Below are 1,153,433 nucleotides of genomic sequence, written 5' to 3' on the forward strand. Positions count from 1 at the left end.
TCGACTGAGATATGTTGTAAACACTGAACAGATTCACTCACTCCTGGGACTGCTGTGTTAAGTCCCAGCAGAATTAAAGTGCGGAGTACCTTGTTAATTCGTTTGTGCATTGTTCGTTTTTTTGGAGAAGTCGTCCTAGGTTTAGAACGGCCCATATATGCATGTGTTTATCTTGTTTAGAATGTGCTGGATTGTGACGTGAGCAGAAGTCCTCCAATGTCTTCTGTAACATGGTCTCCCAATGTTCTTAGGGTGAACTCTGACTGGCATTGAGGAACTCTATTGTGTAGGAGACTTACCTGAATCTGTCCTGACATGCACCCGTTCCCTCAGCCTTAATTAGCATCCTACAGTGAAAGGAAAGAGTCAGACATTTCCGAAGATTGGTTCATTTTTGGACGTGACAATGTTGCAATTCCTTGATGCAAGCAGACACTGTTTTTTTTAATTTTTTGATTAAATGCCGTCCTTTGGCATTCGCTTCACTGTTCCCATTGCATCATTTCTATGAGACAGTCTACAGTCCGTTATTAGGGACACCGTGCCCTTAAAACAGTTTCGAAAAAATTTAATGTAGCAACAAAGCAGGAGGCCGAAAAAGCAAAATAGTACAAAAGCACAAAATCCATTAAAATAAAACCAAAATGACAAAGGGAATAAATGACTTTTGTCTTGTTTACTTTTTTTTTTTATTCAAGTGCAACGGACAGTTTTTCATTGCTCCTCACATTAATATAAAAGAAAACTCTACAAAAAATGAGATTGCTGTACACATTGTTGCATTCAAAGCTGCAGCAACAGAAACAAACTTGACATTTTTAGTTTCATTTTAAAAAATAGAAAAGGGCCTAAGAATGCTTTATTTATAAACTTGGAGGCTTCCTTAAACTAGCCCGGGGTGAGTGGGCAGTTCCAGCTACCTCAGTGACTGGTACATGAGGATGGGCAGAACTAACAACCAATTAACCCATTTAAAAAATTCGTGTCCACCCAAATGAATGCATTTGGGCAGAACCTTACACAGTTTGAATTGATGCTTGGTGAAAGGTCATCTGTGGAAGTCCTTCAACTTTCTTTCGGTATGCACATAGTTGAGGACAACTCAAATACATTTTGTCAAGTTGTCTTATATGACTGCTGCTTACGTTACCCTGTCAAATGCTCATCCTTGAAGAGATACCTTAGTGCAGCTTAAGCAGGGGTGTCCAACATATGTCCAGGACGGCCAGATCCAGACCAGATTTTCAGGATAACCATGTAACATATTTACAGAAAATGTATCTAATTCATATAGTTAGTGGAGATCTGACAAATATGGAAGAACATTGGACACCCGTTCGCTAAAGGTACACATTACCACATACACCAGGCATTGTTCTTGATGAGTTCTTTTTTTCCTGCTTCCTATCACTCACAGAATATTTCACAAGTTGAGATCAACAGTAAGGAGTATGTATATATTTAAAAATAGCAACAGAACCACAGACCAGGGTAAGACAGTGTAGGAAATTATTCATCACTGCATTAAGAAATTGTAAACCAAGATTTAAAACAAGAATTTAACAGTTCTCTTAGTTTTCTTTGATCTGGGTGATGAATGTAAGAAAATCCAAATTTCCTCCTAAGATTACAAAGGCTTCTGTTGAGCAGTGAAGTGGGTCATATCTCATCAACAGGAAAATTTAAGGAACATTTGTTTGTGAGAGAGCTAAAAGGAGCTTTATTAACTTTTGGTTTTACTGAAATGATGCCTAGGGTAAAAGGGGTTATACCTGAGGTGAAGAGGTCCAGGGACACTCCATTGCTTTATTAAAATATTATTTTTGTGCCTGGAAGCGCTCCCACTGGCAGGACAGGCCCATTATGTCTCTGATGGTGATTTTGTGGCCTGTCCACTGCTAGAGCTGAACCCTACTCACAGTCAGGCTGAGCAGTCACTACAAACCTGGGATGGTGTCATGTGTCCAGTATCTCACGGGACGGAGACTGCTCCTGAGAAACCCCCTGTGTGCTGTGAATAGTCTGATTGTGGGAAATTGAGTTCTGTTGCAGTTCCAGAGCAATGGCATTCTGAGGAAACTCCTTCACCTGCTTCTTGTACTCCAAGAACGTGCACGCCTTGGTGGCGATGGCAATGATGTTCTTGCCAATGAAGATGGTCGAGACTCTGCTATCCTGAAAAAGGACCATGTTGACCGCCCGAATGAAAATGGTCACAACATTGATGGTGACGAGGCTCAAGACAGGGTACAACATCATTTTCTGTGGGGCGATGTGTTCTCCTTGCATACTAATCTCGCTCAAAGAAACACAAGGTAAAATCAGGAGTAGTATGTAACAGTAGAAGAACATGAGACCTTCAGCCCAGATAGGTAGGCCTGTCTTGTGGGGTTCCCACAAGTTAGCCTGGATGTCCAAAATATCTAAGAGGTCTAATGCAACCCAGAAGAGACGTCCTCTCAAATCCTCTTTTTTTCTGAACGTTCTTACGTACTCCATGCTATCGAGAGCAACCAGCACCAGGTAGAGTCCTGGCACACTGATGGACAGGAGTAACGTCAATGCTTTTCTTGCAACAGTGTCTAAATTCTTTTTATCTGTTTTGTAATTCTGAAAAATAAAATACAATTTGATCTCCAGGACAAATATATAGAGAAACCACAAAATCATGGCGTATCCCCGCTTGGCTGTCTTCACTTCGGCACCCACCCAAACAGCCACATAGCGGAGCACAATCAGAAAACAGATGTCCCCCACCAGCACTATGATGCAGACTCCAATTTTCCTTGGCCCTTGGTTCTGCTCCACAAGATAGGCGTCCATGAAGGCCATGCTGGTCATGATGACTATCGTCGTAAGACACACGTGACGTTTGTCTGGCGGAGGGAGCACCATCTTTAGTATCACCAACACAGCTCACTCAATCGGCACTCACTTGCAGGCCTTCATTAGGGAGGTGCAGTCGACCTTTCTCAACTACCTCTCATCCCTAAATTGTCATGGATGAAGTGCAAACTGGGATTTCTTTCTGGGTACATAAGTGATGTGTGGAGGTAAAGCGGGAAATGGTCTCCGTGAGGCTGAGTGGCCAAAAGCCACGTGTTGCCGGTAACTTAGCCCAAACAACCCCATAAAAATAAAAGATAGTGCCACTACCTTGTTTAAACAATGTATCTTTGCATTGCCTTTGCTACCACCATCTTAGTACTGCTTTTAACTTTTTACTCAGAGTGAAATCAACACTATGTCTTATTTAGTTCTGAGATTTTTATCCGACACAGCAAACTTTTATAAATGCTGCTTCTCTGCTCATTAATCACTGCCATTCGCCTCTGTTACCATAATGCTGGATCAGTCAATGTAGCTAATGTGCCTTTGGGCAGTGGGCCAACTCTTGTGGTGTAGATCCTCACAAATGAACAGTAATTGCTGGTTGGTCACTCCAATGCATTCAGCGATGCATACTCAGGGAATTAGAAAGGAATAAAAGCTCAGGAAGAGATGCATCGCTCTCCGGAAGTTGCTCACAAGAGTGAGAAAGTTGCAACCGGCTGTTGGCCTTGGGATGAACTCCGATCTTGGGCAGTTTGCTGTTGGCTCATTTTATGAGGTCACTCGTCTGAAGGATGGCGGTGGTTTGAGTGCCCAGGGTGCATATTCAGCATCTTTGACTTTGCATTTTTTAGTTGGTTGAAGAGATCTGAATGAGACAGAAGAAAAGAAAGTATAATGAGATAAGTAATTGTACATGAATTCAGAAAAAAAGTCTGTCAACATTGTTTAATATTAAAGGGTGGTTAACTCCAGAATCTATCCCAGTAGGAAAAGTTTTATCTTGAAATAAATCCAGTGGTCCAGGAGGCCCTTGGGCCACTCATTAGAGAAGCGCAAAATATCACCTTGGTTTACATTTTCCAATGTTTGAAGACAAGACAAGATCTCCTCATCAAACTCAATTGGAGATTTCAAGCCAGTGGTGGAGAATGCTAACCTGAGCATTCTTGGGACACTGTTACCTGCCTCACCATGCAGAATAATATATTACAAATGCCATCTATACAACCCTTAAGATTATTGCAGAGATTCCTGCAGAGAATATTCATACAGCACAACAACAACTCCACACCTTATTAACCAAGCCAGTAATGAACCCTGGGGTTCTATTAAAAGAACATCAGATAGTTTGTGTAAAATATAGAGATTAATATAAACGGGAATGAACATGGGTGTTCCCAGTGATTTTGGGACTCCTTAATTATAACCAGCAGCAGGCTGTCTGCTGAGTATAGTACATCCTGAAATGCTGGCAAGCTTGTGAGCCATGTCCAAAAGCATGCCAAGTAGACCTGGGGGGGGGGGGAGAATGCAGCATTTCCATCTCATTTTCTGCCAGTTAGGTTAGTCTTTGTTTCATGTTTAAGATGAAAGGTTACAGTATTTATATGGATCAGCTTCTCCTCCAGTAGATTTCTCCAACAATTCACCTCTGAACATAACTGGGAGTTTTGCATACTTGGGGGGACCTGGGGATAGTCAGTGGGCCTTACACTGGCTTCATCTCATTTAATGAGGATACATTGCTCTTGAAACTGTGATGTCACCTTCCCCTCAACAGGTTGGAAAAGGTTTAAATAGATATATTGGTAAGACAGCCATAGTACTCATAGGTATGTGTTGATTAAAATGAGTACATCATTTTGTTTACCCTTTAAACCAATTAATCCACTCACGTTAAGAAGCTACTTGAATGTGACATCACCAATGGTCAATACCAGAGGCATTCAGAATTTTCTGTAACTCTGTCCTGGCTGTGATAGCCATAAAAATAATTCAGCTAACATTTCTCTATGCTTACGTTAACAATTGAATAACAGTAGAATCACATATAATGCTGTATTGCACACAAAGTTGTTAATTTATAACTTTCTTATAACATGCCCAGGTCTCCTAACCATATAATGAAACACACGTTTCAAAGTTAAGGTCCCATTCATGTGGTATTCATTACTTTCAATCCGTTCCTGCCACTTCTTGCAACATCCACGAATGACCACATGTGAGAAAGAAATCGTATAAAATTTGTTTTATTTTAATTGTGAATTTTCACAAATGTTCTTCCTGTATTGCTTACAGCTAGAAAACTAAAAACTATGGTAAAAGATGTTTAAAGAAATTATGAAAAACTGTGTTTTACAATTTTATTCTACTGTACATAGAGTACAACTGTGCATGAGAAAATGCCCTTTCTGGTGCAATTCCATTTTTTTTTCTCTGTGGCGTATGCCCTTTCACCACAAATTTTCCACTACTGTGTATATTCTAAACCTACCCTAGAAAACAAATGACCTTTCCAGGAAGGAATATATTTGTGCTTGTTCCCTGGTCAAGTGTAGGTTTGAGCATACCACCTTACATGGATGATTGAGGATGTGCACAACCCTTCAGAGCATTCCCATCCTAAAAAACCCACTACAGCACCTCTCAAGGGATTTACTCACACAAAAATCTTTGTGTGAGTAAATCTTTTTGCCACTACAAAACTGAGGCCCTGATTCGGGAACCTGTACTTTTGACTAAGTTTGCTGCTTTTCAGTTTTCACAAACTTCACTTTTGTAGAGACTTACACTTTGTAATAACTTAGGGCCCAATTCACAAAGGTAAACTTACACTTGTGTGTAAGTTTACTTCTATTTGGTGTTCACACAGGTAAAAGTAGACTAACTTTACTACTTTTAGGTATTCACAATGGTAAACTTAGACCAAAAGCCTAACTTAACTACTTTTCAATATTAACAAAGGTAGGTTACTACTAGATCTAGCCAAAGTGCAGACATAAAGATACTTCTCGTAAATGCCCTTTGTGAATTCCCAAAGTTGTGAACTTAGATGTTTGTCTAGTATAGACCAAACATCTAAGTTTACCTTTGTGAATTGGACCCGTAGACTTTTGGTCTAATTTTATCTTTGATAATACCGAAAAGTAGCAAAGTTAGACTTTTGGTCTAAGTTTACCTTTTTGAACACCAAAAAGTAGTAAAAGTAGACTTTTGGTCTAAGATTTCCTTTATGTTTACGAAAAAGTAGCAAAGTTAGACTTTTAGTCTACGTTTACCTTTGCGACTATTGGAAAGTAGTTTACCCTTGTAAAGCGGGCCCTTACACTTTTGTAGTAAGCCCAACAAGACATATGGCTACCATACTGGTACTGAAACACACTCAAATATAAAATAATGGATGTAGGCACTTACAATTTCAAACATTTACATTTCTTTTAGGTGGCAGGTGGAGAGGTGTGGCTCACTGGTTAGAGGCGGCCGACCCGTAAGCAGAGAATCGGCCAGGGACCAGGGTTCAATTCCCAACGCGGCAGGGTCGTGTACCAGGGTCAAAACGGACTCGATAATTCTCGCCTCGGTACCTACTCTAACCAGGAACACACTCGGCAACTCTGGGCATTAAGCTTGCCTCATCTCTACAACGGCCCCCCACAGATGCCGGGGATGCCTGGTTTCACCTTGGAGATACCCAGAAAGGGACCATCTCACAGGGATAGCCAGGACGGGTTCCCCAGTGGTCTACAGCGCCGGGACGCCCCGTTGCTGGGGCAGCTGTGCGCTTTACAAGTCTACAACATTTACATTTACATTTACATAACAACCAGTTGTCATATCTGCGCAATACCCCATCATTTAATAACAAATGTGATCAACAGCTTCACCCTATATGCAGCTCAGGTCTAGCACAAGATAGATGTTTATATAAACTTTGGAATTCCATTAACATAAGGTGACCCAAAATTGCTACAAAATCGCATTATTGTGCAACAAAATGTTCTTTTTGTGGTGCAGAATTTCCTAATCCATGGCTCAATATCCTGGGGGCTCTGGCTAATACATTCTGTCCAGCATAAGGGCCCTAATCCCAGCTTTCATATTCTTGAAGCAGCCCAGGTTGAGTACAACATACACTCAAGACAGCAGGACACAACACATTCAAAGTTGCCAAACTATTATCAAAACGTTCCAAAAAGGCCAGACATTTAGGCCTTGCAAATGCTTGTTTTTTCCTCTTTTCAAGGAAACCCATTTTTTAGGAGAGTGCTTTCCTCCCCACACTTTCTTCGAATACGGGCAATTTTAGTGCAGTTTTCCACACCTTGGAGAATGTTGGGGCACTCTCCCACATCTAGAACCTGGTTCCGTGCTGCGTATGCTTCGACTGGCCATTGAAATTCCATTCCTTATACCAGTAGTGTTGCCTGCACTGAAAAGATCAGTATTTGCCTACCCACCAGCTGGATTAAAATGGAGCATAAGCATGTGTTGGATGAGCCCCTGTACTTTGCACAGACAACTACTCACTATTACAGGTAGTGAAACAGGCCCGCCAGGGACAGAACACGATTTGAGGAATGAACACCAATGAATAGTTGGAGGTTGCAAAAGGCAAAAAAAGAAATAGTCAAAACAATGTCATACATAATGTATCTCAAAATAATTAACCCTGGGCGTAGTTCGCGAAGTAGCACTTCGCAAAGCTACGCAAAGTGAAGTTCGCACTACGCGAGCTACGCGTAGCACTTCGCGAACTGCGTAGTACCTTGTTCGCACTGTGCCAGATGTCGTTTTCAATGATTGCACAGTGCGGACAAGCAACCGGCACTGTGCAATCATTGAAAATGGCATCTTGCACAGTGCGAGCTGTAGTTTTCTGCTGCTCGAGTAGATTTTTACTCGAGCTTCAGCTTTCTCAAGGCGAACTGGTAGTTTCTCATCGGGAGCGGTCGCGAGCATACGCGACCACTCGCAATGAGAAACCTGACCTCCTCGCGTTGGGAATCTCGCCGGGAGGTTTATTTTCCATGCTCGCGATCGCCAACTTGAAGTTGCTGATCGCGAACAAGGAAAAAGTCTCGCCGGGATGTCATTTTGCTTGCTCGCGGTCGCCAACTTGACGTTGAGGACCGCGAGCAAGCAAAAAATGACCGCAGCACTACGCAACACTACGCTACGTGTGTTCGCACTGTGCTACGTGCAGTTCGGCTAGTGCGAAGTAGCGCGAACTTCGCAAACTACGCGAGCGTAGCGTAGTGCTATGCCCAGGCTTAAAAATAACACCACCCATGCTACAAAACAAGGACCTTTTCTTGCCAACACCAGCTTTATGGCTCGGCAAAGGGTATCTGTTTGAGATTCCTGCAGGGAAGGATGATCAAAACAATGATCCCATTTCCTATTAAACCATTCATTAGTGTATCCGGGGAATCCATTAAAAGCACATGTGCCAAGCGAAAATGTAGACATCAGTAAAATTCGGCTTGGGTAGGGGTTTCCTAATGAATTTGTGCATTTGTTAAACTAGACCAATGGAAGGCCTTCTGTGGAGCCCAGCGCCCTCGAAGCATAAAGATGCTGGCATGCTTGTGAATTAAGGATTGCAGATGAGGCCAAAGAAGTAGAATAGGTAGAGGAGAAAGGCAGAAATAAAAAAAACGTAGGGAAAGGTAGGATACATAATGGATGAGCCTAGAATCGTATGCATCCCATCATTGATTGTGCCATTCAATCGGACATTCAACATGCATCTAAGAAATCAATTATTTATGCTTACAGGATAAACTGATGATGTATGATGAACTCTCTTAACATACAGACCTCTAATAACTTTGCATGTGTTAATGTCAAATAACAAGCCTTGATGAAAATTTGTGAACAAGACATTTCTGAGAAAGAAAAATAAAGCATTGTTTCCCACAATTAACTGCATCAGTTCTACTGTGAAAATACGATACACACATTTAGATTTCTAGGGAAGGGATATCTGGATGTAGCAGTCACTAATGTTCAATCCTGAGAGCCTCAATGCAACACACGGATGTCTACAATATGTTTGTTTACAGACTGTTGCCTGCACAGTAGTGCTCAAAGGTCCAGCTCCATTTAAGGGTTAAAATGACCCAGGCTACTGCTTGAACTGGCCTCTCTCACATGCCTTTACTGCTTCAAGGCACTATCCTATTCGATGCACATTTAAAAGAAATTTGATAATAAAAGGCAGAAAGACATTTCCCAGGAGGCTTCAGGGGAGAGTGTCAAGTACTGGAACTCCACATCAAAACAACTTCTTTCACAGTAAATGCCTTTTTTGCCGTCTTTACAACATTTGTTGCTAAGCCAAATTTGGGCACCACCATACATTTCTATGTGTACTAACAAAACATTGTAGCCACTGCCAAATCGTTATTGGTCAGTAAAAGACATTTTCCAAGTAGTAGGTCCAGCCGCATGGTAGGAACTGCAGAGAGAGAACATTGAATGACAGTGATAAAGTGGAATATTTTTCACCGGAGGGTTCTGATCGATATCAAATGGAATACAAGAGAGAAGCTCGAGTTGTCTATGGTGTTTTCTCCGAACCCCAAGGTGTAAAGCATCCCTATTACTTACTTTTTACCCATCTATAATTTTATGTTATGTTTGGTCCAAAAATCATCTGCCCCCCTTTTAACTGCTGAGCATGGGCAGACGAGAAATGAGGAAGCCATATATAACATGCCCTCATCTCTCAAAGATAAAAAAAAATACCTGGTCTCTGGCCACCCTCTTTTGCCACTCTATCTGTCGTCTCTCTTCCCCCTCCCAAATCTGTGCTCTATTCTCTCCATCGAGCAGAGTGCCGGCGCTGCACTGACAGTCTCAGAGAGTGCCCTGTAGGCAGCTGAGGTTATAGGCTGAATAGCCAGACTTTTTAGCTGTCCTTTTTAGGTTGAGCGTGGCCTAAGCATGCGCTGCTCTGCGAGGCATGCTGCATTAGAGTATGGATTTAAAGCCCCGCCCACTCTCCACCCATATTTTTCATTGGCTTGTGTCATTGTCCCTCCCAAACGCTGGCTTCTGATTTGTTAATAGGCTTGTTAGTCCCTGCTTAGTACCACCTTGTGTTCATTGGTAACCTCCCATGAGGACACCCCCTTTTACATGTGTTGTTGCTCGGCAGGCTTTAATTACAGCCTCCGGGCATTGTTTCGTTTGATGGAGACGCTCTCGCCCAGCGTAGTATTATTATTTTTTTACATAGCACAGCCTGCCACGCTGATAGTGGCGGCTGTGCCTTTGCTTTATTTGCTGCGTCAAATATAGCTGCATGTTTTTTTAACTATTTGTTTGATTCTATTCTTTTTAATCACCCCATGCCACACTTACACTTTAATGTTGGCTGCGCCCCTTTCCTTAGACGAGTTGTGTCTAAAGAAAGGGGCATCGCCACCATTAAAGTGAAAGCGTGGTTTCAGGCGCTTTTACAAAAGAAAGCATTTGTTTGTCTAGTTGACAAATGTTTTTTTTTGTAAAAGCACCCCATACCGTGCTTTCACTTTAACGGCAGCCACGCCCCTTTCTTTAGACACGGCTCATCTATAGAAAGGGGTTCAGCCGACATTAAAGGTAAAGTGCTGTATTGGCGTTTTTACAAACTAGCATTTGTAATGCAATAGCTGTTGCATGTACAAAACTCTCGTAAATGTGAGACCTATTGCATTGCAAATGCTTGTTACTTTCTGTACCTGCTGCTGTCTTCCTGTCCTTCCCCCCAGACAAATGGCATGGGCACTGCCAAGGATTCCAAAGGGTGAGCAATTAGTAGCAGCTGCTTTTATGTCCTACCCCCAATTAACAGAGACACTAATAGCACTTGCACTCTGCAATGGGGAATGGATGGTGATGTCTTTATAAGTTTTTACATAGGAAGTGTTAGAATTGGGGTCCTCTAGTTTGCAGGGGTGTGCAACTTGTCCAAGTAGGGACCTTTCCTTCTAGTCAGGATGAGTTAAAGTACACACCTAAGTTTGCCTGTGCTCACCCTCTTGTAGCTTGGCTCAGAGCAGTTAGGCTAAACTGCAGAGGCAATGTGTAAAGCATTTGTATATAACCCACAGTAACACAGTGGAACACCACTGTTGGACACCACACCAGTTTAGAAAAATAATGTACATCTATATAAACAAAATAAGACCAAAATGACAAAAATCCAACATACAGATATCAAAATATGACTTTTAGAAAGTGAAAACAGTTCTGTCCATAGGAAACTATAGATGCACCACTTTCAGCACTAAGTACCTTTGGATGCGTCAAAATCACAGGCAAAATCAGCAGCAGGGAAGGTGATGCACCAGTTTGTACACGCAGAGAAGGTAATGCGTTGGTTCCTTGCTAAAGGGGAAGGATGTGAGGTATCTGGGTCAGCCTGATACCACGGGCAACAGTTACCATGGAAGTGAGGATTCCAGAATATGTTGTAACGGCAGTTGGGTGGGGGCTTAGTTGAAGGGCAGACGTTACTGCTTGCTCTCCTGGAATAAATACCCAGTAATTACCACTGGCTCCAGTTGTTGATGGAAAGGACACCACAGCAAGGCCCTGAAAAGTATCCAGTGCAATGTACAAGCAGTTTTAGTATTTCAATATAACACAATTACCTTCATTATGGGTGCAAAGCACCTGCTGACTCAGAGGTATAGATGTACTGGTTTGCAACCTATGCAGCCATTCTGAAAAGAATGGCGATGTGACTTGAGTTTCCACTCAGTCCACTGCCGTATGGTTATTATGGCAACCATAGTCCCCATCCACACAGTGTCTTATTAACGCAAGGGAAAGTTGAACTATGTGTATGTATTATTGTTTTAAAATGTCTTGTTTTTCTTCTTGCCTTTGTGTTTTTTATTTTTGCTTAGAAGTTGTGTTGTTTAGCTGGCTGTTCACAGTAACTTTTTACGTGAGGTGTCTTGCCAGGAATCTTTATATACCTGAAGTGGTTGTATGAAATCTATAAAAATCTATAGCAACATGTATTCATTTATTTGGGTGTGGGTGCAATAATTTCTTAACCTTAGGAAGTTTTGAGGTCCATCCTGAAACTCAGGTATGTTAGTTCCTTTTTCAAAACCTTTTTTAATTAGGTTGCCTATGAACAATGCAATTGAATCTGAAAATTCGAAATTGTGCAAACTAAGGACTAAGGACTCGGGCTGGTTCCTTCAGCCTCCCTAAGGAACAGTTAAGGAAAGGTCTGGACTTCTGTGCCCCAGCAGGAGGAGAGAGGCACAAAAAACCCAAGCAAATGAGAAAGCTGGTGTAGGGAGCCAGTAAATCAAGCTTCTTGCATTTGTTCAACGGAGCGCATGGCGCACCGCCGCATCTTCTATCATTTCCCTCAGGGAGGGCCAAGCTCCTGGTGGACGCAGCAAGACTCTTTACAACATACCAAGAAGAGCAGGGTTAAGTGGGGCCCATCCTTGAAAGCCCCTTGGGGCCCCCATCACCCCAGTGGCAGACATAAGTAAACCAGAGGCCCGGGACACCATTCCCAGGCCCTGAAGAGAAAGAAGATGGTGCATTTATCGCTGGAATCTGGACAGCATCTCCAGAACTGCAATGTGCTGGTATGCCATGCGTATTTCTCACCGTGCCCATGTCTGGGGGGCCCTCAGCCTTCCTGCCTGTGCTTTTTATGGACAATGGGACAGTGCTGCTCCTGTTGCGGGCTGGAGCAAGGAACCAAACGGCTCCCACCCTGTGGGAGCAGCAAGGAGAATGCAGCTGCCTCCCAAGCAGGAGGGGCGTCAAAGGAGCCTGCTGGACCATCGGGGCCCTAGGACTTCTCCCACAGCCCCCTATGCAGGATCTGCCTTGGGGGGTTCTGGGTATGACTAGGCACCCGGAGAACAAAAGAAAAAGAAGAAAAAGATGTGTGGCGCTAGGCCGCACGCTTTTCAAGAAAGTGTCCAGACCTCTCATTTGAAATTCCTAGTTCCACTGGGGGAGTTCCCCATAATGCCTGCGGGGATTGTTCACTCAAGCTTCTCACACTGTGGTAGCCTCGGATATGGCAGGGCCACCACCAGCGAAACAAAGAGGGGTCATTTCATGGGAGGCTGCAGGTTCCTCCTCACCTCAGAAGAGTTTTCAGTAAAATGACCCTAGTTTTCCAGTATGAACAAATCTAGGACAATTTGTTCTACAGACTGAGAGAGCAGGGATCTCTAGTGGTTGGTCCTATGGTTGCATATTCTGTGGTCTAAAGTGGCAGATGAAAGACATAAATGTGTTACTTTGTTTGACAATGCTTTATTTAAAATGTATTGTTGACAGTGATTTTTGATAAACACTGCAATGCTTTGTTGACAAGGATAATTGCATGTTAACCCCTTGAGTGCCCATGACGAGATGGTCTCGTCATGGGCCGCGGTTGCGCTGTGCCCATGACGAGACTATCTCGTCATGAACCCCGCCCGCTAATTCAACGACCCGGCACAGGGCGGGGAAAGGGCGGGGCACACAAGGGGTTAAACATGGTTACTGATTACAGTGACATCATTTTTAGCATATGATTCTTGGTTTTCATTGAGGTGAACCCGACAAAGCCAATAGGCCTGCTTTATTTGGTGACACATCCCTATATTGCAACGTGCTACCTGCTATAGATAGGGATGTTTGTGATTTTAGGGGGGCAAGAGCCCGTAGGTATCAAATAGTATTTCAGAATGTCACTAACATTATTTCCACCCACCATATGTATATATTTGGAAATCACTGTATGGTATTTAGTAGTGTGTGGGTAATAAATGTACATTTCCTTTTTCTAACAAAAAGCACATACAGGACAATCCTTTATTTAGTGTTGTTTTTGTTTGCCAGTGAATGATGATTATTAACCTACACCACCTCCTCTGAGTAGGATTAGGACTGCTGTGCTTCACTACCCTGAGAGAGTCAATCTCTACAATGGGATCCTCTGTACCCAGTGAGGAGATAATTGTGGACCTATTACTTGCGCAGGGCTCACATCCTGCACAACTAATAGTCTGATTTCCTTACAGTTAGGATGCATTTGGAGCATAATTTGAGACTACTACAAATATGAATATTAGCAAATCCAATTCTGCAGGTATGGGTACAGTGGGCGGGACGTATTGGAGCAAAGTTTAGTCACCACATAGGTATCAAGTGCTTGCCTCACTTTCTACAGAAGCATATAGGGGCGATGACCAGCCTCTGGTAGAGGAGAGACAGGGCTCAGTAGTGCTAACAAATTCCGAGTCAGAAAACAAGGGCCCGAACAGATTTCGAAGAAGGCGGAGAAGGAGGATCCGGCTATAGGTTCTCTCTTAAGGGTTTTGACTGCTGAGATTAACAGTAGATTCGAGACATCTGATTAAAACCAGAAGGAGATAAGACACGCTTGTGAAACTCTAGAAAAAAGATAGATGATCTCAGCAATAGGACAATTATGTTAGAGGGTGAGGTTAAAGAGCTTAGAGAAAAGGTAGACATGATTTGTTCTGAAATGATAAAATTAAAATGAGCGGAGAAGGAGTATCAAGACAGAGTGGAAAAATTGGCAAATTTTCAAAGAAGGAACAATATAAAAATTCTGAAGGTGCCAGGTGCCAGAGGGCAGAGAAGGTGAAGACATAAAAGCCTATGTAGTGAGATTGATCAAAAAGGAGTTACAGGTAGGTGAATTTATTAAAGATCTACAAGCAGGAGGCTCCAAACATTAAATGACTTAGAGTATGTGGGATGTAATTCTAAAAGTGTGGAGACTAAAAAAAGAAGAAGAAAGTTAAAACTACAGTCGTGAGAAGCAAAATCATTCTTAGAGTCCTTTTTAATAAAATATTTCTTTTTTTAAAGTTTTTCTAGTTAGCTTAGTTTAAAAATATGTCTAACTCACTCAGATATACAAAATAATGCTTAGAGAACAGTAGGCTCTAAGGGGGTACCCATATGGCTTTTAGCCATGTAGAGGCAGGGAAGGGTTTTCCACGGGGGGAGCACAGGGTGGGGAGCAGTGGGAGAAAAGGAAAAAAGAATAGTTCCTCTGAAGCCCCTTTAATTTCTAGGAGGTGGTTATCTCTTTTAGTCGGTACCAGGGATGGGTGAAAAGAAAGAGAGTATCATTAAAATTCTCTCATAGAATTTGAAAGGCCTCAGAGTGCGTGGAAGGCGGGCAAGAATAATACAGTATTTAAAGGATTGCCCAGCCCAGATCATAATAATACAGGAGACACATCATACGGAGAAGGAAGCCATGGAACTGTTTAAGGCAAAGAAATGGATTGCCCAAGTGGCATGCACAGCTCAATCAGCCATAACAAAGGGGGTAGCAATATTATTTAAACGAGAAACGCAAGTTAGCCTAGAGTCTTATGTTTTGGACAAAGCCGGAAGGTGATTAGTGGCCAAAGTAAAGATCCTGGCCCGTTTTTTCCCTCTCGCGGGCCACTATGGTCCAAATCAGGACGATGTTAATCCCTTAAGTGATTTGATGGCCGAGACTGAAGAGTTTTTTAAGCATAATTGGGGTTCTACTGCTACGGGGGTGACCTGGATGCTTATAATGCCTTTTTAAGGGGTAAACTAGGGGCGCTGGTTGCGGAGAAAAGGAGAAGTTATTACAAAGAGGTGTCAACACAGGAGGAATTGGTTCGCTCGCTGGAAAAGGAATTAATCGACCCAAGAATAGAAGAGGGGGTTAGGACAGGATTGTTACAAGAAATGACACAATCAAAATCCAACTTGACAATAGTTCTACAAGAAAAAGCTAGGAAAAGATGGGAGGCCAGCCGGTTAGCTCATTTTGAGTATAGTGATGGTTGTAGTAAATTGCTGGCCTGGAAGGCAAAAAAGGAGCAAGCAAGAAACAGAATAGATCAGGCTGTATGCAAACAAACAGGGACCCTAATTGGTGATAGTAGAGGGATTGAGCGAACTTTCCATAGCTATTTTAGTAAAGTTTACCGAGAAGAGCTTAAGCCAACGGATGATGAATTAAAAACATGGTTAGGACAAGATCCCGCAAACCCCGTTTCACCAGAAAATAATTGACAGCTAAATAGAGAAATTGACATCAGTGAGGTAGAATTAGTAATTAGTCAGCTTAAGAAGGGGAAGGCCGTGGTAGAATTGGTAATTAGTCCGCTTATGAAGGGGAAGGCCCCAGGGCCCGATGGCTTGCCTCAAAAGGTCTATAAAGCTTTGACAAGTACACTAACTCCCATTTTAGTGACGATCTTTAACGATTTCTTTATTGGAGGGTCTGGCATGCCAGCCTCCTGGAAGGAAGCTACTATCTCATTAATCCTAACGCCAGGAAAATGCCCTACAAAATGTGACTCCTATTGGCCAATTTCGTTATTAAATAGCGACTATAAGATCTATGCTAAAATATTGGCCGATCGGTTGAACGGGTTAATGGCTGAGATGGTACGTGATGACCAGAAGGGCTTCATATGGGGAAGGTCCTTGAAAGATCTGACTTTTGCACTAATTGGCTCAATAGACCTGGCAACCTCTTAGAGACTGCCTCTGGCCGTAGTGGCCTTGGATGCCACAAAGGCTTTCGATCGGGTGAACTGGGTCTATTTAAAAGCCGCGGCAAAATCTTTGAACCTAGGGTCAACTTTTTGCAAGGCCTTGGCAGGTTTTTACGAAGCTCCAGAAGCTAGAGTGCTGGTCAACTGCTCCCTAACTGATCCCGTATGTATATCTAGGGGGACAAGGCAGGGTTGCCCTCTGTCGACACTTCTTTTCAATCTATATATAGACCCCTTAGCCAGGAAAATCAGAGATGCCTCTGAAATTTTACCTTTTAAATACATCGACTGGAATAAGAAACTGGGTCTTTATGCGGATGACATTCTGATTTATACTACAAATCTACAAGACACCCTGTCTCGCATTACGATTCTGACAACCGACTTTGGAAAGATCCCGGGCTACGAAATTAACAGTGGCAAGACGGAGATCATGACCTGGAACATTGAGGCAGAAAGTGTCAAAGGAGAAATGAGATATCTGGGAGTCATGATATCACAGGATATCAATAAAATAGCTGAAGTTAATTTTGAGAAAGGTAAGAAGGAGATCAACAAACTCCTGAAAATGTGGTCCCATCTTCAGCTATCTCTTCTCGGACGAGTCAATTTAGTTAAAATGATAGTCCTCCCAAAGGTCACATTTGTATTTGACACTATACCCTTGCCTTTCGGGAAGGAATGGCTAAAGAAGTTGCAAAGCGAGATCAGCACTTTTGTTTAGTCAAGTAAAGGCCCAAGAATAGAATGGAAAAAACTGAGGAGGGTGGAGAAAGGAGGCTTAGCACTGCCGGATCTACTTTTCTCCTCTTGGGCTTTTCTACTGAAGAATGGGAGGTGTTTGTTCAGCACACCAAGTCAAAATAAGATGGGGGCATGTGGGCTACGATGTCAAGTCTGGAGTCAGGTGGCAAACAGGGTTTTCTGTTCATATACGCAGACCCAAAGTTCTTTAAAAAAAAGTCAGGTTAATGATACTGAGGGGGCTAGCTGAGATGTGGTAGAAGGTCACAATTTTTTTTTTTAAATTCCATATCACAGTCAAATGGCTCCTATCTGGGACTCACCGGGCTCTCTGGAATGGACTAAAGATGCTCTTGCAAAACCACTGTCAAAGGCGGGCTTCTTACGATGGGAGCACATAATTGTAGATGGCAAGTTCATTTAATGGGAAATGTGTAACCAACAAGCTGACTACCACTTATCCAGATTTAAATATCTTCAAATGTGGAGCTGGTATAAGGACCCGGAAACAAAAATTGGGGAACAAAATGATCTGGAAGCCCGATTGATGCAAGAGACAGCACACAAGAAGGAATTGGTGGCTATCTATTGGCTGATGATCGGAGGTTTCACCATGCCAATGGAACTGTGGGGAAGATACTTGCCTGAGACATCGCTGGAACACCAATGGCAAGTGTCTATGACCATGCTATTTAAAATAGTAAAGCCTGCATACCTGAGAAGAGATCAGCTCTTTTCCACCCACAGAGCTTACTGGCCCCCCAGAGATTATCAAAGTTCGGGAGAGGAGCTGAAGTCACCTGCCTGAAGTGTGGTAGTATGAAAGAGCACTGCACTCCACATATGTATGTATCATCTAGGAGGATTTGTTCAAATATGTATGATTAAAATTTTGTATGACTATTGCAAGATTGAAAATTGAAAATGCAAATAAAGATATTTAAAAAGAAAAAAAAATTAAAGAGGACGGTGTCCATATGTTTGTGGCTTGCCCCGAAATACAGGTATTCTGGAGAGACGTGAGTAGGGCTTTGTCTGAAATGATGGAGATTAACATTGAGGTAAGCGTTATGCTTGTTATTTTTGGACATGTGGAGTCAGTGGCCAAAACTACAAAAAACCAGGCAAGGCTTATCTTTTACAGTGTGCTACTAGCGCGGTGAGAGATATGTAAACAATGGGAGGCAGTAGCCCCTCCTAGTTTTGACGATTGGGTGCACTTCATCAAACACATAGCTGCTCTGGACATGATGGACTCAAGAAACCACAATTTTTGGCTCCCGTTGTTTGAATGGTGTGATAATTTAAGTGCTAGTAGATGAAATCAGGGGTCCAATGATTAAGCCTTCTCTGCCTCAACAGGTATTTTGTGTCTCTGTTGGCTAGTGAGAGGGCAGAGAGAGACAAAAGTAAAATATGGTAGATGGAGGACAAACCCGAGTGTGGTACAGATTGTGAGCTCCAATTTCTTCCCACCTGTCACAAGCACATGAGGCCAGGTCACCCCACCCATCTAAATGTGCAAGTGGAAGAGCGTTTTGGATTTTTTTTCCATTAAAGAGGCAAATGAGGACAAAGTATTTTTAACAAACAAAAACAATACACAATTAACAATATCTCATATATATATACCTCCAGCCGGGTGCTGGAGGTACTACTTACTTGTATATTTGCCCTATTTTTAAACTCATTGTGTGGTGTCACTGACCTAATTGTTGTTTTTAAACCAAAGACTGCAAACTGCACGCAGCCGATTTGAACGCTGTCGCGCACTTAATTCACCTTCAGACGCCGCCATCAGCACAGGCGTGCGTGCTAAACCACGCCCACCTGATAGGCCACGCCCTCTCCTTCTCCCCTATATAATGTGTATGTTTAGGAAGCGCAGCGGACGAGCGCAGCGGGAGCGCCGTTTGCGCGCCGAAGGCGCGCCTAAGGCAAGCCCGTCTGTGCCCGTCCGCGCCAAGACCGCGACAGGCGCAGGAAACTCTGTCCACTCTTCCTCCCACATTCGTTACCAGTCCAGTGACCTCCATCATCTACAGGGCTCCAAGCACTGCCCCTGCATACTAGACCCAGCCACTCTAACCGGCTCAGTTAGCTGCAAGCTCTGCCGTTGGACCTCTACTAACTCAGGCCTCACTCCAGCCGCTCCATCACCCACCAACGCTTCCCAGCCTCTATTCAAAGGAGGACTAATTAACGCACGATCCATGTGCAAGCACAATCAAGATATACACGATCTCATCATTGACTCCGATCTTGATTGCTTAATGGTAACCGAAACATGGTTAACGGAAGAGAGCAACCCCGTTATTGCTATCGCCCTACCCCAAGGCTACTCGTTTTTCAGACAAGACAGAGCTAAGGGGAGAGGTGGTGGGGTCGCCATTATACTTAGAAACAACTTTTCCTGTCATACTTTCAATCTAGAACCATTGAAAAAATCAGAAGGTTTAGGTTTTTCAATTAAATTAAATGAACACACCTCCTTCTCAGGCGGCCTTATCTATCGCCCACCCGAAAACGCTACTGAGTTTCTTGACTCATTATGTGACTCCTTGGGACACTTCTCCCTAAGATACTCACATTTTACCCTACTCGGCGACTTCAATTTACATCTTGAATCTAAAACTGACGCCCAATCCGTCAATTTTTCCCAAACCCTGGATATGTTTAACATCCAGCAGCTCGTCACTCTTCCTACGCACTCTCTTGGTCATACCCTTGATGGTGTGTGCACCAACCTTTCTTCTTTAACCACCCTTCCCCCCCTGCCACAGATCTGGTCTGATCACTCTTTGATCCCATTTCACATTAAGACTGTGAATCCGCCCCCCTGCAATAAAGCCAACCCCCTCCTTACCAACTCAATCAACTGGAAAAAGGTCCAAGAAATCATTAGTCTCAAACCCCTAATGCCTTCTCAATACCCACTTTATCGGGGAACGTCGAAATCGACGCCGACCTTTTCCACAACTGGATCTCACTGGAAATTAAGTCCAGAATCCCCCCAAGCGTCCCGGTTCCTCCCAAAAAAAAACCCAAACCATGGCCCCTTGGTTCACACCTGACCTAGCTAACGCTCATTTGCTATGCAGGAAGGCGGAACGTAAATGGCGCAAGACGTACGATGAGGTCAATCGCCTTGCATATACTCTAATAAGGAAAACGTATCTCTCAAAAATTAAATCAGCCAAAAAAACCTTTTACGTTAACGCCATCAAAGATGCCAGCCAAAAACAAAAGACGCTGTTTAAAATAGTAAAATCATTTACTCAACCCAAAGCACTCCTACCGGAAATTCCCCCATCTCAAGATCTCTGTGACCAAATCTCTGACTACTTTGAAGATAAAATTGCCTCCATCCAAAACAACTTTCCCACCCCGGATACCCCCCTTGTTCCCCCCCTCCCGGACTCTAGTGTCGGCACTCTCAGTAGCTTCTCACCGGCCACGTTAGCGCAAACCAGAGAAATCATCCTGGCCTGCAAATCTGGCTCACCATCTGATCCCTGTCCCCCAAAAATTCTGCACCAACTAATCGAGGTGTTGAATCCTACGATCAACAAAATAGTTAATTCCTCACTCCTCACAGGGTCTGTCCCCAGCCGATGGAAGAAGGGAATTGTCAAACCCCTTATGAAAAAGGCCAATAAATCCCCGACAGATCTGACCAACCTCCGCCCGATTTCACTACTCCCTGCCTTGGGAAAAATAACGGAGCAACTAGTCTACAGAGAGTTAAAACGCCACTTGGAAGAAAACAACATTCGCCACCCCAAACAATCAGGTTTCCGTCCAAAACACTCGACTGAAACCGCACTGATAGAGCTATCAGACACCATCAAATGGTTACAAGATCAGAGGAAAAATTCAATTCTTATCCTCCTTGACTTAACGGCGGCGTTTGACACCATTTCCCACTCCATCCTTATCAGTAGATTGATGGATATTGGCGTCACCGACACTGTTTTAGCCTGGATTAAGTCTTTCCTCACCGATCGCTCACAAACTGTCACCCTAGGCCCCTTCCACTCGAAAGAGAAGATGGTCTCGTCTGGTGTACCAAAGGGGTCCATCCTGAGCCCCCTCCTTTTCAATATTTATCTCATCCCACTCCTATCCCTGATCGATTCCTTCGGTATACCAGTCACCTCGTACGCCGATGACACACAACTCATCGTGCCTCTAGAGGACAATTCCACTGATGCCGAGCTCAACCTTAAACTCTGTTTAACTGAAGTCTTCCGCTGGATGGATCGCAACCATTTAAAATGCAATTCCAGCAAAACTGAGATCCTTCCAATTGGTAAAAACGCGTCCTTCTGCCCAGCCCTCTGGTGGCCAGATGATTCAGCTGCTCCCCCCCAGACTGTTACATCCGCCAGAAATCTTGGCGTTATCTTTGACTCTGACCTCTCCTTTTACATACATGCTAGAACGGTAGCTGGCAAATGCTTTGGAACAATCAAATCACTCAGAAAATTCTTCAACTTCCTTCCTACCGATGCCAGGAAAACTGTGACAGTAGCGCTTATAATTTCCCGCCTAGACTATTGCAACGGCCTTCTTGCAGGGGCAAAAAAGAACACGCTATCAAAACTTCAAAGTGTGCTTCACTCCGCCGCACGATTGGTACTCAGGCTACCTCGCAGATCCTCTATCTCTGCTGCCCTCCGTTCGCTACACTGGCTACCTCTCCATAAGAGAATTCTCTTCAAAATACTGATCATTGCCTTCCGTGCCTTCAACAAAACCGGCCCTAAGTACCTCTCCAGACGCTTTCCCCACTACACCCCCAGCCGTTCCCTCCGCTCGTCTCTTGACAATCTCATCCTCCCTGCCAAATATAACCTAAAGACTAAGGGCGGCAAAACCCTAAGCTCTCTGGCCACTAAAGCATGGAACAGCTTGCCCAAAACTCTCCGACATCAGACGCTTGAAAAATCCTTCAGAAAGCTCTTAAAGACCTGGATCTTCAACCTCTCCGATGATTACGCCAAAGCGGCCATCTAAACCCCCCTTCAACCACAGGATTGATTAGTCAGGATCTTCAGCGCCAAGATGCTCCCTCCGGAGCGAACGTCGCGCTCTACAAATAACCCCTCAAATATCAAATATCAAATATATATATATATATATATATATATATATATATATATATATATATATATATATATATATATATTCAAGCTCAATTCCGTCGTTAATTATGCCTTCAGCACTCTGGAACGGGTGCGGCTAAACGTGGCGGCGGGTCAACGGATTATTAACAGCTCATAATTCCTTTATCAGAAAAAGAAGGTGCCGCACTCTGATGACGTCTATTTCATAGACATAGATAACAGACATGTATTCAATGCCGATAATCTATTTTGCCCGCCATTTATAAATGATCTATCATGATTAAAGAAACAACTATTTACAATTCACAAATGATGTATCATGTACACAATTAAGCCCTAAATGGGCAATGTTGATACAATCTGAATCAGAATCAGTATTAATTCATCATACTGTAAAATATTCATAGTTATCTCTGTGAGTGATTAAGCCCTCGATGGGCATTGACATTTCATAATCATATAAATTAAACTCAAAATAACAGAAAAAGAGACATAATTAAACACATATCATTCATATATATATTTCATTAGTGGGCGTTTGGCTCAATACTACTTAAACTTTTCAACCTAGATGAACGTCTAGCTCTTCCTCAGCATTAAGGCCTCCCCATATTTGTCTGGAGATCGACTATATATCTCAACTCCAATCTCCATAAACGGAGCTCTCTATTCCCTCCTCTTTCATTAGATGCAACATGGTCAATGCAAAATAATTTTAACAGATTTCTATTGCTTGAGTGGAGTTCGGCAAAGTGCCTGGCCACAGGGTACGTTGGTTCTTTCTTTTCAATAGCCCTGGCATGTTCAAGAATTCGTTTTTTAGTTGGATTGATTGTTCTTCCTATGTACATTAAATTGCATTGACATGTCAGAACGTAGACACAGAATGCTGTGTTGCATGTGAGAAATGTATTAATTTTTCTCTGTATGTTTGATCCTAGTAATTTATATGTTAATCTTTTGCTGCTATGTCTACATGCCTAGCAGCAAAAGATTAACATATAAATGGTATCACATTTTGGGAGTGTGAAATTTTGGACTCTCGACAGTATGCCAGTAACACAGCGTACACATACAGACAATGATAGCTCTATATTTGTCAGTTATCAACTGTCGTGCACATGATAGAATTACGCAGCGCATGTACAATTATTGATTGATTGCATTATTTAATGTTGTGACTTGAAAATGCACAGATGATTTGTACACAATTGCATATTATAGTTTGATTTGATGTATTTTTACATGCAGAAGTACAATTTCGTTATAATTTTTGACATCAGATTCAGTTTGTAGTACACCATTCCAATATGTCTGCCATATATTCGACAATATTGACTGACTTACTTATGTTGTCCTTTGTCGGTTTTCATGTCTCCAAACTTTATCAGTCACCTTGTCGTTTGCACTAATTTTTACGTGAACAAGGCTTTGCAACAAGCTGAAACGCGTCGTAAAACTAAAACACCACTTGAAGCGATTTTGATATGGAGTCCTTAGTTACTGAGAGCGCATTAATTTGTGACAATTTTGGGATATTTACAGCCGGCGTGCTCCGCCGGCATATGCGCCACCTCTCTTGGGTCCCCTGCGGTCAGAAGGAGCGTTGATTTTGGGACATATATATATATATATATATATATATATATATATATATATATATTTATTTATTTATTTATTACATGCATTTTTAGTGCAAACAGTAACAAGAAAAACTGAAAATGCACAAAATACCATATTCAGATATGCAATAGAGAAATTTTACAATGAGCTGGTGATCTAACAATGAGAACAGTGATATCATGTAAAAATTGATGTAGCTAAAGGAGATGTTAATGCACTATACTGCAATGATTTCAGAGTCCATGGCTATATAGGTTATATAAAGTTTGAAAAGCTTTCATGTTTGCAGAAGGTCAGAAAGTACTAAGAATGAAAAGGCACAGAACAATACTATACAGCTCTGAAATAGACATGGATGTGAAGTTTGAAAAGAGCTAATGTTTGGGAACCTTGGAATGGTTAAAATTAAATTGAAAGAACACAATTGCCCTACTGAAAATTGAATGGCTTGTGCCATTTAGTCTCCCTAAGTACAGTATACAGTTTGTGATGCCAGAAGTTTGCAAACATTTAAAATAAACACAGAGTAAATTCAGTAGTTGTACATCAATTATCCGTTAAGAAAAGGGGCAACAGTCAATCACCAGACGGCACTCCTCCCTATCTGGTGAGTGGTTTCCAGAGCTCAGTGACGTATGACAATCTGTTGTCATTGAGATACCACTGGAATTAGGTTTAACTATGCCAACTCCTTATATGCTGGACTTCGAAACTGTCCTCTTCAACTAATAAAGTTCATTCAGAATTAGGCTGTCTGATTGGTACTAGTTGCCCCTCGATTTTGTCATTCATTCCCTCTACTTAGAAAACTTCCCTAGCTTCCCATCTGCGAAGGGATCCACACTAAGGTACTTTGTACTGTTCTGAAACCTCTGAAATGACTTGCACCCAGATGGTTCAACAATAAACAAATGAAAAGATAGCATCCCCTAAGAATTTAATGTTAATTCACAGCTAATATATTTATTATTCATAAATTCATAAATTGCAGTCTGGATGGTCGCAGCTTTTTGGTCTGGGCTGCAAAACTTTATGATACTCTACCAGGCAATCACGGCTTGATCTTGTCTGGGTATAATTAGACACTATTCAAAGTCATGTCTATGCTCCCAAGCAGTCTAAACTTTTTAATTTAGACCAGGTTATCTTCTTATTGCCACAAAACCTCTGGTAATCAAGTGCTTTATAAATGCACCAACACTAAGGTCGATCCTTCAGCATTCCATATCTGCTCTTGTGTTAGAGGAAAAGATTGGGCTTCAAGTGGCCTCCTCCAGTCTCACCTAAGCTCCCCATGGCTGGTCTCATGCCCAGCTGCGAAAGGAGGAGGGTTATTTGTGGGGCTAGCTATGCACCATGCAAGGAAATCCTAGTTACTGAAACCTCAACCAAAAGACATCCCAGCCTTGAACCAAAGAGGACTCTCCTTCATGGAGAGCTACACCACTTTGTGGTGAAAGCCAGAGATACCTGGAAGCCCAAGAGCTTCACCTTCAGGACATTGAATGTGCGAACCTTGTACAAGACAGGGAAGACAGCCCAAGTGGCAGTGGAGATTAATAAATACAACCTTGCCCTGCTTGGCATTAGCAAGTTCTCATGGACACAGTCCAGACAGAAAAGACTGGCTTCGGAAGGAATGCTGCAGTATACTGGCCATGAGGAAGAGTATGGCCCACATACCTAGGGAGTAGCACTGATGCTAATGCCAGAAGCCAACAGAGCTCTAATTGGTTGGAAAGCTCACTGTCCCAGAATCATCAGAGCAACCTTCCGAACAGAGAAAAAGAGGATCAACATACATGTTATCCAGTGCTGTGCACCTACAAATGACAGCAAAGAAGAGGATAAAGAATGTTTTTCAGACCAACTCCAGTCCATCCTGGAGAAATGATTTGAGAGAGACATCACCATACTGATGGTGGGCCTCATTTCCAAGCCTTGGAAGCGACAACACTGGGTATGAAGAAGTCAAGGGCAACCATGGCCTTGGTGACTTGAACAAGAATGGAAAAGAATGCACAAGGCAATGTGGGTTTTCGCCAGATCATTCAACAGAGAACCAGAATGACCATGTATGCATTGCCGAGAAGTTACAAAGGTCCCACCAGGATGTGAGAGTGATGAGAGGAGCAGACGTGGCGTTGGACCATCACCTGTGGACAGTGGCAGCTCCTCTGCTAAGGCAGAGAAGCATTGCCCCACTGCTCAAAACATCAAATAAAATGATAATGCATCGTTATTATCATTTTAGTTTTCCTATTGCAGTCAGTGGCTCTCGGGGCGGAGCTGGCCGGAACAGGGGGAGGAGTGGTTTGCAAATCTTAAGTGCGCACAACTGCTTAACCGGCCCTCTTGGGCAGGCCAAACAGTCATGCGCACTTTGCATCTTCCCCACCAGGCTGTAATGTACAGCCTGGTGAGGAACATGGTGAGGAACATGTCCAGCCTCCCATTCCCCATCTGAGCACCGGACCAATCACAACGCTGCATTGCAGCATTGTGATTGGCTCAGGGAAGCCTGGGTGCCAGGGTGTCCTACTGCCTCCTGCTGACCGACTGGAGACAGGAAGAAGAGGCCAGAGGAGAGGTGGTGGCTGGCGGTTTTCAAGTAAGTGTTTTTTAACTTTTTTTTATCCTCTACCACCCTACCACCCATGTCCAGTAGCAGCTGCTAATGCCTGTGGAGTTCAGGCTATAGATAAAGCTGAAGAAAGCATGGATGGATCTGACAAACCAACACCAGGAATATAACTCTATCCTCCTCAGAGATGCACAGAAACAGAGTGATAACTCAGTCACACTCCATAACAAATTTCAAATCCTGCAAGAACTACAGGACGACAGAGACCCAGTCGAAAGCCAGTGGGAGATGATCAAAGAAACAGTGAAATCAACCTGCCAGGAGATACTGGGTCCCAAAAAACATCACCTGAAAGAATGGACCTTCACCAAGACTCTCTGCAATATCTAAGCAAGAAAGGAAAAGAAAACTCCAGTCAACACCAGCCAACGAAGACTAGAAAAAGCTTAATCTCAAGGTGAATACACCAAAACCAGCAAAGAAGAAAAAGAGATCCTTAAGAGCAGGCAAGAAGAGATTCATTGATGGTCTTGCCACAGTAGCCCAGGAAGCATAACAAGGAAACTCTCCGGCAGATGTAGTAAGCAAGAAAGATCTGTTAAAGGCAAAGCTGGGAAGACAATCATGGGTAACAAAGGCCAACAATGAAGATGGGTGGAGTACTTTAAGAAACTGTCAAACCAGCCTGCGCCGCAGTCTCCACAAGACATGCAGCTGGCTGACAAGGACTTGCCAATTGACAGCAGCAGACCAGCCAAAGACGAAATACGTCAAACCATCAAGCTTTTGAGACATGGGAAGGCAGCACAACCTGACAACATTCTTGCAGAGGCACTGAAGGTAGACATTGAAACATCAGTAGATATGCTCTACCCCATGTTTGGAAGGATCTGGGAAGAGGACAATGTGCCATCAGACTGGAAAAAAGATATCCGATCAAGATCCCCAAGAAAGGTGACCTGAGTAACTGTGCAAACTAAAGTGGGATAACTCTTCTATCAACTCCAGCTAAAGTGTTCAACAAAGTCATCCTTAACAGAATTAAAGAACAAGTTGACGCTCAGTTACAAGACCAGCAAGTTGACGTGTGCAAAGATAGATGCTGCACAAACCAAATATCAAAACTGCATATCGTAATTGAGCAGTCGATCTCCCTCCTCTATGTCAAGTTCATTGACTATGAGAAGGCATTTGACAGCTTGGACAAGTAAACTCTTTGGAAACTACTCCACCACTATAGTGTACCAGATAGGCTTATAAGAATCATCAGGTACTCTTACAAGGGAATTACCTGCAAGATAGTCCATGGAGGGACACTCATGGAAGCCTTCGAAGTGAGTACCGGAGTCCACCAGAGTTGTTTGCTCTCACCTTTTCTTTTCCTGCTGGCCATAGATAGGATCATGTTGTCATCCACAGCAAAAAAAGAATATGGGATCCAGTGGACACCTTGGACTCAGCTCGACAACCTGGACATTGCAAACTACCTGACCCTACTCTCCCATACCCATCTGCAGATGAAAGAGAAGACCAACAAAGTGGCAGCCAACTTGGCCTCAACATCCACAGGGGAAAAACCAAGATCCTGAAGGCTAACACGGCCAGCACAACTGCCCTCTCTTGTGCATGCGATGCACTGAAAGAGGTTGAGGCCTTCACCTACCTGGGCAGTGTCATAGCCAAACACGGCGGCACAGATGCTGAAGTCAATGCAAGAATGTCAAAGCAAGGGCTGCCTTCATTCAGCTAAAGAAGAGTTGGAGCTTCAAGGACCTAATACTGCAAACCATGATCAGGGCTTTTAACACCAACATTAAATTGGTCCTTCTATGTGGAGCAGTGTTAGATCTGGGGACTCTAGTTGGCAGAGGTAGGTACCACTGTCCAAATAGGGACTCTTACTTCTAGTCAGGGTAAGGGGGATACAATCTTTAGATAACCCCTGCTCACCCCCTTGGGAGCTTAGCACGAGCAGACAGGCTTATCAAAGGCAATGTGTAAAGTATTTGTACCAACACTCACAGTAACACAGCGAAAACACCACAAATGGACTCCACACCAGTGCAGATAAATCAAGTACTTTTATATAAACTACACAAGACCAAAACGACATAAATCCAACATACACAGTTCAGGAATATGGTTTCAAAAAGAGTTCTTAGTTTAGCGACAAAATCATTCACCTTAGCGTCAATTTTAACCAACAGTACCTGGTGATGCGATAAAAGTTCTTAGCGGCGCTCAGGCATCGAAAAACAAGCATCAGCGTCAGTCCTGAGACCCTGGGGAGGCGATGCGCAAACCCCGCTGCATGCAGCGGGTGTGTGCGATGAATCTGGTCTGTATGGGGAGTGAGGCGATACTTGTATGGATTCCAAGGCGTAGCTTTTCCGGTAGAAATTTACTCGCAAAGGCACGATGCGACGAAACTCGGCCCGCTAACGAGCGGGGCGACGATATCACCAGCGATGATCTGGGTTGGTTCTGCGACGATATTCGCAGCGATAAAATTCTGCCCGCTAACGAGCGGTGCGATGATCTTGGCTGTCTCTGTGACGATCTCACCCAGCGGCGGCAGGCTCTGCGACGATGTTCGCAGCGATAAAATTCTGCCCGCTAACGAGCGGAGCAGGGCTCTTGGCTGGCTCTGAGACGATGTTCGCAGCGATAAAATTTGGCCCGCTAACGAGCGGGCGACAGCTTCACCCGCGATGATCTTGCTCAGAAGCAGCAGGCTCTGCGACGATGTTCGCAGCGATAAAATTTCGGCCCGCTAACGAGCAGAGCAACGGAAATGTTCTCGCTAAGCTGGCTGTGCGTGAAAAAGTGTAGATCCTTTTTTCTTTCTTCTTGGTCAGCTTCCCAACAGCAGGCACAACTTCCAGAGGCCCCACAATAGGATCAAGCACTCTAGGAATGGCAGAACTCACACAGCAGAGTACAGGGGGAAGCTGGGGGTGAAGTCCTTTTGTTCCTGGGACTTCTAAACAGGAGGCCAGCTCTACTCAGGCCCTTGGAGATTCCTTCAAGCCAGGGGACACAGCACACAGCAAAGTCCTTCCCCTCTCATTGGCAGCAAATCAACTGCAGGTCAGCCTTACAGCAGGTCAGTCCTTCTTCAGTCTTCCAGCTTTCTCCTTGGCAGAGGTTCATTCTTGATTCCAGGATGATCTAATTTTCTGTAGTCTGTGTCCCAATACTTATACCCCTAAATCCTTTGTCCTATGAAGGCAGAGGGGCCTTGGCCTAGTCAGAACCAGTTCTGGTCAGTTCTGGAGCACTCTGTTTACTTGCTTTCTTCTTTCCTTTGAGAGAGAAGGGCAGGGTCGTCAGCCGCCCAGCAGGGGGTGGAGCCAGCATTGTGGAAGGCAGGCACAGTCCTATTCAGGCCCAGGTGCTACTCCTCCCACCCATCTACAAGGGAATTTCCCTATTAAGCCCTGGGATGACTCATTCAGCCTCTGGGAGCCACCCCTGTCCCTGTCACTCACAAACCAGACAGTCAACTCACAAACAGGCCAAGGCACACAGAAAGGGCAGAAAAGGAAAACAGACAGCTTCTAAATGTGCTGTTTTCACACACAGGATTTAAAAACCATCCTTCCTAAAAGATGTGTTATTAAATTCTGATTCAGGGATACCAGACTTTAGCTTTCTATCTTGCTCCTATGGGAAGATATGCAGGTAAACATTATACTCAGCATTCCCCATTATAGCCTATGGGCAAGATAGCCTTTCAATAGTGAAAAAGGAAAATTGCTGTAATTCACTACCAGAGCATGTCACCTACACCAATACATGCTCTACCCTTCACATACACTGCACCCTGCCCAGGGGGGTACCTAGGGCCTTCCATAGGGTTGTCCAATGTGTACAGAAAGGGAAGGGTTAGGCCTGGCCAGTGTGGACACTGGTCAGGTCAGCGTGGCAGTTAGCAACTGCACCCAGGCACTGCGGTGGCAGGCCTGTGACACCATTTTATGGCTACTCCTGTGGGTGGCACAATCAGTGCTGCAGGTCCACTAGTAGCATTTGAATCACCAGCCCTGGCACACTCAGTGCACTTTACTAGGGGCTGACAGGTGAAACAAATATACCAATCAGGGATAACCAATCAATATAACAATTTCCTAGGGAGTACTTGCACTTTGACACTGATCAGCAGTGGCAAAGTGCCCAAAGCATCTAAACCAGCAAAAACGAAATCCAGCATAGCGTCAAAAATACAGGAGTTAGAGGCAAAAAGTCAGGGGAAACCACGCCAAAGATGCCAGGTCTAACAAGCAGAAACTTGGAGGACATCAGTGACTACCACCAACAAAGTCCAGACCTTCATCAACACTTGCCTGTGGAAAATCCTCCAACTCCACTGGCCAAACACCATCAGCAACAACGATAAATAGCAGCAGACTTTCCAATTCCCTGCTCTTGAAAAAATCATGAGAATACACTGTGCCTGGATAGGTCACATCCTCCGCAAGCCTGCATCAAACACCAGCAGACAAGCACTCACCTGGAACCCTCAAGGAAGAAGGCAAAGAGGAAGGCCAAGAAATACCTGGTGTCTATGCCGAGAGGCTGACTGCAAAGAGACAGGTTACATCTGGAGTCAGATTGAAAGAAAAGCCCAGGACAGAGATAATTGGAGAGTCCTGGTTATTGGCCAAACCCCAAGAGGGGTAGCAGGCATAAGCAAGTAAGTAAGTTCCTCAATGTGTGTGGCTTGCAAAGACGAATACACAAAGCCCAAATGTCAAGTACACCCAGTCATGTGACCCAGACACAGACTGTAGGCACAAAATGACTAAGGTATGAAAATAATAACCTTCTAAAAGTGCAATTTTCGCAATTGTAAATTAAAACCATACTTCACCATAAGTTAGGATTTTTCATTACAATTCCAGAGACACCAAACATACACTGGTGACCTGTTCCCATTTGGAATCAGTGCTACAGGCACACTAGTAGCATTTAATTTGCGGGCCCTGGGCACAAGTAGTGCTACTTTATTAGAGACTTACGAGTATATTTTATATGCCAATTGGGTATAAGCCAATCTAACATATTTTACGGAGAAAGCACAATTACTTTTGCACTGGTTAGCAGTGGTAAAGTGAGCAGTATCCTAAAATCAGTCAAAACAAAGTCAGCAAAAACAGGTAGTCTGAAGACAAAATGTTAGGGAGGAACCATACAGAGGATGCCAAAACTAACAACTTTCATCTTGTAAAAGCCATTCTAATACAGAAGTAAATGTTTGAGATCAGTTACGTCTAACCCTAATTACAAGTGCCCAGTTATATTTACAGAAGCTATCACAACCAGCACCCCATTTAATTTGCAGACAATCGCACCATCGTCTGCAAATGTTAGCATATTGGCAGCCAGGAGACCATGAGACTGCAGATTAAGAAGTGTAAAAATGAAATAAAAAAAGACATCACACATACACTTGGTATCAGGAACAACATCCCCATATCTCCATCAGCTACTATTCTGCTACAATTTAGGGAAATGTTGAAGACTCAGATCTTTAAAGAATACTATGTCACAATGCATTAACCGTCAATAACCCAGCTTCCTCTCCTCTTACGCATTGACTTTCTGCTTGTATTCAACCCTGTATCGCACTCAGTTGCCTTTTGCCTGGATTTGTGCTTTAGCAATACCATATCCATACATACATACATATACCTTTACAGGATCTCACTCATTCTAATGTGTGCAAAGAATTTTTCTAAATTAGCCACACTGGTAATGGTCTTGATACCCTTTATCATTATTCATACAAATGAAGGATTACACCTGTGGTGATTCTGTGCAATGTTTCTGAACATTATATTTAGTAGAACAATATACACATAAAGCCGTTCCCATCCGTCTAATAATCAGGACTCTAAATGGGAAGACCTGTAAATAGTGCCTCTAAGTGCACCTAAGCATCCCAAAAACTATGAATTAGCTGCCAGTAGCCCCCTCTTGCATGAAAGTCAAACAGAGCCCCCTTAGCACAAAGATGGAGAGGCCAATGTGACCCTGTCCTCTCACGGCTTACCCAAGGGGTGAGTGTGAGAACTCTCAACAGCAGTTTAGAAATCCCTAGGGATTGTAGGCCATTCAAAGTATTGCAAAAATATTGAAAGCACAGGGGGATCATTGGGGACAAAGGGAAAAATGTTGGAGGTTGTCATTCTTAAACTCAATTGAAGCACTTACTCAAACCTATTGTGTGAGTAGTTTGAGGTTTGTTTTGTAACTGGATGGGATGCCATTAATCCCTTATCCCTGACACTGATGCCATCGATCCCTGGATCCCTGAGTCAAATCTTAGAAAGGTGGAACTGCTACATTTCAGATTTTTGTGCACCTTTAAGTGCAATTTCCATTTATAGAATTCCACTAATTCCGACCGTGTGAATCAGATTGTGCTATCCGCAAATATAAAAACATTCTTGCATTCTAAGCACTCTTTACTGAAACCCAAGTGGGCAAAAAAATTAATAATACTCACAATCAAGGTCTGAGCAGAATCGCCCTGCCTCAAAGACTTTCTTTCTGACTGAGGCTCAATCCCACCTTGTAATCGCGCACCCAAGGATATAGTGCCAGATGCAGTATTCACTGGGTACCTTTCTGAATTTTGGACCTCAGAATAGGGGATATTATGGTAACTTCCTGTGGTTTATCCCATTCCAAGGTACAGAAACTCAGATCTATTGGCATGTACTCCCAAGATTTTAAATGGGCTTTGCCTGGTGAATATCATCTGTACAAACACCTGTGGCATATGCAGTCCACACCTGAGCTGGAATCCCTTTTGGGTACGAATTCCACATTAATCTTGACTCAGGATTTGCTCCACCATCAGCATGAGGGCCTAAATCTGTTTTTCAGACGAGACAGGCAGATTGCTGAGATTGACATTATGGACCAGATGTATCAAGATAGTTATTTGCGATTCCCTAATTGCAAATCACAAGGATTGGCAATTAGGGAATCGTAAAATGCCATGTATGAAGGTGTATAGTACATCTTTTGCGATTCCTAGGGGGTTACAAATGACCTACCTCATGAATATTAATGAGGTAGGTCACATTTTGAGACCCCCTAGGAATCGCAAAAATTACGGCGATGATGGCCTGCTGAGATCAGCAGACCACGATGTCCGTGATTGCTTTTAAATAAAGTAATCTTTATTTTTGTAAAGCAGCCCGTTTTCCTTAAAGGAAAACGAGATGCTTTACAAAACGAAAAATTAAAAGTTTTCTTTTCATTTATAAAGAGCAGGCAGTGGTCCGTGGGACCATTGCCTGCTCTTAAAAATAGTTTTACAAACATTCACAAAGGAGGATTTCGAATGGGTTAGCACCTACTTGAACATGCGAATGTTTTGCGACCGCAAATGCGTTCAGAAAACATTCATACATACCGATGCGATTCAGTATTAGGAAGGGACGCCTTAAACACGTCCCTTCCTAATACTGAATCGCAAACCCATTTTGCGATTCAGTACCAGGTTACTGAATCGCAAAAGGTTTTCTGCATCGGAACAGCAGTTTGCGTGTTCCCAAACAGGCAGATTCTGCGAATCTGCCCGATTGCGAATTCAAAAATGCTTGATACATCTACCCCTATGTGTCCTATTGGTTGCTAAAGCTTGAAGGCCTTAGCAAGTCTGGGATGGGACTATGTAAAACATCTGGAACAAGGAAAGATACTTGAAGTCTTTTGAGATGAAGGTATTGTATCTTAAACCGCCTACGCAAGCCACCTACATAACAAATATATTTTTGGGAGATCACTGAGCACTAGTGGCCCGTGTAGGTAAGAGCGGTGGGGAGGGGTTGGAATTCAACAGACGACCACTAGGGAAAATTTTATTAAATACATAATTTTCCCTGGTCGTCATCTGTCGAAATTTTCCACCCCCCACCCAGCCCCACAGCTCTTACCTGCACAGGCCGCTGCTGTCACTGAGGATGCTGCTCCAGTAGTTCAGAAGAGTAGAAACCATGTCATAGACTAGAATGGTATATTGGGTAGGTGATCCTGTCCAGCCATAGTAGGTAGAATGCTCTCTTGGTGAAGTGTTCACGTGTGGAATGAAAGTGAGATTGTTGTCATAGCTGACAGCTGTGCTACGTAGCTGTTGATCTGGCATTTAGGGAAGCACTAGGGGGCAGATTTACAATAACTGGAGCATCCCTGCATATCAGCAGGGATGCGCCAGTTACTGTGCGTCACGGCTCCGCCACCATGGATGCGCCGCATTTAAAATGCGGCACACCATGGGGCAAAAACGGACAGATGCGTGACGCATCTGTGCTGTAAAGACGGCGCATTGCTGGAGTTGCGTCGCAAGCGCGACACAGCTCCAGCAAGGCTCTGGGGTGCCCTATCGTTACAATGCTGCGTTAATCCTTACGCCAGCTTCAAGCAGGCGCAGGCTTTTGACGCAGCATGGGCTCAAAAGTGACTGAGTGAAATCTTGTAGATTTCACTCAGCCACTTTTAGGAGGCGTTCCTGCTACGGAACGCCCCCCCCTGCACAGGAACGCCTACCTCTGGCGCAGGGCTTTGCAACATGACGCATCTCCCAGATGCGTCACGTTGTAAATATCCCGCAGCATGGCGCTGGTTTTGCGCCACCGCTGCGTCATAAAAGTGACGCAACGGCGGCGTAAAAGAGGCGCATGGGGTCTGTAAATCTGCCCCTAGGTATTTTAATTAGGGAGCGGTAAGGGATCCACCAAGCTAAGGAGCGCAACCGTACAAGTAGTAGTAAAGGGCATTACAAATCCACGTAACACAACAAGACAGAGGCACAGATTTACTAGCAATTTGTGCTACAGCAACGTTATGCAAAATGATGAAAAGAGATGCACAGATATTTTTCCAGTATAAAAGGTATTTTGTGCTGTGAATGTGCCCATTGTATCCCTTTGCATCAAGGGGCGTTCTAGGTGAAACAGCTCAAACAGCCATTTGACACAAAGCCTATTCCAATAGAGGGCTTTACATTTTTTTTTTTAAACTATACCCCGCCACCTGAGCCACCCCCTCCCCGACCCCCCACCCGCCTCACCATTGAAGCAGGCAGTATGCATGTGAAATGATTTCATTATTTAAAAAAAATATACATCCCATAAGTGCTGAAGTGTGCAGCACAGATCCAGTACATGGGGACCTTCTGGGTAAGAGTAATCTTTCAGTACAAATCTTATGCTATACAGCTTACACTCACCTCTTCACCCACCATGGTGCAAGGCTCTGCATCACTTAAGGCAGTCTAATTAGAGCATCCATGCAGTGGTTGACAACAGCAGTCCCAGCAGATATTTTCGGCACTGTTTTCCCCCCTTGCACAGTGCAGCACAGAAAGTTTGGTTGCTGTGCTGGGATGATGAGTGAAGAGTACCACAGAAGTGGCAATAGGAAAAATTAACAGTTCAGAGTGCTACTAAACTGCAAGACTGTGGTCATACAAGCTGCCAAAAAAATAAATATAAATCTGGGTGTGAATGCATAAAAATATGTTCACTAGAATAATCAGACCTCTCAGTTCATCTGACCATCATTTTTAGGTCTCGCCTAGCGTTGCAGCGTGCATGCGCTGCATGCTCTGCGAGATACATTGTGGATGAGGGGTTTTCAGAAGGGGACTTGAAGCCCCGCCCCTGAATTTCATTGGCTGGCATCATCGTTTATTTAAAACGCTGGCCTCGGATTTGAACTGAGCCTTTTTTGTTGCCGCCCTTTCTCCTTTTCATCCGGCCCATTTGGACTGGATAGTCTGCTTCACGGCTGTCGTGAAGCAATTTCTTATCTTTAGGGGGCCATCTGTTTTCACTCAGCCCCTTTTTTATTTTTGCATCACGCTTTCACTTAAAGTGAAAGTGAAAGCGCAATGCAAATATAAACAAGCGCCTGCCTTACCGCAATGGCGAACGCTTGTTAAAAGAAGTCTTCTGGTTAATGATGTCAGAATATGCTTCAGACTCGACCAGACGTCATCAAACTAGGCGTCTTTTGACTACTTATTGAAAATGTCAGATTGAGTAAACAGCTTCATTTTGTTCATTTTCCCTGGACGACTCCTTTGTGGTAAGTATTGGTCAATAATCCCGATTTACCATAACGGGCTGCTTCCCCGTCCTCACATGGGCAAATTTGCATACACCAAACAAGACCCTAAATGCACAAAGAATGAGAGGCGCAGACACACAGCTGTCTCCACCTTGAAATGCACCGCTTCGAAGCACACAAACCACTGACTCCCTTGAAGAGGTAGTCGCAAGAGCTAGACCACTCCCTGTAGTCAGCATAGGGAAACCTAGAACCGGCAGATGTCACTTTGCTTATGTGATACACCCGGCAGCTTTAAGAGGCGATGGAAATAGCAGAGCCAGCGCTATAGAACGGTTTTACATAATCTAGAATCTCGATGGGTAGTGTGTGGGGGTAGGGGGGTGACACTGGTTCTAGAACTTGCAAGGCTTCTGTGGAACTAGCAATGATGTAAATGCTACTGGGCATTGAGTATTTCGTCCAGAGTTTCAAAGACAGGAAACTCATGTTGTTAAAACAATGTAACCCAGCGTGTCTCCCTCCACCCCACTCTCTTCCCCCGTCTTCCGCCTCACCCCATCCTCTGCTGTGAGACAGAAAAACACACAGCTGTCTCCACCTTGGAAATGCACCGCTTCAAAGCACACAAACCACTGACTCGCTTGAAGAGGTAGTCGCAAAAGCCAGCCACTCCCTGTAGTCAGCGTAGGGAAACCTAGAACCAGCAGATGTCACTTTGCTTATGTGAGACACCCGGCAGCTTTAAGAGGCGATGGAAATAGCAGAGCCAGCACGATAGAACGGTTTTACATAATCTAGAATCTCGATGGGTAGTGGGGGGAGAGGGGCGACACTGGTTCTAGAACTTGCAAGGCTTCTGTGGAACCAGCAATGACGTAAATGCTACTGGCACTGAGTGTTTCGTCCAGAGTTTCGAAGACAGGAAACTCATGTTGTTAAAACGATGTAACCCAGTGTGTCTCCCTCCTCCCCACTCTCTTCCCCCGTCTCCCGCCCCCACCCCAACCTCTGCTGTGAGACAGAAAAACCCAGTAATATGCTCTAAGTCTAAGTGATTCCTTTCTCAATGCGTAAATCAGAACCGTATGTCCAGGGATTTTGTTTTTAAACTTCATCTGGGGAAAAATATGACCTCAGCTGGCAGTGATTGCTAGAGGATGAAGTACCTCTTTTGGAACACAAGGTTTGAGATTGTCCCGGTAAAAGGGAGGGGAGTAGGGGCGGGGCAGGAAATCCTCTGAATCAAGAAGTGACACTTTCCCCCCTTACGGTGCATTTTCAAAAAGTGTTGTGATTTATCAGCCAGGGAGGATGATAGTGGCGTGCTAGGTATTCCTAACCCAGCACTCCATGTGCCCAAATCTCTGCTTCTAAGCACCTTTGGACACCGCGGCCTTCTTCGTTTCAGTATAGCTGGTAAGTCAAATGCATCCGCTGCAGAACATTTGTGCTGTAATTGAGTCACGGGGTAGATTCTTGCTGGAGCCTATTTAGCCTTTCATCCTTCTGAGGTTGATATTGGCATTACCTTGGATGATAGGAACATTTACTTTGTACAGTGCTGCAGCTTGAACTTTGTCATCCTTTCCAAATTTACAAAACAAATGAATGCTTGTCCTTGAGTAATAAGATCATCTGTCATATAGTGTGCTACGAAGCCGTAAGACTGTGGCAGCAAGCGCTAGTTGAACATATCATAAAGCCACTTGGATGTAAAAGAATATGGAGTTTCGAGAGAGAATGTACTATAGTACAAATGCAGTGCAATAGATTTCGCAATTACAACAAAGTGAACTATTGTCATTTTCAATTACGCCATTTGATGAATGCTTCACGAAGGGTAAAAAAAAAACCAATAACATTTTCAATGCCAACAGCTCAAAACAATGTAATTGCGAGACCTATTGCATTGTATATGCTTGTTCACTCAGTTGCCATGAATATAGAGCAGTAGTCTGCATCCTGACCTAAAACTATTACAAAGGCTTGTGCTTGTGTCACCATCCTGATTCTTAGGCCTGACCTACTGTGATAACACTCTTGTAGTGAAAACACACAAGCGCTAAATCTCCCTTCTAACTTGTCATGCAATATGTAGGTACCCCCCCAATGGAAAAAATGTGCTATAAGCCACGATGAAACAATACACAAACACAACTATGCACGCTCAACACACCATTATTAAGAGGGGTGAGTTTGTGAGGAGGATGGCTCTGATTGGTCTACAGAATTACTGGCCATGTGACTGTTCCATGGCATGCAGCCAGCTTTAGTGTCTGCTGAGACATGTTTACTTGTAAAGAGCTGTGCATTGTGCATGCACCTGCCTGCATATATTATTGCTAAAGGAAATGGCAAAAGGGATTCATATAACATTTATTTAATGGTTTGTTTTGTTCATTTCAACTATATTCTCCATATAAAGTTATATTTATTTAGGGGTTTCTCAAAGACAAATGACTCTCATCCACATATGTTAGACAACTCCATTGGTTATAGAAGTCACACATATTTTGAGAGACCCTTAAATCCTTATGTCAGAAAACGTGTTTTGAACGGCAGATGCTCTTTATGTGCAGCATCTCCAATGTGACCTGGATCTTTTTTTGGTCTGCGTCAGATGTGATAATCCAGCATGTTGCAAAAAGACCATTTGCAAACATTTATTGAAACCCTAACACATGATAATAATGATTCAGGATTCACTCTGCAAATCCCACTGAATATGCATCAAAAGGCTGCTGAATTCCGTCCTTGCAATGGAATTTGAAAAATGCTGTAAATTCAATGTCTGTCCCTTTAAGGGCCACAGGCTTCAGTAGAATAAAAATGGAAGCACAATGAGAAGGGAGATTGAGAAGGGCCCCCCGTGGAGCAGTGAATGTACCCCTGTTGTTTGTGTGTTGACATTCACTAATTATTAGACCTGGCATCCTTGGTGTGGTACTTCCCTAATAAGCTGCCTTCAATCCTTCGTTTTTTGCTGATTTGTTTTTGCTGGCTTTAGGACTCTGCACACTTTACCACTGCTAACCAGTGCTAAAGTTCTTGTTCTCTCTCCTTCAAACATGGTAAACTTGGCTTACACCCCATTGGCCTATTTAATGTAGTTGTAATTCCCTTTTAAAGTAGTACTACATGTACCCTGGACCTGGACATTAAATGCTACTAGTGGTCTTGCAGCACTGATGATTGTGACACCCACCTAAGTAGCCCTTTAAACATGTTTCAGGTCTGCCATTGCAGCCTGTGTGCGCATTTTTAACTGGCCATTTAGACCAGGCAAAAAAAACCTTTGCCGGGCCCAAACCTTCCTTTTTATAACATATAAGACACCCCTAGGATAAGCCCTGAACAGCCCAGTGCAGGGTGCAGAGTATTTATAATGTAGGACATATGCTTTCAAGTTTTACATGTCCTAGTAGTGAAAACTCCTAAATTTGTTTTTTAGTACTGCAAGGCCTACCACCCCCCTATAGGATAACATTGGAGTTCTTCATTACATTTAATAAGTTGTAACTTTCAATTAGGAGAAGATGGACAGGTCAAGATTGGTGTCTAAAGAATTGCAATTAAAAGTCATCTTTAATGGTCAGGTTGGATTTTTAATCACAATTTTGAAAATGGCACTTTAGAAAGTTGGCATTTTCTTGTCCTAACCATTTGGTGCCTGCAACCTGATCCTGGGTCACATGACTAGGTGTAGCTGGCAGTTTGTCTTTGTGTATTGCTCCCAGACTGTGAGACGAAATGTAGATAGGTGTTGGTAGGATGGGGGCAATCTGAGTTAACGAGGGTGGGGCGCTATCCCTTGCACATCACAAAGGGCTCAACACTGGTCTATTGTGACCCCAGTCAAACAGGAAAGAGAAGATGACTGACACCTCAGGGGGTGAAAACCTCTAGAAGCATCCTCCACTTCAAAGTGGCCATCAGGTATAAATATTGGACCCTTAGACCCAACTTCTGGACCTGTGGGTTACTCCAGGAAGAACGATTGTTGTTCTGCTGAAAGGGATGCCACTCTACTGGGCAGCTGCTCCGAAGTACTGTTGCCCTCTTATTCGGACCCCTGCCCTGCTGTCCTCTTACCTGGGTGAGAAGGACTGGACCTACATCTGTTGAATCCAGGACCCCAGAGTAATTTCAAACTATAGTTGGTTGGTTTCCTGACTTGAGCCTCAAGGAAAGAAGCCTTCAACAACCTAGAACTTGACACCTGGACTCTGCCATTGGTGATTCATACCCTGTGAAAAGTGTCATACCCTGCTCTGACCTCTTGGAAGTGGGCCTGATGGTGTTCTGCCAACCTATTTGGGGATCCAGCAGAACCTTGTAATTCCTCTGCTGCACGGTAAAACCATAAGCAGAACTGACGCATCCCCCTTGTAGCCTACGGTGTCATTGGAACTGCCGCTATGTGACACATTCTCAACGCAGACCCTTGCATCACAAGAATCTTGTTGACTGAAGCCTTGACAACAGCACAAGACTACGCCCCGCATCTTCTTTGGAACTAGCAGGTGCACAACGCATCCTCGATGCCATACTTTGTATTGCAAGCCCCCTCATCGATGACCTGCTTGACGACGATGCATCGCAGCCACTTGGAACTGACGTGGCATGATGCATCTCAGACCCAGACCCCGCATCGCCTTTGCTGCAAAACACATCCTCGACGCAAGACTCTGCAACTCTTTGCAACCAGGATTTAAGGTGGTCTTGTTCAGAGGGCCTAGATGGGTTTCTGTAGCCGGCTAGCATTGCTACACTGTTGACCTGAGCTTGTGACTTTGTCCTGGTTTAGCTAGACCAGATATCTACAGTTGGCGCTTTGTGCTTTTTGGTGCTATTTTCCTTTCAATCTTTAAAATTGCTTATTTCCAGTTCTACTAATTAGATTTTTGTCATTTTGGTGTTGATTTATGTATTACACTTTACTCAATTGTTCTAAATTGGTGTGGGATTTGCCTTGTGTTGTGTTTTCACTTTATTACTGTTGGAAGTGTGCATAAATACTTTACACATTCCCTCTAATGTTAAGCCCGACTGCTCTGTGCCAAGCTAACACAGGGTTGAGCACAGGTTAATTTGGGGGTTGATTTTGCCTCTCTCTGAATAGGATTGTGGTTGCTGCTTGAGTAAGGAATTTAACCCCTAAACCAATAACCCAATTTTTTACACTAAGTGTAAGCTGTCCCTCATGGAATACTTCAGATTTGCTAGTGGGCACCACCTGTTATCTGGAGTAGTTAGACTGTCAATGGTTTGCAAATGGATGCTGTCTGCTATCAGATGCCAGCAAACTTTCAATGACTTACCAAGGGATCTGCTATCAGAAGCAGTTAATTTTTCAATGGTTTGCTAATGGTGGATATGGCCAGCTTTCAGGATACAGTTATTTATCCATGAGATTTGCAAGAACTTGCAATGTGAGCTTTGTGAGGCACAAAGCCATTTGTGAGTCCCATGGCCGTTCATATAAAGCATCTTGGGTTTTTGCACTTACAAAGCCTGCCATTTAACACAGCGCAGACTTTGCAAGCGCTTCTTAGGCTACGTCTAGGCCATAGCTCCCAAAATGGCTTTTTGTGGTGTGTCAGGTCCTTCCTTCATTCTTTCCTTCATTACCATGCTCTGTCTCTTCAAGACATATTGTTTTCTAATCGTGGGCTTGGAGTCTGCACATTACTTTCTAGTGGATGGCTTGATTGGCACTCTCACTTCCTTGCTTCCTATTGGTCAGCTGCCATAGGCTTTCTTTCTATTTCTGTGTTTGTCCCTCCCCTACAGCATGGATGCATCAATAGCATCCTTCCACTGCTTATCTTTTTAGTTTCTACTTTTTTATTTGTATTATTCACTCTACCATAGTGTGTCTTTTTGTGCCATATCCCTCTTGTACTTATTCCCTCTATGTTCCTTCTGCCTGTTGATCTTCTGCTGTCTGCCTGCTTGCCCCAGCCCCTTCCTCCCATCCTCCAATGTTGTCAGCTTACCCCCAGCATCTCCTTTCCTCCGTTATCCGTGTTATCCCTAACTCGCCCCCTCCGTCTGTATTTTCCCCTCACACGTGCCGTCCCTCCTCGTTGCTTCCTGAACACGTCCCACCTTGCCAGCAGAAAAAAGTGTTTTTGTTTTCTTTTGTCTAATTTGAACAATGGTGTACAGCAGTCACACTGCTATACAACATGGGTAAAAAAAACATTGACAAAGTTAAAAGCTCTCTCGTGGGCGAGACCTTTTGACTTTGCCAATGCACTTCTTCTTGGCACTCCATTAAACACAGAAGGAGGCCTATTTTCAAACGAGAAGGTAGACTCCTCGCAGAGCAGGCCATTTGATCTGGGAGTGAAGACAGCAAAAAGTCAGAAAAAAAATTGGTGCTGGGCTTTATTCACAACAATGGGCCCGAAGCTAAGTGCAAGCTCTGATCAAAGCAGGGAACATCTGAATTTGCTGCATATGGGTTCTGGTTACTTATGCACTCAGGTTAAGGCACCTGCCATTCTCACGTCTAGGATGAAGAAAAACGTGCACTTAACGCCTGTGGAAAAATATCTCCTTTTACTTTTGATTAAAAAAATATTGTATTTTTAAGATCCTGCATTGCAGGTCCCCTTGTTGCACGATGACCTTTATGACATACTATCTATAACTCTTTGGGTGTTACTCTGACTCACTTTGTTGTCTCTAGGTTGGTCCAATGTGCTGTCCTTGAACTGTGGCGCTTAACGCCTGTCCCTGCCTCTCCTCCCATCTGCCTTTTCTCTGTCACACCATGCACTCACTCATTCCCCTTGTCCCCATAGCACATGTACTTACCATCCTTATATCACCTACGGTCTTACCTGTCCCATCCCCTGTACTACAATTCGGTAGTTGGGACACTCAACCCCACAGTTTCTTTTTCTGTCACTCTCATTCCTCATGTTTTCTTTCCGTGCATTCCTCATTTGGTGTCTGCCTCGTCTTCTATGCCCCCTTTTGGTGGTATCCCGGTTTCTTGTGTTGTCTGAATGCCATTTACATTATTGTAAGTTTAGAGAAACAACTGCTTCTCATGGGGTGTTCTTCACTCCTGCTGTTTGATTCCAATTGAAAATGTTTCCTATGGTCTGTTTGTCTTATCCTTCTGATCAGAGATTCGTGACAAAAGTGGTCACTGACATCTCACCCTAGGGCACCTTATCTTGACATTTAAATTAGAATTTGATCACGCAATTGAAAGGAGGGTGAATTTTTCCAAGAACGACACTCAAAAGCACAGTCAAGCAAATCAGAATTGAGACGTTGCTGCATAGCACTCTCCACAAGCATTATATAGCTCTACTTCATTCCTAGGTCTCGCCTAGAAAGTGCATGTACTGTCTCTTTGAGTCCTGTTCTAACAGTGGGCGTAGAGACTGCCCATTTCTTACCATTGGTTTGCTTCATCGTCTCGTTCATTTGCTTTATTATTACTGGTCAATTGCGGTAGGCTTCCCTTTGCTTGGTGTGTTTGTCCCTCCCATGAAGAATGAACACATTACTTGTGTCCTTCCACTACTCATTTTTTTTCAGGGCTATTTTTCCTTTGCGTTTATGCACTTTACCAAATAGCTTATTTTTCTGCTGCCTTCCTTGTGCTGTTGATTTCCTTCACCCTCCTTCCCACCTTCTGTTGTTGTTACTGGCCACCACCCTCCAACCCACCTTCCATTGCTGTTACTTGCCTCACCCCCCTTCCCTCCTTCCTCGTTGTTGCTTGCCCTATTTGACCTCAGATGTCTATGTGCATGCTCCTATTCCCTCCCTTCACCACCCCCCCAAAAAAAAAAGCTATGATGGGGCCAGCTCTAGTTGAGTCATAGCCTTTTCCCCACAGATCCTTCATCCAAGTGTCTTCCCATTCCATCAGCAATAAAAAAAAAAATGTGCTTTGACGCTGGCTGTGTCATAGCAATTTTTGTTGTTGATTTTTTTTTCTTTTAGCTATGCTTAATAGCAGCCGAGCAACTGCACAACATAATTAAAAGACATTGGCAAAGGCAGCAGCTCTCTCCTAGGCGAGACCTATTGGATTTGCCAATGCTTGTTTTCCATTCACCTTAAACTACCGCCTACCTAGCAGGCTCGCGTTGCATCTCACTCCTAAGAAGAGAATTTGCCTGCTACAGTTGTAGATAATGCGTTGGTTTTGTGGAATGCCAAGGGTAAAATAGGTTCTGGAAGAAATCGCTAGACTAGTGCTGTGGCATTTCAGGCAGGCTGATTCGAACAGTGACCCTCTGTTGCTTCTGTCATTAAACATATGAACCTCTGATACGTCATCCAAATGCCAGAGGCTTACAATGATAATGTGACAGACGTCCTCGGTTCCCTTTTAACTTCCGGAAGCTGCGAGGTGCGTTCGAGCTGTTTTGCATCCCAATTTACAAGCAGCGGCCGCCTGCAGCAAAGCTTTGAAGGGAATTTGGGCATCCCGGGGCGCTTGGCCTTGAAGTGGGCCTCCTGACAGCCGCGGCGAACAGCTGCTGCATAATCAGCACACATTTTCCTACTCATTTTCTGGCGCTCCCCGATCCGTCGACTCGAGTCGTGAGCAGACTTTTCTCCGACTGCATTACACTGGGGGCTGCAAATGGGTCAGTCGGACGCCCGTGGCAGGCAGACAAACAAGGCTTGTCAGATGTGTCGGGGTTTATCTGGGGCTGTGGGGAAAGAGGCGCGCAGGTGACTACCTCCCCCCTCCCGCCCCGCAAAGGTAGGCATCAGGCGCGGCGCTTATCCAATAAAATGTACACCTTATTTGCATGCCAGCTGGGCCGTGAAAACACGTGCGCATGATTTGTGGGACGAGATGTCTGTCTCGGCTGAGCTGGTGGCGTGCTGGCCAAAGATAATGCTTAGTGGCCCCTAGTGCACTGAAGTGGTAGATCGTTGTAGGTCATGCAATGTTATTGCCATCTAGTACATTGCATAGAATACAGCGGTCACCACTGAGTCTTTGGCCTCTCTGCTGGATTATTTGTGCACAGACAAATGTCAGTACTAAGAGCAGTTTACACGGTGCACGCTCCCCACCACGCCCCCTCAAGCCCATTAGAGTTCACCCAACACCTTTTCCCCTACTTGGGGGAGGATGCCCTGCTCCTAAAAGTCCTTGAATTCCAACACTGCCTCACGCCGACCAGTAACTCCCCAGGCTCATTGCCCATGTGCCACCAGGTCATTGAGAACACTCACCAGTACCATGCGCCAAGCAGCGCAAGGCAACCATTGGGCTGCACCTTGCGTCACCTCTGTCCGAGCCTTCCACCAAGCCCCAGGGCTCCTCGCTCTCCCTTATGGCCGAAACAGGCAATTTCAAGCATTGGTAATGCATCGGTTTCACCTATGTAATGAATAAAGAGCTGCTTTCATCAAACATCTTCTGGAGGAAGGAAGGGGCTCCCTGACAGATAACACGGGAGTGGAGAGGAGGCAGCAGCTGGAGCTGCTGACTCCACAGCTGGGGATCCCGGTTCGAGTTTCCATCGCTGCCCAACATCCTGTGATTCTATGCAAATCTCGCCGCCCAACATCCTGTGATTCTATGCAAATCTCTCTGGGTAAGACATTGTTTTCTAAATATGCTGCAATAATAAAAGGCAAAACTTTATGAAAATATAGTTCCACCAAACAGGATTTCAGCGGTGGGAAACATGAAAGGCAGAGGAGGAACAAGTATTGGTAAATGCAGAAAAATATGAAACAGCCAATAGAAATAGAGGAAAGGTAAGTGGCACGCACAGGAACCAGTGAGAAGCCAGAAAAGAGAGGAGACTGGATGTAAGTCCCTTTTAAGTTTACATAAAAAATAATAGATTTATCAAGCACACATGCACTGTGCAGGCGAAACCTAAAAAGTGCTCCTGGCAAATTGGCCTGCTTTAATGTAACAGCCTGTACTTTTTCCCACCATCAGTGTCCCCCTTTGACACCCGGCAGGCTATACTACACCCAATCTCCAATGTCTGCTGAGTCAGCCCTCACCGTCTGCCCTCTATGAGGACAAATAGGACACCGGGTACCCTCATTTGTGCTTTGAATGACAGGAATGGTCCTTAAAGGCCCTTTTGGGTCAGGTATCACACTGGCGTTTCAGCGCGTTCCACCACACGCAACAAAATTCGTTTTATTTATTTATTAGTTTACATTACTCCGGTCGGCTGTGAGCCGGAGTTTACTACCCCCCCACCCTGCCCCTCCCCCGCCCCATTGCCCCACGGCACTCCCTCCATGGGCCGCTACTGCTTATATCACATTCTCAGTGTCACCAGGAACTGGTTGAATCAGAAAGGACCTATGCCCCCCACTACCCCCAACACATACAGGCTGTCACTAGTGCAACAACTCCATTTACCAGAATGCACCTTGGACCCTTGTACCATTAAGTTTTACTTCACCATCTCAAATCCTTCTCCTGAGCTTGGAACTCATACCCTGAACCCCGCTTTCTCAGGACACAAACATGCTCTCTACATCTGCTGTACCAAATGCTCTGTGAGCTGATACAAAGAGGGATAAAAAGCAAAGGTCAACCACATTGCATAAATTGTGGCAAAAGCACAACATGTGTTTACATTTATTTTCTTATGCATCGGTTTTGTGAAGTTCAAAATGCCATTAGTTGTGAACTGCATTACCCCGTACGTCTGCACCATCTGCCATTTTTCATAATCTCGCACCTTCCCATAGATTTTTATTTTTGATAACAATTTGTTGCATTCATGACCTAGTAGGACTCCTCAAGCTCCAGCCCCGTGTAGCTCTGGACGCCTCTTTGTGTGCCAGGGGTGGTGAGACCCTTCATTGCTTTCCCAACGCTGAAATCAACGGGGGCGTCCCCTTATTTCCTGCTGTACAAGCCCACATCTGGGAGCCAAACATTATCCTTTTTGGGATGCAACTTCTGCACGCAAGGGTTCCTGCCTACTGACCGAGGGAGTCCACATTCATGGACCATTCATGGACGGGGCTCCTTCTTGTTCACTTTGTGTGTTAGGAATGCTTGCAAATAACAGGGCATACGTTTTGCAATATTGATCATGACCATTGTTGGGTGTAAACGTTAAATTGTTTGAAAACACTAAGGGTACGTTTATTGTGTTTATCCTCAGCTAGTCACAAGTTATTTTATTCATTTGGAATAGTGAATACAAGATGGGATATTGATGCTCACCAGAGAGGACAAAGAAAATGTCATCCCCTATTTCATCTTCAGCTGTTTCTTAGATCCATGGCTCTCTGGAGGGAATAAACAAGGTTTCCCATCTCAGCACGCCTTAGCCATACGCACACAGACAGGGGCTAATGAAATGGTTTCTGAGAAGACGGGCTTTCTAGAAACCTCTATGAGCAATGAATTATGCCCTGGATTCATTGGCAGCGGGTCAAGCTCAACTAACTAATCTTGAACTTCTACATTTAAGTTTGAGCTTTCGTCCAGTGTGATGGATACCTCAAGTTACAATCATAAGTAGACTCCGTTGCTGATGCGGTACATGGAGCGGAGAACTTCCCATTTCATCCTGACCAGAAGAAGCCTTCCCTGCTGACCTTGCCTGTGTGGAAGCCCCCACCTAAACCCAATGACTTCGCAGATGATGACCCAGAGAATGAAGTAATTAAAATATTTGTAAACATAATATATTTCTAGAGGTATTAGTGACCAGAAACATTGGTGTGGGTGCAAATAGAAAGTAATTGCTAAATTCTCTTTGTGAAAATGGCGTGTGCAAACGGGAGGATGGTGCTACCAATCAATGTTAAAGAGACAAAAAAAATCACTTTTCCTTCTCCATGGCCTATTTGTGGTGTCATAAAGTGTTTCCCACCAATGCAGCCCGTGAGGTAATCTGTTCTCATGATGTCACGATGCACCAATCTCCTGGAGTCAGGCTAAGCCTGCTCTACACTCTTACTCTTTAAGAGAAACCTTACCCAGACAGGCTGCATTAGTAAACTACATAAAAGCACCTAAATTGATTGGCAGTGGACTGCTGCTCATTTGCCAAGAACTGTGACTCTGAGCTGGAGCTCCACACTGCGTGGACCCTATGATGGAGAGTTCAGAATATGGAGATGAATAATCTGTGTTTTCCGAATGATTAAGCATCATGCCCAGCTGAAGGTGTGCTGGGCTACCCTGCTGCTGCTGGTCTTGCCTGTGTGGAAGATCTTTAGCCAACCCAAGGATTCCAGAGATGCAGTCTAGAGTTCAAAGTAGGTATCTCTAATCCCTCAACAGCGACTGGAGAAAGGCTGACCGATATCCATCTACTAGTGCAGTGAGCTGAATAGTGACTGGGCATGGTCAGCACGCTTCCTTCACGTGGCAATGCTTTGCTTAGGCAAGTTTGTGAAGCATCCTTTATCTTGCCCTTTCCATGCCCTCCATCAGGCATGAATTTGAGGAAAGGCAAATCAATACCCTACATGGCTTGCTCTCAGAAGATTTTTCCTGGAGCCACACTAAGGAGTCTACTTTCATGGCTAGGCAGATTCGGAGCATGTAGAAGGTTCCACGTTGTTTTTGTTTGCCCGTGTTGTCGGCTTGTACCACATTTGCCTTCAAAGGCTAAAACTATCTCCCCCCAGCAACAAGATCTCTTCCGTCAAGTTGTTGAAACATTGAGCTGCTGTCACTACAATACTTCCTGCAGCACACCATGCTGCTAAACATGATTTTAACATATTAGAGCCTTCTTAAGTCTCCCTACTTATATTGTGTGTGCTCTCACTTCTAGCCCCGACAAGCAGCTAATCATTTAAAACTGTCTTGCATATGGGAAATTCGAGTATGGTGGGAGGATCACTATTCACATTTTACTTACATAGAACCACATGTCGATCACGGTCACAATAGAGATTGCCAACAGTGTAGATTGATTGTAACTTGGGTACCTTAAGGTCTTAATATGTTCTGTTGTGTTTTAGTTATATAACGCTTGACTACAATTTTACTATATACAGATCTTTACATACTTGAGGTTTTATTAAAGAACCTGCATGGAGAGTCAATCTACAATGTGACATGATTGAGATAATCATTTAATTCAGTATCTAGTCTTACTGTTACCACCAACTACTTTGAGCAATCACTTGACTGCTGGACCCAACTACCTCAGAAAGGAAAGGAGGTTTACAAGATCACCTTTCCATTGCAGACCTTCCATCCTGGCTCATAAAGGACACCTGTGATCTTTACTCTGATATGGCTTTGTTGCCCATGGAAGCCTTGAGAAACAGTAGAAGAATGTGATGGAGGAAAGGAAGAGATGAGCAAGTCACAGCCAAACAGAGTGTATCTGTCATAAAGGAGAAATTAGTAATCCAGCATACAACTACATAATACAGAAGTGGAGAAGGAATAAAAAGATGTTGGCATTTAGAGGAAAACACTTGATAACTTTAGAAGATCAACATGAGATGAAACAAAGGAAATATTTTTCAGAAGATAGAGTGCTGAAATGTAAACTCTAAAGAAAGAATCTCCTATATAGCTGTGCCAATTTGACATGATGATTTCTCGCCTGCTCAATCTATTTTCCTGGAATAAAAGATATAAGGATCAGGTATAAGGACCAGAAATGTATGTATGTCAGAACATAGAGCAGAAAAACATCATCTTGCCCAATATTTAGACAATCTGTAGTACTAAATACACATTTGCATATGTATTACTTTAGTGCAAAGTTCAAATTCAAAACTGAAATCTGACATAAACAAATAATTTCTCACTGCATCATAGTTCGCATGTAAAAATTAGTTTTTACAGGGAAGCATCTCTCTTAATAGTCAAGAGGTCTCTTCAATGGATTTCCATACTGCATAATGTAACCTTTAGCATTCTGGTATTACTTAAATACCTTTGGTTAAAATGAATGAGCCAGGAAACATTTCATTGTATAAACCATGTGTGCATATGTGCAGAGTATAATATGCTCACGGACGCACACATGCAGAGTATGATATGCTATCTAGTACTATTGCTGGGGGAGGCAAGGTTGCATCATGACACGCTCTAGGCCAGTAGATCCCAGACACATTTGAAGTAGCTTGCAGCCTTGAATTCATTTTTAAATAAGCACAGGGTCACATTTTTCTTTCAATGTTAAGGGAAGGCTGTATTCACTTAACATTATTATCATCAGGCTGCAGATAGCAGAGCCTGATAATGAGTAGTGCTCAGTCAGATTCACGGGCCAGGCGGGATCATAGAGGTGAAGGACTGAAGCACTGAAGTGTTTAACTCTTAAATAAAAGTCCTTGTGGACTTGTGAGAACAAAATGATGTTTCTGAATGCTTTCAAATAGGAGAAAATGAAAAGATACCTTACTGATTAACTCTTCATTTTATTTTTTTCCTTTTCTAAGTGTCACATTTACTAGCAGCATGCCTTTTGCTCCCAGTGCCAGTAGACACTGTGCTATATTTATAGCTGAAAATTAGTACTTTCTTTTAAAATGAGAGGAATTTAAAGTGAAGAAAAGTTTTTCTATGAAACATTATTAATGTCTTTCTCCACTTCCAATTAAGCCAGATACATATTATTGGCTTGGGAAGCATGTTCATTCAATTAAAACTCCTCCTATTTAAACAAATGTGTTTTTGATGTTATTAATATGGCACCATGTCTACAGGTCACTGGGAGAAAGATGCTTGGTATTTGTAAATGTGACACTTAAAACTGGAAGAAAATATAAAAGATGAGTTTTATGTAGAGGTGGGCGGAATTTGCATAGTCGCTCTACACAAAGCTCCGCGAAACGGTAAAAATTCTCTGCGAACACGCAGAGTTCCACGAACACGCGGAATTGCTTGTTCCGCTCGTTCGCAATGCTTTTTCCTGTTTGCGAATGCTGTTTGCGTGAACGGAGGGAAATATCTCAAGTACACACATTTTGAAAGTGCAAACAAGCAAAGAATTCCGCGAAGCCGCAGATCGTGGAATTTTTGGCAATTCCGCGTTCTCCGAGGAAGACAAAATTACCCAAATTCCGCATATCCCGCGAGCGGAACGGAATATACCGCCCAGGCCTAGTTTAATGAACTCCATATAAACAAAGTTAACTCTTCAGTTTAATTTTCTCAATACAGTGCCATATTTATAAGTGAAAACAACAGCAATTATTTTAAGTTGGAGAAATTGAAAGTGCAGGAAAATGTTCTATATTCTGAACATTTTTGCAGAACATTTTTTAGCACTTTACATTTCTCTCTGGCCACATATGGTGAAAGGTATGTCCTGTGCCACAAGTGCATACAACACATTCTCTTAGTCACATATACACATATAGCCCATTCATTTGCACACATGTTCATACATCCCCCAAAACTGGGATCTCACTAACACACATAGCAGCCCTGCCATAGTGCCCCCTATTAAAAATATGTTGTTCAAACCATAGCAACTGGCTCTATGGACGATTAGGCTTAAAGTCAATTAAACTGGGTGTGGAGGTGTCTGGTAACAATGCGCCAGATCAACTCCATTGTATCCTCCTTCTTCCACACCCTCTGTCTCCTACGCCTGCTTTATTCGGACGATTTACGACAAATTTGGTTGTGCAGAGCCAATGAATTAGAGGACCTCAGATAGCCAGATTAGGTAAATATGATGTTCTGCGATTTACTTAAATTGATCTAGAAATTCTAAACTTTTGATGAAACAAATGAAAATATAAATCATTATGAAAATATAGATAAACAAATATTGATTAACAAGAAAATATGAGTTTGTGGTTTTTCATTAAGGGAAATAAGGATTCTGAGTCTTAAATGTGTTTTAGCTGGTTCTAAATCACTATCAACCCATCCAACTAATTGGTCCGTCGACCAAGTGGGTGGGGTGCCTTGATGTTTAGGATTAGGGATCTCTAGGCGACGAATGCTAATGTATATTTGTAAAATAATTCTTCTCTCCCTATAGGTTATAAGGTGTTCCCCCACATGTTCAGCGTAAGAATTGTATCATCCCTACTGTGTGCAGACTTGTGAGAGAGAGACGTATGAGTGTTGGTGTTATGGGCCCCACCAATGAATGTGTGTGTAAATGAGTTAGTGTGACGGCGGGTCTGCGATGCAGGGACGACGGTTGTGCTCTCACTCTTTCCCCGGCTTTTGCGCTGGATCAGTTTTTCCTGGTAGCAGAGGATGGTTTTATTGTTTTGGTTTGGTGATTATTGCTTATTGATCTGATTATTGCTTATTGATTTCTCATTTTTGCTTATTGGTTATTGATTGAGGATGTTTGGATGAGTATTGGTTTATGTATTAACACTTTATGTTGAGTTATGTTGAGTTCTATGTTGTTTGACGGCTTCTGGGATGTATGAAGTCGGAAGTTTGAAATGATTCCGTAGTAGAGCAGAGGTAAGTGCTGTTCTCAGGAAAGACGGAATTGTTGTTGTTGCCCTGTAGGTACACGGGGAAAACGTGTGACGATTGAAGTTGCACGACGCATTGTCTGGGTTCGATTTGATAACATCGTCGTGTGTTGCCGTTAGGGACATTTTCTGTATGAGAGAAATGTATGGTAGCGAAGGTCATCTGTGCAATTTTGGTCTTAAGTACCAGGAGTCCAAAAGGCACTCTGATGACGCTTATCACTGGAAAATTAATAGGTGTTCCCTAAGCTTTTTAGAAGGATAAAGTAGAGGGAAGTGCTACTTTATTAACGAGTGTCATAATTCTGTAGTAGGGCAGACTGTTTGCTGCTCTCGGGAAAGACAGGATTCTGTGTGAATGAACTACATTTTCCGTATGAATGTGTGTAAATGAAATAGCAGTACAAAAGGGGGTGGTGATGGACGGAGCATCAGAACCAATCAAACACTCACACCCAGTCAACAGATCTGGGTTTGATCCATCACCGTTAAATGAAATAGCATTCAGGCTAATTGTGAAACTCTGGTTTTATTTCTCAGGAGCAGAGCGTCTCCAACAGATGTCTTAATTCTAGAGAAACGGTTAGCTGATGCTTGTTAGAAGGGTAAGGTAGAGGGATGTGCTACTTTATCAATGGATGTAACGATTCTGTAGTAGGGCAGAGGTAAGCGCTGTTCTCGGGAAAGACGGAATTCTTGTGAGAAAGGTCATTATGTATACGTTTGTTAGCGAAACAGATAATGGTGGCATTTTTATGTCGTTACTAACAGATTTGTAAGTCAGAAAGAACGTAAGAAAGTTTGCTGATACATTTTGTAAAGGAGGGGTCAGCAGAAGCAGGAGTAGCGAGAAAAGCTGACATCAGAAAGACAGCGCTGGGATTGGCCAGCTGTAAAACAACGTAGATGCTTCTGATTGGCGTGTTAGTGTATGCCGCGCTAGGATTGGAGAATTACAGGGTGACGTAGACGCTCCTGATTGGTGCGTGGGTGTGCGCCGTGCTTGGAGTGGAGAAATACAGAAGTGACGTAGACGCTCCGGATTGGTGCGTTAATGTGAGTCGCGCTACGATTGGTTAAAACAACAGAATAGTCTTAGGGAAATCTAGCGATACACGGAAGAGAAAATGATGTATTACGATCCACCAGAAAAAGAGAAAAAGTCCTGGGTTCGGAAAAATTAAGAGCTTATTTAAAAAGGACAAACCGATTGTGACTAGAGAGGGACAATTACTTCCTCCACCAAAGTCGCCCGCATCCTTTATGGTTGCGAAATACGGATATCATACATGTATTTGGTTGGACAATTGGGCAAAGTATACAAAAGATGATGGAGTTTTAGCATTCCCGGAACATGGTTCATTTAATTTAGTGGTTTTGAGAAATTTAAGAGAAAGAATGATGAATTTAGAACCGAGACCTAGACCAACTCAGTTTGAAGCATTGACAGAATGGGAAGACGAGATGCATGACAGAGAAAGACAGAGGAGTGGCGGAAGGTATAAGTATATGTTTGGTAGATCATATGGACAGGAGAATCATGATGACAGAATGAGGAGATGGCGAAGCGCAAATATGACTGATGGTTTGTTTCCTATGAGACATGCTGAAGAGGTTAGCAGTAGAAAATGTATGGAAAAGAGAAATATTACAGAGTCAGGAGGATATGATGTGCATGAATCGGAGGATGATGTTCTTGATGACATGTTTTATAAAAATCCACCCCCATATCAATCCGATTCCACATTATTGACACCAAGTGCCCCAATGAAAGAGACACCATGAAATATAAAATTTGAATCAGTACCACAGGAGGTAGGAAGAAATAATCCTTTCAGAGAAATAGAGAAAAAACAACATGGTAAAACAGGTAATGAAAATTCAGCAGAATTAGCGAAAACCACTTTAGAGTTAACTGAAAAGATTAGGGAATTGACCAAAAACTTGGAAGCCGTAACTGTTCCTGTAACTATAGGACCTGTAATGCCTATTTTTGATAAACAAAAGGATAGTGAGCATTGTCTGACGATTCCTTATAACAGTAATAAACAGACCGAGAGGCCAAGAAAGAGTTCAGATGAGAATCCATGGAGACAAACAGTAAGTATTTCAGAACAAAGTACGCCTAAAAACTTGACAGTAAATCAAAGTTTAGTAGACAGGATAATAATGACAACAGAATCAGTTCCAGGATCACCAAAGGGTTCAGAACAACCTAGTAGTAAGAAAAATCCAGTAGGACCCATTTCAGAAGAATTAAGCGAATGGTTGAGGAGTTTACAGCGGAAAGATACAGAACCCCAACCTATAGATGTAGCCAAGCTGAAAATTGTGTTGGAAGAATTGATAGTAGGGACTATCCCAACAGAGAAGTTAAAAGCTTATCAAGATGAAGAGTTATTTTTATGCAAAAGTATAACATGGAGAGCAAGGAATCTACATGAAAGATTAGAAGAAGTAGCAAATTAAATGGGTATAGACTTTGAAAAGGTAAAGTCTTTACAAAAACCATACCGAGTAGATTTTTCTGAAAAGGATATTGAAAATCTGAACACTACAGGATGAACAACCTGGATTAAAGACTTAATCATTTTGTTAAGAAAATGGGGAGGTGTAGATAAATGGAAAAGTAGGTGGTTTCGGAAGTGAGATGATGTCTCAGATAAAACGTTTGCAGCTTTCCCAATGGGAGAAAAAGGAAAGGGTAGTAACAGAATGTCCCATGAGAGAAATTCCAGGTGGAGGATATGTACATGTCCCCTGGACTAGACAAGATATTTTGTCATTTACAAATGATTTTCCTCGATTGCGCGAAAAGCCAGTCGAGTGGTATAGGCAGGTAGATAGGTTTGTGAAATTATCAAAAGTTCTATGGATTGATTTAAATAGCCTTTTTGACATAATAGTACCAGCAGACTTATGGACAGAATGTAAAATAATGATTAGCTGGCCTACACAAGAGTACCCTAGGGACCCAAAAACAGGTGCCCATGATCCCGAAGTAATGAAAAAATATGAACAGGTAATTACTTTCCTGAAAAACAAAGTACCCCCTAAAGAAACTGATTGGGTAAAAATTGACCAAACTCATCAAGAAGCAAAAGAATCGGTACATGCCTACTACGAAAGGTTAATTCTCGCTTTTAAGCAGTTTAGTGGTGATGAAAATTTGAGTGAAAAGGATTTGAGTCATTTTGTATATCGATTTTTATATGGGTTATGACCAGAAATAAGCGAAATGATTACACAACATACAGTTGATTGGCAGAACAAAAAGATAGATGAAGTACTGAGACATGCAAAATATTTTAGTGATGAGATTGAAGCTAAGCAGCATAAATTAAAAGAGAAAGCCATGTGGGCTCAGGTAAAAGTGGCAGAAAGACAGGAAGCTCTAATGATTGAACAGGCAAAGGGTGCAGGTATGAAACCTAAATTTAATGTTGGAAAAGGGAAGGGACAATTTAATATAGATGAAGCCAAAAAGAAATGGCCATGTCATAATTGCGGAAGAATAGGGCATTGGAAATCCGAGTGTAAATTTCCCCCGAGTGCTAATGATGATAATGCATCATTGAATTCACAGATGCAGGAAGAGGTGAGTTGTCAACCACAGTGACAGCAACAGGTTGTTGCCCAACCGAATCAGGCGCCAAAACCGCCTTTTCCACAGAGCGTAAGTCCTCAGAAATACAGTAATGAGACAGGATTCTACAACGAAGAACAGGTAACTAAGCTGCCGCGCGCTAGTGCTGTTTCACAGTATTGGCTACAACGCGATGAGAGTGAGTCAGATGAAAACTATTGACGGTGCCGAGGGGAGGAAGAAGAGTGCGTGCTTGGCGCAACTCTAGAAGTAGACCAGACAGGCCCTTTTGTGGATGGAAAGGTTAATGATGTAAATATTACTTTCCTAGTAGATACTGGTGCTACTCGTTCAACTGTTAGGTCAGCTGATGTTAAAAATCTTCCTCTCTCGGACGAAACAATCCAAGTAGTTGGAGTATCCAACAGTCAGATAAAAACGTATCTCACCGATCCAGTCAATGCACCGCTTTGTTGTGTGCGATTCAAGCCCTGTAAATTTGTTAGGGAGAGATTTGCTGTGCAAAATGAATTGCACTATATTTTGTACTCCCGATGGTATAGCATTTGAGACTCCAGATGAAGATGTACTGTATAAAAGGACTATGGCTAATATGGAACCTGAGATTACTGAGACATTTGCTGTATTTAACCCTGAAGAACTACCCCAAGAGCTGAAAAAGACAGTAAAGGTGGAAGTCTGGGTTTCACAGGAGAAGATGTGGGATTAATGAAAAATGTAGATCCCGTAAAAATTGCTGTAAAATAAGGAGTAAGTTACCCTAATATTCCTCAGTACAAATTGACGCCCGAGATAATTGAAGGAGTTACTCCTATAATAGACAGAATGATCAAACAAGGTATTTTGAGAGAAATAATGAACAGTCCATGTAATTCACCAATTATGGGCCTGAAAAAGCCTAATGGAACATTTAGAATAGTACAGGATCTGAGGAAAATAAACAAAATTGTAGTATCATGTTGTCCCATTGTACCAAATCCGTCCGTGATTTTATATCAAATTCCTCATGATGCAGAATGGTACACAGTGATTGACTTGTGTCATGGTTTCTTTTCTATACCATTGCATCATGATAGTCAACAGATTTTTGCGTTCCGATTTGGCAAACGTATCTTGGCATGGTGCCGAATTCCACAGGGGTACACGGAGAGTCCCTCAATATTCAATCAGATATTGAAACACTCTCGAGAAGATTTAAAAATGCCTGAAAGTTCAGTTCTGGTTCAATATATAGATGATCTGCTTGTGGCTTCAAGAACTAGAGAAGCGTGTTGTAGATACCATTGCACTGTTGAATCATTTGGCTGATGGAGGACTTAAAGTATCCCCATCGAAATTGCAATTCTGTCAGAAAGAAGTACAATATTTAGGCCATAAAATCGAAAAAGTACTGAGAAAAGTAACTGCAGACAGAATTAAGATAATAAAAGGAATGAGAGCACCAATGACACAAAGAGAAGTAAGAATGTTTCTTGGAATGGTTGGATACTGTCGTCAGTGGATAAGTAACTTTTCCCTGATTGCGAAACCTTTGGTACGCTTAACAAGAAGTGATGTAAAAGACTACATTGAGTTAAACAAAGAGGAATTAACAGCTTTTAAACAATTGAGAGACAGTTTATGTGAAGCGCCAGCACTTGGTATGCCTGATTATGAAAAGGAATTCGAACTTTATTGCAGCGAAAGAAACGGATGTGCACTTTCTGTATTAATACAGAAACATGGAAAACTAAGGAGACCAATTGCATATTTCTCAGCTATATTAGATCCCGTAGCTGTAGCATTGCCAGGTTGTCTGAAAGCCTTAGCAGCCACTTGCAAAAGTTTGGAACAAAGTGAAGGAATTGTGATGGGATATTCTGTGAGAGTGTTTGTACCTCATGATGTGGCAATCCTTTTAACAAGGAGCCGCACCCAGTTCATGACACACAGTCGTCTAACTAAATATGAGAAAGTTATCATAGGTGCGACAAATGTGAGCCTGGTGAGATGTCTGAATGTGAATCCTTCAACGTTACTGCCTGATGCTGAGAATGTGGAAGTCAGAGATGATGTGGATCATGATTGTTTGGAAGTGCTTGATTTCTGTACCAAACCAAGTCCTGATATAAAAGATGTACCTTTGACAGAAAGTGACTATGTGATGTTTGTAGATGGATCATGTTTGAGAACGGATGATGGAATTCTAAGTGCAGCATATGCAGTATGCACAGTAGCAGCAGTATTGGAAGCGTCATGCCTGAAAGGAGTAAAATCAGCCCAAGTTGCCGAACTGTTTACCTTAACAAGAGCATGTAAGTTGGGAAAGAATGTGAGAGTGACTGTGATAACCGATAGTCAATACGGCTTCGGTGTGGTGCATGACTTTGGGCAAATTTGGTCCCAAAGAGGATTTTTGACTTAAAGTGGAACGCCTATAAGGAATGCTGAAGTGGTTGGAAAATTGCTTGAGGCGATACAGCTGCCTAAGCAATTAGCTGTGGTAAAATATGGTGCGCATTCAAAGGCTGGAGGTTATATCCCAGCTGGCGACCAGTTTGCTAATGATATGGCTCAATATTGCGCACGCAATCAGAATTCTGTAAATCGGGCAAGAGAAAAAGAAATGAATTCATGTCCCTTGTTGTTTACTAACATTGTGAATACATGGGAAGAAGTGAGACAGTTGCAAGAAGAAGCAGGAGATGAGGAGATGAGACAGTGGGTAAAAGCAGGATGTGCACCATGGGAAATAGATCATGTGTGGGTTTATCGGGATGGAAGACCAGTTATGCCTAATAGCATGGTGTCTGCCATGGCACAGATGTATCATGGACAAGCACATGTAGGAAGAGACGCAATGATCAGATTGTTCAAGCAAACATGGTATAATGCAAAATTCAGACTTGTAGCTGAAAGCCTTTGTCAAAGATGCCTTATATGTCAGCAGTTCAATCCTGGAAGAAAAACAGTGGTAAGTCTAGGAACGATAGGTCGAGAAGGAGGGCCTTTCACCAGAATGCAGATTGACTTCATTGAAATGCCTCCATGTAACAGGTTGAGGTATGTTTTGGTGATGGTTTGTTTATTTTCAAGATGGGTGAAAGCATACCCAACGAGAAGAAGTGATGGGATTACAGTAGCCAAGCTATTACTAAGAGAGTTCATTCCTAGATTTGGTTTTCCAGTCACAATTGAGTCAGATAGAGGAAAACATTTTCATAATGAAATCATGAAGTTGATTTGTGAAGCATTGAATGTACAACAAAAACTACATTGTGCCTATCGCCCAGAGGCTTCTGGTGTGGTGGAACAAGTAAATGGCACCATTAAAAACAGGCTGGGAAAAATGTGTTTAGCCACAGGTTTGAAATGGCCTGATGTCTTGCCTCTGGTACTCATGACTATTAGATCAATTCCAGATAGGAATACAGGTCTGAGTCCCCATTAAATTGTCATGGGAAGAGCAATGCGACATGTTTTCATACCAGTCAACAAGCTTTTGCCTATATCTGATGACTTGGTGTTGGATTATTGCAAGGGGTTGGCTGATTCCGTTCATTCTGTGTTTCATCAGGTTGGATCGGATGCCACCACTCTTGAAAAGAAGCCAGCTCATGATTTGAGCCCAGGGGACTGGGTTAGAATAAAAGTACATCAAAGACGGAACTGTTTGGTCCCACATTGGGGAAAACCACATCAGGTGATCTTGACTACAACAACAGCAGTAAAATGCGCAGGAGTGAAGAATTGGATTCATGCTAGTCACACCTTGCGAATTCCAAACCCAGTCGATAACAAGGAAGGAGAATACTTTGAAGAATCAGATACAAGTTCTGAATCAGATACTGAAGAAACAAGAACAAGACAAATTCCTGATAGGGGGGAATCAGAACAAAGTCCAGTTATTGCACCAGAGAACCTTCCTTTAAGAAGAAAGTTACAGATTTCTGACACCAGCTCAGAATCAGAGACTGTACCTGTTCAAGCACATGAAAATGAGAGTAAAAGCAGTGAAGAAACTGTCAAGGAAATTCTTGATAAAACAGTCCCAAGTGAAAGTTCAAGAGAAATCCCACCTGAAGTAATAAAATTAGATGGTAAGGTACCAGATACAGAGAGTGAGGGATAGATTTTTGATGAAGACCCCGAGGAGTTGTAGGGAACTCACACATCCAGTCAGAGGAAGGGACGGTTAGTCAGCAGGAAGATTGTGTGGAAGAACCACGAGGAGGGACAGAAGTAGGGAACAAAATAGAAGTGGCGGAAAGGAGAACAGTTGAAGGAAAAAGTCAAGTTGAAACTGAATTGGAAGACTGTGATGAAGAAGTACCAGAAGGTCGAGTCCTAAGAAAGAGAGCATGGCGAACTGAGAAAAAGGAAAAAGGAAATAAATTGAAAATATCAGCAAGAGATGAAATTTAGCCAAATAAAATAAAGAGACTGAGATACAGATTGACTAGAGTGAATTAATCTAGAGCTGAACAAGTAAATGAAGTATCAAGTCAAGAAAAATTGAAAGACGGGGAAAAAGCATCAGCAGAAGAAAATAAGAGAACGAGAAAACCTAACCAGAAGTATAATTCGCCGGAATGGTCATATGTGGCACTGCCTGAAATAAAAGAATAGGCGGACAGCCAAGGGGATCCAGAGGTGACTGTATCAGAAGTGGTTGAGGAAGACGAAGAATCGAAAATCCTGAGTGTTATCTATGTCCGATATTGGAGAAGAGACGGATGTTCAGGAAGTTCTGTACCAAGATTATGAAAGAAAAGTGAAAGACGATCAAATGCCAAACTGAGAAGACCAAAAGTGACCCAAGTGGGAAGGCAATAAATTACTGAAAAAGACATAACTGCTTAGAGCCTTGGGTTAGACAAAATTAGTTGTGAAGTAGAAGAGGCTAAGTCAAAAGACACTGATCATTTTTCAAAATGGCAAACACAGAAAGTAGAAAAACTAAATGTGTATTTCTTAGAAGATGGTTTAAAATGTGTTGTTGTTGTACAGGATTACTAATGTTTCTATGGAGTGTATTAGCTTTAATAGTTTCATTCAAGTTAAATTAGGAACAATAGAAGGATATAGTGAGAATAAAACTAATGTAGAAAAGATTCAGAAAGTATACCCAACTAAAATAGATAGAAATTATTTACATAAAGACAGGTCTATAAATGATTTCTCTAACAATGTACTTTCAAAATTACTATAGTGGGTGTGACCTATCATCACCTCCCAGGAACATATGGAATAACATGTAGTGTAATAGCAAGTTTGTTTTACAAAATAGGGAAATTAGAATATTACTTTTCGGATGTAGATAACATATTTTCACAAGTACCTGTAATTAACAAATTGAATAAAGTGAAGCCTGCAAAGGTATTAGGTGATTTTTTCTTAGAAACTAAAGAACTAACATTAGAGTCCATATTTAGAAATAATCTAACTTGCAGCTTAAAGAAGGAGGAAAGGATTTTCTTAGATATGGTTGAAGAAAGGAGAATAAAGATGCAAAGGAAAATACCTGAAGGAAAAGAAGAAAAGACAGTTTGGGATGTTGAAAGAGAAAAAACATTTGAAGGGAGAGGCTAGTCCAACAATGGCTTTGGTTGGCCTCAGAAAGGAAAGTTGTGTATTAGAAGGAATCAAACTGCATATGATAATTATTTTGTAGGTACGAGTGATTGCCATGATACATATCGAATCATGGGTGGATGGAGATTTAAAGGAGGAAATGATCCAGTTTTTCCTGGATTATATTTTATCTGCGGGAACAAGGCATATTATCGTTTGCTAGATCATTGGTATGGCACATGTTATATAGGCTTGGTTTTCCCAAAGATATTCCATGTGGGAAGAGGAAGAGATGGTGTACATAAGTTAGGTAGTCAACTAACACGTAGAAAAAGAGAATCTTGGTCAGAAATTGTAGGAGACATATTTGGAGCATTGATACCAGCAGTGGGAATATCTCTGAATGCACACAAAATTAGAAAATTATACACAGTAGTGGATCGCTTGTCAACAAGCACCGCCGGAGGATTCTTATTAGTAAATACAGAAATGGTTGCCATGCGTGCCATGATAATGCAAAATCGACTTGCCCTTGATATATTTCTGGCAAAAGAGGGTGGAGTCTGTGGAATGCTGAAAGTTCAACATTGTTGTACTTACAATCCTGATGAAAGTCAAGATTTAAAGATATACCTTAAAAACATAACTGATTTGCATGAAGAAATTGCACCACTGGAGGTTGAAGGTGTTTGGGAAAAGATTGGAAAGAAATGTTCCTCTATTAAAGATTTACTATTAAAATTAGGTAGTAAATATTTAGGTAAGATCCTATTTCCATTAACATGTGTGATATTTTTAATATTAATCTTAAGACTAGGATGTTTATGTTACAACAGAAAGAAAATAGGGAAAACATAAAAAGAGAAACATTGAAGAAAAGAGAAAATAAAAGATGAGAAAGAGAATTTGAAAAGGTAGAATTAGAAGAAATGAAAGATAGTATGTATAAAAAAGTAAGAGAAGAAGAGACAGGTGAAACAGAAATGTGAACTAATAAAATATTGAATTCATTTCTTTTTAAAGAGTTACAAAATTTTTGGTAGTGTGGTGATATAATCACCAAAGTGGGGATTGATGGAGCAGGTAGTGCAAAATTTTGTGTACCTCCTCTATTTTGCATGGAAATACTAATTAGATAATCTATTAATTATAATATTATTAAACGAGTGCTGCATGTATATTAATCAACATTATTAAAAACAAATTACACGTGGGAGACTGCTATTTGCATGGCTAAATAACTCATGTAACTAAAATCTGTACGCATATTAACAATAGTATATGTGGTAATTGTATATTGCATGATATATTGCTTTGTGATGTTTACATCTTCGTGGAGGATCGAAAAAGGTGAATATGATTGCTTTAAATGTCGCTATATGCTAGATAAATACTAACACATAAAGGGATTAGTAAGGGGTTAACATTAGAATCATCATTTCTATATATTAATTATTCTTTTGTGTTTGTTTCGCTTAAGTTGACATCTGGGCCTAATCCAAAATGGCCGCTGACACCGTACACAGAAGTGGCCACCGTCTCGTGAAGCGCGGAGTCAATTGCGCATGTTCAGACAGTATTGTGAACTTCTTAGCAACCTTTATACATCAAGTTCCCGGTCAAGGATAAGAATTTGGTGATCTGCCAAGATAAGGGAACAATCAAGAATACAACAGACCGGAACAAGCTGATACTAATGTGGACTAGTGACCTCACAACTCGGACTGAACTGAGACTCTGGGAATAAGAATCGGACGATCCCAACCAGCCAATCACCACTGTTCTGGGCCTAAAAATTTATCTTCTTAACCTGATATTATTATAAAAAGGGTAGTAGAATAGAGAGATAGACGACGCCTTTTCCTGATGGTCCAGATGCTGCCTGACCACTTGATGACTACAAACTTTCCCCAAAATCCACAGGCTATGATAGATGCTTGCACGATTTCTGGTCCTTTCATAAAATTCGGGACTGTAACGTGCTGAGCAGAGGACTTTGGACTTTGACCCTTGACCTGCTTTATTCAGACAATTTACGACAAATTTGGTTATGCAGAGCCAATGAATTAGAGGACCCCAGATAGCCAGATTAGGTAAATATGATGTTCTGCGATTTACTTGAATTGATCTAGAAATTCTAAACTTTTGACGAAACAAATGAAAATATAAATCATTATGGAAATATAGATAAACAAATATTGATTAACAAGAAAATATGAGTTTGTGGTTTTTCATTAAGGGAAATAAGGATTCTGAGTCTTAAATGTGTTTTAGCTGGTTCTAAATCACCATCAACCAATCCAACTAATTGGTCCGTCGACCAAGTGGGTGGAGTGCCTTGATGTTTAGTATTAGGGATCTATAGGCGACGAATGCTAATGTATATTTGTAAAATAACTCTTCTCTCCCTATAGGTTATAAGGTGTTCCCCCACATGTCCGGCGTAAGAATTGTATCATCCCTCCTGTGTGCAGACTCGTGAGAGAGAGATGTATGAGTGTTGGTGTTATGGGCCCCACCAATGAATGCGTGTGTAAATGAGTTAGTGTGACGGCGGGTCTGCGACGCAGGGTCGACGGTTGTGCTCTCACTCTTTCCCCGGCTTTTGCGCTGGATCACCCTTCATGGCACAGATCCTCTCCAGGCAGGTAGGGATCTCTAAATATGAGCAGCATCCCTCTGCCAGAGCCTCAGCTGTCCTGGTGGCCTTGATGGACCCCGCCAAACTTAAATAACCACTCTAACCTTGAGATGCTCATCCCTTAGGTCACTCAGGCTCAAAGCCCTGTTAAGATCTGCAGGGGTGGCGACAGCAGGTTCTGCTCTAGCACTAATACAATGTGATACCTCTCAGTTGGTAGTATTAGTGTTAACACGATTTCTGCATGGAGACGAAGGTCCCAATGTAGTTTCTGAAAGAAACGGGCAGAGACCATGAGTGACTCTTATACCACACAGCTAGTGCTCTGATTCAATATGTATTCATTCTTTCTGTAAGCTATTATGCTGACTTAGCAATTCAAATTCCTGAATATTATTGATTTTAAGATCGATTTTTAGTAAACATATTTGCTTATGTTTATTAAGTTGTATTGTACGTTAGTCCGATGTATACATGAGGTTTGTCTCGAAATAGACTTTCTTTATGATTTACTGCAAACTCTTCTAGAAACTGTGTCTGAAGACGACGGCCCTGCCACAATACATGGAATTAATGCAAATTAAATAAATCTTATATGTTGAGATCATGGTTTTCATGTTGTGTTCCCCCTGCTATTGAACCCTTCTTGCTGATTACAAAAACAATTGTCTAAACCATAACAAAGGCACTTGAAATATTTTAATACCTAGAATTGCATTATAACTTCATATTAACTCTATGCAGGTAGGATTTTTGTGCAGAATGGAATGTAAAAGATGTTTTCACAAAATGTCATCCTGACACGATGACTGTACAAAGAACTACGTTCAATGTCACTTAACAACAGACATGAATTAGAAGCTGGTGGGTCACATACACATGTATCATTTGATGCTTGGTCACTCTGTTTGCGCAAATATACTCTGCCATTATCAAGGGAGGATGCTTTGTTTGAACACTTTGACAAAACTCAACCTTTCTCCTGTCTGCTTTTCAAAAAAGACGTGAGTGTAATTCTATTATCCAGCTTGTTTCGTCTATTGGTCTCTGCCTAATCAATGCTCGAATGCCTCCATGATCCCTTTTACATTTTAGGATATATTAGTTGTAGAGGTGTGCTCTACTCAAACATGCAGCTACCAGATTTGCACCGAGGGGAGTTAACCAACCCTACTAAGGCTGGCCTGCTGCTGGGGCTCTCAGCAGGCCACTGTGCGTGACACACAGCCTCGCACTATGCTCTGTCGAACCTAGAGTATGTATATAGCAAATTCCAATCCCTAGACAAACCCACAGGGATCCCGTGCATTGGATGTTTGCTGTACACTTCAGCACACATGCAAATGGCCACATGTGCCCTTGTTAACACCTGCTTCAAGAGGAGTTTGTTAATGCAAATTCTGATCTGGCTATCTTAGTGAACTGAGCTTCATGCCATAACCTATTGGTGGGTGCACTGATCCCCCTGAGTAACGAGCACTTGATGCAAATTAACAACAAGCAGAATAACGGGCTTTTTGAGTTGAGAAAAATCACATTTCTATCAAAAAACACCTTCTCTACTGAAAAATAAATACCTATATGTCGCTTTGCATCACTGTCTGACGGCCCAAAGACTTAGGGGCAGATTTATGTTTCCTGGCGCATCCCTGTAAATCAGCAGGGATGCGCCAGGAAAGATGCGTCACGCAAGTTTACCCTTGCGCCACCACAGATGCGGCGCATTTACAATGCAGCGCATCGTGGCGCAAGGATAAACAGATGCGTTACGCATCTGATGGCGTAAGGGCGGCGCATTGCTGGAGTCGCGTCACAAGCACAACGCAACTCCAGCAATGTTTAGGGGCTGTCCATACCTAACATGCTGCGTCATGCCTTACGCCTGCTTCAAGCAGGCGCAAGGTTTTGACGCAGCAGCGTCGGAAAAGTGACTGAGTGAAATCTTGTAGATTTCACTGCGTCACTTTTCCGAGGCTTTTTCCGATGGAACGCCCACCCTGCATACATTAAACCTGACGCAGGTTTAATTTAGCGCAGGTCTTTACAACGTGACGCATCTCCCTAGATGCGTCACGTTGTAAATAAGGCGCAACATGGCGCATGGTTTACGCCGCCGCTGCGTCACAAAAGTGACGCAACGGCGGCGTAAAAGTGGCGCAAGTCTAACATAAATCAGCCCCTTAGTACATCTTCGCCCATATTTCTCAGTCTCTTCTCTGCAGGCAGACAGTTCTCTTCGCTTGGCATGAGCACGTAGGGCCCATCTTTTAAACATAGGTTTCTGTGTGACTGATCTTGGAAGCCAATTTTTGGAGGATGTAGTGGAGTTATACAGTATCGATGTTATTTGCTCAGATTCTCATTAGAATCTTTTTTAACTTACGAAAAATGTACAAATATAGCACATTAATATCAATAACAGCTACTGCAGGAGCCTTAGCAAAAGCAATAGGTTTAGCTTAGAACTGAAATGCCAGGCAGACATGTCCGATTTCAAGATGTTTATTTAATTTGACTTTGCCATTGAGTTGTCAGAAATACAATAGGGGATGTGCATAGACATTGCATTGTTGATCGATGTCTTACTGGTGCAGTGAGACGCCACACGCGTCATACAATCATGGTGACTTCCGTTGCTTGCTACCATGTCCCTGTATCTCTGTGTCTGATTCTTTTACATTACAGAGTTCCTAAGTGACCTGAGACAGACAGCTTCAGTAAACTTCAGTCCCAGGAATTGATATTCAATTGGTTCCTGATCTCACACCTTCTTACTGAAAAGTTAATGCCACTTTCAAACTTTCAAAAGAGTCATGCCTATCATGCCAATGAGTCACAGAACGGCATACATGAGCTAAACAATTTGGGAGCCACAGAAAAACTGCACAATGCAGCAAATGAGACGAATAAGGAGGCAATGGCCAGGACTTGAATAGGATAGAAGGAATGTGGGTGGTATTCAGTCACAGACAGTATCACACATGTTAGAAATTGGGCTTAGGGTTGGACGAGGTATGCACCCTGTTCAAACAAGAACTGCAATCCTAGTCATGGTAAGTGTAGCACACACTATCCGTCTAAAAGGCGCTCACCCTCTGGCAGCTTTGCACAGAGTAGTCAGGCTAAATTAAAGAGGCAATGTGTAAAGTATTTGTGCACACACACAGTAACACAGTGAAAACACCACAAAAGTATTCCACATTAGTTTGAAGAAATAGCCAGTATTGCAATACCAAAATGATAAAAATCCAACATACACAAGCCGAGATATGGATTTTTGCAAGATTAAATCATAATGGAGTGCTTAGAAGTCAATAGCTCTAACTGGGGCTATCTGTTCGTGATTGACCGAGGCAATTCCCAAACTTCAGTCCGACTGTGATGGAGCACAGGCTGGATAGAGGAACCAAGCAGACCAACTGACAGTAACTTGGGTGTGTCAATGCTCGGGTATGATGCATTGAAAAAAGGAGGTGATACATTGATGTCGCAGGCAATTTGCCAGTTCCGAAGTCGGGAAATGTCATAGATGCGTCGATGTTAAGACAACGTGCATCGGTTCCGAGGTGTTAATGTCGAACCGCTGGTCCGTAGGCAATGCATTGGCGTAAAGCGGTGCAGGGCCAGGAATGCATCAGATTTGGGGCCGATGCATCGCAGATGTCTGTGATGCGTTGTCCATGAATCACTCAGCAGCAGTGATTCAGAAGCGCTGCGTTGGCAAAGTCGGGGCTCCGTTATAAGTTGAGGTTGTTGCGTTGCACACTCAGTGATCAGTGACCACGGTTTCGGTGCAGGCAGTGGGGATGCGTCAATATCGCAGGGAATGCCCTGGTCTGAACAACGCTTCTGTGCCAAAGAATTGGTTTCTTGGTTTGCAGCACCAAACACTCACTCCTATGGGCCCAGGACTGGATTTTGCACCACTTGGCAGAGCATGACTCACAACAGAGGTGCAGGTGAAGTCTTTGATATCCCTGAGACTTCAGAAACAGGAGGTAAGCCCAACAAACCCCTGGAGATCCTTCAGAGATGCAGGATATAGAGAGTCAAGTCCAGTCCTCTCACTCACAGGCAAGAGGCAGCAGGCCAACACAGCAAAGCAAGCAGCAAAGCGGAGTCTCTCCTGGCAGCACACCAGCTTTTCCTCCTGGTAGAAAGTGACTGCAATTTAAAAACCAATTTCACTTAAAGATACGTTTTTAAATTGGGAGTCAAGAGACACCAAACTTACTCTTCCTATCTTTTCGCAATTGGAGGTTACATTGGTAAAGTGTTACAGGGCAGCTCGAATGCTAACCTAAGGGTGAGATCGCCACCTCCCCAGGGCTATACTTAAAAATAATGCCTGGGGGTTCCAGCCCCCTTACGTAGCCCAGGGACGCCACCTCCCCAGGGCTAATTCACTGAAATGCAGGGGGCCACGTGGCTCCCCAAAGTCCCGGGGACCACCACCTACCCAGTGCAACGGTATACTAAATCATCAGTTTCCCAGGGTGCCCACCACCGACATCTTGCAGTTCGCTATGGCTTGGCGGGAAGCCATAGCAAGCCCTGCTCTTGTTCATGGAAAGGAGAGCAGTAAAAATGCTCTCACTTCCATGAGGCAGAGCAGAATTGTTTTGGAGAGAGGGAGTTGCAGCTTGCAGTTCCCTCTGTCCAACAGTAATGCCAGTTCCCGCAGGAGGCGGGGAGCCAGTAGGGACCACGGGGTCCTTGAAGCTCCCTCTGCAGTCCTCAACACTGTGATCATGCCCTGGGGTATGGGGCAATATTGGCCCGGGGAGGGGGGCCACGCAGGACCTCCTACCCTTTAAAACAAAAAGAAAAAGATAAATAAAAGCCTAGCCCCAGGGAATCGGGTCCCGAGGGCAAGAGTGGCCTTAGGAGTGGGTCCGCTCAGCCCCTCTCCCATTTAAAAAAAAAACCTAAAATAAAGGGCAGGTCCCAGGGGATGGGATCCCCGGAGCCAAAATTGCCCCTGGGAAGGGGGAGCCATGCTGCCCTCCTTCCTTTATGAAAAAAAAAAAAATTCAAAGAAAAAGGCCAGGCCCTGGGGGATGGGGTCCCCAGGCCATAATCGGCCCCCCTTCCCATTTAAAAAAACAAGACTAGCCCTGGAGCTAAAATCGGCTAAGGTAAATGGGGCTACGCAGCCCCCTTTTCCTAAAAAAAACTATTTAATTAAAAAATAAACTCCAGCAAGTCACTCAAGGCCATGTACCCTTCACCTCCACTCTGCAAATGCACCTCTTGGCGCAATGGTGGTTGGAGAAAGAAATCCCCTTGAATGCTGAGTGTTTTTGGGGGCTAGCAAGTCCTTTGTTACCTCCAGTAAGTCCCAGAGAGCGGGATTGCTGAGAGGAGTTTAAGGCCATGCCCCCTTTCTTCACCACTCTGCAAACATACCTACTGGCATGCTTCTGGTTGGGGAATGAATTCCACTTAAATCCTTAGGGCCTCAGGACTAAAATGGACTACTTCCCCCAACCAGTAACGCATCAGGAGGAACGTTTTCAGGGTGGTGGAGAAAGGGGGCATGGTCTCTGACAGCCTCTCAGCAATCTAGCTGTGTCAGTATTACTGGAGGTGGCAAGAGAGGTAGTTGGCCCCCAAGGACTCTCAAGATATCCCCCACATAGTAGTATGCCAGAAGGTGCATTTGCAGAGTGTTGGAGAACGGGCCATGGCCACTGAACACCTCTCAGCAAACCCACTGTGTAGGACACACTAGAGTTAACAGGAGGGGTAGTTAGCCCCCAAAGATCCTCTGGAGTCAAGGGGACTTCATCCCCCTACTAGTAGTGCCACGTGGTGGAGAAGGTGGCGTGGCATCTGACAACCGCCCAGCAATCCTGCTGTGTGGGACTTACTGGAGGTAATAGGAGGGGTAGTTGGCCCCCAACGATGTCCTTGAGGGCCAACTACCCCTCATGCTACCACCAGGAAGTCCCACACAGCAGGATTGCTAAGAGGTCTTTGGAGGCCATGCCTGGTTTCTCCACCACTCTGTAAACGTGGCTCCGCTCGTGGTGAACTCCTGGTTGGAGGATGAAGCCCACTGTATTCCTGAGGGACCTTAGGGGCCAAGAAGCCCTCCTGCTACCTCCTGTACGTCCTACACAGCGGGATTCCTGAGAGCTGGACGGAGGCCATGCCCTCTTTCTCCACCACTTTGCAAATGCGATTACTAGTTAAAAAACCTGAAAAATTCCCTGAAAAAAACAAAGTTACAGGGACGTTATACTTAGGAGTTCGCTTTTAAAAAACCTTAGAAATTCACTGAGAAAAACAAAGGTTACAGGGTCTTCATAGATAGCATATAGAATTTAAAAACACTGAAATGCACTGGAAAAAAACAAAGGTAACAGGGATGTTATAGTTAGGGAAAGATTTCACTCGTACAAAACCAGAGAAATTCTGCAGTTAACTTACACCCCCACAATGCATTGCTTATGACCTCACATATTATATCACTCATGACATTGTCAGTGACATCACTGATGACACCATCCAGTGAGTGGAAGTATTTTGTAAGAGTTCATGATTGCTAATCATATATACTACAAAACTTAAAGTAGTAAACTAGGTGTACTACTAATGAGTGATATTACTTTTAATATATATCATGTGAGTGGCTGTGTGACTGTATGTATCCTTGTGCGTATCGGTGTGTGAGTGGCTGTATGGGCTTATAAGTGGTTGTGTAAGCAGCTGTTGAATGAGTGAGATGCTGTGTGAGTGGCTGTATTGGTGAGTGAGTGGGTGTGTTAGTGGATGTATGGGTGGGTGAGTGGCTGTGTAAGTGGCTCTGTCAGTGGGTAAGTGGGTGTGTAGTGATTGTATGGGTGTCTGAGTGGCTGTGTTAGTAAATGACTGGGTGTGTAAGTGGCTGTAAGGGTGCAAGAGGGGCTGTTTGAATAGGTGTTTTTTGTTATGTGACTATGTGTGTGAATAACTGTATTGGACAGTGAGTGTCTGTGTGAATGGCTGTATGAATGAGTACAGGAATGTGTGAGTGCATGTATGGATATGTGAATGGGTATCTAAGTGGTTGTGTGAGTGTATAAGGGCTTCAATGGGTGAGTAAGTGGCTGTGGAGAGAGGCTGATTGGGTGAGTGAGTGAGTGAGTGTGTGACTTTGTTGAAGTAGCTGTATGGGTGAGTGTGTGGCTATGTGGATGGCTGTATGGGTGAGTAACTGATTGTATGGGTGAGTGAATGGTTGTGTAAGTAGGTGTAGAAGTGAGGGAGTAGGTGTGTAAGTGGTTCTATAGAGGACTGAGTGGGTGTGTGAGTACTGGTATAGGTCTGTGAATGGGTATGTCAGTGGTTGAACGTGTGTGTAAGTGGGCGTACAAGAGGTTTTATGGGGTGTGAGTGGTACTGTGGATGATGTCATCAATGATGTCATTTGAGATGTCATCAGTGATGTCACTGACCATGTCATGAGTGATGTAATATGTGAGGACATAATCAGTGCATTGCTGGGGTGTAAGTTATAGTTTCAGTGAAAAAAAAAAAAAAATATATATATATATATATATATTTTCATATTTATATTTATATTCATGTATATATTCATCGCCAGTAGTTAGTTATAGTCATTGGAAAAGCATTTTTTGACTTGGCTATATCTTTGGCGCAGTTTGATGGACCTTCGTGAAAAATTCCCTCAAAAGTGTCTTGTTGGGTCCTCTTGAGCATAAAAGTTTCGGGGTGATTTGTTAAGTGGGGGCGAGGAAAAAGGGGAGGTCCAAACAAAGTGCGCTTTCCATGTTAATTCCCATAGAGATTTAAGACATGACTGCAGCCCAAACCCCTGAATAGAATTGCACCAGATTTGGCCAGAAGGTAGCTCTTGTTCTTGAAAGCACGGTTTTTGTTATTTGGTGTTAATCCGCTCAGTAGATTTTGAGATATTAAAGGAAATCCAAATTTGTATATCTGGGCGGAGACTAAGCACAGATCTCATGGTGAGATCTGATTGGCTATTAGTACTTCAACCAGAAAGTGGTGGCAGCCATCCTGAGACTAATATACATGGTGGCACCCCATTGAAATGCATTGTAGTGAACAGCAGGTTTTGAGGTTCGCAAAAAGGAGAGCGTAGAAAGGGTGATAACAGATTTTAGTTACAATATAGATCATTTGGTGCTAAAGTGAATTTACCCTGTAAAAAAACTTTCTGCTGGGATTTCATGAATCATGTTTGAGAGAAAACGGTTTTCTCATGATTTTCTCATAGAGGTTATAGAAGGTGCTCCGGAAGCTATAATGAGAGCATATATTCTGTAAATTCACACTGTTTCTCATCCATGTGAGAATGAAGTCTGACATTCACAGTAAAACATGTACTTCCAGCAGGAGCAGCCTGTCAGTTGATTCCCTTGTGTTCTACTGCGGCCTCCCAGAGTGCTCCAACTAACAACTAGAGGGCTAAAGTCTTACTTATGACAAAGGTATGGAACCCCTGAAGTCATCTTGATTGAATCAAACTGGTAAAACTTAAAACATTTAATTTAGAAAGGAACAAAATAAGGGGATTCATTTTTTCATAAAAATTAAGGTTAGAGCTGTAGAAAGAAAAGTTAGGAAACTTTTTAAGTGAGTTTTAAAATATCTTCCTCATCTATTTCATTAAAACATTCTGACATGTAGACTGAAACCTACACTTTCAACAGTAGCAGCAGACTGCCAGCTAACTCCCTGGTGATTAGCAGTTTACTCAGTGGCAGCTGGTTACATTGGAAATTAGTTGTACATAAAAGGTAGGGCCGAGTTTTACACAGAGAGTGCATGAAGCAAGAAAATCACGTTTGACATAAGGAGGGTTCTAGGTGGATCGGCCGTTTAACCTACTGAGCTAGTATACCCTTATCCTAGTGGCATTAAAATAATGTTCTAATGCACAGCCCCTTTAAGTATTTACGATACCCTTATGGCCCACCTTCAAAGTTTTGACTGGAAACTGCGGTTCCCAAAGCCAAATCCTGTTAAAACGTGACCTGACTATCAAGTATCAGAGTGCTTTACAGGAGCATCAGTTGCGTTACACAGGGACACATTACATTCATTTTTGTTAGGCACGGGTAGATTACGTTATTTTCCCAGAATCACAGGATGTTGAGCGTCATTGCCGAGACTCAAACCCATTTCCCCAGATTTGAGGCTGACCGCCCTAGCCATTAAGCCAAATCCTCCCCTCATCCTCAACAAAGCGCCGAGACATTTAGTGTGAGATATGCAAACAGTTGCATGTGTGTCAAATTATTCAGTATGTTTTTCCTAATAATAACTGAGCTGTTTTCTTTTCCCTCATGGCATATTGTCAAGTTTACTATGGACACAACACTGTACCAGGAGAAACCTCTCAGACTTGAGAAGTGCTTTGATTTTTCAAAATAAATATTGTCGCTCATTAAAGGAAAGCCATTTCAGCTTCCTCTCTGGTGAAATATAACCTGCTGTTTTCTCTTGGGGCCAGCCTCATCTTTCTGACAACTTTAAGCCTTTCATCTGCATTGCCCTTGCATACTTTTCCTCTCACCACCATCCAACAATTTAATGTCGTTTTATTTATGACACTAGTGACTGTACTGTGCTGCACTCAGCCTGGAACACTGCTGAGCCACAATAACAAATTTACATTACCTAGTGTGCATTCTGAAAAAAATAAATATATCAGGCAGCAGCCTCAATGAGTGGATGTTACACTGTGCTGCTGCCATGCAGCCAAGTCCTATATGTGAACAAATGATAACAAAGCATCTCATCAGACACCCCAGGATATTGTTTCTCAGGTAGATTTTAAATGGCATATAACCCAAGTGTGGGTGTGAGGAAATGTTTGATGTATAGGAGCAGCCCAACCTGCAGGTTCGTACTTACCATATACAGTAGGTGTTCTCATATATGGTTTTGTGTGGCGGCACAAAACAACTGACAATTTTAAAAAGTGACTGAAATACACATCACTAGCCCCTTATATTAAATAGAACAATTTCATATTTTGGTGTACCTCAAGTCTCTATCAAGACCTGCAATGGAAAACTAGAGTTCTAACATTCTGAATTTATGCAAAAAATGTCCCACTGCAGTACATGAGGAGATTAGGGAGCATCATAACAAATAAGTCTCCATAGATGGTCACCAGAGAGAAAAGAGCCCAAATATAGCACAAATATCACCCAAATGTAGCTCAAGTACACACAAATGATAGAAGTGTGCAACACACTTCATTGTTTTGGTTTTCTGCAGTTTTATTTAGCACAGACTTGATCTGAAGGTTTTGGAGTGCTTTACATGACCATCAGTTACATTACAGAAGGAGACATTCCTTTTGGGCTTTAGGCATGGGGAGATTAATGGCGTGATTATGATGTCTGGCGGAGTTGCCTCCGACTGACATTGCCATGGAATTGGGTCCAACCGACCTCCGGTCGGTGGTCCCGACCGCATTATTATGATGCAACCGCACATGGTACGGTCACACACTCCCATTTCCCTATGGGAGCTTGGGCTGTGTTTGGAAATTGGCCCAACACAAGCTCCCACAGAGAAATGGGAGATTGAGTAAATCCTTACGTCCTGTAGCAGGCACCTCAAGGTGCCTGCCACACGGTGCAAGGATTTACGGGGGCACCATAGACGCCACTCAGGCCTTAGCCTGCGGAGGCCCCCAAAGTAGCTTTCTTACAGGATAGGGTCACTGAAATGGATAACAGACCTTACAGGGCAGGCGTCAAGGGTTGAAGCAGCACAATACACCACACAGGGGAAGCTGGGCTGAAGTGCAGCACAATGGCCTATGGAAAGCAATAGGGAGTGGTCAGGGCCATGCACATGGACGACAGAGAGCAAAGGAAAAAGAGGCGAGGCCAGAAAAAGGACCATACCGGTGAAGACACTAGGGACAGTTGCAGCATAACGGACCATAAAGGGCAGGAGGGAGGGAGCAAGGGCATGACGGAGTTAATAGCGGCCTGCACATGGAAAACTGAGGGCTGGGGGTAAGGAGGCAGGGTTGGAGCAGCAAGCTGACCACGGAGGGAAGGTGGGATGGGCACTGGAAGCACAACACACCATGGAAGGCAACAGTGACACTGTAATGGCATACACTCAGTCAACAGAGGGAAGGTGGCTGGGTGGGAGGGGGTCAGGGGCAGCAAGCTGACCACACAGGGCAGGTAGGAGGGGCTGTGGCAGCACAGAAGGCCATGCATGGCAAGCAGGAAATCTAGTGGAATAACAACAGCCATGGTGGGGAAGAAGGAGGGAAAAAGGGGCATGTACAAAGGACCATGAAGTACAGGAGGGATGGGTACGGGTAGAACAAAGGTGAGAGAGGGCAGGAGAAGGGGCTTCACAACAGACCACATGTGGTAGGCAGGAGGAAAAGTTGCAGCACAACAGAGCATGGAGGGCAGAAGGGAGTGGCAGCAAAACGAACCATGGAGAACAGGAGGGAGGGGATGGGGGCATGGAACTTGCTCAGGCAGGGTGGGGGTGGCAGGGACAGGCAGCAGTCATCTGACAATGCTAGGCAGATGGAAGGGACAGTGGCAGCTCAACAGAACATTCAAAGTAGATAGGAGGGGCAGAGGCAGGTCCATGGAACATGGTAAGGAAAAAGGAGTGATTAGGGGCAAGGACACAGACATTGGAGTTTGGAGAAGGAAGGTAGAGGCAGCAAGCTAAGCGCAGAGGATAAGAGGGAGGAGTATGATGGGGCATACAATTGGGCAAGGAAAGGCAGAGGGAGTGGGCAGGGAAAGCAAGCTAAATGGAGGGCAGTGGCAGCACATCGGACCATGAAGGGCAGGAGGGAGGTGGCTGGTGCATAGATTCAGACAACAGACGGAAGGGTGGAGGTGGATGGGACAGCAAGATACCTGTTTGTGGCAGGCAGGAAGGGCAGTAGAAGAACAATGACCACACAGGGCTGTAATGAGGGAGCAGGGGCATGGGATTGGACAATGGATGGCAAGGAGGAGGGGGCAGGAGTAGCAGGTTTGGGTGGAGGCAGTGCAATGCCAAGCCAGGCCCTACATCCAACCTCCCCCCATCGTGATTTACAATGGCCATTTTGCTTAATGCTAAAAAAAGTGCAGAAATTCACTGAAAAAAACAAAGGTTACAGGGATGTTATAGTTAGGAAATAGAATGTAAAAATCCTTAGATATTCACTAAAAAGCCAAAGGTTACAGGTACTTTTTAGTTAGGTTCAGATTTTGCACGCACAAACCCATAAAAATTCAGCTGTTATAGTAAGAGTTATTTCAAATGACTATAACTCGTGCCTTAAGGTAACTATAACTTGCTCCCTCGCCATGCCCTGCTAATTACCGCAGATATTACTTCACTCATGTTATCTTCTATGACATCATTGATAATATCACTGTAACATTTGCAGTAAAACTATTGATGAGAAAACTGCTTGGCGGGGTGTGAGTTATAGTTACCTTAGGGCAAACGTTATAATTACTTGAAATATCTCTAGCTATAACAGATGAATTTGTATGGTTTTGTGCATGGAATATCTGAACCTAATTATAACGTCCCTGTAACATTTGTTTTTTTAGTCACTTGGCTATGATCTTTGACGCAATATGTCTCTACCACTCGAAGTCACACCGTGCCAATGGTGAAATGATGTCTTTATATTTAAAGAAATTAGTGTGGATTTTGCTTAAATATGTGCCAATTTGATATGCATGTATGTGTATATATATATATATATAAAAATTTCACTTGTTAATGAAATGCTTTGCTGATGCCGATATTGGTTAAAATGTGACAAAGTGTATTTCCCCTCTCTCCCAACATGCACTGATGTTCAAATCAATTTTAATGAAATATCAAACTATATGAAACTTTAGAATATAATTTTAAACTGATATTATGTGCTACAAATCAGTTACCATGATCGACATTGTTTCTGTTGAAGAAGTATTTTCTTTATGCACATTCATTCACATTACGAGCCCTCTTTCTAAAGGGTGTCAGAGAACAATATAGGCTCAGACTTACCAACAATTTGTGATGTCACAAAGTGACACAAACTTACATGTTGGTATTTACTTTCAAGTGCAAACAGTATTTTGTGCTGAGCCCTTTTCTCAATAAAAAGAGTGTTTTCTGCTTCTTTTTGTCACTTTGCATCAAGCGGACGTTATTTGAGTATTACTTGGGCAGATCTGTGAAAACACCTATAGGTTTTGATACAAAGCTTGAACTACTAAGCCAGTCAGTCCGGCAGGGGTGGCTGGTGAACTTTAAAGAGAGTGGGGCGTAAAACCAATTACTAAATTTGCTTCCATGAGTAATCACAACCTATGCATGAGAAGCTTCTCAAGACCAGATATTTACTTAGAATTCTGGGACTATAAGTTCAAGAATGCAGGTAAAAAACCTGAACTGGATGAGCTACTCAGGCATTACCTTGAGAACTTGAGCCCTCTTATTTGGTCATGTCCTTATGCCTCATTGCAGATGTAATTGAGGAGAATGTACCACATGCAGCACAGTACAAATGTATGGTCCTTCTCTTGGATGGGACTTTAGCACCGTTTTTCTTATGCACATTGTTCCTCTCACCTCCCCAACCCTCACTTCAGTTTCACATCACTCTCTGCCTCAGAGGGACAATAAAACCACAGTCCTGCAGCTCCCACTAACACTGCAGTGTGGTACACAGACATGGAATGGTGTATTGTGCATGCCCGTAAACTGCGTCAGGGATAAAAAGATGGGAGGGAATATGAAGCTCTTCTGCCTAGTCCAGCTGAGCCACAAAACAAACTGCAGACTGCGAGGGTGTTTAGTGTGAATGAATAACTGTTCACAATGCCATGTTCACCAGTGCCGGCTTTAGCACTGGTGGAGCCCAATGCAACAGTCTTTTTTGGTGCTCTCCTCTCCTATGACTTCCTGCTACATGGATTCCCTCACTACCACCCTCCAATAGTGCCGCTGCTCTCTCTCACATGCATTTAATTTGTTTTGAAGCGCTACTCATACCAGTTCAAGGTGTTGAAGTACTTTATATCACACACATTATATAAAGACAATGAACCATATGGCTGTAAATAAGTATAAAGGAAATATTATATGAGAACTACAAGGTGTAGGAGTCACATGACATCCATTCTAGTAGGCAGTATCTTTGAAGAGTGTTTGGTATAGAGAAGCACAAATTCAGGATTTAAAACGTACCACAGTGGTTGAGTTTGGATTTACTAATAAGAATGCATTTCTACCCAAACTAACCCTTTTTTTGCAATATTAGGATAATGAAAGACTGGTGAAAAACAAAACATCCTATCTTACTCCTTGCAGTTTGCATGCACCTCCTTGATTACAGTTTATGGGTCACTGTGCTATATTAGGATTGTAACCTATGAAATGCAAGTGAGAAAAGGATCTGTGTGGCAAAAGCAGTAACCCACTAAACCACCCACTTAAAATGCAGTTCTCTCATACTCATGGGACAGGTTCTTTGCAGCAGGCACATTGACCCTCTTCGCTACTTTATGGTGAGTCAAAAATGCCACTAGACAAAACTCCATCTCCCTTCAGCAGGAACATTATCCACCAGCGTTATCATGGCATTTTTATTGTTGCTTGAAAACGTCTAGACACATAAGGAACTCTGCAGTGGGTGTGTTTAAAGTTATTTCTGATATGGCTGAGTTCCACTATGGAAAGTTAACATGGAACCTCAGGTCGATGTCTCTTTTTACCTGCTGAGAAGAGAAAAGGTGAGAAATAACACATCACAGTTTCACTTTCCAAACCAATCAGGACTCAAGGATCACAGACTCCAACTTCTGTTTAGGGGGTTTATTACAAAGCCAAAAACAACTGGATATACAAGCACCTCAAGACGAGGTTGTAGAAATACATAGGAACTAATACAAAGCCAAATTGACGGATCAATCTGCTCCGGTGGATCATGAAGAGAATAAACAACTCCAAAAATAGGACACACGCAAGGACTGCTCCAACATTTAAGTCAGAGTTCATCAGTCTCTAAAAGGAAAAAACATTAGACTATCCCTACACTATCTCTAAGGTGACATCCCTACTTAGCATTTCCCAGGCAAGGTCAGTAAAAAGGTGTCAGCTTGTGAAGACTTCCTAATAAGCGCATTCACAATGGAATTCAGATGGCTAAAGTTAAAGAGTTTGTTCTAGGATACTCTTCCCAAATCAATTCCCTGACTCCTTCTCTTAACTCATCCTGTCTCCTTCTACCTCTTCTTCTTCTTCTGATTCTCCTCCCTCGGGGCACTTTCCCTAATACAAAATGTGAAAATTAGAACACACCCACAGATCACCTTACTAACGGACACCTCTCCTAGGTAGTTTTCCACTGTCTTCTTCGTGTGGATACCTTTGACCTTGGTTCTCAGGCCTCCTCAGCGAGAAAGAACATCGGCTCCCAATTATCGATATTCCGTATACAATGTTGCACATCACCTCCATGCCTAACTCCTAAAACAAAAGGCGTTAGTTCTAACTAACAAAGACAGCTTTTTCCACCTGCAACTGAAATGTGAGAACAGAGCATCCTTGAATACACATGAAATTCGCTGACTACTTCTAAATGCGAGAGCACACCAGGGAAAAATACCTTTTTGGGCCTTCACAGTTTGGTCAACGTAAGAATAAACGAATAGGGGTGCTAGGTGGCGCCAGACCAAGATGGCCGCACCGTAGTGAGGCTCTGGGAGCCTGGTCTGAATATCCGATAATTATCCGCAATTCGCACAGTCCCCGTGCGATAAGACGACACGCCTGGGTAAAGTGGAGGACCCGCCACCCTCGGTGCAAGTTGCAGCCCAATCGGACGTGGAGCAGAGACGTGGTAGCCCTTGCGGCTTGGCTGGGAGCTGGACGGCTGATCTCCCTGGCGCGGCGGGCCGGGTGCAGGCGCTAAGCGAGCCCGGGGCACCCACGAGGGCCGAGGCCACGGATCGCCGGAGGCGGTCAAGGAGCGCGGCGCATTGGCTAGCTGCGCGCGGTGCTGCTCCAGCCCCGCCTGCCTCTCGCCTGAACAACACGTCCGGAGGCCTGGTTGGTCGGGTGGGGCGCCGCGCTAGGCCTGGAGAGCTCTGCCGGCTTCTCTCCGGATTCCCTCATGCGCCATAGCGTCGCGGGGATGCTCCCCGCGTGTGGAGTCTTCTGGACCTTTGGGGGGAAGCCTGAGGACTATCCAGAGGATCCCGTCTGCCATCGGAGGGGGTGAGTGCCATGCTGATGTGGATTTGGGGGGTGCATCTTCGCCCACGTCTTGCTACTTAGTACTTATAGGCACACCCCCTCCCCCCCGCACCAGGGCACTGAGTACCGCTGGCCATGTGTCCCGGACCCTCTAGAACATATATGCAGCATCTCTAGAGCCACTGCATGGCTCCGGGCGCTCCCCCTCTCCGGAGCACCTCTTAACTCTGGGAGCACGCTTGGAGGCACCGTAAAACCCTGGCCGAACCCCATCATGGCGTCTGCGGACCTGTTTGCGCACCCCTCCCCTCCCCTGGGGCTATTCGTGACTCTGGAGGCACATCTCGAGGCGCTACACGCTCCGTACGTCCCCCCCATGGCCGCTGCATTGCTTGGGCCGCCCCCCCCCCCCTTCGCTGCCCGGACAATTGCATCGCTCAGAGGGAGTGAGACGCGGTGTCAGTCACTGGGCCTCTGGCACTCGGGAGGCGGACCGCGGGACTGGCGGGAGGCTGCCTTGCACGGCCACCCCATGGATTGCTGGCCCTGGCGGGGGCCTGGGTTGCGGAATGAGGCCTGCTGCCCTCTCGTTTGGACGCCGACTTACCCCCATAGTTTCAGGAGGGGCGACGGGGAGTGGCCTGCGGCGACTTCCTTGGCCCCGCGGCGATCGGAGTCCTGCGTCAACGGCTATACTACGGGGCTCGGGAGGGAGAAGGCCATCAAACAACGGGCAGTGACCACGATACATCAGATACCCGGACGAGCCGGCGCGGGCCGCCGGGATGGGGAAATCAGACGGGTGGCAACAACGGCTCCACTTTGAAACTAAGAAAGGGGGCACCCGCTCGGCGGCGGAGGAGCCCCCCGAGCAGGGGCAGGAGCGGCCGACCAGCCAGGCAGCAAGTCCAGACAATGAAGTCAAAGAGATGCTGAAAATGCTGCAGCAGAGTATGAATGGGCTATCGGGGAAAATGGACGCGATGCATAACAGGCTTGACTTTCTCGTCTTAAAGGTCGATAAACACGATGAACAGCTGATGGAAGTTGAGCAGCGCATTTCTGATAACAAGGACCGCACAGGTACTATGGGCAAACAACTAACGCAGATGGACCGCCTCCTGAAAGTAATAGCGGCAAAGAACGAGGACTTGGAGGCCCATAGCCGCCGGAACAATATACGCCTTACCGGGATTCCTGAGAGTGCCAATACCGGACGGATGGAAGACTATGTAGAGAGACTCCTCATAACAACGTTTGGCGCGGAGGCCTTCTCGTCCCATCTGATTGTGGAGAGAGCCCATGGATCGCTTGGCCCTTGGCCGCCACCGGGCGGGCTGCCTCGGACTATTGTGGCACGCATACTCAATTATAGAGACCGGGACGTTGCTTTGAGGAGGGCGAGAGAGCAGCAAAATTTGCAATTTGAGGGCACTGCGTTCTCCATATTCCCGGACTTCACCATGGCAGTTCAGGAGGCTAGACGGAAATTTGTAACTGTCAAACAAAAACTGCGCAAAGCCAGCATTGAATACGTCCTACTGTGAATGAATGAATGAATGAATGAATGAAATAGACTTATATAGCGCTACTAAGCCCAATGGGCGTCAAGGCGCCTAACCAAAAAATGCTGAGTAGTGGGTAAGAGGAACTTACTGGTAGGCCTTCATAAAGTACCAAGTCTTAAGAGCTTTCCTAAAGAGAGCCAAGGAAGGTAGGGACTTAATCTCCAAAGGGAGAGAATTCCACAGTAGGGGAGCAACGGTGGAAAAAGCTCTGCTACCCCATCTAACCTTCTTGGTTCGGGGGACTGCCAATTGATTAGCATCCGAGGAGCGGAGACATCTACTGGGAATATAACGGGACAACAAAGACCCTAGAGCATCCGAGGGACCAGCAAGAAGGGCTCTATATGTATGGCACAGGAGTTTAAATGAAATCCTATAATGGATGGGGAGCCAGTGTAGATGTTTCCTGGCAGCTGTTGCAGAGGAGTCTTTTGGGGGAGCCAAGACAAATTTAGCGGCAGCATTCTGCACAACCTGAAGGCGCTGGACAAGGTGTTTATTGATCTCCGCATATAATGCGTTACAATAATCCAGCCTAGAACCAACGAGTGCGATCACGGTCTGCTTACGTGCCTGTGGCGAGAGGTAATTAAGAATTTTTCTAAGGGTCATAATGACCCCCCAACACGTGGATACCGTCCTATTGACCTGAAGATTCATAGTCAATGAAGTATCAAAGATGACACCGAGATTCCGAGCCGACTTGGAAGGGGAAGGACAAGTTCCTAAAGATGAAGGCCACCAGTCACTAGACCAGATGTCCTGGTCTTTACCAAAGACCAGGACCTCTGTTTTGTCGGCATTCAATTTTAAGGAGTTTAGAAACATCCACTCTGCTACCATCTGCATACAAGACCTAAAGCTAGAAGCCGAAACACTAACAGAATGGGCTAGTGACACCATGATTTGTGTGTCGTCGGCATATGACACCACCTCCATCCCCTGGGATCTCACTAATCTAGCAAGGGGGGCCACATAGATGTTGAATAATGTTGGGCTTAGGGCCGACCCTTGAGGCACCCCACATTGCAGCGATTTAACAGGGGAGAGAAACTCTCCGAGCATGACTCTTTGCTCTCTAAGATGTAAAAAAGAGTCAAGGAGACCTAGAGCCGACCCAGCCACCCCTGCCTCCCTCAACCGAGATGTTAAGATAGAGGGAGACAGGGTATCAAATGCTGCAGTGAGATCCAGTAGGACCAGAATGGTCGTCTGACCACAATCAACCCTACAACGAATATTATTAACCACCATAGTCAGAGCAGATTTAGTGCTGTGAAATTTCCTGAATCCATGCTGAGAACTATCAAGGAACACAGAGGAGTCAAGAAAGGTGGATAAATGAAGGTTAAGGTGGGCTTCAAGCATCTTGGCGGAAGCAGGTAGCAAGGATATTGGTCTAAAGTTCTTCAATACTCCAGGATCGAGGGAAGGTTTTTTAAGAAGAGGCTTCACAGTGGCCTTTTTCCAGGTAGAGGGGAAAATACCCTGGGCCAGGGCCCCATTCATTACTTCCAGCAATGGCGGCAAAAGGATCTCCCTGCACTCCTTTAAAACTTTTAAGGGGCAGGGGTCCACAGGAGAAGCAGACTTAGTTCGATCAAGTAGGGCATTGAGACCCTCAAGAGAAAGCGGCGGAAAAAGGGTAAGGAACTTATTTGGGTCCTTCCTCCAGGATTCTGAGGCCTTAATATCAAGGGAGGAACCAACATCTAACAGATTCCTCTGAGTTTCTAAGTCCAAATGAATGTCCGAAATTTTCTTATAAAAGAAGTCAGAGATGTTGTTACATAATTCCTGTGAATCCACGACTGGATCAGGTGTCTGGAGAGAACATAAAGAGTCAACTATTTTAAACAATTCTTTGGACGAGGAAAGAGAGACCGTCAAATTCGAGAAATAGTCCTGTTTCTCTTTAATCACACTGACTTTATAGGTTCGTAACATCCGTTTATGATCATCTCTGTCAGAAGGATCCCATGACTTACGCCATTTCCTCTCCTTGGCTCTACAGGTTTGTCTTAGGAGTCTCAAAGACTCTGTGAACCAGGGCGCTGAGGGTTTCCGCCGAGCCACATATCGCAAAGAGGCAGGAGCAAGCACATCAACCGCTCTGGTAATGGAGTCGGCAAGCTCCAGAGCAGCCTCCTATACATCTCGCATAAGCGGAGCTCCAGAGCCTCTCATTAAAGGAGCAAGGGCTTCAGTGGTGATATTTTTATAGCTTCTTTTCCATCCTCTATTGCTGGTGACACAGCTACGGAGCTCTTCAACCAAGATTGAAAATTCAAGGGGTACTGCCAGATGGTCCGACCAGGCCAGGGGAATAGGACAGCCAGCTGAGAGTCTAGAGTCGTTGGTGAAAACCCCGTCTAATATATGGCCAGCTCGATGAGTAGGGCTTTTCACCAACTGACTAAACTCACAGGCTTCTAGAGAGTCAATCAACTGAGATGTATCGCTTGCTCCCAGATCGTCCAGATGGAAGTTTAGGTCCCCAAGAATAGTAAGCTGCGATTTACCGAAGTATGGCTCTAGAATTCGAAAAAGCTCGGAGCAGAAACTGGCTCTAGGACCAGGGGGTCGATAGACAAGGATGCCAGTAAAAGAGGCTGTTGGAGAGGACGAAATGCAGAAATACATAGCCTCGAAGGAGTCCGAGGGCTCAGAAAGAGTTTTTGTCGCACAGGAGAGTGGGGTTCTACACAAAATTGCCAGTCCTCCCCCTCTACGTCCCACTCTGTCCTGTCTATAAATCATATAGCCCTCAGGAATTGCTAATATAAGGTCATGTCCAGAGGAATCGCTCGCCCATGTTTCCGTGACAAATACCCAATCCGGTTGCCTATCCGCCACAAACTCATGGAACGCAATATTATTCTTAATAAGCGACCTGGCATTAATCAACAGGCCCTTTCTAGATTGAGTAGTGATCCGCACAACTGAGGACTTTGGAGGAACCCTCCCAACTGCCTTAGGTGGAAACAACACCACCCCACACGAGCGGCATGTAGAAAGGCGTCTGAGGTCCTCAGGGGAGAAACCGCAGTGGCATGCTCGGGGCAGTGGTTTCAGAACAAGCAACTCACCTAATGAGTATTTCCTCACTGTATGTTGCGGATTGGGGGGGATCTCTGCGACCAGCCCACTCATCAGCCCGTCCTCAGCACGGACGGGCGCAGACGGGCTGAACTCAGGCGTAACTCCGGCGGAAGTCCGGCGAGTCCGCTGCGCGAGTCCGCTGCGCGAAAGCATGACTCCCTTTTGAAGCGTCTATCGCCCTACGGACAGCTAGAGCGTCCAAACTACACGCTCGACACGTAGCACTCCCAAGATGGCGGACTAGCGTCCTCAATGAGACCGGGAGGTGGACCCGCCCAACAGCGGTGAGTAATACAGTTTTATAGTGCAAGCAGGGGGCCTAACGTATAAAACCAGGGAGTAATACAAACAATATTTAAATAAAATACAAAACGAGGAAGATTTAAAAAAGCCAGAGGCCAATGGTTCCAAAAACACTCGAAAAGCACAAGCGCTATACACAGGTTGCGCTAGTAATCAGTCAGCCACTGTACTGTATCCCGCGAAGTTGCGCATCAAGCACCAGGAGCGCACGATCTTGTGCATAAATCCTCAACAGGCGGAAGAGTTCCTTAAGACCCTGCGGCGCCGCTCACCAAGCCATGCCGCGGATACTGACGACTCGCGTCCCCCTTCGCCTGCAACTGAAATGCGGGGAGGAGAGTGACCATCTGCACACCCATGCATAAGTATTGCCTCCGCTGCCGGACTGGCAGTGGCACAGAGACCTGAGGTGAGAGGGTGATGAGGGGTGGCACTGAGGACTCATGTCTGGACATGATTGGACTGCCACTCTGCATGGTATGTGAGCGGGGGGGGCATCGGAGTACAGTCCTTCAGAGCAAAGGTATGGGATGGTCCTCTAGCGCTACCCAAATATGAATTCGATGAGCTAAGGGGAATGTGCGAGTATTGGGTTATAGCCAGGCCCCCTCCCAACACTCCCTCTCTGGGCTCCTGCTTCGGTGGCGGGTTTTAGACCACCACAGGGGAGGGGTGAAGGGAGGGATATCTGGGTCCACAGGCGCCCCCGCCATGGGCAGTCCCCTACAGGGTTGGAATGTTATGGTTGTACAGTTGACCCACAGGTTGCGGTCGTCAGGGAGTTGGGAGGAGGGGGGGAATATTGATGCCGGCACGGTTGGGGTGCTGTTGTGGGAGGGTAGGGGCGGAGTACATGGGTTGTTAATATGTTGGGGGGGCGGGGAGGGGGGACGGAATCAGCAACTGCTCAGACAACTACAGCTGTAGTAACACTCGGAATACATGGTACCTTTACACATGGGATAGGGCCGGCGCTAGGAGTTGGACCCCTGTGTGTCAACCCACGGCGCACGCACATTGCGGTACACACGCTCCCCACGTGCTGACCAAATTGAAATTACTGACCTGGAATGTTAGAGGGCTAGGGGACCCCCGTAAGAGGCGCCAGATTCTTTCATACCTCGATAGGCACAACATTAGTATAGCGCTCCTACAGGAAACACACATGGACCCTAGGGGCAATCCGACATTTAGGAGCAAATGGGCCTCTGATCGAGTATTCTCATCATACTCCACATACTCCAGGGGCACAGTGATACTCGTAAAACGTAACACTCCGTTTATATGTGTGGGAATGAAGGGAGGTAGGGATGGGAGGAGCTGTATGCTGTGGGGCACGGTGGGTACGCAGTCGGTTGTGATGGTGAGCTGCTATGGTCCCAACACAGATGACCCCGATTTTTTACACTCACTCTGGGGACAGATCACAGGAGTGGGAGCCACACATGTACTATGGGCTGGAGATTTTAACACGGTCAGCGACCCCCAGACGGACAGGTCCAGCGCGCTACCGCACCACTACACTCGTAGTCAGGCGGCGAAGGCCGGGCTCCTCACACACGAGGGACTTACTGACCTCTGGCGACACACTCACCCGGCGGTGAGGGAGGGTACATACCACTCGACGGTGCATGCGGCCTGGTCAAGGCTGGATTACTGGCTGGGTTCTAGGGGGATGTGCCACTGGGTCTGCGCGGTGGACCACCTTGCACGCACGTTCTCTGATCATACCCCAGTGTGTCTTACATTGGAGATACCGAACCTGATTGCTAGTCCCAAAAGCTGGCGACTGGTCCCTGAGGCACTCCTTGATGAAGTTTTTAAATCTGATCTAGAGGAGGAGATCGTGGACTTCTTAGCCCGCAACAAGGGGACGGTAGCACTAGCGGGCACGCTATGGGAGGCCTTCAAGGTCACAATCAGAGGCACCTGTAGGGCAAAGAGCTTCGGGGTCTTGAGAGACATACGTCGGCGTCTACGCCTGCTCAAAGGTCAACTTAAAATACTGGAGGCTGATGTCTGGCGCGAGGACTCGGGTGAGGGGAGAGCTAAATTGCGTGACACAATCTCTGACTATATTTCCACGGCTGAGCGAGAGGCAAGGTTTAGAGGGAAATATGTAACCGCCAGACGCTATGGAGAGGGAGGCAGGCCGGGGCGCGCACTAGCCCGCGATATCAGACGACCACGGTACACCAACTATGTGCTGGAAATAGAGGATGCGCATGGGGATAGACACAGAGATGGCTTTGAGATATTGAGTACATTCAAGACATTCTACGAATCGCTGTACACGTCAAAAGGGGTGAACACGACGGATTTTTCGGCCTTCTTTGGAGATATCACCTTAGGGTATCTTAGTGGGAGGCAACGTGAGTTTTTAGCTGCCCCATTTACGCTGGATGAGATTCAGGAATAAATTGCCCAGTTAGCGTCCGGGAAGGCGCCCGGGTCTGACGGTCTTCCGGTAGACTTCTACAAATTATATACAGACCAGCTCGCACCGGTGTTGCTGGAGGTATACTCGGAGGCGCTGGAGGCGCAGATAATGCCTGCCACAATGAGGGAGGCCCTTATCATATCTTTGTTGAAACCCGGGAAGCCCCCTCATCAGTGCGACTCCTATAGGCCTCTATCGTTAATAGACGTGGACATCAACATTTTTACTAAAAGGATAGCGAATCGACTTAATCTCCTCATGGATAAGCTGGTGTTGCCGGACCAGGCAGGATTTATCCCTGGGACAGCAACGTCTCATAATTTGCGTACTCTCTTCTCTATCATGCATCAGGTGGCCCCGCACCTCCCCCTGGCTGCTATTTTCTTAGACGCCACTAAGGCGTTCGATTCGCTTGAGTGGGACTATCTGCATGCGGTCTTACGCAACATCGGGTTCCCGGTGGGTTTCTCCGCTATGATTAGACTGCTGTACAACGCACCAGTGGCTAAGGTACTGATAAACGGCCACACCTCTGACACCATACCACTCTCCCGAGGTACCAGACAGGGGTGTCCGTTGTCACCCCTGTTATTCGCACTGGCTATGGATCCATTGGCGGCGCGGGTGCGGCAGTATCATCGGGACAAGGCGCTCAGCTGCCCCTTACGTCCCATCCTCATCTCGCTATACGCTGACGATGTGACTCTATATGTAAAAGACCCACAGAATAACTTAAATCCGCTTCTGAGAGAGTTTGTGAGGTTTGGGGGGCTCTCGGGTATCCACATCAACTGGGCTAAATCCCAGATCTTCCCCTTTACCCCAGCCGTGTCGCGGTTCCACACAGACTTCCCATTGGAGTGGTGCGACTCCACTGTAAAATACCTAGGGGTGCAAGTCTCTGCTGATCGGGAGGAACTCATGAGAGACAACTATGGCCGGGCAATAGAGGCACTAAAAGACACTATCACAAGGTGGATCGCCCTGCCCCTGTCCATTGCGGACAGAATATCCCTGATCAAAATGGTAATTCTACCAAAAATGCTTTACTATTTCACAAATATCCCATACCATCCGGGGAAAGTCTTTTTCGCTACCCTCCGCACTGAACTCCTGTGGCTGGTGTGGGGAGGGAAGCAGGCCCGTATCAGGTGGGACGTTCTGGCTCGTCCATATGCGGCAGGAGGCCTTGACCTACCTAATTTTGAATTGTATTATCAGTGCGCCCAGGCACATTACGTGCACTACTGGACGAGCGGCCCGCGATACACAGCGCATGTGGCTACGGAGCACTGGCTCGCTGACCCCGTACCGCTGGCTGGGGCTTTGTGGAGACACATCTCCTATCGCGAACGCAGTCCCGATACTGTTGAGTGCACGGGGCGCGCCTGGGAGTGGATTGTAAAGCAGACAGATGCACCTATGCTGTACTCTCCGCTGCTCCCGCTGGTGTACCACCCCGCATGCCTCTTTTGCAGGAGGGAGTTTTCATCAAAATGAAGCAACATAGGGGTCTCAATACGTGGGGGGACCTGTATAAAGACGGCAGATTCATCACGCTGCAACAGCTCTGTGATGACCCTCCTCCCACCACAATGGACACCTTCCTGTACATCAGGCTCCGAGCTGGAGTTCAGGCCATTACACCGGATTATCCGCTAGAACCGACGACATCTCCCCAGTTACATGCAGTGCTACGGGCCACGACGGCTTCTCACTTGGTGTCGACCCTATACCGATCGATATACACGGGGACGGAATACGCGCAGTGTGCCGCGCGCAGTAGATGGGAGGAGGAGCTGGGACAACCCTTAACTGATCGGGACTGGCTGTTCAGCTGTAAACAGACAGAGCAGGTGGCTGCTAGCAGCAGGCTCCGTGTCACGCATTATAAGTTCCTCCAGCGCTACTACTATACCCCCGTGAAGCTTCATCGGTTTGGGCTTCGGGAGGACACTAGATGCGACAGATGTAGGGCCCAGGGGGCGGGAATGTTGCATCTGGCATGGGCGTGCCCCTCTGTGCACGCCTTCTGGACCTTGGTGTTTGACGCAGTGGGGAAAATGATTGCCACCCCCCTGCCGCCGACCCCACAAATGGGTATCTTGGGATGCACAGAGAGCATCCCGGCTCCTCATAGAAAATTCGGCTCTTTTTGTCTTCTCCTGGCCAAGCGTAAAGTGGCCTGCAGATGGGGGAGAGGGCGTGCCCCCAAGTTCAAGAGCTGGCTGGAGGATCTGATACGCTGGCTGGAAGAACTCACTCTCTATGCTGAACTTTTGCCGACCGTCTCCAGACCTAGAGACATATGGGACCCTCTAAGGAGGTACCTGCTTCAAACCCCTCAGACACCGGATAACGCCACTGCCCCCACGTCCTGAATAGTTCCAGTGCTGGGGACGCCTGAGGCTCGGCGCGGGGGAGGGGTGCGGGATCCTTACTGCCGGGACTCTGCTGCACTTACGGACTACTGGCGCTCCCATGGGTTCCCCTGGATACTGTAATGTGTAATTGACATGGATATGTGTGTGCCGAGTGGCGCCTATTCCGGAGCACGAGCCGCGGGGCGGCTGCTGCCCTCTCTCGTCACCGGGGACCTACGTGACTACAGGTCAGCGGGGGCCATAACCCTGCATGGGAATCCTAGCTGTACTCCTTTTTTTGTTTTCTGGTTGGTACACTGTGGGGCCAATGATTGTGCTGAGCTGAATTTCATATTGCCTTAGCGTTGTTATGATTATGTGTTCTGACGCGGCCGGCCCTGATGGGTTGTAGGCGGCTTGCTATGTGTTAACTGCAGAATGTCATACTCTATGCCTAATGTGCACTGCTGCCGGCCCCGGCGGGGTTGTAGGCGAAAGACGGCTGTGGCAGACTGTGTTCTTCAATAAAGCTTTTGAAGAAAAAAAAAAGAATAAACGAATAGGCCTTTCATATTCCAATGTGAACATTTCATTTAGGCCTTTACGCATCAAATTATACACTTGAGTTAATAAGGCTTTGCACTACAGCATCTACAATTAATACACGTTAAACAGCTCTCATTATTTCTTCGTGCAATCTTTATCTTGGTGCACATTTAAACTAAAATGCATTTCATTACAAAGAAACTTTTCGTCAAACTAATACCCACAACAGAATCACACAAATCACCACTACAATGATGGGTTTCAAGATGTATCCGAGAATTTCCTTTCCTAGAGATGCAAACCAAGTCCCTACCTTACTAAATCCTTTTCCAATCTTTACCCAAATTCCTTTTGTGGCTAGGTCATGCACCTCATGGTGTATCTCAGTAATGTTGCTTATATACCTATTCAGATCTTTGCTGTTATCAGGTAGATAAGTACAACATTGTTGGACCTTCAGCATTTTACAGACTCTACCCTCTTTTGCTATTAAAACATCTAAAGCAAGGCAATTCTGTATCACCATAGCTCTTATCGACATCATCTCTCCATCTACAAGCAACAACGACTGAGCTGTATTTGCTGACAACTTGTCCACAATGGTTGACAACTTCCTAATCTTGACATCATTCAACACCACTCCCAAACCTGGTATCAAAGCTCCAAAGACATCTCCCACAATTTCTCCTGCACTAGCACCTCGCTTCCCTCTAGAATGTAATCCACCCTCTAGATGGTCCAAATCTTCTACCTGATAGATCTTAGGAAAAACCACTGCCACATAACACGTATCATACCAACGCAATTGGACCACTACTCCCTTTTGCCTTATGAGCTTACTCCTCCTTGGTCCACTCAACTTTACCTCCCTTGTTGTAACTGTTCCCTATTAGTTGTCTATGCCTATCTTCTACCTGACCTATACGTTTCTTTTCTACATCTGTTAGTGAACATGTTAAATTATGTTGGTGTGCATAAGCTGTATCTAGGGTTACAGTAGGTATGAAATATTTCCCTATTCTATCTTCTTGTTTTTAATAATCGTACTTATTCAAATGCTTATAAGCTGGAACTTCTGAAAGCACTACATCATAGTTAGAAAAATAATACCCATAGTGACCCTTGTCATAAAACATACTTGGTAATAAACTACAAGTAATACCATATGTCAAGGGAAGATGATGATATCGGATGCCCTCCTCCACAGATGCAGGCAACTGCATACACACGTAACAATCTCTCACATCCATCGCACTAACGTACTCATATAGCAGCCTTGCATATGAACTAAGCGTATAATCTCCTCTAGACAAATCTACATGCAACATTCGACTAGTTTGATCTAGCATAGCTTTTTCAGCTCCTACAATACCCGCTATTGTGCTAGAATTAATAGGTGTGGATGTCCCAACTTCTGTATCATGCGAAAGAATTATAGATACATCAACAACTACTACTATTGCTATTATCACTCCTACAGTACATGTACCTATTACCCATTTAGACCTACGGGTCGATCTCCCAGATTCCATTTTCAATTTGTTGGTGCAGCTCAGCAAGAGGATACACAAAAGTCTCTTCTTTCCACCTCAAATTGCTGCTCCAAAGTTCAAACAAAGTTAATTGAAGTTCTGGAAATTCATTCACAGTTAAGTTCCTCTGATCTTATTTACACAATCCGAAGAGATTTCCCTAGCCCTCTTTCTCCTTCTACAGGAAAAAACCCAAATTTATTTTTCTTGGACCTAGGCTATCTTCTTTGAGACATTTATTTACAGTTCACAGTTCATTCAGTCTCTTATAAGTTCGGATCCGATCTCGGTTATCACACGCAGATTATACTGAGGTGTTCTCGGAAGTTCAGCATTAGGTTTGACATGGATCTTAACTGGCTCAACTCCTTTGAACAGTCCTATCTCTTCCCCTGTGAAATCCCATACGTCCAAAGAGACAGAGTCCCTCAGGTCGAGTGGGAGTTCCTCAACTGTTAACATAGGAAATTCCTCTATACACAGATTCTGGTTCACCACCTTAAAGGTAGCATCATCATCACTAGTCTGTAGCTCTACTCCTTTGGGTGTGCAATAGATGGTGCAGTTCAATTTACACAGGAGATCATGACCCAACAGACAGACCGGACTTGAGTCGCATACCACAAATTTGGTGAAGATCATGGAAGGTCCCTATTCTCACAGGTATTGGTGCAGTCAAAGGATTATTCATTTTCCTGTTCGCCACTCCTACAACTTTAATTGATTTTCCCGAGAGGGGTAAGTTAGGAACTACTGCAGATCTCACAGTAGAGCGAGTAGCACCAGTGTCAACCAAGAAGGTAGTTGGGTGACCATCAACATCCGCCTCTACATACGGTCCTCTCTGATCTACCTCTAAAACTGCTCCAAGGGTACAGTCCTCCTCCCCCCTCAGACACTGTTGTTGCAATGGGTCTGAACCGAGTTCATCAAAGGACTCAATAAAAAGGCATTTGCGGATAAGTTCGGGTTCCCTGTGGAATTCTCGGTGGCGGGGAACTTGTACCTGTCGACCTATTGTCCCCCCTTGTACAGATCTGGATCTCGTCACTGTATTGACGACCTCAGACATTTGCATCACTTCCTCCTGCTGGATCTAATTAGAATGAATGAATGAATGAATGAATGAATGAAAGAATGAATGGGCATTTATAAAGCGCATGGCTACCCGGGGGCGTCCCAGCGCTAAGAACTGACACGGGGGGAGGCAGAAAAGCTAAGGAAACAGAAAAGTCTTCAGTTGTTTACGGAATCCCAGATGGTTGGTAACAATGCAAAGGTGAAGAGGCAGGGAGTTCCAGAGTTTAGCGGCATTATAGGAGAAGAGCCGTCCACCGCTTCTGGCCTACTTGATCCTGGGGACCTCGGCCAGTCGCAGTTCGTCTGACCGAAGTTTCCTATTGGCTTTGTATGGACGGATCATGGCTGAGATGATAGGAGGCCGGATACCTTGCAAAGATTTCTGTGCTATGCAGAGGGCCTTGAATCTGATGCGTTCCTGCACTGGGAGCCAGTGAAGGTAGCAAATTGCTGGTCTTGCTGATTGTCTATTGGCGGCTCCCGTCAGAAGTCTGGCAGCTCTGTTTTGAACAGACTGTAATTTGGAGACTACTGTGGTGGGGCCCCCAGGTATAGTGCATTCCCGTAGTCCAGCCTAGAAAGTATAAGGGATTGGACCAGTACCTTTTTTGCTTTGGGGGGAAGGAGAGGGAGGACCATACAGGCCATTCTGAGCAGGCCATAGCAGATAGCTGCTGTCTTCCTGGCCTGTGTCCTGAAGTTCAAATCCTGATCGAGCAAGATGCCCAGACTTTTGATCTCCGTCTTAGGGACCGGGGGTAAGCCCATGCCAGCTGGCCACATGGAACTGGACTTTAAACTGAGGGGGTCGCCTAAAATCATGATCTCAGTTTTTCCGCCATTAAGCTTGAGCTGAGACGCATCCATCCAGTTCAAGATGTCCTCTAGACAAGTATAGAAGCCATTGGCTTTATGGTCTGCTTGGTTAAGTGCTACCACCAATTGCGTATCATCAGCATAGGTCACCATGCGAATGCCAGAGGGGGCTACAATGGCTGCCAGAGGAGCCATATATACATTGAAAAGGTTTGGGCTAAGCGGCGAGCCCTGGGGGACTCTGCTCATCAAAGGGGTGGGTTCTGATGTGATGTTCTCCTCAAATACTTGAAAGGTTCTACCCTCCAAAAAGGAGCACAGCTATTGGAGTACTATACCTATTACTCCTATACTCCTGAGACGGTGAGTCAGAATCTTATGGTTCACCGTGACAAACGCTGCGCTTAGGTCAAGGAGTAGGATGGCTGTTGAACCTCTTGAGTCAACATTTTCCTACTTTCCTCCTTCACTGCTAACAGGGCTGTTTCGGTGCTCTGACGCGGTCGGAACCCAGTTTGAGAGGAGTGAAGCAAGTTGTGGGTTTCGAGGAATCCTGAGAGGGTTGGATTAACGTATTTCTCTGCCACTTTACCTATTCCTGGCAGGAGAGAGATAGGGTGATAATTCTCCAAAGCTGCCGGGTCCAGGTTAGGTTTCTTAAGTAGGGCTTTCACCATGGCCCTTTTCCAGTTGGTAGGAACTAATCCTGTGGACAGTGATGCGTTAATCAGATCCGTCATGTTAGGGGCTATTGTCGAGGCTACCTGTTTTAGAATGTTAAGTGGTGCAGGATCCCTTGGTGATCCGCTCTTTACAGAGGACAACAAGGTAAGAAGAGTTTCCTAGGGCAGGGGGGGGAAGGTCTCTATTGTATGTTCAGAGGGGTGTGGGTCGGGATCCGTCTGCTTGTACGGGGTCTCGCCCTCGTCATCCTTCAGTGGGAGGGATTTCAGAATATGCTGAACCTTAGTGGTGGAAAAAGTCTGTCAGTTTGTTGCACCGTAGGCCGGAGGTGTCTGGTGCTATTCGTGGGACAGGGGCTTTAAGTAGGTTTTTAATAATGATAAAAGTTTCTCTGGGCGAATTGGCGGCTGATAAAGTCTTGCCCTCGTAATAGGAGGCCTGGGCTTTTTTTATTTCAGTTTTATAGACACGCATAGCTGCTCTGTATTCCAACTTCTTTATGGGTAGGAAGTCTTTCCTCCACTGTCTTTCCTTGATGTTACAGCTCTGTTTTAAGGTGCGCAGTTCGGGGGAGAACCAGGAAAGTTATTAGAGCCACCGGTCTTTTTAATCCTAGTCTTTGGAAGGACAGAGTCAAGTGACTCCTCTATCCAGTTAGAGAAGTCCTCATTGGCTTTGATTGGGCATGGGTTAGGTCTGGATCTGGTCCTTTCCAGTTCCTGGGTCCACTTCTCCAGGGGGAGCTTGGCCCAGGAGCGGCCTTGGGTCCATATTGATTGAGTAGTGGGTTTAGTGACCTGTGGGGACCAGGAGAGGGCAACCAGGAGATGGTCCGACCATGGGAGAGGGGTAAGATCGGTCCCTTTAAGGTCCTCTAGACTAGAGAACACCGGGTCAAGGAGGTGTCTTTTAACATGAGTAGCATGCAAGATTTTTCGGGACAATTGAAGAGCCGTAAGGTCTCTGGAAAGCTCGACTGCATTTACAGCTTGTGTGTCATCGAAATGTAGATTAAAATCTCGAAGGAGAGTAAAATTAGCCGCCGAGCTTGCCAGGTTAACAGCTGCCTCCAACAATGATTTGTTGAAGGATCCTATCGTTCCAGGGGGACGATAGATGAGAATGCCTGTGAATGATAGGAGTGGCGTAAGTTCTATGGTGAAATGGGCGTTCTCACAGTCTGCAACAGGGTTCCCAAGCAGGCGGCAGGTGAAATGTTCCTTATGGATGATAGCAATCCCACCCCCTCTGCCTGTTATTAGCTAGATTCAATCTACACTCGCGCTTCCAATGCCCTATCTTATGACAGTTATGACATCTACTCCTGTCTTAGGATCTACAGGTTTCTCCTTTCCCTGACCCGATGCATTCTGAGTCCCTCCTTGATTATTTCCCTGCCTTCTTCCCAACGTTCCTCCATTGGTCTGGGTCTGATCTTCCTTTTCTGAATTCTGCAGTTGGACCAGTATCAGCTTATTCTTTAGCTTTCTGTGCTTCAAGTCCACTTCATCACTATAGTATCTGGCATACCGCAAGATTGCATCCATGGATTTATTCTGCCAGCAAATCAAGTGCTGCTGAATCATAAAACTAACTTCTGGTCTCAACCCTAATAGAAATTTAGAGACAAACTGTCCCATATCCTTCGGGTCAAGCGTATCTAACCCACTATACTGCTTGAAGGCTTGTAAGAGTCTCTCATAGTAGGCATGCCCAGTCTCTTTTGGCTCCCGAACAGCTCTGTCTATTTTAACCCAATCAATATCTTGTGGTGAAATCTTACATTGCAACCATGTGATTACTTGTTCATATTTTTTCATAACCACAGGTGAAGGACCATGTGTAACTGAATCTCGCTCGGGTTCTGAAGACGGACAATCAACAGCAATTTTACAAGCTGACCACAAATCACTTGGTACCACAATGTCAAACATGTATTCTAATCAATCCAAAGTACTTTTGAAATTGTGACAAACCGATCAACCTGCTTGTACCATTCAACAGGTTTTTCCTTCAGCCGAGGAACATCATTGGTGAATGCTGCTAAGTCACCTCTACTCCAAGGCACATGCACATACCCTCCACTCAGTACCTCTCACAACGGAAAGGCCTCCACTCTCATCGTTCTTCCACCTGGAGGTGGTGTTTCCCCTATACTCTTCCTGGCCCTCTTTTTCTTTGCCCATCTGTCCTCCCACTTGTCAAGCATGCTCCATGCACGTATTCCTATTATCAATTCTCGAATATGCGTTTTTAAACCTATGACTCTTTTCTCTTCTAGTTCCTGATCACTGTAATTTACCCTGTGATTACCCTGTAACATCTTTGTTTTAGTCAAATCCACATCATACCTCTGTGCCAACTCTGTCAATTTCTCATGTGCTTTCCTTGCCTTGCGAGTTACATCCTTTGCTACAAACAGCAATTCATCTGGCTCATAGCGTTCAATCCTTTCCAAAGGCAAATTCCCACTAATTATCTCCTCCACTTCTGCCTTTAATCTCACCACATCCAGTACCTTTTTCCCTCAGATCAGCTTTAATTGTCCCTCGACTCGACACACTACTCAACTCTTCACTCTCACTACCCTGATCTTCCAGCTGATTCCCTTACATTAAATTCCGTGAGACAGGTTGACTCTCCGAAACTCCCTGACTGTTACTTCCCATAATCCTTCCACTAGGGCCTCTCACTGTGGGTTCCACATCCTGAAGTCAGAACGCGAATCAGCTAAGGACCCTCTTCTCAGTGCTTTCTGTTCCACCTGTCCCCTGGGGGAATCTGCTGAAGCTGTCAACAGCGTACTTGTTTCTCAGGGCCGCGAAGGGTGATCACTTCCACTCGCTGTCCCATTCCCTCTGGAACCAGTACCTTCTCCCATTACTGATCATGCTAAACTTCCATTACCTGTCTGATCTGGATCGTATACTGACACTGTAGGACCAATAGTGACCGGTACTGTAACAGCTTCCGGTAGCCTGGTAACTGCATTAACCTCATTTGCCTCCATTCCCCTCGGTGATAGTGTCCTTATTCCCTCTGTCCCTGTTGAAATCCTTCCTCTTACTCCCACAGTAGGGTTCGTCTGCAAATCCCCTGCTTCCCCTGTAGAAGATCCAGTTCCTCCTCCCGAATCTGTATTATATGTAGGTGGACGTTCTGCCAACAACCTCTCCAAGAGACTGTCATCTGTCTCGCTATCATCTTCCTCTTCTCTTCTCTTCTCTTTTGAACATCTCCTACTTTTACTAGTAACGGAAATAGTCTATCTTCCTCAATGGAGTTTGCCCTCCATCTTTTTGTTACTGAATCGCACCATGCATCCTGAAATGCCCTGATCGATTTCTTCACCCTTTCCTGACTTTGATCTCTCTTCCTCGCATGTGCTGCTCTTATCCATGCATCCAGCGCCTCAAACTGAGTTGGTCCAGGTAAAGGTCGCAATGCAGCCATCATTGACTTCAAATGATACAACACATCAAATCTGAATAAGCCATAGCGTGGGAAAGCCAAATCTCCCTCCTTTTCAGTCATCTTTTGCCAATTCTGAAGCCAAAGTATAGTATGGAGCTCTACGTTTATAGCCATGTAATGAGCTGGGGTATCCTCTGGTGGTGCTTCTTCCCCCCTCAAGTTACTACTCCTCCATCTCCCCTACAAAGATCTCGTAACACTTTAAAACATTTCATGATGAAATCAACTCTTTTACCCACAGTGTTTTCGTTCTACTTCCTGATGTCAATCCACCAATGCCAGCACAACTTTACACCAACCGACCTATCACAGCGCGGCACACTTCGATGTCACTCTTCCTCCTCACGCAGCAGTTCCCCTCTTCACAATTCGTCTTCGAACACTCTCGCACGTCTTACTCATACAACAAGTAACTGTCTGTCGACGAAACGACCGTACAATCACTTGATCGACTATCTGTCCACCATACGACCGGACAGTCACTTGTAATTGTCTACCTCAATCTGACAATTGTGTGTCCGCGAGACGACCGACAACTGCCCTCAGCCATCTGCCCACGAACGGCCGGATGGTCACATAAGTAGGTGATAGGATCCAATCACTCGATTATACACACACAGTAACCCACGACCTGCGTTGGTCACTCAAACACTCATTCTCTTGTTCCCTATCTCAGGTGGGTCTGTCAATGACGTCTCACGACTCCCACAATCAATGGTCGACAATTATGGCTCAGGGTGTCTTCTACACCACAATCTAGCTATCCCGGGCTCTTAGGCCACTCATCGAGTCTGACATCAGAAATCACATGGACCGCGTGCGCTCACAGTCTGAAACCACAATCACTCAACTCTCATTCCAACTCCGCAAGACATCACACAATCAAACCATCACCGCAATCTAACAACATCCCTGTTCATACTCACTCCTCCGCGAACTGCAGCTTCTACCGCACTGTCACTCTCCATCGGCCTCCGCCAAACACCGTCGTCCTCTGCTCTCGATCTTCTGGGTAACCATCTCTCGGGCTCTATGGGGTCCCTAACATTTCCCTATGTCTCCCCTTGCTACAGAGGTAACTGTCCTCTCGTTACCAACTGATAAGGCTGGGTTCCACTATTGAAAGTTAACATGGAACCTCAGGTCAATGTCTCTTTTTATCTGCAGGGAAGCTTAAAGGGGAGAAATAACACATCACAGTTTCACTTACCAAACTAATCAGGACTCAAGGATCACAGAATCCAACTTCTGTTTAGGGGGTCTATTACAAAGCCAAAAACAACTGTATATACAAGACGAGGTTGTAAAAAATACATAGGAACTAATACAAAGCCGAATCGACGGATCAATCTGCTCCGGTGGATCATGAAGAGAATAAACAACTCCAAAAAAAGGACACACTCAAGGACTGCTCCAACATTTAAGTCAGACTTCATCAGTCCCTAAAAGGAAAAAACATTAAACTATCCCTACACTATCTCCAAGGTGACATCCCTACTTAGCATTTCCCAGGCACGGTCAGTTAAAAGGTTTCAGCTTGTTAAGTCTTCCTAAGAAGCGCATTCACAATGGAATCCAGATGACTAAAGCTAAAGAGTTCATTCTAAGATACTCTTACCAAATCAATTCCCAGACTCCTTCTCCGAGCTCATCCTGTCTCCTTCTACCTCTTCTTCTTTTGACTCTCCTCCCTCGGGGCACTTTCCCTAATACAAAATGCGAAAATGTAGAACACGCCCACAGATCACCTTACTAACGGACACCTCTCCTAGGTTGTTTTCCACCGTCTTCTTTGTGTGGATACCGTTGACCTGGGTTCCCAGGCCTCCTCTGCGAGAAAGAACACTGGCTCCCAATTATCGACATTCCTTATACAATGTTGCACATCTCCTCCATGCCTAACTCCTAAAACAAAAGGCGTTAGTTCTAACTAACAAAGACAGCTTTTTCCACCTGCAACTGAAACGTGAGAACAGAGCATCCTTGAATACACATGAAATTTGCTGACTACCTCTAAATGCGAGAGCACACCAGGGCTTACACAGTTTGGCCAACGTAAGAATAAACGAATAGGCCTTTCATATTCCAACGTGAACATTTCATTTAGGCCTTTACACATCAAATTATACACTCGAGTTTATAAGGCTTTGCACTACAGCATCTACAATTAATACACGTTAAACAGTTCTCATTATTTCTTCGTGCAGTTCTCATTATTTCTTCGTGCAATCTTCATCTTGGTGCACATTTAAACTAAAATGCATTTCATTACACAGAAACTTTTTGTCAAACAATTGCAGCATACTAAAGATTACACTTTTGATCATTAATGTCATTTATTTTCCCTTTACATGGCAGAAATACATTTATATTGTTTAACATTCCATCATTATTACACCACATTCTAAAAATCACACGTTAATACAACACAAGAATATATGCGGGTACGGACCATCCATGATTATGATGCACCGCTACAATTTTAGAGCACCATCACGCTCTATCATTTCTAAGGACAACACCAGTGCTCATCGCCGGGCGCGTTAAAGCCAGCCCTGATCTTCACTCACCTCAGAGTTAAATAATTTAAAAAAATGTTATGCAGATATGAACACTTCTCAAACCGCACACAGGTATGTTGAAGCCGCAGCACATGTTTCCAGAGTGATAATTTGTATGTAATATTTTTTTAATGGTTTATCTTTGTGGTGAGTGAACAAGGTCCAGGAATGCATTCAAGAGGAGCAGAAAACACACAAGAATGCTCTCAATTCTGTAAATCTTTGGCTGGGGCCCTATAGGGACCCGTTTCAAGGCCTGTTTATTATTTTTATTTGATTCTTTGCCCACACTTTCCTCAAACAACTTTCAGCATTTGTAGACTCCTTCTCCACAGCCTCGTGTGCCTCTCACGTATCTCCAATCCCAACGCCTTCCAGGATGAGGTGGGGGCCCGCAGGCTTGTTGCCACCCCACCTTGTGACGAGATTGCAAATGGGTGGGGTTTCCACTGGTACATAGTGCAGTCTAGCTGATTGACAAACAGCCTTGGGAATCCCAGGGCATAAGCTTAAACAGCTATGTGTCATAGGGGGTAGAAGCCCCGCAGCCATCAAGGCTCAGAGGTCCAGGGCTGAAAAGTAGTACGTTCTGTAAATCCTGTGACGGCAGGCACCTGCCCACTAGCGCAAGTGTCTTACTAAAGAGCATGCTTTTGTCTGACCTCGCACAGAGCGATGGTCAGAAGCTCCAAACAATTCAGTACATTCACATTTTTTAAAAGAAGTATGAGGTGAGAATTGAGGCAGAGGAGGAGGACCTATCCCTTTTGCCCTAATAAAGCAACCACCTCTGTAGTCCGGGCTATGCTTCAAAAGCGAATGCTTCCCTGAAGCAAGTGTTAACAAGGGGAAATGATATAATTTCTCAAAAAAACAGCAGTGCACAATCCACATCCAATCCTTGAGATCTGTCTGAGTTTGACTAGACCCAGGATGTTGTAGTGGAAGAATACACATCTAGTACAAAGCCTATGCTAGACAGCACAACTCAGCTCTAGTCTAGGTAGTAACAGGAGATTTTGCTAGATTCCATATCATTCATAACTATCTTTGACAACTCTATTGAATCCCCATTCAAAAAAGAATTCAGTGGAAATCAGCATGTACCATCCACAAAATCTACCACAACCAGAAACCAAAATTCATGTCTCAAAAATGTGTGAAGCAGTGTCTAGTGTGCACACTTCATTTCGGCATTCAGTTGATAGTTGTACCACTCTCTACTCGCCTCAGGAAATGGGGCAATAGAACAATTTGATCGGCAGAGAGCTGTTTTCTGGAACACTTTTCCCTTGAATTTATAGGTTGAGCCAATATTGATTAAATTCAGGAAAAGTGTAAAAGCATGGGGTTTTTGTCAGTAATTCCTTAGCCTGCAGCCTTGAGTCAAGATAGCTTCTACAGCTGCAAGAATCTCTGCATATGAGTGTGCCTTGCACTTTACAAATACCCATACATAAATGAAACAAAGAAATAGAAACAACCTGCTGTTTCCTGTTCTTCTTCTTGCATTTCTTAATCTCCAGTCTGACAATGTCTTGCCTATTTGAAGTGCTTTCCACTTAAGCTGTTTTATTTGTCAGCCACATCGATGTAGCGCAAAATTCATTTCATTGGTAGGGGTGCAATATCATCAGACATGTAGAACTCATCCGCATATAATCCTTTGTCATGTTAACCTAAGTGTTAGGACCTTGTAATGTAATAACGTAAATGTGATGTATTTAGGCCATTATATAGAATACATAAAGAATTTATGTGGTATAATCAAAGGTAACCAGCAGAAAACACTAACAGAAGCACTCGCATTGTGCAGCTGACAATCATTCACTATTAAGTGTCCTTATTATTTATGTGTTGTTATATGTAAGTAGGAATTAATCAAATTCACTTTATTTTCTATGCAATTAAATAAAGCTCATGCTCCATTTCACCTATGTTAGCAGAATGTTGTAGGCCCTGAAATACGTTTCCCTGGAAGCTCTCATATTAGAATTAACAGTTTGAATTTCCTGTGCATGGTGGATTTTGTTATTTCTCACGTTTGTGTTGCAGGTGGAAGAAACGCCCTTGTTAGTTAGAATAATGTCTTTGTTTTAGGAGTGGGGCAAGGAGAGAAGAGTATACATTGGGAATTAATGCCGTTAAGGAGAACTGTTGTATTTTCTCACCGGAGAAGGCCTGGGAATCTTGGTCAACTTGTTGCTGCTTGGGAACATCACCGTCCTGTAGAAAATTACTTATGAGAACGTGGTCGGATGGCGTGACCCGAAAGGAGTACTGGGAAGATATCTGTAATATTGAAATGATGCAAGTAGGGAAAGAGCCCCACTTCTTCTCTGCCTTTGGAGAGAAAGCATCTCAGAACAAGCTCTGTCTCAATAGCTTCGTGCTACCTGACCCACTGGTGTGGAGAGACTTCTAAGGAAGACTCCAAATGCTGATACCTTTACCGATCCTGCCCCGAAGGATGCTTAAGTAGGGATATCACATTAGTGTTAGTGTAGGGATAGATTAATGCTTTATTTCCTTCAACCCTCGATACAGGGGAACTTGGACTCGTGCTTTTTGATTCTCTGCATCCTATTTCTTGATTTTTGTTTTTGTGCATGTTGCAACAACTCCACTTTATTCACAGATTTGGGCTTCATGTTGATTCCCATGTATTTCTACACCCTCCTCTTGAGGTGTCTTCATGTCCAGTTATTTTTGGCTTTATAATAAATCAACTTACCTTACTTGGTGGTCTGCGGTTACCGTGGGTCTGGAGAAACTGTGATTGAATTGATTGACATTGTTAAGAACTTCTCTCCCCTCCACGCTTTCATGCTGAGAAATAGTACCATCGACGTGCCGTTCTAGAACAGATCTGGAACATACAGGTCCGGCCCCTTCAACATCTATAGTGGTGCCATTTCTAATGGCCATGCAGGTTAATCAGTTTGCAAACTCTGCAGTGATGTTGTCAAACTTCTTCAAGGCCCCATTGATACATGATGGATCAATCTAAGATGCATTTCAGGGGATCCACTCCAGTGGATTTCCATTCCAATACAGGGCCAGTGAGTTAACTTTATAAGTCTATATGTGTTGGCTGTTTTCAGGGGTTTTACATATTGACATCTTCTGGACCTCACCATCTTTGGCTTAAGAACTATTATCATGGGCGATTAGTTTCCTTTACATCAATGTGGTTAAGCATCTTTGGGGTTAGGGTCGATGACACACCTCAGGATGGGTCCAAAATTGAAGAAAGATAACTGTGGCCTCACGTCAACCAGCTTGTAGACACACGCTTACCACACATAATCTCACACACGGTATCTCACACACCATTCAACTCTTCCTACATAGGACATATTATAAACTAAACATACTGCAACAAAACATACAAGCATGCCTGTAATTGGTTCTCACAGTTTGGGTGTTACAATACCACACTAGCAGAAGCTACACACTTTACAAACCTTAAATAGTGTAACATAACAGATGGTGGCTAAGTTCCTTGTACCGCAACATTGAGAACTCAAATTTCCTCACATTTTGCAGAGTGGTTGGTACAAATGTATTCGGTATTCATTGGATATTCACAGGTACGTGTAAACCTAGCTTTTATTTGGCAAATTGTTAGGGCTGTTTATTTGAAAACAAATCTCACTTTGACTTGCTTTGCCTGACTGTGGCAGCCCCAATCATATATGGTTGTCCATGGGGAACCAATGAAACTCGTCTTCCACTTCTTTCCCCATGTCTAAATTAACATATGCACCCTGTAACACCAGTGCCAGTTTAGTTGTATATTTGTGAAGCATACAATTTGTTCATTCGCGGTTCACAAAAATTTCCAAACTTTTCCAAATAAACCAAACTTTGAAAACTTCCAGTCCTCACAATGTGATATAATCACGTTCTGCCTACTCATCAGCATGCCGATTTCGGCAGAGATCAGCACATATAAAGTGCACATTACAAAAACAGCACATACCAAGGTCTCCGATTGATTTGCCTCTTTGACAGCACTAAAACCTTTGTAATTGCTCCATTATCATCTTAAAACCCTTTTAAGAAAATTACGTGAGCGGCAGCGATTCCCTAAAGGTAAATGAATTAACTAAAAAATGCATACATGTCACTCATCATCAGTGACCTGATTTTTAGCGGAAGAGCGATGGGGAACTCATGCACCAAAGTGTGCTATAGCAATGTCAAGCGTGCAGCCCGCCATCATCAACACACCCACCGTCTCTCAATTCATCACCAGTACTTGTATGGGGGACATAAGAAGACTTTATAGTAGATTACAATCCAACAGACTTCAAGAGAACTATTCACCAGCTATTTAAATTTTCACTATTAATCCATGCTTAACTGAGCTTTTCTGGTTTGTTCTTTTTTTATTCAGGTTTATCATAGATGGATAATAAATAACAGGATATACCAAACAGTATAATACTGTGTCATCCCACCGAAACCATTACACACATGAGTGCACTCGATACATAACTGGAACACAGCATCACAGCAGCGCCATGGCCCGGAGCATCCGCCACAGGCAGGCAAGCCGGGGACTGAGGGAGGATGGGGGAGGGGCGGAAACCACAAGCCCTAGGAGGGAGAAGGTCAGAGGCGAGAGGGGGAGAGAGAAGGAGAGGGAAAAGTGAAATGGAAGAGGGGCAAAGAAGGGAGGAAAAGTGCAGATTAGGAGAGTGATGGAGGAAGGAGGAGGAATGGGGAGAGCGGAAAAGGGAGAGAGGCATGAGGGAGGCTAAGGCAGTGGTGGCTCCTCCTCTAAGGCGGAGGAGCATCGCCTCACTGCCATAAAGCAGCAAAAGAAAGGAAAAAAAATGATAATAACGTAATGTTATTATCATTTTATTTTGTCCTCCTGCTGCAGCAGCTTACGTGAGGGGGCAGGGCAGGAGGAGTGCGTAATACCTGTTTGTTCAGCCCTCTTGAGCTGCCCAAAACAGTCATGCGCACTTTCAGTGCTCTCCAAGCAGGCTGCATTACAGCCTTCACGGAGAACATTCTCACCCCTCCAGCCCCTGGCTGAGCACCGTGTCACGGCGCTCAGACCAATCACAACGCTGCAATGCAGCGTTGTGATTGGTTGCAGGGAGAGTGGGAGCCCTCATGCTTCATGCTTCCTGTTTCTCTCAGGAAGAGGACGCAGGAGAGGCGGTGGCGGTCGGCCAGGTGGCAGGACAGCCTTCAGGTAATTGTTTTTTTTTAAATCGGACCCCACCACCTGCCCCACTGCTGCTTCCAGGCATCAGCCACGACTGGGCAAAGGAGAGGGAAGGAAAGGATGGGTAGGGCTCAAGGAGGTGGGTGAGAGAGCGGGCGTGCCAGAGGAAGTCCTGACAGTGGCAGTGGATCAGGAAGCCAAGGACCGACTTGTAATGGCTGGACTAGGCCTGGGGAGCCACAATAGCCCAGCAGACTCAGTAAACAGAAAGCCTGCGCCGATTGCTCAACGCCCGTCATCCCTCTGGAAGGGTGGCCAGGTTTGGAGGAAGATCTTCACCTAGTCCTGTAGGTTGCATATTACTCATTCATACAAGGCTGTCTGAAACATGGCAGAGAGCCACTCCTCATGCATGGAGGGTTGTGGGGGGAGCACCAGTGCCGAAGGACACAGTTCTTCTCCATTGCAAGGTCTGTATGGAACAGCCGGCCCTCATGTCGGGACAGGGTTGGGAAGTCTGCAAGATCGTGGAGTAGAATCTGGTCAGGGTAGAGGCACAGGGATCATCATGACCTTACTCAACGTGGCACTGCCCACCCCCCAGAAGGGCAAGACTGTGGGGAGTCGCAGATATGTGGACCAGGTCACACCACCACTGTCACAGCGCCAGCAGTTGGAGTGGAGCCTAACCGCCCGTAACTTCGTCAGATTCCAGTGCCACTTATGCAGCAATTTGAAGAGGCAACATTTGTGCCCTGCTTCCCTGGCTCTGCAACCGAGTGCCTCAAGCAGTTCTGCCCATTCGTTTGGCTTGTACTTCACCTGTAGACAAGATTGCCATCTGATGCACAAGAACTCCAGCAGGGGTAAGGAATACAGATGACGAGCCAGGAGGGTGTAAAAGCCAGGTAGGAAACCACTATTGAATGCAAGAGGGCCCTGGGTGTGGGCCCAAGCAGTGGGTGAGGCAGTGATGCAACAGGAGGTACCACCAGTACTGGTGAGGTGGGAGGCTGTACTTCTTGTGAAGTGCAGCAAAGGAAGGGCAATCACATGGGGAGGGTGTGGATCCCCAGAGCATAACACACACCCGTTAAGCACCTCACCACAGATGCCAAGGCTGGAATTGCCCTATAAGGGTGCATTGTCATGCAGGCGAGCATCCACCGGGAAAAGGAGGTGGGCTCTCAGCAAAGTTTTTGCCTTTGACTGAAGCATCAGGCTCTCTGCACCAAGGGTGGAGGCCTCATACGAATAAAGAGGGTAGAGCCCCCCAGGGCACTCCAGGATGGTGTGCTCAATCGTGACCCATAGCGGTGGATCCGGGTTCTGGAGGAGCATGTGGACAAACTGCACCAAGTGTAGGTCCAAGGCGTAGTGCACAACAGCGGGCTCAACAGCTCCAATATTACCACCGCATCCCCTGAGGCCGCACAACGCTGCATAGTCCTTCCCTCAGACGGACATCACTAGTGGCAATGAACTTTGAAACATACATTTATTTGATCCTTTATCCAACAATATGTCAACTAGTTATCACAAAAATGTACTAGTTTGTCATGATTAGATGAGGATTTCTTCACCTTTACACAAATCAGTGTAGCCAGAGTGAACCTTGTGATTAGTAAATACTCTGAAAAAAGTTGTTATCAAAGAATACGCAACAGCAAACAAATGATTTCCTCTGGAGGTGAAGGAACTCTTTTTACCTACATCAGCATTCTAGGATGCTCACCATCAAGGAGCCCTGGTTGTGCTTATTTTATCTATACATAACTTACTCATGGATATTTTTTAAGGGGGAACCTACTTTTGTGCCAACCATACAACACTAAACTAGCAGTTGTCTTTCCTCGGAGCTAGCCCAAACTGGGCTTGGCTCCTCCATCAAAAACCTTCTCATTATCCCTTTTCATTTCCCTAGGGTGCCAGTTTTGTGTTTTGTTGAACTTGATATATCTTTACTTCACCTGCTTTTTACTATTTCCCCTTAAGGGCTTCTATGTTGCTAGGTAACCTCCCCATGAGATTCGGATACAGCACAAGCCCTTCAGAGGTTCAGTAGAAAACCTTTGTATTTTCCTGTCCTAAACTTATGTAATTTTGGTGCTTCTCCTGACTCTTACAAACTAGTGGCACTTGGGGACAATTAGCATGTCTGGTAAGGCTCTTTGATTCATTAGGTACATTTATGGGCCAACATAGTGTATATGCGTTGTTTGCTCCTCTATGAGACATTAGTGCACTGCAAGGAAGTAAGCTGCCACCATCACTTTTGAGTTACAGAATGTTAGAAAGCTATCCGAACTAGTCATAACTTTGATTCCACCCATGGATGGCACAACTGTACTCAAATTTTGCTAGCATCATCAGTGAAAGACAATTTTAATTTTCTAGTGATGTGACTTCTTACCAATGGACAATGGGGCTCCAGTTACTAAGAATCAATTACAAAGGAACTGGTGTATACAGAATAAAGGAAAACTCGGTGAAGTCCTGTTATATTCTGGGGTCCAGATGTATTAAGGATTTGCTTCGCCCTTGCGCCACACAAGGGGATGCAGGGCACCGCAAAACCTAGAGTGAGATTTACCCACCTCTGCAAGACCACCATGTATGGCCCTGTGTGGCTTGATAAATCTGGAGTGACGTAAGGCAGCACACGTTGCACGTCTTGTGTTACTCTGCGTGGTGGGGGTGTTACATGGCGTGAGCATGGGCATTCCCACGAATTTAGTCATGTAGTCATAAGCATTCCAAGATTTACCAGCACTGGTAGACCTGGGAATGTGTCAGAATTGTATACCTTCTCAAAAGAGGTGCAATGAGGACAAATATCTTTATTTCTTTCCTCTTGGAAAATGCCTCTAAGGATTGTTTTTTATCAGGATGGTGTCCCATTCTTCACAAAAACAGTCCTGCTTGTAATGCAGGCACCCTTGCTCCATGGTGAAGGGTGCCTGTGTTGGAGCTAGGTTGCAGGTTTTGGCATGGCAGTTCGGGGTGGACTGTTCCCAAGGGGGACAGGGTCAAGACTGATTTGCATATGGCTGGGGCTACACTGAAATGGTGTGGCATGCAAACAAAACTGTGGATTAAACCCAGATCTGTGAGTGGGGTGAATGTTTAATTGATACAGCATTCCATCCATCATATGTTCTTTCTGTATTTGGCACTCTAAGTGGGAAGGGTATGCCCAGATGCGGGTCCTGTGCTCACTATGCCACCAGATTCAAGCTATCCTAGCTGATGACGAGTGAAACCCTGAAACCGGTCCTAGGATACTTGTTTCTGGTCCAGGGAGGAGCTGGCCTGGCAATTCGGCCTGGACTGTTACCATAAGGAACAGGGTCAAGACTAATTTGCATATGGCTGGGCCTAAACTGGAATGGCGTGGCGTGCAAAAAAACAATGGATTTAACCCAGATCTGTGACTGGGGGTGAATGTTTGATTGATTCAGCATTCTGTCCATCATCTGTTCTTTTTGCACAGGTTGCCGGTTTGGTGGCAGTGCAGGCAGAAGAGAGGAATGTGCCTTACATTGAAAAATATGGTGCAATCCTGCCCTCTCCCTTTCACGCAGGGCAGTTGCGCGAAAAGATAATAAATATGGTCCTGGATGTTTAGATCTTACTTGATGAGAACCAAGCACCTTGGGATAGCTCAGCACACTTATGAACAACAGTTTTGAAATGTCTGCAAATCGGCAAAAAAGTAGCATTACTTTTCTGTTTCCCATTAGAAATAAGCATTGGTGAAGTCAATGGGTCTAGCTTTGACATTTGTGCATGCCAGTGTCTCTATGCATTAGCACACTACAGTCTACTGTATTGGCTTTGCCAGTGTATGTTTGTTGTGTAGCAAGAAATCTGTCAGATCTCTAAAGCTGTTAGGTTTACCAGATGACTCCATGCCAAGTGCAATGTAGTGTTCTGGTATTGAGTTTTTGTTTAAATACCTTTTGTCACCTGAGAACTGTAGTCCTGGTTCACCTCATTTTATCCAATTAAACTCACACACCATACATAAATGATCAACAATGAACAGTATATACTGGTACTGGATAGTTGTACCATTGGTGGCTAGGAATCATCGGGAAAACGAAAACGATTTCCGATTACAAATTAACATCACCAGACACTGACATAGAAAAAGGCCGTACACCGGACATTATGATTGAAGAGTCCAATTATTTGCCCATGCTGCCCTTTAATTTGTGTATTATCTGGTGATTGGATATCAGGATACATATAGTAAGCGTTGTGCTGTAAACTTGAATTAATTCAAGCCGATCAGCTCATTGCACGCACATGCACAATACACTCATCCGTGACAAAAAGGAATGCTGTATCTATTTAAATATCCAGGTGAAAGGGATAGACTGTGTGTGTACTTCACAGTCACAGAGACTGCTCCTGTGAGCAAGCCAGAAGGAGAAACAAGCATTAGCAAAGCCAATACGTCTCAACTCTGCAAGAGCTATTGTTGTTTCCAATGTGTTTTAGCCATGTTGTACATCTGCGTGACTGCTGTTCTGCATGGCTGAATGTTAGTGGTGTAGAGTAGAGTGGGGTTTGGAGTAGAGTGGATTGTCATGGAGTGCAGTATCTTAGAGTGGAGTGGAGTACAGTGGAGTGGAGCGGTGTAGAGTGTAGTGGTGTAGAGTGGCGTGGAGTGGAGTGGCATAGAGTGGAGGGGCAGAGAGTGGAGTAGAGTGTCATAGTGTTGTGGCATGGAGTGGATTAGCGTGTTTAAGGATGGATTAGAGTGTCGTAGATTGGAGTGGTGAAGATTACAGGGATGTGTAGAGAAGCAGCATACAGTGGAGGGGCATTGTGTGTTGTGGTGTACAGTGGAGTAGAGTAGAGTGGAATAGAGTGGCGTGAGGTGTTTTAGAGTGTTGTTCAGTGGAGTATCATAGAGTGGTGTAGAGTTGAGTGTCATAGAGTGGAGTGTTCTGGAGTGGTGCAGAGTGTATAGAGTGGAATATTACAGAGTATCATAGACTTGAGTATTATAGAGTGGAGTGTCGTAAAGTTGAATGTCATAGAGTGGAGTGGTATAGAATAGCCTAGAGTGAAGTGGCATAGAATGTCATTGAGTGGAGTGGCGTAGAGTGGATGGGCATAGAATGGAGTTGAGTGTGGTAGAGTGTCATGGCATTGAGTGGAGTAGAGTGTTGTAGAGTGAAGTAGAGTGCGAGGAGATATGTATATTCAAGAGGTATGTAGTGAAGCAGAATAGAATGGAATGGCATAGAGATGTTGTGTAGAGTGGAGTAAACTGGAGTAGAGTGCAGTAGAGTAGAGTTGAGTGTCATAGAGAGTCATACAGTGGATTGTCACAGATTGTTGTATCGTAGAGTGATGTGGAGTGGAGTAAAGTGGAGTGGTGTAAAGGTGTATAGAGTGGAGTATCGTTGAGTGTCGTAGACAGGAGTAGAGTGAAGTGGAGTGTCGTAGAGTGGAATGTCATAGAGTGGAGTGGTGTAGAGTGGCCTAGAGTGAAGTGGCATAGAGTGGTGTAGAGTGGCATGGAGTAGAGTGTCGTAGAGTGTAGTGTAGTAGAGTGGAGAGGCATAGAGTGGAGTAGCAAAGAGAGTAGTGGGATAGAGTGGAGTGGAGAGGAGTATAGTATAGTAGAATGCCATAGAGTGTAATGTCTTAGAGTGGAGTGGCATAGAGTGGCCTAGAGTGAAGTGGCACAGAGTGGTGTAGAGTGGAGTAGAGTGGTGTAGAGTAGAGTGGCATAGAGTGGAGTGGCACTAAGTGGAGTGACACGGAGTGGAGTGTCATTGAGTGGGGTGTCGTAGAGTGGAGTGGCATAGAGTGAATTACATAAAGTGGCTTAGAGTGACATTGCATAGAGTGGCGTAGAGTGCAGTACAGTGGCCCAGAGTTGAGTGGCATAGTGTGTCATAAAGTGGAATGTTGAAGGGTGTTGTAGAGCATGCTAGAGGAGGGTGGCATAGAGTGAAGTGGCATTGAACGAAGTGGCATAGAGTGACATTGAGTGGAGTGGAGTAAAATGGTGGAAAGTGGAGTGGAGTAGAGTGGTATAAGTGGAGTAGAGTAGAGTGGCACAGAGTGAAAAAGAGTGGAGTGTCATATAGAGAAGTGCTGTAGAGTGTCATAGAGTGCAGTAGAGTGTGGTAGAGTGGACTGAAATAGCATAGAGTGTAGTGGTGTAGCACAGATAAGAGTAGAGTGTCATAGAGGGTCATGGAGTAAAGTGTTGTAGAGTATTCATGGTATCATGGTATGGTAGTGCACTGCCATTACAGAAAGCACATTTTCAATTGGAATGACCATTATATTTGATCATACATACAGTGTACAGTTCACAGCGCACAAACATAATGTGTGTCAATAGCATCACCTAGTGCATTGATTTGTTTTGATCATATTATAATATTTGTTTCCACCACACTTAAAAATTACAATATAGGGTTTCATTTGTCCATTTCTAATTCTGATATCTACTGAAATATTTGCACAGCTCATTTACAGACATTTAAATGTTATTGTGTGCTAGAAAAAAAATAACACCCTACAGCCTTCCGCGACAGCATGCATACAGTACCCAGCAGAATAGTCACATAAGTCCTCTCACTCTGAAGTCAGAGAAGTAAAGTGAACACAGCTCCCTCTTAAGACAGAGCAAGACATTTGACCTCTGCCTTTGAATGCACAGCAAATGCGACAAGATAAGAAAAAGATGTAAAGGTCTATTTACAGAAAGCGAGCACTTGTAAAAGAATACAGTAAACAGGCTATGCTCCAGGAGAGGGACAAATCCATGCTAGACATCCTAAAACAAATAAAGTCAGCAATAGAAAGCAAGCAAATCTTAGAAACCACAAAGGAAATGGTAAGCAATGGACGCAATGCATTCTCAGAGAAGCATTCAGAATGTGCGAAGAAGTCTTAACAAACCGGAGAGCTGATATAAAAACACAAATCCTCGAAAAATTAGCTTTACATAAAAATAAATCAACTCCGTCCATCCTCTTTGAATAGCTGGGTATGTGAGGTCAAGCCTGGTAGCATTACTGGCCTTTTCACTGAATTAAAAAGAAATGCAGCGTGCTTACTCCACTCACTCTCTAGAGCACTGCCAACGGAGACAAAGTGGCCTAGCTGAACTCTGTAAAGATTTCCCAAATAGTACTGTCCGTAAAATGCTGGGGGAGCCGGCGTAGAGTCAGTCATGCGTCTGACACAATTGATTCCCGCCCGAGCCTCCAGGCTGCTGGGATTCAGAGAGTATATGTGTCAAGCAACTGCACAGCCGTCTCATGCTCACAGCTTCATTGACGCTTGAAGACTCCTCGATACACCACTACACACAGGACCTCGCCAAGAAACTCATGCTCACCGCAGCTCTAAAACAGAGGGCTGTGCGACTGCTTATTCTATCAGAGCAAATACTCCACAAAAACACACATTAAATCACCCCCACTCAATGAACAGGTGACCTGGCCTATAAGTCTTGTTGTGACACCTGGCTCGGCCTAGGAGAAGTCCTGGAACAGTGCGGATGTGCCTCCTATTTAACTATCACACAGGCTCGCAAAAACAGCTAATATACAGAAGCCATTGGGGCCATCTTGCTGTCACATAACTCACGAACCCTGTAATTTCGGGTAAAACGTGAGACTTCGTAATTCCTTTGAAACCCAAACGGCTTAAAAACTCACAAAAATTTAATGTGTGCCCTCACGAGAGATAAGACAAGCTATGGTGCGGTTAGCACAGCTACGATGCCAGGGGCCATGGAGCAAGCAAGGAAAAAGGCACATTTGACTCCTATTGGGATAGTAAGGTACAGCTATGGGCACCTCGGGCTCTGGGCCCTGGTGCACTGCTCCTGCTGCACCAGTGGTTGCTACACCCCTGTATGGTGACGGCGTGAGGCTTGGAATGATACAAGTATTCTGGGTGAGCTGCACAGCCTGTCCTGAAGGTAGAACAGTATGACTGACAGATACTGGAAAACAAGGGACTCAGCAGCGCCATCTTTAAGAAGGTGTTTCTGTACCTGTGGTGTGGGCCCCGCCCCCAAGAACACTTATTTAAAGGACGGGGACAGTGTATGAACTGCAGAAAGAAAGAAAGAGGAAAGTCGTGGTGTGAAGAATGTAGGAAAGGGGGAGACACATTGGAAGGAAAAGCATAGACGGAAAGAAAAGAAGTGACGCAAGAAACCAGGGAGCTGGAAGGCATGATTGATGGCCGTATACAAATAAGACAACAGAAAAGGTGTGCGACCGCTTGAAAGCTCGAGACTGGTCGAGCCAGATGCCCGGCTGTGGCTCAGCTCGGGGTCCTCTTGGACCCTCGAGCCCAACACAAGCCAAGCCCAACCATTATCATTGCTTCTTAGAGGGGTCGGCTGTCCGAGGCTGTGAAAGTACACATTCTGTTAAAAAGGGGGCATTTCCTTTTGGTGTCTCTGACCGATAGACAATGCGTTCAGGTTGGTGTGCAAACCAACATTAGGTAGGGACTCTAAAAACACCAACACACAGCCCAAAGACTCTCTATCACCGCAGGGAGACAACATGCGGGGACCAAGGGCAGGCAGGGATACAACCTTTGCTAAGAAAACCCCACAGGGGGAGGAGGAAGGAGTCGTTCATTGGGGTCCGTGAGCGGAGCTTTTATTTACATGCATATGCTGTTAAATTGGAGATGAGAGGCAGTGAGGGCGAGAGGTTGAAGGAAAGTAAGGAGAGGGAGGGAAAAGGAGGGAGAGCAGGGGCGGCTCCTCTACTAGGACGGAGAAGCATCGCCCCACTGCATTCTCGCAGTGCGAGAAGCAGAAACTTAAAATGGTATTAACTTTTAGTTATTACCATTTTATGGTTGGTGGCGGGTGGGCGGGGCTGCTCTGTAAACCGGGCAGGGGAAGAGTGGTTTGCCCACTGCTGAGTGCACAACAACTGTTTGGCTGTCCCTCTGTCCAGGCCAGCACTCTCCCCAGCAGCTCCACTTCCTCTGCCTGCATTGCCACACTGAGCGCCTCCCCAGAGCAGGGTTTGCGCTCGCAGCCCGCTACTTGCTGAGGTGAGCAGAAGTGCTCCTTCTCTTGCCCGCAACTGCTCTTCGCTGCCTTTTTTGCCGCTCCTCCTGCTGCCCACAGGTATTTTTCCCAGACTGTAATTTCAATTCCCATCTTTATTTAATCTTGCCCTGATTATTTATTTCTTATTATTTTTCCCCTACTCCTGCCGGTTCCACCGCTGCTGCCCCTGCGGCCCCTCCCCCGACACAGCCCCCGCTCCCGCCTCCCTACCTCCAGGCCCGCCCCCTCTCCTACTTAACCCCTTCGATGCTGCGCAGATTCCGCCGCTGTGCTGACGGAATCTTGCGCGGGCGTGGTCATGACGGAATGGTTCCGTCATGAGCACAGCTCAACCGTGGGTCATGACGGAACCATTCCGTCATGAGCACCGAAGGGGTTAATACCGGCCACTGCGCGGTCGCGCAGCGGACGCTCGCAGTGGGCGAGCCGCTGGCATGCCAAAGGCACGCCTAAGGCAAGCCCGTCTGCGCCCGTCCGCGACCCGACTGCGACCAGCGCCAGAAACCCTAGCTCTCCTAGGCCCCACCACTATGACTCCACCACCCTCCACGCACTCAATCCCGGTAGATACACCGACTGCGCAAGAGCCTCGCCGAACACCACCCATGGTCAGTTCTCTTGCAGACCCTGCCCAAAATCCTTCACCATCGACAATACCCCCACTACCGCCGAAGGACCGCCTGATGCACGCACCACCAAAACCCTGACATGAATCCTCCTCAAAGTGCGCTCCCTACACGACATGCTGTCAAGATCTGGGACCTGATCGACACCCTCTCACCCGACGTTGCCTTCTTCACGGAATCCTGGACCAATGCCACCTCCGGCCCCGACATCGCCACAGCCATTCCACACAGCTACAAGATCCAGAGAAAGGACCGCCCCCAACACTCAGGAGGAGGACTCGCCATTGTACACAAGAACCCCCTCCGACTCTCCACATCCAGCACGAGTGACCCCCACTCCAACACAGAACACCTCAACTTCCAGATCCAGACCAGCCCCAGCACCACACTACGCGGCACCCTCATCTACAGACCACCGGGACCTCGCACCCAGGCTGCAATCACCATCGCTGAGCTCGCCGCACCCCAGGAAATCACGTCCACGGATTACATTCTACTCAGGGACCTGAACTTCCACCTCAACAGCTGCAACAACCCCGACTCCAGCACTCTCCTCGACAACCTCGCCAACCTCGGACTGAAGCAGCTGGTCAACACACCCACTCACAGAGCTGGACACACCCTCGACCCTATTTTCACGGGAGGAACTAACATCCGCTTCAGCCACACCAACCAGCACCTCTGGACAGACCACCACTGCATCCATTTCACCTTCAACACCACCACCGCACCCAAGCCCACTCCGCGACCGCCTCGTAGGAGCGGAGGCAAAGTCACAGAAGAAAACCTCATCACCACCCTCCTCCAGAACCCCCCCAGCGCCATGACCAACCCCAACACCGCAGCTACAGATTTTCACCGCTGGATCTCCCGCTGCGCCGACAAGCTCGCACTCCTCCGCCATCCCACCAAACAATGCCCTCTGAAGGCCGCCTGGTTCACCACAGAACTACAAGAAGCCAAACGCTCTTGCAAACGCCTAGTGAAAACCTGGCGAAACCAGAAAGCCACGGAAGCATGGAACAACCACAGGAGTGTCCTTAAGGAATACCACCAGCGCATAAGAGACACCAAATGGACCTTCATTAGAGACAAATTCAAGACCAACGCGGCCAAGGAACTGTTCAACATAATACAGCAGTTCACTAAACCCCCCAGCAAAGCCACGGACGTCACACCTTACTAGGAACTCTGCTACAAGCTCAGCGCTCACTTCCATCTGAAGATCAAGACCCTATACGACAATTTCAGCGAACAGACGCCGGACACCCCCCCCCCCAACGCCGCCAATAAGCCGACCTTCATGACCTGGAATCTCGCCACCGTCTAACACATCACCGCTACCATGAAGAAAACCCACTCAGGAGCCCCAACGGACCCCTGCCCACTGCACATTTTTCACAGGGCCGCCACCGCCATCGCACCCGAATAAGGACTGACCATCAACACCTCCTTCAGGTCTGACATCTTCCCAGACGACTGGAAGCGGGCAGAGGTTAAACCCCTTCTCAAGAAACCCACGGTCGACCCAACTGACCTAAAAAACTACCGGCCCATCTCTCTCCTCCCTTTCGCGGCCAAAGTGACCGAAAGACTCGTGAACGCCCAGCTGACCACATTTATCAAAGAGAACTCCATCCTAGACGCCTCCCAGTCGGGATTCCGCAGCAACCACAGCACCGAAAATGCCCTGCTCGCCGCCACTGACGACATCCGCATGCTACTCGACCAGGGACACACCGCAGCCCTCAACCTTCTATCCCTCTCCTCAGCCTTCGACACTGTCTCTCACGACACGCTTGCAGCCAGACTTCACGACGTGGGGATACAGGGAACCACCCTCGACTGGATCCAAGCCTTTCACTGCGGCAGAACCCAGAGGATCAGACTCCCTCCCTTCCTCTCCGAACCCATCGTGATCGACTGCGGCGTACCCCAAGGAACCTCACTCAGCCCCACGCTCTTCAACATCTACATGGCCCCCCTCGCCACCATTGTCAGATAGCATGGGCTCAGCATTGTATCCCGACAACACCCAGCTCATCCTCTCACTCACTAAAAATATCGATGACACCAGGAAGGAATGAAGAACATGGCAGCCTGAATGAAAGACAGCTGTCTGAAGCTCAATTCAGAGAAGACCGAGGTCCTCATCCTCGGACCCTGCACCGCCACCTGGGATGACACCTGGTGGCCCTCCACCCTCCGGAATCCACCCACTCTGACTGACCACGCACGAAACCTCGGCATCATCCTCCACTACTCCCTCTCCATGAACCGTCGCCTCTACTAGTTTCAATTGCCTGCGCATCCTCCGCAAGACCTTCAAATGGATCCCCCCGACTACAGAAAGACCATCACCCACGTGCTCATACCCAGCAGACTGGACTACGGCAACACCCTATATGCCGGAATCAACAGAGATCTACTTCACAAACTCCAAACCATCCAGAACGCCGCTGCAAGACTCGTCATCGGGACACTGCATAACAAACACATGATCCAACACCTACAAGACCTCCACTAGCCCTCCGTCGAGAAGAGGGTCACCTTCAAACTCCTCACCCACGCCTACAAATCCCTCAACAACATCGGACCCAAATATCCTTCCACGTACCCAAACGGAACCTCCGCTCTGCAGAACTCGCCCTGGCAGAGGTCCCCCGCATCCGCATAAACAGAACAGGCGGGAGAGCCTTCTATTACATCGTAGCCAAGGAAGGACGTCAAGACCTGGCTCGTCAACGGATCCGAAGCTGCCCACCCCCCTCCCCCCAACGCCTTGAGACCCTCATGGTGAGTAGAGTGCATTAAAAACCCCTGATTGTCCCTCTGGGGTCGCCCAAACCAGTCATGCGCACTCTGCCCTTCTCCATGCAGGCTGCAATGCAGCCTGCATGGAGAACATGGCCTCCCCATAAGCCCCTGGCTGGGCGACGTCCCAACCAATCACAGCGCTGCTTGCAGCGTTGTGATTCACTACAGGATTGAGCCTGGCTGCCTGGTTGCCTGGCTGCCCACTTCCTGTTCCGGAGGCAGGATAGCATGATTTTAAATGTACATTGTGTGCACGCTTGCGGGTGAGAGCGTGTTTACTTGAAAACAAGTGTGTGTATGTGTAAATGTGTGTGTATGTGGAAGCATGTGTGCGTGAGTGAAAGCAAATGTTAAATGGTTTGTGATACCACCTCCGTTACCCCTGGTATTTTGGTGAATTGACGTTCATGAGTGTATGCCTGCTCCGGCTTCTGATGGAGATGGTATATATAAGTCTGTCCATGAAAAGACAGGGGGAGCAGGCAGCTAAGGGAGAGAGCACGTCTCTGTCCACACTGTACCATGGATAGGGGAGTGAGGGGGCTACAGACTGCTCTTCCGTCTGCAAATGCCCTGCCCTGAGGTTACAGCGGAGATGGGGAAGTCCGACAGACAGCAGCTGAAGAAGTGACTGGAAGCATCAGAGCTCAGACAAAATGAGTGGTGCTAGGGTTTGGGAAGATGCTGGTATGAATGGAGAATAGCAAAACTGACCCCCAGTGCCCCTCTTACCCTGCATCCTTTTGATATCCTTACTGGGGCTGCTGCTAGTTACTGTCCTCGGATTTGTACTAGAGAAGGGACCCAGTGGGAGCAGCATGGGAAGTGCCGGTGACTCCTAATTTTACAGCATGTGCGTCTGAAATAGGGCACATATCCTGGAATCCTGGGTAGGACTGGGACAGAAAGAAGGCCAAACTAAATGAGGCCCCATTAGTGAATTAGATATCTAAAATGTGGCCCATGTTTTCAAATTGGGGGAGTTTGAACTTATAAAGACACACTGTTTAAGTGTTTTGCAAGTTATGGAAGATTGCATGGATTTGTGGTTGCTGCAGCCAATGTTTGTTTTAAAATCAGGGAAATCAACAGTAACAACCAGCCCAGCAGACCATAAAACAGGCCCAAAAACTGCCCTGTCAGTCCAGCCCGTCTGGCACTGCCTGAGTGCCCTACAGGCCAGTCCGACCCTTCTGGCAGCGGTGAAGTTTCCTATCTATAACTGGAGCCTAGACACTTGTAGTACCCATCCCTTGGTATTTCTTTGTGCACCAATACAGAGTGCCTGGGCATAATATAAACATCTGTGCTATTTCATGGGCTTAAACTAAATGAATGACTGCCCAACGAGCCAATGCCCGAAGGGGGCTCACTCAAACCTATAGTTCAAGGGTGCTACCCTCACGGTCCCTTAACAGTACCAGTATGTTGAGTTGGCATGACCGTTGCAACACAACTAAAACTATCTTCAGGCAGATCTAAACATGACTTGTGAAACACAAAAAATGTCACACTAGGATTTTGTTTGCTAATTACCCTAACAATGGGTGTGCAATGTTTTTCTTTGGCGGTCTTCCTGCAATTGTTGCAAATACTACAACTACAGATGTAGTCTGCATTACAATTTTCAATTTAAAAACAGGGCTATTGATCCCATAATGTGTGGGCTTGTTATAGTAAAAGCGTTAAATTATGTGATAGGACAGTAGTCAGGAACAATGCAAGTGTAGTGAAGACAGGGTTCTACCTGCACACATTGCTATGTTAGCCTAAACGTTTTAGAAGTTACACGCCATCTTGCCACTTTGCTGCTTTTGCACACAACACTACAGGTAACTGTTATTATAAGTAAAACTGCTTGCTTGCTTTTTCTTCATATGAGAATGGTCAGTTTTTCACATCCCTAGACTTACACCGCGACCTTACACTGTGTGCAGAAGCCTTCAAGGTCAAATAACAATGTATGCTGTTGAATTCAGGTTGATCAGCCCACACTCTAGACACAACAAGCACACAGCTGCAAATATCTGAAACTCTGTGCCTTTAATTTGCTTTGCATGCATGATACTGGCACTTGGAGAAAACCTTTCCATCTACAGAGAGCGTTGCTGATCGTGTGATATAATTCACCTAAGCTGATCTATCTTGGAGGTATGGGGTTCCCCATTCAAACCTAGAGACCTTCTAATATTATAAAACTAGCTTCGAGCCAGGGGAGGGTGGTACACAAGGCGCTATAAGACCTGTTTCCACTATCATTATAATATGATTTCTCCCTTTGTGTTTTATGGAATTGTAATAATGCTGATTGTTTTATTTCTAATCATTTGCCTGCTTATGTTAATCAAAATACTGCATCTTAGAGCACTTAGTTAAAAATAAACATTTTAAACTTTTCTGTGTCCCTGATTACTCATATTGTGGACTTGTATGAGAATAAAAACAAAAGAGTGTTCTTGATTTCCACCATTCCTGAGAGCACCCTAAGTCGCTTGTTCTGGGTTGTCTAATCATTGGTAGCTTCGCTGTAGTACGGAAAACGAATGAGACACTGATGCTAGTCGGATAGGGGTTCTGGGTACTGAGGTGAGTTTTTTGGTACACCACATTTCACTGAGGTCCTCGTTTCCTGCACATAGTTCTGTGCATGAGCAGAATCCCCGCAACATGGCGCACTAACTTTGGATCTGTATTAAAAGCTTTGAACATGCCCAATTATAGTGATCTTAATGTGACTGGGTCTTGATAAACGTGTGCAATGGGCCCTGCTAAAATGTGTGTATTCATTTACCCCTGAAGAAGGAACTTACACGAAACTTAATTTGAGAAATCTCATTTGTTTCATAAAGTGAACAGATCAAAACATGCAAGGAATACATTGTGAAATGAAAGGCATTTGATACTAAATGGAGTTGAGTTCCCTTTTTAAAGAGTCGGTGCAATGTCCAATAAGAGAGCCACATTTCAATGTCCCAATGAAAACCCATTTATATGTTGAACTAAGTACCAAGGGCCTTATGAAAGTCTACAACTCTCTACTCTCTAGCCATGTGAAAAGAGAAGATATGGGCTGCAGAAGATACAGACTATCCATACAGGGAAATCCGAGATTTTCTTACAGATTACGGGACCTGAAAGGCCTGTAGGGCTGAAATAGGGTCAGATGCGTGTCGCACACATACCTGAATCTGTTTAGCCGTTTTCGATGCGCATAACGGAGCGGTTCCGTCATGCGCATCGGTCGCGCTGTGCGGATGACGGTACCGCTCCGTCACGGCCCGCCCGCGCAACGGTCCTACAGCACGGCGTGGTAATCCGCGCCGCACTGAAGGTGTTAAGTCCTAGGGCCTTTCCACATTATCAGCTAATGTAAAACCTTTAGATTCCTGATTAAATAGTATATCAATTTAGGTAGGGTCCTCTTCCTGTGAGAGCCATCTCCTCAACATAATGGGGAAGAGAGTCCAGAGAGTAGCAGCCTGAAAAATTGATTACAGAGCTTTAGGCCAGATATAACAAAATTCCATTTGGAAAATGTTGTCACACACAACATTTTTGTGAAAGGAATAATATTTGGCGAGCCAACCTTTGTACTAATAAGTCAGTTCTCAAAATTACCATTCGGAGTGGGTCGTAATCCAGCCTACCTCATTACTAGTCATGCGGTAGTTTGCAAATCGCTATTCACTTGGTAGCCGTCACAGGGATGGTGATCTGCTTGGCTCAGCAGACCACCATGCCAATCATAACTTATTAAATATATTTTTTTTTTAATGCAGCCAATTTTCATTAAAGGAAACAGGTCTGTGGTTAAAAAAATTAAAAGTTAGTTTGAGAGTAGAATTTTGTTACCCCGACACTACCTACTACCCAACAAACTTCTTTTTAACATTTACAAATTTAACTTTTGCAATTCAGTTACTGCTACCATCCCAACTCTGTAGCTTTTCAATATTTTGCATCCCGATCATGGATGCAAAACATTGATACATTGCATTGGTTTGCAAATCACAATTTGGAAGGGATGTTCTAAGCAGCTTCTTTCAAATAGCAATTTGTTATGCATTTCTAAACTCATTTTGCGATTCAGTAACCATTTCATGCAAAACAGGTTTAGTACAAAAAGACATTTTAAGGTTGCAAGCCCTGTGATTTTTCCTATTGCAGGCTTTGTGATCGCAAAATGAGTTTGTGCATCAGGATAAACAGGCTAAATTTGTGGTGTGGAGAGCAGTTTGTGACCTGAGGGCACAACTTCGCACTAAAAGCTGACCCTCAACCAAAGATGGTCTGGAAACCATAATCAGTCCTAGCAAAAATATTCAAAGCATCTGTTGCACTGCAGGAGGCCGCCAACGGAAGGCACCCACAAGGGCCTGCTTGGGTCTTGGGAGCCCACTCTGCTTGGAATCAGCCCTGCAGCCTGCAGTACACTGGAAACATGCCAGAGTGGCAGAGTGGCCACCCCTCAACCTCTAAACATGAGCTTGATTGAAGTCCTCGTTACTCTTTTCTCCTCATTCTTTTCCTGATTGTACAGTTCCAAAGACCACAACACTAACTGCATAATGTGCTCATCCATTGATTTATTTTGCTATCTCAATTGGAAAATGACCTCCTGAAGTTTCTTGAAAACACATTGTCCTGATCCTGCGGCAAGCCGCAATCGACTGATCACGCTGGTCTGTCTGGGTTTCCCTGTCCAGACACATAATGCATTGGCTTGAAAGATCCCGAGTCACTTTTTCAATAAGCAACAAACATCATGGAACACCACTGTCAAATGGCTTATTTTCTCCCATTTTCTTCTGCCTTAATGAGTGTTTTCAGACTCTCAAGGCAGAATTATGTATGTTGAGAGGGCAGTCATCCACAAAACACTGGTAGAGATGTAATGTTTAGCGTATCTTATTCACTCAAAAGCAAATGATCTAAAATCCCAACTGATATATAGTCACATATTTTTGCCACATTAAAAACTTTGCTCCAAATTTGGCCATTATTTACATGAATCACTATGAACAGCAATATGTCTTCAGCAATGTTAACCCATACAGGGAGAATATAGAACTATGGCGCCGTTATATTGATGACGTGTTCATCATTTGGCGGGGTGATGTTGAAGATCTCCACAGGTTCCATCAGTGGCTTAACACCTGTTCCATGGACATACAATTCACTATTGAATTCAATAGAGAAACCATCAATTTCCTGGACCTTCTTATAAAATCTGAACTGGGCAAACTCCACACTAGCCTCTACAGAAAGAGTAGTGAAAGGAACACTCTTCTACGGTATTCTAGCCACCATCCTCGTAACCTCAGGGATAACTTACCATTTGGACAGTTCCTGAGGTTACGTAGGAATTGCTCCAAAAAGGAAGACTTTTTTGATGAGTCTGCTGGACTTTTAGCACGTTTGATTGATCGTGGCTACCCCCTTAGACTCCTCAAGAAAGCCCGTAAACGGGCATGGCATAATCACAGGGAATTGCTCTTGATCCCTAAATCAAGTGAAAACCTCAGGGAAGAAAGGCTGGTGTGTGTGACAACGTTCAGCACAAAGAGCAATGACATCAAAAAGATAATTAATAAACATTGGCACTTGGTGTCTGATGAACTGGGCAACATACCAACACCCTTGCATGCATTCAAGAAAGGCAAAAATGTGAGAGATCACGTGGTTAAAGCTCTACTACCCGTGTCTCAGAATGTTGGCCAGACCACCTTATGGGGTATCCCAGCAATTGTAGGACACCACAAGTGTGGATCCTGTAAAGCCTGTCCCTTGACCAAAGAAATCTGTGAATTCACACACAACGAACAGGTACATACACTGAAGTGCTTCAGTAACTGCAATTCCTCAGGAGTCATATATGCAATTGTTTGCCCATGTGACTTCATGTATGTTGGGCAGACGACGCAAAAAGTTAAATGTCGCATTATTCAACACTGTAGCCGTATACGTTGCAAAACTGTGGGAGCACCCTTGGTTGACCATTTCACGAGTTTTGGTCATACGGTTGACAGTTTGAGATGGTGGGTTATTGAAAAGATTAAACCCAACCCCAGGGGAGGTGATTTCAGCATGATATGAAACAGAAGGGAATGTAGATGGATACATTCCTTAGATACAATTAACAGAGGATTGAACAAACTGGAGGAGATTAATAGACAGATCTCCATTATGAGCAATGGTTAGGTTTTGTTGTTAGTTTTTCCTGTGACTTATATAATTCTCTTCCCTCAAGTAATTGCCTCTATTGCTCATGGCATTTATTGGTCAACACTGGATAACTTGACCTATGTATTGTCAGCCTATGGACCTTTTAATTGTGTGTTTTGTTCAATTAGTAATGTATATGTGATTATCAGTCCAATTGTCCTATTATGTTTATTTTGTTTGTATTCGTTCGTTGCAATGACATATACTCAAGATATGGTTTTGAAATTAATATGAGATTATGTATTCATATTGTTTTTCCAGCACCGCGAGATTGTATTCTCCAAGTACTATGGAAATTGTTCGTCTTTTTGAACTTTATTACACTGTGTATTGCAAATTGTTCTTAAGTCATTACCCGCAAATGAGCACAATGTACAGGTATTCCCATTGTAATCCTAGACTGTGAATTATACCTTGATTGCATATGACTAAATAACTTATTGCGCAGTCTCTCGCATATAACCTCACACGATTCCCTGTGACTACAGATCGGTTCCGCAGGCCTTGGCTGAACTACATTCCTATGGCTCCGGTGAGTCTTTCCACCCTGACAGTCTCCGACGCACCGTCACTACGTGAACGGTTGCCCTGGTGACTCTATATACTTAGTGCATCCGCGCTCCCGCCTCACTCGGTTGAGACGCCACGGGAAGCACGGACCTAGATGGAGGCAGGTATGATTTCGGCCAGGATCCCCTCTCCACGGATTCAGCCTGAACCGCGGTTGATCTAGTACTTACACGCCCACTCTGTTCCCTTACAGCGCGCCCTTCGGCTGGAAACGAGATACATAAATGAATTCCGTTCCCCTCCCTTTCAATAGGAGGCCCGAGACACTGCAGATTTGATCGATTCAACCACTGCAGGTACCGTTTCGAAGTATCAGGTCATGCCCCGGGTTGGGTGGACTTATTATATCGCCGACCCTGTCACATAATTGATTCTGCTCGATTTCAGCTTGACAGCCTGTGTAACATTTACTGACAGGACTGCTGACATGGAAATTGATTGACTGTGACACGTTATCTATGGTAAATAATAAACTGGATACATTAGGTAAGCCAACTATCCCCCTTTTGCTGGTGTATATTTACACTTTCAATGCAACATCCTTATCACTGCATTCCTTGTTTTAGATACCAAGTCAAGTTGAGGACCACGCCAGATTGCCCCTCATTCCCCCTCTGTTGTCCTGAAGAAGACCCGCACGGTCAAGGTCTCAAATTAACTCTGCACCTTTAGACGGGTCGAAACGTCGACATTCCTCTTGTTGTTAAGCCTGGTACACGCAATCCTCTAAACGTGCTACAATATGAATTAAATTATGTGTATGAATTATTGAAACTGGTTAGTGTTAACTTTAATGTGACCAGGCAACCTCATACGGTGAATCACAACCGTGTACTCTGTAAAGGATTTTAATTATTGCTCTACTGTCCTTCAAATCTACCTTTCTACACATCACATCTCAGCACCTTTGTTTCACGCACGTTCCCTCTGGAGCAACCTTGTGTCGAACATGCTATAATTTATGCTTTTTGTAAATAAATATATGATGAATCTAGTATTGGATGTTGCATCGCTTTATGTTTGAATGTTATATTGAATATTCTGAGCTTTCCCAAAAAGTTTTTTGTGCATTCAGCTCTAAATTTTGAAAAGACATAACTGGATGAGATTATTGTGTTTTTGGTAATAACTGAGTTAGGACCATTGTTTTTTGTATTAATTCTACTCCCAGGTCCCTGACTTTAAGGGCAACCCCATTATTTTGATGGCTACCTCATTACTAGTCATGCGGTAGGTTGCAAATCGCTATTCACTTGGTAGCCATCACAGGGATGGTGATCTGCTTGGGTCAGCAGACCACCATGCCAATCATAACTTATTAAATATATATTTTTTTAATGCAGCCAATTTTCATTAAAGGAAACAGGTCGGTGGTTAAAAAAAATTAAAAGTTAGTTTGAGAGTAGCAGTTTGTTAACCTGACACTACCTACTACCCAACAAACTTATTTTTAACATTTACAAATTTAACTTTTGCAATTCAGTTACTGCTACCATCCCAACTCTGTAGCTTTTCAATATTTTGCATCCAGATCATGGATGTAAAACATTGATACATTGCATTGATACATTGCATTGGTTTGCAAATCACAATTTGGAAGGGAAGCAGCTTCTTTCAAATAGCAATTTGTTATGCATTTCTAAACTCATTTTGCGATTCAGTAACCATTTCATGCAAAACAGGTTTAGTACAAAAAGACATTTTAAGGTTGCAAGCCCTGTGATTTTTCCTATTGCAGGCTTTGTGATCGCAAAATGAGTTTGTGCATCAGGATAAACAGACTAAATTTGTGGTGTGGAGAGCAGTTTGTGACCTGAGAGCACAACTTCGCACTAAAAGCTGACCCTCAACCAAAGATGGTCTGGAAACCATAATCAGTCCTAGCAAAAATATTCAAAGCATCTGTTGCACTGCAGGAGGCCGCCAACGGAAGGCACCCACAAGGGCCTGCTTGGGTCTTGGGAGCCCACTCTGCTTGGAATCAGCCCTGCAGCCTGCAGTACACTGGAAACATGCCAGAGTGGCAGAGTGGCCACCCCTCAACCTCTAAACATGAGCTTGCTTGAAGTCCTCGTTACTCTTTTCTCCTCATTCTTTTCCTGATTGTACAGTTCCAAAGACCACAACACTAACTGCATAATGTGCTCATCCATTGATTTATTTTGCTATCTCAATTGGAAAATTACCTCCTGAAGTTTCTTGAAAACACATTGTCCTGATCCTGCGGCAAGCCGCAATCGACTGATCACGCTGGTCTGTCTGGGTTTCCCTGTCCAGACACATAATGCATTGGCTTGAAAGATCCCGAGTCACTTTTTCAATAAGCAACAAACATCATGGAACACCACTGTCAAATGGCTTCTTTTCTCCCATTTTCTTCTGCCTTAATGAGTGTTTTCAGACTTTCAAGGCAGAATTATGTATGCTGAGAGGGTAGTCATCGACTAAACACTGGTAGAGATGTGATGTTTAGCTAATCTTATTCACTCAAAAGCAAATGATCTAAAATCCCAACTGACATATAGTCACATATTTTTGCCACATTAAACACTGGTAGCTGTGTGTCTGCTCCCAGTAAAAAATAGGCAAAAAACACCAAAATAGATCAAAATCTGCCACGTTTTTTCATTACAAATTATAGGTGTACCTGCGTCCCTCGCAAGTGAACATCCATAAGTAGCTACAGTTTCAAATGTGTGTTTTGTATAACATGTCAAAATGAATCTAGCAAGAAATAGTCGAGTCGAAATCTCTAGACGCTTCTTGGTTCCATAACTGGAATACTGAATACAGCAGCCCAAATGACGAAAGTGTTGCCATTTAGAATATTCAGGCAGGCGAAGTTTGTCTCTATCTTTACCAGACTGAAACATCTCTTCAGCCATGACAGTGCTCCTCTGCCTCCCAAAGGAGCAGCAAACCACACAGACAATCCTGTGTCCTGCAAACAAAGCTTGAAGGGGTAGGTGATGCGAATAGCTGCAACGCTGAACCTCCAAGTACACCTAAGGCAGAGCTTATTAGTGCACTGACAGCTTAGCACCTAAATCTAGGCATACACTTATCTAGGTTACTTCACTCATGCAACCTGAACCTCTAAAACAAAATGCCAGCAAGAGGAGACAGGTGTTTCTCTGTGGATGGACTACCAACTTTAGAACAACCTATTTCTGCACAAATTCAACTCCAGCACATAGGCAATTCCAATATTCTACTTGAATTCAGAAAACAAAATTGAAAATCACCTATCCTGACCTGATACACCCACTCGCTTGTCTCCTGAATCACTTTGCTACATCAGACCATGAGTTCTCTAAAAGCACTTAGGAGCAAAGGTATACTTTTCACCTGGACCCAACATTTCACTCATTCCCACCTAGGTTAACTCAAAACTGGTCTTCCCAGGGTGCGATACCCACATACAAGACCCACTAGTGTTGAAAATTGAAATAACGATGTGAGTAAGCATTCACTAAAGACATGAATTCCCCTTTTATGACCGAGTTTCTTCCGTTATGTTGACTAAAGTCTGGACTCCATTTTGTATTGTCATGCCTCCACGTGCGTAGCACGAGAAGAGTCCTATCTTCGTGTTAGTTGCTCTTGTAATCTGCCTAGTAACAGTCTATAAATAGCCCCTTTGTCCGTCTGGCGCATGCCCAGACTTGACCACATCTGTTATCAGTTAGTCCTTGCTTGACCATGTTTTCGCGGGCTCAGGAAATTAGTTACTCCGCCCACATATTGATTCTGTATCGAAAATGACCATAAAAGGTAATACTCTTTGCCTCATGTTGTATCCACCCACTTATGAGCCCCTCTGTTGTGTATAAAAGGGGACCGTGTACGCAAGTTCTTTGTGCTACCCTATGCAATACTGAAGAGTGTTGTATGGGTTGTAGGACCACCCTTAAGGGTTAATAAACTTTGTCTTTGTACTTTGCAGTTTCCGTGCCAACTTCCTTGTAGATTCCATTTGCAGGAGAGCGAACCCTTGTGTCCTGCTGGCCTAGCTGGGGCCTATACTCATCAATTGGCGCCCGTCACGTGGGGCTCATCGGCGACTCGGATGCTCGAAGGACTGGTCGTGACGAAGGTGAGGAATTTGGCCGGGGATGTGATCACTGCCAGAGGCACTTTAGTCCTGGCATCCCGAGGTTTTCTTCCTCCCCTTCCGAGCTGACCATCTGGGTGGCGCCGGTCCTCGACTGAGACCTGTTCTGTCGGTCCTGCCGTGACAGCCGTTTGGGCGAATTTTGGAGCTTGGCAGTTGGAATCTGGACACTCTTGATTGGTAAGAACCGCTGTACGGTACTTGCTCCGAGTTTTTGAAGCCGGGTTTGGCTATTTGAGTTTGATTTGTGATGACCGGTCATATCTTGTATTGATTATTGTGAGAATATATGCGTTGCAACACATATAGGCAGCTAATGTGAAGATATTTCTCCGGAGTTGTTTAAATTTGAACGGCGCAACGTTTAAGTGCCATTTTTTTAATACTGCATATTTTGCATTATTTTTGAGCATGCCTGCTTTTAGCGCACTCCGTAAGGGGTGCTGCTGCTTTGGAAACCGGTTAAACCTCGAGGAATCTGCTCCAGCCCCTCCAGAGGGGACGCCTAATAGGGATATGTATGTGAAGCATGGTCTTTCTTCTATAATGTACAGCACGGTATGGAGGAAATACACCAAAAAGGATCCTGAGTTACGATGGCCTTTGTATGGATCATTTGATATGCGTAAGATTGAGTATGTGGAACAGTGTATGTGTAAACGGCGTGCTCGGCAAGACATGTTTGAATGTGTGCGATTATGGGTGAAGGAAGTGCGTGAGCGAGAGAAACGTGAGAAAGCGCTGTTTAATAAAGAGCGACGGAAGAATGATCATGTGCGAGCACAGGAAGCGAAGCGTCGGGAGGAAAGAGAACAGACGGAGAGACAAGAGAAAGAGCGTAGGCTGCAAGTCTCGGGTCAATATACTGTCCGTCAGCCACTTTATCCTGTCCTTACTAATCTTGACGATGATTTTTATTTATTAGATCGCTCTCCGCCCCCTTATGTTGGCGCGTCTGCCCCGAGGTCACAGGATTCTTGATCGGCTTCGGGTAAGGTAGACACGCGGTCCATGTTATCGGTTGACCGAATGGGTGAGCTTCGGCAAGTTTCCTTTCGTGCACTTAAGGGCAAGTTATGCCTCGCTGAATTGTTGGACTCTTGGGAAAAGTGGCAGGATAGAGAGAAGTTGTATTTTTTGGGACACTTTTCTGATGAAGTGATTTCTGTCTTTCGGAAATATTCTGAAGTTTTTGAGCCTGATGATGTAGTATTAGATGCTAAAGCATTGCGTAACGGTGTTTTTTCTCCCTCTAAGGCGCCTGATGCGGCTCGACGGCTGTTTGCATTGCGGGACGCGGCGAGTGACCTTAAAGAGAGAGAGCGCCTAAAAGCAGAGGAGGAAAAGCAGTCGGATTTACGTGTCGGTGATGACCAATCATCTACCTCCCACTCAGATAAGAGCGAACTAGTGCATGCTAAACCAATGCGAGAGGCGGCACCTTTGTATGTTCCTCCTAAAGGAGCGGGAACTAGTGCGGATGTTACCTCCGCCGATGCTAAGGGATATTTTGTGTACAATTGGGTTTATACTCCCTGGCATAGGGCTGATGTTATGGCATTAAAGAATGCATTGCCTGATCCCCGCAAGAATCCAGCGGCCTTTTACGAAGAAGTCGAGGGGGCCTTGAATTCTTGTACTATGACCTTAGCAGATATAGATCTGTTCTTTGGGCTTATTTTACCACCGGATATGTGGCGATCCGTACGGAAGGTGGACGATGTTGCCGCTTTTAAGGCTCGGTGGTCTGAGCTTGAGGATGAGGATAGGGAGAGGAAGCCCGCGCAGAAACCACCTCAGATTATCCTAGATCTCCCCGCTGCTATTTTGACCAAGTTAAAAACAATCATTCCCCCTAAAAAGATTGACTGGAATATGTTAGCTTCGTGTAAACAGAAAGCTGATGAATCAGTTGCAGATTTCTTTACGCGCTTTGAGGAGACATTTCATGATTTTAGTGGTCAGTCACTTATGGATGATACGGGTCGACACCTCTTTGCTGATAAATATGTGGCGAATTTATTACCGGCAATAGCAGCCCGCCTAAAAGCGAGTGAAAGTTCTTGGTCCACCGCGTCTCCGACAGCCCTCCTGACTATAGCTCAGTATTATGAGCGTCAGGAGCAAGAAGCGAAGGGGCAGGAGGAGAAGAAGTCGAAAGATTTAAAAACGAAGGTGATGTTAGCGCAAGTGTATGGTCCGCCTCGTTGGGGTGTCAATAGAGGTAGGGGAGGATCTTATGGTCCTCCTTTGGGCCGATCTGATTTGAATAGGAATCAATGTGCGTATTGTAAACAATCGGGACACTGGGCCAGAGATTGCCCGGCGTTGTATGCATCGCGTCAGGGGCATAATCAGGGTGGACCGAGAGGTAGAGGGGGTTCTTCGAATTTTAGAGGGAATTCTAATGATCACGCTCGTTTTGAACCTACCGGGCAGCAACGAGATAGACCTAATGTCTTTGATCGACAAAACCAGTACCAAGTGTCAGGGACTGACCGCTCTGGGTACCATGATTCACAGCATGCATAGGAATGCGTTGGATGGGGGTTAGAATCAGTTGAGGTGCCGGTTGATCAGAAGGGTCCTTATGTATCAGCGAAGGTTTTGGGTTCTACTGATCAGTTCCTAGTGGATACAGGAGCGACTCGTAGCGCGCTGTCTAAACAATTGGTTCCGAGGGCTCCCCCATCTGGCTTAATGGTTACATCGGTAGGGTTTGACGGTACGCTCTCCCGAAGCCCTCTTTCTCGACCCCTCACATTCCAGGTTGATTCCTTTTCTGCACCCTGTCCGTTTTTGCTTGCCCCGAACACGCCGGACAACATTATGGGTCTTGATATGCTCAAGCACTTCAGAGCTACGATCCACTGCTCCCCCGCTGGAGTGCGTGTGATATTAAATGATAATCACCCTCTGTCTGAACGGATGTGTGTGGTTACAGAGGATACTGTGTTAGCAACTCTCCCTCGTACTTTGTGGGCCATTTCGGATACCGATGTGGGACAGATGGTGATTCCGCCTGTCCATATTAGTGTCCAGGAGGGGGCGGTGTTACCACGCCTCCCGCAGTATCGTATTTCCCAGGAGGGGGAGGAGGCCCTTATACAGATTGTGCAGGATTTGATTAAGGTGGGAGTAGTGGAGGAAGTTCCCTACAACGTCTGCAACAGCCCAATTTTACCCATCTTGAAGAGGGATACGGATGCCAAAGTTTATCGGTTTATAATTGATTTGAGGGAGGTGAACAAGATCGTGATACCTCAGTATCCAGTGGTTTCTGATATCACGACGTTGCTCACTTTGGTCCCGCCAACGGCGACCACGTTTTCGGTTATTGATTTGAAAAATGCTTTCTTTTCGATTCCTATTCATCCCGATAGCCGATACCTTTTTGGTTTCACTCTGAGTAACAGGTCTTATCGATTTTGTAGAGTTCCTCAGGGCTACACAGAAAGCCCTAGCATTTACAGTCAAGCCTTGAAAAGACAATTGGACTCCTTTGTTTTGCCCGAGGGAGTCGCCCTCATACAATATGTCGATGACATCTTGTTGGCGGCTGACACTCCGGAGCTGTGTGAGAAAAGCACGTTATCCTTGCTTTCCTTTTTGGCATCTCACAATCACAAAGTGTCGAGGAAAAAATTGCAGTTCTGTAGACCAAAGGTGACTTATCTGGGTCACCTTTTGTCTATGGAGGGGCGTGCACTCACACCAGATCGTATTCAAGTAATTTTGGACACGCCAGTGCCTTCCACGCAGAAGGACGTGCGTGCATTTTTGGGTCTTGTTTCTTTTTGTAGGCAATGGATATTAGGGTTTTCACACATAGCCAAGCCATTGTTAGCCCTTTTGACAAAAGACACACCTATTCCGCTTCCTTGGTCAAATGAGTGTGACACTGCCTTCCAGCAATTGCGACAGGCCCTTTGTTCAGCACCAGTGTTAGGGACCCCTGATTATACAAAACCCTTTTCGCTGTATGTGCATGAGAAAGATGGATGTGCATTATCAGTTTTAGTGCAGATGCGTGGCGACAAGCAGCGCCCTTGTGCGCATTTTTCGGCTGTACTTGATCCTGTTGCCCGAGCATTGCCTGGTTGTTTTCGCTCGGTTGCGGCGACAGCTGTGTCAATACGCCAAAGCGAGGGAATTGTGTTATCTCATAAGCTGTTGGTATTAGTCCCCCATGCTGTTGATGCCCTGCTTAATCAGACAAAGACGCAGCATTTGACCAGTGCCCGTTTAACGGGATATGAGCTGACGCTTTTGGCTCCTCATATTACGTTAAAGAGGTGTGTAACGTTAAATCCGGCTACATTGTTGCCGTTCCCGGAAGCTCAGTCTGAGGCACGGAAAGCACATGATTGTATTCTTGTGACTGAGGAACAGACAAAGGGTCGTATTGATCTCCAAGATACGCCCTTTCCAGATGTAGATGGAGAATTGTGGGTGGATGGATCATGCCTGAAGCTACCAGATGGTACGACTTCAGCAGCGTATGCAATTACCACACTGCAAACAATAGTGGAGACAGCACGCATACCACAGAAATCAGCTCAAGCAGCGGAACTGATAGCATTAACACGAGCATGTGAGCTCAGCACAGGATTGTGTGTGAATGTTTATACAGATAGCTGCTATGCTTTCGGAGTAGCGCACGATTTCGGCCTACTCTGGAAGGAGAGAGGGTTTCTAACGTCGCATGGAGTACAAATAATGCATGGAGAGTTAGTTCGCAACCTTTTGACTGCATTGACATATCCGAGGAAAATTGCTATCATTAAATGTAGTGCCCATAAGAAAGTGGTTGATAAAGTCGGAGAAGGGAATGCTTTGGCAGACCGGGTGGCACGGGAGACTGCGATGCAGCCCGGTGCTACTGCCATGTATGTAGTAAAGTCGCAGGTAGAAAGATGGCACGATGCGAAAAGAGAGGTGCTGGAAATACAGAGGACCGCTTCTGACAAAGAACGGGAGCAATGGTCCAATGATGGAGAATTGGATGATGAGGGTTGTTGGAGAAATAAGCAGATGGATAGATGGAAGTTACCCACAGCTTTTGTACAACCTATGGTTCAGATGGCACATGGGCTAGCACATGTTGGAGCTTCCGCAATTGTAAAATTGCTTACTCAAGTCTGGGAGCATCCAGAGATTGCTAGCACGGCAAAGAGGGTAGTGCAGACCTGCATGATTTGCCTAAGGTACAACCCAGGAAAGGGTACTCGAACTCCAGCAGGAGGATTTGCGACACCTACTGCACCCTTTGAGGTTTTGCAGATGGATTACATCCAGCTTGAGCGCTGTAACAATTTGAAGTATGTTCTAGTAGTGGTATGTGCCTTTAGTAAATGGGTCGAGGCATACCCTACGAAAGATAATACTGCAATGACTACCGCCAAGATGCTATTGAAGGAGTTCTTCCCTCGATATGGCGTTTGTAGACTGCTGTGGAGTGATAACGGACCCCACTTTATAGCGGATGTTATAAAGTATGTTCTGAAGGGTCTGGGCATCACCCAGAAGTTCCACGCAGTGTTTCACCCTCAGTCTGCAGGACTGGTCGAGAAGTATAATGGTACACTGAAGCTCAAGATCGCTAAGATCCAAGCTTCGACTTCTTTGACTTGGCCAGATGCTTTACCGCTGGCATTATTGTCAATTAGATCGATACCGCACTCTCGAACTGGTCTTACACCGTACAAGATTGTTTTTGGACGCCCAATGAATATTTGGGGTCCACCACGACCTAAGGCTGTGTATGATGTACCTTGTGTAATGATGAATGATTATCTGGCACAGTTAACGGATAACTTGGTTTCTATTCATCAACAGGTCCGGGGGGCGCTCCCTGATCGGTCCACCGGCGAAGGTCACAGTCTCCGACCTGGAGACTATGTTATGGTGAAGATTTTTGAAAGGACGAACAGCTTGGAGCCGAGATGGGGTGGTCCTGAGCAAGTCCTACTTGCAACGAGGACGGCTGTGCGGGTTTCCAACCGAAAGAATTGGATCCATTCCCAGCACTGTCGCAAAGTGCCGCCCGGATTGGTGGAGCCTGCTGTATTGACCGACCATCGAGAAATTCTGACTGCAGAGAAAGGCAGTGCTGTGGAACCGAACGACACTGAGGAGCTCTTTCCGGACCACGTGATTCCTGGAGGAAGGCGATATCATCGCAGACCAAGGAAGTGAATTCTTCAGTATCAGGACACGTTGTCAGAACGGCCCTTGGGTTAGTGAAACGGAGAGCCAATGAGGCAAGGGGGGGGATCAGCCCTGCATTAGTGTAGCGACACCCGTCTTGGCCCGCTGGTGAAGAAATCAACCGCTGCCTAAGGGGAAGAGTTCTGACAACCTTTTAGTTTCAGGAAGATATTGATTTTTCATTCTGACATGGAGAAAAAGAAAATCCTTTGTGCAACAGGTTTTATGTTCACAGTAGCTATTGTTGGGATAACCACATGGTTTGTGGAGGATGTGACTCCTGCTCGAAAGTTACTTGTTTTGACTACTCCAGTGCCTGAGGAGCACTACTTTTATACACTACCGTATCAAGAGTTGAAGCATCATCAGTCTTATTTGAATAACACTTTCATCCAGATGTTGCATCATACCCATGTTGCCACCAATGCTACGAACTGTTGGATATGTGGGATGATGCCAGCTCACCAGAAGAAAGGAGGAACTCCGTTTATACCCCTTCCTTTCTCTCATAATGGCTCCTGTAGAGCATGGTACACTTTACTTTTTGCCACCCGGAAACCTACAGTGGGACGATTACTCTTCAGACTTAATAGGGAATGTCATCAAGATAAAGATGGATATCCGCAAGCGAATGGCACAATTTGGGAATGGGAAGAGTATCGACCGGACAATGAATCGATTCCCTATATTTTCACGAACACCAGAGACACTGTGGGGAAAGACCGATTTGTGATTCAAGTGGCACAAGCTCAAGCGGACCTGTGTGTCCAGAGTGTGGGTTATATTCCTGTGGGTGTTAGTGATTGCATCACTATCTTAAATATCGATGGGTTGAATAATAGTACCTTCTTAGCATCCCATAATACATACTTCGTGTGTGGAAATAAAGGTTATTACCGCTTGCCAGCCGGTTGGTCTGGAGTATGTTATGTAGCATTTCTATTACCTCCTGTATTCTTGGCACCTGCATCTTATCATAAGGATTTGAAGTTGTTGAATAATGTGACTGTAAATAGGTATAAACGTACTCTATCGATTGATGACGTGGACCAAACTGACACTAGTCTGCAGCAGTATATTGATTTTAATTTAGGATTGTTTTTCTTTGTTGGGGCTGCCCTAAACAGTAGGAAAGTTCGAAGGTTAACAAGAGTTGTAGAGGCTGTGACAAATCAAACCGCTGCTGCTCTTGGGAATCTTACGGAAGAATTGCAAATTACTAGAATTGTTGCATTGCAGAATCGTATGGTGTTAGATGTTATGTTAGCTGACCGAGGTGGAGCTTGTAAAATTATCGGAAGTAGTTGTTGCGTGTTTATTCCTGAACATACGCCATCAGTTTATAATGCTATCAATAAACTGCATAAAATTGCAGCTGAAATCCATACAGAAAATGGCGCTTGGACCTTTTCTGGATGGTTTTGGGCATTGATCACCACATGGGGATGGAAGGTTCTAACTGGTCTCTGTATCATTGTAGCAATTCGGTTTTCCTGTTGCATTTGTATCCAATGTGGTCCTTTACTCTGTTCCCTATGTGTGTCACTCTGCATTCCTGATAAGAAAGCTATTGCCAATGTCACTCACCAGAAACATCTGACTAAAGAAATAGAAGAAATGATGAAGATTGATATATACGATGATTATTCTAATAAACCGGATGTCTTCAGTAAATGCTGAAAGGGTCGTCTGTTGAAAATTGAAATAACGATGTGAGTAAGCATTCACTAAAGACATGAATTCCCCTTTTATGACCGAGTTTCTTCCGTTATGTTGACTAAAGTCTGGACTCCATTTTGTATTGTCATGCCTCCACGTGCGTAGCACGAGAAGAGTCCTATCTTCGTGTTAGTTGCTCTTGTAATCTGCCTAGTAACAGTCTATAAATAGCCCCTTTGTCCGTCTGGCGCATGCCCAGACTTGACCACATCTGTTATCAGTTAGTCCTTGCTTGACCATGTTTTCGCGGGCTCAGGAAATTAGTTACTCCGCCCACATATTGATTCTGTATCGAAAATGACCATAAAAGGTAATACCCTTTGCCTCATGTTGTATCCACCCACTTATGAGCCCCTCTGTTGTGTATAAAAGGGGACCGTGTACGCAAGTTCTTTGTGCTACCCTATGCAATACTGAAGAGTGTTGTATGGGTTGTAGGACCACCCTTAAGGGTTAATAAACTTTGTCTTTGTACTTTGCAGTTTCCGTGCCAACTTCCTTGTAGATTCCATTTGCAGGAGAGCGAACCCTTGTGTCCTGCTGGCCTAGCTGGGGCCTATACTCATCACTAGGGGGTTTTGTCATTCATCGTAATGTCCTTACCTTACTCATAGATGCAGATGCCCCGTACAAACTAACATGTTAATGCTTGTCCCCATAGGTTCTCACTGAAATGCGTGCAGTATTTTTCCTATTCACATTCATAAATATAGTATATGATCTCAAACAGGGCACTGAATATTTTAACTTGATAGCCATTGTTCCTATAGATGTCTATCACCCACAGAAGGTCCAGTTGACAATTTAATTAAAAACATTCAATATTACCTTTGAAAATAACCTATTGAGTCAATAGTGCCCGTATTCGCTCTTTCAATTGTAGGGGTTCATTATAATCACAGATAGTTTGCATCCACATATAATCTGTTGTCGTATTAACATTAGGTTATTATATCATGGATTGTAATATCGTGTAAGTGAAGTGTTAGGTATTTTGTTCATGTAACATAGAGAATTAACATTGTAATTGTACATGTTTAGATTCAATTTTAAACGTGTAAAAGTATATTCATGACTAATGAACGTTTTCAATATTAATGCTCACATAACGTGTTGATATTAATGACCCATATATGCATGTATTTTGAATCTTGTGTACTCTTCTTATGTTGGCTGAATTCAGTAGGCCTAACTTTAGCTTCTCCCTGTTCGCTCCCATGCTAAAGGTTGCTAATAGAATTCATGTGCTTGTGGAATTTTCCTCTTTTCACTTTTCTGTTGCAGGTGGAAGAATTCATCCTTTTTAGTTAGAATAAGCCTTTGTTTGAGGAGCTAGACAGTGGGGGGAGAGAATGCTTTTGGACAGCGGCGCTGATAATGTGGGAGGTGTTCTTTCTCATCTGAGAAGACCTGGGAACCAAAGTCATGAAGCAGGAGCCTAGAAGCACCGTTGCCTCATAGAACGTTACCTACAGGGAGGCATGGTGAAGAGATGAGGCGGTCTTGTGATGTGTTTGGGGCTGTGATTCTGACTTTTGTATTGGGGTTAGCGACAGAGTCCGGGGCTTTATGCCACACCAGGAGAGAGGGGAGCTTCTTAGAATGAGCTCCGTAGCTTTATGCTACTTGACCCATTCAACTTGAGTGCACTTCTTAGGAAGTCTTCACGTGCTGACACCTTTCTGGGGACTTGCCTGGGGAAATGTTAAGTAGGGATGTCATGCTAGCAGTAGTGTAGGGACAGACTAATGGTTTTTGTTTATGAACCACCAATGAAGGGAGCTCTTAATGTAGGGGCAACAATTATTTGTGTGCTGAATCTTGAATTGGTCATTCTGTGCAAGTTGCACCACCTACATTTTGCTCGTGGTTTGGTTTTGCATTAGTGCCCATGTACCTTTACACTCTCGTCTTGAGGTGTTTGTATGTCCAACTGTTCTTGGCCTTATAATAAATTTACTAAATTTGGCTCAGGAGTCTGTGTTCCTTCAGTATCATGGGTAAGAGTAATGTATAATTGGTTAATGACTTTTTTCTCTCCCTTCCTCATTTACGAGTGTAGGCTCTGTTGACCGACCCGACCGTTGCTGCCATTGCCACGCCCCCCTGCATGCCATGCGCCGTGTGAGGTGCAAGCTGAGTGAGGAGAGGGAGGAAAGTCCATTGTTGTTCTCCCACTGTTGCTACCGCCATTACCGCTGAGGCTGCCGAGGAGCCGAAATAGAACTGCGTCAGCGCGGCTCTGGGGGTTACAGTGCTGTGAGGGGCAGTGTGTCATCGCGACTCGTGGATGCGATAAATACTGCCCCGCGGGTCATTTTTAAAAACGTTAAAAGCATTAAAAGCACTGAAACGGCAATTACACGGCTGTGAAAGAGGACTGAAGGGCTAAGAAAATCAAAGGATTTAATACAAACAGGAAGAAGTCTCCTGTGGGGCAAAGTAGTGCACGGCTTAAGACAAGGTCGTGCAGGTCGGATCAACAGAGGTGAGTGACCACTACTGGCTATATTTCAGCCCTTTTAAATGTTGACTAATAGCTTAAATTAATTATATAATAGTAGCAGATTGTCAAAACTGGTAATCAAGAGCAACAGTCCGGTTGATTAAACAGAGCCAACCATAATAAGTTGGTTATCCGGGATACGTGATACGCAATTAAGGAATCAATAGCATTGGCAAATAAAAGATGGCACCAAAAAAGAATAAAGCCCGTAAGGAGAACACCGGGTTGGTGAACATGGAACAAGGGCATAATACGGAAAGCAGGATGCAGGAAGTGAGCAGGGAAAGCCCTAGAGTAAAGAAAAAAACGGCCACAGTAAGAAGAGAAACCAAGGACCTGAGTAGTAGTGATAGTCATGAAAGCAAAGGAGGCACGGTGGCATCCAGGACAAGAAAATATTTCATGAGTAAACACTTTAAAAGGATCCATTCACCCCTGAAATCCTCAAATACAGTGATTAACCAGCAAAAATCGAATGTCTCCATAGAGCAGTGTGCTCAAACACTAGACTCATCCTTCCTGGTAAATCATTCACTTTCAAGCCTAAATGAACTTATCATAGAACCCCGTCTCTCTACATCCCCACAAATCTTTTCATCTCTGTTTCATGAAGAAACAGGGACAGACTCGCCTGAGTATATTAGTAATGGATTAGGGTCCGAACCAGGAGATTACTTTGACCTCGGCCCGCAGGGTAAACCTGGAAAAAAGCAGAGAGCAGATGCGCACTCAAAGAAGAGAAACGATAGAGGAACCTGCTCTAATACAACTTTGGATCTAAATATCTCAGCAGCACCCTCGGCTTCAATGTTGGACATAATGTTGATGCTACAGAGAACTTTGCAAGGACTTTTAGAAGTTACAATGTTAAATAATGAAACTCTAAAAAGTAAAAAAATGCAATTACAAATGATCGTGGGGGAGTTACAGGGTATTAGGGGACAAATGCCAACATTAATTAGACCAGTCCTTGACCAACAGCCCCCGAATACGGCGGCGGAAGTAGAGTCACCCGAAGTTACCCATGATGTGTATATTTCAAGATGGCCAATGTTGATAAAGAAAAGGGTGATTATCTTAGGTATAAGGCTACTAAATATACAAGACGAGTAGTAGGAGAGAGGAAGATACGAAAGCATGGGGTGGGAAGAAAATGGCCTCTCAGAAATTGGATCGCAAGAAAGAAAATTGCAAACCAGCTAAGGAATGTTGGAAAAAGGAAGGGTGCTGAAAAAGAATGGAAGAAGATTGGAGTAGATGTCCAAAGAAAAGCCCAACTTTGCCAAGGACAAAACTCCAGGGGAAATAAGAGCATATAGAAGCATGGCAAAGGAAACCTTGAGGAAGAACATCGTACAGAAAAGCATAAACCCCCACAAGTCAGGAGCAGAGGTTGAAGGCAATAAGTGGATATACTTTGAGCCAGTACAAGGAAGAACGGGGGGAAAGTAAAAGGAAGATTCATCTCCTAAATAGGTCCCATCTTCTACTTTCCTTTCCAAAATTCCCTAGTCTGAGAGGTGTTGGTTCTAATGATCTGTGTCAAGTGGGTTTTAGAGATAATGGTAAGGCTAAAGAAATAACCAAGGTCTTAGTATACTCAGATCTGGTAAAGGTGGCAATAGTGAATGCAGAGCAAGAAGTACATAAGGAGGGGTAATCCCAGAGAGAGAGAGAGTTAGAGGAGAGTAGTCAACAAGGCAGGGAGTTCTTAAATTGCCATGCTGGGTTAGGCAAAAGACAGGTAAAGTGAATCCAGGAAGAGGGGAAAGTTCATGGGAACCTAAACATAGCGGTCAATAATACAGATAGTAGTAATTATTGGGGGAATTGGAGCCATAGAAGTAGCCCTGCAGGCCCCTCCCAGTGGTACAATGGGGATTACGACTGTTTAAGTGACATAGAATAGGATAAAGGGGTGTCGCCGAGCCTGAAGATCGTTTCCTGGAATTTAAACGGTCTTGGAGGACATGTAAAACAAAAAATTGTCTGTGACTTAGCTCTGAGTGCCGAGATCATTTGTGTACAAGAAACATGGCTAAGCGACAAAACCATTTTGGACTCCGGAAAAATTCCCCAAAATTGGAAGGGATCCATAATCAGACCAGTGCATGAGAAGGGAGACAAGAATTCTCCAAAAACTATAGACTGATAAACCTGCTGGACATAGGGGAGAAAGTCTTCTCTAAAATACTATTAGCCAGATTAAAAGACTGGGTGGAAAAAGAGTCAATAGTGCCAGTCGAACAGGGCGGCGTTAAGGAGGGACACTACACAATTGACCACTGCTTTGCTCTATGGGCTGTGGCTCTGAAGTCAATGGAGCAAGTAGGGAACCTTTTCCGCTGCTTTGTGGACTTCCGGGCCGCCTTCGACCTAGTGGACCGGCAATGTCTATGGGAGACCCTGGGAAAATGTAACATTTCCAAAGGCCTGCTGTGCATTATACAAGAGCTGCATAGAGGGAATTGGGCGCAGGTAAATAAGGACACGGCCGGGTCTTTGACACTAAAGATAGCTATTGAAAATGGACTGAGACAAGGCTGTGTGTTGGCACCTTTACTATTTGCCATATACTTAGCAGATCTACCTGCAGCTCTAGAGGTGGAGAGAAGTGCCAGTCTGAAAATGAATAGCAGACACCTATTGTGCTTACTGCATGCAGATAACCTTGTGATTTTCGACCAGACCGAGATAGGGCTTCAAAGTAAATTTAATGCTTTTAAGAATTATTGTGTCTCTTTTTTTTTTTTTTTATTTATTTTTATTATTCATGACAGTACATTAAAATTCGTACATCACATACAGATTTTGGCAGTGGAAAAGTATCATTAATTAATTGAAAGAATACAAAAAAAAGAAAAGAACATTATTCCTTAATAAATAAATCTCGTATCTCCGACTTCAATCATTCTCTAAAAAATTTGTTAACGATCCCCAAATTAATAAACCAATGCGTTTTTTCCTAGCTCCCCTCAATGCATATAAATTCCACTCAATTTCATAAATACGATAGAGCTTTGATCTCCAAATACCAAAAGTAGGAGCGTCTGGAGATAACCATTCTGAAGCAATACATAACCGTGCCACAGTCATTGCGAGAAATAAAAAATACTTATAATCTAGCAAATAGCTATCCATTTTATCCTCTGTACCCAGTAGCATAAGTGTAGGTGAGATTTTAAAAGGACATGCTAATAGCAACGATATAAATGATTCAATTCCCTTAAAAAAATCAGAGAGTTTTATACAATAAAAAAAAATATGCGCAATATCAGCGTCCGGATCCCCACAACGAAAACATTTTCCATCATATTTGTTTCCCCAACTTGCCATGCGTTTGGGAGTATAATATAACCTAAACAGAGTCTTATAAACTTGAGCTTTTAAATTAGCGGCAAGACAAATTTCTTTTGACAATTTTAAAGATTCAGATATATCAATTTGAGGATCTCCCAACTGTTCTATCCAATACTGATTATATTTGTGTAAATCATCGTTTCTATATTCCATCAAAGCTTGATAAAGTGAAGCAATCCTCTTTTGAAGACGAATCCCTTCTAGTATATTATTGGGAGATGCCGCTATCTGATTTTTAAAGCAGAAGTCTCGAAGTTGGAGATATTTAAAAAATGAGGATTGGGAAAGCTGATACTTCTCTAACAGCTTGGCATATGTTAAAAATATTGCTTTAGTGTCATATAAATCACCAATTTTGGAGATCCCCTTTTTGACCCATATTTTCGCATTGTTGTCCCAAAAAACTGAGGGGAGTATTTTATCCGCATCGAAAGGTGTGTAATATGAAATTTTACCAAAATTAATCAATTTCTTAATATTTCTCCACACTCTAAACGCTGAAACCAATACCTTAAAGCGAGTATGCTTGTAGTAATGACCTTCCAGTTCCTTTAATAAACAGCCTTTAGCATGCTCTCCCACCAACAAAAAGAAAATAGAAGGAGCTTCCGCCTCATTTTTTGGGGGATCGCCAGTCAAAATATAGCTCATTTTCTGCAGAAAGCAAACATAATAATAATATAAAAAGTCAGGCAGATTTCGTCCACCTCTTTCTTCTCGAAGAGTTAACCATTTCATACCTCTTCGGATCTTACCAGGAGCCCAGAAGAATTTTCCACAGCTAGTTTGTAATTGCTGTATCTGTTTATGAGAAAATTCAAGTGGAATACTACGAAATAGATATAATATCTTGGCAAGAACACTCATCTTAATAATATTTCCTCTGCCAACTATTGATAGTTGAAGTCGGCTCCATCTGTCTAATGATTGCTTGATTTGGAGTGTAATTTCTTTCCAGTTACTATCTGTTATCTCTGACATTTGAGTTCTAATCTTAATACCTAAATACGTAACCTCTTCTATTACACGCGGTTCGTTAAACTGTATACTTTTTGTACATAGTATTTGGGTCTTAGCAGAGTTTAGTTTATACCCTGATATAGCTCCAAAAATTCTAGCTAAAGATTCAATCTCCACTATTGATTCCCTGGGATCGGTTGTCGTTATTGCAATGTCATCTGCATATGCAAATACTGAATGAGGAATACCTGAAGCTACAAACGGTTTGATATGAAGCGAGTTTTGTAAACTAATAATAAAGGGATGGATATACAATGCAAAAAGTAAAGGTGAACAAGGGCACCCTTGTCGTGTCCCTCTAGTAATATTGATCTTATCAGATTTAAGACCCATAGCAGCAATTCTCGCATTAGGAGTTTTATACAGGGCTTGAATTGCAGTTAAAATAGCTTTCCCAAATCCCATTCTTCTCATCACTTCCCATAAATAATCCCATTCTACACGGTCAAAAGCTTTTTCTGCATCGAGCAGTATCAATGCCAAGTCTCTCTTTTCGGTTTCTGCAATATCAAATAGGGTAATAACCTTATTAATATGAGAAACCGTTCCTCTTTTAGGTATAAAACCGTGTTGGGAAGTTGTAACTAATGACGAGATAACTTTGGATAAGCGATTCGATATCATCTTTGAGTACAGCTTACTGTCGCAGTTAAGTAGGGATATTGGTCGATACGAGCCAGGCAGCTCTCGTGGTTTCCCCTTTTTACTAAACACCACTATGGATGCTTCATTCCAAGTTTTTGGGGCCATTCCCTTTTGTGCCATCCTAAATGTTTCGAGCATCACAGGCTTCATTAACTCAAAAAAACATTTATAAACTTCCCCCGGGATGCAGTCTGGACCGGCAGCTTTGCTATTTGGAATGTTCTTAACTGCAATCTCTAATTCTGCCATAGTAAAAGGGCTATCCAGGGCTTCTGCATCTATTTCAGTTAATTGATTTATTATACCCACATCCGGGATTTGAATTATATTAGGCTTTGATTGTTGAGTATAGAGGTCAGAGTAAAATTGATGAAAAATATCTAGTATAGCCGTTGGTGATTCTTGTACTATCCCGAATTGATCTTGTAATTTGGGAATCAGTCGGGAACTTGTTTTCATTTTTAATCTTAACGCTAATGAGCGACCTATAGCTTCACCATATTCATGAATATGTCTTTTATTTATTAAGTATTTCCGAGCATTTTCTTCCGCCCAAACCCCAGTTATCTTCGCCTTGCATTGTGCAATTTTTGCTTCGGCTATAGAAACCTGTGATATGTTGTCAAATCTTTTTATTGCTTTAGCCAGCTCTACTTCTGCAACCTTTAATGATTCATAAAGCTCCCCCATGTGAGATCGTAATTTATTTTGGTTGTATAAACCAAAACTTATAGTTTCTCCTCTAAAACAAGCCTTAAAAGTGTCCCAAAGTATTGAAATATGAACGGTATCTAGATTAATTTTAAAAAATTCTGTCATCCATCCCCTCATATAGATTCTATATTGTTCGTCTAAGCAGAGCTTCCTATCGAATGAAAAACTCCTTATACCTCTATAGTCCCCTAAAACAGAGCATTCCAATAATAAGGGGGAATGATCCGAAGTGACTCTAGGAAAGATTTGTATCTTAGTTTGATGTTGTATAGTTAAGGACGTAAAAAAGTAATCTAACCGAACTAATTTCTTGTGAGGTGCGGAATAAAAAGTATATCCCGGGAAAGTAAAATGCCATTTACTCCATACGTCAATCAACCCATGATCAATTACTAAATCATATAGAGCCTTAAATACGCGTGGTTTACGTCCATTATAATGTTCTAAACCAGCCATTAGCTCACCAGTATTCAGATTAATATTAAGATCTCCACATAAAATTAACGGAGTTTTCCAATCAGCAAGTTCAATATTTAATTGTTGCAAAACTTCAGCCTCATCTAAATTGGAGCCATAAATTGTACAGATGGTAAGAGCCATTCCAGAGACTATAATTTCTAATAAAGCCCATCTACCCCATTTATCCGCTAATTTACGAATCACCGTACAATATCCAATTCTAGAAAGAATCATAACCCCTCTGGTATTATTAGTTTGTTGAGAAGCAACCATCAACGTATAACCCAAATCTGTTACCAATGTCCTTCTGTCCCAAGATAAATGTGTTTCTTGTAGGCATACAATATCGGGACAAATATATCGTATTTCTGCAGCTATTCTACGTCTTTTATTGCTACAGTTAAGCCCTGAAACATTAAATGAGCAAATCTTAATACTACGTTTCATGCTAACTTTTTATTATTTTGTTTTTTAATTTTCCACCACATCAAAGGATAGCCAATAACATTACTTAACCAGTAATTGAACAATTTTATACCTTGGCTATTAATAAGTAAAACAAACATAGCCTTTTCAACGCCATCACTCTCCCTTGTTACTGTCATGAATTTTTTTTTTCCATTACTCCCCCACCCTAGCCAAACCCTACACCTTACCCAGTGACCCTTGCCCCTCCCAGACCCCAAACCATCCCACAGCCTCTGCAAGGGCCAACCCTCCCATCCCTGAAGTCGGGCTTTAGGACACAGTCCTATGGATGGATGTGAGCGTGATCCCATCACTGCTGACATCCACGGCAATCCACAGAGAAAAAAGAAAGAAAAAGCTACACAGGCCTCCCTACCCGGTATCCAGTATCCTATGGTTTCTAAACTAATCACTTAGTCAAATATTAGGCATTTGATTAAACAAACGTTACCAGAGAGTCACAAAAATTTACAATACTTATACATAAATTAAGGATCCTTCAATGCTTGTAGATATTCCTTGGCTGAGTTTACATTGATAAAGAATCTAGACTTGTCATTATGTATCACTTTCAGTTTGGCCGGATTCATAACATACGCCTGGGCACCCTTTTTTTTAAATAAGTCCACTAGTTGTCGTAGCTGCCAGCGAGCGTCCATTGTGTACTTTGAAAAATCCGGTGTAAAAAAAAAAGTAAATCCTTCAGCCATTGCATGAGTATTGGGCCGAGTTTGCTGAAAAGCATCTTCTCTAGCTCGGAAGCTGTTGAAAGCAACAAGAAGTGGCCTTGGTCTAGGTGGATTCTGACCAGGGCGTGATTGAATTTTGAACGGAAATCTATGAGCTCTTTCGATTTCCCGCTCCCAGTCCCATTTATTTAGTTTCGGAAACGCCTTCTGAAAAAGATCTATTACGAATTTCCGTGGGTCCTGCCCTTCCTTACCCTCCGGAACTTGCATTAGTCTCAAGTTATTCCGCCGAGAGCGATTTTCCATTTCGGCCATTTTCCACAATACATCCTCCTTATTGCTATTCAAAGTTTCGGTGACCGATTTTTGTTTAATCAGTTCATCTTCAATATTAGAAATCCTAGTTTCAGCCTCCGTAAAGCGCTCTCCAAAATCCGACTGTACTTTCACCAGCCTTCTTATTGAGCCTTGTAATTTGCGACATGAATTTTGTATTTTTTAACTTTCTAATGCCGTTTTGTCCATATGACTCAGGATCGTCTGGTAAATAGTTGCAAGAGTAATGTCCCCGGTTTGCACTTCCTGAACATTTTGAATGTCAATATGACTCTCCATCATGGATGCCTCAGAGACATCCCTGACTGTGACTGGAGTATCCCCCTCCTCATACTCGGCGCTAGCATTTGCTTCGTCCGCATCGGACTCAAATTCATGTTCATGTTCAAATGCCATTTGCTTTGCGCACTGGACGGCTAGCTCCTCAGAAGAGGAGATTGAATTCTCTGAAACTGAATAAAAATCTCCAGATTCAAGCTCAGACGAACCAGCTGGAATCGTCATTTCAGTAATTTTCTCCCCCTCTATGGATACTCTGGCACCAGATGGGGTTGTTGGGTTATTAACCCCGGTTAGACCATCGATTGTCTCATTGGCAACAGTCTGAACCTCACTCAGAGGCAATACCAATCCTGCTTGAAAATCGTTAGGTTCAATATCTTTACGTTTTTTCTGCTCAGCAGCTAAAAATAAGGTAGCTATAGCCTGCTTAGGTCTAACCACAGCCCCAGCTATAGAGTCTTTCTCACCTGGCTTGGAAGGCTGTGACTCCATAGAGGGTCCCGATTTAAGTTCCTGCAAACGGGCTTTCCGAGTATGTTTCGGGGCCATTACAGCTCTCCTGCGGCTATCTGTAGTCTGTCCCGCGGGCAAAACGCTAAGTTGCACGCCGTCAGCTCTCCACCGGCTGTCTGCTCCGTGCTCCGTGCTCCGTGCTCGCCAACCGCCCGTTACGTCAATTCACTGCACCTGTGTGGCTGTGTGGCTGTAGTCGCTCAGCTCGGCTCAATACTCCGCGCTCAGCGCACTGAAACTCTCCGTAAGCCGAAGGGAAGCAGCCGGAACAAGCAACCGGCCGGTCAGCTGCTCGATTCTGCCAACGCGGTAATGGGCATCCACTCCCCTGAAACCATCGCCTCAGAAGCAGAAGCTCCGGGAAAGTAGCATTGTCGCCGTAGTCGTCCTCACTGAAAGGTATGTGAAACCGGAGTCACCTTTCTCCAAGTTACCGGACAGGCAGCGAGGCCGTTAACCGTTAAGCCACGGTTGTCAGCAGAGACCAGCTCAGCCTGCCTACACGACCAGTCGTGCGGACGCCATCTTGCCTCAAGAATTATTGTGTCTCAAAGCATTTAACAGTAAACCTAGATAAAACTAAAATTATATGCTTTGGGAAAAGAGCCCCTAGGAGAAGATGGTTCCTAGGGACATTGAAGCTTGAAATAGTTACAGAATATAAGTACCTAGGGGTCTGATTCGATAGTTCTTTAAAGTGGCATACACACATAGAAGCCCAAAAAGCTAAGGCCCTTACATCGGTATACGGCCTGAAAAAATGTAACCGGGACTATGGGGAGATGTCACATAGACCGTTAATAAAGGCAAAGAGTGCGATGTTACCCCCCCAAGTATTGTACGGGGCAGAAGTGCTTTACTTAAGTGGCAAACAGGGGTGGGAACTTGAAGAAACATGGCTAAGCGACAAAACCCCAACAATTGATGGTTTTATCCAAGTACATAAACCCGCGAAGACAAAAGATATGGTCGCCCCGCAGGGGGGATCATGACTCTATTGCCAACCAAAATTGTAAAGGATGTTAACCCTCAAAAAGTTAAATGTAAATGGTTGCTTGCTTGCAGAATAACCATGACTACGTCAGTCAGAGAATGTGAACATTTGGTTATCATAAATGTTTATATGCAATGGGAAAGTGAAGTGGAATATGGAATAGAAATGGGGTTATTCAAAGAAGATATTGACCTGCTATGTGAGAAATATAACAATGATATCTTCTTAATACTGGGAGATTTCAATCATAAATTGAATCCAAGTAAGCTACATCCTTGGTTTAAGGAAGTATTGAATGCCTATAACATAATGATGGCTTCATTTTTAAATAGTAATCCTACAAGAGAAGACACAAATCTAGGGAAGTATTGAGGATCAAAAGGTCTATTCCGCTTAAACGGCAGGATGGATACAGATCGCCCTGCAAAGAAAACTTTTAAAACAGGTTCACAGGTCTGCCCAATAGACTATGCTTTTACCTACGCTTGGAATTTTGTACAATTTAAGGGGTTCCACATATGCTGTAGGGAAGGCAGTGACCACAATTATCTGCAGATTGAGATTGCAAATGAACTTCGAAGGGCACGAGATATAGCACTCCCCCAAGAAGTAGAGTACCCTAGGAGGGCCACAACGAGACTATCTGAAGAATAGATCTTAAAACTGACAACCCTACAACAGGGGATAGATCTGGGAAATACAAGAGGGCAAAACCGGGAATGGTTTGGAAAAAAAATCATTCAGGCAGTGCAGTGTCTTAGAGTTAAACTAAAAAATAAGAAGATAGGAGCCAGGACCCAACAAAAAACCCCCAGCCAAGTGGTATGCAGAGGAATGCATCAAAAAGAAAAGGGAGATACGGAGAGAAGCTCAATACCTCAGAGTCAAATATAACTTTGCAAGGTTTATTAACCTTAGAAAGTTAAGAAATGAATATAAAAAGCTAGTTAGAAGCCTGAAAAGGTCTTACAAAGAAAAATACTGGGAAAATCTGTTGGAAGCCATTGAAACAAAAAATGTACGGAAGTCCTGGAAACTAATACAGGCAGCATCCAGACAACCGGTCGGAGCCGTGAATTGCGTGGTCGAAGAATCCACTTGGGAAAAACATCTGAAGGAATTGTATGGGACAGGCAGTTTATCAGAGAAAGGAGAACTGCAGCACTGGCGGGGACAAGTGGAAGATCTAAAGTTAGAATTCACAGTAGTGAAGGTGAAAAACATGATAAAGAAGCTACAGCTAACCAGGGCTGCAGGACCTGACAATCTGCCTGCTATTATTATAAAGACTCAGATGCAGTGGTGGGCTGAATTCCTATCAAGTATGTTCATGACCATTTTGGACTCCGGAAAAATTCCCCAAAATTGGAAGGGATCCATAATCAGACCAGTGCATGAGAAGGGAGACAAGAATTCTCCAAAAACTATAGACTGATAAACCTGCTGGACATAGGGGAGAAAGTCTTCTCTAAAATACTATTAGCCAGATTAAAAGACTGGGTGGAAAAAGAGTCAATAGTGCCAGTCGAACAGGGCGGCGTTAAGGAGGGACACTACACAATTGACCACTGCTTTGCTCTATGGGCTGTAGCTCGGAAGTCAATGGAGCAAGTAGGGAACCTTTTCCGCTGCTTTGTGGACTTCCGGGCCGCCTTCGACCTAGTGGACAGGCAATGTCTATGGGAGACCCTGGGAAAATGTAACATTTCCAAAGGCCTGCTGTGCATTATACAAGAGCTGCATAGAGGGAATTGGGCGCAGGTAAATAAGGACACGGCCGGGTCTTTGACACTAAAGATAGCTATTGAAAATGGACTGAGACAAGGCTGTGTGTTGGCACCTTTACTATTTGCCATATACTTAGCAGATCTACCTGCAGCTCTAGAGGTGGAGAGAAGTGCCAGTCTGAAAATGAATAGCAGACACCTATTGTGCTTACTGCATGCAGATAACCTTGTGATTTTCGACCAGACCGAGATAGGGCTTCAAAGTAAATTTAATGCTTTTAAGGATTATTGTGTCTCAAAGCATTTAACAGTAAACCTAGATAAAACTAAAATTATATGCTTTGGGAAAAGAGCCCCTAGGAGAAGATGGTTCCTAGGGACATTGAAGCTTGAAATAGTTCCAGAATATAAGTACCTAGGGGTCTGATTCGATAGTTCTTTAAAGTGGCATACACACATAGAAGCCCAAAAAGCTAAGGCCCTTACATCGGTATATGGCCTGAAAAAATGTAACCGGGACTATGGGGAGATGTCACATAGACCGTTAATAAAGACAAAGAGTGCGATGTTACCCCCCCCAAGTATTGTACGGGGCAGAAGTGCTTTACTTAAGTGGCAAACAGGGGTGGGAACTTGAAGAAGGGAAGTTCCTAAAAATATTACTGTCGCTACCAGGATCAGCAATGATTCAAGCCATTAGAGCTGAGTTAGGTATAACATCATGGTGCATACAAGCTCAAATGGCACTATTAAGATTCTGGAAGTGTCAGGCCTCAGGAAATGTACAAAAGGTTTCACAATGGTGTAGAAACGAAATTCAGCTGAGTAGCCTAAAATGGGCCAGAGAGTCAAGAAAGCAATTGTACAAGGTGTGTAAGAATTTAAGAGTGAGAATCTGCCCACACTCACTCCAGGTAGAAACAAATAAAAGCACACTAAGGACCCAAGGGCAGGTAGCAGCCAGGAGGGTTCATGCCGAGTATTTGATCAAGAAAAAATCAGTACAATTTATGAGTATGACTTGGCAGAATGAGGACTGGTACCCGTACCTTGATACGCTTCCTAATTATTGGCTCAGGTGCGAAATACTAAGAGTAAGAATTGGAATAAACCCATGGAGAATGAATGATAAAATATGGTTAGCAATGACGCAGCCCGATGGCAATTGCAGATGTATGCTTGGGAATAAATGTGATATCCCGCATATATTGATTGACTGTAGAACTGTCTTAGCCCAGCGAAAACTTTGGTTGCAGCCTATGTTTTTAAAGTATGGTATCCAATCACGGGCCCAAGCTATAGAGCTGCTTACTGGTATGCCCAATCTGGATATAGCTATTGCTACTTGTAGATATTAGAAGGCGGTGAAAAGCTGTTTTATGGAAAATGATACTGTGAATTAAGTTATGAACTGAATGTGCCCTTTAGTAAAAGTAAAGTATGGATATTAATTACGGGGGTTTATTCATAGGCAGGAAGCATTTTTATAATTGATTTTGTTTTAGGAATATACTGAAATATGTATACTATGGATAACTTTTGATGAAATCTTAAATGTATGCGATACTGAGGCGCTTTTATGAAAATAAGGCATCGACTGTTTGGAAACACTGTAGGTATTTTTATGATTTTTTACTATTTTATGATATTTTTATATGATTTTATGCTGTTTAAAGACCATTGGTCTAAATAAACGTTGCCTTGTGGCTTGACTTGACACACTTACAAGAAGGCAATAAAGTCCCATCTGCCAGGGGTTCCAGAGTAAGTCTAGAATGTTGGAACCCGGCTCCCTCACTGTACATGACTATGTAATGAAAATAATGAAAATGTGTAAATCGCAGCTCTCCAAACACCATTTGGCAACCTAGTGCCCTTCAAAATACAATTTCCCCCATTTCCAGTTGCACAGCTCACATATATAGAAATAATCAAAAATCCCCCACCGAACCGCTTTGTGTTACAGCCAACTTGCACCACAAGATAGAAGCACTCCCTGCTTCTGATCCTGCATCATTTACATCTGAGAGGGGTGCAGGACACTGACACCTTGCAAGCCACCTCCTGTCTCAGTTACTGATTATTTGCAAGATACTGGGTGTGGGTACTACAGTACAGGGCACACTTCTGGGAGCAAAGATATGGAAGATACTAAAGGGGCAGAACTTATTTTGAGAACCAACTGAAAGGAGTACATGGTGCTGTCCCTGCCTATAATTACAAGCACTATGAAATCTGTGAAAAACCTGCCTCTTTTAAACTAAAACATGGATCACAATGGTGTGTCTACTAAATTTTTGCACCAGCCTTTTTTCAAATAGAATTTACACAAGCTCTACCCTGGAAATATTTCAGGACTTAAGCTAATTTGTGTTGAAAATGGTGTGCGAAATATATTTCATAATTGTTTTAATTTGTGCTTTGTATTAATTAAGCACTAGCAATCCCAAAATTACATATTGATACAGAAATTAGATACCAGTCAATCAATAAGGCATGTGCTTGATCAAAACATTTTTAAACTATTTTCTAAAGACGAAATTGGTGGGCATGAGACAGATATTGAGTGCAACAATAAAAATTCCAGATCTTGGGTGCATCTGAAGAAAATGGCTACCCGTGATTTCCTGACCTGTGGGATATTCAGCTGGGCAGTAGAACAAACACTTCAACTCAGTAATCCGGAGGAACTGTGAGAGCTCAACTAAAATGTGTGAGACCATTAGTTGTTCGTCGAACAGTCCCAATATTACCCACAATAGATATCAAAATAAAAAATTGGGAAACTACAAAAGACGCCATTAAGGAACGCAATTTTCAGATTTTGAAGACAAACAACTCATATTTTGACCATGGTTTCCTTGATTTCCTGTTACAGGAAAACCTTTTTTTCTCTTTTTTTTATCCAGCTAAGAGCAACCATTGCAACAAAATGCAGATGCAAAGAATATTATGTGTTTACTTCAGTTTTTCCATCTTTAAATCTGCCCACAGGAACATTGTGTTCTCTGCCATTTAAATCCAGGGGCATTCAAAATATGCAATCTTCTGCTAAAATGATTTCCACTCACTTCTTAACTGTAGTAGAAAGGCTTCCAAAACTAATTAAGAAATGACTAAAAGACTGCTTTTGCAAGAAATTCTCTTCACAGAATAAAATCTCAGGGGAGCTGGTTTGCCAAGCACAACTAAAATATGACAAATACATTCATTCTCTAGTCTGTGTATTTCTCCTGCTGTCCACGTCTAAACTCCTGAGCAGCTCAATGCAACATGGCTTTCCTATTTATTGATTTTAGGAAAGGAAAAAGGAAAGAACTATTACATGTAATTTTTGTTGCACATGATTGAATGCACCTTATTGGGGAGTACAGTAAGGGAACAAGTAGATATACAAACAGAAAAAATTCACTGAATGGTATCGACCCATGGGTACCTAGCACATGCCCACTCTTAATGGAAGCTTTCACGCGGTCTCTTAATGTGGCAACAGTAGTTCTCACGATAAGTTATTCTTGAAAAAGTAACCTTCTTAATTGTATTATTTATTGAATTCTTGGACAATATATATAACATGTAGAATGCTATAGGTAAAGGTTACATACTATCTACATACTGCATGTTGTGTACATACTACATGTACATGTATATCTACATTTCAGGTATATATAGTATGATGAAATATCAGCTAGACAAATAGAGATACACATGTATTAAAGAGAAAACTAACAAGTTTATCCAAGATATGAACAAAATCAGACAGAGCTTCAGCAAATCACCTCCATTACATCAGCGTACGGTCTTACTGAGACTGTCGTGACTTAAGAAACCATCTCCAGCTCTATTGTTCTTTCTGCAAGGTGATTTACTATTACTTAGATTTTGGTGCTTTATAAGTGCACTGTCTACCTTTTTTGTAGTATTTCTTGAAGAAATAAAAGAAGTTGCCTAAAAGCATTTTTAGGATATAAAGAGAATTCTTTTTGATAGTGGATTTCCCAACAAAGTTCTAAGATGGCTACTTAAATGTTTTTCTTTCATTATATGCACTTTTATATTATTGTATTGTTCTACAAATCTGGCTGGGATTTGGCCATCCGTTATCTATGTTGAACATCCCTTCTTCAATGTCTTGCTGCACAGTTAATTGTAAGAGTACAGGCTCCATAGCAAAAGCAACGTGTTTCTGTGTACTTTTCTTTTCTCAGTGGTGATTACCCACTCCATCTAACTAGAAAGGAGCTTCTTAGACATGCATCCCCTGGTCGATAATGCAAGAAGATTACTTGGCAAAGAATGGAGGATGTGTCACAATATTTTACCGACCATCCAATCGCCCATAACAAATTGTTGCACTGGAACCCTGCCTTCTAACCAATAAATAATTCTACATCGCAAAATGAACTGAAACCTCTGGTATGTTACACATACTCACTTACTCATTGGCTTGTTCTTTGCTCTGTACCTATTTCACCTAGGGATTTGTTGCAACAATTATGATATCTAAGTTTTGCTTAACTGTTTGTGTTGGATACATATTTTTTGCCAAGATGTCATGTATATAAAAATTATGGGATGTCTTTCTTTGCAGTAATTCCTCTCAAAAAATCACTAAACCTTTTAAAACCCCCAAAATCTCCATACTTGACTTTATAGCTGCAAGAAACTGGGAGTATTAGTTGAGGGAGGCGAGAACACACTTCAAATATTATTCAGAATCCTTGTCACGGTGAACCACAAACTCACTAAATAAACCTGTGCTTAAGCTTCTGGTAGCTTGGCACAAAGCAGTCAGGCTTAACTTAGTGACAATGTGTTATATATTTATGTCACACTCAAACACTAATAGAGAGAAAACAAACCTCAGGGCAAATCCCAAACTAATTAAAAAAACAGAGTAAGTTTTAATAAATAAAATAATACCAACACAACAAAAATCCAAAGAGTAGAACCAAAGTACACAAGTATGAATTTAAAATAGCACCAGAAAGCACAAAGAACAAAGCGCCAGACGTGGTTATATGGTCGCACTGGACTGTGTCAAAGTTAAAAGTGAAGTCCAATTTTGATGGAGCACTAGTTGAATACAGGGACCACGTTCATCCTGATGGAAAGTTTCCATACTTGACTTAGAAAACTTTATGATTTTTTGGAGAAAATCGGTCATCGAAGAGCCATTGACGAGGCAAGCTGCAGACTGGATACAAAGCGGGGCTCGTTCAAGGTAGGTTGTTAACCCCTTCCCCGCTCATGACGGAGCCGCTCCGTCATGAGCCACGGTTGCCGTGTGCTCATGACGGAACGGTTCCGTCATGACACGCCCGTTGGCGGCCGCTCCGCCTACGCGGCGCTGTTTCCCCGCCTGTGCGGGGGGACAATGCAACTGGGCGGAGTCATGACGGAACCGTTCCGTCATGAGCACAGCCCAACCGTGGCTCATGACGGAGCGGCTCCGTCATGAGCACAGCGCCACCGCGCTGCCCCCCCGCACCCCCCAGCACTGCGGCGGAATGTCCGCCGCAGCGAAGGGGTTAAGAGTGGGATTCCAGTGCAGTTGCTGATGATGTGGAAAGCTACGAGTGGGTGAAGTTCAAAGTCCGTTCCCAAGAAGGCCTTAACATTGACAGGGTGATCCTCAGCGTCAGTCCAGATGAAAGCCTCTAATTTGGACTTAGAAAGTTTTCTGGATGTCAGATCTCCTTCAGCGATGCAAACCAGCAAGTTGAATCCAACCAGCAGTTCCATGTTGACAAGTTCAGCTTGACTGCAGTTCTGGTCTCCTGCCAGCTCTGTGAAGAAAAAGTTTCTAAGTCCATGCTTTTGCAGTTTGGTCAGGAGGAGTACTCTCTAACATCAGTGGAAGAGTTCAGACTTGAGAGGCACCACTTGCTGTTAGGACTCACTCTACCAGAGGACAGCAACAGTGTCTAGGCCAGGTCCTGTTGTAAATGGTCTGCTGGACAGTAGCAGCAAGAAAGGCCTCTAGAAACTTGTTGCGTCTCTGTAGCTCAAACAGGAGGTCAGCCAACTGACCCCTGGAGTCACTTTTGGGGTCCTAGGTTGAGGGAAAGCAGGTCCAGTCTTCCTTGAGGATTCAGAAAGCAGGGTAGTCCTTCTTCTAATCCCCACAGGTCCAGGAGTGCACTGATAAGATGTCTGGAGATGCCATGTTTATACCCCGTGTCTTTCTGTGGTAGTGGCCAATTACTTTCTCCACTACCCAATTCAACTCTATTTAGTTCTTCTCCGCCCTGTGAATTTGGTTCCTGCCTGACTTAAAAGACAAAAGTGTGAGATACTTCTACCAGTGACAGGTAGGCACTCTTTGAAGTCAGGAAGGAGCTGGGCACAGCCCTCAGACTAACCTTTGACACTCAGGCAGGAATGGGGTTCAGCCAACAGGCCATCCTGCTCAGAAGGAGGAACAGCCCACCACACACCTAAGGCCCTTTGTCAACTGCCTGGGAGTAGTACACATTTCATCCAAGGGGAGTCATTCACAATCAGGGCCACTGTCCACTGGCAGAAAGGTCCTTTTGGCTTAATCAGAGAAATGGCAACTTTTTAAAAGAGAATTCTTAAAAAAAAAAAAAATTAGGAACTTTGTAAGACTGCCATTTGACCAATTCAATTCTAAATTAATCTTAAAATGAGTAATTGAATATATTTGTAGCTGCTCCCAAACTGAAGTTATGCATTACAAATTGTTTTAATGTAACCCAATGTTTTCCAATCGGCATATAAAATATTGAATATACGTGACCTACTTTTTAAAAGCCATTCACTCTGCCCTACAGTCATTTCGGGACGACCTTAGGAGTAACTTATAGGTATTAAAAAGGAAAGTTTAGGCCTGGCAAAAGACTTGTTTTGCCAGGTTGAAATTGCAGTTGTTAAACTTCACACGGATCACTGAAAGAATATCGGAAACAGCAATATAGAATGTATATAATATCATGCTCAAAATATCAAGGACCAAAATACTTAGGAGGTAAGTGCAAATAGGTAAGTATACATTTACTATTCTTAATTCCACATCTACGTACCTTGAAGATATATATCTTGTCAAGGTACATATATGTGGAGTTAGATATAGTAAAACTTTGCTTACTTATAGAAACTTGCCTTCACGATATTTGTGTCCTCGACCTTCTTGATGCTTTATTTTGGCTCACAATATTATTGATTCCCGTATTCCGTCTAAATACCACTTGTCACTAACGCTGCAATGGCATGCCTGGGACATGTTTTGTAGTGCTACTTTAGAGGGTGGCACAATGAGTGCTGATTTAATTTACAGGCCCTGGGCACATGTGGTATCATATATAGGGACTGATAAGTAAATTGAATAATACAATCAGGTGTATACCAATTTTGCCATGTTTAATAGGGAGAGCAGAAGCACTTCACTGCTAGCAAGCAGGAGTATAGTGTGCAGAGTTCCATGGCCAACAAAAAATTTGTTCAGTTAAAGAAGGCAAAAAAATGTGTGGGAATACCACACAAAAAAATGACCATTTCCAACAATAACATATAAGTATACTACTTGCATTCATGTGCACTTATGCTCAGGTTGGCATTTCTAAACCTATGGCCACTCCTGAGAGGACCTTTCTTTACCACTAGGGCACCCCTACGGTAGGTCTTGAGTGGTGAAGTAAGTGGTATGTGGAAGTCAGGGCAGATACACTTGTTTTCCCTGCCCAGGTATTGAAGAATACCCATGTGTGTTTTTGCTACCTATGAGGTTTGCTCTTCCCATAGTTTAACATGAGGGATTGTTTGAAATCACTTCAAACTGCAGTAGTGGCTTACAGTGGAGCAGCATCAGCATGTCTCCGATAATTGGATTCACAATGACAAACCTTTGCTGTGGTAATGGTGGATTTGTGTTTAATAGCTTAGAAATGCCACTACTAGAAAGCGGGCATTTCTCTGCTTTAAAACTCATTGTGTGCCTTTCAGTTTGACTCCAGACCACAATGGAGTCTGGGGGGCACACCTGTGCACTCCATGATGACATAATCACTGGGCATGCAACTGGAATGACAGACCTCTGCCATTTGGGGGACTGGCTGGGTACACTGGAGGGAGAGGTTTTGACACTTGACCTCTGGGAATCCAGATCATGGCTCGACTAAAGATTAAGATCTGCATTCCATGGCCTCATGGCAGACAGGACTGAAATTTAGAGGAGACATGTAGTTCAAAGGGAGCCCTCTAAACCACCCCTACTTCAAAGGCACACTTCCCTATAACTACTGATGTCATACTTCAGCAGGGCAGAGATGCACTTGTGGGTATGTGGGATCTGATGCACTGGAACTGCTTGGTGCACACTGCCAGAGGACTCTGTTTTGCACAAGGAGGATTTGTGCCATTGGAAAGGGCAGTGCACCCTTGCTGAATAGTGTTTGGTCTGGGATGAGTACCTGCGGCTGTGTGGCACCCTGAAGTGTGCTCTCCAAAGCCTTGTTGGCAAACCCCCTGTTCTCTTGTGGAGGTCTCAGGTACATCAAAGACCTCCAACGAGAGACCTACACCATCTACCTGTGACACCTGTAGAGCGGTGCCCTCTTAAGGGCCGTCTTTTCTGCTGGATCTCAATTTGTAGTGCATGTGAGAATGGAAATAACTATTGTGCCTGGAGACTGGATTGCTTTGTGCAGAACCCCAAAAGTATTGCCCGCATCTAAGTAGTGTGGACCCTGCATTGGTGGGGCCTCAACACGCATAAGCATCTTGTTAGTGATGAGCAGATTCACAGATTCCTGCACCCCATGTGGCCCACTTCGTCGATCGTGCCAAATCTCTCTTGTGCAACACGCTGACTTCATGCTCATTGTATGCTTTATCTGATTAACAGGTTGCGACCCTAGGTGGGAGGGCATACCCGTAGAAGTGCCTCCTTCTACCTTGTGCGGCACTGCTAAATTTGTGCCTGTGTGTGTGACTGGAATTGTCTGGTGCGGCGTTATCAACTCACACCAGACGTTGTGCCTCATTTCCAGGGAGGTATTGAGTTTTCAACTCTTCATTGGGTGTGACCGAAATTGTCTGGCGTGACTCGTATCAATGCGCTCTAGAAGTTGTGCCTCATTTCCAGGGAGAAGCGGATGAGCAGATTTGTGTTCCTTTGTGACCTGATTGCCTGGGTGCTACTTTGATCGATGTGTCTGACTGGGTGCCTCCTTTCTCCGAGAGGCTCCCTTGCTTCACCCTCCATTATTCAGTTGAGCCCTCAATATGGCAGATCAACTGCCCTCTCCTCACCTAGCCCCGACGACTTCATGTTGCCAGGTAGTATTGCCCGGATCGGGAGAGTTATTGGCTGGGCTGATGAATGGTTCTGAAAGCAATCACAAGCGGGTCAAGAGACTGTGTGACCCCCTTGTGCTTCATTTAACTGGGCTGGTGCCAGAAGGCAAATTGTGAAATCCTTTGAATGAATGACTAGTACCCTCAACCTGCTTCTGCTCCACATACTGTGGATGAACTCCCCGAGTGGTGGCCAAACCCCCATTTGTCAGCTGCCGTTTTATTATCCCTGCTGCCTATCCCCACCTTTACCCTGGGACCCTGACTAAGTGTGACTCTGGCTGCAATTGGGTTAGTATCAGGGGGTGTTTTCTTTTCACCAACCAGTGGGCATAGGGTAGTCGGGGTTAGCTGAATGGTGGAGGAGGGCTTGAGCCATGAGATCTGCATTTGCATTATCAACTGACCTGCCGGATATCAGTGGCACAGAATTACGATGCTGTGTGTGTGTGTGTGAGTGCCCTCCATACGGACCTGCCTGATATCCACTGCACCGCACAGCAGTGCTGAGTGAGTGTGTGGGAGTGACTACATGAGGACCACCTGGTATTAATTACTCTGCATGGTGGTGTTGCTTTGCACATTGATTCCTTGCCAAAAGAATATTATATTTGACATTGGTTTTTACCCGTATGGCCTTGGCCCACGGTGCTGTTTAAAAGTGTTGTAAATATCTGTGTGTACACATCAATGATAGCATTGTGATCTGGGGTACGTTCTATAACTGTGTGGTATTGAATTGTAATATCTGCCAGGGTGGGCCTAGTTTTGAAAATGTCTTGCACTGCATAAGTGGGCTGAGGAGGGTAAAGTAGGATCTTTCCCAAGTGTGTCTATTAGTGATGTCATTTTACACGGTTGGGCATAGTACATTTCCAAATGTGTTTTATGCCCAGAAATACATGATATTCATGTTGTGTTAACTAATGTGTATCTTGAATACAAACTTTATTTACATTCACCCTGTGTGAAGTCTCTTTTGTGGCGAACAGTGTACTTATTGTGTGAGTGCTGTGCCAATTCTTCACACATTGCCTCTGTGATAAGCCTGACTGCTCTGTGCTAGGATACCCAAGGGTGAGTGCAGGTTATACAGTGAGTGTAATCACCGACCCTTGATGGGAGTGGTAGGTTTTGCGTGGCTAGATCACCGCCTCAGCCAACAAGAAAGTGCCAGTTCCAACTGATCTCTAAGCAAAAATATTTTTTTTTGTTTTGTTGTACATGATAAAGGATATAATGCTCTTCAAACTATACTATTTCCTGGTGGCTTTTGACCACATCAACACCATATGTAATGTTGTCGTGCACTTACAATTCATCGACCACGTCGTCTTAAATAATAGCTCCCAAAGCGCCGTCAAGTTAAGAAATTAAGCAGTACTGAGTGCAATATAGAATAATTATTAACATTCATTCAATAATTCACTAGTATATAAAATCAGTAGCCATGTTGCAGTGGCTCTAATCTGTACATGATCCTCAGACAATAGTAACACAGTATTATTCTATTTTGTCAATTGGATTTCAGTAGCAAACTGCATATTATATGCTGCGAAACTCAAATATCTTTTTAATGAATTTGTTTCCATGTGCCTAAACATGTGACCAGAAAATTATTGCAATGGCTATTACCCCCAGTGAAATTTTAGTGTTAGATTAATATGTCTGTTCATGTCCTGGAAATCGTTTACAATGGACTAAGAATTTATGAACTAGAAAATATGCAGCAAAATGTTATCATAATGTGGAGGTGCCCTTGAGAAACTCAATGCGATAAAGGTATTTACAATCACTGTTGAAATAAAAAGACAATAACACAGTACACTTCAATGCTGACTGTCAGTCAGTCAGATAACTTTATTCGATTTGACAGAGCAAATCATAAAAGTTCAATAAAACTGATAAAAATATAAAAACATTTAATAAAATTGCTATTCAAAATCATAAATGAGCCTGAAGCACTCTCGCAAAACAAAACCGCACTCATAGGGATTCTCTAAAAACTGCCAATACAATAAGGCAGACTTAGCTTGCTTAGAATTCAAAGACAAAAGAAAAAAGACAAATCGTAATTTCGGCCTCCTAGGACAAATAAGAATAATATGTGTGTGTGTCGTGCAGCAACCGTGTCACATGTGGAGATTATGGGGTCAGAGGGCTTATGCCATCCTCCTATAAGTTGAGGGAGCATATTTAGTTGGAAATACGGTAATAATTTTCTATGAGAGACTAGTACATGCAATGTGAGGTACTGTTCTATAATGCTCGGGGAGGACACCATTGTGTGGTGTACACAGCTACCTTTAGTCTGTGAACCTTTAGCCCTTTCCTTTTGATTGTGCGCCAAAAAGGCGCCCTTGTGCCTGGAGATGTATGCTTTGGGAATCGACCCTTGGATCAGTCATACAGTTGAGGTTGACGCAGCTCAGCCAACATATGCTTAATATACTCTCAACCATGGTATCTGAAAACAATGGTCCATGCAGAGACAGTCCATTAAAATCTTCCTATTGACTTTTTAACCAGGCTGAAAACCACAAACATAAAGGAGGTATTCTTATAAGATGCCCTATAAAACCAAAGCCCAGCTCCTCATGCACAATCTCTGAAGGAACACTCTGGGGTATCCTTGAAATCCTCCTAAAACATGTGTTTTCAGCTGTTTGCATCAGAGAACAAGACTTGTACCCCCATATCTCCATCCCAAATGATACAGTGGGCACACACTTTGCTTTATAAAGGTATAAAATAGAATTGAGATGACTATAGCCTACACGTCTGGAGAAAGCATCAATGCTGTGGGCAGCCCTGATCAATGATTGAACCTGTGCACTCATCAAGGAGCTCTACCTCGCTTTATCATCTATCAAAATGCGAAGATAGCGCAATGTGTCCGCCTTGCTAATGTGATGATCTTTAATTATGTATGACCTAGTTTTAGCTTTTTTCGGGCCTAGGGTCATCGTGAATGATTTAGCATAATTCATTTTTGGCACTAGTTCATCCATAAAATCATAAAAAAATTCTAATAAAAGCTGTAAACTGTTAGCTGTGCGTGCAATTAAAACAGAATCATCCGTGCACAGCAAAGCTATGTACATCTGTTCCAGGACCACTCAATAAAAACTGCTCTAGTCAGTTAATATAGAATACAACACATCAGAGCCAATATGCAGCCCTGTCAAACCCCCTGTCTAGTGTAAATTGTGCTTTGCATTCTCCCATGTGACCCTAACTAACGGAGGCTTTCAGCCCCAAGTGCAAATCATGCAAAAAGGCTATGAGGGCCTCGTCCACCCCATGTCACTCAGCACATCCCCCAGTTTCGATCTAACCCCTGCATTAGATGCCGTGCTGGGGTATGTGAAGGCCAGATAAATGCCCTCCCTCCAGCAACAGTATAGTTGCTAACTAGTAAATGTAAATTCAGGTTCTGTTCCAATTTGCCTCATTCCGCTCTCAAACTGTATTGAGTTTCAGATACAATTTCCTGATTATCGGCCCATTCCTATTCATTGGTTGAGCGAGACACAGCCCACTACTCAATTTCGGTGTCTATCAATTAAATCATTCGATAGCACGCTGGGTACGGTTGATTTCCATTTTTAAAAATATGAATAATCACGAATTCTTTCCATGTAGTAGGAATAAGACAACGTGCAACTATGATAAGGTGCAAGGTGATTATTGGGGCTCAGAGGTAAATGCATGCTTTAAAAAGATCCCCTAGGAGTCCATCCGGGCCGGGCACTTTCCCAGCTGAGAGGCCCATTATGCCTTCCCTCACTTTGGCCAGGTCAAATTGTAATTTATGCTCTCTGTCCTAAGGTACCATATAAGAGATATCACCAACACTTCCATTAATATTTGCAAAGTTGTCAACCAATTTCTGAGCTTTTCTTTGAGGGCACTCAACCTGTTCCTACACGTCAAGGCATATAGCCTTCTGGCCTCCTTCACTGCTGCTTTAGACCTAGGTTTCTGTTGGAAGGCTAATTTTTGTTCTTTACGTGCCTTGGTACAGCTCATGTCAAACAATTTAAGATCACTTCTATCAGATCTTGTTCTCTTTCTGGTCAGATCACTCTTTACCACACTGCAAACATGAGAAAAGAAATCCAGAAAGACTTGGTCAGGAGAGTCTGCTTGCAGACATTCTTCAAAATCCCTATTACATCTCAATACAAAATTCTGCAAAAACTCATCAGGAATAACCTCACCTCAGCCTATTCGTCTTCCATGCTGCTTAGGTAAAAAGGTTTCTTAATATATATTAATGCTCTTATTCTTATCCTTAACATCATACCAGCCAAACTCAGCTATAAGAGGATTATATTTATAATCACTTAAAATCCTCCACACTGCTTTAAACTTGATAATGGAGAAGCATGAACAAGCAGATACAAACATAAAATCAATGGTTGGGTTAATACCTCAACTCTTAAATGTAGGAGATATGTCTAGGGAATCATAATCTTTTTGCCAAAAGATTGATAATATCATATTCTGCTCACATGATGAGCCTGGTTAAAATGAATCTGCTCGTGTGCCACTGGCTGACCTTGTGTTCTCCTATTGGACTTACATTGCGCACATGGATGTAAATTGAAATCACCTGTTACAACAATTATGGGTGAAACAGACCAAGCTAAAAAGGTCACTTGCTAAAGATTTCTTAACACTGCTTCAAGTTTTACTTAAGACGGTGGTAAGTTATATATATGTATTACCAATACTCTAACCCTACATGGGAAGGATAGGAAAACCCTCAATGCATTTCTTGAATTACAGGGGACCAGTTCTGAATCACATCCCAGCCCTAGGCTCATAAATGTCGTCAGTCCCCCTTGTGCTCGTCCGTAAGTGGAAACTTTGGCATTGAACCGAAATGCCGCATACCCATCTAAATAGAAAGCCCCTCAGGATGCCAAGTCTCCTGAGGCACACTATCCTGCAGGTCTTGCAAAACTCAATTCTCTGGTCATCAGTCACAGGCTTTTTATCCCGGCCACATTCCAACTGAGTACACCCGATTTATTCTGTGACACTCTAGGGGTCCCCATTGTGGCCTGCCACCACTTAGATAATTAATACCTTCTGCAGATTGTAGGGTTCACCCTTTCTCCCATATCCATACAGGGAGCACCAACCTCCCCCCTGAAAAGTCAGTCTACATCTGCTGAAGCCTCAAACCGGCTACTGGTAGGATTGTTGAACAGGGTGGCTCTGCCACCATTGTGTAATACTGGGGCCATATACAATCCTTCCCTTGAGTGGTTATGTGTCAAAACTAGAATCCCCACTGGCCGGAGCCTGGGTTCATAGAAATAGCCCATGGGAGCAAAACAAGGTTGCTAGCTTCAAGGTGCATGCTCCTGTGGCTAATTAACAAACTTTGGGCCAGTTGTGGGGAGCTTAAATTAACAATGATACAACCTCCCTACCTATCCACAGGGCCCATACCAATGCATCCCACCCTCCTAGTCAGTAGTATCTTAATGGCCAGTGTAGGTGGAAAGTTTCTGTGTTGACCCAACCAGGTCACAGTCTTATTAAGTAATTCTTTGTATGACCACTTTTGACCTTTTCATCAGACCAATAACCCCCGTGAGGATTAGAACAGGAAGCAGTGGCAAGATTGTTCTTCCTCCATACCTCCTCATCCAGCATTATCCCTGTGTCTTTTCCCTCGCATGCGATTAGGAGGTTGCCACTCATCCTGACCTCCATTGAAACCAACAGCATCGATTTCTTGGGTTGGGTCCATGGTTTGGGGTGGCCTAATATTTGGGAACACAATTGATGAGCCAGGTAAGAGGTGTGTAATAGAGGTAGGCAATTAGCTGAATGGAGCATTTCGATATTGCAAGCCTGAACTGCTGGCCTTTCCTGCTTCAACCTTTTCTGCCAGAGCAATGGAGCAACCATTCAGCTCCGGAGCTTCCCTTGTCTGCTTAACAGCACGATTTAAAGAGTCCATGCGCAAAGGTATCGGCATCAATTCAGACTGTAATTGTTCAGTCCCCTTAGACAATACCTTGTCAACCCGGCTTCTTAGGCCCCATATGGCCTGACCCTCCTTATCTACCTCACACTCCTCTCTCAGCCTGGGACGAGCCACCTCAGTCAAAACTGCAGCCACTTTTGGTCGCAGGGGGGGCTGAGAGTGCCGGAACACCCTTTAATTTACAGTGGATCTGTATGAGCACTTACTTAAGGCGTGTGACCTCCTTTGGAGGTTGAGGGCTATCAGGCGGGCGGACACTCGGCGCCAAAATATGAATCACTGCTGGAGCAGAGAGGCCAAAAGTGATTGATAAGGGGCATTCAGCAGAGTATCTGAAGAGGGCAAGAAAATTATTATTAAAGCTCGACCCAACCGTAGCTGTAAGTGACAGCCTTTTTTCTGTATGCTCAATTTAATTGCTAATCACAGTCCCAGCTCGTTGTAACATTTTTTCACGTGCGGTGGGTACAGAGGGGGGTGTCGCCTCATTTGGTCCCCCTCCCAATTCAATTTCTTCTTACCCATAAGTCCAGTCTTTTTCACACTCTTTGCTAAAACATGTCAGAGGCGAATTGCAACTCTGGCAAGAAGGAAATCAGCATGCCAAGAGGGGAGGCCCAGCCAGCCTCCTCTGGTCTCTGACTGGTGCAGATGGGCCCGTCCTTGACCATGGCTGTGCCTGGGAAGGCCAGTGTGCGTCCCACACTGCGGGACCTGGTCTGGCCTCCTCCTTCCCCCACAGGCTTCTGGGACACTGAGTCCATTGAACAGCTTCCAAGTCTGCGGGACATGGTGTGGAGCTTTATAGCACTAGCAGTGATACACTGATACCGATAGCACAAGTAAGAGGCACCATTTCCTGATTTGATTCGTAAGCAGTAGTTTTTTAAAATGAGCACAATGTACATAATACTAATCCAGTGTTGATGCCACTGCAGGTGGAGATATATATACTAATCAGTTTTTGTACTGGAAAGAGTGGTTAAATGAACATGCATGTTTTCAATTTAGGGCTGACACATATGCGAAATATTGAGGAACATATGATTTAGTTTGTACATGTAGTTTTGGATAAGGCATTGCAAAAGTGACTTACTAAGACATATGTTGTTTATCGTGATTGAATATGTAACTATGGAAGGGGTACCTTGTGAACACACACCGCTGATAAATCTGTGCAGGCTGCTTTTGGGTGGTTAGCCTTTTGGCATGCCATCGTAATGCAGATTTAATAAGTATTGTAGGAATTGAATTGCCATATACAGGAGGATTCGTACATTACGCACAGCCTTGTAGGGACACCAGATTAGGTGAGCTCTTGTGCGTAGGTAGTTGGACTACGTAAGTTCTAACATATTACACTGCTTGAGTGAATCTAAACTTGTATCTTATGGGTTAATACGCTTTGTCTATACCACTTGTGCCTAGTATTGTTCAAGCATAATAAGTAACGAGTACTATCTGTCTTGATGGATCACGCCAACAATTTCCGTGCACATGTTGATAGAGTCAGTGTGACCCGGGTGATGGCTCTCTGACCACACATTATTTAGGGACTTTTCCCTAAGACATATATGTTTGTCATTGTTGCCCAGAGGAAGTCTGCTGCTAAATCTGAAGCAAAGACAAAACATTTGTTGCCAGTGAACTGAAGGCAGTGAATTGAGAAACCCATTGAAACGAATAAAGGCTTTTGACACAATTAACTCAATGTTGATTGATTTTGAAGTGCTCAGAGATCTTTATTTTGTAAGGTAACGTTATAGTTTGGTGAATATGTCAGTGACAACATTCACGTTTTGAACTAAAAAAAACTACAGAAATTCACCTAGAATAGCTGAGCTAACTATAACTTGTGTCTACTCCATGCATGCTTATTACTTCAGATATTACATCACTCACAACATGTTCTATGACATCATTTGTGACATCAATGATGACATCTCAAATTACATTATTGATCACATCATTGATTACATCACTGATGACATCATCCAAGCCTCTTTTGTACACATTGCTCTATAAACTAGTATGGCATTAGAGGACTGATAGTGAATAGCTCAGAATATTACGAGGCATCATTAATGCCATCACAGACACAACTCCCTTAGATATAGCAAGCATGTATTATGTGCAACATTGACACTATACCATACACTTCACGGGTAGCTTCGCTCACATTAACAATCAACCACAGATATATGGGAACCCTCACTGCACATGGTGTTCAATATATATATATATATACAACTATGTAGAGAAAGACAAGTTACTCAAGATACTCAACGTCTGTTCCAAAAGTGATGCCCTACAACAGACAGCTTTTATCTGTATCAACCCCCTCACAAAATCACTGAACGTACATTGAGAAATTCCATCTATATGAGTAAAAAAGGTGGGTACTATAAACAGTGTTTACTCTATGGAGAGAGTTGACTCTGTACCACACTGTTTACAGGCAGTGAAGACCTCAAGAGAAATATACCACAGAGTATTAAAAAGCATCTACGAAGAACAGTGTACACTCTATGCAACACTTGTCAAAAACAACACTATTCACTTAAAATAAGCAAGCTCTGTAGGTGGTAAAGATTATACTAGCTGCAGCCTTGATACTGTGTGGAAAACTTTGCAGAAAGCCTGTCTTCTGAAGCAAAAGAAGCACATGCACATAGGTTAGTACCCACTTCACACAGACTTCAATGTTGTGTGGAAATTGTCATGCTGTGACAATTCTGTCTAATAAGTCAAGCCAGCTTACATTGCTTAGTATGTTTTACGTAGCATCTTTGACATGTTCAAATGTTTTTCTACCAAAAAACTTGTGAGGAACATGCTGATCACAAGTCATCAACACTCACCTGTTCACAGAGTTACTCTTAAATGCAGAGATTTACAACATGTTCAGTACCTCTACACACCTATGATGCATTAGGAGTACATGCATTTTGTTAACATTTGTATTGTATTGTATTGTATTTTATTCTTGTAGAGCGCTACTGTCACCCAACGGGTATCCTGGCGCTAGACTGAGATGGTGAGAGAAACTTTAAACCGGTCAGGTAGCCGCATGCAGCCTACAAGAGGTTAACTGGACACAGGCTGTACAAAATTAGGTAGTAAGGTAATATGGTAGTTACCCATCACTATGTAAACTACAAAACAAACTAACACACTCATTGGATGATGCCATCAGTGATGTCATCAGTGGTGTCATAAGTGATGTCATAGAACATGACATGAGTGATGTAATATGAGAAGTCATAAGCTCACTTACAAAGCCCTCCACAACATTGGACCACCATACCTAAACAACCGCCTCTCCTTCCAGGCACCCAAGAGACACCTCCGATCAGCTGACCTATCTCTGGCTACCATCCCACACATCTACAAGACCAGAATGGGAGGGAAGTCCTTTTCCTACCTCGGAGCAAAGGCCTGGAACGACCTCCCCCTCCTCCTCCGGCAAACCCCCACACTGCCCCAGTTCAGGAAAGACCCCAAGACCTGGATCTTCGGATGACCCCATCACACTACGGAGTCGCCCCCCTCCCCCATAGCACCTTGAGACCCATGCGGGTGAGTAGCTGCACTTTTATAAACCCCTGAGTGATTGGTTGATTGATTGATAATCAGTGCACGGCAGGGGTGCAAGTTATAGTTAGCTATGCTAACTATAATTGGTTAATTTCTGTCTTTTTTAGTTAATATTGTCACTGACGTATCCACATTACTATACTGTTACTTTTTTCTGTGAATTGGTAAGTATTGTTTTACACAATGCAGACCTTTTCATCAAATTTAGTTATAGTGCTTCTTTAACCTTTGCTGTTTCAGTGCATTTCTAGGTTTTTTGTTGATGTGAAGCCAACCCCCACACCGCTCATGGCGGCCAGGCCCTGCAGCAAACCCCCCCCCCCGCCCCCCCTCAGGCAGCCAACCCCACACTGCGCACGCCCTTTGGAAAGGAAGGAGCTGAAGTGAATGTGCATTGAAAAGATTTGTGAAGATTTGTCTAACCACACCAAAGTTATTAGCAGAGCTACCTATAACTTTCACCCCAGCCGTGCACTGCTTATGAACTCACATATTATATATTATTATCCAAATGTGGAGTTGTAAAGGTCAACATGTAGTATTACATCCTTGGTAAAGGCATGTGTTGTAATGGTATGCGTGGTAATAACGTACAACCACACCGATTGAAAAAAGCAATAGAAAATAAGCACACGTTCTCACATCCCCACCAATTAAGTCTATGAGATTAGATTTGGAGGTCATTATAACAATTTCAGGGAGATTAGTTGTGCCTATCATAACAAAGATTACTAATTAGTCAATATGAGAGTTTCCTGTGAGATTAGTTGGAATTGGGACGACCACTTGCAGTTGATTAGGACATTTTTTGAGGGGGAGGGGGTGACAACAGAATTCCATTAGATAAACTCCAGTGACCCTTAGTTAGACTGATTGAAAAGAGTACATGCTAAGATGGTACTATGTAGGCTTTCTGAGACCCGCTATGTGAAGGGGGTTACAAATACGCCTTACATAAAAATGTTTATCAGACATACGTAACTTGAGCTGGCCTGTGCTGAAAGAAGTAAATCCATATTAAACTGGTTAGGCATGGCATGCTTCACTGAGTGAACACATCTTATCTACAGAGCAACAATTGATGAAGAAAGACCCAGACCTTTGACTACAAATTGGTCTAAATACAATGGTGGAATGTGAGGTATGTAAGTGTGTCTCTCAATGTGCCAGGGATTACATTGCCACAGCTCTGATGTGCTCTCCAAACAAAAAGTCCTCACATTTCCAGCACAGAGTGAAAGACTAACCAGTCCCATCCCCATGATGTAAATGTGGCTGAGACACTGGAGGGAATACATTGTGATCACAGTTTGTCCCGGGTTGAGTAGTAGCTACAAGCCCATGTATCAGGTGTCTCATCTTAGTTCTCCAAGAGAAACTGATGACAAAGTTTGGTTATGGTCATTCGGCTAATAATAATGGAATCAGTAATAGTAATAATAGTAGTAACCACAATAGTAACAGTAATAGTAGGAGTAATAGTAAAAGTGTGGTGGTACCCTACTGATGTTGTGGTGCTGCTGGAAGGCCATACACAAATGTGGGTTATACCCTCTTAATGCTGATATCTTGTATCGATTGTCATTTAAGAACATAATAGAGATATAAGTAAGGTGGCAGTGAAAAGATAAAACAGGTATCCACAAATACCCCAGTTCTCAAGATTGCGACGCATTCACATACACCTCAGTAGGGCATAATGCCAACATATCTATTAGGGTTTTAGAGTTTTAGGGCCAATATTTTCATGAAACTGAGCTAACAAATTCTTGCATATTGCACGCACGCAAGTCTTCCCTTGCCTTCACTAATAGGGAGGGGGTAAAGTAAGGTAAGGTTAGAGCTAAAGTGACAAATCCTGTAGTCTGCGCGTATGCTTTGTATAATGCTAGACCACGGATGTTTCTGTTTTGTGAGGTATTTATGAATTCAGGAGTTTCTGGCAAAATGTTGGAGTAATTGATCTCCTGGGTTCTTTGGAATCGCTAATGTGCAAGCCTGCTCTTAAAGCTGCTTCAGTATATGGAGGGGGAGGGAGGTGAACAAAATGTAAATTATGTCAATGGAAGGTAGGGTATGCCGGCACGCCGCACAAATTATCTTTGGTGCGCATGCATGGTTCGTATTTATGCAGTTTCCAGCAAGTGTATGAGACTTCTAGAAAATTCTAGAGGTTGAACTGTAACTGGCTTCCAATTTTTCATCCCTGCTGAATATTTGTTGTAGGTTCTTGCGCCAACCTTGATGCTATGTAATCACCATGAGTACTATGTCGGTGGCTGTGGATTCAGTCATATCACTATTAAATGCACTATTTAATTACCAGGATCTTTTCACAAAAATATGTTTTTGGAAAGATGTTCTTCTGTTGTCCTCTCATTAATCCTAAGTGCTTGCTTCATACCAAAACTCAGTCTGTGCATCTTCAATAGTACCTTGTTCTGTTCACTTGTTTACAAATAGTCTTCAGGTTCCATTGCCATGCTAAAAACTATGAACTGTTTTGTGGTGCCAAGCATCTGCTCCTGGCTGTTCACTTTATCTGTACAAAATATCTTCCACTGACAAATGGTTTTTGTAAGTCTGAAGGTCATAATGACTGATGAAGATGTCTATTGATTTTTCTAGAGACTCTCCGATGGGCAGGTAGACTTCATAAATAAAAAGGTTGCTCTGCTTCCCTTGAGCTGTGTTGCTTTATTCTGGTGGGCAGAAGTAAGTTTTTATTCATTTTATAGAAACTGAGGATGTGAAGACTCTTAATAATTGCACCTCAATGATTTTTATGCGATGAAATTGAAAGGAACTAAGATTGTACAAGAAGTGAGTTTTATTATTTTATATGAGTCAGAATAAAATATGTATCGGTGAAGGCGGGTTTTAGTAATTTGACGGAGGAATAAGATCAGTAAACGTGTACTTTTATTTTATCACACCATCACGAATAATGTTGAAATTAAAAGTGTTGTATCCTGGTCAAAGCTGTTATCGACCACTGCCACAAAGTTGTATTCAGTGCAAAGTTACCAATTATAGTATAGATAATTCTACTACAGAATTATCAGGCGTCCTCTGTGTTCATGTTTGTGGACACCTGGGAGCACAAAGAACAGCCAGGATGTTGGGTTGCCTGGTAATTGATGTTGAATTGTGTGAATTATCAGTGTTCATGGCAATAACTTACACCCAGGAGTCGTCTGTATGATTGCCTCCACTTCCGGAGCACATTCGTTAGTTGTTTTATTTTATGCTGATTCTTTTACATTTTTGGGATTGTTCTTTGCCCTTCTGTCTTAGAAGGTGCAATTTTCTTTGATTTCTGCTACTAGGTTTTATGGTAGTTGTTGTTTATTATGGGGCCGTTCTTTATTGGTATATCCAATTCAATGACAACAAAAGCACGTTTCAAGTTTTCGATTTTAGCCAATGGTGGAGGGGCAGTGGTGGCCATCACAAACAAAAGGTGGTGGGCGGGTGGAGGGAGCACGGGGAAAGGGTAGGGGGAAGGTGTGGGGAGGTTTTAATAATAATAAAAAAATATAGAACTTACCTTAAGCTGCCGGCCGCCTCCCGTGTCGCATCTCCGTGTGCTCCTCCTGGTCCCAGGCTCCCAGTAGACACTGGGACTGACTTCTTGTGCAATCCCCACACTCCTCTCAAGCTATGAGAGCAGCGGGGAGGATTGGCCTGAGTGGGCTGAAAAGACGCTCTGCTCAGAACAGGGGGTCTGTGCAGTTTCTCCAGCCTGACTGTACAATACAGTAGGCCTGGGCTAAAATTTCGTTCCGTTCGCGGAAATTGCGATAATTTGACATTTTCGCATTCTGCGGAAAGCGCGAAAATGTCAAAATTTCCGCATTCCGCAGCTTGGCGATAGTTTGTTTCTTGCTCGCGCTGTAAAATACTACATTCTCGCGCGCGCGCGCGATCGCCTTACCTGAATCCCTGCGTTCGCCGACAAGTTTTCTTGATCCGGTCACGTTCTCCATGAGATCTTGTATTGTTTTTAGCCATTTGCGCTGTATCGCGACAGTTCGCGCCCGGAGTGACGTCATGCGTCGCGCGATCACGTCTTTCTTCTCGCGATCATGCACCGCGAGACAACTGAAAACAAGATGGCCGCGCCCGCAAGCAACCACATGTGTAAGTTGGCGAGCCGCAACCATGCAGAAAATCTCGCGAACATGCGGGAAAAAAACTTCCGCATCTTCGCGATATTTCCGCGTGTTTGCGATAATTTTTAACATTTTCACGATAATTTGCGAAAGTGGATTTCGCAAATTCCGCCCACCCCTACAATACAGCCAGGTTGGAGAAACCTAAGTGTGCACGTGTGTTTGGCCGGCCTGAGATGGAAGGCCAAACACACATGAGCACTTAGAAGTGCACATAGAACTCCCCCCCCCCATGCCCTGGCCCCTCCATGCACACGCTGGCTGAGAGACGGATAATGAAAAATAAAGCGATGATAGAACATCATTTTATTTTTCACCTGCTGGCTCTGAGCCAGTGGGGTGACGCTCCTCCGCCATTGTTTAGGAGCCGCCCCTGTGGAGGGGTGCACTTTAAGGATTTTGTGTAGCTGCGGTATTCCTGATCTGAGCAGCGGACAGTTCAGTAATAGTGCAAAACAGTATAAAACAAGTGCAGCAAAAAGTTCAATAGCTGTAGGGTAATCAAGCACCCGAGGATAAGAAAACATGGCCTTGGATTCATGCCAAGACACTGGCCTCCTGGGCCCATCCACTGCTCAGCTCCCAAAAAGAAACCCACTGCCCTTGTGCATTAACATTAGTGGGGCGTCTGCTTCACAACACCGACGCCATCAATCCTTTCTTGCCTGATAAGAGCACTTGTCCAATACAATTAGGTAGTGATTGGCAGCCTGATCCTGTCATACACTGAGGCAGCCAGCAGAAAGTAGGCTGCTGCATTCTTGCCTGTTATTGGGAGTTGAGCTGCAGGGGCCAGTGGCAATTGTCCATGTAATGCAATTTTTTGTGATTTTATAGTAAGAATATAACTTTTAATTCTTTGCCCTCTTTTTCTTATTTTTGATATGTACTGTTGTAAGATTTTAAATAATCAATACAATAAAAATTACCTTACCAGTGGTAATGGGAAGATTATGCAATATACAAAGTAAAGGTGTCTGTAAATATGCTTTTACATCTAAGAAACCGGAGAATATTTTGTGGTTTATTGGAAGTTTGAGAAAGGATTCCTAGAAGTATATTTTGTAAAGTATTTGGTCAAAGACTGCACTGAATACGCTGCACTAATTCCAGAGGTGCAACCTCCGTTAATTGCTGTGATCTTCCATTTTTTGAGGTAGGGTGGTCTTAAATTAGTTGCAGGGCAGAACTAAATAAGCAATTTTGATTCCACGTTACAGCTTTTTCATTGTACACTAGAGGGTTCATGTTTATGTTTCCTGCTTTGCCCAAATGCAGCTCAGTCTGGCGGGTGAACGCCCAACCATAGGGGTTAGAATTTGTGCCAGGTCATTCCTCCAGGTCTTAGATTATTTGGTGTTTATTTACAGTTAGTTTCCTGGACCTCTTCTACTCCTGCACTGCTCAAAAGTGCCAACAACTCCAATTTTGATCTAGACTGTCTTGGTGTGGTGAGGTGAAGCAGTCAAAGCTTATTCTAGATATGGGTTTAGGAATTTTAGAATAATGTGTCCCAATCTAAAAACTTGAAACAAAGTTCAATATCCAAAAAGGATCTATATGTCTGTTTTAAAATGATAGATCAATAAATCAGGAAAAATTACAATCACCAAAGAAAAGCTAAATGCACTGGTACCTGTAGCGCCGAGATACTGCATCATTCATTGTTATAGCTATAAGGAAATGCCTCTTTCTGCATGATTACCCCCAACATTTTGGACTGATGCTGCTGGTTTTTCAACTCAGAGAGCGCACGGAGGCCTGCTAACCACACCTCAGTGCCAGTACTCTGACCCATAAAGGTATACATTTGATTAGCTTAACCCTATTGTTATAATTTTACTTACCTACAAGTCCCCAGAATATGGTACCAGGGTACCTAGGATCTATACATTAAAGTGCCCCACCACAGCTGCAGCAGTTATGTAAATGTAAATTGATACTTGTATAGCGCACTACTCACCCGCAAGGGTCTCAAGGCGCTTGTACGAATACCGCTGTGGAACCCATCCTGGCTTTCCCTGTGAGGCGTCCACTCCTGGGCACCCCCAAGGTGGAGGCCAGGCATCCTTAGCGTTGCGGGGGCCGTTGTGGAGATTAAGCAAGCTATTGCCCAGAGTTGCAGAGTGGGACTCCATGATTGGAATGGCATCGAGGCGAGAATTATCATGTCCGTGGAATTTTGAGCCCAAGACCCGCCGAGGCGGGGAATTGAACCCTGGTCCCGGGCTAGACCTCTGCATCAGGGTCTGCCGCTCTAATCATTGAGCCACACTTCACCCTTGATGTGACAACGTGAAAACAAGTCTGCCACTGAAAACTGGCAGGGCAGTTTTAAACTGATAACTTGACATTGCCATTTACACTAGTTACAAAGCCCACATCTCCCATTTTACTCTGTTTTATATAGATATATCTATCTATATATATATATACACAACAGGCCTAATGACTCCTCAGGCAGGGTGCTGTATATTAAAAAGTAGGACATGTATTTTTCTATGTTCTAACAGTAAAAACCACTGGAATCAAACTATCCTGGCTGAAGAGGGGCGAAACCCCGAAACCGGTCCTAGGGTGCTTGTTTCCAGTCCAGGGAGGACCTGGCTTGGCAGTTCGGGCTGGACTGTTCCCATGAGGCACAGGGTCAAGACTGATTTGCATATGGCTGGGTTCAAACTGGAATGGCATGGTGAGCAAAAAAAACGATGGATTTAGGCCCAGATCTCTGTACTGGGGTGAATGTATGACATTGTTCTGCATTCTGTCCATCAACTGTTGTTTTTGCAACAAACAGTAAAAACCCCAAATTGTTGTCTTTAGTGCGGGAAAACTAGTAACCCCATTGGCAAGTACAGGGTTACACACTGACATATCAGCTGTGCTAATTTATGAATGGCACTAGTAAAGTTGGTACTTCAAGGTATCAAAATAAATGTTACATTAAAGCTGACTTGATGCCCAAGTGGAATTTAATGTAACTTTTAGAAAGTTGCTGTTCTGTTGCCCAAGTTTTCCAGTGGTCATTCATAGGAGCTGGCTACAAGGCAGCCTTCTGCCCACCTGAGGAGAAATATAGACTCGAAGGAGCAGGAACAATAATGCCTGCAATTGGAAGAAGTGTTACCTCTCCCTGGAAGGAAGCCACACAGGGTGGGAGTCCAAAAGCTGAGCTTTAAAGGGATGCTGCCTTTGAACGGCAAATGGTGGACACACATGAGAGGGGCTACTCTTTTGTTCAGGTAAATAGGTTGACCTTGGGAACAAGGAGTGGAGCTCAGTTGTCAAACTAGTTTTTCTATAGGTGTTTAGCCCTCAGGTAGCCCCACCTCTAGGGTGGGCTAGCAAGCTCCACATGCTGAGAGAAGATTCAGCTATCTGGCAGAATAGTGCAGTCTGGTATAGCTAGATGCCACACATTGCAGGAAGTCAACATCAGGTGGGAAAGGTTCTAATAACCCATTCATTGGCTAGTACTTGGTGCTTCCCACGAGGGCACTTTCTGGGCATAAACATGAGAGCCCTGGTACACAGACCTCAGATCTCATCTGAACTGGAGAGAGGACCAAAAAGTGCTGTCCTGCTGCTCCCTGGACCTGGCAAGAGAGGCTGCACCAACTGCTGGACTGCACCTGTTGCTCCTTGGGCTAGAAAAAAAGAGAACTGTACCTGTGGTGCCTGACTCATGGAAAAGTTGCTCCCGAGCCCCAAACAGAAGAGGTGAACTTGTAGAGTCAGTTGGTTGACTTCCTGTTACAGCACCAGGGCCACAAAAGCTGAAGAAGCCCATCCTGGCTAGCCAATAGCCACAATTGCCTGATCACCACTGTGCACAACTTTGCACCTGGGGAGACCTGATCTTAAATCTCGCACCAAAGTCTGATGGACCAGGGAGATTTGCCGGCGTGCAGTTTGATCACACAAAACAGACACTAGCGTTCACCAAAGGGAACTGCTCATTTCGCTGTGACTGGAGACCAGTAGTCCTGACTTTTGCTGGACCAAAGAGGACATCTAGGGACATGAACCCCTGTGGATTGTGGACAGAGGAGTATCCCCAGGAAGACTGGCTTTGACCGCACAGCATCCTCAGAATCTTTCACCATCTTCAGCATCCAGTATCCCTTGCAACAGCACACGAGTCCATGCTTCCAGAGAGTAACATTCACAACAGCTTTCTCTCCGGTGCGCATCTCTCAATAGTGCAGTAGTTGCAGTGGCAACGGGGCTCAGAGGCCTGAAGAGCCTTCTGCACTCACATTCTAACTGTATTTTATGACCTAAATGGAGAAAGGAGGGCACATTTTACATGGTAGCATTAGGACCATCGTTGCTACGCCTGTTTTGTTTTCACTCAAATGTTGGCAGGGGCGTTCAGCACTCAGGGAAAAAGCAGTGGAGGCTGATGTTGGGATGGGCTTTTGAATTTGGGTACAAACACTGGGATGATGAGCTTAGGAGACTTTATCTCAGAATGGGCATGTAGCTGGTATAAAGGTTTGTTGTCCAAGAGATTCTGTTGCAAAAGGGCTCACATTTGTTTAATATTAGATATGGTAACCCATAGAGGGAGGTGCACTGAAGGCTCTGAAGATGTTCCTTTTCCATCCCTTCCCAAATACTGCACCATACATTTAGTTTGCCAAAGGCCAAACTACAAAAGGTTTGTTTAAATGCGGATGGGGAGGGGCAGATGGCTCACCTAGCTGACATCGTCCTCCACAGGAATATCTCTACCATGCTGGAGTTCTTGTCACACTGCACACCGGGGCCATAGCCACAGGGGGGCCAGCAGCAGCATTTATTTCTGCCCCCCCCCCTAAAACACTTGGCTCAGCTTTGTTGAGCTTTCCTTTCTTTTTAATCAGGGTAACCTTTTTTCTTTGAGTGTTAGCCCAGTGCCTGATTCGGTGTTCTGAGGCTGCAGCACTGCTGTACTTGAATGTGGTAGTGAGTGAGCAGGGTGGGGGCTTTCTGTCGACCACTGGCTGGGCGTGGTCACACATTGGGCAGGGTCCTCCTACTTGCCTCTCTGGGAAATAAAGTGCCTCTGAAAGTTAGCAGGTGCAGAGTGAGGCCAGACAAGTCGCCACGAAGTTGCATCGCTGCTAAACTTGCAGAAAAATGTTTCAATGCAGCAATTTCAATCGGCTGGATGAGGAATGAAAGCCTTTCACACTCACATGCATTTCCAGTGTGTAAAAAAGCACAACTATGAAAGTCTGCAATATATGAATCACCACCAAGCAGAGAGTGCTTCGTTGCATGGCATGCTTGGCTCTACCCTACAGCACAGTGGACGCTTGTACTTTGAATGACATCGTACAGCTGCTGAACTTCAGGTGAGCCCGGCGACCATGGGTCCACCTGTAACATTTTTCTGAATGCAGTATTGTGCCATTTCTACTTTTTACTAAGCCCCTGGTGTACATTTCTATGCCTAGTGTGTGACATTTTGACTATTCAAGGGCATGTAGTTTTGTGTTACAAATATTGAAACTTTATAGTTAATATATATTGTCTGCTCACACTTTTCATACAAAAACTGATGTCATGTTGAGACTGCTGAATTGCACTATGGCAGATTGATATTTATGTTTTTCTTCGAGGCTGTGACACTCATTTATATGCAACGATAAAAAAGTTTGTTCTAAGCAGATGCACATCGGGATTCAAGGTTCCAATCCATCAATGAGTAAAAATTCAACAGAAGACATTCTGCCCCAGAAGTTTGAAATTATTCATACCATATTTCAGCATACCCACCAGTCTCATGTCTTTTCCCCTTTCTATAGCAAGGCACTTCTTGAACGATTTCAAACATACTGTGGGTTGTGTCGAAATACAGATCAACACTTCATGCGAGTTTAATTTGCTGTTGCTTTTCATGGGAATCGCTGTCCTCGTGCTGGACCCTGCTGCATGCAGTCAGAGGGAGGCTGAATTCATCTTTCACCATGTGCCTGGATGATCCTGGCATTTAACTATTACAACTGCACTGCGCAACCATGGTGCCAAGATCTGGTGCCACCAGGTTCAGAGGCAGGCAGCCTAGTTGCATCCTGATCTGTGGCCCTGCTAATGTCAGAACCTCAGTGAATGTTTTTATGATTGACTTTCAATCTGTAACTACAGAACTTTCTCTACCTCCAGTGCAACTTACAGGCCAAAATATTATTCTTTTTTCACCTGTTCTCTTCCACCATGCAGTGCCACTGGTGAGTGGGAGTGTTGTTGGGCACAGACTGGGATTAGAGGTTCCTTGAGGCCTATGCATATCTTTGGGTCTGTGCCTTTGACTATGTTCCTGTGTACAAGATTACCTATTTGTTAGTGGGCCTGTGGTATGCTAATAGACCTGCATGCCTGAATGATATTATAGCCTTATAGCCCGCCGTAGCGGGCTATACCGGCTATTAAAGGCCCGCTGCAGCGTTAAAGGCCCGAGCCGAAGGCGAGGGACTTTAACAAAAGCAGCGGGACTTTAATAGCAGTATAGCCCTGCTACGAAGGGCTATGAGGCTATTAGAACATTCTGCCACTAGAGGGCAGAATGTTCTAATAAATTGAACAAAGGCTTCTCGAAGCTCGAGGGGATTTAAATCCCCTCGAGCTTCGAGAGGCTTTTGTAAAACATTGGAATGTTGCTCTGCGGGCCTTTACCGGCCCGTAGAAGCATGGAGCACTCCATTGTCTACAATGGAGTGCTCCACATTCCAATGTTCTAATAGACATTAGGAATGCCTTTCACTTTCCATCCCTTCTTTATTATCACTTAGAGTGTGTGAGTTCTCATGTGTGAGAGGATAAGGATCCTGACCAGGTTTTTAGAGACGTTCCGCATTCTCATTTCCTCTTCCTTGCATGTATGCTAATGCGATGGTCTGCGGCTCCTTCAAGCAAATGAGAGACTGCAAGCGCATCCTTTTTTTCTCAATTAAATTTCTCAATTATCTAAGTTAAATTGTAGGACACTAGAGAACCCTCCCACTCACACCACAGTGGCGTGAATCTTTCCTTCATGTTATCATCACTAGGGGCCATGCCCCCCAAAGCTAATACTCCTGGCTATTGACCTATTGAGACAATCCCCCGGCCTTGAGCTCAAATTGTGTCTTCATGCAAGTCCATACAATATGTCTCTCACAGATGGTTCTTATGTCTAGCCTGGTGCATATGAAATGTAATTTTTTCTATCATCAGAACATTCTTCTGAGGCAAAAGAAACAATCAAGACGATCACTCAATTTTGAAACTTATGATTGGAAACTTGTTTCATAAACTGAAACCAACATGCATTTTGAAATCTCCACCTACTTAAAGAAAACCTATGCAAGATCGAATAAATCTACATAAATTTGGGTTTCTGGGGTAAGATCTTAAATCTTACTTGGTGTTGTCAATTAGCTAATTGTATACATAGGTTACAAATTATACACATTGGGGCAGATTTACAAGCCCCTTGCGCCACTTTTGCGTCACTTTTTCCATGTTAAAAGTGATGCAAAAGCGGCACAAAGGGGCTTGTAAATCTGCCCCATTGTATTTTTGGCCTAACTGGAAGAGTGAATTCAGAAATCGTACGCCATCCCTTCTCCTGGCTATGAAATTTAAATGTATGTCTCAAAACACTTGTGAGTGCTCACAAACGTATTTTTTTCCCCACAAAAACATTTCACTGTACACTTGCACTAAAACCAGAGAGCAAATATATATATATATTACCTACTGGCGGTCGCCAGTAGGTAGTTATAGTTAGGACCCCTTTTCCATAGGAAATCCGCAACATTCTATTTTGAATAACTTTGGCGCCGGTCGATGAATCCTCGCGAATTTCTCAAAATAGGTGGGGCGCTACGCTCCGCTCCTACCCTGAAAGTCTCGGGGGGATCCGTCAAGCGGGGGCTGAGATAAAAGGGGGGTCCCAAAACACGTTTTTCCCATGCATTTTTCCATAGGACCTTTAGAACGAGCTACAGCCCGAACGGCTGAACAGAATTACTCGAAATTTGGCAGAGAGGTAGTCCCTAGGTCAAGGAAGTGCCTTTTGTAGGTTTGGTGTAAATCTGTTCAGTAGATTCTGAGAAAATAGCCTTTAAATCAATATATATATCTGAGCCCGCTTACGGTACGCTTACCGTACGCTTACCGTAAGCGTACGGTGGCGTGCGCGAGCGCGATTCTGATTGGCTCTTAGATCTTAGTAAACATTCGAATCGGCCGAAACCAGGAAGCGGCGGCCGCCATTTTGTGTATTTCACTCTGAAAAAAAAGAGTGAAAACAAGAAAAGGGGGCAATGAGGAGAGTTACAGACCCCCTAACATTTGTAAGGGGGTCAAAGAAGGACAGAAAAGTACAAAAAAAACATTTATTGATTTTTTAAAAAATCACGGGGTACGCGTACGGTAAGCTTACGGTAAGCGTACGGTAAAAAAATAAATAAATAAATAAATGAAAAGCAGATTTAAGAGTTTAGATATTAGGGAGCTCTAAAAAGAGCTGTTGTGTTTATGAAGTCATTTTTTTAGTGGTACCTACAAGTAAGTACCGATGCAGAGTCTAAGGTTCAAAAGAAAGACTCTGTTCCCTTCATCATTGAAGTGCACACCATCTCCTCTATAAATGTCTTGCATGTCATAACGCAAGTTGTTGTGGTAAATGGCACCCATACCATAGTCACGGAGGAAAGCAGAAACAGATTTGTTGACGTGCTTTCTTGCTTTGTCAATCTGTGGACAGAAATGATTGGACCAGTTCCATTTTTGCCTTTGGCATATGTTGGAAAACACAAAGGCAGTTTTAGGGAAAAGTGAAAACAGTTGTGCAAAGGTGTCCTTCATAAGCATTTCCAGACCTACCCCAGTCAAAGTGCCTAGGTCATTGCCACCACAGTGCACTATTATGAGGTCAGGGTGTTGGATTTGCATGAAGGATTTCACCAATGGCATCAATTGGTGCCACTTTAACCCTCTCTGACCAATCCATTTAATGTCTACATTTGGCAAAGCAAGGTCTTTCACCATATCTGTTTTCTCTGCAAACTTTTCACTCCAGAAGACATAGCTGTGCCCTACAATCCACACTGTGAACATCTTCAAAGGAGATCTGGATGCACTCAGGAGGTGTCTTTCAGTAGAATGGCAATATGAAAAGAAAGACAGTTTGGAAATGGAGGCATACATATTTTTTTCAAAACAAAAAGAACTGATTGGCTGTTTCATACCATTCTAGAATAAAAACTGGGCTGTATGTGTAAATTAATAGAAGCATGTTTTGTATTGGTACAAAAAAATGTGTAACCAAAGAACAGTACTATGGATTTGCTGTTAGGTTTGAAAAGTCAAGCACTCTTGCTCTGTGGAATTGAAACATTGTTTGGCGAACTTCTGACCTAACTCAACACAGCAGTGTTCCATGAGCTGTTGCTATGGTAGCAGGCAGAAGTCAAGTTGGGGGAAGGGTACTAGGCAGAAGTCAAGTTGGGGGAAGGGTACTTTTGGAAAAGGGTTGGTTTTCAACCAATAGAAATGTGTGATTACATTTGAAAAAAAGGGGGAAGCACTGAGATTTGAAACTTACATGTATATGTGTGGAAAAATAGAGGGAAAGTTTGCCATTATCTGGTTCTGCTGAGAGGAGAGAGGTGAACACAACAGAGATCCTGGCTCTGATAATCTGCTGTTTGAGTGTCACATTTCTTTCACAACTAACTAATTTTAAAGGTGAGTTTACAGTTTGAGAGGGGATGTATGTGGTAACTTAAGAAATGAATAATAGAAATGGAAATTGTTTTTGTTGTAGTTGCGTTTATCATTTTCTGTTTTGGGAGAAATTTAAATGTGAGGAACATGTAAAATAATATGGAGTATGTTTTCACAATAAATTAAGGTGTACTGGAAAAAAAAAGAATAGTTTAAGGGTTTGAGGTTGGACTCAGTAATGCAAATACATTCAGCATCACTAAGGCTGGTTGCCCTTGCTGGAGTGTAGGCAGTCACCGAGAATACACATGGTGGTGGTCTGAAAAAACAGTTTGGACATGTGCATTTAAAAAAATCAAAAAAAGTGGTTTCATAATGTGTCAGTCTGTAAAAGTGATTTTCACTTGCCCCGAAAAAAAAAGAGCAGTAAGTGTGCTTTCAAATTGGCAAAGAAATTTCGTTTTGGGACTAATGTGAAAACATGACTCTGTGTGCAGAGAGGAATTATAGGCAGAGATTTATTGCGTATTGCTCTGGTGATTTCACAGTTGCATTAGATGGAAAGGGGGAGCGAATTTTTGGGGGAAGAAGCAGACTCTTAGCACACACCCATGTGCTTGCCATGTATAATCATGCACAGTATTTACAAGCGAGTGGGGTTTTCAGGTTTCAGTCTGTAATGCAAATACATTCAGCATCACTAAGGCTGGTTGCCCTTGCTGGAGTGTAGGCAGTCACCGAGAATACACATGGTGGTGGTCTGAAAAAACAGAGATTTATTGCGTATTGCTCTGGTGATTTCACAGTTGCATTAGATGGAAAGGGGGAGCGAATTTTTGGGGGAAGAAGCAGACTCTTAGCACACACCCATGTGCGCAGAGATTTATTGCGTATTGCTCTGGTGATTTCACAGTTGCATTAGATGGAAAGGGGGAGCGAATTTTTGGGGGAAGAGGCAGACTCTTAGCACACACCCATGTGCTTGCCATGTATAATCATGCACAGTATTTACAAGCGAGTGGGGTTTTCAGGTTTCAGTCTGTAATGCAAATACATTCAGCATCACTAAGGCTGGTTGCCCTTGCTGGAGTGTAGGCAGTCACCGAGAATACACATGGTGGTGGTCTGAAAAAACAGTTTGGACATGTGCATTTAAATAAATCAAAAAAAGTGGTTTCATAATGTGTCAGTCTGTAAAAGTGATTTTCACTTGCCCCGAAAAAAAAAAGAGCAGTAAGTGTGCTTTCAAATTGGCAAAGAAATTTCGTTTTGGGACTAATGTGAAAACATGACTCTGTGTGCAGAGAGGAATTATAGGCAGAGATTTATTGCGTATTGCTCTGGTGATTTCACAGTTGCATTAGATGGAAAGGGGGAGCGAATTTTTGGGGGAAGAAGCAGACTCTTAGCACACACCCATGTGCTTGCCATGTATAATCATGCACAGTATTTACAAGCGAGTGGGGTTTTCAGGTTTCAGTCTGTAATGCAAATACATTCAGCATCACTAAGGCTGGTTGCCCTTGCTGGAGTGTAGGCAGTCACCGAGAATACACATGGTGGTGGTCTGAAAAAACAGTTTGGACATGTGCATTTAAATAAATCAAAAAAAGTGGTTTCATAATGTGTCAGTCTGTAAAAGTGATTTTCACTTGCCCCGAAAAAAAAAAGAGCAGTAAGTGTGCTTTCAAATTGGCAAAGAAATTTCGTTTTGGGACTAATGTGAAAACATGACTCTGTGTGCAGAGAGGAATTATAGGCAGAGATTTATTGCGTATTGCTTTGTGATTGTTATTTTTTTTTGCCCGCTGTAAAATGATGAATGCAATTGCTTTCACAATTTATAGTGAAATGCAATATATTCTGAAAACAGCAAAAATAAGGCAAAAATATTTTTTGGAAAAAAATGTAAATATGTGTACTGTATTATAAAATGTTTTAAAAATATTAATACTTTTTTCTTTTTTTCCAGATAGATATAGAAAAATTTCGAAAACTAGAACCATTTTTAAAACTATTTTTTTTTAAAACAAATGAATAAATATTTTTTTGAGTGAGTATGGTAAGTCAATAATAATAATTGTAGTCTCTCAAGGACCTTGTTATGTGATAATTGATTTTTAGTGTTTTTTTTAAAAAATAAAAAAAAAGTACGTGCACCGTACGCGTACGGTAAAAAAAAAAAAAAAAGTTTTTAAAAACATATGTAAAAAAAAGATGAAAGATAAGGTTGGCTCTTAAAAGAACCGTTGTGTTCATGCAGGGACAGAGGAAAGGAAGCATGGGAAAATTATTCAAAGCGACAAATGTGCTGATCTATTTTGTTGTTCACTAGGGAAACACTGGTCTCCCTATAGCAAATTAGATCTTGACAAAATGTGCATCGAATATCAACCTTCCGAAATCGAGGGTTGATTTCCAGAGGGCCAGCAAAAGGAGATTCTCCCCCCACAGATGAAGGGCTCACCTGACCTGCAGAAGAAGGAGTCAGCCCTGCAGATGATGGTCCAGGCTGAGCTGCTGTGGATGTACTGGCTTGTCTTTCTGAAGAGTTACCTCCAAAAAGATGACCATGTGTCCTTCTGTGTACATCCTGGAGGTGTCTCTTCATGGTGTGATTCCCAAAGGAATACTTCCTGTTAGGATTACCTCTAGAAAGTACACGCTTACACAGCTTACAAGTCACTAAGGGTGCATTTACCTTTTGCTGGCCTTCAGGAAAAGTAAAATAATCCCATACATAAGAGGGCTTTTGTTTCCTCGATCTCTGCCTCAAGACAGTGCTGCTAGTGCTAGCCTCACTCTCAGAAGAGCTCTGCTGTTCTGCCATCGTATCCCAAAGACAAACCAGCTCCTTCTCCCAAGGGATCACAAGCAGAAATGAGGGGAATGGGTGTGGTGTAGGAGAGTTCTAGAACTGAAAGTAGTTTCAACCAATCAAAAGTTGTGTTTCATGATCACATGACCTACCGTACGCTTACGGTACGCTTACGGTACGCTTACGGCAAAAGTGCGCATGCGCGTAAAAAAGACACGCGCTTGCGCGCATGCGCATAACAGTCACTACCCGACACTTCCGCGTAACGTGCGCGTGTAGCGTACACGCGTACGCGTCCCACGCGGAGTACGCGCGGCTACGCAAATTGCGTAACTATACGCAAGCAGCGTAGGAAAATTACGGACGTTGCGTAAACCGTACGCTTACCGTGAGCTTACGGTACGCGTACTAAAAAAATAAAAAAAAAAATAGAAAAAAAGTACTGCAAATAATTTTTACATGTTTATTTTAAAAAATATATAAAAAAAAACATATTAAAGAATTTAAAAAATTAAATCATAGTCTTTATAAAAGGTAAGAAAATTAAAATAAAAATATGTTAGAAAAAATAGAAGAAAAAAAAAAAATTAGCATTTAAAAAACCTTGCAAATTCACTGAAAAAACCATGGGTTTCACACACGTTATAGTTAGGAATTAGCATTTAAAAAACCTTAGAAATTCAGTGAAAAAACCATAGGTTTCACACACGTTATAGTTAGGAATTAGCATTTAAAAAACCTTAGAAATTCAGTGAAAAAACCATAGGTTTCACACATGTTATAGTTAGCTGGACATTTTACTCGTAAAAAACCAATGAAATTCCCCCATTATAGTTAGTTCAGCTAACTATAACTCGCGCGCCCGCAATGCACTGCTGATGACGTCACATATTACATCACTCATGACATGGTCAGTGACATCACTCATGACATCACTGATGACATCTCAAATGACATCACTGATGACATCACTGATGACATCATCCTTGTGATAGAGTGGCAGACCTCCTCTTCCCCTAATATAACCTTTGACACACACATTCAAAAATAGAGACTAAAATTTACAAAACAATGGACATACCAATAACAGTTACAACAACCTCTTCAGTAATTCTAAGATCCACATACACATCCACTCATTCACCAACAGTCCAATACAGTCACTCATACATGTACTCACTTATCATATGTACTCATACACCTATACATCCTGTTACACAATGCCACTCATCCATAGAGCAACTCACACACATAGTCACTCATGCTAATAAAGAATCAAACATACATTTACTTGCATATACAGTTATACACACACCACCACACTTACTTCTACGGAAACTTACACATACTTAGTCTTTTAAACAATCACTTATAGAAACACATACTTATTCATACAGGAACTCTTTCAATCTCTCACTCTCACATATACTCACATATATACACCAATAGTCACATATACTAGTTTTAAACATATGTAGTTACTCATAAAGACACTATTGAGACAGTCATTCACTCACTAACACACCCATACACACACTCATCCACCCATGCAGTCCTGCACACATGCTCTGTTCAACACATACAAACAGTGAGTCACTCATTCATGCACCTATGCACTACGTAATACCCCCCACCGAACCATGCAGACACTCAGACTGATACTCAAAAAACCAACTAATAACCTATATAGACACCCATGTAGCTACTCACCAACCCATGCAGCCACTTATACACAAAGTGAGAGACTGATACAGATATTTACATATTTAAACATTACTCACTAAGCCATGTATTCACTATGATACACTTAATCAGTCAGTTACACAATCAATTTTTCAAAAACAAATCATCCATTTAGACACTTATATACCCATTTATTCTTCCATCGACCTTGAGATATACATATATAAAACATATTTAATTTTCGGAAAAACCCACATTCACTGGATGATGTCATCAGTGATGTCATTTGAGATGTCATCAGTGATGTCATGAGTGATGTCACTGACCATGTCATGAGTGATGTAATATGTGACGTCATCAGCAGTGCATTGCGGGCGCGCGAGTTATAGTTAGCTGAACTAACTATAATGGGGGAATTTCATTGGTTTTTTACGAGTAAAATGTCCAGCTAACTATAACATGTGTGAAACCTATGGTTTTTTCACTGAATTTCTAAGGTTTTTTAAATGCTAATTCCTAACTATAACGTGTGTGAAACCTATGGTTTTTTCACTGAATATATATATATATATATATATATATATATATATATATATATATATATATATATATTCACTTAAAAAACCATAGGTTTCACACATGTTATAGTTAGGTGGACATTTCACTTGTAAAAAAACAATGAAATTCCCCTGTTATAGTTAGTTGAGATAACTATAACTCTCGCGCCCGCAATCCTCTGCTCATGACGTCACATATTACATCACTCATGACATGGTCAGTGGCATCACTCATGACATCACTGATGACATCATCCTTGTGATAGAGTGGCGGTCGCGCGAGCTATAGTTATCTCAACTAACTATAACTATAACGGGGGAATTTCATTGGTTTTTTGCGAGTGAAATGTCCACCTAACTATAACATGTGTGAAACCTATGGTTTTTTAAGTGAATTGGCAAGGTTTTTTAAATACTAATTCCTAACTATAACGTGTCTGAAACCTATGGTTTTTTCAGTGAATTTTTACGGTTTTTTAAATGCTAAGTTATGTATTTATTATTATATTTTTTATGGTTTTTCACCGTGCGCGCACCCCGCAATTTTTTTTAAAAAAGGCTAGGGGGTCAGGAACTCTCTACCCTGCCCCCTTTTCACGTTCGCCACCTTCCTTTTTCACTCTCGCACTCAAAACAAACAAAATGGCGGCCGACACTTCCTGATTTCGACCGATTCGAACGTTGACTGACATGTAACCACCAATCAGAATTACGCTCGCGCACGTTAGGGTGCGCGCACGGTGCGCGCACGGTGCGCGGCTATAGATATTTATGTGCTTTTAACTCAATTTTCTCAGGAACTACTGAACAGATTGACTCCATATATGCAAAAGGCACTTCCCTGACCTAAGGACTACCTCTTTGCCAAAATTTCAAGTAATTCTGTTCAGCCGTTCGGGCTGTACCTTCGACTAAAGGTCCTATGGGAAAATGCATGGGGAAAACGTGTTTTGGGACCCCCCTTTTTTCTCGGCCCCCGCTTGACGAATCCCCCCGAGACTTTCAGGGTAGGAGCTGAGCAGAGCGGAGCGCCCCATTAGTTTTGAAAATTTCGCGAAGATTCGTCAACCGGCGCCAAAGTTATTCAAAATAGAATTTTCAGATTTCCTATGGAAACACGGTCCTAACTATAACTATCTACTGGCGACCGCCAGTAGATAATATATATATATATATATATATATATATATATATATATATATATATATATATATATATATATATATATATTCACTGAAAAAACAAAGCTTACAGGGACGTTATAGTTAGGCGGACATTTCAATTGTACAAAACCAGAGAAATTCAGCAGTTATGGTTAGCTGAGAGGCCTATAACTTGCGCCCCTGTAATGCCCTGCTTATGACCTCACATATTACATCCCTCATGACATGGTCAGTGACATCACTGATGACATCTCAAATGACATCACTGATGACATCATCCACAGAATTTCTGACGCACCCACTCACACTCCAATATAACCATTAACCCCTTGCATGCATCGGACGGCCCCCGGCTGTCCGACGTCACAGTGGGCGTGTGCGGAGGACAGCCGAGGGCTGTCCGAACCCCACCCACTCATTTTTTCCCCGGCACCTTGGCGGAATTTGTGTGTTAAGGGGTTAATACACCCACTCCAACTTCCATACTACCATTGTCAAAACCATTGACACAACCGTACTAGTACATGCACACCCACTCAATGATTCATAGATCTACACACACATCCACTCACTCACTCAATATATATATATATATATATGGCTGTAGAGGTCCTGGAGCAATAAATTACAATTTATTTGCACAACGCTGTGGTCCGTGCCCATTTTTCCAGGAAGGAGTATGTGAAACGGAGTGAAACGAGTATATATATATATATATATATATATATATATTCACTGAAAAAACCATAGGTTTCACACATGTTATAGTTAGCTGGAAATTTTACTGATAAAAAACCAATGAAATTCCCCCGTTATAGTTACTGTAGGCAACTATAACTCACGCGACCGCAATCCTCTGCTGATGCTAATACTGTATTTAGACACTTATTTGTCTTCTTCCATTAAATTTTAGCTATACATATATTACAAATATTTTTTTTTCATAAAGACACATATGTCATCAGCCGAGGATAACGGTCGCGTGAGTTATAGTTGCCTACAGTAACTATAACGGGGGAATTTCATTGGTTTTTTATCAGTAAAATGTCCAGCTAACTATAACATGTGTGAAACCTATGGTTTTTTCAGTGAATTTGCAAGGTTTTTTAAATGCTAATTCCTAACCATAACGTGTGTGAAACCTATGGTTTTTTCAGTGAATTTGTACGTTTTTTTAAATGCTAAGTTACTTTACGCCATTTGTGGCGTGCGCGCCCACTTAACGCAGTTCGTTCCGCGCGCGCACGGTGCGCTTCGCGCACCGTGCGCGCACAGTGAGTACGCGGTGCGCTTCGCGCACCGCGTGCCCACGTTACGCTAGATGGGCCATGAACGCACGATGCGCTTCGCGCACCGTGCGCACATGGAGGACATATGATGAGCATCGTTGTGACAGGTAAAATATATGTTTCGTTTTGCTGTAATAAGCAATGCACAAATGGTGCCCTTCGGGCACCATTTGCACACGGGGTGGGGAGAATGTGGATATTTTTTTTTTATTATTATTATTTATTACCGTACGCGTACGGTAAGCGTAATCGGCGAAATTTTCGAAAAAATTAAAATTGCCTTTTTTCACTTGGGGGATCGTTGGGGACTCCCTCGACATGGCTAGGTGCTTGGGAGCTGTCTAAACAGCCCCTTTACATGTTTTTGCACTTTGTTTTTCAACCCCCTGTCAGAGTGCGAGAGATAAAATGGCGGCCGCCGCTTCCTGGTTTCGACCGATTCGAATGTTTACTAAGATCTAACGGCCAATCAGAATCGCGCTCGAGCACGTCACTGTACGCGTACGGTAAGCGCACGGTAAGCGCACCGTAAGCTGGCTCAGATATATATATTGATTTAAAGGCTATTTTCTCAGAATCTACTGAACAGATTTACACCAAACCTACAAAAGGCACTTCCTTGACCTGAGGACTACCTCTCTGCCAAATTTCATTAAATTCTGTTCAGCCGTTCGGGCTGTAGCTCTGTCTAAAGGTCCTATGGAAAAATGCATGGGAAAAACGCGTTTTGGGACCCCCCTTTTATCTCAGTCCCCGCTTGACGAATCCCCCCGAGACTATCAGGGTAGGAGCGGAGCTCAACGCCCCACCTATTTTGAAAATTTTGCGAGGATTCGTCGACCGGCGCCAAAGTTATTCAAAATAGAATGTTGCGGATTTCCTATGGTAAGAGGGTCCTAACTATAACTATCTACTGGCGACCGCCAGTAGATAATATATATATATATATATGAACAAACACCAGAGTTCCCACTATTATTTCCTCCAGTTCAAAAGGCAAAAAATTGGGACACGGACTACAAGGTAGGTGCGTGGTTTTCTTCTTTTATTTCTCAAGCAAATAGACGCTTCGGCATGGCGGCATGACGCGTTTCGCCCCACAAGTGGGCTTGATCACATGATGAAATGCTCTTAAACTTCACTATATATAGCACTTACACAGGTGCCACTCATTGCGTCATGTGATGCAGTGAAAACAGAAGAAATACTCTTTGTTGGGTGACCTTTCTAAAAACGTAGTGATCAAACAGATATTGTTGAATCAAATGACTGTACACATAATATCAGATAAATGCCACAATTATTGTATAAATTATATAAATAATTTAAAATAATTGATAAGTTATAAAGTGCAAAAATGCAAATGTGCAAATCGATGATCAATAAATAGTTAAACATTTATAGGTGCGAATACCTCAATGTAACCTGAACATCATTTTTTATGCACAGCATTACATGGCATCATTTGTATAAAATTTGGAAAAATAGGAGTATATCTATTTTCCTAGTGTCTACAGCCGTGATTCTTAAAGAGTCAATCCCCTGCAAAAAGATTTCAAAAAACTGTTTGGAATTTGTAAAGGTGTTCTAAAGTGCTAAAAAATAATATAAGAATAATCACAATTATATTTATTGTGATTAAAAATCATGTTAAGTGAATTTGGAAACAGAAGTTGCAAGATTCATTAACCCATTGTAAAATATATTCCCAATTTGCAAGAAACATATAAATTATTGGAGGGACATGTACCCGTGAACTCTAGATTCTACATCTGAATCAATAGTTGTGTTTCTTCTTAATATTGTTATGTAAATGAGAATTAGAAGCCAGGGAGTCAGAAAATAACCAAAATCTCAATGACTAAATGTGTGAATCTCATAATAGATAGGTGTCAAATAGGTACAACCTGATATGAGGAGATTAAATGATCAATGACCGCTATGAGAAAAGGAAAGGAAAAATCAACATGTAGTGTACTTGAATCCTATTGCACTGTCAGTATTCTTACTCCAATCTGTATAAACTTGATAGAGTATGGAAACATTCCGACAATATTGGCTTTTAAAAAGATCTATATATGAAAATACATTCTTAAAAGACTTTTTTCAAAAATTCAATAAAATGCAATATAAAAGAGATTCAATTCCCACAGTAACATGTACAATTATTTTCCTTTAAAAATAGAGTAAGATGGCATCAAATAAACATCAACAAGCATGGCCTCATAAATTTTTTTATAATTCTTCCCCATTGTTTAGACCATTCGGTGTACGAGTGTTTAATTGAAGTATGAATTTAGACTCTAATTGTCTAATTGCTTTCTCCCTGTTACCCCCCCTTCTCATGGGTGGAACAGCAGAGATAACAAAATACTTGAGGTCCTCCAATTTATTCATGTGGACTGCCTTGAAATGTCTAGCCACAGGATATGTCATGTCAGAATTGACTATCGCTCTCAGGTGTTGTAAGATGCCTACATGCACCTGGAGCTTAGTGCTCCCTATGTATTTCAGATTGCAAGTGCAGCTTAATACATAGACTGCAAACTCCGTGCGGCAATTATATCTGGCCTTGATTTGGTTTTTGTCAGCACCAAATATAGTAGTGTATTGAGAGGTGTTGATTCCGAACCTGCAGGCCCTGCATGTGCTACATTTCACGAACCCATTTTGTGGTTTAAGCCACATGGTACTGGTTTTGCTAGTTGGAGCTGTCAACTCTGGACTTGATTTGACTAAAGCATCATGCATAGATTTGCATTTTCTGAATGTCAGGGTTGGAGGATCAGGAAATAACTGACTGAGTATCATGTCAGTTTGTATTATGGGCCAGTGCTTATTGATGATAGTCCTGATTTTTCTGTGCTGACTACTATATGTTGTTATAAATCTCATTGGATTACTATCAGTGTTCTCGTAGGTTGCACTTCCCCTATTCCTATGTTCAGTGGTAATGGTACTAGACAGTAGATCATTCCTGGATTGAGTGCAGACTTTTGCCAAATCCGTATTGATCATTTGATCACTATATCCCCTTGCCAAGAATCTGATCTTGCTCTCTTTGATACATTTTTCAAAATATCTGTACTGCAAATTCTACGAAGTCTCAAAAATTCCCCATAAGGGATACTTTTTATTAAATGAGAGGGATGGAAACTAGACGCATGAAGCGTTGAGTTTCCAGCAGTGTTCTTTCTATGGAGTGTAGTTTCAATACTGCCTTCATCAACACAGAATTGTACATCTAAAAAATCAATGGACTTCTTGCTGACTACTGCCGTGAATTGGAGATTGAGATTGTTATTATTAAGTGCATTGATAAATTCCTTGACCAGTACTTCGGATCCTTTCCATACAAAGAATATGTAATCGATAAAGCGCATCCATCCTGTGATGCGCTCATCCCATATTATCTTGTGTTCTACTTTGAGGACCTGTTCCTCCCACCAGCCCACATGTAAACACGCATAGCTGGGGGAAAAACAGGCCCCCATCGCTACTCCTCTGATCTGATGGTAAATATCTTTGTTGAATAAAAAATAATTGTTATACAAGCATAACCTAATCATTTCAACAAGCATCTTTACGTGCTGATGAAATTCAATCGGCCTGCCACCCAAAAAGAAATTAACTGCATTGATACCATCCGAATGGTTGATACTGGTATACAGCGCAGACACATCAAGAGACACCAATAAATGTTCAGATGACCACACAATGTCTTTAAGCTTTTCCAAAAAATGAGTGGTGTCCTTGATATATGAAGGTAGAGCGGTTCCCAATTCTTGAAGATGAAAGTCAACATATTCAGAGATTCTTTCCAGAATTCCTCCTCTTGCATTAATAATTGGTCTTCCTGGCACTGGCAAGATTTCTTTGTGTATTTTGGGTATGAAATACAACACTGGCGTTATTGGGAACTCTGTTCGTAAATAGTTGAATTCATCGTTGGTGATTAGATTGTCTCTTTTCCATTTGAAAAGCTGCTTTGAAACTGTTGTTTTTAGCACTATTAACTGTTGTGCATTAGATTTTGCATAGCAGTGAGGGTCATTTAAATGCTTCTCTGCCTCCAACAAATATTCTTCCCTGGGCCACAACACTATGTTACCACCCTTATCAGATTGTTTGATGATGATCTCATTGTGATTCTGTAGCTTAGTTATCAAATTCTGATATTGTTTGAATTTGAAGTTGGTTCCAATTTTGCGCTTTTTGGTGGTTAGATGTAGCTTTTTGATTTCGTCTATAATGATATCCTGATAGATATCTATTGCGTCTCGTGGCATAATGGGGACAAAGGTGGATTTGGGTTTAAAGGGAGACTTGACTCTGCCGTATATATATATATATATATATATATATATATATATATATATATATATATATATATATATATATATATATATATGTGTGTGTGTGTGTATAGATATATATAGATGAATATATGTGTTGGTGTGTGTGTGCATATATATATATATATATATATTTATTTATTTAATGGAAAAAACAAAGATTAGGGATATGTTATAGTTGGGAAAACTGAATTATTTATTTGCATACAAAAAATACTTGAACCACGTAAGCCTTGAAAATTCTAAAGTTATAGTCATTACTTACATTTTAAACTTTGTGCACCACCCAAAACTTAATATAACTTGTGCACCTCCATACATAGTGAACTCCCTACGCAGACTAATTGAACTATAATTTGCACCATCTGTTTTATACCTTTTCATATTACATCACTTATAGTATGTTAAATAATAGCATTCATACAACACTCATGCCACCTCAAATAACAACATTTATGAGAACACTGTGCCTGGTATCAAGACAAGGTATAGTAGAGTGGAGTACAGTGTCAAACAGAGGAGTAACGTGTCATAGAGCAGAGTGGCTGTCATAGAGTAGAGTGGAGTGGTGTAGAGTGGAGTGGTGTGGTGTGTCGTACAGTAGAGTGAAGTGGCATGACATACTGTTGGGTGTCGTAGAGTGTCTTAGACTGGAGGGGCATAGAGTGGAGTGGCATAGAGTGGAGTGACATGTCCTAGAGTGGAGGTGCCTGTCCCAAAGTCAAGTGGCCTGTCGTAAAGTTAAGTGGGGTGTCGTAGAGTGATGTGAAGTGTCTTACATTAAAGTGAAGTGTTGTGGAATGGAGTGGCATGTCGTAGAGTGGAGTGGCATGTCGTAATGTGGATGGCTTGTCGTAGAGTGGCATAGAGTGGAGGGGCATAGAGTGTTGTAGAGTGGAGTGGTGTAGAGTGGAGTGGCGTGTCTTAGATTGGTGCGTTGTAAAGGGTCTTAGAATGGAGGGACATAGAGTGGAGAGGAATAGAGTGGAGTAGCATGTCGTAGAGTGGAGTGGCATTTGTAAAGAGGAGTGACATGTCATAGAGTGGAGTGGCATGTCGTAGAGTGGAGTGGTATGGAGTATCATACAGCGGCGGGTCATAGACTGGAGTTGCATGTCGCAGAGTTGAGTGGTATGCCTTAAATTGCAGTGGAGTGGCGTGTCATAGAGTGGGGTATCGTTGAGTGTCTTAGAGAGGGAGGGGTGTAGAGTGGAGTTCTGTAGAGTGCAGTGGAATGTCCTAGATAGGAGTGGCCTGTCGTAGAGTGGAGTGGAATGTCATGCAGTGGAATGGCATAACATAGAGAGGAGTGGCATAATGTAATAGAGTGGAGTGTCGTCGGGTGATGTGGTGTGGCTTGGAGTTGCATTTCGTATATTAGAATGGAGTGGCGTACAGTGGACTGGCGTGTCGTAGAACAGAGTGGAGTGGTGTGGTGTGTCATAGAGTGGCCTATAGTAGAGTGGCTTAGGGCGGAGGGGCTTAGAGTGGAGTGGCGCATATTGTAGTGACATGTCGTAGAGTAGAGTGGAGTTGTGTGTCACAGAGTTTGGTGTCATAGAGTGTCTAGAAGAGAGGAAAGAAGAGTGGAGCTGCACAAAGTGCAGTGGAATGTCGTAGAGTGGAGTGGCCTCTCATACAGTGAAGTGGTGTGTCGTACAGTGGAGTGGTGTGTAACAGAGTGGAGTAGCATGTCGTAGAGTGGAGTGGTGTGTTGTTGAGTGGGGTGGCGTGGAGTGTTGTACACTGTAGTGGAGTGTTGTGGAGTGTAGTGGCATGTGGTAGAGAGGCGTGCTGTGTCATAGTGTGGAGTGGAGTAGCATATCATACAGTGTCATAGAGTGTTGTAACGTAGCATAGAGTGCAGGGGCATAGAGTGGAGAAGAGTGTTGTTGAGTAGAACTGTGTAAACTGTAGTGGTATGTCGTTGAGTAGAGTGGAGTGGAGTGGCGTGTCCTAGAGTTTGGTGTTGTAGAGTGTCTTAGAGTGGAGTTGTGTAGAGTGCAGTGGAATGTTGCAGAGTTGAGTGGCCTGTCTTATGGTGGAGTAAAGTGTTGTGTAGTGGAGTGGTATTCTGCAGAGTGAAGTGGCATGTCATACAATAATAATATTAATAATAAAACAATTTATAAAGAACATTGCTACTTCAACAGAAGTGTCCCAGGGCTGATAAAGTCTACCTACTGAGGAAAACAGAAAACCTAAGAGGAAACCAGGGATTACCTAAAAAGCCATGTTTTACGATTTTTACGGAACAAAATCTTCTTCATTGGATTGGAGTGTCATAGGGTGGAGTGGCGTGTCATAGAGTGGAGTGGTGTTGAGTTTCGTAGAGCTTTTCTAAAATGGGGAGTCACAAGCAGGGATTTCTCTCCTGATCGTAGGGATCTATTTGGCAGGTATGGCATAAGTTTTTCACTTAAGTAACTGGGTCCTCTACCATTCTTGTACTATGCAGCATATATTGAACCTAACTCTCTTGCAAATAGGTAACCAATGAGGTAGTCGCAAGAGGGGAAGGGAAGCTGTTCTGGCTGGTAAGTTCCTAAAGAGACCGGCAACTGTATTTTGTACCATAGAGTGGAGTGGCATGTCGTAGAATAGAGTAGAGTGGATTGGTGTGTTGTATTATAGGGTAGAGTCAAGTGACATGGAGGCATGTATTGTAGAGTGTCTTAGAGTGGAGGGGTGTAGATTTAAGTTGCGTAGAGTACAGTGGAATGTCATAGCATGGAGTGGCCTGTCATAGAGTGGAGTGGCGTGTTGTAGAGTGGAGTGGTGTGTCATACAGTGGAGTGGCAAGGAGTGTCATAGAGTGGAGTGTGGTCGAGTGGTGTGGCATGGAGTGGCATGTCGTAGAGTAGACTGGAGTGGTGTATAGTGGACTTGCATGTCATAGTATGGAGTGGAGTGGCGTGTCAAAGAGTGGCATATCAAAGAGTGTCTGAGAGTGTAGGGGTATAGACTAGAGTGGCATAGAGTATAGAGGCATGTAGTAGAGTGGAGTGACTTGCATACAGTGGAGTAGCATGTCATACAGTGGAGTAGCGTGGTGTGTCATACAGTGGAGTGGAGTGTTGCAGAGTGGAGTAGCGTGTAGTAGAGCAGACTGGCGTGTTGCAGAGTGGAATGCAGTGGTGTGTCATAGTGTGTCGCACAGTGGAGTACAACAGCATAGCGTGGAGTGTCATAAAGTGGCATGTCCTAGAGTGAGAGTGGAGTGGTGGTGTACAGTGGAGTGGCATAGAGTGTATTGGCATGCGTAGATGGGAGTGGTGTGTCGTACAGTGGAGTGGTGTGTCATAGAGTGGAGTGGGATGAATTGTTGCACAGTGTAGTGGAGAGTTGTAGAGTGAAGTGTCAGAGTGGAGTGGCATGTCATAGAGTGGAGTGGTATGTCAAAGCGTTGAAAGGAGATGGGTGTCAGAGTGTCATAGAGTGGACTAGAATGGCGTACAGTAGATGGGAATAGAGTGGACTAGTGTTCTAGAGTGGAGAAGCGTAGAGTGGAGTTGCGTTGTGTAGAGTAGAGTGGAGTGGCATGTCATAGGGTGGCGTGTCGTAGAATGTCTTAGAGTGGAGGGGCGTAAAGTGGAGTGGCATGTCATACTGTGGAGTGGCATGTCGTACAGTGGCATGGTTTGTCAGAGATTGGAGCGGCTTGTCGTACAGTGGAATGGCATGTCATAGAGTGGAGTGGAGTGGCGTGTCATAGAGTGTCTTTCATCATGTATAATTTATCTTTTACATTTTAATAGGTACCGCAGTACTTTCTAGATAATTTTATGAAAGTAATGTGGTACATTGTAAACCTTTTAAAAGACATGTAAATCGATAAAAATACTTTCCCCTTACTTTACAGAGTTTGCTAAAATGCCTTGTGTCTTCCAATAGCTTATAAAACAGTAGTAAGCTATATTTCACATGAAAACACAGAACAAACACAAAGGCTCCTATTACGATGCTGTTAGGGGTCAGACGCCTTGTGCACTCGTTACTGGGGTTGCTACTGTAGCATAGAGAATTGCTTGCTTGCCTTATGGTGACACACTTTTTACACGGTCCCTTAAGGAGGTGGAGTCTTCACAAGTTACCTCCTATATAAACCTTGGTTGGACTCGAATCCGGTGCTTGGCTTTCAGAGTTCTGAACCCTGGTCCACGCCCCTCTGTTTCCTGTCTGAGCGTTTGCTGTGTCCGTTAGGCTGAGGTCTACGCTAGCGGAGCAAACGGTGTTTCCTATTTAAGTCCTCTGAGCTTTGCCTGAAAGTTTGTGTCGGAGCAAACGGTGTTTCTTGTTTAAGTCCTCTGAGCTTTGCCTGGGAGTTTGTGTTGGCTTAGAGGCGCTCCCTTTATTTTTTATGAGAGAGAAGTGTAGGAGTATTTAGTGCTGGCATAAAAAGACGCGGTGAGTTGAGTTTTCTTCATACCGCGAGTATCGTTAGCAGTATTCTGCTCTGCATTGACTCTCTCTTCCGTCCCGTGTATTGTATTTCTCGGCAATGCATTGTGGGTCTTGTAGTTAAGAACGGTGTCGTTCTGTTGCCTTTCCCCAATACTACCTGAGTGCCAGTTTGTACCCTTTGAATCCTTACGAGAAAGCTTCCCCTCTTGATTACTTTCACGAGTTACATTGTTTCCACACTTCTGAATCTTCCCGTAGTTTTAGAAGTAGTTTTGCGCAGCCGCGCTACTAGAAGCCCTGGGAGTGTAGTCAGACGTATAATTATCACGCTGCTTTGGACACTTCAGGATTCTCCCCTATTCCCTTGTACCCTTCCCCACTGCTGAGAGATATAACAGTTATCCACATAAAAGCCTGTTATACCCGAGGTAACTGTTTCAGTCACAGATTGTTACCTTTGCTGAATGAAACCTGCCATATTTTGGGACGCTGTGGCCTGTAGCATGATACCTGTCATCTTGCTGAGTCATGCAGATATTCTTCTCGAATAAGGAGATGTTCAGTTGGTAAGAGACATTGTGTGGTGTGTCATTCATATTGTTAGCAATTGCAAGTCTCCTTTAAATTCTATGCTAGGGGAGGGGGGCCGCTTGATTAATGGTATCTTGCTTGTTCTTTCTGTAGATTGTCCCATTCTGTTCCTGTGGCCACCGATCAACTTAGGGTTCCACACAGCTGCCTCTACCTTACCACCCCACATCTCCGTGGGTTCCCCTGTAGGCGAGCATTTCTTTGATTACGGCTCGCTCATAGTGGGGCTTTAGGAGTGTGGGGACTTCCTCGTCGCTCCCGTGGATTGAGCTAGCAGTCATCGTGGTGATCGGCAACAGAAAGCCAAGCCCACGTATTTAGTCCACCTGAGCGAAGATGGATTCTGAAGGGGCCACTTCTTTAGCAGAGAACCCTTCACGTAGTCCCACTGTAGAAGAGTTAGCGTCAGCTCTTATAGATCTCCAAAGAGAGGTAGGGAGACTTAGAGGTGAAAATCTTCAGCTCCACACAGAATTAGAGAGATACCGTCACAGGGAGAGCGCTGTGGCAGGAGAAACACCACAAACACAGAAGCGCACTTATATACAACCTGCTCGCTTTACACTTCCTCCTCCTTTGACAGATAATCCCACACCTAGTACCTCTAGTCCTCCAGCAATTCAGGTGTCTGTGCAAACACAGAATCCTGTCCCGTTAGCTGTGCCTGAAAGATCTTCTATCGCACATAGTAGATCCTCCTGAAGAATGCAACGCGTTCATTGATTTGGTGGTAAAGTTGAATCACCGAGTCACAGAACGGAAAGGAGACAAAGCCCGTGGCAACCTAGCACGTTTTTGGATAGTAAGAGGAGATAAAAAAGAAACTAAGGATCCCAAGGATACTAGTGAACCGATGCAAATCGGTGGAATGAGAAACCCATTGACAACAGAAGAAAAAGAGAGGAGAAGAAAGCAAAACCTTTGTCTATATTGTGGCAAAGGAGGCCATTATGCCAGAAGTTGCCCTGTGAAAACCAGTACGGGTAATAAGATAGCAGTGAGTAGTCAAGAGACAGAATACCCTAAGGGAAACTAGAGAACTTGAAGAATAGAGAGACCGTTTCTTCAAGTTGTTCCCATATGGAGGTCTCCTTAGAGGTAGCCAGTGTTAACGCCCCTGTAGCACGACATTTTACTATACCTGTTACGTTTATTGTCTCTGTACAAAGTCGAAAGACGCTATCAATCTTACTTGATTCAGGAGCTACGGGTAATTTTCTGGACATACAACTTGCTCGCACATTGAGAATACCTTTTCTTCCCAAGATCAAGCCTGAACCCATTAGAGCAGTGGATGGAACCGAGCTGTCTTCGGGGTTAGTAGCTTACCATACGCCAGCAATAACCATGGTATGCAGTAACGGGCATTCCGAGGATATAGTGTTTGACTTAATTGACACTCCTAATTTTGGAGCTATTCTTGGGGTGCCCTGGTTGCAAGTTCACAATCCGCAGATAGATTGGAATGCAAGAAAAATCACTTTACGTTCAACCTATTGCATGTTACATTGTTATCAAGATGCTCAGGAGTGGGAAACCCCTTTATGTTGTGCATTAGAAGCTCCAGAAATTAGACTCCCTCCTATGTATCATGAATTCAGTGAAGTTTTTGATGAGGAAAAGGCTTCTGTCCTACCTCCTCATAGGAGCTATGATTGTAGGATAGACTTGATTCCTGGGGCAGACTTACCGGTGAGTCGAGTCTATGCTTTAACGGAGCCTGCGACAGAATATCTTCAACAATACATTTCAGAGATGCTAGAGAAAGGATTTATCAGACATTCAACCTCTCCTGTGTCGTCCCCCCTCTTCTTCATTCCAAAGCGTGAAGGAGGCTTAAGAGCGTGCCTCGATTACCGCACACTAAACAAGGTGACTATAAAGAATAAATATCCATTACCCCTCATTTCGGTTTTATAGGACCGAGTGAGAGGGGCCAAGGTCTTTACAAAACTTGATCTCCGCGGGGCCTATCATTTGATCAGAGTCAAGGAAGGGGATGAATGGAAGACCGCCTTTCGGACGAAATTCGGTCTCTTTGAATATTGCGTAATGCCATTTGGCCTCTGCAATGCCCCTGCGGCCTTTCAGTTTTTTATCAATGACATATTGCGTGAATATCTAGACCTCTTTGTAATTGTATACATTGATGATATACTGATTTTTTCTAAGTCAGAACAAGAACATGTAGATCATGTACGAAAAATCCTGTTAAAATTGAAGGAGAATCATTTATTTGCTAAATTGGATAAAAGCACCTTCCACACGGATCGAGTAGAATTTTTAGGATTTGTCATTTCACCTGACGGAATCCATATGGACCCAAAAAAGATAGAAGCGTTGGTCAAATGGCCTAGTCCTACCACGGTTAAGGAAGTCCAATCCTTTATAGGGTTTGCAAATTTCTATAGACGCTTCATTGATCATTTCTCAGACTTAATTGCTCCAATAACCAGATTGTTGCGGAAGGGCATGGTCTTTCAGTGGTCAAGAGAAGCGGAAAGTGCTTTCTCGCTGCTCAAACAGAAGTTCACAACCGCTCCTATCATTAGTCATGCGGACAATTCACAACCGTATTTTGTAGAGGCGGATGCCTCACAGTATGCGGTTGGAGGTGTATTATCTCAAAGGAATCCCACAACAGGCCGTTTACATCCTGTGGCATATTTTTCTAAAACACTTCTTCCAGCAGAACAGAACTATACCATAGGAGAAAGAGAACTCCTGGCTATAAAATTAGCCTTTCAGGAATGGAGGCATTATCTGTTGGGGTCGCCACATACGGTTACTATCTACACAGACCATCGTAATTTGCAATTCTTTAAATCCGCTAAAGCGTTAACACCCAGGCAAATGAGATGGGTTTTATTCTTTAGTGAGTTTGACTTTGTTATAACCTATCAACCAGGGTCCCAACAAGGAAAGGCGGACGCATTGTCTAGGTTGGGAGTCGATAAAAGAATTATAAGATGTGAACCTCCCCCTCTCATTCCTTATCATAAAATTGTGGGAGTTATTGAAAGGGACAAGGTAACCAACTCTTTTTTGAATAAGTTACTGACAGCCTATGGAGATATTTCTCCGGTGGAATGGATGAAGGATCCACTGCACACGATAAGAGAAGGCTTATATCTTCATGAGACGAAGATTTATGTGCCTTTAAAAGATCTACAACTACAGATCATCATGTGGTGTCACGATAACTCATTGGCAGGTCACCCTGGGGGTGAAAAGACCATACAATTGTGTCAGAGATGGTTCTGGTGGAAAGGGTTCAGTCAAGATGTGCTGGCGTATGTAGCGGCTTGTCCAGTGTGTGCCAGACAAAAATCGTTGAGATCTGCTCCTGCAGGATTATTACACCCTACACACATTCCTCCCGTCCCTTGGCATACGTTGAGTATGGACTTCATTACAGATTTGCCGCCTGTGCAAGGTTACACTACCATTTTAGTAGTGGTAGATTTGTTCACCAAGATGGCCCATTTTATTCCTTTGAAAAAATTGCCATGTTCCAAGGAATTGACACAAGTATTCATTGATCACATTGTTAAATTACATGGGATTCCCTCTGTGATCATAACGGATAGGGGGGTCCAATTCATTTCCCGTTTCTGGCAAGGATTATGTGCAACGTTAGGCATAGATCACAGATTGTCTACAGCCTATCATCCTCAGACAGATGGACAAACAGAAAGAACTAATCAAACCCTAGAACAATTCCTTAGATGTTTGTTGTCTACTATCACATCTAATTGGGTGAAGGAGCTATCCTTGGCAGAATTTGCATACAATAATTCCACACATTCTTCTACTGGGGTGTCTCCCTTCTTTTTTGCTCATGCACATCATCCTCGATTCCTTCCTTTTCCAGCCCCTAGTCATTTAGATAATATCCCTGCAGTGCAACAACATCACAATACACTACGTGACATTTGGGAAACTGCCACCAGGGAATTACAAAAATCCAAGGATGCCATGAAAATACAATCAGACAAACACCGTAGGCCTGCACCTAATTATCAAGTAGGAGACAGTGTCTGGCTGGCTACTAAGAATTCACGATTAGCGGGGCCGAAGAAGTTACATCCCCGTTATGTTGGTCCATATAAGATTCTGAAGATCATCACCCCTGTATCATTGAAACTTGAGTTACCAGAGGACATGCAGATTCATCCTGTCTTCCACATCTCGTTACTCAAGGAATATAAAGTCCCTCTGAATCCTGAACAGCCACCTCCTCCTCTTGTAGTGGGGGGGAACAGGAATATGAAGTGAAACGAATCCTAGATTCCCGCAGAATCAGGGGTAAGCTACAGTACTTGATAGACTGGGTGGGTTATGCACCTGAAGATCGCTCTTGGGAACCTGCTGGGAATGTTCACGCCCCTGTCTTGGTACGTAGGTTTCATGCCCTCAATCCCTCCAAACCTCGTCCTGTAAGACGGCCTTTGGGTGGGAGAACTGTTAGGGGTCAGACGCCTTGTGCACTCGTTACTGGGGTTGCTACTGTAGCATAGAGAATTGCTTGCTTGCCTTATGGTGACACACTTTTTACACGGTCCCTTAAGGAGGTGGAGTCTTCACAAGTTACCTCCTATATAAACCTTGGTTGGACTCGAATCCGGTGCTTGGCTTTCGGAGTTCTGAACCCTGGTCCACGCCCCTCTGTTTCCTGTCTGAGCGTTTGCTGTGTCCGTTAGGCTGAGGTCTACGCTAGCGGAGCAAACGGTGTTCCCTGTTTAAGTCCTCTGAGCTTTGCCTGGAAGTTTGTGTCGGAGCAAACGGTGTTTCCTGTTTAAGTCCTCTGAGCTTTGCCTGGAAGTGTGTGTTGGTTTAGAGGCGCTCCCTTTATTTTTTATGAGAGAGAAGTGTAGGAGTATTTAGTGCTGGCATAAAAAGACGCGGTGAGTTGAGTTTTCTTCATACCGCGAGAATCGTTAGCAGTATTCTGCTCTGCATTGACTCTCTCTTCCGTCCCGTGTATTGTATTTCTCGGCAATGCATTGTGGGTCTTGTAGTTAAGAACGGTGTCGTTCTGTTGCCTTTCCCCAATACTACCTGAGTGCCAGTTTGTACCCTTTGAATCCTTACGAGAAAGCTTCCCCTCTTGATTAGTTTCACAAGTTACATTGTTTCCACACTTCTGAATCTTCCCGTAGTTTTAGAAGTAGTTTTGCGCGGCTGCGCTACTAGAAGCCCTGGGAGTGTAGTCAGACGTATAATTATCACGCTGCTTTGGACACTTCAGGATTCTCCCCTATTCCCTTGTACCCTTCCCCACTGCTGAGAGATATAACAGTTATCCACATAAAAGCCTGTTATACCCGAGGTAACTGTTTCAGTCACAGATTGTTACCTTTGCTGAATGAAACCTGCCATATTTTGGGACGCTGTGGCCTGTAGCATGATACCTGTCATCTTGCTGAGTCATGCAGATATTCTTCTCGAATAAGGAGATGTTCAGTTGGTAAGAGACATTGTGTGGTGTGTCATTCATATTGTTAGCAATTGCAAGTCTCCTTTATATTCTATGCTAGGGGAGGGGGGCCGCTTGATTAATGGTATCTTGCTTGTTCTTTCTGTAGATTGTCCCATTCTGTTCCTGTGGCCACCGATCAACTTGGGGTTCCACACAGCTGCCTCTACCTTACCACCCCACATCTCCGTGGGTTCCCCTGTAGGCGAGCATTTCTTTGATTACGGCTCGCTCATAGTGGGGCTTTAGGAGTGTGGGGACTTCCTCGTCGCTCCCGTGGATTGAGCTAGCAGTCATCGTGGTGATCGGCAACAGATGCCAACCGGCATCCTGTTGGAAACAGGACTGCCAGACAAGAAGTCGGAGGTCCAGCATTCCGAATCATGATGCGATCACCTTCATGGCACTCGTAAAGTGTATGTTTACTATCGCAGCTTGTGCTGCAGGCCGCAGCACAAGCAGCAAGAGTAAACATCCACTTTTTAAACATCCCTGCACCGTTTGGCACCACAGGTGCCCCCCAGGTGGCATAATGGAGGCCGCAGAGGGGCAGGGCCCTGCTAGGGGCCCCAAAAAGGCCGTTTTCGTCTGCCTTTCTATGGCAACATCAACATCCCTATGGCTGTGCCTCAGCAGGCACTGCCCTTATTGTAGGGAATACATTCTGATCGCTGGGCTGACTAAAGCACTACACAAGAGTGCATGTGTTTTCCAGCTGTCTCCCTAGTGTGCTTCTTTTCCCCTCTCCGCACTGCTCTTTCTTGCCAGCAAGCTTCTCTCATGCAACTCTCTGAGGTGTACTTGCCCTCGTGTGCTTTCTCTCGCTTTGCTTTCTGACACCCCAAGTTGCTTCTATACCCCCATTGTTTCTGTCCCCTATGTTGATTCCTCACCTACCAGGGTTAAAAAAAACTTTTTTTTAATTTTGTCTACCAATCCAACTAAGATCTGTATATAAAATGAAGACAGAGGTACCGTGTCATTTTGTAGGTGCGAACAAGTGTGGTGTGTAAACCTACAAAATGACGTGGGTGGCCGCATCACAGTTTTTGTTTCCTGTAGCTAAGCTGCACAGCATTGGGTATGCACTACAGCATCTCTACTGACCAGTGGCAAATCCAATAAGTCCCACAGGTGAGACATTTGCCAATGCTCATTTCTTTCATTGACCTCGCCTCCTTCCGCTCCTCTCCTTCCCCATTCTTTTATTAGGTCACTTTCTTTTCTCACATTTCTTTCTCTCCTCTTTTAATGTTGTTCTCTACTTTCTTCTTTTGCACCCATCCCCAGAGAAATCTCAAACCTATTGGCTTTGCAGTACTTGTTTCTTTATAATTTTCATCCATAGAAGGATCATGTATTTTTCTAACAACCCTTATACAAAAAAAATGAAGAGAAATGCTGTAGAGCGGCAAGATTATTACTTACATGTAGATCATTGTGGAAGAGTCTAATACTACAACGAAGGTCACATATACCTCTGGGCAGTAGCACTCTAACAGTAACTGAACCAAAAACTAGCTGATGTTTCTCAGAAAATATAGTATTTTTTTATCCAAGATGTCCTCTTACATTTACTGACTCACTCTGAGTTCCAGGGAATGACCAAATTTCAAGATCAGAGATGAGCAAAAATTGTCCTACCTTTTAGGGATGTTTTGCGGCCAGACCCCTCTAGCTACTACCTGGAGACAAACACAGTTGTGATGTTTTGATAGTATGTTTACCTCTTTTATTAAGTGTATAGGGGTAGTAATATGTACAATTATAGGGCCAAAAATGCTACAGGGTCATTTATAAACTCTAGATAATAAAGAATGAGTCGAAGGCCCGGTAATCAGAAAATTCAAATGCCATTTTTCGACCCATATTTCAGCTTACAATATAAGTTTTTCTAATTTACCTGTATATACCGAATGCTATCCATTCTATATCATAGGTCAGAAGGATCTAGCCTGCACATTGTTAGAAATTTGGGGGCCTCTCTCTTTAAGAGCTGATTTGCGCCGCTCTTCCACCAAGCAACATGGTGCAAGAGTGATGCAAACCTTACATGTGATTTATGAAGCCACACAAGGCTACTTTGCGTGGCCCTGAGTGGCTCCATAAATCTGGAGTAAGGCAACGCAGCACAAATCGCTGTGTTGCGTTACTCTGCCCTGGGAAGGCATTTCATGGGCGTTGCATGGGTGTTCCCATGCAACTCCAATGGTTTTTGATGCATTCCTAGATTTAACAGTTCTGGGAATGCACCAAATGATACCACTTCTTAGGTGAGGCATGACAAATATCTTTATTTCTCCTCATTACTTCCTTTCTCTGTGTGTGCCATGGAAAGAAGAATATGCCTCTCAGGTTTCATTTTGTGCAGGAAGGTGTCCCTTCCTGCACAAAAGCAATCCTGCATGCAATGCAGTAGGCACCCTTGCACCATGGGGCAAGGGTGCCTGCATTGGCACTAGGCTGCCAGCGCAGGGAACAGGCAGGAATGCGCTGTATTGCCTTAAATACAGTGCATACCTCCCCTTTCCCTGTAATGCAGCACAGCAAGATGACTCGTTGTACTGCACTGTGTATCATTCTCGTAAACCAGCCCCTTGTTAGTTATGGAAAATGGGTATTCCCCTAAATACAACGCATAGAAACAAGTGTTTAGAAGGGCGTGGCTTGGCGCCCGAGCCGAATGGCGGCATACGGGTGAGGCTCCCGGCTCACCGGAAGGATTCGTTGTTTCGCAGCGCCCTGCCGCCTGGCTGGAGGAAGGAACAGCTGCATGAAAGTTGGCAGCACGTCGGAGAATGACTGCGGATGTCAGAGAGACACGTCCCCAGGCGGTTTTGAGCTGTAAGTCGATGCTGTGGATTTCCCTTTAGCACGGCCGCCATTTTGTTTTTTCACGCGAATACGTGCGTCCTGAACCATGCCTCTGCTCTCAGCTTGCCCATCTGTCCCCTTGTGACCGTTTTTGGATATTTTTGGACTGAGTTTATGTGTGGCTACTTGTTCCTTGGATGCTGCGGTATTTTACTGACTGGCTTTTCAGCAATTTTTATGCTTCTCATTCGGCAGCCATTTTGAGCCCTCTTTATTACTGCTAATGTCTTCACCTCCTCAGCCTTGAGGAATTATCAGTGCAAGTGCTTATTTTCCTTCATAGGTGGCGCTACGTTTTGCGATGAATTCTTTTGAAAGTTTCTTTTTCTTTTTCTCGCCACCCTTGCCTCTTGGCCTCTTGTTGGTCACGCAGCCTATTGGAATGTGACTGGGATTTTCTACTTTGTGGAAGGTGCTTTTGCAATATTCCGTTGATATATTTCATTGCTCAGCATACCACATTACCTACTGGCGACGCTACTCTCCCTCTGGATAATTTTTCTTGTTTTGTTTTTTTTTTCATTGCGTTTTCCATCTCGCCTGAATCACTACGGAGTGCGTGGAGTGTGCTCTATGAGCAGAACGAAGCTGGCTCATTCCTCTTGTTCCAAGCCTAAACGCACTTTTGTCAAGAATTCGAAAGTTTTTTCGGAATTCTCTAAACTAATAGACTCTTCAGCCTCTGCCTCGCAAGTCTTGGACATTGCCATGGAGCCTCCGTCCGCTGTCTCTGGGAAGTCCAACACCAAACGCTTGAAAAAAGACCCTCCAACACCTCCCAAGTCGGCTTCGCCTGTGTCTTTGGAGCTACTTCTTGAGGAAATTAGAGCTCTTCGTCCATTCATGGAAGAGACTAATACCAAATTACAAACTTTAACAGACAATTGGTCTCAGCTTGAGACAAGAGTCTCCTCTGTTGAACAAAACATCTCCTCTTTTAAGGAAACATGCGTTGTCGTTTCTCATCTTCAATCTCAAGTTACGACACTTCAGAAACAAGTCGAGGAATTGGAAAATCGTAACAGGCGGAATAATCTCCGCATTTACGGCCTGGGAGAAGGTCTTGAGGGTGCAGACTCTATTTCTTTCTTCAAATCATTCCTTCCAAAATTGCTCAACATGCCAGACGGAACAGTGCTCAACATCCAACGGGCGCATCGCTTAGGTCGTCTTCCATCACAAGCTTCGCCCTCGTCAAGACCTAGAGGCGTTATCTTATCTTTCTTGGAATATAAGGATTTGCTGAAAGTCCTCTCAACAGTACGAGCTTCTTCGAAGATCACGTGGTCTGGCTCATCGTTATTTTTTGCTCAGGACTATGCCAAGGCTACTGCAAACCGTCGTAAAGCATTTTTAAACATGCGGGCAGACCTGCGCTCAATTGGAGCCAGATACGGTCTCTTCCACCCTTGTCTGTTTAAAGTCACACATAACAACAAAACAATTGCTTACGAAGATCCTCTACGGCTACAAAGCTACATTAATTCTTGTAAACCGATGGCTATGGATTCCTGAGGACATGCTTCCTTTTTCAATGCCTGATATGACTATTTGCTACACCTATTATTTTAATTGTTGTCTCACATAATAGGCTTTTTCCTTTTTTAGAATGTTCTTTTACCAGGTTTTTAGGTTCTGCTATTGCTGACCTTTTCTAGGTCTTAATTACAGATCGTATTTTCTGTTCTGTTTTTTTTTCATTAATGCTATAGCTTTATCTGTTTATATTTATGCTAGTGTTTATTCCATTGTTTCTGTTTTGCCTCTGCAGGTATCACATTCATCTCTTGTGAAGTTCTTCCGGTTGTCCATCTAGCTGACCCCTGGATATGTTGTCCATTCCATGTGGTTCCACCCCCTCCCTCGTCTTCACTTGGTCTTCCCCCATGTAGGTATGTTAGTATCCCATTGTTTCCTATGCTCTCATGTCTTGGCTTCTCCTTCTCCATTCCTTTCACGTTCCCTTTTCCCTCTTACCCTCTGTGTTACTTTCCTTTTTGCTCTTCGTATCTTACGGTTTATTACCTTTTGCATTTTGCTCAATTTCATTCTTGAGGTAGTCTATTTTCAGTTTCAGGTGTTACTTATTTTTCTCACTTTGTATGTATTTGATTTGTCTTTTCACTTTTTCTACGTCTCTAGACAAAGTGTTTCTTTTTTGCTACACCTCTTTTCTATTTTATACTGGTCTTGTACTACATTGAACTTTTGCTTTATGGTTGCATTTTGTGCTATTTTTGAACACTTATGCCTTTGAAATTGGTTAAATGGAACGTTAAGGGTTTAAATTCTCCCATTAAGCGGCAAAGAATCCTGACCCACCTAGCCAAGCTAGACGTGGATATTGTTTTTTTGCAGGAGACTCACCTTTCCGATGCTGAATCATTAAAGTTGAAAAGGGGTTGGGTGGGGGAAGTTTTTTCATCCCCTGGTGATGGTAAACGGAATGGGGTGATGATTCTTTGCCGTAAGTCCCTCCCACTTTCGCTACTGACTCAGGCTTCAGATGTTATTGGAAGATGGTTGAATGTTAAACTGTCCTTGAAGGGTGTTCCTGTTTCCCTTTTTAACGTCTACGCCCCTACATGCGGAGAACCTTCCTTTTGGTCCACATTGGCTAAACAGGTTGCTCTCTGCATGGAGGACAATTTCATTTTGGCTGGCGACTGTAACCAGGTCTTTGACCCGTTTATAGATAGGAATTCCAGGGTTTCCTATATTCCTAATAAGCCTCAAAAATCATTTGTACGAGTTGTATCCCAGCACAAGCTTTTGGACGCTTGGCGTCTCTGTAATCCGACCACCAGAGAGTACACTTTCTATTCCCCATCGCATCAAACTCAGTCACGAATTAATTATGTTTTTGTTTCCCACTCCATCTCACAAACTCTTACACATGCGGAAATTGGCCCTATTTTATTGTCGGATCATGCCCCTGTTTCAATTGGTCTAGAGATTTTGCCTAAGGTTACAGGTCCCAAAAGGTGGCGCTTCAATAATGCCCTTCTCCTAGACCCAAAATTCACTGCCTCTTTTACCACATTTTTTGATGAGTTTTTTATGTTGAATCAAACCCACTCTATGCCCCTCTCAACTATATGGGAATGCATTTAAAGCCTCAGCGAGAGATTTTATTATTGGCTTTGTTGCTAAGAGGCGGAAAATCTCACGTAAATTCACTAAGGACCTTTTACAGGACATCAAAAAACTGGAGCACTCTTTTTACACCTCACGTTCAAAACAGTCTCTCACGGCTCTCATCAATGCTAAAATGAAATTTAACAAGAAATCAACGGAGGATGCTTCTTTATATTTGTTAAAATCTAGTGCCAAATTTTATGGAGGTAAAAATTAGGCAGGGAAAATACTGGCTAATTACTTAAAGGTTAAACACAATAAACTTAACATTTAATCTATTTACGATGATCATTCGGATTTAAAATTCAAAGATGCCGATATTCTGAATGAATTGTCTCTCTTCTACAAATCCCTCTACGCCTCGGAGTCTCAACCCTCTGATCATTTCTTATCTCACTTTTTCTCGAATCTCCAAAGGCCCCCTCACCCTTTGCCAGATTTAGCCCCTCTGGAGTTGGACCTAACACAGCAAGAATTATCTAAGGCTCTCCAGCAACTTAAAAAAGACAAGTGCCAGACTAGTGCCAGGATGGAAAAAGAAAACCTCAGCTACAGCAGCAATGAACCTTTTACATTGGCTGCCCATCAACAAAAGGGTGCTCTTTAAAATCCTATTGATCGCCTTTAGGGCTTTCAATGGAAAGGGACCCAACTACATACTGAAAATGTTCAAGCATTATAACCCCATGAGATGCCTCAGGTCTCAAGCGGCCAATCTTCTTACCATTCCTAAATTCAGACTCAAGACAAAAGAAGGAAAATCCCTGGCGGTACTAGGCTCCAAGGCCTGGAACCTCCTTCCCTCTTATCTCCGTCAAATCCCCACAGAAGCAACTTTCAGAAAGGCCCTCAAAACTTGGATTTTTACTCTCTCCGAACAAGAATGCAAAAATCTAGTCTAAATTTCTTCTCTCTCCATCTAGTTCATTAGGGTTCTTGAATCTTCTTTACAGCGCAAAGATGCTCCTTGGAGTGCAACCTGTGCTTTATAAAAACCCCATCACATCACAAGGCGCCTGGGCCTGATGGCTTTACAGTAGAATTTTATCAGCACTTTTCCAAACTCATGTTGCCCAAGCTACATTCTCTAATAACTTTCTTTAATACATTGGGTAGCTCCTCAGGGTCTTTCTCAGAGGCACACATTTGTCTCATACCGAAGGAAGGCAAGGACCATAGGTATTGCAAAAGTTATAGACCCATTTCCCTGGTAAATATTGATTATAAAAATGTTTCCAAAGCCCTAGCTATACGTCTAGATTCTTACCTGCCTGATCTATTAGGTAAGGAACAATCTGGATTTGTCAAGGGCAGATTTATAACGGATAATACAAGACTCCTTTTTAACGTCCTGTCTAAATCTTCATCCTTAAAACACTCCCTTGCGGCAATTGCACTTGATGCTGAGAAAGCATTTGATAGGGTTGAATGGACCTATCTGTTCTATACTCTTAGTTGGTTTGGTTTCGGTCCCAAGTTGATATCCTTGATTTCTCTTCTTTACTCCAATCCACGTGCGGCTATCTGTGCCAATGGCTTGATTTCCTCGTTTTTCAATTTAGGCAGGGGAGTCCGACAGGGCTGTCCTCTTTCTCCTTTCCTTTTTAATTTAGCTTTGGAGCCTTTTCTTTCTAAGCTACGTCAGAATCCATATATATTTGGCTTCCAATCAGTAAACACTCACCTTAAATTGGGTGCTTACGCTGATGACATCTTACTTTTTATGTCCAATCCCAGTGTCTCCATTCCTGCCTTTCTGGCGGAGGTACAGGCTTACTCTAATATTTCTGGTTACAAGTTAAATAATGACAAATGTGAGATTCTTCCCCTGACCAAGTACACTTTTAAGGCGGACTTCAGACCCTCAAATTTCACATGGAGCTCCTCCCATATTAAGTATCTAGGCATGCACGCTACCCCTTCAATCTCAGACATGGTAGCGTTATGCTTGAATAAATGTATACAGAAAATTGCTGACTTAGCGGCCAAGTGGCACCCCCTCTACCTATCTTGGTGGGGTCGCTTGGATACTATCAAGATGATGTTGTCACCCATTGTATTGTACACCATTTCTAACATTCCAGTTCCCATTCCTGCCAAATTCTTTAAAAAAATCAATTCCACCCTCTCCTCATTCTTGTGGAACTCAAAGAGGCCTCAAATGTCTCTAGCTAAATTAACGCGTCCTAAAATAGAGGGGTGAGTTCGTTTTCCCGATTTTCAGGCTTATCAAAAAGCTTTTCTTTTGCGTCAGGCTTCACTTTGGTTGCTCGACTCCTCGGAGGATTGCCCATTATGGATCACGATTGAACGTCTTTTTTTATCTCCTTTTTCCTTCTCTGAGTATCTTTCCTTCTCGCGCAAACCGCAGGCGGTGTCCACTCCCATAATTAAACTGACTTCTAAACTTCTGGCTTCTACACCCCCTCCGCCCCCTAACACTATTGACTACTTTCTGAGTTCGACAATATGGCACAATAAAGACCTAGTTATCCGCAATAAACCAATTTATTGGAAGACTTGGCGACGGAAAGGTTTAATATGGATACACCAGCTATTCTCAAATTCAAGTTTTTTACCCTTTCATTCACTCAGACAACTGTTCAACTTACCTGCCTCATTCATACATGAATATAATTTACTCAAAATGGCTGTGATGGATAGGTTTGACCATTTATCTGCTACATCCAGTGCCTCCAATTCCCAGACTCCCTCTTCACAGCTTTTTTCCCTACTTAAAACTAAACCCTCGGCCTCTAGCACATACAAGTATCTACAAGGAAAGGACATCAGTAGGCAAAAATCTAAAATAGAGGAAGCATGGGAATGAGATTTTCAACTCTCGTGGCCAGTATCTCTTTGGAATAATATATGGCTTAAACTGCGCAAATCCTCCAGGGCAGCTAACATAACACAAACGTTGTTCTTTGTGTATAACCGACTTCTATTTACTCCGAGTGCTTTGAGTAGCAGGTTTGCGACTACTCCAGACATTTGTTGGTCATGCTCCTCCCCAAAAGCTGATATATTGCATATGTTATTTTTGTGCCCACTTGTAGACAGTTTTTGGAAGCAACTCTGGTCCCAAATTAATCTAATTTTTGATACTACATTTTCCTTTTCTATCACCCATATTTTCTTAGGTAGTCTTGCACCATGCTGGGAGAATGTTACAGTTAATATTAAAATTATTGATTTGCTGTTGGCGGCTGCCTTTCAGCAGATCACTGTTAATTGGAAGGATTTTACAAAAATTTCTTATAAGGCATGGTGGTATGTTGTTTGCCATAATCATAGGTTGGACACCTCCTTTGTATATCCTATACAGATGGCAGCGAAGCGTTTGGACTTGTGGTCCCCTGTTACACTTTACCTTGACATGTGCGCCAAAAAATGTTCCCAGCTAAAACTGTCTCAGCAAGAGGTTCTGAAACCCCCTTGAATCCCTTGTGCGTTCCCAGAGTTCTTTATAACTCCAATACTTAGATGATTTAATTTTTATGTATCAATGGTTTATTTTTTATTCATAAGTCTGATTTCATTTTGTGTAGTGCATTTTGTGTAGTGTATTGTTTCGACATGAATTTATTGCAGTGTTTTGACATAAATTTATTGTTTTGCTTTGACATGAATTTATTGTTATAATTCCTGTATTGATACCTTTGCTTCTATCAATAACATTTTCTTTCAAACTTAAAGAAACAAGTGTTTAGGCCTTTGTGTTTTTTCTATTTACTATCACAGGTTTAAAGAAGGTAAGAAAGAGTACATGAACGCAACTGCATTCCCAGGACAGTGGGAAAGGCTGCGCTGAACACAATAAAAGCATCTATTAATTAAGAGGCGCTGTCACCTTGCAGTGGCAAGTGGAGTGTGTGAAGGCTTAATTTACGGTACGGTGCCAGGCTGCCAAGAGGAAGCTCGCTGCACAGTCGTGATGCGCAGAGCGGTTCAGGGCGCTCGGTTCACCATGGGCGGGAGCAGACAGCTGTAGATGAAAGTCCCTTTCAGACACACCGTATGCCTGAGTCAGCCGCGGCTGCCGGCGATGAGATGTGCAGAGGCCGCCGTCTCCCTGCGAAGGCCTTTGTTTCCATTCCAAGCGAGCTCCTGGTTGCTGTGATGGGCTGCACTGGCTGAGCGAAGAGCCGAGCGCCTGCTTTAATGCGCTTACCTTGTGTAAAGTGAATTTAAATAATCCGATATTTTTCCGGTTTAGAGCTTGAATTTCAGACAGTGCAGTTCGTAAACATCAAGCAGAGCTTGCCTCTTTCTGTTTCTGAGCTGTGCTGGCTAAAATAATGCATTAACTCATTAACTCAGACAAATATTTGTTTAAGTGAGTTCACTTTACACACTGCAGGATAGTGCTTAACTTGGAAAAGAATATGCAATGGGCACAAAGTTTTGTTCAGAGGCTCAGGTATTATTGAAGATCAGGGTGCGAATACCAAGGCTGCAGAGTCTTAGGGGCATATTATCAAGAAACGGCGTTAAAATTATCGCTAAAGCGGCGATAATGGGTTTGATAATATGCCCTTGTGAATTCCCATAGAAGCCCATGTTCTGGTTTCAACATGGGCTTCTATGGGAATTCTCTGCGGCATATTATCAAGCCCATTATCGCCGCTTTAGCGGCAGTTTTCTGCCGCTAAAACGGCGATAATTTTAACGCCGTCCTTGATAATAGGCCCCTTAATTCCTGTCAAGCCTCTTTAATCCCTCAACAGACACTTCCTCGGTGGCGGCTGATCCCTTTTACAAGGTGAGGGGCGCTCCAGAATGCCCTCAGATGCAAACCCAAAGCTCTCAGTCCTGGTCTGTTATTAACAGTGTTTGTAACGGGCCACGATTAAGAGCTCTGGAGTTAAGGCTGAAGGCAGTGAGTGTTTCTCACACTGCCTGGCAGTGAGTGAAAATCAATTAAACATCACAATGAATAAAAAAATAAAAAACGTACTTACCGAATCCAGTCCTCTCCGGTCCCCAGTTCGGGAGCACGGGGTCTCTGAGCCAACTCCCCTAACTGATCCAGATTCTGCTCTCCTGCTGTCCAGCAGCAGGAGAGCAGCTCCAGGATTGACTGGAGCGGGCAGGCTCAGCGCTCCTACAGGCACGGGAGGCCTGTGCCTGCTCTCCACCCAGATGTCGAAGACAGAAGACAGATTCTGGGCAAATCACGTAATCTCCCTGTGCCTAACAAAAAATGAATGTGTGTCCTCATGTAACGTAACTGGTGCTATGTAAAGCGCACTGATACCCGATTGGATTAGGGTCAAGTTCGCGCTATTTAAAACTCTGCAAAAAATGTGCACCATTCCTCATCCCCTGCTGCCAGCCAGCAATGCTTAGATCAGGCTGCACTGAAAAATAAAACTGTAATAAAATCATTTTTATTACTGTTTATTTTTCATGTTTGCTGCGCTGGCAGCAGGGAGGACGATGGTTCTGCACTTAAGTGGACAGATCACCGATGCACTTCCTACCTCTTTATGTTACGCTTATAAGTTCTTTTTTTATCCCTTCTTTGTCATTTTTTTTTCCATTTTTCTCTTTTTCCTTCCCCCTAATGTGTTTTTCTCTCTTGTTCTGGGTCAAACCTGAGAGTGCTTAATTTGAGTTGGTGCTGGCCACTGGCGCTCTTTTTTGAGGACTGGCAATCATTCTTCCAAATCAGGCATTTCCTGAGTGCAAGAGAGTGATAACTCATAGACTGGAAGAGAGGCATGAGAGAAGGACAGGAAAACGTCAGAGACCTGCAGGAGTAAGATAAAGGGGCGGGCAGTGCCTATCAGTGCATTAAAGCAGCCCAAGGTGGATTGAGGACTAGACAGTCGTGGTCTTCGCCATGATGACATTTATTAGTGCCAGTTGCGGTCATCTGAGCAGTGCTTTGGGCATTGGCACTCAATATTTTCCAAATTAAGCACCAATTCAAAATAAGGAAAAATCATGGCTGGTCCTAATTAAGTGCCACTGTGCCCCACCAGCAACCACTGGCTAAGTATTGTTGCAGACACACCAACACAAGCACCCAGCTCTGCACACAGTCAGCGCAGCCCATCATGATATCGTCCGTGGTGGACCTGTGCATGCTTGGAGTGCAGTGAGTATCCTCAATGCTAATGATAGCACTTTGTTAGTTGTTTTTGTGACATGGTCCATGGGGCTGTGCTGTGCACAGAGTTTCTGGCGACTTTAAACAAGCAGTATTGTCTGGAGGTCGTTCAATAGCACCACAGCTGTGAAAAAAAGCTGGTTGCTCTTTGCTCCTGTCACTAGGCGTCTGCTATTGTTATTTGCTTCTGAGCTTGTGTTCTGTGTTATGGATATCTTGGTCTAGGTTTCTCAGTCTATTTACACCCCTGCCACAAAACCAACCTGGTCTGGCATCGTGTCAAAGGCAAGAAGAACCTCTTTGAACTGTAAGAAAACCAATCCATCCTTCTGGCTTTTTCTTCCTTTGCGCCCTCCCTGGGGGTCAAGTGTGACTAGCAAGGACAGATAATCCTGTGGCAAAGATTTTAATCCAGTTATGGGGGCGGGGAGGGAAACCCATGTTAAACCCCTGTACATGACAGTTCATTGACTATGTGAGTGTTATCTCTGGCTGACAGTTACTTTCTAGGGGTGGTGGATCTGAGGACCATCCACCTCTGTTGGGCATTCCCTTCCTTAACAGATTTCATCCTATGAAAGGACTTATTGGTGAGGGTTTGAATTCGTGTTGGATGAAAAGTTGTCCCCCTTCACCCATCTATCTGCTCCATCATTTCCCTCCATTTCCACCTCTATAGAAAGTTCACCTCAGACGCAAGAGAAAATCTATTAATCATTTTCGTTGATCCAGACTGGCCAAGAAAATGTTGATCCCCACTCCTGACTTGCCACTGGCTCAGAGATGTCTTTTATTATGTGTTCCATTTCTGTCTTAGATGGCTGGTCATTTTGCCAACTTCTCCAAGTAACCTCTCGGACACCATTAGCTGATGGTGTTGAAGATGAGAGGATAGAAGAGCGCGATCTGGTGGTGTCCCAAGAAGTGACATTGGTTATCTAACCCTTCTGCCAACCTTGAAAAATCAAATCATAGACTTGGCCTAGGGTTATTTTATCCAGTGTTGTCTTTTGCATTAAACCATTCACATTTCCTGTAAACATTTGCTGGTCATAGAGTTTGATGGAACGGCTGTAACGTTAGGATTTTCTATCTACAGACTGCACAGTCAGCTGTCTACGGTGTGGGCTATTTGGGCTCAAAGGGGGAAAATGCTGCTGTTGAGTCCTGGGCTTCTATTTTTTGCTGACATCTGAACTTTCCTGCCACAGCATTCCTACGGATGTATGTCGTTACAACGCACACTTTTACAACGCATGCACTTACAACGCATTTTTTACAACGCAACATCCACTACAACGCATTCCATTACATAGCATGACACTACAACGCATGTTTAAAAACTACCTTTACAACGCATTCCATTACATTGCATACTACCTTTACAACGCATACCATTACAACGCATAGTATAGGGGTAAAAATTACTATTCTAACTCCAGGGGGTGCAACAGTAGGGTAAGTGTTGGATTGCGTTGTAATGGTATGCGTTGTAAAGGTAGTATGCGATGTAATGGAATGCGTTGTAAAGGTAGTTTTTAAACATGAGTTGTAGTGTCATGCTATGTAATGGAATGCGTTGTAGTGGATGTTGCGTTGTAAAAATTTTGTTGTAAGTGTAGTGCGTTGTAACAGTTGCGTTGTAAAGGTTGTTCACCCATTCCTACACAGTTTCATCTTAGAATCCTCCCCTTGTTCTCATACCACTTCAGGAATTTCCCTTTGAGCTTGAGCATGTCAGCTTATGCAATTGCCTCAGGCAGTAGATATGATATGGTATTAAAGTAAAATAGCATGCTATTGTGGGGCGGTAAGGCGTGAATGACCTGTGCATCATGCAGGCAAGGCAAGTGGCTGGCCTGGGCTACGGTGGATGCTTGACCTTCACTGGACTGCAATTACATTTTGCTCAGGGGAGTGGGTGAGGCTGAGACAGTGAAGGTGGTGAGAATGGGGGCCACTGACAATGCCACTTTTTATGTAGATGACCTCTGAACTTTGGATGCTCTGTAGTAATCAGATCTTACTACTTTGCACATTCCTAACCCCAGCGCACAATGTGCTGCAGGCTAATACAAGCACCACTACCAGACGAGATGTCGCATAACATGGGCTCACTTCTTATGTGCTGAGCCATGCGAAGCCCTGTGCGCCCTTTGCGGTTACATCTGATGGAGAACCAATTTGCTTCTTGGCATCCTTCTGACAGGGAGTTTCTTGGCCCATCAAGGGCTGCTCAGGCTTGAAGAGGTTATGTCTCCATTATGTGTCGTTCAGAAATATTGTGTCCTTCTGAAGCGCCACCGAAATATAGAATGGCAGTGCACAGCTGATTTAGGCATTTAAAAATGAGCAATCTTGGCATGAGGGCTAGTTGAGACGTGGCTGCCACATATGTGCAAATAAACATTAAACAGACTGATGCAGATGGCAAGGCAGAGCCAGATGGTACACGTTACTTTATAGCAAGATTTTTATAGACTTCTATTTGATGCGTAGCTAGGCAAGGGCTGCATCCCTTATATTACCAACTCGATCTGTGGCTGCAGAATCTGTAAATCTACCCATTAATCGAGTCGGGTTGCTTACACTGCTGGGAAGCTGCCATGCACTCTGCCTCCTTCTTCTTCCTTCTAGGCCCCCTTGCCCCCTCTTCTGAGCCCTACCTCAGCTTTCCTCTCCTTCCAGACAGGACATTGATCATATATACTATAACTTTGACCCGCTTGGTCACACCAATACTATGCAGACATTGTCGCTGGATCACTCACACCTAACATCCAAATTTCAGGGGGCGTTGGGGTACTACAGAAACCGCCCCTCCCCCTTGCAGTGCACAGGGCGATTCCCTCACTTTCTGACACAGCCAGACCTCCGTGACTAAAATCCAATTACCTAATTTAGAACAGACAATAGCAGGAAATTCTTTGATTTTGTTGAAAGAAGTGGTAAATCCACCAGTGAGGAATGTCACCGTTTCAAGCCATTCCCTCCTTCACCTCACTCCTGAGTAGTGTGGCATGATGCCAGGGAGCTCCCACTGGAAAATTTGTACTTTACTGCTAGCCAACTGCCTACTTCTGATTGGATTACCACTTTTTCCACTAATTAGAGGATTGTTCATTAACACCTAACTCTAAAGGGACCTTAAATATTATTTCAACCATATGTTTACCTCTTTAACAAATGCATTACTTTTGCCCAGTATCTTCTCAGTCTCCATTAATAAAAACAGGGCTGGTACATAGTTACATTGAAAAAGAGTCATCCCCTGGCATGTCCATCAATGTTGGGCTGTCAATGTACCCAGCCTTACCAGCTTGCCATTCCTACTCCCTCCCCCACACCCTTCAAAAGAGAAGTCTCCAGTCATGAGCTGTCCTTTCAAGTTAATCTATTCAGGGGAGGAGATAACCACTGGGGGGCTTCTTGGTAGGCCCTTGCTGCCGAGATCCCCCAACATCCTTCGTCAGCCCAAAACATGGTCTTATAACTATGTGTACATCAGGATCTCTCCAGAAACAATGGTCCAATCAGCCATCTGGCAGATGTGTTCAGGGAAAGAACCATCATCTCCACTCCCAGTGAAGCAGGCAGCCAGTGGCACTGATGAGGAAGATTCCAAATATGCTTCATCATTTCAGATTTCCGACCCAGAGAACATGTCCTACCATCGAAAATGTAAGTCTATGATCATCCAATAATATGCAACAATGCACATGATGAACTTCGGGCCTCAACAGGGTATTTAAAAACAGGGTAGTCAGTGAAAAAGAATGCGCCCCATAGAAACACTGGATGCTTGCTCCAGAGTGTGGCTGCGATTTACTGACTGTGGTGGGGAAAGCTACACCCTGCTTCTTTTTGGGGTGCAACTCCCCTGCTGAAGGGTATAGGGCTGCTTTTTCCGCAAATTGACACATTATTGTTGCAAGCCTTGCTCCTGAGGTACGAACTAACACTGGCCATGCTGATGAGCAGAGTTCCATAACACCAAAGGGCTGCCATTGGAAAAAAGGTGATTTCCTTCAAAAAGCAACTGCTCCCTTCTGCTTCCCTTTTTCAATCATATTGGACTCCAAACCGTCCAGTCTGGCCTAATTTTCAAACAACTCTGCTCTGATCCTAATTCTTACGTAAATGAGTTTTGTGGTGCAAGCAATATGTGGGAAAAATAAGCTTCACGTTACTGTCCTGGCGTATTCCACATGGCAATTTTAGACCTGTGAGATAGCATTTTATAACTAGGTTTTTCTGCAGAAATGCAATGTGTAAACATGTTTATATTACCATTGGGGAATGTTTGACAAGCAGCCCATATGGATAATGCTGGCCCCAGTGCTTAATTTGATTTAGTGGTTTCTGGTGCTTGGCACCGGCACTCAATCGTCAACACTGGCGCTTATAGCACAACCTCAACCCAAAGGTATTGGAGCGCTTTTTATGAGCACCAGTTCAGGACACATTACTCTTTTGTAGGCACAGGGAGATGAAGTAATTCGCTCAGAATCTCAGGATGTTGAGCCTATGCCGATAGTCGAACCTGGTTCCCCAGCTCCAAAGTCGGCAGCTCTGGCCATTACACATCCTCTCCCCACCTTGGGTTTCATGATTGGTAGTTAGCTCTGTTATAGGCAGCACTAATAGGAGCAAAGGGCTGGGGCAAAGTGCCTTCTGACGAGAGCCATGACACTTATTTTTCAAAAATTAACCGCTGGCTCGTCCTAGTAATAGGACCTAACCATTCAATCACATTGCTGCTTGGGTCTGCCCATAACACGCCAATAGGTACACGTTTAACTGCACGAGCCTCAAGGACACCACTGAGAGGTAAGTGAGATGCAACCGTTCATGGGTTGGAAAGCAAAAAGAGACATCCCTCTCCTTGGACAGACAGGAAATGGGACCGCCCGCCATTGTTGCGGAGGTCCTGTAAGTGGCATTAGGATGCGCCCGCCAGACTGGCGGGCACATCCCGCATTTTAAACATTGCGGTGGACGGTGCTGCAAGCAGCACCCGCCGCAATGTGTAAAATGCATGTTGTGCATTTGAATGCACAACGTGACAGGCACCGTGCAGTGCCTGTGACCCTGTGCATGAAAATGCAGGGGGGTACTATAGGTATCCCCCATGTGCACCCTTCACCTCCCGAACACCCTGGGGGCCCTCAACGGGCACCCAAAGACAAAACCGCCTGCCTTTCCATGGCGGAGTCTCCGTCATGGAAAGGCAGTTCACCGCAATGATTATAATATGGATGGCGGTGCCTGCAAGGCACTGCCACCATATTCCTGGGCTTTTCTGCCCGGTAGGTAATTGGGCGGATTGCCTACCAGCGGAAAACCGGGGTCCCCCCGCCATCGTAAAGTGGCGGGGGGAAAATGTATGCGGACGGTAGGTTTTGGCAGGCAGATCGCCACCGCCATACAGGCGGTGGCGATCCGCTCGCTATCATAATGACCCCCTTAGAATTAAGCATTTTACCTCTGAAGACCTAGGAGAGAATTGTTGTGTGATTTACTATTGCTCAATGTCAACAAATATATATATTTTGGTTCAGTTTATGGAATTTGGAATGAGATGGGAATGCAAACAACTGTGCTTGAGAAAGCACAAGTAAGGGAGCAGAAGAATCTGAATGTTGCGGCTGCCGTAAAATCTAAAACACAAGGGGTTCACTTCACAACACCTTGCTGATAAACGTTGACTGCTCCCATAGTGCTGCATACACATTTGGAGCACATTTTTGATTTTCGGGAGTTCTCAAAACATGTCTGGCAAATACCCCAAAAGTTTTACGTTTTTGAATGTTTACCAACTTTTTCCTTTGACACCACTAAAATTCCCACAAACCCAGCTCCTAACAAACAGATTTGCTCAGAAAGAAATTACACCCAACTGGTGGGATTGTGGTGTGAGCAATTTCTAATTATGAGGATAAAGTCCCACCATTCCTGAATCCCACTGTCCTGAAATCGTGGGTGCAAATAGATTTATGCACCAGACCCGTAGTTTGTAATGATATTTTGTGCACATAAGTATTGACTTATCCTTGAAACTGTCTGTAATGTGTGGCAAGTTACATTTGCTTTTAGTTCCCTGTCTACTTAAACAACATTGACTAAATGGAATCAGTGTTTTACGCAGTATGCAGCGGTAATGCAGTGTATGATAACTTTTAAGCGGTCTTTCCCTGTTTATCTTTATATTTTTTTAACAACTGAACTGCGGAGGTGATTATTCTCGGCTGCATTTGGGTCCAATTGCCTTGGATGCCCTGATGTAACTTGCTGGCTATCAGTAGCGGCTCGTGGAGGGAGTACTGCGGGGGGTGAGGCGGGGAGGAGCAGGGTGGGGGGTAGTAAACTACGGAATAGGGCCGAACAGAGGTAAGTAAATAAATAAATAAAAATAATTTCATTGCGTGCGCTGCATCAATGAAATTCATTTTATTTATTTATTTGTTTAATAAGGCCACCACGCAATGTAAGGTCCAGACATAATAAATGATTCCCTTGCTCAACCCTTGGTAGCTGTCAAAGAGCAGGCAGGCTTCACTTGGGAGACATGTGTGTGAAGCACTTAAAAACACCAACACATAAAATAAGTAACACAAAATAAAAATTCACAACCAATTTGTAAAATTAGGAAATAATTATATAATTAAAATGACACTAAAACAACCAAAATCCAGCATAGGAAACTGGAGATATGATTTTCTTTAAATGCACACCTTCTAGTGTTTAAAAACATATAGCACTAACTTGGGACATCTGGTCACACTTGATTGAGAAAAAGTCAAATTTTGAGACTGACCGCGATGGAGCCCTGGTCAGATACACTATCTAGGAATCCCAGGTCATAATTTTACCTTTTGCACTTAGAAACTTTTCTGAAGGATTTTCTATTGTCATTGAGCGAGGCTCCTCTTCAGGCTCGAATTCGATTTGACGATTGCGGCTTGTCTCAGCGCAAGGTCTAGTGAAATCCTGGAAGTGTTGAGCTTTCAGTGGGATGAGCCTGAATACCAGGCCGTGTCGCGGTTCAATGTTGGAGGCCTGACTCTCATTGATGGGCCAGTCACCTTATGAAGCTTTTTCCAAAAGTTGCTCCAAACTTCTGGGACTTCTTCCTGAATTTCCTTGTGAGGGTTGAAAGTGTCCAAAACACAAATCCAAGGGTCTAGAATCTCTGAGATAGTCCTTGTAAGTTTAGGACTACAACTTTCACAATGCGCCTGTCCAAATCCTTAAAAGTCTACTAGACACACTCCAGGCTGGGGACGTCTTGGGGGAGATGGTGCAAGGAAGCTAAGTTATCCTGTTGCTTTCAGGATGTCCACTCCTTAATTCTTTCTGAAACAAGGCAAAGCCCTCAGGGCTGTAGTTCCAAGTGTGCAGCAGGCGCAGTCCTTCACAGTGCATGCCTTTGTGGTGCAGGCCAGGGTTCCAGCAGCACAGTCCTTCTTCTCCTTGTAGTTTCAGGAAGCAGATAGAAGTTGCTATGCAGCTCCTACATATTTATCCAATGTTCTGGGGCAACAAGTATGGGGGCACCCCTGAATAATGGGGTACAGGGTTCCACCCAAAAGCATGCTAGCTTCCTCCACAGTGCGGCATATTCTAGTCCCACAAAGCACTGTGCTTTAGAATTCAAGATGGAGAATGTATCTCCTTGGGATTAAGATCTATCTAAGCAACCCACTGGTGTTATTCATTTCCCATAACATTCCCTTTCCAAACCTCCTTCAAATTACATTCCCGGGGCTCCCATTTGGCTGTGGTGTACAGGAAGTGGGAATAGACCTGCATGACATTCCTTACAGTCCTATTCTATTTGAAGCCCAGTTTGTGTACCCAGCCCCCTTCCTGGTCTGTGGCTTGCAGCTGCAGAGATCCCCCCACCAGAAACCTCTCTCTCTTTGGAGACCACTTATGACCTCATCAAAGCAATTTGGTTAAGCCTGTTAAGGGCTGGCCAGTCAGGAGAGGCTGCTAGAGGGCTGGATTTTGGCTCACAGAAATGAAAGTTCTATTACCTCTTTCTGTATTGTTGGATTTATCGTTACCAATCTTTGAAGTCCTTAAAATATTATTTTCGCTCACTCCAGCCAATAGTTACACTGTGTTTCATTATTCTTATGTTATCCTATGGAGCTAAAAGTGTTATAAAGGAGAAAAACAAAATTGGCAGTTTTTCCCTCACCAGGGCATATAAACCATGTTTTAAATACCCCTGCTTACAGGGCACCCTACCCCGGGGGCACCGACGGTACAGCCTAAGGGGCGACTTATATGTAAAAATAAGGTCATTTAATACTTTGCAAGTACCTTTAAATCCAAAGTCTAATTTGCACCTAATTTCAATTTAAAAGCAACTTGCAAAGCAGGGCTGACTTATAAACCTACAGCAGGCAACACAGCAGTGCACACTTAAGTGCCTCAAAGCTGCTGGGCCTCTAAATCTGCAAGCCCTACCATATACTAGGGACTCACAGGTAGGTTGCCAGCATGAATTGTAATTAAATATAATTATCATATACCTTTTTAATCAGAGCACTGTCCCTGGCCCTGGTTAGCAGAGCCCAGGGCACACTAAGAGTCATTTACTACCAGTATCAGTCAAACAATGGGGATGATGAGGGCAAAAAGGATTACTTCTCATACCTGTGTAAATTAGAAACAAGATTTTGGACATTAGGGCCCAGATTTACTAAAAGTTCACACAACGCAGGGCATCAATAAAAATGCTGCGTTGCTTGAACTGAACAGAGCAGAACGGAGCCATGTTGAATAAGAAATGGCATACTTCAAGTCTCTCCATGCTTTGGCCCACTTTGTGCAGCCATGTGGCAATGCAGGTACCATTGTGTCATTGTGCAAGGGTGTTTGCATTGTGTTTTGTATACTTTCTGTGCAGGAAGGGATTCAGTGTTTAATTTGTAAAATATTAAGTGCCAGGGCCCTGACCAGGAGTCCACTGCAGTTTGCATCACCCATTGCCCCTGATATTACTGCTAATGGTGGACAAAAACAACTACCGACCATCTTTCTCACCTGCAATTGCGACAGTTAAGATTCCAAGTCCTCAAAACGAAAGGAATTGCTGGGGAGGAAGGAATTAGTAATATTTGTATGTACATTGTATTCATAAACAACTGTTGTTCTGCTACTCTTTAAATTAAATGAGCAGCACCACCATATGGCAGACTGTCATAAGTGTGGTGTTGACAATTAAGTGCTGGTGCCGAGCACTGGAAACCAATAAAGTGCAGGTGCTGAGCACCGGAAACCACCGGCTCAATTAAGCACTGAAGGGATCCCTTCTTGCACAAAAACTATGCTATAAGACTGTTTCATCCATGCATGTGTCCTTCATAATGCGGCACACATGTAAAGAGTCAAAAGAAGGAAAAATAAACATATTTCTCCTCGTTACGCAAGCCTCAGGTATGCATAGGAGTTTGGCATAAATCCATATCTACAATAATTTGTCAATAGGAATTTGCATCAAAATGACACCGCCCTGATTGCGCTGTGTTGTGTCACTTTTTGTTCCAAACTAATGTGAATTGCTATTTGCATTGGTTTGTAAATGCCAAACAGGATTTTGTGTCAGGTCTGCATTAAAAAAATACCGCAAACCCAATGCAAAACCTTTGTAAAAATGGGCCACGATTTTCTTGGAATTTCTTCCCTATGACCTGGGTCATGCACCTGAAATGTATCCTTTAGAACTGTAACACTAGAAGTACAAAACGGCCCTCCAAACAAGCCTAAAGTTGGGACGCTTGTGCAAGTGCTGTAGAATATGTTCATCCACAGTTAAAAGGAAATGAAGCATGAGGAGGGAAGTAAAAGAGCACTGGCTGGGAGGTGGTTCAGTCCTGACACAGAACTGAGATACATGGGATTGAGCCTGGCCCATTTCAGAGGCTGACTTCTGAAGATAATTTTTCCCCGGCTAGCATCCCCGCCGGCGGCTGCTAATTCCCTTCATCCTTTCTCATCCCACAAGGGATTGAACAAAAAGCAAGAGTGCTCAAGAATGCAAGGCACCACCTCACTGGTAAAAAAGAGTGACACGAGAGAAGAGAAGCAATATCCTGATGATCCAGGAAAATGACATTTTGACCTTCCTGCACGTCATACTGTGGTTTAAGTTGAGATCTATACCAGTGACTGTATCTAAGCTGCCTTTGAAGCCAGCCTGGCTCTGCTGATTTTAAAACAGCATCACTGAGGACCAGAATATTTAAAGCAGATGAAGGATGCATGTCATGGGGCAAGAGGCTATCCCTGTGTAGCGAAGATGGGGTGAGGTGCGCTCTACCGGTTCAAGCACTGATGCGCTTAGAGTTAGCCGTTCTCAATTAAATCCACAGCAACCAACAGACAGTACTAGGAGGATTTTTGAAACAACAGCAACTAATTCATTCCGCTCTTCATATCTTGCTTAGAAAAAAGACTGATTACTTTATCAAAGAATACTCTAAAGGGCAATGTGATGATTGAAAATTAAGAAAGGTAGCTTGCTATCACTTGCTTCCTACACACATATGTATCAACTGTTCCTGCATTATGTGGGGGAATTTCAGCCAGCCCTCATTTTTGGTTTGTCGACCATCAAAAGTAACACTGTTAGAACTTGTGGCCCATATTTATGGAGCCAGACACTACTATTCCCAGTTTTTTTTCCTTCTGATAGTGAAAAACAGGACTATCTCAAAATCATCTTGATGATGTGGAGTCCCTGGGCAAGAAAGCATATTTTTTTTGAGAAACACTAAATTCACTGTGAATATTTAAGAATAGAAGATAAAAGTATGCAGGATTTATGAAGTCTCTTGCAAGAATGAACAATACAATTTGATTTATGATAAGAGATAACGCTGGGTAAGTTCTCAATATCATTTGTAGGGCTTGCAGGTGCAAAGGATGCTACAAATACCTGTTACCTGTTAAATACAGTTTTCCACCATTGCACATTTCAGAAACCTGCATTGTTTTACTCCAAGTTCATAAATAACGTTTGATTGCTTAACCCCTTCGCTGCTAGGCCTTTATTCCCCCCCCCCCCCCCCCGTGCTAAGCTTTTTTTTGGCTATTTGGGGTAGTTCACGCTTAGGCTCCTGTAACTTTTTGACCACATAATGTATCCTCCCCAAATTTGCGTCTTTTACTTCCAACATCATGGGAATTTCAAAGGTACCCAGGGTTTGATGATTCCCCTTTAGGGGACCCAGAAATTAGCCAAAATACAGCTAATTGTTATTTTTTTGGGGGGGTGGAAATAGGAAAGAAGTGCTACAGATAAAAGCGTCTCTTTTTTTCCATGTAAATGGTATCAACAAAGGGTTTGTGGTGCTGAAATCACCATCTTCCCAGCTTTCAGGGATTGACAGACATTTGTCAGAAAACCAAACCTTTTTACACAGTTTTGTTTTTTTACTGGGACATAGCCTATTATTGCTATTTTTTTGTGCTTTCAACCTCCTTGTAGATAATGGTAGAAATGGGTATGAAAGTAATAAAGGATCCTGGAAAGCTATACATTTCAGACAAGTAGACAAAATTCTGAATTCAGCAAGGGATCCTTCAAGTTTATTTTATAGAAACAGTAGAAAATAACAAAAATTGAAAATTAGTTGAAAGAAACAGCCATTTGTGCCAATGTTTTTACCTTTAACCTTTTTGTAAGTATGATATATTTTTTGAAAGCACTATATCCTTACATCCGCTGGACCCTTCTGGTTGTGGGGATATATAGGACCTGTAGGTTCGACGAACCCAGAGCCAATAACTGAGCAGCGTCTTGAAATGTTTTTTTATTGTGTACCGTGTATATAGCAATTCATTTGGGAAAATATAGACAGTGAAAAATCAGTATGAAAGACACCTATATATTAATAAAATGGGAAAAAAACATAGTGTTTAAAAACAGTAGCTATTTGCACATCTCTGAAATTGTGGGTACCCATACTTGCATGTGAATAATAGGAAATTTTTCAAAGTGACTTCTATTTTACACATTGTTTTACATTTGGAACGCAGAAATGGATCAAAAGTCAATAGGTAATAACAGTTGCTCTACAATTCTGTGTTCCCCTAAGTCTCCTGGTAAAAATGGTACCTCACTTGTGTGGGTAGGCCTAGTGCCCGCGACAGGAAACGGCCCAAAACGCAACGTGGACACTTCACATTTTTACTGTGAAAACAGACCCTTTTTTGCAAAGTACGTAGCTCTGGATTTCGAACCCTAGCTCACCTGGCACCTAAGGAAACCTAGCAAACCTATACATTTTCTAAAACTAGACACCCAGAGGAATCTCAGAAGGGGTGACTTGAGTGGCTGTCACTAGGTTCTGTTACCCAGAATCCTTTGCAAACCTCAAACTTTGTATAAAAACAAATTTTCCTACAATTTCAGTGATGGAAAGTTCTGGAATCTGCATGAATCCATAAAATTCCTCCCACCCCGCATTCCCCAAAGTCTTCTGAGAAAAATGGTACCTTACTTGTGTGGGCAGGCCTAGTGCCCGCAACAGGAAACGGCCAAAAACGCAACGTGGACACACCACATTTTTACTGTGAAAACTGACCCTTTTTCAAAGTGCTTCGCTGTGGATTTTGAACCCTAGCCCTGCCAGCACCTAGGGAAACCTAGCAAGCCTATACATTTTTTAAAACTAGACATCCAGGGGAATCCAGGGTGTGGTAACGTGTCTGGCTCTCACCAGGTTCTGTTACCCTGAATCGCATGCAAACCTCAAACTTTGTAAAAAAAAAAAAACACATTTTCCTCACATTTCTATGATGGAAAGTTCTGGAATCTGCGTGGGTCCACAAACTTCCACCCACCCTGCATTCTCCAAAGTCTCCTGAATAAAATAGTACCTCACTCGTGTGGGTTGGTCAAATACCCGCGACAGGCAAGGGCCCTAAATGTATTGTGGAGGCTTCAAAATTACCTATCATAAAGGTTTGCAGGGGATTTTGGGTAGGGAAACATTGAGGGATCCACACAAGCCATACGTCACTGGACTATCCAGGGTGTCTAGTTTTCAGAAATGTGTGGGTTTGGTAAGTTCCCCAAGATGGCCGCTGAGCCGGAGGTCAAAAACCAGGTGCCCCCGCCAAACCAGGTCGTTTTATGATAGGTAATTTTGATGTCTCCACAGTATGTTTTGGGCCCTTGCCTGCCGTGGGTACTTGGCCCACCCACACAAGTGAGGTACCATTTTTATCGGGAGACCTGGGGGAATAACAGGCAGGCGGTGGGCACTTAGAGGTCTACAGGCCGGCCAACCAGACATGCGCACTTCTATTTCTCCAACGCAACTGTGTTTACAGCCAGGTTGGAGAAAAGCCGCAGGCTCCCTGGGACTGTCTGAGCTGCAGAACAGGCCTCTCAGACAAATCCTGGTGCTGATCTCATAGAGAGAAGCGTCTGGGCTGATTCGGCAGCCTCCGCCTTCCCGAGACTGCTGAGAGAGCACCGAGGCAGCTGTTGGCGTCAGAGGCAGCAGCAAAAGGTACGTTTTTAAAAATTATTATTTTCCCATACCTACCTCGCCCACCTGTCCGTCTGTCCCCCGCCCCCCATCTTCATGTTGTAGTGGCCTACACTGGGGCCCAGGTTTATTATTTTTGCGCAACACAAAAAAAATCACCTGCTGCTGTTATCACCTGTGCTGGCAAACCAGAAATCTGCCTTACGGAATACTCACACATCCGATGTCTTCTGTGCATGCACACACACGCAATATTGTTTGGAAAAATTAAGGTATTCCCATTTTAGAACCACGAAGGTGTTATTTTCGGATGCAAAGTTTGGTCTGCATAACTTGGTCTTTGCCCCCTAAAATATGGATGTTTGCACTGATTTGCCCACATTACACCCCTTTTTTGTCCCTTGATGCAAATTGCAAGGGACATTTGCTATAACTTTGAACGACTTTGCTTGGCTTTTTGCTACTATACACCGGCTCAAACCTTTACTAGATCTTTGCCTAGGCTTTTCGTTTCTCATTTTTGCCATGAAACATTAATTTCATATAATGTGGTATGTGGCAGATAATCATGACTTGTACCAGCCACATAGAGTATGTATGAGGCCACCAAGCGTTATGTACTTAATAATGGCACATGTAAAGTGTATGTACACATTTAAGTGCATTTACGTGTGGCAGGTGCAAGTATGTGCAAAATGTGATAACAAAGTACTGATGGAGCAAAAAGTACAAAGTTCTCCAGGATTTTAAGTAAGTCACTGTTCTATGGTGTATCTATTTTTAACAGCTTTTAAAGGCACACACATGCAGAATCACAGAAATCAAACAGAGGGCTGAGCAATGAATTATGATTATTTTATCGAGTTTGTATGTACACGCTCTAATACTGCTCTATACCACCCACTAGTTTAAAGTATATTTAACATAGGAAAACCACTGTTTGTGTTTCAGCATGTGTGCTTGTGTCTGTGATTGTGAAGGTGCATAAACGTGGCCCTTTGTAGCAATTTGGTCATCTGAGCCTCTGAGGAGGAACATTCAGAGACCAAGGCGACCGGGAAATGATTGACATTTGGGAAAATGTTTTTTAAACTTGAGGCTCAGACTTTCCTACATTTTGCACTGGGTTTGCATTACAACAGTGTCGCAAGCCACTGCTAAAGTTTTTTTTAATCTTTAGTTTCCAGCAAAAAACTTTTTTTGCACTGGAAATTATCTAAAAGTAACGCAAAGGAACGTAAAGCACTGCTTTGAGTTACTCAGTGTCAAAGGATTGTTACATGGGTGGTACATGGTCGTTGCCATGCAACCACCATTGCTTTTTGACGCAAACCCCTATCTACCAAAAATTTGAGACAGTGCTTTGCATAAAAAATAACGTCATTTGAAAGAAGGTGTTAAAAGGAGAAATGTTTTCATTTCTCCTTACGCTTTCGACTTTGCATGTGTGCTGCACTGTACATCACACATTCAAAGTAGGAAACATTTCAAAGCTGTCCAGGCATAGTATTTTGTACTCGAAGGGTATTCCTCCAGTACAAAACCAATGCTAGACCCACACATGCAGCCTTGCACTATGGCGCAAAGGTGTGTGAATTGTACTTTGCAGCTAAATTCTGTGCTAGGGAGAGGGGAGGAGAGAGCCATATCTCTGTCGATATGGCGTTCTCCTCATGCAACGCAGCTTTTTTGCCTGCTGCGCTGCGTTGCTTGAAAGTTTTGGAAATCTGGCCCTGAGTGTGTGTTTGTGTGAAGAAGTGCATGTTCATGTATGTGTTCAATTGCATGAATATGTTACATGTTGATAATATCACCAACTCACTGTTCTCTCAAAGAGAATCACCATTTCAATCCAGAAACCTGAAAAAGGCCTGACAAGCGAGAAAACTGGAGCCCCAACCCTGAATAAGCGTTTGTATTCGACTTATACTCAGTGTGCCACAGAGACCAACAGCCTATCTATCCATACTAATGCCTGCTCTAGCACCCTACCACTAGGTGGTGCCATCTGAAGTGCTACTGTGACTTTTTCTGCATCTTGAATACCAGTTCATATCTTGTGCTGCACTCCTGTAATCAGTCACATGCTCTAATGATCACATTGGAAATCAGACCAAAACCAGATCCCATCCTGGAATTTGGGTCCAGTCAGGAGTTGCATACTGGTCTGTGTGCCTTCCCTGAGGTTAAAACCTAAAGGAGAGATATTCAAAGAATCTTATTATAGTTTTAGTCATGTCTTAGGAACTCTAGAATCCAGCCATGTTCTCAACAAGATCCATTCCCTATTGCATCCCGGAGTTTGCCTTTATTTCTGTCCACTCGCTTCTTTCTGGGATCTGAATGCGTTCCTTCAGGCAGAGGGCTGGGGAGGGCCTGTAACTGTGCTCACCAGCTCTGTGCAGCAGCGAGCACACATCAGCACCTCCCTCCACCCTACCTGGGAGTGAGCTAAAAGGAGAGGTTTAAGTACCTATTTTCATATTTTTACATTTCACAGCTCTCCCCAAAATGGCGTAAATCCGCCCTACAGACTAACAATGAATACAGACACACTCTCTCTTTATAATGAGTTTGAAAGTGTAAACTAGTCAAAGTACATTGAGCCAAAAAAGGGAACACCAGATTGATATTAGGGGTGGAGTCTGGATGACATTAAACATAGTACTCATAAAATGAAATGCACTGTCACATTAGGGACAGTAGGCAAGGGAAATTTAAAGGGGTAACTGGGGCGGGGGGAAATATAGATATCCACATAAAAGCCCAGTTTAACAAATGAATTTTGTTTTTTTTACTAAACTGAATGAGATCATCATGCTACCTACCGCGCTACAGCAGACATATCCACAGGGTAGGAGCTGCGCCGGAGAAAGCTTATGGCACAGTCTCATGAAAATGATTTCCCTAGATTTCAAATGTTAGATTGTCTCCACCTCTGAAGTTTTTCTTACATCCTGAGATTTTCAAGGCAAACACAAGGTGTGATGGGTTTTGTAGGTGTACTGCCTTGTATCCTACAAAAGCTAATTTTTAATCCATTAGGGCTCCTATAGGAAGTTAGTGAAGATCTTTGTACTCAAGGGCTTCGTTCTCAAAATCTTTCTTTCCAGACATCAATTTGGCCCTTCTGTGTGACACGGCTTTAAAAGGTGTCAGTGACGTTTTGGCAGTCCTAAAAGGGCAGCATATCGGAAATCAAGCAAAAACTGAAACACTAAGTGGAGGTCTTAAGGAAAACCTTAGCACTGAAAACGTTTTTGTTTTGTACTCAATACAGAGCAGCCTGAGTGCTTTTTAGAGAGGGATCAATGCGGCACTCATGGAAAAATGCCCATCAATCCAAAAGCCAAACGATTTTCCGCTGGTGGAGAGAGTTTGGGTAAAGCCCTTAGTGTTGAATTTGAATCATGTTTTATTTAAGTTAGATTTGAGTTGTCTGTGAAGTAGGAATTTTTTTTATCAACTTTCATCCCTTTGAGCGCCTGCTTTGTAAGGACTGGTTTTACAGTGCGGCTGTCGCCAGATAATTATGTGAGAATCACCAGGAAAGGAGCTTTGGCTCCACCCACACATGGGGTGCTAGGAGGACATGTTTTGATTGGGCATTTGTTCCGTGCTTCCACAAAAAAAGTGCCTGTTCTCCAGGCACCTCTGATCATTTTATATATTTATCCAGCTGCCTCAGCTTGAGTGCAGTCCTCAACCTACATGGAGTTTTAGGCCCAGCTCTTCAGTGCAACTGTCACCTGGCATAAGTAATCACCAAAAATCAGCTTTCTGAGTCCTACTGAGAAAGCAGCTGAGGCTTCACTCGCATGTTGGTCCCTCTGAGCACAGGATTTGATTAGACTGAATCTGTGTGCTAGTCAGGCAATTTGTGCTGGTTACCCGATCTGACAGACCATGCGTATAGATGATGGGTGCTATCAGAGCCCTTGCTAAGACTAGGAGGCATAGTATTTTGTTCTGCCAAGTGTCATTTTGTATATTGTGTAATTTTATTATGACTGTGTGTCTGTTGGTTGTCTTGTAGGAAAGCTACAGGCCTGATTGGTTCACTAGGAAAAAATATTTCTATAGCCACAGGTCTGATCTGTTCATTATGAAAAGGTATAATAAACACATTACGTGTGATGTATTGTTTGTGAACACGATATGTTAAAATCAACGGGCATTTAAAGGTAGATTGCTATTTCTTTATGTTAAAGCTGACAGTTAGGTATCAACTACCTTTGTACGTAATGATCTTGGTGCTGGTTACTTCCTCTGACAAACCCCAGGGGGAGAAGATTTGCACTGTAATAATTCGTCTGCAAGGACCTTGTACTAAAAAATGTTTTAAATAATACATACATCCATATCATATAGAAGCAAAGAGGGCCTTTGGGTCAGTGTCACTGTCACTGCTCTCTCCCGCGCATCTCCACTGTTAACGCTCAGACCTTGAGCCCCTCCAGGTAGATGTTCGAGGCCCTCCTCCACCCTCAGGCTCCTGTCTGTGCCTCATCCCTGGTGGTCTAGTGGAAGAGCACCCTGCTCCTCTGTTATTTTGCTCTGTTCTGTTGTCCTTTTATCTCGCTATCTGCCCATTCACCGGTCTGCCTCTTTTCTGTGCCTTTCTCTCTGTTTCTCTGCCCTTTCACTTGTCTGCCTCTTTTTCTTTGCCTTTTTCTTTTTTCTTTTTCTGTTTTGCCTTTTTCTCTTTTCGCCATTTTTGCCTTTTTCTCTTTTGCCTCTTCCCTTTTTCCCCCCTGCTCGCCCCGCCTTCTCACTCTCTACGTAGCTGCTGCCCCAGCAGCCCCTCCCCCTCACTGTGTCCCTCCCGCTCCCACCTCCCAGCTAATCTCTCACCCTGACCCATACTTAATGGTGCCTGTTGCGCGGCAAGAAGAGCAAGACCCCTGACCTTCTTGGTCAGTGTCACTGCTCTCCCCCGTGCATCTCCACTGTTAATACTCTGACCTTGAGCTCCTCCAGGTGTTTGAGGCCCTCCTCCACCCACAGGCTCCTGCCTGCACCTTATCCCTGGTGGTCTTGTGGAAGAGCACCCTGCTCTTCTGCTATTCTGCTCTGTCCTGTTCTTGCGTCTCGCTGTCTGCCCTATCACCTGTCTGCCTCTTTTGTGTGCCCTTTTCTCCGTTTCTCTGCTCTTTCACTTGTCAGCCTCTTTTTCATTGCCTTCTTTACTTTTTGCCATTTTTTTTGCCTTTTTCTCTTTTTGCCTTTTTCTCTTTTGCCTCTTCCCTTTTTTCCCACTGACCACCCCTGCACCCTCTTCCGATGCTCCCCGTCGCTGCTGCCCCCACAGCCCCCACGCCCCAGTGTGTCGTTCCCGCCTCCCTGCTGATTGCCCTTCCCTGACCCCTACTTAATGGCGGTCGCTGGCAAGCCAAAGACTAGCCCATCTGCATCTATCCGTGACACGACCGTGACCCTACCACAACAGCACCAGGGACACAGCACCAGGGACCCTGGTATCCTGACATCCTCGCTGCTACAACCCCAACACTGTCCTCGCACTAAACCCTGGATGCAACAACAATTGTCAGCTCTCAACAACCAAGGCCTGATCTCCTGCCGACACTGCTGCCGCACCTTCACCCACCTCCAGACCCCGGCAGCAAACCCAGCCCACCAGACGTCACTGCACACAAACCCCTGAGCTGAATCCTCCTCAACGTACACTCCCTGCACAGACATGCCATAGACATATGGGACCTCCTCAACACTCAGTTGCCCGACATTGCCTTCCTCACTGAGACCTGGACCAACGCCAGCTCCGCACCTGACATCGCAACCACCATTTTTGACAGATACAAGATCCTGAGAAAAGACTGCTCCCACTGCCAAGGAGGCGGCCTCGCCATCTTACACAAAAGTTCCCTCCGATTGACAACCACCTACTTGGACGACGCCTCACTCCCCATGGAACACATACACTTCCAAATCCAGCCCAATCCCAGAACAACGCTCCATGGAACACTCACCTACAGACCACCTCAAACCCGCACCCCCTTCACCAACCTCATCGCCGACCTCATCACACCCTCGGCTCCACAGACTACATACTTCTCTGAGACCTGAACTTCCATCTGGAGAGCCACAGCGAACCCCAACACCACGATCCTCACCAACATAGGACTGAAGCAGCTTGTCTCGGCTCTCACCCACACAACAGGACACACACTCAACCCTATCTTGCTGGAGGATAAAACATTCTCTTCAGCCACACCACGGAACTGCTCTGGACCCACCTCCACTACATACATTTGTCCACTCAAAACCCACCACAAACAAGCACATGCGCTGCCTTCCATGCAGAAACTGGAACAAAGTCTCCATAGAACACCTCACCTCCGCCCTCACAAAGCACTCCACCCCCAACTACGACAGACGATAACATAGCATCAAGCAACCTCCACCAGTGGATAGCCAACTTTGCCAACACTCTTGCCCTCCTCCAGAACAGTAAGAAAGCCAATTGGTTCTCCATGACTCTCCAATAATCCAAGCACTCCTGCTGACGACTGGAAAAGACGTGGAGAAAAAGCAAAACCTCGGAAGCAAACTCTGCCTACAAAATAGACATCACAGCACACCACCAAATCTTCAAAACCACAAAGGAGAACTTTCTCCAAGACAGTATCCTCTCCAACGCCCGAAAGGAACTCTTTTCCATCATACAAGAATTTCCCAAACCCAACAGCAAAACAACAGATGTTCCTCCCTTTCAAGACCTCTGCAACAGACCTCAAGATCAAGACACTTTACGACAACTTCAAAGACCAAGACCCCTGAACCGCCACAACCCCCACCCCCAGCAATGCCACCCAATAGACCCTTCTCAACTGGACCCCTCTCATGACAGAAGACACCATAAAGACCGAAAAGAGAATCCACTTCGGAGCACCCTCTGACCCCTGCCATCTGCACATCTTTCACAGGGCCACCACTGCCATCACACACGAGCTACATCAAACCATCAACTGCTCCCTCAAGATAGCCACATTCCCCGACAACTGGAAGCATGCCAAAGTCAACCCCCTCTTAAAGAAGCCCTCTGCAGACCTGATGGACCTCAACAACTACAGGCCCATCTCACTGCTTCCATTTGCAGCCAAAGTCATTGAAAAGGCTGTCAACACCCAGCTGTCACACTTCATAGAAACCAACACCTTCCTAGATACCTCTCAATCCGGATTCAGCAGCAACCACAGCACCGAGACCGCCCTCCTTTGCTTCCATGGATGACATCCGCGCCATCCTCAATCAAGGCTATATGGCAGCCCTCATCCTCCTGGACCTTTCAGCAGCCTTCGACACCATCTTCCACGACACACTAGCCACAAGGCTCCACGATGCCTTAGACTGGTTACGATCACAGAACACAGAGAAAAAGACTCTCAGAACCAACAGAGATCAGATGCAGATACCCCAAGGATCCTCCCTCAGCCCCACCCTCTTCAATGTCTACATGGCCCCCCTAGCAACCATTGTCAGAAACCATGGGCTCAGCATCTTCTCCTACACTGATGACACCTAGCTCATCTCTCCCTCACCAAGGAACCCAACTTCACCAGGCACCTTTTCAAGAAGGGATAAAAGCTGTCAGGACCTGGATGAAGAACAGCTGACTGAAACTCAACTCAGAGAAAACAGAAGTCCATCTCTTTGGCCCCACCCCCTCTGCATGGGACGACACCTGATGGTCTCCCGCCCTTGGAAACCAACTCACCCCAAAGGACCATGCACGCAACCTCTGCATAATACTCCACTCATCACTCACCATGAATTGCCAGATCAACGCCACCTCCTCCGCATGCTTCAACCCCCTCTGCATATTTCGCAAAACGTACAAGTGGATCCCCCGACTCCAGGAAAACTGTCACTCACATGCTCATCACCAGCAGACTAGACTACAGCAACATCTTCTATGCCGAAATCAACAAAAAACTCCTCCGCAAACTCCAGACCATTCAGAACACCAGAGCCAGATTAATCCTCGATTTCCCACATCACAACCACATCATCCAACACCTCCGTGACCTCCACTGTCTTCCCATCGAAAGAAGAATAATCTTGAAGCTGCTCATGCACGCCTACAAGGCTCTCCACAACACCGGACCCCAATAACTCAATGACAGAATCTCCTTCCATGCCCTCAAGAGAAACCTCCGCTCAGCCGACCTCTCCCTAGAAACCATCCCTCGCATCTACAGGACCAGAGCAGGTGGAAGATCCTTCTACTACCTCGCAGCCAAGACCTGGAACGAACTCCCTCTTCACCTCCGATAGAGCATGATGCTGCAGCAATTCAGGAAGGACCTCAAGACCTGGCTCTTTGAATGACCCTAAAGGAGCTGCCCAAGCCAACCACCAGCACCTTGAGACCCTCACCGGTGAGTAGTGGGATTTACAAATCCCTGATTGATTGATTGATTGATTGATTGGGTCCACTGCTGTTCTACCACTGGTCTGTCATTTACACTCTGCTTCCTATTAAGACAGGAAACTGCATTGGCAAATGGTTCACTCTGCATCAGTCATTGGCTCTTTTGCCGAGTGAACATAGTTTTTTTCTGATCACACATGCACTTCTACCTGAAAATGAGTGTGCTTTTGTATCATGATTTGGTGCCCAGTCCTCTGTTTTACATTTTCTCCTTTTATAGTTCGGCTTTTATTTACTTGCTTCTCATCTTATGTTTCTTAAGAGGACACTACAGCTCTCTAAACAGTGCTAGCGGGTTGTTTGCTTGCAGCTCATTCCATCTGCAGGGTGCCACATTCCATGTGGCCACTTCCTCTAAAGCAGGAGATTAGTATAGAATGCTGTTGTACATAGCCACCCATTGTTTTATTATTACAGGATGCCAACACTTTTCTAAATGTGGCGGTCTTGCTTGACATGTAGAACCATGATAGACTAGTAACAATACCTTTGCAAGACAAACATCCACTGCTGTGTTTAGTTGTGTTATTGCTGGCACATGCCCACCATGTATAGAAGGCAGCATGTTTTCTTTTTTCTACTTGTAGTCTTTTAATTTATCTTGCATATGTTGTGGAGTTTCTGTGGTTGTGTCAGAGGGTGAATGAAAGGATCAATCAGTGGACTGATGAATGGATGCATGAGTGCAAAGATGAGAGACAGAGTGAGTGTATGATGACCTATGGAATGTCTGCACCAGTCAGTTACACCAAAGACACTTTCATTCATAAGCCAATGCTTGTTTTTCCAGCAGCCTGCATTATGAACCTTTTTGATGATCTGCAGAATTGTAATTCCTTTTACTGCTTTTGTAGTGTCTTGTCTCATTTCCTGTGGTTACAATGCAAAAAAAGTTTGCTTTTTATACAGGCTCCTTTGTCTCACATGCTAATTGTTCAGGTTCTTGTTTTCTGTGTTTGCCTTGTGCAGCATTATGCTTTATCTTTGAATAACCGTTACTCAAAGTCTTTTTTTCTGATTTTGCTTTTGCCCTATATCTTGCATTTCTGTCTTGTTTCTGTTAGGCCTTTATCCAAGAAAACTCAGTTGATAGTGACCATCTCCTTCTTCAGTCTAAGTGTCCTTTGTATGCTTGCTCTGATCTGTACAGTCTTGAGAGCCTGTTCCAATAATATATGTGCTCAGTTCTAGTCCCCATGTGTCAGCAAGACACTAAGGGCCTCTTTACGATGTCGGGTGAAGTTTCCTCTGCCAGACATCGTCTCGGTCAAGGGATCGACCGACACCCAGTCAGCGGTCCCGACTGACTAATTAGGATGCGACTGAACACTGTTCGGTCGCACTCCTATACTTTAGAATGGGAGCATGCATCCCGGCTGAATGAATGCTCCCATTGTAAAATACGAGGTGCAGTTCATCCGGAGACCCCATGGCAGGCACCCCAAGATGCCTGCCACAAGGTGCAGGCATCAACAGGGGGGCACCATAGGTTCCCCCTCGGCCTCCAACCGGAGGACACGCACCAAAGAGGGCTCCACTGGGAGCTTCCAAAGTTGAGTTCTGACAGCCTTTTTGTGTCGGAGGCTGGCACAGAAAGGCTGTGTTAACCCGACATTGTAATCCCTTGGGCATAAAGAGCCTGCCTTGGAATCACAGGCCACATTCCGACCGGCTGTCCGAGCCCATGTGAAGCCAGTCGGAATGACCGTTCGCATTCCTTTCCGACTGATTCCTTCGTAATGGGTCAGTTGGAAAGGAATCTGACCAGCATATAACTATGCGGTCGGAACAGCTCCGACTGATGGTCAGAGCCGTTTCCGACCGCATCTTGATTAGGCTCTAAGTGCTCTGATGCCTGCTGGATGCAATATGTTCTTGATCTCTGAATTGGTTTTTATAATTTATGTAAGCCTACTCGTGATTTCTTGTTTTAATTTTCATCCTTATTTATTGCCATCTATATTCTTCTCTGAGAAAATATAGTGCCTGTCCTTTTACAAAGTCAGTTATTCTTCCCTCCTGTTTGCGTTCTGTGCTTGATTTTTATCTATCCTGCATTTTATTTTTAAATCAGTCCACTCTTTACTGCAACTCCGTATCTATTCATAATGTAACCTCACAGTTGGTCTTCATTCCGATAAGATAAGTTAAAAACTTCAGACCTCATTACACTTTACTGGGTACCATGCCACTCTGAGGCCTGACCTCTGCCCCTCTCGTGTGCACCACCTAGCGGACAGTTCGGCTCAGAAAAGTTTAATTCGATGTCTATCAAACCATAAAAGCACACACAAAATTACAAACAAATGATAAAACAAGAATAAAAATGATTAACTTAATATACAAACACAAGCAGATAAAATGTCTTATTACCTTCCCTACTTGATGTAGCACATGATGTGCAACTTTTTATGCTGTGTCAAGATTATGTCTGACACAGGCAGAGGTTCGGATGTAACTAGAAAATATCCTGGGCACATAGACACATTCCCTTCCCGACAATTCTCCTGCATTCGAATCTATAGACAGCATGGCGCACGTCAGCCTGCAGCAACTGTGAATGCTCTAATGCCTCCTTACATGTCCGTATGTTTAAACTTTGCAAGAAAGGTCTCAGAATGGGGGTTCTTTGTTCTCTCCATAACTCCCAAAAGAAGAACCAATGAAGCTGTGACTGCAGTGCTATTGAATTGCATGGACAATGAAGAGGAGCGGTACCACCAGGCATACTTGGCCGTCCCTGTCTGCCCAGGGAGATTATTTCTGACTCCTGTGAATCTGCCATTGCTGTGCATGGATGCACGGAAGGCGGAGGGCTGAGCAGGTGCAGGGATTTATTCTTTTTCTGAAACAAATTTCCAAAGTGGAAATCAGAGTTAATTGGTTGTTTCTCATAAGCAGGACCAGCATGCCTTACTTGGATGTCCACTGTAAGGAAATCCAACGAGGATCGCCACACCCCATGAGCATAGCAGGCCTACGGCCACTGCGACTCAGCAGTCTTGCAATGGACATACCCCAAGGGTTAAAGATTCTGCCCGGGAACCCCACTGAGTGATGCTCCACTGGGGTAAAAACACTTATTCCCACTCTAAATAGAGCAGGGGAATTGACAACCTCTAATTAGCGCCCGTCAATAGTTGCGTTCAGTTCCTTTGGATTCTTTTCTGTGTCAGTGGTGCTGTCAGTTTTGGTACATCTTTGAACTGAGTACAACAGTCTCTAAAGGCATATCCAAGCAATACGTTTGCTTTATGACTGATTGAGTGCTATCTACTGGCACCATCCAAATGTCTTTCATTAAATACCAGGTGACCATTTATCATGTACCAGCACATATTTAACTCTGCTCAAACAACCTTTCTTGTTTCCAACTAACTGAATTACAACTAACTTCCAGTTTCCTCTTATGAACAGCTTGGTATGTAGCTTCTCCTGTTACTAGGCTAAGTGTTACCTCCTGTATCATTTGTCTCTGTCATCGATCGCTGACGGTGGAGGACCGTCAGTGCTTAATTTGTAAAACATCAAGACCCCGATTATGACTTTCGGTGGAGCAGCAGTGCAAACCGACACGCCACGGTGCTGCCATAGGTCGCCACCGTCCAACTGCCAGATTACAACTTTAAAGGAGTCTGGAAGGCAGGCAGCATGGTGGTCCCAGGGCTGTGCCTTGTTTAAAGCCCACTGCAATGGGACCGCACTACAAGGTTCCAGCACGGCATGGACTTGAGAGTCCATGCTGTGCAGGGACCTATGTGCTTGCACACAGTGGGGCACATAATATGCCCCCCTGTGTGCCTCCACATGTAGCTGAGGCACAGTGGGATCCTGGAGAGCCCCCTTTGTTTCCTCTCCTCCAAGGTTTACATGGAGAAATAGCCTTTAATATGCTTGGCAGGACCGTGGCTGACCCGCCAAGCATATTGCGGCTTCTGATCACTGCTCCAATGCCAGAGAACAGCGGTTCTCTGGCGGAGTCGATGGTCCCTGGGTGGTCCGACCACCCAGCTCCTAATGGGGCAATTAGACCACTGGTGCAGTGGTGGCTGGATCCGCCACCATTGCACCATCATGAGTCTGGTGGTGCTGGGACTGCCAAACTCGTATGAGGGGCCCTAAGTGCTGTGGGACTTCTTGGTAGGCCACTGCAACCTGCACCACGCATTGGCCCTGCCAGCGCTGCCAAATAGAGTAACAAAATAACACTTAACCATGGCTCTCCAACAAGTGTGACAATTCAGACTATTTCAGGCCACATAGAGCTAAAGTATTCACGTGAGAGGCTTGTATTATTTATTTTGAATGCGATTTGACTTAATAAACACAGTTATTGCGCTCAGCTCAAAATTAAACAGATAGCGCCACCATTTAGCGGACTGCCACAATAGCTGGTTCTGACAATTAACTGCTAGTGCTGAGCACCAGAAACCACCAGCTCAAATTCAGCACAGAGGACAATGCGTCATGAAGATCACACCAGGAGGAGTTGGGAGCCGGAGGTCAATTTGATCACTGACTTCCAGTGATGATCTGAAAACAGTTGTGAGCAAATGCTAGACAAGCACCTTACTTTGCTGCATAATGTAACTTGTGAAGTGAAGATCTAAAAGCATATTATCAAGTACATCAGTTGTAAAATGTATAGTTTTACCACTGGTTTCCAGGTGTCCTTTATCAAGCTGCAGGGGTGGCCGGTAAGTTTTGGAGGGAGGAGGGCGGACGGGACACACATACACGCACATACATACATGACACTCACAACCATGCATTCACACACGTGCATGCACACACACAAACACATTGATTCACAACACTCTTTCCCAAACATTCATATATGCACACACGCACGCACCAAACAATTTAAAAAGAAAACAAAACACACCTACCTGCAGCCAGCTCTGCGCTGCCTCACCGGTTCTAAAAGGCTTGGGACTGCTGCCTTTCCCTCATTGGCTGATCTAAGGTCAGAGGGAAGGCAGCAGTCCCAAATTTATCACAGAGTAGGATGGGATCAGTGAGACTACTGACCCCACCCCACTCTGTGATGAAGTGTCACTGATTGACACTCGACCCTGGGTGCTTCACGGCTTAAAACTGAAGCACCCAGGTGCGAGGCAATCAGTGACCCCACCCCTCGTCACTGAGGGGAGGGTCTCAGGAACCTTTGGTCAGCTGATAACATCACGCCCACAGGAGCTGTGACTTTCTCAGCCCAGCAAAGTTCAGTCCAGGCAGCCTGGAGCCAGTGCTAAATGCGCATTCCTGGCTCCTGGCAGCTTGAACTGAAAGTAAACATTGTCTGTCAGGCTTACCTTTGTTCAGCCTGACACACACCATTCCTACGGGGCAAAAGGTGGAGAGGCGTGGCCCCTCCGCCCAAATGGACCGGCCACGCCTGTCAAGCTGTAAAACTATGTTTTGCGTCAAAAAAGGATATTTGAAAACACTATACAAGCTACAGGCAAAGTATATGTTTAGAAAATGTTGATCCCTGAAGAGTAGTTTTGCAAAGTTAACAAACCTTTTTCTGCTGTTAACCTCTCATGCAGAAACAGTGTTTGTGGGAGACGTGTTTCACACAATGTTCTTACTACTGGAGAAATCGCTCACAAAATACAATGCTCATCTTATCACCCACAAAAACTACACTCCGTGGGAGTTTCCTGTGTAATTTATCTTCAAACTTTGTCACTTTTATAAAGTTTCCAAAGGTTTAAAAACTTCACAAAATTATTTGAAACCATAAATAGTACCTGAAACTAATAACACAAGACTAAAAGCACAAAGTAAGACTTATAGGCCTTGATTATAAATGTAATCAAATAATAATTAGCTTCTCCTTTTAAATCATGTCGTGGTCATACATATACATTTTAATTTATAAAAAGACATATCTTTCAGTTGATGTGCTATTTTGAACAGGTTACATTTTTGCAAAAAGGGCAGCAGAAATCAGACACAAATGTACATTTAATTAAGATAAATATCTGATAAAGGTAGTGACTCCAGGTGGTAAGGCACCTGCTTTCTTCATGGCAAAGGGCACCATATTAATGCTGCTGATGGTGTTTTATGGGGATCACACATGAGGCCACATTCTGAACACTGCCTAATAGCCTCCCGTGCTATTGGACGTCCACTGTACACATTGCAAGATTCTTCAAGGTGGCTTAGTATGCTGGGTGAGGAGCTGTGGTATGATTTATGGCTATGAATATGGAGCACTTAAAGCTGTCATCTTGGAGACAGTACATAAGGATTGATTTTTGCTTTGGACTAACTGGATCGAGGAATGAAACCTTGACTTTGTCCTTAAGTTCGAATTGAACTCTGTGTAAATGGAGCTTTGAAATTAACTTTAAAAAGTTTTGGTTAGAGCACGTTCTGGGATCAATTTCTCTTTACACTCCGATAAAAACTAAAAAGAGACAAATCACACCCTGTTATTGATTGTTGTCATGAACTTTGAAAGAAGATTGAGTTTGGCATACAAGGACAATGGAACTTGTATCCTAAGGATTTTGAATTGCCATAACAGAGCAGTGTCTTTTAATTTTTAAACTTCACAAACTGTTCACCACAGACAGTACTTTTTTGTTTATATCAAGTGGATACATAACATTTTAAAAAGTGGAGATTTTCTTGAATGTTTATTTCTGGGGAAGTTGAGTGGAAGACAAAGTTATCCAAGAAGTTCACAAATTTAACTAAGATTGCTTAAAACCCCACTGTCCTCTACTCACCGCCGGCTCAAGGACATTGAAGATGTTGCCTCATGCAATATTGTTGAGGACTGGGTCAGAGTGAATAAATACATATGAAACATGTTTATGTAAGTGCAAAGTAAGTGTGCCTTACTGGGCACCATCTGTGATCTTACAGTCAAAGGTAGTTCATAATAATGCATATAGAAATACTGTGTCCTTAATAGCGTTTTTAAAAATATCCCATTGGGTGTATATTTTACATTGCCAACTCGATTACAGCAAACATTTTGTAGATGATATTCCGACAAAGATATTTTAGTATTGCATTGTGTGGGGGTTGTTTGTTTAATTGATAGTGTTTGTGTTTTTTGTGCATGTGTGAATGCACAAAAATGTGCTCAAAATATTTAGTGCTAGGCTGTACAGTAGGAGGAATTTTAGAACACAAAAAGAGGTAACTTATATAACAAAAACACAATTTCCAAATACCTAAGGAATGTTTGATCTTTTAATTATTTTTTAAGCAAAAAATCACTTGACAGTTCCCTGGTCAAACCATGTTGGCATGCGGCCAAGACCAGTGGCAAATAGCTCTACAAGTAAACAGAAGCAAATATTGTGAAAAGCAACAGTTTTACCTTTCTTCCGCGTTATATTTTTTGGTGCTGTACAATTGATGTCTTCGTTTTGGACTATAGACCCTTTATGTCCAAAGAGTTAGAGAACATCAGCTTCCAAGATGTCAGAGTAGTGGAGATCCCTGGTCATCACCTGCCAGTCCAACTTGAAGCGGCCATTGAAAGCTGGATGGGAAATGAAGAAAACCTAGGTGTAAATGTATATCAAACCATGAGTTTGAGTGACTTAAGAGTCTAAACTCATTCAAAGGGAATTTCCTGCATAATCAGTGTATGAACTTCAACCCTGATATAGGACTCATATCAAACGATGATAAAAGTTTAATTATTCTAGTCATTCATGTTTCTAGTTATTTATTCATTGAATGTAATTCAATAGATACCTTATCCTTGAAAAGCCAATGGCACACAGAGGCACCGGATGTGGAGATGTCTGCAACGACCTCAGGTGATTGAAAGCATAGTGTGCCACAGCTGCTCTAGAAGGCATCATATGCACATCACTCTCACTTCTACCCTCTCGACACACGCTCTCCTCCCTCTTCTCTCCCTCCTCCCCTCTTTGCTTGCGACATTTATCCTCTTCAATACTTTCCCTTATTTGGCTTTGCTCGGGTATTTCCATCTCCCCCTCAGCACTTTCACCATTCTCATTGTTATCACTGCCACCATTCCTATTATCTTTACACCACTGTTATGTTCATTACCATAGTCGCTATTGCCATTTTCTGGCACTATTTCCTTCCCAGCACCTCCCCCTCTTTTTTTACCTCCCCCATATCCCCCCCCTGTGGAACATCCCCACCCACGCTTACACTCACACCTGCACAAACATTACCATCCTGCCACATGACCAAAGGGTTAGACCGACGAACTGTTAATCCCAAAAGGCCTTGTATTTTGTTCTGGCTCCATCGCGCCCCCTCCCCCCATGCCCTCTCAGCCGGGACCTTTGGTTCGTCCCTCAAGAGGTAATGAGGTAATAACAAGGTGCCATATATTATTTGAAAAACTCCTAGGGGGGTGGAGGAGGAGGGGGCCGAGGTAGGGCGGTATATTCCACTCATCCCGACAGGGAAAGAGGAACAAAGGCGGACCGATGCAGGCCTGCACATACCCCCCTCCCCTTGGTTCCCCCTCCGTATTTCCCCCATTCCTTGTTCTCATCCCACTTTGAAGATTGCAGTGGAGGGATGTTCTATGTAGGATTGCTATATCAGAAATTGGTGGAGGCACATCACAAGTTCGTATTGCATGCATATGTGTAACTCAAAACCATGTATTTACAATCCTACTTTTTTCTTTTTTAAAGAAATACAACACACACAAAAAGCCAACTGCAATATAATATTGAATATCAGATCATTACATCTTAACAACTAAGGGATAGATGTACTAACATTTTCACTGCAAAAACTGGCCGCAAAGTTTGACTGTATTTTTGTGACCAGTATGGAATTTTACAAACTGAGCTGTACTGCACTAGGTCGGTTCTCAAAATTCCAAATCAATTGGGTGAAAATCTGGCTTTCCTCATTACTACCAACAAAACCAGTAAGCAAGAGGGTCTGCGGGATCACACGACCAGCCTGGACACGTCCCCCTACTAATAATGTATAAACACAAGAGTCCAGGGGTATGGAACTACAAAAAAACAACAAACTAAACAAACAAAAACAGCAATGGAGCTCGAAGAGCCTGAATGAAACTAAACTAAAGCCAAGTCAAAAGAGTCCTCAAAAAGAGGACATAATCCCATCACCCACCGTGGTGGCATGCTTCATCATGTGGGATCTCCTCTCAACCAAACCTGGTTTGGCTGAGGAACTACTACTCCCAGTGTGCAATTTAAGGGAGGGCCTCATTATGTTTCAATCTACACTAATGGAACAAGATCTCCTAAAGATCGATGAAGCTACGCTGAGTCAGGTGAAAGCCTAAAGTGCAGTGTAGGAACAAGTGATTTAAAATTGACTACTGGAACATCAAAGACTTTAATACGGAATATCCCTGTGCCAATATTAAAAGCAGAGTAATGGCGCGGTCTGGCCAAAGTGCCGTACGCGCTTACAAAAAACAGGAAACGGTCTACATGTTTCAGCCTTAAAGTCTTTTTGTGGACTCTTTTGACTTGGCTTTAGTTTAGTTTCCTCATTACTATTCATGAGGTATCCCTCAAATTGTGACTCCGCAAGGGTCAGCATACCATTGTTAGAAATGGGAGTCTCTAGTTGGCAATGGTTTGCACTGTTGTCCAAGTAGGGACTCTTCTTCCTAGTCAGGGTAAGGGAAATACACTTCTAAAATAACCCCTGCTCACCTCCTTGGTAGCTTGGCACGAGCAGACAGGCTTATCTCAGAGGCAGTGTGTAATGCATTTGTGAACACATACAGTAATACAGTGAAAACACTACAAATGGATACCACACCAGTTTAGAAAAATAAGTAATCTTTATCTAAACCAAAACAAGACCAAAACGACAAAAATCCACAATACAGTAATACAAATATGACTTTCAAATGGCAGAAATAGTTCTGTTCAAAGCAAATTGCAGATGCGACACTTTCAACACAAAGTACCTTGGATGCGTCAAAATCAAAAGCAAGAACAGCCACAAGGAAGGTTATGCGTCGGTTCCTTACGTGCAGGGAAGGTGATGCGTTGGTTCCTTACTCCAGGGGAGGTGATACGAAGGTTCCTTAATCCCAAACAGGGGAGGTGATGCGTCGGTTCCTTACTGAAGAGGAGGTGATGTGTCGGTTTCTTACTGTGCTGGGAGGTGATGCGTCAGATTCTTACTGCGGCCTCAGTGTCCTTATAGACTTGGCACCGCCGTGCAATGCATGAGGATCAGGGATGAATCCGTTCGCGATGCGGCAGCATCAGCGGCACTTGCGTTGATTTCTTCAGCCGTAGTCCCACAATGCGTTGGTTCTTGCAGCCACACAGCAGGGCCTGCATGGGAATCGGTGCGGTGATCTTGGCCTTTGCAAATCGGTGCACTCAATGCGACAATTTCTCGAGCTGCGAGCAGGCACTGCGTTGGTTTCTTCGGTGATGCGTCGGAAACAGGTATGGATGCATTGCCCTTCTCCTCATTGAACTACTTTTCCAGCTCCCAATGGCAAACAGCCTCCAGAGGTTCCAAACAGCGAAAGGCTACTCTTAGCAGATCAGAGCTTCCAGCAAGGAAGTTCAGGGGAGCTGATGGTAATGTTTTTGTGTCCCTGAGATTTCCGAACAGAAGGCAAGCTCTTCTTTCAAGCCCTTGGAGATCTTCTTCAAGCAAGGGTAACAACACACAGCAAAGTCCTTTCTTCTTTTCTTTGCAGAAACAGCCACTGCAGGTCAACCCCAGAGAGCACATAGCAAAGGGGCATTACTTCTCTTCAGTTTCTCCAGCACTTCTCCTTGGCAAAGATTCCAATTGATTCCCAGAATGAACTTAAATTCAGGGGTCTGGGCCCCTCTTTTTATAATACAAAATCCTTTGTTCTCTGGAGGCAGAGAGTGTCTGTGCCCAGCCCAAAGCCCAAACCAGTTCTGTCCTCACTGGTGCAGCTTCCTGGCAGGAGGTGGAGATAGGATTGTCCTTGGCAGACCAGGTCCATTCAGGTGTGAAATAAATCTCCACCCCATACTCTGAATGCAGCCCAGGTCTATTCAGCCCAGCCCTGACTCACCCTGGAAAGGCAGAACACACCTTAACCCCACATGTGGTTGTCTGAACAGAATGCAAATCCCCAGCCCCTGCCACTCCAAAGCTATACAGTCAATACACTACTTAGCATAGGAACACTGGATGGTTAGGCAAGAAAATACCTACTTTCTAAAAGTGGTATTTTCAAACCCAGATTATAAAAATCACCCTCACTAAAAGACGCATCTTAACAGGAGTACCTTTGGCCTACATTAGGAGTGACTCGCATGTTGGAAAAGGGAAGTGCTAGACTGCACACAGGCACAGCAATGGCAGGCCGGAGACCTTGTTGTAAGGCTGCTTGTGTTGATGGCACTTTCGGTGCTGCAAGCCTACTAGCAGCATTTGGTTTACAGGCCCTGGGCCCACACAATGCACTGTGCTAGGGACTTAACAGTAAACCAAGTTGACCAATCATGGAGAGGCCAATCCATAACAACAATTGACAAAAGGAACACTTGCACTTTGGCACAGAAGAGCAGAGGCAAAGAGCCCAAAGCACGTAGACCAGCAAAAAGAAGTCCAACACACAGCAAAAACACAAGAGGCAAAGGCAAAAATACAGGGGAAACCCACGCCAATGCTGCCAAATCTAACAAGCATCACACCTGTTATTGACTTAAAATAAAAGAACGTACTTTTGTTTGAAGCAGCCAGTTTTAAAAATGTCTTTTTTTCATTTTGAACTGCTGCCTTCTCCCAGGAAACCTTTTTTAACCTTTACAGAGGAGGAGGGATTCAAAGTGCACTATTCAATACTTTGTGACCAAAATTCCAGTGAACCACTGATACACTGAATCTACTGATTCTCAATTTGGAAGAGACGCTTACAACACACCACTTCCAAATTGTGAATCGGTATCCATTTGCAACCCGTTTAAAAAGTTGGTTCATGTTAACTGACTCCTAAAATGAGATTTGTGTGTTAGTAAAATCTATTTTGCAGTCGCAAAAGCTATTAGAAGGCTAGACAGACTGTAGTACAGCCAGCCTTTGTCTGGCATATGACTAACGCCGACAAGACCTATTTGTTTTTCTGCAGCATTAAACTGCTAGGAAATGCTTCAATTTTCATGCATTCCTGTCCATCTCTTACATCAAGATACAGTGTTCAAAATGGCCAATTCAAGAATTAACCACTCTGTCAGCATGAAAGTGCCTCTGAAAAGAACCGCTAGAGCAGTCACATGCCAGGTTCTGCTTGTCTGACTACCCGAGTGTTCCTGGTGTCTTAGATATGCTGTCTGTCATGCCATGAAACCTGCTGTTTCACTGTAGGTCTGACAATAGACTGCATACACTCACAGAGAGGAAGCCATTATGAGCTGCACAGTACTGGAAGGGTGCAAACCCTACAGATGTAATTACTGTTATTTTAAAGTAACACCCCCAGAGGCTGCCGGCACAGGTAAACAAGCTGGAGGCAGGGCGGGCCGGGAGGGGGAGTGAAGTCGACCGATGATGGAATAGGTATAATTAACTAAATAAATAATACCTATTCCATCGTCTGTTGACTCCCCCCCACCCCTTGCCCCCCTGCCGCGTCCTGCCCCACGGCACTGCGCTTACCTGTGCCGGCCACCGCTGAACACCCCACGAGTGCTGTGAAATTACAAGTGGTATTACCCACCCTATATTGAGGGTTTTAAGAAACACATTTAGCCCCTGATGTCAGCAGCAGGTGGTAAATGAATGCAATGGCTTCTGTGTAGGGCAGGGGTGCAGGTAGGGGTTAGGGACGGTATGGATAGGAAGAAATTGTTCTGGCAGGGGCAACCATACCCTTGACAGAGAAAACGTGTGGGTGTGGCATGGTCCTGGAGCCCGGCTGTTGTTGCCAACAAAGCCTCAAGCCATTTCAGCAGCCCATATTCCCATCCCTTTAAATCAGGTCCCGTGACAGTGATGTAACAAAAGACCCCGCAGCCGTGCGGAGTGGGGGAGCTCCGAGCTCCAAAGCCCCCCTAGGGCACTGGCAGGCTCCTGGCCTGAGAGCTTTGGGCTAGGTCCCGAGCATAGGGGGGCCCCCTGCATGTACTTTGCAGGGGGGGTGCTCAAGTTTCATTACACCACTGTCCTGCGTTCCAACAGCAGGAAAAAACGGGTGCAAGAACACCCGGCCAGGCCTGAGCAGGCAGAGTGGAGTTCAACACAGGAATCCTCTAAACCCAGATCGGAGCCATAACGTGGGACAAAACAATGCGCATCACACGCAGAGGCAGTCTGACCTAGTGGGAAATCCTTAATTTATCACTTCAGTCCACTGGAGACAGGTTACAGCGTTCATTGATGCCAATCCAATAAAACATCAAATGCCTTTCCTGACAGAAATACAGAAACTACCAACACTGCCTGCGACTGTATTCCATATTGGGTCAATAAATCAAATATGAACCGTTTATACCTCTCTTGTACGTGCCCGACACCGACACACAGCACGCCACCTGCCTCTTGGTGTATCTCTCCAGCCCCAGATAAATGTGTCTCAGGCTGCTGGGGCTACTGAGCCCTCGTGCCAAGGGCCAGGCAACTCATCATAGTTATTGGCTTGTTTGTGGCTTGTCTGCGGAGTGTGTTTTTGGGAGGACAGTGACAGGTCTGGCAGGTCGTCATGAGTGTTAGAAGCATCCTGGGGCCAGACATAAAACAGACACTTGGCCCAAGAGGTGATGGAGTCAAAAGGAAGCACGTGCACTGTGCAGATTCAACAATGGCACAGCATCTTTTCTGACCAGTGCATCCCAGACAGGCTAGCCACTTGTTACTATATGATTACAATATGAAGCATGCCGCCTGCAATCACCAGCAGGGGTCTCTCCACTTGGGATTACCAAGATTGCCTACTACAGGTGGAGCATGCTTAATAACGATAGCATGGGTAGGTTATTTATGGGGGTGATAAATACCACCTATTACAGGTTGTTGGGGAATAACATGTGAGTTTTGGTGTTTCATGCACTGAAATATGCATGATACAGTAAATACCGTATGGTTTCCCCCCGTTAAATTTTGGCAGGTTTAACCTGCTGAAATTTAACGAAGGTTGAGATATTTAACACATCCAATAATTTTAGAGTGCAGTATATACATGACAACTGGTAATTCCAAACCTTGCGTAAACAGGAATTCGCCGCCCAACTCATAATCAGGCCATTGGTAGGCATCTGCAGACTCACTGTCAGTTCACTGGGTGACGTGCGCTTGTAAAAACCTAGATCACATATGAGTCGCGATAGACATTTATGGTTTATCTACTCTGCAATTTTTCACATGCAAGTATGCAAATCAAAATCAATAATGATATGAAATATTTGAACGATTTACATTAGTGGCCACTTGATGCAGTTCTAAGAATATGTACATTTTAGTGTTGTTAGACCTATAGGATCTCCTCCTTTCCCTGGGCCAGAAAGTCCAGCAGAGTAATGGAGTCATTTTCATGTCCTATGAGATAAACGAAATAACACTTAAGAGTTAATTTTTAATAGGAGAAAAGTGGAGCTATAGGAGAGGACAATGGCGGCTTCTACGTTATGGTGGAGGAGCGTCGCCCCACCGGCTGCGAGTACAGCAGGCATACACATTAATAATATAATAAAAAGTACCATTTTATTGATGTGTCCCAGGCTCACGCTGTTACAGCACGAGGGCAGTGGGCGGGACTGATTCGTGCAATGCCACTATTGCCTCAGCCCCTGCCAGTCTACATGTGAGATTCGCCGACTGTTTACAGCCGACCAATCTCACATGCGCACTTCAGAGCCTGCAATTCCAAGGCTGAAAAACAGCAGAGGGTTTGCAGCCGCTGGCCCCCAGCCTCAAAATGGTCGCTGGGCGAGCCTGCTCCAGCCAATCCTGGATATATGTACCAATATATTTAAGCAAGAGTATTTTTGGGTAATCTTCAAGGCATTATGGGTAGGAAATGTGTGAATCATTAATGCAGCAACTCTATAGATGTCTCAGAGGACTCTATTTTCTGCAAGAGTTGCATTTGCCTGTGTGCGGCGTAAGGGTGGAATATTGGAATGGATGGAATATTATTTCAAATACTTTCTGTCACAAAATACCTGCAATAATCACGAAAAGTAAGATCAATTATGCATATTATGCATAACACTCTTGGTGTCTTCCATGAAAATTTAATGTGAAGGCATGTTTCACATACAAAGTTAGGCAAGATACCAACAGGAGACTAGTTTGAGCCGGAAATGTCTCTAGGCTGCAACACAAATCAATTTTACAGTTACCGCAGGACATTTTCTGATTGCACTGGTTTCCCAATGGTGACATTTTTATGATATATCATGACTGCAAACCTGGAACAAACTGACTATAAGTCATGTAACGTGAATTTTGTGAATTTTGCAAGAATTTGGCCACATAATAAAAAGTTAACCCAAGCCTAAAGCTAGGCTGCACCATGTCAAACACTGCAACGCTGCTAGTGCACTTAAAATACATATCTGTAGTGTCGACTTCCCTAGCTCTGGATCTCTGTCAAAGCAAGCAAGCCATGTCAATTACTACCAGCACTAGATTTTTTTTAGATGTAATTCTGAGTAAATTGTGTTTGCCGAAAATATATTGCAGATTACTGTGCATGATAGATAGAGGACCCAGTTTTTTAAATCTTTTCCTAACTTCTTAAAGCTATTTTTAAAATGTAATGCAAATTATTTTGAGAGTAAATTAATTATAGATAAATGAATCAAATGGCATGCATTTTAATCGAAAAATGGCAAACTCTCAACCTACATTTGAAAAAGATGCAAAATCAACACAAATCACATCGCATTCTAACCCCAGAGCAGATTTACTAACATTTTGTGCAGTTTTTGTATCACAAAAGTGATGCAAAACTGTGATTTGGAATTTACTCACCAGAGTAAAACTTGTTTTTTTGAGCTGGAAAGTTGCTTGAAAGTAACACAAAGCAGCACTTCGGCCTGACGTTAACTTCCTTGCATCATAGGCGAATTCCATGAGTTTTTGCTGTGAAGCTCTATCTACTAACAAAACTATACTATACTTATATCTCCAAACCTTTCTCACTTTGCATGTGTTCTGCACTGTACAGTGCATGCCCAAAGCGGAAAAAGTGTTAAAGTTTGTCTAGACATCGTATTTTCTTCTGGAAGGATACTCCTAGTACAAGATCTATGCTACACATGATGCAGACACATTTGCTCCATGGTGCAATGGTGAGTGGGTAGCTAATAACATCCTAATTGTGCACCGGGTCTAGGGAGAGAGCAGGAATATGCCATATCTTAATAGATATTACAATTTCCTCCTCTCTATCATGCAATCGTCGCTGCATTTCGTGACATCTTTGTAAAGCTGTCCCTAGATGTTCTGATAATCAGACATGGGTAAACTGGGATTTCAGTGAGGATCAACGCTACCAAAACACTCCTTTGAAACCCCTGGGCCTTTCCTTTCTATAGTTTGCAATCCTATACAGCAACAAATCAAACTCTGTTGCAACACTAGCTGTGAGTCAAGGGGGCCAACATGGCAAACGTCTAAAGAGTGTGATTTCAATCTGACTGAAGAAGTAGCGTTTTATGTGATGATTACAAGAAACTTGTCTTTATCACTAAATGTGTTACATAATCACATTGCTTTAGAAATGGGTTCTCTAGTTGGCAGTGGTTTGCACCCTGTGCATGTAGGGACCCTTTCTTATAGTAAGGATTAGGGAGTTACACACCTAGATAACCCCTTTTCACCCCCGTGGTAGATTGGAACAAGCAGACAGGCTTATCTCGGAGGCAATGTGTAAAGTATTTGTACATAACACACAAAGGGCCTCATGTAGGTAGCCAAATACCGGTCGGTAACGGCCGAAATTCGGTAAATTTCCCGTTACCGACCGGTATTTAGTCAAGTGAGATGTAGGAGGGCAAAAACCTAAATTCGGTAAATATGAAGCGGTAAATACCGATTCATATTTACCGAGTTCTAAAATACCGATTCATATTTACCGAATACATGTTTACCGATTCGGTAAATATGAAGTGGTAAATATGAAGTGGTAAAACGGAAAAAGACATGTAGGTAAATTCGGTATTTTAGAAATCGATGAAATTCGGTAATTAAGAGTCGGTAATTAACACAGATTGAAAGCAGGTGGTAATCATCAACAGTGCATAAAAGAAATCCCAAAATGCATCAGCGTGGACGACATGGCCGCTCTGTATGTCATTGCAAGGCGTCTACGTCTACAGGCAGCAGGACTGAGGATTTGGAGACGGGAGGAACGAATTTACAGACAGCGCATCACACTATTCCAACTGACTGAGGATGAGATACATGAAAGGTACAGGCTACACCCCCAAACCATCATGGACCTGATAAGGGACCTGCACCCACTCCTGGACCAGCCAACACCAAGGGCGCATGCCATACCACCACATGTGCAGGTACTCTGCAGCCTACATCTCCTCGCATCTGGCAGTTACCAGGTGGTGATAGCTGCGGTGGGTGGTGTATCCCAGAGTTGCCTGTCCCGTTTCTTCAGGAAGTTCCTGGATGCCATGATGCAGAGAATGCACCACTACATCAGCTTCCCAAACACACAGGCTGGCCTGCAGAAAACTAAAACTGACTTTTATCGCATGGCACAGTTCCCCCATGTAATTGGCTGTATTGATGGCACACACATCCCAATCTGCCCACCAGCTGCCACTGAGCACATCTACAGAAACAGAAAGTCCACCCACTCCATCAATGTGCAGGTTATCTGCGATGCAGGGAACATCATCACTGACATTGTTGCCAAGTTTCCTGGGAGCACCCACGACTCATACATCTTCCAGAACAGTGGGATCTACACACGACTGCTTGCCGGAGAATTTGGAGAGGGATACCTGCTAGGTAAGTAACAGTGACGCACCATGAAACTAGCAAATCTAAGTGTATTGAGGCATGTGACTGATGGTTCCCTTTCACTCACCCAGGCGACAGTGCATATGCCGTGCGCTCATTCATCCTCACTCCCTACCTACACCCATCAACCCACAGTGAGAGATGATACAACGTGGCACACAAATCAACTCGCAACGTGGTGGAGCGCACGTTTGGACTACTGAAAAGCAAGTTCCGCTGCCTCCACAAGAGCGGAGGCGCACGCCAGTACACACCCATCATCTGTTGCAAGATCATCGCCACTTGTGCAATGCTGCACAACCTTGCCACGAAGAGAGGTACAGAGGTGGAACTCACAGATTTTGAGGACAATGAGGATGATACAGGACAGCCAGAGGCCAACGCAGATGGAGTGCCAACAGCAACAGATGGGAGAGTGAGACGGGCAGAGATCACATGCAACTATTTCTGAGTAAGTAAGGGGACATAGGCAGTTGTTGGTTGTCATGTAGTAGTTTAATAATGCGCCACTACGCCACGAAACCAAGATAATGCAAATCAGGTAACATTGCACATTCACAAGTGTGAAGACCAGGGTTACGTCACCCAATAGTCTATTGCTACGCGGTGCAGCAGCAAAGTTTGCGGCCACGCGCTACATTGTGAGATGGCACGGATTCAGCCTCCTCACTGGTGCCAGCCCCATGCCGCCTGCTGCTCCTGCGTGTTTCTGGGACGGGGGGTGTGATGCTGCTCCTGCTGCTGGTGTCCATGCTTTCAGCAGCATCCCCTGCACCACTTGTGGCCGCCTGACTGGTCAATAGGACCTCCAGGGCACTGGTGACCTGCACCATCCCCCTAGTGACGTCGCTGCTGCAGTGTGTCAGGCCCTCCTGCATGTTCACTGAGCACCGGCAGAGAAGTGATGTTGCAGTTGCCAGGCGGTTGAGTGCCCTGGTGTGCCTGTCTCCCCTTTGCCGTTCCCGGCGCCTTGCAGCTCTCTCTGCGTCCAACTTGCTGCACAACAGCTGCATGGACTGTGAGACGTCCCGCAGGCCCGCTGCCATGTCAGAAATCCCCGCCGCCATAGCGCCGATGTTCCTGTCCATGTGTCTGAATGTTGTTCTGAGTCCCCGCACATGCCGCTGTACTGAAATTACTGCCTTTGTTTGCAGGCGCTGTTGTTTTAACATGTTGGCCTCAAGGCCCCCAAAGACCCCATGGCTGAGATGGATTGGTGGTGGACTTTGCTCACGCGACCTGCGGCGCCGTCCTGCACCCGTGTCGTCTCCCTGTGAGGTGGAGGGCCCAGTGGTATGTCTCCCATCCTGGGGCATAGTATTTGGCTCCGGGCCCCTGCTGTCATCAGAAGATGTGTGCAACACGCGCAGCCTGGCAGCAGCATGCCTCCTCGACCTCACTATTGCGGGCGGTGATGTGGCCGGTGACTCCAGCAGGAGTGGTGATGCTGGCTCAGGTACTGGGGATGCAGGCTCAGGTACTGGGGATGCTGGCTCAGGTACTGGGGATGGTGGCAGTGGCAACGCTCTCTGGCCAGAACTTGTGCTGGCCGTAGCTGAACTGGATTGACGGTGTGCCCCCTCTCCTGTGCCATCTGCAGTCCTGCGCGATGTTACGTCTGTGGACAGAAATGCAACATCAGCTCAGTGTACCTGAAGGCATGCATTGCAAGCATGACAATAAATTGTTCTAACACTCTCACATTGTCCTCTGTCTGCTTTAGGCTAATGTCTGTACCATGCATCATTGTTCTGTGCTATTCTGTTCATGGTGGGGGATCCCTGACTACATCTCCCATAATGCATTGCCTGTCTGCAGTAACACATGGACTGGAGTGGGATACTCATTTCACATTGGGGGATGTGGGATAGGGGTGGGGGGGCTACATTGCTGTGCATTCCTCTTACCTTGTTGGGTGGCGGCTCTGGCAGAGCTGTCGCCATCCCCAAGGCCCACGACACTCTTGGGCTCGATTGTCGACTGCACCAGCTCCTCCAGTTCGGTGAGGGCAGGTGCCCTGTTAGTTCCACCTCCTGTCCGGCTGGCCTCCTTCTGGATGTCCCCCATCTTCCTCTTAGTCACGATGCGCAGGTCGTACCAGCGTTTTTTTAGAACGTCTATGTCCCTGTGGGTCACTCCCACGGCATTTACCTGCGCCTGGATTGCCAGCCAAATGGTGCGCTTCTCACACTCTGCCACTTGCAGGGATTGCCTCCCAAATAGCTTCTGGTGCTGCCTCACCACCTCCTCCACTAGCACCTGGAGTTCCTTTGGGCTGAATTTCACCTTGCGCCTCCTTTCCCCTCCTGTCCTCTGGCTGGACATAGTGTAGTTTGGTCTCAACAATCAGCCACTGGCTCCCTGCCTCTCCTCTGCACTCCAAGCCTCTCCTGAGTCTGTTGATTGAGTGTGCCTGCCTGGGTGTGGCCACTTCCTACTTGGGTGCGGTTTGGTTGCACAGGATTGGCTGTTTCAAACAGTCATGTGATTTCGTTTTTCCGATTCGGTATTTTCCGATTCGGTATTTACCGATTCGGTAAATACCACCGCGGTATTTACCGAATCGGTAAATTCCGATTCGGAAAATACCGAATGTTACCGATTCGGTAAATGTTACCGACTTGTTACCTACATATAACTTACCGATTCTTAAATACCGATTCGGTACGGTTCGGTATTTAAGAATCGGTAAATATTATTTACCTACATAAGGCCCATAGTAACATAGTGAAAACACTACAAATTAACACCTCACCAGTTTAGAAAAATAAAGTGTCTTTATCTAAACCAAACCAGACCAAAACAACAAAAATCCAACATATACAACTCAAACTGTGACTTTGCAAAGGTTTCCAGCACTTCTGTCCACAGAAAACTATGGATGCGTTATTCTTACACAAAGTACCTCAAAACCTTCAAAATACACAAGGCAAAAGGAGGAGAGAAGCATTGGAATGAGTCATTTCCTAAGTCCTGGGGGAAGCGATGCAATAGTCCCCTGCATGCTGGAGAAGTCATGCTTCGAATCTGGATTATAAGGGTGAAGTGATGTGTCGATTCCAAGATGATTTTCTTCTGCGGGTGTTGCGTCGGAAACACTTGCCGTACAGGTGCAATGTGTGAAAATCCGGGATGCGCTGGAGGTCGATGCGGCAGTGGCAAATTGACCCTGTGTCAATTTCGTCAACTGTGGTCCCATGATGTGTTGTTTTTTTTAGCCACACAGCAGGGCCTACGTTGTGGTTGCTGCGGTGGTCTCGGGCAGCTGACAGGCACTACGTTTATATTTGAGGTTGTGCATCTGAATTTTCTCCTATACAGCAACCCTGCGTCATAAAATACAGCCGAAAAAAGGGTGATGCACAGATTTTGTAGGTTTCTTCAGTTCTTTGCAGCTGGAGCAGCCTCCAAGGGCCCATAAGTGGATTTGGCACCACAAGGCACCTCAGAACCCCCAGCAGTGGCGTTCAAGGATGCTGCAGGTAAAGTCTTTGTGCCCCTGAGACTTCTTAACAGGAGGCAACCTCTACTTCAAGCTCTTGAAGAATTTTCTTAAGCAGGATACCACAGCAATGCAAAGGGGCAGTCCTCTCCACTGCCCACAGACAGAAACAGCAACTACAGGCCAACAAAGCAAAGCAACTCACAGCAAAAGGGCAGTACTCCTTCTGGCAGCTCTTCAGCTCATCTTCTTGGCAGGGTCCTCTTACTCCAGAAGTGATCTAAAATCTGGGGTTTTAGGTCAAATACATATACCCCTTTTTTTCCTCTTTGAAGTCTTTGTAAGAAATTATTTCTAGCCCAGTAAAAGCCAGTTCTGTCCTCCCTGGTCCAACCACACTACAGGGGGTGGAGACAGCATTGTGAAAGGCAGCCACAGCCTATTCAGGTGTTAGTGGCAACTTCTCCCACCACTAGCAGGGCACACCTCAACTCCCTTTGTGTGAGAGTCTGGAGTGAATGCACAAACAAGCCCCTGCCAGTCTAAACCAGATGTTGATTCCACTGGCAGGCAGAGGCACAGGATGGTTAAACTAGAAAATGACCACTTTCTAAAGTGCCATTTTCAAAGACAATTTAAAAAACAACTTTACTAAAAGATATGCTATTCAATTCTGAGCTCAAGGAGCCCAAGCTCCAAATCTCTAGCTGTTTCCAATTGAAAGTTACACTTGCAAAATGTTACAAGGCAGCTCCAATGGTAGCCAATGGGAGAGCTAGGACTCGCAATAGTGAAAAACGAAACTGGCAGTACTTTACTATCAAGCCATATAAAAAACACCAGGACATGTCCCACCTTTCACATACACTGCACCCTACCCATGGGGGTACCTTGGGTCTACCTTAGAGGTGACTTACATGTAAGAAAAGGGACTGGTTAGGGACTGGTAAGTGGATGCCTTGCCAGGTCGACAAGGCAGTTAAAAACTGCACATGCAGACACTGCAGTGGCAGGTCTGAGACACATTTGAAGGGCTACTTGTGTGGGTGGCACATTCAGTGCTGCAAGCCCACTAGCCTGGCTGATGAGGGCTGATGCCCTGAAACCGGTCCTAGAATGCTTGTTTCCAGCCCAAGGAGGATCTGGCTTGGCAGTTCAGGCTGGACTGTCCCCATGAGAAACATATGTATATGGCCGGCTCCAAACTTGGGTGGAGTGGTAGGTCCCGTGCTCACTGGATTCAAGCTAGCCAGGTTGATGAGGGGTGTTACCTCGAAACTGGTCCCAGGATGCTTGTTCCTGGTCCAAGGAGGACCTGGCTTGGCAGTTCGGGCTGGACTTTCCCCATGAGGAACAGGTTCAAGACTGATTTGCATACGGCTGGGTCCAAACTGGGGTGGCGTGGTGAACAAAAGAACGATGGATTAAACCCAGATCTTTGCGACTGTGGGTGAATATTTGCATTGTTCAGAATTCCGTCCATCATTTGTTCCTTTTGGATTTGTTGCCCTATGTGGGATGGGTATGCCCAGACGTGTGTCCCGTGCTCACTGCACCACTGGATTCAAGCTAGCCTGGCTGATGAGGGGTGATGCCCCGAAACCGGTCCCAGGATGCTGGTTTCTGGTGCAAGGAGGTGCAAGGAGGACTTGGTTTGGGAGTTCGGGCTGGACTGTCCCCATGAGGAACAGCGTCAAAACTGATTTGATTGTGGCTCTGTCCAAACTGGGGTGGCATAGTGAGCAAAAGTATTGTGACTGGTGATGAATGTTTGGATTGTTCAGCATTCCGTCCATCATTTGTTCCTTTTGCATTTGCAGGCCCACTAGTAGCATTTTATTTACAAGCCCTGGGCACACACAGTGCACTTTACGAGGGACTTACCAGTAAAACAAATATGCCAATCCTGTATAACTAATCAAAATCATAATTTTCACAGAGAGCATATGCGCTTTAGTTCTGATCTGCAGTGGTAATGTGCCCAGAGTTTCAAAGCAAACAAAAACATGTCCGAAAAAATCGGAGCAAAAAGGCAAAAAGTTTGGGAATAAGCATGTCAAAAGGGCCAGGTCCAAAATATGACCTTATGCAAAATCCCATTTTCCGGGTGACAGGGAAGTCCTGAATTTAAAATCGTGTATGCATTTCAAAATAAATATAGCAGTTGTCCTCATTAAAATAGGTGTCACTGCTTTCTCATACCAGGCCTAGGAATGACACCAATGTGAACCATGGAGTGCTTGCTCGCTCTGGGTATTGGTTTCCATTTCTCTGTTGAAATGGTGGGTGGTCTACACAAAGGTAATATTTACAATAAAATGTTGAAGAGCCATTTTATGTCAAAATTGGTATTGCCGTGTTCCCACATTTTTGAAATGCAGGCGTGCTCCGTATTTACAAAAATATGTTGCACCCCTGTATTTCCCTAGGGCTGGCGCTAAAAAAGCTCACTAGCGCCAGCGCGGGCTCTCTTGCGCCATTTTGCAAGGGTGCCTGCGCTACAGTGTCGATTATTTATGTGCAGGAAGGGAGACCTTCCTGCACATAAACAATCTCTACAGGTGATTTGCTGTTTCTATGTGTGCTGCCTTAGAGCAAAATACAAGGAGAAATTAATAATTTCTCCTCGCATCACCTTCCTACGACCAGGCCTTAGTTTTTGGCGCTGCCCCATCCTTGTATATATGGGGCAGCGTAAAAAAGCAATGGATGTTGCAGCGAAACGCCCACTGCAAGACCCATTGCTCACTCCTTTCACGCTAAGTGGAGTGTGAAAAAAAGGGCCTTTTTTACATGGTGGCATTAAGCCAAGTTAAGTGGCCTAATGCGGCTCTGTAAACAAGGACAGGGGGATATCGCCACCAGAACGTCACTAAAGGTAAATATGCCCCAATGTACATTATCTGAAATTTTAGGTATGTATAATGTTATTGCTTTCCTTTCTCTTAACCAAATAAATGCAAGTGTAAAGTAGGCATAAAATAGACCATAACCATTGATCGTTGCTACTTAAAATATTATAAAAGGTTTTTTGTGGCTTAAGGGCTGGTAATATTAGTTTGAGAAATGTAAAGCACTCTAATCGAGATGTTGACACAAATAAGTTACACCGAATTGCAGAACATTCTATTGAAGTCATAAAATGCTGTAATCCTTTTACTACCATTTGCAGTTTTCAGAAATTTGAAAAAAAGAATACCCTGATTTAGAGTTTGGGTGGAAAAGCTCCTTTGCCAAAAACGTGGCACAGTACCCTGGACGCCAATCTGAAGTCTGTACTCTCTATTTAGAGGAGGTCACCCTTCATGCACGAGCTAGCTCTGCTTGATGAAACTCTAAAATGACTGCCCACTGGAGTTGAGGCTGTTGTTGTGGGCGCATAAGATCATCTGCGCTATTAACAGTGGATGGTCTAATGTACTTTTTTGCAGTTAGGGACTGCCAAGAAAACCCTGGATGTCCTGAAATGAAATAATGACAAATGACCCCCTCACCCTGGAGGAAAACTCCCAGCAGGTAGGGTTGAACATTCGATGAACAGCTGCCAAAAACATGGTGACCACACAGAAAACATTCAGCGTCTTCAGAGGAGGGCAGTACCTCCAGCACCTGATGGACTGCGGACCACACACCATACTTTAAATTGGACTCAAAGTCACAAATCTTCAGTATCATATAACCATGGCCTTATGTGAAAAGAGATGCACAGTTGATCAATATATGCATTCCATTAACGAAACAGGGAATTTTGAATTTAAACAAGCACTTACAAATGCAATGGGTATCTCCTTATCCTCAAACCCCAGGCACTGGCAAATAAATATCTATCCTGTGCCTTGAAGGGAAGTTTGGCTAATCAGATATACTAGACTACATGTTACATATGTGTATTTGTACTGCTTCTTCTTTGCTTTGAGACTGCTGTACAGATTTCACATTTGTGCCTTGGCTCAACCATACCGTAGCTACCCAAAAGATGCTTGGAGGTACCACCATTAAATATTATCAGGGTGGTCACTATCATTTCATGTATACCTGTCAAGTATACTGGATTGCCACCATATGCAGCAGCTAGGGATGGCATTATAAAAGGTGTGGATGCATGCATGTCCACCTTTGTGTAATGGATGCTGATAATATGGTAAGAGTTGACCCCATACTTCCAGAATCACTAAATGTCAAGCATGATCTTTGTTCTCTCAGAAAGAGAACCATGACAGAGACAGACACTATCCTACCATGAATGCCCGCAATATGCCAGGAATTACCAACATTAATGTTTGGGCCCAGGGGCGTAACACAGGCCTCCGCAGCCCCCGCGCACGCTCCAGGGGCCCCCTCAGCGTGGAGCCAGTAAGCACTACTCAGACATCTGTGACCGTCTGGGAATGGGATAGGTAATTAATAGGTAGGTAAGGTTACGTAACTTACTCTCGCTCTAGACTACTTCATAAATTAGATGGTAAAAATGGTAATGGTGCGCAGCGCGCGGATGTCTCTGCCACCGCGTCATACTCTTCACCCTTAGGGTGGGGCTAATGACCAATTGTCATGCGCATTGCAGCTCGCGCAATTGAAAGTGCGCGCGACTGCTGAGCCGAGGAGGCATCCCAGAGGCCAGAGACGACTGAGAGGTACCATGCGCATGCGGTGGGACTTCCGGACATAATTTCATTATTTCTAGCCGGTGGCTAGCCTTGCCCTGTCTTCTCTTCTGCCGCGGCAGGTGAGTCTGTCTGTTCCAAGAATGGAATGGGGTCGGCCGGGCCGGGAATAAAAGCAAAAAGTAACATAGGCCCGGCCCGGTTCTGCGTACTGGACGGAGTCTGGAGACCGTGAAGATACTCTCCAGTTTGTGAGAACGGAGCGAGGTTGCTGCAGCTTGCGCCGTCGTAGGTCGTGGCCAGCTGCAGTAAATTCAAATTTTTAATCATGATGATTGTCACTATGACAATCATAATGATTCAAATGTTTGACTTATTGCAGCCAGTGTGCGCGCGTGCATGCATCATGGGGCGGGCGGCCACCGGCTGGGCCGCAATTTTGCAGTAACAGGCCCCGGGCCTGGTTCTTCCAAGCGCTGCGCAGTGGAGACCGAGACGAGGATTGCCAGCCAGTTTCAGTTTGTGAATGAGAGAGCAAAGTCGGTCAGTGTGGTAACTGACATCATTAATTATAAAAACATGAGATTACATATTGAGCGAGATTTTAGCGTGAGTTGCAGTAAGCTCTCTTAAATGTTTTCATCTGCCCGCATGCATGCGTTATGTAACCTCATATAGAAAGAGCCTTTCTCATCCTTGCAGGCACATAACTGTCTTGCCTAATCCGGGAGCTTTGCCTGTCGTAACTACATGTGCTGATTTCAGAACCACCAGAAAGTGGGTAGGGTTTTGTTGACATTTTTCGGCATTCTAAACACAGTTGCCGGTGCACGAGTATTAAGTATTTATGTCTGTATTTTAAACACATAATCACACATTTTGTTGTTACACTGCAAAATGTGCATTCGCACTGCAGCTTTACAACTGTCGGCGACTGGCTGTCAGTATTACCCACTTTAGGGCCCAAGAGTGTGTACCTTCACCTAAGCTTTTGAGGGGAGAAATGACTGCTACCGGGTACCGGTTTACTGCGCACAGTGTTCATAATGGATTGCAATGGTGCCCTTCCTCAACACAGCTCAGGAAGATAAGTACTGGCGTTTGTGCACTGAGTCATCTCATCACATCTTGTACAGATGTACTACGCAGCCTTCAGTGCTCAGCATCCTGGGGCACATTCTCCTGCTTTTACCTAACCCCACCCTTCCTAAATTCATCACATAGTGCGGTGGATGGTGGTTGTGGTTGGTGCACCGTCGCGTGGCTGCAATAAATCAAAAATGTAATCATGACAGGTGATAGTAGCCGTGACAATCATCATGTTTAAAATGTTTGATTTATTGCAGCCACGTGCAAGCCACAACCACCATCCTCGCTCTCAAAAACTGTACCCCCACCGCTGTGAATCGGAATTGCAGAGGGAGTGATATATTGCTGCTTGCCAGGACTGGAATGGTGGGCAACGAACCGGGCCCGGTCAGCCCGCCCTCGCGGTGATTGTAAAGACATTCACTGACTGACTCACACAGTAGGTCATGACTTGTGTGTGAACCTTTAATGCTCCTAGGAGAGGACCCGCCGCTCCACTCTTGCAGTGAAAGGCCTGGTGTCTCCGCCATGGCTTAGGACTGAATAGAAGTGGCTTTAATGCATCTCTACCTAGAAGTGAAAGGCTATGCATCCTAGAGACAATTGAGACCTAGTGATAAAAGGTCATGAATGAATGAACACCTCTACTAATCTAGCTCTACATTTGAAAGTCATCACAACTAGGTAGTAAACCAGCACTACTAGTTAAGGGTTCTCCCTCACTATTAACCCACCCTTGGAGGTGATTTACCAGCTATCCGTATGATAAGTTAGCCTTATAAGTAAAAGCTCCTGTATTCATGTGAATTTCGTTGTAATTTAAAAGATTATTTATTCATCCAATGGCTCCATATTGCCACATGACTCCATTAAGAGGATGAAAAGTTAATATTCTCCACTATTTTCGGAGTTGGTGGTGACACACAAGGGCAGCCTCATCACCAGGACACACTATTACTGGGTAATAGTGCACTTTAGAAATATATAAATCGTTCTAATTATTCTGTCATGAGGGCTACCAATATGCTTGTGTGGATTCATGAGATAACCATCCTTGGAGGTAAAAGTATCTGCATTTTCGGCTGATAAAATGGTTGGTTATGCGGGCTAATACATTCACTGACCGTGTAGAACCTTCAAATAAAAAATGGGAATCCCGGTGATTCTGCTCAGTCGCCTATATTCTGATGCCAATAAAAGTGTTAATCACGGAGTTTGGCAATAGTAATCCACCATGTTGAAAGAGCTTCGAGAATGATTTAATTCATTGCGTGTGCCGTAGGTGAAAGGTACTGCATCCCTGTGTTCGACCACTACTAGACGTGAACGTTACTGTATCCCCTGGATAACCCAACGCTATGATGATTCAGTAACGGAAGCAAATGGGTCTTAATCCCCACTGTTTTTTGCTTTAGTAATGAACAGTTCTTAATCCTATGAACTACCCATGGACGTCAGCGACTCTGTATCTCTAGCGATAAACCAGACCAAGGCGTGAAAGGCCTGTATCCTTGATCTAATTCAGTCACAACTGCGAAGATCATAGATGAAAAGATGTAAAGGATGTTCCCCCAAGGAATCCATACTGTCATGGTGCAAGGCTCTGTTTCCTTACGGTAAACAAGCCTCAGGTGAAAGACCTTGTATACTGGTCGTAACTGAGCCCTAGGAGGTGAAGTCTCTGTAGTTCTATGAAAATGAAAAATCTACATTACAGGGTGTAGCACATTATATCCCGGATTCAACAACACGTCCTGTAAGAGAAATATTGCATCCTGGTTTGGTTTTCATGGGCTATGCCGCGCTAGAGGTGAAGGGCTCTGTCTCACTGGCTGGGGAAAGGGTTACACTCCTGGCATGTCTGCACATTTGCTCATTCTTCTGACGCACATACAATGAACAACAATTTCTTGGGTAACAGCCTGATTCCAGTCCCTAGAGATGATCCAGATAGTAGGCTGTGCTGTCGGTGAAGATATGTGCAACTGTGAGCCAATCTAGCCATATAACAAAAAGCACTACCACCCTAAATTGGTGCAGAGATAGGGGTCAAGAGACTCTTGGCACCAGCCATATGGTGATTCCCAGGAGGAACTCTGCCCTATTGGTCTGTACACTGGTGATTACACGCTTAGAGCTTTTAAGAATGTGTGTGTAAAGTTTAGTCACTGTTTCCTAATGAGGCCACAGATACTGGGGTCAGGATTAGCTTTTTATGGTGGGCCCCAGGTACACTTATATTTAACAGATGGTTGTATCAATATAGTCTGCTGTGGCTAAGACAGACTCCGCTCTTTAATCATGCAGTAAAACAGTAGTAAGACTGGTCTAGATAGGACTTCCTCAGGCTAAGTTACACTGATGTAGGCCTTTCTTTTATTCATTTCAATTACATGTTTCAGTTATACAGCCCCCTCGCCCTAATAAAACTTTAGTTTGAATAATTTGTGCCGTGACTCATTTCTTCCTTACTGAAGTGAGCAACTCAAGATGAATAAACTCAGACTGAATATTGTCGGACTGAAAAGGAAAGACCGTATTTAGAGTTCGCAATCAATGTTACTATAGCTTAAATACTCCTATCACACGTGCAAGCACAGTAACTCCACTGAGCCATAAACCAGATGGAATAAGTTGATCCCACCCTGAGCCAATGCTCAAGTAACATCAGTACTGTAATGAGCCTCAAGCCAATAATACCTTTAAGCCACAGCAAGACTAGACCTAGGGGCATATGTATGAAAGCAAAAATTAGTCGCAAACGCTGCGATTCGCAAAAAACAGCGTTTGCGACTGATTTTTCGCTATTTCATATGTATGACACACTTCCAAACTGAAAAATAAGAAATCGCTAAATTAGCGATTTCTTAGGCTGCGAAACAAGAAAACTGCGAATTTCCTAGCGAATACCTAATTTGCGATTCCTTAGCGTTGCGAATATCGCTAACAAGAAATCGCTAGCTAAGAAATCGCAAACACATGTATGAAAAAATCGCAAATTGCGATTTCACGAAATTCGCTAATTAAGAAATCGCTATTAACACCAATTGCTTGCAGGTGGTAAACTGGTGCAAGGTACAAAAACCAGCCCACAATGCAACAAACACACCCACAATGGCTGCAATGTACGTGATAGCCAGGAGGCTGCGTATTCGGGCCCTTGCACACAGGAGAATGAGACAGGAACGTATCTTCAGGCTGCGCATCACCCTGTTACAGAACACTGAAGAGGAGATCTATGACAAGTACAGACTGCACCCACAGACCATAATGGACCTGATTGAGGAGCTGAAACCCCACTTGGAGCACCCTACTCGCAGGACACAAACAATTCCCACACATGTGCAGGTCCTGTGCTCCCTGCACCTCCTGGCGTCAGGGAGTTTTCAACGGGTCATAGCGGAGGTTGGTGGGGTGTCACAGAGTGCACTTTCGCGCTTCTTCCATGCCTTCCTAGATGCAATGCTACTGAGGCTCCCACATCATATTTACTTCCCCACCACCCAACAGGCATTACAACAAACGATACTGGACTTCTACCAGATTGCACGTTTCCCCCACGTCATCGGCTGCATTGACGGGACCCATGTGGCCATCACACCCCCAGCAGAAACTGAATATGTCTACAGGAATCGGAAATGCTACCATTCCCTCAACATACAGATTGTGTGCAACGCTAAGTATCACATCACCGACATCGTAGCCAAATACCCCGGCAGTACACATGACTCCTTCATCTTCCGACACAGTGGAATACACAGACGTCTGAGTGCTGGAGAGTTTGGGGAGGGGTACCTGCTCGGTAAATACATTGCACACATCAATACATCCACTACATCAGTTGAGGGGGGGGACATTGACTCACCTATTGTGTTTTTTTCCATGCAGGTGACAGTGCCTATGCAGTGCGCGACTTCATCCTGACCCCATACCTGGATCCTGCAAATGCAAGTGAGAGGAGCTACAACAGGGCACACAGATCCACACGCTGTGTCATTGAGCGAACCTTCGGAATCCTGAAGAGCCGCTTCAGGTGCCTGCATAAAAGTGGAGGCGCACTGCAATACAGCCCTGAGACCTGCTGTAAAATCGTGGCAAGCTGTGCAATGCTACATAACATGGCAATGAGGAAAGGCACCACAATTGATGTGACCGATACAGACACATCGGATGACGAGCGCCCTGCTCCCCCTGCCAGACCAGCACCAGGAGTTGGGGCAGCTGCTGGACGCCAGAGACGGACTGAGATCACACAAAACTACTTTTAGGTGAGTATTGAGGAAATGAGACTACAAAGCCTGATGATGTGTCAAGTGTTTAATCACACTTAACATGAAAGAAATTGTAATTGTCCCCAGCACATGTTGTACACACAGTGCAGAGAAGGCACAAGAAATAGGGCAAACAGCCTTTTGCGGGTTAATGCACCCGTGTTGCAGTCAGTGTCCCCGCAGATGATCACCTCCGTCGGTGCCGTCCAGGGTGGTTGACCCCCATGGTGCGCCCTTGGCCTGCTACCTGTCTGCCACTGCGGCGTCTTTCACCTGGCAAGGTTGGAGTGATGCTGCTGCGACTCGATGTGTCCTCACTCTCAGCAGAGGCCATTAGTGCGCTGCCACCTGCATTGGCTGTCTGCAGCTGTTCCACAGCAGTGGTCACCTGCGCCAGCCCTCGTGCTATGTCCTGGCAGCAATGTGCCATGTCCACCTGCATGGTTACGCTTCTGCGTGTGAGTGCGCTGGTGGTGGTGCAGAGGCGGTTGACTGCCTTAGTATAATTGTGTAGCCGTGCATTGGCACGTCGTCCAGCCCTGTCATTGGCAGCTTGGGTGTCCCTCAAAGTGGCACAGAGCTCTCGTATTGCCGCTACCATGTTGCGATTGTCCTGATGTAGGCGGCCTAGCTGGCGATTCATTGACCGCATTGCCTTGCTTTGCAGGCGCTGTTCCTGCAACATGCACTGTTCCAAGCCGGAGAACACGGTGCCTTCTCCTTCTGTTGCAGTGCTGCTCCTGGGCCTTGACCTGGAAATGGCCTGTTCCCTGTGCCTTGGTGTTGGTGCGTCATGACGGGGCATGTCTGTCACACCCTGACTCCCCTCTCTCCTGTCGGTGTCATCGCCTGTTGCTGGGACTTCATCCTCAAATGGAGGCAGTGGGGGCACATGTGCGCGCTTCCTGCGCTGAATTGGCTGCTGCTCTGTCTCATCGCTGGAGTCCGCAGGGTCTGCAGGCTCCTCTCCCTCAGTGCTGTCTTCTTGTGGCATGGCGTGTGCTGTGGATGTAAAGGGGACTATATGAGTTTGTGTTACTGTCTGCATGTGGCACTCAATAAAGTTACAAATCTTTGACGGCTAACCTCTGACACATTTCTATTCAATGATCCCCAAAACACATATGTTGCATTTACTTGTGATGGTGTCATGGACACACAGTCAGACACAGTACTACGAGTACCATGATGCATTGCTGGGTGTGCTGTAAGACCTGGGCTGGATTGGCATGTTGGGAGTTAACTATGCGCATTTGGGGGAGTGTGCAAGGGATGGGGAGGAGTGCAGGGTGATTTGGCATGCATCTTACCTTGTCTGCTGGATGAGGGGTCGGAGCTGTCGATTGCAGCCACACCACCAACGCTCTCAGGCAGGAGGGTTGACTCCACGAGCTCCTCATGGGGGGTTGGCTGCTCTGCAGTGGATGGTCCTCCTCCAGTCTGAGTGGCATCCTTGAGTCTGGCTGCCACCCTCTCCTTGGACCTCTGGCGCATATCATACCACCGCTTGCGCAGCTCCTCGATGGTGCGTGTGGTGACTCCAACAGCATTCACCTTGCTCTGTATTTCCAGCCAGATTTTCCTCTTCCTGGCCTCTGGGACTTTGAGTGCCTTCTTCCCAAACAGGAGCTCATGGCTGCAGACCATCTCCTCAATGAGGACCTCCTGCTCCTTTTCTGAAAACTTGTGTTTTCTCTTTCTTTTTTCTGCATCTTTGCCCTGCTGGTTTTGTTTGGGATCCATTGCTGGTTGCTGTCTCCAGGAAAGCCTCCTCACACTCCACAAGCAGCATCTGGGTGTGGCTCAGGTGAGCAGGTGCAGGCAATCACTACAGTTTCCTGTTTGTGATGTCATCAGCCTGCACCAGGCTTGCAGATTCCCGTTTTTGCGATTTCTTATTTAGCGAATTTCGCTATTAAGAAATCGCAATACGGGATTCTGCGAATTATTTGCGATTTTTAAGGAATCGCAAATGATTAGCGATTTATTTTATACATCCCGTTTAGCGAATCTGATTTTGCGAATCGCAAAATCTCGCAAATTGAGATTCGCTAAAGGGGAGTTTGATACATATGCCCCCTAGTAACTTCATGCTTCCCTGAGCATGGGTGCAGCAATCTCAGGCTCTGAGAAGAGGCTACACATTTTAGAATGATGGAAGCCCATAAAAGATGCCCCAAATGGGTCCAAGTCTGTAAAATATATATTTTTTTTAATAGCACTGAATTTGGCTATCTCTCTCTTAAAAAGATGATACTGGAGACAATGTTTGTGTGTTTGGAAGGCAGTTTTCATGTTCATGTCCTTCACAAAATACTGTAGCTGTTTTGGTTAAGTCAGCAACACAAGACAGTTAATGACACTGGATCATATTGACTACTGGTACAAATATTAAAGAAGGGCTTATCCACCGGAAATGTGGCGATGGGATCTACAAATGAGCTCAAAGGAGAATAGGTTGAGGTACGTTCGAGTCTGAGTAGTACACTCATAGTCGTTGAAATGTCACTCATAATTTATTTATTTATTTTATTTATTTATTTATTTATTTATTTTTAATATTTGTAAAGCGCTGCATATACCCGTAGGCGTCTTGGCGCTAAAAACCAATATTGACTAAGGAAATGTGAGGGGGTAAACCAGTTAATTGAACAGATGTGAGGGAAGAAAAGAAAAAGAGGTTAATGAGAGAACAGCCAGGTTTTCAAGAGTTTGCGGAACTGAAGCAGTGTAACACTTTGTCTGATGTTAAGGGGCAAGGTGTTCCAGAGTCTGGGGGCCGCCACCAAAAAGCGTCGGTCACCCCAGGTAACTGTTTTGGTGCGAGGGACGACCAGTTGGCTAAGAGTGGCTGATCGTAAAGCTCTTGTGGGTTTGTAAGATTGTAATTGGTCTCTTAGAAAATGTGGTCCTTGATTATTGATTGTTTTAAATACTATGCAGAGTGATTTGAAATGAATTCTTTTTTGCACAGTAAGCCAATGAAGATCTTTTATGTTTTTGGAAATGGGTTCAAACTTTGTTTTGCCGGTAAGAAGGCGAGCTGCCGCATTTTGTATTGTTTGAAGTTTTGCAATTAGTCTGGTTTGAGCATTGAGGAATAGCCCATTGCAATAGTCCAGGGATGAGAGGACCAGGGCAGAAACCAGTGTCTTAATGGCAGAGTCAGGGAGAAAAGGGCGTATTTTCCGGATCATTTTTAACTTCAAGTGTGCTGTTGATACTGTTTTGTTGGCGTGGTTCATGAAATTTAGTCCATCATCAAAGATGACACCAAGGTTCCTAACCTTCGAGGTGGGCGTAGGAGGAGTACCGAAGGTCTCTGGCCACCAACAGGTGGACCAGGCTGGAGAGAGTGGACCGAAGATGAGTACCTCGGTTTTTTCCGAGTTTAGCTTTAGGCAGTTTGTAGCCATCCAGTCTCCTATATCTAGGAGCCCTTTCTTAAATTTTTCAGCTACTTGCTCTCCGTCGCCTTTAATCGCCAACACTAGTTGGGTGTCGTCGGCGTAAGAGGTTAGGCTCATCCCATGTGCTTTGATGGTCTTAGCAAGGTCCGACACATAGATGTTGAAAAGTGTCGGACTCAGGGATGAGCCTTGAGGAACTCCGCAGGGAGCAGAGAGTTGAGCTGATTGAAAGGGTCCCAGAATGACAGCCTGCGTTCTTTTGGCTAGGAAGGACGCTATTAGGTTTTTGGCAGTGTGGCAGATGCCAAGTCCTTGGACACGGTCGACCAAGGTGTTGTGGTCGACCGTGTCGAAAGCCGCTGATAAATCTAGCAGAACCAGTATGGCAGTGCCACCCTGGTCCCTGATGACCCTGATATCATCAGCGGCTTTGATCAAGGCTGTCTCTGTCCCGTGATGTTTTCTAAACCCAAACTGCGTGTTGTCGAGAAGCTGATGTTTTTCAATAAACTCGGAAATCTGGGTATTCATGATTTTTTCAATCATCTTTGCCATGAAGGGTAGACTAGCAATTGGTCGATAGTTTTTTAACTCACTTTTGTCCAGTGAGGGTTTTTTTAGCAGAGGTTTTAGTAAAGTGTTTTTGAGAGGGTCCGGATAATTGCCCGACAGCAATATTAAATTGCAAACCTGCATTAGTGCCGGTATAATGGCATCCATTACTGGTCTAAGTACAGATAAAGGGCAGGGGTCCAGGGGTGAACCTGATTTAATGGTAGATAATGTATTTTTTATTTGGTCCGGGGTGACTGGTTGGAAGCAAGGGAACGTGTCAGCTGGGGGGAGAGTGGTAAATGAGATTGAACCCGGAGGTGATTTGGAAGAGAACGCCTGGTAGATATCATCTACTTTAGTGTAGAAAAAAGAGGCAAGAGAGTCACACAAAAATTGTGACGGGGGGGGAGTGAGGTCTGGGGAATTGCCTGATAATGCTTTGGTGATTAAGAATAGTTGTTTGCTGTTGTTCTTAGCTTTTTCAATTTGATCACTGTAGTATTCTTTTTTTGCTTCCGCTATCATGTTTTTGTATAGTGCTAAGGATTCCTTATAGACAGATTTACTACTAGTATCATAGTCTTTTCTCCAAGTTCTTTCCTTGCTACGATTTATCTGTTTTTGTGTCCTTAGTTTGTCATTGTACCAAGGTGCGGTGGGTTTAGCTCTATTACTAGAGTGTTCTTTAGAAGGGGCTGATTGGTGTGTTGCCTGGCCCATCCAGTCGTATAATTGCTGGAGCGCTAAATTGGGGTCTGAAGCGAACACTGGGTGGGTTTGTTCTAGTATGAGCTTCAAATCTTCTTGATTTATATTTTTCCAATCTTTAAAAGATTGTTTAGGTATAGGTTGAGGATTATTATTACAGTGATTATTGGTGGCTATATTTGCAAAAATTGCAGAGTGGTCGGTCCAAGGCATAGGCAAAATATTGGTGATTTGCAGTCCTTCTAGGTTAGAAAAGATGGGGTCTAAAATGTGGCCTGCTTGATGGGTAGAGGATGTGACAAGTTGTTTTAGCCCTAGGGTACCTAGATCAGAGATGAGGGCGGCAGAATCGGTAAGGTGACCTAGATCTAAGTGAAAGTTCAGGTCACCTAGAACCGTGAAGCTACTTTCTGTGGCTACAGATTCCATCATGGTGTTTATGTTGGACAGGAAGGTCGTCTTTGATCCTGGAGGACGATATATTAGTATACCCTTGAAATTAAACAGGGGGGAAATGTTGATAGCAAATTGCATGGCCTCACAGGAAGTGGATGGAATAGATGTCGTTCTGACAGGATATGAATCTCTGGCAATTATGGCCAGCCCACCCCCTCTTTGTTTAGGCCTGTCCTGACAGTAGGCTTTAAATCCCTCTGGAACGGCGATTACCAAGTCTGGCTGTGAAGTATCATCTGTCCATGTTTCGGTGATAAACAGTATATCGAGTTTAAAATCAGTTATCAGATCAAATATTTCCTGCCTATGCTTACAGAGTGAGCGAGCATTTATAAGGGCTATGGAAGTGACAGCACCTACATCATGTTTGGTTGAAGAGCCGTTAGTTTGGGGAAGTATTAATGGGATAGTGTCATAACAGTGAGGGCAAATGATGGCAGTATCCTTATGGATCTCTGAGGGTTTGATTTTTGAACATTTGGCCATATTGAGTGGTCGAAGCGCATGTAGGTTATGGCTGGTGTATGTTTTAAAGTCTCCTGATACCTTTTGGGCAGGGGTTGTGGCCCTGGGCCCGGTCCCGGCGCGGACGGGCGCAGACGGGCTTGCCTCTGGCGCGCCTCCGGCGCGCCGCCGGCGCGCCCGCTGCGCCCGCCCGCTGCGCGGACGGGAAGTGCCTATACTTTTATACATCGAGGGGGCGGGAAGGGGGGGGAGTGCTGGATAGACTGGAGCGCAGCCCTTCCCTCCTCAAGATGGCGGGTGAGGTAGGAGAAGTCACGTGACCGCGACCGAGAGGTCACGTGAAATTACACTGAAATTATGAAAATGTCACACATAGCAATCAAACCTTGGCAGCTGTGCTCGCAGCAGCCCCCGTGTTCCAACCTCCAGGGCCCCCATCAGCGCAGTAGCGCACACAAGCAGCACTACACTCTTGCCGGTGTTGGTTGCACCAGTGAGTTGCTTCATAACAGTCCTGCCTCATAAATTAAATGTTGCGTGCGGTAGATGGTGGTGACCTGAGCTTCCAGGCCCAGCAACAAGGGGGTTGAAGGCAACTGCCTTGAGGCCAGAGACCATTTGCATATTTACATACCTTTGTAAACTGGTTACTGAGGCTTAGTTTTTTTCTGGTTCCAGTACCTCCTGGGCCCCCATTCTGCCTATTCTTTACATTTGAAATTTACATTTACTGCTGTAGTGTGAGAATGCATTTCATGAAAAGGAATGTATAGTAAGGTTGGGAAAAGAAAAATGCCACCAATGTGTTGTTTAAAGAGCCTGGAAAGACCTCGACTTGACACTTAATAGGATTATAAATAAAGTATGTATTCATTTGTAATGTGAATTTTCTGTCTTGTCCTAATTCTCGCCCTTCCCTTTCATGCTCACCCTGCACTCACAGTAATCACAATGCACTCACTGATCTCCATGTCCGCCGGGGGCCCCCTCCATGTGCTTTGCAGGGGGGCCCCCTCAAGTTTCGTTACGCCACTGTTTGGGCCAGCATTTTTTCATGCATTTGTCATTGATGCCGAACCCTTGCAAGGATTACCATGTCAAGACCAGCATTTTATCACAAATGGATATCATGCCATGGATGCCCGCAAGTTGGCAATGGGATTCACAGAATCAGAATCCGTCAAATGTCAGCTTCTCTATAGAATCTAGTACCAACGAATGTATGTTCATTGGGGCAGCATTTTCACAGTTCTTAGCTGTGGACAAGGGGGGCTACAAATGTGGTTCTTGGGAAGATGCAAGCTGTGGCATTTGAGAATATAAGGATCATACATAGATAGGTGGTACCATACTTTTTCCACCCTATTCGCAGACATCGATTAATATGCAAACAATATTTAAAGATAGTGTATAAAAGTTTTCAGAACACTTCGTACTACATAGGGGGAGGGGGTTGGCTCAAAATGGCAAGGTTTCCACAGCTAACACATGAGCAGAAGAGGGGAGATTACAGAAGAGGAGGTCAGGGTGCAGTGTAAAAACATGGCAAGGGGAAAAGCAGCCGGGCCAGATGGTCTCCCAGTTGAGGTCTACTTATGCATTTTGGATAAAGTATTGCCTGCTTTTAAATCTCTATTCAACGGAATATATATGGCAGGAGAAATCACCCCTAGTTCCTGGTCAGAAGCTACAATCACGTTAATTTTAAAACCTAATAAGGTAGATTCATACAGACCTATATCCCTTCTAAACACCGATTATAAGATCTTTTCGGAAATAGTGGCATCATGAGTAGCTAAGGTTATAAAAGGGGTTGTTCACTCTGATCAAAGAGGTTTTATACCTGGGAGGCAATTGAATGAGTTAACATTCCAGATGATGGGAGCTGTGGACATGGCGGTGGCACGAAATATTCCATTAACTATTGTGGCAGTAGATGCTGCTAAAGCCTTCGACCAAGTGAACTGGATGTATCTTTGGGGGACCCTAAATAACTTTGGCTTTCCAAAATATATGATGAAGGCGGTGCAAAATCTATATTAGAATCCTAGGGCCAAGATTTTGGTTAATGGAGAACTATCAAATTGGTTCAGTATTACAAGAGGCACAAGACAAGGATGCCCCCTGTCTCGGCTCTTATTTAATTTATATATAGAGCCTTTTGCCAATTTAATTAGGGCAGACTCTATGGTTTTCCCTTTTAAATCACATGGGTTTGAGATAAAACTGGGTCTGTATGCAGATGACTTGATCCTTTATACAATCAATCCGCAAGAGGCAATCCCTAATTTGATGAGGAAGGCGGAGAGTTTTGCCTCAATATCTGGTTACAAGGTTAATAGGGAAGAAACTGAGATTATGGAGTGGAACCAGAGGATGAATACTCAGGGAGCCAAAACCCAAATGCGTTATCTGGGGGTGATAATTACACAGAAGTTGGAGGACATTCCAAAAGTGAACTGGAAGAAAGTTAGCCAGGAGATATTGTGTCTTTTTGTTAAAATGGGCAAATTTCCATTAAATATCTATGGTAGGGTAAACCTCATAAAGATTAATATTCTCCCAAAAATCACTTTTCTTTTTAATTCCATCCCGTTAACTTATAGGAAGGAGGATATAGCCAAACTACAGCGGAAAATTGGCAGTTTTATTTGGGCGTCAAAAGGTCCAAGGATAGCTTGGAAAAAAGGAGGAGACTGGGGGTAGGAGGATTGGCGTTACCAGACTTGCTTGTCTATTGTTATGCTTTCCACTTTAAAGATATTCGTATGCTAGCCAATAAGCTAGATAGGTCATCAATGGGCTTACTATTTGCAGCTATGCTTGGTGAGGTCTACCAAGGTCAGCATCATTTTCTGTTTAAGTATGGGGACCCAAAGATTTTGAAAAAAGTGAGGTTGAAGATTCTAAGTTCCGTGTTAAGAACATGGATGTATATACGGAAACGACTGTGAATCCCATACTACTCATCACGGGCACCGATTTGGGAATCCCCGGGCACCCCTGAATGCTTGAAAGATCAACTTAGTCAACCATTAAAAGTAGGGGGCATATGTTATTGGGCAGACTTTATGAAAGATTCTAGCTTAGTGAGTTGGGAAGTGCTTAGCAAACTTACCATGGGGAAATTTACAAGGTTTAAGTATTATCAACTAGGTTCTTGGTGGGCAACACAAGACTGGACATGGGAGGAGGAAGACTTCAAGCTAGACCAGGTAATGAGAACAGGCAAGTGGAAAAAGCAAATCTCTTTCTGGTATAGGGCCTTTATGGAGGCAGAAGATAATATGGAAACTGAGATGACAAACCTATGGGATAAAGAGTTTGGCGATGGAGAAGTAAAGACTCTGTGGGTCGACTCATTCGATATGCTACGAACAGTGGTAAAACCTGCATCACTTAAGCGTAACCATTTATTTACTGTCCACAGAGTCTATTGGTCTCCATTGAAGTTGTCAAAGGTTGCAGGCAATATATATAACTGCCCAAGATGTAAGCATATAGAAGCAGATGACCTGCACATGTTCTTGGAGTGCCCAAAAATCACGCCTTACTGGATGGCTGTTTGTAATTTTCTGAGAGAAATACTGGGTAAACAGATTAAGGTAAGCCCTCACTTGATATTCTTTGGGCTTATGCAAGATGAAGAGCTGGGTAAGGAGGTTGGTTCTAAGTTTATCTTCTATGTGATAGTGTTGGCAAGGCGTAAGAGTTGTAGGATGTGGAAATCTGAAAGCCCTCCATCTTTTTCCGAGTGCCTAAAGAATGTCATACAATCAAGTGAATCTGATATGGCCTGTGATCCAGGAAGTAGAGATAAGATCTGGACTCTACTGATTGATTGGAGAGAGAAGACAAGTGGGTCCAATGATTAAGCCAAATATGCTGTCGGTCCTGGTCTCACCAGAAACTCACCTGTGGTCCCCGGAGGGGAGAGGAGATGGGAATGGAAACAGCATTCTTCTTAAGGGGTACCCCTTCCTCTCTCTAATGGTCTTCACACTCAGGATAGAGAGATAGGAAGAGTCCCAACAAGAGATTTGGCAAAATGAGGATATTAAAAAAAAATGAAAAAAATAAAAAATACTGATGTCATAGGTAAATTCACATTTTGTAATATAAAACATGAGTTTGCACTTGTCGTTTTTCACCCTTAAGCTTAGCATAGGCATTGAAAAGAGTTTGAGAATGCGATCTCTGATTATTAGATTTCCTAGTTCTGAAAATAAGTTATTAAATCAGGCCCTCGGTTACTGGAGCCTTAACCTATTGAGTTGCTTCCTGGCCGAGATGCCCAGATATGAATCTACATGAATGGAGAGTGTCAGACGGATCCCCAGGAGACTTCCCTAACCAAGAGAAAAAGTAATTAGTTTATGCAGATGGCTAAAAAAATAGACATCATCTCGCTTATTATCTTTAATTATTTAAGTGGCTGTTGCGTTTCATTTTCTGAAATATAATGATGCTGCCATAACCCACGGAATAACATATGGCACATGGAGAACTTAATGGAAAGTGTGTTTTTAATTGGCATGATTTGCAGCCTGCCATTAGGAAACAGGAAATGCATTAAATGGATGTCTTCGGATTGCTCGTTGTGCAGCAGGGAATGAGCTCTTCTGGTGCGCTCTGTTACATGAATATCATGAGGAGGACTCATTTGTGAGGATGCTGTATTTGCTTTGTCTGGGTGGTTTGCCTGCACTGACGAGTATTGAGCATGAGAATATAGTGGTATCAGAATATTGCAGACAAAATATAGAGCATAGGACATCTAAGGTAAATGCATATAGAGGAAATATGGATTTACTGTTCTTAACTCCACATCTATGCACCCTGAAGATATACATTGTCAACATACATATATATGGAGTTAGATATAGAAAATCTCTACTTGCTTACATTTCTAAATTTTGGTCCCCATATTCCGGTTAGGTTATTTGAAGCCATCTAGATTCCCATATGGATATTTCAGGGGTGCACCCTGTGGTATTTTGCCCGGGCTTATGTAGATGTATCCTGTACCTTTCTCTTGAGGGTGACATTCAGCCAGTGCTAGATTTTCCGGCTTGTATGGTCACTGTTCCAATAATAAGAGCCAGACTAGAACTCATGTTTATGTGTTTAAGAAAGATCTATAAATGTGCCTGTTGTTAAATGCGTCAATGAACTTCAAGGAAGTAGGTTAACTATGAAAAGAGTCATCAACAGTATGATGATTAGCTAGAAAAGGGGTCACTTTAGCAAAAAAGCAGCAAATAAGTTTGAGCTGGAGGGCCTGAAAATTGTGTATTTCTACAAATTAATAGGGAACCCTCAACATTTCTTAATTAAAATAGCCACAAAAACTGTGTAATCCAAACTCCTTTGGTACCTCTTGTCCCACCCTGGTTAACCCTAGTTTCAGGGATCATGAAGGCAGTGGTAGGTATATAAATTACATGGATAACCCAGAATATTAAAATAATCGCCTGATCTTTATTGACTGAGCATGAAAAAGCACCTGCCTAGATTAAAAAAAGCAAAAAACACAAAAATGGTGAATATTTGGTTTGAATGCATGCATATGTTGGATAGTAGCAATGATGTATGTGGATGGGAAGGAAGTTTATCCAAAGCATAGCCTGAGAGGTGTTAGAGCCAAGTGTGAGCTCAGAGGTTCAGTTGGGGTTGAACCATGGAGATGTGGTCTGGAGACTGGCCTCAGAACTGGCTGCTTTTGAAAAGTGTGATCTGTAGCATGATCTGTACATTTATGTAGGAGATAAGTGTTACAGGAATTGCCTACAAGAAGGTTGCTAAAGATAATGGATGTGGAATCTGGGTAGTGGCCCAGAGGAGACGTATGAGCTAGAATTAGTGAGGCTTCATAACATTGCTTAGAGAAAGAGGTTCTTGGAGGGTATTCTTGTCTGGTAGGGCTCTGAGAATTTGAATTGTCTGAAGACTGACCTGGAAGCTATATGTGTGGGTCTCGGACCAGTGTGATCTGGGGTTTGACATGAGTTTAGTGTTAGCTGAGGAGTGACCTGGAGGATGTGTGGTGTGGTGATGGGCAGTGATTATTGTGGACTGGTGAATGGGCTGTGAGAAGAGCAACCTGCAGAAGTAGACATGGAAGTCTTGCTAGATGCTTTCATCTGTGTCAATAACTCATTTAGTTGAAATTGTTTTCTTGGTTTCAAAATGATAGAGGGAAAAGTATCCTACAAAACTGTGTAATCAAGTTACTAAGGGGGTGTGCTTAATGGTGCAGATACCCTTCTTAGTTAAAGTAAACTAGAGACAACACATGGACACACATCGAGGCTGAAAAAGCGTTGTTCAATTGCTGTGATGGAAAAAGATCTTGTTCAATGTGAACAGTTTGCTTATGAAATACACTCCTGGCAGATTAAATCTGTATACATTTATGAGTACTATGGTTTCGCTAGAAATAAAATACTTTTCTGATACTTATATTGTTTCATTTACAATATCATGAAACTGAAACCACAATTATTTCTATATAAAAGATTACTGGCAGTTCTAACACAGATGGGTGATTTTTAAAGTTGTGTGTTGTTTACATAGGAATTGACTAGACACTGGTCATCAGAAATCAGTTGATACTGATGTGTCCTGCATTTTCTTATAACTATTTAACTAATACAGCCATGCATATATGTGGTTATATCCCTTTTAAAATTGTGATCCAGTCTCAATTTCTCAGGTTTGATTCTCACCACACCACTAAACACTTCCATTGAGGGAACTGAAGGTTGCCCTAAAAGATCCCTGTATTCAGGGCTTTACATAAATTATCTGCAACAGTGAGGACACTTGATTCCCTACTTGATAGTACACTATATTTTCACTAAACTTGCTTAGCTCAAAATTGATGTGCCAGCCCTTGTTCTATACGCTTTAGTTGCTCCCTATTACTGCACATTGCTTACTTTGAGCTCGTGGTTGCAGGTGAGGCCCCTGGGATTGATTTTTGAGGACCAGTACTTACTTTTCTTTATTAGACGTTCAGCCAGAACAAGTGAGAGAAAAACACAAAATGGAGAACAAGGTGAAGAGAAAGACCGAAAAACCGCAACAAAGGAAGAAAGCAGGGATAAAAAACAACCTGCAGGAGCAGTGCCTAATTTGTAAAAAAATAAATAGGTGCCTGGGCCATCATCCAGAGACTACTGCAGCTTGCACCACCCCTCCAGTGCAGCCAGTGCCATTAACAACAGAACTATTGACCATCACACTCCTAAAGGTATGACAATTCAGACTATTCCAGGCACCCATAGTTATAGGGATGGCTTGGGCAGCATATATTAGTTGTTTTAGTGTATATGGAGCTAGTAAACACCTTTTGTTTTTCTCATCTCTATATTACAGAAACATGGCTGTCATAAGTGCAGATGTTTACAATTAAGCATGGAAGCCGCCGACTCTAAGCATTGTGCAGGAGTGAGATACAGAGGTAGGGCGTGTCTGGTATTGGATTGAAAAGGTATGAGGTGAAATTAGTGCTACAGAGGCCTGATATGACACATCTGACCCTTGATAGCACCACCACGGGCTTCACAGCAAATCGTTGGGCCCTGGGACTTATTATCTTACAAATTAAGCACTATTTCTATACACAAAAAAAATCACAGGATGTGAAGCCATATGGTTCATTTTGTGGATCATTTACTGATAACAAGGGCTGATAACATATTAGTAGACTGAATGCATCTTATTTTTCTGCTCAGGTCAACAACTCTTTGCCGTTGTTTAAGAGAAGATTAAGAGATGTATATCACATTATCACAATTCCTATCTTTGTCAGGCAATAAGTTAAATTTGTCAGTTGTTAGAGTGTCATTAGAAATAAAAAATCAATAAGTAATCAATGAATCGCAATAAAGTGCATTAACCATGTTCCATAAAGATAAGCCAATCCTTATAATAAGAATGAGAAGGAAAAGTTGTCAGTCTCAGTGACCCATAAGGAGTTCTGATATTGAGAGAAATCATAAAGCAAGAAGCTTCAACTTTAAAAGTCAGCTCAATAAAATCAATAATCGATAATTTCTCATTAAGAAACGTTCTAGAAACTCAGTAGAGTCTTATAGCAGCGTAGAGAAAATGTGAAGGGATATCAATGTGTGTGGTGGGGAGAGCTAATAAGGAGTGTCTCTACTTTAAGAAAACACACTATAATAGACAGAAAAAAATATTGTTTCAATCTTCATGTAGCTTCTTCTCTCTTCTGTCGACCAATTAGCTTCCGATACACCCTTGGGAATGTGTTCACTCCCGGTCTTCTCACAGGAAAACAATATTCTCTAGACAGTAACTACTCGTCAGCTCTAAGTTTCTCACAATTCATTCTTCCATTCAAGTCTACATTCCCACATTAGAAACTTCATTTCTAACCCTCTAAATATCAAGTTTATTCATTAGCTAACAGTGGTCAATTTGGAAGTTGAAACATCTAAATAAATGTAAAGAAACAATTTTGCACATCTACCATTCACTGGAAAGTAAAGTCTGTTTAAAAGGTCAAGATCAAGTTTAAATGCTGGATCTACAATTTCTTAGCTCTAATATGGCAATGTCCCAGCGTATTAGGTCTAGCGTGCTTAAGTATGATTGCCTAGTGCAATTTTGCATAATTTTTTTTTTAAAACACTCTCTATAGCTTTGCAGATTATTTAACATTATTTCTTAATATTTTTAAAAATGCTTCTCCAAAAGTAACCAACCATTACAGGGCAGCTCTCCTCTCCCGCTGCCTTCCATAGAACTCACCTGGCATAGAGTTCCTGCTGGACACCCACATGCTTCTGGAAGGAAGATGGCAACCTTAACTCTCCAATAGCACAACCACAACAACTTTCTTTCAGTGACAACATGAAGGAAAGCAGACTATCTTTCACATTTTTTACTCTACCTTTCATGATCGCGTGTTGTGAACTTGTAGTGAGAACTGGCTCCTCTTGCGCACTATTTGCTCGAAGAGGTAAAAACTCAACCCTATTGACATCCTGCTTTCCCCAGGGTGACTTGCCTCAGGCACTTTACTCCTCGGCTTGGCTCACATTTTCTTTCCTGCCAAACAAGATCTTTGTCATTTCTGCATCGATAGGACCACTCTGTACAATCCGCTGATTCCTACATCACTTCCCGCTCTGCAAAGAGCTGAATCTTATGCCCTCTGCACTGGCTTGGATCTTATATTGGAAATGATGGCAGTGGGAAGGACTCACGCCATTTGCCCGCGGTATGGGAAAACAATCCATAAAATATAATTTCCAGTGTCTAGTACTGACTAACGTGAGAAGGTCAAACTCTTTACCACCGCCCGTGCCTTTACGGCAAAATGTCGGTTTTAAAAATAAATACAAAATAAAACAATAAATTCAGAAGAACCAAAATCTAAAATGTTCTGGCTTCTAGTTCTAAACTCCTTTCCTTGTTGCCCTACCGCCTCTCCTTACTTCACTCTGGTGTCTGCCACATTCCTAAACCCTGCTTTGCCATTCAGGTCTTTGACCCCTTTCCTTTTTTATTGTAGAAAATATGTCACTACAGCAACCCAACATGTAAAGCACATTGGGGCAGCTTTACAAGCCCCTTGCGCCACTTTTGCGTCACTTTTAACATGGGAAAGGTGACGCAAAAGTGGCGCAAGGGGCTTGCAAATTTTAAATTGTAAATTGTATATTAATTAATGCCGCTGAATTATTTTGCAAACTACCATATACGTATGCCATACGGAAATACACCTTTTCATGCTTTCTGTTTCTATTTTACGGTTATTTTTACTGCCTTAATATGTACTTTCATGTAGTAAGAGCTAGCACTTTTCAGTAGATAGCTGCTGCTAACCCGTAAAATAGGTCAGCAAGATAAGTGCTCGCTGCTGAAATCTACTGGGGTCACAGATTTGAATTCCAGGAGGAACAAAACCATCCATTTGTTTTGATCATATTAAAGAAATAACTGATAGAGAAAACATGGGCTTCTATTATTCAGACTCGTAGCATTAGGTCCCGCGTACATGAGATGTCATGGAACTTTTACTGCCTTTGTGGCAAAACCAACAATTCTCTTTTAAATAAATAAATAAATACATTATTTTTATAAAAAATACAATCACAACCGCTGTTACAGGGTTAGCCTAGAATGAGTAGTAGTCGTTTTTACATTGGTGTTTATATAGCTAGCATCTTCTGTCTGTATTTTGAGAGCGAGAGAAAAGCAAGAAGGAAAGGACAGAAAAATTAGTAGTGAAAACAAAGAGGTAAAGGACAGGCACAGAGAGAGAAACAGTCGCTGTACATTACATTTGGCATCAGCTATACAGTATACATGACATATGACACACTTTCAGGATGTTTGAGTCCGCATGCTGGCCCAACCGGGCTATAGTAGGGAACAACGCTTTGGGTCGATGACCTATACATTGTTTGGGCATCCTAGCGGTGTATGGGGGTTCATATAAGTCTAGGTAAGTGTCCAGAGCTTCCACATCCCTCTGGAGGACAATTTCCAGGGTGAGTACTGTAGCGCAATATTGTCCGCTCCTCTGAGATGCGTGACCCAGTTGATCCAGCCTTTGTAGCTAGTCTTGCTTGTGTCTTTCCAGTTGGATTGGACCATTTTCACAGCTGCTGTCAGTAAAAGGTCCCGTAGGTCCTTATCTTGTTCAGTTCTCAATTTCGTGCGCATAAATGCCGAGGTGAGGGTGGAGAATTCCATTGCTAGTGTGCACTCAAACATATTGTTAATGAAACCAAAGATTTTCACCCAAAATACCTTGAGTGTTGGGCATTGGAAGATAAGGTGTGCTAGGTCCCCCTTCCCCTTGTTACAGTTCCAGCAGAGTGCATCCTCCCTGAGTCCTAATGAGTATAGTCGCACTGGAGTCCAAAATGCCTTGTGAAGCAGCCAAAATTTAAAACCAACAATTCTTAAAATGTGTTTGTATTGTTACAGAAAAGGCCACATCGCCTCTTCAGTATTGCTCTGCCAGAAATCCTCTGCAGTCCTCTCCCTTATAGTTTTGCACCATTTGGATGGGAGGCCTTCTTCAAAATACTCAGGTAATACCTGTTTCCCTGATTCTTGTCCTTCGCCTTGGAAAGGTGACTCAATTAATATCCTCCTATGTGAAAAGTACAATACCTGCAACACACAGAGGGATATGTACAAGGAAGTTGCGAAGTTCGGCGTTAGCCACCCTGGCTTAACGCCGTGCTCCGCCACTTCTGAAACGCAAGGCTGCAGCCATATTTACAAGAATGTGGTGCAGCCTTGCATTTCCCCCAGCAATGGAACTAAGTTTATGAACTTACCACCAACGCAGGCACCCTTGCACCATAGTGCAAGGGTGTCTGCGTGCAAGGGAGGATTGGTTATATGTAGGAAGGTGTCCCTTCCTACACATAAACAATCCTAAAATGCTATTCTGTCACTTTCATGTGTGCTGCTTTGTGCAGCACAAATGAAGGTGACAAAATGGCATTTTTAAAAAAGGTTGGTTTATGTACAGGACGGGACCCCTTCCTGTACATAAACAAATCATGGCATTTTGCTTTTTCCATATGTGCTGCACAAGGCAGCACACATGGAAAAGGCAAAAACAAGGAGAAATAATTCATTTCTCCTCGTTTTGCCAACTTAAGACCAGGATTTACCTGGTCTTAATTTTGGCGCTGCCTCCTATGTACGCCAGCCTTGTACATAGGGGGCAACGTGAAAATGAATGGAAGTTGCGGTGGAACGCCCATCGCAACACCCACTGCCCACCCCTTTCACGCTAACCATAGCGTGAACGGGGGCCTTATGTACAAGGCAGCGTTAAGCCACGTTAAGTGGCTTATCGCCACCACAACGTCGGTAATAGTGATGTTGTGGTGGCGATAGGGGCTTATACATATGCCCCACAATGTGTTTTTTGCATTCTCTTTTACCAGAAGCCTCGGGGTAATTCCAGTCACAGTATACCAAATACTCCCAAAGAAAATGGGCAGTGTCTTAGTGTTTGGGCATGTTATTTTAAGGATACTAGGGAACTTCACCAACTTCAGTGCTTACTATAGAGTGAAAGGGTCTCATAGGCTAGTGCAGTGTTGAAATTGAGGAGCTATAAATAATTAAAATTCAGTGTGGTGAGGATGGTGCTTAACAGGCTCTGCACCACCCATTTGACTGGCACATGTTAGCAGCCAATCTCTCACTAGACCTCCTCTTCTCCTTGTGAGTGGTTCAAGGGTTCACAAACATCTGCATTTGTCAAACTGGATCCCTCCACAGCTCACCTCCCTCCGGTCACATAGTGAGGGATAAAAATGGTGTCTATACTCTGTCGTGGCCCTGAATCTACCTAAGCTGGGTGGTGGCATTCACATAGGGCATGGGCTTCTGCAGGTCAGTCAAGCAGCTCTACAGCAGGGCATTCAGGCAGGGCATCCTAACAATGGGAAATGGGCAGCACGCCTGCTTCAAATTCTGGGAAACACTTCAGAAGCTGTGTCAGCCGAAGTTGAAGTAACAACAATGTTCTGTGAGGTACATATTAGCTCAAAAAAGGACATTTTAGTTAAGGACCAGCACCACTCACTATCCAGTGCCTTTTGCAGTTTCCAAGGTTTGGACAATCAGGCTAGGTCAATTTTTCTTTTCTCAGAGAGAATTTGGGAAGTTCCTTTCCCCAACTCAATGTAGAGGTCCTTGTCTATGTTGTACTTGCTGAGGAAGTCCACCAGCATGAAGGTGTTGTGGCAGGAAACAGTATGCATACCATCCAGACAAGCTTCTAACAAAATATTTCACAAGAAGAAAGTGAGGGATGTTGCTGTCTTCTGTGAGCAGCCCTTATCCTCCATCTTCCAAAGGTACTTTTTCCAGGAAAGCAAATGCTTAGAAACAATGAATGCTAATCTTATTGACAAGTCAACCTTCAAGGCTCACATGCCTTTCACCATCCTCTACTTGTATTATTGTTCATGAAGTGTTATGCCAATGATAACTGTTCAACATATTCACAAACATTACATTCATTCACAGTGAAATAAATACGAAGATGCCTCCAGTGCCAGGACCTCTGGAGCTAATACGTAAGGAGCCCTGAGAAAAGGCTGGGATAAAAACCAAGTTTTATGTGTCTCACATGGATTTTACATGGAAATTCCATAAGATAAATCGCTCCCGTATACGGTCCAAATGCTGGACAATTCCACTTGATATTTGGGATGAGGTCCTTACAGGGTTAAATAATGAGGCTATTAATAAATATAATGCCTGCCTAGAGCAATAGTTGTTCTCCATATCCGATGTCATGATATGTACGATGCAGATTCACCTCAGTAAAACTTAAGTTATGAACGGCCAAAGTAATTGCCAGAAAACCGGTCTGAATGAATACATTCCAGGGTTTTTCAGAGAGTATCAGGATTTGGGAATGTAAGTATTGGGTAATCTGACCAGGAAATTACATCTATCTCCCCAGGTGGCCAGGGCAGCATCTGTCATGCTAGTTTTGATACATATTGGGGAAACAACCATTACAACGCAGCATCTGTCATGCTAGCTTTGATACATATTGGGGAAACAACCATTACAACGCAGTATCTGTCATGCTAGCTTTGCTATGTACTGGGGAAACAACCATTACAACGCAGCATCTGTCATGCTAGCTTTGATACATATTGGGGAAACAACCATTACAACGCAGTATCTGTCATGCTAGCTTTGCTATGTACTGGGGAAACAACCATTACAACGCAGCTGTGTCCACGTATTTATTATAACGCATGATCCATTACAACATGTAGCCTTTACTATGCATTTTATTACTATGTATATGCTTTCACCACGCATGCCTTTACAAGGAATTTTGTTGTAAAAGGTATGTGTGGTAAAGGCTTATGTCATGTGTAGTAGTAGGGACATATGCGTAGAAACAGCAGCGTTGGAAGACTGTCCACGAAATAGAGGAAATGGAGAGACTCTTCTATTTATTCACAATGACGTGCAAAGCCCCTCAGACGAGCTGCTTGCACAAGCAGATAGGTAAGGGGGATTGGGCCTGGGGTGGGGGGCTACTATTTTAGGAGTTTGGGTTGAAGAAGGGCTGGGGGATGCAGGGGTAGTATTTTGGAGTTTAGGGTAGGGAAAGGGCTGGGGGATGGGGAGCGCAGGGGTAGTGATTCAGGGTTTAGGGTAGGGGAAGGCCTGGGTGTTAGGGGGGATCGTGCAGGGGTAAGATTTTAGGGTTCAGGGCAGGGGAAGGGCTGGGATTCAGGGGGGTCGCACAGGGGAAGGGTTTTAGGGTTTAGGGCAGGCGAAAGGTATTTTTTTCAGAAGTCTTTGGAGCCAGGGTGGGGTGCACCAGGGACCCGGATTAGCATTTAGGGTAGGGGTCATGGAAACATGCCACGCATATGCCTTTAACATGCATGCTTTTACAATGAAAATGCATTGCAAAGGCATGCTTTGTAAAGGCATATTTGTTAAAAATAACATGTGTAGAAAAGGTTTGCATTGTAATGGCATTCACATTGTTATGCGTGCGTGGTAAAGACATTTGTTACAATGGAATGCGAGGTAACGTCATACATCCTACTTATTCTACTATTGAGAAACGTAAGAGTGGTGCACTATTAAATGCTTACTCGGCCAAAGTCCTCCCCATTGTATACACGGGCTTGAGAGGTCTTTGGATTCAGTACCCTAATTACCTAGCCAAAAGTAAACTGGAAGGTGTTTGTGTCTGTAACATCAAGTACAAGGGGGGAACCTTGTTAGACCTAGGAATGGTTCGAATAGCATTAGGGTGTAGGCTGAAATAATGTGCTTTTGGTGTTCTATCCATTGCATCTCATCTGGATTTATGAGAAATCTTCTTTCTGAGTCACAGAATGAAGCAGATATTTAAAAATATTTTTTAAATAAAAAGATTTCATGTCAATGTTTGACAGAAGTGAGCAGTAAGTGAAATCAAAACATATTCCATTATATTTAAAATATGTGAAATTGTAATAGCAAATTACTGGCGAACCCTCAGGCCACGCCCCTATCGTGAGGCCTCGCCCCCCGCTGAAAGTTACTTAAAGGAAGCTGATTACAAGCGCCAGTAAGAGACAACCATCTCCTGAGGCGGAAGCCGGGAGAACGATCGCTACTTTTAAAAAAAAATTGAGTGTCATTATTGTGTTTTTACCCACCTGATCTCCTCTCCCTAGGCATTATTTCTGGGCTCAAAAGGTGTGAGTGTTTGATTGGTTCTGATGCTCCGTCCATCACCACCCCCTTTTGTACCGCTTTGTTCGCCATAAGTTGGCAGGGTATGCTCAGACGTGAGTCCCTTGCTCACTTTGCCACTGGATTCAAGCAAGCCTGGCTGAGGACGGCTGAAATGCCAGAAACCAGTCCTAGGAAGCTTGTTTCCGGTCCAGGGAAGGTATGGCTTGGCAGTTCGGGCTGGACTGTTCCCATGAGGCACAGGGTCAGACTGATTTGCATATGGCCATTTCTGAACTGGGGTGGCAGAGTGGGCTAAAGAACGGTGATGGATCAAACCCAGATCTGTTGACTGGGTGTGAGTGTTTGATTGGTTCTGATGCTCCGTCCATCACCACCCCCTTTTGTACCGCTTTGTTCGCCATAAGTTGGCAGGGTATGCTCAGACGTGAGTCCCTTGCTCACTTTGCCACTGGATTCAAGCAAGCCTGGCTGAGGACGGCTGAAATGCCAGAAACCGGTCCTAGGAAGCTTGTTTCCGGTCCAGGGAAGGCATGGCTTGGCAGTTCGGGCTGGACTGTTCCCATGAGGCACAGGGTCAGACTGATTTGCATATGGCCATGTCTGAACTGGGGTGGCAGAGTGGGCTAAAGAACGGTGATGGATCAAACCCAGATCTGTTGACTGGGTGTGAGTGTTTGATTGGTTCTGATGCTCCGTCCATCACCACCCCCTTTTGTACCGCTTTGTTCGCCATAAGTTGGCAGGGTATGCTCAGACGTGAGTCCCTTGCTCACTTTGCCACTGGATTCAAGCAAGCCTGGCTGAGGACGGCTGAAATGCCAGAAACCGGTCCTAGGAAGCTTGTTTCCGGTCCAGGGAAGGCATGGCTTGGCAGTTCGGGCTGGACTGTTCCCATGAGGCCCAGGGTCAGACTGATTTGCATATGGCCATGTCTGAACTGGGGTGGCAGAGTGGGCTAAAGAACGGTGATGGATCAAACCCAGATCTGTTGACTGGGTGTGAGTGTTTGATTGGTTCTGATGCTCCGTCCATCACCACCCCCTTTTGTACCGCTTTGTTCGCCATAAGTTGGCAGGGTATGCTCAGACGTGAGTCCCTTGCTCCCTTTGCCACTGGATTCAAGCAAGCCTGGCTGAGGACGGCTGAAATGCCAGAAACCGGTCCTAGGAAGCTTGTTTCCGGTCCAGGGAAGGCATGGCTTGGCAGTTCGGGCTGGACTGTTCCCATGAGGCACAGGGTCAGACTGATTTGCATATGGCCATGTCTGAACTGGGGTGGCAGAGTGGGCTAAAGAACGGTGATGGATCAAACCCAGATCTGTTGACTGGGTGTGAGTGTTTGATTGGTTCTGATGCTCCGTCCATCACCACCCCCTTTTGTACCGCTTTGTTCGCCATAAGTTGGCAGGGTATGCTCAGACGTGAGTCCCTTGCTCACTTTGCCACTGGATTCAAGCAAGCCTGGCTGAGGACGGCTGAAATGCCAGAAACCGGTCCTAGGAAGCTTGTTTCCGGTCCAGGGAAGGCATGGCTTGGCAGTTCGGGCTGGACTGTTCCCATGAGGCACAGGGTCAGACTGATTTGCATATGGCCATGTCTGAACTGGGGTGGCAGAGTGGGCTAAAGAACGGTGATGGATCAAACCCAGATCTGTTGACTGGGTGTGAGTGTTTGATTGGTTCTGATGCTCCGTCCATCACCACCCCCTTTTGTACCGCCTTATTTCTGGGCTCAGCACGCACTTGGCATCCCCGCGCAGCGGATCTTAGCGCTGCCGCGGGATTCAAAACAAACATTATTGCCGACATTACTGGCGAACCCTCAGGCCACGCCCCTATCGTGAGGCCACGGCCCCCCCCCCCTTCATCTCCTCTCTCCTATAAATTATGTGCATTTTCCGGACGCGCAGCGGACGAGCGCAGCGGGCGCGCCTAAGGCAAGCCCGTCTGCGCCCGTCCGCGCCCGCTCCGGGCTAAGGGCCAGCCATGCTGCCGGTTCCCATCTTGCACAGAAGCAGGTCTGGTCTAGCTCACAGCTTCTGGATCTAAGAAAGACAATTTGCACTCCATCAACACAGTGCAACCTCCCACTGACTAGCCCCCTCCTTTTTAAATGTAACAGCTGCCCTTTCTCCTTTTTTCCTTATGCAAAATGCCCCCATGATCCATCAATTATCCATCCCACACCCATACGAACATATTTCATGGGATTACTGAATTGTCGCTCTTTGCCATGCCACGCTAGTGACATTTGGCTGCTGCTCTCATCCATGTCCTGGGACTTACTCTTCCTTACTGAGACATGGATTAAAGACTCTTCCAACCCAGACATTTCTCTTGCCTTGCCCCCGGGCTACCGCCTTACAGGTGTAAGCCGCGAAGGCTCCAAAACCGGAGGTGGAATCGCGGTTATTCTACAGACTCACCTGACGATCACGTCCAGAAAAATCACGAATACAGGGCCCATAGAGGCTCTATATTTTTCCATCTCGACGCCTCTACAGCTATCTTTTCGGGGGTCCTGGTATACAGCCCTCCCAATACCCCACAGCCTGCCATTTCTGCACTGTTAGCAGTTATTGCAGATCTGTCTCTTAAACACCCTCATTTCACGGTATTGGGAGACTTTAACCATCACGTAGATGTAAGTGACTGTAGTCGTGCCAACCATCTTCTAGATTCCATGCAAAGTTTGAATCTGACTCAAGGGGTTAGTGGCCCCACACATGTTGCCGGACACACCCTTGATCTGATCTTCTCTAATTGGACGGAGCTTAAGATTCTTCCCTCCACACCTCTGACATGGTCTGATCATTTTCTGATCCCGTTCGAGGTGTCCTTATCCCAACCTCTTAAGAAGGAATCTGCCATCAGAGAACAAGGCAGAAAATGGCATAAGGTCTCATGCACTGCCCTGGAGCAAACGTACAATAGTAGCTTAGACTCACACCCTGACGATCTCAATGCAGCGGTATCTACATTTAATAAAGATCTCACGACCGCCATTGAGAAAGTCGCGCCCTTACAGACCCTCACCTCCCGTAGATCAAAACCGTCAGCTCCCTAGTTTACCCAGGAATTAAGGGAAAACAGAAGCAGTTGCAAAAAACTGGAGCGCCTATGGCGCCGGACCTATGACCCGGCAACCAAATCTCTTTACAGACAGGCCCTCAAAGTGTTTCATAAACTCAAACGTAATACCATGAGTCTATACTTTGCAGAAACTATAGTTAACGCAAAAAACTCCACTAAGGCCCTCTTCAACATCATTAAAGAGTTTACTAATCCTACTGCTCTGTCCGTTCCCGTTACCCCCAGCCAAGCACTTAGTGAAGGCCTATCTGATTTCTTTTCTGAAAAAATTGCCAACATCACGGCAACAATCCTTCAGAATCGCACAGAGGTAACCTCAGATCTTGACACCACCTGTACCAAAGTATTTACTTCTTTTAAACCACTTACTAAAGAGTATGCCCTGACTCTATTTTTAAAATGTAAATCAGGCTCACCGCTTGATCCAGCCCCGGCACTGATCCTAAATGAGATTGCCCCGCTAGTAATTAACCCCCTGCTTGAAATCTGAAACTCCTCCCTTTATTCGGGTGTTGTCCCTTCTTTATGGAAACACGCGTTGCTAATCCCTATTCAAAAAAAAGCTGGTGTCGACCCAATGTGTCTGAGCAACTACCGACCAATTTCACTCCTACCCAAGCCAGCCAAAGTGCTCAAGAAGGCGGTACAAGAACAACTGTCCGACTATCTTGAATCAAACTTGCTGCTCCATGACTCTCAGTCAGGATTCAGGCCGGACTTCAGTACCGAATCAGCTCTACTAGAAGTGTCCGAGTCGATTTGTGAGTGCACGGATAGGGGAGAGGAAGCCATGCTGGTCCTCCTCGACCTATCCTCAGCATTCGACACCATCTCCCATGAAACTCTACTAATACGCCTTCAGGAGGTGGGAGTTGGTGGGATCCCACTCGCCTGGGTCAAATCATTCCTTACGGATCGATTTCAACAAGTGATGCTGGGCTCTTTCTTTTCCACCAAGAAACCGTTGACATGGGGGGTTCCACAGGAATCTGCCCTCAGCCCGCTCCTGTTCAACGTATACCTGAAGCCTTTGGCAAAAGTGGTGGAATCATGGGGCGTCAGAGTGATCTTTTATGCTGACGATACTCAGCTGGTGTTTTCTTTCAAAGATCACTCTGAAAGCTCTTTGCTAAATTTTCGCCACTGCATGGTGAATATCGCCTCTTGGATGTCCTCAAATAATTTAAAACTGAATACGGATAAGACGGAAGTCTTATTTTTTAATCAGAAATCCCCCATCTCCACTAGCCTCTGGTGGCCGGCTGAATTAGATCCTCCCCCTGTACCTGTCCAAGCTGCCCGCAATCTGGGCTTCCAATTTGACACTGCCCTCTCCTGCAAAACCCAAATTAATAAAGTCACAGCGTCCTGTTTTGGAAAGCTCCGTATGATCAAAAAAATCATCCCTTTCCTACCATTAGATTCACGCAAGACAGTAGTCCACGCCCTTATAACATCCCATTTGGACTACGCAAATAGTCTGTACGTTGGAGCCCCGGCGTACCTCATTAATCGATTGCAGACAGTACAGAATTCAGCGGCCAGGTTGATTTGCAATGTTCCCTATCGTCATTCCATTTCACCTCACCTGATCAAACTGCATTGGCTCCCAGTGAGACTACGTATTCAGTTCAAATCCCTGACCCTTGCTTTTAGAGCTCTTAATGGCCGAGGCCCCGCTTACCTGAGACACAGACTGAAGATCTCACAAGTATCTCGGAATCTCAGATCTAACCATCTTCGCCTAATGCTCTGCCCCCGTTTTCGTCTTGCGCGTACGGGAGGAAGGGCCTTTGCAGTAGCCACCTCCAGACTATGGAATCATCTGCCATTGGAACTGAGATTTCTGACTTCAGAGCCTATGTTTCGAAAGAAACTTAAGACCTGGCTCTTCTCCTTGACCTAGCCCATTCTTTTTCCCCCTGGACATCACTGAACCTCACTAGATGTTGTCTTCAGCATCGGGACACCCCCGTTGGGGGTAGCTGAGCGCTTAACAAACTTCTAAATAAAATAAAATAAATAACAGTGTGGAGTGGTATGAAGCTCGTTGGGAGGTATGTTTTATTCTGTTGAACTTTACATTAAAAAGGTTTGAGAGGGTGGTCAGTATGCAAAGTATACAACTCCCCGCGGGTGCCACTAGGCGATCTGAGGCTATCCACTATGCTGGCCTCAGGCGGGGCTTAGGCTGACGAGGTCAAGGGCCTAACCCCTTGAGAATAAAGATGGGATATGTGATTGTGGGTCAACCCTTAGGAGCACAATCTGCAGGCTGGGGGGTCATTAATAATTAGGGGCCATGGCCAGCTTTAGGGCAGTGCGACTGGTGCGGTCGTACTGGGCGCTGACCTGTGGAGGGGGTAGTTGCCTCATGGGGGGCTGTGTTTAGCAATAACTTGTGATTGGAGAGGTGAGGGGCACTTTTGCCCGTGGCAGTGAGGGAATCCGAGGAGGCGGTCATGGGGTATAGGGGGCGCCAAAAATAATAATCAACTGGGCACCACCAGCACTAAAGCTGGCCCTGTTAGGGGCTCTACAAACAGTTGCCAAAAAAAAAAACATATGTGCACTTTTGGAGACAAAATAATGCATTGTGGGGATGATTCAGCCGCACACTCTGTTAAGGACTTTCATTTTGTGAAAAATGCCGAATTCCCAAATTCGAGTCGCCTGCTGTCATTTTAAAACAAAATGGATTGATTTCAAGTGAAATGTGTTCCCTGGCTAGAATTCCTACAAAGGTGACCAAGCCAAACAGTTCATTCTTACGTTCTCCTATATCTATAGAAATATACCTCCTAATTTAAAATTGGTTTTGGCCTAAACAATAGATTTTTCACGTTTCAAACAGTTATTTCCCCTTCAGAAAATCTATGGTGATCAATGTTTAGTGAACTATGTTATTCATAGTTCATACATATATGGAAACCGAGTGAGTATGAAAAAAACATAAAGTGGCTTTTCTGCACTCACATCTGTTGCCAATTCGCCTCCAGTTAGCATGACATTGTGGATTGTCTCAGACAGTGGAGTGGCGGTCTCCAGGGGCAACCATCATGCAAGAGAGATAGGTAATGCACCGTATTTGATAGACAACAGCAATAATATTGGATCCCTAGAGAACAATCTCTCTTCCTGCTAACATTTATATATGAAGGTCATGTTTTGGGCAGTTCAAAGGCGCAGTAATGCTAGGTCACAATTCCCTTTAGAGAATACAATTCAATAAAGTAGGAATAAAACAGATGCATAAAGCTCCTTAATTCTTAAATCCAAATGGGCAAATTTTGTCACTGGTTTGACTCATCGCCAACAATTCACAAATAGGGCAAAACCGACTCATTCTTTAAATTGATTCTAATGCAAATTATTTTTTTCAAAAATTAAAAATCAATGGATTTGAAAAATGGTTCTGAAAAAAAATCTAAATGAAATGGAAATGCTCTCCAAATTCTTACTTTGCTAAATTAATACATTTTTCAAACTTGAGCAAAACCTACAGTTTTTCAGAATTTGCTGCTAGCAGACAAAACAGTCATATTTTTAGAACTGTAAGAAAGTAACTCATATTTTCAAACAGTGGAGTAGTCAATACTTAGCAATTAGCAGCTTATGTAGTAAAGAAATATCTCAACTATTACATCTAAGAGAAGTCAGGCCCATATTTTTACAACCATTATCTATATCAAACCAAAAGCAATGAACACTGATGCTGGAGGCTGTAGAGGCTAAGTAGCGATACCAGAATGTGGACAGCCATTTTGAAAAGGAAAAGCCAGATCCGTAAACGTGTGGAGCAATTGGAAACAGAAGAGTATCTGCAGTACCACCGAAGAACTTTACTTCTTGTCGCACTCATACATTTGAAAAGGCCCTTGAAATAAACAAATCATTTGACTTTATGAGTTTGGGTACACTTGATAGCAAATTTGTTTCAACCACTTCATTTTTATTATTTGTAGCCCTTGCAGATGTGTAGTTTGATGCCCAAAATTTAAAAATACCCAACTGGATAGAGTTGGAACTACAAGATAATTTTAAAACTTGAATTTTTATTTGAGACCCAATATTAAAGGAAACTATTCAATTCCTCCTTCCCTTTACTCTTTTTCTTCCCTCGTCCCATCCTCCATTTCTGTTACCCTCAGTCTTTTCCTTCATGTAAACTTTTTCTTTAAATTGCATGTCCCTTCCACACTCTTCACACTTTTCATCACTCACCCCATCCTCCTCTGCTCCCTCTCTCCTTCCAACTCTCTCTCTCTACACATACAACATTAAGGGATAAAGAAGGAGCACAAGGTCTGGGTGACGTAAAGCACCCTTATGATGAGGGATTATTTCCGTCTCTGATGAAAGTGCTTGATAGAATTAGCATAGCATACCCGTCTCCTGCGCTGGTAAAATATAACTTTCATTAATTACCACATCTTGCTATAGCTGACCATTGAACGTCAGAGGATAAATTGCAGACAGAAGACATTCGAGGGTTAACACCCTGTGTGAAGTTCATGCAGCCTGCATTTGGTTCAGATATTACATGGATCCAGAGCTTTTTGGATGCTAATGTAGTCAGACGTGATTATTAGAGTTTTACTCAGCCACAAAACATAAACAGTTAATAGATGAATTAATGCAGGGACATCGTCATCATTAAGGGTTGCCAGAGGAAGTATCTGCTAGCCATGATTGTGCCGCGACGCCAGACCTTACACAACCCTAATCTCCTCTTTTTGGCCATTTGGGACATAAATACTGGCAATTTCAGGTAAAAAATTGCTTAGATTTCTCTGGGTGTTCAATTTGACTTACTTCGGGTTTAGTAATGTGGAATTGTAAGTTTGTCTTTGTGAAGAAATAAAAGTTGGAAAATGGACATGGAGCTGACTGTATGGAACTCTGTATCCTCCACTGTGTGAACTGAATCAGTGGAAATACTTTAGTACTGGAGAGGTAGAAGCTGGTAAGTAGTGCCTGACTGAAATGTCCATAGTATGTGGAAATAAAAAAGAGTTGCCATGAGGAATACTGTGAGTGCTGAATCAGGTAATGTGTCAATTATGGTCCGCTAGTCCTCCAACTCTAGCATAGATCTCAGTAGAAGAGCGGCCTTCAATAATCAGTGGGAACATTGGATTGTTAGGGTTTCATTGGCACGTTTGGATGATTCTCAGCTCCAAGTTCAAGATGCTTTGATGCCCAACATTCCACTGAAACGTGAGTCCCAGTGGCACCTGCTAGATTTCACTTTTTCTCTTGATGCCACCAGAAATTAAAATGCCACCTAGTGCCCTGTTCTTTATTACTGTATCATCAGTAACCATAGAGATGCAGAGATCTTGGGGAGGAAAGTTAGAAAATCAGTAATGGGTGAAGACATTTTTTCCAGCTCAATCTGCACACAACGTTCTAGTACCACTAGCGCCAAGAGGCCAGTGGTATTTGTGCACTATAGAAGTGCTATTAACATTAACTTAATCTCTCTCATTCTAGACTCTCTCTTGGCCACAGCCATGAGAACAACAGATCTAGGCCCTCTTAACGTTAGCTCTGGACACCCAGTTTTCCACTTCAACCGTTGATGGAGCAGAAGGGGCCTATTGCTCATGCAAGAATTGAGATGGAGCATTGTCTCATGCATAATATACTCTGAACAGGAAGATAGAAAGTTCACTTACAGGGTGTTTCGTAGGTGGAAGGACTGGCTTTGTTCGACAGGCCATGCTCAATGGTGTTCTCTGGGTTTCCGATCCATACCATGTACTCCAGATATCCACATGAGGTGCAAACGTTGACAATAAAGTTAAATAGTAGTAATTTACAACGTTGGTTATTAACCTGATGCTTTGGCAAAGATAGGCCCTTGTGGAACAATACTGGAAAATCCTTCATATCAATACAACTACCTGATTGTGGGCCAGCATTGACCGAGCCACAGGATTATGCGAGGCCATATCATCAGCAGTGGTCTTCAAACAGAAGAAGATCAGGTTTGGAAAATGGTTTGTGGTGAGCATGGAGATGGAACAGGCTGCATCTTACAATTACATGGAGTATACTTAATAGAAATAAGGGACATGAATGTTTTCAGAATAGAGTACAGACTAACAATACCATATTAACTTGTATATTTATTAACATTTTGTGTAACAAAGTGAACCAGCCAAAGTTGTTCTGTTGTGCTGCGTTAAACTAGGAGGAGAAAAACGCACAGAGTTATCTACAGAAATATGGCGCTACTTGCCTCTTCCCCAGCACTGGAGCACAATCTGGCTGCCTAGCAACATGCACATACCTTTGCACCACATTGCAAAGGTGTACGATTGATTTCAAACATAGGTTTTGTACTACAAGGGTACTCTTCCACTGTACAAAATACTATACTTCGGCATACTTTTAAACTTTCCCACATTGCATGTAAATGTCACATGATATGTTTGGTGTACAGCGGAGCACACAAGTAATGTGGGAAAAAATAATGAGAAATATAAATGGATATTGCATTTCATTTAGGGCTATATTTCACCACAAAAATGTTTACGCAGGTAAGCAAATTTTGCATCAACATTTTGTGTTGGTTTGTATCACCTATAGTGCTGGAGCAAAGTTTTAATAAATCCTCGTCTACGTTTTGGGCAATCTTTCCACCAGTTGTACACCAAATGATAAGGGTCAAACGTATGGTAATGGTGCATTTTATGCTCTATTTACTTTTCTTAACTTTTCATAACTGTAGTGTTCAGGTCATATTTGCTCTCCAACTAATCATTGGCTGGTAAGGGCCAAATTTGATCATATGTCATAGACACCCAACTGCTAGTCAGGCCACCATCAAGGAGTTACTATTGAACCAAATAGGGGGTGGAACATTACACAGACAGGGGCTAATGCATTTAGACAATTCAGTTCAATTCAGTTATTTTTATATAGTGCATGGCTAACCAACCGGTCCTCCCATCATTAGCTTCAACAACCTCACTGAGCTACCGTAATGAACCCATTGACAGAAATCGACTCTTCAGATAAGGTGTGCTTTTAGAGCTTTTCTGAAACATAGTTCAGCTTCTTGACTTCTAAGGGGGGCTGAAGGGATTTCCAAAGCACAAATGCAAGGTCAACGAAGGAGCAGCCTCCACCTCTTGCTCTTTTGATCCTAGGCACTGAAAGGAGTTCCTGATTACTGGAATGCAGCAATCTCCCTGGAATATACTGGGTAAGTGAATTCTGGATGATGAGGGGACCTTTTCTGTGGATGGCCCGATGCACAATGCATAGAGCCTAAGGACCTTATTATGAGTTTGGCGGTGGGGGAGGGGGACTGCCCTGCTGCGGCACCACCAAACCCATGTGCAAACCGCCCACCAGATTAGTCGTTTTCTAATGACAGGCAGGCAGTTATTTGGTGTTCCCATGGCAGTGCCTATGAAACACCTGCAATTTCAGTACCTGCACGGCATGGACTGCTGCAGTCCATGCCATGGATGTACTGGGGTGCATGCACACAGGAGGGCACAACATGTGCCCCCCTGCATACACCCCATGGCACAGAGGCACAAGGGGACCCTGTAGGTCCCCCTTTGTTTCCTCACCGCATACTTTTCATGGCAATGAGGAAACTTGTAATATGCTTTGTGGAGCCGCAGCAGCCCGCCAAGCATATTGCAGTCTCAAGTCCGCCGTGCTACCACCAGGGTTGCAGTGGTTCAAGGGCGTCATTATAAGGCAGTCGGAAAACAGCCACTTGCCGCGCCCCCTCTGAGTCTTGCCGTCGGTGGACCACCAGACCAGGCTTTTGAGCAGGATTCTTGCATCCGTGTTCTGTTAATTGGAGCCTTTTTAACACGTTTTTAGGACTGCCTAAATAGAGGGAATTACCATAGTCTAGACGTGAAATTATTAGACTCTATAGCACTACTCTTTTTGTGGATACCGGTAACATCTGCAAAACTTTCCTGAGAGATTTCAGGATGGCAAAACAGGAACCGGACTGTTTTTTGGCCTGTATCTCCATTGTAAGCTTGTCGTCTATTCAGACGCCTAGATGTTTTACTGCTTTGGCTGGCCCTGGTATCTTGCCTTTTGTTCTGGCCGGGACAGTTCCTGCCACATTGAGCTATTATTGCTTCCCACCAGTACCTCTTCTTTGTCGCTGTTCAGTTTCAGACTGCTTGTAGACATCCAGTCTGTGACCTCCCTCAGACGTGAGTTAATATTGGTGGAGGCATGGCTAACATTAGGCGTGAGGGCCATGATGATCTCAGTATCATTTGCATACGACTCTAATGCAAGACCATAACACCGTACAGTTGATGCTAGTGGGAGTACATTCTAATTTAAAAGTGTGGGGTTTAGCGGGAAGCCCTGTGGGACTCCACACTGCAGGAAATTCGTAGAAGAAGAAAATGGACCTTTGCACAATTAGAAGCTCCTATTCCCCAGCAAGGCTTCCAGCCACTTGATGGCATCCCCAGTGATGCCAACTTCTGCTATTCTTGCAAGTTTTATCCTAAATTGGCTGAATTTACATTCAGAGAGGAAATCCAAAGACACTCAAATTGTTATTAAAAATTAGGTTACAGACCCAAATGAGCGCTCTTACTTGTGGGTGCAGTTTACACAATTTTAGCTTGAAGAAAATAGGCCAATATGTAGCTCCTAGTTATCGTATTGAAAGTTTAAAGACATATTCGGTGCGCGGAAATGTGTTAGTTAATAATTTATTAGATTTTTTTTATTTCAATCCATGAATTTAATTTAATTGACTCTGAACGTATAATGCAAGCTGTTCTGTTAAGAGATTATAAACTCGCAAATACCTTAAAGGTGTCCTGTGCCGTGGGACTAGCATCCATCCATCCGCAGATAAACCTAACAAAGGCCCAACAAGCAATCAACTCGAATCAAGCAAAACACATCAGTTAGGAAGAAGAGAATACCAGAACCTAAACAAACAAGCATTGGCATAGCCAATAGGTCTCGCTTTTGGGACCTTATAAATATTTAGTTATGCAACTGTTGCATGGCTAAACACTTATAAGGTCCCAAAAGCGAGACCTATTGGCTATGCCAATGCTTATTGTATTTACCTTCTGTCCAACACTTGGCCAGCCCGACATTATGAAACTTCAAGGAAATATCAAAATAATTACATAAAACGAGACACTTTTATCTAATTTATAGTTTCTCCCTACATGGCAAAGTCTTAGAACAAAACAATGTTCATGACTTATGATAGAAGACACTGCCCTTCTGGAGGGCCTGCCCTCATGTGGAAACAAAAAGGAAGAACCCAAGACATGAAATTTACATTTGATGATTCATGAGTCAAAAAGATTCCGATAGTCATGGTAGGAATATCGGTTCTTGTTGTTTATGAAACATGAAATGATGCATGGCACTCAGTCACTTATGACTCAATTTAGATCCATCTGTGATTATACACCGATTTCTAAAAAGAGTGGCCGTCCATCTATGTTTAGCCGCAGAAAACCGCCTTTTCAAGACTCAGTTGCAACAATGAAGATTCATCGTCTCAAACCTTCATGAATTATGCATTTTCTATATAAAAAATCTGGCCATATCAACAAATACATCAGTGCTTTAATGTCACTGCTTGTGTGTCGAGGATCTGGAAAGGACTGGTAACAGTCTAGGCGAAGTGAAGAGCACAGTGGAAACAAATATGCCCAAGGTCACGCACAGAGTCAGAGGATAAAAGGAACTCGATGGGGGTGCTCTGCACAGGGAACAGAGAAGTGAGAGCTCAGATGGAACAGACACTCAAGAGGAACTTCTTCATTTAGGATACCTAAACTCGGGGTCCCCCTTTTAACCCCTCATAACTCTGCATTCTGGATTTATTAATTCTCTAGTATTGATAACACTGGGAGTTACCATGCACTAATCTCGGCGAATTGTCATCTCGGATTACTTACCGGTAAACTTCATTTTGAGCATCTATATTCAGTCCCTCTGAAATCCCTGATGTATAAGGTCTTTTTCTTAGTGGCTATCTCCTCCGGGTGGAGGTTGGGTAACATTGATGTCCCATTGTTGACTGAGCAGCAGGTCACCAGGACATTACCACCAGGAACCGTGGAAGAACCACGGACCTTGCTGGGTGGCAGCCTAAGTACTAGAAGCAGATTTACAAGCCCCTTGCGCCACTTTTTCGTCACTTTTAACATGGTAAAAGTGACGCAAAAGTGACGCAACGGGCTTGTAAATCTGCCCCTAGGTTGCAAGGGTGATTAAATATACCTAATATATCGGGAGACTCCTTTTATTCTAGCTTGGGAGCACTTTTAGCGGTGACCTTGTATTCCATCCTTGCACCAGGCCTGTAGTTCAGTCCAAAAACCCTGCATAAATATTCTTTGTCCAACTTGTAAATCTTTTAGAGATTCCTCCAGTTAACAACAGAAGATGTTGACGCTTTATAAGATTCTAAAATCAACCGAAACCCTGCATCATAGGATAACACTGGTCATACAACCATGCTGCATTACAAGCAATAGGGGTTTTGCTTTAGGCCCAGATCACATTTCTAAACACGCTTATGCAGTGATATATTTATAGTCAGAGAATTTCTTATGATCAAACTCAACTATTCAGTAAAGTTCACCTCCGCACTTTATTTACTCTCCACATGGGTGTACAATTGTACTTTATATTAAGCCACCAAACTCCTGCACAGTTTAGGATTTTTGAGGGGGTGCGTCTGAGTATTTGAGGGAGAGCTCACACAGTGATACATTTATTGTCACTGAGATCTAAGTCAATAGTTCTTAGCCTTAGTAAGCTCATTAAAATGAGATTGAATTTTTTTTAATGACTGCCGGCTTACATCCTAAATATATAATGAATTAACAATGAAAACATGACACCACCACGGAGGTCATATATTGTAATTAAATTTAAAAAAAAAAAGAAACGTAACCATTCAATATAATTTTAATAGAACTGTATGAATGTTTTCTAGCAGACTCGTATGCTTACAACAGGTATAAAATCCCCTTTTAGTTATATTGTAAATTATTATTATTTAATAGTGCAAACAAAGGGTACTTAGGTCCATGAATTACTTTGTCCTGCAGACGTAGTTTTAAACCGCAAGGGTAGCTCAAAATAAAATAATAATGAAGACAAAAAAGCATTAGTAAGCGCAAATGATTGTACCAGGAGCCCCAGCACTGACTGAAGAACACTTCTTTGCATGTGGATGTACCCATGTGATCAGGTAACATGCCATCACTCACACTACAAGAGAACCAATGGCTGAACTGGAATAACCTATTGCCCCCTGTTGTATGCTTTTGTTAGTGGAAGCAAAAGCTGAACATTTTCTAGTAGAAGGACTGGTAGACTGTGCGCCCAGTGTACTCCCTACACACGCCCACCTGACGTCAGGAGATGGAGATGGGCGTCTGATGGGGGGCATGTATATCTCTTGTTCTGAGAATGGACTGTTAGAGTGACATGTTTCCACTGCTGTTTCGGAGGAAGCTTTATGACTGGGTATCTCTTAAGGACAAGCACCTCAGGGGTGTAATAAAGGCCCCGAGGGTCGGGTTGAGAGGGTGTGGGGGGCAGGTACCCTTACTCTGGAGGGGGGCCCATCCACTTCCAAAGCCTTCTCGCAAAGGCTGCAGGACAAAATACAACAGCTGCTGCCAGACTGAATTAAACCTGCTGTACGTGATGGCATATCCCAGCGCAGTGAAATACTCTCAAGGAACTTGCGAAATACATCATTGTTGTTGGCAGAGAAGACCCCCAGGGGAAAGGCAACCTCCAAGTCTCTTGATATCAGTGACGAAAGAAACTACAGCAGAGCCCAGGGTGAGAGAATGCAAGACAACCAAGCATTGGCATAGCCAATAGGTCTCGCCTTTGGGACCTTGTAAGTGTTTAGCCATGCAACAGTTGTTGTTGCACCAAAGAAATTGTGCTGCATAAATAAATACTTATAAGGTCCCAAAAGCGAGACCTATTGGCTATGTCAATGCTTGTTCTTTGTAAAGAAATAGATGCTTGTTTCTATTTCTTTACTCTTGCTATAAACGCGGCACCGGCGCTTTATTTTTAACATTAAAAGTAAAGCGCCGGTGCCGCGATTATACCAAAGGTAAAGAAATAGAAACAAGCATCTATTTTTTTACTTTTGCTATAATCGCGGCAACGGCGCTTTATTTTTAACATTAAAAGTAAAGCGCCGGTGCCGCGATTATACCAAAGGTAAAGAAATAGAAACAAGCATCTATTTCTTTACTTTTGCTATAATCGCGGCACCGGCGCTTTATTTTTAACATTAAAAGTAAAGCGCCAGTGCCGCGATTATACCAAAGGTAAAGAAATAGAAACCAGCATCTATTTCTTTACTTTTGCTATAATCGCGGCACCGGCGCTTTATTTTTAACATTAAAAGTAAAGCGCCAGTGCCGCGATTATACCAAAGGTAAAGAAATAGAAACAAGCATCTATTTCTTTACTTTTGCTATAATCGCGGCACCGGCGCTTTATTTTTAACATTAAAAGTAAAGCCCCGGTGCCAGATTATAGCAAAAGCGCCTTCATGAAGTACCCGTGACAGAGATATATGGCGGCTGCGCGCGTTCACGCGCACATGCACGCAGGCTTTAGGCCAGCGGCTGCAGCACTTTGAAAATCCCCTTACAAAAATTCGAGCAACAGCGCATGCGCTGTTTTAGGCTCGACCTAAAAAGGAAGCAGCTGAAAGAACCAGAGCCAAAGTTCTCTACCTGGCTTTGTAAAATTATTATACACTATAAGGTCATACAGACCCTGCAATTCACTGGTCCGGTGGTGGGCCACAAGGTTTTGGGTTGAGGCCATTGTTTAGAAATTATGGTACACGCAGATGCAGAGATGCAATGATTCTGACATTTTCGTTCTCAGCATGTCAGATCCCTTTGTACCTGATGTGGCAATGAAAAGGTTAAAGAGATTGTATCTCAGGCACCTTATTGATATTGAATAGCGAACAAGAATTGAATGGTAGGATTGTCAGAAAAGTCAGGTACAGGTACAAGTACAAATATTTTATTTTCTCTACCACAAGGTGATCATTTTTATACCTGAAGATTTAATGTATCAATTGTTTGAATATGATTGTAATGTTTTTTATTATTTGTGCACGCAATGTCTTTGAATTTTAACATGGGAAGCTTGAATATACGTTCTTGCAATGATTGGTGCCTCTCAGGATTCTTTGATCTATTACAGGTATGTGCTTCTCCTGCCAATGCAGACTAATTTCAGGACTATAAAGTGATTCAAACACTGTGGCAAGCCTGCTGAAAGTAGCATCACAGCTATTATGTGGGATAGCGGGAGTATTTACTTCTATCATAAATATGCAAAATTGAATTTGTTAAAATTTCAATGCATGCTAAAGTTAGAGCTTAAATATGACACTAGAGTGCTTGATAATAGGATGATAGGCTGTCAGTGTACGTTTCCTACTCAAAGAGGGATGTCAGGCTTCTGTCACTTTCCACAGTACATGCAACCTTTCAGATTGCATGAGAAAATGGAGCGAATCCCAGGAGAGTGATTAGTTACCAGAAAAGGAAATCCCCCAGATCAACATCAAGAAGTACCAGGAGCGGGAAGTGATGTTGTAGGCACTTATCCTCCTGCCTAGAGAGTGTTCAAGATGTATCATCACATGTGCACATTCATGCAAAGTGACTGAATTAAAATGTGGCTTGGCAAATCTAGCCTGCCCTTTTTCTTATGTGTTGAACATCTGAAAGACTGTATTAATTAAATAGAGAAAATTCAGATCTTGCTAATTCCCTGTCGGGATTGCTCTGTGCTACTTTTTTTGTGCTGGTACCAAAGACGAACATGGAGCAGGGAGACTGTCAGGAAGGCTCTGCATCCAAACTTTGCGTGCAGATTGCTGAAAGAGCCGGCAAAGAAGTGAATCAGCGAGCAGCAAGAATCCTAGGTCTCCACCTTCTGCATCTCTCCACCAAGAGAAAGAAACGCAAGCTGCAGCCCCCATGGGATAGAAGGAGGCGGGTCAAAGAAATAAGCCCTGCCTTACTCGGGAGCGGAGGTAGTAGGTAGGTGAGGGGTACTACACATAAAGAATCTAGGAACTCACCACAGGGATTTAACAGTTGGGGTGATGTGTTACCTAAAATTCTCCAAGTTTCCAAGTTCTAGTCATTTCATACAGCTTTATGCCTCATAAATGTTCCCAAATGTAGATGTGACTTGAACTATGCTACTGAAAATAGGTGTGGCTACTAGTGGTGGAAGACCCTTGACGTCCTACTCTGTGGACAAGGACTGCTTGGCTTGAATAGGAAGAAACCTAGGCCAGTGGCACCTTATGTTTTCGCCATCAAAGCACATGTGTTGCAGCAAGTGGAGACACATAGAAAAGTCTAAGGCATAAAGAAGACTCTGACAGACTCCACAGGATGGTGGCCCTGAGGTGGACTGATGAAGAAAAGGATGCAAGGCAGGGGCGGCTCCTCCATTGGAGCGGAGGACCGTTTGCCCCACTTAAGTGTCTCTCAAAGCTCCAAAGTTGAAAAATAAAATGGTAAATCATTACCATTTTGTTTTTCATCGTCCTATCATGAACCGTGCATCTGGACGGGCGGGGTCTGCTGAGTGAAAGCAGGGAGGAGTGGTGGGCACAGGGTTGCTTAGGCACTGTAAGCAGTGCGCATGTCCTTTGGCCATCCGGCTTGTGACAGCCAGCCACACGTGCGCACTCTAAATCTCTCAACACAGCTGCCTTAAGACAGCTAGGTTGAGAGCAAGTGCAGACATCCAGTTTTCCCGGGAGTGCAGACTGAGGCCGCTTGCACCAATCAGGGCCCTGCTCACATGCTGGTTAATAGCACGTGATAAGGCCAGGACTGGCCGAGGGAGTTTGCTGTGGCCTGCATTGCAGCCCCTGCAGAAGAGGGTGGAGTGAGAGGGGGTTTGATCAGTACCCCTCTTCCACAGTAGATGCCAGCTGCCACTGAAACAAACTCTAAGAGAAATTTGACAGAAATGAGGAGAAGCCAGTCAAGGGCCCTACCTGTGTATCCGACTTTGTAGAGACACTATAGGAGAACAGCCAGTAACAGGTCTAAAGGAATGAGAGCAACACTGCTGCAGTTATCTGTAATGGAGTAAATGGAGACTGTTGGCTTCTGGATCTTCACGTCAATTCCAATGTCCTCACACATCTCTCCATTCACTCTACCCCAGACGCAACAACAACTGCCAGCTCTAGACGCCCAGCAACACTCAAGGTCCGATCTTCTGCCAACACTGCAGCTGCACCTTCACCCACCACCGGACCAAGTCAGCTATCCCTAACCCGCCAGACGTCACCGCACACAAGCCACTGAGCTGCATCCTCCTCAACATATGCTCCCTGCACAGACACACAGCAGAAATCTGGGACCTCCTCAACACTCACTCACCCGACGTCGCATTGTTCACAGAGAACTGGACCAATGCCAGCTTCTCACCTGACATTGCAACTGCCATCTCTGACGGATACAAGATCCTGAGGAAGGACCGCCCCAACCGCCCAGGAGGATGCCTCGCCATTGTCCACAAAAGCTCCCTCTGACTAACAACCAAAAACTTGGACGACCCCTCGCCCCTCATGGAACACATCCCACCTTAGAATGATGCTCCGCGGAACACTCGCCTACAGACCCCCCGGACCCGCACCCCTTTCACCAACGTCATTGCAGACCACAGCACTCCCCACGCCCTCGCCTCCACAGACTACATACTGCTTGGAGACCTGGACTTTCACCTAGACAACCACAGTGATCCCAACACCACCACCCTCCTGGAGAACCTCACCAACATAGGAATGAAGCAACTTGTCTCCACCCCCAGTCACACAGCAGGACAAACACTCGACCCCATCTTCGCCAGAGGAAATAACATTTGCTTCAGTCACACCACGGAACAGCTCCGGACAGACCACCACTGCATCCATTTCTCCTTCTCGAAACCCATTGCACACAAGTGCGTGCCCGCCCCCCAAGCAGAAGCTGGAGAAAAGTCTCTGAAGAACTCCTCACCTCCACCCTCAGCTGCACTCCTCCCCCAACTAAAACAGACGCCAACACAGCAGCAAGGAACCTTCATCAATGGATTACTAACTCCGCCAAAACACTTGCTCCCCTCCAGAACACCACCAGACGACACAACACGAAAGCCACCTGGTTCACCAAGGACCTCAGAGAATCCAAGAGCTCTTGCCAACATGGAAAAACTGCAAAACCCCGGAAGCACGCTCCGCCTACAAGGTAGCCACCACTGCACACCACCAACCCATCAAATCAACTAAGAGAAACTTTATCCAAGACAGAGACCTCTCCAGCTCCCACAACTCCAAGAAACTCCTCACCATAATAAAAGAGTTTGCAGACCCAACAGCGAAACAACCGACATCCCTCCCTCCCAATGCCTCTGCAACAAACTTAGCTCCTTCTTCCACCTCAAGATCAAGACACTCTACAACAATTACGATGGCCCAGACCACGGCACCGCCTCAACACCCGCCCCCAGCAATGCCATACAACAGACCCTCCACATTTGGGCCCCTCTCACCACAGAAGACACTGCAAAGACAAGGAAAAGCATCCACTCCAGAGCACCTACTGATCCCTGCGTGCTGCACATCTTCCACAGGGCCGCCACCACCATCGCACCCGAACTACACCAAACTATCAACTGCTCCCTCAAGACCGCCACATTCCCGATGACTGGAAACACACCGAAGTCAAAACCCTCCCAAAGAAGCCCTCCGCAGACCCGATTGTTCTCAAGAACATCAGGCCCATCTCACTGCTCTCTTTTGCTGCCAAACTCATTGAAAAGGCCAACAACACACAGCTAGCACACTTCATAGAAGCCAACAACATCCAAGACACTTCTCAATTGGGATTCAGCAGCAACCACAGCACAAGACAACTGTCATAGCACCACTGACGACATCCGCACTTTCCTCGACCAAGACCACACAGCAGCCCTCATCCTCCTGGACCTTTCAGCAGCCTTCAACATTGTTGCCCACCACACACTAGCCTCCAGGTTCCATGATGCCGATATCCAAGGAACAGCCTTAGACTGGATTCGATCTTTCCTCTCAGGCAGAACACAAAGAATAAGACTCCCGCCCTTCCTCTCCGAACCAAAAGAGATCAGATGCGGAGTATCCCAAGGATCCTCCCTCAACCCCACAGTCTTCAACCTCTACATGGCCCCCCTCGCAACCATCATCAGAAAACACAAACTTAACATAGTCTCATACGCCGACGACACCCAGCTCATCCTCTCCCTCACCAAGGAACCCAATATCACCAGACCCAATTTCCAAGAAGGAATGAAAGACGTCAAAACCTGGATGAGCAGCAGCTGCCTGAAGTTCAACTCAGAGAATACAGAAGTCCTCTTCCTTGGCTCCAACCCCTCCGCATGTGACAACACCTGGTGGCCCCTGCCCTCGGAAACACACCCACCCCAACGGACCACGCATACAACCTCAGCCTCATACTCAACTCTTCGCTCATCATGAACTGCCAGATCAAAGCTGTCTCCTCCACCTGCTTCTACACCCTCTGCATACTTCTGAAGACCTTCAAATGGATCCCCTTCGATGCCAGGAAGACAATCACCCACGCATTCATCACCAGCAGACTGGACTACAGAAACGCCCTCTATGCCAGAATCAACAAAAAACTCCTCCGCAAACTCCAGACTGTCTAGAACAACACAGCCAGACTTATCTTTGACATCCCACGATATGACCACACCACCCAACACCTCCACAACCTCTACTGGCTCCCCATCGAAAGAAAAATAACCTTTAAACTCCTCACACATGCCTACAACAGAAGACCCCAGTACATCAACAAACAAATCTCCTTCCACGCCCCTAAGAGAAACATCTGATCTGCCAACCTCGCCCTTGCCACGGTCCACCACATCCACAGAGCCAGAGCAGGTAGCAGATCCTTCTCCTACCACACTGCCAAGACCTGGAACAAACTCTCCCACAATATCTAACGAAGCCCGACACTGCACCAATTCAGAAAGGACCTCCTGACCTCGCTCAAACTCAAAACTGACACCACAAGCTGTCAAAAATGTTATGAATCGGCACCTTCTCTTTGGAAGATCCTCCGGCCTGACACAATATGCTAAGATGACCTTCTCACTTTACACAAACATTCAAACACCACATGGACAGGGTACAGACCAGCTGTAGACCTTTCATGCTGTTCATCCTCCACTTCCGTACTCCAGCTGGTTTCCACCCACTTCCTCAACTTTTTTTCATCTCTTGTCTTCCTAATCTCTCTTTTTTTTCACCAAAACAAATCAACTTCAGTACAAAAAATTCCTTATCCCCTTTTCTTTACACTATCCTCCAAACACCACTCGACCTCACTCCTATGGCTATTTCGCCTCATTTTATTATTATTCATCTTCTAATGAGTCCCCTACTAGCTAACTCTCCTCTTTTCACTCTAAGGTCTTGGGGCTTGCTTCAGCTTTAATTTATTCAACCCTCTTGCCTCTTTCTCAACCTCACAACCTAGCACCTACTCATGAGCACACTGCACCCTTTAATGCCTACAAAGTCACTGTATGCCTGCTGACCTCTACTTTTTTTCCAGACTATGTGCTGAGAAAATGTATAATAAAATAAAATAAAATAAAATAAAAGTAATAAATATGTGCAAGCCAGGCATTTGCATCATATTTTAAGGTCTATCATTTTAACTGGTTGTGAAGTATTCCCTTAATATGCCACCATTTGTCATGCATTGCACCATCTGTAGTTAAGAGTTGAGACCGTCCAGCATGCGGTGTGGTATATCTTGATTCTCTGCTCTGTTGTTAAGTGAGTAGTATCATCATTGGGTCTCTTATCACTTGAGTGCTTGGTTCTCCAAGTGATCTCCTTATCCTCTACCTGGAGGTAGACCATCTGGTTTTTCAACAGTTGTGAAAAGTAAGTGTGAAGTGCGTTGTGAAGAGTGAGGTTAAAATTGCCTCCTGTCCTCAGTTAAATATTTATGCTGTATGCTCAATGTGAATGAGGGTCTTGACCATACATGAACCCTAGTAAGAACAGGACGTGTGATTCATTCCCCTTTGATTTTTTACTATATCCAACGCAAGCTGACTGAATCTCTGCTCCTTCCTTGCTCCTCTGATGAAACAACGGTTAATATTTGAGAGCCTCAGAAACAAGGCATTATTTCGGAGTCTGATGAATGATGGAACAACCCCAGTGTCACCTTCAACAGCTCCAGTACATACGACATGCATCAATGTGGTATGATTGCTGCTCTTTCTCCTTCAGTGGAGCCACATCAAGTTTGAAAATCTTTCCCTAGCGCCCTGTAGGCCATGCATTGGTGACCTTGCCTTTTCTAGCATACCCCGATCTGTTGGAAAATGGCCTTCTCTGAAGGGTCACTCCAAACTTTTTGCCTTTCTCTTCCTATTTTTCTGATCTCGTTTTTGTTAACTTCAGGACTCTGAGCACTTTACCACTGCTAACCAGTACTAAAGTGCATGGTCTCGCTCTTCTAAACATGGTATAATTGATGTACACCTGTTTGGCATATTTAATTTACTTGTAAGTCCCTTATAAAGTGGTATACCATATAGCCAGGGCCTGCAAATACAATGCTACTAGTGGACCTGCAGCACTGATTGTGCCACCTGCAGAAGAAGCCTTTGAAACCTGTCTCAGGCCTGCCACTGCAAGGCTAGTGCGTGCTGTTTATTGCCACTTGGACTTTGCATTTAAAACTACTTGTCAAGCTTGAAACTCCCCTTTTATTACACATAATGCACCCTAACGTAGACTCTATGTAGCCCTAAGGGCAGGGTGCTGTGTTAAATGAAAGGTAGGACATGTACTGGTATGTTTTGCATGTCCTGACAAACATTCTATTTTGTTTTTCACTACTGTGAGACCTACCCGTCTTATAGATCAGCATTTTAATTCCTTAATTCGCTTTTAAGCTGTAATTCCTGATGAGAGAGTAGTAGCTTTTTCATGTTTGATTTGTATGGAATAGTAATGACAAATATTTCTTACTGATGAAGTTGGATTTAACATTACAATTTTAGAAATGCCACTTTTAGAAAGTGAGGAAAAACGATCCTAGATAAGTATCTGGGAATGCCCAGTGCACTACGAATGATGTCACTATTACAGTGTACTCAATCTTGACAATTCATCAATTGTATCAAAAACTCACAAGTAAATAACAGTCCTCCATTATTCAATATGACACACTCAGAAAATCAGATCTTCAAACCGGGAGGTTGATGATAATCCGCTCTAATCTTGATAGTCGCAGATGGTTTCAAATTCATTTGAAAATCAAAAGTATATTGCTTATATACAGCATATAACGTTCACATTCTTCAAAAAATCCCAATGCATTTCGGGCTACAGACACAAGCCCTTCATCAGGAGAATCTGCAAAATATCAATAAACTGAATGTAATCACCAATGTAAAACAACATTAAGTTTAAAATTAAACCTATCATCCAATGGATTCACAAGAGTGCGGTAAGGACATGTCACCTAGTGCAAAAAGTGTTTTACACAAAACCAGGCGTTAGTTACACCAGAAAAAACAGAAACGATGAGAGGAGCTGGAGTACCTCGGTATATAGCCCAATAGTGACGTGGAACACAAGAAACGGTGAAAAAAGATGAAAAAAGAAGAACTGAAAAAGCTGAAATCACAGAGTGGTTGCGTGAGAGGGCCACAACAGTAATAGTAATCACCTTTCTTCCTCAAATACTTACGCACTGTTTTTTTCAAGAGCCATTTTACTTTTGGTCCAATATTCATTGTGACGTTATCCACTGACGTTGGTCATATACGCGCGCTTGTTGTGTTCACTTCAGCGCTTGGAGGTATGATTACTATTACTGTTGTAGCACTCTCGCGCAACCACTCTGTGATTTCTGCTTTTTCACTTCTTCTTTTTTCATCTTTTTTCACCGTTTCTTGTGTTCCACGTCACTATTGGGCTATATACCGAGGTACTCCAGCTCCTCTCATCGTTTCTGTTTTTTCTGGTGTAACTAACGTCTGGTTTTGTGTAAAACACTTTTTGCACTAGGTGACATGTCCTTACCGCACTCTTGTGAATCCATTGGATGATAGGTTTAATTTTAAACTTAATGTTGTTTTACATTGGTGATTACATTCAGTTTATTGATATATTGCAGAATCCCCTGATGAAGGGCTCGTATCTGTAGCCCGAAATGCATTGGGATTTTTTGAAGAATGTGAACGTTATATGCTGTATATAAGCAATATACTTTTGATTTTCAACTGAATTTGAAACCATCTGCGACTATCAAGATTAAAGCAGATTATCATCAACCTCCCGGTTTGAAGATCTGATTTTCTGAGTGTGTCTTATTGAATAATGGAGGACTGTTATTTACTTGTGAATTTTTGATACAATTGATGAGCTGTCAAGATTGAGTGTACTGTAATAGTGACATCATTCGTAGTGCACTGGGCATTCCCAGATACTTATCTAGGATCGTTTTTCCTCATTTTGAATCAGGTGGCACACATAGCCCCTATCCTGGTGCACACATCACTTTTGGTAAGACTTTTTGAATCAAGGATATTTGTTTAATTTTGTTTAAACTAGAGAACTCGAGTGCATCACAGCTGCTTATTTTCCACTACTTTTAGAAAGTGGACATTTCTCTGTGTTTATAACTCTGTGCTTTGTAGCCTGTCTCCAAAACACTGCTGGGTTGGGTGACAGCTACACTTTTTGCATTCCCTCTAGACAGCCACAAACACAGGAAAGTAAGGCTTGTCTGTATTCTGAGCACTACTCTCCTCTGCATTCATCTGCATTTTGGTGGGTCTTCCAAGGCAGGGAAAGGTGGGAGGGGCGGACACCTGCACTTCAATAGGTAGTGTCCTGTCCACACATAAAGCACTGATATACCTCCCCTCTGGTAGCCTGGCAGACGGCACTGGATTGAAAGTGATCCTTGTGCACTTCAAAGAGTTGCTTTGAAGTCACCCCCTACATCAAAGGCACTTTTGGGGATAACTACTGGGATTCTGACCTCTCTAAAATCAGACACTTCTGGATCTTGAACTGAATCTCTGTCAGAAAGTCTGCTGTGCTGCTTAAATGACTCAACTGGACTGCTTTTCTGGAAGGACTGCTTTTATGCTTGTTGCCCTGCTGCCTGCTGCTCTCTGACACAGTTATAAGTACTCTGTGTTCCCTCCGTGGGATCGCAAAGGGCTTGCTGGCGTGCCTCCTTTCTTCTGAAGTCTCAGGGACACAAAAGACTTCCAACTGATCATCTACAGCTCCAGAGCCTGCCTTTATCTTGCTCCTGACCCACAAGAAGCACCTCTGCAGTCGTGGGCCCTTCAAAGCGTTATTTGGGCCGCTGAAATCAAGCTTTTGGGCTATTTGCGAATGGGACCTTTCACTCTGGGACAGTGTCACTCGCTTGAAGGATCACCGTGAGTCACCACAGCACTGTCCCGACACACAGCAAGCATCGGCACCTGCGAGGATGAGGCCTCATCTGCCATCCGCGATGCCTGCCTGACTCTGCGTGCCTGCAGGATTATCGCTAGTGACGCTCTACTTGCTCCTTGCAACCATCTTCCACACAAATAGGGCTCCTGGCTCAGCTTGAGAAGGTAAAACCTTAGTAGGACCTGTTTGGAACTGTTTCCGACACGTGCTCCATCCTGGTTGGGTTGAGCATTGGATTTACTCATGTCCAGCGCAACCAACCCTAAGTAACCTTTTAGCCCTATTGACTTCTAAGCACTGCTTTTGGGGGTTGCCATACTGATTGAGTATGGCAATCCCCTCCCAATGAGGAGCAGGACCCAATGATGAAGCATGTCATCTAGGTGTGCAAGGGTTCCTGTATCCTGAAAAAGAATTTTACCAAGTAAGGATTACCTTAGTGCTTAAAAACAGACTGAGGCTTTCCAGACAAAGCCGGCCTTCATGGAATATCAAACTTGAATTTGTTTAATAAAAATACCAGCCTCTGAATTTCTTTTAAGTAGCTGGTGTAGTGCCAATGAAGGTGCAGTGTTGGTCTCTTTCAGTAAGTGAATATCACAAGAGTGGCCAAAGACAGCTCACAAAGCAATCTAGACTGACCTTCCTTTTCTCAAGATCTCAGATTACTAAATTAGGGTCCAGGTGTATTGAGCATTCAAATGGCCACACACACTCCAATTCCGAATTTTCAGCCGTTAAAATGCTTTTTCTTGTGCACTAATCAAGCCAGAAAAGTTGTTCTGACTTCCAATATGGCATTCTGAATGGATACCAAGTTGGTATCAGTAAGGGGCATGCTGAAAACACCCCATTCAAATACTGAATTGCTATCCAATGTATTTAATGTATTAATGTTTTGTGGCCAAACTCCTGTTGCAAAACATTGATATTTTATCAACAAATAAAATTTAATTTTGACACAATTTCCAAAGAAAAAAGGTTTTTTTGGGACTACTTCCCCTTTGTAAATGCCAAAGAAAGTTTGTCTAATGATAGGCAGTGGCCCAGTAGTTCAGTGATCCTGCCAACTCTTGAACAAACAAAAGAAAAATAACTTTTCTTTTGAACACAGTTGCATCTTCTTAAAGGCAAAGGAGCTGCATTAAAGCAAAATAGTTTACTTTATTAAAAAGCAATCACAGACATAGTGGTCTGCTGGCTAAGCAAGCCATCATCAATGTCATGGCCTCCAATCATAGTGAGTTGCAATTTGCAACGTAGGTCATTAATATTCATAAAGTGGTTAGATTCCGACCCACCACAATTTGGAATTTTAAGAACAGACCTATTATTGAAAATACTGGTCACAAATTGCAACCAATATATTGTGACCAGTAAATATTGCACTTGTCTCATTGTTTCCACAAATTGTCAGTGCTCCCTGTTAAATGTGGCTCCCCACAAGGATCTTTTCAATCACCATACCTTTTCAACTTCTGTATGGAACCACCAGCCACAATAATGCGTGCAAAACATATTTTATACATCAATATGTAGACAACACACAACTATATTTTAAGGTTTCAAACCCAGCCAGCATAGCCCATTAGTTCTTTGTTGAGAAACTCAGAAACAGGGTGCCCTCTTTCTCTATGAAAGTGAATGGGACAACAACAGAATTCAAACTCCTCCAGTGACACATCAGCTCAATACATGAGTGGCGCTAAACTGTACATCTTTCAGGAATATTACCTTCTCTGGCTCACTAGTCAAATTTCTTGGCTTTATCATAGACCAATATCTCAAACTAACACATCAGATCACCAAGCTGATAAGATCTTCCTCTTATAAATTCCACCTGCTTAGAAAGCTAAGATCATGCTCCCCAAGTCATACTTCAGATCAGCTGTACATTCCCTTGTTCAAGTCCATTTCTATGGCTGAAATGCAATCTTATCAGGTCTACACAAATTTATGTTGGCACCACTAAAACTCATCCAACATGCAACTGCATGCCTGGTTATGGGAGCCAGAAAATCAGGTTACATCACAACCATTTAAAGACACCGCCCTGCCCACAGCCTCACGGCTAGTGGCACACTGCCTGTCCTGACAATGGCAGTAATCTACTGACAAACCTCCAGACCTGAGTTGGCCACATAAAGCAGTGTAGAAGCAGCTACTAAAATGCTGTCCCACAAATAAGACCAGATGGTCTGTTCTGTTGTGCTGCAGAACCAGCCATGACACTGTTCCTTGGATGCTGAAGTTAATGGGTGAATTCATCTGGTTTGTTGTTCCTGTCACATGCTTCAAGAAGATGCCAAGCTCCAGAAGGAATACAGACCTGAGGTCTGGCTGGTGATACACATCCCTGAAAGCCAAGAACACATTGAGACTCGGGCAGTTTTGATTTACATTCACTCAAAATGAGCATGTTTGGAAGTGTATATTAGAGCAGTAAATGGGCTTGGCAGGATGTGCCCTCCTTATTTTGTCGCTCCTCCCAGAAGAGCTTTAGGTATTTTGGGGGTCAGCTCATGCAGCACAAATGGATCTTTGTGACAGATGCCTCCGAGTCTTTGCTATTTCAGATGTTTCTTCCAACAGGATTTTGTTCAGATGGTAAGAACATTGGCATTCTGCCCTCTCTCCACATGGCTGATGGCCGCAATGGGGGTAGCAGGGGGGAATTTGTAATCATGCTGACATTTGTGAGTTCTGGGGACTTCTCACTGTGCAGACAATCATAGAAGCGTCCTCCAATATATCCAAGGAACATTCCCTGCAGCTGGGAGCCCTGCAAACCATGGATGTGACATCAGGCTACAGAGCTACATGAGTGGCACCAAGTTAACCCAACAGATACTCCTTTGCTACTCCTTTCCTCGCTGTCGTATATTCTGCCTGAGCCCTGGTGCTGCAGGGAAAGGAGATAGAGTACAGCGCAACAGAAAACATGCATCCAGTTGCCAAGTGGGACACTCATGGTCCAGGGTAGAAGTAGGAAAGTCCCCAGTCTTTTTTTTTTGCCAGCTTAGTGATTCAAAGAACATTTTTGGGATGTTGCAAAGTTTGTGACTCTCACCCCTGAGCAGAATGGCTTGTAGAATTTGCGCTCAGTGATAGAGCGAGAGACTGCTGGCCTAACAGACGATGAGATGTCAGCCTTGTAGAGGGAAAAATTCAGAGAGGAAATGAGTGAAAAGAGCGAGAAACAGTACAAGATGGAGCTGGGATTGTGATTAGCAGTCATTTGAATGCAAGACATGATTTAGGAAGAAAGGTAGTAACGTTTGAGGTGAAACTGGAAGATGATTTACTATATCTTGGTACGAAGTTTTTCTTTAACAATATTTTTCGCTTGAAAGAGAAGGATATTAGTAAGTCCTGTGAAGAGGAAAGCTAATGGACTAGGAGTGCAGTACAGGAAAGCCTGGGGATCAGAAAGCAGGTACCAGCCTCGGAACGATTATCCTCAAAGGTGTGTGACAATGATGCGATGAGAAGGACAACTGAATCATGTAATGCAACCCACGCTGTGTGTCCTGACCCCTGCGAGAAGTGCAAAGTGAAGCTGATGCTGGGGGGAGGGAAGAGGGGAGAGGATGGTAGAGACTCGTAGATCAGTAGAAGAAAGACTGGCACATGAAAGGGTACCGTGTGCCGGATAACAATCCCGTCCAGTCCCCGCGGATCACTGCAGGCGTATCAGCGGCGGCTTCCTCTGCTATGGCAGGAAAGGAAAAATAAATGATAATAAACATGCTTTATTATCATTGTATTTTTCCTTTATTGACGAGTCTTTGGGGGGGGGCATAGGGATGACAGGCTGCAGGAGGAGTGGTAAGGGTACTGTGATCAGTGCGCATGACGGTTTGGCCGCCAATCTCGGGCTGGCCAATCCATGATGCGCACTGAAGCTGTCTCCAAACTGAACGATGCTGCTGGGTTGGAGACAGCAGGCGCAGGCTCTCAGTCCCACTGGGAGCACACATTTGGAGCGCTTAGGCCAATCCTGATGCTGCTTTAAGAAGCATGAGAGCCGCGTCAGGATTGGCCGCAGTGGAGTCTGGGAGCCTGTACCTGCAGAGGAGAGGATCATGAGAGCGCAACGCGGCCAGTTGCAAGTACGTTTTCTAAAATGTATATTTGTCATGTGTTGTCTGTCGCCCCTGACCCCTTCTCCATCCCCCCACGCCCGACACTCTTCAGCAACACCAGCTGGTACTGCATATAACCGAAGGCCTGACTCACCCTAGTGCAAATACTGATGTAGAGCTTAAAGCAAGGTTGATGTTTCTTCCTAATGATCTAATAAAATAATGATGGCAAATGATAAACAAATGACGCAACGGCAGCAAAGACAAGAACAACAATGAAAACAACGCCAACAGCACCAACACAAATGACTATAATGACAACAACAACGAAAAAGAGTACAACGACAGTTATTGTCATAATTATATTATTATTGTTCATGGGAAACGCCCCTCTACGATATTGAGGGGCATATTTACAAGCTGGCGATAAAAAATTATCGCCGCTTTCGCGGCCGTTTTCGGCCGAAAAGCGGCGATAATTTTATCACCTAATTAGCAAGGCCACGCTAACACGTGGAACCTTGCTTTAGCGTCGGTATTCCTAACGCCCAGCTTTGCATCTCTAATGAGATGCAAAGTGGGCGTTCCTGACCTAACATGACAGGAGAAATGTCGCTAAGCGACATTTCTCCTATCATCAAGCCCCACGCTATGAAGCATAGCGTCAGGAAAAGTAGCGATAACCCCTGTTATCGCTACTTTCCTTACGCCTGCTTCAGGACTGACTTAGCCATGATATCCTATGGAAGGTGGATATCATAGCTAAGTTTGTGACTCCCTATCAACAAGCTAACGTCACACTATGTGAAATTATCGCTGGGTTTCCAGCGATAATCTCGGGTTAGGCAGTTAGCGTGAGGATTTTCTATCGCTGAAGAGATAAGCGTTGCTATTAGCACGCTATCTCAGCGATAAAAATCCACGTTACCCGGCGATAATTATCCTCACGCTAAGAGCGCTGAGCGATAATTATCGCCGGTTGTTGCTGATATGCCCCATAGTAACTCTATTGCAAATCTACCATCAGTTCTGTGAGCAAATAGAGGAACAGTCCAAATGTCAAGTTCCTTCACAAGGTCAGAATTCTTAGAGGTGAGCTCAAATACCATGTTTTGTGTCTGGCAAAATCATAAGAAAAACATTTGCATGCGCGCTTTCAGTCACAGTTTTTTACCTATTGGGCCATTGAATTGTTATTCACATTTTGCTTCCGCCCACCATAGCATGCAGCATGGCACAATGGCTCAGGCCATTTTGGCCATTGGTTCCTTTCTGGGACAGTGATAACATTCTACTCACGCACAATGTGGCCACAAACACAGGAAATAGTACACTTTAATACAAGGCTCGTGGGATAAAGTTTGCTTCAGTTTTTTATGACGTTTTCTAGAATAGAAGAGAAGAAGGAGAGGAAGCAGAAGGCAAAGATGAAGAAGAAGAATACTAAGAAGCAGGAGAACAAGCAGAAGGAAATAAAGAAAACAAGTATTCACAATGCAATTGGTCTGGCATTTGCTGGAGTTAAAGGTATTGCCGCTGTATATGACGATGTCTTTTACTGATGTGTTATGGTTTGCATATACGTGGTATGTAATAGAGTTATGTGTGTTGGATTGGAATTGTTAGTTGTGGAACTGTGTGGCGTCAAATTGTGTGGCGTGGAGTGGAATGGATTTATGGACTGCTGTGGAGGAGTAGACCAGCCTGCCAACTTCCTTCAGACTCAGTTGGCGGGCACCAACAATCGTGTGGCTTAAAATGCTTTAGCAATTGTTTTTTTTATTTTATTTAAACCAAAAAGACCCTCGGTGGCCAGCACATGGAGGAAGCAACAGTGAGGCTCAGATGATATAGGAATAATGACTACACCTTATACTTAAGTAGCTTTATTTGGAAACATTAAATGCTGCAAATAAATGTGCAATATCACTCCCATCAAATGTCTTTTATCAGCATAGCAGATGATCTTAAAGGACTGCCGGATGACATGGGGCAGCTAATCTGCACTGCAGAGTAGTGAAACTGCAATGATCACGGCCAATGTAGTCTATACAACAGCATTATGCGATGGGTGGGTTGGCAAGCTATTTCTGCTAAGTGGCCCCATATTGTGTGCTGCCTTCAGTGAGTACTAGGATTTTAGCAACATGAATAGCACTGTAGGATTTATACGTTCACTTTTTTTTTATTACTGCAAGCATGTGGGGCCACACAATAAAAAAAAAAAACATAAGTAAAGTTAAGGGCAAGCAACAGTAGGTACTACACTATAAAGCATTATTTAATATTGATTGAGTTGCTCTTGAATCAGCAATATCAATACTTTGTAGAGAAATATAATATCATTTTGGCAGGCAGCTGCAAAAGAGAGTTAAATTATATGTGTCAAAACATACAAGTTGTGTTTTTTGGTTATATATTGGTATCATTCTGCTTAAAGTAATTAGCTGCCAGCATGTAATCATTGTGAACCGCTGACTGAGGCTAACTGAAGTATAGCCAGAGCCACTGGAATGATGAAGCAGCAGAGGGCCAAATTATGTGGCAGGGTCGACTAAATTAAGCAGCAAGAAATGGCAAATTATGCGGCACAATGTGGTACATTCTGTGATAGTCTTTCTTATTTTCTCATTTTTACACTTGTTAACAGTGTCTGGGCATAGGTAGCACATTCTAAATGCTGGTTTATCTCCCAAATATAGTAATAAGCAACATAGATGTAACCAGTGAACCTTTGCAAAGGGCCTTCCACTGTGCAGCAACACGTATTGCTGCGTTTTTAGTAACTTTTGAACTGTTTAAGCAACAAACAATTTTTTTCTGTTCAAATCTTGAGATTATACAGTAGATGAAAAATTATGTAAATATTGGGGCAAATCCCTAATTATACGAGAAACACATGCCCACACAAACGCATAATTCCAGTGGCCCTGAGCATTCTGACATACTGCAGTGCAGGACAAACAAGAGTGCTATGCACACCGCCACTGAGTCTTGTTAACAGGCGGCCCCTGGAGGGGGTGTCGAGGGATGAGAGAGGGAGGATTACCTTTTTCAGTACCTGTGAAACTGCTGCCACTCTGAATCATAGTGGACTGATTTGAACGAGTAATATTCAAGTTGTTTACTCAATTTAAATGGTGAAACGTTACTACGGCAGTTGTGTCTGCAACAGGGGCGCAACACAGGCCCCGCAGCCCCCGCGGTGCGGGGGACCCCCAAACTCCAGGGGGTCCTCTCAGCACAGAACTCGGGCTGCAGAGCTCCTGATTGACTCCAAAGGGGGCCCCTCCACGTTCCTTGCAGGGAGGCCCCCTCGGGATTCGTTACGCCAGTGACACAGGCCCCCGCATCCCCTGCAGTGGGGCCAAGAGCTGCAAGGGCCCCCCTCAGCACTGTACTCACGCCGGAGAGCTCCGGATTAAATCCAGAGCGGGGCCCCTCTGTGTACCTTGCAGGGGGGGCCCTTCAACTTTCGTTATGCCACTGGTCTGCAATTCATTCTGCTCTTTACGGGCCACTGTTACAGATATGCTGCAGTCCTTAGAGCAATGTGTTCAACTTGAGCTCAGCACCCAGCCATCATCTGTGCAGGTAAGAGTGGTGGGGCGGTTGGGTCAGGTTGGTGGGGTATAACAAAATGAACCCTCCCACTCGTCTGTCGAAATCCACCCCCCCCCCCCCCCCCCCCATCTGGCCCTACTGCTCTTACTTGCACAGCCCATGGCTGTCAGCGGCTGGAGTCTCCCAATAAGTGAGCTTTCTCCTTGTTGCGTCACTGAGCAGCAGACCTGAAGGCCAGCTCTCGGCGAGGGGGCAGGCAGGAAGCCTGCTTCAGGCATAGGAAGCTTCCTTCAGAATAGTGGCTTGGGATGGCTGGAGACACAGATAAGATCAGACACGCACCAGAGTTATATTCCACATAGAAACGATGTGTGTGGCTTATTGCGAGTCTCCCCTCAAATCCCAGGGGTCCCAATCCGAGCTCTACAGACTGTGCAGTCTTATTTCGGGACTCTCTACTGGAGGTTTGACCTGCACGTGCAAATCCAGTACTACACCTGACTACTGAGCACTGTGGTGACCCCTGATTAGAGGGTGGGATTAGTTGCAAGGCAACAGTAAGACACTCAACCCTTAACCACTCAGGGAGCTCAAAACAACGGAACACTGTCAGCCAATACAGAAGACACAGAGAAACATAAAGGGGCATGCCCGGAGCCAACTTATACATTGTTCCACATTATCCTGACAACCCCAGCCATCAGCAGGTAATGCAGACGAATTGACAGGCCGTATCTGAATGGCATGTAATGGAAATAATAATTGTATACATGCGGTATGGCACGAGCACCTGCTCTTGAGGTGGGAGCTCTAAATTGTGTGACATAAAGGTGCCAATGCGGCAATACGGAGCTAATGGCTAATATGTGTATGCTTCATGGTTGAAAATGTGCTGGTTTATTGTGTTTGCACATATTCTGTTAAATGTTGTCCAAGAATTGAGACAAAATGACACCTAATTCACAAATTATTTTTTGAAGTTACAAGGCAGGGTGGAAGTGGATGCCTGCTTGTGCCCCTGGGGAAATGCTTTTTCCTGGTGCTTGTAGCGTCTTTCAAAGCACCATATGAAAAATGTAAAATGCTACTTAAATAAAGAACACATTCAGTCGAGTTTGCGCTAAATACAAATGTCAAGAAATGTAGAAATAGTACTCATTCACAGCCCGAGCAGTGGAGGGACACTAATTAAGTTTAATTAATCAGTACCTGAGCGGTGCTCCACACAAGCCACAGGAAGTGATGGATCGCGAGTTGTGCCAAATTAAAAGGCAGAAAAGGAGAGGGATTATGCTGTTAACAAATGGTGAGTGTGGGCCAGCTAAAAGTCCCTTTTGAGGTTTTTTTCAAACACAACAGATCATCTCCATAGAGACCACGCATGCGCGCTGGCTAGGCTCGACCTAACAAAGACGAGGAAGAAAAATTAGAAGTGCAAGGGTAGTGGACACCACACAATTATCTGCTTACACTTTTATATTATTGGTCATTATAGTCCAACTCAATAATCCTAGTTTTAACAACTACCAAGACATAGGTGAAATGAATCCCTCTGCCTTATCGACTTTTGCAGTTGATGTCACAATTACTGATTATTTGAATTGGAAAATTGACGTGTGACACAATTCGGAGCCATAGTTGGTTCACTTGTTAAGTGACACGTGCACTCAAGCAACCAGACAATGGACCTCATTTACAAACTTTTGACACACGGCAGCGCAGCAGGCCATCTACAAGATACGGTGCATTCCTGTCCTTCGCCCCTGCTCCGCCGCACAAACAGCAGAGGTGATCCAACGGAGACACCCTTGTGTCATGTTGCAACGGTGCCTGCGTTGCGGGGATGACTGCTTTTGTGCAGGAAGGGACTCCTTCCTGCACAAAAAACATCATTTATGGCATTTCCCTATTTCTATGCATGCTTCTGCAGCATCCATAGAAAGAGGAAAAATGCGGGGAAATAAAACTATTGTTCCTCATTGCACCACTCCTATACCTCTCCTGGGGAGACATAGGAATCTGACACAATCCCAGGTTTGCGATTCCTCCTAAATCTGGGAATGCTTCAGGTTCCATGGGTATTGCCTGGGAACACCTACAGCAACACCCACGGAAAGCCCCTTTCATGCAGTGCTCTGCGTGTAAGGAACACATCTTTACAAGGCCATGAAAAAGCATGTAAAGTAGCTTTATGTGGCTTTGTGAATATGCTGTGGCATATTGTGTCACCGGAGCGTCAGAAAAGTGACACTCCAGTGGCGCAAAAGTGATGGATGGGCCGCGTAAATGAGATCCTCTGGCTCCAGGTTTGTTCTGCTCAAACACACTTTGGATATGCAGTAGTTCAGTTACAAAGGCTGGTGCAATAGAGCACTTAAGCATAAAGGATTGACACTAGCTGCAATGCAGGCCTTTCTCAAAGCAATGTTACCGGTAAGGTTTTCCAGCGAGTAAAAATCAAGTTCGGTGTTAACACAGCCTGGAAATTTGTGTGTGGGAACCCAGGACAATGTAAATTCAAATGGGAATCTCACTCCACACAACAAGGAAACAGGGTCTAAGAATTCACTTAAAATGTGTAATGAAGGAAATATAAAAAGAAATAGAAGTGATGAAAGATGCCACACAAACCTTGAACAAAATGATGTGAAGCCACGATATGTTGTGAAAACTGAAACTTTGAGCTCTGAATAAAACCAATTACTTTTTATGGAATTCAGCTATAAAATACATTGTTGTCCAACCATTTTGTCACAGTTGTCATGCCCTCCAACAATTCACGTGTGGAGAGTCAGACTTGCAAGGCACTGTAAGAAAGGATACAGTATTTCACAAATGTCCCTACTGGGCTCTTTGAAAATGTGACTGATAATCGAATGTATTTGTAAAATGAGGAATATCTGCTGGAATTGGCAGAATCTAAGTCTTGGTGGGCTCTGGCTACAACAGTTCTCAGCCATGTGCTTCTGCAAGGTACTGGCAGAGACTACGCTTGGCACATGCATTTTATGTACTTAATATAACTGTGGCATTGTGGGCCTGATTACAAGTAAGGCGTAATTAGGTGTGGAAATATTGGGTGGCCAGAACTTTATATTCTAGCAGGTATTGCCACACCTAGCTACAGCATGTTAAATCTCACAGAAGAGGGATTCATTGTGCAGACCCCAATTTACTGTGTGGATTTTGCATACATTCTAAGTTCTGTGGAAGTTTAATGCACATATTTATTTACCACCTGCTCTTGCAGTGGGATGCTGGTGTAATGCATGCGATAAGGAGGGTGTCCAAGGGAAGGGGGGGCATGTATCATGGCGGGGACAGCTGTACATCTTCACCTGTGCCTCAGAAAGAGGTGGGGTTGGCTTGGGACAGAGGTGAGCTGCACTTCAGTCCATTTACAACTAACTTTATATGCCAGATTTTCCGGCTGGTAAAATCGGGTCGTGTCCTGCACCCAGGGAATCCAGCCAGGAATACCACTCCATATAGCCCATAATTAGGTCATATGTCAGTTAAACTAGTATCAGAAATTGTATTCTGGTGGATGACATCATTCCTGCAGGGGTGTTTTTCATAGGAATTTCTAGACAGCTCATTCAGTGTTGTCATGTTGCAATATCATATACATGCAACTTTGTAAAGAGTCCTTCTAAACCTCTTAACCTCATCCTGGTGTGATTTTCCAATATTGAGCAATGAGTGATAAGATGCAAATTCTTTACCTTTCAACCCGGCGTCGTTGTTGGTATGTATCTTGTATCTACTGAGGAGTTCAATGTGTTGCAATCACTTTCTCAAGTTTTGGAATTACTTCACCAGCAGACATTGATTAGATTCATTCAATGTCTGGGTACTTGCTAGAGTCATGAACTTCTTCGAGGAGATATTGGTCGTTGGATAAACTTTCAAAGCCTGAAAGTAGGTGTGACTACAATAGTGAAGGACTAGCCTCAGTGACAATGGGTGCAGGTGGCTTATTTGGCCTTGCTACTTGACAGGGCAGGCAGGCTCCCACTAGTGTCCCTACTTGCTGATAAATGGCACGAATCTAGACATTTTTTGTGGATCCGCATTTTAATTTTAGTAGATCCCCAGCATCTATCTTCTGTACAAAGGGCAAATGGGATTTCCTCTGAGTAGTTACCCTTTTCTGTAACTGAACATTGTGAACTGCTTGTAGCATGGTCCTGGCTTCAGCTGTGATATGATTGCCTTTGCAGGGGATGTTGCCATTGTTTTTTTCTATTCTTCACATATCCTTTATTCGTCTGCCGGAGTAGCAGTCACTATTTCATTAAGACCCAGAGGAGGTGCATACCCGTATGTCTCTTTAGCTTGTGCAACTTCTTTCTTGGTTGTCTTTCAAGGAAAATGCAATAGGTTGTCAGAAGGTGTTCCTTGGTCTGGTTGATGCACCACCTCGAATTATTGTTCCGGGAGCAGCAATACCACTTTTCTATGCATGGTGGTAGTTTAGGTGCAGACGTCCAGAAAAGCACCACTACTGGTTTATAATCAATTCATACCCAAGACTGATTGTCGTATATATGAAAATGCCCGCTACCCCACTATAAATTCCTTTTCGATATGAGAATACCATTGCGTCATGTTGGTAAGTGCTCAGCTGGCAGATGTGTCTTTGTGCCCACAGGCCATTTTTCTGATGCTGGGTAAGAACTGGTTGTACGCCAGTAGAGCTGATGTCAACACGTAATTCAGTTGTCCTGGATGGGTTACAGAATTTGATGGAAGCTGAAAAGGGATTCTTTTTGTTCTGAAAAGAATCTCAGTGTTCTCAAAACCATCTCCAACATCTTCATTATGTTTCTCACTGGCTTTGCAAGCGGTGCTGGTTTTTGTATTAAACACCCGCAGTAAGTTACCATCCCCCCCCACAAACTGCAGACTTTAGAGAGGGTTTGTGGTTGGGATGCAATCCTGACATCCCAGTCTTTCTAGGGTTCACATGTAATTCCTAAATATCAGTGTTTTGATTTTTTATATTAAATGTTCAAACTTCTTCAACGCTTTGAGGCATTCCTGACTTTGCTTGAAGGTGGCTGCGTACACCAAAACGTCATCATTGACCTTTATTTCGCCTGACAGTCTGGACAATAATTCAGTTACACAATTTATAGGAGCACTTGATATTCCAAACTTCATGCTCTTGTATCTAGTCTCCACACATTACAACCAGGGCGTTTGGACATCGATTGATTTTCCATTGAAGAGTGATGCACTTTGGCAAAATGATTTATTTTCCCATATGCCAAACAGGCTTTTGCTGAACAGGATCAGAATGGAACTGTAGTAAACATATGCTCAGGAGGACATTCTGATGGGCATTTTCTTTACTGTATTACTCGACTCACTTGCTGAGTTGACTATTTTAGTCTTGATAACATGGATGGGTAGCAGGGCGACTGTATGAGAAGACCTATGTCTCCGATAGTTTATAAGAATGCACTAGTGTGAGTAAAGCAAGCAGTGTTATTTTAGGCTCCTTCAAAATCAGTTTCCTCAATTTTTCGAGTTCAACCTTCTCTGGAGCATATTTCTGTTTTGATCTGTCAGTTTGCGTGTGCTAACTTGGCCACAGAGTAATGCGTAGAATGTATCAGTGGGTTCTTTGGGACCTCGTTTGACTTCTTTTTAAACAAAACATTTCTAATCAGGGTTAGAATCTTTTCCAAATTGTCTGTTTGGTGAAGCCAAAGCAGCATTGTACTCACCTGCTTGACCAGTGGTAGGGAGAGTTAGGTTCTGAACAATTCCTGACCATCTTCTGCTGCCAAACAACTGCGGCCCGTGCAGGTAAGACCGTTGGGGTCGGGTGGAGGAAGGGTTTCGACAGACGATGAGGAGGGAAAATTAATTATTATTTCTTTAAATGTTACCTCGTGGTCGTCTGTTGAATCCCCCCACCCCCAATCCAGACCCACCTCCCCACCGCTGTTACCTGCACGGGACGCTGCTGCTGCTGCATGTACCAAGATGGAGCTTTGAGTGTCAGGGCCAGTATCTTTGGTCAACAATATAGTTTTGAAGCTTGGCAAGGTGCAACTTGCACCTTGGGGGGATTTCTGAGGGGTCAAAAGGCATTGTAGATGATGCTCATGATTATCACAGCTTTGCTTACTCACTGCACACTTGGATTTTCTGTTAGTGCAAGAAAGTCTTGAGCTATGTATCAATGACAGCAAAAACATCTTGTACGTGTATGTCTGCTGTGGACTGTGGAAAACTTGTCTGTGTGTTGTGGTGCCCTATGTCTCCAGCGACCAAGGCGCTTAGAGATGGACGGAAGCAGAGACAGGAAGGACTCTTCCACATACTAAAAAGAAGAGCCATATTTTTGCCATGCTTTTGGCATGAATTACCAGCAGCAGGACGACTGAGGAGGTAAGGCCACCTCCTCCACAGCCACTGCGCTTGGGAAAGGATGAAGCTGCTTGAGCCTGAAGAGCAGATAAACGCAGACAAACTGTGTTCACAGAAAAGGCCAAACGTCTAGGGCTTGTGGTGCATGCATAGGCAGGAAGAACTATAAGCGGCCCAACAACAGCTGTTGTTGTTACCTGGTATTTTCATTGTGCAGCAGGCTTCAGAGAATGGACACCACCAGAGCATGGGCGAGGCCATGGGGGCAGGTCATGATTTGAAACAGTGTATGAGCAGGACCTTGCTGTGCACTAACAAGAGGGCAGGGCAAGTGGTAGAGGTCCTCGCACCACTGAGGATCCAGTGGATTGTTAGCTTAACCTAGTGCAAGCACCGCAGTGGGTGGGCGGAGACAGTGAAGCCCAGTCACTCTTTGTGTCGCATTACCAGTGGAAACACCTGGAAGACATTGGGTCCTGGTCTGATATTTGTATCTAGTCTTGCAGGTGGACGTACGCATAGGAAGAGGAGTGGGTTGAGACACAGACTCAGGGTGAGTAGGTGCGCTGTCTTGAGGTACTGAGGTATGGGACAATAAGAGGTGCAATGGTGGCACTCACAGGAACGGACGGAGCAGGCATGCTCAGCCTCTGTATTTGTTCAAACTGTGGCATCATGTAGGTTGAGCGAATATCATTATTGCCTGATGGGTGTTACACACACTAACACGTCACCAAAAAGCATGCACGGAAATGGCTGCATTGCAGCTCAGGCCCATTCTTCAGTACCCCGACCCTCAGCCAAGGCAAGGGGGGAGTATTTCATCCCCTGCTCCCACTAGACCACATTCATTCTACCCTTCTACCCCAAGTCTCCACTTTCTTTCCTCCTACCCCTGAATTCACAGGAGTCCTTGCAGAAATGTACCACTTGCTTACCTCAGGTGGTAAATGTCTGCATTAAACCTCCTCAGGGTTATATTTAGGAATTCCAGGCAGTAAATACGGGTCAGCACAGTTATTCCTCAGTGCGAGAGGCTCTCTTGTAACTGCGAAATTCAATGTATACAGTCTACCGATAAGCGTACTTCTGACCACCTGCAATCTCCACACAGAAGTCTCCATTACCAGTAATCGGGGCCATATTTGTATAGTATGTGTAAGAATCTACATGTAGTGGGTTGGCGGGAATGTGAACCATTACTCAGATCTCAAAATCAAACAATAAACAGCAAATCCAGTCCATTATGCTAGGTAGGTCTCACTAGTTCAGGCACTTCAGCCTAGGTTACAGGTTCCCTAAATGTTTAGGAAGCGACATAACCAGTGAGTTACACCAACCTCCAAGGTCCAGGCAGTCAGCAGCAGTGACTCTAATGCTATAAAATGCTTCATCGATATAGAAGTTGAAAGGTTTCAGTGTGAGTCAAGGAGTAAAGGCGATATGTGGCACCAAAGAAATCTCAACTGTAAAACATGTAGTAAACTCTACAAGTATTATCACTGGTATAGCACCTTAAATATATTATGAAAATGCAATGTAGCCTCAAATAGGGAACTTTTGTGTTCGGAATAATAGCGTTTTTCTCCAGCATTAGCTTGCCATGCTTTTGCTCTCTTGTTCCAGCATTTCATTAATGGTAAATGAACCGTATTCCTCTAAACAGAACCTTACGTTGCATGTATATAGTCCTATTTCCCCATATAGCACCTTTGATTTGTAGTCACTACATGGACATTCTCCCTAAATATCAGTTTGTCTTTGTCATCAAGATCTGGGGTTTACTACAGCCACACGCCCCGCTCCATGATCGCTAATAAGTAATGCCCGCTATAAGGCAAGAGTAGACACGATAGGCCGGTCGTAGCCACTATCGTACTAGGTACCGACACAATAGGCAATGGCCACCATTATACAGGTGTGTCAAAGTATGCCAAGAACATTACTTATGTGAGCTGTAGCCGCAACTGGGCCACACCACCATTATACCCAGGAGAACCACAATATTGTAGTAACAAGGGGTCACAGCATGCCACAGCCACCATTATTTCAAGCATGGCCATATAGGTGCAGGTGCCACCCTTATGACAAGAATGGCCTCAGTATGCCAGTGCCAACATAATGCCAGCGGTGATCCCCTTTTATAGCAAGAGGCCATAATACACCGGGGCTACCCTAATGTTATGTGGGCACAATAAAGCAGTCCTACCATTACTCCAGGTGGACTCATTTGATATCAGACAAATCCATCATACAAATGTGGGCGGTCACTGTTATGCCAGGGCCACCATGAGGCTAATTAAGACCATAATATGACAGAGTCTTCATTACACAAGATGTAGGGTGTCCTTGTGGCCGCTAATGTGCCAAGGCAGGCACATTACACCTGGGCGATCATAATATCAACACATCAATGATTTACAACACATACAGTGATGTTAGATGTAGCCAAAAATGCCTGCCTGGTTTGTCAATATATCAGAAATTGGGCCAGTGCCCCCATAACGTCTTGACTGTGAACAATCTGCAAGGCCAAGACTTATGTCTGATGGGGTCACCATATTTACAATATGTCAGGCGTAGCCAGAATTATACCAGGGGAGAGACCTTCATTACTGGGAAGCTGCACCCCAGGCACAGACAAATAAATGTACGTGTCCATATACACATACACAGGCAAAGGCATTCTCAAACTGGCATGAAAAAAGCAACACAAGGACGCTCATACACATATACATGTATGCATCACGCAAACACACCGCTAGACATACTTGCATCCAGCCTGCAGCCTGTCAGACTGTGGGCATCTTGTCAAGCCCTGCAATGCCAACCACACTGATTGGTGCAATGCCTCTCTGTGGGTCAGAGGACAGAAAGCCTCCACCTCCCCTTACTGGCAAAGCATCATATTGTCAGTGTGGGAAGTTGGGGGCCTGGGGGCTGACTAAGGCTTGGTCAGAGTACAGGGCAAGAAAAATTCTAACCCTGAGCTCTGGCAAAATGATCCTCTCCGGCTGTGTGCACGGCCTCATAAACACCCTGTGCATGTCATACTGAAAGCCCCCCACACTATCATGCATAATGTATGTGATCACTAATGATATCTATAATAGAAGCTCCAGCAGCAGGTTTCAAAAAAGAAACCAGCGCTGTCCACATCAATGCGCTTTTTTGAAAAAAACTATCAGCTGTGCTACAGAGCACCATGGCTAAATACTTTGACAAAGCCAATCGCTTGCATATGTGAGATTTATTGGCTTTGCCAATGCTTCTTTTTGAAGAGCTGCTGACTGAGCAGCAGTCTCCTGCTCCACATCAAAGTGCATTCTAAAAACACTCTAATTAAATTATCTCAAACAGGCCATACCACCACGTACATAACATTATAGCAGAACTACCAGAGAGCGCGCTGTGTTGAAAAAGACACAATGTTAAGTGCTTTGGACCCTCATCCATAAACAAAACCCATTGCAAAGATCTCCTGCAGGACAACGCTCATTCTACGTTCACATTCACTAACACAGAGCAGACAATACACATACATCTAACAAGCTTACTCATCCAAATCACCAGGGCTACTGCACAACAGAAGGACAAGTCCCCTAGGAAAAGGGAGGTAGAATTAAAGAAGGTTATTTGGTGCCATGTTAGGTGTAGAGGTGCTATAACATGCTGGTTAAATAATATAACCTAATAAATGTTCATGCAGTCATTAGAGCAGACAGACATGCAGAAAGACAATACACTCTGCAATAACTGTAGCTGTTGCTTAGTGTAGGGAGAGTGTGTTAAACAAGTTTACTGGTATTACAACCGACACCAAAAGGCAGGAAATGGTTTTTGATACAGCGTCTGCTGGTATTTTATAAGATACCAGGTGGTTCCCAATATTGTTTCCCACCTGTAGGTCTGCATATGATCCCTGCAGTTGTGAGCATCTGTCCCAGAATGGGGAAATTACATGTGGATCCAGAATTACAGGTTCCAAATCCACATGTGGTGTCTCAATTTTGGGAACAAACCCACTTACGTTTACCACCTGACCTGGATAGGTAGTGAAATTGAGGGAGCTGGTACGGGGTAGAGGGCGGAAATCAAGGGGTTGGTGAGAGATTCAGGTGACAGCAAAGGCTGTGTGAAGGCGACGGAGAGTGGTCTGTGCTCCCCTCGTGCCATGGGAAGAGGCAATGGGGCATGGGGCAGAACCTTTCCAGCTGGCAAAATCAGCCCGGTGTTCCTCCACCAAGGAAACCTGGATATGGGACCACCAGATCAGCTACGATTGTGCAGAGTGGTGGAGCAGCATAATTGTGGCTCCACCCTTTCATGATTGATTGAGCCTCACATATATTTGCTTAAGGCCTCATGTATCCATATGATTTGATATCATTTATGAAGTGCATTTATCGTGTAAACTCGACATTTGTATGTGTGTGTGAACATTAACGTTTTCCTTTATAGTAACAAGGAATTGCAGATCTTATATATATCTGCATGTGTGAGGTTTGAATAACATGGTTATTCCTTATGTAATTATGTACTCATTTAAAAAACATTTTGCTTCTGCTTTATGAAAGTAAGTGAACTTATTTGAATAGCCTTTTTCATTTATAATGTGACTGTCCATGTATCTGTAATCACGCAGATACAACACGTATTGGAATGCTTGCTAGCCTAAAATGAACCAAAGGCCTTAAGCATTTGGATTTTGCAACGTTTTAACCTTCAATGTGAATATCTGCTTCGGGCGCAATGTTCCTCCCTCCTCTGCAGGAGCTGTTGCAGGAAATAATGAACAAAGTAAAGCACATTTGGGGTTGAGATAGGGAAGCTCGAAAGGTGTAGTCTTGGCAAGGACGATGAGTCTTACAAGCAGAGGGACGACCAGTGCTTAATTTGTAAAATATTAGGTGCAGGTGCTTCAATTTTTTTAGGATGCCACACCCACTTTTACAAGCTCCACCTAATCCATCCACTGGCTCCACCTAATTCACAATATGCTGCGCCCACACCGGGCACTGCTGAAAGCCAGATTTATTACCTGATCTGAATTTCAGCCAGCCAGCCAGCCTTCCCCAAGTAAGGTTTTGATAGGAGCCCCACTTCACAGAGAACAGAGAAAGTTTTGAAACAAAATGAAATCTCAATGTGCTTTAGAGGGACAATTTTGACATACATTTTCTAAAATTAGTAATGCACTGAAAGGGAATACATGAAATATTCTGGTGCTCTATGTACCGATTTGGGGAAAGGAGAATACTGGGTTATGTCTTGGTCCCCGTATCATGGTAGTCAGCCTGAACTTGTGAATCTGCCCAGGTCTTGACAACTAGATGACCACGGGTGGCGCCTTGTGCTTTTAGGTGCAATACCTACCTTAAATCTTTTAAACCGCACATCTCCGGTTCTACTAATTTGATTTTTGGCCTTTTAGTGTGAAATCATTTATTAAATTTGACTCCTTTTCTATATTGGTGTGGAATTTTTGTGTGTTGTGTTTTCAAATATAACTATTTGTGTGCTGCATAAATACTTTACACATTGCCTCTAATTTAATCCTGGTGGCTTTTGTGCCAAGCTATCAGAGGGTTAGGCACATATAAAATTAGTTACATTTAAGGTTAACCCTGACAGGGATTGTGACTGTTGCTTCTGAAGGGCTCACACCCTCCTCCCTCAATCAACAACCCAATTTCTCACTACAGCACTATAACTTTTATCTTGTGCATCCACTGCACCATTATTTGGCTGTGACTGTGGTCAGTCTCACCAGGGAAAGTAAAACGCCGTTTTTACAAAGCAGAGCAAAACTTCAGAGCGAGGAGAAGGGACAGGCTAGAAAGAAGCTACTGCTGAGAAGAAAGGGGCAAAGAAGAGGACGGGGATAAAAGAAGGCAACACTGAGAAAAAAGCAGGCAGGTGGAGCAAGAGAGCAGGTGTAGCTGAGGAGAGAGGGGGCACAAGTAGGAAAAGGGATGAGAACAAAAGGTTTGTAGGCAAGAGGTTTGGGAGAAAGAGGGAGAGCAATGACTTCTGAGGAAGGAATGTCCAGGCAGGAAGGGAATGGAGAGAGTGAGGTCAAGCTCTGCTGGGGAGAGACGGAGTAGAGTGGGGAAGGCTGAGGGAGCATGCATTGCTGGGGAGGGATTGGAGATCAGTCAGGGCCTGACTCTCACACTGGGGCATGCATCGCACCTTCTCTGCCCTTCCCCTTCTCATCCTGAGATATCAAAAGACAAAAGAGGGAGTCACCAAACTTTTGAATATTAAACAGGTTTTTCTTTGTTTCATTGTATTTTCTGTCTCGAAATGTGTAATTGGTCCCACCTGAAATTGACCACCCTTTATTTGTGCTCCCAGCCAGTTCAGAAAATAGTTTCCATTAGACTATAGCATCATCTCTCTGATCAGCTACCCTGCCCTTCCTCGTCCACATATTTGCTGCTGCCCTATATCTTCCTCAGTTCCTGCTGTCTCTTGCTCTGCATGTGGAGTACACAGAAGTGTTTGCTCAAGTGATTTTTCATCTTTATTGACGGACACATTAGTAGAAGAATGCGAGTGTTACCCATAGACACCAATCAACAGCATCACACCAAGTGCCTTTTCAGCAATCATCAGTCGCCAGGGCGCCTACAGATCAAATCGCTGCTGGACAGCTGGTGAAAGTGAAAGGGCGTTTCACAAAGTAACGCCCACTCACACCTTGTTGCTTGGGCTGAAGCAGGCTTTTGTGTGCCTTAATATGTTACACATGTCCTCCAGACACAAGATGGTATTTCCATACATAATGTAGGAACCTAGATATCAAATAACACTAAGATGTGAATGCACTGCTTATCAGCACACAGTGTTAAAGTCCTGGTTTTATTTGCTGATTTCTGACATGTAAGGACTTCTTAAAAAGCTTCCCACACACAACAAAGTGATTTGAATGTAAACTATAACAACACAAAATCAAATAATTCGTGTTCTCATTAAAAAAGATCTCTTGGCACAAAGCGAGCACGTTATTTTCAGAAAAGGATTAAAGAAATGAAAGAAAATAAAATGGAAGGGGCAGGCAACATTGTATGGAACTTTTTTAAAGTAATAACTTTGCTTGACACTGTTCTATTTTATGCTGCATTTCATGTAATGTTTTGTATGTGCGATTGTGCAAACATTAAGTAAAAATTTCTTTTGGAGAAGTGAGCCCAAGAGCATGCACGGAGAGGGGAGACGGGCAATGAAAAGCTGGATTCTTTCAACCATACTATAATTATCTTCATATCACACTCACCTTAAGCTCAGCACATGCCCGTTTCTTGATCTTGACCTTTCCGAACTCCCAAGGCCCAGGAGGGAACAAAACGTTTGCGTCATTTCAACTCTTATCTCTGCACACCGTGGTTTCACAGTGACGCACTTTTAATTTTCTCAACGTAGTCCTGCACTTTCCCAGCCTGCCTCCCCGACGCCAGCTCAGCCATCACCCGCCCTCAACCACAATTATCCAATGGAATGTGGAAATGAGGATGTGCCTTGGTGAAAGGCAGGTGTGCATGGGTGAAATCACTAACATGATGTAGTCATCGTGCCTGGACCTGGGTGGGTCAGCTCATGCAGACACACCAGACAGGCATCGGAACCGAAGGAGAACAAGAACAGGTACATTGAATTTTAAGAATTAGTGGGCACAACTCCCAGGGAGGGAAAATTCAATAGACCTGGCCCTGCAAAAGAAGTACCGGTGCTGAGCACCGGAAAGCTCCGGCACAAATTAAGCACTGGGGACGACTATTGTCTGTGCGGAATGAGAAGACAGAATTCAAGAACATCCTGAATGTGTGATCAAAGAAGGGAGTCACGAATGTAGCTGCCAAAAAATATTGTTGGAAGGTGGACAATAATAGTACTTTTGATGTGGGATTCTGATTGGTTCTTTCTGTGGGTATATTTAAGCAACCATCCTTTAGCTTTTTCAGATTCTTTGCAAACGAGGAGAGGCACAGACCTCTATGTGCTATCTCTGTTTTGTGTCTTTATGCTATGCAATATTCTTTAGTTGGAGAACTTCTACTGAAGTCCTGCTATGCTGACACCTTTTTACATTATTGGATTTAATCGGAGTTCTAAATTGTTTTTTTTTCTTCTAACATTAATTAGCGAAGGTTAGTTAAGGAGAATTATTATTTCCTCATGCTTCACAGGCAGGAGGATCGAAAAGTTCTGTCTGACCATCAAACCGTATTTCTTATCCTTTGTACTGTGGCTACTGAATCCCTCTTTCGCTTCCTATTATTGAGAATAAACTTTGTGCCCCGATTTAGCTTCCATTGATAATCCTGTACTTTTATACTATGTTTTTGAGACTGATGTATTTTACCTTGGCTCTAAATTTGTAATATATCTATACTTAGTCCCACTCATTGACTCTGAGCTTCACTGTGTGACCAAATGGGTTACACTGGAATTGTAAATCGAAATTGGTCCTAACTTTCTTTGTCCCACAGGCACTCAAGAAAGTTCCATCACAGGTGGTGGGTAAAGGGGGCCAGAGGACTGTGTGTTGACAGTGGAATTCCACACAGGAATTCCATTCACATAATTTATAATTGAGGCCTGAAATTCATGCTAACTTTGGCTTTCTCATCCCCAGATTATGGCTCCAGTGTAAATGCAATGCTTTGTGGTAGTGTTCATAATGTGGTTTAATTGTGTGATTTCTTGAGTTGGTATACTTGAACACAAAATGTATTCCTAATTAAATATATTTGCTTTAGATTGACTATCAAATCATATACTCAATGTCATAAATGGTGCACAGCTAACATTTTTTAAATCAAGAGCAACATATGAGCAATACAAATAATTACACAAGTGCCTAATTGGTGCATTAATGAACCTATGTCTGTATCAGATAGCCGTGGGTGAGACACTGAAAGCTCGAGCCAGGCTTGAGCTTGAGGCCTAGCCCTGGCTCAGCTCAAGGTCCTGTTAGAACCAATAGCGAGCTGAGCTTCACATGGCTTCTACCTGCCTCCCTCCATGTACCCAGGATTTGGGCTTGGGACCCCAGCTGTCGACTTTGGAACTGGGAAAACTTGGTTCCAGGCTCAGTGTTAGCTCAACATCCTGGTATTCCAGGCAAATCAACTAATCTCCTCATCCCTATAAACAATGAATGGTGACCTTGTGTAATGTAATTGGTGCTTATGTAAAGCGCTACAATACCTTTGGTTCGGGTTTGCGCTATATCAAAAACTAACAAAGTGGTTAAATGAATGCCTTAACATAAGGAAAAACATAAAGATACCCATTTACTGGCTGATTTACTCAAAGTGAAACTAGAAAACCTAGATAAATCGCAGCTTCTCCATTTCAAATATGTGATATTTTTTCTTCATTATTACGTATGAAAGCACTTTCAGATATGTGAATTCAAATACCAGTTATACAAAAACCTATTGTGGTTGATTAATAGGCTATAATGTTCCTCTCTAATAATCTGAGCCACAGACAGGGTTAAATGACAATTATCCCGCCTCTTAGTTCACTAATAGGTCATGTTTAAAAAACTGTCACATTTAATAAAGTACTTCTCCGTGCAGTGCTATAATGTGACATACAAATGTCAAAGCTTCCACTTGTTAAAGAAAGGAACTTTTTTGAATTTTGAACAGATTTTATCATATTTTAAATGATGTTTGGTGTATAATTTACATAGCAAACATTTTCAGGGCTCGGCTCGTGCACGGGTCTAGACCTTTGGCTCAGCTCCTAATGTGTTGACTCACCCACTTCTAGTATCAGCTCTTGAAGAGCAGGCAGCTCTGCAGACCAGGATGTGGGCGCTGTGGCTGATTTGAAAGGAGGCGATGTACAGAGTACTACTGTTCATGGCTGAGGCTCATTGACAGAGTTGAGTGGGGTCCACAATGCCTCTATTCTGGTCTCTATCATACAATGTTATGCCCAATGCTGAGATGTCCAGAGATATCTCACGGTGAATGTTTACCCTGCTCTGCATCAGGTAATGCTTTCCAAACTGTGAGATACCCACACAGAGCTCCCACAATGCATCTTCAACCGAACCTGTTCAATATAATGCTACCTCAGTGTGAGGACATCCATCGAGCTCTAACAGGACATGGGTATCCCAGCTCATGTGACTCAATGTATCTCTGTACTGATCTGAATAATGCAGCGGTGTACCAGAAATGAGACATGCTCAGAGCTCATGACAAAACCCCTCTATCCTGATTTGCAGTTTGAGTTGGCATAGTAGTGCTGAGATATAGGCAGTGCTCTCTGAATGCACCTTTATATGTACCTACATGATGTACTGCCCATCAGCGAGCTCTAACAATGCCTGTGTATTTTGATGAGCATCAGGCACCACTCTCACACTACTGAGGCAATCACAGAGGTCTCACAAGCTATATCTGTCATCTTTACCCTGTTAGCTGGATAGTTTATGTGGTCAAGGCACCAAATGAGGGTAGTTCATCAGGCCGAGACCCCTGATGCAGAAATCTTTATAATCTACAGGTCCAGAAGTTTGCATCGTGAATGGGTTACATCATCAATTCATCCTTCCGAGGTCAATACAAACTGCAGCATTGAGTTGATAGTATTAACACCTCTTACTTAATATGGCAAGATAATTAGTTTAAACACTATAACAATTATTTATACTCTGTCTACATGTTCAAGCACGTCTCTAAATCTCTGTGTATAATCTTCAGGTCATGTAATACCCCCATCCCCCAGAAATGGTGCCCAATCAGGCTTCAGAAAAAACCACAGCACGGAAACCGCCCTCCTCGCCGCAACAGACAATATCCGCACCTTACTGGACAAAGGAGAAACAGCAGTCCCCATCCTCCTCGACCTCTCAGCTGAGCTCGACACAGTCTCTCACCGCACCCTGATATGCAGACTCCACGATGCAGGTATTCAAGACAAGGCCCTCGACTGGATCCGCTCCTTCCTCTCTGGCAGAACGCAGCAGGTCAGACACCCCCTTTCCTCTCGGACCCTACACCAACCACCTGCGGAGTACCCCAGGGGTCATCCCTCAACCCTATACCCTTCAACGTCTACATGGCTCCGCTCGGCCCCATCGTCAGAACCTACGGACTCAACATCGTGTCATAAGCAGATGACACCCAACTCATCCTCTCCATATCCAACGAACCCAACACCGCCAGACACAACTTTCGAGAAGGAATGGAAGCCGTCGCCCAGTGAATGAAAAACAGCTGCCTTCAACTAAACAGCAACAAAACAGAAGTACTCATCATGGGCCCAAACCCCAATGTCTGGAATGACACCTGGTGGACCCCCGCCCTCGGAAGTCCGCCCACCCCCACGGACCACGCACGCAACCTGGGAATCCTACTGGACTCCGAACTCAAAATGAACCGCCAGATCAACACCGTCTCGTCCTCCTGCTTCCACACCCTCCGCCTCCTACGCAAGACCTTCAAATGGATCCCCCTCGAACACAGATAGACCATTACTCATGCCGTGGTCACCAGCAGACTCAACTACGGCAACGCACTCCAGGCTGGAATAAACAAAAACCTCACACGCAAGCTACATAACATTCAGAACGCCACCGCAAGACTGGTCCTCAACCTGCCAAGACACTGCCACATCTCCCAGCATCTGCGCACACTCCACTGGCTCCCCATCGAAGCTAAAGTTACCTTCAAGAGGCTCACCCACGCCCACAAGGCCCTCCATGACACCGGACCAGCATATACCTGAACAGCCGATTCAAATTCCACGCACCCCAAAGGACCCTACAATCAGCCCAGCTCTCCTACAACATGGTCCCCCGCACCAGAAAGACCAGATCAGGTGGCCGCTCCTCCTCCTTCCTCGCAGCCAGAGTCTGGAACGCCACCCGCTCCACCTCAGACAGACAACATCTCTCCCCATCTTCACAAGAAACCTCAAAACCTGGCTCTTCAACAGACCCCCTCCTTGATAGACTGGAACCTGCGAAAGCCCCCTTCCCCAGCGCCTTGATACCCTCATGGGTGAGTAGTATCACTTAACAAACACGTGATTGATTGATTGATTGATTGATTGATTGATTGATTGATTGATTGATTGATTGATTGATTGATTGAAGTCGTAATAACTATGTATCTGGCTTGATAGCACCACTATCTGCCAAACATTACATAACATGCATTTGTAAAAAACACATTCACCCAGAAGGGTATCTTGGTGCTGAACAAGAGATGTTTATTGTTATCCAACTCAAGGGTACTCATTTTATTGACCTCAGAAGGATGAAAGGCTGAGGGAGCCTGCAGGGATGTGAACCTCTGACCATGACGTCTAACACAGGCCCCTCCAGTGGATACATTAATCCAGTAGGCCACCAGACCACTAAGCCTCCGGACCCAGCCATAGATAAAGTGTTACCACTTCTTTAAACTACACATAGAACAGACTTTGGCTCCACCCAGCAGAGTATAACTCTTTAGCTGCACTCTGTTGTTTGATTGGTGTATCGTGCCACTTTTCAAGAAATGTTTTGACTGGAATGCACAGGAGACTATTTTACATCTGGAAAGTGCACTCAACAATCACTTTGTCAGATTCAGGCAATTATTTATGAGGGCCTACGCCGCTGTTGCGTCACTTTTTTGTGACGCTGAGGCAGCGTAAAAAATGCGCCAGACTGCGCCCTATTTACAAAGTGAGGCATCTAGGCAGATGCGTCACTTTGTGAAGCCCTGCGCTACATTATTACCTGCGTCAGGTATAATGTATGCAGGGTGGGCATTCCCACGTGAAAAAGCCTCGTAGAAATGGGGCAGTGAAATCTATCAGATTTCACTGCGCCCCTCTTGCGACTAGACTTCGTCAAAATCCGTATGCCTGCTTGAAGCAGCCGTAAGGAGTGATGCAGAGCTTTTTACATGGGACTCGCCCATATGTAATGACACCATTGCGGGAGTTGCGTCAGTTTACCTACACACTCCAGCAATGTGTCATTACTGCGCCACCAGATTCGTCAGGATTCCTGACGTATCTGGTCAATCCTTGTGACATGGAGTTTCGTTATGTAAATACGGCGCATCCACGGTGTTGCAAGGAGGGTGCTAAGAAAAGTGTTTGCATCGCTGTTTTTGCCCAGCAATGCAACACTTTTCATAAAAGAGGCCCTGGATTCTTTGTCAGGTGTATCCATTCCATACAGAAAGCAATCAATGTTTGCTATATTTTTTTTTTTTACCAGCATTCGCAAACCTAATAGTTAATGTGCTACATAACACTATTTATGAATGTCTGCGTTTGCCCGAATTTGTACACTAAAGCAATTGCAAACCGTATTAAATTGGATATAGGCATATCAAAACAATAGAGCGACCTTAGCCCATACCATCTCAGATTTCCATTGTTATTTGTAAACTGTGGGAAACGCATATTATAGAGTAAAGTGTACTCATCTGACATGACTGGGTCAACAGCTGTACCAGGTGAGAGGGATGCATAGTCAGGGACGGTGGAAGGCCTCTAAACAGCGATTAGTGGGCATATGTGATCCCCTCAAGAGGTTTTATTTTTTTTGCGGCTCTATATAGCCCCAACTCGACCCAAAGGTATCATTTACATGAGAACCAGTTCCATTACACAAATATAAATGTAACTTTTGTAGGCAGGGAGATTACTTGATTTGCCCAGAATCACAGATGTTGAGCCGACGCAAATACTCGAACCGGGGGGCCAGGCGATAAAATTATCGCCGCTTTAGCGGCAGAACACTGCTGCTAAAACGGCGATAATGGGCTTGATAATATGCTCTATGGAATTCCAATTGAATCCCGTGTTAGATGTGACGGACATCTAACCTGAGCTTCAATTGGAATTCTATAGAGCATATTATCAAGCCCATTATCGCCGTTTTAGCGGCAGTTTTCTGCCGCTAAAGCGGCGATTATGTTATCGCCTGGCTTGATAATATGCCCCCTAGTTCCCCAGTCCTAAAAAGTTGACAGCACTGGTTGCTGTGTCACATCAGGTGTGCGTGCGTTTTATGCTGCTGGTCATATCGTCAGGTCCTCTTGCAAGCCCTTCAGGCCACATCCCAGGGAGTCCACAGGTGCGAGGGACCGTGCAAGCACTGGCAGGCCCCAATCGATTTCAAGGCGAACCCCTCGCCCCTAACGCACGTCGGAAGCATCGCAAGGTTAAATATAGCCGTCCGCAGACGTCACTGGACTCCGCTCTCGAGCGATTGCATTTGAAAACAAGTTGCAAACGAGCTGTCGGCGGGACTGATCAACCTGCAGGAGATCTGGAACACGCTGCCAAGAGCAAGATAAACATTTGCATTCTTGCGATTCACTGCGTGCATGCATGCCTAATGATGCCGCGCGCCGAGCAGACGAATCCAATAGCCTCGCCGTTAGGGGTTCGACGGCCAGATGGAGAGACAGGGCCCACAACCAACACAGACGGACAGCCATAGGAAGTAATATGCGTGATAAACAGCTCTTTACCGTATTTATTCGAGTAACTTTTTTTTGTGTGGGCATCCATTTACCAAAGTGTCCGGTGCAGCAGAAGTGACATCACAAACACTTTGACCAACCACCCCCTTCCATGCCCTCCCCCCCCGCGACATAATGGAGTTGACCTCTTAACTGCCTACTAGTATTTGCTGAGGACGGGTTAGTATAAGGACATTGAGTGAGAAGAACTACAGAAAATAAACAGGACTCTAAGTGCCTCATTCAAGTTTGAGAGGTAATTCTTTTAGCAGAGGCCATTTTAGACAGGAAAACGTGGAAAATGTGTTGGGTGGCCAATGACCTCAAATGATGGAAGAAATGTGGGACTCAAGGTGCAAACATTGATTTCTGTGGTTATTCCCCATTCCTAAAGTCAAAAACTCGCAATGGTGTGGTAATACCACACTGGAGAATTGCCACTGCAGAGTAACTGAGTTCCTGAGTGCAGTATTACCACATGAGGAGTTACAAGGACTTTGAAGTGATGAGCTTACTGTCTCTTCAGGTTGCTGCCTTCTGAGCATTGATACTAGAGGTAGCAAGCGCAGTGCCAGGAGTAACAACGGGCAAGTAAGAGTAGCAGATATTAACCTTCACTACCTTTGCTTTAAAATCCTTTAATAAAGACCACCATGGCCGGACTGCCAAATTATGTGGAGTTGTAATTGTGGATGAGCGAGAAGGGATAACAGAGGAAGTCGCAACCTGCAGAAATTATTTCGCACCACTTTTTGTTGCTTGGATAGTAAGTCAAAGACGACCCTTCCATCTTGATCAAGAGATGTTCAGCTGCAGTTCTTGAGGATAGAATTCATGCCATGTTTTCAGGATATCCACAGAGGATAACATGGTTGCCACACAAATTAGCAGGTACGATCGCGGTCTTTAAGAACCGTAGTTGAATACTTTACTGTAGGGCTCTCCAGCGGTCCAGAGAAGCGACAGCAATGCCACATTTTTAGGATCAAAACTATGTCAATTTTTCCCATTGTGAATCAGTGTACGTACATTTACGTATATCCAGAAAACCTGGCATGCCCTGGGCCTCATGCTCTAATGTTGCCACACTGAATAGCAGGAAATAATTAAAGAGGAGAGGTGTGCTAAATGCGCTCTACCCAAGCTCCACGGATCTTGGTTTCGATGGACACAGATGAGCTACAGGCTGCCTAGATCCGCCTTGATCTCCCTTGAGGTAGTGAGAGTGAGCTTAAGGTTTAACCCTGTAAAAGGTGATGAATGATGGAGAAAATCAATAAAAAGGAATTTGGTCAAGACTTAAAAGTACTTAAGGTTCAGAGTAAGGTAGAGATAAAAGTTGTAAAAATGTTTTAGTTAAAGAAAGTAAATGTCAGGGTTAAATCAAAAGAAACAGGTTTGCAATTAAGCTGAACCCTTCAATAGTAGTGCGACCTCCTCACTGCATGTGATTATGGATACATACACTAACCCAACCATACAGTCCATCACAGATGCACTCTTAAAACCATGCACCCATAGAATCACCCACTCACACATCTATGCACAGAGTCACACACACCCTACCCACACAAACACTTAGGCACCCATACAGATACTCAGACAACTAATCAATAACCCATATAGATACTCATATAGCTATTCACAAAACCATGCAGCCACTTATACACCAACAGACAGACAGATACAGACATTCACACAGTTTAGTCACTAGTCTGCAGTAAGATACATTTAATGACTCACTTATAGAGTCAGTCACACACCTACAAAATCATCCATTCACAGTTATACACCCACTCATTCTTCCATAGGCCTTTCCCTATATATATTAAACATATTAAAACTTTACAGAAACACAGACTCACTGGATGATGTCATCAGTGATGTCATCAGTGATGTCATTTGAGATGTCATCAGTGATGTCACTGACCATGTCATGAGTGATGTAATATGTGACATCATCAGCAGTGCATTGCGGGGGCGTGAGTTATAGTTAGCTGAACTAACTATAATGGGGGAATTTCTAGGGTTTTGTAAGAGGGAAATGTCCAGCTAACTATAACGCCCCTGAAACCTATGTTTTTTACAGTGAATATATATATATATACAACCAGTAGTTGGAGTGAAGGTTCACTCAACCATAGAGTATACTGGTCAGGAAACTCCCTACAAAGAGAAACAAAATTGTGCATTTATCAAGATCAAAAGCACATCCTCATGTATACATGGCTCTAAAAAGAGTACATCTTATAACATCGAATCACATGATGATGCAGAAAGTCACTTACCTGGATCATCGGGCAAGCGAACGGACACCTAGACCCTAGGCATTGCAAAGTCAAGGCAGTATCCAGTTCCTGTTCTAAAAGCTGCCTGTTTGGGCTGCTTCATAACTGACACAGTCGGGCATAAGCTTGCATGCTTTTTTATTGAAGGTCATTGTGTCTTGATAACTTCGGTCGTCCCCCTCTCCCAAGTGGCTGTCACAACCAGTGGGAGGTTTTACTAACCAAGTGCTCGCTCGCAGGCTTGCTGTTACATTCTAAATGGTATGACCAAGTGTTGCCCGCTCTAAGCAATGGCTTTACTGCTACAACATTTTGACTATGAGGTACACTTCTGTGTACATGTTTTCACATTAAACAACATACTCCATATTAGTTTTTGGAATAGACCCACTGCAGTTTACCCTTTTAATCTGGCATTGTCAACTATATACTCTGTGTGTTTATGACTACATTTTATGATCATATATATTCTTTCACCACCTTTATGCTTTTAGAACAGGAATTGGATACTGCCTTGAGTTTGCAATGCTGAGGTTCTAGGTGTCCGTTGGCTTGCCCTACAATTCATATAGGTGACTCTCTGCATCAGCATGTGATTCGATGTTATAAGATGTACTCTTTTTAGAGCCATGTATACATGGGGGTGTGCTTGAGATCTTGATAAATGCACAATTCTGTTTCTCCTTCTAGGGACTTTCCTGACCAATGTACTCTACGGTTGAGTGAACCTTCACTCCAACTACTGGATGCATATATATATGTATTAATATACACTTCATCCACTTTCCTAAATTATATCTAGTGGACATTGCACTTTATTTTTTTTCTCACTCACCTTAATACTGATGAAAGCCGCTACATCCCCTAGGGGAGTATTAGGCTGAAACATGTCCACCATTCCATTGCTTTGACAGATTGAATCTCCCTCTGTCTCAGCCCCACGTTGACCTGTGGATGCCAGATTAAAGTTGATTAGCATACCATTGAGTCAGTTTTAATCATGCATACCTTTATTTCACTCCTGTCTCACTACACCCAGCTCATCAAGAGGTTTAGTATACCTCAGGATCTCCATCAAAAGCCCACACTGTGACTAGGTTTTGTAGTGCAAGGAGATCCCCAACGATGAAGCATGCCACCCACGGGTGGGTTAGTGGAATCGTCCTAAGGAAGGGACACTCCAGCACCCCAACAATACGCATTGAGACCCAGCGGCCATTTTGTGTTTTTCACATATCATCAGGCTCCACGAAGGTAATTGCGCAAAAGTGCTTGAGGGCCCGGGTGGTGAACCAACCAAGGCTAATCCCATTTTGAGAGGTGTGAGACAGGGCTGCGTACTGGCAACCACCCTCTTCTCCCTATAGTTTAATGATATTGTTCATAATCTACAGAACTGTATCATGATTCACCCAAATTAGGAGGACTCCCTATTTCAGCATTATTGTCTGCTGATGATACGATTTTATTGTCGCAGACTTTGAGGGGGTTACAAAGGTTACTCAATAGCTTTATTGATTTCTGTAGATTGAGGGGTCTTGAAATAAATTCTAGCAAGACCAAATACATGACCATTAGGCCACACAAGGGTTGTAAGAAAGATATCTCTATTGGTCACAACCCATTAGAGCACATACCAAATTTTAGCTATCTTGGCAAAATTGACTCCAACAAGGCATTTCGGGTGTCCGGGTGAGGCTCTGGAGTTGAATAAACATATGCTTATTTATCTCTGTTCAAGCGCTATATGTATGGATAAAGTTGTTGTAAGGATTACATTGGGTCTTTGGAACTTGAAGAACAGTTTGTTTTGAACAAATGGTATTAAGGTTACCCCGCTTTAAAGAACATTGGGCTTTTGAATCAAGAGATTTACAAACAGAGTTTACTCAGCAGGCTACTTATCTTACGAACCGCTTACGTAATACATTAAGAAGGACTGCTTTTTTGGATATTGAGAGAAGCCTTGAGAAAGTTCAGGAGGGCGAAACGCACGTCTGCTGCCATGCTTGTGTCTATGATTGGAATAAAACAATATGACCTGCTACATTATCCTCTGTAGAACAATTATTAGAAACTGCCGGCGGAACGTCATTGTTCTTCTACGCTGAATTACTGATTTGGGATAAATGTGACAGTGTTTTGGTGTGCTTTGGTGCATATGTTGAACAATTTGTACTAAACTGCATTGAGCAGTTCTAGTGGGCTTATACCCAAGGTTGTTGGGTATTGTAGCAACATGGGAGCACCCTTTGAAAAGAAGGCGCTATGAAATGGTCATTTGAATATGGAGAACTGACATATAGATGTGAAGATCTGAAAGCATATCCATTGGTTGTATACATGTGATTAAAATTCACTCATACTCCCATGGAAACCCCAGTTTTGCTTCAAAACTCTATTCCAATCATAAAAACATCATCAAGCTACCTAGTCCAGTACGGTGTCCCTAGCATTGGAAGTATACAGAAGTAGAGCTCAATCAGCTGCCCCCTACAGGGCAGAAATATGGGGTGGGGAGAATTTGAGCCCTCTTACTGTGGGAGATAGTAAAATGATACAGTTGTTATTGTGTCTCCCCAAAATACAACCTTGATTCCACTGTTCTATGATATTGGCATAAAGAGATTTGAGCAGATAGCTGCCTGGAGACCATTATTATATTGGTTAAGAATTTGGGTGATTGAAGAATTTTGCCCTTACAGACAAGGACTGAAGGTACTCATGGAATTAGATAGCCAACACACTTTTCCCTGGTTCCACCATGTGTGGACTTGGCTTTACAAAATGGGAGTGAGTAGTTTGTGTTCTGAACCTGGTTCGCTAGCAGCATGTTTCAAGGATGAGCTAAAACGTCTCTACTGGGAATTTATATTAAATAAAGTTCACCTTGATTCTAGGTTGTGGAGACTTTCTCTACAGTTCTTACATGTTGCGCCAATGCCAAGTTTTGTTTTTTATCTTGAAGAAATCCAACCCCAATTGGCAAAGGTAATTTTCATGAATTTTCTGTTTGATACCCTTCAGAATAATTCAATAACAGCCAAATGTTTTCAGGGTTGAACAATTGATGGGGAAAGTATGCACTTTGAATGCCAAAGAAGACATAGCGCATATTTTATGCTTCTGTCCGGCATATGCTGCTTCAAGAAGGAAATGGGTTAACCATTATGCCTAAGATTGATTACTAGGAAATTGTCAGAGGCTTTAAGAATACTGAAAACAGATACCTCACAACCAATAGTGTTTGGCATTAGTAGATTTGTATTCGCTGTGAGTATTGTGCAGAAAAAGAAAGGACTGAAGTTTTAAAGTTTTAGAATAATTTAAATCTTTTTAATAGTTTTTAGTTGCATGTTTACCAGGTTGTCGATTGTAAACATCTGAGATGCAACCTTTATTGCTGCACTTTATGGTGTTGTGCTTTTTATGGTTATATTAACTGTAATGCATTGATGATGAAATATAAAGCCTGTTTGAATTCCAAAAACATGAAAGGTTTTGATGTACTGTTTTCCAAGAAACGAAAGGAAATATCCCAATTTATAATATGTTACACTCGTTTTGTGATCTATGTTTTACAATACCCCTGTGGTTTAAAAGATGTGGAGAGCACCATTCATCCAGTACTCAAGACGGTGCTAGAACATGTTTGCAATAGAGAATCACAATAAAACATTATTCAGTGGCTCGACATTTTAAATTGCTCCATTTCAGAAAGAGCAATTTTCTTACCTTATATGGTATATAGAAAATTGAAGTGGATCCCTGAGGAGGAGACAGACTTCTTATGCTAAGAAGGAGAGCGTACTGCCTTAGTATAGATTTGAATACCAAATACCCTTTTGATTTGAACTCAGAGGAGGAATTGGTAGTTCATTTATGATGAGTCTTTGATGCAGGGGGTTTCTATAAATGGAAATATAATACTGCTGACTATTTATGGTGCCCATTTGGATTTATCAAGTGTTGAGCACTTTTATTTTGAGTTTTTCAATATGTTTCATTCTTTTTTCACAGGGAGGAGGAGAAGGGACTCTCTACACTTAGCGTTTCTTGGGTCATGAGAGGTGGGCCTGACTTGGACCTCCAACCCTACTCTTCCATCTACAACTGTCTTTGGGACACTGTGATGTATTTAGTTTTTGTTATTTTATATGCTTGTTTAAAAGTGATCTTTACTGATTGTTGCCCATGTGGTCTTCAATTTAGTCCATATTTTCATTTGAGTTTTTTTAGGTTGAAGAGATGTTTGGGCTAATACCCACTTGGGCTTTATGTGATGATCGTAGGCAGCTGCATGAACTTTCTTGCATACATTATCACTGAATTAATTATGTTTTGTTATAAACGGGGATATGTTGTGGAATGAATATTAGGATTATTAAGTTACGACTTCCTCTAACTTTGAAATGATGAGATGACATAATTTGCAATCAATATGCCGTTGAATTGTTTATGCCACATGCTTATAGTGTTAAGCCATCTTTTCCAACATGACGCCCATTGTAGACTATATTAATAGTTCTTTTTTCATTTCCATTGCACATTTATGGTGGTGTTTGTCGCTTGAATCAGTAAGAGTGAGCAAGGCCTTTTGGTCGAAATGGTTTTTCCCTTGGGTCTCCTCGCTCCACAGGAGAGCAGTCCAGAGGGAAAGAGTGCTCTGACTAGCTGGCTGCAAAATGAAAGAAAATATTAGGCTGATATCCTGATCCCCTCTTGGGGGCAAAATTGTAATTTTTTTCCATGATCCTAAATGACTTCCACAGGATCACTGCAACAAAAAAACAAAAACAAATGCCAACCGGCATTATTTTTTGTTTCATTGGTATGACCCCTGGGGTGGGCCAGTGCCTCGGGTCATTGTATAAAAATATATGGGGAGGAGGGTGAGTGGGGCCAAATTCCCTGAGTCACTCTTAAGCACCAAGGACCCCATTGCCTGGGGCTGAATACCAATTGATGGGGAGGGGGCAGGAGGCCCCGCCCGCTGCCTGTGACACTATAGGACCCCGGGGATTAAATATTGAATAAACGGGTGGAGGGCATGCAGCCCCACTTACTTATCCAGTATTGGGCACTGGGGACCCAATCTGCCTTGGACTAGGGCACAATACTTCACAGTGACCCTGGCAGCCCACCCGTGGAACACTGTGACTCCCTGCCCAGGAGATTGTGGGCATATCATGCCACACACTCTCCCAGGCAGGAGACTAATCTTTGCTCCACCCTTGGTATCAGTAAAAAAATGTTGCTACCGCCTGGGCGGAAGCAAAGGAAATGTGCCAACTCCCGCCACCACCCAGTATTTTGTTGCCTGGAAAGCTGGCTGATGTGGAAGGAGATTCTATTTTTGGTGCCCCAGGTGAGTACCGAGGCACTCACAACATAAAGAAAGTATCTGGCTCCAACAAAGGGAGCCGCACGGCCCTGGGGTTTCCTCAGGCATCCCCAACAGACTACCATTGTGGGTGCCCTCGGTAGATACCAGGGCAGCCACTTAATATAATAAAAAAATATGCTGGGTCCCGCTGCTTGCTGGCTTGGTATACCAAAGCCTCCAAATAAAAAGAAACATGTGCGGGTCCTGGGTGGGCACCAAAACATTCAATACAAAAATGTAAACACAAAAAATGAATAAATGAGCACAGAAGCTGCTTAATTTATATCTGCTGCTCCATGAAGTTCTGCTCCAGAATGCTCTGCAATGGCTATTTATTTTATCTTTATTGGTTTGGTGGTGTCCTTAGAGGGAACAGAAACACAACCAATCAATTGTTCAATGCTGTAGGGAGTTTTAAGGAGTCTAGCAACCCACCCAGCAATATGAAAAAAGCAGCAAGTCTCTTGAATTATTAATCCTATGACACAAGGAGAACTTACCATACTTATTTATGCTTAAATTAGTTTTTAGTGTTGGATGTAAACAAGCAAGAAGAGCTGTGATAGCTCTATAGTTCAGCTTTACCATAACAAGTCACAACTTTTCAATAAACTCCCCTAAACCCCCCACCCAACACACCTCCCTCCCCTTCCCCCGCCTTCCCAGGTGCTCATCGAACCTAAAACCATGAAAGTTTTCAGATGCTAGCAAGAGTCCATGGAGGCGGGTTAACAGTGAATCGGCGTAACCTCAGGTATCTGTGGCAGTTCAGTTCTGTAAACTCTTGAGCAGTAGCGGTCCGTGGAGGGAGTTCGTTGGGGCAGAGAGGCGGGGGAGGGGCAGGGTGGGGAAATGTAAACACTGGAATATGGATGAACGGAGGTAAGTACACATTTAAATAAATAAAACTAATTTCGTTGCGCGCGCTGCATCGCATTTTGCAATGCAGCTCGCGCAAAGGAATTCGTTTTATTTGTTTAAATGTGTACTTACCTCCGTTCATCCATATTCCGGTGTTTACATTTCCCCACCCTGCCCCTCCCCCGCCCCGCCTCTCTGCCCCACCGAACTCCCTCCACGGACCGCTACTGCTCTTGAGAAAGGAGCATGAGATATGGTTGCAAGATATCCCTATATGGGTCCCCTTGCTGTAAGTATCAAACAGAGCCCTCCATCCCCAGCACATGGCAAATATGGTGTAATCAATTCTGCCAGCTCAGCACCTTATCCGTTCCCCAGAGAGCTAGTCTAGACTGGTGCGCCGCTCCCAGTTCAAGGGCTATATACCAACCAATTCGAGATTTAAGTAGAAGCATAAGAGGGTGGGGGAGTCCCAGTACAGTATATGTGGGGAATCTGGGTAACTGTGTATCAAAATGGGTATCTATGTCGGTCAAAATATCGTTCCAGAATTGTGTTAGTATAGGGCACTCCCATAGGACGTGTACCAAGGTTCCAGGAGATTCACAATGCCTCCAGCACCTATCATTGCGTTCTGGATTCCCTCTATGCAATCGAACAGGGGTCAGATACCAATAGGTGGCGAGTTTCATTGCTGACTCTTAAGTTGTTTTGTGGCTGTGGTTCACGCTCAGTAATAAACATCCTGCTATTCCTTGGGTGACAACTGTCTGCCAAGTTCGGATTCCTACCGGACCTGCGCTCGGGATTTTGACCTGGTCTCCTCGTTTAGCATTATCTCTTTTAATTCAGTAATGAGGCACTTATCGGAATCTTTGAGAAGAAGCCAGCATTCAAATTTTGTCAGGTGCCGGTGCACGGCTTCCCTGATTACTGGCTCCATCAGCCAATGTCTAATCTGTGTGTATAGAAACCGTTCCCTTTCAGGGATAGCGAAATCAGCTTACAAGGAATCAAATGAAATGGGGTCTTCCGCAACAAAAAAGTGGACTATACCCCGACATCCCGCCTGTTGCCAGATACGAAACAAAATGCCAACCAGACCAGGCGCTAAGTCCCCATTTCCCACCACCGGGGTTAAGGGGGGGGGGGGAACAATGCAAGCCCTTTCCAGATTACCTGACTATCCATACTCTCAAAGTAGGTGCAGTAATCAGTGATAGATAGAGATTTGCGGGGTAATGGATATGAGATAGGAATGGGACCTCCCATAGCGCCATTCCTGTCAGCACCCAGTCCATAAACAGCCATTGCTTATCGAGTCTGGGCAAGACCATTCAACCGGATAGCGAAGTTGAGTTGCCTGTAAGTAATATAGTAAGCTTGGGTATGCCCAACCCTCCCTTAATTTGGGGGCACCAGCTATGATCGCATTTCATCTGTGGCCGTTTGTCTGCCCACATGAAATGGTGAAGCACGTAAGGGGAAAGTTTGGAAGCTGTAAATTATCTTGGGAAGAATCCTAATATTTAGGGCGGCAATATGTCTCAGCAGAGAGAGCAAATATAGCTGCCACCGTGCAAGATCAGCCTTCATCCTCCAAATCAGGTCTTGGTAATTAAGATTCATGACCCCACCGATAGTTGGAGCCAGCTGAATGCCTAGCTAAGGGATAAATACCAACCTGCTGTATCGAGGGGTTCTGAGTCAAATAGGCTTTGACGTTTGGCGAGACTGTGAGATACAAGGCAAGTAATTTATCAAGATTCATATGGAATCCTGACACCTCCTCGAATTGTCTCACCTTGTCCAGAAAGCTGGGCAGGGCCTTTTGAGGATAATCAATTGACACAATAGCATCATCGGCGTATAATGTAAGGACATGTTCCTCAACCCACAAGCGTACCTCCATCATGTTTGAGTTACCCTCACCCACTGGGAGAAGGGCTCCATAAAGAGAGCAAATATTAAGGGCAACAAGGGGCAGCCCTGCCGCGTGCCTCTGCATATTGGAAATGGGGCCGCGCGTCTCCCTTTGACTCTAACAGAGGCTTTAGGGTCCACATATTTGTTGAGCATCCAGGCACAGAACCGCGCACCTAGGCCAAAGTGCACCAGTGTCTCCGCTAAATAAGGCCAGTGAATGTGGTCGAAAGCCTTTTCAGCATCGATGGAGAATAACATAACCTCTCTCTGTGACTGATTGGCTTTATCAACAAGATGTAAAAATCATTTTACCATACTTATTTAAAGCACTCCACTATTGTCTTCAGCTTGTGGGCTGAAAAATGTTAAAAGAAAGACTCAAAGACATGTTGGATTTATTTAAAAAAAAAATAATAATATATATATTCACTGAAAAAACCATAGGTTTCACACATGTTATAGTTAGCTGGACATTTTACTGATAAAAAACCAATGAAATTCCCCCGTTATAGTTACTGTAGGCAACTATAACTCACGCGACCGCAATCCTCTGCTGATGCTAATACTGTATTTAGACACTTATTTGCCCATATCTTCTTCCATTAAATTTTAGCTATACATATATTACAAATATTTTTTTTTCATAAAGACACATATGTCATCAGCAGAGGATTACGGTCGCGTGAGTTATAGTTGCCTACAGTAACTATAACGGGGGAATTTCATTGGTTTTTTATCAGTAAAATGTCCAGCTAACTATAACATGTGTGAAACCTATGGTTTTTTCAGTGAATTAGCAAGGTTTTTTAAATGCTATTTCCTAACTATAACGTGTGTGAAACCTATGGTTTTTTCAGTGAATTTGTACGGTTTTTTAAATGCTAAGTTACTTTACGCCATTTGTGGCGTGCGCGCCCACTTAACGCAGTTCGTTCCGTGCACGGTTTTTATCAACTTTAATAAGCCCTGTACATTTGGTGGCCTTCGGCCACCAAAAGCACAGGGGGTGAGGTCAATGTGGATAGTGTTTTTTTTATTTCGATTTTATAATTTCATGTTGCCAAAATTACGTTTTTTTTCTCTATTAATAAGCCCTGCACATTTGGTGGCCTGCGGCCACCAAAAGCACAGGGGGTGGGGTAAGTGTGGATAGTGTTTTTTTTATTTTTATTTTTTTACCGTAAGCGTACGGTAAGCTTACGGTAAGCGTACGGTAAGCGTACCCCGCGAAATTGCCGAAAAAAAAATAAAACCGTTTTTGCTCTTGGGGGATGTTTGGGGACTCCCTCAACATGACTATGTGGGAGGGAGTTGTCAAAACAGCCCCGTAACATGTTTTTGGCCATCATGTTTGATAAACAACACTCAGTGCGAGAGACAAAATGGCGGACGCCGCTTCCTGGTTTCGGCCGATTCGAATGTTTACTAAGATCTAAGAGCCAATCAGAATCGCGCTCGCGCACGCCACCGTAAGCTTACGGTAAGCGTACGGTAAGCGTACGGTAAGCGTACCGTAAGCGGGCTCAGATATATATATTGATTTAAAGGCTATTTTCTCAGAATCTACTGAACAGATTTACACCAAACCTACAAAAGGCACTTCCTTGACCTAGGGACTACCTCTCTGCCAAATTTCTAGTAATTCTGTTCAGCCGTTCGGGCTGTAGCTCGTTCTAAAGGTCCTATGGAAAAATGCATGGGAAAAACGCGTTTTGGGACCCCCCTTTTATCTCAGCCCCCGCTTGACGAATCCCCCCGAGACTTTCAGGGTAGGAGCGGAGCGTAGCGCCCCACCTATTTTGAGAAATTCGCGAGGATTCGTCGACCGGCGCCAAAGTTATTCAAAATAGAATGTTGAGGTTTTCCTATGGAAACGTGGTCCTAACTATAACTACCTACTGGCGACCGCCAGTAGGTAATATATATATATATATATACATGGTTCTTTTAAAAACTGAACATTGTTTTAGTTTTTTATCAGTAAGATGATTGAAGTTTACTTACAATATTGCTTTCTTTGCACATCAAAAAAACTAGTTTCTAAACATGTTATTCATTATGATTATACAATAATGATGTGACGCTCTATGCTTTCCTGACATTATGTCAAACCCCGAGAATTTTGAATGATCGGTGAAAACTGTTTCTATGTCTATGGTGACCTATTTAGTATATACCACGTGATTAGGCACTAGCACTTTAAATATGTGAATGTTTTCCTCACATGTCATGTGATCAAGGCCTCTTTGCAGGCCGAAACGCGTAATGGCGGCAGTGCTGGGTGATAATAAATAGAATATTCTTGCACTGACATCTGGGTCTGTGTTCGTCTTTTCCGAAGCGACGTGGAAGCTGGTGACGAATCTTGCAACATTGATTCTACTGGGATTGCTTCCCCAGTATACACGAGACCCCTCCTTCAACTTTGGGAGTGGCGGCAGGAAGCAGATTTTCGGTCATCTGGAAGGAATTCTACAGTCCTGTAAGGACCAGCCGCAGCAGCCCCCGGACTACGGAACAATCCTCTACGCCCTAGACGAGAGTGTCGGAGCACGAGTCGGAGGACCCGAGCAACGTCAAGGAACTCTCTAAGGTAATTGAGAAATAACCATATGGTCTGGTGAAGGAGTGTACGTGAGCTCAGCCCGTGATATTTTATCGGAGGTGCTTTGCTCACTAGCTGATATGGCACCCGAATCGTAGCACAATGGCCGCTGACGTGTTGAGGAGCCGAGAGGAGGCGGCAAATGAGATGTTTGAAGATTCACCGGCTGGTGGACTCCCACAAACATCACAGGCAACAGTAACAGGCTCCCCCCCACTAAAGGAACTTTTTAAAAAACTGGAAAAGTTTATGCGCACAGAGCAAGCCAAATGGTGAGAGCATCGTTCACTTTCAAGATACCTGGAAGTAGGACGAATTCCCAGGGGTCTGCGCATTATGCTAGTACCAAGCTATGAACAGCCGGAACCTAATATGCTTAGCGAATGGGCAGAAAGCAGCCTGGATTCATCGGGTCGGCTGATGAGAATTCTAATCAAGTATGCTGAGAGTGATGAGATAGCACTACAAGTCAAAATTGAGGATGTGAATGCCGAAAAATAGAGAAACTGGGACCATCAGAGCATGCCAAGAAATGTCGTGAAGAAATGCTTGGTCGCCTAAAAAAAGAGGAGGAAATAATCAAAAAAAGAAAAGCGTTCAAGTTTCAGAGGGATAAAATAGACTACCAAAATGGGCAAATTTTCACTTTTGCGAAGAAGTTTGATTCCCTAAGAACCCCAAATCGATTCCCCATCAAAACTACGCAAGTCGGTGAAAAGGATGTCTTAGAACCTACATCATCGGTATATGATCTCAGCTCAGTAATAGATAGCGAGTCAGATAATGAACAACAACGTTCAAGATTGGGGTTTCCACGACCATCCCTGGCACAAGAGGTGGATTTTTTACGCCAGGATCGAAGATCAACACTACGGCCACGCATGGCAAATACAAACAAGCCCAACGAGCAAATGCGAAACGCCGTGAACGACGACTCAGTAACAAAAGGCGCAAAACAAAGCAGCAACAACAAAAAAATGGCATACAAGCAGAACAAACGATGGAACCGCAAATAAAGAAATATGGCAAAGCAACGAGCCATCCTCAAACAATCATCAATCTCACATCAACACCACTGAGTGAAACGGAAACTGATATCTTATCACTAGGTTTAACCTACAGTGCAGCCAGTGACTTTAACTACACTCAGACGCGGGTTGATATTTACAAATTCACCAGAAAAATGAAGTTTTGTAAATATTTTACTCTCAATAAATATCAAAGAGATAAACAATCCAAGACGACAATGCAAACAACATCGGATTTGAGTGCCAATGATTTGGGAGCATTACAAAACCTCTATGATCTGGCCAAAGAAAGCAACAGTGATATTAACCAAGATGCAATTACATTGAACATGTCGTGTAATACTCAGTTCACGGCCAAATCAACGTTCACCCCTATCATGCTCCATGACAAGATTGACATTTTTTCAGAACTAATCACAATTGAATTAAAACGATTGTATAAATCTATTGGTTATTCTAAACGTAAATACACGCCTCAAAACCAGTGTTATTCCCAACTGATCAGGAAGCTTCAATCCAATGGCAACATCATAGTGCGCCAGGCAGACAAAGGGGGAAACATTGTCTTATGGTCAAGAGAATTGTATCTGGAAGAGGTATTGAGTCAATTGAACGATCACAACTGCTACAGGAGAAGTGAAATTGGCAAGGTAAAACAAATGTGGTGCGATTTTTATTTAAAATTGACTGCCTGGAGAAGTGCTGGCCTAATAAGTGTTGATGAACTCAAATTTCTCAAGAATGATCATCCCGTCATACCGGCCATATATTTCATCCCCAAGGTGCACAAAAACCTAGAAAGACCACCAGGCAGACCTATTATATCTGCTAGGAATAGCATCACTGAAAACACCTCCAGATATGTTGACTATGTTTTACAAGAACATGTAAAGCAGCTACCATCTTATATCCGAGACACCAGTGACTTTTTAAACAGGATTAAAGACATCAAATGGGACCCGGATTGTATTTTGATAACACTTGACTTTACCAGTCTTTACACCAGCATTCATCATCTGGATGGGATAAAAGCGGTGGAACATTATCTGGGTACCAAATCCATCCACATGAGTAACCATAACAAGATGTTGGTGACTATGATACATACCTGCTTATACAATAACTTTTTCATGTTTCAGAATCAGGTATATCAACAGGTCAGAGGTGTTGCAATGGGGGCTTGCTTCTCTCCCAGTTATGCTTGTCTGCATATGGGACTGTGGGAGGAGCAGGTCCTCAAAACAACATACTCAGAAATATTAACCACCCATGTAATTTGTTGGTACCGGTTTATTGATGACTTGTTTATTATCTGGAAGGGCACTGAAATACAGGCTAGAAATCTTGTTGATCAGATCAATGTCAATACTCTCAACCTTGAATTCACAGTTAACATGAGCAGGGAAATTATCACATTCCTTGATGTAGAGATCTATATCTGTGAGAATCAAATTCAAACAAGACTCCACAGAAAACCCACAGCTGGGAATTCCATACTCCACGCATCCAGTCACCACCCAGGCCATCTGATTCGCAGCATTCCCTATGGGGAAATGTTGCGCATCAGACGGATCTGTAGTCAACAGGAGGAATGTCTAATGGCACAAAATGAAAGTAGAAAGAGATTTCTAGCCAGGGGTTTCTCAGTGAAAGATGTTGACCAGGCAACTAGGAGAGCCAATCTAACATCCAGAACGGATGTCCTAAAAAATAGTCAGATGGCCCCTAGTCCTACAGATAATATAACCACAGAGCCAACCAGATTGATAGTGACTTACAATCGACAACACCGCACTATCCGTAAAATAATCAGACATAATTGGAACCTCATTCGCAATGACCCTGTGATAGGAAAGCAAACTGCACTGGTCCCTAATATTACTTTCAGAAAAGCACGTTCCATGTCGAGTGACTTGGTCAAAAGCAGTCCAGAGATTATTTTAACTAAGAACTGGCTGAATTCTAGGAAGGGATTCTATTGCTGCACAAACTGTAAAGCATGCAAACATGGCATGAGCACAACAACATACAGGACTCCATTTCATATGGATGAGAGAAAGATAAGCAAATTTTTAACCTGTAAAACAGAGTTCGCTGTCTATGGGCTGGGGTGTCCCTGTGGCCTGCAATATGTTGGTAGCACCAAGTTGCAGGTCCACAAGAGGATACTCCAGCACATCAGAGCTATTTCTAACAGTGACCCTGCTTATCCAGTCGCGAGACATTTCAAAGAAAGCCATAACAATGCCATTGAGCATTTGAAATACTTTGCGATAGATTGTGTATTTCCACTCAGACGAGGTGGCAATCGTGAAGCCATGTTGCGCAAACTAGAAACCCGATATATTCTAGAATTAGATACCAAGTCAGCCAATGGTCTGAACGCTAATGAGGATTTTTACACGTGCCTATGAAATCAATACCACGTACTGTTACTGTTCCCATATAAGGAAAATTCCCAATGATAAATGATAGACGAGATAACGTAGTATCATTGACAGCCCCTTCCTCTATTCTTTTATAAACACTGTATTATATCTTACATTTTATATATATTTTAACACTGGGTAGCACTTTTTAATCAGCACAGGCACCTTTGCTCTCAGAAACAGCTCTAATTATTAAATTGCAGCGTGATTCTCAGGTTTAAGCATTAGCACTTTATTTTATTTTATTGTATTTATGAAACTATGTGAAGGATATGTGTTTATTGTTGAACTATTATTATTCATCTTTGATTTTATGAAATAATAACCAATGATATGAAATTTTAGAGCATACCCACTGGGGTTTTATTCTTTTATCATATTTATTACAGGAATGAAAACGTATATTTATTTATTTATATATTTAAATATTTATATTTATGTATTTATATATTTATATATTTATACATGGTTCTTTTAAAAACTGGCAACAAAGAAGGGTACAAAGTTCCTCGTGTACAGTAGCGGAGAAGAGCAGGTGAGAGAGTATCTCAACCGATCAATGATAAAAGAGACCAATCAGAAGAAAACGAGGGAAATTTCCCTTGGTTGAACTAGTGCTCTCACACACCCAGCAAGCTAGGTGTCATGCTTCATCATATGAGCACTGCCCCTCGTCAAGTCGGCGCTGCAATCCTTGACGGGCTCCCGAAATCGGGGCTCTTTGTCGGGGATCTTTTGTTCCTGCCGAAGGTGCTTGGGGGTGAGGGGCCTAGTGTGAGGTGATGTAGCAGAAAAGTGGGTTTAAAAGGGGATCAGTTAGTCCTACTTAAATTTTATTCCAAAGGTAAGCTGCCCTGTTAAAAATGTGTAGAGTGGCTAAATGCTAGGAGTTAGGTATCTAGACATGAGCTCTACTCTATATGATCAACATGTTTCTTGCCACAAGAGTCAGGAGGATCAAGGCAATTCATCAGGATCAAGATAAGGCTGTCTACAATAAGTGGTAAAGTGACATCTACATACCACTTCCTATGGTCTGTACCTGTTGAGGATGAAAAAAACTTTTTATAACAATTCTAAAAGTAACTCTTCATACTGTACATAATTATGAATAATTGTGTCGTAAAAGATGACCGTGCTAGGGGCGTGCATCACGCAATTTCATTACATTGTAGTGTCTAGAACGCCATTCGGGGGTGAAGGGTAGGGAAAGATAAAAACCAAGGGTAGATATGCGATGGTTCTATGGAAGGCTGAACATTGTTTTAGTTTTTTTATCAGTAAGATGATTGAAGTTTACTTACAATATTGCTTTCTTTGCACATCAAAAAAACTAGTTTCTAAACATGTTATTCATTATGATTATACAATAATGATGTGACGCTCTATGCTTTCCTGACATTATGTCAAACCCCGAGAATTTTGAATGATCGGTGAAAACTGTTTCTATGTCTATGGTGACCTATTTAGTATATACCAAGTGATTAGGCACTAGCACTTTAAATATGTGAATGTTTTCCTCACATGTCATGTGATCAAGGCCTCTTTGCAGGCCGAAACACGTAATGGCGGCAGTGCTGGGTGATAATAAATAGAATATTCTTGCACTGACATCTGGGTCTGTGTTCGTCTTTTCCGGAGCGACGTGGAAGCTGGTGACGAATCTTGCAACATATATTACCTACTGGCGGTCGCCAGTAGGTAGTTATAGTTAGGACCCTGTTTCCATAGGAAATCCGCAACATTCTATTTTGAATAACTTTGGCGCCGGTCGACGAATCCTCGCGAATTTCTCAAAATAGGTGGGGCGCTACGCTCCGCTCCTACCCTGAAAGTCTCGGGGGGATTCGTCAAGCGGGGGCTGAGATAAAAGGGGGGTCCCAAAACGCGTTTTTCCCATGCATTTTTCCATAGGACCTTTAGACAGGGCTACAGCCCGAACGGCTGAACAGAATTACTAGAAATTTGGCAGAGGTAGTCCTCAGGTCAAGGAAGTGCCTTTTGTAGGTTTGGTGTAAATCTGTTCAGTAGATTCTGAGAAAATAGCCTTTAAATCAATATATATATCTGAGCCAGCTTACGGTACGCTTACCGTAAGCTTACCGTACGCGTACGGTGGCGTGCGCGAGCGCGATTCTGATTGGCTGTTACATCTAAGTAAACATTCGAATCGGTCGAAACCAGGAAGCGGCGGCCGCCATTTTCTCTCTCGCACTCTGAGGGGGGGGCTGTAAACAAAGGCAAAAAACATATAAAGGGGCTGTTTAGACAGCGCCCATGCACATAGCCATGTTAGTTGAGTCCTCAAAGATCCCCCAAGGCCAAAAACGGTAAATTTTTATTTTTTGAAAATTTCGCCGATTACGCTTACCGTACGCGTACGGTGCGCTTACGCTAAAAATTTTAATAAAAAAAAAAAAACACTCTCTGTGCATGGCATATTATTGTCATCACTTACAAATTAAATTTAACAGATTACCTATCACAAGGAAGCGCATAATATGTCCTCCATGTGCGCACGGTGCGTGCCCACCTTGCGTGTACGGCACTAACTGCGTAAAGTGGGCGCGCGGTGCGCGAAGCGCACCGCGTGCTCACTGTGCGCGCACGGAACGAACTGCGTTAAGTGGGCGTGCACGCCACGAATGGCGTAAAGTAACTTAGCATTTAAAAAACCGTACAAATTCACTGAAAAAACCATAGGTTTCACACACGTTATAGTTAGGAATTAGCATTTAAAAAACCTTGCAAATTCACTGAAAAAACCATAGGTTTCACACATGTTATAGTTAGCGGAAATTTTACTGATAAAAAACCAATGAAATTCCCCCGTTATAGTTAGTGCAGGCAACTATAACTCACGCGACAGCAATCTTCTGCTGATGACATATGTGTCTTTATGAAAAAAAAAATATTTGTAATATATGTATAGCTAAAAATGTATGGAAGAAGACATGGGCAAATAAGTGTCTAAATACAGTATTAGCATCAGCAGAGGATTACGGTCGCGTGAGTTATAGTTGCCTGCACTAACTATAACGGGGGAATTTCATTGGTTTTTTATCAGTAAAATTTCCGCTAACTATAACATGTGTGAAACCTATGGTTTTTTCAGTGAATATATATATATATATATACACAATAAAGAGCACTGCAAAAAGCTGCAGGACACGGCTGTTACCTCAGTACGCCCTCGCAGGGGGACCCCTTTTTGTTGTGATGTTATTTGGCCAGTCCCGGCCGAGAGGTTTGCACCCCCATCATCAAAAGGACATGGGCCGTCTTGCACGGACTGACTGTGTTTGAGGTTGCAGAGGAACAGATGGGAGAATACTGAACAGTTTTTTCTGTATTACATGCTCACTGGAGAGGTCAAGATCATGTGACAACATATGTGATTGGGATGGAGTCCACTGAAGGAATTAATTGTAAGAGAAACCGCACTACGGGTCCCAGAATGCTGAAGGATATGGAAATTTACCAGGCCCACCAGGGGGTGTTAAAACAATTAACTAAGAGACTCAACTGTTTACTCTCTTCCAACCCAATCACTTGCATTGCCCGTGAACAAGGAGCAGGAGCTCCGAAATGCGTTGGGCTAGTTTTAATGAACTGTGACAAATAAACTCGTTTTTCTACATTAAACATCTTTGCAAAGAAGTGCAGAACTCGGCTGTTTCCTCAGTGCGCCCTTGCAGGGGGACCCCTTTTTGTTGTGATGTTATTCGGCCAGTCACGGCCGAGAGGGTTGCACCACCATCATCATAAGGACATGGGCCGTCTCGCACGGACTGACTGTGTTTGAGGTTGCAGAGGAACAGATGGGAGAATACTGAACCTGTTTTTTTTTGTATTACAGGCTCACTGGAGAGTTCAAGATCAAGCGACAACATATGTGATTGGGACGGAGTCCACTGGAGGAATTAATTGTAAGAGAAACCGCACTACGGGTCCCAGAATGCTTAAGGATATGGAAATTTACCAGGCCCTCCAGGGGGTGATAAAACAATTAACTAAGAGACTCGGCTGTTTACTCTCTTCCAACCCAATCACTGGTTTTAATGAACTTTGACAAATAATTCCGGTTTTCTATTTTAAAATGTATTACCCCACAAAATGCAATATAAAACTATATTGAGGCACTCACAGAAATCTTTTTAATTAAAGCTCTATTACATTTTCTTTTCTTATTAAACATTGCATTGTGTGAATTACCTAAATATAAATTAGATTTAAAAATTGGTGATTTTTGGAGAAAGATGATGGATTAGCTTGATCTATATTGTTATGGGAAAGGCAATAGGCTCACTTTTTATACTTTGGTGTAACTCTTTGACAAAGCCGATATGTCTGCCTAATGCCAGGACCTGCAAGGTCAACCACACGCTGCGCATGCCAGAAGGCTGAGCGTGGCGTGGCCTTGCTTGCCTGCGAGGGGTTTGCGACCAAAACCATGCTGTGCATATCCTTTGGCTTTGGTTAGCTTTACCTATAGTAATAAGATATTACTTTCCTTTTAAAAAACCCTAGAAATTCACTGAAAAAACCATAGGTTATAGTCATGTTATAGTTACAAAATGTAACTAATTCTTGCTTTACATTGATAAAAGCCATAGAAATTCATTGATCAAAACAAACATTAAAGTAACTTTATAGTTAGATAAAAATGTCTGTGACCATGTAATATTTTAAACTAAAAAAAGTAAACTGAAATTTACCAGTTATAGTTAGTGCTAAGAATTATAACTTGTGTCCAAAAGTAACTAGGACTCGTGCCCTCTGCATAAACTGCTAATTATCCCACGCATTACATCACTCATGACATGATCTATGACATCACTGGTAACATCACTACAGTATCTGAAATGACATAATTGGTGACAAGGCTATGCATGGTGAGGCCATGAGTTATAGTACTAGAGATAGCTAACTATAACTGGCAATTTCAGTGTTTTTTTAGTTTAAAACAGTACGTTGTCATTGAAGTTTTCACCTAAATATACTGTTACTTTAACCTTTGTTTTTTTCAGTGAATATAGATTCAGATAGAAAGATAGACACACCAGTGAGTTAGCTATCATTAATGGCCCAATGCACTAGCCTTTTAAAAGTATGTATAAAATAAATGTAGTACTATAGGAGCTCTTCAATAGCATCGCTTATCAAGAAACAGGTGCCAGTTAATGTCTATTACAATCCCCTTCTAAGGGCAAATGGACTATAAATGGTCTGAAAAAAATGGAATTGCATCACAAGGCAGATTTAATTAAACGTATCAAAGGGAGAATGGCCTTCAAAAGAAATGTAGCAATGTCTGTGATCTTACACTTCATTTAAAATCATTAATGGTCTCAGCTAAAAGGGGTTGTGAAATAGAGGACCAGGGTCAAGCATAAATAGCTTAGTGCACTAATAGATGCTGCGCAGAAGGTTTATATTATTGGGTTATTCATCAATCTGGGATGCCCTACAGTATCTTAACTCCGAATCCCAGGATCCATATGACTTTTAAGTAGATCCATCAAAATCAATTCTGGTTTCCAGTGCATAAAAAGGCATTGCCATTAGTATTGCAATTTAGGATTAGAGCAAGCTGACTGGACTGTGGGTTAAAAGTGTGGGTTCTTCCTTTGTGAACACTCCTTCTGTAGTTATGTGGAATTTTAGTGTTCTGTTCTCGTCTGGCATCCACCACACAAGCAAGTTTGTTTAATGTGCCTGCTAAGGTTTCCATAATTTCTGCAATACAGGGCTCCATTGCAAGTCAATTATAAGTTGCCAGTGTTCCCACACTTGATTTTCAGGTAGTGGAATACTGTACCCAATTTTAGCAGCCAGAAATTCCAGTTGGTAAAATTGCTCTTGGAATGGGGTGCAAGTGCAGAATGACCACGTCCCTGCCCCCCGCCCGATACCCTTCCAAGGAAATGGAAGACTGTAGTGCTCCCTCCTGCCAGGCCACATGATCTCCTTCCATCAGCCATCCTCCTGATCTTCTCTCTCTCTCCCCTAGCCCTCCATCCCTGCCCGGCCCTCTGCACATATTTACCACATGTTTGTAGCAGGTGGTAAATGCACGTGTTTATGTCTAAGGAATTGGGAAGTCTGTTCAGAATGGTGCCTGATAAACCAGGTCTGCACAGTTATTCCTCATTCAGTGGGCATGAATTCATAAAAGGCAGCTTTAGGTGCAGAAATACGACCGGAATCATAAAATCTGCCCCCTAAATCTGCCCCACTCTTGATGGGGCCTTATTGTCAGTCAGAGCAGCTGTCCTGTTATCTGATTGGCACAGTTTTAGGGCCATTAACACATGCAAAACGGGCGCAAATATCATTTTCATATGTTATTCTCAACTTGATTAGCACCAATAGTGTAAATAGTGTACAAAAGCACACCAGGTAATATGTTCTTTGCAAAATTATCAACAAAGTAATTGGGATGCACACCGTGTTCAAAATGTAATTTGTGATTAGTACTCAGTCACCATTCAAGAGTGCGTGCTTACTGGCCTGCTGCCTTGCCCTGGGTGGCAGGTGGATACTGAACCGGATGATGAGGGGCAACCTTTTGCCCCAACGCCAGTCGCACAGCTAAAGGCAAATATACATATCTTCTATATGCTGTAATCCATAGTATTCAATGTACTCCAAACTTTACGCTGCTTTATAGTTCTTAAACCACGTTTAATCCACAAGTCGGGTGTAATGCGGTTTTCCAAAAGCTTCTCATGTGTCTCTAAGTGTGCCCATCCGGTCCTCTAACAAAGAACGCGCACAAATGCATAGTTCGTCCAAGCAGTGTTTATTGAGACCCAATGCATTTCGGGGTTTGTGAGCCCTTCTTCAGGGGTAACTGCAAATAACAATTAAAACATTCAACATCAATGCGTTATTCAATATTATACACGTGTGAGAAATCATTCTAACTGAGCGGCGATTAAAAAACAAGTATCCCATCCTGACCACATCGAATAGCAGATTTCACTAAACCTGTTGCATGAACATATGTTTCCAAAAACATACTCTCACCAATGTATGGACAGCATCCGGTTGCATGCTCCTTCCATCTCTCCCTTCTTGAAATATCTCATCTCCTCTTCCACTTTCTAATGGTGCACTCTGAATTCAACCTTAATCAAACACACCACTCATGCTCACTTTTAATCTTAGTGATCTCCTTTCACCCCCACCGTTCTCAATCCTACTTACGTAACTTTCCCACTTCTTTACATCTCCCCGCCACCTCAGTATGACACCCCCTTGCTTGCCTTGCCTCCCATATCGTACCACGCTCGCTCATTCATCTGCTCATACTCACACTCATACCGCTTTCACCTCCCTCACCCATCCCCATGCCGTCACTGTGTCGTACAATCCAAACATCCCCTTTCATCCTGCACATTGTCACGCAAACCTGTAAATCAACCATATCCTCACACCAACCCATCCCTCAAACTCTCCGTACCTGCCAAAACTGATTCACGCCTCCGTTCCCCATCATGTTTTGCAGAAGTGTTTACCACACCCCTGCAACGAGGTGTTTACCACACCCCTGCAACCGGCCAATTGTTGAACCAAACGCTCACACGTCAGACCCTCCCCCCTCCGTCCTGCTCAATTGGCTATCCCATTATGCGACTTCTTCCTGCGCATTAGCGCTCGTTCAACAACACATATTTTTGGGAGAAATACAACTCCCATAATGCCACTGGATACCAGAATCGATAATAATAACAATTTTAACCTTTACCCATGTTAAACCCTTAAACAGATATCTGCATATCATGTTTCCGCATTTTGTGGTAAGAATGCTTCAATGTTCGTATCAATGAAAATGTTCACATAAAACTGGCTGAACGAACAGAGTGTTCCGCCCTGCTTGTGGATCATGTTGACCAAGTCTCTGTGTTTCATCTACTTTCTTGTGCTGGGTGCAAATCCAAGGTAGGGCAATTAAACGTGAAATTATCAACAAAGGAATTGGGATGCACACCATATTCAAAATGTAATTTGTGATTAGTACTCAGTCATCATTCAAGAGTGCGTGCTTACTGGCCTGCTGCCTTGCCCTGGGTGGCAGGTGGATACTGAACCGGATGATGAGGGGCAACCTTTTGCCCCAACGCCAGTCGCACAGCTAAAGGCAAATATACGTATCTTCTATATGCTGTAATCCATAGTATTCAATGTACTCCAAACATTATGCTGCTTTATAGTTCTTAAACCACGTTTAATCCCCGTTACCCCTGAAGAAGGGCTCACGAAGCCCGAAATGCATTGGGTCTCAAAAAACACTGCTTCGGACGAACTATGCATTTGTGCGTGTTCTTTGATAGAGGTCCGGATGGGCACACTTAGAGCATGAGAAGCTTGGAAAATCACATTACACCTGACTTGTGGATTAAACGTGGTTTAAGAACTACAAAGCAGAGTAAAGTACTAAGTACATTGAATACTATGGATTACAGCATATAGAAGATACGTATATTTGCCTTTAGCTGTGCGACTTGCGTTGGGGCAAATGGTTGCCCCTCATCATCCGAATATGTTCTTTGTGCCATGATGTGTTTGCAGTTAGATTTATGAAAGGAAGCTTAAAGCCCCCTTCAAGTAGAGTATACAACAATGAACACTTTGTGATAAAACCCAAGATTATATAGTGTGGCAAACGGTGATGTAAGAATAGATATTCATAATAATAATGATGCTGCAGAAAAACAACCATTCCTGGAACGCAGGCACCCTTGCACTATGGCACAAAGGTGCCTGCCTTGGCACTTGGAAGCCCATTGTGCGCCAGCGCAGGGGAAAATGACAGGAATACGCCATGTCAAATAGATAGTACACATTCCTGCCCTGTTCTTTTGCTGTAGGGTAACACAGCAGGAACCTTATGGTGCTGCCCTACGGCAAAACCACTGATTAAAGACCACATATCTTTTGGGCAGTGTTTACCACTACCAGGTACACATAGCAATATCAACTATATCAACTAGCAGCAATGAAAGGAATGCTAAGGTCTCAAAGAGAGTGAATCTGATTCCTTATAACACAAGGTTTGCATCGCAGTCCACAGTGGTTTAAGCAAAAACACCAGCTGTGCAAATTCCACCCCTTCTAGTATTAAATGATAGCTCAAGATAAAAAAAAATACAAATACTACTATTAACATCTTGATCACAAATACTGCGTATGAAAGTAACTGTATTATCAGGGTGAGGAGTGGGAAGAGAGCCAACCCTACCCTCATTTCTTAGGAGTGTAGGGGAGGCGTTTCTCCACAGGAGAAGCATAAAATGCAAATCTGCAAATGCACTTTTTTGGTATGATTTACTCATTCATATTTTGTTTAAGGTAAGCGGCGTGTCTTGTGATGGAGGCACACTTCTAGAAATCTATACCTGTCACAGATTTGTTATGCACAGTCCTAAGATTCCAAAAAAGCAAAAATGTACTCCAAATATAGGAGAAAACATCTAATCTTTGGCACACCAGGGCTTTGTGAATCACCTCATAATCTTGGAAACATTAATGTATAATCAATTTCACATACTTGTAACATGTATGGAATAATTGGGTACAGTTTTTACTGATTTTCTTAGATGAATTTGTAAAGACATCTGGTTACATACACCAAACACCAATATCCATTAAAACAGAACGTGCAACCAACAGCACACACAAAGGTAGCAAATTATCCACAACCACATCTGACTGCAGCCAGGACATTTAAAGTGTCTGAAATCTGACCGCTCTACGAGCCATACTAACAGTTGCCATACAAATCTTTATAACATAACATTATTTCTGGAAAATAATTGACATATGCAATATTTACATGTACATAATATATTTTACATTCCTCATAAGGGAGTGATAGCATGCACCATGCGGGTTATTAAAGAAACTGGATGAGATTCATACATTTTGGATCACAGGAGGATTCTTTATCCAGTGTTTAAATGCTATTCATTCCAACGAAGGAATACTGAATACTGGGGGGGGCATAACTCGTGCAAATTTCTGTAACATGATTACGTGAAATTACAGCAAAATTATGTGGAATTATGCGAGGAGCATAACCCAGCATTTACTGTTATTTTTTTCTTAGCAGAAAATTCATTCTTATGTCCAAAATGGAGTCAAGGATGCATTGTGTGCAGCAAAGAACACAAACAACAGCAGCCGTCAGCCACTCATTGCTCCTGTGCTCCTGCTCTAGAGGTTTTGTGCGAAATTACTCATAATTATGCAAACAGGCATAATATTCTGAAGTTTTGCAACAAAAGAGTAATGCAGAATTAACGAAATTAGTCGGATTGCTCCGTGTAAGTAAAATTTCGCCCAGCACTACAAAATCCACTATTAATGGGTAGTGAGATTGTCGTCAAGCTGCTAACACACCCTGTCTACTTGGAAGAGATCCAGTTTTATTAATGGGTGCCTGTTTTGATGAACCTTTTTCTCTTTCAGTTGTACATGATTACTGGGTCTCATTGCTCTGGATTTGGTATTCTTGTATGGAGGCTGCTTCTAAAGGGATAAAACTGTCTTCCAGTGACATTGGTTGGTCAGTGGATAAGGATATGCTGTGGGTGAAGTATTTTATAGCTCAAATATACTAAGGAAAGCAAGTGCTCGGTAACAGGGATTTTTTGATTCCGCCTAAATTTTGGAATATAAACATACTTTGCAAGTTAAGCAAAATATGGTAATTATAATAATACTACCAATACCAGTGCTACTACACCCGCTAACACTGCTACTACTATTAATACTACGGCTGTTGCTAGTACTACTCCCACTGCTACTACTATTACTACTACTACTAGTACTATTGCTACTACTACTACTATCACTACTGCTGCTGCTGCCATCACTACTTCTGCCTTAAATACTAACAATAATAAGAATAGCAACCATAAATATAAGCCAGGGCAAGGCAAGTATCTTTCCAATTTTCTTTTAAAATGTTGTGCCCCCTATTAAACGTTCATGCCCCTAAAAAAGCCCCTAAGAATTTTGCACCTGTGACAACCGCCCTTGTGCACCCCCCCACGCTACACCACTGACAATAACACAAAAAAAACCATCAACAATATAAACAACAATATTGTTGTTGTTAGCATTACTATTTGTATATATATATATATATATATTCACTTAAAAAACCATAGGTTTCACACATGTTATAGTTAGCTGGGCATTTCACTCGTGAAAAACCATTGAAATTTCCCCGTTATAGTTAGTGCAGGCAACTATAACTCACGCGACCGCAATCCTCTGCTGATGCCGTCAGATATTACATCACTGATGACATATGTGTCTTTCTGAAAAAAAAATATTTGTAATATATGTATAGCTAAAAATTAATGGAAGAAGACATGGGTAAATAAGTGTCTAAATACAGTGATGTAATATCTGACGTCATCAGCAGAGGATTGCGGTCGCGTGAGTTATAGTTGCCTGTGCGGTCGCGTGAGTTATAGTTGCCTGCACTAACTATAACGTGGAAATTTCAATGGTTTTTCACGAGTGAAATGCCCAGCTAACTGTAACATGTGTGAAACCTATGGTTTTTTAGGTGAATTTGCAAGGTTTTTTAAATGCTAATTCCTAACTATAACGTGTGTGAAACCTATGGTTTTTTCAGTGAATTTGTACGGTTTTTTAAATGCTAATTTATGTATTTATTTATTTATTATTTTTAAGTTTTTTCACCGTGCGCGTACCGTGCGCGCACGGTGCGCTGCGCGCACCGTGCGCCCACGTTACGTAGTTTGCGGAATTTTTCCGTTTCTACCGTGCGCGTACGCTACGCGCACTCCGCGATTTTTCGTAAAAAATTTAAAATACATTTTTGCCCTTGGGGGTCCTTCTGGGACCCCCTGACCAAGACTAGGGGGTCAGGAACTGTCCAGCCTGCCCCCTTTTCACGTTATCCACCTTTGTTTTTCACCCCCTCAGACTGCGAGAGACAAAATGGCAGCCGACACTTCCTGGTTTCGACCGATTCGAATGTTTACTAAGATCTAACAACCAATCAGAATCGCGCTCGCGCACGGCAGCGTGCGCGTACGGTAAGCTTACAGTACGCGCTCGGAGCGTGCCTATAGATATATATATTGATTTAAATGCTATTTTCTCAGGAAATACTGAACAGATTTACACCAGACCTGCAAAAGGCACATCACTGACCTGAGGACTACCTCTCTGCCAAATTTCAAGTAATTCTGTTCAGCCGTTCGGGCTGCAGCTTGGACTAAAGGTCCTATGGAAAAATGCATGGGGAAAATGCGTTTTGGGACCCCCCCTTTTTCTCAGCCCCCGCTTGACGAATCCCCCCGAGACTTTCAGGGAAGGAGCGGAGTGGAGCGCCCCACCTATTTTGAAAATTTCGCGAGGATTCGTCAATCGGCGCCAAAGTTATTCAAAATAGAATGTTGCGGATTTCCTATGGAAACACGGTCCTAACTATAACTATCTACTGGCGACCGCCAGTAGATAATATATATATATATATATACGTAGTAGTACAATTAGTATTCATATTAGTAACATTAAAGCCAATAATAATTATTGTTAAAATGATGAGAATGCTGACAGTATGCTGCTATTATTGTCTTTATAGAGTTGTGTAGAAAGGGGGTAACCCGATGGACCACTGGACCCGGTATTGTACGGTAGACAAATAATAGTCACAGTGGTAACAAATCATGCAACATAATGATTCCAAATTAATCTTAGAGAATCAGGAAGATTAGACATCAACATAAAACATTACCTTCAATGGTTGCAATTTTATTTCATCACGTAGTTATGCAAAGCAAAGATAAATCAAGGCATAAACACATAAATGTACAGTTGAACGTTGTTTAAGGATTGGTGCACAACAAGCAAGGTGATAAGTGTATGGGAAGGATTTGTGATGGTGAAGGGAAGGTGGTGTACAATATTTACAGCATGTGGAGGAGTGTGGCTCAATGGTTAGAGCGGCAGACCCTGAAGCAGAGTTCTGGCCAGGGACCAGGGTTTGATTCCCGCCTCGGCGGGGCTCGGGCTCAATTTCCTCGGACCTGTCTATTCTCGCCTCGGTGCCTATTCTAATCACGGGCCCCACGCTGCAACTCTGGGCAATAGCTTGCTTAGCCTCCACACCGGCCCCAACAGTGCTAAGGATGCCTGGCTTCACCCTGGGGGTGCCCAGGAGTGGACACTTCACAGGGAAAGCCAGGAGGGGTTCCACAGCGGTATGAGTATCAGCGCCAGGAAACCGCAAAAGGGGACACTGCAAGGTGGCCGTCTGGTGACAGTGCGCTCTATAAGTACCTTGACATTTACATTGACGTCCTGTGTGACATACCACCTACCCTCTCATGCTTATAGCTAAGACTAAGGAATACATATGTGAAGCAGACAATCATCAGGATACCCCATTTTTGGTTAAGTGATGCAACAGGAATTGGTCCACAATTGGGGTTAGCTAAATAGAGAGCCACCTCTTAGGCGACTAACCCGACATTAGCAATGCTATACTGCGCTCACAGCACCAGTGATATGCTCTGATCATACAACTTCTTGCTGAAGATGGGTGGGTAGCACCGTATATGAAAGTGTTAAATATTGTGTGTAGTTGAGCTCGATCCCACCTGTTTCACAGTTTCACCCAACAAGTTGTCATGCTCGCTAGATACTTTTACTTTGGATAAAATAAACTGGGTGCTTTGGGTTCTGTTATCAAGGACACTATCTGCTAGCAGTGTGACAAAAAGAGAAAGGAAGAGCTGTTCGTAGTGAAGACCAGGTTCTGGTATTTTTTCAGTGCTTTCTGTAGGACGCCTGAAAAGAGAGACTTGTTTATTCTCCTTTTTCCATTCCCGCTGTAGACCTCAACAGTTTCTGCTCTGGTTGGTTAGGGTCTTGTGGTAAAACCAAAGTTGGAGATGCAGAGTCCAACCCTGTGTGCAAGACGGTCAAATCAACAGACAATGTGGGTGAATTATATGAAAGGGTAGTTGTAATTGGTGTTGCCCCTTGCCCCATTTATAAAGGTGATGGGTTGACTAAGGCAATTTGTAACTGGATGGATTTTTTTCAGCACTTTAAATGCTTAGAAACAGGTAGACTTCCAGTGTTATATGCTATAAAATACTGAATCATCCTAGTAGTGGCCTTCATGGGGCGACCTTGGGAGGCGAGGGTAACAGGAGTTAGATATCAGTGAGAAGTGAAAGAGGACAGGCAAAGTGCCCACCACAGCATGTAAAAGTGCTAATCCTTCTAGTTTCCAAATGAATGTGTGCATAATGACTTCTCCTGTTCCTCCTCCAGAGAATTTAGGAGAGAAGGTGAGTGGGGGGGTCTACTATGTGTACACCCACTGTATGACTCTTCATCCATTGGTGTCTCGGAGTTCAGTGTTATCAGGCCCCATGCAATAGTCTCTCAAAAGAACCACAACCTCATTCTACACACTCTGCCAACCCAGTGGACTAGTCTAAAATCCAAAAGATTCTGAGTGGTTGATTGGGTGGTTGATCTGGTAAGGCCCACAGTCTTCTTCCAATAAGTGTTTTGGTCAGGGACTTCAGAGCATGTATAGAAATCAAGGGGGCCGTACTCTGCCATTCAGTGAAAACAATAACACATTTACAGTGGCTTGGTCTTCCACTTGGACTGTTGATTTAACAAATAATGGTAAAACTTGACTTTGACAAACATATGTTGCCCACACACAGCAGCCACATTTCAAGGTCTGCCATCTCTTACAGAAGTTCACTCACCTGTTGCTAGGGCATCTTCTCACATCTGCGTGGTGAAAGCTCTTCTGCTGGGCCTGCCTTTAACAGCATATGCCTGGGCTCATCCGATGGAAGCTGAAGGAATAGAAGTTTAGAGTTCGTGAGGAGTTTGTGATGTTGTAATCCAAAAAGGCAATCCGTTTTAGAGAATGCCTGAAAGACAATGAGAATGCCACACACCCATTGTGCCTAGAAAGCAATCAGATTATAATTAGCAGAAGGCACATAACATGATCTTGGTTAGGTGGAATTTAGTGATGAAAGCCCAAAGTACGTTATTTGGTTTACTTTGTTTTCCATAGGTAAAGAGAATTGAGAGAACAGCAAGGGAAATATACAGTGCTGGCAAACTAATACTTTGTATACCTTGATTTATTCAGGAACCATATATGGGCAGTACTAGACTTAGGTTGCCAGCAAACATATTGTTGGAAACTGAATTATTAGTAGTGGTAAATATATATCTACCACTAGCAATAAGGGCACTAACACAGTCTAGGGCTCAGAATAGGTCTCAGAAATAATTTTCATGCTCAACCCTTAGTAACTTAGCTGCGAGCAGGCAAGCCTAACTTTAGAGACAAGTATGTAAAGCATTTAAAAACACCAATTCTGTAAATAATTAAGACAAAGCACACAATAGAAATCCAACACCAATTTGTAAAAATAGGAAATATCTTTATCTTTAAAATGACACCAAAATGAAAATATCCAATGTAGGGAACCGGTGATATGAGTTTGTGATGATTTAGCAGCATATACCACATAGAAACCTATAGCGCCTATTGGGACATCTGGTATTGCTAGACCGGGACAAAGTCAAAGTTTCAGGCGAACCGTGAAGAAGCCGTGCGCGGCTACCCCTCGTGGTAGGCCTCGGTCAAAGTTTTTACCTTCTGACTTAAAAACCTTACTGGCGCTTTTTCTCCCGGACTCCCTCGAAGCTCTCTAACAGCCCAGATTCGGTGAGGGTTCGCCAGCTTATCTTGCGACAAGCTCTGAGTCAAACCTATGGAAGTCAGACCTCCATAGCTTTCCAGCGGGACAAACCAGAGATCCAGGCCGGCTCGCGGTTGAAGATGGGCAGCTTGACTCTCTAGGTTGGTCCTAGTCAACTCTTCTACCTTCGGACTTAGAAACATTTACTGAGCTTTTTCCTCGATGCTCTTCACCAGGCCGGATTTGGTGAGGGTTCTTCAATTTGGCTTTTGACCATCTCCCGGTGGTCAAAATCTGGAAGTCAGACCTCCGGAGCTTTTTAGCAGGAGGAACTGGGAGGGTGGGCCAGCTCGCTGTGGAGTGTCTCCGACTTGGCTGGCTACTGAGCTTTTTTCCAAAGTTGCTCCAAACTTCTTCAAACTGCTGGAATGTCTTTTTGAAGTTCCTTTGATGGTCCCAAAGTGTCTGAAACTTACTACAAGGGTCTGAAAGCTCCAAAATGGTCCTTGAACGTTTGGCACATCATTTCCCACAATCCACTTGGACAAAACCCGTACAAATCCACTGGAAACACTCCAGGCTGGGGAATCTTGGTGGTGATGGTCCAGGTGAGTTCTGTTACCTGTAGCTTGCAGGGAGTCCACTCTCTGAAGCAGGTTTGATCCACAGGGCTGTAGTTCCAGATGATTGTGCAGCAGGCACAGTCAGTCAGAGTGCAGGGCCTGGTTGGTGCAAATCAAATTCCCAGCATGGACCCTTCTTCTTCTGTAGTTTCAAGCAGCAGATCTGAGAGGCTCTACCCCTCTCAGATACTTATTCAGTGTTCTCTGGCGTGAAACAGAAGGGCACCCCTGTCAAATGAGGTGAAGGGCAACAATCCAGAGCATGACCATTTCCTCCAAAGTGTGGCACAATGATCTCCCAGAAAGCGCTAGTTCTCCAAACTTCAATATGGCTGAAGTCTCAGCAAAGATCTAGCTAAACCAAACCCCAGGATGGCTCATCTCCATAGTCTCCCTTTGCCTGGCATCTGCAAATTATTTCCTTAAGCCTGCCATATGGCTGGGTTGATAGGGTGTCAGGGGGTGCCTCCTTTCCCCCGCAGCCTGACCCAGGACTCACCTGTTTCACCACCCTTCTTTATTCAACAGTCACCGGGGAACTGGAGAGGAGCGACGCTGGCGCCATCTTCGACATTAAACGAGCGCTGGCCCTTTCAGGACGAGGCTTCCTCGGCAGAGGAGGACCACGCCCCCTATGACGTCGCGGGTCCGGATTGGCGGGCGCCGCAGAGAAAGGACGGAGATGCGGAAGTGAGGAAAAGGCCGCCGGAGGAGCAAGGAGGTGAAGGCGAGAACGAGGAGAGGGGAGGAGAAGACGTGGAACCGGAGAGAGGAGAGCGGGAGAACGGAAGCAAGATCCAGAGACGAGTCCCAAGACCGGAAGGAGAAGCGGAGGCCGGGCCAGGAGGTGAGGAACACGCTGCGCCCTGCCAGGGACCCGGAGGTTCCTGGCTCCAACAGGTACGACATCGTATCCTGGGACCAGGGAACCGGGGCGGTGGAAAAGGAAGGGGCACTTAGTGATAACCCGTAGACGGTTCATCTGCGGATATCACCCTTACGCACAACTGTTGGTGGCCGGGTCCTTGACCTTGTGACACACTCTTTTGATTCGTTTGGTGTCCCTCACGAACCCTGCCCCTAGACTGACAGCACTGCTAGACACCTAAAAGGATTCTCTTTATTTTTGTTTTCATGTGCTGAGTCCTCCTCCCTCACCGGTGAAGTAACCAGGAGAAGCAGGAGACTCCCGGAAAGGGAACGGCCACGGAGAGAACAATCTCAGAGCTAAAAGACCCAGCAACCCACGACGAATCCATCCCATTGTGTATCTATCCTTGGAGATTAAAAACCCTTGACAACCTATTTCAGTTCAACGTCATTCTTTACGCTGTTCAGGGAGGGACCTCCCGACAATTTGGTGGAGAATGCGGGCAGAGTAGCGCAGGATATCGACACCTGATGGAGGCGCTCATCCAGCATTTAGTGGAAGGACAGCGTAAACTAGAATGGGCGATAGAGAGGCAACTGACAAACGCCCAGGCCGACAGAGACACCTTCAAGGATCAGATGAAGGCCCAACTAGATGCGCTAACCCGCGTCGTGGACGAAATGCCCTCTGGGTCAGGGGGACAAGTGACTGTCCGTCCATCCAGCGCCTTCCCCACAGTATCCTTACAGAAGTACATCCCCGGGGACGATCCCGACGCATTTCTAGTCAACTTCGAACGGGCTGCCAAAGCGGCAGGATGGCCCAGGGACAAATGGCCGTTTTTTCTCGCACCCCTGCTCTCTGGGGAAGCCCAGGCCGCCTATCAGCTGGCCAACGAAGGTGGGGACGTTCCGTACGATGACATTAAGCTAGTAATACTAGAGCATTTGGGAATGGATGCCGAAGCATATAGACTAAGGTTCCGTCGCGAGAAGGGCGCTTCCGGGGATACTCCCAAAACCCTGTACCTAAAACTGAAGATGGCCGCGGAAAAGTGGCTTCGTCCTAATGACTATTCTAAAACGGAGATAATGAACGCCGTCATATTGGAACAATTCGTCGAAGCCTTGCCATTCGCCACACAGCGTTGGCTTCGTCAACATGCAGGACTCACCATCGACCGGGCCGTGGAAATGGCCACTTCATATGTTAGGGCCCAACCTCGTCCTCTAGCCTGGGAACCTGAGAAAGGGATACGGTCCACGACGATACCCCGCAAACCACTGCGCCCCATCAAGGAACCGGAAAAAGTGAGACCCATGCGGCCAGAACCCTTGGTTCCTCGTCAACCCCAGTGTTTCGAATGTGGCGAGTGGGGGCATATCGCCCGGGTTTGTCCACGAAAGAAAACTGAGGAGCCTATGGATTGCAGCTACGGACCCCGCAACTTGTTGTATTCAACAGAATTGGGCGCGGCCTACTACGTAAGACTCAGAGTCAATACCTTTACCGTGGCCGCTCTGTTAGATTCGGGGTGTAAACAGTCCATGATGAAAAGCAGATTCGTATCCCCTAACCAAAGGGTCCCGGGAGGTAAGGTGGCTATTAGGTGTATTCATGGGGACGTGCGGTGTTATCCCACAGCCAGGGTACCCCTCTCATGTCCAGGGAGAACCGGTTCTAGTTATGTCACCGTAGGGCTCTCGGATTGTCTTCCGGAGGACCTCATTCTGGGTACGGATAACCCGGACTTCTTGTCTCTCTTCCGGAAGACCACCGAACCCCCGGTAAAAACATCTTTCGGTCTTTTAGCCCAGGAGCCTTGGGCTATTGACCGGAATTTCCACTTCGCACAACTGAACGATCCCACTCTGGTTCACGCCTGGCAGGAGGCAAAAAAGGACCCTCCCCAGAGGGCAGGACTTTACCCCTGCTTTTCTATAAAACAGGGACTATTATACCGTCTTCCTAACGCCCAGAGCCCGTCACAGCTCCTCGTCCCTACCCCTTTCAGAGAACAGGTCCTGTTTTTCGCGCATAGCCATCTGTTGGCAGGGCACATGGGGGCTCAGAAAACCACAGACAATATTCTGAAAAACTTCTACTGGCCAGGTATATACGCCGAAATCAAGTCCTATTGCAAAACATGTCCAGTCTGTCAAATTAGGAATCCATATCAACCCCCAAAAGCTCCCCTCCAGCCTCTACCCATTGTAGGACAACCGTTTGAAAGGGTAGGGCTAGATCTCATAGGACCGTTACCCCGGACGTCCCAGGGATTCCGATATGCCTTGGTCTTGGTCGACTATTGCACACGCTTCCCAGAAGCTTTTCCCCTTCGGAGTACCACCTCCTCAGCCATAGCCGACAAACTTGTGGAATATTTTTCCAGGGTGGGCTTTCCCTCACAAATCCTTACTGATCAAGGGACCCCCTTTGTTTCTTCCCTAATGGCACAAGTATGCAAACTTCTGCACGTAAAACATATAAAAACCTCCGTTTACCATCCGCAAACGGACGGATTAGTGGAGAGGTATAATGGCAATTTGAAATTGACTCTCAAAAAGATGATGGAAAGCGAAGGGAAGTCATGGGCACGTCTTCTACCTCTGGCTCTCTTTGTCATTAGAGGGCAGGTACAAAGTAGCCTAGGGTGTTCCTCGTTTGAACTCCTCTATGGCCGACAACCACGTACGCTGCTGGAAATGACAAGGGAAACCTGGGAAACAGAGGAAGACAACACCCAGACTCTCCTCGAATACGCCCGACAACTACGTTCCACCTTGGGTAAATTAAGAGAGTTGGCCCATAGGAACCTCGAGAAAGCTCAGGGCCAACAAAAGAAGCTATACGATAAGGGCACCATAATACGTATCCTTCAAGTAGGCGACTGGGTATTGGTTACACAACCATCCAGCCTGAACAAAGGAAAAAGAGGATGGAAGGGCCCGTATAGGGTCCTAGCGACTATCGGGAACACCACCTATAGATTACAAATGAACGACCACACCACCCAAACGTATCATATCAACCTACTAAAAAAATGGTTAGGTCCACCTCCTCAAGACGTACAGTTGACCCAACCAGAAGTCTGTTCCCCCTGTACCTTAGAGGACCTGACCGTGAATCCCGACCTATCAGAACGGGACACGCAGGACTTGTTGAACCTCCTTTGTTCCTTCCAGGATCTCTTTTCTGACTATCCTGGAAAAACCACTCTGGTCGAGCATCGGATAGAAACTCGGCCTGGGGAACCCATCAAACAAAGACCCTACCGAATCCCGGCAGCCCGGCGATCGGCCGTGTCTACGGAGATTCAGAAGATGCTACGGATGGGGGTGATCCGACCCTCCCAGAGCGAATGGTCATCTCCCATAGTCCTAGTCCCTAAACCCGATGGATCCATTAGATTCTGTATTGACTTCAGAAAAATCAATGCCATCTCCTCTCTAGAAGCGTATCCGTTACCCAGGGTAGACGAGTTAATAGAAAGGTTAGGGAAGGCCGAATACATAACCACCCTGGACTTAACGAAAGGGTACTGGCAGGTGCCCCTCAGGGAGTGTGATCAGAAAAAAACAGCCTTCTCCACCCCTGATGGTCTTTTTGAGTTTACTGTCCTACCCTTTGGTTTGCATGGAGCACCAGCCACCTTCCAAAGATTGATGAATGTTGTTCTCCGCCCACACTCGGACTACTCGTCGGCATATCTAGACGATATTGTGATTTTCAGTTCATCCTGGTCATCCCATCTAGAACATTGCCGACAGGTCCTTCAGGAACTTCGGACTGCTGGATTACATATTAACGCTGGGAAGTCCTTTGCAGCGTTTCACCAAGTACGGTACCTGGGGTTTCTACTCGGTAAAGGCTCCATTGCGCCCCAAACCGAAAAGGTGAGAGCCATCCGGGAGACCCCTGTCCCCACCACCAAGCGCGGAGTCCGGGCCTTTCTGGGTCTGTTGGGATATTACCGACGCTTTATACCCCAATACTCAGAGATCTCGGCTCCTCTTACAGAACTCTTAAAGAAATCCGTCTCTGACCGGACTTTGCGGCAACCCACACCCCAGGTCCTGGAAGCAATCTCCCGATTGAAACAGGCCATTACGAACTACCCGGTACTGGCTTCCCCGGACTTTAGCCGTCCCTTTATCTTCCAAACGGACGCCTCGGACTCAGGTATAGGGGCCGTTCTTTCCCAAGTAACGGAGGGGGACGTCGAGAAGCCCATTCTGTTTATTAGTCGGACCCTGTTTCCCCGGGAAAGACATTATCCCACCATTGAGAAGGAATGCCTTGCGGTGAAATGGGCAGTGGAAAAGTTGCGCTACTACCTAGAGGGGCGGAGGTTTACTCTCTACACCGACCACGCGCCCCTCGTCTGGATGAGCCGTAACAAGTCCAATAACCCGCGAGTCATGAGGTGGTTCCTCTCCCTTCAACCCTTTGTGTTTGATGTCCTTCATCGGGCTGGTTCCTCCAACGCCAATGCGGACTTCCTCTCCCGAGTTTCCTACGTCCCCGACCGGGACTTTGCTTGGGGGAGGGTGTGTCAGGGGGTGCCTCCTTTCCCCCGCAGCCTGACCCAGGACTCACCTGTTTCACCACCCTTCTTTATTCAACAGTCACCGGGGAACTGGAGAGGAGCGACGCTGGCGCCATCTTCGACATTAAACGAGCGCTGGCCCTTTCAGGACGAGGCTTCCTCGGCAGAGGAGGACCACGCCCCCTATGACGTCGCGGGTCCGGATTGGCGGGCGCCGCAGAGAAAGGACGGAGATGCGGAAGTGAGGAAAAGGCCGCCGGAGGAGCAAGGAGGTGAAGGCGAGAACGAGGAGAGGGGAGGAGAAGACGCGGAACCGGAGAGAGGAGAGCGGGAGAACGGAAGCAAGATCCAGAGACGAGTCCCAAGACCGGAAGGAGAAGCGGAGGCCGGGCCAGGAGGCGAGGAACACGCTGCGCCCTGCCAGGGACCCGGAGGTTCCTGGCTCCAACAGGTACGACATCGTATCCTGGGACCAGGGAACCGGGGCGGTGGAAAAGGAAGGGGCACTTAGTGATAACCCGTAGACGGTTCATCTGCGGATATCACCCTTACGCACAACTGTTGGTGGCCGGGTCCTTGACCTTGTGACACACTCTTTTGATTCGTTTGGTGTCCCTCACGAACCCTGCCCCTAGACTGACAGCACTGCTAGACACCTAAAAGGATTCTCTTTATTTTTGTTTTCATGTGCTGAGTCCTCCTCCCTCACCGGTGAAGTAACCAGGAGAAGCAGGAGACTCCCGGAAAGGGAACGGCCACGGAGAGAACAATCTCAGAGCTAAAAGACCCAGCAACCCACGACGAATCCATCCCATTGTGTATCTATCCTTGGAGATTAAAAACCCTTGACAACCTATTTCAGTTCAACGTCATTCTTTACGCTGTTCAGGGAGGGACCTCCCGACATAGGGGATGGGTGTAACTGGACCTGGCTTCTTTTGCTTGTCCCATCCTTCCTTTGAAGATCATTATTTACAACCCCTCTCCCTTGCTTTGGCATTCCTATGCACCAGAACCCGCTCCTCCCAGAATGGTTCTTCACCCCAGGTGCCACTTATCACCTCATCAAAGCAACCTGGCTAATCCACTTAACTCTGACAAATCAGAGCGGACTACTGGAAGGCTGAGTTTTAGCTTACAGACTAGAAAGTCTTAGAATTTATGTTCTGTACATTGTAGGATAAATTCAACAACAGCACGTTGTTGGATTTATCAATACCATTCTCCTAAGTCCTTTAATGATATTTTCTGCAATGCCTCGTGTTAGTTATTAATTAATAACTGATAGCCATGTTAAAATATGTGGCTGGGGATCTACAATGGGGAAAATAAACTGGGCAATTACTCCAAAACTAGGGCTCATAAAACATATTTTATAAGGACCCTGCTTATATCTACAGGACCCCCCTCCCCTGGAACACCTAGGGGAGACTTTAGGGGTTCTAAATATGTTAAAATATTGCAGATCCTCACTTCACAGTTGATTTTGGGAAGCCCTTTACTAAAATGAGGGAAGTGAATGTGTACTTTCACTAAACCCAGAGCACTTAAAACCTATTTTATAAGAGTCCTCCTTATATAAGTTCCTGACCCCCCACCACTGGCACGCCTAGACGAGATCCTGAGGGTACCTAATATGCCAAAATATTGTAGTGTAGAAATGTTTAAGTGCCCCAAACATCAAAGTCGAGTTTGGGCACCATTTACATGTTAAAAGCAGTCCTGCAGCACAGGGCTGCTTTTAAACAGACCTGGAAACCTGGAAATGCGGCAGAATGCTACGCCTCCCCAAGGGAGGCGCAAGGAGGAGAAATGTTTTCCTTTCTCCTCGTTTTTTTTCCTCTTTCTACAGTCTGCAGCACATATAGAACAAGGAAATCGTAGTTGTCTCTTCCTGCACATAAACAGTCATTTAAAACAAATGACGTTTTTCAACTTCTATGTGTGCTGCATGGCAGTAACTTGTGCGCCAGCACAGGGGAGAGCAAAGGGATCCGTCATAATGTTGTAGATATGGCGCATCCCTCTGCTTCAGAATTAATGCTCACGGCGCAGCCAAATTGTTTGCGGCACGATGCTGCGTTAATTCCTTGTAAATGAGGCCCTTGGGACTTGAAGGTAGTTTTGACCTCCTGTCCTATTATGTACTAGGGCCTTGTTGTGAATGGCATGCGAATCATAGGGGTAACCTAACCCAAAGTGTACCCTAGTGTATGTAGGTGTTTTCACTGTATTCTAAATATGTTTTCAGCATAGCACTAGCCCTGGTTAGGCAGAGCCCAGGGAAAGTCAGAGTCAGTTACCACCAGTACCTGTCGGCAAAAAATGGGTTGCCCAGGGCACAGGATGACTTTGCAACACAAGTTTTTCGTAAATAGATATATTGTATGTATTCTGAAAGACAAGCGAATGGCTACATATTGTGGGCTCTCTGTGGGTGCTATGTGTCCCATATTGTGCTTAGATAATAGGTTTATTTAATTTTCCCTAGCCAATTATTAGAATGATTGGGTTTATTCATTTCTGCAATAGTTCCTCAAAGCTGCATTGGAGAGCCAGATCTCTGTACTGTTTGAACTTTTGTTGAAATGACTCAGTTCATTTAATCCCAAATTGGCAGGGCCAGGCCTAGGCTCCTAACCATCAAATCTGTGCTGATTTGGCTTCCAAAGCGGATTGAATCCTGCACCTGGTGCACAGAGTCCACACACAGGTAGAAATGCAGCTGCATAAATTCTGTGGGACTAGCTGAAGCATTTCAAGTGCTTTTTGGACTTTGTATTGCAGTGAATGCAGGGAAAGGATTGTTCAGCTGGGAGTCTAGGCACCTTAGAATGGAGCAGGATGCTGGGAGTGGACAGACCATTAGCAATGTGAGTTATTTGACTGAAATCTCAGAGAACGCCAACACATGCAGGATGTGTGGTTGTGATGTGCACTAGCTGGGGTCTCTTAGTGCTTTCAGACATTTTGACAAAAAGAGCACCGCTGATAAAACTAAATACAACTTTCTGAACTGAAAACAACATTTGTATTCACTCTACAAAGACATTTATTTGAAAAGATATAGCACCGAAGATCTCTAAGAGACATTTTCCACACACACATTAAGTACAGGTATGGCATTTACAATGACCCAACCCTAACAAATCATTACATCAAAAATTGCATCATTTCACCAAACCAAAGGATAGCACACGTTCCCGTTGACTCACTAATCATAATAATGGATGAGACATCACTTGGCAACTAATGATCCAAGTCTGACGAAAATGCAACCCTGCAGAGGGTTGATACAAAGTGACAATGAGCCCAGCATTCAATAAAAGCAAGGCCAGGGTTTCTCTTGCAACACAGCAGTCAGAAGAGTAACATAACTTTTGTTGCCAAGCACTCCACAGTGACTGCAAGCAGCAACCGAAATAAAGGGGATATTGTGTTGACATGTTGTGTATGTTGTTTTGGAATGCTGTGAATACTGTGTTGTATTGATGTGCTGTTGTATTGCTGAGCTGTGTTTTGTTACTGTATTGTCATGTGTTGGTTTGATGCATTTTGGTCAGCCGGGTCTGGTAGCTCAGTGGACTAATGCATCCACTGTAGTGGCTTGTGTTTGACCGTATGGTCACAGGTTTAAATCCCAGGGGGTCCACTCATCCTTCTATCTTTCTGAGGTCAATAAAATGAGTACCAATGAGTTGGGTGACAATATACATATGTTATTCAGTGTCAAGATACCGTTCTGGGTGGACATGCGCTTTACAAATACATGTAATGTTATGGTATTTTGTCAGTCTGTTCTATTATGTTCTATTTTTTTGTTGTGTTATTGTTGCATTTTTTGTGCTGTTACTGTGTTGGAGTGGTTGTGCTCTTTTGCTGTTATTGTTGCAAATAATGTGCTGCGGCGTTGCTGTACTTCAATTGAAGATTATATGCTGAATAATGGGAAATTATTTGTGTTACCCATTAGCATCTCCCTTAACGACTTTCATAATGTGATGGTAAAATGTTTGCATTAAGCCTTAGGTACTACCACTGAAATGTAATAACCAGCTGAAACTGATTTATGACCCGGCACCCAGTCTTCTGCTAGAAGTTAAAGCATTCACTTTAAAGGTTCCAGACTGAGATTGCAAACTCCGACTAGCCCTGGGTGATACCACAGCATGGCTTGAATGAGCTACAGTATCCACAGTGATGTCACACTACACTAAGGGGCATATTTGCAATGCAACTACGGTACTTTTGTGCCGCTGGAGCGTCACTTTTGTGATGCTCTGGAGATGCAGTGGGACGGCCCATATGTACAAGGCCACATAAAGCCACTCAACGTGGCTTTTCGTGGTCTTATAAATATGGAGTACGGCAATGCCTTGCTTTGCATGGAAGGGGCGTTTCTGTGGGTGTTCCCATGCAACATCCATGGCTTTTGACACTGCCCCAGATTTACAACATAGCGTAAGTCTTGGGCAGTGTCAAAACTAATACCTTCCCAAAGCAGGAGTAACAAGGAGAAATGTTAACATTTCTCCTAGTTTTTCCTCTTTCCATGTGTGCTGCATTGTGCAGCACACATAGAACAAGAAAATTACCTCCTTTGATTGTTTTTGTGCAAGAAGGTGTCCTTTTCTGCACAAAAACAATCATGCCAATACCACAGACACCGGTGCAAGGGTAGCTGCGTTGGCACTCGGCTGCAGTTTGTGCACCGATGCTGGCAGAAATTACAGAAATGCATCATATCTGGTAGATACAGCAAATTCCTGCCCTTTTCTTTTGATGTAGGGCAGCGCAGGTAGAAGGCTTGCAGTGCTGCCCTACGTGAAAATATTGTAAATATGCCCCTGAGAAAGTAGACTGCTCTCTTTTACACATACATGCATCAAAGTCTTCCACCAGAAATACACAACTTGTCTGCTATGGATCACCCAGAGGGGCCAGAAGAAAATGGCACAACTCAGTGCCGCTAGCAATTCTAGTCAACGAGCTGAGTCATTTTCTAAGTAGAGAAATGTGCCATATTTACAGCAATACGGCGTATTCCTATTCTGACTCCTGCACAAAAAAAGCAGGCAAGGATCAGTGCAGGCACCCTTAAACCATGTTGCAAGGGTGCCTACATTGCAGGGATGATTGTTGCTTTGCAGGAAGGAACACCTTCCTGCACAAAACCAATCATCAATGGCGTTTTGCTCCTTCTCTTTGCAACACACATAGAAAGAGCAAACAACAAGGAGAAGTAAAAGTTTTTCTCCCTGTTGCGCCACTCTTACGCCTTCCCTGCGTGGACATACGTTTTTGGCACTGCCAGACATTTACAGTTCCTTGTAAATCTGGAGCAGTGACAAAAAGCAATGGGTGTTGCATGGGAACGCCCATAGTAACACCAATTGCATGCCCCTTTGCCTAAGAAAACTGTCTTGACGCTCAGGCGGTGTAATGCCCTTGTAAATATGCCCCAGAGTGTCAGAAGATAACCAGGACTCAGAACCTCTGAATCTGAGCCTGTTCCTGGCTGCTCTTTCTCCCTTCTAAACACTGGAGAGGTGTTTTTGTGATACAAGAAGGTCTCCTCCCAGCCCTGTATGCCGACCCTGCATGGGCGGCCCAGGGAAGCGTCATTGATTCACACCAGATTACTGTGGGAAATATCACACACTGTGCTTTGCACGGTGATCCTCCACAACCAAAGGACTGAGATACCGTGCCAAAAATAAAGGCACGAAAGAGGCTTGACGAGTACGAGGCTGCGGAAGAAATAATCACCACTGCAGTGTAATTCAGGTCTTGGCTTGGACAGGGTTGGCAGGCAGAAATATCCCGCAGTACCGATGTCCATCACATCAAGCAGGGACTGGGAAGAAACTCAGCATTTATCGAAGAGAAGAAGAAACAGTCAACAGCGGACACGCTGACCACTCGCGCACTGCTGTTATAGTGCTCCTGAGAGCAAGAGGTCTGGTGTGAAGCTGACAGTCAATTATCCAGAGAACATCTGTGCGTAGATTCCAGGATTGCAACAGCTGGCTCTACAAGATGCAGCTGCACCCACACTTGCTGGTCTGCGACTAGAGTCAAATCTGCAATTAAATGCTCAGGCTGTTCTGGTCAATCAGCTCGCTTAGAAAGTGGGCACTAATGACAATAAAGGCCTGCTAGCCGCCATTTTGAAGCTTGTTATGTAGTAAATGTTCCATCACCTTTGGACGTATAGAATTGACTACCAGCCCATGGATTGTTGTGCACAGTAAAGGGGAGGCAGGTAAAGATGCTTGCACTGCATATAGAGTGTGGTGTTGTAGGGCGTCTGCAAGAGGGGCCATTTGCCAAAAGTATGTTATGAATCTCTGGCTTGAAAATAGCTCTCCATCCATTACAGCTGATTGTTACAAATGATTACAAAGGATTTTAAGAAGTTAACTTACCTGGCAGTGATTCATTTAAACACAATTCTAAATTGCTTAAATAAATTCTAAATTATTGACAAACGTTGATCATATTTATAAATAACGTAGGGTACTTCTGTGTGAGTTAAAAGGGCAGGAACAATTGGAAGATGTATCAGGATTCATTCTTCGGAAGAGTCCCTCAGCGGTGAATGCTTGAAGAGGAATGAGTTTCTTAATTGTGAGAAGATGCCTGAAAATGTGCTTCAGAGGGGGTAACAAGGACTTGGGATGCAATGATCCAGGTTTGCAGAGGTTTGATTTTAATTCCTGCTAAATGATTCTTCTGGGAAGAATGACACAGCGTATACGCACAATTAAGTGAAATGAAATTAACTCATGCCCCATGCTGAAGTTCAGAAGGTTAATGAGCGATACAGGATTTTATCTTGTCTCATTTGTAGTGTATTCAGAGACAGAGGTCAAATGCCAAGGGATATCCACTGACACATTGCTGCTTATTGTTTTATTATGGAGATTGGTGTTTTCTTTTCTTTCTCTGACTGCAAAGTGAGAGCATTTTGTTAAGTAAATTATGTGGCAATCTTACTGGTAAACAGAGTGAGAAATGGATAGACATAGGATGTCAACTTTCTTCTAACACCCACAATTTAAACATGTAAATGAACTCTTCACATATTTCAAAATGAATCAGCAGTTAGGACAGCAGAAATATAGCACATTTTTGGATGGAAACAAATAGTTTAATATGATCAAAATAAATCAAGACACTTTACTTGGTGATGCAGAAAATTATAAATATTTACTGAAACCCCACACATTATCTTTCATTTGTGTCCTATATAGGCGTTATTAGTAAAACCGCATGTCTTTGCAAATGTAGTTGCAAATTCAATGGGAAAATGTGCTGTCTGTACAGACAGTGTGCTTCCACGCCATGGCTGAGTATTATATTTACAACGTTGTGCTCTGTAATGGTTGTGGCTCATTTACTACACTTGTTCTTTGTGTGACACTTTGTTTTACAACAATCCCTTCAATAATCCAGCATTAATGGCAGCACCCCACTCTGAAAATTATTCCAACACCACTACTTTCCAGCGCACGACCCCTTTTCACTCAAGTAGATACAAATAGAATCATGAGTGGGGTAACATCCAATGCCTACTTACATGCCCTCATGAGGGCATCGCCATGGCGGGAGGTTTTCTGAAAGACTACAAGTTGTCTTATGTTCTCTCATATAAAATTCCAGGGTTCAAGAATGAAGGGCACGGTTTCGCTGTATTTGGCAACACATGGCTGGGGCTGCAGGCACTGGCACAGCCCAGCCCCTGCTGGCCCCACCTGCCACCACGTATGCAGCATGCAATGCTCCCTCCCTGCTCCCTCACATCCCTCTGATACCCTCCTTGCCCAGTGACTAGCACTAGCCCCTCTGTTCTCAGTTAACACTTGCTCATAGCAAGCAGTATATGGGAGCAGAAGGGGTCTTCTATTGACTGCACAATAGTGGTTGTTCATGCGAATATTGATCCAGGTATGTGTGTGTTATTCCCCATTCCTGGCCCAACAACTCATGATGCCTGGAGTTCGAGGGTGACATCTGCTGGAATCTGTAATTTTAGCTTTCCATCTCATAATGGTGCCTCCTTTCCCTGACATTAAGTAGTTCATACACAAGTACAGAATCTAGCATCCTAACACTTAAAGGATGTGATTGTTATTATATGTTGTGTGCAGCTCATGTGTATCCGTGGCAGAAAGGCTGCAGATCACGGAGAGGACAGTCCTGACTCCCAGTCACGATGTGCACAAACTCACATACCAGGGTTTCAGAGCTGAAAAGTTTTTGTCAAAACAACGCTCGTCAGAGCAACCATGTCCTCAAATGGCTTCACTGTTTCCTATTTGCATCAGTTAATCACAAATTAATTTTTGCAAGGTTCTAAATTTGAATTAGTTCCACCTCGATAAGTCTTCATCAAGTTAAATCTTAATGTTGCCCTGTCCCTAAATAAGTCTGGACTCCTTCTATGTTAATTAGTTGATTTTTATTATCTGAGTTCACCAACTTTTTTTTATTTACAGATACCCCTGGGGCGCTGATCCTAGCTATATTATACTTTATTATGTAAAGGGCAGTGTTTTTCTTTATCCACCTCTCTTCTCCCATTCAGCTGCAAGTTCTTGCCTGACTGTCCCACTACAGCCAGGGTTTCAGAAAGAGCTGGTTGCATCAGCGTCATTCCCTCTCGGCTACAAAAGTATCTTTGGCCAGCAGTGTCTACATCTCATGCACTAACGTGTAGGGTTTATGAGTTAAGTGTATGCACCAATGCACATAAGACCCCTGGGTAGATGTTGGACAAACATTATTGCACACATCAACTATAAAGCATTGAGTGTAGGCTCGAGTGCTAATGACAAACTGGTGTCAACCAAGTACGACGCATGGTGGGTAAGAGTAAACTGCAGTGATAGAATGTGGAAGTGAGCGAACGCAATAACTCTTCATAACTGGTCTTCTGCCTCTGCCAACCCCAAAACCAACCAAAGCCTTTGGTCACTTGAACCGCACGTTGTGAAGCGTAGTGGTCAATGATATGACCTTAAACAGGTGGGGCATCTCTCAGAAAATACCTCAAAACTCTAATGCCACATCTACAACAGGTCACCTGGTATTTCCCCAATGGGCAGTACATGTGCACACAGGAGCATCAGTGGATACAATATGATGCCACAACACTGGGGTAAAAAGTCAAATTTCATGTTCTTTACATTCTCTCTGGATACTGACCGAGTACAAAATGTGCCTCGTGCTAGTTGGGTGTGTGGATACACTGAGCCTCCAATCTGTGATGGAAGTCAACATACACATGCTGGTGAGTCACACCTGACACATCAAACATAGCATAGAAGCCAGAGTGAGTGAAGATTGTATGCCTTTGGACAAGAGCTCCCAGGCCCCTTTCTTCTTCCCGCTGTGGCGTCCTCCCGCTCCCACACACCAGCACGCGCTGTACACTTATGCCTTTCTCAATTACCTGCTGTCTTTGAGATAGGGATGCTGCCTACCTTCTGCACCAAAGCTGACAGGAGTTGAAAGAAACTAATTATCCATCAAACAGACTTTGTGACCCCATTTTTTCCAAGGACCAGTAAAGAAGGAGAGTAAGGCCTACATGTTTACAGGCAGGTAGCAAAAACGTGTTCCTGTGCGTGTCTCTTTAAGGGAGGCAAGCACGAAACGGATACGCCGTAAAGTCTTCTTTTTCATGGTGATGGAAAAATTAATAGGTTTGCAGTTTTTTCCTTCTGAATTTGAATAGTTGCAATATTATTTATCCATTGCGATTTCCAGAAAAGTTAAATTGCACAAAGTTTTCTGTATTCAGTACAGTAATGCCAACTAATTCATATTATTTGCAGTGATATGATAGTGTAATTACCATAATAGCAGGAATGTGAAAATGTCCCTTACCTATTTTGTTATAGACCGAGGAGGCAGGTTTCATATAGAAATTGAACCTAATTTACAGAAGGTTACAGTGCTTTTTCCACCATAAAACAGGTCGCCTCAAAATCTGTAGAGTGTTCTGACCATTCCAGATGACCACACGCCTAAGGTCAAGTTCACTAAACCTGCTCTTCTACAGTAAAACATGGTACAACATGTTAAAACAGTCTACAAGCCGTGCAAGCCTTATGGGGGAAGATCTCTACACACCCTTGCCTCCCGACTCAGGACTTCCATTCCAGCTGGCTTTCACTTGGAACCATTCACAAGCCACCAACCAGAAGCAGTTCAGAAGCCACCTCAACCATTCTGCCTATGGTCTTCAGTGTTCCTGGCCAATCACCTCTAATAAACTTCAAAAACCATTGATTCCCCCCGTCCAAACAGAGGGCACTGGAATTATCCTGATTTCCATTCCCATATTCTAAGGACCTGATTACGAGTTTGGCGGTGCAAGAGCAGACCACTACTCAGGCACCGCCAAACCTTTGCGCACTCTGCCTGCCATATTACAAGTTTCTTTGTGTCTGGCAGGTTTTTTTGGGTGGTCCCAGGGCAGTGCCTCTGAAAATGGGCACAGCAATTAGAATGCCAAAAACAGTTCTTAGAATTTACAATACCTTGCATCCTGTATAATGCCTACAAATACATAACTCAAATGTCCCTTTCTCTTTCTCATTTCTCTTCTTTTGTTCTACCCCCATCCTCCTTTGCCTTCTCTTACTATTTTACTTCTCTTCCTTCTATTTCCTCATTCCAGTTTCTTACATTCTGCCATAGTGCCATCTCTCTGTCCTCTTCTTTCTGTCTGATATAGCCACACATACTTATTGACGTTCATCAGTCAATGTCTTCTTACCCTACATATGCAGTCAGCATGACCTCTTGCTCAGAGATTTCAGCACAGAAATAACTCTGTGGTACTATACTTTTGAAAATTGATAGCTCAGCATGACTGTGATGCAAAGGAGTAAACTAAAAATGGGAGCCTAGAGAATACACAATTTTGGATCTGAGCATGAGTGGAAGGATTATATATTTCCCCTGAAACAAATTCTTAAAAAAGCGGAAAACTGAAATTATAATCACTTTTGTGCATGTTAATTGATCAATCAAATCGAATTCATAACGAAGTTCTTGTGGAAGGTTGGAGGCTCACTATAACCAGCTTGATTATGAAAACAAAGAACAGGAGCAGCTATTAACCCCTTCCCCACTCATGACGGAACCGCTCCGTCATGAGCCACGGTCGCCGTGTGCTCATGACGGAGTGGTTCCGTCATGCTGCGGCCGTTGGCGGCCGCGCCGCCCACGCGGCGCTAATTCCCCGCTTGTGCGGGCGATTAGCGCAGTGGGCGGAGTCATGACGGAACCACTCCGTCATGAGCACAGCTCAACCGCGGCTCATGACGGACCGGTTCCGTCATGAGCACCGCGCCACCGCGCTGCCCCCAAACCCCCCCCAGCGCTGTGGCGGAATTCCCGCCGCAGCGAAAGGGTTAACCAATTGAAGGCAGCTCAATTTACATACCTAGTAAAGAAGGAATGCTGATTCTGCATTAGTGGGATTACACCACATGACATTCCCTCAGCAGAATCTTTGTGAATCAAGCCCCATATTACATAAGGACACCATTTCCACTTCCGAAGAATACTACATCTCTTAGGAAAAACAACCTGTCACTTACAAACAACGGCATTCCATTTAAGAAGGCGGAAAATACCACATAAGCACACCAAATCACATGAGAACAACTCATCACTTAAAAAGAGCAACACACAATACTGAGGAAAGTACATAACACAAACACAGGGGTGTAATACAGGCCCCTGCAGCCCTTTCAGGGGGGGGCCATTCCGTCCAAGCCCAAAGAATATCTCTGGGATATGGGAGCAGGGCCGGAATGGGAACTGAAAGCGACCCTGGCAAACTGTTTGGCCGGCTTGGGGTGGGGGATTTTGGGGAGGGTTGCAGCCATGCTCCTTGCTAAGGCCGATTTTGTTACAGGGGGCTGATATTGCCGGCCCCCGGTAACAAAAACGGCCCTCCGTGGACCCAAAACCGGCCCCCACCCTGGCGGCCCACCGGGGAAATGCCCAGTGCCCACTACAGCCAGTCTAGCCCTGTATGGGAGACTTTGAGTCCTCATCATTTAAGTTACGCCACTGAACAAACAAAAGACACTTTGGAAAGTTGAAAACAGACAAAGAGGCATGTTGTAATACCACATTTAGCTGCATAGGACAGGAAGGAAGCTTTAGTGATCTCCAACATATTACCCTTGTCTGTCCTGTCTGACATCTGAGCCATTGCCAAAACACTGAAGGCCTGATTCGCAAAGGTAAACGTGCACGTTTGTGTAAGTTTGCACTCTTTCAGTATTCACAAAACTGCATTTTAATAGTAAGTTTACTAGTGAGGGGACTCCGCAGTCAGGGCGGAGAACTCGGCATATAAAAAGATAGGCCTGTCCTACATATGCTGGCAGCCCATTTCTGACGAATAAAAGAGGAAAGTGTGAATATAGAGAATGCTCTCACTCAACATCCAAAAGCATACAAATTAACCACACCTTCTGGTCATCTGGTACAGGCATTTTTATTTCAGCAGGTATTCCATCATGACGCATTTCGGCTCATCCAGGGCCTTGATCATATGACTCTTGAGCATTCCTAAAGTGTCAGAGAGATGGAGATTTGTTTGTAAATAGAATGCCCACTGGCTGCATTGGTAATACCCCAGCACGATTCCGGAGCGGCTGACAGAAATGTGTAATATTCAGAGGAGGTCTGCTCCGATGAGCCTCCTTTAACCCCTTCTGTGCCACACCCTTTCCCCCTACTGTGCCGGGCGTTACATTAGTGGGCGGGTTTCATGACGAGATAGTCTCGTCATGGGCACAGCGCGACCGTGCTCCATGACGAGACTATCTCGTCGTGGGCACAGAAGAGGTTAACATCTTGAAATACGAATGACAAAGCCTTGGTTGTGCTTCATGGAGCACGTGAGATACTGACATTATTGTACACAATATGAAACTGATTTCTTGTTGCACAGAGGTGATGTTCATGTTTTAAACGACTCCCATGAGGCATTGAAGATACAACAAAGCCTTTAGAAATCGAATTAAGCGAACAGTGGACACTACTTTGAGCACAGTAGTGTAATGGATTATGGGCATTGCAATGATTTGATCTAAGCGGAGATGTGAAAACTATTTGCAAAGGAATGAACTTTCAAGCTAGTGTGTTTTTTTTAATATTATTGGACTGTGAGAAACATCTATTAATATTTATATGAATGCAATTGAATACATTGCTGTCATAATTCTATTGTATTTTAGGCCACAGGTGCACTCGTCTCCACTTTTGCTTCAAATCATGTCCACTTGAAGCCTTTCCTTACTGTTTATGTGCCTTCCAGACTTATAAAGGTAACTGGCCACTCCCAAATGCCATGTGATTAAGGCCCTGGAAGGGCCAAAACACATCATGTTGGAATACCTGCTGAAATCAAAATGCCTGTAGCAAATGTCCAGAATGTGTGGCTCGTTTTTTACGCTTTTGGATGCTGAGGGAATTTTCTTTTGGGACATATTATGCAGTGATGCGTGCACATGAGCCCCAGCCCACAAGGAAGGACATTCCTAAAGTGTCACAGAGGTGGAGATATATATATATATTCACTGGAAAAAAACAAAGGTTACTGGGACGTTATGCTTAGGCTCATGTGCTGCTTATGACCTCACATCACTGATGACTTCTCAAATGACATCACTGATGACATAACTGATGACATCAACCAGTTACTATGAGTGTTTTTAAAAACTTTATGAGAGTTATATATATATTCCAAGGTATGTTGGTGAATCAGTGGGTGTATGAGTGCCTGTATGGATGATACAGTGGATGTATGACTGATTGTATAAGTGAGTGATTAGGTGTCTCAGTGAATGTATGGGTGAAAAACTGGTTGTATGAATATTTGTATCTGCCTGACAGTTGGTGTCTAAGTGGCTGTATGGGTGTGTGAGTGGGTACATGAAAGGCTGTATGGGTGATTGATTGGTTGTCCGAGTACCTATATGGGTGTCTAAGTGTCTGTTTTAGTGGGTGAGGGTGTGTGTGATGGCCTGTATGGATGAGTGAGTGGGTGAGTCAGCGGCTGTGTGGAAAAGTGAGTATGTGTGTGAGGGGCAGTTTGATGAGTGAGTGTATGGCTGTGTGGGTGAGTGAGTGGATGTGTCAGTGGTGTATGGGTGAGTAACTGGGTATGTGAAAGGTAGTATAGGTGAGAGATGGGGTATATGAATGACTGTATGGGTGAGTGAGAGAATGTGAGAGTGGCTGTATGGCTGAGTGTGTGCTTGGGTCAGTGTATTTAACCTAACATTTGCATTTATTTTTAGTAAAAAATTATATTTGCTCTGCCTTTTGTGTGGACCGCTAATACACTCATGATATAGACCAGTTGATTGGGTGGCTGGCACAGTAATCTGTTTACAACTGGTAGGTCAAATATATGACACCTGGTAGAGACACTTAGGTATTCAAGCTTTGATGGCAATTGAAAATAAAATTAGCATCAATAAATTGCGATATTCATAATTCATTGTACACCAAGAGGCAGATGCACTTGTAGTGTGTACTGTATAAACTAATAATAATAATATTAATAATATTACAAGAATTATCCTCGTGTCCCCTCATCTGTGGCCCAAGCCTATAAGATTGGTCAGGGCTAATAATGATAATAGTGTAATTTACTGGTTACTGCTTCCATGGCCGGCAATGTTGTAACAATTAATATAATACAACTACTACTACTACAAATACCACTACTGATACTATCACGACTACTAATTATAATACTAACAATAATATTAACAACAAAATGTATTTTTATTAAGAAGAATTAATAATAATAATAATAATAATAATAATGAAAATTAATGTTACAGCACTTAATATGCTACTACTAGTACTACTACATCTAATAATAATATTAATAACAACATTATTCTTAATATTAGTAGTAGTAGTACTAATAGTTGTAGTTCTAGTAGTAGTAGTAGTAATAATAATAATGAAAATAAATGTTATAACAGTTATTATACTACTTCTACTGCTACTAGTACTACTACTGTTACAATACTAATAATATTAATAACAACAACATTATTATTATTAGTAGTAATAATAATAATAAGTATTATTATAATAATAGTTACAATGAAAAGAAATGTTATAACTGTTTTTATACTACTTCTACTACTACTAGTACTGTACTACTACTGCTACACATACTAATAACATTAACAACAACATTATTATTATTATTAGGAGTGGTACTAATAGTTCTAGTAGTAGTAGTAGTAATAATAATGAAAAGAACTGTTATAAGAGTTAATATACTACTTCCATTACAACTACTACTACTACAAATAATAATATTAATAACAGCAACATTATTACTATTATTAGCAGTAGTAGTACTAATAGCTGTAGTACTAGTAGTAGTAGTAATAATAATAATAATGAAAATAAACGTTATAACAGTTAATATACTACGTCTACTAACAGTAGGACTACCACTACTACAGATAATAATATATTAATATCAACAACATAGTAGTAGTAGTACTAATAGTTGCAATACTAATAGTAGTAGTAGTAGCAGTAGTAATAATAATAATAATCATTGTAATAAATGAATTCATCTAATTACCCTCTTCATGTGCGTTCATTATGGCCCAAGCCTATAGGATGTGTCAGGGCTAGTAATGCTAATAGTGTAATTTACGGGCTCCATGGCCAGCAATGTTATAACAGTTATATTACAATTGTACTACTACTACTACTAATAATAATAATAATAATAATATCAATAATGTTAATATCATCCTTCTTATTTCGACAACATCAAAGGCCATGTAATTTGAGAGCACAAATGAAAATGGCAGAGGTTAACGAGAAGGTAATACCTGGAGAAGGAAGAGGCTGGGGAAGAATTCATGAGGACAGTGGTGATCTCAAGCTAGAAGCAGGGCAGGTGCACATGGGATGCTGACACTGCTTGGCGCAGTCTCTTTCTGCAGCTGAAATGCTGTTGCTCAGTAAAACAAGCATTTGCAATGCATCAGGTCTCGCATTTACGTGAGTTTGAGCTATTGGCATTGTAAATGACAATGCCTTTTATTTATGGTTTGGTTTTTGAAACATAAACAAAAACGCATTGTCATTTACAATGCCAATAGGTTAGACTCGCATAAATGCGAGGCCTATTGCAAATGCTTTTTTGTTGTTGTTGAGCGGACAGTCTTGTCACAGCACACCACCCATTCATGAGTTCATTAATTAACCATGCTCTCAGCCACTACTTCATTCATCCATCAATGCATTCACACATCCATCCACCCGTTCTCACATTCCCCCACTCACCAATCAGACACACAAATTTGCCTGCTTCCAGAAGGGGAAAAATAAAGGGTAAAACACGCTGGACAACATGCAGTGGACATGAGGTGGTCACACTAAATATGTAATTGTAATGGTCCGATAACTTGCGTAACCGGCACCATGGCAATTATCAGGTTACTTGTAATAGGGTAGACTGGTGTGGCTTTTTGTAATCGAAATAAATCGGTCAACAGGGGGGCTACCTCTGCTGTGCTGCCCATACACAAAATGCGAGACCTATTGTTGGAAGTGGGGTTTCTATATTAATATAGCCATCTAAAGTAAACACCGAGCATGGCGTCAGTGATTAAAGAGTCTGCACATGGAAAATGAACCAGAGCAAACAAAACACGAACGCGTCTCACTACAGTGCAGGCTAACATAACAAGAGAAAGGCTTCATGCGAAAGAAATAAAAAGTTCTACTTACACGATGGCCCCTCGCAGCATGCCGCTTCTTATGCCATGCAAGACTAAACAAAAGCACTGGTTTACTAAAACAGAACATATGGATGCTCTTTTAGATTATCAATATGGGCGCATGTGAACAATGGCGGCTCAAGCCCCCTCCAGCTGTGATTTAATTGAAGTTTAAACAGGAAGGCGCCACAAGGCACTTTACATAAAGCAACGTTTTTGCAGAAATTCTGCATGGGTGCGTGTATTTTGTGGCTCTGTGGAGATGACCTCTCAGAAGGGGATACTTGCCCCCACAAGGTGATGAGACGAGTGGGAGGGGGGCTGGCCTCTCAGAGGCCTGGACATTTGCTCAATGTGGGGATGTGTCTCGGGGCTCAGTGGGGAGCAAGTGACTGGCCTGTCAGAAGGCACGAAAGTTCACCCCACCGCGGGGCTGTGTGTGATGGCTTCTATCGGGAGGGGGTCACCTCTACTGATTCTTGCCCACCATGGGTCAGTGTATATGGAGGCTGAGTGGGGCCATAAAACTGATCCCTCAGAAGGAAAGGTTACATATAAAGACACTTCTGTCGTCGGCATGTTTCTTCCGGGTCACTTGTGCATGTGTACTTCCGAGACGATTCTACCCGAGGCATTTTCTAACACAAATGCAATAGCCAGTGGTGATTGCTTGCAAACTGCGTGGTGTGTTTAATTTGGTACACCCTGTGATTATTTTGAATGCTGAACACCAATCTCCGGACAGAGCCTGAGTGCTTTAAACATTACCGCGTTCGGGCGCTGTACTGTAAATAAATAGTTCATTTGCATAAATACAAAAGCTGGCGCATGGTCCGGACATAGCTTGTGTGTTTTAAACATTACCGCGTTTGGGCGCTGTACTGTAATTAACTATGTCATTTGCATAAATACAAAAGCGGGCGCATTGCGCAAGCAGCAACAGGCAGAAAAGCACACGCGGGTACAAAGCTGCAATAAAAGTAGTCCCTAAATGGAATAATAACAGCCCAGCAGCGTACCTACACTGTAGTTGGTCGGTGCTGCTTCCTGCAAAACGGGAGCAAAGCGGAAGTGACGTTTCGCATCGTGAGCCAACCATAAGCAAGATAAGAAAGAGCAATACAATGTTAAACAAATGGTGATCAACAGGACATATTAGCTGCCAATAGGCGGAGTTTCACCCAACATAGAAATTACTTCATGCCTCGGAGAGGCAGCGCATGCGCTGCCCTTTGCGAGACCTAAAAAGTGCTGTCTCGCTTTGGAAGCAAAATGTTCACAGAGAGGGAACAATCCGCTGGGAAGCAGAGCTGCAAAACTGTGCTGTGCGAAAGGTCACAATATACAACCTTTTCATTCTGGAATCGTCACGTGTGTTGTAGGGAATAAAGTTATATGTTGGACCAAGAAAACAAGTGAAAGAGGCTTTAGAGCCGCAGCCGCTGGGAACATCTGCACACAGCAGGGAGGGCGCTGGCTGGGCTCCAGAGGCACTCTCATCCGCTTCCCTCATCTCCACCCTCCTCCATGGCAGAACAAGCATTTCAGTTCTCCCTGACACAGCAAAACCTGTCAGACCTCAGAGAGGGAGCTAAAGCTGAACTGACCAAGGAGAGGGGGCGAGGCGAGGCGGGAGGTATGCTGTTAACCCCTACCTCACAGTCTTGTAGAATCAGAGGCTCTGCCCAAGGTACACTCTCAAGGTTCTCACGTCCAGATGTACTAGCCTCACACCCGTTCTCCCCTTTGTGCGCTGTACCTGTCTACGATGGGCAGGGAACAGACACCAGGTTTCCTCAGGTCTGCCTCCTGGTCCCTTATTCACTTCTTCTGATTGACCTTCAACTCTCCTCTCTTAGAGTAGCTCTAACACCTAAGTAGCCCATTCTAACGTTATCTGACAGCTGCATCTCTATCCTCTCCCTTCCATTGATTATTTGGCCTGCTTTCCTGTTTTAGGACTGGTGACAGACAGACAGCCTTATTGGCTTGTCAGAGCTCATGTCAACATAATGTATAACATACAATATTGTTTAGGTGAGCTTGCATCAAGCATCTGTGGGGTGTCTATCACTTTCTGGTATCACCTCATGACGTTTTATGGATGTTTACTTTTTGCACTTAAATTCTGCATACTTGATTACCAAATTCATAGCTCTTTTTGGTGATAGTCCACACTTTCTAGTGACTATCTACCAACACATATCATATTGTACTGATGTGCTCCTGCCATGCCATAGCAAGCTGCAATGTCTGGGGGGTAGGGACCCCGTGACATTGCTAGAGCTGGCCGGGGGTGGCGGTCCCGAGAGCCATCTAGGGCTCCAGCACAGGGGCTGCTTGGCCCCTCTCCCATATTAAAATTTACTCCGGCGAGGTGGTGGTCCCCAGGGCCGGGGTCAGCAACGGACCCCCTTCATTAATGTATTTGTGCCCCGGGAGGTGGCAGTTCCCGGTGCAGCAGGGATGCCCTATGGCCTCCCCTGCATTACTCAATAAAACAGTGTGCCCGTGGAGGTGGTGTTCTCCTGGGCAGGGGTGGTGCATGAGGCCCCTGTTAAATATTGAGATTAGGCCCAGGGAAGTGAAGGTCCATGGGGCAGGGGGGCAGTGATGTCCCCCTTAGTGTTTTAATTAGCCCCAGGGAGGTAGTGTTCCTGTGGCAGGAGGGTTCGCGAGCCCCCCTATATAATAGGAAATAGCCCTGGTGAGGTGGCGGTCCCCGGGCTTTGATATGACCTAGGAGGGGGGCCCTGTGCACCCCCCTCCTATATTTACCTTAAGCCCCCAGGACCTGGCCCACCCGGGGGTTATTTTAAAGCAAGCATGGGAGCATGCGCTTGCTTTTTTCTAAAATGTTGCCACCGATTTGCAGATCCAAATACAAAAAAAATCCTATTTACCCCCAGGCGGGGGGTCAAGGTATTGCTACCCTGCCACCTTTTCTTTTTTTTAACTTTTTTTCTGGGACTCAGCTTCAAGTTGAGTCCCAAGACGGCTGCTAACACTTCGTGGTAGAAGTGTTGACAGCCAATCAAATTTTAGTAGGATTCACAAGTCCTCTGCAAGGACTCACGTCCCCAGATACCTTTATTTTTTAAGTGTAGATATCTCAAAAACTACTGAATGGATTTACACCAAATCACATAGGGCACGCTTTCTGGACCAACATCTAGCTTTCTGCCAAATTTGGTGTAATTCAGTTCAACATTTCGGGCTGTAGTCGTGTTCAAAAAATGAAAAATCTCGATAGACTTAACATGGGGAAAACGCATTTTGGGACCCCCCATTTTTTCTCGCCCCCGGCTCCCCAAAACCTTCAACACAGCAGCTGAACTAAAAGGACGTTTTGTGAACATTTTGTGGAGATTTGTCAAGTGGCACCAAAGTTATTGGCAAAAAAGAAACGCTTTTCCTATCGAAACTTTGGTCCTAACTATAACTACCTACTGGCGACATAAATACGTTATGTTATGTTATAATGAATGAATTAATGAATGAAAAAGTATTTAATAAAGCGCACTGCGGCCAAGTGGCTTCCTGGTGCTGGGGACCTGGTCAGAGCTCACAGAAGGGATCCGAGGGGCCTATAAAGAAAAAGCCTGAATGAAAAGAAAAGTTTTGAGGGCTTTTCGAAAGTGGGTGTAGATGGGGATGGAACGAATATGAAGTAGAAGGCTGTTCCAAAACTGGGGGGCCAAAACGGAGAGGCGAATGCCACCAGTTCTGAGTTTGCGGAAACGGGGGATGTGCAGAAGAGAAAGAGAAGAAGAACGAAGGGTTCGACTGGTGACGTGGGATGAAATAAGGGAGGTGATGTAGGGAGGGGCAGAGCGGGAGTGAGCTCGAAAAGCGAAACAAGCTAGTTTGAAAAGAGATCTGAAACGGATAGGGAGCCAGTGGAGAGATTTGAGAACAGGAGTAATGTGAGAGAATTTAGGAAGGGAGAAAATAAGGCGGGCAGCTTGATTTTGAATGGCCTGTAAGCGTCGAGACTCGTAGGCAGGAATGCCCATGTACAAGCCATTCCCATAGTCGAGGCGAGAGATGACTAAAGCCAGGACTATGGTTTTGAGTGCATCAGTGGTGAAAAAACGTGAGATTTTCCGGATGAGACGAAGGGAAAGAAAGCAGGAAGACACAACAGAGCTAATCTGACTATGCATTGTTAAGTCAGAACTAACTTTGATGCCAAGGGTGTGAACAGAGAGAGAAGGCGTAGGAGGGGGACCAAAAGAGAGGGGCCAGTGTGCTGGGGACCAGGGGTTAGATGGACCACCCGTGAGAACAAGTTCCGTCTTATCGGGGTTGAGCTTAAGATGGTTAGCGCTCATCCACTCCGAAATGAAGATTAAGGTGGAACTGAATTTAGAAAGAGAGTCAGGGAAGGAGGAGAGATCAAAGACGAGCTGGAGGTCATCTGCGTAGTTATACACAGAGACCCCCCACTCAAGAAGAGAGGTGACGAGGGGACAGATGTAAAGATTAAAGAGAAGGGGGGAGAGAGAGGAACCCTGGGGAACACCACAAGTGACCGGGTGGGGAGGGGCAGAGAAACCGGAGAGATGGACCGCCTGGTACCTATCCCAAAGGAAGGATGCCAGCCAGGAGAAGGCCGCACCCCGAATGCCCGCTGCGCTGACACGGGCGAGAAGAATGGAATGGTCAACCGTGTCGAACGCAGCGGACAGATCGAGAAGGACCAGGGCTTGGGGGAGGTTAGAATCGGCCTTCCCCTTGAGTTCATCCAGAACCGCGAGAACCACTGCCTCCGTTGAGTGACCTAAGCGAAAGCCCGCCTGATGGGAAGCGAGAAGGCCATTATCCTCGATATACGAGGAGAGGCAAGAGGTGACATGGGTCTCGAGGATCTTAGCTAAATAGGGGAGAAGGGAGATAGGTCGGAAATGAGCAGGGAGGGAGGGATCCAGACCAGGTTTTTTTTTAAATGGGGAGAACGACGGCAGATTTAAATGATAAAGGAACAGAGCCAGAAGCCAAAGAAGAATTAAGTAGAGTGAGCGGGGGAACAGGAGAGTCAGTAAAAAGAGTTTTAAGGATGCGCGCCGGGGCACAGTCTGCAGGGGAACCAGATTTAACCTTGAGCAGGTAATTGTAGAATAGATCAAGAGAGATAGGGGGGAAAGTGGCGAGGGAAGAAAGCGGGGAGGTAGCAGCACACATAGGGATAGGTTGAGGTACAGTCGGAATGTTAACTTTAATCTTCACAATCTTGTCTATAAAAAAGTCATTGAGTGACAAACAGAGGGACTGAGAGGGGACCAAACCGAGGGAAGAACGATCAGAGGTGGCAAGATTGTGAACCAGGGAAAAGATTTCACGGGATTTGTTTGCAGAGAGATCTACTCTCTCAGTAAAATAGGAGGTTTTGGCCACAAGGATAGCTTGTTTGTAATCAGTGAGGAGTGATTTATATTTAGCGCGCAAAGAGGGAGAGTACTGCCGTCTCCAGAGACGTTCCGACCGCCTGAGGTCGAGTTTTAAAGCTTTAAGCTCTGGAGAAAACCATTTGTGCGCATCGTGAGGGCGGACCGCCTTGATCTTTTTTAGCGGGGCCACTCGATCGCACGAAGAGGAAAGCCATGTGCTGATGGCGTTGGCCTGGGACTCAAGGGGGAGGTTAGTAAGATCAGGAGCGGAGGAAACCAGAGAAAGTGAAAGAGAGTCAAGGTCGGTCTGATTCCAATTGCGGGCAAGGAGATTTTTGGGAAGAGAGGGCTTATCAACCACACCCAAGTGAATAGAAAAAGAAATAATATGGTGATCCGACCAAACACAAGGAGAAATAGAGGGAAGTGAAGCAAGGGGACGAGAAGACCAGATTTGGTCAAGGGTATGACCTTGTACGTGGGTAGAGGCTGTGACATGGGAAGTGAGATTCAAACAGTGAAGAGTGGCAGAAAAGTCTTTGGAAGGGAGATCTTCCTTTGGATCTCCTGGCCAGAAGTTGAAATCTCCGAGAAATAGTACGGAGGAGTTGTTAACCACCAAGGTGGCTAGAAGATCCTGAATAGAGGCTACGAAAGAAGGCATCGATTGGGGGGGGACGGTAAACAAGGACAACAGTGAGAGGAGAGGGAAGATTAAGGGAACGGGCCACAAGGTAGTCCACGTTGGATATGAGAGAGTGAGGGAGGAGTTGAAATTTAAGTGTCGACCGGACGATCATCGCCACCCCTCCACCGGCCCTGCCATCCGAGCGATCAGCTCGGAGGGCATAGTAGGTGTCGGGGAGGATGGCTAAAAGATCAGGAAGAGAGTCGGCAGTGAACCAGGTTTCAGTCAGAAATAAAAAGTCAGGAAAATCAGTGGTCAAAAGATTAAAGAGTGCTGTCTGGTGTTTGACTGCAGACCGGGTATTCAGTAAGTAGGCAGAGGCCACAGTGGGAGCAGGGGGGGGACGAGAAACCGGAGATAATGTAGTGGGACAAAAAGAAGAGTTGAAAGAGGTTGGTATCGAATGAGGCAAAGGGGAGGAAAGGATACCAAGTGAGTGTAAATGATGTAAGGAAAAAAGGGGGGGAGAAGGAGAGGCAGATAGTGCTATAAGTTGAGCGGAAGAATAGACCAAATGAGGAACAGGGTGTGTGGCCCCTGGTCCCGGCCCGTCGCGGACGGGCGCAGACGGGCTTAACTTAGGCGCAACTTCGGCGCGCCTTCGTCGCGCCCGCTGCGCCGCCGGAAGACAGGAGCCGTTATATGGGGACGACACATGAGGGAGGAGGGTCAAAGGGGCGTGGCAGGGGGGGAGGAGCCAAAGAGCTGCAGCGCCGAGGCCAGACCCGCCCAAGATGGAGGAGCCGCCCGTCCCTCTCCGAGAGTCAGGCGAGGAGGGGGCGATCAGCGGAGGCGGTCTGGTCGCGTGCAGGAGAGAGGGCAGCCAGGGAGGATCAGGGCGCCGGGTCCGAGGCGCTTTGAGGCATGCAGGTAGGCGGCAAGTAAAAGTCAGGAGATCTTAATAAAAATAGCGTTGCTCCCGGAGAAGCCTCGGGAGATCTGGTGACAGGTCAGAGAGTGTGGGCAGGTGTGCGCCTTAAGTGTCAGCCAGGGGGGGAGGAGCCAAAGAGCTGCAGCGCCGAGGCCAGACCCGCCCAAGATAGAGGAGCCGCCCGTCCCTCTCCGAGAGTCAGGCGAGGAGGGGGCGATCAGCGGAGGCGGTCTGGTCGCGTGCAGGAGAGAGGGCAGCCAGGGAGGATCAGGGCGCCGGGTCCGAGGCGCTTTGAGGCAGTGCAGGTAGGCGGCAAGTAAAAGTCAGGAGATCTTAATAAAAATAGCGTTGCTCCCGGAGAAGCCTCGGGAGATCTGGCGACAGCTTGTAAAGCGAACAGCTGCCCCAGCAAAGGGGCGTCCTGGCTCTGAAGACAGAAAACTGTACAGCTTGTAGCAAAAAGACAGCTTATAACGGAGGGAAGAGGAATGCTTTAACAGCTTTACGGAACGGGTGATAGGTCTTTATACTGCGGATGGAAGTGGGGAGTGCATTCCAGGGTTTCGAGGCCAGCACATGGAAGGAGCGCCCTCCAGCATGAACCCTCCTCACACTGGGGACAGCCACAAGATTCTGTCCCATAGAACGAAGTTGACGGGAAGAAATATAAAAAGTATGCAGATGGCCAGAATACATGGATGGAAAAATTAAGGATTTTGAAAGTAATACAAAGGGCATTGAACTCTAAACGCTTGGCCATAGGCAGCCAGTTTAGGCGACGAATGGCATTAGAAGTAGTACACCTCCTAGGCAGGCCAAAGAGAGCTGGAGCCGCTGCATTCTGGACCCTTTGTAGTCTGACAATTTCAGACTGGTCGGCCCCCAAATAAAGGGAATTGGCACAGTGCAGTTTTGACAGGATCAAAGCCTGGACGATAACCTGCCAGATTGGGGGATCAAATCATGCACATATATGTATACATACATATACATACATACAGCGTGGTGACAGAATAGTGTGTCAACCAGTTATTCAGTAATGTATCACATTGAAAGACCTCACCATTCTTTAGGAAGCATTCAAGAGCTGTGACAGGACTTAGGAGAACTACCCTGAACTTGAAACTGTCCTTAAGGCCTGGATGGGGAAGTGAACAGAACATTTTCAACTTAAGTGTGAACATGAAGCATATTTAAAATCATCACAAGCAATTCATGGCATATTCTATCAGTGTTGAATATCAAAACAAAAGGTGACAAATTGCTGAAACTAAGAAAATCTAGATACACATGCAAGGGCGGAAAACAGTGGTGCTATTCTTGCGCTTTACTGTACTCCTCCGCAGTCATTTCTTTCTCCATATTGCTTGGCACAGCATGAAACAAAATTACAGCCAATATTTCCTGCAAATGATAAAAGTGGCTGCAGTGTCGCTTCTGCCTCGTCTAATTTTATATATATATCCTAGTTTATATTTTTATATATACTTTAATTCTGTTATCTGCTGCACAAGAAGCAGAACCTGAAAATCTACACTAAGCAAGAAAATTATAAGAGGTAGCAGTGTGTTTCAGCACAAAGTTACTAGATATCCTATTCATGGCAACGAATGTCAGTGCAAATGAGTCTATTGCTGAGAGATGAAATCTTGAAGAATGGAGGGAGGAACTTACCCCACTATACTATATTCATGGTGGAAGAATTTATGTCTGTGGATTTTTCTCCGGATTTAGCTCTTGCTTCAGAAATTGGAGGTCATCAACCAATTTTAGATCGGGCGCCCCCTTGGGCCTCTATCACAAATGGGCAGTACAAGTTTCATTCCAGTGAAAACTCGTAGGGATTAAAATTTCAATAATTGGTAGTTTACATCACCAAGTATTTATGGGATGCGATAAACTCCACATCACCAGATTTTTCTCCAGGTCCATTTTAGCATGTCAAACATGCTAACATGTACTGGGAGAAAATCCCCAGTAATTCATGGGAGATTTAGAAGTCAGGGTGATTGGCATATTTGTCCAATATGCTTACCCAGAATATCGAGTTTTGAAGATCATACTACCAAACTATCAAGGCCAAAATATGGACTACCTCAATATCTTCAAGGTATGTATATATAGGTAAGTATAAATGTATTTCTCTTAACTTCATATTATGTAATGTAATGTTAGATATGTATATATATATATATTCACTTAAAAAACCATAGGTTTCACACATGTTTTAGTTAGCTGGACATTTCCCTCGTAAAAAACCAATGAAATTCCCCCGTTATAGTTAGTGCAGGCAACTATAACTCACGCGACCGCAATCCTCTGCTGATGACGTCAGATATTACATCACTGATTACATATGTGTCTTTCTGAAAAATAAATATTTGTAATATATGTATAGCTAAAGATTAATGGAAGAAGACATGGGTAAATAGGTGTCTAAATACAGTGATGTAATATCTGACTTCATCAGCAGAGGATTGCGGTCGCGTTAGTTATAGTTGCCTGCACTAACTCTAACGGGGGAATTTCATTGGTTTTTTACGAGGGAAATGTCCAGCTAACTATAACATGTGTGAAACCTATGGTTTTTTAAGTGAATTTGCAAGGTTTTTTAAATGCTAATTCCTAACTATAACGTGTGTGAAACCTATGGTTTTTTAAGTGAATTTGTACAGTTTTTTAAATGCTAAGTTATGTATTTATTAATATTTTTTTTTTCAGGTTTTTCACCGTGCGCGCACCGTGCGCGCACGGTGCACTTCACGCACCGCGCTCGCGCTGTGGGCGCTCGGTGCACTTCGCGCACCGTGAGCACCCACGATGCGTTGTGCGTGCCGTGCGCGCACGGTGCGCGCACCCCGCCCTTTTTTGTCAAAAAAATACATGTTTTTTTCACCCTTGGGGGTCCTTCAGTGACCCCCTGACAAAGTCTAGGGGGTCAGGAACTGTCCACCCTGCCCCCTTTTCACGTTCTCCACCTTTGTTTTTCACTGCCTCAGACTGCGAGAGACAAAATGGCGGCCGACACTTCCTGATTTCGACCGATTAGAATGTTTACTGACATCTAACAACCAATCAGAATTGCGCTCGCGCACGTCACCATGCACGCACCGTGCGCGCACAGTGCGCGCCTGTAGATATATATGTACTTTTAACTGAAATTTTCTCAGGAACTACTGAACAGATTGACTCCAGATATTCAAAAGGCACATCCCTGACCTGAGGACTACCTCTCTGCCAAATTCCAAGTAATTCTGTTCAGCCGTTCAGGCTGTACCTTGGACTAAAGGTCCCTATGGAAAAATGCATGGGGAAAACGCGTTTTGGGACCCCCCTTTTTTCTCGGCCCCCGCTTGACTAATCACCCCGAGACTTTCAGGTCTGCAGGTCTGGTGTCAATCTGTTCAGTATTTCCTGAGAAAATAGCATTTAAAAGCATATATATATGTGGGCGGAGCCTAACCACACATCTCATCCTGAGATCTGATTGGCTGTCAGCACTTCATCCAAGAAGTGTTGGCAGCCATCTTGGGACCAATATACATGATAGCACCTCATTAAAAAGCATTGCAGTCAATAGAAGGTTTTAAGACTTTAGTTACATTATAAATCATTTGTTGATGGTACCATACTCATTTTAGGAATTGTGGTATGTTCTAAGGTGATTTCACCATGTGAAAAAGCCTTCTGCTGGGATATCATGATTGAGAGAAAAATATTTTCTCATGCTTTTACCACAGAGGTTTGGAAGGTGATCTATAAGCTAAACTGAGAGCTTATTTTCTGTAAATTCACATTATCTTTCTCAGTCATGTGAGAATGAAGTCTGACATTCTCAGTAAAACATGTACATCCAACAAGGGCAGAGACTGTCAGTTGATTCCTTTGTGTTCTACTGCAGCTTCCCTGAGTGTTCCAAAGAACTACTAGAGCGCTAACAGTCCTACTTATGATAAACGTATGGCACACCTGAAGCCATCTTGCTTGGATTAAAGTGGTAACTCTTAAAACATTTAATTTAAAAAGGAACAAAATGAGGGGGTTCATTTTTCCATAAAAAGTATGATTAGTGCTGCAGAAAGAAAAATTAGGGCACATGTTGAGTGACTTCTCAAATCCTCTTCTATTTCATTAAAAAATTCTGACATGCAGACTGAAACATGCACTTTCAATACCAGCAGCAGTTTTCCCTGGTGAGCAGTAGCTTTACTACAGTGATCTAATGAGCAAAAAGAGTGCTAACATTCTGAATTTATGGCAAATGTGTGACACATCTGAATGCCTTCTTGATGGAATCAAAGTAAAAAACTGAAAGTATTTCCTACTGAGGAGACTGCAGTAAATGAGGAAATTAGGAAACTTCATAACAAATAAGTCTCCCAAGATGGCCACCAGAGACAAAAGAGCCCAAATGTAGCCCAAATATCACCCAGATGTAGCCCAAGTATAGCCCAATGACAGAATGTCCCAGAATGTTCTTAAAAACAACTAGAGCGTTTACTGTCTTCATTATGACAAAAGTATGGCACACCTGAAGCCATCTTGATTCGAATAAACTGGTAACACTTAAAACATTTAATTTAAAAAGGAACACAATGAGGGGGTTCATTTTGCCATAGAAATTATGATTAATGCTGAAGAAAGAAAATGAGGGCACATTTTGAGTGACTTCTCAAATCCTCTTCTATTTCATTAAAAAATTCTGACATGCAGACTGAAACATGCACTTTTAATACCAGAAGCAGACTTCCATGGTGAACAGTAGTTTTACTACAGTGATCTAATGAGCAACTAGAGTGCTAACATTCAGAATTTATGGCAAATGTGTGACATATCTGAATACCTTCATGATGGAATCAAAGTAAAAAACTGAAAGCATTTCCTACTGAGGAGACTGCAGTACATGAGGAAATTAGGAAACTTCATAACAAATAAATCTCCCAAGATGGCCACCGGAGACAAAAGAGCCCAAATGTAGCCCAAAATCACCCAGATGTAGCCCAAATATAGCCCAATGACAGAAGTGTGCAAAACACTTATTATTTTGTGTTTTTGCAGTGTTATATAGTGCAGACTTGTCAGGTATTGGAGTGCTTTACATGAGCATTGGTTACATCTCACAAGAACAAATTCATTTTGGTTGTAGACATGGGGAGACTAAGTGATTTGACCAGAATCACAGAATGTCGAGCTGAAGCAGAAACTTCAACCTGGTTCCCCAGTTGCAAAGTCTGCAGTTCTGGAAGTAACACCACATCCTCTCCCCTAAGTGCAACATTTAATCAAGTGGTCAACTGGATAAAAAAACATAAAGATAACAAATAATTTAAAAGTGCTTTGTCGCTATTTGAAAACTCAGAAAATATGTCCTTATTTTAGTCTTTTAGAGCACTAACCATAATTTTGATGCCAATAAGACCCTCTCATATATGTAATTTCTAAAGGAAATGCTCTAGGTATTACAGTTTTGATTACATCAAGATGATGTCAGGCGTTCCACACTTTTGTAATAAATATAGAATGTTAGCAATCTAGTTGTTCATTAGGATACTGTTGAGAGGCAGAGGCCAGGGGCACGGACTCTGAAAATTGAAGGCAGGTAGGAGGGTGCAAAGGCAACAATTTAACCACACTGAGCAGGCAGGAAGGGCGGTGGAAGCACAACAGACTATGGAGGGCAGTGGAAAGGGGGGCAGGGGCAACAAACCAACAATACAGGACTTGCAAGAGAGGCTGTGGCAATGTGATAGACCATTGTGGGCAGAAGGAAGAGGCAATGGTAGTACAACCATACATGCCAACAGACCCGATTTAGCCAGGAAACGTCCAATGTTTTTAAGCTCAAATGGGCTTTATTTGATCTGTCTCCTGTCTACAATCTCCTCTTTTTCAATGTAACTCAAAGGGGAAAATCAATACCCCAGTTTTTTTTCTAACTCTCCCTCTTACCAAGTTCAAAATGTTCGCAAGTATGGTACATTGGATCATGGAAGGAAATGGGATAGGGACATGGACTTGGATAACAGAGGACAGGAGGGACATGGAGAGGTGCACCAAACTGACCCTGCAGGGCAGGCATCAGGGTTTGCAGCAGCACAATACACCACACAGGGCATGCAGGACGGGAGTGCAGCAAAACAATCCATAGAAAGCAAGAGGGAGGGGACAGGACCATGCACATGGACAACAGAGAACAGAGGGGCAAGAGGCAATGGTGGCTAGCTGACCATAATGGACAGACAGGAGAGAAAGCTGCAGCATGACAGACCATAAAGGGCAGAAGGGACGGATCAGGGGCATTACAATGGAACAGACAAGCCAGGAGGGAGGGAGTAGGGGTCTGCATATGTAAACAGAGGGCTGGGGGCAAGGGGGCAGGGCAGGAGCAGCAAGATAGCCATGGAGGTCAGGCAGGATGGGCACTAGAAGCAAGACACACCATGAAGAGCAACAGTGAGACTGTGATGGCATACACACAGACCATGGAGGGAAGGTGGGAGGGGGTCAGGGGCAGCTAACTGACCACACAGGGAAGGTGGGAGGGGCCATGGCAGCACAGAAGACCATGCATGGCAAGTGGGAGGGTTAGTGGCAGCACAATGGCTATGATGGGCAAGAAGGAGGGTGCAGGGGCATGCACAAAGGACGATGGAGGATAGAAGGGAGGGTCAGGACCTGTGCACAGACAAGAAAGTTCAGGGGAAGGGGCCTCACAACAGACCACACGAGGCAGGCCGGAGGAGCAGTTGCAGCACAACAGACCAGGGAGGGCAGAAGGGTGTGGCAGTACAATGGACCATGTAGGACAGGAGGAAGAGGATAGGGGCATGGCATGTGGACAGGCAGGGTGGAGGTGGCAGGGACAGGTTACAGTCATCTGACAATGCTAGGCAGGTGGGAGGGGAGTGGCAGCTCAACAGAACACTCAGAGTAGATAGAAGTGGCAGGTCCATGGGACATGGTGGGCAAAAAGGATGGAGCAGGGGCATGCACAAAGACATCGGAGGGCAGGGGGAAGGAGAATAGGGGCAGCAAGCTAAGCACAGAGTTTCAGCAGGAGGTCAATGATGGGGCATAGAATTGGGCAATGGAGGGCAGGAGGAGTGGACTGGTACATCATACTAAATTGAGGGCAGTGGCAGCACATCAGACCATGCATGGCAGGAGGGAGGAGGCTAGTCCATGGATTCACACAACAGAGGATAGGGAGGAGGGGGATGGGGCAGCAAGCTAACTGTTCAGAGAAGGCGGGTATTAGGAACTTTATTGTTTTTAAAACATTGTGTTTGTGCGAACTACTTAAAATATGAACAAGTATGCAGCATAATCTCACTTTTATTCAGGAAGAAGAGGACGTTTGTGACTGTGACTCCGGGCTCACTTGGCAGAAACACCCCCTGACCCTCCACCCCTACCGCAAAATGTAATGCCCGTGAAAAGGGTAGGTGAACACAGTGTTATATAGAACATAGTCCTGAGAGCACGATTGAAAATGAAAACTAGATATAGTGTATGGTATAAACTATGCACCAAAAAGTGTGATATAAGATGAACCGGGCGTGAAATATAATATGCAATACATTGTGCGCAATGACAGATTCATTGGAGAGTGCAAGATAGCACAGGCACTAGGGCGTGCTATGCGATATGCGCCTTGGAGTGTAATATGCACAGGGCAGTGTTGTGTAACCTAACTAGTCTCTAAAGTTGTAATATAAAATATGTGCTGGGGAGTGTAACGTTGCATATGCACTGTGACAAAGATATGGATCCCAGATTGTAATATGTATGGCATAGCACTGTGCGTTATAACATCGGCATCGAGGAAGGCACGTTTGATGGGGCAATATAACCCGTGCGAAGACAAGTGTGGCATGACATATTCACGGGGTGGTGTTACAGTGCACATGGGCTAGAGAGTGTCATAGCATATGCACTAGCTAGTGGAATACAACAGAGGTGTGTGGCACTCGGCAGGCAATGGTGGGTGTAACACAGCATTGGGCTCTGTCAGGAGCACGCTGTGACTCTCAAGTGATGTTCGTCCCCTTTCCAGAGAGTAAAATAAAAAGTATTACACATCCGGCTGTGGATGTGTGTTTTATTAACCGTGAGGGGGGCTTCTTGCATAGTTTTGGTCGAATTTTTGTCGAATCCCCTTTGAATGGCTTGGTGTGCATGTGTATTAAATGTGCCCGTCAATAGCTACCCATGTTTGTATAAATAAACGACAAGGGTGTCTACCGGGATTAGGCACGGTAGGGCATCAGACATGTCAGAGCTTCACTAGTGGTGTAAATACATTCCACGTGGATTCATTGCATGCATAGTCGCCTTTTAATGAATATCACGCAAATCGTCATGGTGATAGGTACGTACGGTTTGTCCAGCATGTCCTAGGTGTGTCTATAGATTGGGGTCAAAAAAATATAATTAGGAGACAGGCCCTGGGGGATGGGGTCACCAGGGCCAATAAATTAGAATAAGAAGGGGAACCACACAGCCACCCTTCTTAAAAAATTAAAATAAATAAAAGACTGGCATCGTGCCGGAGGCCATGCCCCCTCCGTGCAGCACTCTGCAAACGCGCCCCCAACAGGCATCTCCAGTATGCGCCAGGGAGCTGCGCTGCAGATAGGTGTTCTGAGGCCAAGCCCCTTTTTACACCTCTCTGCAACGCAGCTCTGTGGCGCTTACTGGAGGTACCTAGTGGTCTAGTTTGACCCTAGGGACCCTTAGCATTCAAGGGGACTTAATCTCTCAACTTAGAACAGCCACAGGGCGCGTTTACACAGTGGTGAAGGGAGGGGACGGGGCCTGAGGTGACGTGTGCAAACACGCACTATGGCACGTTTTAAATTGGGGATATAATTTCCCTTCACTACTGAGGGCCTCTGGGGGCTAACTAGCCCACCAAGTGCTTCCAGTAAGCGCCACTGAGCTGCATTGCAGAGAGGTGGTCCAGGCCGTGCCACTTTTTACACCTCTCTGCAATGCAGCTCTGTGGCACTTTACTGGAGGTACCTAGTGGGCTAGTTGGACCCTAGGGACCCTCAGGATTCAAATGAACTTAATCTCCCAACGAAAAACGGACACAGGGCGTGTTTACACAGTGGTGAAGGGAGGAGACGGGGCCTGAGTTAACGTGTGCAAAAATGCCCTGTGGCCTGTTTTAAGAGGTAGTTTTAATCCCCATGCCCTATTATATACTAGGGGCTTACAGAGGAGGTCATGCTAATCACAGGGGGACCCCAACGCATAATGTTCCCTAGTGTATGTAGGGGTTTTCACTGTATTCTAAGTGTCTTTTAACATAGCATTGGCTCTAGGACTGGTTAGTCAGACTCAGTTACCACCAGTATCCGTCTGAAAAAGTTGAGGGTACAGGATGATTTTGCAACAAGGCTTCTTTCTGCTCTTCTTTTTGTTCTTTCTGCACGTTATCCTTCTTCCTGCACTTATCTTCGTATTTGAGGACTTCTGTTGCTTCTTTCTGCACTTCTTTTGTTTCTTTCTGTGCATTTTTTCTTCTTTCTTCACATGTCCTATCTCTGTAGGCATAGTTAGAAATTAGCATTTAAAAAACCTTTGAAATTCACAGAAAAAAACATATGTTTCAGGCATGTTATAGTTAGGAATTAGCATTTAAAAAACCTCAGAGCTGGGGCGTGGCCAAGATGGCGGGGTGAGCGGACGCCTTTCCTACCGGCTCCCGCTCCGTTGATCCCCCAACCACGGTTATTGCACTGATTCTCCCCCCGGATCACGAGTGCAGTATCAGCGGGGGCAGCGGTATCCCGGAGCAAGACGGTTAGAGGCTCCCCACGCCCGCGACAGCCTGGGAACGGAAGACGCGCGGCCGGAGCTAGAGGGCCGAGAGAGGGCGGAGCTTCGACCCGGGCTGCGTGAGGCTGCGTCCGGCGGTGGACCTGCGCGAGTGCCGGGGCTGCAGCGGGGCGAGACGACGACTCACGGCGAACTGCAGCCCGTGCTGGGTGTCGAACCGAAGGCTGCGAGGACACCCGGAGGCAGCGACGAGTAGCGCCCGGCCCGGGAGGGGCTCTGCTTTGACGCTAATAGCTACGGGAGGCAGCGGAGACGGCGGCCGCCCACGAGGGCCTAGAGCACCCGAGAGCAGCGGCGGCCGGCACTGGCACCAGCGCTGGGGGCTTTGCTGAGGAGCCTGCGCCAGCGCGGCCGTGGTAGACGCCCTCGCCCGCCCCAGGTACGAGAGGACATCGGCGGACCTTAGGAGCGGCCCTTCGCGAAGAGCCTCCTCAGACTACTGGAGCCGCCATTACACAGGCGCGACAGCTCCGCAGAGAGAGCAGCAGGTGGGACCCGGAGCGGCCCGGCGCCCCCGGCTCGAGGGGGGGGCGCAGCCATCGGGGGCCAAGCGCTGACGCTACCTGGGACAGCTGCCAGCCCCACAGGTGCGGCAACGGCTGGGTGGACTCCCCCCGTCGCACAACGATGAAGTGACCCCCGACACCAGAGGTGGGTGGAGGAGCAGAGGGAGACCGGAGGTCGGAGACCCCTTCAGCAGCGGAGAGGGGTCGAGCGGAGGACGTCGCGACTTTCCGGCCTCAGAGGTGTAGCACAGTCGGGGGTGGCCACGGCGGAGCCCCAACGGGGGGACCGGGCTACGACCGGAAACAGCCCCTGGAGAGAATTGGAGTGGCTTATCGCACCGGAGGAGTGACGGCACCGAACGTGGGTCTCGACGTCCTGGCAGTGTGGAGACCGGGAAACACCGCGGGGCCGGCGACGGCGGGACGCGGGCCCGAGAGGAGAGAGGTCGAGCGACATAGGGCCCCGAAGACCATGGCCGGCAGTAGAGGAGGGAAGAAAGGGGAACGCACTCTCCCCGAGCTCCTAGGACGCCACCAACAGCGAGCAGATCGGGGGCAGCAGTCCCCCGGGCCCTCTGGAGGGGCACAAGAAACGGGCGGCGGAGAACCCCCCATTACCAGGTCCTTTATGGAGTCGCTCTTCAGCACCCTCAGGGAGGACTTCCAAGCCCTGAAGAATGAGGTGGCGGGCGAAGTGCGGGAACTGCGCCGGGAGGTGGACGGACTAGGAGACCGGGTGGTCGCAGTGGAGGACGCCAACCACAGACGGGACGAAGAGTTCGAACACCTGCAACAAGAAGTGCTGCGCCTCAGAGACCAACAGATCGACCTCCAAGCCCATGCTGAGGACCTTGAAAACAGGTCCCGGCGGAACAACATACGGGTCCGGGGGCTGCCCTCCTTGGCCGAAGGGGAAGATGTGGCGGGATATCTGCAGGCCCTGTTCCGAGAAGTGCTGGGAGAGGCGGAGGGGTTCCCGGTCTGCATTGACAGAGCGCACAGAGTGGGACCCCAACGAAGAGCAGCTGCACCACCCCCGGACATATTGGCATTCCTTCCGGATTTTCCGCTCAAGGAACGCATCATGACGGAGGCGCGGAAGAGGCAACCCCTGACGTTCCGAGGCCCTCAAGTGGCCCTCTACCAGGACTTGTCAGCCATCACGCTACAGAAGCGGAAAACGTTCAAGGTAGCCACGGATTTTCTAAGAACACAAGGCACGCCTTATACCTGGGGACATCCTTTTCGGCTCATCTTTCGCTGGAACGGTACTATGCACCAATTACGTTCCCTGCGGGAGACTTGTGGAATCCTGGGTATTGCCGCACCAGATGATGAGTTGGCCGAGCAATGACCGGGTCGGTCTCAGGAGGATGGATGGCGGAGGGTATCGAGGCGCGGGACCCGGGGGCGGCACGTACAACCGGACTCGCCCGGCACCGGGGCTGGCGCGGATGAAGCGGCGCCGGAGGTAGCCGGAACCACGGAAGTCAGTGATGTCGCATTGACTGCCTGAAGCAGCTCCGGGGGGAGTACAACACAGCCTTCCTTGCAAAGCAGGTTTGGGGGACGGGGCGGGGGGGGGCGGGTTGTTAAAGGGGTTGGGGCTTGACGTCCACTGATCTACTATACCGAAGACCTGCTTCCCTGGGAGCCGGACTTGGACATTGATACTCCAGGACTTGGTAGGAAGGAGAGAGGTGTTCTGGACATGTTGTTGGGGAGGGGGAGGGCGAGTTACCGGGGAGTTCTGGACATGTTGTTGGGGAAGGAGTGGGCGAATTACCGGGGAGTTTTGAGGGATGTTTGGGAGATGAGGAGCGGGGAGGGAAGGAGTTGGGGCAGACGAAGGGGGGGTTGGGAGACTCAGAGAGGGGGGGAGGGCAGTCCAGTGCGTGGCCAGGAAGGCCAGTACCAGAGCGCTATGCGCGCTACACTCTGTCATTCCACAAGAGACACAGCGGTAACGATGACATTCCGACATGCCGCAGACACCTTTTAAAATTGTCACGCTCAATGTCAAGGGCTTAAACAATCCGATAAAACGGCGTGCTATTCTATCCCTCCTAGAAAACACCGGCGCGGACATCTGTCTGCTCCAAGAGACTCACCTCTTACCCCGGGACTGTGGCAGGCTACGGTCCTCCGCGTTCCCTACACAATTTTTCTCTTCTAATAACACTAAAACCGCAGGGGTGGCGATCCTAGTAGCCCGGCACTTTAGAGGGGAGGTGCTCCATAAACATGCGGAATTAAAGGGCAGGCTCCTGGTCTACAGAATCCGAGTGGCTGGTCACACATTTGCGATCGGGTCCATATATAGCCCGAACGACCGGCAAGAAAAGTTCCTCCGCTCGGCATTGGAGGAGACAGCGACGGCACAAGACAGGCACGTCATCCTAGGGGGCGACCTGAATATGGTTTTTGACGGTGCAGCTGATAGATCCGCCCAACGGTCGCTGCAGACGGGAGAGTTCTCGGCGGGATGTCGGGCCATGATGGCGGAGATGGACGTAGGAGACCTCTGGCGTCACATGCACCCCACGGCGCGAACCTACTCGTTTTACTCACACGCACACAAGACATATGCAAGGCTGGACCACCTCTTGGTCTCCGGACCGGTGCGGGAGCTGGCTACAGCTGCAGACATAGGGGTGATATCGGTCTCGGATCATGCACCGGTGTCCGCTACCCTCAGTTTCCCGCCGACCTCCAGTCCCCCGAGGACTTGGCGGTTGTGGGACACGCTCCTCGGCAGACGCGAGGTGATCACGCAGGTAAGGACAGCGGTCAAGGAGTACCTGTCACATAACGAGAACTCGGACACGACACGAGCGACACAGTGGGCGGCGCTGAAAGCAGTACTCCGAGGGGAATTTATTGCGATCTCCTCGGCGGATAACGCCATTAGGAGAGAGAAACGGGAGGAGCTCACGCAGCAGGTCCGCGAACTGGAGCACATGCATAGTCGGACGGGGGCCCCTAGAATATGGCGGCAACTTCAAAGAGTGAGGAAACTCTTGACGGCCTTAGACATGGATCGCGCAGAATACGCAGCATTACGCCTTAAACACGCCTACTACACGGGGGGAGATAAATGTGGCAGGCTACTAGCAAGTAAGCTCAGGGTTGCTCGCCAGAAACACACAGTGAAAGCGATCACCGACCCGTCGGGCTCCACAGTCACGGACGACGCTGGCATTGCGGAGCGTTTCCGCCGGTATTATGCAAGTCTCTACGCTGGGGACGTTCCGGATGCGCCCGCAACCCAGAGATATTTGGACTTGGTTTCTCTGCCGTCCCTCACGCCCTCCCAGACGGAGGCTCTAGAGCGGGACATCAGACCGGAGGAAGTGATATCCGCAATTGCCCGCCTTATACATGGTAAATCTCCAGGACCGGATGGCTTTACGTCGCTTTTCTATAAAACGTTTTGCGCGCTACTGGCACCTATCCTCACGCGTTTGTTTAACACTTTTGCGACGCCAGGAGCCATCCCGCCGGACCTCTTGAGAGCGTCCCTTGCAGTGATCCCCAAGCCAGGTAAAGACAGATCGCACTGCGGCTCTTACCGACCGATATCTCTCCTCAATGTCGATCTCAAACTGTACACAGGGATCTTAGCGGCACGTCTCGCCCCCCTATTGCCGGAGCTTATCGATCCAGATCAGGCGGGATTCATTCCTGGGAGACAAACGATCGATAACACCAAACGAATCCTTCATCTCATTGAGAAAGCATCGCGTATCCGGGGAGAAAGGATGTTGCTGTTGGTGAACGCGGAGAAGGCGTTTGACCGTGTACACTGGCCATACTTAGAACAGGTGTTGACGAGGGTGGGAGTAGGGGACAAATTTCGCCATATGATCTTTAATTGCTATAGATCTCCAACGGCCACAGTAAGAGTCAATGGGTGCAACTCAAAGAGCTTCGACATTGAGCGAGGCACGAGGCAGGGGTGCCCGCTGTCACCATTACTCTTTGCATTATATATGGAACCCTTTGCTCAACGGATCCGAGATAGTCCGGGGGTGAAGGGCGTGCGGTTCGGAGGCTTCAGCCATGCGGTTAGCCTCTATGCCGATGACGTGCTGCTCTCCGTCGACGACCCGCTCTTGGCGCTCCCAAGGTGCATCGAAGAACTGACCTCCTTCGCGGCGGTGGCAGGGTTTAAAATGAATATGAGCAAGTCGGTGGCTTTAGATCTCTCCCTGGCGCCGGCAACCAGAGCTCTTTTGCAACATCGAGTCCCTATAGTTTGGTCTCAGGACCCGGTACCTTATCTGGGAGTCCTTCTGGCTCCATCGTTGTCGACGACCGTGTCGGCCAACTACACCGCTTTGAGTAGGAAAGTCAGGGACGAATTAACGCGCTGGGATCGGGGCACTCTATCGCTGCTCGGAAGGGTGGCGGCGGTTAAGATGACAATTTTACCACAGATTCTCTACGTGTTTCGGGCGCTTCCGCTGCGCCCACCAACGGGATGGCTCCGACAGATGCAGTCGGATCTAGGACGCTTCATTTGGAAGGGCAAGAAGCCAAGGATGCGGCGAGTACTCTCATTGCTAGCGCCAGAGGCCTGGGGGCTTGGCATCCCGGACCTCCGCAAATATTTTCAAGCGGCGCAGCTGCGACATCTAGTGGAATGGAGCAGGTGGGAGTCGGACAAACACTGGCTTTTCCAAGATCAAGCGGTAGCGGCGCACCGCCCGGCCAACTTATATGCCTCTTTCATCACTAGGGTGCACCTACAGGTCTGGGATGCTACGAATCTTATACACGGGCTGACTACGTTCCCCTCCCCGCTGACACCCCTAGCGGACAACCCGGAGTTTACACCGGGGATGGAGAAGGGCGCACTTCATCGCTGGCGAGAGGCGGGCTGTAGAGCCCTGTGCCATATGTACGATGCGGAAGGTGTTATCTCCTTTCCGGACCTGCGACGGGACTATGCGCTGCCGGAATCCGAGAGGATGCGGAATTGGCAACTCCGTCACTGGGCGCTGCAACCACAGGTGCGCGAATCGGCGAACAGACGTCTCCTTCCCTACGAACGCTGGCTATTAACGCGCACGACCGACGCCAAACTCATCAGCGACCTGTACCAATTCCTTCAGGTGCCCCCCTCGCACTTTTACAATCCGGGGCGGGAGCGATGGGAGAGGGAGCTCGGCAGGACCCTAAGCCACAAGGAATGGGGACAGATAGCTTACAGCGCTCGGCACTCGGCGTATCACACGGGACTTACCGAAACCTTCACCAAGGTCTCCACATATTGGTATTACACCCCTGCACGCACACACGCCATGGACAGCAGTAAGGAAGACACCTGTTGGAGGGGCTGTGGGCAGGTGGGTACATTGACACACATTCTGTGGGACTGCCCTGTACTGGGGGCTTACTGGAAGGAGGTGCTTGATGAGGTCGACTCCCACTTTAAGACTGAGTTACCGCGCCTCCCAGCTTATATAGTATTAGGCCTCCCCAATGACCTGATGTACCCCTTGAAATCCCGCAGAGGCAGACAGATTGCCATAGCGTTGGGGTCCGCCATTCAGAACATCTTAATGCACTGGTGCTCTTCCACACCCCCTACGATCATGGGCTGGCTACACAGGCTTTGGCATGTCTTGGGCATGGAGAAACTCTCATTGACCGTAGCAGGGGACGCGGAGAAGTTTAATGACCTCTGGCAGCCATTCCGGTCCCTTCTGATCACAGAATTCAGGGAGCTCTCCTGCCCCAGATACCTTCGCCTCCTGAGGCTAACTACGCAAGACAATACCGCCCCCTAGGAGGGAGTGATGTTGCGGCGGGAGGGAGCCCTTGGATGGAGTGGCACACAGCACGGGTTCTACTAGATGCACGCACTGGACTGGGGAGGGGGGAGGAGGGAGTGGGGGGGAGGGGAAGACGGGATGGGGGAGGGGAGGGGGGGGTTAAGACGGGATTGGGGTGTTGTTCTTTGGTTTTTCTGAATGTCCTGGCAGATCGCAGTCCGTGGGACCGGTTTTAGCCTTAGAACCCGCTGCGGAGACCGGCCACGTTAGAGCACCGTGTAGAGGGGTACCTAGCGGGTTTGACTACACAGGATGCTCAGTGCCCCTATCGTAACCCACAGTGTCCACTTGTGCAGAATACGCGGCCAGCCCTGAAGGGTTGTAGGCGACATGCTGTGTTAGCACTGATTTCTCACGGGGCTGGATTGGAGTTTGAGTAAGCCTCCCCCTTTACCACAGTAATGAGCCGGCCCACAGGGTTGTAGGCGACGCTGCTGATGCTGTCCGAGGCATTCTGTTTGTGTAAAACTCAATAAAAAAGATTTAAACCTAAAAAACCTCAGAAATTCACTGAAAAAACCATAGGTTTCAGGGGTGTTATAGTTAGCTGGACTTTTCACTTGTACAAAACCATTGAAATTCCCCCGTTATAGTTAGTTCCGCTAACTATAACTCGCGCGCCCGCAATGCACTGCTGATGACATCACTCATGACATGGTCAGTGACATCACTCATGACATCACTGATGACATCTCAAATGACATCACTGATGACATCACTGATGACATCATCCTTGTGATAGAGTGGCAGACCTCCTCTCACCCTAATATAACCTTTGATACACACATTCAAAAATAGAGACTAAAATTTTCAAAACAATGGACATACAATACCAGTTACAACAACCTCTTCAGTAATTCTAAGATCCACATACACATCCACTCATTCACCAACAGTCCTATACAGTCACTCATACATGTACTCACTCATCATATGTACTCATACACCTATACATCCTGTTACACAATGCCACTCATCCATAGAGTTACTCACACACATAGTCACTCATGCTAATAAAGAATCAAACATACATTTACTTGCATATACAGTTATACACACACCACCACACTTACTTCTACGGAAACTTACACATACTTAGTCTTTTAAACAATCAATTATAGAAACACATACTTATTCATACAGGAACTCTTTCAATCTCTCACTCTCACATATACTCACAAATATACACCAATAGTCACATATACTAGTTTAAAACATATGTAGTTACTCATAAAGACACTATTGAGACAGTCATTCACTCACTAACACACCCATACACACACTCATCCACCCATACAGTCCTGCACACATGCTGTGTTCAACACATACAAACAGTGAGTCACTCATTCATGCACCTATGCACTACGTAATACCCCCCACCGAACCATGCAGACACTCAGACTGATACTCAAAAAACCAACTAATAACCTATATAGACACCCATGTAGCTACTCACCAACCCATGCAGCCACTTATACACAAAGTGAGAGACTGATACAGATATTTACATATTTAAACATTACTCACTAAGTCATGTATTCACTATGATACACTCAATCAGTCAGTTACACAATCAATTTTTTAAAAACAAATCATCCATTTAGACACTTATATACCCATTTATTCTTCCATCGACCTTGAGATATACATATATAAAACATATTTAATTTTCAGAAAAACACAGATTCACTGGATGATGTCATCAGTGATGTCATCAGTGATGTCATTTGAGATGTCATCAGTGATGTCATCAGTGATGTCACTGACCATGTCATGAGTGATGTAATATGTGACGTCATCAGCAGTGCATTGCGGGCGCGCGAGTTATAGTAGCTGAACTAACTATAACAGGGGAATTTCAATGGTTTTGTACAAGTGAAAAGTCCAGCTAACTATAACACCCCTGAAACCTATGGTTTTTTCAGTGAATATATATATATATATATATATATATATATATATATATATATATATATATATATATATATATATATATATATATATATATATCCAAAATAACGTTGCCTGCTGTAAGGAGGCCCAACACAGGTGAGTTCAGTATAAGCCTTCTTTAATAGTTGGAGAAAACAGTGTTCAAGCATCAAGCAGTGCCTCACAAAAGAAAATGTCCTGCCCAACGCGTTTCGTGATGACAATCACTTCCTCAGGGGCTGTGGGCAAATGCTGCAAAGAAGGAATCACGGTGATCTTAAAGTATTTCTCCCGCCCTAGTAGGCGTGGCCAGCCCAGTGGCCTGCTGGTATTTGGGGTACAAACAGTGTTTATCCAAGTGGATAGCCGTGAAATACCTTCAATCTGCAATGGTTTAAAATCCCCAGTGGGTCGTGGTTCACTACGGGTGCCTGTCATGTATGTGAGTTCCTCCAACGGCGACTATTAATATTGTGAGACACCCTATCAAATTCCTCAGACGAAAACAAAGGAAGGGACTCCATAATAGGGAGGCCAGGAGTAATCTCCAAGGTCCGGAGGTAGCCCCGCGAGGGGAAAAGCCCGATAAATACCTTGCACTTTCTCCAAAAAGAAGGATGCCAAAGCTTCGCAATGAGAGGTAGAGGCGAGTGCCGGAGAGGAAGTTCTTTTGGCCAACAGATCTTTAAGGGCCTTAAAAATCGCTTTAGATGGATTAAAGCTAGTACGGAATTCCTCCGCGTAGAACGCCGCACGCGCTCTACATATAGCACGATGGTAGGCCTTCACGGAGGCCAAGTATACCGCTTTCTTAGTCTTGTCATAGTCCCTCCGCCATTCTCTCTCCGCCCGTCTACAAGTGCCCTTCAACACACGAAGGGCACTATCATACCAGGGGCTAGATTCTCGAGAGCGAGATTTACTTGCAACAATAGGTATCAATGAATCAAGCGCCCTGGTAATCCACTGACAAAACTGGTCATAGCCCAATTCAACATTGTCCAAGGAACCCAACGGATCAGCGGCCAAGACATTGTGAAGGTCCTCTAGTCTAAGTTTGTTCCAGTGTCTTCTAAAAACTGGTTTGGAAGGAAGACTAGCAGGAGTCTCCGGTAGAGGAACCCGAATGGCCACCAGAAAATGGTCCGTCCACCCCAAGGGTGTTATAGAGGAAACTGTAGCTTCCATGAGGTTCGTAAAAAAGGGGTCCAGCGTGTGCCCTCCTACATGGGTAGGAAGTACTACCTTTTGGGACAATTGAAGGGCCTCAAGGTCAGCTAAGATATTGTAAACAGCCGGCGCGCTCTTGTTGTCAAAATGGAGATTAAGGTCTCCCAAGATAGAAAAGTTGGCACAACCAATTGCCAACGAGCTGACAGCATCAGGGAAGGCTTCTCTGAATGCCACGTCACTACCTGGGGGTCGATAGACTACCATTCCCGAGATCGAAAACTGGGGGCTGATCGAAATCTTAAAAGAAGCACTTTCGCATCCCGCAATGTTCAGTATCTTCCAGCTACAAGGAAGACTGGATCGAACTGCAAGGGCAATACCCCCTCCTCTAGTTGAGCGATTTAGAGTAAAAACAGAATACTCAGGGGGGAAAGCCAAATTGATAATAGCTGCGTCATGTTCCTGCAGCCACGTTTCCGTGATCGCAAATACATCTGGAGACTCCTCCTGTATAAGATCGAAAACGGCAAGATGATGTTGAACCAAAGATCTCACATTCAGATTAAATATGCGAAGTCCAGGCGTCATACCATCATCTCGGGGGGTTAGAAGAGGAGGCCCCTTAACGATAGATACCGGAGAGCCGAGTGCCCATCTCTGACACGCGCAGCGATAAGGTCCGCTTAACGGGTGAATGAGCGCCTGATCGCAGGTAGGAATGGACAATGCGATCGACCGCAAAGTGTCAACGGAATACGTGATCATCCCCAAGCCAAATGCGCAGGGAGACTATATAAGACCACGGCGCCCCATGCGCCCTCAGCGCGGACGGGCGCAGACGGGCAGGACTCTGGCACGACTCCGGCTAAGCGACGGCGTCACACTGCGCGATCCCGCTGCGCGGGAAGAACGACTTTAAATAGAAGTCCCGCGAGGCTGACCGAGCGCAGGAAAGCTCATAATGGTGCCCGCCGGGAGAATAGAAACGAACCCAACCAAAGATGGTGCCCAACCAGGACTACAGACCACCCGTGACCCGGACCCACCAAAGCGGCGGTGCTTCAAACAATTTTAAGTGCGGTAAGAGGAAGGGGGCACCCTACCTGATCCCAGATTAAAACCAGGGCTAACAAATTATTTTAAACCTAAATACAAAAACGGGAGATTTTGTTTTTAAAATATCACCGCTATCACAGCAGTGCGAGCGCAGCTATCGCAATACCTTGTCAGGTTACCGGCAAAGAAAGGGACCGCCTTAAATAGAAGTCCCGCGAGGCTGACCGAGCGCAGGAACGCTCATAATGGCGCCCGCCGGGAGAATAGAAACGAACCCAAACAAAGATGGTGCCCAACCAGGACTACAGACCACCCGTGACCCGGACCCACCAAAGCGGCGGTGCTTCAAACAATTTTAAGTGCGGTAAGAGGAAGGGGGCACCCTACCTGATCCCAGATTAAAACCAGGGCTAACAAATTATTTTAAACCTAAATACAAAAACGGGAGATTTTGTTTTTAAAATATCACCGCTATCACAGCAGCGCGAGCGCAGCTATCGCAATACCTTGTCAGGTTACCGGCAAAGAAAGGGACCGCCTTAAATAGAAGTCCCGCGAGGCTGACCGAGCGCAGGAACGCTCATAATGGCGCCCGCCGGGAGAATAGAAACAAACCCAACCAAAGATGGCGCCCAACCAGGACTACAGACCACCCGTGACCCGGACCCACCAAAGCGGTGGTGCTTCAAACAATTTTAAGTGCGGTAAGAGGAAGGGGGCACCCTACCTGATCCCAGATTAAAACCAGGGCTAACAAATTATTTTAAACCTAAATACAAAAACGGGAGATTTTGTTTTTAAAATATCACCGCTATCACAGCAGCGCGAGAGCAGCTATCGCAATACCTTGTCAGGTTACCGGCAAAGAAAGGGACCGCCTTAAATAGAAGTCCCGCGAGGCTGACCGAGCGCAGGAACGCTCATAATGGCGCCCGCCGGGAGAATAGAAACGAACCCAACCAAAGATGGCGCCCAACCAGGACTACAGACCACCCGTGACCCGGACCCACCAAAGCGGCGGTGCTTCAAACAATTTTAAGTGCGGTAAGAGGAAGGGGGCACCCTACCTGATCCCAGATTAAAACCAGGGCTAACAAATTATTTTAAACCTAAATACAAAAACGGGAGATTTTGTTTTAAAAATATCACCGCTATCACAGCAGCGCGAGCGCAGCTATCGCAATACCTCTCAAGGTCGATGGAAGAATAAATGGGCATATAAGTGTCTAAATGGATGATTTGTTTTTGAAAAATTGATTGTATAACTGACTGATTAAGTGTATCTTAGTGAATACATGGCTTAGTGAGTAATGTTTAAATATGTAAATATCTGTATCAGTCTCTCACTTTGTGTATAAGTGGCTGCATGGGTTGGTGAGTAGCTACATGAGTGTCTATATAGGTTATTAGTTGTTTTTTTGAGTATCAGTATGAGTGTCTGTATGGTTCGGTGGGGGTATTACGTAGTGCATAGGTGCATGAATGAGTGACTCACTGTTTGTATGTGTTGAAGACAGCATGTGTGTAGGACTGTATGGGTGGATGAGTGTGTGCATGGGTGTGTTAGTGAGTGAATGACTGTCTCAATGGTGTCTTTATGAGTAACTATATATGTTTTAAACTAGTATATGTGACTATTGGTGTATATAAGTGAGTATATGTGAGAGTGAGAGATTGAAAGAGTTCCTGTATGAATAAGTATGTGTTTCTATAAGTGATTGTTTGAAAGGCTAAGTATGTGTAAGTTTCTGTAGAAGTAAATGTGGTGGTGTGTGCATAACCGTATGAGCAAGTAAATGGATGTTTGGTTCTTTATTAGCATGAGTGACTGTGTGTGAGTAACTCTATGGATGAGTGGCGTTGTGTAACAGGATGTATAGGTGTATGAGTACATATGATGAGTGAGTACATGTATGAGTGACTGTATAGGACTGTTGGTGAATGAGTGGATGTGTATGTGGATATTAGAATTACTGAATAGGTTGTTGTAACTGGTATTGGTATGTCCATTGTTTTGAAAATTTTAGTTTGTATTTTTGAATGTGTGTATCAAAGGTTATATTAGGGGGAGAGGACGTCTGCCACTCTATCACAAGGATGATGTCATCAGTGATGTCATTTGAGATGTCATCACTGATGTCATCAGTAATGTCACTGACCATGTCATGAATGATGTCAATATGTGATGTCATCAGCAGTACATTCCGGGGGGGCGACTTATAGTTAGCTGAACTAACTATAATGGAGGAATTTCTCTGGTTTTGTACGAGTGAAATGTCCCACTAACTATAACGTCCCTGAAACCTGTGGTTTTTTCAGTGAATTTCTAAGGTTTTTTAAATGCTAATTTCTAAATATAACGTGCCTGAAACCTACGTTTTTCTTTCAGTGAATATATATATATGGAGCTGTGTCGTATTCTTCCCTATCTGGGAGACTAATTGGTCTTGTGTTTGGCCAGCATAGCAGGAGCTGGCGCACGACATGCCCTCTCGTTCTGGTGCATCGCGGTCATCCTGCTATTTTGGTGGAGCAGGCATCTGCAGCGCGACGCCCCCCCAGTCTTGGTGATTCCCACTTGGAAGGTACAAGGACGTGGGGAGAGAGGAGGCATCATTAAGTGCCTGAGAAGGGGGACTGGAAGAGGCTTCAAACTCCGGCAGGATGTTGCGGTGGTGTGGGGCCAACCGGCCACAGAAAGTGGGACATCACTTGATGTAAGAAGTACCCCAATACATATTGGGACTTCTAGGAGGACTCCAACATCCAGAATGTAGCAGGCCTGCAGGAGCAGCGCGAGGTGCTTCGTATTGGAGAAGCGGAGGAGGGGCAAGTGATCACCTGACTGGGTGTGGTTACAGCTATATCACTGCAAAGGCTGACCCCCAGGGAGCAGAGAAGCTACTTGAAACAGAGCACTGAGGAAAGCCGTATTGAAGGCTGAAACGTGTCTGCCAGCGTTTCAAGGACTTTTTTACTGAGCGCTTTTAAAATCACTATAAAGCCTCTTTTCAAGATCACCCCGGAGCTGTGTCGTATTCTTCCCTATCTGGGAGAGCAATTGGTCTTGTGTTTGGCCAGCATAGCAGGAGCTGGCGCACGACACGCCCTCTCGTTCTGGTGCATCACGTTCATCCTGCTATTTTGGTGGCGCAGGCATCTGCAGCGCGACGTCCCCCCGGTCTTGGTGATTCCCACTTGGAAGGTACAAGGACGTGGGGAGAGAGGAGGCATCATTAAGTGCCTGAGAAGGGGGACTGGAAGAGGCTTCAAACTCCGGCAGGATGTTGCGGTGGTGTGGGGCCAACCGGCCACAGAAAGTGGGGCATCACTTGATGTAAGAAGTACCCCAATACATATTGGGACTTCTAGGAGGACTCCAACATCCAGCATGCAGCAGGCCTGCAGGAGCAGCGCGAGATGCTTCGTATTGGAGAAGCGGAGGAGGGGCAAGTGATCACCTGACTGGGTGTGGTTACAGCTATATCACTGCAAAGGCTGACCCCCAGGGAGAAGAGAAGCTACTTGAAACAGGGCACTGAGGAAAGCCGTATTGAAGGCTGAAACGCGACTGCCAGCGTTTCAAGGACTTTTTTACTGAGCGCTTTTAAAATCACAATAAAGCCTCTTTTCAAGATCACCCCGGAGCTGTGTAGTATTCTTCCCTATCTGGGAGAGTAATTGGTCTTGTGTTTGGCCAGCATAGCAGGAGCTGGCGCACGACATGCCCTCTCGTTCTGGTGCATCGCGGTCATCCTGCTATTTTGGTGGCGCAGGCATCTGCAGCGCGACGCCCCCCCAGTCTTGGTGATTTCCACTTGGAAGGTACAAGGACGTGGGGAGAGAGGAGGCATCATTAAGTGCCTGAGAAGGGGGACTGGAAGAGGCTTCAAACTCCGGCAGGATGTTGCGGTGGTGTGGGGCCAACCGGCCACAGAAAGTGGGACATCACTTGATGTAAGAAGTACCCCAATACATATTGGGACTTCTAGGAGGACTCCAACATCCAGCATGCAGCAGGCCTGCAGGAGCAGCGCGAGGTGCTTCGTATTGGAGAAGCGGAGGAGGGGCAAGTGATCACCTGACTGGGTGTGGTTACAGCTATATCACTGCAAAGGCAGACCCCCAGGGAGAAGAGAAGCTACTTGAAACAGGGCACTGAGGAAAGCCATATTGAAGGCTGAAACGCGTCTGCCAGCATTTCAAGGACTTTTTTACTGAGCGCTTTTAAAATCACAATAAAGCCTCTTTTCAAGATCACCCCGGAGATGTGTTGTATTCTTCCCTATCTGGGAGAGTAATTGGTCTTGTGTTTGGCCAGCATAGCAGGAGCTGGCGCACGACACGACCTCTCGTTCTGGTGCATCGCGGTCATCCTGCTATTTTGGTGGCGCAGGCATCTGCAGCGCGACGCCCCCCCTGTCTTGGTGATTCCCACTTGGAAGGTACAAGGACGTGAGGAGAGAGGAGGCATCATTAAGTGCCTGAGAAGGGGGACTGGAAGAGGCTTCAAACTCCGGCAGGATGTTGCGGTGGTGTGGGGCCAACCGGCCACAGAAAGTGGGACATCACTTGATGTAAGAAGTACCCTAATACATATTGGGACTTCTAGGAGGACTCCAACATCCAGCATGCAGCAGGCCTACAGGAGCAGCGTGAGGTGCGTCGTATTGGAGAAGCGGAGGAAGGGCAAGTGATCACCTGACTGGATGTGGTTACAGCTATATCACTGCAAAGGCTGACCCCCAGGGAGAAGAGAGGCTACTTGAAACAGGGCACTGAGGAAAGCAGTATTGAAGGCTGAAACGCGTCTGCCAGCGTTTCAAGGACTTTTTTACTGAGCGCTTTTAAAATCACAATAAAGTCTCTTTTCAAGATCACCCCAGAGCTGTGTCGTATTCTTCCCTATCTGGGAGAGTAATTGGTCTTCTATATATATATATTCACTTAAAAAACCATAGGTTTCACACATGTTATAGTTATCTGGACATTTCACTTGTGAAAAACCATTGAAATTCCCCCGTAATAGTTAGTGCAGGCAACTATAACTCATGCGACCGCAATCCTCTGCTGATGACGTCAGATATTACATCACTGTATTTAGACACTTATTTACCCATGTCTTCTTCCATTAATTTTTAGCTATACATATATTACAAATATTTTTTTTTCAGAAAGATACATATGTCATCAGTGATGTAATATCTGACGTCATCAGCAGAGGATTGCGGTCGCGTGAGTTATAGTTGCCTGCACTAACTATAACGGGGGAATTTCAATGGTTTTTCACGAGTGAAATGTCCAGCTAACTATAACATGTGTAAAACCTATGGTTTTTTAAGTGAATATATATATATACACATCTATATATATCTAACAATAAATTATGTAAAGAAAGATCGATAGATCGATAGATCGATAGATCGATAGATCGATAGATAGATAGATAGATAGATAGATAGATAGATAGATAGATAGATAGATAGATAGATAGATAGATAGATAGATAGATAGATAGATAGATAGATACTTGTCCTGGATCTCCCTAGATGAACCCACATCAGCCCCTACCTCAGGGAACTTCTCTGGCTTCCTATACAGAAAAGATGCTAGTTCAAGCTCATGACCCATGCATACAAAGCCCTATACTTGAACCACTGCCTGAACATCCATCAGCCCACCAGACACCTTTCTCTAACCCTCACCCCCACATCCAACGTGGCAGATGCGGAGGTTGCTCCTTCCTCTACCTAGTAGCGAAGACATAGAATGAGTCACTCTTTCATCAAAGGGCCTCCCTATCTCTTTCAGAGTTTCGAAAGTCCCTGAAGACCTGGCTATTCAGCTAATCAACTTTGCAAGTCTCTGCAAGTGCCTGGATACCCTCATGGGTGACAAGAAGCACTCTACAAACCTGCTGATTGATTGATTGATTCTGACAGACGATAGATGGATGAATGTATGGATGGATGGACGGACGGACGGACGGACGGACGGACGGACAGATGGACGGATAGACGGACGGACGAACGGATGGATGGATGGATGGATGGATGGATGGATTAAACTTTTTCTGGGCATGTTTGCTTTCAGTATGGCACTTAACTTTTCCAATTTCGGTGATGCTTATCTTTCAATTTATTATAGTGTGACACTATGCCGATTTGCAATATGTATTTTTATTTCACAGTTCGTTTTTTTCAGCACAGCTCTTTGCATGTTTCATTTCTGTATTCCATAAGCTTGTTTTACATCAGAATTATTCATGCTGGATATATTACAGTATGAATCTACGACGATCGGATTTCAATGCATCCCTATGTTTGAGTTCAGCATTTAGGTAGTCTAGTTCAATAGCAGTCTATTATGTGATTATATGAATATTTCGGGATATTAAGTTTTATTAATTACAACATGTCTTTAAACTTGCAAGTTTCAATCGGACTTTCATGTTGGGGTGACATTATGCTGACTAAGTGTGACATCTGTGACATGATGCTTGATTTCTGGGTGATACTAAGCTGGTCTGCTTTCAGGGTGGCACCGTGATTGTTTGATTGCAGTAGGACACTGCGGTTGCCCGATGGCCTGATTTTAATACGCCCTCACTTCTGAGCTGCTGTTCTGAATGCGAGGTCGGCGCACTAGAGGTCAAAGGGCACGTCAAAGGGAAGGATTTTGATTGTTTCACTATCAAAAAGTATTGGCTCACCCATAGATTCGAATACATCCGACTCAACGTGTTGTGGATTACGGATTCTACGTTCTGGAAGGATGATGGTGTGGAACAGCGAGATGTAGTGCCAGCCAGGAACTTACATGCTCATTGCTGATATCTGCTGTGAACTGCGGGTTACTTAGCAATCGTGACTACTGGCAGAAGTGCTGCATTTTTAACAAAATGAAGTACCAGGGCCCATGATATTTCGCACTGGTGCACATTTCCCCTTAAGCTGTAGAAGTAAATACTAGTTTTAACAAGTTTTAAGGGATGTTGAGTAGTTGAATGCTCGTTTAATGCTAAAAAAAAATATGGACACAGAACCGCCTTGTGGTACATTTTCATAAATGCTTGCTGATGTTTAGAAACAAGCCCCAGTCACTGGCACTTCCTATCTGTGAAATGTGGATCAGGTAAAAATCATCCCAAACTCTTAACACGTTTCGCCCCCTTCACTGGCATCATGAAATGACCTTCCCAACAACTCTGTTGTTGTAGTTTGAACTCAGTGTCTATTTACTTAAATTAGATAAGAGATAAAGGAGTGTGATTACCAACAGGTCGGTTCCAATGTCAGAATCGCATTCCTCATCATCATCTGTAATAGAACATCCTTTCTAGGTCTGGGTAGACAACACTGCTATCTCGCGACCTATTGCTACCGATATTTTCAACCATGTATAGAGTGGATTTTTGGCTCCTCCCTGAGGACTCCTTCTCTCTAACCTCCTGGCATTGGCTATTTGGTGAATCATTCCACCACCTCCTATGTTGTGCTTACATCGTGAAGCATGAGTAACTATTTTCAAACTCAAAAGTACACTGAATCATCAAACATTAAACTCTTTATCTCACAGGCGCATTGTATAAGAACGCGATTGTTTTTTATTTCACTGCTATAGTCTTTTTTTACTGTTTGATCGGGGTTCAAAAGACAGGCAGACCTATTGGCATTTGCAGTGCATGCTTTCATAAACAGGCAATGACATTACAAACTGACTGCACCTTTTTCAGTTTTTAAAATGTTATCATCGTACCCATCAAATGCAAAGTAGGGTTAGGCAACATTCTGCGAGCAATGTTTTGCAAAGAATTTAAACTTTCCACATCTTTGCATGCAGGTGAACAATTATTTCCTGCATAACCCTTTGTGAGGGAATTATCCCACTAAAGTGAGTTATTACTGAGTAAAGCATAATGTATGTAAATATGTTCTCACGATTGAAATTTGCAATCTTCTCAAACTTTTCAAACTTTATGAGGTTTTGAAAAAAACCTACACAACGTTTGAAGAAAAAAGAAATTTGCGGTAAAAACCTTGCACACCCCACTAATTCTCCTCTGCTCTAACACATGCTTGACCAATTAAAAAACACAGTTTCCTTCATTGTTTGTCAGACTGATTCATCTGTCATTTGCCACAGGACTGGTTGCCGACTGTTGGAAGTGTATGTTTCAGGGCTCATTCTTAAGAAACCATTGTGGGATCCACAATAGTTTTCTATCAACCCAATACCAATCTACCAGTTTGTTCTAATTTTTTAGACACTGTGGTTGTCAAACTGTCCCATATAGATCTGGATGCTAATATGTGTCTCTCCATCCAGTGAGGCTCCAGACAGAGACACAGTCCCAAGACCATTGTCACAGGAGTGTGGTGTGTTTTGCTCAAGACTTGTATGATGGGAGGAGAGCTGTGCTTGCCCCTGTGGACCTCTCAGTCTCGTTTCTAAGGTGGATCATTTCATTCTCAAAGACCCAAGGTCACTGAAGACCACAGTGCTCCTCTTTAATTCACATACCTTCTTGAAATGCAAGTCTCATCTATTCCACACAGACACTTTAATTTCTAGGACCTCTCATATGACTTACACTTCCTCAAGATGCAATGCTTGATTTTTCTGCAATTGCATGCTTGCTTAATTCAAGTCTAATGCTACGCTTAATTTCAGCATGAGGCAGTCCTTGTTTTATTCCAATGTGATACTATACTTTGTGTAAGACGTGTTTGGTTTGATTTCAGTGAGCAACCATAATTGTTTGGTGTCAGTATAACAAGGCTTGGAGTTCTATTTCAGTACAATGTGCAGTGCCTACTTATTTTACATGTTACACCGCACATGATTCAAGTGTGAAAGTACCGTAGTACCGCATGTGTAGTTTTAGTTCGACACTATACTAGATTTCCATTAAATTTGAGTGAGCCACTGTGCTTGCTCCTAGTGTGATGTTGTGCTTGTTTCATTTCCCTTGAGGGCAATATAGCCCCCTGGCAACTTTCATTGTTCTGGGGTTTTCAGATCCCAGAACTTCTAACTAGTTTTTCGGGGTGCAGATCCACACCCACAATGACCAGGACAGGCGCTGCAGGGCAGAGGCACAGACAGGCCCAGTCCGATCCCTCAAAAGCCACTGGAAAGCAGGCAATGTTGCTTCCAGAGTGTTGACAGCCTCTCCACAAACGCCCCCGCCCATCCTCACAAATATAGTATCCACCTGCTTAAAACAAGTGATAAATACCTGTGTTAAGAACACAGAATCTGTGAAAACCTGCACAACAGAATCTGCTAAATACAGAAGGTTATTTGTAGACAGTGGGTGGGAAACTCCACACCTTGGGTGGAGTTCGAAGAGATTTTCCCACTCCGCGCTTTGCTTGGAGCATGGAGTTTCAGAAACACACTGCCAGCTGCTACATGGCGGAGTTTTTTCTTGCATGCATCTCGCCAACATTAAGTCGGCAAGTGAGAAAATCAAGCGCTAGACCGCCTCCTGACAAGACATCTCAAGGCGAGCGTTCGAGGCGTGTCACAACAGCTCGTGTTGAGAAAGCCACCGCTCATGATGAAAAAGCTGCCTCTGAAGTAGAAAATCTACTTGAGCGTGAGAAAGAAGCAGCGCCCTCTGGCACGCAGCGTGGTGCCGTACATGGAGATTTTACAGTGCGGGACAAGCTCCTGGCGCTAAAAATCAGCACGAGAAGCACGACGTACCGAACTCCGCTGCTTGCGGAACTATGCATAATCTCACAAAGGTTTGAGATAACTACGCAGAATTCTATGGAGTAAAATTCCACGAGTTCCGCCCACCCCTAGTTATTGCCCATTCTAGGGATTTTAACTTGTGATCCACTTTAGCTCATGTGTAGAAAATAGTGGGAATCATTAATTCCATAGGTATCTACTTGCGGGACTAACGACTAACCTTATGGAGGCCTCATTTTGTTGCATATGAGCATGATGATTTCAGCGTGACATTGTGCTTTGATTTCAAGGTTTATCACCTTGAATTCAGCTAAATTGTAGTGACTGGTTTCGGGTTTGACGCAAATGGCCCTAGACTTTGTTTATTCTTGTGTAATACCAGGTGGTGATCAACAGACTTTGTCTGACACCACAGCAGAACTACAGCTAGTAAGAAGCAGCAGCGCGCTAATTCAAGATGAATCGTTCAAAATGAAGGCAATCATCAATTCATCAAAGAAACCGCAGCCGATCATACATTATTCAATGATGTTTTCTCTCAAGATAATTGCATAAATGGGACATTTCTTGCCTTCTGCTCCCAGATTACACAGGCCCTGAAATACCCAATCCTCAGGGGAAATCAAATTCTCAGAGACTAATTATCTCAACTCTTTTTACGTGTGAGTTTATACAGCACCTGTTACCAGAACAAAAAATATAATCATAACCTTTCATTCACCAAACAGCAATTTCTCTTCTTCAAATCCTCCATCAATCCTGGCGACGCGCGCCTTATTAAAGCCTAATAGCTAATAAAAACTCTCCAGCTAGTGTTTAATGCAATTCCAGCTTCCGTGAGCTGCCTCTGATGGAAAAAGACCAGACTGAGTCTGCACGAATAAGGTCTCAGACAGCTGGCCCATTAAAATCTGCGAGACTTCCGGTGCAGGACCGTGGGCCAATTACCTTTCATTATGGTGGCGCGTTCTTTTACACACCTCACTTCTCACAGCAAGGCCATGTTGTAAAGTTGCCTGCGCATTACCAGGCTTATTTATGAGAGTCCTGCGTCACTTTCGCACTCCGTAAAAGGGTACATGCGTGACTCAGGTCCACAAACCAATTTAAGAAGCCAACCTGCTTGGCTTTGAGAAGCTTCATGAATAATAAGTGAGGCCACGCAGCACAAATCGCTGTGTCGTCTTACTCTGCACCTAAGATGCGTTCCTTGGGCGTTGCAGTGGGTTTTCCCACAAAACACCCATGGAATTTGATCTGCACTAGATTTATAAAAAAATGTAAACCTGGGGAAGTGACAAATCTGTAGGTCTTCCAAGGTGAGGCATAACGAGGAGAAATATCTTTATTTCTCCTAATTTTATTTCTCTTTCTATGTGTGCTGCATTCTGAAGCACACATGGAAACAGGAAAACGCCTCAGCAGAGCAAGATGACTTGCTGCGCTGCTTTACGCCCAAATCCCATAAATAAGCCCCTACGTGTATAGCCCTATATATCAGTAGACCTGCGTTTTAAAATCCAGCAAACAATTCTTCCTCCGTCAGATGCGAGAGCAAGGGAAGAGACGTCTTCCATTTTAAATAGTCGGAGCCAGGGCCGCAACTGAACTCAGAGTAAAATGGGGAGGGGGGTATGGGGGTGGCGGGTGGATAATGCTTTGATCAAAGGGGTTATAGCCATTTTCGAGACTTGGGTCATAATGACTAGTTGAGGCTCTTTTTACTGTTGTGGTGTGCTATGTAATCTTGGCAGCAATATAACACACAGACTGTTGAAGCTGTATTGAATTCCATCTTCCATCGTGTATTCATTCTTTTGATGTGTGTGGCCCATACCACAGCCTGAAAGCAACACATTATTTGTAAAGACTTTGGTAATAATGCACAAGAAGCACAAAAACTAAGCATAACGTGTGATTATCCATAGCATAAAAAGTAGAGTTATTCAGCGGTATCAGCTGCTACAGCCATCAGGCCATTTGTTTACCCTGGCAGTGTCTTTGGTATTACTGATTTTGGAGTTCATCAAGGCAGTGGCTGGATCAGAAATTAAACATAGCTTTAACCGTTCTGTTTTGAGGAGTCAAAGAGATGGTATTGAGGGGATCAAGGTGAGTCAAAGGATTAACTATGTATTGCCATTGATGGTCAAAGGGTATGTTATGTGAGGTCCGCATTGATACTTAAGTCATTGAAGTCCATGACTGCACAGAACTAACACCCTAGAATGCAACACAAACATAAATATTAGTAGCAGGAGCATAACAAATAGAATTTTTTTCCCAAAATATTTAGAAAGTGCAAATAGAGGAAACGCTACATCCTTAAATCTGTGGAAATTCTACAAAATGATTTTACAGATAGTGTGGTGCATATATTTAATTAAAATCCTTGAGCGGGAGCAAAATGATTATGAAATATGACTTATTGCAGTAATGCTCAGTAGAAGCACAACAATGTACTTTTAGAAACAAGGGTAGCTGACTTCTCACAGCAGTGATGAGGTTAAATCAGAACAACTGAGAAAAAGGTTTTCTGATAAACAGGAGTGATTTTCATGGTCCCTATTGTGAATCTAATCTGATTACTCTTAACTCTTAAAAAACTACTAAAGATCTAAAAATCTCCAAAGCTAATAGCCCCTGTCCTCCCAGATCAGATCTTCCTCCAACACTTCTTCAGCAGTGGGTTCACAGGGAAATGTAACTATTAGTAGGATTCTCATGAAAGGTCGAACGTTATTTATTGTGGAGCAGTTGGACAGTTTTCTGCCTCAGGGGACTCTATCTGACCTACCTTAGTATTTCTTCAAGGTTGGTCTTCTCACCATCACTCCAACTGTCCAAAAATGTCCTTCACTCTGCAGATCCCTGCTACCACCCATTATTTCTAGTTTTCTGTACTGCATAACTGTTGGTAGATGCTTAAAGCTTTTTGCCCATAAAGCACTGCTGCCTGTCTGGTGGGAGACCAACACCTTGGAGAATACCCACTTCATACACAAGGCTTATTCCCTCTGCCTTGTGTCTTTTGTTTCTCACAGGTTGCCCATATTTCTCTCTCTCTTCCTCTGTGCTTTAAGACAATCAAATGATAGCCTAGAAAACTATAAGGAAAAGCCAAATATCATCTTAACACAATCAGAGACAAAAAAGGGAAAATAACTTCGGAGGGCAACTAGAGATGACAACTAAAGTCCTTTTCTGCTAATGTTCTAAGTTAACATTGTTTTTTAATTTGAAGTACTCTTTCTCTATCTCTGAGTATCTATCTCACAGTCTTACAATCTCTCCAGGTTTTTGTTGCTCTCCCTTGATCTCTCTTTCTAGAATTATTTTCAGTCTCTCTTTCTCTCTGTCTCTTGTTCCCTCTCTCATCCTCTCATCCTTCTCTGAGTTCCTCCTGTGCTTCCCACTCTGCAACCAGCTAGCACTTCCTCTTCCTTTTTCCATCTCCCAGAGTCACTGGCCTACTCATTCTTCCTTCTTCAGATTCACTGAAGAGACTTTCCTTCTCCTCGTCTTAGCCATTCTCATCCTATCACTATTTGCATCCTTAACAACTTCAACATTTTTCCATGCTCCACCACAGTCCCTTGTAATCATCTCCCCCTGACTTTCCTCCATCCCTCTTCTCCACCCCAAAATATTTTAGATCGCTTCACCAATTTACTGTCTGAGTCTCTCCCAGTCCTCCATCACGGTGCCCTACTGGGACTGCTACAAAACATACCTGGAGAAGATATCTCGTAGGTGAGCTGCATGTGCCCTTTGCATTGAACAGACATCCCACAAAGGCAGAAATTTGGACAACCCAGACGGAGTGGATGCATATTCCCGGATGATCACCATGCCCCCTGCCAGCAGTCTATTTACAGCTTTATGTTATTTGTTTGGTGGGGCTCAGGAGCCACAATGCCTGTCAGTGGGCTGGCTATCTCTTTAGCAATGCTGCTCCAAAAGCATGTGATTTAGAATGTGTTTGAAGTGGTCAAGGGCTAACATTTTAATGGAATGATCTTCAAATGTTTTTATGCCGAGCTTTACATCAGTAAACTTGCCCACTGTGTCCCAACATGCTAAAATATTGTACAGTGAACATTGAATATTAGAGGTGGTTGATATTAGAAGTTAAGGGGCACATGTTTGGTATAATATCAAAGTAGTAGAACAAACACATTAGACAGGAGAAATCTCCTTTAGGAAACTACTGAATATCCATCTATTTTAATGACTCATATATCCTTATCCAGGGCAAAGGTCTTTGCCATTACTGGGAGGCACGTTGGGTAGCCATGCACTATATGAATCCTGGGGGGGGGGGGGGAAATGTGGTACATTGATCCAATCCACCCTCCAAGCATGAAATGTTACTTCAAAGACAGTAGCAGCATTTCACATTTCAACAAACACACTAAACTGGAACAGCATAGGTATCATTTATGCATATTTTTCTCCCACACAAAATATGTACATCCTTGGAATACATGCTTACCTCACAGACAGAACAGGCATATCATGGGTACCAGAAAAGATTAGCCAAGAGGCCTTTTGACATCAACAGTGTATAAAGGCTCGTGTGAGGGGCAAGGTTTGCTATGGGGATCAACCGAGTATTGGACTCTGTGTTTGAAGATAGGGTAACAGGGTATCTGGATAAATCTGCTTTCGAAGTCCCCAACAATATATGCAGAAGGGGGGAAAGTGCAAGCATGGCGTTTTGGGTCAGTGGACTACTGCTGATACCTCAATCATCCCCAAGAACTCCTCTTTCGTCCCTCAGTGCTGACCCCCAGACCACTACATTTTATTATTCTGGCCCCTAGGAGACCAATAGTCAGCTGGAAAGTGTGGGAGCAAATCCCATCACATGAAATCAAAGGAACACTGTCAGATGGTACATAGTCAGGGTGGTAAAGACATCCAAAGTGGGAAGGTTATAAGGCTCACAGAAAGCAACAAGGTAGGAGTTTAAACACCTAGCCCATAGCAGATGGTAAATTCTCTACAATCAGCACACATTTCTCACTGTGTGTGAAAAGTGGAACGGAGTCAAAAAAATGTAAAAGACCAGGATGTCACGTCAGGCACACTTGCACCAGGAATACCGGGGTGCAAACTCCAGCATAATCCTTGCATCCTCTGTTATTTAAAGAAATATATAATGTTGGCTTTTACAACAGTGATTACTACAGCAGACTTTGGAAACAGCAGGTGGGGTGCAATGCTTGAAGGAATTCAATTGGTTATTACTCAGGACCATATTCCAGTGCATTGTTTTTTACCCACCATCCCACCTCAGACAGAAACAAGCAAATCAGCTTTGGTCCTCCCCCAATAGGAATAGTCAAGCACTAACTGCCCTCATGGGCCAGCCAAATGGGCCAGTCACTCACTTTGCATCTTTGCCACCAGGCAGTAATGCACAGCCTGGTGAGGAATAAGCCCAGCCTCCCATTCCCCGTATGAACACTGATCCACGGTGCTCAGACCAATCACAACGCTGGATTGCAGCATCGTGACTGGCTCATGGGAGCCTGGGTGCTTCCTGTTGCTGGGACGGAAGGCAGGCAGAAGTGGATGGACGAGAGGCAGCGGCCCGAGGCCATAACAAGGTAAGTTTCTTTTTTCCCTTTTTTCATTTTTCCATCCGCCCACTCCTGCCACGCCCTACCACCTGCGTCCAATAGCAGCCGCTATTGCATGTCAGTTGATATCCAACGTACTTCAGCCACCATGACCTTCATCACAGATACTCTTACATGCCGCCCAAATTCTCTTGCATAGTGCTAAACATCAAAGACAAACAATGCCGTGTTGCAATTGCCCCCCTCTTGAAACATGGATAATTCAATGTTTTAATTATACTTCTAGCTATTTATATGAAATTCATGACTAATAATGTCCACTTGGGTATATTACAATATGTTAATTATATAAATGTATGCATTTAATAGATGAACAGAGTTTATTCTGTTATACACATGTCTTTGATTGTACTTGTCACAGTCCTACAGTGTCATGTATCTAAAATTGGAAATTTCAATGTCATAAGAATGCCCCTAAATTTGAATTCACAAAATAACCTCAAGCGTTTAAATAAAGTTCCCACACTGAGGGTGCGACCATTCAACGTAAATCAAAGTCCAATTAATTGCGTGTAGTAAACAGCGGTTTGTCCACATGGTATGGCTTTGGTCCAATTCCTGCACCCCATCCTCCGGGGACACCCGTCCCCTGACAGACCCCCCCCACCTACATTTAAAAAAAAAAAAATTGTGGTACAATACTACTCCCACAGTAAGTGAGTGTCTTTATAGATACACACACACACTATATTGGAAAGATAGATAGATAGATAGATAGATAGATAGATAGATAGATAGATAGATAGATAGATAGATAGATAGATAGATAGATAGATAGATAGATAGATAGATAGATAGATAGATAGATAGATAGATAGATAGATAGATAGATAGATAGATAGATAGATAGATAGATAGATAGATAGATAGATAGATAGATAGATAGATAGATATTTACCAAAATGTTACTCTTTTGAAAGGAAAGCAACTGAGAAGATTGGTGGGCTGAGTATACAGATTTATATAAAGCAGAACACTGGGGAATGGTACTTCTCCAAGTGGAATGAATAGAGCATCAAGATATCATTAAAGACATGAGGCCAACATTATGGATCACTTCCTTTAATGCCACTCCTGCAGCACCTTCCAAGAATCTTATAACCTAAATCTAGAACTCAGAATACTGACGTCCATAAATAGACCCTTCACAGAAATGTGTCCTCTTTCAATGCAACAAATCATCATTTTTTTCTGCTTTCTGCCCTGTCTCCTTCCTTGCCTTCCTCTTCATCATTACTCTGTAGAAAAAACATCCAATCTATCACCAACAATTATTTTATATATTATTCCCTGTACAGGTAAACATACATTTTATCCTTACCATTTTATAGCATATTTATTTACATGAAACCATCCTCAATTACTCACATAATTACTCACATTGCAAACTCTTTAAACAATTATTCAATCTCCTCCCTCATACCCTTTTTCTTCCAAAGAGGAATTGCAGAGGGCGGGATAATGTTTGCCTCCATGTCTTTAATGAAATCGTGATACTCTATTTATTCCACTTGGAGAATCACCGTTTAATTTCAAGACTGGAGGCTGCCATTATGCATGTTGAAAACCCTTCAACATCACCTTGCTTTATTGGTCCTAAATAATGCTTTTCAAATGTACTAGCATTTGTCCAATCAGCTGCATTAAAAATGTCCTCCAAACGTCCACCAGACAAATACAGCTTACTCGCCATTGCCCCTCACAAAGAAGGTGGCTTAAACGTGCTTACATCAATACCTCCTTCTTCCATAACTTCGTTCACCCATCTTGCAATTGTTGCTGTACTTACTGCACTGTATGGCTTCACATAAGAAATCAATAACCGACTTTCACAATGTTTTCTATATTCCATCACTCTATTTTCATATTCTGTCAAACAATTCACCACATACAACTTCCTCTCCTCTGGAAAACTTGGATAAAAAAATTATTTTGACATAGTCCTTGTTCTCTTCCAGATTTCAAAATAAACTCTGCCTGGTCTGTTAACATTGCTACTTACCTCTAATGCCTTCACATCTGAAATTCTTCTGCATGAAATCAAACACAGTAGTGTTGATAATTTACCGGAAAGTCTTTACATGTTGAAATGCCTATTTATAGGCTATTTCAAAAACAATGACAACACCTCATTTACATCCGATAGCACATCATATCTCTCTCTAGGTGGTCTACTTAACTTCATACCTTTTAGAATCCTACATACCAAAACATTTCTACCTACTGACCAATCCTCAACATGAACATGACCTGCCAAAATTGCCAACCTGTAACAGTTCATTGTCCTATACCCCAAACCTTTCTCAAACTGCTCTACCAAAAAAAATATCACTTCCACTATAGGAGCCTCCACAGGATCGAGATTCCTTTCCACGCACCAAAATGCCCATACAGTCCATATTCCTTTATACCTTCTCCTAGTTCCTGGTGCCCAAGACTCTTCAAATAACTCAGCAGCCCTACTTGAAAGTCTCTGGTAGCAGCTAGATCACCTGACATCTTCCAAACAAGAAGGTTCCGCACCTTGCCCTGAATTAAAGGATGTTCTTCTCCTTCTCCATTCTTTAGTAGATCTTCCCTCACCAGAATCAAATAGGGTACTGCACATGCTAACTTCATCACCATTGGGAACCAAATTTGCCAAACCCAAAACGGCGTCACCAACACTATCTGACATCTTTATTGTCTCACCTTCAGTAGCACTCTCTAAATCACTGCAAGAGGGGGAAACGCATAGGCTCTCTTTCTCTTTCATAGCTGTTGAAATGTGTCTACCGCTGGTACCTTATTCTCTTATCCTGTGCGACAGAGAAACAATGCCATACGTAGTGCCACAGTCATGTACTTTGCAATTAAAGGAATAATGCAATGCGTATCACCACCAGCTTGCCCTGTACCAGGAAGAGACAAAGCAATGCGTTACGCTACAATCCTGTACGGTGCGATGGAGAAATAATACACTGCGCCACGTTATACTCAGATACTGTGCACTGAAGAAATAATGCAATGCGCCACGTTACAATCAGGTAATATGCAAGGGAAAGATAGTGCAGTGCATAGCGCACCAAGCATGTAGTTCGTCAGGCACAAATGAGGTTAGGCGTCATAAGACAGTTCGGTAGTTCGCAGCAATAATGCAAAGTGTAATACGACAGTTTTAGGTGCTCCGTTATCAGAGCCTCTGTTATGGATCAAATGATGACACAAAAGTACTGCTTCCAACTCCGGCCCCGATACTGCCACTCCTTGGGTTGGCATGGGGCGCGATCTGAGCCGAAGCAACAGCTCACGCAGCTTACTGAAGCAAGAGGGCGAGAGTGTGTCCCTTCGGGCCCGCACCGCACCCCAGGTGTTGATCCACGTTAACTAGGGGGGCACGACTTGGGCCTTGATCCAGAACTCACAGGTTGCGGCGGACTCGGGCCAGCGGCTTGGCTCTTCCGGGGCTGCCGGTCCTGGCCGCTGCTGGTTTTCTCTGAGGGCCCAATGACTTGGTCCTTCTTCCAGCGGTCTCAGTCCACACCGAGATCCGCCCTCAGCACTATGGAGACTTAACTTCCAATTCGGTGCACCCCCTACTCAGTCGCTCTTCACCAGCACCTCAGGTTGCACTTTGACATGCACACCGTGTGTCCAAGACTCGCCTCTTCTCTGGTGCTCACGACGATCCGGTGCTCTTCACCAACGCCACGCTTGCACCTCAACACGCACCCTGTGCATCCGAGTCTCTCCTCTTCTCCCGGTGCACATGATGTCCAGGGGCTCCTCACCAACGCCCTGGTTGCACCACAACATGCACTCTGCACGTCGGAGTCTCACCTCTTTTCCCGGTGCACACGATGTCCAGGCGCTCTTCACCAATGCCCTGGCTGCACCACGACACGCACTCTGCGCGTCGAAGACTCACTTCTTCTTTTGGTGCATAAGAGGCCCAGGCGCTCTTCACCATCGCCCTGGCCGCACAACCACATGCACCCAGCGTGTCCGAGACTCAATTCTTCCGTTGGTGCACACGATGCCCAGGCGCTCTTCACCAATGCCCTGGCTGCAAAGCGACACGCACCGAGCGCATCTGAGTCTCGCTAATTCCTTTGGTGCACACGAGGCCCAGGCACTCTTCACCAACACCCGGGCTGCACCACGACATGCACACTGTGCTTCCAAGCCTCACCTTGTCTCCCCGTGCACACCACGACCAGGTGCTCCTCATCAATGCCTTGGCCTGCACTTCGACACAAACCCAGCGCATCCGGAACTTAGCTTACTCCTGCGTGCCCACGATCACACGACACAACTTCTGAGGGTCTCAAGCTGCAAAAACACACGCATACTGCGTTGCTTGGGACTTCTTCGGAAACTTTTATGATCCTGTATTTCCAAACAGGGAGCCAGCTCACCTCAAGCCTTCGGGGTTTCAAGGCACAGCACAAAGCACTAGTCTTCTTCAAGCAGGGAGACCCAGCGCCTCCAAGCACATTAACTACAGCTAGTTAGAACAGCAAACTGCAGACCAGCCCCAGATCACGAAGCAAGGATTGGTCTTTCCACAGCAGTCTCTTCAGTTGCTCCTTCTTTAGCAGAGGTTCCTCTTGACCACAGAATGGGTCCAAGCCTTTTCAGTCTCAATCCATTTCTGTTTCACACCAACGCTCAGGGGTTTCAGCACTCATAGTTATACCCCTTAATGTCTTTGAAGTTCGTATGTGCTCAAGGGTCCCTGACCCCTCCCTAAATCAGTTCTGGGTGTCTCCCTCACAGTGTCACCTCTCTCCCTTTGATACTGGGGGTCTGGGTCCTCAATCACTCAGCAGGAGATGGGTCAATTGGTTCATAGCACCAGACCAGGCCTTTTCACCTCCCGGTCTTCTCCTCCCCCTACTCTCCAGATGCAGGGCAGCCTGGTGCCATCTCAACCCCTCCCTGGGCCAAGACCTTTCCCAGATCCTCTCACCTTTCAGTTCCAGACAGACAATCCACATTTCAGAGAAACACAGAAATGCTCAGAGCACAAAACTCAGCCACTTTCTAAAAGAGTGGTTTATGAACACACAGTGACAAAACCACTTGCACAGAAAGATGTGTTATGCCACTGTGAGTTCATACATACTAAACTTCACCTCTCCATTATACACTGACTGGAAACTAGGCTAACAAACACAACACCCAGCCTCTCCAAATCTGTCCTATGGGCAAGATGGCCTTTCAGCAGTGAAAAACTAAATGGAGAGTTTTTCACTGTCAGATCCAAGCACACACCTCAGTATATGTTCGGCCTTTTACCTACACTGCACCTTGCCCAGGGGTTACCTGGGACCTACCACTGGGGTGCCCAATGTGTATGTAAAAGGGAAAGTCAGGCCTGACAAGTGGTTGCACTTGTCAGGGCAACATGCTAACTTAGCATTCTGCGTGCAGGCCCTACACTGCAGGCTTGAGTTTCCTTCTCTGCATTCCCATGCATTACTAGCCCTTGCACACACAGTGCACATCACAAGAGACTTTACTAGTAAGACAAACATAACAATCATGGCCAACCAATCACCATTACATTTTACATAGGGAACACTTGTACTTTGACACTGATCATCAGTGGCAAAGTACCCAAAGCATCTAAATTGGCCTCTCTATGTCAGGAAAACAGTCTAGGGGGAAAACAAAACGTTTAGGGAACTTTAGCCAGAAGGCCAAGCCTACACTCAATGTTAAAGTCTCCCTCTTTAGAACTTGTAGAATACCCTCCCTTATCAAACTTATCTTCCTCTCTGGAAGCTGTAACATAATTTCCACCATATCCACTTGGAATCCTAAAAACTCAATCTTTGTGAAGATACTAATACTGATTTTTCCTTGTTCACCAAAAAACCTAAACCCTCCAACATGTTCAACACATGTGTCAAATCCTACTTCAGCTCTTCCAAATCCTGTGACATTATTGTGTCATCTAAATAAACTATCATACGTATTCACCTCTCTCAGAAATATGCCACTACCACTCTCATCATCTTCGTAAAACACTAAGGTGCTGAAAACAGGCCAAATGGAACGCACTGAAACTGATACACATGCTTTCTCCATCTGAACTGCAAATATTTTTGACTCTCGTTCCCCATTGGTACAGTGAAGTAAGCATCTTTTAGATCCAATCTCCCTAGCCAATCTTTCTCCAACAATAAATCTCTTAAACAATGGATTTCATCAATTTTTAAATGTCTTTATCTCGAGTATTTTTTCAGCTCTGAGATTTATGACTGGCCTCCATCCTTTGTCTTTTTTCTGAACTAAAAATATATTACTTACACAATACTTTGCTGCTTCTTCTATGTGCAGTACAGTTCCCTTCTGAATAATTAATTCTATTTCCGTAGCCACTATTAGCTCTTGTTCCTCTAAAACCCTTACCTCCCTTGGCTCTCTTCCACGTCGTGGAAATTCTACAAACTCTATTGCATACCCCTGTATTGTCTCCAACACCCAGGGATCCTGAGTTAACTTTTCTCATTATGTTTTTTTAATGTCTCAAAATCCCCCCCCTACTTTTTCTACCTAAACCAAAAATAATTCCCGTACTAACCTTGTCCTATGGAATGAGTCTGGATTCAACCATGGGAGAACCTCCCTCTGCTTGGTCTGCCCATTCTTCCTCTGTTTGGGTAAAATACTGACGAGGGCAGGAATGCTCTTCATCTATACCGATTTATGTTCTGGTTACTGTACTGGGACCTTTGAATCCCTCGGCCAGTAGTGGGTTCCCTTCTTCTGGTTCTTCCAAAAACACTACCTCCAAACACTTTCCTCATACTACCCTGTGCCTTATCCAAAGCCATTAAAGGGACCACCACATACTTCCCAAGACTCTTAACAAGACCTTCACAAAAGAGCAAGCATTTAGCATCCTCTTTAGGCTCCTTCTGCGTCATGTCCTCCAATTTGGGACTTATCTTTATCAGGATTGCCCTTCTCCTCTCTGCCAACAATCCTGCATTTGCATTCCCCAACATAAGTATAGCTCTCTGGCTCCATCCTGTGAGCAACTCTAAGTCAACCTGTGTCTTGTTGACATGTGCCTCCTCGTCCATTTCTAAAATCCTTGTCAAGGGGTCCATAACGTCCAACACCTTTTCTTGCCATCTTTTCAAGGATCGTTGTAGACCCTTTCTTGGATCTTTGCCCAAGCAGAACAAAAACTGATCAATCCTCTCCGACTTCATTGGAATTGCAGGGAGATGTCCTGCCTCACCCGTCTCAAGCTCCTAACCCTTTCCTTTTAAGATCTCTTATGTGCACCCTCCCCTCCCAGGGCCCCTTTATTTGGGATTTGTCTACCCTTTTATTGTTTGTAGTTTGATATACACATCTACTACCCCCAAATCTTTATTACTAACACCAAGTACCAGTGGATATACGTACCAAGTAATATGCGGACTTACATATACCTTAGTTAGATTGTCTATTCATTAGGGATGTGTTCCAATGACTACTTCGTTTGGATGCTTCATTGCGTGGAAGTCCCCCTATCAATAACTGTACCCAACTATAACCCTTACCGGGGAAACGGCAAACTGCTTCTCTTTCTCCCTTACTTTGATCCCATATTTTGCTTTGGTTTTTATTGTAAGGCCTACCTTTCATATGACTTCCTCTGTATATTCTGTCATTGGGGATGGGTTTTCTTTTCGCAACATGTCTTTTAATTGTTTTTTTTCCCCCGGTTTTCTTGTATATTCAATAAACTAAATTAGTCATACTGCACACTCAATGACCGGTCTAGAGCACTCTGCCCTCATCACTCTCGTAACTTCCTTATTGAGGGTTTTCCGGATCCATTCCTTTATGAATTTTCCCACATGATCCATTGGTCAACGGTCACCACTTCTCAGGTGTCTTATGCTTAAAAGGGAAAACATCTCTCCTCTGATGGGCATGCAGCCTCTGAATAGTGAAATTCATCATTGAACTCATCATCCTGATGTAAGTCAAATACATATTCATCATACTCTTTATCATTCTCTGTCAAAGAGATATGACTCACAGCTCTCTTGAGAATTGTATGTTCATGTGTGCCTCCAAGTGCACCCTTTCTTGTCATACCGCAAGGGACACCCATTCTTTGGGTGCCGCAATGGACACCTTTTTTTGTAATGGGATTTATCCAATCTTTTCCTATTTTAGACCTCAAGATGTCTTCCACATACCTTGTTTTTCTAGCTTTCTTCCTTCCTACTTCTCCACGCCTTCCCTCCTCCTCTGATAGGGAATACAATTCCTCTTCTGAATCTAATCCTTTCTCTTTCTATTTTTTTAAATACTATCCAAAGTCTCTTTTACTTGGTTTTTCATCTCATGCTGAATCAACCACTTCCTCATTTCTCATAGTACCAGTGATCTCCAAACTACTTCCTTGCTCAGGATCCACTCTACACTAAGATAGCCAAAATCCAACTACTACCAACACTACCCTATTTGACGTTTCACTAAATAACCTTAAAAAAATCTCCCAATACTGTTCCATAAGTCAACCAACCTTCCTCCGTTTAAACATTTCTTGACGTGATCGTTATTTCTAACAAATTACCACAGTACTGAAAATCGCAATAGCGTGCTTTCTATGTCCTCCAGTTTTTTTTCTACCCATTTCAAAATTGTGTCTACTTCTTGTGAGAACACTTGTGATGTTTCATTTAATATGCGTGGAACCAGTACTAGTTACTGTGAGGAATTTCCCAAAATCCCTTCAAGCGTAACGGAGCTCAAGCGGACTCGTCTTCTGATCTCGTGCTGGGATGCCCTCGCAAACAAGAACACTGCATGTCTCTGCGCCTCGGACACATGCCATGAGCCCCATGCTGATCGGCTGAAGAAACTGCAGGTAACCTGCCTATTTGTTTTAAAACCTCACAGTATTTCCCTGAATTATCGCATACCTATTCCTATATTTAAGAGCTACGCATGCCACAACCACCATTTTTCTAACATTTGAGTATCCTGCCAAATTATTTCTAGATGTAATCAGTGTGTCTTATTTAAACTAAGATTAAAAAACGTCCTCTCAAAAATTTGAAGCTGTAATTATAAATGCAATCTACATGTAACATCCATGCAACATTTTCTTAACTTAACATTACATAACAAATGCTCTCATATAAAAAGAAGGTACTCATCTCTCCAGGAGCAGCAATAAAAAGAGGAGTATTCTGTGAAGGGCCTTTTTATGGACTAAGGTGTTCTAGATGTATGTTATTGTAATAAAATTCTCGGAAGGAGCTGCAGGAGTGGCATTAAAGGAAGCGATGCATGATGGTAGCCTCCGGTCTTGAAATTATATCAACTGGTAGGCTGCTTCTGCTGTTGGAAGTACCTGCCCCCACACTGTTTATCCTTTATATTAATGGCTTAATAGGAGAACTTTTTAACTGCGGTGGCGACCCTCCAAAACTGGCTGGCAAGGTAGTGCCTTGCCTGCTTTTTGCAAATGACACACTGCTTATTGCCAGAACACCCTGTGGTATTCAAAATCTCCTAAATAAATTTGCCTTAGTTTGTAAAGATAAGGGTTTAGAAATAAATGGGCTAAAAACTAAATATATGATTTTTAACCCGTGTAAATCAAATAAGAGAAAAATTACCCTGGGCACACACAGTTTGGAGCAGGTTAGTTCTTTTGACTACCTGGGTATCCGTATTAACGATAGGCTGGCATGGACTCCACAGATAGAAAAGAGCATCACGACCCTCCAGCATGTTGACTGTGCTATAGTTCAAAGGGCTAGAGCTTCCCCTTTTCGGCCAATATCCCCCATTATTGCAATCCATAGGGCTAAGGGCCTAAATGCGGCCCTGTACAGAGCCAAACTGTGGGGACTGGAAAACCTGACAGACTTAATTTGTGCTGAAAATAAATTTATCAGAGCCATTTTGAACCTCCCAGTGAATACACCACTCTTGCCACTTAGACTTGATCTTGGCTTAAAACCTAGAGATCATTATGCCACTTTGAGGTCAAGCGTATTTGGTATCAGGGTGTGGATAAGTAAAACTCAGGTGCCCCTGAGGGAGGCAATGGTAGAGCTGATTGCCTTGCATCATCAAACAGGCCGCATCAAGTGGTTTAGTAAGATCAAGCTCTGGTTTTCAAAAATTGGGATGGTGCAACTCTGGAAGGATCCAGGATCTATGACCAAACTCACGGTCCCCCTTGTTAAAAAAAGGTTTTGGGATCTAATGATCTCATGAAGGGTTGACCGGTTTTCACATGGCAGTTTGGCAGGTTTCTTTTTTTTTTTTTTTTTTTTTTTTTTTTTTTTTGAAAACCTTTATTGACAGTTCTATCAAGAACAAGTATGGGCCTACAACCCCCCGGGGCCGGCCGCTAAGCAATCAGAGCAAAAACAGGCAAGTGTAAACACAGGCAGCACTTCGGGGAGCAGAATCGTAATGCTACTACCATGAACAAAGTAGGTAGGGCACCAGGAGAAAAAGGTTTTCATTTTATAATGAAACAAGGCAGAAGGATCAGGTGCCAAACAATTTTCAAACAGCAATTACAGATATACAGAGTAATAAACGTAAGCGATTTACAGCAATCCATTAGGTCGAATGGCGCAAACACAAGAACATCAGGATGGAAAAAATATCATAAGCAGTTGCGCCTGCAGTCCTACGCCAGAACTCCCGGAGAGCGCCCCGGAAATTGCGGTACACACGGAGCGGCAACGAGTCATGGCAAAGGAGGTGTATCACGCTGATCCCAGAAAAGAAAAACAAAAAGAATCAGAGAAGAAAAAGGAGGCCATGGAAAAAGAGATAAAAGACTAAAGAATCCCCTCCCCCAACCCCCCACCCTGCACCTCTGCAGATGAGTACGCCCCCCCCCCCCAGCAGTGTGCCTGTCGCCCTGGAACCAGACCCGAAATATAGGAGAATAGGGAAAAAGAAGTAGGAAAAGAACCCCACCAGACGGGGGGGGTAGAGAAAGTATTAATAAACTGGAGGAGGGCCTTCAAAACATACCCCCGGCTTCTCCCTCCCGCACGGTAAGTTTCCCCCAAAGTGAACAATAAACGGCACAAAATCTATCTTCTCAAAGAAAAATGGGGAGCATTATGCACCTATTATGCTGTTAGCTATGCCAGGAGAGCACGCAACCCCTGAGCCCGCCCGTCCACTAGATGACCACCCCTGAAGGATCAGCCTCATCCCTGACCACTCTTTGGGAGTCTGCCCATGCCTACCCCTCGACCCAGCACCATATCCGATGTTCCAAGGTAGAGGATTGTCCAAAAACGTCCGAGAAGCGACGCACACAGGCGGGGTGGAAGTCTCTGAGCATCAACACAGTCCGCAGCGTGGAGAAACAGGCTTCCCAGTGCTGCACAAGGATATGCACTGCACTCCAGGTCCAGGAAGGCAGAAGCAGCCAAAGCAGCCAATAGTTGCTGGAGTTGTCTCTGGGTCGCAGGAGGGCACGTACGGGACGAGGCTACCACATCCCACTCAGGTCTAGTGCCTCCGGGGCAGATCAGGTCCTCAGCTGGACGAACACACTGTAGCATACTGGCCGGAGTGTCCAGCTGTGCACCAACCTCAGGGGTGGCCGCCAAAGTGTCCTCCTGTGCGCAGTGTGGGTAGTCCCTGTGTACGTGCGGACAGGCGGGCCGCCACTGCCCCAACGCCGACGCCACACCGTCGAGCTTACTCCCCAAGACCCCGACACCATGAATCAAGGAGGAGTGAAGAGCACCAAGGGCCTCGAGGAGGTCGCCGTACCCCAGCACAGCTCTCTGCGATCGCGCCGCCACACTCCCGAAAGTCGCACTCTCACAATCCCGCTGCGGCCCAGCGGACAGGATGGTAGGCTTCATTGCAACAAGATGGCCGCCAAGTATGCCCGACCCTCACCGGGGCCGGGACCCTGGGACAAGCGTCTCGATGTCCACGTCGCTGGTGACCGGGTTCCGGGGGCAGGCGAAAAGTTATCCGTTGCGTGGTCACGGGCAACAGTCGTCTCCACTACGGACCAGCTCCCGTAAAAATTCGGGGGCGGCCCGCAATGATCAGGGCAGGATACGGGCGGCGGCCGGGCAGCTCACCATCAAAGGCAGGGGCAGCCACCGGAGGGTCTGAGAATTGCACCCCCGGGCATGCACTCGGTCCGCTACGCATGACAGTAGAGACGACCACGACGAAATGTAGGCCGAGTTTGGCACCGCTCCGGTGGACCGACTCCACCCAGTCACAACAGGCCGCTGTTGTTGAACTGCCACCCGGCCACGGCGTCCACTCGAGGTCCCGGCTCCAGGGCTGCACAGGCCGCAAAGTTCAAATGCACATTTCTCCGGCGATACCGCAGCCAGAAACCTCGGAGTCACACAGTCGGGTGCCTCTCTCCTTCAGAAACACGACCGCGTAGCACAGGTTAAGGATCTCGTGCAGGATATCCGTGCGGGATGCGGGGGTTCACGGAGCCGGGAGTCTACGCTGCCGTCCCGGTCGCCATCTTGGCTCCTCCTCCCTTTGGCAGGGTTCTTGAATGTTAAATGAGTATTTGCTTTTGAAGGGTTTTTGGATGATATAGAACTGCCCCTATATGTTCAGTTCAAATATGGAACCCTTCCTTTGAATGCATTGAAGAGCTCTTGGGGAAACATGTCTATAAATCCTTTGTGTCCTCCATGCCGTATTTCGCCTGAAAACATTGAGCACTTTTTTTGCTGTTGTTCCTTTTATGCTGAACTTAGGAAAACCTGGCTGGCCCCTGTATGTCGTATTTTATCTTTTAATTGTCCACTGGAAGCAATACGTATTTTTAAATCAGATACTACAAGCCAGCTAGTATTTGCTGTCTCGAGGCTTTTAATGTTTTCATGGTGGAAAAGGCTAAAAATGAGAAAACATGTTCTTGTGCCATATCTTTAATTAGGTTAAGTGGTATTTCTCAGACGCGTTGAACATTGATTTTTTTTTAAAATCTAGTAGCTGCTTTTACTGTATTGTAAAAAAAATTTACGGTTTTTATATTGGTGCACATTTTATTATTGTTCTTAATGATCATGTACTGTATTTGAAATGTGAATGATCATATTTTTGATCGATTGAATAAATATTTACATGTTTCACTCTGAATGTCAGACTTTACTCTCACATGGCTGAAGAAGACAGAGTGAACCTATAGAAAACGTGCTCTAGTTTTAGCTTCTGGAGCATCTTCCATCACCTCTTCGAGGAAATCATGGGTTAAACGTTTTTTCTCAAACATGGTTCATCAAATCCCTTGAAAGAAACAACATTTTTTACAGGGTTAAAATAAGCTTGAAATGCACCACATTTTCTGAAATTAGAATTGTATCATCCGCAAATGAATAATATTGTGACTAAAATCTGTTATCACCCTTCATATATTCTTCTTATTGTGACCTTCAAAAACAGGGTTTCACTAGATGCATTTCAACGAGGACCAAGTGCCCAGTTCTGTGACAGCTGCCACAGCATGATGTCAATGCTGTGGCCAACTATTCAAGAGGATATCTCATGGGTCTTCCCACATGCCCTTGGGGTCAAGGTGAGATCACCCTGCCCCCTTATTTTTGGTAATTCATTTCAGGATGCAGGGACCATATCCCTGAGTCCTGCAATGGCTGCCACAGCACATTTTTCAGCTTTTAGCCTGCCAATCAGGATTAACTCATCTACCTGTTTTTAACCCCTTCATGATCACCCAGAAGATTTCTACATGAATTTTTCAAAAACTGCTGAAAGTAGTTACACCAAATCACCAAAGCACGCTTTACGTGTAAAGCTCTAACCTTTTGCGGATTTACCGTTTAGCCATTTATCTGTAGCTGTGACAGCAGTTTCCTATGGAAATAACATTGGAAGTTAATGTGTTGGGATCCACGCTTTTTCTTGGCCCCCTCATGATGGATCACCCCAAACAATTCAGGAAGGACCTGAGGTGGATGAACCTTCTTTTGCAAAGGTGTGTGCAGATTCATCAAAAAGCAACAAAGTTATTAATGAAAGCAAAAGGTTCTTACTTTGGCAAGTCTTACTTAACTATAACCGCACCGTGGCAAGGACTGTGCAAAATATATATGTGTGTGTGTGTGGATAGATAGATAGATAGATAGATAGATAGATAGATAGATAGATAGATAGATAGATAGATAGATAGATAGATAGATAGATAGATAGATAGATAGATAGATAGATAGATAGATAGATAGATAGATAGATAGATAGATAGATAGATAGATAGATAGATAGATAGATAGATAGATAGATAGATAGATAGATAGATAGATAGATAGATTTTGTCAATCAGCAAACTCTAAATGGGCATATATCCATACATCCTTTGCGACAGTGAAAGAGGATCCACCGTACTCTGTGAGTCTGTACTCCTCTGAGTCTCGAAGCAAGAATAGATACAAGAATTAAGTCACACTTTGGACACTTGTGTATATAATGTGTATTTCAAGGCATTCACAAATGTTTTTAGAAACAAGGGCAATATGAAGCATACATTTAAGGATCCTAATCTTAAGGAAATGCTAATCAATGCCCCCCCTCATTTCACATGTGCTCACTAGAATCTTTTGGATCCTCCCAAATTGGATAAAAGCCTTTTCACACTTTTTCTTATAATACAAGGCCCAAAGAGATTTTGAATATTTTTGTAATCAGTGGATATCTAAAATCAGTATCAAACTTGATCTAGCCCTTAATTTCCTGAATTCTTATCGCAAACCTATCCTGTGCCCCCATACTACTTTGTTAATGCAATGGTCACTGATGCTGGTGCATACAGCCATGGACCTGGCAGTTAATATTATAGTTATCCAATAATTGTATGGTGCACAATCTGCTATTAGTGCAACATCATAGCATCTTTTGCTAATCTGGTGTCTCACTTCCCAATCAATCCATCACATACTGAGGTCTGATTCCATTTTGTTCAAGTGTGTATATCAGTATTAATGAATATTACAAATATGCTGATGGTTTCAGTAAACTCACCATGCAATTAATTTTTATACATAGTAGATGTTACTACTGTTTCCCTATTTTATGGTACCGAATTTGCTGTCCTCTAAAAGCTGCACGTCCGAGCTGCACTTTGCCCAAATTCAACCACGTGACATGCCATTTACAGTAGATGTCAGCAGCTCACATCTAAAGCGACGGTACATTTGTCAACTATTTTTCAACATTCAAGTGTGTGTAAAGGAAAATGGAGATAATTAAATAATTAGGGGGCATATCAACAACAACCGGCGATAATTATCGCTCAGCGCTCTTAGCGTGAGGATAATTATCGCCGGCTCGCGTGAATTTTTATCGCTGAGATAGCGTGCTATTAGCAACGCTTATCTCAATAGCGATAAAAATCTACACGCTAACAGGCTAACGTGAGATTATCGCTGGAAACCCAGCGATAATCACACGTTACCTTGTTGATAGGGACAGGCAAACTTAGCCATGATATCCTCCTTCCATAGGATATCATGGCTAAGTCTGAAAATTAGCAGACGTAAAAAAGCAGCGTTAACCGCGGTTAGCGCTGCTTTTTTTGTCTCTAACAGGGTTAGCGACATTCTTGATAATAGGAGAAATGTCGCTTAGCGACATTTCTCCTATTATTTTACTCTGGAACGCCCCCTTTGCATCTCATTAGAGATGCAAGGGGAAGCGTAGAGTACAAGGGTGCTAACATGCAAATTTGCGTGTTAGCACCCTGTTGTTGATAGGGTGCTAGTTTTATCTCTGCTTTTTTGGCTTTTAAAGCCAAAAAAGCAGAGATAAAGCCCTTGTTGATATGCCCCTAGGTCTGGTTTGCAAGATGCTCAACTTCTTAAAGGTGTCTGATAGCCAAATTAGGTTATAAAATAAGCACACATAAAAACTCCATCCTAGTTCCTATGCTTACTCACTTTCCTAATGGATTAATTTGGTGTTGGTGGACCATGTTGCTCATGATTGACTGGCCAGTATGATCCCATAATGCTTTAGGGGTGCATCTGAAAAATGCTAAAGATTATGGACCTCATTAATGGGGTTTTGGCGAAGGCAGGGCAACAAGTCACCTTGCTGTGCTGTCCAACGTCAAAGTGAAAGGACAGACATGCACTGTATTTATCTAATAAAGTGCATTCCTGTCATTTCCCCCTGCACTATCATCAATGCAGGCCCCTTTGCGCCATGGGGCAAAGGTGCCTGTGTTGTTGGCAGGATTGTTTTTGAGCTGGAAGGGACACCTTCCTGCACAAAAACAATCCTGAGCGGCGTATTCCTCTTTCTATGTGTGCTGCAGAACATCTCGGTAGACTAAAGGTTTTAATGCATTCCCAGGTTTGCATGGTCTTGTAAATCAGGTAAGCATCAAAATCCATGGGTGTTGCATGGGAACACCCATTACAATGCCCATGAAAGGTCTCCTTAGTGCAGAGTAAGGCAAGGCAGCGGTTTTCCCAGCCATGCCTTACTTCATATTTATGAGGTAATTCAGAGCCTAGCAAAATGTGTTTGCGTGGCCTCATAGACATGATTTCGAGGTTTTTTCTCGCCGGAGCATCACAAAAAGTGACACGTTGGTGGCACAAGGTGGTCATAAATATGCCCATTTAGCCTTCATTATGAGTGGCCAGCTGTTGTCCTATCCCTATGCTGACTTTTGTTTGCATAGGAATCAAAATTACAAGTTTTGTAGTATTATCACATGCCTCACAATTTTCATCAGGTAAATTCCCTCAGGTGAAATTTTACCTGGCTAAAATGCCTCATCAATACCTGCACATGGGGGTTTTGGTGTCCATCGCACCAAAATCCTCATGTTATGCTTCACCGTATAGGGCATAACTTGTAATAGGCGATAAATATCACACATTTCCAATTTCGAAACCCTGTGGTATCGGTTTTCAAAGGTACGATAATAATTGCCTTCCAAGTCAGGCACTGGAATGTGGCCTATGGCTCCATGTAGTCTCTCTTAATGAGCATACTGGTAATGCCAATCTACCTGACTCCAGTGAGAAAATAACAAGTAAAAGAACATTATGGCTCAGAACCTTTACATCCCAAAACAGGCAGAGTCTGGAAGAAAATGCAAAAACTGAAGCAGAAAAACAGCTGTAACCGTTATCGGGTAGCTGGAAGTAATGCTACAGTTTAGTGATGCTTGTGTCTACCAGTAACTCCAGGAGTAATACTGGCCTCAAGTCTGGCCCAATGGGACTTTCTTGGTCCAAAAGAAAACTTAGGAAGGTCATAGCCAATAACATACATGTTAAGGCTGTAACAGTGGTGTAACAAAGACTAGGCCTGAGCTAAAATTCCGTTCCGCTCGCGGAAATTGCAATAAATTTACATTTTCGCGTTCTGCGGAGAGCGCGAAAATGTCAAAATATCTGCAATCCGCATCATACTGGAATTTTTTTTCTTACTCGCACTGTAAAAAAATACATTCTCGCGTGCGCGCGATAGCTTTACCTGAATCCCCGCGTTCGCTGACAAGTTTTCCCGATCCGGTCGCCTTCTCCACGAGATGTTGGATTGTTGGTAGCCATTTGCGCTGTCTCGCGACAGTTCGCGCCCGCATTAATGTCATTTGTCGCGCAATCACGTCATTCGTCGTGCGATCACGTCTTTCTTCTCGCGATCATGCACCACGAGAGTATGAGATGATTGAGATCTCGCGCCTGTGAGCAACCGCATGGGTAAGTTGGGGAGCCGTGATCACGCAGAAAATACCGCGAACGGGCGGGAAAAAAACGTCCGGGTCTTAGCGATATTTCCGCGTGTTTGCGGAGCTTTTTAACATTTTAGTGATAGTTTGCGAAAGTGAATTTCGAAAATTCCGCCCACCGCTAACAAAGACCCCTGCAGCCCCCACAGTGCGGGAGTGCCACTGAGCTCCAGGGGGCCTCCTCAGTGCAGTATCCTGGCCTGAGAGCTCCCAAGTAAGTCCGGAAGGGGGCCTATCCATGCACTTTTCAAGGGAGCCCCCTCAAATTTCGTTACGCCACTGGGCTGTAACTCCTCTGTCCACAATTTATATCAGATATCATGACAAGAGTCAAGCAGGCAAAAATCGGTCTCTAGCTGTACAGTGAAAAATTTACAATTTAAAAGAAGCATAACAAAAATGTCAATTCATAGGAAGCATGACAAAAACACAGCTACTTCAGTTGAAATTTGGCCCTGACCATCCAGTCAGGAGTAACACATTGCACTATTGTGTGCAGAATCAGAGGACATATGGTTTAGGTGTGAGATCTGTGGTCAAGATTTTGGTATCTGCTACCAATAGGTCTACAACCAGTATTTCTACAAGTGTCATCTGAAATCGGACTCCTGTACTTGGGTTGTACTCTACTTGTACTCAGGAGAGAAACTACACCAGTTTGGCATTCGTGCACTGAAGAGGACCTGGGAAGATGACATGTTTCTGTTTGCCACAAACATGACCCTGCGTGAGGGAGGTGAAGGAAAATACTTTGTAGATTGTGAAAATGCAGAACATTGTCAGATTGAATTGAATTCTATTTAAAAAAACTTAAATAATTTTCACTGAGGTTAATGGTCCATGCAATGAAGAGAAATGAGGTCTTCAGCAGATGGGGAGATGTTGAATCACAAACGATAAAGGATCTGATTTAGATCATAGCAGATAGGATACTCAAACACAATGGTGGCGTTATATCCTATGGGATTTATATTTCGATGGACGGGATATCCGTCACCGTTGTGCCGGAGTAATCTGTCCACCATGATCTATTTAAGGCGCTAAATGTCTCATAAAGGATCCATAGAATTAATTACTCCTTCATGTGCTAACAGAGCATTTGGTCAACCACCTAGTTACACTTACAAATGATGTGTTATGTGGAGCCGCACAATTGCATTATTGCTAGAGTTAGGCAACAAAAACCCTATAGATAGTGTTGTGGAAATCTGCTAATTACTAAGGTTCTAATTTGCATTATCTTCTTCAAAAAGCATTCCAAACTTAATTAAAGTGTGATGCCTGCACAGATTTGTTATTAACAAAAGGCCAAATAGTCGAAGTCACTCTTTGGAAAATGTAGAAAATGTCCCTGCTGCTGTAAAGGGGAGCAAGGGGCAATAAGTGAACTGAAGCTGCTCGACAGCAGGTCCAATTCCGTTCTTGCTGGCTCCGGCAGGCACAGCATTGCCCCCAACATGTGTCTTTGCTGCCCTGCCCTCCACGTCGCGTTCACCCATGACTCCCACCACTGTCTCTCCTCTCTCTGCACCTGTTATCAATGAAGAGAGGGTTGTAGCAGCCCATGTTTGGATTTCCTTTCATAGGATGTTCTTCTGTCATGGGACCAACCATGCTAGGAAATCTGGTGCACAGATTACCAGTTGGGTTTATGTATTCCTTGGGTGAAGTTGGCCACACTCGACAACCTTCAGTGTGCAGAAGTGATCCGAGTTCCTTGAGTACGTCCGACTAACAGGATGCAACATCACTTCTCACCCACAACTAGCCCTGTGTGCTCTGTCTAAGTGTTCAGGAACTTTTGCTGTGGGTTTCAAATATTTCAGAACAGTTTAGATCTGGCACACACAATCATACTATTAAAATCATGTAAAAACATATATTGTGTTTTATAGCCCAATTGTTAGTACCTATTCTTGTCGGTTGTCTTGATGTTCACAAAGAGACATGTAGTATTTATATTTAGGCATTAAACAAATTGACTCTGTATGGTTTTAAAAGTGGAGCAGAAAGCAAACGCCCGATTTTCATGTGAAGAGATTTTCCTAAAAAAACGTATTTCTGGAAGCAGTTTATAATCTCTTACCGTGTTCCCCTGAACTCCTGCTAATATATTTTTTAGGTCTCGCCTTGGCAGCGCATGCGCTGCATGCGCTGTCTCAGCAAGACTTAAAGTAATCTGTATGTTGGGTTAAATTTAATGTTATTTGTCTTTTTGCTTGCTGTTGGCTCAGTTGTGTTAGTTTTGTTGGTATCTCCTTTTCTGTTGGCTGTTGGTGATTTCCTAACTTCTGTGTAGTCCCAATACAGTGGTGCCTAACTACAGTGTTATTTCACTCTGCTTGCACTTCTTTTAATGCCATCTGTTTCAGTGCCATCTGTTTTGCAAGCTGTAGTCTTCCTTTGTAATTGGAGACTTTCCAGCACGCTGGCTATTTATTGCCTGGTAGGAGCAGCAACGCGCACAAAGTCTTTGCGCACAGCTGCCTTTCAATTTCCAGCTTCCGTGCCTTGGGCATTGCTCACATGTAGCGTGCTCCTTCTAGTGCCCCTGGGGCACAAGCAGGGACCGACTATAGTGCTCCAGTATCAATACGCACTATACGGTCCCCCCGGGGCACAAGAAGGCATCCACTCCTGCTTGCCTTTGTTATTGGGAAACTCGTATTCAGAGGGGTTTCCCAGAGACTTGCAGACTTCGTGTTTGGGCAACCTGACTCCTGGTGACAGACTGAAGCCAGGAGCACACGGCGCTGTGGTAATAACTTGTTTTATGTGCTGGTGAAAGTGCCTGGGTCACCTATTTGTTCCCAACCCGTGCTTGAGTCAACAGTGTCTATTGCTTGCGTACAGTTCTTGTTTCGAAGCATGCTGTCGAGTTTTGGTGAATGTGCTAATTACAGGATGACAATACCAAAGTGCATTCCCCACTTTTTTATTTATACCCAAATGTCTCAGCTCCCTTCGGACTTAATATTATTTAAATGCAGCTTTTCTCCAAACTCTATTCCCAGTTCGGAAGAAACATCTGCCACGCTTCTGTTGTGACCCTTTTGATGCACGGCGTTGGAGGAAATCATGAGCATTTTGTTCTTCTCGCGTTGTACGTTTTAACAGACACTCTTCGAGACTGTTCTTGGCATGATGTCTACGTGCTCCTCTTTCAACTTACAAAAGTTAACATTTGGTAGCTTTGCAAGGAAAGTTATATATCAAAGGAATCTACAAATACACATTGGCACGGGAGCTAGGTGGTAGCCACTGTACACATATACCGCAGAGGCGAGGTGCCAGATTCCGCGATGTGAACCATGCAGACCTTTGTAGGTATTATTGTCAGCTTTATTCAGTTTACCAAGTCCGCGTTAAGATGAATGAAACCTTTGTGAAGGTTATTTACATACCGTATTTACACGAGACCAGGGCTGTTCCCGACCTCGTACTGTGTTGCTTTGCCATACTGTATTGACATTTCAATTACATAGCGTTTCCAACCCCTGAAGAGTGACGAGGCGTTGAAGCACTTTGCAACAAATAGCTCCCTCCTTGGAGCCCAAAGTTCATGGTCAATCCATTGGTTATTAGAAATAGACTTGTGCTCCCAAAGAAACAATTACACAAATCTACTCCAGTTTCTTTGTTGTACATTAAATACTTCGGTGTGATCATTGGAGGAAGTTATGTGAGAATCAAAAGGTTGTTAGAATGAATTGAGATACTGTTGGTTTCAAAGAGAGATTAAGATAGGCAGGCGATTTAGAGTAGTCTATTAATAAAGGAGGCACGCAAAAGGTTGAAGGGAAGGAGGGGGCATTCAAAATAAATATGGGAGGACAAATGTAATGTTTAAGTCAAGGTAATTGTTTAGTGCAACATTTTAGGAATATAGTAGGGACATTTTTGCATAGCATGCAGTCTATGGATGTACACCTGTATTGAGAAATAGATTTTAAATGGTACTCAAAAGGAATGTGGTATTTAACAGTCTTTCTAGCGACACTTTATTTTTCAAGGGGTGGCAGATACTTGCCTCAAAAGCGATCCCAGTGCTTGTTGATACCCCTTTAGGAGCGACTTTCAAGCAGTGACATTTAAGCATATTCCAGTACCCATAATTACCATTTGACTTTGGCAATATCATTGAAAAAATCTCTTGTGCACATCACCCCACTGTAAGTGTGACACAAATACTTGCAAACCCAGAAAGGATACCAGTGTGTACCTCCCTCAGCAATACATTGAATACTTTGAAGTATTATTGCCGCTTATGCAGCAAGTCATGTTACATCATACAAAGTACACATATAAACATGTTAATGTAAACACTCGACAACTTAATATATAACAAGGCAGTGGATGAACATGCTGCAGCTATCACTATTAGTAAATTCAGTGCACTGTTTATCCAACCTACTCATTACCTGATTTGGAAGGGCATAGGAAAGTGCTGCTGCCCGCTCCACACCCCGAAGAGCACTGGGCACCAAGGATGAGAGACTCAGTGGTCCACAGAAAAAATGTGTCTTGTAGTCTCCAGCATTCACCTTTCTTCCTAGTACTAATGGCAATGCATCGGTATTCAAATCTCTGTTGACATAACATGACATGTATATATTTTTTGCATTAACATTTGTTCCAGTTAGTAAGAAGTATCTACTAATCTACTACTGGTGGATATTTTCAATTGTGGAAGCTCTGTATGTAAGTGAGAGATCAGTTTTGTGGCCACCGAAATGCCAGTGCTCACAGCCCAGTGTTCCTTTCTTCCTGTTGTACAATCTGTGCCCTTCATGTACAGGTGTCCTTTATGCGTGTATCTGTACATGCCATGCAGGTCCTTCTCTGTCTCCCTGTTATAGTGCTCATTTGTGCCTTTGATAATTGAATTGCCTGTGTGTCAATGAAGATTCCATACATACTTCAAAAGTAAAAATTAAGTATTATTTGCCTATAAAATATCTCCCCACCAGTGCATCTATGGCTGAAGTGAGTGTGCATGGAGTACTCTGATAAAATGCTCCTTTGTCAGTACATCACACTTTTATTTCTCTGCTCCTGCCATGCAGTCGAGACACTTAATAGTACAGCAGTGACCAGAAAGACTTGTTGTACGGGAGTCTTTGTAATTGAAAATTACCAGTGCTAAAGATTTATTACAGTACATTAAATTACTTTGTGATGGTCTGTTAGATAGTCAGTGTTGATATTTCTTTATCAAAACATATTTAAAAAATCGTATCTGATTGAAAGGTATATTTTCAGGCGCGCCATTCAGATTCAGAGGTCACTTGTGACTGGAAATAATCTACTGGAATCTTGCTTGCCAAGCCAGATGCTTAGTTGTGCTGTCCTCTCAGAGTTCCCTGTTTTAACTGAACTGACGTTGTATTCTTCCAGAGGGCGCTCATCCTACTTTCCCGCTTGATGCCAACACACCCCCTGTAAATAACTACATGTCCCCTGTACCTAATCATAGCCTCTGTTCAGGTGGAACTAGCAGTAGCTACCCCTTATTCAGTGGTATTTTGCAAGCTTGGCAGTCTACAAACATTTAGTCGTCCGCCTGGTTGAGCACAAAAAGGCTTGGTGAAAGATAATTTCACGAAGATGTTACCCCTTTGAATTTTGTACTTAATCACTGTAGTCCAACTTGAACTCCAAAGACTTGTTTTATGTGTATATTTTCTCCTCGCTGTTGACTATCCCCTCCAACTTTTAGAGTATGAAGTCCTTACAGAGTGCAGTTAACACTTTACAAAACCCATAAATAAAAAGATCAATCAATCAACAATCGTCATTTCTTTTCTTTCACAAAAACCATAAAAGCACACGCATAAAATAATAAAAAAGACATCCTCTTATAGAACACATACCAATTAAAATAGTATCCGAAACGGTGTGTAGAAGACGCAATACAAAAGGCACAAGTCTCCCACAGACAGAACCAGATAGGAAAGACAAATAAATTAAAACAAATAATCTCATCGGTATAAACCATTGGTGAACAAGTGCCAAGCAAAGTTTGAACAAGATACATCACTGTGAGCCACGATATAATAAGGCAACTTCTTTGGTTTTTGTAGAGTGTGCAAGACATGATAAAGTGCATCATGCCTTCGACTAAATGGTTTTTACAGCTGTGTTAAAAAAATAAAACACAAAAAACTTCTATAAAAGACTGCTGATAGATGATATGTTAATTTTGTGCTGATTAGTCACAACTGGATCTAAGCCTGACTGTGGATTTAAAAAAACAAAGCATATAAAAACCTGTACTGCCCGTAAGCATTAATAAACAAGCATTTGCAATGCAATAGGTCTCGCATTTATGTAACTTAAGCTATTGGCATTGTAAATTACATTGCCTTTTATTTATGTTTTAAAAACGAAAACAAAAATAAAAGGCATTGTTATTTGCAATATCAATAGCTCAAACATGCCTAAATGCGAGACCTAATGCATTGCAAATGCTTGTTCTATCAGACATTACTGAACGTTAAAAGTGTGCCTTAAATGTATCTTTTTTCCATCATTGTGTCCAGTTTCAATCACTAAGCCTTCCCTAATGGCTGCAGTCAGGCACAGTGAGAGAGTTTGTTTCCGATTGGGACAAAGCCTTTTGAATCATGCTTCTGGGGCGCCTTGTTTGATAATGATGTCCCTTCATTAAGATTCCAAACCAGGTCTTCCTTTTGAGTGAACAAACCAGGCTTGTTAACATTCAAAGGTCCGCGTATGGAAGGGACGGATACGCGTCTCGCAAGGGCCCGCTGATGGGAGATTCCATTGCTGTGGTTACAGGCACAGGGGGAGTCTGAGCTCATTAAGGTTTATATCTCAAAAGAAGAAGTTGAAGGCTCATGCTCACCTGCAGTAACACTCTGATTATTACTTATGTCCACATTACAAGTTTAGGGCTAAACCAGATTTTGCACACACATTGGAATTACAATGTGTGTGATAATTATCACACCTCTTAGAGTTTTCCACTGATAGGTTCCGGTAGTTCAGACCTTGATAACTATATTGATGGGTGGTGAGCTGGCGGAGGCTGGGAAAATGCAAAATATGGACTTTGGAATGGTAAATACCAACTCATATCTCATTTTCAAAGTAGAAAACTCGAATTAGGCAGTATTTACCGCTTTCAGTAAATACTTCAATCCGAGGTAAACAAATTTACTAGATGTGGTAAATACACCTCCCTTTTCTGTTTAACTTGATAAGGAGGCCAAAAGGATTAATTACCGTAAAGGTAGCTGGCACACTAAATGGCTCAGTTACGCCCATATAGTATTGATGTATACTATATGGTATCAGGTTAGCACACATTCATAATACTGCAGCAGATTTAGAGTGCTATTCAGGGTTATCATAATACAGCACTCTTCCGCAGAACTTATCTCCAATGTATTTTATTTTATATGTTGTTAAAACATGATACAGCAATTGTCATATTTACAACAGAGACCACTGGAGCTAATATAAATTGTGTACAGGTCAGGGTCCATTCTTCACTTCCGAAAAAGAAACATTATTACTACAATAGGGTACAACCACCGGACCATAAAGGAGCATGTCAGTGCATTCAGAGATCATTTAAGTCAATAAAAAAGAACAAATTTAATTTATTTTGCACGGTGCCGTATACTCAGGGGAAGTAAAAGTATGTTCCAGGTTGGTAAAGTGTGGCTGTTTAAGCCCGTTTGTCACATTAGTCCCTTGGTGCTGTCAAGGTATTGTACATTTCAGTCTACTTGTAGTCTTTTGTGGATTTGGTGTATGGTAGTAGGTGAGCAGCAAGTCAATGTAAGAGGAGTGGGATGCATGCAAGATAGTAGGAGGTTTTAGAATGTGTCAGTCATGAGTAATATCCAGAATCATGAGATAATTTCACTTACGAAAATGGATATGCAGTGCTTTAAATGAAAATATAGAAGTTCTGGTACTCACTATCCAGAGTGCCTGTTTTCTACTGAGAAGTGCTCTTACTCTCCTATTAAATGAATAGAAGCAGAGCTGGGAAGTACAGGTACTCTCCTTTTCAAATGAAAGAGGTGCAGGTACACAGTATCGGACAGTACCTGTCCATTTACAGCACTGTGTATGTGCGTCGAGCTTGAACCGAGGACAGGACATTTCCTGAGTTGTTTCTTTCATGTGAATCTACAATATTGAAATAAGAGGTCTCTAGGAATGTGCTTACTTACCCCAGAAGAATGAGCCTGTTTGTGAGATGCAGAACAAGGGTTGTTATGTACAGAGTATGTGGTGCTTAAGACAGGGGCATTTGAAAGTCAAGGGTTTTCTACCCCCTCCCCCTCCTTCTCCCTCCTTCATTCTTCTAAGTGTGCCCATGACCAAAGCACTCCTCTCCCCTTGTTGGGGAAGGGATCCAGCATCTATATCCTGGCGGCTCAGCGACCCCGCTGAGAGTGTCCACCGTGACAAGGGAATCCCACTATGATCCCTATACCGCGGGGAGCCATCTCCCACCTAGCCGGACATCAGGCACAGTTACTTCCTCGTCTCCTCGCTGTGTCTTCTACCCCACCACCCCTTCCCTCCTTCATTCTTTGCTTGCCTCCTCCATTCCTTTCCTCTCTCCCCCGAATCTCTCTCCCCCCCTACTTGCTCTGTTTTTCCTTGTGCCAATTCTCAGCTTAATCCCCCTCCCTGTCGCCCTTTTACATTAGCCCCTTCCCCTGTACACGCCTTGAACCAACGGATGTAACTTGTAATTGACGTTCCTTCTGTAACAATGTATAACTTGTAACCTATGTAACCCTCCTCATGTAAAGCGCTCTGATACCTCCAGGTCTAGCCAACGCTATATAAAACTCAAGTAAATAAAAAATAAATAAAGAGTGTGACATTATCCGTAGCTTTTGGATTTGCTCTAAAGTTCAGTGCCTGTGTTCCCACTTCTTCCAGTTTTGAAACCGAATTTTATGAAATGTACAGGTGGTTTGGAATCACCATAATCTACAACAACACAAGGCGCTGGTTTGAGTAACATTGGACGTGCTTACTTTGGAGAAAACACATTTTATCTGGAATAGCAGTGTCATAAGACCAAGCACTTTGAGAATGGGCTTCAGGAGACAGAGGGATCAACACAAAACCCCGCCCTCAAAAAAAGAATTACGTCCGAGTCAAAACTTTTGTCAACCCAGGAACCAAAAGGAAAGCATTGGCAGTACTGGAAAAGGTACTGATGCAGAAGCAACACTATGGAGCAGAGTTCTCTCACTCTCTGTGAGCAGATCTTGAATTGGTAGCTTGGTCTGCATCCCTCGCAGGGACGAGGCATAAAAGCTTCCTTCCCAAAGAGGTGCACTTAGCACTGCGGATGAGTTTGTAGAAGTTAAATGATGGCATGGTGGAAGGGCCAGGCGGCTTGTACTTTTTTTACAGGAAGCACATAATATTTATGAGTTGTTGGCATTCTTCCGACTGGCATTCCAGAAAAGGAACACATTGTACTTCTTTCAAATCAACGACACCATCAATCGTATGGAGCACATAATTCAATTTAATGTTTTGAGTTTTGAGCACGCAGCAGCACAGGAAAATGGCTGCCCAGCCATCAACAATAAATCTGCCAGAACAAATACACTAGCCTTATGATGTAAAACAGATCATTTACTAACGGGGTAAAGAAGACAGTTATAGAAGATCTTTGAAGCAATTCAGAAAACGTAAGTGGAAATTCACATGTCTAATAAAAAAACTAAAATCTCTATGTGGGTCAAAGCACCATAAGGCATAAAGAGGAGAAAGAAGGAAGAAGAGAGAGAGGGGGACAGATAAAACAACTCTACATAATTTACGTGCAGCAGAATATAAGTGTAAAGATGAGTGACAGGCAAATGTGAGAAAGTAAGAGAGGAAACATTCCACTTGGTGTGCTTGCAGAAGCAATATAGGTGTAAAGATGAGTGAGAGGAACATGTGAGGGAGAAAGAGAAGAAACAACTCTTCTTGATGCACGTGCAGAGTAACATGGAAGTAGAGATGAGCAAGAGGGACATGTGAAGGAGGAAGAGAAGAAACAACTCTGCTTGATGCACGTGTAGAAGTAACATGGGCATGAAGATGAGCGAGAGGGACCTGTGAGGGAGGAAGAGACGAGACAACTCTTCTAGATGCACGTGTAGAAGTAACATAGGCGTAAAGATGAGCCAGAGGGCCATTTGTTGGAGGAAGAGAAGAAAAACCCTACATGATTTACGTGAAGAAGTAACATAGAAGTAAAGATGAGCAAGAGGGATGATGTGTGAGAGGAAATGAAGAACAACTCTACTTGATGCACGTGCAGAAGTAACAAAGGTGTAAAGATGAGTGAGAGGCAAATGCAAGGGTAGAAGGGAGGAGATAACTCTTCTTGATTCACGCGCAGAAGTAACATCAGTCAATCAATCAAGGATTTATAAAGCGCGCTACTCAGCCGTGAGGGTCTCAAGGCACTGGGGGGTGCAGCTCCGGTTCAGTCGAAGAGCCAGGTCTTGAGGCTCTTCCTGAAGGTGTGCAGAGTGGGGGAGCATCTGATGTTGACTGGGAGCTCGTTCCAGGCCTTTGCTGTGACGTAGGAGAAGGCTCTTCCACCCGCTCTGCTTCTGTGGATGCAAGGGGTGTCTGCAAGGGCGAGGTCGGCGGAGTGGAGGTTCCTTTTGGGTACGTGGAAGGAGACTCTTTCATTGAGGTATTTGGGTCTGATGTTGTGGAGGGAATTGTAGGCGTGGGTAAGTAACTTGAAGGTTACTCTCTTCTCGACGGGGAGCCAGTGGAGGTCTCATAGGTGCTAGGTCATGTGCTTGTGTCGTGGGGTTCCGAAGATAAGTCTGGCTGTGGTGTTCTGGATGGTTTGGAGATTGTGTAGCAGGGTTCTATTGATTCCAGCATACAGGGCATTGCCATAGTCCAGCCTGCTGGTTATGAGTGTGTGGGTGTTGGACCTGTCAGCCTTAGGGTGGTCTCCCCCTACCTTTTTCGCCCTTGTACCTCCCATTTTTATCGTACCTTTCTGTGGGACTTAGGGCTCTGGGCACCTCACCACTGCTGAACAGTGCTGAGGTGCAGGTGCTCTCCCCTAAAACATTGTGACACTGGCATATTTGCCACAAGCCCCTGCTACTGCAGTGAGGCATAACCCTCCATAGGCTAACATTGGGAACCCATCCTTCTGGGATAATTTCTGACTGGGATCTAATAAGTCTGTCATGTTTGGTTATGTTAGAATCGGGGCGGGGAACCCTTTCCAATGATATATGGGGTTTGGGCACTACTACCCTAGAATTATCCCTTTTAGAAAGTAGACATTTCTCTGCCTACACTCAATCTGGGCACTGCAGACTCCCCCTCCCATCTGCATACTGATAGCCTGCCTGGACTGTGAGGTGGGAGTGGCGATTCACACCTTCTCCCCTTGAATGGGCTGTGACTGGCTGCCGACTGTAGCCTTAATGGCTCTGCCCTTTGTCACTGTGACAGCCAGGCCAGGGAAGTCAGGGAACATCCCAGAACTCTCTGGACTCTTCCAGAAACCCCTGCCCCCTAGACCCTTCCAGAGACTTCTACCCACTTCTAGTAAGTAGACTGCAGGGTATAAAAGGGAGGGTCCTGGCCACACATCTTTGTTACACTGCTGGACTATGAGGAAACTGCTGGAGTGAAGACTGCTGCGCCAGGAGGATTGCCCCCTTTGCTGAGACTGACTGCTCCAAGGAACTGCTGACCCAGCTTGCTGCGCTGCCCTCCTGCCTGCTGATCTTGCCCTAAGAGAGGAACCATAGAACATCCCCAGAGTGTCTCCGTAAGCAGAAGGATTGATCCCCTGGTCACTGGGATCCCCATAACAGCAAGGACAGCAAAGACACCAAGGACTGTCCGTGCAGGGTCGTGGAACTGCCTTGCTGCCAGAAGGAATGAAAAGGACAGCAACGACCTGGTTATGAACTGCCCCTGCAGCGCTGTATGCCTGAAAATCACCGCTGCTGCCTGGGGACCCTAACTGGACTGTAAGGTGCTGGGAACTAGAAGTGCTAAAACGCCTTTAGCCTCATCCTTTCAGCACCACACCGATCGGGCTGGGGAGGATTTAAACATGCAGTAATTCCCGCGGTAGAACACCGATCTGGCCTCATAAACGTTAAGGACCACCTCAGATTGCTGCTCACAGAGCCCCGATCAGCTGGGGGAACCGCGCGCTAAGTGACTCCTGCCTGGGGGCTAACTGGGATAGTCCCTACACCAGCTTTTTCACAATCATTTGCCTACAAAAGAACTGCCAGAGAGTGCTGGATTATTTCCCACACAAAGAACGCTGTTAGAAAGACATTATCAATAAGAGTTCTTGGCATATATGAACTTCCTGTGATTTGATCTTATCTAGAAACTGGATTTACCTGATTGTTGATCTGGCCTGAAATATAGATTAAGATTTTTATATTTTTATAAGCACTGGTGTAGTGTCCTTTTGTGAGTGTTGTTACTATGTCACTGTTGGGGGGTGTGTTGCACAAATACTTTACATATTGCCTCTGAATGTAAGCCTTCCCGCTCTGCGCCAAGCTACCCTGTCGGAAACGGTGGTCCCTATTTACCCCTAACCCCGGTTCTAACAGTGGGTGACGGTCTTTCTGCATTCGGGGGGGGGATCCACTTGAAGGTCTTGCAGAGGATGCGGAGGGAGTTGAAACAGACAGTGGTGACTGAGTTGATTTGGCTGGTCATGGTGAGGGAGGAGTCTAGGATGATGCTGAGGTTTTGGTGCTTTGTCTGATGGAGTGGGCGGGTTTCCAAGGGCAGAAGGCCACCAGGTGTTGTCCCAGGCAGAGGAGGAGGATCCAAGGACGAGGACCTCAGTTTCTCCGAGTTGAGCAGCTGTTGTTCATCCAGGCAGCGATGTCCTTCATTCCTTCCTGGAAGCAGAGTCTGGTGTCTTGGGGGTTCTTTATGAAGGAGAGGATGAGCTGAGTGTCGTCGGCGTAGGATACTATGCTGAGCCCATGCTGTCTGACGATGGCGGCGAGGGGGGCCATGTAGATGTTGAAGAGCGTAGGGCTGAGCCAGGATCCTTGGGGTACTCCGCAGTTGATCTCTGTGGGCTCGGAGAGGAAGGGTGGGAGTCTGATTCTTTGGGTTCGGCCGGAGAGGAAGGAGCGGATCCAGTCGAGGGCGGTTCCACGTGTCCCGGCATCGTGGAGTCCGGCTGCGAGAGTGCAGTGTGAGACGGTGTCGAAGGCTGCGGAGAGGTCTAGTAGGATGAGGGCCGCAGTGTGGCTCTGGTCGAGTAGCATGAGGATGTCATCGGTGACGGCAAGGAGGGCGGTCTCGGTGCTGTGGTTGCTGTGAAATCTGGACTGGGAGGGGTCAAGGATGGTGTTATTTTTGATGAAGGTGGTCAGCTGGGCGTTTACGAGTCTTTCGGTGACTTTTGCTGCGAAGGGAAGGAGAGAGATGGGCCAGTAGTTTTTCAGGTCCGTTGGGTCGGCCGAGGGCTTCTTGAGGAGTGGTTTGACTTCTGCCCGCTTTCAGTCGTTGAGGAAGATGCCAGATTAGACGGAGGCATTGATGGTCCGGCCTAGTTCCGGTGTTATGGTGGTGGCGACTCTGTGGTAGATATGCAGCGGGCAGGGGTCTGTGGGGGCTCCTGAGTGGGTGTTCTTCATGGTTGTGGCGGTGTCTTCAGTGGTGGCAGGTTTCCAGGCGGTGATGGTGAGCTAGTTGTTGGTGGTGGAGTGTGGGTTGGTTTCTGGAATCTGTTTGCTGAAGTTGTGGAAATATGAGCTGAGCTTGTCGCAGAGGTCCTGGGATGGTGTGACGTCCGTGGCTTTGCTGTGGGGTTTGGTGAACTGCTGTATGATGTTGAAGACCTCTTTACTGGCGTTGGTGTGGATTTTGTTCTTGATGAAGGTTCCCTTGGTGGTTCTTATGCGCTGGTGGTATTCAGTCATGGTGTTTCTGTAGGTGTTCTGTTCTTAGGTGGTTTTCCTGTTCCTCCAGAGTTTCTCGAGGCGTCTGCAGGAGCGCCTGGCTTCTTGGAGGTCGGTCATAGGCATAGAGATGAGGGAGAGGGACATGCGATGGAGGAAGAGAAGAGACAACTCTAATTGATGTACATGCAGAAGTAACAAAGGCACAGAGATGAGCAAGAGGAACATGCAAGGGAGGAGGAGAAGAACAACTCTACTTGATGCACATGCAGAGGTTAACATAGGGGCAGAGATGAGTGAGAGAGACATATGAGAGAGGAAAAGAAGAAACAACTCTACTTGATGCATGTGCTGAAGGAACATACATGTAGAGATGAGCAAGAGGGAAATATGAGGGAGGAAGAGAAGAGACAACTCTACTTGACGCATGTGCATGTCCAGGTGTGGAGATGAGCGAGGGACGTGTGAGGGAGGAAGAGAAGAGTTAATTCTACTTTATGCATTTTCAGAAGTAACATAGGCATAGAGATGAGTGAGAGGGACATGAGAGGGAGGAAGAGAAGAGACAAAATTTACTTGACGCAAGTGCAGAAGTAATATAGGCATATGAGTGAGAGGGACATGTTTGAGAGAAAATGAAGAACAACTCTACTTGATGCATGTGCAGAAGAAACATAAGCATAAAGATGAGCGAGGGAGACATATGAGAGAGGAAGAGAAGAAACAGCTCTACTTGATGCATGTGCCGAAGTAACATACACATGGAGATGAGAGAGAGGGACATGTGCAGGAGGTAGAGAAGAGGCAACTCTACTTGACGCATGTGCAGAAGTAACATAGGCGTAGAGATGAGCGAGGGAATTGTGAGGGAGAAAGAGAAGAGATAACTCTATTAGATGCACATGTAGAATTAACATAGGCATTAAGATAAGTGAGAGGGACATGTGAAAAAGCAAGAGAAGATGCAACTCTAGTTGGTACACATGCAGAAGTAACACAGGTGTAAAGATGAGCAAGAGGGGCGTGTGAGAGAGGAAGAGAAGAAACAACTCTGCTTAACGCAGGTTTAGTAGTAACAGCTCTAAAGATGAGTGAGAGGCAAATGTGAGCGGAGCAATGTGTAAACAAACATGCAGGAGTAATGTGTAAAGATAAACAAGAGGCAAATGTGAGAAAGGTACAGAAGAAACAACTCTACTTGATGCCCATGCAGAAGTTATAGATGTAGAGATGAGTGAGTGGAGCATGTGAGAGAAGAAGAGATGAAGCAACTCCATTATTAGAAGCTGTAAATATGAATTAGAGGCAAATGTGAGAAAGGAACAGAAGAAACATCTGTACTTGATGTGCCTGCAGAAGTAACATAGGTGTAAAGGTGAGTGAGGCAAATGTGAGAGGAAAAGAAGGCCCAATTGCGCATGCAACATATGTAGAAGGTGTTTTGTTGTCACCAAATTAAGACATGTCCCCCGAGTCCTTTATGGTTTTAAATACCTTCTCCCTCTTCCTTCCACTTCTCCTTAAGGTTATTCAGGTTGTATCGTACAGGCATTATTGTTCCTTGTCCTGATGATGATCCTTGCATTCGTTCAGTAGGATCAAAACGCCGTCGACACTCACAAATACCCGATATGTTAAAAACAGGATTTTGACACATAAGGGTGTTGTTTAAAATGTTTGTTTCTCAATTATTGATGATACCTATAAGCAAACTATGTGTTCATGCCTCAACCTCCTTTTTTCTTTGACCTAATGTATGTACTGGACGCAGGCTTGTGTCCCACTTTATCAATCTTCTTAATTTTTGTTGATTTTTGTATATCAGTAAAATTCATGACCTCTGTCCGGCTGGACAAGTCTTCCTCATTATAAGTACTGATTGGGTCCTTATTTATTGCTAACTTTATTCTTCCTATGACTAGGGACAATTGTTGTTTATAATCACATATGTAGAAGGAGCACATGTGTTAAGCTGAGAACGATTATAAATCCAAATAACTAGGGAATATAATAAAGGAGCTCAGAAACAGGATACACTGCTATACTTTTATGGTGCCAGATGAAATAAAGGATGCCTCAGGGGATTTTGGATTTCTAGACTATGCACAGTTTTTGTATTTCTTCACCTCCTTTTCTTTTAGTCTTCGTGTAGGTGTGCATTTAGTCTTCATTTTTCCTATCCTCCTTTCTCTGAATCTCTCTGAATCAGTTTTACGAAGGTTTGTTGAAGTGCATCTTTCGGTTGCTACAGATAAAGTATCTCCAGATATACTCCAATGGCAGTAAAATGGATAGGGCTAGGCTGAAATGCAACAGGGGGGGTCTCATAATTTGCTCAAGTGGACATCTTTGGGAATTTAAACCCAGTGTTTTGAAGCCAGATGTACAAAGAATGGAGTTGGTAAAAGCTGTTGCAAATTGTGCACCAACTCTTACCGAATACATTCTGTTTTTGCAAGCCACATAAATATGATTTGTAGAGGATCGCTATCTCATGAATATTAATAAGGTTGGTCACAAATTGCAACCCACTATAAATTGCTGCCACCACAGGGATGATGGCCTGCTGGGGTAAGCATACCACCATGTTTGTGATTGCTTTTCAATAAAGCAATTTTTAAATGCAGCCCATTTTCCTTCAAGGAAAACGGGATTACGATTAGGCAGAGGTCCATGGGACCTAGTCTTAAAACATCTTTTTCTCAACATTCACATTTGCAAATGCTGATATCAGTCATAAAATATGAATACATCCCACTGTGATTGGTAGTTGGAAAGGGCAACCTAAACAAGACTCTTCCAAACACCGAATTGGTATGAGTCACATACACAAATTAGGATTCAAACACATGTTACCAAATCGCAATTTGCATTTCTTATTTCCAGGAATTACTCTTTTTCACAAACGTCTCCATTCTGCAAATCAAGACATTTGCGAATGCAAAAAGGCTTGGATCTACCCCTTGGTTCTGGCCAGTTTATTTAGCATGTCACTGTTAAAAGTGGGTAGGATCAACCTCTATTATAAACATATGTGTAACAATAAAATGAACACAAGTATTGAACATTGGATCTGCCTTAGACGTGGCCTTAGAGTAAAATGCCCTATTTTTTAAAATAATATATTTGTCAATCAACACCAGTGCTTGCAATTCCACACAATGTAGTCTTGATTATAAAAAAAAAAAATTATCCAGCAATGCTTCATATATTTCCAAGAAATAGCTGGGCCATTTACATAATTGAGAAAACATGTATTTTTGCTTTATAGACAAACATCCTTTGGATATCTCCCTGCCCATTATTTGTACATAAAACCCAACCACATTCAACAAACTTCTTCAAGGGCCGTATCAGAATTCTATTTTCTGTGCTGAGCAGAGAGGACCTGTGTGCAGGGGCGTAACACAGGCCCCGGCATGGCCTGCAGTGCGGGGGGGCCACCAAGCTCCAGGGGGCTCCCTGAGCACTGCACTTCGGCCGGAGAGCTCTTGATAGAGTCCGGAGGGGGCCCCTCCACGTACCTTGCAGGGGGGGCCCCCTCAATTATCGTTACGCCACGCCTGTGCATTTCTTTTTGGTGTCTTGAGCGCATACATTTACTTTGAGTTAGTGGATGTTTTGCTGCCAGCACAACCTTCCCAATTGCAGTGTGATTATTTTTTGGATCCAATTCATAACTTACTCGCACTGAAGTACTATGCTTGCAGGAAATTATTTTCTCTTTGGTCAAATTAAAGTTGGGATCCAGTGAGAGAGGTACATTTGTGAATATAATATTTTGCAAGGTACACTTGCCACATTAAATTTGCAAGTAAATGCGTGCACTATATTCTGAGAGTGATTTTGCTAGTGACTGGCCTTTAGAAGTATGCAGAATGTGAGCCGACCTCAGTACTTAATTTGAGTCGGTGGTTTCCAATGCTCAGCATCAGCACTTAATTGACACCACAAGGTATGCTTTATGGCTAATTTAGAGATGACCACAACAACAGGTAATTATAAATTCAATATGCATTAAACATAACTGTTACCTGCTGCACAGCCCTTCTTAGAGATTTGGAAGCCTGACATAGTTCGAACTGTCACACTTGTAGGAGTGTGATGCTTAGTAGTTGTGTTGTTACTATCATTGGCAGGATGGCAGTGGGCAATGTGTGGTGCAAACTGCAGTGGCTTACTGAGTAGAGAACTGGCACTTATTTTTTTACAAATTAAGCACTGGCCTACCTCACAACCCCTCACACAAATTATACGCAAGGGGGCAAACCATTCTGATCAAAAGGCTTGAAAGATTTGCTGAGCTCCTGCTTCTTGTGACAATCATTATCCCAAAAGTGATATGAAGCCTTGGGGAACAAATAACACAAATGGTTTGTCTGCTAAATTTGTTGCTCAGATTTTTAAACTACTGGTGTTCAGGATTTCCAACACAATGACCCAGATTAACAATTTGTCATGCAACACTGAGCAGCAACCAAATTTGCTGTGTTGTATTGTGCAAAGGGGAAACCCCACTGCAGAGCCATATTAACTAAGATTGGCCTGCAGCTCTGCTGGTGTACTATCAAGGCTAGTTTGAACAATGCACAGCCTCACACCTGATGCACAAGTGAGTGTGCACTGTCTACCTTAGGATCTGTAAAGGAAGCATAAACTTCCAGTACAAATTCCTATGTCTAGGCACACATATAAGGATCCCAGGCATATTGAATCAACAAGATTGACTGGACATAATATCGAGGACAAAACATTGAAAATAAAATATTGATATGTAAGTAAGTCTAGATTTTCTATACTGGACTCCACATCTCTATGGTACATACATTTTCAATACAAATAAAGCAAGGTGGTGGATGGAATGCTTGAATTAATCTCAGCTACTGGCAAGTGCACAGGCTGAATCCCAACTCATTGTTTTTCATCCACCGTGACACCTTAGTTTGGACCTAGCCATATGCAAATCAATCTTGACCCTGCTCCTCATGAGAACCATCCAGCCCGAACTACCAGGCCAGGTCCTCCCTGAACCAGAACACACACCACTCAGGGTCTATTTTGCCCTATTTAGGGCTGTTCAGCCAGATACATCTTGGTTCCAGTGGCACAGAGAGCCCAGGACACATGTTTGAGCATGCCCAGCACACTTAGGGTACAAAATGCAAGCACAACAATGTTTGGAATTCTTGAATTAATCTAATCTACTGGCAATCACTCAGGCCACATCCTAATCCATCATGTTTCACCCACCATGCCACCTCAGATTTAACACAGCCATATGCAAATCAGTCTTGAGGCTGCTCCTCATGGAAACAGTCCACCCCGAAAAAGTCATAAGCAGTACATTGTAGGGGCGCGAGTTATAGTCAGCTCAGTTAACTATAACTGCTGAATTTCACTGGTTTTGTACAAGTGAAACCTGATCATAACTATAACGTTCCTGTAACCTTTGTTTTTTTCAGTGAATTTCTAAGGTTTTTAAATGCTCATTCCTAACTATAACATCCCTGTAACCTTTGGTTTTTACAGTAAATTTCCATGTTTTTTTCATAGTAATGGCATTTGCAGAGTGTTGGAGAAAGTGGGTATGGCCTCTGACCAGCTCTCAGAAATCCTGCTGTATGGGACTTACTGGAGGTAACAGGAGGGGTTGTTCTCCCACAAGGACCCTCAGCATCCAAGAGGACTTCATTCCCCAACCAGAAGTGCACCAGGAGACGCATCTTCAGAGTGGTGGACATGGGGGGAGTGGCCTCTGAAGACCTCTTAGCAATCCTGCTGTGTGGGACTTACTGGAGGTAAATTTCAGTAGGGTTTCAGTAGGATTTTGGGCTCCCAGAGCTCTAGATTTTTTTAACTTCAATATCTCTGAAACTACTGAATGGATCTACACCAAATCACAAAAAGCAGGTTCTCTGGACCAACATCAAGCTTTCTGGCAAATTTGGTGTAATTCCGTTCAGAGGTCCAGGCAGTAGTCGTGTTCATAAAATGAAAAAGCCCTATAGACAGAGCATGGGAAAAACTCCCTTTTTTCTCAGCCCCTGCTTGACAGATCACCACCAAACTTTCAACACAGCAGCGGACCCAAAAAGGGGACTTTTTTGAAAATGTGTGAAGATTCGTCAAACGGCACCAAAGTTATTGGCAAAATAAAAAATGCTATCTATCTATCTATCTATCTATCTATCTATCTATCTATCTATCTGTCTGTCTGTCTGTCTGTCTGTCTGTCTGTCTGTCTGTCTGTCTGTCTGTCTGTCTGTCTGTCTGTCTATCTAACTATAGGAAAAAACCAAAGGCTGAAATACGTTATAGTTTGGTGTGATAAGGGTTCTGTTGTTTTTTTTAAAAACTGAAATTCACTGAAAAATTCCAAGGTTAAAGTAACGTTATGACAACAATAACATTTTAAACTAAAACAAACACTGAAATTCAGCAGTTAAAGTTAGCAGCACTAATTATAACTTGCGCCCCCACGAAGCACTGCTTATGAATTCACCTATGACATAATTCATGACATCTTCTATGACATCATTTATGACATCACTGATGACAACTCAAATGACATCATTCATGGCATCACTGCTGTGCGCAGCTGGGGGTTGGCCAGGCCCTGAAGCCAGCTTCTCACATGCTGACACCTCTCTCTTAGAAGACAAGAGTGCATAGTAGGACGCGATTGGGCCGAAGACATGGATAGTGCAATGATTGCAGAGAAGGCTGTGTTCAAGGGACGAGGTTTCCCCAGGAAATGGGATCACAAATGGGGAAAGCGGAATAAATACAGAGGGGACATCTGCATCTCACCTACTATAGAATTTTGTCGTGAAAGGCAGACTCTGATGTCCCTGCTAACAGATATAGTTGAGCCTTCTCCACCGACAAGCTAAGAGGGATATGTCCGCTTGGCCTACAATCATCTCATATTTTACTGCTGTATGTATTTCCTCAGCCTTGTGATATACTGCATAGTTGCTTAGACACTTACCAGAAGCAGCGAAATGATGTAATCTCTGCTCAATATGATGTGATTGTACAGATGTTGGAGTCCTGTATTGGGAGACCTAATACAGCTATGATAATGCTATGTACCGATGCAATTTTGATGAAAATAAAAATTATTTTTAAAAGAAAAAAAAAGAGTGCATAGTAGGGTGTGGGGTGGGATTGACTTCTCTACTAAGACCTTTCTTTTGGACTATGGGTGCCCTTAGTAGGGTGTCAGGATAAACTGGCCTCTCCTTTCACACACCTCTCTCTGAGATGACGGGTGTGCATAGTAGGGTGTGGGGCTGGACCGACCTCTCCTTTCACACTTATCTCTTCAGATGACAGGTGTGTGAAGTAGGGTGTATGGAGAGTGACAGTCATCTCCTTTGAGACATCTCTCTCAAATGACCGGTGCGTGTAGTAGGTGGGGTGGGCGGAATTTGCGTAGTCGCGCTACGCAAAGTTCAGCACACAGAATTACGCAAGCTTGAATTGCTTGTGCCGCCAGAAGAATTGTTGTCTCCAGTGACCATGTGTGTCTGTAACTTTGCCACCACGCTGAAAGGCGCCGGGGTCCCTTGAGTGAGCTGTCCATCATAGTGAGTAAAGGGCAGGAAGACGTTGCATCCGCTAGTGTGTGTGGGGCAGGGCTTCTATGCGAGTTCACATGCCTCTTGTTTATAAAAGGTCAGAGACTGATCAGAGCATCAGATGAGGAGAGAGAACCTCCTGGTCACAAAAACTACACGGGATTGCGCTCGAGAAAGTCATGTATGCAAAGACCTCCATCAAGCATCACAGCTAATTTTTAATGGTAGATATGGGGAGAGAGCTCACCTTTATAAAGGGTCACAGCAGGATCTCAGCGGCAGACGAGGAGAACGAACCTCCTGGTCACAAGAACTACACGAGGATTGCGCTCATGAAAATCAAGGATGCAAAGACCTCCATCATGGATTACAGCTAACTTTTCAGGCTGGAAATGGGAAGAAGGCACGTCTGCTTAACCACGCTCACAAATTCTACACGAGTATGGCGCTCAAGAAAATCAAGGATGCAAAGCACTCCAGCAAGGATTGCAGCTAACATTTCAGGCTGGAAATGGAAAAAAGACACATCTGCTCAACCACGCTCACAAATTCTACACGAGGATTGCGCTCCAGAAAATCAAGGATGCAAAGACTTCCATCAAGGATTACAGCTGTCTTTTCAGGGTGGAAATGGAGAGAAGGCACATCTGCTTAGCCACAACTTCACCCACACATTTTTGGGCTGTTTAATGCGTTACAGAATTTGAGCTTCCTCTCGGGCACCTGCTTTATTTATTTCTGTATGTGCTTCCTGTTGAGGTTTAATTTTGTGACAGGAGCATGAATCCTGCCTTGCATATTTATCCAAGAAGATGCCACCATTTTGTGCAATACCTCTACTCACCATGCCCATGAATTCTGCTATGCCGCGGATCGCAGAATTTTTGGCAATTCCGCGATCCGCACGACGAGGAATTGACGAAATTTCACAAATTCCGCGAGCGGAACGGAATTTACCACCTACCCTTAGTAGTAGGGTGTGTGAATGGACTGTCCTCTCCTTTCAGACCCCTCTCTTAGATGACAGGTGTGCACAGTAGACTGTGGGGAGTTACTGGCCTGTCCTTTTAGACCCCTCTTTCAAATGATGGGTGTGCATAGTACGGAGGAGGGAGGGACTGGCCTCTCATTCAGACCCCTCCCTCAGATGACAGGTGCATGTAGTAGGTTGTGTGAAAGGACTGTCCTCTCCTTTCAGACCCTTCGCTTAGATGATGGGTGTGCATAGTAATGTGATGGGTGTGCATAGTAATGTGAGGGGAGAGACTAGCCTCTCAGCTGAGACCTCTATTTTGGATGATGGGGGGTGTGCATAGCATGGTTCAGAGAGGTACTGGCCTCTCCCTTCATACACCTCTCTCAGATGACGGGTGGGCATAGTAGGGTGCAGGGAGGGTTTGGCCTCTCCATTCAGACCCCTAACTCAGATGACAGGTGTGTATAGTAGGGTGTGGGAAGGGACTGGCCCCTTCTTTTAGCTGAGACCCCTCTCTTGAATAACACGTATGGGGAGGGACTGGCCTGTCCATTGAGACCTCTCTCTTGGATGACGGGAGTGTATAGTACAATATGGAGAGAGACTAGCCTCTCCACTGACACCTCTGTCTGGGCTAATGGCTGTGCATAGTTGGGTGTGGGGAGGGACTGGTCTCTCCATTAAGACCTCTCACCGAATGACAGGTGGGCATAGTAGGGTGTGTGGAGGGACTAGCCTCTCTGCTGAGAACCATCTTGGATGACGGGTGTGCATAGTAGGGTGTGCCCCCTCCTTTTAGTCTTCTCTCCTGGATAACGGGTATATGAAGGGACTGGCCTCTGCGCTGACACCACGCTTAATTTGAACCAGTGGTTTCCCGTGCTCAGCACCGGTGGTTAATTATCAACACCGGTGCTTTTCATGAGCACCAGTTAAGGATATTTATGATGCATGGGGAGATTAAGTGATTTGGCCAAAATAACAGGATGTTGAGCCGACGCTGAGATTCAAACCTGGTTTTCCAGCTCCGAAGTCAGCAGCTCTGGCCATTACACCACATCCTTTCCCCACTTTCATGGTTAGTAGATGGTTCTGGTTTGGGCGCACTAACAGGAGAAATGAGCTGGTGCAACCTGCCTCCTGACGAGTGCCCTGGCACTATTTTTTTTTTTTTTACAAATTAACCACTGACGGACACCCCACTCTTGAATGACAGATGTGCAAAGTAAAGTATTGGGAGGGACTGGCCTGTTGCTCAGACCTCTCTTGGATGACGGGTGTGCATAGTAGTGTGTGAGTATGGACTAGCCTCTGCACTGAGACCTTTCTTTTGGATGACTGATGTGCGTAGCAATGTGGGGGAGGAACTGAGCTCTCCACTGAGAACCCTCTCTTGGATGATGGGTGTGTACTGGAGGGTGTGGCTTAACCAACAACCTCAGCACTGAAGCACACAGGAGTTTATCATCTCCATTGCAGTGGGACTCCATATTTTGATTAGACAGACATCTTGGCACACTGGCTGGTGGTTTCTGCTGCATGCTTTTTGTTGTACATGACATAGTACCACAGTAATACTACTCATGTACTACAAAATGAAATTCACACACCTACGTGTGGAGACCTTGCTTACACCTATCCTATCTTATCTATGCAGAGATTGCTGCTATGAGCACAGAGGTCTCCACACATATATATGTACGTTTTAGTAATAAATGTGAAAAGGATGGGGGAGTGGCTGGAAAATGGTGAATACATGCATCTAAATAGGGCAAGGGGGTTAAGTAGGGGAAAGGAGTGGTTTCGAGAGGGAAATCCAAATACAAAAAATACCTACTGACTCAAGATTATGCCAAATGCTATTCACAAACTGCACTTCTGATATTACCTCTGCCAAAGAGGTCCCACAACAGTTGTACATGTACTTCAACGTAGCCTTTGAGTACGTTCAGCACCACATATGGCCTCTCACTGCAATATACTCCCATAGAAAATAATGGAGGCAGGGACCTAAAATACCATCCCATAGAAAATCATGTTTAAATAAATAAAATTACTTTGACTTTTAAAACAAATATCTAGTTTTAAAATGTTAATATATATAAAATAATTGAGAAATAATATATATATATATATATAAATATATATATATAAATAAAGTTCTTTTAATACTAAAATTATAATAAACTTCAAAATGTTTTCTATTTTAGTATTTTAAAAAATTCTATACATAACATTTAATACATGTTATTACATATTAAATTAAAGAAAATGTAATGTAATGGGATTTTTTAATGGATTTCTTTGAAATATCATTTTAAATTAATTAAATATATTTTAATTAATTAATTATTCAATCACAGTTAAATTAATGTGCTGTAACATTTCATTTGTTTATTCTAGGTTTGAAATAATAAATAACACTTTTTTTTTAATTGTCTAAACTTTAATAAATGTTCCTGTATTTTACAATTGGTATCTAGCTGCCCTCGTGACGGTGTCTTAGACGTATGTATGAAATTTTACATGTTGCAACTTTACACTTGTAAATCCTATTCTAGGATGCTCTACGAGGGGAGGAGTCATCTAATTCTCCACCTGTGAGAAACTTTACATTTTGAAAGGGTGAACAACAAAAAAGCATAAAGGTTTTTACTAGATGAAGTAATAGAATTACACATGAGTAACTTTACATGTGTAAATTGACCTTTGCAAATAGGGACCGATGTGTTTTCCTTCCAGAATGGTACAGTCATAGTCTTTGTTTTACAGTGTCAGCAGGATGGAGCTATGAGTCTTCTATCAAGGGGGACCCAAGGCAAAAGCAAAAAAGTGGGAGAAGCTTCCCCAATTATCTACTGCTGACCTTTTTGTCAGCCACACTTCTGGGGAACAATAGAGCGGAAGGGGCAAAGGTTTTACCCACACTACTAAGATACCTATTGTCTTCTACCCTCTTCACACTAGAATGTGGTGCTCTACAAACAACCTCAGAAGGGCTCTGTGCAGCCCTTCAATTAGCATAGCTACTTGGACTCGCTTTAAACTCCACCTTATGTATCCTCAACTAGGTATGACCCAATACATGCTTGATAGAGGTCATGGCTAACTACCTGAAGTTGTTTAACCGTATAACGTTATAATGTTTCTTTTTCCAACGGATAATCTATGGGTGCACATGTGAGTTTATTTGTGTGGACTTTTACAAAAGATGCTGTGCAGTGAGATAAGCAGTTATCCCTTTTTTATTATTTTAAAAATCAATATATGTAATATTTGTTTTTCATATTTTATGTTTTTTATAAAAATTAAATTGATTGGAATGCCCTCAAGCCAGACTTGAGGCTATAAACCAAGTTATATGAGTTTCAGTACCAAACAGAGAAGCATGTTGAGTAGGGTTCACCACTGAAGAGCATGAATCAGGGGTCAAATGAACCATTTTGAGTTTCCAAATCATGTGTTTCACAAAATCACAGGACAGCGAATGCCAGATGGTTTGTTACAATGTACTAAATCCACTTTGGTAGCTACAAATGCATTTCAGACTTGCTAAATGCTTTAGGGACCCCATAGCATCGCACTTAGGAAGCGGTGTAAAAGGACGTTTCCTACCTCATTGTAATTCAGGAAGGCATGTATCAATGGTTTGTGACATTACTGTGAAGCTTTTTTATAAAACCACAAAATAAACACTAGCTAAATAACTAAATAAATAAAGTCCACTTTGCTAACACAAAGTCTCACCATCCTGTTTTTGCGACTCAAAATTGGGAAACATTTGAGAATTTGTCATTTTTCCCACCTAAATTCATGCTTTGTGAAAATGGCTCATACTGGCTCTATATTAAAAATGTTTTTACAGCGCCTTGAGACCCTCGCGGGTGAGTAGAGCGCTTTACAAACCCCTGATTGATTGGTTGATTGACATTTATGTTTCTCAACTTAGTTCCACTGTTGACTAGCTTTTTCGTTTCACTATATCTTATTTTACATTTTGAAACAATTGTGGTGATTCACTGTACTGGCTGCGGTGCCAAATAAACACACCAGATCCATTACATTCAGATCTTTCTATGGGCATGAAAATTGCAGGACTTCTGAGTGGTGGGAGTTAGACCCTCCCTGGACCCCACCTCTAGTCTCAGCAAAGAAATCAAAGTCCTGTTTGATGTTGATTGCATGAAGCCCAGAGACAGCTTCAGCTCAGACATAACAGATGTCTGAAAAGATTCTTTTAATAGCTGAGGAATCGACAGGTCGTCTGCATACATATCAGAAGCCTCATTAAATGTGTTCTCTGGAGGGAAGAGAGGTGGGCGTGCTGCATCATAGCAGAAGGAGGACTAGAGACTCCGCGCGCCTCATGCCTCCTCTTCCAAGTTATAAAAAACAGACACTACTGCCTCCTTACACATAAGGCTGATTAGGCGCCTCTCCAGTAACTGCATCTGCCAGGGGGTCTCTCACATCCTGTACATATTGATTGGACTGTTCTTTTCTGGTGCTGTCTTCTCTTCAGAGTATATTCATCAGTATATTTTCCCTTCAGACATTTAAAAGGAAACAGCAAAAGTGATCTCTTACTCAAATTGAACTGAAATTGAATATTTTTTCGACACTTTGCTAGTTTAATTCACCAGGAAATATTTTTTAACGTTGCTTTGCCTTGGGGCTCTTTTTGGAAGTTACAGATGAGGCATTTACACTCCCCAACTGTTTGATCAGGTGCTCCCTCACTTGGATCATGGCCAAATGATGCCAGTGCACTAGGCAACTTTTACGAGTACGTGGCGCTTCCTGGGAGCTATGAAGATATTACCTTCATCCCCTCTTTGGGATATCCTTCAGCTAAAATCAGCCATGATAAAAATGTGGAGGTGGGTGGTGGTAATCATATTACAACTACAATAAATCAATGGGGGGAGGGAGAGAGAAGCAGTGATCCATTCAGCTTCCAATGGTTAGTACAAAAATATCAAGGTGGGGGGAGAATGGACCACTTGTCCTGTGCACCAGGGTGTTAGTTAACGTGGTTGGTCATCGTTAAAAAACCCTCATATACGTACACAGGCGTTAGGCGGTATAGCTTGATTCTCCGCCTTCGTGTATCGTAATAGCATGATCATTGGGCTTTTTTTATGTCCATATGCTAACCTCCCCATGGAGGAAGACCAACTGGTTGTGCAGTAGTGGTCTGAGATATTAAGACGAGGGTGTGCTCGTGCTCAGTGAACTGTGATATTAAAAATTCCTAATGTCAAATCTCGTGTCGTTTATTCTTGAGAAGCATGACAGAGGGAAATTAAAAAATAGTCGTGCATGTAAAAAACCTGATTATTGGTTTAATGCACTGGTAAGGGTCTGATGTGATCTGGTCTACATGTTTCAGCCTCGTGCAGAGTCTAGAGGCTTTCGTCAGGACCAAAAGGGTTATAGGGGAGCAATCTTTGGCTCACCACAAGGATTCTGGGGGTGGATATTTGTACTCACCACCTTTGTTGCAAGGAGTCAGACCAATAGTATCTGTTCCTTTTTTCTACAAATAGGACCTCTTTCTTCAGTGTGTCCGTCAGTTAATAGAGAACCTTTTGCGGTTACTCTGGCAGACTCGCTTGTTCTGACGCTGTACCCTGGGTAATCATATTATTCACAATTTTATCTGCCGTGCTCTAAAAGGTGGTCACCATAGCTGACAGTAATGGAATGGCCACCACTGCTGCTAACACTATGTTTACTGAGGTGCTCCCCAGTCCTACACGGAAGGTGCCTCCCACAATATTCATTTTTGGTCCATATGCGGTTTCATCTGTACAGTATTTATAAAGCTGAGCCCAAGCTCTTTGGCTTATCTATTTGAGGTGTAGATTGAGGGCCAATCTCTCAGTTCTTTGAGATCATCGGTGTTTATTGGGCATTATATGTGCTCGGTACTGGTATTCACCACTGACGTCCAAGATTGCATGGTGTTATTGCACAACAGTTAGGCAACCAAATAACTTGTACACTTGATTTTCCAAAGGTCGATTTGGTGAGCAGTAAACGTCTATGCCTAGAGGTAGCAAAAGTTTTATTTCTAATACAGTACGAAAGAGTAATCAAACAAAATAAATTCAAACAGCATGCTATTGTTTTAAAAAACAAGGGGCAGATTTACAAGCCCCCTGCGCCACCAGTACGTCACTTTTTGTGACGTACTGGTGGCATATTTTACTACTCCATATTTGCAAAGACAGGAAAAGCCACCCTGCGTGGCTTTTCCTGTCCTTGTAAATATGGCCCCTTACATGCCGCACTTTGCGTGAAAGGGTGTTGCCGTGGGTGTTCCCAAGCAACACCCATGGAACAAGACACATTTCCAGATTTACAAGGAATCGTAAATATAGAAATGTGTCTGTATGCTACACCTCCCCAGGGGTGGCGTATCAAGGCGCAACGAGGAGAAATCTTTTCATTTGTCCTTGTTTTTTTCTCTTTCAATGCGCGCTGCATTATACAGTATGCATTGAAAGAGGAAAATGCCTGTAATGATTGTTTTTGTGCAGAAAGGTGACACTTCCTGCACAAAAACAATCTCCCCATGATGCAGGCATCCTTGCACCATGGTGCAAGGGTGCCTGCACCGTTGCATGGCAGCTGTGTGTGCGCCAGTGCAGGGGAGAGCACATAAATGCGACATATTATTGTAAATATGTCACATTCCTGTGCTTTAGAAGTGCTGCAGCGTAGCCTCGTAAATCTGCCCCGAATCTATACATCTAAAAGGGGAGGGGGGGGGTAAAACTTGAAGAACAACAAAGCAAACCAGGAAGTATTAATTCTGTCTGGGGCCGAAAAATGAATAAAGGACCTAATGTATCAATTCGGGTCGCAAACCATTTAAATCACGATGCTTCATACACAGATTCTACCACCAATCAAAACAACGCTGCCCAGCTCATCCATGTCAGCCTTCGCGGTCCCATCATTCAGAGTACATTCTGCAGCTGAACATTCCAACAGTACATTCAACCTGTATCAGTGTCGGATCAGCTACTCCTCACCCTACGGCAGGTTTCTAAACTGCCAACCTTCAGGAAAGCCTAGAAAAGCTCCTTCTTCGGTGAATTCCTGTATTCAACTCCATCCAGCAAAAAACATTAAGGTATCAAGGAGCTATACAGTGTTAGTTTGCATTATGAAATTCCAAATAAAATAATCAAACCAGCTGTTGCTGTAAAGTTTGTATGTTATAATTCACAAAAATAGCATCCAAAACATTGTGTCCAGATTATTATTTACAAAAAGCATTGCTCCACTGAGTGTAGCTTTTTAATAACTCCAGTGGGACGATATTTGGGTCTCAATATCCCTGTCAGGTGGTATTTTGTTACTATAGTTTGGTATAGCATGCTTTGAACACACTGACTGGTTCATGACCTACGCATTATTTTGTGATGCAAATATTATACGAATCTGTCATATCACAAAATGCACATTCACCGCAGGCTACACAACCTTCTGCCTCATTAAAATGTTTGAGGCAGGAGGAATTTTTTGAACTTCCGTCAAATGACTCTGAATGAAGAGTTGGAGGCCTCCAAGGTACAGTACACCTCCAGGCCAGCATTTGCGCCATTTCCTTCATGTGGAAATTGTTTTTCCAAGCAGCCCCTGATGAAGCGCGAGAATGCAGAGGTCTCCATGACCACTGCCTTCTCCCCTCAAGGCCATGTGCCACAATTTACAAAGAGAAAGGTGTCCGACGTGGACTAGGTGTATTTGGAAGTCCGCCTTTGTGTATTTATCCCAGACAGCCACACAATTGATGGACTGGTTGTTGGCAGGCTGGGCCATCCAAGCAAGATGGGGCCAGGAGCTATGCACAGCCCACTTGCATTTCAAAGCCACTGCCTCAGCACACACAGAAAGAAATAACTTCACACTAGGCCATTTTGACTCCAAACAGCATCCTGGGACCAGAGCAGGGAGGCAGGATATTCAACATGTTTCAGTTGAGGGAAAACTCCAGACGTTTCTGCCACTTCAAAGCTGGCACCAAGTATACTAAAAATAGGGCCCTCAGACCGACCTTGAGTACACACCAAGACCGGTGAATACTACAGAAGAAGGATTGTTGTGCTGCCAGAGGCCTTCCCTGCTGTCTGAGACAGAAGACTGGACCTGTTCCCTCCATCCCAGGCTACCTGAAGTGACTCCAAGAGTCAGCTGGCTGACCTCCCATTCAGAGCTAAAGGGATGTAACAACCTCCAGAGGCCTCTCTGTAACTTCCCAGCTGGGTTGCCGCATTGAACCAGATGGACGTGCAACTGGACCTGCCTGAACTCTGCTGGAATCTGGTGAAGTGTGTTCCTTATCCAAAAGAGGTATCTCCCAGTTTCTGGACCCTTGGATTGGCTAAGTTGATGTCTTCCCGGAAGAACAAGTAGACATCCTGAAGTTTTGGACTGTTTGCAACTGTGAACGGACCGGTTCACGTCTGCCCGTGCTGACCGCCACTGTGAAGCGATGACTGGCAACGTGAGATCTGCATTTTGCTCTAAAGTATGGATAGCCCACAGTGACCATCAACACAAAGCTCCAGCAATGTCCATCAGGGACGGCCAGCAGGATTTTCGCGTAATTGCGACAACCATCCACCATGGTCTTCACACTCCTTGCAGCCTCTTCCACTGCAACCTGGACTCTTTGCGCTGGACTTTGAGGTGGTAACTTTTTCAGCTGGACCAACCCGGTCCCTGCATCCAGCCTCCACTCCATCACAGTTGGCCCAAACTTATTATTTTCCCCACGGCAAGCACAACCAGATGCCCGCAAGCTGCGTTTTGTGCTTTTTGGTGGTATACCTACCATATCTCCTGTTCTACTGATTGTAGTTAAATCATTTTGGTGGCAAATTATTTATCAGATTTCACTCTATGTTTCTAAATCAGAGTGGGATTTGCCATTTGTTATGTTTTCACTTTATTACAATTTGTGTGCTGCATAAATACTTTAAACATTGCCTCTAATTTAAGCCTGTTTTTTCTGTTTGTGTCAAGCTGCCAGAGGGTTAAGCACAGGTTAATTTTGTGACTTTTTCTGGTTCACCCTGAAAAGGTTTGTGGCTGTTGCTTGAGTAGGGTCCCCCCCCCCCCCCTTAACCAACAACCCAGTTTCAGACAGCAGGTTTTTGTGTTTTCTTAGTTCTATGCATACATGTGCAGTCCTTCATCGTGTACAATAGTGCAAATGGAAATTCCCTCACAGTAGTGCAATTACACTTTCTATATTTCACCTTCCTCTACATGCCCAATAATTGTGAAGGTCTTTTCTTCCCACCAGGAAACACACAATAACCCACACACAAACTGAGGTGGGACATGTGAGAGCGGACGCGTGGGACAGCCATCCATTTCAGGCAACTGTGCTTTTTTAATGCTGACCTCTAAACCTGCCAAATGTATTCACATATACATGAGTAGGGCAAGGCTGGAATAGAAAATCAGTCCTGGTAAAAATGTCCCAACCTGCCTCACAAACTTTTGACTTGAATGTGGCCAGGAGGCATAGCTGGGTGATGCCCTCCAATCCAGCTCTGAAAGCAGCCTCTCTAGCCTGCAGCCCAACAGGAAAAGGCCGGAAAGGCAGAATGGCCAGTCTAGCCTTCTAGATGATTGTTTTCGTTCTTGGAATGTGGCACTTTTATGGATGCTAATCGTGAAACAACCCTCTATCAATTCAACTAGTTTTACTTAATTTGTACTTTTCCAGTTACATACTATAATTGACCATGTGACCGCAAATTTTGTAATCAAAGACAACAACTTGTGCTAATATTCGCTGGGGAATGGCACTTGATTTAGTGACCTCGGGAGGATATAACTATGAATTGGCCCAGCTAGAATTCATGACGTGTAGGTTGCAGAAGTGAGAAGTGATTATAACATATTGTGTATTTGCAAACGCATCGTTCACCGGGGCAAGTATCTTGCCACTGAATAACAGATCTTTAGTGTTACCCCTGTCAATGGTACTCATTTTATCGACCTTAGATGGTTAAAAGGCTGAGTGGACGGGATTTGAATCAGTGACATGAGACTGCACACAGGGGGCGCATTAGTCCACTGAGCCACCAGTCCAGATGACCACAAAATGAGTTTTGTTCTTAGTCAGAAGTACAAAGAACAAGATCTGATATGAAGTTAATGTGAGACAAGATTTCTTGCCATCAAGAGATTTGTCTAAATTCATGAGCATGTCTGAGGGAGTTCCAATAGCCCTTCCTGACGCCCAGCAGTTTTGGGGTGCTTTGAGTTAGAGATTTTTCATCTGCAATGAACTTCTGAAAGATCTTTCATTAAATGCACCTGTCACATTACGTGATTCTCAACCTAGAGCTACGAAAGCCTGTTCCATGGCAGATGTTTAAGACAACCACTGCCTTAAGGAGTTCCATTTAGATTCTGTGTCTGTACATTTGGCTAATGTGGATAGCCTACAAAGCAGGCATGGATGTAGGATTCCTAAAGCTTTGCTAGCTATATGATTTTAAATAGCAGTCATGACCGTTAACCTCTAGAGATACCAAGGTCCATTTTAAGATTCTAATCTAAAGTCTACTAAATTTACTGGATCTGTTGTCCTTTTTTTGTTTCGAGGCTCAGCGTGAATGGTGCCATCTCATAGAACCTTTGGTTTGAAGAAATGCATAAGTCATTATACCATTTGGTATCACAAGTTATACAAAAAAGAGCAAAAATCATTGCTCCAGTCAATGTGACAGAAAGGTTTTTCTATAGGGGGGAAATCTAGAAAGTGTATTGTGAAACCATATGCAACAGATGCACTGTTTATTAATAAAGTAAGTGAGGCAATGAAAATGTCATCAAGAATTTTTGATACACAAAAAAACTGTTTCTTCTTAAAAATTCACTGTATGATAAACCATGGACCCATAGTTCCATTCTGGAGAAAATATGTTCTATAAAATAGGCATTTTGTGTATCTTGCAATAATAACATAAAATCATTGAGCTCCATATTTTGCTGTGGTTGCAAACAACATTTGCTTCATTCTGTAATACTTAAACAACAAAACGTGACTTGCTGCTTTTTTGCAGCAGAACAATGTTTCTATCAAGTCAACACCCCCTCCCTCCCCTCCATCCCACCTCGAGCTGTGTGAATGAGATTCCAGCACGGACGTGGAATCACCAAAATGCCAGGGATATCAAGAATGAAATAATAATTCACCATTGACCCTAGATGACGTCACAGGGTGTATCCTTACCTCACCCTGGGCCCTTCAATAGGCCTTCTGTTTGCTGCTCCCGATCCGGGGGTGGATATGGAGTGGAAACTACAGAAAGAATGCAAGACTCTTACTGGGTAATGTTTTATTCCAGCAGCTGCTTTTATGACCTTGTAGATGAGGGGGCAGCAAGAGGTACCAGCCCCGAAAGGCAGCCCGTGCTTCACCTCTTCTGGATCAACATCTTACAGTTCTCTCATTTCAGAAGCATCCAATCTCGTGCACCGTGGAGATACATCTGCCACAGAAAACCTTCACTCATGCAAAAGTAATGAGCAAGAAGCCTTTCGACAAGAACACAGAAAACATAAAAGGAGAAAAACACCTTCCACATTGAAGCGTCCGCGAATCTAAAGGCGCGTTTTGGGTCAAAAGTCAAGACAATGTTAAAAAAAACAGTAGCGCCCACGGGCAAGGGCAGCCCCTGGGCGCTACTGTCTAATTTCTCTCAGAAGTGGGAATGCGATGTGATTGACACGCAGCGGTAATGGGGAGAACATGAAGGGAATTCAGCAGTGAAAGTTGTTTCTTTCTGGCGGATGACTCAATCCTTTGTGAAGGGAACGCTATAGTTAATCATGTATTATTATTATTGTGGAAAATCCAGCCCTGTAAAATGCTGCTAAATCAGGCGATGCAGAAGGTTTACACGATATATTTCGCCTTAGGGCTAAATCCTGTCTATTTCTTTGCTCTGTGGCCATTTCTCTCCTACCGCTTCCATTCGGCAACATTTGCAGCTGACCTCAATTGATTTCTCCACAATATTTCATGTTTGAGTTCCACCAGACCTTATTTGTTCATGATCTCCACTACACAGAGAGTTGACCTCCGGTTAACCCCACACAATTGACAGGCTCCTCTTTGAAGCACGTGCTGTATTACAACCCAGGCCGCTGTTGACACCGGTTCTGTTTAAAGCAATACCGGCAAGGGAGGGAGAGTTCATGCATGCATGCATGTATGCATGCATGTATGTATGTATGTATGTATGTTTGTATGTAGGTTTAAGTATTTACAGAGTTCAAACCTATCATGAGAGCAATGGGACTGTGCATACTTTCATTTGCACCAACCCAGAGATGCTCCTCTGTGCGGTATTGGGAAGGACTTTCCGAAGCCGTGTAATTCATCATACAAATGTTGCGAATGTACGCTTTTTGAAGCAAAACGTGCTTTGCAGGCATTGGGTGCCATTTTTCTTACCTGAACACACATCTCATGATAAAAGGTTTTGCAAGATACAAGTAGGAGACTAGTTGGAGTAGAAAATGTATCTTCGCGACATATTTTATACCCTGTTATCTCACAAGACTTCTTGTTGTGAGATGTGTGCTCTGGCATATAATGCCAAAGTTTCACAAGCATCCCAAATGCCAACACAAGTATCACAAATTTTGCGTAATGCAAAATTCAGGAAATGTAAGAATTCTCCTCACACAAATTACATTTTTTTAGACTTATGTGCTTTTGGATCTCTTCTGTGAGTAGCAGTGCTGTCCGGTACGGAGTACCAGCACTTTTTTATTTTGAGAGGAAGAGTACCGGCACTTTTCAAGAGTGAGGTAATACCTTTAATTGGAGAGTACCGGCACTTCTCAAGAGTGAGGTAATACCTTTAATTGGAGAGTACCGGCACTTCTCAAGAGTGAGGTAATACCTTTAATTGGAGAGTACCGGCACTCCTCAAGAGTGAGGCAATACCTTTAATTGGAGAGTACCGGCACTTCTCAAGAGTGAGGTAATACCTTTAATTGGAGAGTACCGGCACTTCTCAGAAACAAACTGGCACTCTTGCAATTCAAGCCTAGCCCAATGGAGACTCACTCATAGTAAGCTTCGGTTAAAATGGTTTTGAGATGTGACCACAAGTGCCCATCTTTTAAAAGAAGGTGCGCTGCTACTGGGCTGAGGTGACCAACTCTCTGCTGCCTACGAATGTACATCTGTGTGCAAGCACAGCGAAGAAGACTGGTATCAGACTCAGCCTAGTATCTGCAAACGGGTAGCACCGTCATAAATAGGGGCTGGAATACATTATTTATAGCTTGCTAAGGCCTTATAACTCAAATGAGAATCCCAAAATAAATATTGCCTTTCTTTTTGTCTGATGTGTAAATCTGCAATGTTTGAACTTTAGGTAGAAGGTGACTAAAACGCAAGTGTTAATTGACGCTACATAGAAAAGCCACATATTCTGTCTCAATTTAGTCCTATATTTATTTGTTTATGTATTTTATATTTGGTATATTTACCTCATTCTGACTTAAAAGGGTTCAGGTTTTGAACTACCCTGGTAGGCCAAGCAAAAGTCTCTACTGGCCAGCTGACCCTACAAAGCGGTCCCTGAACAACAGGTCAAAAGAGAGAGAGAGAAAGTAGCCTTTTTTGGAGGAAGAAGGGGTCTGGGAGAAATGTACAGAGGGCAATCATCTGCTCTCTCTCTGCCTAAGCAGAACTCTGGCACCAGTCACTCTAGAGTTTTCTTCGATGTCTTAGAGGGGAGAAGACTGTTCTGGCTGGAAGGAGTCAACCTCAGAGGAGAATTCTTTCTCAACCTTGGTTGTAAACATCTCCTTGCAAATTCCCAGAATGCTGTGCAGGACGTTCCTAGCCAGTGGGCTGCTCCCAGAAAATGCCAATAAAAGGGTGGAGGGGTGATGCTACATCTCTGGTTTGAGTAGTTGCTTCCTCCTTCTAGAACTCGCCACCTCCATTCATAAACCCCTTCTCTAGGGAAAAGACTTTGGCATGAGCTGAACCAAAAAAAGGAAGGCGATGGACTAGCTTGCTGACTAACTCCTGTCTGGAGGGGAATCACAGTCTGCACTGGTATACTTGGACTCTGGTGGATCCTGATTCCAGCTTGTGGCACGACCTTCTTCATTCATTCTTGGGGCCATAGAGGATGATGTTGCTGGGATCAATAAAGGAAGGTATGGACATCATTTAGGGGTTACCAGGTATCACAGCTGTGACCCCTAGCTTACTCCTTTCGGTCCTTGGCACTGCCTTTGTGACCCTTGGCCTCAGAGATGACAAAATCAGTGCCAGGCACACAGGGGCAGCTCACCCTCTTGGGTTTTGGTAGGGCCACTCACCTTGGTTTCTGTCATTTTGTGTTCACTGATAGTGAATATTATTAGATTATTCACTATTGGTGTAATAAACAAGCAATGGCAAAGACAATAGGTCTCACATGTAAGAGCTATTGACTTTGGCAATGTTTCGTAGCCATGCTGTACAGCAGCACGGATGCTTTGCTGTGTGTCTTAAACTAATTTGGAAAAAAACACTATGACGCAGCCAGGGCTAATGCAATTCTTTTGAAAGAGGATTTACACTAGATGCATCATAGTCCTTTTAACAAAATATATTTTTAGGCATTCTGCACGGTAGCCTCATTGCTATACAGCATGCCTATAAATCACTTCAAAAGTTGGCAACGCCCATACTGTATAGCAGAAACACAAGCAAATGCAGAGCAAATATTCTCAACCTATTAGGCACAACCCCCTGTCATTCTCAGCAAGTCTGTTACTCTCCCCATGCATGAAAAAGAGGAAAATATAACAATTGGCAACAACTCATATCACATAAAGAAAGCAATTGTGCCCATGTCCATGTGTTAATAATAAGACATTTGGGAGCAAATAACATCTGTTGTCACAATAAGGGCAGATAAAATCCGTTGTCACAATAAACATCCATTTCAAAGGAGAAAATAGGTTATTTAAATTGTGTGTGGTACTGTAAAATATCGCCTCAAATGGTAAGAGGCTCAACAATGACAACATGGAAGAGAAATAATAAAAGTAGTCCCTCAATGACAGCATGATAGGTGGAAGGACAGCAATCAAGCTGAAGCAATGAGTACGTGGTCCATGCTCTTCCGAAACAAGAGGAAGTGAAGCCAGCATGTACTGGGAATATAGAAGGCAGCAAATAAAGGTGTCTATAAAGCCAAAAAATGTTAAGAAATGGGCACGCTGCAAGCCACCTGTTGTATATACTATCGTTCACAAGCGAGAGCGCATGCAAGGCATAAGCTTTCACAGACGTGAACTAAAAATGGAGTACAATTATTCAGAATGGGTCCTTCCCTGGCATCTGAGATAAGTATTAAATGCTTTTAAATGTATTTTGTGTGTGTGCTTGTGGGTGAGAGTGTGTTTATGTGTGTGAGTGAGACAGCATGTTTAATGAGTATGTATGTGTAAGCATGTGTGTGTGAGTCAAAGGGAGTGAGAGTTGGTAAGAGGAAGTAAGCGATAATTTGTGAGATTGAGTGTCCATAAGTGAGGAGTGAGTCATACTGAGTCAGATTAAATGAGAGTAAGAGTGACTACAAGTGAGCAAGTGAGAACGAATGAGTGTGATGGAGTATAAGTGTGAGAATCAATGAGAATGAGTGAGGTACAGTTAGTGAGTGAAACAAAAGAGTTAGTGAAATTAAGAGTGACTGCCTGTAAGTGTGAGTAAGAAGTGTTAGACCTAGCATCCTTTGTGTGGTTTTCCACCTAACTTTGCCTTCCATCCTCTTGTTTTGCTGACTTCTTTTTTGTTGGCCTTAGAACTCTGCTCACTTTACCACTGCTAACCAGTGCTAACATGCTTGTGCTCTCTCCTTTAAACGTGGTCGAATTAGCTCGTGCCCAATTGGCCTATTTAATTTACTTGTAAGTCACCAGTAAAGTGATATTACTTGTAGCTGTATCAATTAAATGCTACAAGTGGAACTGCAGCACTGATTGTGCTGCCCACTTAAGTAGCCCTTCTAAACATGTCTCAGGCCTGCCATTCCAGCCAATGTGTGCAGTTTTAAACTGCCATTTCAACCTGACAAAATAGGCCCAAACATTTCTTTTTAATACATATAGGTCAAACTTAGGGTAGGCGCTGAACAGCCCAGAGAGCAGGGTGCATGAAATTTAAAAAGTTGGACTTGTACTTATACGTTTTACATGACCTGGTAGTGAAAAACTCCTAAAGTTGTTTTTCACTACTGCAAGCTTGCGTCTCCTGTACAATAACATTGGAGTTACCTTATTAATTTAATAAGTGATAATTTCCAGATGGGAGCAAGTAACCAGTCCATGTTCGGTGTCTTTGTAATGAAAAATTGTCTCTCATGGTGAAGTCGGATTTTAAATTACAATATTTAAAATGCCACTTTTAGAAAGATGGCATTTTCCTGCTTTAGCTATTTAGTGCCTGCAGCCTGTCTCTGGGTCACATGACTGGGTGTAGCTGACAGTTTGGCTTTGTGTAGAGAGCCACACACAATAGAGAGCTTAGGTGTGCCTGGATAGGCCACCACTGGAAGGATAGAAGGAAGGAGCTGGGCACAGCCCTAATTACACTTGAATAGGCTGTGCCCTGCCTCCACAAAATGGGGCTGCATAACCTCTGCAGTTAGCCTGGAGCTGGGGCAGGGAAGACAGGGCACCTGTGCACTTCAAAGGGAAACCTCTGGAAGCTTTTGCCACTTCAAAGGAGTGCCCGGGTATAAATATTGGACCTCTGACAGTGACTTTTCAGTACACTTCTGGACCTTAGAAGACTCTGCCATGAAGAAAGACTGCAGTGCTGCTGAAAGGACTGCCACTCCTCTGGACTGTTGCTCTGAAGGACTGCTGCTCTGCAGTGCTGACCTGCTGCCTCCTGCCCTCTTGACTAGGTGAGATGGGCTGGACCTGCATCTGTTGAAACCAAGACCCCAGGGTGACTCCAAGGGCTAGTTGTCTGACATCCTGACTACAGCCTCAAGGACAGAAATCTCCAACATCCTTGAACCCAGCACCTGGAGGTTGCCATCTGTGAGTGCCACCCAACCACGTCATGACACCCCAGTTGTGGACCCTTGGAGTTGGCCTGAAGGTGCTCTGTCAGCCCATCTGTGGATCCAGCAGAACAGATGCATCACGTCTACTGCGCAACACAATCCCGATTAGAGCCAATGCATTGCCTCTGCTGCAAGGATTCTCTCAGCACAAGGCCTCCACATCTACCTCGCAGTCCATATTGGAACTGCTGATGTGCAAAACTTCCTTGCATCACAAATCTCTTTTTAATGGCAGCATCAAAAATGGAGCAGGTTCTCTCATCTCAGCCTCGCTGCTCATTGAAACTGATGCATCACCCTTACTGCGCCACACATCCACGACGCTGGGCTTCGCAACGCAAGCCCTTATCGATGGGATCCTCACCGACAATGCAGGACCTTGCATCACGGCTTCACAGCTCCTCTGAACAAACACATCACCTAAGCTGTGTGACGCATACTTGACGCGGGAACCCACAACACTCCACAACCAGGATCTAAGGTACTCTTGTTTAGAGGGCCTAACTGGGTCCCGGTAGCCAGCCTACACTCCATTGCAGGTAACCTGAACCTGTGACTTTTTCCTGGTCTGGCGTGGCCAGAAATTCACAGTTGCTGCTTTGTGCTTTTTGGAGCTATTTTAACTGAAATCTTTAAACCTGCACATCTCTGGTTCTAATGACTGGATTTTAGTCATTTTGGTCTTGATTTATTTATGCAAACGTACTCTATTGTTCTAAAATGAGGTGGGATTTTTATTAGTGTTTGAAGTGTGGCATAAATACTTTACCCATTGCCTCTAAATTAAACCTGACTGCTCTGTGCCAAGCTACCAGAGGGTTAAGCACAGGTTCATTTGGGATTTGCTTGTGCCTCGCCCTGACAAGGATTGTGGTTGCTGTTTGAGTAGGATGTCATCCTCCCTCAACATGTAACCCAATTTCTCACAGGAAGTATGTCAGAGTCAGAATAAAAGTGAATTTCAGTGAGAGTGTTATGAATGAGAATGTGTGACTCAGAGTGAGTGAGAGTTAGGAACTGAGGGTAACAGTGAGTGCAAGAGAGAGAGGAACAATGAATGAGTGAGAGTTAGTGAAAATGAATACATAAGTGTGGGTATGAATGAGTATGAGTGAGAGATTATAAATGAGCTTGAGTGAGAGTGTGTCAGTATGCTTGTGAGTCTGCCATTTACCTTGGCATAGGGAAAGTTATACTTGTCCTGTGGAGGCAGCCATAGCAAATACCCGTCACTGGCATACTGAAGGAAAGCCTTAGCATAAAAGACACCTGTAACAAAATACTGGCAAACTGAAGGTCATTCTTGGCATAATGGCAACATACTGTTACTAGCATACTACAGGTAATTAATACTATAGATAGTTCTTGGTACGATCCCATCCCACAGTGTGTAATAAGTCCCAAAAACATATTTTTAGGTCCCTCCAGGCCTCAACCCACACCCTCAGGAGGCATCAAACATTTTCAGCAGACTATGGGTGTAAAAAGAAGTTTCCCAACTTTATACAGAATGGGCACAGCTTCAGGAAACAGGGAATTGTGTTTCCCCACTGTCAGTCTGGGTTGCTATAGCCTTGACTGGGGGCAAGGAAGCACACAAACCTTGTTCGGCAGCCGCATACCTCTTATTCCCTACGGTTGAAAGTTTAGCAGCAGAGAATGGTACGAGTGTGGTACCACGCCTGCTGATGGTAAGGAACGAGGTGGCTCACACTGGGCAAATCCTGAAAAGTTGCCAATTGTTAAACTTTGCAATCTCAGGCACCCATGCGCTTACCCATCACACAACGTGTATTACTAGAAAAGGCCACAGAAGCTGAACACTTGATCGGGTTGAGCGTGATGTGTCCAACCATTTATCTCAGGTTTACTCAGTCAGCAGCAAATCAGGTGCTGCTGAAAGGGTGGAGGTGGGAATTCCCACCTCTTGTTCGCCCCCCTAAGAGACCCGATTCCTCCTAGTAGCTACTAATAGGTTATAGCTGGAACAAGGCATGAGGACTTAAGAATCTAACCATGGATCTTAAAGAGATCAGTTTACTTTCTGTCCCTGATTCTGCTCTTTCAATGTTTGAGACAAAGGCATTGAAAACAGTACCTGAGTTATAGAAGGCAAAACCAGAGGTAGCCTCAGATACTTGAACAAACATTAAGAAAGTCATTTCTTTTTTAATTTACATCTATATTTTTTGTCATTATAGGAAAAGGGGACTTGGTACATTTTGGTGGATTAGTGCTTATTAGCAAAATAAGACATAAGCATTCAAATTACAACTTTAATTGGTGAATATTCATAATTGCAACTACAAGCTACTTCACGACTGCCTTTCTCACTACACAAGAATGATGATCAAATATTGGTGCGAGGATGTTCACCATCCTATCTCGTGAAATCTGATGATTTTCTCCCTAATTCTCTCCCTCAATCTTGTCCCTCCTCTACTCTATGTGTACAGTCATGTGGCTGGACAGTGACCTCTGACACTACTAAAGGGACAGGAAGCAGGAGAAGGACAGAGAGGTCACTAAAATGGCATAGGTGGAGTAGAAGAAGGAAAGTAGAGATAGAGATGAATTAGACTGATAGGTGGGGAAGGGAGAGGCATATGGAAAAGTAGGAAAGGTGAGGTAGCCAGAAGGCTAGATGCAGAGAATTAGCTAAAAGAAGGTGTAAATAGAGAACGAGGCATAGAAAGATTAGTAAAGTTTGAGTGACTTAAAGAGAGCCAGGGAAGAGGTAGAGTGGTAGGAGTTAGGTAGGTAGATAAGTTGGGCGGTAGGTGTAAATGTGGAGTACACCAGGGAAGATGTCGAGAGAAAGATAAGGTAGTAAAAGATGTAGGTTAGAGAGGCAGAGAGAGAGAGGTAGAAATATAGAGAGGTTAGGTAGTCAGAACACTATAATGAGATGCAAGGTAGGGTGAAAGTGTTGAAGTAAAGAGAGGTGCAAAATGAAAAAAGGTATAGACAGACAAGTCAGGTGAAGAGAGAATGAGGCAGAGAGTAAAATAGAGAGAGGAATAAAGAGAAGAACGAGTGAGGTGTGTAGTGAAATCAATTAAAGTTAAGAAACAAAAGAAAAGTAGAACAGAGAGAGGTGAGGTTACAGAGCTAGAGGGAGATTGTAGGAGAAGTGGAGCAGGAGATTTGAGGTAGAGAGGGAGTTTGAGGCACAGATGTGTGATAAATAGTTGTGTACGGAGAGAGATATTGAGAGAGGTGAGGTACTGGGAGTGAGGAAGTTCAAAGAAAGATGAGACAGAGAGAGAAAACAGATAATGACAGATAAAGAAAATAGGTAGCCTTAGAGAAAGAGAGGTAGAATAAAAGTATTATGGTAGTGGAAGAGGTGTGGTAGAGGAAAACAGGAATAACTGTAGAAGGGAGGTCAGGTAACAAATGAATGGCAAGGTAAATTGGGAGGGTAGATAGAAAAAGAAAGTGAGAGAGAGAGAGAGAGAGAGAGAGTGGGAGAGAGAGAGAAGTGAAGTGAAGTAGAGAGAGTAGAGATAGAAAAAGAATTAAGAGAAAGAAATGAGGTGGAGAGAAATGTGAGTTAGGGCATGGTAAAAGAGGGCAGTGAGGTGCAAAGAGATGGTATGAGACATCAAAGTCAGTTAAAGTATCTCAGAGGTTTGTGATGCAAGTGATACATACCTTTAGATGTTTGACTAGTAATCTTACCTGACATCAGGAAGGACATCAGTGACAGCAGGAACCTACATTGATCATTTGAACAAAACCTAAGGTATAGGATAGTGTATGCATTTCTCAGTTTTGGTACTAGCAATATTTAAACACTTAGGAAATACATCCATATTTATAAGAGAAAATGAAAGTGTGTGTTACAATGTTATAGTATATTATGTAATCTGTATTTTTATGGCATGCTGATCACCTGCGAGGGTATCCAGGCACTTGTGGTAAGTGTGTGAGGCTTGCCCCAAGACCTTCCTCAAAGAGCCAGGTATTCAACTTTATGCTGAATTCAAGAAGGGAAGTGGAGGCTCTGATGTGTTGAGGGAGGTTGCTCATTGGCAATAGGAGCCAAGTATGAGAAGGCGCATCCCCCTGGTTTGCTTTTATATATGCGCGGAGTGTGTACGAGTGTGAGTCCGGTAGGGCAGAGGTTTCTGAAAGGTTGGTGGAAATAAATGTGGTTGTTCAGGTAGGCAGGGCCTGTGTTGTGGGGTGCTTTGTAGGTGTGGGTCCGGAGTTTGCAGTTGACGTGCTTGTGTATCACGAGCCATTGGAGTTCCTTTAGGTGAGGTGTGATGTGCGCTTGGCATGGGAGGCTGAGGACGTGTTTGGCTGCTGCATTCTGGATGGTCTGAAGCCTTCTTTTGAGCTGGTTGGTTATTCCTGCACATAGGGTGTTCCAGCAGTGCAGGATGCTGGCGATGGGGGCTTGGGTGACTGTTTTCCTGGTCATATATGGTAGCCACTTGAAAATATTTTTCAGCATTATCAGGGTTTTGAAAAAGATTGATGCAACTGCATTTACTACCATTTACTACCATTTACTATTATCTACCATGTCCAGTTTGTTGTCTATAATGATTCTGAGGTTATTTGCATGCGAGCCGGGCATTGGGGTAGGATGGAGGTCCATAGGACACATGGCACGGCGTCCTTCCCCGGTACCACTACTTCAGTCTTGTCCGTGTTCCGTTTGAGGCTGGTGGACTTCATCCAGGTGGCACTTCGGTTATGCATGTTTGTGTTCCTCCAGTGAGGAAGGTGAAATCCACTCAATGGTGTGGTCGACGTGCAATGGCCATTGCCTTTTACGGCACTGCATCCAGCTGCAAGCAGCCACTGTGAAAGTGTTGCAACTTGTCAACAAGATGTACTCTTCACTTGCACCATTTTATGATTGGATTAAGTGAAATGTACAATGCACGTGTGTTTAAGTGGTACATTTGACGTAACCATTTGAGCTGTTTGTGGTTTGTGTGTGTGCTCCAGCAGTTCATTGGACAGAGTGTATTCACTTAGTTGAGCAAACACCTGACATGCATTCTAAGATTTGTTTTTACATTTTTGCTTATGCTGGGTTTGCGAGGTAGGGCTTTATTTTCCTTCTTCACTCCTCAATACCAGCCAAATATCTACCTTGAACATAATAATAGATGGATTCAAAGATAATGGGCACATACGCCATCTACATTATTCACAAAAAGCCAGTAGACCAAAGGTGGCGCTTCAGAAACGGCTTGTAAAAAAGATGTTTGCTGGCGCCAGAATCTGTCTTGAGCATGGGTGTTGTCTGCACAGTTCTACAGCACCGCCACTCCCCAGATCAGGTCGCGCGCTGTTGTGCGCCGCTATAGGATTTTCAGTGAGAAGGCTGTAATGTCCTGTAAAGGCTGAAAGCTTGTCAGAGGTCTGCAAAGCATCATTTGACTTGAACAGGCTGCGTCGGCTGGAATTTCAAAAAGCAAATCTTTGGAGCAGGTACTTGTTCATGTTGCATAGAGCAGAAATGCAGTTAATCAATCAGTCACTCAATTACATTTTATGCAGCCGTAAAAAAAAAAAAATATTTCAACCAAGTCCAGAATATAGATATTCGCCCTAAAGCAGGGTTTTTAAAAATTTCCTAAGGTCCTTTGTTGAAGAGTGGTCCCAAGCCGTGCATCCTGTTGCCTTCCATTTAGCCATTTTTCTCGCACCTTTTGGTGGCATACGTTCTTCGTTGATGGGTTTTAGGGTTCTACCTGGGAACTGAGGATAACTTCAGCAGTTCTTTGAACTGGACGGCTAAGAGTATGAGAATTAAAGTTAGATCACAAAACAGTTTGGCTGTCTTTGTTGCTGCTTTGTTCTATCTTGACTGTTTTGTTGTGATCTCTTTGATTGCCACAAAGTCAGATCTTGCCCCCCGAGTAAATCATAAAACCTGTTCTGGATGAGCCGCGCACGCGCGGAAAAGGGAAACCTGGGAGCTCCGACATGGAATGATCTTTTTTTCTCAAAAAGTTACATTTTTTTAGACCATCAAGGCTTTGTTTCCCTGTGTTTTGGGTTCTATTTCTGTGGCATATCTAGGATCGTATTAGTCATTAATTAGCCACTGGTATAAAAATTGACTAATTGGGTAGTTTGTTTTTCAAAACAACCTTTTTTCTAACTCCCCTGTAACACAAACGGGACTATTTTTTTTATTTATGCAGACATAATCAGAATTCCATTCTATTTTAGGAAGTACAGTTGAGATATTAGACCATTTTTTGACAAATACAAACATATTTAAAGCACAGCGGGTTAGCAGAAGGAGAGAGGTTGGTAGAATTTTCTTGAAGCCTAACAGCAGCCGCACCAAATCATGTTTTTTGTTTTTTACAGAGTTTTATATAGCACGAACTTGAACCGAAAGTAATGAGCACCAAAGAGAATTACATAGCAGCAGTTGCGTTAAATGAGGACACATTTATTTTTGTTAGGGGAGGGGGGAGATTAAGTGATATGCCCACAATCACAGGATGTTCAGAGTCATTGCCGAGACTTGAACCCAACTCCCCAAATTCGAGGTCGAGGGCCATAGCCGTTAGGCCAACTCCTCTCCCCCAATTGCATTAGAGAACAGGGGTTGACTAATTGTATTAGTCCCATGCAGATATGTATCATTTAATGTAAAAATAAGAATAAGATGAAATCATAATTACTCTCCAAAAACATCTAATTACCGTGTTAATGGAGTATTTGGTAAAAAATGGAAGCTCGTGCAGTCTGACAGGGTGGTCTCAGCTGACGCAGTCATGAACGAGAGAATTGAATAGTGGCCAATCCTTCCGCGGACGAGCAGATGTTGTGACACATCCCACGTCTCAGAAGTCTTTTTGCAGAAAAAGTGCTGACTTGCAATTCCTGAAGGTAGAGGGATGCTTTCTGTCAACGCTCGGAGTGTACCCTGCACCACTTTCTCTGGACCTATTACGTTCTGGTGGCTAACCTAAACCTGATCACCGTGGAACACTGAGACCTGGTTTCTGCTGCCAGTTTCACATTTGACCAAACCGAGACCCAGTAAAACGCACTCTTTTCCAAGTCTCTTTGTAAATGTTATCACTCTCAAAAAGTGCTTTTTAGGTCTCGGCTAGCGAAGGCTGCGCTTGCGCAGTCTCACTCGCGAGAGATAATGACTTGGAGAAGAGGGGCTTGAACCCGCCCCTCTTCTCCCCTCTTCTCCATTGGCTGGCCTCTTGAATGCTGGCCAGCCATTGGAGAAGAGGTTCGTCACTCCGAACAGGCCCCGTCCTTTTCGGATTCGGGGGCGTGTTTTTTGCAACTTTTCTAATAATCTCCTCCAGCCAATGGCAAGAGGAGAGAAAAGCAAAACACACCCCCGAACTCGAAACCGCCGCTGCCTTTCTCCGAGGCATTTCTGCTTCGCCTCGGAGAAAGGCGGCGGTGTTCAGGGCGATTTCCCTCAACGACGCACAGTCTCTTCTCTCATTAGAAGGCCGTTTTCGGCCGAAAAGCGGCGATAATTTTATCGCCTAATTAGCAAGGTCACGCTAACGCGTGAAACCTTGCATTAATGCTCAAAATCTTAACGCCCAGCTTTGCATCTCTAATGAGATGCAAAGTGGGCGTTCCTGACCTAACATGACAGGCGAAATGTCGCTAAGCGACATTTCTCCTATCATCAAGCCCAACGCTATAAAGCATAGCGGCAGGAAAAGTAGCGATAACCCCTGTTATCGCTACTTTCATTACGCCTGCTTCAGGACTGACTTAGCCATGATATCCTATGGAAGGTGGATATCATGGCTAAGTATGTGAGGCCCTATCAGCAAGCTATCGCCAAACTTCGTGGTATTATCGCTGGGTTTCCAGTGATAATCTCACGTTAGGTAGTTAGCGCTAGGATTTTTATCGCTTTTGAGATAAGCGTTGCTAATAGCACGCTATCTCAGCGATAAAAATCCACGCTAGCTGGCGATAATTATCCTAGCGCTAAGTGCGCTTAGCGATAATTATCGCCGGTTGTTGCTGATATGCCCCTTAGTGCTATCTCGAAATCTCTGGTTTTAGGAGTGGACAAAGGGACATTTCACCTGCAAAATGACTTTTGCATTTTGTGAAAGCTGGAAAGCGTGTCGAACTTTGCTGGAGATAACGTTTTAGTTAATCTTTTTTCAACAGCAAAAGCTGAGTTTTGCTAGAATTTCAACACCGAAAATTTATGTATACAGTATTATTCTTGCACTTCAAACTTTGCAGTCATTGTTAGGGTTGCAAGTGTTGCCACATGTTTCATCATATTAGCAGTTAGCTCAGTGGCTCATTGTCCATGTTGCACAGATCTATTTAGCCTGCAAGTCAAAGGGTGAAAATCTGGCCTCCTAGGCACATCAATTTTCAACCTGCGTGTGAAAGTTTGAAATGCTGGCCCAGTGTGTATGTTGCATGAATCTATTTAACCAGCAAGCCAGCTGTAGTAATGTTGGGCTAATGTGCATGTTGCACAGATCTGTTTCACTTATGTGTAAAGTGTTAAACATGTTAACCAAGCTGAATAAAATGCCATGGGAAGAAGTTTGCGTTATCTTATCCAAAGATCATTCTGCACCCCCTTAATCCCCAATTCCCCACACCCAAAAGGCACTAATGGGGGCTCAAACTGGATAACAGCATGCCTAGGTGGGTGTGATTATAAAGCTGAGCCCCCCACTGGGCTCTACAATACGCTCAACAAGTGGCAACCCCCCCCACCCCCACACACATATGACATTTGCAAACCTGCACTGCAGATGTTCAGAATCCCTTAATTAGAAAAGGGGGCCTCCTCGTCACACAGACTGGTAACCGAAGCCCATTTGGCTCTGCCCAAACACACAAAAACCTCATCAGACTTTGACATCGGAACAAGAGCGAAGAAAACACATTGTGAACGATCATGGCGGAAGAGAAAGTCACTGACAAAGCGAGAAAACGGGTGTGAAACAGAACGTGCACTAGTGAATGTGAGGGGCTGGGAGTGTCTGGATATGGGTTGTGCTCAGTCTTGATATTCGGCACCCCGACCTTCTGCAGCATCGGAGCCAGCTCATGCGCAAATGCTTGGGCCCAGAACCTACTTTACACATTAAGCACTGGGACAACTCAAGGTTTCAATAACCTGTCACGAATTTCAGCCAAGACCTGATGATTGGGTCTCCCAAGCCAGATTGTAATGTCTTTGAGACGAGAGTGTTCGTTTTTTAAATGAACCGGGTAAGTGTCTGGGGAGAGTTCGGGGGCAGCAGCTCCTGAAAGGTAGCACGGGGCCTGCTGAGGGGAGCAATAACACAAGACGAATTGGGTTTGACAAGGGGAACAGTCGCGGCTCGCACTCCAATACTCACGCAAGGGGAGTGTTAGGGGTCAAGCGGCGCGGGGGAGATCAAAATAAAGCACCATTAAGCAAACTAAACCTACTTACCGGATCCGCGCCGCCTCTGCAAGTCCTCCTGGGCCGGGGTCCGACTCCCGCATTGGCGGCATGGCAAGTACCGCCTGCCCTCAGCCAATCCAGACGCTGATCCAGCAGCAGCGCCAGGATTGGCTTGAGCAGTAGTGCGCATGTTCTGTTTAGGGCTTAACATTTTTTGCAACCAGCCCGAACATGCGCACTTCGGCAGTTCAGGCTGGACTGTTCCCATGAGGCACAGGGTCAGACTGATTTGCATATGGCCATGTCTGAACTGGGGTGGCAGAGTGGGCTAAAAAATGGTGATGGATCAAACCCAGATCTGTTGACTGGGTGTGAGTGTTTGATTGGTTCTGATGCTCCGTCCATCACCACCCCCTTTTGTACTGCTTTGTTCGCCATAAGTTGGCAGGGTATGCTCAGACGTGAGTCCCTTGCTCACTTTGCCACTGGATTCAAGCAAGCCTGGCCGAAGACGGCTGAAATGCCAGAAACCGGTCCTAGGAAGCTTGTTTCTGGTCCAGGGAAGGCATGGCTTAGCAGTTCGGGCTGGACTGTTCCCATGAGGCACAGGGTCAGACTGATTTGCATATGGCCATGTCTGAACTGGGGTGGCAGAGTGGGCTAAAAAATGGTGATGGATCAAACCCAGATCTGTTGACTGGGTGTGAGTGTTTGATTGGTTCTGATGCTCCGTCCATCACCACCCCCTTTTGTACTGCTTTGTTCGCCATAAGTTGGCAGGGTATGCTCAGACGTGAGTCCCTTGCTCACTTTGCCACTGGATTCAAGCAAGCCTGGCCGAAGACGGCTGAAATGCCAGAAACCGGTCCTAGGAAGCTTGTTTCTGGTCCAGGGAAGGCATGGCTTGGCAGTTCGGGCTGGACTGTTCCCATGAGGCACAGGGTCAGACTGATTTGCATATGGCCATGTCTGAACTGGGGTGGCAGAGTGGGCTAAAAAATGGTGATGGATCAAACCCAGATCTGTTGACTGGGTGTGAGTGTTTGATTGGTTCTGATGCTCCGTCCATCACCACCCCCTTTTGTACTGCTTTGTTCGCCATAAGTTGGCAGGGTATGCTCAGACGTGAGTCCCTTGCTCACTTTGCCACTGGATTCAAGCAAGCCTGGCTGAAGACGGCTGAAATGCCAGAAACCGGTCCTAGGAAGCTTGTTTCTGGTCCAGGGAAGGCATGGCTTGGCAGTTCGGGCTGGACTGTTCCCATGAGGCACAGGGTCAGACTGATTTGCATATGGCCATGTCTGAACTGGGGTGGCAGAGTGGGCTAAAAAATGGTGATGGATCAAACCCAGATCTGTTGACTGGGTGTGAGTGTTTGATTGGTTCTGATGCTCCGTCCATCACCACCCCCTTTTGTACCGAACATGCGCACTAGGCTGCTCATTAGAAGAGCAGCATGGAACATCCCTCGCTCTTCTAATGAGCAGCCTAGTGTGCGCATGTTATGGGCTGGTCGCAAAATGTTTAAGCCCAAAACAGAACATGCGCACTCTTGCTGTGCGCGCCGCCGACGCCGACCACCTGTGATACGTGATGTCAATCAGACACTTGCAGCTCAGCTGAACTCCTGTAGTGCTGCCCCGCCCCCTTCTAAGCCGACTGCCTTCGGCTCTAGCGGCCTTGGAATCGGATATAGGGAGGATTGCATTGTGTGAGAGAGAGTCTCTGAGTCAGAGTTAGAGAGTGACGGCAACGCTCAGTAGGGCAACGCCCAAGCGCCCTAAAGGATGCACCGCCCCTGAGAAAGACTGGAGAAGTTCTAACTAAATCACAACACAAACAAGCATTTGCAATGCAATAGGTCTCGCATTTATAAGAGTTTGTGCTATTGGCATTGTAAAATTACAATGCCTTTTATTTATGTTTTGGTTTTAAAACAAATAAAAGGCATTGTCATTTACAATGTCAGTAGCATAAACTCGCATAAAAGCAGTGTGTGGAGTGCAGCAGTGTGCCGCGTGCAGCAGTGTGCGGCGTGCAGCAGTGTGAGGCGTGCAGCAGTGTGCGGCATGCAGCAGTGTGCGGCGTGCAGCAGTGTGCGGTGTGCAGCAGTGTGCGGCATGCAGCAGTGTTTCGTGTAGCAGTGTGAGGCATGCAGCACTGTGACATGCAGCGGCGTGCAGCAGTGTGCGGCGTGCAGCAGTGTGCTGCGGGCAGCAGTGTGCAGCAGTGTGTGGCGTGCAGCAGTGTGCGGCGTGCAGCAGTGTGCGGCGTGCAGCAGTGTGTGGCAGTGTGTGGCGTGCAGCAGTGTGAGGTGTGCAGCAGTGTGTGGCATGCAGCGGCATGCAGCAGTGTGTGGCGTGCAGCAGTGTGAGGCGTGCAGCAGTGTGAGGCGTGCAGCAGTGTGAGGCGTGCAGCAGTGTGAGGCGTGCAGCAGTGTGTGGCGTGCAGCAGTGTGAGGCGTGCAGCAGAGACACGTGGAGGGTGAGGACAGACATGTGGAGGGTGGGGCGAGACACGTGGAGGGTGAGGAGAGACATGTGTAGGGTGAGGAGAGACATGTGTGGAGGGTGAGAGACACGTGTGGAGGGTGAGGAGAGACACATGTGGAGCGTGAGGAGGAGACACCTGTGGAGGGTGAGGAGGAGACACATGTGGAGGGTGAGGAGGAGACACATGTGGAGGGTGAGGAGGAGACGCATGTGGAGGGTGAGGCGGAGGGTAAGGAGACACGTGTGGAGGGTGAGAATAGACACGTGTGAAGGGAGAGGAGAGACACGTGTGGAGGGTGAGGAGAGATGCGGAGGGTGAGGAGAGACACGTGTGGAGGGTGAGGAGAGACACGTGTGGAGGGTGAGGAGACGTGTGGAGGGTGAGGAGAGACACGTGGAGGGTGAGGAGAGACACATGGAGGGTGAGGAGAGACACATGGAGGGTGAGGAGAGACACATGGAGGGTGAGGAAAGACATGGAGGGTGAGGAGAGACACGTGGAGTGTGAGGAGAGACACGTGGAGGGTGAGGAGAGACGTGAAGGGTGAGGAGAGACGTGGAGGGTGAGGAGAGACCCGTGTGGAGGGTGAGGTGGAGGGTGAGGAGAGAGACGTGTGGAGGGTGAGGAGAGACATGTGGAGGGTGAGGAGAGACTTGTGGAGGGTGAGGAGAGACATGTGGAGGGTGAGGAGAGACACGTGGAGGGTGAGCAGAGACACGTGTGGAGGGTGAGCAGAGACACATGTGGAGGGTGAGGAGAGACACGTGGAGGGTGAGCAGAGACACGTGTGGAGGGTGAGCAGAGACACATGTAGAGGGTGAGCAGAGACACGTGTGGAGGGTGAGGAGAGGCACGTGTGGAGGGTGAGGAGAGGCACGTGTGGAGGGTGAGGAGAGACACGTGGAGGGTGAGGAGAGACACGTGGAGGGTGAGGAGAGACACGTGTGGAGGGTGAGGAGAGACAGGTGGAGGGTGAGGAGAGACGAGGAGGGTGAGGAGAGACACGTGGAGGGTGAAAAGGGTGAGGCGGAGGGTGAGGAGAGACACGTGGAGGGTGAGGTGGAGGGTGAGGAGAAACGGAGGTGGAGGGTGAGGAGAGACGGAGGTGGAGGGCGAGGAGAGACGGAGGTTTAGGGTGAGGAGAGACGGAGGTGGAGAGTGAGGAGAGACCAAGGTGGAGAGTGAGGAGAGATCGAGGTGGAGGGTGAGGAGAGACCGAGGTGGAGGGTAAGGAGAGACCGAGGTGGAGGGTAAGGAGAGACCGAGGTGGAGGGTAAGGAGAGACCGAGTTGGAAGGGAATCAGAAGTGGAGGAGAGAGAGAGGTGGAGGGTGAGGAGAGACAGTGGTGGAGTGGGTGGGAGGGGAGGATATCACTTTTACTTCCTCTCCTAGTGTAAGGTAACGCCCCCACCCCACAGGCCCTGCCGGGGCCGAGAGCCGATCACTGTTCGCATCAGCCGTCACCGCTCCGTACTTGTTGGTAAATAGAGGTTCAATATCTGTTGATAATGGGATTCACTTGGGGGGCTGACTTACCTCCTCCACCCCCAGGGCCAACACTGAGAAGGCATCAGAGACCTGGTGCTGCCTATGCTGCAGTACTGCGAGAGAGAGGGATGGGGGGGCGGGCAGAGGAAGAGGAGTGGGGTTAGAGAAGGGACAGGTGGGGAGAGAAAGAGGAGAGAAGGGACAGAGACAGAAAAGGACCAAAAAAAGAATTAGAGAGAGTAAAGAGGAGAGTTGGGGAAAATGAAAACATTACGAGAGAACATGTAGCAAAGAGGTGGAGAGAGAAGATGGGAGAGAGTAAGGACGCAGCCAATAGATAGGGCAGAGACAAAAAGAATCGTAACAATAAAAAAGTATTTTCCAAACTCGTAAATAACCACGGGCCAAACAACTGATCTGCAATGCAGCATCCGAATCCGGTATATCATGACGTTAACCATGCAATAAATTTTTTTTTTTTTTAAATACACCCAAAAACACGTATACACCATGTTGACCCTTTTCCATGCAACATATTCTAAAACGCCATTCTCATTCATACATTCACAGCCAACCTGTTCACAAGAGTGACAGAAAATGTGGTATTAGTGTTACATTTTTGTTTACATCCATACCCGCTCACTTATGCAATTAAAGGATTCATGACCACACGGTTAAACAAAACGTTCTGATTGGCCTTGCCGTGAAGGAGAAACACGTGTTGACACACGCTCCCGATCTGTGAAACGTTCACCCCACTTTCTCGAAATTGAAACCAGTGCATGTGTCCGACGAACTTCCTGCCGCTTATCTGAATGCACCAGTGGCAGAAGATAGTCCCCATCTTGCAACAACACAATTAAAGGGAGGCATGTCTGTCTCTCCCCACCGCCACATGGCTCTGAGTCTTACTGTCTCATGCGAGATCTCCCTCTAGGAGACAGCTGACACCGACTCTTCCCCTGAGACAGTACGGGAGATGCATGTGTGTGCATAGTGTGTGTGTCTATATGTATATATCTGTGTGTGTATGCATGTGTGTGTGTTTGTATGTGTATATGTTTGTGTATGCATGTGTGTGTTGGTGTGCAAGTATGGGTGTGTCATTGTGTTCATTTGTCTTCATGGATGTGTACACATATGTTTGTGTGTATACCTATGTCTGTGTATGCATGTTTGTGTGTATGTATATGTGTTTGAGTATGTTGGTGTGCGTGCTTGTTTATATGTGTATCTGGGGTTGGTGTGTTGGTGTGCATGTATATGCATATGTTTATGCATGTCTGTGTGTGTTTGTATATGTTCATATGTGTGTGTAAATTCATGTGTGTGTTTGTATGTGTGCATAGTTGTGTATGCATGTGATCAGAGGGAAGAGTGCACTTGAGGGCAAAGAGGAAAACATACAGGGAGGAGTATGTGAGGGCAGAGAGAAAAATACAGAGGGAAAAGCACGTGAGGGCAGAGAGAAAAATACAGAGGGAAGAGCTCATGTGAGAGCAAAGCGAAAAAAATACAGAGGGTAGGGCGCATGTTAGACCGGAGATAAAAACATAGAGGGAAGAGAGCATGTGAGAGCAGAGAGAAAAATATAGAGAGAAGAACACATGCGAGGGCAGAGAAAAAAATACAGAGCGAAGAGCACATGTGAGAGCATAGAGAAAAAATGCAGAGGGAAGAGTACATGTGAGGGAAGAGAGACGAATACAGAGGGAATAGCATGTGTGAGGAAAGAGAGAAAAATAGAGAGGGAAAATCACATGTGAGGGCAGAGTGAAAATACAGAGGGAATAGCACATGTGAGACCAGAGAGAAAAACATAGAGGGAAGAGCATATGTGAGGTCTAGACGCCTTACACAATTGGCGCCCTGAGCAGCATTTCCTTTTCATGCCCTGGCACAATCAATCTTACATTCTATGTCACGTCACTCAGGAGTACAACCTCGAATGCTAAACACTGACCAATGAAATTACGTGGCGAAACACCAGCCTATTCAGTGTCATGGACCCCAGGGCAAGTAAGTAAATGACCCCCAACCTCCTCAATATGCTACAGTTATATTAAATACACGAATTATCAGCCTTCGTGGGCCCTGGTGCCACTGCACCTGCTGCACCAATTGAAGCAACGCCCCTGGGCAAAGGTACACAAACAAGGAATCAATGACTGCCGACCTACCGGAACCAGTGCAAAATGATAAAATAAAAATACTTTCCACAGAACATTTACGATGGAATGCATAGAAGCGCTGCCATTATAGCATTATTAATAGAAGATCGTTGCTACACGTTTGTTTTTGAAGTGTCGAATTCTAACCTGGAGAGTGAGGATGGTATATTTTAGGAGGGCTGAAGAGGCGCATGGCGTGGGATCGCGCTAGCATGCATCACAGCTCACAAACCTCGGACACATTAGGGGCAGCGGAATGTACAACATACAGAAAGTATGTACATCACCACGTCGTTACAAAATTGCAGAAACCTGATGCTTTGGTTAAAACATGGCCACAATGTTATCAACTACTGCAGAAGAAAAGATGGCCGAATGGGAAACGTGTGGAAGGAGAGGAGTTTTCTTGTTTGAGAACAAGGCTGTAAGATTACGACGACATTTAAAAGTCAATTGCTTCACTTAAGGCGAGAGTTTATTATTAAAGTAAATTAAAGGGAGTGGACAAAAATAACCGGTTCCTAGTCGGGAAAGATGGGTCTAATGAAGCAAAGGTGACCCAAACAAGATGGACTTACAAAGGGATTTAAGGACAGTGAAAAGGAATAGAGCAGAGCATCAAAGGGCTGGGTGAGAAGGGAGGGGGGAATGCAAGGGTCAAAGCGGCGAAAGTGAAAGTAATCGAGCAGAGCATCAAAGGGCTGGGTGAGAAGGGAGGGGGGAATGCAAGGGTCAAAGCGGCGAAATTGAAAGTAATCGAGCAGAACATCAAAGGGCTGGGTGAGAAGGGAGGAGGGAATGCAAGGAGCAGCTGTGCACGTGCACGCCATCGTGCACTCAAGCCCTAGGCCAGCAAAACCATGTGGGTAGCACTTTTGAAAGCCCACTTAAAAAATGTCTCAAAGAGACAGCTTTCGCTGTCTCAGCGAGACCTAAAAAGCGAAGTTTGTATGCAGCTCTTTGATGCCAGTTCATAGGTCACTGTCCTATGTTAGGATAGTAACTTCTGAACTGCAAGTAGCACAATGATATCTATGACAAAGGCAGTAGCCCACTGAGCTATTCCCATAAAATTCAGTTTATCTGCATTTAAAAACTACCGACAGACAAATGGTTGCTCTGCAGCAGGATCATAAATCATCAGTTATCTGATTTTTTTATTGTTGTTGTACATCGGTGGCAGATTCACTGCGAGGGCCAAGGCTCATGTTTGGGTGGGCCTGGCCCACCCGCTAGAACCGGGCATGATCCACATTTCCTCCTTTTGGCTGAATTCACAGAACTCTGATAACCTTATAATAACAAACTTTTGATTTTTTCGATCTTACATTCACATTGAAGATGTATCAATTAAGAATGCACTATTTTTACCATTTCCTCAAAATATTTACTATATTTCATTGCATTTACACGTTATTTTTTTTGTTTGATTTTTTTTACTCGGAAATTTTTTCTCACCATTGCCCTTTGTAGAACCACTCTGGTCATACTTTGACCAATCGTAGGGATGTTCCCTCTCCTTTACCACTATCTCTGTCTGTATGCAAAATTGGAATGGGCCAGCCAAAGGTTTGTCATGATCGCCTGCCTCCTTCTTAAAGGTGCTGTTATGAAGTTTTGCGTGCCGTTGTGGCAGTACATCTGCATGTAACTGGAGTGCTTTGATGGGTGATGAATCATGCTTGGCACCTTCAAAAAAGGAAATGGTAAAAACATGGCACAACTGAAACGCCTGTTTTTTTCTAGTAAAGGAGCCATTTCATCAATTTTGTTTTTTGATTCAACATATTTATTGCACTAATGCTGTTACCACATATTTTTATTTCTTTTCGGTTTACTTTTGTGTCATGAACTTGTAATAAAACATGTAAACAATGAAAGGAACCATTGCATCAGAATGCTAAGTGCAAACCTATTGGCTTTGCCAGTGTTTGTTGTGTACTGTAAAGTAATAGCTGTTTTATTTTTTGTCCCTGCTTCTTGTCGAGTGCTCCATGAGCCTCAGCACGGTTCGTGTTTCATAAAATGTTAAACACATTATTATTGAGCAACAGTGAGCACTCCAACTGTAAAACTATGGGGCATATTTACAAGGCGGCGATAGAAAATTAACGCCGCTTTTGCGCCCGTTTTCGGCCGAAAAGCGGCAATAATTTTATCGCCTAATTAGCAAGGCCACGCTAAAGCGTGAAACCTTGCATTAGTGTGGGGATTCCTAACGCCCAGCTTTGCATCTCTAATGAGATGCAAAGTGGGAGTTCCTGACCTGACATGACAGGAGAAATGTCGCTAAGCGACATTTCTCCTATCATCAAGCCCCACGCTATGAAGCATAGCGGCAGGAAAAGTAGCGATAACCCCTGTTATCGCTACTTTCCTTACGCCTGCTTCAGGACTGACTTAGCCATGATATCCTATGGAAGGAGGATATTATGGCTACGTTTGTGGGGCCCTATCAACAAGCTAACGCCACATTTCGTGAGATTATCGCTGGGGTTCCAGCGATAATCTCACGTTTGGCAGTTAGCGCTAGGATTTTTAATGCTTTTGAGATAAGCGTTGCTAATAGCACGCTATCTCAGCGATAAAAATACACGCTAGCCGGCGATAATGATCCAAGCGCTAAGTTCGCTTAGCGATAATTATCGCCGGTTGTTGCTGATATGCCCCTATATTTTGCTTGGAATGGTACAAATCCTCGCACTGCTTTTTATGGTGAGAAGGAAAGCCCAGACCACAGCAGATATTACAAAATGGCTGGCATTCCTACGTCAGTAAGAACAGATATGCAGCTAGCGACTTTGAGTGTGTTTTCTGCTCACTTAATGAGAAATTGGAGCAAACAGATGTTACCCTAGTTATGGTAGCATATAAGCACTTAAAAATGAGCCACAGCTGTTTTCTCCGTCCCTCGTTAAAGGCACAATAAACTGATACACATTTGTCACAATGCACAAAGAGGACCGATGTGCCATGTTTATAACACAGATCCCAAAATCTCTGCCAGGAAAGATGGCGCCCAGTAGAAAAGAGTGTACTCGGATTTTGTGAAATGGTGATTTTTATATCCTCGAAGAACGAGTGTGCGGTCAATTGGAGAAAACTGTTCACCACGTTGGAGAGTAACATTAATCAAATAAATCAAAACTCTTTAGTTAACTGGACAAACAGCCGCCAAGCAAAAAATGTCACAACAATTGAAAATAGACATCACCCTTGTGGCTGTTGTTTCCATAATGGTTAAACTGTCAACCCCTATATCAACCTCACACCTAATTCCATGTTTATCCAATGTACCTCCCAAACAGTGGCTCATAAAAACAGGGGATTGGCTTACATAAACAAGCATTTGCAATGCAATCGGTCTCGCTTTTGGGACCTTATAAGTATTTTACGATGCAGCACATTAACGCACATTTCTGCAACGCAGCTTCGTTGATTGACATGCATTTTTAGCACAATGACATCCCCAGTTGACGGTAATCACTGCAACACATTAATACTTTGGAACTTGTCAATGACTCCTGTGAATACTGTTTCTGATCAACAAAAAGCCCCGCATTATTACAGCCAGAGAAGGAAGACATGTGAGTGAGTTCGATTACGGTTACACAGTATGATTTGAGTGGGAAAGGCAATATTTTATGCACAGAGAAAAATAACATGGCTACATTTCGTAGCAAAGCAAACACAAGGAGATGATGGCTGGAGCGCTAGTGTGTGTTTGCGTTTTTTTTTTTACAAAACTGTGCTGAAAAACCTGAAGTGACCCAATATGAGAAATGTTGGATCAGTGGTGTGTTTGCAATAGAATGATGTGGATAGTAGTTATGTGGTATTAAGTGTAGTGAAGTTATGTGTAGTGGTATTGTTTGTGGAGTAGCATGTATTGAGTGGAATTAGGTTGCGTGGTATTGAATGTTGTGGCATGATGTGGAATTATGTGGTGTGGATTGGAATTGTGTGGAGTTGAATTGTGTTGTGTGAGATTGAGTGGCCATGAGTAAATTATGTTGAGCCGAAATATGTGGTATGGTGTGGAATGAATTATGTGGAGTGTTGCTATTTGGCATGGAGTAGATTTATGTGGTAAGGAGTGGAGTGTAATTTTGTTGTGTGGCATGACATTTATGTGGTGAACTGTGTGGTGTAGCATTGTGTGGAACTGTGTGGCATGGTGTGGAATTATGAGAGTGTAAATCTGAGGCACGTTACGGAGTTGAATTTTGTCAAGTGTAAATATGTCTTTTGGGGCTCAGTGGATATGTGTGAAGTGTAATTATGTAGGTTGGAGTGTAATTATATGGATTTGAAATCTGTTGCATGGAGTGTAATGGCACTATCTTGCAGGGGGTGGTATTATGTGAAGTGGAATTGTGTGGCATGGAGCGGAGTGGACCTTTTTGGAGTTGAATTTGATGGATTGCCATTATGTGGCATATAGTGTAATGATGCAGAATATAATTGTGTGGTTTGGAATAATAAGATGTTGAGATGTGTTGTGTAGTGGAATAATGTGCTGTGCATTTGTGTGTTGTGGAATTGTAAGGCACTTAATTGTGTGGCGTTGTGTTGAATCATGTGGAGTTGAATGCTTGTTGTCTTCATAAGCCATGTGAGTGCGTGCGCAGTGTGAATCAGCCGGCTAAATTGTCCAGTGATAAATGCAGGCCTTAGATTGTGTTGACTTGGAATGTGCTATGGCCAGAGTTACCAACTTTGAAACCAGGGAACCAAGTTTAAGTCTTAGTATCGCCTCCATATCCTGTGAATCCCACATGACTGCACGTGGTCAGTGTGGGAGGGGGGGGGGCTGTCCTTGTTCTTAACAGTGTCGCTAGTGCCCTCTTTGCCAGCTGTTTTAAACCACCAAGACTGATGCTACATTGCGTCACTGTAAGAGATCAGTGGCCTTCCTTTCGTCTCCTCTGAAACAAAGGATTCACTCAGCAGAGAAATGCTTTATTACACTAACTACAGAATGAATAAGAATTGAGAGCCGATTTTTATATGGCAGCTGCTGTGCGCTGTTGCACCTCTCTCCCAGTAAGCTGTCTCTTCATACGGCTGGGGAGGTGGGTGAATTTGAATGCGTACCGCCTGGGCTCCTGCTGGAGCTGTGGATCGCATCCCAGTGCACCGGCATCGATGCAGTCAAGAGGAGTAAATCAAGCATTGGCACAGGCAGCTGAGCGAGGAAAGCAGTGGGGGTGAGAAGGGAGACAGTATAGTGGAAGTAGAGAGGGGAAGCAGGAGAGGAAAGCAGTGGGGGTGAGAAGGGAGACAGTATAGTGGAAGTAGAGAGGGGAAGCAGGAGAGGAAAGCAGTGGGGATGAGAAGGGAGACAGTATAGTGGAACTAGTGAGGGGAAGCAGGAGAGGAAAGCAGTGGGGGTGAGAAGGGAGACAGTATAGTGGAAGTAGAGAGGGGAAGCAGGAGAGGAAAGCAGTGGGGGTGAGAAGGGAGACAGTATAGTGGAACAAGAGAGGGGAAGCAGGAGAGGAAAGCAGTGGGGGTGAGAAGGGAGACAGTATAGTGGAACAAGAGAGGGGAAGCAGGAGAGGAAAGCAGTGGGGGTGAGAAGGGAGACAGTATAGTGGAAGTAGAGAGGGGAAGCAGGAGAGGAAAGCAGTGGGGGTGAGAAGGGAGACAGTATAGTGGAAGTAGAGAGGGGAAGCAGGAGAGGAAAGCAGTGGGGGTGAGAAGGGAGACAGTATAGTGGAACAAGAGAGGGGAAGCAGGAGAGGAAAGCAGTGGGGTGAGAAGGGAGACAGTATAGTGGAACTAGAGAGGGGAAGCAGGAGAGGAAAGGAGTGGGGGTGAGTAGGGAGACAGTATAGTGGAACTAGAGAGGGGAAGCAGGAGAGGAAAGCAGTGGGGGTGAGAAGGGAGATAGTATAGTGGAACAAGAGAGGGGAAGCAGGAGAGGAAAGCAGTGGGGGTGAGAAGGGAGACAGTATAGTGGAACTAGAGAGGGGAAGCAGGAGAGGAAAGCAGTGGGGGTGAGAAGGGAGACAGTATAGTGGAACTAGAGAGGGGAAGCAGGAGAGGAAAGCAGTGGGGGTGAGAAGGGAGACAGTATAGTGGAAGTAGAGAGGGGAAGCAGGAGAGGAAAGCAGTGGGGGTGAGAAGGGAGACAGTATAGTGGAAGTAGAGAGGGGAAGCAGGAGAGGAAAGGAGTGGGGGTGAGAAGGGAGACAGTATAGTGGAACAAGAGAGGGGAAGCAGGAGAGGAAAGCAGTGGGGGTGAGAAGGGAGACAGTATAGTGGAACTAGAGAGGGGAAGCAGGAGAGGAAAGCAGTGGGGGTGAGAAGGGAGACAGTATAGTGGATGTAGAGAGGGGAAGCAGGAGAGGAAAGGAGTGGGGGTGAGAAGGGAGACAGTATAGTGGAACAAGAGAGGGGAAGCAGGAGAGGAAAGCAGTAGGGGTGAGAAGGGAGACAGTATAGTGGATGTAGAGAGGGGAAGCAGGAGAGGAAAGCAGTGGGGGTGAGAAGGGAGACAGTATAGTGGAACAAGAGAGGGGAAGCAGGAGAGGAAAGCAGTGGGGGTGAGAAGGGAGACAGTAAAGTGGAACTAGAGAGGGGAAGCAGGAGAGGAAAGGAGTGGGGGTGAGTAGGGAGACAGTATAGTGGAACTAGAGAGGGGAAGCAGGAGAGGAAAGCAGTGGGGGTGAGAAGTGAGATAGTATAGTGGAACAAGAGAGGGGAAGCAGGAGAGGAAAGCAGTGGGGGTGAGAAGGGAGACAGTATAGTGGAACTAGAGAGGGGAAGCAGGAGAGGAAAGCAGTGGGGTGAGAAGGGAGACAGTATAGTGGAACTAGAGAGGGGAAGCAGGAGAGGAAAGCAGTGGGGGTGAGAAGGGAGACAGTATAGTGGAACTAGAGAGGGGAAGCAGGAGAGAAAAGCAGTGGGGGTGAGAAGGGAGACAGTATAGTGGATGTAGAGAGGGGAAGCAGGAGAGGAAAGCAGTGGGGGTGAGAAGGGAGACAGTATAGTGGAACAAGAGAGGGGAAGCAGGAGAGGAAAGCAGTGGGGGTGAGAAGGGAGACAGTAAAGTGGAACTAGAGAGGGGAAGCAGGAGAGGAAAGGAGTGGGGGTGAGTAGGGAGACAGTATAGTGGAACTAGAGAGGGGAAGCAGGAGAGGAAAGCAGTGGGGGTGAGAAGTGAGATAGTATAGTGGAACAAGAGAGGGGAAGCAGGAGAGGAAAGCAGTGGGGGTGAGAAGGGAGACAGTATAGTGGAACTAGAGAGGGGAAGCAGGAGAGGAAAGCAGTGGGGTGAGAAGGGAGACAGTATAGTGGAACTAGAGAGGGGAAGCAGGAGAGGAAAGCAGTGGGGGTGAGAAGGGAGACAGTATAGTGGAACTAGAGAGGGGAAGCAGGAGAGGAAAGCAGTGGGGGTGAGAAGGGAGACAGTATAGTGGAAGTAGAGAGGGGAAGCAGGAGAGGAAAGGAGTGGGGGTGAGAAGGGAGACAGTATAGTGGAACAAGAGAGGGGAGGCAGGAGAGGGAAGCAGTGGGGGTGAGAAGGGAGACAGTATAGTGGAACTAGAGAGGGGAAGCAGGAGAGGAAAGCAGTGGGGGTGAGAAGGGAGACGGTATAGTGGAAGTAGAGAGGGGAAGCAGGAGAGGAAAGGAGTGGGGGTGAGAAGGGAGACAGTATAGTGGAACAAGAGAGGGGAAGCAGGAGAGGAAAGCAGTGGGGGTGAGAAGGGAGACAGTATAGTGGATGTAGAGAGGGGAAGCAGGAGAGGAAAGCAGTGGGGGTGAGAAGGGAGACAGTATAGTGGAACAAGAGAGGGGAAGCAGGAGAGGAAAGCAGTGGGGGTGAGAAGGGAGACAGTATAGTGGAACTAGAGAGGGGAAGCAGGAGAGGAAAGGAGTGGGGGTGAGTAGGGAGACAGTATAGTGGAACTAGAGAGGGGAAGCAGGAGAGGAAAGCAGTGGGGGTGAGAAGGGAGATAGTATAGTGGAACAAGAGAGGGGAAGCAGGAGAGGAAAGCAGTGGGGGTGAGAAGGGAGACAGTATAGTGGAACTAGAGAGGGGAAGCAGGAGAGGAAAGCAGTGGGGTGAGAAGGGAGACAGTATAGTGGAACTAGAGAGGGGAAGCAGGAGAGGAAAGCAGTGGGGGTGAGAAGGGAGACAGTATAGTGGAACTAGAGAGGGGAAGCAGGAGAGAAAAGCAGTGGGGGTGAGAAGGGAGACAGTATAGTGGATGTAGAGAGGGGAAGCAGGAGAGGAAAGCAGTGGGGGTGAGAAGGGAGACAGTATAGTGGAACAAGAGAGGGGAAGCAGGAGAGGAAAGCAGTGGGGGTGAGAAGGGAGACAGTAAAGTGGAACTAGAGAGGGGAAGCAGGAGAGGAAAGGAGTGGGGGTGAGTAGGGAGACAGTATAGTGGAACTAGAGAGGGGAAGCAGGAGAGGAAAGCAGTGGGGGTGAGAAGGGAGATAGTATAGTGGAACAAGAGAGGGGAAGCAGGAGAGGAAAGCAGTGGGGGTGAGAAGGGAGACAGTATAGTGGAACTAGAGAGGGCAAGCAGGAGAGGAAAGCAGTGGGGTGAGAAGGGAGACAGTATAGTGGAACTAGAGAGGGGAAGCAGGAGAGGAAAGCAGTGGGGGTGAGAAGGGAGACAGTATAGTGGAACTAGAGAGGGGAAGCAGGAGAGGAAAGCAGTGGGGGTGAGAAGGGAGACAGTATAGTGGAAGTAGAGAGGGGAAGCAGGAGAGGAAAGGAGTGGGGGTGAGAAGGGAGACAGTATAGTGGAACAAGAGAGGGGAAGCAGGAGAGGGAAGCAGTGGGGGTGAGAAGGGAGACAGTATAGTGGAACTAGAGAGGGGAAGCAGGAGAGGAAAGCAGTGGGGGTGAGAAGGGAGACAGTATAGTGGAAGTAGAGAGGGGAAGCAGGAGAGGAAAGGAGTGGGGGTGAGAAGGGAGACAGTATAGTGGAACAAGAGAGGGGAAGCAGGAGAGGAAAGCAGTGGGGGTGAGAAGGGAGACAGTATAGTGGAACTAGAGAGGGGAAGCAGGAGAGGAAAGCAGTGGGGGTGAGAAGGGAGACAGTATAGTGGAACAAGAGAGGGGAAGCAGGAGAGGAAAGCAGTGGGGGTGAGAAGGGAGACAGTATAGTGGAACAAGAGAGGGGAAGCAGGAGAGGAAAGCAGTGGGGGTGAGAAGGGAGACAGTATAGTGGAACAAGAGAGGGGAAGCAGGAGAGGAAAGCAGTGGGGTGAGAAGGGAGACAGTATAGTGGAACAAGATTGGGGAAGCAGGAGAGGAAAGCAGTGGGGGTGAGAAGGGAGACAGTATAGTGGAAGTAGAGAGGGGAAGCAGGAGAGGAAAGGAGTGGTGGGTAAGATGCAGCGGGGGTGGAGCGAAGGGTGGCAGGAGATAGAAACAGCAGGGAAACCATATGCCATCCATTTTTTTCCACTGCTACTGTACGATTAAGATCAGACACGGGTTATATTCACAACACTGTGAAACTTCTTTCTGTTTTAAAACACCTTGAGAAGCGCTTCTTTGAAGCGTTTATGAAGAATAAGTGAGCCTTGTTGTGTTGCAAATGCGGCTTAACACAGAGAAAATGTACACACACTGAGAAGGGTTATACCATAGGTCTTTTGAAAATACACTACACAGAAAGAGCACTACGTAGCCAGCACGACGGCAACGGCGAGATTTGACAAAAATCCTCATGGTAAAAGAAATGAAATGTATGGAAGATTACATATTAATCACCTTTGGCGTTGCAAGTTATATATCTACAAATTGTTATCTGCCATCATGTTGAAGGGAAGACCCCACGAACACCGGTAGTTGTTTTTTTTTACTTCCTGTTTACCAGTAACCTGAAAGTTGCCCGCCCATGTTTACAACTAAGTAGCAGCTGAGCAACCTATTCACGTCAACAGAAGAGCACAGCACGGCAGGGATCTGTAACTGTGCGGGAATCCCTGCTGGTCTTGCTGTTGTCACGCAGTGAAGTGTTAATGGTGGCCGCGCCCTTGACACGCAGCAAAATATCAATTGGAATGTTGAAAGTTTGTGGGATCTGTTTAACGAGGCGCTGCATTTGTGTTTACTAAGCGTTCCAAAGGTGTCAGCTAAACGTGGCAGTGGTGGGTGGGTGATCTTGTGTAGGTAGGCACGCAGTGTCGTGCAGGCTGGTGGGGGGGTAGGGGGAGGAGGGGAGAGGCAAAGGGAGATTAAATGAGGGCAATATAATCACTCCTATCTTGTGGCTCATGTAGCGAGGCGGGAATTAAAACGTCTCTTGTCACTCAGGCCAGTCGCACCCGGGAGAGCGAGGGAGAGCCAAGCGCAGGAGAGCTGACAGGGCTTGAGTGGCACCATACCGCTCGACCTTGGCCAGGACCATTTAAGGATGGAGAGAGGGATGAGGGAGAGAAGGACGGGGGGAGGGACGGGGGAGAGGGGAAGAGAAGGAAGGGGGAGGGGGAGAGAGGGATGGGGGAGAGAGGGATGAGGGAGAGAGGGACGGGGAGAGGGACGTGGAGAGGGGAAGAGAAGGACGGGGGAGCGGGGGAGAGAGGGACGGGGAGATGGATGGGGGAGAGAGGGACAAGGGAGAGGGACGGGGGAGAGGGGAAGAGAAAGACGGGGGAGGGGGGAGAGAGGGAGGGGGGAGAGAGGGATGAGGGAGAGAGGGATGAGGGAGAGAGGGATGAGGGAGAGAGGGACGGGGAGAGGGACGTGGAGAGGGGAAGAGAAGGACGGGGGAGTGGGGGAGAGAGGGACGGGGGAGATGGATGAGGGAGAGAGGTTCAGGGGAGAGAGGGACAGGGGAGAGAGGGATGGGGAGAGAGGGATGGGGAGAGAGGGTAGGGAGAGAGAGAGAGAGACAGAGGGGGGCGGGGGAGGGAGGACTGTCTTGCTTCCAAGGTAGCACCACCCCTCTCTGCTAATTTGCTGAAACTGCTGCTGACTGATCGCTGCCACCTTCTCAACGGTGGACAATAAATCAAGCACTATGTACATGAAAAATAAAGTAATTACCCTACGAATCCAATGGACTCTGGGAAATGTGGCACAAATCTGTGTCGGATTTTTTAAAGGCTAGAAACGGGAGTTAAAGTTAATAACTCTGCGACGGTGACAGTTTCAGAGGACTAAAAATGCTAGGAGCTGCGCACTGGATCCAGCAGGTCACTCAACTCCTTGTCCGTCCCAATAACGGCCATCCGTTGCTGCTGGGAGTTCATGTCAGCCACTCGGCGAGGACCCTGCACACAGCAAGATGGGGACACTTAGGGAGCTCTCGGGCACCGCCTACACACTGTATCTAAACACAGCCAGAGGGATAGACTGAGGCACCAACGCCCTCACCCCCTCCCCCAGCACCAGAGGCCTCTGCACGTGGCAACACAGTGGGACACTTACCGGTACTGCTATCCTGCGCCATTCAATCCTTCATCCTACACCAGCCACTTCAATGTACCCGCAGACCCCAGCGGCAACCAAGCGCAGGGGGGGGCACGCAACGCACCTCATTCCTGTCACTCACTACATAGCCACAGGCAGAGGGGGGTCGACTTATCTTGTATTGTTATACACCCACGAACAGCAGCAAACAATAGGGGTGCTGGGGAGAGGTAGGCTCCGACCCCGGGAGAGTCCTGGAGTGCGCTGGGGAGAGGGAGGGATGGGGAGACAATAAACCGCAGCCCGGAGTCCGCAGAATGAGAGAATGAGGGATCGTATCTGACAGTCTCCGCGCACAGGCCCCCACCCAAACCTGAACGTGTATTGTTCGTTGAGCGTTTGCTCGCACACAGCTTGGAAAGCACTGGGAAGGCTGCCCGGCGTTATCTCTCCACGCGCAGGCGATGGCACCGCGAGGACGCTGCGGGCGAGTGAGGCCTCTCCAAGGACATTACAGTCCCCGTAAGTGGGAAGAAAATGAACACAGACAACGGGAGGGGGAGGGATTAAACAAAAACTATGGCAAGAGGGGTCGGGAATAAAGTCGCGCGCATGTGAGAGTCTAGGTCAGGCAAAGTAAAGTGCCTGAATGCAGCCAGCCAATCAGAGAGAAAAAAAGCATTTACAAATGCAATAGCAGTCGTATTTACGCAAGCCCTATTGCATTGTAAATAAAACTGTGGTGTCCAAGAAGGAAGGAACAGGAGTGGGTGGGGGGGTTGTAGTGGGCAGAGAAGTGATGGACTGGGGCGGAAACGGGGAGAGGCAGGGGAACAAAACAGTTTTAAAAGTAAAGGGGCTGATAGCTATGGAAGGAGAAAAATGACGACATGGCTGTCAGGAGGCGGGATTAAGTTGAGGAAAACCAATCAGATTGCAGCATTTAGGAATTCGGCCAATCAAAAAGATAGGCGGAAAGTCGGCGGAGCTTCCCCCACTATACTGTATACACCATCTCTCAACAAGACAGCGCATGCGCTGCCTAGGCAAGACCTAAAAATGGACTGGTGCAAAAAGGAACCAAATGTTATTTTGGACGTTTTTGTTTTTGCTTGAATAATGCGTAATGGTGAAAACTAAGTTTGATGCAGGACATATTATACAAAGAGTTTTCACCCTGCCTAACTAGCATTGGCAAAGCCAATAGGTCTGCCACGGGTGGTCAGACTGTTGAATTTGTTAATTCCTGATTTGTAATGTTTTTTTCAAATCTTTGTTAATGAGGAAACAGCCAGGACCTTGTCAATCTAAATACAAATTGCAATATCCAGTGTGACTCCATTCCTTGGACGCCTGAGCTGGTGTCTGGAATACTGAGAGTGAATACTATAATACAGAATGCTGGTGTGTGGAGTCGAGTGCAAGCAAGGAGGCAGGGGCACTTGTTGGGAGGTCAGAGCCCTGATAGGACCTACCTGCTGTTGCTGTAACCTAAGGGCTGAACGTGAAATAAAGAACTTACCTCGCAACTGAATGTCTCCAGACTCTTGTGTAAAGACCCTGCAACAATTTGGCAATGTCTTGTTAAAGGATCTGCATGAAAATGCATTTAAGTCCAGCCACGGCACATGCAGGTAAGAGCGGTGTGTAGGGGGGATTTCGACAGACGACTACAAGGGAAAATAAATTATTTATTTCATTTTTCCTCATGGTCGTCTGTCGAATCCCACCCCTTCATCCCCCCAACCCGGCCCTACCGCTCTTATCTGCATGGGCCGCAGCTGTTTAGCTCTGGGAAAAGTTAGGAGCCATTTCTGGCAGTGGAGGAGGCCTGTTATGAGTAGGAAGACCGTCATGTGAACACGGAGGACTAGTCTGGGAATGTTCATTCTCCAATCTACCGTCAAGTGATGCCAGCTGGGCAAGAGGAACCTGGTGAGGAGGGTGGAGAATGTCCGGCAAGGGCCTGAAATATGATGAAATAAACAAAACCATCAGATCATAGGTACTAAGTCTCCTGGATCATTGAATCCGTGACCCAGGAAAGCTAACCATTTCTTTCAAATCACTCCGAGCTGGAGTTTTATGCTCTCCAGCTGGAGTGCAGGGACCATTGGTGCTTAGTTCTAATGCGGTGCTTTGTGGTCTGAAAAATGTTTAAAAAAACACTCAGAGACATGTTAGTGGTTTTTGTTAAAAATCTTTATTGAAAATAATTTTTGATAAGAAATATTTGTAAACGTTGCAATGTGTGAATTTATAAAATAGATATTTGATTTTAGTTATTTGTGACTTTTCAACAAAGCCAATAGTTCTTCTGAATATGTTCATGTACTGATCCCTTGATAAAGTCAATAGGCACACATTTTATATTTTGGCATTTCGATCCTTTGACAAAGCCAGTAGGTCAGCCATTCTAAAATTACACCCTTTATATTATTTCATGACATAGCCATGAGCCAAACCCCACAGCATGAACGGCAACAGACATCTTACTTCACGTAATAAAAAGATAGAAACACATACAAAAAACAAAGGTTAAAGAGACATTATAGTTAGGGATTGTAATAATATTTTACTTTACATTAAAAAAAAGCTTAGAAATCCACTGAAAAACCAAAGGTTAAAGGAACATTATTTTAACATCTTCCATGCTCATGACGTCTCCCGGCCGTCATGAGTCACAATAGGCGTGTGCGGACGACGGTCGAAAGACGTCATGACCACGCCCGCGATTGGAATGTCCAGCACTGCGGCGGAATTTGCGCCGCAGTGAAGAGGTTACACTCCGGGCGGGTAACTCCACTCCAGTAACTGAGTTTTCAGATTTTTGCCTACCCCGCGCTCTGTTCCAAATGTGGTGTTTAGGCAAAAATTCCCCACCGTGGCGGATCGGTGTTAGCCAGCCCCTCCACCCTGCCAAATTAATTAAAATTAACAAAGAAGGCACTTACGTGGGTGGCTGCCTCCTCCTCTGCCTGTCCGCTCTCCTTCCTGCTCCTCGCCATCCTCGCATGCGCAAGACGCACAATGTAGTGTTTTTCATACGAGAAGGAGTGTGAGGAGCAAGAAGGAGAGCGGCCAGGCAGAGGAGGAGGCAGCCACACAGGTAAGTGCCTTCTTTTTAATTTTTTTATTGATTTGGGAGGGGGAGGGAGCGTATTTCCACAGAGTTTTTTTCTAACTCAGTGGAAATACGCATAGAGGCACTACGCCTGCTACGCCCAGGGTTAATTATTTTTAAGTGACAATGTCAGAGAAAAATACAATTTTAAACTAAAAAAGGATTGAAGTTCACCAGTTATAGTTATCTCAATTACCTATAATTTGTACCCTAACGTAAATATAATTTGCACTTTTTTTCGGGATGAGAGCCCAAATATTCAGTTCTGTCTTGTATGTCCACAATACATAAGCAGCAAAATGGTGGAAATAGATTTGCTCTGGTTTTTTTCTTCTTTTGTTTTGTGTCAGTATAAACTGCATGCAGACTGGTCTAACTGCTGTGCCTCTTGTTTTTTTAACAAAAGAGTCCAATTGAATCTTAGTCCAAGTCTCAATTGAACTCTTTCTTTAAAAAAACATAATTTTTGTAACATTTTAGCAGAAAACCTATTCTTTGTGCCTCTACACTTTGTAAAGGTACTTTTCTTTAATGTTGACAAAGCTAATTTGTCTCCCCTTGACAATGCTTATTTGAAGAAATTATTTGCTTTGTCAGTGCTTGCTGAACGTGACACAAGCCCTGGCAAAGTCAATGGCAGAATACAGCCATCTTAGTTTATTATGTTCTATGCTTTCAAGATGGCGGTCATTAAATGTAGATGGAATGTGGCAGCCATCTTCTAATAGTATTACAACAGGTTCCAAGTTGACCACCACATTGTGTATATATATTATGTGGCAGCCACCTTGGAAGAGCCTTCTCCTACGTTACAGCAAAGACCTGGAACGAGCTCCCAGTCAGAATCAGACGCTCCACAACTCTGCACACCTTCAGGAAAAAACCTGGCTCTTCGACTGATTCGGAGCTGCACCTTTGCCCCCCCCCAGCACCTTGAGACCCTCTCTGGTGAGTAGCGTGCTTTATAAACCCCTGATTGATTGATTGATTGAAGTATTGAAAATAATGTTCTGAGATGGCCTTTAGACGATGTACATTTTTCAAGTGTTTGTGATGAAATTTTAAAAACAATACCAGGCACTAAATGTTTCAGGGGAAGTGGAAGGAGCGAGAGGCACCTCCTGGGGGGCAGAGACAGACAGGAACAGGGAAATGGTAGCTGCAGAGAAAGAGAGAGAGAGAGAGAGGGAGAGAGAGAGAGAGAGAGAGAGAGAGAGAGAGAGAGAGAGAGAGAGAGAGACTGAGTTGCAGCAATGATCAGTGTCAGTGAAAGGGGTGGGTAGTGGCTGGGGAAAAAGTAAGAAACTGAGACAGTGGGAGAAATATAAAGGTTGTATGATGGTACAACGCATGCCTGAATAATGCATGCCTCTACCATGCTGTCTATACCACGACTGCGTCTTTAGCATGCATGCCTTTACCACACATGCCTTTACCACGCAATTTCATGGTAAAGACATGATGGGTACAGGGGTGTGTGGGCTAAACATCATACCTTCGCCCTCGCCCTGTAAATTGTCTCTTCCCCCGTGCCCTGCCCCTAAAAATTAAACCCACACTGCAAAAATGACCCCAACCTCAGACCCCCCTGCCCTGAGCCCTAAACTATCCCCTACATCCCTAAACTACCCCGACTCTGCTCCGTAAACTGTTCATTCTCCCCCTACCCTCAGTCCTAAAAATTAAACCAATGCCCCAAAAACTTCCCCAAACCCAGCCCCCCCTGCCCTGAGCCCTCAAAACTATCCCCCACATCCCTGAACTACACCGACCCTGCTCCCCGCCCTGTAAAGTGTCCCTTTTCCACCTGCCCTCAGCCCTAAAAATTAACCCCACGCCCCAATAAGTACCCCAACCAACCTGCCCTGAGTCCTAAAAAACTGTTTTCTACCTCTGTGAAGTACCCCAACCCTGCCCCCCACCCGCACTGAGGCCTAAATCTGTCCCTGCCCTGAGCCCTAATAACTATCCTCTACAACCCTAAACTACCCCGTCCCTGCCCCCTGCCCTGTAAACTCTCTCTTCTCCCCCTGCCCTGAGCTCAAAAAATTAAGTCCACACCCCAAAAACTACCCCGACCCCAGCCCCCCTGAGCCCTAAAAACTTTCCCCTACATCCTTAAACTACCCCGACCATGCTCCCTGCCATGTAAATTGTCCCTTTTCCCCTGCCTTTAGCCCTAAAAACTGTCCCACACTTAAAACTACCCTGACCCCCTCCTGAGTCCTAAAACCTACCCCACCACCTCCCGCGACCAAGTCCCAGCCCCTCTTACCTCACCGTGTCCTAAACCCTAAAAACTCACCCCCACCCTAAAAACTACCCTGATCCCCTCCTGTGTCCTAAAACCTACCCCCACCCTGACAAACGACCCCTCCACCCACTAGACCAAGCCCAAGCCCCACTTAACTCACTGTCTCCTCTCACGATTCCTGATAGGTCTACCTCTTCCTGTCTTCCCCTTTCTGAGCCTCTGCTCGGCAACTAGACAGTGCAATGCCTTAACACGCATATGCATGTTTAAGGCACATATGTGGTTAAGGCAATCATTGTACAGCTTTCAGGTAAAAAGTACGCATGGCTTAGCCCACGTTGTTAAGGCAATTTCCCAAATATAAAGATCACTGTGGAGGTGAGAGTGGGGGAATATAGAGAGAGAAGAGTGAGAAGTGAGAGAGAGAGAACTTGAGAGAGAGAGAGAGAGAGTGAGAGATTGAGAAAGATAAAGGACAAACACTGAATTTGAGTGCAAAAGCTGAGATACATACAGAAAGAAAGACAGTGCCACAACATCAATGAAAATATATATATACACACACACACACACATATATATATGTTTGAAAAACCTGAAAAAAAATAAATAATAAAAACATAACTTAGCATTTAAAAAACCGTATAAATTCACTGAAAAACCATAGGTTTCACACACATTATAGTTACGAATTAGCAATTAAAAAACCTTGCAAATTCACTTAAAAAACCATAGGTTTCACACATGTTATAGTTAGCTGGACATTTCACTCGTAAAAAAACAATGAAATTCCCCCGTTATAGTTAGTGTAGGCGACTATAACTCACGCGACCGCAATCCTCTGCTGATGACGTCAGATAGTACATCACTGATGACATATGTGTCTTTCTGAAAAATAAATATTTGTAATATATGTATAGCTAGAGATTAATAGAAGAAGACATGGGTAAATAAGTGTCTAAATACAGTGATGTAATATCTGACGTCATCAGCAGAGGATTGCGGTCGCGTGAGTTATAGTTGCCTGCACTAACTATAACGGGGGAATTTCATTGGTTTTTTACGAGTGAAATGTCCAGCTAACTATAACATGTGTGAAACCTATGGTTTTTTAAGTGAATTTGCAAGGTTTTTTAAATGCTAATTCGTAACTATAACGTGTGTGAAACCTATGGTTTTTTTCAGTGAATATATATATATATATATATACGTTTGCTAATAACTAAGAGTGTGATTTAGTTAGTTTGAACTTTTATTTTCGTTACCTTCCGTATAAAAAAGGGAAGCACAACATTGCAGGTTCATAAACGAATCCTGCAACATATGAGGGCAATAACTAACGACGATTGGTCCTATCGCCGTTATATATATATAAGTTTGCTAATAACTAAGAGTGTGATTTAGTAAGTTTAGACTTTCCTTTTCGTTACCTCCCATATAAAAAAAGGAAAAGCCTATTGGACCTGGCAGTGCACAAGAGATCTGTTTAAAGGAAATTATCATTCACATGCCCAACATGCTTCGATAAAGGAAGTACTTCAAAACACTTCAAATTAAGGACACTTTTGACTTGATGTGTGAAGAGGAGCTGAGGGCCCTTCTCCAACGCATACTAAAACTCTATTCCACTGAGAGCATGGCTCATATGCCAAATGTGCCCATCTAATTACTAGAACAAAGCCCACGAGGACTAATGAAGGTCTCTTCGTCAGACAAAAATGTTTGTTTCTGAAAGCCTCATCTGTAATGCTAATGTCCTCCTGGCGTTCTCTACAAGCCCCATGTGTGGGATTATTTTAACAAGTAGAATTGAAAACGATCCCTTCCTGCAGGGGAAGAGACTCAGCTGTGCCAGGTCAGGAAACACAGGTGTGCTATAGGGGCCTATGACCTGCGAATTAAGGAAATACTCCTGACATTGACACTAGCGCTAGGATACCCTACCGGCTGAGATGTTTGTTCTACAAATAGTCATAACATAACATAAAACCCCTGAAATGGCAGAAGTTGGCAGGAGTTCAGGAAGTCCTTCACTTCATAGACTTTCATCCTACACAAGATCGCTGAGTCTCATTATACCTTTCTGCCCTTCAGGGAAGCTTCAAGGTAATCTAGAAAGAGCAGAATTTTACAAACTTTAGCCCTTCCTCTTTCTAACAAACGTATGGTCTATGCTTGAGGTTCTCCTCCTCATCACAATTCAACAGATGGTCTCTTAAAGTTATGTTATTCTTCACTAAACTAAGAAAGTTCAATGACATCTCCCCAAAGTTCAATCACATCTCCCCTACCTTAAAAAAACAGAATGGACTCCCTGCCAGAATCCACATCCAATTCCGTTGGGTGTTCTTTCAGGTACTGCACACGAATAAACAAGACTATCTTTGTTAGAAATTTGGTTACTGGTTGGCAGAGGTATGCACACTGTCCAAGGAGGAACCACAGTCCTAGTCAGGCTAAGTCACAAACACACCCTGAATTCATCCTGTGCTCACACCCTGGTGGCTTGGCACAGAGCAGTCATGCTTAACTTAAGAGGCAATAAATTAAGTTTTTGTGCATAACTTCAAACAGTAAAACAGTGAAAACTCCACACAAAAAGACATCACACCTTGTGAGAGATTAGAGCGTAATTTAATGAATAACACAAGACTAAAACAACAAACATCCAACAAGTAGAACTGGTGTTATGAATTTTTAAAGGATAACATGAAGTGTAGTGCTTGAAGCATAAAGTGCCAACCGAGACTATATGGTTGTGCCAGGCTGGGGCAAATCCAAAAGTTCACATCGACTGAAATGGAGCATCGGGCGGACACAGGGACTAGCCTTGGCCCCATGAAAAGTACCTTAGTTGCTTCGTCATCGGAGATGAGATGCTGGGTGCATCGTGTCGGTTCACAGAGGAAGGCGACGTGTCAGTTCTGAGCCACATAATGTTGGTGATTCATAGAGAATGGAGTTAATGCGCTGCGAAGTCGAAGATGTACTGGAGTCAAACCTCGCAACAGTGGTGATGCGTCCGAAGTGGAGGAGATGCTCCACTTCTGAATCATTTGAGTTAACAGCGATGTGTGGATTCTGCTGGAGCAGCACTTTAAACCCAGTTCCAAGTGCCCAGTACAGGATTGGCACCACTTGGCAGGGCAGACTCACAGATGGCAGAGTCCCAGTGCAAAGGCAGGTGAGGTGGAAGTCTTTTATGTCCATGAGACTTCAAAGCCCTTGAAGTCATTCTGGTTCTGGGTTAACGTGATGTGAGTCCAGTCCTTATCACCCAGGTAAGGAGGGCAGCAGGTCAGCACAGCAAGAAAGCAGTTTTACCAGAGCAGCAGTCCAGCAGAGTGGCAGTCATTCAGCAGCACAGCAATCCTTCTTCCTGGCAGAGTGTCTACAGTTCCAGAAATTTACTGAAGTAGTAGGACCCGAAGTTCACTTCTTATACTCACTAGTGCCTCTGAAGTGGGAAGACTTCAAACAAGGGCTTTACAGTGCACAGAGGTCCTCCTTTCCTGCACTGTATTCAGACTCCATACAGGGGGCTAGGCAGTCTTTTGTGTGGGGATAGGACAGAGCCTATTCAGGTGTAAGTGTGAGGCTGTGCACAGCTCCTCCCTCCCATTTTTCCTAGGATGGCCCATCCCGATGTGGATGGCCAATCAAGTCACACCTAAGCTCTTTGTGTGTGGCTGTCTATGGGGAATGCACAAAACCCAGCTGTCACCCACCCCAGACGTCGACTGGAGACAGGCTGTAGGCAAACAGGCCTAAGAGCAAAAAAATTCCATATTTCGAAAAGTGGTATTTTTAAAATGATGATGATAAATTCAACTTTACCATTAATGAGGATTTTATCAATACAATTTCATATGTACTAAACATGACATCTCTATCTCCTCTCAATTAATAATTCCAGCTTATTAGATGTAACAAGGAATACCAAATGTTAACCTATGGGAGAGGTAGGCCTCACAGTCGTTAAAAACAGATTTTGGAGTGTTTTACTACCAGGACATGTAAAACTTAAAATACATGTCCTACCTTTTAGTTACATAGCACCCTGCTCTATGGACTACCTAGGGCCTACCTTATAGGTGTCATATGTAATAAAAGGGAAGTTATACTTGGCAAGGGGTTATAAATGTCAAGTCAACATGGCAACATAAACTGCACACACAGGCTCTGGCAGGCTTGGGACATGTTTAAAGTGCTGCTTGTGTGGGTGGCACAATCAGTGCTGTAGGCACACTAGTAGCATTTAATTTACAGGCCTTGGGCACGTGTAGTGCACTCTACTAGAGACTTATATATAAATCAAATATGCCAATTGTGGATAAGTTGATCAAATCATGTTTAGGGGAGACAGCATGTGCACTTTAGCACTGGATAGCTGTGGTAAAGTGCTCAGAGTCATTGCCATTGGCACTGACGCACAGGAATCACCACATAACCACCACTGCTGTGATAGACAATGCAATTCATCCTCTCTACCAACGCATCATCATCATTACATGGAGAAAATCTGTGCATCGCCTTGACTGTGGAATCAACACAAATGCATCACTTGGCTGCACCCCTCATCTCGCTGTTGCTCCCTGGATACAGGTACTTTTGTTCAGCATACCTTGCGTGGTTCCTGTACCTAGCCCGCATTCCATTGTGGTCAGCTTGAACTCTTCACTTTGCCCAGGTCCAGCGCGACCAGATAACCCCCGTAGGAGCTCATTGTTTCTGCGCAATTTGTTTATTTTATTCTTTAAACTTCATATCTTGATTTATACTTAAGGGATTATTGTCATTTTTGTCTTGTTTTATTTATACAATCATAATCTATTTTTCTAAACTGGTGTGGAGTCTTTTGTGGTGTTGTCACTGTTTTACTGTTTGAATACTTTACACGTTGCCTCTTAAATTAGGTCTACCTACTCTGTGCTAAGCTACCAGAGGGTGAGCACAGGTTAATTTATGGTGTGGATCTGACTTACTTTGACTAGGATTGTGGTTCCTGCTTTTCAGGTGCATACCTCTGCAAACCAAAAACCCAATTTCTAACATCCAGGTTCCATTACATTCCCATATCCAATAAAGCCAGGAACAGATTAACTCATATACCAACATTCTGTCTTGGTAGCCTTGTAACAAGCACACACACAAACACCCACCCCATACTCTTTCATGCACTAAATAACTGAATCACCTATCATATGCAGGACAGAGACAAGCATCTTCCCTCTCTGCCTCCTGGCTTGACATGGTATGGGTAGGGCAAATCCACCTGGACCTCCCAAGGCCACTCATTAAAGTTCTCAGTTGCAGCAGTCCCTGCAAAGTCACATCATGGGCCGTATCAGCAACACATAACTGTTGTCACTAGGGCCTGGAAGCAGCAGCCAGGTATGATCAGGTTGGCAACGGAGGTACAGGCTGGTATCACGGCAGGAGAACTGAGCTCTCTATCTCATGCAATCTATAAGAGGGACATAACAGCTATGCTTGATTCCTAGAGTAGGCCCTGGAAAGCTTACCTGGCCCTGACTATCTTTGCAGAATTGGTAAGCTGGGCTGGGTAGGCAACTCAGGCCCTTTCCTTGAATCCCAGTAATGCCGCTGCCCTGGGTTCTCACATTCTGTTCCCTAGAATGAAGCCTATCATTGCTGAAAGAACAGGACCACCAACTTTGACAGGAACCGAGGCCCGAAGCATGGGCATGCCCTCAGCTCTAGCTGCACCATCACAAACTGGTGATATGTGTGTTGTGGCAGGAGCTGAGGATCCCCAAGTAAGATCAATAAGGCTGTTGACAAGAGAAGGTAAGTTTCCCAATGGGCTTGGCAAAGCTATATATGAAGTATCTTTCCTAGATGCTGTCTCAGCAGTTTTCTTCCCTAGAACAAGAATTTTCTGCCCGAAAACAGAGCTGCAATGAAGGCTTCTGTACTCACATGGTACTGTCTAGAAGCATTAGGAAAGGCTCTCCACACATGCAAAGAAGGTTTGGATGTAGCAGTAGTGTCAGCAGTAGTGGTTCTGCATTGAAGGTGGAGACGGTGGTGGGATAGTGTCCACACATCTCCTCAAAGATCTGCTATCAGGTCATTTAAAACCCATATCAAATTATTTATGCAAACTGAGTGTGTAAAAGTTCTTTACAAGAAAATGTTTTTGTGTGTAAAACTTTCAAAGCAAATACTCAAACTTATACTTTAAAGGGAGTGTTACTTAAAATGTTTGCCAGCTAGTGATACAGCACCGATCTCTGGACCAGTACCTACTCCCAGATGCTGCGAACATGATTCCCAAAGGAAAAGGGGTCCCAAGGGGGTTCCATCTTATTTGCGAATCAGTTACCACCTCCTTTGAGTTGTTGGCAAATGCTTAATGGTTTGCAATCAGAATTCCGGTTGCAATTCACTGATACAATGCATACCAATTTTCGTTTTGGAAGAAACACCACTTTTATGCCCCTTCCAAATTGCCAACAATATGGGTCAAAAAACTCATTTTGTGAGTCAGAAAAACATTCCAAATCGTAACATTGGGTGTGTGCAGTTAAAACTGGCATTTTTCTGTTTCAAAACCAATGATTTTGCAATTCGCAGTGTTTACAAACGCAAAATATCTTTTGACTCCAGGCCCAAAGTGTGGACTTTATAACCTAAAACAAGGCACAAACAGAAAGTAGCTTTCTGTGTCATCAAAAAATATGTAAAATCCAAATTTATTAATTTAAGCATAGATGTGTTGTGTTTTGTAGAGCTTCTAAATGTCACCTTTAAACAGTTTTAGAGTACTCAGCCTCACTGTATAAATGAAAATCACCACCCTATGGCAGCAAGTCAGCATTTACCTAATCTGCCTATTAAATCTTTGAGTTTTAATTTTATTCATTTGTGCAAAGTTAGAAGGCATCTTCAAAGCGGGCGTGACATCGAGGTGCTATGTATTTAAAAAGGACCAGCAATAACTTAAAGGGGCGCCTGTTTTAAAGAAATACCTTAAAAAATAAATTGCCATATCAAATGTACACAAAAGCACTTTATCAAGATGGAGCGGCCAGGTACTAAATTGATACTGCAGTGGCTGCCCCAAAAAACATATTATGCAAATAGGACAGGGAGGTGCGAGGTGCAAATGAAGAAGTGTGGGTGTGGGGGGGGGGGGGAAACTGGACGCTACAAAGAGGTCTAGAGCAGGAGGGACGGGGAAGAAATAGATAAGCTGGGGAAACTGAAAAAAAAATACCAAGTGGAAGGGGGAAGGGGTGAATGGCAAGAGAAGCAATTGATGAGTAAGGGAGGGGAAAGAAAACGCTGAGGGTGGGGAGTGGGGGATGTGAAAGGAAAACAGGTTATGGGAGAGAAAGAACATGTGCACTCCCTGGGAATGCGGAAAGTAAAGGAAAAAGAGGCTCCCGGAATATAAACGGTGCAAGGATACAAGTCATCCAAACAAAAAGATGGTAAAGAAGCTGTGCTGTGTGGGAGGGACAAACAAAAGAACAGGAAGGAAAGGCACCTAATTAGAAGAAAAAAAATAGATTGACAAGAAAGTCAACTAATGATAAAAAAAGGGGGCAGACCCAAAGCCTTATCAAAGTTTTGGTATTGTACACATTTGGTCTTTCATCAACACACAGCTAAAGTTGTCCAAAGGCAAGACCTAAAATTGACATGTGCCAGCAAAATAAGCATAAATATTTATGATACCTCTATGCTTCAAGCCAGACAGTAGTGCAGTTGCTACAGCACCACAACAAGAGAGGAGCACCCTCCAGTCCATATGCATGACATCAAAACTCTTTCCACATAAACCATATAATAATCCCATTGTCTACCAGCTGAGCATAATAAACGGAATACCGTGATGTCAGCATGAAGCATTTTGTAGCCTTGGCCAGGAAATGAATCACTGTACAAATAATACTAAATTATGATACAATGTAATACATAAAAAAAGTTCATCTAGCCATGAGCATAATCGATGCGAGCTAGGTAGGATGCTACTTCAGAGTTGCCAGTTATTAAAATGCATGTAAAAACTGAAAGAAGTTATCCGGATCAAAAACACTGTATATAGTAAAGCTATTTTGAAGGCCTGTCCATTATGTTTTGAGTTATACACACAATTAATCAACAGAGCACACAGGCTCGGCAAATGGGAGACAGGGTTGTTTTTTAATTGTAGGAGTAAGTTGTACTGTGTGGATTGTTCGCAGTAGGGCAAACAAAAATTGATGCTAATGTGGGTTGTGTTGTCCCTGTAAACTTGTTCTTCATTGGTTAGGGAGGAGTCAGAAATGACCCCTGCCTACTAGCTGGTGCCTACCATAAATGTAGCACCCCAAAGCACCCTCCTCAGAACACTCTGTGGCGCTATGGAAGAACAGCAGAAGGACTGCACATGCTGTTTGAGACCTGTGAGGAGACATGAAAGGTTGGACAAAGGATAAAAAAGTGGATTGTGTAAGAAATTGGGTTATTTGTTGAGTGGGGTGGAAGGGGTTGGTTGAGGTGGGTGGAAGTCCCACTCAGGCAACAACCACAATCCTTGTTGGGGTGACCCACAAAAGTCACACAATTAACTGGTGCTTAATACTCTAGTAGCCTGGCATGAAAGCAGTCAGGCTCCTCTTATGGGTAAACTATTTTTGCAGCCGTCAAACACTAATAAAGAGAAAACACAACAAAAGAAAAATCCCACACCAATTTGGAAGAATAGAGAAAAATGTAATAAATAAAAAGACATCAAAGTGAATTAAATTCAATTAGTAGAATCTTCGTTATGAATTTTTACATTTTCAGTGAATAATAGTGCCTAAAAGATAAAAGTATTAACTGTGAGTATCTGTTTATCAAGACCATTGCAAAGTCAAACGTTCAGGCTGATCATGATGGAGCATGGGTTGGATACACAAAGTGGATTGGGCCCTGTCTTGGCTTTCCTTCAGACTTCGAAGAAATTTAAAGAAAAGTTACTGAAAAGGTAAAGTTCATCAAGGCAAAGTTGCCGGTGGTGTTCAAGGAGGAGGCCTCATCATCAACGAGCCGCTAGAATGTGAAGATATCTACCTTTGGATTTTGTCACTTTTTGGGAATTCGAAAATCTCCAGTGGAGCAAAGCTGCAGGCTTAAACCTACAAGGGCTCCACAAAGCTGCACGCCTTCACCGAGAGGTCCCAATGAACAGGATTTGCTGCTGCTGAGATGAATGTACTGGGAACTACTATGAAGTCAGGTTGAAAGGCTGTGCAATTTAGAGGGATTGCCGAGCAGGTAGATCCTGATTTTCTATCAGTTCTCAGCTCACTCTTTGGTGAAAACATTTTTAAGTCCCAATTTTATCGATTAGGCAGGAGCAGCACCTTCAAAACTACTACCAAGGGTCCAGGTCTTAGAAGGCACCACTTGGGGGGTTAGGACTCCAGCAGATGCAGTGTTCTAGGTCTCTGGAGCTTAATATACCCCTGTAGCTCACACAGGAGGCCAGCTCTTGGAGTTACTTTATTGGTCCTGGGTTCAAGCAGCAACACACACTTCTAGCAGCAAGGTTGTTTTCTGAGGTGCAAGTCAAGCCTCAAGTAGTAGAGCAGTCATCTGGAGAACAAGACAGGCTGCAAAAAACAAAGCAGTCCTCTGGGGATCCAGGAAGTCTTCTGAAGTGTTTCACAGGTCCACGTCTGTTTATGGAAAATGATTTCTTACCCTTTTAAGGCTCCAAGACATCTGGGGTGACAATCAACTAGTTCAGATTCCTTTGTGTGGATTCTGGAAACAACCCTTTGAATCGTAATTGGGTCAGCGAAGAGCTCTGTCCCTAGCAATTCATACAGTATTGCTCATCCTGCCTATACACAGTCCCCTTTGTTTCAGTGTCTGGGAGGAATGCACAGAATGTAGTTGCAGAGCCAATCATAGTCATGTGACTCAGGACACTGGCAGAGGCACACGAATGGTTAGAGTAGGAAAAAGGACAACTTTCTAAAAGTGACTTTTTCAAAATTGTGAATTAAAACCTGATTTTACCATTTAAGAGGATTTCAAATTACAGTTCATTTGAGTCTAAACATGACATTCCTACTGGTTCCCAATCAAACGTTAGCAATGATTAAATGTAATAAGGTAACCCAATGTTATTCCATGAGAGAGGTTAGCCTTCCACTAGTGAAAAACACATTTAGGAGTTTTTTCACTACCAGGTCATGTAAGACTTAAAAACACATGCCCTACTTTTTTAATACAACGCACCCTTCTCTACGGGCTGTTTAGGTCCTACCTTAGGGGTGTCTATATATATATTTGATCCAATGGATATCCCTTTTCTAGAAAACATCCTAGGATACAGGCTGCAACCTTTATCCACAGTAGGATTTGCCTTCAGTATCAGAGACTAAACCCTGTAAGTAAAATCTTCGACCAGAACGAACCTTGTTAGTGTATTTGGCCCAAGCTTCATTGTGCTCAGCATGAAATCGCACCGAGATCCCAGCCTACTGCAGCTATAGATGATCAGTGGCGATTAGTGCTTTTTCTGTAAATCTTTTAAAATTCATATCTCTGTGCTAGACCTGTCATCCTTAGTGTGGTCTTTCCCCCGACTTTTTGACTTTTGCCTCCCATTTTTGCTACATCATTTTGGATTTGTGGCTTCTATTATAGACATGCCACTTTTGGACAGTAAAAAACCACAAAATTGCCAATACTGACTAATTATTTATAGATACTGAATTTCTTTCATGACCACTGTATTCAATAATAGTGATCACCATTTATTGTTTCTTCATTAGTCATATTACTTTGAAATTCATCATACACAGAAGCTTATTACGAACAAATCATACATAAACAATACATTTAACACATCCAACATACATGCACAAAACCATTACATAAAAAAATTAATACACACATAAAACACAACAATACAACTGAAATTCACAGTTCTGAATTAAAATTCCCCAAACAGGAGAATTCAATAGCTTCTTAAACTGAAAAGAATGTTCATACTGCTAGATTAATGGGCCAAGCAACCTAGCAATTCACTGCTCTTGTAACCAGGGATTTGTGTATCAATCCAATTCATTTTTATCTCCCTAATTACAATTTTACTTTTATCTGATTGTAGGTTGCACTGATGTCAACACGTTTCAAGCCCGTAACTCTATTGGCGGGTTCTCTTCGGGACTCAGAACTGAAAAACACTAAAAAGTAATAGAACAAAATCTATTTCACTGCATTACAACTCATCCAGGTGGTCATACATATTGTATCTTCATACATATGATTACAAACAATTTTTTACCTTGGATTCAGGAAAGTGGTCATTTTTCTGCCCTAACTCTGCTCTGCGTGCCTGCCGCCTGTCTTCAATCCACACCTCGCCTGGGTGACAGCTACACTTTGTGCATATTCTCCAGACTGGAGATACATCTGCATTCATCTACATACTGATAGCCTTCTTGGGCAAGGAGAGAGGGAGGTGGTTCACACTTACGTCCGAATAGGTTGTGGCCTATCCTGACACAAAGGACTGATTTACCCCCTACTGGTAGTCTGGAGCCAGGACTGGGTTGAAAGGGATCCCTGTGCACTTAAGAAGGCTCTTGTGAAGTCACCCCCCCACATCAAAGGCACTCTTGAGTGCAAGTATCAGGGCTCTGGCCCAACCAAATAAGTATACTACTGAACCTGGAAGAACCTATGCTGGAGTAATGAATGCCATGCTGAAGGATTGCTATCTTGCTGTGCGGACTGTTTCAAGGAAGTGCTGCCTTTCCTGTGTGAGCTTCCCTGCTGCCTGCTGACCTCTGCCCTGCTGCAAGGACTACTATATCCCCAGAGGAACTCCGAGGGCTTGTTGGCTTGCCCCCTGTTCTTTCCTGAGGTCTTAGAAGCATATAAAAGCTCATACATGGCTTCCATCCATCTCAGCGTACCATTCAGCAATCGCTTGCTCTCCATGCCATGAGAGCACTCTTGCCAACTATCTGGGACCGAAGTACGACATGAAATTACTCTGCCCACCCCGCCTCGTGACAGGTGAGCCATTTCTCTCAGGATCTTTCTGGCCAGCGATGCCAAGGCATCCTGACCTCCATCCGGCTGCCGTGAACTTCCCTGACTATTTCGTGGGAACTGCTGTGAAAGGCCCCCTGACTGGTTGTCAAGGTACCTCCGATGCCTGCAGCTAGCAGGGTATCTTATCATTTTGGCCTGCTGCTGCCATGGTGTGTACTTAACTACTTACTTGGACCCGAGCTGTCCCGACGTTCGTGTACAGCACACCTCGCCGTTGGGGAGGCATACATTTTCTTTGTACAACCTAAACAACTACTTTGTTGTTCCGGCCTGTGGCCACAGCTGTGTGCAGTTGACTAATTAACTTGGACCCGAGCTGTCCTGACGTCAGTGCACGGTGCACCTCACCATTAGGGAGACACATAGGTGTAGTTAACTAATTAACTTGGATCAGAATGGTCCCAGAGTTTTACCTTACTTTCACCTTTATCTGGGCTGTTGGACCAAGTTGGAGAGGTCCCGGCATCCCTATTCCATGCCCCTCGTGGTCGGGGCTATGAACTCTGGCAGCAGGACCCCCCAGTGAAACTGTACTGATCTCCAGAGAAGCTCATTGGTTCTTGGGGATGTAAACGAAGAACTCTCTATAAAATTACTGTAAAGGCTCTAAAACGAACCCCGCTGGATTCAAAGAACTGCTTTTTCCGAAAACTGATATCATTGCATGTCTCTTGCGTCATTGTTTGGATTTTTGTCTTTCTCGTCATATTTTATCTACATAAAGATTACATATTTTTATTATTCTGTGTGGAGTCGTTTTGTGGTGTAGACAATGGGTTGCTGGGTGCATGTTGCACAAATACTTAACACATTGCCTCTTAGGAAAAGCCTGCCTGCTCTGTGCCAAGCTACCAGAAGGTGAGTACAGGTTATCCTGGTGTGCTACTGACGGGGAACAACCTTTACAACGCAACTTTTACAACGCACTACACTTACAACGCATTTTTTACAACGCAACATCCATTACAACGCATTCCATTACATAGCATGACACTACAACGCATTTTTAAAAACTACCTTTACAACGCATTCCATTACATCGCATACTACCTTTACAACGCATACCATTACAACGCATAATATTACACTACACTATCCAACACTTACCCTACTGTTGCACCCCCTGGAGTTAGAATAGTAATTTTTACCCCTATACTATCCAACACTTACCCTACTGTTGCACCCCCTGGAGTTAGAATAGTAATTTTTACCCCTATACTATCCAACACTTACCCTACTGTTGCACCCCCTGGAGTTAGAATAGTAATTTTTACCCCTATACTATCCAACACTTACCCTACTGTTGCACCCCCTGGAGTTAGAATAGTAATTTTTACCCCTATACTATCCAACACTTTCCCTACTTTTGCACCCCCTGGAGTTAGAATAGTAATTTTTACCCCAATACTATCCAACACTTACCCTACTGTTGCACCCCCTGGAGTTAGAATAGCAATTTTTATTCCTATACTATCCAACACTTACCCTACTGTTGCACCCCCTGGAGTTAGAATAGTAATTTTTACCCCTATACTATCCAACACTTACCCTACTGTTGCACCCCCTGGAGTTAGAATAGTAATTTTTACCCCTATACTATCCAACACTGTCCCTACTGTTGCACCCCCTGGAGTTAGAATAGTAATTTTTACCCCTATACTATCCAACACTTACCCTACTGTTGCACCCCCTGGAGTTAGAAAAGTAATTTTTACCCCTATACTATCTAATACTTACCTTAAATGCAATTTAATATTATGCGTTGTAATGGTATGCGTTGTAAAGGTAGTATGCGTTGTAATGGAATGCGTTGTAAAGGTAGTTTTTAAAAATGCGTTGTAGTGTCATGCTATGTAATGGAATGCGTTGTAATGGATTTTGCGTTGTAAAAAATGCGTTGTAAGTGCATGCGTTGTAAAAGTGTGCGTTGTAACGACATACATCCGCTACTGACTTGCCCTCACTAGAGTTGTGGGTTCTGCTTGACTTAGGTGCCTAGCCTAGCCAACCAGAAGCCCCATTTCTAACACTCTGGTTCTCCTAATTAAACTTTTGTCATTTGGTATAAAAAAAAATATTTAAATCTACTCACTTTTTTAAAATTAGAGCAGGATTTTTAATTTTGTTGTGTTTTTGTAACTGGTTGGGTACTTCTAAATGCTGTTCACATGTTCTCTAAGTATATGTTCTCTAAGTTAAGTCTGCCTGCTCTGTGCTATTCTACCAGGGATTAAGCTCAGGTTTAAATTTTCGAAACTTTATCCTCGACCTAACATATTAGTGACTTTATTCCTTGTAGTGAACTACGTCCACCCAAATTAATAATATCTTTCTTACAGCTGCTTTAAGCTACACTCCATCGCACCCCTCCACAGCGATAGCTCAGAGCCACTTTACAGTAGCAGTCCTTAACATGGCTCCATTACCCAGCTAGTTTATAGCAACACTTCATAATACTGCTCCACAGTGCTATCCCACATCCACATTACAGCAACAATCTATAACAGTACCCCACAGCGCTAATTCACAGCTGCCTTACAGCCACACTTTATAAAACCACTCCACAGCTCGAACTCATAGCTGCTTAACAGCCTCACTTTGTAACACAGTCACACAGTACCTCACAGCTACTTTACAGCAAAACTTCATAATATCACAACACAGCACTAATTCACACCGGCTTTACAGCAACACTCCAAAGCACCACACCATTTCACTACTCCACAGTGCTAACTCATATCCACTTTACACAACTCTCCATGACACATCTTCATTACTCTGATCCATAACACTGCTCTACAACGTAACTCACTGTTGCTGTCCAGCAACACTCCATAACATCGCTTCACAGAGCTAACTCACATCTGCTTTACAGAAACCCTCTATAACCCAGGTCCACAGCGAAACCTTACAGCCACTTTACAGAAATACTGCATACCACTACTCCATAATGCTAACTCATAGCCACCTTACAGCATCAGTGCCTACAGCACTCCACAGTGCTAACTCACAGCTTCTTTACAGCAACACTTCGAACCATCAGTTCATATTACTGCTCCACAGTTCTAACACGGAGATAATTTACAAGAAGAACTCCATGACTCCGCTCCATAACACCGCCCCATAACACTGCTCCACAGTTCTAATGCAGAGCTGCTTTATAAGAAGAACTGCATGACTCCGCTCCATAACACCTCCCCATACGACCGCCCCATAACACTGCTCCACAGTTCTAACGCAGAGCTGCTTTACAAGAAGAACTCCATGACTCCGCTCCATAACACCGCCCCATAACACCGCCCCATAACACTGCTCCACAGTTCTAACGCAGAGCTGCTTTATAAGAAGAACTCCATGACTCCGCTCCATGACACCGCCCCATAACACTGCTCCACAGTTCTAACGCAGATCTGCTTTATAAGAAGAACTCCATGACTCCGCTCCATATCACCGCCCCATAACACCGCCCCATAACACTGCTCCACAGTTCTAACGCAGAGCTGCTTTATAAGGAGAACTCCATGACTCCGCTCCATAACATCGCTCAACAGTGCTAACTCGCAGCTGCTTTAGAGCCGCTCCACAGCAGTAATTCACAGCAGACTTACAGCAAGACTCCATAAAACCACTGCACAGCGCTAATGCACAGCCCCTTTACAGCAACACACAATAACACTGCTCCACAGTGCCGGCTCTCAGCTACACCAACACCCCATAGCACAATTTCACAGCGATAACTCACTGCCACATTACAACAACACTCATAACACCGCTCCATAACAAAGCTTCACTCTGCTAACTCACAGCTGCTTTAAAAGAATACTCCATAACACCGCTCCATAACACTGCTCAAGAGTGCTAACTCCACTTCACGGCAACACTCCATAACACCTCTCCAGAACACCACTCTACAACACAGCCCCATAACACCGCTCCCTAGCACTGCTCCAGAGTGCTAATTCACAGCCACTTTACAGCAACACTCCATAATACCTCTCCAGAACACCACTCTACAACACTGCCCCATAAAACTGCTCCATAACACCTCCCCACAAAGCTAACTCATAACTCTTTACAACAACAATCTATAAAACTGCTCTACAACACCTCTCCACAGAGGTAACTCACAGTCACTCTACAACAACACTCCATAACACCTCTCCAGAACACCACTCTACAACACCACCCCATTACACTGCTCCATAACACTCCTCCAGAGTACTAACTTGCAGCCACTTTACAGCAACACTCCATAATACCTCTCCAGAACACCACTCTACAACACCGCCCCATAACACTGCTCCAGAGTGCTAACTCACAGCCACTTTACAGCAACACTCCATGACACCTCTTCAGAACACCACTCTACAACACCGCCCCATAACACTGCTCCAGAGTGCTAACTCACAGCCACTTTACTGCAACACTCCATGACACCTCTTCAGAACACCACTCTACAACACCACCCCATAACACTGCTCCATAACACTGCTCCAGAGTGCTAACTCAAAGCCACTTTACAGCAACTCTCCATGACACCTCTCCAGAACACCACTCTACAACACCGCCCCAAACACTGCTCCATAACACTGCTCCAGAGTGCTAACTCACAGCCACTTTACAGCAACTCTCCATGACACCTCTCCAGAACACCACTCTACAACACCACCCCATAACACTGCTCCATAACACCTCCCCACAAAGCTAACTCTTTACAACAACAATCTATAAAACTGCTCTACAACACCTCTCCACAGAGGTAACTCACAGTCACTCTACAACAACACTCCATAACACCTCTCCAGAACACCACTCTACAACACCGCCCCATTACACTGCTCCATAACACTGCTCCAGAGTGCTAACTCACTGCTACTTTACAGCAACACTCCATAACACCACTTCAGAACACCACTCTACAGCACCGTCAATAACACCGCTCCATAACACCTACCCACAGCGCTAGCTCACAGCTCTTTACAACAACAAACCATAATACTGCTCTACAACACCTCTCCACAGCGGTAACTCACAGCCACTTTACAACAACACTCCATACCACCTCTCCAGAACACCACTCTACAACACTGTCAATAACACTGCTCCATAACACCTCCCCAGAACGCTAACTCACAGCTCTTTACAACAACAGTCCACAATACTGTTCTATAACACCTCTCCACAGTGGTAACTCAGTCCCTCTACAACAACACTCATAACACCGCTCCATAGCGCTACCTCACAGCTGCTTTACAGCATTACTCCACAGTACTACTCTATAAAAACACTCCATACAATTGCCAGACAGCACCACTTCACGGCCACTTTATAGCAGCACTTCATCGGGTCGCTAATTTCCAAAGGACCGCTCGTATAGTAACTCGACTGGAATACTTCCTGGTGTCACACTACTGAGGCACTCTATACCACCACCCAAGACCACTCCATGAAGTCTTCCCCTATCATCTCCATTGCCCTCTTGCACTATCAGATAGTTCCCCTAGCCCATCATATTGTTCAATTACATAAGGCCTTTCCATCAGATACTCAATTTGATTCCTCTTCGAGGTCAAGCTATGCGGTCACTCATTAGGGTCACTCTCTGAAAACAGTCCGGAACATTTGACATTTGACAATCTGTGTAAAAGGCAGTGCTGCCTGCAGTAATATGAACCCATGAACAGCGGGACATGCAGCCTTTCATCCGAGGAGTTCTTGTGGTTCCAGAGACTCCATAAGTTTCTCTTCCTAGTTGACTCTAGCTCGGGGTCAAGAACCCATATAAATATTTTACATGTTAAAAGGCTGTCTTGTGAGGGGCACACACCTACAGTGTTTGTTTTCCGTTCATTGGTAGGACAGCCAACAGGCTGTGTCAGTTTACAGAAAGAGACACTGAGTTTGACACACATTTTAAAAAGCTTGTATTGTGGTATTTTTAGAAGAAAAAAAGAGGTCCCATAGCTCACTTTTTGGAGAGATTTAACTCTATGGCAACATCACTTTAACGAGCAAGCCCCATACCTTAGTTAATGTCTTACCCCAGTTTTGTATCACCTCATTTTATCCTAGTTTACATTGGAGAAACTCCCCGATTCATGGATGACAATCGGACGTGCCCAAAGAAATGGACAATTGCCCAAGCTCACGCGGTTCATAAACCAGGACTTGCAGTTAACTTGTTGAATGTCCTACAAGCAGGTCCCATGATTTTGCCAGCAGGATGCCACATTGAATTGCATTCTCACTGCTGAAACATTCGATGATCTGCAGGTCGGGAGTTTTAATCCGAGGGCGCGCAACTAAGCCTTGTGTCCTGCTCAGGTGAGAAAACAGAGTGCAATTAAAATGGTTAAATGTAGCACCTGTTAATTACAGTGTTTAGAAACAGCAGTAATACGGTATGAAGCGCTTTAACAACAAGTTCTTATTGCTACGTTGCAGTAGAGCTGACAATGTCAGAAAAGGACATCTTTTCCCAGTGCCGCACATTTCGTCTCAGTACCTTTGAATTCGGTGGAATACCAGTGGTGAAGCGAGTGCCGTGTTTGCAGACGCCGGTGTTTGGCTGGAATCGATGCACGCGCTGTGCTTTTTTTTTTATCACTTGCAAAGTCAGATTAATTTACGCCCCAGTGAACCCGACACGAGGTTCCTCGCGGTGGCCACAGAGAGTAATGAACGCGCATCTCTGATTGCATTTCTCCTCCATCACGGTCAGCCCTGTGTCTCTCTCCTGCCAAAGGTTAGACAAAGGAAAGATGGCGGTCTTTGATCCCTATATCATCTGTCTCTCGCGCGCAGCACGGCCTCGCGCATCTTTCAGGCAGATGAGCTCTCGGTTAAGTGTAGGACGATCGTGCGCGTCCTCCAAGCGGTACTTCTGTCTCTTGTGTTCGGGGTGGCACAGCACGTCCTGCGGTCCATGGAACGTTTTGTCCTATACAGCGCTCTATCCTATTCAGGATGGCACTGCACTTCTTGCGGTCCATGTACCGCTCTATCCTATTCAGAGTGGCACTGTGCTTCCTGCAGTCCATGCAAGTCACAGACTCTCCTCTTCAGGGTGGTACTGCGCTTCCTGTGGTCCATGCCGTGCTCTATCCTTTTCAGGGTGGCACTGCGCTTCCTGCAGTCCATGCAGCCCTCTATCCTCTTCAGGATGGCACTACGCTTCCTGCAGTCTATGCAAGTCTCTGATTCTCTATCCTCTTCAGGGTGGCACTGCGCCTTCCTGCAGGCTATGCAAGTCTCTGACTCTCTATCCTCTTCAGGGTGGCACTGTGCTTCCTGCAGTCTATGCAAGTCTCTGACTCTCTATCCTGTTCAGGGTGACAAAGCGCTTCCTGCGGTCCATGCAGCACTCTATCCTCATCAGGGTGGCACTGTGCTTCCTGCGGTCCATGCAGCACTCTATCCTCGTCAGGGTGGCACTGTGCTTCCTGCGGTCAATGCAAGTCTCAGACTATCTATCCTCTTCAAGGTGGCACTGCGCCTTCCTGCAGTCCATGCAGTGCTCTATCCTCTTCAGGGTGGCACTGTTCTTCCTGCAGTCTATGCAGGTCTCAGACTCTCTATTCTCATCAGGGTGGCACTGTGCTTCCTGCGGTCCATGCAGCACTCTATCCTCGTCAGGGTGGCACTGTGCTTCCTGCGATCCATGCAAGTCTCAGACTATCTATCCTCTTCAAGGTGGCACTGCGCCTTCCTGCAGTCCATGCAGTGCTCTATCCTCTTCAGGGTGGCACTGTTCTTCCTGCAGTCTATGCAGGTCTCAGACTCTCTATCCTCTTCAGGGTGGCACTGTGCCTTCCTGCGGTCCATGCAGCACACTATCCTCTTCAGGGTGGCACTGCGCCTGCTGCGGTCCATACAGCACTCTATCCTCTTCAGGGTGGCACTGTTCTTCCTGCAGTCCATGCAAGTCTCAGACTATCTATCCTCTTCACGGTGGCACTGCGCTTCCTGCGGTCCATGTAACGCTCTCTTCTCTTCAGAGTGGCACTGTTCTTCCTGCAGTCCATGCAAGTCTCAGACTCTCTATACTCTTCAGGGTGGCACAGTGCTTCCTGCGGTCCATGTCATGCTCTATCCTATTCAGAGTGGCACTGTTGTTCCTGCAGTCCATGCAAGTCTCAGACTCTCTATCCTCTTCAGGGTGGCACTGTGCTTCCTGCGGTCCATGCAACGATTTATCCTATTCAGAGTGGCACTGCACTTCCTGCAGTCCATGCAAGTCTCAGACTCTCTATCCTCTTCAGGGTGGCACTGTGCTTCCTGCAGTCCATGCAGTGCTCTATCCTCTTCAGGATGGCACTACGCTTCCTGCGGTCCATGTAGTGCACTATCCTATTCAGAGTGGCACTGTTCTTCCTGCAGTCTATGCAAGTCTCAGACTATCTATCCTCTTCAGGGTGGCACTGCGCCTTCCTGCGGTCTATGAAGCGCTCTATCCTCTTCAGGGTGGCACTTTTCTTCCTGCAGTCTATGCAAGTCTCAGACTCTCTATCCTCTTCAGGAAGGCACTGCGCTTCCTGCGGTCCATGTTGCGCTCTGTCCTATTCAGAGTGGCACTGTTCTTCCTGCAGTCTATGCAGGTCTCAGACTATCTATCCTCTTCAGGGTGGCACTGCGCTTCCTGCAGTCCATGCAAGTCTCAGACTCTATATCCTCTTTAGGGTGGCACTGCGCTTCCTGCAGTCCATGCAGTGCTCTATCCTCTTCAGGATGGCACTGCGCTTCCTGCGGTCCATGTAGTGCTCTATCCTATTCAGAGTGGCACTGTTCTTCCTGCAGTCTATGCAGGTCTCAGACTATCTATCCTCTTCAGGGTGGCATTGCGCTTCCTGCAGTCCATGCAGCGCTCTATCCACTTCGGGGTGGCACTGCACTTCCTGCAGTCCATGCAAGTCTCAGACTCTCCTCTTCCGGGTGGCACAGCGCCTCCTGCAGTCCATGTAACGCTCTATCCTCTTCAGGGTGGCACTGTCCTTCCTGCAGTCTAGGCAAGTCTCAGACTCTCTATCCTATTCAGGGTGTCACTGCGCTTCCTGCAGTCCATGCAAGTCTCAGACTCTCTATCCTCTTCAGGGTGGCACTGAGCTTCCTGCAGTCCATGAGGCGCTCTAGCCTCTTCAGGGTGGCACTGTCCTTCCTGCTAGGCAAGTCTCAGACTCTCTATCCTCTTCAGGGTGGCACTGTGCTTCCTGCAGTCTATGCAAGTCTCAGACTATCTATCCTCTTCAGGGTGGCACTGCACTTCCTGCAGTCCATGCAGTGCTCTATCCTCTTCAGGGTGGCACTGCACTTCCTGCGGTCCATGCAGCGCTCTATCCTTTTCAGGGTGGCACTGCCCTGCCTGCAGTCCATGCAGTGCTCTATCCTCTTCAGGCTGGCACTGTACTTCCTGTGGTCTATGCAGCGCTCTATCCACTTCGGGGTGGCACTGCACTTACTGCAGTCCATGCAAGTCTCAGACTCTCCTCTTCAGGGTGGCACTGCGCTTCCTGCAGTCCATGAGGCGCTCTATCCTCTTTAGGGTGGCACTGCGCTTCCTGCAGTCCATGTAACGCTCTATCCTCTTCAGGGTGGCACTGCGCTTCCTGCAGTCCATGCAGTGCTCTATCCTCTTCAGAATGGCACTGCGCTTCCTGCGGTCCATGTAGTGCTCTATCCTATTCAGAGTGGCACTCTTCTTCCTGCAGTCTATGCAAGTCTCAGACTATCTATCCTCTTCAGGGTGGCACTGCGCCTTCCTGCGGTCTATGCAGTGCTCTATCCTCTTCAGGGTGGCACTTTTCTTCCTGCAGTCTATGCAAGTCTCAGACCCTCTATCCTCTTCAGGATGGCACTGCGCTTCCTGCGGTCCATGTTGCGCTCTGTCCTATTCAGAGTAGCACTGTTCTTCCTGCAGTCTATGTAGGTCTCAGACTATCTATACTCTTCAGGGTGGCATTGCGCTTCCTGCAGTCCATGCAGCGCTCTATCCACTTCGGGGTGGCACTGCACTTCCTGCAGTCCATGCAAGTCTCAGACTCTCCTCTTCAGGGTGGCACTGCGCTTCCTGCAGTCCATGTAACGCTCTATCCTCTTCAGGGTGGCACTGTCCTTCCTGCAGTCTAGGCAAGTCTCAGACTCTCTATCCTATTCAGGGTGTCACTGTGCTTCCTGCAGTCCATGCAAGTCTCAGACTATCTATCCTCTTCAGGGTGGCACTGTGCTTCCTGCAGTCCATGAGGCGCTCTATCCTCTTCAGGGTGGCACTGTCCTTCCTGCAGTCTATGCCAGTCTCAGACTATCTATCCTCTTCAGGGTGGCACTGTGCTTCCTGCAGTCCATGTAGTGCTCTATCCTATTCAGAGTGGCACTCTTCTTCCTGCAGTCTATGCAAGTCTCAGACTATCTATCCTCTTCAGGGTGGCACTGCGCCTTCCTGCGGTCTATGCAGTGCTCTATCCTCTTCAGGGTGGCACTTTTCTTCCTGCAGTCTATGCAAGTCTCAGACCCTCTATCCTCTTCAGGATGGCACTGCGCTTCCTGCGGTCCATGTTGCGCTCTGTCCTATTCAGAGTAGCACTGTTCTTCCTGCAGTCTATGTAGGTCTCAGACTATCTATACTCTTCAGGGTGGCATTGCGCTTCCTGCAGTCCATGCAGCGCTCTATCCACTTCGGGGTGGCACTGCACTTCCTGCAGTCCATGCAAGTCTCAGACTCTCCTCTTCAGGGTGGCACTGCGCTTCCTGCAGTCCATGTAACGCTCTATCCTCTTCAGGGTGGCACTGTCCTTCCTGCAGTCTAGGCAAGTCTCAGACTCTCTATCCTATTCAGGGTGTCACTGTGCTTCCTGCAGTCCATGCAAGTCTCAGACTATCTATCCTCTTCAGGGTGGCACTGTGCTTCCTGCAGTCCATGAGGCGCTCTATCCTCTTCAGGGTGGCACTGTCCTTCCTGCAGTCTATGCAAGTCTCAGACTATCTATCCTCTTCAGGGTGGCACTGTGCTTCCTGCAGTCCATGCAGTGCTCTATCCTATTCAGGGTGTCACTGTGCTTCCTGCGGTCAATGCAAGTCTCAGACTATCTATCCTCTTCAGGGTGGCACTGTGCTTCCTGCAGTCCATGCAGTGCTCTATCCTATTCAGGGTGTCACTGCGCTTCCTGCAGTCCATGCAGCCCTCTATCCTCTTCAGGATGGCACTACGCTTCCTGTAGTCTGTGTAAGTCTCAGACTCTATATCCTCTTTAGGGTGGCACTGCGCTTCCTGCAGTCCATGAGGCGGTCTAGCCTCTTCAAGGTGGCACTGTCCTTCCTGCAGTCTAGGCAAGTCTCAGACTCTCTATTCTATTCAGGGTGTCACTGTGCTTCCTGCAGTCTATGCAAGTCTCCGACTATCTATCCTCTTCAAGGTGGCACTGCGCTTCCTGCAGTCCATGTAGTGCTCTATCCTATTCAGGGTGTCACTGTGCTTCCTGTAGTCTGTGTACGTCTCAGACTCTCTATACTCTTCAGGATGGTGCAGCGCTTCCTGCAGGCCGTGCAAGTTTCAGACTATCTATCCTCTTCAAGGTTTCACTGTGCTTCCTGCAGTCCATGCAAGTCTCAGACTCTCTATCCTCTTCAGGATGGCGCTGCGCGTCCTGCAGTGCATGTAGTGCTCTATCCTATTCATGGTGTCACTGTGCTTCCTGTAGTCTGTGTAAGTCTCAGACTCTCTATCCTCTTCAGAGTGGCACTGCGCTTCCTGCAGTGCATGTAGTGCTCTATCCTATTCAGGGTGTCACTGTGCTTCCTGTAGTCTGTGTACGTCTCAGACTCTCTATACTCTTCAGGATGGTGCAGCGCTTCCTGTAGTCCATGCAAGTCTCAGACTATCTATCCTCTTCAAGGTGGCACTGCGCTTCCTGCAGTTCATGCATTGCTCTATCCTATTCAGGGTGTCACTGTGCTTCCTGCAGTCCATGCAAGTCTCAGACTCTCTATCCTCTTCAGGATGGCGCTGCGCTTCCTGCAGTCTATGCAAGTCTCCGACTATCTATCCACTTCAGAGTGGCACTGTGCTTCCTGCAGTCCATGAGGCGCTCTATCCTCTTCAGGGTGGCACTGTTCTTCATGCAGTCTATGCAAGTCTCAGACTCTCTATCCTCTTCAGGGTGGCACTGTGCTTCCTGCAGTCTATGCAAGTCTCAGACTACCTATCCTCTTCAGGGTGGCACTGTTCTTCCTGCAGTCTATGCAAGTCTCAGACTATCTATCCTCTTCAGGGTGGCACTGCACCTTCCTGCGGTCCATGCAGTGCCATATCCTCTTCAGGGTGGCACTGCGCTTCCTGCAGTACATGATTGATTGATTGATGAGAAACTTATATAGCGCAGCTATCGCCCTACGGGCATCCTGGCACTTAGACTGAGGGACGACAACAGAGATGACAGAAGGAGTATCATGAGAGCTTGCCTGGTTTAAGCTTTGGGATATAACCAGGTCTTGAGTCCCTTACGGAATTCAAGAAGGGAATCACACTGCCGCAGGTTCGCCGGGAGCTTGTTCCACATGCTGGGGGCTACTGTGCTAAAGGTTCTTCCGCCCATCCTAACACGCTTGCACCTCGGAACCACCAGTAGACCAGCTGCGGAAGAGCGCAGTTGCCTACTTGGTAGATAGCGAGCGAACTTGTCCTGTAAAGGGGCTGGGCCTAGTCCATGTACTGCTCTAAAGGATATGCACATGGACTTAAAAAGGACCCTTTCCCTTACAGGAAGCCAATGTAGATCCTTTAGCGCTCTGGTGGACGAGGCGCAGCGTCGCCTATCAAGCACCAATTTAGCTGCGGCCGACTGTATCCTCTGCAATCCTTGGAGGATATACTGCGGAGCCCCCAGATAAAGGGAGTTGCAGTAATCAAGTCTGCTTAATACCGTGCTGCGCACCACTGTAGCTCGCGACTCCCTAGGGAGCAGAGGTAGAATACTACGAAGCAGCCGCAGCAGGGCAAAGCAGACATTGGCACTCTTGCTTGCCTGGGATACCATCTGAAGGTTGTCGTCGATGATCACCCCAAGATTACAGACCTTCCTAACTGGTATGAGCGGTCCTTCCTCCGGGGTGAGACAAAATTCGGAGGGGAGATGTTTAGGGATCCTGAATGGTGAACAGAAGACCACCTCCGTTTTACCACTATTAAACTGGAGAGAGTTCTTTCTGAGCCAATCCTTAGTCTGGTTCATGCATTGATGGAAACGATCCATGGATAGGGCATCATCCCCCTCAAGGGAGAAGGCCAGCTGCGTATCATCAGCATAGTTCACCAAGCTGACTCCGAAAGATTTTATTAACGGGAATAAGGGCCGCAGGTAAATGTTAAAAAGGATGGGACTGATTGCGGATCCCTGCGGCACCCCATACGCAACTGGAGACCTACTAGAGGAGAACGGTGCCAAGGTAACTACCTGCTGCCTGTCTTCTAGATAGGATTGGAGCCAATGCAGCGCTCTACCCTTTACACCTATCTGCCTCAGCCTCTCCAGCAGGACAGGGTGGCTAACCGTATCAAATGCTGCCGACATGTCAAGGAGCACCAGAATCATGGCATTCCCTTTGTCGGCCCGCATTCGAAGGTGGTCCAGCATGGTGGTTAAAGCTGTTTCGGTTCCGTGGCCAGGACGGAAACCGAACTGATACCTATCCAGCAGAAGATTCTCTTCCAGAAACTGAGATAAGATCTTGCTTACGGATTTTTCCAGTAGTTTCACCGGGTATGGTAGGAGAGAAATAGGCCTGAAATTAGCTGGCACCAGAGGGTCCAGATTCGGCTTCTTTATCAGTGGAGTTACCACTGCTAGTTTCCAGCAGTCTGGAACGGATCCATCTGTTAAAGATTGATTACAGATCATCCTTAGCCAAGGGAAGGTGTAGTGTCTGTAGAGCTTCCAGATCTTGTGGGGTAGAGGATCTAGAGGTGAGCCAGACGACACACTTTCTGTCAGGTTATCAAAGGTTTCCTGGGAGAGGGGTTGAAAGCTGTCTAAGCTGGTGATCGTTTTAAGATCTCCGTTGGCCGGGCTGGTTGCTTCCTCAGAGCCATGCTGGATGTTAACCTGCAAATTGTTTACAATATTAAAGATCTTCTCCTGGAAAAAGGAGGCGATATCATTGCATAGAGTTTGCGAGGGAGCAACTCTATTGCTCATACAGTCTGGGTTGGTAAGGTCTCGAACGATCTTAAAGAGAGCTTTGGACCCATTAGACGCCTGTGTGATGGAGTTGGCATAGAAATCTGCTTAGATCTCAGGATAAGAGTTTTATATTGTAGTTGTACCTGTCTTAGATCTTTTTTATCTACCTCAGAATACCTTCTTCTCCATTTCCTCTCTGCCTGTCTGCGAGAGAGTCTCAGATGGCGCAACTTCTCATTATACCAGGGCGCTGATCTATCCCTTGCCTTCTTTAATGGCTTTATAGGATGCAATGGTCTAAAAACTTTAGTTATATGATCTGTGAATGACTTATAGTTATCCTCCACAGACTTATTGGGATAAAAAAGATTGACGTCGAAAGAGGTGATCAGAGAGTCAACCTTTGCCAATTTGGCCCATTCTCAGTCCATCCTGCGAAAGCACTGCTGTCTGGGCATATTCTTCTGACACGGCATCTCCAAACTCAGGCAGATAAGAAAGTGATCAGTCCAATTCAAAGGCATTATATTGGTCACTTTTATTGTATCTGGACTGGAAAAGACCATATCCAGAATACGGCCTTTCTGATGGGTAGGGCTGCACACCAATTGATGGAGATTCAAGGTGGAACAAGTAAACAGGAGGTCTCTCAGTTGGCTACTGAGGCCCCCGTCCTCGCTGAGATTAAAATCACCTAAAATGACCACGTTGGTATGGGCGAGTTTTAGATTGGTGATGGTTTCAGCGAGAAGATGGAATTGGGTAATCGCACCCGGTGGCCTATAGCAGAGCATCCCCGTAAGTAGGCTTCCGCCAGGAGACTGAAGAGAGAAGCCCATAATTTCTATCCCCCCCACTGCGTCAATTTGACATGGTCTGAAGTCGAAGATGTCCCTAAAGATCAAGCCAACTCCTCCCCCTCTGCCCAAGCTACGAGGCTTGTGAATGATTTTGTATCCGCTGGGGCAGGCCCCACTCAAGGCGACGGTAGACGCTGTGTTGGCCCAGGTTTCTGTAATGAAGAGTACATCTAATTCCATGTCTTCCAGGAGGCTAAACACTTCAGTGGAGTGTTTAACAAGCGAGCAGCTATTAATTAGACCGCAAGCAAGACAAGTACCTGCTAATTTGTAACCCTTTGGAGGATTTAGCTGTAGTAGTTGTGTTCTACTATAAGTTACTCGTTTTAACTCGCGGTTTAACCGAGTAGCGTTACTGGCACTGGCGGCGTCCGAGGCGCAGACGGGCGCAGACGGGCTTGCCTCTGGCGCGCCTCCGGCGCGCCATTGGCGCGCCCGCTGCGCGCGCACGCTTCGCGCTTGCATCGGGTGATTTAAATAAGATCCTTAACAAGAATACCCCAACCACTAAAGCGCGACTCAAAATGGCGGCTAGAAATGGCACAGTAACGGTGTTAGTATACCCAAGATGGCGATAATAGGGAAGCAGAAGGTCGTCACGCTAAAGCAGCGTGTGCAGGATTGTTTTTTAAAATGCGGGTAAGTGAATCAGCATTGTAGAACGAAATTTTAAAACTACACTTCCAAATTAGGACAGTTTTAATATATAAACAGATAAGAACAAATAGAAGCAGCACCACACGGCGCCCTGATTTCGGCAGTACTTCACGCACACAACACACGCTCTGTCACTCAATGTTGGCTCAGTCCGTTAGGTACATGAAAGTCTCAGACTCTCTATCCTCTTCGGGGTGGCACTGTCCTTCCTGCAGTCTAGGCAAGTCTCAGACTCTCTATCTTCTTCAGGGTGGCACTGTGCTTCCTGCGGTCCATGCAGCACTCTATCCTATTCAGAGTGGCACTGCACTTCCTGCAGTCCATGCAAGTCTCAGACTCTATATCCTCTTTAGGGTGGCACTGCGCTTCCTGCAGTCCGTGAGGCACTCTAGCCTCTTCAGGGTGGCACTGTCCTTCCTGCAGTCTAGGCAAGTCTCAGACTCTCTATCCTATTCAGGGTGTCACTGCGCTTCCTGCAGTCCATGCAAGTCTCAGACTCTCTATCCTCTTCAGAGTGGCACTGTGCTTCCTGCAGTCTATGCAAGTCTCCGACTATCTATCCTCTTCAGAGTGGCACTGCGCTTCCTGAAGTGCATGTCTATCCTATTCAGGGTGTCACTGTGCTTCTTGTAGTCTGTGTACGTCTCAGACTCTCTATCCTCTTCAGGATGGCGCAGCGCTTCCTGCAGGCCGTGCAAGTTTCAGACTATCTATCCTCTTCAGGGTGTCACTGTGCTTCCTGCAGTCCATGCAAGTCTCAGACTCTCTATCCTCTTCAGGATGGCGCTGCGCTTCCTGCAGTCTATGCAAGTCTCCGACTATCTATCCTCTTCAGAGTGGCACTGCGCTTCCTGCAGTCCATGTAGTGCTCTATCCTATTCAGGGTGTCACTGTGCTTCCTGTAGTCTGTGTAAGTCTCAGACTCTCTATCCTCTTCAGGATGGCGCTGCGCTTCCTGCAGTCCGTGCAAGTCTCAGACTATCTATCCTCTTCAGAGTGGCACTGCGCTTCCTGCAGTCCATGTAGTGCTCTATCCAATTCAGGGTGTCACTGTGCTTCCTGTAGTCTGTGTAAACCTCAGACTCTCTATCCTCTTCAGGATGGCGCTGCGCTTCCTGCAGTCCGTGCAAGTCTCAGACTATCTATCCTCTTCAGAGTGGCACTGTGCTTCCTGCAGTCCATGTAGTGCTCTATCCAATTCAGGGTGTCACTGTGCTTCCTGTAGTCTTTGTAAGTCTCAGACTCTCTATCCTCTTCAGGATGGCGCTGCGCTTCCTGCAGTCTGTGCAGGTCTCAGACGATCTAGCCTCTTCAAGGTGGCACTGCGCTTCCTGCAGTCCATGCATTGCTCTGTCCTATGCAAGATATCACTGTGCGTCCTTAAGTCCCTGCAGTGGTCTATCCTCTGCAGGATTCCACTGTGCTTCCTTTAGTTCAGGCATCTCTCTACTGTTTTCAGGGTGGCACTGCGCCTCCTGCAGTCCATGCAGGTCTCTATTCTTTTCGGTATGGCATGAGCTTCCTTCTGCCCCTGCCGCACTCTGTCCTCTTCAGGATGGCATGCCCTTCCTTCTGTCCATGCAACGCTCTCGCCTACAGATGAGGGCTAGGTGATTCCGTCAATTTAGGCATCTCTTAAATAAAACCTCAATGGCCATACACTTATTTCCAGCAGTGCAACGTCTCCTCTCTGTGCAGGATTGCAAAGTGCTTCCTTATCTAATGTGCAAGTTGGCATGGTGATCCTTTCAAACTATGTATCTTGGGCCGCAGGTGTTCCTTGTCAGAGGGGATAAGGCTTAGCTGTTTGGAATGGAGTGTTCCTTTAGGAGCTGGACTAGGTTTATTTATATCCAGTTAGTCCATGTCTGCAATGGCTACATGGCCCCATCCTCTTTTAACTTATATCTAAGGCCCAGGGGGTTGAGTTCCCCATGCTCTAAAGAGGCTCGGAAAAGGGGGCCATGCAGTCCACCTCCCCTTTTAACAGGGAGGGCAAGCCACTAAACAAAACATTAGGCCCTGGGGTATCCACGGCATGATAGGCTTAATTAGGCTCAGGGAAGGGACCACATGGCATTGCTCTCCTATCCTATTAAAAAACATAAGGCCCTGTCTTCAATCCTCTGCCACGTATGGCCAAAGGCTGTGCGCAGCGGGGGTCGTTGAATTTACCTATGGTAATAAAATGTTACTTTATGTAAAAAAACAACTAGAAATTCACTGAAGAAACCAAGGGTTAAAGTAACTTTATAGTTTGGTGTGATAAAAAGATCTGTTTTAAAAAAAAAAAAACCTTAGAAATTGACCCCAAAAAAAGTTAAAGTAACTTTACAGTTCTGTTGTATTATCTTAATATTTTGTTAAGCGCCCGAATGCCAATCGGCATCTTGGCGCTAGTGTACAGCATGAACCTTAAAGAAGAAGGTTGGAGAAGAAGCTAATTAATAAGGGTGGGCAAAAAACTCTGCTCCGCCGGTGGAGTTCGCGGAGTTTTGCCCACTCTGCCATTGTGTGGGGTGCGGAGTTCCAAAAAACTCAGCGAAGTGACGCGGAACTGAGGTTTTTTTCTCAAGCGGCACGCCAACAGTAAGCTGGTGAGCGCTTGCAAGAAAAAATAACGCTTTGGACCTCCTCCTGGCAAGATTCCTCATCCCGAGAGGTCATGGCAGGTCGCGACCATTCACATAGAGAATCTGCCATTCACGTTGAGGAATCTGCTGCTCGAGTAGAATGTCTACTCAAGTGGCAAAAAGCAGCAGCCCACTCTGGTGCTTCACAGGTTGCCGTTCGCGCTGATTTCACAGCGAGGTACAAACTCCTGGCACTAAAAATCAGTGCGAGCAGCACGACTTAACAGACTTCGGCACTGGCGAAACTCAGTGGAGCGTGGTGGAGTGCCACTCTGCGAACTCAATCCAGGCTTACTAATTAAGTAGTGGGGGGAAGAAGCCAGGTTTTAAGTTGCTTTCTGAATTTTAGGAGATTTGCTGTGCTCTGAGGTAGTCAGGCATCACATTCCGCTATTTGCATGTTAAGTAGGAGACACTTCTTCCTCCCCAATATGCCTTTTTGATTCTGAGGATGACTACCTCTCTCACTGTACAAGACTGCAGAGTACGTGTAGGTATATACCGTTTGAAAATCTCCTGAAAGAAGAGAGGGTCTTCATTGTGCAGTGACTTGTCAGCTCCGTACAGGACTTTAAACTTGATTTGGTCCTTGATTGGTAACCAATGTAGATTATTGATGGTTTGAGAGAGTGGGGAAAATTTAGGGACTGCAGTGTTTTGAAGGGTCTGCAGTTTGTTTTATAGACACATTTGGAAGCCTCTATATAAGGCATTGCAATAGTCCAGCTTTGAAATTACAAAAGCAATTCCAACTGTTTTCCACAACTCTATGGGAATAAAGGTGAGAACTCTTTTAGGATTTTTAAGGTAAGGAATCAGGAAGAAGTTACCTGCTTAATGTGATCAATGAATGCTAACTTGATGTCGAAAATAATCCCTAAATTCTTTGCTTTTTAGACCAGAGGTGGGAGCAACCCCAGATTGGGGTGGGGGGGGCACCAGTTGGTATTCCATTAGGAGGTGCTGTAGCCAAAGAGTAATAGTTCAGTCTTTTCAGAATTCAGTTTCAAACAATTCTTCTGCATCAAGTTAGCAATGTTACCCATGCAGATATTAAATAGTTTTGCTACTTTTAATAGTTTAGAGGAGACACTAATATCTGAGTGTCGTCAGCATAGGAGAGTACTGAAAAGCCACAGGAGGGGGAACATACGCATTAAAAAGGGTGGGACATAGCGAGGGACCCAGCAAGGAAGCGTAAAAGGGTCTGAAGTAAAATCCTCAAGAGCGACCACCTGCTCTCTGCTGGACAAAAAGGAGCTGATCAGACCCTTGATGCCGATACTGTCAAGACGATTGCCCAAAAGAAAGTGGTCCACCATATTGAAAGCGGCTGAAAGATCAAGCAGTATCAAGGCCGCCTTATCACCATTTCCTACAATTGCTCTAATTTATTCTGTGGCAGCCACTAGAGTGGACTCTGAATGGTGGTTGGGTCTAAACCCATCAAGGAGGTTGGTGGTTTCAAAAAAGGTCATGATCTCTTGGTTCATGGCCTTTTCTAGAATCTTAGCTGGTGGGGGAAGGCGAGAAATCAGCCTATAATTATTTACTTCATGTGGATCCAATGCGTTTTTTTTTAGGAGTGGCTGTATGGATGCTTTTTTCCACATTGATGGAAAGCAACCAGAGATAGGAATCCTATTCAAGAGCATAGAGAGATGGGCTGAAATTGTCTTTGTTACAGGATGAAGGACCAGTGGAGGGCAAGGATCCAAAGGGGTGTCTGATTTAGAAGTTTCAAATAATGTTTCTACCTTTTCTTCCCTAAGAGAGGTAAAGGTGGTAAAGATTGAAGGGCACTGTTCAGTGTTGGAGGACATTGTTCCCTCAAACGTGTCCTTCATTACAGGAGTCTCTGCATTATTTAATAATGCGGTGAACTCTAAGAATATATTATTCACTTTGGAATGAAAAAAATCAGTTATTTTGCCATACAAAATTGGTCACAATAACAATATTTATTTCAGAAACTGGACAATGATTTTATCATATTAGAAAGCTCCTTAGTAAAGTTGCTGACTGCATTACATTTTCCAGTAAAAAGTTCATTTAAGCTGTGCCCATTTGTGTCTTATATTCCTTTATCAAGGTTTTATATTTTATTTTTTCTTCCGGGCTGTAGTTGAGTCTCCAGAGTTGCTCCTGACGCCTACACTTCTGCTTTGAACTCTCTAGTTAGGTGAATTTGTCAATGGCAACTTTGGCATTTTGAACTAAAACAAACTAAAATTCACCAGTTATAGGTAGCATAGCTTACTATAACTTGCGCCCCACCATGCACTGCTTATGACTTCACATATTACATTGCTCATAACATGTTCTATTCCATCACTGATTACGTCTCAAATTACATCATTGATGACATCACTGATGACACCATCCAAGCTTCTTTTGTACACATTGCTGTATAAATGGAAATACCATTAGAGCTCTGAATCTAAGTAGAAAATAGCTCGAAAGAATATTAGGCATCATAAATTCCATCACGGCATTATGTGCCACATTGACCCTATACCATACGCTTCACGAGTAGCATAGTTGACATTAACAATCAACCACAGATATAATGCAAACCCTCATTGCATACGGTTTTCAGTCTGTATACAACTGTTCAGAGAAAGTCAAGCTGTGAAAACTACTGAACATCTGTTCCAAAAGGAATGCCCTACTACAGACAGCTTTTATCTTTATCAAACCCCTGACAGTCACCGTACCTACATTGAGAAATGAAGTTGATATAAGTAGAGAAATGGGCACTGTAAACAGTATTGACTGTATGGAGAGAGATTGCCCTGTACCAGACAATTTGCAGACAGTAAAACGGCCATAAGAAATACACTGCAGAGTATTAAAAAGTATCTACTAAGAACAGTGTACACTCTATGCAACACTTAGCAAGAAAGGCAATATTCACTTAAAATAAGCAATATCTGAAGGTGCCAAAGATTATACTACCTGCAGCCTTCACACTGTGGTGACCAGGCTACAGATAGCCCATCTTCTGAAGCAAAACAAGCACCTGTACATAGCTTAATACCTTGGAGACAAAGTCTTATATGTTAAGTAGAAATTGTCATACTGAGACCATTCTGTCTAATAACTCAAGGCTGCTTACAATACTTAGTGGGTAGTCTGCCCTGTTGGAAACTATTTCTGCAATACCAAAAAAGACTTGTGAGGAACATAATGAACACAAATATCCAACTGTCTCCTACACACAGAGTTACTCTTCAATACAAAGACTGAAAACGTGTTCAATCCCTCTACACACCTATGATGCATTAGAAGCACATGCGTTTTGTCCTCAGTTAAACCCATTAGCTTGACACAGGCTGTACAAAATTAGGTAGAAAAGTAAAATGGTACTTACCCACCACTATTTAAATTATAAAACAAACTATCACACTCATAGTATGATGTGATTGGTGATGCCATCAGTGATGTCATCAATGATGCCACTTAAGATGTCATCAGAGATGCCATCATGATGTCAAAGAACATATCATGTGTGATGTTATATGTTAGATCGTAAGCAGAGTATGGCAGGGCACAAGTTCTAATTAGCTCCGCTAGCTATAGTGATTTGCTGTGCTTTTTGTAATTCAAAATGTTAACGTTGTCACTGACAAATTCACCTAACTATAACATTACTTGAACCTTTGTTTTTTCAGTGAATTTCTAAGGTTTTATTATTTTTTTAGACAAAACAGATCTTTTTATCTCACCTAACTATAGCGTAACTTTAACCTATGTTTTTCAGTGAATATATATATATATATATATATATATATATATATATATATATATATATTCACTGAAAAAACCATAGGTTTCAGACATGTTATAGTTAGCGGAAATTTTACTGATAAAAAACCAATGAAATTCCCCCGTTATAGTTAGTGCAGGCAACTATAACTCACGCGACCGCAATCCTCCTGCTGATGCTAATACTGTATTTAGACACTTATTTGCCCATGTCTTCTTCCATAAATTTTTAGCTATACATATATTACAAATATTTTTTTTTCATAAAGACACATATGTCATCAGCAGAAGATTGCGGTCGCGTGAGTTATAGTTGCCTGCACTAACTATAACGGGGGAATTTCATTGTTTTTTTATCAGTAAAATTTCCGCTAACTATAACATGTCTGAAACCTATGGTTTTTTCAGTGAATTTGCAAGGTTTTTTAAATGCTAATTCCTAACTATAACGTGTGTGAAACCTATGGTTTTTTCAGTGAATTTGTACGTTTTTTTAAATGCTAAGTTACTTTACGCCATTCGTGGCGTGCACGCCCACTTAACGCAGTTCGTTCCGTGCGCGCACGGTGCGCTTCGCGCACCGTGCACGCCCACTTTACGCAGTTAGTGCCGTACACGCAAGGTGGGCACGCAGTGCGCTACGCGCACCGCATGCCCACGTTACGCACCGTGCGCACATGGAGGACATATTATGCGCTTCCTTGTGATAGGTAATCTGTTAAATTTAATTTTTAAGTGATGACAATAATATGCCATGCACAGAGAGTGTTTTTTTTAATTAAAATTTTTAGCGTAAGCGCACCGTACGCGTACGGTAAGCGTAATCGGCGAAATTTTCAAAAAATAAAAATTTACCGTTTTTGGCCTTGGGGGATCTTTGAGGACTCAACTAACATGGCTATGTGCATGGGCGCTGTCTAAACAGCCCCTTTATATGTTTTTTGCCTTTGTTTACAGCCCCCCCCTCAGAGTGCGAGAGAGAAAATGGCGGCCGCCGCTTCCTGGTTTCGACCGATTCGAATGTTTACTTAGATGTAACAGCCAATCAGAATCGCGCTCGCGCACGCCACCGTACGCGTACGGTAAGCTTACGGTAAGCGTACCGTAAGCTGGCTCAGATATATATATTGATTTAAAGGCTATTTTCTCAGAATCTACTGAACAGATTTACACCAAACCTACAAAAGGCACTTCCTTGACCTGAGGACTACCTCTCTGCCAAATTTCTAGTAATTCTGTTCAGCCGTTCGGGCTGTAGCCCTGTCTAAAGGTCCTATGGAAAAATGCATGGGAAAAACGCGTTTTGGGACCCCCCTTTTATCTCAGCCCCCGCTTGACGAATCCCCCCGAAACTTTCAGGGTAGGAGCGGAGCGTAGCGCCCCACCTATTTTGAGAAATTCGCGAGGATTCGTCGACCGGCGCCAAAGTTATTCAAAATAGAATGTTGCAGATTTCCTATGGAAACAGGGTCCTAACTATAACTACCTACTGGCGACCGCCAGTAGGTAATATATATATATATATATATATATATAAGTTCAAACTATTTATTACATAAACTGACAATTTGTTATATAACAGTGAATCTCTTGTCTCATCTGAATTGGTGTTCAGCAGATGTGATATCAACTTAAAGACTTAAAGATGAAAAATAGTTTTGAAGAGCCCCAATACCCCTTTGGTTTAGGCCTACCTATGACTGACAGAGTTGAAAGTGGTGCACTAGTATCATCCTGTAAGTCCTCCAATTGGGACGTACCAGGTATTTATCACCTCTGCAAATACCAGGTGATGCTGAATGATTCTAAGCTCTGCCAGCTTTGGGTATGAGTGCTTGAGTATCTGAACAAAGAAGGAAGTTCTTCATACTTGCATGTTCTAGATAGGTGGGATGGTCAGGGTGGAAGAATGGTAATGGGAAATGATGATAGAAAATCAGTGGTAAAAGGAGAGTAAAGAACAATATATTAAAGTCTCAATATAAAAGAATAGAAACAAATCAATCAAAGCAAATAATCAAGAAAATAATAGAAACTGTTGAAAGTATTCAGAAATAGAAACGATTTGGAAAATACGAAGTTCATCAACCTTATGTTAGTACTAATTTTAGTAGTTTATGTCAATTCCCACCGTTTTCTCTCTGGAGCTAAATCCCTTTGTGTGTCTAATACAACTCCTATGTCATACTCCAAATGTTACCACGAATGCCCATTCTTTTCAAGAGCTAGCCAGAAACAGTGGAACGCTTTATAAGTGGATTTAGTTTCGGAAAGCTGTCTGTCAGGAATATGTATGTATCTGTAAAAGGTATTTTTAGACTGTTCTTAAAGATGATATTCAATAAAGCTGTTTTTGAATAAAGGTATGTTTTTGGCAGCAGCCTATTTCTACGAGTTGAGTAAATAGATGGGGACAACTTTTAGAGGATGCTGTTTTCAGCAAGCTATCTATTTTTAATACAACGCAGCTTGAGGAAAAACTAATGCGGTAATGTGGAACCAAATGTTTAAAAAATCTTTTATGAGCTGTGTATTAACCACCGCTCCGCCGTATTTTTTCACAAAGTACACTTTCACTGTTGCCAAAACCTCGCAAAAGATTTTGCAAGTCCTCAAGGTTTCAGATGTATGAATTTTGCCCTCAAGCAACCCTACTTTATGAACATTTCTTGTGGGTGTTAGCAGTTGCTGGTGCGCTGTAGTGTCTTTCCTGGCATCAAAGATAGGACTGACATCATTCGCTACTAAAAGGTATTCATTTCATTCTCCCAGCGTTGGCCGAATTTCCTGTGGTCTGTATGGTACAGTGTTCTGTATCTTTCACATCACTCTGCCGTCAGATCAGAGGACATGTAGCGGTGCTGATGAGGCACGGCTGGTGAGTACTCAAAGGCCTCCTGTGCAGAGGGCTGGGCTGGTGCTGACTGGCTACAATCGGCTTGGAGTCCAGAATCTGTTACGGGAAGTCCTGGATCAGTCGGTTTGTAAACTGTGTGATCCTCCTCTACGCATTTGCCTCTTCAACTCATCTGCTGGCAGTCATGTGACTATGGTCAGGTTAGGAAATGTGTTACTGATTAGTAGTTATTGAGACATACACACGCCTGGCATTGGTGTAAACCATTTTGCCCTTATGTCCAACTTTTTGCACACTTTCCCGTGATGCCTGTATCCAGGGCAAACACTCTGCTGTAGCCGGTATGGAGAAGAGGTACAGATGGAAACCCACATCTTGCTTTAACTTCCATGAATACTCGTGCATGCGTCTGTGGATTTCCCCAGACTTAGAAATCTTTCCAGATAATAGGAGAAGCCTTCAAGTTCCACAAATGTTTTATTGTCAATTGGGCTCTCCGTGTTTGTTTTAATGACTGAGTACCGGTAATGCTACTTGTCCTGACAGTCAAAATATAAGGGGGCATATTTACAAGCTCCTATCGCCAGCACAATGTGACTTTTTTAGACGTTGCGGTGGCGATAGGGTTTGACCTTATTTACAAGGCAGCGTTCGGCCACCTAAATAAGGCACACTTTCACGCTATACTTAGTGTGAAAGGGAGGGCAATGGGTGTTGCAGTGAGCATTCCACCGCAACACCCATTGATTTTGACGACGCCCCCAATTTACAAAGGTGGCGTAAATATGGGGCAGTGCCATAATTAAGACCAGGGAAAACCTGGTCTTACCCTGGCGAAATGAGGTGAAATGCTTTATTTCTCCTTGTTTTTCTGTTTCTATGTGTGCTGCGTTGTGCAGCACATATGGAAACAGGAAAACACCATTGATTGTTTATGTGCAGGGAGGGGCCTTCCTGCACATAAACATTCCTTTCCCTCAATGCAGGCACCCTTACACTACGGTGCAAGGGTGTCTGCGTTGGCGTTAGGCAGCTAAATTTAGAGCCAGCGCAGAGAGAAATGCAGGGCTGCACCATATTCTTGTAAATAAGGTGCAGCCCAGCATTTCAGAAGTGGCGGAGCATGGCGTTTAGCCAACAAAGCTAACGCTGCGCTTCGTCACTTCTTTTGTAAACATACCCCAAGGTTTTTAATTTTCCTAGTGAAATAACTTAGCTCAAGTAAATGTCTTGTGTGAGGTAAACAGTGGGGACTCACTCCAGAGAATCTGCAATTTAGCTGTGTGCCTTGCATGCCTCAGGTCAGGAATTGCTTTTTCGTCATTATCTATAAGATAATACTCTTTTCATAAAATGTCCTTATTAAAGGAAGGAGTGGATGGAAATGTTCAACTCCTCTCAATGGATATTGGTCAAGTGTATGGTGGCTGCTTCAAAGAGTCTTGCTGCTCCCTCTTTCGGAAAAACTGTGTTTTTGAAGGTGAATATACCAAGCAAACAATGCAAACCAAATACATTGAATTAAGGGTTGAAAAACAAACCATACAGTGTAAAACTCAGCTGTCTGAAGATATTAGGGGACTGGTAGACCTGGCCGTTTTGACAAGTTTATTCCCAAACATTTTGCCTACTATTTTTCTGACCTTGTTTTTGTTGGCTATAGGATTCTGGGCACTTTACCACTGCTGATCAGTGCTAAAGTGCATATGTTCTCTCTGTAAATTATGATATGATTGGCTATCCATGATTGGCATATTTGATTTACTGGTAAGCCCCTAGTTAAATGCACGGTGGGTGCCACGGTCTTTAAATCAAATGCTACTAGTGGGCTTGCAGCACTGGTTGTGCCACCCACAGGAGTAGCCCTGTAAATGTATCGCAGACCTACCACTGTAGTGTCTGCACGCAGTTGCGTACTGCCATGTTGTCCTGGCAAGTGCACCCACTTGCCAGGCCCAAACCTTCCCTTTCCTTACATGCAAGGTGCCCATAGGGTAGGCCCAAGGTATCCCTGTGGGCAGGGTACAGTGTATGTGAAAGGAAGGACATGCCATGATGTGTGTGGCATGTTGTCCTGATAGTGAAATACTGCGAATTTCGTTTTTCACTATTGAAAGGCTATCTGGCCCATAGGGAAGCATAGGAGTTCATTTATAACATCTCATAAATATAACTTCCCATTGGGACCAGATATGAAAATAAAGTTTAGTATGCCTGAACACAGAATCTAAAGATCTTTCAGTGAAGGTGATCTTTACATTCTGTGTTTAAAAATACCACTTTTAGAAAGTAGGTATTTTCTTGCTTGACCATCCAGTGTGTCTCTGCTAGGATGTGTATTGACTGTCTGGCTTTGGAGTGACAGGGGCTGGGTATGTGCAGTGGCTCCAGAAAGTCTAATGAGTTAGGGCTGGGATGAATAGACCTGGGCTGCATTTAGAGTAGGGGAGGAGTTTCCTTTCGCACTTGAATGGTACTGGTCTGCCAAAGACAATGCTGTCGCTGCCTCCTGCCAGGCAGCTACACTGAGGGAACAGAACTGGTTCTGGCTGGGCACAGGGCTTCTCTGCCACCAAAGAACAAATGATTTTTCTGTGTAAAAGTTGAGGCCCAACCCCCTGAATTTTAGACTACTTCGGAAGTCCAGAGGAACCTTTGCCAAGGAGAAGAGCTGGAGAGACTGAAGAGAAGTACTGCCCCTTTGCTGTGTGCTGTCTAGGGTTGTCCTGCAGTAGCTGATTCTGACAAGGAAAGGACAAGGACTTTGCTGTGTGATGTGTCCCCTGATTGAGAGGAGTCTCCAAGGGCCCGTGTGTGCTGGCCTCCTGTTGTGGAAGGCTCAGTGACATCAAAGTCTTACAGAGCTTTGTGTGCTTTGCTCTGCAAGTGCTCTGGGTGCTGTATTTCAAAAGGAGCACCGTGGGTTCTGGTGCACTATAGCGATGTGTTTTTCACATCTTAAATCTGAATTTGGAAAAGCGGAGGAGCGTTTTATTAGGTAGCCCAGAGTGTGGAGAGAGCTGTTTAAGTGTCCTGGAGCGCTGCCCGGTATGTTGTGCCGAAGGGAGGGGAGAGCTTATTTTGGAGAAGGCGCTTTCCCTCTCCCTGATAGCTTCTGTGTGATGGGGCCCAGCACTGAGCAAAATCTTACCTCTCTGAGCACGAAGTTCCCCTGCAGCTCAGTTTCCTACCCCCTCGTTGCCGTAGCAACCAGGGCTCCAGCAGGAGGTGCTACCCGATGCGCTGAGTGTGCCCCATCAGCTGCTACAGAACCGGCCCGCCTCTCCAGTGAGGGAGAGCCAGCTGCAGCGAAGGAAGTTCCTCACCAGTGAAGGGAGGAGTCTGGGTGAGGCGTTGGGCGAAGTTACTTCTCCCGAGTAAGCAGGAGCCCTACAGAGAAGGAAGTTCCATGCACCTTCCACATACTCACCCCGAGGAAGGTACAGCGCAGCGCAAGGTATCCGCTTGTTCCAACTGGTGCACAAGTAAGCACCAATCCCTTCTCTGGGATCGAGAATCTCCTCACCGCAGGGCCACCTGAGCGCAGGCAGCGGTGTTTCAATTTTCCGAGAGGGGAGCATGAGGCATTGGCCTGATGAGGCCGCCTTGTCGTCAGCAGCTGCACCGCGAGGTCATGGCGGCTGCCGCCGATACCGCCATAAGTGGGCAAGGCCCGACGGGGTCTCCCTGCTTGTTGTTGCACGCCCCTACCGTAAGCTCTCAGCTGTACCATAGTACCGCAGGCAGCTTCTATGTGATACGTGATCAGGGGCATGGTGCTTATTAGCCGCCTGAGATAGAAAAAAGCAGGACAGTGGCCCAATTATTTCACGATAATATTTGTATGATCTGTGCAACCTGTGCCACGCGTGAGTAGTACTTTAAGTGTGATGACTATGACAAGTTCCTTAGTGGCACAGTGGTTTGTGTGCTTATTGCCAGTGCCTATTGGTAGAGGGTTTATGGGATTGTGTGAGTTGTGATGGCTATGCAGCCTTAGCCGTATTACTTAGAGGCCCTGCCTGTATTATGACCTTTGCCTTAGGGCAAAGTGACTATTGACTATGATCTAGGTGTTTCATGTGTATTATGTGCATTGTGATGACTAGTGCCTAGACTGTAGGGTTCATATGCACCTTGGTGACAATCGCCTAGTGGCGCGGTGATTTATGTCCTGTGGTGTAAATGTGTTTTACATGCAACTCAGTGATTTATGGTCTAATGTGCTTTGTGTATGTGGAAATAATACAAAGGCTACTTTTACATAACTTTGTGTGGAGTTTCTTTTGTGGTGTGCCTAGAGTGTCACTGATGTGTGAGTGTGTTGCACAAATGCTTTACACATTGCCTCTGGGATAAGCCTGACTACTCTTCCAAGCTACTAAGGGTGTGAGCAGGGGTTATCTTCAGCGTGTAACTCCCTTGCCCTGACTAGAAAGGTGGTTTCTGCCTGGCTTAGGTGCATGCCCTAGCCAAACAGAAACCCCATTTCTAACAGGGAAAACAAAATTAAGTTAGGCCAACAGAAAGGATGTATGGCCAAACATAAGAGCCACAACTAAGATGCTGGGGTAGTCTGATGGACGATAGCCCCTGGCTCCGCGAACCCACACAGTCAAGTTGCAAAGTGTCCCCAAGTGCGTTAAACATCAGTAATGTATCTGAAAAATATGTGCATCCATTGTTACACTCCCAGAAACAAGTCTGGAGAAACTTGCTTGTGAGGTGAAAAAGTTAGAAAGAAAAATATTTGGGGCTTCATTAAATCAAAGGAAATATGTCCGGCACTGCCCTCAAAAGAGCACAGAAAGGTGTGTCCAAATTGCATCAGAATGCACCTTCCCAGATGGTTTGGGTATTTGAATTTTACCATGTTAGTCCTGAAACATATAGTGGTTGATCAATTGTGCTAGAAGAGGGCTTATGTGCCCAGAACTCCTGTGATGAGATACTCAGCTGTTTACATAATGAGTTGTTCTTAACAACTTGAAGGAAGAGTGGTTTCCATGGGTATATTCGGTAACAATGGAAAGAGAATTGCTGAGCTGAATCCCATGGTCCATTCCTTGATGTACAATCACAAAGTCTGACACTAGGCTGTAGGGTTCTAAGTAATGTGCAGAAGGATGATTTAATTACCATAAATAGTCGAGGACAGGCGGGTAAGGGTTTGTGAACTGTGTGTGTGATAGCTGGCATCAGATAATTGCGACCCTGAGAAGACTGACCTGGATTATCTCCAGCTTGAGATGTGACTGACCAGAAGAGTGACTGTCAGTTCTCTCTAGGGTTGAGTCCTGCTAGTGTTTCAGTGAAGCCCCAAAACCTGCCACTACAACATTTTGTAGGCGGTCCAAGCTTGTGTGACTGATACTTCCCAAGCCTAACTAGATATTCAGAAACCCAAACTGACATGTGAAATACTCAGTCCCAACCCTACTAACCTGTTTAAGTCACACTTAAGTGGGGCTACCCTTATCAACCTTTGGGAAGCGCTGATCTGATATTGGTGTCACTCTGCCCCAGTCTACCTTTCAGAGATATTGACCTGAGATATGGCTAACTCTGCTCATAGCTCTTCCAGCTTTCTGAGAAAATGGCTTGATATATGACTCATACTCCCCCGTCACGTCTTAGTATGTTACGAAAACTGCCTTTCATGTATCAAGTGTATTTGAGTAAATCCTGTTGGTTGTGAACATGCATACCATAAAGGGAGAAGTGAGATATCTGAAGAGCTTCTTGAAATATGGTTGTTTGAAACTTTGCAAGGGAGCGAACAAAGGCTTGCTCTTAGGTCTCTTAGGCGAGGTTGAAGATCAGGGTTTTCATCCGACACTTCTAATACTTCTAAAACAGAAGTGCTTTCAGAAGGTATTAGACCTGCTAGCTGGCACGGGATTAGCAAAAACCTCTATCTCTCTCTCTCTTCAGGGCTGCTCTGTACCATGACTCTCAGATTGCACTGTTGTCTAGGGCAGAGGGAATGCAGTGGCTCTGATAAAACAGGACTTGTGAGCGTTTGGATGCACCCTGGACAGAAAGATGGACCTGCTCCCTACCGTACAATGTTTGCATTTAGAGTTTGCATTCAGGAAGTATGTTTCTATTAGTTATTTCTATAGTGAAAACCTAGCCAAAAGGCAGAAGACCAATGTACAGGAAGTTTTGTAAGTCTTCGCTCAGTTGTGTAGCACATTGCATGAGCTACAGCTTCTTGGTTTGAGGCTTAGGCAGAATGTGGTACCCTACTCATTCTCATACATAAATAGATTAAAATATGTAATAGTAATGTGCGTATTTATATTAATATTTTTAATGTGGAACAAATGTCACAAGGTCTAGCTTTTAGACAGCACACATATATGACAACAAATCAGTTTCTTATGATAGCAAGATAAACATTGACAAGAGTAAACAATGCAAGTATCCTTAAAGGATGGGAGAGCAAGAATGGAGAAGAGGTAAAAGGAGGGTGTAGATGAAGAAAGAGAGGCATTACGGAACATACTGACAGAGAAAAGGTGACTATGAGATATTATTGATAGGTTGATGGTTGTTATTTTATTTGTAGAAAGTTGGTGGGACCATGGAAATCTCATTGATAGAGATCTCATGGGAATGAGAGCATATGAAGGAGATGCAGGAGAACTAGTTAGAAGTAACTTGGATTTCGGAAGCAGCATTAATAAATAATTATTGAATACTAGTTTTCTTCACAGTAGCAGCTGTTTTAGGGAATTGTTCTAAAGGTTCTGTATAATTTCTATGAGAAGGTTGTTCCACAGTTTCCCCCCTGTCACTTTTAGAATTTTGCATCCAAATCTTGCTACTCACCCTTTTGGAATTATCAGCTCAGTGGAACATATAACAGCTGATGTTTGATGGCAATGGAAGAAATCAAATCGGTATCTGGGAGTTTTTGGGTTGATGGCTTTGCACATAAGAACAAGGACCTTTTACAAATCTGTACATCTGCCTTGATGGAGGAAACATGGCCATTATTCTTCAGTTCAAAAATAATTCTTATGGCTCAATTTTGTATTTGTTGACATTCTTCAGTGTCTTTGTATCAGAGAATTAGGTCTATTGGAATGCTATAGTATAGCCTTTATAGGAGAAATGCTTGGGCCAGTAGCCTTCTGTGTTGGATTGATAGGGGAGGCTGATTTTAGATGTGGCAAATAAGTTGTAGTTTGTTGATTTGATGGTCGCTTGAATTTGAGTGCTGGAAGCTATATGTGCATTAAATAGATCTCCAAAGTTGGTCAAGTAAAGGACACCATGAGATGATTTGTCATTATTTAATATTAAGATTTCTGTCTTATTGCTGTTTAGGGAAAGATCATCCAGGTTCATCCAGTATTTGACCAGGAGAAGGCATTCAGTGAGTGCTGAGTGTTGAAACTGACAGCCTTAGGGTGGTCTTCTCCTTAACTTTTTGCCTACCCCATCTACTTTTCTTACTTTGTTTTTGCTAGCTTTAGGACTCTGTGCACTTTACCGCTGCTAACCGGTGCTAATGTCCCTGTGCTCTTTCTACTAAACATGTTTACATTGGTTCAATCCCAACTGACATATTTAATTTACATTAAGTCACTATCCAACCGTCCCAGTAGCTACCTATCTTGGGGGTTAAGATCACAGCAGCTGTGGATCACATACCGAAGTTAAATATTCTGCAATGATTGGAATTGTCAACAAGACACTGGAGAGATTAGATCACCTACATTTATCAATGCATGGATGCAGTAATGTTATCAAAATGTCTATTTTTCCAAAATGTTTATATTTGTTCCAGACTATATCTCTGGGAATCTCGGCATTTTATATCGCAAAAGCGGAAAGGGCATGTTTTAGATTCTGATGGGGTTATCGCAGATCTAGAAGGGCAAAGATGATTCTTTCAAGATTGAGTGTGGATGGGGTGTTCCTAGTCTTCTCTTGTATCACTGGGCAGCACTTTTACAACATATAGGGATACTTTTGGTAGGGGCTAAGGCAGAAGTTCCAGTGGAAGCTAGGCCAACCATATATAAAATAGCACTTGGGGATGATGCTAGACAAAGTTTAGTCAAAATTTTAGAGCCGAGCTATTATAAAAAGACGAAATTCAAGATAATTCATTCAGTCTATTCAATTTGGAGGAAGATACGACGGAGGTTTAGGATCTCAAACATTAATGCATATACCCCATTTTCGGCTTGCGGTCTTTTACTGCCAATATTTCAAGACCAAATTACTTTTAGCTGGAGGAATGTAGGAATTAATGCTCTGGGGGATGTTTGCAGTGATGGTAAAATAGTCTCTTTTATGGATTTACAAGAGAAGAATGGTTTCTCTAGCAGAGATTTTTTTAAGTTTCTGCAGATCAGGAGCTTCCTGGGCAAAATCATGCAAGTGCTGAATGTAAATATGGGAAAAATAGCTCTGGTGGAAACAATTCGGAATAGATCTCGGATCGGGAAAATATATAAAATATTATTGGAAGGACTCCCTGATGATAAGTGTATTCAGAATGCTAGATGGGAAAGAAAGTTCGGAAAGTAAAGAGTGGATTTAGAGGGGTCATTCGAATTATTTAACCAGATCTTAATTACTGGTGGCTTTAGGACCCAACTTTTTATGTCTGCTTTCGATTTATACTATACTCCTGTAAAGGTATCTAAATGGGGAAGCTCACATGGTAGTTCATGTAGCAAATGTGGTACATGGGTTGCTGATGCCATACATATGTTCTATGCTTGCTCTAGTTTAGCTAAATTCCTACAGGACATCGACTCCTTTCTGAACTTGATTCTTGATATCCTGGTAATATTAACAGCAGACCTAATCATTCTGGGTGTAGAATCAAATGAGGAGGGAAACGCTCGGACTAGGTCTGAGATCGGATTTGTATTTATAGCCATGGCTATTGTGAGATTATGTTTAACTTCTCAGTGGAACAGCCCTGATTCCCCTACGTTCATCAATTGGAGATCTAGGATATTAGCTATATATAATATGGAATCTGCTGTATATAGGCTGAGAGGGCGTAGGAGATGAGAATTGGCGGGGCAAAAAATATGGGCTCCAATTACTAGATGGTTAGAGTAAATAAGATCTGATAACTGGTCAAAGCCCATCAAAGGTCTTTCCTCTTCTCTTATGCGTTCTACTCTTCTCGCCTTTTTTACCTCCTTTTTTCTTGTGTTTATTTCTTTAACTCTAACGGTCTCGCGGTTAGCCTTCCGGAATTGTATTTGTATTGTTCGGACATATCTTGTGGTTTTTTTCTTGCTTTTTATAATCATGTATTAAGACAATACAAATTTGAATGTATTATTTGATGTTGATACTGCCATGACAAACTGATTATGTAGAGGGCTGAAAAAAAAAGTCACTAGTGAAATGGTACCCCTGTACCCAGCCCTTGTAAATTAAATGCTACTAGTGGGCCTTCAGTGGGCCTTCAGCACTGATTGTGCCACCCACTGAAGTAGCCTTTAAACCATGTCTCTGGCCTGCCACTGCTGCAGAGCTGTGTGTGCAGTTTTACACTGCCATGTCGACCGGGCAAAGTAAACCTTTTGCCGGGCTCAAACCTTCTCCTTTTATACACATAAGTCACCAATACTGAAGTCCCTGGACAACCCAGAGAGCAGGGTGAAATTTATGTAAAAGGCTGGACATGTACTTTTATGTTGTACATATCCTGGAAAGTGAAAAACTTCCAAAGTCGTTTTTCACTACTGTAAGGCTTATCTCTCCTATGGGATAAAATTGTAATTACCTAATTACATTTTATAACTGTAATTTCCAATTGGAAAGCGATAAGACCCGCAAGTCTTGAGACTCTGGAATCCTGGATTTTGCCGTCTGTGAGAATGCCCTGCCAAGTGGTGCCACCCTAGTCCTTTACCTGGGAAGTGGGCCTAAGGTGCTTGCTCTGGCAAAACCCATGCATCCTCTGTTGAACCGGAGCATCACTGCCATTGTGTGGATCAGAACCAGCGCATCACAGCCACTGCATTGATCAGAATCAGCGCATTGCTCTTATTGCATGGACCAGAACTGTCCCATCACTCCTGTTGCGTGGACCAGAAATGGCATTGCCTCTGCTGCGTGGACCAGCCCCGAGGCCTCACCTTCAGAACCACCACTGCACAATGCTCTGCCTAGTGCAAAGTCTTCGCATCCCCGTCGATGGCTTTCTCAATAATGATGACGAATCTCCACATCGCAGCTCTTCGTTCATCAGAGCCGATGCATTGCAGCTACTACGTGGATCACGACCAGCGCATCACCACTACTGCGAGGATCAACACCGACGCATATCTTCGGCTGCCCCCTCATCTTTGAAACAGTCAGGATTAAGGCAGAGACATTTTAAGGATTTTGGGGGCCCTGGGCCAAACGTAATTTGGGGGCCCCTGACTGGAACAGCTTTGAATTTATGATCCAATTTCAGCTCTTTTATGCCCTCTTAGGCTAGTACACCGGACCACTCCTCCAAATTCTAAATGTGTTTACATTTAAAATTCAGGGATAGTGACTTGTGTTTTCAACATTGTAGCACAACACAACTCACTAACATTACTGCAAATAATCTCTGTGACACCCTCCCATTTTTCATAGTGAGGTCCTGTTGTGATCTAAAAGAAACTTTTTTAAGGATGTTGCATGAAACATAATCACAACATTTCTCTGCAAAATATCTGTAATAGACCCTCACATATCACCCACATTAAAAATAAATTAAAGGAAAACTGTAATTAAAAGTCTGTTTAAGAATAATTCAAGGTCATGAGTGTAAGACTCTGCAGAACAGAGCTGGCTCCATCAGGCATCAGGGGCCCCCCTAAAAGCCTGGGGCCCTGGGCCAGCGCCCACTTTGCCCATGCCTTAAAACGTCTCTGGATTAAGGTACGTTCAGCAGGCCTCACTGGATCCCTGTATCTGGCCCACTCCATCATGGTCAGCCTGAACTTTTGACTTTGTCCCGGTCCAGCACAACCAGATATCCCTAGTAAGCACTTATTGCCTCTATGCGCTATTTTACAGTTTACTCTTTAAAAATTAATATCTCAAGCTCTGCTTATTATTAGATTTTTGTCATTTTGGTCTTGTTTTATTTATTACATGAAGTTCTTTTTTTCTAACCTACTGTGGAATATTTGTGTGTGGTGTTGTCATTGTTTTACTGTTTGTAGTGTTGCACAAATACTTTGCACATTGCCTCTAAAGTTGAACCTGACTGCTCTGTGCCAAGCTACCAGTGAGAGTGGACAGGTTAATTTAGGGTTTGCCTGCCTCTTATCGTGACTAGGATTGTGGTTGCTGCTTGACTAGGGCACATAACCCAGTCAACCTATAACCCAACTTCTAACACTTAGGTCTTCTAGAAGTTCATGAGCATATAATGCAATTTAAGGCCTTTCATATTGATCAGGTGGGCTAAAGGGCAGAGGAATACGATGGAAAGGAGTGGAAAGAGTGTTGATTATTGGGGAACCTTGGGCATCATATACCTTATTGGTTAATTCTGAGATATATCAATTTCGTTTCATTTGCTGCTTTTGTTCTTGTAAGAAAGGATTAAACCATACCCATGCGTTTTCTGTAATATTAAAGTCAAGTTTCAGGTGGTTTAAGAGTGTTTCATGCTCTACAAAGCCAAATCCAACTGAGATGTCCAATAGGATGAGAGCCATTGGGTGATTTTGGTCTGCTAGGCACTTTTCCTCTGATGCTCATCACTGTGGTTTCAGTTCTTCATAGCAGATGGAATCTAGTGCGTGTGTGTCGACAAGCAGATTGTTGGATTCCACCTAGTTCTGGAGTTGGTTGGGTATCTCTCTTCAATGATCATCACCAGGAAAGGGGGATGTCACGATGGGTCAGTAGTTGTTTGGAGAGGAGGGTCTAGGTTTGTTTTTCTGAGCAGGTTTAAAATAATGGTGTATTAGAGAGTTGTGGATTTGAACTCTTTCTAGGAAAGCATTAGACATGCAGGTGATATCTTCAGTTAAGGCTGAAATATTTGCTTTTATGTATTTGGCAGGCCATGCATCTAGTATTGATCTCGATGGTCTCATTTTTTATACTCTCCTAATGATGTATTTGGGCGGGATTAGCTTGAAGGAATTGAAATTCTACTGTAAGTTATATTTGGTGTAATATGATGTACAGGATTGTTTTTCTGTTTCCATGTGAGTTTTTACAATCAACCTGCTTTTAAAGAACAACTGATTTGGGATATGGTCAGAATTTTTTGAGATGCTTAATTGATAAGGGGGAATGTAATATGATGAACAGAACATAGAGCATCTGCAAGAATGCTTTTTATAGATTTTTGTAGAAATGTTCGAGAATGTGGTGGTTCACTTTTGAAGTGGGGATTGTAATAAAGAATCTTGGTAGTGTGTGGTCGATCCAAGATACTGGAGTGATGGAGAGATTTAAAGGGGGTAGATTGTATTCTAGAATGAAGCCAATTCGGTGCCGGGGTCAGTGGATTGGGCCTTTGGAATGTTGGGTGAAGCTGAAGGTGTCGATTAGGGAAAGTAAGTCTTTTGTAAGTGAATTATTTCTTGTCCAGTTGAATGTTGAAGTCACCCATTTTTAGAATTGTGCTAGCAGTATCTTGTAGATGTTCACTCATCGTTTGACAGAAGCTAGAACAGCGTTTTTATGGTTGATAGTGAACTCTTATGATAACTGAAAAGTTTAATGTTGTGCATTTCACTGACAGGTATTCAAAAGATCATATAGGTGTCCTAGAATTTCTGTGAACTTGAAAATCAATGAAACGTGTAAGGAACTAGATAGAATAAGGGTAGAGAGGGAGTAAAAGCTTAGAACAGAGACAAAGTATCCAGTTCAGTGTAAAAGGAGGGGAAGAAAATGGTTAACAGGAAGGGAAAGTGAAGAGATAACTTGGTAGAGGTAAAAAAAACACAAGAGAAAGCAAAAGAGGTAAACTGAAACTTGGCATATAATGTATTGTTCCTGGGATTGTTTTAGCTGAGGGTGTTCTGGGTAGTGGGCCTGATTGTGGCAGTATGAATTGAAGGTGGCTAATGGAGGTACCACCTGGACCCTGTCACAAACACAAGAATGTTTCATAGACTATCCAGGGGCGTAACACAGGCCCCCGCAGCCCCTGCGGTGCAGGGGGGGGAGCGAGCTGCAGGGGGCCCCCTCCGCACAGTACACAGTCCTGAGAGCGCCATTGTAAATACAGAGTGGGGGCCCTTTTGTGTACCCTGAAGGGGGCCCCCCTCAACTTTCGTTACGCCAGTGAGAGTATCCATGTGTGCTGCATATAGAAGCCCTCAAATTCAAATGTAATAGAAACTCTGATTGACTTTGGGACACCCTCCCCTTGTCCGTTTGCAACCACCATTGTTTATCACACAGGGGCAGTGTTGATTATTCTGTATTGTTCAGCTTTCTGGAGATTTGTGTTGTCTTTTCGAGAACCTACCTAGCAGACAAAAAGCATGTATTTGTTAATCTCCCTTGTAACACTATTAACTAGACCAAAATCATGTATTTGTCTATTTTCCTGGTAACACTATTAACACTTATATGTGTGTTAAGTTTTTAGGCTGCTAACACTTATACCTTGCAAAGCAGAAGGTATAGAGCCTGTGGCCCTGTTCCTAAAATATTTCAAAAATTATGTTGAAATATAAAAATATATATAAGCTCACAGATGTGTTTTAAAGAGGTTCAATGTTTCTTTCAGCTTGGCTAATGTTTTTAATTTGTTCTGGATCCTGAAATTCCATTGAATCTGGCACCACTTGAAACCAGTGTTACTGCTAACCACATCAAACTACTATCCACTCTAGAACACAGGATGGGCCTATCAGGGTCGGAATTGAAATGGTTCACTTCTTTCCTCCACAACAGATCCCAAAGAGCCAAGATTAATAAATTCCTATCCCAGCCCTCTACATAACTATAGGGGTTCGACAGTGGTCAACCCAGTCACCCACATTCTTCAATTTATTCTTGGAACCATTAGCAAATGCTTTGACATCCGCGAACATTCCTTTTCATATGTATGCGGATGACACTCAACTTTATCTGAAACTCACCTCCACTGAAGACTTCATCTCATTCAACTCCATCCTGATGAACACTCAAAATTGATCTTTGGATGAACTACCTTACAGCCTTCAACTGCTCCTCCCACATTCTTGAGTCAGCTAAATCCCTCGGAATCACACTAGACATGCACTTGAACATGAAGAACCATATCAGCAATGCAACCAAGGGGGCTGGATATCAGTTGAGCAAACTAAGGAATCTGAAACCATTCCTGTCACAGGAAGAATTGAAATTGGCGGTACAAGTTCTGATACCCGCTTGGGTCATGTTTGTGCTATACAAAACGTTAAAAATAAATAAATACTGCTTCATTTGCATTCTTGGGTGCCTGATGATAAGCTGAGAATGAAGTGAGTAATTATGCTACAATGTTTAGCCTGGGCGGATTTTCAATTACATCGTAGTAATCGTAGTATTTTGGTAATTCCGCATTACTCTTTGACACGGAATTACCAATAATAATGTGTTTACACCTGCTCGCGTAATTAAGAGTAATTTTGGGGGAGAAATCCTGCAGCAAGAGCACATTTAGCCAGCTCCAGCAGCAACTTGCACTTGTTATTCATAGTTTGTTAAATTTAGTGCTATTTTTTTGTGCAAAATGCCCTCTTACATTAATTTTGGATGCAAGGGTGCATTTCGTGCTACGAAAATAGCACTAAATGGCAGGAGGAATTTGGGAGAAAATCTTATCTCCAATGCACATTTAGCAAGAGTGAGAAGTTGTTCGAACTGGCTATTTCTGTTCTCTTGCATTTTTAGCTATTTTTTCATCCATAATGCATCCTTGCATCTATTTTGGATGCGAGCGGCCATTTTTGAGGTAAGAAAACGTGCTGAATGCAGAATTACTTTTCTTGCAAAATTTTGCATAACCTCGCTGAATTTTTGTGTAATTACGTTTGACTATGCTACAGAAATTAGGCAAGTTATGCACACCCTTAATACTGTTACTGAATTTTGACTAACTAGCTAATCAAGTTTGTCATTGTCCAGAGGGAATAGTGGTTTGCCAAAAAATCACATGGCTAACTACAATTCAGGATTGTAATACTAATTTAGACTGGCACTATTGTCCCTTCTTCTTACAACCAGGACATTTCTCACACCGCTCTCCTTCATTTCCTGCCATTCACCCATCCCCCCATCATCTCAACAAGCATTAAAAATAGGTACACCTGCCCTGGGGACACATAACCCTGACTGAGCATCTCTTACTGTCCATACAGTATACACCTTCACATCTTAGTGGCTAACAGTCTGGGTTGTTCTTCCCCTAACGCAGTAGCAAGAATACATGTTTGGGCATCACTTTAAATGAGATATTTATCATAGCTACTAACAGCTATAACGCATTGCAATCACAGCCCTTAAAAGAGATCACAGTTAAAATCACAGGATTAAGCATTTACAGCCAGACACCCTAGCAGGAATGTCTGGCAACATAACTCGACTTTGCTTATGACTCCACCTTACAAAGGTACTTCACATTAAACATGTGACTTTCAGTCCCTCTAAAAGAAATAACATTGGTAAATGCACTTCTCGTGCAATTGCCCCTCTTCACCTCCAGGGAATGCCCTTCTCCGACATACCCAGCCCAGATATCAATACCTTGAGACAGCCCTAACCCACCATCAGCTGCAGAACAAAAGTTCCAGCCCTGGGATGCTGTTGACTGCTGGCTGAGCCCTTGAGGGGGTGTTTCTTTTACTTCCCCTAGAGACTTAAGGGGGGACTGCTCCTCTTTATGCTGGGAGAGTCTGCGTTGCTCCTGCAGCTCCCCCTGCACCTTGGCACACACCTGGTGGTGACCCCGTCCTCCTGGGGTCACCACGAGCTGAGAACATGCTGCTTTCCCTCGCAAGCCGGTCTGGGCCTGCAAGGCATTATTGGCTACTCTCCTCAGCCCATGCATAACATTGCAGCGGCTCCCCTACTGCTTGTGGAGAGCCGTGCTTTGACCTTCGGCTTCCTCATGTCGCTGCCCAATCCCGTTGGGGGCCAGGTCCCACAAGTACCCCTCATAGCCAGGTGAGGGTAGCACAGCTCAGGGAGCCCACCCCTGACCACTCATCCAACACTTCTTCCCGGGGGCCCAGTCCCACCCAGGCACACCACATGTCAAGTTTGTTTTAGGGCAGCTCAGGGAGCCCATCCCAGCTGCCCTCGCCAGCTCCCTGACTGGCCAGCACCCTCGTGTGCTGCCGCGAGAGCCGGCACTACATTGCAGGTTTGCCCATGGCGGGCAGACACAAGGCTTTCTCAGCTTCAGCGGGTCTTCGGGGGAGTGCGGCAGCACTCTCCCCACCTTCCCGCTGCTGTGGGGGAGTGCAACGGCACTTCCCCGGCCTCTGCCACCACGCCGGGGCCTGGAGTTGGGGTCTCGGGCCCCCAAGGCAGTCTTCACGGGGATCTTCACAAGGGGCCGCGACTGTGCTCCCCGCCCTTAGGTGTTGCCGGGGGCCAGGCTGAACTCCTGGCACCCCGTTTGGGCAACTTCATGGGGAGCGTGACGGCGCTCCCCGACTTATCTTCTTCTGGGGACAGCCCCCGGGACCTGACCCACCCCGGGGGCATGGTTGAGACTCGCGACGGAGCCCCACGCACTTCGTCGTTGGTCCAATTAGAGGTCAAAGGTCGCAAACCTTCTGGGGGGCCTATGTCGGCCCCCAGGCGGCCAATTTTCACCATCTTGGCCTCTTTTTGCTCCTGTTGGTGCACCCCAGCCACTGGGAGCACTTTCCTTCGCCCTCCTGGTCTCAAGGAGGGTGAATTCAGCAGGGAGCGGTCTTCACTGGCTCCCTGCACCAGCCTTTCGCCTGGCTCTCCTCCTGGGCCTCTCTTCTTCTTGCACAGAGGCCCAGGCTTCTGCTCACTGGCCCTGGTCTCCCCTTGTGGCGCAAGTCAGGGTCCTGGGCCAGTATGGATATTCTGCCTTCCAGCTGCCCATGGCGCCAGGCTCCAGTTCCAGTCTTCCTCCGCAGACCACACCATAGAGAGAGCTCCTCTTCCTGTGCAAACTCTTTTAAATAATTTGGAGGGGGCTGGCAGGAAGTCTCTGTTTGCCCTATCAAACAGCGACACATCACTTCTCTGACCCTGCTCCCTCCTTCCTGCCCAGGCCTCTGGGTTTGTTCAAAATGGCGTCGTACAGGGGTCTCATGCCACATGGTCTCTGAAAAGCCCCTTCCCCCCTTGCTGCCTTCACTCCAGAGCAGATTGATGCCTGGCACCAGGTGACAGCTGCTGATGGATTAACCTGTAGCTTCACCCGTCTTCTCTTCTTGGAGAGGAGGCCATCGCCCTTGGAATGCTTGTCATGAAGGGCAAGGCCTCTGATGCTACAGCTTGGGGAGGAAGGTCATTAATCCAGCCTGGCAGGGTCAGCCCCAGCCAGGCTCTGGTTATGAGCTGAGTCAGAGGGATATGACATTTCTGGATGACCCAAAAGCAGTACAGATATGACTTTGGACTCTGCAGAATACTTGTCACATACGTTAAAGTGGACTTTAGTGCGTGTTTGGAATTTGTAGGCCTTAGGGAAGTGAAACTATCCCAATCGGTCCCCATCCTCATAGGGGAATACTGATGTGGTCTTTCAGTGAAAACAGTAAAGGCCACTGACTTTCCCTTACATGTTTCTTCCCATGGAATAAAGCCTATTCCATGTCACCACCCAGCTCCTCGTAAGTCCTGCCACACCATTCACTTTCTAGTTGCTCCTGGGATGTGCACGCCAGGAATCTCCCCTGTGCAGCACTTACACTTGTGCACACGCATGTACACCCGTGTCTGCATGTAACCAGCCCAATGCACCTTACTCTGGCTGCAGTGCAGTGGCCTACTCGCATCAGGGGGACACCGGTAAAACGCACATGCAGTCTTTTTCATCATGAGTTCACTGTGGGTGAGTCCCAACATATGAGGCTCTCCCACAGTAAAAGCTCAACAAATAGGTGTTCAAAAAGCGAAAAATCCGGGCGGCTCAGATGGTCAGAACCACCTTCTAACAATTATACAGTGATGTGGATGGTAAGTTATCTCCCTGTCTCCCTTGTCCTTTTCAGGTAATTGTTGCTGAAGCTGTGGTGAATTTCAACTTTCCTTTTTCCTTGAATCATAGTCTTTATTAGACCCATCTTGGTCCAATTTTCGTCCATGGCACTGTAGTTGTTCTTTTGGTCGCTTTAGATAACATTACAATAACACTGGGCTCTCTGGGTCTTGCTCCCATGGTACTTCTAGATCTACATCCCATCCCACTGTACTCTCAAGTCTAAGAGAAATTGGAGTGGAGAGATCAGTGTTAGCATGGATTCCTTCCTTCCTTGTAGAGTATGATCAGTCACTTTGCACCTTATCACTCCAAGTTTTGTGTGCAGCATGGTAGTGTGCCTCTGGGCTCTGGTCACACTATTTATCCCCTGGTGCCTCTCAGATGCTCATATAGGTTACACTTTCACTGCTACATAGATTACACTCAATTGAATCATAGAGTGTAATCAGATAATTTCCATCTACAATTGGTCATGCATTTTGCTACCTACAGATGTTGTGGCGAGCATTACAAATGTAGTCCACTCTTCCACACATTACATGAGAAGCAGACATTCTCATGCTCCAGCAGTGTAATTCTCATCCCTCTTACCACCTGGCAGCACAGAATGCTGATTACACAATATTTTGGGGTCAATAGTGGAGGTTCCAATTGGCAAGGAAATGCTGCTGGCTTTAGCCATTGGTAATGAATGTGGGTAGAAGTCACTGTATTAGCAAGGGCAAGTGTGTCCTGTGTGACCACTGGACCCTAATAATGATTTGTCATTACATACTTAGCAGTGGCAGGGCAACCACCACCTACATGTAGACCAACCTTTTACTGATATAATTGTGGATGATGTTTGGAAGGGCCAACGTTTGTTCTCAGGATCCATCGGAGTATGGAGGATCCTGGGCATTTCAACCACCCCGGGGAAGGAGGCCACAGTGATCCCTTCCTTTTAAAGGGGACCCCACACCCCACATTGAACAGTGAAAGCATTTAGGCCCAGTGGTCCAGTGGGCGAGCAGGCAGGAAAATGGTCTGTTTGTAGATTTTTCTTACTCGCTCTGGCTTACAGCGATAACTTCATGTATTTCACCTATGTCAAGACTTTCCAATACCACTGGAAGATTTACTTCCAGCTTTGGAAGCCATTAATCGTTTTGTAAAGAGGTTCCTCATCTTTACCATATTTAAAATTATTGGTTTACATCACACCTCTTCATTGAAGCCAGTGACCAATGCCTCAGTTCACTACTGCACTTCCTCATAAGTGACCAGCTACCCCCTTTTTAGGTCTCGCGAGCCAAAGGCTCGAAGAGACATTTTGTATGTGGGATTTTCAAAGTGCTACCCACAGTTTTGGCTGGCCTAAACCTTGAGTGCACGATCACATGCACGTGCACAGCTGCTCCTCTGCTCATTGCATTTCCCCCTCCCTTCTCACCCAGCCCTTTGATGCTCTGCTCGCATCTCCCTCCTCCCTGGGCGCGAAGGGAGACAGAGCCATCCTGCTTGATTAATGGCTTTGCATTCCCATGTGTTCCCGTAGTAAACATGCCCGAGGCGCCAGCCGAGCACAAGGCTCACGGAGACACTCTCTTTTTAGGTCTCGCCTTGCTATTGCGTAAGCGATAATCCTTCTGCTGTTTCAGTTCCGCCATTTCATTTGGAATCTTGCAGTATCGACATTACCACCAGCTCAGCATTTCTTTCTATCGTGCATTAATATATTTGGTGATGTAACACTTTTAAAATGTCTCTAGTGATTCGCCTTTACCATCCACCTCTAATCTATCCCCTAGACTGTTCCGGTGCCTGTGAGGCACTATCTACTTAATCCAGCTCCTAGACTGTTCCGGTGCCTGTGAGGCACTATCTACTATCGTCCCTTCTTCTTACAACCAGGACATTTCTCACACCCGCTCTCCTTCGTTTCCTGCCATTCACCCATCCCCCTTTCTCACCTCATTTCACTCCATCAGTGCTTTCTACTTCTTCCCGTCACTCTTTTCATATCTCTCATTCTCCCCTCTCACTTTCCAGCTTCCCCTCTCCGTCCTTTTCCTCTCATCTCCCCGCCCTTCTCCCTTCTGTTTAATTATCTGTCTGCTGCTCTCTCCTTTTCACCTTCTTCTATCCTTACTTTCCTCTCTCCCTCGTATTGCCTCGCCCTCCCACGCCCTTTGTCTCTCTTCACTCCCTCTACCACCTTTCTTCCCCTGTAGTTACTTTCTAATCGCGTTACACCCCTCTCCCGCGCCCTCGTCTCTCTTCTGCCCCTCCCTCCCCATTTCGCCTCCCTTCTCTTTTTGGCTCTGAGAGGGCGACATTTTAGTGGAGTACAATTAATATATTTGGTGATGTAACACTTTTAAAAGGTCTCTAGTGATTCGCCTTTACCATCCACCTCTAATCCAGCTCCTAGACTGTTCCGGTGCCTGTGAGGCACTATCTACTATTGTCCCTTCTTCTTACAACCAGGACATTTCTCACACCCGCTCTCCTTCGTTTCCTGCCATTCACCCATCCCCCTTTCTCACCTCATTTCACTCCATCATTGCTTTCTACTTCTTCCCGTCAATCTTTTCATATCTCTCATTCTCCCCTCTCACTTTCCAGCTTCCCCTCTCCGTCCTTTTCCTCTCGTCTCCCCGCCCTTCTCCCTTCTGTTTAATTATCTGTCTGCTGCTCTCTCCTTTTCACCTTCTTCTATCCTTACTTTCCTCTCTCCCTCGTATTGCCTCGCCCTCCCACGCCCTTTGTCTCTCTTCACTCCCTCTACCACCTTTCTTCCCCTGTAGTTACTTTCTAATCGCGTTACACCCCTCTCCCGCGCCCTCGTCTCTCTTCTGCCCCTCCCTCCCCATCTCGCCTCCCTTCTCTTTTTGGCTCTGAGAGGGCGACATTTTAGTGGAGTACAAAAATTAAACAAGCATTTGCAATGCAATAGGTCTCGCAGTTACACGAGTTAAAGCTATTGGCATTGTAAATGACAATGCCAATAGGCATTGTTATTTGCAATGTCAATAGCTCAAACTCGCGTAAATGCGAGACCTAATGCATTGCAGATGCTTGTTAATTCTATGTCCCTGTTCACTGTCCTCCATCTCTTTCCTTCCACAGTCTAGTCCACTTCCTTCTTACACACTAGTCAACGCTTTAAAATTAAAGGGTATTAACCTAAAGCAGTGCCCACTCAATCGAAATCTATTTAATCCACCCACCTGGCAATGCTTAGTAAGAAAATGACTTCACGAAGGCTTATTAAAGGTGAGTTTTGAAACTGGCAGCATTTGAAGAAAATAAAATTTAAACAGAGATTGTATAATGATTAGGCCGGGTGAAATTTAAATTATGTTGGTGTAATTCCCGTCATTTCAGGAATTTCATGTTGTGCTTAATAAATGATGCCATTATACCCATTTTGCATAATTACGTGCCATTTGTAGTAAAAACCTACTGCGATGAGAACAGAACACAAGTGGCTTTTGTTGGCAATGCATAGCTTAAATTCACCCACAACCAAACCTGAAGTGAGGATACATTTCCCACTAACATATAGCGTGGCCTTGACTGCAATCCAATTATGAAGAATATGAACTAACAAACGCCCATCCAGCAGCACTGGGCTTGTTTGCGCCACATGCTGAGTGCCAAGGAAAAGAGGCCATTTACATTGTGAGGTTGAAGCTCGAGGGTTCCAATAACCATGAGTTCTCTACTGTAACTTTAAAAACACAGCAGGATAATAAACACGGTTATGACATTCTTACCCAACTAACTTTTGCCATAACTAACGGCCTGAGGAATTGTTCTTGAACACGAAGATTGGCAGGCAAAGGGCATGACAACATCAGCACTAATATGCATGTCAAAGGCCCTAATGATGGGCTCCTTCCATTCAACTCAAAACACAGGACCATTTTAACTTGCATTTATAAGGAACTGAGGAACACATTTACATAAAAACTGCACAACTGTAACACTTCTGCTTGATTACACTTTTAAAACTGGACTCTTATGGCTAACGTGCTGCCTCTTCACAAAGTGCTTCACTGTCTAGAAGAAGGTGTCAGGCGCTATCTAAGTACTCATAACACCCATAGCATGCTTATGCTTCAAAGACTGGGGATTAGAAGGCACCCTTCACATGAAACAGAGTACATTTCCCTTGGAACCCCTATGTCAATCAGGAACAAGCCAACTTATTTTTCAGATGTGCAAACTGTGTGCTTTTTATTGGACTGGGTAGCTTGATATTTATTCCAGCATGGACCAGCGCCTGGAATGTGTCTCGAGGCCATTCATTTACTACTTTAACATGGACTACTGCCAGCCAATGCTTGGACTGAAACTGTGCATCAGAGGTTAAATGCTTAGAACAGACCTCTTATTCCAATGTGATAGTTCCCACCAATACTACCCACTCAGAGTCACATGCAAGACGATGGAAGTACAAACCATTTAATCCAATATGTAGGCATGGAGAAGGTTTGGATGGCCCTATACATGCAAACCTAAGTACACAGCAATAGAGAAGTGTACAGAGGCTGTGGTTACAGCACATGGGAGCCTGCTTGGGTGGGACAAGGAGAGGCGAACAGGCGGCAAGGAGGACGAAGACATGGCTGTGTGTTCAATGCTGCTGGTCACTGAGCTGTTTATGGCCTTTCTGCTTTCCCTGCCTGCCTTTGAGTCTGTCCTCTGGGAACAATAAGCCTGGTGTGTGTCGTTTGCTAATGTGTGTGATTGATCGCTGCTCCCACTGAGACCCTGCAGTGCTGGCCTCCATGTACTTCATTGAATGGGTGCTCTTGATTACAGCTGTGCGGGGGGGGGGGGTCTTTATGGGTCTGGCTTCTGTTGGACGCTGATATGGAGGGGCTGGCTTGTATGATGGTGCACAGACATGAAGGGTGCAGATTGTATCGAGACACTGTGAGTCACGTCCACGTGAGGAGTGACGACACAAGCAATGATTCTGCTGTAGTGCTGGACCCTCCACAGGCTGAGCTGTTGTGCCAATAGAGTGACAACTTCAAATGAAGCGCATATGATACATTTTCCGCACAATTACAAACATTCACGTAATATATCCAGCATAGAAAAGCTTCTTATTACAAAATCGATGTCTTTGTCGTGTTACAGGTTCAGGACCATTTCCCCTTCCTCACACCTATGATTTGAGTTTTGATCTCTTTGTGAAAAGAGGCCACTGTTCGAAGCGGCTTTTACCCTCATTCGTACACAAAATAGGAGAGGTGATCACCAAGTTACAAGTCTCTCTTACTTGTCTTTCGTCAAGTCTGGGAGCCAGATGGCCAAAGCCCATCATATAAGGAATGAATACCCCCAAATGAATATAAGGTGAGTCACTGAGGAGTCTCGATGATGAGAGCGCTGCCCAAATTCCTTCTAATGGTCAAACTCTGCAGCGGTATCCCTTTTATGTAACATTGGGGTCATTTATTTTTTATAGTTTGTAGTCCTGAAGTGCAGGTGTTTGAGCTCGTGGCGCATTTGTCACCTATCGATATCTAGTTTGGCAAAAGCTACTGTTATGCTACTTTCAGTTTCACTTCAGAATGAAGGGACCTATAGATGGTGTCCGTACATAGACTTCAACCTAGTGTCAATGTTGAAAGGAGGGCCCTCATACATCAGAATCCTGGGACATAGAGCACTTCCTTTTGACACTTCAATTGAAGATGGATTTTGCTGGTAGACTCACATTCAATTGGAAATACACTGTACTGAGCAGCAGTAATTTCAGCAAGTAATTCTGCTTTGTTTCAAAATCAAAATGTGGTTGGCAGGGCTGGGGATAATGTCCTCATCTAAAGTATAGGGCTCTTGGTGCAAAGATGAATACTAACCGCACTTCACGGCTGTGAGCCTCGAATAAAACAAATGTAAAAAGTCAGATTACACTTCCCAGAGTATGTTGTGTTTCTATTTTACCAAAAAGGAACAGTGTTAGAGCTTTGATGTGGACCAAAACCCTGCTTCTTGCAGCAGGTGAGACACAGTACATTGAAGGACCGCCATCGATTGTATGATGATGGTGCTCACTCAGCAGTGAGCGCAGCTGTCACGATAGGTTCTGTTAACTTTCTGACTCAGTGCAACAGGACTGGTCACTAAATACCTGTTCTAAATTATTACAGGCAAGTCATTACAATCAACATCTGAGGTCAGGACGTGTTGTAATAAGAAAATAAAGAACAAGAGTGTATATATATATATATATTTCACCACATAGTCCAAATAATACGCTCTTTCAGGTCATTACAAGTGTAAAGGTTTTAGGCCAGTTATGCTTTTCGGGGAACGCCGCCCCTTTGCTCACACACTGGACAATGAACTACATCACCATACGTGATGTAGCTCATGGTCCAGTGTGTGAGCAAGGGGACAGCGTTCCCCGAAACGCGTAACTGGCATTGAAACCTTTACACTTGGAATGACCTGAGAGAGCGTAATATTTGGACTATGTGGTGAAATCTTAATTTCCGGTAGGCTTCGCCGGAGAACGCTCCATTTACCACGGGCTGTGTGGGGCGGAAGGAGCAACACGAGAAACTATATATATTATATTTTTTTAACGGTTTTTTATGTAAAAACTTTTTTACTATTTATGAACTGCTTGCCCCACAATGCTGTATTTATTTATTTAATGTGATTAACTAGTTCGCTTTTAGCATTCTTTTAAGTGGAGTATTTTTTCTATGTTTATTAAGTCACATGACACTTGCTGGGTGAGGGAGCTTTAAAAATTAAAAAAGAGTATAATCTGGTCATGTGATCAAGCCCACTAGTTGGGTGAAACGCGTCATCTGCCATGTCAATCAGTGCCAGTAATTAAAAAGAAGAATATACTTGCACGCAATTGGTGTCCGTGTCCCGTTCTTCCGCCAAGCTGCTGCTGTTGGGAAATCGATAAACTGTATACGTATATATATATATATATATATATATATATATATATATATATATATATATATATATATATATATATATATATATATATATATATATATATATTCACTGACAAAACCATAGTTTTCAGGCCTGATATAGTTAGGAATTAGCATTTAAAAAACCTAAGAAATTCACTGAAAAACAATAGGTTCTAGGGGTGTCATAGTTAGCTGGACATTTCACTCGAACAAAACCATTGAAATTCCTCCGATATAGTTAGTTGTACTAACTACATCTCGCGCGCCCGCAATCCACTGCTGTTGATGTCACATATTACATCATTCATGAGAGGGTCAGTGACATCACTGATGACATCTCATTTTATTTTTAGATATTTTTTTTAATTGCATTATAATTACATTATATATTACAATGCAAAATATACTTTCTCAGAATGAATTACTTTAGTTTAAATACTTTGCAAATAGGCAAAAGACTTTTAAGTACAGTAGTTACAGTTGTTGCAATGGGCAACACAATTTCAAACACAATGCAACATTGAGCTCAATGTGAATTTCTAGTCAAATGCAATTAGTTACTTTATGGATTACCTTTCTAACCACAGGACTGGATCCTAGATTCAGTCAATGTACATCTCCTGTAAACAGTTGAGTAAAAGCGTTTTGGTTACAGTAGTGATTTTTAAGGAATATTATTGCATTTTAAAAGTTGACAAATGTTTTCACATAGAATCACCAATGTTATCCAATGGCAGAAAATTCACTTCGCAGGTAAGTAGTGTTATCGTTACTTTTTCTTACTCAGTGTTGGATCCTGGATCCAGCACTGGTGAATCTCCTGTAAACAGTTGGAAGAATGTGTTTAAGTCATACAGACGATTTTTTAGGAATATTTTTAGTTTGTGAAAATAAACAAACTTTTCTGCTGAAAACCACACAATGGATTCCTATGGAAAGAAATACAAGTTACTGGTAAGAACGCTTAGAATTACTTTCCAGGTTCAGTGCTTGGCTAAAAGATTCAGCCCTGGGTTCTCTCCTGATAACAGTAAATCGGAATTCGTAGTTCGGCTGATTTCAGAGGAATATTTGCGCAATAGTGAAGGAAGGGGGCGGGGCCTGGTGGGCTAGTTGGCCCCCAGGGGACCTCAGGATTGAAGAGGAATTAATTCCCCAACTTAAAACGCGCCACAGGGCGTGTTTGCACACATATCACCTCAGGCCCCGCCCCCTACCTTCACCATTGAGCAAACGCGCCCCTTGGCGCGTTTTCAGTTGGGGGATTAAGTCCCTTTGAATCCTGAGGGTTCCTGGGGTCCAACTAGCCCACCAGGTACCTCCAGTAAGCGCCCCAAGGCTGCGTTGCAGAGAGGTGTAAAAAGGGGCGTGGTCTGGAACACCTCTCTGCAACGCAGCCCTGTGGCGCTTACTGGAGGTACCTGGTGGGCTAGTTGGCCCCCAGGGACCCCAGTATTGAAAGGGAATCAATTCCCCAATTTAAAACGTGCCACAGGGCGCGTTTGCAGAGTGTGCTTGTGAGGGGGCGGTGCCTAGGGACGATCGCGTGTTGTTTATTTTTTTTATTTTTTGAAAGGGGGGCTGTGTGGCCCCCATTCCTTTTACTTTTTTGTGGCCCTGGGGACCCCATCCCCCAGGGCCTCACCCCCAAATTAAAATTTCCACAAAAAATGTACGGGAAGGGGGCCACGTGGCCCCCTCACGTGGCCAATTCTGGGACCCCATCCCCCAGGGCATGGCCAACTTTTAAAATCTTTTTATGGAGGGGGGCTGCGTAGCCCCCCTCCTCTGGCCACTTGAGGCCCCGGGGACCCCATCCCCCGGGGCCGGCAATTGATTTTTAAAAATGTTTTCATTAATGGGGAGGGGGGCCGCGAAGCCCACCTCCCTGGCCACTTATGGCCCCGGGGTCCCCATCCCCCGGGGCCTGTCCACCTCGTTGGGGACCGTGGGGGGTCCCAATCCCTCCATGGTCCCAGCCGGCTGCGGGAGCCGGCATTGCTTTTTCACATGGGGAGCAGCTAAGATGCTGCTCCCCATGTGGAAAAGCAATCTGCTTTGCTTCATTGAAGCGAGAGCAGGTTTCCCTGCTCTCGCTTCAATGAAGCAAAGCAGTTTGCAATGGCAGGGTGGGAGCCGCGAGGCTCCTGCCCTGCCATTGGAAACAGCAGTGTCCCGGGGGTGGGCACCCCGGGACACTGCAGGAGCCGGCACTGGGGTGTGGCGGTCCCCAGGGCCTGTACAAGGCTCCAGGAGGAGGGCCACGCGGCCCCCCTCCCACATTTTAAAGTTGCCCGGGGGTGGTGGTCCCCAGGGCTGGGGGGGGCCTGAGAGCCCCCCTACCCATTTTAAAGTTGCCCCGGGGGGTGATGGTCCCCAGGGTTTGGGGGGCCTGAGGGCCCCCCCCACCTATTTTAAAGTTGCCCCGGGGGGTGGTGGTCCCTGGGGCTGGGGGGGCCTGAGAGCCCCCACACCCATTTCTAAGATGCCCCGGGGGGTGGCGGTCCCCGGGGCTGCGGGGGGCCATGAGCCCCCCGCCTTTTTTTATGTTAGTGCCCCAGGAGTGGCGGGCCCCGGGGCAGTGTGGGGGGGATTGGGACCCCCCACACTTAATTTTTAAATATGCCCCTGGGATTAAAATTACCATATGTAGCGCGGGAGCCCAAGCTGATTTTTTTTGTATCGGCAGGATGCACGCATCCAGCACGCATCCTCCCGTTTAAAAAAAAAAAAAAAAAAAAAAAATGTTGGGCCTTGGGGATCCTTGTGGGACCCCCTGAGCAGGCCTAGGGGGTCAGGGTGTTTCTACCCTGCCCCCTTTTCGCGTTTTGTGCCTTTTTGTTTTGGGTTTCTCGTGCAAGATGCCTGCCAACACTTCCTGATTCAGAGTGTTGGCAGCCAATTAAAATTCAGCTCGTGATCGGGTGGGTGCGCGGATCCTCCGAGGCAATAGATATATATGTACTTTTAACTCAAATTTATTCAGGAACCACTGAACGGATTTACACCATTTAAGCAAAAGGCATGAGTCTGAACTGAGGACTACCTCTTTGCCAAATTTGGTGTAATTCCGTTCAGCCGTTCGGGCTGTAGCTGCGGCTAAAGGTCCTATGGGAAAATGCATGGGGAAAACGCATTTTGGGACCCCCCTTTTTTCTCGGCCCCCGCTTGTTGAATCACCATGAAACTTTCAGATTAGGAGCGGACCGGAGCTGGCCAAAAGTTTGGAAAACTTTGCGAAGATTCGTTAATCGGCGTCAAAGTTATTCTAAATAGAATGTTGCGGATTTCCTATGGAAAATAGGTCCTAACTATATCTACCTACTGGCGACCGCCAGTAGGTAAAATATATATATATTTACATTTAGGCATGCATTGTACCTGCATAATACATGTCATGGGAGTCTGCAATACCTGCATAAATCCTCTACCTAATGGGCCTATTAAGGATGACTTGTGAAATGAATACTTATGAGTAATAAGAAAATGACATTTAATGATGTTTTAGAGTGGAGTTGTGATATCACAGTGCCTGCAGTATGAAAAACAGCTCACTGATCCGAACACCCACAGGCACTTAATTAAAGGAATGACTACTACCTTTTAGTGTCTTTTTCCTTCATACTTCCCCTAAAATTCAAAGGCCTTAGCTTAAATGGTGATATTGTTTATTGGATGTTTCATTTAGTCCACTGCTGGCGGGGACTGCAAGAGAGATGAAATCTATGGGCTTGTTAACACACAAATAAAGACAACTTAGAAACTGACCGATGTTAGTCTGTTTAAGAGGTCTGCATACACATTAAAATTAGATATCTATGTTTATTTCTGTGGCACAGATTACAGATTAGAGAAAATCCTCCGATTTAAGGTAGAGGGGTATACCTGGAGAATCTACTGGTGGATTTTCCTCCATTTCAGGAAAGAATGGTCTTAGAAATTCCACTAGTGGATACTCTCCTGACTTTAGAACATTCTTCAGAACATTTAGGACTTTCAGTCGCCACACAAACCTAAAACAGACCTTATTCTTTTCTGTGTGTGCGCGAGGTTGATCAAGACACCAAATGCTGAAGGGTCAATGGACTGCTTCACAAAGTGCATATGAAGGGATAAGGTTCGGCAAGTTCACATTTTGTGGCAATATAAAGCTGCTCACTTTTCATCTTCATTCCACTATATGATCATGAACTCCCCGATTAATCGCGATATTCCGATTACTTAAGTGGGGGTGCTTGATGCCATATATTTATCCTAGGTACATTATCTAAGTGATAAGTGTAAATTTGTTTTCCTAACAAGTGCTTGGATTGGAAATTCCTGTACCCTTAAAAGTAAAGAGTTAAACGGGGTGGGTCTGAAGAAAAAAAAAAGGAAAGTTTTTAAAACTATTTTTTAATAGGAGGCAGTGGTACTATGGGCCACTTCCTACTCCACAAAAATGATTTTCACAATTCACAAAGGAGTTTGCGAACGGGTTACCACTACCTTTCAATAGTTGGAAAAATATTAATGTTTTGTGCTCATATTTTGGTTGCAATGCATTAATGCATATCACAAGAAATCACTATTTGAAGACACACCCTAGATCCTCCCCTCCTTCTAAATAGCAATTCCTAACAGTTTCCTGAACTCAATAAGCGATTCAGTAACAAGGAACAGCCATTTTCCCTCCTTCTAGAGCCCAGCAGTCTACTTTACTTAATGTCTTTAGCAATCACTAAATACCTAATTACTTTTATATAAACCTTTAGCATTTTTAAATGCTGCTAAGATACTCTAGGCTGTGGTGTGTGTTTTCTAAACTTTTTTGATCAATCAACATTTTATCCGTCCTATATGCTAAAAAGTCTGCATCACCAATACATGTTTTACATCAGGATTAAGATCACATATTTTGCCAATTAAAAGGCGGTGACAAACATGATAGATGCTTTCAGTTTTTGTTTATCTTCTTGCTAAAGTGCAACAGAAGGGCAAGTATTTACTTTAGCGGTTCATTAAGAAATGATTAATCAAGGCTGTGTTCCTCTTGGCGTTCATCTTACTAAGAAAGAAAAAAACTCAAAGTGTTTGAGTTTACAAGGTTCCAGATGGAAAGGTTTACCTTGCCTTAATTTCACGCCTAATAATTAATTACAACTTAATAATCAGTTCAGTTTCCAGGATAAAATCCTAGCACATTGCCATTATCATTTCCACAGCCATCCTGGATGAAATCCTTCGGAGTACATCGAATTGTGAGTTCCAATCTGCTCATGGTGGGAATACACACAACTGGAAGCAAATGGTCTAGAACGCCCATGGACTAGAGCTGGCATGGACCTGGCATCCCCTGTAGGGGATCTCTAAACTTGGACCCATCTCTGGACAGGTCCCTATGTCTCACCATGTTATCTTCAGCAACTGCAAACAGCTTCCAACTCAGATAGCCACTGCTAGTCACTACAAATCCCAGCATGCAATTGTTTGGCTCAATGTTTTGACTTTTACAGGTCGCTATTTGGGTCTGAAAATATTATAGTTAAACGCTTTCACATGTCAAAGAAATATATATTTTTTAATATTGAAGAGCTTTTATCATATTATCATATTCGTACATGGAGTTTGCTGCATCATTTATTTGCCAAAAAAGTTGATGGATTGGCTCACGTAATGGGTCTCGGACATAAACTAGAACCTTGGCTGGGCTCTTCTCTCCCTATTTGGTTCATGGCTTATCCACCTATATTCACTACAATACATACATGTAAACAGATTACAGTGGCACGTGCCTGGGATCTGTGATGAGCCACGTGCAATCCCTCCTTCCCTGCAAAAGGGGGGGGGACAATGGCTCATAAATTACAACAACACATTAGCCTTCAGTGTACTTCATTCCCGGCCCTTCAGGGGTGTTTGATTCATAACATGAGGTTTCATAGGCACACACACAGCAATGCAGAGGCAGAGAGAAAGGCACTTACTCTGCTGTCGGAGCGCGCGCCAGTCCTGCTAAGGCGCGCAGCTGGGGACTTCTTCTAAATGGAAGCTGTTTCCGGAAGTAGGGTCGAGGCTGGAAGCACGCCCAGCCGCAACATCGGTTTCAAAATCCACCAAGTGACTGCAACCAAAAACAAACACACACAATTAACTCCAGACTCAGTTGGACGCCTGTCATGAGAAGAAAGAGATGTTAGAAGAAGGTTATATTGATACATTTATCTTTTCTAGAGGCCCTTTTTGCTCTTTGAAAAAGCCGGCAGTCTAAGAACACAGAGTTGGAGTTCACAAATGCTTAATTAGCATAAAAAATGAGACATTTTGCATTATGGATGGCATTTATATGAGGCAATATCCTCAAGAGTTTTTTTTATCCTCATTATGGATTATTTATAGAAAATAGTGCTCCACATTTCAGGTGAATAGAAATAATACTACACTGTATGAGAATGAGTGTTTCACATATGTGCAGGTGTGTTGTGTGCAATCCGTTTTTTTTTAATTAGCTCTAAGTACATGAGCTCGATTAATTAAATGTGAATGTATAATAATTTGGAATCCTGAACGTTTGGCTAGGATATGGCCCTTCTGCACCTCCATGACACCTGTAGGGGCTATTTAGGCACCAATTATAATATTCCAGCTTATATTATATCGTAAGGAGGCTATATGGAATTCTTTTGGATGCTATATTATGTACTTAGTGGCACCATTAATCACAACCTCCTTCAAGTAAAAGAATATGTCATAAAAGATTGAGATGCCTATGATTGCCTCATTCATGAAGCTAATGAGCCTATAGTTGGCGCTCCTGAATGATTTATAGGGAAGAGAGCTCAAATCAAGAGGCTCAAGCATTTAGTAGAGAAAAATTTAAATGTGGAAGCTTTGTTTAATAGATAACTGCCCTAATGGGTAAAACATACATGGAAAACTGCAGATAATAGTATAGCTGTTAGATTGAAAAATCATTCACTTTGTGATAGAAAACTGAAAGTTGGTACAAACATTTACTTTCATACTAGAAATCGTATAAGAGCAAGACGCCAAGTGGATCTTGCCTATGACGTCATACAGTTTAAACAAAATCCAAGATGGCCGACAAATATCAAAAATTCATTTGAAATCTTCCAATTTTTGTCAAATTTGCTACAAATGTTCATGTGCATGCCCTCGTTGGATGTAGACTGCCATGTCATACATTTAAAATCAAAATGGCCACCACAATCATGTAAAAAATGTAAAATTGGAATCTGTTATAAATTAGTTGTAACTATTCATACTTATTGACATGTCTCAATATTTATTACTATGTATTATATAATGATATGCACCTTTCTTGCTTTCATCTTTAATACATCTTCTGTAATGCCTGAAACTGAGTAGCATGTTGAAACAATACCTTGTTGCAACACCCACAACCAGTGGTCAATATTTCCAGCATGATGATTTCGTTCCAACAGATTGGTCTATCTGTGGTCTTTGACGGTTGTTCCTGTCAATGCTGGAAATGTACGCTGCGCCAGCGGATATTTATTAGTTTGGCAGAAGGGACCTCCATCAGGGCGACTGAGTAATTGACTCTGTTTCCCTGGCAGAGAAACATGCTGTTCGCCAAGATTTAAATAGGGACCTAGTGTATTTTGCTAACTAGATCCTGATACCATTTCTGTGAGGATAAGACCTGGAAGGGTTGTGGCTTGTATCTGGTTTGCAAGAGAGTTTCATTATGGCAAGCAAAACAAGATTGATGGGGGGATGATCATCTAGACGAGTAGCTGACAGTCGTCCCCATGCTGGGAAGAGGGTGAACAGAAAGTTAGAAATTAGGCTGGAGGGGTGTCCATTACTGGTGGGGAGAGGCTGCTTACAGATTCTACCCACTGAAAGTCCTAACAAGGAGATGCAAGCAGTGCAGGCTTTGCATCAGTGAGTTGTGTACTTTCTGTATGATGACAAGAATCCTACTAGAGACATTCAAACCAAAGGGATCAGTAGACAGAAGTGACAAGAAAGACAGAGCACAGGGGAGTTATATATGGCAAATATTGGATAAATCCAATGGGTGTGTATAAGAGAAAGAATTAATAACCCCTGTGGAATTCTGTTACACTGAGAGGTGTGGAGAAAAAGGATTGACTGAACTAGCAATACTGGTTATCAATGGATTGGGCTTTATTAGTTTCCCATCTTTGTAGGGGCAGTGAGCTGAAATATCATCCAGTAAACATATGGGACTATGCTGCTCTGGAAAACTAAAGGCCTAATTCACAAAGTTAACTTACACTTTTGAGTAAGTTTACTACTTTTTGGCTATTCACGATATCCAAGTGTACATTTACTACAAAAGTGTAACATAGAGGTCTCTACCAAATTGAAGGGTCTCGGGCTATTCACAAATGTATCTTACACCTTTGAGTACTTTATATGGGCAATTAACTCGTACACTCTTAAATAAATGTACATTCAGATTTTATGAATAGATACAACTAGTAAACTTACTTGAAAGTTGAAATTACTCAAAAGCGTAAGTTACCTTTGTGAATCAGGCCTTTAGAGGCCCTCAGATTTTCTGAATAGCCAAAAAGTAGTAAACATACTCAAAAGTATAATACACCTTTGTGAATCAGACCCAAGCTGTTATAAATGTAAATGTAAATACAGTATTTGTAAAGTGCACAGCTACCTGTAGGCATGCCGGCGCTGGGGGCCCTCGGGAAGATTAAGCGAGCTATTGCCCAGAGTCACATGGTGCTGGGCTGACCTGTCGCTGGTGCCGGGGATCGAACCGTAATCCCCAGCGTCCAACGTCAGTCACCCTGGCCGCTGCGCCACACCTCTTCCAAAGTTATTAAAAAGAGGTCTGCATGCGCACATTGCATTTGTACCACCAGACGCCATGGATAGTAGTTATGGTTCGGCAGTGTTGGCAGCAGCTACACCTAGCTTGCTCTCTAGCATCCTTGACACTCCCCTTGCCACCCCTGAGGACAAAGGCTATGATGGCAGCAAATGGAACAGAAGGTAAGCATGAATTCACTTGTTCTGATTGCTATCTGTAGTTCCTGTACTTACCGTCCCCCAAACTTCTCAGCATCAACTATAAGGATAGGGTTGCAGGGGTAGGCAGTGAGGAACAGGCTTTAATCTCTACTAGTGGTCAAAGGGTGTATGATCTCTAGTGTCATCTCTAGTGTTTTGATGAATCGAAGTCCATGAAAGACGCATGACCCAAAGTGGGGAATTGTTAAGAAACGTTCCCCTGAATTCAATTCAAAGGGCAGTTCTCACAACACTGGTGTTGTGTAGAAAGTTGTGTTTGAATATCCACGTTGATTCTGCAGCACAAGGCTTGATACACGTACCGCAGTGTACTTTACATGAAACTGACACCTGTGCATCTCACCTGCCTCCCCACCATGGCCTGGTTAGAATGTTCACAGCCTATTTATGACCTGCACCTACAGACCTCATTAGAGCCCATGATAACACTAGGCACCCGACACAGCCCCCAAACCATGGCGTAAGCTAACAGTGTCTCACTGCAGAGGAACATCTATATTAAGCTATATTAATGCACCCATGCCACAACCTGATGCAAACAAACATTGCATCGTAACTACCTACACGAATTGTAATGAATATGTAGATCGCCTTACTCCAGCTGAGCGAAGACAGCTGAACGCCTAATCCAAAGAAACTCTGGACAGTCCTTCACCACTCTCATCCAACTCGTTCACCACACCCACCCATACCTTTAAACCACTACTAAGATCTTCCAGGATTGCCACATTTTAATCTCACACTAACTCAAACAAACCAACTCTAAAGTAAAAATTAAAAGAAACTATCATCTAGCCTCACACAACCAAATATTAGCAAACGGCATACAAAATTAATTGATGTCACTCCAAGTCCACATGTAAGGGCAACCACATTGGCAATGCCCTATAATGCTAAGTTGTAAGTGATAAATAAGGGGCAAATAACAAAATATCCCCTAACATATTTCGTCCCACCTCATCAGAACACATTCGCCACAAACCCATTAACCACAACGGGCACAACGCAGCCTCAAGCCATGTAGTTGACTAATGATTTACCACCTTATCGGCCCATTAATATATTCTAGGGTCATTTTCTGGATGCATTTCCTGCAGCTGTGACATAGGAACCCTCTCCGTAACCAGCGTCTTCTGCCTCTCGATTCTGGTACTGCGCCTGCTCTTCTCTCTTCTCCTTTTATCTTCAGCTCACATCAAAGGTTCATAGATTTTGCAAGTGCCCTTTCATACATTTAAATATTTTTCACAAAGTGGGCATGTGAAACACTCCCAGAACAAGTTATTTTTCTTACAGATGTGACCCCAGTGCAGATGACATCAACATCCTCCTTTCAGCTGCACCCTAAGGAAAACCATCTCTCTCCACCATCACTCTTTCCTCTGATAGTGTAGACTCACCTCTCTTATTATCCAGATGACTTCCTCCCTGCTCTAACCTGTCAGCCATCATGCTCACCTTCACCACAGTATGTGTCTCCAGGCAATCACACAGCACAAGAAACATATGACTTAAATACAAGACATAGTAACCTCAGAAAAGCAGCATTTGAGACCTCACTGTCAACAGCAATGTTTCCCTCACAATGCAGTTTATGACCTCACACAACATATGCCATCATCAATGGTGCCTATTGTGACGTCATCAGTGATATTAAAACTACATACCGAGCGTGACATGCTGTCACAGAAGCTATACAGACAGAAGAGACTTTTCAGATGGCCTTATATGGACTGCATGAACACCAAAGACTATTTAGGCACTGACAGCAATATTAGAAAGAGAAGAGGTTAGAAAGAGAAGAAAGACTGCTGTAGCTATACTCAGAAGTAACCTTACAGGAGTTAAATGGTTAAATGGTGAAGAGGAAGCATAGGGAGTCTGGCGTTTTCAGAGCTTGTATCAAGGAGAGCGGGGACTGCGCATTGGTTTCGAATGCCGTTCTTTGCTGGTGGTAAAGCTGGGCCTCGAAATCACTTTAGTTCTATTAGTTACTTTCTAGAAAAAATCATTTCCATCTTTCTCTTAGTTTGGCAGTGGAGATGGCCTCACACAGCAGAAGGGTCATAAAGAAAAGTGAATGGATGAAATATATCCTCTCTACAATATGTCTTGGCTAAGCTATCCGTAATTCCTCCAGTTCGATGTCAGATTTGAAATTGCTGCAGCTATGAGAGTGTCAAACTGATTTTCCTGTACTTGGAGAATTACTGCCATTGATTTTAAATGCATTTATGAATGAGATATGGCCTTTAATCTGATGATTTTCTGATATTACTGTCCATATCTCATGCAAACAAAAGTGTAACCTAATGCAGTCACATAGCATGCATAAAAATATGTTTTCTTTTTTATTTAATTACCAACCAAGGCTGGAGATGTTGAGTTTCGTCTTAAAGTACTATAGTTGACAGGAGTCATACGCTCCCGTGCCACAGAGACAATTGCTTCCCTACAAATTAAAAAAACTTTGGACCTTATCTTTCCCCAAACGCAAGCGCGGCGGCTGGCACAGGTAAGCACGGTGGGCAGTCCTCCCACCGCTCTTACCTGGGTCAGCCGCGCCTGCACACAGGCATCTTTGATATGCTTTCTGATCATCTATATTTATCCATCGAGACTTGTTTGTGTGATTTGTTTGGAATTTTGTAAATTACTTCTGGCCCATTTTTACCTCTTTTATGACGCCTGTGTGTTCTACAATTTTCGATGCACATTGTTAGTGAAATATTTCGTTGGTGCAATAGTGTTTCATTAGGCAAATTAAAGAATGTATTGGTTTCTTTAAAATTTTTGATTTTGTATCAATTGTCACAACATTTAGTGCTTGAATTCCTTCGAGAGGCCACGTGATCTACACTTTTATTTAGCTGAAGAATGTAATCCGATGGCACTGGCCTGTTGGAAAAGCTAGTAGCTAACTAGAAGTGGTACAGACTTCAACCTATTTTTGTGATTACACACTGTTTACAGGAAACCCTGTCACAATTTAAGTACAGTGTGCTTTAACTGACTTTGAAATTAGGTGTTGGTCAGGACCCCTTGTTTCCTAATTGCAGATTAGACTCCCTGTTCAGACTTTGTTGTTAGCCCAGAAATCTGCTTGGATTTATGATTTATTTGGGCTGGCAGGAGTGCTAAGACTGCAGGAACCACTTTTCTGTCGCAGAATATTGCAGGCTCCTCAATGTTTATGCAGACGTCTTAAACACAAAGGCAAGATTCGCAACAGTGGTCTATCAGCAACGGTTTTAATGTATTTTATGAGCCATTATTAATGCTGAATGATTATATTACATTATTTTAAAAAAACAAACAGCCCAATAATTCATCAATAGTGTGAAAAGTTGTTTGACAATTTTACACTATCAGAAGAAATTATTACTTGTGCCATTACTACCATGTACTAATACTTCTGCCTCCTCAAATTTCAACTATACCATCAGAGACACAACTAAACTAATTCCCAATACGATGGAAACACTCAAAATGTAAAAAACATGAAGACCTTTGTCAGATCCTGTATTCTGCAGCACACATAGAAAGAGGAAAATATCATTAATAATTTTTTTTTGTTTAATATATTTTTGGGGGAGTTTTATATAGCGCGAACTAGACCGGAAGGTATGAGAGTGCTTTACATGAGCACCAGTAACAGACGGATACATGAATTTTTGCTAGGCACAAGGATATTAAGTGATTTGCCCAGAATCCCAGGATGTTGAGTATCCCTGCCGAGATTCAAACCCGGTTCCGCAGCTCTGAGGTCGACCGCTCTAGCCGTTAGCCACATCCTCTCCCCAAAGAGAGTCCCGAAGAGGAAGTTGTCCCTTCCTGCAGAAAAACAATTATCCCTGCAGCGCAGGCACCTTTGCAACATGAGGCAAGGGTGCCTGCAGTGGCGCATGGTAGCCAGTCATGCGCCAGCAAAGGGGAAAGCACACGGATATATCATATTGTTGTTAATACGATGCATCTCTGTGCTTTTAAAATGATGCCGCCCGGCCCAGCAAAATGGCTTGAGGCCCGGTGCTGCGTCATTGTTTTGTAAATGAGGCCCCCAGTGTCTTGTTAGGTACATAGAGATTCAATTAGAGTGCCTGGATTTTCCCCTAGTAATGCAAAACAATAACCCTTCCTCAGAGAAGTGAAAAAAAGTATCTAGGCAGCTTCAACATAGCATCAAATGTAAGAAAGCACCCAGTAAAAATGTCAAACGCTTTTATAAAAATAAGAAAACTGCTTTGACATAACAACGGGAATTGGCTACATGAATGAGAAGATACATGTTTTTGAAAAAAAAAAAACATTAAATGGCTACTAGAAGTTGGGTCATTTACGTTGGTGCTAGCCTAGGTGCTAGCTTCCTCTGGTGACCAGAGGCCACGCTTGCACCAACAATGAAAATACATTTACAAAGAACCATGAGCATGCTAGAGTAAAAGGGAAAGACGAATAGAGGTCTCAGTACTTTCCTACTGCAGACACAGGTGGCCTAGTCTTCCTCTACTGTTTTTCTCCAAGTCCAGTTGGGTTCAGAGGGGCAGCTGGTGCAGCTGGTGAGAGTTCTAAGACATTGTAGAACTTGAACACTGTTTGGTATGGGCCATAACCTATCCCTGATGAATTCTCACACCAGCTGGTTCCTTATCCTTGCTGCCCTTGATTTGAGGCAAAAGTATCCAAGAAAGCACTATCCTGGATGCCTTCAAAGATGGAAGGATCAAAGGTCCACTTTGAGAAGCTCCCTCAGTCCTCTAAAGAGTGAGCATGAGAAAAGGAGAGCTTTTTAGTTTCTTTTATATAGTGCTAGCAAGACCCGGGGGTATCAGAGCGCTTTACACAAAGTGATCATAGGTTATTAATTCGATGTACTTGTGAGGACACCTATGAGTCAAACGCAGTCAAAGTAAGTAAATGCAGAACAGCAATAAAATAGTGCGAGCAGATCAGAGAGGTACATAACAATACAGCATTACGGTAATGACGTGTGTGCCAAAGTAGGGACTGACTGGATTAGGGGAGTCAGTAGAAGTAGGCTAGGTCTCAAACTGGTGCTGGGTGACAGGAGCGAGGCTCGTTGAAAGAAAGATGAGCTTCAAAGACAAAGTCTCACCAGAGCCTTGTTCAGTGTAAACATACTACCAGGCTTCTTGCCTATCATTGTTAAATTATATGATCTTTCCCCTCTGCTCATAGTCTTTGATGACTAGAAGTAAATGCTAGCTTCCCCATGCCTTTCTGCAAGAGTTCTGCCAGCAGGCCATCTGCTCCTCAAAGTAATTTGTTTTGGTGAGAAACACTTTTTAGCTCTATGCTGAGCTGGGGAAATCTAATTAGTGTCACTCCGGGTGAATGAAGGAAGGTAGTGCAATATTGTCAGAGCCAGTTTTGGGGACTGTTATGTCTTTAGACAGAGATGAAGAATTTGTATACAAATATCATGCAGGCATACTAACCAAAAATATGAAACAAATTTTTGATTCATGATATAATTATAGCAGATTTTCTCTTTCCTTTCCGTAAGTCACCCCTGGAAACAATATCTGGTTGATTAAAACAATATCTCGTTGATTAAAGTTGATTTTTATGAAATGGAAAGTCTGGTTCAGCCTTCAGCAGTACACAGCACATTTGAATTTAATTACTGCAGAGTCATGCCAATTTCATATTGCCAGTGTTCACTTTTGGCAATAACGTGGACCGGCCCCCGGGCGCGGGGGGACGTGGGGGGGTCAGTCGGACGTAAGTGCCAGGGCTGGAGCAATGGGCTGTACTGCTGCTGCGCTCTTGCGTAAGTTACAAAGGGACGATTTAGCAGCAAAAGCGGCCCCCAGCAACCAAAACGGCCCCCACCGGTACAAAACCGCCCCCACCATACTGGTCCAACCACTGGGAAACGCCCCGTGTCCACGACGGCCAGTCCGGCCCTTCTTCTACCCATTTTTCACCAAAGCCTTAAGGGGTCTAAGGCTCTACTAATGAGTCACTTAGCAAATGTTAAAAAAACACAGACTGCTAAACTTGTCAAAAGCAATATACTTTGCCATGTGCTGACTGATGCAAAGGCCCTGCTGAAGACTTCCTTTTAAAGTCACTTCCGCTAGTGGCCTGGCACCACACTGCATTCCTTTGGTGCAATATCTCCACCACTGTACTTCGGCAATATTTCAGATCTGCTGATTGGATGTAACTGTTTGTTACCATGTGTGAGCTGCAGCACACATACATTTAATAAGAGTTGCTTGGCAGACTCCCACTGCCCAGAGCCACAATACGCCAGTGAGGCCAGTCCCATGAAGAGTCCTAGGCGATCAAACAAAACAACACAATTCACTACTCCCTACAGAACTTACAAAGTATTGAACTTAAAGGAGGACACTGTTCAAAAGATACACAAAACAAAAACACTGCAAAATGTCAGGAGAAGATATGGGAGATATATGATGCATGATCACTAAATAACCGGCACGAAGAAAATAGAGGTAGCTCTAGGGATAAGAGACACATAAAGAGCTAATTTAATAACTGCAAAATGTAATTGACAGCACTTCAGAAAACAACTGCAGCTCTGAATGTGGGGTAACAAACATCATTTAGCAATAAACATGATTTATTTCATAAAAACACCTGAGACGCTTTTGAAAACTGTAGTCAACAACAGAATACGCATATTGTTGTGCTACCCAAAGGACAAGAGAATGATAACTGCATAAAGTATTTAGCTAAGACTCTTCTTTGACTACTTCGAATTATAAACTATCCAGAAAAACATGAAAAATTCACATTACATTTAATTTAGGACAACACCTTCCATCAGTAAACATTAGAAAATATTTAAAATTAATTTAACTATTGACATATTTTAGTGCCTCTGACCATAAAATCTCTCTTAACAAACATGTATAGACTCCCACCTGGATTAAAGGAACAGAGTTTCAGAAACATCAGCCAATAGTGGGAACAACGCTTGTCTGAACCACGCATATGTCTTAACCACGCACATGCGTGGTTAAGGTAGTGAGAGCACTAGATGGAGAGCGGATGGGCAGGGAGAGAACAGGAAGGATCAGGAGAGAAGGTACCGGGAAGCGGTTTGGTAAGTGGGGTTGGGGATGGGTAGATTTTAGGCTGGGGCCAGTTTTAGAGCTCGGGGGTTTGGGGTAGGTTTTAGAGCTGGTGGCCAGGTTTTAGGGCTCAGGGTGGAGGGGAAGGGAATTTTTATGGACTGGGTGTCAGTTACAGGGCTTTGTGTGGGGGGGACTGGGGTCATGGTCATTTGTTAAGCAGGGGCTGGGTTTTAGGGCTCTGAAGGGGGAATTGGGTTAGTTATTATGGCTGCTGCAGGGCGGATTGCAGGGCTGGGGTATCGGGTTTTGAGGCTTGGGTGGGCTATGGTGTAATCTTTACCATACATATCTCTTTACCGATCATGCCTTTGCGAGAAAATATGTTGCAAAGAAATGCATGGTAAAGGCATGCATGGTAAAGTGGCAGTTGTGGTTCAGACTGCGTTGTTTAGGCATGCGTGGTTAGGGCATGCATTTTTGTATCATACAACCACCAATACTACCTTATTCATCTGCATTGTAGGCCATGTCATGTTATAGATAACTGTAGCCAAAACAGGAAAAAGCAGCAATTGAAAAGATGGAGAATGGACTCTGGCTTTCTTGATAAATTATAACATGCATTTAAAGCTTAATTGGCATGTATTTGTGGCTCAATCACTGCATGGGAGAACAATAATCTCAGTTCCAAAATTAAGGTTATGGAAATACAGGTTCCATGGCTGAAAGAAATGCATGTATGTCAATGGTGACACTCACATGGTGTAGCAGGGATTCTGCTCAGGACCAGAACTATGTTAAGGACCATAGAACATCAGTGTGTAGGGTACTGAGTCACCATGCCATATCAGTATCTATGAGCCCTAGTCCAACTAGCAATAGTGTCTCACTTGCCCTCCTAACCGTTCCAGAGAATCAAGTTATTTGTCACCTCAGAACACAACCTTCTTTACCCTCTCATGATCATGGTAACAGGACACACCCTTTCTCTCTCTCACTTGAAGTTGTCCAAAATAAGATATGAAAGAGACATGAAGAAAGTTTACACTGTTTATTTAAACTATCAGGCTCTAAGATGTAATAATTGCACCTCAATTAGAAAACAAATACATATCAATATTATCGTCAGCAGGGATGATGAACCGTATACCTTGAAAAGTCCTTTCATGTTATCTGCCAGATCTGCCTAACCCCTCCCGTACTACTGAAGCAAATTGGTTATATAGTATAGATCTCTGGGTTTAGTGGTGGACCCCGTAGCTTAGCATACATAGGTGGATGTTCTACATCCCAGCTGATGCCTCACTCTCATCTCAGACCTTTCACTGTGTGTGTGTTTTTTCAGAACCCCTGTCCTCAGTTATATGACAAGACATGTGCATTCAAACACAGCAGCTACATTCCTTTATTATGTCGAGGTGCTACTGTCTGACCAGAGAGAATAACAAGGGGCAATGTTGTTTGAACTTGCCTGGCTGTTCAGTCTAAATCCCAGGAAAAGAATGAAATACAAAAACATACGCTGGTTCTGTGTGAAAAATACAATGAGGCACAAAGGCAAGCGTGATATTTAGTAACATGTGCAAAACCAAAGCAGCCTACAACATGCATGATTAGACTAACATAGGGAGAACGACAATGGGCCATATGAGAAACACGCTGCAATGTCACTCAGGAAATATATGTGAATACAATGTTAACTAACCTTAGTAGGAAATCAAGCTATGGTATCTCCAATGGAAAGCCCATATGACATTAAAGCCGTTAAGATCAAAAAGTCACTGACTAACTCTGTTCACATAAAAAGAGCACAATTATCAGCATGGGAAACCTTAAACATACATCTCTCACCAAACATAAATAAATCAGGCAAAAGTTTCAGGAAGTTTACCAGCATCTATTTCAAGAAAAAAGTAAACCATCACTCCAGCAATTAAGAGCCTGCTTAATAGTCCTAAAGTCCCATCTCTTTCTCATGAAGGCAAAGATGATTTAGAAAATTCAATAACTTTGAAAGAAGTGAAACAATTATCAAGAAAATGCAGAAAGAGTAGCTGGACTTGGCAGGATTCTGAGAAGTCTACATGAATCATTTTTCTCCAAATCGTACTTTTTCAAACACTTGCACTCTAAGTGGATCTTTTGCTCAAACTGACCTACATTTCATCGCAAAAACCAGGAATGAAAACGCTAATGTATCCAACTTCAGATCAATTTCCCACATAAATTATAACTTCAAAATGCATGTTAGAGCTCTAGCTGATAGTCTCATATTCTGTCATAGCTACATCTTTTTTAAGCAGATTTTCTTCCAGCACCACTAAATTAGTCATAAAAGTATCTTTCTGTGCATAACACATAATCACCCATCAGCATACTGTTATCAAATGCAGAAAATGCTTTTGATTGGATTTCTTGATTGTTTCTGTTTTGAGGACTAAAGAAATTTGTTTTTGTTTTCAAGTAGCCACTGTTAATCAACGCATCGTATTTCAATCCAAAAATAAGTCCACTGTTTAGAGTAACCTTATTGCCACCATTCAAATTAAAATGACGCTATGCCAATGTTTTCCACCTTCCACTTGTATGTTGAACTATTGATTACTTATTTTCTTATCTACCTGATATATTAGTGTATTCAAAATATCACAGACTTGCATATCACTAAGGTAATCATGCACAGGTAAGTGTAGATTTACTATTATTAACTCCTCATTTTTGCTTACCTTGATTATCTGTGCATCTTGTCAAGGTTACGAAGGTGTGGAGTTAGGAAGAGTAAATCTACACTTCTTTAGATATATTTACATTGACAATATATTGGAAGGGCAAAAGGGGAAGAAAGCTAGGATTACAAATATGGGACCCCATTATGAAGTGGAAGGAAAATTAGAAACAGCTGGCAAGGTAATGTCTGACTTTTTCTTTTTGTTGTTTTTTTTTTTCTCTCTCTTTCTTTCTCTTTTTTAATGATGTGTATACTAAATTGCCAGGCATAATTGTCTATTCAGTCAAAGTTTTCATTGTATAATTGGTTTTGGCTCCAAATCAAATTTATGTAGTACTCTGTATATAGTCTCTTGATTCTTTTGTTGACAATGCTCTGTAAAAAACGGGGAAAAAGGCAATAAAAAATATTTTTTTTAAAAAAGACAATATATTGGAACATTAAATTATTGCTCGTTAATATCACTTCTATTTCCCCTTTTGTCAGAATCACTTTTCAACCATATACGAATATCAACAGTAATCAAGAAAATTCAGTTTAAGAACCTGCAGGTGTAGGTTTATTGAATTTGCAGATGGCAGAACCATAATCCTCGTTTTATTTGAATTTAGAGGTCCCTCCACCAAACCACAATACAACAAAAGTACTGCTTTGTTTCAGGCTCCTAATTAAATAAAATGATACAAAACTCTTCCCTGCTAATAGGTCACCTATAATGGATAATATTAATAACAAATTGTTACTTTAATATTTTTCTTTTTTAACTTGCTTCTTGAAGTCATTTGAAAATATCATCCCAACTATTTGAGATGTGTAAACAATGACAATAAGATTTTTAAAAACACATCTATCTATCTATTTTGGAAAAAGAAGCCTGCCTAATTTTCATATCTGAAGTAATATTTTTTACAATGAATGAAAGAGTGGTACAGTTGTTTTGCAGTCTTCCTACCAGGCCTCAGAATGTGGTAGTTCAATTATAGCTTGGGTGATGAACATGTGTCTAGAAATACTGAAGGATCTGCTCATCTAGAAGACACCAGATCATTAAAATAACAAGTTTTGGATGATGACCATGAGACCCAAAATAGTTAATGAGGAGGAGATAATGTAATTTAAATAGTACATGGCACTTAGTAAATCTCTTGTTCTGCATTCTAGTTCAATTATATGTTTGGATGAGTTTTGCGTGTTCCTATTCCTGCTGTAAATTCCAAGAAATAACCTGTAAACGTTTTGGGAATTCTAGAAAGCTTTACATCTGCATCCATGTGATTGAGTAAACCTTTGGGTGCAGATTTATGACCTTTTCTAATGACAGGATCTCTGACCTCCAGGGTCATTCAGCAGACAAACAGGTCCATTCAGATGTACTGTTCAGGTCTTTAAAGGCAGCCATTTGCCCTCCATTAACACCTAGAGCTGAACCCCTAGACTGGACTTTAGTGGAGAGATTTCTGTTGCTAGGTCCAAAGTGAGAGTATAGCAGCATGCATTGGTGGCTTCCAAGAATTTGCATACACACAATATGGCCTGCATTGCAATCCAAAGGTTCTGTATTGCTGTGCAGCAACCAGTTGCTGGCAGTAATACAAGTATTGCATCCATTATTGTTTATGTTAAGTATGGTTCCCTATAGAAGAAGGGCACGTCCAGAAGATGATTCTATGCTTGTTTGGGCTGTAAGACTCAAGTTGCACCTTATTGTGGAGGCCCTACAAGGCCAAAACCGAGATGACACGGCATAGCAGTTAATGCTGAACTGCCCATTTTTGGGTAGAAGCAAACTTGATATGCATATCGGTGGTCCCATCTCTAAGGGCTAAGGCGAGCTAATAAATTATGGTAGTGTATACACGTATCATAAATGACATGAGACCAATTGGCAGATGTAACTAAACTATTAACAGCATACCTCAAAACTGCAAGTGAATTATGCTGTATGCAAAGCAATAATAATGTTATAGTGCAAAAAGCATTGATCTGCTAGTAAATTAAAAAGTTTACTGCACAGAAAGATAAAAAGATGGATGCAAAACACGGCTCTAATCACTATGTCGTGTCACGAAGCCAAATTATACACTTTCTTTCTCATAAGCTACACACAAATTGCATTCTTCAACAACTTATCAAGATGAACTTGACAGCACAGCCTCCAGAATTAGTGGGAGGCTAATTCACAAAGCCATTTGCTTAACTAAGCTAAGCTCAGGCATGTGCTAGGGGAGTACAATGGTGTTTCTCATTTAAAAAGGGAAACTTAACTCACCGTGCAATTTGCTGACATGCACATTTTACACCTATCTGGAGTCATATTACTTTTAACAAAACTGCTCAGAGGGGGAGAACAGTGATCATTCCAGGGGCTCAAATGCCGTGGAAATTTGGAGAACAAATTGAATGTGCCTATTACAAATATGTGCAAGATGCAAGCTGGACACCATTGGAGTCAATCTGTATGAAGGGGTATCCATGGTGAGCATGGGGACAGACCATGCCTAGGTGGGGTGTAGGAGCAAGGATTTTCTATAGGGAAACAGAAAAAAAAGGTTTAAGTGCAATTGCACTTTTAAATTGCATTGACTCAGGCACGGCTATCTACGCCATGTACTCTTATATATGCATAACAAGTAACGTATATGAGTAACATGGAATTCGTAAACTCTTTATACAACAGCTACTGGGAATATACGACAGTCGTTCATTGCCAGGAGATGCTGTGGCATCTGTTTTGAATTATATGATAGCTTTGAACTAAACACAGGATAAAACCTCATGAGTAGATCTTTAGTACATTTTAGAGAATCAGGCTCTTCATCCAGCAGCGGCTCCTCCACTATTGCAGAGGAGCATCTCCCCCCCATCGCCAGCAGCCTAAAACATGAAAAATAAAATGATAATAAAATGTGCTTCTTATTGTTTTATTTTTCCTCCCTAGGCCAAGTCTTTGGGGGCATGGAAATTGGGGCAACAGTGACAAGGGGGAGTGCTGGGCACTGTTGTCAGTGCGCATGTGGGTTTGGCTGGCCGTCTCAGGACGACCAAATCGACATGCGCACAGCAGCTGTCTCCAACCAAGCTGCGTGGCGGGTTGGAGACAGCAGGCACAGGTTCCCAGTCTCTCTGGGAGCACAAATCGAGGGCACTCAGGCCAATCCTAATGCTGCTTGATTGCATGAGAGCAGCATCAGGATTGGCCGCATGGGAGTCTGGGAGCCTGCGCCTGCAGTAGAGAGCAGCAGAAGAGTGACAATGTGACAGGCATCAGATAAGTTATTTTTTATTGTTTTTTAAATGTTTGTCCATATCCCCATCCTACCATCCCCCTCCCTGCTTCCACCCCGCCCTGCCACTCTTCCCGGACACCAGCCACTACTGTCTACATCTGCATATTTCAGTCATGTGCACTCAGCCCTTGGAATACAGGGTTAATCCTGAACACTCCATCTCCTTGCATCTTTGGTTTTGATTTCCGCCCGGCTGCCCCACACCACCTGAAGTCAACAGAGAAGGTGAAATAGAAAAGCAGAGGGTCCGCAAGTCACCTTGTAATTCGATTGGGTTAAGTTAAAGCAGGTTTGGTTGGCCCAAGATTAATATTAACAGTTTCAACATCCACCTTATTGATTACTGTCGCCTACACCGACACTCGGCCACCTAAATTTGTAAAGGATACTTTTAGACAACATGCACCCCAGAAGATAGTGAATAAATCTTCAAGTGTTTGTTTAAGCCCATGCTCAGGAGAGTACCTACCTACTGGAGATTGTACTGAGACAAAGTATTTAGAAAAATCCTGATAATATTTATTAGTTTTTTATAGATTCTTTCTAAGAAAGTACGATGTTTATCCATTTAAAACTTCTCAAATGTACTCCCTATTAAATGTGCTACATATAAATAGACTTAAGTAAGAAAATATTTAGAATGGGAAACCTGTTTGGTCACTTCAATTATGAAGAAGTGTTTTATGTCCTGCTAGTAGTACCCAAACTTTTTATCATCTATGTAATAGATTTTTTTGTGCTCCTGTAACACTTTAGAAGTTCAATAACTAATTCCGAGCTTTGTTGGTCATGATCCTCTACCACTGACATTTTCACTCATGTGGCTTTTTATTGCTTTACTGTCACTCAGGTTTTTATTTCTGTATGATAGGCTATCTACATATGATATTTGATCAGGATGAATGGCACATTCTACGCATAAAAGGGAAATACGTGATATAATGATTGGTGCAACTACTTACATATAACTTCACACTGGAAAAAGGAATACTAAATCATTCTATATTGTATGGTGGAATCAAAGTTGTTGTAACCACAAAATTGATGGGACTTCCTTGCAACAGAATAAGAATCTAGCTTCCTATTGTTGAATGCACAAGATTAATTTATGAAATGATAATTGTCAAGCCTCTTTGTAATGTATTTTCTGTAAAACTGTTTTTTGGTTAATAGATAGTCATCGATTCTATGGTTATAATTTGCTTCTTTGCTCTTTTAATTATTATTTTTAGTATTATTGTATAGAAAACCAATAATTTTTACTTGAAAACTTTTTTTCTCTTCAATTCCCATCACCTTTTTTTCTCTTTCTTTTTTTGGATAAATGTTTATTTTTTAATTATTTTTTTACTAGCTGTGGTACATGTATTTTGGTAGTCTTGACAATTGCTCCAAATTCCGTGTCATTGTCATTGTTACTTGTGATTTGCATAGTGACGTCTAACCTTGTGGTTTTACAGCTCTTTTTTCTTTTCCAATTGATTGCCTGGCCTCTCTTGGTTGTTGCATGCCTATTCAAATGGATGCAGGCCACAATCTTCCTAACATGTCTAAAATGTTGCTGGCTGCAGATTGCATGCCCTGTCTAAATAGTTGCAGCCAGACCCAGCCTGCCATATCCAACACGCTGCAGGATGGAGCATACATGCCTCTCCCACTTTATTGTATGTTGAAGCAAACATACCTTGGCCACTTCGTGAATTGTTACAAGCCACAGCCTAACAGTCCTGTCTGAAATGATGAAGACTAGATCCTGCATGCCTTTACTGAATTGTTAAAGGTTGGACCTTGATTACCTGATTAGGTTAGTTGTAAGCCAATGCAAGAAGGAACAAATGTGCAGTGGGGTGGGTGTATAAGGGTGCTCTGAGAAGTGTGGATTCACTAAGCTGTGTTTAGTGATAATGTTTATTTGCCTGCACAACTCTTGGTGGAGTAACCAAATGATCTAGCTATGGAAAAACTTTCTAGGAGCACTCTAGTCCAGTCAATGCACCATGGCCGCCAGATACTAAATAAACTTCACAAATAAATAAAACTGCTCCTCACTAAGTCATATAAAGCGTTACTGTGTAGGGCATTGTGTGACTTCTCCATTCTATTCCCTTCAGAAAAGATGTACCATACATTTTTGGGTCAGAAGGGCCCTCACTAGTATTGTTGATAAGATTTCCATCTCACTCTCCATGAACCCACCCAATAGTAAAATAAATTGGGCGTTCAGCCTATCCCGTGCATTCGGCAGAGTTGACCAAGTCACTCATAGGAACGAATTGAAAGCCTGGAGTATTCCACATGGCTTGTTACATTTATTGATTGAACTCCACACTGACACACCTGGGTATGAGTTTTGTTAGCGTATTATTATTATTATTCTTAATACAATTTGTAGAGCGCACGGCTACCCCAAATAGGGGTGTCCCGGCGCTAGAGGCAGCTGAGTTGCGACCAGTGGGACTAAGGGCCTAAAAGAGCCATGTTTTCAGAGTTTTTCTAAAACTAGCTTCAGTATTTACCTTCCGCAGGGGCTCTGGAAGGGAGTTCCACCCACTGTGAAAGTCCTCCCTCCCAAACGGGCCTTCACAAAGCGAGGGGCCTGCAGCAGGGTCTGGGAGTTAGAAGTTAGATCGTAACACTCGATTTTGTTTATATAAGCTCAATCTTTGCTTAAGGTAGTCAGGACAATTTCCCTTTAGGGCCCGATACGCCAGAATCATGGCCTTAAATTGGATTCGCTTCTCCACCTTCAACCAATGGAGCTTCTGTAAATACGGAGAGACATGATGTTTGAAAGGTATTCGTAACACCAGTCTCGCAGCTGCATTTTGAATCATTTGGAGGCGTCCTATGGCATATTTGGGAAGGCCAAGATATAGACTATTGGCATAGTCTAACCTGGACGTAACTGTAGCATGTACTATAGATTTCCGGCAATCCTCCGGTAAAAAATGGAGGATTCTCCGCAGATTTTTCAAAATGCTAAAACAGCCAGAAGACACCTGCTTAATTTGAGCAGAGAAGGAGAGATTCGCCTCCCACTTTACACCCAAATTCCTGGTGCACGAACCCGGTATTGGTGGTGACCCCATCTCTGATGGCCACCACAATACTGGATCTGGAGCTGAGCCCCTGCCGAAAAACAAGACTTCGGTTTTTTCGGCATTGAGCTTTAGTTTGTTAGCATTCATCCAGCGTGCTATATCTTGTAGGCAGCCCTTGAAGTTCTTAAAAGTGTCTGCCGACCGCTCCTTAAATGGAAAAACCAGCTGGGTGTCATCAGCGTAAGAAATCGCCTTGACACCCCAATTGGCGATAAGAGTGAAAAGCGGAGCTAGGTAGACATTAAACAACAGGGGGCTTAAGGCTGAACCCTGAGGGACGCCACGTTTAATTTGCTTAGGACTGGAAGCATGAGATTGTAGAGCCACTTTCTGTGAGCGCCCACTAAGATAAGATTGAACCCAAGCTAGCACCGTCCCTCCAAGACCCGCCTCTTGTAATCTCTGAACATGGTCTACGGTATCAAAGGCCGCGGATAGGTCCAGGAGCACCAGCAGTGCCGATGCTCCTGAATCCAATGACCATTTTACCGACTCTGCCACTTCAAGAAGAGCGGTCTCAGTACTGAAACCTGCTCGGAAGCCAGATTGAGTGTCGTGTAGAGCCTGATTTCGCTCTAAGAAAGAGGTCAGTTGGCGTTGAACCATTTCCTCCAACATCTTACCCGGGGCAGGGAGCAGAGAAATAGGCCTCAGATTACTAAGGTCGCCTGGGTCACCATTCGCTTTCTTCCTCAGAGGGAGGAGAGTTGCATGTTTCCAGGAGTCGGGAAAGAGGCCTGTCTCTAAAGAGGTATTCCAAATATGGCGAAAGCCCTCGGTCAGAGATGGAGCTAACATTTTCCAAAACTTTGGAGGGCAGGGATCATCTGGTGCGCCAGACCTGCATTTCAAAATTTCCACTAGTGCCTCTTGGTACGAAATCTGGGTAAAATTTAAGAGTATTGCCCTCACACCGCCAACTACTGGTGTTTCCAGTTTCACAGTGGCCTCGGGGGAGGTAAAGGAGTCATAAACTTTAGAAATGTTGTCATCAAAATAGCTTGCTATTTTTTCACATCGTCCGACAGAGGCTGTAGCCTCCAACTCACTAGCCGTAGGTTTAAAAAAAGACTGGACTACTTTAAAAACTTCTGTGCTAGAGTGGTCCGCATTCTGGACACGTGCTACAAGATAATCCCGTCTGGCAACTTTTAGGGCCTTATGAAGTTCTTTTGTAGCTTTTTTATAAACCACTTTAGCAGAATCACAATAGGCTATTCTCCATTGGCGTTCCAGTTTTTTGCATTTGCTTTTGTGTTCTTTCAGGGAAGTGGAGAACCACGGGGCCGAGGGTGAGCATCTTGCGGGTTTCCCCAATATAATTGGCGCAACAGCCTCCACTGCATTTGCAATCCATTGGTGCAGCACAGTATACAAAGAAAACTGAAACAAACAAGGGCATGTATTAGTATACCTGTTGTTTCCACTGTGTGCGCCTAGTCATCTGAAAGGACTGGGCTAGCAAAGGTGCTATCCAGCACTAGGAGGTCATTTGAATTCTGCGTTCCTCTATGCAGATATTTTGTTATAGATAAGACACTCAGGTCTGCAGCATCAATTGACAACTACTGATGGCTTTATGCAATTTCTTGACTAACAAATTAATCTTAAGAAGACAAAGATACAGACTTTTTTTAAATGATGAGTTAGTATAGCAAGAAAATGCCTCACCACTGTTACCTGCACGGACCGCGGCTGGTCAAAAGATGATGTTTTACACGAAGAATTTAGCGTTTGATTGAACCGGGGCTGAAGAAATTGTTTAACTGTGCAGTTTCAAAAATGATACCAGGCATTGTGACAATATTAGACGTTTGACCCAGGTTTGTACCTTACCAACAATAGGCAAAAAGTACAATTTTATCTTGCTGCAAATCTGGAGGCAAATGTTACAAGACTTTATGTTAACATGAAACTGGGAGAGTTTCCCTAAGGTGCAAACTCTTGGCAAAGCTACAATAATAACAAGTTCAGTGGATTATGTAGTTAGGTTCTGTGGCTGTTGCCACGTGCAGTGCTTGTATATGCAACGTTGGTCACTCCCCAGAACCAATATTTATTTCCCTCAATAAAAATATGTTTAAAATATTAACTTTGTTTACCTCTATCACTTTGATACATAAAGCACATAATGTAAACTTTGGTTATAGACTATTTAATTAATTTACCTATGTTTTATGTCACTGCACCTACGTTTGTGGAAGTTAGTGTACATAAATAAATAAATAAACACATAAATTAGCTTTAAGATGGACAAATAAGCAAATGCTCTCTACCTAATTTTTTAGATGCTACTTTACTTATACATATTTACTGTGGAAAGTCTGAAAATACGCTAGAAATTTACAAATGTGAAGTGTGTGTTGACCCCTAAATTCCAACAGAGACCTAGGGCCTAATTATGATGAGAGTCGGAAAGCCTCTGACCACCGGTCAGAAAGTTTCCGAGTCTCATCGTGGTTTCAGTTTCGACCCTCACATTACGATGCAGGTGGTGGAAAGTGAAAACAGCCGATCAAGGAGCCCATCGGCCAGTCGGAGGCCTGCCTGTAATCCCTACAGATGGTGTTTACGCCTTAGGAGTTACGATTTTGGTTTCCGACAGGCTTTCCATGTCGGGCTTTCCGGCATAGAAAGTCTGCCAGAAAGCGACATTGGGATCCCCTAGCTAAGCCACCTTCAGCCTGCAGCCGGTTAATCCCTGCACCGTGTGGCAACAGATTCTCGCGTTTCTCTATGGGAGCTGGTGCTACAGACAGTTTACGGCTGCAGCACAAGCTCCCATGGGGAAATGGGAATATACGACCGCACAATGTGCGGTCACATTATAATCATGGTGTTGGGACCGCCAAGCGGAGGTTATCGGTCCCAAGACCGCAATGGTGTTGGGTTCACATCGTTCCAGTGGAACCCTAACCTCTGAGGCGGAAGCCGGAGGAGATATTCGCTATTTTAAAAGAATTGCTGACTTTTGTGTTTACATATTTTAAAACTTCTATTTTCTATTCTATTCTCACCTGAGCTTTTTTCTGGGCAAAAGCGCCAAGCAGGCTCAACACATTTCAGCGGAACTAGCGCTGTTTTGGCACATTGTTGTTCGCGGCCGCCATCGCAGCAGACGCGAGGCCACACCCACCTGACAGGCCACGCCCACACCCCCCGCCTATAAAAACAGCGCTGATTACTAGCGCGACCAGTGGAACCCTAACCTCTGAGGCGGAAGCCGGAGGAGATATTCGCTATTTTAAAAGAATTGTTGACTTTTGTGTTTACATATTTTAAAACTTCTATTTTCTATTCTATTCTCGCCTGAGCTTTTTTCTGGGCAAAAGCGCCAAGCAGGCTCAACACATTTCAGCGGAACTAGCGCTGTTTTGGCACATTGTTGTCCGCGGCCGCCATCGCAGCAGACGCGAGGCCACGCCCACCTGACAGGCCACGCCCACACCCCCGCCTATAAAATATGCCTCCCACGCAAGCGCAGCGGACGAGCGCAGCGGGAGCGCCGTTTGCGCGCCGAAGGCACGCCTAAGGCAAGCCCGTCTGGGCCGGTCCGGGCCTGGACGGACCCAGGCCCAGGGATGCTGCCAGATCCATCCCCCAGTCGCCTGATGTACTCAGCAGACATGCTTCGGGACCTCCGACCTGAAAAAAACCAAGGTTGTCGCTACACTCACGAAGCAGGTAAACCCTTTACAAGCTGCATGCGCTGCTATACAGCCCCTCAGACCCCAGCCAATTCCAGGCTACAGCTCGGTCTTCTCAACTGTCGCTCCCTCCCCAAGCACGCACTCGAAATCAATGGGCTGATCCAAGATCAAGGCTTAGACACATTGTTTTTAACACAAACCTGGCTTTCTGACAGCAATGATGCGGATATTGTCTCTGCCCTTCCCCCAGGCTACCTCATCCAAACCCGCCATAGACCCAGAGGAAGAGGAGGCGGGTTGGCTATAATCTACCGCGATCACCTCAGCTGTAGAATCAATGACGCCAATATTGAAGACGCTGAAAGCTGCCACTTTTCTCTCCAAACCTCCCCGACGCACTCCCTTTCGGGACTGCTTATCTACCGGCCCCTGGGTACCCTTGGGAAATTCCTTAACACAGTCACCGAAACGACCTCCCAATTGGCCGCCTCTGTTTCCAACTTTCTTATTGTAGGTGATCTTAACCTCCATTTTACTGATCCCGCTGACCGGCCTGCATCTGACCTTCTAGTGGACCTTCTGTCACTCAACATTCGATTGGTGAATAACGAGCCCACCCACGTCAAGGGACACCTCTTAGATCCCGTCCTTACTAATGACGCCAATATTACCACGAGTCCTTCTTTGTCACTGCCTTGGACCGATCATTTTTTAATCCCCATCTCCTGGGAGTCTCCTACTGTTACCACCCAGTCCGCGAAAATCAAATTCACCGACAGACGTTGGCACAAACGCGTACCATCTGAATGGTTCTCCGTTCTCTCTAATTCCATTCCATCGCTTTCCCCTGATGCCATTACGGCCGATAAACAGTTTAGCTCCTGGATCACATCCTCGTTGGATACACTCCTTCCTAAAACCACCACCCTCAGACACACCAAACGAATACCTCCGGCCCCGTGGTATACTCCAGAGCTCAAGTCGCTTCGGCAGGACTGTAAAAGAGCTGAACGTTCCTGGAGGATGGAGAAATCCAACACTAATAAGGATGCCTATCGCACCTCCTTATTAGTATACAAATCTTTTATTGGTAAGACAAAAAGTCTATTCTTTCAGGAAAGAATTGAAAAAGCCGCCTGCTCTAGTAAAGAAACCTATACCATCCTGAAAGAACTTCTCAATGTTCCCGATCCCGTCCCGAGAAACCCCCCAGACCCCAAAGCGGACCAGGAAAAATGCCATCAGCTAGCCAGCTTTTTCCAAGAAAAAATTCAAAAAATCCTTAATTCCATCCCTCCCTCCATTCCGAGCGACATTGGCGACCCCCTCGACACTCCGATCTCCCCTAACCTAACTTCCTGGGGGCAAACAACCATCGAAGAAGTCGAGAACACGCTAAAAACTATCAAAAGCGGATCTCCTAGGGACCCCGCACCGCTACGGATCCTCAAGGAAGTAGCTCCCATCATTATCCCCCCCCTCACCCATCTGATTAAAAACGCGTCTTTTCAACAGGGAATCGTCCCCCCTAGTTGGAAAGCGGCAGTTGTTAAAGCGCTTTTAAAGAAACCCTCCTTGGATCCAGCGGAATTGGCTAATTATAGACCAATATCCCTCCTCCCTGGGACCAGCAAGATCGCCGAGAAACTGGTGAACAAGAAACTTTCCCAGTTTCTTGAATCTAATAATCTGCTAAAAAACTCGCAGACAGGTTTTCGCCCAGGACAGGGCACTGACATCGCCCTCCTGGCGGCGGTGGAGGAGGCCAGAGCACTCTTAGACGAAGGAGGTTCAGTGGCAGTGATCCTCCTCGACCTGAGCGCGGCCATCGAAACCGTCAACCACCAACTCCTGATCAAACGGCTCAAGAAGGTAGGAGTAGAAGGTACTGCTCTATCCTGGCTTTCCTCCTTTCTGGCCCAACGTTCCTTTCAGATCTGGGAGAATAACACCTGCTCCTCCGAAACACCCCTCCAATGTGGGGTGCCTCAGGGCTCCTCCCTGAGCCCCACATTGTTTAACATATACATGGCCCCATTGGAGGAGGTTGTCACCCCGTTCGGAGTGAGCATCGTCAGCTATGCGGACGACACACAATTAATCGTCTCCCTATCCCACCCCAGTCAACAACCTGCGGACTTATTCAACTGCTTGACGCAGATACAAGGGTGGATGAACAACTCAGCTTTAAAGCTGAATGGATCAAAGACGGACATCCTTCTTCTGGGGCCGAAAGGTCTCACTTTTCCCTTGAACATCTGGCCACCCTGTCTGGGTCCCCCCCCAGACCCAAAACAGGAAGTAAAAAGCCTGGGAGTATGGATCGAAGCCGATCTCTCATTCACCACGCAGGCCAAAAAAGTAGCCGGTACCTGCTTCGTACTACTGAAATCTATGAGAAAGATCCTGCCCCTACTTCCACCCACATCGCAAAGACTTCTTATCCAAGGCCTCATACTTTCCAGGCTCGACTATAGTAACGCAATCTATCTGGGCGCACCTGAAGCAACCCTAAATAAACTTCAGAAAATCCAAAATGCGGCGGCCCAGATCCTCACTAACACCCCGGCCAGAGCTTCAGCCAAACCTGCTCTGAAGCTCCTTCACTGGCTCCCAGTGAGGGAACGAGTGATTTTTAAAGTCTTATGCATGGCGCATAAGTTACTGCAGAATCAAGGCCCTCCGATTCTTAGAAAATTCATAAAATCTTACAAAGCCCCAAGATCCCTTCGATCGGACAAGGAGTCCCTTATCATCATGCCCAGATTCAAGAAAGCCCGCTCGGGTGGAAGACGCTTCTCGGTCCACTCTGCTCGCCTCTGGAACGCTCTCCCCCGAGACCTGAGAAAATAACCCAACTACCTACGTTTCAGGAAACGGCTCAAAGCTCACCTGTTCCCTTAATTTTAACTTTCCTCCTTCTGAAACTTGCCGTCCCCCCCTCACAGCCGCCCAACCCACAGAGGTAGGGATCTTTTAGCGCTGGGATACCTCAGGGTGACTACGCGCTCTATAATTTTTTTTAATAATAATAATAATAATTAGGCCCCTAGTGTTATGGGAATCCAAAAGGAATAGTAGAACCGATTTTTTCACCTGAATCAATTCATTGTCAAGTCCTAGCCTACTAGCGCACAACATACAGGTATGTAAAGGTATTTAGATAGCACAGAGCTAGCTAAGAAAAAACAGAGTTCTGTACTTTGCTGGGGTGGTGGGATAGTGTACATTCCACGAGGATTACACAAGTACATTTCACAGTTTTGGGCACAGGGAGCTCAAGAGATTTACCACTAAAGTGCTGTGGCAGTGATTCAAAGCAAGGCCCCCATGTTCTGAAACCAGCAGCACTAGTCTCTAAGGGGCAGATGTACGACAGTTTTTAGCAGCCACAAACAGAGATCCGGGTCATTTGCGACTGCTAAAATGGCTTTGGTAATGTACTAACCCGATTTTGCGTGTCGGTAACCTATTACCAACTCACAAAATAGGGTTTGTGAGTCACTATTAGGAAGTGGTGTGTCAAGGGCGTCCCTTCCTAATAGCGAGTCACAGGGTGATGTAAAAAATTTTTGAACCGGAATGCAATGGCAAAAATGAAACAAAAACATTTAATGTTTCTTTTTGAAACGCATCCTGTTTCTCTTTGAGGAAAGCGGGCTGCATTTAAAAAAAAAAGTTGCTTTCTTTTTCAAAGCAAACACAAACAAGGTAGAATGCTATCCCCATCAGGCCACCATCACTGTGTAATTGCCCATTCCCAATGGGCCGCACATTTCAACCTGGCTCATGAACAGGCAGGTCAGTTGCGACCCCATTAGGAATCGCCAATGTTTCTGAGACACCTTAATACATTTCATTTTGCAAGTCTACCTAAACAGCAATTAGGGACTCCCAAAATGAAATATTGCTAAATCTGGCCTCTAGCTAGATCTCTTGCCTGTATCAAGTTTACTAAGTTTGTTCTGCTAAAAACAGAATTATCTTCAATAAATAAGCTTCTTACTGAAAAAAAAGAAGGCTACTAAAAAAGTATACAGATGCAAACAGTTGGCAAGCAAATGCATCACCTCTGTAGGCATATACATAGTGGCATCAACACCCATTTGTGCACTACCATCCCAAGATACAACAGTACAAAAACATGCTCAGTTTACACCACAAAACGTGTTTCTGTGCTTGTTAGAGAAGTTTAAAGGATGCCTTCTAGAAGGAAAGAGCCTTTTAATATTTATGAGGAATGCAGACGAGTCACAGAGTGACAGACCGTAAAATACACCCAGGAGGCATTCAAACTACTTACACACACAGACAAGAATACTTGCTAGCAATCTGCATATAGAACTACAGATAACCTGCATATTTTCTGCAAAGTTAGACAAAATAGTGGATTTTTTTTTAACTAGTGCCAACATCCTAAGGCTTGTTGTGCATTTAGAAAAATAATGTCTTAAACTCAAGTAAACATATTCTTCATCTGCGTGTCAGACATTTTGGACGAGTTAATAATACATTCGGAAGAATTCGATCTGCAATCCATACTGTCAGAGTCTCTGTAGTGAGATAAAACCAGAATCTAGGTGTCAGTATGTATTTCATATCAGGGTTCAAACTCCCACAAGTCATAAGTCAAAGATTCCTGTGGGTTCTGAAAAGAAAACATACAAAAACATGGGAATTGTTGGTCGGAGATTCTTATGCTGCTAGGTATAATTTTCCTCCTTGGTCAAGATGTCCTAATTTCATTTTTCATAATAAGAAAACATCAAGGTAATCTAGTTATGAGATTTACGTTCAAGATGAAATTAGCGGGAAGAGTAAAAACTGGAAAAGTAAACAAATGGGTTTGAGGCTTGAGCAGAGAACCAAATCCGAACAATAGCTTTCAGCAATGAATGCCATAAGATATCAAAGGAAAAGGGAGGGGGGGTCAGAACAAGGATGTAAAAATGATAGTCAGAAACAGTATAAGGGTCTGACATCTCTCGCATCTGACATCCATTTCGTATCACAGATTAGCACAAGTGACTGAAGTGCGCGCATATGTGGGTAGAAGCTAAAGGCACATAAACGGGGTGTATGATATACAAAGGAGAGTTAAACTGCACAATCTGAACATAATACAACAAAGTGAAATACCTCCCTCCCTGAGTTAGTAACGGTAAAGGGAGGAAAGTTAATTATTAATTAACTAATTGATAATCAATTAGTACATGATTAATTCATATTTAATTAATTGTTAATTGTGTTAAATTTATTTGTTTTAATTATATTTTAGGTGTGGGCTGGTAGGGTTGTGGGATTACATTGTGGTAATTTAATTAAGTAATAAATAAATGACAATTTTTTAAATTGATAATTAATTATTAATTTGTTCACTAGTCTTATTATTTGCTTTATAAACATATGTATATATATTTCTGGGGCTAATCAATAAAGTTCATATTAAGAGTTTTAAATTTGTTTTAAAGTAATAGGGTTATGTTTCACATATGTTACCATGGGAGGAGGTTGAGCGATATATAGCACACAGCGCAGGGAAACCAGGTGCAGCTCCTTGTCAGCAGCACTAAGAACACTTGGACACAGTGCGCGGCAGGAATAGCAGTTATGTCGGTAAAAGAGCTCTGGATGTCCCCAGTGAGAATAGTAAATTTAACCCCTCCGAAGTCCACCTCCTTTCCTACTGTTGCACAGATTGGAGTGGGATGAGTAAATGTTACCCCTCCGGAGTTCAATGCTTTCCCCACTGTTTTTTAGTTTTGCAATTTATTTAATATTTTGCATTGGATTTGTTTATAAGTATAGGGAAATTATATTTTTGTAATCTATAATTTTTAACTCAATATTTACGTCCTTCAAAATTTTTGGAATTGATATTTTGTCAGAGATCCACTATACAGAACCCACATGCAGCAAAATTCCAATGTAGAGTATCTATGCTCTTCAGACTAGAGGCCCAGGATTTCTGTTTGGAGTTCTAGATAAATGTGGCATCATCATGTGGCAATTGTGACTACTTTGAGCTTTAGGCAACCCAGTTATGCAGGGCTCAATGTACACTACCATTATTACCATATGATACCAGCATATGGGCAACTTCTAAATGTCCTGCTCAGGACACAACAAGGCCACTCACAAAATCCAATTTACTGCCTGTTGAGGGTAGCCTGGGAAGCGGATTTGCGCCAAACTTGCCTGCAGAAACTTTTCGAGGTCGCGCTGCTGGTGGGAGCTCCTCCTTGATCGACGGAGTGTCCAATAGCTCCCAGCGTGCGCTAGACCCCACTCTAGTTGGCTGCCTGCACCGGGGGACTGCGAGGACCAGAAGCCTTTGCTTCCATCACCTGGTGCCTCTTCCCCCGGCGGTAACGCCCTTTTACTCCCCCTTTAAATTAAACCATACTTCACGCAACGCGGGACGCGCGCGAGGAGAAGCGCGAGGCGAAGCCCGGGCCAAGGGCGGGCCCGTTTCAGCCCGTTACAGACTGTGCAGGACTGGACTGGGCCACGGTATTTCTATTTCTATCTTCATGTCTATATTTTTCTCCGTTTTCTTGCTGTCCTGTGTGGTCATAAATTAGTGGGAACTCATATTCTAGTTGTAACAGTGACACCAGTTCTGCTTGCGACCCACAAGTTATTGCCCCTGTGACGCAGAGTGCTTAATCATAATCATGTCCAGAGTCACTAGAAGCAAAAAAACAGACAAAACCACCGATATAACGGGTCCACTTGACCTATTTCTACACAAGGCCAATGCAGCCATTGACAACACTATCCAACTGATAGATCGACGGGTGTCTCACGAATTAGAGATGGCCAGAAAAAGATCGTCTATGGGTCTGCTGGCCTCAGCACAAACCCCTATACAAAAGGGGTCGATTATACCCCTGCTGAATCAAACAAGTGCACTAGTTCACACAGTCTCAAACACTGTGGATTTGTCAGCAACACAGTTGTCACTAGGTTCCGATTCTGATTCTAGGGAGGATCTGGAAAAAACACCAGATTTACAATCCCTACATAATTATGAAACGGCCACAGAACTAAACATCACGGGGGCTAGGGAGGGCGCCATACATAAGAGGTTAAATAAGGGGGCGAACCCACATGTGCATCTATTAGTTCCACCAAATGGTGGGATTCCTAGCAACCTGAATATAGACAGCAACAACACCGTACTGTTGCAAACACCATCACCAACCAATAGTGTGATTCTAAATACGCCCCCACGGAACATCACGCCACTGGAGAACCTTGATACACTAGGCGCAGTAGGGGGCATACAAAAACCTTGTACCTCATGTGTGACACTACACGACTTTCTCACAAACAGCATGGGGGAACTGTTAAAATACCATCTGAAACCCCTGGAGAAAAGCCTAAGGGTAATTGAAAAACAACTCGCCAAACTAAATACTCCTGCATTTATGCAGAAGTCACTTAGTACCTTAGACATGGGCGAGGGGAAGATCAAACAACCAAGTAAATTGGCCAAATCGGCTAAACCAATTCAACCATCTACAACACCAGCCGCTTGCCCAAAGTCCTGGGGACCAGATAAAGTAGGGAACATCCTGACCACCAAAAACGTCAAACAGAATCCACAAAATATTCCTAAACCCCAAACTGCAGAGGGAATGGGCCAACTCGTCACCACTAGCGATAACGCACAACCCACCCCAGCTCTAGTAGCCCTAAATACTCAGCTAGCAAACCTAAAGGAGAATACACAAAAACTCCAGAAATCTCAGCCCTCTCAAGCACAGGGGAAACAGAGGACGGGATTTAGACCTAGACGGCCTTTCCATCTCCCACCTGAGGCCACCCCGTTCACTGTTGTCCTAACAGGGGTCTCAGAACTAATAGAGGGAGCGGATGAGTCCCAGTGGTCACTGAGAAACAAAGTTCTGCAATGGCTTAGCCAAAATAGACCTATACAGCCATCGCATTATAACAGAATTAACTCAGTTAGAAGAGTGTTTTGGATCGGGGAAACCAAAAAAAGCTTACAGGGTGACTGCGTTATAGTCAACTGTGACGATCCTGCTATGGTTGACTATATCTCTTCCTGGCCAGCACTTGAAAAAAGGGGGGGGGTGGATGTACAGCGCCTTTCCTATTTTTATCCTCCGTTAAATACCCCGAATTATGAAAATAAAACTGGATGGGAGGATGTTCAGGACTGGCCTTGGACACAGGTGGGGTACACTAATAGAAACAGAAATAGGAATAACAATAATAATGGATGGAATAGAGGCTGGAATTCCCGCCCCTGGTACCATAGTAGAGGCAACTCAAATTTCGACTACTGGGAGGGGGTTCCCATGAGGAACAGATTCGACTGTCTAGACATGGTCGATTGACCAATAAAGGTCACCACAGGGGTTTTAGAAGTCACTGCTCCCCTACATAAGATCCATGACGTCCCTTCCCTTTTAGAAGTCACTGCTCCCCTACATAAGATCCATGACGTCCCTTCCCTAGTAGAAAATACTAACCCCGTGATGCCAGAGATTACACTAGTGCAAGACTCGTCTGGAGGTAACCGACTAAGCCAGCAGTTAACAGAAAATTCCAGCAGGTTACGGACTGAGAACGGAACTGGGACAATAACTGAAATTATTAACATAAAACCATATCTGAGTACAGTAGATAGGACCAAGACCCAATTCGATAATGAGATCGAAGCCTTGCAAGAGGGCATGGTCTCACAACTTAGGCAGGAAGAACCCTGCCTCATCACTGAGGGGTTTCATCTGCTTAAGATATCTTCCTGGAATATTGCTGGGCTTGCGAAAAAAGCGCGTGACCAGCTATTTTTAACTTTCATGGAAAAGCAGGATATAGTCTGCCTACAGGAGTGTTGGGACCCATATGAGACATCAGTAGAGGGTTTTAGTACTTTCTACGTTCCCCCGATCCAGGGTAACCGAGGCAGGGGTTCGGGGGGACTTTGTATTTTTACCTCTAACCTCTGTAACATAGAACAGAACATGTACGAGGCAAATGGGCCAAAAGCAGGTGTAGGGAGTTCACTACTAGGATTGTCTTTTAAATTAAATGGGCGCTCCTTTTTTCTGATAAACCTTTATAATAATATGCCAAAAGTAGAGGTAAAAACTCTAATAGCGGAACTGGATTCATTGCTAACCAAAGGCGGTCAGGTGGCAGACTGCTTAATCATAGCAGGGGATTTTAACTGTCATTTATGTCCCTATAGCCAAACAAAAAAATGTGGCATTTTTGACTCACAAGGGGATCCCAGCACACATTTTGAACATTCCCTAGCGGGAAATCTGCTAAATCAATTCATGCATGAATGGGATTTGGCTTTTGCAAATGAACTTTGCCAGCCACCCGTAGTGTTTCAAACAACCTTTTTTGGTCATGGGGCAGGTACTGTAATAGACTTCATCCTGGTCTCAAATAGGAACCAAGGTTGGGTGGGTGGGTTTGAAACGGAGGGCCTAGCAATAAGTGACCATTTTCCCATTAGCACTTCCCTTAAATTAGGGAAACGGGGCACGCAAAAAATAACCACCATGGATATATTGCATGGCCGTTCAGTGGCACTGGCCAGGAAAAATGGCTATGCCATTAAATGGGCAAAAATTGAACCCACGAATTTTCTGAAAGATCTACTACTGAAAGAAACTAGTCAATTTAACACCTGCCTGGAACCAAGCATTAACCCAGAACAAATAATACAGGCATTTGATGAGATTAAAGCAGAAATAAACGCCAAGCTAACTAAAAAATTAAAGGCAAGGGAGGAAACGAGAACATATGGCTGGTTTAACCGAGCCTGCACAAGTGCCCACAAAACACTTTTACAGGCTTTAAAGACTATACCCAGGGATAGCAGACAAGTCAAGGAGGCTAGACAAGCTTATAAGCTGACTCTCCTGACAAGAAAGAAAGAACTCAAAAATGCAGCTTGGGAAGCCTTGATAAAGGCAAGTGCACTAAGGGATAATACGTCCTTCTGGAAAGAGGTAAATGCTCCCTTTTTTCTAGATAGGAAGGTAGATTCCATGGAAATTGGCATAGCTGAAGATGTCTGGGTCAAGCATTTTACTGCTCTTTATAAGAAAGACTTACTTATGTCGACCTCACAAGAGGAGTTGGCTGAGGGGAGGGAGATCCTTTTACAACCACAGGGAAATTTCCCACTAAAAGTAATGTTCACCCCTGCAGACCTGGAACAAGCGATTTCCCAGAGTGCAAGCCTAAAAGCTCCAGGGCCTGACGGTGTACCCATTGACCTATTTAAAGGGAATGTAGATCTCTGGGCTCCCTTACTGACAAATGTTCTAAATGCTTATACCAATTTGGGTTTCCCTAAAACATGGAAGGAAGCGATAGTCATTCCAATATTTAAAAAAGGAGATAGACAAGACCCAAAATGTTATCGCCCAATTTCTCTGTTAGATAATTTAATGAAGGTTGCTGGCAGGGTGTTACTAACCAAACTACAAACCTGGTCCAAGACTAACGGGATACTTTCAAAATTCCAATATGGTTTTAAGTCGGGGGTGGGAACCATAGAGCAGGGTTTAAACCTGTCCCTTATAATAAACAAATATATTGGATCAAAAAAAGGGAACTTGTTCCTGACATTTGTCGATTTAACTTCGACTTTCGATTGTCTGGATCATGGAACCCTGTGGAAAACCCTGACCAATATGGGGATAGATAAAAACATCCTAACTTTTATCCAGGAACTTTACAGAGATGCAGGAGCTACGGTGAGATATGGCAAAAATGGCGAACAAACCAGAAAATTCCCAATTGCAAAGGGCGTTCGCCAGGGTTGCATCCTTGCACCGTTTTTATTTAATTTGTATATAAACGAGGTAGCAGACTCGATGAATGACCTGGAGGTGGATTACCCCAAGATAAACGGACTCGCAGTCCCGTTATTGCTATACGCTGATGATGCGGTGATTATGGCCCGCACTCAGCGGGGACTCCAAAAGGCACTAACAGGCTTTGCAACTTTCATGAGCTCTAGAGGCCTTATAATAAATGTGGGGAAAACTTTCACGATGTCATGTACAACGAGAAAAAAAGTACCAGACTGCAAAACCTTTGTTAACAATTCAAAGATAGCGATGTCGAAAACTTTTTCCTATTTGGGTATCATTTTTAATAATAGGGGGACATGGTCTGCCGCGGTTACCTCCCGAAACCTGGCTTTTGCCCGCGCAATAGGGGCGGTTAAGCAATTTGCTAAAAAACTGGGCGGGAAACCGGTAGACACACTACTTAAGATCTATGCAGCTAAATGTGTGTCCACAGCTGTTTATGGGGCGGGGATTTGGGGACTTGCAGATAGTTCCGAAATTCAAAGGGTGGAGAATGCCTTCCTGAGGTACCTCTTAGGAGTCCCGCGTTCCACATCTACTACTATCTGCCACAACGAACTGGATAGATTTCACATTAGTGACATTATAAAGATAGCGCCAGTGATGTTGTGGCATAAGATCTGGACATGCGAGGACACAACCTTTAATAGGGAGGTAATTCAGGATTGCCTGCAGCAAGGAAATGGCGCTAAACAACCTTGGCTAGCCTACGTTAAAAAACTCTTGAACTCCATCGGCAACCCAGAACTCTTTTCAGACCCAATATCATGCGCCCAAATCCCCAAAAAAGCACTAAAAGAGACGTGTCTTGGCCTATTGGAGGAGAGGAGATACTATTTAGATGGGAATAAATCTACCATTATAGCCCACCGCCAGATTTTGCACGAACATGGTTTACATCCTTATCTAGCGCCAAATATCTCCCCTTACCATAGAATGCTGCTGGCTCGTCTGAGGACAGACTGTTTTTTCAGGTTAATAACGTTCCCTACACCGAATGATTGGTCAGTGAAAATGATTAATTGCCCGTGTGACGGAATAGCCACCCAGTCTAACATACATTGCATATTGTTCTGCAAGTACTATCAATGGGGTAGGAAAAAACATCTATTGCCTCTGTTAAAACTGTGGGGCCTGAGAAGCTGTAAAGCAGCTCTCCACAGATTGTATCTGCTTCAAGACGAATGTGCTATTGGAGTGATGATAAAATTTCTGTCGTTTATTATAAAATGTAGAGGGTCTATGAGAAGTGATTAGAAGGTTGAGGGTTTGTAGAAGTATTATTTTGTGCCTAATAACATCATATAATACATAAATACGTCATATTTACCTCGACCCTTCTATCACCTTTTAGTATGTAAATAACACTGTTTTAACCGCATTTTTGTAATGTTTGCTTATATGGTGTTTTGTCAAATACCGAATAAAGCTATCTTTGACTTTGACTTTGACTACTTTGAGCTTTAGGCAACCCAGTTATGCAGGGCTCAATGTACACTACCATTATTACCATATGATACCAGCATATGGGCAACTTCTAAATGTCCTGCTCAGGACACAACAATGCCCTGCTTCAAGAAAAGGCACCATTCAACCTGACGTGAACCCAACATATCTGAAGAGTAGGAGGTGTGTTGCAGGGGCCAGAGTGGCTGACTCTGGAGGGGGGCTCACAGTTAGATCCCTAGCTTCGGCGGCAGCTCAGCTCAGCATCATGTGACTCTGGGAAATAGCTCACATATTCTCCCTGACAGCCCCCAGCAGTTTGAAACTCTTAAGATGGATATGTTCATGCTTTACAAATAGGAAATGTAGGAAGGTGGAATCTGACTATATGGTTGCCCCCACTTTTTTCCTGGTGTTTTGCTGGTTTATGACTTAGTTGGACTGGGATCCTGCTATTCAGGGCCCCAGTCTATCTGGTTTGCATGTACATTAGGTACATATCTAATTGTATTCTGGAGTGGCTTATAAGCCCCTAATATATGGTATACTATGTACCTAGGGCATAGGTACCTCAGAGGCCTACCAGGGGCTGCCGCATATATTATGACACCCCTGGGAAGCACTCCAAAATGGCACCACAGGTCTGCTACTGCAGCCTGGGTAAGGGTGTGCTTGCACCCCTTACTGTGATATAGGCTACCTATATCACTACCCTATACAGACACATATAAACCCATAAGCCACTCCTATGGCAGGCCTTGACAATCCTGAAGGCAGAGTGCTTGGTTTTGTGTGAGAGGGTGCCTAAGCATGAGCTGAGCCCCTTTGCAGCTTTCGGAAATACTTCCTTATGGCTGTTCTGTGATACAGCCATACCATATACTCTTAAGTGCATTATAACCTTGCGGTAAATTCTAACTTTGGAATGGCTGCATCAAAACATGTCGTGTTTGGTGTCAAACGCTTTGGAATACTACCCCCCCATCAGTTCTGGTGGCGAGGGTAGCATTCCACCCTTCTAGAGGGAGAGACATGTTCACACTGGCTAAACCCGGTAGGACTTTCCTGAGCCATGGCATCACAAAATGGATGCCTCTGCCACAGACACGGGTCTGGCCTCCTGCTGCTGACCGAAACTCCAGCAGGGGAGGCCTGGACAATAGGTTTCCTGTTGAGGGGAGGTGTCCCCACCTCCGCAGACAGGCTGATGTGTATTGGGGCTGGGCGGGAGCACTCTCTGGTGCTTTAAAGTCCTGTACTGGGGGCACACTTGGTGTCCCTGTGCATACTCCAGTTCAAACTGGTTGCAGAGGCTACCTGCCCCTGCTCTGGTGCGAAACTGGACAAAGGAAATGGGTGTAACCACCCCTCTTTCCTGGCCCACCCATAGGTGGGACCTTAGAGTTAGTCCATCCCCTAAACTGACTATAAGTATAGGAATCCAGTCCCTAGGACTTTAGCTTACCCTGGATGAAACTCTGCAACGTACATCCTGGACCTTCGACGTTCTATCCTGACTAGAAGACTGAACAGATCTCCCTTGGGGTCAAGGAGTGACTCCCCTGCTTGGCAGGCACCAAAGAAGCAACTGACCGGTCTGCAATTCTGATGCTCCCGCCGGACGCCAAAGTCTCTGCATCCCCAGAGGTAGATTTCCAGACTTCCCCGAGGCTATCCTGAGTCCCCAGCAAAGCTGAGGCCCGTGGCTATCGTGGGTGACGTGGAACCGTGACCCCTGGACACCGTGAACTTTTACAGCAACACTATCTTCCTGGACCTCCTTGAAGTTGTGCTTTGGGCTCCAAGTAGCCCCAGCCTTGACCACCTCCTGCAATGAAGATTGTTGGCCTCCACTCCACGAGTGACCCGTGGGCCAGCTTCAAGCGCGACTGCTCGAGGCTCCTTTGCGATCATTAGCCCGTTGGCTAGCAGGTCCTCACAAAGGCGACTCCTTTTCTAATTGGGCTTACCTGGTTGCTCCAGACGTGCCCCGACTTACCCTCACTGGGTGAGTCCCTCAGACCTTGCTGGTCTGCACCGCAGTCCTTTCTCTAAATTCCAGTGACTTGCCGTTGCCAAGGCTTGTTGGGTCCATTCTGGTCGCCGATACTGTAGCACTCGACAGACTTTGTGGGACAGCTCAAATCCAGCTAGTTGACTTCATCAATGCCTCCTGGACCTCGTGGCTGAAGAGTCAAGACACCCATCAACTCACCTGAAGCACCCGACATGGGCATTGGTCCATCCTGCCCTCGGTCACTGGCTAGTGACCCAGACTCTTTCCCCTCTGCTTTCAGGTTCCTTACATCCTAGATCCAGGCTTGGATCTCTTCGGACACTTCTCCTCTTCATGGCAGCAGCAATTCTTGGCAGGCTTCCATTGAAATCGATGATGCGACCCGACACCAAAAGACACCTATGCACCCAGCTTCCCTGGGTGAGGTAACTCGAGTACTCCAGTGCTCTTGTGGGTGCTAGCCCTAGAACTTCTTAAGTCCAGAAGGGTTTGGTCCAGACTCGATTAGAAGTGTCCCTAATCTTTAAATTTCCAACCGCGACATTGCCCATAGAAGATAATAGGAACCCACAGTTGTGTTTACACACTGCATACAGTCCCTGTGGGTCCCCTGTGTCACTACCTTGGGTGGTTCCTTGGGGTCCCAGCGATTCTAGAGGCAATAGGCCTAGTGCCTGTTCCAGTCGTGGTTCTTATACCACTTTTTTGGAATATGGTTTGGTATGCCCCTAGGGCCCAAACGTGTATTTGTGCTTTTACTGATGATTGTTATCTTGTAACTTAAGTACTTCAAACTCCAGCCTCATAAAGAGACTAGAGGGGTGTGTGTTAACCTAAATACATGTATTTTAAATATATACCTGGTGTGGTTGTCCTTTCATTTCATCATTCAAGAGATTATAGACTGGTAAAACAAGCTGCTTTACATTCCTTCAAGACTTAGCCTGAATGCTGCTCTCCATAGCTACCACAAGGATAGATTTCAATAAAGGTTGTCTTTAACCTATACCAATAAGGGGTTGTTTGGACTGATAGAACTAGTGGACAGCATATATCAGGCCACCTTCTCACAGGAAATATTATTATTATTATAAGAGTTTTCAAATTAAGAAGACGTAAAAGGTAGGAACAATTCTTTATTGAGTATCAACTGGTAAAAGAAATCACTCTCTGTGGAAACTGCTTTTTTAAAACATCTGGCAACGAGCAGGGAGAGCTAAGGAAGGTGGGGGACAGAGGAAAGGAAGTGTTAGAGAGAGACTGAAGGATGGGGGGGTCTGTCAATGACTGTCCACCGATATTGATCAACTTTTAGAGGCTTCCTGATCAAGAGAGAAGAGGAGGGAACTGGCCTAAACGACTAGGGTGGTCGACCTCGAATCTGGGGAACCGGTTGCGAGTCTCGGCAATGACGCTGAACATTCTGTGATTCTGGAAAAATCACTTCATCTCCCCGTGCCTAACAAAAATGTATGTGTCCTTATGTAACACAACTGGTGCTATGTAAAGTGCTCTGAGACCCGATACTGGGTCCAGTTCGCGCTATATAAAACTCTGTGAAAAAAAATAAAAAGAACCCCTGAGCCTATCCTAGCAGGCATACCACTGAGGAATTAAATAAATGTTACTTTTATTGGGTACCATTAACTTAATTGGTAAGAGCCATTTCCCAGCTGTTCGCTTGACTACTACTGGCCGGTAGCTACCATCCATTGCATAAATATAGGTGTAGCCAGTGTGATTTCATCCTACAGGAGTCCTTCCTGTGGGATCTGTCACCCTTGGTAATCATTAATAGCAGACGGCTTAGTGGGCAGTCAATTTCCATGGGCATATGATGTTAAAAGTCGTCCCTCCCTTAAGGCTAGCTGTGCTGTCCCCATCACCTCTATCACCCATATTCAAAACTGAAGACTTTCTCTCCTTTTCTTCTAAAGTTTTCATGGTGTCACAGTGTCCCACATAGACACTGTGACAGAAAGAGAGACATGTAGACACACATTCCATTCTTCTCCAGATTGGATGCAGAGAGAAACAATGGGGTTTAGCTGTCAAAGAATGGATCCTCCTTGACTTTGCAGAAAGACACCTAATCTGAATCCGCGTGAGCTTGCAATGTGCAAACAGAAGATGCCCCTTGCTAGCCCTGGCACTGCCTTTGTGACCCCAGGCCTCAGAGGTGGCATAATTAGTGCCTGGAACACAGGAGCAGCTCACCCTAATGGACGTCGTTTGGTGCTCCATTTTCCTAGTTTTCTGTAACATTTTTATTACTCAAATAGTGAATAATATTTTACACTATTAGCGTATGGGTAGCTGGAATAGGACCATATCTGACAGTTACGGTAAGTAACAAATGCTTTTAAATATATGTGGCATGCCTGCTTGTAGGTGAATGAGTTTATCTGAGAGAAAGTGTGAATGTGTGCGTATGTTTCAGTGTGTGTGTGTGAGTCAAAGTAAAGGTCAAATGGAGTGTGATGTCACTTCTGGTACCCCTGGTATTTTGGTGAATTGATGCCCATATAGTGGGCGAAGCATTAAATCGACTTGAAGTTCTGCCGCAGGAAAGAAGGGGAGGAGTAATGCACAGCAAGATGAACAATACACTCTATATTCTCCTTGTATTTTCTGTGTCTTACAACCCTGATAACTTATTCATTTTATTTTCTTATATTGTACAGCTGCTGTTCTCTTTTTTCTACTCATACCTTATTTATTTATATACTTACTTATTTATTTATTTATTTATAGAGAGCGACATTCATGTCACTGGGATATCACGGCGCTAGTTGTGGCGGAGAAATGATGAGTCAGGCTATGATTAGTTGGGGCAAACGGCATTGCTAAGGAAATAGATATGTTTTGAGTTTCTTCCTGAACGCCATGTGTGAACCTTACTTTACATGCCCAACCCTTTCTGCTTATTTCTACTCTTTTCTATAGAAATCATTCCCCTAACACAAAAATTCCTCCTCTTTAGTTCACGAGCAACCTTTATAATTGAATGTTTAATTTTCACCCCTGTATATCACAGAGACTCTTTACTGTACTCACTTCAGGCTGGTTTTGGCAAACTTTCTTTTTAACATATTGATGGATAGTTTCAAACATCACTCTTTTAATCACAGTGGTACAGAAAGCAAACATTTGGAAAAGGTAATTGCTACAGAACTAAGCTAACAGAAGCAGGGGGTCTTTCCAATTGTAACTAGAACAAGACACTAAAGAGGGAAAACAGGGTCACAAGTCTAGATTCTGTCAATGCCAATTCAGCCTTATTCTCAACAACCATAAAGTATGTTTGCCTGTTATGTTGTTTTATTTATGTTGAGCACATTGCACAACTGAATTACTTCTAGGTGCTAAAAGGGAGACAGTAGTCACATGGAAGAGCTCTATGCATGGGTACATAAGGAGAGGGAGTAATCAGCAGAATGAAAAAGTATGGTAGTTGTCTAAGAAAAGGATTGTATTTTTAGACATCTTAAAATATAAAGTTTGTGTAGACATAAGAAGCAGATGAAGAATAAGCATTTCTACAATTATCAACAGAATCATAGTAGCAGTAGCGTTGTACCATCAAATGTGAAGTACCATTATGTTGTAAGTACTATTAAAGTGAGCAATTCCACCTCTTTCCCAAGTGCCATGAGACATATTCATTGTATTATTTAATTATATGTGTCAGTGTAAGTGTGCACACGTGTCTGTGTGTGTGTGTGTATGTGGGTGTGTGTGTCTGTGTGAGACTGTGTGTGTGTTTGTGCACGCTCTTGTGCCATTTAGCAGGGTCCATGGAGAACCAACACTGCCCAGATGTGGGCGGCATCATCCGCGCACTCCGCGATACCAGCAGGTCTAATTGAGACAGTTCACATTTCAGCGTATTGATCAGCGCTGATGATCTGACAGCTGTGAGTCCTATTAAGGCAAACACATCCTAGCTGCTTGGCTAACCAGGCTGAGTAGCGTCCAGATGCAGCCGCTGTGAAATGAAAGCTGCTAACTCACTCACATCATTACTGGTCCCCAGAGGTTTAGGTTCTGCGAACTCCGTGCAATTTGTTGCTTGAGGTTTCTGGTTGTTTTTTTGCAGGGATTTTTCATACTTTTAAAAATGTTTTTTGAGTCTTGGAAACATTGGAATTCGTGCACATCAATTCACTGAGATTGGAGAGTAACGGAATTAACATAATGCACCATATGACCTCTGATGACATCACAGGGTTGTCCCAAACACTGCAGGTCAGCTGGCTGCAGGTTGCTGGGAAAGGGCTAGCGGGCATCTGTACAAAATCATTTTTCCTTTAAAGAAAACGGGCTGCATTTAAAAAAAATAAGATTGCTTTATTAAAAAGCAGTGACAGACATGGTAATCAGCTGACCCCAGCAGATCGCCATCCCTGTGATGGCAGAGATTCCTAATGAGCCACAAATTGTGACCTTCATGAGGAAGGTCTATTGTGACCCCATTAGGAATCGCTATTACTGACTTGTACATACGCTAGGAGTTGCGCTTTCCTAATCGAGATTCGCACAAGAATCACAATTAGGAACTTGCAATCCCTAAATTCTGTACATATGGGCCCAAGAGGGTTTTATGACGGAACCAAGCAAACCACGCATGGCTTAACAATGACTGCGTCATTACCACACGTTCCTTTAGCACGCGTTACAGTGAGTTGCTTAAGGGAAGCACTGGACTTTGAAATTGTTTAAATTGCTCTTCCAACTGCAGTCAGTGTATCAGTAGGTAGGGTGTTGGACTTAAAATCTAACACCAGTCCAACACTGTGTTCCCTAAAGCAAGTCATTGTAACAGCTTGCATGCCCCAGGAACTCGTTGTAATGTCGCAATCATGGTAGTGTGGTTTTCGCTGTATGGTAAAGGATGTTTTCCCCCCCAAGAGTGAAAACTACAGAAAGTAAACCGGGTTAAAAGAGGGGTTTACTATCAGTTGCTATCTGTTCATTTGTTACCCCTAGAAAAAGGGGCATGAAGGCCAATGCCCAGGGTTCCTAAAAACGGAGTCTTAGTTATCACCTGTGAAGGGGAAACAACCTTAACAATGCAGTCATTACATCGCGTTACCTTTACAACGCGGTTGTTACAACAACCACGTTGTTACATCGCAGTACCATTCCAACGCAAGTCGTTACAACGACTTGCTCTAGATGGTGTTCTAAACTAAAGAATAGTATAATTTGCTATTCTAACACCTTCCCTACTGTTGCACACAATGGAGTTGGAATAGTAAATTATACTATTCCTAAGTCCAGAGCGCCATCTAGAGCAAGTTGTTGTAACGACTTGCGTTGTAATGGTACTGCGTCGTAACAACTTGGTCGTTGTAACAACCGCGTTGTAATCGCATGCGTTGTAAACGCATGTAATGTAATGGTATATATACCATGTGAAGGTCACAATTCACTGGTGGTTTCTGTTTTATACGGAGTCAGACTCCTTTTTTTAACAGCAAAACACATAGAATGGAGAAGTGAATGAGATGATGAGATTCCGAGGCCATGACTTTTATATAAAATTACTATTAAATTGTTTATCGAGCATCCAACAGGGGTAACAGAAACTCATTAGATATAAATAAAACTACGCTTATCGAGAATTGACCTGTCACACACGTCAAACTACCCCAGATGCAGCACCTCCCCAGCCCACTTCGTACACATGACCTGGGATTGCCCCCTACTTCGTACATATTGGAGCACAGTCCTAGACATGCTGCAGAAAGCGACGAAGCTCCCAGTTGAGACAATAATAAAGCACTGTTTGTTGGGCGTACTGCCGACCCCCAAGCCCCCAATCCGTATGCAGCATAAATTCACCATGCTGGGGCTAGTGCTGGTGAAATGCCGCATAGCCATTCATTGGAAGCAGGCCACAGCTCCTCTTCCAGAGATGTGGAAGGCAGATCTATGCGAATGGGGAGTTGCAGAGGAACGCCGCTTACGTGCCATCCGCATAGATGAGAATGTTGACAGTGACCTAGAAACTTGGGGAATCATGCTGGGGAGGACACAGATGTCAGATCATCCTGGAGAGAGGGACCCTGAACTGTTTCAGAGTGGGACACCTGCACACACAGCGGAACTTCCCAATGATGCACAGAGACCACAGCATCTGGCCTCATCTCCCATTAAACAAATCTCTATCAGCTCACAACTGAGACATCAGTATAGATCACTAACCAGGCTGAATATTAATGTATTGACTGCCTTTCTGACTAAATACGACTTCCCCCTACCCGATTCACCAATCAAGCCCCCCACCACACCACTCCCACCCACACTGACGCACCTATGAACGGGATAGGGATAGGGGTGCAAAGTGACCAATGGAAGCCTCTCTTTAAACTTAACAATAGCCACAGGACTATAATGCTGGGATGTGCCCTAACCGCCAGATGCTGTCAGTTGTATTATATTGTGTAGGTTAACTCAAGGGGAAAAAAATAAAATGACAAGAGGAAAGAAAATGTAAATAGTATACTCCACAAAACCAAAAAGACAAAATAATATGAGTAGACACGGAACTGCACACGGCCTCTGCTTTGCATAGACACATGCAAGGCCCATTCCTATAACATGTTGAGTCCGGTTGGACAATGTAGGGACGAGCTCACCCCCACGGGCATGTCGGATACGCTGTATCAATGCGGGGGTGGGGTATAACAATGTTCTGTGTACATGTTATACCTAACCTTGCCAAATTATATTTGTAACATTTGTGAAAGTGTTGCCCCCGAGGGTGAACATATGGTAACATGGATCTTGAAAGAGTAGGTACAGTGATCCTATCTTCTAATTGTCAGTAAAAATATAATTAAAAAAAAATACAAAAAAATACCCTTCTACATGTAATGGCTAATGAACTGGTCCCACACCAGTAGATCAGTAAAGTTTTCAAACTGACAATCAGTGGCCAACTTGCACAAAACTGTAATATATCTGTCCATATTTTCACCTTGTATCTACAATCCCTTGAAAGAATTGTGCCTCAAAATAATTTTATAGTTTCTTTACTACATGATATGAATCCAGTATGTCTCCTTCATGCAATACAATGTCAGGATGATGCTTAAAAATGGCTCTGTCTTCAAATTCCAATTAATGTAATAACACAAAATTCTTCAGTTGGGGTCTTAGTCTTGTAGCTTCGATGACACTTAAATACGTTTCAAAACGGCCATACCATTACCTCAACAAAATTGGTGGAGCACCTGGTTTTTCTAACAATGGTAGTAGATTTACAGATTGCGAGTTTGCGGTATACGCTGAAATAACTCATTATTTTATTTTAACCTGTGAAACCTATAATTGTAAATTAAGAATTCTAGAAGAGTTAAAACTGTTTAAGTCTGACCTCATGTTAAATGTAATATCTCAGCATGATGTGGAGAATTATGACTAGTTAAGTAGTGACATAAATTGTTGTTTGTTTCACCGAATAAATAAAATGCATAATGAAATGCAAAAAATAAAAAAGAGATAAACATTAAAAAGAAAAACTGAAGATGATGCATGTGAAATTCAGTATTCTTAATCATGGTACCAAGCCAGCAAAGGATGGATTGATATCAAGCCAGCATAGGGGTTGTGCTCCTAGCCTTGTCTTGTAACCAGAGAAGGTGCCAACCAGCTGCGGTTGGCTTAGGTAAGCATGGTGGGGCCGACGGACGATGGACTAGGTATTATTTATTTATTTAATTATACCTATTCCGTCATCCATCGGCTTCCTCCCTGCCACGCCCTGGCCTGCTACCATCTCACCGCGCTTACCTGACCCGGCAGCCGCTGGTGCTACTCCTGTGCCAGGGATCACCAAGTCAGTAGCAGGAATAGAAAGTAAATAGTTCCCTAAAAATCCTGGCTCCCTTCTTCCATTTCCACTGCCTGATCACTTTCTGTGCCTCTATTGGTCCCACAGCTGCAGAAGGGAGTCTTATGGGCCAGGCATGGGCCAGGGGCCACTCCAGTACTGTCAAGGGTTAGCGTTTCCACCTTAGTTTGGAAAATCAACTGTCCCTACACCGATGTCCTAACTCGCAATAGTGAAAGAAGTGGCAATGCCCTATTTCATTTGCAGCTGGACTGCACACAACCACCTGGGGCCTTCTGTCCAGTAAAAAATACGCCTAATATCAGACAATATAACAACTGCAGTAGACTGTGCAGTGCCATATATGGTTCTTCTAATCAGGAAGCTCACCCACATGCCTGGGCCATGTCCTGCCACAGTAATGCACACTCCTCCTGTCCCATTCAATGAGATACAAATCAAGAGGTTTCACCTTTAGGGACGACACTCATTTGCTCCTCCTGAGTCTCTGAACCAGAAAGGAATGAGCAGCAGGACTGTCAAGGTTTGAGATATTTTATTGTCATAAAGTGACCTCGGTACATAAGTGAAGCGAATATTGAGAACCTGGGGCTAACACCAGCCTTTCAAATGTGTTATCAAGCCAAAGCTTAACATAATCAGATGTGGTGTAGAGCAGTAGCTTAAAACCTTTTAATGGCACCACCTACATGAACAAAAAAAATTGCCCCCCACCAGAATGATAACTTTCAGTTTTTGCTATTACATATAAAATTAGCAATTGTAATCATAGTTAACAATTCAACTATTGCAGTTATGTTCAGTTATCCATTTTTAAAAAGCAATGAAATACATGATTGCTAACAGGCCAGAGACAGCCTGGTCTCTCTTAAGCAGTGGTCTTCAAACCTTTTGATGCAGAGACCCCCCATCAAAATTGTGTAGGTGCAAGGACCCGCCCCCTCACAAATATTTCTAGAACCTGGTAGTCTTTATCATTGGCAACCATAAATGTTCTCCAGAGAAACTGTCAATCTGTGGTTGCACCCCATAAGTACCAGTTTAACACTCAAATGTTGCAATAAGCAACAAAAAAGGTGATCAGTACAGCTTTACAAAGGGCCTTCTTCAGAGCAGCAACACCTGTTGCTGCTTTTTAGTAACTTTTAAACCTTTTGAGTATATTACTTTGTTAAAATCAGCATAATATGCTGCACATGATGGATTATGTGGCAAATGCAGCAAATCTATAATTATGCAAAATTCGCTGCTGCTGCACAGTCGCATAATTCCAGTGTCCCTTGGTATAATAGCTGTAACGCATGGACTGCAACTTTATTGCACGGCATTAAAAGGAACATCATACCATATTTCATGGGATGCTGACAGCTTGGCATTTACACCTGCATGCAACTGGATGTAGCTGACCATCATTCATCATAATTAAAACATACATACGTTTTTTAAGTCTCACACCATCAGGTAGCTACATATAAAATACCGAGCAGCTTCAATTAATAATAAATACCTTTTTAAAAGTTGTTACTCCGTGGGAAATGCACTATACCAATTTATGAAACCTCTATTAATTAAGGCACTGCAAAAGTCTGTGTGAAGCCAGAGAGCCACAGAATGACATCGTGGTTGGTGCAGTGGAGAACAGTGACTTGTGTATTTTTGGTGCTATGAGGTCACAGCCTGTGAAAAGAAAGCACTGTGAATATGTAAGTTATTATTTTATACTTGCATTACACACAGCATAAGTCAGGCCGCTACAAAATGCGCAGAATGTTTTACGATAAAATGGTGCTTCCAAAATATACTGGCTGCTTTCAAAATATAGGGGCATTTCCTTTCAGCTTCAGTACCATATCTTCTGTGGTCATTGTTAGATCTGGGGGTCTCTAGTTGGCAGGGTAGGTACCACTGTCCAAGTAGGGACCCTTGCTTCTAGTCAGGGAAAGGGGGATACACTGTTAAGATAACCCCTGCTCACCCTCTAGGTAGCTTGGCCTGAGCAGTCTAGGCTATCAAAGGCAATGTGTAAAGTATTTGTACCAACACTCACAGTAACACAGTGAAAACACCACAGATTTACTCCACACCAGTTTTAGAAGAATAATGTATCTTTACTAAAAACTTCACAAGACCAAATATTACAGACAAACCAACATATAATTCAAAAGGTTACTTTAAAGATAGTTCAAGAGTTTGCAGAAAGTACTCCAGGATGTAAAAGTCAGTGTCCTGCACAATGCGACTCTCAATGCACAAAATGCGACACTCTCGTGCCCAACAGTACCTGTAGTTGCGATAAGGTTCCCAAAAGCTATAACAAGGAAGATGGCAAAGGCGATGCGATGCTCCTGAGATCCTGGGGAGGCTTTGCAGCAGCCCTGCTTCACGCAGCAGAGGTGGATGCGCCGGCTCCGATCTGTAGGGGGAGGATGCGATACCTTTGGCTTTCGTTGCGTAGGTTTCTTAGGGGGAAGCTTCACGCACAGGTTCGATGCGACACTCTTCGATGTGGTGCGATGCGTGGCGCAGCGTTGCCTTCCGGCGCCGCAACTCTCGATGCGCCACGGAACGGGACTCTGCGTCGACGCACGCAGCGATTGGAGACTTTTCACGCACCGGCAGTGGTGCGGCCCGCAAACTGGTTCTGCGACAACCCTCGCAATGGCAGGAAGCTTCACGCTTCGGGACGATGCTCGACGCACTCGGCGATGCGGAGACCCTGCGTGTTGCGATGGTGCCGCGATGAAATTTCCACGCACTCTCGTCTTGCGACACGCAATCGGATGATGCGCTGGGTACCAGTCACTCTTGTTCACGCTTCTGCTTCCCAGCTCCCAAACACAGCAAAACGACCTCCTGAGGCCCCAAGACTGGGCAAGCACTCCAAGGCAGGTCAGAACTCTCTCAGCAGAGTTCCAGGGGAGCTGGTGGTGAAGTCCTTTTGTTCCTGGGACTTCTTAACAGGGAGCCAGCTCTTCTCAGGCCCTTGGAGATCAGAATCAAAAGAAGGGGACACAGCAAAGTCCTTCCCCTCTCCTTGGCAGCAAAGCAAAACAGCAAGCAGGCAGTCTTCTCCTCTTCAGTTTCTTCCAGCTTTCTCCTTGGCAGAGGTTTCTTCTTAGTTCCAGAGTGATCTAAAGTTTTAGGTGTCTGGGGTCCTCTTCTTATACCCCTCCAAGTCTTTGTCTCTTGTGTTTCAGTGGGGGGATTCCCCTGCTCAAACCGGTTCCTGGGTGTGCTCTGCTCTGGAGCACCTGGTTCCTTTCAGAGTGAGGGGCAGGGTCGTTAGACGCTCAGCAGGAGGTGGAGCCTTCTTTGTGCCAGCAGAGGCAGAGTCCTCAGCCTGGCCAGCAGGGGGTGGAGCCAGCTTTGTGTTTGTCAGGGGCAGCCCTATTCAGACCCAGGGACTACTCCTCCCACCCATCTAAAGCAGATCTCCCTATTCACCCTGCTGCTGACTCATCCAGGCTCCTGGAGCCACCTAGCACATCACCTGACACCAGTCAGCCAACCAGCACACAGGCACACAGGAAGGTTAAACAGGAGAATAGCTACTTTCTAAAAAGTGCTATTCTCACACAGTGAATTTAAAAACCATCTTGCTAAAAAGATGTATAATTAAATTCTGAACACAGAGATACCAAACTTGGATTTTCTATCTTGCCCTTATGGGAAGATAGGCATGTAAACAGCCTTCCCCATTCTATCCTATGGGCAAGATAGCCTCTCAGCAGTGAAAAACGAAAATGGCTGTAATTCACTACCAGGGCATGTTACACACCTCAGTACATGCCCTACCTTTCAGATACACTGCACCCAGCCCAGGGGGGTACCTCGGGCCACCATAGGGATGCCTGACATGTACAGAAAGGGAAGGATAAGGCCTGGTCAGTGGGTGCACTGGCCAGGTCGACATGGCAGTCCTGGACTGCACATAGGCACTGCAAGCAGGCCTAAGACATCATTTTAGCGCTACTCCTGTGGGTGGCACAATCAGTGCTGCAGCCCACTAGTAGCATTTGAATCACCAGCCCTGGCACACGCAGTGCACTTTACTAGGGGCTAACAGGTGAAACAAATATACCAATCATGGATAACCAATCAACACAATAATTTACCAAGGGAGCACTTGCACTTTGACACTGATCAGCAGTGGCAAAGTGCCCAAAGCATCTAAACCAGCAAAATCGAAATCCAGCATAGCATCAAAAATACAGGAGGTAGAGGCAAAAAGTCAGGGGTAACCACGCCAAAGATGCCAGGTCTAACACGTGTCCCCTCCAGCTGAAAGTGGGGAGAACTACCCACCCTCTTGGGAGTTCTCATCGCTAAGGCGGAAAAACCTGGACAGACCATCAGCGTTGGCGTGTTCTGTACCGGGGCGGTGTTCCACCGTAAAGTCCATCCCCTGTAGGGAAATGGACCACCTCAACAGCTTAGGATTCTCACCCCTCATCTGCATCAACCATCTGAGGGGCCTGTGGTCCGTCTGAACCCGGAAGTGAGTCCCAAACAAGTAGGGTCTCAGCTTCTTCAGCGCCCAGACCACAGCAAAAGCTTCCCTTTCAATCGCACTCCACCTCTGTTCCCTGGGAAGTAGCCTCCTACTAATGAAAGCTACCGGTTGGTCCAAGTCCTCATCATTTAGTTGTGAGAGCACCGCTCCCACCCCATGCTCAGAAGCGTCTGTCTGCACTATGAACTCCTTGGAGAAGTCAGGCGCCTTGAGTACAGGTGCTGTACACATGGCCTCCTTCAGGGCATCAAAAGCTTCTTGGCAGGCACTGGTCCAAATCACTTTCTTCGGTAACTTCTTGGAAGTTAGTTCTGTCAAGGGAGCCACAATGGTGCCATACCCCTTGACAAAACGGCGATAGTACCCGGTGAGTCCTAAGAAGGCTCTCACCGCTGTCTGGGTTTTGGGGGGTTCCCAAGCCCGGATGGTATCTATCTTGGCTTGTAGGGGCGCCACCTGGCCGCTTCCTACCTGGTGTCCCAAATACACCACCGAACCCTGCCCTATCTGGCACTTACTGGCCTTGATAGTGAGGCCTGCACTATGCAGAGCCTTCAACACTGCTCAGAGGTGTTGCAAGTGTTCTTCCCAAGTGGAGCTGAACACAGCGATGTCATCCAGATATGCGGCGCTGAATTGCTCCAGCCCGGACAGTACCTGGTTGACCAGTCTCTGGAATGTGGCAGGGGCGTTCTTCAACCCAAAGGGCATGACACGGAACTGGAAGTGCCCCTCTGGCGTTGAAAACGCAGACCTCTCCTTGGCCCCATCAGTTAAGGCAATCTGCCAGTACCCAGACGTTAAATCAAACGTACTGAGGTAGTTGGCAGCTCCCAACCGATCCACGAGCTCATCAGCTCTGGGGATGGGGTGTGCGTCAGTCTTCGTGACAGCATTGAGCCCACGGTAGTCCACACAAAACCTAAGTTCTGGAGTGGCACCTGGCGCAGCAGCTTTCGGTACAAGTACCACTGGGCTAGCCCAGGGGCTGCTGGAGGGCTCAATCACCCCTAGCTCCAACATCTTAGAAACCTCCTTCTTGATGCTGGCCCTGACCTTGTCAGCCACCCGGTAAAACTTCTGTTTCACAGGCATGCTATCTCCCGTGTCCACGTCATGGACACACCAGTTGGTGATACCGGGGGTCAGGGAGAACAGAGATGCAAACTGACCCAACACATGGCGACAGTCCCTCTGCTGTTCTGGGGTCAGGGTGGGCGAGAGGACCACTCCATCCACTGACCCATCTTGCTCCTTAGCTGCCAGGAGGTCAGGAAGAGGATCGCTATCCTCCTCCATCCCTGCATCTGTAGCCAGTAGCATTGTTATTTCAGACCTCTCAAAATGGGGTTTGAGGCGGTTCACGTGTAGGACCCTCATGGGGTTCCTGGGAGATCGCAAGTTGACCAGGTAGGTCACCTCACTCTTGCGCTCCACCACCTCATATGGCCCAGTCCACTTGTCCTGGAGCGCGCAAGGCTCCACTGGCGCCATCACCCACACCATCTGCCCAGGTTGAAATTCCATCAGAGTGGTATGCTGGTCATACCACCTCTTCATCTCATCCTGGCTGGCTTCCAGGTTCGCCTGAGCGAGGGCCCGGAAGCGCTGTGTCTGGTTGCGGATGGCCAGCACATAGCTGAACACATCCTGAGGGGTTTTCCCCGGGGATTTCTCCCAACCCTCCTTCACCAGACTGAGAGGTCCTCTAACAGGGTGCCCGTACAAAAGCTCAAAGGGACTGAACCCTAGAGACTTTTGTGGTACCTCCCTGTAGGCAAATAATAGGCATGGCAAAAAGACGTCCCACTTCCGTCTCATGGGCTCTGTCAGCCCCATGATCATGCCTTTCAGGGTCCGGTTGAACCTTTCAACCAACCCATTTCCTTGAGGGTGGTAAGGAGTGGTGAACTTATAAGTTACCCCACACTCCTCCCACAGAGACTTCATATACCTGGAGATGAAGTTGGTACCCCGGTCAGATACCACCTCTTTGGGGAAACCCACACGGGAAAAGATCCCCATCAACGCACGGCCCACCACCGGGGCTGTGGTTGTCCTGAGAGGGATAGCCTCCGGGTACCGGGTGGCATGATCCACCAGGACCAGGATGAACCTGTTGCCTAAGGCGGTCCTGGGGTCCAGTGGCCCCACAATATCTATTCCCACCCGCTCGAAAGGGGTGCTCACTACCGGAAAAGGCTGGAGAGGGCCTTTGCATTTTCCTCCAGCCTTGCCACTTGCCTGGCAAGTCTGGCATGATTTACAAAAGGAAGCGACGTCCGTCTTCATCCCGGGCCAGTAAAAGTGGGTGGCAAGCCTTTGTCGGGTCTTGTCCTGCCCGAGATGTCCTGCAAGCGGCACGTCGTGAGCCAGACCCAGTAGGAAGTCTCTGAACCCTGCGGGTACCACCAGGGTACGTGATCCACTCGGCTCAGCAAACCTAGGCTCACTGTACAACAAGTCATTCTCCCAGTAGAGAAAAAAGTCCTTCGGATCAGCACCTGCTGCCTGGTCTGCAGCCTGGTGCCGCAGACCTTCAAGAGTAGGGCATGTCTTCTGCGCACGGCAGAACTCCTCTCTGGAGGGACCACCCTCTTGCTGCCAATGGGTCAGCTCAGGTATGTCTCCCAGCTCAGCGACCTGTTCCCCTGTAGGCTCCAGGGCATCCCCCGTAGGTTCTGCTCCTTCCTGGACCGTGGGAACAGCGGGGGTGGACGCACCACGCCCCCTGCCCTTCCTCTTTCTGGCAGGGACCTGGGCCACTGTTTCAGGCTCCAGGTCTGCTTCACAACCCTGTCTGGCTGCCATGGACCGGGTGGTCACACAGACCCACTCAGGCAAACCCAACATCTCCAAATGAGCCTGGCGTTCCACCTCCTTCCACGGGGAACTCTCCAGGTCATTACCTAGCAGACAGTCAACTGGCATGGATGGACTCACAACAACTTTGAGAGGACCTGAGACCCCCCCCCACTCAAAGGGAACATGTGCTACCTTGCAAAGGCGCACCGAGTTGTCAGCTGACACTACTGGGTGAAGTACGTCTGGAATGATCAGCTCCTCAGGGACCCACTGACACCTGACCGTAGTCACACTGGCTCCAGTGTCCCTGAGAGCCTCCACCCTCCTCCCATTGATGGTCACCCACTGCCTGTACTTCTTAGTGTTATCAGGGACAGGGGTTTCCTGGACCATCTCTGTGTCTCCTAAAGAGACAAGGGACATAACTGCTAAACCCTCCAAATCACTAGAAATTAAATCCCCCCCAAAAGCTACACTAGCTATACCCGGTGTTGGAGCACCAGTGGGTGCCTGGGATTTCTGGGGACACACAGGAGACTTGTGACCCAATTCCTGACAGTGATAACACTTAATGGGACCCTTGTTATCCGACCTGCCCTTAGGGGGCCAGGTTGGTTTGGGTTTGGACTTGGGGGGCTGGGACTGGTTACCCTGGGAACTATTTTGGGGCCCTTGTGAGAACTCCTTTTGGTTACCCTTGTCCCCCCCACTCTTCTGCTGGGGACCCTGCCCACCTTTGGCAACGGTACCCACAATTCCTCTGTGGACCCTGGTACTGGTCCAGCGGTCCGCCTCCTTAGCAAGCTCAATGGGGTCCGTCAACTTGCTATCTAAAAGATGCTGGCGCAGCTCTGGAACACATAGACTACTCAAGTGCTCCCAACTAATTAAATGTAACAACCCCTTATAATCAGTTACCTTGCTGCCCTTCATCCAACCTTCCAGTGCCCGCGAGTACAGATTCACACACTCCATCCAAGTCTCAGACTCTTTCTTCTTGGAATTTCTAAACTGCAGTCTATACTGCTCTGGAGTAAGTCCATACCTGAGACATAGGGCCTCCTTCATATTGGGATAGGTCATGGCACCTGCTAATTCTAAGGGCTCTAGAGCACTCCTCCCAGAAGCCTCAAAATGTTTCCACAGGCCCGCCCCCCAATGCTGTTCAGGCACACCATTCATTCTTAATGCTATCTCATACGATGTAAACCAGGCATAGATATCTTCACTCCTATTGTAATTCTGTACTAAATCTTTGGGGATATATACTTTACCCCCCTGCACTGGCTGTGCGCTGCCACCATTTGAACCGGACTCCACCTGCTTGGCCTTGATGTCCAGTTCTCTCATGCTCACTTCATGAGCCAGAAGCAATTTCTTCTCCTCCAAGGCCCGGGCATTCTTGCTCTCCTCCGCCGCCTTGTCTACTTCTGATTGCTTCATCTTCATTTTCATAATTTCCAATTCATGGTTTCTCACCCTTTGATTCTCCTCCAGCTCCTCTGGAGTGAGCCCCCTACTGGAATGGGAGCTGCTAGCCCTTGAGACTGGTCTGCTCACAGGCAGATCTTGGGGAACAAAACCATCCTCTTCATTTGCATCACTTTCCTCTTGGGCCTCCCACCAGGCCTTCAAGACTCTTTGTAGCACATCCTTTCTGGCTCCGCTTTTCACAGGGCAACCAAGGTCTTTGCAGATTTGCCTGAGCTCCTCAGCCTTGTACGAATACAGATCTGCAATGGAAAACTCCAATTCTGCCCTCTCACTTGTTGCCACTTGAGACATGATGCTCTTGAAGAGTTACTCAAAAATAGAATCAAAAATATAGTATGTGGTTGTCTATTGGTCTGCACTCCTAGTGATGTACACCAATTACTGTGGGTCAAGTACAAATACAAGTTCAATCCTCACCGCTGACCACCAATGTTAGATCTGGGGGTCTCTAGTTGGCAGGGTAGGTACCACTGTCCAAGTAGGGACCCTTGCTTCTAGTCAGGGAAAGGGGGATACACTGTTAAGATAACCCCTGCTCACCCTCTAGGTAGCTTGGCCTGAGCAGTCTAGGCTATCAAAGGCAATGTGTAAAGTATTTGTACCAACACTCACAGTAACACAGTGAAAACACCACAGATTTACTCCACACCAGTTTTAGAAGAATAATGTATCTTTACTAAAAACTTCACAAGACCAAATATTACAGACAAACCAACATATAATTCAAAAGGTTACTTTAAAGATAGTTCAAGAGTTTGCAGAAAGTACTCCAGGATGTAAAAGTCAGTGTCCTGCACAATGCGACTCTCAATGCACAAAATGCGACACTCTCGTGCCCAACAGTACCTGTAGTTGCGATAAGGTTCCCAAAAGCTATAACAAGGAAGATGGCAAAGGCGATGCGATGCTCCTGAGATCCTGGGGAGGCTTTGCAGCAGCCCTGCTTCACGCAGCAGAGGTGGATGCGCCGGCTCCGATCTGTAGGGGGAGGATGCGATACCTTTGGCTTTCGTTGCGTAGGTTTCTTAGGGGGAAGCTTCACGCACAGGTTCGATGCGACACTCTTCGATGTGGTGCGATGCGTGGCGCAGCGTTGCCTTCCGGCGCCGCAACTCTCGATGCGCCACGGAACGGGACTCTGCGTCGACGCACGCAGCGATTGGAGACTTTTCACGCACCGGCAGTGGTGCGGCCCGCAAACTGGTTCTGCGACAACCCTCGCAATGGCAGGAAGCTTCACGCTTCGGGACGATGCTCGACGCACTCGGCGATGCGGAGACCCTGCGTGTTGCGATGGTGCCGCGATGAAATTTTCCACGCACTCTCGTCTTGCGACACGCAATCGGATGATGCGCTGGGTACCAGTCACTCTTGTTCACGCTTCTGCTTCCCAGCTCCCAAACACAGCAAAACGACCTCCTGAGGCCCCAAGACTGGGCAAGCACTCCAAGGCAGGTCAGAACTCTCTCAGCAGAGTTCCAGGGGAGCTGGTGGTGAAGTCCTTTTGTTCCTGGGACTTCTTAACAGGGAGCCAGCTCTTCTCAGGCCCTTGGAGATCAGAATCAAAAGAAGGGGACACAGCAAAGTCCTTCCCCTCTCCTTGGCAGCAAAGCAAAACAGCAAGCAGGCAGTCTTCTCCTCTTCAGTTTCTTCCAGCTTTCTCCTTGGCAGAGGTTTCTTCTTAGTTCCAGAGTGATCTAAAGTTTTAGGTGTCTGGGGTCCTCTTCTTATACCCCTCCAAGTCTTTGTCTCTTGTGTTTCAGTGGGGGGATTCCCCTGCTCAAACCGGTTCCTGGGTGTGCTCTGCTCTGGAGCACCTGGTTCCTTTCAGAGTGAGGGGCAGGGTCGTTAGACGCTCAGCAGGAGGTGGAGCCTTCTTTGTGCCAGCAGAGGCAGAGTCCTCAGCCTGGCCAGCAGGGGGTGGAGCCAGCTTTGTGTTTGTCAGGGGCAGCCCTATTCAGACCCAGGGACTACTCCTCCCACCCATCTAAAGCAGATCTCCCTATTCACCCTGCTGCTGACTCATCCAGGCTCCTGGAGCCACCTAGCACATCACCTGACACCAGTCAGCCAACCAGCACACAGGCACACAGGAAGGTTAAACAGGAGAATAGCTACTTTCTAAAAAGTGCTATTCTCACACAGTGAATTTAAAAACCATCTTGCTAAAAAGATGTATAATTAAATTCTGAACACAGAGCTACCAAACTTGGATTTTCTATCTTGCCCTTATGGGAAGATAGGCATGTAAACAGCCTTCCCCATTCTATCCTATGGGCAAGATAGCCTCTCAGCAGTGAAAAACGAAAATGGCTGTAATTCACTACCAGGGCATGTTACACACCTCAGTACATGCCCTACCTTTCAGATACACTGCACCCAGCCCAGGGGGGTACCTCGGGCCACCATAGGGATGCCTGACATGTACAGAAAGGGAAGGATAAGGCCTGGTCAGTGGGTGCACTGGCCAGGTCGACATGGCAGTCCTGGACTGCACATAGGCACTGCAAGCAGGCCTAAGACATCATTTTAGCGCTACTCCTGTGGGTGGCACAATCAGTGCTGCAGCCCACTAGTAGCATTTGAATCACCAGCCCTGGCACACGCAGTGCACTTTACTAGGGGCTAACAGGTGAAACAAATATACCAATCATGGATAACCAATCAACACAATAATTTACCAAGGGAGCACTTGCACTTTGACACTGATCAGCAGTGGCAAAGTGCCCAAAGCATCTAAACCAGCAAAATCGAAATCCAGCATAGCATCAAAAATACAGGAGGTAGAGGCAAAAAGTCAGGGGTAACCACGCCAAAGATGCCAGGTCTAACAGTCATTAACATTGTTTGAGCCTTCCAGAACACATAAGCCACAGAGTCAGGCTGTTCCGGCTTGAAAGAAGGGCTTATTAGGAGGTCACATGCAGCTGAATGGTACTTTGTGTCCCTGCCCTGATGTCTTGATGGACAAGTATTTGTGAGCATAGCTGGTGGTGTGATTTACAGCCGACATGAGACAAAGGTAACATATTTTGGAGAGATCAACAGCATTACCTTATTTTTGGTCGTTTATTGTGTTTTGCAGCTGCTGCCAATTTTTGCAAGGATCCAGCAATCATACTTGAGTACATGCTCATCCAGGCCACATATGGTTTCATTGTATGAAAGGAAGAGGCGTGGCGCCGTGGCTGGGGTGACTGACTCTGGAATCTGTGGATCACGGTTCGATCCCCAGAGCCGGCGGCAGATTAACCCAGCACCATGTGACTCTGGGCAATAGCTTGCTTAATCTTCCCGACAGCCCCCAGCACCTAGAGACCCTTACGGGTGAGTGTTCACGCTTTACAAATGTGGTTTATTATTATTATAGTATGCTTGGAACTACCTCCTTTTTAATTAACTGTGTAAGTAGCATTGACGTCTGTCTCTAAGGGTTTCACCACTGTACTGCCGATCGTGCAGACTGTAGTTTAGGATTTCTCTCTAATGCTGTTTATCTAGGTTTCACTGCAGGTTGTTGATCGTTCCCATAGTGGTTTAGGAATTCTGTATACGCTGTATTCTTTAACCCTAAAAGGTGATATAACTTTCCTTACCTACGTAAGTGTTTTTTGCAACCACATCCTAGCATTTATCTGCCAACATTGCAAAATTGTGTTTTTAGCCGAAAAGCCTTGATGATTCTCTGATTGACTGGTGATTGAAATATTATATGTTTGAACAGAAGTGACCAGAGTATTGCCATCCAATTTGTGACACCTAGCCTCTCACAATGTGACACACTCATCCACGCAGCTGCCATCTTTGAGATGCTTGTGATAAAGTAAACCAAAAACAATTAAAGACTGCAGCCGTGAGTTCACACTCAAAGCCAACTTTCAATGGGTTGTGCCAAAAAGATGCCAAAAACAAACAAGTGTCGGAAAAGTCTGTTGCTGTGCGTCCCGGTGTCGTTGGCGAGAACATTTGGCTTTGTCAATGCTTGTTTGTTTAAGTCATTCTAATTTTGAGTTTAGGACAAAGGCAGGTCTTAGCTCAGGTGACATTATTATTATCTTTGGTGCAGCACTGCATGTCAGCCTGTTTTTGTCCACCTGAACAGATGATCTATACCGGCCAAATACACAGAAGCATTTGTGCAATTATATTTTTCTCAAACCTTTTTAAACTGACTGTAAAAGCCACTGGGCTCAGTGGGCAGGTTTGCGTAATAGGCTCCTCAAACGTCCTGTGAGAGTTCTGCCACTCTGGGACAGCTTGTTAGCAATTATGGCTTGATCCTGTGGTCAACTACTACTGCACACGGCCAAAGATCATACACAGGGGTGGTTGGTTGGGATCAAAGGGATGGGAACAGGGCCTGCTCTTTTCCAGGCCCTGCGGCTAACCCCCACTCTTCAGGTCTAAAGTCCATGTGCAGGGGGGTTGGCAACTCACAAACGTTTTGATGAAGGTCTTGGCTGAAATCCATGCCTGTAGCCAACCCCCGCTGCACACAGATTCCTTTCCAGAGTCATTAGACAGGAGAAACAATGAGCCTTGCACACAAAGCTTAGCTTTTGTCATTCTTCCTCAGTGGAATATAACGTCCAATGAATATGGTTATTTTAAGAAATTGGTTTATATATTGGGCTGGATGTTAGTCCATCACAAGTAACAAATAAATGAGTATGTTAGGTCCAGACGTTTTCAATAATTTACCCTGAACTCAACCCTTTGCAGCTGTGGCACAGAGCAGGCAGCTTAAGTTCAAGAAAATTTGTAAAGAATTTAGAAATCCCAAGACAGTAAAAAAAGTAAAAATCCCAACACAATAACATTCCCACTATAACTTATAGAAATAGAGAAAAATGTAATAAAATGAAACCAAAAATAATACAAATCCAAAAAGGGGAACCAGCGATAAGCATTTTTTAAACACTTAAGATAGAAAGTGCAAAGAAAGCCCCTGTTTGTTATAACCCCCCCCAAGAAAGAGAAAAGCACCAAAAGAAATTGCTGTTCACATGTGACCCGAACATATGCACGATTTCATGCCAACCACAATGGAGTGAAGGTCAAATATGCTGTGCTGGTTTATCCAAGTCTAAATTTTATCTTCTGAGTCAATCTCTGAAACTGAAGTCTAAATTCTCAGGTGAGGCAAGGTTGCACACTGTATCTGAGATCTGAGAAAGTCCTCTCAATTCCAGATAGCTGGTGGATGAGATCCTGCTGAACCCGTTGATTATGGAGGAGACGGCCACAAGCAGGAAAACTACACATTTCACACCCACAGATGTCTTCTCGTCCACTGGGTACTTTTTGCACCTATGCCCAGTCAAGATTACTATATTCAGAGTTTGGGCCTTTTTAGAGTTTGGCGAATGGGTTACTCCAACACCAAGATGACGGATATCCCATCCGCCATATTACAAATGCTTCACAGCTAATGGCACTTGTAATACGCCAGATGGGATATTGGTCATGTTTGTGTGACCCGTACACTGAACTCTAAATCAGCCCCTAAGTCTCTTTTTTTCAGAGCGCAGAATCCTCCAGTGGATCAACGTTGCAGGTTGAATCCAAGAACGTCACACAAATGTCAGATAGGCTTGCTGCAAGGGTCCACTAAACCGGTTGTTTGAGATGCAAAAAGCTCTGGTTGGCAACAACCTAAAATCTTTGCCTGCTTTCCTTTATCACATAGTGGATGGAGAAATAAGGTCTGCAGTCCACTGGTGATATTTCATTTTCCATGTCATGGGTGTATTTCTGCACCATATACTATTACCTATTAAGAAAGGTAAATATGTCAATTATGAGTAAGCTCATTGTATCATATTGTGGGGGTCAGAGCACATGAACAGGGACTTGAAAAGCAGTGTGAACGTTCACAGAGTTATACTACCAGTTGCATCAGTCAAAACAAAAGAGAGTGACCAAGCAAAATGAAGGGTATTTTCCCACAGTAATATACAATTGTTCAAAATTACTGCACATGGAAAAATAACATAGCATAAAATATACATGCAGATCTGCTGAGTACAATATTCCATTTATTGTCATTTTTGGGGTAGAGGACAGGTTTCATGAAACAAATGAAGCTTTGCCTCTTGTGAGTTAAGGCCCCTTCCCACACTGAACAATAGCAATAAATAGTATATTACACTCTGCACATATACTTCAGCTTTCAGTTCTGACATGTTTTTAAGATTGAGCGTGCTTTTGCTGTGCTTGCATGAGTTAGCACATTAAAAGTAAACAAGACTTCCAGCTGTGGCCGGAGCAGGTAAGAGCAGTGGGACGAGTGGTAGGGTGGGGAGAGTTGACAGACGATGGATAGGGAAAATAAAATTTAAAAAAAGAAAACCACTTACCTTGCAATCACCGCATCGCCGAGTCAGCAATGCGGCAAGCGCAAGATAAGTGTTTTTCTTTTTTTAAATTGTATTTTCCCTTGTCATCTGTCGACTGACCCCCCACCCAGCCCCACTTCTCTTACCTGCAACGGCCGCTGCCAAAGACTTTCTGGCTTTGCTCATTTTTGCCTTTGTCTTATCATTTTCGTTTTTAATTATTATCTCTACTTGTGTTAGGGTAACTGTGGTGCATATTTTCGTTTAGGTTGTGAATTGATTTAATGTTTGTGAATGGTGGAGCAGATGACCGAAAGTGTGAGCAGAAATGGACTATTATAGTAATTCCCAATGAGTATGACAACATTGAATGGGGTGGGCATGGTTTGAGGTGGATACATTTTGGTTTCATCTGAAATCAGCTGATGCACTAGAACACCTTGGGCCCTGATTCAGAAAGAACCTCCGAACTCATGGAGGAGGGCCCACAGTCGTGGTGTGGCACCAGCACTCAAGGCAGGACCTCCACATTGCAGTTTCTCATTGCGGAGGTCCCACCAGTAATGTGGGCCCCTGCTACGACTGCGGGCCCTCCACCATGAGTGCAGAGGCCCTTTCTGAAACGGACCCCCTGTATCTATCCTTAATCAGAAAGGAGGTTGCTTCTGAGGCAGATACTGTTCTGGGTGTTCTACCAGTTGCGCTGTTTTTGGAGATGGATAGGGGTTTGTGAGGTGGTATTTAAACTTGGGGTGGCTGTGGAGGATGTGGAGGGCCAGGGCCTTCAAGTCAGCAGGCAGGCCTAAAGGGAATGAGCAAGGGGAAGAATAAGAACCTGAGAACATGAACATCAGGAAGACTAAAGAGGCTCAAAAGAGACTAAAGAGGTAAGAGCCTCACCCTACCCTTTTCATCCTCCTCGTGGCTCGGTGAATATTTTTAGTAGTTCAGAGTATTTTGAGGTCCTTTCAGTTTCTACAAATGTAATAACTATCTCCACAATCTTCCATAGTCCCAATAAGAGTAAGTTTGCATTGACCTGAATACCAGTGAATGTTACAGCTCATCTAAACCAAGTGACAATGAGACCAGACTATGAATAGTATGTGCTTTTGCCCAGATGAAACTGTGGGTGTTCCCATGCAACACCCATGGCTTTTTGACACAGCTCCAGATTTACAAGGATTCATAAATCTGATGCAGCACCAAAATACTTACATTTCTCCTTATTGTTTGCTCTTTTTATCTGTGCACTGAATTCTACAGCCCACATAGAAGGAGCAACAGTGCCATTAATGATTGTTTTAGTGCAGGAAGGTGTCCCATCCTGCAGAACAATCATCCCTTTCATGCAGGCAACCATGCACCATGTGCAAGCATGCCAGCATTGTCACACAGCTGCTGTTTTAGCGCCGGCGCAGGGGAGAGCACAGGGTTCATCGTATTCTTGTAAATACAGAGCATCGCTGCATTATTTAAATGACGCAGCTCAGCACAGCAAAATTGCTCGCAGTGCCACGCTGTGCCATTTCATTTTAAATATGCTCCTAGGTTAGGCGGATCCTCACAGGCAAAATCGCTCAATGCGTTACACGCTCACTTCTGATATCTGTGTGACCTGCAGATCGGATATTTGAATTTCAAAAGACATGCTCAATCAGGGCCAATAAAATTGCACTTAGAAATGGCAAAACAAGGTATCACTGGCAAAAATACAATATATTTTTATTAAAATGTCGTTTTGAAGTGCTGTGGCATTTGCATTTCTTCACAGTATTTTACGGAAGCCATTACTTTTGAATCCCACAATAGTGCACATTGGCATTACGATTAATATAATCTTGTGGCTCGCACATATGTTATTACTGGCCAACTATGCATCTATACGTATGACTGAGGCTGTGAACAAAGCCTCCTTTGCTGTTCCTTTATAACCTTCCTCTCACAGGTTCAGCTCACCAGGGCCAAAGTCAATTTTATTCTCAGATCTTTTTATCTTTTGTTACAAAGTGGTTGGCCTGTCATTTCATTCCTTGGCATCTGCCGGCCCAGCCTTTTCTAGCTGCTTTTTGACCATCTTCTGCATGGTTGGCACACAAAAGGAAGCAAGAAAGGGCATCCACCTAATTATGCCATGTCAAAATTAGCACAGCAAATTATAGTGATTAGCATTTAAAATGGGGCCGTTTATGAGTCAGGTTTCTGCAGCTGTGCAAGTCCCCTGTCATTAAAATGTTCCTTCAGTGACAAATAGAGGCACTTTCAAATGAGGATTTCTAAAGCTTGGAAACACATTTTTATTATTTTAAACATCAGCATAGCCCTGATAAGGTATGGCCAGTTTAGAGTACATATATCTTTAATCAGTTTTCTGCCCCATACCCAACTACCATCAAGTCCTTTTCCATCGCCAAAATCAGCAGTCAATATTTTCTTGTTGCATCACATGGAACAGTATCATGATGAACTACTCAAGATCGCAGATTTGTCAGATCAAATTTAATATAGCCTCGTAGCGAGCTCTACCGGCCATTAAAGGCCCGCTCCAGCTTTAACAAGGGAGCGGGACTTTAATGGCTGGTATAGCCCAGCTACGAAGGGCTATAAGGCTATTAGAACATTCTGCCACTAGAGAGCAGAATGTTCTAGCAAATAAACCAAAGGCCTCTCAGAGCCCGAGGGGGTTTAAATTCCATCGGGCTCCGAGATGCCTTTGTTCACAGCAACGGCTGTGAACAAAGGCGTCGTGCAATGCTGCTCTGCGGGCTTTTACCGGCCTAGGAAGCACAGAGCACTCCATTGTATTCAATGGAGTGCTCCACATTGCAATGTTCTAATATGTTTTCATGCAAAGGAGCACATCAGCCAAAGTTGCTGTGCTGCATTCTGTGAAAGGAAGAGAGCTGGACAAGCCATTATCTACCAAGATACAGTGCTATATCTCTCTCCCCCTGTGCTGGCACACTTTTGGCTGCCGTGATCCACTGCACACACATTTACACCATAGTCAAGAGTGTGTCCTTTGAACAATAGTGTAACTGTCTGTGTGATGCCAGGTATAGGTTTCTATGGGAAGGAGACCTTGCCATACAAAATACTATGCTTAGACATAGATTAACATGTTTCCCAATTTGTAGTTGTGCTATATAGTGTAGAAAAAGAAGACTTCTGAAATGTAATGCCTAACTGGAGGAGTAATTAATTTTTTCAACAAAGTCCTACCTACCTTTTTTAGTAGCTAGAGTTTTGTGCCAAAATCCATGGGCGTTTGCATAGGAACGCCTATGCATCACCCATGGTACTTGAGGAAAAGTATCACTAAGGAGCACAAAGAAGGAATTTGCACTACTTTCTGTATAATTGTCAATGCAAATCAGCATCTGTGCGGTCCTTCCGCCATCACATAGGGATTTACCCACCACCAAATTAGGATGGCGATGAGTACCGCGGCGGACCAAAAGTCCCTCCGCCGCTTCACCACCAAAGGCAATTGCACCGATTGCCTGGCGAACGAAGCAGGGCCACTAATGTTGTGGCGGTGCCTAGTAGGCACCGTCCGCCATATTAGGATGTGGGTTTGAAGAGGCCTTTCCATGGCAGCAATGCCACCATGGAAAGGCTGGCAGGGATTGGGTTTAGGGGCCCGTTGCGGGCCTCCATTGTGCGGGGGATGTCGCTGCACTCAGGGGTACCCATGGTACCCCCCTGCTTTTCCGTGCACCAAGTGTCAGGCACCGCGTGGTGGAGGGAAATGTGGTGCAAGCAAAGGCCCAGGATGCACCCGCCAGTATGGTGGGCGCATCCTAATTGCAGTGGTGGGACCGCTGCATGTCTGGCAGGTGGTCCCAAACACTGCTACGGTGGCGGGCGGACCAAGTCCGCCCGCCATCGTAATCAGCCCCTAAGTGCTGGGTTTGCTCTCCTTTTGGGATGCGGACCTGGCACAAAATGTTATTAAATCTGCCCTGTAGATGGTAGCTTTGTGCCTCTGTTTCCAGAAATGCCTCTTTGAAATCCACAATGGGTAGGTCAAAAACTGATGAAAAAGAAAGCAGAAATCTGTTTTTTTAAGGCATGGATCATTTTCTTTTATTTTTTTTTTATTTTTTTTAAAACTCTTTTTATTTACCAAAAATAAACTTGTTGGTCTTGTTACATTTGCACATATATGTTGTACAGTGTTGCAGCCCCAGATTGGCATACAGAAAAATCACTTCCAGGATAGTGGTAGTCAAACATGTATCAGTACATCAACATTATAGTGTAAGTGGATCGTCCAGGGAAGGGAGCATGGGAGGTTCACACAAATTTCCCCGGTATTCATTCCATTTTGACCAGACCGCCACCCATTTCCTCGGGCACCCCGTGCCGAATACACTGTCTTCTTTTGCAGCATGCACCAGTCCATGTCCCTCTTCCATTCGCTAACCATTGGAGGGGCCCCCGCTCCCCACAGGCGTGCTATGTTTCGTTTTGCAATGGCCTGACCTCCCCTTAACTGGCAGATCAGTGGGCTCCCAGATGTTCAAGAGGCACCTTTTAACTTCAGCTCGTAATGTTACCCCCAGACCGCACTCATACATTTGTGTACCCGCCTCCAGTATGGTTGTATTTGAGGGCATTCCCATATTATGTGGAGAAATGTCCCCATCTCCCCACACCATCTTCTACACAGCCCGTCCGCACTCCTCCCCATCAGCACTAGTTGCGTACCTGTGATATACACACGGTGCAGCATTTTAAGTTGAAGCAATCTCAGCTTAGCCAAGATCGCCAACTCTTTGGGGGACGAAAGTGCCTCTCTCCATTCCTCATTGTCAATCTCCAAACCATCAGCCTCCCAATTTCTCCGGAGCGCGATTAATGGGTCAGGAGTGTGGTGAATAAGCTTTTTGTATGTGAGAGAGATCGCCCTTTCCGGCAAATGACCATCAAGCAGTCTGTCCTCTAAGGGTGAGGCTTCGGGGAGCATTGTTCCTTGTGGTATGTTTGATTGGAGCGAGTGCCTGATCTGCAGGTACCGGAAGAACTCTGTTTGCGCTAGTTCATAAGTTTGCTGTAGGGAGGCAAAGGACACCACACCAGTAGGCCCCCACAAGTCCCGAATATGGGAGATCCCGATCAGGTCCCAATTGCGAAATCCTTTGGTGTGACCCACGGAGCCCAGCTTCTCAGAAACCCAGAGCGGAGTCACCATTGTGAGTTTGTTGGCCCATCACTGCCTCCGGCTCACAATGTGCCAAAGTTGGACAGTGTGCTTTGTGGGCCCTGTAAGATGGTATTTGTTAGGCTTTGAGTACAGTGCGGCCTCAAAGTTCCCCCCAGGTAGGAGCCACCTGTCCATCCCATATCCGGGGTCGTCCCCACTCCCATAATTGCCCTGATTGATAGGTGAGAGGTGTGCTGCCCAATAATATTTACGGATGTCCGGAAGTGCAATACCCCCGTCGTACCACCCCAGTGTAAGTTTTGTAAGTGATATTCGTGGCATACCACTCCAAAGGAGGTCTCTCTGTGTGGCCTCAATAGTCGCAAAATACTTACGTGGGACTAAATCAGGGTGATTTTGGAGTGCGTATAAAAATCGCGGGAGCGTCATCATTTTAAACAGCGCTGCCTGACCCAATAATGACAGCGGGAGCATCTTCCAGATGGCCGTGTCCCTTTGGAACCGTTGCAGAGGTGGCAAGAGGTTCTTTTCATAACGGTCCGCAACGTCTCTTGAGATAAAGATGCCAAGGTACCTTTACCCTTCCGTGGCCATCTGTATCTGGCAGTCAAACGGAATGGATGGGGGGGAGGCGCGTAGTACGTAGAGTAATGATTTCCCCCAGTTAATACTGTACCCCAAGTTTTTCCCAAAGCTTGTAAAAATATCCAGAGCCACTCTGAGGGATTTAGAGGGGGAGGCAAGATACAACAGGATGTCATCAGCATATAGCGAGATCCGATCCTCCCACCCATCTGTCCATCTTAGCCCTCACAATGAGAGGTCTTGTCTTATCCAGGCTGCAAGGGGCTCCAAGCAGAGGGCGAAGAGCAACGGTGAAAGGGGGCAACCCTGTCGCGTCCCCCTCTCCAGGGCGAAAATCTTGGAGATCTTGTTGTTCACAACCACCTGGGCTAATGGCTCAGTGTAGAGGAGGGGAACCCACCCTATGAAATTAGGACCGAAGCCCAGCCGTCTAAGGACCGCCATCATATAAGGCCATTCAAGCGTATCGAATGCCATAGCGGCATCCAGCGATACTACGACCACATCCTCCTGGAGCATGTGGCAGCATCCCATCACCCCGTGGAGCCGTCTCAGATTGAGAGCTGTGTTACGGTGCGGCATGAAGCCCGATTGGTCTGGATGAATCAATTTGGTTATTATCGGCTTAATCCTATTTGCAAGGAGTTTCGCCAGTATTTTAGGCTCTGCATTTAATAACGATAATGGCCTGTATGAAGTGCACATGTCCCTAGATTTTCCTTCTTTAGGGATAGCCACCAGGGTGGCGACCCGTTGGTCCCTCGGTAGCCTCCCCTAGTTCTACTATCTTCAAATATATTTTTAAGGTGCAGGCCCAAGCAGTCAGGTTGGAGCTTATATAATTCAATAGGGAGGCCGTTGGGGCCCAGGGCTTTCCCCAGCCGCAGGTCATTAATAGCCTTTGCCAATTCAACGGTGGTGAGTTCGCCATCCAAAGTCTCTCTTTCATCCTCGGTATGTACGGGCAATTTTATGTCGGCTAGGAGTGCGGAGGAATCCTCCGATCGGTCCGTCCCCCTGCTACATACTCGTTTGAAATGTGCCCCAAATTCATTAATTATCTCCTGGGGTTCAATAATGGGGGGGCCCCCCCTCAGTCTGAAGCTCAGCCACTACCCTCTCCACCCTCTGCTTTTTGTCCAGCCAGGCAATTAACTTGCCCGCTTTATCTCCTTGGTCATAGAGTCGTCCTCCTCTATCTCTCTCTAGGTTTTTAGCGGCCTCAGTAGCTAGATCCTTATACTCAGCCGCATGGATCCTTTTCTTGAAATAATCTTTGATAAAGGTTTCCCTTTGGCAAGATGGTGCCATGATTAGCTTTATGGCAACTATATGCCAAAGAAAAAGAAAAAAATATATAACATAAATTTAAAATACAGGCCCTTAGTTAGAGACTCAATAGTAGCCTACACTTACCTTTGTGAAGCAAAACATCCTATGTATCGAGTGTGAGCTTGTCCCCATAGAAACCTTCAAGTCTTGGATCTTGACACACTATTGTTCAAGCAACGGTTAAGTCTTGGCCTATTAAACCCAGTTTGCACCACCCGTACCTAATGGGGTTTAAACGGCTTGAAGCATGAGTCTATGGTGAGTGTATAAAGCAACCAAGAGACTATGAGAAGGTTGGTACACCTAAGTTAACCACATAAGATCCCTTGCATATCCAAATTGGTTGAGTAGCTTTGCTGAACATTTGAAGTACAAAGTAATGACTCCACTAGTTCAATTCAAGTTTTTTTAAATACATTTATACTTGAGTATGGAGCGGGCCCCAAAACAAAGCTCAATTAAACATCTTGTGGGAAATTGTTCAATCCTTTTTCATTCACAATCCTAATGCAAACTTTATTATCACTGGTGACTTTATCATAGAACTCAATCTCACCAAGGAAAAATCTAAATCCAACAACAAGTCCAGCAATAGCACAGCCCAGTCCTACTTCGAGCATCTTCAACAGTTTGGGTTGCAGTTACTTACTGATTGTTCTACTAACGATTCAGCTATGGTCCCAACCTTCAGGTCCTTTGGAAATAGCTCTACTATAGATAAAATCATCATTTCAAGGGGTCGGCTAACACGCATCTTTGTTTTTTTTCATAATACCAAGAATGGAAAAGGACTATAACCCACAAGCATTTTCCTTGGACCTCCTATTTCATCGTATGCAGAAATCCAATGTCTCCCTTCAAGCTGTCTCTACAATAATTTCAGGCAATTATTTTGACGATCTAACACCCAGGACAAGATTCTTGAATATGCAAAAACATTCATAACAACCAGCTACTCCGTAGTTGCTGAAAAAACATCTTTAGTAGATAAATGAAATAATATAATAACATTGTCTAATGATAAAGTTTGAGTCCAAAACTTTGTCAAAGGCACATCTACTTACAAAGCCTATCACAAAATGGTATACACCAACTTTCTATCGACAAAAAAAGTTCCTGAACAGGGCTACTAGAACCGTCTTTCGCCTCAAGAGTTTCTTTCTTCAAATTAAAGCTAAATATCAACTACATAAACTAAGAAGGGCTTATAAACAAAATCTACCATGAGGAGATATAGAATAAATTACTAGATGTGAGTAAGCTCAAAAACAGCAGAGCTTTCGGGTCTATTTTAAATGAACTGAAATACGGTGAAAATAGGGCCAATAGGGCCAATAGTCCAGAGGCCATTTGGGTTGAACTTATGACTGACCTGTTTGGTTCCTGGTCAACAATCACATCTGATGGAAGGGCATTGATCTACATGGAAAGCTGAGCGTGAAGTTGGAGGTAGGCCAGGTGAAAGCCATCAGAACCCCTCTACAATATCTATTAGGGACTTTATATCATTTGCCTCTACAATGGTGCCATTCGAACTGGAAGAGACAACAGCTTTTCTCAAATAAATTAGGAGTAACGGGGCACCAGGTCCAGTTGGCATGCCAAACACCCCGAACTGTGATCAAGGGCACTGACTCCCCTTGACAACAAAGCCATTTTGATAGAGACGATCCCTGTTTCACGACAAGTAAGTGTTTTTCAACCTATTCATAAGGGGGGGGGCTCTGAATTTACCCACAAATTAACGTTTAAATACCTTAACAGAAGTAGAGGCAAACCTATTTGCATCTCGCATGCTAGAGGAACTTGGACCCTGGGCTGCTGCAGAACTTCAAATTCCAATGAATCAAACTGACCTTCGTAAGAGTCTGTAAAGCACTACTAACTTGCTCACCTTCATGCTCCTGGCCGAGTCTTCTTTTACAATGAAACCCAAGCTGTATATTTGTTTTATAGACTTAAAGGCAGCCTTTGATACTGTGCCCAGAAAACCTGTATGGCAAAAGTTAACAGCATGGGGAGCACCACCAAAACCTCTGGATCTTATAACACGTTTTTATACGAATACTTGGGTTCAGAATAACCTGTGAGATGGAACACCTCTTACTCTGAGAATTGAGACATCAAATGGAATGAAACAGGTGTTCTTTTGTCTCCCTGTTTATTTTCTCTTTTCATGGCAGCTCTTCATCAACATTTGGAGTTGTTGAATTCACATTCACCTAAACTGTCCCACACTCCTTTACAATTTCTCCAATACGACAATGATATGGTATTACTACTTAGTCAAACAGGTCTTCAAAATTTAATTAATTTCTTTGATGAATATACGTTGGCAAACCTTCTTGAGCCTAACATTAAAAAAAATGAAGATTATGTCGATTGGAGTTTCGCCACAGAGATTGCTGTCCTGGTACTCAAGAGCAAAACAAATTGAAATAGTTAAAAGCTGTAGGTATCTTGGCATCTTGTTTGATAACGTTTCCTTCAGAAGCAATTTTGATTCAGTTAAGGCCAAAGCTCTCACGAACATCTGTGCCTTCAAGGTCCTCCGTGTTAAACTGGCATGTTCTTCATATGGTCATCTCTAAAATGGTATGTCAGCTAAATTAATCCCTGCCTTAACTTATGGTCCATTTATTTTCCAAGGGAAAGATGCCAAGCTATTGGACCTGCTGCAGTTTAAAGCAGTAAAATTGTTTTTTAAGATCCGGAGTTATATTGGCCAGGCATAAATTTGACTCAAGTTTGGCCTTCAAAGGCCGGATCTAGCACACCAAGCAGCATTTCTGCTATACTCCCACTCTCTGACTTCATGGGAAACTGAATCTCATGCAAACATGTCCTGGTTAGCAATTACCAATTCTGCACATACAAGCCCATGGTGGGTCTACATGCAGGATGCGCTCCAAGCCTTATGCTTGAAGGATCAGTGGTCTTCCCAAGGGACTTCCGCATGATTTAAGAGTTCTGTGAATCGATCAATAATTTTTTTTTTCAACGGGACAAAGAAGCTATAACAGCAAAAAAACACATGCTTGTCAGTTACAAATTCATATGAAGTTCCGGGCATTCAAGCATACTTTATCTTACACTTCCCTTAGTACATTCGAGATTCATTTCTGAGACTAAGACTTAGCACTTATCCAACTAAGGAGAGTTCTCTGTTATGGCTTAAAGAATAGTCAAACAACAATTGCAGGCTCTGTGGATATATGGAGGAAACACTACTTCACATAGTATGTATTTGTTCAGCTCACTTAAACTTTAGTAAAATTATGTTGAGTCCTTATTTTTTTAAATCAAGTTCTGATTTTATGTTTAATTGGCATCTCTACTCTGCTTATTTGCCAATTTGTAAATTTTTTAGCTGAGACCAAGAAGAAACTGTTGGCTTTAGAGCCACAGCAGTAAATGTTCTGTTCTATATTTGAAACTGCTTCCTACTTGAGTTCCTTGATTCCCAACCTATTTGTAGCCAATCTGCTGAAATATTTTTTTTTATGGGTGGTATGTCTCTATATCTCCAGATGAATGTTTGAGATTTCCAGGATTGAGTAGGAAATAATACTTTGGCGTATTTGTACATTTTGATTTGTTTTTGCTGCTAAATAATGGCCAGTTAAATCGTCAATGGTCTTGGAACTTTGGATTCATGAACTTATTTAATTATATGAATTTCAACAAATGTATATGTCATCAATATTGAATCTTGCTGCTAAGATATGTCCAGGTATGCCTGTCCAGACACAAGCAATTGCATTTTCCCATTCATCTTGAATTAATTATTTCCTATGGTTGCTATGTCTTTGTTTCTCCAGTTGAATGTTTTATATTTTTCAGTGTCGATTAGGAAATATTACTAACAGTATGCACCTTATTTTAAATATGCACACTTCACTTGTTTTTGCCGCTAAATAATGCCCAGTTAAATAGTCAATGGTCTTGGAACTTTGGATTTATGAAGGATTTATATGAGATGGCTGGCGGTGCAGGAACTCATAATATGCTCAGCGGGACTGGCGCAGTTCCGTTGTGCATTTTACATTGTGGCGCATCACCACCAGGGAGCGACTGTTCCCTTGTGCAACTGGTGATCAACCGCTGGTACAACTTTGAAAGTCGTGATCCGGTGGACGATGGACTGCCACTGCTGCGCCACCGGGAGTGCGTCGGTTGGAAGACCGCCGCATTCATAATCAGGACTTAAATTCTTATGATGAATTACCAAGCAAAATCCCAAACATATAGATTAGGACAAATAGTAATTAATTTGCCTCTTTACAATAAGCTCAAGCTTTATCCATATCCATACTTTTTACAAGTTCATGATTTTTGCAATGTTAGGTTCTTTTGTTTAAACAGGAATATTTTTGGGCAGCTGGGCCCAGCCATTATTTTATTTTCAGGAACCAAAACAGAGGCCTTGTTTGAGGACGGAACTTCACATAATTGTTTCCACACCTCTGTGCAGCCCGAACCCGAAACTGACAAGGAAGCAAACAACACTTGCAACTTGTACAAGTAGGATTCCAAGCCCCCATAACATGTATGTTTCTATATGTTCGAGTGATCTCTTGTCCTTGAACAATATGCAAAACACTATCACAATTAAAATCACTCCTGCCTTTTTCACCTTAAAAAGATCAATTTCTATCACTTAAAAACTAAACATTCTTCTGTTGTTTACATCCAAGTCTTTCACATAAAATACACAAATTCAGGTTTCAGACTCCTCGCACTGCCACAACACCCTGATCCAGTCCGGCTTTTCAGGAGAGCTACAGAAGAAGAACCGGACAAATGTAAAGAATCAGAAAGGAAATCTTTTACATAGCTCGTGGTCAGCCTGAAAACCTGACATGGAGTCAGTGCCACTGGATCTACATTGGAAACCACTGGTCTAACTTGGTAGAACTATCTTGGGCACCCACTGTATAAGTAACATGGTATGTTGTACTCATTGACGTGATAATTTACATTGGTAAAGTCATCAGTTGTTCCTGAAAATCGAACTTACTGTTCAATGGAGGAAGCCATTTAGTACATTAATTGGTAATTTAGTCAACATCTGCTGGCCAACAGATCACCGGCCCCTTTGATGAATGTCTAGCACTCATCTCATCAGTACCCCAAGGGTACCCTTGGGAGCAGGATCCCAACACCGTCTATTAACAGCGACATTAAAAACCGCTTTGGGTGATTGGGAGCATAAGGAGAACCAGTGAGTGTGACATCAGAACAATTAGCTGGTGAATGTGTGCCTGTGACATGGTCATGCTCTGCAAAGTGCAAGAGACTGCGCATACACGGAGGTGAATGAGCGAATGAGGTAGGTACCTCCACTCGGCTTGAGAACAGGGGAAGCTTTGCTGTGCCTAAGAGATGGTTTCCTTTAATGCCTGCTTTTTTGGAAATAAGGTAGATATTTGAAAATATTTAAAATATTTAGTAGTGTTTGAGCCCCCAAGCAGCAGACTACTTTAAAGAACACATTTTTGTTACAGGAGGTACATGGGTACCTGCCTAGAACAATATAATGTGTGGTGGACAAGTTGAAACAGGACAGGCCAAGAAGGGCTGAAGGAGGAAGCCCATGGTGCAGTGTATTATTCATCATACATATTTGTTGTACAAGGTGACATAGACATTTGGGATCTCTTTTATGGCATTTTGGCATAGGGCAGGAATGCACCGTATTTAAGCAATAGCATGCATTCCTGTCCTTTCTGCCTGTGCTGGCACCGTTTTTGCAGCCTAGCGCCAACGTAGGCACTCTTGTATCATGGTGCATGGGTGCCTCTGTTGCAGGCTGAATTGATTTTGTGCAGGAAGGGAACCTTCTTGCCCAAAAACCATCCTACGAGGCGCTTTTCTCTTTCTATGTGTGCCGCAGAATGCTGCGCATATGCAAAGAGGGAAAAACAAGGAGAAATAACCATATTTCTCCTCGTTACACCTCACCTCAGAAAAAGTACGAATTTGGCACTTACCTGGGTTAACATCACTTTCTAAATCTGGGGCAGTGTCAAATTCCATGGGTGTTGCATAGGAAAACCCACCACAACACTCATGGAACACCTACCAGGCGCAGAGTTAGGCGACACAACGATTTGCGCTGCGTTGCCTTACTCATGATTTATGAGGCCACTCAAAGCAATGCAGGGTGGCTTTTAAATCTTTATGTGGTGAAAAAGTGATGCAGGGCTCTGATAAATAAGCCACAAGGTAAGCGACTAGGCTACTAGGCAAAATCTCCTTCTGATTAGGGGCAAAGGTGCAGTTTAATTAAATGATGCCCTCCATGATTTTATCAAAGCGCTGCCTTATTGACATGGTGATTTACTTCAGTAAAGTCTTCAGTTTAGGCCTGAAAATTGAGAGTACTGTTCAATGGAAGAAGCTATTTAGCACATTCAATGGCAATTTGGTCAACATCTGCTGCCCAACAGACTTTCGATGAATGTCTAGCACTCATCTCATCAGTACCTCAAGGGGACCCTTGGGAGCAGGATTCCAACACCGTCTATTAACAGCTACATTAAAAACCACTAAACTGTGATTGGCAGCATAAGGAGAACCAAAGTGTGTGACATCAGAACAATTAGCTTGTGAATCTCTGCCTGTAAATGGTCATGGTCCGTAAAGTGCATGCATCGTGATGCCAAGGTCCAGAAGAGACTGTGCACACAGTGAGGGGAATGAGGGGTTGGCTTTAATGCCTGCTTTTTTGGAAAGGAGGTAGATTTTTTTTTTATTTGAAATATTTAGTGGTGTTTGAGCCACTACCCAGCAAACTACTTTATATAGAACATTTCTGTTACAGTGGGTACATTGTTACCTGCTTAGAACAGCATAATGTGTGAGGGACCAGTTTAAAGGAAACAGAGCTGGGGTAGGTCTAAAAGAAGACACCGCTCCGCGTCTGAGAAGCAACTAAGCGTTTAACTCTGCCACCTCCTCCTGGGGTCCTACCAAGCCCTAATGAGGGCTATTTTCAGACCAGGTCTAGGTACAGTAGCGCTCTACAATCTGATGTGTGGCTGATTACTATATCACTTATAATTAAATATTAAATCTAGTCACTGAGTAGTGTAGGTGTATAATATTAGATCCTGAAAAATTGCCATTTGATCCAGTGTGGACAGACAGAGGCAAAAAAAACTGTTGACCACATTTTACAACCAATTGACGCACATTGCTCAGTAAAGACCATTGCATCCTAATTCAGCATCACATTTTGGAGCTTTTTCCTTTATCTTGGAACTAAAGAAATGTTTTTCCTCCCTTCATTCTGCCCATTTGATAGTAACTGCACACCCTTGGTTTTGACTAGTCTTTAGGAGCAATTGTGCTGGGCCTTTATATGCTCTTGGTTCCGCTTTTTTGATGAACCAGTTGAAGCAGGACAGATCATGAAGGGCTGAAGGAGAAAGCCCATTGTGCAGTGTATTATGCATCACACATTTGTTGCACAAGGTGATAATGGGCTCAATTACGAGTCTGGCGGTTCACGTACTACCAGACTAATGGGGGCATGGTGGCGGTCTCCCGACCGCCCTATTACGATTAGGGTGGTTGGACCACCATTGTCCCGCTGCAGCCACTTGGGAACTGCCATTCCCTGACAGCGTTGCGGCGGTCCAGAGGCATCAATATGCATGGCAGGACCACCGCAGTCCTGCCAAGCATATTAGGAAGTTTCCTCTCCACCATGTTTTTCATGGTGGTTCTTCCTCCATGAAAACCCTGTCAGTGAGGTAACAAAGGGGGCACCCTTGTGCCTCTGCGCCCTGGGGTACATTCAGGGAGTCACAACATGTGCCCCGCTGTGTGCGTGCAACCCAGTTCCTGTACTGCATAGACTTTTCAGTCCATGCTGTGCAGGAACTGTTTTGGCTGGGAAACAGGTGCATTGTGGGACTTGTTCAGAAGTATACAGGGGCGGCTCTACCACTAAGGCGGAGGAGTGTCGGCCAACAAGAAAAATAAAATGATAATAATGTTATTATCGTTTTATTTTTCAGTACTCCTCTGTAGGGGTGAGGTAGACTGGACTGCCAACACAGCAGTGGGAGGAGTGGGTGGCACTCTCTTAGTGTGCATGATGGTTTAGCCGGATGTCTTGGGCCAGCCAAACCATCATGCGCACTTGGCATGCTCTCCACCGGGCTGTGTTGCACAGCCTGGTTGGAGAACATGCCCATGCTCAGACCCATCATGGCGCTACTATAAGTAGGGTTGCAATTGGCTAGCGGAGTCTGGAAGCCTGGGTGCTTCTTCTTCCTGCTTCCTGCGTCGGAAGAAGAAGAGGATGTAGAAGAAGAGGAGGCTGTCTGGTAAGTTTAATTTTTTGTTCCTTTTAATTTTTTAAGCCATCTCCCCCCCCCCAACACTACTGCCTCATAGCAGCCGCTACTGGGAGTATGCGCGCAACACTCGAATAACGGGAAAGTGTTGACTCTGGAAAGAGCTGACTGGCTGCAGAGAGAGGGTTTTTAGCTAACATACTAGTTAGCATCTAGATAGTTGCCACATAATTGACCTCATATTAAAAACCTTTTTGCCAGTTTAAAAATGACATCTACCTAAGTTGCTAAAGTATCTAATAACCTCGACTTTTTAAAGGTAAAACTGACAGTGGAACCAACATTCTCCATGATAACAAGTGAAAGCAGGAAAGAGAAGAACGCATGACTCTTCTTGGTATATTTATGCCAGCTATTTCCATCTTTTGCCCAAAGAAGATCTCGAGGAAGGCTGCCTTCATGCCAGAACTCCCTCCTGTGTTAAAGATTTCCAGTTACAACCAGTTACATTTCCAAATAGATCATTTGCATGTATGTTTATGTTACAGGGATGTCCTGAAAATCCGGAAAGGATCCACCAGTTCTGAAGCTCAGCTGGTGATCCCAATCCTTGTAACTTGAACTGCAAGAATTTCTCTAAGTGGAGGCAGAGAGCTCGTAGAAGAAGGACACTGCTGGTTTGTGATAAACGGTAATCTATTTACAATTCACAAATGTGGGGCAGGAGAACACCTAAAGGAGAAACCAACTTCAAAAAGTGGCTTATTTCTCTAATACACTACAATATCCAGAGGGAAGGATTTCCCAGGTGCATCATAAGTCACTAGAGTTCTTAAGGCCTCAGTGCGACTCAGAGAAATGGACAGAGCAGTGGCTATCATATGAAGAGCATTTTACAACTGTACCCCAACAGATGACCTCAAGTGGTGAGGAACATGGGAGGAATATTTAAGTCTAGGATCAAGTGATGCACGATAAAAAAGCTTAAATCTATGTGTGATTTATATTCTGAAGTGCTAAGTACAGCATAGTAGCCATCTGCATTCTACCAGCTGTTCCTCTAATACTATATCTACACTACCTCACAGCCTTTGGACTCATCATGTACAGTAGGCTTGCACTCAATTTAATCTAGAAGAGTATGTCAAGCAACTACCTAAAACTCAACCAGTCAAAGACCGAACACCAACTGCCCACAAGCAACACCAAACTTACCACAGATTTAAGGTGGGCTCTCCGACATGCACCTAAATGCATCACCCGCTGGCTCACAGCTAGAGAAAAACCTATCCTTTAAAGAATACATCAGTAAGGGCCATATGTAGATAGCTAAATACCAATCGGTAACGGCCGAAAATCGGTAATTTTCCCGTTACCGACCGGTATTTAGCCCCTTCTAATGTAGGAGGCAGGTTTTAAGGATTCGGTAATTTACCGAATCGGTATTTTAAGAAATTGGTAAAATACCGAATCGGTAAATTACCGAATCCTTAAATCCTATGTCGGGAGCACTCAAGTGAGTGCATTTTTGGTTTCTGGATTCGTTATTTACCACCAACTACAAGTTGATGGTAAATACCGAATACTTTTTCAAAAGCAATTTTGTGCTTTTTTAAAAGTGCCATGTGGCAGACATAGGGCATGTATGTGCGCCACATGTGCACACATGCACGATTCAGGGGTGCAACAGGGTATCAATGTGACACCCTGCCACCCTTGAATATGCTCCCCCTATTACCGATTCGGAATTTACCGAATCGGTAATAGTGAATGGCTTCCCATTCATTCCTATGGGCCTCCAGGCCCATAGGAATTAACGGGAAGGTATGCCTTATTACCGATTCGGTAAATACCGATTCAGTAATAACGAATATTACCGAATCGGTAAAATTCGGTATTTAGGAATCGGTAAATAGAAATTACCTACATATGGCCCTAAAACTCAAAATAGCATAGTACCAGTCCCTCTGTTTTCTAAAAAGAGAGGAACTGTATTGGCCTGATGCTGATCCCAACATGACTGTGCAGGCTTCAATCTTTTCTCACATTGATTGAAGCTAGGCCCTGCTCATCAGCCTCTATGACACACTTGAAAAGCATCCTACACACTGCAGAACATTTCATGAAAGACTTGAGGAAATTTGACCACATCACACGAATATCGAACTAACTACATTTGCTACATCTCAAGCTGCCTCACTTTAAAGATCGGGCACATAATCTACAAGGCCATTAGAAATGACATCCCCAGTATATCTTGTTGAGAACATTACCACCCCAGATGGACAGCATCAAACCAGAAGCAAAGACATCTCCAGGCGGGAGTTTAAGAAATACAAGAAGGAATTGACCATAAGGAAGACCTCCTCCGTCTATGCTCTCCTGATCCAGAACATCATCAGCACCAGAAAGGCTCTCATCCTTCTGCAATTCAGAAAGAAATAAAAGACCAATCTTTTCAAAGAACTCTGTGTGCCCACACATTAGGACCCTATGTACAACCTACGTCTTGTAAATGTTCTTGCATCTTAGGGCTCACATCTACTGTTCAGTGCTTTAGTGCTCTCATAAAGTATTGTGCTACACAAATACCAATGCATATATTGATACTATAATAAAAGATCTGTCTCAGTAAGGGGACCACACCTCCCACCTGGGAGAAGAATGTACAATGATAGATAAGGTGTGGCAGAGGCAGTATTATTAGGATAACAAGCAAATAGCATCTGAATGCTGGCAAAGCAAATGAAAGGATAGAATGAGACCGAGGATACACAATGAGGAGAAGTGTAGAATGAAAAGAAGATTTGTAAGGAAAATTGGACATTAAAGTGATGTGCTGTGAGCCCAGTCATGATTGCGATCTAATGAGTGCATCTGCTGAATGTTCAAATTTCAATAAAGATCTTGGAACAGCAATGCATGATTAATTCATTCTTCCAAGGACTACATTTTTTACCTGTTAGTCTCCTCTTTTTAGGAATTATTTTTCACTGTTTCAAGGGAGCCTGAAGACAGCTGTTTTTTTAGAGCATGGTTAATAAACAAGTGAATAGAATGCATACAAAGCCGACCACTGAACTACACCCTGGGACAAATTATGCCACAGCACAGCATCCTTCCCACAGAGGATACCCAAAGCGCCTCACTATAACAAGGCTCAATCACATAACATCTCCTCAGTCCACCCTTTATATTATACATCCCGCTTCACCCAGCCGAAAAGTATGCAACACCGCAAATAATTGCTCCCACTCAACAGAAAATCCAATACAGAAGTACACTCACGCTCTCGCCACAAGTCCAACTCAAATACTTTCACCGCTGACCAGCTGGCCCAGCACCTCATGCACACATGTCTAGATCCAACTTACCCCTCTAATCGCACACACAAATGCATCTGACCACCATAATACACACAGGCCATAACTTCTCTAATCCAAATCTCACTTGCTCTCTCTCTGAACTCCAGGTCCCTGTCCCATTCTTCAAGGACAGCTAAGTGTGATGCCAAACGACTGTGCTCCACATGCCTGCAGAGACGGGCATCATGCAGTGATGGAAGGGAGCCCGATAGCTACAACCTGTTCACAGACTGGGGGCACCAACTCCACTATTTATGTTGGAGAGCTGTGCTGTACCTAACGCATCCCAGGCTACCAGCATCCCTAGTGAAACATTCCCAGTAAAGTATTGTAATTGGGAGACACACACAATTCTAAAGATCCATGTGGAAATGAAGAATGCTTTGAAGAAGAAACACAATAATGAGTAAACTACAATGAAACATTCTTAATTATTTTTTTTTCATTTTACATAAGGAAAAAATTAAAGAGGAACTCGTGATAAAAACTATCACAATTGTGTGTATTTGGTGAAAGTTCTAAACCAAGTCATAACAATAACCATGTGCACTGACACATACGTTACCTACTCGTCTCATCCTGAGCTTTTTACAGAATACATCAAACACATTTTAAAGACAATTGCAATGGCAAACAATACCTGGAAACCTTTCCCTTTTGGAAAATATTTGGAACAAAAATGACTACTCATCTGGTAAGAGGTAATATCTATCAACGCATCTATAACTTGGCAGGTTGCCAACAATGAGTTTGTAACAAGTTAGTATTCATGGTGCATGTCTTTTCCGAATGAATGTGCGCTGAACACACACATTGGCAACTGCTTTCATTCATGTCCTATCCACAGCACGTGTATGCATGCAGGCATGTACAGAGATGCTGGATGTGATGGTGCAGTCCTTGGCTGGGTCTGGGATTACCACTCTGAGCAGCTGGAACTAGGTTCATACATGTCTGCCCCAGGTACTCTGATCTGGGGATTCTGCAATATTCGTCTCATAGGGGAATATTTACAAACCCTTGCGCAGCTGGTGCATCACTTTTTGTGATGCACCGTCAACGCAGTGTGCTGCCCCATATTTACAAGACCACTGAAAGCCACCTTGTGTGGCTTTTCGCGGCCTTGTAAATATGGCCCCTTATCACGCATCACTTTGCGTGAAAGGGACACGACATGGGTGTTGCTGTAGGTAATCCCACGCAACACCCATGGACTCTGCCACATTTCCAGATTTAGGAGAAATCGTAAACCTGAAAATGCGCTAGAATGTTAAGCCTCCCCACGAAGGTGTAACGAGTAGAAATGCTTTCCTTTCTCCTCGTTTTTTCCTCTTTCTGTGCGTGCTGCATTCTGCAGCACGCATAGAAAGAGGAATACACCTCTTGTGATTGTTTTTGTGCAAGAAGATGCCCCTTCCTGCACAAATACAATCATCCCTGTAACGCAGGCACCCATGCACCATGGTTCAAGGGTGCCTGCTTCAGCGCATGGCAGCCAATTGTGCACCAGCGGAGGGGAGAGTGAAGGGATTCGTCATATCGTCGTAGATATGACGCATCCCCTGGCTTTCAAAGTAACACAGAGTGGCGTTGCCAAATGGCTTGCGGTACTGCACTTCATTACTTTGTCGTAAATAAGGTACAGGGGCTCTTTGGCAAAAGCGGTTGCCAGTTACAGTCTCTTTTTCTTTCTACAAAGTTCTAGCTGATTAATAACTTTTGCCAAACCTAGGCGCCCAGCTTATTGAAATCCTGCCCATGGGCATTGGTTGGCTAGCTGGATGCAAAACCATATATTTATGCTAGATCGCTACATGACTGAGGTCAATCCCTTGGTGGATAAATCCCTCTGGACCTCAAACTCCTGGATTCATTGCTTCTACCCATTGTATACATTTCTCATGATCTTGGGAGTTTGTTGGCTAAAGTTCAGGCCCTGATGAACACAGAAGAGATGTTCACCGCCTAGGACCCGTGGCATGTAAACATGACACTTGTACTGGCCTAACCCATTGGCTATTGGTGGAATTTCATATACATTTCAGAGCTCTCCGAATGGTGGCCATGCCATTCTAGATTATAGCGCCAGAGTTTTTGGTCATCAGATTCCATCCTTACTATCCCACATGCATTATTCTCTCCACAGACCCCAACCTCCTCCCGGGTGGCCTTCTGTATCTCCGACAGCAGCAAACCCGTTTGGCATTCCTTGGTTGTATAGGTCATCCTTCTCCTTCCTAGATAAGATGTTAGATTGACCTGTGGCTAAAGTTTAGGGTCCAGTGCTTTACCACCAATACGTCTTCAGGTATATAAATACTATATACATGAATACATTATTTACATTAAATGGAAGGCTTTCAATTTGCCGTATTCTGTCAGATTCCCGGATGATCACACAATACAGTAACCGAGATTACCCATCATGGCCAAAGACTACATTTTGCAGTAGTTGTGCATCAGTTGTGGTTCTCACCTATTTTTCAATTTGTTTCCACATGGCACAATGTAATTTTTGTTTGCTGCATCACAATGCAAGCCATCCAGCTGGTTCAAACAGAGTAAGAAAAAGACTTGTGCGGGCTAAGATTAATATCAAATAAATTTAAACTCAAGAGGACAAAAGAGAGCATGAAAAAGCTGCTTTGTCAAAGCAAGGCTCAGGAAGCCATCCTTAAATAAATGAATTTTTAAGGGAGAAATTGTGCAGCATGACAACAATTTCTCAAGGTAGATGGCAAGCAACGAAACAAAGTGATGTTTATTTAGTGAGTGTTGTGGATTGATCTTTTAAAGCAAACAACTCATCATGCACCAGGCGCTACTGCAGGCTCCTTATGACCTAGTTATGTGGAAGTGATTTAAGATGTGTCAAGAAATTAATCATCAAAGGCAGGGCTGGGTATCCACCGCGTTCTGATGCACTCACCAGCCAAAAGAAAGATGGCCACCCCACCAGTCTTTGGTTGGAAGCAAAGAGAGGCAGGAATCACCACTGAATGGAGTTCAATTCAGACCTGGATTGCCAGGTGGCATCTTTTGTAGGACGAAGGGGTTTTTTTCTGTAAAGGGACAAGTGCAGTGTCAAACAATTAAAGGTGGTATTTAGTGAACTGCTTTGTGTTAATAAATAAAGCCGTCCCATGGACTGCTGTCTATTCTCAGTCCTGGCAGCGGCCATTAACAAGGTGGAAGACCTTGCCCTGTCTCAGAGACTGCTTCCACTTTGAGGCTGCCTCAGCACCCCTTTCTCCAAATAGCAACACAATTGCAGCCACATTATCATTGGCCCAGAGCACAGCAATTCGTAAAGGGTAGAGGGAAGCCTAGGACACGCCCCTTCGCTTTGTGAGTCGCAATGGGTCCGAAACAGTACTGGTGAGACTGGAAGACAATACCAATGTTACAACTGGACGCTGTGAACTTTGCTTCTTAAATTTAACAAAAGAACAGAGTGTCCTTAATGGGAGATTAGATACCCAAGTAAGTTAGTTACAAAAGGAGGTACACGTCTTTTACCCCAAAAAATAATTACTGTAATCTTATAGTATTCTTTCGTATTTAATGCAAGAATGGTCTTCTTTGAGGGTAGAAGAGGGCTCCAATCACTATCAACTGCTGTCTCTCTTTCCCTTTTCCTTCATGTGGTTCTCTTCTGCTGATACCCATATATGCTTTGGGCAGCGAATAGATTCAAGGAGGACAAGTTGGGAGAGGAGTTGGCCTAACGGCTAGGGGGTCGACCTCGAATCTGGGGAACTGGGTTCGAGTCTCGGCAATGTTGCTGAACAGCCTGTGATTCTGGGCAAATCACTTAATCTCCCCATGCCTAACAAAAATTAATATGTCCTAATGTAACGCAACTGGTGCTATGTAAAGCGCTCTGATACCCGATTCGGGTCAAGTTTGCGCTATATAAAACTCTCTAAAAAAAAGTAGAGAATTATTCATCCTTCTATAATATCCATGTGGAATCATTCAGATCAGTGTCACAAAAGTTGGCTTGTGTATTTGTGCCATTGAGCCTTAGATGTCAGGATGACATGGCTAAAGTCCTATAAAACATACCATTCATGGATTGAGATATTTGCACTAGGCCCCGGTTACATTTAAATTACACAGCATAATCTTGCTTCATTTCTGATATTTTGTGTTACAATTGTTTAGAAAAATGCCTGTGATTATGGCATTATGTCACATCGTGTAATTGAGTCTTCTTTAGCAGTAGCACATGAAAAAAGCTGAACTGAACTTTAGCAACAGGTGTGCGCATCACACAAAATTCTGCACCTTTATTAGGGCAAAATGCGTCCTTGGGCAAAAAATGAATGCGAGGACACCTTTCATACTAAAAAAACACAATTTCACATACTTTAAGGGCATTCCAAATGATGTCTGCAAAGGAAATTACACAAATTTCACACAGGCCTTATTTTTACAAATGAACCGCAAAATGCAAGATGCAAAAGGCACTTTGTTGGATTTTTGTTTTTCTCGAGAGCTATCTCCAGCAAAAGTAAGGCCTTCATTTTCCTATTTCAACTCTAGGGTGACGTGTTGTGCCACAAAGCTCTTTCTTGTCTTCCTTTTACATCTTCTATAGTAATGCATGTAACTATATTTTAGTAGGCCATGGTAATGTTACCTGTAAAGGACAGTCGGCAACACTGCTAAACCCTATTACACGACAAACATCCAAATGTGGGTGTCATGACATTCCTTCCTTAAAAAAACACATTTATTTGCTAAAAGTATAAAGCTCTCCGTTAAGTATGACCCTCTCTGCAGTTTAATTCCCAGAAGTTTTGTTTTCCTCTTCCATATTTTTGCTGAATACGTTTTTGTTAGATTTAAGACTCTTTACCATTGATGACCAGGGCTTAAGCGCATTTGCTCATTCCTTAAAACATGATAACACTGGCTTTTTCCCAATTAGCATATTTCATTTACTTCTACTTGTACCCAGGTTCTGTAAAATAAATTATACAAGTGAGCCTGCAGCACTGTTTGTGCCACCCACTTAAACAGCCCTTTAAACATGTTTCAGGCTTGCCACTGCAGTCTGTGTGCAGTTTTAAACTGCCATGTCAACATGGCAAAATATACCTTTTACCAGGCCCAAATCCTTCTTTTTAATACACCTAAGTCACCCCTGGGGTAGGCCCTGGATAGTCCAGAGGGTGGAGTGCAGTGTATTTGAAAAATTGAACATATACTTTTTAGTTTCACATGTCCTGGTCCTGAAACATTTTTACATTCATTTTTCACTACTGCAAGACCTACCTCTCTCACAGACTAACATTGGAGTTATCTTATTACATCTAATAAGTGATACTTTCTAAATGTGATCAGGTAACGAGATCATGTCTGGTGTCTTTGGAATTTTAATGAAAAATCCTCTCTCATGGTGAAGTTGGATTTTAAACTACAATTTTGATTGTAAATTTGAAGTTGGGCACAGCCCTATTTACACTTGAATAGGTTGTGTCCTGTCTCTACACAAAGGGATGCATACCCCTTGCAGTTAGTCTAGATCCACCGCAGGGAAGGCAGGATGCCTGTGGACTTCAAAGGGAAACATCTAGAAGCTTCTCCTACTTCATAAGGAAGGCCTGGGTATAACTATTGGACCTCAGATACCACTTCTTCAGTACAGTTCTGGACCTGTGGAAACTTTGCCAGGGAGAAAGACTGCTGCTTTGCTGAAAGGACTGCCACTCTGCTGGACTGCTGATCTGAACGACTGCTGCCCTGCTGCTCTGACCTGCTGCATGCTGCGACATCACAAGCCCTTGTCAATGGGATCTTCGATGACGACACAGAACCTCGCATTGTAGCCTCGACGCATATCGGAACCGATGCATAGCTTTTGCTAAGCAACACATTTTGGACATGAATCCTCCCAACACTCCGCAAACCAGGATTAAAGGTACTTTGGTTCAGCTGGCTTAACTGGGTCTCTGTAGCCGGCCCGTGCTCTATCGCAGTTGGCCTGAACTTTTGGCTTTGTCCTGGCCCGGTTCGACCAGCTGTCCCTTGTTGTCACTTGGCATTTTTGGGTGCTATTTTCACTTAAATCTTTCAAAATGATTATCTCCGGTTTGTTATTTTGGTCTTGTTTTGTTTATTAAAATATTCTCTATATTTCTAACTGGCGTGGGAACATTTTGTGAGGTGTTTTTACTGTGTGAAGCATTGCACAAATACTTCACACATTGCCTTCAAGTTCAGCCTGACTCTTCTGTGCCAAGTTACCAGAGGGTGAGCACAGGTTAATTTGAGGAATGCTGGTACCTTACCTGGACTAGGATTGTGGTTATTGCTTGACCAGGGCTCACACACCAGTCAACCAGGAACCCATTTCTAACACTCTCCAATAGTGATGCTTTAATAACTGAAGAGATATTCTTGACAATGTATTAATTTAATCCTACTGCTGGTGCTTATCCCACGGGCTAGCTTGATCCCTAGTATTTCTTTCCGTTTAACTTATGTTGGATTTAGCCGTCTGGCATTTCAGGAGTTTTGTAGGAAGGGACATTGCAGGGTATTGTGACTTTTGCCAAAAAACCTGAAGCAGAGTTTTACATTATTTAACTTTGCACAAAAAAGCCAGTGTAGAATTATTTGCAGTGTTGAACTCCTGTCACTGTCTTACCTAAATTGCTGCAGAGGAAGTTTAATTGCTTTCATCTATATACCTGTGTGAAACTGTACACCAGATCTTTGTATGCTATGTATTTAACATTGATAATTCCTTAAACCTTGTCTGCCAGATAAGACTAAAAGTACAGGATTTCTGCTTGGGCCCTTGAAGACTTTGGGCAGCATTTCCAGCATCCCCCAAAAGATGTGTTGCTCTCTACTGAAGGACAACTATCCTGAAACACATGTCTAAAGACACACAGCAGTGACTGCACCTACAAGGGTGAAAAACTAAGGACTGTCACTGAAGTAAGTGTTATAATGCACAACACTTCCCATGATGCGTTGGGGTGTACTGAAGTCTGGCCTGTGAGGCTTTGTTCTCCCACTCTGTTTATGTTTGTAAAGGCTCCCTTGAGGTAATGAGCTGATGAGCTCTGGCTGACGCACCTGGACTCAGTGAGTGGTACAGAGACCTGAGAAGAATTTGTGCAGTATTTCCAGCACCCCCAAAAGATGTGTTGCTCTCTGCTAAAGAAAGACAGCTATCCTGAAACACATGTCTAAAGATACACAACAATGGCTGCACCAACACAGATGAAAAACAAAAGACTGTCACTTTCATCATGCACTGAATTTACCATGATGCATTGGGGCTAACTGATTGCTGGAATGTGAGGCGGTGTGCTCCCACGCTCTTTTTGCCATTCAAGATACCATTAAAACAGATGAGTCCATAAAGAGACAACAATAAATGACTAACCCTTGTATTGGCATCTAGCTGGATTCATGTGACTGCATAGATCCACTAACAACTATATACCCCACCAGGGAGCACCCCATATTGCCCTGCCAGGGATTTTATGTGTTTTTTTTATTCCTGGGTGTGCTCCGAGAAGGAGCAGGGGCACCATTAAATACTTTTCTAAATGTTGTGGGGCTGCAGGGAGCACAGCAGGTACATTAAAAAAACATTATTTGTCTCCTGCAACATTAAATGCATGACCTGAAGCAGCATACCATTATTTTTTTCAAACAGTCTACACTGGAGCTTAAGCTCTTCAGCTGGAGTGCGGGGACCCCTTGAGGTTTGTCCTATGGCTGCATTTTGTGGGCTGAATACCACACACATGCTTATGGTTGGTTTGAATAAAAATGCTTTATTTGAAATATTTTGGAGATTATGAGTAAGCATTGCTATGCATACATTAATAATGACTGCATTGGTGTATAGTATAGATAAAAATTGGGGAGACTTTTTGACAACATTAAAATGTTTGCTTTATATTTGTTGATGTGCTTACCCCTTGATCAAACGTATAGGCCTGCCTTTTATATTTTGCTGCTTTGACCCTTTGGCAAAGCTAGTAGGTCGGACTTACTTAAAATGACACACTTTTATACTTTATGTTAAAAAAAAACCTTCAGTGAGAAAAACAAAGGCTAAAGTGAGATTTTGGTTACATATGATAATATCCAATATTTCATTAAAAAATACCTCAGAAATTCACTAAGAAAAGCAAAGGTAAAGTGATGTTATCGTTCGGTGAACATGTCAGTTTTAAACTAAAAAAAACACTGAAATGACCAGTTATAGTTAACTGATGTATATATACATACATATTTCACTCGTATAAAACCAATGAAATTCAGCAGCTAACTATAGCTTACACCCCTGCAATGCACTGCTTAGGAACTCACAAATTACATCACTCATGACATGGTCAGTGACATCACTGATGACATCTTAAATGACATCACTCATGACTTCACTGTCTGTGATTGAGAACATGAGTCTCTGAGTGGTTTTGTGAGGGAGTGCATGAGTCTCTGAGTGGATCTGTGAGTGGGTGCATGAGTGTCTGACTGGATCTCTGAGTGGGTGTGTGACTGTCCGAATGGGTCACTGAGTCGGTGCACAAGTGTGTGAGTGGGTCTGCTAGTGGGTGCATGAGTTTCGAGTGGGTCTGTGAGTGAGTATCTGGGTGGGTCTGTGAGTAGGTGCATGAGTGTCGCAGTGAGTCTGTGAATGGGTGCTTGAGCCGCTGAGTGAGTCTGTGACTGAGAGCATGAGTACCTCAGTGGGTGTGTGAGTATATGCATGAGTCTTTAAATCGGTCTGTGAGTGGGTGTATGAGTACCTCAGTGGGTCTGTCAGCGAGTGCATGAGTCTCTAACTGGGAATGTGAGTGTATGCTTGAGTGTCTGAGTGGGTGTGTGAGTGGGTGTGTGAGTGTCTGAGTGGGTCTGTGAGTGGAAGTGTGAGTGTCTGAGTATATTTGAGAGTTGGTATAGGAGTCTCAGAGTGGGTCTGTCAATGAGTGAATGAGTCTCTGAGTGAGTCAGTGAGTGAGTGTGCAAATCTCTGAGTGGGTATGTAAGTGGGTGTGTGAGTCTGAGTGGGTCTGGGAGTGGGTACATGAGTGTCTAAATGGGTCTGTGTGTGGGTGCATGAGTTTCTGAGTGTGTCTGTGAGTAGTTGTGTGACTATTTGAGTGCTGTTTATTTTGCCCTCTTCTGCTGTTTTGCCTTTTCTGCTTGTTTTCTGTCCTTTGTTTTGCCCTTTTTGCTCTTTTTCTACCTCCGTTTTATCTTTCCTGCTCATTTTCCTGCCCTCTGTTTTGCCCTCTTCTCCTCTTTTTTGCCGTTCCTGCCCATTTTTCTCCCCTCTGTTTTGCTTATTCTGCTCAGGAGCTGTCATTGCTATTGCACACAGTGAGCTGCTGGAAGTGAAGTGCCCTGCATTCAAGAGCAATCGTTTCATCTCTTTCCCTGCTGGAATATCTGAGGGCAGGGATAAAGATGAAACCACCGCTTCCAGTGGGCAGGAGCACTTTGACAGTTTACACCTGCTGGAACTGGAGTGTTTGCTTTTTTGTGATTGGTGGGAGCGGTGACAGCTCCCACCAAGCAAAAGCAAACAGCTATCCCCCAAGGATGGACACCTAGGGAGATAGCTGGAGCCAGCCCAAGGTGCGGTGGGGGTCCAGGAGGGGGGCTTCACTATCCTCCATCTTTAATTTACAAGGGCATGCCCTGAGGGAGGTCCCTTAAGCCAAGAATGACCCCCCTACTTCTAAAAAATAAAAAGCACCTGGGAGGTGGTGGTCCTGGGGCAGGTGGGATCTGCATGGCTCACTGTATTATTTTTTCAAGGTAACCCCAGGGAGGTGGTTCCTCCCGGGGCACAGAGGGGTCAGTACAGGCCCCTGCTTCATTGTAACAATAGCATAGGGAGGTGGTGGGCCCCTGGGGGGGTCAACACAGCCCCCCGTACATTAATTATTTATGTAGCCCCGGGGAGGTGGTGGTCCCCAAAGCACAGAGGGGGTCTGCATGGCCCCCCTGCATAGTTGTAAGATATATCCCTGGGGAGGTGGCAGTTTCTGAAGCTACGAGAGCCTCGGGGGGGGGCCTGTGCGTCTGCCTCCTTTTTTTATACTATGCACCCGGGACCTAGCCCATCCAGGATATCTTTACAAAACAAGCTGTGGAGCCCGCACTTTTTTATTTTTTACCACCAGAGCTAAGGTGTCCGAGTATCTAAGGGGTCAGGGTATTCATACCCTGTCCACTTTTTCATTTTCAATGTTTTTTCCTGGGACACAGCTGAGGCCAAGTCCCAAGAAGGCTACCAACACTTCCTGGTTGAAGTGTTGACAGTCAATCAGATCTCAGCATGAGATTAGGAGGGTTTGCAGAGCCTTCGCGTACCCAGATATACAAATTTGAATTTCCTGAATATCTCCCAAACTACTGAACAGATTTACATCAAATAACAAAAAGGGTTCTTTTGTTCTGGACCAAGAACTACCTTTCTGTTAAATTTGGTGTATTCCATCCAGTGGTTTGGGCTGTAGTCATGTTTCAAATCTCTATTAGAAAAGCACTTTTTTGACCCCACCCTTTCTCTCAGCCCCAAAACCTTCCATGCACAACGTGAATCACCGGGTCATTTTTTCTGGAAAAGTTCAAGAAGATTCGCCAAATGGCACGGCACCAAAGATATGGGTAGTAAAAAAACGGGTTTCCTATGGAAACACGGTCTTAACTATAACTAGGTAATATATGTATATAAATATCTATATCTATCTATATATATATATATATATATATATATATATATATATATATATATATATATATATATATATATATATATATATATATAATAGATATATATATAGATATATATACACACACATCCAGCTTCCATCATTTCCATAATGAAACAACGATCCACGGCACCACAGTACTTTCAGCAGAATTGTATTTGCGGTAATGCACGACTCAACGCGTTTTTGAAAACAAGTTCCCTTGGTCACGAGTGTTGAGGTTGCAGCTCAAATTGATTTAAATAAACATCACCTAACGTGTGAACGTAATTGACAGTGTAAACAGACTTTCCATTTTCAACAAATGAAATAAAAATTTCACATTCTACAAAACTCAATATTAATTCATATTGGTTTGAATATGTATATATATATTTTTTTTTCCACCAAAAAACCAAAGGTTACAGGGAAGTTATACTTAGGAAATGGAATTAAAATAAATAGCTTAGAAATTCACTGAAATAACTAAAGGTTACAGAAATGTTCTAGTTAGGCTCATGATTCACTTGTACAAAACCAGTGAAATTCAGCAGCTATAGTTAGCTGAGCTAACTATAACTTGCGTGCCCGCAATGCACTGTTTATGACCTTACATATTACATCACTCATGACATGCTCTGTGACATCACTCATGACATCACTGATGTCATCTCAAATGACATCCAGGCACCGGGAGTGATTTTTAAAAGGTTTGTGAGTGTTAAATATATACCAAGGTGTATTTGTTAATCAGTGGGTGTATGAGTGCCTGATTTGATGATTCAGTGGGTGCGTGACTAACTGTTAGAGTGAGTGATTAGGTGTCTCAGTGAATGTATAGGTGAGTGAGTTTCTGTATGGGTGAGTGATTGGTCATCTGAGTACCTCTATGGGTGTCTGAGTATCTGTGTGGGTGGGTAAGGGTGTGTGTGACTGCATGTATGGATGAGCGAGTGGGTGAGTCAGTGGCTCTATGGGTCAGTGAGTGTGTGGGGGGTTGTATGGGTGAGTCAGTGTGTGTATGGCTGTCAGTGAATGAGTGCATGTGTCAGTGGTATATGGGTGAGTAACTGGGTATGTGAGAGGCAGTATAAGTGAGTCTTGGGGTATGTGAGTGACTGTATGGATGAGTGAGTGGGAGAGTGGCTGTATGTGTGAGTGTGTGCTTGTGTCGTTGACTCTATAGATGAGTGAGTACGTGTTAGTATCTGTATGAGTAAGTAAGTTGCTGTGTGTGTAACTGTATGGCTGAGTAAGTTGCTGTGTGATTGACTGTCTGGGTAAGTGAGTACGTTTGTGAGTAACTCTATGGGTGACTGACAGTGTGTAAGTTGGTGTATGAGTGGAAATTTCAGTGGCTGTATTAATGAGTGAGTGGATGTTTGAGTGTCTATATTGGTTAGTGAGTAGATGTGTGTGTTGATCTATGAGTCAGTGGGTAGCTGTGTAAGTACTGGTATGGGTGTGTGAATGGGTTTGAGAATCGTAGTGTGGAAGATGGAGTGGGTGTATGAAAGGTTCTTTGGGGGTATGAATGTGTACGTCAGAGATTCTGTTATGATGTCATCATTTATGTAACCAGTGAAGTCATTTGGGATGTCATCTGTTATGCCATCAGTGATGTCACTGACCATGTCATAAGTGTTGTAATATGTGAGGTCATAAGCAGGAGATCTGGGAGAAGTTGTGGATCCAACCTTTAAATAACTCTGTGTTGGACTTGGCCCTTTTTGCAGGGTCATTCCAGAACATTTTACCTTCCTCCTGTATTTGTTCTGACCTGTTGTTGTTGGTTTTCTGACTTTGGGCACTTTATCACTGCTGATCAGTGCTAAAGTGCATCTGCTCTCCATTGCAAACTTGGTAAAAATGTTTTACATCTGTTTGACATATTTAATTCACCTATCAGTCCCTTGTACAGTGGTATCCCATATACCCAAGGACAGTAAATTACATGCTACTGGTGGGCTTTCAGCACTGCTTGCGCCACCCACCAAAGTAGTCTTTCAAACCTGACTCAGGCCTCTGTCACTGCAGGGCCTCTGTGTGTAGTTTACTGCCGCTGTGACATGGCACATAAAGTGGTTGCCACATCTGCGACTCCCCTTTCACTACATACCAGTCACCCCAGACATAGGTCCTATCTAGCCCTATGGGCACGGTGCAGTGTAGGTAGAAGGTAGGGCATGTGCCTAAACTGTGTGGCATGTCCTGGTAGTGACAATCAGCCTATTTGGGTTCTCACTGCTGTGAGACTGCCCTCTCATGGGGATGCATTGGAGATTCCCTGATATGTGCTTCAGTGGTAATTCCTGATCTGAGAGGGGTAGCGTGATCAAGTTTGGTATTTTTGGAATAGTAGTGGTAAATCCTGGTTATGGGTGAAAGCGGATTTATAATTACCATTTTAGAAATGCCACTTTTAGAAGTGGGCATTTCTGTGTGCTATATGTCTTCGTGCCCTGCCTGATGTGTATTGACCGTTCTGACTGACAGGAGAGAGGGGATGTGTTTTGACTCCAGCCAGTCCCGGCAGGGGGGTGGGGTTGAGGTGTATCCTACCCTGCCTGGCTGAATAGACCTTGGCTGAATTTAGAGTAGTGGCACCTGAATAGGCCTGATCTGCATTTGGAGTGGTGGGAGGAGTAGCACCTGCACCTGAATAGGGCTGTGTCTGCCTTCCACAATGACGGCTTCAACCCCTCTGGTGTTTCTGGGGCCAAGGCTTACACTGACAATGGAGGTTGTTGTGCACTTGCAAATGTAATTGTAAAGTGCCCCCAGAACTGGTTTGGACTGGGCTCAGAGCCCTGTGCCAGGGGAGAACAAAGATGTGGACTATAAATATTGGGGCTGTGACCCCATGTCTGCTGAACTTGTGGAACTGAAAAAGACAAAAGAATGGGACCAGAGGATTGCTTTGCTGGCAGGGAGCCACCGTGGCGACTTTGTCTTGTGTGCTGATCTGCTGGAGTGGCTGCATCTATGCCCCGGGACCCTGTGTGCCGGCCTGCCGGCTGCCCTCCTGAGACTCAGTGCCCCATGGCCCTAAAAGGGAGCTCACCATGAACGCGCCACTGGTGAGCACTGCAAGTTCCCTATTTCGTGTCTCTATGATGGAGACAGGCTGAGTGCTTTATTTTGATTGCCTCCTAATAAAGCACTGGTGAGCACCTTGCAGTCCCTGCATTCTGTGGTCAAGTGCAGGTAGGGCGCGTTGCTTCCCTTAGTGTCAAGGTGCTTCGTGAGGGTGGTGTGAGGTCAGGTGCCTGCTCACTGAGTGCACATGGAGGGTGCTTCCAACTTTATTTTCCTGATCCCAAGGAGTGGGCTCCATCTTCCACATACGGTGGGCATGGAGTGTGCTCGTGCAGTGAGGAGCGTCGAAGACCCGATGGAGACTTTGCTCCGTGTTCTGTAGCCAAGACACGAGTAGCCACCAGAAGTCAGGCGGAGGTTAAGCCTGGTTGTGGGTGGATCCTACACCCCATGAGCAGTCCAGTGGGAAAGACCGAAGCCGACTGAGACTTCGCTCTGTGGCGAGAGGTCAGCCCCGCCTCCCCAGCTATGGAGGCCCTGCAGCTCACGGGCCCGGTCCGGCTGCTTCACATGGAAGATGGTTGGGTGGCTGCGCTGATCGGAGGTGCCTCAGGCAAGTGAGAGGTCGCTGGAACTAGATCGTTTGGGGATGGAGTGGAACCTCGACGGAGGTCTCTGATTCCCCACGTGAATCCAGCGCATTCCTTGTACTATAGAAGCTGCACCGCATGGTTGCGGGTAGCTGCACGCTTACCTGCTGTCGAGCATTACCACATTTCATGTATAGATGCGCAGGTAGCCCAAGGAGCCCACGAGAGGGGTGCCGCTTTTACGGTCATGCTGAGATACGATAATGTGGACACTGGAAATTCAGAGGTGTTGTGTCCTGATGGAAAATGGCCTGTATTAGGCCTATATTAAAAAAACCTTCGCTTGAACCTTTGGAGGCGAAAAACTATCGCTCCATCTCCTGTTTGCCTCTGACCTCCAAGGTCTTGGAGAAAGCCATTAATCTGGATTTGACTACCTACCTTGAGGAAAATAACTTGCTGGATTCCACCCAGCATGGGTTCAGAGCTCGACATTCCACTGAATCTGCCCTGATCATGGCAACAGAGGAGATTTGAAGGATGGCGGTGGCAGGGCAGCCCTAATATTGCTAGACCTCACTGCAGCGTTTGACACTGTAAACCACACAGTGCTACTAAATATGCTGCAGTCCGTGGGAGTCAGCGGCAAGGCCCTGTCCCTTCTCACTTCTTTCCTCGACTCTAGGGAACTAATAATTAATTGGGAAGGTTTGATATCGGAACGGTTCTCCCTCCCGAGTGGAGTCCCCCAGGCACTTTTGCCCACCCTTTTCAACATCTAAGTAACACCTCTGGCCAGACTGATCAAGAGTCATGGCCTAGTGCTCGTGTCCTATGCCGATGACACAGAACTAATGGTGTCGGTTACTCAAAATGACAGTATGTCAGCCGAGCGGTTCCATGACTGTATTTCCTCTGTGATGTCATGGATGAGGGTCAACTTCTTAAAGCTTAACACCGAAAAAACTGAGATCCTAGAATTTGGCAAGAAACCTTCAATCTGGACCCAATGCTGGCGGCCTCCTGAAGCCGGTACCTGTCCATCGCCGGTGGCCAAGGCCAGAAATCTTGGTTTTCTCATCGATAAGGATCTCACCTGTGCCCCCCAAATGAACCAAGTGGTCTCTGCCTGCTTTTTTACACTTAAGATATTGCGTAAAATTCTCCCATTCATCCCGCTTTCCCTCAGGAAAACGGTGGTTGGCGCCCTGGTTCTGTCAAGGATAGATTATTGCAACGCACTTTATTTGGGCGTGAAACAGCTTAACAAGCTTCAGTCACTTCAAAATGCTGCAGCCCGAGTTTTGTATGGTCTACCTAAGCATCACTCCACCTCAGCCAGCATTAAACTACTACACTGGCTTCCGGTGAGAAGACGGGTGGAGTTCAAAGCCCTTTGCCTTGTGCACAAAGCCCTCTATGGAGGTGGGGCGGAAGATGTACAATCATTATTCTAAGGTCCATGGACTCCGGGCTGGTCCTTCCTCCCAAGACAAAGAGGGTTATTTGGGGAGGCAAACGCTTTTCATTCTTGGCAGCTAAATTATGGAACTCCCTCCCAGTCTCGCTCCGACTTCCGCCATCACGGACCATATTCAGGAAAGCTATAAAAAACAGGCTCTTCACACAATTCTAACCTCGGTGCAACTCCCAGATCACTCTACCTAGCGCCAAGACGCCTCGGCATAAGTGCGCTCTACAAATACCCTCAGTCAGTCAGTCAGTCAGTCTGATGTAATGATGCATAGTCCGAGAAAATCCACAGTGATGGTGGATTTATAATGTGTGCATGCTACTAGTCTTTACTATAGTGCACTGTGGATGATGTGGCTACATAAATGATTTATGTCAGTGTAATCCCACCAATAAGTACTGGCAAGCCTAACTGTGATGCTCTGTGACAGTGGCCCAATTGGCCTAAGTGATTTATGTAAATCTCTGTGAATTCATGACAAGTGCCTAGTGGAACAGTGATATATATGTGATTGTGTTCTAATGTGTTTTTATGGATAATACAAAGGCTATTTTTATATAACCTTGTGTAGAGTTTCTTTTGTGGTGTGCCTAGTATGTCGCTGCTGTGTGAGTGTGTTGCGCAAACGCTTTACACATTGCCTCTGGGATAAGCCTGACTGCTCTGCCAAGCTACCAAGGGAGTGAAAAGCGGTTATCTTCAGTGTGTAACTCCCTTGCCCTGACTAGAGTGGTGGGTTCTGCCTGGCTTAGCTGCATAACCTAGCCAACCAGAAACCCCATTTCTAACATTGGTGGCAGCAGTGGGATAGGGCTTGCGTTTCCGCAGTACCACAGTGACACATGATTGCACTACAAACTCTGCATTTAGAAAATCACATGTTTGTATTTCTCCATTTCTAACACTCTGCAACTACTAAAATAATTTTACAACAATTCACAAAAAGGCACCTTACTGCCAAATTTGATGTAATTCCGTTTAGCAGTTTGGTCTGTAGCCGTGTCTAAAGTTCCTAAGGAAATTAACATGGGGAAAACACGCTTTGAAACCCCCATCCTGGCACATTCTATTTAAGGGATGAAGTACTCTTGGATGCTTCGGGTCCTTGGGGACCAAGAAACCCTCCTGTTGCCTCTAGTGAATCCGACACAGCAGGATTCCTGAGAGCTGCAAGGCCTGCCCCGGGGACAGCCACCTCCCTGGGGCTATTAGTAATAAAATCAGGAGGCCTCATGGACCTCCCCGGCACTACCACCTCCCCTGGGCTGTTCAATTTTTCAAATGGGTGGGCCTAAAGGACCCTCCCAGGCTCCAGAGACCATCACCTCCTGGGACCAAAATCAGCTTTTAAAAATGGGAAGGAGGCTGTGCGGCCCTCTTCTGGGGCCTTTCTCGGCCCTTGGACCATCACCTTCCCGGTGGAAAGGTAAATAAACTTTTTGGGAAGCCGAGAATGAACTTTGGGTTCTTTTCAAACATGAAAAAAACTAGTGCTCTCTAATCAAACCAGTCTTTGAACTTTAAAGATGTGTGAGTGCTATGTATTTCACCCATAACCTTTCACCTAGATCTAGAGTAGGCCACTTTATTTAAGGCGCAGCAAGGGATTTGAGTCCCAGCAGTTGATGGTCTAGCCCACGTCGCATTTACATTTTCCTACTAAACACAACAAATTGCACATGACTTCTCTTCTTAGCAACAATTTGTGATGTTTGCAAAGTTTTAAAATAAACTCCCAACTACTCTTTGTCCAATACGTTTGATTTATATTTGCAAACACAAAAAAGTCAATTAACAGATTAAATGTGAAAGCCACCTCTAGGGTCCTGTAATTTCTCACTATGTTCACATATGTTTCTAAATAGTTGGAAATGCCAGGAGATTGTGTGTACTTTAAGTAATGTTCTAGACTAGAAACATTAACACTTTTTGAACATTGTTTTTTGTCTCCCTGACATTATCTCATTTCTTTTGCATTAAACAACCTCCAATGATGTTTTTAATTCACTTTCCATAGAATGGCTGTCGCATGTTCATAAACCTCTGTTTTCGTCACTATTTGTATATCTTTACATACATGATGTTGCGGCTAATAGCTACATCTTAAAATGTATTAATATTGTGCACAATATATTTGCTGCTACTCTTGTATCAAACCAGAAACAATTACATTTCTGCATTTCACGCCTGGAATGTAGTGATTTAATAAACATTCAAATAGCCGATGATTAACTTTAGTCGGAGTTGAAAAAAATAAATATTTCTTATAATTGTTCCCTTCTTAGATGTTCTTCCTCATTACAATCTGTCACTTGGATAAACATCTGCCTTTAGGTCCTCAATCGGAAAGTAAACATCCAATTATTGCTAAGAATGAAAGTCAGCTAAGGCAGAAATGCTTTCACATGCAACATTTGCATATGCTCAGTGGTGATGCATTAATGAGAATGTCTACTGTCCTGGCCATCAAACCTGTTGCTTATGTATCATGCGTGCGTCACTCAGCTCTTGTTTTACTAGAATCTTTGAACTCCAGGATCTGCCTGCTTGTAGCACACAAGGCTGGGTCCCCTTGAGCATCGACTGGTGGAATCTGTGTTTGACCTTATGGTCACAGGCTTGAATCCTGGCCTCTGACGACCATCTTTCCAAGGCTAATAAAATGACTTCCTATGAATTGGGTAACAACAACATGCTGGGGTTACTTGTGTACACCGCCAGTCTACACTAGGGCTGAATATATGTTCTTCACATGCTGCAACTAAGAAAATCTGATATTATTTTGAAGGACTAACTCATTTAGTCATTTGTTTAGCCCCTCCCCAAAGGACAAAAAATGGACAAAAGAATTATCCAATGGAGTAATAGCACAGAGAACTGAAAATGCAAATCATTATCGTGTTCATTAACTGGTAACCACTTATCATTGGAAAGCCCTGAGAAAAGGCGTTTTCTCGTGAAATACATGTTGGCTGTGTTCATTGGAAGAAACTCAAATAAAGGATTCTGTATGAAATAGAAAAAACAGATGCTGCGGTTGTATGTGGATAAAGAGTAAAAATAATATACACAGTGGGGGTATTAAGTCCAGATAAAATCAACGACTAGGTAGACCTCCCACTGAAATAATACAAAATAACTTGTGTATTAGACAGAGGTTTTGGAATTGGCATTTTAAAAGCACCTTGCTTACTACTTTGCTAGAATCATGACAGCTGCCTGTAGAACTAGATTCCTTTTTCCATTATTTCAAAAAGACAACAACACTGATTAGTCCAGACCATTTTCTAAGGGAATTTCTATCATGATTTACTTGTTTAATATCCCATTGGAAAACCTGAGGGTGTGGTATTACTGCAAGCTTAATTACATCATATGTCGAAATCCCAATTCGGATCCAGGAGGCCCATTTCCATCCCAGATTTCAGGGGTACATAAAAATTGCATTTAGAGTAATAATAAGTTAAATTGTTTTCTCTAGGTATTCTGAAAATGTGACATGGATCTTTTGGACATACATTGGACACCCATGGAAAAGCACGGTCACCAAAGCAGCGTTTTGAATAACTGGATAAAACTTACGGCAATCACTCTCATTAGGCAAGAAGCCTTGATTAAGGTGCAAACAGGAGTTTGCACCCTATTCAGGATTACTGTTTGCCTGGTAACTTGTGGAGGCACGTATGTAAATTACTTTTTACAAGGCGCATAGTTAGAGAAGAGTTGGCGTAGGCTTGGACAAATTGACAACCACCAAATCAGTGATATGCTGCTGTCCTAGCCAAAATAGTAGAAGCAGGTAGTCTCCTTTCGCCACATTTTCTACAGAAATTTGATTCCCTATGAATAGTGAAAGTGAAAGTTATTCTGGGAGGAAGATCTAGAAGGTCAGGAGGATGTCTCATTATGTAAACTAGAAAGAACAAGACCCAAGAAAAGTGAGGGGCATGCATGGAAGGGTAAGGACAGCAGGGTAACACAAGGAAAGCTGCTTCATTCTTTTCAGTCTTGAGCTGTCAGGGCAACACCCTACCGTCCACCATTGAGAGCCTTCCAGAGTCTCAATGGGGTTTGAAATGCCAACCCCTATTCACAATTCTGGCTTCCTTCAGCCGACCAGGAGTAGGTGTAATCTGGGCCTTAACTTGTGCTGCTCATAATACCAGCCTTGATTGCTCTTTGTCATCCTTCCTCCTTCATGGGATGTAGGTATTTGTTCAACAAAAGTCAGTGTTGCTGCCTTTTAAACATAAATGAATAATAAATAACTAAATGAATTAGATGGTGCCTGGCCGCAGATCATATCACCAAGTCCTATTTGAACTTTAGGTATCCTTTTACTCATTCATCAGCATCTAAGCCTGGCACATGTTGTTTTATGGATTACTGGGTCTCCTCCTATTGTCCCCCATTTTTGGTATAGGGGCACACTGTGGCTAAGTTGGTTAGTTCTTATTATAATTTTAACTTGGATATCTATCGCTCACATGTACTCACACATCACACTGCCGCAATGCACTCTTTCCCGTAACACTATTACCCCACCTCGGTGGTTCTCATGTGTGACTTGAAAACACTTCCCATATAGGCTCAAAACAAAATCAGTACGCGCTATAGAGGCTGCAATACAATACAATACATCTAGAGACAGTCCCCATCTATGGTGCGGAATTTTCTACAGAACATTCAGATTTCATATTCCCCCGGAAAATGGTTAGTACAGCAAATTTTGGACATTCTATTAATTTTTCCCAGCCTTTTTGTATACATTTCAAAAATCTGGAAAATACTGGCACAAGGCAGTCTCCTACATGGTAAAATGAACAGAATAAGCATACGCCTACTGGACGATCTAGAGCATCTCAACCTTAGGGCACTCAGTGGCGGATTCTGTGAAGATACCCCTATGGCGGCCTCTTTTTATTCCTCTTCCATAAGTATGATGATAGATTACACCTTCATCTCCCTTACACTGTTCCACCGGGTCTTCTCGTTATGCCAAGGGGACAAAGGTGACAGCAGTCATCGACCTCAAGAGGTATCCCTACTACCAACTCTGCCCACATTCAGGCGTTTGGCAGAAATACCAGACTCCACCTTTATGGTTAACTACAAGAGGATTAAGCTTGCACAGTCTACCATAGTGGATCCGTCATAGTCAGCCACGGTGCTATTACAAGCACAAATTGGTACAACAAACTGTGCTATAGGAAAGTGGGAGTCCCTGACCAACAGTCTGGCAGAAATATTTGCTGTGACACCCAAACCAAGGCTTCTCCAATTACCTACTGAGGTGGGGCACATTCTAAAGGCCCACAGGGAACAACTGAAGCTAGCCAAGAAAAAACATAAACAGCACCCTGAGGTCCCTTCGATACAACCCAGAGGACATCACTCTACTAGCATTACTTCGACAGCAAAAAACAACACTGAAGAAGCTGAAGTGGGCTGCCTACAGAGCACGAGAAGATGAGGTTTGGGCAAGACTGTTCGCAGACATCAAGCACAACGGCATTGCCTGCTTCTGGGGGACAGCCAATAAGCTAATGCATACATCCAATAGGGGAGTTACATCTTACATATCTGAAGCAACTTGGCAGCGTTTCTGGGGGACCAATTTAATCATCACTGTGCTGCATATGACATAGACCAAGCAAACAGAAAGCTGTCAAGGGTCACCCTTTCTGAAAATTTTCCAAAGGATGGCAGCCCTTCAGCACTCTTCCCACAACCAGCAGCCGGCCCACAGCACACCCTTAGGTCATCCCGGCAGAACTTAATCAGACGATAAATCGCAAAAGGCAGGAGAGAAGGGGCCCCAGGGCCCAATGGTATTTTCCCGGTGCTCTTCAAACAGAATGCGGAATTCTGGGTGAAATCTTTAGAACCACTCTTCTACGAAATCGGACTTCAAAGCACAATCCCACCCTCGTGGAGAGGCTCGATAATCTCTTCAATCTACAAAGTGGGGATACGACCTTGGCAAAGAACTAATATATGGTTTCCCTCATTGACAATGAGGCAAAATATTTAGCAGGTACATTACTAGAGAAACTCTCATCCTGGGCATCTGAGAGCGTAATAATACCACTCAATCAAACAGGGTTCTCTAAAACATCTGGCACGACAACTAACATCTTGGCTATGTCAACTCTTATTGACTTGCCAAAAGTCTCCAAACAGCTCCTTTGCCTCTGCATTATTGATTTCAGGGAAGCCTTCAACCATGTAGATGGGGTCAAGCTCTGGAGGAAGCTGTCCCACTGGGAGATTGTTCAGACTCTGCTGGACTTGCTCATAACTCTCCACATGGGCAAAAGGGTGCAGGTGAAGTTGGGTGCTGGAAAGCACCTAGCAATATGAATACCAAGAAGCAAAGGAGTGCATTCTGGCTCCAAATTTATTTAACCTTTTTTTGGCTGGCCTGAAGCAGGCACTCAATGCCTGCAACTCCCATGCCCCTATGCTAGGGGGTTGGGTATTGTCCAGTTTCCTCTGTGCCAAAAATGTGTTCCTGGCTAGTCACACTCAGGTGAGGCTACAATACCTTCTCAACACAATACAGATATACTACGCTGAAAATGGTTTGAATGCCAACTTTGATAAGACACGCACTATGACGATCAATAACAACAGGAAAAAGGCTCTAATCTGGTTCTGGGGTAAGACACGAATCCAGACAGCAATGTAATGCACATATTTAGGGGTAATTGTCAACACAGAGGGCCAGTTTGTGCATTAGAGGAGGCAATTAAAAGAAAAGGGTTGGCAGTGGCAATGACATTAAAATATCTCAAATCAAAACTAACGGGGCCAATGCTGCCCCCCCCCCACTCCAGGTAGTGCAAGCCAAACCTTTAACAACTATAACATATGGCAGTGAACTCCTTAAAGACAGGGTTGCTAAAATTCTAGACAGCATCCTAGTTAAAGCGTACAGAATCATCTTCAGCCTGCCAAACTACATCTCACCAGCGCAGATCTGGCTGGAGTTCATACTGCAGAAACAGCCCCTGGCCATTCAAGGAGCTTTTATAATCTGCTGGGTCAAAATCAGGAAGGAAGCCCCCGGCACTTTAAATTACTATGGCAGGAGCTACAACAGAGAGACACATTGCCCGCCAGAACTTATCTTTCAGAATCTCTGATTAAGACCGGGCTGACTGATCTTTGGAAAGCGTCCATCAGGCACACGGTTTTCAAAAAGTTAGTATGGAAATCAATAAAGCTCCTTTTGCTAGTGGAAGACAAGACTGCTTCTCAGGCAGAGTGCATGCCTGGATATCACTTAATAGCTATAGTGTATAGGCTCCTCGAAAACATTTCAGCCAAGGCCACTCCAGAACCATGAAGGAGCAATTTCTAAAATCTGGGGTTTATTGCCAGCTGCCCTGCACCTTCCCCACTAGCAGAGGGAGGTCGCACTGACATCCTGCGACTTGTCTGGCAAAGGCACGGAAGACCTGCCGCATTTGTTATGCACTTGAGAAGAGCTTTCGGAGGAAAGGGGACAGCTGCTCAAGCTCAATTCCATAAAAGAGGGATCCGCATGAGGAGGCAGGACCCATAGTTGAACTGTAACTCTGTAAAGTTTCTTGCACTGGTGGGCAGGAAAATGCCAAAACGAGACAAAAAGGCACCCTGACTATGATCCAATCTGCACTTCAAGAGGGGGCAGGCCAAAAACACATCTGAGTCAGTCTTCCTTCTTGTGGGTCAACCAAGCAGTGAGGTCAAAACCTACCATCTTTGCACTCGGCACTTTAAGCTCTGCCGCACTTTGCTTTTTGCTTTTTTGTACTTTTAACTAGAGTTTGCTGTCCCTGACAGTGTTCCACCTTTCAACCACAGACAACGGCCAAGTACTTGGCTCTTCAAGCTCTGATGCATGTCACACTTTGCACTTGAAACTCTAAAGCGCCTCATGCAGGTATTTCAAGGAACTTGAAGACCACTAAACCTTTACCTGGGGCGACCTTGGCTCTGGAACAGGTTGTCCACTATGTGGTATCAGGTGTTGACCTCATAGGCCATAGGTCCTTCTCAAGGCACTATTCGATTTTGGTAGGGTTCTTAATAAACAATAATAATGTCGTTGGGTTAAATTTCTCAAGGTTTCATCATACGATTTGTCCTACGGTTTTGGTCCCCAGTAGATTTCTCTACTCTCCTTATCTGTAAAGACAAATTCCTTGCCACTCGCTAACTGGTAATACTGCATAATTTGTTTTTGTTATTTATAAAGGTACCGCCCAAAAGGACTCAGTTATGGGTGGGGTGCAGCAAACTCCGCTCCAGGGCAGTTGACATAGTTTTTGCAGATATCTGCATTCCTAACTAGGCCTGGGTGAAAATTCCGTTCCGCTCGCGGAAATTGCGATAATTTGACATTTTCGCGTTCCGCGGAGAGCGGAAAATGTCGAAATTTCTGCAATCCGCATCTTACCGGAATTTTTTTTCTTGCTCGCGTTGCAAAATAATTCATTCTCGCGTCCGCGCGATCACCTTACCTGAATCCCCGCATTCGCAGACAAGTTTTCCCAATCCGGTCGCGTTCTCCATGTGATGATGGATTGGTGGTAGCCATTTGCGCTGTCTCGCAAAAGTTTGCGCCCGCATTAACATCATTCGTTGCGCGATCACGCCATTCATCGCGCGATCACGTCTTTCTTCTTGTGATCATGGCCCGCAAGAGTATGAGATGATTGAGATCTCGAACATGTCATTCTCCACCGCGAGCGAGAGCGTGAGGACGCGGGCACGTCATATCGAACTCAAAAAGGAGCAAGAGACCCCGAACACATCATATCCAACACGTAAGTTGGCGAGCCGCGATCACGCAGAAAATACCGCGAACGGGCGGGAAAAAAACTTCCGCGTCTTTGCGATATTTCCGCGTGTTTGCTGAGATTTTTAACATTTTCGCGATAGTTTGCGAAAGTGAATTTCGCAAATTCCGCCCTCCCCTATTCCTAACCGGGCCCTGAATGTCAAAAACTCCATGAACTGCTCCGATGGGGCGGAGTTCACTGCCCACCCCTAATTTCAAACCATGTTTTCTGGTCACTATGTTGGCCTACAGCAAATGGAGTTACCTTCTGTTATGTGTATTTTTATATTAATGGTTAATGCTTTGTGTGTAATTATCTTAGCGAGATAAATTGGTACACTATGCTTAATAAAACTTTCTTGGAAAGTGTACACAACACTAAATCTACCTAGCTTTAACTGAGAAATCTTTGTAGAAACACATTGGTCAAACCCGGTTAATTGTAAAAAAACGTAGCTGTAAATTTAGTGTTTTTCCTGCAATGCCCTTCACCAAATTGAAAGGGCAGGAATGCACCGCATTTACAAGATACAATGCATTCCTGTGCTTTCAGCCAGCACCAGCGCACAATGTGGTACCTATACCTAGCACCAATGCAGGCACTCGTTGTTGGCAGGATTGTTTTTGTGCAGTAAGGGACACCTTCCTGCACAAAAACAATCAATGGAGGCGTTCTCCTCTTTCTAAGTGTGCTACACATAGAAAGTGTAAAATAGGAGAATAAATAAGCATATTTCTCTTGTTACGTTTGCCCTGCGGAGACGTACAGTTTTGACGCATTCCCTTGTTTACAGATCCTTTTAAATCTGGGAATGCATCAAAATCCATGGGTATTGCAAGGAAACACCCAATGCAATGTCCTCGGAATGCCTTCTTTGGCACATTATAAGGCAACGCAGCGACTTGCACTGCGTTGCCTTACACCATATCTACGAGGCCATGAAAAGTCACACAAAGCGTCTTTGCGTGGCCTTGTAGATATGGGTCTGCACACTGCGCCACCGGAACAACATAAAAAGTGGCGCACCAGCGGCACAAGGGGCTTGTTAAATAAGCCCCTAAGTTTGCATATTAAAGTCACGACCTTCACTGATATGACACGCAACTATTTCAAAAGAAACCACAGACCATTATAGAGGAAAGAAAATAGATTAAGAAGACACTAGGCCAAGGAGGAGGGGTGATGCAGCTTGCTCCCAAGCTATAGTATGGCACTACCACTCACACAGAAATGCCTGTTTGTTGTAACGCAAACACATCCTTCAGAACCCTTATAACACGGTCCGTGGTGACCGCCTGAACAAACTGGAAATGCACCCATTTAGAGTAGTAGTCCGTGAGGACAATCAGATGACGGCACTCGTCGGGCAGCATAGAGAACGGGCCCGCAAAGTCTATCGCCAGCTTGCTCCAGGGGCCCGCCGGGATTTCAACCATCTGCAGTTCCCCTTTACTGGTAATCCAGTGCTTATCCGCCTTCAAGCACTGCTCGCACCTGTCGATGTACTCGCACACCTCACTGGACATTCCCGGCCACCAATAGTACTGTTTGAGGATACTCTTGGTCGCGCTGCTTCCCGGATGCCCTTTGTGAGCAACCTTGATCAATTTCTCTCGCAGCCCTGCCGGCGGAACAAACAAGTCGAGACGCTTCAGGAATCCACTGTCGATGGAGAGTTCTTCGCTCACCTGCTGGAAGCTCCTCAGACTTGGCTGCAAGTTCCGAATGGGAGGCCACTGGGTAGTCAGGTATTCCATTTCTTTCAAAAGAACGCAGCCATTCGTTCTCGGTGATGGAGCCACTGCACATCACGGTCGCATCCACCAGCGCCACCACGCACTCGGTGTCGTCCAGGGACGTCTCCTCCGCACCGCTCACTGGCAGCCTGGACAAGCAGTCAGCCCTATAGTTGAGGCCACCCTTGATATGTCGTATCGTAAAGTGATATTCCTGCAACCTGGAGAGCAGTCGGAGAAGTCTCGAGCTTGCTTTTCCGTTCCCGCGGCCTTCCCCGTCCATCATGTAGACCAGTGGCTTATGGTCAGTGACGATCTCAAAGACTTTGCCCCACAGGTAGTTCTTCAGCTTTTCCACCGCCCATGCACATGCCAGGGTTTCCCTTTCAATGGTGCTGTAGCTCTTCTCCGCGTCGCTGAGCGTGCGAGAAATGAAGGCGATGGTGTTCTCTTTGCGCCCTTGAAACTGACAGAAAACTGCCCCGATGCCCTTGGCGCTGGCGTCGACGGTGACCACATTGCGCAAATCCTTGTCATAGGGTCGTAGAACCGGAGCCGTGGCAATGGCTGTTTTGATAGATTCGAATGCAGCATCTTGCGCCCCAGACCAGACGTACTTTACGTTCTTCCGTAGAAGCTGCCGCAGCGGCTCGACCTTGTCCGCGTACCCCTGAACGAACTTCGAATAGTATTCGCTGAGACCAAGGAAGGATCGTAGCGCGTCTTTGTCCTCTGGGCGCGGAGCATTTCGTATCGCCTGGACCAAGTCGTCTTTCGGCACTATGCCGTCCTGGGACAGCACGTGCCCCAAGTATTCAATCTTGTCCTGCATGAATTAGCATTTGTCTTTGGAGACTGTCATCCCCTTGGTACCTAGGACTGCCAACACTGTGCTCAGCAGTGCCAAGTGCTCCCGTCTGCCCCTTGTGTGGAGCAGGATGTCGTCTTGGAACGCCTCGACCCCCCGCATCTCGCGGAACAGCAAGTCCATCAATTTCTGAAAAACCCCCGAGGCGGAGGCCAGTCCGAAGGGCAACCTGACATAACGGTAAGCACCGAATGGGGTAATGAAGGTGGTAAGGCTCCGAGATTCCCTGGTCAGGCAGACTTGGTGGTAGGCTGATTTTAGGTCGATTATAGTAAAGTATCGGGACCCAGACGTAGACGACAAGATCTCTTGGATGTTGGGGAGAGGATGACAATTTATCAGTATGTTTTTATTCAGGGATCGGAGATCGACACAGAGATGGATGTCTCCCGTCTTTTTCTTCTTGGAAACCACAATGGCAGAAACCCACTCTGACGCACCGGCCTCCTCAATCACACCTTCCTGTTTGAGTTTGTCCAAGACGGCTTTCAGTTCATACCTCACAGACAAGGGCATGGTCCTAACTTTGTGCTTTACTGGTGTGGCACCCTCCTTCAACTGGATGTTATGCACGAATCCTCTCACACGCCCCACTTCATTCCTAAACACTCCGCCGAACTTGGCTAACACTTCCGGCAAACCTCCCTGTTCCTCCACCTGGTCCTCATCCACCTGTACGTAGCCAACCCAATCATCACGCAGGACTATGGGATCATCCGCTCCTGGAACCAACATCACTCCCAATTTCGCCAGATCCTTCCATCCCACCAAATTCCTGCCCTTCTCGGCCACGTACACCTTTGTGGGAATCGCCCTCCCCTTAAAGGTGAGGATATCTTGGAAGTAACCCAGCATCTCAATGTCCTGCTCGCCAAATGCCTTCGGGTTTACGTCAGTCTCACTCAACTGTACTCCACCACCCCAACGTTCAAAAAACACAGTGTCAGAAATTATCGTAATGGGGGAACCAGAATCAGCAGTAAAAGGCAGCTCCACCGCCCCAATCAGCACCGTCCCTATGGGACCCTTCACACGGCCCTCCTCCATTTCAATGGATAAGACAATGTTCGCACACATCTCCAGATCGTCCTCACTCACTGAGCTCACTTTCACATTGCGCACGTGGCTGCGCGCTTTACATACCGCGGCAAAGTGACCCACTTTCTTACACTTCGAGCAGGGTTTGCCTAGCGCAGGGCACGACTTACTATCAGCTAAGTGCTCGTGCGAGCCACATCTAAAGCAGCACAACGGTTTGCGATCGCTAGCCTTGGCAGGCCCTGCCTTGTCCACAGTCTTATAGTCCGACCTCTTTCTGTCCTGCACGTAGAACACATTAGAGCTAGGGCTACTACACGCTAGTTCCTTTGTAGAAAGAAGCGATCGCTCAATACCTTTAGCAATGTCCGTCACCTCACCGAGGGTAGGGTTCCTGCACGACAGTAGACGCTCCTGCACCTTTTTGGAGTGACAGTAGAACACCACCTGATCACGGATGTACGTATCAACTCTGTCCTCAAAGCCACAGTCCTGCGCCAGAACACGCAAACAGGCGATGTACTCCTCGACGGTCTCACCTTCCGCCTGCTTCCTCAGCGCAAACTTGTGACGTCCCACCATTATGTTGCTTTCCACTGCATACTGCCGCTCGAGACGTTTGACCGCCTCCTGGTAGACATCTAGCGCATCAAGCACACCTGGCGGGTTCTTGTACTCCGGCAAACTGTCGAATACCTTCTGGCCTGCCTTCCCCAGCAAGCCAAACAGAAGCGCTTGCTTCCGATCCGCCTCGAACGCCTTCCCATCGATCGACACGATATAGTTCTCAAAGGCCTGCAGCCAACTCTTCCATTTCATGCAAGGCTTACCCGGCTCATCGAGGAAGAGGGGAGGAACGCAGATGTTGTTACTTTGTGCCATCGTGGAAGTGCACACCCCCAGCACACAGGAAGACGGACACAGCCTGGGTGCACCCACCAGCCGACACCAGGACACGACGCACGGGACCTTCGTGATACTCAGGAGCAGGCTGCGCTGGCGCAGAGATCCTCCTCGCGGGGCCCCCAGCAGAAGTGCAGGCAAGGACCGGGAGCAAGGTGCGCCGTGTCTCACTTGGCAAGCTGGAGGGGCGTGCAGGCAGGCAGCAGGTGCAGAGCACGACAGGCATCAGTGGCACATCAGGCAGCAGGAAGGCGGTCCGACGGCCGCCGTAGGCACTCCGGCGTGGCAGACAGCTCTCACCCAGAGCGCGTACGTCATGCAGCAGGGACGTGCGTGTAAATCGATGCGGCCCCGCCGGGAAGAAGAGCGCTCCCCAGGGACTACGGGACGCTCGGGAAGGACGAACACTGCTTCACTCGGGACCAGCCGGGAGACTGAAGAGCGGGACAGCCGCGTGGAAGAGGGCGCGTCCGCTCGTAGAGGGAGGAGGCGGAGAACTGGACGACCGCCTCCGGCGAAAACAGGAACGCGATCCGCACTGCAGGGATCGCTCGCGGGCCTCTGGGAATGCTTCACCTCGTCGCCATTTGTTGTAACGAGAAAAGAATGCTCGAGGCAAGGTGCGTTACAACTCTCGTTTATTCTACACCAGAGGCCCACGTCCGCTAACACCAGCAGCGCGGGCTAAACACTCCAAACGTTGCCACTCCCCCCGTGATGACGTTTACACCACTTCTGGTTGGCTGGACACACACGTGACTCAGCTGCCACTGAAAACAGACTGCGTCCATCTAAAGGACGCTCCTACATATTTAGTGCATGTGCAACACTGTTGCGGAAAAATATCTATCATGGATGTAATTATGCAGCAATTGTGCATCACCCTGTCCAGTAGAAAAACAGTGCACAGGAACGTATAATACATTTAATAATTATGTATATCTCACGTGTGGGTACTTTAGGATTCAAGCCATGGGACCTTTAAAGAGGTGCAACGTGTTTGTGTTTCTCTGCCTTGATAAAATAATTGCAGATCTAGGAATAGTGTTTTTGAAGTGACCATGTCTAGTGAAACAGAAAAAATCCTGGGAATCTTGATTTTGTCTACCAAACCTGCTTCAATTCCATACAGGTTTTTAGGGGTGCAGTTCCGGTCTAAGCCAAAAGCGCTTCATCCATTCCATCTTTTTGGGATCTTTACATTGCATTTATATAATATAGCGCTTACTACCCCTGACGAGGCACACCACCTAGACAACATTGTCACGACTTTACTGAGCTAATTAAAGCCATGCACCGCATTTTTAATAATTATTCAACCTATTGACCCATAAACAATTTTATTTGTTTAACTCTGCAAATTATGCAGCAGAAAACGCGTTTTATGGTGAGCTCGGCAAATTGATAACCACTGCTGCACAATTGAGTTTTCCAAGGGGTCTTGCGTATTTAATAGTAGTTTAGGAGTGACTGAAGCAAGACTAATGAAAATGACATAAGTGTATCCACTAATTGTATGCTGTTCACAGAACTGAAATATAATCGTGCACCAGTGAGTCTGTAAATTAAAAAGCAATTTAAGTAATGTGTACTGTGATTGGCGGAGAAAGCTACCTAAGTGGTACCCTGATTATAAGAAGTATATCATGTGATGAAGTTACTTTTGCATTCTTTTTTTCGCTGGTTGCCCCGCTGCTTTGCATTCTGCTGTTCCACCTTTTAATGAAAGCTGACTTCCACACTCCTGCTTGCTATGATAAGGCGCAACCTTCATTACAGCGCATAGAGGTTAAATGGAAATCACATTGGATTTAGCAGAAGGGAGCTAGATCTCAAAAACTGATGTCCTCGGTTGTCCTCTGTGATAAACCTGCATCTGCAATATCCAAACTCATCTCCATTAATGGCTCTTTGGTACCCATCTTCATGAGATCTCTTGCTTACCATGGGTTTCAAGCATGGGGTGATTTAAATTTCGAAAGTAGTCTACCTGCATTAGCAGAACAGGAAGGTTTGTCCTACCTATTGGAAATTCCAGTTGGTCAGTTACAAATGGCTTCTATTGAATCCCATTATAGAATATGGAATACTGTTTTTGGGCCAAAAATGCCCAATAGACACCATTAAAACATTAGGGAGTAATAATAAGCATTATGCTAAAAGCAAGTTCATCAGACTGAGTTGGAAGAGGATCAAAAATGAACAGTTTTCGAAGTTTTGAAACTAGTGAACTTTGAACTTAACATGTGGGTAAAGCTTCTCTTAATGTAAGTTTTTTAGGTGAACACGTGTTCTTCCACTAAAAGTTTGGAGGGAGAATTCTCTTGCCAAAAGAGCTTTTGCAAGTTTTTTTAACAGCAAAATCTACTTCTGTGAGTATTTCCAACTGCATTGTTTAAAATGGAATTCCAACTGGCTCACTTTTTCAAAGAAGACTTCAGCTCAACGCCATAGAAAGTCAACATCCCATCTGACCAATAAAAAACAGAAACTTCAAGCCCACCCAGCCTCCATGGAAGCTCTGTGTTCTTGCATTTTATGCTGTTAGCAGAGCATTAAGGAAACAGTTCTAAGGGCAAGTAGGCAATGTTGACGAACATTGTCCACCCCTTCTACTAATGAGGATACCTCTGGCATCAGTACAATACGGGAGCTGGTTTAAACCCTTATGCTAGCAGCTGCATCCGCTAGAAACCATTAGTACCTGGTCATATCAAATTTACACCTGCACTGCCTCTGTCCAAGCAGTGTCTGGTCAGAGAAAGATCCAATGATGTACTATGTTAACTCTTAGTCATGTGGTTTTGTAAAAAAAACACGAAAATGTCATACAACATTTAGAAAATTGGAAACAGAAATGTAAGGTGTTAGTTGTAATTGGTATGAAACCTTGAAAACACTTTGGCACAGGATCAAACCATTCCACTCAGAAAGTGGGTGTAGGGCACTGTAAATATTGCATTATGTCTCAAAATCGTGACCCAATTTTGTGAATGAAATAATTGCTAAATTTGATATCTATTTGATTTTAAAACTAAATGTTTGTACATGATATATTGTGATTAATACGTTTCCCTCGAAAATATGCACATTACTCTCCAAATGATGAGCAATTGAAGTAGGCGGAGATATGTGCATGCTGGCGGGCCAGGGAACCAATCCCTGAGTCAGCTAGGAAGTATATTGGCTGCTTCGAGGAATCACATTTCGAAATGATACAACTCAATCAAAAATGTCTTTTCCTCCTATTGCTTCAATTCATGTCAAGTTTTTTAAGTGAAAAACAGGCATCTATTAGTTTTGGAAATAGAGCAATATGATTGATTTGACACTTGATGTGATTCTGCAGCTGGTCTTGACTTCATCTCACACTTTCCTATGGGGCAGCGTCATTTTTGCTCCACCCTTTCATGACAGATTAGACCACATATATGATTTCTTATGGCCTTAAGTATTGTTGTGACCTAATATGATTAATGAAGTGCGCACCTGAAGCAGTATAGACAGTGCATATACCATGTAATCTTGACATTTACATATGTGTGTGTGCTTATTAATGTTTTCTTTACAGTAACAATGTGTTGCAGCTCTCACATATATCTACAAGTGTGATTTGAATAACACTGTTAATCCTCATTTATCCACATACTCCTTTAAATAATATTTTGCATATAATGGGAAATGTATTTATTAGAGTGGCATTTTACATTTATAATGTGACTGTCCATGCATCTGTAATCACATAGTTACAACATGTATTGAAATGCTTGTTACACTCAAATTGACCAAAGGCCTTAAGCATCTTCATTTCGCAATGTTTTAACCTTCAACGGGAATGTTTGCTTCGGGTGCAATGTTTTTCTCTCCTCTACAGGTGCAGTGGTATGAACTAATGGATGGAGAAAGGCACATTATGTGAACAGGAAGGGGAAGCTTGAAGGGACTACTCTTGACGAGGACGATAAGACTAACGAGTTAAGGGAAGACTACTGTCTGAGTGGAATGAGGAGACGGGTGGAATCCAAGGTTGTTCTGAATATGTGGATCAACGAAGGGAGTTGTGAGTGTGGCTGCCAATAATTATTGTTGAAGGTGAACACTAATGTGACCTTTGATATGGGATTCTAGAGGGTTCTTTCTGTGGGTATAACAAGACAACAAATTTTAGCTTTGTTCAGATTTCTTTCAGGGTAGGAGAGTTACAGACCTATTTGTGCTATTTCTGTTGTGTGACTCTATGCTATGCAATATTCTTTTCTTGAAGAATGTCTACAGACATTCTGCTATGCTGACACCTTTCTGCTTTATTTGATCTTAATAGGGCTTTCTCATCAAGCGTCAATTAGTGTAAGACAGTAGAGGAGAATTAATATTCCCTCATGCATCATAGGCAGGAGGATCGAAACCTTCAATCTAATCATCTTACTGTCTTTCTTTTCCTTTGTACTGTGGCTACTGAATTCCTCATTTGCTTTCTGTTATTGAACATACACTTTGTGCGCAGATTTGACTTTCCATTGGTACTATGTTTCGGATACTGATATATATAAATTTGGCTGTGAATTTGTAATAAATCTATACGTAATCCCACTTACTGATTCTGGGCTGTATTGTGTGACCAAGTGGGCTGCACTGTAAGTATGAACTGAAATGTATCCTAACTCCTTTATTCCTCAGGCACTATAGAAAGTTTCATCGCAGGGGGCTGACTTCTGTGCGTTGTCACCTACATCAGATCCTCTTATGTGAAACTGATGCATTTCTCTAAAATAGTTCTCATTGGTAGGATAAGAGATGGGAGAGCAGAGGTTTAAATGTAACGAAAATTAAATTGGGGTTGTCAATACCTACCACCTGCAAGCATGCACAACCTCAATCCCCCTCCTGCTGATTCAGTTTTGGCAAAGACATTTTTGCCAAGAATGTTAAAATATGTTTTGATTTCCGATACTGTGTACTGAAATATTTGGCTAGTTCAAATGTTCAAGGTTCTTTTTAAAAACGTTGAATTGTGTATTTCTCTTCAGCCCCTGCTGAGGGATATCGTATAGTGGTCAGCGTGTTCATGAATTCCAAGCAGGCTGTTGAACCATTCTCTATAACTGCCTGAACGGCCTATCAATGTGTATTTTCATCGTGCTCAGGGAGAGGGTTTATTTTTTCCCTCATTCACTGTGCGTTGATCCACAGCTGAGTGAATATCCACTAAGATACTCTTCAAGTGCCTCAATAGCATTCCCCTCTTTACCTGGATAAATAATTCAACTTCAATCTTGCAAGCTCTTTGTTACTGTCATCTTATCAGCATTTATTATAGGTCCTCTGTCCAAAAACAAAATGTAAAGGGAATCCTAGATTTTCTGTCTTGTCTCCAATATTGTAAATTGACCTTAATCTATTTCTGTTGTTCATGATGTTCCACATGACAGTCATCATTTAGTCATCTAAATATGTTACCTGTTGAAGATTACAGAATACATTTGACAAGCCTGGTTCGGCTATATTTATTGCAAATTTGTGTTTAAATTGAAACAGAAAAAAGCTTACATATTGGAGCGCCCTGCGGCAAAGGATAAAATTCATCTGTTCCAGTTCAAAGGGGACATAACCAGCAGTTTAGGTTGGACTGCTACCCTAGGAGCAGGATCAATGCTGTTTAACATATGTCTGGTGTCTGATTATAGTAACACAGTGAGCAAAAAAACAAGGTATTAGTGGTTATTATTAATTCAATCATTCAGCGCATCACTTTTTTGTTTTTTTGTTTTTCATAGATTAAAAAGAGCTGATTATTCCACTGAAAGTATTTTTCCTGCCTAGCACTTATGTGAAGTGCTGGCCATAAATGGAATTCGGTACAGTGGCCCTGCCATGATGGGCCTTATTACACCACCTCCTCAAGGTAGGAGAAGTCTCCCAAGAGCCTCCCCATTTCCTGCTGAGGTTCACGTAAACTAACTCCACCCCACCCCGCTGACCACCACCTGTGCTTGCAGGGTAGGCTGCACTGTGAGGCTAATCCACAGCATCTGCTGTCACCTTAATTCTCTCTGTTCTGGTTCATACCCGCTTAGCAAATAAGGACTTTTATAGGGTGAAATTTAGAGTTAGAGTGAAAACCCAGAGCTGCTTTATGGGAAAACATGTGTGGATTTCTGCATACTATAGGTAGAGGAAAAGGTTACCTTTGTTACATATATTAAATAAACTATTATTTTAGGATTTGTTTGTTTTTCTCCTGAAGTACAGTATTTGTGTACTTCCCTAGTCACAGAGGGCCTTTTAAACTAACTGTACCCCTTTTTCCCCCACAAGGTACTTTTTTTAGAATTAAATAATTTTTTATTGGCAGAACACATGGCAAGAAAATACAGTGCCTCATTGCCTACAACCCACTGGGCCGGCGATTCCGTGAGCAGAATAGAAAGCAGAGCTTATGAGTCATGAATCGGCTGAATAGGTAATTTACACAGCATGTCGCCTACAACCCATCTTGGGCTGGCCGCGTTCAACATCTTGGAGTGAGAAGTAAACCTGTTAGTGTAGGAATAGGACATGAGCAAATTCTAGAACACCACCCGTGTTCATACGACAGATCAACAAGGGCCCACCATGGCACATTTGAGGCTAGAAAGTCTGCGTTTAGTATACCAAAACAAGAAAAAAGGAATAAACAAACCAAAGAGCAAAACATATAAAACCCAGGCCCACCCCCACACCCTCTCCTCCTCTCACTCGGTGAGCCACCCACAGTCTCAGACCTACACAAGTGGTCCTATATGAAGAGTATCAGTCCCCAGGGGAAAAAGCGAGTACCTTGGGAGTCGCCCCCTCCAACCTCATTCCTGGCTCTCCGGGATCAGCTTCAAAAGCAGTAGGTAGGCAGGGCATGTTAGTTCCCGGAACTCCAAAGATAAGATAGTAATGAAAGGAGCCCAGACCTTAGGGTATTCAGATTTGTTCCTAAGCGAAGCCATGGGCAAGCGCTCCATACCTAAGAAGAACCACAATTGGAGCAGCCATTGAGAATGATCTGGGATCCTGTCGGTCTTCCAGCCCACCAATATAACCTGATGTGCGGCAATCAAAGCCAAGTCAATCTGCTTGCCTCTGATTGAGCGCAGCGGAAAGGTCAACGAGTTGGGGAGTCCTAAGATAGGGTAGCTTGGAAATCTCGGGATAGTAGTATCAAAGGCGCTGTCAATCTCGTCAAGGATTTTGTCCCAGTATCTTGTAAGCTTTGGGCAGTTCCACAGCAAGTGGAGGAGAGTTCCCGTTTTTCCACAACCACGCCAACAAAGTCTATTACTCAGAGAACTCCACTTAGTTAACCGATCCGGAGTGTAGACAAGGTACGTTTTAATGGAATGATCTACATGTCGTGGTGAATATTTCTTTCAGGAAAATGTAACGGCCTCTAGAAAACACAAATCCACATTCTGATTGTTCTGGGTTTTCCTGCTGTTGCTGAGCCTACACATCCACCAATGTTCGTTGATATCACCTAGAGTTCCGGGTTCAGCAGAGTACTGATCTGCGACTGAGTTCTATTGGATCAGCCATTTTGAAGCTCACCAGCAAAAGATGACAGAATGTGACACCAATGATCAAATGCTGAATCTTTTCCAACTTCTGTGTGAGTGGGGAGGGCTACAACATGTCCCTAATCTAAAATTTAGACTGGCTGTGCTATATGGAAGAAAGAGGAATTCTGCAGTTCTACTTCTTCTCCGAACATCATCCAGTCGCTTTAACTTGCAGACTCGGTCATCATTTTGCCCTCATAATTCCATGCTTTTATTTACCATAAAAGAAACTCACATAAAAATGGTTGGACTATTTAATAAAATTAAGTTGTTAAAGTTGACATTAGTGGGCCTATTTGAGTGTCATATGCACTATGTGATGTGGCTCAAATTCCATCATGTTTTCTCTCTCTCTGCCTATGCGCTGAAGAGCCTCAAATGCGACTTTTATGCTTGCAATGTACAATGTTTCTCTTATTTGTTCCTGAAGGAAGGAAAGTACAACTGTATTCAAATAAAAGCCATTTCCTTTGGCTGAATGAAGGTTTTGTTTATATTTTGAATGTGCTTTTGTTTTCTGTTGCAGAGCCTACAACAGGATTGTTCAATAGAGATGCAGCAAAATTCATTGTACCATGTGCTGGGTTTTCTGTTTTACTATTGGATAGCAATATGTGTCTTTTACATCATGCCACACTGATTGTATGAAGACATATGAAAATATTGTAGGATGTGAGTCAATGCTTATCCCCCTACTCTTAGAGACAGGCATACTACCATCTGCATACCATCTGCCGCCCTTGCTATGCCTTCCCGAAGCCAGCAATTTGCAGACTTTGCGGGGAAGGGGAGGGGGACATAGTGCATCTGCTAACTATATGCAAGACTCTAAAATGGGAACAACGGATCTTGGTAAAACCATTCTTCAACAAGAAACACATTCGGACTTGTAGGCAAGCTGTATTAGCGTGCTTCTCTGGCGAGGATGTCCAGCTAAACTGTCGCCTGGTAAAATACCTATCCGCCGCTGAATTGAGCATATAAAGACAGGCCAACCAGTTTGCAGACTGTATCACCATGGTATTTTGATCCATGGTATTTTGATCTAAACCTCACAAGACACCGTCTATGCTGCCGCCTTAATGGGAACTTCAGCAATGTTAAAGACTGGTACACCAAGCACTTCGAAAGGACTTGCTAAAGGCAGACTGTCCCATATAAATATGTTTTATGCTGACTAACATCTTCTTTCTAAATATTCAATGTTTTATAATATATACACTGTCTTACTTCATAGCAAGATTCTGTATATAGCTCTGCGTTCAGCACTGAATGATCTCTAATGAATGCATTGTCTACTCTACAGGAAGATCTTCTGCAAATAGCCTTTTTTGGCACTTTCGCACTTAGCACCTTATTCTGTTGCAAGTTAGGCTGAACATCTATGCTTTTCACTAGAACCTTGCAGACTTGGTAACTGCTGCTTTAGCACTTTGCACTTTCTTTCATAGGAGGCATTCCTTTCTGGCTCTCTGCTTCTCTACTTAAACCTGCTGCTAAGTATCAGACCAATGCGGCCAAGCATCCTACGATGTGTTCTTTAATGTTTGCACTGTTTTACTTTACAGTAAGATTCCTGCAAATATTTGCCCAGCACCCGATGGTTTTATGAATGCACTGTTTTACCTCATAGTAAAACCTTAGCAAGGAGAAGCTCTGTACTCAGTACCTCTCTTCGCTGCAAGATAGGCAGAATATTAACGACCTTTATTAGAATCCTGCAGATGTAATCATTGCTGTCTTTGCACTCTGCACTTCTTATCCATGCCCAGGCATTCTTCCTCCTGCTTCTTCCCCTAACCTGCTCCTAGGAATCTGGTTCATGAGGTAGGCCCCTCTTTGCTGATATGTTTAGTCTATATCCAAAGGGAATTGATTGCTTGTTTACAACGAATGCTTTGGAACATGCATGACACATACCACAACCTCTGCATAGGTCATATGGTGGTCTTGCACATTGCTCTTTCTCGGCATACCACTGCTCTTTGTTTCCTGTTGTTCAAATTTATCCTTGGGTCATATTTTACCTAAATTCTATTCTGTTTTAATGGCCACCATTTTATTCTGTTACAAAACGTCAAAAATGAAATGCATGTTTGTAAAGGTCTTAATTAACTCTACAATAAAACTCAAATTCAAATACTCTTAGAGACAGACTCTGTGCCAGACTGTGTTTGACTCTGAACTTAGAATATTTTCATGATACTCTCCTGCCTTTAAGCTGAACTGTCTCTATGATTATTGGTCCTTAACTCATTATTTGCTTTGTGCTAGACTATATTCGGTTCTGCCTATTGACTAAATTAGAGCTCAGCGTCCAATGCAATGGCTGTTTTACATTTATTGAGTATTTTGAATTGATTCACTAACCATCATCTTTTTGCCATCTGTAATGGTTCCTACATTTTAATAAACCTTCATGGTTCATATTTTGAACTTTGACTCATGTGAATTTTCTTTTGAGAATGGTCTTATGTGAACTTTCTGGGTTTACATAAAACTGTACTCATGCTTAGGGCTCTCGTCTTGAGAGACTCACACACACCCCCGATCGATCAATCTGCCCTTTTAATGTTGAAAAGCAGCAACAGTATCGCAGCAGAAATGTATTCCCAAATTGGAATTCTGAGTTAAAACCAGGTGTTGCCAGAAATATGGGCAAAAGGTGTATATACTATGAGGCATATTTAAAAGCCCCATTGCATTGCTCTTGCACCACGCAACATGTTGCAAGAGCGACACAACTCAAATGTGAGATTTATGAAGCCACGTAAGGGCATCTTGCATGGTCCTGAGTGGCTTCATAAATCTCGAGTAAAGTATACAATGAAATTGTGTGCCTTCTCCATTAAGCCTCTTCCCTTTTTCTTTCTTTTTCCCTCCCTTCTCCTCCCCCCTACCACATCCTGCCTCACCATAATGCCCCTACCAAGCCAACATCTATGCAAGTAAGGAAATGATAACCTCTGTCCCCGGGCACATCCACATCCCCATCCCAAGGTCTAACTTACGCTGATACACACTACATTACATGAGCTACCACCCCATCCCAAACCCCAAGTCTCCTGATATGCATGAACACACAACTGTGTCAGGACCCACGTCCCAAGGTAAACAGATGACAAACATGAGTGGTATACTGTGAACAGTCGTTAACGTTAATAATAATAATGCTTATTGTGATATACTTGCACAATTAATGTAACCGTAAGTTCCCGTGGAACATTAACAATATACTACTGCATTATTGTATGCATAATATTATCTATATATCCTTTTCCATATCAATGCTCTATTAGTAACTGCATGGAAGAATATAGGGTTTTGTGTACAAACTTATAAAAATCAATAAACAGTATTTAAAAAAAAAAAAAGTACAGAACGCAAATCACTGTGTTGCCTTACTCTTAGCCAGGAAGGCATTTAATGGGCATTGCATGGGTGTTCCAAGGCAACTACCATGATTTTTATGCATTCCAAGATTTACCAGAACTGGTAAACCTGGGATTGCGCCAAAAAGATATGAGGAAAATCGTGTTTATCCTCATTGCTGCCTCTTTCTATGTGTGCTGAATCCGGCAGCACAAACAGATTGCTGTATTTGCCACTTCGGATTGATTTTTTGCAGTAAGGGGCACCTTCCTGCACAAAAACAATCTTGCATGTAACACAGGCACTCTTGCACCAGGCTGGAAGGGTGCCTGCGTTGGCGCAATGCAGCCAAAACAGAGCCAGAGCAGGGACACGTTACAGGAATGTGTTGCATTATTTTAAATACAGCACATTCCTGCACTTTCCCTGTGATGCAGTGCAGCCAGGGCCGGACTGGCCATAGCGGGCACCGGGCAATCCCCCGGTGCGCCGCAAGGGTGGGGGCCGGTTTTGGGCTCCTGGGGGCCACTTTTGTTACAAGGCCGTTTTTGCAGCATAGCTGCAAAATCGTCCCTGTAACAAAATCGGCGGAAAACCGGGCCTGGCAAAGAGCTCGGCCGCACCCCCAACGGGAGGGTGGGGGGCGGCCGAGCACTTTGCCAGGGCCGGTTTTGGTTCCCAGTCCGGCCCTGAGTGCACTGCACTGTGCCACATTCTTATAAATATCCCTCAAGTTTATGCACTTCAGAATGGGATGTTACAGACACTGTTAGGTTATTATGCCCATTCCAATATCTGAAATTCGGAATTACATGGTAATTGTGCACCCTGTAAATACTTCACCCAGCTGCATTTGTATTTACCGATTTACTTGATCAATTATCGCTCAGGATTGTGCGTGAAGGGTAACCAACTCCTTATCCTGGCTTCATTTCTCCCACATTTCAGATTCTCCAAATCAAATGATATCAGTTGCACGCTGCCCTTTGGCTACTGATGTCTGGCATGCTTTGATACTTATTATGGTTGTGCTGCCAGGGACCATCCAGGTGGCAGCAGGCTGGATGGCAGAAGAGGACTTTATCAATTTTATTCTCATATGCTGCCATTGGCCTTTTCCATGGTTTATGATGTATCAAGTAAACTATTGTGAAGCCTGAAGCAAAGTTCTTCCGCTGTGCAGCTCTGCATTTCTTTCTTTTATCAACTTCTCATAACTATGGCTTTACAGGACTCCAGCATGCAGAGCCCCGGTAGTGGCTGTAGTATTGCAGATTAAAAAGAACTTGAAATTGCTTCACCTCCAAAGATTTCTGTCCTTGGGAATTGGCTTCAGCCAGGCATTTTTTAACAATATGGAAATTAAGTTCACAGAAACAATGTGTTCCTGTCTCCTGAAATGACCCTGCACCAATTGAAATTTAAATCAAAGTTGCCCCTTGCCCTCTTATTAATTCAAAATATGTGATCTAAAACACTAATAAGCAGGTACAGTGAAAGAAATGATGACTCCATTTTAAGGATAGGAAGAGGCAGAAACTAAATGAAATGTGAGAGAATTATAGTATGGCAGCCTTTGGGTAAATCTAGGCTTTGCAGTTAATGTTTTTAATTGAACAAAAGAAGAAAATGGTGGACATGTATGATGCAAATGGCAGACAGAAGCAGAGACATCAAACAGCTAGAGTTAAACTCCACACAGAGTGCACCAGAGTACTGGCAGGGAGGATTACACTCCAATCATTGTGCCTTGGAATTCAGGTGAAGCAGGAATTAAACACCGAGCAGAATGGCCAATACTTTTAACTAAGGAGGAGTCACTATTAAGGTAGAGTGCCCAGAACATGCACCAGGGAATGGTTGAAATGAAAAAATAATTCCAATAAATCAATATTTAAAATAAAACTATTGTGCCCAGACCTCAGTCGAAAAAGAAAATTAAGCACAAACTATAGTCACACATGACTAAAGTGTTAAACTGTGTATAATGCCTCAGAGATTAACTCAACCATCTACATTTAATTCATACTGAAATAATTGAGATCAAGCAGACTTATCAGAATATAGTACAATGCATTACACTTAAAATATGCCCTCAGAAGCTACCCAATATGGAAATTATACTAAAGGTATGGTGTGAATTTCTCAAATCAAGGTGGTAAACTCAAATTATAACACCAATAAATCAAAGCAGGTAATGGATTCACCCAAAATCTACTGGCTAGAACTGAAACCAATAAAATGTTCAAAATTAAAATTATTATTGTGGTCAGAAATTGGGTTATTGACTGAGGGGGTGGGGTGAAACCCTACTCAAGCAACTACCACCATTCTTGTAAGGGTGAAACACAAAAGTCACTACATTAACCTGTGCTTTACTCTATTGTAGCTTTGGCACAAAAGGAGTCAGGCCTAACTTAAAGGCAATGTGTAAAGTATTTATAATGCACTCAAACAGCAATAAAGTGAAAACACAGCACAAGAAAACTTCCATGCCAACTTAAAAAATAGAGTAACATTTAATAAATGATTTCACAACAAAATGGCAAAATCCAATCAGTAGAAATGGAGATATGCAATTTCAAAAATTAAGGTAAGTAGAGTGCCTAAAAGCATATAGTGCCAATCACTGTCATCTGGTCGTGCTAGATAGGGGGAAAGTCACAAGTTCAGGACGACCACAATGGAGCGCAGGCCGGACACAGGGACCAGGTTAATCCCGCTGAAAATGTTAACTTCTCAAATACTGGTGCATAGATTACAGTCTGGGGTAGAGGAGGCTGCTAGGAGCAAAGAGAGCATCTTAGATGGTTGTCATTATTATAGCACGAAAAGCAGGCAGGGTATCGTGGATGGTCATTGCTGTAGCACGAAGAGCCAGTCATGTGTTGTGGATATTGTGTCTTTGCATTGGTGATCACACCAGCCTGTCAATGCGTGAATTGCAGATCTTGCATTGCCAGTCATCTATGGTGGTCGCTGTATCACAAAGAATTTGGTTCACCAGAGCTTCAATGTGGTGTGGAAGGTAGGATCTTGTTGCAAGCTGGCCCATTTCTGGTCACAAAGTGCCCAAAACTTCAGAATTTCAATTTTTCTTCAGAGGAGTGCAGTCTGATGCCAATTAAGGGCGCGGAACCTCACTCTAGCAGAGGCCAGCAGGGCCAATTGTACATCCAGTTGGAATAGGTCAGCTGGGCAGGGAGGCCTCTGGAGCTTGTTGTGTCCCTATAGCTCATACCAGGAGGTCAGTCAGCTGACCCTTGGACTCACACAGGTAGCCTGGGATGAAGGAAAGAGGTTCAATCTTCCTTGCCAGACAGTAGGGCAAGCCTCAAGCAACGGGGCAATCCTCTAGCAGCTGAGCAGTCTTTCTTCTGCAGTATCCACAGGTCTTGAGGGGTACTGAAGAGTTGGTCTCAGGGTCCACCTGATGGCAGTTTTGAAGTGGGAGAAACTTCTAGACCCCCCCACATCTGGTTCTAGAATTCCCTCCTTCCCTTGTCCTTGCCCCATGATATCTAGTGTCACAAAAGGGTAGAGTGAAGTCCTTTGTGAGTGTGCTTCGGCAGGCCCTTTGAAGTACACGTGTGGTAGTTGACAGCTCCACACCTTCCATCAGGTCAGGGTGGCCCATCCTGCCAACATTTAACCCCCCTGTTTGGGAGGAATACACAAAGGGTAACTGCACCTAGTCATAATACCCAGGATGTAGGCTGCAGGCACCTAAAGTTTAGGACAAGAAAAAGCCAACTTACTTAAAGTTTTATGAGCTCACACAAATAATTATTATGCAAACGAACACAAAAGAAAAGAAAATATTTTGGTTAGACCATATATGAAAGAGGTACCCAACAAATAAAAATTACAAAAATATATTTTTTACTTGAACAAGGAGTGTAGAAAGACAAATACACAAAATTACATTAAAGGTGCTCATATGCTTACACAAAGGGCAACACTAATAGCATATTAAACAGTGTAGACAAAAGAAACAATGGAAAGGGTAAACAAGACTTTGAGTCAAAATGGTTCCGAAAATTAATAAGGAAAAAGACTGCAATCAATGCTTCCTCATAAATATGCCAAAGATGGGCGTTGAAGGTGTTTCGACCTTTAATAGTTTCAAGGTCATCATCAGGACAAAGAAAAAGGTAAGAGAAAATCCAATCCAAACAATCAATTAGAAATGATAAGTGCCTTGTCACATATTGAGCACCTTAGCATGTGCTACATATATCCCAATCTATACAAAACAAATAGTATAGACCGCACCCTTCACATTTCTAGGTCCTGAGGAAAGCCAGTATATTTTAAAGGCCTGGCTGAAACATGTAGACCATTCACTGGATGCAGGAGTTTCTTAAATACCACTCCACCTTCATCCATCGCCTTGTTTTTATTACTACCAGAGGCCCAAATATTAAAGTTAATCCCTTTGGGGAATGGGACCGCTGGACAGTTTTTAACTTCACCTTCACGTCACCTTCACTGCACACTCAGTAATATACCAGCTCCGCTGTAATACAGGCGTAGTAGCACACCAGGGACACACTCGGTGTCACCAGGTGAGCCTGATGATGAAGTTTACCACCAACTAGGTTAGTGGGTGAGGGCTTCATGAAAAAGAAAGAAGTTTCTCTTCTCTCTGAGTCTCAAATCACGTCTTGACAGACTCGTTCTCATTGATTTTACAATAGTGTTATTCTGCCAGGTCCAAATGGTAGTTTAAAAATGTTCACAGGCTGCAATGCCAGGCGTGAGACATGTTTAAAAAAGGTTACTTAAGTGGGTGGCACAATACGTGCTGCAGGCCCGCTATTAGCATTCAATGTAGATGCCATGGGTACATGCAGAACCAACTTACTAGGGACTTACAAGTAAGTTGAATGTGTCAATCAGGTGTAAGTCAACTGTATCATGTTTTAGGGAGAGTGCACATGCACTTTAGCACTGGCAGTGGCGAAGTGCACCGAGTCCTAAAGCCAACAAAATCAAACTCAGCAAAACAGGAGAAGTGAAGGAAAACGTCTGGGGCTGACCCCACATAGACGACCAGGTCCAACAACAGTCAAGACTAATGATGTAACAGACAATGTTGACAACAAAAGCCAAGAAGTTGAACTTAAAGTATGTTGTTTAGAACCCAGGCATGCAGAAATTTGAATGACACTAATTTGTCCAGAACTCAATTCTAAGCTGAGCTAAGCCCAAAGGATAGCCCTCACAATATAATAAAAGTTACAGCATAACTCAACCTATGGTGACCTGAATTCTGGCACAGAACATAAAAATGTAGTATGGTACTTGGACCAAGAAGCCATTAAACCTGTAATGTATTTTCTAAAACCCAGAATAATATGGCAAACCTAAACTGCACTGCCCTCGATAGATCAAACAACAGATAACAAAAGCAAAAAATAAACCCAGGGTACACATTTCAAAATCAGACAAAATTGTGAAATGTTGGCAGCAACATACAGAGCAAAAGAACGTATTTAAAGCTGAAGTTAAACTCAAATATTACATCCAAAACAAAGAACAAACAAAAGTTATACCCACATCATGAAGTCCAGCATAAAACCTACCAACAATCAACTGCATACAGTGTAGATAAACCAAAGCAACAGGCCATAAAGTGCCAAGTGAGTAACTGTAAGTCATTTAATGAATAGCAAATTCTCAAACCTCAGAACAAGAGCGGTTAGGACCTAATTTAAAGGAGAGACTCACAAAAATAGTTTCAACCCTGTCCACATCTGTAGGATAATTAGTCTTTTTTCAGTGATCCAATTATTTTTGTCTTAGTCATCGACTGCTTTTACCTTTGCAGTGCCTGTTGCCTGCCCTACCTCTTCAGTCATAGCCACTTTATTTAAAGGGGTATGCCTTCATCTGTGTAAATCTTCATATATCTTACTCAAATGACAGTAATACAAAGTTGCACTCAAGTCATAGACCATTCCTCAGTGTGTTCCTGATATTGTGTCACATTTCCAACACTTGCTGAAAATGGAAGACATTATTTATGGAAACTGGTTATTTATTTTCAGTAATACAGTGGAAAGGAAGCAGTTAAGTTTATTTATGGTCCTAATTGTATTTGGGTGTGATACAATGTTTTATCATATCATGTAGTACTTATTGTATGAACGTCCAGAATATGGGAGTCATTTGTCTTTTTTTCACTAACAAACTTCCACATTGAGGTTTGTTTTTGAAAAACAAAAAATGTTAAACATTTGGTGGATATCCAGCCAAACCAACAATAGCTGTCCACCAAACCTTTTGAACCTTGACATGACAGCAGTTCCTTTCACAGTGCAGAAATGACCAGGGTGGCCCCTCCAAGTAGAATATCCTCTGTCAGAGTGACCATTCTGAAGAACGGTATTCCATTAGCGAGGGTCTAAATCCGGCCCTCTATGTCTAGAGGAACAAACTTTCAGTGGGACCACATGCCAAATCCTGTTGTATGTACTCACTTGAGATCAGCCATACAGTTTGACTCAGTTCCTATCAACTTCACATGCCAATATATTTTTCCCCATAGAAGAAAGTTAAATTAATTTAGCAATCTTTTACTATCAGGAGTTTTTTTGACATCTTTGCAGCTTTTTACCACCTTACTTCGATTATTTTGTGAATTTTGTCTTATGAATACATTGTATAATTATTGAACTTGATTGGGGCCTTTGAAGGGGCATATCATCAAGGGCTGGTGACATAATTATCACCGCCTTTGCAGCCGTTTTCGGATGAAAAGCGGCGATAATTATATTGCATTATTTGCAAGGACACGCTAGCGCGTGTTTCCTTGTTTCAGCTCCCGTTTTGTTCACGCCTCGCTTTGCATCTCTAATGAGATGCAAAGGAGGCGTGCCTGACAAAACACCATGGGAAAATATCGCTACCCCAGCTTCGTGATATCATCAACGAGGGGTAGCGATATTTTAATTCCCGTTAACTATACCTTAACGCAGGAATTTAACGTCTGTTAAATTCCTGACTAAGGCATAACTAACATGGGAGGTGGTTTATGGTGATATGACCAAGAAGATGACTCTCCTGCAGTGGTGTTGGCCATCCCACCCGGGTTCAAAATATGCTGTGCTAATAGGGAGGGAGCAAAGAGGGGAGGGGGGTTGCCATTATTTTAAAAGACACTTGGGAAATAGTATCCTTGCCGCTACTTAATATGGATATGATTGAAGGGCTTAACTTTTGTATCAAGAACAGCCCAATAACCTCCTTCGCAGGACTCCTGATTTACAGACCCCCTGACTGTGTGACAAGTATGCACCTGGAATTGTGCAATTACATTGCCCAGAAATCGCTATTATATTCTAATTTCACTGCATTAGGGGATTTTAATCTGCATGTGAATGACCCAAGATGTGCTCAGGCAACACAGGTGGTCTCGTCCCTCTTGGGTGCTAACCTGACTCAGCACGTGAAACTTCTCACTCATAAGGCAGGAAATACTCTTGACCTTGTGTTCTCAAATATTGCTTCTCTGAAAACGGACTCCCAAGACAAATGGCTTGGACCGACCATTGCCTAATTCCAGTTTCATTTAATGTGGAAAAACCTAGTTGGCAAGGGAGCACTCGCTTTTGTTTAAAGAGAAACTGGAAGAAGTTGACAGCGGAGTTCTTAGGCCCAGTTTTGCAGAACAGTCAACCTCCATTAACTAATGATTTGAACGTGGACACATGGGCCTTAAATAAATGGATTTCTGAGGTGATGGAATCCACTGCCCCAGGTAGAGTCACTAAATCGATGAGGAAATCCCCCCCCAGCCCCTTGGTTTTCAGAGATGCTGAGGACAAAGAAGCAGGTGCAAACATCTGGAACGTCAGTGGAGGGTGGATTATGGTACTTCGGCCAAAGTGGCTTATAAGTCTGCATTGAAAGAGCTCCATAAACTAATGAGAAAAGCCAGGAGGGATTACATAGTGCGGTGCATCAGCAATGCTGAGAACTCAGGAAAATAAATCTTCAAGGTTGTTCATTCTTTTCTTAAACCACGGCTATTAGAGATTGAGGTACAGTCTTCTCTCTCTCTGTGTGCAAGAATCTCTGACTTCTTCGACAATAACATTCGCAAAGTCTATAACTCCTTCTCTCTGGCAGTAATGACTGCTAAAACAGATGTGATCGGAAGTAGATTACCCAAGGCCTCCCTCTCAGAATTTTCCCCCATCTCTCATCAGGAAGCCATGGCAGGGATACAGAGATGTAAGTCAGGATCACCAGAGGACCCTTGCCCCCCAAAAATGTGGAAGGAGCTGGCGCACTCTGTTATCCATGTGGTGTACCACAAATGGAACACATCTCTTGCTTCTGGCATTTTCCCTGACATTCTGGACACAAGCCATACTCCTGCCACTTAAAAAGAAACCTAGTGTAGATTCAGGGGAATTGAATTACTATAGACCAATCTTACTGCTACCAGCGCCAGCAAAAATGCTGGAAAAATTGGTGCAGCGACAACTAGCCAAGTTCATTGAGAGTCAAGGAATCATGCATGATACCCAATCTGGGTTTCGAGCCGGCTTCAGCATTGAGACAACGCTTTTAGAGGTGGCAGAGTCAGTGAGGATGGCTATAGATTCAGGGGCATCAGCTATGCTGGTGCTCCTGGATCTGTCTGCAGCATTTGATACGGTAGATCACTTATTGCTGGTGCAGCGTCTTCAGGACTCTGGCATTGGGGGTGTAGCCCTTGCCTGGCTAAAGTCCTTTCTCAAAAATCGCACTCTATGGGTCTCTCTACAACCTTATCAGTCCAAACACAAAGATTTATGGTGTGGTGTTCCCCAGGGGTCGACGTTGAGCCCGCTTTTTTTAATATATACCTGGCCCCATTGTTCTCACTAATAGCCAACTGGGGCGTGAAGGCAATATCATACGCCAATGACACATAGTTGGTATTTTCTTTTAAAGATCAGTCGGCGGATTATTTTAAGACTTTTAAAGGCTGTCTGAAGGACATCACTCTTTGGATGAATAACAACAAGCTTAAACTCAATGCTGAGAAAACTGAGGTGTTGTTCTTCGGCAAGATCCAGCCACCGGCAGCAGATCTGTGGTGGCCAATGTAAATGGGTTCCCTTCTCGTTCCAGCAGGCACAGTAAAAACTCTGGGAGTAAAGTGGGAGGCAGATCTCTCTTTTCAGCGCAGATACAGCAAGTGACAGCCTCCTATTTCAGCAAGCTGAGACACCTGCGGAAATTCCTACATTTGATGCCGGAGGATTATCGCCGGGTCATAGTCCATGCCACTGTGACATCTAGGCTGGACTATGCTAACGGTCTATACTTGGGTTTGCCAGCGTACCCTATCAAAAAACTACAGATGGTACAGAATGCAGCTGCGAGACTGATTAGACGTGTTCCATTTCGTCATCACATCTCTCCGCACATTACAGAGCTTCACTGGCTGCCGGTGGCAAAAAGAATTGAGTTCAAGGCCTTAACCTTAGCATTCCAGTCATTCCATGGGAAGTGCCCCAGTCATTTGAGACAACGGTTATGCATCTACAAACAGAATAGCGCTTTGAGGTCTAACTCTCAAAATCTGATTTGTATTCTGCGAGTTAGGAAAGCCCGCCTTGGCAGCAGATCTTTTACAGTGGGGGCGTCTAAGTTATGCAACTCCCTGCCTAACCGCATGCGTTTGATTGAGTCAAAACCACTATTTAGGAAAGCTGTAAAAACATGGCTTTTCAGTCTAGTTTAATTGCCCTCAGGGTTCTTGCGATGTGCGGCATGGCTGTGCGCCGTCTATTGTTTTTAGCTCCAGGACACCTCTGCTGGAGGTAGCTGTTCGCGCTCTACAAATGGCGGTATAATTATTATTATTATTATTATTCTCCATGTTATGCCTTGTTTCCATGTTGGGAACTCAGACAATGAACTATGTAGTACACATTTTGAAAACACCTCATGACCTATCTTCATCTTCCAAGCTCTGTATCATATTGTCTCAGATCCAATTAGATTATAGTTTTTTATTCCCTTCTTTCCAGTTCTCAAAGTTATTCAGTTCCCCGGCTTTGAGACAGATTGATACTGTGACTGTTGGCTTTACTGGCATACTGAGTAGCACCCACGCAGTGGCGGCTGGTAGGGAATGGTTGTGGGGTTTGGGGAAGGTGAGGGACTTAGGAAAGAAAAAAAAAGAAAAAAAAAACTTACCTGGGGTTGCAGTTGCCAGCCGCAGCCCTCCTTCAACACAGAAACCAGGAAGAACTCAGCCTTCCAGAATCCCCTGACCAATCACAACAATGCCTTACAGCACCGCTGTGATTGGTCTGAGCATCATGGTTTGGCGCTCAGACAGGGGCTTGGAGGTTGTGCATGTTCTCCTCCCAGGCTGCAGAATACAGCCTGTGGAGAACATGCACTGTGGACATGAGGGTTTGGCAGGCCCAAGACGGCAGTCCAAACCCTCATGCACACTTAAGGTGCAGCCACCACACTTCCACCTTCAACGCCCGCCCCGCCCCTCCCTCCACCGACCCTAAAAAACTGGCTGGCTGCACTGCAATACTAAAAATAAAATAATAATAATGTTTCGTTATTATTGTTTTATTTTCATTGCTTTAAAGCAGTGGGGCGATGGTCCTCCGTCTTAGTGGAGGAGACGCCCCTGCACCCACATAACCATGAATGGACATGCGTTCAGGAAAAACTGGAACAGGATCCTATAAATATTGAAACATCACTAGGAATGGCAGGCTGCAAGGGTTGGTTATGGGTTCAAAGGCTCGTGCTTTGCTCAGTGATCTCCTCCTCTATGCAGCGATCTGAGTCATTTGCTGCTGTGCAGTTCCAATGATGCTGGTGACTTATTAGAAAGAGTTTGATGAAAGTGCCATGGGTGCCAGACTCAGCTACTGCCAAGTTTGTGGGAAGAATCAGCAAAGAGAGGAAGCTGCTGGCCAGTACATGCAAAGTAAGTTTAGAACAATCTTGGAATAAATAAATCATAACATGTGCTTCTGTTTTAGAGAAGGACCAAATACTTTATTAATTTCTACTGAAAGTGACCCTGAAGTGTTGGGTTGTATGCTTCTGAATGAGCCTCACCTCACAAGGCTATTTGTGTGTTTATTGGGGGACAAGCATAACTATTTAAAAGGTTTTAGAGAGATGTATTCGAAAATTAGTAGAATGGTCATTATAAAAGTCTTTCTTTGTTGTTCCGTGAGTTAGATCAGGATACCCGCTGCTTATATCATAAGAATGTAGATTCACATTGTACAACAAAATATGTTCACCAAACTGTTCTCTTGTCTGGTTAAGCCAGAAAAAATATAGTAAATAGCCACACGCTTCTCATTGCAAATTAATTGGAAATCATTATGAATAAATGCAAAGCTTGTGCTCCTGGCCTAAATCGTGGATATTTAAAGAAGATTGTAGACAATGGGTATAGAAGTTCTGCACCTTATTTCAACATTTCTTTTAAACTTCGGTTTTACCAGATACATAGAAGGGTTCTACTACACATCAACTGTATAAACAAGCATTACCAATGCCAATCTGCCTTGTTTGCTTTTAGTCACCAGACAGACCAATTGGCTTTGCCCATGCTTATTTGTATTAGTCTTCAGTGTCTGTCAACTGCAATGTTGTGCCTTTCACATTTCTGCAAAAAAAACTATTGATGGACAGAATGCAGAACAATGTCATACATTCACCCCAGTACAGAGATCTGGGCCTAAATCCATCGTTTTTTTGCTCACCATGCCATTCCAGTTTGCGACCAGCCATATGCAAATCAGTCCTGACCATGTGCCCAATGGGAACAGTCCAGCCCGAACTGCCAAGCCAGGTCCTCCCTGACTGAAAACAAGCATCCTAGGACCGGTTTCGGGGTTTCACCCTTCTTCAGCCAGGATAGCTTGATTCCAGTGGCATGAAAAGCACGGGTCTCACGTCTGAGCATACCCGTCATTTCTGCAGCAGTTTTTCTAGTGACCACAGAATGGTACAGAAATGCTGTAAATTGGTGTTCTATGAAAGTGGCTCTGTTTTCTTAGCATCAATACTGCTCTCCGCGCAGGACAAGTGACAACTCTACTGACAAAGAAATAAAAGAACTTCTATGGGTGGGCCAAAGACAGAAAGAGAGGAAAACAACAAATAACAGCAGGCAGCTGAGACCAATGCTCAAACCATTCAATCTTGAGCAAGGATTGCCTCTGTGGAGTATGGTATACAAATGCGGTCTCCCAATAGACAGCCTGAGCAGCCTGTTGCGAGTCCACAAAAAGGTGATTCATCACAGTCATCAAACCGTTGCCGGATTGTGCTTTCTGATGTTGATGAGAGCATTGTTTGCCAAACTGATAGTAGCTAGACCAGAGATTGTGACTAAGGGGCAATTTAATTCCAAGCTTTCAGGCGGATTTCGGTGCAAACTGGACAGTCCATGACATCCATACGCTTTTGATATAAATTCAGTATGTCATCCTCACCAACAGTGAGCTATCACATGCACACTTTGACAATTTAAGAGCAGCATTTGATGGTATGGCCATTTTTCTACACTTCACACAATGTAAGAAAACTCAAGGGCAACTGAACACGAATGCCTTAAACAGATGCAATTAGACAAAGGAAATTTCAAAGTATACAGAACATAGGACAAAACAAAGGATGAAACATTGTGCAACACATTAGAAGTAAGAAGACCTTTAGAATATGATGTCCATCCTCTCTCCCATTGAACACTGGAACCTGAAATACATCCTGTATATAGGAACATAGACATTAACAAATCTGACATAAGTAGTGGCGGCTGCTCCAGTTTAGGGGTGGTAAGCAACACAAACGTGAGGGAGGCAGGGGTGAGGGAAATTATTTTTTTTTTAAACACTTACATGCTCCTGGGATAGCAGCCTCGCCGCTCCTCTCCAAACGCTGGTCACGCTGCACAGGCTCCCAGGGGGCAATCACGGCAGTGCTCTTCTTATGGTGTTACCAGCATGAGAGCAGTGCCGTGATTTGCCTGAGCTGGCTGACTTTGATGCTGGCTCCAGCCCAGGGAGCAAGGGGTTTTTCCCCAACCTGGCTGTTGCAACACAGCTGGGTTGGAGAAAAATGTGCATGTCTGTTTGTCTGGCCTAAGACAGCCAGCCAAACTGACATGCGCACTTACAAGTGTCCAACTCTTCTACCTAAAGTGTGACACTCTGAAGGATGGAGCCCCGCCCCTGCCCTAACCTTGGCTGGTTGTAATGAAAAGTAACATGATAATAAAATGGTTTTATTTTCATTTTATTTTTCAGTGGGGCGATGCTCCTTTGCCATAACGGAGAGCCGCTCCTGTATATAAGCAAAATTCATTTCATATCTATCAGCCATATCCCTAGTATTCATGTTTCCAGAGAGCCAAGTTTACTGATGCGTTAACAGTATTTGCCAACTGATAACTATCTTCTAGGGATTCAAAGCAGACTATACCTATTAAGGAGGAGATATTGTTTTCATACCAGATACTAGTATATAAAGTATCTTACACGTGAACATGTATATAAATAACACTTTAGCTACATTGAATTCCATAGTGTCTAACATTTAGTAATTATATGAAAGGACGTAGGTCTTCTTGCCTTCTCTACACATTAAGTGCCTGATATATTAGAAGGATGCACTTGTATTATTACTATTATTTTTACTGGTCTATACATTTTACCTAAAACACGTTACTCACGTTTATCAGTGCCTCACAGTCTGTCATAATATGTATGTATGTTTTTGTGTATGTATGTATGTTTGTATGTTATATTTGTATATCACAAACCTACCCAAAGGCAGGAGAGTGCTGTGTACACATACACAAATTAATATCAAAAACAGATGCACATGCTTGCAGATGTAATTTGATCTGTAGCCTTGAGAAAATGCCTGGCCCTACTTGTCATGGGAGAAACACATAATGGTGGAGGGCAGTTTCAATCCAGCAGGATATGCACTCAATACGGAAAGCATCACTGTTGCAACAAAAAAAGGATCCAACCTCTTTTCTTCAAATTACTATAAAATGAAATAAAGAATTGTACCCCAAATAAAAGCAGTTCGGTTTGCGAAATCGTTATTGAAAATACTAGCCTAGGACTGACAAATTTTTCACTCTTGGCTAAGCAGCTGTTCTTCTGGCTTCTGGGTGGGGCTAGAAAATATTCATTCTTTGTTTCTGGTTATTGGCCTTTTGCCTTTAATTTCATCTGGAGTCTAGCGACCCCCTAATCACGCCTGTAGTTTTCATGCAAATTTAAATCGTGTATTGTTGCTGTTTTAGGAAGAGTGCCCAAGACTGTGACTTTAAAGCTGTAAGAAACACTGGGGTCAGGATCCTTTAACCCTTTTTACTGATGCTATTTCAGGGCCTTGGTGATTACTGTAGGCAGTGCTTGGGGCAAACAACTTTACCTACTGTATTATCAAAACAGGTTTCTGGAGGTGCTAATGTGTGACAAGGATGTTGTGCATATTTGCAGTGTGGCATTTGGTTATGGTGGTGATGTATTCTGCTGTTTCTTGGGTCGTTTTGTGTTGCATTACTGCAATGTGAAGATGTGTTGTTGTATGGTCGCTGTGCTGTATTCTGTGTTTTGTTGTGCTGTGCCCTGTTATGTTTTAGTTGTGTTCTTATGTTGTTCTGTTTATGTTATTGTTTTATGTTCTGGTCTTAACTTTAGACGTGTCATCAAAAGCTGCTCATTTTCAGCCAAAAACATAAAATGCCTTAGAAACTACTGTGGTAAACAGCAATGTATCAATGTAACAATTGAACGTGGCAAACAAGCACCGCACCAGCTCTTCGTCTATTGAAGACACCAGTCAGCCTAAAACTGTGGTAAAGACCAAGTCTTACACTAGAGCTTGCAGTGCACACCTAGTTTGATACCTTACAAGTCTGAGTCCCAGATTTTCCCATAAACTACGCAGAGTCTATTCAAGGATATGCCTTTTTCGTAGTGGAAAACAAATTATTTTCAATGCTTTGTGTCACCCTGGGTCCCTTTGAATTTGGGGTATGGGGATTACTAGAGAGTTACTGGGACAAAGCAACACAAATTCCCATAGGTCTTGATGCAAAGCCCAATCTACCAAGGTAGCTAGAATGGGCTTTGCATCAAAACTAACACCTCCTTAAAGCAGGAGTTACTGAGTGCTACAGTGCACAGCACACATCCAATGCATTGGATTCTTCTGAGTTTGTCTAGCAATAAGAATTGTCGCTTGTTTACTTGAAGGTTACATTTCCAGTACAAATCCTATGCTAAACAGCACAAGCTCACCTCTTCAACACAGTGGGAGACTATGCATTGCACAAGGGACCCTATTTGCGAGGGGATCACATCAGAGGCCAATCTTTGTAAATGGGGGTCTGACGCAGTCACCACCTCACCCAATGCAACAAATACGTTTGCTGTGATGCTTGAGAGATTTGTAAATTTGTCCCATAGAGTCTGATTAGAAAGAATCAAATGGTGCCAAGAGAAGGGCGCCCCAGATCACCCACCTGTTGTTAGATTGAAGCGTCAGCAAAATGTCGCATTTCCCAGCACATTCTTGCATAGGCCATGCTGACAGAATTCCCTAGTCCCTTTCACCCCATAATCCTATGGAAGCAGAGTGAACAATAAGTACACTTTTAACTATTTGGAAGTTTGTTTACGCAGGTAATCACAAATTATATGTACTTACTTCATGTACTATAAATATAAAGATTAAAATCAATACCATACATTAGCTAATTAATGGAATGTGACTGGGAGAGTCTTCTGTACTAAAACACAATAAATATTGGCTTTACAACAACATTAAATGAATGTGGCTTCAGGATAAAATTCAATAAAGACTGAGTAGATGATAAATTGCGAAAATATGGTCTCTTCTTCTAAAATGCAAAAGATCTAAATAAATGTTTTGATCTCAGCAGTAGAGCCAGCCTTAGTACAAGCTTCCTAGTGATGCCCAGTTGTATTATTGTCAAAAGACTGCAAGAATAATAGTCGTTGGGGCATATTTATCAATGTTTTGTCTGGGAAACATTGCAGTATTCAATGCGGCATTAAATGTGGTATTAGTAAGTGAGTATGAAGAGGGGAAGTTGTTAACATCGAGTGACAGTGAGTATGTGTATGAGTCATGCGACCGAAAGCAGAGTTTTGAACAAACGATGACGGGAGAAGGACGGGTTATATTAAGATGGCAGTAACACATATGGTACAGTGGCAAAGAGGAGGGATAATGGTAGAATATCGTATCAGTTAAAATAGTATATAGTAGAGTAAAATGAAAGGTTGTAACATTTTGCGCTAGGTGTTTAAGGCTGTACACGGAAAGTTATCATGTGAAAACTTGGATAGTTCAGAGAAAATTGTATGCGGACCACTTAGGATTTACGGTTTATTAGTTCAAAAGCGTGCTGATGGGAGAATAGTTTGCACGTTTCATGCATGAGGGAAACATTCATAGAGTAGCAATGTAGACTCTAAGATGAGGTTAATATTTACAAATTTTGTTGGTAGCACATGAGCAAAATATGTTTTTTAACAAAGTAGAGGTAATATTACAACAATGCACATTGTGCTAATCCTAAATGTTTCTATTGTCAATTCTAGTTACCCCTGACGAAGGGCACTGGTATGCCCGAAATGCATTGGGTCTTCAATAAACACTGTCTTGGACGAACTATGCATCTGTTCGTGTTTTTGTAAGAGGTTCGGAGAGACACAAAATTAACATGGGAAGCTTTGGAAATGGCATAATATTTCTACGTGTGGATTGAATTGGAATGCAGATTTAAAAATAAGAGGTTTAAAAATGGAGAACAAAAACATAAGAATTGAGTCAATTGTAAATCACAAGCAGGCGCAGGAAAAGCGCAGGTGTTTAAGCGGTGCAACAGGAATGGGGAGAAGAAGTGCCCCACATATTGATTTAATTAACGCAGTGTCACGAGGGCAAGACACTCTCCTGTGTGCACGCATTCATGGAGGATGATGACGAGAATGGATAAAGTTTGATGAAACAGGAGTGCATCTCATAACCCTTAACGTTGTGTTGCCTTTGTGCCACGTAAGGTATTACAAGGGCGACTCAAAACTTAGATGAGGCTTACCAAGTCACGCTAGACCACCTTATGTGGCCCAGGGGTGCTTGGTACACTTGGATTAACGCAAGACAGTGCAAGCTGCTGTCCTGCGTTACTCTGCCCCAGCGAGGCATTCCATGGGTGAAGTGTGGGTGTTACCACGCTTCCAGCCATGTATTTTGGTGCATTCCTAGAGTGGTAGACCTCGGAATGCCTAAAAATGCTATGCCTTCCCATGAGAGGCGTAACGACGAGATATATTTGTATTCCTCCTTGATTTTCCTTTTTCTACGTGTGCTGCAAAATGCCTCAAAATATTTTTTTGGTGCTGGAAGGTGCCTATTCCTGTACAAAAACAATTCTGCGTGCAACACAGGCCACATTGCACCATAGTGAAAGGGTGTCTGCATTGACGCTAGGCATCCCTACGTGCACCAGTGCAAGGAGAGAGTAGGAATGCGCCATATCTTGATAGATATGGTGCGTTCCTGCCCTCTCCCTTTCACACAACACAGTGCAGCAAGGTGATAAATACGGCACTAAGTGTCAGACGTAGCAATGGTTTATGCGAGCCCTGTATCACTGGTTATGTTAGAGAGGAGGCTTGGGACAATTAAATGACTTCACAATGCAGCAGGGTCGTTGCTATCAATAGTGCAGCAGGTGCAGTGGCACTAGGGCCGAGAGCTGTGAAGGTTCAAGTACCTCAATTGAGCCTGTTGGGGTTACTATTCAACAAGATGCAGGGAGCTCCCAATTATGGCGTGATTTTCTGCCATGGCTCCCTTGATACACCCTGCATTGCAGGACTGCTTTAGAAGCAGTGCTGCCCTCCAGCCTGAGTGTGTGCACTGTGTTACTGTTAAATGATGTTTGAACAAGTTTTAATCTTCACTGTTCCCGAGGCTCCCGGGCGCGCAACGCACCGCACCGAGCCCTGCACTCACCTATCAAGCAAGTGCTAGCTGCTGAAAGGGTAATGAGCCTTGCATGCCCTAGAAATGTGCTCTGTTTCTTTTCCAATTGGGAAAATGTCAAAAAATGTAAACTGAATCAATGGCCACAAACAAGATCCAAATATGAAAGAACCCAGAGTAAAAGCAATCCTCATACAATGGCGGTGTAATTAGAATTGGACCCAAGCTTCTGTTGCCTGAGGGTAGGCAGTGGTGGTGATGGTGGGGGGCACATTGAGGTACTCTGGTGTGTGACCCATCACTAACAGACACCAATGGGAAGCCGGAAGCTATCTATGCTCTGTCGGGGAAGAATGTACAATTATGAGCCAGACTCGGGGCTTAATTTGTGACAGAATAGGTGCCGGGGTGCAAAGCTTTGTTCTGAAGCCCGCTGATAGTGCTATTGAATTTCGGGGTGCCAAATGGCAAGTCTGCACAGGCTTAATTCCAACTTCTCTTATCCACCACCAGACACTTTCTGCCCTTTTACCTCACTCTTTCAGGTTCTTTTTCATCGATGCTTTGTTTCTTTGTCTCTAGGTTTCCATCTCTCTCTTCCTCCTTCTTTCCCATGTTTGTGATTTTCATTCAAATGCTCTGGGTCAAAGTCAGATGAGGAAAATAAGCCAGTGACCCCCACCTTCAAGCACTGGCTTAGATTAAGCACTGTTGAAAGAGTTAATCTGTTGAGTTTTCAGTTGAGGTGCTGCCATCTAGGCTCTGAGACTCTGAATCCTCACTCAGACCTACCAGAAATGTACCTGATCTTCTACATAACGTCCATGCACGGGGTGCCTTTCCGGGCTGTCGTATTAACCACCACTGACCTTATACTCTGTGTGGTGATTCACTAGACATCATTCTCCTGATAATAAATATTTGAAGCATTTTCTGCAGCCATTTATTGGAATTCTCACTGGACACTGTCTTGTTTCTCAAATGGGTGCAGGATCCTCCTCCACTCCATCTCTTTGTCCCTCCCTGGAGCAAACGGTCCAAACGCTAACTCTTCATTTCGATAATCAATCCCGACAAATATTTGTTGTCAGCTCTGACACTGTCCACCAACAGCACAGAGCTGCGGTGCAGCAATTACAATACTTAAGAACTTTCTTTTTACTGCTGGACCTCCTAATCAGTCTTCCTACCCCTCCACTGCAGAGAGAGAGAGGTGGATTTATTGATTGATTGGTTGACTGATTGATTGAGTTAACAGTTTTATATATCACTACAACACCATAAAGAGGTGTAAGGGACTTAACGTGCAACTCACTTGTATACAGGGCTATGAAGAGAGAATAACACTTGAGTAATGAATATGAAGTAAGAAAAAGCAGCGGATGCATTTAGAAGAATTCAATTGCAAAGCAAAACAGTAAGTAGTGAATAGTGGATTATGAGATTGTGCAATCTTTGAAGTGAGAATAGACAAGCAGCCAGACAACTGTCTAACATAGCAACAGAGAAAGCATTGGTCCCACCTATCAAGTCCTCACGGTGGCTGTCAGTGGCTGAGCATCTTCAACTGAAGATTCTTTGATGCACGAATCAAGATTCCCGTAAAGGACTTGAGTTTCTGATCCAAAATGTTCTACGCCATTATTAAATGTGCTAGGCTGAGTTATTTCTCACTAACTTTTCCCTGTCCCATTTTTTAAGACGCAGTGATGCACATAATGTGCTATATCATCCAATTTACCCAAATCTGTAATCAAATTCCTGAAACCGTAGACAATAATGTTTAATTTCTTACAGAATGCTTATAGCCTGGCTTTTTCCCACTTAACTTTGTTGTCTTAACTTCCCTGGCAGTTCCTTGCCAAGACGTCATTTAAGGCATACATGACACCAGATAAGTTTAATTAACATGACATGTTCATGTGCTACTGCTCGACCTGTCAGTCTCAGGGAGGTCTCCCAAACATTTTGCCTTACGCCATCATTTTCTGATTTCAGTTTTTGTTAGTGTTAGGGCTGTGTGCACTTTACCACTTCTAGCCAGTGCTAAAGTGAATGTGCTCACACTTACAAATGGTAATTATGGTCATATGTTAGGCCCCAGACAGCCGAGTGGGCAGGATGCAATGTATTTAAAAAGTAGGACTATGCATGTTTGAGTTTTATATGTCTTGATACTGAAAACTCTCACATTTGTTTTTTTACTATAGCAAGGCCTATGGATAACATTGGAGTTACCTTATTACATTTAATAAGGATATCTTGCAAATAGGAGCAGGGAAACAGACCATGTTTGTTGACTTTGGAATTGTAATAAAAAATCCTCTTTGATGGTAAAGTTGGATTTTGAATTACAATATTGTGCATGGCATTTTTAGAAAGTTGGCATTTTTCGGCCCTAGCCATTTAGGCTTGCAGCGTGTTTCTGTATCACATGACTAAGTGTAGTTGGCAGTAGGTATTTGTGTACTCCACCTAGAGCGGCACACGCAATAGAGAGCTTAGGTGTGCCTGGATGGGCCATCAACGGCAGTATGGAAGGGAAGAGCTGGGCACAACGCCAATTACATCTGAATAGACTGTGTTCTGCCTTCGTAACAAAGGTTTGCATACCCACTGTCCTGTAGTTAGTCCACAGCTAGGGCAGGGGAGTCAGGAAATTCAAAGAATGCACCAGATATAAATATTGGACCTCAGACACCAACTCTTCAGTACACTTCTGGACCCACAGAAGACCTTGCTAGGAAGAAGAACTGTTGTGCTGCTGAAATGACTGCCAATCTGCTGGTCTGCTGCTCTACTGTGCTGACCTGCTGCCTCTTGCTTTGGTGAGAAGAACTGGAACCTGCAATCTGTACTTATGACCACCAGAGTGACTCCAAGGGCTAGTCTCTTCTAACCGGCACCTGGACTTTGCAACCGTGATTCCTACCTTGTCAAGTGGTGCCTCCCCAGGGTATTATGCATTTACTACGCGGTCATTACTTTGTATTACCATTACTACGCATATTTTAGTTCACAGATACCATTACTTAGCATGCATTTAATTAGCATGCATTTACTACGCATGTTCCATTACTTAGCATGCACTTACTATGCATAATGGAGTTACTGTGCAAATTAAAGTTTTGGGGTACAGGGGTATTTTTAGGGGTCAGGGTGGGTTTAGGTTTTGGTGTGCTGGAGTAATTTTAGGGGTCGGGTTGGTTAGGGTTTTGAGGTGTGGGGGTAATTTTAGGGTTCAGGGTGCGTTTAGGTTTCGGGGTACAGGGGTATTTTTAGGGGTTAGGGTTTTGGGGTACATGGGGTATTTTGAGGGTTCAGGGTGTGTTTAAGGTTTTGGGGTGCTGGGGTATTGTTGGGGTTCAGGGTGCATTTAGGTTTTGGGGTACAGGAGTATTTTTAGGGGTCAGGTGGGTTAGGATTTTGGGGTGTAGGGGATATTTTTAGGGTTCAGGGTGCATTTAAGGTTTTGGGGTATTTTTGGGGTTCAAGGTGCATTTAGGTTTTGGGTTGCTGGTCTAATTTAAAGGGTCAGGGTTGGTTAGAGTTTTGGGGTGTATCGGGTATTTTTAGGGTTCAGGGTGCATTTAAGGTTTTGGGGTGCTGGGGTATTTTTGGTGTTCAGGGTGGGTTTAGGTTTTGGGGTGCTTGAGTAATTTTATGTGTCAGGGTGGGTTAGGGTTTTGGGGTGTAGGGGGTAATTTTAGGCTTCAGAGTGTGTTTAAGGTTTTGGGGTGCTGGGGTATTTTTGGGGTTCAGGGTGTGTTTAGGTTTTGGGGTGCTGGGGTAATTTTAGGTGTCAGGGTGGGTTAAGGTTTTGGGGTGCATGGGGTATTTTGAGGGTTCAGGGTGTATTTAAGGTTTTGGGGTATTTTTGGGGTTCAGTGTGCATTTAGGTGTCAGGGTGGGTTAGGGTTTTGGGATGTAGGGGTATTTTTAGGGTTCAGGGTGCATTTCAGGTTTTGGGGTGCTGGGGTATTTTTGGGGTTCAGGGTGCATTTAGGTTTTGGGGTGCTGGGGTAATTTTAGGGGTCAGGGTGGGTTTGTGATTTGGGGTGTAGGGGCATTTTTAGGGTTCAGGGTGCATTTAAGGTTTTGGGTGGGTGTAGGTTTTGGGGTGCTGTGGTAATTTTAGGTGTCAGGGTGGGTTAGGGTTTTGGGGTGTAGGGGGAAATGTTAGGGTTAAGGGTGTATTTAAGGTTTTGGGGTGCTGGGGTAATTTTAGGTGTCAGGGTGGGTTAGGGTTTTGGGGTGCATGGGGTATCATGGGGTATTTTGAGGGTTCAGGGTGCGTTTAAGGTTTTGGGGTGATGGGGTATTTTTGGGGTTCAGGGGCATTTAGGTTTTGGGGTGCTAGGGTCATTTTAGGGGTCAGGGTTAGTTAGGGTTTTGAGGTGCATGGAATATTTTGAGGGTTCATGGTGCATTTAAGGTTTTGGGGTGCTGGGGTATTTTTGGGGGTCAGGGTGCGTTTAGATTTTGGGGTGCTGGGGTAATTTTAGGTGTCAGGGTGGGTTAGGGTTTTGGGGTGTAGGGGGTAATTTAGGGTTCAGGGTGCATTTAGGTTTTGGGGTACTGGGATATTTTTAGAGGTCAGGGTGAGATAGGGTTTGGGGGTGTAGGGGGTATTTTTAGGGTTCAGGGTGCATGCCAGGGGATAGGTTAATCTTACGATTATTTTTTTGTTTTAAAGTACCAATAACGCCTTGTTACGATATGCGTAATAACTAACTGCGAAGTAAAAGCATTTTAATGTATTTGTATATATTTGCGAAGTAAAAGCATGCGCACTAAAATCATGCGTAGTAAAGGTATTTGCGAAGTAAAAACTTAGAAGTAAATACCTGCGGAGTAACGGTATGCTAAGTAACATCATATATTCCTCCCCAGTCCTGGAATCTTAGAAGTGGGCCTGAAAGTGCTCTGCCAGCTCACCTGTGAACTGGATTTGCCCCAGACTTGGGGAACCTTTTTATGAATGACTCTGAGCATATCCATTTATACTTAGAAACCAATCCTTTCCACTCTAACATTCCCCTGCAGAAAAGATACATATAAAACATGCTTATGATTTGGACTGGCAACATTGTGAACCTAGAAGCATTTGTATCTAGGCTAAATGTTAGGGCAATTGGCATTCATTTCACTCTGTCTCATTGGCAATAATTGTAATCATTTTTTGGACATAACTGTTAAAGTGGCTGACAACGGACTGTACACAACCTTAAATCACAAATCCTTAGGTATTCTTGTCACCACCATAGGAGTCTAAGAGACAACCTGCCTTTGTGGACAGTTTTTAAGGGTTAGAAGGATTTGAAAACTTGAATCAGATTATTTCAAGGACTCAGACATCACGATCAATACATTAATTGACAGAGCATCCCCAAAAAGTCCATTAAGAAGAACAAACAAATGTGTGTGGTATTATCCAACAGTATGTCTGCTCACACCCAACGTGAACATTTATCCAGGGATATCTGCACCACAGAGACACAAATCCAAATTGGTCCAGCAGTCCTGATTTTTGCAACCTCAACTGGTGAGACCGACAACCACAAGGCTCCAAGATGCGCAGAGTCCAGCCGACCATTCCACTCTGCACCTGAGCACCCCAGGAGGGGTACCAACAAACAAGCTGTGCCCCCTTGTCCCCAGGACACTTGTGACCCAAGCCCCTCATTGGGAGCTCACGGACTTGTCTCCAAGTCTCCCTCTGCATTCTGTTTCTAGGTGTCCCCCCTCGTTCTACCGGCACAGCACACATAGCTACCAACCAGACCAGCACCTCTACACCAGGATGCCCCAGGGCAGGTAAATAGTAACTACTGGTGGTACTGTAGATCTTGGCTCCCTCTGGCCCTAAGTCCTGAGGGAGACCCCCAGATACTGTTTGCAGAGAACAGTATGCAACCTATGCCTTTTCGCCCAAAGGGAAGCATTGCAGCGTAAAGACACATTAAATTGAACTATTTACTTACCTGTAAAAATAATTAACTGCAAGAGTACTTACTTGATAGCAAGGTTTTGCTATCAAAATATATATAAAAATTTGACAAATTTTTCTAAATTGTTCTTTGATTTATTATTGAGTGTGTGTCTCATTTATTGCCTCTGTGAGCACAACACTTGCTTGGCACTATCTTCTGTTAAGCCCAAAATGCTCGTCCACACTATCACAAAAAAGAGCATTTAGTTTTATCATGTTTGCCTCTGTAAATCAATAACGGTTGCCTGGAGTCTTTACACATTTTGGTCCACTATATAAAGAACCAGCTTCCTAGACTTGACATTTTCAAGTTTTACTGATCTCTGAAAGAATGGATGTGGATTGTGTTTGGTTGAAGTTACAATATGAAAGAATGAGTTGTTTAATTTGTTAGTTTCTCATATTATTAGTATACTAATAATCTGAGAAACAAACACATTTCATCTTGACTATTGATGAATTGGCCCTTTCTTTTTAGGGGCTCTAACTTTGTACTTTTTGACAATCATGTACAACTTGTTTAATAAGTAGTTATTGATATATTGTCTCTTAGCAGCTTGACTATTGATCCATTGGCCATTTCAGGGCGCCAACTGTGTATTTTTTGACAATCACATTCAGATATAGATATACTGAAATCATGATGGATATTTTCGACTACAGTGGGATGTGACATGTGGGGGCCATCTTGTTGAGGAAGATACTTTGAATCTCCTCTTGGACAGCATATGTGGCGTGCCATAATTTGTCTTCTTAAACCTGCAAGGTTTGCTGCGCATTCACTTTGTGGTGAGCCGCACTGGAAACCACAGCTCAGTCCCATCCAACCAACATACATACAAACATACATGCATACAGGACACTGAAGAAACTTTTCTGGGTAAAATATTGAATATGTCAGTTTTCACAATCTTGAGAAATATTCTGGTTTCTTGTTGGCACAATGTAACTATTTGTACTTATATATTTATCTGTTTAAAGCCTACCTAGATTCAGGCTGTTTGGAGAACACACATGGTGTTAAGTAAGTATGGTATTTTTCCTGATACACTGGTCACAGGATGGATTTCGGGCACCTTCCCATGTGCTGATTAGCAATTTTTCACATGCTGTGATATAATAACACTTTCCTGCATGAGATATATTTAATTGATATTACCTTTTCGGTTTTCACTGTGGAGATTAGCTGTGGAGTTCCCCAGGGTTCCTCTCTGAGCCTCACCCTCTTCAACGTCTACATGGCCCCATTCGCTGCCATCGTCAGAAGCCACAGACTTAACATCATCTAAGATGACGACACCTAGCTGATCCTCTCCCTCATCAATGAACCAAGAACCACCAGAACCAACTGCCACTCTTTAATGAAGCATGTCACTACATCGATGAAAGACAGCTGTCTCAAGCTCAACTTGGACAAGACTGAAGTACTCATCCTGGGACCCACCCTTTCAGCCTGGGACGGCTCCTGGTAGCCGTCCGCTCTGGGATCCCTTGACTCCGATGGACCACGCACGCAACCTTGACATCATACTGAAATCTTCCATTACAATGAACTGCAAAATCAATGCAGTTTCCTCAGCCTGCCTCCACACACTCCGCCTGTTCTGAAAGAAATTCAGATGGATCCCCACAGAATCCATAAAGACCGTCAACCACACACTCATCACCAGCAGACTCAGCTACGGCAGCGCGCTCTATACTGGCATCACCCAGAAACAGCTCAAGAAACTACAGAACATCCAAAACATTACTGCCAGACTACTCCTCAACATCCCTGCTGCAGCCGCATCACGCAACACTGCTGACAACTCCACTGGCTCCCAATCAATAAGAGAGTCTCATTCAAACTCATCACTCATGCCTATATAGCCCAACACGATGAAGGACCAGCGTACCTGAGCCACCGCCTCACATTCCAAGCACCCGCCAGACAACTCCAATCCTGCCAACTCACCTTCGCCTTCATCCCCAGGATCCACAAGACCAGAACCAGAGGAAGGTCATTCTCCTACCCCGCTGCCAAGACCTGGAACAAACTGCCCCTCCACCTCAGAGAATCAGCATCGCTGACCCAATTCAGGAAGGACCTAAAGACCTGGCTCTTCGAATGATCCTCCACCCAGTCTGAACAGCAGCCCCCCCCCCCCAGCGCCTTGAGACCCTCACGAGTGAGTAGTCACGCTTTACAAGCCCCAGACTGATTCTCTGGACTGATGTGATAACCTTTTATTTGTTCCGCTTCTTTTGGTCAAAGTAGCAGAGTTACTATTTGTGTATGCCTATTTATCTATTGAAAGCCCTCTGTTGTTTAGCCTTAGTTGAGAATTCACATGATGCTGAGTAGGAGCTGTACTTATCATTTCACATCCATGTGCTCATTTGGTGGACTTTAACTATGTATACAGATTTATCTGTTAAAAGCCTTCTGCTGTTGAGCCTTAGATGAGAATGTGCATGATGCTGAGTAAGTGATGTGCTTCATTTCACTTTTACATGGTGAACTTTCTTTCGACATGCTCTTCTCTTTTTCACTGAAGGACTTTTTTGCATGCAACACTCTTCTACATTATCATCATAGGATACAGTACTTTTTCTGTCTGTTCCTTATCTTTAGTCAGAGACAAATAAGGATTTGTTTGTGAGGCCATTAGTTGGGGTATGAGTTGGCAACCTTAAGTTTTGGTAAGTGATTGTTTCCCTAGAACTATTTTAGTTAAATACCATTCATCTGACCACGCTATTGAGCTACTTTTTTTTATCATTTATTGTCACACAGGATGGCTTGCCTTTTTATTTTCGCCCTGAGGAAGGCCCCAGTTGATGCAATAAGTCACACATAATGATCACAGGAGTCGAAACGTCAATGATTTCAGAGAATAGAACTTGGACTACTGACATCTGATTTTAAGGTAGTGTATGCAAATGCCCCGTCGTTACTAGAATGTTAGCCACTGGATTATAGCCAAGTTGATTTCAAAGAAATTTGTACATCTTGATGAGAAAATTGCAGCTGTTTTTAATATTAGCGCCTTTTTCACACGGCACAAGCACTTTATTTACCACCATCACACTAGAACATCCTAGTTCTAAAAAGGATTGTTAAAACTTCTTTGCTGTATTTATAATAATCAATATATTGTTTGAATGTATTAGACAATACAAAATTGAGCTTGGTGGTGTTTTTTAAAGTATTCATTATGAAAATATATGGAGATAAGATTAATGCTCCCCCAATAACTATGTAAATGTTTTTTCAAATATTTTTGACAGAACCAGATGTGTCTATACTGCTCACCTATGGACCCAGCAGAACCAAAACATCTCCTCTCTTGCGCCACACAACCCTGAGTAGAACCGACAAAGTATTCTTCTGCGTGGACTTTCCCAGTGCCAGACTTCAGATTACCCTCACAGCCTGCAACCTCATCTGAACCGTCACTGTGTGATGCATCTTTAATGCTCGCCCTCACATCGCAACCCCCTCATAGATGGCAGCCTCGACAAAGACTGCACATAGGAAGCCCTGCAGCTTCCTCAGAGCCATCCGGTGCATGAGGCACCCTCAGTAAAGGTTTTGGCATCACTAGCTCCCTCATCGATGACCTCCTCGACGACAATGCAGGACCTTGCATCATAGCCTCACAGAACCCTGCAGCTGATGCTGTGCAATGCATCTCTGACCCAGACCTCACATTGCCCCAGCTGCACAACACATCCTCAACGCGGGATCTCGCAACTCTCCGCAACCAGGATTTAAGGGACAGTTGTTCAGGGGGCCTAACTGGGTCCAGAGGGCCATGCTCCATTGTGGTCAGCCTGAACTTGTGACTTAGTGCTGGTCCAGGGTGACTAGATAAGCACAGTTTGCCGATTGCATTTTTGTCAGTTTAGTCTTGTTTTATTTATTAAAATGTACTCTATTTTTTAATCTTGTGTGTGATTTTTCTCGTGCTGTGATTTATTTCTGTTTGAAGTGCTTCATAAATGCTTTACACATTGCCTCTGACTGTACTATGCCAAGCTACCAGAGGGCTGAGCACAAGTTAATTTGTGATTTATTTGTGACTTCACCCTGACATGGATTGTGGTTTCTGCTTGAGTAGACTTTCACCCCCCTCAACCAGTTACCCAATTTCTTACAGCTTCCAACCAAACTTTGGCTTATAAGAGCCACCCTTGCTCTCTTTGAGGCCAATTCACAAAGGTGAATATATAAATGTATTACTTACTCACCTGTATATTTACTACTACATCTGGGTGTCATGCTACACTACTTGCTATTTGCTATTTCCGATTGTAGATTTACACCTGGGTGTAGACTAACATGTATCCAGCCACTCAAATCAGGGGGTGAAGCATCCTACAATAAAAGTTACCAGTGTAAAGTCGCTGTTAGTAAATTTGCACACGTAGGTGGTGATCTCTGCCACCATGGAGAAACTTTCCCCATGGAAAGTATTGTCAAAAGTATCAAAGGAATAACACACACACAAACACTCACACAATTTAAAAACATTTAATTTTATTAATTTAAATAAAGACGTTTTATTAATTGAGTTCAACATAATGGTAAATGCTGTTCATCTTGAAAATGTTAACCAAATTGTTTTGGTGAAATGATTCTTCAGAAAATAGTTCATCTTTGAATTCAGTTTTCCAAGAAATCAGATGACACAGCTCCTAATGTTTCTCCAAAAATTCAGTTCGCCAAAAAATCATGTTCCTTCGTCATGAAGACAAGGGAGAGATATGCATCTTGAGATCAAGCAAACAACATTCTGACCACCAACACCAAGTGTATTCCCACTGACAGTGAAATGCCAACAGTACTAAAGCAACGGAACACAGATCACCTGTAATGTCATCGCCATGCTGCCACGCTGCAGATCACAAGTTCAACTGTGAAAGCAAGAGTGATGCACCAGCATTGGTTTGGTACCAGAATATTGCTTGACATAAATATAACGTCCTAAGTATGTTCTAGAATTGCCCCATAGTAATAGAAAATCTACAACCAAAGGAGAGTTATTTTTGTGAAAGATGTTTAGCACACAGTACTTAAGTCAGGTGATATTTCTGTATTTAAGATTGTCACAGCACTTCATGGAAAATCTGTCGTGGCTCCTTGAATCTTAATGGTATTTGGTCACAAATGATGCCATTATTCATTTACTCAAGTAACATTCGCTTAAACTGCCTAGGGGGCTGATTATGATAACGGGCAGTCATACCACCACCAGCTATCACGTCGGTCAGGAGACCGACCGACAGACAGGCAGCGGTCTGACTGCCCGTTATCATAAAAGGCAGAAAAGTGCTATTTTACACTGTAGCTTGTGCTGCGGCCGAGGAAAAGGGCCGCAGCACAAGCTGCAATGTGAAAGAGCACTTTGCGCACATCCATGCCCTGTGTGCCAGGCACGTGCATGAATGTGCATGGGGGTACTAATTGTGCCCGTGGGGCCACTTTACAGTAATGCACGGGGGAATGGGGCCCTGCCTGGGGGCCCCAAAGTCCATTTCCGACAGTCTTTTCATGGCGTTCGGACAGCTATGAAAAGGTTGTTAGAAAGGGACATCGTAATCCCTACGGCGGTGCGTGCGCAGGCACCACCTCCATGCTAGGGATTCCATTCCAACCGCCGCCCAGACGGGATCCTAGATACTGTTGGAGGCGGCGGTCTTTCCCACCGACCTCTGAGGTCTGACTGCCTACATCCTAATGCGCGGCTGGACCAAAGGCATGTGTGTCAGTGGGACCACCACTGATAGCCTGTCCGTGGCAGACCCACCGACATCATAATCAGGCCCTTACTTACTCATCCATGTACACATCTTTCCTCTCTACTCACACACTCAACAACCTATGCACTAAAGACCTGCCTACCACCTCTCACTCACCAAAACAGTATGTTCAGTAAAGTCTTTGATAACTGGCGTGACATCTCCTGGTGGCTCCAATCGAATAGCCATGTATCTGGGTAGGAGTTATTATGGTGCACATGCAGGTGCTGACTCCCAAGCCTCTGTGTCGATAAAGGCAGCAGCAAGGAGTGGAGAGTTAGAATTCTAAAGAAGAATCAATAGTAACAGAAGCGGCATTTAAATTGTTGCTTTCAATGATGTTGTTGAATGTAACAAATCTTCGTGATGACACTCGTTGTGAGTGCTTGCTTGCATGCATTTTTAAGGGGCCATGCAGAGTAGAGAAAAAAACAGTTCTCTTTAACCTGCTCTGCATCTCGAAGAATTATTATCCGAATAGGTACTGACAAGAATTTAATTTAAGCAACAGGTATTAGAATTTACTCGGTATTTGTAAAGCTCAAACTAATCACCCGTAAGGGTCTCAAGGGCTGTCGGGGAGAGTAAGTGAGCTATTGCCCAGAGTCACATGATGCTGAGCCGATCTGCCTCCGGTGCTGGGGATCAAACCATGAGCCCTGCGATCCGGAGTCAGCCGCCCTGACCACTGCGCCACACCTCTCCCCAGTCTATGTCAAGATGGTCAGTATTGTTATATTAGATGGGATTCTTCAACCCAGTATTAAACTAATCTCTGAATTCTTTATGGTACGTGTTTTGTGACGCACTCAGTAACATAATATAAAGAAATTGTGGCAGAACTCAACTGTAATAAAGTATTACAGTTGGGATCTAACGTCTCATTGCCTGCTGCCTGAGCCAGCGGGGGGGGGGAAGGAAGGTCAGATCAATGGGCATAATTAAAGCATAATAAAAGCAGCTGTATAAAAAACAAACATGAAATGGGTTTTTTCTTCTACTTTGTTTTCCTAGCTATAAATTGACAAGCAGAAAGGAGAATTTTTTTTTCCAATCCTTAGGTAGTTAGAGAAAAGTTAGAATCTTTCTGCACCTTACTACACATTCCAGCTAAAGTGCATTAAAGAAAATCACAGACATATTAAACTGATTCTAATATATTTTTGCAACACATATCTGACAAGTTTGTTTATATGCGTGTCACTAGAAATTCTATTTTTCTTTTTCATGTTTTCAAACCTGCTCCCTCTTTCATGTAAAAGCGCTACGCATCTTAGGGCCTCTTTTACAACAAAATGACGCATCGCTGCAAGCCATTTTGCTGCACCGAGCGGCATCCTTTTATAAGCATAGGGATGCGTTGTATTTAAAACAATACAATGCATCAGTGTGTGCTTTCCCTCGCGCTGGCGCACAATAGGCTCGCGCCCTTGTAGCATGGTGCAAGGGTGTCTGCATTGTAGCGGTGATTGTTTTGGTACAGGAAGATGTGCCTTTTACACATTGATGGCGTTTTCCTCTATTTTATGCGTGCTGCAAAATAGCGTATATAGGAAGAGGAAAAGATGAGAAGGAATAACAGTTTTTCTCCTTGCTGTGCCGTCTTAGTCTCCTGGGGAAGGTGTAGGATTCTGACGGGTTCCGAGGTTTACAAAATGTTGTAAATCTGGGAATGCATCAGCAACCTTTGGTGTTGCGCTGGAACACCCACAGCAACCCCCATGGCACGCCCCTTTCACGGAAAGTGATGCATAAAAAGGGTCCCTATTTACAAGGCCGCGGAAAGTGACGCAGGGTGGCTTTGCATGGCCTTGTAAATATGGGCCAGCACACTGCCCCAACGGTGCACCAACCCCTAAGGATTTAAGTGGCTTGTGGGAAAACTGATGCTGAAGAAAAGACACATTTGGAATGGAAACATCTAAGGAGCCCAGAGGACAATCAAAAGGAAAGCGAGCAGGCCAAGAGCGGCAGTTGTACTTGCTCGTAATCCCAGGGTGAACAGTTACTCATCATCAGCTGCGCCTTAGCAAGGATTCCAGGCTGATCTTTCATCCCTCCCTCGGGAGATGCACCGCGGTGTGGAATGATAGACGCGGTGTCAGGTCTGATGCGCGGAGTGATCCCTGACAGGCCGGCAAAGGCTTGTTCTGCATGTGCGGCTGCTGTTCTCCTCTGTCCAGGCTGTAAATAACCGAAATCGATGTTGACATTTTCAAACCACAAGCAACTCCAAGCATATGCTAATAGCGCTGAGGTTTATCTAACTGTCAGATTTGCTTCGAGACCGCCGAGCCCGCTGATTACCTTGCACGGTCAGCACTGCTCCCGAGACGCCTTTTCTCTGACTCGCGGTGTTTCCAGAGTGCGCGGTGATTCTGGTGTGCGGCTCAGCCCCACTGGAACTCTCCGATCAGATGAAAGTCATGGCAGTGGCGCTATACATTAACATTCTACATTAAGCGCCTGGATACCCCCGGGTGATTAGCCGTGCTATACAAATACTACTTGATTGAGTGAACAGTGTGGGTGGGGTACAGTGCTTAAATTGGAATATAATAAGTGCTGGGGTCCAAAGTGGTGCTCAGGCCCCTGCAGTCGGTGGCCCCGCGTGTCAGGGGTGCTTAATACAAAGGCTGCCTAGTCTTGGTTCACCTCACCCCTCTTTCTTCCACCAGGCAACACTTCCTGCCCCTTTATCTCACTTATTCAGGCTCCTGCTTCCTCCCTTTGTCACTGTTTTCCGTCTTTCTCTTCTTCCTTTTTTTCTCACCTTCTGTCTTTCTCACTATTGTTCTTGGTCTGATAATTTTAAACACGCCCCAGCCCCAGAAATGGGTCCCAGTAACCACTGGCACAAATTAAGCACTGCTCCCGACGCTTACGTGCTCACCCAGGGCACAGCGGCCATTTTGTCCCTCATGACACCACTCAAGTAATAGGGACGGTGGAGGTGAAACAGTTCTTTCAAACAGGATAGATCTAAAGGAACTCATATTTGCCTTGTGTACCAGCGCCTTCGTGTTTTATATTCGTAGCGCAAACAACTATTTGCACATGGTTGAAAAAAAAAAGATGTGGAGATGATTTCACCAGTAATTATCAAAGGTGAGAAACCCTCTAATGCCTATAATGTTCCCAATTGAATATCATCAGGCCAAGCCATCTGACAGGCAGAAAAACACCAGTAAATATGGAGGCATGTAGATTTTGATGTGGAAAGCACCCTAATTTGCATGTTTTGCCCAATTTTGAAGGAATAAACATAATAGGCAATAATTATCGAATTTGATAAATACCGAACTCTGTGGTTATCGGAATGTATCATGTGCTGGAATATTGCCAGTCCCTCTGGGCTCAAGTCTCTGCTGAGGATGTGCAGGCCGACACATGCCATTTGCTCACGTCCAGGTGTATGTGTGTGTGTATAGGGCACTGTATTTGTTTTTCTACCAAGAACAGTAGGAAATGTAGGTTGAAGGAGACATTGCAGAGAATCAGAAAGGGAACAGGTTAGGACACAACAGAAGACGTCACAGAAGGCCTTGCATATCTACCCTAAAAAAGAAATGCCCTGGCCCTCATTCCAAATTCCTGACAATGTCCTGTTTCGGCCTGTATCCACCATTGCCAATAGGATCGAGGATTCTGAATTGTGCATTAATTCACTCTGTGTGTTTTTGAGGACAACTTCCCATCCCAGAAATCTTTTTCAATAGATCTGAACCACTGGACTGAACCACCATTTGTCAACAAAAGTTCCTTTAGACCCACATAATTATTAACACCATTTCCAAGTACCTCTGTAGATGTGAGATATCTCACCGGGCGTCAGTTACTGCCTGAGCAGGTCCTTAGAGGGTAGTCATAGCACTGATATGCCTCTGCAAGCTACCAATCCCAACTCAATAACACAATTGTATAAGCCATCACAGAAACATTGCAATAAAGCACATTAACCCTCTCATCATACGGAACTATATATATCACAAATTTTACAGTTCAATGCAGACTATGTGAATTAACCCTGTCCTCACATGGACAAACAGGAGGGTGTTTTTCGCTGTGACCACACAAAGGAGGTTGAGCTGGGAACTCCCATGGAGGCTAAGCCTCCTGGCCCCATCCCAGAATAACCTAGCTGCAGGAGGGGTGAAGTTGCGCCCCTACGGTGCAATTCCCTGCTTGCTGCAGCCTCGCAGGTGCTCACTGTAGAACAAGGGGAGAGTTTAAAGAGGTGGGGTTCAAGCATGGGATGCAGTGCTAAGGTGCTACCCCAAAGCTTTGTCTCTCTGACTGAGACCCGGGTAGCCACATAGCACTGATGTCCCACAGACAAGCAACCAATTCAAGGTCATGAACACAACTGTATGAGTGCAAATACTGCGTGCAAACCAAGTAAAATAAGAGGTAGGGCACATTTGTTTTTGGCAGAGATATTTCAATCAAAGTTTTTTTAAACAATGTAATGGATTAATTTATGGGCCATCCATAAGCTACCTGTCGAGGTACAACCTACACTGCCTGCCAGCCTGACTAAACAACAAGCATAAGGGCAACATGCAACGGATGCAATACTCAAGCGCCTCAATGGATTTACCCCACCTCTGGAGACCCTAGTCCAGGGGAGCCGAGCTACCCCAAAGGCGGAAGAAACAGAGGGAATACATGGGATTGTTGCTTTCACCGGTGCCCCGAATGACTGCTGAGGTACTGTCATGAGGTTCCTTTTTTGGGGCACATTTCAAACCAATGCAGGGATGCTGTCTCAAAGTCACCCCTTTTGGGCACAATTTCTTGTTTGATTTTGAGTACTAAGTCCTGGAATACTAAAGCTTCAGTCAGCTTTTGGAACTGAGGCCCCCCATTACCTGCTACCCTGGCACCCCTGTTAATGGAAATCAACTTCACCACACCACACCCCACAAAGCAAATCAATAGAGAAATATTGATCAGATATCTATAAATATTGACTCCTTAAGCCTCAAATTAGCCATCCACTTATGTGTTGCTGAGGTTATGTGATATAAAATTAAAGCCTCCATTGCCAATTAATCTTATTTGATCCACTTGTGGGAAAACCACATGGATGCCTTAGATCCTGCTAGTTGCCCACCAGGCTATGTATATTTAGCGCGTCTGTGCCTGAAAAACCACCAGCAATTGCACAGAGTACAGAATCTGCTAAATGTATGCTGTAAACGAGGGAAACAACTAGACTTTTTCAGAACAGTCAAAGTGTGGGGACAAAATAGTGTTTTGCCCTCTTAGGCTTCGGCTATGCGAGGTCTGTAAGTCGTGATGCCAATCAGTAATCTTGCACCTATTTAAGGCACTGAGCTAGCTCAAATATTCCCACAGTTGACCCTTGAACCCGTAACTTCTGCAAAAGTACATAATCATTCTTAGGGGTCTCTTGCCGATAACTGCGCCTGCTATCTACCTCGCTGCACCTACCTGGGCTTCAGTGCAGACATCTTTGGCTCCATCGCTGTGTGTCTCCCCCGCCGCCTTCCGACATCAGAGGCCGCCGTAGGGGGAGACTACAGCTCCCGGCATCCCGCATTGATCCGCCCATTTCCGGCGGAAAGCGCGCCCGGAGGTGCTATATCAGCTGCGGCTCCCTCCGCGTCGCGGGACGCGCGCGGGCTGTGCCGGGCTGAGCCCGGGCAGAGGGCGGGCCGTCTGTGGCCAACCGGGGCAGGAGGAGGCAGGGCAGGGCCACGGACTTTGGCTTCTAGGACTCTGAACCAGGTTACGTAGTAACATATTCCTTTCTATTTTGTTTATTGTGTATATTTTGTTTGTTGGCCTTGTCCATATTATAGTGTTTCTCATTAAGTAGACAACCCATTGTTGCACTATTCATTTGGTAGTTAGTATTCACTGTCCCTACTATGTCCAAACTTAGGTCCTCCAAACTGGCGGCTAACAAGGATACAAGGACAATGGACAACTATCTTGTTAAAGTAGTCAGTAAGATTAACAAGGATAGGAGATTATCATTGAGTAGGGTAAGTCCAGAAACGTCACCTACAGGGCAGTGTCTGTCTACCTTACCGTTGCCCAATAGTAGTTTGGTTAATAATACTAATAATGATGATACAAGTATTGATGTACCCATGGAAGAGCAGGAAATTTTTAATGAAATTATCACAAGTCAGAGCCCGACACCATCACCAAGGCCCACTGCAATTCAATCTCCCATTCGGAGAGTGGTGCGTGCCTGTAGGAAGGTTCCTGCTAAGAGGGCGGTGGGTCGGAAGATCAAAAAGGCTGGTACAACACCTCTCAATAGGGGAGATACCCCTGAGCCCATAAATATCGTAGAGGGAAGTAATGTGCATTCAGCTCAGATTGATCTTCTGGCAACCATCTTTGAGTCTAAATTGGAAGCATTGATTAGACCCCTGGTGGCAAAGTTAGATCTAGTGCTCCGAAGGGTCAATAGTTTGGAAGGTCTCTTAGACTCTTGTATGACCCGGTTTACCACCTTGCCGAGCCCTCAATCTGGCTCATTAGGTACAATGGGTAATAATACAGTGGATCCTACAGCACATGCTTTAGATAGCAACAGGGGTAGTGGCTTAGGGCTTAATGCTCAGGCTTCTTCAGCCGTAATCGCTCTGAATATTCCATCTTCGAACCTATCTCTAGCGGGAATTGCAACAGCACAAATATCAGGACAATCACAAATAGCACAAAAAAACAGTCAGGATAATTTAGCAGGGGTAGATACTGTTGGGAGAAGTAGACCTAGGAGGAAATATTTTATTAATCTCCCTCCGGAGTGTGTTCCATACACCGTGGTTTTAACAAATGTACCAGAGGTTGACTCCTGTATGATTGATCCTAGGTTAGAAACTTATGATGCCCTTAAAAATAAAACACTTGCCTGGCTGAATCGGAATTGTGGTTTCCCGTGTGCTTTTGCTAATGATATATTATTTACCCGTAGAGTTAGTTGGATTGGCAATGGTACAAAAAACACTAGAGGGGATTGTATTATCATAAACTTTAAATATCCACAACATGCGGCAACAGTCCTCCTCAGAGCTGCCACTTTGCCAACCCTGGAAAACTCAGTACGTGTCAGACCCCTTGGCTTCTTTTATAACCACTTGGACAATACCCAATATCGATTGCCCCATGAGCAAAGGAACCCTCTAAATGGGCACGGAAGGGGGATGGTTGGTTGTGCTCTGAATGCATCTGAGAATATGTTTCGGGCTCAAAACAGCGGGGACCGACATTGTTTTCAGTTAGCTAATAGGCAGTTCGATAACATCCTACCTCTTTACAATCGCTATACTGCCCTATCATCATTAGAGGAAAATGATTGACTGCCCGATGACTTGGGGAACTCTACCCAGTCTTTAGTACAGTCCCTCAAGATAGCCACATGGAATATTGCCGGTTTAAAGAATAAAATTGGAATTGCCGAATGGGAAATGACATTAAAATCCTTCGACATTATTGCCCTGCAAGAGACCTGGGACTGTATGAATAGCTTTTCCCTGGATGGTTATACTCATTTCTGCAACCCAGCTATTAGTAGTGTAGCTGGAAGACCTAGGGGGGGCTTGTTAAGTCTATTTAAACTGGACATTAAAGGTACATTAACTCAGTGCTCATCGGGCTCTGAAAAGTGTCTAATTGTTGAGCTTTCTACCCAAGATAAGGCTAAGATTCTTTTTGTAAATTTTTATAACTCACACGCAAATGAGTGTACCAGTCAAAATTTGGAAGTACTGGATAAAGTTTTGTCAGTCTATAGTATTAATGTAAATATTTTTGAATTAATAGTACTAGGGGACTTTAATATACACCCATGCACCTTACCATGTATTAGACGGGATGAGGAAGGTCCTCCCCTTTCTTCATCTGTTCACCCGGAACATACCAGGCGTGGAGAATATCTTGAGTTTTTTCTCGCAAGATGGAATTTATATGAGTCAGGTTGCGGGGAAGGCAATAATAGGTCCCCTACGTTTAAGGGTAAAGACATGAGTACTGTTATAGATTATATTTTTGTGTCTTCTTTTTTGTTAAATAACGTGTTAAATTATTATACCGATGTGTCCGTTTTTAGTGATCATAATCCTGTTTTACTTGTATTGAAGAATACTGAATTAATTTCTCTTAAAACAGTAAAAGTTAGAGGGGGCCTGAACCTTGAGGTTAAAGACCAGAATCGTAGGCTGAAATGGACAAAAATAGTCCCTGAAATCTTTCTTCAAGAGGTTTTATCCAAAACAGAGGATGAAGTCTCAATATGTTTAGCGGAAAGTACAGAGCCTAAAGAGGTTATAGTAGCATTTGATAATATCTGCATGGAAATTAATCGTAGTCTCCAGAACAAATCCAGGCAGAAGGCGCTAGTGGGCAAAAGATGGTTCGATAAGAAATGCTCAAAAGCGCATGGAGTACTACTAAAAGCACTAAAAGCATTTCCTAAAAACCGTGCAGATATAGTTAATGCAAGGAATGCGTACAAAAAAACTATTCTAGAAAGAAAGAGGGAATTGAAAGACAATGCTTTGGTCCAACTACTTGAACCAGAAACCCTAAAAAATAGTGGCCTATTCTGGAAAATAATAAATCAGCCTTTCTTCTCGGACGACACAAATACCCCTCTAGAGGTAAATATTCCTGATGAGGGTTGGATTAAACATTTTAGTCAGATATATACGGAAACATGTAATACTGCCACCCTTGATGGCACTCTAGAAGTTGCAGCCGGGGAACTTTGCACTGCTGAGGACACTGTTATTTTCGTGGCAGCTGATGTGGAAAGGGCTATAGATTTGACCCTGAAAAATAAAGCTCAGGGCCCCGATGGGGTACCAGGGGACGTTTTTAAAAGTGCCCCGAAATTTTGGTCCAAAGTGCTATGTAATGTTTATAATGCTCTTTTAATTGACAAAATCCCGGATTCGTGGAAGAAATCCATAATTATTCCAGTTTTTAAAAAGGGTAACAGGCAAGACCCATCCTGTTACAGACCGATTTCACTGATTGATTCGTGGGTGAAAATAATGGGCCGGGTTATCTTAACAAAACTGAATGACTGGTTAACAGAGAAAGGGGTCTTATCAGACGTTCAGTATGGCTTCAGATCAAAAAGGAGCACAATAGACCAAGGCTTGAACTTGCATTTACTAGTAGAAAAATACACGATGGCCAAGGAGGGGTCCATCTACCTGGGGTTCATGGACCTCTCGTCAGCCTTTGATCTTGTAAATCGTTCCAAATTATGGAAAATCTTGCTCGATATGGGACTGGATAGGGCCCTTGTTAATCTTTTAGCAGATTTACATACTAATTTAATAGCCTCGGTCAGAGTGACCCCAGAGGGGCGTTGCACGAGTCACTTTAATTCAGAAAGGGGAGTTAGGCAGGGGTGCATTTTGGCACCCCTTCTATTCACCGTTTATATAAATGCCTTGGAACCTACACTAAAAGATGCAACCCTTGACATTCCACGTATAGGAGAACTCGGAATTCCAGTTCTCCTATACGCGGACGATGCCGTCTTGCTTTCCCGTACTGGTGTTGGCCTCCAAGGATTATTGGATGCTTTTGAGGTCTTTATGGGTTCTCTGGACCTAAAGATCAATGTTGAAAAGTCTCAGATAATGATTATGGGCAAGAGTAGTAAAAATAAACTCTTAAAAACTTTCACTTGTGGGAAGCAAGAACTGTGTAGAGTAGCCACTTTCCCATATCTGGGGATCACTTTTGATGAGAGAGGTACCTGGAGTCCCCAGATAAAAAATAGAAATATCGCCCTTGCTAGATCATCTTCTGCACTCCAGGGTTTTATGAAAAAATTGGGAGCAAGGCCAATAGTAGCTTTGTTAAAAATCTACAAAGCAAAATGTCTCTCAGCTGCTACATATGGAAGTGCGATCTGGGGTAATCGTTCCATGGAAAGTATACAGATCACGGAGAATAAATTCTTAAGATCTGTTCTCTCTGTTCCACAGTTTACGCCAACATACATTGTCCATACTGAACTTGGTGTAGGTTATATTTCAGATCTGATTAGAGTGGCCCCCGTTTTGGCCTGGCTAAAGACTTGGGTGAATCAAGAAATTCCCCTCAATCATATCATTCTAAAAGATTGCCTGCAGCTGGATAAAGTAAATAAAATAGCATGGCTAGTCTACATTAAAAATTGCCTTGTTAAATTGGGGAGACCAGACCTCTTTTTTTCCCCGGAATCGATAACTGTTAAAGACATTGGTTTGATCAAAGGCATGATGGGAGATTTGTTAAGACTTGAAAGGGAACAAGTAGAACTGGAGAAACCTTCGGTGCGGGCTAGTATCATTTTGAGCACACATGTTGGCCCTGAATTATATTTAACTATTGTAAATAAACCTTTTCACCGTTTTCTCTTAACACGTTTTCGGTTTAACCTGATCCATCTAACCCTTGGTCATTTCCCAACCTGGTGCACTCCCGAAAATGCAATGCCGTGTAAATGTGATAATTTTTCGATCCAGAACACATTGCATTTTTTGATGTTCTGTGATCACTTCACGGCATTAAGAAAGAAATACTTGATTTCGATTTTAAAGGATGCTGGGTTTAATCAGGTTAAACCTGCACTTCTGTTTTTACAGCTATTGCAGACCCCTAGGATTATGTTCCATGTTGCTAGCTTTCTAGTGGGTTCTGCTAGGGTTAAGAAGAGGAAGTCGGCTATTAATCCAACTAATATGGTTTTATGAATGGCAAAATTTTTATTTTTCCATATGAAATGGTACCTCTGTGAAATTAAGAGAATATAAATGTAATATGCAAATGATGTGTTTAGATTTTTTAACTAACTGACCTCTTTTAAACATTTTAGTAATTATGAATTATTGATTGTGTGAAATTATATTGTATTGTTACTATGTCTTTTTATGATATTTATTTATCGAAATAAAGTATTTTGACTGACTGACTGACTGACATTCTTAGATGCTGTTGAAGAAACTCAAAACATCCATTTCCAATTCATTTTATTGCTACAACCACCTAAAAGATGTCAGGCTGCGAACTCCACTAGGGGTTTAGCACCCTGGTCCCACCCCAGAAACAACCTAAATCCAATGGGGCATGGGGAATTAGCGTGCGATTTCCTGCTTGCTACAGCCCCTCTAGGTCCCCCCATAGAACAAAGGAGGGCTGGAGGATGGGGCGTGGGTTGCATGACTAAATTGCTGCCCGTGTATCTTCATGAGACCTGGGAAACCACACTCTAAGCAATGAGATATCCAGCATCTTCTTCGCATACAGATATGAGCATAACAGGGCCAGATTTTGGAACTCATAGTCAATGGCGGCTGGCAACATTAAAATATGGTAGGGCGAGATGCCAAAAAACTCACCATATGTGTTGCATGCAGCCATGTCCGGTATTCTCCTTGGAAGTGACTACAGCAGGAAAGGGAAGAACTTCCTCCCTTGTGCAACATGATTCCAACCAATCCAATTGGTTGGACCAGGCTAACCCAGCACTCATTTTTCGACTGGGAGGCTGAGAAACATCCCAGGGCTGTTTCTCAGCCCTGGGATTGAGCAGGCTGAAGTGCACACGTCAGTTTGGCCACTGTAGGCAGTCAGCCAATCAATTATGCGCACTGGCAGGGGCTGCAGCAATAGTGCTATTGAACTAATCGGCCCGACCGCTGCCCTCACGCTGTAATAGCGTGAGTCTGCAACCAAAATATAGTGGTATTTAATACCATTTTATTATTATGTGTGCTTTCTGCGCTCGCAGCAGTTATGCCACCTCTCCTCCAACTCAAATCCCTACCTGGAAGAAACAAAAAGAAGAACTGCCCTGCTGAACCCCTGGTCCGAACCAAGATGACTGCACTCTTAAGGACTGCACCTGCTGCACCTGCTGCACACTTTTTGCTTCACCAAAGAACGAACTTTGCCTCGCTCTGAAAATTTAAGGAGTGGACTTCCTGAGAGCAACAGGTTAAAAGAGCTCCACTTGCATCATCACCACCAAGAAGAACCCAGCTGACCAGCTTCACCTGGACTTTGAATGATTAAGCCAGGAGCATTGTTGGTCTTGTAGTCCTTACTTCCAAAGGAGCAGTTCTGATCATCTGTAACCTTGGATTGGTGTTGTGGACACTTCAAGACCCCAAAAGGACCTTCTGAAAGAAAATCCAGAAGTTGGAGACAATTTAAAGTATTTTGGTAAAAATCTCCATAAGTTGACTGACCCGTCTTCGAGAGTCAAACCGGTGACGTTGAACTGCAACTCAGCCTGAAATTCGGGTTTGCCCCACTGAAAGCTCAGGAGCTCTTCGCCATCAGCGATGAGAACCAAGACCTCCAGGAATCTCTGAGGTCTTGTGCTGAAGCAAGCCAATGTCGCCGAATTATAACCCGGCCTGCCGAGGAGATTCATTCAACGTCAAAGGAAAAAACAACCCAAAAAACGTGAGTACACGAGAAGGTAACATTTTGATTGGCCCCAATTACCCCATCATACCCAACCCATACTCCATTTCAGTCAGCCTGAAACTTTGACTTAGACCCGGTCAAATGCAATCAGATGTCTCTGGTTGGCGCTAGATGTTTTTAAGCACTAGAAAGCATATTTTACCATTCAAGCTTTAAATATTCATATCTCTGGATCCTTACATTGGATTTTTGTCATTTGGTGTCATTTTAATCATAAAAATATTTTCTAATTTTATAAGTTGGTGCTGGATTTTTATTGCGGTTGTGTCTTGCTTATTTACTGTCAATAGGTGTTTTTAAATGCTTTACGCACCTGTCCCCTTAAGTTAAGCGTTACTGCTCATGAGTCAAGTTACCAAAGTTTCAGCAAGGATTAAATTATTGAAACTGGACTGGACTTTATTTGTGAATGTAGTGATATTACTAGCTATACGTACCTACCTGCACCTACTAATGAACCTCCTTCCAACAGCTACCTGAGGCAAAAAGCTTTTTATTCAAGATTCTTTGCCCCAAAGTCATTAACTGAGCCAGCTGAGCTTTCTTACAGCTCGCCTTTTCTGCTTTCAGGCTGAAAAAGATTCTTTGTTCTTTAGTCAGTCTTTAAGAACGCCAACCTCTTGCAATGCAGGGGAGAGAGGTTACTCTTTCTCTTTTCCAACAGCCACAAGGTGGAATTCTTTCCAGTATATTCTGCACTCCTAGATCTCCCTCCTCCAATTAGGTATAGAGCACTTTAGAAGTGTTTATTTTTTTAGTCAAGCAAGGGTCAGCTTTGCTGTAGGGTATCAGGGAGATCTTTTCAGTTCCAGAACACCATCGGAGTATTGGCATGATCCACAAATTCTTAAATAATAAATATTTTTTGCCTTGCTTTATTAGAATAAAACTACCAAGAGAATGTTGTAAAATCAAGCATATTTTTATTTGTATCCCTCCACATTTCAACTCTAATCTTTTAGAACTAACTAGTCAATAAATATTTACTATGTTGATGTCTTAATTTATATCTCAAATTATATTTCTTTGCAGTATATTGCATGGCAATAGTCAATTGCTGCACTTTTCAACAATTCTGGGGGATTAAGACCAGAAGATCAGTTTAAACTGCTTAATGTTGTCCCAGGGATACTTCAAGAAAACATTTATGCTATAAAGGTCTGCTCTCTTAGGACCAGGGAGATTCACGCTGTCTTCATTTTAATCCGTCTTCTTAGTGTTAACAAGGCTGTGGTGAATGTTAGAGGTGAACCTGACATTGATAAAATTAGAACTACTGACCTTCAGGTAGGCAACGTGAGGTCTGAAATCATTGCACCTTCCTGAGGCAAATCGACTGGAAATAATTAAAGACAATATTAGCCCGCTGGGCTGAAAACAAACATTTTTAAAAACGGATTGGAATGCAAAACCAGTTTTTAAACTATGCATGTGGTAAAAGCCTGATGTGCTGTGACACGCTTCGTTGTTACTGTCCTTGGGCTATGAAGTGGCCACACAAATATTTATTAATCTTAATTGTACAATTATGCTTATTTATGAAAGCTCCTCGGAGATCTAGGCAATTATTCAACATTTTGATTATGCCAATAATTAGCAATCACACAAGGATAGGCAATACCTATTAATTGCATTTTTGGAGAAGGTGGTCAACCCAGCTTGCAAAGTTGCAAAGCGATCTAAAATTCAGGGATTACACCTTTAGACCTTCCAGACCTGGGCAGAGCTCGCGGAGTTTCACTCCGTGGAATTCCGCGGAGTTACCGAAATGTCCGCGAGTGGGCACAGTATTGCTCAGCCAGCCCTAATCACATGCACAAACTGGCAGCACATCCCTCGTGCTACTGACTAAGGCTTAAGCAATTTGGAGAATACCACTGTGGAGCAAGAGGCCCTGCAGAGAGTGAAGAGCCTGGTTCTGGAGACAGAAACCATCATGTACCATGCACAAGGAGAGGCCTGGCACAATCAAGGCAAGGCACGCCACTGCCAAGGGGAGGCGAGAGAGAGGGCTTGCACAACCAAACGACTTGACCGCATTCTGACATTCTTTTTATCATTTCTCATCTGTGCCACTGAATTGTTTCCTGGCCCTCCACTAATGGCCTGGTCGGCTGTTCAATGCCCGGCCCAATAAATATGTCCCCAAGGTGATCTCTTAAATGCCAGCGTGCATGTCGGCAAAAGTCTCTTAACAACCACTACCCTGTGCCAGCACTGTAAGTACTAGGTTTAACGGGCTTAAAATACGGGCAAAGACATGTCGCTATACGTCTCCTTCCGGCCCGGGCCTCTCGGAGGACCAAGACAGCTTCCAGCCGACATAAAGGTATTCCTCATGTCCATCATGAGTGAGGAACAGCTACCTCCACCCTGGCAGGGCAGCCAAGCATCCCTTCAATGCTCAACTGCTGAGCCATTTTATTCAACTAGGCCCCGGCTTTGCAGATCCCACACCAGCCGCCCTTAGCCAAAGTAACCCCCAGGATTGTGTGCCCCACTCTAACCTCTCCCCCATCTCTAATTCTGTATCCATTTCCACTCCCAGCCCCATTACCAATCTGGTTAGCAATAGAGGCAGGAAGAGCAAAGAAGGAAGTGCGAGAGAGACAAGGCAGAAAGTGATGAGGAGGGAGATGAGGAGGGAGAGGAAGGAGTGGAAGTGAGGAGGGATGGAAAGCTATAGGAAGAAATAAGAGACAGGTACAGTAACAGGAGGGTGGGGCAGAGAAGGAGGACAAAGCAGGAAGAGAGAAGAGAGGAGAGAAAATGGGGAGAAGGAAGAGAGAGAAGGGGAAGGTAGGGACGACAGAGGAGCAGGGAATGAAGGGTTGTGGGAGAAGTAGGGATAAGAAGGAAAGGGCGAGAGAGGAAGAAGGGGGTATAGGAAGGAAGTAATATGGTATTTATCAAACTTTACCATTTTTACTTGAAACTGGCATTGTTCGCCTGTGATCACAGTCTGCTCCATCATTAACTGACATTTTTTTCCACCTCAGACCAGGCACACTGTGGATCACAGCAAGTGACACAAAGGCAGAATAGAGCAGGGGTTAGCACAACTGCTGCAGAAAACTGTTGGACACATTTTCAAACTTCAGCACAGCAAACGCACCCATTCATCTTTCCAAGGTCAATACAGTGAGTGCCACTGAGCTGGGCAATAAAACATCAAAGTCACAAAGACTGTGGCAGCAGGCACTAGAAAATAAATGCTACTGTCATAATTAGTAATACAAGGGTAAGTTTCATCCCACAAACTGATGTAATCCAAGAGTGCAGTCCTCTAGGACGGGAGTCAAAGCCAAGAGAGCAAATTACAATGTACAGGACCAGGACCAGTCCACGGTGAGCTATCATAAGGAAATCACCACACTCGGCTTTGCAGTCCATCCACCTATCTCTGATACCCACTGCTCCCCTTTCAAATGTTTCTGCGCACCTTGGACAGACCAATCAGGGCGTTTTCTGGAGAGCACAGAACGTGGGCGGTCTACACCATGATCCATGGTGACTGGAGCAATACAATGTGCCAGCTGAAAACTCTTTTAAAACACTTTGCATTTCGTATCCAAAAGTCCACATAGCCAATTAGAAGGAGACGGGAGGGGTGGATGGCATACAGCCACCAATCTAAATCCTCCAAAAGTCAAGCCTGTGGTGGTAGCCAACCAGCACTTGCCTGTAGGCACATAGAACTAAGGAGAAGTACAGAGAAGTTGGGGTGAGCACATGCGCTGGTAAACTCTGCGCCACCTGCAGGTGGTGGAGTTTTTGCTGATCTCCATACTCCAAACAGAGCGCGGAGTTGCAAAACTCCATGAACTCTTTCGGCGGAGCTGAGTTTGCCACCCACCCTTACTTTATTCCGGTGGAAATAAGCAGGCTAAAAAGAAGTGGTAGTCTTGTTTCTCTTTCACTTAAGATTGTGACTATTCTTATATTCAAGTACGTATCTTGATGTAAAAAACAAGGCAATGCCGGTAACCAGGTCGAAAGCCTAGCAGAAGGACAATGTTGGAGGAGAAGGGAGAAACTGCCCCATTGGTTGGACCCAATGGTCAGTATGAGCTATCTAGTTAACTGAATGTTGATGGGCATGGAGAAATGTGCATAAAGTCCTCTGTTTTAAGTGCTCAGCCCTAATTATGATGTTCTATTTTCAGTAGAAGAGTAATGAAAATTGAAATAAACACTGGCAAAGCCAACATGTCTGGATAAGCCTTTAATATGCATTAAAGCTTAGTAAGTGTTGCATTAAAAATGGTATTCATCACATTGAAGGCAGCTCTATATATTTTTTGTACGCTGGGAAACAGTAGGAAAAAGTTTGCTTATTGTTTAGATTGTATATAAGAGATAAATCATGGAATATGATAAAGAGTGTAATGAATGAGTGTACTTTTCAGGTGTAAAATAGTCCCTCATGCATTGCAAAGGAAGCATTTCCTAGTAAACAGAATGACACACCAAACAGCCAATAGCATGACGTGACAGAGTGATACTATTGTGTCTGGAACCAATGCCCATTCTATGTATATGTTAATGTAATGGATACAGAAGATCTTGGAGACAGTTTCACTGTCAAGCAACACCTAAAATAAATTCAATTTGAAGGTAACCTGCATTTTTTACATATTTAAAAATTATCTCGAGGGGAGGTACATATTGCTCATGGACATTTATTAACCAAAATGTCAGGGCAATTAGTAAACAAATCATGCCATTAGCCCCTTCCTCCCATAACATCACAGAAATGACGTGTTATACCACTATTAGCAGCAAACGAGTCTGCTATTTGCTGCTGAGATGCATGCAAAGTAAACAAGATGCTCTTTACCTTCCCTAAATCACAGTCTTGCTTCCTGTGAAAAGGCACAGAGAAGGAGGTAATAAAATTACCAATGGGCAAACAGGTGATAGCAGTGGCTACCCCCACTTGCCCATGATTTTGCTATTGCACATTTTCTTATTTTATAGAATTGCATTGGCAATCGGTCTCACTCATTTTTGTCATATGACAGTCTAGCGGCCTTTTTTGAGGATAAGATTAGTAAGATCATAGATGGGCTGAAAATGGGCAGCATGGCACATAATGATGATCCTAGTGGTGTGAACAAGTGGCCATTCCCAAATCGGAAGGAGGGGTGTGTAGGTGGGGCTAAGTCCCTAAATTAGGTGGCCTGTTTAGATCACTTTGAGACACCTACCGAGGAGGGTTTAAAAAATTTAGCCTAAAGTGTCCCCTCTGGCTCTCCTATGGATCCATTACCTCATAAAATAAGTTAAGAACTAGGTTCAGAACTCTTTCTGATACTTCGCTTGATCTGTAACCAATCCTTGAGCCTTGAGCAGTGGGCTGGCGCCGACCTGCTGGAAACACGCAATAATAACACCTCTCTTGAAGAAAGCGACGCTTGAGCCATCATGTCCAAAAAGCTACAGACCTATCTCCCTTTTACCCTATCCGGTGAAGGTCACGGAGCGTCTGGTCAGCCAGACTCTCTCCCAGTTCCTGAAGGTTAATAATAAACTAGAAGATGTCCAATTGGCTTCCATCCAGGACATGGGACAGAGACTGCCCTGGTGACTGTATTGGACGACCTTTGAATGCGAGCAGACAGGGGACAGTCAGCTATACTGATCTTGCTGGACCTGTCTGCCGCATTCAATATGGTTAATCATGAGGTTCTCTTGGAAAGGCTGGAGGGAATTGGGTGGAGGGCATGGCACTGAAGAGGTTTGAATCTTACCTGGCCAATAGACGTCAGGCAGTAGCCCTTTCCCCCTACCAATCAGATTTTACTGATGTCCGGCACGGAGTCCCTCAGGGGTCCGCGATTAGTCCGATATTATTTAATATCTACATGAGCTCTCTGATCGCTGTCATTAAGTCGCATAACATTAATCTTGTGAACTGTGCAGATGACACCCAACTTATCTTGTCACAGGAGGGGAATCAATCGATATCATTGGAAAATGTTCATGACTGTCTGCAGGACACTGCACACTGGCAAAAAAATAATTCCCTGCAATTTAACGGTGACAAAACAGAAATTTTATGCTGTGCAGTTGGGAAAGTTTTACTTTTACTCCCAACTGGCTTCTGGCCTATCCTCACGGTCACTCCACTGATACCCTCTGAGACGATGCGTAATCTGGGAGTCAGTTTCAATGATAGGCTGAGTCTAGAAGCGCAAATAAATAAGACAGTTTGGAGCTGCTTCGCCCTCATCAGAGAGCTTCGGAAGATTCTGCCAATGTTACCTACTCAGGCTAGAGCACTGATAGCAAGGAGTGCCATCTTGAGTAGGCTAGATTGCTGCAATGCTCTGCTGTTGGAGTCCCCAAGGTATTTGATTGGGAGACTCCAGAGAATCCAGATGATGGCGGCCAAACTAGCCTTAATGAGATCACGACGCTCATCAGCCTCCCAGGCGCTTATGGAGCTTCATTGGCTTCCAGTTTCACAGAGGATACAATTTAAGTCTCTCTGCATTGTTTTTAAAGCTCTGCACGGTCTAGGGCCTAAACCGTTGCAGAAAAAATTTGAATGATGCGTCCCTATTCGTAGTCTTCGCTCTTCTTCAGCTAAATTGGTGAAAGTTCCCAGGTTCTGAAGAATTAAATCAGGGGGGAGAGCCTTTACGATTGCAGCGGCACGACTCTGAAATAAACTTCCAACTGACCTGAGACAGATGGAAGACCTGTTGCAGTTTAGGACGAAAATAAAGATATGACTCTATCCCAGAATATAATTCCTAGTCCTCCGACAGTCCCTTGGAACATTGTCTCTCCCACTGCACTATCGATGGTAGGGCAAACGTATCTTAGCACCAGGATACCCATTGGGTCACAGTGTGCTGTATAAGTACAGATAACATTAACATTAACATTAACATACCAGCAAAACTGCTCGGCATTGCTACTGTTTGTTTATAGTAGTCTTCAGTGTCTGTCCAGAGATCAATGTTGCGTCTTCCACATTTCTGCTGATGTTTTCCTAGTGACCTCGAAACATGGCACTAAAACGCAACAAACTGGTGTTGATTAAGTGTCTCTGTTTTCTTCGATGCAATACTAAGGGCCTGATTGACAAAGATAAGCTTCCACTTGTGTGTAAGTTTACAATGGTTTGCTATTCACAAAGGGATTTAGGAGGAGAATCTTTCTGAGTGTGAAGATCGGCTTTTTATGTCCAGATCATTACAAATGTTGAATCTACCAATGGTGAAACCAAAAAGGTTCTGTGGGTGGGTCAAACACAGAAAGGGAGGAAAACAAAAAATAAGATCAGGACAACTGAGATTGATACAAACGCCATGTAATTATGAGCAAGCTTTGGCTGTTTGGAGCATGGTTGGCTCTATGGCGTGCAATGGTGTTTGAGACAGACAGCTGGAGAGGTCTGCAGGGAGGCTGAAAAAAGAAAGAGAAGAACTCCCAGAATGCACAAGATTGTTAAAGGAAAACCTAAGACTGGAACATGCATGCATGGCGATGTGCAGTTGTCTAGTAATCTTACTCATTCCTATCTGAAGCAGGATTTCTGCAGGAACTCAAACGAGACCCTTGGTCTTCACAATTAGGCACAACATTGCTAAATTTGTGAAGTTACAAATAAGGGTGTGAAAAATGATTATAGGGCTGGGGCATGACATAACAAAAGACTCCTATTTGCTTTAATGATTGGAATAAAGTTGTAAGCGCACCTTTATTTTTTTTCTTTACAGGGAAATATATTTCCCTGTGAAGCCACGCCTCCCACAACATCTGTGTCGATGTTTATAGGTCTCTTTCACACCCAGTTCGAACACTTACAACAGCCTGTTGTGGGAGTAATTTTAGGTGTGTAAATTAGGTGTGAAAATCATTCAGACAGTTGAATGGGCCATTGGCCAGCTGTACTAAATTATACAGGAACAGTGGTCCCTTACAAAATAAGTAAAAGACAATAATAATCATAAAAATGCAATGATGACTGTGTTATAGGAGTCCTGGTATGAAAATATACTTTTATTTACATCATTATAAAGAGAAAGTGGGACAGTATTCATGAAAGAAGTTTCAAAACTCAGGCACAGCAATGTGTGGCTGGAATACAATCGACTATAAGGCCAAAAACATGTAAATAGCACCATTGCACATATTTACAGTAATTTATTGAACAGATCAGTGTTGAGGTGCTGGGGTCGACAGTGTTTCAATCCCTAACTTGGTAATGGAATCATAATCAGGACATATAGAATAATGCCTGAGATGGATGCCCGCTAAATGGATTTGGGTCGCTGACCACACGGGCTGAACGCTACCACTGCTTTTTGACTCCCCATTTGTATGCTCTATTTTGACATGCACTATGTCCCACTCTTATCCATATCTGGTTGATATAATCTCTACACGCATTCAACACACGCTGTGTCCTCCACGTTGCCAGATCTTACCTTGGCTGTACGTGAGTCACTCGCCATCCACTTGGATTTGGTTTTGCTTGATGTGTGGCTCTCCACTTCCATTTAGCGGGCATCCATCTCAGGCATTAATCTATATGTCCTGATGATGATCCCATTACCATTACCATGTTGGGGTAATCAGTTTCCGAGTGCTCCTCCTTACTGAGTGGAGACAATGGTTTTGAAGCTATTTCTTTTTCACTCTAACCCACTATCTTTTAGGGATTGGGAATCCAAATTAACATTTGGTAGAGTTTATGGGACAATTCAAGACTCAGTCCCATCAAGTGTCTATCTTTGCACTCCGGCTACTGAGAAACTAGAACAAAGAGCAGATGTGTCTTTGTACACTTAATGCATGCTTATGCAATAGTTACAGTATTGAGACACAAACTGTTACCTAGACCCATTTTATTAATATTGTACCAGCTTGCTGCAAACTCTCCAGAAGATGTTAGGGGTCCTATAGTGGTCGGAGGATGTCTTAGAAGCTTCTGGTTTGTTTTGGTGATCATCTTTTTAAGGAACCTGCACTCCAGTTTTAATAAAGCATGACCTTTACTTTTTACAAGCTTTAGTGATAACTAGACATGAGTTTATTGTATCAGATTACTGTGTAATAATTGTCTCTGAGATCGTAACTCATGACCAACTCCTGCCGCCAACCTTGACTACCCGGCCCAGCTACCCTTGAGGAGTAAAGTCTGCAAATGGCGTAAATTGAATATCTAATTGGAGCGCAATAGCACCTGAAGGCCTGGGAGATTCATGATATTTGATTTACTCATCACTGATACTGTCTTGTAGCCATTGAAGACCTTGCAGTCAGAGCACTTTTAACAGTTTTTTATGAATTAATCATTTGATATTTTTAGAACCAACCAGTCTGTGAAGCGAATCCGTTCTTTCAAAACACCCAGAACTTATGTTTACCATGAACAACAGACGTGCTTAAATCTATTTTTATTATAAAAAAATGAAAAATTGTAAATTTAAGATGTTTTAAACAGTAGTGAAAAATCGGTATACTCAATGTATTTGTGTTTACAAATAAATTGTTTATTTTACTTTTCTAAACTTTGTTAAAGGTTAGTCTTTATAGTATTTCTGTGCAACCACTATTTTTGCCATCTCCAATATCAAACTCCAAAAAGGCACTGATTGTCCATCCAGTAGAGAACTGAAAAACACACTCTCAGGGACTCAGTTAGAAGAAGTCAAGTTAAAGGACACACACATGTTTTTGGAAGAGGTCTGTGTTGGAACCGGCACTGTCCGGTTGGCTGAGTGGGTGCCCTAACAGGCAGAATGCACCACTTCCGTCAAGAGCAGGTGAGTACACACACAGTACAACTCGTGCTCACCCGTGGGTAGCTTGACACTAAGCAGTCAGGTATCCCCCAAAAGCAATGTGTAAAGTAAGAACACAGCACACAAACACAATAAATATTCCTCACATCACAAATGAGAGACTTCACACTTGATGTTGAGAAATGTCATTTATATTCAACAGTCACATTAAACAATGTTACTTGAATATCATGGAGTTCTGGACATATATCACACTTGTTAATATTACTCGCAGTACTAGGCCCAATTCATGTTAATCAGATCTCGATAACATGCGCATATGGAAAAGTCCTATTCTAATCCCACACAGCACCTTATGCTTTGCAGGGATGTTGTCAGCCCCGCGGCCCATCCTCACAATCATAATCATGCAATTTTACACGACTGTAGGGTACATCCCGGATTACAACGGTATCAGTTATATGTGCATACACAGAATTATAACACTTTTAGCAGTGCCGCGAGATGAGCCACGTGGATAAACCCACTGTTAAGAGGTGAAGTGCTTTTGGAATGAGAACAACTTATAAACCAACACTGCCGACCAGTATCATGAAGCACAGGTCCTCCACAGACAGTCACTCCCAAACATTCACTTTGCACTGTTATGCCCGATCTGAATGGGCACTTTCACATTCATAAGCACCTGCGCTGCTACACCCAGTCCGTATGGGCACTTTCACACTCATGTGCACCCTAATTTGGTGCAACCGATACCAAGCAGGTCAATGGATAACACACTGCAGACCCCGTGGTCCCACCACCCTCCAAATGCAATTCACCCCCACTGTCCCAGACACCCTGGATGGAAGTTCAAGAGCCCCACCCTCCGGACACAAGCCGCTCATGGCTGATGTCACACCTCGCCTGGGCCCCTGGAAAGCAGGTGGAGAGAGACAGGAAGCATAAAAAAGAGGTAGACGTAAACAAAGGCAACCTTGGCACCACTCAAGGAGTTCATCAACGAGACGTGAAGCAGAAATGGGCCAAGAGAAACAATTCATTACAAACGGGGGGGCACCTAGGTCTTCCAGTACCTGCCCAGATCTGCGAAGCACACTAGGGTTCCACAGTCTCTTTACCTGCTTCCGAACGTCTCGGAAGTGTCCCTCCAGCCTAGTAAATTCTTTTCAATCCTACCTCGCACCACAAAGTCTTTGGAAGGGCCAGATGAGGAGAGGGCAGCTGGTCTACCTAGATGAGACCAGTGACGGAACAGAAAGCGAATGGGGAGCAACATGCAGGGAGACATCTCAGCCTGAGGAGGCACCCCATCTAGTACATGTTGATCTGAAAGATGCCCGGCAATCCGGGCACAGATTTGGGAGCACGATGCGTAGCACCAGATGCTTCAAGTTATACAAAGTAAAGTTGCTATTCCATACCTCTCTGGAAATGAGGCACACCTTGATGTTGGTTGTACCAGACGATTTCGGACACACACACAAGCGGATGTTCAGCAGTGCTTGACGAGGCAGAATGAGACTCTGCAACGGATGCGTCCCCCACTTCCGAGAGTCGCAACCTGTGAATCGGACACCCCAAATGATGAGTATCCAGTCTGCATGGCGCTCAAAAGAAATGCCATACAGTTGATGAAGCGGGCCACTTTGGATCCCGCATCCGCGGAATCTGCTCACCACCAACAAGATGCTTATGTGTGCTGGGATCCCTGCTTTACAGGAACCACTTTGGTGCGGATGCGAGCAACATCTTGAGCTCCGCACTAGACCCTCCGGTCTCCAGGCATGATTCTGTAGTTGCATGCTCACACTGCACTGTCCAGCTTTAAGCAGGCGATGTGGGCACTTAGAGGGCACCGCTCTCCAGATGTCACCGGTAGATGGTGTGGGTCACTCGTAGGAGATCTTTTGATGTCCCTGAAATTTCTGAGAGAACAGGAGTTCAGCCAACTGGTCCTTAGGAGACCAATTCAGGGTGCCACACATCAGTAGGTAGTCAGCCCAGGCCAGCAACTATTCAAGAAGGCACGTGGTTCTTTCCATGGGCAGTTATCCTCCATGTGCACAGCAGAGTCCTCTGGCAATGTGCACCATGCAGACAAGGTTCTCCAGTCCTGCGTCCCTACAAGCAGATCTCCCAGTCTCAGTGGGGTGGCACTGGGTAGTTATACTCGATTAGGCCTTTGAAGTTGGGCAAGGGTATTCCTTTGAACCACAGATGTGTCTCCCGAATTTTCTTTCCTGTGCGCCTAGGTCGTGAATGCAGATCTTTATAGGGCCTGTGATCTGGCCCAGAGGCCAGATATCACAATCTCTGCCCCCTATATATTTGCCAGGCCCCCAAATGGCAGAGGTTGGCTATCTCAATTGCATGGCCAATGGTTTAAGGCAGTCACTGGGGAATGCCCAGATGTGCCCCCCTGGCCTCCTGAATTGACCAGCACCAAACACCACGGTCAACAAAGAGTTTGATGCCTAGAAATGTCCAGTTTCCATATGTGGCAGTTCTACGCAAGTTACGCCAAGCCCACCAATAACACTGGAATGGGTTTGGCCCAGCAAATGCATTGACAGGAAACATGACGAGGCTGCGCCACTGCAATCCATTATTGCAGCTTGAAATACAGGCGACCCCTTCCCCATGATAACTTAAGGGAAGAGCAAACCTCCTCGGTAGGGGAACCCTTGTGGGTCCTACATACTATCTGGGCAGCGAACACCAGTGGGTGCCTGCCCAGCTCTTCACCATCCATCGGAGTGGAGGTGAAAGGCCACCCTCTGCCTGGACCATGTTTTTTACAGGCCAGCCAGAGTACACGCACAAGGGTGCTCTCACAGACCTGTTGTGGCAGGTCAGACACATGTTTAAACGCACAATCCATGTGAGTGCACACACCGGCGTGCAATAGAAGATCAGACACGTAAGTAAACCACAATAGTGGTGCAAGTGCACACCCAGGCCACAAGAGCATACCTGACCTACATTTACAAGCATCATGTCTGCACCACTTCCTAGCATGTGTCAGAAGGGTGAGCGCACTTTACACAGCATTACAGTGAGAAAGAGCCAAGAGCCTCGAGGATCCACATGAGAACCAGCATGCACACCGGCTTGCAGTGCCAGGCCAACGGCCCATGTCTCCAGGACACCGGTGGTGTCAGTGCACTTTCTGACTGAGAATGGCACTCCAGATTCAAGCTAAGCACTTCCTTGGTGCCAACGTGCACCACAGCCAGTTTTGGCAGGCTGGGAAAGATCATGGCACAAGGGCTCAGACCAAGCAACACTATCTGGCTGGACCCAACACAACCTTGGTGTTAGTGCACCCACCGCTTGTCAGGACAGGCAGACAATCCATTTCATTCTCTCAGCTTAGCTCCATATTCTACAAGAGGTAGGAAGGTTGCACACACTTTCACACTGCATCACCAGTGGGGAAGGTTTCTGGCCCTATGGCTACAAAGGAGCCTCGGCAACCTCAGAAGGTGTACCATGGAGGGCAACCTAGGGGTACTCCCCTGTTCAGGCAGTGGTCACGCACAGGCCCCCACCTGCCATTCACCTACCTCGAGCTTCACCTCTGGGGACTTACCCTAGGTCCGCTCCAGCAGCAGGGGAGGCCTCCTCCAAGTTGGCTCACCAGTGGAAAAGCCAACCTAGGAGACATAGTGGGCAGGCAAATCCCATGGGGCATGATCAGTGCCACATCCACCTACACGCCAATGCAATACCCGCCCTGGGTATATGGTGCACCTTTTCATAGGATGTTCCTGGGTACAACACTTAACCCAGTTGTTAGAGCACCGTGCTCCTTACTGGTGTAGGGAGGGTGCTTGTACCTTCCCACTGCAGTGAGAGGATTTATGTGACAATCTTGCTGGATACTGGGGGTGGAAAGAGTTTTTTTCTTGCACACTGCAACATTTAAATGAACACTGTAAGTATTTCAAAATATATCAGAATTAGGAACACAAATTAAGCACATTTTTGTTATTTCTAATGTGTGTTGGAAACAAATACTTTAATATGATCAAAGCAAATCACTACATTAGGTGATGACATTTCCACATATTTTCGTCTATGCCCTGCATAGTTTTATTATCAAAACTGTATGTCTGTGCAAATGTAATGGTCATTTCAATTGAAAATGTATTGTCTGTAATGACAGTGTGCTACCACACCATGAATACTCCACTCTATGCCACTCCACTCTACACCACTTCACACCACTGCACTCTACTCTGCACCACTCCACTTTACTTTATACCACTCCTCCGCACTACACTCTGCACCACTCCACTCCACTCTATGCCACTTCACTCTACTCTGAAACAATCTACTCTATGCCACTGCACTCTTTGTCACTGCACTCTATGCCATTTGTTTCCACTCTGCACAGCTGCACTCTATGTAACTGCACTCTAAGCCCCTGCATCTAAGCTAAACCTCTCCACCCTACACCACTCTACTCTATGCCACTGCACTCTACGCCACTCTACTCTTAACCAATGCACTCTATGCCAAAGCACCCTACAAAACTGCACCTTATGTCACTTCACTCTATGCCACTGCACTCTACTCTGCATCACTGTACTCTATGCCACTGTTCTCTGTGCCATTCCATTCCACTCTACACCACTGCACTCTGGGACTCTACTCTGCAGCACGGGAAACAACCTTAACAACGCAGTCATTACATCGTACTACCTTTACAAAGCAATGATCATTACAACAAAACAACCTTCACATCGCATTCCATTACAACGCAGCCATTACAATGCATGTCACTATAACTCATGTCATTACAACGCATGTCACTACAACGCATACCATTACAACGCATACCATTACAACGCATAGTTTTTACCCTTACACTATCCAACACTTTACACTACTGTTGCACTCACTGGAGTAGGAATAGTAGTTTTTACTCCTGCACTATCCAACACTTATCCTGCTGTTGCACTCATTGGAGTGAGAATAGTAATTTTTACCCCTACACTATCCAACACTTACCTTAAATGCGATGTAATGGTATGCGTTGTAATGGTATGTGTTGCAATGGTATAATGCAATGTAATGGAATGCGTTGTAAATGTAGTTTCTAAAAATGCGTTGTGTCGGCATGCGATGTAAAATCATGTGTTGTAATGGATGTTGCAATGTAAAAACTGTGTTGTAAAGGCATACGTTGTAAATGTTTGCGTTGTAACATCATACATTCCTGCAGCACCGTACTCTCTGCCACTGAACTCTACGGCACTCTACTCTGCACTACTCCACTCTATGCCACAGAGCTCTATGGCACTATACTCTACTCTGCACCACTTTATGCTACTCTACTCTGCACCACTCTATGCCACTGCACTCTATGTCCCTCCACTCTCCTCTGCACTCTATGCCACTCAGCTCAACTCTGCCCCACTGCCCTCTGTATCACTCAACTCTACGCCATGCCATTCTGCACCACTCTATGGCACTCTACTCCATGCCACTGCACCCTATGCCACTGCACTGTACACCACTGTACTATATGATACTCTGCACCACTTTACTCTGCACCACTAGACTCTGCGCCACTCTACTCTACTATGCACCACTCTAATCTATGCCACTGCATTCTACATCGTTGCATAGTACACTGCTGCATTCAATGCCACTATGCTCTGTAACGCTTTACGCCAATGCACTCTACACCAGTCCACTCTACTCTCTGCCACTCCAGTGTATGCCACTCTATGCAACTCCACACTATGCCACTCCAAAACACGACACTCTCTGCCACGCCACTCTATAACACCCTACCCCACTCTTCTCCATTCCACTCTACGCCACTCCACACCACTCTCCTCAATGCCACTAACTTTTAGCCATGCTGATCAGCAGCCACGGTGGTGTACAACATGGCTAAAAACGCATTGGCAAATCCAGTAGTTCTTTCATAGGTAAGACCTATTGGTTTTGCTAATGCTTGTTCTCAGAAGGTCATCGCCTACTTCCACCACTGGTGCCAGTTACTTCCACCACCCTGGGTTTTCCGATGACTGTGTGGAAATCCCTGAAACCCCGATGCAATACCTGACCTGAATTGCAGGGAGGGCATCACATTTCAGAGATCTTTCCCAAAGGAGAGGATGGCGCCTTACAGCAAGAGCAGTTGACCTCAAAGCGAACCGGGTTCAAGTCTCAGTGACAACACTCAACATCCTGTGATTCTGGGCAAATCACTTAATCCCCCCCAGTGCCTAACAAAAATGAATGTGTCCATCTGTAACGAAACTGGTGCTCCTGTAAAGCGCTCTGATACCCGATGACTCAGGTCTAGTTTGTGCTAAATAAAACTCTAAAAAAAAAGAGGCACATTTTGAATAAATTGTGATCAAATAGTGGCGCACATGGCACCATTTTCACTTATTTTTGCGGAGAAGATAAAAGCACTGAAATAGTATGCTGAAAGGACCCTCGTGAAACATTCCAGCAGTTTCATGGTCATTTTTCCGGGAGACGAAGGTTGGGGAGTAGAGTTTGGCTATTCAGGAATCAACAAGATTGGTATTGCTTTCACTGCACCTTGCAGTTAGTTGCTGGGGTCCAAAACTGAAATAGCCACATTTATTTTGCACCTGGGAATACATTTGATTATAATGAATACTCGTTCTCTCGTCTCTTTTTTGTGTTCATAGATAATGATTCCCTTCAGTGTGCATGTTGTCCTGCATTACCCTAAACGTATGCCTAATCCACCAGGCTGTAACACTAAACACAGCTGTGCTGCATAGAATGTGAGTGTCATTTAAAGAGGGCTGGGCAGCACGCCACAGCAGAGGGGAGACGGGTCTGCAGATGGACCTGGCATGTATAGCACCTTCAGCCAGGTCTGTTCCAATTGTCAGCAGCACACAACATTTTGTAACCTATTATTTAACATTGCAGGGTGAGGTTAAGTATGGGTTAAAAGTCCCAGCATGCAAAGTTATATTGCCTAAAATGTTTGGCCTGACTGACGGTATTACTCACGATGTGAGGTTACTTAACAGCTATGCATAACAGTACATGAGGACGTCCATACGCAGCTGTGTGTTACAAGACAACACAGAGAGGCCAGGGCTGGCATCCTACCCCCAGACCTTGTCTGGTGTTGGAACAAACCCTCACAAACAGTAAAGCCAAAGATCATCATTTCAAGTTTCTTTTCACTGAGATTAGCTCATTTACCTAAAACTACTTGAATGATGCCTCACTGTGCACAATGTATTGCTCAGCGGCAATGATGGTCGACTCAGAAATTGTGCATTTTTTGAGAGACAGTGAGAGGTACAAGAGAAATATTCAAAGTACGCCAGCTTCACCTCTAGTTTGTCGTCCAATGCGTGAGTGGTTACTTTGCATTCTGGGACTTGTAGTCCTGATTTTATAAAAAGACAAATGGGACATGTGCCGGCGGGGCCGAACAGCAGGCCCTGGTTCAAATTAAGTACTGTTTTGAAGGCTATGGAGCAGCACCTCCTAACACAGGTATTGACTACACCACTTCCTAATATGACCTGAGGCTCAGATCATTATAGTACACAATAAAGAGGGGACTGGAAAACATGCGCCAGCTCCTCCAGCGTTGTGTATCCCACCACAGGAGGCCATTGATGGAATATGCAATACATTGAAATGTTTTTATTTGCTAGTCTTTACATATAGAACAGGCTATGCGTATCAAAGTTTATGAAACGTCAGGACTCCCATTTCTCTATTTGATTCCCTTTGCCACTAATGTTTTTGAATATTCTACATCATATTCGCTTTTTGGTGCAAAAAAAAGCATTTCATTTAGCTATTTTAGAGAAAAAAAAACGCCCGCTGTAATTGCCTCAGAAATCTGAAATACTTGATAAGACAATCAATTTCCCGAACAATCAGAGGAATCGAAGACAGCAGTGTGACCTTCGTTGACCGACAAAGGTCAGAGTTCAGTAGTTCTGGGCGTCACAATGGCATTATCTCTCTTCACCGTGATTGGGCAGGCGTTGAAAGCAGATGCTCCCATGATGCAGTCGGGCACACTTCCAGCCCGCCGGGCCCATTCATCCTAATTTCTCACCCGCCCACTCATTTACACATCCAAGTGGTTCTCTCCTTATGCAGTCTGCTGAAGATGTTATTGCAGCATTTGTGATTAGTTGTGACAGCCAATTGGCAGCGCGGATTCCTGGCAATGCCATCTTCCAGGAGAAGTCCTATTAATTGTAATTAATTAAGCGTTACCGGGCCACGTTCCACCTCAATCTGCTGCTACCTTCTGAAGCACTCAAATGCAGTGATATCTGTAAAGCAATGCGCATGTGGGAGAGGACTTGTGACCTCTGTGGTCCGGATATACTTACTACTTCTGTCATTTGCTTTTGTGTTTGGTAGAGGGTATTCATCAATATCCAGATTAATAGCACTTAAGCCCAAACAATGTCGTATGCATTATTGTTCTGTAGGGTAACGTGCAATTTAAAGGGTATGTGTCCTTCTTCATGAATGGAAAAAAAAATGCAACACCCTTGCAGGAATTGGGTGCACTCTGGTCTTGGTGAAGAACAGAAAAATCCCCAGTTCTTGGCCAAGCTTTTTTTTAATAAACTTTATTAGCAACACAATTGCAAAGAATAAATATAAACATTACCTTATGAAATAACAAATAGTGAGACTGATAACTTACAGCAGAAGAGAAAGCTGTTAACAAGTTTTTTAACAAGAAACTATGAGGGGAAAAGGAAGGAAGGAAAAAGGAAGGAGTAGAGTTAGTGCCAGAGGATGAGTGGTGCTGCACAAGAAGGCACATACACGCCCAGTGCTAAAGCTAAATGTGTCCAGTGCTACCATAGGTATCACGCATAGGGGTGGCCAAAACCCTTAAATTGGCTCAATGTTGCTTTCAATGGACCACAGAAGCCAGTGCAATTATATAGTGTGCAAAGAGCGCTGCTCTCCGATAACGCCATCTGTGCACCTCCGAGAACTTAAAGGTGCCGTCCAGTGCGGTGAAAGAACAGTTTGCTTTGTCCATTCCTACATCACTAAGGATCTTCAACAACAGGCATTCTAGAATGTTCCTTTTGTTTGGTGACGTCTGCTGGGACTTTGAGCTCTATTGTGACATCACTCACCAGATTGCCCCAGTCTCTATTCTCTATATTTAAGCAGGATAGTGTGGAGTACAAAATATCCGTGATAAGACCAGCCATTTTATTTATTATTCTCAAGCTTGCCCCACCAAACACCAGCACAACACCACCATAGACAAAGATGTATGGGAGAAGTATAGATACCCTGTCATGTTTACTGATAACTGAGAGCAATAATGTAAAGAGCTTGTACCAGCTGCTCAGGACTATCCCTTCCACTAACAGAGTCAGCCTCAGTAGTTTTAGAGAACCAATGGGCTGGGAACAGAACAGAACAAGTAATTTGGCATGTTTGTACCAGTTGTAGTCTGACAAAGACCCATGGCTATCAGAATTCTGTGGCAGATTACATGAGGATCAGTTTCTCGAAGCCCCACCCCCACTAAAATGCTTTGGCTGGTACATACACTGCAATGTGAAGCAGTCACAGCGGCACCTTTAGAGAGGCTACCAAGATGCTGGTGGTACTGTAGCGAAGACGGCGATCAGTATTACACTATAACAAGATGTGAATAAAGCAGGAGCAACCTTCAGGGGAAATGATGCTTCTTCACAGTAACAGCTGATGAGATGAAACTAAAACAACAGAGTAGAGATGAAACTAATACAACAGAGCAGAGATAGTCTGGAAACCTTTAGTCAGGGACAAAAATATTAAATCTGCTAAATTTCTGCCTTTAGATCCAGGTATATGTAAGTTCTTTGAAAAGGGCTTTGTACTTGAACTTTGCAGGGGCTTGACTGTGTTAACAAACTCATGTTTAAGATGTTGTCGTGGACAAATACTGCTCCCTTTGCATTTCAAACCAATCTCTGGGAGATTGGAGCCTTGAGCAGGCCCTGAGCATCCTCTGGTTTGATTTCGTAACTGGCTGATGTAGAAGAAGCTGAATCTATATCTTTTGATGGACTCGCCAGCCTGCCTGGTAGGGATATTGGTACCCACCGATGGACTTACTGGGAGCATGTGAAACGTGGCACTCGATTGCAACATAGTTTTACTATGTTGAGGACAATTTTGATGGCAACTAAAATACAGGAAATACTGTCCAACCAAACTTTTTTCCCTTCACCTGCATACGATGGGGAATTTTAGGAAACTTAGCTTTGGCAAAACGTCTTGACAAAGTTTTCTGCAGAAGCGATTTTAATACACCTGTAGTAGGATGGTCTCCCAAGCGAATCCAATTAATTCAAGAGAACTGGTAAAAGTTGTAATCTGTAGTTTATTCCACAAGTAATACCCACGACTGATCACAGCAAAATCCAAGAGACATCTGAATTCCACAGTTAACATTCTGGAACATAGTGATGTCAATGAAATTGAAATACAGCAAATACTCTTTAAAGACACATTACTGTAATACAGGTAAAACATTATACACCTTACTGAAATAAAAGTAATATATTATATACTACCTTACTACACATCCTTCCTTTTTTACGGAAAAAGACAAACTAAACTTATATTACTAAAACTAATCTAATAAATAATGAATAAACATAACTAATGACTAAATTAAAATAAAATAAATAAAAATAAAAAAAACAATAATGATATGCAAAAGTAATACAAACATTAATTCATGACATAGTCACGAAAACGTATAGGTATCCTTCTGAGTCTCCTTCTCCATTCACTCTACCTCTACAATCACCTTCCCCCAATCATATCTTAAAGGGTTTGAAATAGGGTGAGAAGTAACAAACCGGGAATCCCCTTCACCAGATGATAAAGGTGAACGAGAAGCATAGGAATCAGAATGAGGACGATGAGATTGGACATTTGATGCAATGACATTATCACAAACACCAAACCAATCTGAATCAGAATTACCATTCACAATAGTGTTCCGTTTATTTTCAAGAATAATGTTGGCTTGTGTATTGGTTATTTTAACAAGCCCATTTTTGTTCCACCATCCTCTGTCATGTATAAGAACGGCCATGCGTGACACTCTTAAAACTTGAACAGGAGCAGAAAATTTCGATTGACCTTTCGGGACTTTAATAGGTTTTTTTATAATGACCCAATCTCCAGGATGCAAGGGTTTATCGGATACATGCATTCGTTTGTCATAATTATGTTTGTAAATTTCTTGTTTTTTTTAACTTGATCCCTGACTTTAGCCAAGCAGGATTAAGTTTAGAAGAAGGCATGCGACTCCTTAACAATATAAAAGGAGAAAATCCGGATGTACTATGGGGTGTGATATTGTAATTCCAAACTTTCTGAAATAAGAAAGAAGGAATGTTTAAACCATTTGCAATAGCAGATTGCACAGCTTCCTTAAGTAAACGATTTGCACGCTCAACAAGACCATTGGAGGATGGACTGTACAATGGAACTAATATATGTTTGACATCTAATCCACTCAAAAACGAGTCAATATCGTGAGCTATAAAATGTGAACCATTGTCTGTTACAATCTCCTCAGGTGTACCTTCAGTATAAAATAGACGTTGCAAAAATAAAACAACAGAGTTAGCATCAGCATTTTTAACAAATGAAAAATAAATCCATTTTGAGAAATAGTCAACAGCAACAATCAAATATTTCTTATCTGTACTCAAAGCAGAGAATGGTCCTGAACAATCTAAGCCAATTTCTTCCAGGCTCCACTAGGCCACTGAACAGGACAAAGAGGAGAGTTGGAAGCATTCCAATGCTTATCAGAGCAAAGACATTGGGGACACTTGTCAACATGTGTTCTAACTTGACTGTCAATCCCAGGCCACCAATAGGTTTGTTTGATTTTATTGATAGTAGCGGTGGTGCCAGGATGCCCTTCATGAGCTAATGTAATAATGGTGTCCCTAATGCCTCTTGGTGGAACAAATTTGTCCTGACGAAGCAAAATATCATTAGAGAACGATAATTCAGCAGCAATTAGAGCAAAAGTTTTGTCTTCCATAGTTAAATTTCTATCAGTAGGCCAACCATTAATTAAATATTTTCTTGCATTCTGTAAACAGTCGTCCTCTGCAAAATTGCGAATCCAATCATCCTGAGTGAATTTGTAGTTTTGTTTGACATCTTCAATGGAATACACACATTCAAAATCATCCTCCGATTTGAAAGATTCTTGAATATGTGTAAATGGAATCCGTGAAAGACAGTCGGCACGTACATTTTTCCCACCAGGGATATACTTGATGTCGAAATTAAATTCCTGAAGTCTTGCTAAGAGTCTAATTAAACGTGAAGATGCTCTAATAGAGCAGCTATCACCAAGCATGTAAATTAATGGTTTATGATTGGTGTACAACAAAACTGTTGTCCCCCAAATGTAAGTTTAAAATTTTTCCACAGACCAAGTGCATGCTAAAGCCTCACGCTCTATTGTGCTATAATTGAGTGCAGTTGAAGTTAAAGTGCGAGAAGCAAATGCAATAGTGCCTTCTCGTCCATTTAAATCCAAGAGACATCTGAATTCCACAGTTAACATTCTGGAACATGGTGATGTTAATGACATTGAAATACAACAAATACTCTTTAAAGACACAGTACTGTAATACAGGTAAAACATTATACACCTTACTGAAATAAAAGTAATATATTATATACTACCTTACTACAACACCACAGACCACAAAAGCATGGCTGTTTCCTAACCACAAGATGTCCTGCCCAGAAAAATGCTGACATTCTGTGACTGGGAGACAGGACACAGAACCTCCTAGGTATTACAGGGAGCAAGGCAGCGTTCTGAGTGGGAGATGGGGCTTACATTGTGACCACTAAGGCTTATGATGTGCACTGGTGGGTGTAGGTGATCACTGGTTGGTTGGGCAGGCTGCTGAGAGGAAAACAGACTGAAGAAAGAGGCACCGTGAAGGAGAGGTGCTGCGAGTGTGAGCTCTCACTGTAGTCTGTAGCCGAGCAGCAGCAGTCGTTCACAGCAGCAAAAATGTTTTTTAAAATCGGCCAATATTTATCCTTTATTTTAAACGTTGCAACCTTTGGACTATTAGGACCTAGGTGAAATTTGAAACAATTCAGGGGTTGTGAATCAAGGACTTTGCAACTTCGCATACCGTTGATGGTAAAACATGAGACGATTTTAAATTAGGTCATTTTGTGCAAACACTGAATAAAATTCCTTTTCCGACAAGAAGGGGTTTGGTCTGACAAGGCAGTGGCCATGGGTTAACCATTGTATGGTGGTACAATATTTATGTATTTTCTGAGCAATCGCATGCAATTACTTTTTCTATATATAAAGAATTCTTCGTTCACTTTTATCTAGTTTTTATTTAATTGCTGCAAACTAGTAATTGATCACGTTATAGCTCACTTCAGGTTGTAATTCTGAGAGTTTGAGGGGTGATACTGTAGCAGATATTCTTGCAACAAACATGTCTGACTCAGTGTCCTTGAAGCTATTTGGACTTCGCTGCAAGGAACAGTAGAGTGCTTAAAACAAAACACTGTCATTTGTGAGACAATGTCAAAGGCTAGTATATTGTGTGTGATCAGAATACAAAATGTACAGAAGGTGATGGGGAGAGGAATGGGAATGCACCGCTGGGGGAACATGAGTGAGCACACTCTACAGTTGCTTTTCAATATTTATATTCCATATTATATATACTTACGTCAGAGGTAGGTGAAGTTGGCGGACTTTGCCAAAGGCATTTTAATCCAACTATTACAGATCTTTTGAAAATTGCGGAAGTTTTTATAGGAAGTGGGTGAAAAAACCACCAATCTTAGGTTTTGTGGCAGCGGGGCAATCCTAACGACTCTCTTCTTTATGGTTTACCTTCATCCTGATGGTACTCTTTAAATGACTTGATCAAACAGGCATTCCAGTCTCCCAGGGATCACCACCAAAGGTTCTGATGAATTGGAGCACTAACATCTGATCGTTGCAGAAATCCTGAAATTTAAGTTCATTAATTTACATCTACCAGTTTCTTTGATTATTAATCAATCAATCAATCATAACATTTGTAAAGCGCACTACTGGCCCGTGAGGGTCTCAAGGCGCTGGGGGGGTGGGGAATGCTGCTACTGCTCAAAAAGCCAGGTCTTGAGGAGTCTTCTGAAGGTCAGCAGGTCTTGGGTCTGCCGTAGGTGGATGGGGAGGGTGTTCCAGGTCTTGGCAGCGAAGTGGGTGAACGATCTGCCGCCGAAGGTCGCTCTTTGGATGTGAGGGACTGTGGCGAGGGCGAGGTCAGCAGAGCGGAACTGGCGGGTGGGGGTGTAGAAGCTGAGTCATCTGTTGAAGTAAGCTGGTCCGGTGTTGTGGAGTGCCTTGTGTGCGTGGGTGAGGAGCTTGAAGGTAATCCTCTGGTTGATGGGGAGCCAGTGCAGGTCTCTCAGGTGGGGTGTGAGGTGGCTGTGGCGAGGGATGTCGAGGATCAGGCGTGCAGAGGCGTTCTGGATGCGTTGGAGCTGTTTCAGGAGTTTGGCCGAGGCTCCTGTGTAGAGGGCGTTTCCTTAGTCCAACCTGCTGCTGACGAGAGCCTGGGTGAACGTTCTTCTCGTTTCGGTGTGGATCCACTTGTAGATCTTGCGGAGCATGCAGAGTGTGTTGAAGCAGGAGGAATAGATGGCGTTGACCTGCTTAGTCATGGAGAGGGTGGAGTCGAGGATGACCCCTAGGTTGCGTGCGTGGTCGGTGGATGTTGGAGCTGTTCCCAGTGCGGTCGGCCACCAGGAGTTGTCCCAGGCTGAGGGGGTGGATCCGAGGATGAGAACCTCTGTCTTGTCCGAGTTCAGCTTCAGTCGGCTGTTCCTCATCCATTCGGCGATGGCCTTCATTCCTTCATGGAGGTTGGTTTTGGTGGTGTAGGGGTCCGTGGTGAGGGAGAGGATCAGCTGGGAGTCATCGGCGTAAGAGTTGGTGTTGAGGTCGTGCAGTCAGGCGACGTGGGCGAGCGGTGCCATGTAGATGTTAAACAGCGTTGGGCTAAGGGATGAGCCCTGGGATACGCCTTAGATGATCTCGGTGGCTTCGGAGCGGAAGGGGGGGAGGCGGACGCTCTGTGTTCTGCCAGAGAGGAATGAGGTGGTCCAGTCCAGGGCCTTCTCTTGGATCCCGGCGTCGTGGAGGCATGTGCATAGTGTGCGGTGGCAGCCTGTGGTGAAGGCGGCTGACAGGTCCAGGAGGATGAGGGCCGCGGTTTCTCTGTTGTCTAGCAGGGTCCTGATGTCATCAGTGGCGGCGATGACGGCAGTTTCGGTGCTGTGGTTGCTGCTGAACCCGGACTGGGATGGGTCCAGGATGCTGTTCTCCTCGAGGTAGCGGGTCAGTTGTTTGTTGACGGTCTTCTCGATGATCTTCGCCGGGAACGGGAGCAGGGAGATGGGCCGGAAGTTCTTGAGATCCTTGGGGTCCGCCTTGGGTTTCTTGAGTAAGGCGCTGATCTCGGTGTTCTTCCAGCTCTCCGGGAAGGTTGCTGTTTTGAAGGAAATGTTGATGGCTTTCCGGAGATGGGGTTTGTTGAAGATGTGGTGTGGGCATGGGTCTGACGGGGATCTGGAGTGGACGGTTTTCATGATCTTGATGGTGTCGTCGTCGTTTATGTTGGTCCAGGAGAGCAGGCGGTCGGTGCGGATGGTGGTCGTGGGGGCGGAGGTCTCAGTGGTTGTCGGGGCGGTCATGGCGTTGAAGCTGTCGTGGATGTCTGCGATCTTGCGATGGAAAAAGGTGGCCAGCGAGTCGCACAGGTCTTGCGACGGTGGGATGTTGTTGGTGTTGGAGCTGGGGTTAGAGAGTTCCATCACGATGTTGAAGAGCTATTTGCTGTTGTGTGAGTTGTTGTCTAGACAGTCTTTGAAGGCGGCCCTTTTGGCGGATCTGATGAGGTGATGGTGTCTGCAGGTGGCGTTCTTGTGGGCTGCGTAGCCAGTTTGGACTGTGCCAGTTTTTTCTCTAGCTTTTGGCAGGTTTGCTTGGAGGACTGGAGGTCTTCAGTGAAGCAACTGGCTTTCTTGCTTGTGTGGCTGTTGAAGGGTTTTTTGAATGGGGCGAGGGTGTTGGCGCAGTCGTTGATCCATTGTCTGAGGTTGCGGGCGGCGGAGTCGGGGTCAGTGGGGTTGGCGGGTGGGCTCTGGGCGAGGGTGGTGGTTAGCTTGTCTTCGGTGACTTTGCTCCAGCAGAGGCAAGGCATCTGTTGAGTGCGGTGGTGCGTGGTGGGTTTCCGGAAGGTGAAGTGGATGCAGTGATGGTCGGTCCAGTGGAGTTCAGTGGTGTGGTTGAAGGAGATGTGGGGGCTTGCAGAGATGATGGGGTCAAGCGTGTGGCCGGCGGAGTGGGTGGGTGTTTTGAGGAGTTGTCTAAGTCCAAGGTTGGCGAGGTTGTCGATCAGGGTGGTGGAGTTGGTGTTGTTCTCAAGGTGGAAGTTCAGGACCCCGAGGAGGATGTAGTCCGTGGAGGCAAGGGCGTGTGTGCTGACAAAGTCAGCGATGGAGTCGCTGAACTGTGGTCGGGATCTGGGGGGTCTGTAGATCCCTACAGAAGTTTTTAAGAATCCCACAAAGTTCTGTCTGTGTGATAGATTCGGGACCTGTTGCCTGGCTTGCTCCTTGCCCTAACTCCACCCCTATCTTCCCCTTTTGACAGCCCTTTCTTTGTTTACTCAAGAGAAAAGGGTCTGCAGTCAAGAAGACCTTTCAATATGCGCCTACATGTGTCGCTGCATGTAAATCCGAATTCAGTGATCCATGATTTTCAATTTGAAAATAAACATCTTTTTTTTAGAAATGTAAATGGCACAAACGGTCATTAAAAAGATTATGAATTGGGCCTGGAGATCTGTGAGTCATTTGCATACTGCTGAATAATAGCCTCTGTCCACTGAGGTCATATGTAGAGGCCATACTTACATATTAAACACCTAGTCATGCGTGGTGCGTACAGCAAGATATTAATGGATAACAGCTCTGGTATTCTATAACTTGAGAATGACTTCCATTTGCACCTAGAATCCTATGTGAGTGACTGAATCATAGCAAACCCTTATATCAGGGTCCTCCAAATCGGTCCTGGAGGGCCGGATCCATTCCAGATTTTTATCACATCCCCATTTAGATAAATGTAGTTATCTTAAAAATCTGGCATGGATTCGGTCCTCCAGTACCGACTTTGGAGAACCATGCCCTATATAATCATTCTTATGCTCCAATCATTGACAGGAATGAAGAGTTCATAGAGGAAGTGTGTAAACATCAATTTATTTTAAATGTGATAACTGGATCCTCTCAACAGGTCAAGTTTTAAGTTTATTTCTGGTATAAGCCACAGGGCATAGGAACTAAATTAAATATAGACAATCCATTAACATTATTAATGTGTCACTCCATGAAACATATGTGGATAACTAAACAATAAAAATGAGAAAATTTAACATACACGATTCTTATGAATCATCGGGTGCTATATCATTATGAAAGAGCCCACATAAAACCAGTCTGCAAAGGGCCAGAAATCACAAACTCTTAATTGTAAGGAACAAATCGCATTGGAAGGTTCCAATTCAAGAGGGGTTAAAATACAATCAACTGAATAATGCAATCAAACACGATAAAAACTTTTAATCCTTTGCTTTGAAATTTCGGACAAGCGCTACAGAAACCAAATGGGTTAGTGGATCAATAATATAACGCCACCTCATCAATTTATTTAAAGTGACCTTTAGCTATGGAAATTAACACTTGCATAATTTAAAGTGCTCCAAAAGGTTTTTGGGGAAGCACACATGCTCTCCTGTTTGTGGAGCCCAGGCGGTACAATTGCAACAGTCCACACTCTGCAAGTGTTAAACTGTTCCCAAGAATGAATGCAAACTAGACAAAATATGTACACATGGAAACAACTAGGGAGAGAGACTCAATGCTCCCACACCCAGTCATCTACCTTATTAATTCTATTTCATACAAAACAAAATCAGTCTCATGTTGTTGGTTGATTCCTCAGCAACAGCCACAGAAGCCTTGCTCAAATGGAAATGTTAAGCTCCAATTAACGGGCAATAGCTCCTAAACAATGTAACCGGGAGGATCAATTTTACTTTGAGCGGGTAGATCCATCATTTGCAATTTGAACACGAAGCAAACTTAATTTCCAAGTAGATGGGAATGACTTTGAGATTTTTTGGGCCAACCCTCCTTCGTTCTCTATGGCTCTATCGTCCACCGATGTGACTGGGCGTGTTGAGGGTACCCACATCAATCATGAAGGTCCTCCCACCAACAAATTTAAAGATACAGAGAACAACTGCTTTCAAACACAAGCAAACAAGAGCAGAGGGGGCCAACAGGAACATTTGCACCACCTGGCTTCACTCAGCCTTGGCAGTGGGCAGTCCAGAGCAAATGAGACACCACGCCTTTCAAGGACAATTACCCAAGGGAATCCTTCATAGTATGAGTCATAATTAATCAGAAAGAACACATTGGAACGGGTTTTTTTCTCCTGAAAGTAATATACATTTAGAACCCATTTCACTGGAACGGGGGACAAAATGCACACTCTAGGGCTAACGCATAGAAGACTTTCCGATGTACAATTTTACTATAGCAGGCTATGCACATGCATAATCTCAATTTGCAATTCACAGAATGGCATTGTAAATCATTACTTTTACCAACCACATGCAAACTCTTGCATGTCACATGAGAAAGGGGGTGGGTGGCCAAGGGGTGTTCCTTTCCCTTGCAACTCGCAACAGCAGACACAAATGCATAGCAGCATGTTCACAGTGCATGCACTTGATAGCTCCTGCTGTGAACATTTGCAAAGAGTTTGCACTCACTTCTTGACAGCTTGCACTGTGCCTGTGCAGGCAGGGGCATAGGACAGGGCCTATTGCAGCCCCATAGACCACTGCATGTGGTACCTGATGTCAAATACACAGTGTGTACCGTCTATTGGCGTTGTGATTCCGTTCTTTTATGAAAATGTTGTAGTTTTGCTGTCACAGTGACATTGTGAATGCCAATGTTGCGATGAATGTCTGCTGTCAATCAATCAATCAGGGGGATTGTAAGTGCGCTACTCACCCATGAGGGTCTCAAGGCGCCTGCTGTTACATGCAGGCTTTCATCCCTGCTTTCAGAACTGCTCACAAAGATTCACAAGCCAGTACTAATCCTACTAGTATTATTAAGGTGGATACATTGAGCCTCAGATCGAACAACCCCTTTACGCTCAGAGTGGTTTGAGATTCCCTTGCAACTGAGAATGAGTGTAGTTGCATCACAATGCAAATAATTACAATGCATCTATGCTCGGTACCACGAAAAGTTTTCCCCGCAGGGAATTACAACGCGTACCATTACTCCGCAAGTCGGAACAACGATGCAGAGGGGGCAGAAGGTGATGGATTACAGATCCAGCACCTTCCCTCCTGTCCGCACAGACTGGAGTTGGAATAGTAAATTATAGTATTCCGACATCCAGCACCCCCCTCCGCAAGTCGTTGTTACGACTTGTGGGGTAATGGAATGCGTGGTTACAACGTGGTCATTGTAACAACTGCGTTGTAATTCCCTGCGGGGAAAAATAATGCGATAAAAAGAGGTATATTCACTATGCTCTTTGTGAATCAGACCCTCTCTATCTTCAAGTGGCAATACATGCCGCAAAGTCAGAAGGTAAAAGAAGCGATGATCGAGAGAGAGCTAGGAGCCTACTGAAAGAGAGTGCTTCTTAGGACAGGAACAGCAAGCGTGTTGTTGTTTGTTAAATTGTTCTAAAGCAGACTTTATATTAAGACATTGAATCAGACTCTAGTAAGAATATACATTCATTTGTGATTTTTAAAACATTAATATGGTCCTCTCTGGGTGATGAGGTGTTGCCTTGAGATCACTCAATATTGGTGCTTATAGACACTGGAGTCACCAAGGACCTTAATGCGCGCCATTCCACTGCCCCTACTATCTCTGTGAGAATCGATACTACTATAGCCAAGATTCTATAATACCTTTGATGTGGTCATGAATGATTCGGACACACTGGATCTGGCTGCCTGATACTCAATAGCAGGCCATCACCATCTCTGAGACAAACTGTAATGCTTAGATTGTGCACCATATAATCCTCCTTTGTAGCAAGAGGTCGCTAAATCGAAGAATCATGGCTGACATCGCCCCCTTATATTAAACAATATACCAGAAGAAGGCTGCCTCCGCAACCATGGCCGAACCTTGGGGAAGAGCAGAATAGCCATTAATCTGAAACTGGGACCTGACTATAGCTCCCCTAAAAGAGTCTTAGGATTTTGTGCATTCTCAACTCTTTAAAGACCATCTGAAGTTCAGAAAGGCCGCACAAACCTGGCCTTCCCATCTTCTACTGTTAACAATCTCTAGAGTGCCAATACGCAATGGATTGATGGATCCCATAGACTTATAAGAACCATAACCTTGCCACCTTGCACTCAGGGAGAATTTTCTGCATCATTCTATCCCAGTTCAAGCACAGTGTATCAGTGGCATCAGGTGCTGTATATACATCTTGGCTCATTTAAATAATAAACTCGTTTTATCTTCCCAAAACATAAATGCCAGTTTGGCATGTGCACAATGTTCTGTGCTTTTTCCATCAAAAATAGTATGATTCCCACAACTGCCTGCATTTTGCCTGTATCTAATAAGCATCAATTGTGCTCTGTTGAATAGATTTATCTCAAACATTTAACATAGGATCAGAGAAGAGGATCACCCAGTGAATTTAATCTGGCTTCAGTTTTGCCTACGTTTGATGCTCATGACCTATTGCTAACGCAGCGCAAAGAAGTGCTAGAAGGCTACTAGCATTAGAAGGTGACTCCATGTCAACAGAACACCATCTTTTCTGACCTGTGGTTTCAATTAAGGAATCATTGCATTCTGGGAGTTGTAATCTTGGTTTGTTTAAAGTGACCCAATTGGATGAGAGACAGCTAATGCTTAACAAATTAACATCCCATGACTAAAACAGTTATGTGCCACCAACATGGAGTAATCTGGTAAACCTAGAGCTGTTGATGTGCTGGAAGCTGCATTTGGTAATGTTACCTAATGGATTGATGCCACCAAGGATGGAATGGTCTAGTCTTGGATTTACCGTTTTACTTAACAGTGTATTATGGTAGTTTATTCTAATTGGCATCAAGGATTAGAATGAAGACTGTCACTATCAGAATACATTGAGTGGTTCATCAGAAGTTGGGACTGGAGCACTGAATCCTTGGTTTCATTGAGTGTTTTCTGATCCTTAATAATTGGAGGTGCTGACTTTAAGAAATGATGGGGTGTCACTGGCACAGGAGTGAAACACATTGCCTGTTCCTATTTAGTGTCACAGGGCGTGGGATGGACTTATCGAAAATGAAAGCCACACCCTCTATTGTCATGACCTTTGATCCTCAAGGATAGCACCTTGAATAGCACAGTGGAGGTGACATGATTAATTCGAAAGTTCTGGACTGATGCAAATAAACCATTGTTACTGTTTGCATCATAGGGAATGGAAGGAGCCTGCCTCCTATAAACTAGAGTTTGGAACGAGGCAAAATTTGAGGCAAACTGATGACGTCCATTAGCATGGTTTGGGAGATGTGGGGAATAAAGGTTGCATTTGGGTGGGGATGTAGTTGGACCTCAGCTTCCAATTTGTTTGTATTGACTGAAAAATCCCTTTCTCGAAGGACATTGACTAAAGAAAAGGTGTTAGGGTGCTTTGTCCTGTTTTTCTGTATCTATTTGTGTTTGGGTATCTATTTAGCTCCAATCCTGGTTGTAAAGCAGTGGAACTATGTGGACTTTATTTATCTTTATAAATGGAATTCATTGAAGAATTTCTAAACAAAGGATGAGGTTACAAAGTTAGGGTAAGTGGTACTTGCTTGCAAAATTGGAGGGATCTCTTTGTTCAGATGTAAGGGTCGCCAGCAATCAAGGGGCTTTCTTGTAGATGAAGTGTTCCTTGGAGTGGAGCCTTATATCCTTACTGAAGAGGAAGAAGGAAGGCTTTTGTCGGACCTGTGCTGCAAATAAGTTTGAGATGATTACAGAGCAGCAAGAAAGGGCCCATTGCCTGCTCTTTTCATAATTCAATGTTGTGTTTTAAGCCTTAACGTCTCCCAGACGTGCGAGTGCCCTCTCCGCCCATGGCCTCCTTTGTGCACCTTAGCCACGCACCCCCATAACGAGTAATAAGATTCAGAGACTTAGCTGATGCATAACAGCCACAGTTTATTTTGAAAGCTTGAAACATAAACATCACATTTTCATGGTCATCCATAAGTTCCATGATTTCCGCACAGCATCCCATCAATAAACTCATCACACTCTGATGCATTGCTCTTTACACTCCTTACAGCACTTCAGCACAGCCGCGGTGTGATGGCCTCCCTCCTTTGGTGCCCAGCGCTTGCTGCCTTCAGGCTAACCTTGCTACCACCAATTTGTGTGGGTAGCCGTCAGACCTGAACAGGGCTGCAAGTGCCGTGACCACATACTGCTGACGACCCCATGCTGGCCCCTCCCCTGCTGCCTCATTGCCCCTGTCGAAAGGCATCCCAAGGACACTGTTTTGAGGCACATCAACTTAGGCTAGTGTGCTGCCTTGTCTGTCTATTTTTTTGCTGTTTCTGCTTGCCCTTTTCCCAATTTTGCGACTGCGACGCCCTCTTTTTGGTGTGGGTGGGCCAACTTCGGGCGGTCAAGAATATGGCTTCCTTGACCTCGCCCCTTCTCATCCACTTTTGCCCTCGCCAATGCCCCAGGCTGATTGCTGGGTTCAAACCCCACCAGCCAATTGCCTGCCCTCTCCTTCTTGCTTCCCTGCTCTTTTTCGGGGACATTTCCTTGGCTCCACGAGGCGCCCCCCTCGGCAGATGTTCCTCGCCGTCCTTTTGTTGTCCAGCTTCGCCTTTCCGGCAAGAGCAATGAGATGTCTGTGCTGTAAGTACGTGGCATTCACCAGCAGAGATGTTTTCCACAAGTAATCTCTGTATTTGTCATTCTGTTGATGCAAATCTGTACTTTGAAACTATTATTTATTTCTGCTTGATACACATTGGTTGGTGCATTGCTGTGCTTGAGGAAAGAGCTACGCAAACAAATGATGGACGGAATGCTAAATGAACCATACATTCACCCCCAGTCAACAGATCTGGGTTAAATCCATCGTTCTTTTGCTCACCATGCCACCCCAGTTTAGACCCAGCCATATGCAAATCAGTCTTAACCCTGTGCCTCATGGGAACAGTCCAGACCGAACTGCCAAGCCAGGTCCTCCCTGGACCAGAAACAAGCAACCTCGGACCGGTTTCTGGGAATTACCCTTCATCAGCCAGGCTAGCTTGAATCCAATGGCACAGTGAGCAAGGGACCCACGTCTGGGCATACCCACCCCACTTAGGGTGAAAAGTGCTACGCAAACAAATGATGGACGGAATGCTGCAAGAATCAGGTGTGGAGATCTAGACGCTTGTTTTGAGCATCCTAAACGCAAAATGTTGAAATCCACCTGGATGCTCTTGGAGGCTAATCCTTATATACATTTTGTTGTTGTTCAAGTTTACTAAACAAAGTTTCACAATTTGCGAAATATTATATTTGTTCTTGAACCCACAAAGCTGTAAGCAATGTCCTTCCCAGCCCTTGAAAAATCAAATGTGCGTGAGCTACTTTCAAAGCCAGCAGTCCCGGCTCGGTATTGCGGCGGGTGAACCTGTCTTCCAAGGGACTTTGACTTGCAAATTATGATATATTTGCATTTTTCAACCTCATCATCGTGTTCTGCGGGAAAGAGATTCAGAGCCCAACGGGAGCTGCACTTAATGAACAATTCTCCTTGTTTGTTTACATCCGCTTATTTATTAAATCTATTATGAGTAATGGGAAATTATACACAAAAGATAAGATTGAATAGATCTAGAACATATACTGGGAAATATGCTTCTCCCTCAAGAGAGTGACAATCAAAGGTATAAACACGCACTAGCTGGCACATGCATCAACAATGCCATTTGCGATTTCTTATTAGCGAAAAATAAGGATTCGCTAATAAGGAATAGTAAAAGGCAAATTGCGAGTTGCAATTAAGGAAAACCTCCCCATTCATTCCTATGGGCCTTGAGGCCCATAGGAATGAATGAGAAGACATTCTCAATTTGCGATTCTCAATTAGAGAATCGCAAATTGCTCATGCAATTTCAAGGGTGCCAGGGTGTCAAAAGGACACCCTGTTGCACCCCTGCAATCTGCATATGAGTACATTTTGTACACACACATGCCCCAAGGGCATGTGTGTGTGTAAAATGGAACTTTGAAAAATGCACTTTAGTGCATTTTTCAAAGTTTTTGCAAATTACCATGAAGTTCAACTTCATGGTAATTTGCTCCCCCTATTAGTGAAATCGCTATTATTTTTACTTTAATGCATTGCATTTAAGGAATCTCAATTTGAGATTCCTTAAATGCAATCGCAATTTAGAGATTACTTAAATTGCGAATTTTGCATTTGGGATGATGCATCCCAAATGCATAAATACCGGTCGCCAAGGGGCAGATTCTGAGACCGGTTTTTGCTTTGATGCATGTGGGCCTTAGTGTTGCCCTGAGAACCCCTGGATTAAAAGAAATTACCTGGTCGAAGTGTTTGTTCGCTGATTATGCACTGTGTTTCTGTGCCAGTTTTATGATTGGGCCTGTGGCACAGTCTTTGTCATTGCTTCGGAGTGGGAGAGGCCCGTGGATTGTTTTCTTGTAAGAAAGGCGCTGATAGGCCATTGCTGTGAGGGCCAATGCTTTGCGTTGTGAGAGGAAACCCCACAGATGTGCAGGCCTTATTCAAATGGCCGCCGTTGGTCAGGTACAGGTTAAACTCACATCATGTCACCTTCGAATGAGCTGTACAAACAGACATACCTGAAACAACCTCCTAACAAATAATAGCTATCCCTCCCCCCTGTCGTGTCTACACACTTTCAATGACGACAGACACGGAGGGTTCTCTATTCACGAGCTTTATTTCCTTCCTCACACCAGCATGTCATTCCCTCGACTGCCGCCCTGACCTCCTACTCCGCCTCTTCCTGTCACTCCCATCCTCCCCTATCTCCGCCCATCCTGCTCCACCCATACAACCACTAGACCCCTCATCTCTACATCTCCCCCTTTGTTAGCAGCGAACGGGGTCACCAAGAGTTACATCTCCTCAATCAGCCGCTTGGGCTGGCGGATAGTTTGTCGTGGACGGAGTGTGCGGCCTTCAGGCACTGTGTCAGATTCCGCTCCGGGTGTCTGTCTCACTGGACTGTCACCCTTGCTCTGTGTCGCAGGTTGCAGAGTTTGTGGAGGTGCAGGTCGTGACTCTAGAGTCTCTTGTAGAGCCGGGCTGCACTTCTGAAAGTGAGACACATTCCGTGTTACACGCCTGGTGTCTGACTCTGCTGTCAGCATGGTGCCTCTCTGACGAGTGACCGTCAGAGGTTCCGCTCTGAACTTGCTGTCTGTCTTCTTGGATTGTTCTTGCTTGACAATCACGCAGTCTCCTTCGTGGAATGAGAGAGAACGAGCCCGCCGTCTCCCATCTGCGTACGCTTTCATGCTTTCTTTGCGAGCTTTGTCGGTGGCTTCGACCTCCCGGTGAGTACGGTTGGGAGAAATGGGTCGCAGCGCTCCCTCCCAAGTGGGTATCCGGGTCCTGACCGGGCGCCCCAACATGAGTGTAGCAGGGCATTTACCTGTGGTGGCATGCGGCGTCGTCCGGTAGGCTCGGAGTACATCATTGAGGGCTGCCTGCGGGTCTCTTTTGTCCAGAGCGGCCTGTTGGAATGTCCTTTTTAAGGTGGCCATGAACCTTTCCGCTGTGCCGTTGGCCTGCGGCCACAGTGGCGTGATCCGTCGGTGTCGCACATTCATGAGCGTCAAGAAATCACTGAATTCCCGGCCATTGAACGGAGGCCCATTGTCTGTTTTCACCTCCGCGGGTAGACCCCAGGCTGCAAAGACTTCATCCAGGACGGTGAGCGTGGCGGCTGCGTTGGTGGATGGGACGAACCGGGCGATGGGAAACCTTGAGTACTCATCTATTATAACTAGCACATACTTGCCCGATGACATGGGGCCGTAGAAGTCCATGGCCAGCTCTTGCCATACTCCTGGTGGCAGGGGCGTCATCTGGAGTGGCGCGGGTGGGTCTCCTTGCCTTACCACTTGGCACTGCAGACAGTCTTTTAGGGTGAGTTCTACCATTTTGTCTAGGAAGGGGAACCAGACACGTTCACGAAGCGCCCTTTTCGTCGTGACTACTCCTCGATGACTTTCGTGTGCCAGGTTGACGACTCCCTGTCTCAGTTGTTGGGGTATCACAATTCGAATGTCTCGCAGCAGTAGGCCATCAGGTGTGACAGATAGTTCTTCGCACACATTCCGGAATGCTTGCCACTCCTGACGCCTTGTGGTGTCACCTTTTTCGTCCTCCACCTCTTCGTGCCGCCATTTGTTCGTTCGGACCCTTTGGATCACCTGCTGCAGCATGGTGTCTTGCTGGGTGGCGTCCAGGATGGCCTCTAGGGGGACCGCCGGTGGCCGCGCTTGGTCCACCACAAAATGGACATACTCGTCTGCCATGGACGGTGTGTGTCGCTGAGAGTCTTCTGGGTGGCGCGACATATAGTCAGCTGGGTTGGCAGCCTTCCCTGGCTTGTGCACGATTGTGAATGTGTATTCTTGCAGACGGAGTCCCCACCTCTCGATGCGGGGTGGCATCTTGGACCGGGGGTTGCCATAGATGGTGACGAGGGCTTGGTGGTCTGTTACCATGGTGAAGTGCTTCCCGTAGATGAACACATGGAAGTGCTCACACGCCCACACCACCGCAAGGCTCTCCTTTTCCGGTTGGGAATAGGCTTTCTCCGTGTCGGAAAGGCTCCGGCTGGCGTGCGCCACAATGTGGCGGTGGTCTGTGTCCTTGTCATATTGAGCCAGGATGGCTCCTAGCCCGACGGGGCTTGCGTCCACTGTTATTTCAGTCTTGCGATCTGGGCTGAAATAGGCCAGGCTTTCCACCGAGCCCACTGCCCTCTTTATGGCCTGGAAGGCTTGCTCGCATTCGGGAGTCCACTCAAAGGCCTGTCCTTGCTTGGTGAGCGTGCGAAGTGGGTGACTTATTGTGGCATAGTCCTTGATATACCTCGAACAGTAACTCGCCATGCCAAGGAAGGAGCGCACATCACTGACGTCAAGTGGACTCTTGGTGCTGTTCAGAGTGCTCACTTTGGCAGGGTCTGGTTGCATTCCGGCTCCTGAAAATATGTGGCCAAAGAATTTCAGTTGCGACTGATGGAACTCGCATTTCTCCTTGTTGAGCGTGAGGTTAGCCTCCAAGAGAGCATGGCAAACCCTGTCTAGGGCCGTGTCGTGGGCCTGGAGCGTCGCCCCATAGACTAGAATGTCATCGCTGTAGTTCAGCGTATTTGGGATGTGATGTATCGTTTGCCGGATAGCTTCTTGGAATATTTCAGCGGCTGATGAAATGCCGAAATTCAGTCTCTTGTATCTGAACAACCCTAGGTGCGTTGCAAATGTTGTGATATAGCGGGAGCTCTCGTGCAGTTCCAGCTGATGATAACCTTTGTTTAGGTCCAATTTGGAAAACACCCTCGCCCCATTGAGGGCGGCAATCATGTCACTTAGATGAGGTCTGGGATGACGCTCTCTCTCAATGGCGGTGTTGGGCATTCTCATGTCCACACAGAGGCGCACTTTCCCGGGTGTGCCTTTCTTTGGTACGATCACGACGGGAGATACCCACGGTGTGGTGCCCTCCGTCCGTTCGATGATGCCGGCGTCCAGCAGGTCTTGTAGCTCATCCTCCACCGCTTGCTGGAGGTGGAACGGAACTTTTCGCGGGTGTTGGGCAACCGGGCGGACCTGGTCATTTATGTGAAGGCGGATCTGGCCTCTGTTCATTTTCCCGAGTCCAGAAAACAGCTTTGGGAACTTGTGCACGGTGTCATTTTCACCAGTGACGCGGTATAGGATTTCCACCAGTTTCAACCGTTCAGCTGTTGGCAGACTGAGGAGACAGTCTGCTTCCGGTCCCTCGATGACGTGAATCACGGCCGGAATAGATGTTGTTCGGTGTCTTAGTGTCGTTGAAAACTTCCCCAAGCATGGGAGCGGCTTCCTGGACATCCAGGTGTAGACACGCACATGTGCGGGGTCGAGCCGCGGTCGAGGGTTCATTTTCTGATATTCGGTCACTGGGATGTAGTTGAGGGATGCCCCGCTGTCCATCACGAACTTCGTGGGATGCGTGCCAACGCAAATGTCCAACCGAGGGTATTTTTTGAGCTGATCGGGATCGGCGATCATGTTTGCATATTCTACAGAGTATTCGTGTTCACTCGAAGGTGATTCGGAGTCTCTTGATGGTGATCTTCTAGACCATCTTGACGACCGTGACTCCCTGCTCGACTGGGAGGATTTGGAGGAGGACTTCCGGCGGTCACGTACCGCTCGCGCGTGGTGGCGGCGTGTCTCACCTCTTGGTGACCTCGTGGAGGCTTTTTCTTTCTCCCGGCGGTAGTCGCCGCACATGGTCTCAAAATGGTTGTTGCGACCACACTTGTGGCACTTCTGTCCCAGGGCCGGGCACGCTCCGATGTGTGGGAAGTCGTACCCGCATCGGTAGCATCTTCTCACTGGCGCCTTCTTCCCATGATCCTGGCGCCTGCTTCTCTTCCCCGAATCAGGCCGTCGATGACCGGGGCGACGGTGGTGTCTCGATGGCGGCCGAGCTTGTCGTTCCCGCTCTCTCGACCACCGGCGAGGGCGGTCGGTGCGTACTTGACAGACTACCTCCTTGCGGTCCACGCGTCCTGCCTCCATTGTCTTGGCTTGCTCTTCAGTCTGATCATGAAGTCTCGTGATCTCTTCAATTTCATCCAGCGTGTGACTCTTTTTTAGTAACTTTCTGCGTAGCGTCTCCGACTGGCAGCCGTCGATCACCCGTAGGCGAATGGCGTCATCCGTCGAGAACTCGTCGAACTCACAGTGGCGCGCCAGGCGCCGCAACCTTGTGATGTATGAGCCCATGACTTCATCCTTTTCTTGTCGCGCTCTTTGGAATACGTAGCGTTCATAATCTACATTCTTCTTGTGCACAAACTTCCGATCCAGGGCTGCGCGCACATTCGCGTATGTTCCCGCGTCCGCGGCGGGGAGTTCCTTTATCATCTTGCTGACATCCTTGCCCACGAGGTTCCGAAGTGCGATCAGTTGATCCTCGTCCCCTGTCACCTTCGAGCCCTTAATGTAGTCCTCAAAGTCTTCAATCCACTCTTCCCAGCGAGGGCCCATGCTGCTCCCAACCACGAGCGCTAGGGGTTCTGGGGGGCGTAGGTGCGACAGCCCCATGATGATTGGCTTCGCATCTTGGCGCGCTGGAGAATGGGTTGGGGACCCATTATTCGACATCGCGGCGTGCGTGTGATGCGCGCAGCGGCAGCGCAGAGCAGGCCCAGGGGATCCCTCGTGGAGTCTTGCGCTGTATTTAGGTAAGTTCTTTTTTTTTTTTTTCTTGTATTTGCTTGTGCTTGATGCAATTTCACTGTTGCCTGACTTCAAAATGGCCGCCCGGGCCTAGTTGCATGGGGCGTCCGAGAGTCCGCCTGACTTTAAGATGGCCGCCGGTTGGGGAGCGTGTGTAGACGTCCCACGTGGTGCCGGGCTCTCAGGTCATTCATTCCGGGGGCAGCGCGCTGCTTGGACGGCTCCTCTCATGGTCTGTTTCATCTATGATTATTTCTTTTTCACTCACGGCTTCGCAGGCGGGCGGGCAGTCCTCACGTTCACTGCTCCGATCTGGCCGGGGGAACACGCGCGTCGGCGCTTTCACTTTTCCTCTTGCCTGTCACGGCGGCGGTCCTCCTCACCGCAGAGCGCTCGCTCCTTCAGCTGCTTGCTACGGCGGCGGTCCTCTCCACCGCAGGGCACTCGCTCAGTCTCTTCACACGCTGTCGCGGGTGGCGGCGCTTTCGCTGGTTCCTTGCTACCAGCCTCTCATCAGCTTACTCGGCGTGCTGGTGTTTCGGGAGAGCATCCAGCTTCATCCCACCCTCGTCGCCAGCTGTCGTGTCTACACACTTTCAATGACGACAGACACGGAGGGTTCTCTATTCACGAGCTTTATTTCCTTCCTCACACCAGCATGTCATTCCCTCGACTGCCGCCCTGACCTCCTACTCCGCCTCTTCCTGTCACTCCCATCCTCCCCTATCTCCGCCCATCCTGCTCCACCCATACAACCACTAGACCCCTCATCTCTACACCCCCCACCCTCTCAGCAATTAACATCCTAATGTTCCTAATTGGTGACGCTGCGCAGAAGGGAAATGATTCCCACTGCATCAGCAGCAGCCATATTGATGACAACACGATGGCCACGCGACAGCCACGTGATTGCACAGATCAGTGCCTTCTCCCTTTCCCAAACACTGCATGCAGAGAGGGCAGGTGCCCTCCCTTCTGCCCAGGATCCTCGTTTGTTCTCATGGCACAACTCTGCCTCCTTGCCAGCTGGCACCGCGTTTCATCTTGACTGTGCCGAAGGGAAGGACGTTTGGAAGTGGGGGGATTCATTGTGTGATTGCTTTGGGATGGATGGAGCGTCTGACTCCCTTCATGGAGAGCCCTTCCGCAAACAAGCCTTTGCCCTCATTCACACAACTGCAGCCACCCTACGATTCCTTCAGAGCGTTGGCATGACCAACAGAAGCAGGTGCCCTTTGAAGGGTTCTGCTGGCTGCTATGGAAACCATCTTGTACATTTCATCTTTTTTCTCTACTGCACTGTGGCAGGTGTTTGCAATCCACAGTCTACAATGGTTCACGACACTACTGGGGCTCCTTTGACCGACAGAGACAAAAGATTCTGCTTTCTCTATTGAAGAAATGTCTCAGTACCTGTGAAGTTTTGCAGTTTCGATCTCCACATGTTTTATGATAAAGCTTTAAAAGCTGCATGAAATACAGTAGATCTGAGACTGTTAATAAAAAGGTGAGGCGAAGTTTCAGTGGCCCTTTGCCACAGAGATAACTGTTCTCCTGCAGAGGATGGCTCTACAAGGCGCGAGGTAGACTGCTGCGGGTGGCAGCTGTCACAATTCCACTACTCTTGTTCAGCCACCTCTGGGTGCAGTAGTAGCCCCACCTCGATATCATCCCTGCCCATCACTGCACAACACGAACACATAGGGGCCCTACTAAGCCTGGTTGCCTACTGTTCGCTCCACCCCACCAGTACCTCTTACTTGCCCAAGAAGGGATTTTGAGAGCTCACATCTCATCCTTCAGGATTTTCTGGCACAGAATTCTCCTAGGACATCCTGCACCAGAAAATGAATTTCTCCTCCATGGCCCAAGCAGGTGGGGCGGTGAGGCCAGGTTGGCGAAATATTCGACAGACAACCATGAGGGAAAATTGAATAAATAATTAATTTTCCTCGGTTGAAATACCTCCCCCCACCCCGGCCCCATCTCTCCATTGCTCTTACCTGTATGGGCCATGCCTGAAATTTCCTATCAGAGCCGGGTGACGTTGACTATCTTTGGGGCAAAGTCAGGCCTTTCCAGAAAACGTTGTCTGTATATGCCCTACTGTAAATGTGGAGACTACATATTCACCCAACCAGGAAACTTCCCTATAAAGGTTTTCAGTATTGCCCAGTCAGAGAGTGGTGGAAAAAGAAAATTCTCCAGACCAATGCCCAATTTAGGTCAGCGCCAGGGTGATCCGAGTAAATGTTAATCCACTATTTGTAAAGTGCGAACAGCTACCCGAAGGCATCCCGGCGCTGGGGACCGTTGGGAAGATTAAGCAAGCTATTGCCCAGAGTCACATGGTTCTGGGCTGACCGGCCGCCGGGAATTGAACCATGAGCCCCAGATTCCAGCGTCAGTCGCCCTGGCCACGGCGCCACACCTCTTACCCGAGTGGACAAGAGGCAAGTCTAGCTCTTCCGTTTGGTCTCAGATGGCTCTTTGAGGCCAGAAAGGGTGTTCATGCAGAGGTGGTTGTTCATTATGATGTGGGAAAGTGCTCATGCCACCAGTGCTGGCAGTGGGTCCTCCTAGCCTAATATGATGGCAATCGGCTCATTATAAGCAACACATTTCCAAGTTCTAGAGAATTTGTTTTTGAAACAAATGAAACCCTTCCCAATCTCAGAGCTACCAACACTTCTCTGTATCCAGCTGAACTTACTGCGTTAGTTTCAGACAAATAACTTTTCTGGCACCAAATGTGAAGGTTCTTTGGCAGCTAATACCTGGGACCCTCTTTGTGCTATTAGCACGGGTATATTAAAACACATTGTCAGAAGACTTCCCGCAGAGCAATTGTCTTTGGAAAAAAAAAACCTCTAATTTCTTCTTGCTTATTCATAGACAACATGTTCAGCACTCTTTGCTTTCAACCTTTGAAATCCTTTTTTACCATTGGATCAAAAAGACATAGACTGCAACATATTGAAATTGGTATTGTTGGATCACTGGCATTTTCCTATTGAACCTACTGGATTCTCTCATTATAGCAAATAGAGGAATAACGTGCATTTCATTTCTTACTGTTGTGTTTTTTTGTTCTGCATTTTATCTTGGCCTTGGAGGCACACATGTCGAAGTTAAGCCTACATGCAGTACATCAGACAAACATCTGTATTAATTAGTACATTACCTCATTATTGGAAAACCAACATTGTAAGTTATATGTACCTATTTTTAATGGAACCCTTCTCATTCACCCCCGCTCCCCCCCCCCCCGCCACAGACAGAAGAGCAGAATGTAGGATCCAAATCCAGTATGTGGTAGAAGTCAAAGATTTAAGACGTGAAAAGACCAGGAGCGCATTACACATCAGAGGCCCCGGCCAGCACGGGCTGAGCAGGCTAAAACGTTTGAGAAGAAAAGAAAATCTTAAAAGGGGCTTAGAGGCCGCCCATTACTTTCCTTTACTTACCATTGGTTGGTCAACACATCACTCTCATTTCCTTACTTTCTATTGGTCAGCTCATCCGCCTGCTCACCTCCGGCTTCCGCCTGGACTTTGATTCTTTATCCCTGCTGTGGAGCATGGCTCAATTACTGCTTCCTGTGGCCAGTGACCTTGCACTTGCCGCTTGCTCCAGCGGCTACTCTTTTTCTGAAAAAATTTCAACATGCACCCTTAAAGAGCACATGTCTCTGCTGTCCTTCTCCTTCACCCCGCACACCTCATGCCCTCTGTACCTTCCACCCCTGGCCTCCTGCCTGTCCTCTTGTAGTTTGATGTGTTTTTCTATTTTGAAGCTTGAAACTCGTCATGGGTCATTTCAGCTTTTATTTAAATTAATGTTTAAACACTGGCACACAGGTATCTGCCCCTCACGTCAGTCACCGTATACGGGGAAATCTGGCTGCATTGTCAATGGGTTAGGCTGGCATAACTAGAGATTGTTGTAGTCTGACTTTGCATGGTGTCTCAGTCACTCGCGTAAGCTGCAGCAGCTTTGCGTTAAGTTCGCTTTGCTCAGCCTGCCCCATGGGGTGGAGCCTTGTGTTCAGCGTCCCGTCGGTACCCTTTCATGTTGGGCTGTGAAAGCTTCTTGTTGAACTGTACAGCAAAGCATTCCACTGCACAGAAGACAGCATCATCTCTGCCCGGGTGACAGGCATCCAGCTCTCACTCCAGTCACCATCTCCTCTTAAAAAGTGATACTCTGACTTTTAGAGCCAACTTGTTTTTTTATTATTTCATGTTTGCAGCCATTCCAACTACTAGACACTGCTAGTAATTGCAGTGTCCTACCTACTAGAGCGCTGTGTCTTTTCCAATTGGATGTTTAAAAGTACTTCCAGGCATTCTTAAGAAAAATGTTTCAAATTTCTATAAATTCAAATGAGGCACGTCCCCACTTCTTCCCTTAACAGGGAAAGCTTACTAATTTTCTATAGCACTGGACTTTTGTAGAATGTTCTTTTCCTTCTAAAGGTAAATATAACATAAATGCTGAGCCACTTTTTGGGAGATGAAAACGTGCTTAGTAAAAACTCTGTAAAGTCAAATACCAGCTACGCAGAAATATGGGTGTAACCTCGAGTACCCGTTGGATGACTCAATTTTTCAACAATCCACGGTGTAGATACAGGAATTGTCGTGTAAGGGCACAAACAGGGCTGGACTGGCCGTAGCGGGCATCGGGCATTTGCCCAGGCCGTTGGAAGGGTGGGGGGTGGCGGTTTTGGAGCAGTGGGGGCTGGTTTTGTTACCGGGGGCAGAGTTGCAGCAATGCTGCAATATCGGACCGCAGTAAAAAAAGCAGCAATGCTGGGGGGCAGTTTTGTTAAGCAGCAGTGCTTGACACTTGCAACCCCCACACCTGGGGGCTGGTCCGACAAAACTGCCGGGATTGCTTTGGGTTCCCGGTCCGGCCCTGGGCACAAACATCTTTAATACATTTCTTTTTGAAAGCGCCTATAACCTTAGCTGCCCTCCCCAGCACAGAGTCTCATCTGCACTAGAGACAAAGGGAGAAATAGATGCACAGGCGTTGGGCAAGCCTGCACAATACCACCACGTGTGCGAGTCCAGCAAAAGCTACCGACAGTTTTTTAGAATTCGTCTACAAATTAAGCTTGCTTCTACCCATGCAGATATCCGTGGCCTTTGCATCAAGCATTGGCCTCAGGATGATGTTGCAGTGTTTGACTTCTCCATTAGTGGAAGCAGAGAACTTGAGGGAGCTTTGATCTTCCAAGAGCAGAAAACAGGCCAATGGAGTGAGATTGGTCAGATGCTCCCACCCCTCCCGCATGGACGTCATTTAGGGGTCACCAGGGGTCGCTCCTGCGACCCTGGAATGCCACTTGTGACCTCTGGCACTGCCTTGAAGACCCCTAGCATCAGCAGTGGCAAAATCAATGTCAGGAACAGAAGCGCCCGTCCTTATGGGCGTTGGTGGTGACTTCACTCTCCTTAACTTTTGTCAAGTTTTAATTATACTAATAGTGAATAATATTACATTATTCGCTATTAGTTTAATAAAAAATGGAGTACAAATATCTGGAATATGACTTTCTCTGGCAGCTGAGATAAGTAAAAAAATGCTATTAAATGTATGTATGCTGTGTGCGTGCTTCAGTGTGTTTATGTAAGAAAGATTATGCGTATGTGTGAATGTGTGTGTATGGGAAACAGCCTTTACCACGAAGGCTTTTCTACACGTTACGTTTACAACGGTACACTTAGCTCGTAAACGTCTTCACAACGCGTATTGCTTCCACGACCGTCTTTACCACGCAAGCAACGTCTTCACGGAACGTCTTCTTCCTCATCCGAATAAATGCGTCAGTCCTTTTTTAGTGTCGGCGAAGAGGTGAGAAAACGGCAAAAGAAAGAAAAAAGGGGGGTTGGGGGGGTCTCCCCCCACCCAAAAAAAGCGTGGTAAAGGAAAAATCGAGGTAAAGGCTATGCGTAGAAAAATCATTCCGTTGTAACGCATGCGTGGTAAAGGCATGCGTTGCAACGGAATGCGTAGTAACAACATATATTCTGTGTGTATGTGCAGACAAAGTGTGTGTGTATGTGTTAGTGTGTGTGTAAGTGTCAATACGTGTGTGTATATGAAGGGGGGTGTATGTGTGGGCACATGTATGTGTGAGTGAAAGTCAAAGGGCATGTGAAATCACTTCCACTACTCCTGGCATTTTGGTGGATTGACATCCATGCTCTCCCACTGTCCATTTTTGAAGCTCTCTCCCTACTCTAGCTTGCCCAATTGCACTTTGATTTTAAAAAAAATGCACTATGATGCGTTCATCACTCGCCATGTCACAGCGCTTTTTTTCTTTACATTAAGCTATTGTGCAACATGTCTAAAAAGCATTTTCCAGGCCATTAGATCTCACATAGGCGAAACCTATTGGCTTTGCCAATGCTTGTTCTTCCTGGCCATTTTCCCAGCTCCACAATGCTGCTTGTCCTATGCTTTTGCCACATTGAACCATGCTGTAATATATGTATGTATACTAAATAAAATATTTTTTTCTCATTAATTTATATGGAGCATAAACATTTTAATTGAAAAATGAAGCTCTGAATGGTAATATATCTTATGTATTAATTAAAAATGAGTTTTTTCCATGGTTACATAGCATGTAATTCATAAAACACATGGCCTTCGTTAGAGTTTGGCGGATAGATTGTTCATCACAAATGTGGCGGCTTTCGCGTCCATCGTAATACAAGTGCCATCAGCTAGAACGCACTTGTAATATAGCAGGCTTGACATCCGCCACGTTTATGGTGAACTATCCCATCTGGCAACCTCTAAACGAGGCCCATAATGTGCATATTCATGCATCACAATCTTATGACTTTACCACCCCTCCTCCTCAAAGGAAGACACTTCTATTATAAAAATGAACATACTTCTTGTGGGGGAAATCCGTGCCCTGCTTATCCCTACCTCATTACAACCCCAGCTGACCGAAAGCGTGTTCTAACAGGACCACATGTTCCCTTACCTTAAAACTCCATCCTTCCACAGTACCTGTCCCAACTTCCTTACCCTTGCTGGAATTACCACTTTCATGGAACCATTTTCCAATGCCTTACAATAATTATACGTGTCTCCAGGTACATTACATTTCAGTGTCACCCTTTGACACTATCTGCCTGACTCACTTATTCTGGTTACAATCTTAACTTTCAAAGAAATCACTTTTGGATGCACGATGTGTACAGCTATCCCTATTAAAATGTTAGTGTATGTGCTTTAAATTTGATATTTGGAAGATATTACACATATAAAAACCGAGTTTTAACCCACCTGGCATCAGCCAATTCAGTACCTTTGACTGACTGGAGAATATTATTTTTCGGCAATCCTTCTTGCCATGAGAGTCCAGCTAACATCCACTCTCATGGAGCCCATTCTGGGCGAACCCTCGCTCCGGTGGTACATTTGGAGGGACTATAAAAGGGTAAGTCCTAAAATAACTTTGCTCACTGCACAATATCTTCTGAACCTTATCCAACTGTGTGTTTTCACAAATCACATGAACTTCTGTATGTTCCCAAGACATAGTCATTTTCCTGACTTTTTAAATACCTTACATTTAGTATCACTGCTCTCCATATACCGCAATAATACCAGATGTTCCAATTGACCTACATTAAAGTGGTTAAATCGACGTTTCTCCGTTTCCATCTTTTGAGTTTTGTCAAAATGTATAAAGTTGTTTGCTTGGTAATTTTTTTAGTGTTATGATTTTGGTCTGGACATTACAATTTCTATACCTTTGACGGTCGGTGCTGCTCGCTGTTAAGAGAGTCGCGTGCCCAATACTCGTGGTCTGAGTTACTCAAGGCTCGGTGGAATATGCGTTGAGGGAGTGCTTTGACTTGCTCCTTGAGCTATGTCAAGATGACAAGCAGCACATGTATTTATTTGATTTGTAAAGCGCCTGAATCACCCCCGACGGGGTATCTCTGTGCTAAGAGAGGGATAGCAGACTAACACAGTCTAAGAGGATTTTTATAAATAAAAGTATTGTACCGTTCCTCTAGCTTACAGACAAGTTCCTTTCACACCGAGGTTGTGGCGAAGAAGGAAGTTTGGACAATAACAGCGGGCTGGAAAAGGAGAGTGACGTCAACCAGGAGCTGTGGGCCCTGAGTTGGGACTTACTCATTCTGGCACAAGCTACTTCTCAGCCTTTTATCACCTCTATATATATACAGTGAAGGGAACTGAAGGGCGTCCAGATACTTTCAGGATGATCACAGTGTTTGCCAAGTGTGGCTGCCTGGCCTACAGCCGAAGGGCTGTATTTAAGACCCTTGTGGAGCAGGGCAGCGCAGCGAGTCATCTTGCCGCACTGCCTTCTGTCACGGGGAAAGGGCAGGAATGTGCAGTATTTATCTAAAACAGCGCATTCATGTCCTTTCCCCTTGTGCTGGCGCAGTTTTGGCATTCTAGCGCCAACACAGGCAGCCTTGCCTCTTGTTGCAAGGGTGCATGTGCTGAAGGTGTTCTTTCCTGCACAAAAACAATCCTGAGAGGCTTTTTCCTCTTTCTGCGTGTGCTGCAGAATACAGCACACATAGAAAGTTGAAAAAACGAGGAGAAATGAAGATATTTGTCCTCGTTACGCCTCCCCCTGGGAGGTGTACCTTTTTGGTGCATTCCCAGGTTTACCAGGTTTGATAAATCTGGAAATGCATCACAAACCATGGAGGTTGCATGGGAGGAGCCACACAACGCCCATGGACCGCCTCCCTTGCGAAGAGTAATGCAATGCAGTGATTTGTTCTGTGATGCATTACCCTATACTTTTTAAGCCATTCAAAGCTGACCAAAGTGGCTTTGTGAGTTTTCAAAAATATGATTTTAGGTTTGTGTCACTCTTGCACCACCTCGCAAGAGCAACGCACACCGGGTCATAAATATGGCCATATGTCTCCTTGCCCTACAGCCAGTGCCATAAATAGTAGGTCACACTGTGTCTCCTAGGCCTTGGCACTGGGGGGCAGTTAGATTGAGATGCAAAGGGCACCAAGGAGAATTGAACTCAGGATCCAAAGATCAGATGAGAGAAGGGCACAGCTGCTAACGACAAGGGGATGATGGGAGCTCATGCCCCATTCAGTAGAACCAGTATCAAGAAGATACCTACAGCTCATGTCGTTCCATAAATATAGTGGAAGTTTGGGCCAAGTCGGCAACCAGAAGGTGCCCCAAGTGAAGCCAAAGGTGGGAACAAACAGCGAGAAGTCCCATATCTGCTGCACGTGTGTCGTATGGTGACAACGGCGCCTTCTACGGTGGGTGGCTGCTCGTGAGTGACATACACCGGCGAGTGATGGATGCCTTGTAATATCATTCTGTCGGCACAGACCTCAGATGCACATCACATTGCCCACAGGCAGTGCTAGAGTTTGACTGAATATTACTGCGGTCCAGCTGGTGTTATTTTGGACATAATTCCTTCTTTTGACAGAATCAGCACATTTTGATTGAGTGGAATCACCTCTTACCAGTCAGTCTGTTTACAAGCTCAGCTCCAGTTTGATTTAGAAGGTACCATGTTTGCAAATTGAAGTTAATTTAACAGCATGCAGAAAATGAACAAACGTAGGGCTGATATACGCCATTCCCATAAGCGTCTCTCTGCTTTTATAGGACACTGAGCAATTTACCAATTCAGCCCTGATGTTTTTACTCCAGTTGTTTACTTGCATATTTTTTGCTACGGATGCTGATGCTTATTCATATATTCTGAATACAAATGAGAGTCACAGCATTGCATGTTCTATAGCTTGGAAAGGCGGGCTATGTGTCAGCAGTGTGCTTGAGGGATAGGAAGAAAGAGGAGCACAGGAAGTGATGTCCAGAGGAGGGAGGAAGAGAGAGAGATCAATGGGGGTGAGGAGACAGGTAGAGGGGAGGGATGGGGAAATGAAGAAGAAGATGGGAGACAGAGAAAAATAGGGAAAGAGAGTGATTTGGTCAGATCCAAGGTAGGTTTAGGGAGAAAATATGGTGAGAGGGTGGAAGTAAAAGCATGTGTGTATGAGGGAAGATCTGTACTCGAATGAACTTTAGGCGCTTGTAAATGGAGAGCATTTGTGCTGTGATTGTTTGTTCAAAGCTTCTGATACCCTTGCACATCTGCCCTTCCCAGGTTTAGCAGATATCAAGACATCGGAAGAGGGTACAAATGGCCATTACTTCCAACAATTTTGGTCCAAGAGGGACCAAGGGTATAATCTACCTACCTTTAACTGCACTGTAGCTCCTCCGCTGGGATGTTTAGGGCTGGAAGAAATTCAACCCGCAAATGACATAAGATACTCACATGGCGAATAACATTAGATACTCACCCGGTGAGTAAAACATCAGTGCACGCCCCTGGGTCACTTTGGTATTACAGAAGTTGACGTAGATGCTTGTGAGGCCCCTCCTATAATACTGATAGCGCTGGCGCACTTAAAGCGCCAGCGCTATCAAGGAGGGTGTTCCCTCATTTGCATAGGGGCATGCCCTATGCAAATGAGGGAATTCCTTTGAATCTGCACCCGTGCCATATTAAAGATGCGGGCACAGAGTCAAAGAAGCCCTCAGGAGGTGCACTGACAGTCCGCAGTTTAAACGGTGGCTCACTGGAAGAGGTGTGGCGCAGCGGCCAGGGTGCCTAACTCTGGACCGCAGGGTTTACGGTTTGATCACTGGCTCTGGCGGCAGGTTAGCCCAGCACCATGTGACTCTGGGCAACAGCTTGCTTAATCTTCCCCACGGCCCCCAGCGCCGGGACACCTCTCTGGAGGTAGCTGTGCACTTTACAAATGCTGGCATTTACATTTACTGTCAGTGCGCCTCCTAACAGCAGCCCTCTGCAGGGGGTAAAGGGGGTCCCATGGACCCCTCAGACATCCCCTTAAAGGCAGGTGCAGTCACTGACTGCACCAGCTTACAAGGGGATCGCAAAACCCCTTCGACTGTGCAGGCGGGTGACGCCTGCGCTGTGAAAACACGGAGCGGCTGCAATGTGTTTTCACATGAATGCGCTGCCCCCAGGGCAGCGCGAGTTTGCGGCTGCCCCCAGGCCTGCGCACACACCATAATGGGGCGCATTATCACTGTTTGCACCCGGCGCACATTTTGAAAACTGTGCCGGGCGCAAACAGTGATAATGTGTAATATGGCCCCAGATGCACAATTAGTTTGAAGTGACAGTTTTGATAATTCAGTATTAATTGTCACAACAGACAAGAGTAAAATGCATGCATATGTTATATTTTCTAAACTGAATGATGACCTACCTTCTGAGCTATGCTTCATCGGGGCCTTTTATGTACGGGTTCTAGTTAATAAATCCCTGCTCGCATGGTGTCTCTTGGTATGGGGATCTTAGTGGACAATGAACAAGACATGAGGTCATGCTGCTGGCAGTCTCCAGTCATCCTTCTGAGGGCTTTGCATGTCCTGCCGCCAGCACCTAATGCTCTGAAACTGTGTAGAAATCCTAGACATACCTTCTAAATTCTCTAGTAAATTATAGATGTAGCTACAGTCCACAACCCTTTATACATTCCATATTAGCAAAATTATAAATTGGGGACCTTGTAGTCACTGTCACTCTCTGAGACAATTAAAGAATACATTCAGGAGTTGGTGCAACATAGTTTGCACCTACTCTACTAACCAAGAAAGGGGGCCTGCTGGACTCTGTCTTTAAAAACTCTGATTTCAAAGCCCAGCTTGGTGTTACCTTTACTACAGATAACTAGTCTCTCTCCTTCTCTCTCTCTCTTGTGTATCTGTTTCTTTTATTCTCAAAGACCTCTGCGCTGCTACCAGACCACGCCCCATATTCTCTGAGGACTCCCCCTCATCAGTTGCCCATTGGTGCTTCCCTACTCCTTCCCATCGTTTTCCCCTTTTTTTCCTGTGCCTAGCAGCTGCAAAGCGCTACCGGGTCCCTTGTTTATTTTTTTCGAGCACCCGCACATTTTATTTTTCCTTACTGATCGGAAATGGGGAATTGGCTATCAGCCATTTTTGAAGGGTGAACTAAAAAAGCCAAAACGGCAACTGATGCATCATGGTGCCTGTTTTTTGCCCACCGCTGCTGCCCCCGCGGCTCTTCCCCCCCAGCACGACCAGTGCGACCGGCCCAATCCAGCTCCCCTCCCCTCCCCGCTCCCACCTCCCAGCTGTCTAGCCGTCCCCGACCCCTACTTAATGGCAGCCGCTGCGCGGCCGCGCAGCCGCACAGCCGGGGTGCTAAAGGCAAGCACTTCTGCGCCAGTCCGTGACCCAACTGCAACCAGCGCCAGGAACCCTGGATCTCTGCACCGCCAACGCTATGACCCAGGGGCACTCCACACTCTCAACCCAGGCCGCAACAACAACTGCAAGCTAGGAGCGCCAGCCGACACCCACGAACCCTTCAGCTGTCACCGCTGCTGGCACACCTACAGCACCGCCAAGACCAGTGACCCAGCGCAATCCGCCCGCAACAACACAACCGAACCGAAGACCCTGCAATGCATCCTCCTTAACGTCCGATCCCTCCACAAACACGCCACTAAAATCTGGGACCTCCTCAACAGCACTACCCCGGATGTTGCATTCTTTACCGAAACCTGGACCAACACCACCTCGGGACTGGACATCGCCATTGCCAATACCCAAGGATACAAGATCTCCAGGAAAGACCGTCCCACCCGCCCGGGAGGAGGAATCGCCATCGCCCACAAATCCACCCTCCGCCTGAGCACACTCCCATACGAGCCCACAGACCTGATGGAACACCTTCACTTCAATATACTGGCCAGCCCTACCTCCACCCTTCAAGGAACCCTCATCTACTGAGCCCCGAGACCCCGCGAACTTTTCGCCAACTCCATCACGGACATTATCTCCCTGCATGCCATCGCGTCCACCAACTACACCCTACTGGGAGACCTCAACTTCGACCTCGACAACCAACTGGACCCCAGCACGACATCCCTCCTGGACAACCTCCACAACATTGGACTCCGCCAGATCGTGAATGAACCCACGCACTCCATCACCTTCAGCCACACCACCGAACTCCCATGGACTGACCATCGATGCGTCCACTTCACCTTCAGAACACCCACCATCCACAGACACCAGCACTTGCTCCCATGAAGAAACTGGACCAAAATCACCGACGACCAGCTAACCTCACCACTCAGCAACTCCACCCCAACCATCGCGGAATACGACGACACCAACACCGCAGCCCAAACCATGCACAGATGGATTTCTGACAGCGCCAACACCATAGACCCCTTCAAGAAAAACCATAACACCCACGCCAAGAAAGCTAGATGGTTCACCGCTGAACTTTGAGAGTCCAGACGCACTTGCCGCTGCCTCGAAAAGGCCTGGAGGAACACCAGATCCACAAAAGCCCACAACAACTTCAGAGCCGCCACCAACGCCCACCACCAACTCATCAGAAAAACTAGGAAAAAAGCGATTGAAGACAGAATCTCCACTCATGCACACAACAGCAAAGAACTCTTCAAATCATCAACGAGTTCGCCCAACCCACCAGTGAGTCCACCGACATCCCTCCCTCACAAGACCTCTGCGACAAACTCAGCACATTTTTCCAACCAACACACTGAACCCTCACCAACCACCCCTGACACCCTGAAGCCAGCGATCGACAACTGGACAGCCCTCACCACCGAAGACACACCGAAGACGATGAAGTCAATCCACTCCGGGGCCCCCACGGACCCCTGCCCCCACCACATTTTCAACAGAGCCGCCGACACCATCGCACCCATGCTCTGCAGCACCATCAACCACCTCATTCCCTGATGACTGGAAACACGCTGAGATCAACCCCCTCCTGAAGAAACTCTCGGCGGACCCCACCGACCTCAAAAACTACAGTCCCATCTCCCTGCTCCCGTTAACAGCAAAAGTCATCGAGAAAGCCATCAACAGTCAACTTGCCACATTCATCGCAGAGCACAACATCCTCGACTCCTCCTAATCCGGCTTCAGAAAAAACCACAGTACGGAAACCGCCCTCCTCGCTGCAACATCCATACCTTACTGGACAAAGGAGAAACAGCAGCCCTCATCCTCCTCAACCTCTCAGCGGTGTTCGACACAGTCTCTCACCGCACCCTAATACGCAGACTCCATGACGCAGGGATCCAAGACAAGGCCCTTGACTGGATCCGCTCCTTCCTCTTTGGCAGAACGCAGCGGGTCAGACTCCCCTCTTTCCTCTCGGACCCTACACCTACCACCTGTGGAGTCCCCCAGGTGTCCTCCCTCAGCCCTACTCTCTTCAACATCTACATGGCTCCGCTCGCCCCCATCGTCAGAACCTACGGACTCAACATTGTGTCATATGCAGATGACACACAACTCATCCTTAGCCTATCCAACGAACCCAACACTGCCAGACAAAACTTTCGAGAAGGCATGGAAGCCGCCGCCATACGGTCGAAAAACAGCTGCCTACAACTAAATACCAACAAAACAGAAGTACTCATCATGGGCCCAAACCCAGACACCTGGAATGATACCTGGTGGCCCCCCACCCTCGAAAGCCCACCCACCCCACGGACCACGCACGCAACCTGTAAATCATCCTGGACTCAGAGCTCAAAATGGACCACCAGATCAACTCCATCTCATCCTCCTGCTCCTGTAAGACCTTCAAATGGATCCCCCTCGAACACAGAAAGACCGTCACTCACGCCCTGGTCACCAGCAGGCTCGACTACGGCAACGCACTCTATGCCGGAATAAACAAAAACCTCACCCGCAGTCTACAGAACATCCAAAACGCCGCTACAAGACTGGTCCTCAACCTGAAAAGAGACTGCCACATCTCCCAGAACCTGCGCACACTCCACTGGCTCCACATCGAAGCTAGAGTCACCTCCAAGATGCTAACCCACGCTCACAAGGCCCTCCACAACACCGGACCAGCAAACCTGAATAGCCGACTCGAATTCCACGCACCCCAAAGGACCCTATGATTAGCCCAGCTCTCCTACGCCGTGGTCCCCTGCACCAGAAAGACCAGATCGGGAGGCCGCTCCTTCTCCTTCCGCGCGGCCAGAGCCTGGAACGACCTTCCGCTCCACCTCAGAGAGATAACATCGCTCCCCATCTTCGCAAGAAACCTCAAAACCTAGCTCTTCGACAGACCCCCTCCTTGATGGACTGGAACCTGTGAAACCCCCCCCCCCCACTCCCCAGCGCCTTGAGACCCTTATGGGTGAGTAGTCGCGCTTAATAAACAACTGAGTTGATGGCGCCAATGTGTGCAAGTGTCGTAATGCAACCGGCGGCCATGGAGTGGCAATACAAACAAGCACTGGTAAAGACCATAGATCTGCACTCATCTTTTTAATGCGAGAATGTTTGCCTTTGTCAATACTTGCTTCATTTCTGCTTGCGCTAGCCCTGTTCCTCTTTATAATGATTTTTCTAGCTCTTTTCTTTTCACATATCACAAGACCATTTTAATTCTTAGTTATCCTGCTATCCATCTAATATAGTAGGGAGGCTGCTTTGCCGCATTTTCTGGTTTTAAGTACTTTGGGGCATATTTACAAGAAACTGAAGCATCTGTAGAGGTGTGTCAGTTTCCCTGTACCAGCCTGCGATACCCTTGCACCACCATGGATGTGCCTTATTTACAATATGGCGGACTACGGTGTTAGGATTGACAGATGCGTCCGAAATTCGGACGCATCTGATGGCCCAAAAGTCACGCATCGAAGGAGTTGTATTACAAGCACGACGCAATTCCAGCAATGCGTGGGGAGGCCTACACTTATTGTACTACCTCACTCCTTATGCCTGCTAGGTTTTGACGCAGTGGCGTCCTAGAAGTGGCACAAGGATATCTTGTAGATTTCACTGTGTCACTTTTACAATTCTTTCTTGCGTGGGAACGCCCACCCTGCATACATTATACCTGATGCAGGTATAAGATGACGCAGGTCTTTACAACGTGACGCATCTCCCTAGATGTGTCACGTTGAGAATTGGCTGCTTGTTTACGCTATTGTTGCGTCACAAAAGTGACGCTACAGAGGCGCAAGAGCCCTGCGAGGGGCTTGTAAATCTGCCCCTTTGTGCTGTGCATTTGTGCTGAAATGAAGACAGAGAAGCCATTTACTTTGTGAAGTTCAATGAGATTTCAGCGGAACTGAACCTAGAGTGTGACTGAAGTGGGTAGCATATTTCACAGCTGTCCATGAAAAATGAAAATACACTTTATGAAGTCAGCACTGGCACGTAACCAATGGCATCGTAGAAAAATGTTTGCCATTACACGTTCTAGGATCTCTGCATCACGTGATCACAGGAATCTCGATTCATTGGTTGAGTTTATCATAGTATTTAATCGGGTTAGAACCAGGTGTGCTGCTGAACTGCAGATGCTGGAATTTAGAACACACAAAGGGGTATGTGTGCGTATGAGTGTGTGTGTGTTTGTGTGTGCGTGCAAATATATACATGGGTGCCCACTTGTTGTCTCTCTCCATGAATAAAAAGGTGAGGTGATGTTACTATTCTTCAACCTAAACTCAAAGAAATCTCTCACGCAGGGTTTTTGTCAAACCCTTCCATAACACTGAGCAATACTTCATGGAATTTGTGTCCTCTTGTGTAGTGAAGTGTCCAGAGCACAGGGTTCAGTGCATAGACACACACATACTGGGGTATGTGGCAAAACATTCCATCACCGAGGCAAACGTGTAATGTGGACCTGCATCTCCAGCATCAAACACAGCTGCACTGAGGGCTTCTTGGAGGGAACAACATACAAAGGTGATGCAGGTCTCCTGAGATAACAAGACGTCAATATCAATCCATGCGCCAAAGCTCAGGCCTTATCGCATCATCCCTGTGCCTGTCAGATGCAGATGCCAGCAGTTATTTCCTCAGTAGCCTTGGTCCAGTAGTCATGGGATTTTTGTGTTTAAACACCAGGTGCGTGCAGGCTTTCTCAATATATTGCTCTCAGTTTACCACTCGTACCTGCTAATTACCAGTCTTTATGGTGTTTCGGGGGAATAACCCTTTTAATCCACTGATGCTAATGGTTTCAGAGGCAGTCGTCAGAGATTAAGGAATTTACGGATACTCCTCAATTCAGAGAAAAAAAGCAAAATGAAAAATACTACCCAGGTGATCTCAGGCTGGAGCAACTCCGTTTTGATACATTTTCATTATAAAAAATGTATCCAAGAAGAAATTTGAGGAAGTTCAACATAAAAGTAGCAAAGAGGGGAACAATAGGGAAAATGCCACAAGAAAACAAGAAAATTGTAGAGAGGCAGGAATCTTGAGAGACAGTAGAATGGGTTAGAGATTGCAGGGTATAGGTGGGGTAGTGGTTCTAGGGTATAGGCAGAGGTACTAAAATGTTAGCAGCTGGAGACTTGTTCTTGCTTAGAACTACTATATCTATGGGTTGGAGATACTAGGGTATAAGAAGACATACTGGGACTAGGCTAAAGGGTATGTGCTAGAGGCAGAGGAAGCAGTACTAGAGCATAGGGAAATGTAGTGGTACCAAGAAATGGATGTCAGTACTAGGGTCGTATGTCAGAGGAAAGGAGTAAAAGTGTAGGTAATGATTACGATACAAGGCTATAGGTGGTCCAGACGTGTAAGGTAATAGGCGAGGTAGGGGAACTAGGATATAAATCAGAGTAAAAGAACAAGATTATAAGTAGAGGAAGCAATTCTAGGGTCCAACTGGTGGCATGGGATTACAGTATTGATAAAAGAAGAAGTATTAGGGATTAGGTGGGGATTGCAGTGGTAGACCATAGGTGATGTTTGAGGTATTATAAGCACAGACAAGAGTGCCCCTGAGACCATAGATACAAATATAATCACATAGAGCCTAGACACAGTGCGTTGCCTACACTTGAGTTCCACTACAGAACAATGTTACATATAGAGAATTTATACGACTGTGAGTCGGGATGCACAAAAACTGATTGCCATCACAAAAAAAATGTTATCAAAAATATTTAATATTTTTAATTCAATTATTTATGGACATTGCCACTTTTTTGTTCTTTTTTTGAAAAGAAGATTTTTTCTTTAGAGAAGCAACATTTTCATTGTCACAAGAATTAAAGCAACACATAGGGTATTACAAAATCATAATTAATACATTTGCAGACAGTGAAATTTAAACAAATTCTTGACATCTTTTGGTCCTAAAATTGGATTGAACAAATATGCTGCCTATTTTTATAACAATTTGGTTTCTACTGAAAGCGATATCTTCTATCCAATCTTTTCAGTGTCCTACATAAAGCAGTACAGCCCTGAGGAAGACCTTCCTTGAAATCGTTGTGGTCCCCACACTTGAAGATCGAAACGCGTCGGCTCACCTTTTGGTTTAACCCCAGCCTCCTAACTTCACACAACTTTTCCATTTCCCTTTGCACGAGGTCAAGAGTTGCACCAGGACATAATTGTTTGGAGACTTCATGAAATGTCAAAGTGTACCGAATTAACTGTGGTATATCTGTTCTCAACTTGTATCAATGCTACCTCTGACCTTCCCACCTTTGGACCGTTGAATTGATATTTAATCGAGGAAAAAATGATGTATGGCGTTCCCGATTTATGATGCATATTTGTTCAATCCAATTTTAGGACCAAAAGATGTCAAGAATTTGTTTAAATTTCACTGTCTGCAAATGTATTAATTATGATTTTGTAATACCCTATGTGTTGCTTTAATTCTTGTGACAATGAAAATGTTGCTTCTCTAAAGAAAAAATCTTCTTTTCAAAAAAAGAACAAAAAAGTGGCAATGTCCATAAATAATTGAATTAAAAATATTAAATATTTTTGATAACATTTCTTTTGTGATGGCAATTAGTTTTTGTGCATCCAGACTCACAGTCGTATAAATTCTCTATATGTAACATTGTTCTGTAGTGGAACTCAAGCGTAGGCAACGCACTTTGTCTAGGCTCTAAGCAAATATATTTGTATCTATGGTCTCATGGGCACTCTTGTTTGTGCTTATTGTATTTTGAATTCCAGCCCCTGTTGTTCCTCAATTGAATTAGTCCCCCCATTTTTCCCTAGTTTGAGGTATTATGGCGTAGGTAGGGCTAGATGGACTGGGGCATGCGAAGGGGGTAGAAGACAGGAGTGAAGGAAAATAAAAATAATTCAGGCAAGGCGGTCTTGGCGGGGTGTAGGATGAGTGATGAAGAGAGAAGAGGGGAGCGATTGACCCCACCACCGCAGACAGTGCAACAAGACAGTAAAAATGACAACATTTCTGCTGCGGGCTCTCCTATGGCTTCAAACTTTTTGTCAGTAATGTGAAGTAGGCAAAATATTTGCATTTGGAATTAGAACTTTGCTTTATCAACATAATGAATGTACCCTTTTGGTACAAAGAGTCATGCCCTTTTGTCATCCTGCTCACAGAAAGTGCATTGAGACCCGCGGTGCAAGTAATAATCAGGACATGCCTATTTGGCTCTCAGGGAACTGTGTTCAGGTCTTTGCCCCTGTGGTGCCATTTGTAAATTGCTCTGCTTTGGCAAGTCTGTGCCCAGCAGTTGCTGTGTTCGCAAAGCTCTGCCTCGGGAATTGTGTTCTGCAGCTGCCTGGTATGATCCTCAGATGTCACACATCTCACTACTAACCCAAACACTTGGTAATTCCTGGATTGGTACCCACAGACTCCATTGCACTTCACCATCCCGGTGAGCTCCCCTGGAACTAGAGGGGGAGTCTCCTTTTTATTAGACCTATCTAAGATGACTGCAAGCAAGAGCATCCATGCCCATCTTTTCCAATCCAAGATGAATGACAGGAAGTATTGTTGGATAGTTTCCTGTTGGAACAGCATTCAAATGGAAGTTTTTAAAAGAGAGGTGCACTGCAATGCGTTCGACATAGCACGATTTTCATCACCCACATATTTCTCTTTTTGTCCCATTCATTTTTCTGTAGTTCTCTTTTAGGGAACTTCCAGCCGATCTATTCCAGTCATCATTGAAGTTCCAGGTCTGATTTTTAGTTTAATCCATCCTCGAAGTACTTTTCACCCAGGCCTTCATTATACTGGAAGTTGTTTTCCAATCTTCTTTGCATTTTCCTTCCATAGGGGCCATTCTGGAAAGCGCTTTGGGGCACATAGTCCAGTCAGTTTCTAAGCAATGGACATCACTGTTGCTACTGGTGGGAATCACCTATATCTCTGGTAGTACCAATGGAAGAAGAAGGATCCATAAGGCCAGCACCCTGGCCTTTGACCCCCAGATGACATCATAGGAGGTTACATCACATAGCCTTTGACTCTATGGCTCTGATATAGAATGTCCCAACATTTGACCAAAATGGAGTGACTGGTCTTAATATTACCATCAACTATGCATCAATCTTTGGAACATGTTAGTTTCACTGGTCATTCCCACAAGGCTGATCCGACAGCACAAGGTTGCTGGAGATGTTTCTGATCATTAAAGGGAGGTGCACATTACTCCTGGGTCAGCTTCTAGTATTGATACTGCAGCTCCTCAGAGTTACTGGATACGTGTGTGTAATCATCAAAAGCAGAAGAACGGTGCGTCACCATAAACATGTATTGTTAACGCTCATCCAAACCTCGCGTATAAAGCAGTTGCTAAAAGGTAGAAACAGCCAGGGGGAAAAGTACACGCAATCTAAAGTCAAACTTATCTTGAAAAGATAAATAATTAGATTTTTTAATTCACATGAGTTGCAGAGAGGTCAACAGAGTTGTCAAACACCAGCACCAAACCTCAACGCATGGCAGCTATTAACACCTCTAGTTAATTCCGAAATGACTTCCAGACCACATTCAAAAACCTTTGCTTAATGAGAGCCACCACCTTGAACATTACTTTTTCTGTTCGCATTGACTTGAAACAGGTTTGAATTTCTAAAAAAATATAATGTGCAACATCTGTTGCAGTACCTTTTTATGCACCACATAAAAGAGTTAAGACATTAACATGCGAGGTGCGAAAAAGCCCTAAAAACAGATCCTAATTTACTAACCCTAATAAACAGTCCAGTGTGCAGCGTGCATTCCCTAAGAGTCAAGTTTCTCGCCATTAACCAAAGGTGCGGCAGCATTAGGAGGACGTTGGCGCTTGATAGAGATATTTAGGGTCGCTGGATGTGACAATAATCTCCAGCTGTTTGTTGAGAAGCATTTTTTAATAATTTTATTAGAGATTCTGAATAATTTACAAGAGCACAGGCCATGGAGGGTATCTGGGAACTGGTTCGCAACCTTCATCTATTATCCATGCTAACCACAGAGGACACAGGCTGGACCCCGAGATGACAGGATGGAAATCGTGCTCTAACTTTAAAAAGAGCATTCGAATGTTGAGCGCTTCATTGAAGACAATGGAGTGCTCAGGGCTTCTAATGGCTGGTAGAAGCCCAGAGAGCAACATTTCAATGTGTTTTTCCATTTCACAGCTGTTGCTGTGAACGTGAACAAAGGCCTCTAGGAGCCCGAGGGGATCTAAAACCTGCCTTTGTTTTTACTAATCAAAACATTCTGCCCGCTATTGGTGGAATGTACTCTTAGCCTTAGAGTTCTACGTAGCGGACGCTATTAAAGGCTTGCTCCCATGATAACCTTTAATGCTGGAGTGAGTCTTTAATGGCTGGTAGAGCCCGCTACTTCAGGCTCTAAGGCTATAGTAAATACCTGCTAGTGAACAATTATATGCAAACACGTCTCAGTCCTAATCATGGATTCATAGACAGCGAGAGCAGATACAAGGATTCAGTCTACCATTTCAGCTCTGTACTTCGCTAGAGTAGAGCTTATCTTTGTTTTACAACAGGTTGGGCTCTAAGGAAGTGGGTAGAGTAGATCAGCATCACTGTATTGTCCTTAGGGTTCTTCTTAAGGGAAGTCGGGTGTGATTAATAACACAAGTTGAAGTAGGGAACCCAGAGCCTAGAGATGACTGAGAGACAAGTATGGTTTTGGGAACAGAAATATGATGCCAACAATGATCTAGCATTGAGGACCAAATAGAGCTGTTTTAAAGGCATACTGTTCAGAAGGCTAGAAAAGCATAATGGAGGTGCACTGTAGTGGCCATCTTGCCTGAAGGATTTCATCCTGCCCAAATCCTTGTATTTGCCTGTCCCCCGTCTGTGAAGCAGTGTCACCAAGCTTTGGAATGTTTTCCCACTAATAGGGGACATGAGCTGGGTTTAGACCGCTGTGAGACAGGTTAATTTTACCCCACTGATGATGTGTTACTGCAGTGGGAGATGAACTGCAGGTTCAGACATGTGCTGGGTGTGCTTGACTGAGGAGCCAATAGGGGCGAAGCTACCGTATGTAGGACTATGACTGAACACCTACAAGTCAGAAATCCCTCTAATAGCTGCTGCTCTGCAAAACAGTATTAGTCATTTATTTTCAGTCCATCCATAGAGAAAGAGCTGTACCTAACTACCCCAGTATGACCTTTGTTCCTACCTTTATTACCTTCTGTAACTTTGTATTTGTAAGCCTTTGCATCATTTCTCCTACAATGAACTGCATACTCTTAAACCAAATCAACCAGGTGTGACTGGTGCAGTAAGTGCATGAGACTGCATGTAACACACACAGATAAGCATAAAACAGCAAAATGATGCTGTGGCAGACTGCCACACTGACGTGGCATGCTACCAGAAAGCGCGGTGTCCAAGACAAGAATTTTTTTAATTGGAAGGTCCATATAACATGAACTTTTGGAAGGATTTCTTTTGTGTTTTTTAAATGCACAAGAGAAAGTGTACGGGTAATAGGACTGTTTATGCTGCCCTCATGCCTCACTCCATCACTCCCCTGTCATGTCCTCTTCTCTTCCTACTGCCTTTTACTGGCTTTGAATTCTCGTTTCGGCAGTTATTCTCCATCCTTCCTCTCCGCCTTCCTAAAGAGTTAAAATGGGCTCTTGAACCTTGCCCAGCTCTGTTAGGACTTGCGACGCAGGGAGGCCCCTGGGTGTGAACAAAACAGAATATGAACAGAAGAGGAAGCTGGTGCAGCCAAGGGCATAACGGCACCCGTAGCACGGGAGAGGAGTCGCAGCAGAGTTAGAAGTGAGCGTTTCAGGACCATGGAGAGCGCCGACCGCTGACCGCGGTGCTGCAACCGCCTACACTGCTTCTGTTACAGGTTAGGACCACACCACAAAACCTTTTTTAGCTGTTTCTATTTCATGACCTTTGTGGTAATTTAAGGCAGCACTTTGGTGTTTCTAACTTTTCCCAGAATATTACGAAAGCAGATATCAGAATGTATGTTTGCTGTGTGCTATTTTAATGTGGCTGTGAGTGGTCTGTTTTTTGTGTGCTGCTGTCTTCGTTTGCAGCATATTTGCATCATGGTGTCGTTGTGTGGTACCGTGTTTTTTGTTATGTTTTGCTCAGTTTTATTTGTGTTGTTATGTTTCATTGCGTATATTGTTCTGTTCTGCTGTTTATATTAGATAAGTCAAGAAACCCTGCTGGATTTCCAGTAAAAGCACCATGTGCCTTTAAAGGTGTAATGGCAAACAAATAACCCTGCCTCTGGTAGTATAATACAAATATTTGAGACACAAGTAAACGCAAAACTATGTCAGAGATCCGTCTTGAATTTGCATTTGCAGAGCTCACTTTATGTGACGTGGGTCTGTATTTCACGCCAGGCCCTGAAGTAAGGGGTGCTTGGCACGTCAGTGCTGAACTCAGATAAACAACTTCAAAGAACACGCTGTGGTACTCATTGCAACCACCTGGACTTCCCATTCTTTCCAGCCCCCGCTCCCCTGGTGTCTTTATAACCTCCAGCTACCACTCAGGCATAATGATATGCAGTTGTTGTTCACTCCATCCTTTGATTGCAGAAGAGGCTCCTCAGTGCAGAAAGAAAACAAGACAAGTATAATTTTCTTGCAATTTTAATTTCCATCAATTTCCTTCTCCACCGATGTGCCTTTTACCTTATTGCTTGAAGCTTCCAGTAAACGACTTTGTAAAGTGATGCAGACGCTGCCAGGGCTGAGCAGCCTTCAGATTACTTCTAGACGAGCAATCACAAAAGGCGGCACAGAGTGACGCTACTAAATGCCAACATCTCACTGGTGTAGAATGTATGAGGAGCACTGCCCTACATTTCTGAGAGCCTTCACTTTATTGTCATTGGTGATTAACATTTGTGCAGCACACAACCTGCCATCAGCCTGGTTTATTAGTTAGGACTGGGTCTAATTAATTACACATTTATTTTCCCATGTCCAATATGCACAAATCTCATGAAATATGTATGCCATAAGTGTCTTGACGCATGGGAGGATGTAACATGAGAACTGTGTCTGGGGCATGCCCCCTTTTAAAAGGGACTCGAAGGATATCAGCTCAAAGCACTTTCTAAATCCATGCAGTGGACGTTGATGCAGCACACCACACATCAAGGTTCACAATTCCCAATAAACAAGCGATGATTAAGAAAAAAGTGTAAGTACTAGAAAAAATGAAATTATATGAAGTACATAAGATTCAATAATCGGGATGTTCATGAGGGCCTACATTGAGCGCGTTTTGGTAGCACAGAGTATGACTTTGCAAATGTTTCCATAGTAGACAGGAAAATATTTGGTTTTGTAGTAGTGTGCAATCATGGTGCACATCAGTTTTAAGGATTTTTTGCGTGGTTAAACTGGCAGCAGGTGCCTAAGTGCTTATGTTTTTTTCTTGATTAATATGGGGTCCCATTAACATGTTAACGTGCATCTGAGCGAGTAGTTGATTGTAACCAGTGCTGTTTTGTGCAACAACAGCCATATCTTCAGAGATCTGTTGTAGGGTGATGCATGCAGTGCTTAATTTGAGCCGGTGGTTTCCGGTGCTTGGCACCAACACTTACTTGCCAACACCAGCGCTTATGACAGTCTGTGACTTGGTGGCGCTGTCTTTCTAATTTAGAGATGAGCACAACAACAGTTATTTATGAATTCAGTAAATATTATAAATGACTAATACCTTCCACCCAAGCCATTCTTACAGCTTTAGGGGCCTGGAATAGTCTGTTTTGTCACACTTGCAGGAGTGTGCTGGTTAGTCGTTGTGGTGGTGCTGTTATTGGCAGCACCGGCAGGGTCAATCGCGTGGTGCATGCTACAGTGGCCTCTTAACATGAGCCCTGGCACTTAATGTTTTACAAAGTTAAGCACTGGATACATGGTATGTTTTGGAAGGTAATGCTAATCACACCATGGTGGTATCTAGCTAGTTGTATATGATATGAGATAATTATGATAAAAAGAGCACAGGCAGTGGCGGCCCATTATGCAAGCAGCGGGGCAGATGGGTCACACATGCACACACATGCACACTCACTAATACCCCCATGCATTCACAAGCATTCACAAATACACCCACCATTCACAAGCACATAGGCACACACTTATTCACAGCACACACTCACAAATACACATACAATCATACATACACGAAAGCATGTACACATCAAACATTAAAATAAAAATAACCTACCAGCTGCAGCAGAGATCTCGGCCTTGTGGTTCCTGCAGGACTGGGACCGCTACCTGCTGTCACTGGCTGGCCTCAGGTTAGCCAGTGAGAGGAGGCAGCAGTTCCTGCCTCGTCACAGGGTGGGATGGGGTCAGTGAGACTTGCGGATCCCATCCCACTCTATGAGGAGGTGTCAATGATAGACGTTTGGATCTGGATCCTTCAAGGCTTTAAAAGGAAGCGCCCAGGTCCGAGGCTGGCAGTGATGCACCCCCTCATCACAAGGAGGAAGCCCTCAAAGCACATTGCCAGGCTGAAGAGGTCACGCCCAGAGAGCTGTGGCATCCTCAGCCCAGCAAATTACGTTCAGGTAGGCAGGCAGGTGCCTGTGCATTTAGTACATGTCTAGTGCATGTCTGGTGCTTGGCTGCCCGATCTGAACAAAAAGAGTGTTGTTCGGCTAACCTTTGCTTAAGTCTGCCAAAAGGTGGAGGGCATGGCCCCTCCCCCCTTAAGGATGAGCCGCTGCTGAGAATTGGAATTCATTACGCAGGATGGGGGTGGCCAGACAAGATTGGAAGAAGGTTGCTTTCTGAGGCACATCAAAACAGTCTCCACATAGAAATCTACAAAAGAATTGGCTCAAAAACATCCAAACAGGTGATTTCCTTTGCAAACATTTGGAGAAACCGATATTAAAACCTCACCCACCCTCAGTAACTTTTCATAGAGTGCTAAAAACTGACTTGCTCGGAGAAGAACTGTTCAAAGACACAAAAAATCCACCATTTCATGGGAATTCTAATCTGTCAAAATACTATGACACAGATTTACAAATAAATAATGTAGCACAGTGCAGCAAGAACATGTAGTGCCTGACCTCTATGATCCTGTGTACAGCCATGACTTGCTTTATGGCCCTTTTATTACATGGACAGTAAGGCGTGGCCTTTGTGCAACTCGGTGCCACGGAACAATCAGACTTCCCTGGCCTTTATGAGCCTAACACCTGTTATGTGGACAGTCAAGCCTGAGCTTTATGAATCTCAGACCCATGAGCCATCATTTCCGGCTTTTATGATCCTAACTCTTGTTACAGGGACAGGCAAGCCTGACCTCTGTGCACCTCAGTCTCACTACAAAAGCAGTCATTCGTGGCCTTTATGACCCTAACCCCTGTTACGTGGACTGCCAAGTCTGAGCTCTGAGAACCTCAGTCCCATAAGCCATCATTCCCAGCCATTATGACCCTAACTCTTGTTACATGGACAGGCAAGTGTGGCCTCTGTGCACTTCAGTCTCACTACAAAAGCAGTCGTTTGTGGCCTTTATAAGCCTGAGCTTTATGAATCTCGGTCCCATGAGCCATCATTTCCGGCTTTTATGACCCTAACTCTTGTTACAGGGACAGACAAGCCTGACTTCTGTGCACCTCAGTCTCAATACAAAAGCAGTCATTCGTGGCCTTCATGACCCTAACCTCATTTACGTGGACAGCCAAGTCTGAGCTCTGTGCACCTCAGTCCCATGAGCCATCATTTCCGGCCATTATGATCCTAACTCCTTTTGTAAGGACATCTAAGCCTGAGCTCTGCGCACCTCAGTCCTATTACACAGTCACCCTGGCCTATATGACTCTAACCCCTGTTACACTGACACACAAGCCTGCCATCTACGGGCCTCGACGAGGGCCAGTCCTAAAAACTGGCACATCCAGTCATTTATCTGGACAGGCGAGAAATAATGGGCATCAAAGTCCTTTCCTTGAAGCAAACCAAGTGATGACTTTATTGCACGCGTGCCAGTTTTTCCAAGTCTGCTGCTGAGATGCATGTATGGGTATTAATGAGAACATCCTTCGGTGTGCTTTCACTGACTGAAAGAAATGTCCTGCTTGTATTTTTTTTAATAAGGTGATAGTTGTGTGTGGCATCCCTCACTCTTAACGCACAATAATGATTACTGTTTTAAAAAAAATCAAGCAGCACATTTGATGGGTTGTATGACAGAGGTACACATGGCTAAACCACACAACCCCAACAAACAATGTGTCTAAATAACACATTCCTTTACCGCGCATGTCTTTACTATGCATGCCTTTACCATGTAATTTCGTGGTAAAGGCATGTTTGGTAAAGGGATGTGTGGTTAAGGTCTCACCTCAGCAACTCCACCCTGAGTCCTAAAATCCCGGCCCCTGCCTTAGAACCCAACTCCCCCAGCCCTAAAAACGACCCACCCCATAAACCTTAAACTATCCCGGTCCCCTGCCCTAAGCCCTTAAAACTTCCCCCTAAACTGAAAACTGCCCAATTGCCCCTGCCCTGAGCCGTAAGTCTCTGCCCCCTACCTTTAAACCTACCGCCATCCCTGCCCCCTGCCCCGAGCCCTAAAACCGGCCCCCTCCCTTAAACCTGCCCCCTCAGCCCCAACCCAATTTGCCTTGCCGCGTCCCCGACCTTCGTGCAGGCCATCTCTTCCAGTTCCTCTCCCCGCCCAGTTAGTAGGATGCAACTGCTGCTAGCCTTAGCCAATCACATGCATGGTTCAATCACATGCGTGGTTAAGGCAATCATCGTTTAGCTTGCGGTGAAAATGAACACGTGCTTGAAGCAGCGCTGTAAAGGCCATTCCCAATGTGATGAACTCAGTGATAGTAAAAAGATCAAATTTTAAGAAAGCCGGAATTATTTTTTTTCACGTTGAGTCAATTCTAGGCTCAATTATTCCTTTCAGTGTGAATGGAATTTGATTTGCACGAGTCCATGTATGTGTGGCAAGGTGTGCCCTCGTGTGCCGACGTCGAGGTGTGATCAGCCATTTTCTCACAGGGCAGCAAAAACTCGAGGGCGCCCCTGACCTCTGTCTTTTTTGGGGGGGAGTTTTATATAGCCCAAACTTGACCCAAAGGTATCAGCGCCAGTTGCGGTACACAAGGACACATTCATTTTTGTTGGACACGGGGAGATTAAGTGATTTGCCAAGAATGACAGGATGTTGTGCATCCTTACCGAAACTCGAACCCTGTTCCCCAGCTTCAAAGTCGACCACTCTAGCCGTAAGGCCATATCCTGTCTTATCTCATGTACCTCCAAATCTAGCCTGCATTACAGGTCCTGTCCTTGTTGAGGCACCCCACAGTTGCCCAGACTGCCGATTATGCCTTCGTAATCTCCCCCCCAAATTTTTAGACCAGAAGCATGGGAGCAATACTAACGAAAATAACGCAAGTGGCTGTTTTTCACCGCACTTGTGGGTTTTGCCCTATTTATTTTACTGCACAATATATACTTGTGTCCAAAATGGAGGCAAGTACAAAGTTTATGTTAAAATATAGCACTAAATGTTGGTTTATTATTTCACGTAATTCAGTATCATTTTGCATAATTTTTGCGGAACTTGGCATATATAGGCGAAAGCAATGTACCTGAATTTTAATATTTGTTTTGAAGATCAACCCTTCCAAACGTCTCCATTGGTCACAGGAGTGGACCTCACAAAGAACAAACTTCAAGTCGCGACTGAACTCAATGAATATGTAGGTGTTCTGAGTAGATAAAGGAAAGGGGGCAAAAAGCCCAATAATCAAGTAGGTTCTCAAATGTAGACTGGAGTCTGAACATTTTTCAGGGGCCCTTTGGTGCTTTGAGAAGCAAGAAATATTTTTTGTTGACTATAAGTGGGGACTAGGGTGGGGGAACAAATTAGGGCATGACTCATTCAAAAAAGTACATCTTTGTTGAAGGCAACCAAACTATGATTTGAAAAACATCAAAATGTATCTTCTTCCATGACATCCCCTCAATGGAGGGCAGAACTCAAGCAGAGGAAATCAGAATTGTTACAAATTGTTTTAAATGTTCATTAAGCTTGTATCTGCAAATGTAGCAATTTTGTTATTTGAAGTGAAATTGCCATAAATGCGGTCTTTCTGTTTTACTCCTTGAGCAAGCTGTGTCAGTTAGCACCTGCTAAAATGTTATTACCACATGTTATTCCCCATTTATTGGAAACCGTTTTGGTAATACTAGGGGAGGGGCAACAAACAATTCACAGGGAGAAGCAAGCCACAGCCAAACCAGGGGTCTGGCTTCGTTGTAAGTACCACTGCTTGAGCTCAGACTTAAAATATATGGCATGTAAATCACACAATAAACATCATGTAAAATATGATAGAAATCTATTCATAATTCAAAGATAGAGTATTTCTCTAACATGCGGAAATATGTCCTCTTGGTACATTAAATTATATCAATATTTTGAAAAGTGGTAAATGATATCAGTGTTTTGAAAAGCATTTATTAACATTGATAGTTTTTAACTAGGGACTTACAAACATTCATGCTAACAGCCATTAATGGCAAACCTGGCATTGATGACAATGTCGGATGTTATGGGCACCCCATATGTAGCCGATATTTTTATGATAGATGGAGCAACATTATAGTTTATTACATCAAACCCTAGAGGTTTTTGTGCAGACACATCCTGAACTCACAAATTTCAAGGTGCTCTCATATGTGACAATCAAGAAAAGGAAGCACAGTGAACTAAAGTGTTTCTCTAAAATTACTCAGTTTGATGAAGCTGAAATTGAGCCCATGTTATCTGTTATTACATTGTGCAATTAAGCCACTAGTTGGGTACCACAGAAATTACAAAGCAGCTAAGGCAAACAGGAGGCAGCACATTCTAGCCCATTTTCACAATAATCGAAGAATGCGCATCCCGAACAGCACTAGCTGCAAGAAGTGCTGCTGCCGGGCAGAAGAAACAATAGAACATTAACCAGGAAGCATTCCATATGAATCCAATGTTCAGAAGCATCATACAATTATAACAGTCTATTAGCGCTTTCTCTTTTGTTTAATAGTAAGTTTCCATAAAAGGTGACAGAGCCACAGCCAACACGTTTCATTCCGAAAAGAACTTCTTCAGGGCAATAATATGTTCATATGTCCCAACTTGTGCAATCCATGCTTGTGATTAATTGTACTTATGTATAGAAATCATGCAGTGCTAAGTCTTTTCACAAAGTCATAATTCACAATTACAGATGTCACCATGAGAATTCGGCAAGGGGGGGGCAATGTGTGTTCGAGAAGACATTCTCTCTTGAAAGAGAGGACGCCTTCTCGAACACACAGTTTGGCCATGGACATTAGTTGGGTATTCCTTCCTTTCTCCTATTTTACTTCATAAGTTAATGCTTTGTTTTTATTTCTTGGTGCATGAGGTTGAATAATGGTGGCAGACAGAAGCCTATGAAAGTTTGGCTGGTTTTGGGCTCAAGGGTCCAAGAGGACCTCAAGCTAAGCTAGAGCCAGCCACCTTGCTTAAGAGAGGCACAAGCTTTATTGTGGAATATCTAGCCATTTATTAAATTATCCTGTATGTACTAATTTCACAGGCCAAGTGTCATTTAAAATGATTTGCCTTGTGTTTGTTGACCAGCGGTGAAGGCAACCCCAGAACAGGAGACCTTGTCTGTGTTTGGAGGCACGCATTGGCTCAGAATGAGAAGGGCAGCAAAGAAACAGACTTTTAAAAACTCTTCAAAGAGCAATTGATTGAACATAGGACCTCTCTCTTGCCACAATTGGCAAAGAAACTGACACAGTCAGTTGACCTGCTGTTTTCTTTCTGTTTCAATTGTTTATCCACACTGATGCATACCGTGACACATAACAATGTTGATTGGTTGTATAATCTTACGTGATTAGCAGACACTTGAGATGAGGATCTTTCACAGAAAGCTGGGAAATTATTTATTTATTTAAATGCTTCAATGGCTATGGCTTATGGCCAAGCTTCAATTGCTTTTCTTTGCAACAAACGACATAACCACAAGTAAATGCAGTGGCAGGGCTCATATTTGTTTATAAAGAGCAGTAATATCTAAGCAATATATTTTCATGCAAATGATTTTTGGGAATATTGTAGCAGATGTCAGACGACATGTACATTGTTCTACAATAAGTTTAAGTCATCCATGGCTCGGGGACCAGATAGCCTAACTTAAATCAGGGCCTAGCAATTCTGCATCGGTGAAAGTCAATTTTGTACTGTTGTCAGGCAACTTTACAATAGCCTAGAACAGACATTTGCAACGAATTTGCAGGTGAAAATACTCTGTGTGCAGTCATCGCTGCAATAGCCTATGCAATATTACCCAAGAATAGTGCAAGGTGGCCCACAACCACTGCAACACTGCATTGCAGCAGCTCAGTTGAAATGAATCGGCCTCTGTTGGATTGAGGGCCAGACTGGCTATTTATGCAACCAGGAGTTTCCGAGGGGGACTGGAGCCACTGGAGTTTGGTTTCGATGGTAAAAAGTCACTGCTTCTGTCATCAGCTTCTTAGGTTCATGGTAGGAGACAGAGCCGGGTGGATGGGGAGCAAGGACATGCGAGAGAGCAAGAGAAGATTGAGAGGAAGGAAGAAAGAAAGAAAGAAAGAAAGAAAGAAAGAAAGAAAGAAAGAAAGAAAGAAAGAAACAAACAAACAAAGAAACAAAGAAACAAAGAAACAAACAAACAAACAAACAAACAAACAAACAAACAAACAAACAAACAAACAAACAAAGAGTGTGACTGGAAAGGAAGAGGAAGGCTCGGGCTGGTTTTAAACGTGTGGTCCATGCTGCTTTTGATTCCCAGTCTGGCCCTGGACGGATTACGGAACAGGGTGCAGGTCCTGTTTTCCACAGGCATACACCTTAAAAGGGATTATTAATGTGCTTTCTCCACAGCATGTGCTTATTCTTCTTGTTAGAACATGACTTGGAAAAAGCCCAGCAGTGGATCACAGAAGAGTGCTTGGAAGGGCTTCCTCGTATTTCATTGAAGGGGGCATCTGGTCTACCTTTGGAGGGATGCTAAGGCCCTTTATTGGGAAATGCCAGGCCCACACTTTCCTGTGGCAGGGCAACGAAGGGGAGTACATGTGAACCCTAAGTGGCACAGACATGGAGTGTTCTACGTGTTCTAAATCTGAGCCACCTCCTAGGAGGTGATATTGATGGATATCAGCCACTCCCATCACTTACATTAAAACCAGATAGTGACTAAAAGGGAATGTTTTGAGTGGTTTTCTAAACTGAGACAGAAAAGATTTGTGCCCAGTCTGACCCTGGCCAGATTACGGAACAGGGTGCAGGTCTTGTTTTCCACTTCCAAGTGCGGTAATGTAAGTGATGGGACTGGCTGATATCCATTAATATCATTAAGCTACTTGTGTACGAGTGCTGGAGAAGTTATAAATTATATAACATAATGTGACGTGATGTGATTTAACATGGTGGCCTTTTGTTGGCACACTTGTAGTGTGCCTCCAAGGAGGTGGCTCAGATTTAGAACATTTATGTTATCTGCATACATGTAGAATCTAGCCCGGTTTAAGATGGGCAAGATTTGCTAGGGCAGAAATTCAGATATTAAATAAAAGGGGGAGGAACTGGCCCCTGTGGGACACCGCAATAAAGAACCTTTAGGGCCTTATTAAGGGTTTGGTGGTTCTCCTGTAGGACAGCCACTGCTGCGCCCACAGGAGGACCGTCGAGCCCATGGTGCACCCACCTACCAGATTCCAACTTGAATCCTGGGCGGGTGGTGCGGCAGCAGTCTCATGCCAGCAGCATAGTTAGGCTCACAGTAGAGCCTTAACAGCAGACCGCTGCCATGACAGCACCTGCAGCATGTTCCTGAATGGTGTGGCATGCACCATGTTGTGCATGCCAGACCTTGCAGAAACGGGGTGCAATTCCGGTGGACACAACATGGGCCCCACGCATGCAAGCCCAGGCCTAGAGGTGGCAGGGGGCCTTGCTAAGGACCCTTTACTTGCATGTCCACCACCCTTTTCATGGCGTGCTCATTGCCATGAGCTTGGAGGTGGATTTTCAAGTCGGAATATGCTCGGCGGTGCGGCATCATCACAGCCAGTATATAACTAGCCCTTAGTGCTCCAAAACCACCGCAGGATCCTGGATCCCGGCAGAGGTGGTGGTCCTGTGGCGCTCCCACCACCACACTCAAATTATGGCAGGCAGACCCCCAGTGGTGGCGATGGTCAGACCACCACCACAAGTACAGCGGTCCCAGGACTGCCATATTCGGAATAAGCCTCTTAGGCTTGAAGCAAAAGAATAGTAGACCCACTTAATTTTGGTGACCGGCCCAGAAAGACAGCACGAACTTTAAAAAAATTCTTCTCTACTTACATCTGGGAATCTTATGGTGGGGTGTTATTGTTGATGGTGTCACAGGCTGCTGCAAGATGTGAGAGGATCAAAGTCCCACAACACCTGTCAATCAATGAAGGTCATCCAAAACTGACACAACCAATTTGGTGCTTCTACCCACTCAAAAGTTAGCTTGAAGGGAGCATATAATTGGCTGTTTTGTTCCTGGAGTTGGATAAAAGTGTATTTCTTCACTATGTTGTCCAGGTAAGGAGTAGTGCAGTGGGTCTGTAGTTATTCAGATCTGTAAGATTTAAAGAGAGCTTTTTTTAATGGGTTTTGCAATAGCAGACTCCAACAATGGCCAGGACCCGCAACCATTTGGCTGGGAAAAGGTTCATATGTGACCATGATTGTTGGATGTTATGTATAGTTTCATGAAGATGCATAAGAGAGGAATGATCAACGATGGCTGTTAAAATACATTTCGGCAAGAACCCCTTAGTCAAAAATGGTCAGTCTCTGGATAATTTCTGATTTAACATCTAATGTCAGTCTATAGTTTTCTAATTTGCTCTTCACACCTTTGTAGAATGTATTTGAAGGAATGGTGACTATCTAAGCAGGTGAAGGGGTCTGCAGTTCATCAGTTATACTGAAAGGTTTTTTGCCAGGTTGAGAGCTTAGTTTATTCGACCACGAAAGAGACTTACTTTGCACTTCTATTTGATCCTTGCATTATTCAGGTCCATTTCTCTAAGATCATGTGACTAGGATCTGTTCCATTTCCTTTCAAGATGACACAAGTCAGGTGGAGTTTGTTCAGCACCAATGAGATCAGGGATTATGTTTAAACGTTGCTTTTTTATGTCTTGTTGCGTAGGAATACGTTTCTGAGCATCTCATGTAGCGAGACATTGAAAAACTCAAGAGCCTGTCATTTGGCTGCCTTTGGGTCTTTGGAAATTGCAATTGACCAAAGAAGAGCTTGGCTCGGCGAGTGCTGCTTTCAGTATCGCTCCATTACAGTGGTTTTGGGGCAGGTGATTTAGTGACTTAAGGGAGAGAAATGAAAATGTGAATTGCATCTCGATCCATCCGTATCAGAGAGATACGTTTATAATTCACAGCCTGCATTTGTAATAGGGTAAAGTTCCAAGGGAAGATCTTTTACCTCATTAATAGGGACCGCCCCTCGTGCAAATGCTACACTACTCACTCCACGCTGCACGGGTATGAAATGTGCACACTTGCCACGCATACTTCAGAAGCAGCCATCAGGCTTCTGTGGACAGTTCAGATATATGGAAGACGCAAAAGGTTTCAATCCCATACTGAGCTACCAGGGCATGTGCTTAATCCCGTGTTTGGTGTATTAAATTATTGTCTGAGGATGCCAGCTATATTTAAATGGATGCCTGCTCAGCACCACTTTAACTAATCATATGTGGCTGGCATATAAAAATATGGCATACAGTCATCAAGTATGGTATGCTATAATTAAAATTCATGCATTATCGAAGTACTATTTATACAACATTTTCAAAACATAGCAAATACCAGTTACACATATGTAGCTTAAAATCATTCATAAAATTCATAGGTTTAATCTTATTCTTCTCCTAATATATAAATCTGAGTTAATAAAAATTGATTTAATAAAACTCTGTTGTGTTCCTCTAGGTCTGGATGAATGCCTGATTCATTGGCTAACCACTGATCATCTAAGACACATTCAAATGAATTGCATATAAATGTGTACCATATAGGTATCATATCATATACACTTGTTATGGGTCAATGGCCGACATGGCCAATGTTGTACAGCACCAAAAAGTCATTATCCAAATGTTTATTGAAATTTTCCCAAACACAAACAAGTCAGTGAGAATTTGAAAATAACTTCTTGAATGATGCAGAATTCCTAAGGCAAAATACAGACCTACTATGATAGTGCACAAGGAATTCAGCATTAGAGGATTAAGTACATGTTTTAAAATAGCTCAGTTGATTGATAGCATCAACAAATTGTTCAACATGTAATTCACATACTTCTGATTGTAGAATCACTCGGAGATGGATATTTCATATCGCAATTTACTCACACATAAAAATACACCAGTACTGTACAATATTATGTGTAAGCAAATTCCTTCACATAGGGGTAGGAGTTGACAAGTTAGTTCACACTCACAAGCTTCAAGTTTGTGAGTGTTCACAGTCTCTACCCCTGGTGGAAAAAGGGAGAAAATAACTCAACATTTTTGAGATTGTAAACCCAAGGCTTCTCGACAGAGAAACATATTTTCCTATCGAAAAAAGGGCTAAATACCAATGCACTTTGCTAAGCATATGCACCTATGTAAATGTCCACCTACTACACTGGTGCATTTTGCGAATGTGGACCCAATGAGATTCGAAGCATTTATCAATAGAAAGCTTAAATCCTTCTCAAATCTAGCTCATCTATTCCTGATTTCCAACCCCTATGAAGATGATGTCTTATCTTCATCTTTCCTTAACACCCTCTCTGGAGAAGCTCCCTCACCCCTACTCGCAATCGCCAATGCCACTCTCACCCAGAATATTTTACTTGAATTTCTGGAGACAGACCAGATCCTCCCACTCATTAAGAAACCCACTCTAGACCTTGGCAGCTAACCTCCCATCACTTACACACCCTTCATCAGCCAGTTCATCAAAAAAGCAATTTTTTGGTTCAGCTGCAACATCATATTAATGCCAACCATTTCCCGCATTACTGTCAATCTGGAATCATATCACACTGCAACATAGAGACAGTTTCATAACAAAGATACACAATGCCTTCTGATATTATTGGGGCTCTCATCTGCCTCCCAAATCGTTAATTATCCCACTCTCATCTGTATCCTGAAGACTGGAATGGGATTCACAGTAAATATCCTTCACTGATTCTTCTGCTATGTATCCAACTAAAACCAGTGAGTTCATATGGGCATCTCCCAGTCCCAGAAGATGCCAATCACCTGCAGAGTTTCCAAGCGTTCCCTCCTATGCGGAGTCATCTTCAGCCTCAACATGGAGTCTCTTGAGGATTTACATACACATAACAGCATCCAAATTCATCAATTTGCCAATCAATACAGGCTTGATTTACAAATGTTTGCTAATCACAAGATATTTTACTAGTAGTATCTTAATATGAGGGAGGACATGACGGCCGGAAGCTAACGGCCGTGACGAAGCTCCTCCCCCCGTGTATGGCTGAACGCTGAACGTAGAACGCTGACATGACATGCTGCCCGCTCTCTCTCTGCATCTCTTTCTGGTGAGGTTTTGTGAAATTTGACCGCGGACCGGACCTTGACAGAGGATAAAGGATAGAGGAATTTGATTGCGGTGGTTCCCGAGTAACCGATATGGAGAAGAGTAAGTTGTGAGAGAGGATGGTCTTTGAAAATGAGGCATGTTAATTCGAATGCTGAATGCCGGATGCTGAACGCTGCATCTCTCTCCGGTAAGGCCATAGATATCGGACAAACGTGCTAGACTATGATAGAGGAGTTGACTGCTGTAGTGGTTTTCCGAGTAGCCGAGTGAATTTGAGGTCTTTCTATAAACCGGAGCTCGGGACTGTGTCAGTGCCCCCTTTTTTTTTTTTTTATCTCGAGTGTGGACGTCTTTCCTCTTTCTGCCGCGTCCCGCATCAGTCTAGAGCGGTGCAATTAGCAGAACGGATGGTCTTTGTCAGGAGTGGCGGTGAGATAGTTCCACCGGTATGGTGCAAGGAATTAGGTGCTGCTAGATTCTGGCGGCAAATTCTTGGGAGAGTGTCTCTCAGGTCTGGAGGGATATACATTGGACGTGAAGGATATCAGGTGTTTAATACTCCTGGTAAGGTAACCAATTTGAATAATCTCCTAAGTAATAATAATAGTACGTGCTCAATAACCAAGTTGTACAACCTCATCCAGGGCGAACAGGCCATACATACACATCATAGTTATCTGGACCAGGCTCTCTGTATGGAGGAGGGGGAACACGGTGAACAAGACACGGCTAATGCTTCTACTGGTATACGATCAAGGAATTGCTGGGTCAATCGTAGTTGCAATTCTGGCACCTTTCCCCCTCAAGCTGGGTTAACTCGCTATACATTGCGAAATCGGGGCACGAGCGCGGCTACGGCGACAATACCGATAATCTCTCCGCCAGTGATATTGCCGAAGGTGAGAGCTAGGAAAGGCAAGATTAATCTTGGTGAGGAGATCACCCCCCCAGGCAAGGGGAAAATCAAGAAGGTGAGAGCCGGCGTATCTGGAAGGATATCTGGTCTCCCTAAGGTCACACCATCACTGAAATCATACTATAAAGTGCTATCCATTAGCGGTGTAGATCAAGGGAAAGAGATGGCGGCATTTGGCACTGCAAATAATATCAGTGCTGTAACCTCCACTGGTGCTGTGAGCACTGCTAGTAAAACCGTTAGAAACAATATTGTTATCAGTGCTAAAAATACTACGAGCGCTACAACAATGATCGGCGGTGCGACTAAGGAGAACCCTATTACAGCTTGTTCACCCTCTTTGCCTCTCGTTCTCAGTATTTCTGATTCAACAGACCTTATAAATTCATTACCTCATCCCACATCCTCCCCTATACAGGATATAGACCATCCAACACTAGTGTTGTCTAATAGCTTTTCAGCACTGGCCATTCAAGATGAGGATCAGAATGAGGAGGCTGAGCAGGACTGCCGAGTAAGTGGGGAGGATATTGTAGGTAAAGGAGATCTATGCACGGCTACTGCAACGTCTAAGGAGGGCACGTCTGTACTGTCTCATATAGACAATACCTCCATAACCTCAGATGTAATGCCTGCCCCTGGTACATTGGCAGACTTACTCTTAGGGCTAAAAGAAGATATTGGTAAGCGTTTCACTATTTTGGAGGCAAATCAAAATGCGATTCAGGCTTCATGTGAGACGCTCACCCGGAAGGTGGAGGAGGTTGCATCGAGGACGGATGCATCAGAATTAGAGCTGCCAAAAATTAGGGAGGCATTAGGAGCCACTACAGCGGCCTATGATAAACTCTCTCAGCAGAATCGGGAGATGCGAGATGACATCGAGAGACTAGAAAACTATACGAAAAGGAATAACTTAAAAATTATGAATGTACCTGAGGATATTGAAGGTAGCGATATCAAGACATTTATAATTGCCCTCCTCAAAACAACGGTGCTAAATGAATCTCCGGAAGCAGATTTGGATTTATCAGCAGACATTCAGTGGGTTCATCGTGATCCTTACAGGAGGAGACCAGGAAAAGATCATCCAAGAAAGATATTGGTTAACTTTCTAACATATGCCATCAAAGAAAAGATAATAACACTGGCTCTTAAAACAGGCCATATAAAATCATCATCTTTCACTAGTCCATTCTCATTTACGATACGCTCAGATGTATCATCTATAACAGCTGTTAGACAATGGGAATTGGGCAAGCGAGGGGCAATATTCAACTCATTGGGGGCCCGTGCTCAGTTGAAGTTTCCAGCTTCACTCCGTGTGATGTGGAGTAATCACATGCATATTATACGCCAGGTGGAGGATGCAGATATCCTGATCGATAGCATAAGGGCTGGCAGCGAGGGAAGAAAGTAGAGGAAATTTAGAGTATTTGAAGTAGTCGGAAGTATGCTAAGACTGCTATTGACATATGGTTGAAAAATATATATTAGCTTATTCCACTACATAATCAATAGTATTTATTTAAGAGCACAATTACTAGTTAGACATTAATTTAGTTTTCTTCTTTATTTCATTCACCCTACACGAGCGGGGGGGGCCCGTCTAAGGGCGTACGGACAGGAAGATTGGGAGGGTCCTCCAGGGAAGGAAGAGGGGCTTGCGGGGGGCATGTGGGGGTGTGTGGAGCAAGTGGGGTTTGGGGGGGGTATAGGCTGACGGGGGGGCGCGGGGCGGTGGAGGGCTGGGAGGGGTTAAAAATAAAAGTTCGAATCCTCATCATATCTACCACGTTCTCCTATGGCGGAATTATTTATCAGCCATATGGGGGTATGGATGTTGGGTAAGGGGTTTATTCAATGATCAGTTGTAAAGTTTTATATATCTCCTGGAATGTCAATGGGCTACGCTGTCCGCGAAGAAGAAGGCTAGTATTGAAGTATATAGGGCAGTCTCAAGCTAAAATATTTCTTCTTCAAGAAACCCATCTAAGTTTTAGTGAGGGCAATCAGTTATTTCGCAAACTTGGATGGGTTGAGGCGTTTTGTTGCTCTGGACAGTCAGTTGCAAGTAAGGGGGTAGCAATTTTGATAAAGATTGGTGTAGGTGGTACTATTAGATTGACAATAACAGATCATACGGGAAGATGGATAATGGCTGAGGTAGATCTTAGCGGGGAAATCCATACCATTGTTTCATATTATGGGCCTAACACAGATGATCCTACTCACCTACTTAAAGTGCAGCTTAATTTTGTTGAGGTCAGTTCACCTATTATCATGGGGGGGGATTTCAATATCCTTCTTGATCCTAGACAGGATCGTTCGAATCATTCTCAGCATGTCACTGCAATTCGGTCCAGGCGTGCCATGGTCAATATGATGAGTGAGATTGGGCTTATTGATGTTTGGAAGGTCAGAGGGGGGGCAGCTCCTGGATACACCTATTTTAGTAAAAAACATGGCCATGCATCGAGATTGGACTATATCTTAGTGGACAGGCAATGTCTAGAGATCCTGGAAGATGGGAGAGTTTTACCTATTATTATATCAGATCATGCACCTATTATGTTTTCGATAGTTATAAATGGAAATCCAAAAATGGTACGTCCTAGATGGACTTTAAAAAGGTCTGCATTATATAATCAAAATATAGTTACCTCTATTAGAGCATCTATAGATAACTATTTTATTGACAATGATGGCTCAACTCTCCCTGAATATGTATGGGACGCTTGGAAAGCAAATATAAGGGGTCATCTCCATAGTCTAATATGTTCTGAAAATAAGGAGGAGGCGAGGAAGTTTAAAACTTTAGAGAACAAAATAACCTCGTTAGAGAACGCTCTACTGGGCATGCAACAATCAAATTCAACTCGAGTATTTGAAGAGCTGGAACTCCTTAGATTAGATTATAGAGGTCTACTAGATCAAAAAATTAAGGCACAATGGGACGTTCATGCTATGGATAACTATGAATATGGTAAGAGAGCTGGTGCAGTTTTGGCAAGGAAGATCAGAACGGACAGGGTCCGGAATAATATAGATAGGTTAAGGCTTGACGACCAGGGTAATATATCTTGTAAACAGAAGGATATGGAAGATCATTTGCTTTTTATGTTCTCTAAACTATATGAGGAAGAACCAACACGGGAGAATTCCATGCAATAGCTGACGAGCAAGGCCCTCCCTACCTTGACTGATGATGGTAGAACCATTCTTAATAGCCCTTTCACTGAGGTAGAGGTCAGGGATCATATCAAAAAATTAAAAAATAATAAAGCAGCGGGGCCCGATGCCCTCCCGGGCGAAATATATAAAATCTTTGAGGAGAATCTGGCCCCTAGACTATGTGAATTATTCAATTATATATATTGTAGAAAGGGTAGGATACCAGCATCATGGAGGAGGTCTACTATTGTGCTCATTTTAAAGCCAGGAAAGGACCCCCTCAGTGCAGATTCATACAGACCAATCTCCCTGCTAAATGCTGACTATAAAATCTTTACTAGTGTTTTGGCAGGGAGATTGGCCAAGTTAGTCCCACAACTCATCAATGTTGACCAGAAAGGCTTTGTGCCTGGTAGATATATCCATGAGCTGAACCTACAGTTGATTGGTAGCATAGATTTAGCGGTGACACGGTCGGAGCCCCTGGCGGTGGCTGCATATGATGCGGCAAAGGCCTTCGATCGTGTCAACTGGGGATTTCTGTGGAACACACTCGGGGTAATGGGTTTTGGTGAGACTTTTGTTCAAACCATGAGAGGGTGTTATGAAGGAGCTTTGGCGGAAATTCTTCTGAACGGCCGATTAACATCAAGCTTCAATATAGGGAGGGGCACTAGGCAGGGGTGCCCTATTTCCCCTCTCCTTTTCGATATTTATATTGAGCCGTTGGCACAAGCACTTAGGATCGACGAGACAATTACACCCTTCAAATATAAGGATTACAGCTGTAAGCTTGCCTTATATGCTGACGATCTATTGATTTATACAAGAAACCCTGCGGAAGTACTCCCTACGGTAGAGGCGATAATGGTGGATTTTGGCCACCACTCGGGCTATCAAATAAATAATTCAAAAACAGAAATCATGTGTTGGGGGATTGATAACTGGGTAGGTCCTTGCAGTAGTCAGTTTAGATATCTAGGAATCATCATTACCCCAGATATTAACAATTTAGTTCAAGTTAACATCAAGAAATTATGTAAGGATATTGATCAGCTTTTCTCCAGATGGCAGAACCTTCCCCTCACAATTTATGGAAGAGTTAATTTGGTCAAAATGGTTATTTTGCCTAAGTTGACTTATCTGTTTAATTCAATCCCCCTTTCATTTTCTGATAAAATTATTGCAAACATTCAGGGGAAGATTGGCAGCTTTATATGGGCAAAACAAAAATCCAGGTTATCATGGAAAAAGCTAAAAAGAAGATTATTAAAAGGCGGGCTGGCACTCCCAGATATAAATTGGTACGCTTTATCTTTCCAGCTTAAACATTTTAGGTGTTTATTGTCATGCCCTGATGACTCCAATTGGGGGAGAATCCTGAAATTAATGGTAGGTTTAGAGGGTGGAGAGTCTGGGTTCCTGTACAAATTTGGAGCGGTCAAATTCTACAAAAAAGTACGTCTAAAGGTATTAAAATCAGCCCTTAGAGTTTGGAACAAAGCTAAAGAGAGATGGGGGATTAAATATTACTCTGAGTTTGCCCCAATCTGGGAATCTCCAGGCCAACCTCTATGTTTAAGGGACAGTTTGTCCCTCCCTATTAGGAGAGCAGGAATAAATATTTGGTCGGATCTGATAACATCGGATGGAGTCCTCCCGTGGATGGTACTGAAGTCCAGGATCGGGGACTCCTTCTCCAGGTTTAAATATATCCAACTCTGCTCCTGGTTTAATGCCGAGGAAGAGAACATCGGAGGAAACTGGGAAATTGAGAGTGCTCTTTTATTTCCAGGGCCCAGGAAGAGAGAAGTTGGGTTCCAGTATAGGAAGATGTTGGAAGTGGAGGAAGCGCACTCTCCCGCATCAAATAGGGTATGAAACTCAACGAGACTTGAGGTAGACTCAGCAACTCTATATGATTATTCTTTAAAAATACTATATAAATATGTTAGAACTGTTTCTCTTAAAAAGAATCATTTTTTCACTTTAAACAGATTATATTATACACCAAAAAAACTTGCGAAGTTTATAAATCCACCCCCTTCCTGCCCAAGATGCGGGCTGATAGAAGTGGATGATATCCATATATTCTATGAATGCTCGATAATAGGCCCCTTTTGGAGTAGAGTGGAACGGGCTATAGAGAGTATTTTTAAATCAAAGCTTTGTTTGAACCTAGCTAGAGTCATGTTTGGGCTGGAAGTAGAACTTATCGCTGAATTGGGAGAATCACATGTTGCATTACTTTTTGTTTTATTTTGATCGCTCGCAGAGAAGTATGCAAGATGTGGAAGGATCCTAACCCCCCGTTATATGATAACTGGCTGAGAGCTACACTTAGAATTGCACGTTTAGAAACACTTTTAACTCACAGAAGGAATAGTACTATCTGGGAACCCTTTTTTGAATGGCGAACTGCAATGAGGTTGTAATAATATATGGTCCAATGATTAACACCATGCCTTGGTATAAAAAGGCAGGCCAGGTTGGCCCCAGGCGATAGCAAGAACTCTGGCCTGGGCCGCTCAGGATAAGAATGGGCCACAGGAGAAAAGTTGCATTCGTTAGTGGTGAGATGAGGATTTAAAAAAAAAAAAGTAGTATCTTAATATGACCCGGGAGTCTCAGCACATAAAAAGATAGGAGTGTCCTATATTTTTATGTGCAGAGACTCCACAGTCGTAAAGATACTATTAGTAATATACCTTTGTGAATAGCAATCATAAACATATACAAAAGTGTAAGTTTATCATATTTAATCAGGCCCTTTATATGAAACTCTTTTCTGTTGCAGACATCCAATGTCTCAAACACGGCCTGCACCTAATCCAGACCTGGGTGTCCAGCACCTACTAGAAGCTTAATCCTAGCACAAAAACACATGCAACCACCAGAGAAACTTCTCATAATAACATGTACCTGGAGTCCACAAATTTTCACCCAAAGATAAGTCACATGGCTTCACTCAGGACACCGATCTCACCCTGAAGGGACACATCACTAGCAAAATCAAGATGGTCTGGTACAAGTTCTCTCTACTTAAGAAAGTGAAATGATTCCTCAAAGAAAACTACTTCAGAACTGCTGTTCAGGCACCCAAAGTCTCTCGTCCGGATGGTGGCTATTCCTTTCTCCACAGTATCCCGGACTCCACAGCAGCCTCCTTTAAGGACTTCCTACTTGCTGCAGAACATCTCATTAAGGGAATGAACAAGTATGACCACTTCGAAATGGCCCTGATGGACCACCCCTTGCACCCCTTGCTGCCTGTATAATCTTCAACAGATACTGCATCATCAACAAAGCTATCCAGGCTTACTTGTCTGACAAGCTCACCCTTTCTGGTGGCTCTCGGTACCCTCGCAGCCAGGACACCATCCAACTGGAGAAGGAAATAAAGAAACAAACATTCTCCTCTGCACCTAGGATCTGGAAGACTCGATCCCCATAACCATCAGGCCTGCCTCAGCACTCCAGCTGAAGACTCATCTCTTTAACGAAGGCTAAATCAGGATGAAGTAACAGTCCACAAAGCAGCTACCCCTTCTATCACATGTTGATTTGTCTGTCTCTGCCCACAGGATTACAACTGTAATCCATGGCGGGCAGGCGGTGTTGTGCATTCTCATGGCGGTGGCTGTTTAAGGCTCATAGGTGAGCCTTAAATGCAGACGCTGCTGTGACAGCGCCTGCAGCATGTTCCTGTGCAGTGTGGCATGCATGCCACACTGTTCAGGAACTGGGGTGCAATTCTAGGGGAGTACAACATGTGCCCCCCGCATTCATCTCCAAGAGTGGCAGGAGGCCGTGCTAGGGCCCCCTTAGTTGCCTCTCCGCCCCACTTTTCATGGCAAGCTCACCACCATGAAAGGGGCGGTGGACAGACTACTCGTAATATGCACAGCGTTGCCGCAGCAGCACTGCCAGCATATTGTTGCCCCCTTCCGTTGCGCGACTGCCACATAATCCTGGATCCCCAGCTGATACCATGGACTTGTGGCGGTTCGAACCCCACACTCTGAATACTGCAGGCAGACCCGCGGTGATGGCGGTGGTCAGACTGCCATCACGAGTACGACAGTCCTGTGGACCGCTGTACATATAAATAGGCCCTTAGTCAGTGGTTATTCAGAAAATCTGGCATGGATTGAACCTTCTTCACCTACATTGGACACCCTTGCATTATGATGTCTGAAGGAGCGAAATGGCATTGGAATCAGAGATGAAAATAAACATCAGTCAAAATAATGCTTTTACCTGGTTCAAGTAACTCCGCGTTTGGCCACAAACAAAGACCTCGTCTTGTTAGTGTGTGTTGATAATTTCTGTTGACAGATGGTCCATAAAGAGATCAACTTCGCCCAATGACTTAAATCTGGGTGCTATCGATTGGTATCAAAAAGAAGTAAGTATAAACTATGCTCACTCTTTTTCCAAAGAACTAAAAGAAAAGGTCACTTACTGTCCGAACGTGTCAAAATAAATGGTAACTCAGAAATGGCGATTTATACTGTATTTCTCATTATGGACTGGCCGCCCTCACCAAGTTATGTCTTTCAGCAAACTCACTCAACCTGGATTGAAATCTCTGAGTTTGGGAGGAGCCTATTACACAACACACTTGTTCACACTGTAGAAAACCTTTTACTTTTAAAGTGATATCACATCTTCCCGTCAATAATAAACAGGCTGCTCGACATTCCCTTCCCCTTTTGGTGACTTTCGAGCTTGCCATACAAAATTATAGAATAACCCATTGACCTCCCTATACAGCTCACCCCGTACCCTGCAAGGGTTCTTTTCTGCTGGGAAAACGTTGCTTTAACCTATCGTAACTCAGGTTTTGTACGTCTTTACTAGGTCTGGCCTAGAGACAGCGTTAGCTTTCTTCCCAGCCTCAGGTTTTACAAAAATATTATAAAAATACATACATATATACCCACATACAAGGCTTTAAGTCAGCCATTTTCATCCTTTGATCTGGTCATTCTTTTTTAGGTCTCGTCTGAGACAGCGCTTTAGCGCTGTTCTGGCGAGACTTATAGTAAGCACTTTTGGAAGTGCAAACAGTGCTTTCCAGGCCTCCAAATACAGTGCATGTGCCCTGGGCGCGCGCACCATTTGGCAGCCTGAAAAGCACTGCCTGATCACTTGCTTTGATGTCCTCAGTGAGCCGCGGGGCCACTGAGGACATCAAAGTGCACACCATTTGCCACCCCTTGTTTTTTCCTTTGATCCCTATCTTTCCCTTCCTCAATCTCACCCTCTCCCTGCCTTTTACAACTGCGGCCCGCACCACTGCGCCCGCCCCCACTCCCCCCTCCCACTCCCTCCTCGTCAGCTTCAGTGCGCTCTTGTTCTGTGCCACCCGTTTTTTTCCTCGTTTTTTGTGCCTTTCTGCCCTCTGTTCCACTCGTTTTCCCTCTTTTTGTGCCTTTCTGTCCTCTGTTACACTCGTTTTCCCTCTTTTTTTGTTCCTTTCTGCCCTCTGCTCCTCTCGTTTTTGTGCCCTTCTGCCCTCTGTTCCACTCGTTTTTGTGCCCTTCTGCCCTCTGTTCCACTCGTTTTTTGTGTGCCTTTCTGCCCTCTGCTCCTCTCGTCTTTTGTGCCCTTCTGCGCCACTCTTTTTTGTGCCTTTCTGCCCTCTGTGCCACTCGTTTTCCACTCTTTTTTGTGCCTTTCTGTCCTCTGTTCCACTCGTTTCCCTCTTTTTTTTTGTGCCTTTCTGCCCTCTGTTCCACTCGTTTTTTTGTGCCCTTCTGCCCTCTGTGCCACTCGTTTTTCGTGCCTTTCTGCCCTCTGTTCCTTTCGTTTTTCTGTACCGGCTTGTTACCCAGGAGTCTGTGTAAGGCGCGCGCCTACAGACCGGTCCCTTAAGGTGACTGGCCACCACGTCATCAGAGACTTTATGTTCCGGTCTTGTCCTTAAGTAGACGACAAAGTATTGTGGAAGTTGTAGTTCTGGTTTAACTCAAATTGAACAATTTAGCTGCGGATCTAGATGAAGGAATACGGTGACCTTGCTTGCTGGGACTACATTCCTCTGCACGTCTAGTACACACTAGGAAACTGTCCCCCGACTTCCCAAGAAAAGGCCTCCGAGAGGACATGTGGTCATAGGACAGCCTTCATGGCCTGTGCCTGGCCTCCGAAGCTGGACCCTTCGAAGCACTGAGCCAGGGCCAGGGTTGGGGCGCAGAGGGGCTCTGCTCGCTTATACTCCCCCGGAGTGTTTATTCACTTTCAGAATGAATCCTCCATATCTGTAGTGTCACGTGAGGCAGGATCATGGGATTCTGTGGGTGCGCAGCCCTGTGGATCACCCCCCCCCCCCCGAAACGTTAATCCTTGAAGCCCGGGATGTCAGGGTGGTGTCTAACTGGCTGGCTTTGAGGCGCTGCCAGAAAGACACGTTGGCGCTAGCTGGAGAGTTGTGCCTGGCTCCAAGGTCCACCTGTAGTGCCACTTAGTGGGAACTTGAACCAGGCGCTAAGCAGCGGTCGGATACTGGTGCGAGCTGGCGATATGTGCCAGGCTCTCTCGTGACCCGCACCTGATGGCACCCCGGCATCCTCCCCTGGCAGTGATTCACGTAGCTCCATCACTATAAAGTTATTTCGAAAAATTGATCCCTTAAAACTTACAGTCTATAAAACAATCATCAGATCACAACATTTCAAGATTGTTGAAACGGGACGTCACGAAAAGATTTATAAGGGGGACGAACCCTTAGTAAACAGGAATTGGCCTGTCAACCAATCAAGAGACTGCAATAACAAGCGGCACTGAAAGCGATCGCTATTGTAAAATGTATGGGTGCGTCTGTAGCATAACTAGTGCTCATGTAAAGCGCTCTGATACCTCCGGGTCGAGTTCGCGCTATATAAAACTCCACCCAAAAAAAACAAGCATTTGCAATGCAATAGGTCTCGCATTGACGTGAGTTTGAGCTATTGACATTGCAAATAACAATGCCTTTTAGTTTTGTTTTCTTTTTATAAACATAAATAAAAGGCATTGTTATTTACAATGCCAGTGGCATAAACTTGCGTAACTGCGAGACCTATTGCATTGCAAATGCTTGTTTACATTTGTGTCCGCGCGCCACAGCATACAGCATGGGCCAACTGGTCACCCCCCTCTTTCTCCATTGGCCGCCTCGCACTGTCAGTGATGGCGCTTTTCCTGATCACATGTGCGCAGTCCTCTCGATAAGAGAACACTTTAATGCCAGGGCTGGTGTGTCTGGTCTGCTGGACCACTCATATTGTTTATATTTTTACTATATGTTTGCAAACTATTTTTGCATGTTGCATATGTTTGAATTAAAATCTATTGGATAATTACATATGTGCAAAGGCCAGGGATATTGGCATGGCCAATGCTGGTCTGCTTAGCTTGCCCGCCTTCACATGCCCTACAATGCACTAAACTCAACATTCATGTCCAATTTCTTTTCATGCACGCTGATGCAAATTGTCTTTACTAAGGGGGCCGCGCGCATCTGTCCACGGAGCCACGTCGAGTTTTACGACTGCTAACATCATTTGTCTGCCAGCAGCGTCTTTTGACCTTCTCCTGCACCCCCCCCCCCCCCCCCCCCAATGAGTACGGTTTGCACAGTGCAGACTGAGCTGTATCTCCTCGCATCTCTCGGAGTTTATGGGATTAGATAGAAAGAGACACAGATATTGACAGCAGACACGCAGCACTGGGCCCATCTGGTCCGCCCAATTCCCTGCGTATTGCAGCAGTGCGGATAGCAATTAGCCTCCAGCTGGGCTTCATTCTTAATCAACGTCTACACCACAAATTAACTCAGCAGCCCGCATTCTTACGTGTGCTTGCAGCCCTCGCCCCCTCACTGGGTGGCTGATCACTATAGGAAGGCGTTAATAAAAGTAAGCTATGCATTTAAAGCTGCAGAGGGCCTCCGTGTCAAGTGGCACACCTTCAGAGAGTCCAGGGTTTCCAGTCAATTGCAGGTTGCATTATGGGACATGTAGTTCTAACATAACTAACATTTAGCATATGTGCTGAAAAAAGTCTAGATGCAAAGTATTCACACCTGAATTACGAAACCTACATCCGAATTCCTCTTTGACCATTCGACACACTGTGTGATCTTAGTCAACCTGCTTGATGTAATTGTACAGCACTTGCTTTCATTGCAAAGCGCATGGATTCCTTAAAACCAGCATAAAACACAATATGGAAAACTGCTTGCAGCGAGGCCGCGAGTTTTCTTCACTCCCGTCACTCATAGGCAATAGCGCGTCACCTGCCTTACAGAGACGTCTCTTCTGGCAGCGAGTCCGATGTGAAAAGCTGCTGCGTGCGGAGCCGGCACCGCGGGACGCAAACTGCTGACCCAACCAGTAATGTCATGCCTAAGGAATGGCCGATCCATCAGCAGAGACTGCCACTTATCCCATGAGCCAGTGTGCGCCAGTCAAGAATCATCTTCCATCGATCTCCTCTCTTCCGCCTGCCACTGATTGATTTCCCAACACACATAAATATGGGAAGCGATAAATAACAGGCAGGGCGCTGGAACGCAGCCCGCGCCACGCGCTCCTGCGGGATTCAAAATGGCCTCCGCTGGGCTGTCCCGGCATCAATCCAGCCGCCATCAAATCAAATAACAGGTCTTGGAGGGCGCGGAGAGACGATCGGAGGAAAACGCGTGTTTTTTTCTGGCAAACTGGTAAAAACACTTGTTTAGAAGCATTGTTCGTTCTATCAGATATGTTGTTTGTTTGCTGTAAGCCTGACCCAACATATCACAAAACAGACCTAGGTGAGTGAAGCAAGATAGAGAAGCAACGTTACCTAAGGGAGACGCTCGGCCCTACTACCCACAGGATGCAGGCGAAAGACCAAACGAATACTACTGTGTAGGAAACAAAGTGAGCCATTCATATATACTGTCAAAAACACTGGAACGCAATCACACATGATGAAGTGTTAGTGGACATTAAGGCTAGAAATCCTCTAACAGTATCCTATTTTCTAGGAATAATCACTAAAAACAAAGATTGTCTAAAGAAGACACACAACCAGCAACAACCGAACGACTGTGGGAACGTTCTTCAATGTGTCTTTTTAGGGGCGGGGATGTGACCCAATGGATAGAGGTGCTGACCTCGTAACCTGGAGAGCCAGTTTAGAATCATGGCCGTGCCTCAACATCCCGTGATCCTCTGCGCATCAGGTAATCTCTCTGTGCCTAACAAGGAAGCAGAAGTGTAACACATGCTGGTGCTCCAATGGCCATGATCGCGCAATAAAAAAACTACCCAGAAATTGAACATCATTGAAGCAATGTTATGAAAGGACAGCAAACATACCATCTAAAAAGGGGGAACGGAAACACCCTGCTTCATTTCAAACAAATAGTGTGATGTACGAGTCAAAACGCCCATGTGTCAAAATGGATCATTAGCAAACAGCGAGGCAAATTAAAATGAGAATATTGTAACACAAAGGGGACATTAGAAGCTTACAACATAAAATCGACTGCTACGAGACCCTATATCGAACCGAAGCATAAAGCCGCGCAGCTGCGGGCCCAAGTGCCTCGAGTTCCAGAAAAGCCATAAAGAGGAGGCGATATAAAAAGAAAATTATGCCAAAGAGAGCTCAGGTGGAGAGGATATTTACAAACATTATTAAAACAAAAATGCCTTAATGAAACATGTACATACAAAGTGTATCTTACTATTAGAACACAGTGCTAGAATTATACTTATACATCGCAAACATACATAATGAGAGATTAAACTGATTCCATCCATGGCAAGAGCAACACACACACACATACACACCCACGTCTCACCCCCTTGGCAAAGCTAAAAGGTCTGACATTGGCCATTGGTTATGTTTAAGAAGCTGCCCCCCAAAAATTAGTTAATGGCAATATTTTTTGGTCTAAAAAAAGAAGACAATACCGAGAAGTCCCTGGCTCTGAAGGGATTTACTAGGCCTGTGGATGTACTCTTTGGGGAAGTGTAGAATGTCACTAGTCAAAGTGAAGTTAGCCAGTGGCTGAAGTGGGCCGATGAACTGCCCCTTGATGCATACTAGAGCGGGTGGAAGAAACATGGGAAAGAGGCAACTACAGACTAATGGATGAAGGCTGGCTGGAAACTCGTATAAGTAAGTATGTTAGAAGCACAATTTCAGTAAAATCAAATAGTCGTGGCTAACACAGACCTAAAAAAGCCAATTGGTCTGGCACTAACTGGCAGTCCCTTGCATTTGAGAAAGAAGGCAAGAAAGAAGTAAGAAGGGGAGAAAGAAGGCACGAAAGAAAGAAATCAAGAAAGACGGAAGAAAGTAAAAAAGATAATGAATGGAAAGGAAAAGAAGGGAAAGGAGGTAAAAGAGAATGAAAGAAAGAAGGAAGGCAAGAAAGAAGATGGAGAAAAAGAATGAAAAATGGAAGACAAAAGAGAAGAAAGGAAGAAAGGATAGAAAGAAGGCACATAAGAAAGAAACAAAGAAACAAAGAAAGATGGAGAGAGAGAAGACAAAACAGAACGAAGGAAAAAAGAGAGCTAGAGAGAAAGAAGGCAAGAAGGAAAGAAAGAAAAATGCTGATAATTTAGTGTTAATCATTCCTTCTGACACAGATTTTTTTCTGCGGGGTTCTCTATGCGAGGGAAGGCGTAACCAGAAAGGTAAAGTCAACATTGGTTCCCAGGTGCAGGCAGAAAACTCTCTGCATTTGGAGGCCATTGCCATCTGTGGTACCACTTTAGCCCTCAGTTTGCATACATTGCCAAGCTACAGTTTTGCAGATTCTTCTGAGACAGCACCTATTGCTATTCCAACTTCAACATTACCACAGGGTATAGTTCAAAACTGGAATGGAGCAACAACATTGGCTTGATTGACTGAGTGTTTGAGTATAGCCAGTCCTTTAAATGCGCTGGGGCTGTCTGGTACGGAGTACCATAACTTTTTTATTTTGAGGGGGAGAGTACCTGCACTTGTCAAGAAAAACGTAATACTTTTAATTGGAGAGTCCCGGCAGTCCTCAGAAACAAGCAGGTACTCTGGTACAGGGTACCTGCACCCCTATTTCTCCATTTCAAGCAATGAGCATACCGTATAGGGCCACCTATGCCTGAATGAGCTATGGCAGTGTGACTTTCAGAAATCAGAGCTCTGCAAAGAAGTAAGAATGATAGGATTTTCTTGACAGAAGTTGAATGGAAGTAAGGACAAGGCATAGATTGTGCGAGGCCGCCAATAGAAGTTCACTTCTACTTGGGGGTAATCATTGTGGCCGGGGACTTTGAGCAAAGTTACACATGGACAGATCGTTTAATTGTTCTGCCTTGAACAAAGAGATATATGCATGATAGACACGGAAGAAGACAATAAACAAAGTGTGCTGTGGCAAAGGAAGGTCGTGTAGGCGCTAGCGGGCCCAGGCGATATGATCGAAGTCCCAAAAGCTGTGGATGAGGCTCACTACAAGGTTCTGGATATACTTGGGTTTCTCAAATGAATATTCTGGGAGTCCCAGCTCCATAGTCCACTCGTGAGCCTATCAGCAGCCATCACAAGTCACACAAAAGTAGTGAGATTATCTTCAGCAAACACAGCTGATGGAAGCATTGATTTGATTACTGATTGAGAGATTTTCATTCAGAAAGAGGTGCACGTCTCCAGTTCATTAATTGGGTGGAAGTAGGGGTGTGCAAAATTCATATAATTGGCTTTCACATTATTACGCAAAATTTTCTCAAAATTAAGCGACATTACGCAAAATGGAAATTAGTAATTTAGCACAATATTTAAGCATTAACTGCATCCTTGCATCAATGTTTAAGAGAAGAACACATTTTGTGCTAAACAAATAGTACAAAACCACAAATGCACTGTTAATAACAGTCACTTGTGTGATGTTGTTCCTGTTGTGCGATTGGTGTAAATATTTGCAGCTAATGGAAAATTCTCTTTAGAATAATTGTGTAAATTCAGGAATTTCGCATAACACTAAATTTACCAAATTACACCAGCATAATTTAAATTTCGCACAGGCCTAGTTAGGAGGAAGACAGAGTGACCATGGCCAAAACCATCAGTAGGTAATCAACCTTCTCATTCATAAGAGACACATTCTTGGCCCTATCATAGTTCAGCTTGACACAACTTCGACCTGAAGGCAGACAAACATTCAGGAAAAACAGAGAAAGGTATGACTCATTTTGATGAAGCTGGATATGCATTGTAAGATAATCTGAAACAGTACTGGGCATAATCATTGAACGTGATGAGGAAGAGGGCAGATCCTGCAATGGATGGGACAGCATCAAGACCTAACAGGGGTTTAGGATAAAACCAGGGACCGATCACTCAGGACAGAGCGAATCCAGTTTAAAGATGTTCCTGAGGTGCTTATCACCTCCAGCCTTTCTGTGAGGATGGAGTGCTTGACTGTGTCAAGTGCAGGAGATTGGTGCAGAGAACTGGAATTGTTGCAACACTAGAGTCAATGATCAAACGAGACCACCCAGGTCTGCCACCAACTCCAGTGACTTCCCTTTTGCAGTACTGAAACCAATTGTCTATCAGCTCCCAATTGAAAGATACACTTGTAAGATGTTACCAGGCAGCTGCAATGCTAAGCTATGGGAGAGATAGGCTTTGCTGCAGTGAAAAACGAAATTGGCAGTATTTCACTACCAGGACATTTAAAACGAACAACAGTATGTCCTAACTTTTAAATACACTGCACCCTGCCCATGGGGCTACCTTGGGCCTACTTAATGGGTGCCTTACATGTACTAAAAGGGAAGGTTTGGGCCTGGCAAGTGGGTGCCCTTGCCGGGTCAAAATGGCATTTTAAAACTGCACAGACAGACACTGCAGGGGCGGGCCTGAGACATGTTTGCAGGGATACTCACGTGGGTGGCACAATCAGTGCTGCTGGCCCACTAGCAGCATTTGACTTACAGGCCCTGGGCAATACTGGTGCATTGCACTAGGGACTTACAGGCAAATCAAATAGGCCAATCATGCAGAAACCAAATACCAATACATTTCAGGGAGGGAGCACTTGCGCTCTAGCACTGATCAGCAATGGTAAAGTGCCCAGAGTCCATCAGCCGGGAAAAACGAAATCCAGTTTCACAGTCAAAAACAGGAGGTCAGAGGCAAAAAGACAGGGGAAACCATACCAAAATATCCCAGGTCTAACAGATGTGAATTCCAAATGTTTGCACAGCCAGTGGGGCATGTGTTTTTTAGCTGGCTCAGTGATGGGAGAGGAGTTGGCCTAACGACTGGGGCGGTCAACCTCGAATCTGGGGAACTGGGTTCGAGTATCGGCAATGACGCTGAACATCCTGTGATTCTGGGCAAATCACTTAATCTCCCCGTGTCTAACAAAAAAAAAAATGAATGTGTCCTCATGTAATGCAACTGGTGCTATGTAAAGCGCTCTGATACCCGATTCGGGTCAAGTTCGCATTGGAAGGGATAAGGGTATTTGTAATGGAATTAATGACAGTGGGAACAAGTCTCTAAAACTGTAAATGGGACACAGATTAGCTGGAGATAAGAATTGTAAAAGAGAGCCAACAAGTCACATCTGAAATAGGAGAAGATTCTGGGAAATAAACAAGAATCCTAGTTCCCTAAGTAGGTGTGTCACCATCAACACCTCAAACCCATTGCTAAACAGTTTTACTGTGGGGACTGGTAATTTTTCCAGCCACTCCCGATATTAACCAGTTTCATAGGAACCAGGGGATTTTAGTTGACTGAAATCTGATCATTGAGAAAATCTGTAAGATTTGAGTCATGAATCCTACAGCTTTTCTCATGGCATACACTGGTTCAGTGGAGATAGGTGCCATGTCAAGTTTTAGTATGCAAAGTTATCATAATTTCCTCTTGTGTAATTATGCAAAATGTAGTAAAAATTAAACAAAGTTACTTAAAATGCAAATCTGGCATTTATCAATATATTTTAAAATTTAATGCGTCCTCGCATCCATTTTGGATGCATTTTACCCTAAAAAAGTAGTGCAAAAAACACAAGTGCTGGGAAAACCAGTCACTAACTGTTTGTCCATGTTTTTCCCAAGCTCCTGTAATAGGACTTTTACCTGGAAAGACCTGAATTCATGCACTGGGATTAAATGATGTCATTTCATGAATTTCATGTAAGAAGCGTAACGTAAAATGTAGGATATTTTGCAAGATTATGCCAGCCTTACAAAAATTTCGCCTGGGCCTATTTAAAGGCAAACTTCAATTGGAGGACTAGGTAGCCTGGCTGGTAATAGGAAGATGTGTGTAGAAAAAGGGAATTTAATAGACCTCAACCTGTACTTTTCTGGGATGAGACCATATTTCTTGACAAGGGTTTCCTTCCCAGTGGGATACCTCATTCTGTCCCCCTTTTCTAGGGCCAGTAGAGTGTCTCTCCCCTCATTAGGTATATGCCTCCAGAGGCTAGCTCCCCGATACTCCTCAGGGATTCTATGCATTTTTAGACCTACTTGATATCCCTCACACCACCGTCTTTGTCATCCCCCACCTCAAAGTTAGGCACTAAGTTCCAGATATGTGGGCCTTTCCTCCTTCACTGGACACTGTGCTTTCACTGCCACCATTTCTGGACCCTCACAGCTGTTGGGCCTTCAAGTCCAACTCTTTTGGACTTAGTTCATGAGCCAACAACATTTTTCTCTACTCCAAGGCTCTCTCTGCCTCATCCTTTCTCTCCGCCGCTAAGGGTTTTTCAGCCTCATCTCTTCTATCTTCTGCAGCCAGTTTGGTTAGCTGCAGCTTCCGGACCCTCCCAGCCTGCCTGTCCTTCAGCTCATCAGAAGAAACAGTGTTGGAGCATACACTGCTTCCTGCATTGGATCTCGCAGGGGGCTCCATCTTTCTGGGCCCTCCTCTCCTCTCTGGACCTACTGCTAGGTCATTTCCTGCCTCTTCCTCTTTATTCTTTGCAGGGTGTTGGACTCGGCCCTTCTGGCAGGTTCACCCCTGAACTTTTTGCTTTTTATGGTGACCTGATGTTAGTGATTTTTGGCTTCTGCGCACTTTACCACTGTGTCCCAGGGTAAAGTGCGTGCATGTAGTGAGGTTGGCCTGCCCTCCCATAGGAATGCATTGGGGAATGTATGTGTCCCTGGTAGTTCCTGATGCGTGGGGAGTGCAGGTGCGAGTTTGGTATGTGCGGACTCGTGTGATGAAATGCTGCGCGATGAGGTGTGCGGCGTCAATGTACCTAGTGTGGAAGTGCCACTTCTAGAAGTTGACATTTCTGTGTGCAGTGTGAGATGAGTGCCTTGTCTGGCGATTGGCTGGCTGAGGTCATGTGATGGGCTAGGGAATCCCCAGAGTCAGGATGAGTCACCCAGTGGTGAATGGGGAGGTCAGCAGCCAGATGGGTGGGAGGAGCACACCTGGGACCTGAATAGAGCTGGGCTTTCCCCACACAATGCTGGATCCACCCCCTGTGGTGCGTCTAATGTCCCTGGCCTGTCCTGTGAATAGGGAGAGGGGCTGAGCAAAACAAAGTGCTCAGGAACCAGTTGCATCTGGTTCGCCCCTTCCCTGCACCTTTGGAGACAAAGGATTTGGTGTATAAAAGAGGGGCTGTGACCCCATGAAAATGTTCTTGTGTTCTGACTTGAATCTACCAGGGGCGTGCTGCTGCTGGGGCCCAGGGGAAGGCTTGCCTCCCTGGGCCCTGCCCAGCCCCTGGATGTCCTGGTACTGGCGGACTTCTTTTGGACCCTCCTGCCTGGCCTGAGGATGGCTGGGAGACTGGCCTCCCTGGGCCCTGCACTGCCCCTTCATTCCTGAAGACCTCTTTGCTGGGAGCTTTTTGCTCCATTACTTTTTAAGGACTTTCAACCTAGAGCCTGGAAGAGCGCTTTATGTGGAGGAGGAGCGCTTATGTGGTCTCCTGGCAGCGTGGGGCTGTGCCTTCGTGGGAAATCCCAAAGTAAGGAGTCCCTCGCCATTCTGATTTCATAGAGGGAGCCTACCCCTCATTGCTGCTTTTGTTATTTCCTGGTGAGCGGGAGCCCACCCCGCCTTATGCTGATTTTGCGGGTGCCCACCCCGCACATTACTGATGGAAATCACCGCCACGGCCCGGGAAGAAAACTGAAGCTGCCGGCCGAAGCAGCGCAACCTGGAAGCCAGGTGAACTGCCTGATTCCGGGCGGAGCCACGGCCGGAAGCGGAAGGGGGTATGAGGACGAAGCATCAACCTGCCCCGCAGGGCTCCCCGGCGCCGGTGGGAGCCCTGCGCAATGCCGAGAGAAGTCCCGGGTCCCAGGAGGGGGCCCGGGTGAAGCGAGGTGTTCGGTTGGAGCAGGCGGGGGCTCCTGTGAGCGAAGGAGCCCCCGCAGGCAGCAGCGAAGAGGAGACGGGAGAAATGGTGCCGGCCTCGCAGGTTGCAGCCGCCGAGGAGACCAGCGAGACCCCAGAGCACCCAGGAGCATCGAGAGAGAGCCCGGTAAGTGGGGGCTCCATGTTGTTGGTGCTCAGTGAGGCACAGTGCCCTTTACACATTTTTGAGCTGCCCCGTCTTGCAGCGGGCCGCTCCAACGAGGGGCTGCATCATTGTTGTTTTAGCCACGTGTGGCTCCTGCGTTGGGGGCATGATCGTGCTAAGCGCCGGTGCGCTCTAAGAGGGGCATATTTTGTTTCGGAAGGGCCTAGAGGGGCCCGTGCTGTCCCATGTGTGGCCCCATAATCTGCAGAGCCCCGTGTGGCTCCAACGAAGGGGACATGTTTATTTTCCAGAGCCTAGAGGGCTCTAAGGTGCGCCTGATTTATTTCTAGAGCAGAGTGTGGCTCCAACAGTTGGGGACACATTCCATTTTAAAAGCGCTGTGCGCTCCACAGTACTGGGGGACATGTTGTTTTAGAGCCTAGGTGGCTCCAACGTTTTGATATTGTGTCTAGGACCATTTGAAAGCCCATGCCTCATCATTGGTCTTCCCCAGCTGCACAGCACTTAGTGCCAGCTGCAGCGTTTAGGCCCTGTGCTTGTCCCCAGCTGCCCAGCAAGTAGTGGGCAGCTGCTACGTTTAGGCTCTGGCACACCCTGGACCCTAATGTGATTAGGTGTTATTGTGCTTCATATATTAATGCTTTTGGTGCTAGGATATGTAATTCATGTAGTATGTTTTACGCACCCTGTGTTATACCTCCAAATGTGGTTTTATGATTAGGAGGTTGTTCTTGCTAGTGAGATTATGTCTCCCTGTGTGATGTGCGCCCCTAGGGTAGTTATACTTAGGTGGTTAGGTCTAATGCGTTAGACTAATGAGAAATTGCATAATGTGTTTATGCCCCTGTGATGGATGCAGGATAGGTTTTATACCTGATTCTAGTGTGATGACGCTGAGGTCATTATTGCGCCAGTAGTTACTGGTTGTGCTCTACAGTGATAATTTGTGTTACAGTTAGTATATGTTCTACATGTGCCATTGGTGATTTGTGCTGATTCTGACAGTGGTCCATGTGGCCCTGTCCCATGTAAATAGTCCCTTGTAAATTCCGCCCAGTGCCAGTTGGCACAGTGTAAATTGTGTGAATATTATCTAATGTGTTTATTGTAATACAAAGGCTATTTTTTTATATATAACCTTGTGTGGAGTTTCCTTTGTGGTGGGCCTAGGGTGTTGTTGCTGTGTGCGCGCCCAAACGCTTTACACATTGCCTCCGGGATAAGCCTGCCTGCTCGTGCCAAGCTACCAAGGGGGTGAGCAGGGGTTATCTTTGGCGTGTAACTCCCCAGCCCTGACTAGAGTGGTGGTTTCTGCCTGGCTTTGGCGCAAGCCCTAGCCAACCAGAAATCCCATTTCTAACACAGGGCTATCGTCCTGTTCATCACCTGGGGATGTCTTCCCCCAGTGCGCCATCTTAAAATCATATATGGCATCCCAAAGGTCCTGCTTAGTGGAATGCTTTGTCACAGCTAGCACCCTCTCCTTGCAGAGCTTTTCCAGCTCAGCCTTGCTGAGGTGATCAACGGAGACCAGGTCCATCTCATTGTACTCTGCTAGGCAGTTGGAATCCATTTCCATTCTGGCAAGATATCACAGGTGCAAAAACAAAAGAGTCCCACGTGTACGAAGATGGGGTAGGAATCACATTTGAAAAAATGACCAATTGAGAGAAAAGAGGAGAATTTAAAAAGAGCTCAAAATGGTCTCAAACTATTTATTTGGGATTGAAGTGTAATGCAAAATTTACTGTATGGCACTGCACAAGCACAAATCCTAATCCTCACCTCTGATCACCAGTGTGAGAAATGTAGTTACTGATTGGGGGGGGGGGGGGTGAAACCCTCATCAAGCAGGATCCACAATCCTTGTCAGGGTGAAGCCACAAGCAAACCTTAAATTAACCTGTCCTCAGACCTTGGTAGCTTGGCACGTTGCAGTCAGACTTAACTCAGAAGCAATGTGAAAAGTATTTATGCAGCACTTCTAACAGTAATAAAGGGAAAATAGCACAAGAAAAATCCCACACCAATATTGGAACATATAGCAACATTTAATAAATAAATCAACAACAAAATGAAATAAATCGAATTAGTATAAACAGAGATATGCAATTTTAAAGATTTAGGTAAAAATAGCACCAGAAAGACCAAAGCGTTGTTCACGGCTGTCTGCATGTGCGAGACTAGGAGAAAGTCACAATTTCAGGTCGACTGCGATGGAGTGTGGGTCAAATACAAGGACCAGGCTAGTCCGCTTAAAAATGACGTTCTTAGTCCAGTGCAAAAAATCCTATTCAAGGTGGAGCGGGCCGCGAGGAGCATGGAAGAGTCATAGACAGTCACTGACACTCGTCACTGTAGCGTGAAGATTCTGTTGTCAGGAATGGTTGAGCTGGAGCCTCGCAATGGCAGTCCCCGCAAACGGTCAATGGTGTGGTGTGAAGGATCTGTTTGACGGGACTTCGGGTTGGCAGGCAATGTAAGCGACAAAGTTTCGGCTCCAACGTACTTGTTCTAAGTTGCAAAGAGCCCAACAATTTCAATTCAGCTCCACTGAGGCCACACCTAGTGCCAAAGACTTGAGGGGTACCATTTGGGAGTCAGAGGCGTACTCCAGCTGGACCTAGGTGCTGTTTCAAGTGGTTGGGAACCTGCTATGTCCCTTTGGCTCTGAACAAGAGGCCATCAGACTAGCCCTTGGAGTCACTCTGGAAGCCCTGGGTTCAGGTGCAGGTCCAATCCCTCTGACTCAGACAGGTGGATAGCAATCCAGCAAAGCAGCAGTCCACCAAGGCAGTAGTCCATCAGGGAAGCAGTCCAGCAAAATGGCAATCCTTTCAGCAGCACAGCAATCCTTCTGCTTGGCAGAGTCTCCACAGGTCCACTAGTATACTGAAGAGATGGTGTCTGCAAACCAATATTAATACTTATAAGTGGGAGGGGCTTCTAGAAGTTTTCCTTTGAAGTGCGCAGGTTTCCTACTTCCTCTGCCCTGGCTCAAGACTTACTACAGCTTTAGGGGTTTTTCATTACCAGAACATGTAAAACATAAAAGTACATGCCCAATATTTTGAATACACTGCACCCTGCCCTCTGGGCTGTCAAGGGCCGACCCTAGGGATGTCTTATATGTATTAGAAAAGAAGATTTGGGCCTGGCAAAAGAGTTTTGTATAAAATTGCATATACAGTCTGGAATGGCAGACTTGAGACATGTTTAAAGGGCTACTTAAGTAGGTGGCACAATCAGTTCTGCAGGCCCACTATTAGCATTTAATTAACACGTAATGCCACTTTACTAAGGACTTACAAGTAAATTACATATGCCAATTGGATGTAAGCCAATTCTAATGTGTTTTAAGGAAAGAGCACAAGCGTTATAGCACTGGTTAGCAATGGTAAAGTGAACTATTTATTTGGGATTGAAGTGTAATGCAAAATTTACTGTATGGCACTGCACAAGCACAAATCCTAATCCTCACCTCTGATCACCAGTGTGAGAAATGTAGTTACTGATTGGGGGGGGGGGGGGGGTGAAACCCTCATCAAGCAGGATCCACAATCCTTGTCAGGGTGAAGCCACAAGCAAACCTTAAATTAACCTGTCCTCAGACCTTGGTAGCTTGGCACGTTGCAGTCAGACTTAACTCAGAAGCAATGTGAAAAGTATTTATGCAGCACTTCTAACAGTAATAAAGGGAAAATAGCACAAGAAAAATCCCACACCAATATTGGAACATATAGCAACATTTAATAAATAAATCAACAACAAAATGAAATAAATCGAATTAGTATAAACAGAGATATGCAATTTTAAAGATTTAGGTAAAAATAGCACCAGAAAGACCAAAGCGTTGTTCACGGCTGTCTGCATGTGCGAGACTAGGAGAAAGTCACAATTTCAGGTCGACTGCGATGGAGTGTGGGTCAAATACAAGGACCAGGCTAGTCCGCTTAAAAATGACGTTCTTAGTCCAGTGCAAAAAATCCTATTCAAGGTGGAGCGGGCCGCGAGGAGCATGGAAGAGTCATAGACAGTCACTGACACTCGTCACTGTAGCGTGAAGATTCTGTTGTCAGGAATGGTTGAGCTGGAGCCTCGCAATGGCAGTCCCCGCAAACGGTCAATGGTGTGGTGTGAAGGATCTGTTTGACGGGACTTCGGGTTGGCAGGCAATGTAAGCGACAAAGTTTCGGCTCCAACGTACTTGTTCTAAGTTGCAAAGAGCCCAACAATTTCAATTCAGCTCCACTGAGGCCACACCTAGTGCCAAAGACTTGAGGGGTACCATTTGGGAGTCAGAGGCGTACTCCAGCTGGACCTAGGTGCTGTTTCAAGTGGTTGGGAACCTGCTATGTCCCTTTGGCTCTGAACAAGAGGCCATCAGACTAGCCCTTGGAGTCACTCTGGAAGCCCTGGGTTCAGGTGCAGGTCCAATCCCTCTGACTCAGACAGGTGGATAGCAATCCAGCAAAGCAGCAGTCCACCAAGGCAGTAGTCCATCAGGGAAGCAGTCCAGCAAAATGGCAATCCTTTCAGCAGCACAGCAATCCTTCTGCTTGGCAGAGTCTCCACAGGTCCACTAGTATACTGAAGAGATGGTGTCTGCAAACCAATATTAATACTTATAAGTGGGAGGGGCTTCTAGAAGTTTTCCTTTGAAGTGCGCAGGTTTCCTACTTCCTCTGCCCTGGCTCAAGACTTACTACAGCTTTAGGGGTTTTTCATTACCAGAACATGTAAAACATAAAAGTACATGCCCAATATTTTGAATACACTGCACCCTGCCCTCTGGGCTGTCAAGGGCCGACCCTAGGGATGTCTTATATGTATTAGAAAAGAAGATTTGGGCCTGGCAAAAGAGTTTTGTATAAAATTGCATATACAGTCTGGAATGGCAGACTTGAGACATGTTTAAAGGGCTACTTAAGTAGGTGGCACAATCAGTTCTGCAGGCCCACTATTAGCATTTAATTAACACGTAATGCCACTTTACTAAGGACTTGCAAGTAAATTACATATGCCAATTGGATGTAAGCCAATTCTAATGTGTTTTAAGGAAAGAGCACAAGCGTTATAGCACTGGTTAGCAATGGTAAAGTGAACGGGTTTAAGAAAACAGGTTTAGAAAATGCAAAAAGATTGGTGATGACCCTTCAGAAAGGGCCAAGTCCAACACTGCTTTTATCTGACTCGCAAACATTATCAGGCCCTTGTAATGATCTAAGATCTAAGGGACTTAAAAAGTGACCCTTTGCAGGATTTATCAATGTACAGCCAAACAGGTCATAGTAGTGTCGAAATTCAATTAATGTTAAAGTATATCTGAATTTAATATCCACATGGTAGTTTGTCACATCACCAGGATCCTTAGAATATCATCTATTTATTTATTCCTTTTGAAGTTTGTGGGCATGGCAATGCAAAGTATCCTCCTTTCCTGATTTCACGCAATAAAAAGTGATTTGAAATTGAAACAGTGAAAATGTAATAGGTTAAGTGTTGCAGTGTAATCCCTGTCTTCTATATTCACACACTCACACTGAAAAGTTTAGTCCTTCTCTTTCCTCTCCCAAGAAGGAGAAGCTTCGGAGCACCAGACCAGTCAAAAACAATGATTCTTCATTACCTTGACCCTTTCACTCAACAAATAAAAGGCTTGTCTGCGACACTTGATGAACTTACCCCCAGCTTATGACTGACAGAAAAGGTTAGGTGACTGCTTATTAGTTACATAGGCCTCAGGCCTGGGATCTGGTAGAGATGAAGAAGAGAGTGCTCAACCTAAATTGCATCAGTAGCACATGACCACTATACTTCTTATGTGTCTCATGGCTTCTGAGAGGAGAATCCTTTCTTTACATGGTTTGTGCACATGCAGAGTATGCCACCAAACAGTGCAAAGCTGCAAGACCCCTATGATTGTATTGCATGACCATGAAGTGTGTGTAGGCAAACAGGTAAAACATATGAACAGGCTGAGAATCAGTGAGTGTAGCAGTTTAAGATGCAAGCAGGCGTAGCCTTGGTCTGTTACTGCTCTCCCCTCTCCATTTCTCTCTCTCTCTCTTTTTTTTTTAGCAAGTTGTACAGAACGCCTGGACAAAAACTAATTTCTTGGCCTAGCCATGTAAGCTACCCTCCTGACTTCCATAATTTGTCTCTAGAGCTGAAATTCTTGATTTTTATCCTGATAGATACTGGGTTGATGGGGAAACCCATGCAAGACTCATTTAACGCATTCCCAGGGCAGATTAAAGCAACACAGTGATTTGCTCTGTGTTGTTTTACTCCAGATATATTGAGCCACTTGGCCTCGCAATGTGGCCTTGCATGGCTTTATAAATGTAACTTACAGCTTGCGTCGCGCGTGTACCACATTGCATGGTGCAAACACAAAGCAAAACAGATCACAAATATTCCCCCTAATGTCAGTTTGCTACAGGTGATGAAAGTTTGATTTAGAAGACTGGAATATGTTGAAATTACTTACAACATACGTCGAAATTTGGAGATATGTTATGCTATTGACACTTATATTGTTCACTGCCATATAATGCTGTCAACGGTCAGGTGAATTTCCAGTAGGTTACTTAGCTAATGTCAAATTGTTGCCTCTAAAATGCCAGTAGGGCTTGGGCAGGGGAGGTTGCATGTGTTTTTTTTCCAGATGTGACAAAGTCACTCCCAGCCTCACTGACCTACTTGTGAGAAACCTGTGAGTTTCCATATCGGTTTCTCCCCATCTGCTGAAAGTGGCTGTAGGCCACAGAGGGCAGGGACATGATAGGTCTTAACAGAGTCTGAAAGCTGCAATTTGAGGGCAAGGCTCGGCATGAGTATATGAGCTGCTCACTTGAGCAGGCACACATACACCCTACACATTTACTCTACAAGCTGATCTTGTGTCTTGATGCTTTGATAAAACCTAGGACATTAGTTTGTGCCCACATTGATCATATGTATTCTAAATACATCTCATCTGAAATTGCATTGAGTGCATGAGGCAGACCTGAGATCCGCAGTCCATCTCCTTTCAAAGAAGAGGTGTTGCCTTCTTAAACTGGGGAGCTGTGAGTGCTTACGTTACTTGTACTATGTTCTCAATCCACCCATCTGGCACATACTCGGGGTGAGGAGCTTGGCTCTTCCAGTGCTTCCGGATCAACAGTTTGTATTGTACACTTTAAATGGCATGGAGTCTGACTTCCTCCCCTTCTCCTCTCCACATTCTGCCTGAAATATCATATTTTCTCTTCAACTCTCCATGAAGCTCAACCTCTAAGTTGGGTCGATTTTCTTCAGTGCTTTTCTGGGGATATTTCAAACATCAGCTATAATTAAAAACATCACAAAAGTTACGTAGATGTATTTGATGTTGTGTTTAGGCAAGTGTAAGTATTGTTGTTGAGGAAATAAACTTAACATAGTTGTTAAGGGGTTTCCACTAAGGGGCATCCGTCAGGAGCGAATCCAAGTTGTAAGCGCGATTTCCGGACGACTCGTACTGCTGTACGAGCGAGCACGTACGATGCAAATATAGCCTCGCTCTCTGAGTGACTCGTACCTGGCAGCGAGGCCCTCCGGACGACTCCGACATGGCCGATGCGCACAGTGCAGTAGGGCCGATTTCCAAATGACCTAGTACGATGCACGTGTCGAGCAGCCGGATCGAGTCAGTGCCTCAGACTCAAGACAGTGTTGGAAAGCGGACTTCAGGGGGCCGTAGCGGGCCCCCCTTCACCCATAGCCCTACAACTCGGTCACTGGGGGTACCCAATGGTCCACCCTACACATGCATGCATGGGGCGGCCTGCACTGAGGCGTCCCCTCGACAGGGGGCGCCCTTTTCCGTGACCTACCTTTATTCTCAAGGGGAGGCTATGTACGCTATGTACAACAGGCTCCCAATAGTCTTCAATGGGACTCCGAGCGACCCAAGTCCGTCAGCGCTCAATTTCATCGTACTCAGTTGCTCGGAGCCTCAGAGTGCAAGTCGCTCAGAAAGCTCAATGGGACCGAGTCGGCTGTAGAGCTTTCCGAGCAAGCTTGTAATCAGTCCCTGAGTGAGTGTAAATTGTGTCCTTTATGTGCATCTGAATAGATTGAAAAAAATCCCATGTATCAATGCGAAACTGGGGGTTTGCGAATTTTGCGTAATTTGATTTTGCATTACCAAGTGAAATTTTGGGATACTTCTACTTAATTATGCAGATGGAAATCCAGCATTTAGTACGACATCTTAGCACAAAATGCTTCCTTATATACATTTTGTTGCTAGGATACAGTTCGCACTAAAAGTAGCACCAAAAAGTGCTGTGAACAACAGCTGCTTGGGTTCTGGTCAATAGCTTTGTTACTGCACACTTGCACTTTAATTATATTTAATTATAATACATTTACTTGAAGTAGTAAATGGCATACTTTCAGAAATTTAATAAAACGCGTAATAGATAATACATGAAAGTATTCAAATGACATCAGCATAATAAAAACTTTCCTTGATTTGTGGCATGCACACCTCACTCCATGCTTGCAGCTGAAGTCAGGGTGTGAGCAGCCTCACGATGTACAATAAAGTCTCCCCCTGTATCCCTCCAGCAGGGGCGGCTCCTCTGTTGAAGCGGCGGAGCGTTGCCCCACTTAATATCCCCCCGCAAAACCCCAAAATAAAATGGTGGTTCATTACCATAGGGGTCGCTGCTTACTGACAGCCGCAGGGAGGAGGATGGGCTGGTATTGCACTGTTTAATGTGTGCATATCTTTTTAGCCGTCTGTCTTGCGATGGCCAGCCACACATGCACACTTTGAACCTTTCAACCCAGCTGTCTTAAGGTAGCTGGGTTGAGAGTAAGTGCAGGCCTCCAGTGTGCTGTGGAGCACCGAGTGAATCTGCTGCCCCCAATCAGGGCGCTGCTCACATGCTGCATGTGAGCAGCACCAGGACTGTGCAAAGGAGTTCCAGCATCCGGGTTCCAGTTCCTGGATGAAGAAGAGGTCCGGAGCGAGGACGTCGAGTTAGATACGTTGTTTTTTAAAAAAAATATATTGCGCATGCGCGCCCCGCACCACCTCCCTGTAGATGCCAGCGGCCATTGCATTCCAGCAGACCTTTAGCAGGAGCTTTCCATGCAAGATACTGCAGTTGACAAAAGAAGGCCGCTTTTAAGGGAGGGATCATCCATAAGCCCCACGTTTCTCCCCCTCACCAGAAGCAGTTTCTTGCATCATGTCCAGTCTGCCCTCCACATTCTACACTCCAGGGGGGAGATTTACATAATTTCCATGCAACGCAGTGCAGCCCCCCACGAGGCTGCGCTGCGTTGCGCGACAGGGATGGAGCAGGGGAGCTGTGCTGATTTCAGCTGCCGTGCGCCATGCACATATCTTAGCGCAATAGCACTAGGGTGTGTGCATGAGTGTAGCATAGGTTTTGTACAGGAAGGTTACCCTTCCTGTACAAATTACTATGCTAGGCACAATGCAAAGCTTTTCCCACTTTGCATACGTGATGCGCAGTGCAGCGCGCATGCAAAGTTGGAAAAGGAAGGAGAAATTAAAGAATTTCTCCTTATCTGCTCTTAATTGAAAAGGGCGCAGTTTTCTCATGCAAAACCCAATGTACTGTTTATAGTAAATTGGGTTTAGCGTGAGAAACCTTGGGTGGTTGCATGGGAACACCCATGCTCCACCCTTGGCACGCCTCCATGGTGCAAAGTAATGCGAAGCAGCGAAATGTGCTGCTTCGCATTACTTTTATGTTATTTCCAGCATTAAACAAGTTTAGCCCTGGAAAGGTAATTAGGGAAAAAAAAGTTTTGCGCTGTTTTGCATCACTTTTGTGATGCAAACACAGTGCAAAATCTTAGTAAATCTCCCTCCAAGTATATTGTGCACCTACCCAAAGTATCGTAATCTGAGTGACTTTACACTTCACTTCCTTTGCCTGTCATCTAGTGTTGTCTCTTGATTGTGTGTTCTTACTGGCATGACTGGTATTTAAATGTTCTGGACGGTACAAAAATTAGGAAACTCACACTTATTTACCCCTTTTCAGTACGTACTTTAAACCTTAAACATTTAAAAAGAACACATTTCAAAATGCATTCCAAAACTGCCCTAATGATCCCTGGCTGATAATTAAAGCAAACAAAGAAAAAAAGGCAATGTGAAAAATTAATACTGGCTGTTTTTATATGCAGTTATGTTTAAGCACTGTGTCCAGGCCTTTAACGAACGTTAATCACTTTTGTACCCCTTTCCCCTCTCAGATCGAGTTCTCTGCAAATGAAACACATAGAATGAGCCACGACCACTCTCAGAAGGGGTTTTGCAGGCACTGCCTGAAAGAGGAACTAAAAAGTAATTTTGTTTCTCATCAGGCCCGGATCATCGAGACTGGGCGCCCACCCCACACCGCAGCGCGGGGGCTGCGGGGGTGTATGTTACTCCCTTGCAGTATGCATGCATAAAACACGATGCTACAGTTCATTATTTGCCCATGTTAAATGAACCACTTGATCCATCCCCTTAATATGTAGCTTCCTTCTTCAGCCTCCTAACTTCATGGTTTTGTTTGTATTATATGGTTCATTTACCTTTTTCATACAACTAGTTTACTTTGGCCTGTAATAATATTAAGTATCAAATGTAAAACATTGTCCTGTGCATTTGCTTTGAAGACTGCACCATTCTGGTTCCTCGCGATGAAAGTGTACAGCAAACATGAGTAGCAGAGGAGACCTCTCTGTGTGCCCCGGAGGGATCACAGCATTCACAGCATCAAGGGCCAGGTGTGCACGCATTGGGAACACCGATTCCAAAATACGATTCTCTCCGAATCACAATTTGGAAATCGATATTCCTAAAGTATGAAACTCATGGAGTATCATTTATGGATTCCTTTTGGGTCGGAAAACGACCTACCTCATGAATATTAATGAGGTAGGTCGCATTTTGTGACCCATTAGGAATCACAGCCAGCAAAGGGATGGTGGCCTGCTAGGGTCAGCAGACCAGCACGTCTGTGATCCTTTTTAATAAAGCAAATTTCTTCTTTTATTTTTTTCTTAAATGCAGCCTCTTTTCCTTATAGGAAAATGGGATACAATTAAAAGGAGAAAAATGAAATCTTGAGGTTTCATTTTTTTAAGAGTACACAGTGGTCTGTGGAACCACTGTCTGCATTCAAAAAATATTTTCATTTACTTTCTTAAAGGACAAGGGGGTCCTTGGGGACCGCTTTCCCTTTCACACGGGTTACCACCACTATCAAACTGGTGGTAAAGGAAACAGTAATACATATCATATCGATTTGGTATTTGGATGGGATGCCTTAAACACGCCCCTTCCGAATCCCAAATTTGTTCAATTTTGTACATTTAGAAAAGCATTTATCTGGTTACAAATGGCCCAATTGTGCAAATTGGGCCATTTGCGACCGAAAAATTGCTTTGTACATCCGGCCCTAAGTCGCTTGCCTCAGTTAGTTAGCGTGTTACTTTTAGGTGTTGGCAAAATGTGCACAATTTGCTTTGCCGTAATTATGTAAAATATTGAAAACATTTTGTGAAATTTCACGTAATTACATGAAATGCAAATCCATCATTTAGCACTACATTTACTTGTGAAATATGTCCTTTTGTTAATCTTTGACATGAGGATGCTTTTTGTGCAAAAAATGCAATTACCGCGAGCAACAGCTGCTCATGGTCTGGTAGTTCATATTGTTTGCACTGTTCCCCCACTCCTTCAGCATAATTTTGGAAGCACAATTACGCAACATGGCATAATGGTGTCATTACAGGAGTTATGCATAACAAGCATAACTCGAAATTCCAAACATTATGGTAATTACACCAGAATAATGTACACTTTTGCCAGGACTCAGTCACTTTACAGTTCACCCAGAGATTTAACCCAGGTGAATATGCATACTGAGCTATTTGAATGCTTTACTTGGGTACAGACTCCTGGTACCAAAAGCACCTCTATCTGTGGGTAGTGAAGAGTTTTAAATCACACAAACTGTGCATTACTTTTTCCACTTACAAAGAATCGTATTTCCAAGGAGTATGGATTGTGTCTTGCCTTTCCACACCCTCTGCCCTTGGAATTTTAACAATAAAAGCTGGACTAAGAAGTTGTAATGTTTTCTATGCACTTATTGTGCCTGTACAAAAAGCACATAAGAGCGGTTCATTGTGTTGAAACATCATTCAAGATAATGCATGGTGACATTACTAGTCACGAAAATCTTACTTCTCGATATGTCATATAGATCCATGCTGGCCCACTAATTCATGAACTGTAGATCCAGGACAACCGACTCTGGAAACCACAAAGTCTGAGATCAGATACAATCAATTATGGTCAAAAACCTACCTCAACCGGGAGGCAGTCACCCAGTTCAAAAAGACCCAAGTACATGTGTCTGTGAGCCAAACTTACTCGAAGATGCCCAGTTACTTACTGGTAATTTTCATTGCTCCGAGACCATGTCTTCCTCGTCACAGTCCTAACAAATGAATTTTTCTCCATTCATGCAGAACATAATTACCAAACTTGACTTTTTCTTCCCAATCCAAGATGTCCACCATCCAAAGGAGTATAAATATATCACTTCCTGGGAAAGACTGCCTGAAATAATAAAACCTAGAAAGAAATCAGTTCAACAACAGGGAGAGAGGGCAGGAAATCAGGACTGTGATGAGAAAGATATGGACATGGAGCAATGAAAATTATCTGTAATTAACGGGCATTACCCCCACGTCCGTCTTACAATGTGTCCTATAGCTTTTTAACCAATATCTTTGGCAACATGTGCTCTAAAAATGCATAATTTAGCCCTTTTTTTTTTTTTAGAATTTATTGGAGAAGAGCCCGCCACCCTTTGATTCTCCATTACAACATTTGGACGTGCTTGCTTGTTATGGGTAACTCCAGTTATTCGGGACAAGTGTTAAGTTCCACCACTTTTAAATTTCACCAGTCGCCACTGGTTAATTCTTGCGATTTGTAGACACATTTTTTCAGGTTTTCTTTTTACAAAATGACTTTTTTGCACAGGGGTTTAGCGGTTTTTCACTCACATCAACACTCCATCGACACAGAATGGCTCTTCCCGCCATCTGAGATGCACTCTGACGCTCAACTCAGATTCCGCTGCTGTCCCCAGGCAGTTTGAGGGACTTCCTCCAAATCTGGTCGACACAGACAAGCTCTTTGGCACAACTGCTGATGTCACTGTCCCCGCACGATTACTCTGGTGTCTTCTTCCCTACACTTCTCTATGGAGCCCCTGACATTCCTTCCAAAAGGGCAATAGGCTTATTAAAGTGTCTCATAAAAATGACTGTTTTATGCTGTCCCTTAAGTAAATTGCTTATTGGCAGCAATGCACTTTGCCTTGGGATTGTGATGGCCTTTCTGTTTCTGCCCACCCTGTCCCCGCTCATTAAAATGGGCTTTGACAGAGCAATATCTCAAGGAAATGCTGGGTTCTAAACTTTACCAAATTTAACACAGCTTGTTTCAAAGAAAGACAAGATAAGGTGCTCGTCAAGGGAGCCTACAGGAAGGGCCCCATTGTGAGCCTAATTAATAATGTTCTCAATTGTCACAAGACAACAGTGTACTAGTGTGCTACTGCTCTTAGGGGCATCCTGGCAGTACAGTGCTTCGAGACGGCAGCAGTGCGCTATGAAACCCTGAATACAACACCCGTCCTTAATCAGGGCCATTATTGTGGCTCGCTGCTCTAGGTGGTAAAGAAGTGTGTTTCCATCAAGAAGCATAAATGAGAAATGAGAGCTTTGTGATCCTAAGTGCTGAATGGAAAGGTGAAATTAATTTTGAAAAAGGGAGCCATGTGATTTTGCGAGTTACAAGCCAAAAAACGCATTTTGAGTTCTGACTCGATGTGCGGACATTGCCCAGGGCTGTCCCTCAAAGGTGCCCTTTAAAGGGACAGCAACCATGCTGAGATGGGCTGGTCCTGGAGAATTATTGCTTTCTATGCAAGTACGTTTCTTTTAAACGCACTCTTTGTAAATGTACATGATAGGAGGCAGTAACACAGCAACAGCAACACCGCTCCCATGTTGTCCAGTTATGTGGGACTGCTCTGAACGCATAGCAAACCGTAGTAATGAGTCTCCATGTTGGATCACTTCCTGATTACCTTAATGCGTTGCTATGGTGACCCAGGACAACGCCGGTCCCTAGGGCACTGAACTGACAATGGCCCCGAATCCCTAGCATGCTTTCAGCACTCTACAGCATCCTTTAAGGACCAAGAGGAGCTTCTCTGCTCCTCCTATGTTATCTTTACTGTATGGTCTCCAGCCTTTTCATCCACTGGGACTCCCCAATATATCTAAAAGACCGACGTCGCAAAGCGAAAGCACTGCTTATTCTGAGGCAAGCCTTGGTGCCAGTCACGCCTTCATCCAAGAGGTATTGGCACAGAATGCCCTTTAAGCGTCTGTGTGAGAGGTACTGTGGTGTGCAGGCTTCGAACATCTGTGGCAGCCCGCAGCTGGAGCGTAGCGGCACTGCAGTGGTACACTGCTGATGGACCACGCGATGGGACACTTGACAAAATGTCTGCCTCACTTATGAGTCTGGCCGCAAATATCCAGGCGCAGTGCAGAAGAGGTGGGGCTCTGACTGGTACTGGTAGAAGCACCATTTGGAGATCTATTAACACAAGTTAAGGATGGACTTTCTTACCCAGAAAATCAATGTACTTTATTGGTTTTACAACCCACCGATTTTTTTTTTAAGAAAGATTGAGCTGATTCCACCATTTTCTTTAAAAAAAAAATATTTTTCTACCAGATGGACCTGATTGAAAGGATCGTTTTGTGAGCTGGTGTTGTTGTGGTCCCATCACAGCCCATAGGACCAAAAACAGTCCTTTGAAGCTGATTTCCTAAGCAAGGTTCATGGATGATACTTTAGGTGACGTTGGGGTAAGGCTATAGGTGCTTCATGGCCCAATGAGTTTTAACTTTGCGCTAATATCAACACTTGCACAAAATATGTTTGGAGCCCAGAAGTTGAGTAAGGCTACATTTGGTGGTATTTTTGTGATGGCCCACCCATGCAAGTTAGCAAATATACTCCAAGGGGCATATTTATGAGTCTTGCAATATGTTTGCACCATGTAATGCAGTACATGTCAGAAGCAAACCTCTAATTCAGATTTATGAAGCCACGCGTGGCTCTGACTGGCCTCATATATCTGGAGTAGGGCAACGCCATCCAAATCGTTGCGTTACGCTACTCTGCCCTGGATAGGCTTTCCATGGGCAGTGAGGAGGGTGTTTCAACGCAACTCCTATGGATTTTGATGCTTTCCCAGATTTAAAAGGACATTTAAACCTGAGAATGCACCAAAATCTCCGACGCTTTCCCAGGAGAGGCATAACAAGGAGAAATATCTTTATCCTCGTTTTTTCCTCTATGTAAAAAGAGAAAAAAGACTCTCAGTATTGTGTTTATACAGAAAGGTGCCCCTTCCTACACAAAAACAATCCTGCCTGCAACACAGGCACCCTGGCACCATGGACCAAGGGTGCCTGCATTGGTGCTAGGCTGCCAACATGGCACCAGTGCAAGGGAAAATGGCAGGGATGTGCTGGATTGCATAACTATGGAGCATTCCTGCCATTTCCCTGCGACACTGGGCGGGGTAGCAAGGTGAATTGCTGCACAATTCACATGTCAGCACTCACGCCAATTGCTATTTTTTAGTAGGATTATTCCTAAGGGGGTTTAAGATGTTAATTGCATTCAACCTACTAATGGCACTTCTAAGAGAGGACAGGGCTGGATAAGAGGGTCTTCTTGTAGTGACAAAAGACTAGAAAAGAGAGGGCAACTTTGAGCTCTAATTTAACATTGAACTTTGTTAACTAAATGTCCAATATATTTATTCCTTACAATCAATGGTGATTTCTCTATTTTCAAGTCACGTTGGCTATTTCTTTGGTGACTAATCCCTCAAGTATAGATTAAGGCTACTAAAGACAAGGTCTGACTTCTCTTACGCTTCAGCTATTATAGCTCATATGACAAGCCTTTGAGTCCTTCAACACACCGCCATTGCGTGCTGCTCAGGAAGTCAGCATTGCCAGTGCTTATTTTTAGCGGGTGTTTGATGGTGGAGCTTACCAACAGGGCTTTAAGTGGGCCGGATCCCTCCGGGTCTCAGACCCGATAATAATTCAAAACAGATGGTAAAAAAAAGTGTCCCTACTGGGCTCTAATTTCATGCCCTTACCTGTGGCATAAACATTGATCGATTTCTACACAATGAAAGTAAAAAGTGTTAAGGTAATCAGTGCCAGCGATTTACTTCCTGTTTATATTTCACGTTTTACCTAATCTTAAATTTCCTTAGAATATTAATTTATTTCCAGGATGTTGTGTTTCTGTATTTTTTGCCGTGTAGCACATTACATTTGTAAAGTGCATTCTTTGAACTGAGTTGCCTTTAGGTGCTTATAACAGGCCACAATTGATAGTACTGGAGTTGAGGCTAAAGGCAGTGTGAGTTTCTCTCAGTGCCCATCAGTGCATCATAAAGGGGTTCAGAATACATGTGATCATCCAAACCTTGGCCTCTCTGCAGAGCGCACAGGACTCAATAATTTAGTTTACCTGTTTAAGCCACGCTCATAATTACATTGGCGATTCCACTGTTGGAGCCCCCCCTACTTATTTCCCCTTCCTTAAAGCCCTGACCACCAGCATTTACTTTTGGGCACCGCACTTAGTTTTTGGGAAGAGAGAGAAAAGTAAATAAAGGGGAACAATGGAGGAAGAGAAAGATGGAAATCAGTCACAAAGGGAGAAATCAGGAACCTGCAAGAGCGAGATAAATGGGTAGCAGTATCGGGTAGTGGATTAAAGAGGCCTGGGGTGAACTCACGAGCACGCAACCTGACTTTTAATAGCACCAGTCATGGGCTTCTGAGCAGAGCATGAGGCACTGGCCCTCTTTCTTTCACAAACTAAGCACTGAGCTCGACCATCCAAAATACGCTTCCCACTGGCCCGCATTGGTTTGCCTGTGACATTGCAGCGGGCCACTGGTCTGGGGTGCCATTTGTAACTTATCCCGGACAACAGTTGTGATTGCCATGGACGGGCAGAAAGCAGCATGGTTTCTGGATTCCTTCTTCGTGCTTCATGCCCAAGTCAACCTGGTAGACCCATGTCAGGAGGTGAGGGATTGGCGTAAGTTATTCACAGCAAGAGTGCATTCTGTGCCTGCGCATGACGGCTGCATGCCCATGGTGGGCCTTTGGGGCCGGATTCATCACGCATGGACCATCAGTCCACTCTGCTGGGGGCTGTGGAGTCATATCGACATCATAACAAAAAGCTAAATATTTCTACCACCCACATGTGTGGAATATTTATTTAGAGGTTGAGAAGATGGCCAATAAGTCACATTCTAGTCACCCTTTCATGTCATGAGCATTACACTTCTTTTGATACAATTCTTTAAAAGTATTTATCAATATAACATTTTGGTAAGAAATACAAAGACTAAGGGCCTGTCTTAAGGTTTGGCAGACAAGTTACTCCATCACAAATGTGGCAGACATCCCGTCCGCCTCATAACAAACGTCACATGATAAAATGCACTTGTAATACAGCAGGCAAGATATGCCTCGTGTTTGTGACAGAGCAACCCATCTGCCCACCTCTAATTAAGCCCTAAGTTATGACATCTTCCTAAAAATATAGAAATTCATTTTAAAAATTCCAAACAAAGCTTTTTTATGCTTTAAACGATGACACCCGAAAGCTGTGAAATTCAAACGTTGTACAGGGTAAAAGAGCAAAGCTACTTTTATGTGAAGAATGTATTCATAATTTCCTGTATGAAGTCTCTGACAGGAGTTTCCTTTCTGTTGACACTGTGCCTCTCATCACTAATTTAGCTACCAATGACATCAGCACCTGGAGACCCTCACGGGTGACAAGTAGCGCTCTACAAATCTACTGATTGATTGATTCACTATTCCGGTGCAGAAACCATAATAACAAGCAGTGCTGGAAAAGAGGCGGTCCAGCCAATATTGAATCTGACAGCTCATTTTTGAGCCAGATCCCTTATTCGGGCAAGTCCCACTGAATTATGTTGACTGTTACCTTCAGAGTAGCTCACAGCCTCAAGGTCATTTCCAAATAATCATAGGGTCACATTTTTCTTTTAAACTTAAGTTAAGGCTATGTTTATTTTACATTATTATCATCATAAGGCTGCAGATAGCTGGGCCTGATAATGAGCAGGGCTCAATCAGATTTGTGAGCCCATCCTGGGCACGGAGGTGAAGAAAAGAAGCACTGAGGTATTTAACTCTTAAATAAAAATCCTTGCCAGCTCAATATTGCAGCAGGAGAACAAAATGATGTATCTGATTGCTTTTAAATTGAGGAAATTGAAATGGAAAGTTACCGTAATGATTAACTCTTCATTTTAATTTTCTCCCGTTTCAATGTGTTGCATATACAAACAGCAGACCTCTAGCTCTTAGTGATCAGTAGACTCTATGCCAGATATATAATAAAAAATGTTCAGTCATCTCTTTTAACGCGAGAAATATAAAGTGAAGAAGAATATTTCTATGAAACATTAATGTTTTGCTCCACTTTCAATTAAGCCAATTACATTTTAATGTTTTGTGAAGCATGTTTCTTCACTTTAAATTCATCCCATTTCAACAAATGTCTTTATTTTTCTGTTATAAATATGTCATCATATCTACAGTCCACTGGGAGCAAGTTGCCTGCTGTTTGTAAATGTGACTCTTGGAAATGGGAGAACATTCGAATGATGAGTTTTATGGAATCCATATTAAAATGAAGCTAACTTTTCAGTTTAATTTTCTCTCATTTCAAAGTGTCACCTTTACTCACAGCAGGCATCTTGCTCCCAGTGGCTGATAGACGCTGTGCCATATTTATAACTGAAAAATGCAGCCATTATTATTTCAAGTGGGAGAAATTTAAAGAGCATAAAATGTTTTCATATAATGAACATTTTATACTGAACACGTTTCTGAATTTTAAATTTCAGCCATTAAAAAAATGGTTGTATGTTTGTGTTTTATATGTAAAGTACATGTAAAGGTGCCACACATGGCAAAAGGTATGTCCTGTGCCACAAGTGCATACAACACAGGCTCTCAGTTGTCAATACAAATATATCCCAATCCTACGCACACATGTTCATGTAGCCCCAAAGACAACGCTGCCACTGACACACACGACAGCCTTGTCATAATGCCCCTAGTCAAACTATTTGGTTCAAACCATACTATCCAGCTTTATGGACATTAGGCTTAAAGTCGATGAAGCTGTACGTGCAGGAGTCTGGTAACAATGAGTGAGTTGCTGAGCCTTCTGTAGCTCACAATGATTTTCAGTGATCAGACGTAGCACTCACTACAGAAGAGGTTGGACACCCTTGAATTAGACTAATAACAATTTATATAGCGCTTAGTAGTAAGTGTTTATTACTGCTCTAAGATACCCTTTTAGCACTATTCAACAATAAGAGTGAGAAAAAAAAGTAAGGATTTAAACATGTGCATTGCAGTTTGCATGCAGCTCCTTGTAGTCAGATTCATAAATCAGTTTTCTGCAAGAAAAGTAACCACTGAGCTACCGTTATATTAAAAGTATGTGACCTCCATGTTACACACTCTGCTTTGGGAAATAAAAAAAAATCGTTGGGAGGCACTAGTGATAGCGGCAAACACCAAAAAGGTGATACATTTTGGTCAGCTGTGAGGGATTTGCGATCTATGGGACAGCTTCTCACCCCTATTAGCTACACCATTGCGAGTGAGTCTTGGGAAAAGCACTTTACAGAAATTTATGCTGCACCCATACAGGAGGCAGATCACTTTGAGCCGGGGCCACTAACCAGAATACAGATGACCGTACCTGGGGTGGAAGAAGCAATCCATGAGAGCATGGGCAACAAAGCCCCCGGACCAGATGGTCTACCTATTGATCTCATTAAATAGAAGCCAGACTTCTGGGCGTCCTTGCTTTTAAATGTTTTCAACAATTTAATGTATGCTCCGTTTCCCAGTTCTCGGTTCACAAGCATTATTGTTCTGATTTTAAAAAAAGGGGATCGTTCTCAACCTAATTGTTAGAGGCCTATCTCCTTAATTGACAAGACTTTAAAAATCTTATGTAGAGTCCCAAACAATAAGATCATAGAGCGGTCTGAGTAAAATGAAACTTTAGATCCCTGTCAACTGGGCTTCCGAAGTAAGGTGGGTACCAACGAACAATGCCTTAACCTTAATCTAATTGTGGGCAAATACACCATTGCGCGGGCCTCTCCAATCTACCTGGCCTTTATGGACTTGACCTCTGCTTTTGACCTTGTTAATAGGTCAAAGCTCTGATCTATCCTTCTGACCTATGGATTGAATGAGCACCTGGTGTATTTCTTGGCACACCTTCATAAAGATCTTAAAGCCTGGGTGAGGATTGGATGTGGGGTGAAGTTACTGAAGCCATCCATGTAGGTAGGGGGGCCAGACAGGGTTGTGTTCAGGCCCCCCTTCTTTTTATTATCTACATTAATGGACTGAATAAAACCTTAAAATCACTAACTCAAGACGTCCCAAAAATCAATGGAAAATCACTCCCCATACTACTCTATGTGGACGATGCGGTCCTTATGGTCCGCACTCCGAACTCCTTACGTACGCTAGTGCAGGGCCTTGTTAACCATATGGACAGCCTGGACCTACGCACTAATTTTAAAAAGTGTTTTATAATGTTGTGTGGTCCAAAGAAATGTTCACTTAGTTCCATATCTGTGGGTAACCAGAAGCTGATGAGTACCAGCACCTTTCCTTATCTTGGGGTGGTCTTTGCTGCGAACGGCTCCTGGAGTGAGCATATGGCCCACTCCAGGAGCAAGTTCTCAAAGGCCTCCAACTTGATTCTTAGTCTTCCACGTTCAGAGAGAACAGGTGCCATTTTAGCCATTACATTTTTTTTTTAAGTCCAAATGTGTGGCAACATCTACGTATGGCGCTGAGGTTTGGGGCTTCACCAATAGTACCTGCATCCAACAGGAGAATAGATTTTGCAGGAAGTTATTAGGCGTCCCAATTTCCACCCCCCAATATACCTGCCATAAGGAACATAACCTACATTTTATCGAAGATTTTATTAGGGCCCGCCCTGCTCTTTTCTGGCTATCGGTCTGGAAAAACCCGGCCACATCCCTAACGAGAGAGATTATCAGTGACTGTATAGGATGGGCGAAAGGAAAGGACATACTCTGGCTGTCAGGGTTGTATCAGAGCCTTTGCAGCATTAATAAGGGAAGAATTTATTCAGATCCCAGCGCAGCAATGGCGGTGAACAAAAGTGAGCTGAGGAGTGCGCTCTATTCGTTATATAGAGCAGAAAGGTTTAAAAAGGAATCCAAAAAATCCCTTGTTCATAGATATATGGCTATTGAAAATTCCATACACCCGCTGGCTAACTACATTACCCTGCCGATGAGCCATTTGGAGAGGAGCCTTTTGTTTAGTTTAAGGGCTTGCACTATTACATTTGTATTATGTTTTCCCCTTGGTCACCACTCTGATCTTAAATGCACACCTTGCCCGTGTGATGGCCAATCTATTTTACACTTTTTGTTTTTTTGCAAATACTATTTAAAGTATATTAAGCGGCTCTTGACTCCGGATTTTAAAAAGCATATTCCCATCAGCCTGGAAAACGCTTACTTGAGATTACTTACCCTGGATGAGGAAGAGTTAGTCTTTCGCACAGGCACTTTTTTGAGAATTGTAGTTCGAGCTCATCCAATGATCTCTAATCCCTGAGCTTTTATATCACCTATTTATGAATTTTTCCGAACCTAAAGACTATTGTATACCATATGCTGCTATGGTTTTATTATGACTCTCTAATTTGTACAGTTTTTTAACTTGTTTGTTGTTGTGTCTTTATGCTTTTATGGATACGACGTTATCCGAATAAAGTTTCTTTAAACCGTGAACCACTATGCTTTGCAGCAAGCACATGAAACATCTACACTAATTTAGGAGGAGTGCTGTCTCTGACTAGACTGCACATAGTTCTCCTCAGCAACTGCAGAAACCATCAGCGTTATTGTGCATCTATTAAACCCTAGATTGTGCTAGGCACACAAAGATCGCTGCAGTATGTGCCTTATCCTCATAAGATATTTTAAAATGTGGTGTGTTTGTGACCAATGAACAGTAGCAGCTGCTACCGGACCCAGCTGGTGGTGTGAGGGAACGGGGGGGGGCCTGAAGGACGTACTGAAAAAAATAAATCTTACCTGCAACGGATGGCCCGCCGGCTGCGACCTCTCTCCTGAGTCCTCGTCATCTTCCTACAGACTTGCAGCAGGAAGCACCCGGCAGACAGGCTTCCCATAGCCAATCACAACACTGTGTTGTGATTGGTCTGAGCACAATGGATCGCCGCTTAGACTGGAGCAGGGAGCCTGTGCATGTTCCTGACCAGGTTGTGTAATGCAGCCTGGTAGGAACTGTCTGGTCGGCTCAAGAGGGCCGGCAAAAGAGTTCATGCACAATTTGGGGGTGCATATCACTCCTCCCCTGCTCTGACCAGCCCCCTCCACCCAGCCCAAAAGCCAATGACAGCTATAGGAAAAATAACATGATAACAATAGTTATTATCATGTTATTTTTCCTTTTGTTCAGTGAGGCGAATCACCTCCAACTTAGCGGAGGAGCCGCCATTATCAAAGCAGTAAGCCAGAAAGGATTTATTGTCACATTTGTCGCTGTCACTATTTTATTTGTGCACTCCACTCTTCATGATGCTGCTCATGTAACTCTGCCCCTTTCTGCTGCCACCTATTAACTTCCAATTAATGGGATCTTGGAGTATATATTTCCAACTCTACCACTGTTATCAAGCATTCAAAACAGAAATACGTTTGCCTTTTGTTTTGAGCATATGCAAAAGAAACAATTGATGGACGGAATGCTGGACAATGCAAACATTCACCCCCAGTGACAAAGATCTGGGTTTAATCCATCATTCTTTTGCTCACCACACCACCCCAGTTTGGAACAAGCCATATGCAAATAAGTCTTGACCCTGCTCTTTGTGGGAACATTCCAGCCCGAACTGCCAAGCAAGGTCCTCCATGGACCAGAAACAAGCATCCTGGGACCAGTTTCAGGGCATCACCTTTCATCAGCCAAGCTACCTTGAATCCAGTGGTGTAGTGTGCACGGGACCCACGTCTCGGCATACCCTTCCCACTTAGGGAGACATATGCAAAAGAAACAATTGATGGGCGGAATGCTGGACAATGCAAACATTCACCCCCAGTCACAAAGATCTGGGTTTAATCCATCATTCTTTTGCTCACCACACCACCATAGTTTGGACCCAGTCATATGCAAATCAGTCTTGACCCTGTTCCTTGTGGGAACAGTCCAGACCGAACTGCCAAGCCAGGTCCTCCCTGGGCCGGAAAAAAACATCCTGGGACCAGTTTCAAGGCATCACCCCTCATCAGCCAGGCTAGCTTGAATCCAGTGGTGTAGTGAGCATGGGACCAACGTCTGGGCATACCCTTCCCACTTAGGGCGCCATATGCAAAAGAAACAATTGAAGGACGGAATGCTGTACAATGCAAACATTCTCCCTAGTCACAAAGATCTGGGTTTAATCCATCATTCTTTTGCTCACCACACCACCCCAGTTTGTACCCAGCCATATGCAAATCAGTCTTGAACCTGTTCCGTGTAGGAACAGTCCAGCCCGAACAGCCAAGCAAGGTCCTCTGTATGTTGGCATTATCCAGCATTCTGTCCATCAATTGTTTCTTTTGTATATGTTGGGCAGGCGTGCTGTAAAAAGGAGTACGTTAGTAGGTAAAGGAGGCACACAGGAGGGCGGTGTGCTGGAGAAAAGCCACTTACCTTGGGATGCCTTACGGCAGAGTAAGTAAGCCAACGGGGAGATGAATGGAGCACGGCAGTAGCAGCCCAGACCTGCCAATTGGCAGGGCACAAAATGGACAGACGAGGTAGCAAGTTGATTCTAACAGCAGTAGGAGGCTACCCCCCCCCCCACGATCAGAGAAAGAACCAACAAAATACCAACAACACTTTATGACCACAAAAAGCAGCATGAAGGATGGCCTCATCAACAAAAGGTGTCAGATTTATGACAAGAAAATGCCAAGGATTTAATTGATATATGGTAGTGATGGTTTAGGACTTGTCAAAAATTGATGATTTATGGCCGTTCACACAGCAATGTTTTATGATCCTTTCAAATTGATTTATGTATGGCTGAGATGATGTGTGATCTGTCAACTGTGATTTATGACCTGTCTCGTAAATATGATTTACGATCCTGTCAGAATGATTTGTGACACTCAGAATGATTTACAACATTGTGTAAAAATGTTTTATGGCCCTTGTCATCTTGAATTATGACTGACCACTGTGATTTATGAGGTCATTGATGGAACGTCAAGACCAAGCTTGTAATAAAACTGCGGCCAAGTAGTCCCATAGAAATGCAAACGTTTTTCATAAATATATGTGTGGGATGTGTGATAATTCAAGTGGGCTAAGTGTGGGGGTTATAAACAAAATTATAACAAATAAGGCCCCAATGAAATAGGAGGCAGAACACTTTCTTGGAGAAAATGTATGCTCCAGGCGACCACCCAAAAAAAGAGACGGTCACAGGATGCAGCTAATCAATTAATCCCATATGACCCCACACAGGATGTGACCGCATCATGGCGTGGCATGTCCAGCCACTAGATGCAGACCCTTGAAAACTCCACCCTTCTATGGCCTGGAATCCAAGGCTAATCAGCTTCCTGCCTAATGTGCCTCAGGTATGAGACATACACAGAAACATTTATGAGACCCTCCCAGAGAAGGTGAGGGGGAGATTGACACACACTCCTACTACCTTCCTTTACTACTCAGCATTTCATGTGAGGGTCTCAAAGACTTCAACACATGTCAGAACTGCACACACTAATCAAAAAAGGCATGACCAGAGTGGACTCACCTATTGTTACTTCACAGTAAGTTGTAAAGCTGATGGTCTCCGTGCTTGTTGGGACTGAGGGAAGAGGCCTTATGGGTTTTCAATATCGGTGGGTGATTTTTAAGATGATTGGTATGTGGGCAGATAGGATACTTTACTTGTGGTTTCAAAATGGCCTGCATCAGTCCTAATGATGGCAGCAAATCCAATTACAAAACTATCAATTACATAAGTAATAGGAGAGTCCTTTGGTGATATAGCTCTAAAAATGTGCTGGTAGTGAATATAACAAGGGGCATTCCAATAGACAGCCCTATAAAGGCAAACCCTCAAGTCTTGCACATGTTACTATTTCTTTCTTTTACATTTATATGTTAATGTTTCTTTATTTTTACTTTGATGTCACATTACCGGTGATATTATTTGTGATGTTCTACATAATGTTACACATGATGTTGCATGCACTTGTTAGAAAGATCTGTGTTTTGTCTAGTGCATAGAGGATTAATGTGTCTCCTGCAAAGCACACAGCATACATGCCAAACTATGCTTCTCATGGTATGGAGATGGGGGTTGTTGTTATATATGAGTTATTGTACATTAAACTATACTTCCTATTATAAGCAGATACATTTAAATAAGGAGAAAAATATATATCACACCACAAGATACATTATATATCAGACCATGTCATTGCTTCTTCTAAGTGCAAATAGGTCCATACATAGAGGGGTTTCTACCTGCTATTAAAACTTGAAAAAAATTTCATGATGTGTACATATGTATGTATAAGTTAAATACAGTCATTTGAAAATAATGTACATACTTAACCACAAAATAAAACGTGCACATATGGCGATGAAAATATTGCTGTTTCTATGTTCCTATGGATATTCATTAAGAGGGGTTTACTCAGCCACTAAAACTTTACGAAGTGTCATTTATATATATATATGTATATATTTGTTTATTTATTTTATGTATAAAGTTTTAAATAGCGCGAACAAGATCCCGAGGGATATCAGAGCTCTTTACAATAGGATGGGAGGAAGGACATAAATGCAAAATCGACATCAAGTAGGAGTAAAAAAACAGGAATGATCGCAGATTCAGGGACAGTTGCACAAAAAAAGAAAAAAAGAAGGAGCAATATCAAATGACAATACAATGGAAGTAAGAACAATGTCTTCGAGCAGGTGAGCCTAGCCCAATTAGGGTAAGAATTTATTGATAAAGAATTTTTTGGCTTCCAAATTGAATGCTGTCGTTAAAGACGTCGGCGTACTTCCGGTGGAAGAGAGTTCCATATCTTTGGGGCAGCGCCGGAGAAGGCTCTATGACAAGTTCTCTTTTTCCTAAGGATGAGTGGTTTCAAAAGGAAAGTATTGGCACTCCTTGAGGCTGTTACACCACAAGAAAGCTCAAGTTTTTGCGCAAGGTACCTGGGAGTATTGAGGTGAAGGGGTTTGTGCACCAGAACGGCGATCTTTAACTGAATACGTGCTTCATAAGGTAACCATTTGAGAGTTTAGGACTGGGGATATGTGCTCGTTTCGCTTGGAGCCTGTAACCAGTCTAGCTGCTGTATTCAGTGATGCTCTTAATCGAGCCTGGGAGTATTTGGGAAGGCCACAGAGGGTTGCGCTACCATAGTCAACCCTCTGGAGGACAAGCACTTGCACCACCTGCTTGAAATCGTTTTGTGGAAGGAAAGGTTTGATATTTCTGAGAGTCCTCATCATGTGGTTTGCTCCATTGCACACTTTACTGATGTGATTTTTCATTTTCGGGTGCTTATCCAAGGTGACTCTGATCGATTTGGCTGAGTCTATGGTGAGAGGAGTCCAGTTGAAGGCAGTGAGGTTATTCAACCAGATGTCAAGCTTGGGGGTGTCAAGGAGGATTAAGGGGCAGGATTCTTTTAGTTCAAGCATTTTTAACAAGTCATCCATAATGTGAGTGAGCACCGACTCGGTGCTGTGCACCTTCCGAAAGCCTGATTGATGCTTGTCAAGGAGTTGGAAATTCTCTATGTGAGCGCAGAGTTGGGATTGTACGCATTTGTCTATGAGTTTCGCAAGGGTGGGGATGTTGGAGATGGGACGGATGTTATTGAGATTCGCTTTGTTTGCATTCGATTTTTTTAGTATAGGTGATACCTGAGCTGCTTTTAGGCTGAGATTGTTTGAAGACACTAGAGGAGCTATTCGGCAGGCATGTACCAACGTAGAGAAGAGCTGCCGTTTTGAATTCGGCAAGTGGGGAACTCGATTCATTAGTGTCTGATACTCGATACATGCTCATTTCAGGAAAAAAGGATTAGGCGATTGAAAAGCCGGTTCCGGAGGGTGACCAACTTTTCTCAAGCACAGCAGATAGAACCATGTAAGGTAACATGTGTATCTGTTTTGGCACTAATACATAGATAACGTGACTTGATTTCTAGAAGTAGGAGCTTGACTTATCCGTTTTACATTCTTGTCATTCCCAGAAGTGAAGAGTGGGATTGTGGACCTCCCCGCTAAGGGGTATTGATACCCCAGGGGATTCGAACTCTGGTTGTGATTGAGAGTTTGGAGAAGATTACAGGTAATTGCCCCCTCTTCTTTAGAGTAGGCTACTGGTTGGTGTTGTTGGTGCAACACAGATATGGTGTGATGTTTATATCATAGACTCGTTTTTTGATATAGAAAATGAGGACCTTTCTCTTGGGGCCTTTTAGATGCGAACTTTTCACCTCTTTTCGGTGATATCTGGATCACTTTGCCACTGTTTTCGAACAGTTTCACCCTTATGGTTCTCGAGCACTGTATGGGCATATAAGGGATAGGATTCTGTAGGTGGATTTGACGAATATTATGTATTTTTTAACTTCCATTGTCAATGTAGATATTTTGTTCGGCCAAAAGTAATTGTGGGCTGAAACGCAACTGCGTCGACAGACATTTGAGGAGTCCAATAAATTATATTTTTTGGCATGAGATTATGGGCGCATATTAGGGAATAGGAGAGAGGTTTGATAACTCTGGCGCTAAGAGGACTACCTCACAGTGCATCACTTAGATTAAGGAGTGTGCATCAGTAGTTGTAGATGTTAGGGTTTTGTATAGATTGAATATATTGTGTATATGTTTTATATTTGATGCCATAATAATGAGTTATGTAACTGTTCATGTTGTATGTATATTATGTTTCATGTTTTTGTTATGAATTATTGTTTTTTGTCCCACTGTCCTGCCGAATAGTATGTGTATGTTACTGAATTGTTCATAGTAATTTTTGAAAAATATATTGAAAACGTCAGGGTAATTGATGGTGCCTTTATTGAAAATAAATGAGTGATTAATCCCTCCATACCATTTTCCTCTTTACACACTTTAGGCAGTCGGGGATCATGCCTTGTGAAAGCAAAGCGTTAACAATCCTTGTCCAGGTGGGGATGAGTACATCCTTGATTTCTTTGAAGATGGCCGGGGGTAATGGATCACTAAAGTGGTTGCATGGGTTGATATTCTGAAGGATCTTGTAGATGTCTTTTTCACTAAGTGGGGCAAAGGTGCACCATGACGCATCGTTCTTGGTGAACAGGCTGGTAGATCTGTGCTTTCCTAAGAGGTCACGGGGTGATATGTCCTTGGAGGAAGACAATAGAGCCTTCTTAGAGGCGAGGTCAATGGAGATGAGTCTTGCTTTCTCCGTGAAGAAAGCAGCAAGTTCATCGCAAGAGGGAGCGCTGCCACCAGGGTCAGAGTGGTTAGGACCTACTACTGATTGCTGTTTGACCAATTCGAAGAGTTTCTTGGGGCGGTTTGCCACTTGGTCCAGTTGGTGTCTGAAGTAGTCAGCCTTATCTCTCTCAAGTTGTTTGTTGTAGAGGTTCCTAGCCTCTCTAAAGAGTTTTATTTGGTCTGAAGAGGTATTGGATTGCCAAGAACGTTCGAGTGATCTAAGATTGCGGTGTTCCGTGTTTAGGTTGTCATTATACCAGGGTTTGGATATTTTTATTGAGGCATTTTTTTGTTGGATTGGAGCAATGTCATCCATGATGTTGGAGTTGGTTGAACTGTAGGAGTCGTGAGTGACTGCACATCAACCAAGTCAGCTTGGGAGGCGAGGGCCAATTTACAGTGGGCTGCTATTTAATCGGAGTTTATTGATCTGAGGTCCCTTTTCCATATCTTTAATTTTGTTGGTTGAGCCATCCTCATCGAAATCTCCCTGTTGATATAAAAGAGGATGCAGTGGTGGTCAGACCAGTCACACTGAGTAATGGAATCCAAGGTGATGGTCTGCTCATTCGAGATAATGAGGTCTAAAGTTTCGTCTTTAATATGAGTTGGTTGGTCACAGTGCTGAGTCAGATCTTGATCATTAAAGAATGACTTAAGGCAGGATACAGCGAGGTCGTTGGGGTTAGACCAGTGTAGGTTGAACTCACCGAGGAAGATTTGGGCCATGGTTCAATCAACGCTAGCAGAGATGATTTCCATTAGTTGCTCGATGAAGGGGAGCTTGTCTCCCGGGGGATGGTAGAAGGAGTGAAGTTTACAGACCAGTAGGTTCTTGCTTGAGATGCTGAGACAAAGGTATTCATAGGAGGAAAGAGTAGAGGACTCTAATAGTGAGATCGAGAGTGTGTTTCTGTGAATACAGGCTAGGACACCATCCAACTTCCAGGTTCTCTCTAGCCTAATTATGTTGTGAGCGGGAGGAACTAGGAGGTCTAAGATAGGAGTGGAAGAGCTGTTTAGCCAAGTTTCAGTGAGGATGATAATGTCTAAGTCCTTGTGTTGGATGCGGTCGAAGATATTGGAGGCATGTTTACTTGCTGATCTGCAATTAGGTGATACACATTTAAGTCATAACGGATTAGGGGAGGAAGGCGTCTGGATGATGGTCACATGAGTGAGGTTGTTAAAGTTACTGCCTCTAAGATTGCGTGGAGGTTCTCTGTACGGGTTTGAATGGATGGGTTGTATTTGTCTCGTCGAGTTCATGATGGGGTTGGACCAGGTAGGGTAAGAGTTATGAGGGTCCTGGAGATCAGTGGACGTTGGGTGGGTCACACATCTTCTGAGAGGGAGGGAGGGATCATTAAGAAGGGGAATGGATTTCAGGATGGAGGCGGCTAAAGGCTGACCAATGGACGGCGGGTGGGTCACACATCTTCTGGGCCGGGAAGGATCATCAGGTAGAGGAATGGATTTCAGGATGGAGGCGGCTAAAGGCTGACCAATGGACGGCGGGTGGGTCACACATCTTCTGGGCTGGGAAGGATCATCAGGTAGAGGAATGAATTTCAGGATGGAGGGGGATAAAGGTTGATCCCTGCTATCACTAACGCTTGAGGAAGCGCTAGGCAAATTCATAGATGTGAGGAGAGAGCTGATCACGGGAAAAAAAAAATATATATATATCTATATATATATATATATCTATATATATATATCTATATATATATATATATCTATATATATATATATATATATATATAGATAGATATATATATATATATATATATATATATATGTCTGTATAAGTTAGTTTCAGTTTCAGTAATATAAAATACTCAGTCTCAATCTTTGTCCTATCCCTCCTTTCTCTAACTCATTCCAGACCTTTCTGACTACTATGAAGTCCATAATATCCCTCTCAAATTTCACCTTCCTTTTTTAACCATCACCCAACTAACAAGCAGACACAACCACGACTTACATAAACAACCTACTACTTCCCCTTTTCAGTTTCATTTTATCCCAAGACTGAACTATACTAAACACCCAAGAAATCAAGAGCACAAACCTAACAATACTCATGCGCTAGAAAATAAATAAATTAAGAAAAAAAACAACACCTTCTACTAATCTACCAACTATTAACTGTAAGTTTGGGCATTGGAGTAGACTGCTACTGACAGCAATTCGTATCAACGTCCCTTCAGATGTAGTATGGGTATATAAATACAATTTACAATTACAATAACAAATAGCTGAGGGAATTAGGGTTGTGTTTTTCTCTATTGGTCACATTTTATGAAGATTCTCTTTTTGGAACTCAGCTTTAGATTAAGTACATTTTTATACTGAATCTCATTTGTCTTTCTCTTCCGAACATGCAGTACTTTTATCTTTAACACTACTTCGATATTTTCTTCCAATGATTTCCAATTTTCTTGTCTCATCTCTCTGTTTTACAACACTTTTCCCAACAGTTTTCTATTAATGTATAATTTATGTGATCTGGGAGGTCTTCCCCCCTCTCAACTTTACTAGCTATTTTCTAAATTTGACTTAACAGCAAACAAAAATGTATTGAGAACAAAAGACATACATGTTATTTCTATGTAATGTATCTCCTTAAATAAATGACATCAAAAATAGAGCTGTACTCGTCTGAAGCTTTCAATAACTTTTTTACCGGGTGTAGGAACGATAGACAGTAATGTATGATAAACTTTCAGTTTATATTGTGATTTCCACAAAACTGAATTCATTTTCTTTCAAATTGTATGCTATTTTTGAAGCTGGCTGCTTGCAGCTGGTGGGACAAAACAGGTGTTGTAGCCAGGATAGCTTCTTCTGTCGTCCCCTTATAAAGAGAAAGGGGTGAGGAGGGCTGGGAAGGAGATGGTGAGAGTATAAAAGAGATAAACAGAGATTAAGGAGAGGAGAAAAAGTGGCACCAACTAATAAAAGGAGAAACAGCTTCTCATCCTTGCTATGCATTGGAACAGCGACCCCTCATATAGGAAGAGGAGAGAATACCGCCACCATTCTCTAGGCAAGAAGAGTGTCTGTCAGGCTGAACTTTGTTCAGGTCAGGTAGCCAGGCGCTGTTCTTGCACTAAATGCGCAGGCTCCTGGCTGCCTGAGCTTAACTTTGCCAGGATGAGGATTTCACAGCCCTGTAGGTGTGACCTCCAAAGCCTAGCAAAAGTGCCTCGAGGCCCTCTCCCTAGTGATGAAGGGAAGTGTCACTGATTGCCTCGGATCTGGGTGCTTCAGTTTTAAGCCCTTAATTTCCCAGGGCCGAGTGTCGATCAGTGACACCTCGTCACAGAGTGTGGTGGGGTCTTCAGTCTCACTGACCCCATCTCACTCTGTGACGGGTGCAGGAAGGTATCAGTCCCATCCCTCCTGGGACCTCCGAAGCTTCGCTCTTGGAAAGCTGCAGTTAAGTTAAGATTTATGTGTTTTTTTGTGTTTGGGGCATACATGTGTTTATGTATGTGTATTTTTGATTGAGTTTGTGAATGGCTGTGTGTGGGTGTGTGAATGCATGGAAGTGAGTGAATGTGTATGTGTGCATGTGTGCCCCCCACCCTCCTCCCTGGTAAAATTACTGGCTGCCACTGTCCATTGTTATGGTGAACACCTGTCACCACTGACATTGCCTAAACCACAGTTATATTTTGTGATATAGATACAACAGCATAGCGGCAAGTATTTATGGACTTCCATTCGAGACTCCTTTGGTCCTGATTAATGTATATTGGTAAGCAGTGTGGAGAAAACAGCACCACTGTGAAAAACTTCAGCTTTACTATAAATCCATAAAGTGATAATGGGGCAGATGTATCATCATTGTATTTTGCGAGTCCTTAATAGCGAATTTTACCGATTCGCTATTAAGGACTCGCAATTAAGGAATATCTTCCCATTCATTCCTATGGGTCTAGAGGCCAAAGGAATGAATGGGAAGATATTCGCAATTTGCGTGTACCCAATAGGTACTTGCAAATTGCTAATGCAATTTTAAGGGTGCCAAAAGGACACCCTGTTGCACCCCTGAAATATGCATGTGTGCACTAAGGGCATCCATGTGCGCCACATAGCACTTGGGAAAATGCAAAAAAGGGCATTTTTCTAGGAAATCACAAATTACCACCAAATTGAAGTTGGTGGTAATTTGCAATTCCTTAATGACAGATCGCAAAATTAGGGTGCTTTCATAATTGCATTTAAGGAATCGCAATTTGCGATTCCTTAAAAGCATTTGCAAAATAGGGAATCGCAAATTTTGCGATTCCTCATTTTGCAATGGCCTTCTGGAATGATACATCCCAAAAGGCATTTTCTGCGAATCAGCCAGTTTGCGAACAGAAAAACCCTTGATACATCTGGCCAAATGTGTAGAATTCAATGACACCAGACTCGATAAAACAGTTTACTCCCCTGATGACAAGTTAGTAGCACAAAAACTTTCTTTATCAGGGTAAATTCCTGTTCCTGATCCGTATGTCACGAATGGCAGAGTTTTAGACCCACAGATGGATTCACTCATATAGAAATGTTGCCAGTGAGGTGGAATGCCCACACCCGGCAATCCAGAGTAAGGGACCGGCATCCCTGAGTGGCTAACCGGTAACTACAGATGCAGAGGTTTGAGGGCATTCACCAAATACTTGCGGGTGCTTTCGAACCCAGAAAAACACACCGGATGCCGCAGTAAGTGCACTTCCGTGAAGGGACAGGAGCAGAGCAAAATATATAAGTTTTATATATGGTTCCGGTGAGAGGTGTACCCTAGAGAAACCAATAAAGTTGCATGTCTGAATGCACATTTGCATTACAAGCCCACATACGGGACTACAAACCTGCTTGCAATTATGCATGCAGAAATACTTTCACAGTTTTCCAGGAGTATTTCTGGCATTCTTTGCGAATTACAAAAATATTTGATGTTAGTGTCTTTCATCGTTTTTTAAAAATTTTTATTTCAAGGTATTTTATTAATTTTTATAAGCCAGTACATTAGCATTTCTGTTACAAGGTTAGCCAAACGTAGTTTGTAGAGCAGTCTTTACAGGCACTTTGAAATATATACTTAGCTAATCCCCTCTGACTTGACTTGCTGAAAATTAGGCAAAGGGTGATAGAAAGAAGCAGAAGAGAAAGAAGTGAAAGGAGGAGAAAAGGGGGACCTAGCTCACCTTATCTACCATTGCCCAACTCTCAAAACATTCTGGGAGAAAATCTTTGTTTTCATAAATAAAGCACTGGGCTGCACACTAACACCTGAATTTTCCTCTCTCGCCACCGCATTCATGAACACAGAACTAAGATCAGTGTAGGACAAAGACCTACTAGACCTGCTGCTGACTGTGGCGGTAAAAATGGTCCTGGTCAACTGGAAGGACACAAGTAAGACATCATACAGAGGCTGGGTTAACTGGGTTATGCACCTCAGAGGGGCAGATAACATTGCACTACAGAACTCACCCTGGAGACCAGCAACCAGCGTGAAGACGGGCTGCTACTACCATGGCCCTTTGGGAAGACGGGTGGGTTGACTCAACTACCAACCTCGCCACAAGCAATCCAGCGGGGTGACGGCTTTATCACGCGATTATAAGTCTCATTATTCTTCCATCGTTTTTTGACAAGAGCTATGAAACGTGAGCCTCCAATAAATACTTCTCAACATTTTCAATACACAGCCCTGCAATATATATCAACTAAACAAAACACGTGCTTCCGGCTTCATGGACCTCAATGTGAACACAGTCAACAAGCTAGAACCCCACAGGAAGGGACTACTACCACTCATCCTTCTCTGCAAGGAGAGGCAATAAAGACATAAATCCACTCAAGGCATACAGCAACACATAGGACAAAGAAAAGCTGACCTAATATAAAATTAACCTTGCTCTTAACGCCCCTTGGTCGTTCCATGGTGTTAGTTAACTTTCATGGTCATCAGATTTCAATAGATAACTTTTTTGTGCTGTTTTGAATTATTATGTTGTTGGTCCGAATTGATATTGAGTGGGAGAATCTGGAAGCAAGTGGGTCCAGAAGGTGGAAGGATGATATCTGGATGGTGCATATCATGGTTTTGGTTTAGTTAGGATTTACTGATGATTTTAAGTTGCAAGAGAGACCCTGTCAAGATGGAGTATCAGAAAGATATCCGGAGGCTGGCACAAAAATCACTTTTGGAGGATATTGTCAAGATTTTGTAGGGGGCATATTTTTACCAAAAAGGCATGAATCCTTATGCCAATAGAGTACATCTGGGAGAATTTATAGTACCCTAGTGAAATGTTTATGACTTTTTACACATTAATGAAGGGAGGATGAGGAAGGCCCCATAAATGACTCTTGCTGTAGACCAGCTTGAACAGTAAATTAGTTCTTTGGCGGTGCAGACAGGGATATTAGAAAAGGTTTTGCATATGTTCAGAGTTTGGTCTCTTGCAGCAGTGCTTCTTTGGCCATGAAATATTCCATTCACACTTTAGGGTTGAAAAGAATGTATAAGTGTTTAGCAGACTTTGCACAATTGAGCATGTCTGTCGGGAACTAGGTTGTTTTAGGGAAAAATGAAAGCAATGGTCCTTCAATCTTAGTTGTCTAGGGAGAGAAAAACAATATGGTACTTGGACATTGGAGATACACCGAGAGGCACAGATAGCGTATGAAGATAGGGATTAAAGAAGGCCTGGGCAGAATTTCAATTGCACTGGATTAATCTGAGTAATTTTGATAATTCTGCATTACTCTTTGACGCGAAATTACCAATAATAACACAATTATGCCCGCTCATGTAATTAAGAATAATTTGTGGGGTAAATCCAACAAGAGCATATTTAATGAGCATGCATATCTGCTTTTGCTGCTGCTTATGGTCTGTTGCATTTATCACAAAATTGATCCTCGTACATTTTCGACTTGAGGGTGTATTTTGCACTAGAAACTTATGTTACATAGAATTACATAGACAGAAGGTATCTGGAAGGCACAGCTGTTTGAGAGATACAGTCACTAGGCATACATGGTCACTGGTAAGATGCAGACACCCAGAGACCAGGGAGAAGGAGAAAGAGTAGAGACACAGGGATCAGACCGACATGAGAAGGCATGCAAACAGGAGGCACATGAACATGTGCATGGGGAGACATAAGCAATGGGAGAGAGAAGTTGCATGACATGACACAGGAAAGCTTACAAAAAAGCTGGCAACAGAGAAATAAAAGAAGGAAGGGGAAATGCACTACATGGCATGGGGGAGACATGGGCATGGGCGACATATGAATCAAGGAGAGAGTTGACTAACACTGAGCCTTGAATAAGGAAGAGACTGAAACAAGAAACTCACAAGGGATATCAGTCCTATTTTGGACAGATACAAAATAGACCTGGATGCTGGGATTTACAGACAGGAGGAACTACAGGCACTGAGAATCACATACACAGTGAATCAAAGATGCAATGAATCACAGGCAGGGGAATCAAAGGTATCATGAATCACAGTCACTGGAAACTCAGTCAATGGAAACACAGACACTGCCAATCCTGACAGTACTACATAGGCATGTACTACAGAAATACAAAGTACTATAGCATTACTCATCCAAAGATCATTGATGATGCGTCATTCCTACCATCCCTTTCTATGGTCCTCATTACAATTGTGGCATTTTTTGGTGTAGGGATACCAGAAGACCAGTCAGTATACCCAGACCAAAAACCTGTGATTACACATTTTTTCCTTGGAATGGGTAATGACCACACGGATGGAGAGATTTTGGCTCACTTTCTGTGTGGTTTTCTCCAGCTGAGAGAAGGCCTGGTGGTGGTGGCCAGAGAGAAAGGGTAGGCTCCAGCTTGTCTGGGGGAAACAATATCAGTACACTGGCCTAAGGAAACTTGAAGGGGGCCCCCTGCAATGCAAGTGGAGGTGCCCCCTCTAGAGTCAATGAGGAGCTCTCTGGCCAGAGTACTGTCCTGAGGGGACCTCCTGGAGCCTGGGGGCCCCCCACACCGCAGGGCTGTGAGGGTCTGTGTAACGCCACCGTATCAGTACGCCTTGCTGCTGTAGGGGTTGGAAGTGCACATGATTGTGATTCTGTCTGCAGCTTCTGCCCATCTAACACTGAACAAGAGCCAGTGTCTCTGAGCCCGGAGTTATTCATTCCAAAGTTTACAGACACAATAGGTTTGGACCTGGAGACACTTAGTAATATCGCTTCAGGTGAAAACCTGCCACCCATAATGAGGGCCTACATATTTCACCCCCCATTTTGGGTCAATACAAACCTATTAGAATGCTGCTTCCACCCACATCCTGTACTGCGATGCCACTCTGTTGAGTTCTGGCACTATGGATTTCTTCCCCAAAAAATATTGAAAATAAAATATCAACTGTTGATTTAGTCTAAATTGTCTATATATCCCTAAATATGTGTACCTTAACAATATACATATATTCAAGGTACAGAGATGTGTAGTTAGGAATAATAAATCCATTCTTCCGTATATGCACTTACCTTTCGATATCTTGTCCCTTGATATTCTTGTACCATGGGATTCTGGGAGTGAATCTTCAGCAGTACAGCCCAGAATCTCTCTCTTCACTAACTACCAGTACTGCCACTCACATTTAGTATCTCTTATTACTTCCACTTCCATTTCCTCAGGCTCCACCAGCATGCATAACATCTGGCCTACCAAGCTTACACTATCCCTGCCTTCTCCGCCTTGCAAATCCTCAGGCTCATCCAGCTTCTAAAGCCTCAGGTCCATCCAAATTCAAAAACCCCAATCTCCTCCGGATTAAATTAATCGTGTCACTCACTTTTATTATCCCTTGCCCCTCTAGCTTCAGTACCATATCCCTTAGAATCCTCACCTACCTCAGCCCTCTTCAGGTTGAATTACTGTCACCCTCTGTCACTCCCATTACATGGGTCAGATTAATTATCTGAGCTGCCTGTAGCTTCAATATCATCAGCACTCTTCAGCTTCAATACTTCTGCATCCCCCAGCAGCAAGTACTGCATCCTTTCAAGATTCAATAATGTCTGCCTCCTCCATCATCAAGAACCACCTTCAGATAGGCGTCCCGTTCCCAGTTTCAATCACCTCCTCTCCCTTCTGCTTTAGTTACCTCAGCCCTCTCCAGCTTTTAATTATCTTCATCTCATGCAGCATCAATACACTAATTACACCTACCTCTTCCAGAGTCAGTTACCACAGCCCCATCCAGCTTCAGGTAACTGAGACCTATCCGATTATCTTTGCCTGATCCAGATAGAATAAACTCAGCCCTCCTCCTGGTTATTTACGTTAGTCACCAGTGGGAAGCGGCCAGAACAACACAGGCTTAGCCATGCGTGACCGAACAATGCAAGCGCAACCACGCCTGCCTGAACCAAGCATATGCCTTAATTAAGCATATGTGTGGCTAAGGCATAAGCGCAGTCTAGATGTCCGGAATGGGCGGACCCATGAACAGGAAGGATCGGGAGAGTACGCAGTGAGGTAAGTGGGTCTTGGGTCAGGTTTTGGGAGGGCGAGGGGTAGTTTTTAGGGTTGGGGGACAGGGTACTTTTAAGGGCTCAGAGGGGGTTGGGTAGTTAGGGCTCAGGTGGGGTCGGGGTACTTTTAGTGCTCAGCGGAGGAATTGTGGTAGTTGATAGGTCTTTGGGGGGTTGAGGTAGTTTTTAGGGCTCAGGGGGGTCAGAGAGGGTTTTAGGCCTCAGGGGGAAACTGGGCTGGATTTTAGGGCTCAGGGTGGGATCGGGGTACTTTTTAGGACTGTAGGGGTCGGGTGGTTGTTAGGGCTTGTGGGGATTGAGTCATTTTTAGGGCTCAGGGACGTTCAGAGAAGTTTTTAGGGCTGGGGGTGTGGTACTCTGTCATACAGCCGTCGCCAACAGCTTCAATTATCTCAGCCCTATCCAGCTTCAATTACATAGGCCCTATCCTGATTGATTTTGTTTTTCTCAGCCCTCTAAATCTTTCTTTACCTCATCCCTCTCTAGCCTCAAGCACTTCACACATTTCCAGCTTCCATAATCTCATCCACTTCCAGCTTCATTAACTCCAGACATCTCTCTAATCTCAGTTATCTCTGCCATTTACAGCTTTAATTTCTTCAAGCCTCTTCACCTTCAATAACCTCTACCCTCTCCAGCTTCAATTTCTGCAAATGTATTATTCTCAAACCCCTCTGACCTCTACGGCTTTGTTGGACCTAGCCATCTCTGCAGGGTCACCCTCAAATGTTTTCCCTTTACCCTACACTTTTTTGCTGAATTTGTTTTGTTTTTGGCTTTTAGGACTCTTGTATACGTTACAACTGCTAACTATTGCTAAAGTGCTTGTGCTCTCTTATCTGAACATGGTGGTATTAGCTTACACCCAAAGGGCATATTTAATTTACTTGTAAGCACCTAGGAAAGTGGCACTAAATGTGCGCATGGCCTGTAAATTAAATGCTACTAGTTGGCCTGCAACACTGATTGTGCCATCCACTTAGGTAGCCCTTTAAACGTGTGTGAGTTCTGCCACTGCAGCCTTTGTGTAGAGTTTTAAACTGCCATTTCGACTTCTCAAAATAAACCATATAAGTCACCCCACGAGTAGGCCCTTGACAGGGCAAAGGGCAGGGTGCAATGGATTTAAAACATTGGACATGTACCCTTAGGTTTTACATGTCCTGATATTTAAAAACCCTTACATTTGTTTTCACCATTGCAAGGCCTGTCTCATAGGATAACATTGGGGTTACATTATTACATTTATTAAGGTGTAATTTCCAAATGGGAACAGGTAACCAGTTCATATTTGGTGTCTTTGGAAAAACCCTATCTTATGATAAGGTCAAATGTTTGAATTACAATTTTGAAAATGCCACACATAGAAAGTTGGTATTTTACTGTCTTAGTTATTTGGTGTCTGCCGCCTGTCTCTGAGTCACATGACTGGGTGTAGCTGACAGTTGGGCTTTGTTCATTCCTCCTAGACAGCTACACACAACAGTGTGCCTTGATGGGTCATCACTGACAGGATGGGAAGGTGAAGCTGGGCACAACCCTACTTACACTTGCATAGGCTCTGTCCTGCCTCCACACAAAGGGCTGAATACTTCCTATATTGTTAGTCTGGAGCCTGGGAAGGCAGGAAGCCTGTGGACTTCAAATGGAAACCTCCAGAAGCTTCTCCAACTTCAAAGGAAGAACCAGGTATAAATATTGGACCTCAGGCACCAACTCTTCGGTACACTTCTGGACCTACAGAGACTGCCAGGAAGAAGGACTACTGTGCTGCTGAAATGACTGCCACTCTTGGACTGCTGCTCCACTGGACTACGGCCATGCTGAACTCTGACCTTGCTGGATTGCTGCCTTGCTGCACTGCTGCCTTGCTGGATTGCTGCCTTGCTGCTGTGCTGCCCTTCTGCCTGAGTCAGAGGGATTGGACCTGCACCTGAACCCAGGACTCCCAGAGCCTGCTGGCCTCCTGTTCAGAGCAACAGGGACATAACAGGCTCCCAACCACATGACCCAGCATCAAGCTGGAGCAAGCCCCTGATCCCCAAATGGTGGCTCTCAGGTCCTGGACCCTTGGTGTGGCCTTAGAGAGGTTAATTTGGGCTCTTTGTGACCGTGAACGGGCCCATTAACTCAGAAACCTTGTCACTCACACAGCCCGCCAACGTGAAGTTCCATCAACCTAACCCGTAGCTCTACAGCATTGACTGCGCACAGAGGGGGCTCAACTGCTCATGAGAACAACAGGATCTTCTCATTACAGCGATGCCTGGCTGCGCTGCCAAGGCTACTCTTCGTGCTACATCAACAGCCATCTGTTGAGCTTCCCTTCTCCTTGTGGCCCCCTCCACCATGAACAGGACTCTTTGTGCTCGACTGAGAAGGAAACTTTTTAGCAGGGCTCACCTGCTCCCTGTATTCGACCCACTCTCCAGCACAGTTGGCCTAAACTTGTGATTTGCTCCCGGCCTCGCATTACCAGATAGCTGCTTTTTGCACCTTTGGCTTTTGGCACTATTTTCATTGAAACCTATAAAATTGCATATGTCTGGATCTACTGATTGGAGTTTTGTCGTTTTGGCCTTGTTTTGTTTATTAAAATTTGCTCCATTTTTCTAACCTAGTGTGAGATCCTTTTGAGGAGTTTTTTCACTATGTTACTGTTTGAAGTGTTGCACAAATACCATACACATTGCCTCTAAGTTAAGCCTGGCCGCTCTGGGCCGGCCTACCCGAGTGTTAAGCACGGGTCAATTTGGGCTTTGCTTGTTACTTCACCCTGACAAGGATTGTGATTCCTGCTTGAGCAGGGTTTACCCCTCTCAACCAGCAACCCAATTTCTTACAAGCTTCGATGTCTCAACCCCTCTCTACAGCTTCTATAACCCGAGTCTTCTCCAGCCTCAATTTGCCCTGCCCACCTCAGCTTCAATTTTCTGTGCCGATAGGTTATATTACCTCTGCCCGAGAGCTTAATTTATCTTTGTTTTTTTCAGCTTCCTTCAACTCGCCCTTCTCTAACAGTGTTTACGTCAAACTCCCCGCCTCAATTATCTCTGCCCTCTATCCTATTGCTATGTTAACTGAACTCCCTCCAACTTCATTTACCTCTGTCCTGTACTGGTTTAATTCAGTGCTTTAAATGGGACGGTCCTGTCTGGTACTGAGTAACGGCACTTGAAGACTACCTGCACTTCTCAAGAGAGAGGTAATACTTTTAATTGGAGAGTACCGTCACTTTTCAGAAACAAGCAGGCACTCTGATACAAAGTGCCTGCACTTCTATTTTTTCTATTTCAAGCACTGGTTTAATTACCTCTATCATCGAAATTCAGTACACTCTGAAGTTTCACTTACAATGACCCACTTCAGCCTAATGTGCATCCATCCTCTCATGATACTCGTAAGCATACTCCTTCTGACTTCATTTGCCTTCGCCTCCTCCTTCCATATGTACATCTGGTCACCCAGCTTCATCGGTGCCTCCATCTGTAGGTTCATCTATGCTCAACCCCTCCGGTTCCACCCACGACTGCCCCCTCTAGCTCCTTTGATGACGTCTATCCGCTCCAGGTCCATTTGCATCTTTGAAGCTTCGTCCACGCCTGCCTTCCCCAGCTCCATTTACACATCATTTACATCTGCCCCCCTCCAGTTTCATTTGCATATGCCACCTCTAACTTCCTTTCCATATATTTATATATTTATAAAGTTATATATAGCGCAGGCCCTCGAACATCTCGCGCTCCAGTTCCATTTATGTCTATATGCTCCTTTTCGTTTGTTCCATCGGCTCAATTTGCGTCCTCCCCGTCCTGTTCCGCGCACATCTGCCAACTCAAGCTTCATTTACTCCTGTCTTCATTTACTCCTGTCTTCTCCCGCCCGAGACTCTCTCTTCAGCGAAGTTGGCTGTGGCATCACACGACCAAAACAGATGTCTTAATGCAGCAGAGGGTTGAGTTAATTCTTTATTAATGTCGGTGAATTCACTGCCGTCACGTTTCGAATTAAAAATGTATCAGTTGTCGGCACGGTCTGCCCAAGCATGATAGCGTAAAAAACTGAAACAAAAGTTAAAACACTCTCCGATGATAAATGAGAAAAACTCAAATTACACTTATGGTTCACAATTATCTTATGAGAAATGACAGGGGGGGGAAAAGGATTTCCATAACTGAAAGGAAAATAATTAATATACTACAAGTGGAATAATTAAATAACAGAACCGAGAGGAAATCTCTACTGACAGAGCACACCAGCTACAAATTCGAATCACTTAAAAACCATATGGCGCTCGCGCGCTGACGGGGCCCACAAACTCCTGGCAGCTGTTTTGTGGTCACACGTCCCTGCCTCCTGAGCTGCTTCCGGTGTGGAGTTATTATTTGTCTCTGTGGTCAGTTCGCCCCAGTGAGGCGTGACCACATGGCTGCATCCCATAGACGGGAGATGTGGCGTTGGCTTCACGCTCTAGCAATAAAAGCCGCAGGACCAGTCCCCGTACAAACGAAAGCATCATTCTTTCGCGTGCTGCAGTAATTGTAATTGTATTAATAATAGCGCTTACTACCCCTGATGAGGTGCTCGAATTGAGAAGAAACTGCTCCTCGGCCCGAAATTCAGTTGTGTATTTATTTTTGGTCTACCCTTCTTTCATTTCTTTCTTTCATTTCTTTCTTTTTTTTCCTTTCTTTCCTTCGATCTTGCTTTCTTTCCTTCTTTTTTCCTTTCTTTCCTTCTTTCTTTCCTTCTCAAAGGCAAGAGGCTAGCAGTCAACGGCACAGCAATTGGCTTTTTTAGGTCTGTGTTTGCCAAGACCTTTTCAGTTCACTAAAATTATGTGTCTGACATAGTTTTTATTGGGGTTTTCTGCCACAGCTCATCCATTTGTCTGTGGTTGTGTCATTCTCATTTTTCTCCACAACACTCGAGCATGCATAAAGGACCAACGTGCCACCCCACTTCAGCCGTTGACTGACTCCACTATGAGTTATGGCATGCCGCGCTTTCACCAGGAGCACAACCACACACAAAGTAGTTCCCTTAAGTGTCAGGGAGTACTATGGAATTATGTGCTTTTTTGGGACCCAAAAACATTCTTGGCTTTAGTCACTATCTTTTTTTTCTTTTTTAGATTTACTAACTCTTGGGAGCTTTGCAAACAACTAAGTTTTGCAAAAGCCATGACAAAATAAGAATTGCCAAAAGGCTGGCGGACAACACCAGACCTATTGTTTTCACCAATGCTTGTTTTTTTTGTTTTTGCTATAGTGTAAACGGGCCTCAGAGTACACACATATAGAGATGCTGCTATACACTGCAAGTACCTACTGAATAATAGTATTGAAATCAGTACTTAATATGAGCTGGTGTTTGCATGTGGGCCCATCGGCGCTCATTTTTGGAGACTGGCACTTATTTTTCCTCAACAAATTTTGATCCAGAGCAAGACAGAGAAAAACATAAAAGGAAAAAAAGGAAGAGAAAGATGGAATAAGAGTGAAACATGGGGGAAGGACGGATAACTGAACCTGCAAGAGTGAGATAAAGGGACAGGAGTTGTCAAGTGGTGGATTAAAGAGGCATGAGGTGGAATAAAGAGTACGCAACCTTGGTGTGTGGCGCCCCTAGCTTCAATAGCGCCTGCCACGGACATCTGAACAAAACTTTGGGCTCAAGCTCTTATAATTAGAAAATTAAGAATTGGTTAAAATCCCATTGAAATAGTTTGGTCGGTTATAGCATGCAATATGAACAAAGGCTCAGGGTAATGCTATGTATGTTCATGCTATAGTCCCATGAAGTTGAAGGTGTGTAGATTCTGAAGTAGTGAGGGATGAGTGCCATTGAGTATGGAGTTTTCAGGGATAACTGTCAAGCAAGGAAGGGTGGTATGAAGGATAACGTGCAAAAGAGACAGATGATAGAGTGTCTCAGTGCACCGCGGGTAACTATATACAATAAGATAAGAGGCAGACAGCGGTATAGCGGGATGTCCTTTCTAGTGCTGCAGAATCCTTTGTACAACTCTGAGGAGGTGAGGACATTTAGTGAAATTCAGTGACAAGTTAGAGGCCTCTTATCAAATTTTGCAGGGTGGGGTATCATTCTGAGTTTTGCTGCTTCCGATTTTGATCATGAGGTAGTATAAATGTGAGTCGAGAAGCAATCCAGCTGATCAATCGACTCCCTCCTAGGGCAGGGCTGGCCCACAGGGGCTTCAGAAGAGTTTCCCAGCCCCAGTTGTTCAGGAGGAGGAGCTTGCCAAGCTGCTGCTCCAGCACTGCCAAGTCTGGCAGTGCCACAAACCAGAAGATATCATAGAGTTTTCACTGTGAAATGAGATACTTGCTGTCTTCATCCAAACCCAGTGAACATGGCTGCCCAGGAAACAAATTCTGAAACACTAGTTTCCAAATTTTTTATTTGCCCCGTGTCATGCAAGGTGTCGCAAGGGCAACGCAAGCCCTTGAGTGAGATTTAAAATGCCACACAGAGCCACCTTGCGTGACTCCGCGTGGTATAGAAAATCTGCTGCCTTGCGTCACGCTGCCCTGGGAAGGCATTCCATGGAAGGAGCGTGGGTGTTCCCATGCATCCAACCATGATTTTTGGCGCATTCCCAGGTTACTAGCAAAAGCAAGCCCGGGAATGCATCGAAATGCAACACCTTCCCACAAGGAGAAATATTCTCTTTGTTTTTTCTTCCTTCTATTTGTGCCTCATTCAGCAGCAGCATAGAAAGAGAAGAAAGCCTCAGAGGATTCTTTTCGTGCAGGAAGGTGTTTCTTCCTGCATAAAAACAAGCCTGCCTGAAACGCAGGCACCCTTGCACCAGGGTGGTGCAGGGGCACCTGCATTGGCACTAAAGCTACACTCAGTGTGCCAGCGCTGGTAGAGAGCAAGAGTGCGCCATGTCTTAGTAGATAGGGTGCGTTCCTGCCCACTCCATTTGATGCAGTTCAGCGCAGCAAGTTGTCTTGCTGCGTTACGCTGCGTCACATGTCAGTAAATCTGCCCCATGGTAGGTACTCAAATATTAAAATGTGGTGGGCCCTATCGGGGTTACACATTTATTGAGAACACAAATTGATGCAAGTGTTTCCCCTAGACTATTTGAGATATTGCCAAATTTCTTTGATAATTCCACATTTTTAGGTCTCGCTGAGCCCCAGCGCTTGCGCTGGCTCGGAGAGACATTTTATTGTTGGGATTTTCAAAGTGCTGCCGTGGCCTAAAGCTTCAGTGCACGTGAACGTGCACGCGCGCAGCACCATGTGTCTTTCCTCGGCAGCACGCACGCGATCGCAATCGCTTTCACTTTCGTGGCCGCGGCCGCGTGGCGAAAGCTTGTTTAAGAATGGTAACAATATGTCAAGGTATAATTACACAGGTAAGCCAGACCTAATAAAAGACCAAATAAGAACCTCTGGTTTGATGTATTCACGTTCAACAGTGCTCTCCGCAAGAAAATTAAGTCGTTTATTCTTAATATGACCTCATCAAAACGAAAACCAGCAACGAAACGTTCAGGGTGGCAATTAAATCGAACCTCTTAAGGAATCGCTACACATTAGATTTCACTTTTCAGAGCCTAATATTCATCGTTCGTTTATAAGGAACGAGTTAGCAAATCGTTGGAAGTGTTCTAACTAGGTGATATATTGCCGAAGTCAAACACACTTTGAATAATTATACGCGGCTCGTAGCGTTTCCAGGTAGTCTAATGCTGTAAACCGCTTCGGAACCGGAGGCCACAGGGGATCTTGTTTTTGCCAGGTGCAGTATTACAGCATCAGTCAGCGTCCTGCATGACAGAACGGGGTTACTATTTGGTGATACGGCATATTTTACCCCCGTTCTGAACTCTGAACATATCCTGATAGTTGCGTATTTTCAGCGCGCAAATTCCAGCAGGCTTTACCTCGCAAATTAAAGTGTGTGCGTTACCTGCGGATTGCGTTAAATATTTCATATTTTGGAATCCCGATTTGGTAAAAACGCACAAATCCGACCAACTTTGGTAACCCGTAAACAATCTGACTGTGCTGCTGGTATCTCAATGAAGTGGCTATGCAGCATTTTGATTTAAAAATATATGCGCCTGAAAAGCGTGCAAATGCCACGTCCTTAATAACAATGATTCTATATTAGGAACAGCCATGTAGCTCCAGCTGGCTGAGAGCTTTAAATTCATGTCACTTTCCTAATCGGATTTAAAACTTCATCTCTGCAGCTTGGTTAAACCAAAAGCGTGAAGATGTGACAGTAACTACAACAATCACGAGCCTGACGCCCGAGTGAGAAGTCGTGTCATTTGTCTATATGCGACAGATTTATTCATAATAATGCATGGAATCGCACGTCTGCTTAGTCATGCGGAATCACGCCTGTGGTGGTTGCTCGTTCAGCCGTTTGTGTTGAAGTTGAAGACGGTGTAGTCGGCAGCACAGCGTTCTGATATCGAGAGGGATCAATGCCCTGTGTAATGACTGGAAGTTTTTGATACCAAGGTGGTTAGTGAGCAAGAAATGGTCTTGTCCTTGGATGTGAACGATGAGGATGCCTTGATAAATTAGCCCTTCGATGAATAGCAAAATATGTCATAGCTTAATGTATAAATGCGGCTTTTGCATGTTTAAAAAAAAACCAATAAATAACATTTTTTAAATAAATTCTGTCACAATACATTTTCATTTTTTAACATAGTTTGTCAGGTAAGATATGATTGGCTGGAGTGGAGATTTCAAACTGGGGTCTACAAAGGAACCAGTTTATGCAGCCTTTTAGACGCATTTATCTAGAAAGCTATGGAGAGTGAAGAGAACCTTGAATGGAATTATTAGCTCTCCCTGGAAAGAAGTTTGTAAACTGACTTAAGTACAAGGGCAATTTGTCCTTCTTCCTTTAGATTTACATACAGTTTTAACACTTTTTTTGCAGTCTCTAGATCTTCCCAGTCTCAGGTTTTATGACTATGGTCTAACTCTACCCAGTAGTAAAGTAGTCATGTCTCAAGAGCATGAGCAATTTTCCAAGATGTATACGCTGATAAGGGTGGAGCACAGGACGAAATCCTTTAAAATTGCTGAGTTGGTACTTTACACTCTTGACCACCTGAGAGGTAAGAAAGTAACTTTATTAATACAGAAATGTTTATTTACATCACCAGGTTTCCCATTCCATTCACTGAACCCTGGGCACTAAAGTGGGCTAATGACAGTGCGAGCATAGGTGACTTCCCACATAACATAGCATTCCATCCAAGGGGTATTTTTTATTTTCTATTTTAATGACTAAATGATAAAATCTGTCAAAGTAAGGACGGATTTCTTTCTAAAGTGGTCACACTACTAGGTTATCAGATCACTCACTATGACCGCCTTTTAGATGTCCTGCCTACCTTTTGTGGTGCCCTACAGGAGGTAGACCTGCAATTTATGTTAGGAAGGCTGGTACTGTTTTTGCAATAGTGGAAAGCCCAAAGCAAAGAAAAAATGGGAAAAATGGGAAGCTATGAGTTCTGCTGTCAGCTTTCTCTTAACAGCTTCCCATCTCTGTATCTGCACTTATTGGCACCTAAACTGTTATCTCAAAGTCATTCTCATTTCTCGTCATAATTATCGCCTTGGCAGGATTTCAAGTTCATAAGCCGCAAGACTGGGCTGGGCTTCTAGACACTTGGGCCTGGTCCAACTCACCACCTCCCGGACTACGCCCATAATTACTATTTAGACCTTTCTCTTGTGTACTTTGCTCTGCGGCTAGTATGGCAAGAGTTGGATTTTATTCAGGAATAAATATCAAAAATCCAATGAATAAAAATCTACTTTAAACTACAAAATCTGAAACGTGATCGAGCGGGGGGGAGGGGGGGATCATATCATTCCATTACCAGATGCTGCCAGCCATAGAAAGTTGAATAATAAGGCACACTAAACAATTAAGAAAGCATTTACAGTACTATAGCAGCACGATGCCGTCAATCATGTTTACAGACTTACTATGCCAGTCCATAGCCCACAAACTCCAATCACAAGCCTCACCTCACATTATCCGTATTCAGTGCACTCACAACAAACAGTACCACAAACAATTTCACTACACCGCTGCCAACATCGCAACAAAAACATTTCAGAAGCCAACCGACCTGATAGCCAACCACAAGGGTACTGTAGTTAACGATCAATGTCTACCATGCATGCGGCTGATATGCACCACTGAAAGCAACATGAAACAAGCATTTGCAATGCAATAGGTCTCGCTTTATAAAAGTGTGAGCAGTTGGCATTGCTAATAATAATGCAACACTAGCTATTGGCATTGTAAATGATAATGGCATTTATTTATGTGTTTGTTTTATAAAATAGATAAAAAAGGCATTGTCATGAACAATGCCAATAGCTTAAACTTTTGCAAATGCGAGACCTATTGCATTGCAAATGCTTGTTTAGGGGAGCCTCAGGGATCATCTCATGAGCTTATTGTAGTTTTCGCCCCCAGAATTACCCATGCCTGAGGTTTCAGTAACTCTGGGAAAGGTATACCAGGCCCCTCACTGGTCAGGTTGTGTGAGGCTCCTCGCTTGCTGATTATTGCAGTGAGAACAGGGGCATGGAGACAGGGGCCAGAAGGACATGAGATAGGGAGCATGATTGCAGGGGGCTACATGTACAAAAGATAGGGGCCATGGCAATATTAGAACATGGGGACGTGTGGCACTGTTCACACTGATACAGGTTAGATAGACAGGCCAAAGGCAAGTGTCTCCTCCCACAGGTTATTATCACATGGAATATCCACCATTTGCAGCTGATACTGGCTACACTCTCCAGATCCTTTCTCTGAGTGAGCCTGAAAATCTGCCATGGATATCATGGAGGAGAATCATTCTGGAATAAGTTTGTTATTACACATATGGCAGCGGTTTAAACGGGAGAAAATCCACCTCTGAGAATGCCCACGGCTTTACCATTTGGAGAAGAAACATGCCGATCCAATGTTGGTAGAAAAACAAACTAAACGACTACTCGATTTGGAGGTCCATGACGTCATAGAAAAATGATACTTTCAAAATTCTCAATAACACAGCACAGAAAGAAACCAGACATAATAGCATAAACTAGGAGACCAACCAAGCTCTCGGCAGGTTTCAGAATAACAGAAGGTACAGTGAGCGATACCGGTTCAATGGGCAGGAAGGTTAAAAGGATTTGCCAGTTCACACAAAGTATCATTTTGCCTCCTGCGGCCATATGATTGAAAGGGTGCACTTTCCCTGTTTGCACCATGGCGCACCTTTCCAAACAGGCAAAGTGCACCCTATTAAGGTGACTGTGCTGCCCTCAGGGCAGACGTGAACTTGTGCTGCCCTGGGGGTAGCGCACAGAAGGGAAATACGGAGCGGCTGTTTACAACACTCTTTGTGTTTCACACTGCAGGCAGTGCCCCTCAAGAGGGGCGAGAGATCCTCTTGCAGGCGGGTGCAGTGAGTGACTGCACCAGGCTGCAGGAGGGTGACTGGTGGGGTCCATGGGACACCCTTTACACCCTCCTCCTCCCTCCTTTTTATGTCTCCCTTTCAGTGCGCCTTCTCAGGATGTATTTGCCTCTGTGCCCATGTCGGTAATACAGTAGGGGTACAGAGTCAATTTCAGTATTACAGAACATATGCGGCCCCTTCTGTAATATCAAAGTGCCCTGGGGATGCACAAAGCGTGCGCACACGCACTTTGAGCCCCTGGGGCATTTTTTTTAATACAACACCAGGATGTTTATGAAACTCATTGGACTGGAATCACCCGCATTTTGATGTGACTCAAACTCGCAAATGTTGTGGTTAGAGTGTGTGGTGCTTTGATTAATAACACTTCCTATTCACTCTATACAAGGTTTGGTACATACTGTATCCAGAAGGCTGATTTGGATCCAAACCTTCTTTAATCACAGTGAAAAGTCACTGAGTTCGAAATATCGCTGAAGTACACATACATTCAGCACTGTGGCCTTCTAGCATTCTTTGTTTGCTCCATTCAGAAGCACTCTAGCAGCAGCTGAAACATCAATTGACGTCATTATTGCCGAAGTGAAGGGAATTCGTCCCTTCAGCTTGCAAAGCATTTTGCGGTCCACGACAATTAACATCTCTAATATTCGATTTAGTCTTAAATAATACTTAGTAAAACACCTGTTAACCTGCCTAATATTTGGGTACAGGTTTGAAAAAAAACATGATTTTGAAGACTCTACCAGCTACATCCATTCATTCTTGCTCTATCAAATATGTTCTTTGGCGCACATCTGTAGGTTTTGACATTTAACATTCGGTTCTGATTTTTGGAAATCATCTCTACCTAATGGGACAAAAATTAGGATTAAAAAAGTCCAGCGGTGGAACAGACGACACCGGTGACTCTTCTGTGGATTCTCCATAACAGCAAGATTGGGGATTTTTTTAGATCGTTTCAGTTGGCAAAACAGCATATCTACGACCTCAAGCACATGCCGCTGCCCTAGAACAAGATGGGCGCACAGTCCTTCTTTTCATTCCAAGTGCACCGAGCAGAAGCCTCGGGGGTCTCCATACATTTCACCTAGCTAAGTGCTTCCACCCTCCCCTACTTCCAGTCTAGTGTGATTAGGTGTAAAATGGAATGGCAGGGACATATGTCTTCAGTAACATACGAGTAGAGGGAGGTACTGGCAGTCTGTGGCGCCAAGTACATATCGGGTGCCCTGTCCCTGTCTGCACTGAAGCCCCCCTCACCATGGGCGTAGCCACCCTTGGTGCAGCAGGCACAGTGGCACCTGTGCCCAGTGCCCCAAGGGGCCCATGGAACCCTAATAAATACTGTATTTAGCTACCCCAAAAGAAGTCAGAGGGGATATTTTCCTTGCTTGCTCCAGGGCCCGGGGCATCTTTGCTATGCTAATGCCCTTAACCAGGTGTGCGCCCAACACACACCGGGGCAAAAAACTGTCAGTAGTGAAAGACAGGGATATAGTTTGGAACCACAGCTCTGTTTTTAAATAGGGGCAAACTAGCCTCACTTGCGAGAGGGAGCTTGGTCTGTCCCGCAGGTAGATGTGCGTGACTAGGGGAGGCAACAAGAGAAGGCATTTTCTCCCTCATTGTAGAGGGAAACTAAAGTTTTAACAGCAGGGTAAACATCTATAAAGGTGGAAAAGCCTTGTTTTGCAGCAGGCCCAAATCCGAAAATATCCACCCTGGTAGCTATTCAATACGTGGCAGCTGGTCTCCTACATGGAGCAACGTGGGGCAGTATTATGAAAGTGCCCCAGGAGTTTGAGCCCGCTTTATGCACCCCCAGGGCACTTTGGTAATACAGAAAGTGCCACAGACGCTTGTGCAACCCCTTCTGTAATATCGATAGCCCTGGCGCACATGAAGTGCCTGCGCTACCTTCAGAGGGTGTTCCCTCATTTGCATGGGGTCGTGCCCCTTCAAGTGAGGGAATCCTTTTGCCTCTGCACCCGTGCTGTATTACATGCGCAGGTGCAGAGGCAAAGAAGCTCTCAGGAGGCACACTGACAGTGCACCCCTTGATGGCAGCCCCGTGGAGGGGGTGAAGGGTCTCATGGACCCCCCCAGACATCTCCATGCAGATGGGTGCAGTCTCTGACTACACCCGCCCGCAAGGGATCTCTAATCCCCTTTAAAAGTGCAGGCAGGTGACGCCTGCAATGTGAAAACACGGGGCGGCTTGAAAGCAGACACTTTAGTTTTCACATGAATGTGCTGCCCTCCGGTCAGAGTGAGTTCACGGCTGGCCTGGGGCAGGGCATTCACCGTAATGCTGCACATTTTTTCTGGATTGCACTGGCCGCACCTTTTGAAAGTTGCAGCCAGTGCAATCCAGGAAAATGTGCCGCATCCGTAATATGGCTCCAGGTCGCTCATCTCTCGCAGTGTCTCCAAATGCTATTCCTAAATGACGTTCACATCACATTCAAACTGTGGTGAATTCATTTCAAAAGCAAGCCACTCCTCGCAATGTGCTCAAGAAAAGCCAGGCTGACATCCATAAGCCTGCTAAACATACCAAAGACAAGCTAAACATTCCAAAGATTGGCTAAACATCCCAAGGAAGCATCGGAAAGCCTTATCATCAAACCTTTTCACCTCCTGTCCCTGGAGCTTGGAAATCTTTTCCTTTCAACATAGGGAATTCCTTGAACACTTGTTGTCCACCTCTCACTACAATGATCTATAACATCTGTTCAAACCCCACTTACAGGACCCCCTTTAAAGGTTGTTTACATTATGTTAGCAGTTTGTCAGTGTAGTAACTAGGGTGGGCGTCCTCCACTGGGTGGGATTTTTTTTGGGGGTGGCGGAGGTGATCAAATCATGTCTTTTGGCACCACCATCCACCCGCCCCCGAGAACAAGTCGTCCAGAATCCCCCACCCCGCTCTTACCCTGCATTGGGCAGCAAACGTAGGGGCAGACCCGGGTGGCAGCCACTGCAGTTTGTCTTGTGAAAGTCTGCTCAAATCCAGTAACCTAAATCTCCAGAAAAGTGTCTGAGTCCTGCTTCCCTTGTTTGATATGTCGTGTTTTCATTTCCTGTTTTCTGATCTACGATAAAGATTGTTCATATCCAGCAAACAGCTTTTCCTACATAGGATGTTCAAATCGTACTCTGTTGTTTTGCTGCAGATATTGTTCAAAGTCTACATACAGAAAGCAGGATCCCCTGTAAAGGTTGGTCAGCCTTACTACTTAGGACTCATGTAAGGGTTATTCAGATCCCACAAACGTTATTTCCTGTGTTTGCTTTTTACTTCCTGTAACAGGACCTCCTACAAAGGATGTTCAGATCCCAATTGTGGAACCTCCTGTATAGATTGTTGAAATTCTGCGCTGATTTTTTATGTAATGGCTGTTGAAATCCAGCAACCAGTATTTCCTCTATAGACTGTCCAGCTTACATTGTCATGATCTTCCATAAAGAACCTTCAAGTATCTAACAACTGGATGTTCCTATATGGAAGTTAAAACCTTCCGAAAGTTATGGTTAAATCTCATTCGCAACATCGCCTGTAAAGGATCTTCACCCAGATTAATTCTGCTTTTCACGCGTGTTTCTCTTTGTTTTTTTTATTCTTTTGATGGCTAATCATCTATAATGTATGTTCAGTAGAACCACCCATTAAATAAAGAAACAACTACACCTGGCCTCAACAGGGCTGGAGTAAATTAGAATGTACTTGGCATGTACTCTCCATCTGCCTTAAATAACATAATTGCCGAACCTGCGTGGTTCCCCCAGCAGAAGACATGATTCACATCCCTTTCCACACTAAAAATAAACCCATGAGCTCTTTTGATATTGTAAGGGTTTTTATGATAGATGCTGAATCACCACTTGGGTAATTGCTCTATAAATGCTATGATGCCAGTATCCAGGTATCCTTTGTCGAAGAGCAATCTTACACTCTACTTCAGAAGGTGTATTATGGGGAAGCCAGAGATGCTAGGGAGGTGCTGGCCTTTGTATCCACACTTTCGGTGAAGAATGGTCGCTTTGTTTCTGGAGAGCGGAACGATTAGACGCTGTCCTTTTCTTTCTCTCATTTGTATTCTTCATTCCATTGAGGTTGTGTGACGAGCAGGAGGAGAGAAATCCTGGGGAAATATAGTGCGGATACAGGAAAAGGATGTGCCTGCCTTCCAAGAGCCCTTCAGCGTATGAGCTCCTTTGGTGCCCATAGGGCACAAGGGTCAAGAGACAGTCCTCAACCGGTTCCCTCTGGACTACGCAGTAATGACCTTAAGACAAATGTGCAGTGATGGTTTCCAAGGAGGTCAAAGGTGAATATCTTTCCCTCTTCCCAAGAGATGTAAATATGTGGTGGAATGGAATTCTAATTGTGGCCATTTATCATGGTGCTTAACCTCGTCAATAATCAGGACTGTCCTGCTAAGCGAAAAGATAAATACTATAGTTGTATAGCCCCCTGCCAAGGGATATACCAGTTGTTAATGGCCCTGAACCCGAGTTATAGGCCTGAGCTGCTGGCTTGGGCATATAACTCGATTGTGAAATAACTTATTTCATGAACTGTCCCACACAAACACTCTTGTGATGAAAAAGCTTTGCAAGGCTGGCTGAAGTACAAAAACTTAACACGTGTTATGAAGTTCCTCAAATACAAATGTTGCTTCAGAAGTGAATTCGATGTTTTGCAAACCACTGGATAACCCACCATCAATGAAAGTATGTATTTATTTATTTGGGTTTCATGTAGCACAAACTAGACCCAAATGGTGATAAAGCACCTCAGACAATAACACTGGCGGCTGCTCATCCCTGATGGTGCACCATATCACTTGCCACAATGTTTTCAAAATTTGTCTTAGGTGCCCACAAACATGATTGTACCCGTACATTTGCAGCCACTGTTTTTCACTCGCAAACACACTTGCACACACTCACACTTTCACAATCACTGACCCGCACTCAAAACTGCTGCAGTACAAGGGACTAGATTTGCACTCCTGGAGTACAGGTGTTCTGCTTTAATTGTGCAATTTGACCTGTTGCACCATTGAAAGAGGCACCCCTGACTCATTCCCTCTCCCTCTCACACTCTCCTCCTCAATCATTCAAATTCACTCACCCTGCTTTACTCACTCCCAAACCATTGCTTTCACTTATTCATTCTCTCACACACTCATGCATTCTCACTCTTTCACTCTCATTGACACTCACAAACACAGTAAATTAACACACTCTCAGCCAATCTCATTCTCTCATGATCACTCACAAACACTTTCACTCACACATGCACAGAGAAACAACACTGAATTGATATCTTACTTACCTTTCTCCCTTTCAGAGGCTCCATGGCAGCAGCAGAGCAGGAATCTGGAGCTGGACATTGGGACCAGCAGGCCGTGACTCCTAAGCCACACAGGGCAGCAGGGCTAGGTGTGAGAGGAAGACCCACCTCTAGGCCTCTCCCAGATTAATGATAGGCCTGGAAGCACAGCCCTGTAAGAAGCTGAGACAGTGCTTGGTCTCCTGCCCCTGCTGTTCTGCGGGGCTTCTCATTGGCCTCAGGGGTGCACCAATGTAGATCCTGAGAGCCCTGTGTTAGCATGTATACTGTGCTGCCTGAGGCATGTGCAGTATGTCTGCCAAATAAAAAGACTGAGCCTGTGATAGGGGATTGTAGTTAGAATATGCCCCTCACATGTGCAAACCAGACACCCATCTACAGAGTGCTGTGTTTTAAACAACATTCTTTGGCTGGTTTGTTGCTCAGCCCTCCTCCTCCTGGAGAAGCCAAGAGGGCTGATCTGCACACTGCTGTGGTCATGTGCACACAAAAGTTGTGTTTGTGTGAACGCTGCTAAATTACATTATTACAATTTACTGTGGTTCACAGGTGGCAGGGTTATGCTCTGAAGCCCCTGAAAAGAAGCCGCCCAAGCATAGTAATTATTTTTACAGGTACATTGATTCTGGGTGACCCCTTTATACTTCTGCTCTACGCCATATTGCTTATGTACTTTTCCTCATGGAAATCCAACAAAATGGTTTTTTAAAAAGTTTTTTTCTCGGTAACACATACACAAATCTACCAAACTTAGTAAACTAAGTACTGCACAAAAAATAACTGAATCTTAGTCAGGTCCTTTCACATTTGGAAATGATGTTGATAAAGAAAGGCCTTTACCTTCTTATAAAAAGTGGTATAGGATTGAACAGTTTGAAGAGATTCAAGGTGCACTTTCAAGATTGTTTCAGGGGTTTTGTTTTCTTAAATCTTGGTGTTTTCAAGTAGAGGTACAAGAATATAATTGTCTGGATATAATCTGACACAAATATAACGTTCTGAATGTTGTTTACAAAAATTCCGCCCCATCAGAGTTAATAATGGAAATCCAACACACAATGGGATGTTATGTTTGTAAACGATAATTAAGACACACTATTTATGTATGTATGACAATATTTCTGGATAAGATGCTCTGACATACAGACATCTGATAAGATTCGATTTTTGGGCAAAGCAGTTCAAAGTCCCTAGAAATACAGCATTGTACATTATGCAGGCACATTTGAGGATTTTCTCACTTCCACAGGGAAGCCACTACAGATTGATCAGAATATGTGATATGTAGTCAAATATTCTGCTGCCTGTGGACAGTCTCATGGCCGCATTACGGGCAAATTTATGTAAATAGAGTGAAGGTGGCTGCAATGTGGTGATGCTCAAACTGAGAACACTAAGGATTCTAAAACACCCCTTGGTCAGAGTTATTCTTGAAATAAGCTGCAGAGAGTTCTAAAGTCAGCAGAAATATAGGCTCCAGCAGAAGGTGAAAAATCTGGGGTGACCAAGCAATAAAGACGGATTTCCCACACACCTAATCTCAGATCACAACATTGGCTCTCGGTATAAGAACGATCCCACTACAAACCATTTAAATTGAACAAGCCTTTACATGGCCATGTTCCGGGTTCTCTAACCAGGCTCCCTCCAGCATATCATTCATACAGTCACCCGAGATCATTCTATGCAAGCGTGGTGGACATCATGCCACCCAAACTTGAAAAATCTGATGGCATATTGCTTAATGCACTGAGCTGCTCCTTAACAGCCACTTAGAATGGAAGAAGACCTATTTAAGGTTAGAAGAGGCCTTAAGATGCATCCATTCCACTCCACATAGGACCTGTACCGGTAGCAATGCAATGTCCGACCTCTTGTTCGATTCTCTTCATGAAAATTAAACTCAATTGCTTTATTTGTGGCACTATAGACCATACTGAGTACAATATCTGTTGGAAATATTTAATGCTTGAAAATATGGAGGAACTCTTTCATGTTTTTAAATATGTCAAGACAACACCTCCAGAACTTCATTATAAACAGTATTGCTTTTTCACCAAAATTCCTAATCAAAATGTGCTTTACAATGCACTATTTGGCCCTATTTTTATCAAAAGTTTCCCCCAATCACCTCCTATGTCAGTTGAGCCTGTTCATTTTGCTTGCTTGCTAAGTCATCCTTGCCATCAAAAGTGCATCTCACCACCTTGATAAGTCACCAGCTGCCACTAGGAAATGGTGAAGTTTAAATCAGCATTGCACCATACTATGCAGCCATTCCACATTATTGCCAATACAGTTCCAGAATGCATTCTTGGTGGTAGGAGCTTTGGGACAATTTTAGTGAACTGTACTTTATTTCAGAATGTAAATAGCTTCTATGTATACATTTTGGCTACATATTGTGTAAAGTTGATTACTTATCTTGGGCATATGTCAACTGCTACCGCCAAATGATTGGGATAATAAACATTTGTACCTAATTAGTCAAATTTAGCTAGGGCTCAGTGAGTTAATTACTTTTTTTTATATTTGAATCCCTAGCTTCTGCCCACTTGATCTGCCTCTCACACTTTCATCTAACTGTATCTACTCTTGGAAGGGGAACCTTTTCCCTCCAAGCTCCTATGTGAATGATTGCTACACGTATACATTTCCAGCAATAAATTGCAGACATAGTCCCCCATATGTCAACCATACGCAGGGAGTGCCAGATACATATGGTCCTGTCTAAATAGCACTTTACAGCACAAGTTTTAGAAATTGGCTTGTTAGTTGAGGGGGTGAAACCCTACACAAGCAACAACCACAATCTCCGTAAGGGTGAAACACAAGCAAAGCAACCCCAAATTAACCTGTGCTTAACCCTCTGGTAGCTTGAACAAAATCATTCATGCTTAACTTAGAGGCAATGTTTGAAGTATATATGCAGCAATTCAATCAGTAATAAAGTGGAAACACAACACACAAAATCCCACACTAATTTAGAAAATTAGAGGAAAATGTAATAAATTATTTGAGAACAAAATAACATAAATTCATTCAGTAAAAATAGAAATATGTAATTTTAAAATTTTAAGTAAAAATAGTGTCTAAAAGCAGAAAGAGCCAACTTTGATTATCTGAATGTGCCGGACCATGACAAAGTCACAAGTTCAGGCTGAGCACGATGGAGTGCGATGTGAGGTCCTTACGTGCGTAACGAAGCAGTGGTTTTGTGGAAGCTGCTGTTTTAATGTGAGGGCCATCCATTGAGATCTGTCATGCAGTGGCACTTCCGAGGTGCTGTGGTGGTGGTTACACGGAACTTTTGCAGTGGATCCGAGTAGCTGGGGTAGCGATGTCCTGTGTGAGATGTGTCATACACCAGCAGTGTTAGATATGGGATTTCTGGTTGGCTAGGGCAAGCGTCAAAGCCAGGCAGAAACCACCACTCTAGTCAGGGCAAGGGAGTTACACACTGAAGATAACCCCTGCTCACCCCCTTGGTAGCTTGGCACGATCAGTCAGGCTTATCCCAGGGGCAATGTGTAAAGCATTTGCGCAACACACACACACAGCAGCGACACACTAGGCACACCACAAAAGAAACTCCACAAAAGAGTATATAAAAAATGTATTACTCATAGACACATTAGATCATAATCACAAATATATACACTGTGCCAACTGGCACTAGGCAATACTTCACAGGAGATCATATACATGACAGGGCCAATCCGAATGCACAAGTAGTAAATATAAAACAACCAGCAACTACTGGTGAAATACTGTACTCAGCATCATCACACTGGGACTAAGCACATTATGCATTACATTAGGCATAACTCACAGTTAGAAGTGTACCGTAGTAACACTACCTAGGTGCATACATCCTCAGGCATATACCACGTTATGCATCATCTTAGGGCCTTACACCCTACCAGCACCTCAGGTGCTCACAGGCCAACTGGCCTTCCTTGGGGGCCCATCTGAAACTTCCCCCGCAATGCCCTACGTCCATCAAAAGTCAGGGCTCTCTCTGGTCTGCTGCCAAAGCACTAACTTGGGGCACAATCCTCACGGAGGGGGTGCAAGTCACCGTTGTTCCCCTTCACCATGTGTCCCCCGTTGCAGCTGCCCGTGATCTGGCGGTGCAGCTGTACTGCCCAAAAACTAGCACTAACCATGCCTTGTGATCCCCACTCACCAGGACTCCTCTGGGCCAACTGGCGCAAGCAGGCACCAGCAGCGAGCCTCGGGGAGCCTCACTCACCGGTGTTCCTCCTTCTTGCAAGGCCACGAAGGCGGGGTGGGCTCACCGCCTGGCTTCGGACTCTTCTCTCACAGAGCAAAGTCTCTGTCGTCCTTTTGGCATTCACCAGCGCAGGGTAGGCTCCCGCCTGGATCTCTGGCTTGGCGGCGTCTTCTCCGTAGAGTGCGGGCCACTCCCACAACCAGGCCTTCTCTGGCCTGGCTTCCGCTCTGGCGCTTCCACTTTTACTCTGCCCCGACCCCGGTCAGGCTTGCCTAACTTCCTGTTTCACGTTCGGGACGAGCGGAGCGGGAACCCTCATCTTGGACTCAGGGTCAAGTGAGATCCGAAGCGCTCATCCAGCGCCAGAAAGCAGGAGCCCACTTCTAGGGCTCAAAGGGCAAGGAGGACAAAGCGCTCACCACGCGCTTGCTGCAGATCACCCCCTAAAGGCTAGAGGGGCAGAGCTGGGCCCATGCAGGCCAGATCACAGGGCCCTCCAGCAGAGGGGCAATCCCTTGTGCCGGTTTCTTCTGGGGCCCAGCAGTCCAAGCAGGCACAAGTAAGCACCCAAGCGCACAGACATGGGATCACAGCCCCAATATTTATATTAACCAGGTCTTTGTTCTCTCCCCCTGGCACAGGCCTAGACTCGGTCAAAACCAGTTCTGGGGGGCACTCCAACATTTCTAAGCAGTGCAGTGCTCAAACACCCTCATTGTCAGAGTAGGTCTTGGCCCCAGAAACACCACAGGAGGGCAGAGTCAGCATTGTACAAGGCAGGCACAGACCTATTCAGGGTCAGGGACTACTCCTCCCACTACTCCAAATGCAGATCTGCCCATTCAGCCTAGTGCTGACTCACCCAGCCCCTCTGGAGCCACAGCACCTCACCAGCCCCTGTCACTCCATAGCCAGACATGCAATACACTTCAGGCAGGCAAAGACACATAGCACACAGAAATGCCAACTTCTAAAAGTGGCATTTCTAACATAGTGATAATAAATCTGCGCACACCATTATGCAGCATTTATTATTACTATTCCAAACATACCAAACTTGACCACGCTGCTCCTCTCATATCAGAAATTTCCACTGAAACAATTATCAGGGAATCCCCAATGCATTCCTATGAGAGGGCAGCCTCACAGCAGTGAGAAACCAAAATGGCTGTTTGTCACTACCAGGACATGTCACACAATTAAGGTACATGTCCTACCTTTTACCTACAAAGCACCCTGCCCATTGGGCTAGCTAGGGCCTACCTTAGGGGTGACTGACATGCAGTAAAAGGGGGGGTTACAGATGTGGCACACACTTTATGTGGCATGTCACAGCAGCAGTAAACTGCCCGAAGAGGCCCTGCAATGGCAGAGGCCTGAGACTGGTTTGAAAGGCTACTTTGGTGGGTGGCGCAAGAAGCGGTGCAAGCCCACTACTAGCATTTAATTTGCTGGCCCTGGGTATTTTAGATACCACTTTACAAGGGACTGATAGGTAAATTAAATACGCCAAACAGGTGTAGTCCAATCTTACCGTGTTTACCACAGAGAGCACATGCACTTTACACTGGACAGCAGTGCTAAAGTGCCCAGAGTCCTAAAACCACCAACACCAGGTCAGAAAAATGACTTGGAGGATGACAAAAAGTTCAGGGATGACCCTGAAAAAAGGGCCAAGTCCAACAGGTAGTTTCAAGGAGCTGCAGTGGCAATGTCCTGCGTGGAGATGCATCATGCAGCACTTGTTCCGAGGGGCTGTGGGCTGCGATGCAATGTACTGTATGGAGATGCCTTGGGGAGCGGTGGTTCCAAGGGGCTGTGAGGTGTGATGCGAAGTCCTGCATCAGCGATGGAGCTTGCATCGGTTCGAATGCGGAGTCTTGCGAGGTGATGTGTTGCGCTACGTCAGTTCTGCTGGGACCACACATGGGCTGGCAGAGCACCTTCAGGCCTACTTACAAGGGTCCACAACTGAGTTGGCGCCACTTGAGGGGGCAGGACTCACAGCTGGCAGAGTCTGGGCTTCTGGGTTAAAGGTTGTTAGAGCCTGTTCTGTTCTTGAGGCTCTGACCAGGAGGATAGCTAACTGGCCCTTGGAGTCACTGTGGTGTTCCTGGGTACAAGAAGCAAGTCCAGTCCTTCACTCAGGCAGCAAGGTAGCAGGCAGTTGGGCAGCAGGGAAACAGAGTAGCAGTCCTTCTTGCAGAGCAGCACAGCATTCCTTCTAAGTTGTCCACAAGTTGAGAAATGTACTGAAGAACTGGGTCTACGGGTCCAATCTTTATACCTGGTGTCCACTTTGAAATAAGAAAAGATTCTGGAGACTTCCACCCCCAGAGATGTTTGGAATGTCCTGCCTCCCTGACTTAAGCTCAGATTGTCTGGGGTCACAATAGATAAGTGCCAAACCCTTTGTGAGTGTGCTCTGGAAGATCCTTTGTGATGTGCTGTAGACACTAACTGGTTGGGACCAGAAAATGCCAACTTTACCATCAGAGAGGAATTTATATTGCAATTCTTTAGACACCAAACTCGATATTCCTACCTACTCCTAATTGAAAGTTATCACTTATTAAATGGAATAAATTAGCCCAATGTTATCTGACGGTAAAGGCAGACTTTGCAGTATTGAAAAATGAATGTAATAGTTTTTCCCTACCAAGAAATGAAAGATTATAAAGTACATGTCCAACTTTTTAAAAACACCCCACCCTGCCTTATGGGCAATTTAGGGTCTACCCTAGGGGTGACTTATAGATATTAAAAAGGAAGGTTTTAGGACTGAAAAGAGGTTTATCTTGAGAGGCTGAAATGACAGTTCAAAACTGCAAGCAATGGCAGTCCTTAGACATGTATAAAATAGGCTACTTAAGGTGATGTCACAATGAGTGCTGCAGGCCCACTAGTAGAATTTAGTTTAAAAGGCCCTTGGCACATGTAGTGCCACTTTACTGGGGACTTGCAAGTAAATTAAATATGTGAATTGGGTGTAAGCCAATGTTACCAAGTTTAAAGGAGAGAACACAAGCACTTTAGCACTGATTAGCAGTGGTAAAGTGCACAGTATCCTAAAGCTAGCAAAAAGGAAGCAAGCAAAAACAGCAGGCTGGAAGGCAAAAAGCTGGGGGGAAATCACGCCATGCATGTCAGGCCTAAAAACCAGCCATCTGATTACCAGGTCAGTATCTGTTGAGCCGGGAAGGTCGGTACCATTCATCAAACCTTTAACATATTGTTGGTTATTCAAAACAAAATCCCAACTTGGCTACAACCAGCCATATTTAATCTCCATAATATTGAACCCACCATCATGCAAAGGCTTGACATTTTCATTAAAAATCATGGTTAGGGGTGAACAACTGCAGCACTGACTCTTTCTCCACCTGAGATTGTTTTGTCAGGAAACTCTTGCGTCATCTAAGAGAGTTCTCGGAGACCCCTGACACCTTTTACAGACAACTCATGAAAACCATGACATTTATAGTATCAAATGTGGTTGAGAGGTCAACAAACAGTGTCAGCACTGCATGTCCCTCGTCTGATCATCTGCAAGTCACTCTTGCACTTATAGCAAAACCTTATCTGTGCTGCTGTGGAGCCTGAACCTGACTGGAGATGCCTTGGCTCATCGTTCCCCAGAAGGGCACATAATAGATGGATCACCACCTTTTTACAGATTTCAAGTAGGAAAAGGGCTCCACTATACAGTCAATATACAGCTGTGTCCAGGGGTTCAGAAAAGGTGTATTAACAAGTGATTGATCTACAACTATTTCAAACATGCAGGCATATATCCCTTAACTATCAATCTTGTCAGAATCTCTGGATCAAGGAACATTGATTGCCTTCACATGTTTACAGCACTTTATGTTATATACAGTGTCTTAAGAAATTTCTAGAATGCCATATGTTATAGCATGTTTTACAAAGTCTGCAACACTTCATGTGGTACATTGTCTCTTAAGGTGTTCACTGCACTTTATGTAGTATATTGTGTCCTAAAGTGTTCACTGCACTACATGTGGTATATTGTGTCTTAATATGTTCACTGGACTTGTCTTGGTATAGTGTGTCATAAGGTGTTCACTTAACTTCTATATCTTGTCTTGGGATGTCCACTATACTGCATGTGGTAAATTGCGTTTTAAGAGGTTCACTGCACTTCATGAGGTATATTGTGTTTTAAGGTGTCCACTGCACTTAATGTAGTATATTGTGTCTTAAGATGTCCACTGCACTGCAGGGAGTATATTGTCTCTGAATAGGTTCACTGCACTCTATGTAGTATATTGTGTCTTAAAGTGTTCAATGCACTGCATGTGGTATATTGTGTCTTAATATGTCCACTGCACTTCTCTTGGTATAGTGTGTCTTAAGGTGTTTACTTAATGTCTATATCTTGTCTTGGGATGTCCACTATACTGAATTTGGAAAACTGTGTCTTAAGGTGTTCAATTCACTTCATGTGGTATATTGTCTTAAGATGTCCACTGCACTGCATGTGGTAAATTGCGTTTTAAGAGGTTCACTGCACTTCATGTGGTACATTGTGTTTTAAGCTGTCCACTGCACTTAATGTAGTATATTGTTTCTTGAGATGTCCACTGCACGGGGTATAGTGTCTCTGAATAGGTTCAATGCACTGTATGTAGTATATTGTGTCTTAAAGTGTTCACTGCACTGCATGTGGTATATTGTGTCTTAATATGTCCACTGCATTTCTCTTGGTATAGTGTGTCTTAAGGTGTTCATTTAACATCTATATCTTGTCTTGAGATATCCACTATACTGAATTTGGAAAACTGTGGTATATTGTGTCTTAAGGTGTCCACTGCACTTAATGTAGTATATTGTGCCTTAGGATGTCCAATGCCCTGCAGGGGGTATATTGTCTCTGAATAGGTTCACTGCATTTCATGTGGTATATTATGTCTTAAGGTGTCCACTCAACTGCTATATTGTGTCTTAGGATGGCCACTGTACTGAATTTACAAAAATTGTGTCTTAAGGTGATCCACTATACTGAATTTGGAAAACTGTGGTATATTGTGTCTTAAGGTGTCCACTGTACTTCATTAGGTATATTGTGTCTTAGTATGTCCACTGCACTTCATGTGGTATATTATTTCTTTAGATGTCCATTGCACTTCAAGTGGTATATTGTGTCTTAAGGTGTCCACTGGACTTCAAGTGGTATATTGTGCCTTAGGGTGTCCACTGCACTTCAAGTGGTATATTGTGTCTTTAGATGTCCACTTCAAGTGGTATATTGTTTCTTAGGATGTCCACTGCACTTCATGTGGTATAATATTTCTTTAGATGTCCATTGAACTTCAAGTGGTATATTGTGTCTTAGGGTGTCCACTGCACTTCAAGTGGTATATTATGTATTAAGTGGTTCACTGCACTTCATGTGGTATATTGTGTCAAGATGTGTATTGCCCTCCACGTGGTATATTGTGTCTTAAGGTGTTCACTGCACTGAATGTGGTATATTGTGTATTAAGTGGTTCACTGCACTTCATGTGGTATGTTGTGTCTTTCGATTTCCACTTCAAGGGATATATTGTGTCTTAGGGTGTCCACTGCACTTCAAGTGGCATACTGTGTCTTAGGGTGTCCACTGCACTTCAAGTGGTATATTGTGTCTAAGGATATCCACTGCACTTCATGTGGTATATTATTTCTTTAGATGTCCATTGCACTTCAAGTGGTATATTGTGTCTTAGGGTGTCCACTGGACTTCTAGTGGTATATTGTGTCTTAGGGTGTCCACTGCACTTCAAGTGGTATATTGTGTATTTAGATGTCCACTTCAAGTGGTATATTGTGTCTTAGGATGTCCACTGCACTTCATGTGGTATAATATCTCTTTAGATGTCCATTGCACTTCAAGTGGTATATTGTGTCTTAGGGTTTCCACTGCACTTCAAGTGGTATATTGTGTATTAAGAGGTTCACTGCACTCCATGTGATATATTGTGTCAAGATGTGTATTGCCTTCCACGTGGTATATTGTGTCATAAGGCGTTCACTGCACTGAATGTGGTATATTGTGTATTAAGTGGTTCACTGCACTTAATGTGGTATGTTGTGTCTTTAGATGTCCACTTCAAGGGATATATTGTGTCTTAGGATGTCCACTGCACTTCATGTGGTATATTGTTTCTTTAGATTCCCATTGCACTTCAAGTGGTATATTCTGTCTTAGAATGTCCATTGCACGTCATGTGGCATATCGTGTCTTTAGATGTCCATTGCACTTCAAGTGGTATATTGTGTCATAGGGTGTCCGCTGCACTTCAAGTGGTATATTGAGTCTTAGGGTGTCCGCTGCACTTCAAGTCGTATATTGTGTCTTAGGGTGTCCACTGCACTTCAAGTGGTATATTGTGTCGTAGGGTGTCCACTGAACTTCAAGTGGTATATTGTGTCTTAGGGTGTCCACTGCACTTCAAGTGGTATATTGTGTCTTAGGATGTCCACTGCACTTAATGTGGTATATCGTGTCTTCAGATGGCCATTGCATTTCAAGTGCTACATTGTTTCTTAGGGTGCCCACTGCACTTCAGTTGATATATTGCGTCTTAGGAAGTCCACTGCACTTCAAGTGGTATATTGTGTCTTTAAATGTCCACTTCAAGTGGTATATTGTGTCTTAGGATGTCCACTGCACTTCATGTGGTATAATATTTCTTTAGATGTCCATTGCACTTCAAGTGGTATTTTGTGTCTTAGGGTGTCGACTGCACTTCAAGTGGTATATTGTGTATTAAGAGGTTCACTGCACTTCATGTGATATATTGTGTCAAGATGTGTATTGCCCTCCACGTGGTATATTGTGTCTTAAGGTGTTTACTGCACTGAATGTGGTATATAGTGTATTAAGTGGTTCACTGCACTTCATGTGGTATGTTGTGTCTTTAGATGTCCACTTCAAGGGATATATTGTGTCTTAGGATGTCCACTGCACTTCATGTGGTATATTGTTTCTTTAGATGCCCATTGCACTTGAAGTGGTATATTGTGTCTTAGGGTGTCCAGTGCACTTGAAGTGGTATATTGTGTCTTAGGGTGTCCACTGCACTTCAAGTGGTATATTGTGTCTTAGGGTGTCCACTGCACTTCAAGTGGTATTTTGTGTCTTAGGATGTCCACTGCACTTCATGCGGTATATTATTTCTTTAGATGTCCATTGCACTTCAAGTGGTATATTATGTCTTAGGGTGTCCACTGCACTTCAAGTGGTATATTGTGTCGTAGGGTGTCCACTGCACTTCAAGTGGTATATTGTGTCTTAGGATGTCCACTGCACTTCATGTGGTATATCGTGTCTTCATATCTCCATTGCATATCAAGTGCTATATTGTGTCTTAGGGTGTCCACTGCACTTCAAGTGGTATATTGTGTCTATAGATATCCATTGCACTTCAAGTGGTATATTCTGTCTTAGAATGTCCATTGCACGTCATGCGGTATATTATTTCTTTAGATGTCCATTGCACTTCAAGTGGTATATTATGTCTTAGGGTGTCCACTGCACTTCAAGTGGTATATTGTGTCGTAGGGTGTCCACTGCACTTCAAGTGGTATATTGTGTCTTAGGATGTCCACTGCACTTAATGTGGTATATCGTGTCTTCAGATGGCCATTGCATTTCAAGTGCTACATTGTTTCTTAGGGTGCCCACTGCACTTCAGTTGATATATTGCGTCTTAGGAAGTCCACTGCACTTCAAGTGGTATATTGTGTCTTTAGATGTCCACTTCAAGTGGTATATTGTGTCTTAGGATGTCCACTGCACTTCATGTGGTATAATATTTCTTTAGATGTCCATTGCACTTCAAGTGGTATTTTGTGTCTTAGGGTGTCAACTGCACTTCAAGTGGTATATTGTGTATTAAGAGGTTCACTGCACTTCATGTGATATATTGTGTCAAGATGTGTATTGCCCTCCACGTGGTATATTGTGTCTTAAGGTGTTTACTGCACTGAATGTGGTATATAGTGTATTAAGTGGTTCACTGCACTTCATGTGGTATGTTGTGTCTTTAGATGTCCACTTCAAGGGATATATTGTGTCTTAGGATGTCCACTGCACTTCATGTGGTATATTGTTTCTTTAGATGCCCATTGCACTTGAAGTGGTATATTGTGTCTTAGGGTGTCCAGTGCACTTGAAGTGGTATATTGTGTCTTAGGGTGTCCACTGCACTTCAAGTGGTATATTGTGTCTTAGGGTGTCCACTGCACTTCAAGTGGTATTTTGTGTCTTAGGATGTCCACTGCACTTCATGTGGTATATTATTTCTTTAGATGTCCATTGCACTTCAAGTGGTATATTATGTCTTAGGGTGTCCACTGCACTTCAAGTGGTATATTGTGTCGTAGGGTGTCCACTGCACTTCAAGTGGTATATTGTGTCTTAGGATGTCCACTGCACTTCATGTGGTATATCGTGTCTTCATATCTCCATTGCATATCAAGTGCTATATTGTGTCTTAGGGTGTCCACTGCACTTCAAGTGGTATATTGTGTCTTTAGATATCCATTGCACTTCAAGTGGTATATTCTGTCTTAGAATGTCCATTGCACGTCATGTGGCATATCGTGTCTTTAGATGTCCATTGCACTTCAAGTGGTATATTGTGTCATAGGGTGTCCGCTGCACTTCAAGTGGTATATTGTGTCTTAGGGTGTCCGCTGCACTTCAAGTCGTATATTGTGTCTTAGGGTGTCCACTGCACTTCAAGCGGTATATTGTGTCTTAGGATGTTTACTGCACTTCATGTGGTATATTATTTCTTTAGATGTCCATTGCACTTCAAGTGGTATATTGTGTCCTAGGGTGCCTGCTGCACTTCAACTCGTATATTGTGTCTTAGCGTGTCCACTGCACTTCAAGTGGTATATTGTGTCTTAGGATGTCGACTGCACTTCATGTGGTATATTATTTCTTTAGATGTCCATTGCACTTCAAGTGGTATATTGTGTCTTAGGGTGCCCACTGCACTTCAAGTGGTATATAGTGCCTTAGGGTGTCCACTACACTTCAAGTGGTATATTGTGTCTTAGGATGTCCACTGCACTTTATGTGGAATATTGTTTCTTTAGGTGTCCATTGCACTTCAAGTGGTATATTGTGTCTTAGGGTGTCTACTGCACTTCAAGTGGTATATTGTGCCTTATGGTATCCACTGCACTTCAAGTGGTGTATTGTGTCTTAGGGTGTCCAATGCACTTCAAGTGGTATATTGTGTCTTAGGATGTCCACTGCACTTCATATGGAATATTGTTTCTTTAGATGTCAATTGCACTTCAAGTGGGATATTGTGTATTAGGGTTTCCACTGCACTTCAAGTGGTATATTGTGTCTTAGGGTGTCCACTGCACTTCAAGTGGTATATTGTGTCTTATGGTATCCACTGAACTTCAAGTTGTATATTGTGTCTTAGTGTATCCACTGCACTTTAAGTGGCATACTGTGTCTTAGGTTATCCACTGCACTTCAAGTGGTATATTGTGTCTTAGGATGTCCACTGCACTTCATGTGGAATATTGTTTTTTTAGATGTCCATTGCACTTCAAGTGGTATATTGTGTCTTAGGATGTCCACTGTACTTCATGTGGTATATCGTACCTTTAAAGGTTTACTGCGCATCTCCTCCTTTTACAACTCATTGTCAGTGTACTGACGTCTCATTGTGTTTAAGAGTTTTACACCCCTTTGTTTGGAATATTGATCCTTAAGATATTTACTGAGTTTCACTTGATATATTGTGCCTTGAAAGGTGTGATACACTTCTTGCAGTATACTGCGCCTTCAGAGGTTTACATCAAGGAGCTTACAGTGCTCATGTGATATATACTTTGTTTACTGCCTTGATGTGACATGCTGAGTGTGAAGTAGTTTACTGAACCTCGTGCATTCTGGACACATTTACTGAAGTTCATGCCTTAGGTTCTTTAGGAGTTTCCTGAACGTGCTGCTATATATTTTGTGCCTCTTGCAGACTGGAAGGGATCACACAATGTTTTTGATGTAGAAACAAAATAAAATACAAAGTTCGACTACATGTTACATTTATGTACATCACGTGTTTAAAAATCTACTGAATACATACACCTTGTTACCGGTCTGACTGAGTTGTTCATCAGACAATGGCTAGTCAGTAAGCCTGCATCTAAAGATGTCAGGCTGCACATTGAAGCAATCATGAAATGAGCACAAACTTCTCACTTACTCAAACTATATTTGGGATTTAAAGGGCCGCTGAAGGTAGCAAGCTTTCAGATGCAAAAGGAGGCATTTATTTCCAATTTGTCATGATTCATTTTTGGCATGCTTGTCACAAATGTAGCAGGCATTGTCTGAGAAGGCAGTGACCTGGAGGCAGTGCCTACTTTACTCCTTGGTTACAGGTGGGGCTCACGGTCACTTATTTTTGGGGACTGCTGTTATCTTACCACATCAGATTTTGACTCAGATAAAAGCGAATTGGTGACGGGGACGTATGATACAAAACACACGCAGTAGAGATCAAAGAGAAAGAGATTAGATGGAGAGGAAACTTAACTTTAAAAATGGTTTCATCATCATCAACGCTGTTTATTTCGGGTACCAGCCCATAGAACAAGGCAAGCAATTTTATAAATCGCCACACAAATCATTAAGGGTATTTAACATATTACACGAGATTAAAAACATTCTAATAGAGATAACAAATTGATAAAAAGCAGTTAAAAAAATTATTGGTATAAATTCAAATTACAGCGCTTAATGCTCCCACACAATTACACAGTAGGTTAGGACAGGGAGCGAGGAGGATGTATGAAAATTATTCTTTTTTTCAGAGTAATACACCCACACTCTTCCTGGATAGCCACAATGTCTGTAAGTATCAGCTAATACTGAATACCAATAACCAGCTGGTGTTAGACCATAGGATACGACAGGCCTCCTTGTATTGTCTTATAAAATTGAGTCAACAGATTTCAGAGGATTTGGTTTGTCAGTAGATGACAATCAGAATGTGTTTATGGATGCTTCATAGATATTAACTAATAAGGGGATTTTTAAGGTGATCCTGTGCAGCATATACATGTTGCCAAATCAAGAACAACAATATTGTAATATGTGATAACATCTGGAAACCCCCACACTTCTCAAATTTTCACTTTAAATGCCATTCTCTTGAAAGGAAGCTCTATAGAATCAGTCTGAATTGTTGTATAGACTAAGTTTGATTCAAATTGTAAATTTTCTATGTAAATTCCTGACAGCAGAATTCATACAGAGTTTTACAATTTGGGCATTTAAAATTAGGCGCCATTTATCCAGAAAAGCTACTACAATGAAGCGCTGTAATGAATACTCGCAATATGATGCGTTGTCCAGGTGCTCATCAAGTGGTTTGGATACAGAGCCAGGCTCAGTAGGGCTGCCTCCTCTCCAGGCAGAGATGATGTAAGCCCCCGCTCTAGTCCATCACTTCACAGATGGTTGCTGTAATATCAAAAATGCACGTCGCCTCTGGGCTACCATGCAGACTTTTAACTGAATCCCACTGCATCACAATAGTGATAACTAAAACCTTTGTGTCAGCAAGAAAATTACATATCCTTGTTCAACATAACTAGATGTTGTAATTCACATCTCAGCTATGACTGCAAACATATTTTACTATACCCTGGCAGAACCCTAAATTAAATCAGAGTATGGTATCTGTGTAAACACAGGGCAACCCACTTTCTAATTTTGCCACATGAACATTTTATTAAAAGCGGTGCAAATAAAACACTCCTTTTGCCCCTCTAACCACACAGGTGAGAGAAAGATTCTGGAAAACTGTAGTTTCAGAGGGATTTGAAACACAATGACTTGGGCCGGTTTTAGAGTCGGGTGGAAGGGTTACTCCATCACCAACGTGACTAATATCCCGTCCTCAGTATTACAAGCTCCATTGGATTTAATGCACTTGTTATATGGCGGCCGGGTTTTGTGATGGAGTAACCTGTCCACTGAACCACAAATGACGCCCTAAATCACAGAAGAAAATAATGAAACTAAACAGAGACCTGTTTACTTCAGCCTCTTTGTTTTTCTTGGTGGACTCACAAATTTATACAACAGACAACTATAAATGACTTTCCCACTATAGTAACGTTTTTGCAAGTGGTTTATCATGATGAACACTGTCACACTGTGGACTCCAAAATAATGTGCTACAAAAATATCATAACCAAAATTCTGCTACCAAGATATTGTGAAGTGAGCGAATATATGGTTAGTATAGTTTTAATATGCTTAACTCCACATCTATCTACCTAGATGGTATATATATATCTGTATATATCTTAAACCAAAAACTTTCCACTAGTTGCATAACTTTGGAAATTTGTCATGATCGATTTCCTCTAGGGTGTTTCATCAGAATCACGTAAATCCCTAGTCAAGGACCATCACAAAACATCGTCCAAAATGTTAACAGACCAGACTCAGTCCAGTCTTGTCAATAAAGGTTTGTCTGCATTGACTGAAATAAGCATTCTAAGAATGGTTACAAGCCCTCCATTAGTTTGGAGACAATATACAGACGCGTAAGTGGTCTTCAGTTGCACAACTCATCTGGGGAAAGATTGCCTCTCTTGAGCACAGCTGTAATCCAGACAACTGAAGACAAAAGTCAACCACTCTTGCAACAAATGATGTGCTAATGACACCAGCCACAGTTAGGGAAATGTCTTGTGCGAACATGCAATAGCCGTGCCGAGACAGTATCTCGCAGAGAGGTCAGTGGTTTACACTGTGGTACTAATGAGTAATTGATTCCTTCTCGTGCTCTAACAAGTGGTGAGCAGAGTCTTCAAACTCCTTGAAGAAGGGAATGGGAGTAGGTCTTTCATTGCTTTGCTGGCATTACTCTTAGATGATCTTAAATTTGGAGAAGACATTGTCACATTAGGAAGACAATTAGTTTTGCCACTGACCCAAAAAAAATTCAGCTCTAAACATCTGTAGAATATTATTAAAATATCAGATTAAACTAGAGGATCGTAATACAACAACATTTCCTCACATGCCAGTGACAATCCAGTTAGTTGATTTAACATTATTCACGCAGGGTACCAACAGGAAGTCCATAGTTGGTCTTCATATTAGGAACAGTGTTACTGGGGAGTAGAGCTAGTTCAACATATACTTACATAGTGCCATTAGCTTACACACAAGTGTGAATCCTGAATTGAGGGTGATGTTGTTAGACTGCCTTCTAGAACGAGTTTAAAGTTACAATCTGGGTCTCTGATCTCTGGTATACCTAACGGGCACGCTAAGGCCACCCCACCGAAAACAACCATTGCCAGTTTTTCAGATGAAACTGCTATTTTAGCGAGCGTATACCTTTATGAATAAAAGATTAGCTGAGGCAAGTCTCCTTCGAGTAAGTTTGTCGTTTGTTTCTAGATTGTCACAGTAATGCTTAGTGGACAGTAATTTGTCTCTTGGGAAAGCCCATGCAGTTCAGAATAATCAGCAATCCATGTTTTAGTTTTACCTTCTGATAACAACACATTTTAGGAGGGCACTTGCAACAATCAGATGTCATTCCCATGGTTCATTCCTACACATTCATATCAATTGTTTGTAAGTGATTATCAGAAAATGTGGTGTTAGAAACAATGCCTATAGAATCTGCGACTTTGCACTTTTGCCTCTAATTCACTCTTTGAGCTCTAGAATACGTTAAATATTAGAGGATATGGCACATATCTGGCATTCAAAAAGCGGCATCATGGCATGATTTGCATCAAGAGCTTGCACAAGAAACTGGAAACAATTCATTGTGATCATTGGATAGAATACTATAATAGAAAAAGCCATGGTTCTACCAGGGATGCTACAAAGCCAAAATATCCATCGTGTATTGATGTCTTCACAGCAAGTGCCAGGTTACCAAGACAAGATTGAAACTACTGAAATATCGCCTCATGCACTTCATTAGGAAGGTCATCTATCCAATGAGAGGTGCTCTGAGATTTGACAAAGTCCATCAAGGAACCAAACAAGTAGTAACAAGTTTTCGTAATGATGAGCGTAAGCCAGTTTCAGTTGGCGGAGAAACACTTCCAAGCTATGTGTGAAAGGACTGAGTCTTTCAGTACTGCAACAGATGATATTTTCAATTGTAGATTAAATACCTCCATCTGGGCATGCATTAGAACAAACATTAGGAAATTAAAGGCGTAACACTATTAGCAATGTTCTGACTCCATACCTTCCTCTTTACTCACCACAGAGGACTTAGCAGTTATGCATCCTACTGGCTCACCATTGACCTAATGTTGGCAGAGCACTTCCTTCCCTCAACCGGCGCACTGGATTTAGTGGAATTTAAAGGAAAATTCCTCAATCTCTCATTCCCCCACTAATCCAAACATGAATCATTCACCTCTGGGGCCACCCAACCTTCACATAACCCTCACACAAGCTTAAAAGATTTACTGACACCTCATCATTCACCTTCACAATTGAACATCTGGTTGGCTGGAACTCAGGTTTTAGATATTATTCAGCGGGCTGACACCCTCAAACGTCATTTGTTAGCTGTTACAGTATCAAACCAGCCATTTACTTTTGACTTGATTATCACGTGATGGCTACAATGCAACTAAAGGAGCTGTAAATCTCGACCAGCCAGAGGTAGCTATGTGTCACAAGCATTTGGATACTTGCATATCTATTTTTTAAAAGTATCTAGAAATACCTATACCACATTTGAAAGGTTTCATTTAAAATAGAAGTGAGTTCAATAGAGATATTCCACTTCATTGTCTAACCTGATATGTCATTTGTAATTCCACAATGGTGGAATTCTGTCACATCCACAAAATAACCTCCAACTAGTTAAATGATTTCCAAATTTTAGGTTTCAATCACTCACCCTGTTCGATCGGCCTGGCTCGAACCCGCTGATTATATTTGAAGAGTCACATGAAAATTATATTTATCGCACCAACCTAACTTCAAGTCAGTCACTATCATATGTATCAATAAGATCATGGACAAACAAGACCTTCGTCTCTCAAAGACACCTTGTAAAATGTATCTCAATGATACATTATACAGAAGTTGACTGATTATGAGTTTGAGTTAAATTCTGATCTCTGCCAACATGGATTGAAATTCCAAGTTGTGAGATAATGGTCGCATCACCACTGTTTCCTCCACCTGGCAGTTTTTAAAAGGTCAAGCCTCCTCAAATTTTTCAAGGAAAAGGTCCACACAAAAAAGATGAAACAGAAACTTGGAATAGAGTTTATTCGCCACACCCGGTAAATGAATCGCTCAGGTTATAGCAGGATCTGAGTTTGGTAAATACCACACCAGGTAGTCTTGATGGTTGGCTGTGAACCAATAAAGACATTGTCTGGGTTTAGTGCATATGCCTACATGAAAAGCAGTTCCCAGGACATTTTAGAAATGTTTTTTGATTAGGTTCAAGGCATCAATGTAGGGAACAGGAGGGAAGACCACTGAGCAATATTCTGTCCCTTAAAGACTTGCAAATTGCCAGGTGGACTAGCCAACCTAAGTCTTCTTCCAGGCTGGTGGTTTATAAATAGTTTGATATGGCATTTGCGGTGCGCTGCCAGCAAAGCCAGGCTGGTTTCTTCTTGAGATGTAGTCAATACCCAAAACATTCACCAAACAATGGACTTTCAAGAAAATATTTTGCCCATAAAGAACTATTGATAAAATTAAATGCCGAAACTACGGGTTCTATATTAGAGATTTTTATCTTTTCTGTAGACCCAAATCTTCAAATTGCATTGACCTATAGCTTTCCACCGTCATAAAATGATTTTCCCAGAAAACTGTTTTTATCAAAAGTAAAATCTTTACTGTTGCACCTGCAACAGACTTTCAATCCTCTCCGTATAAAATGATTAATTCCCTTCAAGCCAGGTGTCCTAGTTTTGACTGATATCGGCACAGAAAAGATCAAATCTGGAGATTTTGTTATGTATTTAATCAATCTTAAAACTCTTCTTTATTACTACATCATCATAGATATTTGCCAGTCCGGGTTCTGACAGAACTCGCAGCACTAAGGCAACACTATTGGTTCTTTGCGATCTGTTGCTCTCAGCAGCGACAAGGATCATGTGACAACATTTGTACGTCTGAAGCCGTATGCTTCACTTGGACTCTTAACCCTACTCTGGGAGGCTGTAGAGGAGCACCAGGAGTCTTCATGGCTGCAGAGAAATTGCTTGAATTCATTCTTAATGATGAAATGTGGTTTGCATTTGGTGCATTGCCAAAGGCGTTTAGAAGACTTTTCCAATGGATTCTCTATCCATGGCGAGCAACATTGGAAGGCTCACTATCCAGCATTTAAAATGTTTTCAAAAAGCTTGTCTGAGACAGATAGCACCTGTTGGGGTCTGGTTTTTATGACTATGAGGAGGACATCCAGTTAAACATCAATATTTGTGGCGATCACAAGAATACTTTCGGCATTCTAACCAAATCAATTACCATCCGAAAGCCTTGGATGCATTTCAATTAGACGAGATTAAATTCTGAGAATATTCGGTGACCAGCCGCATCACATCACCTACATGATTTTTCGGTGACCACTCAGTTTCTTCACTCCACCTTTGATGCTATTTGATGTTATGGTACAAATAAAGTCTAGCATCTCAGCAACCCGTAAATCCCTGATCTTGCACCAGACTCATAAATCAAATCAAAGACTTAATTCTGATTTTATTATGAGAATGCTTCTGCGAGGGTCATACATCTCTTTTATCGATGTAACTGAGGGTCATCGCCAGCACCCTAGTGAGGGTCAGGTTGGACTGATGTAGAGCCTTTCATGCATCATTCTTCATTCAACAGGTTCCTCCCTTGCACTTGGACCGATGTTTCACTGCTATCCTTCTTAAAAGCAAGGACCGGTGACTGCAATCAAAGTGTGGACCTACTTTGGGACTTTGAGTGCAGGCATGAGATGCATTCATGGAAATATTCTCAAAGAGCCCAGTGCAAGACAACTTCTATAAGCTTCAAGCGGAACCCTTCGGTCCAGCACCAATGACGAGCTTTTTGTGCCCCCTGAATTATCTCTACTGTCTGAAAACTGCTCAGCCTGTTCCAAAATCAAACATACAACACTATAGACTTCTTTATCATTCATGACCCTCTCTGCAGCTATTTCTAATATTCCAAAAGCAGCAAACATATTATTTTTTAAACTATGTAGATCAACTCTATTATGTATCTCTAGCCTTCTTAGCATATGTTCTCCCCCCCCAACATGTATGTCTGGATGCAATGCATTCTTTATGCAAATACAAAAGTGTCACAGCTATCCAATCCCACACCTTAAATTCCTGTCTTCTCCTATAAAAGCTGGCCCAAAAACCACATCACTGAGACTTTTTTACGGGTCCAAACGAAGGGACAGTGCCCTTTAAAGTGGTGTCTCTACATGAAGATCTGCAATGTTTCATGATCTACATTTCTGGGTTTTTAACCCATAGAGGACATTTAATTGTTGGCAGTACCATAGACTGTTCGTGGACAAGTTTACAAAAATGTCATTAAATTCTCTTTAACTGGAAAGGAATGTTTGGAGCTCATCTCCTGGCATTTTACTGATATTAACTCATGTTCAATCATTCTGAAACCGCTCTTCTTCCAGGCGAGGGGGTGGGATGGACACCACATGCGCAGATAAAAAATATCTACCATCTGTCTCAGGTCCACATGAATTAAAGTCATTATTAGTACTACGTTTCTCCAGCTATGCACACACCACCCATGTGACCCAAAGAGGGCCACTGTCCTCCACGAGAAGCGCAACCATGCATTACTGCCAACCAGACCGCTCTTGCGCTGGTTGCCATTATTACCATGGTGCCAGTGGCCCGCCTCCTTCCTGTGCCTGAAGAGAGAAGAAAGTTTAGGAACCTGATCACTTTTGTGAGAAAAAATGAGCAATATTTGTTTCCTGCCTAGCACTTGTCAGGCAACATTTCCCAAAAAATGCATCAATTCCACTTGGACTCTCTAAAGAGGAAGTCAGTACTTGATAGTTAATTTTTGAGGCACTGACAGGGCCAGGGCAGGGGAAAGCATTGTTGCCTTTCTGGGTGATTTATTTTTGACCCTCCCTCCACTTGCACTTGGGGGCAGATTTGATGTCTACAGGAGCAACTGATGCTAACTTGCTGGTTGTAGGGTCACTCCGTGTCATAATCGAAACACTAAATGATGGGAACCCCTTGCACAAGAGAGGCTGCAGGGGCCCCAACCATGGGACGCCATTTCAGAAATATCAGCATCGTGGGAGTTGCAGGATTTGCTTCAATTTAACCAGCTGGACTAACGCACCAGACAGCAGATTGATTTTTATGAGAAGACCCCAGGAAAGGAAAAGGGCTGTCCCGATGCGATCTGGAAACTTTCCCTAGAACTGGCCATAAAGGGGGTCTCACAACTTCCTTGCGCGCGGTCGCATGGGGTTCTAATGGCTTTGCTAAACATGTCAGATCATGGGATGAATAAAGGCGGATTCTGATGCGAGACCGAGATTATGGTCCTTTAGATGAACACAGCTCGGGATTACTCCACAGCACACACGTGCGTGCCTTTTTCAGTGACGATTGATTTAACGGGATTATTTCAACCCAGTTCTGGTTTTCGCGACATGGACTGCTGTTACTGGTAATCCAGCAATCGCGGCGGCCGAGCCCTCAGCGGTTTGCGCATTCCCTCGGGGGTCTCTGGTCCCAGAATGGCCTTTGAAGAGGGCCAGCCTTGCGGCTGCCCTGGGTGTCTCTCTCCCTCCCATCCTTGAATCCCCGGCCGGGGGAGCGGGCGCTCATCTCCGCTCCTTCCAAGGGGGACTGGTCCATGAGAGACAAGGTAGTACCAGGCGTCAGAGAAGACGCTGGGACTAGTTCATACGAAAATCGGGCACGCGCTGAACTTTTTATTAAACCCGTTTTTAAAGACTGACGCTCGATCAATCCGAAGGTGTACCGGAAATTCGGAGCAGCAATCTGCGGCCAGGGTATGAGCACCATAACAACACGGGGTTATATTTTCAACATGAAATCAACGAGTGGAGTCCAGCGAAATATTCTCCAGACGTCCCCTAAACGCCTCCTCTAGCTGTCAGTACGGTCCCTCCAGCTCCTCTCGGCAGAACACCTCACATACATGTACATCTATGAGAGGGGCATTTAAGAACAGGCGACAGGCATGTGTTTTCCAAGGTAAAAACCCCTCTTACCTTCGGCGTATTCAGCGGTGCGCCAATTCTGAAATCCACGTAAAAGCCCCCTTCTCGCCTTCTCTTCGAATAGGAATCCCTTGCAACTTGTGAAGAAAAGCGACGAAAAGTCCCCTGTTAGTTCCCACGAGGATGCAGTGGCCAAAATACAGAACGTACAAGTGGCAAATACCTTCCAATCCACGTGAACAACGAGCGAACACCAGAAAATGGGAATTTTCGATCTCGAGAGCCAAAAAAAAAAAAAAATGTAATTAAATCAAAGCCGGAAGGCAACGCAGGTGAGGCGAGCTGCAGCGCCCCGAAGCCTGCTGAGAACGTCCATTCTCCCTGTGCAGGGCTGCGGCTGTAGAGTTAACTTCACTATCGGGGAGGGCTGCATAATTTATGGGCAATTTGCTTGTGTCTCAGGGCTGACAGGCATCCCTCCCCGTGTCTGTCCTGACGGAGGCGGCTGCTGCAATCCCCTCCATCCTCTCTGACTGGCCAGACTCTCTCCTCACGGGCGGTCAACACTGCCACCAGCCAACGCCGGGCCACTCCGGGGGCTGCACATGCCAGGGACGCGGGACTGCTGACTGTGTGCTGCTGGCTGGCGTGGGGGGAGGTGCCAGCTCCCGGGAAGGGGGCTTCGGTAGCACGGAGGCGGTGTCTGCTACCGCCCCACCGGCTCCCGGAGACGGGAAGCAGAGTTAGGAAGCGCTGAACAAGGAAAGGAGGCGACAGCGGATACAGATCAGCGCGGCCTCCGCTCTGTTCCACGCATCGGCACCTCACCCACGGCTGCTGCGTGGAGGGCTTGAGGGAACCCTTGCACGCGCGTCAGACATCCATCTGCTGCTTCGGTCGTGGGCTGCTTTCGAGAAAGCGGTGCGTGTGCCAGGCGAAGTGTCATCAGATACGACTCGTTAACAGACTGTTCATGCCCATGTGGGGGCTCGGGAGCAAACGCAACCGGAGTTAGTGATCGGTTTTATGGACCTCACGTTTGTCCCATGTTGGCTGTGAGTGGTCCATCCAGCCATGTTTGCATTTACATTCAGGTACTTGTGTTCTGGGAGGGTTTCCTAATGGAAAAGATAAACGATGAATCCTCAAATAAAAAAATAAAAAAACAAATGAAAAAAAACTAGGCTGGATAAAAGAATGACACGTCCCACAATCCCACAATCAAGAACACTCAGGGTTGCCTGACTGACTTCACAGAGACAAACTGACATCACTGCTGTGTGGGCGGGAAAACCAACACCTTCTGTCGTTTCTGACATTGGCATCAATGCCAGGGAAATGTTAGTTCCTTCTGGAATCATTTCAATGGATGAACAGCGAGAAACGGAGCGAGAAAGAGAGAGAAAGATAGAGAGAGAGAGTGTGTACCCCTTAGGGGGTGCTACAATGCTGTGTCTGGATGTTGAGAGATCTCCCTGTAGAATGTGGAGGGACAGATATGGTATGATGGTTGGTCAAAGCTGACATCTGATCGGCTGAAATCAAAATGTGCTATCTGTTGGTCCTGTGAGGGACTGTCGAGAAGTCAAGACTACAAGCGGAGCTGCAGGAAGCGATGTCCCTCAATGAGGGCCACCAAAGGCAGGAATGGACACCCGAAGATCTAGGCTCGAGGCGGGCTCAGTCACCACGGGATGGCTACCGGTCCATGGCGCAGAGAATCGGTAAGCTTGAACTCCATACATGTCCTTGGAGGCAGGCCACTTTATTCCTGTTAACCAACTAGCATTTGTGTAATAAACCACAATCCAAGCCATGTAGAGTGTAAAAGGCCATTTATTAGGACAAGGTTGCAAACTGAGCTTGCCTCCTGTCTGAAGTCTCAGGGACACAAAGATTTCACCACCAGCTCCCCCTGAATTTCCTTGCTGGGAATTCTAACCTACAGAGAGGTGCCTGCAACTGTTCAGGCCCTCTAGAGACTGTTTGTCGCTGGGAGCAGGAGAGCGACGCAATGAGGAGAAGCGTGTCGCTGCCGCAGCTGTTGCATCGCCGAAGAAGCGTGCCGCCACCGCAGCTGTTCACCGTCGCATCACAGATGAAGTGTGTCGCATCACTGGAGAAGCGTGTCGCAGGGCCTGTCGGGGCTCCAAAGATCATCGATTTCGCCGCACGGCCGTCGGGCATGCACGCATCGCATCGCATCGCATCCACGTTGTCGCATTGCATCAAAGACGCATTTTTTTCATATCGCACCGGATCGTCGCATCGCATCGAGGTGCCATCTTGTCACATCGCACCGGATCACAGTAAGAAACCAACGCATTACCTCCTCTCCGGTACGGAATCAACGCATCACCTTCCCTGCACTGCAGTAAGGAACCGACGCATCACCTCCCCCGAAGCAAGGAACCGACGCATCACCTTCCCTGCGACCCTTTTGTTTGTTTTGCGTGATGCATCCAAGGTACTTTGAGAGTAAAGTGTCTACATTGTACTAAGCTATTTCTACCATTGAAAAGTCATATTTTTATTGCAGTATTGTGGATTTTTGTTGTTTGGTCTTGTGTTAAGTCTAGTAAAGATTATTTATTTTTCTAAACTGGTGTGGTGTCCATTTGTAGTGTTTTTACTGTATTACTGTATGTGTTCACAAATGCTTAACACTCTGCCTCTGAGATAAGCCTGTCTGCTCGTGCCAAGCTACCAAGGGGGTGAGCAGGGGTTATTCAGGAGTGCATCCCCCTTTCCCTGACTAGAAGCAAGGGTCCCTATTTGGACAAAGGTGTATACCATTGCCAACTAGAGAACCCCATTTCTAACACCTCATTTGCGGCTTCTATCCGCTTTGCAGTGTCATGTAGACTCACAGGTTAACTAAGGTAAATCTAGTACTGGCTCTCAGCCCACTATGATAATTTACGTGTGGGTCACTGTTGTTGGGTTTGGTAAGAGAGCATTCACTGGGATGATAATGTGAGTGAACGAACCCCAGTCCAATGGTGAGCAAGGCGAAACTGAGTCTAGATATTAATTCTTAGGATTTAGCAAGGTAGGCCAGATGAACTGATTTAGAGAAGATGTTTGCTAATAAAGCAAACACAAGGAGATGATGAACGGAGCGCTGAAACTTTTCAGACACCTACCCCCAGTCACAGATCTGGGTTGAATCCATCATCATTCTTTAGCTCACTTTGACACCCCAGTTCAGACCCAAAGATATGCAAATCAGTCTTGACCCTATGCCTCATGGGAACAGTCTAGTCTGAACTGCCAAGCCAGGTCTTCCCTGGACCAGAAATAAGCATCCGGTTTTTGGGTAACACTCCTCATCAGCCAGCCTAGCTTGAATTCAGTGGCCAATGCACTGTCCCCTATCTATGGAAAGCATACAGATACATAATTATCACATGTTGGAAATGGCCCTTTCTGCAGGGTATACCCCCAAACATTTTGACTTCCTCCTCCTCTTTTTCTAACTTCATTTTAGTTGACTTTAGGACTCCGGGCACTTTATCAGTGGTAAACTACACTTGCAATCTCCCTAAAACGTAGTAAAATTGGCTGATACAAAATTGGCCCAATTAATTTACTTATACGTTCCTAGTAAAGTGCACTAGATGTGCACTGGGCCTGTATATTAAATGCTACTAGTGGGCCTGCAGCATTCCTTGTGCTACCCATTGAAATAGCCCTTGAAACATGTCTCAGGCGTGCCATTGCAGGGCCTCTGTGTGTAGTTTAACAGCCATGTTGACTTGGCATTTAAAGACCCTTGCCAAGCCTTAAACTCCCCTTTCATTATATATAGGTCACCCCTAAGGTGGGCCCTAGGTAGCCCATAGGGCAAGGTGCTATGTAATTGAAAGGTAGGACATGTACTTTTAAGTTTTACATGTCCTTGCAGTGAAAAACTCCCAAATACGTCTTTCACTACTGTGAGGCATACCCCTTCCCCAAGTTGACATTGGGGATTTCTTTTCCTTTTAGTAATTCCCTATTGAAAGGTGGAGATCTGTCATGTTTAGTACTTACGGAACTGTAATGATAAATCCTCTTTAATGGTAAAGTTGTTCATTACAAGTTTGATACTGCCACCTTTAGAAAGTTGCAAAAACAACAGTTGATGGACAGAATGCAGAACAATGTCATACATTCACCCCAGTACAGAGATCTGGGCCTAAATCCATTGTTTTTTTGCTCACCATGCCATTCCAGTTTGAACCCAGCCATATGCAAATCAGTCTTGACCCTGTGCCTCATGGGAACAGTCCAGCCCGAACTGCCAAGCCAGGTCCTCCCTGGACTGGAACCAAGCATCCTAGGACCGGTTTCGGGGTTTCACCCCTCTTCAGCCAGGATAGCTTGATTCCAGTGGCATGGAGAACACGGGACTCACGTCTGAGCATACCCGTCCCACTCGGGGTGACAAATGCAAAAACAACAGTTGATGGACAGAATGCAGAACAATGTCATACATTCACCCCAGTACAGAGATCTGGGCCGAAATCCATTGTTTTTTTGCTCACCATGCCATTCCAGTTTGAACCCAGCCATATGCAAATCAGTCTTGACCCTGTGGCTCATGGGAACAGTCCAGCCCGAACTGCCAAGCCAGGTCCTCCCTGGACTGGAACCAAGCATCCTAGGACCGGTTTCGGGGTTTCACCTCTCTTCAGCCAGGATAGCTTGATTCCAGTGGCATGGAGAGCACGGGACTCACGTCTGAGCATACCCGTCCCACTCGGGGTGACACATGCAAAAACAACAGTTGATGGACAGAATGCAGAACAATGTCATACATTCACCCCAGTACAGAGATCTGGGCCTAAATCCATCGTTTTTTTGCTCACCATGCCATTCCAGTTTGAACCCAGCCATATGCAAATCAGTCTTGACCCTGTGGCTCATGGGAACAGTCCAGCCCGAACTGCCAAGCCAGGTCCTCCCTGTACTGGAACCAAGCATCCTAGGACCGGTTTCGGGGTTTCACCCCTCTTCAGCCAGGATAGCTTGATTCCAGTGTCATGGAGAGCACGGGTCTCACATCTGAGCATACCCGTCCCACTCGGGGTGACAAATGCAAAAACAATAGTTGATGGACAGAATGCAGAACAATGTCATACATTCACCCCAGTACAGAGATCTGGGCCGAAATCCATCGTTTTTTTGCTCACCATGCCATTCCAGTTTGAACCCAGCCATATGCAAATCAGTCTTGACCCTGTGCCTCATGGGAACAGTCCAGCCCGAACTGCCAAGCCAGGTCCTCCCTGGACTGGAACCAAGCATCCTAGGAACGGTTTCGGGGTTTCACCCCTCTTCAGCCAGGATAGCTTGATTCCAGTGGCATGGAGAGCACGGGACTCACGTCTGAGCATACCCGTCCCACTCGGGGTGACAAATGCAAAAACAACAGTTGATGGACAGAATGCAGAACAATGTCATACATTCACCCCAGTACAGATATCTGGGCCTAAATCCATCGTTTTTTTGCTCACCATGCCATTCCAGTTTGAACCCAGCCATATGCAAATCAGTCTTGACCCTGTGCCTCATGGGAACAGTCCAGCCTGAACTGCCAAGGCAGGTCCTCCCTGGACTGGAACCAAGCATCCTAGGACAGGTTTCGGGGTTTCACCCCTCTTCAGCCAGGATAGCTTGATTCCAGTGGCATGGAGAGCACGGGACTCACGTCTGAGCATACCCGTCCCACTCGGGGTGACAAATGCAAAAACAACAGTTGATGGACAGAATGCAGAACAATGTCATACATTTGCATATGGCCATGTCTGAACTGGGGTGGCAGAGTGGGCTAAAGAACGGTGATGGATCAAACCCAGATCTGTTGACTGGGTGTGAGTATTTGATTGGTTCTGATGCTCCGTTCATCACCACCCTCTTTTGTACCGCTTTGTTCGCCATAAGTTGGCAGGGTATGCTCAGACATGAGTCCCTTGCTCACTTTGCCACTGGATTCAAGCAAGCCTGGCTGAAGACGGCTGAAATGCCAGAAACCGGTCCTAGGAAACTTGTTTCCGGTCCAGGGAAGGCATGGCTTGGCAGTTCGGGCTGGACTGTTCCCATGAGGCACAGGGTCAGACTGATTTGCATATGGCCATGTCTGAACTGGGGTGGCAGAGTGGGCTAAAGAACGGTGATGGATCAAACCCAGATCTGTTGACTGGGTGTGAGTATTTGATTGGTTCTGATGCTCCGTCCATCACCACCCTCTTTTGTACCGCTTTGTTCGCCATAAGTTGGCAGGGTATGCTCAGACGTGAGTCCCTTGCTCACTTTGCCACTGGATTCAAGCAAGCCTGGCTGAAGACGGCTGAAATGCCAGAAACCGGTCCTAGGAAGCTTGTTTCCGGTCCAGGGAAGGCATGGCTTGGCAGTTCGGGCTGGACTGTTCCCATGAGGCACAGGGTCAGACTGATTTGCATATGGCCATGTCTGAACTGGGGAGGAAGAGTGGGCTAAAGAACGGTGATGGATCAAACCCAGATCTGTTGACTGGGTGTGAGTATTTGATTGGTTCTGATGCTCCGTCCATCACCAACCTCTTTTGTACCGCTTTGTTCGCCATAAGTTGGCAGGGTATGCTCAGACGTGAGTCCCTTGCTCACTTTGCCACTGGATTCAAGCAAGCCTGGCTGAAGACGGCTGAAATGCCAGAAACCGGTCCTAGGAAGCTTGTTTCCGGTCCAGGGAAGGCATGGCTTGGCAGTTCGGGCTGGACTGTTCCCATGAGGCACAGGGTCAGACGGATTTGCATATGGCCATGTCTGAACTGGGGTGGCAGAGTGGGCTAAAGAACGGTGATGGATCAAACCCAGATCTGTTGACTGGGTGTGAGTATTTGATTGGTTCTGATGCTCCGTCCATCACCACCCTCTTTTGTACCACCTTTAGAAAGTTGGCATTTTTCTGCTCTTAGCCCTGTGTGCCTGCAGCCTATCCCTAATACACGTCTGGGGTGGGTGACAGCTGGGCTTTGAGCATTCCCTCTAGACAGCTACAGACATCCACACACAAAGGGAGCTTATTTTTAATTGATGGGCCATCCACATCCTGATTTGCCATCCTGGGAAGTATGGGAGGGAGGAGGCGGACAGCATCACACTTACACCTGAATAGGCTGTATCCTGTCCTCGTACAAATGACTGCTTACCTTCTTGTAGGGAGTCTGAAGCCAGGACAGGAAGGGATGGCCTCTGTGCCCTTTGAGGCCTTATTTGAAGTCTTCCCCACTTCAAAGGCACCAATGGGTATAAGAACTGGATTTCTGACTCTACTACTTCAGTATTTGTCTGGACCTGTGCAGATTCTGCTAGGAACAATGACTGCTGTGCTTCCGAAGGACTGCCACTCTTCTGGACTAGAAGAACTGCTTTCTTGCTGTGCTCATTTGCTGCCTGCTGCCCCTCTGAACTGACTGAGGAGGACTGAACCTGCATAACTTGAACCCAGAGTAACTCTGAGGGCTTGCTGGCTTGCCTCCTGATTTGAAGTCTCAGGGAAATAAAATACTTCCATTCATCCTTCTCCTACCCCCTAGACTCTGAAATCTGTGAGTCTGTCCTGCCAAGTGATGCCCGCCCACAGGGCCGGACTGGGAACTGAAAGCAGCCCTGGCAAATTTGCCAGACCAGAGCCCTCCTGGCACGTAGCAAGCGAGCGTAGCGAGCGAGCCCGACCACTATTCGGGGGTTTTGGGGGGGGTTCTCCCCCCAAGCAAATTTTGGAAAAAGACAGACCAAAACAGTGCATTTTACAGCACATTTTTCATTACAAAGCACCTGGAGGTGGCCCCCCCATCAGGCCACCTCATAGCTCATAATGCAGTAGGTTTTGCCTTTTCTAAGAATTTTAAATAACGTGCTGCTATGAACTAATTTAAAGGGAGTCACTGTATCGACCTCAGAAGGCTGAATGGCTGAATTGGCTTTGCTAAGATTCGTACCTCAGATATAAGCCTTGTGGGCTTTTGTAGCCGAGACACATTGTGGCTTCTCGCTTCTCCTTCTTCAATCATTCATTCTCTTACCGCCATCTTTCCCTTTTTCTTCTCTTCCTTCGTTGTTCCCTCCCTTTCTCACTGGTTTCCTTCACTTATCAGTCTTCATTCCCTTGCCAACTACCTTCCATCTGTCCTAAGCAGTTTTCTAGCTCTTCTCTCTCCGCACCTATTCTTCCTTTCTTCTCTCCCTTCCCCTACTCCTGTCATCCCTCCGGACAACCCCTTGCCTTTCACTCTCATGCTTCATTTATCTTTCGCTTCGAGAAGTCTTTCCTCACATTCTCTTTCCCTCCTTTACCTATCCCTTCCTCCCACCTTCATCTCTTCATCCCTTCCATATTCTCCTCCCTCCCTGCCATTATTGCTGGTGTCTTCACTGCCCCTTTGCCTTAACATGTCTGCGGAGGTGAGGAGATGATTGTAAGCACCCCACTGCCGCCAATCTGCCATCGGATCTGACTCTGATTCACTTTCAAAGCCTTAAACCGTTTGATATTAGGGCGGACAATCCAAAGCTCTTCGTCTGTCCACTGCTGACAATCCACAGCCCCACCACTGCACACTGCTGACAATCAACAGCCCTTCCTCTGCACACTGCTGACAATCTACAGCCCCACCACTGCACACTGCTGACAATCCACAGCCCCACCACTGCACACTGCTGACAATCCACAGTGTTTCATCTGCTCACTGCTGAAAGAGTTCAAATCAGTCCCCAACTCTGCACACAGCTGACAGAGACCACCGCCCCCCTGTGCTGACAGGGTTTAACGCCACCCTGTGCACATAGCTGACAGGGTCTACCACCACCCTGTGCACACAGCTGACAGAGTCCACAGCCCCCCTGTGCACAAAACTAAGAGTCCACAGCTCGGGCTAATGTTGTAGCGGTGAGAAGAAAGGGTTATGTGTGCATAATAATATTTCTCCTCCCTGTCAGTGGTCGAAGTGGGAGAAAAAAAGTAGGGGAACTGTGGGTGGAGAATCAGAGGGCGGGTATAACCCGTGGATAGGGTCAGTGGGCAGAGTCAGAGGTGTGCCGGAAATTGTTGGAGGCCAGGAAGCAGGCAGCAAGGGCTTTTAAAACCATATTATACTTGCAAACACGATGCCCCCAACTGAAGTCAGCACCAGCCGTGGTCCATGCAGGTTACAGCGGTGGGGAGGCGGGGCCATTTAAGGGAGAATTTCGAAGGACGATGCAGAGGGAAAATGAATCATTTATTTAATTTTCCCTCTGCATCGTCTCTCGTAATCCTCCCTTACCCGGCCCCTCTGCCCCACCGCTGATACCTGAATGGACCGAGGCTGGTCAGCGTCTGGTGTGGTCGCACTGCCCTCGAGCCACCCTGCTCAAAGGTCCTGTGACCTCAGTGACGGAATCACTGTCACTCTAAGGTGTGGTGCTTCATAGGCCTGCCTGCAAGACTGGAGGTGAACTTCAGAATGAATTGTGGCAGACAGGTGTTCAAGGTTAACCCACACTTGCCACTGCTAGGGTCCACGTGCTGGTGCTAAGACACCAGAGCTTTTAAGATTTGCGGGCCTTGTAAGGTTTAGCATGGGAATGTGCTCCCTCAGGGGGAGTGGTCTGGTGGACTGGTCATGAAGGCTAAACCTAGTTATCCAGTTCCAAACTCAGCAGCTCTGACCACAGTGCCACATCCTCTCTCCCACTGAACACCATACTGCCCCACTGAGAGAAACTTGCACTGCACTGACCCACTATAAACACCTGGATGTGACTCAATTCAAATTACGCACTAGACAAGAGCAATATGCTGCCTAAAACAAAATTGACAACATTCTAGAAAAAGCAAACGCTTATAGGGAATGCAAGATTAGGTAAAGCATGTGAAATGTAAGCAGAAACAACATGGTTACCATTTTCCTTTTATACTTCTTATTCAGAAATTTGTGAGTGCTTTTGCCTGAAAAGTTAAGGCCATGACTACAGGACCCAGAAGGGACCCACTTCAATGCCATTGCCTATATCCTCACAAAGCCTAAGCAGTATGGTTTAAAAAGACCACATTCATGAACACAGAGCCGTGGTCCACATTTTGTTTACCAATTGACCAATCCAGCAGGTACTTCAGTACCTCCAGGAATAGTGCACTTTCCCACCCAGGGAAAACAATGTTGTTCAAAGAGCAACGAGAAAACAAAAGTACCGCTTCACTGGCAAACACTGTAAAGTGGCGCTACTGTGTTCAGGTGTGAATAAATCCATCTGCCCACCTTGCAACCACTCTGTCTTGCTTTTTTTCATATGTTTAATGTTTTATTTCTCTCCACCCCGAGGCTGCACTTAGAAATTGAAAAATTTCAAAAAAGACTACGTTTCCAGGAAAAGTGTTTTTTTCTTTTTTGGATCCATTTCACAGGGGAGAAAATAAATGAAAGGAGGAAAGAGAAGTTAATACCTGTTTCTTGAAGTCTCAGTCTTCACTAAATGGTGAGGAGCGAGACCGAAAGAGAGGGAAGATATAGAACAAAGAGGGTGGGGAGGCAGCTGCCAGCGGCAGGAGAACTGGACACTATCCTTGTGTTCTCTGGGCAAGAAGGAAAAGACAGAGTCCTTTTCCTTCTCTGCCCGTTCCGCCCATCCCCAAAACCCGAGCCTTAACTATTGGCCTCAGCAACTTCTGTCCTCCGGGAGGCATGTTTAATATAAGAAAGTAGGGGAATGGACTCTATGTAATTAAAGAAGTAGGGGCACGCCGTACCCGGCTGTCGATCCCACCCAGTTTGACCACTGCTCCCTGTGGCTATGTTCTGGGACAGTGCCCTCCCAGCGAGTGAATAGCTCGCAAGAGCGCCTTTTTTCACCCCCATCAGCACTATTTTGGAACAAGGTGTGTTTTTATTTGACAGCACAGGGCCAGTGCAGAATGTAAGTCCGTTTGTGGTCGGAAAGTGGTGGGGCTGTCCACCCTCCCGCAGTCCAGCCTCACAAACATGCGTCTCCCGTGATTGTGAAGCTATTCAAAATGTAAGCAGATTTTGTTTGCTGAACTCTGCACGATCTTCTATTGAGTCGGGCATGTTTTGTTACAGGCGAGGCTCGTTAGAAAGTGAAACAAATCTCCCTGAAAACGCACAGGCATCTAGACACTATTACGGTGGAGGCATAACATGGCAGCCCTTTGCGCATTCACCCGATCTTTGAGTAACAGAGGGAAGCGTTCTGTAACTTATGGAATAGACAAGGAAGAAAGGACAATTTGTTTGCCAGAAAGTGGTTGGTAGTGGGAGCGGGAAGGCGAGGGGTTAAATCGGGGCAGAGAAAATGCCCTGTAAATAGGCTTCCGGTGTGCCAATATAAACGCGTGCACTCATTTTCGGGATGCGACAGCTGTCAATGTGTGAGAGTTGTAATGTGGTCCCTTGTCGCTCAGACTGTGCTGGAATGTTGTTTCAACTTCTGTGGGCAGTATTTTGCATGAAAGACGCTATTCCGTTCCTAGTGGGTGAAGTAGGGGTTGCCCAGTACAGCAGTGCACCATGCTCCAAGCGGTGCCCCTAATGCAGGTAGCTCATGTTCTGTGACGACGCTGCCTACTGTGCTTTAGATTGTCAATGGGAGACCATGTCCTGTGACTTCACAGTACACGGAGCTCACTGCACTGGCTCCCGTGCTTTTGGATGTCACTGTAGGCGCTGATCTGTGAACTCTGCCCCTGTGCTTTTGGGATGTTCCTTTGTGATGTCACGGTACATGGAGCCCTCTGCCTCCTGTGCTTTGTTTTGGGCGTTCTTCTGTGACGTCACGGTACATGCAGCCCTCTTCCTCCTGTGCTGTGGGACACCGCTAGGACACCTTATTTTATGTTGTGCTAAGGTACGCCTTAGACACTTTGCTTTAGGACATCACTGACAGAAGGTTTACTTAGAAGTGGCCAAGCCACGAATTCTATAGAGAGTATTGAGCCAGGGCATGGACCAAAATTCCAAAGCACAGGCCGAGTCATAAAACGATTCGGCATTGACAGCTGTTAAAATTAATACATTTATAGTTCATTATAAACCGCTTAAAACGCTGCCACGAGTGAGACAGTAGACAGAACGTTTCCCTCTGTTACTCAAACTGTAACTGTTGATGTCACGTTGAATAATAACCACTGCTGCGGTCGCGCAACCGGGCCGGGGCCTAACCGAGCTTTTGCTTTTAATTCCGGCCCGGTCGCGACGCCCCCAGAGACAGTGCCTGGCCATAAATTAATTGATCAGGTTGGGATAAGGATTGCATTTGCATTGCCGATCATCACTCACCTGCGGGCGCCGAGCGGCAGCCGACAGACACGGCCAGGGCAGGCTACAAATAATAAAATTATGGGGTCAGGGCCTCCAGGCTCCGCTCCAGCCTCTCGGCGTCTCACTCTCAGGCCTCCTCTGCCTCTCAGTCACGCGCACTTTTTATTGCACGACCCCCAATGCGCTTGCGCATGATCACCACCAGGTCCACTGACTCCAGACCCCCACCCTAAGGGTGAATGACGTGCCGCACAGACGCGAAGGCGGAGACTGAAGACGCGCATGGAAGTGCCGCGCAGTGCAGCCACCACCCAGTGGATTTTTAATAAATAATATATGCTCAGGGCTGCTAGCCTAAATGAAATAAAATCGGGTGATGACATGACATCCACCAAGGACATGTCATGGACGGTGCGTGCAGCACCACCAGGCAGCAGCTGCATTTTATGCACATAGTTGTTGTGTGCTTGTTGTTTTCTCGGTCATGCCAGCGCCCAAATCGACCCCAGCAACAAAACCGGCCCCCTGACATAAAACCGGCCCCCACCCCATCCAGCCTACCCGGGGATTGCCCGGTGCCCGGAATTGTCAGACCGTCCCTGCCCGCCCAGTACTGGACCCTTGGAAGTGGGCCTGAGGTGTTTGCAACACAAACGCATCCTCTTCTGTGTGAGCAGAATCGGCACATCATTGAGGGAATAGGACTGGCGCAACACCCTCAGAACCAGCACATCGCCTCTGGAACTGCCACTTCAGAACCAACACATCACTGCCACTGTATGGAGAATATTGATGCATCATCTCTACTGCGAGGAGACATCTTGGAACTGGCACATTGCCTTTGGAACCGAGGCATCACCACTGCTGCATGGAGAAAATCAACACATCCCCCCTACTGCATCTTCATCAACGCAGCCAGGATCACAATATCTTTGTTCAGCAGGCCTAACAGGGTCCCTATATTCAGCCCATGCTCCATCGTGGTCAGCCTGAAATTTCGATTTTGCCCTGGTCCAGCACGATCAGATATTACAACGAGGTACTTCCTGCTACTGCGTGCTATTTTACAGTTTACTCTTTAAAAATTCATATCTCAAGTTCTACTTTTTGGAGTTTTGTGGTTTTGGTCTTGTTTTATATATTACATTGAGTTCTATTGTTCTAATGTGATGTGGAATCATTTTGTGTGGTGTTTTCACTGTATTACTGTTTGAAGTGTTGCACAAATACTTTACACATTGCCTCTAAGTTAAGTCTTACTGCTCTGTGCGAAGCTGCCAGAGAGTGAGCACAGGTTAATTTAGGGTTTGCCTGCTTCTTATACTGACTTAGATGGTGGTTGCTGCTTTACTTGGGCTCATTCCCTAGTCAAGCAACAACGCCATTTCTAACATCACAGAAACCAAAACATTTTGCAAAATTCTAATTAACTTCTGCAGCTTGGCTCCTGAAATGATAGAAAGGAAAAATACACAGTAAACACAGAACAGTTTGTTAAGCATGAGTTACTCAAACTGAGGCATACATTGAATGTGGCTAACTTAACATGAAAATCATTAATTATGTTTAACCTTTACTTGAATATCACACAATATATATAAGTATGTGAGATGCAAATTAGTATAACATTATCTAAAGCGTAAAAGAGTGTCAACTGGTCACCTTGAGCCTGGGAAAAACTTTCCTTAGAGAACTGTAACTGTTCAAGGTCCTGCCTGCCTTACTCAGTTGGCCTATTCATTTCATGAGATGTCTTTTTTTTGTTTGAAAGTAGATTTGTACTGTCACATCTGCTGGTGTTAGGTCAAGAGAGAACTATTAATTATTCATTTAGGGGATGGCGTTGGGATGGAATTATGTGTTGTTGCATTTTATTCTGCATTGTGATTCACTGAGCCTATGTAACATTCTTGCTCACCTTATGTTGACCCATTGGTTTTTATAAAAGTATGCTCAATATGAGGTGAGCCCTTTAGTTTTTTCTCTAACTATAGAGCTGACTCATTCTGGTCTGTCTTGTGCTTAGGACTTAGAATAATTTCTATATTTTCTCTGAGACTTCTCTGTCAGACCTCCTTCTGCATCTGAGCCTTATGCTAATTCCCTATTTCTTCTGTGTTTGCCTTCTGCAATGATGCTAAACTGTTAATCAACCTTTGTAGGTCCTAACTCTTACTTGACTTGAGAAAGCTTGTTTAATTGACTATGCAACTAGTTTACTGACAAATTATTTGACTTTATTAAGGGAATATTACCTTATACATTTTTTAGGTTAACATCTCCCCGATCCTGCTTAGATGCTTTATCCCATATCTTATGAGATAATTAAAGATAGTGTTGTGGGATCCAAACCCCAATAATCATCTAAACCCCACTATATTGACCACCCAATTTTTACCTAATTAATTCGACTCCATATTCTCCAATAAATATAGCAGTTAGAGACTACACACCTCATGGCAAATTATAAATTTCAGCAAAATAAAACAGAATAAATGAGGAAGCACTAATAACTGAGTTCTGGATCAAAAGTAAGGTAAAACAGATTTATTAAAGATTTTAAGTAAGTGTGGTACAGAGACAAATGCATGAACATGCCATGAAGGATCAATTACAGAGATACAGAATCATAAAACTTACCACAATTAGGTAAAACACGAGAGTCAAACTCATAAAGAGTACGTTCAGCATCTCCAAGGCAAAAATCTAAGACAAATGGACAAAGTCTCAGGAGAAAAATGAAAAGTCACCACAACAGCAGCTGATGCAACAGCAGCCTTAGAAACAAATATAAACAAGCTTTGGCATAACCAACAGGTCTCGCTTTTGGGACCTTATAAGTATTTAGTTATGCAGCACAATATCCTTGGTGCAACAACATCTACTGTTGCATGGCTAAACACTTATAAGGTCCCAAAGGCGAGACCTATTGGCTGTGCCAATGCTTGTTATGTGCAGCAATACAAACAATTGGCGCTGAAGCAGGAAAACAAGTGTCACCGGTGTAAACAGCAGACTCTCACACTAATCACAGTTGGCCCTTGCCTCCTCGCATTGTGTGATCTTCTGCAAATCAGTTTTCTCTCCCACACGATTCCCTTGCTCACAAAGATTAGGCAAAATATTACCTATTACCACTAGGCGTTTTGCAGGGGCTGCGGTTAAGGTGTGTTGCTACCATGAACTGAGAACCTTATGAACAAGAAAAACATTTTTTAAAGCGCCGCTCATGTCACTTCTAAGTGTTTTAAATAGCAACAGTAACTGTTACCATTACTCATTGTAAAGATACATTTACCCACCTCAGAAGTATGGTCCGCCATAACATCCCAAGTCAGCAGCAATGTTTAACTCGCTGAGCCACCTTGCACGGTTACTATGTTTGGGAGATAGCTGTGCAGTGGCGAGTGAATGCATATACTAAGTATGTGCTTTAAGTTTAATTTCTCCTTTTTAATTTGAATTAAATTACAGGTATGCCCGAATATTTCCACCCTCATTGGTACGGGCTGATGGGCAGCTGCCATTTACAAGGGATGACTGAAAGCCCCCTTGTGAGATTGGGCCGTTTGCAATAACATGGGCGAAAAATAAGTGATCAAACATACAAGATCAGGACAACGTGTGAGGCAAAATGACAGGCGGCTAAATAAAAAAAACAAGAACCACGAGCAACAAGCCCGGGAATTGTGTGCGCGCGCATGCGCAAAAAAATAACAAAGCGTGGGTGGTGCGCGCGATAGGAGAGACCTGTGCACGTTCACATGCACGCAGGCTTTAGGTCACTCTGGTAGCACTTTGAAAATCCGCTTACTAAAGGTCTCGCCTGTGCTAGCGCATGCGCTAGCGCTCTGGCGAGACCTAAAAATGACCCCCATAATACTAAAGACCAAGAGTTTTTATACACAAATCACACATTTGAAATACTATATTCTCCTAATTCAGCATGGACTGATCATGGTTAGGGTTGCATTGACAAATCAGAAACAGCAACGTCATTTTTAACACTAACCCATTCATAAGGTTTTAGATCTGGGGGTCTCTAGTTGGCAGAGGTAGGTACCACTGTCCAAATAGGGACCCTTGCTTCTGGTCAGGGTAAGGGGGATACACTCTTTAGATAACCCCTGCTCACCCCCTTGGTAGCTTGGCACGAGCAGACAGGCTTATCAAAGGCAATGTGTAAATTATTTGTACCAACACTCACAATAACACAGTGAAAACACCACAAATGGACTCCACACCAGTATAGATAAATAAAGTACTTTTATATAAACTACACAAGACCAAAACGACAAAAATCCAACATACACAGTTCAAGAACATGGTTTCAAAAGAGTTCTTAGCTTAGCGACAAAATAATCCACATTAGCGTCGATTTTAGCCAACAGTACCTGGTGATGCGATAAAAGTTCCTAGCGGCACTCAGGCGTCAAAAAACAAGCAACAGCATCAGTCCTGACACCCTGGGGAGGCGATGCGACAACCCCGCTGCACGCAGCGGGCGTGTGCGACAAATCCGGCCTGTATGGGGAGTGAGGGGAGTGAGGCGATACTTGTATGGATGCCAGGGCGTAGCTTCTCCGGTAGAAATTTACTTGCAAAGGCACAATGCCACGATCTTCGATGTTTCTGCCACGATGTTCGCAGCGATGAAATACGGCCCGCTAAAGCAGTGCGACGATCTTCGATGGCTCTGCGACGATGTTCGCAGCGACGAAATGAGGCCCGCAAACGAGCGGTGCGATGATCACACTCAGCGACAGCAGGTTCTGCAAAGATACTCGCAGCGACGGGAATCTTCCCGCTCCGGCGGCGATGTGCTCCAAAGATGAACACGGCGTTGACGCAACAGCGGCGACAGGCGCTGAGACGATCTTCGCAGCGACGGAAATTTTCTCGCTAAGCCGGCGGTGCCTGAAAAAGTTGCAGATCTTTTACTTCTTTTCTCTTGGTCCGCTTCCCAACAGCAGGCACCACTTCCAGAGGCCCCACAATTGGATCAAGCACTCGAGGAAGGGCAGAACTCACACAGCAGAGTTCAGGGGGAAGCTGGGGCTGAAGTCCTTTTGTTCCTGGGACTTCTTAACAGGAGGCCAGATCTACTCTTTGGAGATTCCTTCAAGCCAGGGGACGCAGCACACAGCAAAGTCCTTCCCTTCTCCTTGGCAGCAAAGCAACTGCAGGTCAGCCTTACAGCAGGTCAGTCCTTCTTCTTCAGTCTTTCAGCTTTCTCCTTGCCAGAGGTTCCTTCTTGATTCCAGGATGATCTAATTTTCTGTTGTCTGGGTCCCAATACTTATACCCCAAAATCCTTTGTCCTCTGAAGGCAGAGGGGCCTTGGCCTAGTGAGAACCAGTTCTGGCCAGTCCTGGAGCTCTCTGTTTACTTGGTTTCTTCTTGCCTTTGAGAGAGAGGGGCAGGGTCATCAGCCGTCCAGCAGAGGGTGGAGCCAGCATTGTGGAAGGCAGGCACAGCCCTATTCAGGCCCAGGTGCTACTCCTCCCCCCCATCTATAGGGGAATTTCCCTATTCAGCCCTGGGCTGACTCATTCAGCCTCTGGGAGCCACACCTGTCCCTGTCACTCACAAACCTGACAGTCAATTCACAAACAGGCCAAGGCACAAAGAAAGGGCAGAAACGGAAACAGCCACTTTCTAAAAGTGCTGTTTTCACACACAGGATTTAAAAACCATCTTTCCTAAAACATGCGTTATAAAATTCTGAGTTCAGGGATACCAGACTTAAATTTTCTATCTTGCTCCTATGGGAAGATATGCAGGTAAACATTATACTCAGCATTCCCCATTATAGCCTATGGACAAGTTAGCCTTTCAATAGTGAAAAACGAAAATGGCTGTAATTCACTACCAGAGCATGTCACCTACACCAATACATGCTCTACCTTTCACATACACTGCACCCTACCCAGGGGGGTACCCAGGGCCTTCCATAGGGGTGTACAATGTGTACAGAAAGGGAAGGGTTAGGCCTGGCCAGTGTGGACACTGGTCAGGTCAGCATGGCAGTTAGCAACTGCACCAAGGCACTGCAGTGACAGGCCTGTGACACCATTTTAGGGCTACTCTTGTGGGTGGCACAATCAGCACTGCAGGCCCACTAGTAGCATTTGAATCACCAGCCCTGGCACACTCAGTGCATTTTACTAGGGGCTAACAGGTGAAACAAATATACCAATCATGGATAACCAATCAATATAACAATTTACCTAGGGAGCACTTGCACTTTGGCACTGATCAGCAGTGGCAAAGTGCCCAAAGCATCTAAACCAGCAAAAACGACATCCAGCACAGCGTCAAAAATACATGAGGTAGAGGCAAAAAGTCAGGGAAAACCACGCCAAAGATGCCAGGTCTAACATAAGATAACATAAATCTTTCACCTACTCTCTCAGCAACTGCACTCCATAGATGATGAGCACAAAATGAAACATTTCTGATACAATGGCTCAGACAATTAACACACCTTCAGCGGAACCTCCAGCAGCAGTCCTTGAATATGATACTTTGGGCACACAAAGGATGCTTCATTCAAAATACACACTTCCTAACACAATAGTTCATTTTTGAATCTTTGATGTCATTAACTTACTGCTCTGTATAAATGAGAGCAAAGATGGTTTGTAATGGGACACGGATTGGGAAGGGGAATGAGCAGGAGTGAGATGAATTGAGCACCCAAAACTTCAGAAGTTTGATGGTCACACAAACGTCTTAATATCCTTTGAAACAGAATGGGACGAGATGCATTTCGTACTGAATGAAGTGCAAAAAAGGAAAAGCACCATGAACAACATGCATGTGATCTGTTGTTCATATGAATTTGCTGTACATTTTTTGGGCGTAATTATGCACAGTGGTGTAATTTCAGTAAATTGCATAGTAAGCGTAACACAAAACTTCTGAAATGTTTCTGGCATAATTTACATTTCACCCAAGACTAATAAATATGTTGAAAGGCCCGGAAGGATGATAGCTTTGCTGCTCATTAGAGAACTAAAAGAAAGCTCATCTTCCATATATTGGACTGCAATGGCCAATTAAAATGTACATAAACGGAAATAAGTAAGGTTTTCTATACATATCTGAAATCCTTGTAGGAAAAGTTCTCTTTTTGCATGTACACCCCCATTTGTTTTGGACTGGTGCTGCTGGGTTTTCCACTAAGTCACCTATTTCCTGCCTAAAGCCTCTAGAAGCCCATTTGCATGAGTTTCAACTGTGACAGAGGAGCTGGAATGAGTCTTGACCCCCAAGTGCTGTTCCTGAGGTCCTGCGACACTTGACTGTGTCAAAGTGGACTTGCTGGAACTGGCAGTTTCTGGTTAGCTGCGGCGATACCCCAGCCAGGCAGAACCTACCACTCCCATCAGGGGCGGGTGATTACATACACTGTATAACCTGCACTCACCGTTGGGTAGCTTGGCACTGAGCAGTCAGGCAATGTATAAAGCATTGGCACAGCACTCATTCACAATATGTACCTTGAGTGTCACAAAAGAGACTTCACATGTGATGTATTGATATTTGATATTTAATATTTTGTAAAGCGCGGCATGTACCCAAGGTTGTCTTAGCGCTGTTGTCTGTGAGTTTCTCTTCTGATAAAGGCCAAAAACCAGAGACTAAATAGGGAGCAAAAATAACCACGTTTTGAGATGTTTTCTAAAAATCATCAGATTTGACTGGCTTCTGAGGTCCCAGGGCAGCTTGTTCCCTAGCTGACAGGTGTAGATGAAGCTTATACCCCCCCCCCCCGATACCTTGCAAGTTTAGGATCCCTTCACTGTTTCGAAGGATGCTGATCAAAGCCATCTCCTAGGAACATACCAGGAGAATTTTCTCTTTAAGTATTCTGGACCGATATGATGCTGAGCTTTATGCGCTGTACACAGTACTTTGAATGCCACTCGCTTTTTACCGGGAACTAGTGAAACTCCATTATTGTGTTTGAGACTGAATTGGACTTCCAAATGTTCTCAAGGAGGTGTGCTGCAGCATTCTGTACCCTCAACAGTTTCCTCAGAGAGCCTTGCTGCATGTCCATTTTAGATGTAAAAAACAGGAACTAATAAGCTTTTTGGTCTGGTCAGTAAATGATAGTTTGGAGTCAGAGATTATGTACATAAAGTTTCATTCAACAAAACTAATAATCAACACAACATGTACATCATGTATTTCTGGGCATAAATCACGTTTGGAATTATTACTAGCAGTACTAGGCCCAGCTGTGTTCAAATGACATCAGTAATATTCACACTTGGGAAAAATCCTAATCTACACCCACCACCCCCAGCACCCTTATGTGGTGCAACAAGTCCACTCCAGTCCTACCTTAGCAATTCTTATAATTCAATACCACACAGTTATAGGGTGCACCCTGGGTCACAACAATATCAGAAATATGTACATATGACAAATGATAATACTTTTTAGCAGCACCGCGGGCCAAGGCCACACGGGGAAAGCCAATGTCAAACGTAATGCTTTTCTGGCAAGGAATCAATGTATTGGGCAAACCACCGCCCAATGTTGTGAATCACAGGCGGTTCCCTACTGTCACTCCAATACACACACTCACTCCGCACCTCTACATGGTGCAACGGGTATCAGACAAGTCCGAATGAAAGTAGACGCTCACATACTCACTTGGCACCCTAATGTGCTGCAACTGACAACCTGCGGGTCAATTGGTTGCACTCTGCAGACCCTATAGCCACAAGCCTCCGTCCGCCCTCCAACTCACCCTGTCTATCCTACACCCACATATTGGAGACACCCCTGTCCTCCCCCGGGCACTAGGCTGCATGATGCCAAAGTCACTCCTAATCAGAGTCTCAGGAAGCAGGTGGGGGTAAGGAACAAGGTCAATTAGGAGGCAGTTGTCAACGGGGGTTTGACAGCCACTTGGGAAGTTCACCCACAGGATGCGTAGCAGACACATGGGGAGAGCAATACACAGTCACACCAAAGGGGTCCCTAAGGCCTTCTGGCACCAGGGAGGTCACGTAGTGTCTTCTTGACCCACTTCTGATCATTCTCGGAAGTGTTCCTCCAGCCCAGTCAGTCACTCTCATCAACGCGCTTCAGGTGTCACAGGTAGATGGTGTGGGTCGCTCATTGGAGATATTTGATGTTCGTGAGACATCTGAAAGAACAGGGGGCAAGCTCACCAAGCCCTTGGAGTACACTTCAGGGTGACACACAGCAGCAGGTAGTTGGCCCAGGTCAGCCACTATTCAGGAAGGGCACATGGTCCCTTCCAATGACAGTAATCCTCCTTGTGCTCAACAGAGTCCTCTGGCAATGTGCACCACACAGTTCCAGGTTCTACAGTCCCATGTCCACACAAGTGTATCTCACACTTTGCTGCATCATGGCATACCTTTGAAGTTAGGAGTGGTCAAATGGTCTCCTTTGAATCACAATTGTTTCACCTAAATTTCAGTCCTGTCTTCCATGAGGCCTTGGAATGTAGGTCTTAATATTTAGTGGGGCCACTATCTGGCTCTGGAGGCCAAGTGTCAAAACCTCCTCCTACAATCTCTGCAGCCAGTCCCACAAATGGCAGAAGGCTGTCATTACAAATGAATGCCAGTGTTTTATAGCTGTCACTGGGGAATGCCCAGATGTGCTCCCCCAACCTCCAATATGGACTGGAGCCAAGACCAAAGGCACATAAAGGGCCCGATTCACAGAATTAACTTAAGACTAAATCCTAAACTTACTACTTTGTGGTATTCACAGAATGCACTTACTACTTTTGGTATTCACAGACTGCACTTACTACTTTTGCTATTCACAGAATGGATTTACGACTACTAACTTTACGTCCGCACTCGGGCTGGAAATTCTGGCCCGGAGGCGGAGCTTCTGGCCCGGAGGCGGGGCTTCCGGGCCGGAGGCAGAGTTTCCGGCCCGGAGGCGGAGCTTCCGGCCCAGAGGTGGCGATTCCGGCCAGTGGCGGAGATTTAGCCATGGCCGAAATCTCCACCTCCGGGCCGGAAGCTCCGCCTCCGGGCTGGAAACTCTGCCTCCGGCCCGGAAGCCCTGCCTCCGGGCCGGAAGCTCCGCCTCCGGCCCGGAATTTCCGGCCCGAGTGCGGACGTAAAGTTAGTAGTCGTAAATCCATTCTGTGAATACCAAAAGTAGTAAGTGCAGTCTGTGAATACCAAAAGTAGTAAGTGCATTCTGTGAATACCACAAAGCAGTAAGTTTAGGATTTAGTCTTAAGTTAATTCTGTGAATCGGGCCCAAAGTGTTTTAGAGCATAGAAAGGCCCACTTTCTAGTTGTTTATCGAGGAACAGGCTGTCCCTTGGTGTTTGAATACAACAAACAATAAGGATAGAAATTAAATAACGTCTGTGTCACAAGCTTTGAAATAAGAATTTTCCAATATTTATTCAATTACATAACAAAAAGGAACCCAGTGGGAGTGGCAAACATGAGACAAAAGGCAAAGGGAATGACAGGGGAAAAAATATGCAACTCAGACATTTAAAAAGGTGTGACAAGTAACAATGCACCAAATATATGTCACAAGTTTTGGTACCAATGCCAATGAACTTATAAATCAATGATATATACAATAGTCATGGTACTGTGTGTTGACGACGTTTAGATCCCATTTAGTGGTCTTGTTTTATTAATTAAATTAAGTTCTCTTGTTCTAATGTGATGTGGAATCATTTTGTGTGGTGTTTTCACTGTATTACTGTTTAAAGTGTTGCACAAATACTTTACACATTGCCTCTAAGTTAAGCCTGACTGCTCTGTGCGAAGCTGCCAGAGTGTGAGCAAAGGTTAATTTAGGGTTTGCCTGCTTCTTATACTGACTTTGATGGTGGTTGCTGCTTTACTTGGGCTTATTCCCTAGTCAAGCAACAACGCCATTTCTAACATCACTGAAACCAAAACATTTTGCAAAATTCTAATTAACTTCTGAAGCTTGGCTCCTGAAATAATAGAAAGGAAAAATACACAGCAAACACAGAACATTTTGTTTAACATGAGTCACTCAAACTGAGGCATACATTGAATGTGGCTATAGGGATCATCACCAGGACTTAAATTATGCCTGAGAATAACAATCTTCTTGTGGCATAGCAGTTATTCATGGGCTTATTTACAAGTCCCTTGCGCCACCAATACAACACTTTTTCCAATATTAAAAGTGATGCACCGGCAGCACAAGGTGCTTGTAAATAAGCCCCTTAAATTCTATGCTTATTGTTTGTTGCATTTCTAGACCAGGGGACCGCCTGGTCCTCGATAAGCAATCCTCACCCATGGTCCCTGGTATACCTTTGGGTTCCCTTGTCCTTGAAAACACTTTCCAGTTGTGGCATTTCTACGCGAATCATGACAAAGCCACCCTAACCACTGGCAAGGGGTTGTTGCTGTTCATCCAATGATAGGAAACATCATGAGACTGCTCCACTGCAATCCACTACTGCAGCCTAAAGTAATATCAACCATTCCCCATGTTAGCTTGTGGGAAGAGAAAACCGCGTAGGTTGCAAAAACACACATGGTTATTCCACAATACCGGGGCAGGGGTCACACCTGTGCGCCTATCCAGTGTTTCGCCTACCACTCGCTTAATCCCTTAGGATATACCCTCGGGGTACTCAGGTGGAAGTGAAAGGTCCTCTCAGGATGGCTAGTGACTTAAACAGGCCAGTCTGAGTAAACGCGCAACTGCGCACATCAGCCTGCTATGGCAGGCTGGACACGTATTTAGGAGCACCATTGGTGGGAGTGCACACATCAGCCTGCAATAGCAGGCCAGACAGGACTTCACAAGCACCATCATTGCGAGTGCACACACGAGCCCACAATGGCACGCCGGCCACACTTAAACCACACCCTCGGCGCCAAGCGCACACCAGCCTGCACTGGCAGGTAGGACCCTGTCTTAAAACATACTATGTATGGGTGTGCACTCACAGTCCAGCCATGGCAGATCTGACTAACTGTTTTGAAACCATTGGTGAGCACCCCTTCCTAACATGTGTAGGAAGGGTATGCGCACTTTCATACTGCACTTACAGTGGTAAAGTGTCTCAGGCCCAAAGGCCTTAACCAGAGAATAAGCCACACCCAGGAAGTATCCCATAGGGAGAGCCGACCACCAAGGTCGGGAAGACCCACATGGAGGTTCATTTCTACACGGGCAGTACACACACAGATGAACCTATCTGGCAACTCACCTACCCTGTTTTGGTGGTAGTAAATGGCCCCGTCAGGGTTGGCTATGGAGTGAGAACGGCCAACCTGAGTATGAAACATTTTTGGTAGGCTATTTAGGTGGGTGCAGCATCCCATTATTGCACCCGCCCGGGGTATGTGGTATACTTTTTAACAGGGCGCTCAAAAGTACGGCACCTAACCCTATCAAGTAAGCACCCTCTCCTGACATGTTCAGGAAGGGCACATGCACTTTACTGCTGCAGTAGAGGGGGAAAGTGCCCAGAGTCCTACTGTCCAGAAAAGAGAGTTGGCAAAAAACCAGGAGGACAAAAAGCAAAACGTTTTGGGGAAATCCGCCTAAGGAGGCCATGTCAAACAGTACTCCTTTCAACATCCTGAAAAAACTTGGACTTAGAAATGTTTTGGATCCAAAGAATGCCAGGGCACGGAGCCAAACCCGTCAAGTCATTCTGACAAAGGTGAGTTATCACTGTGCTAAAGATTCAGGCTGCTCCCGCTCTGAGCTTTTCCCAGAGCAGCAAATCAGCTTCACCATGATGTCATGGATATGTTATCTGGCCTTGTGGAGCTCTGTTCGACTAAAACTTGCAGCCCAGCCTGACTGGGTGAATCAGAGCTCCAAAAAGTGACTAAGTGCCTGATTTTCTCCATCACAAGCGTGACAGGTACACCATCCGCCATATTACAAGAGCATGGATGGGATATCTGTCAACGGAGTAGCTTGTCTGCCGAACTTTAACTCAGACCTCCCAAATTTAGAAATGAATAACAAGCCAGCTGTAATTTCTAAAGCACTGGCATGAACCGCCATCATAGCAGTTACTGTCAATGCTTTTTTTAAAGTTTGACGCACTGCTCAATGTGACACAGCCATCCGTCAAACGTATAGTTTTTTATTTCCAGGGGTGCATTTTTACTGCCCTTGCCACCAGGGTTTGCCAGTGAAGGACCTAAAAAATGGCTATATATCCTCCCATCTCAATTAGGCGGGTAGACAAATAGCCAATTCTTTAATGACCCTTACTCTATCAGTGTGTCGGAGAATTTTGACCATGGTGGAGAGACAGTAGTCTCAGCCATGGCCAAATTATGGTCCGCACGCGCTTAAATCAGGCAGGCGGCCCATCATCTTGGCAGTAGGGGTACCCTCACCACCAAGATGTATATCAGGCACAAAGTCAGAAATGAAAACTTCCGACTGGGTCGAACTTGGTTCTTGCCTCCGATTCGGGATCCATCCCAGTAGGTCTTAAATCGCACCTAGGTACCGGTCAAGTGCAACCAGATGATCGCATTTGGCAATTAACCTATTTTCATGCATAACTTAAAAAAATACTATCTGCTGTTCCTCATTTTGGATTTTTATAATTTTGAAATCCTTTGTTGATTCATTTATAATTTGTTTTTGTAAATTGGAGTAGGTTTTTTTGTTGTGTTTTTGCCTTTTTAACTGATTTGGTACTTTTACACAGTTTCTTGTGCTAACCCTGTCTGATCAGTGCCATAGTTACCGGGGGTGAGCTCAGATTTAATCTATAGAAACCTTTACTGGACTTAACAAGAATAGTGGCATTATTACTTGTGGTGGACTAGCATCCACCCCAAGTAATAATCAGCTTTTTTACACTTGCAAGTTTTGACTGAAAATGTAGATCCACAGTTAATTATTGCCTATCTGAGAAGCACTGAATGGTGGCAACTGACTGTTGATTAGAGAGAAGTACTGGATGCCCCCTTATCCAAAGAGGAGTTGCTATTTACCTTAAGAGATGTGAGGCACAGAAGGACACCCGGTTGAAATGGACTGCCAATGCTGGAGTAGCTGGAGTGCTACTCGATAAATTCTCTCTGAGAGGGGCGCACTCCCTGATTGAATGATTGAGGCCTCAGCTCGTCTGGTCCCCAGACCAGGGAGGACCTAAATGAATGTAGGTCATACAGACCACTGTCAATGATTTCCAAAGATACTAAGAAATTGCACCCAGCAAGGCAGTTGCCCTGGCGGTGATGGTAGATCTGATCCAACTGGACCAGTACTGATTCATCTCAGGATGCAATTTAGTATGCAACCTACGAAGGCAATAACATATATAATGCTTCATAAAAATGTCTGAAGATGAATGCACTGCAGTCTCCCAAAGTATTGAAAAGGCATTTGATACTATAAGATAAGATTTTATTTTTTCAGATGCTCAAGAAGTGTTTGTGCCTGCTCTTTTCAAAGAAACTGGTAAGAGCCAAGATGGGTAAATGCATTTCTAACAACTGTACCCTAGACCTTGTCACTTACCAGAGTCAATCGATCAATCAATCAGGAAATTTGTAGAGCGCACTACACACCCATGAGGGGCTCAAGGCGCTAAGGGGGGGTGCTGCTACTGGTTGAATAGCCAGGTCTTGAGTAGCCTCCTGAAGGTGAGTAGGTCTTGGGTCTGCCATAGAGGATGGGGAGGGTGCGCCAGGTTTCGGCGGCAAGGTATGAGAATGACCTGCCACCGGAGGTCGCTCTTCGGATGCGGGCAAGGGTAGCGAGGGCGCGGTCAGCGGAGCGGAGCTGGCGGTTCGGTGTGTAGAAGGTGAGTCGTCTCTTGAGGTATGCTGGTCTGGTGTTGTGGAGTGCCTTGTGTGCGTGGGTGAGGAGCTTGAAGGTGATCCTCTTGTTGACGGGCAGCCAGTGCAGGTATCTCAGGTGGAGTGTGATGTGGCTGTGTCGAGGGATGTCGAGGATCAGGCGGGCAGAGGCATTCTGTATGCGTTGCAGTCGTTTCAGCAGTTTGGCCGGGGCTCCCGCATAGAGGGCGTTTCAGTACTCCAGCCTGCTGCTGACGAGGGCCTGGGTGACCGTTCTTCTTGTGTCAGTGGGGATCCACCTGTAGATCTTGCGGAGCATGTGGAGGGTGTTGAAGCAGGAGGATGAGACGGCGTTGACTTGCTTGGTCATGGAGAGCTTTGAGCCGAGGATGAACCCCAGGTTGCGTGCATGGTCGGTGGGCATTGGTTCTGCTCCCAAGGCGGTCGGCCACCAGGAGTCGTCCCAGGCTGAGGGGGTGGAGCCGAGCATGAGGACCTCCATCTTGTCCGAGTTCATCTTCAGACGGCTGTTCTTCATCCATTCGGCGATGGCTTTCATTCCTTTGTGGAGGTTGGTTTTGGCAGTAAGGGGGTCCTTTGTGAGGGAGAGGATCAGCTGTGTGTCGTCGGTGTAGGAGATGATGTTGAGGTCGTGCAGTTTGGTGACGTGGGAGAGCGGGCCATGTAGATGTTGAACAATGTCTGGCTGAGGGATGATCCTTGGGGTACGCCGCAGATGATCTTGGCGGCTTCGGAGCGGAAAGGGGGGAGGCGGATGGTCTGGGTTCTGCTGGAGAGGAAGGAGGTAGTCCATTCTAGAGCCTTGTCTAGGATCCCTGCGTTGCGGAGGCGTGTGCGTAGGGTACGGTGGCAGACCATGTCGAAGGCAGCTGATAGGTCCATGAGGATGAGGGCTGCGGTTTCGCCGTTGTCCAGCAGGGCCCTGCTGTCATTGGTGGCGGCGATGAGGGCAGTTTTGGTGCTGTGGTTGCTGCGGAACCCGGACTGGGATGGGTCCAGGATGTTGTTCTCCTCAAGGTAGCGGGTCAGCTGTTTGTTGACGGTTTTGTCAAGAGTTGCTTGCTTGAGTTGGAGCCCCTAGCTTAAGTGTGCAGAACAAATTTCGGAAGATAGGGAATCAGAGTTGGCACTGCTCTTCATATTATAATGCAGTATGATGACGTCATATTGATATGCTTGGCTAACTCTGTTAGACCTATCACAATGATGCTTGAATCATTGATGGGTTTGGTAGCCTGTCTGGATTACAAACTAACTGGTCCAAATCCAAGCTTGTTTCCATTGAGAACCTTAGATCTTAGGGAAAACATGAGTTATCTTGCCTTAGGGCTGCAGTGGTAGATTACTCGCCTCAACTACATAGGCTTATCTATGATGCTCGCTGAAGGAAGCAAAACCCAAGGTATGATGACAGCTGAAACTTGGAAATTAGTGGAGTTTTGGTTGGAATCAAGTTCTTGGTTAAGGGGAGTGGAAGTTCCACTCAGTCCACAACCACAATCCTTGTCAGGATAAACCACAAAAAGCAGCTAAATTGATCTGCGTTAACCCCCGGTAGCTTGGCACAATAGAAGTCTAGAAAACTTAGAGGCAATGTGTAAAGTATTTATGCAGCATACAAACAGGAATAAAGCGAAAACACAATACAAGAAAAATCCCAAACCAATTAAAAAATATAGAGAACATTTTAATAAATGAAATGATACCAGAGTGACAAAAATCCAATGAAGAGGACTGGAGAAATTCAATGCAATGTTTTGAAAGTGAAATCAAAGTATCCCAGAGAGAAAGACTGGGTTATCACCACACAAAACCCTGATGGGCAGGGCAATGAGACTGCTTGCTCTACTTGACAATTCACTTTTGAACATCGCAGATGATATGATACTTGATTACTGCAAAGAGTTGGCTGATGTGGTCCATTCGGTCTCTTGCCAGGTTACAGCTGCCACAAGAGATACACATCAAAAACAGTGCCACAACCTCAGTCATGGTGATTGGGTCATGATCAAGAAGTCCGTTTGGAAGACTTGTTTGGAAGCAAGATGGGAAGGCCCCTTCCAAATAATCCTTGTGACCAATACTGCTGTTAAGTGCACTGGAGTTACAACTTGTATTCTTACTTCTCACACTAAGAAAGTGTAAAACCCACAAGAGGCTATTGGTCTTAGTTCCTGAACGAAGATCATTGGTAGCAGCACCCTTTACCTGAAAGACCACCTAATCCCATGGTGCCACCACTACAAGGGCAGAAAGAAGAAGAAAGGTGTGACGATTTTCAATTCGAGAAACTAAATTCAAGTGCCCCCAAGTTACATAAAGTAAGAATCGGAGTTTCTAATGAAATAGAAGCAGAGACTGTTTTCCAAAATGGAAACTTGACTGATAATCCATCAGTACTACTAGAAGATCCGGGTGAAGGAGAAACACCCATAAAAGTGAATGGCCTCATACCTATGAACAAGAAAGCCGAGGAGTACATCAGTTGATCGAATACCAGCAACTACACTAAAGAAACTGACTCAAGTGATGAAAGTGGTATAGAGCAAAACAAACAAACACTCAGAAGATCAAAAAGAGCAAGGGTACCTTGTCAGAGGTGTTCAGCACCTGAATAGACATACAATGTGGACAAAGTACTGAACATCACATTTAATGATCTGCGTTATGTGAGATCTGAATTGTATGTTGCATAAGCATTGATAGGAAAATTGGAAAAGTAGAAACTAATAACTGAGAAGCTATCAAAAATTGAAAGAAAGAAACAATAACAAATCAATGAAAAAGAAAAGTCCTGTTTGATCTTTATTAATTTAATTTCTCATTTTATAGAAGATCAACCTAGGTCCGAGTCTGCTGTAGAAGAGTAGGGATAAGAGTGTAGAAGAGCAAAGGGTAGGGTTAAGGATTGTCTAATTAGAAATCTGAACTTCTGAACCTGAGTTGCATGGAAAAACTACTAACAATATTTTACGCTGTAAATGCTGAAGTGTTGAAGTACACCTAGCCTGATTTAGGAGAAATGTGTTGCATTAAAAATAAGTATAAATATATTATGTGCTCAATTCTTTGTAATAACAGTAATACTGGTCACTCTAATTTTAGTAGGACTTAATTTAACCCCAGAAGTAGAGCATAGATCAATTAATACAACAAGGCCACATGCATAACACAATGGTGAAGACCAACAAAGAGCTTCTTTTGTTAACCACAAGAAAGATGATTTCTCCACTAATGTTTATTTTTCATTTGTCACAAGCATACACTCATGCTGTAGATGCAAAGAATTGTTATGTTTGCACTCATTTACCCACATATCCACTAGAAGAGGTCACTTATTACTTCATGCCATTATCATATGCTATTTCTTGTAGTATTTGGCTTTCACTTGTGTGAGAACACTTTGAATATTTCTAATCTAATTATGGTCTAATTCTTTCAGAACACCTTAAATAGAAAGCATGCATTTACGCCTACAAGCAAAAGAGATGGACACAGATTGGTATTACATCTTTCCTCATAGACCTATAGATAGTGTTAGGCTTACAGAAACAATTTAACCTGCTTGATGAAACCATTAGAGAAGGTTTACATAATGGCTTTAGAAGAGAGATACATAAATATAACACATATTAAGGATAAACATTATGATGTTTTGAAAATTCTTTCTAAGAAAGAAGAAGAATTTAGAAAAAAATGATGTATCCCAAATTAAGGTGAGATAGTCAACACAAAGGGACAATTTGTGTTTACAGAAGAAGAAAGCCCAAATGAACCAGGCATGTAGCAATTAGTAGTTGTGAACACACTTTTGAATTAACATGGGGATCATTGCAAATTTTACAAGGAAAAGAATCTGCAATTCCTGAAGTTTATTTTATGTGCTGACAGAATGCTTATTTCTTGTTACCTGTTGATTGGGAGGGTATTTGTTATTTAGGTGTATTCATTCCTAAAATGTACCATGAACAAAGCTTTGATGCATTAACGATGACACCAGCACACGGACACAAACGTAGTACTGAAACAAGAGGTGAGTTAGCAGGAGATATATTTTGTGCACCTGTAGGTGTCATATTGAATGGCAAAAAGATTAGAAATCTGTTATCTACAAAATGGCAACCAGCCCTTCTGAAGCTTTACTAGTAGTGAACATTGAGTTCATTGCTATACATTCAATGGATTTGCACTGTCTAGCATTAGAAATTTGTATGTCTAATGCAGAGGAGAGTAGAGTTGGCAAAATGCTCAAATTAACCCATTGTTGCTTCTATATACCTGATGAGAGTAAGGAGAATGAAGACTTTGCAAAAGAATATTTCATATCTAAAACTTGAGTTGGAAGAGTTAGAAACACATAGGGGCAGATTACGATGTAGGGCGTATCGCCACCGCCCGCATGGTGGTGGCGATCTGCCCTACATTTCCCTCCGCCCGCCACCTATTCCCCCCGCCATATTAGTATGGCGGGGGGGACACCAGCGGACGGAAAGACCGTCCACCGGTTTTCCGCCGGTCGACCAGTCGACCGGGTGGAAAAGGGGCTAGATTTGGTGGCGGTGTCTGCTAGACACTGCCATCCATATTAGCATGGGTGCGGGAAGCAGCCTTTCCGTGGCAGCAATGACGCCACAAAAAGGCATGCAGATTTTGCTGTTGGGGGCCTGTTGCGGGCCCCCAGGTTATTGGGGGGGGTGGGGAATGCACATGGGGGTTCCTATGGTACCCCCCTACATTGTTATGGACAAGGTGGCAGGCATCGTGCGGTGCCTGTCACCTTGTGCATGACATTGCACACAGTGCATTCCCAGCATTGTGGCGGGTGGTGCTGTGAGCACCGCCCACCACAATGCTGGGAATAGAGGATACCACCACCACAGTTGCATCCTAATTGCAGGTGCGGGACCGCCGCACCAGTGGCGGCCGGTCCCAGCACCGCTAGGGTGGCAGGCAGACGAACGTCAGCCCGCCATCCTAATCGGCCCCATAGTGTCTTTGAAAAGTTTGGAAAAGGAGTTTGAGTGATTGGAAATTAGTTGACAATGGCAGGAGGAGGCATTTTAAAAGCAGTTTTTTGCTAGTAATTATTATAGGCTTTGCCTGCTGTTTCTGTATGCTTTATTCTTGAGCTGTTGATATATTTTGTCTCATGAATGATGATTACAGGAAATCATTAAAATCTTTAGGTCAGAAAAGAAAAAGGCAAGACTCAACAGATGATGAAAGTGCTCTCTGAACAAACTCACATGTGAAATGACATTAGTGCGATGGTTAATGTAGGGAACTAGGATTTTGTTGCTGTTTAGATGCTGATTTGTGACTCTGACTGAACTGAGGCCTGCAAATGAGACCTCAATGCCAGAGTTCCTTCCCTAAAACAAGGTAAAGTCTAATTGCGCTACAATTGGCTAAGGATGTTAGCTCCCTAGTAAATGATACCCTAGATACCTAGACAGAGGTTCTAAAGTGGGTCCCTAAGGGCTGCAGCATGTCTTATGCCAACCGAAGGGATCCACATACAAATTCCACACAGGCTGCCAGTGCATGCTGCGTGACATGGTGCAAACCATGAGTGAAAACATAACATGACCCTCCCGCATCATGCCAAAGGCACTGCATCTGATAAATGTAAGTCACCCCTAGAGCAGGCCTTTCAGCCCTAGGGCGGGATCATTATGTGTGATATAAGGGCATATCTGCATGAGCAGATATGCCCCTGTGATGTCTAGTTCTGTTACTAGATATTGCAAGTGAGCTAGGAAGCCATCTAGAGGCATGTATAGGGCACTGGTCAAAAAGAGTTCCCCAACTACATGATGGCTTCACTGAAACTAGGGATGTTTGGTATCAAACATCTTGTATTAATAAGCCGACACTGATGCCAGTGTTGGATTTATTAATACATGAACCTAGAGGGCACCTTAGAGGCACTCCCTGAAAACCTACCTGCTGCTGGTGTGCTGACCAGCCAGCCACCAGAGAAAAGTATCTGACCCCCAAAGCCTTTGTCCTCAGGAGGTCAGAACCAAAGCATGTTAGGGCAAAGGGCGGTTACATCCCTTCCCATAGGATGACCAGCAGATTGACATTCCAAAGCACGGGAGCTTCAAATAGTCCACCGCCTTTTAGTATGCAAATCTGCCTTCTCTCACAGGAGAGGATTATGTCCCACCCACCCTGAGCCATCTGGTGCAAGGACAGACGGTAAGCATGGTGCACTGCCAGGCTTGGTACACTTCTAGAGTGACCAAGTCTGACGTGAACACACATTTATAAATATTCACCATATTAAGTGTGGTGGAATTAGAAACTCTGGGACAGGGTGATGCCCTCTGCTCACAGGAAGTGGTCATCCAGGAGGTATAGTGACCGAAGGGGTAAGTAGCCTATGGGCTAGTACCCTGCATTCCTCTTAATGCCAGTAAATAGAGTATTCAGGGGACCATCCTGATACCAAGACTTCAGATTCTGACAGATCAAGAGGAGTAGACAAAGAAGAGTCCTGCTATGAGAACCGAGCTGCAATGACTGACTTGGCATCAACCCCGCCAGCCTGACTGCTGTTGCCAACAGTTGTAGAAGAAGAATACTGATCCTGCTGCTGTGAAGTCTCCAAGAAACCCAGAGGGCTGCCAGTGCTTCGCCAATTTCCAGAAGAACTTCCCTTGGAGTAGATGAGCTACTCCCCTGAAGCTGCAGGCACCAAAGAAAACAGGTGCAATCCACGAGTTGTCGCTCCCTGGCCAGCCCGATGCAGCAGCTCCCCAGGATGAGGAACCTGTACTCTTGAAGCTCAGACATGTTGACACCAGGACCAACCAAAGCCACACAGGACCGACATCAGGGTAACATGACCCCTTGCAGCAGCCAAGGCTTGTTGTGCCCAGTGTGGACATCAACACCGAGGAAGACTGACCTGCACATTGACATACTTCAGGGACAGTAAAACTCACTTTGTGAATGGCCCAGCTGTCCTGTTTGCCCCTCTTCTGCAAAACAAGACCAAGACGTGAGTCTCTGACCGCCACCACCAAATGCCTCAAAGTACGTATGCACATGCGCTCAAGAGCCCGAGTTCAAGGGAGTTGACTGTGCCAACGGGGTTCCCAGACCCACAAGAGCCAAGCTAATGCTTGGATTTGCCAAGACTGGAATGCCAGTTGCTACCTGCAGCCTCTTTCTGCAGGTCCTCTCCAACCCGCTAGAGTCTCCAGCACCGGATCTGACGCCAAGAGATACCACTTCACCTGAAACCCAAGTCTGAGTAGAAGTGGACCAAAGGTCTCAAGGGTCAAATGCCCCTCTGGGATTCCCCAGACTGGTCTCCCAGTCTCTGCTTGCAGCCTCTTTGTAACTGTGCTACCATTGAAGTGAACCGGACACCCGACGCCATGACACACCTCTGCACCCAGGCACCCCAGAACCTTCCGAGGTGGCCTGTGGATATGGCCTTGGACCTTGACGCATACTCACCTTAAGTCCTGAAGAACAGTCCTGTAAGTCGTTGTCAAGGGCCTGAAAGCAAAACCTGTTCTTCCTTCATAGGATAACATTGCTGATCCAGAAAATGCACTGCGAGCATTTTTGAAAACTGCAAAAATTCAGAACTCAAAAAGTACTCACACGATTCCGATGATCTTGGTATCTCAATTTATTTAAAATTACATGTTATTTATATAAATTGGTTTTCGATTTCTTTATTGAGTGTGGTCTCACTTACTGCCTTTGTATGAGTAATAAATGCTTGGCACTGTCCTCTCTTATGCAGAACTGCTTGCCTACACTACCACAAAAGACAGCTTTCAGGGTGTCATTTGTGCCTCTATAATTCCTCTGGGTTTTGATTGGAATCTTTGCTCAGTGTACCTCTTTTTGTTTGACTATATAAAGTGCCAGCTTCCTACAGTTAAGATAGCCATCACCAGTGGAATTGATAGAACAAGAAAATAATATTTATAAAATTTAAAGAAAATTATAATTTGCCTGACCCACAGGTAATGTCACTGGTTATATCGGTTCATCATTTGCCTGAGTCAAGGTCTATGGTAACCAGACCAACTGCCTACAATCTGAAAAGGTTAGTGTGGTATTCGTAGCATCAGATGGAAATATGGGCATTTATTGAACTTGCAATTGCCACAGCGCTAACCAAGAAAAGTCAAGGGAAGTCTTTGGTCGAGACCAGGCCCTGTTTTTGTGCTTCCTTATTAGATTGTTTCCCCTCAACAACAACATCAAGAGGATACCCTACATGGCCAAAATGATCAGGATGGTATACAACTAGGTTACACCAGCAAAAAAGGGAACTTAATAAAGTTACACGGGCAATCCTTAGGCAGCCGAATTGTGGCTTAAATTCCTCGAAAATTGTGCAGTTTAGAACTCCTGAGAAGAAAATAAAAAAATTAAATATGGAAAGCCAAACATACACATTATGAGGAAATATGAGCTAAGTTGCACTTTGCCAGCAAAACAAAAAAATCTGAACGCATTCTGGGGACTAATAAATAACCTTGAAAACGGTAGTAGAAGAGCAAATAGCGCCAACATTCCTGAACCACGCTGGGCAGCCTTTAGCCGCAATTTATATGGGGCCCCTAAAGACATAGTCCTGAGTACTAACATCAATTATCCCATGTTAAGTCCATTGAGCAATGGAAACAGCAGAGCAATAAGAAATGACCGACATAAAAACGAAGCCAAATTGTTAGCTATGAAATATGGAATGTGCATGAAGTCAAAATAGCAATAGGCAGGATTAGATCTAATGGTGCGCCAGACCCCAATGGGATTCCAAACTCGGTCTTCAAGGCTAAGACAGATCTTCGGTCAGAAATCCTGACAGCTCTTTTCAATAACATTGTTAAATTTAAAATGGTCCCGGATTCATGACAGGGAAGCATAATCCAGCCAATTCATAAAAGTGGCCCACTAGATGATTCAGCTAACTATAGGCTATTTGCCCCAACAAATGTGGAGGCAACATTTTTCTCAAATTGTCTGCTCAACGATTTGGAAGAATGGGCTGCTAAAGAAGATGTTATTCCAATATTTCAAACCGGTTTTTCGAAGGGGTGATTCAACAATTACCAAATGTGACCTTATTGACTTTATGATCTGAAAAAGGAAAGAAAAAAAAGAAAAAGCTATATATTTGTTTTGTTGCTCTTAAGGCCGCTTTTGATTCTGTCTTTACAATTTACTTTGCGCGAAACTATCTACATGGAGCATTCCAATCCAACTGATAGATATGATTATATTGCTAAATTCCAATACGTGGGTCCAGGTTAAGGTGGGGATGGTAGCTGTACAACTTGCCGATTTAAAACGTATAGTGGTCTTAAACAAAGTTGTGTCTTAGCCCCTTGTCTTTTTTATGTTTTTATGGCCAATTTAGATTCAGTAAAAAACTTTAATGCTCATTCGCATAACCTTGCAGGACAAAATATAAAATATCTACAGTACGCAGATGATACCATACTATTAAGCAATACTCCCATAGGTTTACGAAGATTAATAGATTCTTTTAACAACTATATATTAGCCAATGGCTTACTGATGAGCACTAAAAAAACAAAAATAATGATGATTGGTTCAAAGATATTTTGATTGTTAGTTTTATATATCATGTAGCATTGCTTTTTGTGATTTGTGTGAAACATCTGATTTCTAATACTAGAAATAGTAAGTCAACGGGAGAGGGTTGGTATTTTTGTAATATTTGCATATATAGGCACCTTAGCAATGGCCATTTAAACTAGGATTTGGAGGAAAAAATATTCCACATGCTGCTCAAATATGCTGTGATTACTGTATTGAAATATAAAGTATCTTCAATATTATTTTACTCTTTACAATGTTTTGTTGAGTCCATGCACAATTTGTTGTTTTTAGTATATTTCTTGTTGGCAATGATTTTTTTTAATCAACAATCTAATCTGCAACGTTTTTGTTTGCACATGTTCATGTCTTTTCTATTAATTCGTATTTCTCTTTAGATTACGAGACTTTAGCAGAGTTCTCCTTGCTAAGATTTTCAATCTGTTATTCAGCTGTGGGCTACTGCTGACGGCTACTGGTGTTGCCTGCCACATTGGAGGTGATGCAACCATTATTTTCCTATCCTCACAGGTTTAGCTACTGCTGTATCTCTTTCTCCATATCTTTCTGTTTAGGTCTATTTTGTAGAATTTGCTACTGCAGCTGTTTGCTGATGCTTTTTGATGATTGAGACTCGGATGAGTTTCATGAGCTACTCTTCATGGGGAGTTCAACTACTTAATTTGATTTCAAACTTGATGCTCCTTGGATCTCACTCTTTTCTTTAACTCTCTATGGGTTCTATTAGCTTTCACTTCTATTAGTTTCATGACTGACTACTTCCTTTATAGCACACTTGTAAATTTGCATTATTGATGACTAACTATATTTTTCTTTGATAATTTCTGTAAACTGATTTATCTGATGTACCACCTGAATAAAATGACCAAAAGGAATTTACTAGCCTCTTTAACCCCTTCGGTGCGCATGACGGAATGGTTCCATCATGCGCACCAGTGCTTGTCTGCTCATGACGGAACCATTCCATCATGTGCCCACTAGCATGAAATTCCTCTGCTGTAAACAGCAGAGGATTTCCTCTTTTTGCCTCGGTAGGCGGGGTAGAGCTTCCCAAACCTCCTGAGGCCATTTTTTTGTTTCCAATGTAATGCCGATCATGCGCATGGTGCGCAAACGTCATTACATTGAAAATAAAACTAAAACTTAGTTTCAGTTTCACTGTTTTGGTACTCATGGGGCTATCTCACTTCCCCGAGCAACGAAACACATAGAAGAGGTATCATTGGAAAACGGAGAATCTCCCCTTTCCAATGGTACCCCTCACTAGTGGATAAATTTCCACAGTGTTTCTGCCACTCCCCCAGATAGCAGATGGGGGCAATAGCCCCTTATCTGCCCCCTGGGGTGGCAGAAAGCCCACTAGGCACCAGGGATCTTTTTTAATATATAGAGGTGGGGGCTATCCAGAATGGGCATGCCAATACCCCACCCCAAAAATAAATTTTCACAGTCTGTCTGCCACCTCCGGGAGGCAGATGGGGCAATAGCCCCTTATCTACTATACCAGGGGTTAGAAAGCCCACGAGGGACCAGGGATTTTTTTTAAATGATACGTAGGGGTGGGGACTGCCCAGAATGAGCATGCCAATGCCCACCCCCCAAAAGAAATTGCCACAGTCTTTCTTCCCCCTTGGGGGGATATCAGGGCAATATACCCAATCTGCCCCCCCCCCCCTCAGGGCGGCAGAAAGACCACTGGCATTTGCAATACTGTGGATTTTGAGCTCTAGCGCTGCCGGCACCTACTTTGTAAACAAAACCAGATTTTCCTCACATTTTCTTCCTTCCACCCAGCAGTCCCATGAGTCTCTCAATAAAATGGTACCTCACTTGTGTGGGTAGGCCTAGTGCCAGCAGCAAGAAAGGGCCCAAAATGCAATGTTGGCTCATCACATTTTTCCACAGAAAACTGATTCTTTATTTGCAATATGCCTAGTTGTTGATTTTGGGCTCTAGCACAGTCGGCACCAAGGGATACCTAGCAAACCTGTACATTTTTTAAAACTAACCACCCAGGTAATACACGATCTGGTGACTCTCACTAGGTTCTGTTACCCAGAATCCCTTGCAAACCTCAAACTTTGTCAAAAAACCTCACATTTTCCTCATATTTCTGTGATGGAAAAATCTAGAATCTGCGGGAAGCCACAAACTTCCACCCACCCAGCATTTCCCTTAGTCTCCCAATAAAAATGATACCTCACTTCTGTGGGTAGGCTTAGTGCCCGCAACAGGAAACATCCCAAAATGCAACATGGACACATCACATTTTTCCACTAATTACGGGCCCTTTTTTTGCAATATGCCTAGCTGTGAATTTTGGACCCTAGCTCAGCCGGCGCCAAGGGAATCCTAGCAAACCTGTGCCTTTTTTCAAACTAGGCAACCAGGGAAAGCCAGGATGGGGTTACTTGTGTGGCTCTTATCAGGTTCTGTTACCCAGAATCCCTTGCAAACATTTGTACAAAAAGGAAACACATTTTCCTCACATTTCTGTGATGGAAAGTATTAGAATCTGCGGGGGAGCCACAAAATTCCACACACCCAGTATTTCCCAAAGACTCCCAATAAAAATTGTACCTCACTTGTGTGGTTAGGGCAAGTGCCCGCGACAAGAAATGGACCAAAAGGTATTGTGGAGACTTCAAAAATATTGATCAAAGAAAGACTTGGTTTGCGAGGGAGTCACCTGCGTTTTTTGTCCTGGGTTCCGTGAGCATCCAGGGAAACATACCAAACACAGACATTTCTGAAAACTAGACACCCTGAAGAGTCCAAGGAGGTGTGGCTTGCATGGAACCCCCAGCATTTTCCTACCCAGAAACCACGGCAAACATCAAATTTAGCTGACAAAATCAAATTTTTCTCACATTTCTGTGTGGGAAAGGAGAAATCAATCTCCCAATGCAATGACTTGGCAGAATTCTTCTCGGCCAAAGTAAATAAGATATACACTTCCTTCCCAATCAGTACTACCTCTCCGACAGCCCAGGACAACAACAGGGGGTCAGACCTTGTGCTAGCCTCCTCTTCCACACTTGACCATTTTCCCTGCATGGACCTGGAAATGGTCAAATCTATGGCTCGGAAAGTGAAATCCGGCTCCCCAACCGACCCGGCCCCTCCAGAGACAATGTTACTCGCATCTCAGACGGTTCTTCCCATCATCAAGAATCTCGTGAATGCTTCCATTGGCTCTGCCACTGTTCCGTCTGCCTGGAAACGGGCAATGGTTCGAGCACTAATAAAAAAGCCAAATTTAGACCCATCGGACTTTGCCAACTACCGTCCGATCTCATTACTCCCCTGGGTGAGCAAAATTGCGGAGAAGTACATCAACCTCCAACTGGTTAGTTATCTGGAAAACAATCAGCTGTTGGACCCTACCCAGACAGGGTTCAGGCCGAAGCACGGAACAGAGTCCGCACTCCTTATGGTCGTCGAGGAGTCCAGGAGAATCCTGGATCAAGGAGGATCAGTGGCAGTGGTCCTCCTTGATCTTAGCGCGGCGTTTGACAGGGTCAATCATAACACCTTACTGAACCGTATGTCAAACGTCGGCATCGTGGACAAGGCCTGGCTCTGGCTAAAATCTTTCCTAAGTAACAGGTCGTTCCAGGTGTTTGACGGACAAACAGTCTCCTCCAGCATACCCCTGAAGTGTGGAGTCCCCCAGGGCTCCTCTCTTAGCCCTGCGCTTTTTAATATCTATATGAGACCACTGGCTGAGGTAGTTCGTCCGTATGGAGTTAAGATCATATCCTATGCGGACGACACACAGCTGGTGGTCTCCCTAGCGCAGGAAGCCCAACATCCTCTGTCAGGGGGTCTAACAAAATGCCTGGAGGAGGTGAAGTCCTGGATGACCCTGTCATCGCTAAAACTCAATGGGGACAAAACGGAGCTTATGCTCCTGGGCCCGGCTGACCCGACCCTCTTCAAGTCATTATGGCCCACCTGTCTAGGCCCCCCCCCCCCGGTTTCGAAGGATAACATCAAAAGCCTAGGGGTGTGGCTGGACAGGAATCTCTCTTTTAACACCCAGGCCACAAAGCTTTCTGCCACCTGCTTTGGACTTCTTCGGACATTGAAGAAGGTTCTCCCCCTGCTCCCAATGGAGGCAAAACAAATAGCCATACAGGGCATAATACAGTCACGTCTGGACTCGAACAACGCCCTTTACCTGGGAGCCCCAGAGTACACATTGAACAGACTGCAGCTGGTACAGAACTGCGCGGCCCGTACCTTACTGCAAATCCCCGGTAGAACCTCAGTTAGGGAGGCACTGACCAGCCTTCATTGGCTACCAGTACGAAAAAGAGTCTCTTTCAAAGTAATGTGTATTGCCCACCAGGCCTTCTGGGACTCGGGCCCCAAAATCATGCGTAGCCTAGTCAGCCAATATCATCCAGACAGAAACCTACGCTCTAGTCATGCGTTCAAGGCAACGGTTCCCAGAATTAAAAGGACTAGAGCAGGTGGAAGAATGTTCACCTTCAACGCTTCAAAAATCTGGAACTCCCTTCCCCTTCACCTGAGATCCAACCCCAATCTCGCCTCCTTTCGTAAACAACTAAAAACACATCTGTTTAAATCTGTCTAAATCTCGGTAACCATTCAGCCCCTCCTCCCTCCTCCCAGTTCTGCTATCCTCACTAAACCCCCCCCCATCTGGCTCCTCTAGCGCTTGGACGCCCCAGGGCAGCAACCGCGCTGTATAAATTCATTTTCATTCATTCATTCATTCAAGTTGTGGGATTAGCTGGCTGACCCAAATTTTCTACCACCCAGTGATCCCCCTGGTCTCCCAATAAAAATGGTACCTTACTTGTGTGGGTTGGCCAAGTACCCGTGGTAGGGACAGGCCCAAAATGTATTGTATAGACATCAAAATTATCTATCACAAAACGACCTGGTTTGCAAGGGAGTCACCTGCATTTTTGATCCCAGGCTCAGCGGTCATCTAGGAAAACCTACCAATTCCAAATCTTTCTGAAAACTAGACACCTCGAGGAATCCAGGGAGGTGTGACTTGCATGGATCCCACAATGTTTCCCTACACAAAATCCACTGCACACCTCAAATTTAGGTAAAAAAATAAAATGTTCCTCACATTTCTGTCTGGGATCACCGCACTGGCACAAATGTCCTACCACTCAGCTTTCCCCTCATTCGTTCTCCTTAGTAAAATGATACCTCATTTGTGTGGGTAGGCCTAGGGCCTGCGACTGGGAAGGGCCAAAAACATAGGAATTGAGGGGATAGCACAGCGAACTCAAGGTGCTATATTTCTTTTTTTAAATACGTTTTTAGGAGATTCTGCATTGGACACCCACACAAGTGAGGTATCATTTTTATTGGGAGAGCAAGGGGAACGCTGGGTGGTAGGACATTTGTGCTGGTGCAGTTAGCCCACACAGGAATGAAAGGAAAATATGATTTTCTTAGCTAAATCTGAGGTTTGCAGGAGATTCAGGGTATGAAAACGTTAGGGGATCCATACGTCACACATTCCTGGATTTCAGAAATGTGTGGGTTTGGTAGGTTTCCCTAGATAGCCGCCGAGCTTGGGACCAAAAATGCATGTCCCCCCCCTTGCAAAACCAGGTCGTTTTGTGATAGATAATTTTGATGTCTCCACAATACGTATTAGGCCCTTGCCCGTCATGGGTACTTAGCCAACCCACACAAGTGAGGTACCATTTTTATTGGGAGACTTGGGGGAATGCTGGGTTAATGGAAGTTTGGTGCTTCCCTTAGATTCCAGAACTTTCCATCACAGAAATGTGAGGAAAATGTGTTTGAGTTTTGCAATGGATTCTGGGTAACAGAACCTGGTGGGAGCCACATAAGTCACCCCATCCTGGATTTCCCTGGATGTCTAATTTTAAAATATGTATAGTTTTGCAAGGTTTCCTCAGGTGCCTGTAGAGCTAGGGTCCAAAATCCACAGCTAGGCACCTTGTCTGTTTTCAGTGGAAAAATATGATGTGTCTACGTTGCATTTTGAGCTGTTTCCTGTTGTGGGTACTCGACCTACCCACATAAGTGAGGTACCATTTTTATCGGGAGACTTGGGGAAATGGTGGGAGGGTGGAAGATTGTGGCTCCCTGCAGATTCCAGCACTTTCCATTACAGAAATGTGAGGAACAATATATTTTTTTTTACAAAGTTTGGGATTTGCAAGGGATTCTGGGTAACAGAACCTGGTGATAGCCACACAAATCAGCCCATCCTGGATTTCCCTGGATGTCTAGTTTTTTTAAATGTATAGGTTTGCTAGCTATCCCGGCTGAGCTAGAGCCCAAAATCCACAGCTAGGCACATTGCAAATAAAGGGTCAGTTTTCTGTGGACAAATTTGATGTGTGCCACGTTGCGTTTTGGGCCATTTCCTACCCCGGGCTCTAAGCCACCCCATACAAGTGAGTTACCATTATTATCTCCTCTATGGTCAAGCCCTATCGAGCTAATAGGCACCTACGCTTAGACGAGTAACATCTAGCAGTCGTCCCCAGAATTAAGAGCAGGGCCGGACTGGAAACCAAAACCGGCCCTGGCAAACTGCTCGGCTAGCCCACCCTGGGGGCGAGGGGGTGCAGCCGAGCTAATTGCCAGGGCCGGTTTCAGCCGATTTTGTTACAGGGGGCTGATATTACCAACCCCTTGTAACAAAACCAGCCCCCACCCTGGCAGCCTACCGGGGAAACGCCCGGTGACTTCCACGGCCAGTCCGGCCCTGATTAAGAGAGTCAGAAGTGGTGGCCGGTTATTCTCATACAATGCCGCCAAACTTTGGAACTGCCTCCCTCTTCAGCTACGAAGGGAACCTAATGACCTGGCCTTCCGCAAGTTGCTGATCCCTAAATGATTCTTAGAAGCTTCAATTACTCTCCAGCGCTGGGATGCCCATGGGTAGCCATGCGCTCTATAATTGCTGCTTCATTCATGCTGCTTCATTCATTCAATCGTGAGACTTCGGGAAATGCTGGGTGGGTGGACGTTTTTGGATCCACGCAGATTGCAGAACTCCCAATTACAGAAATATGAGTAAAATGTATTTGTTTTTCAAAGTTTGAGGTTTGCAAGGGATTCTGGGTAACAGAACATAGTGAGAGCCACACAAGTCACCCCATTCTGGATTCATTCCCCTGGGTGTCTAATTGTCACACATTTACAGGTTTGCTAGGTTTCCCCAGGTGCCAACTGAGGGAGGGTCCAGAATTCACAACTCGTCACATTTTGAAAAAAGGGCCAGTTTTCACTGTAAAAATATGATGTGTCCACGTTGCGTTTTGAGCCATTTCCCGTCACGGGCACTTGGTATACCCACACAAGTGAGGTACCATTTTTATCAGGAGACTTGGGAGAACACAGAACAATAGAACAAGTGTTATTACCAATTGACTTTATATGCATTTTCGCCTTCCAAATGTAAGACAATGTATACAAAAAGAAGGAATTTTCAAAAATCTCCTCTAATTCACATGCTAGTATGGGTATCCACAATTCTGGAGATGTGCAAATAACCACTGCTTCTAAACTCTATATTTTGTTCCCATTTAGGAAAAACATAGGTTTCCTTGATACCTATTTTTCACTATTTATCTTTTACCAAATGAAATGCTATATACCCGGTACACAATGAAAAAACATTGCAATGCGCAGCTCAGTTAATGGCTCTGGTTAACTCAGGTTATTGTTGAACCTACAAGTCCTATTTATCCCTGCAGCCAGAAAGGTCCAACAGACCTAATAGTATATAGTTTACAAAAATCTGCCATAGTTAGAAGAAGTTACATATGAAAACGTTGTCACAAATGGCTGTTTTTTTCAACTCACTTTCAATGTTTTTTTATTTCAATTGATGATTTCGATAGAAAACCCTTGAAGGATCTACAAAAATGACCTCTTGCTGATTTCAAAATGTTGTCTACTTTTCAGAAATGTATAGTTTTCCAGGATACATTATTGCTTTCAGACCCATTACTACCACTTACTGGAAGGCGGTTGAAAGCACAGAAAATAGGAAAAATAGGCTATATCCCAGTAAAATGGAAAAACTGCGTAGAACATTTTGGTTTTCTGAGAAAAGTCTGCCTGTTTCTGAAAGCTGGGAAGACTGTGATTTTAGTACCACAAACCCTTTGTTGACACCTCTTGCAGAGGGAAAAAACAGACACTTTCTTCTGCAGCACTTTTTTTCCCATTTTCAAAAATAAATAAAAATTAGCTCTATTTTGGCCAATTTCTCGGTTGCCTTCAGGGAAATCCACTAACTCTGGTTACCTTTAGAAGCCTCAAGATGTTAGAAGAAAAGGACGCACATTTGGCGTGGATACCTTATGTGGACAAAAGGTACAGGGCTGTGGCGCAAACTAATTCTTAGCACGTGGGGGGAGCAATTTAAAATTCTCATCATTGATTGAAACTACAACCTGTTAATTATGATGTTGATTGAACTGATTTGATTTAGCTTCCATTCAAAAACGGTGGCAAAAATATGTCCTCTAAAAGAACAAGATTCAGCTCAGAGTTGGAGCCCATTCTTATAAGTTACAGGTGGAACTGATACAGGAGAGTACAATTTTGACTCTTTCCACACTATCAATCTTATCCACAGTGAACCACGTAAATGCAAAATGGTAACTTAATAATTTCTTCCCACTTACACTGTAGAGATCTCAAAATCATTACCTAAACAACTGAGGCTCAGCATCTTATACTGCACACCTGGCAGCAAAAATTGGATCACTCAGACCTGTCTTAATTTCTAATTCCCTCTCAAGCTAAACCACTGACAGAAATGGTAAAATATAGTAACCTTAATCTCATTCATAACAAGCATTGGTAATGCCAATGAGTCTGGTTTCAATTCACTAATGCATGAAAACAGGCTGCATACACTATCTGTGCTGTGGGTCTTACTGTGCCAACAGAACCAGTGTCTGGTCTGCAGTTTTTTATTCCCAACGTTTCATATGCTGGTTGTTAGACCTGCCAGCCCTTTGGCTGTTCCCTCCTCATTTTTTTTCCCTTTACCCTCTCATTTTTCTGTCCACTAACTTCTTTTTGGTGTTGACGTAGAGGCTCTGGTCGCCCCATTCTCACTAACTGAGGGAGAGGCGCAAGGTGCTTCACTAAAATGGAGGAAGGGAGAGAGTGTTTTCACAAAATGGTGGACTAAACTGTCACCTCAGAACCTGGGCCACAGACTGTCATGAGGGGTTCCGGAACCTTCTGGACCACTCTGGCCAGTCAGGGCCCAGGTTATAAATAGAGGTGAGGTGGGTCGGCCATTGTAGGATATAGGTGTGCTCTGAGTTAATCAGGAGTAAGGCATCTGAGTGTGGAGGTGGATGCACTAGAGAGTAAAATTGACAGTTCTTAGGTTCTGCGTTACTTCCCTCCTCAGCTGATACCACCCTCGACCTCTTGACCTGACCCTGTCCACGGCCACCGACTCTGGGGTCACCTTTACCCTAGGCGCACCTATCTAGTCAGGGTAGAGAGGCACCGTCCTTGGCTACGTCTTCTACGTCCCTGCAGTTGCCTGGGACTCTGGAGTCCAGAACTATTGACCGTCCCTTATTCCTGACAGAGAGGAAGGTGACCTTGTTGTAGACCCCGGGAATTGGCTAACTGATTTGACTGCCTGGGTGTGCAGATCGCCTGCTTAATTTTAGCCACCCCCATCTGGTAACCTTATCTGGGAACACTCACCGCCACAGCCTAGGGGTTAGAGGAGCGTCCGTGATGTCACCTGGGGAACCGTGAAGAGATCCAGGGCTCCAGTGGGCCGGTTTGCAAGCAAGCGGCGCAGTCAGAGGTGTGAGGAGGTTGTGTTGAGGAGACGAGGGCTGTGTCGGGCCTCGAAGCGACCATCCTCATGTCACGTGACGGGGCGGACTTTTAAGTGCCGCCCCCGCCGTTCTTGGTAGAGTGAGGAGGCCGCGCCCCGCAAGCCGCGCTGAGATTGAGGAGGCCGCGCCCCCGCAAGCCGCGCTGCTCCTGGCGGCTTCAGGCGCGCCCCCAGCAGATGCGGAGGCTGGAAGTAATGGCGCCGGGTGTGAGGGGTCAATGAGGAGCTGAGGATGACCTTACACCGGCGCTGAACCCCCAAGGAGACCGCCAAGGAGGTGAGGCCATCGAACTGTGGAAGCTCTGAAGAGCGTGCCCTCAGTCAACTTTGAAGCCGGCAAGTAGTGAAACTCCTGGGGAGGTGGGCGGAAGGTAAAGGTTCCTGATTTCGCCTCTCCCCGAGGAGATATTCCCCCGAGCACGTCAAGCCCTTGTCCCGCTTAGAGGGAATCTCGGCTCCTGTCTCCGTTGAGCTCCCCGTGAGAAGGACGCAAGGCGAAGAGTAAGCTGGGCATTTTGGGGTTATCCAGGAGTGGGGGGAACCTATGCCAGTGGGTGTCCTGTTGGACCAGAATGCCGATCGTGTGGGGAAGCCATGCGTTATATTGACAAGACTAGCCAGAGTTGTAAGCCTACCTAAGACTGTACCCTATACATCGAAGTATAGCGCTTAGTGTACCCATCTAATTTCAAGCGCATTGGGAATGTTGAGTATAGCGCTCTATGTAACACCTTGTTTTCAATCACAATGTATACTCTGGTAGAATACTGCTTAGTGTAAAAGCCTGATCTCAAAGACATCGTAGGATCTAAAAATAGCGCTTAATGTAATCGCCTGTCTTGAAGAGTATCGTGTAGACTAGATTACCATTTGATTGGTAGTGCTATGTACATGTTATGCAAAGCGCTGCGAGTGGTGCTTTAATTCACGGCGCCCTAGCGTTAAGGCGCTGGATTGAATTACCCTGTGATGCTAAATTATCTGCAAGTCTAGAGTAAGAATAGTATTGCTAATTTGGAAAGAATTAAATGTTTTGAATCTGAAATGTAATGGATAAAAATTGATTGATTCACTTGATAAGGGAAGATAAAAGTTTTCTACCTTTTCTACATGATCGGTGTAGTGTCATTTTTTCTCTTTTAAGTGGCTTAGCGCTGGAGTGAATGCGATGCAAGCACAACATGAAATTCTGGAGTAAAAGCCTTTTCTACCTAAGTCAAGCTACCCAAGGACTCTAGGTCCAACACTGGTGTAATATGGTACCTCATTTTTGGGGAGTTAGAAAATAAGAATAGACTTAGGGGGCACAAATAGAGGCAGGTTGCCCAGAGCATGGCACAAATATTCTAGGACCATTTGGGTAGGCCTGTGTTTGGGCGCACACGCTTGTCAGAGCTCTGTTGAGCTGATGTGCTGAACCTAGAATTTCCTATGCTCAACGTAATGCCATAAAGTAATTGAACTACCACTAGTTATGATTGCCGATGGTCATTGATACATTGCAGCCATGATGATTCAACTACAGCGGCTTGTAATATCCACTGAGCCTTAGTGTCTCGGGTCACAGCCTATTGTTGATCCAAACACTGAATCTAGAGTGACCAGTAGTATCTGCAGATCAGACCTAATGCTACCACTCTGACCACTTATTATAAAATTTACTTTTCCTTTGAGCAAAGGCTAATTTTCTATAATTAAGATAGGTTAAGAAAGTCAATTGAAACGTTGTTAAACGTAGGGCCTTAATAAGCCATTCATGCCCAAGACCCTTACAGGTTGAAAGTATAATCTGGCTTCTTGCCCTGCTAAGGTTGTAAAAGTTTACAGTCAAGCAAACAGAAGCAACCTCCATATTTGATTAATAGTTCACACATTCGTAGCTACATATGTAGTTGTTAACATGTCACTTCATATGAATATATGAACACAATATAAACAAATATTTAATATGTTTTCTTTAAGTTCTTGTATTTGTGAAACATTGCAAGCTCGAAGAATTCCTCAAAGTAAATCTATAGGATGCTGGTACTGCCTTCCTACACCTCTGTTTTTTGCCTTTCCACACCCACTAATTCTGGTCACCACGCATCTGAACTATTAAGTGTCCAGCTCCTGTCGTGTCTGAGCCACATTACATATCTGCAATAAATGCTCTACCTGCTCACTGAACAGCACTGTGTACCAGGGCTCAGAAAGAAACCCCCTGGACTGTGCTGCATACTGGGCAGATTCTGCTGTGCTGCTTGAGTATACAATACACTTCAGAGCATCAAAGCAGATCCTTGATGGAGCTGAGCTAAGCTCAGAAACTGCATATGTTCAATTCACCAAAGCCGTCAGCAACAGAGATGAGCAGACTTTGCCAAAAGCCATTAAAGAGATCAGCACGTTCTGTCAAAGATGATCAAATTCGTGAAAATATTTGACACTCTATTTATCAAGAAATAATGTCCTTAATTAGTCAGTCTTCAACCACATTGTGAGAAATAACATGACATAAATGAATGCTAATATAATACCTGTTTCTGGTCGGTATGTGCATGCTGCTAAAATAATTATGGACCAGATATGCAAAGCCAATTTGTGGATTTCACACAATTTGCGAGCGAGAAATCGTTTTTTAGTATGTATTAAACACATTTTGCAAGTTAAATAAGCAATTGCGGCTAACATAATGGGTTTACGGACTCATAGTGAGCTGAAATTAAGAAGGGACATGTACATTGCCTTTCCTCCTAATTGTGTTTCAGAATGGAATGTAATAGTGCTTAATCTGTAAATAATTACGTGCCAGGGCCCTCTTCGGAAGGCCACTGCAGCCTGCTCCACCCATACCCTTCCAACTGTACACTAACATAACACTGAACCATCACACTCCTACAAGTGTGACAATTCAGACTATCTCAGACCACACAAAGGTATAATAATAGCATGAGAGGCTGTTATAATTCATTTTCAATGTATATTGACTTAATAAACAAAGTTGTTGTGCTCATCTCAAAATTAAAAAGAGAGTGCCACAATGTTGATGGACTGTCATAAGAGCCGGTGCTGGCAATGAAACCACCGGCACAAATAAAGCACTGGAATGTAACAATGGTTAGCGAACAATTGCAGCTGTAACACATTGAACAGTTACTGACATCTCACAGGGGATGGCAAATGATTTTCTAAGGCAAAGGTGATCCATTGAAACACTTACCTCTTTTTGGATTGTGTTGTTAGCCTCGCTGAGGAGGGGAATGGGGAAAAACAAACAGTTCCAAGGCATAACTGACAACTCCATCCAATGTTTTCTCAAACAGGAATCATTTTTTTAAAAGCAGCACTGGTTCATAGGAATGCAAACACATGGATGGCGTTCTGCTGTTGCTTGCAAGTTATCATGCCTGTGTTTGTAGCCAACCACTAGAGCTGGCAAATAGAGTACAGCCTAATTAGTGGGAGGTTGTAATGCGACTTTTTAGTACATAGGTCTCATCGTAAAATTAAAGTGCAGTTGCAGAAAGTCGGGGACCAAGTTCTGACCACTATTAGCAACCAGCCGTTTAGTACATCTGGCCCTATATTCTTCACTTTCCTGCAAGAAAGTTCACTTTTTATATATATATTTATTGATTTTGATCTTTCAACGTAAGAAATCCTAATCTAATGTATCCTTATGTGTTATATCTAAGGACGGATGGCTGGGGACTGAGGCGGTTGGGTAAAAAGCAGATATTAACCTGGGAGGTTGACCAGCTCTTCTGTGACAGGATAGCGAGGATACTCAGAGGATTGTAACGATGTGCCGCCCGGCCTCCGGGATGTGGGCTGAATGGCTGTGTACAGCACTACAATGATGGGGGGGCTCTGAGATACCTTGTGGGCACAGGTCGCTATTATGGAGTTCTCATTCTTAATTCTGCAATAAAAACATGTTAAAAAAAAAAAATCCTTATGTGTTATATTACAGACCAGTTGTTTTCCTCCGTTCATCAGTATTATGCTCTTATGTGTCTTTTCCGTGCCACACAATTCCATTTTTTCAAAGCACTGAAAGACAAACCACATCATGACATTTTTTTTAGGTCTCGCCTAGGCAGCGCATGCGCTGTCTCGTTGAGACATGCAGTATACAGTATAGCATGGAAGTTTCATTGAAGCTCTGCCCACTCTCGCCCATCTTTTGTATTAGCTTAGGTCCTAAATGCAGCCTTCCCATTGGTTTTAGGCTTGTTAGTCCCTCCACCTGAAGGCCCTGTCGTCATTTGTGTCCTTCTGTGGCTATTGGCCCCTTTACTGTAAACACTATTTTGTTCCTGTGCCTCCCCTGTCCCCCCCCGCAGTCCATGACTTCTCGGGACACCCCCCCCCCCCCACACTCCCATTCGTGCATTTTTGCCCGCCCGTACTCCCTTTTAAAATGCAATAGGACTCGCGTAAATGCGAGTTCTATTGCATTGCAAATGCTTGTTTTTAAAGTAGTGCGCAGCGATGTCTTACTTTGTACACTTGCGCGAAAAAAGTCAGGCAGCAGTTGCCTGGCTGTGGGCGGGGATAAATTGGAAAACAGGACAGCAAACAGAAGCCAAGCGTGGCTGCGGCTGGTTATAGGTAGGGCACACTGTCGCAAGAAGGCTTGACCAGCAGGGACTCTGCTTCAAGTCCAGCCGCCGGAGGCGTGGTACAAGTTAGTCCTCCGATGGCGGTGCTTGTGCTTGCGGTGCTCGTATGCAAGCAACCAGAAGGAGCCCTAGAGAAGGACAGGGCTGCGCGTGCCGCCTGTGGCGCATGGTCAGGTCTTGTACACAGACCTCCAGTGCGGCCACATTTGGTTTCAGACATCGATGCTCGTGGGCCATTTCCGAAGTCGCACTTATCCTGCTTCCCTGGTATTGTGTTCACGTATATCCTGTAGTTATTGATCAAAAAAGGGACCCCCTGCAATACATACTTATAGTCCTAGGGCAGGGCAAATAACATTGTAAGCAAAATACCTAGGCAATTTACAGAACAACGCAATTATGTATTTAGTGAAAAAAACAGAGGTAATGTAGAAGGAGACACAACGTACTGAGTTATTTGAGATATAAGTACAAAGTTTATTCTATTTATATATAAATAAGGATGATATCAACAAATTAATAATGATGGACTTTGTAATTACAGAATATAATTCCAAACAAGAAGAAGAGAATGGATGAAGTACATGAAACATAAAGCATAATAGGACAAATCATATTACAGTATAACCAGACAACATCATCTAAATACAGACAACAAGTAAATAAAAGTGGCTGAAACCAGAGTATTCTCAACGCGCGTTTCGACGCTAGCAAGGCGTCTTCATCAGGAGAGCCACAGTCTCTTTGAAACCTATAGACATAAAAAATATACACAATAAAACCACAAACAACTGTAGATAGTCCTTTTATAACAATCATTAGAATCAATTGATTTTTGTTTTTTTCTTTCGTTATCTAAACATTTTTTTCTTTGTTTTCTTTTTTTTATAAAAATGAAACAAAATGCTCCTTCACTAGAACAGGTATAATGTGCTATCACCAATCCATGCAGGGAAACCCAAAATGAGAAGAGAAATAAATATAGTTATAATAGTGTATAAAAAGAAAGGCGTGACAAAGATCAGGAAGAATCTGAAATTATCAATGCTTGTAGAGACACAAAATAAGACAAAAAGACATAGTCAAGTTATAGCATGATGCGCCAGAAGTCATCACTCGGTGAAAGAAAAATAGGAAAAAATGGAAAGAAAAAATAAACAGAATAGTCATGTAGTTTGGGTGTCTAGAAAATGGCTACTAAAGTGAAAACTTACAGGAACTGCAGGTAGAAAATGGATACAGTGTCAGACAGCCGACTATAAAGAATGAATACAATGTGTCGGAGTGAGTATAGTACACAAATAAAGGAGGAGAAATCTTACTGAATCAGTCAGAGAGAGTGATAAAATGGGGACTGCGTGTGGTCCAACTGGAAATCACTGGCATAGCGAGGCGTTCCTATTTGGGATAAGGTCGGGCATAAATCATTATTATGGTAAACAGAAAATGCTAGGTAAATCAGGTTGGTATGCGAAAATAGGACAACATGAAAAGTACAAAAGGTCAAGATGCCGGGAGAACTGATGGCATATAAAAAACGCATTGTGAGATTAAAGGAGAAAAAATGCAAACAAACGGATGATGATTCTAATAGACAAGAAAACGAAACTTAGGAGATAACTAAGGAATGAATCACAATGCACTGAGGACATACCAAATGACAAACTGCAAATGTGTGGCGTATATCTGCCAAAATGAGATATCCAAAGAGGTAGAGACGATTCTCCAAAGCTGCTGGGAATAACGAAGGGTAAAATCGAGTCCCACGGTCAGATAAAATTTATACCTCGCAATGGGCCACTAGGAGAGAAGGTGAAAAGATAAACGGTTACTATCGAGTAGACTAGTAGAAAGGTAATGGTGCTATTCTATACGGGCTAAATGATAACTTACTAGATATAAAGTGGAATAACTGGTGTCCACACTTTTACGGCACCCGGATAGGATGATGAGGACCGCTGGAATGCAGAGGCGGCCGAATTAGGTACTGGGCAAGAAACGCTGGTGGCTGCTATGGAAAACATATAAACTAACGGTTACTCTACGGAAATCAGATGAAGACACAATAGAGGAGAGCCGTGGCAGTTGATAACTTACTAGGTAAAAAGTGGAATAACTGAAGTTCACATTATTAAGGTACCCGAAATGGATGATAAGGACCGCTGGAGTACAAGGGCGGCCGAATCAGGTGCTGGGCAAGAAATGCTGGTTGCCGCTACGGGAAACATGTATGCTATCGGTTACTCAACGGAAATTAAATGGAGAAAACACAATGGAGGAGAGCCGTGGCAGAAACTTACTTGATGGGTGCCCGCATGGGAAATGACCGCAGTAAAATGACCGCAAAGGAGGACCGCAGACAAGGGTGAAAAAAGCCGTTGGAGCATCCAATTTACGTGGAAAACGTAAGATCACGTGGTATGGGAATATGAATCTAATAGATATAGAAAGAGGACAGCGGTGAAGACGGGGTGGGAATCCAAATAGTGGAGGAGATGAATACTCGAGTAAGTCATTACAGGGAAGTAATGACTAACGGAGCAATGGAGAATAATGTATAAGGATTGCAAAAGAAGAAAATACAAGAAATTAACAGAAGATGAAGACTAGATGTCAAAAGAAATAGTAAAAGGACTATAATACCGGGTAGCAAGGGCTATGTCAATCAAAAAAAGTGAAAATAAATGAATTAAAAGGCTGTGCTAGAGGATGAAGTCTGATTGTCAATGAGAGAGTGAGATACCGGATAACAGGGGCTGTGTGAATACACATGGAAAAAATAAAGAAAGGAATTGATCAAAGAGGGGAAATAACAGAATGGGACCCAGAAAGCATGACGCAGAGCTGAAGGAAATATGGGAGAAAAGGGGACCTTAGAATCTGTTGAAAAGGATGGCATTTTCCCAAGGGAGGTCACTGTTTAATCCCTTGTGAAACGTGTTAAGGGTGAAGATCCAAAAGACTTCGCGTTTTTTGCGGATCTCATCGTTTTGTGTGCTGCTTCTCTGGTGAATTTCTTCAAGTATGTGCCATTTGATTTCCTCCATGGTATGTTGTTTTTCTTTATAGTGTTTAACCATAGGGGCTGCTATTTTGCTTGTGCGAATGGCAGAGCGATGTTCGTTTAGACGGGTGGCAATAGGTCTAGAGGTTTCGCCAACGTATCCAAGGTTGCATGGGCAGATGATTAAATAGATAACGTTGGACGTTCTGCAGTTTGACATCGTTGTAGAACGAGTGGTGTAGCCGTTCATAGCAACGGTATTACCTTGTATGGCTCCATCACATGCTCTGCAACCATTGCGTAGACATTTGAATGTACCTTTGATGGGAGAATTGCCTTCGATGCTCTTCTGAATAAATGAGGCATGAGTGCCAAAGCGTGATCTTACAACGATGTCTTTGAGATTTTTGTTCCGTCGATGCGCATACAGTGGTTTTTTCAAGTGTGTGGCGGGATCTTGGTCTGAGTTCAGAATATGCCAATTGGCGTTGATAATGCGACGCACTTGTTCATTCATTGTAGAATGCTTAGTGATACATACCAATTTGTCGTTGATTTTGGATTCTTTAGTACGTAGCAAAGCATCTCTATCATAGAATCTTGCTCTTTTTAAAGATTCTCGAATTAGCCGGTGTGGGTATCCTCTCGTCAGGAATTTGTTTTTCATAGTTATGGCTTGTGAATCAAAGTCATGAATATTTGTACAGTTACGTCGCAGTCGCAAAAATTGGCTGAATGGAATGCTTATATCCTGTAGTTCCACACCTTGGACTTTAATTGCAGGTTATTTGACACGCACACCCCTGTAATGTGGATGTTCGTCAATAATTATCAACATGCTAGACAGCCATTGACTGCTCTCCTGCCATGTGTTAGTCACTGGCACACTCTACCGAACACCCCACCCCCACCCCCACCCTAAGTGCCTGGCCGAGGAGGAAGGCTGCCAGCTCTGCTGGCCATACCACGCTGCCCCGCAAGCATCTCATGAGCCGTAGAGCGCCCGTTCCTCGGTGAGAGGAACAAATAGATACCCTCAAAGCCTGTGCCCGTTAGGCTTTCTGCTCCACTAGGGCAGGTCTCCCGGCTGCCTTCAACGTCAGCTTCTTCCACCTGAGTTCTTGCCTGCTGTGGCCTTCCACACCGGGACTTTCTCGAATACCGATGGCTAAATCTGGTAATGTGCATACTGAAGTAATCCTTCGCCATCCTCGTCTCATTGCTACACTTCACTGATGCCAAAGTATTAACACTGTACTGTGCACTAATCCCCTGAGCCAGAGGAGCTCCCGGCATTGCCGTGTTTGTTTTACACAGAAGTTATAGTTCACGAGCAGCTAGTCTACCAATGATGGTCTAACGTAACCTTGTCGAAGTAGATTACATTACAATGGGTGTTCACCTGCAATAGTTTTTATTTTGCATATGTAACCATGCACCTCTTAAGCATCTGATGTGCTTTTCAAGTGGGTAAATTAACAGAAATATTAGTGGGAAGTCAGAAGAGTTCGTTTTCTGGTTTTTACAAAGTTTTCTTGGTTAATCTAGAAACCTGCAGAATTGGCGTGGGAATAACTTTTATAATGTCACATCTTTTACCCAGATTCAGCCATGACGGCTGTTTGTGGGTTCACCCACTCCATTTTTACTCAAACGTACAGAATGCTACGAAAAATATACCTGCAAGTAATAGGCTGCGAACGCGCAACTTTAATTACAAGGACTGCTAAACTTTAGAAAGAAACGGGCGAACTGCATGCTTCTCTGTAAGGACACTGGCCCAAAAGCACAGGGTTTTCAGTGACCGCTAAACCCCATCTGAGCTATTGTTATTGTAAATGACAGTGCCCTTTATTTATGTTTTTCGTTTTAAAACATAAATAAAGGGCATTGTCATTTACAATACTAAAAACTTAAACTCTCGCAAATGCGAGACCGATTGCATTGCAAATGCTTGTTAAAAAATGGGCCTCATTTACAACAAAATGATGCAGTGCGGCACCACAACCCATTTTGCTGCACCGAGCTGCGTCATTTTAAAAGCACAAGGATGCATCATATTTGCAACAATACAACGCATTCCTGTGCCTTCCGCTGTGCAGACGCACAATTGGCTGTCATGCGCAGAACTGCCCCAACCATCACCTGCGTGTGGGAACCCAGAGCTCCTCGAAGCTGCTGCTGTGCCACGCTACCTGCAGCCAAACAGAAGCAGATGCGAGGGTGGTGAGTACCTTAGTCTCATAGAGGTGGGTAGGAGGTAGCGGCTTATGGGGCGCTTGTCTGTGCGGGGAAATCATGCAATGTAAAGGGCAGCTGTAGTGAATCTGGAACATTGGAAAAGCATTGGAGGTGCACTTGCCATTATTTTATCATTAACCACCACAGTGCTAAAATCAGAGTTTACTTTATACATAAATAAACACCAATCGCACGCACAGCGCCTTTGGAGGGATGAATCGGTGGCCCACCGGGCTCGGTTGGCAAGTACACAGAAGATGCAGAGGAGCCGTCTCATTCAGGGAGAAAAATATATTTTGAGACAGATCACTGGGCTGGTGAGGGCAGCCCCATTTTTCACTGTCCAGCCTCATCACCAGAGGGGAGTCCTACTGCCATGCAAGATGTAGCTCTACACATGCACTTCTTGCTGGTTTTACTTTTCAATCAGTCATTACAATGGTCAGGGTGACTGTGAGAAAACCCAGGCCCTGGACTTCACCGAGACACAGAAAATAAACAAAAAATGCGACCCCCTGGTTGAGCAGGGCTGGTGCTGTCAATCAACCCTCATTTCCAGCCTCACGTGGGTGAAGAGACAACAGGGCCGCGATGCAAAGCCTTACCACACAGTAGAGGCTGGAGGAAGACGGCGAGAGTCGAAGTCCTGCAAATAATTCCGATTCCGCCCTCTCTACGGAATCTCTCCGAGTTCTCATTTAACTCCGCGGAATTCCATAGAGTGAAACTCCATGAGTTCTGCCCACCCCTAATCAGCATATAAGGGCCTTGACTCTGACGGTGTATGCACATTGGTTTGCTGCAGCCTGAGACGGTAATGGTTGAGAGTACTACCTTTTAGAGTGAAATGCACCACCCATTTCTTCATCTTTTGCTTTGACTCTGGACTGGTCCTTTAGATAGGGCAAGTCAGCAAAATAACAGGGAGAGCTGAGCTAGGGGTGATGGGCCTGGCGTGGCCCTAAGATGGAGAGCAATGAGAAAAGATATGACAAAGGCTGATTTAGACATTGGTAGACGAATACAGTCAGCAGAATGGCAGAGGACATTGCACCAGCCATCCCGAGGGACCTCTGCCCACCAAAACTAGAGTTGTTCACAAGCCTGCATAGAAATCTTAACAAGGACTGGAACCATTCAGTTTTGTTAAAGTTTGACAGATGTCTCTGTCAAATGGGAAAACCCCGAAACCGGTCCTAGGATGCTTGATTCCGGTCCAGGGAAGACATGGCTTGGCAGTTGGGGCTGGACTGTTCCCATGAGGCACAGGGTCAAGACTGATTTGTATATGGCCATGTCTGAACTGGGGTGGCAGAGTGGGCTAAAGAACGGTGATGGATTAAACCCAGATCAGTTGACTGGGGGTGAGTGCTTGCAATGTTCAACACTCCGTCCATCATTTCCTTTGGTTGTTGCTTTGTTCGCCATAAGTTGGCAGGGTATGCTCAGACGTGAGTCCCTTGCTCACTTTGCCACTGGATTCAAGCAAGCCTGGCTGAAGATGGCTGAAATGCCAGAAACCGGTCCTAGGATGCTTGATTCCGGTCCAGGGAACACATGGATTGGCAGTTGGGGCTGGACTGTTCCCATGAGGCACATGGTCAAGACTGATTTGCATATGGCCATGTCTGAACTGGGGTGGCGTGGTGAGCAAAATAACGATGGATTAAACCCAGATCTGTGACTGGGGGTGAATGTTTTGCCAATGTGCAACATTCCGTCCATCATCTTGTGTGTTTTGCTAAATGAGATTGCCACCCATCAAACGTTTACACAGTTTTTCTTTTTTTCAAAAACAAACTCCCAAAGCAGACATTTGTTTTCAAAGATGAAAAATTATCACCCCCTGCCCCCACACACACCATGGGGGCTTTCTCTCCATAGGGTGTGGGGCTTATAATCTACATTTCTCACTGTAACTCACTGCTAGGTTTTATCTGAAGAACAGCAAAAGCTTGCCATCCAATCAACCACTCTAAACTGGTGGGTGGTAGGATGGCTAAACTCAGACGACCCATACTCTGTCAGGAAGTTGGAGACGTATGTTGATGACAGAGATGAGTAGGCTTTGTCATCAACATACTTAAGTTCTGTCCACCTTTAAATTGGGCTGGTGGACCGTAAGTTTGGAGGAGAATGTACTCCATCACTGTTGTGACCCTTGGGGGGATTCCTGCCTCCTTGTAAGAAGTTCCTTCTAGTCACTTTAAACTTTTACTTGTAAATAAGATGGCTACACCCCTAGCTTCAGGGAGCGACACAGTAGGTCTACACATAGATGTAAATCTATTCTCAGAAAATGTGAATAGCACAGAGGTGTAAATTTACATGTATGTGCAAGAGTAGATTTGCACATGAATAAATCTACACATTTAAATTCCCTTTGGGAATAAGGCCCAAACCGATGCACATCATGAATGATGCAAATAATAAAAACTTTGTACATCCCGAATCTCGACCCAAGCCACTTTATTTTATTTCAATATTATTAAAAAAGGCAATAATAGGAAGGTTAGAGAAGACTGCAATAGATTGAAGTGTTTAAGAGAGAAAGTTTCAGACAGAGGTTGTTATACAAATACAGTGATGCTAACAACATGCTTGTGATTTTTTTGTTCATTTTCTCTGTTACCTACACAACAGATGGAACCTTGATGAAGGGTACTTCTCAAGAAATGTATAGCCATTCATATGCAGTTTTCAGGGAAAAATATGTTGTGCGTATTTTATTTGAAATACTTCAGCAAGAACAAATCTAATTTTCTTCTTTGAACTGAAGTTTGGATTTTATTTACAGTGTTTAAAAAATGCAGTGTTAGAAATATGACTTGATTTGAAGGTTTCTTTGTAGCTTGGCAACTCAATAAACCAAATCTTGCTGCTGTTATATTCTTGAACTATTTGATGCTTGTTCTCAGCACAAGGAAAATATTGTTACAGTTGTTTTTTTCTTTTTTTATACATAGGTCACTCTAGGCTGGTGAGTCCACAGGACTCAGTTACTGTTTGTGTCTTGCATAAATAGTTTACACATTGCTTCTAAGTTAAGCCTGACTACTTTTATGCCAAGGTACAAGAGGGTTAAGCACAGGTTAATTTAGTGACTTTTTTGTTTACCCTTCTAAGGATTGTGCTTGTTCCCTGAGTGAGGCTCCTACTTCCCTCGGCCAATAATCCATTTTCTTCAAAAAGGATTTTTCATCATTATTTTAACGGCTGCCAGCCTGCCAAGTCATGAAAAGCCCTTGCAAGCCAAGAGTGTTGATCATTGCAAATCAACCTTATTAGTGAATTATAGTTGGCTGAAGTATCTATTGCAAAGCGAGGGTGATCTGACCTTCCATATAAGTTATTGCTTTTGATGTGGATGTGGAAAACAGGGTCACATAAGCAAAACCTGACCTCACGATGGATATTTTTAGCTAATGGAATTTCAGTACGTTCACCTTAAACCATGCCACCTACCCATATTGATCTGATTTCTCTCATTTGGGGGATGAATTGAATTGGATTGGATGAGTCAAAGATCAATATCAGGGCATCATCAGAGTACATACACATTTTACATTTGCCTTTTCCTATAAGTTCTCCCTTGATGTTATCTTGATTGGAATGTCTCTCTGCTACGTGCTCCATTCAGAGGGCAAACAGAGGAAAGGGGTAGGAATTCCTGTCTGGCCCCTCTCTGCCTCTGAATCACAGTACATTAACCCTCACACAAGAGGTTGGTTTCATGTAGCCACATATCAGACAGTCAATTAACCAAGGGCGCCAACCTTTTCTGTAATAAGAGATTCTTATGTTCAAAGAAAATCATCCCCAGCTATTAAAATTACAAGTGATGTAATAGTGCAACATCAGACAAGATTACATCAGTGATCAACATGAGCAAGCTTACAAGGAGTGATCATCTCAGTGCATCAGGTTGGGTCGCCAGCAGCAATGTAAAAAAGAATTTGTAAATTTTGTATGTCTCTACATGGATAGCCCATAACAGCCATAACTGCATGCCCCTGGCACTAATGTATTGATATTCTTAATACCTCTCGCAAAATGCCAGATGATGTATCACTCAAATATCACCTTTAAATATAGTATGGAAAATCAGCAATTTTTTCTCCAAACATCAGTTTATGACTTATGAAAACATACACATCTAATTTTTAGTATCCTTTTATTAATTCAGCCAAGCGCAAGATTCGCATTTACTTGGATGGGCTGTATACACGAGATCTACTTACAGGTAGCTAGAGAGCTACCAGTAGTTTACAAGCTACTTGTTGAAGAAACCTGCTTTGAACCTAAAGCAAAGCTTTAAGTACCTGGGTTGCACTCAGAAATCTCCAATCTAACCAATGAAATGCTTTTTCAGCATTACGGTAAATCAGAGAGGGGTTTTCTCCATTTGGTGAATATTGTCTATGATGTGTAAGAAGTTCTTGGTGACATCGCATAGCTCTTCCCTGTGATAAACCAGATTGATCCTGCTTAACTAAGCCTGGAAGGGTAGGCGCTCGAATCTGTCCACTAGGACATTTGCGTCAGTGGATTCAGGGGGAAATCTCCGTACAGCAAAATTCATAAAAGAGTAAAAAAGGTTTTTAAGCATAGAAAAAGTTAGTAAAGATAATTTTAATGTAAAATATTATTGTACATTGATTTTATATATTTATTTTAAATCTAGAAGAACAGATAAAAATGCCACAGCACTATTAATTAAGGGCCTGACTTAGAGTTCTGAGAACTCAAAATTTACAGATGTCCAATGGCCCAGAGGACATCTCTAGTCATTGACAGGAATCGTTGTCATGACGGTTCCTGTCAATGGATTAAAATTTTTACAGATGGCTCTGCCAAACATGACGGTTACCTCTCAATCGTTTGAAAAATGTAGCTTTCTTCAAAACCAAAATCCAAAAACAGCATTTTGTTTATGAAAACAAAAATGAATGGCCTGACACCATGGGAGTTTTCCCTCCAGGTATGAGGCCATTTGAACATTTGTACTGCCCTTTACCACCCATCTTTGTTAATATCAAATTATATTTATTCATATTTTTAACTATTTTAGATACGTTATTTTATTTTAACTTCATTTCCAATGGGGTTTTATTTTAAAAGCCTCCCTCTATTATTTTCTAGGGGAGGGCGTGGCAGGATCTGTGGTGCTAAAGTTACTGCTTTTTTTGTTTTGGCAATCACAGCTTAGACTTGTAAATTTGGCCCCATCCCCAGTTTCAAGGATTGGGGACATGTAAGTATACACAGTAGTAACTTTGCACTCAAAATTTGTGAAGAGGCGAAAGTAGAATAGTTAATCAAAAGTGCAAGAGTAAATTTACCGTTGTAAATTACTCACAAGTGTAAGCAAACTTTCTGAACTCTATCCCTCACTCTCCATCAATTGTTGCCACAGACCTTGTCGGACATGGAAAACATCCATGAGATGAGGGTGTTATCTGCCAAGGCTATAGAGCTTATGTGTTTCTCAAGGGTCCTAGGCATCGCAGAGGGGGATACCAAATAATCCAGTGTGGCACAATGGTAGAGAGGCTGAGCTGAAAAAAATTTAAATTGGAAAGATTAGGATGGTGACTGCACACTGCCTTCACCAATTTGATTTGTGCTCACTGTCGTCTGTTTGTGAGCCATAATGACCTGCTCTCAATTTGGATCTGTCCATGAGTCCATCCATGACCTTGGCGGAGTCTGCCTCTATCATTTTGTTCCCTTCTGCTGCCTGCACTATGTCAGTAACAGCTCCTTTAAGAAACTTCTCAATGTTTGTGTGGATGCATAGAAGTTATATTTTATGCATATCTTTAAGTCCTTCTTGAGAATCAGGGTTAGGGATTTACCTGTTTCACATTCAAAATTGTGCAGTGCAACTAGCAGGCTCTGAGAATTGCAGTACTGGACTTGAAAAGACAAAGGGAGAAGAGTTGCACGGAGAATGAATTAGATCTTAGGCAGAAACAGTCTTTTTAGTTCTGGCCTAAAGGCAGGTTAAGCTGTATTGTCAGTCTAATTTTTCCCAATAACATCATACAATTACACATAAATATATAGCAGTTCTTTATCAACACTCTTTCCCCCTTGGTCTGCTGAAATGTAACTCAAATAATGCGTCCTTCCACTACAGCACAAATCAATGGACCAACCTACCCAAGCCATTGGAACCTTGACTTTGAGTGAATTCATTTTGCCATTGAACATGTATACATACATCTAAACAAATAGTTCACCAAGAATAAAATGGACTTTAGGTCACTTGTAGTTCCCAGTGACTGCTTGTCACTGTGTATGGTGGGGTGTTGTTAACTATTTTCATAACACGGTAGGCATTTATTGTAAGTGGCAATGTTGACTTGTCACTATCAACCAGCTATTGTAGTTACATATATTCCTTGTGCACACAAATTCCAGGCTGCTTGAGTCATCCTGGAATAGTTGTGCTGTTACCCTTCTCCATTGAAATGCATATCTTAATCCCTAAAAAGAAAGGAAAAGTTTAATGATGAAAGTCTGTCCAAGGCAAATATGATCTTACAGAAGGTTAATATATTTATTTATTGCACTTGTTTAAGGAAAACTTGGACCTGGGTTCAAAGCAGTGTTGCATGTATTTTCTCAAGATGTCCAGGTTGTGTGCCTTTTGGGTAACTCACATTCTAAAGTTTACGTACACAACCAGGAAGGGCTCTGACACAATTGTACTCTTAGGGGGAATCAATGTGGTAGTATAGTGCAACAAACTATCCACCCACCTTTGCACTCTTCTTTGAGAACCTCTGTTGGTAATGTAGGACACTTGCAGCTCTCCATTCACATCTCTTTTGTATTTTGCTATGAGGACTCCTGCTGGTAGCAGAGTGCAACAAGTTTTCCATCTTCATTGCTCTCTTTTCTGAAGATCCCTGTTAGTAGTATAGCGCAACTGCACTGCTTTCATCTGTGAGGACTGTATTTAATAGTATAGCGCATTCCACCTTCATCTTCATTGTACTCTTCTGTGAGGCACACTGTTCATAGTAGAGTGCAGCATGTTTTCTATCTATGTTGTACTCCTCTGTGCAGAACTCTGCTGCTATAACACAACTGCAGTTTCTATCTCCATTTCACTATTCTGTGAGGACCTTTGCTGGGAGCTTAGCACAACTGCAGCTTCCCATCTCCATTTCCATTGTACTCATCTGTCAGGACCTCTGTTGGCAGAAGAGTGTAAGTGTTCCACCTATGTTGAACTGTTTTGTGAGGATCTATGTTGGTAGTATAGTGCAACTTCAGATCTTCATCTCCGTTGCACTCTACTGTGGGGACATCTGTGGGTAGTATAGTGTAACTACACCTTTCCATCTCTATTGCATTTTTCTGTGAGGACCTCTGTTGGTGGTATAGCAGAGCTGCAGCTGTTCATCTCAGTTGCACACTTCTGTCAGGAACTCTGTTGGTACTTTAGTGCAACTGCAGCTATCCATCTCCATTGCAGTCTTCTGTCAAGACCTCTGTTGGCATTTTAGCGTAACTACACTTATCCATCGCCGTCTTATTGATGGCTAGCTGGTTAAAGTATTCAGAGTTCTTAGCCAATAAAAATGGGTTCTACCAAAGAAGACGAAACTGGTCATCTCTAAAAATAATAATAATATTAATAGTAATAAGAATAATAAGAATAAGAATATTTGTTTTATTATTATTATTAGTGAGAATGCATCAGTTCTACAGACAAGCAGTAGGCTTTTGATTCTTTAACTATCAAACGAGGCTATGCCTTTAAAAGTGTTTGGGCCTCATTATGATTGACCCATTGTTTGCAGCATTAATACTATAATGGATAAATATTTATTCCACAGGGTGCAGTATTAATTGGGTGGGGTATTACCACACCAGTCTGAGTTCTTAACTCACAATGGATAATTACACCGCGTTTTACTTTGTTACAAAGTACAAAACTTTAAATTGTTCTGTTTCCCATGCAAAACAAATTCTACTAAATGTAATTTGACTAAAATAATTTGGGAGGATTGGACCTATGGGGTGTGATCATTACCAGAGTACTTGTAATCACAAACTAGATGCAGACTGCAGTTCACGCCCAAATCCGGATTTACTCAAAACTCGGAATGCGCATTCAGAAATATTTAGCACCTCTCTAAGAGGTGCAAAGGAGCACTAAGGGTAGATTAGTGTTTTGTTCTCCTTTTAGTCAAGGTTAGACTTGTGAGCGGTACATCAGCACCATCGTACCTACGGAAGACATTCCTGGGGCAGAAGCATTGGGATTTTGTCTGACACTTTCACCCGCCTAATCTTGCGCGGGTCTGCTGGTTTACAGACCCCCAGGTCCTATTGGATCATTTCACGAGGGGCTGGACTCAGTGATTTCGGCAATGAGTGTACAGTTTAAACACTTTGTTCTCCTGGGCGATTTTAACATTCATTTTGATGCAGCGGATGCCGCGGATACCATCAAAGTTTTTGACATCAAAACTCCACTGTTCTTGTCACCCTATGTAGTGTCTCCTACTCATAACAAGGGGCATATATTGGACCAAATTTTCTCCACTATGCCTATTGCAGTGGCTCCCCCCTTCCCGTGTTGTGGTCTGACCACCTACTAGTGACTTTTAATATCCAGTATAAAACCACCCTGACTATTAGAGACAATGGGTGTCAGCCCCGGTTGTCCCGTGCCCTCCATCGAGTAACACCGGATATGATTGAACAATACCTGTTAACTCACCCCTGTTTGTCGACGGGTGACATAGAGGAGGATTAGTCCGCTTTCAAACGTGGCTCACGCAGTGTTTGGGGGAATTGGCACCGCCTGGGCGGACTCCTAAGAACTCTACGCGAGCGTCTGCCCCATGGTTCATGCCAGCGCTCAATACCAGTCGACCGCTCTGTAAGAAGGCCGAAAGAGCATGGCGATCAAACTATCTGGAACCATTGAGGGAGGCCTATAGGTGCTGCACTAAGGCCTATCACAAGGACATTTATCTGGCTAAGAAAGCCTACTTTGCTCGAAGGATTGAGGAGGCCACTAGCACCAGCAAAGAAATCTTCCGGATTGTGAAGAAATTCACATAGCCAGCCTTCTTCACTCCGAAGTGCTCTTTTCCGGAACCTTGGGTTACGCAACTGGCAGGCTTCTTTGCTAACAAGATCAAAAGCATCCAGGCAACTTTTCCATCTGCTGTGATAGGGGAAGTGTCTAATCCAGAACCCCATTCCTTTCTGTCTGACTCGGGACTGCCCAGTCTGTCGAGCTTTACTCCTATTGAGCCTCAAGTCTCACTGGAACTTCTTTCTAAAATGAAATCTCGCTCTCCGCTGGACCCCTGTCCTGCTAAGTTTCTAGCCAAAGTGGCATATGTCATCAACCCCATTGTTAATCCGATTTGAAATCGTTCATTGGAGACAGGGATAGTGCCGCTTGCCTGGAAACAGGAGCTGGTTCTTCCTCTTTTGAAGAAACCCTCTCTGGACCCCGCCAACCATGCTAATTACCGGCCTATCTCTCTGCTCCCGGTCCTGGCTAAGGTGGCGGAAAAGCATGTACAGTCCATTCTCTCAGACTTTGTTGAGTCACACGGTGTTCTGCATTATACCCAATCCGGTTTCCGTGCAAATATGAGCACGGAAACGGCACTGCTGGAAGTGGCGGAGGCCATTAAGGGGGTCCAGGACACCGGAGGGAAGGCACTGCTGGTGTTGCTTGATCTTTCGGCGGCGTTTGACACCGTTCCGCACAACCGCCTATTGGTTAGACTCTTGGAGATTGGCGTCGGGGGAACGGTGTTCAGATGGTTTAAGTCCTTTCTCTCCAACCGGCAACAGACAGTCTGGGCTCCCCCGTACTCGGCGGCAGTGCCGCATCTGGAGGTGGGAGTACCCCAAGGGTCGATATTAAGCCCCACTCTTTTCAACATATATATGTCCCCTCTGGCAGCGCTGGCTGAGTCATTTGCCGCCCAGATTGTCTCATATGCTGATGACACTCAGCTTCTCTTCACATGCGGAAATAACAGACTTTAACTTGGTGTTAGGATGGACAATTGTCTTACTCTTAAGCCACAGATTCTGAGCCTGGTCGGTCAGTGTTTTGGGATACTGAAAATGCTAAGGAAATTCCTCCCTTTCCTATCTATTGCCCATAGGAAAACCACGGTGCAAGCTATGATAGGATCAAGGCTGGACTACGCTAACATCCTCTACCTGGGTCTCCCGAAGTTCCTTCTTTCACGCTTGCAGGTATTGCAGAACTCGGCCGCACGGGCAATCTTTGGCCTCGGCCATCAATCTCATGCTGTGGGACTGCTGGAGTCTCTTCACTGGCTGCCAATTCAGAAACGCATTGAGTTTAAGGCTCTCACCATGGCGTTTAAGGCACTCCATGGCACTGGTGCCCTCTATTTGAGGAAGAGAATTGGTTTTCACCTGCCTTCCAGAGCCTTGCATTCGGCGTCATTGTCTCTGACCACGGTCCCGGCAATTAGGCGTGCTCAGATCGGTGGGCGGTCTTTTAAATATCTTGCGCCCCGGGTCTGGAATGTCCTCCCACTGTCCTTAAGAAAGAGTGAGAGCTTACTGTCGTTCAGAAAGGAGCTCAAAACGTGGCTGTTCGGCCAATAAGTCTCCTCTATTTCGCCGGGGCTCTGCCGTTATGGGTCTGATAACGCCGGGACACTCTGCTTGAGTAGCTGAGCGCTCAATAAAACACCAGCTAACATAACATAACATAACATAACAATGCTATATCCATTGTTTTTGCCACAAAAACTTATTACTAAAATGATTGCTTTAAAAAAGAATGCCTCCTTGAGGCAGATAGTAAGTGGGAACAAAATATTAAAATTTCTCCTAACTTTTCCCTCAGTGCATATCTGCTGTACCATACAACAAATATTCACTGAGTGAAAGTTTAAACTTTTGTTAAAGCTTTGTAAAAAATACCGAAAGGGCATCCTACTAGTACTAATACTATCTTAGACATCACATCCATACCTTTGTACACTTGTGCAAAGTGTGTGTGTGTGTGGCGCTAAGCAGCCTATTTGCTGGGGAAGAGAGCAGGAACTGCATAATTTAGTAGTTATGGCTCTGTGCCAATCTCTCCTCCTAGCACAATACAGCACAGCGTAGCAATCTTATTGTCTGAACTTTGTGGTAAATCAATCAACTTCGGTCCATGCAGGTAACAGCGTTGGGGTGGTGGGGGATTTCGAGGGACGATGCAGAGGAAACATTATTTATTAATTTATTGACACTCTGCATCGTCCCTCAAACTCCCCCCCACCCGGCCCCACCGCTGTTACCTGCACAGACCGTGGCAGAAATCAACACCTTGTGACTTAGCTGGCCATCAGTGTAGGACCAGGGCATGCGCCCAATTACCCCTTCATTCCATGAATGCATTGGGTTTCGTTTTTAGCACCATCAGATGAATTGGCAGTTTTTTCAGGTAAATAAAGATGCCATTGTCCAATTTAGTTCTACTTTCCTATATTAGTGAAATCGCTCTAGGATTAAAGGGATAAGTAAAACGATGATAGATTTTCAGAGAGAATTGATGAAATCTACGCCTTCAGGCTTACAATGCAATATGTGCACAGTGTGGAAGCGGAAACTCTGAGTGAGGAATTATTTACAATGGCAAATAATATATATGGTAATGTGCCCCCTGCCGTGCCTTAGAAGGTTACATTCTGGAGTGGCAAATCCTTTCTATTTAATTTGTCACTCATATTTTCCTTATTATTTGTGAGTGCAGACATCTGTTGACTCAAGTAATAAGGCAATGCAATGTTCCCTGCTGATTCACCGAGAAGAAACTCCCCAGGCCTCAGTTAGGCCAAAAGAAATGGGTAAAATATGCTGTACCGTTTGATGCACATTTCAACCCTCTCCTCAATCTCTAATACTCGTGTGGTAATACACTGTTATTTCAGCATAATGAACGTGTTCATATCTTTTTTCCTTCTCTCCTTCTTATTTCTTCTTTCTTTATTGTACACAGCATATTTTCTATTTTTTAATATTATTATATACTGTATTGTATTCCTGTTGTATCTTATACTTATATCCAATAAACTTTCTTTAAACTTAAAAAAAATGTGGTAACCAGGTTACCGCACATTTAACAAGTTCCCTTGAGGCTCTAAATGAGCCCCTTTGTCATGTAAAGAGGTATAAAGCTGGATTTAGTTTGGTAAGAAGAAGTGACTGGAATAATGATAACATGAATTGGGTGTAAGAGGCTTCAATTCTGACCAAGCAATAGCGGGGAAAGATGACCTTGGCAGATAATTGCACGCTTATTGGCCACATTATATACACATTGACAAGTGGATGAGAGAAAGAGTTGTATGACACAACCACGCATGCCTAAACCACGTGTTCATTAACAATGCAGCCGGAACAACGAATGCATCTTAATCACACATTCCTTTACCTCGTACGTCTTTACATAGACTTGACTTAGGGAATGCACTTGACTTTGAAACGGTATAATTTACCAATCCAATCCCAGTCAGCGCAACGGTAGGAAAAGCATTGGACTTTAAATTCCAACGCTGCTTTACCTAAGGAATGTCATTGTAACAATATGTTTGGTAAAGGAATGCACGATTAAGACGCATTGGGAAACAACTTTTACAAGGCAGTCATTACATTGCACTACGTTTACATAGCAGTCATTACATCGCAACATCCTTTACATCGCATGTCATTACAATGCAGCCATTACATCACATGTCACTACAACGCATGTCATTACAACGCATGTCACTACAACGCAGGCATCACATCGCAAGCCATTACAATGCATACCATTACAACGCATAGTACCCTTACACTATCCAACACTTACCCTACTGTTGCACTCACTGGAGTTAGAATAGTAATTTTTACTCCTACACTATCCAACACTTACCCTACTGTTGCACTCGCTGGATTTAGAATAGTAATTTTTACCCCTTCACTATCTAACACTTACCCTACTGTTGCATTCACTGGAGTTATAATTGTAATTATTACCTCTATACTATCCAACACTTACCTTAAATGCGATGTAATGGTATGCATTGTAATGGTATGCGTTGTAAAGGTATAATATGATGTAATGGAATGCGTTGTAAAGGTAGTTTCTGAAAATGCGATGTAATGGCATGCGATGTAAAAGAATGTGTTATAAAGGATGTTGCGTTGTAAAAACTGCGTTGTAAAGGCATGCGTTGTACATGTATGTGTTGTAACATCATACATTCAGACGCATTTGTTGTTCCAACCTCTTTGCAAAAGCAACGCGTGGTTTCGCTGTCGTTGTTGATTCCCAAGAGAACAGGATCAATCTGCAGGGCACCGCTGGCATAAGTGCCCAGTGTAATCTGGAAACATAGCGCTGTACAGAAACCCAGTAGCTTCATGACATAAAATCGCTTCTCATGCATGACACAGAAAAAGAGAATTGGCATTGATACTCGCGCAGAAGTTGTGTGGTTGGGCACAATTTTAATTGCAATTGTAATTGTATTTATATTGTGCTTACTATCACTGACGTGGCGTTGAAGCGCTTTTCAACGAATAACACACTACCCCAGAATCCAAAGTGGATTAGTGGTGGATTAGTGTAGGAAAAATGTGTTTTTAATTTGAGCGGTGAACATGTTAGTTTGTTAGTTAGATTAAACAGGATAAAGGGGGTATAGAGGAGAGAAGAATCTAGATAGTGTTATTTGGGAGATCATAGTAGTCAAATGAGGTTTGATATTGGTCAAACGAGGATAAGAGTGAAGTCAGAAAGGGTTTTGGGATGAGTCGAGAGACAGCTAGAGGAGAGAAGAGTCTAGAAAGGGTTATTGGGGAGATCATAGATGTATAATGTGGTTTGGGATGAGTTAGAGAGTGAAGGTAGAGAATATATTGAAAGAGGTATAGGATGAGAAATAGAGTAGTGAAATTGAGAGAGCTGAAGGTTTTTGTCCCACAGTGGGAGTAAAGTAATAAATATATAGATACATAACTACATACAAGGTATACATGTAAATGGAAAATAATAAAGATATATAACGTTGTATTTAAAAAGTCCCACATGTACAAGTGTGGGTAAATAGTTAGAGAGTCAGATTTTCAAGTGTTGCTGTAAGCTAATTTATTTATGTATTTTTATCTTTTTGGGGGGTTTTATGTTTATTTTAGTTATATTTATGTATTTTAATTTTATAATTTTGCTCAGTATTTCAATTATGAAGTACTTATAGATACAAATGCAATGATCAAAATTTACACATTGTGGTACATGCAAAAAAATAAGACTAAGACCCATAAGCATATAATTCAATAATTTATATAACTTATCACACATTGTGATAGATACAAAATGAAACAGAGATTCATAAGCATGCACTCAAATAAGTGATATGTAAACTATACAGTGACCTTGCATATATGTTAAACATTAAATCTATATATGTATATTTGTGTATGTGTATATATATATACATATATACACACACTTATATATACATATATAAACCTTAAGTAATGCATACATTTGTTAAGCAGACCTTCAAGAATATCTAAATATATTTAAAAACATAATTATTATATATATTTGTACATCAGACGCACATATCCAAATACATATGTATAATTAAATTATACATGTTTACATGTACAAGCATATGTTGTAAATTTGTGTTTGAGTATTGTAGTCATATAGGAAAGAGCCAACTCTTGAGTAGTCTTCTGAAGATAAGATAGTTATCCATGGATCTTATGTTTGGGGTGATAAATGCAATAGTTTGGCTGCTTGAATAGAGAAAGATGTATCACCCATGGGTTTTGTTTTTATATGTATTTGGTGATTTTATTCCTGATGAAAAGTGGTCTTGTTCCATGTATTTCTTTGTGGGTGATCCAAAGAAGCTTGAAGGTCGATGTTCTGGCAACCAGCAACCAATGCATGGCCCTCAAAGCAGGGGAGATGTTGGCTTGTGGTTGTACATGTAGGAGTGGTCTCGCAGGAGAGTTCTGAATTTATTATAGTCTTTTCATAGTTGATAAAGATGATGCATGGTAGAAGCCATTGGTGTAATCAAGGTTAGACAGTATAAGAGAGAAAATAGCTTAGAATCTTGTGTGAAAACCCTAGGTGGGGGAAGATGCATCGCACAGTTTTCATAGTAATGAAGTTCGATCTCGCTAACTTGTCCACTTGGCCATTCATTGATAATTTGAAGTCCATGGTAATTCCAAGGTTTCTTACTTTCTTAGTGCTTTAGGAGGTCCCAGATTGTCAGGCCAGGCACAGAGTGGGTCATAATATTTCCTATCGCCACATATGAGTATTTCAGTTTTTGGGAGCCTTCAATTTGAGATGGCTCCGTGTCATCCACTGATCAACAGCTCTAAGCCAACTGAAGATTTTTTAGTGTCCACTGTCTTTGCGGCTTTCCAGTTTAAGAAGTATTTGTGTGTCAGCTGCATAGTTATAACATGTCACATGTAACATGTGTGCTGAAATTCATTCATTGATCATTGCCAGTAATGACTTTATGTAGATATTGAAAAGCTTGGGTGAGATGATAGAGCCTTGAGAGACCCCTGTTTTGTGAAGTATGGTTTGGATGAGAAAAGGGGGCTATGGATAACATTTGTTCTATGGAAAACATTTGTTCTGTTTTGGAGGTAGGATGCGATCCAGTTGAGAGCAGTCCCATCTATGCCGGCTTCGTAGAGTCTTTGGATTAAAGTGTCATTACCAACTGGGTCCAAGGCAGCTGAAAAGTCTGAGAGAAATAGTGCAGCGACCCCGTTTCAGTCTACTGTGCTTTTAAGGTCAACCCAGATGGTGATGAGGGCAGATTCTGTGCCTCTTTCTGGACAGAATCCTGTTTGGAAGTCGGAAAGTATGGTGCTATCATCAAGAATTGTGACATTTGGGCGAATGCTGCTATATCAGTTTTCCTAGGAAAGTCCCATTTGTAATCTGTCTGTTGTTGTTGGAGTTCACGCAGGTCTAGGTTTGTTTTCTTTAATAATGGGCACATGCATGCCTTTTTTAACTCTTCTGGAAGGATTCAAGTAGTTAAAGAATTATTGATGATTCTTCTTACTGATGTGGCAGCAGAGGTAGTTAAACTAATGTTTTTGAAGATTTGTGGAAGACAAGACTGAGAAGGGCAGCCGGCTGGCTTGCTTACTTTGGGGAGATCCATGAATGTACTGTGTGATAGTTATTTGAAGAAATGCAGAGGTTGAGATTGTTGGAAATGGGTTGGTGTAGGTGGTTTCCCTTTGTTTTAATTAGGAGGCCAACATGTCTACTTCGTTTTATAATAAGATGAGTTCCTTCTGTGCATTTAGGTTTACGAAATTCAGTGAGAATTTGATAAAATTCTTTATTTGAACATTTATCTTTTTTGAGTTTTACATTCCTCCAAGGTATTTGTTTTCTTTTCTCATGTTTTGTTGTTCTTAGTGGAATTAGGATATGAAAAGCTTTCTGGAGCCACTCATAAAGGAATGCAGAGGCTGGGATTGTTGGAAATGGGTTGGTGCAGGTGGTTTTCCTTTGTATTAATTAGGAGGCCAACATGTTTGCTTTGTTGTGTAATTGGATGAGTTCCTTCTGTGCATTTATGTTTAAAATTCTTTATTTACACATTTATCATTTTGAATTCTGTCTAAATCGTGCGTTTGTTTTAGCTTTTTTGATTGTTGACTAGTATACTCTGTTAAGTTTGTATAGGTGAAGTTTGTCTACTATTTGTTTTGAGCCAGGTGTGTTCCAGCTTACAAATCTGTTTTATCTTTTTTAGTTTTGCTTTCCTCTAAGGTACTTGTTTTCTTTTCTCCTGTTTTGTTCTTATTGGTATTAGGGTATTGAAAGCTTCCTGGAGCCACTCATAAGGTTGTTGAAATTTATTTATTGTGTCTAGATCTGTGATGGATGTTAGTTGTGTTTTCAAGTATTCAAAATTGAGTTTGTTCCAAGACCGATGGGTGGATTCATGTACGGTGCCTTAGTTGTGCTGATTTGTGGTGTTTTGTGTTGGAAAGCTATTAGATGGTGATCTGACCGTGTGACTGGAGTAATCCTGTGAATGGAAGTTAGTTCTGGATTTGCAAAAATGACATTTAGGATGTGTACAGTGATGTGTGTGGGGTTGTCAATGATCTGATGTTGGGTCAATGTGTCTAGCCCAGTGATGATAGTTCTTGGAAGCGGTATATTGAGTCTGTCAAACCATATGTATAGGTCAACAAGGATGCATAGATTAGAGTGTAGTCTGACATGCTTTGATACTGTGTCTAGAAACGTGTCTGGGAAAGTTGCATTGATAGGTGGTGGTCTGTAAATAAGGAAGAAGTGACAGGAGGAGGTTGGTGTAGGGTTGCATCTGGTGATGAGGGCTTTACAATCTTGTATGAAAATGTTGTCAGCTTTGTTGATATTCACAGTTTCCTTGAATATAACAATTAGTTCACCTCCTCTTTTGCCTATGCTATTTTACGTGACAGTTTGACAGTTTGATAGCCTGAAGGAATGGCTTCATGCAACACTGGAGCCATGTCATCTCCCAACCAAGATTCAGTTATTAAGAGTAAGTCAGGTTGTGTGTCAGTGAGTAGGTCGTAGATATGGTGCTTGTTTTTAGAGAGCAATCAAGCATTTATTTGTAGGCAGTCTAGAGATTTTGTTTTGGTGGTGGTGTCTACAAGAAAAGTGAGGAGTACTCTTTTAACTTGCATCAGGTGTATTATTAGTGCTGGTATTAACTGTATTAAGACAGCCATAATGTTGTTTGTCTAATCAGAATCCTCATCCAGTAAGCTTAGAAGGCACTTTGTTGGGTCAGTGTTTGTAGGTGGTGGAGATTGTGATTGAGAGTGAGTTGGAGAGCTGTGTTGTTTTTGTAGAGTAGCCTTGTTGTGTAATAGACATGCAATGCAAAGTTGATAAGAGTGACATTTTATTTGCATCTGTTTAGGGTGGGAAGTGTACGGGTTAGGGGGGTGGTGGAGCATGTGTGCTCATGTTTTAAGGCTGTAAATCAGTGTTTCCCAAACTATGGTCCGTGGACCTTCAAGGGTCTGTGACATGTTCCCAGGGGGTCTGCAGGCAGCAGTTTTAAAAGTGCTGCAAAATTCCATTTATAATCAGCAGTTTTCAGGCAACAATAAAAGTGTTAATATGACTCTGGTGATTAATGTACCTGCTGGAGAGATATGGGAGTTTTGTCCAGTGCATCTTTGACTCCTCTATGATAGCACAGATGGTAAATATGTCTGCTGCCAAGAATGTGTGTCATGCATTTTAAAAAACTGCTTTTTATGTGCTTAGCTCAGTGGGTTACTGCTTTTGTCACAGAGATTCTTTTGTTATTCTGCAGTTCATAAGTAACATTTGTAATCTAGCACAGTGAGCTATGAACTGCCATCAAAGAGATGCATGCAAACTGCATAGTACAAGTTAGAAAGTTATGTTTTTTCCCTGTCTTTCATTATCCTGATACTGCTGCTAAAAAAAGGTTTGTTTTTTGCTAGAAATGCATTCTTATTATTAAAGTAAACTCTAACCATTGTGTTATGTTCTGAATCTTGAGTTTGTGCTTCTTCAGATCAAGCACTCTAAAAAGATGCCTACCAGTGTAGATGACATGTGAATCCTACACCTTGTAATTCCCATTTACCTTATGTAACATTTTCTACACACTGATTTACACACATATGATTCATTTTCATTCTATGTGTGTGATGTAAAGTGCTCTGACACCTTACGGTGGTATGATAGTTGTTATAAAACAAATGAAATACATGTGACAGATGCGCTATGGAGAGATGAGAGGCACTGTTGAATGGGGATAGTGAGGGATTCATTGAAGAGCCCCAACAAAGATTGTCATATCCTGGTGCACAGTAGGGTCATCATTTACTATGCTTTAAAAGCTAATACAATTCAATATATAATGATAAATGTGTTGTAGAATGCACCATTTCCCCCACATTTTCTTGGGGGTAAAGCCCCTCACAGCCCCCTTTGTAGTTGACAGGCTCACTTGCTGCAGTTGGTGTGCACCGTACGGGGACAGGTCTGGCAACATTTGCCAGGGCTGCTTTTGGTTTCCAGTCCGGCACTGGCCGGAGCAGGAGCCTCAGACTGCAAAATAAAACCAATCATTGGAAGGTTAGTCACTGATATGCAGCACCAACCTTCCCTTTAAATATTTTCGATTTGTACACATTTTGTAAATATAAAATAAAAACATCTTTAGTAATTTGAGTATTTGGTTGCCGTATTACTGTTTTAATGTTTGAAATTTAAATCACATAAATTGCTTGGGGATCCCCAGTTTCCAGTAGTGACTCAGTGGGGGTCCTCAGGAAACAAAAGTTTGGAAAACACTGCTCTAAATTGTGCAATGGGTGAGAGGTGGGTGAATTAATGAATGTTGCTGTGTTGGGATGTTTGTGGTTTAGAATCTGGATTGTTTGTGTTGTCATGAGGATGGGAGTGGGTGTTTGTTCCTAATTTGTGACAGAATTTAGTATGAAGTTCTGTGTGTGAGATTTTGGTATGCTGGTGTGTGTTTTATGTTTTGTTATTGTGGAGTAGGGAGGTGAGATATTGAAGTAGTGAATTTCTGTAAAGGATTTTAATGTAACGTACTATTGGTGAGTGGATGCTGAGTGGTAAAAGTGGTGGTGATGTGCATTTGAGGTTAGTGTATGTGGTGTGTGAGAGGGGATTGACAGGGTTATGATTATTTCTGTTACATTTGGTAGCAGGAAGAGGTAATAGGTGTGGTGGAGTGGAGTGTAAGGATTGTATGGTTGTCCTTTGGTAAAAAGAGGAGGAGGGTGTTGTTGGTGAATGATATGAGATGGGATTGAGTATAGGTTTCATGTGATGGAAACAGGTATGTTAGGAGTAAATAGAGGGTAGAGACAGTGTTTTGTATGAACAGGGAGTTTGTGTTTGAAGGAATTAAGACTATGCATAATGTGGGTTTTGTTTTGTGTCGGTGATGTGGGATTTGACAGTGGTATAGGACAGAGTGGTGTTTTGTGTGAGAGTGAAGGTGCCATTGTATGGCAGTTGGGGTAGAAGGGTACATAGATGTGATTTGTAGGGTTTTATAGTGGTTGTTGAGACATTGAAATGTGGATAGGGTTTGTTTGTTTTAAATGAGCAATGTTCATTTGCTGAGAGTGTGTTATTGTGTTTGTGGATGTGGATGGGTTATGGTGGTGGCTGATAAATAGTAACAAGGTCAGTATTTTTGGCCCTAGGCCCGACCTTGCCCAAACAGGCTCAACCAGGCAACTACCCTTGTCCTCTCCACCCTTAGTCTCAATGAGACACCCTGAGCCCTTGAGTTAAATAGCCTTAGTTTTCAGGTGACACCTGTGGTCAATGGGAGCCCTATCCTTAACCAATCAGAACCATAGGCATAAACCGTAGACCCAATGAACGTCCTGGCCCTAAAAATCAATCATAGCCCTGGCCCTAGCAACCAATCAAAACCCAGACCCTGAACCCTAGGTAGAATTGAAACCCTAGCCCTTAGGAACCAATTAGAACCCCATCCCTATCAGCCAATCAAAATTCAAACCCTGAGCCCTAAATCCAATAGAAATCCTATTACAAACGAATCAGGTGTAAAAGTCAATAAAACATCTATTTAAAGAGCATGTGACCTTAAACTTAAGGGGCTGTGCAAGTGTAGGGGAGGGCAGAGGTCTGATCAAGTGCCCTGTGGGACAATCTGTAAAGCAGAAACTAGTATGCAGGGGGGCTGGGAGCTGCTACTAAGCACACAATCTCCTTTGATAAAAACAGGTACAATACACACTTTGCAGGTCCTGCACGTAAGGCCCAAATTTAAAACAAGTAACTACTGCTTTTCACACACTTAAAAAAACGTGTTTTTCCTGTCACAAAGCACTGCTACATGCACTTTACAAACAGAATTTCTAACCACAAAACAGTTTAAGCAGTTTCTTAAGCACTCAGCTTAGGGATAGGGGTGGGTGGAATTTTTAATTCCGCACATAGAATTGGAGGAATTTAGTAATTCTGTTTAACTCTTGTAACACGGATTTACTAACACATTCCTCCACTCCACTCCGCCGGTGGAATTAATCATTTAGCACTAATTACCATAACACTGTATAAAATGTATGGCCACTTCTGTGCGTTTAATAATATATTGACTGCATGCATGAAAGGTATGGGATCCTTGGCATTGTCTGCATTCCTCTTGTGTATCAATGCTGTACAGATAACGTAGATGACCCATGTACGTGCTCTGGGTGCGATATGCTGCTGTGATTCTTCTAGCATGGTGTTGTCTGCATGTAATATGTGCACGAGGGTGCTGCTGCATGTGCGTGGTATCTGCGCTGCTTCTGCATTGTTATACAGCTCTGTACACTGCAGTCTCCATGGCTTAGATACGAATATGCGATGTTACAATGCGATCGTTAGACCGCGGTACATTACATCGTTGTTATTACAACACAAGTCGTTACAACGACTTACGCTGGAGGGCGCTGGACATAGGAATAGTATGATTTACTATTCCAACTCCAGCCTACCTAACAGTAGGGAAGGTGCTGGAATAGTAAATCATGCAATTCATTAGTGTACAGCGCCATCCAGCGCAAGTTGTTGTAACGACTTGCGCTGTAATGACAGCGATGTAAACATACCGCGGTGTAACGACCGCGTTCTAAAGGTCGTTCTCCCTTAGATACATGTTTTTATTACAATGGCTCTGCCTATATGCCCCAGCGCTGTGTAAATGCTGTTGAATCAACATGGCAATCTCTTTATGCATAATGCATTTCCGCTACTGTACTGCTCGCACGCATAACCTAAATGCATATTTTCCGCTGTATTCCTGAACTATATTTGCCTGACCTCCGTTATACACAAAAAGAGCTGTGCGGACAGACTAGGGAGATAATTTAACCCAGTTTATCTTGCTCAATGGTTCCCAAACTTTTGACTCCTGAGGACCCCCACTGAGTCACTACTGGACATTGGGGACTCCCAAGCAATTCATACAATTTAAATTTCAAACAATAAAACAGTAATTCGAAAAAAATAAACACACATGTGTCCACACCAAACAAATACTCAATTTTGAAAACATTTGCAAAAATGAAGCATTTTAATGGGAAGGTTGGTGCTGCATCTCAGTGACTAACTTTCCAATGTTTGGTTTTATTTCACAGCACGAGGCTCCTGCCAGGGCCCAACTGGAAACCCAAAGCAGCCCTGGCAAATATTGTCAGATAAGTCCCTGTATGGTGCACACCAACTGCAGTGAGTGAGCTTGACCACTAGAAAGGGGCTCTGAGGGGCTCTCCTTCCCAAGAAAATTTGTGGAAAAAAGGTGCATTCTAGAACACATTGGTCATCATATATTGAATTGTATTGACTTGTAAAGCATCGTAACTAATGACCTTACTATGCACCAGGATACAACAATCTTTTATGGGCCGCTTCAATGATTCCCTCACTATTAACCTCCAACAGTGCTTCTCATCTCTCCATAACCCCTCTGTCAGGTGCATTTCATTTGTTTTATTGCACCTCTCATACCAGTGTAGGGTGTCAGAGCACTTTACATCACACACATACAGGGAAAATGAATCATACGTGTATAAATCAGTGTATAGAAAATGTTACATAAGGCAAAGGGGATTACAAGGTGTAGGAATCACATGTCATCCATATTGGTAGGCATCTTGAAAGAGTGCTTGGTCTGGAGAAGCACAAACTCAGGATTCAAAACATAACACAGTGGTTAGAGTTGACTTTAATGATAAGAATGTATTTCTACCACAACAAACCTTTTTTTAGCAGTATAATGAAAGACTGGGAAAAATACATAACTTACTAACATGTACCATGCAGTTTGCATGCAGCTCTTTGATGGCAGTTCATAGCTCACTGTACTAGACTACGATTGTAACTTATGAACTGCACCGAAATAAAAGAATCACTTTGACAAAAGCAGTAATCCACTGAACTGTGCACATAAAATACTGTTTTTAAAATTCAGGTACACGTTTGTAGCAGGCATTTTAACTATCTGCGCTACCTTAGAGGGGTCAAAACTGCCACTGGACAAAACTCCCATCTCACTCCAGCTGGTACATTAATTACCGAAGTCATCTTAACACTTTTATTTTTGCCTGAAAACTTCTGATTATACAAGGAATTTTGCAGTACTTTTAAAACTACTGCCTGCGGACCCCCTGGGAATGTGTCACGGACCCTTGAGGGTCTGCCAACCACAGTTTTGGAACCACTGTCCTATGCCTTTGGACTTAGGACTGTGAGCTTTACACACTCCACAGTTTGGGATCAACTTTTGTTGCAGGGGAGGCAGCAGCTGGAAATTGTTTGGGTGCGTCTATAGCAGATCAGTCACAAACAATGAAAACAGTTGTAAGGCATGCTGTGGGGAACTGATGTGCTTGTCAGCAATGGCCTGTGCTCTTTAGAAGGCTGCCTGTTAAAAATTGATTTTCTGGTTGGCAGAGTTATGCACCCTGCCTAAGCAGGATCTACAATCCTGGTCAGGGTAAGTCTGAAACATGCTTTAAGTTAACCTTTGCACACCCTCTGGTAGCTTGGCACAGAGCAGGCAGGCTTAACTTAAGACTCTTACCACAAAAACATTTTGGAAGCCAGAAACACCCACATAGTGGACAGAGTTAACAATGCAGGAAGCCCAGCTAAAGAATTATGTAAGATTCTAAAATAATTCACTAAACCCACCGCTTGTGTTTCTCCCATCCCTGCATCCAAGTCTCTATGCAACAACCTCAAGACCATTTTGAGGAAACAATTTCTAAAATCTACCATACTCTCTCAAAAGGCCAAATACAGCTATAATATTCCTCACTTGCCTCCTCAGTCACTGACCACCAGACCTGCTGGGAAAATGTTGATCCTGTCACCACTGAGCAAGTCTTTGCCTAGATAAATAAGATAAAATGAGGCTCACCAGAGGACATCTACCCTCCCCACACCCTGGTGACCCTTTCCCCAGCACATCTCTCCACGATTACGGGTCTGTATAACCAGTCCCTGAGCACCAAAACTTTTCCTGGTAAATGAAAAGCAGCCCATGTCAGACCTAACCTAACAAAGCCTATGGCAAACCCTTTAGAGCTACTCAACTAAGGGCTGATATCATTGCTCCCTTTTCTCAGCAAAAGAGACACTGCTTAATAGACAGCTCATGTCTTTCCTGGAAAGCCATTCCCTGCTGGACTCCTCCCAGTCAGGTTTTTGTGCATCACACAGCACATAAACTGCACTGGTGGTGGTACCAGACAACACCCGAATCATCCTGGATGAAGGCCAGCCAGCTATTGCCCAGCTTTACCCAGAATACAACACCATTTCATACTCTATCTTGATACAAAGACTTGTTGAGATTGGTGTTAGTGGAAAAGCCCTTGGTTGGCCTAAAAACTTCCTGAGTGACCAGACTCAAACTGGGCAGCTGGAGTCCTTCAACATGCATACCATGGCCCTTAACACCCCTCATCTTTGAGCCCCACTCTCTTTAATATATAAGTGCCCCCCCCCTGCTGAAATAGTAAGATCCTGCGAGTTTGAAGTCATATCATACACGGACAACATACAATTAACTATTTCCATGGGACCAAATCCTAAATCTACCAAGAGGAGATTTAGTGAATACATGAAAAAAATTGCTCTCTGGATGTCGTCCAACTGCTTACAACTGAACAGTGGAAAGACGGAGATCCTGTTTTCGGTGAGGCCCCTACCATATGGTCAGAGAACTGGTGGCCACCAGAACTGACGACTGCTCCGTGTCCATGGGAGCTAGGGATCAGCAGACAAATCAGCCTCTTTGCGGTGCCTGCAGTTGCGGGTAAGTGACTCCTTCACTTCAAGGAGCACAGGCACGGATGTTGCAGCAGACGAGCAGGGCGACGAGACCAGGAGCAGCAGGAGTCTTACTAGTTGCAGTCTTGATGCCCGGAGCAAAGTCCAACGAAGTCCAGAGTGCCCAGATGGTCTAAGGAGAAGTGGTGTCTTGAAATGAATCTTGTACCACGACGAATCTAGGGACTCACCTAAAGGTAAGCCCTTAAGGACCTTAAGGAAAGAGTTGGGACGATTCAGGGTTCCCTCCCAGGGGATTGGTCGGGCAGTGTGGAGGATACTCCCTTGTCCTTTGTCCAGTTTTGCGCTAGAGCGGGAGCCAACGGCTCCCTGAGCTGGTTTGGAATGGACTATACAAGGAGGGCACCAAGTGTGCCCTTCAAGCAGACTGAGCAGAACTAGCAAGCACTCCCACCTGGCCCCAATACACTAAACCCTGTCTGGGTGGTGGATAGGATACCGATTGTTCTGTCTTCCCCTGCTCGAGCTTGGCTCAGCAGCAGGAGGGCAGAATCGTGTTTCTGGCGGCAGCAGCCATGTTATGCTGTCCGGGTCTAGAAGACTGATACTGGGAGCCCTGAGGGCCTCCCGGAGGAGCTTTACGGTGCATGGAATCATATATCCGACATCGTTCACGGTGTGGGGGTAAGATGCAAAATAATTTATACCAAACATGACAGGGTTCATTACAGCCGCATGGCCACTCTATGTATCGTAATTGTTGATGTACTTAGAACCCAAGAGAATGGACTCCAAAGGTAATAGGGGTGTCTTGCTCATGCAGGGGTACCCTCACACTTAGAACTGAGCACCCTGCTTTCAGGATTGAAAGCCCTGCTTTAGTGGTGACTTATAGGTTTTAAGTGCAGTGACCTTAGATATAGGGAAACCTATATATGTTGTAAGTGGTGCTAGCACCAGCTTACACAGGCTCCTACATGCGCCTACTTAAAAAGGCTTACTAATGGCTAACCTTCAGACCAGAAAATCCCTCACTCAAGCGCTCATTGTAAGCCGCCTAGACTACTGAAATGCTCTCATGGTAACAGCAAATGAAGCTCTCTTAGCTATACTTAATGTGTTGAAGAATATGGCTGCTCGCCTTGTATGCAACATTCTACCCCACACCCTCTCCAAGTCAACACTTTCTGCATTACCTACCAATAAAAAAGCATGCCCTCTTCAAACTCCTCTTCCTTGTGCACAAGTCGCCACCAGGAAATGGCTCCCTCTACCTACAAAACAACCTGCATCCCTATCTACCTGCATGCAGCCTAAGGTCTAGTGGACAATCTTTCCTGCGCCCTCATCGCCCACGTATGGTCAGATATGGGGGAAGACCTTTCTTATACCTAGCTCCCCACAACTGGAAAAACCTGTACATATACGGTCCTGCCCTGCCTTACCCATATTCAAAACAAAATCTTAAAACCTGGCTCTTCTGATTCTTCCATATCCCTCCTTCCTGTTAATGCACAATAGAGCAGAGAGAACCCTCTTGGGGGTAATTTCTGTTGTACTATATAAATTTAAATAAAATAACATAACAATGTGTAAAGTATTCGTCATCATCAAAGCACAGGATTGAAGGTGATGTGTTGGCGCCGGGCCACTCAACATCAGAGATAGGTTGAGAACTGGAGACAGTGCACCGTGCAGTCACAAATGCATCAACATCGAGGGAGAGCGCCGTTCTTACCACCACAACAGCGTCGATGCTTAGGTTCTGGTTGTAGGAGTACTTTATACCCACTTCCAAGGGCCCAGGACTGGATTGGGACCACTTGGCAAGGCAAGACTTGCAGCAAGCAAAGTTCAGGTGCTGTTGCAGGATGAGTTGAAGTCTTTGATGTCCCTGAGACTTAGAACAGGGAACAAACCAGTATGCCCTTGTAATCACTCTGGGCTCAAGTGAGATGGGTCCAGTGCTTCCTCAGTCATGGCAGAGGGTCAAAGACAACAGGGCAGCACAGCAGAAAAGCAGAGTAGCAGTCCTTGTAGCAGCATAGCAGTCCTTCCTCCTGGCAGAGTTCTTCACAGGTCCCGCAGTGTACTGTGAACAGTCTGAATTCTCAGTGTGATGGTTAGTAGTTGTGTGAGTTCTGTTATTGGCAGTGCTGGCACTGGCAATGTGTGGTGCAAACTGCCGTGGCCTCGTCAAGAAGGCCCCGGCACTTAAGGGGCTGATTCCGATTATGGCCGCAAATCGTACCAACCGACACGGACCCGGAACGGATACCGATCGATACGGACCGGTGCCGTACGATGCAACGCGTGTGAATTACAACCAACACGTACGGAATTGAAGACGTACGACCGAGCCGTAGGGAAAACAGTGATTCGGCCGGAAACCGACGCGAGTTGCACCGACCGACACGTACCCGGAATGAACCCGACCGAATGAACCCGATGTCCGATCCGCGCAGTACGATGAAATGCGTGTAAACCCAGACCGACTCGCACGGAGCCCAAGGCGCATGACCAACACGCACAGAAAACAGGGAGCCCAAGCAATAGAGATCTCCGTGGCCGACGCGTATGAAACACAGAAGAAAGTCAGCGCGACAAGGCGGAGAAGCCCGCACGAGCCAACATCAGCATCCATCTTGGTCAGAAGAACGTCTCCTTCATGCCTAGAAAACCCAAAGAAAAAAAGACAAAAAGAGGACCAAACAAGCAATGACAAAGCCAATAAATAAAATTAAAAAAATCTGGAACAAAGACACACCCACAACTCCACCTATATAAAGGACATCAATCACTACCATGATCCTTTGTAAATAGGAGACAACAGCCAGCAGCAAACACCATCACACAGCAACCACAGACACACTCACAACTCACCCATCACACAACTCTCACAACATTAGCACCTCACCAAAAGCACACACACATACAGCTAGCAAAACCAACACTAACCCACCCTCACTTGCACCTTCACTTGCACCCTCACACACACATCACACACCACCACCAGACATCACCATGCCCCCAAAGAAGAATCCTAAGTTCACAGATGATGATACATTGGTCCAAAGGACCCCCATGTCACTGAAAACAAAGATGTGGGTGAGGATTGTGGACAAGGTAAATGCACAAGCACCAACGTTGCGCACAAAGGATGATATCCAGAACAGGTGGTATGACGTGCCTTGAGTCAGCGCACTGGCGGTGGCCCTCCTGCCAAACCAGTCTACTTCAGGACCTGGGAGGAGAAGGTGCGGGACATCCTACCACCAGAGAGCATCCATGGTCTAGCAGACATACCAGAGCCTGGTGAGTACACAAACAACATACTCAATATTGTGTGGCAAGGGAACAGTGAAACCATGCACTGTTAGCAAAGCCACAGTACCCAATAGATAATCATCCCAAGATGTGTATGCTAGTCAGACACACACAATACCTGCCATCTCATAGTGACTTGGAACTGTGTCATGACATGTACCAACCTACAAACAAATAGAGCAAGGCAGTGGCACAAAGCCAAATAGACACTGTCAGACAGTTTGCCACCACAAACACACAACCTCACAGTGCAGCTGTCTGACAGGAAGGGATATTGGGTATGCAGGTGAAGTGAGTGTAGCCAAAAGCATGATGGGGTTTGTAGTCACAGATAATGCTCTCCCTCCAAATTGGCCCATCAAGACCTCTCTGAACCATGCCCACATCATAGGAAGTGGAAAATGACTGACAAGATGGCTGACACTGGCTCCTGCTGTGGGGAACACAAGGCCCTGGTAGGGCTTGTGCGCCAACCAGAAGCAGGACACTACTGCCTGACATCCTGAAAGACAACTTGCGCGCCCTCCAATGGAAGCACGTTTCATGGTGGGATGTCTGGCTGGCTGGGAAGGAGGACTGACAGCTCTGACCATACTTACCAGCATGTGAAGACACACACACCCCTCAACACAAACTCCACACAACTCACCGATTAGAATGCATTGACTCACACCTCAGTGAAATATCAGCAAAAGATACACCGTACTGGGTGCTGCTATGCGAAGCACAGGGGCTCTCTTTGGACTTGTAGCCAAACAAACACCAGGACTTCACAGTCAGCCATCTTGCCATTGCTGTCACACCCCCTCACAGGGAAGCAGAGTCAAGAGGAAGGAAGTATGGGCATGCTGGGAAGGGGGGTGTAGCCAAGAGCATGATGGGAGTTGCAGTCACAGACAATCCACACCCACCCACATGGCCCAGCAAGCTCACACTGAACCATGCTCGCCTCACAGGGAGTGGGAATGGACTGACAAGATGTCTGTCACTGGGCCTGAGAAATGATGTGGCTGACAATCACACATATGCACTGGCCAAACAAAACCCGGTCGCACACACAGTCATTGCAACCATATGTTCAAAATCATTGCCTGGGGATGCAGGGTCCAGGGGTGCCCCCTGTCCGGGCTGGGGAGGTGTGTCTTGCAGATGACAAATGTGGAGAGCCATATATGGTACATTGCACAAAACACACAGGAACTCACATATACATCATTGACAGGGGACATCTGACAGTGAATGGAATGGACACACCAATATAGCCAACACCATAGCATGTTCGCATTCACACTCGTTGCTGTTGTAAGCTGCACTCCACTCCTACATCGTGCTGAAACATATGCATCCTTCACACAACACACCACTCACTGACAGACACTGTAGACACAATGTCAAACCTGGACTGCATTGGAGGAGACATGCTACTCACAGGAGCCAAACTGCAACACACACATCAACGTCCCTCACTGTCATGAGCATTGAAAAGCCAGAGTGCTACCTTCCCCAATCCATGTCACCATGTAGAACATTCACAAGTCAAATCACATATGCACGTCCAAAACTCAGCACCAGACTCATTAACAATGGTGACTTCATCACTTGTATGAAATGAGATGGGAACTAGGAACACTGTAGAAAAACACTTCCTCAAAAGTGATCACAAGCATACCGGACTGTGACCATGTCGCACCATTACACCAATGTGGCACACAAAGACTAGCAAACTCTGCTACCACACATGCCCCAATAGTACAACATATCCTCAGTGGAATAGCACGTATGTCCTTGTTAAAGCTCACATGTGTACAGGGATGACACTCCTGTGTCAGCAACGTGATGGCCCTTGAGTAGTAATGGTCATGTACAGACAAATCTATCCATGAGCTGGGCATGCATAGATGCTTCTGATTATTGTAAGCAGTGATGCATTCTTAAGCTCCGTGGACAATACATGTTTTTGTTCTTTCTAGGGAATTCCCCCTGACGAAGGGCTTAGACCCGAAATGCATCGGGGAACCAATGTGATTCGGATTTCTGTTTATTTCATGATGATGAAGTGTTTTACCATATGAGGAGCATCATATGATGGAATATTATCGAGAATGAAAATTAATCTATTAAATTTTCAAATATAAATATACATGGACATAATCGCTTGAATTTTTATTTACACATTTAACGCGTACTCTACGCTATTCACAGAGTGCTACAGCGAGTTTGTCCTTTCCCGGCAGGAGGGCGTTTCCATTTGGTGATCATGCACACACTTCGACATGCACATTGAAATGTTTCATTTTGGCTGGGCAGTGTGCAACAACAATATCAATCTCTGTCCGTGATAACCCTGGACAAAGCAGTGTACAGGCAGGCATTCGTTCGTACAGAAGAAAATGTCATGTTTGTGAACCATTGATGCCTGTAGAAACCTAACTTACATTGTGTGTCTCTTCCAAACACAGGTGGTGCTGAGGACACAGCAACAAATGAAGAGGAGTCCCAATCCCAGACTCTGGTGGAAACTCAGATATCTGGTTTGAATCTGTCTCTGTCCTCTTCGGATAATGACGAACAACCTGACACCTCTGGTGTGAGTCATCATGCAGCACCAGCAGCACCAACATCTGCACCCCCGTACCCATGCCTCCAGCATCTGGAAACAGACAGGGCACCCCCGCCAATACAGACAGACCAAGGCCGCAGAACACCGACAGCACAGGGACACATGACCCCAGGAAGCTACAGACAATGCCACCAGCAACACCATCCAAGGGGTCCTAGTGTCACCTGTGCATGCCGCCGCTGGTCCTGCCCGTGTGGATAGGGGTGCTGGGAGGGGTGGGACGCAGAGGGTGCGCCTTGCAGAGGGGTCTGGACTGCATGATGACCCCCAACTGGCACTATTCCTAGATGTGTACCAGGATAGCACTGGAGGATTTGGCCAGGTAGTGGGGATCCTCAAGGATACACAACAGGAGCAGGCTGCACACCATGCCCACATGGAGGCAAAGTGGGATGCACTTACTGTGGTGCATCGGGACATACTCCAATGCTTCCGCCAAATCAGCACAAACATGTCCACGCCTCTCTGTGTGGCCACAACATCTGTTGCCACACCATCTGCCAGTGCCACAGGGAGGGAGGAGGACTCTGGCGGAGAGTCCCCTGCACCGCAGAGGCCTGCACTTGAGGATCCCCCCCCAAAAGAAGAGGGGTCGTCCGAAGAAGGACATGTGAGATGCAGATGTCCCTACACATCCCCAGGGCCTCTAAACCTGTTCTGGACAATGTTCTTTGTGCGCAACCCGTTCACCTTGTCGGATCGGACACAACTCGCCTACATGACATGGAGGGTTCATGTTGGTCCAATGTAGCAGATGACTGTGGACTTTACTCTGGACATTTCATCTAGCAACACTTCCAACTCTACTGTGAACTTTGGATTCAAAACCCAATGTACAGCACCCACCATCCTGTGCACTATCCTCACACATGTTCATAAATAAACTCACCAGTACACCATACTTGCCTCTGTTGTGATTCCAACTTGTCATGTGTTGTGAAGATGTTAATCTGCTAAACAACACAGTGCATGCCAAATACTACAACAATGTGACCACCGTTATGTGAGTCATGGTGATGTGGCACATGTGAGGGAGACACACCACTATGGCACCACAACACATACTCACCATGGCCATATTACTCATCCCAAACAATGATGTTCACCTGAAACACATTGGTATGCACCGACACAACACCAATCCCCAGTCAGTGGTAACAAGTCCACAGGTGAGGTAAGCAAATGCCACTCAGATGTGGGAAGACAGACAACACACCTAACAAAGCATAGCACAGGTTCATTACACATCAGCAACATGTTTATTCTAAAATAGTTGCAAGGCAATTGTACGTTACAGTGAACACACGGTCACAAAGTGTCTGAGAATTGAAGTACAGGGGTGTGTGGCACATCACTTGATGGGAATTGACTACTCCCACACCGGTGTCGGATTCTGCGTGTTGGGGGTCAGTGTTGACCAAACAACATGCAAAGTACCCTGGGTAGGACGGACACAAGACACAGTCAAAAGCACAGCAGAACAGCAGAGAAATGCAATACACATGCACAAAACATGTCACAAGAAACCTACACAGAAAAAAGTTAGCAGTACTACACTAATGTGGAGTACAGACCACCGGAATGGACACATCACTGCACGCATCCAGTCAAGTGTCACACAGACACACTCAGACAGCAACAGAGCAGCCACAACACATTTCAGGCTAACTCCATACATTGACATAACAACCCTGTAAACTCACATTCAGGTGAAGAAGTTGTTGATGAGCTGTGTGCGGACGTCACCCTCATCATCATCATCACTGGCATCGTGTCCCATGCCTGGATCCTCCAGAGGGGGCAGAGGTCGGTCATCATCATCCTGGATGAGAGGCAACTTCTTCCGCACTGCCATGTTGTGCAGCATGCAGCATACAAGGATAATTTTGCACATGTTTGCAGGCTCATATGGGAGGGTCCCTCCGGTCTTGTCCAGCCAGCGGAAGCGGCTTTTCAGGAGACCAAATGTCCGCTCAATCACCCTCCTGCTCCGACCATGTGCCTCATTGTAGCGCATCTCGGCTGGTGTCACAGGGTTCCTGAGGGGTGTCAGCCACCACGGCATGTTGGGGTATCCGGAGTCACCTACACACAAACAATTGAACAATTAGCAGAGTTTTGAAGGAGGGCGGAATACAACATTGCGAATCACACACAATGGTAAACAGTCAGTACACACCGACAAGCCAGGCACGCTGGTCTGGCATCTGTGACATCAGCGTTGCAATGTGACTACTCCTCATGATGTAGGCATCGTGCGCTGAACCGGGGAAACATGCACACACATGTGTGATACACATGTCTGCAAGACATACCACCAGAGCATTGATGGAGTGGAAATGTTTCCGTTTCCAGTATGCCTGCTCATGTGCCTGTGGTGGTATCTGGGCCACATGTGTACCATCAATAGATCAGATGACGTTCGGCATCCTCCCAGTGTATAAAAGGTATCCTTTATTTCAGGGAGTTGAGCTGGGCTAGGGAACTTGATGTACAGGTCAAGGAAATGCAACACCCCCTCCAAGACATCGCGTAGCACATGACTAAACATAGTTTTGCGACATACCACCAGCAGTAGCCACAGTTCACTGGAAGATACCAGTAGCAAAGAAGTGCAGGGCTGCCATCACCTTCACCTCTGGGGTCAGTGCTGTAGGGTATGTCTGGCCAGGTAGCAGATGTGGTGCCAACTGCTCCGCCAACTCCTCAATCAGTGGCCTGGTGAAGCGGTACCGTCGGATGCAGTCGCGTTCCTGCATGGTTCCAAGGTCTGGGAACGGTCTATGGACAGCTGGTGCCCTGCAGAACAGAGATGCACAAAGGACGATTGTCGGTTCATCCACCCATGTGGCTATGACCAAGCAAAATATCACATGATACATCATGACAATACACAATGTACTGAGGTGTGTGCTGTTGGGCATGAACACATATGTCACCTACATGCCCATCACCTCACATCTAAAGTCCACATGTCCACATAAGTCCCATGTAGTGAAATGGCCAATCATTGGACTGTGTCACCCTACCTATGTACTGCTGTGACGTTACAAACACACACTACAGTGACAAGTGAGGCCTGATGTCTCCCAGGCATTACCGATCTTTGCCATGCAGATACCCAGGGTCCCTGTATTGCCACATGGACACTGGCATGACATGACGTATCATGTACACGCCACAAGGCAACCGTGAGTCCCACAGGTAGTGGCCACTGTTTTCTCTGCAGGCCCTACATGTACGTCTCTTAGACACACACACAACATCAAGGTTGATGCACAAACTACATGGATGTGGAGACTGTCTCCCATTGGGCACATGTGATCAGCCACATCTGAGACACAACATGCACATAGACTGTGGGTGTACATCAGAATTGTAGCTATAGGTCTCACTGTGACGTACATGCCATCACCCCCAGGACTCCAACCTTCAACTGTGTCCATGACTCATGGCCATAACTGTACTGTTGCACATCACAGTGGTAAAGTGCACAACACACAAAGGATTCTGCCCCCATGAACACGTGCACAGCCTGGGAGTGGCTGAACAAAAGTGCCAAACGACAAACCAAATGTTTCCCCACCCCCCAACACACAGGGAATGCAGCCTTACATGCCATGGGACACTGTGTGGCCAATGCTGTAGTGTGGTAAGTGTGCACCTGAGTCCCTGGCAAGTAATTGTGTGTTGAAGCCATCAAATAGGCACACCAATGAGGTCCGACGTGGGTGACAATGCGCACGCATTGCACGGTTCATGACCGAGCCGTGCGTACGCTTTGCCATTGACTGCAATGAGGTCCGACGCGGGTGACAATGCGTATGCATTGCACGGTTCATGACCGAGCCGTTCGTGCGCTTTGCCATTGACTGCAATGAGGCCCGATGCGGGTGACAATGCGTACGCATTGCACGGTTCATGACCGAGCTGTGTGTACGCTTTGCCATTGACTGCAATGAGGTCCGACGCGGGTGACAATGTGTACGCATTGCACGGTTCATGACCGAGCCGTGCGTATGCTTTGCCATTGATTGCAATGAGGCCGGACGCGGGTGACTATCATGCATATGCATCGGGCAGGCATGGTCTGAGACAGGTATACGCATTGGACATTGAATCGTATGGAGACGGGTGCATGTGTATTTTTAAAATACACATTGTACAGTCAGTTGACCGAGCCGGGCGCACCCATTGGCGGACTGTCATGGAGACGGATGCAGATTCAAAACTTGTACGAGTTGTGCGCTGGAAATTCAGTTGGATGCCTACAACAATGTTGCAATTCCTAGGGTTTTATGAAGGTGAAGATTTGAATGATGCGGAAGATGTGTACGAGTCGTACATTTCCATGGATTGGCAAGATTCATAGAATGCAACCATTTTGGACTTATCACTGGGGACACATGGCACAGAGTCTGCCTCTGCAGCACAGATATAAGGCTGGCTGCCCCCCAGGGAGCTCACTTGCCTGCACTGCATGCTACTGGACCACATCCCTGCTACCACTGCTGCTGTCTCTGCATCCTCTGGCTACTGCTATGGCACGTGCTCTGGAGAGGGCCCCAGCCTTCACTGAGGAGGAGAACCAGGCCCTGCTGGATGGGCTCCTTCCTCAGTACAGCAAGCTGTATGGGAAACCAGGGGAGCAGGTGAGTGTGCATTCCACTGCCTTCCTAATTGTGCATGTTGTCTGACTAGCAGTACTAGCAGTGTGTACACCAGTGTTAGGCATACTCACTGAGTACTTTCATCCCCCAAAGTGTGTAGGTACATGTAATGAACAGGTGTTCTGCAGCTAAAGTGCATTTGTGCAAGCTTAAACTTCCCTGGCATTGTTAACATGTCAGACATGCAGGGCATTTGTCCTTTTCCATGGGTGCACTACCTGTGTCACTAATTTTCCTTTGTGATGATGACATGTATATCCAACTGTGTGCAGCACAAATAGGGTGCATGTGTGTTAATGGACTTTTAACTTTGTCATCCTCACAGGTTGATGCCCACCAGAAGCAGGAGATATGGCTGACCATCGCCCGGGCAGTGCGATTGGTGGGGTCTACAAGCGCCGGATCCGCAACTGCCAGAAGAGGTGGCAGGACCTTTGGGCGGGACCCGGAGGATTGCAAGGGTCCAGCTGAAGGTGTCGCCTCCTCACAGGAGGGGTGGACACTGGACCCTGACCCCCCACATGCTCCGGATACTGGCGGTGGTCTTCCCGGACCTGGATGTGCAGCTGAAGACCAGACAGCAACAAGGAGGGGGTAAGTCCATGCCTAATCTGTGTACTATGTCTGACATGCTAATTGCAGTCTTTTGGCCTGGTCACACTTCCACATTACATCAGTCTTCTAGTCCAATACTCATGTCCCTCAATTGTGTGATGCACCCTCCTCATCTGATCCACAGGTGTGGCCCCTACAGTCTGTTGCTTGTGTCACTAGGGCACTGTGTCCCTGCAGTCAGCTATGCTTCAGCTTCCGGACAGCATCTGTTCCCATGACTCTGTTGTGTGTTTCATGGGTGGGTCAATTGTTTACACAATGCCTGAGATCTCACATGTGATCTGTGTTTGCCCTTGATATGTATTCCAATGACTGGTCTGACTCGCCACATGTGGCTGGGGTATTTCAAACAAACCCATGCAGCAGGGGACTCCAATTTGTGTGCCTCAGGAGTATGTATATCAAGTGTGTCACATTTGCTTAGCCACCTGACTACTGTCCAGGGCTAAACACTGTTTCACGTAGACCTGGGCAGTCATGCCTACTCAAGGGCATTTAGAAACACTCTGTAATCCCACTCCTGTGTATCAACTTACAGGTTGTGCTTAGTGACATGTGCCTTCAGGTGTCTGCCTCTGTGTCATTGTGGTGTGGCTTCCTGTTACGTACAACTGAGGTGTTTATGAGTTTGAGAGTCAGCAGGACATCTGAGATGTGACTATGAGAGACAAGACCTGTGTGACATTTAGGTGTGTGATCATTTAACAGTGCACAATGGTGTATGCAACTGTGCACTTTAGACAGCTGGGTTACATGCACAGCAGACTGTGATGTGCTATTGTACAGGGAGTTGTGTTCGCAGAGACTCATATGTCTGATTTGTATGATGTGGGGTCTTCTGGGTTTGGGATATGTTGTTTGCAGGAGATGGGCAAGTGCACTTGTCAGCTGCAGAGTTTGCTTTACCCCTGAGCTATGATTGTGACACAGTGCACACTGTTTTATGGATGCCCTGCCCCTGTGACAGGAGACAGTGTTGACTGACTTTCCAGGCATGCCAGTGCCATGGCATTTAACTTGCTACGAGTGATCCTGCATTGTGTTCAAATGTGCTCCATGCACCCCATTGTGGCATTGACTATCAGGACATGAGAACATCATAGTGTGTGTTGCTGGCATGCATCACAAGCATGTGAAATGAGTCTCTGCCCATCCCTTCATCCTGACACCTGTACTGAGTCAGTGGCAAGAGATGTGCTGTGTGTATAGTGACATACTCCTACATGTTTACTTGTATGTCCAACAAATGTGTGGGTGGTGCATGTCGGCACTTTGGGGTATTAGCATCCAACATGCAACAGACCTATGGGTGCAAGTCCAGGAGGGATATGAGTGCCATGGTTGATGGTGAGACTAACAATTGGCGTATTCTAAACAGTGTGAGCACTTTGAGCAGTGTTCAGCTGATGATGCCAGGGCTTGCCCTGTGATGTGATGTACTCACTGTGGTGTGTGCAGTCAGTGCAGGTGACTGATGTTGTTCTCTTTTTTCCTAATTCTATCCAGATACATCCACGGCCACAGGAGGGGACAGCTCCACGGACCAGGAGGAGCCACAGAGTCTGACTGGGACAGAATGCGATGAGTCGGGGGGACCCAGTGGCACGGAGGGCGAGTGGAGCCACACCAAGGAGTCCTCAGCACCATCCACCCCAGCTGAGGGCCACAGCAGCTCTGAGGATGACACCCTTGTGGAGGCGGGTGTCAGCAGCCACCAAACCCCAGCTAGTGAGGGTGTCCCCACCACCGCCCCCACCACCACCATCACCACCCTCCACCACCATGGAGGCTCCCGTGTTCGGGAGCATGTCTCCTTTGTGCCAGGCACCACACCCCCTGCCCCTGTGTCCCCTGCTGCCCTGAGTGAGGAGTCTGTGGACTGGCTTAGACAGATCCATGTAGGGCAGACATCAATGCTGAGTGTCCTCCGTGCACACACCAGTCTGTTGACACAACTGGTGTCGTTCATGGAGGGCATTTCATCGGGCATGTCTGCCCTACAGAGGACCAATCAGTCCGTGGCCTCCTCCCTGACGGCAGCAGTGTCCCTCCACCAACAGTCCCACACCCCTCCTCCCCTGCACCACCCACGATTCCTAGCACCCTACCTGTCCCAAGCAGACACACACCTGCACATTCTCACAAACCCACAGACACGGGCAGCATACAAACACCCAAACCAAGGGCTAGATGTGCACACAAGCAAGCGCAGGGGACTGATACCACACTCACAGGGGATGGTTTGCAGACACACACACAGTCATCCACAACCACTCCGCAGTCCTACGATACCTCTCCCTCCCAGCCCCCTTCCCTTGCCTCAAGTGCAACCCCATCTCCACAGAAGCTCTTCCTCTGTGACTTTGGCCTCTTCCCCACCGACCCAGCAGATTCATCTTACAAGGGGAAGAGGAAGTCCCCACACACAGAGGGGAGTGCCCCTCACACCTGGACACCCTCCCCCAGGTGCAGTCAGACTGAGGAACCCCCCCACAAGTCCCCCCAGAGCCAGAAGAGCAAGACCCCACCCCCGCCACGCAGCTCCACAGGAAAGTCTCCGTCCTCCATCCCCCAGGCCACCACTCCAGAGGTTCCCCACGCCACACCCTGCCCCAGGTCCCCCCCCACAGATACACCATCCCCAAAATGCTGAGGCCCTCCCCCCACGACTTGCTCTTCCACCCCCAGTCAGACAGTTAGTGCCACTGATGTGGGGACCGTGTCTCCCCCCTCTGTCCTGCCGACCTCACCTGAACCCCATTCTGCTCACATTGAGTTAGGCACTGCAGTGGAATCCACGACCACCCCGTCTGACTTGGGCACTGCAGTGGGGACCCAGTCCCCTCCATCTGACCTGCCCACTGCAGTTGTGCTGGCACACACCAATCTGACTTGTACCCCACAGTTGTGACTGCACCCACTACTTCAGTCAGCTCCACTGCCGTTGCCAGTGACTCTCCTGCATCCACCACCCCTTCACTGCCTCTTTCTGCTGCGCCCTGATCCTGTCCCTGCGGTGACTGGCCTGCCCCCATGTATGCCCCTCCGAGGGGATGTCCCCTGTCCTTACCAGTGCAGGCAAGCAACGTGTGACAGTTGTCACTCAAGTTAACTTCTTGTTATTTGGATATGGACCGGCCATAGGCCTTTGTTTTGAACGGACTTTTACATTTTCATCTGCTGAATAAAGCTTTTTTCTTTATCCTTGTGAATTTGATTTAGCTGTACATTATGTTGATGATGTTTAGCATGATCTTGTAGTTGTAATGCTGTATTTCAAATGTTGAATACTGAGGTGTTGATGTGAGGTACTCCATGTGGTCCATGAAATATGTATCCTATTCTGGTCGTTATCCATATCATCCTTTGCAGCTAAATGGGTGTGTCATGATTAACAATTAGTGGACACTCTGTAAACATTTCATTTGCATGGTCACATCTGTGGCTTGCACACATGCACATATGGTGTGCTTCCCATTGTCCAATTTGTCTATTTCCCTGACTTTGGGCGCATCTCCACTGGACATGTAAGTGTGGGCATCATTGGTGTAGGAGCAACTGGGTCCTCTGTGCAACTTGCTCAACATATGTATTGAGTATGTGCAGATGACTTAAGGGACACTCCTGTACCCAGGCTGTTGTGACCAGAGCCTTTATTGTGTGGTAACTGATGGCTGACTGACCAAGTTTTCTGCTGACATGACTGAGACCTGCTGGGGCTATGTTTGGCACAGCTGAGCTTCCGCAGGAGTTGAGTCCCCTTAAGTAAGGGTGTTGTTCCGTGACATTGCCAGGGCCCATGTTGTGTGTTGTGTGGGCATGTGTGTGTGTGTGTGTCCACATCCCTTTTCATACACAGGCAGTGTTCCTTTGATATGTGATATGTTCCTGTTGTTGGTGCTTGCTGAGTGGTACTGTGTTCATCCCACAACTTTGCCATGGGCTATCAGATGTTTGGGTGCATGACACACTACTGTTAATTGGTGTTTCATCATTGGGATTTGTCAGTTCTGATTGGTGATGATGTTGTCAGACGCAGATGGCACACAGTCAGGGGTCCCCAAGGCACTTGTTTGTTCGCAATTTCATATAGTTGTCCCTAGGTGGTACCTTTCAGTGATTGAGACATGTGTATGTGTGTGTGACTGCTCCCACTTGTCCGGTTCAGGGCTGCATTGTTTGCAGGTGTCAGCATGTGTGTCTTGTGGTTCTCCTTTGCTTCTGCATTGTCCTGGGACTGTGGTAGGTATTCCGCAGGTTACAGGAGCTTTGACGTCATGGCCATGTACTGCATACTGTGCAGTATGTCTGTCATTCACCAGGGTTGTGAACTGTCCTTGTGTGATGAGTCTGTGCATCTTAGTTCCTCCCAACATTACTGTGTTTGTCATGGGTGCATGTGCAATGTCACCTATCCATGTGAGCTTCACAGATGCACATTGGTGCAGTTCAGGGTGTGCGGTGTTGAGGGTAGACTAATGTAAATGTTTGCATGGATAGACCCCTAGCTCCCATTTGTCCATGGATGAAGGGCCTTCCTGAGTGATTTCTGTTTGTGTAGGTGTGATGTACATTTGTGGCACATGACACATGTCTGGGTTTCACAGTTTGTACAACATCTACCTTTGTCAGCACAGTGGAGGTGTCATGCATGCTTGTGTCACCCCAATGTCTGGTCCCTGGGGGTAGTGCTGTTGTGCGTCAGTCTCTTGCTGTGTTAGCTGCTGTTCATTCCAGCTTGTGTCACATGTGTCTGTTATGCTCCCTCTCATCTCACAATGCCTGATTGCTCATTAAGGGGGGCCCATTGATGGTGTACTTTTGTATGGCACTGTGTCCACATCTGTCTCACTGTGGTTCAGCCCCCCTCATGTGTTGTGTATTTGCCTGGGAATACTGAGACACACACACACACGTTGTGTCTGATGTGCAGTGTGAGGTTGCCTGTTTCTGTTTGTGCATCTGCACCAGTGCATTGGTATTGCTGTTGTGGGCCATTGTCTTGATGTTGTTTTTGTGATTTACCCTGCTGTCCCTGTGATTCATATCACATCATTCTGCACATTCTTCCTGGTTGTTAGGTCCCATTGCTGGCACGGAATGGAAGTTTGTGACCTGACACCCACAGTCTACGCAGGTTGTTTTGATTTGTGTGTCTATTTTCGAGATGTGTGTATGCTTTATGATGGTCACTTCTGCTTTTGTGTCATTGTACACTGTATGCATTGTCAGCCCCCATGGGTGGTGCTTGTCTGCACATGGCCGAGAGTATGTTAGGTTTTCACAGCACTGTTAGCCTCACCACATCTCTGTGGGTATGGGACACAACCACTACTTTGGCCCAAAAGTGTTTCATGTGTTGGGACCAGAAATCATACATGCTGTTTGGCATTTGCAGCTTTGTCCATGATGACACTTACCTTTTGGTCACTGTGATGAGGGGGGTTTTGGACCCCATCACCACAATGCTCAAAATCTGCTGCATTTTAGAACCCCGCACTTAACTTTTGTTCTACACAGTGATGGGGTGTTATTTTTACATTGCCACAGTGCTAGTGATGCTTGCCTTGTGTAGGCCACACTCAGTTTTTGGTCACACATGTGATGGTAGTTACATTGTATGTGGTTCGAGGACAATTTGTCTTTTTCGGTCCAGGTGAAGAAGATCTCGGGTAGTTGTTTTTGGCCTTCTTAAAGTTCTTAGGAGTTTTCTCCCTCTTCTCCCTAGACCGGCTAAGGAAACGGTTGTTCGGGCCTTGGTTCTGTCACGTCTGGACTATGCCAATGCCCTCTATGTTGGCCTACCTGGCTATTCTTTGAACAAACTACAAGTGATCCAGAATGCGGCCGCTAGGCTCCTTCTTGGTATCGCTAGAAGTTGTAGTGTCCGCGCTCATCTTCAGGCCTTGCATTGGCTGCCTCTGATTGAGAGGGTTAAGTTCAAGGCTTTGGTCATCGCCCACAAAGCCCTACATAATTTGGGTCCCATCTATCTGCAGAGGCGTTTTGCCTTTTATGTTCCGACTAGAGCCCTTCGCTCATCAGCTCTTTTACTTGCGAGGGTTCCGCGCTTCTCCCGGTCTAGGATTGGGGGCAGCTCGCTTGCTGTCAAAGCTGCCGTTGCCTGGAATGCTCTTCCTTTTTCCCTGCGGAATACCCAGGACCCAGGCTGTTTTAAGCGTCTCCTTAAAACCTATTTGTTTCCATAAGTCTCCTCTAGCTCTTTACTTTGGCTCTCCCCCCCTTGGCTTCGCGCTGGGACACTCCTCGGAGTAGCTATTGCGCGCTATAAAAATATTTAACATAACATATGTTCGAAGTCGTGATCACTGTTGTGGGCATTTGTCACAGACTACACACTGTTGTCATGATGTTAGGGGGATGTATTTTGCTAGCTTACCTAATGTTGGTGTATGATGGATGTGTGGTGCATCACCCATCCTATGAGTGGGGATGGCATTAGTGATGGGCAACATAGTCCCTAAGGGTGGGGGTGGCCGTACTGCTGGGCAACCGGTCCCCTATGGGTGGGGGGGGGCAGTAGTGATGGGCAACATAAGCCCTATGGGTGGGAGTGGAAGTAGTGCTGGGCAACAGGTCCACTATGAGTGGGGGTGGCAGGAGTGATGGACAACATAAGCCCTATGGGTGGGGGTGGCAGTAGTGCTTGCCAACAGGTCCCCTATGAGTGGGGGTGGCAGGAGTGATGGGCAACAGGTCCCCTATGAGTCGGGGTGGCAGTAGTGCTGGGCAACAGGTCCACTATGAGTGGGGGTGGCAGGAGTGATGGGCAACATAAGCCCTATGAGTGGGGGTGGCAGAAGTGATGGGCAACAGGTCCCCTATGAGTGGGGGTGGCAGTAGTGCTGGACAACAGGTCCCCTATGGGTGGGGGTGGCAGTAGTGATGGGCAACGTAATCCCTATGGGTGGGAGTGCCAGTAGTGCTGGGCAACAGGCCCCCTATGGGTGGGAGTGGCAGGAGTGATGGGCAACAGGCCCCCTATGAGTTGGGGTGGCAGTAGTTCAGGGCAACAGGTCCCCTTTGGGTGGGGGTGGCAGTAGTGATGGGCAACATAATCCCTATGAGTGGGGGTGACAGAAGTGATGGGCAACAGGTCTCCTATGAGTGGGGGTGGCAGGAGTGATGGACAACATAAGCCCTATGGGTGGGGGTGGCAGTAGTGCTGGGCAACAGGTCCCCTATGAGTGGGGGTGGCAGGAGTGATGGGCAACAGGTCCCCTATGGGTGGGGGTGGCAGTAGTGATGGACAACATAAGCCCTATGGGTGGGGGTGGCAGTAGTGCTGGGCAACAGGTTCCCTATGAGTGGGGTGGCAGGAGCAATGGGCAACAGGTCCCCTATGGGTGGGGGTGGCAGTAGTGATGGGCAACATAATCCCTATGGGTGGGGGTGGCAGTAGTGCTGGGCAACAGGTCCCCTATGAGTGGGGTGGCAGGAGTGATGGGCAACGGGTCCCCTATGAGTGGGGGTGGCAGGAGTGATGGGCAACAGGTCCCCTATGGGTGGGGGTGGTAGTAGTGATGGGCAGCATAAGCCCTATGGGAGGGGGTGGCAGTACTGATGGGCAACATAAGCCCTATGGGTGGGGGTGGCAGTAGTGCTGGGCAAAAGGTCCACTATGAGTGGGGGTGGCAGAAGTGATGGGCGACATAAGACCTATGGGTGAGGGTGGTAGTGGTGCTGGCCATGCAACCCCTATGATGGCCTGTTGTTAGTGGCCAGGATATGGATCCCCTGTGTGTGTGTGACAATTTGCGGGTACGTTTGTTTGTATGTGTGGTGGGTGTCTGACTTACCGTCTGTGCCGTCTGCGTCTGGTCCTGATCCGGTCATAGATGTAGAGTACTGGTATGACCTGCGTGATGGGATTCATGATGTGTTCCTCTCGTACACGCTGCTTGTTGCTCCGTCTAGTACCCGTTGCAAGCTGGTCCGTCTTGTAGCCGTGGATTGAGTTGTGGTGCGAATCGTACCTGATATGCTTCTTTTCCGGATGCTGTGACGTGCCGTACGTGGCGACCCATCCGGCGCGTAGGAAGTACGCATCGTACTTGTCCGGGCGAAAACTGCTATAGATACTGCTTCCGGGAGACTCGGTTCGGCGTTAGGAGTTACAGGTTGGACAGAGAATGGAGCTTGAATCACAGCCTACGTGTGGGTCGGGTTTTTGGCAGTTATGCGCATTGTACTTCATCAACAGGACGGACCAGCTCCGGGTACGGGTCGGTCTCAAGGTAAGGCTACGAACAGCTCTCGGAGGTCTGTCCGACCCGGATCGGAATCAACCCCTTAATTGTTTACAAATTAAACACTGACCCCCACCAATAACTAATTTCGGAATGCAAATGCTTTTGAAAGCATCCGAATTGCGAAATTGGTTATTGGTGGTCCCAGATGCTATTTGTATAAAAAAATTAGAAATTTCTTAGCTTTGTGTTTGAAATATATAGTTCAATGTACTAAAACCCACCTCACTCAGCAATAAATAGTTCCCCTCTTACTTTAAAAGCACCCTATAGAAAATGAATGTCTTTCCTTTAATTTATCACAAAACAACCCTTCTGTAATTCAGTAAAATGTTAATTATTATTGTAATACAAATAAAAATCCAAGTTCCGACTGGGGAAAAAAACACACGTGATGTCACAGCTGAATCCGTTTCAAACCACTTGTAACAGGTTGAGTGAAATGTCTACCACAGTAGATGTTTTAATCAATGCATTTGGAAGGTTGTGCTTGAAATCCACCCTTCGGCCATTTTTTTTCAAACCAGGCCCATACATATTTGCTAACGAGGCGCGTTTTACACAGCCACGTCTGATTCGAATGAAATCACGCCTGACCGCACCTGGCCATTAAAACACTGTCTATTCTCTTCCCATCCGAGTGTGCCTGCTTTTATCAGCTGCGCATTTTTACTCTTAATGCTACCAAAATAGAGCTTTCCTGGGGCTTGGCGATAGTCAGTTTGCTGAAAGAGGAGGGGCAGCGCTTTGGAAATCCACCGCGCTCCTCTGCCTCTCTGTGGGCATCTCTGCGCTTTATTTTTAGAACACTGGACTATTTGTTGCGTGCAGAGCAGAGAGAATCAACAGAACCGGGTGTTTTCTTAAACTCATTAGGATCCTGCGGAGCAGGAAGTGGGAAAGGATATTAGCTCCGTCGGCAGAATTAATGAAGTGGGCGTGCGAGCCAGAAAGTGGAATTCAAGAACAGAAAAGGCGTCGCTGAAGAGTGCCTTCGGCCCATGTCTTACTTAATGTCATGCTTGAGAAGGCATCCTCAGGACCCATCTTTCAGGACTCTAGAGCACTGTTGCTGTAGTGACACTACTAAAGGGCTCCAGAAAGCACGGCAGTCATTGGCGGCAGCTTTTAGCAGTGCTTTAAATGGAAAAAAATAAGTGCAGGTACTCATTAAATTTAGTTAGGGGCGTGGCTAGTGGGCGGGGTTAGAGGCGGGGTGAGACATGATGATAGAAAAGACTTCTATTGCTTATTCATTTTGCCCTTGCATTGCCCTCGACAGTTGTCTCAAACTTTCCATATGTGCAGATTAACAGGTACATATGCTAATAAAGGGTGGTGTGAAGTACTTCTGGAAACAGTATAAGGAGCTTCTAAACCCTGAATGCAGCCAAGCCATCAACAGTACTATTAACCCTTTCAGGCTAAGGATCAATGTACACCAGGACGAGAGAGACTAAAGCATCATTAATCACAACCATTAGACGCATTTCTTTTCAAATACCTCCTGGCTGTACTGATTTTCTTCCTCTCTGATTTAGTTTTTCTCTCACTCACAAACATACACACAACCAGGCAAACGCACACAAACAAGTAGACAAATACTCTCTGTCAATCTTCACATCTCTAATCTCTCGATCCCTCCCTCACTCACTTCTCTCCCATTTCTATCAATTTCTCTCGCTGCCTCACTCTCTTTACCCCAACGGTATCCTATAATCCTCTACTATCACTCTTTCTATTTCTAATCTGCCATCTCCGTGCCTCTCTTACTCTTTCCATAGCTGTCTCGATGTCTTCCCCATCTTTGTCTGTCTCAGTGGGAGGCCAAGCGGTTAAAAAGTCATGGTCACTTATATAGGCTCTCTTCTCTCCCACCCATTCAGGCTGCACACATCACTGTGCCCCTGGCAGCCAATGTGCAATACACTAACGACCCAGCATGGAGGCCCGGCAGGGGGGGGCGGTTGAGGACAATGAGAGCTTCCATCTAGGAGCAGAGGCCCACTTGCCTCTGCAGCAGGCCGTTCAGCTGAATGTTACAGAGAGACGCGAAAACGGCTAAAATGCTGCCAAATAAACGGGCCACAGCTGGCCCTCAGGCATCGGCCCAGTGCCCACCTTATGAATCCGAGTACCGGTACTTTCCTTGGCACTGGAGAAGTGCCGGTACTCAACTTGGTAAAAACAAGAAGTGCCGGTACTCAGTACCTGTGAGTACCGGCCCATTTAAAGCACTGGCTTTTAGTGATCCTCGGCCACGTTCCTGGGGACGCACACAGTGGGTACGCACACGGTGGCAATGTGGCCGCTCTGCAACATGCAGCATAACGATGCTGTATACCCATTCGCACAGCTTCGGAAAATTGCGTCACACACTTTTAAACTTGTTCATGAATTTTATTCAAGAATATTCAAATGTAATCCAGCTTGACTTAATTCATACACGATAAAGCTGTTCCAAATATCCCAATGCTTCACGTAAAATAGTTGTGCCAATCCAGGCCTCTTACTACTTCATGTCAGGACGTTTGTTTCATAAAATGCAGCAACATCATACTCCCAATGCATTTCGGGCATCCTTTCTTGCCCTTCGTCAGGGGAAGCTGTTTAAAAACAATAAAACCCGTGTTACTCCTCCACATCTCTACTCCATGATCTCATTTCAAACTTCCTCACTATGATCCCAAATGAAAAATAAAATTCCCTTTCAAGCTGCTAACGTAATCACCCACCCTCAAAACCCTTCTAACTGTATCCAGCGTTTGTTACAACGCGGTAACCTCCCCTACTCCATCCTCGCTGTTAAACCTGCCAGTATTGTACCACGTCATAAGCTAAACACTCGAACCAACCCTGTGCATTCAATAAAACCTCAAGCTTCACTGAACCCTATTCCCAACTACAAAACGAAAATTAAATATCTAATGTCTGTTCCTGTGCCCTTACATACAAAGACATCACGGATTCCTGAATTCCAATTTACCTGTAGAAGACGCTTGCTCACATCTGCTCTATGTTCCTTCTTTTACCAAATGCTCAACCAGCCCTGCAGTTGCTCTGTGCGCTATTTAAGCTATTCCTTTCGCGCCATTTCAACCCGTGATTGGCATAGCCTCGCCCTCATATTCCTCGATTGGAAACCATCGGTCCGTTAACCCTTGTTCCCCCAACCTGTTCCTCCTTCCCTCTCTCTGCTCCTACAACTCCCATAATCCTTCACCCTGAAACAAATTTGTACTAAAAAAGTGCAACCCAACAAAAACCGTTTGGTTTATAACATGTAAATCCCCTCACTTTAAACATGAAAACATCATCTGACTCTAACACATCAAAACTTAAATTAAACAATGTGGCTTTAGAACCAATTTGTAAGTGTCCAGATGAAATGGCCTGAAGTTTTGCCAAAATGAAAACCCTTTCGTAAAGAAGAAGATTTCACAAGTCCTTGTTATTTTTTCATGAAAAGTCAGCTTAAATCGTGAAGATGTTGAAATGTTAATCTATTTAATCTTTAATTTGCAGTTCGTTGTCGGGTGCAACACAGCTAATGTGGCAAGAATTTCATTTCTGACTTATTTGAAGAAAGCCGTTGCACACCTGTTTATTCCTCAATGTACTCCTTTTGTTTGCCTTTTGTTTTGCATAATTATTCCTTGATATGCGTGCGTCTGGGATCGTGCCTTGCCTTATTGCACGTACAATAATCAACAACATGCAGCATAACGATGCTGTATACCCATTCGCACAGCTTCGGAAAATTGCGTCACACACTTTTAAACTTGTTCATGAATTTTATTCAAGAATATTCAAATGTAATCCAGCTTGACTTAATTCATACACGATAAAGCTGTTCCAAATATCCCAATGCTTCACGTAAAATAGTTGTGCCAATCCAGGCCTCTTACTACTTCATGTCAGGACGTTTGTTTCATAAAATGCAGCAACATCATACTCCCAATGCCACGTTCCTGTGGACGCACACAGTGGGTACGCACATGGTGGCAATGTGGCCGCTCTGGTCATACAGTTCCAGATCACCAAATAGGCAAAGTAGGCACCGGCCTACAGGCCCCACTCGTCTGACGGGCCATGCAACAACTGATCAAAATAATATTGATTTGATCTTGTAATCAGTCTTCGATGACACAAGAACGACTGAACTCAGTTGCCATTATGGCCACTGAATATGATGTCTTGAAAAAGGCATACTTCCAAGATATCGTGAAAGATTTCACCACAAACAAATTGAGGAAAGTGAATATTAAGTTTTGTTGGTTTATTAAAATTGTTTTTTAAAGTTTTTCGTCGAATAACATTGATAATTGTTAATGTTTAGTTTTGCGTAATAGAATTAGTTTTTAAAAATTGTTTGTTGGTAAAATTAAAAAGTATCAGGAGATAATTAGCGAGGGGGTTCCCCAAAATTTCGACTTGCCAGGGGCCTCCACAGGGATTCATCCAGCACTCATAGTCATTATGGGGATACAATGTAGATTGGGAATGGCTCCATGCACATGAGAGGAAACCCATGCTAATGTGTCTTTGCCACCTCATCAGTGAGGGCACATGGGAAAAGGCCTTTGGGAGCTGTTCTGACTGTACACCACCTATGAAGTGGGTCATAGTATTTCCAGCCATACCGAGTTTCCCAGGTCCATGCATGATGTACTGCTCCAGTCCACATTATTTTTCTTTAATTCAGAGGCAGGTAGTCTTGTTTATGGCATTATAAAACAGGACTCCAAATCCCAGAATTCAAATAAAAAACCTGCAGTGGCGCACCACTTCATGGCTGGATCTGGGAAACTCGACAGCTACGTATTCCCCGATGGTGGCTTTTGAGATGTGGGAGGTTTAGTCCATGAACTGGAGTGAGTGCTCTTCTCAGTTCTGGTTTCAAACAGCTTTAGCATCAGGAAGATCTCATGTCATTGTTACTTGAAAGAATGACAACAAGGAAATACAGAGAGACTGCTTTGCGTCAGCTTCCTTCCGCCTTTGGCTGTCATGAGTTTCTGACGGTTTGCCATTGCTTGGATGCTTGGATGGGGTGCTCATCGAGGTAATGGCATTTCGTGGACGGTAACATAATGTTACCATGAGGATTCAGTGACTGAGCATCAAGTAGTCCTTTTGCCAGATTACAGATACAACATTATGTATAGCTTGTAACTGGGAGCCAGTCTGTGTTATTTGCTGTATATACTTTGCTGGCACACAAACATTTCAATTGCTAATTTATAGCTGTTTTGTTTCAAATGTAGGTGCTGTTTGGATGTCTGAGTCTTACATGAAGGTAGACGGGTCTAGCTACAAAGGCTCTGATGAGTATGTGAAGTATTCTCCTCTAGTACTACTGCACATAATCGAAATCCAAATCACCACTGAACAGGCAGAAATCTCTGACTGCAGAGGTCATATCTCTTTTATGCAAAGTTATCTGCTACAAGTGTAGAGAACTCCAGACAAGTTTTAGTGTTAAAAGCGGGAGTGGAAAGGAGGGGTGACAGGAAAACAGAGAAAAGCTACTACAAAAAGGGAGGAAAAGGGAAAATAAGAAGAGGCACATGGAAGTGCATGCCAATACAAACAAGCAATGGCAAAGCCAATTGGTCTCGCTTACGAGAGCTATTGGCTTTTTCAATGTTTTGTAGCCATGTTGAACCATGGCATGACTGCAAGTTATTAGGAAAAAAGCCTTTAAGTCTATTGATTCTGCCATTGCCTTTTGTTCATGCTGTACAGCATAGCGATATTTATATGTTCTTCTGTAGCGCTGACATAGTTTGCGTGGATGTAAAAGACTTTTACAAAAAATCGAGAACAGAGTGCCATGTACTAGGCTGCAGTTTTTACATTCAAAAAATTATCTGAGAATTACAAATCAATAATCTTGGCAGAGGCATTTAGTTAATCAATACTGTTTCCAGGAAGTGGCACACTAGATGACGATAGCGGTGACTGTCGGAGCCGGGAACACAGCTTTCTCCTTTAAAGAGGTGTTGCTCGGGGAGAGCTGAGTGGGAAAATCCTCCCTGGCTCTGTGGTACTGCGAGAACAAGTTCAATGGCAAGCACATCACAACACTGGCCGAATCCTTTCTAACAAAAAAGTTAAACATTGGAAGAAAAAGAGTGAACTTTGCAATCTGGGATATGGCTGGTCAAGAACATTTCCATGCACTCAGGCCAATGTACTACAGAGACTCAAATGGAGCTATTATAGTGTAGGATGTCACAAAGATTCTTTTCAGAAGGTATAAAACTGGGTGCAGGAGTTATGAAACAATGTGGGAAGTGAAGTCTGATTATTTATAGTTGGAAACAACGTAGACTTGGAAAAGGAAAGGCGTGCATCAGTACAAGAAGTAGTCAATCAAAACCATAAGGCTTTACTTTGCATGGAGATGTAACAAAGTAGAGAAAGAAGGAATACAAAACTACTGTACATACTGCATCTCTCTCTCTCTCTTTCTCTCTCTCACACTCAGACTTGCATGTGAACTCACTATCTACAGTTCCTGCAAACGAGACACAATGAAAGGATCTCCATTAGAGTCGAGTGGGTGTGGTGGCGGTTACAGCCCCCTTCTTTTCAGTCTTTGAACACCTCACAAAGCCATGCCTGGGGTCGCTCATTTTCTGAAATATTGTGGATGAAATATCTGCTTCGAGATGAGGCTGCTATGGGTAACTATTGTGACTTGTTCTCACCAGCAGTCATGGGTTTTCCCCTTTGACCTCTGTATCTCTTCCAGCCACCTTTCCCTTGGTATATATATAAATAGTGAGGTTGACAGATTGATGATAAATGCTTTGGATAGTCTGAGACTGAAGGCACTCCTTTGAAAACAACATCTCCTCTCTAAATGAGGCAGCTATTTCTCATCTATAACTTACACCCCACACTCACAGTTCAAATCCATACTATGATACTGTGATATGCAATAGAAAGTGATTATGGTGGTGTACGTTGCCAAATCATTTGTTAATGTACAATGTATAATGTACACTGTGGTGTACATTAGAAAAAGCATACATAGGCAAGCAGTTGGAAAGGGCTCAGTGGCAAGAGTGTACATTAAATCAGCATACAAACACTGAAAGCAAAGCATATAAGACAGGTGAACAGTTCTCAGGCTTCCAGTCCTGGCTTTTCATTTTACAGGTCTATAGCACTGTGTGTCTGGCATGTCATGGATAATTGGGGACCAATGATATGATAGTGAGGATGGAGCTGGTAAATGCAAAGCCTATGGGAGGGCTGAAGCCCACAGATTGAATTCAACATGTCTCTTCGAGACAACGCATGCACTGCGTAGCCAAAACCTAGAAACCACCTAAACAAATGGTTACATTATTTTCTATTTACTGAAGTTGCACCCACATCTCCTCCAGTATTACTACAGTAAAACAGGCTTAGATTTACTCCTTTCGAGCTTTGGAGTACACACCGCATGGGAAACATCCATTACAATGCAGTCATTACAATGACCTACCTTTACAACGCAACTGTTACAACGCAACTGCCTTTACATCGCATGCCATTACAATGCAGTCATTACAATGACCTACCTTTACAACGCAACTGTTACAACGCAACTGCCTTTACAACGCACGCCATTACAACTCATACCATTACAACGCATGCCATTAGAACACATTATAAGGTAAGTAATGAAGATTTTTTTAGTATTAGGGTGGGTATGGGTTTTGGGGTACATGGGAATAGTAATTTTTACCCCTACACTATCCAACACTTTCCCTACTGTTGCACTCACTGGAGTGGGAATAGTCTTTTTTACCCCTACACTATCCAACACTTACCCTACTGTTGCCCTAAAGTATTATGCATTGTAATGGTATGCATTGTAATGGTTTGCATTGTAACGGAATGTATTGTAATGTTAGTTTAAAAAAATGCGTTGTAATGGCATGCGTTATAAAATCATGCAATCTAATGGTAGTTGCAATGTAAAGACTGCATTGCAAAAGCATGCGTTGTAATTGCATGTATTGTAACGTCATATATTCACACCACACATGGCCACTCACAAAAAAAGAAAATGGCCTGACTATCGAGGGACCATTTGTGATCCCCCACAGGATGAATCACTGTCAGATGATTCAGACTAACTGGGGGTGTATGGGGAAGCAAGACACGAGATGCTTGGCATAGTGGAGGAGGAGGGTGTGGGGGTCCGGAGGAGACAGAATGGGACCCTTGACGCTCGGCAGTGGCTGACACGAGCAAACTGTGATGTACTTGATAAAGCACGATATGGTATTGCAGTATTGGTTGAAAATGGAAATGTTAATAAAAAAAGTTTTAAAAAAAAGAAAAGAAAATGGCCATATACCTTTAGACATTGCATACACCTATATTAATCATATTGTAAAAAGATTGAATTGTATAATGCAATGAAATAACAAAATCAATTATAATACTCAATAACTGTGAACCTTGTAAACACCTCTGCAAATCACATTATAAAATGTAACCATACAAGATATGACAGCTGTTCATATAAAGAGAATGACAAATATATAAATAATTAACAAAAAAAGAACACACTTAACACTATTATACAAACACTCAAAAACTCTTACACACAAATACAACTGTAGCTGATGCCTGACTTCAACAACTTGTTGCAGCACAAGGAGAAGAGGGAAGAGTCCAGGAAATGGCTCTATTTATGTAAGATGAGTATTGTTTCCTTAATCTTTCCAATTGGTTGCTACACATAGTGTAGGCAGAGATCAACACCTTTGTGATGTAGAACTTCGTTTGAGTGATTTATGCTTACAATACAAATGTAAAGTTGCAGTTAGTAACTATACAGTTGTATTTTGGGTTTTATGCACCACCCACCTCCTTATGGAAGGGCATGAGGGCATATATTCCTATTGTCTGCACAAATATCAACCTGGAGTTACTGAATTGCATCTAGATGGAGATTTATGCATAGGTGTAAATCTACATGTGGATACATTTCCACTCGCAGATTTACCATCACAAACACGCCTCAAAGTGTTATATTTACTAATCGCCGCTGTGCAGTCTTTTGTTTTACTTTGCTGTCACTATAGCCTGTAGTTTGTGTTACCTTTTTTAAACGTGCATGCACATAGACTATCTTAAAATGCATAAACAATTATTGCACTTTGTTTTATTTTCCTGTTATTGCCATGTTGTTTCTAAAGGACCAATAAAATTCTTTAGCTGACCCTACAGTTATACTACTAAATATTAATTTATAACAACCAAACTTGCTTATGAAGTTATACTTGCACACATATCACGTGCTCTATTCTAACTGTAACCTTTTTTAATAAAAATATTAAAGAACTATGCATTACCTCAATTTATTTGCATGGTCTTTATTATAGAAGAGTATTGCATTTTTTTTATAACTAGCAGCCTTGTACTACTGCTTAATAAATAATAAATATATACTATTGTCAAATTGTGAAAAACTACTCGTTCTCTCCTTGATATATGTACCTGCATATTTGCTTTTTTGAATGCTACTACATTTAGCTGCCCTTTCTTTCATGTCATTTTGTCATTATATTTAATACATTCCTGCTTTGTTGTTGAAGGTTTTCTTCTACTCATGAACAATGCCCATCAATGTGTATATACCAAAATACCAAAATAAAAAGCTTAACATACTTCATTTACAATTCTATGGCATGTTAGCAATTGGTGAAAGCAAAGTAAATAGCCAAATTTATTAGTACTTTGTAACTAATTATCTGTCTGTAGCAATGTAAATGTATGTGTCTTGTAAAGCGCACTGCTGCCCTGAGGCGTCCTGGCGCTGTAGACCGCTGGGGAACCCGTCCTGGCTATCCCTGTGAGATGGTCCCTCCAGGGTATCTCCAAGGTGAAACCAGGCATCCCCGGCAAATGTGGGGGGCCGTTGTGGAGATGAGGCAAGCTAATGCCCAGAGTTGCCGAGTGTGTTCCTGGTTAGAGTAGGTACCGAGGCGAGAATTATCGAGTCCGTTTTGACCCTGGTCCACGATGTAGTTGTTGCCCATAAAATAACTGCATCACTGTATATCTGCATGTGATTCATAGTATCACTTTGCAAATTTTTCCAACCTTGCAGAATTCTCCATTAACTAATTTGTTTGTGATGCACTTCTTTATGCCAACATTGTTATGACAAATCTGCAAATTTGTCCTATTTCCTTTTCTCCTTTTCCAACAAAGGAACATGAAGGGCAAGGAGTCTCGCACTTCACCTACAACTATTTTGCTTACCACTGCTTCCAATGTGCTTTTCCTACACTTAACACTTGTAACCTGTACAACCATTCGCGGTGTAGCTGACGTGTTGTGTGCTGCAAGTTGCCCTTTCTGTTCCAACTTCCCAAAATACAAAAAACACTAGGGCCTCACAGCCTTGCAAATGAAGTCAACATGCCTTCACAAATAATAGTGCCAGATGCAGTGAGACAGTCAGAACCCATCATCGGTTCAATATTCATTATTCTTTATATAGCAGAGCAATTAGCCTCACAATTACACTCTTTTAGGGTACCCTCAGTACACCAGTGTTTCATGAATAATATCAATTCCTTCCATTGATGGCACACGTTATCTAAGGTGGGCATCACATTGGATGGCAGGTCGAATACAAATATCTCCCTTGTTCTATTTTGCCTTGCATCCCTTTCAAGTTCACCACTAACAAATAAGCTTCATTTTCCAAATCCTTTTCATCATATTATTCCTTGAGGGTACAGATTGCCTCTGATAATGCAGTCTGTTCAGTAAGAGGACCATACCCCCTTCTTTCTACAGCAGCTGCTGGCGCCAGATGCATGCAGTTGCCCAACTATGCCCAATGTTTGCTTTGTTAAAGTGTGCAACCTCACAGAACATTGGCAAATTCCTTGTTGAGAGTTCAATCTGATCGCTAATTTCAAGAGCAAAATCACCAGGATCAATTTACACATGTTGAGGTTCTGGACTTTTAAAAGTCCAGAGGTGTCAGGGAAACAACACCCGAAGATCCCTGAGTTCCCCCTGTCCCGGTGCACAAATAAACAGAGACACGGGCTTCTCGATGGCGGCGTCAAAGACCAAGGTTACTGCAGGGACACAGAAGTCATAGGAACCACACAGAGGCAGAATCTAGGAGACTGTTCAAATTGCATTAAGTGGATCGCTTCTTAAATACAAGAAAAATGTCTTGGGGCAACATTACACGAATATTTCTCATGCCCAACCCGGTATCCCAAACAGACAATAAATAAATATCAAACAATGATTAGTTGTAGGTTTTCGGTATTCGATCAAACTCTCTTGTCAGTTCTTCATTCTCTACTCGATCCTCCCCATCATAAAAATCGTAACCTCCCCATTGTAAAAGCCCAGAAGGAGAGGTGCAGAGCCAGGTGCAAGGATTGAGAAACAGGATAAGAGGTGTTTATGGATCATAAATGGGCAGGGCTATCGTCTTCGGCCTCTCGGTCAGGACAATGGACACGAGAACCAGTGTGGCAGGATAGGCCTCAGGCAAGGGAGGCAGCTTGATTCTGCCGAGTCATGTAGCGTCAGCCTTTCTCGGGACTCGAGCTTACATGTCCTTAACAAGGTGATCCTGCCGGGGTCATCGTCCGTTCATTGACTATGTGAGGGCAAGAAACAAAATGGACGCTGTATCCAAAATGGATGCCATGAATTGACGACAGATTGCCCTATTCTTCAGTGAATTCAAGCTCGTTGCGTAGCGAAAATACTGCCATGTATATAATGGATCATTTGCGGTTCATTGGTACCAAAATCGTGTCAGTACCATGATACCGAATACTCGGGTTCAGATCGCTACGGAACCTCAGACCGTCCTTTTGCCCTTACATAGGCAATAGCTTACTCTATGTCAGAGTCCATTTATATGTTCATTAGGTCACTGATATGTTGTTGTAGCGTTACTCTATCCTGTGGCGCATCTCTGAAAACAGGTGGTCTTCTTACGCATGATGAAACACAAACGCTACATAAGGCAGGGCCACACTGAATAATGAGACAGCACGAGAATAAAAATACCAACGCAACACCAATGACCATTAGAACCTTCCACCCCCACGCAGATAATAGATTCCAGAACCATCCCATTAGTGACCAGTCACCTTCCTCTACGTGGATGGAGTCAGAGATTTTGTGCAACTTAGAGATGGCCTTGTATACTGTTGGCGCATTATCTGGGATAAAAACGCAGCAACTTGATTGGATCATCTTGCATACCCCACCTCGATCTGCAAGTAACACGTCAAGGACCATACGGTTCTGTAACGTCATGAGGCGATCCGCTTGAAGCTCAGCCGTTAGGTTACTAAGGGCACCTGCAGTTTCGGTAATGGTGGATTCAACTACTCGTGTTAGTTGGCGCAGGTTTCTACTGTTGACCATAGGCCCCCAGAACGGGAGGTAACCTTTGAAAAAGTCTCCTGCTTCTTGGCCAGCAGTATCTTCTTTACTGAATACACCTCTCACAACTCTCGTGTTGTGATAGTCCGGTGCAGCAGTGTATGTTGGAGGTAACAGTTGAGCGATATAACATGAGCCTGAGAAGTCAGCGGGCAGCCATGTATATGCTCTGTCTTGACAAACAAAATAGGTACCCTTAGCGGCTAAAAATGCAGGGGAAGATTGTGACGGGAACACGTATGTTTCAATACAGTCACTCCTCCCTAGTCGAGCTTTCGGATTCCTCCCATTCCCTTGCAAGCAGACTTGACCTTGGTGAGGTACGACCCAGATCGGAGTCGAGCTTTTGCGTTTGTTCTCACCCAGAGTAATGCCATATTCTGTAACGTTCCACCCCATGTAAACTCGCAACTCATTCTTGGGAATAAACGGAGTGTCATTGACGTCTCTAACCATGTCAGTAATTCCCTTCACCAAGGCTCTGTTAGCGGAGTTATACCTAGTGGAACGCGGAGGACGTGGAGGGTAGGTCTCTAGAGCATAGGCGAACATGGTCTGAAATGCCCAGAATGATCCATTATAACTAAAGGGCCAAACTAGGTAGGGAATGCCTTTATCCATGGTGTGTGGTATTAAGCCACATACCCAACAGTTCGTTGTGTTCACCACTAGTTGATGTTGGTGCAAGAGCTGAATGAAAGTGTTATTTATAAACTCAGAGCGTCGGGCTTGCTCGTGTGCATGAAAAGGGTGGAAAGAATGAATAGTACCAATAGTCGGGGAAACAGAAATATGGGGAGATACTGTAGACGTAACAGGTGCAAAGATCAATTGAATACCAAAAATAATTCCGCCTACCAGAGTTATAAAAACAATCAGAAGTGTCAGGGCACATTGCATTAGGAAACATTTACTATACAATATGTCATATAATTTTGTCTTGTGCACATTTATGACATTAACCCGTCGTAATTCAGGAAGCTCCATCTTCTACAACCGTTCGCAACGGATGGTTTGTACCTGTTAAAAACTTGCCTCTGTTTACCCTGGGAGTTCCCAAGACAAACAGAAGAAACCGACCTAGTGTCTGATTCCCTGCAAATTAAAACAAAGCACACGTTACGACCCTACGGTAACCCAGACGGCAAGGTAAGAGGAGCAAAAACAAAAAAATAAAAAAGCAAACTTCCTGACTGTACGGGATGCAACAGGATCAACACAGTTTTCAAACGGAAAGGTAATTATGTAATGTCATCAGTTCAAAACATGAGAACGTAGATTATATCTGTACTTTCCAGGTCTTGTTTGGTCTTGAAATAGCTGGTCTACAGGTGCAGAAATGTTCGACTCCACAGGTGACAAATGTTCACTTTATACAACACTCTGTCCAGGGTTCAAAAGAGCGGTTCCTGCTGAGGTGTCAGAGTTCTGCGTTTCAGTTCGTGGGTCCGTTATGTGCTCTGCATCACTGAAAGGGATGAGCCTAGGAACAGGTTCTGTCTGGGATACACCAAATCCCTGTCTAACCCAGTTGTCGTAGGGGAGTGGGAGAGGGACACGTTTCGTATGGCTGGCGTGTACCCAATTCTTCCTTCCAGCTAGGCGTACTGCAGTTCTTGTTGTGAGGAGGACCTGAAACGGACCCACGAATCTTGGCTGGAGGTTCCGAGTACGTTCAAAGTTCCGAACTACCACTTGGTCGCCTGGTTTCAACGTGTGGCCTGGACTCTCCGGCGGTTTAGGCAAGGATTCAAATACCTGTTGACGAATAAGGCTCAATTTAGCAGTCAGATCATGAAGGTAATCAATCAACATTGGGTATTCAATCTGTTTGAATTCCTTTGGCCTAGGGACTCCCCAAACATTAGCAGGACGACCGAACACAATCTCATATGGGCTAAGCCCTACTCGAGAGTGTACAGTCGCTCTGGTGGACAGTAAAGCTAAAGGCAGTGCGTCTGGCCAAGAGAGACCAGTGGAAGCTTGAATTTTCGCAAGTTTCAGCTTCAGGGTGCCATTGTACCCTTCCACCAAACCTGCTGACTGTGGGTGATTCGCACTGTGGAATTTCTGTACAATTCCCAAACCTGTACACACACTCTTCATAACTTTTCCTACAAACTCACTTCCGTTGTCTGACCAAACAATCCGTGGCATACCATACCTAGGGAAGTACTCTTTGAGGAGGATTTTGGCAGTGGACATAGCAGTGTTATCCTTTAATGGGTATGCCTCTACCCATCTTGAAAAGGCACAAACTACCACCAGAACATATTTAAGATTATTACACCTGTCCATGTGGATATAATCCAACTGAATCACTTCAAAGGGACAAGAAGGGGGAGCAAAATGACCAATTGGGGTTGGGGTTCCCTTGCCAGGATTATGCATCAGGCATACCATGCAATTTTTCACCACTCTTTCCGCACACTTAGTAATTCCATCATTCTTCCATACTGGAGCTAACATTTTACAGATCCCTTTCGAACTGATGTGCGCCGCTCCATGCGCCATTGTGACTACCGCAAGCACATATGCATCGGGTAACATCCAACGTTGCTGTTCAGACAGATCAATCCAACATCCACTCGAATCTAATTTACCCGTTTTCTCCCTCCATGTATTCTTCTCATTTTCAGTTGCTTCATTCTGGATTGCCTTCACACTGTCAATCGTATTCTCACACATTCCTGATTCAGCAATCCATCTCGCAGATGTTGCAACGTACATTCGACTCATCATGTTCTTGGCCGTTTCTTTAGCGACCTCATCAGCAAACGCATTCCCACGGCCAACATCATCCGTAATCTTTCGATGTGCACTGCATTTCACAATCGCAACTTCATTCGGTAGGGTCAGGGATTCCAATAGATCACTGACTAACTGTCCATGTTGGATCTTAGTTCCATGGGACGTGAGAAAACCTCTTTCTTTCCAGAGACGTCCAAAGCTATGTGTAACGCCGAAGGCGTATTGGCTATCAGTAAACACATTCACTCTCTTTCCCTCAGCTAAAACACACGCTCTTGTCAATGCAATTAATTCTGCAGCCTGGGCAGAATTCTGACTCACTCTTGCGGTCTCCACAATCGTACTCAAAGTCGTAACTGCATACGCGGCCGTCACATCACCATTCTGTAATTTAAAACAGGACCCATCGACATATAAAATGCCGTCTGGATCCAGTAATGGAGTGTCTTTTAAATCAATCCGACCTTTTGTCTCTTCCTCAGTTCTGAAACAACAATCATGGGGCTCTGAATTACTCGACTCCTCAGTAGTCGGCAACAGCGTTGCTGGGTTCAATATGTTGCATCGCTTGATCTGGATGTGACTTGCCAATAGTGTCAGCTCGTAGCCCGATAATCTAGCACTGGTGAGGTGCTGAGTTTTCGTTCGATTCATGAGTGTATCCACAGCATGTGGAACCATGACTACTAACATGTTGTTCATGACTAGTCCAGCAGACTGTCGGATCGACACTGCGGCTGCTGCCGTAGCTCTTAAACAACTTGGCAATGCTCTGGCTACCGGATCTAATGTGGATGAGAAATACGCACAAGGCCGCTGTTTGTCACCAAATTGTTGCGTTAATACACTTAATGCACAACCTTCTCTTTCATGGACATATAGTGTAAACGGTTTACTGTAGTCAGGAGTACCCAACACAGGGGCTGAACACAGCGCATCACGTAAGTTGGAGAAACTCTGTTGACATTCATCAGACCATGGCAAAGGGCTCGGAACACCTTTTCCAGTCAGGGCTACCAATGGTTTTGCCATGAGAGAAAAATTTGGGATCCATTGCCTGCAGTATGACGTAATACCCAAAAACGCACGCACTTCTCTCTGTGTGCTCGGTACAGTCATCTGCGAAATTGCTTTGATTCTCTCTGGGGTCAACCTTCTTCCCTCCTTTGACAAAAGATGACCTAAGTAGGTCACTTCTTGGCAACAATATTGCAGTTTAGAAGGTGACACCTTGTGATGTAAGTCTGACAAATGACGTAATAAAGAAATAGTAGCTGTTTTGCAAGTTTCCTTGTCATCAGCAGCTAGTAAAAGATCGTCTACATATTGGATCAGAGCAACACCAGGAGGAAGTACAAGAGCGTCTAATTGACTTTTCAATGCTTGGCTGTAAATAGAAGGGCTCTCACAATAGCCTTGTGGAGCGCGCTTGAATCTAAAACTGCGACCTCCTAGGGAGAAACCAAAAATGTCTCTACTTTCTTCTGCTATCGGAATGCTGAAAAATGCATTTTTCAAATCGATCACCGTAAACCATGATGCCGATGCAGGAATCAACGTCAATAATGCAGTGATGTCTGGTACCACTGGAAACTGCGGAATCACAATTTTATTCACCTCTCTGAGGTCGATCACAAATCTGTAGATTGGAGGTTTGGAAGGGTCAGTACGTTTCAAAATCGGCAGTACAGGACTATTGCAGACATTTCCTCTCGTTTCCTCTATCACATCTTTCTGTATTAAGTCTTTTACGATCAGTAAGAGTGCTTGTTCACCTTCATTCGAAATCCGATACTGTGGGATTCGTGGGAATTTAACATTCGCTTTTAGACTTACCACATACGGGGGAATTTCCAAGAGGCCTACATCGTTAGGACCAGTCGCCCAAAGAGTATCAGGGAGAGAACGCAGCTCCGGTGGGAGCTTATCCATCGACATGTACATCGGAGAGATGACTCTTTTACCTAATGTGAGCTGTACTCCCGAAGGAGAACAGTACAACGTCGCATGCAGGCGTTTTAACAGGTCTAAACCAAGCAGATTCTCATTACAACCGGTTGTTAGGATGAGGGGTGCTTCTAGCTCGCATGGCCCAACAGAGATAGATAAAGGACTAGACACAGGATTGTGAACAGGGGCGCCTGAGAAACCTACTGAAGTGTTCGTTAAGCCGGACAAAGGTGCGCCAGGGAGTTTCGCACGCATGATTGAACTTTTTGCCGCACCAGTATCCAACAGAAACGGTTCGACCACGCCCGATGTAACTACTGAGACATAAGGTCCACTCTGATCAACTGGAACTGATACTACTCCCTCTCTCTGCCTGTGGCTGTCCTAGTACTCGCTTCTCTGAATCTCTTCATTATGATCGCGGTAATCCTCAACTTGATACTGTGAAGATCTACTTGGCTGTGCAGGCTGTACGTTTCGCTGATCGAAACAATTTGATGAGCGGCGATCGGCCTGTGGTATCATAGTAACACGTCCTCTACCTCTAGGTGCTTGCATAGACCCAACACTACCTCTCTGAGCTGGGACACCACTGGTCTGTGCGTGCAGTACTGGACACTCGTTCTTATAGTGACCCTCCTTTTTACAATAAGCGCACTGATTCCATGCTAACTGTTGTCGAGGGAATCCATAATTAAATCTTTGGGACATCCCTTGTTGGAATTGTGGCTGTTGTTGAAACTGGGGTCGCTGCTGTGAATCTGACTGATTCGAGCGAGGCGGATATGCCTGTTGCAATAGCACTTTAGTCTTTAAATCTTTTGTTTTCTTTTCTGACTTTTCTTTCTCTTCTTTCTCTCTATTCTCATAATACTGAGCAGTTGCAAGTATCTGTGCTGTCGTTGACACTGCCCATGCACTTTCTGAATCCTTTAACTTATTACTAAGCTCAGGTAGTAAATTAAACACGAACTTATCGACAAACAACCTCTGACCTCCCTCGGTACTCATATCTTGCCCACTGTGGTCTACGAAGGTCTCTTCAAATCTAGTGAAGAAGTCAGAGACGCTTTCATCCTTCTTTTGTTTGCATGCTGATAGTTTATCCCAATTTACTCGTAACGCTGGCATCAGCGTTTTCATCAGATTAATTATTCTGCCAGGTAAGTCAGCAATCAGAGGTTCAGGTTTAGCTCCGCCAACCTGCTGTGCGTCTGCCGCTACGATAGCTGGCCAATCACCTCCTAAGGCGACTGGGTGGTTCTCTTGCCGAATCTTGGCCCATATAGGCTGTGGCACTACATTACCAAATAGCATTTCAATGTCTGCCAAATTCATGATACACGCTTGGACTGTTTGCGTTAACTCTTTATAATAACCAGCAGGATTTTTACGCGGGTCTGGCAATGCTTGTTTTACCGCTAGTACTTCAGCTCGCTTCCAAGGGATGTGTATCCATACCCTCTGGAATTGCGCTGGAGCAGCTACAATATTATTAGCCCCATCAGCGGCAACTGCTTCGCGCCATATGGGCGGAACTTCCCTCATCGGATACTGACCTCGTCTTTTTCTAGTTATCGGTGAACCATCATGGTCCCTTGGCATTCGAAGAGGAGAATCATCCCTATATGCTAAAATCAGTTCTATCGCTTTCCCTACTTCTGAACCTATCACCATTCCTGCGGCGAATTTCTGCTGAATATTTATTAAATCAGAGGGGACTGTATCTAAATCATCATCTTCCCATTCTTCACGCACAAGAGAACACATCACGTCAAAAACATAACGTTGAGTTGGTTCATTCCATTGCATAAAGGTGTCTAACACCCTTTGTGCATCATACTTCGCAGCTTTCGACATCCACCTAAGAACTGTCGAATCTAACGTGTCTCGTTCCTCGGGACCAGGAAGCTGGCTACGTCTCTGTATAGAGTCAGAAACGGGGGTCCCAATTAAAGACCTGTAGAGAGGAGTTAAGATGTTAGTTACAGAGTCGGTTATCTTCCGACGAACGGAAAGCGGAGTCAGAATGACAGGGCTTGGGGACAGGGCAGTTGAAGCAGATGATATAGTAAGGGTGGGAGTAGTAGGTAAAGCAGTTTGTGAAACGACAGGCAAAGGCGGAGTAGGTGACCCAGGAAGAGGGGGTGCCGTGGGATCATTAATCACGGGTATGACAGGAGCTGGATTCAAAGGAAGTGGAGCACCTATTCCAGGCTGACCAGCAGCTGGCTGTACAACAGGTAGTAACTGTGGTACTATAATACCCTGTGCATATGGTGGAGGTGAGCTCAACAGGTAAGACAACAGAGGATCCTTTTCAAGGTCCTCTATCGGCTTAGTAGGACAAGATGGCAGCACAGGGTAGCATTTATCAATCGCCAAATTATATTTTCTATTCGCCATCTCCATTGCTTTTTCGGTCTCGTTGACATGCAGCTGCCTAGCAGACTCCATTAAGGTCAACCCTTTCTCTTTTTGTTCTTTCTTTGTCTTCCTGATTTCTCTCTGTTTGGCTTCTTTACGCCATACGCGAAAAGAATCAAACATTGCCGGCCGGGCTTTTCTCTTAAACAGCTTCATTTCTAAATTGTCTAGGATTTCACTTTCGAAACTTCCATGCGGTGGCCAACTAAGGACACCATCCTTTTTGGTATAACGGACCCATACTTCATTATACGTAATAGGACCCACACCATGTTTACAGTAGAGCTCATATGTAGGAGTCCCAATCGGAGGAACCGAACACGAATCCTCCAACCGGGAATCCCCGTTGCAACGTAATAAGGACAAGAAACAATTGTTACCTTTAGTCATGACTAACGAAAATAAATTCCAACCAAAATGCGCAGAGAACCTAGGCCTACAAAAATGAACCAATACCAAAAACAAAGATTATCTTAACAAGAGCAACCAATGATAATCTACGAATCCAAAACAAACGTATCCAAATAACCAAACTGAGCACGACCCACTTAATACTTAACTGAAATGTGGAAGACGTCACCAAGGAGAACCCGTCTACGTCTCGCCGTACTAAGGTCTGCACCTCGGGTCCAAGACAGGGCGACAGTCAAGGCAGCGGTCCTCTGTAGCCGTCTGGGAACGGGAACCCTCGTGGAAGAGATCGTCGGGCCACTTTTACGACATGCAGGGATCGATGAAGCGGGGTACCTCCCTCCGGAATCTTCACACAAAACTTCTCGAACTTTTCAGGCTTTGGACCGGTACCGGATGACGTCGCCCCACGTTGGGTGCCAATTTGAGGTTCTGGACTTTTAAAAGTCCAGAGGTGTCAGGGAAACAACACCCGAAGACCCCTGAGTTCCCCCTGTCCCGGTGCACAAATAAACAGAGACACGGGCTTCTCGATGGCGGCGTCAAAGACCAAGGTTTATTTACTGCAGGGACACAGAAGTCATAGGAACCACACAGAGGCAGAATCTAGGAGACTGTTCAAATTGCATTAAGTGGATCGCTTCTTAAATACAAGAAAAATGTCTTGGGGCAACATTACACGAATATTTCTCATGCCCAACCCGGTATCCCAAACAGACAATAAATAAATATCAAACAATGATTAGTTGTAGGTTTTCGGTATTCGATCAAACTCTCTTGTCAATTCTTCATTCTCTACTCGATCCTCCCCATCATAAAAATCGTAACCTCCCCATTGTAAAAGCCCAGAAGGAGAGGTGCAGAGCCAGGTGCAAGGATTGAGAAACAGGATAAGAGGTGTTTATGGATCATAAATGGGCAGGGCTATCGTCTTCGGCCTCTCGGTCAGGACAATGGACACGAGAACCAGTGTGGCAGGATAGGCCTCAGGCAAGGGAGGCAGCTTGATTCTGCCGAGTCATGTAGCGTCAGCCTTTCTCGGGACTAGAGCTTACATGTCCTTAACAAGGTGATCCTGCCGGGGTCATCGTCCGTTCATTGACTATGTGAGGGCAAGAAACAAAATGGACGCTGTATCCAAAATGGATGCCATGAATTGACGACAGATTGCCCTATTCTTCAGTGAATTCAAGCTCGTTGCGTAGCGAAAATACTGCCATGTATATAATGGATCATTTGCGGTTCATTGGTACCAAAATCGTGTCAGTACCATGATACCGAATACTCGGGTTCAGATCGCTACGGAACCTCAATGTGCCAAGAATTAGTTTTTCTTTGCACCCAATTTACCATTTGGGACAATTGCACTAAATAAATGCATGTGTGTTTTGCATGTGTTTAGCAAGTTATTTGTCCGTTGTTCATATTGTACACTTTAGAATTACCAGCAAGATACTGATGGTATCAGCAAAAGTACAAAGACCTTCAAACACAATCTTTGCTCAGCTCAGAGTATGTAATAGTGTAAAAAATAAAAGCTGTACATTAAACGTGGATCCATTATTGCCCTAGTCTATTATTGGAAATGTGTGTATGATTATCATTCCAAATTTACTTCAAGTTCTGCATAAAATGAATCCTAAATATCCCCAATCAGGGGTCAAACTACAGTATGTATTTTAATCATAATTATCCGAAACAACAGAGGTTTTAGAATTTGCATACCTCATTTTGAAACACATGATGCCTTTTTTTGTTTTACATTTTTTATTAATCAGATACCTATGATACAGAAGGGAACCTTTGAACTTTGCGAGGCGCTGCCTACCTGCTGGGCTTCTTGTTTGGCTGACTGCTCGATCGGCGCTGGTGCTCCTGCCGTGCTCCGGGTCCCTGCCTGCTGAGTGTCTCTCCGCCGCCGCCATCACCACCTTCGCGGCCAGTGACTACAGCCCCCACACTGCCTAGCGCCACATACGCGCTCAAACGCGCATCAAGGTCCGGCGCTCTTCCCGCGTCGCGGGACGCGCGCGGGCGGGCGCCGGGCTAAGCCCGGGCAAAGGGCGGGCCGTCTGTGGCCGTCCGGGGCCGGAAGAGGCTGTGATTGACATCAAGACAAGGTACTGTGTTTAGTGGCATCTGTTAGATATAATCATGGTGAAAAAGAAGTCCACTGGAATCAAATCAAATGGGGTGGTAGGAGCAACCCTGGACTCATACCTGGTCAGAGCTGCTAGTGTTTTGACCGAGGAAATAGAAAGAACGGAAAGGCGCTTGTCGATGGGGGTTGGGAATAAGACATCAGCCATCATCCACGACAACCCTGACACCCCAGTCTTAAACACACAGCAGCAATCACCAGGTATTCCCAGGGATCTAGCAGATCAGCTAGAACACATGCCGTCTCCACCATACACTATTGATCATTGTGTGTCCACCTCTTCAACCCATACTCAAGAGCCCCCAGTTGTAGCGGTCTCCCCTTCCCCCCGGTCTCAATTCAGACAAGACGTACTAGAGCGGGGGGTCTGGCTCCAGTTGGGCGCCTAAAGAAACAGTCTGCGGGCCGATCTGCTAAAACAGGCTTGGGTCCCCAGCCTCAAGTGGAGGTTTTACCTAACAAACTCTGGGCAGCAATTAAGAAAAAACTGGATGGTATATTGGCCCCCATTACTGACAGACTGACATCAATTGAGGCCAGATTTTCTTCATTGGAAGTGAAGCTTAGCGCCATGCCATCAATCACGCAACATTCTACCCTGGAGTTGTCGGAAGCAAGAAATCATGATCAAGTTCAGTGCTCCGTGCCTGTGCTAACGAATGAAGCTCCTTTGAATGCTGTCCATCTGCCCCCTCCAGTGGCGGGAGGCTCTTCTACTTACAGTCTGATTCCAACATCAACTATGCCTACCCAAAACCCCCAGATTGATAATGCTTATAACAACAAACCTCCTCCTATCGACCCTACCCCTACTATGAATGTGAACAAATCCTATGCAGGAAAAGGTCTCCCGTTTGTCAGAGAGGCCATCCCTCTGGTTCTCGTCCTTGCCAATGTCCCCCATCTAAGACCAGGCCAAGCAGAGACAACAACTGCGCTGATGGACAAAGCTTTCCATTGGCTTAGTAGGAATATGAAATTTGGAGGAGTGGGTGGCCAACAACAACTGGCAAGAGAAATTATAATGGCCAGACGTGTTCCATGGCTTGGTAACAACGCGAAAAAATTTGGGGGTGACTGTGTTGTTATAAATTTTGCTACTATGTATGTTTTACCCAATGTTCTTGTTAATCTATTGCCACCTCAGAAAAGGGATTCCGATATAATTCCACTCACATTGGAATTTTTTATTGGTAATCCCAGATCCCTAAGACACAATGTGATGCCAATATTATTTAATGGCCCAAACGTAGCTACTGGTAGGAGGGCACTTTTAAGTTTTTCTAGTGATCTTAGGCTAGAAAATAGATTTAATGCTTTGACCGATCTGGAGGAATGCGATTGACATAGGGGGAGTGATAACTACCCTACTAAACGCATCCCCAAGTACATACGCTGACCAGTGACAAAACTCTGGACGAAATAACTGCCTGTACCAGCACTCGAGTTGTCACGCACACCCTTACGAATAACCACCAAACAGTGGTATCTGTTTGTAATAGCCCATTTGAACAAATGATCCCTTTGGGCAACATAGTAATTAATTCCTTGGCAAGCGAAAGGTGTAGGTCCCTACAAAATACTCCCAATAGTGGTTGCAAAATATCCATGATATCATGGAACATAGCAGGTATTGCTCAGAAAATGTTGTCTCCTGATTGGGGCAACTTTATTGACAAATATGATATTTGCCTATTTCAGGAGTCATGGGCTGTCGATCCTGTGTTTAGGGATGGATATCTAAATTTTTATATTCCTGCAAAAAAAAACCCTAAAGGGCGTCCTGTAGGTGGCCTTGTGGCCTGGGTTCGGCAAAACCTAGACTACAGTGTAGAATTGTTAAAATCCCCTGATAAAGATATTCTAGTGTTGAAACTCAGTAGGGCTAATGAGAGTACCCTTGCCATCTTTAATGTGTATGCTAGGGGTCAGAGGGGAGGACTCAGCTCAGAGACTATAACATCTCTGGACTCACAATTAGAAAATCTTCCCATTCACATTATTCCTATTGTAGCAGGGGATTTCAACACTACATTTGAACCATTGGGTAACGAGGTACATGAGCTATCATCAGAGCAAGACCTTAGATGGGGAATCCCAAGGCTTGACTTACCCCCTGTTAAAAGATGGTCAAATGCTGCAATTCAACTTAAGGCGCTGTGTCCTGAAAGAGGCCTTAGGGCTGCAAATGGGCATACCAGATCAGATTTGAAAGGAGAAATTACTTTTGATAATGGGCGCTCCACTAGCCGTATCGACTATATATTGATTGATCTTAGGATATGGCATAGACTTGATGACATGAAGGTAACATGGCGGCTTGAAAGTGATCACAACCCTCTATGTATTGATTTGTGGGCAACTATCAGGAAGGGAACAGTGACACAAATTGAGGGAACTATTACCTCGGATTTAGTGATCGCAAATGATAAACGCCATGTAAAATGGAACAAAATAGTTGAACATCCAGAAAAGTTGGAAGCCCTTAAAGCTGAAGTAGTCAAGAGTACCAACTTCCTTATGTCAAGAGTCAATAGTGATGATTTCCCACAAATTGTGCTAGTAGCCCATACTAGTCGATTTGATAACTTGAAAACTTATTTCTTAAAGGATGTTAAGCCAGGGAGACAGGCTCTGAAAACAAATGATGCTAGCTGGTTTAATACTTCATGTAGAGTGGCTCGCCAGAGGCTGAGAGAAGCTCTAAGATCAAGAGACCAATCGGGGGTTAGGGGTGCAAGGGATCATTATAGGGATGTGCAAAAAAAAGCTAAAAAAGCCTGGGACGAATCATGGTGGCAGGACTTAAGAAGTGCCTGTGCAGCAAAGGAATCGAGAACTTTTTGGAGCATTGTCAACTGGGACAGGGGTGGTCGTCCGGAGCCCCCCCAGAATAATGTTCCCCAGGCACAATGGGTTGAATTTTTTGGACCTCAGTACGCTAGTAGAGCAACCAGTGAAGAGGTTTTATCACCACATTTTGAAAAATTCTATTCTGGTACAGTGTTTTGTATTAAGGATGTTGAGATAGCACTTGACTGTGTGGCAAGGGGAAGAGCTCCAGGTATGGATGGAATTCCGGCCGACATATTTTTAAGTGATAAGCCAACTTGGTGTCAGTACATAGCCCTTCTTGCTAATGCAGTGGCTAACGGAGCTCCAGTGCCTCCATCTTGGAAAGGTGCTGAGATAATTCCTGTTTTTAAGAAAGGAGACAAATCCCTCCCCAGTAATTACAGGCCCATAAGTCTTATCGACTCAATACAAAAGGTTATGGGTCGTTTAGTTCTAGGAAAAGTACAGACCTGGGTAGAGGATGCTAACATTCTGTCCCCATTCCAAGCGGGGTTTCGTTCCTGTACCAGTACTATAGACCAAATTTTTCGGTTTATAACTATTTATTGGAGGAACGTGCTCCTGAATGAGGGGTCACTCTACGCTGTTTTTGTAGATCTTAAATCAGCGTTTGATTTGGTCCCTCGGTGGAAATTGTGGGGTGTGCTTGGTGACCTGGGGATGGCTCCAGAACTGTTAACACTTCTCGCCCGCTTACATGAGGGCAATTTTGCAAAAGTTAGGTCGGGGGCACAAGGGGAGGCTACTGACTCCTTCCCTGTTGGGCGGGGTGTCCGACAGGGGTGTGTGTTGGCTCCTACCCTGTTCTCTTTGTACATCAACGGGGTAGTTGAGTATCTCTCGGCGGCCCCCACCGATGCTCCCCTTCTGGCCGGCAACCATGTCCCTGTCCTCATGTTTGCGGACGATACTTTGCTCATCTCCAGGACTCCGAGCGGTCTCCAAAAGGCCATTAATGCATTTGTAGAATTTTGTACTTTAAGAGGGCTGGAAATAAATACCTCAAAAACCAAGTTTATGGCTTTTAATCAGCATAAATCTTTTAGAGGCAGTATTTTATTAAATAATGAGCCCCTAGAACAGGTGAGTGCGTTTACGTACCTGGGTATTTCTCTTCAAAAGGACATGGGCTGGAACCACCACTTGAATCTTACAGCTCTTAAACTACATCAGCATATAGGGTGCTTAACCAAGAAATTTAAATCCTCTTTTACCAAACCAGTCACTCCTGCATTAGAAATCTATAATGCTAAAGCAGTGAGCTCGGCCCTTTATGGAGCTGAGCTCTGGGGATTTAACGATATAAAACAGCTTGCAAGATTAGAAAATAAATTGCTGCGTAATCTTGCAAGTGTCCCCTAAAGCACTCCTACGATCCCGCTCCATCTAGATTTAGGGAGAAAAAATATAGCGGACCTAGCAAAGCTTCGGCCACTCCTCTACTGGAGGCGTCTATGGGTCACTCCAGAACTTGTGCAATACGCTTTGGGTCTTAAGGATGTGATCTTGCGGGACTGCTTCCACAGAATAGGTTGGCTAAAAGAGATTAGGTCCCTACTCATTAAATTGGATTTAGAGACACTTTGGGATAATCCCGAGACGGCAGTCTTTCCATCAAAGGTGCAATTGAAGCAGAAATACTGGGAAATGGTTTATGCATCTGTAGGTCACTCCAGCATTCCAACTAGCCTAACTGGTCGCTTTTTGGATTTTAAATCGTGGCCAGTGTGTGAGGCCTATTGGGATCTGATCGAGAGGCCCATTGACCGAAAACTCTATTTCCAGTTCAGGATAGGTAGCTTGCCTATCAAGACCTATACCTGTAAATGGGCCTCTAGAACTGATGATAAATGTCACTACTGTTTGACAACGGCAGAGACCATTCCCCATGTTCTCTTTGTCTGTCCGCTATATGCGGCCCCACGGCGGAGATGGCTGAGGCCGATCTGTAGCCTGTTGGGCGTTCGGAGTTGTGTTGTTGCACTGAGAATTTTAGGGTCTGACTGCAGGCCTAGCATAGCTATAGCAGTTGCCAAATTCCTGGGCTGGTTTTGGATTATACGCACTCGCACTATAAACAAAAATACTGCTGTTACTTTCTCCTAAGATTACTTTTTAATCAGGATCTGCTTATCGTGCGGTCTCTTCTCTTTTAATTGTTCTTAAAGGTTTTTAGACATTTGACAGTATATGGAATTTAATAATCTTTTACCCCATAACTATATTGTATTATGTGTTATTTATTTGTGTGACATGTGTTGTATTGTTGTGCTTTTATGACAAACTATTGAGTGAAAAAGTGCATATATGGAATAATCCAGTACAATAAAAAAAAAGTGTAAGAGTATTAAATTTGTCTATCAATTCTATACAATTTATGCGGTAGTAAAACCAAGATAGTGATTATACTTATACTACAATAAGGTAAAATATACTTTAGCTGCTAAGTAGTGTACAACCCTTTCATCATTATCATTTCAACACTGCATTAATTCCTAAATATGACTAGGAAGTGAAGATGTGCATACGTGCAAATGTCCGATATATTCTCAATAAAATGCAAGAATGTGCAGTCTATCTGCTATCCGTTCTATACAATATATCCTGTAAAGTGCATATGTGCTCAAACAAGTGCTTTGTTCAGCAGCAAAACTATAATGTATATCTCATCACTGTTTCATTCTAGAATCCCACGAAAAAAAAAACGAAAAGCATCTTTTAAGGGTAGTATGTTTCTGTATTATTCTTGTTAGGGGATTTTAATATTTCTTTCTATTATGTTCTTTTTTGGCTCCTCAAGAATATCTTATAATATTAGGTGGAGTCCTACTCTATTTGTTCTCAATCTCGGTCATCAATTGCCAAGAGGCGGCAAATATTTTGTGACCCCCCCCCAACCCTTCTAGCATATGCCTTCTCGAATGTTTGAGTTAGAATCATTTTGTTATCCTATTCCTGATAAGTTGGCACTCCGTTATTTTTCCAGTTCTGCAGCATCAAAGAACGAGCAACTAGTGAGGTAATAGTTATAACTACATCAGTGCCTTTTCTCAGTAGTTGACTTTGCCTTTGTGTACTGAACCCGAAGAGTGCAACACCTGCATTGGGTTCCATCTGTATAATTAACCCCCTGCTTAAGGCATCAAACACTTGTTCCCAAAACAGTGCAATCCCATGGCAGGTAAAACAGATATGAAGCCAAACTCCCCCAACTGGTTACACAAAAAGTAGCGATCTTCCAACTCTGGATACATCTTTTGGAGGGCTTTAGGAATATAATATGTCATCCATCAACCAAGAAAAGACATTCTTTTGAAGTTGGTGGCTCTTTAGGTCATATTCCCTAATTTTGAGATCACCTGCCATTCCGCCTCGGAGAAGGTACACTGAGTTGTCAATGAAATCTTTTCTAAAAACCTTTTCATCAAGAAGCACTACCCTTGACTTCGTAATAACCTATAGCAATTTCCTATTCCCCTCATCCTCGTCCTAAAAAGGGCACTGATTATTGATGAAGAGACGAAGCTCATTTGAATATTATATTGTCTTATGAAGAGCACAATCTGAAGATATCCAAATTAAATAAACTTGCAGCGGTCTCCGCATTTTATTTGGAGATTCTACCAAGCTATATTTTTCCTTCCATCCAGAAAATGGTCTAGTGCTTTAAATCCAGTCTTTACAAATACCGGTACATTAGATCCCACCTCCTGCACCATCTTCTCTATAAAAAAATTATCCTGAGATCCTTCAGTATCTAAAATCTGCGCTTATCTATCTAAAAGGGCTGCTTCATAATAAGAATACATATTGGGTAATGCTAATATACATCTGAAGCACTGGGAATTTAACTCTTGGAGCCTTTTTATTTCAAATACAGCGCCTAAAACGTGTACCCAATCCCTTAAAATATGCCCTATTGATTTTGATCAGGGTATTAGTAAAAATAAAAATCAAGAGAGGTAGGATAGATATTTTTATCACTGCTACATGCCCTATCAATGTAAGAGGGAGAAATGCCCATACATTCAATAATTCCTTGATCTTTCTCATCATCATTTCATAATTCAATCTATAGAGTTCTGTGAATTGGTTTGTTACTCTTACCCCCAGATAACAAATTGGTTGATTATTAGAGGCCTGTTGCTGTAGATTTAAAGGGAGTATCTTGAGAGAAGCATTAAATAAAAGCAATTCTGTTTTTTTAAGAGTTATTTTGTATCCCCCTATAGATTGAAACCGATCAAATTCTGCCAGTATCTCTTTAATATTTTGTCTTTCTGGTCTGAGATAGAGTATTGTATCATCTGCGAATAGTTTGAGCTTGGACATTCCCAAAACTGGTGCCTCAATACCCCTATTGGCCCTGATGCTGATGGCCAAAAGTTCAATGAAGAAGGAAAATAACACAGGAGAAAGGGGAGAACCCTGCTGCATTCATCTGTTTATTTTAACCACTCCTGCTCAATTCGAATTTATAGGAACCTTTGCCTGTGCACCATTATTTACCCATCAAAGCATATTAGTAAACTGAGGAGGGAAGCCAAACTTCTCAAGGCCGAAGAAAAGAGCATCCTAATTCACTAGATCAAGTGCTTTTTCGGCATCTACCATCATTATGACTGAGGATGTCTTGTTAGTATTAAAGAAATTGAGTGCTTGGACTAAGAAGGTTGTATTAGATGACATCATCCTATTGGCGATAACTCCTGTCTGGTTCATATGAATTGTCTTCTGTGCTATAGGCGACATGCGATTATCGCATATTTTCATTAAGATTGTATAGTCTGCATTTAATAAACTTTTCGGTCTATATGCATTAACATCTCTCGGATTCTTGCCCATCTTCACAAAATCAACTATGTTGATTCTTTGAAATCCAATCCAATCCAATCTCCCCCCTTTTTTTTATTGAATTGAGGAATTCAACTAAAATGTTCATAAACAAAAGCTTTATAAAATTCTATTGTGAAGCCATCATTACCAGAAGCCTTGCCACTTAGCATTGTGGTGAGGACAAGTTGGATTTCTGTTCCTGTTATATCTGCTTCTAATTCTTCTACCTGTATACTTGTCAGTTGTGGAAGTTTTATAGAGTGAAAATATTAAGATATAGTCTCCTTTGACTTGTACGTAGCAGCATATAGATCATTATAATTCTCTGAGAAGATTTTGTCTATCCTATCCTTCTCAGAAACCACCGCACCTGTCTCTGGTTCCGGTGTTCCATAATCGTTGGTGCTTCCTGTGTAATCCTAGTTGAATGAGAAAGGAACTTTCCTATCATCTGGTTTTCCTCATAGACCCAGTACTGATATAGCCATGAGCTCTGGATTTCCTCTAAAGCAAAAAACTCTCTTAACTTGTGCTTTGCTTTACTTAGTTGCCTATCAATATTTTGTGTCCCCCAGCCTGCCATCTCTATGCTGTAATAGATTGTTGACTGCAAATTGCAATTGAGCTATTTGTGCTGCCCGTCTTTTAGATTGTGCAACCTTAAAGGCTACCATTTGTCTACGAATTGTGGCCTTGAAGGCTCTCCAGACTGAAAAAAAGATGTCCTTGTTGATCTGAAAAAAATCCTCTATATGTCTCCTCATATCTGTTACCCATTGCTGATTAGAAAGAATGGAGCGGTCCATCTGCCACCTGGACCTCTCTCTTTTACGGACTTCCAACTCAAGATCAATACTAACAGAAGAATGATCAGAAAAAGCGTTAGCCCATATTTCGGAACCCACATAGTTAAGAGAATAAGACATACAAACCTATATAAGCAGCAGATTTAAATCGCTGTGAATAGCAAGTATATTGTGAAGATTCAATATTAGCTCTACGCCTAGGATCTACCAATTGATACTCCCTTTTCAGTATATCTATTATTTTAATTGTGTAGGGTTTTAACTGCTTCTTTGGTTTTTTTTAGGTATCCCTCGCCAAATCCTGTATAAAATTAAAACCCCTCCTATAACTATGGGGCCTACTGCTGCCATGGTCACCTCACTGATCTAAAGGATAGCTTTGGAGTCGTCAATTACCGGGGCATAGTAGCTCACTAAGCTGATCGTATTGCTGTTTATTCGGGTTGTATAGCGCTACCCCCCTCACTCCGAGCCCAGCTGAAGCGAAATATGCGGCATAATTATATTTAGGGATAAAACGTTTTGGCGTGTTGGTTTTCAGATGAGTCTCCAGCAGCATTTCAACCCATGGGAAAAGGATCTTAACCACCTGATTAAGTCTCCATATTTTTGTTTGTTGGATACACCATTAACATTGCAAGATAATTTTCGCATTTTAAAACCCATCATTTTTATAGCCATTTTTTCTAAAGATCTCTCGCAATTCTTTTCTGCATTCTGCTATTACCTAGTACTCTGCTTATTTGCTCCCCAAACCCCCAACACCTATCCATGCCCCCTAAAGATGCCCCGCCCCAAACCTCCACAACCCCTTTTGAGAGAGGAATAGCCCACATTACCCCTCTCAAGGTGATGGCTGTCCTTTTTGGGTGCCATGATATTGCACCTGGTAAACTGCCGAACCCCCATCTCGATTGTCAAATAAGAAAATAGCACTCTACCAGCATCTGTAATTACCATCTACCCCAATTCCATTAGTTTGTAATAGTTTGTAACATCTCCTGGGCTTCGTCCAGACTAGAAAACACATGGAATTTTCCTTTTATAAACCCTCTTAATTTAGACTGTTTGGGCAATTGCTGCCTGTGCACCCTTGGCTGTAAAATGTTGTAGTAACTTTACGAATTCCTTCCTGCAACGCGCTTCTGCTGCTGACATAGCTGAAAAAATGCGGCAGCAAGGTATTTCCTCCATGGTAAATTGTTTCCTCTGAATAGCTCTTGTTAAAATCCATTCCTTTAACGAACATCCGTAAAATGTATCAAAATTGTCCGAGGCAGCTTTGAATTTGGAAGTGGTTGGACCAGAACTCAATGGGCAAGGGGATTGTCTGTCAGTTTTGACTACCATTGCAAGGATTACAATCTGGTCCACAGAGGCTAGAATTACTAGTAGGAACACAGGGGCGGCAATCAGGCATTTCCAATTGATAATGGTGTTAATAAAGTTAATTCATGTCCCTTATATGTCCATCTGACTTATGTAGTCATTGATAATACCTAGCAAAACCAAAGGGGATGATGGACGGAGTGTTGAACATTTCAAGCACTCACCCCCATTCAACTGATCTGGGTTTAATCCATCATCATTCTTTAGCTCACTCCGCCATCTCAGTTCAGACATAGCCATATTCAAATCAGTCTGACCCTGTGCCTCATGGGAACATTCCAGCCCGAACTGCCAAGCCATTTCTTCCCTGGACCGGAAACAAGCATCCTGGGACCGGTTTCGGGTTCATAACCCTCATCAGCCAGGCTATCTTGAATCCAGTGGCAAAGTGAGCAAGAAACCTACATCTGGGCATACCCTGCCAATTTAGGCCGAACAAAGCAAAACCAAAGGGGATGATTTCGGGTGGCGGAGTGAGCTAAAGAATGATGATGGATTAAACCCAGATCAGTTGACTGGGGGTGAGTGTTTGCAATGTTCAGCGCTCCGCCCTTCATCCTCTTTGGTTTTGCATTGATAATACCTAGCCTGGCCACAGCTCTCATGAGCTCCCCTCCATAATACTTAGACTCCATGGGGCTAATTCACAGAAGTAATCTGAGATAAAATCCTAAACTTACTACTTTTGGTATTCACAGATCGCATTTAGTGGTAGTAAAGTTAGGACTCCTAACTTTACTGCTAGTAAACTGAGACAAAATCCTAACTTTGCGACTTTCGATATTCACAAAATGCATTTAGTAGTAGTAAAGTTAGGAGTCCTAACTTTACTACTACTAAATGCCTTCTGTGAATACCAAATGTAGTAAGTTTAGGATTGTATCTCAGATTACTTCTGTGAATCGGCCCCCATATTAAATGCGTCTTGACTTTGGCTAGAAATTGAGATTCTTGCCAATTTGGAATTACAGGAGATATAGGAATACCACACTCCAGATTATTCCCCTCAACCCAGGACATTTCAATGTTCCCTGGTGAATTCTCCTGCCAGCAATGGGAAATTAATATGGGAATCAGGTCCAGAAAATGTTTATTCCTATGCTTCTTAGGGACTTCTTCAGAACATAATCAAAATACAACATAATTACCATCTCAAAAATTTCCTTTACTAATTTCAAGAGTATTAATACTGGATCGGTATACTTATCCATACTTATTCATCTTGAAATGAAGCCCTAAGTAAGCAGAGACAACCCGTGACTCCATTAGTAAGAATTGTCTATGATCTTTAGTGATAGGCATTTCTGTTATGCCTTTGCTGACAATGGGATATAGAACTTACCGGAGGCCCTTTTCAGGCTGAAGAGGGAAAAGCTCAGACTGCGTTGTCAAGCAGGACATTCTGAGGCACTGTGTATAATATGAATATGAGTGCCTGCTCTGCCACCACCGCTATGTTGTCTTTGTGCAATTGAATGCCTGCCGAGGTGTTTCACGACCTGTTCGATACTCAGGACGTGTATAGAAGCAGTGGAATCCTGGAATGCTACACTCGGAGAAAGATGTCAAAGCTATGTTTCTTCATTGTTTCCCAAGTAAAAATCATGGCTTCCATAAAGAGGGTCTGATCAAGCCTTATAACAGATAGTGAGTCCTTAAGATATTGCCTGAGGTTATCAATCTAAAATGAGGAAGATATTTTTCCTTTGATCTCAGCTCCTGTTATAATAAGTGAAGGAGGCATTGCAACATGTTTGTTCCCTTATTGTTTGTCACAATATCTCACAACCTTGTTTCCATTTTTGTCCCAAGCTTTTCTTCCGTATCGCTGGAATTTCTAGAGGGTGCTTCTCTGGGATGTGGGCTAGTTCTTTTTTCCTTCCTGTTCCTGCAGAAGGAATTTGATGTTTACCATTCTCATAATTTCTATTATTAATCTTCCATCAGATTCACAAGATTGCCAATATGGTCCCCCCCCCCCTTTGTAGGGGTGTCCTCCTCTTTGGGAGAGACTTGACACCTTTCAGATATACTATTCTGTGCAGGGTGGCACCTTAGCTACCAGGAATACCATTTCTTTTGTCAGTCTAGAAGGGAACTAAACAGTCTGTTCAGGTTTCCAGTCCTTTGCAATTTCCCAAAACTAAATTATTGTACCATCATCCATAACCTTAAGTTTTCTTATGGTGCACAGAGAGCAGTTGTTAGCTGTTTGCTGCCTATGGTACCAAAATGGTAATACCAGCAGTAATCTCCTCTTATGGGCAATGATGTTTTGACTCTGTAAAAAAAACATGTAATGACATTGCAGAACTCCATTTATTAGTACAGGAATAATGTGTTCTCGACACTCAGTAGTGTCTTGTATACTGTATTTTAGAGCACAATAGTTAAAATAAACATTTTGAACTATTACAGTGACACTGCCAATTGTGGACAAGTACGAGTAATTGAGCGAAAGGGTATGTCTTGCGCCCGTGATTCATGTTAGGCGGGAGTGTTGTGTTCTGGGTTATCTAATCATTTGTAGCTTCGTGATTATGTAGGAGAACAAATGAGAAACTATTGCTAGTTGGTTTGGGGATTTTGGGTACTAAGGTGGTAGGAGGGTACAACCCCTATACACTGAGGTCCTGTTTTCCTGCGCATAGTTCTGTGTATGTGCAGAATCCCTGCAACAGCCCCATATCACCTATAACAAATTATTACAAGCAACTAGTAACATCACAGCGCCTCTGCTAAGCAAAAACAGAAGTGGTACCCGTTTTCCCTCAGATAGTGTTCAAGAGGATGGTTGGCAGACACATGGGTACTGTATATGGGTGCTGCAACCTGGGCCATTTATGTATGGTCCCCCTGCATCCCACGAGTTCCTCCACTTTTCCTCATATTCAATCATGTTGGAGAGGAAGGTATCAAATAAGGAGTGAAGTTGGCTCCCCCAGTGTCTGCCTTTTCAAACTTGATCTGATGGCATGTGAGTGCCAAAGTGTTGTCTGTGAATGCTGAAGCAGATGGAACGTGAAAATATGTCCCTGCTTCCAAGGAGTACACGTAAAGAACCAGCATCATCTAGTAGTCATCAAACCCTAAATGCAATCATGGCAATGATGCAGGTGCAGTGGGACACATGGGCAGATAGGGTTCAGCAAAGCACAGGTGTGAGTCAGTTTAAAGCTATGTGCTTGGTCCATATAGCCTTCTGGAAGAATGGCCCTCCCATTCTTCAGTCTCTGATTGCCCCCTATCATCCGAAGAGAGACCTTCGGTCATCTGTATCCTTTCTTGCCCTCCAACCTAGAATAAGGAGGGCCAGATGTGGTGGTCGATCCTTCTCATATAATGGTGCCATTGGTTGGAATGCCCTTCCGCTTCAACTACGGAAAGAATCCAATCTTTTATCTTTTCGCAGGCTACTAACAACTTGGCTGTTTTAGCTTTTTTCTTTGTCTACTGTTCTTTGCCTGTTTGTCCGCAGCGCTAGGAGGCCTACGGGCAGCCATCGCGCTTTATAAATGTAATTCCATTCCATTCCATTAAGATGAGAGACATGTGACGATGCATTGAGTGCTGCCATGTATTATAAGGAGTATACAATATATAAAACAATAATGACAATGCATTTGCCTGGTATGTTAAGACACACAATGCCTCCAGCTAAATGTCTCTGGGCCAATGATATATCCCAGAAAAATTTTGCAACGGTGCTCTAACACTAAAGATGCCATGAGACCCAACAATTGCAGGATACAAATCTTGATGATGTAGTAGAATATAAGACTTGGCCTGTAGCATTGTAATTCATTATGATGTGCAATTGAGTATTGATGAAAGTAAGAGTTTCATTTTCATATAAAGTAGATAATATTAATTTCATACCACAGGTTATATGTCAAAATGTGTTTGTAATAAGAAAATGAGATCACTACTTACTTTCAATAGCTTGCTGCAAGTGAGAAGTGAGGTTCAACCCCTGCTACCTCACATATGGGAAGAGGAAGCTCACACACAAAACAAGCAGCCTCAAAGTAGTGTCTCCTTCTGAGTACAGGCTGAATTCGAGGACGTTTTAAGAATTTTGGGGGCCCTGGGCAAAATGTATTTTGGGGGCCCCTGTTCTGAACAGCTTTGATTTTATGACCCAGTTTCAGCTCTTTCCTGCCCTATTTGGACAAGTTGTAAATGTGTGTACATTTGCTATTCATGGATAGTGATGTGTGTTATTATTGTAGCACAGGGGCAGTTCACTAATATTACTGCAAATAATCTCTGTCACACCTTGTTTCTCCTATGTGAGGTCCTGTATTGATATAAAAGAATACATAAACACATTTTGTCTGCAAAATGTCTGTAAAATACTCATACACAATAAAAATAACTGATAGAAAAACGCTATTTCCAACAATCTGTTACAAAATTATTCAAGGTCATCAGGGCGAGACTCTCTGCAGAGCATCGCTGGCTCTATCTGGGGGGCCTCTGACAAGCTGGGGCCCTGGTCCAAAGTCCACTTTACCCATGCCTTAAAACGTCTCTGGCATAAGGCTTCAGCGCTACCAAATTCAGCTGCCTGGAGTGTGTAGAGGCAGTACAACAGGGAGTGGGTCACAGTGAGGCACTACATCAGGATGAGTGTTGGAATGGAAATGTCCTCTACATGGTAAACATATACCCCTGCCCGGATCGACTGACTGCACGTGAAACTGTATCTTGATGGTGTCACACGGTTCTCACCTAGCTTGTGAGCAGATGCCTGGGCCTGTTACTGACAAATCGAAGTCTAGGATCTGTCCAGTGACCTGGAGCAACCTACTAAGCATGCCTTCGTAGTAGGCAGTGGGGCACTGTCCATGCTGGGCGTATCACATTAAAGAGTGGTGGCGGCGTCATATAATGTTTTTAATGGTTACTCTGACCAGGCCTCTTCCCTGCATCAGTGTGTGTACATTCTACTGACCACACTTGTGTAAAGTTCCTCTGTTATTTGAAACACTGAACCTTTTACTGACATCCTGTGTGCATGTTGAGTGCCTGTGTGTGCAGTACACCTCTAGTGCATGCAGGACAGTAGCACGCTGCATGTTGCGTGAGTTTGAGGACAGGGGCCAGTTAGATCTGTTATGGATGACCCTGGTTTAGCATGGCACCAGATGGAAGATCTGGGCAGCATCCCCCAGAGAATGTAAGTATATTCCCTTCATTTCTGTGTCTGCTGAGTGGAGACTCAGACACTGAATTAAGGACGATGGGAAAGGGCCCTAATTCAATGTTGGTCTAGTTAGCAAAGAACTGCTGATTAGTTCTTCCTGAGCAATGTCAGTTAGTAAATGGCGGGGTGAGTTGCGAGACTGCAATTTCTGTCGCTCAAGGCAAGGAAGTTTCTAGCCTGCCATTTTGTCTGTCTCTAACTACTGTTTTAGTATTGTAGAAAAGACACTAAGGAGATGTCAATTTACCTAAAAGCAAAAAGGAAAATGTTATACCTGACATCCTTGGAGTGATTTCCACTGACATTTTGCATTTCCTGACCTCCTGTTCTGCTGGCTTTATGAATTTCGGCACTTCACCACTGCTAACCAGTGCTAAAGTGCATATGCTCTGTATTCTAAACACGGCAACACTGGCTTAACCACAATTTGCATATTTAATTTACCTGTACGTCCCCAGAGAAGTGCACTATATGTGTCAAGGGCCTGTGAATTAAATAGTACTAGTGGGCCCTGTGAGAAAGTGCCCTCTTTCTGCATGGTTGCCCGCACTTTTTGCTGAATTGCTGATGTACTTTGACTGAGTGTGCCCTGGGCTCCTGCTAATCAGGTACCCAGGACCTATGTTCTTTCCCTAAAACTGCATTAAAGCCTAAACCCAATTGGCATCTCTGGCCATAGGTCAGTCTCTGGTAAATTATACCGCAGGTACCCTGGGCACTGTGACCAGAGAAGGCTTCTTAGGGCTGCAGCACTTATTGTGCCACCCTTAGAGATCCTGTACCACTACATTCACACACTGCCTTTGCAGGCTGCGTGTTTTGGTGCAGAACAAAGTGAAGAGTCGTCATGGCACACATCACTGTGTGCCGTGCCTACAACCCAGTGCCCTGGCATAGGTCAGTCACCCCTCTAGCTGGGTGCACTATACCAGTGGTGAGGGTACAGTGCATGAGCCCTTTCGTAGACATTGTCAGTGCAGTGCTGCCATTGAGAGTATATGGTGCTGGGAGGTTGTCATTACGAACTCCACAGCACCATAATGGCTACACTGAAAACTGAGAAGTTTGGTATCGAACTTCTCAGCACATTAAACCCACACTGATACCAGTGTGGGATTTAATGAAAAATGCACACAGAGGGCATTTTAGAGATGCCCCCTGAAAACTAATCTACCACTAGTGTCCAGGCTGAGGGGCTGCTTTCTGCTGTCACCACCAGGTATGTTTCTGTACCCCTGGTTCGAGAGCCTGCTGCTCTCTGGGGCCTGAAACAATGCACATCCTGGGATGAGGTGCCAAGCCTCCTCCCCCAGGATGTGCAGGGTTCATGAAGGGAAAGCTTCAAAGGCTTGCCGCCTTTGTGAGCCTCCCCAGGCCACTTGCTGCTTTCAGCAACTGGTCCCCACTGGTTTCCGGCAGGAAAAACAAGTAAGGAAGAGAGGTGTGCCCACCTCTGCCAACTCCACCCCTCAGGTGGAGGAGGCAAGGTGAAGCACAACTCTCAGTCCATGCCATCTTGAAGATGGAGCAACTCAGCCAACCAGGGACAGGTGGCCCCCCTCCCACCGGAGGGTGGTATAATAGGGGGTGTACCCACCCCAGGCAAGAGACCCATTGGTCCCTGCCTTTCACCTACTGTAACGCCCCTAAATCTGGTATTTAGGGGCACCACTGAACCTTGCTTCCTCAGACAAGAACCTGCAACAAGAAAAGAAGAAGGACTGAACAGCTGTGCCGAAGCTAACAAGAGGAAGACGACCACTGACCTGGCCCCAGCCCTACCGGCCTGTTTCCACCTCAAACCTGATCCTGCGAAATCCCTGTGTGTCCTGTAGCTAGCCACCTGAAAATCTCCAGGGGACCTGCCTGCCTTCAAGCACAAACAATTTGTCTCCCGTGAACACCGGATTTGCTCATCTGCAACCTCTGGCTCCGGCTGGACACCGCAAATCACCCCCACTCTGCACCTGCCGTCCACAGCCTGAGCTCGAGTGGGCAAACACCATGAGGAGGTCACCTCGGCAATCCTCACCCAAGATCTGGTGACACCTGACCTGCCTCAAGCCTCCAGCGGATGCCTGCAGCTTAAATCCAGAAGGCCCCCCTAACCGCGACCAGGAGCTGGTAAGAAGATCCGACCCCAAAAGGCACTCCTGCACCCGCTGCCCCACGGCCTTGTGTGCCCAAACCGACGGCGCCTAACCCACCCCTAACTTCCCAACTTACCTCTCGAAGGGGTGGTCGCACCCAGAAGACCTTCGTCCCCAAACCTGCAGTGTCTTTGTATACTGGAGGTTCTCCATTTAAAACAACAGGGCATCTGACTGCGAAACAGCACCCTGCTCCCAGCCACCCTAGTGCTGCTGAGGATGCACCTTTGGTGCTAATTGGTTTCCCCATTTGCCCTGAGCTAAAGTCCATTAGCTTTGCTCCCACAACCCAGTGGCCCGCTTGCCAGCAGGCACCAACTAGAGGACCCCTCTCCCCCATTGGATAACATTGGGCCTCAGCACTTAGCACCCGGCTACCCTAGTGCCACTGAGGGTGTAACTAGAGTGCATCCTTCACCCTGGGGGACCCCTGAGTCTACCCCCAGAACCCCAACTCCCACTACTAAATACTTACCTCAAAACCGATAACACTATTTTTCTCAATAGGATAACATTGATTGTTTTTCTGTGAAAAGTTTCCAAGTGTGGAGTTTGAGAAACTAAAGAAATTATTTAAAATTGCATAATCTAACAAAGACGATTTTACTTACCTGTTTTCAGGAAATGTCCCAGAGTAGTATCTAGGCATACTACTCTGTGTAAGCCTAGTAATCTCAAAAGTTACTTACCTGCTATTTTACTGAAAAGCCGATTCAAGTCTATGTACTACATTTGCTAAGTATTGCATTTCTCTGCATCCATACCATAAATCAAACCAAAGTGCATATACTATTATCATTGAAACTATATTTCAATTGCATTACTACTGTAAAGTATTGATTGCTTACCTGTGCCAAGCTTGCTTGGTTCTAGAAAAATACAAAAACAATTGGCCTGAAGTTCAATCTTTGAGTGTGTAAATTCATTTGCCGACTGAGTGTGTACAACAAATGCTTAACACTGTCCTCTGATACTGCCTTACAGCTTGACCACACTACCACAAATAGAGAGTAGGGTTCTAGCTAACTTTACCTCTGCCTGATTTAGGATTCCATTGGACTCTGTGCACACTATACCTCATTTTGGAATAGTATATACAGAGCCAGCTTCCTAGAGGCCTGCAGCACTGATTGTGCCTCCCACTGAGTAGCCCTTTAAACGTGGCTCAGTCAGGTCATTAAAGAGCCTGCTTGTGCTGTCAAACTGCCATTTTGACCTGGCAAGTTAACCTACTTGCCTGTCTCAATCGCTCCTTTTTTACTACATATACGTCACCCCTCAGGTAGACCCTAGGTAGCCCCATGGGCAGGGTGCAGTGCATTTAAAAGGTAAGACTTGTACTTTTGAGTTATACATGTCGAGGTAGTCAAAAACTGCTAAATCCGTTTTTTACTACTGCAAGACCTATCTCTCCCACAAGTTAACATGGGGATTGCCTTAAAACATCTTTTAAGTGTGATTTCCCATTGGGAGCAGATGGGAAATTGGAGTTTGGTGTCTCTGGACTTGCAATTTAAAAACACATCTTTAGTAACGTTGGATTTTAAATTGCAGAGCTGAAAATGCCACTTTTAGAAAATTGGAACTTTTTTACTTTAACCATTTTGTGCCTCTGCTGGGGTGTGACATTTGCATTTTGATGGTCCATCACCAGGCTTATGGGCCTTCCTGAGGTAGCTTTGGAGGAAGGAGCTGCCTCTTGCACCTGAAGAGGGGCTGTCCCTACATAAAGAGCTGCATACTCCCTGTAGTGCTTTGTTGCACCCAGGGTACATACCTCCTTTCTGGGCTGCTTTACCAGGTGCACGCTTTGAATTCCCGGTGCTCCACCTACAGCCACTGACTCTACCACTGAAGAGGTGCCACGGCATCAAGGGAAGCCTTTTGCAGTGTGTTCTCCCCACCTTCATGTTGCTGAAGCAACCAGAGCAACGTCCAAAGCCGATGCACTAGCTGAGTGATGCCTGTAACCCTAAGGGAGAACGCAGCTGCTGAGTGCCGTGGAATTATCAGGCTGCCGAGGAGGGTCAGAAGAGGCTGACACCACATTTCCTTCTTGCTGGAAGGGACCTCTAGTGACACGGGCCTGAACAGTGGGGCCAATACCCCGCACGCTCCAAAAGGAGGGTACTTTTAATAATTGCAGCCGCACTGCACTTTTGCGTGTATGCAAGTTTACGGTTGTAAAGGACCAAGAAAGGTCTCTCATGTGCAGACTGAGTTTGTGCCCTTATGTAAAATCTGAACCATCCCAAGGAATAGTGAAGCACTGCTTTTCCCTCTCAAACATGTAAGAGGTCCATCTGTCTATCCCCGAAAGGGATTGCTGTAATCCCATAAAAACCTACCGTAAATACCTAAATAGAAGCATGCAGGTGCTTCTAATATTCTAATTGCATACAAGCTCTAAACACCTATATCTTGACAAGCACTAATTGGATTTTTGTCATTTTGTTCTTAGTTGAATCAGATAAATATTCTTTATTTTTCTAAACTGGTGTTGATTCTTTTTGGTGGTGTTTTCACTGTGTTCCTGTAATCTTCTGTCATTTTCTTATTGGCCACTCTAATTCCTCCCCCATCATTCTTTCTTGGGAACCACTCTCATGCTAATTAGGGCACCTTAGAGGAGTCAGCGCTCGCTCATTAAATGAAAGGAGGCCACACAGTCTACCATCTTAAATATTTCCAGAGTGTGGGGTGAATGTGTTCTCCTCCCCGCCCCTGGCAAGTACTCGGAAAGAACTAGGTTTTGAGGCTTCCTCTTAGGTTAGCAGAAACCAGCTACTTACTCTGAAAATGTTGTGGTCGTGCAAATAAGTTGCAATTTCTTTAAGTTAATACATGAACATTGGATGGAAGAAGTGGGAAAGAGACAGATAATCCCTCTTTACTGTGTCCATGTTGTGTTGACTGCATTTCATTCATACATTAAATGAGGGAAATTCCGAGTTAAATGTGTACAATCTTTAGACAACTCAAATACAAACACAATACTGGTTGTTGGCTCTTTACTGAACTCTTCAAAAATATCACTCATGTGTAGTAGACGTGGGCATAACATGGTTTACCAGCTAACCTACATCAGTGTTGAGTAGACACAATTTGGCAGATGTTTCTTAATTTAGTAAAGCACAATATACCAGTCATGATGATCCACAGACAAAATAAAAATCACATGGTCTTGAACCATAAACAAAACCTGTTCATTGGAATACCCCAATAGGTATTAACGTTCCAAGTTTGCTATTCTTCAGAGTCCTGTTCTTAGGGTTAATGGTCTGACCCAAGCTTGTTTCATATGATGAGAATGGTGGAGAAGGGAGTAGCCATGCAATAAACACTAGAGTGACCTCCTTCTGGTTTACAGCTGATAATGGGGGGCATCATACTCTCTTAGAAGAGTTCATTCGACATCAGTCTGTCTGTCATTTTCCTTGCGGCCCTTGGTAGCTATGGTGGCTGGATATAAAAAAATCAATTTTGCTTCTCCTCTGTTTCAAGTGTGGTTTGGTTAAAAATGTATGCTTTTATAAGCAATACCTACAGCCCTTTTGGGTGTAATTTTAACCAGCCTGTTGGTTGTTACCTTGGGTAAGTGTCCAATGATAAAACGTTGCATTAGCTTTTTTTAAACCTTCTCATACCATATGTGTACTCATTGCATGTGTTTTGTATTCTCTCCATTTTCGGTTCAAGCTTCAGAAGCAATAGCTACTTAATCATCAGCAATGTTCTCAAACTATATACAGTGTTTATACAGCGGCTATGTTTTTTTTACTGCATCATGTTTTACTTCCACCCTGATTGTGTCCAGTGAGCTCACTAATGCGTAAACGTCTCATAGCAGCATCATCTCATTAAACCATTATTGTATATTGAGCACTGTGTTTGGTATTGTGGTGTAATTTAGCTTGTTATGTACTTTCTATCAGCTGGCCATTTATACCTTATTGTTCTTGGAGTACTGGTTTGTACTGTTCCTAGAATCACCCTCTCTTGAGTTATGGCATAGACTGTTCAGCCATATCTACCCAGAGAGACAAAGACACTTAAGTGACCCCACACTTTATTTTGCAGACTGTGTACCCACATGCTGATTGCTTTCTTTGATCCAGAGTGCTCTGCTGCCCATGCAGTTACCCTCCCTGGAGGGCTCAGCCAATCAAAGACACTGGGCTGCATTGAAGAGTGAATAAACTGTGAGACACACACAAGGAGAAGAAGGAGCCATGGACTTTAAACAGAGACACGCATACATGGTGTTGGGATTGCACCAATTTACAACACACAACAGCAATTCTCATTTTTACATAATATAACTAGAATGTTAAACTTCCAACATCTTCCCCAAACAACATCATTATCCAACACAGAGTCCTTTGCACTAGTATTCTCAATGTGGTTACTTCCCTGAATATCAATGGTTACTCATATTGTCAAGAGGCCATCAAAGTGGCAGAAGTACATTGAGCAAGAAACAAGTAACATAACACTACATGACATAACGTTCATGCTCAATTTCTTGACTATCACCCAAAAAGAAAGTATCATTAGCTAGACAGAGGTCTGTAATTACTCATTAAATGCACGTTTTAGAATCAAAGAATTCACATAATGACGTGATAATTGCACTATCAATAACAGTGAAGTTAATGCTCCGAAAGAATTCTATCATTAGATTGTGACACCCCGTCCTCCCTCATTAAGTTGATTCAACACTGCTTATGTTTTTTTTGCTACATTTTATCAGAAGTAAATCATACTCCAGAGATTGCCATGAGCTTTGACCTTGTCTGTAAAATATCAGCTTCATTAGAACACGATACATAACAAAATGAAAAGGTTTTCTTTTGACTTTGGCATGCTACAACCAGCTCTGTTGAGATGACGCTTCCTACAAATAAGTAACAGAGCTGATGGAAAATTGGAAAAGTCAATTGCAAGCCTGAGGTGTAATAGAAAGTGTTTACATGCCAAATGACCTAATAAAGACAGGAATACAAAGAAATCAACCCATCCCTTAAAGCATGTACCAAAAGATGGATTGTACTGTATCATGTGAACTACCCTGATGTTTTAACAGATGCCTTTTGTTAGAGCTGACATAATTGGCCTGGGTTTCCCCTGTATGTTTGCCTTTAACTCCTGTGTATTTGCTGTGTGTTGGACTCCGTTTTTTTTAGTCTAGATGCTTTGGGCATCTGGACACTGCTGTTCAGTGCAAGTGCTCCCTGTGAATGGTTGTTATGGATTAGTGATTCCATGATTGGCATATTTGATTTGCTAGTCAGTCCCTAGTACATTGCACTGTATGCGCCCAGGGCCTGTAAATCAAATGCTGCTAGTGGGTCTGCAGCACTGATTGTGCCACCCACATAAGCAGCCTGTAAATGTAACTCAGGCCTGCCATTACAGAACCTGTGTGCAGTCTTGTACTGCCATGTCGACTTGGCAAGTGCACACACTTGCCAGGCCCTAACCTTCCCTTTTCTTACATGTGAGTCACTCCACAGATAGGCCCAAGGTACCCCTGTGGGCAAGGTGCAGTCTATGTGAAAGGTAGGGCATGCCCTGGTGTGTGTGGCTTGTACTGATAGTGAAATACTGCCAATTTCTTTTTTCACTAGTGCAAGGCTACCTGTTTCCATAGGATAGACGGGTGAGTTTGCTTATAACATCTTATAAACATAACCACCCCTGGGAACAAGGTATGAAAATAAAGTTAGAATGCCTGAACTCAGAATGTTAAAATGCATCTTTTATTGCGGGTGAATTTTACATTCTGTGTCTAAAAATACTGCTTTTAGAAAGTAGGTATTTTCTTGCTTAGCCATCCAGTGTGCTTCTGCTAGGATGTGTATTGACTGTCTGGCTTTGGAGTGACAGGGGCTTGGGATGTACAGTGGCTACAGAGAGTCTGGATGAGACAGGGCTGGGCTGAAGAGACCTGGACTGCATTTAGAGTAGGGGGAGGAGATTTCCTTTCACCTGAATGGGGCTGGTCTGCTTTCCACAATGCTGCCTCCACCTCCTGCCAAGAAGCTGCACCAGAGAGCACAGAACTGGTTTTGACTGAGCACAGGGCTTCTCTGCCACCAGAGAACAAAGGATTTTGCTGTAGAAATATTGGGGCCCAGACCCCAGAACTTGAGATCACTTCTGGGAAATCAAGAGGAACCGTTGCCAGGGAGAAGAGCTGGAGAAACTGAGGAGGAATACTGCCCCTGTGCTGTTTCCTGTCTGGGTTTGACCTGCAGTGGCTACTTTCTGCCAAGGAAAGGAGAAGGACTTTGCTGTTTGCTGTGTCCCCTGCTTAAGGAAGATCTCCAAGGGCTTGAAACTGAGCTTGCCTCCTGTTCTGAAGTCTCAGGGACACAAAGATTTCACCATCAGCGTCCCTGAACTTCCTTGCTGGGAGTTCTGACCTGCTAAGAGGTTCCTGCTGTTGTTTTGGAACTCTGGAGGCTGTTTGCTACTGGGAGCTAGAAAAGTAATGCAACTTCGAGAAGCGAGCCGCATCCACACGTGTTTCTGACGCATCGGGGAATAAATCGTCGCAGCACCTGCCCACGGGTCGAAAAATCGCTACACGCTGCATCGAGTGCACCGGTCTCCGAAGTCTGTGATCACTGCATCAATTCCAACGCAAGCCCTGCTAAGCGGCTGCAAGAACTGACGCATCATCCCAGATCATCGCATTGCGGCGCCAAGTCTTTCGCATGTTTGGGGGACACGATAGGAAACTGATGAATCACCTCCCCACGCAGTAAGAAACCGACACATTACCTCTTCTCCGTTAAGGAACCAACACATCACCTCCCCTGCACAGCAGTAAGGAACCGACGCATCACCTCCCCCGGAGCAAGAAACCAACACATCACCTTCCCTGAGTGTAAGGAACCGATGCATCACCTTCCCTGCAACCCTTTTTGTGTGTGTGCGCAACACATCCAAGGTACTTTGTGTGAAAAGTGTTGCATTTGCAATTTGCTTTGAACTGAACTATTTCTACCATTTGAAAGTCATATTTGTATTACTGTATTTTGAACTTTTGTTGTTTTGGTCTTGTTTGGTTTAGATAAAGATTACTTATTTTTCTAAAGTGGTGTGGTGGCCATTTGTAGTGTTTTCACTGTATTACTGTATGTGTTCACAAATGCTTTACACACTGCCTCTTAGATAAGCCTGTCTGCTTGTGCCAAGCTACCAAGAGGGTGAGCAGGGGTTATTTTAGAAGTATATCCCCCTTACCCTGACTAGAAGCAAGGGTCCCTATTTAGACAAAGGTACCTACCTCTGCCAACTAGAGACCCCCATTTCTAACACCTGTGTAAAGGAATACTCATTAAATATAGCCAGGGCGCTAAATACAATGCCATGTGGAATTACCTGTATATGCGAAGCTTCAAATACCATCTTTCTTTTAAAAATGAAGTATCAAAGTCCATAAGCAGAACCCTGAATGTATTAGTTTCGCCACAAAACAGTGGAGCCAACAGGCCTTTCCCATATTCTCTGAACTCCCATACCGTAAAGGTAGATCATTGATGGAGAAACATCCCAAGGTTCTGGAATGGACCAAGTGGTAGGATGGTGGGCCACAGTCCAGTGATGCTACATATGCCACAACCCATCATCCCATTGTATAAAAGATCAGGAAGGCTATACATTGCTGCATTCTTCCTAACACCAACAATTGGGATTTAGGAACTATTTGTGAATTACCTCTTCATGGTGTATACTTTATGCAGTAAAGTCTCAATACAGTAGAGATGCTAATCCCCAATAACTCATACGAACACACAAATAAACCCATAAACCCAGAGACCCGTAGATGAACCATACCAAAATGTAAACACACACAGATAATTTCTATCTTTCAGGACCTCTGAAGTGGCAATATGTGCATCATTGGAAGGCAGCATGGAGCATCTGCTGCTAGGAGGAGACCCCCACTATTTGTAACTGAACAGTGATGGATGTCTTCCTGTGAATAGTGAGTTGATAGAGGAAGACCTACTGTGTAGACACCTTCTCTTAATTCTTCCTAAATCCATTCAATTAAAGCTGCTTGAGAGAGCTTGCTTGTGATTGGCTATGACAGACCTAGAGGCGTCCCCAATTAAAAAGTTTGAGTAAAAAGGTATGCTTCCAAAGCAGAAGTCTTCTCTATTGGTGTCAGGCAAAGGAACGAGGAAATGAAAAACACCAACAACTAACTTCATAAAAACTGTTTGAATCCAAAGAGGAAACCTGCTCTGGTGTGTTTAGGTGTTTAGCTTCAAGCAAGAGAAATTAAGAAAAATATTGCAAAGCATGAGGCTACAGAAGTCTCCTGATATATACTCTCAAATAGTTTAAATGTAATGTAATGTAAAGCTTGTTTCTGGCAATTTAAAGACGCCGGACAGTCCATACTGAGGGCCCCATTTACAAAGAATTGGCATAGGGCAGTGTAGCAAGTCATTTTGCTGTGCTGCCCTACGCCAATTTGAAAGGGCAGGAATGCAGTGTATTTACAAGATACCTGTCCTTTCAGCCAATTTGCAGCCGAGCATGGTGCATGGGTGTCTGTGTTGTTAGCATGATTGTTTTTGTGCAGGAGGAGCCTTACTCCACAAAAACAATTATGAGAGGTGTTTTCCCCATTCTATGTGTGCTGCAGAATGCAGCACACGTGGAAAGAGGAAACAACAAGGGGAAATTTAAACTTTTCTCCTCGTTATGCCTGCTCTGGGGTGGTGTACGTTTTTGGAACTGCCCCAGGTTTACTCAATGTTGTAAATCTAGGGCAGTGTCAAAATCCATGGGTGTTGAGTGGGAACACCCACAACAACTACCATGGAATGCCTCCTTGACTTAGAGTAAGGCAAGGCAGTTTTGTGCTTCTGTGCCTTACTCTATATCTATGAGGCCATGCAAAGTCAAGCAGGGTGACTTTACATTGCCTCTATAAATATTGTTGAGAGGCCTGCACCATCCCATCAGAGCATCATAAAAAAAATATGCTCCGGTGGCACTGGTATCTTGTAAATGAGGCCCTTACAGTGTAGATGATTGTGTCAGCGATGCACATGTCTGAAACAAGACTCAAATGATTTGGGATGGGGGCATGGGGTGGCTGTTCAGATGCATCACGGAGGAGCAGGGGATATTTTCTTGTGTGTTTATTTTGCAGCATCCTCCACTCCCAGGCCTGTAACCTGCGTGAAAAGCCAAGGAAACAAGTTAGGCCCCTCTGTAGCTACTCCTACCTGTGAATCTTTGAAGAAAATACTTTTATTTGATTTTACCCCAAAAATACGTAAAAAATATTAATCAATAGTAGTAGTTTGAATGTGACATTGCATTTAACTCGTTAAAATATATTCTAAAAATGATTTTAAAAACAATTTACATTAATTGTATTTGGACTTACGATGTCCGACCCTACTAGAAAAAGCGGGCTTCTAATGTATTTAGCTTAAGCTGAACGCAGGCTAACCTAGATTCATAATTTGTAAATAAAGTATGGCTGTTTATAGTCTTGTGAGCTGCAGGGTTTTGAGATGAGTAAACATGGTGATTCTGAGAAGACATGTTCAATTCGTCTATCACTCTTTTCTAATTTGTTTGCCGCTTGGCTCAAAAATGTTATCGCCTTGCATGCCAGTTGGACTGTTAAGCCTCAAAAGCATTTTATGACGGCAACTCTGCAAGTCCTTATTTGTTCTCGCTTCAGTGTTGGCCATAAAAGGGATTTCTGAATATTTAGTAGTGCCGGACAGATATCTAATAGGTAGAGTAGTGACTCCTTTCCATGCCGACAAATGCGGCATTCCATAGTGGGCCAGAACCGTTTCCATTTTGGGGTAAGGTCTTTAGATGGATAAGTTCCCAGTATCAATGAAATCAGGTTCAACTTTTTTTGTCTTGAAAAGTGTGCCAGAAGGTATGGTTGGGGTTATAGAGTTGTGTATGTTGGCATCACCACCCAATCGTGGGTTTTAAGAGCCAAGGATGCTTTGTCTGTTAGCTAGGATTGAGGTTCTGTAGCGATCCGAACTCCTGTATTCGGTATCGTAGTACTAACACGATTTTGGTACCAATGAACCGTAAATGATCCATTATATGCATGGCAGTGTTTTCGCTACGCAACGAGCATGAATTCACTGAGAAATAGGGCATTCTGTTGCTAAATCATGGCATCCATTTTAGATACGGCATCCATTTTGTTTCTTGCCCTCACATAGTCAATGGACAAGCGATGACCCCGGCAGAATCACCTTGTTAAGGACACGTAAGCTCAAGCCCCGAGAAAGCTGACGCTGCGTGACTAGGCAGAATCAAACTGCCTCCCCTGCCTGAGGCCAATCCTGCTATACTGGTTCTCGTGTCCATTGTCCTGATTGAGAGGCCGAATACGGTAGCCATGCCCGTTTACGATCCATAAACACCTCTTACCCGACTCTTCTATCCCTTGCACCTGGCTCTGCTCCTCTCCTTCTGGGCTTTTACAATGGGGAGGTTACGATTTTTATGATGGGGAGGATCGGGCAAAGAAAGGAAAACTGACAAGAAGACTTGATCGAATACCGAAAACCTACGACTAATTATTGTTTGATGTATGTCTATTGTCTGTTTGGGATACCGGGTTGGGCATGAGAAATATTTGTGTAATGTTGCCTAAAGACATATTCCGTGTATTTAAGGCGCAACCCACTTCTTGCAAATCGAACAGTCTCGTAGATTCTGCCTCTGTGTGGTTCCTATGACTTCTGTGTCCCTGCAGTGAATAAACCTTGGTCTTTTGACGCCACCATCGAGAAACCCGCATCTCTGTTTATTTGTGCACCGAGACAGGAAGGAACTCAGGGGTCTTTGGGTGTTGTTTCCCTGACACCTCTGGACTCTTAAAAGTCCAGAACCTCAAATTGGCGCCCAACGTGGGGCGACGTCATCCGGTACCGGTCCAAAGCCTGAAAAGTTCGAGGAGCTTCGTGTGAAGATTCCGGAGGGAGGTACCCCGCTTCATCGATCCCTGTATGTCGTAAAAGTGGCCCGACGATCTCTTCCACGAGGGTTCCCGTTCCCAGACGGCTACAGAGGACCGCTGCCCTGACTGTCGCCCTGTCTTGGACCCGAGGTGCAGACCTTAGTACGGCGAGACGTAGACGGGTTCTCCTTGGTGACGTCTTCCACATTTCAGTTAAGTATTAAGTGGGTTGCGTTCAGTTTGGTTGTTCCTTTTGCTCTTGTTTTGCTCTCTGGATACGTTTGTTTTTGAATTCGTAGATTATGATTGGTTGCTCTTGTTAAGATAATCTTTGTCCTAGTATTGGTTCATTTGGTAGGCCTAAGATCTTCGCGCATTTTTTTGAATTTTGTCCTTAGTTTATAATGACTAGCAGTAGTAATTGTTTCCTGTCCTGGTTAAGTTGCAACGGGGATTCCCGGTTGGAGGATTCGTGTTCGGTTCCTCCGATTGGAACTCCTACATATGAGCTCTATTGTAAACATGGTGTAGGTCCTATCACTTATAATGAAGTATGGGTCCGTTATACCAGAAAAGATGGTGTCCTTAGTTGGCCACCACATGGTAGCTTTGAAACTGAAATTCTAGACAATCTAGAAATGAAGTTGTTTAAAAAGAAAGCCCGGCCGGCAATGTTTGATTCTTTTCGCGTATGGCGTAAAGAAGCCAAACAGAGAGAAATTAGGAAGACGAAGAAGGAACAGAAAGAGAAAGGGTTGACTTTAATGGAGTCTGCTAGGCAGTTGCATGTCAACAAGACTGAGAAAGCAATGGAGATGGCTAATAGAAAACATAATTTGGCAATTGATAAATGCTACCCTGTATTGCCATCTTGTCCTGCTAAGCCGATAGAGGACCACGAAAAGGATCCTCTGTTGTCTTACCTGTTGAGATCACCTCCACCGTATGCACAGGGTATTATTACAGCACCACAGTTACTACCTGTTGTACAGCCAGCTGTTGGTCAGCCTGGAATAGTTGCTCCACTTCCTTTGATTCCAGCTCCTGTCTTTCCAGTGGTTAATGTTCCCTTGGCACCCCCTCTTCCTGGGTCGCCTATTCCGCCTTTGCCTGTTGTTTCGCAAACTGCTTTACCTACTACTCCCACCATTACTATTTCATCTGCTCCAGCTGCCCTGTCCCCAAGCCCTGTCATTCTGACTCCGCTTTCTGTTCGTCGGAAAATAAGCGACTCTGTAACTAATATCTTAACTCCTCTCTACAGGTCTTCAATTGGGACCCCCGTTTCTGACTCTACACAGAGACGTAGCCAGCTTCCTGGTCCCCAGGAACGAGAAATGTTAGATTCGACAGCTCTTAGGTGGATGTCGAAAGCCGCGAAGTATGATGCACGAAGAGTATTAGATACCTTTATGCAATGGAATGAACCAACTCAACGTTATGTTTTTGACGTGATGTGTTCTCTTGTGCGTGAGGAATGGGATGATGATGACTTAAATTCCGTCCCCTCTGATTTGATAAATGTTCAGCAAAAGTTTGCCGCAGGTATGGTGATAGGTTCAGAAGTAAGGGATGCGATAGAACTGATTTTAGCTTATAGGGATGATTCTCCTCTTCGAGCACTAAGGGCCTCTGATGGTTCACCGATTACTAGGAAAAGACGAGGTCAATATCCGATGAGGGAAGTTCCGCCCATATGGCGCGAAGCAGTTGACGCTGATGCGGTTAATGGTATTGCAGCTGCTCCAGCACATTTTCATAGAGTGTGGATACACATCCCTTGGAAGCGGGCCGAAGTATTAGCAGTAAAACAGGCATTGTCGGACCCGCGTAAAAATCCTGCTGGTTATTATAAAGAATTAATGCAGACAGTTCAAGCGTGTGTCATGAATTTGGCAGACATTGAAATGCTATTTGGCAATGTAGTGCCACAGCCTATATGGGCCAAGATTTGGCAAGAGAACCACCCAGTTGCCCTAGGAGGTGACTGGCCAGCTATTATAGCGGCAGACGCGCAACAAGTTGGTGGTGCTAAACCTGAGCCTCTGATTGCTGCTTTACCTGGCAGAATAATTAACCTAATGAAAACACTGATGCCAGCGTTACGGGTAAATTGGGATAAACTATCAGCATGCAAACAGAAGAAGGATGAAAGCGTCTCTGACTTCTTCACTAGATTTGAAGAGACCTTCGTAGACCACAGTGGACAAGATATGAGTACTGAGGGAGGTCAGAGGTTGTTTGTCGACAAGTTCGTGTTTAATTTACTACCTGAGCTTAGTAACAAGTTAAAAGATTCCGAGAGTGCATGGGCAGTATCAACGACAGCACAGATACTTGCAACTGCTCAGTATTATGAGAATAGAGAGAAAGAAGAGAAAGAAAAGTCAGAAAAGAAGACAAAAGATTTAAAGACTAAAGTATTATTGCAACAAGCATATCCGCCTCGCCCGAATCAGTCAGATTCACAGCAGCGACCCCAGTTTCAGCACCAGCCACAATTCCAACAAGGGACGACCCAAAGATTTAATTATGGATTTCCTCGACAACAGTTAGCATGGAATCAGTGTGCCTATTGTAAAAAGGAGGGCCATTATAAGAACGAGTGTCCAGTACTGCACGCACAGACCAGTGGTGTCCCAGCTCAGAGAGGTAATGGCGGGTCTATGCAAGCCCCTAGAGGTAGAGGACGTGGTGCAACGACTCCACAAGCTGATCACCCATCAAATTATTTCGATCAGCGAAATGTACAACCTACGCAACCAGGTAGATCTTCACAGTATCATGTTGAGGATTACTATGAAAATAATGAAGAGATTCAGAGAAGTGATTACTAGGACAGCCACAGGCAAAGAGAGGGAGTAGTATCAGTTCCAGTTGATCAGAGTGGACCTTATGTCGCAGTAGTTACATCAGGCGTGGTCGAACCGTTTCTGTTGGATACTGGTGCGGCAAAAAGTTCAATTATGCATGCGAAACTCCCTGGCGCACCTTTGTCTGGCTTAACGAACACTTCAGTAGGTTTCTCAGGCGCCCCTGTTCACAATCCTGTTTCTAGTCCTTTGTCAATCTCTGTTGGGCCATGCGAACTAGAAGCACCCCTTATTCTAACAAACGGTTGCAATGAGAATCTGCTTGGTTTAGATCTGTTGAAACGCCTGCATGCGACACTGTACTGTTCTCCTTCGGGAGTGCAGCTCACATTAGGAAAGAGAGTCATTTCTCCAATGTACATGTCGATGGATAAGCTCCCACCGGAGCTGCGTTCTCTCCCTGATACTCTTTGGGCGACTGGTCCTAACGATGTAGGCCTTTTGGAAATTCCCCCTTATGTAGTAAGTCTGAAAGCGAATGTTAGATTCCCACGAATCCCACAGTATCGGATTTCAAATGAAGGCGAACGTGCACTTTTACTGATCGTGAAAGACTTAATACAGAAAGATGTGATAGAGGAAACTAGAGGAAATGTCTGTAATAGTCCTGTTCTGCCGATTTTAAAACGCACTGACCCTTCCAAACCTCCAATCTACAGATTTGTGATTGACCTCAGAGAGGTTAACAAAATCGTGATTCCACAGTTTCCTGTGGTACCAGATATCACTGCATTATTGACGTTGATTCCTGCCTCAGCCTCATGGTTTACGGTGATCGACTTGAAGAATGCCTTTTTCATCATTCCGATAGCGGAGGAAAGTAGAGACATTTTTGGTTTCTCCTTAGGAGGTCGCAGTTTCAGGTTCAAGCGCGCTCCACAAGGCTATTGTGAGAGCCCTTCAATTTACAGCCAAGCATTGAAAAGTCAATTAGATGCTTTTGTACTTCCTCCTAGTGTTGCTCTGATCCAATACGTAGATGATCTTTTACTGGCCGCTGATAACAAGGAAACTTGCAAAACAGCTGCAATTTCTTTATTACGCCATTTGTCAGACTTACATCACAAGGTTTCCCCTTCTAAACTGCAATATTGTTGCCAAGAAGTGACCTACTTAGGTCATCTTTTGTCAAAGGAGGGAAGAAGGTTGACCCCAGAGAGAATCAAAGCAATTTCGCAGATGACTGTACCAAGCACACAGAGAGAAGTGCGTGCGTTTTTGGGTATCACGTCATACTGCAGGCAATGGATCCCAAATTTTTCTCTCATGGCAAAACCATTGGTAGCCCTGACTGGAAAAAGTGTTCCGAGCCCTTTGCCATGGTCTGATGAATGTCAACAAAGCTTCTCCGACTTACGTGATGCGCTGTGTTCAGCTCCTGTGTTGGGTACTCCTGACTACAGTAAGCCTTTTACACTATATGTCCATGAAAGAGAAGGTTGTGCGTTGAGTGCATTAACGCAACAATTTGGTGACAAACAACGACCTTGTGCGTATTTCTCATCCACATTAGATCCAGTAGCCAGAGCATTGCCAAGTTGTTTGAGAGCTACAGCAGCAGCTGCAGTGTCTATTCGACAGTCTGCTGGACTAGTCATGAACAACATGTTAGTAGTCATGGTTCCACATGCTGTGGATACACTCATGAATCGAACGAAAACTCAGCACCTCACCAGTGCTAGACTATCAGGCTATGAGCTGACACTTTTGGCAAGTCACATTCAGATCAAGCGATGCAACATATTGAATCCAGCAACGCTGCTGCCGACTACTCAAGAGTCGAGTGATTCAGAGCCTCATGATTGTTGTTTTAGAACTGAGGAAGAGACAAAAGGTAGGATTGACTTAAAAGATACTCCACTACTAGATCCAGATGGCACTTTGTACGTCGATGGGTCATGTTTTAAACTACAGAATGGTGATGTGACGGCCGCGTATGCAGTTACGACTTTGAGTACGATTGTGGAGACCGCAAGAGTGAGTCAGAATTCTGCTCAGGCTGCAGAATTAATTGCACTAACAAGAGCGTGTGTTTTAGCTGAGGGAAAGAGAGTGAATGTGTTTACTGATAGCCAATACGCCTTCGGCGTAGCACATAGCTTTGGACGTCTGTGGAAAGAAAGAGGTTTTCTCACGTCCCATGGGACTAAGATCCAACATGGACAGTTATTCAGTGAGCTATTGGAATCTCTGATCCTACCGAATGAAGTTGCGATTGTGAAATGCAGTGCACATCGAAAGATTACGGATGATGTTGGCCGTGGGAATGCGTTTGCTGATGAGATCGCCAAAAAAACGGCCAAGAACATGATGAGCCGAATGTACGTTGCAACGTCTGCAAGATGGATTGCTGAATCAGGAATGTGTGAGAATACGATTGAAAGTGTGAAGGCAATCCAGAATGAAGCAACTGAAAATGAGAAGAATGCGTGGAGGGAGAAAACGGGTAAATCGGATCCGAGTGGATGTTGGGTTGATCTGTCAGAACATCAACGTTGGATGTTACCTGATGCGTATGTGCTTGCGGTAGTCACTATGGCGCATGGAGCGGCGCACATTAGTTCGAAAGGGATCTGTAAACTGTTAGCTCCAGTATGGAAGAATGATGGAATTACTAAATGTGCGGAAAGAGTGGTGAAAAATTGCATGATATGCCTGATGCATAATCCTGGCAAGGGAACCCCAACCCCAGTTGGTCATTTTGCTCCCCCTTCTTGTCCCTTTGAAGTGATTCAGTTGGATTTTATCCACATGGACAGATGTAACAATCTTAAATATGTCCTAGTGGTAGTCTGTGCCTTTTCAAGATGGATTGAGGCATATCCATTAAAGGATAACACTGGTATGTGAACTGCCAAAATCCTCCTCAAAGAGTACTTCCCCAGATATGGTATGCCACGGATTGTTTGGTCGGACAATGGAAGTGAGTTTGTAGGGAAAGTTATGAAGAGTGTGTGTGCGGGTCTGGGAATCGTCCAGAAATTCCACAGTGCGAATCACCCACAGTCAGCAGGTTTGGTTGAAGGGTACAATGGTACCTTGAAGCTGAAACTTGCTAAAATTCAAGCTTCCACTGGTCTCTCTTGGCCAGACGCACTGCCTTTAGCTTTACTGTCCACCAGAGCGACTGTACACTCTCGAGTAGGGCTTAGCCCATATGAGATTGTGTTCGGTCGTCCTGCTAATGTTTGGGGAGTCCCTAGGCCAAAGGAATTCAAACAGATCGAATATCCTATGTTGATTGATTACCTTTTTGATCTGACTGCTAAATTAAGCCTTATTCATCAACAGGTATTCGAATCCTTGCCTAAGCTGCCAGAGAGTCCAGGCCACACATTGAAACCCGGTGATCAAGTTGTGGTGCGGAATTTTGAACGAACCCGGAACCTCCAGCCAAGATTCGTGGGCCCGTTCCAGGTGCTCCTGGCAACAAGAACTGCTGTACGCCTAGCTGGAAGAAAGAATTGGGTACACGCTAGCCATACGAAGCGTGTCCCTCTCCCACTCCCCTACGACAACTGGGTTAGACAGGGATTTGGTACATCCGAGACAGAACCTGTTCCTAGGCTCATTCCCTTCAGTGATGCAGAGTACATAACGGACAAACGAACTGAAACACAGAACTCTGATACCCCACCAGGAACTGTGCCTTCGAACCCTGAACAGAGTGTCATATAAGAAGAACATTCATCACCTGTGGACTCGAACATTACTGTACCTGTAGAACAATTGTTTCAAGATCAGACAAGACCCGGGAAATACAGATATAACCTACGTTCTCATGCTATGAACCAATGACATTGCATAATACCCTTTCTATTTGAAAACTGTTTTGATCTTATCACATTCCATTCAGTCAGGAAGTTCGCTCTATAATTTTTATCCTTTTTGTTTTTGTTGTTCTCTCACCTTGCCATCTGGGTTACCGTAGGGTCGTAACGTGTGCCTTGTTTTAACTTGCAGGGAACCAGACACAAGGTCGGTTTCTTCTGTTTATTTTGGGAACTCCCAGGGGAGACAGAGGCAATTTTTTAACAGGTACAAACCATCCGTTGCGAACGGTTGTAGAAGATGGAGCTTCCTGAACTGCGACGGGCTTACGTCATAAATGCTCGCAAGACAAAACTATATGAAATATTGTATAGCAAATGTTTTCTGATGCAATGTGCTCTGACACTTCTGATTGTTTTAATAACTCTGGCAGGCGGAATTATTTTTGGTATTCAATTGATCTTTGCACCTGTTACATCTACAGTATCTCCCCATGTTTCTGTTTCTCCGACTGTTGTTTCTATTCATTCTTTCCATCCTTTTCCTGCACATGAGCAAGCTCGACTCCGATCTGGGTCGTACCCCACCAATGTCAGGTCTGTTTGCAAGGAAATGGGAGGAATCTGAAAGCTCGACTAGGGAAGAGCGACTGTACCGAAACATACGTTTTCCCGTCACAGTCTTCCCCTGCATTTTTAGCTGCTAAGGGCACCTATTTTGTTTCCGACATACACTGCTGCACCGGATTATCACAAAACTAGAGTTGTGAGAGGTGTCTTCAATAAGGAAGATACTGCTGGCCAAGAGGCAGGAGACTTCTTCAAAGGTTTCCTTCCATTCTGGGGGCCTATGGCCAACAGTAGAAACTTACGTCACCTAACACGGGTAGTTGAATCCACTATTACCGAAACTGCGGGTGCCCTTAGTAACCTGACAGCTGAGCTCCAAGCGGATCGCCTCATGACGTTACAGAACCGTATGGTCCTTGACGTATTACTTGCAGACCGAGGTGGGGTATGTAAGATGATCCAATCGAGTTGCTGTGTTTTTATCCCAGATAATGCGCCAACAGTATATAAGGCCATTTCTAAGTTACACAAAATCTCTGACTCTATTCATGTAGAGGAAGGTAACTGGTCACTAATGGGATGGTTCTGGAGTCTGTTATCTGCATGGGGATGGAAGGTTCTGATAGTCACTGGTGTTGCATTGGTATTTTTATTCTCATGCTGTCTCATTGTTCATTGTGGTCCTGCCTTGTGTGGCCTTTGTGTTTCAACATGTGTAAGAAGACCACCTGTTTTTAGAGATACGCCACGAGATAGAATGATGCTCCAGCAACATATCAGTGACCTGATGAACATAGAGATGGACTCTGATATAGAGTGAGTTATTGCCTATGTAAGGGCAAAAGGACGGTCTGAGGTTCTGTAGCGATCCGAACCCGTGTATTCGGTATCGTAGTACTAACACGATTTTGGTACCAATGAACCGTAAATGATCCATTATATGCATGGCAGTGTTTTCGCTACGCAACGAGCATGAATTCACTGAGAAATAGGGCATTCTGTTGCTAAATCATGGCATCCATTTTAGATACGGCATCCATTTTGTTTCTTGCCCTCACATAGTCAATGGACAAGCGATGACCCCGGCAGAATCACCTTGTTAAGGACACGTAAGCTCAAGCCCCGAGAAAGCTGACGCTGCGTGACTAGGCAGAATCAAACTGCCTCCCCTGCCTGAGGCCAATCCTGCTATACTGGTTCTCGTGTCCATTGTCCTGATTGAGAGGCCGAATACGGTAGCCATGCCCGTTTACGATCCATAAACACCTCTTATCCGACTCTTCTATCCCTTGCACCTGGCTCTGCTCCTCTCCTTCTGGGCTTTTACAATGGGGAGGTTACGATTTTTATGATGGGGAGGATCGGGCAAAGAAAGGAAAACTGACAAGAAGACTTGATCGAATACCGAAAACCTACGACTAATTATTGTTTGATGTATGTCTATTGTCTGTTTGGGATACCGGGTTGGGCATGAGAAATATTCGTGTAATGTTGCCTAAAGACATATTCCGTGTATTTAAGGCGCAACCCACTTCTTGCAAATCGAACAGTCTCGTAGATTCTGCCTCTGTGTGGTTCCTATGACTTCTGTGTCCTTGCAGTGAATAAACCTTGGTCTTTTGACGCCACCATCGAGAAACCCACGTCTCTGTTTATTTGTGCACCGAGACAGGAAGGAACTCAGGGGTCTTTGGGTGTTGTTTCCCTGACACCTCTGGACTCTTAAAAGTCCAGAACCTCAGGATTGCCGTTCAATGGCTTTGTTGGTCATTTGTTTGAAGTCGGTATATGCTGATATTGTGAGCCAAGCGTCCTCTAACTTGAAAACAGAAAGTGATTGTTTTAAAACAAAATGCACTGACTTATTCAACTTGGATTGTTTTATGATCTCCAGCCAACAATAACCGGCTAAGAAATTTTCCTCTGCTACCCTCATTCTCCATTAATATTTGACTAGGGCCCCTTATTTTGTCGGTATCTGATTTTTTTAAACAAATTCCAGTTTTATCTGGGCTTGAGATATGTGTCGTGGAATCGAAAATAGATTCTTAAAGAGACAAGATTGCGCAGTATTTAAAACTGTTGAATGCTTGGTGTTTAACGGTTGCGATCCATACGAAATTGAGGGCAAGTATTTTGCAGCAACGACTGTTAGTAGATGGTGTGTAGAGCACTCCCTGAGTTTTTTCTGCAAGATTTCAAATGCGAATAGAAGTTGTTTTGCTTTTGCTTGCCGTAGTGCCAGATATTGGTTATAGTTGAGATGCCCGTCTAATAGTACCCCCAGATATTTGTATATTTCCACCTGGTCCAAGATGTTACTGTTTATCGACCAAGTGAATTTAGGTTGTTTTTTATAAGGACTGAAGAAGCACATAACCTTCGATTTTTGGAAGTTAATTACTAATTGGGCAGAAGACGTGTATTCTGCTAGCTGTGTGATCAGCCGCTGTAAGCCTCGAGGCGTTTAGGAAAGCAAAACAATGTGATGGGCGTATTGCAGGCTTGCTATTGGGACATTTCCCAATTTCAGGAGGTCTCCTTGTGTTAAGCGGAGAGAGTTCTCTAAATCAGCCATGTAGATTGTTAAACAGGCAAGGAGCCAAGACATACCCCTGTTTTAAACCATTGGTAGTTGGAATTTTATTAGTTAGACTTTCTCCGTCCCCCAATTTTATTTGAATCCACGTACTTGAGTAGATATTGATGGTTGCATCTAACAATTTCGCGGGAGCTCCCCAAGGTTTCATTTTTGCCCACAGTTTGTTTCTGGGAACGTTATTGAAGGCGGTTTTAAGATCTACAAAGCACGCATGCAGGAAACTTGATTTAACGAAAGCTTTGTTGGCCAGGAGGAACTTGACTGTGGATAGATTAGATATGGAGCTCATCCCTGTGGGGAATCCTGTCTGCATTTTTGGTATTAGGTTTTATGGTGTTAACCCAATCCTCTAGATCTATCAACAGGTTTGAAGCATATATTTTAGCCTCGACATCGATGAGCATTATTAGTCTGTAATTGGTTGGGTCTGAGCACACCCCTGTTTTGTATAGCGGTTGTAAGATACTTCCCCACCATGAGTCTTGGATGGTACATGTCTCCAAGGTATAAGCGAACAGGGAGGTTAGGCAGGTTGACCAAAAAGCTGGATCTTTTTTAAATAAGGCATTGAGAAAGCCATTTGACCCTTGGGCCCCATTGGATCTTTGTTGTTTTATAGCACTCACTACCTGCTTTTGCGTGATCTGTAGATGGTATTCTGTTGGGTCGATCCTTGTTGTTTCCTGTACTCCCAACTGTGCGTTATCTTCTAAGTAAATATCTTGGGGCTTAAGGGATTTGTAATAATTTGGGCGCAGATTTAGGTGTCTGTTTTTGACTTGTTTTTGAACACTAGGGCCTTGGGACTCATTCTCTAGATAGAAGCTAACTTTGTCGCTTTCTGTGTTTCATTAATAATTGTTACGTCAGAGTAAGACATCTTGTTGTATGTGGCTACTATGTGGGCTCTGCAGGTATTTTCCATTATATCTGAATTAAAGCTTTGGTTTTTACCATTTAGTAGGATTTTGATGTTCGCCCAGAACGATTTTGAGTTTCTTTGCTGGCCGGCATGGAGCCTTTTCATCCCGATTTGCTCGTTATATGTACGCTTTGCCGCCCTAATTTCCTTTTTTATATCTCTTTTCATTTTTGCGGTTGTTGCAAGTGAGTGCTGGGTTGTGTTATTTCAAAGCATCTGAATTTGTCTTTTGCCTCCAAAGTGGGAGTGCTGTGTAAAGTATGTGATTTAAAGGTGCGGTGATACCTTTGCCTCTCTTTAGGGGAGCTCAGGGTTTGGGTGCGTCCTATTTGTGAAAAGCAGATTTATCACAAGCGACGCATCTCTTGCCCAAAGTGACAGATCTTCTTGTGTTGCCCAGCCATGCCTGCTTGTGACCTGCTGGATATTTTTCTTGGTCTTGTAATAAATTCATATAAAAGTCCCCTGACAGAATTATGTTAGCGTGTGGATAGGTGAATTTGAAAGATCTAAACGCGGCAAGCAATAGCTAGATTTTTTTCCCTTTTGCTTGTGGGCTGGATGAATCTAGGTGCTCAGAATTAACAGAATAGTGGAGGTTGAAACTGCAAGTTTGGGGGCATATCAACAAGGGCTTTATCTTTGCTTTTTTGGCTTTAAATGCCAAAAAAGCAGAGATAAAACTAGCACCCTATCAACAACTGGGTGCTAACATGCAAATTTGCATGTTAGCACCCTTTTACTCTACGCTTCCCCTTGCATCTCTAATGAGATGCAAAGGGGGCGTTCCAGAGTAAAATAATAGAAGAAATGTCGCTAAGCGACATTTCTCCTATTATCATGAATATCGCTAACCCTGTTAGAGACAAAAAAAGCAGCGCTAACCGCGGTTAACGCTGCTTTTTTACGTCTGGTATTTTTCTGACTTAACCATGATATCCTATGGAAGGAGGATATCATGGCTAAGTTTGTCTGTCCCTATCAACAAGCTAACGTGAGATTATCGCTGGGTTTCCAGCGATAATCTCACGTTAGCCACTTAGCGTGAGGATTTTTATCGCAATTGAGATAAGCGTTGCTAATAGCACGCTATCTCAGCGATGAAAATCAACGCTAGCCGGCGATAATTATCCTAGCGCTAAGTGCGCTTAGCGATAATTATCGCCGGTTGTTGTTGATATGCCCCTTAATGCTTTGCATCCAGGGTGAGTCTAAACCGATGTCCTCATATTCCCAAAGGATATCAGTCGAGATGAAAATTGATAGGCCGTCTTTTGCCCTTCCGTGCTTTGCCTCTTTTATGGCTGCATTAAAATGTTCTTCATACCCTACAATTGGGGAGTTTATTGACAACCAGGTTTCGTGGAATAAAAGGATATCATGCTTTAGGAGGAAATCTTCAAAGTCAGCATCGTTGAGTTTGAAGTCTAATCCATTCATGTTCCAAGAGCAGATCCTGCAGCCTGTGACTGTTTTGAGATCCTTACGTGCTTTGGTTCATCCTCCTCCATCTTTCATGTTTAAGGGTCTCACCTGTGGATTGTCCTTGAGGTTAGGTACTCGGGGTTGGGGTATTGTAACCGTAGTTTGCCTTATGGTTTGGCCATCACCTTTCATTGTACTGAGATTGTCAGGCCATTTTGCTCCTTTTAATACACCCCTGGTTTGGTTGGAATGTTGTAATGGGCTTGGACAGATAGGTAACTCCACCTTTTTTAGCTCAATGCCCCATTTTCCGAAGGACTTCCTGTGCCACAAGATCTGTTCTATAGTGGAGTGATCTGTCCAGGTTGCTATCGCGATTCAGGCCTGAGTCGGTTGGGATTGGGTTTAACCTCGATTCTTTCCAGGTCTCCTGATTTAATGTGCATCAGAGCTAGGAGGGCTTCTAGTATGGCCAGGCGCTACTCACTACTCCTGCGCATTGAGTAAGAAATTATTCTGAATATGAAAAATGAATTACTAAATTGAGAGGCATATTGGATACATTATCTGACTACTGAATGGCCCTATGAGCTAAATTAACAATTGTATGATCAAACCTTTTACTGAGCTGCAACAGATATAGAATGGTCTTTTTGTCTCCCAGTGTGTTGGGATACCTACTGAAAGAGACTGAACATGACAAATTGAGGAATTGGACCTGCATCTTGGAACATCTTGTGTGAATGAGAAGTGAAGAGCTAAAAAAAGAAATTTGGCAATAATCTGCAAATTATTGCTATCAATTGCTTTTGTTTGAAATGTTGCTTAAAAATGAATTCTATGAGATTTGTCCTGTTTCTCTAAAAGGACCACTCTCCTTGTTGACAGTCGATTTATTTTTAATAATATTCTGATTTGGAGCTGGTTCTCATCATTGCTCCCTCTGCAACAGTTCTTCTGTCCAGCTTGCCCACAGCCCAGTACTCTCTGCTGCCTGTCTACTTGCTGCCCTCTGTTTGTGTCGCCTCTACTCGATTCTTTCTCTGTTTTGACTCTTTCTGCCCTCGGTTTTGCCTTTTTCTGCTCCTTGTTGTGCTCCCTGTTTTGCCTTTTTGCTGCTCATTGTTCTACCCTCTGTTTCGCCCTCTTCTGCTCTGTTTTGCTTTTCTGCTTATTGCTCTGCCCTCTGTTTTGCCTTTCCTGCTCGTTTTTCTGCCCATATTTTGCCTTTTTTTCAGCGTGTTTCTTCTCTCTCCCCTCCATTTTTTTCTGCTCCTGCTGTTACCTCTCACCCCAGCACCCAGATACCCCCAGGGGTGACAGTGACACACTCTATAAATGATTAGTGTCTTTTAATGGGAAATTTTATCCCCTGCAGAAGTGCAATCGTGAAGCAAAATGCATCAGGCATAAAAAAAATCAAAGGAAATAGATTTGGCATGTGAAAATGACTGATGTTTAAAATGAGACAATTATGAACTAGCACAACATGTATATACAGAAATAATGGAGTCTCGAATGCAGGCGAGACTTTTTTTAAAGCTTATAAATTGCACATTTTTATTTTGAACATCATGAGATCGCCTTGATGAAATGTTCCCCTGCAGAAACCGAGCCAAACCCAAGATCCTAGCTCTAAATGAGATAGACCCGAAAGGTGTACCGCGAGCGGAAATAGTTTTCCTAGAAACTCAAACACCCGGGTAACATTTTTGATGTAGCGGTCTTGTGCATCAATGTGCAGTGGTCCATCATGACTCAGAGAAGGCTTCAATTTGTTTAATTTGTGTACGGCGCAGATATAACAAGAGGTGACGAGGTCTAGTGACTGCAGGACTAGAGTACCGAAGTGTGAAATGTATTTCTATTAGGCTACCAAAATACTAATGGACTGAGCGCGGGCATCTGGAAAACAGCCTACTGGGTATGTGCTCACAACTGCAGAAACACAACCACATCAAAGCAGCCTTGGAAGCTCTGTGCAGGAATAAGATTCCAATAATATTTGTTGCACATAACCTGCTGTAATATTAAGGCGGAGTTTGAAGAAGCTATCCATTTCTGACTAAAGCCAGTGCCATCTTAATGTATGAGTACACTGGAGAGTTGCCCGGGGGCCCCACAAGCATAGGGGCCACATGCAGATCAGAATGTAACTCTAATTTTCTGTTAAACATTTGTATTCCTGTTAGTGGTTGTGTAGGCAGGACCCAGTTCACTGCTTTGCCCGGGACCCTATAATGCTGCTAAGACGGCCCTGACTAAAGCCTAGTGTTGGCCACTGGGAGAGTGCAAGGCACAAACTCTGGAATGCACCAACCCATGTTTAGTGGCAGAACTGCTTCAAGGAATATCACAAAACCGAGCTGTTCCCCTGGGGCAGCATCTGCATAAAGTCAGACGTGAATCCTCTTGGCATCAAATTCAACATCTGGTTCTGTGCCTGGTATTTCCAGAATTGTTGCATGCCTGAGGTAATGGTAATGCAATGCAGGTCATTGTAAGAAAGAAAGAAAGAAAGAACAAAAGTAAGAAAGAGAGAGAGAAAGAAAGAAAGAAAGAAAGAAGTGAGGAAAGAAAGAAAGAAAGAAAGAAAGAAAGAAAGAAAGAAAGAAAGAAAGAAAGAAAGAAAGAAAGAAAGAAAGAAAGAAAGAAAGTAAGTAAGATGTTTCGATAATATGTAAACAGATAAACACATGGACTCTACTGCTCCCCTCTTTTCTCCCAGGCATCCCCAATACCATCAAAACTGAAGACGGCCTCTTCAGTTATTTTAATTCAAATAATGACAAGTAAACGCCGAGGTCATAGGGTCAACAAGGAGACGGCAACTTCCTCAGTGCAAACTGTCAATGAGAAAGCTCTTGTCTTGAGAAAGCATTTTGCTAACCCCCAGGGGCTCTTGACAGCTTCAGACCAATCAATGCGAGACCGCTACCGCCATTCACCTGTCACAGATGCACCCTTAGTAAAAGATGGCGGTCGGAAGGCCCTCCCGCCGCAGCGTGCTTACACACCCACCAGGTGCCGGCAGTGACCCCGTCAGACAGGGCGAGTCTCGCGGATCGCACCGCCTGACAGGCACTCCCCTCAGCTTCTCTGCCGGGTGCTGAAGCGTTTTGTATCTGACAGATGCTCTCTCGTATGCCTCCTCTTCCTGTCTGAATAAATGAACAGAATAATCACTTGCCAGCCATTCATTTCATTTATAAATACTTTGTCTATTTATTTCATTCCAGACGCTGGTTTCCGACAAGCTGATTTTGGCTCAGCACAGCACCGCACACTACAAGTTGGATGACTTTGCTGTTCGTATTACAGTGATTTTTCTCCATCACAATATTATCTTCGGAGACTATTGGCTCTGACGAACCAGCTTTGATTTTTTTCCAAAAGCATTAATATGTAAATGCGTTTTTTCTTCCCAGTTGTGCAGTAGCGCTGAGTGGCGGCCAGGGGGCGTGCCAGCGCAGAGCGTGTTGATGCACAATGTCCCTTGCCTGCTTCTTGTGGTTGAAGGTTGAGTGGCTGGAAAGACGCCTCAGGGATGTTAAAGGAAGAACTGTCAAGTGCGGTTGGATGTTGTGGCTGGCTGGGAGTAGTTTGGGGAGAAATACTTTGGCGAAAGGCGAGAAGGCACCAGGGTTTTACTGCACCTACAGAGCGACTGTAAACAGCATCTGATTCACAAGCAGACCAGGACAAAACACAGATTGCTCCTTCTATGCATTTCTCAGAAAAAAAATCAGTAGGTTTTGGTACACGGGAAGGAGGAGTGAGTCATCCGCAGGTGTTCGTGGTTCGCTAGGAAATACCACCTGACTTCCTTCTGTTTTTCATCCCTGGTGGACAGTCCTATATGATTGAAATTGTATTCTTTTCTTTCCCGTCACTCCTTGAAAGAGCAACCTCTATGCTTATGAAGCCGTATCATGTTATGTTAGTTGCATTTGTAGAGCGCACGGTTACCCTGGGGTGTCCTGGCGCTATCATGATGGGCTATGCTGGCTCTGCGCAGAGATGAGGACATCTTTTTATGCAACTTAATAAATCCCGACACTCCTAAAGTTTTTTTGAAATTACAAATAAGTGAACTTGATAAGTCATACACCAATATGGAAACATTCTATTTGGTCACAAATAGGAACCCAGAAATAGAATTAGATAAACAATTTATTCCATACAAAAGGTTTCTCTTTCTTTGAACAAGCAAGCTAAAACGCATCACTGTAACAGTTAATACATTAAGACCAGATGCACTCAAAGTTGGTCCCTCAATAGGTTTCTGTAGTCCTGGATCCTTAAAAGGGATGAGAAATCGGGCATTTCAAGGTGTAGCTTACATAGAAAGTTTGGGAATTCTTATGGAATTTTTATGGGCTTCCCACACTACTATCTAGGGGCCAGATGTACCAAGCATGTTTACTTAGGGGCTTTTTGAAATGTACAAATCCCTATATGTGAATTGGTAATCTATGCCATTCGGTATTAGGAAGGGGCGTGTTTAGGGCATCCCTTCACAATGTTGAATTGCATTTTTCTGCCTACTTCAAGAAGGTGGTAACCCATTCGCAAATGGGAAAGGGCGTCAAGGGACCCTGGATCCATTCCCATTTGTGAATGTTTGTTAAAATTTTTCTTTTTGGAAACAGATCCCATTTACCTTTAAGGAAATGAGCTGCATTTAAAAAACAAAAGATTGCTTTATTCAAAAGTAATCACAGACATGGTGGTCGGCTGACCCCAGCAAGCCACCATCCCTGCGATTTGAGTGATTCCCAATAGGTCGCAAATTGAGACCTACCACATTAATATTCATGAGGTAGGTCTGTTTGCAACCCACTGGGAATCACAAAATGTGCAAACCACACATTTGTACATGGGTCTTTGCGATTACCAGATAGCAAATAGCAAAAATTAGGTATTTGGTGATCGCAAACGATTTCCTGCGCACATCTGCCCTAGATTTCTCCAATAAAGAAAATCAGCCTGAAACCTGGGCGAGGCTCAGCTTTCAATTCTAATTCAAATGTCAGTAGCAATTATTGATCTCTACAAAGGAGAAAATCTACATCAGTACATGTGTGAATGTTGATTTACTACTTTTCTTTGTAAATATTGTCGAAAGAGATTAGTCACCCCCCATTTGTGTGCTCCTGCTGGACAATTGTTACAGAGGTAGGAAGTCTGATTTAAAATGTGCTCATGCAACACACTTTCACTTTACTCCACCTTTATTCACTGTCTTAACTTGTTTCCATGGCACCCTGGAGTATAACCTTGTGGAAGCAAATCTGAAACAATGATGTCCCGACACCCTGCACTGGAGTGAGGCAGCCTCACTTTGTTAAATTACATCATTGCAGTTAGAGGCAGCTCAGTGCCAGTTTGCCAATCCAGAACTTTGAGGTGGACATATTTTTTATGATTCCCATAGTGCTATCTCACAGAAACTTGTGCCTACGAATAGTGGGGGGCAATCCGCAAAGGTATTAACAGCCATAAGTCTGGGTTAATGCTTAATTTTTCATTCTCCAGTGTACGCCATATCTTGCACAAATTTGGCTACACGACTAAAGAGTTCTGGAGTAACAGAGTCATGTTATCATTTTAAAACACATTTTGCATTCAACCGTTTAGGTGAATTAAGAACTCGCCTGGTATTCTGTGTTATGTGGAACACCTAGTTCCTATCCAGTTTCCAACAGCCCATTGCATAATTTGAGCCGGTGGTTTCTGGTGCTCGGCACCAGCACTTAATTGTCAACACCGCACTTATGACAGCTACCACACAGTGGCGCTGTGTGTGTAATTTAAAGATAAGCAGAAGAACAGTTGAAAACGATTCTTAATGCATTCAAAACAATTAATACCTACTGACTAACCATTCGTATAGTTTTGGGGGCCTCGAACAGTCTAAACTGTCAAACTTTTAGCAGTGTGATGGTTAGTAGTTTTGTAGGTACTGTCATTGACAGCGCTGGCAGTGGCAATGGGTGGTGCAAGCTGTGGTGCCCTCTTGAGAACGGCCCTGGCACTTATTTGTTTTGACAAATTAAGCACTGCAACAGGCTCAATTCACTTTTTACTTATGGTGTTGTATGGTATGTCTCCGTTCTCTTGCTCTGCTTTTTCTCTCCTTTTTAATTCGTTTTCCCTCACTTCTATACCCCCCTTCTCTCTCCTTCTGGGACTTTCCTACATTTTCTGTCGTTTTCCCCTCATTTCAAGCTCCCCCCTTCACTCTCCTTCTGTGTCTTTCCTCCGTTTTCCACTTGTTTTTTACCCTCATCTCAATCTCCCCCTTTCACTCTCCTGTGTCCTCTGTATCTTTCCTCCACTCTTTCTAGCATTTTTTCTGTCGTTTTCCCCTCATTTCAAGCTCCGCCTAAACTCTCCTTCTGTGTCTTTCCTCCGTTTTTCACTCGTTTTTTACCCTCATCTCAATCTCCCCCTTTGACTCTCATGTGTCCTCTGTGTCTTTCCTCCACTCTTTCTTGCACTTTTGCTACCCTATTTGCACTTTTCTCTCTCTTTTTGCCTTTTTTCCTTTTGCCTTTTTCAGCCTGTTTTTCTCCGCCGCTGCTGCCTCCGCGGCCCTTCCCCCCTAGCACTACCAGTGCGACCGGCCCAATCCTGCTCCCCTCCCCGCTCCCGCCTCCCAGCTGTCCAGCTCTTCCCGACCCCTAATTAATGGCGGCTGCTGCGGGGACGGGCGAGCAAGACCACTGACTCATTGTCAGTGAAATTGCTCTCCCTCCCTTGCAGCTCCACCATTAAGTGAGACCTTCCCCAAGCCCCTGAACTCTCAAGTGTTGGTGTTTGAGGCCCGCCTCCACCCGCAGGTTTCACCTGCACCTCATCCCTGGTGGTACAGTGGACCTCTGTCTCCATTCTCTTGCTCTGCTTTTTCTCTCCTTTTTCACTTGTTTTTTCCCTCACTTCTATCTCCCCCCTTGACTCTCCTTCTGGGTCTTTCCTCCATTTTCTGTCGTTTTCCCCTCCTTTCAAGCTCCCCCCTTCACTCTCCTTCTGAGTCTTTCCTCCGTTTTTCACTCGTTTTTTACCCTCATCTCAATCTCCTCCTTTCACTCTCCTGTGTCCTCTATGTCTTTCCTCCACTCTTTCTTGCACTTTTTCTGTTGTTTTCCCCTCATTTCAAGCTCCCCCTTCACTCTCCTTCTGTGCCTTTCCTCTGTTTTTCACTCGTTTTTTACCCTCATCTCAACCTCCCCCTTTCACTCTCCTGTGTCCTCTGTGTCTTTCCTCCACTCTTTCTTGAACTTTTGCTGCCTTATTTGCCCTTTTCTCTCTCTTTTTGCCTTTTTCCTTTTTGCCAATTTCAGCCTGTTTTTCCCCACCGCTGCTGCCTTCGAGGCCCCGCCCCCCCAGCACGACCAGCTCCCCTCCCCGCTCCCGCCTCCCAGCTGTCCAGCCCTATCCGACCCCTACTTAATGGCGGCCACAGCGCGGCCGCGCAGCGGGTGTTCCGCCGGGGTGCCACAGGCAAGCTCGTCTGCGCTAGTCCGTGACCCGACTGCGACCAGCGCCAGGAACCCTGGATCTCTGCACCGCCAATGCTACGACCCAGCGGCACTCCACGCTCTCAACCCCGGCTGCAACAAAAACTGCAAGCTAGCATCACCAGCTGACACCCACGGACCCTTCAGCTGTCACCACTGCCGGCACACCTGCAGCACCGCCAAGACAACGAACCCAGCGCAATCCACCCGCAACAACACAACCGAACCGAAGACCCTGCAATGCATCCTCCTCAACGTCCGATCCCTCCACAAACACGCCACTGAAATCTGAGACCTCCTCGAAAGCACTACCCCGGACGTAGCATTCTTTACCGAAACCTGGACCAACACCACCTCGGGACCGGACATCGCCATTGCCATTCCCCAAGGAAACAAAATCTCCAGGAAGGACCGCCCCACCCGCCCGGGAGGTGGAATCGCCATCGACCACAAATCCACCCTCCGCCTGAGCACACTCCCCGACGAGCCCACAGACCTGATGGAACACCTTTACTTCAAGATTCTGGCCAGCCCTACCTCCACCCTTCGAGGAACCCTCATCTGACGACCCCCTGGACCCCGCAGACTTTTCGCCAACTCCATCACGGACATCATCCCCCCGCATGTCACTGGACAAAAGAGAAACAGCAGCCCTCATCCTCCTCGACATCTCAGCGGCATTCAACACAGTCTCTCACCGCACCCTAATACTCAGACTCCATGACGCAGGGATCCAAGACAAGGCCCTTGACTGGATCCGCTCCTTCCTCTCCTGCAGAACGCAGTGGGTCAGCCTCCCCCTTTCCTCTTGGACCCTACACCTACCACCTGCGGAGTCCCCCAGGGGTCCTCCCTCATCCCTACACTCTTCAACGTCTACATGGTTCCGCTCGCCCCCAACGTCAGAACCTATGGACTCAACATTGTGTCATACGCAGACGACACTCAACTCATCCTCAGCCTATCCAACAAACCCAACACCACCAGACACAACTTTCTAGAAGGCATGGAAGCCGTCGCCAAATGGATGAAAAACAGCTGCCTACAACTAAACACCAACAAAGCGGAAGTACTCATCATGGGCCCAAACCCAGACGCCTGGAACGACACCTGGTGCCCCCCGCCCTCGGAAGCCCGCCCACCCTCACGGACCACGCACGCAACCTGGAAATCATCCTGGACTCAGAGCTCAAAATGGACCGCAAGATCAACTCCGTCTCGTCCTCCTGCTTCCACACCCTCCGCCTCATATGTGAGACCTTCAAATGGATCCCCCTCAAACACAGAAAGACCATCACTCATGCCCTGGTCACCAGCAGGCTCGACTACAGCAACGCACTCTATGACAGAATAAACAAAAACCTCACCCGCAAACTACAGAACATCAAAAAGGCTGCCGCAAGACTGGTTCTCAACGTGCCAAGACACTGCCACATCTACCAGCACCTGCGCACACTCCACTGGCTCCCCACCGAAGCTTGAGTCACCTTCAAGATGCTAACCCACGCTCACAAGGCCGTCCACGACACCGGACCAGCATACCTGAATAGCCGACTCAAATTCCACGCATCCCAAAGGACTCTACGATCAGCCCAGCTCTCCTGCGCAGTGGTCCCCCGCACCAGAAAGACCAGATCGGGAGGCCGCTCCTTCTCCTTTCACGCAGCCAGAGCCTGGAACGACCTTCCGCTCCACCTCAGACAGATAACATCGCTCCCCATCTTCGCAGGAAACCTCAAAACCTGGCTCTTTAACAGACCCCGTCCTTGAAGGACTGGAACCTGCGAACCCCCCCTCACGCCCCACAGCACCTTGAGACCCTTACGGGTGAGTAGTCGTGCTTAACAAACACCTGATTTGATTTGATTTATGTATAAGGTGCCAATTGCATGTTTCTCTTAAGGCACAAACTGCTTATAGATAGTTTTTGGCTGCCCCAAACACCATGGCATGATAGTTTGGCAAGAGACAACATTTTTTTTTAATGTCTGGACTCATTGACTTTAGAGGGGACTCAGATTAACATCTTTAGCTTTGCTCCATAGCATGACCAGGATGTTGAAAATAGTCTCTGTTATAATTGAGGTTTGACACTCTAGTGGGCCTTGAGGAACACCCTGATGTCTTCCACACATTAGCATAGTGTTTTTCCCAATGGCCCACATGATAGATTCTGTGTATGCCATGGCTGGGAATGGGCAATACATACTCACCATTTCATTTTTTCTCTAGCTGCCTTGATACATTATATTATTGTTATTTTCCTGGCTTTCCTTCTACGCTGTCATCTTGTGAGTTGGTTTTGCCTTCTGTCATGTTCAATAGCGCATAATTTCACATATTTTTTTGTTTGGTCATTTCACCTAATTTCCACAAATGAAATTACGCAAATTTCACCCAGGCCTAGTATAGACTAAAGATCATTGATCTGTCTATCAGTGTGACCCTTGGATGTGGCATGAAGGTTATTGCTGCATTTCTACCTCCTCTGGAATTTGGCCAACTATTTTGAAGTCTTTCAGCAAGAAGAGGGGAGCTTATGTTGTCAGGTATGGTCAGCACAGGTTTCTGGCAAACTCTGAGATGCTCAGATGGGTGCACTGACAGTGGAAATGCGATGCAAGGTTGGATGTCCCAAGTCAGGTGACACTCCCTGCAGAATAATGCTCACCCCGATAACTGCATTGCCGTGGATGTCATTTAGGGGTCACCAGGGGTCGCAGCTGCAGTCCCTGACTTGTCCTTTACAACTTCTGACACTGCTTTTGGAACCCCTGGCCTCAGAGATTGAAAAATCAGGACCAAGAACACAGGGGATGCTCCGTTTCCCTTATCTTTAGCCCATTTTGCTTTACACTAATAATTAATAATTGTTAGAATTGAGTGTCTCTGGTTGGCAGTGGCTTGCACCCTGTCCAAGTAGGGAACTTACCTTCTAGTCAGGATGAGCGAGTTACACACCCAGACAACGCCTGCCCACCCCTTAGGTAACTTGGCAAGAGGAGTCAGGCTTATTTAAGAGGCAATGTGTAAAGGATTTCTGCATAACACACATAGTAACACAGCAAAAACACTACACATGGACACCACACCAGTTTAGAAAAATGAAGTATATTTATCTAAACAAACAAGACCAAAATTACCCTTTTGTACGAGGAGGAATGCAGCAGTGCCTGCAGAGATGGCGGTACACACAATGACCGCAATTACCTCCTGCGTCCTGTGGAGGAAACACAGCCTCCAATAAAAGCCATAGGCAAAAGTCTGCACCGATGAGCACGTCAGTCAAGAGCAAACACACTCACTGACGAAGAAGGGCAAGTGAATCCACTCACCCTCACCAGTTTCAGAGTGCTCGAAAATTGAGACCACTCACTTACACTTAGGTCCTGATGATGGCTACCTGAAACATGTCGACCACCTATGAGGTGCAGTGGACCAGTTACTAATCCTCCTTAGCACCAATGTTTTCTTTTAACCATATCTCTCTCCTGACCAAAAAACATTTTTCACAGGACAGGAGATATGTTTAGTCACTTCATGACCCAGACAGTCTCCCTCCTGGTGGAGGATGGTTAATCACTTGGAGAACTGAACCCTCAAGTGGTGACGACCCAAAGATGATACAATCCACTTAACCACACAAGCGGAAAAAAATATATACAGCGCACCTTGAATGTGTGGTTGAGGGTCTTTGATACAATTCTTGGAGACTCTGACTCATTGATATAAATGATTTGTTCCTTTCTGATTATAATATAAAAAAATTCAACCCACACAACGCAAAATATGACTTTTAAAATGCTTCAAGCATTTCTGTCCATAGAACTCTATGGATGCTGTGGTTTTACACAAATGGGTCAAAATCCACAAGATAAAACAGCTGCAGAGGAGGGCAGCGTTGGAAAACACAGTGATGCGTCGGTCTGTGAATCCTTGGGAAGGCGATGCATCAGTTCTGCTGCACGCAGGAGAAGTGTTGCATCAAATCCGGACTGTAAGGGGAAGCGATGCGCTGAAATCCAAGACGGTTCTGGTCTACGAGTAATACTTGGAGAAACTTGTCACACAGGTATGACACGTGGAAATCTGGAAGCGCTGGAGGTCAGTGCAGTGGTGGCAAACAGGTGCTGCATTGATTTATTGAGCCGCGGTCCCTCAATGGGTCAAACTTGTCAGTCACACAGCAGGGCCTGAGTCGGAGTCAGTGCGACGGTCCTGGACTTCAGAGATAGGGGTGCGCTGAACTTTAGTTGGGATGGTGTATTTGGCTACGGGCAGATGCTGGGTCGATTTCTAGGTTTAATATGAATACCCCTTTTGTCCTTTGAAGTAGGGATTCTTCAAAGGCTTGTCTTTGTAGTGGACAAGTTCTTCTCCTGTCTGGTCTTGGCTCCAGACACACTCCAGGGAGTGGATACAGTGTTGTGTAGTTCCTATAAAACCTATACAGAATCTGAGGTGTGTTTAGACAATATACACTGCGGGTTTGGTGTACAGACTGATTCCAGACACCCCCACTGGGTATGTGAGCCTTTATACCAGCTTGCTCACAGTGCCACTAGAAACTCCTCTTACCAAGGAGAGAATAGTGGCAACTATCGAACATGACAACCCTGATCCCTTAGGACTGTAGAAACAGCATACTACTTTTCGCTCAGTCACTCGTGCTTACTAAATCTCAGAGAAGTACACACAATAAACAGTAGGGACGTTTTCAATAAGTATTTATTGACCGGTCGTTATTCTGGTGTAGAATAGATGTCCTGTAACGATCATTAGACAATAGCAGACATAATTGACTAGAAGCACTAGGAAAGTAAAAAGGGTGTTAGATTTCTACCATCCTGATATAATCATGAATACAGGCAAATATTTAAAATACATAACAATTAAATGAGAATAAAAATGCGTACTACTACTATGCTACCCTAACTAGATGTACCTAAGTGTACCTAGCATGTATGTAGGTGTTAAGCCAAGAATCCCTCCAGGATAAAGTCAACCCTCATTACCTGTAGTGAGAAACTGTGGGACCCCATCCTGGTCTCTGGTTGGACACCACGCAAGGGATGTCAGACCACTGCGAGCTGGAGAATCTGCATTCAGGGTGCTTCAGCGTCTCAAGTCAGTGTGTCAGCATGGAAGTCCTGATCTCCTCTGTTTGTTTCAGCAAGATGTAATGTTTTTATACCCAAAGGTCTCCTCTGGAGTTTTACCTTGCTGTGTCAGTGTCGGACTTAGGATGATGTCGGGAATGAACTTTAAACATAGTTTTTATACAGATGATGAGCCCTGCTGAGTTTCCAAAAAACCTCATGCATAATGTATGAGGCTGCCACTAGGGAAATCCTGCATTCTGTTTTCAGTGTGTTGTATCTAGGTAAAAGGTCATGCCCCAAGAACCGTTATGTGTGTAATGTAGAGGAGAATATATGTGATGTTAAGCAAGCCTATATGGGGTACCTATATGGAATATAACAACAGAATTGTGAGAGGCCAGACACAGCCCTATTCAGGTGCAGGTGACAGCTCCTTCCACCACTCTAGTTCAGAAAGGCCCATCAGCCTGGTGATGGGCCATCTGGATATGCTAGGCACACCTCAAGTCCCTTATTGTGACTGTCTTGAGTGAGTGCACAAACAGGCCCCTGTCAGTCTAAAACAGATGTTGATTCCAAGGACAGGCAGAGGCACAGGATGGTTAAACAAGAAAATGCTAACTATCTAAAAGTGGCATTTTCAAACACACAATTTAAATACCACATCCACTCAAAGATGTGTTTTTAAATTCTGTATTCAGAGAGCCTAGACTCCAAAAATATAGCAGTTCCCAGTTGAAAGTTATACGTTTAAAATGTTATAAGCAGCTCCAATGACAGCTAATGGAAGAGCTAGTCTTTGCAATGTTGAAAAAAAAAATTGGCAGTATTTCACTATAAGGACATGTAAAACACACCAGTACATGTCCTACCTTTCACATACACCCTACCCATTGCGGCTCCTGGGGCCTAGATTAGGGGTGTCTTGCATTTAGTAAAAAGGAAGGTTAGTGTTGGACTTGGCCCTTTTTGCAGGGTCATTCAAGAACTTTTTGCTTTTCTCCTTGTATTTTCTGACCTGGTGTTGAATGTTTTAGGACTCTCTGCACTTTATCAGTGCGGTTCAGTGTAAAGTGCATGTGCTCCCTATGGTAAACTTGGTAAGATTCGCCTACACCTGTTTGGCGTATTTAATTTACCTATCAGTAACTTGTACAGTAGTATCTCATGTACCCAGGACCAGTAAATTAAATGCTACTGGTGGGCTTGCAACGCTGCTTGTGCCACCCACCAAGTAGCCTTTCAAACCTGTCTCAGGCCTCTGCCATTGCAGGGCCTGCGCCCACAGTTTACAGCCGCTGTGATGTGGCACATAAAGTGGTTGCCACGTCTGTGACTCCCCTTTTACTACACATCAGTCACCCCCAAGGTAGGCCTTAGCTAGCCCTATGGGAAGGGTGCAGTGAAGGTAAAATGTAGGACATGTGCCTTAACTGTGTGGCATGTCCTGGTAGTGACAAACAGTATATTTGGTTTCTCACTACTGTGAGGCTGCCCTCTCATAGGAATCCATAGGGGATTCCCTGATATGTGTTTCAGTGGTAATTCCTGACATGAGAGGAGTAGCTTGATCAAGTTTGATATGTTTGGAGTAGTGGCGATAAATGCTGTGTAATGGTGTTCGCAGATTTATTATCCCTATTTTAGAAATTCCACTTTTAGAAGTAGGCATTTCAGTGTGCTATGTGTCTTTGTGCCTGCATGTTGTGTATTGCATGTCTGGCTCTGGATGACAGGGGCTGGGGAGGTACAGTGGCTCCAGGGGTTTGGGTGAGTCAGCACTAGGCTGAATACGCCTGATTTGCATTTGGAGTAGTGGGAGGAGTAGCCCCTGAACCTAAATAGGACTGTTCCTGCCTTCCACAATGCTGACTCCGCCCCCCCTGTGGTGAGTCTGGAGCCAGAGCCTACACTAACAATGGGGACTGTTGTGCACTTGTCAAGTGCCTCCCAGAACTGGTTTGCACTGGGTCCAAGGCCCTGTGCCAGGGCAGAACTAAGACTTGAGGGACATAAATATTGGGACTGTGACCCTATGCTTGGTGTCGTACCTACTCGAACTGTGCTTGCTGAAGGACTGCAGGACATCAGGAGGAACCACCACGGAGGACTTCCTCTCTGCTGGAGGGCCCTGTGAGCTGGCCTGCCTGGGCCCAGCCCTGCACTTTGCCAGCTTTGTGAGAGGGGCATTGTCTGCCCCTGGCTTTGTCTTGCTGTGGGAGACAAAGCACAAAAAGAGCCTCCCCTGCTGCCTGGATGCCAGTGCAGGGTGAGTGCTATACTTTCAATTTGGAACTGGTGCCCGGAGCAGCGTGTGGCCATGCAGCGTGTGTTGGGCTGCGTGGTCCAGGGAAGGAAGACGCAGTAAGGCAAGCCAGGCGGCTGTTGCCTGGTTGTGGGCGGGGCCCTCTACAAGGCAGGGCTGACTAAAAGAGGAGCACTTTGTTGGTTTGCGCTCAAGCGTGCCGTGCCCTGCATTCCACCTCGATCGGAAGAAGTTGCTTCCAACTCCAAGCACAGCCCCCCACACCCGCAAGCAAGTTGCTGTAGCAACAAGGGGGCCGCGAGAGATGCCACCAGAAGCCAGAGGAAGAAACTGGAAGTCAGGCAATGCCAGTCTGACCATGGGCAGAGCCGGAAGTCAGGCGGAGGTGCAGCCTGTTTGTAGGCGGGGCTCCCGTGTTGCCGAGGAGAGCCCTGTGTGCTGCCTGAGCCTGCTTGTGGGTGGGGCCAGTAGCAGAAATGTGTCGGAGCCTCGCGGACTCCTGGTGCAGTCCAGGGGAGGGTCAGCCCTCCCACGAGAGACCAAAGAGACCAACAAAGATTGACGGTACCGGGAGGGGGGTAACTCTGGCGGGGATTCCAATATCCCAAACGACAGCTGCCACCTTCTCGCTCAGCCCCCAAGAAGTGGTGAGTGGGGCTGAGCCTCCTTTTGCTTAAACACGGGCTGCGGTGGCGACGGGCCACGCTAGTCTAACATTGTGCAGCTGCGCTGCATGATCGCTGGCAGCTGCACCCTTACCGGGTGTTAGGAGCATTGGTTTTCCTGCATCTGCAGCTAGGGGGCCAGTTAGGAGCCCTTGTGTTGGTAGGGGGCCGAAGTGGATCACTGCCACCCCTACGGGGAGTGCCTGCAGAACCAGGAGGGTTCCTGGCAATTCCTGTACATGGCTGGTTATTATAGGATGCACTGTGAAAGACGTGCATACCTAATATGTCATGCGCTGATGTAAATGGGCTGCAGACTGCATTCACAGGGACTGGGTGGTGCTAATTGTAAGTGACCCGATTGACCTACTATGATGTTACGCATACTGTACTGTGTCATGCCTACTGCCTGATGCATTCATAGGGTGTGCCTGTTATTAGCCTTTACTTCAGAGTGCATTACTGCTGATTAAGTTTTGCATAATATGCTATACTATTTAATACTATGAGGTTCATGCCTCATTCTTGGTGCTAAGTGCGCCCTTACCAGTTGTTACTGGTTGTCTTCACTAACTGTGAGTTGTGATGTTATGGCAGTGGCCCGATTGGCCCTGTGGTGTACAAAATCTCTGTAATGTCATGCCAAGTGCCAGGTAGCACAGTGTATATATCTGATTAAGTTCTAATGGTGTTTTGTGAATAATACAAAGACTATTTTTACATAACCTTGTGTGGAGTTTCTTTTGTGGTGTGCCTAGTGTGTCGCTGCTGTGTGTTTGTGTTGCGCAAACGCTTTACACATTGCCTCTGGAATAAGCCTTACTGCTCTGCCAAGCTACCAAGGGGTTATCTTCAGTGTGTAACTCCCTTGCCCTGACTAGAGTTGTGGTTTCTGCCTGGCTTAGGCGCATGCCCTAGACAACCAGAAATCCCATAACAGTTAGGGCCTAGCAAGTGGGTGCACTTGCCAGGTGGACAAGGTAGCCACTGCAATTTTAGGACTGAGACAAGCTTACAGGGCTACTCATGTGGGTGACACAATCAGTGCTGCAAGCCCACTAGTGGCATTTGACTTACAGGCCCTAGCCACACACAGTGCACTTTACTAGGGACTTACCAGTAAATCAAATATGCCAATCATGGAGAACCAATAAGAACTACAATTTACATAGGGAGTACTTGCACTTTAGCAATGATCAGCAGTAGTACAGTGCCCAGCGTATATAATCCAACAAAAACGAAGTCCAGCATAACATCAAAAATACAGGAGTAGAGGAAAAAAGACAGGGGAAACCACTCCAAGGATGCCAGATCTAACAATAATATTATATTATTCAATATTAGTGTACTAAAGATTAAATTGGAGAACATTTAGCTGTAATGACACCGATGGTGGCATTTGTGGTAAGTAAAAATGTTGAGGGTGTGTGTGAGTGAAAGTAAAAGCGAGTGAGAGTCAGTGGCAGGTAGTGAGTGAGATTGTGTGAGATCGAGGCCCAGATTTACCATTCTTTGATGCAAACCACCACTGCAGCAAAGATGTTGTGCTGCTGTGCGTAAAAGTGGGAGAGAAAAGATAAGGTGCTTTGTTTCTCTCCTTAAGGGAACCACGCAACTATGCACACACCCTCCTTACGCCATAGTGTAAGCATGTGTGCATTATCTGAAGCATAGGTTTTATACTACAAATAATTATTTCTAGTACAAAAACTTTGCTTTAAGGCTTTTCTCACTTTGCATGCATGCTGCATTGTACAGCACACATGCAAACTTGGAAAAACAAGGAGAAATTAAAAAAGTTCTCCTTGTTATGCCTGTTTCACGGAGTCATACAAATTTAGTGCAAATTTCTCTCTACCAATGTTTGCAGCTAGGAATATGGTTAAAAATCCATGGGTGGTTGAATGTGAATGCACACGTACTACCCACAGAACACACACTTGACGCAAAATAATGCAAAGCAATGAATAGCCTAATTTTGCATTACTTTGGCATATTATCAAACACAAATCAGGATTTGAGTTGGATAGTAAATCTTACCCTAATACTTCCCACCTGGCATCACAAAAGTGACACAAACATAGTGCAAAGCCCTAGTAAACCTGACCCTGAGTTTCAATAAGTATGAATGAGATAAAGAATGGGTGAATGTAGGACTTGGTCCTTTTTGGCTAAAGTCCCTAAACTTTTTGCTTTCTCCCTAGACATTTTTTCTGACTTGGTGTTACCAACTTAGATGATTTGGACACTTTGCCACTGCTGATCAGTGTCAAAGTGCAAGCGCTCCCTTTGTAAAGTATAATGGTAATTGATTGTCCATGATTGGTATGTTTGCCTTACTAGTAAAGTCCCTAGTAAAGTGCACTATGTGTGCCAGGGCTGGTAATGCAAATGCTACTAGTGGGCCTGCAGCACTATTTGTGCCACCCACACAAGTAGCCTTAAAAAGGGAACTCAGGCCTGCCATTGCAGTGCCAGGTAGGTCGCTTCCCCTTCGCACAGCACTGCCTGTGTGTCCCTGCCCCAGCTGCCGCTGCTGAGGAAGTTTGAGGCCCTCCACAACCTGCAGGCCACCACCTGCGCCTCATCCCTGGTGGCCAGTGGTAGGCCGTAAGTTAGTATCTCCTTCTGTTCATTGTATTGCCTTTATTGTTACTCAGTGTCTGTAACTGCTGTTGTCTGTTTTCCCCCGCTGCCTGTACTTGGTCTGTGCCCGTTTCTTTTCTTCTGTTCCCCTCGCTGTCCCCGTGTTTCTCTGCCCGTTTTGCCTTCTGTTCCTTTCGTTGCCCCTGTAACTCTGTGCCCGTTTTGCTTTCTTATCCTTACATTACCCCTGTGACTCTGTGCCCTTTTTGCCTACTGTTCCTTTCGTTGCCCCTGTGACTCTGTGCCCGTTTTTGCGTTCTGATCCTTTCGTTGCCCCTGTGACTCTGTGCCCTTTATGCCTTCTGTTGCTTTCGTTGCCCCTGTGACTCTGTGCCCTTCTTGCCTTCTGTTCCTTACGTTGCCCCTGTGACTCTGTGCCCGTTTTTGCATTCTGATCCTTTTGTTTCCCCTGTGACTCTGTGCCCGTCTTGCCTTCTGTTCCTTATGTTGCCCCTGTGACTCTATGCCTGTTTTTGCATTCTGTTCCCTTCGTCGTTCCCCCACCGCTCCCGCCGCTGCGTCCCCTGTGGCCCCGCCCCCCTGACTGCCCATTCGCTGCCCCTGCCTCCCGCCTCCCAGCTGCTCATCCCTCCCACCTCCCCATATATGCCGGCCGCTGCGCGGTGAGGAGAGTGACCCTTGACCCTACCAGGTAGGTCGCTCCCCCTCCGCACAGCACCGCCTGTGTGTCCCTGCCCCCGCTGCCGCTGCTGAGGAAGATCGAGGCCCTCCACCACCCGCAGGCCACCACCTGCACCTCATCCCTCGTGGCCAGTGGTAGGCCGTAGGTTAGTATCTCCTTCTGTTCATTGTATTGCCTTTATTGTTACTCAGTGTCTGTGACTGCTGTTGTCTGTTTTTCCCCGCTGCCTGTACTTGGTCTGTGCCCGTTTCTTTTCATCTGTTCCCCTCGCTGTCCCCGTGTATCTCTGCCCGTTTTGCCTTCTGTTCCTTTCGTTGCCCCTGTAACTCTGTGCCCATTTTGCTTTCTGATCCTTACGTTGCCCCTGTGACTCTGTGCCCTTTTTGCCTACTGTTCCTTTTGTTGCCCCTGTGACTCTGTGCCCGTCTTGCCTTCTGTTCCTTACGTTGCCCCTGTGACTCTGTGCCCATCTTGCCTTCTGTTCCTTACGTTGCCCCTGTGACTCTGTGCCCGTTTTTGCGTTCTGATCCTTTTGTTGCCCCTGTGACTCTGTGTCCGTCTTGCCTTCTTTTCGTTACCTTGCCCCTGTGACTCTGTGCCCGTTTTTTTGCTTTCTGTTCCTTACATTGCCCCTGTGACTCTGTGCCCGTCTTCCCTTCTGTTCCTTACGTTGCCCCTGTGACTCTGTGCCCGTTTTTGCATTCTGATCCTTTCGTTGCCCCGTGACTCTGTGCCTGTCTTGCCTTCTGTTCCTTACGTTGCCCCTATATCTCTGTGCCCGTTTTTGCTTTCTGTTCCTTTCGCCGTTCCCCCACCGCTCCTGCCGCTGTGTCCCCTGCGGCCTGCCCCCTGCGGCCCTGCCCCCCTGACTGCCCATCCACTGCCCCTGCCTCCCGCCTCCCAGCTGCTCCTCCCTCCCACCTCCCCATATATGCCGGCCACTGCACAGTGAGGAGAGCAACCCTTGACCCTACCAGGTAGGTTGCTTCCCCTCCGCACAGCACCGGCTGTGTGTTCCTGCCCCAGCTGCCGCTGCTGAGGAAGTTCGAGGCCCTCCACCACCTGCAAGCCACCACCTGCGCCTCATCCCTGGTGGCCAGTGGTAGGCCGTAGGTTAGTATCTCCTTCTGTTCATTGTATTGCCTTTATTGTTACTCAGTGTCTGTGACTGCTGTTGTCTGTTTTTCCCCACTGCCTGTACTTGGTCTGTGCCCATTTCTTTTCATCTGTTCCCCTCGCTGTCCCCGTGTTTCTCTGCCCGTTTTGCCTCCTGTTCCATTCGTTGCCCCTGTAACTCTGTGCCCGTTTTGCTTTCTGATCCTTACGTTGCCCCTGTGATTCTGTGCCCGTCTTGCTTTCTGTTCCTTACGTTGCCCCTGTGACTCTGTGCCCGTTTTTGCGTTTGGATCCTTTTGTTGCCCCTGTGACTCTGTGCCCGTCTTGCCTTCTGTTCCTTATGTTTCCCCTGTGACTCTGTGCCCATTTTTTTGCTTTCTGTTCCTTACATTGCCCCTGTGACTCTGTGCCCTTTTTACCTTCTGTTCCTTTCGTTGCCCCTGTGACTCTGTGCCCGTTTTTGCGTTCTGATCCTTTCATTGCCCCTGTGACTCTGTGCCTGTTTTTGCTTTCTGTTCCTTTTGTCGTTCCCCCACCGCTACCGCCACTGCATCCCCTGCGGCCCCGCCCTCCTGACTGCCCATTCGCTGCCCCTGCCTCCCGCCTCCCAGCTGCTCGTCCCTCCCACCTCCCCATATATGCCGCCCGCTGTGCGGCAGTGCCGCTGGTGCGCCGAAGGCGCGTCTAAGGCAAGCCAGTCTGCACCCGTCTGCACCTGGACCGCGCCCAGCACCAAGACCCCTGGCCCGCCTCTGCTACGACTCCAGCACCCTCCACGCACTCAACACCGGACGATCAAGCACCTGCTGCCTCGCCGCCCCGAAGCGCACCCAAGGACCCTTCTCCTGCCGGAACTGCAGCTTCACCAGCATCCAGCCCACCAACCCACCTACCAAAGAACCCAACCACCTCAGATGCATCCTTCTCAACACCCGCTCCGCACGCAAACACGCCGTGGAACTCTGGGACCTACTGGACTCCAACACCCCAGACGTCGCCTTCCTGACGGAGACCTGGCTTAACCCCGCATCAGCACCCGACATCGCCATAGCCATCCCGGAAGGCTATAAGATCACCCGCAGGGACCGCACAAATGGAGTAGGAGGAGGAATCGCCATTGTCCACAGGAACTCTCTCAAAGTCTCAACAAACACCGACGACACCCTCAGCACCAACGAACACCTGCACTTCCAGATCCACACTGATCCCAACACCACCCTCAGAGGAACCCTCATCTAGAGACCCCCCGGACCACGAGCACAGTTCAGCGACCCCATCACCGACCTCATCAGCACACACGCACTCACCTCCATGGACTACATCCTCCTCGGGGACCTGAACTTCCACCTCGAGAACAACAACGACACCAACTCCTCCAACCTGATCGACAACCTCGCCAACCTCGGACTCAGACAACTCATCACTACACCCACCCACTCCTCCGGCCACACGCTTGAGCCCATCTTCTCCACAAGAACCCAAGTCTCCTTCAACCACACCACCGAGCTCCACTGGACCGATCACCGTTGCATCCACTTCACCTTCCGGAAACCCACCACGCACCACCACACCCAACAGATGCTGCGCCGCTGCTGGAGCAAAGTCTCCGAGGACCAGCTTTCCACCGCCCTCGCCCGGAGCCCACCCGCAGATCCAACCGACCCCGACACCGCCGCTCGCAACCTCAAACAGTGGATCAACGGCTGCGCCAACACCCTCGCCCCGCTCAAGAAGCCCTCCAACACCCACACTAGCAAGAAAGCCAGCTGGTTCACCGAAGACCTCCAGGCCTCCAAGCGAACCTGACGAAAACTCGAAAAAAACTGGATCCGTGAACGAACACCGGAAAGCTACACAGCACCACATCTTCAGCAAAGCCAGCAGCACCATCGAAACACATCTCCGGAAAACCATAAACATCTCCTTCGAGACAGCGATCTTCCCAGAGAGCTGGAAGCATGCAGAGATCAACGCCTTACTCAAGAAACCCAAGGCAGACCCCAAAGACCTCAAGAACTTCCGACTCATCTCCCTGCTCCCGTTCCCGGCCAAGATCGTCAAAAAGGCCGTCAACAAACAACTGGCCAGCTTCCTCGAGGAGATCAGCATCCTGGATCTGACCCAGTCCGGGTTCCGCAGCAACCACAGCACCGAAAATGCCTTCATCGCCACCACCGCTGACATCAGGACCGTGCTAGACAACAGAGAAACCGCGGCCCTCATCCTCCTGGACCTGTCAGCCGCCTTCGACACGGTCTGCCACCGTACACTACGAACACGCCTCTACGACACCGGAATCCAAGAGAAGGCCCTGGACTGGACCTCCTCCTTCCTCTTCGGCAGAATACAGAGCGTCCTCCTCCTCCCCTTCCGCTCCAAAGCCACCGAGATGATCTGCGGCGTACCCCAAGGCTCATCCCTCAGCCCAACGTTGTTCAAAGTCTACATGGCACCATTCGCCCACATCGCACGACGGCACGACCTCAACATCATCTCCTACGCCGATGACACCCAGCTGATCCTCTCCCTCACCAAGGACCCCCACACCACCAAAACCAGCCTCCACGAAGGAATGAAGGCCGTCGCCGACTGGATGAGGAACAGTCGACTGAAGCTGAACTCGGACAAGACAGAGGTCCTCATCCTCGGATCCACCCCCTCGGCCTGGGACGACTCCTGGTGGCCGACTGCACTAGGAACACCCCCAACACCCACCGACCACGCACACAACTTAGGGGTCATTCTCGACTCCACCCTCTCCATGACAAAGCAGGCCAACGACGTCTCCTCCTCCTGCTTCAACACCCTCCACATGCTTCTCAGGACCTTCAAGTGGATCCCCACCGAAACAAGAAGGACAGTCACCCAGGCCCTCCTCGGCAGTAGACTGGACTATGGAAACGCACTCTATGTAGGACCACTAGCCAAACTCCTGAAACGGCTTCAATGCATCCAGAACGCCTCTGCACGCCTGATCCTCGGCATCCCTCGCCGCAGCCACATCACACCCCACCTGAGAAACCTGCACTGGCTCCCTGTCAACAAGAGGATAACCTTCAAACTCCTCACCCACGCACACAAAGCACTCCACAACACCGGTCCAACGTACCTCAACAGCCGACTCAGCCTCTATACCCCCACCCACCAGCTCTGCTCCGCAGACCGCGCCCTCACCACCGTACCCCACATCCAAAGAGTGACCGGCGGTGGCAGATCATTCTCCCACCTCGTCGCCAAGACATGGAACACCCTCCCCATTCGCCTGCGGCAGACCGAAGATCTTCTGACCTTCAGAAGACTCCTCAAGACCTGGCTCTTCGAACAGTAGCAGCTCCCCCCCCCCCCCCCCCAGTGCCTTGAGACCCTCGCGGGTATGTAGTGCACTTTACAAATGCCATGATTGATTGATTGATTGATTTGTTAAACTGCCATGTTGTTCTGTCAAGTGCAGTTACTTGATAGACCTTACCCTTCCCTTTCTAATCACATTGGACACCCCTATGGTAGGTCTTGGGTACCCCCTGGACAGGGTGTAGTGTGTGTGAAAGGTAGGACATGTACTAAGGTGTGTGACATGTCCTGACAGTGAAATAATCTCCATTTCGTTTTTCACTGTGGAAGGCCATCTTGCCCAGAGGATAGAATGGGAAGGCTGTGTAATATGTTTTCCAACCTATCTTCCCAAAGGCTTAAGATGGGAAGGTGAAGTTCAGTATGCCTGAACTCACAGTGTAATAACACATCTTTTATGTAGGTGGTTTTTGCATTGTGTGTTCAGAAGCCACTCTTTTAGAAGTGGCTGAGATTTTTTGCTCTAACATTTCTGTGTTTCTCTGCCTGGCTGTGGAATGACTGTCTGGATTTGAAAGCGATAGGATCTGGGGAATGTCTTGACCCAGGGGAGGAGGTGAGACAGCAATAGGCTGACCTGCATCTATAGTGTAGGGGGAGGAGAAGCTCCTAGAGGTGAAGAGGCCTAGGTTGCTGCTATAAAACAATTGTCTCATCTCCTGCTGAGTGATTGAGAATCCAGATCCCCACTAATCAAAGGAAGAAGGTGTCACTGGCCGGGAGGCACCCAGAACTGGTTTGAATAGGGGTCCGTGCCCCCTGAAACACAAAAACTTCAAAGCCATTGAGGGATATAATTATGAGAGCTGAAGCCCCTGAACTTTGGAGAATGGCTTGATCAAGTGTGAACAAGACTGGAGCTACTTCGTGGTCAAGAGAACCTTTGCCAAGGAAGAAACAACTCAAGAGACTGAAGGAAAGGTCTGACCCTTGCTGTGTGTTCTGGGGCTGGCCTGCAGTTTGCTGTTTTAACCAAGGAAAGGCTAAAGGGACTTTGCTGTGTGCTGTGCCCCCTGCTTGAAAGACTTTGCTGTGTGCTGTGTCCTGAAGTAACTTATCCCCAAGGGCCTAAGGAGAGCTGTCTCCCTGTTCGGAAACACAGGAACACAAATGTTACCATGAGAGTCTCAGCGGTGCTGTGGGTGCCTGCTTGTTGCAGCCTGAGACCCTCGTAAGAACTGCCCTCTCATTGTGGGCGCCTGGAGTCCAAGTGAGTCTCAGCGATGCTGTGTGAGTTTTCTTTGTACAGCCTGAGACTTTCATGAGGATCGGTCTGTGATCGTGGGCACCTGGAGTCCAAGCAAGGATCAGCGACGCGGTGTGCATGTGCTTTGTGCAGCCTGAACCCGTTTGTGAGGATTGTACAGTGATTGTGTGCAACGGAATCCAAGTGAGTCTCATTGACGCTGTGTGTGTGTGCGTTGGGCACCGTGAGACCTTCGTGAGTATTTGCCTTGTTATCTTGTGCACCAGAATCCAAGTGAGTCTCATCGACGCTGTGTGCGGGTGCGTTGTGCACCGTGAGACCTACGTGAGGATTTGCCTTTTTATTGTGTGCCCCGGAATCCAAGTGAGTCTCCTCGACGCTGTGTGCGGGTGCGTTGTGCACCGTGAGACCTACATGAGGATTTGCCTTGTTATCGTGTGCACCAGAGTAAAGTGAGTCTCAGCGACGCTGTGCGCATGATCTTCGTGCAGCCTGAGACCCGTGTGTGGAGTGCCCAGTGATCGTGCACCCGAAGCATAAGGAAGACTTAGCGATGCTGTGTGCATGTGCTTTGTGGCAGCCTGAGATCTTCGTAACTGAAGCGGCCCGGACCGGCAGTCCCGGAGGAGCTGAGTTGCCGGCCCGAGCCGCCGTTGCCAATTCACAAAGCTGCATTGGAGGCCCAGCCGCTGGACAAGGATAGGAGAGTGAGTTCCCGCCCCCCAGGTAATGTGTGTCAACTCCTGGGGCTGGGCGCGGGCTCGGAGGGAGACGCTCTCGGCCTCTCTCTCTTGTTGGCAGCACAAGCCTCTGCTTCGGCTCGTATCGTGGCCCATATTGCCAAGGGAGTGGCGGCACAAGGTCCATAGTGCGAAGCTGCACTTTTTGATTACATCGTACCGTGTTGGGGGCAACTGTGAGAGACTGACTGCACGTCAGTAGGAGAGGCGGAGAGACCACCCAAGGCCCAGTGATCGGGCCTGAGTGTATTACGCATTATTCAATTTCTGCAGAACGGAGTACCTGACTGTCGTATTACACATTGCATCCTTTCTGCATAACGGAGTACCTGATTACAGTATTACGCATTGCATTATTCCTGCATAACGAACTACCTGATTAGTGTATGACGCATGGCATTTTATCTGCATAACAAACTACCTGATTGTCGTATGAAGCATTGCCTTGTTTCTGCATAATGAACTACCTGATTAGCGTATTGCGCATTGCATTATTCCTGCATAACGAATTACCTGATTAGCGTATTATGCATTGCCTTATTTTGGCATAACGACATATCTGGTGATTGTATTACGCATTGCATTATTTTACCTTGCAAAGTGCCTGATTGTTGCGTTACGCATTGCATTCTTTTCATTGCAGAGTATCTGATTGCTATGTTACGCATTACAATATTTTTACATTGCAGAAGTGCCTGATTCTAGCATTACGAAATGTATGACATGATATTAGGACTACAGGAGAATGTTTAGACGTGCTCATTAATATCGCCAGAATTTACAAGGGCTGGCTGGCCTAACAACCGGTCAGGAGAAATATTACACAACCTCATATGTTGGATTTATATTGTGTGGTCTTATCGTATATCTTTTTAAATAAAGTTTACACTCGTTTTTATAAAACTTGTGTGGAGTCTATTTGTGGTGTCATCATTGGATTATTGTGAGTGTGGTTGCAAATACTTTACACATTTACCTTGAAGATAAGCCTGGCTGCTCGTGCCAAGCTACCGAGGGGGAGGGCGGGGCTATCTAAGAAGGTGACCTTCCTTTCCCTGACGTTGGAACGCGGGTCCCTACTTGGCCTAAGGTACCTACCTCAGCCAACCAGGGATCCCGGGTCTAACAGTGAGAATGAATAAGAATGAGAGTAAGAGGGTGTAAGAGTGTGAGTCTGATACTAAGGTCATATGACATGCCTTCCTGGTAAAAAATCAGTGTCAAGGATCATATGATGTCACTTCCTATGATGTCATTAAGGTCATAGGGGATGTGATGTCACTTCCACTACTGATGGTACTTCTATGTGCATTGGTTTGACACTTGACATGTCTGCTGCTAGACAGCTGCAATCCACCCTCCTTGATACAGGGTGGGTTGTAATGCAGGGTGATTTCAGGGTCAGAATGGGCATCGTGCATTCAGCAAGTACAGCAGTGTGGCAAATGCCATGGATGAGATCTTTCCAATGACGCTAAAACCTTCGGCCAAAGGGATTAGTGTTTAAATTCGTTGGCTTACGATTACACCAGACTTGCACTTTCGGGTCAGATCCAGTGAAGTTGTACAAGAGGGGTGGTGGTATCATGGGCGGAGGCTGGGGGATCTTCCATGCAAAGATCTGCCGAGGTGACACTTGCGTTGATGCTTTCACATTAATTTGCCTTTGCAGGTCAGACATGGCCTGTTGCATCCAGTTTGCTTGTTGTGCTGGCGTCCAGCCAGGTGGTACTAGAACATAAGGGGGCAGATTTATAATAACTGGCGCATCCCTGCATATCAGCAGGGATGCGCCAGTTATTTTGCGCCCCAGCTCCGCCATCATGAATGCGCCGCATTTATAATGCGGCGCACCATGGGGCAAAAACGGCACAGATGCGTCACGCATCTGTGCCGTAAAAGTGGCGCAATGCTCTGGGGGGCCCTAGCTGCACAATGCTGCGTCAATCCATACGCCTGCTTCAAGCAGGCGCAGGGTTTTGACGCAGCATGGGCTCAAAAGTGACTGAGTGAAATCTTGTAGATTTCACTCAGCCACTTTTAGGAGGCGTTCCTGCGCCGGAACGCCCCCACCTGCCCTGGAACGCCTACATGTGGCGCAGGGCTTTACAACGTGACGTATCTCCCAGATGCGTCACGTTGTAAATACCCCGCACCATGGCACAGGATTTGCGCCGCTGCTGCGTCACAAAAGTGACGCAATGGCGGCGCAAAAGTGGCGCAAGTGCAACATAAATCTGCCCCTAGGTGTATTTATGATGCTCATGTGGAACTTAATGAGAAACAGGGACGAATACATGGATTATGAGCTTGGAGAAAGTAAACCTAGCTATGAGCCACCCACCAAGGTAATTCAAGCATCCATCCGTAGAAGGTCTGGGACGAGGAAGGGAGAATCAGTGCATTGAGACAAGACTAGAAGCTTCTGCGCATTCTCCGATAGTGCTGATGGCTAAAAAAGCTGAAATTGGTCAACAGTTTTCAATTTGTAGCTATAGCTAAAAAGTACCATTCTTTCAGTATCAATGGAGGCGATTTATTTTTTCCCGCAGGTTTGTCCTCCTCTTACTCGACACGGCAAACCGTGTTTCCCTCTCACACGAGCATGCCTGCTTTCAAAGAGCCTCTGTTTGGCCTGAGTGGCGCGGGGAATATTAGAATTCTTAACGGACATCGATCAGCCATGTAACCTCCATCAATCAATCCGCGCAGCTCATCAATACTTATTTTGTTTTGTGAAAATATTCTGCTAACAAGAAAGAGGGGGCAATGGGAAGCATCGCCTTGTGAGCAGACCCCAGGGGCTGTGCCGCACCAGTGCCCTTGTGAAAGAAAAACGGTTATTTCATTATTTCTGTCAATGAAAATAATGCGCTGTAACTTCATTGTGCATTCCCTTCGTGGGAGTATATACCATGGGTTGCTGGAAGGCTCCTCTAATGAGGATTTTTCCTGATCTTATTGCCAAATGTAGAGGTTCTTATTCAATAAGGTCGTCTTGCTCATTAGACTCCATTTTGTCGACGTCACCTAATTGCTCCATCAAGTCTCGCTCATAAACGTTTGACGCCATTTTGTCGACGTCACCTCATTGCTGCAGTGTGTTTGAATATCATGTACACGGTATCCTTCAGGTGATTTTAATGTTCTCTGCTAGGCTTCTATTGTATCAGCTGATATGTTTTGGGATTAACCTGTCAGGAAAAGTCAAATTTTCCATTTTAATCAGGGATTAATAGAGCCGGTGCTGTCAATCAACACATAGAGTTAAATAGCGCTTGATGGCAGCAGCTTTGCAATGAGTTAACATTGGCAAAGCCAATAGTTCTGGCCTCGGCAGGCTGGTGTAGGAGGCTGGTGCCATGGTCATTTGTTTCTTTTTTCTTTTTATTGCAAGCATATGCAACAAAAATAAAACGAGTCAATAGACAAGCCACCATTTAAACATGGCAACCGAATGCTCACCATGCAGCTGCTTTGCTAGTGATGTATTTTAAACAACAAGACTGTCAGTAATGCAATGTATTTTCTTATTATTATTTAACTTTAATAACTTTAAGAATAAATCATCACCTATACTCCTATATACAAAACTATACTAAATAATCACTCCTATCACAGGCAACTACAATGTTATGATATCACTAAACAATTTATAATATAAACTTTAAAAAGAAAATAGTCAAAATAAATGTGCGGTATTTAAAATTATTATAAAAAAATAAACATAATTAAATTGTACACTTCGAATCAGGTTTTTCACTGATAAGAAAGGAACTCACTTTGAAGTGGCTGACAGGCAACATACCAGCTCCATGATACCTCTATAGGCACTAGTTGCCGCTTACATTTTAAAACGGCGGGGCAAAATTGTATGTCCACTTACCGGAGCAGTGAGAAAGCATCACAGCTCTCAACTGTGGTCCTTTATAAACAGTGTTTATAATGGGCCACTGCTGAGAGCTCCCGGAGACTGAACCAAGACAGTGCAAGTTTTTCACACTGCCTGCAAGTGGGTATGAAAGCAATTTTATTGAAAAAGAAAATGACTCACCCACTACCTCGCCTCGTGTTCCTCTGTGGTCCTGCTACAGTCTGAGGCTCCAAAGCAGAAAGGAGTGTCTGAGCCACTCCCTTAACTACTCCCGATGCTTGCCTCATGCTGCTAATAACCTTAGGCAGCATGAGAGCAGTGTGTACACACAAAAGAAGCTACCCTGAAGGAAAATGACCGGAAGTTTACAAGGTGCTTATTGTAGTACCAGTCGACTCAAAAAAAGTGAAGGACTGTCCTCACACACCACCAGGTGTCATGCTTCCTCATTGGCAGTCCTCACTCTCTAGAAACTCCATTTGGTGGAGAGTGGGCCTACACCTGTAGACAGGGAGGCACCTCTAAGTGCCTCCCTGGTGATAAGGCCAGGCCTAAAACAGTAGCTGCTGTACTTATATTCTTGTCTCAGTTAGCATCCGTTAGCCTCTTATATATGCAATACAGAAACATTTAGCAGTTAAGAGACTAATGACAGCTTCTTAATATGATCGCCCGCATTTGAGGAAACATGGGTATAGCACCTAGGAGATGTACAGGTGGAGTTGTTTGTAATATGGACTAGGCCCAGTCAAAATATTTTTGAAATGGGAAATATCCCATGAAATGTGGGAATTTTTGTGTTCCATGAATTTTACAAAATGTTTGCTGGTGTGAAATGTTACATGCTGTGCAACTGAAAGACAATACATGTCTCACAGAAAGAGTAAAACAGCAGCCAAGAGACACTTTCTTCTTAAATCAGTCTCCTGCCGGTATCTCGAATGGTCCTGAATTCACTGCATGGCCCCACTTAAAATTTTCATGCGATATACCGACAAGTGCATTTTACAAAATGTTACAAAAGTTTTGTGTAAATTTGTTAACTTTCACAATTTTTGTGTTTTTATACCCACCCCTCTTATTAGGTATGGAGTTTGAAGCTGTACTTTGCTTTCATTTACTTGAGGTTGAGTGGCTTTGGATCAGGATCCTTTAGTGTGCATTTGGGGTGCTGCATTTGTACTAGAGTTTTCAGCTTCTGTCCATGTGAGGGCTATGTGTGTTTTTTTCAGGCAAACATATATTCAAGTCATTTTATTTTTAGCATTAGTGCACCTGGACCTCATTGCACTGGGGCACATGACTCTGAAACATTCTATACTGAGAAGGGGAATTGGAGCTCAACAGAATGGATAGCATGTGAACTGAGCATTGGAGACAGAGCATTTGATGGTAACCAGCCTTAAGTTGCAAAACAGAGGGGCATATTAACAACGGCCAGCGATAATTATCGCTGGCTGTGCTTAGCGATAATTATATTATCGCAGGCTATCTCTGGTATTTATCGCCCTGGTAGCACGTTATTAACAACGCGTTACTCCAGGGCGATAAAAAAATCCAGAGATAGCAAGGTTATCGCCCTTTTGCAGGGAACATCGCTGATTTTCCTGCGATGTTCCCTGCAAAAGGGCGATAACCTTGCTGATACGACCCACAGGGTCGTATCAGCATAATCCACCCCCTATGTTAGGGATGGCTAAGTCAGGATTTTAGCAGACATTAGGTTTTGGCGAAAACTGCCATTTTTGCCAAAATCTAATGTGTGCTAAAATCATGTGGGCTGCCTTGTAAATATCGCGATGTAAACATCAGCGATATTTTCAAGGTAGTCCATCTTGGGTACGCCCAATAACGCCCACTTTGCATCTCATTGGAGATGCAAAGTGAGGCGTTGGGAAAAAGTGTGCTAACATGCGATTATGCATGTTAGCACCCTCTTGTAAATAGGGCGCTGGTTTTATCTCCTCTTTTTTGGCTTTGTAAGCCAAAACAGCGGAGATAAAGCCCTTGTAAATATGCCCCAGAGTAATTATTGTTTGACAAGGTGATTCGTTGGTTGTTTTAGGAAGGAGATTATTTGTAAAGAGTTCTGAGGCACAGATTAAGAGAGTTCTATGTTGAGAGAGCGGCACTAGAGAAAGATTGTCTCGAAGCAGAAGAGGTTCTAAACTTGGCGGTTTCATGAAGGAGCGAATTATCACTTCTAGAACTCTTTGCCTATGGAGATCTTGGTCAAGTAGATTAGATAAGGTGGAGCATTACCACTGTTTGGACAAAGCAGCAGATTGGGAATCTGATTCTGGCAGCTATAAGCATTTTAAGGCAATACAGATGCTACCAATAGGTGATGATGACATTAGAGAATGTTTAGGCTAGGGTGACTGAAAGTGGCTGTGCGAGTTTGCAGTGGGCTGATTACCACAATGAAGGGCTGAGGGGACATTTAACCCAGTTTCCTGAGCAACCTTCATGGATAGGATCGTAGCACAGAGTTTTTGCATTAGAAGCCATATTACGTTATGAGCAAGGACGTCCCAGGTCACTGGATCGTAACCCACGTATAGTGAAAACAGCTGTTAAATTAATGTGGCACTACAAAGGTGAGTGGTGGACCTGGTAATCAATGGGATTATTAGTTTGTAAATTTATATAGCGTGGTTTATCACCAGTGAGAGTATCCAGGCGCTGTCCATGGGCACAGGGAGATTAAGTGATTTGCCCAGAATCACAGGATGTTTTGCCAACGCCACGACTCGAACTTAGAATCCCCAGCCCTCGAGTCGGCAGCTCCGGCCACTAGGTCACATCTTCTCCCCTAGTGAAACACCGCATGCCCCCATTTGATGATAATGAAAGGTATGATCAATGTGACACCGGCAGAATATGGTAGCAGGTAGGATTGATTGGTAGCTGTTCTGAACGCATGTTGACATCACAGTACAAGGAAATGATCCCTCTAGTTTAGCTGGATGGGATATGTTGACTAAGGTATAACAACCTTCCGGTTTGAAGAACGTGTAACTTGATGGACTCATCCAATTTCGGTGGCTAGATCATTTATTATAGCTTTTTGACATAATTTTCCCTACTGCAGCGTTGCTAGCCGTACCACTTGGTAAAGATCTACACAGGCTAGAACTCCCAACACAACTTACTGAGAGCAGCACTTTAAATGGGAATACAGAAGTGCAGGTTCTTATTATACCTAGTTTACTACTGATAAATCACAGTACTCTCCTAGTAAAAAAAAAGTATGTATAATTTCGAGCTGGTGTAATTTCTTTCATGTCATATAATTATCTCAATCCAAATTGTGTGAATTAGGGACTTCTCCTGGCCCAAGATTAAACCTGTTGCACAGAATTCTTCACATACTCGTCACATATTATGCTTAGATTTCGTAATTTTTCAGAATTCACAGAATACCAAGGAACATGCCTCAAAACTCTAGCAGTCTTATTTACAAGAAATGACGCATCGTCGCTCCAATAATTTTTTTTTGTGTCTGCATCAAAAAACCTCACGATGCCATGGATGCGCCCTATTTACAATACAGGGCTCCATGGCGCAAGGTTGCAAGGATGCATCAGAAATTCTGAAACATCCATGGGTAGGATGCCGCAAGGCATCCAGCCCAAAAGTGGCGCATTGCTGTAGCTGGTCATAAGACTAACACAACTACAGCAATGCACCAGAAATCAGAGGGGATGCATTCATTTTGACTGACGCAAGTAGACTTATGTGTGGAAACCAATGAAACAGAGTGTGAAATGGTGAAAATCTCATCTTGCACTCTATTACAGTGGTCCTGGATGTCACACATACAAGTGGGCATACTGTACTGATGTGTAACACTATGCCTACGTATGAGTGACATATTATGTGAAAGTACAATATGAGTGCATAGAAGTCAGTGATGGTGTGTGATGTGATATTTACTGTGTTACCTACCTTATGTGTGCACTTTCCTGATGAGGGGCTCTGACTTGATTGCAGATTGCACTGATTCAAGTCACTTCAGCTGGTCAGATACCTATGCCAAAGCGTCATTTGTATGCCTGAGTTTTAGAGGCGTAGGAATTTTGATTTATCTCAAGCTCATCGGCCTGCTTCCCAAAGATGCGGCACTTTCGCAAAATCTCACAAATACCACTGCATCAGTTTTGCAGGGCATTTTAGGTGGAAATGCTTACCTTGCATATATTATAACTAACATCACGAAGCTGATTTCGATGAAGGTAAAAACCAACACAGGCTGACAAAAATGATGCATCTGCCTACATGCGTCACCCTGTAAAATGAAGCAAAGACAGCGCCACCGCTGCGTCAACAAAAATGACGCAGTGGCAGCCCCTAGATTTCCAAGCTCTCTCTGTTGGAACCAGCACTTTCTGGTGCCCCCAGCCAGGCAAAACCTACCACTCCTTCTCAGGAGAGGATAATTACACTTGCTGTATAACCTGTGCTCAAACTTGGGTAGCTTTGCACTGAGCAGTCAGGCTTTTCTTAGAGTCAATGTGTAAGGCAGGCCACACTGAACCAGTCAACACCAAGATGAATATTGGCTCTGGACTCGATGAAAAGGAAGGCCACAAAAAGTTACAAATTGAGCTGCAACTTCTACATTACACATAAATCTACGACTATGAAATGGCACAAACATAACAGAGCACTGCAAATGTGAAAAATATGACCACTAGCAATATCTAAAGAAATACATTTCTTAATCTAGAAACATGTTACGTTTTATATATACCTCCTCCTCATTTCATAATATGATCAGATATTCAGTTTGTAAACATGTGTTAGCCTGATTAAAAAGAGAACAGGAAGACAGAATATACCTTAAGGCTCACAAAACAACATCATTACTAGTATACATCAATTCCCTGAGCAGTACAATGATTGATGGGAGGCAAATATGAAAGCCAACAAAATGTTATAACATCATGTCTAATGTTGGTTTTCCAGCATATACCTTAGATCCATTTAAAAGGTCCCACATTCCTACATTATGGACTGTATAAGGTCCAAGGCATCCTTTTCATGAAATATAAATTATAACCACCAACTGGTTCCATGCCCTATCTCTGTCAATGGCTTGGCTACTAAGAGAATTGTGGTACTTGTAGCCCACCTTGAGCATATTTCCCAAGAGCTTTCATAATTTTCTGCCTGTAAGAAGTTGGGTTATGGTTTGAGGGGGGATGAAGCCCCACTCAGGCAAGAACCCCAATGCTTGTTAGTTTTTAATTGTAAATTTGTAATTAGATATAGTGCCTAAAAGCACAAAGCACCACTCACAGTCACCTGGTCATGCTGGACCTGGGATAAAGTCACAAGCACATGCTGACCACAATAGAGCATGGGTCAGATACAGAGACCAGGTTAGTCCTGCTGAAAGAGTTACCTTCTCAAAGTCCAGTGTGAAGGGTTCTCATTGCTGTGGAGGAGACCGCAAAGAGCAGGTGAAGCAGCACAGATGGTCATCGCTCTAGCTCTAAGAGCAAGTCAGGCTTTGTGGATGGTCATTGTGGAGCTTCCCGTTGCAGTCACCATGGGCGGTCACTGCTGCTGCACAATGTGCAGGCCTTCACCTGAACTTGGTTTGGCAGTCTCAGCATGAAGGGACCCGTTCAGGGTGGCAAAGAGCCCAAACTTCAGGATATCACCTTTTGTTCTTGAGAGGAGTTCAGACCTATGCCAACCAAGCATCCACGGTTTGGGGGGCCCTTCAGGTATCAGGAACTGACTCCAGCGGAAGCCAGCAGGGTTCAGACAGGTCCAATTGCAGGTCCAATTGCAGGTCCAAGCAGGTCCAGTTTCATCAGGTAAGCTGGGTAGCCTTTGGAGCTTGTTGGGTCCCCGTAGCTCGTACAGGAGGTCAGCCAACTGACCTTTGAGGTCACTCAAGTTAGCCTGGGATGAACAGAGCAGGTCCAATCTTCCTTTTCAGAGAGCACAGCAGTCATTAAGCAGCATGGTAGACCTCTGTTAGCAGCAAGGCAGTCTGCTGGTGGCAGGGTAGTCCTTTTTAATGCCCATAGGTCCACGAGTATAATGATGAGTGGCTCTGGGAGGTCCAATATTTACACCTGGTACTTTGTGTTTGGGGAAAACCCTGACCTATCCCCACGTCTGGTTCTTGAAAAATTTTCCCTTCCCCTATCAAAACTCCAAGTAGTTTGAGGTAACAAAACAACAGAGCAGGCTTAATGTCAGATTCATTTTTGTGTGTAGGAGGCAAAGCCCTTTGAAATGTAAGTGTGGTTGGGTCAAGTTTTCAAGTTTATTTTATTTTATTTAAGTTACTGGTATACAAAGAGTGTCGCCTGAAACACATACAATATTACACTTGGACCACTGCTTAATTTGTGCCAGTGGTTTCTGGTGCTAAGCACTGGCACTTAATTTTCAGGGCCAGGTCTGCACACGATATTAGCTGCTCACTAAATTCACATGGGTCTCCCCGGTGAGGACCTGCTATTGCATGTGATTGTGTGTGTAAAATATTACAAATTGGATGCTTCAGCAGCCCGCCTCATGAGGCACACACTCAGAAACTGCCAGGGTCCTTGCCTCATCGTAAATTACAGGCCAATCCAATCAAGCGCTACCAATGATGACTGCTTGCAAACTATATTATTAGCCCGCTCCGTCCCTACTTGACAAATCATCAGGTGTGTATCCTGAGCCAGACCAATGGGATCAGTGTTTTTGATGCGGCCTTCCCAAGCATATTGCGCATCCGCATCATTTTCAATCGATGACATGAAGCAAGAAGTGTGTTGGGCAGCAGACCTCATATTAAACAAAACTAGAAGGCTGTACCAGTAAGTAGCGATTTTGTAACATGATGCTAGTAGTAGAGTGTGAACTGTGAAGGCAAAGCAAGTATGGAATGTCAAATGTGCGCTAGTTGTATGTTCTCAGGGCAGAGCACACCCTCCTTTCTGTCTGCTTTCCCCTTGTCATCCAGAGGAAGTCGCCCCTAGGCGAAATATGATAGCTTCCCAACAAGCCTCTGAAAGGCTAGAAGAGCTGGGAAGGAGTCAGTCTGGTATTACATCTGCGGTCATAAAACTCAATATTGATTTTATGTGTCTTGGAAAAATCAGGGGGCAAGCCGTCAGTGACAGGACTACAGGATGTCACCTCATGTACATAGGATTGGCAGAACCCTAGGGCAAAGTCATTATCTTCAAATATTAGTTAGAGAGCCCTACAGTTACTTCCCCTAAGCTACAAGGGCTTCATATCACCTCACTTGAAAGCCTTATTATGCAGAAAGCAAAGGCCATCTTTCACTGCCTCAGTCCCAGTTAGGGGCTTGTGAGGAGAACAGTCGAACTCGGCCACGGAACGACGAGTCTTCCTGTGGCTGAATAAAGCCGCATTCCATGCAGCCTGACTCAGGGGCTGCGCGGATAGGAAGAACGCAGCAACAACAGATCTGTGTATATAAAGTCATGGCTGATACGAATTAAACACATTTTGTTTGCAAACCTGGTGTAAGAAGTCCAGACTTACCGGGCCTCGGGCTGTCAAATGTGGTTGAGGAGCACTGACTGCTGCGTATATTGCGCCCAGAGCTTGAACATTAAAACAAATAGATCACTTAAGGCCTCAGGTAACAGTATTATCAAATTCCATGCACTTCAAAATGTTATTTCCTCTAAGGTGAACTGCCCGGCATGCAAATCGAAAGATTTTGTGATAGACCAAAACGGAACAAGACAGAGAAACTGTGACAATCAGAAAAAAGCAGGGATGCGAAAGAACCTGCAAGAGTGAGAGAAAGTGGTAGGGAAAGTTTTGTGGTGGATTAAAAGGCATAATGTGGATTCAAGAGTATGCAGCATTCAACTTTAGCCTTTGAACTTGTAAAAAAAGTTATAGGAGTACTTTTCAAGCTATGTCATTTGGCATGGATTTGAGCTTGCTGTAGATAATGTTTGTTTCAATACCAGGGAAATAAATAGGAAAAACCCAGCCCAGTAGACCATAAAACACTCCTACAAACAGCCAGAATAAACGGCCCACACACTGACCTGTCTAACCAGCCCATCGGCCACTACCTAATTGCCCTGTAGGCCTGTCCGACTCTAGTAGCCTTGGCATTGTGCAAGCCGACATTCAGTAGCACCAGCCATTCTCTTCTACGTAAAACTTTGAGCCTTGGCACTTACTGTTTTATAAATTGTAAGTAAACAATATCTGCACAACAGTGTCAATTGATTTGACTATGTGCTACTTGTATTATTTTTCCAAAGTGCCGGTGAACATTGACCGCTTAATGGGCTACGGCTCCACTCAGTATGGTGGACACAGTAGCTGGCTGTAAAGGGGCAAATCAAAGTAATAGGGTCATTGGGTCTGCATTGTCTTGGAGTGGGGGTGGAGGTTATTAGAGAAGTCCGGGTCTGTGGACTAGCAAGGGTTCTGAGGACCTTGTGATTACAGAGGACGATGGCATGTGAGACACCTTGGGACAGTGAGGGTTATAAGAGGAGCTCTAGGAAAGGTGCATGTGCCACCTGCCCTGAACTCAGAGGCCACCCACCTTCCTCAAATGCAGAGATGGTGTCAGCTGTTCTTACTGAAATCATTGTGTTGCTTTTCCATGATACCGAATGGTGGAAGACTACTCTTTGCTACACAGAGTGATCTACTTGTCCTTAATGTAAAGACTGCTCTGTTCCCTTTAGCACCGACTTCCATCTGTCCTTAATACATGATCTACATCAAGGCCGGTCAAGCTGTACCGGGAGGCAGGAAAGGTGGGGGGCCACTTCTGTAACAGGTCAGGAGTTTTAAAAGCACTGTAGAGTTCCTTGTATATCCAACAGTTTTCAGGCAACAATAAATGTGCGAAGATAACTTTGGTGATTATTGTACCTGCTGGAGAGAGATCGGAGTTTTGTCTAGGGCCTGTTTTGACTCATCTGAGGTAGTGCAGATGGTTAATATGCCTGCTGCAAAGAATGTGTACTATGGAGATTACAGAACACTATTGAATGTGCAGTGCTCATTGGGGTGTTGCTTATGTCACAGACACCCTCTTGTTACTGTGCAATTAATAAGTTACAATCATGATCTAGCACAGTGAGCTGCCATCAAAGCGCTAGATGTAAACAGCATGGTACAGGTTAGAAAGTTATGTTTTTTTCCCAGACTTTGACTATCCTAATTTTACTAAAATGGGTTTGTTTCGGTAGAAATTCATTGTTATCAGTAAAGTCAAACCTAACTGCTGTTATGTTGCAGAAGTTGCACTGGTCATTTTAGCCAATTTATCCTAAATTGTGCCTTATATGCACTTTTGCTTTCATTTTTCCCCACATTTTCTTGGAGTTGGGGGAACCACCTATCAAAACCTTACTTGAGGAAGTCTTCCTTGATGAAATTCAGAGTGGGTATTACATCTGGCTTTCAGCAGTGCCAGCTGAGGATGTGGGTGGAGCCAATAGAATAAGTGGGTGGAGCCAGTGGAGGAAGTGGGCGTAGCTGGGGGAAATGGGTGTGGCCTCCTAAAATAATTTGAGCACCTGGACTTAATATTTTACAAAATAAGCACTGACTTGGATAAGCAAAATACAAATACACTTGATATTCAAAATCCAAGACATTCATTAAAATACAGTACAACATTAAAACAAGAGAACTATGAACACAATAAACACAATATGAATTTAAGAAACACATAAAAAAGTAAAACATTTGATTGCAGAACATCTCATTAGGGGGATCATAAAGTGACTGTAGTACTTCTGAGGCAGATGTTATAGATAACTGTAAGCATGTGGGCCTCAGCCATTTTCATCGATGTAGTAAAAGCACCGGACAGACAAATTCAGGTCTTGAATCCTGTTTTGGCATAAGTTACATTCAGCGGGAATTCCATACCATTTAGTCATAAGGGGATTAAGGGGAAGCATACCCAACCTCAACAGAATCCAAAAATGTCTCAGCCCATTGACAAATTCCAACTAATTTAAGGTTGTGCTTTGTTTGCTGAGATGGAGTCTATTATGTTTTGGACCCTCTTTTTTTAAGGCACGCCCCACTATCCTGGTGAAACCCTATCGCTCACATGGCCTTTTTTAGACTAGCCTTTAATTGTGACACTGGTAATGTACGAACCAAAATGGGATCTAATTGAAAATGACCAGCAGCATAAGAGAAATTTCTATGGAGTTATGAATTTTCTTTTTTGACTACCAGAATTTCTGTTCTCATAAAGTACCTTAATGTGCCTTCGTCAGTCCTCTCTAAGCAGACAAAGCAGCAGACCACTCCCACCAAGGCCTAAACAAACGTGCTTCTTAAGCCCATTTCCAACCTTAAAGCACTCACCAAAATCACAGAGTTAACAGAGGTGATATTTCTTTACACTCGCCCTTCCATTATATTTAAGAAACCCCATTTAGCTACTCCAATTGGCTCCAAACCATAGAGCAGTGATGCGGGGATTTTCACTTGGTAAACCTCTAAGAGATAGGATAAATGTCTTCTGACAGTCACCCTATAAAGATCACCCAAACCTTTGGCCTGAGAATGTGCTTTACTCATATTATTCTCAACATGGGCATTATTGCTAAGGTTACCACAAATTATCTTCCACAAAAATGTATAAGACTTTACTATTTTTAGCTTTTGGGGATTCAGGAACAAAGAGAAATTAGTGTATGTGGGTTTGCTCTTACCATGAAAACACATTATTTTCCTTTTAGAGATGTTGATCTTCAAATGATGAATATCGGTGAATTGTTGCAATGCCTCCAGACAACTATTTAGACCTTTAGGAATAAGGTCCAAAATTATTACATCGTCTGCACATCGTAAACAGGCTATTTCTTTTCCGCCAATTCTCTGAGCTATACATTTACTCTGTGTTAGGTGGGCAGGGAGGTCAGAAATGTAAAGAGAAAAAAGTAACTGGGCGAGGAGATAACCTTGTATTAGACCATTTTGGGTTGCGATTACCTTAGAAGGGCCCTGATCACCACCAAACAATACTCCACACCATGTAGAGTAGTGGAATGCAATAGCCAGAACTAGCAGGGTACCCAGCATACTCAATCTTAAGAGCTTTGTACACAGCAGAGATTGATCTACTTTATCAAATGCTGTGGAGAAGTCTGTAAAAGACGCACAATTCACTCCTCCTCTGACTGTTACATGCGTCTCATTGATCAACTAGAGAGCAGCTATATTATCAATGGTTCCATGGTTTCTTCTGAACCACATTTGCTCAAGTGGTATAATTGTATTATCTTTAGCCCACTTGCTTATCTGAGACAGGAAGCAGTTTGAAAAAAACTTTGCCACTGCATCTAAAAGGGTGAGCTGACAATAATTCCCTGGCAGTTTACGATCTCCGTTCTTAAATAGTGGGACTATAATGCTTCCAGTCCAGAAGGGGGGAACTATCCTACTCTTGTAGCAGCTTTTTAAAACCTGGAACAATATTTTGCTTCAAAGTGTTGCTTCTTGTTTTTTCGCAGAGATTAGGACTTCATCTGGGCCTCTCATGGCAGAGGCACGCGTTCCTCAGATAGCAAGCTACATTTTCTTTTCTAATGGAAGGTTATGGGTATTTATACTCACATCTAGCTTGGAAAGATCAACCACCTCTCAATTTGCTGCATAAAGGTTAGAGATGAAGTCAATCCAGCTAACTTCCTCAATGGCTGAGTGAAAAGATTCAACACGTGACCTACAAACCTCTGCTACTAGCGAATCAGAAGGACCTCATCTGTCCCTTAGTAGCTGCCTATCTAAGATCAACCCATAGCCGGTCACACACATCTGTTTTTAGGCAGGCCTTTAACTGACTCCTTTGCCTCTTTAATAAAGAAACCTAGAATTCCTCTCAGGTGAGTACAACACATATTGTTTCCTGACTAGGGAATTTATTTCTCTGTTTAATGAGAGAATCAGGAGGGGATAGGCTTGAAGTTGCCCTTGGGTGATTTTCAATTGGCCCTTACTACTATCTGCTTCATAAATATACTGAAACTATTCAATTAATCACCCACCCAAGCATCTACATTTTCAAGTGTAGTTTCTAGTTTAGACCTCTTTAGACCAGTAATCATCCTATGACCCCATTGGGTTTACCCTGTTTGTTTATCAAATTTAGGCGAGATCCCATCAAACCTCCACAAACAAATCGAGATATGATTAATCCCAGGGAAAGGATCAACAAGCAATGGTCGCTAATGGACGTGTCCACCACCTTTGAGTTACCCAACAAGTAAAATGAGGTACATCGAATCACCAGATAATCCAGAATAGCCCCTCCCCTCAGAGATTTGTGCGTGTATTGTGCAGGGGAGTCCGAGGGTTATCTCCCTTTTGCAATGATACAATCATTGAACCTCAATAGGTCAAATAAAAGCGTCCCTCTCTTATCAGTTCTAATCTTTGCTGGACAAACAATAGAGGGGATTTTCAGGGCCTCCTCTTTTTCAACATCACATAATTGATACAAAGCATGATTGGATATTTTGAAATTTAGTCCCCATACCAGTATTTCATGAGGAGCCTGTTCCTTATCCAAGGATTTCTTGACAGAGGAAAAAAACCTTATGTAAGAGTGCGTCATAGGGTGCATCCCGAGGAAAAAACATTCTGCAAGAGTGGGTCATAGGGTACATCGGACAGAATATAAACGTTTACCAGTAAAAGAGGTAGTGCACCAAGCTCCCCATCAGGATGGAACAGAGTTACTGCTCTAAATAAATTGGAGGGATCTCTATGACAAACATACTTCCACTTGAACTTATTGGACAAGAGAAATGCTACTCCCCCCTTTGTGTGCCCCCTCCTAGATGGCCTAGCTTTATAATCTAGAATAGTCTTCACACTGAAATTCCCCATCACACCATGTCTCCTGAAGGCAAATCACATCCGCCTTTAACAAGCTTAAAAATTGCAACTTCTTCCTGCTATTCTTTATCCCTGCTGCATTCCAGGAGATGACTTTTAGCTCATTGCTAATTACATGGTAGCAGAGGACGACTGGTCATACATGCGCTATTTAAAATGCCAGGCAATCAATTCCACCTTTGTATTTCATTATTTACACATTGGTCATAGAATTTTTTGGGTTCCCTAAAAGATACCCATCTTCCATTTTTTCCGAGGTGCACTTTCAACCTCTGGGAGTCTACCAACAGATCACCATTAAAGGGGAAGGGATGAGATGGCCCCCACAACAGTCTCACTACTCTGGCATACCCGATTGGTCTGTTATGCATTAGCCTCCTTTTAACTGGCCACCATGAGAACCTGTAAGGCTTTCAGTACCCCACTTCCAGCACTTTGAAATCACTTCTTTTATTGACGTATTTGTCTTTTTTTATATCCATGTATGTATTTTATGATTCAACTTTTTATGTAAGGGGTATGATTGTGGGCTCGGTACTGCCCCTAATTTTGAACCTATTGAACACTTAATTTTAATGTACCTTTTTATGCTAACTTTCTATATGTGTACTTTTATGCATTTTAGGAATTGCGAAAGAAAGTTGGTTGATGATGATGAATCCGGGCCTACATATTTTCCACCCCTCTCGCCAAATAATGGGAGAACATCAATACCTCTGCGTTGCAAACTTTCACAATTTTATCAATTTATTCAATAGAAAGTTACCCTTAATTTGGTTCCTAACCCTGTGTGTAATCGAGAAACGAAATAAATATCACTACTTTGGATTAAAACAAGCAAGTAAAGAGGACCGGTTCAAGATTAAATCAGAGTCAAAGAGTGGAATAAAATCTAATGTCCAGACATAAATATTGCACCATGGGAGAATTTTGTCTTCTTGATTAAGCAATACCGGGGGACCCTTCTTTATGCGTGAGTACACAAACGGGATCGCCATTGGATTAAAAGATGACAAGATAGTAAATGTCTGACCAGCGGCGGTCACTGCCATTATCTCCTCTGCATTCCTCTCATTCAACAAGCTAGAGGTTGCACATGTTGTCCCACCATTGGAGGGATAATTGGAGATTTAGCATCAACCCCTCTTCTTGTAATTTGGTGATTGGATATTTTCTTCCCTCGCGTTTTTTTTATCTCACCTTTAAGCTTAGACTGGAGGAGATATGGAGCACCCACATTTGGATTCTGTCTGGAAAAATATTTAAACATGGGGGACACTTCCTGTTCTGTATGCAAAATGTCCCCAGTGGGTCTCCTAATTTAAGGATTAACCAGGTCAGTATAAAAAATGTATCTTATTGAGCAGATGGGACTTTCAACAATGAGAGCTTCTTTAGGAATGGCTTTACAGTTTGGCTTTTCTTTGAGAACCAAAATCAATTTGCGCGTGTGTCTCTTTATGGTCACCTTTTACAATTGCCACTGCAATCACCTCTGTCTGGCCCATTTGGCCAGATCCATATAGGCCATTTTGTGCTACCTCTCCCTTGTTTTTATTTCCATTGATCAGTTCCTTCAGTATAGCTGTGACTGTGTCATGGACAGAGTCCGACCCCATACATATTTTTCCAGCAGAGTTAAAATGGAAGATAAGAGTCTCTCTAAATGAAGTAGTGAAGCTGAGACCTTTACCTCCTGGTCCAGAAGATGACACAGCTAATTGTCAATTACTTTCAAATCTGGTGTCGCTGATAGTTGAGATAGTAAAAAAGAGTGGTTGAAGTGCTGAAAAGTTGCAATCAGTAGGTAATGTCATAAGAGGTACGTTCGAGGACTGTAATTTGTGATCCTTATCTTGTGACCTATACTTCCTGCACAGATCTAAATCTATGTCTAGGAGCGTAAAATTCTCATTCAATATGCCTGATGCTTCTTTTTGAGAGGGATCCTCAGGAGGTAATGTTGTTGACTCATGCTCTACACAGGGATCTATTATTGGCATATTCGGGACCAGGCATAAAGAAGAGGGGTGCTTAGGATAGAGAGCAAAGTTAGCACTTAGGTAACAAAATACTTCTCTTTGAGATGGCACTGTGTGGTACGTTGCTGTTAAGTTGTCCTCCTCACAGAGCATTGCTGTTGGAACAAACACCACTGAGCTTAACGCACAAAACACTAACTTTCACACGGAGTAGTCTTGTTTTGCGCCAGAGCGGGGTTCATACTGTCCTTCAGTTCTTCTTGGGTCATTTTCTCTTTTTCTCACAGAGAGAAGATTTGATTCTTGCCTTTCAGTGCAATGACTCAAGGAGCTCTATATCGCAGCGGATTAGATTTAGTTTTGGTGCATGTCCTCCCCATTAACAGACATCCAGATCTCAGTTTCCTTGCCGTCATTATACTAATGCTCCTCCACCACCACAAATGTCAATATTGCAGACCCACTTTTGATGCTTAAGAAGATAAGTGCCTACCAAGATTGCTTTAGGCCTTAACTCATCAGTCGCTGTATGGACCAGAGAGAGCCCTATACAGTCCTATTCAAGCTGCTTCCGCTTACTGCTGCCTCTGTTCTCAGTGGCACCCAGCACACCACATACTTCAAAGCTCCTGAGTAAAGAAGGTACCTGCAGAATTTAGGGACTGGAGATCAGTAATAAATATTAGGCACTTTTTGGGGTTAACATCACATAAAGGTCGAGCACAATCCCCTATCTGTTGCGCCGCTCAAGGATATACCGAGCATAGGCCCCAATGGAGTTTTGAAAAAATCAACAAAGCAATAGACGGGGTGGCCACAAAACTAGAGGCTTATGACCAGCTCCTTTTAAATTCCATATAAAGGGAACAGTCACTAGACAGTTCAAATATTTAGAGATGCGCTTCCCCACATAATGCTAACGAAGCATGAAGCACTTTGGGGAATGCTGACCATGCTCTTCCCTCCTATAGGCTCCTTTATTGAGAGCTGCTAGGTAGAGGAGAGAAAGAGGGAAAGGGACGGGAGGGGTGCAGGGCAACAAGTCGCACCGCGACCTAGTGCGGCTGCCTCTACTGCCTTTGCGCTTTCCCCCTGGCGTGGCCTCCTTACTGGAGGACTCGGGCCTAATATCTAATCCTCACAAATCCACTCGTCTTCACCAAGGCTCAGAGCGATCAGCATCGAAGGCCCTGTTCGGTCAATGTTAGGTCAGGTCAGGAAGCTGATGGTAACGGTCATGAAGTTGTTGACAGACCTGCGGGCCGAACAGGAAAGATCTGCGTTGGGGTGAGTTTCAACCCCGAATAGCCAGTGCTAAGCCCTCGCCCCTCGGCATCCGCAAGGAGGTCTGAAGTCCGATAGCATGAACGCTGTCCACACGCTCTGCCTGCTGCTTCTCTGCCCCTCGCCGCATCAGTGCTGTCAATGTGTCTGCCTGCGTTATGTCTGTGTCTACAACCACAGCCCCTCCCATTCATCCTGCCAGGATGGCCCATCCTGTCCACATCCTAGCCCTCTTAGTGCTACTGTGTAGAAGCAATACACAAACTCCAACAGCATGGTAATTCATAGTCATGTCACATTTCTAGAAGGCACACATAGTTAGGACAAGAAAATGCCAACTTTCTAAAAAGTGGCATTTTCTGAATTGCAACATAAAATCCAACTACAGGCTTCAGTGGCAGGCCTTTCACTTGTTCTACAAGGGTCATTCAGTGAGTGGTACAATGAGTTCTGCAGTAGCATTTAATTTACAGGCCCTTGGTGCATGTAGTACCATTTACTAGGGACTTACTAGTAAGTTAAATGTGTCAATTAGGTGCATGCCAATTTTACCATGTTTATGGAGAGAATGCAAGCACTTTAACACTGGTTAGCAGCGGTAAGATGCACAGAGTCCTAATGGCGAAAAACACACGTTCGGCAACAGGACGCAAAACTCTGGGGATTATCCTGCAAAAAAAACAGGTTGAAAACTAATGATACCAGTCACTACCTTCAAACTACTTAAAAATGTCTACTCAACCTATAACTACAAAGGTAGTCCTCCTGGTTAAGTGTTATGGTATATTCAGAAGCAATGAAATAACACATGAGGATAGTATGACATTGACTGAAGCTCCTAATAAATATTTAAGTAAAATAAGTTCTTCAAAGTTCTTACAAACTTGGCTAGACTCTTCTTTCATTCAACAAATTCACTTTCAATTGGAAACGCCTTCTGCAAGCCCAGCCTTTTTGAAAGGAGCTCGGCTGGCTTCATCTTATGCAATTACATTAAGAATTCAAAACATTTGTATTTCCCTTTCCTGGGTGTGCTCCTCTGTTTACTTGAAAAAAAACTCCTACCAAATCTCGAGAGTAGTCGAGAGATGGTCCACTGTATTTAAAGTACATCGGATGAAACCCCGCATCTTCAGCCTGGCGCTTTGAATATTACAAGGAGGAAACGTTCATTCAACAACATCTCTGCTCACAAGACTATACCAGGAGCCAGATTATCCTTGGCATAGCACAGACTGCCTTTAGCCAGCGAAGTACTTATTGGAGCATGAAGAGTAGAAGTAAAGGTGACACAATCTCACTTGTGATGGATTGTCATTCATTAACACCAGGCTTGAAAGACATTCTTCAAAGAAAATGTCCCATTTGGCAATTTTAATAAAAAAACTATTTATTTTTCCGAAGCCTTTCCGAAGAATTACCTTTCAAAACACTCCCATTTCAAGGACACTTTCTGTCAGAGCTGAGGTGAATCAAGCTGTATTAAATCCAGGCCTACATGCCATGGTCTCAAAAGTTACATCAGAAGTGGATGCATTTTATTAACGTCCATAGTCCCCAGTTGTAGTGCAGTTAAACCTTGTGGCACAAACATCTTAATTAAGGATTATCTTGGGTTACTTCTGTTCCCAAACCGAAAAAAGTGACCTGAGTATGCACTCAACAAATCAAAACTAAGCAGGCATTAATATGGATACTGAGCAGCCTGTATAAAATGTTAACCATCCACAGTATTTGTTGATAGATATCAAGATTGCCCCTTTGGGATACGTTTTCAAATCACTCATCCATTTGAAATCATTTAATCCGGAGTCCTTCACAGCATACCACACCTATAAGTATGCAGGGTCGTATATGGGGTAATTAATAGGGTAAAATGAGATCTTATCAGTGTTAGAAATGGGATTTCTGGTTGGCTAGGGCTTGCGCCAAAGCCAGGCAGAAACCACCACTCTAGTCAGGGCTGGGGAGTTACACGCCAAAGATACCCTCTGCTCACCCCCTTGGTAGCTTGGCACGAGCAGTCAGGCTTATCCTGGAGGCAATGTGTAAAGCGTTTGCGCGCGCACCCAGCAACAACACCCAAGGCCCACCACAAAAGAAACTCCACACAAGGTATTATATAAAAATAGCCTTTGTATTATACCAAAACACATTAGATAATATTCACACAATTTACACTGTGCCACTGGCACGGGCAGAATTTACAGGGGACTATTTACACAAGACAGGGCCACGTGGGCCACTGTCAGAATTATCACAAATCACCAAATTGTAAATGTAGAAAGGTAGAACAAATAATAATACATGTAGCGCACAACCAGTAACCACTGGTAACAGGTAAGTACCACCTACGCAACCCTAACTACCTTAGGAAAATATTACGCAGGGAACCAGGAACACACTAGTAACACTATACTAGGTAACACAACCTCCTAGGTATAAAAATACATCTAGAGGGATAAACAAAGCAGTGCATACATCACATTAGAAATGAACATAGCATAACAGCAATGCACAGGCGCAAGAGTACACAGGTAACAATGATCATGTACCCTAGGTGAGGGCACCACGCAAGAAAACTGTCCCCAGGCCAACCTGGCCTTTCAGGGGCTCAAACGCCCTTTGTACAGCAGAGTCAGGGCAACACTGCGCAGGCTGCGCAAGCCAGGAGCAACTGAGCACAACCTACACGTTGCAGCTGCCCACTAAGTGCTGGAAAGCTGGGGAAAGGAACCTGGCACCGGCGTGCCTCTTGAGCCCTCTCTGGGCTCTGGAATGCCCAGAACCGTGTGGGAGCCTCGTGGGCTCTAGATCAATAAAACTAAATATGCCCCAAAAGTGTGGGTGCCTCGTGGGCTCAAAAACACCAATATGTCCAAGACGTTGGAGCCTCACTGGGCTCTAAAGGAACAATGACCCCAGGGTTGGAGCCTGTCAGGGCTCTTAACAAAGAGTCTGCCCCCGTAACGTTGGAGCCTCTCGGGGCTCAAGAACACTGCCCCCTCCGTTGGAGCGGCCCGCTGCCTTCCGGGGCCGCTCTTATCACTAAAGGAATGCCCCCGTACGTTGGAGCGCCACTAGCGCTCCTAGGATAATAAAGCCCCTCCGGGGGCGAAGGGGCGCTCTCTTCAGTGGTGCCCCCGTCGGAGCGGCCCGCAACTGCGGCGCCGCCGTGGGGGACAGAGGGTAGAGACCACAACCACGCGTAGTCCCGCTTACCTGGGACTCCCGCGTTGTCTCCGCTCGGTCCTTCTCCCGGGCACTACACCAAAGGAAACCCCAGAGCCCCCACTCACCGGCTGTGGGCAGGACTCCTCCAGTTGCCTTCCTCGTGGTGCGGGGCTCTCCTTGGGGACGGCCTTGATGGATCCGGACATGCGCGTCCCAGAGCGGGGTGGGCTTCCGCCTGGGTCTTCTCCTGGGGCCGCGCTGGGATTGGCTGCTCCGTGCAGCTTCTCATTGGCCAGATGACGACGCCTGTCTTCCGGGTCGCGCCAACAGCGGCCCGGAGGGAGGTTCTCTCCTGTCCTCACACCGAAGCGCGGGGTGGGCTCCCGCCTTCATTTCAAGGACAATGTAATAAAATAAGCGTGGTAGGCACCCGTAGTTTAAATACAGAAATAAGCGGGGTGGGCACCCGCCAACGAGCGCCACAATGCGGGGTGGGCTCCCGCTTTACAACACGGCAGAAAGCGGGGGAATCCCTACGTCGGGGTTCCCTCACTAATTATTGCAGCTCAGCGCTGCGGGCCACAACCAAGGCGCTCTTCAGAAAAAGCGCTTCTCCAAACAAGGCAAGGTTCCTGGAAATAAAGGTGGCCGGGGTGCAAGGGCTGGGACCAGGGGCCAGCTCACAGGGCCCTCCAGGCAGGGAGGCAGTCCCCAGTGGCGGTCTCTCCTGGCGCCCAGCAGCAGCAGCAGGCCCCCCCTCCGATTAGGATCAGAAGAAGAACATTTCACATGGGGTCACAGCCCCTTCTTATACACAGGTTTCCTTTATCTCAAGGTGCAGGGAAGGGGCGAACCAGATGCAACTGGTTCCTGAGCACTTTGTTTTGCTCAACCCCTCTCCCTATTCAGAGAACAGGCCAGGGTCATCAGTCGCACCACAGGGGGCGGAGCCAGCATTGTGTGGGGAAAGCCCAGCCCTATTCAGGTCCCAGGTGTACTCCTCCCACCCATCTGGCTGCTGATCTCCCCATTCACCACTGGGTGACTCCTCCTGACTCTGGGGATTCCCTAGCCCATCACATGACCTCAGCCAGCCAATCGCCAGACAAGGCACTCATCTCACACTGCACACAGAAATGGCAACTTCTAGAAGTGGCACTTCCACACTAGGTACATTGACGCCGCACACATCATCATGCAGCATTTCATCACACGAGTCCGCACATACCAAACTTGCACCTGCACTCCCCACGCATCAGGAACTACCAGGGACACATACATTCCCCCATGCATTCCTATGGGAGGGCAGGCCAACCTCACTACACACACGCACTTTACCCTGGGACACAGTGGTAAAG

General features: G+C 44.5%; 1 protein-coding gene and 1 pseudogene across 1 annotated transcript; one reads left to right on the forward strand and one right to left on the reverse strand.

The window, feature by feature from the left end:
• Window positions 1–694: 694 nt before the first annotated feature.
• Window positions 695–941,168, reverse strand: TMEM121 (transmembrane protein 121). Its single transcript, XM_085627158.1, has 5 exons — window positions 940,272–941,168; window positions 602,894–603,030; window positions 378,671–378,763; window positions 248,320–248,484; window positions 695–3,700 (listed from the first exon to the last, which is right to left on the reverse strand). Exon 5 carries the CDS (start codon window positions 2,893–2,895, stop codon window positions 1,957–1,959), a length of 939 nt encoding a protein of 312 aa, XP_085483284.1. The 5' UTR covers window positions 2,896–3,700; window positions 248,320–248,484; window positions 378,671–378,763; window positions 602,894–603,030; window positions 940,272–941,168; the 3' UTR covers window positions 695–1,956.
• Window positions 25,170–67,506, forward strand: LOC146799581 (uncharacterized; annotated as a pseudogene).
• Window positions 941,169–1,153,433: the final 212,265 nt, after the last annotated feature.

The sequence above is a fragment of the Triturus cristatus genome, chromosome 9, assembly GCF_964204655.1.
Source record: "Triturus cristatus chromosome 9, aTriCri1.1, whole genome shotgun sequence".
Taxonomy (NCBI): domain Eukaryota; kingdom Metazoa; phylum Chordata; class Amphibia; order Caudata; family Salamandridae; genus Triturus; species Triturus cristatus.

Coding starts and splice junctions, on each gene's coding strand:
- TMEM121 (XM_085627158.1), bottom strand. CDS start 2,895: ATGGTGCTCCCTCCGCCAGACAAACGTCACGTGTGTCTTACGACGATA.